The 1,099,542-nt window shown below is 44.0% G+C and overlaps 3 protein-coding genes, 1 non-coding gene and 1 pseudogene across 9 annotated transcripts; 2 read left to right on the top strand and 3 right to left on the bottom strand.

Moving 5' to 3' along the window:
- Nucleotides 1-2,733: 2,733 nt before the first annotated feature.
- DHX57 (DExH-box helicase 57) lies at nucleotides 2,734-220,887 on the bottom strand. The gene is made up of 25 exons (XM_073627674.1): nucleotides 220,813-220,887; nucleotides 216,644-216,897; nucleotides 211,124-211,270; nucleotides 156,222-156,434; nucleotides 153,834-154,648; nucleotides 150,718-150,929; nucleotides 135,956-136,077; nucleotides 106,709-106,904; nucleotides 93,341-93,465; nucleotides 93,117-93,250; nucleotides 90,592-90,646; nucleotides 89,614-89,831; nucleotides 87,753-87,869; nucleotides 83,954-84,050; nucleotides 83,701-83,874; nucleotides 82,126-82,326; nucleotides 78,701-78,977; nucleotides 77,475-77,570; nucleotides 60,353-60,436; nucleotides 41,760-41,897; nucleotides 29,676-29,750; nucleotides 18,784-18,918; nucleotides 17,189-17,389; nucleotides 13,130-13,296; nucleotides 2,734-4,108 (listed from the first exon to the last, which is right to left on the bottom strand). The coding sequence occupies exons 2-24, from the start codon at nucleotides 216,895-216,897 to the stop codon at nucleotides 13,153-13,155; spliced, it is 4,230 nt and encodes a 1,409-aa protein (XP_073483775.1). The 5' UTR covers nucleotides 220,813-220,887; the 3' UTR covers nucleotides 2,734-4,108; nucleotides 13,130-13,152.
- TRNASTOP-UCA (transfer RNA opal suppressor (anticodon UCA)) lies at nucleotides 169,209-169,295 on the bottom strand. The gene has a single exon. It is a non-coding gene; the product is annotated as a tRNA-Sec (tRNA).
- On the top strand, nucleotides 220,858-314,191 carry MORN2 (MORN repeat containing 2). 3 transcript variants are annotated; one of them, XM_073627683.1, is made up of 6 exons: nucleotides 220,858-221,014; nucleotides 253,073-253,129; nucleotides 284,065-284,171; nucleotides 293,051-293,187; nucleotides 297,310-297,406; nucleotides 313,992-314,191. In XM_073627683.1, the coding sequence occupies exons 1-5, from the start codon at nucleotides 220,990-220,992 to the stop codon at nucleotides 297,371-297,373; spliced, it is 390 nt and encodes a 129-aa protein (XP_073483784.1). In that variant the 5' UTR covers nucleotides 220,858-220,989; the 3' UTR covers nucleotides 297,374-297,406; nucleotides 313,992-314,191. The 3 variants fall into 3 exon arrangements, with proteins under 3 accessions (XP_073483784.1, XP_073483783.1, XP_073483785.1); XM_073627682.1 differs by lacking the exon at nucleotides 297,310-297,406; XM_073627684.1 differs by lacking the exons at nucleotides 253,073-253,129; nucleotides 297,310-297,406.
- A 122,756-nt stretch (nucleotides 314,192-436,947) lies between these two features.
- Nucleotides 436,948-1,020,016, top strand: ARHGEF33 (Rho guanine nucleotide exchange factor 33). 4 transcript variants are annotated; one of them, XM_073627672.1, is made up of 17 exons: nucleotides 437,002-437,140; nucleotides 520,588-520,739; nucleotides 605,504-605,553; nucleotides 703,405-703,569; nucleotides 725,508-725,629; nucleotides 806,533-806,645; nucleotides 807,950-808,009; nucleotides 845,064-845,267; nucleotides 877,901-878,030; nucleotides 896,734-896,866; nucleotides 927,888-927,971; nucleotides 939,409-939,492; nucleotides 945,057-945,205; nucleotides 960,853-961,020; nucleotides 979,074-979,827; nucleotides 1,015,986-1,016,119; nucleotides 1,018,125-1,020,016. In XM_073627672.1, exons 2-17 carry the CDS (start codon nucleotides 520,682-520,684, stop codon nucleotides 1,018,252-1,018,254), a joined length of 2,538 nt encoding a protein of 845 aa, XP_073483773.1. In that variant the 5' UTR covers nucleotides 437,002-437,140; nucleotides 520,588-520,681; the 3' UTR covers nucleotides 1,018,255-1,020,016. The 4 variants fall into 4 exon arrangements, with proteins under 4 accessions (XP_073483771.1, XP_073483772.1, XP_073483773.1 ...); XM_073627670.1 differs by lacking the exon at nucleotides 520,588-520,739 and having other exon boundaries at nucleotides 436,948-437,140; XM_073627671.1 differs by lacking the exon at nucleotides 520,588-520,739 and having other exon boundaries at nucleotides 436,949-437,140; nucleotides 806,536-806,645.
- On the bottom strand, nucleotides 870,315-870,433 carry LOC141141738 (5S ribosomal RNA; annotated as a pseudogene).
- Nucleotides 1,020,017-1,099,542: the final 79,526 nt, after the last annotated feature.

Here is a 1,099,542-nt window from a genome sequence, read left to right as displayed (position 1 = left end):
TACAAACTAAATTTTCTAAGCCTATAAATTTTAACTTGCACATTACCCGTGTCTGAGAAATTTATGTCAAAAGCTTTTGCAAAATCCAAGTATAATCCTAAACAGTGCTATCTGCAAAATTAAATAACCCTAGTGCTAATCAATAATCATGACAGCTGCACTCACAATATTGCACATAACAATATCTGCCATAAAAAGAAAAGAAAAAAATGTTGTGCCATATTAAATTATGTTCAGATCCTCATATAAATAAAATGATAAACAATACTTCATAAAGTGCAGAAGTGCTAAAAACAGATTTTAAATACAATCAGATATATAAAAGAAAAAAAATCTAATTAATATCCGTAAAGATGAAATTCATATGCTGTCGAGCAAAAACTGAAAGGTGCAGAATCCAAAAAGAAGAAAATTATTAAAAGTCCCAAAGTAATGCTCAACACGTGCACATTCTTATTCCTTAGTGATGCATGTGATCACCAATTAGTGTTCCACTTCAAGATGAGAAGAATGAGCCTCTTCCTAGATAATGAGACCTTTTTAAAGGTCTAATCTCGCTTTAGTGAGGTCACCCCTCGTATGGAGTATATTTTTTCAAAGAGGCCCATAGACTATTATTGGTTTGGAAACAATCTCCAGTCTCTCCACCAAATATTACTTACACAGGATGGTATGGAGCAGCATCAATCGCCATGATTCTTCCAGCACGGAGCGTACTAAGCCGGAAGGTATGCCAAGTCCAGATAGTCCAAGTATACTATATCCACAGCCAATTCTTAGTTTTTGCTTACTTCTTCATAAAAAGAAAGCTGGTTTGTTTGACATTTTTGATCTTTTGTGAATCCATTCTGACTATTGCTTAGATTTTTTTATTGGAGTAAAAACACTTCTATGTCGTCTTTTGTTAAACTCTTTAAATTCTATAGTCAGGAAGATACTAAACTAACTGGTCTGTGATTACTTGGTAAAGACTTTTTTTTTTTAATATAGGCACCACATCTGCCTTTCGCCAATCTAGTGGTTCCAAGCCAGTGATCAAAGCGTCTAAGTATACTTACCTTACCTTTGGGTTCAGCCCCCAGTGCCTAAACGAGTATGATTTCATCCTCCCAGAGATCCCAATGAAACTCCCTGTCCTCATTTTAGGCTACAAGTCAGTTAGCTCCTGAGCTGTGGATAAGACAAGAGTGGAAATGGTTTGAGCCTTTTAGCAAAAGACAATGGGCAGGGATGACACCACTTACTACTTCTTAAAATGCTGTGTTTGCCCACAATCACAAATTAAGAGCAAAAGTACATTCCTGACAAATCAATAGGCATTTTTATGTACCTTTTTAAAGGAGTACAACATGGGCAAATTTACATGCATTGCACTGAATGTGGTTTATTTTATATTATTACATGATGTAATGCTTTAAGTAGACATTGTTTTTCTACTGCAAGATCTGCTTTAATATTGTAATTTTTTGTATGCTTTGTTTGAGAGGGGGAAGGATGAATTATTAAGGCGCTGAGAGTCTTCACCTAAAAAATGTATTATTAAAATTAAATATAATAATTTTTTATCATATAAATAAAAAGCAATAGTCTTTGCGATAGTGTTTTTTTATTTTATGGATTTTGTTTTATTATTCATTATGGTGTATTCGGAAAATAGGCGATATATAAATTATGCTGCAGATAGTATGGAGGAGTGTTTTTTCCTTAATTGATCCACAATTGTTATATAAATGTGCTCCACCCTGATCAGACTTCGGAATGCGCAGTCTGATGACATCACACTGGCGCATGCACGGTGTGTATACCGATATGCATGATATCTACCCTATGTCAGTATGTTTGCTTACAGTAAACTGTGGAGGTTTGAAATCATGTTACGCTATGTGCGGCGTGGTTTTTTCCTTCTGATTTCATAGTACTCAATTGATGACACATGGGGATTGATATTCACCAAATCGCTGTGAAGCAAGAGTCCTGAAGCAAGTGCTGTGTGGTTCCTGTATGCTACTTGTGTGGGTTGAAAGTACTTGATGACCTCCATTAATAAGAGGTAAGACCACATAGTAAGGATTTTGGCTATCTGGTGGTGGCGAAGGATTTTTCACGCGGTGTGCCTACACTAGTTTTAAGAAGATGCATTCCCTTGGAGTGTGATGTATAATGCACAAAATTTGATGAGATTTGATGTATTTATTTCTTAATCTAATATAATTTGTAATGATTATACCATGGATTTTTATTGTTTGTGGTTTTCAAAGGGTTGTTTTTTTTTTTTTTTTTTGCACTTAAAAAAGGGACAGCGCTTATGGTCGGTGTCCAATCACTTTTAGCTGCAACTATGAAATAAAAAAAAGTTTAAAAACACATTAATTTGTATACATTGTAAGCTGTGCAAAATTACCACTGCAACATCCTACTGGCATAAATATTACCATTTAATAAATATGTGAAAAATGCACAAGTTATTTTTGAATAATAAAAAGCAATTGTTAAGATACATTTTACAATGTATGCTTGGCAATACGTACACTATTGATAAGCATTTTTTTTTTTAAACACATGATCTTCCAACAAAAAATTTATAAACTGATGAAACTGCCTGAAATATTAAGTACAAACCACACCTTGCAGCACTGGAGCCTTTGATTCAAGTCCCAGTTAGGACCCTATCTGCAGGGAGTTTGCATGCCTTTGGAGACTCCGGTTTCCATCCACACTTCAAAGACATGCGGATAGGTTAATTAAACACATAGTCATGTTTAATAGGAGGTACATATGAACAAGGTAGTATTCATCAACATCAATACGAAGACCACTTAATACAATTAATCCCACTGGACCTTTTCCTCAACTTGTAGTTATCTTGTCATTCCAAAACAAATAGAGTTTTGAAAGCGGTTCAACCCCAATCGGTAAGAAAAAAAAAAAAAAAGTACAAATGTTGGAGATTTTTTTCTTTTAAAACGTCTCTTAAATATTTTTTAGAATGGTATAGCGCATGGTAAACCTAAACAACCAAAGAAGACAAACTAATAAAAGAAACATATTTCTGCTACAGACTACTGCACGCTATACTTCAACGCACACAATTACTGAAAAAAGAAACTCCAAATTTTTTTTGGCTTGGTTAGAGTGCTAGAAAAAGATCTGCTTTCAGCTTTTTATTGGTGTCCCAATTGGAGAGATGTTTTGCAGAGCATTGCTATTAACCAGATTTCCTGTTTCCCCTCTCTGGAATGCATTCTTCATTTAGTCCAACTGAGAACTTCCAAAAAGCCAGTATTACTGTTATTAGCTCCCAGTGAATTTCCCATAGTGATACATAGTAAATGCACTTTAGAAAGTGGAAAGAAGTAGAAATCTCCCCACACAGATATAACCATTAATAATCTACTGTATATAGACTACAGTATAAGGATCTTAAATGTGAGTAGTAGATTATTTTTATATAGTAAACAGTAGTTCTGCTCTGACAATAATGCAAAATTAAAAGGTCTGAAGAGACTATTATTGCCATCTATACCCCCTATCCCCCTTCCCCCTTGGAGCTCCAGTCAGATATAAAAAAAAAATCTTAAAACAGCAAGATACAGTATGTATTAAAATTCAATAAAGCTAGTATATGTACCTGAATCTGTGGTTATTTTACATTTCTGTAACCTCAAGGCATTAATCAGACTGGGGAAAAGGAGAGGCAGCATTCTGATCCATGCATGGTTCTATTGTAATAAATAGTGCTGTCAAGCACTGTAAATAACATTTTTTAATAGGCAATTGGTACACAGACAATTTCAATGTGCTGCTGCTCATGCACAGTTTAAATACCAGGTTAGAGGAAGAGAAATAACTAAAGTACTAAAACATTGGTGGCCTTCCTTTTTTTACAGCCACCCAGGAGATAGATTAGTAGAGTTAACCACTTGAGCCCCGGACCATTATGCTGCCTAAGGACCAGAGGTCTTTTTCCAATTTGGCACTGCGTCGCTTTAACTGCTAATTGCGCGGTCATGCAATGCTGTACCCAAACGAAATTTGTGTCCTTTTCTTCTCACAAATAGAGCTTTCTTTTGATGGTATTTGATCACCTCTGCAGTTTTTATTTTTTGCGCTATAAACGGAAAAAGAGAGAAAATTTTGAAAAAAAATGATATTTTCTACTTTTTGTTATAAAAAAAATCCAATAAACTAAATTTTAGTCATACATTTAGGCCAAAATGTATTCGGCCACATGTCTTTGGTAAAAAAAAATGTCAATAAGCGTATATTTATTGGTTTGCGCAAAAGTTATAGCGTCTACAAACTAGGGTACATTTTCTGTAATTTACACAGCTTTTAGTTTATGACTGCCTATGTCATTTCTTGAGGTGCTAAAATGGCAGGGCAGTACAAAACCCCCCCAAATGACCCCATTTTGGAAAGTAGACACCCCAAGGAAATTGCTGAGAGGCATGTTGAACCCATTGAATATTTATTTTTTTTGTCCCAAGTGATTGAATAATGACAAAAAAAAAAAAATATTTACAAAAAGTTGTCACTAAATGATATATTGCTCACACAGGCCATGGGCCTATGTGGAATTGCACCCCAAAATACATTCAGCTGCTTATCCTGAGTATAGGGATACTACATGTGTGGGACTTTTTGGGAGCTTAGCCGCGTACGGGTCCCCAAAAACCAAGCACTGCCTTCAGGATTTCTAAGGGTGTAAATTTTTGATTTCACTCTTCACTGCCTATCACAGTTTCGGAGGCCATGGAATGCCCAGGTGGCACAAAACCCCCCCAAATGACCCCATTTTGGAAAGTAGACACCCCAAGCTATTTGCTGAGAGGCATATTGAGTCCATAGAATATTTTATATTTTGACACAAGTTGCGGGAAAGTGACACTTTTTTTTTTTTTTTTGCACAAAGTTGTCACTAAATGATATATTGCTCACACAAGCCATGGGCATATGTGGAATTGCGCCCCAAAATACATTTAGCTGCTTCTCCTGAGTATGGGGATACCACATGTGTGGGACTTTTTGGGAGCCTAGCTGCGTACGGGGCCCCGAAATCCAATCACCGCCTTCAGGATTTCTAAGGGTGAAAATTTTTGATTTCACTCTTCACTGCCTATCACAGTTTCAGAGGCCATGGAATGCCCAGGTGGCACAAAACCCACCCAAATGACCCCATTTTGGAAAGTAGACACCCCAAGCTATTTGCTGAGAGGCATGGTGAGTATTTTGCAGCTCTCATTTGTTTTTGAAAATGAAGAAAGACAAGAAAAAACATTTTTTTTCTTCTTTTTTCAATTTTCAAAACTTTGTGACAAAAAGTGAGGTCTGCAAAATACTCACTATACCTCTCAGCAAATAGCTTTGGGTGTCTACTTTCCAAAATGGGGTCATTTGGGGGGGTTTTGTGCCACCTGGGCTTTCCATGGCCTCCGAAACTGTGATAGGCAGTGAAGAGTGAAATCAAAAATTCACGCCCTTAGAAAGCCTGAAGGCGGTGCTTGGTTTTCGGGGTCCCGTACGTGGCTAGGCTCCCAAAAAGTCTCACACATGTGGTATCCCCGTACTCAGGAGAAGCAGCAGAATGTATTTTGGGGTGTAATTTCACATATTCCCATGGCATGTTTGAGCAATATAGTTGTTAGTGACAACTTTGTGCAAAAAAAAAAAAAAAAAAAAATGTGTCTTTCCCGCAACTTGTGTCGCAATATAAAATATTCTATGGACTCGACATGCCTCTCAGCAAATAGCTTGGGGTGTCTACTTTCCAAAATGGGGTCATTTGGGGGGGTTTTGAACTGTCCTGGCATTTTATGCACAACATTTAGAAGCTTATGTCACACATCACTCACTCTTCTAACCACTTGAAGACAAAGCCCTTTCTGACACTCATTGTTTACATGAAAAAGTTATTTTTTTTTGCAAAAAAATTACTTTGAACCCCCAAACATTATATATTTTTTTTAAAGCAAATGCCCTACACATTAAAATGGTGGGTGTTTCATTTTTTTTTTTTCACACAGTATTTGCGCAGCGATTTTTCAAACGCATTTTTTGGGGAAAAAACACACTTTTTTTAATTTTAATGCACTAAAACACACTATATTGCCCAAATGTTTTATGAAATAAAAAAAGATGATCTTAGGCCGAGTACATGGATACCAAACATGACATGCTTTAAAATTGCGCACAAACGTGCAGTGGCAACAAAATAAATACATTTTTAAAAGCCTTTAAAAGCCTTTACAGGTTACCACTTTAGATTTACAGAGGAGGTCTACTGCAAAAATTACTGCCCTCGATCTGACCTTCGCGGCGATACCTCACATGCATGGTGCAATTGCTGTTTACGTTTGACGACAGACCGCCGCTTGCGTTCGCCTTAGCGCGAGAGCAGGGGGCGACAGGGGTGCTTTTTTTTTTTTTTTTTTCTTTATTATTTTTTTGCTTTTTTATCTTATTTTTAAACTGTTCCTTTCATTTTTTTTTTTTTTTTTTTAATCATTTTTATTGTTATCTCGGGGAATGTAAATATCCCCTATGATAGCAATAGGTAGTGACAGGTACTCTTTTTTGAAAAAATTGGGGTCTATTAGACCCTAGATCTCTCCTCTGCCCTCAAAGCATCTGACGACACCAAGATCGGTGTGATAAAATGCTTCCCCAATTTCCCAATGGCGCTATTTACATCCGGCGAAATCTAAGTCATAAAATGCTCGTAGCTTCCGGTTTCTTAGGCCATAGAGATGTTTGGAGCCACTCTGGTCTCTGATCAGCTCTATGGTCAGCTGGCTGAATCACCGGCTGCATTCTCAGGTTCCCTGTTGAGACAGGAGAGCCAGAGAAAAACACGGAAGACGGTGGGGGGGGGGGGGGGCATTCCCTCCCACGGCTTGTAAAAGCAGTCTAGAGGCTAATTAGCCGCTAGGATTGCTTTTACATGAAAGCCGACCGCTGGCTGAAAAGAATGATACCAAGATGATACCTAAACCTGCAGGCATCATTCTGGTATAACCATTCAAAGTCGTGAATGGCGTACCTGAAGACAAAAAAATGGTTAACAATAAAGCACAGTAAACGGTAAAGTATAAAAAATTGCATACCTGAAAAGCAAACATGATAAAACATAATAACAATAAAACATTGCAGAATAGAATACAGTAAAAAAGAGCAGAACAATAGAGAGAGAGAATAGAGAGAGAACAATGAAACGACAACTATTTTTTTTTATTTTATATATATATATATTTTTTTTTTTTACACTTTTTTTGTAACTAACTTTTATAACGGTAACCGGTTCCAGGTTCGGGTCTCTCAAAATGCGATGGCATCTTGGGAGACCCTGTGAAAGTGTGCCTAGTCTGTGGAATGCTGTACCCTACGCTAATACTCAACTAATGAATGGTAGCGTTCAAAACATTCACCAATGCAAAGACCAGGATTGTCAGGACAGGAGGGACAATAATAGCGGGTGTCACGCCTATATCCGCGCTTGCTGCAGACACATCTTTTTTGGGGGGGTTCGTTGGGTAGGGGTACTCGGGAGGACATAAAGAAAATGCCTCTCATGCAGCCGACTGCATTTGGTTGGGGATGTGAATGGGGGAAGTACGGGCGCTGCAGAAGCGGTGGGTTCCCAATTAGGATTGGCGAATGCAGCAGGAAGGGCATTATGGGCACGACGGGCCTGTGTTTGTCTTCTTGGGGGCAGCGGGACACTACTTGTGCTTGCCACCTCACCAGCTTGAACTGCACTTATGGGACTCGCCACGTCACCAAGTGTTACTGCAGTGTTGGTTTGACTACGACCGGGGTGTACTAGGCCGCTGGCGCTTGCCAGTTCAATAAAAAGCTACAAAAAAAACTGTTAGCGATCGCAGGGATCAGGTCTGACTCTGCGAACACTGCAGTTATGCGTTAAGTGTTTTGTAAGTGACAGTGATCGATCGATACTGCACTTGGGTGGGCTGGGCCGGGCGGAGGGGCAAAATGCAGGTGCTAGCAGGTATCTGGGCTGATCCCGCTAACACTGCGTTTTTGGGAACCCTAAACTGCTGGGGACGCCAGTATAGATCTGATCGGATCAGATATTGATCCGTTCGGATACTATACCACTAAGGGAGGCGTATGCTGCGTGCGTGCGTGGGTGTTAGCGGTACTGGCGCTAATCTGACGCTGCTTGGGGCTGGTGCTTGCCAGTTCACCAAAATACTACCAAAAAAACTGTTAGCGATCGCAGGGATCAGGCCTGACTCTGCGAACGCTGCAGTTATGCATTTAGTGTTTTGTAAGTGTCAGTGATCGATCGATACTGCACTTGGGTGGGCTGGGCCGGGCGGAGGGGCAAAACGCAGGTGCTAGCAGGTATCTGGGCTGATCCCGCTAACACTGCGTTTTTGGGAACCCTAAACTGCTGGGGACGCTAGTATAGATCTGATCGGATCAGATATTGATCCGTTCAGATACTATACCACTAAGGGAGCTGTACGGTGCGTGCGTGGGTGTTAGCGCTACTGGCGCTAACCTGACGCTGCCTGGGGCTGGTGCTTGCCAGTTCACCAAAATGCTACCAAAAAAACTGTTAGCGATCACAGGGATCAGGCCTGACTCTGCGAACGCTGCAGTTATGCATTTAGTGTTTTGTAAGTGACAGTGATCGATCGATACTGCACTTGGGTGGGCTGGGCGGAGGGGCAAAACGCAGGTGCTAGCAGGTATCTGGGCTGATCCCACTAACACTGCGTTTTTGGGAACCCTAAACTGCTGGGGTTGCTAGTATAGATCTGATCGGATCAGATATTGATCCGCTCAGATACTATACCACTAAGGGAGCTGTACGGTGCGTGCGTGGGTGTTAGCGCTACTGGCGCTAACCTGACGCTGCCTGGGGCTGGTGCTTGCCAGTTCACCAAAATGCTACCAAAAAAACTGTTAGCGATCACAGGGATCAGGCCTGACTCTGCGAACGCTGCAGTTATGCGTTTAGTGTTTTGTAAGTGACAGTGATCGATCGATACTGCACTTGGGTGGGCTGGGCGGAGGGGCAAAACGCAGGTGCTAGCAGGTATCTGGGCTGATCCTGCTAACACTGCGTTTTTGGGAACCCTAAACTGCTGGGGACGCTAGTATAGATCTGATCGGATCAGATATTGATCCGTTCAGATACTATACCACTAAGGGAGGCGTATGCTGCGTGCGTGGGTGTTAGCGGTACTGGCGCTAATCTGACGCTGCCTGGGGCGACGCATATCACCGCCGGGCGATCAGGGGGCTAAACCTTTATTCGGTAATAAACGGCGGGTGCCCTGACACTATAAAAAATAAACAAACTAACCAGCGTCACCCGTAACAGTTATACGGTGATCAGTGGTGAAAGGGTTAACTAGGGGGCCATCAAGGGGTTAAAACATTTATTCGGTAGTATATGGGGGTCCCTGACGCTATAAAACGCTGTCGGCGAACCTAAATATTTAGGTCCCTAACTAGCGTCACCAGCGACACTAATACAGCGATCAGAAAAATGATCGTTTAGCGACACTGGTGACAGGGGGTGATCAAGGGGTTAAAACTTTATTAGGGGGGGTTAGGGGGGTATCCTAGACCTACAAGGGGCTAATACTCACTGTCCCAACACTGTAACTGTCACAAACTGACACCAATGCAGTAATCAGAAAAAAAAAACTGGTGGTGTCAGTTTGTGACAGGGGGGGGGGGTGATTGGGGGGGGATCGGGGGCGATCGGGGTGTTTTGTGTGCCTGGCATGTTCTACTGTGTTGTGTAGTGTTGGTGCACTCACATACCTGTCTTCTCTCCTCGGGCCGGAACGGAAATTACCGAGCCGAGGAGAGATGACATCATTTCCTTTGCTGCTGTTTAGCATACAGCAGCAAAGGAATGATTCGATTGGCCGGCGGCGATCGCGAGGGGGGGGCCACGAATGGATGGCCTCCCCCTCACCTCCGATCGCCGTGGGACAAAAGACGACCGCCTCGGGCACCGGGGGGGGGGTCTGATCGGACCCCCCACCCGCGGAAGGCAAATCACGTATATGTACGTGATTTTGCCTGTCCGTGCCATCTTGCCGACGTATATCGGCGTGAGGCGGTTGTCAAGTGGTTAACCTGATTTGGTAGGGAGGAATAGTGAAGTGTACATAGGAAGACATGGGGACATGAGGAAGGATGGGGCGTTTTTTGGCGGTAAAAAACCCCCAAAACTAGTGGGTTCTGAGGAGTTTTTCAGCTGTAAAAACACTCTAATGCCAAAAAACGCAGATAAACGCTCAAAAACTTATCTCACCAATGTTTTTGATCCACTGTAAAAAAAAAAAAAAAAAAACGTTAAACGCTAAAAAGCGCTATTGCAAAAACATTGAAAAACTCACTGCAAAGCTACTGGCGTTTTTAAAACATTATAACGTCCAGTGTGCATGAGAATTAAAGTATGTTAATAAAGTAAGTATACTTGAAAATCAGAGATTATAATTAGGAGAGCCCAAGGCAAAAATGTTAAATGTTAAATGTTATATATTTGAATTTCTTTTGAGAGGTGGTGGCTTTATATACTTTTACTACCAGCTCATTTAGATGATGTTTGATTTCTGAATGTCCTTTTTTAAAAGCGGCACCATTTCAGAATGTATATACCAATGTGCATGTTTATTCTCTGGGTTATGAATTAATCCAATAATTATTTATGATATTTGTAGAATTAAATTGCCTAATATTTCTGTAATGGTGCAACAAGGTGCTGCATGATACCTTATCTTAAAGTGGATGTAAACCCAATGTCATCCTTTCTAAACTACTGCCATAGGGGTTATCTATAAGGATATACATGCCTCCTGCATGTATCTGGCAAATGTCTCCCCTCTGTCTATTATGAGAGCTGAAAAACTGCATATTCTGTGGGTGGGTCTGTTGTCTGGAGCTCGGTGGGTGGAGTCGTGATGTCTGTAGACTCCCCGCCCACCTCTACACTCCCCTGTGTATTTCTAACTGAACTTCTGCTATGATCTCTAACATCCAGTGAAAAGACAGGAAAGTAACCACATGACTTCAGCCTGCCAAATCATGCTGAGGTGTGGAACAGCCAATCCTTGCAGAGCTGCTGAAGAAAGGAGTGGGGGTGGGAATTAAAAAATAATGTATGTGTCTTAGGCTGTCACTCGCAGCAAAGGGGAGTATTTGACAAAGTTTTTGTCAGTTTGTCAAGATTTCTCTCACTGAACAATAAAAGAGGATTGCTCAGAGATGGATTAACTCTGTGTGGCAAGGCTCAAATGATAGGAAATCTTATACTCTACAGTATGATATAAAAAAAAAAAAAAAAAAATTCGGTTTACACCCACTTTAAAGGTGACCTGAGTTAAAAAAAATGAAGATTTTTTTTAATCTAAAAATGTTGATGGAGCTTTGCCTGCAAAATGTACCATTTGCCTTGAATTCTTCCTAAATACTGCACTTCCTGCAATTATAGCCTCATAAGTATATCGCCAGTGTGAGATCTAAGGCACTGTGAAATTTGGAGTGAGATTTGTTCGTTTTCCTGCTGTGCTGCTCACTGTTGCAGGAAAAAACTATTCCACAAAAAACCGATTCAGATTAATTTGTTCTTTTATCACCTTTTCTTAAATGTCCCCCCTCCCCCATGCGATTATGCGTCATCAGAGGAACGACTATGACATTAGGAAAGAAATCACTGCCTCTACCAAGCTGGCCACCTCCATACAGCCAACAAAAAGGAATGGGAATTTGGTAAAACGGAAAAGGTCAGCTGCAGGGAGTCTACAGGCAATATTGGTGACTAGTCCTTTGCCCTCTGCTTGTTTTTTGGCACATTGTTTTATTATCTCAGCAGAACAGCCATGAGCTCATTTGATCTTCTATGGCAGTAATCTATTTAAACACTAGCCATGTCTGCACAGTGAGTGCTTCAAAAGCTGGAGATGCTCATGAAACAAACCAGTCTAAAGGCTCACTGCCAGCGTTAAAGAGGAGCCAAAAAATGCAGCTGACCTCCAGAGCTGGGGGTTTCTAGTATAGAATAGGCAAGAAGGCTTAGGCAGGAGATAAAATCGCCCAAATCCCCCATCATCACAGTCAGTGTTGATTGGGGAATCCTTCCCGCTGAGCTATTGTGTTCTTCCGGAGGGGGCACGGGGAGCTGTCCCTGCCAGGAGAACACAATGATTACTGCTAGCGGCTACAGCCGCTGGCAATAATCGCATGCTGGAACTCCAACATGCTGGTTGTACCCAAGTCAATCGATGTGGGTACAATCAGCCTGCCCATAGATGGATCGAATCTCAGCTGGTCCCTGCTAAACCAGCCGAGATTCAAACCATCTATGGCTGGCTTTAGAGAATTTCTATGGAAAATTGCCTTATCCTTGCAGGTTCTTTGTACAATCAGCAGCAGTAATTTATTGTCTTTATCTGCTTATGGCCAAAGCTTATAGGCCCAAGCTATTCTGTACCCAAAAGGATAACATTTTATTATGATGACTGACTTCATAATGACAGTTCATCAAATAACCACATTTTCTAAATCACCAATATCTGACCCTCGGTAAATTGAAATTACTCATCTATCATGAGAGAAATCTAAGGGGTGCTTGGCTGTCGGTGGTTTTAATATCTGTCACACACCAAGAACAAGCACCCAGCAAATTAATGTAGAGTCATAACCCTATACTTGCTCTAGGTCAGTGAAGCAAAAAGTATTACGGCCAAAGCAATAGCATGACATTATGACAACTGTCATTTTAAGAAAAAGAGGCAGCCTACGTAATTCTCTCATGAGAGTAGCTTTAATTATAAACCATGATTATAGGCAGATTAGTTAGAAAACAGCTACATAATTTCCCTAATACCTTCTAGTGTGTGGGCATCTTAGAGGCAACAACCGATCATATTCTGCATGAACTAAATGTTTATCCAGAAGCAAAAACTATCACTACTTTAACAATCGTTTGATATTCATGATTGAGTTGGCCTTATAAATCATTTTTACTGAAAGTCAAATGATCCTTTAGCTTGTTACATATCATACCACAGTTTTATGTTTTCACATACAATAAACATTTTTTAGCTGTTTCAGTCCAACTGTAGAAGTAAAAGGACAATACCATCTTTCAACATGATCTCAGGATCACTGTGTCGTCAGCAGTTTGACGATCATGGCAATAATTCGAGAGCCACGTGGGCAGGTATGCAGGTCCATTGTAGGATTCTTAATTTTATCTTGTAAAAGCTGGTCTAGTTCACTGCGAAGTTCTTTCACTAGTTCTGCAATCTGTTGAAAGAAACATGGCACGGGTCATGTACAGATTTGTAATAATAGCTGTATCTTTATGCAGGTATGGAGCCTTTGACCAGGCAACTAATGTGAAATTTAAGGGCCAATCCAGCTAAAAGTGATATTTAATAATTTTGTGGTGGGGCTAGCTGAACCACAACAATTTAAACTATTCTGAATGGATGCTATAGGTGAGATATCTGTGCTGCAATTGGTAAACTCTGTATTCATCCTGCGGACAGAACAAAGTATTCCTGTTCTCCCTGTTGGATTTTTTCTTATCTATTTTACTGTATATCATAGAGACGGAAAAAGAAGGTGTTGTGACATGAGAAGGTGGGCAGGAGTAGAGTCAACAATTTTTACAGGATCTCAGAGTTGAAGAATTCAATAAGCAGCCAGAAACTAACTCCACCAGGCTTGACCTTGGACTGACCCTTTAAACAGGACTTGTCAAGACAGCAATACAAGAGCTGTATTTGCCTATCTGGTATTTAAAGGTTCAAATTAAAAGGCTAGCTTATTATCTTTCCTTCAGGGCCTACTACAGTTGTCCCTAAGAGTAAGGACTGCATATTTATACCACGTCAGTGAATAGATAAATAGCAAAAGAAGAATGCACATTAAAGAAGCCAGCAATGGCAAATTGTATATTTCTATACTTAAAATACCCAGCAATTCTGCCAAATACACTGTTCTAAAAATCCTTGGATTGCCAACGGCTGCTAACCATTCCCTCTAAATACTTTTCTACTAGTGTCAATTAGGATTTTATAAATCCTTACAGGCCTGTCATCTGCTTAGTTAGGTTTTTAGGATTGTGGCCATAAATTCAGTGTTGAATATAGCTGTATTAATGACTAGATGTCATATGTTCTCTAGATTGTAATGTACATCTGTAGGTGAAAAGTTCTAAGCTGTATGTGTATATGCACTGAATCCAATATATAAAGTGCATTAGATCATTCAACATACTGTATCTACGTCTATCTAGCCATAGAAAAAAGGAATTTGGACTGTAAATTCCATATATTGGAGTACAGTACAGGACACAAGCTTGATATTAATAGACCCTGGGTTATAGATGGTACCTTCAGGTGATCAGACACTTGCAAAGCTTTGAGGACAGGCCCCCCAATCTACTCCTCAGTTTTGCAGCAAGCAATGCAAAACACCACAAGAACAAAAGGGGAGGATGAACTGTTTGTGCTCTGTACTGTACTGATATGTAATTTATAGGTAAGTCAAAATTCCTTTAATCTTTATCGTACAGTACAAGACAGAGGCTTGATATTCATTGACCATAGGAAGTCTCCAAGCAATAAATAAGAAGCCTGGGCAACAACAAAACTGCATTGTGGAAATGACAGACTCCTATGTCCCTCAAGGCCGGAGCTTCAATGGCCATGCCATTAAAGCCAGTGACGGAGCAGCAGGATGAACAGGGGAACATAACACAGCATGTATGACCTGTTTGAAAGCAGCCAGGGGTCATCTAGAAGTCTGAGTATGTCTGTACACCAGGTTCTTCTGTGGATTATAGAACAAATTTTGGAACTAGATTTGAAACCTTTCCTCGTGTGACATCTTTTAATGAATTTGTCAAGTGGAACACCAAACAGACATCACCCTTTAAAGGGCATATGAATGAGGCGTCGTTACAGGCAGCCAAAAGATTCTGTACATATGAACAGGAATCAGAGCTATTCTGGAGATTTATTTATTATGACTTGTTCTAGGGCACCAATACAAAATAGCAAGGCAAAAGGGGACTGCTGTAATTGCTAAGCCATGGTATAGCCCTGGAATACAGGATCAGGTTGCTTGTTCATTGCCCTAGTCCAATTAGCTGCGGTTTGACAAACAAAAATTGCAGCAACAGCTGGTTGCAGAGCTGGGCCTGCGAAGGTAAAGAGAGCAAACTTTCTGTATTCAGAATCTTTGAACAAAGGAACATTTTCTATAGGTACATGAAGAGGGTTAAAGACTGAAACAGCAGGATCTACTACCATGACAGACCACTTTTTTGTCACTATTTTTGCACTGAATTGAGGTCAGCAATGATATTTGGAGGGGTGAAAAATATTTTCTGGATTGACCCAATCTTCATTGAACACCTATTGTAGTTGTTCATGAATGGGGAATGTCTTTCTAGACTTTACAGGTTCATTTAGTAACTGAACGGACATGACCTAACAGAGGAAAATCAAGTGAGGCAAGGTCAAGGCTTTTGCACACAGCAGAAGTGTACATATTAACGTAGGCTAGCATATTGTGTAAAGCCATAATATCAGGTGCATAGCAGCCTTGGAGTGAAAAATCTTCTTTGACTCCCTATACCACTGCTTCTCTGACCTTTTCCTTCCCCTTTATGTCTACCTCTTCTAGAGCAGGCATATTCAGATCCAAATAAGATGGTGGAGAGGGAGCCTGTAACTTTTGAGCCCTGGACAATGAAGGCTGTATTAAAGCCAAAAGAGAAAACTGCCATAATCAGGTAGACCACATGTTGTGTCCCTGAGATGTACCTAAAATCAGATGCATAGATCAGTGGTAAAACAGTGTCCTGCTCTGGGTGCATGAGAAACATCGTCACTCTGAGTTTTCTGCGTGTTTTGCAGGTCTTCAGCAGTTCCCTTGCATGTGGTTTTTGCCATTGCTATTAGTGAGGTTATTCCTCTATGAGGTGCTCACAGAGTAGGGTATGAAAGTGGGGTAAGCGTGTCCAAGGAGTACGCAGTAATCCAGGTGGCGTCCTAATGTCAAAAGACCAGGAGGAAGTGCCCAGGTTCTTAATAAGGTCTGCAGGGGGAAATGGTGGTAAAGTGTGCGACCTGTGGTGTGAGGTAACACCTGGTCATGCACCTGAGATTAGGACTAAGCTCTGAATGGCTGAATTTTAGCACAAAGTCTGAAAAGTTTACACTGATAAGTTAAACGCATTCCTGGTTTCCTGATTATTTTAATGCATTCTAATAAGAATGTGTAAAGCAATTTATGTCTCATACTTTCTGAGGGGCTACAGTAATAATCAGAGATACAGAGTGGCCCTATCTTACCTGTCCATATTGCTGGTCCCTATCACAATGGACATACCCCTGAAGGGATCTTCAGGGACTGGGATCCATAGGGATAGACCATCAGGCCTGGACCTGTATAGCAACCTATGGCTAACTACATGTGTTGCACCAAGCCAAGGTGCATGCCCACGAAGAACCTAGTGCCAAAAGCAATATTACAGGTGTGGGGTGCGATTATGACTCCCAAGGTTGCACGGATCCAAAAGGCACTGCTTCTCCTGTTTTATTAGAGGACAGTGAAGAGTTGAATGAAGAACCTAAAGATAAAATAATAAACTAGTTTAAGCTAAGAGTGACTTCTCCGTAAAGGAGAAAAGGTCCATCATCCTAGGACACTAGCGAAAAAACTAGATACATGTCTATGAATATCAAACTTGCGTCTTTTAATGTATGCTTAAGATAAAGGATTTGGATGTACTTTACTTTTTAAATAAGACTGGTTATGAAGGGATACAATGAAATTTGATAGCATCTAACTGGAAAATTTTAAAGAATATGTAAAGGTTCGTTTTAAACGGCTGGAGCTGGTGTGTTCGTCCCTGTCGCTGGAAAGACTGGGTTCAGGTAAGTAAAAGGAGGGCTCTGGGGGGCTGCTGCATCACAGGTTTTTCACCTTAATACATTAGGGTGAAAAACCTTGAGGGTTTACAACTCCTTTAACTTTTCCATGAAATCTATAAATTAAGAATTTGAAAGGAAGGGAAACACAATTCAACCAGCAAGAACAACCTTTTTCTGCTTGGATTGCTATGGGACTTCTCTTGGTATTGTGAATATACAGTATGAAAGTCTAAATGCCTAAACCTTACCTGATGTGAGGCTGCTACAAAACGAATCCACCCATCATCCATGGAAATTAGGAAATCCCCTTTGCGTAGCTCAACATTTACTTGGCCACCACCAAACAAAATTAGGGGGTACACTGATACCATACTGCAGTCTCGCACAAAAACACGGCTGGTCTTAATCTTTTCATGATACACCAAATATGGACTATCAAAATTCCGCACCTAAAATATAAACCCATTATTGTATAATGAAGCACAATAAGATTTTTTTTCCATATTTTTAAAAATACTATCATCAACAGAATTAGTATAAGTACAGCAGACACAGTGTTACATTGCCTCTCTCCATATTTTTGAAGCCCCACATGCACAACTCTATAATTTCATAGTTTCATAGCTGGTAAGGTTGAATAAAGACGCTAGTCCATCCAGTTCAACCTGTGTAGATGTATGTGTGTCAATAATCATTTCCCATATCCCTGTATGTTGTGTTCACTAAGATGCCAAGTCCATATACAACATGACACAGTTTTCCTTCAGTCCTATGCATGTTATAAATGCATTGCGTGGCCTGTGCAAACAGGTTTCATATTTACAAGGGCTAAAAAATGTTTATGATGGACTTGATATGCGAAGGGATAATGCTAAAGGTTTGTCAGAGGGTTTTTTCATCTCCTGTATATTGCTAAGCACCACTGCACTTGTGATACAGCCTAGCCACTTTAAATCACCACCTTGTGGGTAAACAGGCAAATGTGTCTCCAAGTGCACAAAAATGCATTGCATTCAGGAAGAATGTCAGTACTGTATTATGTTAGGAGCAATTAAGAGCAGAAATAAAGAGTGATGACCACATGGTGCATTTTCTAAAAAGACTTTATTAACTGTATTACTGTATTCATTAGTGGTATTGTAAATTGTGTGTCCTATGTGTGTTTTGACTGAGTGTATGTCTGTTCTTTGAATGTATGTGGTCCAGTTTATTGGCTTCAAGAGTTTGTGTGTGTGTGTGTGAATGTGCCAGGAATTTATCCCCGTTTGCCCTGACTGAACGAGTATGCATTTGTTCCATTTCTTCTTTGCTGTAAATGGATATGGCCCCAGCCTTTACTTTGAGTGTGAAGTCACAACAGATTCCGTGTACTCCAGTAAGGGCCCAAGATTACAACAAAAGTTGAAAGAAGCAGACATACAAGAGGAGAGAACACCACAAGGGGCTTGTTCACATCATGTCCACTGAGCTTCATTTTATTGCACACCACAGCAAATGTATTGTTTGAACAGGGCACAAACAACTGTTATTTCTGTACCCTGCTCACATTATACATGTGAGGTGGTGTGCTGAAAAATGCAGGTCAATGGACATGGTGTGAACAAGACCTAGGAAGCAAAGCAGAAAGAAAAGTGTTGAATAAGCTCTGATATTGTAAAGCTCAATGCGTGCAGGAAACCACCAGTACTGGTGAATGAGATGGAACATTCTCCGTTGAGTGTACCAGAATGGGCAAGCCCAGTGTTTCTGACAGAAAATGCTATTTTATTTTTATAATATGAGAATGTTATGAGAATTATACAGGTCACAGAACACATTAGAAGTTTTGGGATTATTAGCATACCTGGTAGTTTATAGAGGAGGGGTGAATGTGAACATAACCATCATTCTTTGTCACAAATTTCATCTCTTCTGCTTTTGAAGGCATTTTCATAGTTCCTGATCTTGTCATTTGAAATTTTCCTTCTGGTGCTCTCACCTACAAATATAAGGAAATCAGTAATTTATTTATTTATTTATTTATTTCAGGTACTTATATAGCGCCGTCAATTTACGCAGCGCTTTACATATACATTGTACATTCACATCAGTCCCTACCCTCAAGGAGCTTACAATCTACGGTCCCTAACTCGCATTCATACATACTAGGGACAATTTAGACAGGATCCAATTAACCTACCAGCATGTCTTTGGAGTGTGGGAGGAAACCGGAGTACCCGGAGGAAACCCACGCAGGCACAGGGAGAACATGCAAACTCCAGGCAGGTAGTGTCGTGGGTGGGATTCGAACCAACGACCCTTCTTACTGCTAGGTGAAAGTGCTATCCACTGCACCACTGTGCCGCCCTATAAGTTAGTTCTTTCCTACGGGCTATATGCATCCCCAACCCCCACAATCCTATTCTCCAGATTTTGTAAAAAGCACTAAAAAAGGATGGTGGGAAAGAAATAAAGTAAGGAAAAAAAATAGAGAGGGGAAAAAAAACAAAAAACGACTGTTGCTAGACTTGCTGGAAATGAACAGCCAGAAAGAAGACACTAAGCTAAAATGAAAAAGGTTATACAGCATGTACAAACATTTCCAATTATTTTTATCTGTCTTTGGTAGACACAGCAGACCTTTGGGGTATCATTCTTTGTGGACACAAGTTTGTGCTTATACATTCTGGACATAGTTATATAGTAAGGTAGAAAAACACACAAATCTATCTAGTTTAACCAATAGAAAAATCAAAAAATTGTATAAATAGAAAAATATCATATACAGAACCTTATACCTACAGTTGATCCAGAGGAAGACAAAAAAACCCCTACAAAATATGAAATGTCACCCACTGTCCCAAAATCCGCTTAAAACAGACGGATGGCAAAACTTTCGCCATTCGTCCAGCGGATCGGACCGGATGGGATCGGTTAAAAACGGACAGGCTGTCCGTAATGTTCTGATCTCCTCATAGAGGAGAACGGGACTCTGACAGGTCCGTCTCTGCATAGTGAGCGGAGACGGACCTGTCATCCACCTGCTCAGCGGGGATCAGCGGAGCGATCCCCACTGAGCATACGGAGTCCGTCAAAATGGATCCCCCTTGTGTGAAATGGGCCTAAGTCGGCCATAGATACTCTCAATCCGAGGTATTACTGTAATGTGGTTAACGAGCGTTTCGCAATACAAGCTAATATTTCTTAAAAATCCTGACTCGGTTTGCGAGCACTGTCTTGCAAAACAAGCAGGATTCAAGCCTCTGGGGTGTGCAGTACCGCATTTGGCCAGAAGTGCAGGGGCACCGGTGACATTCAGAGCCACTCGAAAACACTCCGTTCCCAAGTGCATCCGAGCGGCCTCTGAATTTCTCCGGCACCCCCCACCTCTGGCCACATGTGGTACTGCATACAATAGAAGTCACTGTGGAATGAATTATCTGAGTTTCCATTGTCCCCATATGGGGAAACTTGCTTTGATATATGAGTTCTTTGGATTACAAGCATTCTTCTGGAACGAATTATGCTCGTAATCCAAGGTACCACTGTAATACAATTTTCCTGTGGTTGCTCAATTCCCCCCATACAAAGTGAGCTGTAATCTGGATAAATAAAGGCCAGTGGATGTGATGTGTCTGGATTTCGCCAAAGCATCCCCATAAACTCTTAATTTACAAATTGAGGTCTGGTGGCACTGATGATAGTGTATGTGCCTGGATACAAAATTGGTTAGAGTAGCGTGTCCAGAGGGTGGTGATAAATAGCGTATCTTTTGAATAGTCTGGAGATGTAAGTTGGGTACCAAACTCTGTCCTGGGATCAATTATATTTATTTGTTTATAATTGATATAGAGATTGTTATAAATAGTCTCAGTGTTTGCTGACGATTCAAAACTAAGCGCAGCGATAATGTCACAACAGGATATAGAAAATTTACAGGATAACCTCGATAAAATAGAAAGGTGGACAACTACATGGCAAATGGGGTTCAATGATGATAAATGTAAAGTAATGTATTTGGGGGTTAAAAATATGAATGCAGAATCGTGAGTAATTCCTACTGCCATAAGTACCCCATGGCTCTGACACTTGTTGGCCCGTTGGCCTGGTTGCCAACACACCCTTTCACCCCACCTGCGCCAGATACATTGCCTGGGGAGCTAAGTTACACCACCCCAACAGCTGCCCATCAGCTGTGGGAAGGCACGTGAGTGCCACAGCTACTCATCTGAGTCTAGGCCGACATGCCACCGGCTCCCAGCCTTTCTAACCCCCCCCCGGCATCCTGAAACCTGGCGTTTTCTCCCGTGCTCCCCTGGACTGGCACTCAGGATTCCACCCACATGACTATGTGTTCCTCGCTCTCATCCTCGCTCTGTACCCGCAAAAGAAATCTCTCTGCAGGAATCTCTGGTCCTCTTGCACTACAGCTGAGCTTACGTTCCCCTGCAGACCCGAACCCTGGATAAGAGAACTAGAGGATGACTAACGAGGACCAATTTTGACCTCCATTGTCTCAGTGGGAGGTGTGGGTCCCTAATCCTGCTCTGGTGAGCGGTTAGGAGAGTCTTGGGTGGAGGGAGGTGGGCCGGACGGGAGAGGAGTCCCACGGATGGATGAAACGGTTCTTTGTTACAACATAAACACTGCCTCTCCCCCCTGGGAGCCAGCAGGAATATAATAATTTGTGGAGACTAACGGGTCCACCGGGAGGTGGGGGGGGGGGGGGTCTGTGGACGTCTACGGGGAGGGGGGGCACTCTGGAGTAACGCTGACTTGAGGCTCATGAGCACATGACTGGATATGGCGCCAGCCTGTTAGTTCAAGGAGCCTGTGTATGATCTCTGATGGGTGAGAGTGCCCCCCCACCTTTACACACTATTACACTGGAGCTCGGTTTGGGAGCCTACTTCTCCCTTCCAATGGGATCCCTGCACAATATCCTTTAGACTTTGTTTTGCTGATGGGGCGGGGGGGTGGGGGGGATATTTTTCTACTTTTCAGAGTTGGTGGGGATATTGGTCACCACACCGCACCCTCGGAATGTTATCCGTCGGTTTGGTGAAGTACGCCTGGTTTTCTGTTGACCCTTTTTCAGATAAATGCTTATAATTTATCTGCGTTCCTTGATCATCCGATCGAGGGCGAATACTGCTGTGCAAAATGTAAGCACATTGTTTCCCTGGAAGCCCAGGTTCTGAATCTGGGGAAGCAACTGTCAGCACTGAGAAGTCCCTCCATACTAAAGGAGAGCCAGGAACGTACACGGCAGGTGCCGGCAGGGGCCAGCACAGAGGCGGGTGGAGACAAAGAGGTGCAGGCACTAGCAAAGAGTAGATGGGTGACAGTCAGAAAGGGTAGAGGGGGAAGTGCCAGGGAGGCCGATCCAGGACTGGAGCATCCCAATAAGTTGAGTGACATTGGTGAAACCAGTCAGGGACCAGCACTGCTGGAGCTGAGGGACTCTCCTAGCTGCCGGGGAAGAACTCCTCCAGTGAGAGTGGGGGGGCAGCAAAGGGAAAGGAAAGACAGATTCTGGTGGTAGGGGACTCAATTCTTAGAACGACAGAGAGGGCAATCTGTAACCAAGACCTGAAGCACCGAACAGTATGTTGTCTACCGGGCACTCGGGTTCGGCACATCACAGATCTTGTGGACAGATTACTGGGAGGGGCTGGGGAAGACCCGGCTGTCATGGTGCACGTTGGCACCAATGACAAAGTCAGAGGCAGATGGAGTGTCCTAAAGAACGATTTTAGGGACTTAGGAGCTAAATTGAGGAAAAGGACCTCCAAGGTAGTATTCTCAGGAATACTACCGGTACATCGAGCCACACCAGAAAGGCAGAGGGAGATTAGGGAAGTAAACAAGTGGCTGAAGAGCTGGTGTAGTAAGGAGGGGTTTGGGTTCCTGGAGGACTGGGCCGACTTCTCAGTCGGTAACCGGTACTATAGAAGTACCGGTTACCGACTGCACCTAAATGAGGAGGGTGCAGATCTGCTGGGAATGAAGATGGCCAAAAAATTTGAGGGGTTTTTAAACTAGGCGATGGGGGGGGGGGGGTCCAGAGGCAGAGATAGCCAGCGCGGGAGATATTCCAGAGGGTAGTATTGGGGACATTAGTGGTAGGTTAACCAAAGCACAAAAACACAAGGTGAGTATAGTAGCAAGTCCTAGTTGCAATCTCGAAACACCCAATATGAGGACAATATGCGACCGGTCTAAACTATGTAGCATGTTTACCAATGCCAGGAGCATGGCGGACAAGATGGGTGAACTAGAGATACTGTTGTACGAGGAAGATTTGGATTTTGTGGGAATTTCAGACATGGTTCAACAGCTCTCATGATTGGCTGGCAAACATTCAAGGGTATACCCTATACCGCAAGGATAGAGAGGGTAAAAAAGGGGGAGGGTTGTGCCTATATATCAAGAATAATGTACAAGTGAATGTGAGAGATGACATCACTGAGGGAGCTAGAGAGGAGGTGGAATCCGACCCCGAGGGGAGCTTCCTTTTTCTTAAAGGACTTCTAGGCAAGATCCAGCTCACATTGGCAACACTATATGCTCCCAATGATCACCAAGACCATTTTCTTAGACATACCCTAGCTAATTTGATGAAATTCAAAGCAGGCCAACTAATCTTGGGGGGATATTTCAACGTCCCGCTGATCCCCTCCTCAGACACCTCCACGGGCAGCTCCTCAATCCCCCCAATGTACAGGAAACGAATAGTACAAGCCCTTCATAATGCTCAGCTAATAGACATATGGCGCCTACAACACTCAGGCGAGAGGGATTATACCTTCTATTCCTCCCCGCACAAGCTATACTCTAGGATAGACCTGTTCATGATACCCCATAACTAACTACACCTAGTAAGTTCCACCTCCATAGGTCATCTTACATGGTCTGACCATGCGCCCATCTCCCTTATATACACCCTCTCCGAGAGCCCCTCGCCCAGATCCCTATTTTGGCGTCTAAACGAGAGCCTCTTCCAAATACCTGAAGTATTGGCAGATGTGACCAAAGAGCTAGACCATTACTTCCAGGAGAATTACACACAAGACTGTGACCCGGGGGTGATATGGGAAGCCCACAAATATGTCCTCTGAGGGGTTCTCAAAAGAAAACGAAACAAGCAACTCACCAGCTTACTCTCCAACTTATAACAGATAATCTGCCCCAACAGCCAGAAAGCTACAAACCCAATGCAAATCTCAAAGGGGTTCGGTGACTTTTACTCTGACCTCTACAACTTACCGAGCTCCGGCTCTAGGCAGGAGGACATAGAAAGGTATATCACAGACTCCCAACTTCCATCACTCCCCACAGAGACTCAAGAAATACTAGATGGGGTCAGATGTCAATTTTCCCAGAGACACTCTGAGAGCCCACATATCCCTGATTCATAAGGAAGGGAAGGACGAAGGCCTATGCGGGAGTTACAGGCCCATCTCACTTTTGAATGCGGACTTGAAGCTGTTTTCAAAAATATTAGCCACAAGACTATCACAACACCTCCAGACCCTAATACACCTCAACCAGGTCGGATTTATACCCACCAGAGAGGCGAGGGATAATACCATTAAGGTGCTCAATCTTCTTCACGTAGCAAACACCACCAAAGTCCCCAGTATATTTGTGAAAACCGATGCCGAAAAAGCCTTTGATTGGGTGAACTGGAACTTTATGTTCTCAGTTCTCCGACATATTGGGCTGGGAGATAGGATGATGAAGTGGATAGGCAACATATATTCGAACCCTTCAGCCCAGGTAAAGGCGAACGGAGTTCCATCGGAAATGGAACTAGACAGAGATGCCCCCTGTCCCCCCTCCTCTTCGCTTTATCCCTAGAGCCATTCCTCTGTACAATAAGACTAAATCCAGACATAACAGGACTTCAACTGGGTAGCCCACATTGTAAGATATCAGCGTATGCTGATGATCTATTATTCTCTCTAACAAACCCCAAGATCTCTTTACCAAGTCTACTCCGAGAATTTAAATTTACAAAACAATCTCACACTTAAAGATAAACTTCTCTAAGTCAGAGGCTATGGGCGTCGCAGTTCCCCCTCACACTTTACTCGACCTGCAAACTAATTTCCGCTTTAAATGGACTACCACGGCATTAAAATACCTTGGTACACACATCCCACCTGACATTTCACGTACGTTTGACCTAAATTTTCCCCCCTTACTAATCAAGACTCGTACCTTACTAGAGAAGTGGCACACAGGCTACCACTCTTGGTTTGGAAAATGCAACCTCATCAAAATGAGCATATTACTCAAATTCATCTACCTCATCCAATCCCTACGGATACAGATCTCACCCTCCTATTTCAAACAGGCACAGGCCCTTTTCACCCGATTAGTTTGGGCTCAGAAAAAACCCAGACTTAACCAGTCGCAAATGACGCTTCCCAAACACTACGGAGGGTTGGCGCTGCCCGACATACGGCTGCCCGACATATTATCTAGCCTCCCACTTAGGGCGCATACTTGATTGGAGACATAATAGGACATCCAAACTCTGGGTACAAATTGAACAGTCCCAAACCCACATATCATTGAAAGGCGCACTCTGGTGTTACCGTGCTCTACCTCCAGGACTGAAGACACACCCGCTAATGGGTACTACATTGAGACATAGCCACCTAGTCACCAACCATGCATCCCTCACGTCCAAAAACTCTCCGCTGCTTCCAATACTAGGCCACCCGAACTTCAAGCCGGGTCTACACTCTAAAGAAAAACGCCACTCTCAGAGACTCTCACTATGATCACGCAGCTAAATTTGTACTCAACAGGAAATGGCCAACCATACTAGAACTGACCGAACCAACAGGAACCTTCCAACTCCCCTTTTGGAGAGCAGTACAATTACACTACCTTCCTTCATTCCATCCCTGTACTTTGTGCGTCAGCAGACGTCGTTTGAAGACCTCTGCTCGGGTACGGATTCGTTGGCCCATTCTCTATCCCAAACATATACCCTGCTGAATACACCAAAAGATCAGCCGCAACTGCCCTGCCTGACATTACTTTTGCTCTGAAAACCTACTTGTGCACTAAGACACAAGAGACAAACTTCAAGTTGCTTTCCCGTTGGTACGTAACACCCTCCAGACTACAGAGATGCTTCCCTTCTACCTCGAATCAGTGCTGGCGTTGTGGAGAGGAAGAGGGTACTCTGATTCATATTTTCTGGTCCTGCCCTAGATTAAAAGATTTCTGGGGGGAAGTCCGCCACATTACACAGACGTTTTGCAGAATATCCAGTCCCAGAGGAGGCCGCATTCTTCTTATTCCACCACTCAAAGATCCCTACCAAAACATACAAAAAGTCACTAATACGCCACTTAGTTAATGCAGCAAAGGTGTGCATACCCCTCTATTGGAAGTAGCGCTCCCCTCCGACCACTGCACACTGGATACGTAAGGTAGAGGAGGTGAGGAAAATGGAGGATTTAATCTTCACTGCACAAAATAGGCAAGAGTCCAACAAGAAGACCTGGGACATATGGAGAGTTTTTTTTCTATTCAGATGAGGGACAGCGTCTCCTAGGGACCCAGAACACCCTGCCTGTTCTCTTAAACCCATAAAACTTTTAGCCACCGCCATGTCTTATTCCCCCCCCCTTCCTTCCCCTTCCCCCCTCTCTGCTATACTCCCTCCTCTCTCATCCCTAAGAAAAGGTGAAAAGGTTAGGGGAGAAAGGCCCTACTCTCTGTTAGCTACAAGTGTATAGATACCAGAGGGTGTAGCCCCAACCAAGGACAAATTCTTGAACCATTGTTCCATGTTGATATATGTGCTGTAACAGGTTTTGTAAACAATTACCATAGAAGATGTACTTGGATTGTATAACCTCGTAACCTCGACTCTGTATACACCCTTATTTGTATTGTGGGGATCTTTCCCCCATTTTTTCTGAAGTTGAATAAAATATATATTGGACAAAGAAAAAAAAAAAATGAATGTGAGCTACTCACAATGGGGAGAACCTCTGGGGGAAATCGAAGCTAGAAAAAGGAACTGGGGGTCCTAGTAGATCACAGCAAGTTAGGCCAGCGGAACATTAGCATGCAATAAATAGGGTATTTACTCAAGAGATAAATCTATAATTCTACCACTTTACAAAACTCTTTTTTTGGCCACATCTATAGCATGTCGTCCAGTTTGGGTCACCAGTCCTCAGGAAGGACAGCAACAAAGCTAATAAGGGGACTGGAGGACCTCAGTTATTCTCCCCGGAGAAGAGGTGCTTAAGAGGAGATAAGATCACAATTTACAAATATCTAAATGGGGATTCTATTATAAAAACTATTCAATCTCTGGTCGCTTAAAGTGGAAGTAAACCGCTGAAAAAAAAAAAAAAAACCTGCAAGACGATGGCACAATGTGCTACTATGCATCACATACTAGCACATTATGAAATACCTTAGAACGAAGCTCCTGCAGCCTGACCCGGTTAGCGCTGAGGGGGATGACATGTTGCCTCGCCGCTTTCCTCCGGGATTGCTGGCTCCAGCGCTGTGAGTGGCCGGTGCCACGATGACGTCACTCACACGCATGAGTCCTTTGTTCTAACACGATACGTCAGACCTTCACTGTGCATTCACCGCTGACGTCAGCGGCTGCATGCAGGATGAACCTACAGGTAAGCCTTATTATAGGCTTACCTGTAGGTAAAAATGTCCAAGTGGAGTATACAACTGCTTTAAGAAGACACTTGACCACTCAATGAAGTTGTACGAAGAGTGGTTCAATGTTAAACTGCGTAAGAGATTCCTTACTGTCAGAACAGTAAGGATGTGGAACTCCCTTCCATGGTCGGTGGTGTCAGCTAGGAGTGTTGATATTTTTAGTTGGACATCTTAGCAAACACAATATACAAGAATATGGGAAATGGTAGTGACATAATTACATATAGTTACATGTAAGACTATGTAATTACATATTACATATAGTTACATGTATTAACTATGTAAAAGGGGATGCAGCGGTTAGCCATATATGGGCATTCCTAATAGCCTTTGATTTTCCAAGACTTTTGTCTCCCTGATACTGTAATGCCGCGTACACACAACCGGGCTTTCCATCAGAATAGACTCCGACGGTCTTTCCGACGGAGTTCCGCTGAAACGGACTTGCCTACACATGATCACATCAAAGTCCGATCGTTTAGAACGTGATGACGTACAATGGGACTAGAAAAAGGAAGTTCAATAGCCAGTAGCCAATAGCTGCCCTTGCGTCGTTTTAGGTCTGTCGGAATAGCATACAGACGAACGGTTTTCCCGATAGGAACTGATTCTATCGGAAAGATTTGAAATATGTTCCATTTCTAGGTCCGTCAGAATTTTAGAAAGAAAAAGTCTGATGAAGCCCACACACGATCGGAATGTCCGACGGAATGATTCTGTCTGACCTTTTGTGCTGGAAAGTCCGGTCGTGTGTACACGGCATAAGTCTTCTTGGCATCTTGAATTTCTTTATCAATTTCAAGAGGAATTAAGAAATGATTATCTGCTCTTACAGTACATACCTACATTTCATTCCTAAATAAGTAATCTCAGTCATCTAAGTCCGAGATGCTGAAACTCTCAAAATGTTTGTCTACCCGGTCCATGAAATCACACCTGGAGGGGATCTTATGCTATTTGTGATTAACACATAAATATTTTATGTGTTATGTTTTAAGTTTTACCAGGTTAAATGCAAGAAACATTTTAGTAATCACTTACCCTTTTTTAGATATTTTCTTACCCCTTTTAGTGGTAATAAATATGTTATCCAAACAGTGATCTCAAAGAGGTTTCAGATGTGAAACCTCCCCCCCACCACCTCAATTATTCTGTGCGAAAGTGGACCCTCTTTTAAAACAAATTTTATCAATGTTCTGTGAAGACAAAGGAAGGAGATGACCCCCTAATTCAGTGTAATTTAAAGTGGTTATAAAAAGCTATTTTTTTTCCTAAAATAAAAAATAAGTTATACCTGCTCTATGCAACAGTATTCCACAGAGCAGTGCCTTACCTCCTCTTCTGGGGTCCCCGCCAGCTCTTTCAACACTCTTTTCCCGCGACTGCCCCATTGCAATTCCCTGCAATGGGGGCAATTGCAGGGAATGCTATGGCGATACTTGTGTGGGCACACTGCCAAGCTGGGCTGTGTGTATCCATAGACACACACAGCGAATCTTGACCCTGCCACTTCTCCCTTCTCACAGGATTTGATTGGCAGCATCAGGAGCCAATAGCTCCCACTGCTGTCTCTGTGTCCTGTGAGAAGAGGAAGTGGGGAGTGTGCCACTGCAGACGGGCACAGCACTGGATCAAGAAAAGATTCAGGTACTGCAAGTGTGTTTGGGGAAGCGGGTCATACAACTACTGGGACATTTTATTTTACCTGTAATGCAGGGAATGCAAGGTAAAAATGTCTCGACTTTAGAACCACTTTAATAATGAATCAAGATTCTCTCCTGGGCTATTCTACTCAGATTGATATATTCAAATATAGAACACTGGGTTATGTGCTCTAATTCTTATTTTTTAAGGCATCCTTTTACCTTTCTTTTAAGTAAAGAAAAAAAGCATGAGAACCAAAGAATCAAACGGTATTCACAGCATTGCTATGTTTCCTTAAACATTAGAGAAGCAATTGTACTTTGGAGAAAAGAGAAACAAGTGCTAGTCGGACACAGAGTACAATCCCAGACATTATAATGAAGAACTCACCTGGACAACATTGGGATACAATGCCGCACATAACATTGCTGACATCAGCTTTATATTGTCTGCATTTGTGTTTGCCTGTACAAAAATAAAATGTCCACAAACAAAAGTAAATTCCAAGTATAGTAAGAGCTAATTTTTTAGCCTTAAAGATGTTAATATCTAATCATCGTCTTTAGTGGTAAATTAAACAAACAATGGGTGAATTCTTAATGAACTTGAAATATAAAAATAAATAGCCTATAATTCTTCCTAATTTGATTGATATGCACATATTCCACTACTTAGGCGTGTTTTTGCTTAAAAATTAAATTGTAGTGTTCCTATACCCCATTCCACCTCGGTATCAGTCCCTACGATACATGCTGAATCCCACAGAGGGGAGAAATACGGGGTGAATGGGACTTTGTGATACCAGAATAATGTAGAGGATATATATATATATATATATATATATATATATATATATATAGTATTAAAATACAATATTTATTTGAGTGACATTAAGATAATCCCTTATAACCAGGTTATATATCCTCTACATTATTCTGGTATCACAAAGTCCCATTCTTCCCTTCTTTTTTTCCCCTCTGTAGGTTTCAACACGTGTTTCTGCTTAATTCTCCTAATCCATAAAACAGTTCCCAATTTTCAAACTAAAGCTGACCATAGACATTTATAAGGGTTGGAAACGTGTTGTTTGACAGATATAAGGAACCATGTTGTTTGACAGATACTGTACACTATATTACCAAAAGTATTGGGACGCCTGCCTTTACACGCACATGAACTTTAATTGCACCCCAGTCTTAGTCTGTAGGGTTCAATATTGAGTTGGCCCACCCTTTGCAGCTATAACAGCTTCAACACTTCTAGGAAAGGCTGTCCACAAGGTTTAGGAGGGTGTCTATGGGAATGTTTGACCATTCTTCCAGAAGAGCATTTGTGAGGTCAGGCATGGATGTGGACGAGAAAAGGTGTTCTATCGGGTTGAGGTCAGGATTCTGCAGGCCAATCAAGTTCCTCCACCTCAAACTTGCTCATCCATGTCTTTATGGACCTTGTTTGTGCACTGGTGCACAGTCATGTTGAAACAGGAAGGGGCCAACTACAAACTGTTCCCAGAAAGTTGGGAGCATGAAATTGTCCAAAATGTCTTGGTATGCTGACGCCTTAAGAGTTCCTTTCACTGGAACTAAGGGACCAAGCCCAACCCCTGATAAAAAAACCCCACACCATAATCCCCCCCCCCCCCTCCGCCAAATGATTTGGACCAGTGCACAAGGCAAGGTCCATAAAGACATGGATGAGCGATTTTGGGGTGGGGGAACTTGACTGACTTGCACAGAGTACTGACCTCAACCCGATAGAACACCTTTGGGATGAATTAGAGCAGAGACTGCGAGCCAGGCCTTCTTGTCCACATTAGTGTCTGACCACACAAAAGCGCTTCTGGAAGAATGGTCAAATATTCCCACAGACACAGACTCCTAAACCTTGTGGACAGCCATTAAAGTTCATGTGCGTGTAAAGGCAGGCGTCCCAATACTTTGGTAATATAGTGTATAAGGTTACTTTTCTGGATGTGGCGATAGAGACCACACCGGATGGAGCCTTAGTTAGCAACTTATATAGGAAACCCTCTGTAGACAATACCATACCGTCGACATACAACTACCCCAGGTGGGGAAGGCGTGCATCAAATATGGTCAAATATGGAGGCGAGCGCTTGATACTGCTGGTGACAGCTATCACGTGGCGCAAATGCTGTGGGGTTGGCATTGTGCTCATAACTCAGAATACCATAAATGGATTGTTTGTTATGGACTTATTGATGCACTGGACTTTATTTAGGTTTACACCACTTTTTACTGTATGCACTATATGTTGTTGAAAAATTTGAGTAACGTTATTGATACTGCATTTTTATTGTATGTATTTTACAGTATAAATACACAATTATAAGGTGTATGGTATAGGAATTTATTTTATTTTTTATTTGCTTTTCATGTATTGTGGTTCAATATATCATTGAAAATAAGAGTGAGAAACATCTGGGTTTGGTGCTGTTTTTATATCCTGGGTCGTTCTTTTGTACTATTGTCCACAGGCCAGTATAAAGGAAGGGAGCAAACTATCCACCCCATTTGAGTTGGGGAAGGGTACCAGGCAGGGCTGCCCCCTCTCACCGCTATTGTTTGCCTTGGCTATAGAGCCGCTAGCGGCACACATTAGGGCCAATGAACATATAAAGGGGATCCAGTATGGTACATTACATGAGAAAGTCCTACCTTATGTGGACGATATGCTTTTGTTAGTGGGGGACACAGAGAATTCGTGGAGGCATGTCATGTCCACTATTTTAGACTTTGGAAGGTTTTCAGGGCTAACAATCAACTGGTCTAAGACTGTTTTATTACCCTCGGATCAGGGGGTCATCTCTGTAACGATGTCCCTTTGTCCAGTACCGGTGATTACCTCATTTAAATACTTGGGGATAGTAATCTCTGCACAGCTCATAGACTACGGCTGCTTTAATATCTTCCCCTTGCTAAAAAAATTTAGGAACAGGGAGGGCCAATCTGGTCAGAATTTCTCTACCATCTGCATAACTTCCTGGTGGTTATCCCGCAAATTTTTTTCAGTGTGGTCAACACTATTTTCCGGTCCCTGTTGTGGAAAGGAGGTAATGCTAGAATTAAGCTAGGATGACTGCAGAAGCCAAAAGGATAGGGGAGGGCTGGCTCTCCCAAACCCTAGGCTCTATTACACTGAGTCTCAACTTTATCACTTCATGGAAGGCCTAGCGAGGACCCTTGGCTCTATTATATTAAGTTTCAACTTCAACACTTGGTGGGAGGCCTAGCAAGGACGACATCCTCTGAGGATGGAACTCATGACTCCACGCTGTCTGTAATGTTGCAGTTTAGTGGGGCCAATACCTTAGCTGAGGTCTACAGGTACAGCTTTTTTTTAAGCCTGTATCTGACTTACAGGCTTATACACAAAATGTGGGAGAAAGCTAAACAACTACAAAATGTTACATGTATCACAGGGTACAGTCCTATTTGGGATAACCAAACCTACCCCGAATTGGCCAAGTTACAGCATGCAGCTAGGTGGCGGGGGTATGGGGTGACCTACAGTATATCAAACATATCATGGTCATTTAATCTCCTTTGCGCAATTACAGTCTAGATATGATGTTCCCTCTAATATGTTCTTTTATTATTTACAATTGAAACACATGGTGAATGCTTAGTGGTCTCTGGGGGCCTCTGAGATGTCATTGACCTCGGTCTTTGGAAAAATGCAGCAGTCCAGTTCTATCAAGGGCATTATCTCCAACTGCTAAGCTATGGTACTGGGGGTATATCTGGAGAAATTCCCTAGCTCTGTGTTTGAAAGGTGGGATAGGGACATAGGCGATATCCTGGGAGACCAATGGGAGGAGGCTCTGGAGGCAGTGCGGGGGTGCACTCATAATGTCTCACAGAGGCTGTCACAATTATACAGTCTGTTGAGAGTCTACCGTACCCCACTCAGGCTGCATTCTATATGCGCTAGATGTAACAGGGATGTAGGGGACTTAATACACTTGTTATGGAGGTGCTCGAAGCTTCACCGCTACTGGAATGCTGTTGTTACTACGGTGAACTCTGCATTTCAGATCTCTAGAGACATGGATCCTAAACACTGTATACTAGAGTAGCTTGATGTAATACCAGATAGACTAAAGAACTCTCGTGGGGAGTATGGCGCTGTTCAAAAGTGAATTGAAATAAAAATAGTACCCCCAAAAAAATGTGTACATCAAAGTATAATACTACAATATGTGGGAAATACTGTGAATAAATGCATAAATAGTAAACAAACAGTGTGTCATGTGCAAATGTCACATGTGTAAAACTTCACAAAATATTATAAAATCAAGTGTAGGTGTGGCTGGAGCATCAATGGTCCTAAAAGAGATATATACACCTAAAAATAATAATATGGATATAAAGAAAAAAAAAAATATATATATATATATATGTGTAATATCAGTGCTGATTTAAAATATCCCAAAAAAGAAAAAACGCATAAAATATACCCAAAAAAATTATGCAATTAAGATCAGTGTAATAAGGTATTAACGTGATAGTGTACCAAGATCATCCAAAATAGGATCCAAATGATTTAAGTGTCCAAACAAAAATAAAGTTCTATGTAAGTGAAAAAAGAAAAAAGAAAAAATCTGTGAAAAGTGTCTCTGCTTTCAAAGGATCCCGTGTGGATTGTTGTGGTTATGTTTCGTCATCAAGACGTCATCTGAGGCGCCTCAGATGACGTCGTGATGACGAAACGCGCAAGTCGTGGTCACGTTGGTACGCATACGTCGCTCTAGCTGTTGTTCGTATACTTCTGGTTTTCGGCAGTCGGGCTGTGGAACGCACGCCGCTGCCTCGCTACTGTCTCGGCTATTGGCTCCTCACTAGCCGGTGGAACAGTGTCACTTCCTAGTTGGATACCATTTGTTTTACCTATTTTTTTAAATGTAAGCTGACTGGCTAAATAAACTTTTTGGATTTACACTATGAGGCTCCTCTCTTCTCATTGCATATGGACACGCTCCGGTGGACTTCATTAAAGGACCAGTGGTGACACAACCAGGAAGGAGATCGTGGAGTCACTGAGGGGGACACCGATCGATTCCTGCCATTGGATCTACATTTACATGCTCATTACCCCTGCAGGGGTTGGGCCTTTCGGTGAGTGGGGACACAAGTGGGGGTTCCAGAGGAAGAGATCACATAACAACCACAACAATCCACACGGATCCTTTGAAAGGAGAGACACTTTTTACAGATTTTTTCTTTTTTCACTTATATAGAACTTTATTTTTGTTTGGACACTTAAATCATTTGGATCCTATTTTGGATGATCTTGGTACACTATCACGTTAATACCTTATTACACTGATTGATCTTAATTGTGCATAATTTTTTTGGGTATATTTTATGCGTTTTTCTTTTTTGGGATATTTTAAATCAGCACTGATATTACACATATATATATATATATATATATATTATTATTTTTAGGTGTATGTATCTCTTTTAGGACCATTGATGCTCCAGCCACACCTACACTTGATTTTATAATATTTTGTGAAGTTTTACACATGTGACATTTGCACATGTCACACTGTTTGTTTACTATTTATGCATTTATTCACAGTATTTCCCACATATTGTAGTATTATACTTTGATGTACACATTTTTTTTGGGGTACTATTTTTATTTCCATTCACTTTTGAACAGCGCCATACTACCCACGAGAGTTCTTTAGTCTTTTGGATTTCACCTTGGTGTTTTTCCTTTTTTTGGGGGGACTGCAGTTCTCTTAAGACACTGTCCTAAGCGCGGAAGATTTGAGTTTGCGTAATACCAGATAGGTATGTTAAAGAGGCTGCATCCCGAGCATTGTTTCAGGCTTGCAGGCTCATTTTACTTATTTGGACTTCCGGTACTCCTCTTTCACCTCAAATGTGACTTGCACAGATGGGAACAATTTTGAGGTTAGAAAAGCTGATATATAAGCATAGTGGCAGCTTTTCCAAATTTGAGAAGGCATGGAGTAGCTGGTTGGCTTCTCCTGGATTGGCCCCAGCGGATTTAGTAATGGACAAGTTATTGTTGTGAAACAAAATCACAAAAATTGATATGTTTAATTTAGCTGGTAATGCTATGGCTGAAATTTCTATGCCCTTGCTTTCCAAATGTTTAATGCTTTTCTACTTGCTTTGTTATGGTGGCCTTTGTCCCGGTTGTGCACGGCTCTAGATACGGCTCTAAATGGCGCTTAACACATTCCTGTGATGTGAATTACAAAACCGGTATGCTGAATTGATATCTGACGTGAACTGTATGTACTTTTATTGTCTGTTTGTACAAATTTGTGACATTTCAAAAAACCTTTACCGGATTAAAAAAAAAAAAAAATAATAGGAGTGGTAGTGGTATATTCTGTATAGCAGGTTTTCACCATTAATCACACATCAGTAAAGGAGTTATTTATAATCAGGACGTTTCCACCACTGTTCGCACATATTAGAAAAAATGGGAGAAGCACTACACTTTTTTGTATTAAACATCATCAACGTGCCCAAAAGAAAAAATAAGATCAACACACCTGAACAGACAGTTGACAGCAGAAGCACCTTGCAGCCGAAGCATGGTTTAGAAAACTAGCATCTGTCAAAAAATGATTTTGAAAATATGAACAAAGAGTCAGGTGATGACCCTGTAATGTGTGAGAAAAAACAGATTACAGATGCTGTAAAAAAGCCCAACAACCCTGAAATCATTGATATTATGAGCTCAGGTAGGACATGAGGGTCTTCCCTGAGGGCAGAAGCCAATTTGATCAATGATTTCAGGGTCGTTGGGCTTTTTTGCAGCATCTGTCATCTGTTCCCAAGAAGAAGCAGGGGAAACCAAGGCAGAACTATGGCTGCCAGGGCAACAAAGAAGACCTTTCAAGGGAGTAACCTCTGTGAACACAAGGGGATGGCTCTGCATGACAAGAATCCCCTAAGAAGGTCCCAGAGGAATACAGAAAGTCACAACAGGCGATGAGGAAGAGCAACCTCTTGCAAAAGAGAGTGCAAAGGTCAAGGTGATAGGAAGAGGATATACAGGCCTGAACTAAGACCTGTAGGGTGCCAATGGCTGGGTGTGTGTAGATTCCAAAACAAAAGAAGCTGCAGGATGAGGTATGGGAACAAGTTCTGGGATGGGGTCCATATCACGCTACATAAGAACTACCTCACATGATAGATTGCAGAGTGCAGAGGAGAGTGATTTGTATGACCCCAGGAAAGAGGGATATCCAACCTGGAAGTTGTAATGTGCCTGTCAAATATCAGTGAATTTGAGATGCTGAAAGGTCCCTGGGTGGATTTCTGTAGAGCATTCTTAAAAATTTAGTTGTTTGATAAGAGAGGCAGGCAAATGCCAGGGACACTGCAGACCGCATTAGGATGAGGAAACAAACACATAAGGGGAGTACTGATAAAAGGAACAATATGACCTTTAAAAGTAATAAGCTGGTGGGATGACGTGTCCGGTATGAAGAAATCACAATAACCCAGGTGTTAACCGAGTTACTGTGGATATGTCTCTGGGATATCAGGGAACAAGTGAGACAGTAAACTATGAGCTTGCATCCATGGCATAAAATAGCAGCAAGAAGTGCGCAATTAGGAGTTTAGTTCACTAGACAAAGACAAACTTCTGGTAGTGAGGTGGAAGAAAAGACAAATTTAAATAGATGAACACTATAATAACATTATAGCTGGAGAAAAGAACACTGGATGTGTAAAAATTACCCTATAGCCTATGACTTCAAAACCGCTTGTGTTCTTAGTACTGCAGTGTGTGTTAAAGGATAAAAAGATATAATGTAGTGTATACTACAGATCCAAACAATGATCCAACAAGAAAGGTATAGCCAAGAATAAGTAGAGGCACAGGGAAACCCTGTCCATATTGCTGGTCCTGTCCAGGGTCCAGGCTTTGCCCATTATAATGGGCATGCCCCCAAAGGGTTCTTCAGAGTCTGGGTGCTACAGAAATTGACCATGACCCCGGACCTGTAAAGCACCCCACACCACATAGCAAGGAAGTGCCAAATGCAGGATCCAGTACCTGAAGCAAACATTAGAGGCCAGTCCTGCTGCTGCAGGGTCCAGGTATGGTTCACATAGAGGGTAATTGATCCAAAAACTGCTAGTAAGCCATAAGGCAATAACCAGTCAGATCTGTCAGAAGTATATAAGAATATATAAATAAGAAAGCGAAACTAGTGAAAAAATAGAAAGATGAATAATCTTTTCTCACATGAGAAGGGGTCCATTAACTAAGGACACTAGTAAACAACTGCAGCCTCATGGAGTAGCTGGGGTTATACCACTGTATCAGTTGGGGGTGGTCCCAACAAAGCTTTTGTTGTTCAATCACCTGAAGGCAAAGACATACAATCCATAGCCTAAGTATCAATTCCTGTGTCCTGTACTGGAAGATTAAGATATACAATTTTCTTTTCCGTCCACTGAGGGAAACAGGACTAACCTCAACAAATGAGCCTGGGATAACCCTGAATCAGGTAGAAACACAATAGCTTGTAAGGGTGGGTAGAGACTTTTACATTTGCCAGAGAACTCAGGAATTTGTTACCATTAAAGGGCTTCATGACAGAGAGTAGGGTGCAAGGGAAGCATTTCAGCGAAGGTAGACAAGATAGAAATAACCAGGCAGAGCTGAAGATGATGCTGAAAGCATGTTCTTTGGTATGCAAAAGGAGCCTCTGAGGCAATTTGAAATATCCTGTTAAGGCACCATCCTGCCTAAACCTGATCACAAGGCATAGTTTTAGGAAGGCTCCTGATACCACAGATCCAGAGAAGCATCGGCATCCATGGAGCAAGGAACAGGAATCTTGGTTGCAGAGTAGAGAATACTCGCCTGACCAAGGACAAAAACAAAGGGAAGAGAACCTTTCATACAGAGGCTACGATTCAGCCAAGGAAAGGGGATCCACTTATAGGGTCACTCAAAGTCATTAAGACATCCCCTGTTCCTTACAGAGGATACCCACAACAGCAAACTAGTGTTATGTCTGACGACAATCCAGGGAAAAACAGCTCTAAGGCCAGAGTCCATCCGTTGATTGGAACAGGTTCCCAGGGGAATGCCCCTACAGGAATCAGTGGATGTGAGACCAAGCCTTATGGTGCTGTACATCAGGAGCCAAACTACTTCTCCTGACATTGGAAGTACCCCATTCCTTCAAGGTGGTATTCTGCCATGGTTTGGAAGATTAAAGTCACAGCCAAAGTCGGGCAAAAGGCAGAATCTGAGCTTCCTGTCAGTAGAATCCTTAAAGGAGAAGTACAACCAAACCTCATTTGGCTGTACTTCTCCTGTGGATCACAGGAGTGGAGTTCGTTTTTCACTCCTGTGACCCATTTTCAACAGAGAGTGGGCTGTAGACCGCTCTCTGCTGACATTACAGAAGTCGGTCCAGGCTCCGCATCATCATGACCACGGAGTCGGGATCCACCAGGTCCCTGGACTGACACCTGGCTCAGTCTCTCAGCGAGCCGCTGAAAGGCTGAGCTGGCCGCCCCCTGCACAGCTCAGCGCTCCAGTGAGCAAGGAGGGGGAAGAGCACAGAGCTGTTACTGGCAGTCAGCAGCTCTCTGCTCACAGAGCTGCGAGAACCGAGCGATCGGTGGTGTTCGATCGTCGGTTCTCAGTGTTAGAGGTGACGGGGGACAGATGCAGCATTGGACCAATGCTGCATCCACCTAGGTAAGTATAATTCTGCAGTAACCCTGATTCCCATATTTCTCTTTTAACAATAAGAACTTGTTTGGAATATGCTTTGTGGCTAAATGTTACCAGTATAAGAAGGTCTGGAGAGTGCCACAATTCAAAGCACGGTGCCTGAAGGTCACATTCTTGGCTAACTCCACATTTGCAGTTCAGTGGGGTCAGGGTACAGCACTTCAAAATTAAGCTGCAGATGCAGGGACCAGCTCAAGCAGCGATGCAGTGAGGGATCGTGACTGAAGTCAATGGAAGAAGAACAGTTGCGACATGTTCAGCAGCATGAACAAGTAAAGGTACACATAAACCAAATCAAGCGGTCAATAAACAAAAAAAAAGATAGATAAATGGTCAAAGGAGTCATGCAATCATTAATCCAAAACAGTTCTGTAATTAGCCTCAGAAACAGCCTAGGGAAATGTGGCAACCAAGAATCCGACATTACCATGGATTGGGTCAGAGCTAAAAGTAGAGAGACAAAAACAATGAAGGGGAATGGTAAGTAAGGGAAAAATGAAGAAGGGGGAGAAAAAGTGGGGGGAAGGGGAGGAAAAAGGGAGGGGGAAGGGAAGGAAAAAGGGAGGGGGGAGGGGATGGGGGAAGACGGTGGGTAGGTAGGGTACTATACACAAGGTATAATAGATAACACTCAGTTATAAACCATGAGATATCAACACCTAAACAGTAATGCTCTGCGCCTCTTTCCAGCCAGCCAAAATTTTGTCAAATTTAGCAGGACAGTTTCAGCTGATGTACGTAAGCTTATATAGGGGAAAAGCCCCATTGATCTCCGCCCTCCAGCCCGAAACCATGGGCAGAGTAGGCAGTTTCCATTTCAGCAGGATTTTCCTTCTAGCATAATAGGCCGAAAAGAAAAGAAATAGTTTGACATGTTTAGAGGCCGCCACAAAATCAGTGAGTCCTAGAAGCAGCACTAAGGGGTCCATAGGGACAGACAGGTTGCCAACTGTGTTAATAGTATCCAAGAGCAAGACCAAAACATGTGAGCAAACGTGCCCTCAGCAAGCCGTCGCTGAGGGTTATAGTACACTCTATGGATAAATTTCATTTGGATAAAGCGATCTTTGGCAGATATCACAGTAGTGACATATTGCAGAAGGCAGTCCTATTTCGAGAGGGATGGAATTTCCACATGCAATTTATTACAAAAGGTAGTCCATTTTGGGAATGGTCAAAGGAGATAGTAAGGAGTAAATAGAGAACAGAGGTTTAGGTAGGTCCTTCTATATTAACATACTTTCCAAAGGGTCAGTCTTAATGGTTGGGAAAGTTGGGAATTGAGCAGCAACCGCGTGTCGCAGTTGTAGAAAACGGAAAAGAACATCCTATTAGGTAGGTTGTAGGTACGTTTAAGTTCATCAATGGGTAAGAGTCCCCCCGTAGTATTATATTTTGCAGTGTTTTATGCCATATGTAGCCCATATGACAGAATGCAGCACAGTGAGCAGGTGAGCGAGTGCAGGGTTGCCCCATAGCAGAGTATAGAGCGAATACGTGGATTTTGTACCATACTGGACCCTGTCCTGTTTCCAAACCCTCAGGGTCGTCCTAGGGGTTGTAATAGCTGGATACATGGTTACTGAGTTCCGCGTAGGAGCCCAGTACAGCTGCTCCATGATCACCGCTGCCGCGTTATCCCTAGGCTGAAAAACCAATGTACTGTAACTTAAACAGCCACCCAGTAGTACAGTGAGAAATTAGGCAATGCCAGACCTCCACGATTAATTGGTAAATACAGGTTTGATTGTGAGAGTCTAGGCGTCCCCCCAGCCCAAAAACCACAGAGATAATACGGTCTATACGATGAAAGAAGGATCACAGACTATGCATAGGGGGTCTGTCAGAAAAAGTAGAAAAATTCAGGTAGGAAAATCATTTCAAGCAGATTAACGCGACCAGGGGCAAAGAGGTCCAAACAGTACACTTGATCTGCATGTGTTGCAAAAGGGGAAGAAGGTTGTCCCAAACATACAAGTTAAGGTCAGGCTGCACCTCCACCCCCAGATTTTTTAATTTAGAGGCCATCCACACAGGGGCTAAAAGGGACAACAAAAAGGGCAACCAATGCAAGGGGAAAGAGCAGTGATTTCTCCCTATTTAAGCACACTCCAGAATAAAGCCCAAATTGATTAATAATATCAAATGCCGCTCAAAGAGATACATGACAATCCTCTAGATATAGTAGGGTATTGCATCAGTATTTGAATTCCAGTGTCCCTCAATGGTTAAGAAAGAAGCTTTAGTTTAGCTTTAGTAAATCTGCCATAGTGGTTCTATATTGGACATTATTAAAATATTGGTTGCTGAAGCAGTTTTATTTAAAAGAAAAGGGCAATAAAGCTACCAATTCTGTATTTATGCTTTTTTAAGCTGATTTACTTATTTTATATGTAGGCTTGTTTTGAAATATAGCTTGGGGTGATATTTATTATATGCACGTTTATTGTGAGGCTTGTGAACCCTGCCCAACACACCTATAACTTTTCTTGGGTGGAGTAGCAGGAGCCCTTTTCTATCATTTTATCCTAGAACTATGTAGGAGTTTACAGAGAGATTTACAGATGAGTTTTTTAATGAAAAAGTGATTCACAAATAAAAACATTTACAGATATGTTATGAATCTAAAAAATGCATTTAAGTAACTTCAAGTGACAGATCAAGGGTAGGAGGGTTATTAAGGTTTTTACTTACCTCTTGCCCGGTAGCTTCTATGACTCCATCTCCTTTCTGGGCCCACCTCTTCTCAATGTCTCTAGCTCGAAGACCTTCCCGCACAAAGCCAATATCTGACAGCAGCTCTGTGAACTGTCTCTTCAGACTAGCTATTTCCTAAAGCATGTAAAAATTCCAAAATAGATATTGTGTGTATTATTTAAAGAGGAACTGCAGACTGCACACATTATTTGTGATAAAACATCTTTGCCGTTCTGAAGCTTCCCTGCAACTACTTTGCATATTATTTCATATATACAATGTGATTCTGTACTTGCCAAATATGCTGCAGAAATCTCCCTCCGCTAAGTCTGGCTGCAACCATTTTAGCTGTGGGCAGCTGTTTACACAGGCACACCTCCAATTCTGCAGCCCTGCAGCTCTCATTGGCTCTATTATGACTCACCCCCCTCCCTTCCTGGCAAACTCTCATGAGACTGAGAGAGAAAGAGCTGTACATGATGTCATAAGCCTAGGCTAATAACCAGACAAGAAACAAGAAGTGGGCTGTATAAGGTATTTACTGGCAGTTTTGCTATCCAAAGTTTAAACAACAAGGGCAGAAGATTTAATAGATGGAAAGTAGAAAAAATGACTGAAGGTCCACTTTAAGGGTATGTAAAAATTGTTATCAAGGAATCAGCTTAATATAAGTCATTTATCCATACATGTTTCTATGTACACTATAGTTTGTAATAATACATTGGGAGACATTTATCAATTCTGTCACCAAACAAGGCAATGATAACCAGGAGCAGTGGACAGTGCAACAGATTTACTACAAGGTTACAGCCTAATTCATAAATTTCTCTCTCAGCAGCTCTAAAGTAGCACTGCAACAAAATTATATTCTTAATTATACTCATGCTTAAGTGAAAATAAATGTAATTTTCAGTCACAGATCTGTCTCATAAATATAAAAATCCATTGCAGTTGGTTTCCCAGGATTATAGGTGCTGGGATTGCCAATACAATCTAAACCTGTCACGGAGACTTTGCTGAATGAGAGGCAGCCTGATTTGCATCTAATTATGTTTGCATAAGAAATGTCCCTCTGTGTCCATAAAATGTGCTCAAATCACGTGGAATATTTTCTGTTTTAGTGTCATAAGACAATGAATCACAGTGGATTTCATTTTGTTTCTTGCAGATCTTTGCAAAGCGATTTACTCTAATAAAAACACAAAGTAAAAATGCTTGCATAATATATACCTTCTTCAAGCCAGTAATTAAACTGCTAGACTGCCTGCCTCCCTCCCTCCAGATAAATACTTAAAGGGGTTGTAAACCTTCAAGGTTTTTCACCTCAATGCATTCTATGCATTGAGGTGAAAAACCTCCCTTAATGCTGTAGCCCCTCCGAGCCCCCGTTATACTTACCTGTATCCTCTCTATCTCATCCTGGGGATGAGCACACCAGCAAAAGCCGGTATCTCGGGTCCTGATTGGATGGATTGATAGCAGCACAGCCATTGGCTCCTGCTGCTTTCAATCAAATCCAATGACCTGGGCGCTGGGGGGTGGGGTCGAGTCATACATTCGGCTTCTATGTACGCCGAATGAATGACTCGGGAGCGCACCCGCAAGGTAACCCCCTGGGAGAATGCTTCTCTAATGCGGGGAGGAGCCACGAGAGCCGCCGAGGGACCCCAGAAGAGGATGTTCGGGGCCACTCTGTGCAAAACGAGCTGCACAGTGGAGGTAAGTATGACATGTTTGTTATTTAAAAAAAAAACAAAGCTTTAGTGTCACTTTAACGTCAGTCTTCACCCAATGATATTCACTAAGCAGCTCAGCTCGGAGTCTCACACCTTTCGTACAAAAAAAAAACATTCTTTCAGGCACATTTTTTAGTGCGTACACATACTGCAGCCCTGTTATTTCCTATGATGAGACCCCAGTGGCTGCCATAAAATACAGCTTTTCCATATGGGGCGTAAATATTTTTAAAGGTACTGTATATGTAAAAGGGGGATCCATGTTTGTTCATTACATAGGTTTGCTCTGCCTCTTACTTTACAGTGCTAGACAACTGCTTCTTCACACAATACATTTCTGTGAGTGAGCCAAATGATTGAAAACAAAGTAATCTCATGTAGAGGTTATCTCAACCCTCGTTAAAAGAGAAGTATGGGTTTCTTTTTGTTTTTGCTTACATCCATTCTATGTGAGCTGCCGATATCTAAAAATCTTCCCAGCCCTCTCAGAAGTGCCCCCATTCTGTTATAATTGAGCTAAATACCTGTGGGAGTGGGCTACAGACTCTAAAATACAAATACCATATTTGTATTTTAGATTTAATTAAGATGTATAAGGGTTCAATATTTGAGGTAATATAATCTGCCGAGGATCTGGTGACATGAATCCCTAGATACTTTATGACGCTTACTCTGAGAAGAGGGAGTTGAGCCTGTGTTTTGGAGGGTGGGAAATTGTCAATTGGTAGGACCTGGGACTTGTCCCAATTGATCCTAAGTCCCGAGAATGACCCGAATTGTTCAATTGTGTCTAGTGCCAGTTGCAGGGAGGGGCCCGAGTCCGCGAGATATAACAGGGTGTCATCAGCATACATACTGATTTTCTCTGTTAATGTTCCCTGAGTCAGACCCTGCCTCTGGGGAGGCTAAACGCCCCAGATGTCCATCCATTGGCCACCACTCTAGCTGTAGGATCCTAATAAAGGAGCTGGATCCATTTAATGAATTTAACACCAAGCCATATCCCTCCAGGCACCTCCAAAGATACCTCCACTCCACTGAATCGAACGCCGAGGCTGAGGGATCATTGTCTAGAAAGTATTGTTTCCACTCATTTAGTAGATTGCCATCCTCTGGTATCAGAGAGAGCCAGAAAGGATTAAGGCGCCGGGACCTAGATGGCTTGTCAATGTTGGCACTGAGGGTGATCCAATAGGAACAATGGTCCGATAAGTGTCTGGGGCCAAATGTCACATTTTGTAACCTTGGTAGCAAGGCTCGGGATAGAAGAATAAGATCGATACGGGACATAATGTTGTGTGTGGTCGAAAAACATAAGTATTTCCTGGCTTGTGGTTTTAAATGTCTCCAAGTGTCTACTAGATTGAAATTGGTTAGTAGCCTGGAAAATCTAGTCTCATGCATGTTCCCCAATATGTGGTTCTGAGGGCCGAAGTCTATCTAGACTGGGGTTAAGTGTTTCGTTAAAGTCACCTAGCCAGATCATCTGCACTGTAGAGTAGCGGGACATATACATAAAACCTTCTGTGATGACCGTGGCGCTAAAAGGGGCGGAACATAAAAGGCTAACACTAGAAAGGGTTCTCCATATATTTTGGCATGCAAGAAGATATAACGCCCCTGCGGGTCAGTGAAAATATCACAGTTCAAAATGTAGTGATTTGGCTACAAGAATCGAGACACCGCAAGCATGGGATGTGTGGGTAGAATGGAATGCCCATCCAATCCATGGTCGGCGGAGTGCAAGTTGGAGGCGTCCCTATCTGCATGTTGTTTTTTAAGGAAAGCGAGGGCCGCCAATCATTTAATTTTGTCTCGGAGGCCCCTCACATTCCATATAAGAAATTTTACAGTAGCCATAGTCTAAGCATCATCAGAAATGCTGTTGTCTGGGTATTCATACATCTCATAAGGTTAATATCATTTGTGGAAACATCATAACACAGGTACGGTATTATGCACATTAAATCTGCCTTTACCCAGTATTGATAGATAAAAACGTTATGCCATGTCTGTAATAAACTTATACATAAAGTTGTATTGCCAATCCATAGGTTTTGAACTCCCCCCACCCCGCCCTACACCCTCCCAAACTGGTGTGGGCTTTGACCCAAAACATTGTGCACCCATCCTTCAGAAAGAAGGGGCTGGAAACTGGCTCATAATGGTGCAGAACAGTCACGAAAAACGTATGTATCTGGTATGAGTGAGAGGACTGCTGCAATCGAATATCATCATTTGACAAGGTCAACCACAATAGCCAGAGCCTGCAAGCAGCAACTAGCAGGACTCCATGACCAGCCCCCCAGGTACAATCCTATTTCCAGATGGATGATCGGGCGAAATTACGCTGCACCTTGCACGTTTCTGGTAGGACAGCATTACTACTGGAGTCTCATTGGTGAATATAGGATAACTGCATATTGGAATGCAAGGTGACAGACCCTATGTATGAGTGGCTAAACACACGGGATTCAATACTGGGAGATCCCCCCCATATAACGACAACATGTCTTACAGAGTGGGACGCCGTGAAGCGCAACGGCCGCATGGCTCCGGGGTAAACTAGGGAAAACGGGGGATCAAGGGCAAAGCCTGCTGTGGTGTTCCGCGGGAGTAGAGCAGTGGGACAGTACACACAAGAGTAAAGGAGCAGAAGCAGATGGAAGCCTCCAGTCACGGCGTTCCCTCAGGAAAGTATGCTCCGGGCTGCTGACACGGCTGTCAGTTCACCGATCCCCTGGGAGCCTCACAGCGTTCTAGCCAATTGATAGCTTCCTCGGGGTCTTCAAAAAAGAAGCACAATTGTCTGCCTCCACCCTCAGACGAGCCGGGAAGAGAGTGGAGTATTTCTGATGCTTGACACGTAGTCTGCGTTTCACTTCCATGAAGCGTTGCCTGCGGCGCTGGACATCTGCATAAAAATTAGGGAATATAGCTACCTTGCCATTTCCATGGGGGGATGTTTCCTTTCTCCCTGGCAAGGCGAAGAGCCGCGTCTCGGTCCTTATAGTTGAGAAACTTGGCTATAAAGGTACAAGGAGGGGCCCCCGGTGGAGGCGGCCTGGCCGACATGCGGTGGGTTCTCTCTACTGCTAAAGTGACGGAGAAGGCCTCCCGGCCGTAGGTGGTTGTAAGGAGCATCTCCAGGAATGTGGTCGGGTCCTTCCCCTCTGTGCCCTCAGGGAGTCCAATAAAGCGGAGGTTACATCTCCTCAAGCGATTTTCCATGATGTCTTGTTTAGCTAATAGCTGGTTAATCTGGAGCTGCATGCGATCAGATCCCATTTGTAGGGGTGGAATGGCACCTTCCACTAGGCCCAACCGAGTCTCCGCCGCTGTGACTCTCTGAGTTTCTGGAAGTCTTGTCGAATTAATGAAATATCCATCTTGACTTCCTCGATCTGGGCCGCTAACGAGGTCCTGCAGAATGTTATGGCCTCTAGGAGTTTGTCTGTGTCTCCACTCGTCAGAGTTTGACTCTCACATGTGGCACCACCATCTTCCCCGGCCTCTTCCCCGTCCATTCTACGAAATTGTGCTAGTTTAGCTGCGGCTGCCTTCTGTGCTATTGTCGGAGACATAGCCCAGCATGACTGCGTGGTCTGCCAGGAAGAGTTATAGGCAATCAGGAGATTGTAGGGTCCCAGGATAAGCTAACTGCCAGGATCAATGTACGGAGCTCCTGCAGCAAGCAAACTTTTATCTCCAAAGACATGCTGGTAGGTTAATTGGCTTCGGTCCAAAAGTATATGAATGTGAGTTTGGGACCTTGGATTGTGGGCTCCTTGAGGATAGGGTGCGATGTATGTGTGGAGCGCTGCGTAAATTGACACGCAACCGCACTCACTCAGGTTGGACTGGATGGACTGGTGTCTTTATTCAACCTTACTATGTAACTATATTCTCAGCAGTAGATTTGAGGTACATTGTTTACCATCTGGCCAAGCAGTCAGCTTCTGTTTCCTGTGTGAGGTCCTATTACTATGGAAACAGAACCATGTGACCAACGTGCTCGTTCACAGCACAGCCACGTCTCTCAGGGGTTAATAGATTGGTTTGGCAAGAAAAATTCTTCACAAATCCATGCGGATTACTGCTAATGATACCATTCTCATTACTAAAATCTTGTATATAGTCCCTTATCATCCCCTCCAAGAGTTTACATACTATTGATGTTAGGCTAACTGGTCTGTAATTCCGAGGGATGTATTTTGGGTCCTTTTTAAATATTGGTGCTACACTGGCTTTTCTCCAATCAGCTGATACCATTCCAGTCAGTAGACTGTCAGTAAAAATTAGGAACAATGGTCTGGCAATTACTTGACTGAGTTCCCTAAGTACCCTCGGGTGCAAGCCATCTATCTGGTCCCGGTGATTTATTAATGTTAAGTTTCTCAAGTCTAATTTTAATTCTGTCCTCTGTTAACCATTGAGGTGCTTCCTGTGATGTGTCCTGAGGATAAACACTGCAGTTTTGGTTACTGAAACCCCCCGATTCCCTCGTGAAGACTGAGGAGATGTCCTCCCTCATTCTTTATAGGGCCAATATGGTCTGTCCTCTCTTTTTTACTGTTTACATACTTAAAGAATGTTTTGGGATTTTTTTTGCTCTCCTCTGCTATGTGTCCTTTCATGTTCTATCTTAGCCGTCCTTATTGCACCCTTACACTTCTTGTTGCATTCTTTACAGAGTCTGAATGCTGATCCCTCAACCTCGTATTTTCTGAAGGCCTTCTCCTTTGCTTTTATATGCATTTTTACATTGGAGTTAAGCCATCCAGGGCTTTTGTTTGCCCTTTAAATTTCTTACCCAATGAGATGCATTGGCTAATGCCCTTATTTAATATGCTCTTAAAGCAAACCCATCTCCCCTCTGTGTTCTTTGTTCCTAATATTTTATTCCAATTTATGCCTTCTAGCAAGGTTTGTAGTTTAGGGAAGTTGGCTCTTTTGAAATTCAGTGTCTTTGTATTCCCCTTATGTTTCCTATTTGTGTGATTTATACTGAAGCCAATTGACCTGTGATCGCTGTTACCTAAATTGCACCGTATTTCCACATCCGTGATCAGGTCTGTATTGTTGGTAATCAGTAGATCCAGTAACACTTTATTTCATTTCTAGTTGGTGCGTCTACCATCTGACCCATAAAATTGTCCTGCAAGACATTTAGGAACTGGCGAGCCTAAGATGAATGCATGGTTCCCTCCGCCCAGTCTATATCTGGATAGTTAAAATCCCCCATTATGATAACACTTCCCATTCTTGCTGCTAATCCAGATTGTGATAGGAGATCTGTTTCCCCTTCCTCCCTCAGAGTAGGGGGCCTATAGCATACTCCCAGTATTATTTTCCCCTTAGCTTCATCCCTTTGGAGCTCTACCCATAAGGATTCCACCTCCTCCCTAGCTCCCTTAGTGATGTCATCTCTCACATTCACTTGTATATTAGTCTTGATATATAGGCATACCCCTCCCCCTTTTTTACCCTCTCTATCCTTGCGATAAAGGGTATACCCTTGAATGTTTGGCAGCCAATCATGAGAGCTGTTGAACCAGGTCTCTGAAATTCCCACAAAATCCAAATTCTCCTTGTACAACAGTATCTCTAGTTCACCCATCTTGACCGCCAGGCTCCTGGCATTGGTGAACATGCCACGTAGTTTAGACCGGTCGCATATTATCCTCTTATTGGCTGTTCCGAGATTGCAACTAGGACTTGCTACTCTACTTACCTTGGGTTTATGTGCTTTGGTCAACCTACCACTAATGCCCCCAATACTACCCTCTGGAAAATGTTCTGCGCCAACTATCTCTACCTCTGGACCCATAACTTTCATATACTCTTATATTTCTTTAAGCTGCCTCTCCTTCTATACCAGAATTCCTCCTTGATGATCGTATCCTTGACCTCTCTTCTCCATTCTCCTATCGTTGGGGGATCTTTCGCCTGTCACTTCCGTGCTATAATTTTCCTGCCCTGGAACAAGCATCTTATAATTGCAGTCTGAGTATCTTTCAACATATCGTTCTTCTCAAATAGACTCAGAAGGCTGGTTCGAGCCTCCATTGCCAATGAAGATCCAAATATTGTGTTAATTTCCTCCACTAGTTTTTCCCAGTACCTATATAGCTTGGGGCAACGGCAAAACATATGTATCAGGTCGCCTCTCCCATCTCCACAACGCTGACATTTCGCATCCTGCCTCTTTCCAAACCTAAATAATTTTTCTGGTGTATAATAAAGTCTATAAATCAAATACAAATGGGAGACCCCTTGCGAAGGTGACAGAGATACCCTTGGGCCCAATGCTAGGTTAAACTTCCATTGTTCCTCCGTTATTGTGCCGATCTCTTCCCCCCATTTAATTCTCCTCCTGGACTCCACCTCCCCTTCCTGCCCCGCCTTGGTTATACTCCTATACATTTCTGAGATCAGCCCTCTAGATTCCATGCTATTTACCAATTTCCTTAACAAGGGCATTTCACACCACTCTATCTCCTTGCCCTTAAATTGTACCTCCAGGGCGTGCCTCACTTGTAGGTAGCCAAAAAACAATCTATTGGGCAGTTCAAACTCTTCTCTTATCTCTTGAAACGATTTCAACCTCCCTGCCCTATACAGTTGCATCAAGCGGTGGATACCCTTCCTATCCCATTCTTCTATTTTCCCCATCACGCTAAGCTCCTTCAGGTTTTTGTTGTTCCATAGCAGAGAGAACTCAGAGAACCCCAAGTATCCCAATACAGCTTTTACCATCTTCCAACATCTGATCATTAACTGAGTTGTAGGGCAGCTATGTCCAAAGGATTCGGCCTCTACTGCCTCCACCTCTGTACCATAGCTAATATTGCTAATCCATATTCTATTTCTTCCTACCCTTTCTTCAGACACATTGCTGCCTCTCATAAACTGCATTTGGGCTGCTAAAAAATAGCTCCAGGGGTCCGGTAGTGCCAGGCCTCCCGCCTCTCTCGGCCGCCGCAGCGCCTTCAAACCTATCCTTGCCACTCCATTTTTCCAGATTAATTCCCTGAACAGGCTATCCAACTTCCTGAACCAATGCCTTGGAATCCAGACAGGAGAATTATGCAAAATGAATAGGATTTGTGGCATCCATATCATTTTAATAAGATTGCATCTACCGGCGACCGAGAGAGGAAGACCACCCCACATCCGGCTCTTCTGTTTTAATTTTACCATTAATGGTACTACGTTACCTGTTATATACTGCCCTGGATCTTTAGTTATATTTACCCCCAAGTATCTCATTTGATTTACGATTTTTATAGAGTTCACCTGTCTTGGGAGAGGATTTATCAGGGGGTCTATCGGTAATAAAGCTGATTTTTCCCAATTAATCTTCGAACCAGAAAAGTGCCCAAATTCTTTAATTAGTTTCATGGCTGCTAGCAAGGAGGCTTGTGTATCTTCCAAAAATAACAGGATATCATCCGCATACATTGCGACTTTCTCCTCTGCACCCCTACTTTTGAAACCCTGGATTTCTTGTGACTTTCTCAGAGCGGTTGCCAAAGGCTCCAGTGCGAGGGCGAAGAGCAGGGGCGACAATAGACACCCCTGTCTCGTCCCCCTCCCCAACTGGAACCACTCGGAGCACTCACCATTGACCCTGACTCTGGCTTTCGGTTTGTCATATAAAAGCCTCAGCCAGTTCACAAAATTAGGGCCGAATTTAAACTCTGCCAGTACCTTCCACAGATAGTGCCACTCAAGGCTATCAAATGCCTTGACCGCATCTAATGATAAGATAGCCCTATTGCCTCCCCTCTCCGTAGGTATTTGTATGTTGCCATACATTCTCCTAATATTCATACTCACCGATCTATCTGGAATAAAACCGGTTTGATCCGCGTGTATTACTTTAGAGATTATTTTTTTTTAACCTGTTTGCTAGGACTTTAGCCAGGATCTTAACATCCGTGCATAAAAGTGAGATTGGTCTGTATGAGGCAACATCTAACGGGTTCTTCCCCTCTTTTAACAAAATTATAATCGTAGCTTCTGTCATGGACATGGGTAATCTACCTTCCACCACGGCTCTGTTCAAAACTTCTAATAATTTTGGGAGCAGAACCTCCCCATATTTCTTATACAGTTCTACAGGTAAACCGTCAGGTCCTGGCGCTTTTTGATTCACCATTTCCTTTACCACTCTTTGTATCTCCATCAGTGTCAACGGGGTTTCCAAGGTATCTCTCTCCTCACTGGATAGCGGAACTATTTTTAGTTTTTCAAAGAACTCCCACATCTCCCCTTCTACATCCACCTGTGGGGCCTTATACAAATCTTCATAGTATTCTTTGAACACCTCCACCATACCAGGAGTATGTCTTATAGTGCTCCCGTCCCTATCCCACACTGCCGGTATAGTGGATGAAGGGCCATTAGCCCTAGCTATTAGTGCCAAAGTTCTACCCACTAATTCCCCTTCACCAAAAAAATTTTGTTTCTGGAACATTTTACTCTTTTCCTCTTTTTCCAGGACTAATTTTCTGTATTCCTCTTGACCCTCTACTCAAGCCTCATATCTAACTGTGGTTGGCTCCTCCAAATATCTATCTTCTACCTCCCTCACCTTTTCCCTAATTCTATGTTGATTGATTTGTGCTTTCTTCTTAACATAAGAGATTTTCTGTATAAGAACCCCTTTAAGGAAAGCCTTCAAGGCATCCCAGGTTATACCTAAAGGGGCAGATCCTTGATTCAAATTTATGAACTCTTTCAGATTACTAACAATCCCCCCATCATCCTCAATTACTTCAAGCCAAAAGGGGTTCAATTTCCACTCCCCTCGACCAGCGCACCACCCCATTTTGACTGAAAAAAACCACTGGAGAATGGTCTGAGAGTCCCCTAGGGTCATAATCCATCCCTTCCACCATTTTCAGAGCCTCCTCATTACAGAGCACCAAATCTATCCTAGATAGAGTGGCATGTGTCCTTGAGTGGCATGAATATTGCCTCTCCCCCGGATGCCACCTCCTCCAGATATCCACCCATCCTACTTCCTCACAAAATTGGAGGAGCGGGCCCCTAGATGCCCCTCCAGGAGACGACCCTGTCGGGAATCTATCTAAGCAATTATTCATGGCCATATTAAAGTCCCCCGTCACTATAACCGGCACCCCAGGTTTATCTGCTATAAAACTTATCAGTTTATGAAGTACCTCTGTTTAAAATGGTGGAGGGATATATACACTTGCGAGAATACAGTCCCGCCCCTCAATATTACAATAGAGAAAAACATACCAACCACACTTGTCCAGTTTGCTCTGTCTACAGGAGAAAACCAATCTGGTGATTATCAGCACACTCACTCCCCTTGAATACGAGGTATGGGTTGAGTGGTACTGCTCTTGCTAGCTCCTATTCCTTAGAGTATTAACTGAACCCTTATCTAAGTGGGTCTCCTGAAGGCAGAGTATCCTGACATCCCTTGTTCTGGCCATAGAAAAAATTGCTTGTTTCTTGCAAACATCTTTCACCCCCCGCACATTCCATGAACATACCTTCAAACACTTAAATGTTCCTAATGTTACCCTCTTACCTCTCATCACTTATTCCTATACCTTAACTCAAAATAATTCCCAAATTCCAACACTACAGGTATTGTGATTAATTTTTGAAGTTTTAGTGCCTTTACTTTCTGTGTGGCTTCCATACTGCCTCCTTCACACCACTCTACCCCCCTGCCTCCCTTCCCCCCCCCCACACCACCATCCACACATCCTCACCCCCAAACCCTCCCAACCCCCCACCCCCCCATCCCCCCTCCCCCACCGGCCCAACCTTGGGCCCATCCCACCGAGCTTCTAAAGTGACCGTGATTAACCCTTTAAAACCTGGGTATACCTCCCTCCTCCTCTTGCATTGCAACCCAAACCTTTTATAAGAGGGGAATTACCCCAACATACTTAAGTGTAAAATTTTTCATAACTGCTACCCCCCTACACCCGCACCTCTGTAAAATATATGCCTGAGAGAAGGATGGAAAAAACAAAAGGGAAGAAGGGGAGAGAGAGGAGAGGGAAAAAAAGAAAAAAAGAGACAAAAAATGATGAATCTCATCTCTAAGTATGCGCCTGTCCACTTGACAAAGAAAAAGGTGAAGAGACCCCAAATTCTAACCTCCTACTCCTTCCCCCCCCCTCCTTCTAGGGCCTTTCACCTGGCCGTAACCTTCCCTCATTCTTTTCTAACCATGAAAACACCTCTGCAGGAGTATTAAAGAATTTCACCTCCCTGTTTACTGTTACCCATAAACAGGCTGGATACAGCAGCGCATAACTGAGTTTACGCTGCTGTAAACTTCGTTTACACTCTATAAACTTTGCTCTCTGTCTCTGCAACTCAGGAGAACAATCTGGATACAAAGATATTCTTGCGCCGTTGTATAGAATATTTTTCATCTCCCTTGCTCTCTGGAGGATAGTAACTTTGTCTCTGAAAAACAAAAGTTTGACTATAAGGGGCCTTGACTGACCCCCTAAATGTGGGACCCTCGGGGCGACTCTGTGTGCTCGTTCAATAGCAAACATGTTGGAGAATGCGTCCTTGCCAAACATGTCTCTAAACCATCCCTCCATGAATTCTACAGGGTTATTGCCCTCACTCTTTTCAGGGAGGCCCAGGACCCTCACATTCTTCCTGCGTGCCCTGTTCTCGTATTCATTCATTTTCTGAAGGCATGTGTCTAATTGTTCCTTCATCCTCTTAACCTCCTGTCTCAGTGGATTCACATCATCCTCCACCTGGCTGAGTCTCTCTTCTAAAGCGGTGGTTCGAGCGCATACCTCCTGCATATCCCTTTTCAACATAGCCAAGTCGTCTATAATGCCTTTAACTTGGTCTGATAAATCCGACAGCGTGGTCTTACAAACATTTACTGCTAGGAGAATGTCCTTCAAAGATGGTTCCTGCTCTAGTGCCTCCTTATCCTTTATTACTACATTGCCCAGGCCACTCAGGCCACTCTCCTTTTCCAGATACGTCTGTGACGCTGATTCGGTTACTGTAGGTACACAAATTTCGGCTAGTCCTTGGCTTTTCCTTCCCCCGGGGTGATTGACCTGCGCCCCCTGAACTTGTGCACCCCCACCACCTGGTTTCCTTTTTTTGGTGTGCAGTTTGGCGTATGGGCAAAGCGCTCCAGCTTTGCGGCAGCTCCCTGAGCTACTTTATCTTTGGGACCTCGCAAATTGTGCGCCCCAGCTTCTTCCTGAGCTGCGGCCTCCTCTGACCCTTTTTTCCTGGTCATCTTGTCCCCCCTCACCCCTTGGGACTTCAGGGAAAAAGGATTGTACCATTTGTTCAGTCTCTGCCAGTTCTTTTCTTCCCAAATAATAAATAGTGATATAATAATTTGCTGTTAGCCCAAGAAAAAAAAAACTGCCTCCGGAAACCGCCTCCAGAGAGCTCAATAGACCCTGAGATGAAAACACTAGGCAGTATGCTCACTTTCCACCTCACAGCATCCTCTCCAAACTTTAAATATGCCCCCTCCCGTACATCAAAGCAGGAACTCACCGTAAGGTGTCACTACGGGGGGGTTCCCCAGATTCTCGTCTTACAGGGATGACACAGACGGGTTATCTTATGGCATTTAGTGCACAGTGTACCTGGATGGTCCTCCTTCCCCCTGTCATCCAATCTACTGCTCTGACCAGCAGCGTCCACCTGTTTGCAGACCTGTTTTACAGACAGCCAGCACGAGCGCTCTGCTGAAGGATCCGGTGCGGTGTAGACTCCCGTCTCCGGGACAGCCATGGCAGCGGCGCCAGCCAGATCTTTGAGCCGGCTGCTCGTTACTTGTCTCCCCTACCTTCCGGCCGTCACAGGCATAGGACAAGCCACTACGGCATCCTGAGCTTCCAGCGTGGGCGGCAGACGGCGGGCCTCAGGAGGAGCAGCTAGGTCCGGGTTCTCAACGCCCTCCCCTTCCCCTCAGCCTCCGGTCACGCCCATCCCCCCCACATCGCCTAGTTTAAAAACCCCTCTAACTTTTTGGCCATCTTCATTCCCAGCTGATCTGCACCCTCCTCATTTAGGTACAGTCTGTCCCTTTTATAGTACTGGTTATCGACTGAGAAGTCGGCCCAGTCCTTCAGGAACCCAAACCCCTCCTTACTACACCAGTTCATTAAGGTTTTGAGGCTGACGTTTGGCAACGCGAACCTTCAGCTCCCACCACATATTTTCTATGGAATCAAGATCTGGAGACTGGCTAGGCCACTCCAGGACCTCAATGTGCTTCTTTTTGAGCCACTCCTTTGTTGCCTTGGCCGTGTGTTTTGGGTTATTGTCATGCTGGAATACCCATCCACGACCATTTTTTAATGCCCTGGCTGAGAGAAGGAGGTTTTCACCCAAGATTTGACGGTACATGGCCCATCTATCATCCCTTTGATGTGGTAAAGTTTTTCTGTACCCTTAACAGAAAAACACCCCCAAAGGATAATGTTTCCGCCTCCATGTTTTTTCAAAATTGTCGCTCATTTTTTTGTTTATAGTGTAAAAAATAAAAACCACAGAGGTGGTCAAACACCACCAAAATAAAGCTCTATTTGTGGGGAAAAAAAGGACGTAAATTTTGTCTAGGTACAGCGTCGCACGACGGCGTATTTGTCAGTTAAAGCGACGCAGTGCAGTATTGCAAAAAAAATGACCTGGTCATTAAGGGTTTAAATACTTCTGGTCCTTAAGTGGTTAAAACAATCTACTGAGCTGGTCAGAACCAGCTCTTGAGGGAGTCTATTCTTCATTTTCACAGCTCTTACTGTGAAGAAGTCTTTCCTCATTTGGTGATTAAATCTCTTTTCCTCCAGACGTAAAGTGTGCACCCTTGTCCTCTGTGATGACCTTAAGTTGAATAACGCTACACTAAGTTCACTATATAGACCACTTATGTATTTCTACATGTTGATCATATCCCTCTTAATCTCCTCTTCTCAGGTCAGGTAAACTTTCCTCATAGCTGAGCTCCTCCATGCCTCTTATCAGTTTGGTTGCTCTTCTCTACATTTTCTCCAGTTCCCCAATATCCTTTATGTGAACTGGTGCCCAAAACTGAACTGCATATTCATAGTTGCCAACAGTCCCGATTTTCCCAGGACAATCCCGATTTTGGGACCCTCATCCCGATTTAAGCTTGTCCTGATTATTTTCCCGGGATTTTGCTTTTGTCCCGGGAAAATCGGGATTGTTTTTGTCTAAAAACGACAGCGGCTACACAAAAATGGCTGCCGCTGCCACAAGTTTTGTTTCCCCGTGTGTTCAGTGCAGAGGGGCGGCTTCTCTCTTTAGTGTACAAATAGAAAATTCTATTGTACACTGAAGCCTATTGGCTGCAGGGATTGGCAACCCCTCCCAGCTCCCCAGGTGGAGGCTAATCACTTCCTGAACACAAGGAAGTGATTAGCCTCCACCCACCGCCAACCCTCCGCCCTGTGTGTCCGACGAGCGGGGGCACTGATGGAAGGACCGGGGCTCCGCTGGCTGGGGACACTGATGGTCCTGGCTCCCCCCTTTCACAAGGCTCCATTTGGAAGACTCCTCGGACCCCCAGCTTGGCCTAGGTCGGCCCCACATCCTCACACACCGCAGGTACCATCTTCTGGATCAGTGTAGTGTAGTGGTAATCAGTGTAGTGTAGTGGTCAATGTAGTGGACAGGTAGGTCAATGTATTGGTCAGTATAGGAATCAGGTAGGTCAGTGCAGTGGACAGGTAGGTAAGTGTAAGTGTAATGGCCAGTCTAGGAACAGTGTAGGCCAGTGTAGTGGACAGGTAGGTAAGTGTAATGGTCAGTCTAGGAATCATGTAGGTCAGTGTAGTGGATAGGTAGGTCAGTGTAGTGGTCAGTGTAGGAATCAGGCTGGTAAGTACTATTGTAGGAAGGGAAGGGACTCGGGGAGTGCTAAAAGTCCATAGGTTAGGGGGCGCAAATTTCTTGCCTTGCACCGGGCGCTGACAACCCACGCTACGCCACAGCTGCTGGGGGCACCGGATTCAAGGACGGACTCTGCTGGGGGCACCTGATGCAAGGACGGACTCTGTTAGGGGGGCACTTGATGCAAGGACGGACTCTGTTAGGGGGGGCACTTGATGCAAGGACAGACTCTGTTAGGGGGGGCACTTGATGCAAGGACGGACTCTGTTAGGGGGGCACTTGATGCAAGGACGGACTCTGTTAGGGGGGGCACTTGATGCAAGGACGGACTCTGTTAGGGGGGGCACTTGATGCAAGGACGGACTCTGCTGGAGGGGCACTTGATGCAAGGACAGACTCTGCTGGGGAGGCACCTGATGCAAGGACGGACTCTGCTGGGGGAACCTGATGGTATCTGGTGAAAGACGATGTGGCAGGTGACACGCTCGGGGCTTCCACTGATTCTGCATTATGGTGAGTTGAATGATTTCATTTTATATTACAGTGTAATAATAGAAATAATGCGCTTCAATCACCCCGACACCATAACAACCATGGTGCGGGGATGATTTAAGCGCTAAACCCAGGTGTTTGGAGTATCTTTATCTGCTGATTTGTTAATCTTTCTGGAATACACATATTTCTATTGTGGTGTAGGTCCTGGGCCTGCTGTCCTTTTTCTTTCTTTCTCCCTCCATCCCTCATTCATCTCAGACTCTAACCACTCCCCCTTTCGAGCCACGCCCACTATTTTGCATAAACCACGCCCATTTTTTCACAGTGGCACACAAAGAGCACTATGTCACGCCTACAAATGCCCCGCCTCCTAATTATAGCAAGGCTCCGCCTACATGCAAAAAAGTGTCCCTAAAATTTTTTTTACAATGTTGGCAACTATGCATATTCCAGATGAGGTCTTACTAATGATTTGTACAGGGGCTCTCTCTCTAAAGTCCATACCTCTTAATACAAGAAAAGAATTTTGCTTGCTTTGGAAACCGCTGCTTGGCACTGCATGCCAAAATTAAGCTTATGATCTACCAGAACACCTAGATCCTTCTCCATGATTGATTCCCCCAGCTTTACTCCCCCTAGTATGTATAATGCATGCAAATATTATACATTATTAATTAGCGCCCCCCCCCCATTGAGGTCAGCTTGTAAGTTGGAGACATCAAATAAGGATGTTATTCTACTGCAAAGCTTGGGGTCTTCTGCAAAGACAGAAATGGTACTTTTATTCCCAGACCCAATATAATTTATAAACATATTAAAAAGTAAAGGTCCCAACACTGAACCTTGGGGTACACCACTAATAACCTTAGACCATTCAGAGTATTAATCGTTAACCACTATTCTGTGAATGCAGCCTTTTAGCCAGTTTTCTATCCATTTACAAACTGATTTTTTTAAGCCTGTAGACTTTACCTTACACATTAGCCGTGTGTGGGGAATGGTGTCAAACGCCTTTGCAAAATCCAATATACTAAGTCCACAGCCACTCCTTTGTCTAGGATTTTGATCACCTCCTCATAAAAAGAAATCAGATTTGTCTGCTAACTTCTGTCTTTCATGAATCCATGGCTATTGCTTAAAATGTTTTCTTCTAGCAAAAACTTATCTATGTGGACTTTTATTAAAGTGACTGTAAAGTCTCATTTTTTTTTTTCCTATTAAAATAACAAACATGTCATACTTACCTGCTCTGTGCAGTGGATTTGCACAGGGCAGCCTGGATCCTCCTCTTCTCAGGTCCCTAGCTGGAGCTCCTGGCCCCTCCCTCCTGTTGAGTGCCCCCACAGCAAGCAGCTTGCTGTGGGGGCACTCGAGCCGAGCTGCAGCTCTGTGTATCCATTCAGACATGGAGCTGTGGTTCGGCCCCCTCCCCTTAAGATAAAAAACCTGCCTATACAACCACTTTAAACTCTCCAGTATATATAACAATAGAAGTTAAACAAACAGGTCAATAGTTACTTGGTAAAGACTTTAATAACCTTATGAATATGCACTGGACACTTTATCGAATATTACATGGTTTATGAATTTGTGTATTGTAGAAGTATTTAATGAGTTCTGCATTATTAGAGGTCGCACAATATAAATATAGAGCACTAGGCACTTGGTATTGAGCACATATTTTATATATATATATATATATATATATATATATATATATATATATATATAAAACAATATTGGTTCATTTTATTTATTTATGGTATGATGTATGAAATTTGGGAGATTTTAAAAATATAGCGCTGCATATTAAGTGTAAATAAAGTGTCAAATCTACCCTACCACACAGGAAAAATTACTATGTTACCGTACAAATATCTGTGTGTACACTAAAATACAGTTAATGTTCTCTCTAATACACTTTGGAGACCCTTTGTGGGATAAACCATTACATAGTTACGCTGAAAAAAGATACTAGTCCATTTTTTTAACCAGTAAAATTATTAATTAAGTAAATATACGTTAAAAACACAAGGTATTGCAGCTCTCCAGATCACATTCCTAAGCCCTCAGGGAACTGTGAACTGGTAGCTGATATCAGTAGAGTTAACGTGTAAAACAATTACACCAAAATTTATTTCAAGTGCTGCAGGCCTTATTCAATAAATAAAGCATTTAAATGATTATTAATAATATGCTAACACACAAAATGATTCTTTGTGAACTTGTGAATTTCTTTATATTTTTTAAAATTCAATATTTGTAGCACAGGCATACAAATGTGTGTGTGTGTGTGTGTATATATATATATATATATATATATATATATATATATATATATATATATATATCTCTATATAGATATATCTCTATATAGGTATATATCGATATATACACACATACATACACACACACACACACACACTATTAATAGCAGCAACAACCTACCTGCATCACCCTCGATGACAGAAAATTGTCCCGGCAATATTGGAAACCGGCACGTGGGTTTTCCTTAACGACATTACTCCAGCCCTACACAGGTGGAAACCATATTTTCATTAAAAAGGACCTTTTAATAACAATGGAGCAGTCACTTTCCTGATGAGTGTACATACATGCTTCCAATACTTATATTTAGAGGGTAACTCCACTTTTGTGGGGAAAAATAGCATATCTATATCTATCTATTATACAATTGCAGCACACGTTATATTGCAAATGAATGTTACGACTGTTCCTTTTCAATCTGCAGTACTCTAAGTTTCCATAAAATGCAATGCAATATGGCAACCTGGAGGCGTTCTACATACAGACAGTGTACAGAATGCCTCACCCCCCCCCCCCCATCCCCCCCCCGCAGAAATATAATTCCCTGCCTATGTGATTGGCTTATTGATTTTCCCAGAAGCCTGCACTAAGAAACAAGTCAGATTTTGGGCATCCCGTTTAAGATACTCCCAAAGGTAAATCACATTTAAAGGGATGCAGCTCTTTCCTCATTAGAGCCCTGCAAACACAGCAGTTAATTGATAATTATAAAATCACTTTGATACAGATTTACTTTGCACATGGACACAGATACACAGGTATTTTTTTTTTCAGAATAACAAAAGAGGTAAAAACATTTGTTAAAATCCCTGCAACAAAAGTGGAGTTACTCTTAGATTAGGATGCCATTATTAAATCTTTGACAGAGACATCAGTAATCTGTAGGAATTTATGCATTGCATTCATTTTTTTATTTTTACATCTATCATTTTTATTAGGCCTCTTTCACATGGGCTTACAGATGCAGCAAAAATAGTATTTTTCGTTTACTTGTAAAATCCATTTCAAGTACATCACAGGGCGCACAGTTTTTTCCTATTCATGACTACTTGGATTATGCTGTCACCTACATGTGAATGGACACTGGCCAAAGAAAGGCAGGCTTCCCTGCCTAGACATGACCCCTCCCAGAATAACATAGCCTCAGTTTATAGCAAGTATTGCGAAAACCAAACAAGAGGGTAGAGATGTTCTGTGATGTATTCTAAGAAAAGGGTTTTACAGGTAAACTAAAAGATCTAAATTCTTAATTGTACATCACAGGATTTGTTCTTATTCATAACACTTGGGATGTCCCAAAGCACTAAACAAGAGTGGTTGGCAAACAGAGCAACAGCAGCAACAAGCCCAAAACCAAAAGCAGAACAGCGAAAAATCCTACTACAGAGCTGCCTGCAGGACCTTTCACAAAAAATTGTCATTTTCCTTGTCAAAAGTATTTTATTAAGTACAAAGATAATGCACAATTAACATAGAATGAATACAATACAATCGATGTGAGGAAGCTCGTTTGCACTTATTCAAAAGTAAAATCATTTATAGTAAAATAGAACAAGACAATTTATGATGAAAGAAAAAAGAAAAAAAAAAAACTTTGGATACTAATTCCATTTAGAATTGAGAGATTTAAAAATATTGTAAATTCTACAAAAACAATTGCCTTATTTTATTTCTAGACAACAAAAAAGATTATTATCTAAATAAAAAATTGGAGCTTCAAAATCATAAAAGAGGGTAGTACACAGAAAAAGAAATGAAAAAGAATAGTAGGAAAAAGGGAAAGAAAGAAAAAGTAAAGAAGTCAACGAGGCCAGGCCAAGAGTCACCGCTACAACTAGAGCTAGAATAGTATAAAACTTATGTCTTATCGTTTGAGCTACCATGGCAGTAGCACATTATTGTCAAGGGTTGGCACAGTATATGTAATCCAAGGCTGTCATATCGCTTCAAATCTAGGTATCGCGTCCATTTCAATAGCTATCATCTTGGCATGGGTCATAAAATAATTCATCTTACCTTTTGCTTCGTTTACAACTAATGTTGGTGATCTCCAAGCCTTTGCTAAAGTCTGTTTAGCTGCTGTGAAGAGTTGCACTAACAATTTAAACTGGGTATGCGTTATGAATTCAGGTTTCAAGTTGAGTAATGACTTTGCTGGATCAAAAGGAACCGTTTTCCCAAGCAATTTAGTTGCAATTTTAAATATTCCCCTCCAAAATGTTTGAGCTAATGGACATGACCACCAGATGTGAAAATATGTGCCCAAATATTAACATCCTCGAAAACATTGTGCCGAATAGTTCTGTACATATTTTGCTACTCTGGTCGGTACCATCTTGTCATCGCTTTATAATTATCCTCAACCCCCAATGTGTTAGGGGAGACTGTTTTTATTGTAGACCATATTTGGTTCCAGTCTGAAACATCCAGCGTACGCTCCAAGTCCTCCTCCCATTTCCGGACATAAGGTGGTTTGTTCTTACTAGAATGGACCAATAAATAAGAGTATATCGTGGATATTGTGCCCCTAGCCCCTAAATGTCTTCAAAACAGAAGATGTGTTAATGGAGATGTGGTGGTCACTAAGGGTGTGAAATTTTTTTTCATTTGGAGGTATCTAAATAATTCCGACTGCTGTAAACCATATCTTTCACAGAGGGTTGAAAAAGGGATAAATGATGAGGAATGTACAAATTTATACATACTTAGGACGTCCCGGGATACCCACTCTCTGAAAGATTTAGGGGATACCCACGCTGGATAGAAGGCAGGATTTTTATAAAACGACAGTAACGGGTTATGTAAAGATTGTAATTGATTACTCTTTCTGAATCTATCCCAAAGGGATATATAATGGGATTCCTTAGGTCTTTGCAGTCTTTTGGTGAGATTCAGAGTAAGTTAGATATTGGAAAAGGATCACACTCCGTGGCTTCAATTGATACCCATAATGGGGTTTCATGATATGCATGGTATTTAGTAAGACCTGCTATATGCGCAACCCTATAATAATATGCAAAATTAGGACAACCTAGGCCTCCGTTTAGTTTGGGGAGATAAAGTGTGAAGATCCTTTCCTCTGTATTATTCTCAAGTGATAAGCTGGAATCGGAATCGGTAATACTCTGAATAAGTAAAGTAGTTTCGGTAATATCGTCATTTTTACAGAGTTGATTCTTCCGAACCATGATAAAGGAAGATGGGACCCTGATTTAATTAGATTTGATAGCCGCTTTAAAATTGGAGGATAAATAAATGAAAATAGTTCCGCTAAAGATGCTGTAAGATGTATTCCTAAGTATGGGATCGATCTGTCCGACCATGTAAAAGGGAGGCTAATTTTAGCAGAATTCAGTTCCATGTTTGAAAGAGATATGTTTAGTGCTAAACATTTTTTAGGATTTATGTATAAGCCAGAAATATCTGCGAATTTATTAAGAGTTGGGATGAGGTTTGGGCCTGACACTTGCAGGGAAGAAAGATATAGGAGGATATTGTCTGCAAATAGACAAAGTTTGTGCTGATAACCTCCTATTTCGATTCCAGTTATAGTGGGGTCAGATCCGATTGATAAATCATTAAACGCTTCTGCAAGCAAGGGGGAGATACTATCCGTAAAAGTTTGATAATAGAGAGCTGAAAATCCGTCTGGTCCCGGCCTTTTATGTATTTTTAGTGTTGTAATAGCTGCTGCTACATCATCTCTAGTGATGGGTTGTTCTAGTGACATTTTTTGGGTTCAGTCATTTGGGGTAGATTAATACATCAGAAGGAGGAGTGAGCCGCATCAGCGTTAAGTGTATTTGTCTCTGTATAGAGAGTCTTCAAATTTGAACTAAATTTCTGCACAATTTTAAGAGGATTACTAGTGTATACATTGTCCGCCGTTTTAAGTCTAATGGGTTTAAAAGACTTATTAATAGATATTAGTGCCCTTGCCAAGAAAGTACTTGGTTTGTTAGAATTCTTGTAAAATGCATGCCTGGTTCTACGCAGTAATTTGTCAGCAGAGTCAGTTAGAAATAGGTCATATTCTAGACGTGCTTTCTCTAAGCGAATTTTTACCTTAGGGGTAGGGTTATTTTGAAAGGCTAAAAAAGATGTATTAAACTCTGTCTCTAATTGTCGTGCAAGCATTATGGGTTCCAGCTTGAGTATCCCTGAATGTTGCTGGAGTACTCCTCTTAGGACAGGTTTGTGCACCTCCCAAAGTGTGAGTGAGGAGATGTCAATACTGGTGTTGTGTTCTAGATAGTCTTTTAGGGCCTGTTGGATTTTTAGACAGTGGGAGGGGTATTTAAGTAGCATGTCTGGGAGATACCATGTAGGGCCATGCCCCCCAGGTATAACAGAAGCCACCAAGGTATAGACAGCATTGTGGTCAGACCAAGGTATGGGGATAATGGTGGATGCGATTACTTCAGGTACCATCCCTATTGTTATAAATATGTGGCCTATGCAGCTAAAAGCTTGGTGAGGGTTAGAGAAATAAGTGTAGTTTCTTTTTGTTGGGTTAGATTCTCTCCAGGAGTCAATCAAATTGTACCTAGAAAGAAGCTGAGATAGAGATCTTTTAGTTTTGAGATCGTGGTGGGGTATATGGGGTTTTGTCCAGAAATGGGAAAAGGACCGGATTGGAATCTCCGCACACAAAAATTGATCCCATTTTATGAGTGTTAATAACTTGGAATAGATGTGATAAAAAGGGTAAGGGTTGATAATTTGGTGAAGTCTAAGACACCACAGTTACAGCTGTGTCCATAATAGAATTAGGTAACGACCTTCCGGGTCTTTGATTTCTGAGTGTTTTGTAAATGGAGTGGTATGGTGGAATGCAATGAGAATACCGCGTTTTTTTGGTGGGCGCTGAAGCGATGTACACTTGTGGGTATGAAGTACTAAAGAATTTAGGGGTTGAATTTGGGGTAAAGTGAGTTTATTGTAGACACACAATGTGTGCTTTTTTAGTCTGAAATGACCGGAAGGCTTTTACACGTTTCTGTGGCACATTAAGACCTTGGACATTTAGGGATAAAATATTTAAAGGAGCCATGGCAACTGAAACAACAAGCTACACTTACCAGTTGTCTGTGTGACTACTTGGCCTAACCCTGCGCGGACATGAAGAAGAGTAATAGGTAGCCAGATCCAGAGTGGTTTAACTTAAAGAGGGAATAAAAAAAACAATAGAGATTGTAAAGCATATAAATACAGTACAAATGTAAAAAGATTCGAAAAAGTACCCATGCCGGGGTCATGAGCCAGCCAACAGGGGACAGGTGACCTTCGTCCGATCCCTATATATTACTATGGGGATCCGAGGAAAGCAGGGTGAGGCACATGTATATTCCGTGTGTGGGGAATCCGCCTTAAAAAGAAAGAAAAGTTCATATCAAGGATATAAAGTTACAAAAATAATAAAGTTATAAAATTAAGAGCCCTAACTCTGTAAATTTGTTAGGGTCGTATATAATTTTGATGGGTGTACACCCTTAGGAAATAAAACGGAAGAAAGAAAAAAAAAAAAAAGGGGGGGGGATAAAGGAGTATGAGAGAATGGAGAACATACTAGGAAGTTCATCTAGCAGAAAAAGATAGGAAGTCCAGTCATCCCTTTTTGGGGTGGCAACAGAAATATAAAATTCCTATCGGGAAACCCGCTCGTCTGTATGCTGTTCCGACGGACCAAAAACGATGCATGCTCTGAGGGGTTAAAACTGCCCAAAAACTATATATTTTGGTTTTAAAGGACTGAGATAAACTCTTATGCCCTGTACACGTGACCGGTTTTGCCGTCGGAATAAACTCCGAAGGTTTCTCCGACGGAACGCCGATGGAATTCCGCTCAAGCGGTCTTACCTACACACGGTCACGGTCAAAGTCCGACCGTCAATAACGCAGTGACATACAACAAGTACGACGGGACTAGAGAAAGGAAGTGCAATAGCTAGTAGCCAATAGCTTCCGTCTCGTACTTGCTTCAGAGCATGCATCGTTTTTGGTCCGTCGGAACAGCATACAGATGAGCGGGTTTCCCGATAGGAATTAGTTCCATCGTAACTATTTAGAACATTTCTAGGTCCGTCAGAATTTTCGAAAAAAAAAAGTCAGATGAGGCATACACACGATCGGAATAGACAATGAAAAGCTTCCGTCTGACTTTTTCTGTCGGACATTCCGCTCGTGTGTACGTGGCATAAGTTGTAGGAAAATTTCCCAGCATTGGTAGCTGTATAACACTTTCAGGTGGAAAGATTTAAAATAATCAACCCACCTGCTATTAAAGACCATTTAGGTATTAAGGAAGTGGAAGAGAAAAAAAAAAAAAAAGAGAATGAAAATGGTATCTTAACAGTAACTCTACCGTATTTCTAAGAAGTACTTGAAAATGAGATATAAAATTCAGAATAATAAGTGTGTCCTTTAAATATGAACGCATACCAATAAGTTATGATATAATAAATTTGGTATTCTAGTTCTTCCTGCATTTTCAATCGCTTACTAATAAGCTAGGAGAAGTATTAAGTTTTTAGTTTAGGGAGTAGAGAGTAAATTCAGTAATTCAACTTCATTACTGTTCTCCCACAAGGTGTTGTCTAAGCAGAATCAGATAGGTGTATTTCCTAAGAATATTTCGCCAGTCCATTGCGTCTTCTTGGCCTCGGTGTGAGGATGTGAATCGCCCTCTTTTGTGTGTATGGTGATTACCATTTCTTGCCTCAGAATGAGATGTGTTTCGGGGGGGGTGTCAGAAGCTGATCTCCTTCGTGAAGTGGAGGCTGTAGATGTCCCCTCAATCAAATTAAGGTCTTGAAGTGCTTGTTGAAGTTCTTCAGGGGTTCTGCATGAGAATCTGGTCCTTTGGTGGGTGAATCGTTAGGGAGAATGGGAAGCCCCATTGATACTTGATGGCATGGTGTTGGAGTTCTAATAATTGGGGTTTCATTGCACATCTCTTGGATATTGTTAACTGGGAGAGGTCTGCAAATAGCTGATAGTTGTGACCCTGAAAGATTAAGTTGTTCTTTTCTCTGTTTGCATCTAGGAGTTGATCTTTCGTTCGGTAAAAGTGAAATTTTGCTATAATGTCCCTTGGAGGGCCATCAGCTTTTTTGGGCATACGTGCCCTATGTATCCTGTCCATCTCCAGCCTTTCCACCGGTATGCCTGGTTGTAGCTCCTGGCAGAGCGCTGTTATAGTTGATTGTAAATCTGTTCTTGATTCGGGTATGCCTCTGAAGCGCAGATTGGATCTTCTGGCGCAATTTTCATAATCTTCCAGTCTATTCTGCAAAGTAATGTTTTCCCCTTTGAGTAGAATTTTCAATGTCCTCAACTTTCAGCTCCAGTGTTTCAGTACGTTGCCCCAGTTCCCTAATTTCCTTAGTAAGATTACTAGTAATTTGCTCTGAGGTTTGCTGTAATGCTTTATGAAGCATTTTTTCAAATTGCTTTAAAATGCTGGATGGGATCGCAGAGTCCTGTTGTGAAGTATTTGACATGTTTAAATCAGGTTCAGAGTCCCCAGAAGAGATAGCTTTTGGCAGCTTTGGTTTAAAATTTCTTGTCTGAGGTAAAAGTACCTGAGGAGACCGGCGCCTTTTGTGTGGTATGTCTTGCCTGGGTGCCGCTATTAGGGCTTAGTTTGGGTTTATTCCCGGCACCTCCCAGTACCATTTTGCTTCAATAATGTCCCCCTCACCTCTCGGGTGATTAATAAACACAGTTTGTGCTGTTTCTGTGTCCGTGGGCCGTCTCTATATTGCTGTTTTCTCCCCCTCACGGAGCGGAGCACTAGCCCGACATGTCCGCCGCGCTAGCCTACGCACATGCGCCCCCTAAAAATTGGCATTTCCAAAGGTGAAAGTATCTACCTGGTAAATGTAAATAGTAAATGTGTAAAACAGAAAACCCGATGGCAGCCTTGGAAACTTAAACTGCTGAAGCCTGATGCTGAATCACCCAGGAAGCACTGACACTCCTTGCAGGATGGGTCTTAACTGGAAAAATAGGATTTTTATAACAGCTTACCTGTAAAATCCTTTTCTTTGAAGTACATTAAAGGACACAGAGCCATAGTAGTTATTATCTGGGTTATAGGCCACCTTCAGGTGATGGACACTGGCACACCCTAAGACAGGAAGTCCACTCCGTATATAAACCCTCCCACTACTGGAAGTACCTCAGTTTTTGTAGCAAAGCAATACATGTGTATACCAGAAAGAAGAGAGGGACCCCTGTGTCCCGTGATGTACTTCAAAGACAAGGATTTTACAGGTAAGCTGTTATAAAAAATCCTATTTTCTTATCGTACATTACGGGACACAGAGCCATAGTAGTTACTATGTGGGATGTCCCATAGCAATGCAACTGAAGGGAGGGAGACACAACAAAAGTAGGGCATCATGACACCAGAGGACTTATACTGCTGCCTGCAGCACACTGCGCCCAAAGGTGATATCCTCATGACCTCTTACATCTACTTGATAGTATCTGGTAAATGTATGGACTGAAGACCAAGTTGCGGCCTTGCAGATTTTAGTCATGGAGGCTTGGTGATGCGCTGCCCAGGAAGTACTAACAGCCCTGGTGAAGTGCGCTTTAATATGAAAAGGTGGAACGTTCCTCTTTAAACCATAAGCTTGAACAATTACTTGTCAAATCCATTTAGAAATAGTAGATTTCGATGCTGCCTGTCCTGTTTTAGGACCTTCAGGCTACACAAACAAAACATCCATTTTGAGCAGTCACCTTTAAATAGATTTTGACTGCTCTCACCATATCAAGAGAATGTAGTGACTTTTCTTCCGCAGAATTTTTCTTCTGGAAAAAATGAAGGTAAAACAATATCCTGGTTTAAATGAAAACCTGACACTACCTTCGGTAGAAAATTTAGGATGAGGACGCAATACAACCTTACCTTGTGAATAATTAATCGGTTCCCAACCGGCGCATGCCGAGGTACGTCAGCAAAATGGCACGGCGACTCGATCGCCACGGGGATACCAGCGATCGCCTCACGGAGAGAAAGAATGGGGAGATTCTAATGTAAACAAGCATCTCCCCGTTCTGCCTAGTGACAGTGTCACTGATCGCTGCTCCCTGTGATCGGGAGCAGAGATCAGTGACGTGTCACACGTAGCCACACCCCCCCACAGTTAGAATCACTCCCCAGGACATACTTAGCCCCTACACTGCACACTAGTGGTTAACCCCTTCACTGCCAGTGTCATTTACACAGGAATCAGTGCATTTGTATAAATGACAATGGTCCCAAAAATGTGTCAAAAATATCCGATGTGTCCGCCATAATGTCGCAGTCACGATAAAAATTGCTGATCGTCGCCATTACTAGTAAAAAGAAAATTATTAATAAAAATGCCATAAAACTATCCCCTATTTTGTAAACGCTATAACTTTTGCGCAAACCAATCAATAAACGCTTATTGCGATTTTTTTTTAACCAAAAATGTGTAGAAGAATACGTATCGGCCTAAACTGAGGAAAAAAAATGTTTTTTTATATATCTTTGGGGGATATTTATTATAGCAAAATGTAAAAAATAATGCGTTCTTTTCAAAATTGTCGCACTTTTTTGTTTATAGCGCAAAAAATAAAAACCGCAGGGGTGGTCAAATACCACCAAAAGAAAGCTCTATTTGTGGGAAAAAAAGGACGTCAATTTTGTTTGGGAGCCACGTCGCACGACCGCGCAATTGTCAGTTAAAGCGACGCAGTGCCGAATCGCAAAAAGTGCTCTGGTCTTTGGCCAGCAAAATGGTCTGGGGCTTAAGTGGTTAAATATGGCCCTTTACAAGAAAGAGCAGCCAACTCTGATACCCTTCTTGCAGAAGATATGGCTACCAGAAAAACTAGTTTCCTTGTCAAAAGGACCAGGGGAATATGTCGTATCGGCTCAAAAGGCTGTTTCTGGAATGCCGACAGGACTAAATTCAAGTCCCAAGGGTTCCGGGGTGACCTAACCGGAGGATTAAGCCGCGTTACCCCCTGAATAAAGCTACAAACCAAAGAGTATGAAGCAAGTGGTCGCTGAAATAATACAGATAAGGCCGAAACCTGGCCCTTGATGGTACTCAAGACCAGCTTTATTGCTAATCCCATCTGTAGAAAGTCAAGGATTCAAACCTATGACATACTTCCTGGGGTGCCAACCCCTGGATTCACACCAGGAGACATATGCCTTCCAGACTCTATAATATATGACTCTGGAGGCCGGATTCCTTGCATTAACCAGAGTAGACACCACTGAACCTGACAGCCCACGCTTCCTCAGAATGTGGGTCTCAATAGCCAAACCGTTAAATTTAGCGTTTTTAAGGTAGGATGGAATACTGGACCTTGCGAGAGAAGGTCTGGCCGTGGCGGTAGGGTCCATGGGTCCCTTACCGCCATCTTTACAATCTCTGCATACCAAGATCTCCTGGGTCATGCTGGGGGCCACAAAAATCACCGACTTCCCTTCCTGCTTGATCCTGCAAAGAAGTCGTGGACACAGGCAGAATAGGAGGGAATGCATAAATTAGTGAGAACCGATTCCACGGGAATAGCAAGGCATCTGTTCCGCATGCTAGCAGATCCTTTGTTTTTGACACAAAGTTGTCTATTTCTTTGTTGAACTTGGACGCAAACAGATCTACGTCTGGGATCCCCGTCTTTGACATATTGACAGGAAGATATCAGGGTGAAGGAACCATTCCCCGGGCGACTCGAGTAGTCCGCCTGCCAATTTTCTATTCTTAGAATGAAGACTGCCGATAGGCAAAGCACATTGTTTTCTGCCCAAGATAGGATATGATTCACCTCTCTCTGTGCCGCACAACTACTTGTGCCCCCTTGGTGACTGATATAGGCCATTGCTGTGGCATTGTCGGATTGAATCCTGGCAGGACAATTCCATAAACTGAACGTTCAGGCCCTCAGGACCAAGTGCTCTGCCTGAATTTCTAGAATGTTAATGGGCAAGGCCATTTCTGATCTGGGCCACTTCTCTTGGAAAGTCTTCCAGGACTGCTCCCCAACCCAAAAAAGGTGATTTTCCCCTTTGCAGATTTTTGGTTATTAACCATAAACTGAAGCTCCGGCGCACCATTGGAGTCAGACACATTGGGAAATATAGAGCTTGAACCCTTTTGTTCCAAGCCGATAGGATACTGTTTTGCAGCAGTCTCGAATGAAACAAAGCATAAGGAACGGCCTTGAATGAAGCCACCATCTTTCCCAACAACCTTATGCAAAGCCGAATAGAAGAATTCATCTTGCTTCGACCACCTGAATCAGTTCCTTTATGGCGCTGATCTTTGCCTGGGGCGAGAATACCCTTTTCTGGGTGTATCTATGCTCACACCCAAGTATTTCAGACTTCTTCATGGATTTAAGGAAGATTTCTTCTAGGTTGAGAATCCAACATAGGTAATCCAGGTAGTTGAATATGGTGACCATACTTTGGTCTAAGCTGGCTACCGACTGGTCTATCAAGAACAGATCGTCTAGGTAAACTATAATCGTTATACCTTGAGCCCTTAAAGTGGATGTAAACCATTTTTGATATCATACTGTAGAGTATAAGATTTCCTATCATTTGAGCCCAGTCTTGCCACACAGAGTTAATCCATCTCTGAGCAATCCTCTTTTATTGTTCAGTGAGATAAATCTTGACAAACTGAAAAAAACTTTGTCAAATACTCCCCCTTGCTGTGAGTGACAGGTGATTTACATCTCATGCACTAGCCTAAGACACAGGCATTATTTTTTAGTTCCCACCCCCACTCCTTTCTTCAGCAGCTCTGCAAGGATTGGCTGTTCCACACCTCAGCATGATTTGGCATGCTGAAGTCATGTGGTTACTTTCCTGTCTTTTCACTGGATGTTAGAGATCATAGCAGAAGTTCAGCAGAAGTTCAGTGTTAGAAATACATAGGAGAAATGCATATTGACAAGGAGTGTAGAGGTGGGCGGGGAGTCTACTGACATCACAACTCCACCCACCGAGCTCCAGACAACAGACCCACCCACAGAATATGCAGTTTTTCAGGTCTAATAACAGACAGAGGGGAGACATTTGACAGGTAAAGATACATGCAGGAGGCATGTATATCCTTATAGATAACCCCTATGGCAGTAGTTTAGAAAGGATGACATTGGGTTTACATCCACTTTAATTTGGCTAGAGGAGGGGCCAGAACCTTTGTAAACACTCAAGGTCCAGTAGCTAGACCGAAAAGCAGAGCTACACACTGAAAATGAAGATTTTCTACCTTGAAAAGTAGATATTACTGGTGAGCGAGGAAATAGGCACATGGAGGCATGCATCTTTGTTGTCGATTGACGCCAGAAGTTCCCCTCCTTGTAGGATGGAAACAACTGATTGGATTGACTCCATGTGAAAAAAGAGTGGTTATATTCAGGAATGGAATTCGATTTTTGAGATCCAGAATGTCCATTCGGTTTTGGCACCGTGAGAAAAGGTTTGAACCACATCCCAACCACTGCTCTTACATGGGGACCACCAGGATCACTTTTTGCCAAAAGATGGTCCAATGCTTGAAAGAAAGACTTCTTTTTCTCTGGATCCTTAGGAACGTTTGATCTGAGAAAACGAGGAGACGGGAACTCTTGGAACTCCAGTTTGTAACCTGGAGCTATTGGGGAAGTCCCCCATCTGTCTCGACACTCTTCCTGCCAGATCCTTGAGAACTGCAGAAGTATTCCCCCTACTTGAGCGAGCGGGGGTCGCCCCCTCATAAGGAGGCCTTAGTATTTTGTAGGTTTCCTCCCTCAAGACCTTTTTTGTCCCCGGGGTTGACCCTGAGGATTACCTTTTCCTATCATGGCTGAGGAAAAAAGACCTTTTTAGTAACAAACTGGGGCTGCAGTGTTGAAAACAGTTGCAAACATTTCATGGCCTCGATGCTCACTCAGACCAGCCACCCCCTTTTCAGGGGAGGATGCCTTTGTACAGATGAGTAGGCTTTCCAGAGCTTGAGGGAGACCCATTTAGCCCTTTTTTGGGTGTGTTTCAACCCCCCCTTCTGACCTTAGCCCAATGCACAAAAGCAGAGGTACTATCAGAAGAAATCGCATCCACTGCTTGAGCAATAGTCCAGCCACTGCTATTAATGCTCAGCCTGATGCTTTTAGTAAATGTGTCAGGGAAAGCCTGTGTCATCAGCCTCTTATATGCCCCTTTTTTGCTATTGTGTCCCTCCGACATCTGCAGCCAGCAAAAAGTGGAGCTTTTAAACATACTCCCGCGCTGGACATTGAAGGACGTCAATGCCGCACTAAGCCGCGCCCCTTCCTTTACATCGCGGCCCCCCTCTGCTTTCAAAAGAGGGTTTTCCTGCACGAGCACGGGCCTCCGATCCGACGGGATCAGCGTGTGTGTGTGTGCGTGGGGGGGAATGTTGAGGAGGAGACCTGTAATAAGCCACCGTGCAGGGGCAGTGAAAAAACGGAGTGGCATCGCCGATCGTTTTTGGCTTCCGTCTTGCAGGATGAAGGGGAGAGCTTTGTCCAGGTGGGGGGGTGTGTTACCGGAGGTCTGAGCTGCTCGCCAGAGGGAAGCCTGCTGCTTCTGTGACAAGCGTGATGTCTGAGGAAAGCATGACAAGGTACGAGCGCTATACAGCCCCCAGTGGTGACTCTTAGGCATGACAACATTTACTTTTTTAAAAGGAGACATTTCATAAGAAAATTTAAAAATTCCTTAGAAACCTCCACTTACCTTTCCCGCCACAGGGTTTTCTGTGGTAAAAACCAACATACCCAATCTTCACCTCTCACGGTGGGCTCCGTTACAAAACCTTCAGGAACCGGGGACCCTCGGGAGAACCCACACTCCTGGAGCTGTAAAACAACCTGCCAGAAAAAAACAAAGCTCAGGATCCCGGGGTCCAGCTCTCTAAAAGAGAAGTGTTACAGGCAAAACCCTTGTTTCTTCCACCACGAGGCCCAGGTATCATTCAATTCGGCCTGAAAAGACACTTTGAATGGATCCAGCTGCATAGCTGGCCCCAGCAAGGATTGCTCCAGTAGAGCTCAGCATAGCACATCTTTACTCGTGACCAACACCTTAGACACTGGCGAATAAACAGTGGTACTCTCAGTAGTGGGAGGGGTTATATAGGGAGTGGACTTCCTGTCTTAGGGTGTGCCAGTGTCCATCACCTGAAGGTGGCCTATAACCCACATAGTAACTACTATGGCTCTGTGTCCCGTGATGTACAATAAGAAAGGGGAAATATTTTTAATGCCAAAGGTTTGAGAAATGAGTCGCTGAATCCATGGAAATAGAGAGGATTGGGAAGCACCCTGTTCCCTACAAGGTCCTTCAGGCAGAACAGACAAGGAATCAGATTGCTAAAACAAAGCCATATACAGATATGCCTGCAGAGCATGAACCACATCCAAGTAGGGTGTTTGGGATTAGGAACAAAAGATGGTAACAAAAAAGAAGGCCAAGACCTCAACACTACTTTATCTTGGTGAAGGACCAGAAAAGCTTCCTTAGGAGAGAGTGCCGCCATCTCCAAGATCCTTTGAGCCAAAGGACCCAGTTGTGTGCAATGTTCTGAATTCAGATAGCCATGAAGGCTGATAAGCACCCCCCACCCCTTCACTAGAAAAAGGACTTGTGGAACTGGGCGGTATGTTTCAGCTTGGACCCCGAGGACTGTGGCTGACAAAAGGACTGCTTTTTAGCAGTCGAAGGGCCCAGCTTTTAAGCCATTGATTTTTCTTCCTTCTCCAGAGACATCAGCGAATTTCAGTAGACCAGCATTTGAGCTATAGGACTCTCCTCAAATGGGCAGACATAAAGCCCAGTCTAGAGGGTTGCCTAATTGAATTTTCCAAGGCATCCCAAGAAGCTCGAGGCTCTCAGGAAAGCCTTCAGTATTATCTAGTGACAGGATCCCCAGGATTAGATTCCCTGAGCCAGAGCATATGTTTTGCCCACACTTTGAGAGCTTGGCATACTCCTCCTCAGGTGCTGTTGGCTGCAGACCTGCACCTAAAAAAAGAGAAAGACGCTTCAAAAAAGGCTTCCAACCTCTTATCTGTAGCATCCCTAAAGACTGAAAACTCATTCATTAGTACCCCCAGGGTCTTGTTCGGGTAGCAAATAGCTGGAATACTGCTGAGAATTTCCCTTTTTAGAAAACTTCTCCTCCATAGGCTACTGCTGAATGAACCATTTAAAGTGTCAATAAACCCACATCATTAAAAACTGTCAGTACATGCTGTATTACATGCTGTTCAAACTTACTTCTGTGGGTCACAGCCTGTAAGGGTGTTGGTTAGCATAGACCTTGCGGGCAGTGTTACCCAGGGTACCTGGTATATGGTAATGATGCTGGCTGGGTACTCTACAAGTTCAGGATGGTAATCCCCCTAGGCAAAGTCATGCCCTCTGATGGCCCTGCAGCCTGGACTGGTGAGTCCCCCCCATTGAGAAAGCTCCTACGAGCTCAGGCTCGTGTAGTGAGGAGCAGTGTAGATAGTATATGTGTCCGCTGCTGCAGAAGTGCCGGCGAGGGAGTGGAGCTTATCCTAGCTCCTATGACCACTGAAGAGAGAAGAGAAGGAATCACATGCATGGATGTGCGGCATCGGGATTCCTTCTCTCCACAGGCTGTCCCTGATCCTCACAGCGGGGTTTGGGTACCCTCCTTCTGGGCCGTAGGCGATCAATCTGGATAAAGCCCTTCATTTTTCCCCAGCAGGGTGGTATGAAACAGGCACTGAAATTCATTAGCAAATGCCCACAGAATAAAATCTCCAGAGATACTACATAATTTAGGTTTATTAAGGGTGAAAAAGACAAAGGTCTATTTAGTTCAACTCGTGTGTGTGAATATTTATTTTCTAATTTCAAGAACCCTTCCACATTTTTACTGCTCTAATACTAAATAACCCATTCTGCAATCTAAGGTTAAACCATCTTTCTTCTAACCTCAAATCGTGGTCTTGTGTACTCTTCAGGCACCCTGCCTAGAGTAAACAGCTAATTATAGTTACCGGAGACACCTTTGATATATTTGTACATTGTAATCATATCCCCTCTTGTCCACAGTAAATAACTGAAATCTATGTAAACAATCCTCAAAACCAGAGGTCCTCCGCCCCCCTTATTAATTCTGTTACCCTTTGCTGAACTCTTTCAATGTCTTTTAAATAGTGGCCAAAACTGAACTGTGTATTCCAATACAAGTGTTTTGTATAAGGGTAGAATTATTGATTATCATCTCTTGAATGTAGGCCCTTTTCAATGCATGGGAGTCAATACACTTACATTTCTCAATTGTAATCTTCATCTGCCATGTTGCTGCCTAACCCCCTATTTTATCAAGGTTTTCGTGTAATGATGCCTACTTGATGGTAACTTCAGAGGCACATCCATCACCATATGGACACTAGCACATAATTGAGGATGTGCTGGGTGGGTGCCTGCTGTTTTTGGGCCTGTAGGTGGTAGCATAACCCAAGTAGTCATGAATAATAAAGTTACCGTGTCCTGTGATGTACGATTAAGAAACAAGCATTTTGCTTATGTTTTTAAAGCCTGTACCACCTGTCAATGTGCTGCGAAACCATTGTTAGGTTGATGGGACCGTATACACCAGAATGTTGGCGTCATCTTTCTTTGTGTCGCATTAAGAATTTTAGGGCATGCCACAATTTTTAGGCTTTGTTGCAACCTGCCACCTCCATTGAGTTCAAGTGCAGAGTTTTAGACATATTCAGCACACATTTTTGAAGCATTAACTTACCTTTGTGAAAAAATAATTAGAGTTGGCATTTGTGCAGTGTCATAATGTGTTAGAAACATGGGTTAAGGCAAAAGCAGAGCTAATCTGTGGTTGTCATTTGTTGCATCTCTAAAGCAGCCCATAGGGTGATTTGATTTTCTTTCCTTCCACTACAGGTAGAAGGATAGAATATCAGTCGATTCCCCCATCAACACAGTGTTTTTATGGTGTTTTGCCGGCAGTAATCGCATGTAAAAAGTCAGACAGAATGGTTGCACCCAAATTAAATCGATGGTTTGACTAAGGTACAACCAGCTTGCTCACAGATGGATCGAATCTTAGCCTGTCCCTGCTTAACTGGACGAGATTTGACCCATCTATGGCCGGCTTAAAAACAATGAGAGAGGCCTTACTATAAGTGGTTAATTAGCATTTTTTCATCACTGCCATCTTGTCCATGTTAAGATGTTTACCTTATATGCTTGAAGAAGAGCCAAATGATCACTGCTTGCTACAGCAAATTCTTTCTTTTTTTGGTTGGCCTCATCCTTTTTATCCCAGGGACACACCTTAACACAAATCAGAGTAAATATACAGATGCACAAAATGTATAGTCATTCGTTTGCTTACTTTTCTCTTACTGTTAAACATGAAAGCTCATAAAAAAATCCAATATTTTCAGGAAGATGTATTCACACCATAATGTTTTACTGAAGCTGAAAAAGGGTCCTGCATGCTTAATATTTATTTTACTAGCATTTTCTATTTCTGTTACATGCATGGTTTTCTTCAAAAAGAAGATATGATAGATCTGAAAATGCATGCGTGTTAAATGCATGAGGTTTCAAGCACAATCCATGTGAGCGAGCCCTAAATAGCCGTCTCATTCACGTAAACAAATCTATTTTCCACCTTCCAATGTGGCTGTCTTCTCTTTACTAATTATTTAATACAACAACACTATAAAATTATATATTCTTTACTCAGGGAGCCATGGTTATTCTGATCAGAGACTAAGACCCCCCCCCCCCCACCCCATTCCTGTGTTTCAAGATATCAAGCCTATCACCTTAATTATGAGCTAATTTTGATGATCACCAAATTCTACATATAAACATATGTGCATTATAGCTTTGTGCATTTCTTCAAACCAAGACATGCATTATGCATAAGACATGTTATGCATCAATACTTACTACTTATGTAATGTATAAAATAGAGAATTGGAAAAGCTCCATATTTATTTATGTAATGCCAGTACAGGCCTTTTACATATTCACTGCAATTTTTTATGTACACTTAGATTTTACTTTTTACCATATGGATCTGCTTAAAATTGATCTATTTATCAAAACAGTACTTCTGCAGCCTATACAAGTATAAGGGAGCAAGAAAGAAATATGTCTTACTATACTGGCAGATATGACAATGGCACCTATACTGTACACAGTATAGAAATCTTACTAAAACCCTATACTGTGTTCATCCCAGGGGGCGTTTATGGTGGACACTCACCCACCCATTATTACTGTATTACTTCAGTCAGCTTAATTTTTCCTCCCATAAAGTTATACCAAATATTGTAGCCTCATTTTTCCCTAAAACTCACTACTGTATTATACAACCCATGGGGTTACACTCCATAATGAAGCCATGTACAGGTAAATTAAAGGTTTTTATTTAAATAAAATCAACTTACAAAAGGAGACTTAAATGCCAGGCTGGCAGCAATAGTGAGAGCCGAGTCCAGACAGCAAAAAATGGCACCAAACAACATCAGTTTACCAATTCTCACATCTACTGGTAGGGAAGCCAAATGATAACCTAGTGGCGTGAGAGTTTCCTGCTTAGTAAGTGCCCCAAGATCTTGAAGCCGTAGCTTGGAAGTCTGAACCGATTCCACACTTGGTGGTTCAATTAATCGAAACAAAACAGTATCTAGTCGGGACTCAGAAAACATGTCCAAAATCTTTATTCTAAGATAAAGAAGACAAAAAAGAAAAAACACAATTCAAATACTCTGTTCAAACGAGATCTTTTTTAAACAACAAGCAGCAAGTCAACGTAAATTAAAGCTTTTAAATTGACTATGTAAGGTGTATATGTTTGCATATGTTTCCTTACATGATGTTATATACAAAAAAAAAAAAAGTTATTGGCTGAGTACAGCTGAAAATACAAGCAGAAAATTTGCATATACAGGATCTCACAAAAAGTAAGTACACCCCTCACATTTTTTGTGAGTATTTTATTATATCTTTTCATGTGACAACACTGAAGAAATGACACTTTGCTACAATGTAAAGTAATGAGTGTACAGCTTGTTTGAGGCCCATTTCACATGAGGCGGACTCCGTTTCTACGGAGCCCGCCTCGGTCCGCCGGCTCAGCGGGAGTTCTGTCCGTTGATCTCCGCTGAGCCGGCGAATGACAGGTCCCTCTCTGCTCACTGAGGGGAGGGGCTTGTCAGGCGCCGCTGCCGCCTATGGAGGGATCGGATGAAAACGGACAGCATGTCCGTTTTCATCAGATCTCACCCGATCCGATAGCGACGGACCTGGACGTAGGGCTATCCGTCTGCTTTTAGCGGATCGGACGGGGTCGGATGTCAGCGGACATGTTTCCGCTGACATCCGACGCTCCATAGACTAACATGGAGCGCCCGTTCAGGTCCGCCGTCAAAACTGACAGGCGGACCTGAACGGTCCGATCGTGTGAAAGGGGCCTAAGAGTGTAAATTTGCTGTCCCCTTAAAATAACTCAACACACAGCCATTAATGTTTAAATCGCTGGCAACAAAAGTGAGTACACCCCTAAGTGAAAATGTTCAAATTGGGCCCAATTAGCCATTTTCCCTCCCCGGTGTCATGTGACTCGTTAGTGTTACAAGGTCTCAGGTGTGAATGGGGAGCAGGTATGTTAAATTTGGTGTTATCGCTCTCACTCTCTCATACTGGTCACTGGAAGTTCAACATGACACCTCATGGCAAAGAACTCAATAAGGATCTGAAAAAAAAGATTTTTTGCTCTACATAAAGATGGCCTAGGCTATAAGAAGATTGCCAAGACCCTGAAACTGAGCTGCAGCATGGTGGCCAAGACCATACAGTGGTTTAACAGGACAGGTTCCACTCAGAACAGGCCTCGCCATGGTCGACCAAAGAAGTTGAGTGCACATGCTCAGCGTCAAATCCAGAGGTTGTCTTTGGGAAATAGACATATGAGTGCTGCCGGCATTGCTGCAGAGGTTGAAGGGGTGGGGGGTCAGCCTGTCAGTGCTCAGACCATACGCTGCACACTGCATCAAATCAGTCTGCATGGCTGTCATCCCAGAAGGAAGCCTCTTCTGAAGATGATGCACAAGAAAGCCCGCAAATGTTTTCTGAAGACAAGCAGACCAAAGATATGGATTACTGGAACCACATCCTGTGGTCTGATGAGACCAAGATAAACTTATTTGGTTCCGATGGTGTCAAGTGTGTGTGGCAGCAACCAGGTGAGGAGTACACAGACAAGTGTGTCCTGCCTACAGTCAAGCATTTTGGTGGGAGTGTCATGGTCTGGGGCTGCATGAGTGCTTCCAGCACTGGGTAGCTAGAGTTAATTGAGGGAACCATGAATGCCAGCATGTACTGTGACATACTGAAGCAGAGCATGATCCCCTCCCTCCGCAGACTGGGCCGCAGGGCAGTATTCCAACATGATAACGACCCCAAACAAACCTCCAAGACGACCACTGCCTTGCTAAAGAAGCGGAGGGTAAAGGTAATGGACTGGCCAAGTATGTCTCCAGACCTAAACCCTATTGAGCATCTGTGGGGCATCCTCAAACGGAAGGTGGAGGAGCGCAAGGTCTCTAACATCCACCAGCTCGGTGATGTCGTCATGGAGGAGTGGAAGAGGACTCCAGTGGCAACCTGTGAAGCTCTGGTGAACTCCATGCCCAAGAGGGTTAAGGCAGTGCTGGAACATAATGGTGGCCACACAAAATATTGACACTTTGGGTCCAATTTGGACATTTTCAATTAGGGGTGTACTCACTTTTGTTGCCAGCGGTTTAGACATAAATGGCTGTGTGTTGAGTTATTTTAAGGGGACAGCAAATTTACAATAATTATACAAACTGTACACTCACTACTTTACATTGTAGCAAAGTGTCATTTCTTCAGGGTTGTCACATGAAAAGATATAATAAAATATTTACAAAAATGTGAGTGGTGTACTCACTTTTGTGAGATACTGTACATGTGACACGTGAAAATAAAAATAACATGTTTTAGACAGTCAGTAGTGTTTGAAAAGAAAGACTGTGCTGTGCTTTTTAGAAAGCCCATAATGTTTGTAAAATGAAGAATGTGTGTATGCATATTGTATATAATATTCATCTTAGCAAAGGGTTGACACGCATGTTTCTCATGATGGACACACTTGACTAACATATCAGCCAGATGTCCATGTGCTGCCATGTAATGACAATAGGAAACTAAAAGGTTCATTCATTCCTGTCTATGAGTTTCTGGAGAAGATGACCAGGGAAGCAGACGTGAACGGGAAGCACAGAACCTCATATATGTGGAGTAGGACACACTGGGGAATAAGCCTGTCATAATGTGCAGCTATGCTGGTGCGATGGTGTGCATGCGTTTTTGTGTGTCGCGTTAAGGATAGCGCATTGATTGCAATGGGCTGCCCTATATGCGAAAATCACACGAATGAAGGGCATGACCCTTTTTTTTTTAAAAGCACACAGCACCAAAATGCATGGTACAAGGTGTGTTGAAGTGCCATTAAGAATTAATGGCACCACTGCCGACCTGCAAAAAGTGTTTTTTGTACATTGTGGGAATGCATGCGATTTTGCGTGTATTCCTGTAATGCACAAATTTTAACCTAGCTTTAGTTCTGCTTTAATTACTTTCTTAGAAAAATATCTTACTGCCATTTCTGACCTCCTAAAATGCGAACTGCCTGGCTGTCTGACTTTACTACTAGGTGACTTTACATACCTAGTATCAGGTTGCCTTAGAGGCTTAGATAAAGCAGATGTCAGTTGGAATTTCCATAAGAGCATTTGAAATTCAAGCACAAATATTTCAGTAAAAGTATTACAAATATAGCATATACCTTAAACATAGCTGTTCCAGTGGAATACGATGGATCTCTGGCGGCTGCTGATCTAGAAGCTGATGGTGATAGTGGTGGCTGGTGAACAGGTGAAAGCACACACCTGAGGCCACGCGGCCAGCTCTTCCTTTTCTCTGAATGGCATTCGCTTTAGATACCCATGTTTCCTCAAGGCTCTCCATACTTTTTGATGGATCATATCTAGAAAACACCAGTACAAAAATGTGATTTTTGCAGTTAGTGTAAAATCCATTTCTTGAAGTTCACTTGGCAAAAAAAAATTAAAAATTAGCGACCAGACCAGTAAAAACCCTCCCACTTCCAGCATCCCTCCCAGAGGATTGGGCCCATGTGCTTTAATGAACTTTAAGAAATGGATTTTGCACCAAGTAAAAATAAATCTCTCTCTCATTCAATGGGGGACACGGATTCAGATACACTTGGAATGTCCAAAAGCAGTCCAAGTGAGGGGTTGGCAAAAGCAACAAAAGACTCACAGGCACACAAAAATAAAAATCAAGGAGATTTTATTTTCACCACAAATCTTAATTGCAAATAGTTTTCATCAGGATAACCAATACCAGATACCAAAGATAAAATGCAACATTTAATTAATGACTTTATAACACTTAGATAATACATATGCAAGCATATCTAAACGGTTTATATATTGCAGCATACCAGTCTTTACATGTAGTACCTGCATTCATTTTCATATTTTAGGCTAAAACATTTTCAGCAATTACAGAAAATAACTGTTGATCTTGCCAGAAATGCAGCGACCTTGTTACTTCCTGTGGGCTAAAAAGAAAGTGCAACATCTTTATTTTTCTTGTGTAAAACTACTAGTCCCTTCAATACATCAAAAAATGGAAATGAACAAAGGCAGACAACAGTTGAAGTTCAGCCTGTGTAACAACCTTGGCACCTTTCATAGATAAAAGCGGAAAAATAAAATAGCGAGGAAGGGGCAGGGAAGTGTGTTTTTTTAAAGGATTACCAGGTTATATTAAAAGGTAAAGAAGCCCGAAAAAAATGCAGCTTATATATCTAAGCTGCAATATATAATTTTTCTGGGTTTAAGTACACTTTAATTAGCATGCTGTGGTAACCTACTGGTTGATCAGGATAGCGCTGGGAATCATTTGATTTATGGTCCTCACAGATGTGCAGATCTTTGATCACAAATAATAGGAAAGAAGAGATCTGTCTGTCATCCAAACTGTGCTTTGCCAGACTTGCCTCAAACGTTCTAAAAACACAGCCTCTTTTGGCAATGGTGAAATATCCTTCCTATTTCTGATAAAAATGGAACTGCTGATCAGTTGCAGAGTTCTGCCCTAGAGTTAAAATTTAGAGGAAATTTGAGGACTTTCTTAGGTACAAATTTTTTTTAATTAAAATATATTTGCATGTATTGCATATATTTGCATTATATGTCTGCATGGTCACGCAGACATATAATGTTTTTTTGGCTGAATCTGAAGTTCTACTTTAAACTGTTTATAAGAAACATTTATACTGAATAAATACAGAAATGTGAAATATTATATATAGTGTTGTGTAATTTATTACCTCTTCTCCCTCATTTTGCCTGAGTCAATCACATACACAATATCATCAATCGTGATCGAGGTTTCTGCAATATTGGTGGAAATTATTATCTTTGTAACCCCTGGTGGTGGTTTAACAAATACATACTGCTGCTCTTCATTTGATAAAGATGAATGTAATGGGTAGATCACGCATCTGCAGAAAAAAGAAAAGTAGAGATGTATTTTTTTTTTTTATCACACATAATGTCTATAAAGTATACAGATGAACATACCGCTTGCTGCGTCGATTGCTAAACAAGGCATTCGATTGTAGTTGTTCATACAACATTTTGATTTCTGCCAGACCAGGCAAAAATACTAAAACAGCACCTAGAAAAAAAAAAACAACAAAAAAAAAACTAGAGTGTAACACATTATGAGGATAACAAACATGTTATTTGTCAAATCATTAAAGTGCTTAGTACTTCTATTCAATATGTGCACACTTCATTTTTTTATCCCTTAAAGACTGTAAAATAAGAAAAAGGGGAATTTAGACTTACCTGTAAAGTCTATATCTTTGTGTACAGTACAGGACACAGGCAAAGTATTCATAAACCCTGGGGTATAAACTCCTACCTTCAGGGGATTTGACATTGGCAAGCACTACTCACTTCTGAGTCCTCAGATTCATAGCAAGCAATGCAAAGTAACCAAGAAGAGAGTGTAACCCGTGTCCTGTACTGTACTCCAAGATATGGAATTTACAGGTAAGTCAAAATTCTTCTTAACTTAATTGTGCAGTATAGAACACATGCAAAGTATTCAGAGACCCTGGAATGCCCCCAAACAATGAATGGGAAGGGTGATCAACAACTTGGCAAACAGAACTGTGCCAACAGACCCAATAAGAAGGGTCAACAGATCAAACTTCAAAGTGCTGCTGCAAGGGGGCAGCTTTACACAGCTGGGCTACAGAGGATTGGTGCAGAAAAACTCCCACAGATCTGGTGGAATGGGCATGTAAAAGCCCGGAAGGAAATTTGTTCTTGAGAATGTAAGCTCTGGTGATTAGAATCCTTATCCATCCCGCAATGGTGGACTTTAAAGCAGGGTGTCGCTTATGGGGTACATGAGTTCATCTGTCTCGGGTCGGAGGTAGACTCCAATATTGCTGACTAAGTCAAGGCAACGAAGAGAGATTTCCTTTGGAATCTTTGGAGCAGGGCATATGCATAGGATTATGTCCTCATTGAGGTGGAACACTGATGCCACTCAGGGAACAAAGGATGGTCTTAAGCGTAAGACAATCTTCTTTTTGTAAAGTATGAGGACTGGCTCCCTACAGGAGAGAGCCACCAACTCAGAGACATGTCTGACTTATGTGACAGCAGCCTAAAAGGCACCTTTCAGGAAAGCTCACCCAAGGGCATATCACTGATGGGTTCAAAGGGTGGTTTCTGCAAGGCAGAAAGAACCAAACTGAGATCCAAAGAATGTTCAGGGTGCTGCAAGGGAGGGGCTCAATGTAACATACACCTTGAAGCAAAAAGCTTTTCCAAGGAAGAGCTAAGCCAGAGGTCTTTGAATGAGAATGGACAAGGTCAAGTTCCGTCCATTCCGAGTGCTAAAGGGCAAGTTCTGGTTATGACCTGATTGTAGGAAGGCCAGAATGCGAGGCACAGTGTAATCCCCGGAAATGAAGTGCCTGTGTTCACAGGAGACAAAGAAGGATTTCCAGGTATAATAGTACATCTTCCTGGAACTGACTACTCTTTCTTTTAAGAACTGGGCTTCAACAGCCATGCTATTAAAGACAGAGACCGAAAAGCAGGATGGAATAGATGGCCTTGAGAAAGCAGGTCTGGCCTGTTGGGAAGTAGCCAGGTGTCATCTGCTAGAAGTCCAAGTATGTCTGTATATCAGGTTCTTCTTGGACAGTTCATTGCAATGAGAATCACCATTTTCCTCTCTCGCTCTATCTTTTTGAGCAGAATAGGCAGAATTTGCACTGGAGGGAAGGCACAGACTAGCCTGAACTGAGACCAGAGAATTAACAAGGCATTCTAGGCTAGTGCTAGGGGATCCTTGGTCCTAGCTACAAAGAGAGGTAGTTTGTTGTTAAATCTAGAGGCTAGGATGTCTACATTCGGAGTACCCCATTTCTGATATATCAGATGAAGATGTGTGAGTGAAGGGCTCATTCCCTTTGATCTAGGTTTTGGCGGCTCAGGTAGACTGCTTTCCAGATTTTCACTCCTGGAATGTGGAATCCAACAATCACTGGAAAGGGAGTTTCTGTTCATGAGATTACCTGTTTTTTTTTCCTTCAAGGCAGCAAGACACCTGGTGCCCCGTTGATGTAAACCACAGCCATGGTAGTGTCTGACTGCATCCTGATTGGGTGTGCACGCAGACATTGGGTATGCTACTGCAGAGCCATCCAAACTGCCCTGAACTCCAGAAAGTTGAGGGGGAGCTTGGCTTCCACAGATGGCCATGTTCCCTGGAACGTAAGGATACCAAAAGACTTCCCTATTGTTAGGGCTGGGCTTGAGACCCACCAAGTTAGGGAATTCCCTGCTTGGCTGGACAGGAGCATCGGTAGGTTGAGAGAGGAGTCTTGAATGAAATTGGGGAAATGGTACAGCCTTGAAGGAGGCTACCATGAGGCCTAGAACTCTCTTGGAGAATCTCATTGTAGGAGGTCTCTTTAACCCCAATTCTTGAACGTGAGCTCTGAGATAAAGAATTTTCTTTTCTGGAAACAAAAACTCAGCGTGGGATGTGTCCAGGACCAGACCCAAGTATTCCAGGCGAAGAAAAGGCTGGACCAGATTTTTGCAAATTGATCACCCAATCAAAAGCCTGAAACATCAGAATTGTCCTTCAAAAGGTCATCTAGACAACCTGTGACCTGGATGTCCTGATTTCTGAGAAGGGCAAGAAGAGGTGCTAGGACCTGTGTGAATACTCTGGGAGCAGAGAATAGGCCGAAGGGCAGTGCGGGAAATTAAAAGTGATTGTCTGTCACTGCCAAGCGCAGAAAGCATTGCCGAGTTGGATAAATGAGAACATGCTGACCGGCATCTTGGATATCTATGAATGTCATGTATTCCCCTTGTCTCCGAGAGGCAATTACTGACCTTGTGGATTTTAAGTCCAGATTTGGACGAATACCCCCATTGGGGTTTGATACCGTGAACAGGTTTGAATAAAATTTCAACCTGTCTTGTGGGGGTACTGGCACTACAATGATAGTGTATAGCTGTAATCTTAGCATTTGTAAGGTACTTTGAATATAGTAAAGGGAAACTCTAAACCATTATATACAATGAGTTAATGATACAGCCATCTAAAGGGTGTACTCCCTTTATATTACTTCTACACCAGCTAAAAGGTTATCCAAGCTCTGTAACGAGTCTTAAAAGCAGAAAAAAGTCTTAAGAGTCTTAAAAGCAGAAACTTTTTTATCATAATGCATTAAGATAAAAAATCCTTTTGTGTGCAGCAGCCTCCCTCAGTCCCCCAAATGCTTACCTGAGCCGCATCTCTAGCCAGCGATGTCCACAAGTCCCTCGACCGTCCAGGACTCTCCCTCCTAATTGGCTGAGACACAGTAGCAGCACCATTGATTCCCCGCTGCTGTAAAAGTCAGTTAGTCAATCAGGAGAGAGAGGGGGTGGGGCTGAACCGCAGCTCCGTGTCTGAATGGACACACGGAGCTGCAGCTTGGCTAGGGTGCCCCCATAGCAAGCTGCTTGCTGTGGGGGCACTCAACAGGAGGGAGGGGTCAGGAGCACTGAAGAGGGACCTGATAAGAGGAGGATCCAGGGTGCCCTGTGCAAATCCACAAAGCAGGTAAGTATAACATGTTTGTTATTTAAAAAAAAAAAAAAAGAGAGACTTTACAATCACTTTAACTTATAGCGCATACATTTATCAGGCAATTGACAACATTGACACATGGTACACAACATGAAATCTGTGAAAAGGTAAACAAAATCTTAGCTGTTAGATATCTGCATCCCCTTGGATGCATCTAGTGTTACTGGACAGCCTTAATTTACTTGCGGCTTGATATCTACCAACCTGATGGGTAGGAGTGGTCTCCATTAACTATCCATTCCAGCAAAGCTTCAATCAACTCAAGATTAATTTTATCCAAATCCATGGTAGAAAGTGTTTTAATAACAGATTTGCTGACACCTGTGATGAAAACAGAGATATAATTGCATTGGCTGAAGAACATTCAAGCACTGATCACCTTTTACAATTCACAAACAGCTGGGATTACATTACTGTGTTAGGGTGCATGCATACCGCCGCAAGAGGGCTGTACAGCATTAAGGGGCAGCCATACCTCCCCATACCCAAGCACAGTTTGACAGTGCGTATATTGGCATACAGCCACTACATATTTTAGCCTGTCACTGATTTTGACAGGCGGCTGGCAGTGAGCTGCACCTGTGACTTCCAGGCAGAGAATTACACCTGAATGTACAAAGTACAAGGTAATTGCCCTTTTGTAACTGTGTGCATGTATTTCAAACATTTAGCATATAAAATTAGTATTAAACGTAAGACAATGAGCTGTACCTCCAGCCAAAACAGGGCTAGGACTTCCGTCAGGTTTTTATTGTTGTCTGGGTCCCATTGGAGAGATTCTCCTTCACTTAAGGACTCAGTGACCACTTTATCTAGTGACCAGTTTAAATAATGAAAATAAATCACCTAGTGAGCACAGTCAGAAAAATGTATTTGTTTTTCATTTTCTATTTGATTAAAAAAAACCTGCTATGAGAGATTCTAGATGTTGCTATTAATGACCTATCCTTTTGAAAATGTCAGTTTCCTGGTTGGCATGTTGATGCTTTTGGCTTTAATTCCATTCTGAGCTACTGACCTGGAACAAGTATCAAGAAACTCAATTTTGACTTTCATTTGCTGCATGTTTCTTCTGGGTCTGTGACTCAGAAATATTAAAGTCAGACACAGCCAGGCAGCTAGACTTTATGACACACGGTCAGCAATGGCAGTCTACACATCTCTTAATAAATACTAAATGCACATGATGAAGTTATGTTTAAGGAGACCTAAAATAACTCTACCACTTGATTTAGTCATCCCCCCCCCCCCCCCCCGGATTTAAAGCGGTATTACACCCAATAGCCTAAAAAAAACAAAAAACAATGCAGCCACCGCATTTAATGATTAGTAAGTTGCAATGTATTACATTTTCGGTTTTGGGTTTAGTACTGCTTTAAAATCACAGGAACCTTTATAAAGCAGCTGTATGGCCAAACCATGGCCATACTGCTGCTTTAAAGCGGAGTTCCACCCAAAAATGGAACTTACGCTTTTCCGGTTCCTCCCCCCCCTCCAGTGTCACATTTGGCACCTTTCAAGGGGGAGGGGGGAGCAGATACCTGTCTAATAGAGGTATTTGCTCCCGCTTCCGGCGATATATGTTGTGTCCGGCCCTCCTCCACTCAACCCCCCCCCCCCCCCCGCTGTCTTCTGGGAGACACATAGGTACCAGAAAACAGCAGGGAACACTCAGAACTTGCAGCGCGACTCGCGCATGCACAGTAGGGAACCAGGCTGTGAAGCCGCAAGGCTTCACTTCCTGATTCCCTTACCGAAGATGCCAGTGCCTGCACCTGGGAGCCGAGGGACAGATCAGATTCCGGTGAGGACATCGCGGGCGCCCTGGACAGGTAAGTGTCCTGATATTAAAAGTCAGCAGCTGCAGTATTTGTAGCTGCTGACTTTTAATTTTTTTTTTGTTCAGCGGAACTCCGCTTTAAAAAAATCCTGTGGCACATTTGTAAATAACAGCGGCATAAAATAAATATGCTAGCACTATAATAATATATAAACATTTGTATTTCATTAGCCCATTATTACTTGATAGAAATTGTAGAGACCCCAAATTATTTATTAATGTTACCACTGTAACGGGTGGATAGCTCCTTGAAGCTCAGTTGTTGGTCTGGCACATTATCCTTTACAGCCCTTGATTCCTGTATCTTTAGTGTATCATTGATTTCATATTCTAATTCTCCCATAATCTCTTCGTAGCTCTTCCCTTTCTTCTGCTTAGAGGTCTCCTTTGTCGACGAATGCCTGGAGGAGCGATGGTATGGGCTTCTATCGTCCAGAACATACCTGAAAATAGTTTGGTGGAAATATAAAAAATCTTACACATACAGAACATGGATGGATTCTGTTATCAAGAATGGCATCTAAGTCCTTAGCAAATACATTTGGCATCCATCTCTTTTTATATTCATAATTTTCTGGCTTTTTTTTTTCAAAATTACCACTAAAATTATGATCATTTTTCATAAACCACTTTTTTTACATATAGCAAAAAAAAAAATCTAACTGAAAAAAATTGTCCAATTTTATCATACACAATACAGAATTTTACAAAATCACAAACACTGTGAGAAAAACAGTGTTTAAAAGAATGCCAGGAATGTTTAAGGTACTATGATACGATCAGAAAATTGAAACAACCTTATTGTCGAATAATTTGATTAAAGTGACGCTAAACTCACATTTTATTAAATAAAAAAATGCAATCTGTATATATAACCAGAATGTACCTTCTAACTCTCTTTTTCTTTGTTTCAGCTTTCAAATGCAAGCTTTTTCTGCTGTTAGGCTTCCAGGTCTAGGTTGGCTACGTTCGTTTTCCATGTCCCTTCCTGTAAACGTGAATGAAGCCACCCTTTCCTGCACTCTCCCGAGATAGACTACACCAGTGGCGGATGGTGCTTGATAATGTGGGGGGGGGATTTACGGAGATGGGGGGGGGTTGGAATGGTCATAAATTCCTTCCAAACGTTGTTCAAGTGTGATCCAAGGGGATCACATACATTTTCTTACCACTGTAAAAGCAATGTAAATAAGCATTTTTTACCTTGTTTTAGCAATTGCATCTTCCAGAAAAAACTGTTCAACAGGAAACGTATGACCTGAAATATACAGCATATTTTGAACATTCATACCTGGGATGTTGTTTTTTAAAGAAAGGTTATAATGTTATTTATTTATTTTACCATTTAATTAAATAGTGCACAGTGGATACATTATATTTTCTCCCATACACAAGATATCATAGGCATTCTGGTGCTTTTATCACCCTGCCTTTTTGTAAGACAACATTCCTATTGTTTCCAATCTCTATACACCCCCCCCCCCCATCAGCGATAACGTTATGACCATTGGCAGGTTAAGTGAATAATAATGATCTCGTTACAGTGGCATCTGAAGGTCGGTAGGATGCTTTGGGCAATATCCTGCTGGGAAACCTTGGGCCTTGCCATTCATGTGGATGTTACTTTGACATGTACCTAGTGCCTAAACATTGTTGCTGACCAAGTACACCCCTTCATGGAAATGGTATTCCCTGATAAAAGTGGCCTCTTTCAGCAGGATAATGTGAACTGCCACACTGCAAATATGTTTCAAGAATAGTTTAAGAAATACAGTGAGGTATTGACTTGGCCTCCAAATTCTCCATCTCTCAATAAAGCATCTCTTGGATGTTCTGGAAAAACAAGTCCAATCCATGGAGGCCCCACCTCACACTTACAGGACTTAAATGATCTGCTACTGATGGCTTGGTGGTACCATATATGGCAGCATACCTTCAGAGGTCTAATGGCATCCATACCTCAACAGGTCATGCCAGCAAAAGGGGGACCTACTCAATAATAGGTGAGTGGTAATGAAGTTATAGCTGGTTGGTGTGTATATATAAAATGAGTTCAGGGTGCAGAGTTCAGGATTGCGCTACATACAGGGTGCAGAGTTTGGGATTTCGCTACATACAGGGTGCAGAGATCGGGATTGCACTACATACAGGGTGCAGAGATCGGGATTGCACTACATACAGGGTGCAGAGTTTGGGATTTCACTACATACAGGGTGCAGAGTTCGGGATTGCACTACATACAGGGTGCAGAGTTCAGGAGTGCGCTACATACAGAGTGCAAAAGTTCAGGAGTGAGCTACATACATGTTCAGGGGTGACCTACATACAGAGTGCAGAGTTCAGGAGTGAGCTACATACATGAGCAGGGTTCAGGCTTATGCTATGCACAGAGTGTAGGATTCAGCTTTCTTTCTCAGGCTATCCATATCTCACTTCTACCCCTCCTTATTGACTCTGACCTCTGCACCACTCTCCCCCATCACCCTCTACAACCCTCATCTTTTTTGCATCTTACCTATCCAGCCCGGAGTACCTCCTGGCAGTGTAAGCAGCTTCACCTTTCTCCCTCACTTGCAAGGAAATCATTGTTTGGCTTCTGTCCCTGCCGTGAGTGCATGCAGGGCAGGCCTGGATCTTTGAGAGTCGTGAGCTGCCGAGAGGAAAGCTGTCCTTGTAAACACAGAAGGCTTGTTTACAAGTGACCGTGGTGAACGGGGGGCAAGAGCCAGAGGTGGCAGAAAAGAGTTCTGCCATGCTCCAGCTGAAAAATTTGGCCAGCAGGCCTTGTGTTTGACACATGTGTACTAATCCATCACAGTACAGTTGCTTGTAAATTTTATTGAACCTTGATATATGCAGTAAAAAATATTCAGTAAGTCGCTCTCTGCAAGTATAGAAAAATACCTGTTTATCCTGCTAGAAATGCAGAAAGCCGGTGCGTTTACCTCTGAGGTCTACAGAACACCTCCTCCCTATGTTAAGGAAATGAGGAGGGGTCTGTAGACCAAATCAGGTGTGTGCAGATAGGGGTGGCAATGTTGCTCCTTCATAGATATAGTACAGCAAGTGAGCTTTTTCACTCAAGCATACAAAGCTGAGTTACTGTCAGGATCACCAGGTAAGAACAAAGAAAAAAAAAAGCCTGGAGAAAAAAAGAATAAACTTTATGCAGCAACCACATCTAAGGGCTGGTAAGCTGCAATATAGTCAATGTTTGTAATTACATGCATCGTTCTAAAGTTTATTAACACTTTAGGTTTTCTAAACGACTGCTGTATCGTTTCAAATTATTTCCCGGTAATCTTTAATTTCCCTAAAATGGCAAGTCTGTATATAATGCAGTAATGTACGGCCACGCCTTCAGAAAGTCTTTTTGTTTTTTTACTATTTTGCGACCAAACAACAATTTTGCATAAAACTGATGCAATGCAACTGCATGCCAAATGTTTGTCTTGCAGTTCCGGCATGATCCTATTGACTATAATGGGAGAAATTAACAGGTGGTGGCACCTGTCAACTTGACAAGCCGAGCTAAATTTGCTGCAACCGTGAAGCAAAGCAACCTCGTTGTGGCATGTGTACATGCCCCTCCAGCTGCCTTGTTAGAAAGTAAAAAAAGAGGCCAGACCAACAGTTTTTACCACCTGTCAAAATGAGGACATACAACAACTACCATAACTGCAAGGTGCATTAGAATAGCCAGTTGTTACAAACAAGTGATCTCTTACCTGGTATGTGAACAATGGGACACCCATTAAAGTATTGTGAAAATAACTCAGCATTCAAAGTGGCACTCATAAGCAAGATCTTCAGGTCCGGTCTCTTGCTCATAACATTTTTCAACACCAACAACAAGAAGTCACTGAATTAAAGAAAACTATAGTAAATTGTGGCTTCAAATGAATGTAGCCATAAAAGCTAACCATAAACATTTTGTAGTATATATGATTACCTTTCCTCAGTTCTTTCGTGAACTTCATCCACAATTATATGAGTGGCACCTTGCAAAGTACAGTCACCTTCTAGACGCCTCAGAAGAACACCAGTTGTACAGTACAGAAGTCTGGTGCCTAGAGACTTTATAAGCAGAAATAAAAAGTGGTTTGTTATGTTCCTTATTATACAGGTGAGAACGATTCACACCTTACAGAGCTTTCAAGCTAAAAATTTCAAATGCACAATTTCCCTGTTGGGTGAAGAGAGTTTTGCTAAAGGAGAAACTCAGTGTTTCAGCACTAAACTTAAACAAAATTAATTGGAGTGAAACTTGAGGCAAAAATATAAAATTTGGGAGCAGGAAGGTTTTTCTTTTATTGCAGAACTAGGTATCTTCTGCAATATAGGATTCTTACCTTTCTCCTTAAACTCTTTACACTGTACACAAACTCACATATTCATTTGGAAACTTCCAATTCAATGTCAAAGAATGAGAACTGATATTAGAAACTGTAACGTGGTATCCACTATTTGTTGAAAATCTCTTGATTTTCAGGTATAAAGTGGACCTTACGTTAATTTTACAAGTCTGCATAAATAAATTCTTGGCATATCAGTACTGTTTCGAAAACCTCAAAAGTTGCACCATTAAAAGAGAAGTATGGCCAAAGCTTTTTTGGCCATACTTGTCCTGTAGGTCACAGGAGTACATTTACTTTTGTTCTCCTGTGACCCAGAATCAGCTGACTGTGGACTCACTATCAGCTCATGTGGCGGAGCAGATCCAGGCTCTGGAAAGATCCCGACAATTTTGTCGGTATTTAACCAACTGCCTGATTGACAGCTGGCGCCACCTCTCCACCTTAAATACATGGACATCTGTTGAAATTTTAATATCCTGGGGGTACACATACAGCGAAAAGTGTCTGTGAAGCCCAAGGCTGGTGGACATTAACTGCCATAAACATCTGCAAAAGTCTTCTCAAACCAAGACCCTTTATATCCAACTGAGAAGACCATGAAGTTAGTTGTATGCTAAAAAGCTAGCCATACACATAGAATTTTGTCTTATCAGTCCGTGAGCTGAACGAGAGAAAAATCACTTGACTTCCCCAATCCAGGTTAGACAGTGTGGATGGAGGAAACTCCACTGCTGGATATCGTATTCAGACAGCAATGGCTGCGCTTAGATACCCCAGCAGTGACTCCATCTGACGGGATGTAGTCACTGTTCAGCTCACAATTTCTTAAAATCTACTTTTGTTGCAAGCTTTGCTTGGCTAGCTTAAACTGATAGTTCACCTTTACAGAAAAAAAATGTTAAGGGGAACTAACACCATACACCCTCCCCGTCCCCCTGTCCCCGCTGTACTTCCATCTTTGGATGCTGATCTCTCCGTGCCCATGCAGTTAGTCCAGCAGTCCGGGGATTTGAAATCCCCGTTCTCCCTCTTATCAGTGCATGGCCTCTGGGATGAACCCGAACGATTCTGATTGTTCAGCACCTGTACAGTGAATCGCTCTGGTCTGCCCCAGAAGAATTGCACTGAAAAGAGGGAGAAGAGCGGGGATTTGAAATGCCTGTACTGCTGGACCAGTTGCGTGGGAATGGATAGCTCAGCATCCCCGGAGGCAAGTACAGCGGTGACTAGGGAGTATGGTGTTCGTTCACCTTTACTTTTTTTTTCTTTAAAGGTGAACTAATTCTGGCCAGCTCAGTAGATATACCTGGATACTAATATTTATAGGTAAAGTTAATCCAGGGAATATCTGTTTGCCTCTTGGGGAATCAGGAAGGGATTTTTTTCCCCCGTTGGAGCAAACTGTTTTGTTTTTTTCTGCCTTCCTCTGAATCAACTGTGGGTATAGGATTGTGTATATGGAGGTTTTCTATTTGTGTGTGTTTTCTCTATAGGTTGAACTGAACGAACTTGTATGTATTTTTTCAACCAGATTAACCATGTAACTATAGAAAAATAATAGGATTTTTTATAACAGCTTACCTGTAAAATCCTTTTCTTTTGATGTACATCATGGGACACAGAGCCTCAGTAATTACAGATGGGTTATATAGGGTATCACTAGGTGATTGGACACTGGCACACCCTAAACATGAAGTTCAACCCCCTATATAATCCCTCCCCTTACAGGGATACCTCAGTTTTGTAGCAAAGCAATATAAGTGTATTAGAAGAGGGGCGGGACCTCTGTGTCCCGTGATGTACATCAAAAGAAAAGGATTTTACAGGCAAGCTGTTATAAAAAATCCTATTTTCTTTCTCGTACATCACGGGACACAGAGCCTCAGTAATTACTGATGGGACGTCCCAGAGCAATGCTATTTGAGGGGAGGGGACCACACACGTAGGGTGTAATCAGACCTGAGGACCTCGTACTGCTGCCTGCAGCACACTACGCCCAAAGGCGATATCCTCATGCCTTCCCACATCCACCTGATAAAATTTGGTGAATGTATGGACTGAAGACCAGGTTGCGGCCTTGCAGATTTGAGCCATAGAGGCCCGGTGATGCACCGCCCAAGAGGCACCAATCGCCCTTGTGGAGTGTGCCCTGATTTGAAAAGGTGGAATTTTTTGTTTCAAACTGTAAGCCTGAATAATCAATTGTCGAATCCATTTCGAAAGGGTAGACCTTGACGCTGCCTGCCCTCTATTGGGACCTTCTGGTAGTATGAACAAAACATCCGTTTTGCGAACCTGAGCAGTTGCTTCCAGATAGGTCCTGACTGCCCTTACTACATCCCAAGAATGTAGTGACCTTTTTTCCCGAGGAACAGGGATCTGGAAAAAAGGAAGGCAGAACAATATCTTGGTTTAGATGGAAATCTGAAACCACCTTTGGTAGAAAGCTAGAATGAGGGCGCAATACCACACTATCCTTATGCATGATCAAATAAGGCTCTTTACAGGAAAGGGCTGCTAACTCTGATACTCTTCTAGCAGAAGAAATGGCTACCAGGAAAATTAACTTCCTTGTCAATAAGACCAAGGGAATCTGACGTATGGGCTCAAAAGGCTGTTTCTGTAAAACCGACAGAACCAAATTCAAGTTCCAGGGGTTTAGGGGCACTATAACTGGAGGATTAAGACGCGTCACCCCTTGCATAAAGCTTCGGACCAAGGGATGAGAAGCAAGTGATCATTGAAATAACACTGATAAGGCCGAGACCTGGCCCTTGATGGTACTCAAGGCCAGCTTCATCTCTAATCCTATTTGTAGAAAGTCAAGAATTCTACCAATGACATATTTTCTGGGATGCCAACCCTTGGCTTCACACCAGGATACATAAGTCCTCCAAACTCTATGATAAATCACTCTGGAAGCTGGCTTCCTAGCATTGATTAAAGTAGAGATCACAGGACCTGAAAGCCCACGACTCCTCAGAACGTGGGTCTCAAAAGCCAAACCGTCAAATTTAGCGTTTGTAAGGCAGGATGGAATACTGGACCTTGAGATAATAGGTCTGGACGTGACGGTAGGGTCCACGGGGAACCCACTGTCATTCTTACTATCTCTGCATACCAAGCTCTTCTGGGCCACCAGAAGTACCGACGTCTTTTCCTGCCAGATCCTGCGAAAGAGCCGTGGTAGTAGCATAATTGGAGGAAATGCATAAATCAGTGAGAACTGATGCCACGGAATCACCAACGCATCTGTTCCGTATGCAAGAGGATCTCTTGTTCTTGCCACAAACTTGTTGACCTTGTTGTTGATCCTGGACGCAAAGAGATCTACATCTGGAATCCCCAATCTTTGGCATATAGCGAAAAAGACATCGGGGTGAAGAGACCATTCCCCTGGGACTAACCGTTGGCAACTCAAATAGTCCGCCTGCCAGTTCTCTATCCCTGGAATGAAAACTGCCGATATGCATGGCACATGCTTTTCTGCCCAGACTAAAATCTGGTTCACTTCTCTCTGAGCTGCACGACTCCTGGTGCCTCCCTTATGATTGATATAAGCCACTGCTGTGGCATTGTCGGACTGGATCCTGACAGGGCAACCCTGTAGCCTGAGAGTCCAGGCCCTTAGGGCTAGATACGCTGCACGGATCTCCAGAATGTTGATGGGTAAGGTCTTCGCGATTTCGGACCATTCCCCCTGGACTGCAGACTGTTCCAGAACTGCTCTCCAACCCGAAAGACTGGCATCCGTTTTTACCACTGTCCAGGTAACCAGTAAAAAGGATTTCCCTTTCTGCAGGCTTTCAGGTATTAACCACCAACTGAGGCTCTGACGCACTGCAGGAGACAGGTGCATCGGAAAATCTAATGCCTATACCTTCTTGTTCCAAGCAGACAGGATACTGTGTTGCAGCAGTCTTGAATGAAACTGAGCATAGGGAACTGCTTCGAATGAAGCCACCATCTTTCCCAGCAGCCTCATACAAAGACGGACAGAAGGACCCTTTTTGGCCCTTACTACCTGAATCAGCTCTCTTAAGGCATTGATCTTTGCCTGAGGTAAAAATACCTTCTCTTGGCTTGTATCTATGACCAGGCTCAAATACTCTAGTCTTCTTACTGGTTTTAAGAAAGACTTTTCTAGGTTGAGAATCCAACCTAGGTGTTCCAGGTAGTTGACTGTGGTCATCAAGTTCCCGCTCAAACAGGCTACCGACCGGTCTATCAAGAGCAGGTCGTCTAGGTATGCTATGACAGTAATACCCTGAGCCCTTAATCTGGCCAGAGGAGGAGCCAAGATCTTTGTAAACACTCGAGGTGCAGTGGCTAGCCCGAAAGGCAGGGCCACAAACTGAAAATGGCATCCTTCTATTTCGAAGCGCAAGTACTTTTGATGAGCAGGAAAAATGAGTACATGCAGATACGCATCTGTGATGTCTATTGATGCCAGAAATTCTCCTCCCTGTAGGATGGAGACTACTGACCGGATTGATTCCATGCGAAAGGATCGAATCCTTAGGAATCGATTTAGATCCTTTAGATCCAGGATGGGTCTGACATCTCCATTCGGTTTTTGAACCATAAAAAGGTTGGAAAAAATTCCCAATCCTTGTTCTTCCGTGGGAACTACCACGATGACTTTTTGCGACAATAGTCGCTCCAATGTTAGAAGGAGCGACTGCTTTTTCTCTGGATCTCTGGGGACATTTGATCTGAGGAAAGGAGGAGAGGGGAATTCTTGGAACTACAGTTTGTAACCTAGAGTTACCGTGGAGATTACCCATCTGTCCCGGAAATCCTCTTGCCAGAGCTTTGAGAACCGTAGCAGTCTTCCCCCCAACCGAGCGAGCGGGGGCGCTCCTTCATAAAGAGGCTTTAGCGTCTTGTCTAGTAGGCTTCTTTCCCCAGGACTTCTTTTGTCCCTGGGGTCGACTCTGAAATTTATTTCTAGACCCTGACGGAGGAGGCTGTCCTGACTGCCTGGAGGCTGATGCTCCTGGCACTGGGGAAAGAGCCCGTTTGAAAGAGGGACGCTTACACCTTTTCTTAACAGGTAAGAGAGTGCTTTTCCCACTAGAGATCTTTTGGATATAATTGTCCAAATCCTCTCCAAACAGCCTTGCACCACGAAATGGAAATTCAGCCAGAAGCTTCTTACATGGTGCTTCGGCTGACCAATTCTTCAACCATAAGATTCTACGCATATGCACCAACCCAAGTGAAAGACGAGAGGTTTGGATGATAGAATCTCTGATAGCGTCAACAGCAAAACATAAGGCCGCTGGAAGCTTAGCCAAACCCCTGGGCCTGCTGTTCAGTTAGAACTTTGAGGACCTGCTTAACATGGTCTCTTAAGTACTGACAGACTCCGATCGCTGCCACTGCAGGTTGAGCTGCTGAACCTGCTAAGGAGAAAATATTTTTCAATAGGGATTCCATCCTTTTATCAACAGGATTCCCTGAGCATCTGAGCATTGTCTACAGGACAAGTCAGACTTTTATTTACGGAGGAAATGGTAGCGTCAACAGCCGGTATCCCCCACATCTTTATAAACTTTTCTTCCATAGGATAAAGTGTTGAAAACTTTTTAGACGGAAAAAAACTTTATCTGGGTGATCCCATTTAGAATAAATGAGCTTTTCTAGTAAATTATGAACAGGAAAAGCATGTGTTGTTTGAGGAGGCTTCAGTGAACCCAAAGAAGAAGAGGGTCCTTTAACTGACTCAGATATGGGTAATTTAAATGTGGAGCGGACCAATCCAGCAAGGATCTGTACTAACACCTTCTCATCCTGAGAAGCTGAAGAGGGCCCTTCTCCACTTGATTCCTCAGAAGAGGAATCATCAGTCCCATCCCGATCCTCTGAAAGGGATTCTTCTCCTTTTTCCCCAGAGTTCCTCTGCCTGAGGGTCCTGGGTAACAGAGGAAGACCTATTGCGTTTTCTTCCACTGAGTGAAGATGCGATTAAGGCCATTAATCTTTCCTCTAGTCCATTAATGGTTGAGGAAAAAACCTCCTGCATAATATATATAGGGGCTGAAGTGCCAGAAGCAGATGCAGCCCCTGACCCCAACGGCTCTCCCTGGCCGGCCATCCCAGGTCCTTCAGGGGGGGAAGGCGCTGCAGAAGGGGGGTCCTCAGAGCCTGAGGGAGATCCCCTAGAGCCTCTGGTTTTTGGGGCATTTGTACCTCTTCTACCCATAGTGCAAAGCAAACAAGGTGGAGGTATCACACAAATAAATCACTGACTGCTGAGCGATGTAGTACAGCAACTGTCGCTGCTACCAATGCCCAGTTAAATGTTTCTAAGTAAATGCTGCCTAGGAGAATGCCTGTGTCCCACCTTACATGCGACCATCAGCTCTGTGTCCCTCCATAGGCTGAGTGCACCTGCAAAAGTGTGCTTCTTATAGCCTGTGCAGCCGGTGATGTGGGGGTCTAGACACGCCAGACGCCCCCCCTCCTCTGACCACCCCTCCCGCCCCCCTCCTCGTTTTTTTCAAAAAACGTGCGCTTTCACGCACGAGCCGACCCTCCGGGACAAGCATGGAGGGGAGGCTGGGGTGGAGGAGGAAAGAGAGAGGCCGGAAGATGATGGGATCTGCCAATAGTAATGGCGGCGGTGGCACTTTGGCATACTACCGCCTTTCAGACCACCGTGGCCCCCCTAATCTTGGAGGGAATATCCCTGAGGACGAGCCCCCCATCCCATCCTACCTGGAGCTCGGCTGGAGGAGCTGTGCAGCGTGAACACTGAGACAGACAATCAAGCATGTGAAGGTATGTGCTCTTGGCAGCACCCGATGGCGACAATCGGCATAGCATACATTTACTTAAAGGAGAAACCTACTAGAATTAAAAAATTCTGAGGAATCTCCCTTACCTTATCCAGCTGCAGGGTTCTGTTAAACAGACCCAATCTTCACCTCTCACGGTGGGCTCCGTTTTGAAAACCTTCAGAGACAGGGGCCCCCTAGAAAAGGAGGATCCACAGTTCTGGGCCCATAAAGCACCCCGCCAGGGATATGGCTAGAAAAACCAAATACTGGATCCCGGGGTCCAGCTCTCTAAAAAGAGAAGCGTTACAGGTAAAACTTTGTTTCTTCGGACACGAGGCCCAGGTACCATCCAATTCGGCCTAAAAAGGACACCTTGAAATGGATCCGGTTTGCATGGCTTACCCCAGTATAGGTTATAGGATATTCCCTTTGGAGCTCAGCACAGCACATCATTACACGTGACCAACACCTAAGACACTGGCGAAAAAACTGAGGTATCCCTGTAAGGGGAGGGATTATATAGGGGGTTGAACTTCCTGTTTAGGGTGTGCCAGTGTCCAATCACCTAGTGATACCCTATATAACCCATCAGTAATTACTGAGACTCTGTGTCCCGTGATGTGCGAGAAAGAAATAGGATTTTTATAACAGCTTACCTGTAAAATCCTTTTTATGGAGTACATCATGGGACACAGAGCCTTAAGTAATTACTTAATGGGTTACAGGACACCTTCAGGTGATAGACATGGTTATACCCAATCCAGGAAGTTCACTCCCAATATAACCCCTCCTCCTTCCAGAAGAACATCAGTTTTTGTAGCAAAGCTATATACTTAAATCCCAAAAAAGAGAGAAGGGACCTCTGTGTCCCATGATGTACTCCAAGAAAAGGATTTTACAGGTAAGCTGTTATAAAAATCCTATTTTCTTGATCGTACATCATGGGACACAGAGCCTTAAGTAATTACTTAATGGGATATACCATAGCAATGCTACTTGAGGGGAGGGAGACACAACCTGGAGGGTACCCCCAGACTTGAGGACCTATGCTGCTGCCTGCAGCACACTGCGCCCAAAGGCGATATCCTCATACCTCCTTACATCCACCTGATAAAATTTTGTGAATGTTTGCACTGAAGACCAAGTTGCGGCCCTACAGATCTGAGCCATGGAGACCTGATGACGCACTGCCCAAGAAGCACTAACCGCCCTGGTAGAGTGCGCTTTAACTTGAAAAGGGGGAATCTTACCCCTTAAATCATAAGTTTGAATTATCACTTGCCGAAACCACTTTGCGACAGTGGATTTCGACGCTGCCTGTCCTTTCTTAGGACCTACTGGCAGAATGAATAAGACATCAGTCTTACGAATCTGAGTAGTTGCCTTTAAATAGATTTTCACCGCTCTCACCACATCAAGACAATGTAGTGACTTTTCTTCCCTGGAACATGGTTTTGGAATAAACGATGGCAGGACAATATTTTGGTTCAGGTGAAAACCTGAAACTACTTTTGGCAAAAAGTCTGGACGAGGTTGTAACACCACTCTGTCCTCATGAAAAATCAAATATGGCTCTTTACAAGAAAGAGCAGCCAATTCCGAAACCCTCCTTGCTGAGGATATAGCAACCAAAAATACCAACTTCCTTGTCAAAAGGACTAAGGGAATATGTTGTATGGGTTCAAATGGCTGTTTTTGTAACACAAACAAAACTAAGTTCAAGTCCCAAGGGTTCAAGGGAGGTTTGACGGGCGGATTAAGCCGCCTCACCCCTTGTATAAAACCCCAGATTAAAGAATGTGTAGCAAGTGGTCTTTGAAAAAAGACCGATAAAGCTGAGACTTGGCCTTTATTAGTACTCAAGGCCAATTTCATTTCTACCCCTAATTGTTGAAAGGCAAGAATTCTGTCTATGATATATCTCCGAGGGTGCCAACCCTTGGATTCACACCAGGAAACTAAGCCCTGCCAGACCCTATAATATATAGTTCTGGAAGCTGGCTTCATTGCATTAATCAAAGTAGAGATTACTGACCCGGAAAGCCCACGTATCTTCAGAATGTGGGTTTCAATAGCCAACCCATTAAATTTAGAGACCGTAAGGTAGGATAGAATATTGGTCCCTGTGAGAGCAGATCTGGCCGTAGTGGGAGGGACCATGGGAAAAAATGAATGGAGGGATCGCCTTTTGACCTGACCACCTGCACCAGCTCTCTTATGAAGTTGATCTTTGCCTGAGGCAAGAACACCTTTTCCTGGGCTGTGTCTATGATCAGACCCAAGTACTCCAGCCTTTTTAGCGGTATTAAGGAAGATTTCTCTAGGTTAAGAGTCCAACCCAAACTTTCCAGATAGTTGGTTGTAGTGTGCACGCTTTGCTCCAAACGAGCCGCCGACTGATCTATTAGTAATAGATCATCTAGGTACGCCATGACTGTTATGCCCTTAACCTGGCTAGACGTGGGGCTAGCACTTTTGTGAACACCCGGGGTGCTGTAGTTAGCCCGAAGATCAAGGCTACAAACTGAAAATGCTGCTGTTCTAACTCGAACCGCAGAAACTTTTGGTGAGTGGGAAAAATAGGGACATGCAGGTATGCATGTATGATGTCGATAGATGCCAGAAGTTCTCCTCCTTGTAGGATAGAAACTACTGACCTGATCGACTCCATGCGCAAGGAGCGGATCTTCAGGAACTCGTTTTGATTCTTTAGATCTAGAATGGGTCTGACATCTCCATTCGGTTTTGGTACCGTAAATGAATTGAATCAAACCCCAAACCTTGCTCTTCTGTAGGGATCTGGGGATGGGGATCTGTATGATCACCCCCTGAGCCAGTAATTAGTCTAATGCCTGAAACAGAGAATGCCTTTTCCCTGGATCTTTGGGAACTCAGAAAACGAGACGGTGGAAACTTCCGAAATTCTAGTTTGTATCCTAGAGAAACCGTGGAGATGACCCATCTGTCCTGAATTTCCTCTTGCCAGACTTCTGAGTTTTGCAGAAGTCTTCCCCCCACTCTGGCGAGGGGGGGCACCTCTTCATAATGAGGCTTTAGTATTCTGCTTTGCAGATTTCCGGCCCCAGGTCATCTTCTGTGCCTGGGCCTGACCCTGAGGCTTTCCTCTTGAGTATGACGGTGGAGGCCGTCACCACTGCCTAGAGGCGGATGCCTCTGGCGCACAGGGAAGAGTCAGTTTAAATGAACGATGTTTTTTACTTTCTTTTGACTGGCAAAAGAGTACTCTTCCCACTAGAAATCGTTTGGATGTATTTGTCCAAATCCTCCCCAAATAGTCGATCCCCATGAAAAGGGAAACCAGTCAGAAGCCTTTTGCAAGGTGCTTCGGCTGACCAATTTTTTAACCACAGGGACCAACGTATGTGTACTAGCACAAGCACAAGGCGGGGCGCCTGGTGAATAGAGTCTTTCATGGCATCTATGGCAAAACATAATGCCTTTGGTAATACGGCCAATTTGCGGGCTTGTTGTGCAGGGACCTCCTTAAGGCCCTGTCTAAACTGGTCTTTTAGGGACTGACAGATGCCTATTGCAGCGACTGCAGGCTGAGTAACGGCCCCTGCCAAGGAAAAAGACGATATTAGCAGGAATTCCAACCTTTTACCTGTTGGCTCTTTAAGCATTTGTGCACTGTCTACTGGGCAAGTTAGACTATTATTCACACTGGAAATCGCAGCGTCAACTGCTTGTACATTCCATCTTTTGGTAAATTTCTCCTCCATGGGATAGAGTGCTGTGAATCTCTTTGGAGGGAGAAAATGCTTATCCGGGTAATCCCAATCAGTATAAATAAGCTTTTCTAGTAATGCATGTACAGGAAATGCATGAAAAGACTGTGAAGTTTTTAAGGAACCTAAAGAAGAAACAGAACTTTCAGCTGACTCCGCTAGGGGTAGCTTGAAAGAGGCACGAACCATCCCTGTAAGAGATTGTACCAGCAATTTCTCGGATTGCGAGGCTGAAAAAGGTTCATCTAGCGTTGTTTCCTCCGCAGAGGAGTCATCGGTTTGCCTTTCCTCCTGATCACCTGAGGGTAACACCTCATCCTCTACTCACTGTTCCCTTGGGGTCTGAGGTGGGGGAGGGGGATCTAACACGCTTCCTATCCTTTTGGATAGAAGATGCGATTAAAGCCATTAATCTTCCTTCCAGGCCCTGCAGGGTGGAGGAAAACGCATCTTCAGTCACGTATACATGGGCTGAGATGTGAGAAGCAGCTGCACCACCAATTGGTCCCAATGACTCACCCTGGCTTGCCATATCTGGTATCTCAGGAGAGGATGACGGTGTGGAGGCACAACTGGAGTTCCCAGCGCCTGGGGTGGTATTTTTGGTAGCTTTGTGGTGTCTTTTTTTGGAGCCATAGTGCTGAGCACAAAAAAACAGAGGCACTAAGTAAATGCACACTCGCTGAGCAAACAGTCTAGCAAAATACAATGCTAATAAAGTTCAGCTTTAGTGTTGTTGCAAATGTTATTTCCTGTACTGGAAATGCCTGCATCAACCTTACGTGCCCCCAGCGCTCCTATGTCCTGTGTGTCCGACTCCAGCTGTTAGCTGTGAGCGTCTGTCTCTTGTCCCCAGCACCTGCGCTGTGTGCTCCCCGTGGACTTACGCCCCTCACACGGCGCCGTGCCCTTAAGCCATGCCCCCTCCGTCAATCACACACGTCCCCCCTCTGTATAATTAGCCCTAGTTCGCGCACACGCGGACGGCATTTGATACGCTCCTTGAGCGAGAGGGGAGGGAAGAGAAGCGGGAAGTTTGAAAAACTTCTGTGGGGGGTAAGTAAACTCAGCATATGAAGCTGCCGCCGCTGCACCCCCCCAAGGGGCGGGGGTACAGGCTACTGTTGTACCTCCCTTCCCCCAGGGGGGAACTGTTCTGGATGAAGAATCCCCCCTGGCTTGCTGAGACCACACAAGTGCTGTTTAGCTGGGACATCTGAGCTGACTGAGAAGCAACGTACTAAGGTATGCATTTACTCCCTCTAGTGGAGACTTTAGGCATGACATTTTACATATGGAAGAAAAAAAGCATAGGTGGACTTTTTACAATTCCTAGGTGTAACAAAGTGTAGCGCTACAGTGCTAAATTAAATAATCGTAATAAAAAGTGAGGGAAAATTGTAGTCTGGGGAACAGACAGTAGGGATCGGCTAGAGCTGTGGCAGGGGAGACTCCACAGAGCACAGCAGCCTGTCTAGAGACCGGGGAGAGATACGGTGCTGAGGTGACACTTTGACAGACCCTCCCGTGAAAGGCTCTCAAGACCCCAAATTACTGCTGGTTCCCAAGACTCCCCCCTTTATTGCCGGTGGGCAATATAAGCTGGTTTGACCCATAGAGCGTATGAGACTCATAGCAGATGTTAATCTCATCAGCCCAAGCCACCTGTCTTTCACCCATTGTTAATTGTGCCAATTAACTCACCTACTGTCTGCTAGCAATCTACTCTGTGGATGTTGAACTTATGATAATGTGTAGTGTACTTTGTAAGCTAGGTGCCGGCCAGTATGACCTGGAATTAGATCTCTGATTAATCATAACATTGTCCAGGTCGCTAGTTGTTTTATTAACGAAATGTCTATAGTATATGTTGGTTCATGTTTCGCTATCGTAATTATATTCCTATGTACAATTTGTATTGTTAGGGTAATATGATCAGGGGGGGGGATTTCCTCCTGTGGGGTATAAAGTATGTGTCTGAGTTTTAATAAAGTCTCATTGCTTTAGTTTTTACTTCCTCTTGTCTGTTTACGATGTTTGGGGTAAAAAGGGCTGGTATTAGCTCTCGATCCACTCAGAACAATTTGGAGGGCAGGAGGCGCTCTTTGGCGGACGGAAACACCTAGTCGGGGTGCCCAAGCGGTTCTGTCACAACCAGTACATAGTTAAATTCTGTTGGCCAAATCAAACGATGTAAACCAATGATTCTGCCAAAGACCGATAATGTGGATGTGATAAAAATACCCTTGGTATGTACGTTGGACAGCTGCATTAACAAGGCAGTCCTGACAACGTGTTATTGCATTTTCACATATGTACACAAATAAAGAGATTTTAGTTGTGTCTACAAGTATGTAGCTAGATAGAATACAGATTTGGGATTTAGTAGGACTACCGTAATCTATATAAATTTAAGCATTCCACCAACCTTGACACTTTCAAGTCTAATCTGATATCCCACAGAGATCCCGACTCTCTCCGCTCTCTCCTGGGCTACACGTTCGGCCACAGAGATGGCAGATATCCTGCGTGGCTGTGTACATACAATATTTGCCAGACAGCTAGATGATCCTTTCAATGAAGCATCCAAGATGAACTGTGGAATCTGTGTGGTTTTACCACATCTGTGATTAATGAGTACAAAAAAAAACACATTAGTTCACGTTTAAGTACAAAATTATATATTCATTTTTAAATCCCCTGTGAATCACCTGGATAAAAGAGAACCCCCTAAAGGAGTTAATGAAGTTTCGCTTCTTTTTTAATATAGTATTCTGTTATGGGGACAAAGTACTTTGTCCTATCTTCTTTTATGCAATCTAAGCCTAACTATGTGGTAATGTGGAAATTTAATCCCTGAAAATGATAGACTTTATTATTAATGTGACTTACAGTTATCTTTCAATGACTGTATAGTTTCAGAACATGTTTAGAATCAACAGAGACACCATACCCAGCTGTGGAATTTTATCTGGAGTAGCTATCTGACAAAAGCCTCTTCTCTGACCATATGGGAACATAATCTAATGTCACTTCAAAGGAGGTGGGAATGGAACAGGAATAACTTGATCCTAAAATGGTAGCTGGTGTCCTAGCTTAAGAGAGCCCCCCACCCCCCATTGGCTCAATGTAGCATCAAGTCCAACCTATGTGTGTGATTATATGCCAGTAGTACATTGTATATCCCTGTATGTTGCGGTCGTTCAGGTGCTTATCTAATTGTTTTTTGAAACTATCGATGCTCCCCACTGAAACCACCGCCTGTGGAAGGGAATTCACATCCTTGCCGCTCTTACAGTAAAGAACCCTCTACATTTTTAATGCGTGCCAATATTCTGTTTGCTTTGTTAGCAGCAGATTGGCATTGCATGCCATTGCTGACCATCTACTAGGACCCCCAGGTCCTTTTCCATCCTAGATTCCCCCAATGGTTCTCTCCCCAGTGTATAGATTGCATTCATATTTTTGCCACCCAAACGCATTATTTTACATTTTTCTACATTAAACCTCATTTGCCATGTAGTTGCCCACCCCATTAATTTGTTCGGATCTTTTTGCAAGGTTTCCACATCTTGCGGAGAAGTTATTGCCCTGCTTGGCTTAGTATCGTCCGCAAATACAGAGGTTGAACTGTTTACCCCATCCTCCAGGTCGTTTATGAACAAAATAAATAGGATTGGTCCCAGCACAGAACCCTGGGGGACCCCACTACCCACCTCTGACCATTCCGAGTACTCCCCATTTATCACCACCCTCTGGACTCGCCCTTGTAGTCAGTTTTCAATCCATGTACTCACCTTATGGTCCATGCCAACGGACCTTATTTTGTACAGTAAATGTTTATGGGGAACTGTGTCAAATGCTTTTGCAAAATCCAGATACACCAAGTCTACGGGCCTTCCTTTATTCAGATGGCAACTCACCTCCTCATAGAAGGTTAATAGATTGCTTTGACAAGAACAATTCTTCATAAAACCATGCTGATTTCTGATAATGATACCGTTCTCGTTACTAAAATCCTTTATATAGAACCTTATAATCCCCTCCAAGAGCTTGCATACTATTGATGTTAGGCTAACTGGTCTGTAATTCCCAGGGATGTATTTTGGGCCCTTTTTAAATATTGCTGCTACATTGGCTTTTCTCCAATCACCTGGTACCATTCCAGTCAGTAGACTGTCAATAAAAATTAGGAACAATGGTCTGGCAATTACTTGACTGAGTTCCCTAAGTAGTCTTCGGATGCAAGCCATCTGGTCCCGGTGATTTATTAATGTTAAGTTTCCCAAGTCTAATTTTAATTCTGTCCTCTGTTAACCATGGAGGTGCTTCCTGTGATGTGTCATAAGGATAAACACTGCAGTTTTGGTTACTGAAGCCCCCCAATTCCCTCGTGAAGACTGAGAAGAATAAATTCAATTCCTTCGCAATCTCCCTATCCTTTGTAATCAGATGTCCTTCCTCATTCTTTATGGGGCCAATAAGGTCTGTCCTCCCTTTTTTACGGTTTACATACTTAAAGAATTTCTTGGGATTTTTGCTCTCCTCCACTATGTGTCTTTCGTGTTCTATCTTAGCCGCCCTAATTGCACCCTTGCATTTCTTGTTGCATTCTTTATAACATCTGAATGCTGATGACGACCCCTCAACCTTGTATTTTTTGAAGGCCTTCTCCTTTGCTTTTATATGCATTTTTACATTGGAGTTAAGCCATCCAGGACTTTTGTTCGCTCTTTTAAATTTATTACCCATGGGATGCATTTCATTTTATTTAATATGCTCTTAAAGCAAACCCATCTCTCCTCTGTGTTCTTTGTTCCTAAGATTTTATCCCAATTCATGCCTTTTAACAAGGTTCGTAGTTTAGGGAAGTTGGCTCTTTTGAAATTCAGTGTCTTTGTATTCCCCTTATGTTTCCTATTTGTGCGATTTATACTGAAGCCAATTGACCTGTGATCGCTGTTTCCTAAATTGCCCCATATTTCCACATCCGTGATCAGGTCTGTATTGTTGGTAATCAGTAGATCCAGTAACGCTTTATTTCTAGTTGGTGCGTCTACCATCTGAACCATGAAATTGTCCTGCAAGACATTTAGGAACTGGCGAGCCTTAGACGAATGCGTGGTTCCCTCAGCCTAGTCTACGTCTGGATAATTAAAATCCTCCATTATGATAACACTTGTGATAGGAGATCCGTCTTCCCCTCCTCCCTCGGGTTAGGGGGCCTGTAGCATACTCCCAGTAATATTTTCCCCTTAGCTTCATCCCTTTGGAGTTCTACCCATAAGGATTCCACCTCCTCCCTAGCTCCCTTAGTGATGTCATCTCTCACATTCACTTGTACATTATTCTTGATATATAGGCATACCCCTCCACCTTTTTCACCCTCTCTATTCCTGCGATAAAGGGTATACCCTTGAATGGTTGCCAGCCAATCGTGAGAGCTTTTGAACCAGGTCTCTGAAATTCCCACAAAATCCAAATCCTTTTTGTATAACAGTATCTCTAGTTCACCCATCTTGTCTGCCAGGCTCCTGGCATTAGTGAACGTAGTAAACTACAACTACAAACTACAACGTAGTTTAGACTGGTCGCATACTATCCTCTTATCAGGTGTTCCGAGATTGCAACTAGGACTTGTTACTATACTTACCTTGGGTTTATGTGCTTTAGTCAACCTACCACTAATGCCCCCAAAACTACCTTCTGGAATATGTTCCACGCTGACTACCTCTACCTCTGGGCCCTCCCCCCCATCGCCTAGTTTAAAAACCCCTCTAACTTTTTGGCCATCTTTACTGCCAGCTGATCTGCACCCTCCTCATTTAGGTGCAGTCCGTCCCTTCTACAGTACTGGTGATCGACTGAGAAGTCGGCCCAGTCCTCCAGGAAACCAAACCCCTCATTACTACACCAGCTCTTCAGCCACTTGTTCTTGTACTTCCCTAATCTCCCTCTGCCTTTCTGGAGTGGCTCAATGTACAGGTAGTATTCCTGAGAATACTACCTTGGAGGTCCTTTTCCTCAATTTAGCTCCCAAGTCCCTAAAATCATTCTTTAGGACACTCCATCTGCCTCTGACTTTGTCATTGGTGCCAACGTGCACTATAACAGCCGGGTCTTCCCTAGCCCCTCCCAGTAATCTATCCACCAGATCAATGATGTGCCTAACCTGAGCGCGCCCGGTAGACAACATATAGTTCGTCGCTTTAGGTCTTTGTTACAGATTGCCCTCTTTGTCCTTCTAAGAATCTGTCTTTCCTTTCCCTTTGCTTCCTCCCCACTCTTACTTACTTGGAGGAGATCTTCCACCGGCAGCTAGGAGAGTCCCTCAGCTCCAGCAGTGCTTATTGGGATGGATACTTATTGGGATGCTCCAGCCCTGGATTGGCCTCCCTGGCACTTCCCCCTCTACCCTTCCTGACTGTCACCCATCTACTCTTTCCTAGTGCCTGCACCTCTTTGTCTCCACCCGCCTCTGTGCTGGCCCCTGCCGCGTACGTTCCTGGCGCTCCTGTAGTATGGAGGGACTTCTCAGTGTTGACAGTTGCTTCCCCAGATTCAGAACCTGGGCTTCCAGGGAAACAATGTGCTTACATCTTGCACAGCAGTATTTGCCCTCGATCGGATGATCAAGGAACGCAAACATGCCGCAAGATGTACACTGAGTCACATGTCCACACCCACCGGGCATCGTACCTACTAATTTAATGAGGATTGGGGATTATACCCTGTCCAAATTACCTAACAACTAGCTTCCTGACACTAATACTCAGCAAGACAATACACGGGAACGCAACAAGACAATACACAGAATTTGGTTTGTGGTCTAAGAACCATGGGGACGTAAGAGTCTCTGTAATGTTCCTCCATTACTTTCTTGGTGTGCAACTTCATCTTTTCTGTAACTTTTCCTGTCCTATAATTTGTCCTGATATACCGATAGCATTTGTAGGTCCATTATAGTAATATTCCTATATGTATTCATTTGTATCATTAACATCTTTGTTTTAAGGTTGTATCATTTATGTTATAGTTGGTAATATCGGATTAATACAAGTTTCTTTTCTGTACAATAGCAAGTTTAAATAAATTTGATTGTTATTCTTTTCGCACAGTTATCATTCGTTTTAATTCTATCCGTAATAGCGGCAACCTCAATGGTTGATTCTTATATGTATAAACGGTTTTAATCACTTATTTTATGTATCATTAGGCGTATAAGTGGGTAGGTAGAAATCGCCACTACAGTGGTTGTACAGGATGCTCCCCCCGCACCTGCTGTTTGACAATGCAGCTAGCAAAGAGATGGCTGCATAGATAGCCGGCACTCATCTTAAAAACAAACCACAGCCACTAAGCACTCAATACAGGTTAATGTGCTTTTTGACCTTATAGATAGAGGAGCTATGTAAACATTTTCAACTAACCTACCTAATACCTGGAAATTAAAAAAACACAGGAGGAACCTATCAGGAAGTCAGTATGGGAGCAGTCTTTGATGATCAACTTTTGTAGAAGATGGCTCCTAGCCTGTGATCTCCATTAACATTGCAGAGTCACTGACCTAGAATGAGCGTATGCATTTTAGAAAATACAGACATGATTTACACATGTGAAGGCTTAGGTCACCAATAAAGATGAGCTCGGGCGTGTTCGCACAGCAGAGCCCGCCAGGAAGTCAGCACGGCGCTGTGCTAATCACAGGCAGTAAGACATTTTCCCGATGTGCGGCTGCAGAGATCGGGAAATGTCTCACTGCCTGTGATTAGCGCAGCGTAGTGAGACTTCCTGGCGGGCTCTGCACGTTGGCTGTGCAAATTCATTCTTAGTCACCAAGCAGAGAAGCAAAGAAGATGACAACTCTGGAGGCTGCATCCTTCAAAAATAAATCTGCAATGGCAACTGCCATGTTCGCTCCTGAGCAAAGTGTCATACATACCTAATTACAAATGCACAAGATCTGAAACCAACAGTTTGATATTTTTCTTTATTTCCCATCAGAGCAAAGAATTGGGTCCACTCACAAGGAGATTTCCAACACTGAAAAATCAGCATTTGTGTTTATAAGCACCTCTTAACACTGAAGTGGCTCTTTATCAAGACTAGTTGTTAACCATTTGCTGACCAGTCACGTACCTGGTAAGTCGCTGGATAATGCCAGCTGCAGTGATGCGCAGTGATAGATGGGTGAGTTTGCTTTAAATATTAAACATGAATTAAATTGTGTTTTCAGTTTGTGGTGCTCAAATACAGTTTAGTTCTGCTTTAAGGTGGAATTCTAGGCTACCACAGAACTAGCCTTGAAACTGTAGCCCCCAACCCCCCCCCCCCCCCCATTCTAATGCCCTGTACACACGGTCGGATTTTCCGACAGAAAAAGTGCGATCGGATAGTGTTGTCAGAAATTCCGATCGTGTGTGGGCTCCATCAGACTTTTTCCGTCGGAATTTCCGACACACAAAGTTTGAAAGCAGGCTATAAAATTTTCCAACAACAAAATCCGATCGGTTAAATTCCAATCGTGTGTACACAAATCCGACGCACAAAGTGCCACGCATGCTCAGAATAAATTAAGATATGAAAGCTATTGGCTACTGCCCCGTTTATAGTCCCGACGTACGTGTTTTACGTCTCCGCGTTCAGAACGATCGGATTTTCCGACAACTTTGTGCGACCGTGTGTATGCAAGACAAGTTTGAGCCAACATCCGTCGGAAAAAATCCATGGATTTTGTTGTCTGAATGTCCGATCAATGTCTGATCGTGTATACAGGGCATAACACATATGCTAACTAACCTGTGTAAGAAAGAGTAATGCCGCGTACACACGACCAGTTTTCTCATCTGAATAAACTGAAGGTTTTTCCGACGGAGTTGCTACGGAATTTCGCTGAAACTGTCTTGCGTACACACGATCACACCAAAGTCTGACCGTCAAGAACGCGGTGACGTACAACACGTACGACGATACTAGAAAAATAGCCAGTAGCTTCCGTCTCGTACTTGCTTCAGAGCATGCGTCGTTTTTGGTCCGTCGGAACAGCATACAGAAGAGCGGTTTTCCAGATAGGAATTGGTTCCGTCGGAAATATTTAGAACATGTTCTATTTCTAGGTCCGTCAGAATTTTCGAAAACGAATGTCCAATGAGGCATACACACGATCGGAATATATGATGAAAACCTTCCGTCGGACTTTCTCCGTTGGACATTCTGCTCGTGTGTACACGGCATTACTCTTTTCAGCCTGCTCCAGTCCAGTCACGTGATGCCATTTGTCAGCCAGCATCTGCTGCAGGGAGAGGAGAGTGCACTCTGACAATGGCTAGTAAAGCCTAGAGTAGTGACATCCCCCATAGGGTTCAATGGCATATTCATTGTTGGTGCCACCTCCTCTCCCCTGCAGCTGCGCTGGTTGGCACAGGGGAGCCGGATCATGTGACCAGACTGGCTTAAAAATAGGTAAGTTTGTACAGTACATATTTCATATGCAGGTTAGTTGGGATGGGTGTTGGGAGGGGACGTTTTAAGGCTAGTTTAGTGGTAGCCTAGAATGCCACTTTAAAACGGAAGTGAACTTTTTTGAGCACCACTAACTGAAAACATAATCTAATTCATTTTTAATATGCAAAGAAAACTCTCCCATCCATCCCTCCATGATTTATTTTGTTGAAAAAACACTTCACGTTGAGAAAAAAACTAAAAAAATTAAATGGAAGCAATCAAAAGAGATCGAACTGGTCAATTTGAGAAAATCTGGCTTCCTTGGGTTAAGCATTGTTTACCTCCAGACTTTGATGACACACTATTATTGCCTTGGTAATTATACTCTATTTGCCTTGACGATAATTTATTTTCATTTGGGATCACATCGCCACCTGTAAACCGCCCCCCCCCCCCCCCCCCATTCCCTTCCCCCGTTTTTTCTACCCTCTTCTCTCTATCTACTCCTATTTTTGTTTTCTACCTTTATTTTAATATTGTGTGGTACTTATATACACATCTATTAGATTGATCTCCTTATTACTGCACTTGCAAAATGAACCAATAGTCATTAGCTTACTTTTTTCCTTCTGATGGAATTTTCTATTGCTTTTGATGTAATACTTTATTGGTGTATTCGTTGTTCTACTCATTACATTTTTAAATTGTTATGTACTCATCATTTCATGGAAGATGGGGACATTAAAAGACACATATGGTCACTCCCTACCAAGGAAGACCTGGAGAGGTTCACATCCAGAGTAGAAAAGGCCTTTAAAGAGGATATTGCCCAGCTTAAAGAAGATACCACGCACCTGGGAACCAGGGTAGAGACACTGGAACAAAGATTAGATAAGACCCTCCCCACCATATCAGAGTCAGATGAGATGTGCTGCCCAGGATCACAGGATGTAAACACTTTTGTCACAACTTGATCATTTTGAGAATCGCAGCAGACATGCGAACATCCATATTCGTGGCCTGCCTGAAGCTACTGCCCCCAAAGATATTATCCCCTCATTAGTGGGGATATTCAGGGAAAGTCTGGAGCTTCCAGACACAATGCCTGTTGAAATCGATTGTGCCCATCGAGCTCTGAGACCCCCTTCTCAGGACACAGACAACCCCAGGGACATCATATGCAAATTGCACAAATACACCCTTAAAGAGTGCATTATACAGAAGATGCGCAATAAACCTTTTTTTTCTTTGATGGCGCACACTTCTTTTTTTTTTCAAGACATCTCCAGATGCACTCTCATGCAACGTAGGTCCCTCAAACCTGTACTGGTAGCCCTTCAGGAGGCAGGCCTACCTTATCGCTGGGGCTTTCCCTTCTACCAAAGATGGCCTCTCGGTTACTTTACGCACCAAAGATGACCTCCCACACTTCCTTTCGGCTCTTGGACTGGGCTCAGTAGATTTCCCGGACTGGCGTGGGGACACAGAGGTAGCAGGCTTTTCGGCCATTAGGCTCCCCCAACCCTGGATGCAGATGCCGCAACGACACAGCAGGAGATGCAGTCGCCACCATCAGGATGTGGACGCATCACCTGGCTCCTCGGCTCTGAGAGACTGATGATTCAATCCGGACCTCAAGCTTTACTTACCTTTCAAGATTGACCTAGGTCCTGTTACCTAATTTACCTATAGGACAGAAGCTAGACGTTCGCCCTGGGACCCCACATCGGAGCTAGTTTTTGTTAGGAAATCACTTTGCCCCGATAGACTGACACAAGTCTGCCTCGGACACAAACTTGCCATGCTTGGGCCTTATCCCTGTAGCCTTAATTACATAGGTCCCACCCATATCCCCGCAACCCCGAGAGCCCACACCCGGACACCCAGTGTCTCAGACAGCTTCCAAAAGGTGGAGGCAGAGTGGACCCCTCCCTCGTACCTTCCTTCCTCCATGCTGGCCCACGACCCCTCTGTAGGCCACCCACATACGGATTTTGATTCCACGTGGGACAACAGGTCCGGACCAGGCTGGCCCCCTGTTTCAGGAAGACCCGCAGGGCCCAGCCTGCAGTTAATTCAAACCATTGTTTGTTTTTTTATGATAGTTTACTTCGATATTGTTAACACTTGTCTCTTTCCCTCCCATCCTCCCTCTCTTCCTCTGCCTCTTTTTCCCCTCACCTTTCTCTCTCACAGGACCTACTCAGACCACCGCAGCCCACACTGGACCGCACCGCCAGGACTGAAGTTAACCCGCCACACTGTGTTTCCATGGCCGAGGTCAAGGTAATTTCGTATAATAGTGGGGGAAGATGGTAGTTGCGCTGTGATGAAGGGGGGGGGGGAGGGAAGCTACAAAGATGACTAAAGTGGCAAAGTGAACTAAAAAAGCAGAAACGGGCCAATGCATGAATAGATCCTACATGCTAAAAGAACATGGTGGGGATGCAGTGCAGTGCAACGTAGCTGATCAACATGACATGTTGCGGGCAAACAAAGCCTAATATATAAAGGTAATCGTGAAACAGTGACTGCTTGAATATAGCAAAACAAAAATGCATATACCAACACAAATAGGGTGAATAATGACACAATGCAAAAAAAATATATATATATATATAATGCAAGAAAAATATATGTGGGCTAGTGCCCCATTAGCAAAAACGTGCCAGATCCTGGTGAACTACAAGTGACAAATCCCTAGGACAAACATGAATATTAGTTCTATCATCCAGTCCAAAAAGCAAAAACACGTGATGAGAAACACAAAACAAGTCCAATCGTGAAGGGAGAGGGGATCTTCAGTGAGGACACCTCCGTGTTTGCAAGCCGCTTACCTTACAGCTGTAAGGTGTACAGCTTTCATGAAGTGAGTGTGGGCATCAATCCACGAGCGCCGAGCTCGTATGCCTCCAGGAGTGTCACCAATCTGGAATCTGTCCCCGTGCCTGGAAACTGGAATATGTCCCCGTGCCTCTCTCCTCAGTGTTCGTCAGGTAGAGTAGTGATGTACAGTGTGAGAGGGAAAGAGACGCACATAGCGTGATCCCATATAAAAGGTATATTTATTTAATAAAACAAGTCCAATCAACTTACATTTAAAACAATGCTGCAGTGTGTAGTAACTACGAGCGCCGAGCTCGTCTCCTGTTGTTTGTCTATGGCAGCGTCCCCACCGCAGCCCACACCGGACCGCACCGCCAGGACTGAACTTAACCCGCCACACTGTGTTTCCATGGCCGAGGTCAAGGTAATTTCGTATAATGTTCGTGGTCTCTACTCCCCCTGTAAGCATAGCAAACTATGGTGGGAACTGAAAAAGCTGAAGGCACAGGTCCTCTTCCTACAGGAGACGCACTTTACCCACCAATCAATACCTAAACTGCCCACCCACTTGTATAGCCAGTGGTATATCAGCACCTCCCCAGTTAGCAAATCCAGAGGTACGGCTATAGCTGTCCACAAAAACTGCCCTTTACAGCACGCGAGTAACTTAATCGACCCACTGGGACGATACTTTTTTAAAAGGGTCCATTGCAGGTATAAAATACACTTTTGTCAATATTTATGCCTCCAATTCAAACCAACTGACCTTCCTTGACACTCTCCTGGAGCGCCTGGCGGAGTTCAGGGAGGGATTCCTGATTTTAGGGGGCGACTTTAATGTGAGCCCAGACCCTTCACTGGATACATCGCACAGACGACCTAGACATTCACATGCTTTCCTAAAACACTTCCGTAAATCCCTTCAGACCGCAGGTTTAGTAGATAGTTGGAGGGTCCTCCACCCCACAGATAGGAACTACAGTTACTATTCAACGGTACACAATGTATACAGCAGAAGAGACTTGTTCTATGTCGACCGGCCCACTTTGGAACTGCTACAGTGTTCGTCTGTCGAAAATATAACGATATCGGACCATGCTCCGATCACCGTCACCCTCGCCCTGCCCTCAGGCACCCATAGGGCCTGGACTTGACGGCTTAATGAAAATCTGCTAGACGAACCGGTAGTAGAGTCAAAGATTTGAGAAAAATTGCAACACTACTTTCGAGAAAACGCCACTAAAGACTTTAGGGACGGAACAATTTGGGAATAAAAAGGAGCGACAGGCGGACTTTCATAGAGTACTTTTCGCACTCCAGCAGGCAGAACTTAAACATAAAACTGGGGGAGATCCAGAGGCTTTGAAGGAACTGATCAAGCTTAGAGAATTGTTCGAACGACAAGCGCAACGACAATTGAGATACTTATCACACAGGTATTATGAACATGGTAACAAATGTGGCCGTATGCTGGCGAGAGCCTTGCGTATAAAAAGGGCCCAGATGCAAATACACAAACTTTGTTCCCCCTCAGGGAAACTGATGTTTAAATCCTCCCAGATAGCCTCGGGATTCTGCGACTACTATGCTGCCCTCCACAACCTTGATGCTACCATGACCCCAGAGAACAAGACAGACAGATTGCTTAAAATACGCAAATACCTGACCACAAATGGGTTATCGCCCCTGACTGATGACCAACAAACTGAATTAGAATCCCCAATTACTGTAGAAGAGATTGAATCCACCATTAAATCACTGCCCAATGGGGAAAAGTCCAGGCCCAGACAGGTACACTAAAGCATACTATAAAAAATTCTCCCCAATACTCGCCAATCCTATGTACAAATATTTTAACTCCCTGACAAAAGGTAACAACATACCCCAAGAAGCCTTACTAGCACACATTTCGATTATACCGAAGGAAGGCAAGGACCCCACTACACCACAAAGCTACTACCCCATATCCCTACTGAATACTGACGTGAAGATATTGGCAAAAATTTTGGCAAACCGACTGAAGTATCTTATACCCCGTGTAATCCACCCCGACCAAACAGGTTTTATCAGAGGGTGAGAGGCCAGAGACAACTCCATTCGGGCAATCCAGCTTATCCATTGGTCCAAGAATCAGGAAGAACCCATTTCCTACTTAATACTTTCTACAGATGCTGAGAAGGCATTCGATCGTATTGACTGGTCCTACCTGCGTGCAGTCCTAGATACATTGGAATTAGGCTCCAATATGCTAGCCTGGATACAGGCCCTATATACAGAACCTAGTGCACAGGTCAAAGTAAATGGCATTCTTTCACCCAAGTTCCCGAAAGGAATGGCATGAGACAGGGGTGCCCACTTTCACCCCTCCTCTTTGCATTGGCCCTTGAGCCTTTGTTGCGCAGGGTAAGGGCGAACACAGACATCAGAGGCTTAACAGTAGGTAACGTAGAGCATAAACTTTCAGCTTACGCAGACGATGTACTGTTGCACCTAACAAACCCCCTGATCTCGTTGCCAGTCCTGATGGAGGAACTCCAACATTTCAGGACACTCTCGAACTTTAAAATCAACTACGCAAAGTCCGAAATTCTGCCCATACAATTATCCCCAGCCATAATAGATAGTCTGAAAACAGCACTCCCCTTTGCATGGGCTGTGACCTCCCTACACTATTTAGGCATACAACAGACAGTTTTGATAATTTATACATGACAAACTACCCTAGGTTGATATCCGTGGTTAGACAAGACTTGCAGCACTGGACGAAAACCGCCTTCACATGGCTGGGGAGAGTGAATATAGTAAAAATGAAGGTTTTACCTAGGATACTGTTCTACATGCAAATGCTCCCTATACCCTTACCCAGAACTTTTTTTGCCCAAGTGTCCCATATGCTCACTAAATTCATATGGAACTCCCAGAAGTCACGTATAGCCCTGAGGGTCCTGAAGCATCTGAATCGCTCTGGTGGTTTGGGCGTTCCAGACCTACAAAGATAGCATCAGGCTATTGCCCTACAGAGAGAAAAATTAGAATCGCGCTAAACCTGTAAATAAGTATAAACCATAAATAAGCAAAATGTGCAAACCATTCGCAATTAAGTATGAATAGCAAGTGAAATGCGAAGGATTGGTAGGTTATAAATCACGTAAAAACCAAATATTAAAAATGTGGATCAAGTGAGTGATATACATTAAACAAATTGAAGAATAAATTAAAAATAAAATAAGGCAGTCTATGTGAATAACTGAAGAATATCAACATCCACCCATACAGAAGTTAGGAATAAAGTCCATCCACCAATAGGATGAATCTTCAACTGTTATTTAACACAAACATATGTGTAATCCACCACAGCTATAGAAGAAATCACTTCTTACCAAATGGCCATGATCCCCACCACAGAGGATCATGATAAGCATATAGTAGCTGTAAGGCCCCTTTCACACTGGGGTGGTAGGGGCCGTCGGCGGTAAAACAGCGCTATTTTTTGCGCTGTTTTGCTGCGGTATTCGGCCGCTAGCGGTGCGGTTTTAACCCCCCGCTGACGGCCGAAAAAGGGTTAAAAAACACTTGTATAGCGCGGCTATAGTCGCGGTATTGCCGCGGTATAGCCGCGCTGTCCCACTGATTTCAATGGGCAGGAGCGGTTTAGGAGCGGTGAATACACCGCTCCTTCACCGCTCCAAAGATGCGGCTGACAGGAGATTTTTTCTTCTCCTGCCAGCGCACCGCTTCAGTGTGAAAGCCCTCGGGCTTTCACGCTGAACAAACAGCGGAGGCTGTTTTGGGGCGGTTTGCAGGCGGTATTTTTAGCGCAATAACGCCTGCAAACCGCCCCAGTGTGAAAGGGGCCTAACTCTGAAATACACCAAACGTGCTGGCTTGCTGGCAAATTTTCAGATCACCTGATTAATAGTCAAGCCCATGAGAGGGTGCACACAGCATGTAAGAAAACATAAGGGAATGCAAATAACGAAGGTCAGTGTGGTGGAGGCACTTTATGGAGTTCATCCACTAGGTTAAATTAGATGAGTTCAGTATGTGGTGAAAATCGCCAGTCCTGGAGTCTCATAAACGTCCTATTTAGGGTCCTGTTTTAAGGGAAAACACGACTCTAAATAGGACGTTTATGAGACTCCAGGACTGGCGATTTTCACCACATACTGAACTCATCTAATTTAACCTAGTGGATGAACCCCATAAAGTGCCTCCACCACGCTGACCTTCGTTATTTACATTCCCTTATGTTTTCTTACATGCTGTGTGCACCTTCTCATGGGCTCGACTATTAACCAGGTGGTCTGAAGATTTGCCAGAAAGGCAGCACGTTTGTTGTATTTCAGAGTTACAGCTACTATATGCTTATCATGATCCTCTGTGGTGGGGATCATGGCCATTTGGTAAGAAGTGATTTCTTCTATAGCGGTGGTGGATTACACATATGTTTGTGTTAAACAACAGTTGAAGATTCATCCTATTGGTGGATGGACTTTATTCCTAACTTCTGCACGGGTGGATGTTGATATTCTTCAGTTATTCACATAGACTGCCTTATTTTATTTTTAATTTATTCTTCAATTTGTTTATTGTATATCACTCACTTGATCCACATTTTTAATGCTTGGTTTTTATGTGATTTATAACCTACCAATCATTCGCATTTCACTTGCTATTCACACTTAATTGCGAATGGTTTGCACATTTTGCTTATTTATGGTTTATACTTTACAGGTTTAGAGCGATTCTAATTTTTCTCTATGTAAATTTTCACTGTATTGATGTTGTACAAGAGAATTGCTGCTTCCATTGCACATTTAGTTTATCATTTATAGGTGTATTTCTTAGCGCAGTTTCTTCCCCCTTTTTGTTCTATTGCCCTACAGAGGATCCTAAACTGGCGCTTTCATGACCAGTCTAAACTGTGGGTTACTATGGAGAAATACATGGCTGGGAGGAATTTGGCATATGTCCCATGGCTCTCAGGGGAACACAGGGGGTTGTCGAAAGACACGTCCCCCTTGATGAACTTTTAGCTGAGGATGTGGGACCGAATTAACCGAGCGCTGGGTCTGGCCCCCCTGTGTCCCCGCTGGCGCCACTGGGTGGGTACCTTTGGTTTCCCCCTGGGGAAAACGCAGACTTCTTCGGAGCACGGAAACTGTTGAGAGACGGAAAAAATAATACCCTTTGATTCTTTGACGATCAGACCTGGGAGACCACAGATGAACTTCTGGAGATACAGACAGTTGCACCACTTTTTCGAGACACATGGTAGCTCAATAAGAGAAATCACATCACTCACACCTTTTGAGGGTCTATTCATAGCAGACAAACCAATCCCACGAATGGTTTCAGAACTTTACCAACTACTGGGGTCCTCGGCCTCTGTGTCCAAACCCGTCTATATACGGGCCTGGGAGAGAGACTTGGGGAAAGAGTTCACAGGGCCTCAACTGACACACCTGTATCAGCTCACCCACTCCAGCTCTGCTGACTCTAAAATGCAAGAGACAAACTATAAACTGTTATCACTCTGGTATAGGGTCCCTGTGGATTTGGCATGGATATACCCTGCCGGCTCTGAATTGTGCTGGCGAGGATGTGGAGGTCGGGGAACCCTACTACACTTGTGGTGGGAATGCCCACTGGGTGCACCTTTCTGGAGGGATATTAGAGACCAGGTTGAAGAAGTTTTAGGGATAGATGTCCCCTTCTCCCCGGTCTACTTTCTTTTGCACATCCCTCCTATGCCAATAAGTCGTTACAAAAAGAACGCACTACCCTACCTGCTGAATGCTGCCAGGCGGCTACTTCCTATTTAGTGGAAGAAGACACAGATACCAAGCAGGGAAATATGGATGCGCAAGGTGAATGAGATCAGGGAAGCAGAGGAATGGATTGCAACATGTAAAGGTAATAGAGACAAACATACCGCCACATGGTTACTCTGGACAGATCACTTTTCTGACCACACCCATATACCTTCTAGCTTAGATGTGTCACTAATAAAGCTAGCAGACCCAACTCTGGGTCACCATGATTATCTGGAGGGTATCTAGCAACAACCCCCCCTTGGACCGGAGCATAGACCGCGAACATTGCATAATCATGTTTTCTGAGAAGATACGATTACCAGGCGGCTGACTGTCCGGTGCGGGCCACGTGAGTCCCGCATAAGCTTAAGGTGAGATCCTGATCTTCCACCCCCTATTCCTCACTTTGCCCCCCCCACCTTCCGTCTATGACCACCCCCCATTTTTTTTATTTTTTCCTTTCTTATTTTCCCTTCCCCTCTAACTGTTAAACACTGCCAAAGGTTATATTGTTGATAAGATTAATAACAGACGCCTAGAAATACTAAGATAAGTTAGGCAAGGCAAGACTGACGGCTTACACGTATGCCTCATAAATGACAGCAATAATGTTGTGACCACCCCCAATGGGAACCCGGGAGCCCGGGGACAGCTTGGGCGGAGCACCAGGGGATGTTAGTTGGAGGCCTTGAACGGCACCCCTCTTCTGGTGTGGAACCTGGGCAGGGGCGCCCCTGGAACTACCTGAGGTTGTTTTCTTCCATGGGGATAGCCGAAGTCTTGAAAATGCCACAGTTGTATAACTGGAAAGAGCACTTAGGCCACACACTCTATTCTTAAGAATAACCTTCTTCATGTCATAATTACCTCTGTTACCATATGTTCCTTTTTCGTTTGTTTTGTTGTAAAAGATAAAATGTTTGTCACTGTTAAACACAAGTCATACCTGAATGTAAAGCTGTGACTGAACTCAATAAAGTAAGTTTTATTAAAAAAAAAAAAAAGCCCTCTCTCCCTTCCTCCAGATGACATCATTTTGGCCTAGGCTAGAAACCAGGAAGCAAATGAAAAAAATGCAAAAAAAAAAAAGTTTAAAACAAGTAAATTTACCCTTCTATATTTATGAATGTAAGCAGCATAAGTATTAAAAACAATTAAAGTGGTTCTAAAGACAACAGATAAAAGACCTTCTGTGTGCAGCAGCACTCTCAGCGCCCCTAACACTTATCTGAGCCCCATCTTGATCCAGCGATGTTGCACAAGAGCCTCAGCTGTCCGGGACTCTCTGTCCTCATTGGCTGAGACAGCAGTAGGCACCATTGGCTCCCGCTGCTGTCAAAGTCAGTGAGCCAATGAAAAGAGAGAGAGGGGGCGGTGTTGAGCCGCGGCTCTGTGTCTGAATGGACACACAGAGCAGCGGCTCAAATCGGGTGCCCCCATAGCAAGCTGCTTGCTGTGGGGAAACGTGGCAGGAAGGGAGGAGCCAAGAGCGCAAGAGAGGGACCCAAGAAGAGGAGGATCTGGGCTGTGCAAAACTATTGCACAGAGCAGGTTAGTATAACATGTAAAAAAAGAAGGAATTTATCTGCGCTTGGATCATACAATTTCAGCAACTGAACACTATACCCTTGATAATAGGTATGTAACAATAAATAAAAAGAAAGTGTAGCGCTATACATGATAACACATATAAACTGTAAATAAATCAAATAGTGACAAAATAAACTCCTTTAGATAGATAGGGATAAGTGTACATATAAATCAAATACATTTGTTAAAAAGTGTCCATGTAGATAAGTCCCATACAGGAAATCCATGCTGGGTGAAAAGGAATCCAAGGACAGCAGACATGACACCCAAGGTAAGATCACACTGAAGACTTACCGGAAGGCCGGCGACAACCCTTACTCAGGAGGTCTAAAAACGCTCAATCAACATCCAAATCCACTAACAGAAGCTCAAGCATCCACTTCGGTGGCAGCAGACTACAAATTCAGCGATGGAAGGCAGACAAGTGTTCCGGGAAATCAACCCAACAGATCCTCACTCGTGTTCAAAAAACAAATTACAAAGCTCCACATAGTACAACATTGTACAAACATTTCAGTTATTGAAAAAAAGTAGTGCACTTACATTAAAAAATGGCAGTAAAAAGCATGTATCAAATCGTAAACCAAAGGCAGGTCAGTTTTCCATAACTAAGATAGGCGAACATTGGTCGCGCATTTGCAATAGCGTGTGTGCGTGGCATCACCCAACGTGTTTTGTCAGAGATGACGTCATCAGGAGTTTATTTTGTCACATTGATTTATTTACAGTTTATGTGCGTTATCAGGTATAGCGCCGCACTTTCTTTTAAGAGAAGTATGACGTGTTTGTTATTAAAAAAAAAACTAATTTAATATCACTTTAATGTTGACTAGGAAAGTAGTTCCACTTTAACCGCTTGCCAACCGCACCATAGCCGAATGACTGCTACAGCGTGGCCGGCTAGTTCTGGGACACCGTCATATGACAGCATCCCGTGCTCGCGCATCGGGCAGTGACTGTGATCGCTGGGTCCTCAGGACCCAGCACATCATGGTTCGGGGTAAAGAGCCAATCACAGCAGCCCTTTACCACATAATCTCTCTGTCCAATGACAGAGAGATCAATTTGTAAACAAACTGGGGTCATGCCTGGTTCAGCTCTCTCCTCACACCGATACAGCGTGTGAGGAGAGGAGAGAGATCATCCACAGCAGCGTGAGTCTGATTGATTTTTTGTGTGCTCAGCAGTACTTTTAAATGTCACTACAGTACTCATTAGTGCTCATCAGGACCACTACAGTACTCATCAGGGCCACTACAGTACTCATAAGTGGCATGGTAGTATTCATCTGGGCCACTACAGTACTCATCGGGGCCACTACTGTACTCATCGGGGCCACTACTGTACTCATCAGGGCCACTACAGTGCTCATCAATGCCACTACAGTGCTCATCAGGGCCACTACAGCGCTCATCAGGGCCACTACAGCGCTCATCAGGACCACTACAGCGCTCATCAGGACCACTACAGCGCTCATCAGGGCCACTACAGCGCTCATCAGGGCCACTACAGCGCTCATCAGGGCCACTACAGCGCTCATCAGGGCCACTACAGCGCTCATCAGGGCCTCCACAGCGCTCATTATTGCCTCTACAGCGCTCGTCAGGGCCACTACAGCGCTCGTCAGGGCCACTACAGCGCTCGTCAGGGCCACTACAGCGCTCGTCAGGGCCACTACAGCGCTCGTCAGGGCCACTACAGCGCTCATCAGTGCCACTACAGCGCTCATCCATGCTACTACAGTGCTCATCAGGGCCACTACAGTAGTCATCAGTGCCACTACAATGCCCATCAGTGCCACTAGAGTACCCATCCATGCTACAACAGTACTCATCAGGGCCACTGCAGTGCTCATCAGGGCCACTGCAGTGCTCATCAGGGCCACTGCAGTGCTCATCAGGGCCACTGCAGTGCTCATCAGGGCCAATGCAGTGCTCATCAGGGCCAATGCAGTGCTCATCAGGGCCAATGCAGTGCTCATCAGGGCCACTGCAGTGCCCATCAGGGCCACTGCAGTGCCCATCAGGGCCACTGCAGTGCCCATCAGGGCCACTGCAGTGCCCATCAGGGCCACTGCAGTGCCCATCAGGGCCACTGCAGTGCCCATCAGGGCCACTGCAGTGCCCATCAGGGCCACTGCAGTGCCCATCAGGGCCACTGCAGTGCCCATCAGGGCCACTGCAGTGCCCATCAGGGCCACTGCAGTGCTCATCAGGGCCACTACAGTGCTCATCCCTGCTACTAAAGTGCTCATCACTGCCACTACAGTGCTCATCCGGGCCACTACAGTGCTCATCCGGGCCACTACAGTGCTCATCCGGGCCACTACAGTGCTCATCCGGGCCACTACAGTGCTCATCCGGGCCACTACAGTGCTCATCCGGGCCACTACAGTGGCGTATCCAGGGTATGGCACATATGGCAAGTTCCATGGGCGCCATATGAAGGGCGCGTTTGTGAGTGGCTCTTCTTCCCAGGGTCAGATTAAAGATTCAACACACAATTACCAGCTGGCCGCCAGCCGCTACACTGCCTTGCAGTCTCGCCAGACAACTGAATTATAGGCACTTTAAAAATGAAATAACAATCAGTGCAAAAAATCAACAAATAAAAGGACTATGCAAGCTGAACACTAAAGGATTCACCAACCCAAAGTAATATGATATAAAAGACAAATGCAGCGCAATAAAAATGTATACGTAAAATTATGATGGGATATCTATAATAAAATATGGATGGAGATAGTCCTTATTAACTCATAAATGGAAATAGAACTCCCACTCTCGATCGAAACAGGATAAATCAAATCTTCTCAGATACTCTTGTAAATTCAATCTGTAGGAAATTGCGCTTACCAGAACTGTTGGACCTCTAAATTATAGGAGGTCATACGGGCCTGATAACCAGAAACATCAGCAAAACGGCTTGGATCACTTGGATACTTATCCTCATCCACCAATGGCTCTTACAGGCTGGAGACCGTGTGATTCCTAATACAGCGTTCAAATATTCCTTAATCAGATCCTCAGTAGGGTATGATAAGCAACATAGGTGGGATGCCCAAAAAATAAACAGAAAAGAGTCCTCTAAGTGCAGACTGTGTGCTACTTTATTAAAGACTTCCAAGGTAAATGGCAATAAAAGCGCAGTAAAAAGACAAATCAGAGTTCAAAAACTATCCAATATGATACTCAGCTGAGGCGCTGAAGCGCAGTATAGGAGACAATGCATATTCAGTGAGACACTCAGCTGTTCGCGTCCGAACAGCTGAGAAGGCTGCGGGTGACGTCACAGATAGACTCCGACCCCCGTACGCGGCGTTACATCCATACGGACTTCATCAGCGAGGGTGATCATCAACTGAATTATAGGCCCAAGACAGGGAGCCGACCCCCGGCGGTGGCCACTACATACATTGTCTTGCAGAGAACGCTGCGCTGCACAGCCTCTGTGCTAGTGCGCTGAGGCTGAGCACGCTCCTCGCCTTGACGTCCCGGGCGGCATGACGTCATCTAAAGGCCGGCCCGGGAGGCTGGTGGGAAAGGAGTGTGGGCGGCACCGACAAGCGCTGTTCAAGTACAAGAACAAGTAAGCTCTGCCTCTGCATGGGGCTGGGGAAGTGCAGCTCAGTTTACTGTCTCTGGCTGAAGTGGGTTAACTGTTTGGGAGGGAGGGCCGGTGGCTGGGGGGGCTGTCAGTGCCTCCTAGGCATATCACTACCATTGCCCATTAGTGCAGCTCATCAGTGCCAGTGCCACTTATCAGTACCAGTGTCACCTATCAGTGCCACCTATCAGTGCAGCTCATCAGTGCCACCTATCAGTGCAGCTCATCAGTGCCACCTGTCAGTGCAGCTCATCAGTGTCACCTATCAGTGCAGCTCATCAGTGTCACCTATCAGTGCAGCTCATCAGTGCCACCTGTCATTGCCAGTGTCACCTATTAGTGCAGCTCATCAGTGCAGCTCATCAGTGCCACCTGTCAGTGCAGCTCATCAGTGTCACCTATCAGTGCAGCTCATCAGTGTCACCTATCAGTGCAGCTCATCAGTGCCACCTGTCATTGCCAGTGTCACCTATTAGTGCAGCTCATCAGTGCAGCTAATCAGTGCCACCTATCAGTGCAGCTCATCAGTGCCACCCATCAGTGCAGCTCAAAGCCACCTGTCAGTGCCAGTGTCACCTATTAGTGCCCATCAGTGCAGCTCATTAGTGTCGCCTATCAGTATTAGTGCTGCCTCATCAGTGTCCATAAATGCTACAAATCAGTGCCCATCAGTGCTGCCCATCAGTGCCAATCCATAATTTGTTAATTGAAAGATTAAAGAGCTTGACTTGTAGTTTTGTTAGCTGTTTTTTTTTTTTTGTTAAGGTTATCTGAAAGATGGGTTTCAAATGTTTTGACAGGAGCGCAGTTTCAGTGCTTACCATAGGTGCCATTTTCACTAGATACACCTCTGGTGCCAGTACAGTGCTCATCAGTGCCACAACAGTGCTCATCAGTGTCATTACAGTGCTCAACCCAGCAGTGCAGCCTCATTAGACCAGCCTCATCAGCACCCATAAGTGCAGCCACATCTATCCCAATGTCTCTATCGCAGCAGTTTGTCCCCACAGTCACCAGTATGGTGACAATTTTTTTTCCAGTGAAGAGGCATACCAACTTCTTAGCTTGACCAACAAGAGCAGCGGGGAGAGCTCTGTGTCGGAGTCCAATTCTGATTTGAATTTCGAACCCGTTTTAAGCAGTGGGTCTGCTACAGAATTGGAGGAGGAAAGTGTGCCCACCAAATGAAGACGTTCTGGTGAGGAGCAGGCTACAACAAGCAGAGCAGTGGCATCCACAAGTAGCGCAGTAGCAGCGACGAGAAAAAGAGTACCACTGCAAGAAAGGCTAAGCACTCATGGGGTGTCGTTTCAGCCCCAAAGGGTTAGGACCCATGTAGGGCTGAAACAACTAATCGATTAATCGACAACTAATCGATTATGAAATTAATCGGTTACGATTTTCATAATCGATTAATCGGCCAGTAACATAATGTGGTTAAAAAAAAACTAAAATGAGCCCTTCATAGTACAAAAAGAGCAAATAATCGCTACTGTAACTATTTCTTTCACAGTTCTACAGTAAAAAAAAAAAAAAAAAAAATGAACCCCTTACAGTAGTGATTATTTGCTTTTTTTGTAGTATAAAGGGCTAATATTCATTTTTTTAACCCCATTATGTTACTAAACGTCTTACACCTGGTTTAGTTACTAAACGTCTTACACCTGGTTTACATCTATGTGTTTTTTGGTGCTTTTTGCAGAAACGGACTACAGTTCATTTACATGGTTTCCTATGGGGCACGTTCACATCTATGCTTTTTCAGCCGCTGTGTATTTGGAAGTCAGTGACTTTTAACGCAAAACGGTGCTTTTTTGGTTCAATATACTTCAATGGAGAAGCTGCAGAAAAGCATGTAATGCGTTTTTGCAGCAATTTGTGTTTTTTTAATCTGCCCAACAACAAATTGGCCAAAAAAAATGCAAAAACGCAAATCGCAGCAAAATCACGTGAGCACAAATCAAAACGCACAGCAAAGAGCACTGCAGAAACAGATCAAAAGCAAACTGCATAGGTGTGTACCGAGCCTTATGCTGACCACACCGATGAATTTTCAGATGAGAATATTCAGACGAAAAATCTTTGTACGATGAAAGAAAGAATGTTTGAAATTTTAACTTGTTTTTAACATTCTGTTTTTAAAATAATTGTAATTTCTGAGCGAAAACCACATACACTGTCTGAGAATTCCTTTCACCAAGAAGTTTTTTATTATTTTCAAATTTTCCCATTACTGTGGTTGAAAATGAACATCGAGTTGACCCCACTAACTAGAAAATCGAATGAACGTTCTTATCTCTCCTCTAATAGTATATACAGTATATCTCCTCTTATAGTATATATCTCCTCTAATAGTATATACAGTATATATCTCTTCTGTCTGTTATTCTCAGAGTGGATTAGAGATTTTGCTCCCTAACCATATAGTTGGCTATTTTTATTTACCACTGCATAGAGATATTTAAGAATAAATTACCTTTTTTTAAAACTTTACATATTAACTAAATTATACACCACAATTTTTTTTTAAAGGTTATTAACCGATTAATCGAAACAATAATCGGCCAACTAATCGATTATGAAAATAATCGTTAGTTGCAGCCCTAGACCCATGCCAGCCTTCCCTATGCCCTTCAAAACCCTCTGTGGCTTCCCCCTAATTCAGGAGCAGAAAACATCCCCCCCCCTTTTACCGCCCAGACAGGTGTCCAGGTGAACACAGAGAATTTTGCCCCCATTAATTTTTTATTTAATTTTTACACATGACCTATTATCTTCAATCGTGGCCCAGTGCAACCTTTATGCCCAACAATTCATATCGAGCAACCCAGAAGTTACGTCCGTCCCTATGAGTAGAGAGGTTTAATAGTGGGGCAATTTAGAATGTTTTTGGGCCTCACTTTCAATATGGGACTCGCAAAAAAAAAAATGAATTCTACTCATACTGGTCTACCCACCCCATGCCAATCTACTCTATTATGCCAAGATCAAGATCTCGTGATTATGCAATTCCTCCATTAGACTCCTTTCACACTGAGGCGCTTTTCAGGCGCTTTTGCACTAAAAATAGCACCTTAAAACTGCTTCCCATTCATTCCAATGGATGCTTTCACACTGGGACAGTACCCTGGCGGGGTGGTGCAAAAAGTCCTGCAAGCAGCATCTTTGGGGCAACTGTAGTACTAAAACCACAGGTAATCTTTTATTTACCTTTTGCTCAGCAGTATATATTTTGGGGTGTAATTCTCGGTATGTGCTTTCTATGTGTTAGGAATATGAAATTAGATGTGTAATTTATGTTCCTGGAACACCTGATGGTGCTCCCTGCATGGGCCTCTGTATGTGGCCAGGCTGTGTAAACGGTCTCACACATGTGGTATGTATATGCTGTGTGTTAGAAATATCTTATAACTGGAAAACTTTGTGTAAAAAACAAAAAAACAAAAAAAAAAAAATGCGTTTTCGTTTTCTTTTTACATTTTCCAAAAACTTGTGGAAAAATATGATATGTTCAAAAGACTCATTATGCCTCATAGTGTGATAGGTAGTCAGGAAATTCGATGTGTAATTTATGTCCCTAAAACACCCGACAGTGCTCCCTGCATGTTGGGCCTCTGTGTGTTGCCAGGCTGTGTAAAATTTTCACATGTGGTATCGCCAGACTCAGGAGGAATAGCAGAATGTGTTTTAGGGTGTACAATTGTGGGAAAAAAATACAACTTCAGCAAACTCACCACGCCTCTTACTAAATGCATTGGAATGTCTACTTTCCAACAAGGGGTCATTTGGGGGGTATTTGTACTTTTCTGGCTTGTAAGTGTCTCAAGAAATTAGATATGCCGTCAGTACAGTAGGTGTGATCAATTTTCTATGTTTGGCACCATAGCTTGTAGACTCTATAACCTTCACAAAGACCAAATAATATACACAGATTTGGGTTATTTTCCACATTTTTGTCATGTTACAACCAAAAACTTAAATGTATTTTATTGGGAATTTATTTGATGGACCCCAATTGTGAAATTGAAGTAAATGATAATTGGTTTCCAAAATGTTTTACAAATAAATATGTGAAAAGTGTGGAGTGCATTTGTATTCAGCGCCCTTCACTCAGATACCCCTAACTGAAATCTAGTGGAACCAAATTGCCTCCAGAAGTCACCTAATTAGTAAATAGAATCCACCAGTGTGTAATTTAATCTCAGTATAAATACAGCTGTTCAGTGAAGCACTCAGAGATTTGTTAGAGAACCTTAGTGAACAAACAACATCATTAAGGCCAAGGAACACACCAGACAGGTCAGGGATAAAGTTGTGGAGAAGTTTAAAGCAGAGTTAGGATATAAAAAAATATCCCAAGCTTTGAACATCTCACGGAGCACTGTTCAATCCATCATCCGAAAATGGTAAGGGTACAGCAAAACTGCAAACCTACCAAGACATGGTCATCCACCTAAACTGACAAGCCATGCAAGGAGAGCATTAATCAGAGAGGAAGCTAGGAGGCCCATAAATCCACTGCTCAGGTGGGAGAATCTGTCCACAGGACAGCTATTAGTCATGCACTCCACAAATCTGGTCTTTATTGAAGAGTGGCAAGAAGAAAGCCATTGTTGAAAGAAAGCCATAAGAAGCCCCGTTTGCAGTTTGCGAGAAGCCATGTGGGCCACACAGCAAATATGTGGAAGAAGGTGCTCTGGTCAGATGAGACTAAAATTGAACTTTTGAGCTACGTGTGGCAGAAAATTAACACTGCACATCACTCTGAACACACAATCCCCAATGTGAAACATGGTGGTGGCAGCATCATGTTGTTGTGGGGATGCCATTCTTCAGCAGAGACAGGGAAGCTGGTCAGAGTTGATGGAAAGCTAGATGGAGCCAAATATAGGGCGATCTTAGAAGAAAATCTGTTATGCCGTGTACACACGGCCAGACTTCCCAACAGAAAAAGTCCAATGGGAGCTTTCGGTCGGACATTCCAACCGTGTGTATGCCCCATCTGACTTTTTCTGTCGGCATTTCCGATGGATTCAGATATAGAACATGTTCTAAATCTCTCCGTCGGAAATGCCGATGGAGTTTAGACCGTTCGCAAGTCTGGCCGTATGTACGCGACATTAGAGTCTACAACAGAAGTTCACCTGCCAACATGTCAATGACCCTAAACATACAGCCAGAGCTACAATGGAATGGTTTAGATCAGGGATTTCCAAACTACGGCCCTCCAGCTGCTGTGGAACTACATATCCCAAGAGGTATTGTAAAACTCTGACATTCACAGACATAACTAGGCATGATGGGAATTGTAGTTTCTGAACAACTGGAGGGCAGTAGTTTGGAGACCCCTGGTTTAGATCAAAGAATATTCATGTGTTAGAATGGCCCAGTCAAAGTTAAGACCTAAATCCAATTGAGAGTCTGTGGCAAGACTTGAAAATTGCTGTTCACAGACGCTCTCCATCCAATCTGACAGAGCTTGAGCTATTTTGCTGTGCAAAGCTGGTAGAGACATACTCAAAAAGACTTGCAGCTGTAATTGCAGCAAAAGGTGGTTCTGCAAAGTATTGCATAAAGGGGGCTGAACACAAATGCACGCCACACTTTTCACACATTTGAAAAAATAATTTAAAGTGGAGTTCCACCCAAAAGTGGAACTTCCACTCATCAGATTCCTCCCCCCCTCCGGTGACACAGTTGGCACCTTTCAGGGGGGAGGGGAGTACAGATACCTGTATATTACAGGTATCTGTACTCACTTCCGGCATAGATAGCCGCAGAATCTGCGGTTATTTACGCCACTTCCTGCTCCCTCCCCGCTGCCTGCTGGGAAACACACAGGTCCCAGAGGCAGCAGGGACCATCTGTATTGCGCTGCGCGATTCGCGCATGCGCAGTAGGGAACCGGGAAGTGAAGCCGCACGGTTTCACTTCCCGATTCCCTTACCGAAGATGGAGGCGGCAGCACCCGAGGACGGAGAGATGGTTCGGCCTCGGGTGCCGACATCGCGGGCGCCCTGGACAGGTAAGTGTCCATGTTTTAAAAGTCAGCAGCTGCAGTATTTGTAGCTGCTGACTTTTAAAAAAAAAATTTTCGGCGGCACTCCGCTTTAAAACCATTTTTCATTTTCCTTCCACTTCACAGTTATGTGCAACTTTGTGTAGGTCTATCACATAAAATCCATTTACATTTTTGGTTGGAACAAGACAAAATGTGGAAAATGTTAAGGGGTATGAATACTTTTTCAAGGTACTGTAGCAGTATAAATGCATTTTTTTTTACAAAATTTTCGGTCTTTTTTTATTTATAGCGCAAAAAAACAACAACCCAGTGGTGATTAAATACCACCAAAAGAAAGCTCTATTTGTGTGAAAAAAAGGACAAAAACTCCATATGGGTATAGTGTTGCATGACTGAGTAATTGTCATTCAAAGTGTGAGAGCACTGAAAGCTAAAAATTGGCCTGGTTAGGAAGGGGGTAAAAGTGCCCAGTAGGCAAGTGGTTAACCACTTGACGTCCAGCGCATGACGATATACATCGGCAGAATTGTGAGCATGCTCGTGGACTCGATGTCCGCCGGTGGCCCGCGATCATGACACAGAGAGGCAGAACAGGGAGATGCCTATGTAAAACAAGGCATTTCCCTGTTCTGCCTAGCAACATGACAGGGATCTACTGCTCCCTGATCTCTGTCTTGTTCTAGTGAGCCCATCCCCCCTACAGTTAGAACACACTGAGGGAACACAATTAACTCCTTGATCGCCCCCTAGTGTTTAACCCCTTCCCTGCCAGTGACATTTACACAGTAATCAGTGCATTTTTATAGCACTGATCGCTCTATAAATGTCAATGGTCCCAAAATAGTGTCAACAGTGTCCGATCTGTCTGCCGCAATGTCGCAGTCATGATAAAAATCCCAGATCACCACCATTACTAATAAAAAAAAAAAGAATAATCAAAATTCCATAACTCTATCCCCTATTTTGTAGATGCTATAACTTTTGTGCAAACCAATCAATATACGCTTATTGCGATTTTTTTAACCAAAAACATGTAGAAGAATACATAATCGGCCTAAACTGAGGAAGAAATTTGTTTTTTAATATTTTTGGGGGGATATTTATTATAGCAAAAAGTAAGAAATATTTCTTTTTTTTTTCAAAATTGTCGCTCTTTTTTTTATAGCGCAAAAAATAAAAACCGCAGAGGTGATCAAATACCATCAAAACTCTATTTGTGGGAAAAAAAGGACATCAACTTTGTTTGGGTGCAGCGTCGCACAACCGTGCAATTGTCAGTTAAACAACGCAGTGCCGTACCGCAAAAAATGCTCTGGTCAGGAAGGGAGTAAATCTTTCTGGGGCTGAAGTGGTTAAACAACTGCCCAGTAACCAAAAGCAATTCTTAAATCCTTGAATAAACCTTCATGGCCACCCTTAGGTATAAAATGGGAAATTTTGAAACAAACTTCTGGAAAACTTACTGAAGCTTTAGCCAAAACTTTATTTCTTAGTTTTGATCAAAGCAGGGAGTTGCAAAATGTCTGTTAGGGATTAGAGCCCTTTCACACCGGGCCGCCCATAGCGTCGTCGGTAAAACGCCGCTATTTTTAGCGGCGTTTTACCGTTGGATTAGCGGCAAATTTTGGCCACTAGCGGGGCGCTTTTACCTCCCGCTAGCGGCCGAGAAAGGGTTAAAACCGCGCGCAATAGCGGCGTTTTGCCGACGGTATCCCAGCGCTGCCCCATTGATTTCAATAGGGAGCAGCGGTGGAGGAGCGGTAAACACACCGCTACTTCACCACTCCAAAGAAGCTGCTGGCAGGACTTTTCCTGACATCCTGCCAGCCCAGCGCTCCGGTGTGAAAGCCCTTGGGCTTTCACACGGGAGACAATGCTGCAGCTGTTTGAGGGCGGATTGCAGGCCCTATATTTAACGCTATAGCGCCTGCAAAACGCCCTCGGTGTGAAAGGGGTCTTAATGATGGTCTGTGAGAGACTCAAAGTCACTTCCTGTCCAGTCAGTGTTTTCACTGAGGTAAAAATGATGAAAATCCAATATTTTTGAGTTGGCATTAGCAAGAGGTAAGAGAAAACTTTCCAGTGGTAACACTTATTCCTCTTATTTCCACAGAACAAGAAGTGAGGGGAAATGTCTCCAATGAAATACAGAAAAAAAAAAAGTGAGAGTTTCTATGTGCAGGAAACGATAGCATTTGGATTTTAATGTGTCAGAGTGTCAGCGTCATGTTAAAGAAAACCATCTCAGCAGGATAAATATGACATCTCATGAAGGTTTGTATTTAAAAGTGAATAGCCATTTGCAAAATTACCCCCCCCCCCAAAAAAAATAATCTTTTATTGTTTAGACGGCAATGCACTGATGACTTACCCAGTCATACCACATATAACCAAGACTTGATTTTTCGCCATTAGCCGCAGTATAGTGTCTTGTTGCTGCCACGCTGGCAGCTTCATCCTTTCTTGAAGCATAGCCTGATAAGCCCTGGATGCCTAGAAAAATCACGGAATTTTTTTTTTACAAAGGGTGAACTTATAGGAGCAATTAACCAAGCAGTAATAAACTGTAATACTAAAACTGGTATTTCAGTTTTGAGTGGATGCCACTAAATGTACTCCTTGATTAGATTCTTACAGTTGAGTACTCTAATGGCGAGATCTACTGGTGGAGTTTCAGGCTTGGTCACTCATCACTATTATGAAGATACAAACGAGGAAATCTCTCTCCTCTTTATGTATTATGAAAAATTAATATACCTTTTCTGTATATGCCTTTTGGAGGCTGGATCTGGCAACTCAAACAGCAATCTTAATTCTAGATCCTCAAAAAAATTATAAAACCGATTGGCGATTTAACTTGCCAAAATCCACTCTGGAATCAATATAAATTTTAGGTGTGGCAATTTGCAAATTATAACTTTTATGAAAACACTTTTTAAACCAAAAGGTTCAAACCTTTGCAGCCCCAGTTTATAAAATGATTCCAAATACCCCAGAAATTTCCTTACACACACACATTCCACACTACCAGCATACTTCTACAGATGAATGGAAATCAAAAAAATTTCAGTCCACCTAATACTTTAGTCAAATGGCGGGAGGCAGATTTCAGTTGTACCCTGCCCAGGCTGTCCCCCTATGGGGATCCTCTCAGGCACTCAGGGGGAATGGTGTGGGCAACCTTCTGCAGTGAACTCCTAAAGTGAACAGTAAATTCCGTACAGAAGGGACCATGGCAGAGAACTGGGAAGAGGTGTCCTTTAGGTTCTGTAAATTGCAAGGTGGGGCCTCCATGGTTTTTCCAGCACATCTGACGGATGCTCGATTGGATTGAGATCGGTGTCCAGTCAGCACCGCAAACCATTCTTGAATTGATTAAATCAAGTCACCTTCTTACATTGCTCTGTGGTCATATCTGATGCGTAGGTGCTTTTGACTGTGGAAACAGGTCAGCATGGGCACTCTGATCAACCTGCAGCTACGTAGCCCCATACACAACACTGTGTTCTGATTTCTATTGAAAACCACATTAACCTTTTCAGCTTTCCTCTGAGCTACAGTAGCTCTTCTATTGGATCAGACTACACTGGCCAGCCTTTGCTCCACATGTGCATCAATGAGCCTTGGCCGTCCATGACCCCGTCGTTGGTTTTCCTTCCTTGGACCACTTTTGGTAGGTCCTGACCACTGAAGACTGCAAACATCCCACAAGAGCTGCAGTTCTGGATTTGCGCTGACCGAGTCGTCTACCCATTACAATTTGGCAGTTGTCAAAGTTGCACAAATAAATACACTTTCCCATTTTTTCTGCTGTCAACACATCAACTTCAGGGCCAACATGTTCACTTGCTGCCTGAGAGGCTACCTAAGGACTAGCGATGGACTCGGGCAAACCGCCAATCATAGGCAGTGTGTGTATGTGTATAAGTGCAGCTGACAGATTCCTGGCGGACTCGATCCGAACACGCCCGAGCCCATCACTGCTGAGGATGTCCATTTGGACAAAAAGTGTAGGGTGGAGCTTCAGGCACTGAAGTCACTGTCTCTGGATCTAAGCAGTGACATACTAGCGAGTGATTGTAGCCAGCTTTTATATGGTTTTACTGTGACATATTGGTTTGTAATAAACTGTACTGCACCAAGAGTATGCATCCTTTGTCTTATATGTAAGTGATGTACATATTGCCCTAATAACAGCAGGAGTCTTGCTAGCTGCCTAGTTGATATTACTATCGTGGACATTCTCTTTCTTAATTTTTTGCATTCTGTATTTATTAAAAAAAAAAAAAAAAAAAAAAAAAAAACTTTCAAATTTTACAGCAAGAGAAAATGAATAAAATCAGCAAAATACGGTCTCAGAAACAAAAGTCAAGCAAGGAAAAGAAAAACAAACACTTTTCAAGGCTGCCTGACTAGGCAAGGCATTGCAAATCGGGTTTATGTTAATGACCCAAGACATATCTTGGACTCAGTCCATAAAGTTTGAACATCTTATTGTAAAAAAAACGTAATATTTAGATGATGCAAGAAATTTAAACCAGAGCCCGGTGACCAAGCAGGTCATAAATGCAGCCTTAAAGAAAGAACCCATCCACTCTGTCCCCTAGCAGATGCACAAGGCAACAACAGGTCGTTTGAGCCCACGGCTCCTGAGTGAATTTACATCTCTTTTGCTTTTTAAATCAATGTTATTCACTTTACCTGTCAGTAGTCATAATGTATTGGCTAATTGATATAGTATTCTGCAAAATTGTAAATATATTTTAATGCTTTAAAAACATAATTCCTTACGTACAATCTGACACTTTATGGTGCTTCCTGTTAACTGTACAAAAATGGCAACTGCTCCAATCAACATTTAGTGGGACTGCTTCAGCAGTCCCACTATTGTTATTTGTTTTTTTATTTATTATTATTATTAGTGGGACTGCTTCAGCAGTCCCACTATTGTTATTCGTTTTTATTTATTTTTAATTTTATTTTATTCCGTACGTTTTTTGGCTCTGCGTAACTTCTGCATACTTTCAGCTATTAAAACCATTCAGCTTTTAAAATGTTCAGCTCTTTCAGCTAATGATGGGACTTTTTCAACTTTTATTCTACTATTTATACTTTTTAAAATATTAAGCTTTTTAACACTTTTTTTTGTAACATTGAAGTGAATGAGAGCATGCTTCAAATTCTTAAAATCTTCTTCCGCTCCCAAAAGTTTCAGCTCCTTCATACTTTCACCTACAGACGCCAAACAAACTTTAAAATGTTCACAAAATATTCAGCTATCTGGCTATATCTTTTGATATCTTTTACAGTTTTTGTGAAAAAGCTGTTTGTTTAATCGATAAAATTTCCTGAAATGATCACTAAACAGAGTGTACTGGGCTGCTTTTGTTGCCATGGTTACCAAGGCTTCTTATACACAGTGATGGACGGTGGGGGAGGTGGCTGGAGCATCTCAGCTCTGATTACAGAGCCCGTGGGAGGCGACAGCACAGACACACAATGTACTGATTTATAATAGAGGAATATGATGGGGCAGTTTTGATGGGGCAATTCTGATGGGGCAGTTTTGATGGTGGCAATATGATGGGGACAATTTTGATGGGGCAGTTTTGATGGGGCAATTCTGATAGAGGCAGTTTTAATGGTGGCAATATGATGGGGCAGTTTTGATGGGGTCAGTTTTGATGGGGTCAGTTTTGTTGGGGTCAGTTTTGATGGGGGCAATATGATAAGGGCAATATGATGGGGCAGTTTTGATGGGAACAGTTTTGAAGGTGGCAATATGATGGGGGCAGTTTTGATGGGGGCAATATGATCGGGCAGTATTGATGGGGGCCGTTTTAGCAATTCAGCTATTCAGCATTCCCACGCATTTTCTCCAGGAAATGCATTTTCTAGTTATAACTGCTATAACCTCCAACTGAGTCTTATAGTTGGCAAGTGACAGAAGGCCCAAATACTCTAAAATCCCATCATGGTTAGAGTCTATACTCCACAAAGTAATGTCATATGTCCATCAGCAAAGGAACAGCAAGATGTACTGCACCCATACATATATGGGAATGGTTCAGAGTGTTCAGATGGAGTAATAAATTAAAGTGATTGTAAAGGCTGAGGTTTTTTACCTTCTTGCATTCTATGCATGAAGGTAAAAAATCTTCTGTTTGTAGCATCCTCCTCCAGCCCTCCCTATTGCTTACCTGAACCCCATCTCGTTCCAGCAATGTGCACGGGAGCAGCGGCTCTCCCAGGTCTCTATATCCTCATTGGCTGAGACACAGCAGTGGGAGCCATTGGCTCCCGCTGCTGTCAATCACAGCCACTGTCGAGGGATCAGGGCCAAGCCACAATCTGTGTATTTATGGACACACAGAGGTGGCTTGGGAGCAAGCATGCACGCATGAGTGCCACCATAGCAAGCAGCTGACATTTGGGGGCACCTAGCAAGGGGGAGGGGCCATGTGCAACATCGGGAACCAGAGAAGAGGAGGAACGGGGCTGCTCTGTGCAAAACTATTGCACAGAGCAGGTAAGTATAACATGTTTTTTTGTATTTTAAATAACAAACATAAGCCTTTACAATCACTTTAAATGTAGCCACTTTATTAGAGGTTGGCATAAATCCACATGGGAAAATTCCTCACATGAATGAAGGACATGCCTGCATCATCACTCAGCGGTGCTGTGATGTGATGTTAAGCTATGCGCTCCTGATTCCTGAGGCCAATCAAGATGGGGAAGGTGTGGTGCAAAACAGCCCAAAAAAAGTAGACTAAGGTAATGAGACTAAAATCCAGTTCAAAAGCATGCCACACCAATGCGGCAATGCACTCATCTGAGAGCTGGAAATTATGTCACCGCCATTACTCCAGGCCACTTCCAGATGAAGAGGAGCGTGCCTTTCAAGCGTCCGCGCAGTGTGCTTTTGAACTGGAAGCGTATAAAGCAATGACTAAACTGAGGGCAGGTATGTCATTGCCCTCAAGGTAGCCCATTCTTTCCTAAAGATGCAGGGACAATTGTCTGGAGCAGTTGTTATGTTTGGCTTGCTGGAACTGGTACACACTAGGTGTCTTCAGCTGCCATTGTGCTGTGCTGGGCTTCTAAGTGTGTTCCTGCAGCTCCATGCTGGCATACCTGTCCTTATTTTTTTCATTGCTAAAGACAGTGCCTTGAAAGAGTATTCATACCCCTTGACATATTGTCATGTTGCAACCAAAAAATGTAAATATATTTTATTGGGATTTTATGTGATAGACCAACACAAAGTGGCACAGGATTGTCAAGCGGAAGGAAAATGATAAATGGTTTTCAAAATTTTACACAAATAAATATATTTGAAAAGTGTGGCGTGGATTTGTATTCCACCCCTTTACTCTGATACCCCTAACCTAAATCGAGTGGAACCAACTGCCTTCAGAAGTCACCTATTTAGTAAATGGAGTCCACCTGTAGGTAATTTAACCACTTCAGCCCCAGAAGAATTTACCCCCTTCCTGACCAGAGCACTTTTTGCAATTTGGCACTGCATTGCTTTAAACTGACAATTGCGTGGTCGTGCGACGTTGTACCCAAACAAAATTGACCTCCTTTTTTCCCCACAAATAGAGCTTTCTTTTGGTGGTATTTGATTGTCTCTGCGGTTTTTATTTTTGCGCTGTAAACAAAAAAAGAGCGACAATTTTGAAAAAAAAACGCATTATTTTTTACTTTTTGCTATAATAAATATCCCTCAAAAATATATGAAAAAACACATTTTTTTTCCTCAGTTTAGGCCAATATGTATTCTTCTACATATTTTTGGTAAAAAAAAATTTTAAAAAAAATCGCAATAAGCGTATATCGATTGGTTTGCGCAAAAGTTATAGCGTCTACAATATAGGGGATAGATTTATAGCATTTTTATTCATTTTTGCGATCGCGATCTGCGATTTTTATCGTGACTGCGACATTATAGCGGACACATCGGACAATTTTGACACATTTTTGGGACCACTGGCATTAATACAGCAATCAATGCTATAAAATTGCATTGATTACTATAAAAATGTCACTGGCAGTGAAAGGGTTAACACTAGGGGGCGATCGAGGGGTTAACTGTGTTCCCTAGGGGGTGTTCTAACTGAAGGGGGGGGACTGACTGGAGGAAGTGACAGATCGTGGTTCCTAATAGGATCACACGATCTGTCACTCCTGTCAGAACAGAACAGGGAGTGTGTTTACACACACTCGTCCCTATTCTGTCTCTCCTGCTCAAAATCGCTCGTGGCCGGCGGTCATCGCGACCGTCGGCCACGGGCACCAGCACCCCCGCTGTGCAGCGGGGGTGCGCGCGCGCCTGCTATCCCGCCCACCGAGAGCCGACGCATAGCTACGACGGCTCGCGCAGCGGAGCAAACCTGCGTCAGTATAACTGCGGCGGTTGGTCGGGAAGCAGTTAATCTCAATAAAAATACACCTGTTCTGTGAAGGCCTCAGAGGTTTCCTTAGTGAACAAACAGCATCATGAGGGTCAACAAACACACCAGATGGGTCAGGGATAAAGTTGTGGAGAAGTTCAAAGTAGGATTAGGTTACAAAAAGAAATATCCCAAGCTTTGAACAGCTCACGGAGCACTGTTCAATCCATCATCCGAAAATGGAAAAAAAAAAAAAAAAAAAAAGGAGTATGGCACAACTGCAAACCTACCATCCACCTAAACTGACAAGCCGGGCAAGGAGAGCATTAATCATAGAAGCAACCAAGAGGCCCATGGTAACTCTGGTGGAGCTGCAGAGATCCACAGCTCAGGTAGGAGAATCTGTCCACAGGACAGCTATTAGACGTAAACTCCACAAATCTGGACTTCATGGAAGAATGGCAAGAAGAAAGCCATCGTTGAAAGAAAGCCATGAGAAATCCCGTTTGCAGTTTGCAAGAAGCCATGTGGGGGACACAGCAAACATGTGGAGGAAGGTGCTCAGGTCAGATGAGACGAAAATTGAACTTTCTTGGCCTAAAAGCAAAACGGTGTGTGTGGTGGAAAACTAACACTGCACATCACCCTGACCACACCATCCCCACCATGAAACATGGTGGGGGCAGCATGATGTTGTGGGGATGCTTTTCTTCAGCAGGGACAGGGAAGCTGGTCAGAGTTGATGGGAAGATGGATGGAGCCAAATACAGGGCAAGCTTTGAAGAAAACCTGTTAGAGTCTGCAAACTTTGAGACTGAGGTAGAGGGTCACCTTCCAGCAGGACTAAACATACAGCCATAGCTACAATGGAATGGTTTAGAGAAAAGCATATTCATGTGTTAGAATGACCGGTCAAAGTCCAGACCTAAATCCAACTGAGAATCTGTGGCTAGACTTGAAAATTGCTGTCGCTGACGCTCTCCATCCAATCTGATAGAGCTTGAGCTATTTTGCAACGAAGAATGGGCAAAAATGTCACTTTCTAGATGTGCAAAGCTGGTAGAGACATACCCAAAAAGACTTGCAGCTGTAATTGTAGCGAAAGGTGGTTCTACAAAGTATTGACTCAAGGGGGCTAAATACAAATGCAAGCCACACTTTTCAGGTCTTTATTTGTAAAAAATGTTGAAAACCATTTATCATTTTCCCCCCAAATTCACAATTGTGTGCCACTTTCTGTTGATCCATCACATAAAATACATTTACGTTTTTGGTTGCAACATAACAAAATGTGGAAACTTTCAAGGGGCATGAATACTTGGCACTGTATGCTCCATGATGGAGGCTCTCATAGCGCCATGTGCACCTTTGTTTAAAAAGCTAGTTTTAAGTTGATTGGAACGGTTGCCATTTTTGTTTAACTTGCTGGGTTTGATGCCGGATACTCAAGGGTCTTCAGCTGATCTTGTGCTGTGCTTCTCTGTGTCTTTAAAGGAGGAATTGGCTACCCTCCATATACAGTGGGTATAGAAAAGAATCACCCCCCATATAATCAAATTTTGTGGCTTTGCAGCCTGAAATTAAGACAGACACAGTTTTCATTTCATCCAGCTGTATTTACTCAGTGCAACTTATAACATCCAAGTTAAAGATTTAACACCAACATGCCAGGAAAAAAAAAAAAAAAAAAATCAAAAACAGGGTCACAGAGTTGGAAAAAGGATCACCCCCTTGTGTTAGTATTTTGTTGAATCGCCTTCTGCTTTAATTACAGCCTTTAGTCTGTTGGGATATGTCTCTACTAACTTTGCATATCTAGACTTTGCAATATTTACCCACTCTTCTTTGCAGAACTGCTCAAGTTCAGTTAAATTTAAATGGTGACCGTTTGTGAACTGCAGTCTTCAAGTCATTCCACCGATTTTCATAGGGGTTTAAAGTGGATGTAAACCTTCTTCTATACCCAGTGAGGTGAATAGCCTCAGATGATGCACAGAGATGAAACAAATCTCCCTATATAAGTTTTATTTTTATATCTGCTGTCTTCAGCTTTATATACTGTTTAGAAAGTGAACATTGTGTTTTTTTTTTCCTATTTCAGCTGTGGGAGTGCAGTCATGGCATACACTGTGTGACAGCTGATTAGAGGAAAGGCACACACCCCCACTCCACATAGGCAGAGGAAGGCAGGAATGTGCAGAGCTGTGCTGTGAATAGACAAGCTCTCTGCTAATCTATTTATAGCTCCCACCCCGACATAAATTTCCAGCTGCTTTTATCTCCCTTCTCGGAGAACCTGTCAGAAGTTATCATGCTGATAACAGAGGAATGAAACAGCATAAAGACTGTAAGAGCGGCAAGGATGTGGAATTCTTTTCCACAGGCAGTGGTTTCAGCGGGAGCATCGATAGTTTCAAAAAACTATTAGTTAAGCACCTGAACGACCCCAGCATACAGGGATATACCATGTAATACTGACATACTATGGGGACGGAAAGTATTCAGACCCCCTTAAATTTTTCACTCTTTGTTATATTGCAGTCATTTGCTAAAATCATTTAAAGTGGTTGTAAACCCTTTACAGCTACTTTAACCTACAGGTAAGCCTAGATTAAGGCTTACCTGTAGGTGCTTGAAATATCTCCCAGACCTGCACGGTCTAGGAGATATTTGCAAATCGCCATAGGGCGATTTCTTCTGCGAATGCACCGGAGTTAGAAAGGGGGCGCTGTGCCGTTTCTAGATCTGGTCATGCCGTTAAAGGCGGCTCCCGCGCGCATGCGCAGGAGTGACGTCACGTGACTCCTGCCAGTCACAGAGCCGGAGTTCGCGGCCCCAGAAGGAAGAGGGGTGAAGGCTCACTACTAGGGAGGAAGACGGGGACATCGCGGGCTTCTCCTGCAGGTAAGTGCCACATAATGGGGTACTATGCAATGCATAGTACCCCATTATACTTTACCTTTGCAGGGAAACAAAGAGGAAGTAACACCCATCAGGGTTTACTTCCTCTTTAAGTTCATTTTTTTTCCTCATTAATGTACACACACCACCCCATATTGACAGAAAAACACAGAATTGTTGACATTTTTGCAGATTTATTAAAAAAGAAAAACTTAAATATCACATGGTTCTAAGTATTCAGAACCTTTGCTCAGTATTTAGTAGAAGCACCCTTTACAGCCATGAGTCTTTTTGGGAAAGATGCAACAAGTTTTTCACACCTGGATTTGGGGATCCTCTGCCATTCCTCCTTGCAGATCCTCTCCAGTTCTGTCAGGTTGGATGGTAAACGTTGGTGGACAGCCATTTTTAGGTCTCTCCAGAGATGCTCAATTGGGTTTAAGTCAGGGCTCTGGCTGGGCCATTCAAGAACAGTCACGGAGTTGTTGTGAAGCCACTCCTTCGTTATTTTAGCTGTGTGCTTAGGGTCATTGACTTGTTGGAAGGTAAACCTTCGGCCCAGTCTGAGGTCCCGAGCTCTCTGGAGAAGGTTTTCGTACAGGATATCCCTGTACTTGGCCGCATTCATCTTTCCCTCGATTGCAACCAGTCGTCCTGTCCCTGCAGCTGAAAAACATCCCCACAGCATGATGCTGCCACCACCATGCTTCACTGTTGGGACTGTATTGGACAGGTGATGAGCAGTACCTGGTTTTCTCCATACATACGGCTTAGAATTAAGTCCAAAAAGTTCTATCTTGGTCTCATCAGACCAAAGAATTTTATTTCTCATCATCTTGGAGCCTTTCAGGTTTTTTTTTTTTAGCAAACTCCATGCAGGCTTTTATGTGTCTTGCACTGAGGAGATGCTTCCTTCGGCCACTCTGCCATAAAGCCCCGACTGGTGGAGGGCTGCAGTGATGGTTGACTTTCTAAAACTTCCTCCCATCTCCCGACTGCATCTCAGCCACAGTGATCTTTGGGTTCTTCTTTACCTCTCTCACCAAGGCTCTTCTCCCCCGATAGCTCAGTTTGGCCGGATGGCCAGCTCTAGGAAGGGTTCTAGTTGTCCCAAACATCTTCCATTTAAAGGATTATGGAGGCCACTGTGCTCTTAGGAACCTTAAGTGCAGCAGAATGTTTTTTTGTAACCTTGGCCAGATCTGTGCCTTGCCACAATTCTGCCTCTGAGCTCTTCAGGCAGTTCCTTTGACCTCATGATTCTCATTTGCTCTGACATGCACTGTAAGCTGTAAGGTCTTATATAGACAGGTGTGTGGCTTTCCTAATCAAGCGCAATCAGTATACTCAAACACAGCTGGACTCAAATGAAGGTGTAGAACCATCTCAGGCCGGGTTCACACTGGTGCGACACGACAGACGTCCTACTTTGGATCCGACTTTGCCCTGCGACTTGAAGCCGACATACGTCCGACTTTCAATGAACGGGGATCTGACTTGGATCCCCGCCAATGACAGGCACTGTGTTTGGTATGAATCTTGAGGGGGAACTCCACGCCAAATTTTAAATAAAAAACTGGCATGGGTTCCCACTCCAAGAGCATACCAGGCCCTTGGGTCTGGTATGGATTTTAAGGGGCACCCCCTACGCCGAAAAAACGGTGGGGGGTTCCCCCCAACATCCATACCAGACCCTTATCCGAGCACGCAGCCCAGCTTGTCAGGAAAGGGGGTGGGGACGAGCAAGCGCCCTCCCTCCTGAACCGTACCAGGCCGCATGCCCTCAACATGGGGGGTGGGTGCTTTGGGGCAGGGGGGCACCCTGCAGCCCCCCCACCCCAAAGCACCTTGTCCTCATGTTGATGAGGACAAGGGCCTCTTCCCGACAACCCTGGCCGTTGGTTGTTGGGGTCTGCGGGTGGGGGGCTTATCGGAATCTGGGAGCCCCCTTTAATAAGGGGGCCCCCAGATCCCGGCCACCCACCCTATGTGAGTGAGTATGGGGTACCCCTACCCATTCACCTAGGAAAAAATTGTCAATAAGAAAACACACTAGACAGGTTTTGAAAGTAACTTATTAGGCAGCTCCGTCCCCTTATGACATCACAGTCCCGGGGCATGATGGGACTGTGACATCATAAGGGGCGGGGTCATCAGGTGACATCACCCGCTGACCATGCCCCATCCCTATATAAGTCGTTGCGGACTGCGCACACAGCATTACAGTGGGAGTGAGCGTCATGTCAACATTGAAAGAAGAGAAGAGGGAAGAAGATGGTGGAGAAGACCGGGCCACCGCTAGCAAAAGAGCGGGCAAAAGAGCAGAAGATAGCGGAGGAGCCCGGCAGAAGATACCGGAGAGCGGGAGGAGAACCGGAGAGCACGGAGCAGAGGCCGCAGAGAAGAGGCCGGAGAGTGCGGAGAAGAAGGGAGAGACCCCAGAAGTCAGAAGAAGACCCCCGGAGCTGCCTAATAAATTTCTTTAAAAACCTGTCTAGTGTGTTTTTTTATTGACACTTTTTTCCTAGGTGAATGGGTAGGGGTACGATGTACCCCATACTCATTCACATATGGTGGCGGGGCCAGGATCTGGGGGCCCCCTTATTAAAGGGGGCTCCCGGATTACGATAAGCCCCCCACCCGCAGACCCCGACAACCAACGGCCAGGGTTGTCGGGAAGAGTCCCTTGTCCTCATCAACATGAAGACAAGGTGCTTTTGGGTGGGGGGCCGAAGGGTGCCCCCCTGCCCCAAAGCACCCACCCCCCATGTTGAGGGTATGCGGCCTGGTACGGTTCAGGAAGGGGGGGCGCTCGCTTGTCCCCACCCCCTTTCCTGACCGACTGGGCTGTGTGCTCAGATAAGGGTCTGGTATGTATTTGGGGGGGGACCCCCACGCCGTTTTTCCGGCGTAAGGGGAATCCCCTTAAAATCCATGTCAGACCCAAAGGCCCGGTATGCTCTTGGAGGGGGGAACCCATGCCGGTTTTTATTTAAAATTTGGCGCGCAGTTCCCCCTCAAGATCATCTGAGCACACGTCGCATGCCAAAGTCGGATCATGCAAGACGGCGATCCGACTTTGATCTGACTTCAATGATAGTCAATGGGCTGAAGTAGGATCAAAGTCAGACCAAAGTAGTACAGGAGCATTTTCAAAGTCGGACCAGTTAGGATGGCTCCCATAGGGAAACATTGATTTTCACACATCATGCGACATGAGCTCCCATTGTCGGAGCGTTTGTCGCACTAGTGTGAACCTGGCCTCAAGGATGATCAGAAGAAATGAACAGCACCTGAGTTAAATATATGAGCGTCACAGCAAAGGGTCTGAATACTTAGGACCATGTGATATTTCAGTTTTTCTTTTTAATAAATCTGCAAAAATGTCAACAATTCTGTGTTTTTCTGTCAATATGGGATGCTGTGTGTACATTAATGAGGAAAAAAATGAACTTAAAATGATTTTAGCAAATGGCTGCAATATACAAAGCGTGAAAAATTTAAGGGAGTCTGAATACTTTCCGTCCCCACTGTATAATCACACACATAGGTTGGACTTGATGGACTTGTGTCTTTTTTCAACCTCACCTACTATGTAACTATAGGTAAACACTACAGATATACTGTATGTGCCCAGGTCAAATTTTATGAATCGGGTTTACATTCACTTTAAGTCTGGGATCTGACTAGGTCATGCAAGGACATTCACCTTTTTCTCTTTCAACCACTGTGTGGTAATTTTTGCTGTGTGCTCTGGCTCATTGTCATGTTGGAAGGTAAACATTCTTCCCATTGACAACTTTCTGGCAGAGGGCAGCAGATTTTCCTCAAGAAATTGACGGTATTTTGCCCCATCCATTTTTCTTCTATCCTGACAAGTGCTCCAGTCCCTGCTGCAGAGAAACACTCCCATAACAGGATATTACCACTTCCATGCTTTACTGTAAGAATGGTGTTATTTGGATGCTGTATTGGATTTCTACCAAACATATTATTTGGTGTTGAGGCCAAATAATTCAAATTTTAGACTGTGACCAAAACACCTTTTTCCATGTGGCCTCAGAATCTTTAAGGTGCAGTCGTGACTGCATGTGGCCTTTCTTGAGGAGTGGCTTTTTTATTGTAACCCTTCCATACAAGTCACATTTGTGGAGAATTTGTGATATTGTTGTCACATGCACACAATGACCACTCTGTCATACATTCCTGCAACTGCTTCAGAGTTGCTGTAGGCCTCTTGGTAGCCTCTCTGACCAGTTTCCTCCTGGCTCTTTCATCAAGTTTGGAGCGATGTCCTGATCCAGTGAGGGTCTGCGTTGTACCACCTGCCTTCCACTTCTTAATAATATACGTCACTTATAGGCATTGATAAAGCCTTTGAAATAGTTTTGTATCCATCTCCTGACTTGTGCACGATCCCGGTGACAGTGCTTTGCCACTCATTGTTTGCTTCAGTTGCACTATACGGGACTAAAATGCTCCAGGGAAGTTCATGCAGAGCTAATCAAATTACCACAGCTGATCACAGTTGAAAGACAAATGGCTTTGTGTGCCAATGAGATGAGAAGGTTTATAGCTACACCCTATTGAGTTAACCTCCCTGGCGGTTTTCCCGAGTGTGGCTCGGGGTTAAAATTCAGTACCATTAGCGGTAACCCCGAGCCACACTCGGGATCGCATTGCAGGATCCTGGTGAGGCTTTACTTACCTTGTCCCCGGGATCCTGCGATGTCACCCGCAGTGTCCGAGGGCTCCGTCCTCCTCCGAAGCCTCTCCGTGCCAGGCTCCTTTCCCTGCGAGCGGCGCGACGCATGGGGGCGGAGCCTGGCGGCAAATTTAAAAAAAAGTAAAAATCATAACACATACAGTACTGTAATCTTACAGATTACAGTACTGTATGAAATGATTTCACATCCCTTTTGTCCCCAGTGCTTTGGCCCATGCCCTGCATGCAGTTTTATGTGATATATACTGTTCTTTCTGCCTGGAAACTTGAGATTGTCCATGGCAACCAAAAAGTGTCCCTTTACGTCAAAAGTGGCTTTAGACCAGCTAGAAAACAGCGATAGTAAATTAGAACACTTGCAGAATTGAGCGATAGTGAATTGTGGGGAAATTTATTTTATTACTATTTTTTTTTTTTTTTTTAATTATTTATTTTTATTTATTATATTATAATTTATGTTTTTGTGTTTCAAACTTTATCATACCCGGGATATCTACTAGACTCTGGTTTGGACAGATTTAAGTGTGTTATTGTTAAGAATTACAGGCCTACAATATAAAACGCCAAATTTCCATGCAAAATAATGGTACCGCTTTCAGCACCTAAAATCCGAAATAATCATACCGCCAGGGAGGTTAAGAAGTAATTTTTAGGAGTGGGGGGGGGGGGGGTGATCCTTTTTCCAACTCAGTAAATCTGTTTTTTTATTTCTGACATGTTGGTATTAGATCTTTCACTTGGATATTATAAGTTTCACTGAGTAAATACAGCTGGATAAAACAAAAACTGTGTCTGTCTTAATTTCAGGTTGCAAAGCAACAAAATTTGATTATTTTAAAAGGGGGGTGATTCTTTTCTATACCCACTGTACTCCAAGATGGAGGTACTCATAGATTACAATGAAAGACCACACTGCACAGTGGGGCCTTGATGAGGCCTCTACAAACAAATGCAAATGTGAGCAATTAACTAAAACCTCAGTTTTTAATGCAGATGTCATTTTTTTTTTTTTTGCCATCCAGTAAGTGTGCAGAAATTTTTTTTTACCTTTTGGAGAACTACATTCTTATTGCTTATGTACTATATATACCAACAGTGTTGAATTACCTGCTTGACATGGAAGTGCTTGCAGATTTTGGCATTTTCAGCTGGAAACGATTTAGGGTTCCAGCTGTATTTCTTTGCTTGTTTCTTCTTCATGTTAACGTAGCTTTCATTTTCGATTACCACGGCCTCTGACTCCAGATCATCTAGTTCATCCTCCTCAGTTTGGGTAATTTTATTAACCTCTTCTCTTAATAATGTACGTTCTTTAATACCTATGAATACAAAGGCATTGAATTATGAAATTTAGATCAGTTTACTTACATAGTTATTTGGCATTACATGAAATATGTCCCATCTTCCTGACACTTTCACAGAATTTTAAAACTCATTAAATTGTTGGTCAGTGTTCCAGCCTTTACTGGGAACAGCATGTTAATGTGCGCTGTGTAAAGAAAGCCCATTAATTTTGAATGCCTGTCAACGTACCTAAACCACCATGGACCCTTTTTTGACAAAGCAGTGCACGAAGAAAGAAATAGGTATTACTGTGATTCCAAGCAGGGACTGGGGGGGCTGCATTCAAGTGATTTTTCACATTAATGCATAGAATGCGTTAAGGCAAAAACCTGCTGCATTTAGAAACACTTTAAGATTAACTGCAACAGTGCATCCAGAAAGTATTCACAGCGCTTCACATTTTCCACATTTTGTTATGTTAAAGCCTTATTCCAAAATGGATTAAATTCATTATTTTCTTCAGAATTCTACAAACAATACCACATAATGACAACGTGAAAAAAGTTTGAATGCTTTGCAAATTTTTTAAAAATAAAAATGAAAGTATTCACAGCCTTTGCTCAATACTTTGTTGAAGCACCTTTGACACCAATTACAGCCTCGGGTCTTTTGTAGTAGGATGTTACAAGCTTGGCACACCTATTTTTGGCCAGTTTCTCCCATTCTTCTTTGCAGGACCTCTCAAGCTTCATCAAGCTGGATGGGGAGCGTCGGTGTACAGCCATTTTCAGATCTCTCCAGAGATGTTCAATTGGGTTTAAGTCTGGGCTCTGGCTGAGCCACTCAAGGACATTCACAGAGTTGCTCCGTAGCCACTCCTTTGTTATCTTGGCTGTGTGCTTAGGGTCCTGTTGGAAGATGAACTTTCGCCCTAGTCTGAGGTCCAGAGCACTGTGGAGCAGGTTTTCATCAAGGATATCTCTGTACATTGCTGCATTCATTTTTCCCTTGATACATACTAGTCTCCCAGTTCCTGCTGCTGAAAAATATCCCCACAGTATGATGCTGCCTCCACTATGCTTCACTGTAGGGATGGTATTGGCCAGATGATGAGTGGTGCCTGGTTTCCTCCAGACATGATGCTTGCCATTCAGGCCAAAGAGTTCAATCTTTGTTTCATCAAACCAGAGAATTTTATTTCTCATGATCTAAGAGTCCTTCAGGTGCCTTTTGGCAAATTCCAAGCACGCTGTAATGTGCCTTTTACTGAGGAGTGGCTTCTGTCTGGCCACTCTACTATACAGGCCTGATTGGTGGAGTGCTGCAGAGATGGTTGTTCTTCTGGAAGAAGAAATGCTGGAAATCTGTCAGAGTGACTATCGGGTTCTTGGTCACCTCCCTCACAAAAGGCCCTTCTCCCCTGATTGCTCAGTTTGACCGGGCGGCCCATGCTAGGAAGAGTCCTGGTGGTTCCAAACTTTTTCCATTTACAGATCATGGAGGCCACTGTGCTCATTGGGACCTTTAATGCTGCATACATTTTTTTAGTACCATTCCCTAGATCTGTGCCTCGACACAACCCTGTCTCCGTGGTCTACAGACAATTCCTTGAACTTCAAGGCTTGGCTTGTGCTCTGACATGCACTGGTAACTATGGGATCTTATATAGACAGGCGTGTGCCTTTCCAAATCATGTCCAATCAGCTGAATTTACCACAGGTGGACTCCAATCAAGTTGTAGAAACATCTCAAGGATGATCAGTGGAAACAGGATGCACCTGAGCTAAATTTTGAGTGTCATGGAACAGGCTGAGAATACTTATGTACATGTGATTTTGTCATTTATTATTATTAATAAATTTGCAAAGATTTCAAACTAATTTCTTTCACGTTGTCATTATGGGGTATTGTTTGTAGAATTTTGAGGAAAATAATGAATTTAATCCATTTTGGAATAAGGCTGAAACATAACAAAAATGCGGAAAAAGTGAAGCGTTGTGAATACTTTCCGGATGCACTGTATGTAAGTTTTGAGATTTCAAGCAAAACCATTGAAAAGAAACTGTTGGGAGGAACAGAACATGAACCAGAAAGGAGCAGCATGAAATATGCTAAAAGAAAATGATTGTTTGAAAAGAAGGCTGTGTTTATTAGGGGATTACTAACAAAATTATAATTACTTCTCTGTGCCAATTGAAACTGTGTGTGTTTTAAATATCCAATACAGTTATACAGTGTATAGTAATATGTAAAGTATGTCTTGATTGTAATTTCCCTGTAGAATACTGGCTGCTGAAACCAAACAAAAGGTTCCCTGTGAGAAGTTAATAACTTTTTCATAAATGAACCAATCATTGTCTGCAGCATCTAACATTACACATTTAAACATTTACAAAAGAGCAATTAGTGTTAATAGTTTAAAAACCTTGCTTTGGTATATAATTTCTGAGTATATAAAGCACATGGGAACAAATTTATTTCATAATTACATTTGCAGGCTCTTTCGATTACTAAATAGTACTGCAGAGTGACTGTGGGCTAAGTCTGACTTAGCAAACAGTATATCTACCATAACTGATTTAATCTACACACTCACAGAGGGCAACTGGTGAGGATAGAAATATGGGATCTGTGTTTTAAAAGGTCCAAGGCTGTTATGATTATTATCATTGCTTAACCTATCAAGGAATAATTTAGCTGGAGCAGGTACGCAACATGTGAAATCTGAAAAATCTTAAAAAAGGTAACCATGAACATTATATGGACCAGACATGATTGTCCCAGTACCCACCAGAGTCTCCAAAACATATGGAAAACTGGTGAAAATTCAATTCATATACATCTAAAGAAAAACAAAACATCAGGTTTTGGGTGGCAAGACTAGAAAATTATTAAAACAGGTAGGTATATCACTTAAACATATTATTGTAATAATGTACCTTCTGGTGTATGGCTTGGTTTTTCAAAAGAGAGAGATTTATTAATAATTATATGTGGCTTCTTGCTTTCAGAAGTTGCTGGTTGTATAAAAGGTGGAGGGATGCTGAATCTGTGATGTGTGTTCGCAAGCAATTTTACAATGTCATTTTCATCTTCTAAGCAGGTAACCAAAGAGTAGACAGCTGGTTCACCAGTCTGAGCCAGTCTTAATGCCTTTTCATAAAGATATTCAGCCATATGCAGACGACATGCCATGGGGAGGTCCTCATTGAGTGAGTGAATTGCTACCAGTGGTGCTTCATAGGGGTACTTGCTATCCTTTAGGAAACGAATTTCAAGTTCATACAGGTAATTGCCATCTGCATTGGCACTTAGATGAGATGTATCCTTCAAGGTCTGTTTTGGTACGTCATGCTTAAATCTGCACTTTGACCCAAATCTGCATGTTTTACCTGTCAAGAAAAACCTGCAGATATTTCTAGGCTGTGACATCACCAATTCTTTGCCATTGTCCTTCTGCGTTGACTTTTGAAGCTTGACTGTAAGGTTGTCCAGTTCCAGTCCAACTGTCCATACTTTATTTGGTATTCTCTCAATAAATTTCTCCCCACAGATTGAGCTAAGGACAAATGCCTCTTCTTGACGTAATGCCAAGATGTCCTCCATTTTAATATCACTGGCAGATTGCATAGCCATGTTCTGGACACCAAAAGCTTCTGAAAAGCACTGTTGCAGCAAAAATTCTAGAGATGTACCAACTTCTCCATCATGAGTCCTGAGAGCAATCATACATCTCTCACGATCAAAGCCATACCTGCATCATAAAAAACAAGTATCAACACACTTGCCAAGTATCAAGCTACAACACTGGATCATTACTTTTAAACAAGACCAGAAAACATGAAACTATCATGCATTAAGAAACACCAGGCCTCCTCCTGATCCACTTGCCTAATGCTGCCAAGGTTTGCATTCCACAAAAATGAAAACTCACTGACCCTCCGTCGGTTGGTCAATGAAGTGAATGAGATTAATGATATGGAATGTCTAACTGCGGCTATGAAATGCAAAGAGGTCCAATTCTGTGAATTATGGTATTATTGCCACAAATTTCAATGTTCACGAGACTATGGTTTGTACCTATCCTCTCAAGTCATACAGGCTCCAGCTCAGTAACGATTAGCTACTCTCCGCCTTTGGCTTTCTAGGTGGGAACCGGTCCCTCTACCACCTACCCGCACACCTTCCTTTTTTATTTCCTCTTTTCTTTTCTCCTTTTTTACCTTTTTTTCCCTTCTTTCTCGCTTACGTCTCCATGATTCTCATATATGCTCAGGTTAAAAATGCTCTTTGGCTCAAGCCTGCGTAGATCGAACCCTCGCTAATGCATTGATACTGTGTGGTCAGGAATAATGTGTTCCAGGGGCCTTGTTTTGCACTACGGTTTTTCCATCTAATCAGAAATGTTTTAAGAGACGTACATGATGAGATGTGCCCTGATGTGCATTGCGTTTTCAATGCTCTTATTATATACCTTCTGATTGACATTGTTCTGCCATGTTAGGCAGACTGCTTTCTGTTGTATTGTACAATGTGCTTTGCTGAAGACCCTAATAAAAACTATAAAAAAAACACCAGGGCATGAATACAAATCGCCTATACTGTACACCCCTTAGCAGATACTTCACAATGAATTGATAGGCTGTGACGCACTAAATTATCTGGCTATATCTCAAAGCAAAAAAAAAAAAAGAAATCACAATTTTCTTACAGCTTTGACACCATGCTGTAGGGTGATTTTTGGTTGCAGTATGTCATGACCAAAAGCTGCTCCTGCAACCGATGTGAAGCAAAATTTGATATAAAAGTCATCAATGTGCAAATAAGGGGGTAAAGAAACAAAACACATTAAGCAGGAGGAATTGGTTGAAGGGTACCGTGCTTTCTGCTGAAAATTATTTTCTATTCCTTTGGTAATGCATTCAATATTTCAGGGCTGTCCTGGTGTGCAGTGATTCTCTATTTGTGGGGACTCAGAAAAGACTCAACCACATACACACAAAAATTCAATAAAGATTTGAATGATTTTGGCGACCTGGGGGGCTAAGGCAGACTGTCAAATCTTGCTAATCTAGACAGTCCAGAGGGACAGTCTTAGAGGGCAAACCTTGCTAATCTAGAAAGTCCAGAGCATTTTTTTTCCTTTCTTATGTAACTAGGAGGGTTTAATTTCACTTTTAAATGTAACCAAAAACGTTAATGTCTGTGAAAAAAAACACCAAGAATAAAAAACATTTTTTTTTTTTTTTTTGCTCACAGCTCACATTCTTTTTGTTCACAGCTTGTTAAACATGTTGGATAAACTTTCCATCTTTTGTTGGACTCACCGTGATAATTTTCCAATAGCAAAAGGGGATATGACTGCCTCTGGTAACATTTCCACCTGCGGTTCAAGGGACAGTTTTCCTTCCGTCTGATCTTTTGCTATTGGGGGGGACCAGAAATTTAATTCCAAGTCTTCATCAGAGTTATCGTTATGCTCATTTTCCTCCTCCTGGGAGCTGTTGTAGTCAGACTCTTCCAAATCAGATCCTTCATCGCTGTAAACAAAAAACACTAACATTTTAGGGTTTCATATTTTTATTATTTTACAGGATTTATATAGTGCCAACAGTTTGCGCAGCACTTTAGAAAATAAAGGGAGACAGTACAATTACATAACAGTTCAAAACAAGTGGTTTAGAAGGTGCCTGTGCATGAGATGTTACACTTTAAAAGTAAGGGGTAAGTGATACAGGAGGTTATAATTTGCCAGGGAATAGGTTGATGAAGAAAGTAAAAGTTCAGTTTTTGGGTAGAAGCAGCATATGCTTCTCTGAAGAGATGAGTTTTTAGCTTTCGCCTAAAAGGCAGACAAAGTAGGAGATAGCCAGCGAGATTTGGGGAAGAGTTCCAGAGAATAGGATAGGCTCTGGCGAAGTCTAGAAGGCGAGCATTAGAGAAGGTGATGAAGGAGTTGGGGGCAGGAGGTAGTGGGAAGGGCAAAGAGGATAGTTTGGATGACACTTTGAGACGAAGTTGGTGATGTAGCACAGGACAGTGTTGTAGACGGCTTTGTATGCCATTACTAGAATTTGAATTTGATTTGCAGAACCAACAAAAGCCAGTGAAGGGATTGACAAAGGGGCAGCAGACTGAACGGCTGGAGACGAGGAGGAGTCTGGCAGCAGAATTTATGGTAGACTGAAGAGAGGCTAGCCTATTGTCAGAGCATCTGTGAATTAATTAAAAATATGACATATGATTTCTGGATTTAATAGAGACTGATCTAATTTTTTTTTGGATAGGCCGAAATATTAAAAAGGTTAAATTCAGGTCTCAACTCACCCTAAGATATTCTTAATGTTTCTCACTGGAATTGCTGGGGGTTTACAAAACTGGTTAAAAGAACAATGGGTTTTGTTGTTCCCTCCACCTGAAGCTTAGAACAAGACTCTTTTTTTTTTAAATCAGAAAGAGAGTTCATTAAAGAACATAGCCAATATACAGCAACACGTCATACAGTGAGTAATATACGGTACACCAATATAGGCTTATCCTTAACCACTTGACCACTGGGCACTTAAACCCCCTTAATAACCAGACCAATTTTCAGCTTTTGGTGCTCTCACACATTGAATGACAATTACTCAGTCATGCAACACTGTACCCAAATGAATTTTTTGTCCTTTTTTTCACACAAATAGAACTTTCTTTTGGTGGTATTTAATCACCACTGGGTTCTATATTTTTTGCGCTATAAAAGAAAAAAGACCGAAAATTCTGTAAAAAAATGCATTTTTCTTCGTTTCTGTTATAAAATTTTGCAAATTAGTAATTTTTTCTTCATATATTTTGGCCAAAATGTATACCGCTACATATCTTTGGTAAAAATAACCCAAATCGGTGTATATTATTTGGTCTTTGTGAACGTTATAGAGTCCACAAGCTATGGTGCCAATCTCTGAAAATTGATCACACCTGAAGTACTGACGGCCTCTCTCATTTCTTGAGACCCTAACATGCCAGAAAAGTACAAATACCCCCCAAATGACCCCTTTTTGGAAAGAAGACATTCCAAGGTATTTAGAAAGATGCATGATGAGTTTTTTGAAGTTGTCATTTTTTCCCACAATTCTTTGCAATATCAAAATTTTTTTTTCTTTTTTTTTTTTTTTTTCACAAAATTGTCATATTAGCAGGTTATTTCTCACACACAGCATATGCATACCACAAATTACACCCCAAAACACATTCTGCTATTACTCCCGAGTATGGCGATACCAGAGACTTTTACACAGCGTGGCCACATACAGAGGCCCAACATGCACGGATCACCATCAGGCGTTCTGGAGTGCCCAGGCTAATTCTGACATTTCTCTCCTACATGTAAAAATCATAATTTATTTGCTAGAAAATTACATAGAACCCCAAAACATTATATATATTTTTTTAGCAAAGACCCTAGAGAATACAATGGCGGTCGTTGCAACTTTTTATCTCACACGGTATTTGCACAGCAATTTTTTGAACACGTTTTGTTTGAAAAAAAAAACAGTTTTGTGCTTTCAAAAAAAACAAAACAGTAAAGTTAGCCCAATGTTTTTACATAATGTGAATAATGAAGTTATGCCGAGTAAATAGATACCTAACATGTCACCCTTCAAAAAAAAAAAAAAAAAAAGATCCTGGCTTCGATCGTAGCAGTGAGTCGGTAGAAGCACCTGAGGGCGGCGAGAGGGGGGGGGGGCGTCCCCTCTCGCCTCCAGTAAGAATGATCAAGCAGTGGAACAGCCGCTATGATCATTCTTATGGTATAGGGAATCGCCGACTGAAAAAGATGATATCTGAATGATGCCTGTAGCTGCACCCATCATTCAGATATCCCCGCACAAAGTCAAGGACGTCGTATGACGGCCGGCGGGCAGGAAGTGGTTAAAACACATTTTTTTTAACACAAAGTTGTCCATTTATACAATATTTCTAACACATAGCATGTACATACCAAAAATGACACCCCAAAATAGATTCTCCTGCTCCTCCTGAGTACGGCGATACCACATGTGTGAGACTTCCACAGCCTGGCCACATACAGAGGCCGAGTACAGCCGAGCATGGCAAAGTATGGCTGGGTATCGCAGAGTATGGCGGGGCATGGCGGGGCATGGCGGGGCATGGCGGGGCATGGCGGGGCATGGCGGAGCATGGCGGGGCATGGCAGAGCATGGCGGAGTATGGCGGGGCATGGCGGAGTATGGCGGAGTATGGCGGAGTATGGCGGAGTATGGCGGGGCATGGCGGGATATGGCGGAGTATGGCGGAGTATAGCAGGGCATGGCGGGGCATGGCGGAGTATTGCACAGGGTTGCACAGGATCATTGCAGAGTATTGCACAGGATCATTGCAGAGTATTGCACAGGTTTGCAGAGTATTGCACAGGGTTGCACAGGGTCATTGCAGAGTATTGCACACGGCCATTGCAGAGCATTCGGGGGATGGCTGAGCATGGATGGATGGATGTGACTGTACATGTCACTGAGCTGCGCTGTGGGCACTACACATCCAGCCCACAGCGCGGCTCCCATCCGATCTCTCCCCCTCTGTACCGATCGGTACAGAGAGGGGAGGGAGGAACCGGCGTCATGACATGACGCCGGTTTGTTTACATGTGATCGCTCGTGATCAGCGGTCGTTTACCGTGATCCGCCGGGTCCAGTTCCCGTGTGCACGCCCCAGGGGGCGCGCGGGAGTAGTTTTCTGGAATCACGTCATATGACGTGATCCCAGAGTTATCCAGCCGCCCTGCAGCCGTCATTTGGCTATGGGGCGGTTGGCAAGTGGTTAATAAAGCATGAAAGCACACACACAGTTAACAACGACTTTACCGGGCATATTCATAGATCCAATTAGATAAGTCATAGTACATAGTTTCACCGTAAGCCATCTAGATTGTCGTGCAATACGAAGTAGCTAATTCACTGTATACAATTACCGTATATACTCGAGTATGAGTCGTTCCGAGTATAAGTCAAGGCCCTAATTTACCACAAAAAAAAAAATGGGAAAAACGTATTCACCCGAGTATAAGACGAGGGTGAGAAATGCAGCAGCTACTGCAAGTGGAAAAAGAGGGTCAACAATGCCCATCTGCAGCTGTATACCTCCCTGTGTTCTGTGCATGTGCCCTGTGCATATGTGTCATGTGCCCTGTGCATATGTGTCATGTGTCCTGTGCATATGTGTCATGTGTCCTGTGCATATGTGTCATGTGTCCTGTGTATATGTACACAGGATGAGAGAATGTCTGTGATAGGCTGTACACTGACTGCCTATCACAGACGAGGAGGCACGGCTTTTGAACAGTGAGAGACGCTGCCGAGTCTATGCAGCACACGCTGGCCGCCGTCTGCCTGCATGACACGCTGATCATGTAGGCAGACGGTGGTGACTTGTGTATAAGTCAAAGGGGGCACTTTCAGCCCCAAAAAAGGGGCTGAAAAATTCGACTTATACACGAGTATATACGGTATAAGTAAAACAAGAAACCAAAAGAAAAAAACAATAGAAAAAGAAGGGGGGAAAAAAACGTAAAAGGTGTCAGAAACGTCTGCCAAAACATTAGTTACCATGACCTAGTTACCTTCATCATTTATAGCAGTGGTCATCAACCCTGTCCTCATGTCCCACTAACAGGCCAGGTTTTATGTATTATCTTGGGGAGATCCAGACTAGAATACTGCAATCACTGAGCAGCAAATGATATCACCTGTGATGTATTTCAGTTATCTTGCAAACCTGGCCTGTTGGTGGGCCCTGAGGACAGGGTTGATGACCACTGATCTATAGAATACATTTGGTTAGCTAGGTACCACAAATCTATCTTTTTGGCAAGAATCACAACTGTAATAGTCTTTCTTTCTTGGTGGGGAGCTATTCCGAGAGTATCTATCCACGGTTGCCAGACTGAGTAGAATTTTTTACTAATATTCCTTTGTTGGTAGTAAGTTTTTCATGTATTAAGGTCGCAATAACTGCAGCCACCCACTGTGTCCTGCCTGGCACCTGTGGAGATATCCAATATCTGGCTATCAGTTTATGGGCTATATAGAGCAGCCGCAAGACTGCCATGTGACCATTTGGTGAAAGCGAGGGTATCTCCAAGGTACCCAACAAGCAAACAATGGGATCATGCCCCAATGGAAACTGAAAAATTCAGGAGATGGTGAAAAGAACATAAATGCCAGTAACGAAAGAGTTTCGGACATTTCCACATCGTGTGCACTTGGGACATAGGGGTGAATCTCTGTTTCCCCATTTATGGAGCTGAACTGGTGTTCTGTATGCTCTATGTAATAGGAATAGATGAGAAAGCTTGTGAGCTGCCGAAACCGATACAAGAGGGCAGAAGTCAGACATAGTTCCCAAGCTTGCCCATCTATATGGCCAAGATCTTTTTCCCAACCCTTTTTACAGGGGAGTGTGGAAGCATGAGTGCAATAGCTTGGAATACACCATCAAGATCATCCCCTTCTTGTTCTCCGTTAGGAGTACATCAGATTGTAAAGAGTGGATCATAGGAGTAAGCAGGGAGGCTCTAGCCTCGCATTGATTAACATGTCTCAGTTGCAAGTATTTGTAAAACTGACTTCTAGGAAGATCAAACTCTGTGAAGGACTTGAGTACAGTGCCAGTATATAGTTGAGATATGTATAGAATGCCTGCCCTTTCCCAAAGATGGAAATCTTGGAGTTTTAAACAGTTCTTTGTAATACAGGTTACGCCATATGGGAGTGTATGAATGAAAACCTAGAATATGTAAAATATTTCTGATAAATGCCCACAAGGTTTTCATGAGCACAATCGTGGGAAGTGTTTGGGGTAGGTTTGAGAAGCCCCCTTCCAAATGAGATAAGGTTGTGGATGGGGAGCTCCTTGGTATCAGTAGTGTTCTAATTGAATCCAATAAGTTTTCATTGCCCCAGTCCCAAATTGTTGTACTTGGGAAACTATAAAGTAAAGCCTAGCGTGGTGGATTACAAGGCCGCCCTGGTCTTTTTTCTAATTGTAACATAGATAATCCGATTCGTGCTGTTTTATTGCGCCATATCAGAGTTCCACACTGAGAGTCTATTTGGGAGAACCATTTATGTGGGATCCACACGGGCGCATTATAGAAAATGTACAGGAGTTGTGGGGCCCATACCATTTTTATTAGATTGGCTCTACCTGCTACAGACAGTGGAAGCTTAGTCCAAGCTGCACATTTATACCGAAATTTACGCAATAGCGGGACTAGGTAGAGCTGTATGTATTGGTTGGGATCCTGGGTTACCTGAATCCCGAGATATCTGAATTCATTGACCGTTTATATGTCACTCGCGCAGTCTGGCAAGGGGTGCAAAAGTGGATCTAAGGGCATGAGTACTGATTTATTCCAGTTGATCTTGAAGCCCAATAGGGCTCCAAAATCAGTGATTAACTGCATCACATTTTTCATGGAACCGTCTGTGTCCCCTAGGTAGATCAAGGTATCATCCGCATATAAACATATAGTATCCACATGGGGACCCCTGATGAAACCTATAATATTCTGCGAAGCCCGGACATGGATGGCCAGCAGTTCCAGAGCCATGGTGAACAACAGGGGTGAAAGTGGGCACCCCTGCCCTGTGCCCCTAAACAACCGGAATGTATCCAATAGGTCCCCATTAATCCGTATCCTCGCAGATGGAGACGCATATAGCAACTGTACCCATTTGATAAATGTGGTGCCCACTCCAAATTTAGCCATTACCTCCCATAAGTAGGGCCATTCAACGCTGTTGAATGCTTTTGCAGCATCAACGGAGAGGATGGCCCTTTTTCCAGAGTTATCAGTAGGGAGTTGTAGGTTTAGGAACAATAAGTTTTGCGCAGTTGATCTGGTCGGTATGAATCCCGACTGATCTCTATGTATTAGTTTCTGAATAAAGTTAGCTAGCCTCTTAGCTAGTACCCTGGCCAAAAGTTTAATATCAGAGGTGAGTAGGATATATATCTATAGGAATCTGGTGACCTGGCATCTTTTATTGGTTTCAAAAGTACCACGATACTCCCCTCATTCATAGAGGAGGGCAGCTTACCGGCAACCATCGCATTATTAAATACTTTGAGAAGGGTTGGTGTCAATGATGTGGTATAAGGTTTGTAAACTTCGGATGGAAGTCCATCCGCACCTGGCGACCGTCCATTATGCGTTTGGGTCAGTGCCATAAGGAGCTCATCCTCAGTCAATGGGGCATTAAGTTGATTGCCTTCATCTACAGACAGGCTAGGTATCAGGTACTTGTCTCGAAAAGCATGAATAGCAGTAGAAAGGGGTTGCACTTTGGAGGTGTGTACATCCATAAAAAATTCCCTAAAAAATGTAATGTCTGGGGTAGAGTAGCGAACGGTACCCTGTGTATCTGTCATAGCAAACATATGGGAAGAGGGCTGTTGTGTTTTGGCCAGTAGAGCTAACATGTGCTCTGTGTTTTCCCCTTCTTCAAAGTGTTTCTGCTGGAGGAAGAAACGTTTGTTTTCAGCTAGTTGCAAAGATAACTGTCGGAGCATCAAAGAGGACAACCATGCTCTCTTGGAGTCATCAGAGGGAGTAGCAACATATGTCGCCTCTGTTCTCTGTGCCTCTAATATGATAAATGTCTCCCATTCTTTGGTCTTAGTTTTTATATGTGTAATTAATCTAATGAATTGTCCGCGTAAGAAGGCCTTGGCCTCATCCCATACAATTGCCATGTCTGCAGTATCATCATTTTGACTGAAAAATGAGTTTAGTAGTTCTGGTATTGGATCGGGATTTGGGAGGAGACACAGCCAGAACGGGTTCAATTTCCAGCTCGTATGTCCCCTCAAGACTCCGACCCAAAGGTCCACCAAGAACGGAGAGTGATCTGAGACATGTCTAGCAGAATAATGGGAGGATTCAATTAGCGGTAACATAAGATCATTTCCCAACCCCAGATCTATTCAGGACAGTCCCCCTATAGAGGCAGACTGACAGGATTATTCTAGAGTGTCAGGGTTGCGCATTCTCCACACATCAGTAAGGACCACCTCTGAGAGAAGACGTGCAAATGGTGTGGGGCCTCTGCTATGTGCAGTGCCCAGGATAACATGTGCTGAAAGTTTGTCTGTCTTTCTCGTGATCTATATAATTGTTACAGTCTCCCAATGCTAGGGCAGGTAGTTCGGGATAGCGAGCCATAAAATTTGCAAGTAATCTAAGGAGATGAGCTGAAAAAGGTGGAGGAATGTACATCCCTGAGAGCATACATCTTGTCCCATATAGGGAGCACACCAAAAATATGTAGTGAACCCCTGGGTCTATTTCAATCTCTGTACAGGAAAATTGGGTACCTTGTCTAATCAGAATACTCACTCCCCTTGAGTACACTGAATATGCAGCATGGAATTGGTAGCAAAACTGCCTCTGTGCAAATTGAGTAGTAGTACTCGGGGGGGGGGGGGGGGGGGGGTGGGGGGGGGATGAGTCTCCTGCAAGCAGATAACGTCAGCATTCAGATGTTTAATTAAACGTAATACTGCCAATCTCTTAACTGGACTGTTCAAGCCCCTACCATTCCAGGACAGTATTAGGCAGAATAATGGAGGTCGCAACCACATGCCTCAAATCCACAATGGTAATATCTGGGGTGACCAAAATCTGGAGCAGGACTGTGAAGGAGGGTAGTTCATCAAAAGCATACCAACACATAATGTCTATGAACCTAAGGAGGATGGCCATGGTAAGTAAAACAATAATAAGTGCAGGTCCAACAGGGCCTTGAAACCGGGGGAAAAAAAAGAAAAAAAAAAGAAAATCAACTGGGAATCCACACAGGACCATATAGGGGGCAACAGTGGAAGCGCACTAAAGTGTCTCAAAGATTCTCAGCAACAAGAATAGCAGCCGTTAGTTCCTCAACAAGTGTATTAACCAATGACACTCTGCCTGACATTATATATCCGTGGAAAAGGTTATGCAATTGCAGAGGACCTGTGACACATATGAAGGTCCAATCTTCACTTTAGGTTGGAGGACGACGTCTATTTCGCTCCTCGTGCAAGGAATGCTCCTCTATTCAGCCATTGTGCAACGGTTGACGGTTTATCAAAAAACTGAACCGAGCCCATAGCTTCCACCCACAGACGAGCAGGGTACAGCATAGCATATTTTAAGTCCAGATCCCTGAGGCAGCATTTCACATCCATGAATTTAGCTCTTTGTTTCTGCAATTCAACAGAGAAATCAGGGAAGAAGGAGACTTTGGTGATGTCTATCCTCAGGGGTTCAGGTCGAATTCTAGCATTATGAAGAATCGCATCCCTGTCCTTATAGTTAAGGAGCTTGAATAAAAATGGCCGCGGGGGAGCTCCAGGTGGGGGTGGCCTAGCAGGGACTCTGTGAGCCCTTTCCACCGAAAACATGGAGGAAAAATAGGATTTTTTACTTGCCATAAAATCCATTTCTCTCAGTTCATTGACAGACACAGCCTTCATAACGATAGGGTTATATCGCCTCCACAGGAGTAGGACTAGGCAGAAACAAAAAAACACAAAACACTTGGCCACTCCCATGGGCCGTCCCCAGCCAGTATATAACCCCCTCCCTGCTCTAGGTATGCAGTTTAGTAGCAAGCAGTAATAGAAGTATCAAAAGAACTCCATAGAAGGGTGGGTGCTGTGTCTGTCAATGAACTCAGAGAAATGGATTTTACGGTAAGTAAAAAAATCCTATTTTCTCATTCATTCATTGACAGACACAGCCTTCATAACGATAGGGGCATCCCAAAGCAGTGCCAACATGAGGGGTGGGAAAACGAAAAATCCCAAGATTAATACAAGAGCCAACCAGGTAACAGAAACTTTACCCAGAACAAGCTGGAACCCAACCTGAACGATACCCCTTCAAGAGGGAATAGACCCTCAAAACAGAGGCCTGCAAAAAAACTTGCAGCCAAAAGAGGCATCCGCAGATGCCAAACCATCCATTCATAGAACTTGTGAAAATGTACACCAATGACCAGTGGTCACCTTGCCAACTTGCACAACGGCCGCCTGATGACAGAAGGCCCAAGAAGCACTAAATGCCCAAGAAGAATGCGCCATAACCGGGAAAGGAGAAAACCGATCCCTGACAGGATAGCCCAGAGACATCATCTGTCTAAACCATCCAGCCCAACAGACTCAGTGGCTGGCAACTACATCCGAATTCCCCAAACTACATTCCGGCCAGATAAGCCAATTCCTTGGGATGTGCCGGCCAGGAACACAAGAAGCCAACCCAATGTCCTTATTCAAGTGGAAATTTAAGGACAGAACTATGTAAAAGAAGGACGAAACACCACCTTAACCTGGGTAAGGTGAACAACAAGACAACTCCACCATTCACGACCCCATGCGAGCAGAAGTGATAGCCACCAAGAGGTCCCCTTCCGAGACAGAATAAGCAGTGGAACCTCTCGAATATTTTGAGAGAAAGATAGAGACACCAAGTCCAGATCCCACGGCGGTGGAAGAAAATCCCCTGGTGGAAACGGACATCTAACCCCTAGCCTAAAAAGGCACGCACCAGGGAGCGCGAGACCAGAAGACGCAGAAAAAGACCGCCCAGGCCAACCCCTGGCCCTCTATGGTTCTCAAGACCTATTCCTTCTCATCCCTCCGTAAATGGAGATAGGAAAAACAGAGCCACCTAAAAGGAATGAGGACAGACCTGATGAAACTCGGCCCAGAGAAAAGCCCACCCTTAGCCAACTGAGGTATGCATCTGACAGTATTCCACTCCTGGAATGCGTTCGTCGGAAATGGCCGGAACTAGACGTTCTGCCCACCGGAAGAGGATACTGACCACAGTCAGGGTCGTCAACAGCCTTTTTGGCCCACATAAGCCACCGCTGTAGCATGTCCGACTGGATCCGTACTGGAAGCCCCCGAATTTGAGCCGCCCGTGATCTAGACCTAGTCCGATCAATTGAAGTTCTGGGATATTACACGGTAGTCCGGATTCCACCAATGTCCAACGACCCTGGGCCGAGCTCAGCCCCAGGACATCTTCCCACCCGGACAGATTGGTATTGGTGGTCACCCTGTTCAATACAAGGGGAGAAAGATCCTCCCCACTGAAGCGGAGAACGAAGCCCCCAGACTAGGAAACCTCTGGTTCCCTGACTCAGCCGAATCCGATTGTTCAGAGACCATGGGTATTTGTCCCATTATGCCCGGAACTCCCCGAAGGGAGCCTACATGGAACTATGCAAAAGACCTTGCCTCAAAAAAAAAAAAAAAAAAAAAAAAAAAGGAAGGGGAGATACCATCAGACCCAACATCCACATGTGGATCCGCAGAGGAACCTACCTACCGGATAGTAAATGAAACAAACATCGCATGCCACTTCTGGAGTCTGTCCAGGAGAAGAAACACGCTGGCCAGAGCTGAAGCCTGCTTAGAAGTCTGCTTAGAAGTCAGCTATGCTCACCACAATACCACCAACGCCTGAAATCAGAGAAAGTCTATATAAAAAGACTACGTTGTTCCTCGGTGTAATCGAGAATTCAGCGCAGAAGTTCGCCCAGGCAGCCCAGGACTGTCAACCCCCACTGACGTAACCCTGCCAAATCACACAACACCTCATGAACACCCGAGGAGTGGTGGCCAGATCAAAAGGACCACACCACGAGCTGATAATGATCCGCACCCACAGCAGAGGAAGTGCTGGAGTCCAGCACATAATAGAATGTTTCAGCATTCGTGATATAGTAGAAGTCAGAAAGACCCCATGATGGAGCGCCACCACTGCGTGGACAGACTCCATCCTGAACTCCTGTACCCACACAAAGCAGGTCAGGACCTTGAGGTACAGAATTAGATGTACCCTGCCCTCCATCTTTTAAACTGTGCCCAGGTTCGAATAAAAACCCCTGACACTGTTCCCAACACAGGAACCAGGACAATCACACCCTGCAGCAACGGGGCTTGCATAGCCCCCCGCGGAGGACAGCAAGCCGTCTGGCGACAGACGACTATTGGAAGCGACAAACTAAACTGTTGGGAAGAACACAGCTGGAAAATCTTATTACAGGACAAAACTGAAAACGCGACATGAGGTCATTCAGAGAAACCCCTCAAAATACATGTCTAAGCACCACTGAGGCAACAGACTCAGCAACCAGGGGAACTGCAGCCAAGAGGCATAGCAGACAAACTGCCGCGCCTATCCAATAGGTCTCCAAGCCTCCAAGGCAGGGAGATTCTGCTCCCCCTCCGGTATGCCAGCTGGACCCTTAGAAGCCAGAGATTCCTCTACTGGAGCCATGGTTGCCTCTAGCAACCTAGAGACAGAGGGGCTCACTACTGGTGTAACAGTCCCCCCTCTGCCACACAAGACAGTTTATCCAAGAGGGTACCGGCCCTCCCACGCAGCCACCCCATTTTGAAAGGTTCCCACAAAGATGTACGTGTGACAACCAGCGCCCCTTTGAGCCCTTCCGCCGTCATCCCAACTCCCTGACAGGATAGGGAGCGTGGCCACCAGCCCACAGGGAGTCAGATAGGATAGTTCAACAGGGGAGGTGGGGGAGGGCAGGAGTGTCCTATACTAGGCTATCTACCTAAGCGCCACACCATGGGGGGCACAGATTGCAGCCCCCCACAGGGGCCAAAACCCGTGGCCCAACACAGGGGGCACAGACCGGGTTCCCCACACAGGGGGCACAGACCGGGGTCCCACACAGGGGGCACAGACCGGAGCCCCCATACAGGGGACACAAACCGTGGCCCCTCACAGTGGACACAAACCATGGCCCCTCACAGGGGACACAAACCGTGGCCCCTCACAAGGGACACAAACCAAGGGCCCCTCACAAGGGACACAAACCAAGGGCCCCACACAGGGGACACCAACTAGTGGCCCCTCACGGGAGACACAACCGTGGCCCCTCACAGGGGCACAAAATCAAGCCCCCTTACTTAGGGGGCACAGACCCCCAGCGCCACCCCTCAAGAAAGCCTAGCAGGCTGCCCGCCGCCGGCCTGTGGCGACCCTAAACCATGGCTGGACGCTTGGCTGGTAGGCCGCAAGCCGTGGCCTAAATTTTCACACTCCGCCGGTAGGCCGCAAGGCTGCGGCCTAAGTTTTTACCCGCTGGCCGCGAGTGGGGGGACTGACCGATTCCAGCTGGTAGGCCGCAAAGCCACGGCCTAAATTAGCCCCAGGACCCCCTATCACCTTCCTCCCAGACAACACCACCTCCCAGATACCCCCCAATACCAACCCCGAGGGTGAAAAAAAGGGCCGTCCAGAAGGGAGATCTGAATCATTCTGCCGCTAGGCAGCTACAGGTTTGAAGCCTGCACCACAGACCACTGAGGGTCCTCTGGGCCCTCACCCAGGAAAGAGGGGGGAGGGGGGTGGAGAACCCCAGAGGGACCGACCACCCCAGGGAGTACCCGCGTCCCACACTACTCCGGGGAAGGACCCCTTACTTACCTCTCCAGCAAACTGCACGGGTAATGCTCCCGGACAGATCCTCCTCACCACAGAAGTGGGGGGGCTGTCGGCCATGAGGAACGCTGCGACACAGACTGAGACCCGGTCGTACGCGACCTTGCGAGATGTTTACTTCGTAGGGCCAGCCCCTGTCCAGTGGGGCTATGTCGCGGCCGACCTAGTGCGTAGCTGTGGTCTGCACACGCTCGCTGGCCAGACTGGGGTGGCCCCTGGATCTAAGTATCCAGTCCGTCGCCCAGTCAGGCAGTTGATTGTAGATGTTACTAGAAAAAGATCCAGGAAAAAAAGAAAATACCAAACAAAAATTCCCAGGACTAGCGATCCCAGCAGGGAACTAAGCCCTTACTCTTGACTAGGCAAAAAAAAACTGAATACCTAGAGCAGGGGAGTTATATAGTGGCTGGGGGATGGCCCATGGGAGTGGCCAAGTGTTTTGTTTTTTTTTTTTTTTGTTTCTGCCTAGTTCTACTCCTGTGGAGGCGATATAACTATGAAGGCTGTGTTTGTCAATGAATAAATGAGAAATACCTCTTTTCCAAATGTGTTAATAAGCCATCTTTCAATGAAATCCACTGGGTTCTTTCCTTCTACTTTTTCTGGTAATCCTATGGCTCTTAAATTATTGCGTCTCAGCCTGTTTTCTAAATCTTCCAGGCGGGATGCATGTTGCGTGGTAAGGTGAGAGTTGTACGTGAGGTCTCTTTGCATGGGCACCATGTTGTCTTCTATGGAGCTCACTCTCCCCTCTAGAGCAGATGTTCTCTCCCTCAGTTTTTGTGCATCCTGTCGCAGAAACGTGATCTCTGATTTAACCCCCTTAATCTCAGTCGCGAGTGCAGCTATGGAGGTGTTACTGGAGGTCACCGCAGCGAAGATATCCCGCAATGTGGGCTCCCTCAGGTTATCAGATGTGGTGGTATCATGGGGCTCAGCAAAGATATCCCCCAGGGTACTTACTGTGTTCCAATCAAAGCTGGTGCCGTTAGCTTCCTCCAGGGGTAAGGTGTCATCAGCCTCTGATGTGCCACCCGATGAGTTCTCCGGGGTGTTGGTAGAGGCCGGGTGGCTCTTGGGCTGCAGTTTAGAGAACAGTTTCTGTGCTGCCTCTTTATATTTTGGGCCATGAGGTCCAGGCAGCGTTCAGCTTCTTGGTCGTGGCCATCTGGGGCAGAAAGATCAGGTAAGGGTAGAGCCAGGGTTTGTGGAACCTCCGCTACCGTAGATGGGTTAACAGAAGCAGTATAATTTGTTTCCTCAGGATAATAGAACGGATTCCCGGCAGAGCAAGCTGAAGGTGTGTCCGGCTACATCAGCTGCCTGGTCACGCCCCTTGTAGAACAAGACTTTTATTATTGTCTCCAAATAGAATTTGTTTGATGATCCTTGGAGAAGGCAACATGTTTTAATATCATATTTCTGGATTTTTACTGCCTGGTTAATAAAACCATTTGTGTCATGCAATACAGAGGAGGTAGTTTATGCCCTACAATGCCCATGTGGCATGATATATGTAGGTAGAACAAAACGAGCAATGCATGTAAGAATTACAGAACATGTTTATCAAATAGTAAAAGAAAGATTACCTATATCATCACTTCAGGACGGTGCATAACAGAAAAGTGTCAGGAATTGCATGGGCCTAGAAAAATATAAAAAACACTGGAGGGGCAGTCACTGTGTCAGAACACGCAGCCAAAGAGAATCCTGGTGGGTGCATGAATTGGGCACGTTGGCGCCCAGAGGACTTAACAATTTGATCTTAATTGCTTCCTAGCTAATTTTGTATTTTAATTTTTATATTATTACTTATTATTTTTTAATATTCTTGATTTTAATGATATCCCAGAGGGTTTTGGTTGACTTTAGTAAGATTAGAGCGATGCTGGATATTTACCTTTTTAGTATATATTCTATTACCTTGTAAGAATATGTATATTTTATTCATTTCAATTTTTGTTAAATTATCATATTATATAACCGATTATGAATGATGTTTGGGCTTTCGCCTTATATGTTAAGGCTGGGCTGCAATTATATACATTTTATATAGCTTGCGTAATTTTTGATATTGCTGTTAGTATAGTATTGTTAAATGCAGCTATTGAGCAGTCACCTATAGATAAGGGATGGTTGCAATGATACCAGTAACAGGTTCCCCAGCAATATTAGTTAGCAGCTCAACAAGGATTTATATCCTTGCAGATTTTATGAATTACCACTAGGTGTCACCCTTTTACATTGTGTTTTATGTGTGAGCATGGTGACCCAAAATATACGGATTTCAGGCTTACATGTATATATTATTTAATTAGGATTTTGCTATGGTCTATTTAAAGTGGAGGGCATTAGATTTTGAATAGTGCATTAAATGCTATGATAGTATAGCGGGGGGGGGTCACCAATTAACTGAAGGGGGTAAGATTAGGTTAAAAATTTGAGTGGAACCCTTTAGATGTGAGTTGTATATATGTGGATGTCTCTTGCAATTAAAACTTTTTAAACATTATCACGCTATTGCAAGCCTATATCATTTCCCGCATATGATGTATATGAGGAGAGTCTCTGAACATACCAGGAGAAAATAGTGGCCTCTGAGCTGGGTTATTATTGGAAGTAGCAGGTGGCCTGTGTTCCATAAACCTGCATAGGATAAAGGAAGTAAAGGAGGATCTCTGCAGGCTATTTCTATCAATTACAGGCTTATTTTTTAAGGTGAGGGTACACCCGGTGGGGGTTGTGTGTGCACAACGCATGAAGACACAATTATCATATGGTTGATGTTAATATGGACTTTTGCTGTTTAGTTTAAACACTCATCGAGGATTAATTGAAAGTTACGGAGCACGAGCACTTTATTTTCATATATATGGACTGTTGCTGTTTAGTTTAGAAACCTCATTGAGGACTGAGTGCAATATCACAGAGCACGAGTACTTTATATATTTTTTTACATGTTGATATGTTTTAGACATTTATGTTATATATAGGGTTTATTGATTCATATATTTATTTTAGTACTGTTTCCATATATATCAGCGCTGCACAGTGTGTTATATATAATAAAACCATTTGGCCTAAGTTGGCAATCATCTTGGAATGCCAGTACAGCAAGTTTACCCAACAAGGAGAATTAAATGGGAATTTATCTCCGAAAGGATGTTCTCGCATAGGCCTCCTGAAGAGATGTATGGGAAGAGCATCAGCTAAGACCTCCTGGGAGGTGCAAATTAAAATGACTGATTTCCTGTTTCACAGCATCATCAAATGCCAGATGATCTGGTTCAAAGCAGTGGTTCATGGACTAATGCTGCCACCTGGGCGAGACCGCAACATACTTCCTGGGAGATATTCAGGGGAAGAATATACTTCCTGGTGATTAGGAAGGACGGTCTCTTATGGCGTCTCATTTGGTAGAGGACTACACAGGGGGGCAGAGGTTTTGTCTGTGGATTATGTCTGAGTGCACTTTAAAAAGTGAGGGCAAATGATGAGGCTTCCTTTTTTTCTAGGAGCCAAGCCAGCATACAGAACCCAAAAGGAAGGATTGTATCACCCCTGCTCTTTTTGTTTTATATGCTCTGTATTATTCTTTTAGTGTTTTATGTTTTCTACTTTCTTTGAAAAATAAACCAGACCTTTGCTTCTTTGAGCATTTGAGTTTTATAGCTAACATTGTTATTGTATCATCACCATTAATATTATCAGAGCTTTGATAGCATAACCATAGGAATAGACAAGATTGTACATATTTATAATAAATAGGGGAGATCCAAAACCACCCCACATTTATTTCATTTGGCACCCCAGAAGCAGGAGTGTGGACAGAAATTCTGCACAGAACCCAAACCCAAATGTATTTTTGTCTTGAGTGCCTATAAGGTAAGAAGTCCTCTACAAGAGACCCAGAACCGAAAGCATTCCTCTACTGTGAACAAGATTTGTGCTGGTTTGTGAAATCTGAAGCCCTGCTTGAGTGGTCCTTAAGGTTCTGTGAAATACTCCATCACTGAGCGGATGCGCATATCTGTCAGGAAAGGTTCCATCCGCTGGTAATATCTATCATTTGGCGTGCAGTACTGAGGTCCACCAGCATGATTTCCTGGCAGTTTGGACTGTCAGGAGAGCTTTCCCCTGCTGGTGTTATGTCATCTTTGGGCCGCAGTACTGGCGTCCACCAGCGGATGGATCCTGGCAGTGTGGAGCAGACAGCACCTCCTGTGATCAGGTGTCACCTGAGGTTAATTGCAGGTGTGCATATAAATACCCAGCAAGCATTCACATGCTTGCCCTGGTATTGTCCTTGCGCCCTGACCTGTTAGCCTGTAACCTGTACCCGATCCCATCCTGATCCTTCCCCTCCTTTGTTCCTGTTCCCTTGTAGCCTGATCCCATCCATCATCTCCCTCACCTGTCCTGCCCTTGTTCATCTGCTGATCTGCTGTGTATGACGCTGGCTAATATTTGTGATTTCGGAACTGCTCTTTGTTATCTGCTGATCTTCTATGTATGACCCTGGCCTGGCTAACGTGTTTGATTTTGGTACTTCCCTTTGGCTGTATATATTATCTGTTGTCTGTGGGTTTCTGTTGGTTAGTTGAGCACTATCTGTATTTGGAGTGTTTACTTGTTTACTACTTATCTTTAATACACTTTATATTATTCACCTTACATGCGCTTTGGTTTCCTCTTTGCGGTCCACACAGTCTGGTCACACCTGTTCATGACAATATCTGGCGAGTATAAAGTGTTTGTATCTTTGGCTGGTAAATGTGTATGTGTTAAAGTTTATTGTATTGTTGATGCAAATGTTAGGCCTGTGTAGCTGTTCAGTTGTGTGCCGGCAAGTGAAGGGCTAATCACCCTTGGTTAACTGATGTACTCTGCAGATTTATAGGATAAACCAAACATCTTTGAGGAGAAAGTGGGAGAAATATAGATTATATTTTTTTACCATGTGAAAGAGAGGCAGCTTTCTGCTCCAAGAGAGGATCAATGGGGCCTAAGATCTGAGATACTGGGACTACAGTCTGTGGTGGTAAGGTGAAAGTAGGGCACTGGTTTAATAGTGTGTTTCTCCGTGTTGAACTACAAATTCCATATCAGCTTTGGAACAGCTGTGTCTGTGTGTGCATTGTGTTAGCAGCTGCTTGTGTATAGACTGCTTAGGCAAGCTTCAGTGTGAATGTAATTAACATATCAATGGAGGTCATTGGGCTTTTCCTTAAAAAAACACACCTGCTAATTTTAATACTTCTACAGAGGACACTTTGCCCCACCAGTTTAATGATTTGTTAAAGCAATGCGTCGTTCAAAATGATAATATGAAGAATAAACCGCCATCTAAGAAAGGCGAGAATGGCGAATGTAGTATGCATGCTGTTGAGAATGAAGGAGATTGCGGAGCACAAAGAGATGCAGTGTTATACTGAAAGAACACAATTAATAGATCAGATAGAAAGTGTAAGTAAAAATATATTAGCGATAGCTGCAAAGGTTTGTGATCCGTTCAAACAACTGGTGACTGAGAAGTGTGTATTTGAACAGAAAATGGATGAATTGGAAGAAACGTGTAAACTAAGAGAAAATTGCATTGCTTCTTTAAAACAAAGAGAGGCTGAGAATGAGCGTATTAGAATACTGCTTAGGAGGGATTTACAGGAGGCCCAGGCTGCCATAATGGAGTTGTCCTCCAAATATGCAAAGGTTGAGCAGTCTCAGTGTTCAGCACAGCTAGAGGCTCTAGAACAGGGATATGCAATTAGCGGACCTCCAGCTGTTGCAAAACTACAAGTCCCATCATGCCTCTGCGTGTCATGCTTGTGGCTGTCAGTCTTGCTATGCCTCATGGGACTTGTAGTTCTGCAAAAGCTGGAGGTCCGCTAATTGCATATCCCTGCTTTAGAACAGTAAGGCTGGATTCGCACCTATGCATTTTTAGTGCTTTTTGCATTTTGCACTACTGTCCATTTAACATGGTTTCCTATGGAACACGTTCTGTAGAGCAAATCTACAAAATGCAAAAAGCACTAAAAATGCATAGCTGTGAATCCAGCCTTAGGGAAGCCTAATGCTCTTGTTGCTGCAAGCGATGTTGCTTTGGTTGGAATCAATGTTGGTGATATGGATTAGTAGTATTCAAACAAAAGTGTTGTAACTGCTCTTGAAATTGATTCAGGAGTTGAAATGGAAAATGCGCCTGATCTTTCGGCGAACAGAAACACTAATGCCCCGTACACACGGTCGGACTTTGTTCGGACATTCCGACAACAAAATCCTAGGATTTTTTCCGACGGATGTTGGCTCAAACTTGTCTTGCATACACACGGTCACACAAAGTTGTCAGAAAATCCGATTGTTCTAAACGCGGTGACGTAAAACACATACGTCGGGACTATAAACGGGGCAGTGGCCAATAGCTTTCATCTCTTTATTTATTCTGTGCATGCGTGGAACTTTGTCCGTCAGATTTGTGTACACACGAACGGAATTTCTGACAACGGATTTTGTTGTCGGAAAATTTTATATCCTGCTCTCAAACTTTGTGTGTCGGAAAATCCGATGGAAAATGTGTGATGGAGCCTACACACGGTCGGAATTTCCGACAAGGTCCTATCACACATTTTCCATCGGAAAATAGGACCGTGTGTACGGGGCATAACAGTGGAGACTTCGATGAGTCCATTACTAGTGACTACTCCTCAGACAGTAAAAGTGTAAAGTCTGTTGATTCCAATCATAGTAATGTTATGCAGCAATGCGAGTCTCCATCACCATATGCTCAGAGACAGGCCTATGCAGGGAGACCAGCTCTCAAATGTTTTGCCTGTAAAAAGTGGGGTCAGATTGCCAAATATTTGGGTGGCTTATAATATGCAAAGAAAATCGCAGTACCCCAAAACTACACCGAGGCATTATGAAGTTTATTCTGCAAGATGGGGGTAGCAATCCAAGATATAGAGGCTATGGTAGTCAAACCCCGATCCCTTTTAAGGCACAAATGCGGAGACTACAAACTGAAAATTGTGAGTTAAGGCAGGAAAGGCATCAGTATATGGAACAACTGAATAAACTCAAATGCTCAAAGAAGCAGAGGTCTGGTTTATTTTTCAAAGAAAGTAAAAAAAAAAAACTTACATAAAAAAACTAAAAGAATAATACAGAGCATATAAAACAAAAAGAGCAGGGGGTAATATGATACCATAAGTCCTTTCGGGTTCTGTATGCTGGCTGGGCTCCAAGAAAAAAAAAAGAGGAAGTCTCATAATTTGCCCTTTTTAAAGTGCACTCAGACACAACCTAAAACACACCTTCTGCCCACCTGTGTAGTCCCCTACCCAATGAAACGCCATTAGAGACCGTCCTTCCTAATCACAAGGAAGTACAGTTAGGTCCATATATATTTGGACACAGGCACAATTGGCTCTGTATGCCACCAAAATAAAATTAAAACGAAACAATCCAAATGAATTTGAAGTGCAGACTTTCAGCTTTAATTCAAGGGGTTGAACATAGATAAAAAAAAGTACAAATTTTAGGAACTGCAACCATTTTTATACACAGTCCCACCATTTTAAGGGGCTCAAATGTAATTGGACAAATGAATATAAATCATAAATAAAATGTTTATTTTTAGTATTTTGTTGAGAATCCTTTACTGGCAATGACTGCCTGAAGTCTGGAACCCATGGACATTACCAAAGACTGGATTTCCTCCTTTCTGATGCTTTGCCAGGCTCTAACTGCAGCTGTCTTGAGTTGTTCCTTGTTTGTGGGTCTTTCTGCCTTTAGTATTGCCAGCAAGTGAAATGCATGCTCAATTGGGTTGAGATCAGGTGATTGACTCGGCCATTCCACTTCTTTTCCTTCAAAAGCTCCTGGGTTGCTTTTGCAGTGTGTTTTGGATCATTGTCCACCTGTACTGTGAAGTGCTGTCCAATCAACTTTGCTGCATTTGGCTGATTCTGGGCTGACAGTATATCTCTAAACTGTTTCTGTTTCCGGCTGTTTCTGTCTTCTGTCACATCACCAATAAACACCAATGAGCCAGTGCCACCGTTACAAGCCTTCTCCACACTTTTTTCTTCCCGTCATTCTGGTACAGATTATTCTTAGTTTCATCCGTCCAAAGAACGCTTTTATAGAACTGGTCTGGCTTTTTTAGATGTTTTTTTGGCAAAGTCTAATCTTGACGTAATTTCCGGTTCCTGAGCTCTTCTGACGTCACTTCCGGTTATCGGTGGAACGCACGACATGAGCGGCGTTTTTGTATTCACAGCTCTCTGACTTTTTATGCTCGTTTTTATCTTGCTTCTTGTAAGTATTCATCTTTTTATGCGCAATAAATCCATTGCCAAATGGTACTTCACTATAGTCCCTTCCTTTCATTTCGTTTTTGGGTACTACTACTACCTTGGCTGAGTATCTATAACAAGTGGAACCTGCCTGATGATTTGATGTTTAAGCTGCCATTTCTGGCCACCATTATTAAGCCTGAAGTGACCCCTAGACTGAAAAGCTAAGGGTCCATTACATCCGGTGAGTGGGGACACGAGGGGGTGTTTGGCACCCCTTGAAAACTCTGGAGCACTTTGCACTTTTTTGGATTGGAGCACATCAGTCACTTTATATGGACATTCACTTTTTATTGTTTTTTCATTATATGGATGCCATGTTTACTAGCGCTGTAGTTCATATTTTATTTTTTTTCATGCGTTTAGCACCTTATGTACTGCAGCTGCACTTTATATTTTATCCATTACTATTGTTATATTTGTCACACCATCAGCGCGAGTTTAAATATTTAGAATATTTGGGGGGTGGCCGAATGTGATCGCGGCAGGACGTGTCTTCTAGGAGCTCCGGTTTTGCTCCGCTAAATTATCCTGGTTGCCGCTGACTGACCAACCAGCATTCGCTGAGAAGTGTGCCTCTGACATAGGGGAGCTGACTGGGATCACAACGATGCCATCCTCGGCAGCAAAAAGGCAAGGAAAGCAGAATGCACAGCCGCCGGGTCAGAGGCAACTTTGCTCTCGGGACAGCATGGTGGCTGGCTCCTCCCACGCCATCTTGGTTCCCATCTCTGCCTCACAGCGCGCCAAAACACAGGCAACGGGGATGGTGCAGCAGGCGAGTACTACTCCTCAGGCAAAATATGCCTCAAGAGATAGAGGTAGACACGGAAGCCATAACAGGCCCAATCCTGGAAGCGATAGCGGCTTCGAAGACGTAGCTCGTGGGTCGCATAGACTGCCTGGCATCAGAATGTAACCTTATTCAGCATGATCTTGATAAGAACAGAGGCAGACTAACGGCCGCAGAGGATCGTATCTCGGAGGTGGAAGATGCTTCTCACACCCAGGGCTCACAACTAACTGAGCTGAAGGATATGGTCCGATCGCTTCAACACAGAGCAGATGATGCCGAGGACCGCCAACGCAGGAACAATGTAAGAGTGGTGGGGCTACCTGAGGGGGTGGAGGGTCTAACCCATCGAATTTTGCTGAGCAGTTTTTGAAATCATTACTGGCTTTGGGCGATCTCCCCCCCATGTATGTTGCAGAGAGAGCGCACAGAGTCCCCACGGGAGCCAGGCCATCAGGTGCCCCGCCGCGTTCGTTTCTGGTCCGGTTCCTCAACTATAGGTATAGAGACATGTTGCTGGCTGAGGCGAGAAAACATAAGGAATTAAAGTATGAAAACGCCCGTATTATGCTATTCCCAGATTTCTCAGCGGAGGCGCAACACAGGCGTCGCTCATTTACGGATGTCAAAAGAAGGCTCAGAGAAAAGGAGCTGAAATACAGCATGTTGTACCCCAGTCGTCTCCGTGTTCAGTATAAAGGTGCAGTAAAATTTTTTGAAACACCACAAGATGCATGCAACTGGCTGGATCAGAACCCATGATGGCGCACTCCCACTGGGCTTTTTCTTTCGTGTGTTGTTCGATGGTTTACTGGTTTCTTGTTGCTCCAAAGATTACCCTTATGCTGAGCTTACTGTCTCATTTGGGCTATTACCATGCAACGCCTTTGCATCGTTACTCTTACTGGATAACAGCTATCATTCATGGCTGAGGGCATGTACACGCAAAGAAGCCCAACTGTTATGGTGAAAAGTTTGTGCTCAATGGTGTGCATTACACCCTTTTGAACTTCCTATCACTTTCCTACACCAAGCAGGTTGAAATGCACCCAGGTTCCTGCGAGCGGTCAGCTGCAAGCTTTCCCTGCACGGACTACCGGTGGAGTCTTTCGAGAAGGTCACGGAACTTTATACATCTTATAATGCCGAACTGTCGATTCACAATGTTGAACTCCTTCAGGTTTGTTTGTTACAGGGATCAGGCTGCATACCGGACAATTTTTATTTTTGTTTTTAATTTTTGGATTTTTTTGGTTCTGTTGGGGTTTTTTTTCGCTGGTTTAATAGTTTCTGGTATGACAGCAGAGGGGGGGGGGTTGTTTGACCAATGCCATGCGACATATATTGGGTGTGCACGAATGTTAATTAGAGTGCATCTGTCCTCATATGGGGCATCTGCGCCTATTTCCTCTTGCTCAACAGCTATTCTAAGGTTATTAGATAGTTTTAACTTTCACAATGGATAGTAGAATCCAGTTACTGTCCTGGAATGTCCGGGGCTTGAACAACAAATTTAAGAGAGCAACAGTATTTCAATACCTCAGGCAGGTCAAACCGCATATCGTCCTCCTCCAGGAGACCCACTTGGAGGGCAGTAAAATACTATCTTTACGCAAACACTGGATTCAGAGGGCAATCCACTCCATTTACTCTACCTATGCTCGTGGAGTTTCTATTCTAATAAGCAAAACAATTGCATGTGCAGTCCACTGGGTGGTCACAGACCCGGGAGGACGATATATGGTAGTTCTATTAGAAATATTCAATAATAAAATCCTGCTGGAAAACATATACTTACCACCTCCTTTTCAGGTCAAATTATTGTATGATTTACTGGTAACGGCTCCTTATCTGCATCTCCCGATGCTTATTATGGGAGATTTTAATGCTATTTTAGACCCGGTGCTGGACTCCTCAAATGCTGCTAGACCAGCATCGGTGGACCTCTGCTCCTGGGCAACTATGGCGGACATGACTGAAGTGTGGAGGTGGAAACATCCAGACGCCACATCTTATTCTCACCTGTCTTCCACACACAAATCCTCAGCTAGAATTGATTTGGTGTTTGTCAATGCTTCTCTCCTAAAACATGTATATGAGTCAGAATACCTGTCAGGTGGGGTCTCAGATCATAACCTGCTTTTACTCACCCTTGGCTTTCCCTTAGGGGGAAAAAAAAAGGGGGTTGGAAACTGTCACCAGGCTGGTTGCTGGAGGACCAGGTGAATACTCATGTTCAAAAATCCATAGACACATACTGGGCGACAAATGAAGGTTCAACAGACCCCCCCCTTGGAATGGGATGCTTTTAAGGCAGTGGTGAGAGGAGAGGGCATCTCTGCTATAAAATCAGCAAAAATAGATCGAAGTCAGGAGGGTGAGCTTCTTCTGGCCAAAGAATGAGAGGATGCTAAATCTCATGCAGACTTCCCCTCAGAGGCTAGCTATGTAACCCTACTGGAAACTAGACGCTTAGTCGCTTTACATTTCACCAACCTAGCTCAGACTGAAGTCAAACAAAGGATAGAGACTATTTTCACAGAAGGGGATAAGAATGGGAAGCTGCTAGCCAACCTAGCTGCTGAACAAAAGACGCCGATTAGTATCCCTGTAGTGAGAGATGGAGGTGGGTCCCTACTTACTAATCCAGTAGATATTTTGCAGGAATTTGTTAGATTCTACTCATCATTATACTCACCCATCCCTCCATATGACCCTTTAGAATTAGTTATTGCGAAACCTTTCCATGCCAAATTTGTCAGACACAGATGCCGCATTCTTAGATGACCCTATCTCTATATTGGAAATAGAGGCAGCCATGCTTGCTTTCCCTCCCCAGAAAGCACCGGACCCAGACGGGTTCCCTGCGGACTTCTAGAAGGCTTTCATGTCCCAATTGGCCCCTGGATTAAACAAACTTTTCACACATTGCTGGGAACAGGGAGCCTTGCTGGCGTCAATGATGGAGGCTTATATGGTGCTCCTCCTGAAGCCGGGCAAGGACCCTATGGAGTGTTCCTCTTATCGCCCTATTGCATTACTCAATATCGATCTGAAGGTCCTTACTAAGGTGCTGGCATCGAGAGTGGCTAAGGTTCTTCCAACAGTGGTAGACATTGACCAGACGGGATTCGAGCCTGGAACAGACAACAGTCAACAGACACGAATCTGAGGAGATTATTTACACATCTCCAACTAGACACCTCAGGATCTCCAGCTAAGGTCGTTGTCTCCATTGACATCGAAAAAGCCTTTGACTCTGTGGATTGGCTGTACATGCATAAAGGTCCTGGAGGCGATGGGTTTCGGTCCTGGGTTCTGTCGTTGGATCACGATGCTGTACAGTGATCCTCGGACGGCAATCCGGCAAGGCTTAGCGATTTCTGATTTTTTTACAATTGGTAGGGGTACCAGACACGGATGTCCACTTTCCCTTTTTATTTTCGCCCTCATGATGGAACCCATGGCTAGGGCGCTGAGACAGTCTGGGGAGGTGGGAGGACGTGGGGACGATTAAAGAATGTGTAGCACTTTATGCAGACGACCTGCTCTTGTTCCTCAGGGATCCGTGGTGATTCTAAACAAGTTTGCCTCCTTTTCTGGCCTACGTGTGAACTGGAGCAAGTCGTCCATTCTATCATTGGGTCCCAAGGCACAGGCGCAGAGAGATAATGCTCTACTCCTGCAATGGGTCTCCTCTTTCACTTACCTAGGTGTCAAAATAACTGCTAATATTCATGACTATATGACACTAAACCTTCTCCCACTGATGACTAGACTGAAACAAAAAACTCAGGTCTGGAAGAAACTGCCTCTTCCACTATTGGGTAGGGTTAGCCTGATTAAAATGAAATTTTTATCTGTAATATTGTATTTTCTGCGTCACTCTCCCACATGGATCCCTAAAACTTTCTATGACACACTTAATGGAATAATAGGATAATTTATTTGGTCCCCGCAATCACCTCGTATAAGTATTACAATCCTGCAAGAGCCATGAGGACAGGGGGGGGTTAGCACTTCCAGATTGGCAAAAATATTATCTGGCTGGCCAGATGGTGTTTGCTAGGAGATGACTGACGGAGGATAATGAGGACTCTGCTACAGTTCTGGAGGCGGCACTATTGGGGTCTTATGAGAGCCTGAGACTGGCCCTCTACAGGGGCCCGAGATCAAGCCTACCCATAACGGTTTCAATGAAAGCTACCATTCGGGCCTGGGAGGTTACTACTACCCTAGTATCACCTAGTTATTTGGGAGTCACGCCCAAATTTGCACCCGAATCAATCACATTTCTGCTCCCTCCCAGATCCCATGATATGGGCTGGTGGGGGTGTTAAGGTGTTGGAGGATATCACCAGGGAAGGGGATCTTATGTTCGATCAACTGAAGGCAAGACATAATCTGCCAAACGCCATCTTCTTTTGATACCTGCAGCTGCGTCATGCTTTTCGAACGCAGTTCAGTGACCGAAGAGTGGAATTTCTTCCCTCAACACTTGAGACGATTTTGAAGGAGGAGGATCTGGCAAAACCATCATCAACGGTATACAAATCCCTATTTAAAAAAACTGCAGGGAATATCTAGATGTAAAGAACGGTGGGTGAGGGAAATTCCAGACATTCAAGGGGAGGATGGGGAGGATTGGGAGGATATGTGGGATCACCCATTTAAACACTCAGCCAGGGACCGTTTAATTCAATTCAAATTTTTACACCGCATTTATCTCACCCCAGCTAGGCTATCCCGTATATATCCATCCACCAGCAGTCTATGCTGGAGGTGCATCTATTCCCCAGCTGATGCGGAACACATTTTCTGGAAATGCCCGCAAATACAAAACTTTTGGACAGAGGTAACAGGTTGTTTGACAGAGGTGTTGGGCATTCTGGTTACTGTGACTCCTAGGATCTGCCTCATAGGACTGGTAGAAGAAGTGGTACCTTCTGTGGCACACCGCACATTGTTAAAAATATTAGGGTTATTTTATGGCAGGAAAGCTATCCTACTGAAGTGGAAAAAATCCATTGCACCCACACTGTCATTTTGGAAGGGATTGATTAACTCTGTGATACCTTTATAAAGCTACATATAGAGCCAGAGGTTGTCAAAAAAAGTTTAATAGAGTCTGGCAGGCATGGCTTGACTCATCAGCAACAGTGGGTTAATTAAATAAAAAGAATAAAAAGTACAGGAGTTCAGACAGGTCTTAAATGAATGAGCATCAAATGATTTAGAGATCAATTGTGTTCCCCCCTGAGGTATATTGAATAATTTGAGTACTGAGGAATGAACATAATGGCCTACGAAAGACATGTTAAAATCACATAAGGTTAGATGGTGCACGTTGAAGAGAATCCGAGTTATGGCAATTGGTCGGGTTGGGGGGGGGGGGGGGGTAAGGGGGTAAGGAGAACTGTGTTATTTCTTATTGTTTGGGCCCTGCGTGGCCAGTCTCGGGGCGGGTGTGTTGCCCACCGGGGAAATGTTTACACATGTTGTGTTTGTGTATGTCTTGTGAAAAAACTCAATAAAAAGATTGTTTAAAAAAAAATATTTAGAATATTTTTTGTTTACCAAGTCTAATCTGGCTTTTTTCTTCAGGCTTATGAATGGTTTGCACCTTGTGGTGAATCCTCTGCATTTGCTCTCATGAAGTCTTCTCTTGATTGTAGACTTTGACAATGATACATCCACCTCCTGGAGAGTGTCCTTCACTTGTCTGGATGTTGTGAATGTTTTTTTCTTTACCATAGAGAGGATTCTGCGATTATCCACCACTGTTGTCTTCCGTGGACATCCAGGCCTTTTTATGTTGCTGAGCTCACCAGCATGTTCTTTCCTCAGAATGTACCAAACTATTAATTTGGCCACTCCTAATATTGCTGCTATCTCTCTGATGGATTTGTTACCTTTTTGAAGCCTTACAATGGCCTGTTTCACTTGCATGGACAGCTCCTTTGAAAGCATTATGTACAGTCAGGTCCATAAATTTTGGGACATCAACACAATTGTAATCTTTTTGGCTCTATACACCACCACAATGGATTTGAAATGAAACGGACAAGATGTGCTTTAACTGCAGACTTTCAGCTTTAATTTAAGGGTATTTACATCCAAATCAGGTGAACGGTGTAGGAATTACAACAGTTTGTATATGTGCCTCCCACTTTTTAAGGAACCAAAAGTAATGGGACAATTGGCTGCTCAGCTGTTCCATGGCCAGGTGTGTGTTATTCCCTCATTATCCCATTTACAAGGAGCAAATAAAAGTGTGCTATTTGCATTTGGAATCTGTTTCTGTGAACTCTCAATATGAGATCCAAAGAGCTGTCACTATCAGTGAAGCAAGCCATCATTAGGCTGAAAAAACAAAACCCATCAGAGAGATAGCAAAAACATTAGGTGTGGCCAAATCAACTGTTTGGAACATCCTTAAAAAGAAAGAACGCAGCGGTGAGCTCAGCAACACCAAAAGACCCGGAAGACCATGGAAACTGTGGTGGATGACCGAAGAATTCTTTCCCTGGTGAAGAAAACACCCTTCACAACAGTTGGCCAGATCAAGAACACTCTCTAGGAGGTAGGTGTATGTGTGTCAAAGTCAACAATCAAGAGAAGACTTCACCAGAGTGAATACAGAGGGTTCACCACAAGATATAAACCATTGGTGAGCCTAAAAAACAGGAAGGCCAGATTAGAGTTTGCCAAACAACATCTAAAAAAGCCTTCACAGTTCTAGAACAACATCCTAAGGACAGATGAGACCAAGATCAACTTGTACCAGAGTGATGGGAAGAGAAGAGCATGGAGAATGAAAGGAACTGCTCATGATCCAAAGCATACCACCTCATCAGTGAAGCATGGTGGTGGTAGTGTCTTGGCGTGGGGATGTATGGCTGCCAATGGAACTGGTTCACTTGTATTTATTGATGATGTGACTGCTTATAAAAGCAGCAGGATGAATTCTGAAGTATTTCGGGCAATATTATCTGCTCATATTCAGCAAAATGTTTCAGAACTCATTGGACGGCGCTTCACAGTGCAGATGGACAATGACCCGAAGCATACTGCGAAAGCAACCAAAGATTTTTTTAAGAGAAAGAAGTGGAATGTTATGCAATGGCCAAGTCAATTACCTGGCCTGAATCCGATTGAGCACGCATTTTACTTGCTGAAGACAAAACTGAAGGAAAAATGCCCCAAGAACAAGCAAGAACTGAAGACAGTTGCAGTAGAGGCCTGGCAAAGCATCACCAGGGATGAAACCCAGCGTCCGGTGATGTCTATGCGTTCCAGACTTCAGGCTGTAATTGACTGCAAAGGATTTGCAACCAAGTATTAAAAAGTGAAAGTTTGATGGATGATTGGTAATCTGTCCCATTACTTTTGGTCCCTTAAAAAGTGGGAGGCACATATACAAACTGTTCTAATTCCTACACCGTTCACCTGATTTGGATGTAAATACCCTCAAATTAAAGATGAAAGTCTGCAGTTAAAGCACATCTTTTTCATTTCATTTCAAATCCATTGTGGTGGTGTATAGAGCCAAAAAGATTAGAATTGTGTAGATGTCCCAATATTTATGGACCTGACTGTAGGTTCACAGTAATAGATTCCAAATGCAAATACCATACTTAGAATCAACTCCAGACATTTTACCTGCTTGATGAAGAAATAACGAAGGAGTAGCTCACACCTGTCCATGAAACCGCTTTTGATTCAATTGTCTAATTACTTGTGGTCCCTTGAAAAAGGGGGATGGCTATTCTTAACCACTTGCCGACCGGCTCACGACAATATATGTCGGTATAATGGCTCTCCTGCACAAACTGACGTAACCTGTATGTCAGTTGATAAAAGCAGGCTAGCGGACGCGTGCTCACCGCAGGAGCATGCCTGCAGGTCCCGCGGACTCAATGTCCGCCGGTGGCGCGCGATCATGGCAAGCAGAGGCAGAACAGGGAACTGCCTATGTAAACAAGGCATTTCCCTGTTCAGCCCAGTGACATGACAGGGATCTACTGCTCCCAGTGATCTGTCATGTTCCAGTAAGCCCATCCCCCCTACAGTTAGAACACGCTGAGAGAACACACTTAACCCCAGTCCCTGCCAGTGTCATTTTTACATTGATCAGTGCATTTTTATAGCACTGATCATTGTAATAATGTCCCTGATCCCCAAAATGGGTCATTTGGGGTCAGAAATGTCCACCGCAATGTTGCAACCCCACTAAAAATCACAGGTCGCTGCCATTACCAGTAAAAACAATAAAAAATAAATAAAAGTTCCTAAATCGATCCTGTAGTTTGCAGAAGGAATGACTTTTGCGCAAACCAATCAATATATGCCTATTGCGATTTTTTTTTACCAAAAATATGTAGAAGTATATATATATATTATATATACACACACACACACACACACATATACATACACAGTGGGGACGTAAAGTATTCAGACCCCCTTAAATTTTTCACTCTTTTTTATATTGCAGCCATTTGCTAAAATCATTTAAGTTCATTTTTTTCCTCATTAATGTACACACAGCACCCCATATTGACAGAAAAACACAGAATTGTTGTTGACGTTTTTGCAGATTTATTAAAAAAGAAAAACTGAAATATCACATGGTCCTAAGTATTCAGACCCTTTGCTCAGTATTTAGTAGAAGCACCCTTTTGATCTAATACAGCCATGAGTCTTTTTGTGAAAGATGCAACAAGTTTTTCACACCTGAATTTGGGGATCCTCTGCCATTCCTCCTTGCAGATCCTCTCCAGTTCTGTCAGGTTGGATGGTAAACGTTGGTGGACAGCCATTTTTAGTTCTCTACAGAGATGCTCAATTGGGTTTAAGTCAGGGCTCTGGCTGGGCCATTCAAGAACAGTCACGGAGTTGTTGTGAAGCCACTCCTTCATTATTTTAGCTGTGTGCTTAGGATCATTGTCTTGTTGGAAGGTAAACCATCGGCCCAGTCTGAGATCCTGAGCACTCTGGAGAAGGTTTTCGTCCAGGATAACCCTGTACTTGACCGCATTCATCTTTCCCTCGATTGCAACCAGTTGTCCTGTCCCTGCAGCTGAAAAACACCCCCACAGCATGATGCTGCCACCACCATGCTTCACTGTTGGGACTGTATTGGACAGGTGATGAGCAGTGCCTGGTTTTCTCCACACATACCGCTTAGAATTAAGGCCAAAAAGTTCTATCTTGGTCTCATCAGACCAGAGAATCTTATTTATCACCATCTTAAAGTCCTTCAGGTGTTTTTTTAGCAAACTCCATGCGGGCTTTCATGTGTCTTGCACTGAGGAGAGGCTTCCGTCGGGCCACTCTGCCATAAAGCCCCGACTGGTGGAGGGCTGCAGTGATGGTTGACTTTCTACAACTTTCTCCCATCTCCCGATTGCATCTCTGGAGCTCAGCCACAGTGATCTTTGGGTTCCTCTTTACTTCTCTCACCAAGGCTCTTCTCCCCTAATAGCTCAGTTTGTCCGCGCGGCCAGCTCTAGGAAGGGTTCTGGTCAGTGGCGGCCCGTCCATAGGGGGCGCCACCCCCACCCCCCCCCCCAGGCAGCAAAAAAAAAAAAAAAAAGTTTTTATTACTGGCCCTTTAACCACTTGACGACCGCCTCACGCCGATTTACGTCGGCAAGGTGGCACGGACAGGCAAAATCACGTATATATACGTGATTTGCCTTCCGCGGGTGGGGGGTCCGATCGGACCCCCCCCCCGGTGCCCGAGGCGGACGTCTTTTGTCCAGCGGCGATCAGAGGTGAGGGGGAGACCATCCGTTCGTGGCCCCCCCCTCGCGATCGCCGCCGGCCAATCAGATCGCTTCCTTTGCTGCTGTATGCTAAACAGCAGCAAAGGAAATGATGTTATCTCTCCTCGGCTCGGTATTCCGTTGCAGCGCCGAGGAGAGAAGACTTCACTGTGAGTGCACCAACACTACACAACACAGTAGAACATGCCAGGCACACAAAACACCCCGATCGCCCCCCGATCCCCCCCCAATCACCCCCCCCTCCCTGTCACAAACTGACACCAGCAGTTTTTTTTTTTCTGATTACTGCATTGGTGTCAGTTTGTGACAGTTACAGTGTTGGGACAGTGAATATTAGCCCCCTTTAGGTCTAGGATACCCCCCTAACCCCCCCTAATAAAGTTTTAACCCCTTGATCACCCCCCGTCACCAGTGTCGCTAAGCGATCATTTTTCTGATCGCTGTATTAGTGTCGCTGGTGATGCTAGTTAGGGACCTAAATATTTAGGTTCGCCGTCAGCGTTTTATAGCGACAGGGACCCCCATATACTACCTAATAAATGTCAAACCAGCACTGCAGTAACACTTGGTGACGTGGCGAGTCCCATAAGTGCAGTTCAAGCTGGTGAGGTGGCAAGCACAAGTAGTGTCCCGCTGCCACCAAAAAGACAAACACAGGCCCGTCGTGCCCATAGTGCCCTTCCTGCTGCATTCGCCAATCCTAATTGGGAACCCACCACTTCTGCAGCACCCGTACTTCTCCCATTCACATCCCCAACCAAATGCAGTCGGCTGCATGAGAGGCATTTTCTTTATGTCCTCCCGAGTACCCCTACCCAACGAACCCCCCCAAAAAAGATGTCGTGTCTGCAGCAAGCGCGGATATAGGCGTGACACCCGCTGTTATTGTCCCTCCTGTCCTGACAATCCTGGTCTTTGCATTGGTGAATGTTTTGAACGCTACCATTCATTAGTTGAGTATTAGCGTAGGGTACAGCATTACACAGACTAGGCACACTTTCACAGGGTCTCCCAAGATGCCATCGCATTTTGAGAGACCCGAACCTGGAACCGGTTACCGTTATAAAAGTTAGTTACAAAAAAAGTATAAAAAAAAATATATATATATATATATATATATATATATATATATATATATATATATATATATATATATATATATATATATATATATATATATATATATATAAAATAAAAAAAAAAATAGTTGTCGTTTTATTGTTCTCTCTCTCTCTCTATTCTCTCTCTCTTGTTCTGCTCTTTTTTAATGTATTCTATTCTGCAATGTTTTATTGTTATTATGTTTTATCATGTTTGCTTTTCAGGTATGCAATTTTTTATACTTTACCGTTTACTGTGCTTTATTGTTAACCATTTTTTTTGTCTTCAGGTACGCCATTCACGACTTTGAATGGTTATACCAGAATGATGCCTGCAGGTTTAGGTATCATCTTGGTATCATTCTTTTCAGCCAGCGGTCGGCTTTCATGTAAAAGCAATCCTAGCGGCTAATTAGCCTCTAGACTGCTTTTACAAGCCGTGGGAGGGAATGCCCCCCCCCACCGTCTTCCGTGTTTTTCTCTGGCTCTCCTGTCTCAACAGGGAACCTGAGAATGCAGCCGGTGATTCAGCCAGCTGACCATAGAGCTGATCAGAGACCAGAGTGGCTCCAAACATCTCTATGGCCTAAGAAACCGGAAGCTACGAGCATTTTATGACTTAGATTTCGCCAGATGTAAATAGCGCCATTGGGAAATTGGGGAAGCATTTTATCACACCGATCTTGGTGTCATCAGATGCTTTGAGGGCAGAGGAGAGATCTAGGGTCTAATAGACCCCAATTTTTTCAAAAAAGAGTACCTGTCACTACCTATTGCTATCATAGGGGATATTTACATTCCCCGAGATAACAATAAAAATGGTTAAAAAAAAAAAAAAATGAAAGGAACAGTTTAAAAATAAGATAAAAAAGCAAAAAAATAATAAAAAAAAAAAAAAAAAAAAAAAGCACCCCTGTCGCCCCCTGCTCTCGCGCTAAGGCGAACGCAAGCGGCGGTCTGTCGTCAAACGTAAACAGCAATTGCACCATGCATGTGAGGTATCGCCGCGAAGGTCAGATCGAGGGCAGTAATTTTTGCAGTAGACCTCCTCTGTAAATCTAAAGTGGTAACCTGTAAAGGCTTTTAAAGGCTTTTAAAAATGTATTTATTTTGTTGCCACTGCACGTTTGTGCGCAATTTTAAAGCATGTCATGTTTGGTATCCATGTACTCGGCCTAAGATCATCTTTTTTATTTCATCAAACATTTGGGCAATATAGTGTGTTTTAGTGCATTAAAATTTTAAAAAGTGTGTTTTTTCCCCAAAAAATGCGTTTGAAAAATCGCTGCACAAATACTGTGTGAAAAAAAAAATGAAACACCCACCATTTTAATCTGTAGGGCATTTGCTTTAAAAAAATATATAATGTTTGGGGGTTCAAAGTAATTTTTTTGCAAAAAAAAATAACTTTTTCATGTAAACAAAAAGTGTCAGAAAGGGCTTTGTCTTCAAGTGGTTAGAAGAGTGAGTGATGTGTGACATAAGCTTCTAAATGTTGTGCATAAAATGCCAGGACAGTTCAAACCCCCCCCAAATGACCCCATTTTGGAAAGTAGACACCCCAAGCTATTTGCTGAGAGGCATGTCGAGTCCATGGAATATTTTATATTGCGACACAAGTTGCGGGAAAGAGACAATTTTTTTTTTTTTTTTGCACAAAGTTGTCACTAAATGATATATTGCTCAAACATGCCATGGGAATATGTGAAATTACACCCCAAAATACATTCTGCTGCTTCTCCTGAGTACAGGGATACCACATGTGTGAGACTTTTTGGGAGCCTAGCCGCGTACGGGACCCCGAAAACCAAGCACCGCCTTCAGGCTTTCTAAGGGCGTGAATTTTTGATTTCAGTCTTCACTGCCTATCACAGTTTCGGAGGCCATGGAAAGCCCAGGTGGCACAAAACCCCCCCAAATGACCCCATTTTGGAAAGTAGACACCCAAAGCTATTTGCTGAGAGGTATAGTGAGTATTTTGCAGACCTCACTTTTTGTCACAAAGTTTTGAAAATTGAAAAAAGAAAAAAAAAAAAAAGTTTTTTCTTGTCTTTTTTCATTTTCAAAAACAAATGAGAGCTGCAAAATACTCACCATGCCTCTTAGCAAATAGCTTGGGGTGTCTACTTTCCAAAATGGGGTCATTTGGGGGGGTTTTGTGCCACCTGGGCATTCCATGGCCTCCGAAACTGTGATAGGCAGTGAAGAGTGAAATCAAAAATTTTCACCCTTAGAAATCCTGAAGGCGGTGCTTGGTTTTCGGGGCCCCGTACGCGGCTAGGCTCCCAAAAAGTCCCACACATGTGGTATCCCCATACTCAGGGAGAAGCAGCTAAATGTATTTTGGGGTGCAATTCCACATATGCCCATGGCCTGTGTGAGCAATATATCATTTAGTGACAACTTTGTGCAAAAAAAAAAAAAAAAAGTGTCACTTTCCCGCAACTTGTGTCAAAATATAAAATATTCCATGGACTCAATATGCCTCTCAGCAAATAGCTTGGGGTGTCTACTTTCCAAAATGGGGTCATTTGGGGGGGTTTTGTGCCACCTGGGCATTCCATGGCCTCAGAAACTGATTGAATGTATTTTGGGGTGCAATTCCACATAGGCCTATGGCCTGTGTGAGCAATATATCATTTAGTGACAACTTTTTGTAAATATTTTTTTTTTTTTTTTTTTTTTGTCATTATTCAATCACTTGGGACAAAAAAAATAAATATTCAATGGGTTCAACATGCCTCTCAGCAATTTCCTTGGGGTGTCTACTTTCCAAAATGGGGTCATTTGGGGGGGTTTTGTACTGCCCTGCCATTTTAGCACCTCAAGAAATGACATAGGCAGTCATAAACTAAAAGCTGTGTAAATTACAGAAAATGTACCCTAGTTTGTAGACGCTATAACTTTTGCGCAAACCAATAAATATATGCTTATTGACATTTTTTTTTACCAAAGACATGTGGCCGAATACATTTTGGCCTAAATGTATGACTAAAATTTAGTTTATTGGATTTTTTTTATAACAAAAAGTAGAAAATATCATTTTTTTTCAAAATTTTCGGTCTTTTTCCGTTTATAGCGCAAAAAATAAAAACTGCAGAGGTGATCAAATACCATCAAAAGAAAGCTCTATTTGTGGGAAGAAAAGGACGCAAATTTCGTTTGGGTACAGCATTGCATGACCGCGCAATTAGCAGTTAAAGCGACGCAGTGCCAAATTGGAAAAAGACCTCTGGTCCTTAGGCAGCATAATGGTCCGGGGCTCAAGTGGTTAAAAAGAAAAAAAAAAGGAAAAAAAAGGTCCTTAAGTGCACTGTGTTCGGACGCCGGACACAGTGCGACGCCGGACACAGTGCACTTATAGGAAGCGCCACGTCTATACAATCACGAGATTGCAGACGTGGCGCTGCATTTGCGGGCGTTTAGCCCGCCTTGTGGCGTTTTCTGATGCGCCGAGTAGCTTCCGCTCGGCCATAGTAATACAGTACATACTACAGGCGCCGGGCGGAAGCTACTTGGCACTTCAGATTTGATTGACATCTGCCCTGAGTCAGATGTCACTTCCTGCCTCTATCTCTCATTGCGCCCGAGAGAGGAAACAGGAAGAATGCTGGTGCCAGTGTGAGGAGGAGGACACCGCAGGAGACCCAAGGTAAGTACCGCTGTGTGGAAAATGGGGGGGGGCACCTGCTGTGGGGGGGGGGGACTCTGATGGGGACACCTGCTGTGGGGGGGGGGGGACTCTGATGGGGACACCTGCTGTGGGGGGGGGGGGGACTCTGATGGGGACACCTGCTGTGGGGGGGGGGGGGGACTCTGATGGGGACACCTGCTGTGGGGGAGGGACTCTGATGGGGACACCTGCTGTGGGGGGGGGACTCTGATGGGGACACCTGCTGTGGGGGGGGACTCTGATGGGGACACCTGCTGTGGGGGGGGACTCTGATGGGGACACCTGCTGTGGGGGGGGACTCTGATGGGGACACCTGCTGTGGGGGGGGACTCTGATGGGGACACCTGCTGTGGGGGGGGACTCTGATGGGGACACCTGCTGTGGGGGGGGACTCTGATGGGGACACCTGCTGTGGGGGGGGACTCTGATGGGGACACCTGCTGTGGGGGGGGACTCTGATGGGGACACCTGCTGTGGGGGGGGACTCTGATGGGGACACCTGCTGTGGGGGGGGACTCTGATGGGGACACCTGCTGTGGGGGGGGACTCTGATGGGGACACCTGCTGTGGGGGGGGACTCTGATGGGGACACCTGCTGTGGGGGGGGGACTCTGATGGGGACACCTGCTGTGGGGGGGGACTCTGATGGGGACACCTGCTGTGGGGGGGGACTCTGATGGGGGACACCTGCTGTGGGGGGGGACTCTGATGGGGACACCTGCTGTGGGGGGGGGACTCTGATGGGGACACCTGCTGTGGGGGGGGGATGGGGACACCTGCTGTGGGGGGGGGACTCTGATGGGGACACCTGCTGTGGGGGGGGGACTCTGATGGGGACACCTGCTGTGGGGGGGGGACTCTGATGGGGACACCTGCTGTGGGGGGGGACTCTGATGGGGACACCTGCTGTGGGGGGGGACTCTGATGGGGACACCTGCTGTGGGGGGGGACTCTGATGGGGACACCTGCTGTGGGGGGGGACTCTGATGGGGACACCTGCTGTGGGGGGGGACTCTGATGGGGACACCTGCTGTGGGGGGGGACTCTGATGGGGACACCTGCTGTGGGGGGGGACTCTGATGGGGACACCTGCTGTGGGGGGGGGACTCTGATGGGGACACCTGCTGTGGGGGGGGACTCTGATGGGGACACCTGCTGTGGGGGGGGGACTCTGATGGGGACACCTGCTGTGGGGGGGGACTCTGATGGGGACACCTGCTGTGGGGGGGGACTCTGATGGGGACACCTGCTGTGGGGGGGGACTCTGATGGGGACACCTGCTGTGGGGGGGGACTCTGATGGGGACACCTGCTGTGGGGGGGGGACTCTGATGGGGACACCTGCTGTGGGGGGGGGACTCTGATGGGGACACCTGCTGTGGGGGGGGACTCTGATGGGGACACCTGCTGTGGGGGGGGGACTCTGATGGGGACACCTGCTGTGGGGGGGGACTCTGATGGGGGACACCTGCTGTGGGGGGGGACTCTGATGGGGACACCTGCTGTGGGGGGGGGACTCTGATGGGGACACCTGCTGTGGGGGGGGACTCTGATGGGGACACCTGCTGTGGGGGGGGACTCTGATGGGGACACCTGCTGTGGGGGGGGACTCTGATGGGGACACCTGCTGTGGGGGGGGACTCTGATGGGGACACCTGCTGTGGGGGGGGACTCTGATGGGGACACCTGCTGTGGGGGGGGGACTCTGATGGGGACACCTGCTGTGGGGGGGGACTCTGATGGGGACACCTGCTGTGGGGGGGGACTCTGATGGGGACACCTGCTGTGGGGGGGGACTCTGATGGGGACACCTGCTGTGGGGGGGGACTCTGATGGGGACACCTGCTGTGGGGGGGGACTCTGATGGGGACACCTGCTGTGGGGGGGGACTCTGATGGGGACACCTGCTGTGGGGGGGACTCTGATGGGGACACCTGCTGTGGGGGGGACTCTGATGGGGACACCTGCTGTGGGGGGGACTCTGATGGGGACACCTGCTGTGGGGGGGGACTCTGATGGGGACACCTGCTGTGGGGGGGGACTCTGATGGGGACACCTGCTGTGGGGGGGGACTCTGATGGGGACACCTGCTGTGGGGGGGGACTCTGATGGGGACACCTGCTGTGGGGGGGGGACTCTGATGGGGACACCTGCTGTGGGGGGGGACTCTGATGGGGACACCTGCTGTGGGGGGGGACTCTGATGGGGACACCTGCTGTGGGGGGGGACTCTGATGGGGACCACCTGCTGTGGGGGGGGACTCTGATGGGGACACCTGCTGTGGGGGGGGACTCTGATGGGGACACCTGCTGTGGGGGGGGACTCTGATGGGGACACCTGCTGTGGGGGGGGACTCTGATGGGGACACCTGCTGTGGGGGGGGACTCTGATGGGGACACCTGTCTGTGGGGGGGGGACTCTGATGGGGACACCTGCTGTGGGGGGGGACTCTGATGGGGACACCTGCTGTGGGGGGGGACTCTGATGGGGACACCTGCTGTGGGGGGGGACTCTGATGGGGACACCTGCTGTGGGGGGGGACTCTGATGGGGACACCTGCTGTGGGGGGGGACTCTGATGGGGACACCTGCTGTGGGGGGGGACTCTGATGGGGACACCTGCTGTGGGGGGGACTCTGATGGGGACACCTGCTGTGGGGGGGGACTCTGATGGGGACACCTGCTGTGGGGGGGGACTCTGATGGGACACCTGCTGTGGGGGGGGGACTCTGATGGGGACACCTGCTGTGGGGGGGGACTCTGATGGGGACACCTGCTGTGGGGGGGGGACTCTGATGGGGACACCTGCTGTGGGGGGGGACTCTGATGGGGACACCTGCTGTGGGGGGGGACTCTGATGGGGGACACCTGCTGTGGGGGGGGACTCTGATGGGGACACCTGCTGTGGGGGGGGACTCTGATGGGGACACCTGCTGTGGGGGGGGACTCTGATGGGGACACCTGCTGTGGGGGGGGACTCTGATGGGGACACCTGCTGTGGGGGGGGACTCTGATGGGGACACCTGCTGTGGGGGGGGACTCTGATGGGGACACCTGCTGTGGGGGGGGACTCTGATGGGGACACCTGCTGTGGGGGGGGACTCTGATGGGGACACCTGCTGTGGGGGGGACTCTGATGGGGACACCTGCTGTGGGGGGGGACTCTGATGGGGACACCTGCTGTGGGGGGGGACTCTGATGGGGACACCTGCTGTGGGGGGGGACTCTGATGGGGACACCTGCTGTGGGGGGGGACTCTGATGGGGACACCTGCTGTGGGGGGGGACTCTGATGGGGACACCTGCTGTGGGGGGGGGACTCTGATGGGGACACCTGCTGTGGGGGGGGACTCTGATGGGGACACCTGCTGTGGGGGGGGACTCTGATGGGGACACCTGCTGTGGGGGGGGGGACTCTGATGGGGACACCTGCTGTGGGGGGGGACTCTGATGGGGACACCTGCTGTGGGGGGGGACTCTGATGGGGACACCTTGCTGTGGGGGGGGACTCTGATGGGGGACACCTGCTGTGGGGGGGGACTCTGATGGGGGACACCTGCTGTGGGGGGGGACTCTGATGGGGACACCTGCTGTGGGGGGGGACTCTGATGGGGACACCTGCTGTGGGGGGGGACTCTGATGGGGACACCTGCTGTGGGGGGGGACTCTGATGGGGACACCTGCTGTGGGGGGGGACTCTGATGGGGACACCTGCTGTGGGGGGGGACTCTGATGGGGACACCTGCTGTGGGGGGGGACTCTGATGGGGACACCTGCTGTGGGGGGGGACTCTGATGGGGACACCTGCTGTGGGGGGGGACTCTGATGGGGACACCTGCTGTGGGGGGGGACTCTGATGGGGACACCTGCTGTGGGGGGGGACTCTGATGGGGACACCTGCTGTGGGGGGGGACTCTGATGGGGACACCTGCTGTGGGGGGGGACTCTGATGGGGACACCTGCTGTGGGGGGGGACTCTGATGGGGACACCTGCTGTGGGGGGGACTCTGATGGGGACACCTGCTGTGGGGGGGACTCTGATGGGGACACCTGCTGTGGGGGGGACTCTGATGGGGGACACCTGCTGTGGGGGGGACTCTGATGGGGACACCTGCTGTGGGGGGACTCTGATGGGGACACCTGCTGTGGGGGGGACTCTGATGGGGACACCTGCTGTGGGGGGGACTCTGATGGGGACACCTGCTGTGGGGGGGGACTCTGATGGGGACACCTGCTGTGGGGGGGACTCTGATGGGGGACACCTGCTGTGGGGGGGACTCTGATGGGGACACCTGCTGTGGGGGGGACTCTGATGGGGACACCTGCTGTGGGGGGGACTCTGATTGGGGACACCTGCTGTGGGGGGGACTCTGATGGGACACCTGCTGTGGGGGGACTCTGATGGGGACACCTGCTGTGGGGGGACTCTGATGGGGGACACCTGCTGTGGGGGGACTCTGATGGGGACACCTGCTGTGGGGGGACTCTGATGGGGACACCTGCTGTGGGGGGGACTCTGATGGGGACACCTGCTGTGGGGGGGACTCTGATGGGGACACCTGCTGTGGGGGGACTCTGATGGGGACACCTGCTGTGGGGGGACTCTGATGGGGACACCTGCTGTGGGGGGACTCTGATGGGGACACCTGCTGTGGGGGGACTCTGATGGGGACACCTGCTGTGGGGGGGACTCTGATGGGGACCACCTGCTGTGGGGGGACTCTGATGGGGACACCTGCTGTGGGGGGGACTCTGATGGGGACACCTGCTGTGGGGGGACTCTGATGGGGACACCTGCTGTGGGGGGACTCTGATGGGGACACCTGCTGTGGGGGGACTCTGATGGGGACACCTGCTGTGGGGGGACTCTGATGGGGACACCTGCTGTGGGGGGACACTAATGGCAACTCTGATGTAAGGGGACAGAGGCTGTATTTGGGGGGGGCAGAGGCTGCATTTGGGGGGGGACAGAGGCTGCATTTTGGGGGGGGACAGAGGCTGCATTTTGGGGGGGGGGCAGAGGCTGCATTTTGGGGGGGGGGGGGACAGAGGATGCATTTGGGGGGGGACAGAGGCTGCATTGGGGAAGGACAGAGGCTTCATTTAATGGGTCACAGGCATGCTGCATTTTGGGGGGGGGGGGCAGAGGCTTCATTTGGGGGGGGGACACAGTCATGCTGCATTTGGGGGAAGAGAGGCTGCATTTAATGGGACACAGGCATGCTGCATTTGGGGGGGACAGAGGCTGCATTTAATGGGACACAGGCATGCTGCATTTGGGGGGGACAGAGGCTGCATTTGGAGAACAGAGGCTGCATCTTAATGGGAACAGAGGCTGCATTTAATGGGACACAGGCATGCTGCATTTGGGGGGGGGGCAGAGGCTGCATTTGGGGGGGGGGGGGACAGAGGCTGCATTTGGGGGGGGGGGGGGGACAGAGGCTGCATTTGGGGGAGACAGAGGCTGCATTTGGGGAGACAGAGGCTGCATTTGGGGAGACAGAGGCTGCATTTGGGGAGACAGAGGCTGCATTTGGGGAGACAGAGGCTGCATTTTATGTACAGAGGCTGCATGTAAGGAGGGACTGCTGGGGACACCTGATGGCATCTGGTTGTAGGCGACGTGGCAGGTGACACACTCGGGGCTCCCACTGATTCTGCATTACGGTGAGTTGAATGATTTCATTTTATATTACAATGTAATAATAGTAATAATGCGCTTCAATCATCCTGACACCATAACAACCATGGTGCGGGATGATTGAAGCGCTAACACCAAGTGTTTGGAGTATCTTTATCTGCTGATTGTTAAACTTTGTAGAATAGACATTTCTATTGTTGTGTAGGATCTAGGCCTGCTGTCCCTCTCCCTCCATCCCTCGTTCATCTCAGACGCTAACCACACGAGGGGTCAAAAAGGAAGGGCGGGGTCTGGCGCCCCCCCATCCTAAAACTTCACCAGCCGCCACTGGTTCTGGTTGTCCCAAACGTCTTCCATTTAAGGATTATGGAGGCCACTGTGCTCTTAGGAACCTTAAGTGCAGCAGAAATTTTTTTTGTAACCTTGGCCAGATCTGTGCCTTGCCACAATTCTGTCTCTGAGCTCTTCAGGCAGATCCTTTGACCTCATGATTCTCATTTGTTCTGACATGCACTGTGAGCTGTAAGGTCTTATATAAACAGGTGTGTGTCTTTCCTTATCAAGTCCAATCAGTATAATCAAACACATCTGGACTCAAATGAAGGTGTGGAACCATCTCAAGGATGATCAGAAGAAATGGACAGCACCTGAGTTAAATATGAGTGTCACAGCAAAGGGTCTGAATACTTAGGACCATGTGATATTTCAGTTTTTCTTTTTTAATAAATCTGCAAAAATGTCAACAATTCTGTGTTTTTCTGTCAATATGGGGTGCTGTGTGTACATTAATGAGGAAAAAAAATAACTGAAATGATTTTAGCAAATGGCTGCAATATAAAATAAAGAGTGAAAAATTTAAGGGGGTCTGAATACTTTCCATTCCCACTGTATAATATTAAAACATGTTGCGTTCCAACAACCAGTAATATAGACTAACCTTCAAAAAAGGCAAGATACACAGAATGTCAAAACAGAAAGTAAATAAAACTTGAATCTGTGTTTCGAGACTGAAGGACCCGCAACATGCATATTTACACAGGTGAATGGAAAGTCAACATACAGTGCATCCGGAAAGTATTCACAGCAGTTCACTTTTTCCACATTTTATTATGTTACAGCCTTATTCCAAAATGGATTCATTATTTTACTCAAAATTCTACAAACGATACCCCATAATGACAACGTGAAAGAAGTTTGTTTAAATGCTTTGCAAATTTATTAAAAATTTTAAAAATTTAAAAAATCCCATGTACATAAGTATTCACAGCCTTTGCTCAATACCTTGTTGAAGCACCTTTGGCACCAATTACAGCCTCGAGTCTTTTTGAGTATGATGCTACAAGCTTGGCACACCTATTTTGGGCATTTTCTCCCATTCTTCTTTGCAGTAGCTCTCAAACTCCATCAGGTTGGATGGGGAGCGTCGGTGCACAGCAATTTTCAGATCGCTCCAGAGATGTTCAATCGGGTTCAAGTCTGGGCTCGGCTGGGCCACTCAAGGATATTCACAGAGTTGTCCCGTAGCCACTCCTTTGTTATCTGGGCTGTGTGCTTAGGGTTGTTGTCCTGTTGGAAGATGAACCTTCGCCCCAGTCTGAGGTCCAGAGCGCTGACTAGTCTCCCAGTTCCTGCTGCTGAAAAACATCCCCACAGCATGATGCTGCCACCACCATGCTTCACTGTAGGGATGGTATTGGCCAGGAGATGAGCGGTGCCTGGATTTCTCCAGACAGGACGCTTGCCATTCAGGCCAAAGAGTTCAAGCTTTGTTTCATCAGACCAGAGAATTTTGTTTCTCATGGTCTGAGAGTCCTTCAGGTGCCTTTTGGCAAACTCCAGGCAGGCTGTCATGTGTCTTTTACTGAGGAGTGGCTTCCGTCTGGTCACTCTACCATACAGGCCTGATTTGTGGAATGCTGCAGAGATGGTTGTTCTTCTTCAGAGTGCCAATCGGGTTCTTGGTCACCTCCCTGACTAAGGCCCTTCTCCCCCGATCACTCAGTTTGGCCAGGCGGCCCGCTCTAGGAAGAGTCCTGGTTGTTTCAAACTTCTTTCATTTACGATGATGGAGGCCACTGTGCTCATTGGGACCTTCAATGCTGCAGAAATTTTTCTGTGCCCTTCCCCAGATCTGTGCCTCGATACAATCCTGTCTCGGAGGTCTACAGACAATTCCTTGGACTTCATGGCTTGGTTTGTGCTCTGACATGCACTGTTAACTGTGAGACCTTATATAGACAGATGTGTGTCTTTCCAAATCTTTGCAAATCAACTGAATTTACCACAGGTGGACTCCAATCAAGTAGTAGAAACATCTCAAGGATGATCAGTGGAATGATCAAGTTTTAGTGTCTTGGCAAAGGTTGTGAATACTTAGGTACATGTGATTTTTTTTGTTTTTTATTTTTAATAAATTTGCAAAGATTTCAAACAAACTTCTTTCACGTTGTCATTATGGGGTATTGTTTGTAGTATTTTGAGGAAAATAACAAATTTATTCCATTTTGGAATAAGGCTGTATAATAACAAAATGTGGAAAAAGTGAAGCACTTTCTGGATGCACTGTACCTGGTCAGTTTAAAACTGGTCTATAAAATCTTACCAGCTGAAAGACAGATGGAAAAAGTATATATATATATATATATATATATATATAAATAAAATGCTAAAATGCTAAAATAGAACTACGGACAATAGAGCAGTTTATTCAAACGTTGACGAAAATATACCAATAGGAACCTCACTGTTTCCTTATACACAGGCGTATATGATAGTATGACTGTGACCTAAAATATCATATCGCCTAAACTGTTGTAGTTATAATCCCATTATAAACTGAGAATGTTGATTTTTTATTATTATTATTAGAAATAGTGTACATGTATCAGTTCAAGTATGCCGACTATCATGTTTATCCATATACCGGTATCTATAGTTATTTTCTTTCGTCTATATGTATAAATGATATTGATAGCCACAGCAGATAGGAAATACATCTTTTTATATATTAGAAACATCACATGGCCATACTTGTTATAGTGAGAAATTAAAACCTTCCTACAACAGATTATTTTATAAGAGCAAATTAGAACAGACATTCCTTGTCCTAGGATGATACCTGGTGATAAAAGATGGCACTGCCCTAAATAAACACGAAGTCATTTAATCATAAACTACGTAGAGGGTTCCTTACTGTAAAAACGGCAAGGATGTGGAATTCCCTTTCACAGGCGGTGGTCTCAGTGGGGGGCATCGATAGTTTCAAAAAACCTATTAGATAAGCACCTGAACGACCACAATATAAAGGGATATACAATGTAATACTGACATATAATCACACACTTGGTTGGACTTGATGGACTTGTGTCTTTTTTTCAACCTCACCTATTATGTAACTATGATGGTTAACCAAATTAACCAATGAAAAAGTAGATTCCAGAGTGCGCATGCGCGGGACTCCCGGGAAGACGCTCTGAACGGAAGCTCCGTCACAGCCGAGCCTTCCGCGGTCCCCAGACGCTGGATTACTTAGCGGATCCGTCCCTGCTTAACACCCGCTGGTAGAGGAGGCTAGCGGGCACAAATCTATATGCCCAACCGATCACAGCGCCCAGCGGCTAGCAGGAAACTCTCCTTTGGCCTACCCGACCCCACTACATCTAAGATGGCGGCCGCAACCTCCTCACAGGCAGACACAGGAGACGGAGTCAGCATGGCTGACATCCCAGAGGAGGATCAGCTTCCCAACATCACACCGGGATCCTCTGTGAGTAACATCTCCCCCAAGAATGCCTATCTTACCAGCAAAGACTCCGTTTTTAACAGGACCCTAACTGACATGCTCCATATCCCTTCACTGCATGCTCCCGCCCCATCCTCTGCTATACAACAGGCAGCATCGCTGAACTCTCCCAACCAGTCAGACATGGCACAACTTCTGAATTGCTTTTCAGACATGCTGGCCACAGGCCTGGCCCAAAACGCAGCACAAATCACCACGTCTATTAAGGCAGACCTACAGAGCTTGGGGGCCCGCATTGACTTGATTGAACAAGCAGTTGATCAAACTGTTGCGCGCACCAATCAGAATACCGACTGCATTCACTTGATGCAAGATCAACTTGAAACAGCTTTAGGGAAGATTGACGATTTGGAAAATCGTAATCGGAGAGGAAACTTCCGTATTCGAGGTATCCCTGAGTCTGTAACTAATATTCATGACACGGTGCAGCTTTTCATGAAAGAACTGATCCCGGATATCTCTGACCGCAAACTAGAGATTGACAGGGCTCACAGAGCGCTGCAACCACCCAGACAGGACGGGCTCCCGAGGGATATAGTGGTGAAGCCCCACTATTACGAGACCAAAGAGGAGGTCATGAAAAGATCTCGGAATCTAGACGCCTTATCCTTCCAAGGAAACAAGATTCAAGTCTTCGCAGACATCTCCAAAACTACAATCCTAAAGAGAAGAGCTTTAAAACCTCTGCTTGAAATCCTCTCTCAGAAATCAATTAAATATCGCTGGACTTTCCCTTTCCGTCTTCAGTTCCAACATAAGGAAAGATCGTATGGATTCTCCTCATTCCAAGAAGGCGAACACTTACTCCTGCGACTTGGATTCATCTCTCAAGAAGCTTCCCCCCAGGATCCTCCGTCCAAGTCAAGTTCCTCTAAGAGACCCCCTCCAGGCAGCCCCATCACCCCCCTCTGGAACAAACAGCAAACGAAGCGTCACCGCGATTCCTTTCCTCCAAGATGAAGTCATCTCTTCTCAGCTTTATAAGGACTTTGTGACTCCCTTTTCTCCCTAAGGTTGTACCCTCTGAGGAGGGGCTATGGTGTACATTGCATACACCCCATCAGACCCCACTTATCCATCAGTGAGGGTGGTCGCACTTACCTGATCTCCCCCCACTCTCTTCACTGCAATGAAGATGGAAGAAGATGACTCCGGGTTGTTTTCCTTCTTCTCCCCCCCTTTTTTTTTTTTTTTTTAACAACTATCCTCGGTTTTCATAATGGACCGCACTTGAGGTTATATTGACTTCCGGGGAAACCAGGGCATAAGTTTATACCTCACTTCACCTCCCCCCCCTCCCTCCCACATCCCTGCTCCTACCCTCCACCCCCCCTCCCGGTTACTAATGGACCTTCCCCTATGGAGGATTTTGTTTTGTCATTTTTATTTAAAACAGTGATTTGCCCTTGTACCTCTTAGAGTTTGGGCTCAACTCATCATTTTTGATCCGTGTCTTTTATATGGGTATATTATTCAAATTTTTTGTGCTCACACTTACTAGGTTCCATTGCTCCCCATTAGATGGGGCCCCGGTGGCTCGGCTGGGCTAGCATTGCCACTTCCTCTGTTGTGATCAGGGGAGATCCTCCCACTGATTACACCAGACTAACAACCTCGGCTGAGGTTGTTCTTGTTTTTCTGAGACCCTTTTGTTTTTGGGTCTCAGACTCGAACTGAACTTTTCAGTCCAGTTCCTGGATTTTCTGGGCTTTTACGCCTAGTCTTTTTTGAAGTTACTAGAATGTATTATTTAATGATTCTTCCTCTCTTCTTTCATTCTCTTCTCTCTCCCTTCTTCCCTCTCTTCTCCTCCTTCCCCTTTCTTATATTTCAGGGAGGTGCACAGGAGACCGACCTTACCCAGAGCCCTCCGCTGCGACAGCAAGATCTCTCTCCCAGACTCCATGCTGCATCATCAAGGAACCGGGTAGGAACACACCTAACGCACCAGGGTTACTCCCTATGTGAAAATGACTGACCCACCTACCTTACAGAGGACACTTAAAGTTGCCTCCCATAACACCCAAGGGCTCAACTCACCCGTCAAGAGACGCAAAGCTTTCCAAAGCTATCACTCAAGAGGAGTAGATGTAGTGCTCCTCCAAGAAACACATTTCCCCTCAAACTACTCGCCTTCTTTTTTACACAACAAATACCCCACTTTTTTTCTTGCAAACGCTAGCGAGAAAAAGAGAGGAGTAGCCATCCTAATCTCCAAACAAACCCCTTTCTCTCACACTTTAACTGTGCGAGATAATGATGGAAGATACATTCTAATCAAAGGACTGATTGAAGGTAATCTATACACTTTCATTTCCTATTATGCCCCCAACAAAGGCCAAGCTAAATTCTTCTCCTCCTTACTGGCAATTCTCTCACCCCATTTTGAGGGTACGGTGATTATGGGAGGGGACTCCAATATTACCTTTGATCAGATCTTAGATAAAGCAGCTCAGGGGATCCCTCGCCTTAAACGACCCCCCAAACAAAGCCTCCAGATTGCCAAACTTATTCACTCGGTGGGACTCATTGATTCATGGAGGGAATTAAACCCCGCAACAAGGGACTATACACACTTCTCAGCACCCCACAAGACATATGCTAGAATCAACCACATTTTCTTATTGAACTCTGACATACAAATTGCTAATCACGCCTCTATCCACGATGTTCCGTGGTCTGACCACTCCCTAGTAATATTAGGAATATCCAATTCATTATCACCATCTGGCCCACGCACTTGGCGCCTAAATGAGAAACTCCTAGCTAATCCCGTCCACTGTACTATACTAGAAAAGGATATTAAAGAGTATTTTCTATTGAATGACACGGCAGACATCTCCCCTAGCACGCTCTGGAATGCTCACAAAGCAGTAATCAGAGGGAAATTGATCCAATTTGCAGCCAAATTAAAGAGAGAACGGCAATTTGATATCAAGAAACTAGAGAAAGAATACAAAAATCTCAGCAAGTCCCATAAACTGAACCCCAATCCTACATCTCTATCTAAACTAGATACTATTAGGCTATCCCTTAATTCAGCTTTGACCTCCAACGCAGAAAAGCACCTCCATTGGCTAAGCGGCAGTTTCTATCTACGAGCGAACAAATTTGGCCCCCAGCTAGCGGCCAAACTTACCCCGAAACACAGGTCTTTTGCCCTACCTAAAATAAAAACCCAATCCGGATCGCACACCCAAAACCCAAGTAAAATTCTTAAATCATTCCAATCCTTTTATGCCAACCTGTATTCTGACGATTGCCCAATTTCTCAACAAAAGTTGGATGCTTTTCTAGACAAAACCCCATTGCCTAAAATTTCTGAATCTCACCGCTCCATTCTGGAATCCCCATTTCAAGAATCTGAGATCCGAGCAGTCATAAAAGGGCTCAGAAAAGACTCAGCCCCAGGCCCAGACGGTTTCTCAAACCACTATTACAAAACTTTTATAGATTCCCTCTCTCCGTACCTGGTCCGCCTCTTCAACTCCTTAGCTAAAGCATCTCCGTTAGACCCAAATGCCAATTTGGCTTTTGTTTCAGTCATACCTAAGCCAGGTAAAGATCCCAGCGATGTCAGTAACTATAGACCTATTTCGTTAATTAATAACGACCTAAAACTTATGACAAAAATATTATCCAATAGACTCGCCTCTTTTATAGATACCTACATACATAAGGACCAAGTAGGGTTCATACCAGGGAGACAGGGACCGGACCAGGTGCGGAGAGCGATAAATGCAGTCTCCCTAATGAGATCGGGGTGGGATGGGGGATCTCCCCAGGGGGGCCTCCTCCTCTCCATAGATCTCCAAAAAGCGTTTGATACGGTGGCTTGGCCCTACCTCTTCACAATTTTAGGTAAATGGGTTTCGGCCCAAACTTTATCAATATATTAAGAGCCCTCTATCATCAACCTAAGGCACAGGTGAGACTACAAGGACACCTATCAGATAAATTTTCCATACAGAAAGGAACAAGGCAGGGATGCCCTCTCTCTCCCCTTCTCTTCGCGATGGCTATAGAATCCTTGGCCATCGCGATTAGACAACACCCAGACATCCATGGAGTTCGCTGTGGGCAAAATTACCACAAATGCGCTCTATTTGCGGATGATGTCCTCCTGTTCGTCACGTCTCCCATGACCTCCATCCCCAACATATTGCAACTTTTACAAGACTTTGAATTAGCTTCCGGACTTAAGGTTAATGTATCCAAATCAGTCGCTCTCAATGTTTCCACTCCTCCAGACATCGTAAATAACCTAAGGAGTAAATTTCCATTCTCATGGAATTCCACATCTATCCCTTATCTTGGCATTAACCTTACTTCTGGCATAGATACTCTCTATAAATATAATTTTCCCCCCATGATCAAAAAGCTCACGGACGACCTGACCCAATGGTCGCTATATAAGCTCTCGTGGTTGGGTAAAGTGAACGCAGTTAAAATGACACTCCTACCTAGGCTACTATATCTCTTTCGTTCCTTACCCATTCCAGTCCCCAAATCGCACATTCAACGCCTACAATCTGCCATAATCCGTTTTATTTGGGATAAAAAAGGCCACAGGTTTTCTAAAAGAGGTGCTTTTTAGGCCCAGAAAAAAGGGAGGACTAGGGGTCCCAAATCTGTGGTGGTATTATCAGGCAGCACAATTGAGCCAATTCTCAACTATTTATATGAAAGGACCCAAACCAGATTGGGTGAGCATGGAGCGTGAGGCGGTTCCCGGTTTCACCTTAGACTTTCTGCTTTGGAATATCCCCAAAAAACGCCCCCCTATTTTAGCACCAACATTATCTCACTCAATGAAACTTTGTGATGCCCTTCATAAGTTCAAACCTCTCATCTCCACATGGCACCCCCTGGCACATATCTTCAGAAATCATAATTTTCCTCCTGGCCTGGAGATTCGGGCCTTTAAATGGTGGCTGGACAAAGGCCTTTATAGAATTGGTCAATTCTTCAACTCCAATGGTCCCCTCACTCTAGCATACTGTACCTCCAAACTCGAAATGCCCCCAACCGAAAAATTTAGATTCCTTCAACTCTTTCATTTTTTAAATCGGGTATGGAAGGACAATGAAAACCATCTCTTTGTAACGCCTTATGAACAATGGTGTGCCTCAGCCTCGGACACCAAAGGGGGTATCTCTCTCATCTACTCATCCCTGGCGGAACCCACGGAAAAAGCAGCATACATGACAAGCTGGGAGCGAGATCTTGACTTCAGCTGGGACCTGGATAAGTGGCATATTAATTTTGCCCGCTCCTTTAAAGGTATGGTTAATACTACAATTAGCGAAGCAGGGCTGAAAGTTCTCACACGCTGGTATCTGGTACCGTCACGTCTTGCCAAAATCTATCCGCTAACGTCACCTCTTTGCTTTAGAGGATGCGGTCATGTGGGGTCTCTTTTACACATACTATGGGAATGCCCTAAAATCAGAATGTATTGGAACAAGATCTTCTCCCTTATCCGCAGAACATGCGGTTGCACTCTGCAACAAGATCCAATTGTTGCATTGCTGAATGGTCCCATACCAAAAATTTCTAAACATACACAGAAGCTGATCCAGTTTATTCTAGTGGGGGCCAAAATGACCATCACCAGGGCCTGGAAATCACCGAAAGTGTCCATTCGGTTAGCCAAGCAAAAAATCACGTGGATCATGCTGCAAGAAAAAATTTCCAACACCATCCTAGATACCAGTAATAAATTTAACACTATTTGGGAACCCTGGGCAACATTAGTAGGGCATCCTTTGTATGTGTGATAGATGGTACACCGGAGTGGTCCTTAGCTGAGGGGCTTTCGGTCCCCCCCCTCTTTGAGGTCTCCTGTGCACTTCCCCCCCATAATTCCTGAAGATCAACTACCCCTTTCACCCTTTCTATCCCCTCTGCCTCTTCTATTTCCTTCCTTTCCTCCTTTCACTCTCCTGTTTTCTATACAAATCTATATTGGTCTCTCAGGCTCTCAGTACTTTTAATTACCTTGGCTATATGCCTCAGGGCAGATTATCAAAGGTAACACCCTTCTAACCCCCAAACATAACATGTTTTGGACTGGATCATCCAACCAAAATTTAACCCATCATGAGAGATAGACAGACCAATTGGTTTCCTTCCCTTCTTATTTTTATTTTTTTTCCAGTAACGAATGTATAAATGCGTTATTGACATGGTCTTCCATGGTTACAGTGATACAAGCTCCTTTTGGTTTTATCCCTTTTATCAGTTTCCGGTTTCTGTAGGTGTGTATCTGTACTCTAGACAGTTATTCACTTGTTAGGGGCGAGATGGGATGGGGGAGACCCGGCTCGTCGGAGCAGTTAGCTCCCAGAAGGGGCTCCGACGCCGGGACTCCCAATGCCCATAACAAGATATCCGGATGTGTTACAAGCCTATATCTGCCTACAATTTATTGATGTCATCTTTTACGACTGCTGTATTACTTTTATATTTTGTACTCGATGAGCGATGTGCTCCTTTTTCATTTTGACGATTGATGTATTCTATTATCTTCTTAATAAACTTCACTCTTTGAAGAAAAAAAAAAAAAAAAAAAAAGAAAAAGTAGATTCCAACTTCTGGCCTAGGCTTAGCAAAATTTTTTAGGAGCTTATTGTTGAGAACTGAACATAGGACAAGTTGAAACATCCATCAAGACAGACATCCTTCCACCCATCCAGAGACACACGGATCACCACACTTCATCTGACACCTCAGTGACACCAGGACACAGCTCCAACATAGTGAGATATCATTTTGGAAAGGTAGACATCTTAGGCGACTCTGGTAGCGGCCATTTTAAAAAAGCTAACTATAATACATTTACATTCTGTTGAATTGTTGCTTAATTTGATTGCCTATTGATATATTTCTTCTGATACCTAAATTGCTCTCCCCCGATATTATAACCAATTCAATATTTGTTTAATTTTATTTTTCCATTTCTAATTATTTTTCTATTTTTGGGCCATAATGGTGTACCATTTTACATAGTTTAACACTTATTCCTTCTGCAGGGGAATAACCGTTGGATTCCGTAAAACACAGACTATTGTCCGATAATTGCTTATATGGTTATTTTGTCCACAGGGAGAATTTAATTATTGAGTTTAATAAATATATCATCGAGTATTATAGACGATTTTTGTTATTTTTATGTAAAATTGCAGTGTATGTCCATCTACCGATCAAACTATTTAATTGTTAATATTTTACTTTTTGAATAAATATTAATTTATATCAATAGCCAGTCTGTAGTCACATCGACTTGGTGTATTATTTCAAAGAAATTCTACATTGGCTGAAAATTACCCAAATTAATCGTTCAGGCAGTTCCAGACACAAACGCATAACACTATGTAAAAGCTGGCCTACGAGGAAGGAGTTGCTCTAGTCAAGGCGAGAGATGAAACATTTGTGAATTAGTAGTTTGGTGTCAGAAGTGGTAAAGGGGTGTATTTTGCAGATGTTACGAAGGCAATACAACTTAGGTAGGGATTGGATAGGGGGCCAGAAAGAGCTATTCAGAGTCCAGGATTATATCCAGCACCCTGGCATGAGGGGAGGGAGGTAATATTATGAGATCAGTTTTGGAAAGATTGAGTCTTAGAAAGTGGTGTGACATCTGTACTGATGTCAGTTAGTACAATAGGGATGCGCAAGGAAACTGAAGGTGAGCTGAATTTTAGAGAGAGGAATTTGGGTGTTGCCAGCATAGTGGTGGTTTTGAAAGCCACTGGAGGCTATTCACTGACTAAGGGAGGAGGAGTAGATAGATATAAATGGTTTTAGATAGAGCTTTGGAGGACAACAGAAAGAAGAGAAGAGGAGATGGAGTTGCAAGTGACTCTGAAGCAGCACTTAGATAGGTCGGAGGAGAACCAGGAAAGAACAGAGTCTTCAATGAAGAGGGAGTGAAGCTTTTTTAAGAGGAGCATGTGGTCAATTTTTATCAAGGGAACAGGAAAGTGTTAAAGTATGGGTACAGAGTAGTGGCCATTGGTTTAGGCAGTTAGCAAGCAGTGAGTGAGTTTTAGCAGAACATTTTGAGTGGAGTGTTGAGGGCAGAAGCCAGACTTTAAGGGGTCAAGAGAGTTGTTTTCATTGAGATAACAGCTCAGATGGTTGTAGACCAAGCTTCCTAAAGGTTTGGAGGTAATATCAAAGGATCTTTTTGCTATCAGTCAAAGGATCTTTTTGCTAAAATACGAGCAATGGCTCTCCTCTTTAACTCTTTAGAACCTGTTGCACTGCCTAGCCATAACATGGCTGAAAACACTTCCCACCTGGCCGAAGGGTCAGTAGGTTTGCGATGCATCCAAGGTCAGTGTTGGCATGCAAGGCAGAAATGAGTGTAGGGAAACACATATAGTGTTATTAGAAAAAAATAGTGATCTTGTACTTTATATAAACTACTATACAGCCACCTATTTATATAACAATGTTATTTATCTTGGCCTAAAATATGTATTATTTTCAGTTAAAACAAATCCTAAAGATTTGTAACCGTCATGTTACAGTACTTCAGTACTTACTCAATAGCAGCATCCAGATCTGGAGCTTGAAGATCCCGTAGTAGAGCTTTTACCCGTGCTTGGTTCTCAGTGGTCATGTGAAGAGTCTGTAGAGAAGTGGTGACTATTGTGCCACCACGGGCTCGAGAGCTGTGCCTCTGGTCCTGGCTAAAAAATTATACAAACATAAGGAAAGTAATAAGCTCTATAGTACTTAGCATTACATATTATATCATATTTTTGCCAAATATGACCCCCACATGCAGTGCCAATTAGCTCTTTCACCAAATGCATAGCACCCTCATGGGTGAGTGGTACCACGTGTCACATTTTGAATCACAATTGCAACACTGTACACATCTGAAATTTTCATAATTTTTTTCACACAAATAGTGCTTTCTTTTGGTGGTATTTAATCACCACTGGGTTTTATTTAAAAATAACAAAAAAAACCTTTTTCATAGCCCCAGAAATTCTCGTGCTGATGTCATGCGGCTGCGCGATCCCAGTCTGCAAGCAGCTTTACATGCGAGTTTCCCGGATTTACCGCTCTGCTTTTATGCCATTTTATCTATATGGTAAATAAATTCACCCACACACTATGAGATACTCCTTTGGGCTCCTGTCCACTTGATGTTGGTGTTTGGTCATTTTAACACTGCTTGCGATATACATCCGTGATCATTGGTGCTGCTCTCGCCTTTATTTTTTCACCTAAACACGCTGTGGGACTTTTTTTTTTGTCACTTCTGGACTTTCAATTATTTTATTTCGCATTTTTGTACCAGTTATTTCATATGTCACTATATGTATGTATATATGTTATATATTGTATATTTATTGGTTTACTTTGCATATTGGTGCTGCACTACTGTTTTAGCGATACTACCTTTTGTGCTAGCAGCCTCTCTGCCACTTTAAAAAGATTATTTTTTCTTCAAAGCGCAGATTCCACCACATTAAATGTAAAATTATGCACTTGGGGACTAAAAATAGGAATGCAAGTTACATGCTAGGGGGAGGACCTCTGGGGGATTACAGGATGGAAACAGATCTGAGGGCCCTAGTGGACCACAGGCTTAGAAATAGCAAGCAACAGCAAACAAGGCTAGCAGACTTCTATCATGCATTAAAAAGAGTATGTACTCAAGAGTAGAGTTGGGCGAACAGTTTGGGACAAGCAAAAGTTCGGCCCGAACATCGCCTGTTCAGCAAACACGCGACTTTGCAGGGCGCTCGGCAAGATGTTCGCCCGTCAAGGGACCCACAATGCACTATGTGCTGCACAGTGCATTCTAAGCCCTGACTGGGCAAAGCTTTGCCCAATTAGGGCACAGTGAAAAGCTCTTTTTTAAGGAGCGGACCGGGAAGCCAGCCGCGGCGTCCTTAACAACGGATGAGTCATCAGCTGTCAATGGGTTTCCCCGCTGACAGCTGAATGAAAAAAAAAATTTTTATGGCAATAGAGAAATGTGAAAAAACAAAAAGCAAAAAAAAAAATAAAAAAAAAAAAAAACACGTGGGGGCCCCCCTCAAAATCTATACCAAATCTAAGGGTCTGGTGTGGATTTTAAGGGGAACTCGCATGCCAAAATTTATAAAAAGATAAAAACTGCATGCTCCCCCCCCCCAAAAAATTCACACCAACCCCTTATCTGAGCATGCAGGGGATGAGAGCACCCCTCGACCCCCACAATAGGCCTGGCCTTGATTGGGGGGCCCCCCATGCCGTTTTTTTAACATTCTTCTATTGCCGGCAATTTAAATGTCATTTTTTTTCTTTATAAATGTCTGTTTTGCTGTAGCAGGTACTATACACGGTACAGATGCGCCATTTTACAGGCAGACTAAGGGAACAGGCACTATATTTAAAGGAATATTTCATTTTTATTGTTTCACCTTAAGCATAATTAAAAACACTGCTCCTTTAACCACTTCAGCCCGAGCCTCTTTTTTACACTTGTTTACATGTTAAATTTTTTTTTTTTTGCTAGAAAATTACTTAGAACCCCCAAACATTATATTTACTTTTTCTAACACTCTAGAGAATAAAATGGCGGCCGTTGCAATACTTTCGGTCACACCGTATTTGCACAGCGGTCTTACAAGTGCACTTTTTTTGGAAAATATACATTTTTTGAATTAAATAATAAGACAACAGTAAAGTTAGCCCAATTTTTTTTTATATTGTGAAAGATAATTTTACGGCAAGTAAATTGATACCCATCATGTCACGCTTCAAAATTGCGCCCACTCGTGGAATGGCAAATTTATCCTTAAAAATCTCCATAGGCGATGTTTAAAAATTTCTACAGGTTACCAGTTTTGAGTTGCAAGAGGAGGTCTAGGGCTAGAATTATTGCTCTCGCTCTAACGATCGCGGCGATACCTCACATGTGTGGTTTGAACACCGTTTTCATATGCGGGCACTACTCACATATGGGTTCGCTTCTGCGCACTAGCTCATCAGGACGGGGCGCTTTAAAAACAAATGAAATTTTTTTTTCTTATTTATTTTCCTTGTAATTTTTTATTTTGACACCGTTTAAAAAAAAAAAAAAAAAAATGGATCACTTTTATTCCTATTACAAGGATTGTAAACATCCCTTGTAATAGAAAAAAAGCATGACAGGACCTCTTAAATATGAGATCTGGGGTCAAAGAGACCTCAGATCTCATATTTACACTAAAATGCAATAATATAACTGGAAAAAAAAAATTCTCCTTTAAGAGCGTTTGACGTCGCTTCCGCCCACCCATGTCATGGAGCCGAGCAGGGGCCATCTTCCCCTCAGTCGGCAGCCAGGCATCCACGGGAGAGGACGTAATAGTCTCCGTCGCTACCGGCGGGGACGATCGAAGCGCGGCGGGGGTGGGCACCTCTCCCACCGCCGATAAAAGTGATCTTGTGGTGAATCCGCCACGGAGACCACTTTTATCTTGAAGATAAACGCACGACATTCACGAAACTACCGTGGTTTAGGCAGCTAGCTGCTGCCATAACCCCGGTATTTAGCGTCAAAGTAACGAGGTATGGGTATGTCGTTTTGCGTGAAGTGGTTAAAAACAATCTTTTTTTTTCTTGCATTGATACATGTCCCCCAAGGCCAGGCCCCCATACCCTTTTTTGGCCATTATTTTGCATATAAGCCTTCAAAATGGGCACTTTTGATTTTTCAAGTTCGGTCCCATAGACTTCCATGGTGTTCGGAGTTCGGGTCCAAACTTTTGCAAAGTTTGAGAGTTCTGGCGCGAACCGAACCAGGCCGTGTTTGGCCCAACTCTACTTAAGAGATATGACTATAATTCTACCATTTTACAAAATTCTGGTCTGGCTACATATTGAGTATGCCATCCAGTTCTGGTCTCATGTCCTTAGGAAGGATGTGCTAAAATGTAGAGAGTCCAGAGGAGGGTAACAAGGTTGTAAGGGGACTAGAGGACATCAGTTATGAGCAACGTCTGCAAACATTAAACTTATTCTCCCTGGAGAAGGGACGCTTAAGGAGGTTAGATGATTGCAATTTTATTAATATCTAAATGGTGATTCTAGTATAGGGAGAAAGCGGTTTAACCATAAACTGTGTAATGGGTTTATTTACGGTTAGAGCAGTAAGGATATGGAACTCACTTCCACAATTGGGTGTGTCATTTGGGAGTGTCAATACTTTAAAAAAACTCTTAGATGGGCATCCTAGTGAGTGCAATATACAGGGATATGGGAAACAAATGGTAATAACAAACACACCCTCACAGGTTTAACTGGATGAACTGGTGACTTTATTCAACCTACCATTTACTAAAACTGGGGAGTGCAAATTCTGGTGTAGTTGTGCATGGTAGCCAACCGGCTACTGCTTGCTCAATTAAGCTTTGAAAAAAACCTGGAGGCTGATGGTTTCTATGCAGAGCTGCACCAGATTTTGCACTTTCTAGTTTTAGTAAATCAACCCCTATGTATGTATGCAACGATCTGCACTCCTGTGATCCATTGGAGAAGTAGAGCCAAAAAAGCTTTGGCCATACTTCTCATTTAAGTCAAGTACAATTCTTATAAATCCGTGCCCTATTTGGGCAGTCATATTAATGAGAGCAAAATAAAGGTCATTTAATAAAAAACCTTATGTTAACGATCAATTTGCTCACTCAACTGCAAATTATGTCACTCTACCATATGTAAAATAGATGGTGCAGCGCTAAAATCAAGTCCATGAGTCAGACAATCAAACAGTATCCAAGTGATCTTCAGTGATGGTACAGCATGCAAATGAATCCATGGGCATATGTGAACCCTCCACCAATGATAAAGATGGCCTCTCACCTTAGCACGGGGACCCTTTAATTACAGAGGGTCAGAAACGCCTTCCCTTATGGGTAAATTGGATGTTAAACAGCAAATCCCGACCAGTCTGGATACAGCGGTGGACAGTATCTATACAACGTGAGTGACTCCCAAGACACATGGATCATGTAAATATAAAGGGACACACCATAGTGCTTTCCGCAAGATAAACATTTATTTAAGTAAAGGAATAAAACTTACAAACATGGCACTAATCCAGTGCCAGATAATGAGCGAGTGTGTACACAGGATGCGAGATGGCCGCGGGTGACGTCACGACGCTTCCTTCCGTATGCGTTGCGTCCCTTTTTTTATTACTGAACATTAAGTTTTATCCTTATTTATGTAGCGGTTGTAGCAGATGGTCGCGGATGATGATGTTTTTTAATGATTTTAAGACATTTTTCAGTATTTTACTGCTTTATTCCGAATAATACTTTTTTTTTTTTAATTTTTTTTTATCAACTTTATTATGCTACGAAGCACACTTAGTTGTTCTGCATCTTTGTGCGGTGTGCAGGCTCTAAGTTTATATTATAAGTGCTGGTGTAGCGGTATTTTTTCTACTATTTTGTCTGCAATACATCAGCGGGGACACTTCCGGGATTACGTCCCTGCTCAGTTGTCCCCGCCCCACTCCGCTCCGACTGACGTGGTGTGTGGTTGCTATAATTACCCTTAGAATATTTAGCGCGGGTGCTTGCGCAGCTTCAGTATCCGCTGATGAAGTCCCCGCCCAGGGACGCAACGCATACGGAAGGAAGCGACGTGACTCCCAAGACACATGGATCATGTAAATAGAAAGGGATACACCATAGTGCTTCCCGCAAGATAAACATTTATTGGTGAATTAAAGGAATAAAACTTACAAACATGGCACTAATCCAGTGCCAGATAATGAGCGAGTGTGTACACAGGATGCGAGATGGCCGCGGGTGACGTCACGACGCTTCCTTCCGATTTTATCGATGCACCATCTATTTTACATATTCTATTCATGGATTTTTGACCCTGGTGTTCAGCTGCTATTTGCTATCTGTTTCTGTACATATTTGCGCTAATTTATATATTTTCATTATTCATGTCACTCTACCAGGCAATTAAAAGACAGCCTAGAAATTTGTAATTTAATCCAACAAACAATACGACCAAAAACTCACTGCATAGCATTAATAAAAGACAATTGAAAGAGTGATTACCTCTTTATCACTGGTTTGCTTGAGAAACAAATATCATCTCCATCATCCCAGGCTCTACTAGAGCTTTTTTTGCCACAGCCGCCGCCTACTCCTCCTCCTGCATGTTCATATCTCGAACTTTCTTGTCTGCCACCACCTCTTCTGCCTCCTCGTCCACCTCCTCGACCGCCACCTCGCCCACCTCTTCCACTACTGCGATGTCCTTTGCCACCTCCTTTGTTAGGCTTTCCTTTCCTTCGAATTGGACAATCCATCTGTAGGTATATGATACATAGAATACAGAGCAAAAATATGGATGGTTCATAAAATAGCAGGCAGTTAAACATGGGGTAGCCTTTCAGAATCTCATGTTTTTTTTTTAAGAAAGTATGCGCTGAGAGAAATATTTGGGCTGCTCCTCCTGATCTTGGATTCTAAAAAATGCTATTTGCCAGTTTAAACTATAACTAATCAGGTTAGGGTGACAAACAAAAATTACAAAAGGCCCTCCATGTAAACTGAGAAGAGAGTAATGTGTGGATAATAGATTGTCTTTGGGGCAGGCAAAACCATAAGTATCTTGTTCCTGCATATACATTTTTTTAAATGTATGTAAAATGCAGTGGTAATTTGCAGGACTTTAGGTTTTAAAATGTATCTAAAATCAATAAACATACATCATGGATTACTAGTCCTTAGGTGTTGTAGCTGCATTACTTTATTTCCTGTCTTTTTCCCACTTTATTTCATGTGGTAATGCTGCGAATAACATGCTTCTTGTCCCTTTTTGTCTACACTCACTCCTCCATGAGATCTATGGAAGAAGCCATGGTTGGCACACAGGCTGGACTTCAAATATGTCTGCCTTTGTTCATCTCCATTACATGGTGGGTTAATGGGACTATTAGTTTACAAAAGAAGCGATTACATTGTTTATACTGTCTTTTCAGGGCACAGGAAGTGACAAGGACACTGCATTTTTGGCAAGATCAAAGCATTTGTTTGGTCCAATCTTATAGCAGGTTCAGACTGAACCCAGATGCAAGCTCTTTCTCCCACCAAACCAGCACCCAATCATCAACAGACTGGGCATTCCCTGCTCCACAGCCACTAGTTACATGGCTGGTAAGGTTGAATAAAAACACCAGTCCATCCAGCTCAACCCAAGCGAGTGTGTTTGTTTATGGCAACAGGTTTTTCAATATCCTGGCCTGTACACTGTGTTCACTAAGGAACACATCTAAATGTTTTTTTTTTTTTTTTTATTTACCTACACTTCCCACTCTGCCACCAACTGTGGAAGGGCATTCCACATCCTTAGCGCTTTACCTGTAGAGAACCCATTATACAGTTTAGAATTTAACTGCTTCTCATCCAGCTTTATTGTGTGGCCGTGTGTCTTCTTTAGAGACTTTATCAGCTCTGGCCAGGCATTCCCCACCCCAATGCAGCATGTAACAAAGGGGCGGGGATGCTTGAGACCAGTACCGGGATATGCATCAGCCAGCGGCCAGGGCAAAGCTGCCAAACTGCGCCCCCTCCTCTTCATTATTAGTAACACTGGCATCGCTATTCCTGTCAGCCCAGTGCTAGAAGCGGCCAAGAGAAAGCAGGGAAGAAGTGAGGGTTGTGTTCTCTCTCTCCCCCCCTTTCTTTTTCGTGCTAAAGCAGTGCTCCTGTATTCCTATACACACAGCTGCCAGCTTCTTAATACAGGAGCACTGCTCTACCAGGAAGAAAAAGGGGGAGAGCGAGAACACAACCCTCACGTCCTCCCTGCTCTCTCCTGGCCGCTTCCACAACTGGGCTGACAGGTGTAGTAATGCCGCTATCACTACTCCTGTCAGCCTTGCATCAGAATGAGCTCGCCACACAGTGGCCATTCCTACAGTAAACTGCTGCACCTGGGGCAGTTGCCCCTCCTGCCTGTGACATCATTGACCTAAAATCTCCACATGACTATAATTGAACAAAGTCATTGATCAAACACTGCCATGTGGCCATATTAGGTCCATACTTTCAGGGGCATCCCTTCCCCTTTATTACATGCTGCTGCAGGGCAGGGAATATCATGGCCACAGCTGGCTGGGCACTTATTTGGCAGGTGTGACAGCTTTCGTCTAAACCAAACACACGTTCATCCACCATCAACAAGTTTTTCTGTTTTTGTAAATTAAAAACTATTGCTCCTTTTACATTCAGTGGGCAGTACATCCAGCCAAAATGACCCATTCAAGTGAATAGGGACGTGTGGCAGGGTGGATTAAAAGCAATGATTTAAAAAAAAAAAATCTCTTTTGTTTTATTTTTATCTAATTTATTTTAATAAAATGCGTTTGGAGTAAATCTAAATATAGTTTTCTATTTCTATCTGAGATAACATGCACTGCATTGATGCATTCACACAAATTCACAGTAAGGCTTCATGTACACTTCTGCTGGTAAACTGACGTTTAGGAACATTTGGACGTTTTTTTCAGCTGCCCCTGAACTCTCCTCTATGTTATCTTATCAGTACATGTACACAGGGTTGTTTATAGTAGTTTCTAGGCAGTTTAGAAGCATTTTTTGGAAAGCAAAAAAATGCGTTCAGGACAGATGTTCAGAGGCATTTGAAATGCCAAACGCCTGTAACAGCTTGTAAACGCGTGTAAATACGGTAACTCGCATTTCGTTTACAGGGGTTTTTAATTTTTGACTATTTGAAAAAAAATAAATAAATCCTTCTAAACTGACTTTTTTTTTTTTTTTAGTCGGTTACTGTCAAGTTAAATTGTTCAGGAGAGGTTGTAAAACGTCCCTTGTACATTAAGCCTTACCATGACATAAAACAAAGTTCAGGAAATTTCCTTTATCCCATTGCTTTGAAAATCTATGTACACTACAAACTGTAGGATTGAATCAGTTCTGATATCACTGTTTTATTAACCTGACAGCTTATTATTCTAAATAGAAAGCCTTAATTTTGTTTGCAAATATTAAAGATTCTAACTACCAGCAAAAATAAGCTTACATTTAAAGATCATCTGTCATTTCAGACCCATCATGGCAGCTCCTGTTAGCTGGCATCCACTCACCTGCTGCTGCCACGTCCCTCACCTTGTTGTCACTGCCGCATCACCAGCCGTCCCATTAAAGTGAATAGGAGTGTCGGTGAGTCAACAGCGGGTCAGAGGGGGAGGCGCTGTGAGACAGAGATAACAGGTGCACTTTAAAAATTATGATTTAAATCATGACTCAAAGGGGTTGTAAAGGTACGTTTTTTGGTTTTTTTAAATAACAAACATGTCATACCTACCTGCTCTGTTCAAGGGTTTTGCACAGAGTGGCCCCAATCCTACTCTTCTGGGGTCCCTTAATGGTGCTCCTGGCTGCTCCTCCTCTTCTTGAGTGCCCCCACGGAGAGCCGCTTTCCATGGGGGCACGCTCCCGAGTCCTGCTGCTGCGTCCATTGACACAGACAGCAGGACTCAGCCCCGCCCCCGTGTCACTGGATTTGATTAAGAGCAGCGGGAGCCAATTGCTCCCGCTGCTCTCAATCTAATGAGGACACGAGACAGCGGCTGGAGCTGCTGCGCTCGTCCCCGTCGATGGAATGGTCCGGCTCAGGTAAGTAAAAGGGGGGGGGCTGCTGCACTACAGAAGGTTTTTCCCCTTAATGCATAGAAAAACCTTGAGGGTTTACAACCCCTTTAAATCAACTTCACCCTGACCCGTTGTGAATGCACACAGCAAATTGGTGCAACATTTACAGGGTTAAAATGGGTGGTGAGGAAGCCTTATATTGCCTCCTCACTGCCTGTGAAATGCCTCTGAATAGCAACTTGATCGCTTTTTAAAGGTGCAGCATTTCAGAAGTCCAAACTTCTCAAAAAAATGTTTTGCTTTTAGTTTTACTTTAGCTTTAGATTATGACATTCTATTACTAATAGAACTTAAAGATTCTGAGGCTCCTGGTATTGGCAGCTCTGTGAACTCTGTACAATGTGGACCATCGAAAGCAGATGTCTTGTATTCCTCAGACACATACAGTACTGCAAGCAAAATTCCCATATTCGTCTGAAAGCGACATTGTTCAAATATGAGTCAGTCCTTTATTTCCTACAAAGCCCTATGAGCACAGTGATCTACACACCATTGTAGCGAATATGCCGCACTAAATACAATGATACAACAATACATCTACTCACTGCCTTCCCTCCGCCGTACCACCGCTTCCTGTCTGATCACGTGACTGCACACGGAACACGCTCAGAGCCCAACCCATTGGATTATCATTGGTCGGTTCCATATTCCCTGTAGCGCTGGTTTGTCTCTATGGCAACGCAGGACGCTCGTCCGGCAGTGCAGTGCCTGGGCACCAGAGGATGGAGGCAGCAGGATGGAACTCTGGTGAGAATTTTGGATTCATCCGCACTAATGGTCACATATTGCTTGTAGCTGATCTTTGATCCACTATACCTGTATGGTTGTTATTGCTTAGAGTGTTGGGTGTACGTTACTGTTTTGCATGATGCTGTGCATCAGGGAAGTAATCCAGTAATTTACATAAAGCGGAGTTCCATCCAAAAATTGAACTTCCACTTTAAGTGATGGTGACCCCCTAGCATGTCATTTTTTGGGGGGAGGAGCGGGTACCCAGTTTTACCCAGTTTTTACGGGTACCCAGCTCCCACTTCTTCCCCTGGCTCCGCAGCGCCAGAAGGAAGTTCACCTCTCCCCCTTCCCTCCCTGCAATCATCTGGGATGCATCACAGGTCCCAGAAGATTGCCCGGCCATGCACAGCGCGGCTCGCGTATGCACAATGCGCACCCGGCTGGGAAGCCACATTTAGGTGCCCACAGATAGAATGCTGGCGCCGTGCAGAGGAGGGGGGAGAGGAGCAGGGCTTCGTACTCCTGCAAAGCTGGACCATGGGACAGGTGAGTGTCTGATTATTAAAAGTCAGCAGCTACACTTTTTGTAGCTGCTGACTTTTAAATGGGTGGAACCCTGCTTTAAACCCAAAACCAAAAATGTAAAAGATTACTAATCATCAGATGTGGTGGTTGCATTTCTTTTTTATGCTTTTTTTCACTCTGATCTGCCCGGTAACACTTCCTGTATTAGAGTGCCCCCTCTTTGGATAGAGGAGCAACAGAGACACCTTTGGACAGCAGCATTGTCAATCTGGGGGGAAGGGCATGTTAGATGGACTAGCAGATTTTGATACACTAACAAACTGGAGCCAAACTCCAGTTCACACTTTAATAAACAGTTGCAGCAAACCATTTGTTTACTTTTGGGATAAAGGCTTTATATAAATAAATAAAAGCTCATTGTAAGCACACCTGTTAGGCCCCTTTCACACTGAGGCGGTGGGGGCATCGGCGGTAAAACGCCGCTATAAATAGCGTTGTTTTAGCGGCGGTATTCGACCGCTAGCGGGGCGGTTTTACCCCTGCTAGCGGCCGAGAAAGGGTTGCGCGGCTATACCGAGAATGGGGCAGCGTGGCTATACCGCCGGCAGAGGCGCTTTGCCGGCAGTATAGCCGCGCTGCCCCATTGATTTCAATGGCCAGGAGCGGTGAAGGAGCGGTGCATACACCGCTCCTTCACCGCTCCAAAGATGCTGCTAGCAGGACTTTTTTTTCCGTCCTGCTAGCGCACTGCTTCAGTGTGAAAGCCCTCGGGGCTTTCACACTGGAGACAAAGCAGCGGCTGTTTCGGGTCGGTTTGCAGGCGCTATTTATAGCGCAATAGCGCCTGCAAACCACCCCAGTGTGAAAGGGGTCTTAGTGGTAAATGGTTTGTTTTAACCCTCTGCTATATCTTGCATGACAGCTTGTTCTTTTGCAAAATGACAGACTTACTGGCTGGATCTCCAGATGAAAATATAGGAAAAAAAGACTAAAAAAGAAAACAAATGCAGCTATCACATCTAAGAATTAGTAAGTTGCAGTATAATAAATGTTGGGTTTATGGTTGAATACTGCTTTAAAGTGGAACTTCAGCTTGATTACCAGTGCCTGGGGTCCAGCGCTGTTTTCCCGCAGCCAGTTCTTCTTATCGCTGTGGGTCACTGGCATTATAATCCCAGATATGGACTTCTTAGTGAGCATGCGCAAATTCACGCATCGCTTTGTGAATGAACCTGCAGCCTCCAGGGATGTGTAATGTGTCCTAGGAGGCTACAGGAAGGTAGGGGATGGGGCAGGGGACGCCACCCCTGCCTATGTGAGGATTGTGGAAGTGGAATAGGGATACAAAACCCCAAAACAAAAAATAGTAATATACTGCAGCTTACCCAACCTTAAATGGGATGACTGTGTTAGTTTTCTTTTTAGGCTTTTTTTCCTTTATGTTCATATGGTCACACACTTTTTGTACTAGACTAGATTCACACTAGCTAAAGTTCTGAAAAGTGATCTGTTTAGCACTTTCCATGAATGTCTATTTAGAAATGAGCTATTGTGCCACAACTGCGAGCCAAGTAGTTTCAAATTGCCCAGTTTTCAAATGCCATGACTGATTTGAAAATGTACTTAAACGAGAAGTATGGGTTTCCTTTTTTTGCTTACATCTATTCTATGTGAGCTGCTGATATCTATAAATCTTTCCAGCCCTCTCAGAAGTGCCCCCATTCTGTTAAAATCAAGCTAAATATCTGTGGGAGGGTCTACAGACTTTCATACAGTGTAATACCGACAATGGTCTGGCTCTGGAGTCTGGATCCACCCACTTTCCTGTCAATTTGCTTGATTGATGTCGATGTTCCGTCAAATTAGGCGACCCATCAGAATTGGTAACGGAAGTGACGTTGCGTCACCGCCATCTTGCTATACCCTGCACTCCTCCAGAGTAAGGATACAGCGATAAGGGGCAAGGGGGCATCTTGTTACACCCACCAGAGTTTTGCATATCACAGTTCTTTATTTTTTTAAAGATTCTTTTTATTAATTTCAGAAAAAGAAAAAGTTACATAACAGAGCCTCTGGGCATTCCCTGCTCAAGGTGCATAAAAACATTAGGCAAGGCATGTCCTACCTTAATTGTTTAACTGGCCGAGACCAGTTAAACAATAACAAAACAACCCCATAGCTTGCTGCTAAAATATAACAGGATAAATGTAATGCTTAGCAATTTACATAGAAATGTGATATACGAAAGGTATCTCCCGAAAAAAAAATGGTCTACGACAAGTGGGCGGCTACAGGCGCGCGCTAGTCAGAGTACACCCCAGGGGGGAGCAATCAGAGGAGCCATCATCTCATCTGTGAGATCAGACAGATAGTCCTACAGGGTCTTCTTGTTCTATAGTTGTTGTTTCAGACTCAAGCCATATGTTGAAGACCTTTTGAAATTTTAGAGGGCATCCTCTATTAGAGTATGTTTCTTTATAGAATGGTACCGTAAGGTTGACTAATGATTTCCATGCATTTAGGGTAAGGGTAGACGTGGCAGCCCTCCGCTTGAGTATAACAAGTTTCCTGGCATAGAAGAGAAGTAGTCCTATTAGTGTACGAACTGCCCTCGAAGGGGTAAGAGCATCCACCAGACCAAGCAGGCAAATCTCTATCTTTTGGGGTATGGGAATTGTGATCAGTTCAGTGATAAAGGTTGTGATTAATGACCAGTAATGCTGTACATTGAGGCATGACCAGATCATGTGTAAGAAACCCGCAGAGTCAGCTTGACAGCGCCAACACTGCGATGTGCAGTCCGGGTATATTTTGTGAAGCCTGTATGGGGTGTAATAAAACTTGTGTAATATTTTAAATTGGATCAATCGATCTCTAGAAGAGACCAGGTGTCAAAAGGGGGAGTCCCACACATTCTCCCAGTCCTCCCCATCCAACTCCGGCAGCTCCGACACCCAGAAGTCATGAAGTCTCTCCAGATCTTGATGTACTGTAGGCTGCAAAGCCTTGTAAATTGTGGATAAAGGTTTAATTAATGTCTCTTGACGTAGAAGAGACTCCATGCTTGACTTGTAGAGGGTCAGGGGAGAGCCCCCAAACGGTACCCTGTAGGGGGGCGTGGCCTGGACATGGCTGAATAGAGACATGTAGTGTCTGAGCTCCCGGCGGTCTCACCCTCACTTCAGCTAATTCAGTCCATATCTCAAACTATGCAATCCTCCAGAAAGAAGGCGGTGAAGAAGAGCAGTAAACCGACTAAATCTACTCCACAACCACCTACAGCTAACGAACTTAGAAGGCGATTTCAGCTCTCCCTTCTCGGCTCCCCGGAGCTCAAGATGGCGGCGCCACGAGGAGAACATTCAGGGAGACAGACAGCGCGCGGTTCCCAGTCACCGCACAAAGAAACACATCTGACTGACACTTTTGCTGGCTTCCCTCCAGATCTCCGCACTGGTCACAGTGAGTTTTCACAACCCCCTTCCCGAACCCCTGAAGGAGATGCGGAGTTGCGCTCTATCCTACTAGCACTGCCTACTAAGGCAGACATCACGGCCCTTATAGCTACGGTAGAAGCCACACACCGTAAGGAAATGAAGGCAGTGAGAGCTGATGTCAGTGCCCTAGCCAACAGATTAGAGACAGGGGAAAGCTCTTTGGCAGCATTAGAGCGCCGAATGTCGGAAGTAGAGGAAACCCAAGACGCACAAGCAGAGGCACTGCAAGAGCAGATACTGCGCTTGGAAGAAATGGAAGACCGAAGTCGCAGGAACAACCTGCGCCTCCGAGGACTCCCAGAAGCCACGAGGCCTGAAGACCTAGCAGACACGGCAATAGCAATCTTCCGCAGTCTACCAGGTATAGATCTGCCAGACCACATCATACTAGACAGAATTAACCGAGCCTTGGGTCCCAAACCAGCTGACCCCCTGAGACCCAGAGATGTGATTTGCAGAGTCCACCATTATGTACACAAGGAACAGATCCTACGCAAGGCCTGGGAAGCAGAAGACCCGGCATTAGATGGCGTCACGGTCAAGATCCTTCCAGACCTCTCTCGTGCAACACTACAGCGGCGTACGATTCTGAAACCACTTCTTGATCTGGCCAGGCGAAAAGGAGCTACTTACCGCTGGGGCTACCCCCTATCTGCTGCATTTAAAAAAGACCAAAGATCCTTCACTTTACGCAAGCCAGACGCCCTACCAGCTCTGTTCACCTTTCTTGATGCAGACCCGATAGATATTCCGGACTGGTTGGGCCCTCTCCTGAGGCCGTCTATGCCGAGAATGGGGAATAACTTACCACCAAGACAGCAAAGAAACCGCCGTCGATCCAGAGCACCTTCACAGGAGGACGCACGTGAGTCATGAAGCCTTTATATTTGCACAACGCTTTTCTGTTCAGAGGAATGACGATCGAGTTATTTAGTTTCTCACTGTTTGAGTTTGATCGCTCATTGCCCACATTGCTGGTTAATAACCCACCTTAATTGCACAGGAGTCTAGAACTTAGCTGAGTCTTGCTGAGAGACAGATCATTCAGACCACCGCTCTGGGCAGACAGAACTTTCAGCCCTACACCTGCAGATGCTATTTTTTTTTTCTTTTTTTGGCATCTCATAGAATATGCTGGAGATCCCATCCTTGAGGGGAGAAGAAGCGCTATGCAGAAGCCGCAACATTGTGGGATTGCTGTTATAGACTGCGAGATTCTTAGGAAGTTGGGCTCGAACATTACCATCTCTCTCACCAGGACTTGTTGCCCACAACTCTACAGAACTGCCAGCTAACAGCCTAGAAGCTTGCATGGGTTTGTTTGACTATAAGACCAACAGCTACAGTGGAAAGGTTATATGTAAAGAGCACTTATGATCACTTGCACTCACAGGTTAGAGCAGAGAAGCGGCCTGCAGAGCCTATTTTTGATGGCTCCATGGGAAACATATCGGCTCTTAAATTAGTGAAGATACAAGGTGTTCACCCTGCAGCCATGACGCTGTGCCTTGTGTTGTAAGATTTCTATTAGAAGTAAGATATATGCTAACACAGAAAGATCTCAATGCTTTCTGTAGCCAATAACATCTAGTCTTAGTCGTAAAGATCTACTGAGCCATGATAGTTAGCAACGGATTGGTATACTTGATAGGCTGAGATGTGGCGGGGAAAATTCCTCATTTTCTAGTTTGCCATACTGCAAAGGGGTGATCATAATGTCTGTTCACTCGTATTATGGAGTTATTATTATGTTTATATGTTCATAGAGATGCATAGTACTATCTATAGTTTTATTAGTTAGACATGCTGGGGTGGGGGGGCGGACGGGAGGCTCTCCTTCTGAGCTTTGTCCTTCCTCCCTCCCGACTAGGTAACATATACTCCTGGGGGGTAGATCTTATGCCGTCCAGGTGCTATATGCAAAATAAAAAAATCCCCATAATTTAAGGGGAACGTAACAGACAAGACGCTAGGCCTTGTTTGTGACTTATAACTTACTGCTAATTCTTTCTATACTCTACCTACTTTCACTCTCTTTTCTCTATCCTCCTTCCCCCTCTTTTCTTCCCTCCCTTGATCCGTCTCCACCCTTCCTTCCCCCCCTTTTTCCCCCGTTCTAATATACTATGGCAGCCAGCAAAATTAAAGTGATGTCCCTAAATGTAAAAGGACTTAATATACCAGAGAAGAGACGTATGTTAATAGATGACCTAAGGAGGAACCACATGGATATAGCATTTATCCAAGAGACACACTTTAAGACTAACAAACTACCATACTTAAAAAACAGACACTTTCCCATAGCTTATCACTCCATGAACCCGGATTCTAAGTCCAAAGGAGTTTCCATTCTAATTTCAAGTAAGATCCCATGGCAGCATCAGAGCTCAATAATAGACCCGAAGGGAAGATACGTTCTCCTCAAAGGCACAATTGGCACTGTTAAAGTGACACTTGCAACCATATATGCCCCTAATGACCAACAAGCCACGTTCTTACGGGAGACATTAGAGAAACTAAATGATTTTAGAGAAGGTCAACTAATTGTAGGAGGTGACTTCAATACTCCACTGATTCCCTCGGTAGACACGTCGTCAGGTAAAATATCGATTCCACCGAACCAGCTCAAACGAATAGCTAAAACGCTCCAAAAGTTGCAGTTAATAGATGTTTGGCGCTTACAACACTCCGGGGAAAGAGACTTCACATTTTACCCACACATGCACCAACTATTCACTAGAATTGACTATTTTATGGTTCCCCATACACAACTACACTCTGTAGAACAAACCTCAATTGGAAATAGGACTTGGTCCGACCATGCACCTATATTCCTGAGCTATCGCTTATCAGACACTCCCTCCCCCAGACATCGATTCTGGCGGCTTAATGAAAGCCTCCTGCAAAACCCGGAAATTTTGACAGACGTGACTAAGGCACTAAACCTCTATTTCCAAGAAAATGACCTTCCAGACTGTGACCCGGGGATATTATGGGAAGCCCACAAAGTAGTACTGAGGGGGATCCTTATTTCTCATGGAGCCCGTATCAAAAAAGAGAGAAATAAAATACTGTCACAGCTTCTACAGGAACTTGCTACTATAGAAGCCAGACACAAGCACGCCCCTACCCAATCATCGGAAACACAACTATCAACCCTTAGACGACAGATCACTGATCTTTTAGACTATAGGGCAAAAGCGGCCCTACAATGTGGTCGCAAAAAAACATATGAGTCAGGGGATAAATGTGGGAAATTGCTAGCTAATATAGTTAGAAGTCACAAATCGGTGACCTATATCCCACACATTACCACGGTGGGAGGCAGAAAAGTAACCCTACCTGCGCACATAATGGAGGAATTTAGACAGTTTTATTCCAAGTTATACAACTTGCCACAAGTGACTCCCACCAATACTGTGTTGAAGGATTACATTGAATCCTCCCAAATGTCGACTCTCGCCCAGGAGATTAGAGAAGATCTGGACTCACCTATATCCCTAATAGAAATTCAGAATGCCATAGGGACAATGAAACCGGGTAAAGCCCCAGGCCCTGACGGCTACACTTTACAATATTACAAGACCCTTCTACCAATACTGGGACCCCGCATGGTCACACTGTTTAACAAGATAGGAGCAGGTGCAGTTTTTGCTAGGGAAACACTGGGTGCCCATATCTCGGTAATCCATAAAGAGGGGAAAGACCCGGCGGCATGCGGGAGTTACAGGCCCATATCACTGTTAAACCTGGACCTTAAGATATTCACTAAGGTCCTAGCTACTTGGCTGGCGCATCACCTCCAACAGCTCATCCACCTAGACCAAGTTGGATTTATTCCTTCTAGAGAGGCCAGAGATAGCACTACAAAAGTACTAAATCTGTTACATATCACTAGATCCAGGAAAACCCCATGTGTCTTTCTGAATACTGACGCTGAAAAGGCCTTCGACCGTGTAAGTTGGTCATTCATGAATGCGGTACTCAGACACATAGGCCTGGGGGAGGTGATGCTCAGCCGAATAGCCGGTATTTACTCCACTCCCACAGCGCAGGTAAAGGCGAATGGAGTTCTGTCGGAACCCTTCTCAATTACAGATGGGACGAGACAGGGCTGCCCCCTGTCCCCTCTCCTTTTTGCTCTCTCTCTTGAGCCATTTCTCTCCAAAATCAGGTTAAACCCTGACATTCACGGAATATCAATTGGCCCCATGCAACATAAGTTATCAGCATATGCAGACGACCTACTTTTTTCACTGACCAATCCAGTGGTGTCCTTACCCAATCTTCTAAAAGAATTCCAAATATACGGGAAACTGTCAAACCTAAAAATTAATTTCTCAAAGTCGGAGGCGATGGACATATCTATGCCAGCTACCGACCTTGCAAATTTGCAATCAAGCTTCCGGTTTAGATGGACCACTTCTGCCTTGACTTATCTGGGTACGAAGGTACCGCCAGACCCGGCACTAATATATGACAGCAATTTCCCTCCCTTACTAATTAAAACCAAACTGCTATTGGAAGATTGGAATAGGGGACTGCACTCCTGGTTTGGGAGATGTAATTTAATCAAAATGTGTATATTACCCAAATTCTTGTACCTCTTCCAAGCCCTGCCAATCAAAATACCTCCCACATACTTTAAACGAGTGCAATCTCTTTTTACTCGTTTTGTTTGGGCAGATAAAAAACCCCGCATCCCCAGATCACAATTATCCATGCCAAAACACTATGGAGGAGTAGCACTTCCAGACATACGGAAGTATTATCAAGCAATACATTTAGGCAGAGTGGTAGACTGGCACCGACACAAGGAATTTAAACTATGGGCACAGTTAGAGCAACAGCAAACGAACATACCTTTGCAATCTGCTATGTGGTGCTATGACTCCCTCCCGTTGGAATTGAAAGCTCACCCCTTCATAGGCAACACTATAAAGCAATGCCTTCAGTCTACTTTACAGACCTCATTAACGACCATAGAATCCCCTTTGACCCCGATTTTGGGAAACCCTAACTTTCCACCTGGAATAGGATCTGGACAATTTCAGACATTAAGAAGCTCCGGATGCGTTAGGGCCTCGCAGTTTGTGAGACAGGACAGATGGCCCTCTATTGAAGAACTAGTGGACCCGACAGGTCAGTTCACGCTGCTATTTTGGAATGCAGTTCAAATTCACCATTTCCTCCAGGCAATTCTGAATCCTCAATCCTACACTAGACCCCTGACTGCGTTCGAAGAGATATGCTCAGACACAGAACCGATACCACAAGTATTATCAAAAATGTATACCCTATTAAATACACCTACACAACCGCCCGACCTGACATGCATCACAAAGTGGGAAACAGACCTCCAATGTACTTTCACAGCAGTCCAGAAACAAAACATGATAGCTCTCTCCCTTAAATCCTCCATTTGCACCAAAATACAAGAGATGAACTTCAAGATCTTGACGAGGTGGTACTTAACACCTAGTCGCTTACATACCATGTTTACTGATGCGTCTCAATATTGCTGGCGCTGTCAAAAAAAGGTGGGAACGATCCTACACATGTTTTGGTCCTGTCCCAGTTTGACAAATTTCTGGACTGCGGTACGATCCATTTCTCAGAAATTCACTGACTTTCAGATCCCGAATGACCCGGCATTTTTCCTACTTCATGTATCTTCCATGCCGATCAAAACTTACAAAAAATCTATACTACGACACCTAACAAATGCTGCCAAGTCCTGTATACCCATACTGTGGAAACAACACTCCCCACCAACCACATCAATGTGGTTACGGAAAGTAGAAGACATAAATAAAATGGAGGATTTAATAATGACGGCCCAAAACAGACAAGCATCTTATCAGAAAACTTTGACACTATGGAATATGTTTAAATATTCAGAAGAAGGCAAAACACTTTTCGGGAACCCAAATTAATAGATCCAGCCGATAGAAGATGACTCACAGAACTAATGACCTCAGCTTGCCTCCATAGTACCCCACCCACTCTCCCCCCCCCCCCATCCCCCCTTCCCCAATTCTCCTCGCCCCTTCCCTTTTCTTCTCTTTTACTTGTTTTTCTATTTCTCTATTTCGCCCACTGGTTACTGCCTCCTAACTGAATGTGTCTAAGTTTTGATGCTATGGTACTGACACATGAACAGAGTTCTAGACTGTTGACTGCTCAATTTGCCCACGGCAATTGAAGTTCTGAGCTGTAGTAACATGGAATATATGTATATGTGGATAATAGTAACCTGGAACAGAATGTGTATGTCAAATTTTCAAGATATCTTATGTATTACTATGATGTAATGTTGAGAGGCTGCGACCCCCCCCCCCCCCCCCCACTGTTCTGTATTTCTTGGGCCTTGCCCTTTCTTTTCGGAAAATAATAAAATATATATTTGGACAAACTGTACCCTGTAGGCGTGGCGGAGCTGCAGGATCCATCTTTTCGGAAAATAATAAAATATATATTTGGACAAACTGTACCCTGTAGGCGTGGCGGAGCTGCAGGATCCAGAAGAAGTACACATTGGGTAAGTCAAATCTAGCTTTAAGTTGGTCAAATGACAGTAGTGCACAATTCTCACAAATATGGTGTAAATATCGAATACCCCGTGACGCCCATAATACCGGGTCCAGAATGGAATAGAATTCAGGCAGGGAGGGATTAATCCATAGCGGAGTATTTGGGGAACGCACCTGGGAATCAGTCGTTCGAAGGCCGGCTGCCCCAGACCATGCTCTAAGCACCGTTTTCATTGAGATAGGGGATGTGGAAGTACCCCGGAATAAAACATTCCGCAGTGTTCATATGACCCCACGACGGCAGCCTCCAAGGCAACTGCTGCATTGGCGGCATCCGACATGAGCCAGCTGTGAGCATGAGTAAGCATCACCGCAATAAAATAAAGAAAGAAATCAGGGCAGGCCAGGCCCCCCTGGGTCCAGGGTCTTTGAAGAATGGACAATCGGAAACAAGGGGGGCCGGAGCCCCACAAAAAACTGGATATATGTGAATTTAGCTGCTTAAAAAGTGCCTTAGGTATCCACATTGGAGAATGGCTCACTACATATAAAAGAGGGGGTAGTAATTTCATTCTGATTAAATTGATCCTTCCAATCAATGTGAGGGGGACCGTCGTCACCCGCAGCCTTCTCTTGCTGACAGCTGTTCAGACGCGAACGGTCTGTCTCACTACCCAACACTGCCGCATAGACTCTTATATGTAGTGGCGCTCTATTAGCGTCTTTTCCTCCATCACCTTTTATTATTTAAATAAATTTGGACACTTGGTTATTTATGGATCGCTCTTAGATGCTTTTTATTTTATTTATTCTTTCTGGGGAAAATTTCTTCTCTGCTCTGCCTTTCCAATACGGATCCCTCTCTCCCATGGATATCGCTATGCACTGAGAAAGAGTATACAGCACATGACAGCCATCTCTGCAGCATACCAGCAGTATACCATATACCTAAGGGGATCTCCGCAGATAACAGCTAGCCCAGCAGTTTGCCACGGGTCCATTCATGCCGTTTTAGACCCCCTATAACTAAGGGGTCAATTGGATCTGGTAAGCACAATCTTACTTCTTATTACATCGCCTGGATAAGTGCCTTATACGAGTGTCCCCAGAAGAGGGTTATTTCCCATTATTAATGAACTATTTGATTACCAATTTATGATTGGACTATTTATTATTCCTTTATTTTTTGCGCTGCACTTATTTTGTTTATTGAATGTGAGGGGGAGGTTGGCCCACGCTTTCAGCCTGTTCTGGAATTTTTGTATAAGAGGGAGAAGGTTAAGCTTGCAGAAAGCCTGTACTTTGGGAGAGATATGGATGCCAAGATATTTAATACTCTCAGCCCATTGAAGTGGAAGTGACGGATCCGCTAGCCGTGTAGCACCCGGATCCACTGGCATGATCTGGGACTCTTAACTCTTAGTCCTCACATGTCAGCAAAGTGCGAGAGGAACTCTAACGCTGGAGGGAGGGCCCATCACAGTTATTTTTAACAGTAAACAGAGCATATATGGTGAAATACAGTATTTGGAAATCCATCGGACTATTTACATGTTGAATTTTAAAAGCAGCAGCAAACCTGCTGATCTCACAGGTTTGCTAATCTGACAGAACACCGCTGCTTTTATAATTCAACATGTAAAAAGTCGGATGGATTTCCAAATACTGTATTTCACCATATATGCTCTGTCTACTATTAAAAATAACTGAAATACAAAACTCCGGTGGGTGTAACAAGATGTCCGCTTGCCACCTTCTCAGTGTATCCTTACTGTGGAGGAGTGCGGGCTGTAGCAAGATGGTGACGACGGAACATCTCTTCCGTTACCTAATCCTAGGTCGCCTAATCTGCCACAACATCGACATCAATCAAGCAAAATGACAGGAAAGTGGGTGGATCCAGACTCCAGAGCACAGGGTATGGGGATGACGGGACTGTATATCACTGCATGTGATGGCACTGTACGGCATGTGATGGCACTGTACGGCATGTGATGGCTCTGTACGGCATGTGATGGCACTGTGCGGCATGTGATGACTCTGTACAGCATGTGATGGCTCTGTACGGCATGTGATGACTCTGTACAGCATGTGATGGCTCTGTACGGCATGTGATGGCTCTGTACGGCATGTGATGGCTCTGTACGGCATGTGATGGCGTTGTATGCATGTGATAACACTGTACGGCATGTGATGGCACTGTACAACATATGATGACACTGTACGGCATGTGATGACACTGTACGGCATGTGATGGCACTGTGGGCCATGTGATGACTCTGTACAGCATGTGATGGCTCTGTACGGCATGTGATGGCTCTGTACGGCATGTGATGGCTCTGTACAGCATGTGATGGCACTGTACAACATGTAATGGCTCTATACGGCATGTGATGACTTTGTACAGCATGTGATGGCACTGTACGGCATGTGATGGCTCTGTACGGCATGTAATGACTGTGTACAGCATATGATGGCTCTGTACAGCATGTGATGGCACTATACCACATGTAACGACACTGTACGGCATGTGATTGCACTGTATGGCATGTGATGACTCTGTACGGCATGTGATGGCACTGTACAACATGTAATGACACTGTATGGCATGTGATGGCACTGTATGGCATGTGATGGCACTGTACGGCATGTGATGGCACTGTACGGCATGTGATGGCACTGTACAGCATGTAATGGCTCTGTACGGCATGTGATGGCTCTGTACAACGTGTAATGACACTGTACGGCATGTGATGGCTCTGTACATGATGGGATTGTATAGGAGTACAGGGGATGGGGGGAAAGGGATGGGATCAGTAACAGAGGGATGGTGGTGGGGGGATGACATCAGTGACAGAGGGATGATTTGTATGTACAATAAAGGAGGCTCTGGGGACATATCGGGGTCACTTTAGATGTGAGGGAGTTGTCAGTCTCCTACGTACTGTACACAGGTATGCTCTCTACACATAGCACTGTGTACATTTCAGAGAACAGACACAGGGCACAGGTCACTATGCTCCTCACCATGTCTCCTCTTCTGATATAACATAGTGCTGTGTGTAGAGAGATTACTTGTGTTCATAGAAGTTTTCAGTGACAATCACCCCTCTCCCCATGGGCTGGAGGAGACGCTGACATGAACTTTGAATGAGTGAGGGGAGGAGGGGGTTTCTGAGGACACAGGAAGGAACATCAAAGCCCAGGGGAGAGGTGTTGGAGTCTCACAGAGAGCTTGCAGATAACAGCCAGAGAAAGGTGAGGATTTCACTGCTTGTATCACACTGTCTCTGCTTCTGGGTTTTAGCTGGGGACACGCTACCATGGAAACGGAGGCAAGTGAAGAACATGCTCACTCTAGATAGCAGCCTGGGTGTGCACCTTTTCACCAGGCACACCCACATGTCCTCCAGAGGGAGAGAGTGACAGGGCTGGGCTCAGCCCTTCGTTTTCTGAGCTGGCCACTCAGTTGTCGGCTAATTGACAGCTGCTATTTCTCCATAGTTACTCAGCTGTTGATGATATCCTGCTTGTCAGCCCTGCCTACTTAAGCCGTCCAACCCAGAGGATCTCTGCCTTCGCCTTAGTCACATCTCCTGCATTCCTGTAAAAAGACTTGCTTGGCTGACATCCCTTCTGGCTCCTGATCTTGCTTGCTGTTTTACTACACCAATCTCCGGCTCCCTGATGTTTGGCTTGTCTGACTATCCATTCCAGTTCCTGAACTCTGGCTATGTTTTGATTACATTTATTTAACTGTACTTCTGTCTCGGTCTGATTTCATGGTTTCTGACAGGGAGTGAAGGAGGGGCTGGATTGTGGAGCTGTGTCCACCCTCCGGAAACTTTTGAACTGAGAAAGAACCGTTACAGGCTGATTCTGGACACTTCAAAAAACTATTTTGCAAAGACTAAAGGGCTGGGGAAAGAAAGAAATGCAATTCAGGTATGAGAGTAGCATGTACTACCTATTTTTGCATTCCCATACTTCTCCTTTAAAACCCCAAAACAATTTCATGGTAATTCAATAAAGTCCTAATGACAATTTTCTGGTGATCGTTTCCTTAAAAGAGAAGTATGGGATTTGTTGAAAAAAAACAAAACAAACAACATTATACTTACCTAGGTGGATGCAGCATCTGTCCCCCATTGACTCTGAGAACTGAGTGATCAAAGACACTGTTTGCAGGCTGCAGAGAGCTGCTGACTGTTAGTCACCAGCTCTCTGTTCCACCCCTCCAGTGCTCACTGGAGCACTGGGCTGTGGAGGGGGCAGCTGGCTCAGGCTCTCAGCGGCTCACTCAGCCAGCTGCTGGTCCAGGCATCTGGGTGGACTCCGACCATATGATCGGGATCTTTTTAGAGCTTGGACTGGCGCTGTGATGTCAACAAAAATAAAACAGTTCACAGGATTGCAGTTTGTTCCAATGGCCAATAAGCTTTGGTTACTACCTGCACATAAATCAGGCAAGCATTTGTGCCATTACGACACATGCACCAAATGCAGGTACTACCGCCATTTTAAGAACCTGTTGCTAGAGTAGCGCAGCTTCTTAAAGAATTACCACCAGTTCATAGATTAGGAAACTGACAGCAATTAAAACCTGCTCTGAACTGATGTACAGAAGTACACAAGTACTTAGAGTGGACATGTCTATGCTGGAAAGCTTAGGAAAATAAAGTGTTTCACCAGCACATCTTGGTATAGTGGTAATCTTGTCCTTTATTCACATAAAGTAACAGATATCAGAGGACAACATTTCTGGAGCTCACAGGATCCCCTTTTCAAGACATCACTCTGCCATGAATAGGGATCCTGCTAGGTCCCAAAACATTGGCCTCCTATGTCTGTTACTCCGTGTGAATAAAGAACAATATTACAACTATACCAAGGTGTGCTGGTGAAGATCCTTAAAGAGGAAGTAAACCCCGTCATTTAATTCTTTTTTTTTTAAATATATAAATGCTGTTAATCATTGCTAAGCCATCCACATTTCAATTTGTCCTAAACGAGCTTTCTAAATACCTTATTTAGCAGTTTTATATTTTAGTCTCTTCTGTTTATCGGCTGCGCCATTCATCCTCCTATATGTTGAAGCGTTTGTGGATGTCATTTCTGCCCTTACTTTGTTTTCCTGTCCAAATCTCACGTGTGCGCCATAGGAAGGACAGGAGCATAGCGCAGCATTGCGAGGCTTCGCTGTGTGCCGTTCTTTTTGTCAGATAATGACACGACAAGCAGAGCAGATAGAAATGGCACACATTGTGTGCCATTAAAGTATATATATACTCAATGCGCAATCGCGGGTGATGTCACAGAACATAGGACGATTTATATCGAAACCAAAAGAGTGAGTGAACTTTCACAGGCAGCGATTAGCTGCCTGTGCTACAGTATCTCACAAAAGTGAGTACACCCCTCACATTTTTGTAAATATTTTATTATATCTTTTCATGTGACAACACTGAAGAAATGACACTTTGCTACAATGTAAAGTAGTGAGTGTGCAGCTTGTATAACAGTGTAAATTTTCTGTCCCCTCAAAAGAACTCAACACACAGCCATTAATGACTAAACCGCTGGCAACAAAAGTGAGTACACCCCTAAGTGAAACTGTCCAAATTGAGCCCAATTAGCCATTTTCCCTCCCCGGTGTCATGTGACTTGTTAGTGTTACAAGGTCTCAGGTGTGAATGGGGAGCAGGTGTGTTAAATTTTGTGTTAATCGCTCTCACTCTCTCATACTGGTCACTGGAAGTTCAATATGGCACCTCATGGCAAAGAACTCTGATTTATGCTCTAGATAAAGATGGCCTAGGCTATTAGAAGATTGCCAAGACCCTGAAACTGAGCTGCAGCACGGTGGCCAAGACCATACAGCGGTTTACCAGGACAGGTTCCACTCAGAACAGGCCTCGCCATGGTCGACCAAAGGAGTTGAGTACATGTGCTCAGCGTCATATTCAGAGGTTGTCTTTGGGAAATAGACATATGAGTGCTGCCAGCATTGCTGCAGAGATTGAAGGGGTGGGGGGGGTCAGCCTGTCAGTGCTCAGATCATACGCCGCACACTGCATCAGATTGGTTTGCATGGCTATTGTCCCAGAAGGAAGCCTCTTCTAAAGATGATGTACAAGAAAGCCTGCAGTTTGCCGAAGACAAGCAGACTGAGGCCATGGATTACTGGAACCATGTCCTGTGGTCTGATGAGACCAAGATAAACTTATTTGGTTAAGATGGTGTGTGGCGGCAACCAGGTGAGGAGTACAAAGGCAAGTGTGTCTTACCTACAGTTAAGCATGGTGGTGGGAGTTTCATGGTCTGGGGCTGCACGAGTGCTGCCGGCACTGGGGAGCTACAGTTCATTGAGGGAACCATGAATGCCAGTATGTACTGTGACATACTGAAGCAGAGCATGATCCCCTCCCTGCGGAGACTGAGCCGCAGGGCAGTATTCCAACATGATAAAGACCCAACACACACCTCCAAGACGACCACTGCCTTGCTAAAGGAGCTGAGGGTAAAGGTGATGGACTGACCAAGCATGTCTCCAGACCTAAACCCTATTGAGCATCTGTGGGGCATCCTCAAATGGAAGCACAAGGTCTCTAACATCCACCAGCTCCATGATGTCTTCATGGAAGAGTGGAAGAGGACTCCAGTGGCAGCCTGTGAAGCTCTGGTGAGCTCCATGCTCAAGAGGGTTAAGGCAGTGCTGGAAAATAATGGTGAATACACAACATTTTGACACTTTGGGACCGAATTGGATATTTTCACTTAGGGGTGTACTCACTTTTGTTGCCAGCAGTTTAGACATTAATGGCTGTGTGTTGAGTTCTTTTGAGGGGACAGAAAATGTACACTGTTATACAAGCTGTACACTCACTACTTTACAAAGTATCATTTCTTCAGTGTTGTTACATGAAAAGATAAAATAAAATATTTACAAAAATGTGAGGGGTGTACTCACTTTTGTGAGATACTGTACGTAGATTAAGATGAGCAAAAGTAGTAGTGGAAGGTTTACAACCACTTTAAAGGGGTTGCAAACCTTCGTGTTTTTTCACCTTAATGTGCATTAAGGTGAAAAAACACCTGGCAGTGACCAGCCCCCTGTTTTACTTACCTGAGCCCTGGAACTTGACCCGGCGGGGACGCTCTGTCTCTCTGCCCAGGGTTCTCGGCTCTTGATTGGATAGATTGATAGCATCGCAACCGTTCTTGTGCCATGTGAGACAGAACCCTGACATTATGGGAGTAGAGGTAAAACACACCCAACATAAAGTTTCGGTGTATGCGGATGATCTCATGTTTTCACTTACATCCCCAGCTATCTCCCTCCCAAACCTGTTACGGGAATTTGTAACATACGGTGCACTTTCTAACTTAAAGCGTGAACTTTGTGAAATCGGAGGCGATGGGTGTAGGGATACCGCAACCACAGCTAAAATATCTACAATCTAGCTTTAAATTAAAGTGGACAACGACTGCTCTGAAATATTTAGGCACATACATTCCTCAGACATTCACGCGACTATACAAACTTAATTTCCCGCCCCTATTAAAAACTATAAAGACATTGCTAAACAAGTGGCACACGGGTTTACACTTCTGGATGGGTCGCTGCAATATTTTAAAAATGACGATTCTCCCGAAATTTCTCTATCTCATGCAAGCGTTACCCATCCACATTCCTGCATCCTATTTTAAACAAGTACAATCCATATTCACCAAATTCGTATGGGCCAAGAAAAGGCCCCTGTCTACCACATAAACTCCTAGTTTTACCCAAACAAAATGGAGGTCTCGCATTACCAAACATTCGCAAATATCATCAGGCAGTACACCTAGGAAGGCTCATAGACTGGTGTCGTCATCAGGAGACCAAGCTATGGATGCAAATAGAACAAAACCAGAGTGAGATCCCCCTTAATAGAGCTCCCTTGTGCTACACGTTCCTACCGTCAGAAACCAAACGCCACCCACTGATAGGTTACACAACAAGAGTCTGTGCACATCTCATATCCAATGCGTCTATCTCCTCACCTAACTCGCCTCTTTACCCCATACTGGGAAACCCCGGGTTTGCGCCGGGTATATACGATGCAATCTTTCTGAGGCTGAGTGAGGCGAGCATGCATCAAGCCTCCCACTTCAGTACTGGGGGAAGGTGGAACACGTTAGCAGAACTGTCTGATCCCGCAGGCCCGTTTCGCTTAGACTTCTTGAGGTCCCGTCAATTAGGACACTTTCTCCACTTTTTGAAACCACCCGTCACCAGCGACCAATCCCTCACAATATTAGAGGAGCTCTGTGACACCTCGGGAACAATAACACATACGCTCTCGCTGACCTACAACTTATTGAATACTCCACAAGCAGATTTTATACCCCCAGGCCTGCTTAAGTGGGAACTGGAACTAAATTGTCACTTCAAACACAGTCAAGCGACAGCGCATCCTTAGATTTACACATAAGTCCTCCATATGCGCCAGAATTCAGGAGACTAATTTAAAACTCCTTTTGAGGTGGTATAGGACCCCAGCACTACTCCACAAAATCTTTCTGGCAACCACGGATCTGTGCTGGAGATGCGGGACAGATAAGGGTACTCTGGCGCACATCTTCTGGTCTTGTCCCATCTTGAATCACTTTTGGCGTGTAGTAAGAGAGGTTACTCAGAAGTTCACAGAACATATCATTCCGGATGATCCCGCATTCTTCCTTCTACATGCATCTAACATCCCTGAGAAGGTATACAAAAGGTCCGTGATTAGACACCTATTGGATGCAGCCAGAGCCTGTATCCCGCTACATTGGAAATCCACACACTCACCATCAATTTCCCTTATGGCTTACAAAAGTGGAAGAAATCAGACACATGGAAGACCTTATCCTCACAGCACAAAACAGGCAAGAAGCATTCTCAAAGACATGGCAAATGTGGACCATGTTCATATATTCGGCTGAGGGTCAAGCATTGAGAGACCCCGCCGTCGCAGTGTAAGGACACACTACACCCCCCCCCCCCCATTCCTTTTTGATATGCAGTGGATTCGTTGTAGAACACTGCAAACGCATGTCAAGTGAATCCCTTCGACAATCCATGTATGAGGGACCCTACCACCCCCCCCCTTTTTCCTCCTTCCCCCCCTTTCACCCTTCGACTATTCTCATCTTCTTCTCATCTTTTCCTAATTTTCACTTAGGCTACTCTTTCTAACCTATGTCCCCCAAATACGGGGACCATCTATAAGAAAAAAGAAAATGATGGGATCGGACAAACATGGCCTCCGACACCGCACTTCATTTGTTGGGGTTACTCAGTTGGAAATATTATTATAGATACTGTTGTTTCAATCTCTAAAAGTGATGTAATATTGATCAATGTTGTAGCTTGTTCCATGTCGGCCCGTGTGGGTCTTGTCCCTGTTATAAATAAACAATTTAAAAAAAAAAAAAAAAAAAAAAAAAAGATTGATAGCAGCGCAGCCATTGGCTCCCGCTGCTATCAAATTCAATGACGCGGCACCGTGGGGCGGGGCCGAGTCATACATTAGGCAGCTATGGACATCGAATGCTGGACTCGGGAAGGTAACCCCCTCGGGAGAGCGTTTCTCTTAGGGGGTTATCCGATGTGGGGAGGAGCCGCCGGGTAACCCCAGAAGAGGAGGTTCGGGGTCACTCTGTGCAAAACGAGCTGCACAGTGGAGGTAAGTACGATATGTTTGTTATTAAAAAAAACAAAAAAAAAAACCTTACAATCACTTTAAAGCAAGGGTCCGCCCAAAAAAAAAAAAAAAAAAAAAAAGCCAGCAGCTACACATACTGCAGCTGCTGGCTTTTTCTACTTCCATTTTTTAGGCACCATTTTGAGGCTTGCACCGCAGTTGTGCTTCAATGCTCATCACCCAGTTACTTCCGATTCTTCTACAGCTGGCTGCGCGTCGCTCTGATTGGTTCTCGTTCCGATATTTACGATACTGTCATATGACCTTTTCGGGACCTACAAGATAGGTCTATATGATAAGACCTATCAGCTGTTCACACTGATTGCACGTGACCCCTTTACGTCCGTCACATAGATCACAACCCGACCCCATTGGATAATGATACTGAGGTCTGGTTTTGTTGATCATCAAACCATCCCTTATTCGTTTATCCATATCACATAATGAAGACACTTTCTTTTTTTCTTTTGGGAATTTCCACCATTTATAAGAGGATTGGAGATCAGGATTGGCAATTCCGCCACAGCTTTACAACTATGGAGGTTTCAAACCAGCAACATCTACTCCTGATGGTTGGTGAGTAATAGTCAAGGTCACCCACGGATTTCCCCTTGGATACAGCTCCACATCTATACCTTTGGGCCAACCTCTCCATCTACCGAAACCCGGTATAAGCTCGTTTGACTCACCGCCTTTGGCTTGTGAGTCCACCAGTTCCGGTAAGGGTACCTCAACCTCCCCTCTACTACTTTGAAGTTTTGACCGGTATTATTTGAGTGCTTACTTCCAACACCGAATACACTGATCAGATAAACTCTATATGAATGTAGAAGGCATATGACCATTCATATGAGCGTTTGATACATGTTCATGCGGACTCAATTCCTCCCCCTTTAAGGGTGATTCTTATTATTGATTTTTCATAGCTATAATAGCTTTTATACTGGTAGCGGGTACAGATCATGCCGGATCTTTTTTAGAGATAAAACCTATTCACAGATGTATAATACCATCACTAATCTATAGATCTATGTATATATCTGATATGTTTAAGCAATATTTAATTTATTTCTTATCTAATAATATTTCATTTATTTCATACTAGTTATACATAGTTTGTATACCTGGATAGGAGATACATACAGTACAGTTTGTGATGCTAGATCCTAAAGTCCCACTTATTTTGTTTCGATTTGATATGTATGCTTTGTAGGTGTAGTTATGTCCGCAGCCGTCTTTATGTGAGATATCCCAATACCTCATATGTATTCCGGCTTATGCATGGTACTTTGGCTATACAGTCATTGCTATACCTATGACCTCTTTACATATGATATCTTAATTGTGTGCACATATTTTTATTTATGCACAATATTGTATTCACATTTAGAAGTTTTACAAATTTTTGGTGGTTTATCGGTTACTGGCAACCTATTCAATTCATCTGTGTATCTAGTGACACACATTACTGGATATATGTTGAATACACCCATTCACCTTCTTGCAGTTTTACATGTATGTTCAGAACACATTTGATGCTTTACACCATATAAGTGCACACACTTATTTGTATTTCCCAGCTTCTTGTCTTTCACAGCTATTTTACACTCGTTTGTTCGAGTGTTTTATTAAAATTTTATTGCACAGCTCACCTCCAGATTTCCATTCTGGTTAAGTTTTTGTGCAATAACAGACAACATTTAGCGCCACACTTTTTGCTTCATTGGTCACTTTACAATCTGTCTATTGTTGTGTTGGCTGCTCACTATCACAGTTGGCGCAGTATTTCCACTCATTTTTTAATAATAGGACGCTTACCTGTCCTGGAGTCCAGCGATGTCGGCACCGCAGCTGATGTTTCCATCAGCTGTTGGCTGCTGCCGCCGCCATTGTGGGTAAAGGAACCCTGCAGTGTAGCCTTACGGCTTCACGCCGGGAACCCTACTGCCCATATGCGAGGCCTCCGCTCCTCTCTCCTACTGGCCACAGAGGGAGGAGGAGGGAGCCCCGCGGTGATGTCACGGGCCGCTGCGCGGACTCCCAGAAGTGGGAACAGGATACCCGTCCCCCGAAAGGTGCCAATTGTGGCATCGGAGGGGGGGAGGAGACAAATGAGCGGAAGTTCCACCTTTTAATCTCATGGTGGCACCATCCACCAATTCACTACAGCATCCTACACAAACTGTGGGCAAGCCTGTAATTGGTGTATTGAAAACAATACTATTTCTCAGTGCTGGGAAGCTGTTGTGTATTTTTTGACCTCATGTGATGTCTGCGCAAATGTTTATCAAATCTATATTTTCTGTAAAAAAATACACTTAATGGATTTTAGTGCACAGAAACACACCATAATCTCTGTTTGGAAATTGCGTGTGCCAATGAAGAACTAAGATACCCAAAACTGTCAGTCGGTGACACTTTATACCCTTGCAGTGCCTTCATTTAGAGTTTGGCCTCATTCACACACATATACTTAAAGTGTTACTAAACCCACAACAGTAAAATCGGTCTGTGTATGCAGCATAGCATGTTTGTTATACTCACTGTGGAACTTAAGGGGTTAATCCTCTGCATTGTGTAAAAAGGCTGTTTTATCCTGTATGCATAGATCCTTCCCACCTGCACTGTCTATCTGGGGAAAGCCAGCCAACACAGGCAGAGTAGCCAGCCTGCACATGCTCAGTTGTGTCTTTTATGCTGTAGAGAATATTTCCTTGTTGAGCTGAACTAGCCAGGTCACATGATACTGGCATCACACATGTGGGCGTGTATATAGGCTGAAGTGGAAATCTCCACCTTCCTGAATCCTCAGCACTGGAGAAACTGTGCAGTTTATCACTGACCGTGGTATACAGATCAGCCAAAAAGATGCAAAAAAGTATTTAGTCAGCCAATTGTGCAAGTTCTCCCACTTAAAAAGATGAGAGAGGCCTGTACTTGTCATCATAGGTATACCTCAACTATTAGAGACAAAATGTGGAAGCAAATCCAGACAATCACATTGTCTGATTTTTGAAAGAATTTATTTGCAAATTATGGTGAAAAATAAGTATTTGGTCACCTATAAACAAGCAAGATTTCTGTCTCTCACAGACCTGTATCTTCTTCTTTAAGAGGCTCCTCTGTCTTCCACTGATTACCTGTATTAATGGCACCTGTTTGAACATGTTATCAGTATAAAAGACATCTGTCCACAACCTCAAACAGTCACACTCCAAACTCCACTTTGGTGAAGACCAAAGAGCTGTTGAAGGACACCAGAAACAAAATTGTAGACCTGCACCAGGCTGGGAAGACTGAATCTGCAATAGGCAAGCAGCTTGGTGTAAAGAAATCAACTGTGGGAGCAATAATTAGAAAATGGAAGACATACAAGACCACTGATAATCTCCCTCAATCTGGGGCTCCACGCAAGATCTCACCCCGTGGGGTCAAAATGATCACAAGAACGGTGAGCAAAAATCCCAGAACCACACGGGGGGACCTAGTGAATGACCTGCAGAGAGCTGGGACCAACGTAACAAAGGCTACCATCAGTAACACACTACGCCGCCAGGGACTCAGATCCTGCAGTGCCAGACGTGTCCCCCTGCTTAAGCCAGTACATGTCCGGGCCCGTCTGAGGTTTGCTAGAGAGCATTTGGATGATCCAGAAGAGAATTGGGAGAATGTCATATGGTCAGATGAAACCAAAGTAGAACTGTTTGCTAGAAAACACAACTCGTCATGTTTGGAGAAGAAAGAATGCTGAGTTGCAACCAAAGAACACCATACCTAATGTGAAGCATGGGGGTGGCAACATCATGCTTTGGGGCTGTTTCTCTGCAAAGGGAACAGGACGACTGATCCGTGTACATGAAAGAATGAATGGGGCCATGTGTCGTGAGATTTTAAGTGCAAACCTCCTCCCATCAGCAAGGGCATTGAAGATGAAACGTGGCTGGGTCTTTCAGCATGACAATGATTCCAAACACACTGCCCGGGCAACGAAGGAGTGGCTTCGTAAGAAGCATTTTGAGGTCCTGGAGTGGCCTAGCCAGTCTCCAGATCTTAACCCCATAGAAAAACTTTGGAGGGAGTTGAAATCCGTGTTGCCCAGCGACAGCCCCAAAACATCACTGCTCTAGAGGAGATCTGCATGAAGGAATGGACCAACATATCAGCAACAGTGTGTGACAACCTTGTGAAGACTTACAGAAAACGTTTGACCTCTGTCATTGCCAACAAAGGATATATAACAAAGTATTGCAATGAACTTTTGATATTGACCAAATACTTATTTTCCAGCATAATTTGCAAATAAATTCTTTCAAAAATCAGACAATGTGATTGTCTGGATTTGTTTCCACATTTTGTCTCTCATAGTTGAGGTATACCTATGATGACAATTACAGGCCTCTCTCATCTTTTTAAGTGGGAGAACTTGCACAATTGGTGGCTGACCAAATACTTTTTTGCCCCACTGTAGTAACAGTATTTTAACCACTTGCCGACCAGCCGCCATCATTATACTGCGGCAGGTCGGCACGATCCCGTGAGCCCTCATAGCTATACGTCGGCTCCCTTAAGTGGGATGCACTGCGGGGGTGCCGATGCTCGTGCCCGATGGTCGCGGCCATGAGAGGCAGAACAGGGACGTGTGTGTGTAAACACACAAATCCTTGTTCTGTTCTGTGAGGAGAGACAGATCGTGAGTTCCTAATAGCTAGGAACCATGATCTGTCATCCCCTCTAGTCAGTCCCTTCCCCCTACAGTTAGAACACACAGTCAGGGAACACAGTTAACCCCTTGATCGCCCCTAGTCTTATTGCGAAAGAGCATTTAAAAAGACTTGCGGCCATTCACCAGAATTAGAGGAAAAGCAATTTAACCTGGAAACTGCGTAGAGGGTTATTTACAGTAAGAGCGGTAAGAATGTGAAATTCTCTTCTACAAGCAGTGGTTTCAGCATGGAGCATTGATAATTTCAAAAAACTATTAGGCACCTGAACGACCACAACATACAGGGATATACAATGTAATATTGACATAAGAGGACACACACACAGGTTGGACTTGATAGATTTTTGTCTTTTTTCAACGTTACCAACTATGTAACTAATAGCAGGAGATTTTGACCAGCTCTCTATGGAGCTGGATCACATATCTCCGCTGTGGCTCCAGTGCGAATTTGCACAGAAGGCCTGTCGTTCTTTTGGTCCGTTACATGTCTGAATTCAGCCAAAAATTCAGGCTGAAATCGGACCTGAACCGGTGAACCAGGATGCACCGGACCCCTGCCAGATGCCGCATGCGCCAATAGTGTGAACCCAGCCTTAAAGCTTTGCCTATAGATAATTTTAATGTGCTGTAGTTTGTCACCGTTCCACAAGTGTATGCGATTTTAAAGCGTGACATTTTTGGTATCTATTTACTTGGCATAACATCAGCTTTTATATTTTATCAAATTTTGTATTACATTGTGTTTGTGTGCACTAAAATTCCATAAAGTGCATTTTTCTAAATAATTTAAATTTGAAAAACCGATGCGCAAATACTACGTAACATAACAAATGTATTCTCTAGGGCCCCTGCTTTAAAAAGCATATATAATGTTTGGCGGGGGGGGGGGGGTTAATTAACCAGTTGCCGACCGCCGCACGACTATATACGTCGACAGAGCGGCACGGGCAGGCAAAAGGACGTATATCGGACCCCCCCCCGGTGCCTGCGGCGGTCGGCAAATCTCCCCCGGCGATCGGAGGTGAGGGGGAGGCCATCCATTCGTGGCCCCCCCCTCGCGATCGCTCTCAGCCAATGGGATCATTTCCCTGCCTCTGTATTGTACACAGAGGCAGAGGAAATGATGTCATCTCTCCTCGGCTCGGTATTTTCCGTTCCGGGCCGAGGAGAGAAGACTGCAATGTAAGTGCACCAACACACTACACACAGTAGAACATGCCAGGCACACTAAACACCCCGATCCCCCCCCGATCCCCCCCCAATCACCCCCCCCCCCCCCCGTCACAAACTGACACCAAGCAGGTTTTTTTTTTTTTTTCTGATTACTGTATTGGTGTCAGTTTGTGACAGTTACAGTGTCAGGGCAGTGAGTGTTAGGCCCCCTGTAGGTCTAGGGTACCCCCCTAACCCCCCCTAATAAAGTTTTAACCCCTTGATCACCCCCTGTCACCAGTGTCGCTAAGCGATCATTTTTCTGATCGCTGTATTAGTGTCGCTGGTGACGCTAGTTAGGGACGTAAATATTTAGGTTCGCCGTCAGCGTTTTATAGCGACAGGGACCCCCATATACTACCTAATAAATGTTTTAACCCCTTGATTGCCCCCTAGTTAACCCTTTCACCACTGATCACTGTATAACCGTTACGGGTGACGCTGGTTAGTTTGTTTATTTTTTATAGTGTCAGGGCACCCGCCGTTTATTACCGAATAAAGATTTAGCCCCCTGATCACCCGACGGTGATATGCGTCGCCCCAGGCAGCGTCAGATTAGCGCCAGTACCGCTAACACCCACGCACGCAGCATACGCCTCCCTTAGTGGTATAGTATCTGTACAGATCAATATCTGATCCGATCAGATCTATACTAGCGTCCCCAGCAGTTTAGGGTTCCCAAAAACACAGTGTTAGCGGGATCAGCCCAGATACCTGCTAGCACCTGCATTTTGCCCCTCCGCCCAGCTCGGCCCAGCCCACCCAAGTGCAGTATCGATCGATCACTGTCACTTACAAAACACTAAACGCATAACTGCAGCGTTCGCAGAGTCAGGCCTGATCCCTGCGATCGCTAACAGTTTTTTTGGTAGCATTTTGGTGAAATGGCAAGCACCAGCCCCAGGCAGCGTCAGGTTAGTCCCAGTACCGCTAACACCCACGCACCGTACACCTCCCTTAGTGGTATAGTATCTGAACGCATCAATATCTGATCCGATCAGATCTATACTAGCGTCCCCAGCAGTTTAGGGTTCCCAAAAACGCAGTGTTAGCGGGATCAACCCAGATACCTGCTAGCAACTGCGTTTTACCCCTCCGCCCGGCCCAGCCCGGCCCACCCAAGTGCAGTATCGATCGATCACTGTCACTTACAAAACACTAAACGCATAACTGCAGCGTTCGCAGAGTCAGGCCTGATCCCTGCGATCGCTAACAGTTTTTTTTGTAGCGTTTTGGTGAACTGGCAAGCACCAGCCCCAGGCAGCGTCAGGTTAGTGCCAGTAGCGCTAACACCCACGCACGCACCGTACACCTCCCTTAGTGGTATAGTATCTGAACTGATCAATATCTGATCCGATCAGATCTATACTGGCGTCCCCAGCAGTTTAGGGTTCCCAAAAACGCAGTGTTAGCGGGATCAGCCCAGATACCTGCTAGCACCTGCGTTTTGCCCCTCCGCCCGGCCCAGCCCAGCCCACCCAAGTGCAGTATCGATCGATCACTGTCACTTACAAAACACTAAATGCATAACTGCAGCGTTCGCAGAGTCAGGCCTGATCCCTGCGATCGTTAACAGTTTTTTTGGTAGCGTTTTGGTGAACTGGCAAGCGCCAGTGGCCTAGTACACCCCGGTCGTAGTCAAACCAGCACTGCAGTAACACTTGGTGACGTGGCGAGTCCCATAAGTGCAGTTCAAGCTGGTGAGGTGGCAAGCACAAATAGTGTCCCGCTGCCACCAAGAAGACAAACACAGGCCCGTCATGCCCATAGTGCCCTTCCTGCTGCATTCGCCAATCCTAATTGGGAACCCACCACTTCTGCAGCGCCCGTACTTCCCCCATTCACATCCCCAACCAAATGCAGTCGGCTGCATGAGAGGCATTTTTATGTCCTCCCGAGTACCCCTACCCAACGAACCCCCCCCAAAAAAGATGTTGTGTCTGCAGCAAGCGCGGATATAGGCGTGACACCCGCTATTATTGTCCCTCCTGTCCTGACAATCCTGGTCTTTGCATTAGTGAATGTTTTGAACGCTACCATTCACTAGTTGAGTATTAGCGTAGGGTACAGCATTGCACAGACTAGGACACACTTTCACAGGGTCTCCCAAGATGCCATCGCATTTTGAGAGACCCGAACCTGGAACCGGTTACAGTTATAAAAGTTACAGTTACAAAAAAAGTGTAAAAAAAAAAAAAAAAAAAACACAAACAAAAATATAAAATAAAAAATAATAGTTGTCGTTTTATTGTTCTCTCTCTATTCTCTCTCTCTCTATTCTCTCTATTGTTCTGCTCTTTTTTACTGTATTCTATTCTGCAATGTTTTATTGTTATTATGTTTTATCATGTTTGCTTTTCAGATCTGCAATTTTTTATACTTTACCGTTTACTGTGCTTTATTGTTAACCATATTTTTGTCTTCAGGTACAGCATTCACGACTTTGAGTGGTTATACCAGAATGATGCTTGCAGGTTTAGGTATCATCTTGGTATCATTCTTTTCAGCCAGCGGTCGGCTTTCATGTAAAAGCAATCCTAGCGGCTAATTAGCCTCTAGACTGCTTTTACAAGCAGTGGGAGAGAATGCCCCCCCCCCCTCCACCGTCTTCCGTGTTTTTCTCTGGCTCTCCTGTCTCAACAGGGAACCTGAGAATGCAGCCGGTGATTCAGCCAGCTGACCATAGAGCTGATCAGAGACCAGAGTGGCTCCAAACATCTCTATGGCCTAAGAAACCGGAAGCTACGAGCATTTTATGACTTAGATTTCGCCGGATGTAAATAGCGCCATTGGGAAATTGGGAAAGCATTTTATCATACCGATCTTGGTGTGGTCAGATGCTTTGAGGGCAGAGGAGAAATCTAGGGTCTAATAGACCCCAATTTTTTCAAAAAAGAGTACCTGTCACTACCTATTGCTATCATAGGGGATATTTACATTCCCTGAGATAACAATAAAAATGATTAAAAAAAAAATGAAAGGAACAGTTTTAAAATAAGATAAAAAAGCAAAAAAATAATAAAGAAAAAAAAAAAAAAAAAAAAAAAGCACCCCTGTCCCCCCTGCTCTCGCGCTAAGGCGAACGCAAGCGTCGGTCTGGCGTCAAATGTAAACAGCAATTGCACCATGCATGTGAGGTATCACCACGACGGTCAGATCGAGGGCAGTAATTTTAGCAGTAGACCTCCTCTGTAAATCTAAAGTGGTAACCTGTAAAGGCTTTTAAAGGCTTTTAAAAATGTATTTATTTTGTTGTCACTGCACGTTTGTGCGCAATTGTAAAGCATGTCATGTTTGGTATCCATGTACTCGGCCTAAGATCATCTTTTTTATTTCATCAAACATTTGGGCAATATAGTGTGTTTTAGTGCATTAAAATGTAAAAAAGTGTGTTTTTTCCCCAAAAAATGCGTTTGAAAAATCGCTGCGCAAATACTGTGTGAAAAAAAAAAATTAAACACCCACCATTTTAATCTGTAGGGCATTTGCTTTAAAAAAATATATAATGTGTGGGGGTTCAAAGTAATTTTCTTGCAAAAAAAAATAATTTTTTCATGTAATCAAAAAGTGTCAGAAAGGGCTTTGTCTTCAAGTGGTTAGAAGAGTGGGTGATGTGTGACATAAGCTTCTAAATGTTGTGCATAAAATGCCAGGACAGTTCAAACCCCTCCAAATTACCCCATTTTGGAAAGTAGACACCCCAAGCTATTTGCTGAGAGGCATGTCGAGTCCATGGAATATTTTATATTGTGACACAAGTTGCGGGAAAGAGACAAATTATTATTATTTTTTTTTTTTTTTGCACAAAGTTGTCACTAAATGATATATTGCTCAAACATGCCATGGGAATATGTGAAATTACACCCCAAAATACATTCTGTTGCTTCTCCTGAGTACGGGGATACCACATGTGTGAGACTTTTTGGGAGCCTAGCCACGTATGGGACCCCGAAAACCAAGCACCGCCTTCAGGCTTTCTAAGGGCGTAAATTTTTGATTTCACTCTTCACTGCCTATCACAGTCTCGGAGGCCATGGAATGCCCAGGTGGCACAAACCCCCCCCAAATGACCCCATTTTGGAAAGTAGACACCCCAAGCTATTTGCTGAGAGGTATAGTGAGTATTTTGCAGACCTCACTTTTTGTCACAAAGTTTTGAAAATTAAAAAAAGAAAGAAAAAATTTTTTTTTTTGTCTTTCTTCATTTTCAAAAACAAATGAGAGCTGCAAAATACTCACCATGCCTCTCAGCAAATAGCTTGGGGTGTCTACTTTCCAAAATGGGGTCATTTGGGGGGGGGTTTGTGCCACCTGGGCATTCCATGGCCTCCGAAACTGTGATAGGCAGTGAAGAGTGAAATCAAAAATGTACACCCTTAGAAATCCTGAAGGCGGTGATTGGTTTTCGGGGTCCCGTACGCGGCTAGGCTCCTAAAAAGTCCCACACATGTGGTATCCCCGTACTCAAGAGAAGCAGCAGAAGGTATTTTGGGGTGCAATTCCACATATGCCCATGACCTGTGTGAGCAATATATCATTTAGTGACAACTTTGTGCAAAAAAAAAAAAAAATAAATAAATAAATTGTCACTTTCCCGCAACTTGTGTCAAAATATAAAATATTCCATGGACTCAACATGCCTCTCAGCAAATAGCTTGGGGTGTCTACTTTCCAAAATGGGGTCATTTGGGGGGGGGGTTGTGCCATCTGGGCATTTTATGGCCTTCAAAACTGTGATAGGTAGTGAGGAGTAAAATCAAAAATGTACGCCCTTAGAAATCCTGAAGGCAGTGATTGGTTTTCGGGGCCCCGTATGCGGCTAGGCTCCCAAAAAGTCCCACACATGTGGTATCCCCATACTCAGGAGAAGCAGCTAAATGTATTTTGGGGTGCAATTCCACATATGCCCATGGCCTGTGTGAGCAATATATCATTTAGTGACAACTTTTTGTAATTTTTTTTTTTTTTTTTTCATTATTCAATGACTTGGGACAAAAAAAATGAATATTCAATGGGCTCAACATGCCTCTCAGCAATTTCCTTGGGGTGTCTACTTTCCAAAATGGGGTCATTTGTGGGGGTTTTGTACTGCCCTGTCATTTTAGCACCTCAAGAAATGACATAGGCAGTCATAAATTAAAGACTGTGTAAATTCCAGAAAATGTACCCTAGTTTGTAGGCGCTATAACTTTTGCGCAAACCAATAAATATACACTTATTGACATTTTTTTTACCAAAGACATGTGGCCAAATACATTTTGGCCTAAATGTATGACTAAAATTGAGTTTATTGGATTTTTTTTAGAACAAAAAGTAGAAAATATCATTTTTTTTCAAAATTTTCGGTCTTTTTCCGTGTATAGCGCAAAAAATAAAAACGGCAGAGGTGATCAAATACCATCAAAAGAAAGCTCTATTTGTGGGAAGAAAAGGACGCAAATTTCGTTTGGTTACAGCATTGCATGACCGCGCAATTAGCAGTTAAAGCGACGCAGTGCCAAATTGTAAAAAGTGCTCTGGTCAGGAAGGGGGTAAATCCTTCCGGGGCTGAAGTGGTTAATTTTTTATCAAAAAAATGTAGATTTTTACATGCAGTATATGTGAGAAATGTCAGAACTGGCCAGGGGCTGAAGTGAATTAATTTGCATGTTAGAAATGGAAGAGTAGGCTTAGTGATATTGATTGCAGATGGTGAATAGACCTATGAAAGAGAATGAATAACAGTCACATATTATGCGTAACTGTTATTTTTGAATGATTTGCTGATATCTTTTGGCTTAAATGTTACTACAAAGGTAAAAGATACGTATTTTATTTACTCTAAATTATTTACAATGGATTATCTTTTTTAGAAATAGCTCCGGAAGTCTGTCACATTTCATTTGTGTTTCCAAATGGAGATACTTATGGTAAGAAATTTATTGTAGATTTCTTTGTTTTTATCTGCTAATGTATAATGTGCAAAGTTTTTGCAACCTGTTTTTCTCTGATTGTGGAGGAATGAACAGAGAAACAAAAATTAAAAAATTTGGCAGACTTTAATTTTTTAGGTGAATATGGTGAAGTGGGCATGATCACTGTCTGAAAGCCACTCACTACATAGCAATAAACCCTGGTTCACACCAGCTTGATTTGTCATGTGATTTGACAGTTCAAAATCGCATTACAAGTCGCACCCTATTTGCAGCATTGGAACTGTTCAAATTGTTGCGGGTTCAAGTCGCAGTGAATTTGAAGAAGGTTCCTGCACTACTTTTCTGAGATTTCATTGCAACTTGCATTGACTTCTGTTAAATGAAGTCTCAAGCCGCAATGAAATTGCACATCCAAATCTCACTGATCTGCAGCTTTGAAATCTCACTGAAGTAGTGCGATTCAAAGCCACACTGCTGTGAACCAGGGCTAAAAGGAGGAAAAATAGGATTGAGCATGTTATTTTATATATAATATATTACATTGATGCCTAAAATGAAGCATTTACCTAGAATAGAGCTTTCCTAAACTAGTCAAGACAAAATTCAAAATGCATAAAATTATCAAACATGGCAGATATGTATGATCCACTAGCAACCTGAACATAAAATTGTATATGCAGTATTATAAAAGGGCAAAGAATAACTAAAATATTTCTCTGTATAAAACTGCCACACAGCAGTCTTACCCACAAAGTCTCATTAAGCTTTAAAAGTCCAGATAAACGTTTATATAGGGCAGCAGTAATTAAGCTGGTAAAAAAAGGAGGCCTCATGTGCAGGCCATGAAATAGCCAGAGGATGTCACAAATATCTTGTAAGTGTGCTACGATTCTTTATTAGGATAGTATTTTTTTCTGTTACATATTATACATCATTTTCTTTAGAACTTAATTTAGTAGCAGATTTTGACCTGTTTCTTTTTCTAGTTTTAATTTGGTAAAAATAGCGGGAAAAAGCATTTGCGTTTGTCTGTAATTTTTTTATCAACACAACTTTATGTAATTTTGTTTTTTTTCCAAATCTGTATCTGATGGACATAGAGACAGTAGTAGATTACAAACAGAATGCTGATTGTCTCTATAAGGAGAACATGTCACCACATTTAAAAAAATATAAATTTTAAAACATAATTAAAAACAAGTATTCTATCCCATCTTCAAACACTTTTCTCCTTTCCCTGCAATGTATTACGGTCTATGTCATCTCATTGTATATATTGTCATAGCTTTCTCTCCCAGCCACCACTCTCAAACATTTACCCTGCTTGCTAATGTTATACCCTCCACAATCTTCTCCTACATATACTGCCTATTGTCAAACCCTACGTAATCCCCTCCTAAACATACAGACTACTGTCACACCTTTTATTCCTTCCCTGCCCATACAGCTCCCTCTCACACTTTATGCAATTCTCTTCTTCTGATTCATACCCTCTTTAATTTTCTCCTGCACATACTGCCTGCTTTTACTGTATATTCTCCATAATTCTCTACTACTACTGAAAGAGTATACCCTCCAACACCCTTTCCTTCACTTAATTCCTTCTGCCATACCTTCGGTTATGTCTCCAGTACATACTTCCTGCTGTCATACTTTCCAGTACTCCTGTCCTGCTCATACCAGCAATTGCCTGCTGCCATTCCCTGTAGTACTCCTGAAGATACTGTCCATTGTCATTCCCTTCACCACTTTTCTCCCACACAGAAAATTTTAATTTCTCACTCATATGTGAAGGGACACAGGATGACGTAATTCAGCTACATTGGATTATGTTGCTGCCTTCAGGAAATTAATTGGCAAACAAGGCTATAAGGATAGCCTAGTAAAACTCCTCCCGCTACCATCATGCCTTGTTTATTTAGCTAGTGTCCTAGGTAAAAGGATGTATTTTCTCCTCTGAGAGAAGCAAAACCTATTATTTACTTGTTATTAAGATTGTTTTTATTGTAGCAATTTCTGCAGAGCCAGAAGGGGCTCAATTGCAGCTTTCTTTATCAGCTGATTCTTGGCATTGCCATAGAAGCCATACCCAGACCCTGCTGTGGTGAAGAAGTGGGCCATTCTGTAATGTGTCCATGATTAATGGGCTTTGCTGAAGGCACTCCCTTAGACGTGTATAATCTTTGAAGTCCTGTCCCCAAAGGCTAATTAGGAAGTGTGCCTACAGAAAGGGTGAAGACTATTGAGAGCAGCATGTTGTCTGCACCCTGCCCCTGTATCCCCAATGTGCCTGTGTGAGAACCACAAGACTTCTCCTTGGGTTTTGGCCCTACAGGGCTCCACTTGCAACACTATTGGCTTGTGTGGCAGGAATGTGAGCTGTGCATATTTCAGTTTGGTGCTCTTGTGGCCCTATACTGCAGCTGCATGGACTCTTTGGCCCTGCTTCTCCTGCATGAGTCTTTTCCTGGGGATCATTAGCCATTTTGCTGTGCATATGCAGATCCTATTGCTTTCCTGCCATCTTCTTTGCCTACCTGCCTATGCACCACCTTCGCAATCCTCTGGATGTTCTCCTGGGCTTCCTGCTGCCTTAGAGTAACCTGGTCACAGACAGCATTAACCCTTCCTGCTTGAACATTGGTTTGTGAGTACCCATATCTAGAGAGGAATTATCTGCTGCTATGTCTGAGTTTATGGGGATAACTACAGACATGTGTTTTGCTTGCGTCTATCTAGCAAAGTTACTCTGTGGTATAAGCAAGGAAGCTAAGACTTCTGCAGTGTGTAAATGTGCTTTTACTATACAAAGATGCTGTACATTCAAATCTATTACAATATTAGGAATACAATACAAGACTGACAGATCGCTATAACAAGCAAAATGTCTAGCAAATGAACAGCCTATGATCTAACAGTACAAATACACTTAAAAGTTACTTATCTTCTGTTACTGTATGTTCATGATCTCCATTGGCAATGATTCTTCTGGAGCATCAGGCACCGTTCTTGTATCATGAGTGGCTTCTGATCTTCAAAGCATCATGGTGTGTGTGTGTGTGTCCCTAGCTTATGCCTGAATCCCCCTTTTATGTGCCAGGCTGTTTACCATAGTTTTACCATAGTTACCAAACAACAGAAAACATACCTGTTTACTGTAGCTGTGTAGACAATGAACTGTTGAAAATTGTATCTACGGGGCAGGAGGCGGAGCCTAGCGGAGCAGACATGCATTGTTAGAGCTCCACACCGCTGAGGAGAGAAGAGAAGGACAAAGCGGAGCCTGCAGGCTCAAAAGGTATCCATTTGAACCTTTTTGCCCCAGGGAACAAACTGTGAAAGTTTGGGAAGGAAATATGGTACTGGGAGGAAACCGTGGCAGAAATAAAAATCACCTCACAAAGAGCTCACAGGCACTCACTGCAGCTGAAGCAGCTCCAGTCACCTCACAAGATACAGCATCAGGGCGCTCTCACAGACAGAAAATGTCACAGCAAGACTCTCCATTTGAGTCAGATACAGAACAAATCCTCTCACAAACTTCTCCACAAGCTTCCTCAGTATCCCCAGTAATATTATTACAATTTGAAAAGATGCTTCATAAGGCTTTAAAACAAACCTCAGACCAAATAACAAAAAGCCTAACCAAAGAAATAAGAGAGCTGGGAAACCGCACCGCAGCCTTAGAAATAAAAATGGATGAAATTGAAATTACAACCCAAGAAAATATAACAGAATTGGAACAATTAAAAAAAGAGAATTTAATACTTCAAACTAAGCTCGAAGATTACGAAAATAGAGCCAGACGTTCAAACTTGCGCATAAGGGGAATACCTGAAACTGTGACAGACCTGCAATCTACTATTACTGCTCTATTACAAGAACTAAAGCCAGATATCCCTATTGAACGTTTAGAACTGGACAGAGTACACAGAGCCCTCACAGCCAAAAAGAAAGATGGACCCCCACGTGATATAATCACAAAATTTCATTATTACAGAACGAAAGAACAAATACTAATTGCTGCAAGAGAAAAAAAGGAACTTAATTTTCAAGGACACAATTATCACATTTTTGCTGACCTATCCCAACTTACTATTACTAAAAGACGATCCATGAAACCCCAACTAATGGAACTGCAACGCCACAACATTATGTATCAATGGGGCTTCCCCTTTTCAGTCAGATTTAACTACCAAGGTACAATTTACAGAAGCAGATCAGCAGATGAACTACAACAAACCCTCTTAAAATTAAATCTGACAGAACCCACAAGCAGCAACACTCCCACACGCAGAAGAATGGCATCATCTTCACCTTCAGGCAGCACCCAGAAAATTCCAGAACAAAATGGGAATCATCATTCTCACAAAAGAGGCCGTTATGCCACATCATCCATGGACCAAGAAGATTCAATGGACTGACATCCTAATTCCTGATATCTCTTCATTTATTATACTAAGAGATGGTTCTCTATAAAAAACCTGTATTTATAACTGAATGTAACTGCATTCTGATAGTCACACACTGTGTGGGATCATGTTACATTCCAGTTATATTTCTTATTACTTCTGATTCATATAGCCTTAGAATATATAAGTGAAATAAGGAACTTCTTGTTCAGTTATATATTATCAGGTAATAACAATAGATTTATTACTTTTTAGGACAAATATGTTCAATAATCCAGAAGTAATGGAAGCTTTTTCTTTCTTTTCTTAAAACAAATATATTATTACCTAACTAGTTCCTAGAATTATGTTTTTGTTTATTCTAATCTGAAGCAATACAACCTCAATTTTATGAGTTAACATATCTAAACAGTTACGTATGAATAAAATATGTAATTGTTTACTCTAAAAGGGTTAAAATCCCAAAATAATTCAAACTATCTTCATCAATACCAAAGTTATTAACAGTACCTTTCTAACTGAATTATTTAGCCTAGGGCAAGACTAACCATATACAACCACCCTGGAATAAATAATTTCAACAAAAACTATATTCTGCACTCCAATTAATGAAACATCATTTTGATGTCTTTTGACATAGCACTTCTCTCCTGTAAGCGGAAGATCCGTGTACCCCCCTTAGCCCTCCTCATTCTCCCAACCATATTATGTGGGAGTGTGACGAAGGCACTTATTCCCCTGAGAGAGATATTTATTCTCTTTCACGAGTAAATTGTGATTACTTGCAAAAAATAATTTATACAATGTATCATCTAATCTCATATGTTTTTTGTTTACTCTTTACTCCAGAATTCACTGGTTTCTTTTCTATCTATTCATCTCTTCAGTCCACACAGGTTGATCTGCGCAGTCAGCTCTGCATAACAAAAAGTAAGTCAAAACTATTTGATCTATTGCCATGGCACCACTAAATATACTTTCCCTGAATGTTCAGGGAATAAATGTCCCTCAAAAAAGGACCAAAGCCTTCCGTACTTTCCATAACAAGAAGGCTCACATAGTATGCCTCCAAGAAACACACTTCACCAAAGATTCTACTCCAAAATATATTTCTCCTTTTTATCAACAAATTTACATGGCTTCTGCTGTACCAAGCAAAGGGGAACTCTAATTGCATTTCACAGATCCACACCATTCACCTTATCATCAGAAATTAAAGACCCAGAAGGTAGATACCTGATACTCATGGGTTATATAATGGATACAGCAATCACGGTGATTTCCTACTATGCTCCTGACAAACAACCTACACCATTCCTCTCACATATATTACAAGTGATTAATACACACAAAATAGGAACAGTGATAATGTGTGGGGATTCGAACCAGGTCCTCCTCCCATTTCTAGATAAATCACCTTTTACACCATCCAAAATAACCTCTAGATTACCTTTTTCTCAACTTCTTTCCAAATACAATCTGGTAGATTCGTGGAGAGAAAGTAACCCAATGAAAAAGAAATTCACTTATTTCTCGCACCCTCATCAAACCTTCACCAGAATAGATCATATTTTTCTAACAATAGGAATGATACCAGAAATTATTGCATCAGATATAATTCCGATTCCGTGGTCTGACCATAATGCAGTATACACTACTATAGCCTCAGCCATACCAAAAGCGCATGACCCAACGTGGTACTTACCGGACATAATGCTCAAACACCCACTACATCAGATGGCCATTGAACAAGCTTTAAAGGAATACATATCAATTAATAATACAACAGACATCTCCCCAATAACACTGTGGGAAGCTCATAAGCCTGTCTTGCGTGGTACAATACAAAGACAAATGGCACTATTTAAACGGGAACGCAAAAATCTAGCAAAAAAACTAGAACTCAATTTTAATGCAGCCTACATATCATTTCAAGATAATCCATCTCAGAGTACAAAATCTCATCTGGAAAAATCTAGATTGGAATACGATCTATTTCTCACTGAGTCAGTTGATAAATCCCTCAAACGCTCCAAACACAATTTCTACATGAATACAAACAAACCAGGTACATATTTGGCTCGGGCATTAAATTCAACTAACAAATCTTTCAAACCAATACGTTTGAAATTATCAAAAAATGTTTACACTTGTAATCCAGTTAAAATAGTCCATAAATTTCACTCACATCTCTCAACTTTATACAAGACAAACAATGAATTTAATCCTACAGAGGCTGAATCCTTCTTCTCAAAAATAACCTTACCTGAGTTATCTCAGAATCAAAAAAGCAGTTTGGATGAGCCTATAACTATAGATGAAGTTGCTAACGCCATAAAAGACCTAAAACTTAACAAAAGACCAGGCCCAGACGGCTACTCGGCTTTATACTATAAAACATTCTCAGAAATGCTCTCTCCCATTCTCACTGAAACTTTTAACAAACTTCTAGATGGACATTCTTTTCGGCAAGAAACACTAATGGCAATTGTTTGTATGATCCCAAAACCCCTTTCTGATGATACTTCCTGTGTGAATTATCGGCCTATCTCTCTGTTAAACCTCGATATTAAATTATTAGCAAAAATAATAGCAAAACGCCTCAATAGCATTATAGGAAAATTAATACATAGAGATCAAGTAGGCTTCATGCCAAATAGACAGGCAGGCGATAATATACGCAGGGCAGTGTTATTGGCACATATTGCTAAAAAACGGAAAATCCCTTTTATGTTTTCTATCTCTCGATATTAAGAGGGCATTTGACACAGTATCCTGGCAATATATGCAATATTCATTACAAAAATGGGGTTTTGGACCCCACTTTTTAACATGGATCAAAGCATTATATAATAAACCCAAAGCCTATATAAAATATGCTGGATACAAATCTGAAGCCTTTAATATCGAAAGAGGTACCCGACAGGGTTGCCCATTATCTCCCTTATTATTTGCCCTTATACTCGAACCCATGGCCCAATACATCAGAACAAACCAAACTATAACTGGCATTGAAGTAGGAGGTATTACACACAAATTATGTATATTTGCAGACGATATATTACTTTTTCTATCATCACCACAGGTCTCTGGTCCTAACTTAATACCAGCTCTTGATGGATTTGCAGCCCTATCCGGCCTTATGATTAATCCTAAGAAATGCCTAGTGCTTAATATTTCACTCACAAACATGGAATTGATCCCGGCTAGGGCTGCACCCCATTCACATGGGCAGAAAAATCAATCCCATATCTTGGAATTCATTTAACAGCATCTCATTCTGACTTATTCTCAACCAATTATCCTCCTGTATTAAGACAGATCACAAATCTAATAAAACAATGGTCGCAACTTCCTTTATCCTGGATAGGGAAGATTAATGCAATCAAAATGACTATTCTACCCAAATTGCTTTATCTATTCAGAGTCCTCCCTATTCCAATTCCTTCCTATTTTTTGAGAATAGTACAAAAAAGAGCAACTTCGTTTATATGGGGCTCTTCTAAACCACGTATACCTATACACACACTACATCTTCCCAAAAATAAAGGAGGCCTGGGATACCCTAATTTTACTAACTACTACAGAGCAGCACATTTGGCCAGTCTGTCCAAATACCATGCAAAACAGGAAATCCCATTATGGGTATTTATAGAGGCTTCAGAAAATGACCCTCTATTAATATCAAATTTATTATGGCTTGATCCTAAAGACCGCTTTAAAATTCATAATCCCATAACTAAACACTTCTTATCTCTCTGGGATAAACTAAAAACCAAATATCAGTTACAATCTCCACACAATCCTCTCCTTTCTTTTATCAGAAATCCGGCCTTTTATCCGGCATGGATCTACCAAATTCTTTTAAAGCTTGGACAACATCAGGCATTCAGACACTAAATGACTTCATAGCATCTAAATCATTCCTTTCATTCCCATCGCTTAGAGAAAAATATGATCTACCAAACTCTGAGATATTTAGATATCTCCAAATCAAAAATTTCTATACACCATTCCTAAAGGGGGATACACCATTATCCCAATTATCCATTTTTGAATCAATCTGTACAAAAGATCCATTTGCTAAAGGTACAATTTCATCACTTTATAATCAATTATATGGAGTAGCAAATCTTAATAGACCCTCTTACGTTCAGAGGTGGGAGGAGGACCTGGGACGAACTTTAGAAGACACGGACTGGTCTAACATATGGCTCACATCTAAGTCATCTTCACCCAACATCTTAGCACTGGAGACAAATTATAAAGTCCTAACTCGCTGGTACCTTGTACCCGCTAGAGTGGCAAAATATTCACCTAATACCTCAGCTCTTTGTTTTCGAGGATGCCCAGAAATAGGCACATATTTACACATATGGTGGACGTGCCCAGTAATCCAAACCTTCTGGAAGGAAGTCTTCGTGATTGCATCTAAAATATTTAAAAAAATAATACAACCAGATCCATATTTAACTTTACTTAATCTAAAACCGGAATGGTTAACACTCTTTCAATTCAAACTTATGATCCAACTAATAACGGCTGCAAAACAAACAGTGGCCAAGGCATGGAAATCTCCTACATTGGTACTAGCAGAAACAATTCACAGAATGAATAATACAATGTCCCATGCTAAGATGGTAGCCATTGATCAAAACCAAATTCCAAAATTTGAAAAACTTTGGCATCCTTGGATAAAACAACAGTTCCTGTCAAACTTCAATGACTCTGTCCTGTTGCCATGGTAACAGATTAAATGACTTACAGAGACACCCAATCTAAGGCTTCAAAGAGAACTAAAAAGAATAATAAACTGACGAGCGGGACAACCTTGTGGACCATACCTCTACCTTTCAACCCTTTTTCTTCTTTCTCTTTCCTTTTCTCCACCTTACGATTAAAGCTCATTATCAGAATTTATTTGATCTATATACACTCTACTTGTAAACAATATGTATAGTAGATATAAATCATTTAAATACCTACAAAAGTAACTAAGGAAATGATATATATCTTTAATTTAGGTTTACGTGAACCCAATGTTTAATATTTGAAATTTCATGATATTTACCTATATAAACCCTACTGTAAAACAATGAGCTTACTTTATAGATCCTTGTAAACTTACTTTATGTATCTTTATAACATTGTATACTCAATAAACTTCTTTTGACAAGGAAAATTGTATCTACGTACCCATTGTCTAATCACGCCAACACCTGACAGTAATCTAATGCCCCGTACAAACGGTCGGATTTTCCGATGGAAAATGTCCGATCGGAGCGTGTTGTCGGAAATTCCGACCGTGTGTGGGCTCCATCGGACATTTTCCATCGGATTTTCCGACACACAAAGTTGGACAGCAGGGGATAAAATTTTCCGACAACAAAATCCAATCGCGTCAATTCCGACCGTGTGTGGCCTGTTCCGACGCACAAAGTGCCACGCATGCTCAGAAGAAATTCCGAGACGGGACAGCTCATTCTGGTAAACTTAGCGTTCGCAATGGATACAGCACTTTCGTCACGCTGCAATGTTCAAAATGGTTTAATACAGCGCACTCTCTTCTTCTTTATAATGTGACAAGAATTAAGTAGTTTTGCTGCTCATATTCACACACACTTCTCACAAACTTCTTTCATTACTATTTATCGGGATTCCCTCAATATATTTTGATTTCTCACATCTGACAACATCATTTTGTTGTATTTTATTTATTTTTTTTGGCTTTAATGTAGATTCTTTTTTTGTGTTTGTATTTTTTTGAAGGGTGTTTTTTTTTTTTGGATTTTTATTTGTACTCCCGAAAATGTTTGTGTGTGTTTTTTGGGTCAAGTTACCACAACACCATTGATATGTTGTTCTATTTAATCTGTAGGAGATTGTTTGGTGTTGTTGTCTCATGTTAATTTCACATTTTATGTTAGAAATGTACCTGAATCGTCACCAACAAACTGTCCTTTTTGGATGAAAACACACACAGGAGAGTAGAATTTCCCCAAAAAATTTATTAAGGGCTCACAACTAAACAAAGAGGGAGGCAACGCTGGAGAAACTGCAGAAGTGGGTGAAGCCTTGGACCCCCAGGGCAGACATCAATTATTTAAAAGCAAAATTGTTGGCCTGAGGAGTCCATATCTAAGGGAGGGCAGTCTGGTCCAGAAGTCCCAGAGATCCGGAAAGCAGCAGATGATATCTGTGTCCCCAGGCTGTGGTCATACGAGAGACTGCAGCTTCTGTCAGACCAGACTGAACCCAGGGCCATCACTCTTTGGTCTTCCTTCCACGCTTCCTTCCACGTGGTGGCTCTGGTGGTGGAGTTGTGGCAGCAGGAGGAGGAGGAGGAGGATCGTCCATCTCAATGACATCCGTCTTGGGTGTTAGTTCCCCACTCACCCCCTTACGTAGGACTTTATAAATAAGGTCCTCAGAGAGCCTGCGTTGGCCCTCCTGCATGCCCTGCAATTTGGTGGCAGCCATGCAGGCAAAGGCCTCTTCAGCAGTGGGTAAGGCTCTGAGGGACGCAGAAGCCTCCTGGATCAGCCTGAGTGCTGAATCCTGCACGGGACTCGGAGTGGCCTTCCTGGCTCGTTTATGTGGCAGGCGGAGGGGAGGGACCTGAGACTCAGTCAGGCTGCGACCGGTCCCAGGCTTCTCTTGGCTGACACTTAGCCCCGCCTCCTCCTGGCTGCCACTAATCCCCGCCTCCTCCTGGCTGCCACATTCCACAACCTCCTCCTGGCTGAGGTCTTCCTGTGTATGAAAAAGGGACATATCTTTAGTATTTTATTCATCAATCACACACAATTTTCACCTTCTGACTGCTGCAAATTGAATGTTAACAAATATAACAGACTATCATTCTGAGCCCAGCATTTTTCATTCTTGTCCCAATTTTGGGTGCCCACTACTGTCTATTGATATGTAAAACACTTTTTTCAATCAGGGTGATGAATAATAACATTTAGTAAACATCATTTCTTTATTGACCAGAAATGAGTAGAAGAATGTTATACCTGGCTCCAGCTTGGCTCCTCCACTTCTTCCTGGCTGGAAGGCCCAGGTTGGACATCGGAAGCCTCAGCTGGGGTGGAAGGAAGCGTGGAAGGAAGAGTAGAGAGGGATTCCCTGACTTCAGTGTGGTCTGACGGAAATTGCAATCTCTCATAGTACCACAGCCTGGGGACATAAACGTCATCTGCTGCAGCTCCTGATCTCTGGGAATCTGTGACCTTCTTGCGCTCCCTAAGATATGTGCTCCTCAGGCCACCAATTTTAGCTTTTAAATAAGGGATGGTTGCTGTGGGGACCACCGGCTTCACCAACTCCAGCAGTTTCTCCAGCGCTGCCTGCCTCTTCTGTTTGTGGTTATAATGGGGATGTCTCACTTGCCACAGACAGGGCAGCTCCCTGTACTTGTCTATGAACAGGGGCAGGAAGATGTGGTCGTTGAACCCATCCATTTTCTCTGCAAGACACAACACAAGACAAACCCTAATGTAAGGCCAAACTCCCCTAATCTTGTTACAATATAGGCTTCCATTTCGAAGCAGTATAGGCCCAAGTTTAGATCTTACCTTCGTTATCACGATCGGCGTCTCCGATGCTCCTTCCTCCGCTCACAGATCGTACGTAAGACGCACCTGTGTTACGCTTTATACACACTGCGCATGCGTATAACTCCGCCCGCCCCTGACGTTCTTTCTAGTATATTCCCCGCCCCTTTTCATTCGGCGCAGTGGGGGAAGAGCACATGGCGGATAGACAGCAGGTGCGTGCTAATTGTAGCAACGAGGAGGAGGAGGAGGAGGAAAGGCCGGAGCCTGAAACGTCCCGATCCAGAAGGAGATTTAAGGACTCAAATATGTCCTTTGGGGAGACGTTGGAGATGGTGGACATCCTGAAGAAGGCCGACTATGATGGAAAGTATGGGCCTTACCCCAACCCCAATGTCCGAAAGGCCAAGATCATGGCGAAAGTGGTCAGGAGTCTGCACCGGAAATTCGGGGTACGACGATCGAAAGATCAGCTCAGGAAGCGGTGGTTGGACCTGAAATTACGAGAACATGAGCAGTACAGAAAGATCCGGAGAGTGCTGCAAAAAAGTAAGTAGTTGTGCTGTGTTCCTATTCTTTTTGTGTTTATTACGTTCGTGCTGCTCCATGTGCTTTTAGGAACTGTTGTACAGTTTTAAAATGGCAACTTTCATGTTCATGGGCACATTATTCGTTCGGATCAAACATTTTTCGTTCCAAATATAAAATACCATTGTTTAGCCCATATGCATTTGGCCACCATTTTGACGCCCTATACTTGTCTTCAAAGAATTGGGTTGTGTAGATGGCTTTGTTACTAGAATGAAATGCAAACTAGATTCTGTGTAAGGAGAGGACACTCAGCAGCTGTTTTCACATCTGGACACTGGAGCACTAGTGTGGGACACAAAAACGCCATTTTTATTAAGGGGGCCACACAGGTGCTCCAGTGTATACTATAGGGGGTCTCCATCTGTGAAGCTTGTACTAAACAGGTAAAGTATTGCAGGTACTTTTGCAAGAAGGGGAAATCCCCCCAACACAAGCTGAGCAGGAGGAAGAAGACGTGGTGGAACTAGTCACCACAACAGGTGAGTGTCTGCGACCACAGGCTCAGATAAGAGATGGATGGCGGCATTTTTTTTAAACCAAATTTATTTTGGGGTTCCTCTCTTTTTAGGTGATCGTGAGGTTGTGGATGAAGATCCTTTCACATCCGAAAGTGCCCAGATCCTGATAGGGGAGATCATGGGGTGTAATTTACAATTGGAAATCCTCAAGCAAAACATCAATGATGTTATTCCAAAATATAAAAACATCATTGATGTTTTGGGGCGAGTTTAAAACCCCTCCAAATCACTTTCTTCTTTTGTGTGCTACAATGTGCTAAATGTTTTTGTGATTTTTCCCAAAGCCAAATTTGGAGGATGCACACAGTGTGTCAACATGTGCTATCTGCCATCACGGGAGATCAATGGACGCGTTTTGGGGGTGCAACCCCTTCCTCAATAATAAAGTAGCGGTGAGGAAGGGCTTGCTCCCCCAAAACACATCCCTTGATCCCCTGTGATGGCAGGTAGCACATGTTGACATTGGGAAATTTGTGTGCATCTTCCAAATTTGGCTTTTCCAGGGGTGATTTCCCCCCATCTGAACGCAATATCAAACACAGTTCCTAAATACTCATGTCTGATATTGCCTTCAAGTTCTACCAAATGTGAACTTTGTAAGATCAAGATTTGTGTCTTTCTTGTTGGTTTTACACAGGCCTGTTTTATCTAAAATGGACATTTTGATTTTGGATAATGCCACCACAAAAATTGGTATACAAAAAACATGTTGGTTTGTGTGTAAAACCTTTGGTAAATGCACATGTAATTGTGCAGGTATTAAAAAGATTGTTAATCAAGAATGTGTGGATTATTGTCTCAATGCTACAACACTTTTGGGGTGATGTAATTGCTGTTTTATGAGAAAATGGGGGTTATTTCCTAAGGGCAAATCCACTTTGCACTACAAGTGCAGTTTCAGTGCAGTTGCAAGTGCACTTGTAGTGAAACGTGTTTTTGCATTTAGTAAATAACAGCCAACAGTGCTTTGTATAATAAGGTTACACAATCACGACATTTTCTGCACTCCAAACATTTCTGTCAGGGTCAGCTAAAACAAACACAAGCAGTAAATGTCCACAAAGATTTTTTTTTTTTTATTTATTATAAAAATGCTTCACAGATTGTCTGGCATATTGATGGCCCCCCTACCCGCAAAGAACTCCTGGTATCGTAACCGGACATCACGGGCACTCAGGGAGGGCAAACCAGGACGGCCGCTTTCAAGCGCCGTCAGTGTGGTTTGATGTATCATTCCGGCCTCAGGCCCAACTGAGCCAGCATAGTTGGCCGAATGTTTCCTTAAAAAGTTATGGAGAACACAGCACGCAAGTATAATATGGTTCAGTTTATACTCCGCCATATGGATGGGTGTCATAAATAGGCGGAACCGGCTGGCCAGGATTCCAAATGTGTTCTCCACCACTCTTCGGGCTCTGGCCAGCCGGTAATTAAAAACCCTCTGTTCAGGGGTGAAGGTCCTCATTGGGAATGGCCGCATCAGGTGGTCCCCCAGCGCAAACGCTTCATCAGCAACGAACACGAATGGGAGTCCTTCCACATTGTCCTCTGGAGCTGGCAAGTCCAAGCTGCCATTCTGGAGACGCCTGTAAAACTCCGTCTGGGCGATGACTCCACCATCGGACATCCGGCCATTCTTACCCACGTCCACATACAAGAAGTCGTAATTAGCCGACACCACCGCCAACATCACTATACTATTGAACCCTTTGTAATTATAATAGTACGACCCCGAGTTGGGTGGTGGGACGATGTGGACGTGTTTCCCATCAATTGCCCCTCCGCAGTTAGGAAAGTCCCACCGCTGGGAAAAGTGGGAGGCCACAGTCTGCCATTCCTGTGGCGTGGAAGGAAACTGTTGAGGAAAAAACAATAAACATTACAATTTTTACTCAGAAACATGGCAAGCAGATTATACACAAACATTATGGGGCAACCTCCAAATAGCATTTATTAAGGGGAATTTAACAACGCCAAAGTATAAGGTACACCTATCATATTCCCCCTCCCCCCCTCTCATGGGCCATTTCTAACATTATAGGGGGTGTGTGTAAATCTTGGACAGGTAACCCTCTTCACTTCATTGAGAGATGAATGCCTAAATAATGGGTATTACTTTGAACAGCCCCTCCTTAGTTACACTATTGGCAGACCACTGGACAGGTAAGAAGTGTCATAATACAAAGATATAAATACACACTGTACACATTTGAGGACATTTGGACATTCTGCTATTACCTATCAAGATAATAATAGGATACAAAAACTTTAAACAGTACCATTTGAAAGTATACAGGCAGGCCCTTGCACTACATGCTTTGGGGAATTCATCCATAAATCTGAGCACTAAAGAGGTGGGTATAGTGTGTATGGGTTTGGCAAAGTCAGCAGATAGATGATTGAGGATAGATAGAGAATTGGGATCAGCTGACTTAGCAGTTGGGGGAGGGAGGGTTACAAAAAATTTTTGGGGGACACCACCAAAAAAAAAAATCTGGCACTCTGCCTGAATTTAAATCAAAAATAACATTTCCAAACATTTTAGGGGGTGTTTGGGGTAAAGCACTACTATGGAGCTGATAAAATACATTGTTAAGTGACTACATGAGGTGAATATAGGGCAGGAGACACCATGCTGGGGAGGTTAGTGAAGGGCAAATATGTATGAAGGACATAAAATAATAATTACATAAAAATCCAGCATGCATGAGGACAAAGGTGACATTCACAGCATATTACAATCATGGTAATTAGGGAATGAGGAAAGAAATACAATATATTATCAAACATTCAATACAATAAAATGTGATATTAAAGCATACAAATCTTACCTTCATATACTCCTTCTGCAGGACCTGGATGATAGCAGAACAGGTCTCTGGGATAATGATCCCCAGAGCCTGGGGGAGATGCCTGTCGAGAACTTCAAGTCCTGCAGACTTCTCCCTGTGGCCAAATACCGCAAGGTAGCGACCAACCTCTGCTCCAGAGTGATGGCTTGCCTCATGCAGGTATCCTGCCTGCTGATATAGGGGGTCAGCGAAGCCAACAAACAGTGAAACACTGGGTCCGTCATCCTGAGAAAGTTCCTGAAATCATCAGGCTTATTCTCACGGATCTCACGGAGCAAAGGCATATGAGAGAACTGGTCACGCTGAAGCAACCAATTCTTGGTCCATGAACTCCTCCCCACCCTGTTCATGGACTGGACTTGTGTCAAGGTCAGGACCCCAACACCAAGCCCCCGCACAGCACGAACTCTACGAGGAGTACGCATACGAAACATGGCTAGAAAACGGTCGGCTGCTCAGAACGAAGTAACAGAACGCACTGAAGAACAGCAAGGCCTGTGAAGAGCGACCTGAAAAACAGTAACGAACGAACAAGAATACAATGACTACCTAAAGTCACGCGGAACTTGCTGCATGCACTGAAGAGCAGATACAAACCCACAAGCACAAACTGAACGGCAGAAAACGATCTGAAAGCCACGAGTCTGAAAAAGCGCGAATCGTCTCTCACCAAACTTTTACTAACACGAGATTAGCAAAAGGAGCCCAAAGGGTGCCGCGCTTGGTTCTGAACCAGCCTTTTCTAGTCTCGTCGTACGTGGTGTACGTGACCGCGTGGTTGGCGATCGGAAATTCCGACAACTTTGTGCGACCGTGTGTAAGCAAAACAAGTTTGAGCCAACATCCGTCGGAAAAAATCCTAGGATTTTGTTGTCGGAATGTCCGAACAAAGTCCGACCGTGTGTACGCCCTATTACAGTCATTTTTTCAGTTTGAGAGCTGAAAGAACCTCAAACAAGTAAATCTCTTGTGTACTGTAGCTATAAAGACAATAGCCTGTTCAAACTGTAATACAACAATGGTATCTAACCCCATTGTATGAAACCGCATTTGTTTGAGAAATCTACTCAAGTCAAAAAACTGACAATATCTCTATGACCAACCACTATTGTTTAATGTTATGTCCCATGTATCTTATGTCCGATTAATAAAAAAAAAATCATATTGTAACAAACGCACCACATTCTGCCCTAGATTTTTTTTCCTTTCAGACTCCATACAGAAAATCACTTCATTACTATGAAAACTCATTTTAAACATTCATTTTCCTTGAATGCAACACCTCCCATATTTCTGTCATTGGGAAGGTGTTTCAGTCTTTAAAAGTTCATTAGAAAGTCCAAACTAAAGTTCTTTAGAAACAAGTCCAGGCTTGTAATACATCAATGGCCTTGCTCTCCACAGCTCTTGCGATCTTCCGTCATTCTTTCCATCATGTCCTATGGATCAAATCGGAGTCAGCTACAATCTCTCCTCTAAATGGCTTCTTTCCTGGATATTTGACTAACACTTTGCCCCCTGCCTGTACCCACTTCTGACCCTCCCAAAGAACATCAATAGGGAGGAGCGGAAATACACTGATATTTCCCAGAAGATCACTGCTGTTTATTTTGGAAGGTTTGATGTTATGCAGCCTCACTTTTTACTCTTGCTGAGAAGTATCCACTAACCAGTCAGAGTCCCAGCCACTGTCTTGAAGCTCATCTGCCAATGCAAATGTAACGTCAAACCTTCCTGCCAGATTCCCTCTCATTCCTAGATAGGCTTCAGCTTCAGATACATCACTCTTGGTTCATGGGAAGCAGTAACATGGAATCTGTTAAGCCCTGTTCTTTCAGGAACCTTACATAAATACTAAACTCTGCACTCCAGCTGTGGAATCTGTGCCCCAGCCCCTACCATCCTCTCATATGGTGTGCTTTTGGTTATTGGCCTAGAATTTAACAACATGACTGCCTGTGTGGGGACCCGATCCCACCCCCTTAGTGTATGTGTGGGTGTAAGTTTGTATATCTGGTCCTTCAATAGCCTGTTGTTTCTTTCAATCAAACCAGCTGCCTGTGGATGGTATGGGATGTGGCACAACCAGTACACTCCAGAATCTTTGTCCCACTGCTGTACTGTTGATCCGGTGAAGTGTGAACCGTTATCACTTTGGACTTGTTTGGGACAACCATAAGCAACGACAAGTTTCTGGAGCAGTTGAAGCGTTGCGGCTTGATCTGCAGGTTTGCAAGGATGAACAAGCATAAGTCCTGAATAGGTGTCCACTGCAGTGCAACAATATCTCAGTCCATTGTTTCCCCGGGACAGGGGACCGATGAAGTCAATCTGCCAGATCTCTGCAGGCCTCTCACCCCTCTTAATTGACCCGGTGGAGTACTTTTGCAATGGCCATTGTTGCACTTCTCCACACACTGTACAGTTCCCTATTACAGTCTTTATCATGTCAATGGATATAGGCAATCCTCTCTGCTGTGCCCATTCATATGTTGCTTTATGCCCCAAATGTCCAGATTGCTTGTGGGCCCAGTTGGCCAAGTTCATAAAGACAGGATCAATTGGCACAACTGCCTTTACTTTGGCGATTTCATCTGCAACTCTGTTATAGTTTGCAAAGTCTGGGACTAGGGGCACATGTGCATCAACATGCTCCACTTTTATGGTGCGAGAGTAAGCTTCCTTCTAGATGTAGTCCCAGTCTTCCTTGCCTCCCCACACCACCTTTCCATGAATCGTCCATTCATTGGACTTCCACCTGGGCATCCAAGTTGTCAGTCCTTTAAAAACCACCCAGCTGTCAGTGTAGATAGTGACATGGGAAGAAAGATCCTCCTGAAGAGTCATCACTACAGCTTTCAACTCTGCATACTGACTGGACCCTCCAATTCCGCTCACCTGCAGAACTATGTCAGTACTTGGGTTGTAGGTTGCTGCTGTCCATTTACGCCCAGACGAGGCGACTATGGCTGAACCATCAGTGAACCACGCTGACTCCTTCGTGTCTTCTGACAGAGACTCAAAGGGTGGAGCCTCTTGAATGGGGGATGACTGCAGCACAGGAATTTCTTTTTCTGGCCGGGTGCTGGTAAAAGTAATAAGCCCTGCCAACTGTTTTGAAATGTCTCTAACATCCCCAGCTGCAATCCCCCCTCTTCCTTGAAGGTACCACTTCCATTTCATCAGTGTCTGGTTCTGAGCCACAGCTGCCCTAGTGGTCAGTCCATTATTTCTCACCCATCCTGCTATTGGCAATGCAGTATGGATAGTGACTGTGTCCTTTCCTGTAATGGTCTCTACATGTTGAAGTGCTGTGTAGGCCCCAAACAGGTACTTCTCTAGGGGCGTGTATCTCTTCTGTGCCCCTGTCGGTTGTTTGGACCAAAATCCAATGGGTATTACTATCAGTCCTTTCTTTTCATTTGGCTGCCACAGACTCCAAGATATGGTACCATTCTGCTCCATTACATCCAGCTGAAATGGTACTCCTTGTCTCACGGGTCCTAATCCCCGATGCTGCAAAATAGCTTCTTTAGCAGCCAGGAATGCAGTCCGCTGCTCTGAACCCCATGAGAACTCAGTCTTTTTTCTGGTGACATTATATATAGGCCTCAGAATCAGTCCAAGATGTGGGATGAACGATCTCCAGAAACCCACAACTCTAATGACCTTCTGTGCCTCCTCTTTGGTAGTAGGGGGTGACAGAGCCTGGATAGTTTGCACAACTGTCTCTGGAATTTTCCTCTGCGGCCAAGTCCACATCATTCCCAGGAATTTCACTTCTGTGGCAGGTTCTTGGACTTTGTCTTTGTCGATAGCCCACCCTCTGTTCTCCATGTGATGTATTAGCAGGTGCAGTAGTTCAGTTACATATTCTTTTGTTCCAGAGATCATGATGTCATCAATGTAGTGAAACACAGCGACTTTCAAACTCAGGGTACTTAGATCTCGGGCAATCAGTCCATGACAAATCGTTGGAGAATGAACATAGTCTTAAGAAAGCACAGTGAAAGTGTACTGGCAGCCGTCCCACACCATAGCAAACTGGTCTTGACACTCTGGGTCTATCAAAATTGAAAAGAAAGCATTAGCCAGGTCTATCACAGCATGATATTCTCCTGCCTCTTTAGCAATTTTCTCAACAATTGAGATCATATCTGGTACAGCTGACTTCAATGGAGGTGCCACTTTGTTTAGACCTCTGTAATCCACAGTCATTCTATATGTCCCATCGGGTTTCTTTACTGGGAACACCGGAGATGAGAAAGGACTTACAGCAGGTCTAAGGATCCCTACTATCAAATATTCTTGAATGGTCTCCCCAATTTCTTTGTGGCCTCCAGGAAGTCTGTACTGCTTGATAGAGACTGGCTTCTCTGGTGGAGGAATGTAGACAGGGGTCCATTTCGCATGACCTCTGACCACAGCCTTCACCGCCCTTACCAGATACGCTTTATCAGGATGCCCGAATGTGAATGTACCTCTTTCAGTCTGAATTGACTGACCTTGAAGTACATACATCCCAAGAATATTTTCGGGGTAACTCTGATACCAAAACATTTGTCATAAATCCTGATCCCTTGCCAATAGCCAATTTCACCCATATCCTAACTGCTGGTGTAATTTGCCCTCCCAAACCTTCTACATAAATCAATTCTCCTTTGTGATGGGAAGGATTTCCTTGCAAAAGTGTAACTTTGGCTCCGCTATCAACTAAAGCCATTACATGTGTAGGAGAAGATGACTTCCCCCACCATACAGTGATAGGTCCATATGGGCATCGGTCTCCTGCTGTCACTGCCCTCACGGCTATTACAGGAGACTCACCTTCCTTTCATGAGGGATAAGGAACCTTCCAATCCCCTTTTCTGATTCTCTCTAATTCCTCCCCAGGATAAAGGGATTTGGGTTTGGGTTCATGTTCAGTTTTGGGAATTGGTTTGGGGATAACAGGAGGGGTCTGTTCTGTTTCCTCTAAGTCTAGGCTGATGTTATCTTCACTAGGAGTAGTGTTTCTTGTTAAATATATTTATTGAGTTTTCAGAAAGAAAGAAAAAAGAATAAAAGAATATAATACATGGATACATATCACATATTTCCAGAAGCTTTACAGTATAATATTATACATAGAACCGTCTTACAACTGTTATTATGTTATACACATTTTAGGTATGGCATAGAAATAAAGGAAAACATAAAATGATTTGGCTAGATATAGTTGTCTAGTTGTAAGATGAGCAATAGAAAAAGTATGAAAAGAATATGTATCTCATATATTCAAACAGTATATACCCTAGAAAATATTACACAACAAAAAAAAGAAAAGAGGGGGGAGAGAAGAAAGAGAGAAGGAAAGGGAAACCTGGGGTGGCGTCCTGGCTCATGGCATATATACAATTAAATTTAGTGAATATATTATATAACCTAGTGTGGTAATAACAAAGATTGGTCAAAGTCAGCAGGAAAGTAGTGTTTGACCCATGGTTGCCATATCTTATTAAATAGATCAATTTTATTATCTTCAATAGCTGTCATCTTTGCTTGTATGAGTGCTTTATTCATTCTGTGTTTAGCTTCGTTCACGATTAGAGTTTGAGACTTCCATGCCTTGGCAATGGTTTGTTTGGCTGCAGTACTTAGTTGGATAAATAAAAGAAATTGAGTGTGAGTGAGCATGGTAGGTTTTAGGTTTAGAATAGCCATGGTGGGATCTGGAGGAATTGTGATTTACAAGGCTTTAGAGGCCATAAGAAATATGTTATTCCAGAATATTTTAACAACAGGACATTGCCACCATATGTGATAATGTGTACCGGGCATGTCGCAACCTCTAAAACAATTAGGAGAATATGAGGGAGCGAATTTAGCTATTCTAGCTGGTACCATGTACCATCGCATTAAAACTTTATAATTCGTTTCTACAGCAAAACAGTTAGGAGAGGAAGTTTTGGTGGCTAACCATATATTAGACCAATCTTTATCATCCAGTTTTTGATTAATATCCTGTGCCCATTTAATAGCATATGAGGGTAGAGTTTCTCCTGAAGTCACATTACATTGGTGATATAATAGTGAGATAAGACCTCTGATGTGCGGGTCGCTCATACAGATACGTTCAAATTGAGTCATTTGATTGAGAGTAGAACCTGTATTAAGTAGTGGTTCATAAAAAATTTTAATCTGTAGATAGCGAAATATTTCTTTTTTAGGTAAACCGTAAGTTTCACATAATACAGGAAAGGCATGAATATTAGATGAGGATGATAGATTACATAAACGGGTAAGATTTACCGTGGACCATGCAGAGAATGATCTTGGAAATTTCCAAGCAGGATAAAAGGCTGGATTATGGAGAAATGAAAGCAGAGGATTATGTGGAGATTTAAGATTATGTTTGAATTTATCACAAATAGTCAAGGTATGTTTTGTTATTGGATTAGTAAGGTGGATCCTATCAGCAGGGTTTAGCCATAACATATTTGCCACTGAGATAGGATCACTGTCTACCGATTCAACAGCAACCCAAAGGGGTGTTTCAACCATAGCGTGATATTTGGGTAGAAGTGCAATTTGCGCAGCATTATAATAAGAAGAAAAATTGGGTATCCCCAAACCCCCATTCAGTTTATTCAAATACAATGTAGATTTAGATATGCGAGGTTTGGTGTTACCCCAAATAAATGATATAACTCTACGTTAAGTAAGTCTTAGAAAATAGGATGGTATTGGTATTGGAAGTACCCTAAATAAATATAGAAATTTTGGTAGTATTGACATCTTAATAGCGTTAATCCTTCCCAACCAGGATAATGGAAGAGAAGCCCATTGTTTCATGAGAGCAGTAATTTGTTTTAGAAGAGGCAAGTAGTTAACTGCAAAAAGATCTTTAAGGGAAGTTGTGATTTGTATTCCCAAATATGGGAGTTGTTTCGGAACCCAGTTGAAAGGTAAGGAAGTTTGGGCTTGTTGAAGTTCAGTTTGTGATAAAGAGATATTTAACGCATTTGATTTTGTAGGGTTGATGTATAGACCTGAGATTTGGGCGAAGTTTTCAAGTGTGAGTAATAAATTAGGGGTAGATATATGTGGACGTGACAAAAATACGAGAATATCGTCTGCGAAGAGACATAATTTATGATGGTGACCACCTAATTCAATACCTTTGATATCGGGGGTATTTCTAATTAATTGCGCTAAAGGTTCAATTAATAAGGCAAAAAGTAATGGGGAAAGGGGGCAACCTTGTCTGGTACCTCTTTTGATGTCAAACATTGTTGACTTATAACCAGAATATTTAATATATGCTCTGGGATTATTGTATAAAGAGGAAATCCAGGATAGAAAGTGATCACCAAAACCCCATTTTTGGAGAGTATATTCCATGTATGGCCATGTGACAGAGTCAAATGCTTTCCTTATATCTAGAGACACCAGGCAAGCTGGGATCTGTCTAGATTTAGCTGCATGGATAAGTAAAAATGTACGTCTGATATTATCACCTGCCTGACGTTTTGGCATGAAGCCTGTCTGATCTTTATGAATTAGATGTCCTATAATAGAATTTAGTCTGTTGGCCATGATTTTAGCCAATAGTTTTATATCTAGATTAAGAAGAGATATAGGACGGTAATTAGTCCAAGAGGTAGAATCAGAGTGTGGTTTGGGAATCATTGCTATAATAGAAGTAAGCGTTTCTGTTCTAAAGGAATGTCCTTCAAGAATCGAATTAAAGGCTTTGGTTAAGACTGGTGTTAAGATGTGTGCATACTGTCTATAATAAGCTGCTGAAAAGCCATCTGGGCCTGGTCTCTTACGTAATTTTAAGGATTTTATAGCTTTCAACACTTCATTGTCAGTAATCGTGTTTTCTAGCTGATCTCTCTGCAGCTGGTCGAGGTTAGGAAGTGTAATATTAGAAAATAAAACATCAGCTTTGGACTTATCAAAATTAGGAGATGAGGAATATAATTTGGCTAAATTAGAACAAAATATCTCGAGAATCTTTACTGGATTACTGGTATATGCTTCTCTGGATATTTTTAGCTTTATGGGTGTTTGATTGTGTTGTGAATTCTTCAGGATTCTAGCCATAAGCGTATCGGGTTTATTTGCTTTAAGGTATTGAATATGTTGCCGCTTGCGTATGAGTTTGTCTGCTGAATCGGTCAGAAAAAGATCTAAATCTAGGCGAGCTCTTTCAAGTTTAGTGCTGTTGTTAGCATTCGGAGAGGATTGAAATGTCTGGTAACAGTCATTAAAGGTGGATTCAAGTTTTGCAAACAGAATTTTACGTTCTCTTTTGAGAATAGTAGCTTGTTGTATGAGTCTACCTCTAATAACCACTTTATGGGCTTCCCATAATGTAAGAGCAGAGATATCACCCGTGTCATTAGACGTTATATAATCTGATAATGCTTTTTCAATCTCAACACGGTGAGAGGGATGAGTCAGTATAGAGTCGTTTATGCACCAAGTTGTGTCATGTGATCTGGGAATTGTGGAAGCAATAGTAGTAATTACTGCGCAGTGGTCAGTCCACGGAAGAGGAACAATTTTGGATGAAATGATTTCTGGTAACATACTGGATGGAGTAAAAATATGATCTATTCGTGAGAAAGACTTATGTGGGTATGAATAGTGAGTAAAACGTCTACTGGCAGGATTCATCTCTCGCCAAGTGTCAACTAAACCATGCGTGTTAAGTAGGTGTTGAAAAGTCAAGTTTTTAATACCCGTGTTAGGTTTTGAGGGAGAGTTATCCAGAAATGGGAATATAGTTGCATTGGAATCTCCACAGATAACAACTGTACCACTCCTATGAGCTTCAATTACATGTAAAAGATGATTGGATGTTTGTTAGGTGCATAATATGAAACAATTGTAATAGGATTATCAGAAATAAAACCTGTTAAAAGTAAATAACGTCCCTCAGGGTCAGATAATTGTGATTTCAGATTGAACGGAGTGGAACGGTGAAAACCAATCAGAGTTCCACGCTGTTTAACCGTGGCAGAGGCTGTATAAAATTGTGGATATGAGGATGAAAGAAACTTGGGATAAATCTTATCAGTGAAATGGGTTTCCTGTAAGCAGATAATGTTAGCTCTCTTTAATGCAAATGAGCGTAATGCTTTTGTACGTTTATGTGGAATATTAAACCCTTGTACATTTAATGACAAAACATTTATAGGGGCCATAAACCAAGTAGAATAAACAATATATCATAGTCGATAAGGTGCTTACCAAGAGCCAGGACGACCAGCCGGAGGATCAAGGGGGAATAGAAAAAGTTAGAAAAAGAAGAAGAGAGTACAAAAACAAAAACCCCATATGTAGACCAAGTATCATTAGACTAAAGTTAGAGTATAGGGTATGGCAGCATCTCAGGAGAGTATATAATACTCCCTGAGAGGATCCTGGACCACCCGCAGAGTCCCCCATAGAAAAAATAGAGGGTCTCTGTAGGTGGTAAAAAAAGGGCAGCAAAAAATTCCTATGGGATTAACAACACCGGAGGACCACAGGAATTATTAGAATATTAATATATTATTAAATAACTAATAGTTTTATTACCATTTTTTACCTTTTTATTTATTTATTTATTTATTTTTTAACAAAAAAAAGGTAGAGTAAAGAGGAAAAAGAGAAATGGGAAAAAAAAATCAACAATAAAAAATCATTTTACTAAATTTTTCCCCTTTCCCTTCCCCCTTCCCTCACACACTAATATCATAACTAAACCATATAGTCAGAGCTCATTTTATTCATGAGCTTAACACTTAAAGGAAATTAACCAGCATAAGAAGCTGGGAATCTGAAGAAAGTATAAGGAATTTGTGTGAACTGGAAAGTCAGTCCATTGAGTCCACAATGGTGGGAGGTGAATGTTCATAACGACCACGCTTGCTGAGATTTTGATATGACGAGGATACAGAACTGGATCCTGTGGCTTTATTTTGCTGTGATGATCGAGAGATGAAACTTCTGCTAGGCTGGTTCTTTGTCAGGGTTTCTTCGGCTAACCCTATGTCGATTAGGATCGATTGTAAATCTTCTGAGGAGCGACAAACGTATTTGGTTTCCAGATGTGTGAAACGAAGAGAGAAAGGAAATCCCCATTGGTAAGCAATTTGATTGCGCTGAAGTATCTGTAATTGAGGTGTGAGTGCACGTCTCTTAGCCACTGTAAGTAGGGAAAGGTCAGTGAAAAGCTGGTAACTGTGGCCCTGAAAGCTGAGGAGATCTTTACCTCTGGCTGCTGTTAAAAGCTGTTCTTTGGTTCTGTAGTAGTGTAATTTGGTAATGATATCTCTAGGAGGGCCATTGGATTTGCGTGGAGCTAAGGCTCTATGTACTCTGTCAAATTCAAGCCTGTCAATGGGAATTTCAGGTATTAATTCCTGAAACTGCGCTGTGACTGTTGTCTGCAAGTCTAAATAAGATTCAGGGATCCCCCTGATGCGTAAATTCGATCGACGATTTCTATTTTCCTGATCTTCCAAACGTGACTGAAGTGTGAGGTTTTCTTCCTTCACTGACATAATTTCAGTCATAGAATTGTGAGTGCGTGTATCAATTTCATCCATTCTCAATTCTAGGTCTGCAGTCCTTTGACCCAGCTCTCTAATTTCTCTAGTTAACATATCTGTAATGTGGTCAGAAGTCTGTTTAAGAGCTTTCTGGAGCATATATTCAAACTGTTTAAACATATCAGGCTGTGTTGTAATTTGTGAAACATTTTGGTCACACACTGACTCACCCTTAGAAGCCTGTGTTATTTTGCTGTGAGGCAGAGGCTGTGTCCTGTGTGAGCTGCTGCGCTGTGAGGGAGAGGAAGATGCTGCCATCTCAGACGTCAGTCTGTGTATCTTTTCTTTAGAAATACCTTTTTTAAAAGTAGATTTCTGACCTCTTAGGACCATTATTTAGGTTGCTGGCTGAGTTGGGGTGAGCAGTGACCCGTTTTTTGTAAATATTAGTGGCACTGGGACCTGTAGTCCTCCAGTTAACAATCCCAAGGAGCGGAGCTCTAAGGAGACATTACCGCCGCCTCAGGCTGCCGCCTCACTCACCCAGAAACCAGGAGTAGTGTTTCTAACCCTGACAGTTTTCCCTGCTAAATGTTTCCACCTCTTCAGCATTTCTGCAGTAGAAATCCCATCTATCTCATCTTTAGGTACTCCTGCCTTAAATAGGTCCACCCACATTTCTTTCCTAGAAATAACTAGCCTGTTTTTCTCTTCACCTCCTGTCTTCTCTACCCCATTCCCTTTCTTCTCTGTTCTTTTCTGCTTGTATTCTTCCTGTCTGGCCTTGACCTTATCTACTGCCCTGACAGGTTTTGTTTTATTCTCCTCTAGCTCCCCCAACTGGCTTAAAATGGTTGTGGCTTCATGAATCTTGCTGTTTAATCCCAGGCCTCCCAACAAGGACAATAATGGAGCCCTGAGATTAAATGGCGCAGACTTCATCAGCTTAGAGCGCAGAGCAGACGTAAAGGGTTCCATATCTGTACCCATCCATTCTGGAGACTTATTAAATTCTGTTATACAACCCATCTCACGTAACCTGGAAATACCCTCTCCTATTGATCTCCAGGAGTAGGTATTTTCCAGGTCAGTAGGACTAGCGTATACTCTGACTATTCCATCTCTCACGAGGTCTAACAGTGAAATATTCACGCTAAACTTTCGGGCTTTTCGCATTGCCTGACGCAATTGTGGATCATGGGTTAACACTCCCATAGTCACTGCTTCCTTACCTGACAAAACAACACTGTCCGCACCTTCATCCCATAAGCGTAGGAGCCAGGTCAATAGGGGCTCCCCCAGACCTTTGTTTGTATTGTTTTGCCAGCTCATGGAGTTCAGTTTGTGTAAACTCCTGTACGTCTTCAAATTCAACATCTCTGGGGTTTCCATAATGCACTTCCCCATCTGCCATATCCTCTCTATCATGTTGCCATTTCCTATGCTTAGTAATGAGAGGTCTCGCATACTTTTACTTTCGCACTAGCAGATCATAATGCGAAATATCAAAATCTATCATCCTCACTATCATTTGAGGAGAGCACTTCCTCACAATCCCAATTTTGGGATGTGACAATGGCACACACCCTGGCTTTATTAACAGGTTTACGACCCTTCCTTAATTGATTTGTTCATGAGGGCTGCACACCGCTCTTGTAAATCATCAGCCCGACTAGCAGTTGAACGCACACACTCTGAAGCAACTGCTAGCTCATCTTTTAATACCTTAACTTCTGCCTCTGCCTTCTCCCTTCTCTGTGATTCGGTGTAAATAGCATTAAGGAAATACCAGCCCACTGTGGACACTGTCCTCTTCTCTTTTTTACTTAAATCCAACCCCTTACGGCTAAAATCTACAAAATGATCTGAGACTTTATCACCCCAAGTCAGCTTCAAGGGAGAAGCATACTTTACAAATTCTTTAGCAAGAAGCTCCCACTCATTGTTTCTGGCCCAGATATGTAAGCTGCACACTTCCTTCTGGCCACCAGAACCCTCTGCAGCCTTGCTTTTCCTAAACAACTTACGCAGCATTTTACCTAGCACAAGCTACACAACACACTATAGAAAAAAAAACAGGTCTGCTTCAATTGAACTATAGCACAGATCCCGGACGAGCCCCCAAATGTTTTGCTTGTGTCTATCTAGCAAGGTTACTCTGTGGTATAAGCAAGGAAGCTAAGACTTCCGCAGTGTGTAAATGTGCTTTTACTATACAAACATGCTGTACATACAAAACTATTACAATATTAGGAATACAATACAAGACTGACAGATCTCTGTAACAAGCAAAATGCCTAGCAAATGAACAGCCTATGGTCTAACAGTACAAATACACTTAAAAGTTACTTATCTTCTGTTACTGTATGTTCGTGATCTCCATTGGCAATGATTCTTCTGGAGCATCAGGCACCGTTCTTGTATCATGAGTGGCTTCTGATCTTCAAAGCATCATGGTGTGTGTGTGTGTGTCCCTAGCTTATGCCTGAATCCCCCTTTTATGTGCCAGGCTGTTTACCATAGTTACCAAACAACAGAAAACATACCTGTTTACTGTAGCTGTGTAGACAATGGACTGTTGAAAACTGTATCTACGTACCCATTGTCTAATCTAGCCAACACCTGACAGTAATCTAACAGTCATTTTTTCAGTTTGAGAGCTGAAAGAACCTCAAACAAGTAAATCTCTTACTTGTGTACTGTAGCTATAGAGACTATAGCCTGTTCAAACTGTAATACAACAATGGCATCTAACCCCATTGTATGAAACCGCATTTGTTTGAGAAATATGTCTGATTAATAAAAAAAATCATATTGTAACAAACGCAACACAACATGTTGGCTGAATGTGGGGGACGCAAGCATACTTCCATGCCTTCTCCCCCAGAGCCTATCTCTGATTTCTTTGGGACTGCAGCTTTTTCTGCACTGTCAGCTGAGGATGAGGAGGATTGTACATTCTCCTTTTTTGAAGAGCTAGTACAGGAGGAGTCTTTCTGCAGCCGTAATTTCAAAACTTAATATATAACTACAGGCAAAACTTTTTTTTAAGTTTTGGACAGAGTGGGAAGGGGTTAAAACACCTGCAGATATTTATCGTTGTCTGTGTCTCCCACATTCTGGGTTGTAGACATTAGTTTTGGTGACTCTGGTGACATGCAGGGATTCCCTCACTTTGAAGGCATTTTCTCTCCCTTCCTGTTTTGGCTATAGGACAGGAAGTGAAGGAAAATCTCCCAGTTGGGGGCACAGATGGCAAAAAAGTCCCTTTAGAGTACATCCTGGTCCAGAGCATCAGTTTGGGAAACCTACTTCTGAGATGAAAAGTTTTAAAATTTCTCTCAGGCCTCAAAGTCCAAGGCAAGCCTGGAACTCAGCTCTGCTGTAAGTCCTAAACCCCCAAATCCTCCAAATCCATTAACAAGTCCTCTTCACAATTAGGGGGCACCATCATATAGTGGGGAGGGATGTCTGTTTGTCTTTTTGGCCATTGTGTTCCAGGACGTTTGGAAGCAAGCTGGAATCTCAGTCTTTGTCTCTACTTCATGTTGTCAGTATCTCTGTAAAGACTGTCAGGGCTCTATGCTACTCTTCTCTTAAAGGGTATAGCCATTGTCCCAAAAAGAGAAGGGTTTAAGGATTTTCATTCAAACGTGTTGTTTGTGTTCAAGGCCAAAAAGGGGCATCTGCCCCATACTGTATCTAAAGTTTTTAAACACCTCTTCTGGGTAATACATTTCTGCATGAAATCTGCCAGGTCAGTCATTGCTTCCCTCTATCTGGAATACCTTTTGGCTTCTGTGGACATCAAGGATGCCTTCTTGCATGTCCCCATCTTTCCGGCACATCAACACTAACTGCGTTTTTCAGTGGGCACACAACTTTACGAGTGTGTTGCCTTTCCCTTTGGTCTGACCACTACACCTTTCACCAAGGTGATTTTCACCAAGGTGCTAGCCCCTTGCTCTGCTTTACTCTCACTGCAGCCCTATAGTGGCATTTTTGTACTGAGGGATCAGTCGGCACAGGCTGAGCTCATGTCCAATGGACAGTCCAGAAATGGCATCATGGAGTTGGATTAGGACTACTGAGCTGCTCATGTTGGTATAAATTGTGAGTTATGTTCTCAACACTTATTTGAACTGAGGATGCCACTTGGATGATTAGTGAATCCTTTCAGCATTACAAAACTAGTCCATTGATCATAACTAACTATTATTAGCTATACCATGAACTGGATAAAGGAGAACCTTCACAGACATATTAAGGAAGTGTCCGTGTTGCCTATTCCAATTAGAAAATAAATTGGTTGATGTGAACAATCTTTTCACTTTTTCTTCACTTGAACTGAGGAGTCATTTGGATAAGTGATGAACCATCTTCAGCTTCTCAAGTTACTTTCCTCATGTTTTCAAATGAGAACCAGTATAGTTCCTGTGAGGTGGTAATATATGCATTCATTTTACTGCAGATGGTGAATGCACACGGTCAGCAACAGGAGTACTTGAGAGGAATGGAAGGGGAACAAATAAAACTCCAAATGGCGTTACATATACTGGATCCTGGAAAAATGACAAGGTAATGATCGGTACAGTACAAATGCTTTACAATCAGTCCATTTGATGTCATATTAGTAAAATAACCTGTCTTCGATAATATTTAGGTCCCTTTTACATGGGCCCCCTCTGTTCCCTCTTAGCAGAGGATATTAGAATGATTCCCTGCTGAGTCAGATAAGAACAGAAATGGATGTCTTATTTGTGACATCCATGTCTGCTCTAATTGTTCCTCCATATTGTGATGAGGAAAAGTGGACCCCATAATTCCTGTAGTTGCCTGAATGTAAGCAGTTGTGCACCCGTCTACATCCACCCACACCCAGTCGATCAGATCAAACTTTTTCCATTTGGTTCTACAAAACTGAATGCACCTGGATTTTGGTGGATATACAGTAAGTGAATGCATTTTCACTTACATTCAGCAACCAGTAGGGATATATTGAAGGCTGTTTTTGATCCACATAATCACGGGTCTGCTTGGTAGTACTTAGAATGCTCCTGGCCATGGTTTGCTTGAGGTGAGTTTGAAGGTTGGGGTGCAGAAGGCATGTACGAGAGGCTTCTAACTACTTTGACAGATGTTTACATCCACAGCACTCAGGCTGCCACTGCACTGATGCATACTCCTATCTCACAACCACTGCACCAATGTGTTATTGTGCACTCCCTGCCACTGCACAGACAAGCTGTCCTGGGCTTGCCACCAGTACACTGACTTGCTCTTGCCACCACTGAACCAACATGCTCTTCTGCATTCATTGCCATTGCACTGATATGAACTTCTGCAATCCTTACCACTGCACTGACACACCAAAATGTTGAGAACGTTACTCAGGTATTAGGAAAGCAGTTACAATTATGTATAATAAAACATTAAAATAATTGATAAATATATCATCAAATGATATGCTCATGTCTATAAAATAATGAATGTGAATCACATTATCCACTTAAGGACCAGCCTCGTTTTGGATTTTAGGTGTTTACATGTTTAAAACAGGTTTTTCTGCTAGAAAATTACTTAGAACCCCCAAACATTATATATGGTTTTTCTTCTAACACCCTAGAGAATAAAATGGCGGTCATTGCAATACTTTTTTTTGCACCGTATTTGCGCAGCGGTCTTAAAAGCACACTTTTTTTGGAAAAAATTCACTTTTTTGAATAAAAAAATAAGACAACAGTAAAGTTAGCCCAATTTTTTTTATATTGTGAAATATAATGTTACGCCAAGTAAATTGATACCCAACATGTCACGCTTGAAAATTGCGCCCGCTCGTGGAATGGCGTCAAACTTTTACCCTCAAAAATCTCCATAGGCGACGTTTAAAAAATTCTACAGGTTGCATATTTTGCGGTACAGAGGAGGTCTAGGGCTAGAATTATTGCTCTCGCTCTACCGGTCACGGCAATACCTCACATGTGTGGTTTGACCACCGTTTTCATATGCGGGTGCTACTCGCGTATGCGTTCGCTTCTGCGCGCGAGCTCGTTGGGACAGGGGGGTTTAAAAATTTTTTGTTTTATTTGTATTATTTATTTTACAATATTTTATTTATTTTTACACTGTTTTTTTTTTTTTTTTAAATGGTGTCACTTTTATTCCTATTACAAGGAATGTAAACATCCCTTGTAATAGAAAAAAGCATGGCAGGACCTCTTAAATATGAGATCTGGGGTCAAAAAGACCTCAGATCTCATATTTACACTAAAATGCAATATAAAAAAAAAAAAAAAAAGTCATTTAGAAAAATGACATTTGAAAAAATGTGCCTTTAAGAGGCGTGGACGGAAGTGACGTATTGACGTCGCTTCCGCCCAGCAGTGTATTGGAGACGAGTGAGCACCATCTTAGCCTCACTCATCTCCAGACACACCACACAGAAGGACGCGATCGCCTCCACCACTACCGACGGCTCCGGTAAGCAGCGGAGGGCACCGGATCGCGGCGGGAGGGGGGGGCCCCTCTCCCGCCACCGAAAAAAGTGAAAGCGAATCCGCCGCAGGGACCACTTTTATCTGAAAGCCGGCCGCCGCACGAAAACGGGAATACCGGGGTTATGGCAGCTAGCTAGCTGCTGCCATAACAACGATATCCCCATTCAAAGTTTGGACGTACATCGTCGTGCAGCGGTCTTGAAGTGGTTAAAATGGACCTTTCAATAACTTAACAAGTTGAATGTATGAATGCATTTCTGACATGTCACAATATACAGTAAGAGTATATCTTTTCAAAATAGATTTACCGTTATCATTAAAAAGCCATCCTTTAAGCTCCAGCAGCTTTGTGCCTAGACTGCGATTATGTCAGTAGTCTGTGGCATTCGGAAGCATTTCCTCCAGGCTGGTTCACATTTGCAGCACAATAAATCGCAGAGTTTTACCATGCAGGAAGTTTTGGTGGGTCAGTGTTGCCTTTCGCTATTAAAGCTTGAATACTGTTTGCTTTTTAGTCTTTTCTCACACATTTGTGACATTTCTATGCACCATGGCTCAGCTGCTGTGCGTAGAAGCACAGAAAAATGCAGGTCTGTGCATGAATGTCATGCAGTCTAGTAGGAGATTTCCAACATTCCATTTTCTACATAGTAGGGTTGATTTACTAAAGGCAAATAGTGTACTGCAATTGTAGCTGCGCTAGATCTGAGGGGAAGCTCTGAAATGAGGGAAAGCTCTGCTGATTTCCATCATCCAATCAAGAAAAAATGCTGTTTTTTTATTTTCCTTGCATGTTTCCCTCAGATCTAGAGTAACTTCACTTGCAGTGCACATAGTTACATAGTTACATAGTAGGTGTGGTTGAAAAGATACAAGTCCATCGAGTCCAACCTATGTGTGTGATTATATGTCAGTATTACATCATATATCCCTGTATGTTGAGGTCGTTCAGGTGCTTATCTAATAGTTTCTTGAAACTATCAATGCCCCCCCGCTGAGACCACTGCCTGTGGAAGGGAATTCCACATTCTTGACGCTCTTACACTAAAGAACCCTCTACGTAGTTTAAGGTTAAACCTCTTTCCTTCTCATTTTAATGAGTGGCCACGAGTCTTGTTAAACTCCTTCTGCGAAAAAGTTTTATCCCCATTGTGGGGTCACCAGTATGGTATTTGTATATCGAAATCATATCCCCTCTCAAGCGTCTCTTCTCCAGAAAGAATACGTTCAGTGCTCGCAACCTTTCCTCATAACTAATATCCTCCAGAACCTTTATTAGCTTTGTTGCCCTTCTCTGTACTCGCTCCATTTCCAGTACATCCTTCCTGAGGACTGGTGCCCAGAAATGGACAGCATACTCTTAAGCCGCGTACACACGAGCGGAATGTCTGACAGAAAAAGTCTGACGGAAGCTTTTCATCGTCTATTCCGATCGTGTGTATGCCTCATCGGACTTTTTTTTTAGAAAATTCTGACGGACCTAGAAATGGAACATGTTCTAAATATTTCCAATGGAACCAATTCCAATCAAGAAAACCGCTCATCCGTATGCTGTTCCGACGGACCAAAAACGATGCATGCTCTGAAGCAAGTACGAGATGGAAGCTATTGGCTACTGGCTATTGAACTTCCTTTTTCTAGTCCCGTCGTAAGTGTTGTACGTCACCACGTTCATGACGGCCGGACTTTGGTTTGACCTTGTGTAGGCAAGATCGCTTTAATGGAATTCCATCGGAGTTCCGTCTGAGAAACCTTCGGAGTTTATTCCGACGGCAAAACCGGCCGTGTGTATGCGGCATAAGTGCGGCTGCACCAGAGTCTTGTAGAGCGGGAGAATTATCGTTTTAATCCCTGGAATTAATCCCCTTTTTAATGCATGCCAATATTCTGTTTGTTTTGTTTGCAGCAGCTTGGCATTGCATGCCATTGCTGGGCCTATCTACTAGGACCCGCAGGTCCTTTTCCATCCTAGAATCCCCCAGAGGTTCTCCCCCTAGTGTATAGATTGCATTCATATTTTTGCCACCCAAATGCATTATTTTACACTTTTCTACATGGAACCTCATTTGCCATGTAGTTGCCCACCCCATTAATTTGTTCAGATCTTTTTGCAAGGTTTCCACATCCTGCGGAGAAGTTATTGCACTGCTTAGCTTAGTATCGTCTGCAAATACAGAGACTGAACTGTTTAACCCATCCTCCAGGTCGTTTATGTATAAATTAAACAGGATTGGTCCCATCACAGAACCCTGGGGGACCCCACTACCCACCCCTGACCATTCCGAGTACTCCCCATTTATCACCACCCTCTGAACTCGCCCTTGTAGCCAGTTTTCAATCCATGTACTCAACCTATGGTCCATGCCAACGGACCTTATATTGTACAGTAAACGTTTATGGGGAACTGTGTCAAATGCTTTTGCAAAATCCAGATACACCAGGTCTACGGGCCTTCCTTTATCTAGATGGCAACTCACCTCCTCGTAGAAGGTTAATAGATTGGTTTGGCAAGAACGATTCTTCATGAATTCATGCTGATTACTGCTAATGATACGGTTCTCATTACTAAAATCTTGTATATAGTCCCTTATCATCCCCTCCAAGAATTTACATACTATTGATGTTAGGCTAACTGGTCTGTAATTCCCAGGGATGTATTTTGGGCCCTTTTTAACTATTGGTGCTACATTGGCTTTTCTCCAATCAGCTGGTACCATTCCAATCAGTAAATATAGGAACAATGGTCTGGCAATTACTTGACTGAGCTCCCTAAGTACCCTCGGGTGCAAGCCATCTGGTCCTGGTGCTTTATTAATGTTAATGTTAAGTTTCCCCAAGTCTAATTTTAATTCTGTCCTCTGTTAACCATGGAGGTGCTTCCTGTGATGCGTCATGAGGATAAACACTGCAGTTTTGGTTACTGAAGCCCCCGATTCCCTCATGAAGACTGTGGAGAAGAATAAATTCAATACCTTCACCATCACCCCATCCTTTATAACCAGATGTCCTTCCTCAATCTTTATGGGGCCAATATGGTCTGTCCTCCCTTTTTTACTGTTTACATACTTAAAGAATTTCTTGGGATTTTTTTTGCTCTCCTCTGCTATGTGTCTTTCATGTTCTATATTAACCGTCCTTATTGCACCCTTACATTTCTTGTTGCATTCTTTATAAAGTCTGAATGCTGATGATGATCCCTCAACCTTGTATTTTTTGAAGGCCTTCTCCTTTGCTTTTATATGCATTTTTACATTGGAGTTAAGCCATCCAGGACTTTTGTTTGCTCTTTTAAATTTATTACCCAATGGGATGCATTGGCTAGTGCCCTTATTTAATATGCTCTTAAAGCAAACCCATCTCTCCTCTGTGTTCTTTCTTCCTAAGATTTTATCCCAATTTATGCCTTCTTCTAGCAAGGATTGTAGTTTAGGGAAGTTGGCTCTTTTGAAATCCAGTGTCTTTGTATTCCCCTTATGTTTCCTATTTGTGTGATTTATACTGAAGCCAATTGACCTGTGATCGCTGTTACCTAAATTGCCCCGTATTTCCACATCCGTGATCAGGTCTGTATTGTTGGTAATCAGTAGATCCAGTAACGCTTTATTTCTAGTTGGTACGTCTACCATCTGACCCATTAAATTGTCCTGCAAGACATTTAGGAACTGGCGAGCCTTAGATGAATGCGCGGTTCCCTCCTCCCAGTCTGTGTCTGGATAATTAAAATCCCCCATTATGATAACACTTCCCATCCTTGCTGCTAATCCAAATTGTGATAGGAGATCTGTCTCCCCTTCCTCCCTCAGGTTAGGGGGCCTATAGCATACTCCCAGTATTATTTCCCCCTTAGCTTCATCCCTTTGGACCTCTACCCATAAGGATTCCACCTCCTCCCTAGCTCCCTTAGTGATGTCATCTCTCACATTCACTTGTACATTATTCTTGATATATAGGCATACCCCTCCCCATTTTTACCCTCTCTATCCTTGCGATAAAGGGTATACCCTTGAATGTTTGCCAGCCAATCATGAGAGTTGTTGAACCAGGTCTCTGAAATTCCCACAAAATCCAAATCTTCCTCATACAACAGTATCTCTAGTTCACCCATCTTGTCCGCCAGGCTCCTGGCATTGGTGAACATGCCACATAGTTTAGACTGTCTAAACTCTTTTTGGGTGTTGCAAGATGTAAGATTGCAACTAGGACTTGGTACTATACTTACCTTGGGTTTATGTGCTTTGGTCAACCTACCACTAATGCCCCCAATACTACCCTCTGGAATATGTTCCACGCTGACTATCTCTACCTCTGGACCCTCCCCCCCATCGCCTGGTTTAAAAATCCCTCTAACTTTTTGGCCATCTTCATTCCCAGCTGATCTGCACCCTCCTCATTTAGGTGCAATCCATTCCTTTTATAGTACTGGTTATCGACTGAGAAGTCGGCCCAGTCCTCCAGGAACCCAAACCCCTCCTTACTACACTGGCTCTTCAGCCATTTGTTTACTTCCCTAATCTCCCTCTGCCTTTCTGGTGTGGCTCGATGTAACAGTAGTATTCCTGAGAATACTACCTTGGAGGTCCTTTTTGCTCAATTTAGCTCCCAAGTCCCTAAAATCATTCTTTAGGACACTCCATCTGCCTCTGTCATTGGTGCCAACGTGCACCATGACAGCTGGGTCTTACCCAGCCCCTCCAATTAATCTGTCCACCAGATCCGTGATGTCCCGAACCTGAGCACCCGGTAGACAACATACAGTTCGGCGCTTCAGGTCTTTATTACAGATTGGCCTGTCTGTCCTTCTAAGAATTGAGTCCCCTACCACCACAATCTTTCTTTCCCTTCCCTTCACTTCCCCCCCACTCTCACTGGAGGAGTTCTTCCCCTGGCAGCTAGGAGAGTCCCTCAGCTCCAGCAGTGCTGGTCCCTGACTGGTTTCACCAATGTCACTCAATGGAGCGTACTTATTGGGTCTCCAGCCACGTCTGTGCTGGCCCCTGCCGGCACCTGCCGTGTATGTTCCTGGCTCTCATTTAGTATGGAGGGACTTCTCAGTGCTGACAGATGCTTCCCCAGATTCAGAACCTGGGCTTCCAGGGAAACAATGTGCTTACTTTTTGCACAGCAGTATTCACCCTTGATCGGATGATCAAGAAACGCATACATGCTGCAAGATGTACAACGAGTCGCCTCTCCACATCCGCCGTGCATCGTACCTATTACATTTAATGAGGACTGAGGATTATACTCTATCCAAATTACGTAACAACTAGCTTCCTGACACTAATACCCAACAAGACAATACACAGGTACTCAACAAGACAATATACGTGCACTCGCAGACCTACGTGCACTCGCAGACCTACGTGCACTCGCAATACACAAGTACACACTACTCAAACACTCAGGTACTCACACTACATAGGTACTATAACCTCTGTTATAACCTCCTGTTTTAAACTCTGGTTTTTAACTCACCACTTAGTCCAGTTCCACTAACTCTGGTTTTAAACTCACCACTTAGTCCAGTTCCACTAACTCTGGTTTTTAACTCACCACTTAGTCCAGTTCCACTAACTCTGGTTTTTAACTCACCACTTAGTCCAGTTCCACTAACTCTGGTTTTTAACTCACCACAGTTCCACTAACTCTGGTTTTTAACTCACCACTTAGTCCAGTTCCACTTACTCTGGTTTTTAACTCACCACTTAGTCCAGTTCCACTTGGACAGAGTTCCAGCAGCCTCAAAGATGAGCAGGCTCACAATCAGTTCTACACTAGGTTATATAGGCCTCAAGCACCTGTGACCAGTTAACAACTCCCCTTAATTAGTAGGCTGAAGGAAGCAAAGAAAAAAAGCTGTTTAAAAAGTGTCAGAAAAAGGTGTTAAAAAGATACAAGGAAAAGCCCCAAAAAAACAAAAAATGCAACCCAGCAATCACCAGCAGTCAAAAAGCAAGACTTGTTCACTCTCCACTCAAGGTCCCCACTGTTTAGCTTCCAACCAGCAGTCTGCACGAACTATTTGACTTTAGTAAATCAACCCCAATGTTTATTATGACTTTTCATGTGAGGCACCCTACCGCACTCCCCAAATTCTCCAGTTGTGATTTATGTTAGCTCTGTCCTTTTGGATATTCTGATTATAGCAACCTTATATTGACACGAATTGGCTGCTCTAAAAAGGAAAGGGGGGGCATAAAACTTGCAGTTTAGCCACGTTTTTCCACCCCAACCACTTTCCCTTAAACTTAAAGGCAGCAGATGGGGGTGTGGGGGTATACACATGCTGCTACATCAAAGCGTCACGGCACAATTTATCCCCTGTTATGTTTGGAGGGCAGTACTTCCTGACGAATGTGACCCATTCAACTCAATCGGACCACGCTGCAACCGCATGCAAAAACAGGCAGTGAGGAGGCGACATAATGCCTCCTTATCACCTGTCAAACAACTTTTGAAAAGCAATCCACCATGATTCTCACTTCAGAGGGTAAAGCTCACGAACCCTAAGAGTTACTTACTTTTCTCCGACTCTCATTGCTAATGCTTGTTCTAGTTGTATGACTGAAAAATGGAAGCAATAAATAGCGAGCTAACTGTCATTTTCAAAAGTAGATCAGCAATGACAGTCACATCATTTTGTCACTACAGGTGCACTTTAAGTAAAAAGTAGAGAAGCTCTTTATGTGTATGTAAAATTCTTTGTGATGAGTCTGGAGACCACAAGAGAAAATAGATTAAACTGTGTCCTAATTTGCTAATTTGAAAGACATTGGCAAAACTTCAAACTGCAGAGGGACAGTCTTTGCTGCAGAAAATGAGCCATACTCTAGGGAAAGTCACAGAGAAAGAACTAATTTGCTGCCATTGTCCTTTTGCCTGCACCTTTTGTCTTCTTTGTACATCTGGCTTGTAAATATTTTACAATGTTATGTAGAATTTGTGTCGTGTTGAACACAGATGAATGGAGTTGGGAAGCTTGAACATCCTTCAGGAGCAGTTTATGAAGGGGAATTCATTAAAAATATGTTCCATGGGATTGGCACTTACACATTTCCCAGTGGTGCACAGTACCTCGGAGGCTTTTATAAGAACAAGTAAGTTAAATATCTTTTGTGTTTGTCTCTATTTTTTTTTTTTTATTAGTATGCAGCATAATTTGAATAAAATGCAAAAAACCTAGTCAGCTCTCTCCAAGTTATACTGACACTATAATACAAAAGCCAGCATCAAAAATAACAGTGCAAAAAAATGAATACAGTTGTAATAAAAGCAGCATTTTTTTATCCCTGTGAGAACAATAAAAAACACAGGGATTGATTTACTAAAACTAGCCAATTAGCTTCTAACTTGAGTTTGTTCAGTTAAGCTTTGACAAAAAAAACTGGAAGCTGATTGGTTTCTATGAAGAGCTGCACTAGATTTTGCACTCTCCACATAATTGCACAAGTTCACAATCTGGACAATTCAAGCATTTGTGGCATATTTCTGGTAGTATGGCTCTTTCAAAAGACCAGCGTCAGATTCAGAAAAGCCCAGTCACCAGTTTCAGTAGTTTTTCCAAATGATGTGGCAAATTCAGGTAGCTCTTAATAGCACCACTTTTACAAAGTGGTGCTTTGGCTACACAAAGTTCAAGAAGAATTACCTCCAGTTCACAGATAACAAAACTGGAGGTAATTAGGACCACCTGTAAATTAGTGTACAGAGACAGACAGACAAACATTCCCAACCCCCCCCCCACACACACACACACACACACACACACACACACACTGTTCGGTCAGTCGATACTTACCCCATCTTGGTCGTGGGCAGCTTCGGCTTTCCTGCGTCTCATCCTCCTAGTCGGCTTCTCCTGCGTCTCCTCCTCCTCCTCCTCAGAGACTAATACGGTCGCTTCTCCTCTCGGACAATCTGATTGGCCGAGAGAATCAGGAAGACAATAGCGAATTTTAATTTGCTATTGTCACACAACTGGGTGGGCTCAGGGCGCAGTGCTCTGCGTCCCGAGCCCACCCTTCTTTTGAAGCCAATTAGAGCCTCAGGCTGTAATCATGTGCTTCCAAAAAAAAAAACCCCCATTGAAATCCATTCGTCCGGCGCCCTGCATATAGATTAGGGGTCGGGCGCATGGATTAGGGGGCGGCGCCCCTGTGCCCCTTATGGATGGGCCTCCACTGGTACGCAGTGTAGAAAGCAACATGTTCACCTCCCCCTCCCCACCTGTCACTGGTTGTCATGGATGCTGTCAGCTTCATAACCAGTCTGCGCAATTAGGCTGCATTCACATTTGAGTGTTTTCAGCTCATAAAACGCTCGTAAAACGCCCCAAAAAATGCCTGAAAAACGCCCAAGCAAAATCCCATTAATTTCAATGGCACCTGTTCACATCTGAGTGTTTTGTCACCTGAAGCAAAACGCCTGAAAAAGGTCTTAAGCTCAAAAAAGAACCTGAGCTTCTTTGGGGCAGATTATAAGCGTTTTTCTGCTTTTTACATTGGTGACCTGTACAAAAATGTGGCAAAAACGCAGTAAAATCGCGGTAAAAACGTGCAACTTTGAAACGCTTTATAATAAATAATAAATGTTGGGCCAGGCCTTTAGTTGTGCCACCACCAACAATCTTGGGTCAAGCACCAATATCTGTAGTGTTGTAGCACAACTGAATTCTGAAGAGTGTCTTAGACACTCCTTATGAATTCCCACCAATGTTTCAATTCTAGCAAACTTCTCTTCAACGATTCTGTGTTATGTACATCAACAAAACCCAGTCAGGGAAACTCATAAAGAGTGTCTATGAAAAACGTTGGTGCAGATGACCAATTCAAGTAAGTGGGTACATGAATCTAGGGCACCCACTGTGTGCGGAGGCACGCTTAGACCGAAGTTTCCATATGGACACCCTGTTCAGAGTGCAGCTGAGCTCCCTTCCACCACTGCAGCTGTCACACAGCTGGTTGGGTGGAGCTTGACGGGAGTTCAGAGGCACTAGTTCCCCATCAGGTCGACTCTACTTGTGATTGATAGTAGGCAGTGGGTGGACCCATAGCCAATACACAGCCTGCTATTGGCTATAGAATACACCCACTGCCTGCCGTCAATCAGAATTAAAGATCAGACCTGATGGGGAGCTACTGTTTTATCAGCCACTTCAGGTTGCACCCGTTGTCAGCGTTACTGGTTGTTGGAAGGCTGAGGGATTAGAGGTAACAGATATTCTGTCTGCTACACAGTACACAGAGACAGACACTCTGGCTTGTCTCTGTATGCCATATACAGTAGACTTAGTTTTAATAATCTCTAGAATTGTTATCTACAAACTAGATGTGATTATTTTTAAATTTGGTGTAATAACACCACCACTTTTACAAAGTGGCACTATTAAGAACTACCTGAATCTGCCACATGTGTCTGTAAAACTACCGAAATAGGCAGCAGGGAGTTTTTGAATCTGGCGCAGGCTATTTTAAAGGGCCATACTGCAATAAAAGTCTCATTTAGGCTTTATTGAATTTCCTGATTGTCTTTCACTATGGATAACCCTCTAAAACCCAGGGCCGATCCTGGGCGGGTGCGTCGCGTGCACTGCACCTAGGCAGGGGAGGGGGCAACAGAGTGCCAGGGCACCATCAGTTCCGAGTGTATACCACCACTGCCCACTCACCCGCCCACCAGCTGCAGTGTGCACATCCCCTTCTTGCCTGCTAAACATCCACCGCTGCTGTGTGTACATCCTCCGCCCCGCTGTATAGTCCGTACGAGGAGGGAGGAGGAGGTAGGCTAGGTCTGCCCCACCTCCTCCCATGTCCCCCCCAGTGCCCGCCCACAACCCCTTTCTGCAGCCAATCTGTGCCTGGAAGTGGTTGTGGGTGAGAGATTTTAAAGCAGCCAGTGCTCCTGTCCTGATGTCGCTGCCTGAGTGTGCCTCTGAAGACAATGCAGCATTGCATCCCTAGGTGGGTGATCTCTCCCCTCTCTCTCTTCCCTAAATGTGCCAGTCTTCCAGCCTTACATGTGCCAGTTTTCCAGCCTTACATGTGCCAGCCTTCCATGTGCCATAGTCTTCCAGCCTTCCTTGTGCCAGCCTGCCATGTGCCATAGTCTTCCAGCCTCCCATGTGTCAGTCTTCCAGCCTCCCATGTGCCATAGTCTTCCAGCCTTCCATGTGCCAGCCTCCCATGTGCCATAGTCTTCCAGCCTCCCATGTGCCAGTCTTCCAGCCTTCCATATGCCATAGTCTTCCAGCCTCACATGTGCCATAGTCTTCCAGCCTCACATGTGCCATAGTCTTCCAGCCTTCCATGTGCCAGCCTTCTATGTGCCATAGTCTTCCAGCCTTCCATGTGCCAGTCTTCCAGCCTCACATGTGCCAGTCTTCCAGCCTCCCATGTGCCATAGTTATCCAGCCTTCCATGTGCCATAGTCTTCCAGCCTTCAATGTGCCATAGTCTTCCAGCCTTCCATGTGCCAGCCTTCCATGTGCCATAGTCTTCCAGCCTTCCATGTGCCATAGTCTTCCAGCCTTCCATGTGCCAGTCTTCCAGCCTTCTATTTGCCAGTCTTCCAGCCTTCCATGTGCCAGCCTTCTATGTGCCTGTTTTCCTGCCTCCCATATGCCAGTCTTCCAGACTCCCATGTTCCAGTCTTCCAGCCTCCCATGTGCCAGTCTTCCAGCCTTCCATGTGCCATAGTCTTCAAGCCTCCCATGTGCCATAGTCTTCCAGCCTCCCATGTGCCATAGTCTTCCAGCCTTCCATGTGCCACAATCTTCTAGCCTTCCATGTGCCATGGTCTTCCAGCCTTCCATGTGCTATAGTCTTCCTGACTTCTATGTACCATAGTGCTCCTTCCTGCCTCCCATGTACCATAGTACTCCTTCCTGCCTCCCATGTGCCATAGTGCTCCTTCCTTCCATGCACCGTAGTGATCCTTCCTGCCTTCCATGTGCTATAGTGCTTAGGGTGTCAAAAATCCTAGCACCAGCCCTGTTGCAATGTCAGGGGGGTGGTGGCGGGAGCATGGCGCTGTAGCGTCCTCTGGGTGCAGGCATCTCCACATGGTGAGTGGGTGGCCCCGCAGAAGGAGGCTGCATCCGCGTGGAAGGTGAACACCGAGGGCAGCTTCACAGCCTCCTTGACCCCCGAAGTAGCACACAGAAGCATCCCCGAAGTCCCAAAGCCTGGACTCAGTCTCCTCCAACCTCTTCTCTACTCCAGCATCAGCAGTGAGGCCTGGAGGACAAGGACGAGCGGGAGGCGCAAGCTGCCAGGGAGCTGCTAGAAGAAGCAGCAGAGCACCTCCCGGATCAAGAAGGTACTTGGCATCATACACTAATACAAACCTACCTGCAGATACAGACTGGTATGGGGGGGAGGGGGGCAGAGGAGGGACTGTGGATAGGGACAGGGCTAGGGATCTCTCTCTCATCTCTCCCCCCTGTCAATCAGCCCCCCTCTCTCTCAGCTGCCCTCTCTCATCTCTCCCCCTGTCTGTCAGCCCCCCTTTCTCTCAGCTGCCCTCTCTCTCTCATCTCCCCCCCTCTGTCAGCCCCCCTCTCTCTCAGCCGCCCTCTCTCATCTCCCCCTTTCTGTCAGCTGCCTGCTCTCTCTCAGCTCCGCTCTCTGTCCACCAGCCTCCCTCTCTCTCAGCCCCACCTCTCTCTGAGACCCTTCCCTCTTGCTCAGCCACGCTCTCACTGAAACCCCCTCTCTCTCTCTGCCACCCTCTCTGTAAACCTGCTCTGTCAGCCCCCCTCTCTGTCAGCCCCCCTCTCTGTCAGCTCTCTCTCCCTAAGCTCCCTCTTTGTCAGCCCCCCTCTCTGTCAGCTCTCTCTCCCTCAGCTCCCTCTCTGTCAGCCCCCCTCTCTGTCAGCTCTCTGTCCACCACCCTCTCTCTCAGCTCCCTCTCTGTCAGCCCCCCTCTTTCTCAGCTCTCTCTCTCTGTCAGCCCCCTTCTCTGTTCACCACCCTCTCTCTTAGCACCTCTCTCTGTCCACCACCCTCTCTCTCAGCCCATCCCTCTCTCTCAGCCCTCCTCTCTCTCTCTCTCTCTCTCAGCCACCCTCTCTCTCTCTGAACCCCTCTCTCTCAGCTTCCCTGGTCTCCCTAACCCCCTTCTCTCTCTCAGCCCCCCTTCTCTCTCTCAGCCCCCCTCTCTCTCTAGTAGAGATGGAGTCCTCTGCAGTGTGTAGAGGGGTATCTAGGGGTGTAATCAGGGTAATGGTATCTGGAGAGGTGTGATCAGGGTGGGGTGGTTTGTCTGGGGGTGTGATCAGTGTAGGGGTATCTGTGTGTGTGTGATCAGATTGGGGGTATCTGGGGTTGCAATCTGGGGAGGTGTGATGGGGGGGTATATGGGGTTATACCATATACTATATGGGAGGTGTGATCAAAGTAGGAGTATTTAGGGGGTGTGATCTGGGAGTTTGCTTATGGGGGGAACCCAGCCATTGGAAGTTTTAGTTGGCCTCAGCTGCCTGTGGCCAGTGAGGGTAAGTGAAGAATGCATAACCCCACCCCCTCATCACACACTGCCGTTTAGTGGAAGTTCGGCACAGCTCCATTTTCAGTGTTATGTGCCGTCCTTCACATTGCGCCCCATAACATTACAGGTGCACTGCGAAGGAGGTACTAGCTTGGTTTTAGACATGGAGTAGCCAGAGGACGGTGCGGATGAGTTGGCGGGGGGGACGGGGGGTGTCTAAATGCATCTTCGCCTATGTAGTCAAAAATCCTTGCATTGGCCCTAAGTGCCAGAGTGCTCCCCTCCCTCTTTCTCTCCCTATTTATGTCACACGCACCCCACAAACTTTGGTCTGAAATGCCCAGCGGTGCTGCAATAAATTCCCACCTCCTAGACCAGCTCCTGTGATAGACGTAACATTGATCCAATGCCACTAAACTGAATCAGTGTGACTTGTACCATAGGAGCCGTGAGGCGGTCTAGGAGGCGGGACTTTGTTGCAGTGGCTGCCCAGGCGATTCAAATACAAGCTCCGTGACAGCAGGAGATTGCCGCTCTGTGTGATCCAGGAGCACTGGTAGGCTGCAATTGGTGGGTACCAGCAGGCTGCATTTGATGGGCACTGGTAGGCTACATTTGGTGGGCACTGGTAGACTGCATTTGGTGGGCACTGATAAGGCTGAATTTGATGGGCACTGATAAGGCTGAATTTGATGGGCACTGAGAAGGCTGAATTTGATGGGCACTGATAAGGTTGCATTTGGTGGGCACTGATAAGCTGAATTTGGTGGGCACTGATAAGCTGAATTTGGTGGGCACTGGTAGGCTGCATTTCGTGGACACTGATAAGGCTGCATTTGGTGGGCACTGGTTGGCTGCATTTGGTGGGCACTGGTAGGCTGTATTTAATGGGCACTGGTAGGCTGCATTTGGTGGGCCCTGATAAGCTGCATTTGGTGGGTGTAATAGAGCTATATGATCAACTGTAACTCCATTTTGTAATCTCCCCTCCATTCTATAAGCTTGTTTTTAAAGAATGTACGTGCCTTATCTTACACTTCTTTCTTGTTAGAGTTTTAGACTTTTTTTGTTTGAGCCAAATTTTAATTAAAAACCCCCACTGTATGACTCATTGTGTTTAGGCCGATTTTCGATAGTTTATGTCCTTGCAGATAAGCTATCTTTGTAAACTCCTTTCAGCTGCCTAAAATTAATGATGAAAAAATCTCTCTGTAGAAGCCTGGTTAACCCTTAGAAACTTAGGAGCGAGTTTACCCCTCCCCTTTTGTTTTGTTACTTGCATATATTGCTATTGATTCTAAATAAAGATTTTAGACCTGCTTTGAACACTGAAAGCTGCCTGTTGCATGTGTGTTAAATTGGGTCTCCAGAATTCTGACATGATTGCTGTGGATTACCAAGGGTGGTCGGCTGTCCAGTAATCTATCCTTTCAGAGAGCACTGATAAGGCTGCATTAGGTAGGCACTGGTAGACTGCATTTGGTGGGCATTGGTGAGGCTGTATTGATCTCTTGTATCATTTCCGCAGTTTCTGACCATCTCTTGTATCATGTTCGCAGTCCCTGACCATCTCCTGTATCATGTCTGCAGTCTCTGACCATCTTCTGTACTATGTCTGCAGTCTCTGACCATCTCTTGTATCATGTCTGCAGTCTCTGACCATCTCTTGTATCATGTCTGCAGTCTCTGACCATCTCTTGTATCATGTCTGCAGTCTCTGACCATCTCCTGTAGTATGTCTGCAGTATGTCTGGGGGCTCTTTCTAACAGACTCTCTAACAGAGGCCCTCTCTGTGTACATTAGAGAGACCCCCCTCCAGGTCCTATTAGAGTACTCTGCTTCTCTTCCTGTATTTTGTTTATTGTTAAGAGATGATGGGAGGATCCCAGGGTAACGAAGACTCCTTCGGGGAGCATTTCTGTGTTTGAGTCGTTGCCATAGAAACATTTGTAAAGGGGAGGAGTTAGTAAGATGACCACGCCCACATGGGGGGGGCGCCAAAAATATTTCTGCACCCAGGCATCTGTGACCCTAGGATCGGCCCTTGGCAAACCTACCCCAAAAATATGACTTGCATTGTTATAAAGTATTCAAAGCTCCAAAACAATGGCCGGTCTCTTCACAGGTTCTGCTCATTGCCATTAGTTCAAATGAACAGTCCCCTCATGATTATATTAAAGCGGAGGTTCACACAAAAATTGAACCTCCGCTTTTCGGAACCCTCCCCCCCTCCAGTGTCACATTTGGCACCTTTCAGGGGGGAGGGGTGTGCAGATACCTGTCTAAGACAGGTATTTGCACCTACTTCCGGGCATAGACTCCCACGGGAGTCTATGCCCCTTCCTGTCCCGCTGCTCTCTCTGCTGGGACACACACGGAAACAGCACGGACCATTCAGATTGCGCTGCGCAACTTGCGCATGCGCAGTAGAGAACCAGGAAATGAAGCGACAAGGCTTCATTTCCTGAATCTCATACCGAAGATGGCGGCGGCAGCATCCGAGGACCGAGGGACAGTTCGGCCTCGGGTGCCGACATCGCCGGACCCTGTGACAGGTAAATGTCCATATTTTAGAAATGTCAGCAGCTGCAGTATTTATAGCTGCTGACTTTTAAAAAAAACAATTTCGCGGGACTCCCTCTTTAACTACTTGCCGCCCGCCCACAGTAGTTTTACTGCAGGCAAGCAGCAGGCTGTACAACCTACCTGTTCATCACCAGCTTGCTTCTGGGTTTGGGGCGCACGTGCATGTACACCCTGCCAACCTGTGCTGTGATTGGACAAAGCAGGAGTTTGGCAGCTGATTTCAGCCAATGATTTTGACTGAAGTCAGCTGACTGGCTGTGTCCAATCACACACAGAGTTCTGTGTTTACAAACACACAGAACTACATGTACTGTGAACAGTGATCTGGCTGTTTCTCCTCCCTGTAAAGCAGGGAGAAAAAACAGCCGGATAGTGAAGTAAAAGAAGCACACATTACACATTGTTCAGCACACAGGTAACCCCTTGATTGCCTCTAGATGTTAACCCCTTCCCAACCAATGTCATTAGTACACTGTTAGTGAACAGTATTATTACTGATCACTGTATTAGTGTCACTAGTGAAGTCAATGTCAGTTAGTGACCCTATCAGATAGTGGTAATATTTATTTATTTTTTTTACCCAAGACATGTAGCAGAATACATTTTGGCCTAAATTTATGAAGAAATTAGATTTTTTTTTTAAATAGGATATGTTTTATAACAGAAAATAGAAAATATTGTTTTGTTTTTTTCTAAATTTTCAGTCTTTTTTCGTTTATATAATAAAAAATAAAATAAACATAGTGGTAATCAAATACCACCAAAAGAAAGCTCTATTTGTGTGAAAAAAATTATATAAATTTCATTTGTGTACCGTGTTGCATGACTGCGCAATTGCCAGCTAAAGTAGCACAGTGCTGAATAGCAAAATATTCTCTGGTCATGTGAAAGGGTTGCATGTAGTTTAAAACCATAATTTTATTTGATAGAGTTAAAACGCAATATAAAACTCACTCATGTAAGGCAGCACTAATCATGTAGTACTGGTAGAAAACACTTAAAAAGGTGTGCCTTCCTTGCAGCCACAGTAAACTGTGTTGCTTGATTTTGTGTCTCCTACTTTCTTTGAGTGGAAGAACTGCCATCTCTACAGAAAATCTTTTCAAACAAAACAATTTACAAGATAAAGGCAATTCTGCTCCTTCGTTGCTGAATCAAACATAAAAAGTGATGTTTTTCGGGAAAAAGCACTGTTTTCCAGCAGGATGGTGCTTTGATCCTTCTACCACTTGTCAACAACACTGTTCTCTGAAAGCCAAGTGATTTAGAAGTAATTGCGTTAAAAATTCATAATGCAGTCACTCGGTGCCAATTAGAAAATGTAAAACTCAAATTTTTTTCCAGACTGTGCTTCATAAAAGAGAACATAGCTGACAGGTCCCCTGTCACAAAGCAGAATAATATACACTGGTTTGTTGGTGAAGTTCACCAATGGAAGCAAGGTGAAAGTTGGAAAAAGTCGTTTGACACAAAGGGATTAATTTACTAAAGGCAAATAGACTTTGTACTCTGCAAGGGATGTTTCCCCAGTAAATGTGATGAAGCTTCACTTTGCAAAAGAATACCCTATCACTTGCAAGAAAAGTAGAAAAAAATAGCTTGCACATTATTGGATGATGGAAATCAATAGCGCTTCACCTCACTAAGCTCTATGGATTATTCCCTTGCAGAGCGCAACTGCACTTGCAATGTAAACAATCTATTTGCCTTTAGTAAATCAACCCCAAAGTGTGGATTTTTGTTAAAGGCCAGGACAAAGACCACAATTCTTGTATACACTTGCGATTTGGGCAATATTGTCACCACTATCCCTACCTCATTCATTTTTTATAGCCGTTGAGACCTTGGGGGGCTGTCATTTGGCTAGTGTTCCCACCAGGGATCGGTCGTGTGCAGTGGGTCGTTGTTTGTTGTTTCAGAGGGGCAGCGGTGGGCATTGTGATTAATAATGGATTTACAGCACAATAAGTTTTTTTTTTTTCTAGGCTACAATCCTTTTCTTTTTTTTGTACTATATATCTCTACTCATTCATATGGGGAGGGTGGTATCTGGAGAGCATGTGGCCTGGTATGGTTCAGGAGGAGGGGGGACACACTCATCAGCTCCCCTTTCTTGGCCAGCCAAGCTGCATGCTTGAAATAGGGGTAAAGTATGGATTTTTAGCAGGATCTTGTGCCCTTTTTTTGTTCTTTTGCTGGGAGTCCCCTTTAAAATCCACACCAGACTTTATTAGGAAATATAAGTGAAACCAATTAAATTGCTGACATTCAATGTCAGCTTCCTTTTTTAAAAAAAACAAAGAAGCTGGCAAAGTCATTTACTGGCAGTTTTAAACTTTTTTTCTTTTTAAGGCTGGGTTCACACTGGTACGACACGACAGTCGTACCACTGTGGATCCGACTTTACCCTGCGACTTCATGTCTGACTTCCGTCCGACTTCAATGAATGGGATTCGACTTTGATCCCGACAATACCAGGCCCTATGAGGAGTCTGGTATGAATCTTGAGGAGGAACCCCTTGCAAAATAAAAAAAACAGCATAGGGTCCCCCCCACCAAGACAATACCAGACCCTTCAGTCTGGTATGGATTTTAATCACTTCAGCCCCGGAAGGATTTACCTCCTTCCTGACCAGAGCACTTTTTACAATTTGGCACTGCGTCGCTTTAACTGCTAATTGCGCGGTCATGCAATGCTGTACCCAAACTAAATTTGCGTCCTTTTCTTCCCACAAATAGAGCTTTCTTTTGATGGTATTTGATTACCTCTGCAGTTTTTATTTTTTGCGCTATAAATGGAAAAAGACCGAAAATTTTGAAAAAAATGATATTTTCTACTTTTTGTTATAAAAAAATTCCAATAAACTCAATTTTAGTCATACATTTAGGCCAAAATGTATTCGGCCACATGTCTTTGGTAAAAAAAATCTCAATAAGCGTATATTTATTCGTTTGCGCAAAAGTTATAGCGTCTACAAACTAGGGTACATTTTCTCGAATTTACACAGCTTTTAGTTTATGACTGCCTATGTCATTTCTTGAGGTGCTAAAATGGCAGGGCAGTACAAAACCCCCCAAATGACCCCATTTTGGAAAGTAGATACCCCAAGGAAATTGCTGAGAGGCATGTTGAGCCCATTGAATATTATTTTTTTTTTGTCCCAAGTGATTGAATAATGACAAAAAAAAAAATTTACAAAAAGTTGTCACTAAATGATATATTGCTCACACAGGCCATGGGCATATGTGGAATTGCACCCCAAAATACATTTAGCTGCTTCTCCTGAGTATGGGGATAACACATGTGTGGGACTTTTTGGGAGCCTAGTCGCGTACGGGGCCCCGAAAACCAATCACCGCCTTCAGAATTCCTAAGGGCGTAAATTTTTTATTTCACTCCTCACTACCTATCACAGTTTTGAAGGCCATAAAATGCCAAGATGGCACAAAACCCCCCCAAATGACCCCATTTTGGAAAGTAGACACCCCAAGCTATTTGCTGAGAGGCATGTCGAGTCCATAGAATATTTTATATTTTGACACAAGTTGCGGGAAAATTACAAACTTTTTTTTTCTTTTTCTTTGCACAAAGTTGTCACTAAATGATATATTGCTTAAACATACCATGGGCATATGTGGAATTACACCCCAAAATACATTCTGCTGCTTCTCCTGAGTATGGGGATACCACATGTGTGGGACTTTTTGGGAGCCTAGCCGCGTACGGGGCCCCGAAACCAAGCACTGCCTTCAGGATTTCTAAGGGCGTAAATTTTTGATTTCACTCCTCACTACCTATCACAGTTTTGAAGGCCATAAAATGCCAAGATGGCACAAACCTCCCCCCCCCCAAATGACCCCATTTTGGAAAGTAGATTCCCCAAGCTATTTGCTGAGGGGCATGTTGAGTCTATGGAATATTTTATATTTTGCCACAAGTTGCAGGAAAATGACAAACTTTTTTTTTTTTTGCACAAAGTTGTCACTAAATGATATATTGCTCACACAGGCCATGGGCATATGTGGAATTGCACTCCAAAATACATTCTGCTGATTCTCCTGAGTATGGGGATACCACATGTGTGGGACTTTTTGGGAGCCTAGCCGCGTACGGGGCCCCGAAAAACAAGCACTGCCTTCAGGATTTCTAAGGGCGTAAAGTTTTGATTTCACTCCTCACTACCTCTCACAGTTTTGAAGGCCATAAAATGCCCAGATGGCACAAAACCCCCCAAATGACCCCATTTTGGAAAGTAGACACCCCAAGCTATTTGTGGAGAGGCATGTTGAGTCCATGGAATATTTTATATTTTGACACAAGTTGCGGGAAAGTGACCAATTTTTTTTTTATTTGCACAAAGTTGTCACTAAATGATATATTGCTCAAACATGCCATGGGCATATGTGGAATTACACCCCAAAATACGTTCTGCTGCTTCTCCTGAGTACGGGGATACCACATGTGTGGGACTTTTTGGGAGCCTAGCTTCATACGGGGCCCGAAAACCAATCACCGCCTTCAGGATTTCTAAGGGCGTAAATTTTTGATTCACTCCTCACTACCTATCACAGTTTCGAAGGCCATAAAATGCCAAGATAGCACAACCCCCCCCCCAAATGACCCCATTTTGGAAAGTAGACACCCCAAGCTATTTGCTGAGAGGCATGGTGAGTATTATGCAGCTCTCATTTGTTTTTGAAAATGAAGAAAGACAAGAGAAAACATTTTTTTTTCTTTTTTCAATTTTCAAAACTTGGTGAAAAAAAGTGAGGTCTGCAAAATACTCACTATACCTCTCAGCAAATAGCTTGGGGTGTCTACTTTCCAAAATAGGGTCATTTGGGGGGGTTTGTGCCACCTGGGCATTCCATGGCCTCCGAAACTGTGATGGGCAGTGAAGAGTGAAATCAAAAATTTACGCCCTTAGAAAGCCTGAAGGCGGTGCTTGGTTTTCGGGGTCCCGTACGCGGCTAGGCTCCCAAAAATTCTCACACATGTGGTATCCCCGTACTCAGGTGAAGCAACAGAATGTATTTTGGGGTGTAATTTCACATATGCCCATGGCATGTTTGAGCAATATATCATTTAGTGACAACTTTGTGCAAAAAAAAAATGTGTCTTTTTCCCGCAACTTGTGTCACAATATAAAATATTCCATGGACTCGACATGCCTCTCAGCAAATAGCTTGGGGTGTCTACTTTCCAAAATGGGGTCATTTGGGGGAGGGTTGAACTGTCCTGGCATTTTATGCACAACATTTAGAAGCTTATGTCACACAACTTGAAGACAAAGCCCTTTCTGACACTTTTTGTTGTGAAAAAATTATTTTTTTTTGCAAGAAAATTACTTTGAACCCCCAAACATTATATATTTTTTTTAAAGCAAATGCCCTACAGATTAAAATGGTGGGTGTTTCATTTTTTTTTCACACAGTATTTGTGCAGCGATTATTCAAATGCATTTTTTTTGGAAAAAACACACTTTTTTTAAATTTGAATGCACTAAAACACACCATATTGCCCAAATGTTTGATGAAATAAAAAAGATGATCTTAGGCCGAGTACATGGATACCAAACATGACATGCTTTAAAATTGCGCACAAACGTGCAGTGGCGACAAACTAAATACATTTTTAAAAGCCTTTACAGGTTAGCACTTTAGATTTACAGAGGAGGTCTACTGCTAAAATTACTGCCCTCGATCTGACCTTCGCGGTGATACCTCACATGCATGGTGCAATTGCTGTTTACATTTGACGCCAGACCGACACTTGCGTTTGCCTTTGCGCGAGAGCAGGGGGGGACAGGGGTGCTTCTTTGTTTTTTTCTTTATTATTTTTTTGCTTTTTTATCTTGTTTTTAAACTGTTCCTTTCATTGTTTTATTTTTTTAATCCTTTTTATTATCTCAGGAAATGTAAATATCCCCTATGATAGCAATAGGTAGTGACAGGTACTCTTTTTTGAAAAAATTGGGGTCTATTAGACCCTGGATCTCTCCTCTGCCCTCAAAGCATCTGATCACACCAAGATCGGTGTGATAAAATGCTTTCCCAATTTCCCAATGGCGCTGTTTACATCCGGCGAAATCTAAGTCATGAAATGCTCCTAGCTTCCTGGTTTATTAGGCTATAGAGATGATTGGAGCCATTCTGGTCTCTGATCAGCTCTATGGTCAGCTGGCCGAATCACCGGCTGCATTCTCGGGTTCCCTGTTGGGACAGGAGAGCCAGAGAAAAACATGGAAGACGGTGGGGGGGGCATTCCCTTCCACTGCTTGTAAAAGCAGTCTAGAGGCTAATTAGCCGCTAGGATTGCTTTTACATGAAAGCCGACCGCTGGCTGAAAAGAATGATACCAAGATGATACCTAAACCTGCAGGCATTATTCTGGTATAACCACCCAATGTCCAGCAACATACCAGTACGTTGCTGGTCCTTGTTGGTCATATATTGTAAATTCTTTTTTCATGCAGCCTGTGGGCTGAACGAAAAAAATATATTGATCGGTGGGTATGCCCACCATTAGAATACCTCCCTTCATCCACCCACTTCTAATGATGGGCATACATGCACAGTTTATATATGCCGAAGCATGGGGGCATCCTCCCGCAAAAGGTAGGAGCAAATTGCTCCTCCACTCACTGCTGCCCCCACGCTTTGGCATATATGCTGAAGTATGTAACTGTGGTGGTGAAATCACCTCCGACAGTGCTGGAGTCACAGCTTTATGTATCGTGGGAGCAAACGCTGTTGCTGTTAAGATAAATAAATCCGCGCTGCAACTGAATGGCGTACCTGCTAAGCAAATGATGGTTAACAATAAAACAAAGTAACATTACAGTATAACAGTAAGACTTACCATACCTGCAAAGCAAATACAAAAAAACATAGTAAAAAATAAAACACTTAACGCAACCTGTGCCTAAAATATATATATGCCGAAGCATGGGGCATCCTCCCGCAAAAGGTAGGAGCAAATCGCTCCTCCACCCACTGCTGCCCCCACGCTTCAACATATAGTATGTAACTGTGGTGGTGAAATCACCTCCGACAGCGCTGGAGTCACGGCTTTATGTATCGTGGGAGCAAACGCTGTTGCTGTCAAGATGAATAAATCCGCTCTGCCGCTGAATGGCGTACCTGAAAACAAAAAAATGGTTAACAATAAAACACAGTAAACAGTAAAGTATAAAATAATTGCATACCTATAAAGCAAACACGATAAAAACATAATAACAATAAAACATTGCAGAATAGAATACAGTAAAAAAGAGCAGAACAATAGAGAGAGAATAGAGAGAGAACAATAAAACGACAACTATTTTTGTTTTTTTTTATTTTATATTTTTTTGTGGTTTTTTTTATTAATTTTTTTGTTTTTGTTTTTGTTTTTTTGTTTTTTTTACACTTTTTTTTGTAACTTTAACTTTTGTAACTGGTACCAGGTTTGGGTCTCTCAAAATGCGATGGCATCTTGGGAGACCCTGTGAAAGTGTGTCCTAGTCTGTGCAGTGCTGTACCCTACGCTAATACTAAACTAGTGTATGGTAGCATTCAAAACATTTACCAATGCAAAGACCAGGATTGTCAGGACAGGAGGGACAATAATACTGGGTGTCACGCCTATATCTGTGCTTGCTGCAGACACAACATCTTTTTTGGGGGGCTCGTTGGGTAGGGGTACTCGGGATGACATAAAGAAAATGCCTCTCATGCAGCCGGCTTACTGCATTTGGTTGGGAAAGGTGAGGTGGAGCACAGTCTGGAAACAGAAGGGCTCTGACAATCTCATCCTGGAATTTAAGGAAGGATCCAGTCTGTCCTGAAGCTCTGTATAGCAATTAAAATAAATAAACAGACACTTTTTTGTACCAGCGTGTGGCCTTACAGGCAACTAGGTACGGCACCAACAACTGGTCGTTGAGGTCCACCCCAACACCAGTCGCTGTAGTAATTTGGACCGTCGTGTCTGCATGAAGGGAGGTAAGAACAAAAACATTCTTATTATCCCTCCACTTCATAGCGAGCAAATTATTACACTGCAAGCAGGCTCTCTCCCCCAGCCTAAGAATCTACAAGCCGCTGGGGAAAGCCCCGGCGATTAGGTCGCACAGTGCCACATGCTCCAATCTGATGATCAAAAAGGTGACTAAAAAGTGGCACGCTCATGTAATAATTGTCCACGTACAACTGGTACCCCTTTCCGAATAAGGGTGACACCAAGTCCCACACAATCTTGCCAGCGCTTCCTATGTAGTCAGGGCAGTTTGTCGGCTCTACGTGACTATCTTTGCCCTCGTAAACCATAAAACTACATGTATAGCTTGTGGCTCACTAAGCTTATACATCTTGACCCCGTATCTGGCACGCTTGCTGGCAAGGTACTGTTTGAAAGACAAGCGGCCAGAAAACTTAATCAGGGACTCATCAACGCAGACAACTTGATGGGGAGTAAACAAGTCTGCAAAACGTTGGTTGAAGTGGTTTACGAGGGGCCGAATTTTGTAGAGCGTATCGTATTCAGGGTCTCCACTAGGACGACAGAGTTCATTGTTTTTGAAGTGCATGAACCGCAAGATCTGCTCGTATCGTGCCCTGGCCATGGAGGCAGAGAACACGGGCATATGGTAAATTAGGTCAGTGGAACCCCCAAAATCAATACCAGACTCTTATCTGAGCACACAGCCTGGCACTCCAGGAAATGGGGGGGGGGCGAGCGAGTGCCCCCCCCCGGACCATACCAGGCCACATGCCCTCAATATGTTGGTGCTTTGGGGCAGGGGGGGGGGCAAAGCACCTTGTCCCCATGCTGATGGGGACAAGGATCTCTTCCACACAACCCTGGGCGGTGGTTGTGGGGGTCTGCGGGTGGGGGGGCTTATCAAAATCTGGAAGCCCCTTTAACAAGGGGGCCCCCAGATCCTGGCCCCCCACCCTATGTGAATGAGTATAGGGTACATTGTACCCCTACCCATTCACCCAAAAAAGTGTCAAAGAAATAAAACCAGCACCCAGGTTTTTGACATTGTCCTTTATTAAAGCAGCTCCAGCGTCTCTTCTCCCTCTGATTTCTTCTCCCTCCGGTGATTTCTTCATCCTCCTGTTCTTCTCACTGCGCTGATGTATTCTTCCCCTTTTTCTTCCTCCGGTTCTTCTCACTGCACTGATGTCTTCTTCCACTGCCGATTCTTCCTCCAGTTCTCCCCTCTCTGCTGTCTTCTTCCTCTGCCGGTTCTTCCTCCGATCATCTCCCGACGCTAGCTCCTGCTGTAAATGTTAGCTCGGGCGTGTGCCATTACTTATATTGCACGGGGCATGATGGGGCGGTCTCCAGATGATGTCACCAGATGGCCACGCCCCATGGCTATATAAGCAATGGCACATGCCGGAGATAACATTTACAGCGGGAGCTAGCGTCAGGAGAAGATCGGAGGAAGAACACAGTGGAAAGAGAAGAATCGGAGGAAGAACCAGCAGCAGGAGAAGACATCAGCGCATCGAGAAGAACCAGAGGAAGAACCAGAGGAAGAAGATTACATAGTTACATAGCGCAGCAACAACAACCAGAGGATGAAGATATCACCGGAGGGAAAAGAAATTGGACGGAGAAGAGACACTGGAGCTGCTTTAATAAAGGACTTTGTCAAAAACCTGTGTGCTGGTTTTATTTCTTTGACACTTTTTTTGGGTGAATGGGTAGGGGTACAGTGTACCTGATACTCATTCACATAGGGTGGGGGGCAGGGATCTTGGGGCCCCATTGTTAAAGGGGGCTTCCAGAATCCAATAAGCCCCCCGCCCGCAGACCCTGACAACCACCACCCAGGGTTGTTGGGAAGAGGCCCTTGTTTGGCATGGGGTTACCTTCAAAATCCATACCAGATCAAAGGGTCTAGTATGGTGTTGGGGGAGGGGAGCGATCACACGCATTTTTTTTTCTTTTTTACATTTTGGCATGGGGTTTCTCCTCAAGATCCATACCAGACCCAAAGGGCCTGGTATGGAATTGGGGGGGGGGGATGACTCAACGCCGTTTTTTTTTTTCATTTTGGCATGGGGTTCCCCTTCAAGATCCTCAGAGCACAAGTCGCATTCCAAAGTCGAATCAATTAAGATGGTGATCCGACTTTGATCCGACTTCAATGATATTCAATGGGCTGAAGTAGGACCAAAGTAATGCAGGAACCTGTTTAAAGTCAGACCGACTTGTGTCGGACCAGTTAGGATGGCTCTCATAGGGAGCCATTGATTTATACACGGCATGTGACATGTGCTCCCAAAGTCGGAGTATATGTTGTACCAGTGTGAATCCAGCCTAAATGTCAGTGCTAAAAAAATCACTGCTCCTGGCTGTATGTAATTCTTTAAAACATTTTTTTTGCATTGGTACATGTTCACTAGGGCAGTGCCTACCCCCCATGCTACTTTTTGATACCCCCTTGCATATTAGCCCAGAAAATGATTTAATTTGACAGATTCCGCTGTAATTGATTTCAGTGGGTTTCAGGTTAGGCGTCTGAACTTCAGCGAACCCCTGACAAATTGAACCCAGTGCTGTTTGGCTCATCACTAGTGTTTACATAATTAATCCTGTCTGTACTGTGCTAGCAGATCCCATTACCAGTTATAAATGAAATTTTAGCACAGTCTATTCTAACAAAGATATAGAAGTTGGGCTTTGTCCATTGCATCCCTTTTTGTCAGTGGGGACAGGACCACTGTGAAAGTGTTCAAAGTAGCTTGCATTCTGCCCAGACGCCTGCTTCAAACAAAAATCCGAAAGATAAGAAATATTTTTAATTATTTTTAGGTATGCTGTGTAAATGAGAAGTGAGAACACAAAACAAGTATAAAGTGGGGGTTTTAATAAAATTTGACTGCAAACGTGGAAATACACTTTAATCTAAAGTCATTGTAAACTGTAGTTTTAACGTAATTCATTGCTGGCAGATTTTTCACATGTGGGGTGGGTGGATTTGCATCCTAAGGTTCATACTACAGAAAAAGGAATGTAAAATAAGGGATATTCGTGACGTTGATATGTCATCTTTCAAAATCTCTTATTTTACAATAATTTTTTCAGATATTCAAATTGGGATGTGGTGTCTTAATATTATATCTATGGACTATCTATTATAAAGTATAAGGTTTTTGCTAGGTAACTTCTCTCTGATTGCTGTATCACTAACCAGATTTAAACTATCAAGGCAGGTTTTCATGTGACTGGTATCAGAAACATCTTAGCACTTACTCTTTGATATACCAGGCTCTCTGTATGGGAAAGAAAGCAAGGACCACAACTACAGACCCATACCATTACTAAACCTGTGAATCAAACTTTTGGCAAATGTTCTGGTAGCCAGACTGAAAGCCAACCCTTACATACAGTATACCCAGTGAAGTGACAAGCCTCGGGGGATACACAGGAATGAAACAAATCCTCCTTCATATGTTGTACCTGTTTATCTGCAGTATTCTCTTCTCTACAGTAGTTCATAGTCCAGAATGTATAACGCTTGTCTGAGCTGTCAGAAAACAGTAGACCGAGAGCTAAAATTACACTCTGCTCAGTGAGGAGAGCTCTGATAGCTGATTGGAGGGAAGGGATAGCCCCCCCCCCCCCCTTTTCACACAGCACACAGGAACAGAGCTGAGGCTGGCAATCACAAGCTGTGTGATGGAGATCCATCCCCGTCACCTTTTTTCTCTTAGTGTCGGGAAAACTTGTCTGAAGTGATTAATGCTGATTGCAGAGGAACAAAGCAGCTATATAGGTTCATTCTTCATATCTGAGGTTTACAACCACTTTAACCAAGGCCTGTAAACTCATATCGGCACAACAAGTGGGATTTGTCCCGAGGCCGACAATCCAGGGCCAATATAAAAAAAATCTTTGATTCACTATCCTTTAACTATTTCTTCTATATTTTTCATACAATGGGCTTCCATGAACGCTTTCTATCTTGGATCTGAGCACTTTAGCAGATCCCACACATAATACAGCAGTACTCTTTCATTCCTCCTGTTTTTCCTATTAATTGAGCTGCATAGCCTTCTGATAGCTTTCAAAATTGACATCCATGGTATGGTTGTTGCTGGGTATCATCAGAAGCAAAATCCTTTTGTTGATGATTGAATCCTATCTCCCCTCTCCCGAACCTCAAACTATTATATAACTATGCTCTCCTCTCTGGCCTTTATATAATCAAAAGGTCCTATGTCCTAAAGATGTCCCTACGTCCAAGCCTGGCGCAAAACACTCCAAACAGTGCTGTGAGTTTTAATGGGCAGACACTGATCCCCTTAAAGACAATTTGAAACAATGACCCACAATTCCCAGGTAAAATCACATCCATATATCTTTCTGCTGCCTTCCCAACCCCTCCCATTTATCTCCAAAAAATGGGTGGAATAATTAGGCCACACCAGAGGACAAAGAGGACATGTAGCTGGCCACCTCTGATCCTTGTTTCTGCTGCTGAAGCAAATGTCATTGGGAGTAAAATGGGTCAAATTCTGTTACTTACAAATAAGTTAGTTAGTGACCTTTTCCCCTTTTGCCTGTATATGCAACCATTTTCATCTTGTTTTAAATGATTTAGCTTTAAACCAAATAGTATTCTGAAGCCAATTATCTTGCTAATTAAAATCCACTTCAAATAATATTACATTTATCGCATACAGTAATCTGTCACATGAAATCCAGTTCAGGAGAACAATCAGTTGTAGCAGAAATAGACATCTAGGACAGTAAATTAGAGCATTTCATGCATGAAGTGCGTGTCACACAGAATCAAGTCTAACCCTGACTTTTTACCTTCACAGGATGATGGGAGAAGGTGAATACGTGGATGCAAGCGGGCTCCACTGGAAAGGATCTTTTTACAACAAAGCAGCACCAGGACTGAAACTAAAGATGAAAATGTAAATTAACACAAGATTTACTGTAAATTGAAGACCTTCACCTCATTATAATGTACACCATTTTACAGCGTTTTTTTCAATAAAGATTTTGAAAATTGTAATTGTTAAGGGTGAGGTTTGCAGAATACCATAGGCCAGTCTTAAGGCCTGTACACACGATCAGAAAATCGTACGAAAAATACAGCTTTCGAAGAGATTGTAAGATAATCTGATTGTTAGTACACAGCTTTTGATAGCCGATTACAACAGTTCATCAGATATAATCTGATGGGACAAGCACGAAAATGTTTCTTGTACAATATCAGATCATACAATTTTCCTTTCAGTACAGTTGTCATTCGAAAATACAATACAAATACACTACAACACATTACATAGTAGGTGAGGTTGAAAAAAGACACAAGTCCATCAAGTCCAACCTATGTGTGTGATTATAGGTCAGTATTACATTGTATATCCCTGTATGTCGTGGTCGTTCAGGTGCTTATCTAATAGTTTTTTGAAACTATCGATGCTCCCTGCTAAGACCACCACCTGTGGAAGGGAATTCCACATCCTTGCCGCTCTTACAGTAAAGAACCCTCTACGCAGTTTAAGGTTAAACCTCTTTTCTTCTAATTTTAGTGAATGGCCACGTGTCTTATTAAACTCCCTTCTGCGAAAAAGTTTTATCCCTATTGTGGGGTCACCAGTATGGTATTTGTAAATGGAAATCATATCCCCTCTCAAGCACCTCTTCTCCAGAGTGAATAAGTTCAGTGCTCGTAACCTTTCTTCATAACTAATATCCTCCAGACCCTTTATTAGTTTTGTTGCCCTTCTTTGTACTCGCTTCATTTCCAGTACATCATACTGTATTTGTTATAACTTAACACCAGGCATACATTTAAATACATAGGTGAAATACATTCAAAGGAGCTGTTTTTTTTTTCTATCTATTCGGTCCTGAAATTTGCACAGACCTGCAACACAGCACAAGCAAGAGAATGACACCACTTTATTAAAATATTGGAATGTAGCACGGAAATTAATTGCCCAAAAATGGATGTCCCCTAACTCTCCCACTGTTGGGGATTGGAAGAACCAAGTTAACATTGTAATCACCCGAGAAAAATTAGTATATCAGCATAGAAATTGTATTTGAAGATGTGAAAGGTTAATGAATCCCTGGCTAGCAATACCTGGTTTAGCTCCATTCACTTTTATTGCAGATGGGTTGCTCTCCTTATGATTGAAGGGTTTCCACTCTACAAATATAGTTTCAATATCAATAAACTGAGGCAGCCATGATGTGCTTCATCTGTTTAACCACTTCAACCCCGGAAGGATTTGCCCCCTTCCTGACCAGGCCATTTTTTGCAATACGGCACTGCGTCGCTTTAACTTACAATTGTGTGGTCCTGCGACTTTGTACCGAAACAAAATTTATGTCCTTTTTTCCCCACAAATAGAGTTTTCTTTTGGTAGCATTTGATCACCTCTGCTGGTTTTTATTTTTTGCACTATAAACAAAAAAAGAGCAGCAATTTTGAAAAAAACGCAATATTTAGTAAATTTTGCTATATTAAATATCCCCAATTTAAAAAAAAAAACTAATTTTTTCTCAGTTTAGGCCAATATGTATTCTTCTACATATTTTTGGTAAAAAAAAAAAATAAGCGTTTATTGATTGGTTTGCGCAAAAGTTATAGCATCTACAAAATAAGGAAAAGAGTTATGCAATTTTTATTATTATTATTTTTTTTACTAGTAATGGTGGCGATCTGCGATTTTTATCAGGACTGCGACAGTGCAGCGGACAGATTGGACACTTTTGACACTCTTGGGACCATTGATATTTATACAGCGATCAGAGCTAAAAATAGCCATTGATTACTGTATAAATGTCACTGGCAGGGAAGGGGTTAGCACTAGGGGGCGATAAAGGGGTTAACTGTGTTCCCTAGGTGTGTTCTAACTTTAGGGGGGATGGGACTGACTAGGGGAGGAGAGAGATCGATGTTCATACTTAGTATGAACACACAATCTCTCGCCTCCCCCCTGAGAGAACCGGGATTTGTGTGTTTACACACACAGATCCCGGTTCTCGCTCTGTCACGAGCAATCACGGGTGTCCGGTGGTCATCGTGCCCGCCGTGCACACGCATAGGCTCCAGAGAAATGTGGCAGGCGCGTGCTGTGACGCCTGCTGTGATGCCATAAAGAAGCGATGTACTGCTAGAGCAATTTGCGCAACCGTGCCAACCTGGCGCAGTATAACTGTGGCGGCTGGTCGGCTAGCGGTTAAAAAATAAATGGACTCAGGTCAACTTGTGATGGTTTTTTACTGTATAGATCAGGGATCTCCAAACTACGGCCCTCCAGCTTTTGCGGAACTACACGTCCCATGAGGCATTGTAAAACTCTGACATTCACAGACATGACTAGGTGTGAAGGGAATTGTAGTTCCTGAACAACTGGAGGGCCGTAGTTTGGAGATCCCTGGTATATATTCATGTTCATGTAGTGTTTACTCCTAGTTAGAACAACTCTGCAACTTTGTTAACAATGCAAGCAAAAATGGTGGCAATAAGAATTCTGTTTTACAATTTAAGCTGAAGTAAGCCTTATGGGACATCGATAAAGTTTCATTCGGTGTTTACACTAATGTCATTGTATAACCAATACCGTTGGTTTTGTGTGTTAAGCAAAGAAAAAAAGAAAAAACATAATAAAAAATTAAATTTACTGCAATGCACTGCTTATCCTACCACAGCCTGTTGAGCGAACAGTGAAAGAGCAGCAGCAAACTGATAAAGTGATCTCTGTACTCATTCCTGTGGGATCTGCTCTAACTTCTCTTTGCTGTCCTCTAGGCAGTGGACAACACGAATCTGACCAGAAAATCTAGCACAGTCTCTGTCCGAGGACTCATATCTGCCTTCTTTCAGAAAGGTCTCTTACCAATCACCTTTCTCTCAGACAGAGCTGCAGAACATTTTTCTCTCTGATGCAGTAGTGTATTTAGGTTTTGTGCTGCCCTAGGCGTAACTAAACTCATGCACCCCCTAATTTAAATATGACACACCCCTTCCTGTCTAAGCCACACCCCTTGCTGTTTAAGACTTGCCCTGAATTTTCGAGTGGGGACACTAGTTCTGAGGGCCTGGGGGTGGGGGGGGAATGGATTCCCTTAATTTGCATAGATTTCCTCTCACTTCCTGTTTGGCTATGTGGCAGGAACTGAAGGGAAATCTCTGCAATGGGACAGGGATGGTAAACAATAAACTGATAGGGGCTATAACCATCCCTTATTCTATCCAAAATGAAAAAAAAGTAGTGCCTATTGTGACAGACCCCCGTACTCAAGATGAGTCTGTCCGCCGTAAATGCTTCCATCTCTCCGGTACCACACAATCCAAGACCCCTTAGCTTTCCCATTCACTAGTTGTAGCTCAGTGTAGGGTAAAACATAAGACAGTTTATTAGAACCAGAATACAGTCTTATATACAGTTAAAGAGGAGGTTCCCTTCTCCTGCTCATATTACTCTAACAATACACCTGTAACCAGAAACCTAATTAACATGAGCTAGTTTACTAAATCATTTACCCAGACTAGGTGACTCCGAGATATGACCTTTTTAGGGTAGACTTCACGTCTCCTAGCTCACCGACTATACAATACACATTATCATAAATATCAACACAGAACTCCTTCATACAATAGCAAGGTTAATTAGCACAAACAGCAATGGATGAAATACTCTTAGAAGCCACACTAGTAGACAACAGGAGACCCAGGGCTTTCAAAATCTCATTAATCATCAATTCCTTTCACATACATCTGCTATATGAGTCCCAAGCATACAGAGATCATTATGGCCTTCCTAACAATGTCCTTTTGCATTACATAACAGAATATCTTCCTAAATGCCTGTAGCTCCCTCAAATGCCAGGGCCCATAGTCGGTAGGCAAGAGGCTAGCATTCAGTCCCCTCCAAAAGCCTCTGTCCCGGGTGAGTCTGTCACATTTCTCCCCCATCGAAAGTTGCCTAACAAGGTCCCAGACCTCTGCCTGGTCTGGACATGAATTAGTGGGGCAGAGTGAACTAAAATAGTCTGTCCGCATAACCTCCATTCTTGTTTGCAAGGAATAGTTGACTTCAGTAGGTGTGGGGCAGAGGTCATTGACTCTGTCCGTCTGCCAGCGCTTCAGCTGGGTGGTTTTTAACATTCTGGGGCTCGCTCTGCTGCTTGGCAGAAGGGCCGATCACCCCAGCTTCCTGAAGCTGTAGAGACATTGTAGGTGCTAGGCAGAGGCCAGCGGCGCTCTGCCCTGTTGCCAGTGATTCAGCTGGCAGTAGCAGCTTTACTACCTCAGCTTGTCGCTGGAGAGAGGGGCCGACTGTTCCGGCTCCCTGGAACTCCACAGTTGTTGCCGGTGCTGGGCAGAAGTTGGTAGCACTCTGCCCTATTGCCAGCACTTCTGCTGGGGACTCCACATCCTCCGCTCTGGCTAACCGATGGGGCAGAAGGCTGGATTCCTCCACTCCAAAACTGTGTAGCTGCCTTTGGGGAGGTGAGCCTTCTGCTTCCTTTTCCATTCCCTCATCTGGCTGCTGGGATGACATGTCTGTGGTACTGTCTCCCAGGTGCATGGAACTTTGCTGGGGAGGAAAGACCGCTTCCTCCACCCTTGCCAACTGTTAGGGAGGGACAAAGAACACCTCCTCTCCCTTCTCCCCCTGTATCCTGATCTGCTGCTGGGAAGTGACCACCACCTTCTCACCCTGAGCCTCTGGAACTGCCACAGATGTAGGGCAGAGGCCTTGGACCCTCTGTCCAGTGGCCAGCGCTTCCACTGGGGAAGTTTCTTGTAACTCCACAGATACTGCTGTTGGTGCTGGGCAGAGCACAGTGAAGTTTGGCCCTAATACCAGCTCTTCTGCTGGGGGCTCACCAGATTGTTCTTCCTCAGCAGAAAAGTCTATCAAATGCCCTGTCTCTGCAACTGGTGCCTGGGGATAGAGGTTCACCATCTGTCCGTGGAACCCAGAAGATGCTATCGGTGCTGAGCAGAAGTTAGCAGAGCTCTGCCCTGTTGTCACCACTTCAGCTTTGGGGGTGGCAATCTCCAGATTTTCCACTGCCGATTCTGTGGCATGCTGCTGGTCAGGCACATTCCTCCATCCAACCTCGTCTTGTACAGAAACAGGTTCGTCAAGATCAGTCAGCACTTGCTGCATCAGCCATAAGACCTCCGTGTCCATAGCTGCGGGGGCAGGTGGGCAAAACACACTGTTACTATGCCACCTTGCCAACTCTTCAGTCAGGATTTCAGAACTGTATGCTGGTATTTCCTGATAGTCCCAGGCAAAGGGAGCCCAGCCCTGGCGCTGAGCAGAGTCTAGCAGCCATCTGTGGGTGATCTCCAGCTCCCATTCCTGAACGACCACAAACTCTATATCTTCCAGTGCCCAGTGCACTTACATTAGGCCTTACATTAGTTAACTTCGGTTCTCTGGCAGTGATCTTCTCTCTCTACTATTGTTCATGGTATGTTTGATTGCGCTCAGCCGTGCAGATATATTTAATGCATTGTTCAGTGCCTTGTCATGTTTTTATATTGTATATTGTATCTATATTAGAACTCTGTTAGCAATATTATCTGCTAGGGGACAGCACGCCAACACAGTGAACCAGTTCTGATCTGACTGTATATATTAATGTTGTGTCATTCTTTAAGAGGTCATAATCCTTTTGGCTCTGTTTTTTCGTGCTGCCCATTTTCCTGTGCACATTTGGTTTCCACTTTAGTCTGATTAGATATGGGAGGAGTTTCTGGGGGTTGTCTATCCCCCAATTGGTTTTATTTCACTATAAATATTTTCAGTCTGACTATGGTCACCAGCTATGATTAACTACCTCAATACAGTGCATTTTCACCCCCTTCCTGCCCAAGACATTTTTCAGCTTTCTGTGCTGTCACACTTTAAATGACAATTGCGCGATCATACAACACTGTACCCAGATGAAATTGTTATTTTTTTCCCCACAAATAGAGCTTTCTTTTGGTGGTATTTGATCGCCTCTGCGGTTTTTATTTTTTGCATTATAAACAAAAGAAGAGTGACAAGTTTGAAAAAAAACACAATATTTTTGTACTTTTTGCTATAATAAATATCCAATTTTTTTTACTTTAAAACAAATGTTTTCCTCAGTTTAGGCCGATATGTATTCTTCTACATATTTTTGGTAAAAAAAAAAAATCGCAATAAGCTTATATTGATTGGTTGCGCAAAAGTTATAGCGTCTACAAAATAGGGGATAGATTTATAGCATTTTTATTTATTTATTTTTTTGTACTAGTAATGGCGGCGATCTGCGATTTGTATCGTGACTGCGATATTGCAGCGGACATATCAGACACTTTTGACACATTTTTGGGACCATTCACATTTATACAGCGATCCGTGCTATAAAAATGCATTGATTACTGTATAAATGTGACTGGCAGGGAAGGGGTTAACACTAAGTGGTGATCGAGGGGTTAACTGTGTTTGCTAGGGAGTATTTCTAACTGTGGGGGGAGGGGACTCACAAGGGAAGGAGACCGATCGGTGTTCCTCTGTACTGGGAACACACCATCGGTCTCCTCTCCTCTGACAGGACCGTGGATCTGTGTGTTTATACACACAGATCCACTGTCCTGCTGTGTTACCGGGTGCCCAGTGACACGGCGGGCATGTGCAATCGCCGTCGTCGGCGCGCGCGCCCCCCCTGGTGGGCCGGGAAAGCGAGGGCGTCATATGACGCCCTCCCGCAACGAGAGTTGCGCCGCTTGGCCGTCAATTGACAGCCGGCGGTCGGCAAGCAGTTAAGCATCTATAGTGGCGTGAAACGCGTTAGCCTGTCTGTACCTTTCATCACCATGATGTAAGAGATTTTGGATCTTCTACACTGTTTTGCCACAAATAAAAGGTGTTATTCGGAGTGCGGTTGTTCAGCTGTTTTCGTCAATTTTCTGCTTAATTATGTTCCCAGAAAAAAAATGTAATATTTCCATATATATTATGGAAACAACTTTTTTGTCTACATTTTAATATCATTAATCCTCCGTTACTGTAACATGTCCAATAACACTGATGTGGTGCAAAAGTGTTCACAGCTTGATCAACAGCAAGCCAACATTTTTTTTCCTGTGCTGGATTTAGAAAGTGTGCTTTGGCACCACACAATTATGCATAGTGAGGTACAATGTGGGTCAATGGGATTCTGTTTTCCTGTTTCCCCGTGGTGCCCAGGTTAACTAGAATGGCTCTTTTCGGCTTTTTGCCATGACATTGCTGATGAAGAAGGTACAGCAGAGGTTAAAGGCACAGCTGGAGGCGACCCAGAAACTGCAGCACCTTTCTGACATGGTGATTCATTTTGAAAGAACAAACTACTGGAAAAAGGAAGAGTGATTTAGATTCAAATTGTTTAAATAAGGTTCACAGGTGATTTGACGTTGATTTTTTCAGTTGTGCATCAATTTTATTAAGCAGCATTGTGGACATTTCCAACCAAAATGTAAAGGTTGTTTTTTTTTTAAGAGAGCAGAAATCAAACAACATTTGTTTTACTCATGAGAACAGGAATCAATAAGATGAACACGTGAACACAGATGTACAACAATTTTACCATGTTGCCTATTAGGCCAAATAATGAGGTTAGTTGCTTAAATATTATTTGTTATCCAGCACAACTATAAATGAAGGAATGAAGGTTATTTTAGCAATATTCGGCAAACGGCAGCATTAGTAATTGTAATGGCTTCCGCAGGATCTGTATGCAAATGTGTGGAACCCAATAAAAAGGAATAAGAACATCCAATGGGATAAAAGTGAATAGGTTATTCAGACAATGATGAGGGTAAGAACATTCACCTATGAATGATCATGTCGGCTTATGAATAGCCATAACAATAATAAAAAAGCACATATAACATTTTTAAATATACTTAGTGATAGGCAAGAATTCCACTTTAAAGCTGCAATGAATATTCATTGACCAGTTGAAATACACGGATAATAGTGTAGACTGTTATCCCTGTAGCACAAGTGTAGAGCACAGGTGTCTTTACATAGTTACATAATTAGGCAGTTCATGGATGAGTCAGTTTTTTTCATTCAACCCGCAGGTCTATTTTTTAATCTATTTCTTTATAGGGGTCCTGCAGTGGGGGTCCCACCTCTGTGCCCGACCTCCTGGTCACCCATCTACCCTCAGCTGCCAAGAGGAACCCCTGCTGTGGAGTTTTTTGCAGCTTTGAGATCTAGATGTTAACCCTTACCATGTGGTCCGATCTTTACCTAAATAACTTCTATGTGAGTATACTCGGTGTATATCATTCTATCATGCTGAACAAATTTACATTTATTTGCATACTGACATGGTTCTTTCATAGATGTACACATAAACCAACTGTGGCTGTCTCCTGATGAAGTGGGCGCTATCCCGTAAAATGCATAGAGATTACAGCTTCTGAAAATTAACAATTATTTACTAACCACGTTGGCATTTAGAATGTACATTGGTGAAACAGTGTTTTTATTTCTACACAATGAATGTGTGCCTTCCCACCCATTGTACTGTGCCCCCTTCACCCCCTGTACTTTGCCTTCACTCCCTGTACTATGCCCTGCGCACTCCTGACCCCCTTTACTGTGCAATGCTGTCCCCCCCACACTGTGACCCCCTTTCCTCTGCCCTTGTGATGCCCAGTCCTCTGCCCTGGTAAAACCTAGTCCTTTCCTCTACTGATGCCTGCACACTGTCCTATGTTCTAATGACCTCTGTACACTGTTATTCATCCCACTGACCCCTGTGCACTGTCCTGTTGCCCCCTGTCCTCTGCCCTACCTACCCCCTATCATCTGTTCTGCCAGCCCCTGTCCTCTGCTCTGCTGACACCCTGTTCTCTACCCTACTGTTCCTTGTACACTGCCCTACATTCTACTGACTTCTGCACACTGCCCTACATACTACTGACATCTGTACACTGCTCTACATACTACCGACCTCTGTACACTGTCCTACATACTACTGACCTCTGTACACTGCCGTACATCTTAAGGCTAGGCTCACACTTGAGCGGGTTTGCGGCCTGCGTTTTCCACAAAAAAAAAGAAAAGGTGCCTGCACCTTTTTTCAAAATGGAACCGCAGAACAATTGCATGGTGTTTTGTGCTGAAATCAAATCTGAAATTGAAATAACTTCTAAACTAAAGTGTGGGAATCACACACCGTGATACATCCAGTAACTAGTGACTGTAAAAAGTGACACTAGTGCAACAAATAGTTATAAATACTTAAAAATGAACATATAAATGAAAATAAATAATCACACTAGTAAAAAGTGCTATAACGTGCATCCATATGGTGACTGATGGTATCAAAATTATTGTTTATAAAATCATATGAGGTGCATAAAAACATATAGTGTTCATAAAAATATATAGTGGACTCAATCCACTAAAACATATAGATTAATAAAAAGTGCTTCTATGTGCATATGTGTCATCCAATTATTTCAATTCAAAAGTGCTTCTAAAGTCCATGTGATTTGGAAACTGCTGTGTAGATAATCCAAAACAAGCCGCAGTGATCCATGTGGTTTGGAAACTGCTGTGTAGATAATCCAAAGCAAGCCACAGTGATCACACTTAGGTGCTCCCCCCTAGGTATTAAAGGCTCACCTCTGAGCATGTGACTTTGCACTTAAGCTTAGTCAATACACGCCTGTGAACCACCCCTGGGGCTCTGCAGTTTTAACCAGACTCCTGGACCCATCAGCACTATACCTCGGTTGAGTGAAAAAGGACTGGATGGTGTAATAACATTTTAATGCCCTGTACACACGGGCGGACTTTGTTCGGACATTCCGACAACAAAATCCTAGGATTTTTTCCAACGGATGTTGGCTCAAACTTGTCTTGCATACACACGGTCACACAAAGTTGTCGTAAAATCCGATCATTCTAAACGCGGTGACGTAAAACACGTACGTCGGGACTATAAACGGGGCAGTGGCCAATAGCTTTCATCTCTTTATTTATTCTGAGCATGCGTGGCACTTTGTCCGTCGGATTTGTGTACACACGATCGAAATTTCCGACAACGGATTTTGTTGTCGGAAAACTTTATATCCTGCTCTCAAACTTTGTGTGTCGGAAAATCCAATGGAAAATGTGTGATGGAGCCTACACACGGTCGGAATTTCCGACAACAAGGTCCTATCACACATTTTCCATCGGAAAATCCGACCGTGTGTACGGGGCATAAGAGTTTATTAATCACACAAAACCCCCCTATGGGGTACTCACATAGTATAGGCGCGTCAGTGCGCCACTCTGCATCAGGCAAACAGCATGTAAAGACACTGGATCGATATTGGGATGGTATGGGGTTCTTTCCTGACAGGTCACCTGCTGAACGTCTGTCCTGTCCCCTCCCCAACGCGTATCGATACAGGGAACTTCCGTATCTACTTCAGGGGGAAAATATAGTAAATAGTGATAGAAGCTATGTGTTTAATGACAATGTTATATGGAGATTCACTGCTTGGATACATTATTATTGTGAACATCTCTGAAGTGTACAGAGAGGAAATGTTCATCAAATCCCTTCTTGATGTTCCTAACATGTTCCTCCATGCGTTTCTTTAGTGCTCTTATGGTTCTGCCCACATAGATTAAATTACACGGACATTTGACTGCATAAACCATGGCCACTGTGTCGCATAAAATAAAGTCCCTGATGGCATATGTTTGATTTGGCTTAGGGTTGGAGAATTCCTTTAATTTTCTAATATTAGTAGGGAGTCTGTCAGAAACACCCAGAATTGTATATAAGAGGGCACCTAACTTGCGGATAGATTGGTACATAATGTGGTTGAACCACCGCCTCCTAAGCCAAAGATGTTCTGGGACATAAAAGGTTTTCACAGCTGTGGAGAGTGTTACAGCTGTGTGAGAGCCCCTACTAATATTAGAAAATTAAAGGAATTCTCCAACCCTAAGTCAAAGCAAACATATGCCATCAGGGACTTCATTTCATGCGACACATTGGGCGTGGTTTATGCAGTCAAATGTCTGTGTAATTTAATCTATGTGGGCAGAACCATAAGAGCACTAAAGGAACGCATGGAGGAACATGTTAGGAACATCAAGAGAGGATTCAATAAACATTTCCTATCTGTACACTTCAGGGACGTACATGCGGACGTACACGCGGACGTCCTATATTAACTGACAGGCTAGCTATCCATTTACTATATTTTCCCGCTGAAGTAGATACAGAAGTTCCCTGTATCGTTACATGTTGGGGAGGGGGCAGGATGGATGTTCAGCAGGTGACCTGTCAGGAAAGAACCCCATACCATCCCAATATCGTATCTTCACTTGCTGTTTGCCGGATGCAGAGTTGCGCACTGACACGCCTATACTATGTGAGTACCCCATAGGGGGGTTTTATGTGATTAATAAACTGTTAAAACATTATTACATCATCCAGTCCTTTTTCACTCGACCGAGGTATAGTGCTGATGGGTCCAGGAGTCTAGTTAAAACTGCAGAGCCCCAGAGGTGGTTCACAGGCGTGTATTGACTAAGCTTAAGTGCAAAGTCACACGCTCAGAGGTGAGCGTTTAATACCTGGGGGGAGCACCTGAGTGTGATCACTGTGGCTTGCTTTGGATTATCTACACAGCAGTTTCCAAATCGCATGGGTCACTGCAGCTTGTTTTGGATTATCTACACAGCAGTTTCCAAATCGCATGGACTTTAGAAGCACTTTTGAATTGAAATAATTAGATGACACATATGCACATAGAAGCACTTTTTATTCATTTATATGTTTTAGTGAATTGAGTCCACTATATATTTTTATGAACACTATATAATTGTATGAGGACTATATGAACAATAATTTTGATACAATCAATCACCATATGCATGCACGTTATAGCACTTTTTACTAGTGTGATTATTTATTTTCATTTATATGTTCATTTTTAAGTATTTATAACTATTTGTTGCACTATTGTCACTTTTTACAGTCACTAGTTACTGGATGTATCACGGTGTGCGGTTATCACATATATAATGTGAAGAGTATATTTGAAAGCGTAGTGTATACATTTTTTCTGCTTTTAACTGCATGTTTTTATGAGACGTGTTTTAACGCTTGCAGCTGTTTCAGGGTGCCATTTAGGCAATTTATAATCAGAGGAGGCTCACAGGATCTTTTATATATACTTGTGTTATTTATCCCATATACCTGTTAGCAACCCCATGGATCCATTCACATTTTTTGATAATAGGGAATTGGATTTGGAAGATTTATTTTCAGAGGCAACAAATAAAGATAATGATGTCCTACATTTGTTTAGGAAAGTAGGACATTGTATGGACAAGAAAGGTAATATTTGGTGGGATTTGTCCACAATGGAAAAATATTTAAAAGATAATATGGTACCCAGGAAACTTAGATGGGATGTACCCATTAATGATGGTTTATTAGGTGAGGATGATATTGAGGAATGGTATATATTTTTTAATGGGAAAGGGAGGGAGGTTATGGAATTTTTAATTAAAAGGAAACAACGCAAAATGAGAACTATAGAAAGTCAAATTAGGGACATTTGGGATAAGATTGAACCTTTTAAAGATAGCACTGAATACACCAAACGTATGGGGGAACTCCAGAGAACTATGCAGAAAAAAGATTTAGAGAATAAAAACATCAAGAAAAAGAAGTATCAGTGTGATTTGGGGAACTATCAGAAGAAACAGGTCTTCAGGTGGCAGTCCACAGTTGGGGCCACAAATAGTGGAGCTCCCCAGGAACCAAGCACCAATGAAGGGAGTCATCCCACAGATCGTAATGTGGGGTTTAAAACACCACAGAATCAATATAAGACAATATAATCCACCTCAACAGCCAAAGGTGTACCCCAACAGAGAATACTCCAGGATTCATTACCCAGAAAGGGATTATTGTGGCCCACAAGGACAACCATATAATGGTAAAAAACCATACAATGAACAATACGATAATAGAGGATATAACTATAATGGAGTTAGACCACCCTATTATGGTCATCCACAAAACCGCAAGGTGATTATCAGCATCAAGGGGGACCGTCTCCTCACAGAGGCCCCACTCAAGGAGAAGGATACAATTACTCTCCAAAGCCACAGCGAGCAAGATTTGACAGGCCACCTCTAGATCAATATGAAGTACCTGTTCACAATAGTTATTAACCCCTATAAAATGAGATTGAATCAGCACATGGAAACTCTTTTTTAGAGAAAGGCCGGATGGACCCCACACAGGATGGAAGAAACATAGGAAAAGGGGGGACGAGCTGGACGAAGGCTTCAACAAAAAAAGAAAGGCGGGAAGATTAGGAGAAGGCATCTATAATCTGAGTGGCATTGATCTTACTAGGGAAGAGACATTAACTTTAGTGAAAGGCATCAAATTCGCATCAAAAAAAGGTCTCAACAAGTTTGAGACGTACATAGGGATTCAGAAATTCATCCACAAACTCAATGCGAAAAAGTATTACGCTCAGAACGCTCTGGAGAAAGCAGCAATGGGGAATAACTTCACTCAATTAAGGAACAATTCGGTGTTCAAACCCCATATAGTGAACAACAAATATGTGTATCTTTTCAAAAAATTAGTAACAACGGACTTGGAAACACTTCCAATTAAAAAGGTGTATGAACAAAAGGACTTCAAGAAGGGCATCAAAAGTTTAGAGAGCAGAAAAGACATTGTCATTTGCCCGGCAGATAAGGGAGGGGGGATTGTGGTGTTGTCCCTAGAGCAATACAAAACAGAGATGAATAGGATTCTGGAGGACAGAAGCACCTATCAGATATTAAAATCAGATCCTTCAAAGATATATAAAAAGGAATTGAAATCCATCATTCATTATGGCACCAAAAAAGGTCTACTGAGCAAACATGAAGAAAAGTATCTGGTCCCCACTAACAGTAGAATTACGGTTATCTATTACATACCAAAAATCCATAAGGATAAAGATAACCCCCCAGGCAGACCAATTGTGAGTGGGATTTATTCCCTAACAGCCCGATTAGGAGAATATATCGATATTCACCTCCAACCTTTAGTAAGGAACACAAATGCCTTTTTGAAATACACAAAGCATACCTTGCAGTTATTAACCACTTCAGCCCCGGAAGGATTTACCCCCTTCCTGACCAGAGCACTTTTTACAATTTGGCACTGCGTTGCTTTAACTGCTAATTGCGCGGTCATGCAATGCTGTACCCAAACAAAATTTGCGTCCTTTTCTTCCCACAAATAGAGCTTTCTTTTGATGGTATTTGATCACCTCTGCGGTTTTTATTTTTTGTGCTATAAACGGAAAAAGACCGAAAATTTTTAAAAAAAATGATATTTTCTACTTTTTGTTATAAAAAAATACCAATAAACTCAATTTTATTCATACATTTAGGCCAAAATGTATTCGGCCACATGTCTTTGGTAAAAAAAATGTCAATAAGCGTATATTTATTGGTTTGCACAAAAGTTATAGCGTCTACAAACTAGGGTACATTTTCTGGAATTTACACAGCTTTTAGTTTATGACTGCCTATGTCATTTCTTGAGGTGCTAAAATGGCAGGGCGGTAAACCCCCCCCCCAAATGACCCCATTTTGGAAAGTAGACACCCCAAGGAAATTGCTGAGAGGCATGTTGAGCCCATTGAATATTAATTTTTTTTGTCCCAAGTGATTGAATAATGACAAAAAAAAAAATTTACAAAAAGTTGTCACTAAATGATATATTGCTCATACAGGCCATGGGCATATGTGGAATTGCACCCCAAAATATACTCAGCTGCTTCTCCTGAGTACGGGGATACCACATGTGTGGGACTTTTTGGGAGCCTAGCCGCTTACGGGGCCCCGAAAACCAATCACCGCCTTCAGGATTTCTAAGGGCGTAAATTTTTGATTTTACTCCTCACTACCTATCACAGTTTTGAAGGCCATAAAATGCCCAGATGGCACAAACCCCCCCAAATGACCCCATTTTGGAAAGTAGACACCCCAAGCTATTTGCTTTGAGGCATGTTGAGTTCATGCAATATTTTATATTTTGACACAAGTTGCGGGAAAGTGACAAATTTTTTTTTTTTTTTTTTGCACAAAGTTGTCACTAAATGATATATTGCTCACACAGGCCATGGGCATATGTGGAATTGCACCCCAAAATACATTTAATTGCTTCTCCTGAGTATGGGGATACCACATGTGTGGGACTTTTTGGGAGCCTAGCCGCGTACGGGGCCCCGAAAACCAATCACTGCCTTCAGGATTTCTAAGGGTGTACATTTTTGATTTCACTTTTCACTACCTATCACAGTTTCGGAGGCCATGGAATGCCCAGGTGGCACAAACCCCCCCCCCAAATGACCCCATTTTGGAAAGTAGACACCCCAAGCTATTTGCTGAGAGGCATGGTGAGTATTTTGCAGCTCTCATTTGTTTTTAAAAAGAAAGACAAGAAAAAAACTTTTTTTTTCCTTTTTTCAATTTTCAAAACTTTGTGACAAAAAGTGAGGTCTGCAAAATACTCACTATACCTCTCAGCAAATATCTCGGGGTGTCTACTTTCTAAAATGGGGTCATTTGGGGGGGGTTTGTACCACCTGGGCATTCCATGGCCTCCGAAACTGTGATAGGCAGTGAAGAGTGAAATCAAAAATTTACTCCCTTAGAAAGCCTGAAGGCGGTGCTTGGTTTTCGGGGTCCCGTACTAGGCTAGGCTCCCAAAAAGTCTCACACATGTGGTATCCCCGTACTCAGGAGAAGCAACAGAATGTATTTTGGGGTGTAATTTCACATATTCCCATACCATGTTTGAGCAATATATCATTTAGTGACAACTTTGTGCAAAAAAAAAATAAAAATAAATAAATTTGTCTCTTTCCCGCAACTTGTGTCACAATATAAAATATTCCATGGACTCGACATGCCTCTCAGCAAATAGCTTGGGGTGTCTACTTTCCAAAATGGGGTCATTTGGGGGGGGGGGGGGTTTGAACTGTCTTGGCATTTTATGCACAACATTTGGAAGCTTATGTCACATATCACCCACTCTTCTAACCACTTGAAGACAAAGCCCTTTCTGACACTTTTTGTTTACATGAAAAAATTATTTTTTTTGCAAGAAAATTACTTTGAACCCCCAAACAATATATATTTTTTTAAAGCAAATGCCCTACAGATTAAAATGGTGGGTGTTTCCTTTTTTTTTATCACACAGTATTTGCGCAGAGATTTTTCGAACGCATTTTTTGGGGAAAAAACACACTTTTTTAAATTTTAATGCACTAAAACACACTATATTGCCCAAATGTTTGATGAAATAAAAAAGATGATCTTAGGCTGAGTACATGGATACCAAACATGACATGCTTTAAAATTGCGCACAAACGTGCAGTGGCAACAAAATAAATACATTTTTAAAAGCCTTTAAAAGCCTTCACAGGTTACCACTTTAGATTTACAGAGGAGGTCTACTGCTAAAATTACTGCCCTTGATCTGACCTTCGCGATGATACCTCACATGCATGGTGCAATTGCTGTATACATTTGACGCCAGGCCGACGCTTGCGTTCGCCTTAGCGCGAGAGCAGGGGGGGGGCAGGGGTGCTTTTTTTTTTTTTCTTTATTATTTTTTTGCTTTTTCATCTTATTTTTAAACTGTTCATTTCATTTTTTTTAAAATCATTTTTATTGTTATCTCAGGGAATGTAAATATCCCCTATGATAGCAATAGGTAGTGACAGGTACTCTTTTTTGACATTAGACCCTAGATCTCTCCTCTGCCCTCAAAGCATCTGACCACACCAAGATCGGTGTGATAAAATGCTTTCCCAATGGCGCTGTTTACATCCGACGAAATCTAAGTCATAAAATGCTCGTAGCTTCCGGTTTCTTAGGCCATAGAGATGTTTGGAGCCACTCTGGTCTCTGATCAGCTCTATGGTCAGCTGGCTGAATCACCGGCTGCATTCTCAGGTTCCCTGTTGAGACAGGAGAGCCAGAGAAAAACACGGAAGATGGTGGGGGGGGGCATTCCCTCCCACTGCTTGTAAAAGCAGTCTAGAGGCTAATTAGCCGCTAGGATTGCTTTTACATGAAAGCCGACCGCTGGCTGAAAAGAATGATACCAGGATGATACCTAAACCTGCAGGCATCATTCTGGTATAACCACTCAAAGTCGTGAATGACATACCTGAAGACAAAAAATGGTTAACAATAAAGCACAGTAAACAGTAAAGTATAAAAAATTGCATACCTGAAAAGCAAACATGATAAAACATAATAACAATAAAACATTGCAGAATAGAATACAGTAAAAAAGAGCAGAACAATAGAGAGAGAATAGAGAAAGAGAGAACAATAAAACGACAACTATTTTTTTTTATTTTATATTTTTTTTTGTGTTTTTTTTACACTTTTTTTTGTAACTGTAACTTTTATAACTGTAACCGGTTCCTGGTTCGGGTCTCTCAAAATGCGATGGCATCTTGGGAGACCCTGTGAAAGTGTGTCCTAGTCTGTGCAATGCTGTACCCTACGCTAATACTCAACTAGTGAATGGTAGCGTTCAAAACATTCACCAATGCAAAAACCAGGATTGTCAGGACAGGAGGGACAATAATAGCGGGTTTCACGCCTATATCAGCGCTTGCTGTAGACACGACATCTTTTTTGGGGGGGTTCGTTGGGTAGGGGTACTCGGGAGGACATAAAGAAAATGCCTCTCATGCAGCCGACTGCATTTGGTTGGGGATGTGAATGGGGGAAGTACGGGTGCTGCAGAAGTGGTGGGTTCCCAATTAGGATTGGCGAATGCAGCAGGAAGGGCATTATGGGCACGACGGGCCTGTTTGTCTTCTTCTTGGTGGCAGCAGGACACTACTTGTGCTTGCCACCTCACCAGCTTGAACTGCACTTATGGGACTCACCACGTCACCAAGTGTTACTGCAGTGCTGGTTTGACTACGACCGGGGTGTACTAGGCCGCTGGCGCTTGCCAGTTCACCAAAATGCTACCAAAAAACCTGTTAGCGATCGCAGGGATCAGGCCTGACTCTGCGAACGCTGCAGTTATGCGTTTAGTGTTTTGTAAGTGTCAGTGATCGATCGATACTGCACTTGAGTGGGCTGGGCTGGGCCGGGTGGAGGGGCAAAATGCAGGTGCTAGCAGGTATCTGGGCTGATTCCGCTAACACTGCGTTTTTGGGAACCCTAAACTGCTGGGGACGCTAGTATAGATCTGATCGGATCAGATATTGATCTGTTCAGATACTATACCACTAAGGGAGGTGTACGGTGCGTGCGTGGGTGTTAGCGGTACTGGCGCTAACCTGAAGCTGCTTGGGGCTGGTGCTTGCCAGTTCACCAAAATGCTACCAAAAAAACTGTTAGGAATCGCAGGGATCAGGCCTGACTCTGCGAACGCTGCAGTTATGCGTTTAGTGTTTTGTAAGTGACAGTGATCGATCGATACTGCACTTGGGTGGGCTGGGCTGGGCTGGGCTGGGCCGGGTGGAGGGGCAAAACGTAGGTGCTAGCAGGTATCTGGGCTGATCCCGCTAACATTGCGTTTTTGGGAACCTTAAACTGCTGGGGACGCTAGTATAGATCTGATCGGATCAGATATTGATCCGTTCAGATACTATACCACTAAGGGAGGCGTATGCTGCGTGCGTGGGTGTTAGCGGTACTGGCGCTAACCTGACGCTGCCTGGGGCGACGCATATCACAGCCGGGCGATCAGGGGGCTAAACCTTTATTAGGTAATAAATGGCGGGTGCCCTGACACTATAAAAAATAAACGAACTAACCAGCGTCACCCGTAACAGTTATACGGTGATCACTGGTGGAAGGGTTAACTAGGGGGCAATCAAGGGGTTAAAACATTTATTAGGTAGTATATGGGGGTCCCTGTCGCTATAAAACGCTGACGGCGAACCTAAATATTTACCTCCCTAACTAGCGTCACCAGTGACACTAATACAGCGATCAGAAAAATGATCGCTTAGTGACACTGGCGATGGGGGGTGATCAAGGGGTTAAAACTTTATTAGGGGGGGTTAGGGGGGTACCCTAGACCTAAAGGGGGCTAACACTAACTGCCCTACCACACTAACTGTCACAAACTGACACCAATGCAGTAATCAGAAAAAAAAAAAACTGCTTGGTGTCAGTGTGACGGGGGGGGGGGGGTGATTAGGGGGTGATCGGGGATGATCGGGGGGTAAATGGGGGTGTAAAGTATGCCTGGCATGTTCTACTGTGTGTGTGTGTGTTGTGCACTCACTCGGAAGTCTTCTCTCCTCGGCGCCGGAACGGAAAATACCAAGCCGAGGAGAGATGACATCATTTCCTCTGCCTCTGTGTACTATACAGAGGCAGGGGAAGAATCTCATTAGCTAGGAGCGATCGCGAGGGGGGGGCCACGAATGGATGGCCTCCCCCTCATCTATGAACGCTCCCAGACAGAAGCCGACCGCCTCGGGCACCAGGTACGTTATTTTGCCTGCCCGTGCCATTCTGCCGCAGTATATCTGCGTTAGGCGGTCGGCAAGTGGTTAAATAAATGCACAACTAATGATGATTTGGTGATGGCTACTGGTGACGTGGCATCATACAAATAGTGACCATTAAGGGGCCATGAGGGCATTCGAATGGGCTTTGAAAAACAATAGTGATAAAAAAAAAAAAAGAAAAACAATAGTGATGTGAGAAAGAATCAACGAAAATTTATTTTGAAATCTTTGAACTTTTGTCTAGAACACAATTTTTTCTGGTATCAAAATACCTACTATTTACAGATCAAAGGCGTTGCAATAGGCGCAAAATTTGCCCCAAGTGTCGCAAACCTTTACATGGCGAAATGGGAAGCTGAAGGTGTTCTATGTAACAGAGATCCCAACATTATGTTGTACAGACGATTCATTGACGATCTGCTAATTATATGGAAGGGGAGCAAGGCCTCTCTGGAAATATTACTCCAAATCATGAATGACAACAATCAAAACATTAATTTATCATGGGACATAAGTAAGGAGATGATACATTTCTTGGACCTGGAGATCCGAAACACATCACAAGGTATTGAAACGAGAACTTATTTTAAAGCGACTGATCGCACCTCTTATATTCCCACTATGAGTTGTCACTTTAGACCCTGGTTAGCCAATATTCCTCAAGGCCAGTATTTGAGGATACGAAAAAACTGCTCACAAGATGCTGATTTTAAACTACAATGGGAGATGCTAAGTAAAATGTTCAAACAAAAGGGTTACAGTGATGATTTCCTGACTAAAGAGAAGAACAAAATCAGTGATATGGATAGGGGAGATCTACTCAAAGACAACACCAAGAATGATGGAACTAATAAAGATATGGGCACATGCATCGTCTTAGATTTGAATCTACAAGGAGAAGATGGTGGCAAGAATTATTAGATGGTGGAAAGAATTTAAGAAGGTGGCAAGAATTATCCACAGATACTGGATGTTCTAAAACAGGATTTCCATCTCAAGGGAAGTCTGTCAAAAACACCCAGAATTGTATATAAGAGGGCACCTAACTTTCCGGATAGATTGGTACATAATGTGGTTGAACCACCGCCTCCTAAGCCAAAGATGTTCTGGGACATAAAAGGTTTTCACAGCTGTGGACGGTGTTACAGCTGTGTGAGGGTTCCTACTAATATTAGAAAATTAAAGGAATTCCCCAACCCTAAGTCAAATCAAACATATGCCATCAGGGACTTTATTTCAAGCGACACAGTGGGCGTGGTTTATGCAGTCAAATGTCCGTGTAATTTCATCTATGTGGGCAGAACTATAAGAGCACTAAAGGAACACATGGAGGAACATGTTAGGAACATCAAGAAGGGATTCGATAAACATTTCCTCTCTGTACACTTCAGGGATGTTCACAATAAAAGTACAGAAGGTATGCGATTTTGGGGCATTGAGGCACCAAAACGCCATTGGAGAGGGCCCAACTTTGTGAGGGATATTAGTAAGCGTAAATCATGGTGGATTCACCAGTTTGGCTCTCTGTCACCCGGGGGGTTGAATAAAGAATTTGATTTGAAATGTTTTTTGAGTAGATATTAAGTTTCTTAATCCAGTAGATATAAAATTCTATATTATTTGCCATCTCATATGTTTAGTATGAGAGCAACAAACCCGTCTCTATATTATAAAAGTATATATATTAATCTTTAAGTCCTGACCATATTCATATTAAAATACCCATACGTATTTTAAACATATATTTTTAAACAATTTTAAAATTAATATTTTTAACGTAATTCAGTTGATTAAAATTTAATTTATATATATTTTTTATTCACATCACTCTCTAGATTTATTACATCATTATATCCCTTCTGCATATTTACCATTTCTATATTGATTTTTATGCAATTTTATAGCGGTTTCCGATGCCATTGGAGGTACTCGGTTTATATTTTTTATATAATTTTTTATTATTATAATATTTCCTGTTTCCATATATTATATATGTATTTAGGCCATATAGTGTTATTATGGTGAGGTATCAATCCGATGCTGATGACCATAAGGGATGGTATGCAGGTTCCTCCGCGTTCGTCCTTAATATTATAATTTAAAATTTTATGTTTTGAATCCAGAGAAGAGGAGGAGAATGTACAAGGGCTACTCCAAGAAAGCCCTAATTCACCAAAAAGGTTTGGACTATTGCGGTACCCAGATATAGAGTAAGACATAGATAAAAAATACAGTTTATTTTAATTACAAAAAATAATACAAATTACGACAAGAACAGCATAGACGTTGTTACAAGGTAAACAATTGAACAGGAGCATTTAAAATGAAAATGAATAAAAACCTCATGGATAGGTGGAGGCACAATGATGTGGAAAAGGACGTTGGCCTCAACAGTTTCGCGGCCAATGCCGCTTCCTCGGGAGGCGTCCAACCATAACGTCTAGAAAACATATAATCAGGATTACAATGAAACATTCACAGAGTATACTGATAATACATAATAATATTGGAGTGTTTAAGCAATGTGTAGTAAAACTCACCAATAACTGCCCAAATGGGCAACAAACGGCAAATCTGAGACACCCAAGGCGGGTGTTCCCCATGGGAGCGGACATGGGGGGCTATTGGGACGGACTATAAGTAAATAAAATATTAAGTTAGTATCATATGGGTTGAGATATGCTCTGTGACACTAGGAGACTGTGAATGAAGATCAGGGAAAGAGAGGGGGAGAAAAGAAAAAGAGAAAGGGAAGGGAAGAGGATAGAAAGAAAAAGGAGGGGAAAGGGAAGGGAGGAGAGGAAGAGAAAGGAAGGGGGGAGGGGGGAAAAAGAGGGGGAAAAAGGAAAAACAAAGGGGGGGGGGGAGAGGAAGAAGAGGGGGGGGAGAAAGAGTGAAGGGGTGAGGGATAGGGAGATCAGGAAAGGAGAAAAGGAGGGATGCGTAGAAAAAATGAATGAAGAAAAAAGAAAACCAACAAATCCTGAAGGACACCCAGGGCAAAGTGCACAGGCATAACTATTAAAAAACCCACCCAACAATAGAAAAAAGGATATTCTAACACCCGGGATATAGCCAAAAATGCTCTGCAATGATTGGAGTAATATAAAGAAATCTGAAAATAAATAAAAATGTCAAAAATAAATAAGAGAGCAATTAATCACAGTATGGACCAGTGCCTACAGCTTCCCATGACCAGCCAAGGGTGTAGGGTCAAAACGGAGAAACAACTCCATGACTGTTCTTGAATGGCCCAGCCAGAGCCCTGACTTAAACCCAATTGAGCATCTCTGGAGAGACCTAAAAATGGCTGTCCACCAACGTTTACCATCCAACCTGACAAAACTGGAGAGGATCTGCAAGGAGGAATGGCAGAAGATCCCCAAATCCAGGTGTGAAAAACTTGTTGCATCTTTCCCAAAATGACTCATGGCTGTATTAGATCAAAAGGGTGCTTCTACTAAATACTGAGCAAAGGGTCTGAATACTTAGGACCATGTGATATTTCAATTTTTTTTCAGTACCTGGTTTTCTCCACACATACTGCTAAGAATTAAGGCCAAAAAGTTCTATCTTGGTCTCATCAGACCAGAGAATCTTATTTCTCACCATCTTGGAGTCCTTCAGGTTTTTTTTAGCAAACTCCATGCAGGCTTTCATGTGTCTTGCACTGAGGAGAGGCTTCCGTCGGGCCACTCTGCCATAAAGCCCCGACTGGTGGAGGGCTGCAGTGATGGTTGACTTTCTACAACTTTCTCTCATCTCCCAACTGCATCTCTGGTGCTCAGCCACAGTGATCTTTGAGTTCTTCTTTACCTCTCTCACCAAGGCTCTTCTCCCCCGATAGCTCAGTTTGGCCAGACGGCCAGCTCTAGGAAGGGTTCTGGATCTCCCAAACGTCTTCCATTTAAGGATTATGGAGGCCACTGTGCTCTTAGGAACCTTAAGTGCAGCAGAAATTTTCTGTAACCTTGGCCAGATCTGTGCCTTGCCACAATTCTGTCTCTGAGCTCTTCAGGCAGTTCCTTTAACCTCATGATTCTCATTTGCTCTGACATGCACTGTGAGCTGTAAGGTCTTATATAGACAGGTGTGTGGCTTTCCTTATCAAGTCCAATCAGTATAATCAAACACAGCTGGACTCAAATGAACGTGTAGAACCATCTCAAGCATGATCAGAAGAAATGGACAGCACCTGAGTTAAATATATGAGTGTCACAGCAAAGGGTCTGAATACTTAGGACCATGTGATATTTCAGTTTTTCTTTTTTAATAAATCTGCAAAAATGTCAACAATTCTGTGTTTTTTTGTCAATATGGGGTGCTGTGTGTACATTAATGAGGAAAAAAATGAACTTAAATGATCTTAGCAAATGGTTGCAATATAACAAAGAGTGAAAAATTTAAGGGGGGTCTGAATACTTTCCGTCCCCACTGTATATAATGTGAAGAGTATATTTGAAAGAGCAGCGTATATATTTATTTCTGCTTTTATCTGCATGTTTTTATGAGACGTGTTTAATGCTTGCAGCTGTTTCACGGTGCCATTTAGGCAATTTATAATCAGAGGAGGCTCACAGGATCTTGTATATAAACTTCTAAACTAAATTTCTTTCTCGAACATCACGGGACACAGAGCCTCAGTAATAACTGATGGGTTATATAGGTATCACTAGGTGATTGGACACTGGCACACCCTAACCAGGAAGTTCAACACCCTATATAATCCCTCCCCTCACAGGGATACCTCAGTTTTTTCGCCAGTGTCTTAGGTGATGGACGTGTAAAGGTGTCCTGTGCTGAGCTCCAAAGGGAATATCCGATATCCTATACTGGGGCAAGCCAGGCGAACCGGATCCATCTCAAAGTGTCCTTTTCTAGGCCGAATTGGATGGTACCCGGGCTTCGTGTCCGAAGAAATTAGGTTTTACCTGTAACGATTCCTCTTTTTAGAGAGCTGGACCCCGCATATCAGAAAATGTTTTTCTATCCTTATTTCTGGCCGGGTGCTTTACAGGCCCAGAACACAGGGCCCACCGTGAGAGGTGAAGATTGGGTCTGTATAACAGAACCCTGCGGCTGGATAAGGTAAGGGAGATTCCACAGAATTTTTTAAATTCTAGTAGGTTTTCTCCTCTAAGGTAAATGCATGCTATGCCTATTGTCACCACCGGGGGCTGCCAAGAGCACATACCTTCTCATGCTGATGTCTGTCTCAAGTGTTGCACAAGCTCCTCCGGTCGGCTCCAGGTAGGATGGGATGGAGGGCTCTCTTCAGGGATATCTCCCCCCAGACTAGAGGGAGGCCGCTGGTGGTCTGTGAGGCGGTTGTACACCGCATCTTCACCGCCGCCGCCATTGCCACATGCAGGCCCCATCACTACCGGCCTCTCTCCTTCCTTCCCCCTCCCCCAGCCTTCCCTCCATGCTGTCCCGGAGGGTCGGCCCACGCTGGAAGCGCGCGTTTTTCGAAAAACGAAGGGGGGGCGGTAGAGGGGGGGCGGGGCGTCAGTGCAGCGTGCTTAGATGCCCACAGGTGCCGGCTGCAGGCTATTAAAGGCACTAGTTACAGGTGCACTAAGCCTTGGAGGGACACAGAGCCGACGGTCGCATGTAAGGTGGGACACAGGCATTCTCCTAGGCAGCATTTACTAAGGTAACACCAGACTGGGCATTTGGTAGCAGGACTTTTAGCCGGACTACATCGCTCAGCAGTCAGTGTTCATTTTGTGATACCTCCACCTTGTTGCTTTGCACTATGGGTAGAAGAGGTTCAAATACCCCAAGAACCAGAGGCTCTAGGGATCTCATTCATTCAAGTTCTGAGGAACCCCTTTCTACAGCATCCTCCCCCCCTGAGGGGCCAGGGACGGCTAGCCAGGGAGAGCTGTTGGGGTCAGGGGCTACACCTGCTTTTGGCACTTTAGCCCCTGTATACATTACACAGGAGGTTTTTTCCTCAGCCATTAATGGTTTAGAGGAAAGATTAATGGCCGTGATTACATCTTCACTCAGTGGAAGAAAACGCACCAGGCCTTCCTCTGTTTCCCAAGACCCTCAGGCAGAGGAGCTCTGGGATAAAAGAGAAGAATCCCTTTCAGAGGATCAGGATGGGACGGATGATTCCTCTTCGGAGGAATCAGGTGGAGAGGGACCCTCTTCGGCTTCCCAAGAGGAGAAAGTCTTAGTACAGATCCTTACTGGATTGGTCCGCTCCACATTTAAGTTGCCCATATCTGAATCAGTTAAAGAACCCTCTTCTTCTTTAGGGTCACTGAAACCTCCTCAAACTGCTTTTCCTGTTCATAATTTACTTGAAAAGCTCCTTCTTTCTGAGTGGGATCACCCAGATAAACGTTTTTTTCCGCTGAAAAAGTTTTCTGAATCAGTTAAAGAACCCTCTTCTTCTTTAGGGTCACTGAAACCTCCTCAAACAGCACATGCTTTTCCTGTTCATAATTTACTTGAAAAGCTCCTTTATTCTGAGTGGGATCACCCAGATAAACGTTTTTTTCCGACGAAAAAGTTTTCAACACTTTATCCTATGGAAGAAAAGTTTAATAAAATGTGGGGAATACCGGCCATTGATGCCGCCATTTCCTCCGTAAATAATAGTCTGACTTGTCCTGTAGACAATGCTCAGATGCTCAGGGATCCTGTGGATAAAAAGATGGAATCCCTATTGAAGGATGTTTTCTCCTTAGCAGGTTCAGTGGCTCAACCTGCAGTAGCAGCGATTTGAGTCTGTCAATACTTAAGAGACCATGTTAAGCAGGTCATCAAAGTTTTACCTGAACAGCAGGCCCAGGGGTTGGCTAACCTTCCAGCGGCCTTACTTTATGTTGTTGACGCCATCAGAGATTCTATCATGCAAACCTCTCGTCTGTCACTGGGGTTAGTGCATATACGTAGAATCCTATGGTTGAAAAATTGGTCAGCCGAAGCACCATGTAAGAAGCTGCTGGCTGGGTTTCCATTTCGTGGTGAAAGGTTGTTTGGAGAGGACTTGGATAACTATATCAAGAGAATTTCTTGTGGGAAAAGCACTCTCTTACCAGTTAAGAAGAAGAGTAAGCGTCCCTCTTTCAAACGGACTCTTTCCCCAGCGCCTGGGGCTTCAGCCTCCAGGCAGTCTCGACGGCCTCCTCCGTCTGGGTCAAGAAACAAGAGTCAACCCCAGGGACAAAAGAAGTCCTGGGGGAAGAAGCCTATGAGGCAAGACACTAAGACCACTTTATGAAGGGGCGCCCCCGCTCGCTCGAGTGGGGGGAAGAATGCTACAGTTCTCAAGGCTCTGGCAGGAGGACTTCCAGGACAGATGGGTAATCTCCACGGTAACCTTAGGGTACAAGCTGGAGTTTCAAGAATTTCCCTTTCCTCGTTTCCTCAGATCAAGTGTCCCCAGAGATCCAGAGAAAAAGCAGTCGCTCCTTCTAGCGTTAGAGCGACTTTTGTCGCAGGAGGTCATTATGGTGGTTCCCACGAAGGATCAAGGATTGGGCTTCTATTCCAACCTTTTTACGGTCCAAAAACCAAATGGGGTTGTCAGACCCATTCTGGATTTAAAGGATCTGAACCGATTCCTAAGGATTCAGTCCTTCCGCATGGAATCAATTCGGACAGTAGTCTCCATCCTGCAGGGAGGAGAATTTCTGGCATCGATAGACATCAGAGATGCATATCTGCATGTGCCCATTTTTCCTGCTCATCAGAAGTTTCTACGCTTCGAGATAGGAGGGCGCCATTTCCAGTTTGTGGCTCTGCCTTTTGGGATAGCCACTACACCTCGAGTGTTCACAAAGATTTTGGCTCCTCCTCTGGCCAGTTTAAGGGCTCAAGGTATAACTGTCATAGCATACCTAGACGACCTGCTCTTGATAGACCGGTCGGTAGCCTCCTTGAACAGGAACTTGAGAACCACAGTCAAGTATCTGGAACACCTAGGTTGGATCCTCAACCTAGAAAAATCTTTCCTAAAACCAGTAAGAAGACTGGAGTATTTGGGTCTGATCATAGATACAAGCCAGGAGAAAATATTTCTACCTCAGGCAAAGATCACTGCTTTAAGGGAGCTGATTCTGGCAGTCAGGACCAAAAAGGGTCCTTCTGTCCGCCTTTGTATGAGGCTGCTAGGAAAGATGGTGTCTTCATTCGAAGCAGTTCCCTATGCTCAGTTTCATTCAAGACTGCTGCAACACAGTATTCTGTCGGCCTGGAACAAGAAGGTTCAGGCATTAGACTTTCCGATGCACCTGTCTCATGCGGTGCGTCAAAGCCTCAATTGGTGGCTAATACCTGAAAACCTGCAGAAGGGGAAATCCTTTCAACCGGTTACCTGGACGGTGGTAACAACAGATGCCAGTCTGTCGGGTTGGGGAGCAGTTCTGGAACAGTCTGCGGTCCAAGGGGTATGGTCCAAAACCGAGAGGACCTTACCCATCAACATTCTGGAGATCCGTGCGGTATATCTAGCCCTAAAGGCCTGGACTATCAGGTTACAGGGTTGCCCGGTCAGGATCCAGTCCGACAATGCCATAGCAGTGGCTTATGTCAATCATCAGGGAGGCACCAGGAGCCGAGCTGCTCAAAAAGAGGTGAACCAGATCTTAGTCTGGGCAGAGAAGCATGTGCCATGCATATCAGCAGTTTTCATTCCAGGGATAGAGAACTGGCAGGTGGACTATTTAAGTCGCCAGCAGTTACTTCCAGGGGAATGGTCTCTGCATCCTGACATCTTTTGGGCCATATGCCAAAGATGGGGGGTTCCGGATGTAGATCTCTTTGCATCCCGATTCAACAAAAAGATAGACAGATTTGTGGCAAGGACAAAAGATCCTCTTGCATGGGGGACGGATGCGTTGGTGATTCCGTGGCATTGGTTCTCACTGATTTATGCATTCCCGCCTATTCTGCTACTGCCATGACTCCTTCGCAGGATCAGGCAGGAAAGGAAGTCAATACTTCTGGTGGCCCCCGCTTGGCCCAGAAGGACTTGGTATGCGGAAATAGTAAGGATGACGGTGGGTTCCCCGTGGACCCTACCGGTACGCCCAGACTTGTTATCTCAAGGTCCAGTGTTCCATCCTGCCTTACAAACGCTAAATTTGACGGTTTGGCTATTGAAATCCACGTTCTGAAGAGTCGTGGGCTTTCAGGGCCTGTGATATCTACCTTGATCAATGCAAGGAAGCCAGCTTCCAGAATGATTAATCTTAGAGTCTGGAAAGCTTATATATCCTGGTGTGAATCCAGGGGTTGGCATCCCAGAAAATATGTGATAGGTAGAATTCTTGATTTTCTACAATTGGGATTAGAGATGAAGCTGGCCTTGAGTACCATCAAGGGCCAGGTCTCGGCCTTATCAGTATTATTTCAACGGCCACTTGCTTCGCATTCTTTGGTCCAAAACTTTATGCAGGGGGTGACGCATCTTAATCCTCTTGTTAAGGCGCCCCTAAACCCCTGGGACTTGAATTTGGTTCTGTCTGTGTTACAGAAACAGACTTTTGAACCTATACGTCAGATTCCTTTGGTCTTGTTGACAAGGAAGTTAATTTTTCTGGTAGCCATTTCTTCTGCTAGAAGAGTATCAGAATTAGCAGCTCTTTCCTGTAAAGAGCCTTATTGGATTATACACAAGGATATCGTGGTATTGCGCCCTCATCCTAGTTTTTTACCGAAGGTGGTTTCAGATTTTCATCTAAACCAAGACATTGTTCTGCCTTCCTTTTTTCCAGATCCCTATTCTCCGGAAGAAAGAGCACTACATTCTTTGGATGTAGTAAGAGCAGTCAAGGCCTATCTGGAAGCAACTGCTCAAATTCACAAAACTGATGTTTTGTTCGTGCTGCCAGAGGGTCCCAGTAGAGGACAGGCAGCTTCAAAAGCTCCCATTTCTAAATGGATTCGACAATTGATTATTCAAGCTTACGGTTTGAAACAGAAGATTCCTCCGTTTCAGATCAAGACACATTCCAGAAGGGCTATTGGTGCTTCTTGGGCAGTGCATAACCAGACCTCTGTGGCTCAGATCTGCAAGGCCGCAACCTGGTCTTCAGTCCATACATTCACCAGATTTTATCAGGTGGATGTGAGAAGGCATGAGGATATCGCCTTTGGGTGTAGTGTGCTGCAGGCAGCGGTACAGGGTCCTCAGGTCTGATTGCACCCTACATGGTTGTGCCCCCCCCTCAGGTGGCATTACTCTGGGACATCCCATCAGTTATTACTGAGGCTCTGTGTCCCGTGATGTTCAAGAAAGAAAATAGGATTTTTTATAACAGCTTACCTGTAAAATCCTTTTCTTTCGGTGGACATCACGAGACACAGAGGTCCCGCCCCTCTTTTAATACACTTATATTGCTTTGCTACAAAACTGAGGTATCCCTGTGAGGGGAGGGATTATATAGGGAGTTGAACTTTCTGGTTAGGGTGTGCCAGTGTCCAATCACCTAGTGATACCTATATAACCCATCAGTTATTACTGAGGCTCTGTGTCCCGTGATGTCCATCGAAAGAAAAGGATTTTACAGGTAAGCTGTTATAAAAAATCCTATTATTATCGAGTGTGGTTATGGATACCCTCTATTTATTCCATATATGTATTAATTTGTCTATTCCTATAGTTAGCTAGTCTATTAAAACTCTGATAGTTACTGTTGATAGCGCAATAATATAAGGTTAGCTATGAAAACAAACACACTGCTTAATAAAACAACGTCTTATTTATTTCCCAAGGAAATAGGAAAAGGCTAACATGAAAATACTATATAGCATATAACAAGAGCCAGGAGGGAAAAAGGGACGATTTCCCTTCTGTGTGCACTTTTTACACATTCATTCATACACCGTACAGACCCAACCCCATTGCCGGCCCATCTAGACCTTTGACGAATCAACGTACGGTGGGGCAATAAAGTATTTAGTCAGCCACCAATTGTGCAAGTTCTCCCACTTAAAAAGATAAGAGAGGCCTGTAATTGTCATCATAGGTATACCTCAACTATGAGAGACAAAATGTGGAAACAAATCCAGACAATCACATTGTCTGATTTTTGAAAGCATTTATTTGCAAATTATGGTGGAAAATAAGTATTTGGTCACCTACAAACAAGCAAGATTTTTGGCTCTCACAGACCTGTATCTTCTTCTTTAAGGGGCTCCTCTGTCCTCCACTCATTACCTGTATTAATGGCACCTGTTTGAACTTGTTATCAGTATAAAAGACACCTGTCCACAACCTCAAACAGTCACACTCCAAACTCCATTATGGTGAAGACCAAAGAGCTGTCGAAGGACACCAGAAACAAAATTGTAGACCTGCACCAGGCTGGGAAGACTGAATCTGCAATAGGCAAGCAGCTTGGTGTGAAGACATCAACTGTGGGAGCAATAATTAGAAAATAAAGACATACAAGACCACTGATAATCTCCCTCGATCTGGGGCTCCACGCAAGATCTCACCCCGTGGGGTCAAAATGATCACAAGGACGGTGAGCAAAAATCCCAAAACCACACGGGGGGACCTAGTGAATGACCTGCAGAGAGCTGGGACCAACATAACAAAGGCTACCATCAGTAACACACTACGCCACCAGGGACTCAGATCCTGTAGTGCTAGACGTGTCCCCCTGCTTAAGCCAGTACATGTCCAGGCCCGTCTGAGGTTTACTAGAGAGCATTTGGATGATCCAGAAGAGGATTGGCAGAATGTCATATGGTCAGATGAAACCAAAGTAGAAGTTTTTGGTAGAAACACAACTCGTTGTGTTTGGAGGAGAGAGAATGCTGAGTTGCAACCAAAGAACACCATACCTACTGTGAAGCATGGGGGTGGCAACATCATGCTTTGGGGCTGTTTCTCTGCAAAGGGAACAGGACGACTGATCCTTGTACATGAAAGAATGAATGGGGCCATGTATCGTGAGATTTTGAGTGCAAACCTCCTCCCATCAGCAAGGGCATTGAAGATGAAACATGGCTGGGTGTTTCAGCATGACAATGATCCCAAACACAACGCATTTCAAGATCCTAGAGTGGCCTAGCCAGTCTCCAGATCTCAACTCCAACTTTTGATATTGACCAAATACTTATTTTCCACCATAATTTGCAAATAAATTCTTTCAAAAATCAGACAATGTGATTGTCTGGATTTGTTTCCACATTTTGTCTCTCATAGTTGAGGTATACCTATGATGAAAATTACAGGCCTCTCTCATATTTTTAAGTGGGAGAACTTGCACAATTGGCTGATTAAATACTTTTTTGCCCCACTGTATTTACGGGGCAGTGCTCCTCAATATATTATATTACTGTCCGTCCTGCTGTATTGGCCTCTAGGGGCAGCATTGTCCATGTATCATGTCTATGTATCCTGGGTCAATCTTCAATGCCTTTGATCTCTGTAACCCACCTTCATCAATCATATTGCCAGTCATGGCCTTCTTTGAAGCTCGCTTGCATAGCGTTATCACACCAGACGGTCAGGTGCCAAGCTTTTGTTCAGCCTTGCTGTTTTTTCAGGTGAATAATCTGATATGCTACAAAGCTTTGATGTGCAACTTGTTACATTCCAGACAGCCTCCAAGAATGCGAAGGTCTGGTATAGCCATAGTTCATATTTCAAACACCTCTTGTATTTATGAAATAAAACATGTTGCCTTCCAACATGCGCCATGGGATTTCCCTGTGATTTACGCATCCACAATCACCCACTACAGCATAAACCTAGCCTAATGCCCATAAAGTCTCTTAACCTCTTGTACAATACAAGCCTCTATAAAAAAAATTTCTGCCAGAGGTTCTGGCATTTCTATGCTCCTAGTGTGCATGCACCCTTAGGGTAGGTAGGCTACATTTATATTTTTACAGTGACATTTGTGCTATTTCATTTTGCTAATATATCTTCCCGTTTTCTTTACTCTTTATTGGAAAGAATAGCACCAGACCCATAGTGTTATATTATTGATAATTTTATCTTAACATATTGGTGTTGGTGTAAATGATCTGGTTCTCAGGTAGGTGACTTCTACACCCTAGTTAGTAGATCTCCACAGTCTCCTTGGCTTGCCCTTCACTGAACTCTTTCTAATGCAAGTAGCCGTTCCTGAGGACGGATGACTAAAACTGAACTGCATATTCCAGATGAGAATAAACCAGCAGGAACCAATCATTTAGCAGTAATTATGTGCCGTAACCTCTAGAAACCAATCTGTGAATGGTAATGATTAGCAGCAACCTATAGCAACCAATCAGCAGTAATTATGTGCAGTAAAATCTAGCGACCAGTAATTGGTAACGATATGCACTATCCTCTAGCAACCAATCAGTGAGCGGTAATAATGTGCAGTAACCTCTAGCAACCAATCAGTGAGCGGTAATAATGTGCAGTAACCTCTAGCAACCAATCAGTGAGTGGTCAGGATATGCAGTAACTCTAGCAACTAGTCAGTGAGCCTGAGCCAATCAGCGAGTGTGGACCAGTTCATTATGTTTACATTATTAAAGTTTTTTAGGTAAGTCTATCTGTATGTGTGTTTGTTTTTTTGGGATGCAGAATTGCAGGGGAGGTGCCCAAGAAAATGTTTGCACAGGGTCCAATCAATGTTAAAGATGGCCCTGCTCCCATCCACGCACTTGATGTGAATGAGGGAATCCCTCCGCTGAGCTATTGTATTCTGACAGTGGGAAGACTTCCCTGCTGTCAGAATACACTGATCAGTGTTACAGGCTATAGCCTGCAGTGCTGATTGAACAGGAAAAATATTACAGGGTGGTTGTACAAAAGTCAATTGATAGATGAATTTCTGTAAACCTCCCTGCCCGTACATGGATTGAAATTCAGCCGGTTCAGCAGATCCATGTATCTAGTCAATCTAGTGCAACCAATAGAAAAAAAAACAAACAAAAAGAAAACCTCCATATACTCAAACCTATACCCACAGTTGATCCAAAAAAAGGCAAAAATAAATGCTATAAATCATAATCCAATTTGCTCCAGCGTGGAAAAAAAATTGCTTAGTGATCCCCAGGAGGCAATTTGGTATTCCCTGGATCAACTAACCATGGTGTGATTACCTATAAAGTTTAGTTTTCAGTTATATTTTGTGCATTTAGGAATGCATCCAGCTCTTTTTTTCTAAAACAATCTACTGAGATGGCCAGAACGAGTTCTTGAGGGAGTCTATTCCACATTTTCACAGCTCTTATTTTGAAGAAGCCTTTCTATATATGAAAGTTAAATCTCCTTTCATAGAGCCGTAAAGAGTGCTCCCTTGTTCTCTGTAATGACCTGATAGTGAAAACTGAACACCAAGTTCACTAAATGGATCACATACATTATGTATGTATTTGTATATGTTGATCATATCCCCGCATAATCTCCTATTTTCAAGAGAGAATAAATTCAGTTCAGCTAATCTTTCCTCATAGCTGATCTCCTCCATTCCTCTTATCAGTTTGGTTGCCCCATCTGCATTTTCTCCAGTTCCCTAACATTCTTTTTGTACACTTGTGTCCAAAACTGAACTACATATTCCAGATGAGGTCTTACTAATGATTTCTACAGGGGCAAAATTATGTCTCTGTCTCTCTGGAATATATACTTATTTTAATACAAGATAGTATTTTGCTTACTTGGCTTTGCATGCTACAATTACCCGTTTAGGACACTGAATGAGCTACACATGCCCACAAAAAGTCATCAAGGTACATAGGACATATGTGTAGCATGCCCAGTTATTCTGCTCCTCTGCTGCGTCTTCCCTCCCGATTGCTGGCAGATTTAGCTGCTGCTGTTTTAAACGTTTTTTTTTTTAAAAACCCCAACTGGCTCTGTGTTTATATTTCGAAATAGAGAGGTAGAGAGTAGCACTGTTACTTTTGTATCTACTCATCTACTCATCACTTCATCTGCAGATCAAAGATGATGTCAGTTAAAGCAACCTGACAAGTTATTTATTTTTTTATAAAATATGACTGTTTACCCCATATTAAAGTGATTGTCTCGTTTTAAAAATAAATAAACAAACATGTTATACTTACCTGCTCTATTGCAGTGGATTTGCACAGAGCAGCCTGGATCCTCTTCTTGTGTCCCTCTTCGCTGCTCCTGGCCCCTTCATCCTGTCGAGTGCCCCCACAGCAGGCAGCATGCTCTGGGGGCACCCGAGCCAAGCTGCAGCTCTGTGCGTTCATTCAGACACCGAGCTGCCGTTTTGGCTACACCCCCTCTCTCTCCTGATTTACTAACTGACTTTGATTGACAGCCACAGGAGACAATGGCGCAACTGCTGTGTCTCAGCCAATCAAGAGAAAAAGTCTCAGACGGCCGAGGGACTCACGGAAGGCTTTTTATTTGAATGCATAGAATGCATTAAAGTGGTTGTCAAGCCACTTCTATAAAATGCTTCTATCACCTCTATATTATAACAATAAGTTCCCCTGTGTCTGTGTTAAATCATAAATATGCTTATCTGTACTGATAACACACTGTCTTCCTGTGATCAGTTGCCTCCTCTCTCCTGTCCTCTGCCTAGAGACAGAGAGCTGAGGAGTCACATGATCGCAGGAAGATGCTGTGTTATCAGTACAGATAAGCATATTTAAGATATAACAGAAACAGGGGAACTTCTTGTTCTAATACAGAGGGGATGAGGGCTTTTAATGTTAACTATGAGAGCAGCAGGGGCAGGGGGGCAGGGGCTGACACGAGCAGACACTCAGAGAGGGGAGGGGGGAGAGGACACAGGAGACAGAGCAGGGCAGCGTATGATGGAGGCATGTACTGACTCCGGTGTCAGAGTTCAGCAGCCCTGATATATCGGAGTCAGCGTACAGGGGGAGGGTAGAAACTGGCAGGGTCAGACAGATATTACAGGTGTTACAGGGGACCAAATGACACAGCACAAGCACTGTGCTGTATAACATGCTTTAATGGAACAGGATGTTTTTTTTGGGGGGTTAACAAACGCTTTAAGATAAAAAGCCTTCTGCCTTTAAAGGTTAGTTTAGCCTAATCAGCCCTAATCAACTTCCCCTTCTCCCTTTAATTCATATTTTGCCTCCCTTTGTTTCTATCTTATTAACCAATAGTATTCAAGCTTTTTTTCTATTTGTTTTGCTGTTTCATTTTTTTAATTGCCACATTTAAAAAACTGAAAAATGGAAAAAAAAATATTTCATTTGTAAATAACTTTGCAATGCTTTGTACCAGAATTATAATTTTAGTGTCATTTAAAATAGAACAAATTATAAAATAAAATGTACACTTTTACTCTACAGCTATAGTATACTTTTTTTAAAAACAAACACCGGTCACATTTATTTTAGTTTTGTTAAATTCTTTTGTCTAAGGTTTGCATAAAAAATGTATTTTTGCAAAACAATATCACAAAAAAGCCTTCTTTGTCCTTAAAAAACAATAGCTGTACTGTATTACTTGTTAATCTTATGTAATGAAGTAGAATAATAACATATCGAACCAGGCAGGACCTTAGTGATGCAGGTTTATTAACAACAGCTGGGAACATACAGGTTTATGTTCAAAGTATTACAAGATGCAGGTCTAATTTATACAGTTTCTTACAATGCAAGCATATTAGGTACAACATGATTGGTTGCTAAGATCTATGTCAATGTAACTAACCATAAATCTGACACTTGTCATACAACCAGACAAACTTATTCATTCCCACAATTCCTACATGTTTATTAAAATGATTTATAACTGTTTTTGTCTATGGCTTTACCCATTAAAATACTTGTATAGAGACAATATGGCACACAGTCATGTTAAATCAAACTGTCCTTGTCCTGATAAGACTTTACCAACTCAAGGATAACAAATTTACGACTTTGGGAAAATGAACTTGCAATAACTCCACTTTATTTGTTATATGTCTTATCGTTTTTCACTATACAATCCTATGTGTATATATTCATATATTGGTTTCACAAAAAAGTACTATATTATTTACATAATATAATATATATATATATATATATATATATATATATATATATATATACACATACATACACAAAGCTAACTACTTTATTCCATATTGTCTAATTATCAATACATACATACATACACATCGGTGTTCTTCTTATTCAATGTATTTTAACAGTTTTAATGAGGGCACAAGCAGACCTTTTTTACCTTGTCAAATTACATTAAAGTACACAACTTTCCCATGTTCCACATAATTATTTTAAATCCACCAGCATGGAATGTTTTTATCACTTATTCTTGACAATGATTGTTTATTATCTTTAAGGAATATTATCTTATCAGGCTGTAGTTCATCTGCTGTCAAAGTGTTTCTCTTCTAATTAGTGAACTAAAAAACTAAAAATGAACTATCCTAAGAGGTTAGAGGTCATCTAAAGTTCAACATTTAAAAATGAATATTTTCTCTATATTTATGGAATAACATAGTATACATTAATAAAGATGAATAACTATTACTTTACTATTGAATAATAATATTGATAAGATCACTACTATATAATAATAATAATATGAATAATAATTTGAATAATAATTATATTATCAATAAAACATATGCAAATTAATATGAATAATATCAAATATATTGGTTAATATGAAATTCTACTACATTTACCCCCTGTTGAGGCATATGCCTCACAACAATTACAATACAGATCAACCACCATGCCCTTCAGAGACCCCATGTACTCGACACTTATCACATAAATCATCCAAAAAAAAATCAGTCCACTCAAAAACACACTGCATCTTCTTCTGTAGCTGCAAAGTCTTCTCCATATGTGGCGCGGTAGACATAGTTGTCAGTCTCAGTGGCATCGTGGTCATCCTTGCCACAAACTTCTTGCAACAGACAACAGTTACTCAGCAACATCACATCAAGGATAACAGGTAAGAGGAACAATCAGTTTAGCTAGTGAATGAAAGCCAAATATGTGGTTCCAGGAACCATTCAGTACTCAGTCCCATAAGGCTCTGCCTTTTCCTGCATAGGTCTTTTGAGCTTAGCCAAGTGCTTGATGTTTTTGAAGAGATCTTCTTCTTCATCATCATTTGCTGGTCCAGTATCATAGCACAAGCTGCTTTGGATGCTGTAGGACACAAATTCAATGCATACCTGTTCTGCAAAGATACAAGTCTCAGATTTTCCAGTTCCTCCTTTATTGCATGAAATCCTTCCTTTGTAGCAATTAACATTTGTAATAAGTTGCACCATGTTTTCTGCGATCACCCGATATTTGTCTGGATATAAAATACACTTCAAAATTAGAGTTGTAAAAAATAGAAAATAGTCAGTGTCAGGATGCAATAGGCCTCTGGCAAGCATTTCAGGGCAACCTACAAAGCAATGGCTCCTACACTATCATTTTATCTATTAACTTAATTTAGTGCATTCTTTTTACTTCTACAACATCCGCTAAAATAATATACGTGTATCTATATAGTTTTATCATAATACAGTACTCTTAGAGCCCTTTCACACTGGGGCGGAGGCGTTGTCGGCGGTAAAGCGCCGCTATTGTAAGCGGCGCTTTACCGTCGGTATGCGGCCGCTAGCGGGGCGGTTTTACTCCCCTACTAGCGGGGCGGTTTTACCCCCCTGCTAGCGGCCGAGAAAGGGTTAAAACCACCGCAAAGCGCCTCTGCAGATTTCAATGGGCAGGAGCGGTAAAGGAGCGGTATACACTCCGCTCCTTCACCACTCCGAAGATGCTGCTGGCAGGACTTTTTTTACAGTCCTGCCAGCGCTTCGCTCCAGTGTGAAAGCCCTCTGGGCTTTCACACTGGAATTAAAGCAGCGGCTGTTTCGGGTCGGTTTGCAGGCGCTATTATTAGCGCAATAGCTTCGCAAGCCGCCCCAGTGTGAAAGGACCCTTAGAATATTCCCCAACATTATTAGTACATGTTTTCAGTATGAAGTATTTTGTACAGATGATTCTTTTACATTTTATTTCCTAGTTTCCAGCCAATACTATTTCCCATACAATAAATTTAAAATTCTTATAATTTCTTAACCTTGACTCCACCTACCAGTCACTATTACTCTGTTCATGTCATTGGTCAATATAGTCAGTCCAGATATTTCATTAGTTTTAATTCTGTAGTCTTCCCACAAACTTTGCTAAACCCGAAACCATTTCACGTTTTGTCCATCCCTGCACATACTATACTGTAGAATATTATACAATAACAGTCAAAATGGGTCTCTTCTGTCAGTCACTGCTACACTGTCTAAGCCAGTAGCCTAATTTTAATTACTTTGGTTTATTTTTGACCTCTCCTATGTCTTAAAACATGAATTATAAAACATCATATTACATAAATCTGTACACACACATATATCTTGCTGGTTTTTTTTTGTTTTGTTTTTATATAAATATCCCCCAACACATAAATGAGAGTTCTTGGTCCACATCATGCAAATATCAAAATAAATAACATAACATATCTTATAAAGCATCAATATCACACATTCTTAGTGAAATGTCATACTCATTACATTACAGCTCCCCACTTTTTTTTTTTTCAAAAAATGATAAAATTATTTGTTTATAATGATTGAACATTTTCTCAAAGTGGAACTCTACTCATAAAAATGTGATAAAAATAATGTTTATTAGCAAGAAAAATACATTCAGAAATAATTATTATGCAACCATTTTACTGAAGCCCAGAACCTCTGAGCAGCAGTAGAATTTCAGGCTGTCAGCAGACTGGCCTCTAGATTTTAATCAGTGCAATAGAATAGAGCACAACTGAGCATGTGCAGAGCAGGGTAAGGCAGTGGATTTTAAACAGTATAGGCATTTATTTTTATTGTGTTTCATACAGGGCCGATCCTAGGGTCACAGGTACCTGGGTGCAGAAATATTTCTGGCGCCCCCACATGGGCGTGGTCATCTTACCAACTCCTCCCCTTTACAAATGTTTCTATGGCAATGACTCAAACACAGAGATGCTCCCCTTAGAAGTCTTCGTTACCTTGGGATCCTCCCATGATCTCTTAACAATAAAGAAAATACAGGAGGAGAGTACACGAGACCTGGAGGGGAGTCTCTCAGATGCATACACAGAGGGCAGTCTGTTAGAAAGAGCCCCTAGACATAATACGGTCAAAGATTGCAGATATGATACAAGAGACGGTCAGAGACTGCAGACATAATACTGGAGATGGTCAGAGACTGCAGACATACTACAGGAGATGGTCAGAGACTGCAATCATAGTACAGGAGATGGTCAGAGACTGCAATCATAGTACAGGAGATGGTCAGAGACTGCAGACATAATACAGGAGATGGTCAGAGACTGCAGACATAATATAGGAGAAGGTCAGAGACTGTAGACATGATACAAGAGACGGTTAGAGACTGTAGACATGATACAGGAGATGGTCAGAGACTGCAGACATAATACAGGAGATGGTCAGAGACTGCAGACATAATACATGAGATGGTCAGAGACTGCAGACATGATACAAGAGACGGTCAGAGACTGCAGACATATTACAGGAGATGGTCAGAGACTGCAGACATGGTACAGGAGATGGTCAGAGACTGCAGACATGGTACAGGAGATGGTTAGAGACTGCAGACATGGTACAAGAGATGGTCAGAGACTGCAGACATGGTACAGGAGATGGTCAGAGAGTGCAGACATAATACATGAGATGGTCAGAGACTGGAGACATGTTACAGGAGATGGTCAGAGACTGCAGACATGGTACAGGAGATGGTCAGAGACTGCAGACATGGTACAGGAGATTGTCAGAGACTGCAGACATGGTACAGGAGATGATCAGCGACTGCAGACATGGTACAAGAGATGGTCAGAGACTGCAGACATGGTACAGGAGATGGTCAGAGACTGCAGACATGATACAAGAGATGGTCAGAGACTGTAGACATGATGCAAGAGATGGTCAGAGACTGCAGACATGGTTCAGAAGCTGGTCAGAGACTGCAGACATGGTACAAGAGATGGTAAGAGACTGCAGACATGATACAGGAGATGGTAAGAGACTGCAGATATAATACAGGAGATGGTCAGAGACCGCAAGGGATGGCGCTAGGCTGTGTGGCTTTCCCAGTGGTGGCTCAGGGCAGCGGGGTTCTCTCTCTGATGGTGTTCTCTCAGCACTGCCCTCTCCCTCTGGAGTCCTGGGTGTACTTTCCTGGGTGTAGACCCCCCAGGACAAACCACCTCCCTCCAACACAAACCCCCCTCCATTGGTACAGACCCCCAGGACAAACCCCTCTTCATTAGTACAGACCCCCCAAGACAAACCCCCCTCCATCAGTACAGACCCCCCAGGACAAACCCCCTCTATTAGTACAGAGCCCCCCAGGACAACCCCCCTCCATTACTACAGACCCCCCAGGACAAACTCCATTAGTACAGACCCCCCCAGGACAAACCCCCCTCCATTAGTACAGACTCCCCCAGGACAAACCCCCCCTCCATTAGTACAGACCCCCCAAAGGACAAACCCCCCCTCCATTAGTACAGACTCCCCCGGGACAAACCCCCCTCCATTAGTACAGACTACCCAGGACAAACACCGCCATTAGTATAGATCCCCTAGGACAACCCCCCTCCATCATTAGTACAGACCCCCCCAGGACAACCCCCCCATTAGTACAGACCCCCCCCAGGACAACCCCCCCATTAGTACAGACCCCCCAGGACAAACCCCCTCTCCATTAGTACAGACCCCCCAGGACAACCCCCTCCATCATTAGTACAGACCCCCCCAGGACAACCCCCCCATTAGTACAGAGCCCCTAGGACAACCCCCCTCCATCATAAGTACAGACCCCCCCAGGACAACCCCCCCATTAGTACAAACCCCCAGGACAACCCCCCCATTAGTACAGACCCCCCAGGACAAACCCCCCTCCATTAGTACAGACCCCCTAGGACAACCCCCCTCCATCATTAGTACAGACCCCCTCAGGACAACCCCCCATTAGTACAGACCCCCCAGGACAACCCCCCATTAGTACAGACCCCCCCAGGACAACCCCCCACTATTAGTAGAGACCCCCCAGGACAACTCATTAGTGTGTACATAAAAACACCCGGGCGGCAGCTAGTGAGGAGAGGACAGTGTGCAGCCGCGCCGCCCGGGTGGATAGCAGATGGAGACAGGCTTGGGCGGGAGTGAGAAACAGAGGAGGAGAACATGTCAGGCATGGACCGCCCCCCCAGCAATGTCACTGTGCGGTTGGTCTCTCTCCACACAGAGACCAGCTGCTCCGATCTCCGGCGCTGCTCTCCTTCTGATAGGAGAAGGGAGGGGGGACGGGCTGGAGCCTCGAAAAATACAGCGGCGGCGGGAGCCGCCTCTGGACACAGAGGAGGAGGAGGAGGAGGGAGGGGAAGCACTTTGGCTCTTCAGCGCCCCCACCTCTCTGGTGCCTGGGTGCACTGCACCCCGTGCACCCCGCCTGGGATCGGCCCTGGTTTCATAGCTATACCTGCAAAAGGGATCAGCCTCAAGTGATCCAGCAGGACTTAATTTTCTGACCAAAGTTCCACTTTAAGGTGTTCACAATAATAATACTTATGACATATATAACAATTAAAACAATGGTAATTCTCTACATACAGAGTATCACATACAATTATTTAGAATTGTCCATTCCATTCCAATTGTATGCATTCCACTTGCACTTATGTCAATAACACTCCTGCTCACTCAGACTGTGACTACTATAGAAACTGAAAATGTCACTGTCACAAATGTGGATTTAAATGGACACTCAAATTGTGAATTCTTCCACTTCCTTTTATGATCTTAATGTACTTGCAGTCTTCAAGAGTTACTGACATGCATTCCTTTAGTGGCTTTGATTGGTACAAGAGATCACATCTAAAACAAGGATCTGTTTATGTCAGAAACCATGAACCAGACAGAAGTACAGTAAAATCACACTTGTTTATTAATAAAAATAAAAAGGTAAATAGAGTAAGCGTAGTCAAAGCATAGCCAGAGTTCAGTAACCGGATCGGGTAGTCAGCCAAGCCAAAGTTCAGTAACCAGATCGGGTAATCAGCCAAGCCAGAAGTCAGGGATCCAAGTAGAGGAACAGCAAGCAGGATAAAGAGCCAGAAGTGAGGTCAGCAAGCCAGTCTTTAAACAGGAACACAGGAGATGGTTTCTTGTGATGTGACCAAGGCGAAGGCAGAGATGAAGTGAGCTGGACATCTTTAAGTAGGCGGGACTGACGAGCAGATCCACAAAAGCTGGTTAACTGTGGAGAGAGAAGAGAGCTGGCAATTAGCCGACCGCTGAGCGGCTAGCTCAGAGAAGGAAGGGCTGAGCCAGCCCTGACAGTATCCCCTCCTGAACAACCCCTCCCCCTTGGAGGACCACTGGGCTTGAGGGGGAAAACGTCTATGGAAATCACGGAGGAGGGCAGGGGCATGTATGTCCGAGGATAAGACCCAGGAGCGTTCCCCTGGACCGTACCCCTTCCAATGCACCAGGTACTGTATGCGCCCACAGAACCTATGGGAGTCAACAATGGATTGTACCTCATACTCCTCATGGTTCGCAACCTGTGTAGGGTGAGGACGTGGCACCGAGGTGGTAAAGCGGATGCAGACCAACGGTTTCAATAAGGAGACATGAAACACATTTGAGATGCGCATACTAGGAGGAAGGTCCAACACGTAAGCCACTGGGTTAATTCTGCGAAGGATACGGAAAGACCCAATAAACCGAGGTGCGAACTTCAGTGAGGGAACACGAAGTCGCAGGTTGCGAGATGACAGCCAGACCCTGTCCCCAACCTGGTAGGAAGGTGCAGGCAGGCGTCTGCGGTCAGCATGGAGTCTGTCTTGGCATTAATCAAAGCCTCCTGGACTTGTGCCCAAGTAGAACGAAGACCACGGAGATTCTCCTCTAGCACAGGAATACTCTGCGGAACAAATGAGTCAGGCAACATGGAAGGTTGGAAACCATAATTCGCCATAAACAGGGACAGTCGGGAAGCAGAATTCAAGGCACTGTTGTGAGAAAACTCTGCCCATGGTAATAGGTCTGACCAGTTGTTGTGATGGTCAGAAATATAGCAATGTGGGAATAGCTCCAAGGACTGATTGGCTCGTTCTGCAGCCCCATTAGACTGCGGGTGATACGCAGAGGAGAAAGCAAGCTGAATTCCCAGCTGTGCACAAAAGGCTCGCCAGAACCGGGACACAAACTGACTACCCCTGTCGGAGACAATCACCTTGGGTAGCCCATGTAAGCAAAAGATCTCCCGAGCAAAAATGGAAGCCAGTTCCTTAGAAGTGGGCAACATTTTAAGTGGAATACAATGACACATCTTTGAGAACCGGTCAACCACCATAAGGATAACCGTGTTGCCTTGGGAGTTGGGCAACTCCACAATGAAATCCATAGACAGGTGGGTCCAGGGCCTCTCTCCATTGGGTATGGGTTGTAGGAGGCCCACTCGAAGGTGTTGTGGAGTCTTACTGTGAGCACACACGGAACAGGCAGCTACAAAAGCAGTTACATCAGCACGTAGACTAGGCCACCAGAATTGTTGGGAAATGGCCCAAACAAGTTGATTCTTCCCAGGGTGGCCAGCTGCCTTGGGAGAATGGTAAGTCTGGAGCACGGCAGTACGGAAACACTCTGGGACAAAGCAGTGGTCACAAGGTTTCTCAGGAGGAGCATCGACCTGAGCAGCAAGAATTTTGTCACCTAAAGGAGAAGTAAGACTGATGCGAACCATAGCCAGAATACGATCAGGAGGAATCATAGGAACCGGAACCGACTCCAACTTGGAAGTGGAGGAAAATTGTCGTGACAAGGCATCAGCCCTTACATTCTTAGTACCGGGTAAGAATGAGACAATGTAATTAAAACTTGACAAAAAAAGAGCCCATCGCGTCCTTCTGGGAGAGAGGCATTTAGCCTCAGACAAGAATGTGAGATTCTTATGGTCAGTAAGAATGAGAACCGGCACAGTGGTACCTTCGAGGAGATGTCTCCATTCTTTCAGGACTAAAATGATCGCCAACAGCTCTCTGTCACCAATCTCGTAATTGCACTCCGCAGGTGACAATTTCTTGGAAAAGTAGCCACAAGGATGCATAGCACTCTCAGAGGTAGAGACAGAAGGGTGCCAACACCAGTCTCAGAAGCATCAACCTCAAGGATAAAAGGTAACGTAGGATCAGTTAAATAGATAAAGTGATGCGCTCGTAATATCTATAGGATATCCTACTATTCAATGTGCTGACAGGTCACATTATACTTGTGGATACTTTGTTACAAACTATACAAAAACTTGAACAGTGATTAGCATAATATAAATAAATATAAATACAATGTGTAGAAAAGTCTGCTGTGAAAGACCTTTGAAAAAGTCACGTGTCTAGTGACGATATGCGTGAGGGAGAAGGAGCCTGTCAGCTCTTGTCAGTGTGCAGCCTGCAGTGATCCTGAATAGCAGCAGAACGGAGGAACACGGAGGCGAGTGATTTCTACTGACCATATATCAGTGAAATGCGATCTATATCTTTTACATCATGTGAGTGGATCTATTGGGCTCTTTGTTAACTTTATTTAGTAGAAGTTATGGGCACAATGGTCTAGTCCCACTTTTGTATTTCACATGGGGAAAAGCATATGAACGGGAGAAGCGGAGATTAGATGATCCAAGCCGGTGGATGTAAGCCTATCCTCTGCTGATTAACCCAGACTCAGTAAGCCTTGTTTAAACACAGATAAGAGGTATCATCATCATTTTTCTTCTAACCTGCAAAGGAATCACCTTTTCAAGTAAGGTGTATGGGAATTCACACAATTGTAATCCTTTATAATTGTTACAAACTACATATTTATTTAATATATCTGTTTTAATATATTTTTCATTTTATTTTTTCACCACCTTTCTTCACATATATTTGTTTGTTTATTATTTCACAAGAACAAATGGTGAACTAACTTTTGGATTTGTATTCCGGGAGGTCCCTAATTAGACTTTCACAGCAGACTTTTCTATACATTGTATTTATATTTATTTATATTATGCTAATCACTGTTCAAGTTTTTGTATAGTTTGTAACAAAGTATCCACAAGTAGAATGTGACCTGTCAGCACATTGAATAGTAGGATATTCTATAGATATTACGAGCGCATCACTTTATCTATTTAACTATTTATAAGTGGGGTGTCACTGAATGATTGCAGCTGCAGTATCTGGATATTTGAACTTTTTTTTTATATATCAGTTTTTTTTTATATATCAGTTATTTATTTTTTACACTACTTTGTACACTATTTTACAGTTTTATATATTCACTTTAGCGCTTGAGTACCTTAATACTTTTATTAACGTAGGATCAGGATGTGCCAACACAGGAGCAGAAACAAAGGCAGCCTTGAGACTTTCAAAGGCCTTAATGGACTCCAGAGACCAACTCTGTGGGTTACCGTTCTTTCTGGTCATATCGGTCAGGGGCTTGACCAGAGACGATAAGTTACGAATAAACTTCCGATAATAGTTGGCAAAACTCAGAAAATGCTGCAGAGGACATAACCCCATGGGTCAAGGCCACTGTAGGACTGCTGAAAGTTTCTCTGGGTCCATTGAAAAACCAGCAGTGGAAATGACATAGCCCAGGAATTTAACCTGTTCCCGATGGAACTCACACTTCTCCAGTTTACAATAGAGATTGTTCTCTCTTAATTTCTGAAGCACACGACAGACATCTGTGTGTTGGCTCTCCAGGGACTTGGAAAATATGAGGATTTCATCGAGATAAACCACCACACATAACTGCAACAAATCTTGGAGGACATCGTTAATAAATTCCTGGAAAACTGCCGGGGCATTTCAAAGGCCAAAAGGCATTACGAGGTACTCATAATGGCCTGTTCTGGTATTAAACGCAGTTTTCTACTCGTCGCCCTCCTTAATCCTCACGGAATTGTAAGCCCCTCTCAGATCAAGCTTAGTGAAAAGCGTTGCTCCCTTGAGGCGGTCAAATAACTCTGTAATCAATGGAATTGGGTAGGCATTCTTAATCGTGAAACGATTGAGACACCTATAATTAATGCAAGGTCTCAATTCACCGCTCTTCTTTTTCACAAAGAAGAAACCAGCACCAGCAGGAGACGAGGATTTGCGGATGAAAACTTGAGAAGGTGCGTCTGCAACAAACTCCTCCATGGCTTTATCCTCCAAGACCGACAAAGGGTAAACCCAACCATGAGGGGGAGTGGCACCAGGTTGTGGAGGCAAACTACCGACTTGACCTTTTGTCAAAGACATTGCTAAAATGACGGTACTCCTCTGGCAAGAAGGAGAGTGAAGAGGTACACAGGACCTTGGCTACCTTCCAGAAGCATGTTTCACTGCATTGTGGTGACCAGGAGAGAACCTCAGCACGGAGCCAATCAAAAGAGGGGTTGTGCCTCTGTAACCAAGGATAACCAATAACCAGCGGAAACTTAGGAGAGGAAACTTGGAATTTGATTATCTCATGGTGAAGAGCCTCTGCGGCCATGGAAAACGGAACCGTCTCATGAGTCACATGGGCAGGCTGTAGAGGTCTCCCGTCAAGAGCCTCAATGGCAAGTGGAGTGTCACGCAGCTGCAGTGGAATTGAGTGCATTGATACAAAGGCAGCATCAATGAACAGGCCTGCAGCCCCAGAGTCGACTAGAGCCTGTATCTCGATAGACAGCTTAGCCCAAGAAAGGGTGACCGAAACCAGGGGCTTATCCTTCTGGATAACTGGGGATGACACAACACCACCTAAGGTCTGTCCATGACAGGACCTCAAGGTTCGGGTGTTCCCAGGACGGGTAGGACAAGACTTCAAAAAGTGACCTGCCTGGCCACAATAAAGGCACAATCTCTCCCTCCTCCTAAAGGCTCTCTCATCCTCAGAGAGACGCATGAAGCCTAAGTGCATGGGTTCATCTTCACTGACTGACTCAGTACCAGGAGGCATGGGAGGTGAGAGAGGCACGGGTGGGATTGCAAAGCTCGGAGGCAAACGTACAGGAGGCTTCCGCAAGCGCTCCTTAAAAGTAAGTCTTTCTCTGAGTCTGGAGTCAATGAGGATGGCAAACGAGATCAAGCTCTCCAGCTCAGTGGGTATATCTCGGGCTGCTATCTCATCCTTGATGGAATCCGAGAGACCATGAGAAAAAGCAGTCACGAGGGCCTCATTGTTCCAAGCAACCTCTGCTGCCAGAGTATGGAACTCAATGGCGTAGTCGGCAACAGTTCTCATACTCTGTTTGATGGACATGAGGCACTTGGCAGCAGAAGCGGAGCATGCAGGAACGTCAAATACCCTTTTAAATGAGGCCACAAACTCAGGATAACTCAAGACAATAGGTTTTTGCGTCTCCCATAGAGGGTTAGCCCAGGCCAAGGCTCAGAAAGCAAAGATATCACAAACCCTACTTTGCTTCTGTCTGTGGGAAACGCCTGGGGCAGCATCTCAAAGTATATCTCAACTTGGTTGAGAAACCCTCTGCATTGAACTGGATTGCCCCCAAATCGCTGGGAAAGCGGGGCGGAACCAGACATACTTCTTATAGAGGTAATAAGGCGGGTGTATGCACAGAGACTGGCGCAGCAACAGGGACGGCCTGCATCTCAGGTTGTACCGGAGCAGCCACAGTGGGGTATTCCAGGTGAGCCGTGTGACTCAGGAGTGTTTGTAACGCCATGGCAAACTGATCCATGCGGTGATCTTGCTCATCCAATCTGGAAAAAATATTACCAACAAGTGTATTGACTGTATCTTCTGAATTCATGGCCTTCGCCTACTGTCAGAAACCATGAACCAGACCAAGACAGAAGTACAGTAAAATCACACTTGTTTATTAATAAAAATAAAAAGGTAAATAGAGTAAGCGTAGTCAAAGCATAGCCAGAGTCTAGTAACCGGAACGGGTAGTCAGCCAAGCCAAAGTTCAGTAACCAGATCAGGTAATTAGCCAAGCCAGAAGTCAGGGATCCAAGTAGAGGAACAGCAAGCAGGATAAGGAGCCAGAAGGGAAGTCAGCAAGCCAGTCTTTAAACAGGAACACAGGAGATGGTTTCTTGTGATGTGAACAAGGCGAAGGAAGAGATGAAGTGAGCTGGACGTCTTTAAATAGGCGGGACTGATGAGCAGATCCACAACAGCTGGTTAACTATGGAGAGAGAAGAGAGCTGGCAATTAGCCGACAGCTGAGCCGCCAGCTCAGAGAAGGAAAGGCTGAGCCAGCCCTGACAGTTTAGAAACAAAACTACACCAATTTAGTTAATTCTTTTAAACACATGAACATTTTATTTCCCACTGTACAGCATTAAGTCTAAGCAACTATAATTTGTCTCTAGAACTTCTAAAATTAGTGACAAAATCTATACAAAGTTTCATATGGCCCAGTAAATTGTATTTAATTTGGTCTACAACAGCCCATACATCCTATCCACCAATGAATATGAGTGTGAACACGAGGTTCTATCGTCTATGCCAAGCATAGAACAGAATGGAACTGATTTTTCATAAAAATGGGTACAATTATCTGATATCAGTGCTGTGTACACCCCAATCCTGGGAAACACTTCCCACATCAGACACTTAGCTGTTGTCTCGTACATTTGCATGACCATATGAAAAACTTCGATTTACTTTAAAAAGGAGCAGACATTTATTAAAGTATATCTATATCTACAGCTTTGTTCTTTCATTGCAATATACTGTAGTCTATGTGTAGGCACACAAAATAGACTTTGTAGAACTACATTTTATGAAACTACATTGTGATAATGTTCATAATTAAAAAGAAATCAAATAAAATTACACGGTCACTTGCACAGTCTGTTAAATCCAAAGAGGTTAAGAATGTGCATTATTATGTCCCTACTTATCTGAAAGAAGACAATAAAACCTGAAAACATTAATCAGTGTTATGATCAAAGATGAAACAATGCCTAGATCAACATCCTACAAACTTACGATATCTAAATATTTGAGTATACCATCACTAGCAACAAATACCACTGTTTATTAGCGAAAGAAAGCTTCACATTTTTATAAGACGCAGTTTTTGTTGTCAGTAAAACTTTCTAAATGTATGATTAAAATGTATCATATGTCATTTACAGGGGCCATAAGTAAATAGAATGTCATTACAGTTTATTTAATTACATTTGACACATTAGCACATTGTGCTCATGTCTCCATAAAACATTTTTCCCCACATCAATAAATGTAACACTTATTATTGGTGACCAAAAACAAGCCACGTATCTGGGACAAAGCTAACCCAATGTCTAATAAAGTAACAAAACTATAGATTGATCCCACACTACAGGAGGTCCCCGAGTTACGAACCTCCGACTTGCGAACGACCTCTACTTACGAACGGGAGGCAGCGTCGGCGGGCACATCGGAAAACAGCGGAAAACATCAGAAAACAACGTTGGAAATCAGCGGGAAAACATCGGAAAACATTGCAAAACGATGTCGGAAAACATCGGAAAACAGTGGAAAACAGCAGAAAACGACATTGGAAAACAGCGGAAAACATCGGAAAACAGCGTGGAAAACATCAGAAAACAACATCGCAAAACAGCGGAAAACATCAGAAAACATTGCAAAACGATGTCGAAAACAGCGAAAAACAGCGGAAAACAGCAGAAAACGACATTGGAAAACAGCGGAAAACATCGGAAAACAGCGGAAAACAGTGGAAAACATCGGAAAACAACGTCGGAAAACAGCGTAAAACATCAGAAAACGACAGGTCTGACGTTCTGCACACGCGCTTCCGACTTACGAACAAATCTGACTTAAGAACAAACAGGCAGTCCCTAATCCGTTCGTAACTCAGGGACTGCCTGTACACACACACATATATATATATATATATATATATATATATATATATATATATATATATATATACAGTGGGGACGGAAGTAACATTTTGAAATACATGGAAGCTATGGGTGCAATATACATGAGACATATTTTAGGAGGGGCTCTCCTGAATAACATTATATTAAAATTGGGATTTTTGGGGATCATACACAGTAATAGCATGCAATGTAAATCTGCAACCAACCATTTAAGTATAACACTTTATTGTACAAGGAGTACGTGTATATACAGGGGGGACGGAAAGTATTCAGACCCCCTTAAATTTTTCACTCTTTGTTATATTGCAGCCATTTGCTAAAATCATTTAAGTTAATTTTTTTCCTCATTAATGTACACGCAGCACCCCATATTGACAGAAAAACACAGAATTGTTGACATTTTTGCAGATTTATTAAAAAAGAAAAACTGAAATATCACATGTTCCTAAGTATTCAGACCCTGTGCTGTGACACTCATATATTTAACTTAGGTGCTGTCCATTTCTTCTGATCATGCTTGAGATGGTTCTACACCTTCATTTGAGTCCAGCTGTGTTTGATTATACTGATTGGACTTGATAAGGAAAGCCACACACCTGTCTATATAAGACCTTACAGCTCACAGTGCATGTCAGAGCAAATGAGAATCATGAGGTTAAAGGAACTGCCTGAAGAGCTCAGAGACAGAATTGTGGCAAGGCACAGATCTGGCCAAGGTTACAGAAAATTTCTGCTGCACTTAAGGTTCCTAAGAGCACAGTGGCCTCCATAATCCTTAAATGGAAGATGTTTGGGACGACCAGAACCCTTCCTAGAGCTGGTCGTCCAGCCAAACTGAGCTATCGGGGGAGAAGAGCCTTGGTGAGAGAGGTAAAGAAGAACTAAAAGATCACTGTGGCTGAGCTCCAGAGATGCAGTCGGGAGATTGGAGAAAGTTGTGAAAAGTCAACCATCACTGCAGCCCTCCACCAGTCGGGGCTTTATGGCAGAGTGGCCCGACGGAAGCCTCTCCTCAGTGCAAGACACATGAAAGCCTGCATGGAGTTTGCTAAAAAAAACCTGAAGGACTCCAAGATGGTGAGAAATAAGATTCTCTGGTCTGATGAGACCAAGATAGAATTTTTTGGCCTTAATTCTAAGCGGTATGTGTGGAGAAAACCAGGTACTGCTCATCACCTGTCCAATACAGTTCCAACAGTGAAGCATGGTAGTGGCAGCATTATGCTGTGGGGGTGTTTTTCAGCTGCAGGGACAGGATGACTGGTTGCAATCGAGGGAAAGATAAATGCAGCCAAGTACAGGGATATCCTGGACGAAAACCTTCTCCGGAGTGCTCAGTACCTCAGACTGGGCTGAAGGTTTACCTTCCAACAAGACAATGACCCTAAGCACACAGCTAAAATAACGAAGGAGTGGCTTCACAACAACTCCGTGACTGTTTTTGAATGGCCCAGCCAGAGCCCTGACTTAAACCCAATTGAGCATCTCTGGAAAGACCTAAAAATGGCTGTCCACCAACGTTTACCATCCAACCTGACAGAACTGGAGAGGATCTGCAAGGAGGAATGGCAGAAGATCCCCAAATTCAGGTGTGAAAAACTTGTTGCATCTTTCCCAAAAAGACTCATGGCTGTATTAGATCAAAAGGGTGCTTCTACTAAATACTAAGCAAAGGGTCTGAATACTTAGGACCATGTGATATTTCAGTTTTTCTTTTTTAATAAATCTGCAAAAATGTCAACAATTCTGTGTTTTTCTGTCGATATGGGGTGCTGTGTGTACATTAATGAGGAAAAAAATTAACTTAAATGATTTTAGCAAATGGCTGCAATATAACAAAGAGTGAAAAATTTAAGGGGGTCTGAATACTTTCTGTCCCCACTGTATATACACGTACTCCTTGTACAATAAAGTGTTATACTTAAATGGTTGGTTGCAGATTTACATTGCATGCTATTACTGTGTATGATCCCCAAAAATCCCAATTTTAATATAATGTTATTCAGGAGAGCCCCTCCTAAAATATATATAAAACACAAAGCGCTGTGATGCTAAATAGCTGATAATTACACATAAAACCAAGTGAGGCTGCTATCAAAAGAGAGTGTTTTCAGAGTCACTTAAAAAGAATAAATAATGATATTTGAAGCGCTTCACAATGTGAATGAAAATGAATATATAAGAATAAATATAAATAGTCAAATAAATCCAGCGGTGAGTAAAAATTCCTATAAAATCCAGCAATCAAAATAGTGTAAAATTATTAAAAATTAGTGACACCAAATGTGTAAAAAATTCACATAAAAAATCCACATAAAAATAAATATATAGGGATGTATTCAGAAGGTTCAATTATACAGGTGTAGAATCCTGATTGGTATAGAGCTTTTGATCACTAGCAAAGCTGTTTAAAAACACTTGCTTAATTAAGGTGCTCATTGATAGTACCAATGTGTTTTTTGCTTCTATTCACAACCAATGTGGGAATCATAAACAGGCAGATAAGAGAAAAAAAACAATCATTGTGCAATAGTTAGGATACCAAGGTACACAGGCAAACTTCAATCCACTCACGTGTGCCTTATAATGATAAGGCATATGCAGGTTTTACTATAGCAGTCAGCCGCCTTAGACAGGAGCAGATTCAGTGCAGTACACTGTGTGAAACTGCTGATCTGCACAGAGCTTCCTTAGCTCCTCCCACGCGTTACATCACAGTCACGTGACTTTTTCAAGCTTGAAAAAGTCACGTGACTGTGATGTAACGCGTGGGAGGAGCTAAGGAAGCTCTGTGCAGATCAGCAGTTTCACACAGTGTACTGCACTGAATCTGCTCCTGTCTAAGGCGGCTGACTGCTATAGTAAAACCTGCATATGCCTTATCATTATAAGGCACACGTGAGTGGATTGAAGTTTGCCTGTGTACCTTGGTATCCTAACTATTGCACAATGATTGTTTTTTTTCTCTTATCTGCCTGTTTATGATTCCCACATTGGTTGTGAATAGAAGCAAAAAACACATTGGTACTATCAATGAGCACCTTAATTAAGCAAGTGTTTTTAAACAGCTTTGCTAGTGATCAAAAGCTCTATACCAATCAGGATTCTACACCTGTATAATTGAACCTTCTGAATACATCCCTATATATTTATTTTTATGTGGATTTTTTATGTGAATTTTTTACACATTTGGTGTCACTAATTTTTAATAATTTTACACTATTTTGATTGCTGGATTTTATAGGAATTTTTACTCACCGCTGGATTTATTTGACTATTTATATTTATTCTTATATATTCATTTTCATGCACATTGTGAAGCGCTTCAAATATCATTATTTATTCCCTCCTAAAATATGTCTCATGTATATTGCACCCATAGCTTCCATGTATTTCAAAATGTTATTAGTTAACTAGAGTTTCCTTAAGAATAATTGTATACACATTTTATTGTTAATTAGATAATATTAATGCAGAGTGACCCTAATCCAAAAATTGACTTTGCCACCTGTAGTAGCATAACTAGGAACTTGAATAATAAAAAATCAAAAGGAGTGAAATTTTACAAAGTATAACTTTACATATGAAAACGTGCTAGCTGCTCCTGGAATAGAGAAACAAATTATTACTTTAGTCAAACTAATAATCAGCCTGATGATTACTAAATATTGTAATCAGGTAGGACAAAATAAATGATAAGCGTTTACAAGCTAATATTAAAAATTAAAACTCTAATTATCTAACTCACCCCCCTGTATGTGCTACATATAGCACATATAATAGGATGGTAGCACTGTTTTTACCATGCATCACTCACTATTCTTTTTAGAGAATAAGAAACAAATATAAATTTGGAGTTCCCTTTTACCAAATAAATTAATCCCATTGCTATCTTTGTTAATACAAAGCTACAAGGGAGAATAAGAACCCTTCCTACAAATGCGCCTTTTACTACTGCAGTCCATAATATAAAAGACAGAATACCTATTATAATCTACAATTTATATTCTAATAAAATGGAGACATATTCCCATGATAGACATTTTACTTTTTAGGAGCATAAAAAATAAAAATTAACAAATGTTTAAGAATAAGAAAGTATTCTGAGATTTTTCTGCTCAGCTCATCTAGTTTCTGTCTAAAGTCACCAGACATAAATTCCTAAACGTGCCCCTTAGAGAGATACAGAGTACTGAGATAAACTGTCACAAAAGTGATTTAATGTTGTTTTTTTGCACATACGTGCAGACAGCTATTTCTAAAATGGTGGCTATACCTTCTACTCTACTACATATATACTGAAAGAAATACATTACCTTATCTAACATGTAAAATTTACCACTGTAAAAATCTTTTTTAAGCATGCCATTAATTACATTAGCAGCATTGAATTTATCTACAGATTCAAGCTATGTTGGGACTTGTGGTTCTACAACAGATAGTACTCAGGGAGCAGCTTCAACAATGAGATATATACACAAATTGTATCTAAGCATCCAATCAGGAGAGAGATCATTACAGTCATCTGCAACATCAAAACGTCTAACATTCTTATGACTATAAACTTCAGTATTATTTATGTCACATTGAACCATCTGCCTATTGCAGTATTTCAGCAAGAAAAAGGGTCTAATGACTATAAAACAAAACAAACCCTCTTTTCAGTTTAAGATCCTATGATTACCTACATACATTTTCCTTCCAGAAGCAGTATACTAGATACAAAAAAATATGGGTGAACTTTGTGTCGTAAATTACCTAAAACGAACAACTTTCTTTTTTCTACAGTTTGAATAACTTCTAACTCCCTCAGCCCTCTCATGGTGTTATCTAACTAAGGTACATATTCAAAAGAGTATAAAAAAGATTAATGAATCGTGCCTTACACACACACACACACACTCACTCGCTGCCAATAACAGTTTGAACTTTGACGCTAAAGTCAATCAGTCACCATAGATGTATCAATCCCTAGCCTCTCCACGAAAGTCACATACAATCATTCACATAGAGATTAATTTTACACCTCTTACAAAAACACACACACACAACAACACATTTAACTCATATAAATATAAATCCTCCTATCAAATACTAATAATAAGTGTCACAAAATCAAATATATGAAACAGAATGTTCTAATTGTATTTGTATGGCAGATACATACCATTTCCATATTCATCATACACTATTCAGAATTCGGCATCAGTTGCATACCTCTTACAATTCACTCATAGAACTAACACACAGGGTCCTTCCACACCAACGTGTTTACAACCAATACAGACTTATTCTAACCTCATTTGGGAGATGATCAGTCTCCCTCCATTAATCACACATACAATATTCCCTAACAGTCTACAAAGATTACAAAGAAATTAACTTACATTTGTGAAGATTCATTAACAAATGTCATTATTTTCTGTTTTCTATATAGCAATGCACAGTCATTCCACCTAGCAAAGTATTCATACATATGAACAAAAATTCCTGACTATATATAAATATACAAATATTCACAGAATGATTAAAACTGACAGGTTAGTTAGTAATTACTTATGGACAGCAGTGCTCAGAGTAAAGTCAATAGGCACCATACGCGCATACGTCTCCCTACACAAACGCTTGTCTCAAGACATGAAAATCTGCCAAGCCCTGCTTGCCACGGCGATCAGGAATGTTTGAACCTGATCTTAACTCAGTTGTCACCCAGACAACAAAGACCGTTATAACAGATACATATAAACACCTATATTACAAAGATGATACATACCTTTTAACTTTGTTAACAAATGGAGCTCCCAAACCTTTATCTTATGAGTATTGTTTTACACCACAACTTTTATGCTCTATGTTATCTTTTCACAGACAATAAAAAAGGTACATTTTTCTATTTAACTTAGGCTTTCCAGAGCCTCCTCCAGATTGATTGCCAATCCAGGAAACCAACATGCATGTAAACGTAGGTCCTCCAGTGGTCTTTAAATCCCCAAAACCTCATCCAGAATAAATTTTGCAGTCAATGGAACCAACATGCATGTAAACATAGGATTTCCGGGGGTCTTAAATCCCCAAAACCTCTTCCTGACTAATTTTTGCGGTCTAGGAAACCAACATGCATGTAAAACCTAGGTTTACACAGAGAGTAACTAACCCTCTACAGGGGTACCCCTTTAATAATAAAAAAAATCCCCCCAGGGTATCTCATACAATGCACCTTAAGGCACCTACAGTTGAGAAAACCCAACCTGCTATCACAAAGATCTGCCTGGTGGACAGCAATACCCCAACAACAACCACCTGCACCTCCTAGCGCTAGCAAAACACGCACAACACAATGCAGAACTTTCAATAATAGGCGTCTGCTAACCTGATATAAATTGTGCAATATTGTATTGAGCTTAGTGCCTCACCAGCATGGAGTTAGGCAAGATTGGAGTTGAGGTGATGCTGTCCCCGTACCGGCCACCAACTGAAGTAGAATAATAACGTATCGAACCAGGCAGGACCTCAGTGATGCAGGTTTATTAACAACAGCTGCGAACATACAGGTTTATGTTCAAAGTATTACAAGATGCAGGTCTAATTTATACAGTTTATTACAATGCAAGCATATTAGGTACAACATGATTGGTTGATAAGATCTATGTCAATGTAACTAACCATAAATCTGACACTTGTCATACAACCAGACAAACTTATTAATTCCCAGAATTCCTACATGTTTATTAAAATGATTTATAGCTGTTTTTGTCTATGGCTTTACCCATTAAAATACTTGTACAGAGACAATATGGCACCCAGTCATGTTAAATCAAACCCTCCTTGTCCTGCTAAAACTTTACCAACTCAAGGATAACAGATTTATGACTTTGGGAAAATGAACTTGCAACTAGGGGTGAGCTTCATGTTCGAACATCGTATGTTCGCCCGTTCGTTGAATTACGAACGATATGGGCTGTTCGCGCCAAATTCGAGTGGCGTGTCATGGCCCACAATTCACCGCAGCATCGCAGTGCATTTCTGGCTGATGATTGGCCAAGCATGCACTATGACCCGCATGCTTGGCCAATCACAGCACCGTCTGTACAGAGAGCCGTAATTGGCCAAAGCCAGGGTGGCTTTGGGCAATTATGGCTCAGGGGGTTTAGTACACGCCCCACACGCCTGCACGGCGGCCCTGTGTAATGTGTTCCAGCATTGAGAGAGAGAGAGATAGACAGAGAGACAGTGTCATTTGATTTAAGTTAGATAGAGTAGTCAGGTGAGTCAGTTAGCTGTACTTACAGTGTATTGTGTATATATACATCCTAGGTGTTGTATGTATGTATATATATATATATATATATATATATATATATATATATATATATATATATATATATATATCTATATACACTGTATTCAGTTTACCTAGATCCGTTCCTGTTATTCTCTTCCTACTGACAGGCAGGCAGGTGTTTTTACAGTATTTACAGCTACCTGAAGAAAATTGCTGGTGTTCTTCTGATCCTATTAGTCCTATTAGCTACAGTATTTACAGTTAGTGTAGTGCGTCCTCTGCACAGTGTGCACCTAAAGCTACCTGAAGAAAATTAGTGGTGTTCTTCTGATCCTATTAATACAGTACCGCAGGCAGCTGCTGTATTTACAAGTTAGTGTAGTGCGTCCTCTGCACAGTGTGCACCTAAAGCTACCTGAAGGAAATTAGTGGTGTTTTTCTGATCCTATTAGTACAGAACCGCAGGCAGCTGCAGTATTTACAAGTTAGTGTAGTGCGTCCTCTGCAAAGTGTGCACCTAAATCTACCTGAAGAAAATTGGTGGTGTTCTTCTGATCCTATTAGTACCGCAGGCAGCTGTAGTATTTACAAGTTAGTGTACCGTGTCCTCTGCACAGTGTGCACCTAAAGGTACCTGAATAAAATTGGTGGTGTTCTTCTGATCCTATTAATACCATAGGCAGGCAGCTACAGTATTTACAGTTAGTGTAGTGCATCCTCTGCACAGTGTGCACCTAAAGCTACCTGGAGACAATTGCTGTTGTTCTGCTCCTATTAATACAACAGGCAGGCAGCTACAGTATTTACAGTTAGTGTGCTGCGTCCTCTGCACAGTGTGCACCTAAAGCCACCTGAATAAAATTGGTGGTGTTCTGATCCTATATTATTGCCACAGGTAGGCAGCTACAGTATTTATAGTTAGTGTACTGTGTCCTCTGCACAGTGTGCACTTAAAGCTACCTGAAGACAATTGCTGTTGTTCTGCTCCTATTAATACCACAGACAGGCAGCTACCGTATTTACAGTTAGTGTACTGTGTCCTCTGCACAGTGTGCACCTAAAGCTACCTGAATAAAATTGGTGGTGTTCTTCTGATCCTATTAATACCACAGACAGGCAGCTACAGTATTTACAGTTAGTGTACTGCGTCCTCTGCACAGTGTGCACCTAAAGCTACCTGAAGACAATTGCTGCTGTTCTGCTCCTATTAATACCACAGACAGGCAGCTACAGTATTTACAGCTAGTGTACTGTGTCCTCTGCACAGTGTGCACCTAAAGGTACCTGAATAAAATTGGTGGTGTTCTTCTGATCCTAATAATACCATAGGCAGGCAGCTACAGTATTTACAGGTAGTGTACTGCGTCCTCTGCACAGTGTGCACCTAAAGCTACCTGGAGACAATTGCTGTTGTTCTGCTCCTATTAATACAACAGGCAGGCAGCTACAGTATTTACAGTTAGTGTACTGTGTCCTCTGCACAGTGTGCACCTAAAGCTACCGGAAGACAATTGCTGGTGTTCTCATAGGCCATTAGTATGTCTGGAAGGCCAACAAGGAGAGGCAGACAGTCACAAGCCAATAAAAGAGGGCAAGCAGGCTCTGTGTCTAGAGGCAACAGTGCTGGTCGTGGAGACGGTGCATCCTCATAGGCACGTGGCCGTGGGACACGCTTGTCCTTTTTTTCGGCAGCTGGCCTTGTTGAGCTGCAACATGCGGAAGACTTGATAGAGTGGATGACCAAGTCGTCCTCATCCTCCACATCCTCTCTCACCCAGGCTCAGGATACTTTGTCTGGCAAACCAGCTGCCAACGTGACCTCTTCTCTCGGCACAATGGCCAGCTCCAGGGGCCAGCTTAAGGGCAGCACACCGACTGCATCACACCGCAGAGCTCCGCATGTGCAGGGCACTGCTGTCTCTGCGTGTTATTCCAAAAGTTCTTTGGTGTGGGCCTTTTTTGAGACGAGTGCATCAGATCCCACCGCTGCTATTTGCAACATATGTCTCAAGCTGGCCAAAACATCACTCGCTTGGTTAGCTACCTGAAGAAAATTGGTGGTGTTCTTCTGATCCTATTAGTACTGCAGGCAGCTGTAGTATTTACAAGTTAGTGTAGTGCGTACTCTGCACAGTGGGCACCTAAAGCTACCTGAAGAAAATTGGTGGTGTTCTTCTGATCCTATTAGTACAGTACCGCAGGCAGCTGCAGTATTTACAAATTAGTGTAGTGCGTCCTTTGCACAGTGTGCACCTAAAGCTACCTGAAGAAAATTGCTGTTGTTCTGCTCCTATTAATACCACAGACAGGCAGCTACATTATTTACAGTTAGTGTACTGTGTCCTCTGCACAGTGGGCACCTAAAGGTACCTGAATAAAATTGGTGGTGTTCTTCTGATCCTATTAATACCATAGGCAGGCAGCTACAGTATTTACAAGTTAGTGTAGTGCGTCCTCTGCACAGTGTGCACCTAAAGATACCTGAAGACAATTGCTGTTGTTCTGCTCCTATTAATACCACAGACAGGCAGCTACAGTATTTACAGTTAGTGTACTGTGTCCTCTGCACAGTGTGCACCTAAAGCTACCTGAATAAAATTGGTGGTGTTCTTCTGATCCTCTTAATACCACAGGCAGGCAGCTACAGTATTTACAGTTAGTGTACTGCATCCTCTGCACAGTATGCACCTAAAGCTACCTGAAGACAATTGCTGTTGTTCTACTCCTATTAATACCACAGGCATGCAGCTACAGTATTTACAGTTAGTGTACTGCGTCCTCTGCACAGTGTGCACCTAAAGCTGCCTGAAGACAATTGCTGTTGTTCTGCTCCTATTAATACCACAGGCAGGCAGCTACAGTATTTACAGTTAGTGTACTGTGTCCTCTGCACAGTGTGCACCTAAAGCTACCTGAAGACAATTGCTGGTGTTCTCATACTAATAATACTACAGGCAGGCAGTTGATTCTGCTAGCTGCAGTATCAGTATATATATATACATCCCAGATTTGTGCAGCTACATCTCACTGCAGGCCATTAGTATGTCTGGAAGGCCAACAAGGAGAGGCAGGCAGTCACAAGCCAATGAAAGAGGGCAAGCAGGCTCTGTGTCTAGAGGCAACAGTGCTGGTCGTGGAGACGGTGCATCCTCATCAGCACGTGGCCGTGGGACACGCTTGTCTTTTTTTTCGGCAGCTGGTCGTGTTGAGCTGCAACATATGGAAGACTTGGTAGAGTGGATGACCAAGTCGTCCTCATCCTCCATATCCTCTCTCACTCAGGCTCAGGATACTTTGTCTGGCAAAGCAGCTGCCAACGTGACCTCTTCCCTCGGCTCAATGGCATCAGTCACTCCTTCCTTGGCCCCACCATGTCCTCCTGAGGAGTCCCCCAAACTGTTTGACCAAAGTGTTGGGTACATGCTCCAGGAGGATGCCCAGCGTTTTGAAGGCTCCGATGATGGTACCCAGCTAGAGGAAGACAGTAACGTGAGCCCAGAGAGAGGGGGTGCCCAAGAAGGACAGCAATCTGGCAGTCATGTTCCCCCAGCTGCAGCATACTGCCAGCTTTGCTCCAGTGATGAGGAGGGAGGGGATGATGAGGTCACTGACTCCACATGGGTGCCTGATAGGAGAGAGGAGGAGGCACATCACCAACGAGGCAGGATGCCCTCCAGGGGCCAGCTTAAGGGCAGCACACCGACTGCATCACACCGCAGAGCTCCGCATGTGCAGGGCGCTGCTGTCTCTGCGTGTTATTCCAAAAGTTCTTTGATGTGGGCCTTTTTTGAGATGAGTGCATCAGATACCACCGCTGCTATTTGCAACATATGTCTCAAGCTGGCCAAAACATCACCCGCTTGGGAACCACATGCTTGACCAGACATATGTCGACCTGCCATGCAGTTCGTTGGCAAGCGTACCTAAAAGATCCACACCAAAGAACAAAGAGGACCTCTCCTTGCTCCTCATCGGCTGAGATCTCCAACCCCACTATACCTTCAGTCCTCTCTGAGACCTGCACTGAGAGGAATGAAGGTGTAGAATTAGGTGTGTCACAGCCAAGTACTTGAGGGCAATCTGCTATTGGTAGACCAACGTCAGATTGTACCAGGCAAATTTCCCTGCCCCAGCTGCTGCACCACCGAAAGAAGTTCGCTCCCAGCCATCCACATGCCCAGCAGTTGAATGCTAGTTTGGCTAAATTGCTAGCACTTCAACTGCTGCCTTTTCAGTTGGTGGTCTCTGCCCCCTTCCATGAGTTTGTGGAATGTGCGGTTCCTCAGTGGCAGGTTCCTAATCGCCACTTTTTCTCACGGAAAGCGATTTTCGCTCTCTACCGGCATGTGGAAGGAAATGTCTTGGCCTCGCTGGACAGGGCGGTGAGCGGTAAGGTGCATATTACCGCTGACTCATGGTCCAGCAGGCATGGACATGGATGTTACCTATCTTTCACCGCACACTGGGTGACTCTTCTGGCAGCTGGGAAGGATGCAGGACAGGGTGCAGTAGTGTTGGATGTTGTTCCGCCACCACGCCTCCAAAATACTACTAGTGGTGATTCTGCCACACCTCTCTCCTCCACCCCTCCTCTTCTTATTCCTCCATGGCCTCTTCCTGTGCTGATTTGTCTTCGGAACCAGCAGTGCTCCGTAGGCATTCAAGGGGCTACGCAAGCACACAGGCCAAAAGATGCCATGTGGTGCTTGAGCTGGTGTGCTTGGGGGACAGGAGCCACACTGGGGCAGAGATTCTGTCAGCTCTGCAGGGGCAGGTTCAGAGGTGATTGATGCCACGCCAGCTTAAGGCAGGTATGGTGGTTTGCGACAATGGCGCCAACCTCCTTTCTGCCCTCTGACAAGGACAACTGACCCATGTGCCCTGTTTGGCTCAGGTCCTTAACTTGGTGGTGCAGCGGTTCTTGGGCAGGTACCTGGGCTTGCAGGATGTCCTGAGGCAGACCAGGAAAGTCTGTGCATTTTTGTAGGTCATATAATGCCAGTGCTCGGCTGGCTGACCTCCAAAAGAAATTTAACCCGCAAGAACCGCCTAATCTGTGACATGCCCACCAGGTGGAACTCAACGTTGGCCATGCTGCAGCGGCTGCACACGCAGCAGAGGGCCATCAATGAGTACCTGTCCAACTATGGCACCAGGACAGGGTCAGGGGAGCTTGTTTTTTTTCCCCCACGCCAGTGGGCCATGATCAGGGATGCATGCACTGTCCTGTCACCATTTGATGAGGCCACGAGGATGGCGAACAGTGACAGTGCATGCATCAGTGACACTGTCTCCCTTGTCCACCTGTTGGAGCACACGCTGCGTGGAATAAGGGACAGGGCACTTGAGGCAGAACAGAGGCAGGAAGAGGAGGACTTCCTTAGCTCTCAAGGCCCCCTTTATCCAGACAGTGTTCCTGCGTGCCCGCCGATCACACAGGAAGAGGACAAGGAGGAGGAGGAAGAGGAGGATTGTGTCAGCATGGAGGTGGAGCCTGGCACTCATCATCAGCAGCAGTCTTTAAGGGATCATTTACAGTCCCAAGAAACCCATGGACTTGTACGTGGCTGGGAGGAGGTGGCTGCGGATCATGTCATCCTTAGTGACCCAGAGGACTCCGGACCGAATGCCTCAGCAAACCTACGCTGCATGGCCTCCCTGATCCTGCAAAGCCTGCGGAAGGATCCTCATATTCGTCATATCAAGGAGAGGGATCAATACTGGCTGGCAACCCTCCTTGATCCACATTACAAGGGTAAGGTTGCGGATCTTATCTTGCCGTCACAGAGGGAGCAGAGGATGAAACATCTTCGGGAGGCCTTGCAGAAAGGTCTGTGCAACACATTCCCAGAGACTGGGAGGTTACAAACTCCTATTCCTGGACAACGTGTTGCTGAGGCTTCGGTCAGTCAAAGAAGGAGCAGTGGAGAAGGTGGCCGTCTGACCGATGCGTTCAGACAATTTTTTAGTCCGCAGCCCCAAGGTATAAATGGTTCCAGCAACCATCGCCAGCGTCTGTTTTACATGGTGCAGGAATACCTAGAGGCAAGATCTGACTTGGACACCTTTTCCACTGAAAATTCTCTGGCTTACTGGGTCTTGAGGATGGATCACTAGCCAGAGCTTGCACAGTATGCAATTGAGCTACTGGCCTGTCCTGCATCCAGCGTTCTTTCGGAACGCACATTCAGTGCTGCTGGAGGCTTTGTAACCGATCACAGGGTGCACCTGTCCACCGACTCGGTCGATCGCCTGACCTTCATAAAAATAAATCAGTCTTGGATCACCACCAGCTACCAAGCACCTGATGCTGATGTAACCGAATTTCTTTTTTTGAAATTTTAGATCCCTTCAAGACTGCCTATGCTGATGCTGAGTTACTATTCTGTTATGCTAAGTGACTATCCTCTTCCTCCTCAATAATCATGCTGATAGCTTGTAAGATTATTTTTGGTTCTGGGCACCGCCCGCCACCAGTGGCTAAGGCCCAATTTTTCAGCCCCTGTTTAACAGGGGCGTGTAATTACAATTTTTGATGCAATATTTTGCAAGGAGGGTTCGTTGCTGCGCTCAACTAGAGTATTTGTGAGGGGTTGCAGTGTTGTGGCACCAGCACCAGTGCCTAAGGCCCAATTTTTTAGACCCTGTTTAACAGGGGAGTGTAATTACAATTTTTGATGCAATACTTTGCAGCAGAGCTCGTTCCTGCACTCCAACTAGATTGTCACATACCTTGAAGGTGAGTCTGACGTGCAGAGGGAGACCTCTCGTACGGCTCTGGTTCCAGGATCACTGGAGTGGAAACAGTGACCCTCGGAGCACAGCGGGGTAGGAGAGCCTGCAGGTTCCGCTTGACTGAAGATGGAGTCCGCTTGGCAGAGACAGGAACAGGCTTTATTGCTGCGGATGCAGGAACGTGAGAAGTAGCAGGCAGGTGCGCACAGATGCAGGACTTGTAGGCAGATGCACACAGATGCAGGACTTGTAGGCAGATGCAAACAGATGCAGGGCTGCAGGCAGGAGCAGGGTCAGATAAGCCAGGTCACAGCAGCGGATCAATCAGACAGAAGCAGCAGGCAGAGAATGGTCAAAGTCCAGGCAGGATCGGCAACAGGAGATCAAACAAACAGGAACACAGAGCAGGTCAAAGGCAAGCCAAGGGGTCAGGACTGGAGACAGCAACAAGGTCAGGAGAAGCCGGGTAACACTGGAGCAGATGCAGGTTCAGGATCGGGTACAGGATGAGCTGCAGATCAGACAGCAAGGATGCATTCTGAAGAGGCCCCTTTTAAGGATCACTGGGCGCCAAAGCTGTGTTACTATGCGCACTTGCGCACGTCTATTCACTGCTGAATGCCTATGGACTGGAACAGATCCCAATGGACCCATGCACCCGCAGCCAGTTGCAGAGCCATGCGCAGTACGTCCATGACCCCCCCTTAAAGGCAACCTCCGGGTGTGAAAAAACACCCGGATCAATCTTGGAGCGTGAACATCCTGCTGAGGTTCCCACGAGTTCTCTTCCGGGCCACACCCCTTCCACTTAATGAGGTACTGTAGTTGATTACCCCTTCTTCTGCAATCAAGGATAGCCTCCACCTCAAATTCCTGGTCTCCGTCGATTATTACGGGTTCTGGGGGGCCGGAACCCCTGTCCGGAAAGGGGTCTGGTATCGTGGGCTTAAGTAAGGACACATGGAAAACTGGGTGAACCTTGAGTGAGTCTGGTAAGGTAAGTTTATAGGCAACTTCGTTTAGTTTTCTCTTAATCGGAAAAGGGCCAATGAATTTAGGTGCCAGTTTTTTTGAGGGGCAGGCCATTCTGAGGTTGGTAGTTGACAACCATACTTGGTCACCTGGCTGGAGAGATAATTCACCTCTTCTTTTCCGGTCGTAAGTTTTCCTGTTGGTTGCTTGTGCCTTGACTATAGTTTCTTGCAGAAGTTTGTTGTTTTGTTTCAAGAAGTCAACAGTAGTCTGTACCGCTGGGACTGGAGACTCCGGAACAATGTCAGGTAAGAAGACTGGGTGAAACCCATAATTAGCAAAAACGGGGACTGGCCTGTAGCAGAATGGCTGGCGTTGTTAAAAGCGAACTCCGCTAGGGGTAACAGTCCTACCCAATCGTCTTGAACGAATGTAGTGAAACACCGGATATATTGTTCGAGGGTCTGGTTTATCCTCTCGGTCTGGCTGTTAGTCTGCGGGTGGTAAGCAGAAGACATAGATAGATCAATCTTCAAGACTTTACATAATGCTCTCCAGAAATGAGAAGTGAACTGGACTCCCCTGTCCGAAACTATATTCGTTGGAATCCCATGTAACTTGACAATTTCCCTGATGAAAACCCGGGCAGTCTCCATGGTGGAGGGTGTGTTTTTCAATGGTATAAAGTGGGCCATCTTCGACAAACGATCAACGACTACAAAGATAGCCATGCATCCTTCAGACAGGGGTAGTTCTACTATGAAGTCCATGGCAATCATGCTCCATGGTCGGTCAGGGATGGGTAGTGGTCTGAGAAGCCCCCAAGACTTAGTTCTAGTGGACTTGTTCTGAATACAGACAGTACAAGACTTGACATACTCTTTGCAGTGTTTCTCAAGGTTCGGCCACCAGAACATGCGCTGAATCAGCTCCAGAATCTTGTGGACCCCAAAATGGCCAGCCAGAGGATTATCATGGCAAAGACTGAGTACCTTTGTCTGGAAAGTCTCTGGTCCGAAAATGTTATTGTCTTTCCAAAGTAACCAGTCCCTGGGCAGCAGGGTGATTCCTGAAGGACTGGATATTCCCGCTGAGGCTTGTCTTAGGCTGGGCATCAAATCAGACTGAAGGAGAAGGAAGTTGTGGGATAAGATGGTATCAGGAACTGAAGTCTCTTTAGGATCATTGAACATACGGGAGAGGGCATCTGGTTTGACGTTCTTTGACCCTGGCCGGTAGGTGATATGGAACAAGAATCTGGAGAAAAATAGCGCCCATCGTGCTTGACGCGGCTTCAGGCGCTTGGCAGTTCTTACTCCAGATTTTTGTGATCGGTGTATATGAGTATGGGATGTGCTGCCCCTTTCAGCAGGTACCTCCACTCTTCGAGCGCAGCCTTGATAGCCAGGAGTTCCTGATCACCCACATCATAATTTCTCTCGGCAGGAGAAAGTTTACGGGAGAAAAAGGCTATGGGATGCATCAAATCCTTCAGACCCTGGCGCTGGGAGATGACTGCTCCTACTGCCACTTCTGAGGTTCACCTTCACCTCGAGTAGATAAGGTAAGAAGGGATCTGGATGACTCAAGATGGGGCCAGAGGTAAAAAGTCCTTTCAAGGTGGTAAAGGCCCTCTGGGCCTCGGAATTCCAATGGAACCGGACATTTTGCTTAGTCAGCTGTGTGATTGGGGAAATGATGTTGGAGAACCCCTTGATGAACCTGCAGTAAAAGTTTGCGAATCTGACAAACCGCTGTACCCCTTTCCTGTCTGATGGTGCAGGCCAGTCCAGGACAGCTGTGACTTTCTGCAGATCTATTTTGAACCCCTCGGTGGAGATCACCAGACCTAGGAACTGAATACTCTGCCGCTCGAATTCACACTTATCAGGTTTAGCATATAGTCCGTGTTGGCGGAGTCGGCAGAGTACAGTCTTAACGTGCTTTCGGTGCTGAACCAGGGATGAGGAGAAAATCAAGATATCATCCAGATAGATGATCACAAAAATGTCTAGGCAGTCTCTGAAAATATTATTCACAAAGTGCTGAAAGGTTGCAGGGGCGTTACACAGACCGAAGGGCATCACTAAGTACTCATAGGGGCCGAATCTAGTACGGACAGCAGTCTTCCACTCATCCCCTGCACAAATTTGCACCAAGTTGTAGGCCCCTTGCAGGCCTAGCTTGGTGAAGACAGCTGTGGTATGTAGTCTTTGGAGGAGCTCGGGTACCAGAGGCAAAGGATACCGGTTCTTTACCGTAACTTTATTCAACTCCCGGTAGTCCACACAGGGCCGTAAGGTATGATCTTTCTTTTCAATAAAAAAGATTCCTGCTCCTGCCGGGGAAGTAGATGGTCTGATGAATCCTCTTTTCAGGTTCTCATCCACATATTCCTTCAGTACCTCCAACTCCCGCTCAGACAGAGGAAAGATTCCTCAGAAGGGAATCTCTGCCCCGGGCAGTAACTCAATTGGGCAGTCATAGGAGCGGTGTGGAGAGAGAGTCTCAGCCCCCCGTTTACTGAAAACATCCAGAAACTCATGGTATGGTTCAGGCACTAATGAACGTACCTCCGGATCAGGTTCCATACATAATAGGGGGCCAGAAGCTCTGGGAGGAGTGGGCAGGCAGTGATCCCGGCAGTAGAGAGATTGGAACTTGATACTTCCAGAATCCCAGTCAATTTGCGGGTTAGGGGCCTGAAGCCAAGGTAGTCCTAGAATGACTGGGAATAGTGGGGATGCAACTGCATCCAAAGTTAACAGTTCCTTGTGGTTAGTGGCAGAGATCACAGGTAATGGAGGGGTCTGCTGGGTGACCAGACCTGACTTGATGCGGGACCCGTCTGCTAGGAAAATGGAAAGTCCTTGAGCCCTGGGTTGGAGGGGAATGAGCTGTTGGCGAGCAAAGTTTAGGTCGATGAAACAACTGCAAGCCCCAGAGTCAATAATTGCTTTGACTAGAACAGTCCTTCTTGGAAGCTGGAAAATGATCGGGAGAGCCAGTTGTGTAGTGTTGGCAACAGGTGCGGGGTAACTGGACGAGGATATGGATAGACATCTCTGGAGCTTTACTGGACAGGCGTATACATAATGGCCGGCTTCCCTGCAGTACAGACAAAGGTTATTCTGCTGCCGGCGTAACCGTTCCTCAGGGGAAAGAGCGGGCCTTATTAACCCCAGCTGCTTAAGTCCGAGGGGTTCTGAAGTACGTTTGTTAGGTGCAGCATGTACTGGAGCAGAGTGAGAGGAAGCAGGACAAGTGGAAGCAGGCACTCGGGGTAGTATCCTGGTGGAATGGGTCTGCTGGACTGCTCTCTCTGCCTTACGCTCATGAAAGCGTTGATCCATCTGTATAGTCAGAGAAAACAAGGCTTCCAGGGAGCTTGGTATACTGACCCGGGCAAGTTCGTCTTTTAATTCCTCGGACAGGCCGAGACGAAACTGATGCCGCAGGGCTGCACTTTTCCACTGGGTATCTGCGCTCCAGCGTCTGAAGTCCATAATGTAGTCCTCGACCGATCGGCGGCATTGCTGGAGCGCATGAAGGGCAGCCTCTGCAGTGGAAGACCTCCGCGGATCGTCATAAAGTAAGGACATGGAGTTGACGAAAGTTTGCTAAGAGTCCAGTACAACATGGCGACCCTCAAGCAGATGATGGGCCCAGGACTGAGGTGCTCCTTGTAACAGAGAAATAACGAACCCCACCTTGGTAGTCTCTTGGGTGAATGTCCGGGGCTGTAGTGATTAATACAGTTCGCAGGCATTGCAGAATGCCCGAAATTTATTCCGATCCCCCAGAGAACTTCTCCGTGGTAGGGACCCTTGGTTCTGGAGTACACATCATTGCTGCAGGCGTGATGAAGGTCTCTGAAGGTGACCGGCCAATAGCAGGGTTAGCAGGGGTACCCAGGAGTTGCACTCGCTCTTCCAGATGCTTGTAACTGTCCCGGAGAGATTCCACCAGTGCTGGCACACTTCATCTGTGGGAGAGGTCCCTCTTGCAGGCTCAGGCATGGCTGTCTGATACTGTCACGTACCTTGAAGGTGAGCCTGACGTGCAGAGGGAGACCTCTCGTACGGGTCTTGTTCCAGGATCACTGGAATGGAAACAGCGACCCTCGGAGCACAGCGGGGTAGGAGAGCCTGCAGGTTCCGCTTGACTGAAGATGGAGTCCGCTTTGCAGAGACAGGAACAGGCTTTATTGCTGCGGATGCAGGAACGCTGAGAAGTAGCAGGCAGGTGCGCACAGATGCAGGACTTTTAGGCAGATGCTCACAGATGCAGGACTTGTAGGCAGATGCACACAGATGCAGGACTTGTAGGCAGATGCACACAGATGCAGGGCTGCAGGCAGGAGCAGGGTCAGATAAGCCAGGTCACAGCAGCGGATCAATCAGACAGAAGCAGCAGGCAGAGAATGGTCAAAGTCCAGGCAGGATCGGCAACAGGAGATCAAACAAACAGGAACACAGAGCAGGTCAAAGGCAAGCCAAGGGGTCAGGACTGGAGACAGCAGCGAGGTCAGGAGAAGCCGGGTAACACTGGAGCAGATGCAGGTTCAGGATCGGGTACAGGATGAGCTGCAGATCAGACAGCAAGGATGCATTCTGAAGAGGCCCCTTTTAAGGATCACTGGGCACCAAAGCTGTGTTACTGTGCGCGCGTCCGCGATGTGCGCACGCGCATGCGCACTGGCGCACGTCTATTCACTGCTGACTGGACTGGAACAGATCCCAATGGACCCATGCGCCCGCAGCCAGTTGCAGAGCCATGCGCAGTACATCCATGACATAGAGTATCTGTGAGGGGTTGCAGTGTTGTGGCACCAGCACCAGTGCCTAAGGCCCAATTTTTCAGCCCCTGTTTAACAGGGGCGTGTAATTACATTTTTGATGCAATACCTTGCAACATGACTCGTTCCTGCGCTCCAACTAAAGTATCTGTGAGGGGTTGCAGTGTTGTGGCACCAGTGCCTAAGGCACAATTTTTCAGCCCCTGTTTAATGGGCGTGTAATTACACTTTTTTGTGCAATATTTTGCAGGGACAACAGGGACATGTAATTACAATTCTTGATCTAATATTTCACAGCAGGGCCCGTTTCTGCGCCCACCAGGAGTAACTGTGAGGACATACAGTGTTGTGGCACCACCACCACCAAAGGCCCAATTTTTCTGCCCCTGTTCAACAGGTGCATGTAATTACAATTCTTGATCTAATATTTCACAGCAGGGCCCTTTTCTGCACCCACCAAGAGTAACTGTGAGGACTTACAGTGTTGTGACACCAGCACCACCACCACCACCACCAAAGGCCCTATTTTTCTGACCCTGTTCAACAGGGGCATGTAATTACAATTCTTGATCTAATATTTCACAGCAGAGCCCGTTCCTGCGCCCACCAAGAGTAACTGTGAGGGCTTACAGTGTTGTGGCAACACCAACACCTAAGGCCGCAATTTCTGCAGAGTATATAGGGCAGGCCCCTACTTTCAAACATCCAACTTACAAACGACTCATACTTGCAAACGGAAGGAGACAGCAGGAAGTGAGATGAAATCTACCCCTAGGAAGGGAAATTCTCTCCTGTAAGAGTAATTATGGGAAAAACGTGTCTCCTCTCCACTGATGCTTTATCACCAATCCTTGTTTCACTAAAAACCCCAAATTGTCAAAAATCATTTGTCATTGGGACAGAAAGTGAGGTGAAATCTTCTGAAGAGGTGCACAGACAGCAAAACAAATGTCACAGGGGTGATAACCCTTCCCTATGTTTTCCAAAAATCTTAAAAATAGATTTTTTGGCTGGAGCTACACTTTAAAAATGTAGCAGTTCAAAATTACAAACAGATTCTACTTAACAACAAACCTACAGTCCCTGTCTTGTTTGCACCGCCTGTATACTGCTGTTCAGAGTATATAGGGCCTGGGGGCCCCACGCTTTTCCTTTTTTTAATTTGGGTGCGGGGTTCCCCTTAATATCCATACAAGACCCAAAGGGCCTGGTAATGGACTGGGGGGGGGGTACCCATGCCGTTTGTCTCACTGATTTTCATCCATATTTTCGGGACCCGACATTAAAGCCACAAGCAGTTTTAAATGACTTTTATTCCTTTAAAAATGTCATTTTGTGCAGGGACTGTTCTAAGCATGGGAAACACGCGCTGTATACAGCGCTCCCAAAACGCCCTGCCCATTGAAAAGCGTTTCGGAAGCGCTGCAACACGGACGCTTTTAACCCCTTCTTCGGCCGCTAGCTGGGGTTAAAAGCGTCCCACTAGTGGCCAAAAAGCGCAGCTTAAACAGCGTTAAAGCGCCGCTAAAATGGCCCCAACACTGAACCTTGAGGTACACCACTAAAAACCTTAGACCATTCAGAGTATGAATCATTACCACTTGTCTTTTGGTTAGTTTTTTATCAATTTGCAAACTGAAGTTTTTAAGTCTGTAAACTTTAACTTACACATTACCCGTATGTTGGGATCAATCGCTTGTCAAACACTTTGGTAAAATCCAAGTATACTATGTCCACAGCCACTCCTTTGTCTAAGAGTACTTTCCTTGTTAAAAGATTTTATTGCATATACAGGTAGCATACAAATTGGATACAATAATGATTATACAATCAAAATGATGAATTTTACTCACATAGATCCAAAAGTATTATTATCATTAACTAAATTCAGTTAAAAAAAATAAAAGTGGTAAGTTATTAATGAATCCTTATCTAATAAACTATAGTATTAATAAGAATTTTGGAATCAAGGATCTTGTAGAATTAGCTATGATCCTTGGAATTCTAGTTAAGTAAAGACTTCTTATATGTATATTTTATAGTGATATATGAGTAAAAGTATAATTACAGAAAGGGAAAGGAGAGAGAAATGGAAAGATGTAAAGAGGAGAAAGAAAAAGAAGAAAAGGAAAAGGGGAAGGAATCCGTGGAATTCAGTCGAGAGCCTCCATTATTTCTGAAAGGAATACATGCAGGTTGATATCTTCTCAATCAACTACCATGCCAAAAGTACTTGTAGGTCAAATGTTGGGGATAGAAAGTTATCTATCCATGGCTGCCATACTTTTTCAAATTTAGGAATCGTATTTGATTCAAGAGCTATCATTTTAGCATGAGACATAGTATTGTTCATTCTATTCACTGCTTCACTAATAACCAAGTCCGGAGTTCTCCAGGCCTTTGCCATGGTTTGTTTGGCTGCTGTGAAAAATTGAACCAGCAGGTTAAATTGGTAATGTGTTAAGTATTCCGGTTTTAAATTAAGGAGAGCCATTACAGGATCAATAGGAATATCCTTATTAAATAATTTAGATGCCATGTTAAATATTTCTTTCCAAAAAATTTGTGCTTTAGGGCATATCCACCAGGTATGAAAGTATGTGCCTAGGTCTGAACAACCACGGAAACATTGTGCTGAGCAATTCTGCACATATTTAACAGTCCTGACTGGTACAAGGTACCATCTAGTTAACACTTTGTAGTTGGTCTCAACCGCCATTACACTGGGGGAGATTTTTGTTGTTGTTGACCAGATACAGTTCCAATCTTCAATTTCTAATGTTCTTTCCAAGTCCAACTCCCATCTTTGTACATATGAAGGTTTTGTCAATTCAGGATGTTCTAGTATCTGGGAGTATAATAGCGATATTATACCTCTAGTATGTGGGTCATTTTTACAAATTGTTTCAAAGCTAGTGAGTCGATTAAGTAGGGTATCAGAATTTAGGTAGGGTGTAAAGAAATTTTTTATTTGGAGATAACGAAATATTTCAGATTGGGGCAAACCATAAGATTCACAAAGAGTCGGAAAGGGGATAAAAGATGAGGAGTTTACGAATTTATGCATTGTCAAGAGGTTAAGGGAGACCCATTCCCTAAATGATTTAGGAGAAACCCATGAAGGGTAAAAAGCTGGATTTTTGTAAAATGAGAGGAGAGGATTGTGCATTGACTGTAGTCGGTTCCCAATTTTAGTTTTATCTCAAAGAGAAAGAAAATGTTTGGTAATAGGATTACGTAAGTTTTTATGGTCTTTCTGGGAAATCCAGAGTAAATTGGAAATCGACAATGGGTCACACTCTGCAGCTTCTTTGTGTACCGATAGAGGAATTTCATAATTTGCATGATATTTGGTAATGCTAGCCAGGTGAGCTGCCTTATAATAATGTGCAAAGTTAGGGCATCCCAAACCCCCCTTTAATTTAGGGAGAAATAATGTGTATTTCTGTATTCGCGGTTTAGAGGAACCCCATACGTATGACAATATTCTATTCTGTAAAATTCTCAGAAAGTATGCAGGCACCGGAATTGGTAATACTCTGAATAAATATAACATTTTGGGAAGTATTGTCATTTTGATTGCATTTATTCTTCCAAACCATGAAAGTGGTATGTGAGACCAGGATTTCATTAGGTTTGATATATTTTTCAGAGTTGGAGGGTAATGTAGTGAGAAAAAATATCTGACAATGACGCAGTAAGATTAATCCCTAAATATGGGATTGACTGTTCATTCCAATTAAATGGAAGCCCTTGTTTTGCCGAGGTTAGCTCCAATTCTGAAAGTGATATATTCAACGCTAAGCATTTTTTGGGATAGGCCAGAAAAAGCAAATTCATTAAGTACAGGAATAAGATTGGGGCCTGAGACTTGTGGGGAAGAAAGAAATAATAATATATCGTCTGCAAAAAGACATAATTTGTGCTGGTAACCAACTAATTCAATGCCTGTTATAGTATGATTTGATCTTATTGATTGGGCAAGTGGTTCAATTAAAAGCGCAAATAATAAAGGGGAAAGTGGGCATCCCTGTCTTGTACCTCTTTCAATGTTAAACAATTCAGACTTATATCCTGCATATTTTACATATGCCTGTGGTTTATTGTATAATGCCATGATCCAATTGATATAATTAGGACCAAAGCCCCATTTTTGCAATGCATAAATCATATAGGGCCAAGAGATAGAATCAAAGGCTTTCTTTATGTCTAGCGAAATAAAACATGCAGGTATATGTCATGTTTTTGCAAAATGGGCTAGCAGTGTTGCTCTGTATACATTGTCTCCCGCTTGACGTTTAGGCATGAATCCTACTTGGTCTTGATGTATTAGTGATCCAATAATTTTATTTAGACGAGATGCTAGAATTTTGGCTAGAATTTTGATATCGGTGTTTAACATAGAAATTGTATGGTAATTAGAACAAGATGTTTCATCAGAATTAGGTTTCGGAATCATGCAAATGATTGCCATTAATGATTCTGGTCTAAAAGACTTTTTATCTAATAGATTATTAAATGCCAACACAGGGGAAATGGTGTCTGCAAAAGTGCAATAATAAAGTGCTGTATATCCGTCAGGGCCCGGTCTTTTATTTATTTTTAAATCCTTAATGGCATCTAAGAGTACTTTCACACTGGAGCAGTTCCCAGGCGCTTTAGCGCTAGAAATAGCCTCTGCTAAGCGCCTGAAAACCGCCTCCCATTCATTGCAGTGTGTCTTTTCACACTGGGGCGGTGTGCCTGTGGGCAAGCAGCGTCTATGGGACGGGTTGGGATCGCTGTATTTAGCGCTTCCAAAATGCCCTGCCCATTGCAATGAATGGGCAGCACTTCCAAAGCCTTAAAAGCGCTTGGAAAACGCCACAAAACTGGAGTTTTTAGCCTTTTTGGGGGTAAAAAGCACCCTGCTAGGGGCCTTAGAAATGAGCGGTGCTTTAGCGCTGAACACCGGGTGACCCAGTGTGAAAGTAGCCTTATATCGCTATAAAAAAGATAGAAAGCATGTTTGTTTAACAACTTTGGTCTTTTGTGAATCTATGCTGACTATTTCTTATAATAATTTGGCATTGCAGTGTGCTGCAACACAGTGCATCATGGGTATTTTCCTATAGTGCATTGGGGTGCCATTCAAAGTTAACACCACAACACATTAGAAAATTGGACATGGAGCATTTGTCCAATGCAGTGCACCACAACACACGGTGAAGTGTCATGTGCTACAATGAATGCATCTCAACTTAGGGCATTGGAGTGCCATTGACAATAAATATATGTGTATGGTGTGTTGCCAATGCCATGCATTCCCACAAATGATAGGTGTAAATTGGTCCTTAGTACTATAGAGGTCATTTTCTGAAAGCCAGTGTAAACACCAATGATAGTGTGCAAAATGCAGTAACCCATAGTGACCAGATTTCAATTTACTGTGGTCAGATTAGAGAGATAGGTAAATAATGTAGCGCTAAATAGTGAATGCAAATGTGGTAATATAAGTGATAAAGAAGACAAATCAAAAATATGATGATAAACACAGAATGTCCAATGTGTGAAAAAACCAATGTGTCATTGGAAATAAACATACAAGTACTGAAAATGTGAAAAAAACAGTGCGACAATACACCACAGAATGGTAAAGGGATGAGGAAATACAAATGATGAACACTGTTCGGTATGGAGACCATCAGGGATATTGCATCCTCAAACATGAAAATAAATGCATGTGCCCTTACCGGAACTGGTGGGCTCCTATGTCAGCGACAAGGAATCATACAGGCACGATGCCACGGATGGCCGATGTATGGAACTCCAGACGGACCAGGACCTCAGGGATGGAATCCAAGGAAGGGATGAAGAGCCTCCGAATGGACCTCAAATCCTAGAAGCTGCAGGCTGATTCTAGATGGTATAATCAGCAGGGTACCAGAGCCACTCTCACCGAAATCATATGTGGAGAAAGAAAATCCTTCCTAATGGTGCAGATCAAAAAAGGGGGTATTTTATTTTTAAAAACCACATACAGAAATAAAATGTGATCATATAAGTAATGTAGTCTATATATATATATATACACATTGGCACTGTGGGGTGAGTTGATATATGCCCCTGTTGAAGACCCATTGGTCGAAACACATAGGGCTTGGCTTATCGCTCACAACATTGCCCTTATTTCTGTGATCACATTTTATTTCTGTATGTGGTCTTGGCCACTGTGCTGCAGCTTAGTTTCAGGGTCTTGGCAATCTTCTTATAGCCTAGGGCATCTTTATGTAGAGCAACAATTCTTTTTTTCAGATCATCAGAGAGTTTTTTGCCATGAGGTGTCATGTTGAACTTACAGTGACCAGTATGAGAGAGTGAGAGCGATAACACCAAATTTAACACACCTGCTCCTCAGTCACATCTGAGACCTTGTAACACTAATGAGTCACATGACCCTGGGAGGGAAAATGGCTAATTGGGTCCAATTTGGACATTTTCACTTAGGGGTGTACTCACGTTTGTTGCCAGCGGTTTAGACATTAATGGCTGTGTGTTGAGTTATTTTGAGGGGACTGCAAATTTACACTGTTATACAAGCTGTACACTCACTACTTTACATTGTAGCAAAGTGTTATTTCTTCAGTAGTGTCACATGAAAAGATATAATAAAATAGTTACAAAAATGTGAGGGGTGTACTCACTTTTGTGAGATACTGTGTGTATATATATATTGTATGTTGTATATATGTATGTTGTTGCAAATAGGATGAAGACATACTGTGTCCTACACAACATAACCACCTACTACCACTGCTAAAGGCATACTGGCAGCAGGCTGAATTATGTCTCGTTATAAACCCCTGGGAGCGCAGGCATTCCTGGTTGAGAGCCCTTGGCCTAGAGCAGGGATATGCAATTAGCGGACCTCCAGCTGTTGCAGAACTACAAGTCCCAGGAGTCATAGCAAGACTCTGACAGCCACAAGCATGAGACCCAAAGGCAGAGGCATGATGGGACTTGTAGTTTTGCAACAGCTGGAGGTCCGCTAATTGCATATCCCTGGTCTAGAGGCTTAAATCAGAAATAAACCCTGAAAAACATTTGTCAGCAAGTAGGCTCTTTTGGTAGAAGAGACTTTCGAAGCCTCTTCTTCCAAAAAAACTTTTTTATTCACTTGCTAGCAACTTATTAAAATCTGTACACTGACTGTGGTGCTTCTGACAGATGCCAGAAATAGAGTTGGGCATCAAGATAATGATGTAATTCCAGTGTGCATGCACTGGAGTTACAGTAGAAGTGCCTAAAGATTACATTGCACTGGTGGGGGGTGAGTGGAGTGGATGCAGGGAGCTTTGAGCTCACATTGTTGGAGGAGAGTACACTCAGAAATAAGTGTGTCTTAATGTGCATGTGCCTACTTGCACAATATGGCAAATGCTAGCTACCCTCGCCATCTTTTATTTCTGCTTTAAGCAGAAACTACTGGGAAGAAAAATCATAGGAAACAGATGGATTTTTATATAGAAAATAATGTGAGGATGGAGCTGGTAAGCAGGTGAAAGAGTTGTCATGGATGGGCATCCTAATCTTCTAGACCCAGGAGGAGTTACATACAGTATACCCCTATAACCCCTATAATTAAGCCTTAGCTGTGATACAGCCAGTCTGAAATGTTTTATTGTTACGAATTTTCTTTCCTGATGAAACTGTAGCTGCTGCGTTACTAAGCTAAATAAAATTTTCCATTAGCTTTTAAGTTTCAAGAGCTATCAAACTGTAGAATTAATAAATATTCAAAGAGCGTAGAAATCTGAATGACATAATTAGGGCTTAACTTGCTGAAAACAACACATGCAGGTGACAAATAATTTCCTCACTGAAAACCCTACAAAGTTACAGTCTCAGTGCAAGACAGTCATCCTTAGCTGCCTGAATATATCTTTTGATACAGTATTTGTTGGCCTCCTGCTTTTTGATGGGTGACATAGTGTTCTTTTTTTTACATTCCTGATTTCTGGCCTAGGTCAAAATGTTTTTATACATCACAGAAGTCTTCATGGGCATTTTTTTTCTTTCATCTGGAGGAGCGGAGGAGGGGATTTTTCAGTTAAGCATACCTGACCTAAAGGGAGATGGATTCTAGGAAGTACATTCTACATGAATCATTTGTCCTATTCAAGATGGCCAACCCTAGAAATGCTAGGGGGTGTTTTTCAATTAAATAACATTTTCAGTTTGTGCTGCTCAGATACAGTTCTGCTATAAACTTAAAGTAATTGTAAAATGATTACCTAGTAAAACAACCCATTCAGTTTAAAATAGAAATGAAAGGCAAAACATTTGTGTATAGGTTAAAAAAAAAAACATTATAAATACCTTTTTTGTGCCTTTTTTATAAGTGATCACATTCCTTCTGTTCTCAGCTGCATAAGAGCTGGGGGAAGAGAAGCAACAGTACACTGAGCTTCCCAGTGAATGGCTGTGCAGGGGCGGGGGGCGAGTGTCAGGACAAGTCTGATCATAGGAGGAGAGCAGGCTGAGTTTCCAGCATAGCTAGAGAACTGACCATGGTGTGTCCTCCTCCTTAGTATGGTCAGTTTCCAATAGGAAAGCAGAGGAACTGGCAAGAACACCAGGGATTTCACACAAAGGAAGCAATACAAAGGAAACAGGATACTTTTTCATATGGTACAGCAGGCACATATCAGGAATATGAATACTCTTTAACTACTTAGAAAGCCGGAGTTTTCATTTTAAATAACCATAGATTTTAAATTGTGCAAAGGAACACAGTTTCTAAGATGTTTAGGGCCTCATGCACACTGCAACTAAAAAAAACATCCATTTTACAGGTGGTTGATGTCTTTCTGCCTTTAAATGCCCCTCTGTGTTAGACTATGTGTCCATACACACACAGGCATTTACAGGCATTTAGGGGCTGGAACATTTAGGGGCAGAAATCTGAACGCACCAAAATCACATTCATGAGAGAAACATTTGGGCAGAAAAAACACGCAACGTGCTAAACGTGTGTAAATGCACCTAAACACTAGGTGCATTTAGTGCTTCGAGCATTCATTCATTTTTCAATTCCCAGACAAAATAAATTTTCTGGCCAATAAAATGAACGAATACCCAAATGCTTGATAAACCTGTATGCATCTAAACGCATTTGAAAAACGGGGTTTTAGGTGCATTTTTAACACTGCTTTTCTTCTGCCAGTAGAAAGGCGTTCAGAAAAGCTGGGCAAACAGTTTGTTCGAGGCCCTACATGGAGCAGTTTATAGTTCAAGAGTGTTATTTTATTGCTTTAATTTAATAAAATCAATATGGAGAACAGTATGGCTGTCTCTGCTTCCTTTTGAGCTTGAGTGCAGGATGTATTCCCCTTGGCAGAATTGGCTAGCTCTTCTATGAGGCTGATTTTTGAGAGATATTTGATCCGGGCTGGAGATTCATATGATCTGAAGGACTATTGATACTTAAGTCCTGCAGTTTGTAACATACATATCTGACATTTCTAGTAAAGGTCTATGTCAGGGTATTTATACTGAAATATTAAACAGTATTATATTTATGGAAATAAGTCGAAATCTATGATTTAGGATATTTCCACGTATTTCCACAAATTAACCAAATAACTGAAATTTGTTTATCCGTGCTAACTTGAAGACAGAAAGGAATACGATATTGTACAAATATATATATATATTTATTTACTAAAAATCAGTGCAAAATAATATCAAAAATCTAATTGATGATAAACACAGAAAATAAATCCAAATATCGCAATATGGGTAATACAGATGATGAGACAATGACCACAAGCTCTAGTTTTAAAATACCAATGTCTTAAAACTTAGTAACTGCTTTCTAAATAGTTAACAGTTTCTCAGTAGCTCCGCAGATTAAGAAAACAAAAAAGTGTTGATTTTGACACGTGACTTCTCTCAAACAAACAGACCTTGCAAGCTCAGCTTCTCTTAAAGGTATATGGACAAATTTGTTATACACCATATACAAACTTGGTATTTTAACCAAGACTTCTATTTAAGGATGAATTTTATATTTAAGCATACATCACAACTAAACCATTGATAAGATTTTGAACTCAGCTTTGTTGAGATATACCAAAATATATATTTCTCTTTCTTTGGAACATAATTATCTCATACTGCAGTTGAAAATAAAACAATTCCAATATTAATGCTACAAAGATTTAATGGTTTAGCTACGTATATGCTCAAATAATTCAATTACCAATAGGCAGAAGAAAATTATACTTTACCAGAAATATAAGAATATTTTGTTTGAGAGATATCAGCTGTATATCCCAAGGGATCTTTCCATCCTTCTTTGATTTTTCCGTTCTCCCCTCGTCCTACTTTCCTTTCAATCTTAGCTCCCTGTTCTTTCCCTTCTTTCTGCTAATCTGTATCCAACCTTTATCCCCCCCAGAAAGTGGGTGTGTATTTGCTTTTCGCGTAATCAATGACGTCAAATGTTTACTAACCATGCCACTATTGTCTAGGGGGCCATATTGGTCTTTTGACGTAGTTTCTCACAAGGGGCAATGTTGTATTAAGAATGATTTTGGAAACTTACTTAAAAATGTTAAAGTATATTCCAAATAACCTTTGACTTAAGCTTTAAAAAACACAATAAAGTATGATAAGAGTTCTATCTTATAACATATATGTCAGACTTCCGTCTCTACTTAAAATATATGGTTTTGAGAAAAGTTGGATAAGGCCATTAACTTAACATCTCACATACCTTGAAAGTTAAGTCATGGTTACATAGGTGTGCACAGCCTATTGCATTAGGGTGTGCACCCCAAAGCTCACACGTCTTCCTCTGCAGCCTCAGCTGCACGGGACAGTGAATAAATGGGAAGCGCTCTGTGCTGAGCAGCTTCCTGTTCATTCACAGAGCGATTAGGGTGTGCCCAGGCACACCCCCTGCACACGCCTATGCATGGTTACGAGAAACACACTGGCTATTCATAAATATTATCACTAACAAAATTCCTGTATATCTTTCTTACCCATAGTACTCTAAACATGCTATACTCAATTTAATATATGTATACTAATACATTTTTATGAGTATATCCAACAACATATAATGAATTTATTTAAAAAAAAATTACAAAAATACATAAAGCAAAGATATATGTAAAGTTATTCAATTAAGTAAGCATATAATCTCTCCAATATAATAGAATAATAATATAATAGAAATGATTGCTAATACAATTACTTGTTATGAGTAATACAGTTTGTTTATAAGGCAGTTTTTGAATAAGCCCTATTTTCTTTTCTCAGTCCTGAGAGGAAATAAAATATATACTTCTCTCAGTTAGTCAGAGTCATCAATCTCCTTATGACATAAACACTGGCCTTATGGATAGTTTCTTGTCTCGTCTAGCTGTCAGGCATTCAGAAATGTATGATCTGGGTGAAACTAAGCTAAAGCTCAAAAAAAAAAATCTCTTACATTCACCTTCAAAAAAAAGTTTGGAACAAGATGGCTCCCAATATGCTCATGAAACATATGGAAAATAATATAATTAAGCCTTATATATTTATTCTTTTAACCTCAATAGTTCTGACAAATCCCCCCTTGTTTCTCCTGATATTCATGTGAACAACCTTGGACATATTAGGGAAACTGTCTTAAGAAATATCATAGTTCTTTTAAAGATGTGGCCATATTATTATATATTTTTTTTTCTTTAAATTGAAGAATGCTTCTCTCTTTTCATCCACACTGAAAGGAACGTTATCTGTCTTGGATTTTCCTTGATGGATTAGAGTCTTTATGGAAACAAAATTGACTGTTGAAGTGGTGGTGGAAACCACCATTCTGTGTGTAGTGAAAACAATGTTGGCAATCCAGAAATTGGAGAATCTCTTCAGTTGTTTCAGTCTTGCATCTTCGTAAGCTAAAACTGGGATGTATTATCCCTACTTTAAATGGACATCCTTGGATTCAAGCACACAAAGGACTTCTGAAACAAATCTTTCTTTCCGGTAATCAGAATCCTGGTGCATCTTGCAACATGATTCCTGAATAAGGACCCGGTTTGATGATAGGTTCCTTCTGGAACTGGGCACCAAGGATTAACACCATCCATACGATCGCTGTGTCTTTGGTACTCATCATCGTCTTTACCAATCAACGATCTGGTCTGGATTGTCAATCTTTTTCTATTTAAGTAAATAGATAGTATGAATACATATTCTTATCAATTAATATTTACATTTTCTAATTATGATTGGGAGGATCAATATTATGTAGAAGCTTAAGATCTGAAGATCTGTAAGTTGAGAATTATCACAGTGTCAAATCATTACATTCATATTCTCTTAAGACACTTGTTAAGTCTCTTCTTCTACATTACCTTCCATCCTTCTCAGTAGGGATCAAGGATGACAAGCAGGCAATTGATTGACATGAACCCATTATTCCACAAAACCATCATTTTTGACAATTCTTATTTTGTAAACCACGGGTGATATCTTGTCAATGATATTGCACAGACCTTCCCATGATGGGAGAAATGTATTTTCTTTTACTTGGTTCCGAGAAAAATTGTACAGATACATTTTATCACCTGCTTCATACTCCTTCTTAGTGGTTTTGAGATCATAATAAGTCTTATTTCTTATTATTAGGGTGGAGATCTGATGTCACAACACGACCACGGCCATCTTTGTGGTTGGAAACATCTGGTATCTAGGACTGAACTGAATTCTTGACATGCCTGTTTTTATTTGAACAAATGTGAGTATTCTGATCATTTTATGGAATAATATACCCTGAATTTACATGCTACACTATAAGGAGGCCTTCTTCTGTTTTATGCATGAACCTGTGAATTCCTTATGCATTGAGAGCATACAAGGTTCAGCTGTCTGTTACTTGAGCGGAGTGAAGCTGTGGCATTAGAGATGATCTGACCACCTATAATATAGTGGTCCATTTTCTCTGGTAAGGGGCCTGGTGTGTTGGTGCTCGATGGAGGATACTTTTGGCTCACCCTATTTTTGTCCTGTATGCACCATAGGTGGTTCCAGTTGGACTCTTTGTTGCATTTTTTCACGTTTTTAGCGCTGCATACCCTTATTTTTCATAATATATTGTTATCAACTATTTATGCTAGCTGCTTTTCAATCATCATAGCGCAGTATTTAATTTTTATTTAAAGTCTTATTACTTACTGCTGCTTTCTCAAGATTCCTCTGTGCAAAAGCAAAAGCATGTTGAAGATGCTGACAAAGGTTTTCCATGTACTGATGTGTCGTGGCTGCATTGATCAGGTTATTATCTGATGTGCGATACAATAGATGCTGTGGAAGTACCACTTTCCCACCGGTCATCAACTCAAAGGGTGACACCTTAGTAGCAGCACTTGGTGTAGCTCTGATAGCCATGAGCACTAGAAGCAACTTCATATCCCAATCCTTACCTGATTATTTAACAAATTTCTTAAGGACATTGACAATAGATTGGTTATAGTGCTCTACTAACCCACTAGATGCTGGACGATAGGCGATGTGTAATTTCCATTTGACACCCAAAATTTTCCACATTTTAGACATTACCTCACTTGTGAAATGCCGACCCTGGTCTGAGTCAATCCTTAACGGTAGACCAAATCTGGAAAAGACATGGTTAATAAGCAAATGGGCGCATGTTTCAGCAGTGTTATTATGAGCTAGCAATCACTCTACCCACTTGGTAAATAGACAGGTAACAGTTAACGTGTATTTGTTTCCCTTGGATGACTTTGTGACAGGACCTATAAAGTCAATCTGTATGTCGGACCATGGCAATGAGAAACCTTTTCTCTGAAGTGGGGCATGATGTGTGGGACCTTGAGGTTGGAATTGGGCACAAATTAGACAACCTTGATAATAGGTTTGGACATCTTTCAACATGTGAGGCCAAAATATGCATAATCACGTAGCAATTCATAGGTCCTCTTCTCACCTTGGTGACTTGCTGTAGGTGCATCATGAGCATGTTGTAACATTAGACCTCTAAATACAGTAGGAACTACCCACTGTTGAATACCATTCTTGGATGTCCTCATTAGTAAACCATCTTGAATGCTGAATTGAGATTTGGTTTTTACTAATAATCGGAGGTCTTCTTTTTGGACATAATCATCCTCCGAAATGGGATTGTTATTAGGATCTTCAATGTGTTTATAGAAGATCCCAATTATAGGATTTTCCTTTTGGCTTTTAATTAGATCCTCATTGGTAGATTTTTGACTCCATTTTGCCACATTATTTACAGTTTGTAATTGGGCTTGGTGTCAAGTGACAGATTCAATGTGTATCATTCTTAGTAAATTATGTATATCTACATTTTCTCCATTTATGGCACCTTGTTTAGCAAGTTGATCTGCTAGATCATTGCCTTCCTTGTCCATGTTCTGGGTTTTAGAATGACCTTTTGTTTTCTTCCAATAAATGGTTAATCCATTGCTAATGATGTGGAAATGTGAGGCCTATGATTTGTACCTTCAATGATAATCAGCATTAATAAATGGACCTACAATATGGCTTAAAAAGTGTGTCAGAAAACTGCCTGGACATTCTGGGAACAGCTGACATCATAAAACAACTCTGGTATGTTATCTAGACTTAGTATCTAGGAAGCTCTGTTTATAGTGTCCACTATATTACCAGGTTCATAGATCCCGGAGGGAATCACTTGGGGCCTGTGAATATGACCTCTTACTGAGAGTGGTAATGTTACCAAACATGTTTTACTTAAATGGGGTTGGGCAGAAAGGGGATATAAAAGCAAGCCAAGCTCTTTTTTTTTTTTAATGATGTAATGACCTCTGGTTGACCAAGTGTGGCCACCTGGCTTATGTGAGGGAATAGGACTCTCTTCAACCCCCCCAACCCTTAAGTGAATGTGGTAATGTCTTAAGATATGTGAGAGGGGGTGGTTCTACCTGGAAGGAGTTAACGAGAGGGGGACTTTTGCAAGTGTATATATTGGAATACAGATCACTGGGCTCGCTCTCTTAGCCTCATGGTCTCAATAAGCATGGTCACGTAAGGTCTGTCTGTATAGCGTATCCATATTCTTATTTCTCTTTTCTTTTCTCTAACTTTTTCTGTCCTAGGATTTGCCTTAATACACTGATAGCATTTGTATGCCCATTGTAACAATATATCCTTTTTGTATTAATTATCTTTGTCCACTGGCAACACTGTATTTGTAACATCACTACGTTATATTTGGTAATATCTAACGTTTCTTTTCTGTATAAATAAATTTGATTGTTATTTTTTTTGTTATTATTCGTTTTTTAATTCTATCCGTAATAGCTGCAACCGCATTTGTTGATTCTTATATAAACTATTGCGTACATAATTGGAATCAGTGACTATAATAAATTCGGTAATATTATGATCTATAGCAATTTGAATAGTCTTGTATACAGCTGCTAATTCTGCCACCTGGCTACTCTTAGCACCAATGTTGTATCCTACTGATACATTTGGGAATTCATCTGACCACGTGATTCCAATACCTGCCTCTAGTTTTCTCTCTTCCCCTACGATGGTGTGATAAGCACAACCATCGACATATACACATGGGAGTAGAGGACAGTAATCCTCATCATATGCTTTGTAAGGGGAAAAGATTTGTTCCTCTAAGAAATCATCTAACAGCTCTTCTTTATGAGAAGGAGCCGCACAATCATGATGTTCAGCAAGTCCTTGAGTTACTAGACACTTTTTATTTTGTTCATACCGGACTTCCAATAGCCATCCTTGTAAAGATAATGTTCAAGCAGTTATTCTGCTCTTTGACAAATTACCATCTTTTATTTTGCCACTTTGTAAATATTGTAGAGGCTGATGTACTGTCTCAATGATGATTTTCTCACCCTGAATGTAACTTCCAAAGTTTTGAAGGGCCCAGACTGTGGCTAATAATGCCTTTTTACATTCATTAAATTTTACCTCTACAGGTGACAGGGACTTACTTGCATATGCACTGACTTTGTTCAAATTGTCTTGTTTTTGACACAGTACCACACTGATACTGAGTTTTGTAAAACCAGTTTCCAGATAAAAGGGTTTACCCCCTCTGGATATATTATACATGAGGCTTGGGTGAGTTTCCTTTTAAGCTCAATCATGGCCTGTTCCTGATCCTCTCCCCACGTTCATGGTACATATTTCTTGAGTAATGCCAACAGTGGTTTACTGCATAATTATCAATAAACTTACATGAATAGTTCATCATACCCAAGAATGATCTTAGTTCACTGATATTCACTGAGTTTATATAACTAAATGGCATTCTGTTCCAGGTGTACTGTTCCTTACCAAATGTGAATGCCAGTTTATATTGGTCTTCAGGACTTACCTTAACGGTCCAATATCCTTGAGCACAGTCCAGTGTGCTAAAGTACTTAGCGCCTTGCATTTGTACCAAGCATTCGTCAATATATGGCACGGTCCAGCCGGACATATATACTCGTTTATTTAGCTGTCTAAGATCAGCCCATAAACGCCATTGACCATTCGGTTTAAGGATCCCAAGTATAGAATTATCATAAGAACTGTGCACCAATCTTATAACGTTCCTTTCCTTGAGATTCTTAATGATTTCCGCTAGTGAATCATAACAAGCTAAGGGAAGATGATGCTCGATATAAACAGGAGGTGCCTCTGGATCAGTCTGAATCCTGGCAATGTGTATGTCTGTTAGACCACAATCATAGGAATCTTTAGCAAATATTTCCTTGAACTCCAAGAAAACTTATTTTAACTGCTGGTGCTCTATGTCATTAGAGCATAGATCGGCTAACAATATGTGCTCTTTGACTATTCCGGAAATCCTGGGAAAATCTCAGGTTGACCTATTTTATAGGTTTCTTGAAGCTTGTCAGTGAGGTCATGATTTGACTTATTAGCCATCTCTGTATACTCACAATATTCCTCTGCTCCCTGCTCAATAAGTATATGATCAAAAGTGAGGGTTGATTCCTCCACCTTTAAGGTACCTTCTTCAGGATTGAAAGGATATACTGAGTTAATAGTGAATAATCCTTCAAGAGAAGAATTAAATGTTTGTTCAACTATTTGCTCCTTAGTGTGATATTGTTCAGGTATTAGGCCAATAATTTCATTATGAAACAAAAAAGTGTAATAATCAGAATCTAAGGCCAGACCAATTATGGTGTCTTTAGACAATGATACCTTATTTGAGGTTCTATTAATAATGATTACTTGGGTTTAAATAGTGTGAGGGGGTTAGCTCGGCAGCGGGTGTGTGTGACCCCCTGGATGGGTTCACCACACAAAATCAGGCACAGCAGACAGCTTGGTAGGTGAAACAAAAACAAAGGTGCGGTTTATTCAGACTAGATGCATTGAAAAATAACAGAAAAACAAAAAAAAAAGAAACATGAAAAGAAATCCTGGTCAGCTTGACCGCTTACTACACACGTAGATTCCCTAACTAACAACTGGGTGCAGCCTTGTGCTGCCCCAGTCCCTATCTCTCTTTGAGAAGTTTTGCCACACAGGCGTTAACTCACCGCAAAGCTCAGATACCACACTCCCCAGTCTACACAATCACAGAACTGGTTCCAGGATGGAGCATCTCCCTAAGCCTGCTGGGGTGTTTTCTATAGGTCTTAATGAGCCCACTTACTTCAGCTGGGCTCATTAACTCTTCCCCTGCAGGACTCCCAGCACTCCCCCTAGTGGTATAAGTCAGCATAAAGCCTGAATCTAGGGCATACATATTTTCCATCCTGGATGCAACCAGGTGTTTTTACCTGCCTGCTGTCACATACCCCCCCCTCTTGTTTCAACCTTGGGGTTGGAACACACGCAGTCAGGCACGCATGTACTCGAGACAAAGCATCCACATTCCCCATTTTAACGCCAGGGCGATGCTTTACTGTAAAGTTGAATTCCTGTAGGGCCAGGAACCACCTATTTATCCTTCTATTGGTCTCCTTGTTTTGAGCCATCCACTTTAAAGGAGCGTGATCAGTTACCAGGTCAAAGTGCCTACCTAATAGATAGTACCGAAGGGAATCTAGAGCCCACTTCACAGCTAAACACTCCTTCTCAATTGTGGCGTAATTTACCTCATGGGACTTCAATTTCCTGCTGAGGTAAATGACTGGGTGCTCTTCCCCGTTCCAGACCTGGGACAACACTGCTCCCAACCCAACGTCTGATGCATCAGTTTGTACAACAAAGTCCTTAGAGAAGTCTGGGGAGTACAACACTGGCTGGCTACATAAGGCAGTTTTTAATGACTGGAATGCTGCTTCAGCCTCTGGGGACCATTTGACCATGACAGACTCTTTCCCTTTTGTCAGGTTGGTGAGGGGCACAGCCTGAGAAGCAAAATGGGGGATGAATCGCCGATAATAGCCAGCGATTCCCAGAAAAGCTCGTACCTGTTTCTTGCTGTTGGGACGTGGCCAACTCTGTATGGCCTCAACTTTATTGACTTGAGGCTTTATCACTCCCCTCCCAATAGTGTACCCCAGATATTTGGCCTCCTCCTGTCCAATGGTACACTTCTTTGGATTGGCCGTAAACCCGGCTTCCCGTATGGATTCTAAGACTGCTTGCACTTTTGGCAGATGTGAGACCCAATCTGTGCTATGGATAATCACATCATCCAGGTAAGCTGCAGCATAATTCTGATGGGGCCTCAGAATTTTGTCCATTTTCCGCTGGAATGTTGCGGGTGCATTCTGTAACCCAAACGGCATTCTCTTGTATTGGAACACCCCATCTGGGGTTACAAACGCCGTTTTCTCCTTGGCCGACTCGGCCAGGGGAATTTGCCAATACCCTTTGGTGAGATCGAGAGTTGTCATGTATCGGGCTGTTCCCAGCCGGTCGATCAACTCATCTATACGCGGCATGGGGTAGGTGTCAAATTTTGTAACTTTATTCAATTGTCGAAAATCGTTACAAAACCGCCAGCTCCCATCAGGTTTGGGCACTAGTACGATAGGACTGGACCAGTCACTCTGGGACTCCTCTATCACACCCAATTCCAGCATCCTTTGAACCTCCCCACGTATTGCCTCCCGTCGGGCTTCTGGTATTCTATAAGGTTTTAGTTTTACCCTTTCTCCTGGCGGGGTAATAATATCATGCTCTACGCCAGAGGTTTCTCCCAGCAGCTCAGAGAAAATCTCTTTGTTGCGAAGTACAAACTCTTTAACCTCCTGTTTTTGGGGTTTCGATAAGGTGACTGCGATTCCAACCTCAGGAACAAAGCAATCAGACTGGACCGGTGACAAAGTCTCTGCGACTAGGGATTCCCTATCCCTCCAGGCTTTCAGCAGATTGACGTGATATACCTGTTCCGGCTTTCGCCTTCCTGGCTGTCTGACCCTATAGTTCACCTCACTCACTTTTTCGAGAACTTCGTATGGACCTTGCCATTTGGCCATGAATTTGCTTTCAACCGTAGGGACTAGCACCAATACCTTATCCCCTGGGGAAAAAGTACGGGTCTTGGCCCCACGGTTGTACACTCTCTGCTGTGCTAACTGCGATTGGGCCAAATGTTCCTTTACGATTGGCATTACCTGTGCAATTCTATCTTGCATCAGGGCGACATGCTCAATCACACTCCTGTGGGGAGAACTCTCATTTTCCCAAGTTTCCTTGGCGATATCCAGCAGTCCTCTTGGGTGTCTCCCATAGAGTAACTCGAAGGGTGAGAAACCCGTAGAGGATTGGGGTACCTCCCTAATGGCAAACATCAAATAGGGTGTTAGACAGTCCCAATTCTTTCCATCTCTATCCACCACCTTCTTTAACATTTGTTTTAGGGTTTTGTTGAATCTTTCAACCAACCCATCTGTTTGGGGGTGATACACAGACGTACGTAATTGTGTCACTTTGAACAACTTGCATAGTTCTTTCATAACTCGGGACATAAAAGGTGTACCTTGGTCCGTAAGCAGTTCCTTACAAATACCCACACGGCTAAAAACAAGTGATAGTTCTTTGGCTATGGTTTTGGCCGAGGTATTTCGAAGAGGAATCGCTTCCGGATAACGGGTGGCATAGTCCATTATAACCAAAATGTACTGATGCCCCCTAGCGGACTTCATTATCGGACCTACCAAATCCATTGCGATCCTCTCAAAGGGGATCTCAATGATAGGAAGAGGTACCAGCGGGTTACGGAAATGTGGCATAGGTGCCGATTTCTGACACACAGGGCAGGAGGAACAATAATTTTCTGTTTCCTTCATGACCCCAGGCCAATAGAATCTCTGCAATACTCTCTCTCTGGTTTTCTCTGTCCCCAGATGACCTCCAAGAATGTGCCCATGGGCCAATTCCAACACCAACTTCCAGTAAGGTTTGGGCACCACAAGTTGCTCAACGGTTTCTTCTGCCCTTTGAGCCACTCGATACAGTAGGTCCCTTTCCACAGTGAAGTACGGGTAAGTGCAAGTTTTTTCTGGGTTCACTAACTCGCCATCTATTTTCACCACATTCTCCCGTGCCTTTATTAGGGTGGGGTCTTTTAACTGTTCTGTGGCAAAATTTTCCCTGTGAACCTCAAGATCTGAAAATTCCACAGACGGCATGTTTTCATCTGAGGATGTTGGCTCCTCCCCATTTTCTCGAGTTTCCCCTGCCAATACCGACAAGGGAAATTCTGGAGAGTCCTCACCACTCTCAGAGGAATTCTGGTCATCATCTTTCTGGTCTATAGGGGCACCAGTGGGGGGCTCAGGACAATCCCAGAGTTCCCAGAACATTGGAAAATCCCTTCCCACAATGGCATCATGTGGTAAGTGAGACACTAACCCCACCTGATGAGAGAGGTTACCTTTGTGGGTCTCAAAAAACACTGAAGTTACAGGATACTCTCGGGTGTCCCCATGCACACAAATAACAGCCACCTTGTTATTCCCAGAGACCACTGTAGTAACTAATTCAGCCTTTATCAATGTCACCAGGCTACCTGAATCCAGCAACACATCCACATTTCTACCATTAATACACATTTTACATAAATGTTTCTCAGGTCCCCGAATGGCAGTACAAGCGACTGTCGCAAACATCGACTGACGTCTGTCCCTTATAAAGTCACATTGCATAGGTTCATCCACAACTGGGCAATTAGCTGAAATATGTCCCTCTTGCCGGCAGCGGTAGCAAATAATCTTTTTCGCTGCCTCTTGCGGCCTGGGCTTCCCGGGCTGCTCCCGCCAGACATTAGGTTGAACCCCCACCTTCTCACTCTCTCCACCCTCACCCCTTGGAGTCATCTTACCCGCCACTGGGGATGGTCTGGTCTTAGGGTGGAAAGTCCGTGAGTCCCTGGAAGAGGTGGTCAGGTTCTCTGTAGCCAAGTACCTCTCAACCAGATCCACAAGCTTATCTGCAGTTTCTGGGTCTCCATGGCTTACCCACTTTTGGATGGAAGTAGGAAGAGCTCTCAGAAAACGATCCATAACAACACGTTCCACAATGTTTGGTGCGGTCAAAGTCTCTGGCTGCAGCCACCTCCTGCTCAGGTGAATGAGATCATACATTTGAGACCTGGGGGGTTTTCCAAGCCGGAAAGTCCAGTTATGTACACGCTGAGCCCGGACGGCCAGGGTGACACCCAGCCGTGCCAATATTTCTGTTTTTAGCACCACATAGTCTTTTGCTTGGTCCGGCTCTAGGTCATAATAGGCTTTCTGCGATTCCCCCGTTAACAGAGGGGCCACAAGTCCAGCCCACTGCTCCTTAGGCCACTTTTCCCTTTCAGCAGTCCTTTCAAATGTGGTCAAAAACACCTCCGGATCATCCTCTCCAGTCATTTTTGTCAGTAAACGGCTCACACCAAAGGATGCAGTATTAGTGGAACCACTTGCCTCACTGGTCTGCGGCCGTTGCTGCATTAATGTCTCGATTTGTTGTTGGAGTCTCTGCTCTTGCTTTTGTAACAGCTCTATGAAGCGGGCCTCAGATTGCTGCTGGGCTTGTTGCTGAGCGTCCAGACTCTGCAGTTGAGCTTTCTGCTGAGCTTCCAGACTCTGCTGCAAAGTTGCATTTGTCTGCTGCTGGGCTGCAAGGCTTTGTTGTTGAGCTGCAAGGCTCTTTTGCAAACCTGCATTTGTCTGCTGCTGATTTGCATTTGCTAGAGCCAGCTGTCTCAGTATCTCCTCCATGCTGGCCTTAAAAAAAAAAAAAAAAAAACTGCCCCTGCTTCTCCACCAACTGTGAGGGGGTTAGCTCGGCAGCGGGTGTGTGTGACCCCCTGGATGGGTTCACCACACAAAATCAGGCACAGCAGACAGCTTGGTAGGTGAAACAAAAACAAAGGTGCGGTTTATTCAGACTAGATGCATTGAAAAATAACAGAAAAACAAAAAAAAAAAGAAACATGAAAAGAAATCCTGGTCAGCTTGACCGCTTACTACACACGTAGATTCCCTAACTAACAACTGGGTGCAGCCTTGTGCTGCCCCAGTCCCTATCTCTCTTTGAGAAGTTTTGCCACACAGGCGTTAACTCACCGCAAAGCTCAGATACCACACTCCCCAGTCTACACAATCACAGAACTGGTTCCAGGATGGAGCATCTCCCTAAGCCTGCTGGGGTGTTTTCTATAGGTCTTAATGAGCCCACTTACTTCAGCTGGGCTCATTAACTCTTCCCCTGCAGGACTCCCAGCACTCCCCCTAGTGGTATAAGTCAGCATAAAGCCTGAATCTAGGGCATACATATTTTCCATCCTGGATGCAACCAGGTGTTTTTACCTGCCTGCTGTCACAATAGACAAATGTTTACCATGGGTATATGATTTACTGCAATTCCCAGTTGTTGCATCCTGTCTGAGAGGCATATTAATGGATCAGAATTCTTAAATTTTTGGCCTTTTGGTACCTGGATCGGTAACGGGAAATTTCTAGCACCTGGAGGAATGATAATATCATGTGGTACTGATATACTTACTGCATATGGCAGTATCTGGGATGATTTGAGGGCTTCATGTTCATTTATGAAACTATCTGGATTCCCTTTTAATCTGGACCACAATGTGGAATTTACCAGATCCACGTATATAGCAAAACAATGTAATATCGTTGCCAATGTAAACATGATACAGTGGCTCATTAATTACCAGGAATAAATGATTGGCTGATTTACCCCCCAATAGAAATGGATAACATGCATTTAGCAATTATATTATGACTGTTGGAGTCATAATCCAGATCGTGGATCCAATTATCCTAAGGGTTTGGGTACCTAATTATTTTAGGATTGGTCAATTGTTTGAGTAGAGTTCTACTAATATAACTTTTTTCCTGGTGTAAATCCAGTTTAGCCCTTTTAGTTCTTCCCAGGTCATTAACATGTAAGGAAAAGAACACCTCATCATTCACCTTTTTAATCCCTGCTAGGAATTGTGTATGATTTTTGAACCCAGCATTTTCTGGATGGAGGTGAATGGTGATGACATCACCTTCCAAGCAAACATCTCTAACCCTTTCACAGGACACACATATGGTGTTATCCTCCTGTCCACCTATGGTGACAGTCGGTGTTACCTGTAAGAAGGAGACGTCTGGAATTTGGCTATTCCTGAGATGGATCTCAATAGAGTCCGGCCTTTCCTCAATCACTTGGCAGTTACACTGATTGTGATAGGATTGGGATTGCTCATAATTAATGGGCATTTTCACTTGAGACCAGATAACCTTATTGATAAAATCAACAATAGGATTTAATCTCTTAAGGAAATCGATGCCAATAATTAAGCGATCATAGGGTAAACCAACTTTGTTCCACAAGTTGAAATTTAACCCAGCCTTTCCTACAACTTTCAGGGCAGTGCCTGAAACACTTACAAGGTCAGATGTAAAACTTTTCAACTTGTACTTTTCAGAAGATTAATCCTGGATTTGTTGAAAATATTTCTGAGACAAAATAGTTGCTTGGCTACCTGTGTCCAATAAAGCCATAATGTGTGGTAAACTATTATATAATTCCACTTCCATGAAATACCTGTAAACTATTTCCTGTAAAGAGCGAAGATATTATGGATGACATGTAAAATTAGCTTTTGGCTGGTTGTGTATCTCACCCATCGAAGATGACCGCCCTTTCTCTTTTACACAGGCAGCATTCCTAAGACTGCTTGTCAGATTCTGCATGGCTAAAGGGTTTGGCTGGAAGATCAAATCACAAACAGGTCTGCCCCCTTTTTGCCATTTGGCATTGGAGGGATACATTTCTTTTCAGACATACAGACATTTTGGTTGCTTTGCTCACTTTTGTTTACTGGTAAATTACATACATTTGCATAATCTGACACTTTAGCCTGCTCATCACTATCAGTTATGGAGCTGGGCTCTGTACAGGAGTGGCCTCTCCTAAAAAAAAAGGATTTTTGGGTTTAACAATGAGGAGATTGGAAAGTTTTTCTATCTGTTCGGCCAACACCCCTAATTGATTCTGCATCTGATCCATTCGATCATATAAATTACTTCTATTTTTCCAAGGAACCTTTGTGGGTGACTTTTGGAAATTAGAAGCTTGAGGCTTTTCAGAACCATCTGATTCAGAACTATTTTGACCCTTTGTCTTTTCATATTGATTATTCCAGTAGTCATTTTTCAGATTTTTCCCATACTGAGTGAACTACCTTTTTACAAATGGTTTCTTTTGATTTGAGTTTTCAGAAACAACTGAATTGTTAACAACTGAACTAATTGTAACAAGTGAACTTATCATCTGGATTGGGTCTAGCTTTCCTCTGATTAGGAGGAGTGGGGTATTTAACAACTTCAGCATAACGTCTCTTTGGAGCCTCAAACTGTCCCTGATCCCTTTTAATGTGAGTCTTAGCTTTCCTGACCACCAATCTGGGCATGAGCAGCTAAAAGTTTCAGTAACATCTGTTCTATCTCAAATAAAGGGTTTAACCTTTTTACTGCTGGCATGTTTTTCCTGCCTAGACTGCAGAGATGCCCTATTTAGGTCATCTATTTCCTGCCAAAGTTTTAAATTGTCATTGCACAGCCTTTCCACGTCTCCCTCTAGAATCTCTTTAAACCTTTTACAGTCTGATAATTCTCTAGAGAGTTGATCTCGGCTCTTCTTACGATAATTGATTCATTCTATATTAGAATTATCTTTCTCCTGATAACCCAACATTTGGACAGACAATTTTTCTATCTCATCAGAAACTTTTACAAATTGAACCTCAAACTCACAACGTTCATTTTGTAACTTTTGAACATTATCAACCTCTCGCCTGATTTCATATTTTGCTTTATCTAATTGATCTGCCAATTCACAAATTAGAAAAAGAAAATAATTCTGGCCAAGATTTAAATATCAGCAACTCTCTATCTTTCTTCGTAGTTGCTTGGGACATAAGAATATAGTAAGTTGCTACACGTAATTCATCAGACCAGATATCATTTACATAGTCTGCAATTCTACTCTTTTTTTCAATTACCCATTCATTGATATCCTTTTTAATCTCCAATTTTTCTTTAACATAAGATATTACCTGAAATGTGATAAATTCTCTGGTATCTCTGTTATGCAAACCAGTTTCAGCCACCTCATCAACAGGACCAGCTACATTATAAATACCTTCAGCCATTTTCAATATTGCAAACAACAATAGCAATAATCCAAAAAAAAAAAGATTATTATTTTTTTTTAAATGACAACAAAATATATATAATTTGCACAATTATATCTTTTGTTTTAAGCTCTGACAGATCTCAGCAGTGCCTCCATAATATGTCAGGGTATTTATACTGAAATATTAAATAGTATCATATTTATGGAAATAAGTAGGAATCTACGATTTAGGAGATTTCCACGTATTTCCACAAATAAACCAAATAACTCAAATTCGTTTATCCACGCTAACTTGAAGACAGAAAGGAATATGATGTTGTGCAAATATATATATATATTTATTTACTAAAAATCAGTGCAAAATAATATCAAAATCTATCTGGTGATAAACACAGAATATAAATTCAAATATCACAATATGGGTAATACAGATGATGAGACAATAACCACAAGCTCTAGTTTTAAAATACCAATGTCTTAAAACTTAGTAACTGCTTTGTAAATAGTTAACAGTTTCTCAGTAGCCCCGCAGATTAAGAAAACGTGTTGATTTTGACAAGTGGCTTCTCTCAAACAAACAGACCTTGCAAGCTCAACTTCTTTTAACGGTATATGGGCAAATTTGTTATACCATATAAAAACTTATATATTATACCATATACCATATATTTTAACCAAGACTTATATTTAAGGTACAGATAATTACTGATGATTTTTATGTTTAAGCAAACATCACAACTAAACCATTGATAAGACTGAACTCAGCTTTTTTGAGATATGTTCCAAATGAAGAGAAAACAATTCCAATAGTAATACTGCAAAGATTTAATGGTTTAGCTATGTATATGCTCAAATAATTAAATTACCAATAGGTAGAAGAAAATTATACTTTACCAGAAATATAAGAATTTTTGGTGGAGAGAAATCAGCTGTGTATCCCAAGGGATCTTTCTATCCTTCTTTGATTTTTCCGTTCTCCACTCATCCTCCTTTCCTTCCAATCTTAGCTCCCCATTCTCTCCCTTCTCTCTGCTAATCTGTATCCAACCTTTATCCCCCTAGAAAGTGGGTGTGTATTTGCTTTTCACATAATCAATGACATCAAATGACCTTTTGTTTACTAACCATGCCACTATTGTCTAGGGGGCCATATTGGACTTTTGACATATTTTCCCACAGGGGGCGATGTTGTATTAAAAATAATTTTGGAAAGTTACTTAAAAATGTTAAAGTATATTCCAAATAACCTTTGACTTAAGCTTTAAAGAACACAATAAAGTATGATAAGAGTTCTATCTCATAACATATATGTCAGACTTTCGTCTTTACTTAAAATATATGGTTTTGAGAAAATTTGGATAAGGCAATTAACTTAACATCTCATATACCTTGAAAGTTAAGTAAGCATATACTCTCTCCAACATAATGCAATAATAATATAATAGAAATTATTGCTAATACAGTTACTTGTTATGAGTAATAAGGTTTGTTTATAAGGCAGTTTCTAAATAAACCCTATTTTCTTTTCTCAGTTCTGAGAGGGAAAAAAATATACTTCTCTCAGTTCATTGTTCCCCTGAAACATGAGTCATCAATCTTCTTATAACATAAACACTGGCCTAATGGCTAGTTTTTTTTTATCTCGTCTACCTGTCAGGAATTCAGAAATGTATGATCTGTGCAAAACTAAGATAAAGCTCTACAAGTTTCTAAGAAAAATCTCTGCCTACAAGCGTGAACTTACATTCACTTTCTAAAAAAAAAATTGAACAAGATGGCTCCCAATATGCTCGTGAAACATATGAAAAATAATCTAATTAGCCCTTTTATAATAATTATTTTAACCTCAATAGTTCTGACATCTACATTGGAGGTTTATTACTTGGGAGTACACTTTTTCACACATTTGGCAGACTTTTGAACTGAGTGGATGGATTACAGTTTTATAACAAGGTGGTGTGCACAAATCAAAAGTTTACACAGAAAAGTGACTGTAACATAAATTGATGTTTATATTATATATTTATATATATATTTTTGGTTTATTTAATAAATCACTTGGATATATTGGACATATATTTTTTGTATGTATATAATTTTGTCAGCAGTTAGATTTGATTAAGCAGATTTGATTGTTACACATTCTTATGCTGACCATACACTATACGAAAAATCGTCCGAAATTCGGTCATTTAGACAGTTCGTTCGTTTTTTTTTTTTGAGCCGAAAAAACGAAGGACAAGTTTGGAAATTTCTGCAGAGCGAACAACAAATTGAAAGGTTAATGTGTTTCCCGTCCAAACTGTTTGCACTAGGTATATGTAAAAAAACGAACAAAAAATTGATTCATTTATGTCGACTGAACGATTTTTTTTTCAAACCTGTTTTTCTGGGAAAAAACAGTTTCATGAATTAAAAACAGTACAGTTAGCCCAATTATTTTGTATAATGTGAAAGATGATGTTACGCCAAGTAACTAACCAACATGTCATGCTTTAAAATTGTGCACACTCATGGAATGGCGCCAAACTTTGATACTTAAAAATTTCCATAGGCGACACTTTAAATTTTATACAGGTTACCAGTTTAGGGTTACATAGTTACATAGTTAGTAAGGTTGAATAAAGACACCAGTCTATCCAGTTCAACCTGAGTGAGTGTGGGTGCCTGTCTACAATTGTCCCTATCCCTGTACATTGTGTCTCATTAAGATGCTCATCTATTATATTATTATTTATTTAAGGTACCCCATATAGCACCGTCAATTTACGCAGCGCTCCACACATATATCATACACTCATATCGGTCCCTACCCTAAAGGAGCCCACAATCCAAGGTCCCCAACTCACATTCATATACTAGGGCCAACTTTGGACAGAAGCCAATAAACCTACCAGCATGTCTTTGGAGTGTGGGAGGAAACCGGAGTAACCCCACACAGGCACAGGGAGAACATGCAAACTTCTGGCAGGTAGTGTCGTGGTTAGGATTCAAACCAGCAACCCTTTTTACTGCTAGGTGAGAGTGCTACCCACTACACCACTGTGCCGCCCAGTAAACAGAGGAGGTCTAGTGCTAGAGTTGTTGCTTTCACTCTAACGCACATGGCGATACCTCATATGTGTGGTTTGAATGGCGTTTACATATGTGGGCTGGACTTACGTGTGCATTCCCTTCTGTGCGCGAGCACACGGGGACGGGGACGCTTTAAATTTTTGAGAAATTTAAATAACTTTTTTTAAATTTTTTTTTTTGCTTTTTTTATTTTTACACTTTCTCTTTAATTTGTTTTTGATTTCTTTTATTCCTATTACAAGGAATGTAAACATCCCTTGTAATAGGAATGCTGCGTGACAGGTCCTCTTTATGGAGAGATATGGGGTCTATAAGACCCCACATCTCTCCTCCAGGCTGGAAAGCATAAGATATAAAAAAATTAACAATCCCATGCTTTTCCAGCGCGATTGCGGCCCGGACGTGACGTCATAACATCACGACTGGGCGTCCGACGGACAATCTGGTCACCGGAAATCTCTATGCTCGTCATCTGACGGTGATGGATTCTTTCTCCGGTTTTCCCGATGGTAAGGGGGAGCCCGGAGAAGCACCGGAGGGCGGCGAGAGGGGGGGTGTCCCCTCTTGTTGCCTGTAAAAATGACAGGAACTGCTGCTATGATCATTCTTACGGTGCACAGAATTGCCGGCTCTAAAAGATGATCTGAATGATGCCTGCAGCTGCAGGCATCATTCAGATATCCTCACTGAAAGTCAAGGACGCCATATGACATCCTTGGGGTGGAAGTGGTTAAGGACAAAACAAAGTTGTATTCAGACAAAGGAAGTTCACAAACTATAGTATTAAACTGTTTCCCAATGACCAATTGATACAAACTTTAGCTTCATTTTTCCCCACTTTCCAATTGCTTTTAGATCTGCTGTGGCTGTTACTGTCACCATTCAATTCAGGCCTATTGCTGCTGGTTAAAAAACAGATTTTGAGGCCTATTACTGCTGGCTACAACCAGGTTTTGAAGCCAAAAAATGTCTAAAATGCATTTTTTTTCACTTTATAATGAATCAAATTGGGGCTTCTGCTGCTGTTGTATTTTTGCCAAGCAATAATATAAAAGGAAGAAAAATCTCATACACAAGCAAAATACAGTATATGATTAAAGAACACAATGTCACTAGCTCTGACTGTGGGAATAGTACTGTTCCATAACACCACATACACCTTAATGGCATCTCCCAAGAATGTAATTGAAAAGATTGGGAATTTACCCATGTCCCACTTTGAATTCACATTAACCGCTTGCCACCCGCCGGCCGTCATATGTTGGCCAGGCGGCGCGGCTCTTGTTCTGATGTCCATCCATTTAAACAGGGCATGTGCACGATTGTGTGCGTGCAGCCCTGTACCTTCGGTGTCGGTGTGTCACGGAGACACTGCTCGCCACTGAGGGGGGGTGAAAAGCCATTGGACATGGCTGTTTACCACGTGATGGGAGTGACTAAGTCACGACCGATCACAGATGGTGCCGTCCCACTTTGCACGGCCATGCGCACGATCGCGAGTGCGCTGCGCGTACACTTTGGTGGCGGTGTGTTCCCGGGAACACTGCTCATCACCGCTGGTAAACAGCCATTGGCCGGCGGCTGTTTACCATGTGATCGGCTGTGATCCTTTTACAGACGATCACTAAATGTAAACATAGAGCAGTAATGAGATGTTACCGGGTTCTCCTCCTCCCACACCGATCGTGTGTGAGAAGGAGATTGTGGTAACATCTCGTTACCGCTTACAGTGTACACCAACACACACTGATTGCCCCCCCAATAAAGAGGACCTGTCACCACCCATCAAAGTACTTGTCACAGTTCATCCGAGTACCTGTCACAGTCCATCTAAGTACCCGAGTACCTGTCACAGTCCATCTGAGTACCCGATTACCTGTCACAGTTCATCTGAGTCCCCGAGTACCTGTCACAGTCCATCTGAGTACCCGAGTACCTCTCACAGTTCATCTGAGTAACCGAGTACCTGTCACAGTCCATCTGAATACCCGAGTACCTGTCACGGTCCATCTGAGCACTTGAGTACCTGTCACAGTCCATCTGAGTACCCAAGTACCTGTCACAGTTCATCTGAGTACCTGAGTAACTGTCACAGTCCATATGAGTACCAGAGTACCCGAGTACCTGTCACAGTCCATCTGAGTACCTGTCACAGTCCATCTGAGTACCTGAGTACCTGTCACAGTTCATATGAGTACCGAGTACCTATCACCACCCTTCAGAGTACCCGAATACCAGTCACCAGCCCATCAGAGTCCCCGAGTACCTATCTGTAGCCCATCAGAGTACCCGAGTACCTGTCACTAGGTCATCACAGTACCCGAGTACCTGTCACCAGGCCATCAAAGTACCCGTGTACCTGTCACCAGCCCATCAGAGTATGCGAGTACCTGTCACCAGGCCATCAAGTTACCCGAGTACCTATCTGCAGCCCATCAGAGTACCTGAGTACCTATATGCAGCCCATGCCTCAAAGAATATACGTTTTGGTGTTTGCTTTCCAAAATAGTGTCATTTTGTGGGTAATTCCACTGTCCTGGTGCTCAAGGACCTTCAAAATTGTAATAGATAGGAATGAAATGAGATGTGTAATTTATGTTCCTAGAACGCCTGAAGGTACTGCTTCAATTTTGGGCCTCTGTATGTGGCCAGGCTGTCTAAAAGTCTTACACATGTGGTATCGCCATACTCGGGAAGAGTAGCAGAATGTATTTTGGGGTGTAATTTTTGCTATATACATGCTATGTGTTAGAAATATCTTATAAATTGGCAACTTTGTGTAAAAAAATGCATTTTCATTTTTCCACATTTTCCAAAAACTTCTGGAAAAAAATGAACCGTTAAAAATACTCATTATGCCTCATAGATTATACGTTGGGGTGTTTGCTTTCCAAAATGGGGTCATTTTGTGGGCAATTCCATTGTTCTGGTGCTCCAGGGCCTTCAAAATGTAATAGGTGGTTGAGAAATGAGATGTGTCTTTTATGCTCGTAGAACGCCTGAAGGTGCTACTTCAATGTTGGGCCTTTGTATGTGGCCAGGCTGTGTAAAAGTCTCACACATGTGGTATCGCCATACTCGGGAAGAGTAGCAGAATGTATTTTGGGGTGTAATTTGTTGTATGCATATGCTGTGTGTAAGAAATAACCTGATAATATGACAATTTTGTAAAGAAAAAAAAAATCTTCATTTTGCAAAGAATTTTGGGAAAAAATACAACTTAAAAAAACTCACCATGCTACTTACTTAATACCTTGGAATGTCTACTTTCTAAAAAGGGTTCATTTGGGGGGTATTTGTACTTTCCTGACTTGTTATTGTCTCAAATGAGATACACTTGATGTACTGAAGGCCTGATTGGATTTGATCAATTTTCAGTGCTTGGCACCATAGTTTGTAGACTCTATAACTTTCTATAACTTTCACAAAGACCACTAATTTGGGTTATTTTTACCAAAGCTATGTAGCAGTATACATTTTGGCCAACATTTATGAAGAAAAATTAATAATTTGCAAAATTTTATGACAACAAAGAAAATGGCATTTTTTTCACAAAATTTACGGTCTTTTTTTTATTTGTAGCACAAAAAATAAAAAACCCACTAGTGATTAAATACCACCAAAAGAAAGCTCTATTTGTGTGAAAAAAGGACACAAATTTCATATGGGTACAGTGTTGCATGACTGAGTAATTGTCATTCAAAGTGTGAGAGCGCTGAAAGCTGAAAATTGGTCTGGGCAGGAAGGAGGTGTAAGTGCCCTGTATTGAGGTGGTTAAAAGAAGAAACCTCTCTCCTATGTACAGTAAATTTTAATTATCTTTTTTTGCATTGGTATCTGTCGCCATGGTAGTGCCCAGCTCCCTATGTTTTACAATCCTTTGCCTATTAGCCATGAAAATGGACAATATTGATTTTTAAAATTAACCAACCTCTATAGACTTCAATGGGGTTTGAATTTAGGTTCGCAATTTTCAGAATTCACAAACCCAGAAAAATTTGCTCATGCCTAGTAAATAGAAGAAACTATTTTCAGTGAATATGTGCATGCGCTATGCATCGATCTCTCCCCTTACTCTCTAAGATAGGGTCCCCGAAAGCTGGTTATGATTTCTGAAATCCATCAATTGATCCATTGTAAAATATGCTGTTTGAAATGTCTTGATTCTAATGAAGGACAAAAGGATCGGCAAGTGGTTAAAATAAGGGTTGGGTTTATTTACAAATAGATGTACATAGATTCTAAATACAAATAGGAATATACATAAATTGAAGTTACAAAAAGGGAAATAAAAAGCAGATAAAGTGACAGGGAGGAGCAGAGGGAAAAAGGGGGTCTTCTCTAGGCTAACACACAATCATTTCCCCTCAGCTTTCATACACCAGGGCAGTAGCAATAACTCTCGGTGGAGCTGCTGGTTAAAGCGGGCCTGTTACCTTTACTTTGCTTCCCTCTGTTTCACCGGCACCGGGTCTAAGGTTCCGTGGAGTTTACTGCTGGACGACACACGCACCAACACTGGAGTACGTTTTCAATGCTTTATTAAACAGTCAAACTTTAGGAAGTAGCAGGAAAGAGGTGGAAAAGGAAACCCTTAGGAGAAACTCAAATATCTTCTTCTAATATCTTAGCGACAAATGTCCCGGTAGATTTCAGATAATTATGTGGAATGCATTCCCCTCATGGGACACACCCTTTGCTCGTCTGGATAGGCCTCTCTCACCAGTCTAGCAGCCAGTACGCAGCATGAATCTAAAGTCTCTGCCACAGACTTACTTGGGGGGTAAATCTGCACGATCCTCTGCCACAGGATGTATCAGATCTTCTGCAGCGAACAGTCAGTCACAGTGCCTGAACCTTTAAGCCGAACCGGCGACACTATGATGTATAATTACTTATTTTGGATACGTCCTGCAACCGAGTCACCAGGCCCCTCTATAGACCAGCACGCTGCGTGATCTCTCCAAGACAGGTCCTCCTCTTGGATCTCCTCGGCTGTCCAGCTTCATCACACAGGACCGACAGCTCAGGACCATTCCTCGGCCGCGGTGGTAGGCCCCAGACAAGCCTCTGGACCCACCCCTGCGCCGCAGCATCGTGGGCCTCCCGATCGAAGGACCACGAAGTAGCTCCTTAATGCATACCTGTCGGCCAGGAGGGCCAGCAGGTGGCTGTAAAAAAACCCTAAAACATGGCGTCTGTCCCATAAATACCCCCTTCCCAGAATGCAACTCGGAGGACCACCTCCACCGAGCTTGTCTCCGAGACAGAGGAGCATCTATACACTTCGACACGTTGCCCTTCCAACACTGACTAATGGTAATAGCGACACCCACCGGTCAGCACGGAAGCACACACAATGTCAGCCAAGCTGGAACAGAGGCAAACTTTTAACCTTCCTAACACCCAATTTACTAAATTTACCTAATCTGCGGTAGATTGTAAATCTACCAGCGCTACATAGCCTTTGATCATTGAAGGTGGTAAAAACAGCACTTCCAGCCAGCTGGCCCCACAAACAGAGATATCCTCATAAATACCCCAGATGGGCATTAGGCGGTGGGATAATCACCCCAGGCATTCATCTATTAATCAGTGTCACTGATAGCAGCTTCTTTGGGGATTTTTATTTATTATCTTCGTTAGCTGGAACATAAAACCTTTTACGATCTACATTTCAGAAGGCATATTTTATTTTATATCAAAGCTGCATAGATATCAGAATCATCAATTCTAACAATGATCTTACATTAATAGTCAACATAGCATAAAAAACCTTACAGGAGAATAAAAATATTGCTATGAACCCTGCTGACAAAGGTGGAGCTGTGGTCATTTTAAATGGTACCATTTCCTTAAGTGAGTTTATGGATCAGTTAATGGATTTCACAATCTGTAGACAACTGTTATAGATTAAAGAAGAGATAGATGCAGAACTGAAAGACCAACCTTTGAATAGGGTATTATCAATAGTAAATTAAATGTTTTTTTGCTGTTTATGAAAGTTCTGTTTATTCCTGTCTTTTATTCCCTTCCCAAGATTCAAAATTTTTATTGAATCATTGTTATTTTCACATACATAAGTAAACAATCAGTTCATTTTTTGAATGCAGAGGTGATGTACATGATTGAAATATTTGGACAGACATTTACAAGAATCTCACTGATCAAAATACTTAACTTCAGGCATTTAGCTTTCACCAACTTGACACACCACTAGCACTGATGAGATGTATAATTTGAGATCAGCAGAAATAATAAACGTTTTTGTAGCTAGAGGTTACTTCAGGGAGAATTATGTGGAATCAATGGCCCAGGGACCAGATCTGATCTTTATTATAGTTTAATCCATATATATCTGCCATTTGCAAAAACATATCGTGGATAGGGCAATGTAACCTATTACTTGGCTTAGCTGCCCAGCTGCAATGATCTTTCTGCTCAAACTGGTATATCTCCAGATCCAGGGTTCTTCAGATCCCAATCCCCTCACATATCATACACATACTTCAATTCAAGACCCCAAATTTCATTTGGGGGCTCCAAAGACATAAAATTGCACATCGGATTCTTTATAAACCAAAAAAAATTAAGAGATGGCCTGAGTTATCCACATTAAACCTGCTATTATTATGCTGCTCAGATAGTGCAACTCTCCCTAATCCATGCTATGTCCAGCATCGCTGCCTAGGTAAATTAAGAGACCTATTCCACTGCTCTGAAAATCATTGCAAGCCTTCTTTAGCTTCCACCTTACCATAGATTACATCTTCTCAACATCATCATGAAGCATTCCTTAAAGATCAGGGATGACAACTAATATTCCTGCAAATTACTGTCAGCTTACTTGCTTCTTTCCATTATTATGGAGTAATCCTACCTTTTTCCAAAGCTACCACAATCTTCCTGTCAATGGTTTTCTGCTAACCACCATAGAGTTTATGATATATTATTGTTACAGAGAATCAAATCTTTTGAAACCTTATAGAAAACTCACAAGTTTCCTTTGGCTGAAGTTTTTTGATATTTGCAACCAAAAAAATGTCACCTCTCTGCTCCATACTACCAATTCCCCACGTAGACTAACACCATTATAATCTACTTGAAAAAATGATCCCCACTCCCCAGGGATAAATAAATCTGTATACTTCTATAATTGCTACTGCCTTACCTGCTAGTCTCACATATATCTAAAAATAGGAGGAAGAATTTCACAAAACACTGGAGGACTGGGAAGACATGTGCTTAGCCACCTCAAAGTCTGCAGTCAGTATTTCTTCAAATGAAACTAATTACAAACTAATGATGATGTGCTATTTTCTACTGCCTGGATAGCCTGTGCACTGTTAGGCTATTCCTTTTACTGTTTTAGGAGATTCCCAGAAAATGGTACCTTGCCCCATGTTTAGTGGATTTGCTAAGTAAGCAAGCAGTTTTGGTGTTCAATATACTTGTATTCTCTCTACTCTGCTAGGCTGTTCCATTAGCATTGAATCTGTGGGAAACCCTTGTAAATAACTAACCTCCCACTTGCAACAAAATCAGAAATTCACTTAATAACCCATGTCTTAATGGCTGTGGAACAGACCTTTGTGAAGGCTTGGAAGACACCCAATATCTCTTTGGATGAATTCAAGTCATGTATGCGCAAGTGCATTTTATACAAAAAACTAACTGCAATATATTGTGCCTTAATTCTAGAACATATGGGATCTCTGAAACACTTTTCACCTGCCCACAAAATTTGAAAGTCCTTTACTTAAAGTGGCAAACTCAGCCGGAAGTTCGATCCCCTCCTCCTTCCTCTGCAGCCAGCCCAATCAGAGAGCACACTATGCTTCACGCATGCACAGTAGCGAATAAGCTGTGAAGCAGCAAGGCTTCACTGCCGGTTTCCCTTAGTGGAGATGGCAGTGGCAGCACCTGATAGCTGATTGAAAAATCGGCTCAGGTGAAGACACAGCTGGATTCCTGGATAGGTAAGTGTCCTAATATTAAAACTCAACAGCTACAGTATTTGTAGCTTCTGACTTTTAATTTTTTCTGCAGGAGCCTGGGTCCTGCAGGTGCCCTGGGTCCTAAAACTGTCTCTTCCCAGTTTTGCTTTCATCTTCTGTTTCACCTGCTGGTCCACTCACTCACTCACTGTCTGTCAGACCTGCAGCACAGAGCTGAGGGATTTCTCCTCAGCTCTGTGGTACAGGTCCTACAGGCTGTGCTACCCAGTAATAGAGGAAAATGTATTGCACTGAGCAGAGAGATCACATGCAATACATGCAACGTATTGTAAAATAGCCCAGGGGGGGGGCGTGACCGGATGTGAACCACGGCGGACGTGTCAAAGAGGAGCTCCGGAGCATCCTGACTAAAATCCTTCTCCATCTGACTGCCTACACGTCCAGAGAAGCTACCACATGGCTCATCCTATCCAGCTTGCTGCCAAGCATCCCTGCAAGGGCTATTTCCTGATTGGTGTCCCCTTGGGCGAGCATCGCAGTTTGTGGCCTAGTCCGTGGTGGTCATTATCCAGCACCAGGCCCATCCGAATCCATGACAGACTCCGCACCTCTTGCTAACTGTTGCTGGGCAAGCAGCTTCATCCTTCATTCCTACTGCTGCTGAGGATCCGTGCGTGGAGCGGCTGGAGCATGGGCCGTGGCCCTCTGTGTCCCTGCGATCCACCACTGGATTCCCCTATACAAACAGTGGTGTGGAGTGCAGGCGGCGAGTCCACGCTGCGCTCCTGGCTCCTTCCTACTGCTCCTGCCTCCCTGTGGACCTGGCTGGATCGAGGGGGAGCAGCAGTGCAGGCGGAGGGTGCCTGTGACCCTGAGATCATATCCTCTCTGGCTTCCACAACATTCCCTGTCAAGTGGCCTGGGTAAGTGTTTGCTGACATCCTAAGTGTGACTGGCTGCTGTGTGTGTGTGGAGTGACTCCCTGGGACCCTTGTTATAAATGGCTCTCTGAGCCACAGTACTTCCCATTTCAGTGTCGTTCCCTGCAAGGGGACAGTAATAGTTGGTGTGGTGTGGGGTGAACAGCCCCAGCTCAGTGTAGTTGCTCCTCTTCCCTCTAAACTAATGGGCCCTAAAAACAAGGGTGTAAACAAGACCACGCCGAGCCACCCACCTATCCCAGTTACACAAACGGATGCCTCTCTTGTCGGGAGGCTGCAGACCCTACTATCTGAGTTACCTATGGAGCCTGGGACATCCCTGAACGCAGTTCCTCTTGTCCCCCCTCCACTCAAGATGATACTGCTGCGATCCTGGCTGCCATTGAAAACAGCAAAACATCCATGCTTGTGATAATCGATCATCTTCCAGAAGAATGCAATCTTATAAGAAACAATCTGGATAAAACCAGGGGTCGGCTGACCAAATCAGAATCCAGAATATCTGCCACTGAGGACCTCACGGCAACTCACACCAATACAATAGCTGACTTGCAATGCACAATACAAATGCTTGTTACTAAATCAGATGACAAAGAAAACAGAGTGAGGTGCAACAATGTCCAGGTCCTAGGTCTCCCGGAGGGTGATCAGCCCTCAAAATCAGCTGAATTTGTGGAGGGGTTCTTTAAGAACTTGCTAGGCTTTGCTGATGTCTCCCCAACCTACATTGTGGAGCGTGCCCACCGGGTACCCACGGGGTGCTCTATCCCAGGAGCAAATCCCCAACCCTTCCTTGTTCGTTTTCTTAACTACAGAGATCATGACAGGATTCTCTCAGAGGCCCATAGACACCCCACACTTCCCTATGGTGGCTCCTCCGTCCTACTGTTTCTGGACCTGTCAGCTGAGCTGCAACGTAAGCGGAAAACCTTTAATAAAGCCTGTAGGTGCCTACGTGAAAAGAACATTAAATACAGCATGATGTATCCTAGCTGCCTTAGGGTCCCACATAATGGCTTGGTTCGTTTCTTCGACTCCCTGACTGACAATAATGACTGGTTGAATACCTTGAGATGAACAAGTTACACTAATTCAACATTATGAATCGCTTTCAAGAGTTGCTGGCTTTTGACTTTAAGATCCATTATTTTGGATGCTCTATACCCAGCTCCTAGTCTCAAGTTAGCTGACCACCTTACACCCATCCTGTTCCTGGCTGACTCCTTGTTACCCTCATAATGACACCCCAACTATCCCTTGTTGTTGTTGGGTTGGCCCCCCTGGGGCTGCTACATTTGCCCTTTGGCTCGACTAGACAAGCCTTTCTTCACTGAGTTACTGGAAGTAAGTAGTCATTATACTCCTAGTTATGGTATACACCCTTTTTTGGTTCCTTTTTTACTGGAGCTACCTTGCTAATAAAGTATTAGGTTACGCACTTAACCCCTCAGGTTCTGCCTTCCTGAAGAAGCTTCAGCGGCTACAGCATCCGCATTACGGGACTTCTTCAAGGAAGACTGATGTTTAGTTAGTTCCGGGTATCAAACTGACTGGCATAGTTGTTGGGGTCGCTGGTCGGTAGGGAGTTTGCTTGTTTACTATGTATAATATGTTCACCATGTTTATGTTTTTTGGTAACCAATTGCCTTGCTGAACAATTATCCTCATTTGCTGGAGTATCCTCATGGAGGCTACTTCCCTATGTGCTGTTATCCATGGGGGTGTGGTGACTCCCCTGGAGAGGGGGTCCCCTATTCTTCCTTTGGGTTGGTTTCGGGGTCCCTCCTATACATCTCAGTACCCTGTGCCCATCTACATACCTATTATGGTATCCCCATGGAGTTAAAATTAGTTTCTTGGATCATAAAGGGTCTCAATAATAAAGTTCAAAGAGCCCTCATGTTTAAATTCCTCAAATCCCACAGACCACATATTCTTACAGGAGACTCACCTCATTGGGAATAAAATTATTTTCCTCAACAGAGCATGGGTGCAACAAGCATTTCACGCTACTTACTCTAGTTATGCCAGGGGGGTCGCCACTCTTCTACATAAATCTCTTGCTTATGAGGTGATACACGTATGTTTGGATCCAGGAGGCAGATACATCATTTTAGTTCTGGAAATTGGTACCGTGAAATATGCATTTGTCAATGTTTATATCCCCCCGATCTTTTCTCCTGGCATACTGTACACCATCCAGGAGAAATTGGCACCACTACAGCTCTCTAGAGTTATTTGGGCTGGGGACTATAATGCTGTCTTGCAGGCTGACTTGGATTCCTCCAATCCCCAGTGTCTGTCCAGTCTGGACCTTGAGTCCTTGGCTCACACCTTTGATTTAACAGAGATCTGGAGATATAAATGCCCTTTAGACCATTTTTACTCTCATTACTCTGCCTCACACAAATCTGGCTCCTGCATTAATTTGGCGTTTGACTCTAGACTTATGCTATCTGCCATCCAGGGGTGCTTCCTATCTGCCGGCTGGCATTTCGGACCATTTCCTGATGGAAATTACTGTGCAAGTGGGAGTGGGCAGATCCCCAGGCGTCTGGCGCCTGGAATCTAAATGGCTTCATATTGGGAGGGTGCAGGAGCTGCTGCAGGACTCGGGTCCTCACTACTGGGAGGTGAATGAATCTGCTGCATCCCCTCAGTTGGTGTGGGATGCTTTTTAAAGCTTTTACCCATGGTCAGTTTATCTCAGCCATTAAAACTGCAAGAGTTGAGTATACCTCAGAATTATCCTTGCTGTAGCAGGCCGAGGCAGAGGCAGCTTCTAAATTCGTGTCCTCCCCTATTGGGGACAACTACTCAAATTCGTGTCCTCCCCTATTGGGGACAACTACTCTACACTTGCACAGGCTCGTAGGGACCAGGGGTGCCCGTTGTCCCAGGCGCTGTTTGCGCTTGTAATGGAACCAATAGTGCAAGCCATACGTAACTCGCCTCTCATTAAAGGCATTCAAGTAGGTACCATCACTGAAAAAGTAGCGCTTTATGCTGACGACATAGTCCTCTTTTTAACCACTTCAATACAGGGCATTTTCACCCCCTTCCTGCCCAGGCCAACTTTTAGTTTTCAGCGCTGTCGCACTTTGAATGACAATTGCGCGGCCATGCAACACTGTACCCAAATAAAATTTTTATCATTTTTTTTTTCCCCACAAATAGAACTTTCTTTTGGTGGTATTTGATTACCTCTGCGGTTTTTATTGCTTGCGCTATAAACAAAAGAAGAGTGACAAGTTTGAAAAAAACAATATTTTTTATGTTTTGCAATAATAAATATCCCAATTTAAAGAAAAAAAAAAACTATTTTTTCCTCAGTTTAGGCTGATATCTATTCTTCTACATATTGTCGGTAAAAAATTGCAATAAGCGTATATTGATTAAAATTTATAATTATTCCTGCGCTACCATGTACGGGAGGATAAGAAGAGAACTGCTGCAAGCACCGAATAAGGGTCATACCATACCCATAAAGAGAATAAAATTAAGTGGGGGTTGGTGCTGCGCTGTTCCCAGCAATAAATAAAGATAGAAAAATGTGTTGCTATGGGTAGCAGTACACATGCAAATTAAATAGAAATAAACAAATGATGCAAACAATCACAGTAGTTGATATGGTGACTGAGTATCAAAGTGTAGAGTGCATAAATAAAATGCTAATAACACTGTGATGAATCTTCTATGTATACTATATGCAAACAATAACCACAGTAATTAATTACAGTAACTGGTATCCAAGTGCAGAGCGCATGAATAATGATGCTAATAACACTGTGATGAATCTTCTATGTATACGACATGTGCAGAAAATATAATTAATTATTATATAATAATATACATTGGTTGGTTTGGGCAAAAGTTACAGCGTCTAGTAATGACGGCGATCCGCGACTTTTTATCTATACTGTGACATTGCGGCGGACATGTCGGACACTTTTGACACTATTTTGGGACCATTCACATTTATACAGCGATCAGTGCTATAAAAATACACTGATTACTGTATAAATGTCACTGGCAGGGAAGGGGTTAACACTAGGGGCGATCAAGGGGTTAAATGTGTTACCTAGGGAGTGATTCTAACTGTAGGGAGAGGGGACTCACAAGGGCAGGAGACTGATCGGTGTTCCTCTGTACTGGGAACACACGATCGGTCTCCTCTACCCTAACAGGGCGTGGGCCTGTGTGTTTACACAGACAGATCCACATCCCTGCTCTGTTATCGGCAATCGCGGGTGCCCGACAGACATCGCGGCTGCCGGGCACGCGCATCAGCTCCCAAGTGATGCGCCCCCTAGACGGCCGGGAAGCCGAGGACTTCATATGACGCCCGCCCAGAATGGGAGATCCCTCCTGCGTACATCATTTGACTATGGGCGGGGAAGCAAGTGGTTAAATGACCCTGGGCCTTCCCTTAAAGAGGCACTAGCGTTGCTCTCCTTGTATTCTCCCATGACAGGGTTGAAGATCAACTGGGATAAATCTCGGATCCTGCCCATAGATAGGGGGGCTGAGGCCAGGGCAGACCCGGATTTACCCCTTAAGTGGACTGCTTCTGCCAAATATTTGGGGGTAGTGATTTCCCCTAAAGCATCTGACTATGTGACCCTAAATTTACTACTGCTATTGAATCTAACGAAGCAATGTTTATTAGCGTGGTCCCACCTCCCCCTCTCAATCGTGGGCAGGATTAATCTTATCAAAATGAAGTTACTACCCTCTATATTGTATATCCTTCGCCATCCGCCGGTGTGGATCCCTAGGAAAGTCTGCAATGACCCAATTTATTTGGGGAGCTCAAAGTCTAGGTTTCAGTTGACGGTCTTGCAAAGGCCATGGACCAAGGGTGGTTTAGCATGTCCTAATTTTTTTACATATTACCTTGCAGCTCTGTTTACTCAGACCCACAACTGGTTGGTAGCTGATGAGACCAATGCTGCCGTGGTGCTTGAGGCTGCACAGCTCGGCTCTTATGAAGCACTACCTAATATACTATACAGAGGTAGATTAGCCTCGCTCCCTCTCACTCAATCTATGACTGCCGTCATTAAGGCATGGCAACTTCAACACTCAGGGCCCTCTACTACTTATTCACCACATACGCCTCTATGGCATAATCCCTTCCTAAAGCAATTTTTCTTGATTCCTGACCCTATTGTGTGAGCTTCTAAAGGGATAAAATATCCAAGCCAAATTTGTGAAGGGGGTGTACTCCAGACATTCGACTCCCCTAAAGCGAAATACGCCTTCCCTGATTCATATCTGTTCAGGTACCTTCATTTAAAACATGCCTTTCAGATGCAATTTGGCAATCAGCCCATACCCTTAACCTTTTCCAGAATTGAAGCTATGTTACGGGAGGATAGTCTAGGTAAACCAATCTCATCAATATATAAGCCTCTTCAACCCTCTATTCATGTTGGCCTCAACAAGTTATTGTCGCTCTGGCGGGAGGAGGTCCCAGTGTTAGATTCCGAAGACTGGGGAGATGTTTGGGTCTACCCTATGCAAAGCTTGGTATCAGCCAGAGACAGATTAATCCGATTTAAGATTCTTCATAGAGTTTATCTCACACCTCAACGGTTACATAAGATTTATCCCCCACACTCCTCACAATGTTGGCGCTGTACGGCTGACCCTGCCACGTTCCTGCATGTATTTTGGGAGTGTCCGGGAATAAAATTATTCTGGACAGTGGTTTCCCGATGTATCTGCACAGTCACCACAATTGCTGTACTATTATCTATTGATGTTTGCATTTTAGATCTCGTCATCTACTGGCTACCTCTAGATCTATCTATGAGAACTTTGATAGGCCTCTTATTGTTTTACGCACGTAAGACTATACTCCTTAAGTGGAAGTCTACCCAGCCCCCTACCTTAGATTATTGGAAGAATATTGTCAATAAAACAGTTTCAAGGTAAAAACTTACATATGAAGCTAATGGCGCGTACACGAGCAGACTTTCCGGCAGACTTGGCTCGGCAGACCGAACTCCGTCAGACAATTCGATCGTGTGTGGGCTCCAGTGGACTTTTTTCCCCAAAAGTCAGATGGACCCAGAAATAAAACATGTTTCAAATCTTTCCGACGGACTCGAGTCCGGTCGAAAAATCTGCTCGTCTGTATGCTAGTCTGACGGACTAAAACCGACGCTAGGACAGCTATTGGCTACTGGCTATCAACTTCCTTATTTTAGTCTGGTCGTACGTCATCATGTACAAATCCGTCGGACTTTGGTGTGATAGTGTGTAGGCAAGTCCGTTCGTTTGAAAGTCCGGCGGACCTACGCTACAAAGTCCGTCGGAAAGACTGTCGGACCTAGTCCCGATGTATGGGATATTTGGACAGAGCCCAGGGGTACTGTCGGATCCTCGGCAACCCCTCCATAGGATGATCTGTTTTCCTTCTGTTTACTTTTTAGATGTGGATCTGTATACTGGGAGAGTACCACCTGAATTTTTACTTTGCACACTCCAGATACCCTGATACCAGTTCCCTTAAACCTTGGTTACCAACCACCTTGCTTTTTGTTGTTTTTTTTTTTCTTTTATTTTGTGTGTTTAATTCCATGCCTGGGTATGCCCAATAGGCTTTGTTTTGTATGTCCCTTTATATTCTTACAATAAAAAGAATAAAAAAAAGAAAACTAGCCCATCCACTTAATTGAGCAGTGCCAGCTGCAGCCGCTGTAAGGACCTTCCTGTGGAAGATGGTGGTGAGCCTTGGATGGGAGGGGTTGGGGTGTGCTCGTGGCACAGTAATTAAAGCAGATATGTGGGAGGTACGCAGCAGGTCTACTCACTATCTGCAGAAAACTGTCTGCAGAAAACTACCAGGGGGCAGATAAAAGACCATTCGCCCTACACAAAGAAAGAATGCAGCAGTGGCTGGCAGTGGCGGCTGGTGCTATTTTTCTTTGTGGGGGGACGGCAAACAATCCACACCTCCCTGGTTGGGGGGATCAGCCGCACCAACACCTCCCCCCTGGTTAGTCAGATGGATCACCCGCACCCCCCCCTCCGTCTGTCGGTCACCAGTACCGCACTTACCCCATCTAGGTCGGTGACAGTGCTTCCTCTGGGTGACGGTTTCACATGGCATCTCCTCCTCCTCAGCTTCATGGTGGCTTTCTCTGCGTCTCCTCCTCCTCTACCACTTCTCCTACAATATGAGCGCTTCTCCTCCCGGCCAGTCAGGAGAATCAGGAAGACAATAGACAATATTAATTCGCTATTGTCACACAACCAGGTGGGCTTAGGATGCAGTGCTCTGCGCCTTGAGCCCACCCTTTTTTTGAAGCCAATTAGAGCCTCAGGCTTTATTCATGTGCGTCCCGTCCGGCGCCCTGCATGTAGATTAGGAGCCGGGCACATGGATTAGGGGTGGTGGCACCCCGTCACTCCATATGGACAGGCCGCCACTGTTGGCTGGTCTTTATTGCAGAAAGCTCCTGCACAAAGGCAAAGTTTCACACTAGATTACTGTTCAGGTCTGGAAGAAATACACAAAGCACATCAAGATTCAAGTAAAGAAACAAGGAAACACATACAGCGCCTTAAAAAATATACATACCCCTTGAAATTTTCCACATTTTGTCATGTTACAACCAAAAACATAAATGTATTTTATTGGGATCGTATGAGATAGACCAACACAAGGTGGAACATAATTGTGAAGTGGAAGGAAAATAATAAATGGTTTTCAAAATTTTTTACAAATAAATATTTGAAAAGAGTGGAGTGCATTTGTATTCAGCCCCCTGAATCAATACTTTGTAGAACCACCTTTCACTGCAATTACAGCTGCAAGTCTTTTTGGGTATGTCTCTACCAGCTTTGCACATCTAGAGAGCGACATTTTTGCTCCTTCTTTGCAAAAAAGCTCAAGCTCTGTCAAATTGGATGGAGAGTGTCAATGAACAGCAATTTCCAAGTCTTGCCACAGATTCTCAATTGTAATTAGGTCTGGACTTTGACAGGGTCATTCTAACACATGAATATGCTTTGATCGAAACCATTCCATTGTAGCTCTGGCTGTATGTTTAGGGTCATTGTCCTGCTGGAAGGTGAACCTCTGACCCAGTCTTAAGTCTTTTGCAGACTCTAACAGGTTTTCTTGTAAGGATGCCCTGTATTTGGCTCCATCCATCTTCCTATTAACTAAGACCAGCTGTCCCTGCTGAAAAAAAGCATCCCCACAACATGATGCTGCCACCACCATGTTTTACGATGTGGATGGTGTGTTCAGGGTGATGTGCAGTGTTAGTTTTCTGCCACACGTTTTGCTTTTTGCTTTTAGGCCAAAAAGTTCAATTTTGGTCTCATCTGACCAGAGCACTTTCTTTCAGATGTTTGCTGCAAATGGGACTTCTTATGGCTTTCTTTCAACAATGTCTTTCCTCTTGCCATTCTTCCATAAAGGCCAGATTTGTGGAGTGCACGACTTCACAAGTATGTGCCACTTTGTGTTGGTCTATCACATTAAATCCCTATAAAATACATTTATGTTTTTTGGTTGTGACATGACAAAATGTGGACAATTTCAAGGGGTATGAATACTTTATCAAGGCACTGTACTTGTAAGCAACCTGCTTCAATTATCTGGCTGCTGCCATCCCCCACAGTCTTCTACTTCCTGCAAGTGGACGCTTGTGTCTAGATTGCTAGATCATGGGACGCAGTGTTTCCCCACCTAGTAGCGACAGTAAACTGTGCCACACCTCCCCCTGCTAGTGTGCCGTTTGTAGGGTAACAGGATGAAAACTCCTGGTTCTACCAAGCATTTACTCATCATGGCTGCACTTTACTTTCCCTGCAAACAATGGGTTAATTTGGCACACTCTGGGTATATACAGAAATAGAAATGGGAGTTGGGTCATTAAACAGGGCAATTAATCATGTCCATGACAAAATGTCCATGTAAGGATATTGGATGTGCTTATCTCAAGAAGGCTGCCAGCTTACAGCTAGAAGAAACTCTGAAAAAAAAAACAAGAACAAAAGCAGCGCCTTCTAAGTGTAGCAATTCGGACATTTATTCAATGAAAATGGTAATGGAAAAACTCACAAACGAGCGGTATAAACCAGATAAGTAGTGGAGTCATCTGCGCTTCCAGGAGGCTGCCTGGTGCCTGGTATCGCTGGCTGGAATGACTGTTATGACTGTCCATTATCCGGCTGCACTGTTGGTGCCCAGCACTCTTGGAATGCTGGGACGGATATCAGCGATACACTGTGTACGAAGTACAGGGACACTGCAAGGTGACGTCACTTCCGGGTACAGGGTCAGCAGGGAGGTGTGCTCGTTTGGAGCATGCGTGCTACTTTCCCTGGTTCCCTTGTCTATCATTGGGCAACTGGTTTGGACATGTCCCCCATCTCTGGGAGTGGCTCCTGGAACAGTTATGTACCTTATGTAAACAACTTCAGTCTGTGTTTCTGTGCTTGTGATAATGTTTTCCTATTGACCAAGTGCCTGTATCTTTGCCTGTTTCTTCCTTTTACTGACCTTTTCTGCTGACCTTTTTTATGTTAAAACTTTTACCCCTACTGTTTGCTACCTGACCTTTGCTAAGTTAATGGATTATGTCCCGCAAGTAGGCAGTCCTGACTTCTTCAGAGGGGCTTCTATTTTGTTGCTTTCCTTGCTGTACAATACACCTATTCTTCTATGTAGGGTCTCTATTTGGGAACAGCATTAGTACCCTAGGCTGCTAGGGATTTTAGTTCTGTACACAGAAAATTACAAGAATACTGAATTTCTGTCAATATAAACAGGTATATTTCTGTACTTGCAAAAAATGTACTTAATCTGAAAGAAAAAAACGAATTCAGTCACCACATTTTAGGACTGGCAAGTTGCAATATAATATATTTTTGTTCTTGGGTTTAGATATACTTCAAAGATGTATTACACCCAAAAACTAGACTACACTTTTACCTTTTTAATTTCCCCCGGCCAGTAACGCACTTCAAGTCTTAGCCTGTCTCCACTTTGTATACAGGAGCAATGGAGACACTTTTGGACAGTGGCATTTTCAATCTGGGGATAGAGGAGTTTTAGCTGCACTAGCAGATTTAGAAGGACTTACCTAACAAATTAAAGATGAACTCCAGCTAACAAATTTTAAGCAGTTACAACAACTGTTTTTTCACTTTTGGTATATAGGTTTTACATAAATGAAATAATTAAAAGTGAAATAAATAAAAATGTACCATTATAAGCAGTGTTAAGTAAAGAAAACCAATGCAGCCATCATATCTAAAATCCGGTAAGCTGCAATATAATATGTAGCCAGGCGCTGGCTAGTCTGCCCATGTCATCGTGGGACATTCTTTAACAAGGGCTGCCTTGAGTTTGTTTCCCTCTAGTGTTCATCCTGGACATTGTGACATAATTTCCTGAAAGCAGAGAGAGAGATCACTACTAAAATCAGGGAATCGTTTGACATGTAGCTGTACGTCGGCCCTTTAAGACGCTGTAGGAGACACATCCCCAGAGCCGTCGCGAGTGCTCGGCACCCGCGATCGCTTGTGACAGAGCGAGAACCAGGATCTGTGTGTGTAAACACAAAAATCCCGGTTCTGTCAGGGGAGAGAAGACAGATCGTGTGTTCATACCAAGTATGAACACCGATCGGTCTCCTCCCCCAGTCAGTCCCATCCCCCCCACAGTTAGAACACACCTAGGGAACACAGTTAACTCTTGATCGCCCCCAAGTATTAATGCCTTCCCTGCCAGTGACATTTATACAGTAATCGGTGCATTTTTATAGCAGTGATCGCTGTATAAATGTCACTGGTCCCAAAAAAGCGTCAAAAGTGTCCGATTTGTCTGCCGCAATACCGCAGTACCACTAAAAATCACAGATCGCCGCCATTACTAGTAAAAATAAATAAATAATAAAAATGCCATAAATCTATCCCCTATTTTGTAGATGCTATAACTTTTGCGCAAACCAATCAATATACGCTTATTGCAATTTTTTTACCAAAAATATGTAGAAGAATACATATCGATCTAAACTGAGGAAAACATTTTTTTTTTTTTTTTGTTAAATTTGTGATAATAATTATAGCAAAAAGTAAAAGATATTGTGCTTTTTTCAAAATTGTCACTCTTCTTTTGTTTATAGCGCAAAAAATAAAAACCGCAGAGGTAATCAAATACCACCAAAAGAAAGCTCTATTTGTGGGAAAAAAAGGACATAAATTTTGTTTGGGTACAGAATCGCACGAGCGCGCAATTGTCAGTTAAATCGACACAGTGCTGTATCACAAAAAATGGCCTGGTCAGGAAGGGGGTAAATTCTTCCGGGGCTTAAGTGGTTAAGGGAAGAGGGGCGCTTAAAGATGAAGCCACATGCAAACACTATTTACTCTGACTGGTGTGTCTGCGTTTGGACCTTAAAATGCCTCTTGTATTAATATACAAATATATACCGCACTGTCCAAACGTGCAAAAATAGCAGCCAGCACAGCAGTGATTCAATTTGCAAAAGTGAAAATGGTAAAGTAAAGTGCAGCACTAAATAGAAGATGTGACTAAAATAAGTGTACAATTAATTTGAATACAATGTACAAAAATAAATGTCCAGAAGTGAAATATGAGGACCACACAGCTCCTATAATAAAAAAACAAAATGATGTCCAATAAAATGAATAGCAGTCCAATAAATCAAAAAGATGTATAAAAATGTAAGTGTCACATAGATAATGAAAATTGATAGAAGATCCACCACCAAAATCACCAATCGCTTTCCTGGAAGGATTAAACTCAATTAGGTATACACCTAATGAGTCAATCAGGATTTTGTGAGGTGCTCGGGATAATTCAGGCTCACAGTGTAAACGCAGTCTCCAGGGGGTGTTCAGAACAGTGCATGTCAGCAGGTAGGATAATAAAGGGCAGGCAGCCCAACCATTAGATATAAAAAGAAGGAGGGCACATAGCGTAATTCCGTATGGAATGGGTAAAAATTTAATAAGCAAATAAGAGAATTGCACTCACATTTCCAAGATAAAAACAGTGCTTGTAAGATAGTAACAGTGGAATCAGCTTGGCATTCCAATGATGCCACAAAAGCCTGATTGACTCATTAGGTGTATACCTATTTCAGTTCAATCCTTCCGGTAAGCGATTGGTGATTTTGGTGGTGGATCTTCTATCAATTTTCATTATCTATGTGACACTTACGTTTTTATCCACCTTTTTGATTTATTGGACTGCTATTCATTTTATTGGACATCATTTTGTTTTTTTACAATAGGACCTGTGTGGTACTCAGCAAGAAGAAACATTGTCAGACACAGCAGAGGTCGTAGGTTCAGACCTGGGTCCTGACAGTTATGCTTGCTGAAGAATCTTCAGCATCTGTCACAGATGTGTCTAATGCCTGGTCCTCTGTTGCATGCTGTGGTTCCATCTGCTGATCCCTATGTCACCACAGGACACCCTTTCTTTCATGGGCTGCCTTTTTTGTAAACTTTAAAGAATAATTTCAGGCATCAGCATGTTATACAGCGGGGACGGAAAGTATTCAGATCCGCTTAAATTTTTCACTCTTTGTTATATTGCAGGCATTTGCTAAAATCATTTCAGTTCTTTTTTTTCCTCATTATTGTACACACAGCACCCCATATTGGCAGAAAAACACAGAATTGTTGACATTTTTGCAGATTTATTAAAAAAGAAAAACTGAAATATCACATGGTCCTAAGTATTCAGACCCTTTGCTGTGACACTCATATATTTAACTCAGGTGCTGTCCATTTCATCTGATCATTCTTGAGATGGTTCTACATCTTCATTTGCGTCCAGCTGTGTTTGATTGTACTGATTGGACTTGATTAGGAAAGCCACACACCTGTCTATATAAGACCTTACAGCTCACAGTGCATGTCAGAGCAAATGAGAATCATGAGGTCAAGGGAACTGCTTGAAGAGCTCAGAGACAGAATTGTGGCAAGGCACAGATCTGGCCAAGGTTACAAAAATTTTTCTGCTGCACGTAAGGTTCCTAAGAGCACAGTGGCCTCCATAATCCTTAAATGGAAGATGTTTGGGATGACCAGAACCCTTCCTAGAGCTGGCTGTCCGGCCAAACTGAGCTATCGAGGGATAAGAGCCTTGGTGAGAGAGGTAAAAAAGAACCCAAAGATCACCATGGCTGAGCTCCAAAAATGCAGTCGGGAGATGGGAGAAAGTTGTAAAAAGTCAACCATCACTGCAGCCCTCCACCAGTCGGGGCTTTAGTGCAAGACACATGAAAGCCCCCATGGAGTTTGCTAAAAAACACCTGAAGGACTCCAAGATGGTGAGAAATAAGATTCTCTGGTCTGATGAGACCAAGACAGAACTTTTTGGCCTGTGGAACTTTTTGGTATGTGGAGAAAACCAGGCACTGCTCATCACCTGTCCAGTACAGTGCCAACAGTGAAGCATGGTGGTGGCAGTATCTTGCTGTGGGGGTGTTTTTCAACTGCAGGGACAGGACGACTGGTTGTAATTGAGGGAAAGATGAATGCGGCCAAGTACAGGGATATCCTGGACGAAAACCTTCTCCAGAGTGCTTGGGACCTCGGACTGGGCCGAAGGTTTACCTTCCAACAAGACAATGACCCTAAGCACACAGCTAAAATAACGAAGGAGTGGCTTCACAACAACTCCGTGACTGTTCTTGAATGGCCCAGCCAGAGCCCTGACTAAAACCCAATTGAGCATCTCTGGAGAGACCTAAAAATGGCTGTCCACCAACGTTTACCATCCAATCTGCCAGAACTGGAGAGGATCTGCAAGGAGGAATGGCAGAGAATCCCCAAATCCAGGTGTGAAAAACTTGTTGCATCTTTCCCAAAAAGACTCATGGCTGTATTAGATCAAAAGGGTGCTTCTACTAAATACTGAGCAAAGGGTCTGAATACTTAGGACCATGTGATATATCAGTTTTTCTTTTTTAATAAATCTGTAAAAATGTCAACAATTCTTTGTTTTTCTGTCAATATGGGGTGCTGTGTGTACATAAATGTGGAAAAAAATGAACTTAAATGATTTTAGCAAATGGCTGCAATATAACAAAGAGTGAAAAATTTAAGGGGGTCTGAATACTTTCCGTCCCCACTGTACATAGTTATACCAGTCCAGCATGGATTAATTTATCTATGTATTTAACTAATTTAACTACGTATACACCATACCTGGCTAATGCCTCTGAAAGCTGGAAATCACTAAAGTAAACACTGCTGCTTCAGTGACACAGGCAGAAAAAAATGTTTTTAGTGGTGTTTTTTTATATATACTTTTTTTATTTAATATAAGGGTATTTAAAAAAAAAGCCCCAAACCTGTGTTCAGTGAGGAGCGTAGTGACATAATTTACGCACATACGTATGTACTCATAAACTTGTGTAAATGCGCACACATGCACATTAATTAATTCTAATGGCTGGAACAAAGGAATATTCTAGCCAATAGAAAGCGTTTACGTGTATATATGCCTCTAAACAATAATTTTTTTACGATAGATTTTTTTTTGCCAGCTCCTGCGCAGGTCAACATGTTCAAGAGCTCTAGCAGTGGCTGCTGAGGTCAAAGGTGTGGTGCAGTGCAGTAATAAAGAGGGAGAACTTGGAAAGCATCTATTAATTAATCAGGTACGCTACATTATAGCTATCTCATTATTGTAGCAGCCAATGACCCTATAAAATTTATAATTAAGGCATAAGTATTCATATCTCTGGCAATTATGTTGTACCGCAGATTTGTTGATTTTCAGTTGCACTGTCTGCCATAAAGTGTTAATGCACTGGCATTAACTTTCTGAGGATGTTATCTGGCAGAGAGGAGGAAGACAGGGCAGCTTTGTTCAATGTCTATGTTGCGTTGCCTTTTGAAGTGAGCACACAGATTTGACTGCTGAGTCTGAAGGTTATATAACAAGAAGAGTACATTAGTTCCTCTCGCCTCCAAAACCAATGAGTAGCAAGTGACAGTTCTAGCCCAGGAGCATTGAGCTGAAGGAGGGCTGCAGTCTCTCCAATCTCCTCACATGCACCTCCAGCTGAGACAGAGCTGTCCTCACAGGCGTCTCTTGAACCATGCAGAAGTGACCTATGGTGAGTAAATCTTTTTGTTTTTATTGATATCATTTCCCTGTTCAGAAAATTATTTTAGATGTGCCATCAATATGACTGTGTATTATGTGCTATTATTGGTTAAACATACATTCATGTTGCTTTTGTGCTCACATCAGACAAATTTTAAATGATATAATTTGCTTGATGTGCATGTTATATGGCCATGCATGATTGTTGTGTTTTATTGATATTTTTGCAGTAAGGTCAAATTTGATTAATGAAATAAAGACTTCTATTGCACAGCGTTTCCTGAATAAATACCACAGCACCGCTGGCATAGTTTTTGCATTCATGCCAAACTACAGAGCTTCTTAACAGCTCTTTTGTATCTATAGCTGTCTGCTGTTATACTCTATGTTGTTAATAATGTTGTTCTGCATTTTAGGGAACAGTTTACCCCCTCGTAACATGAATTAAATGCTTGTGTAATTTTATAATACACTATTTATATTAAGTGCCTTTTCATGCCATGTAATTCAGCACTGCTATATATTGCTCATCACTGAAATGTTACAAGTCTCACTCTTACTAAAATGGGCTTATTGAATTGCAACTAAAGAACATAGGTGTAGAACAGCCTTCAAAAAAGTCAGCAGCAGCCAATTAAAATTCTGATTTCATTCTGTTCACTTGGTTTATTAAAAATGTTTATTTTAGTTGCCAGTAGATGCTGGAGTATTAAGAAGACTAATTATCCCCTTTTATTTCTTGTAACTCTAGTAGTTCCAGTTTGCATGTGTGCCATGACCATTAAGAAAAGGTCTTATTTTCCCTTTTAGGCTTTTAGTGGGGTTTATTGTAGAGAATTCAATAGGAGAGTACCCCTAGCTGTGTGGAAGCATCCCGTGTTAAGCAGAATTAAACCCCAAAACAAAATAATAATATATTACAGTTTACCACTACATAAGGTAGTGGCTGCATTTATTTTCAGTAATGCTGGCCATACACTATATGAAAAATTGTTCAAACCCATTTTTGAAAAAGAACATTCGGCTGTGAGAGCAAAGGATAGTGCCATCATGTAATGACCGATAAATCGTTTCGTGGACATAAATGAATCCATTTTTTTTTCTCGTTTTTTCACATATACCTAGTGCAAATAGTTTGGATGGGAAACACATTAACCTTTCCATTTATCGTTCGTTCGGCAGAAAATTTCCAAACTTGTCCTTCGTTATTTTGGCTCAAAAACATCGGTCCCTGCCCTCAAGTGCTTACAATCTAAGATCTCTAACTCACATTCACACATACTAGGGCCTTATTTAGGGTGTCTCCCTTCCACTGGAGGAGCAACAAAGACACCTTTGAAGAGCAGCCTCGTCAGTCTAAGGCAGTGATGGCGAACCTTGGTACCCCAGATGTTTTGGAACTACATTTCCCATGATGCTCAATGACACTGCAGAGTGCATGGGCATCATGGGAAATGTAGTTTCAAACCATCTGGAGTGCCAAAGTTCACCATCACTGGTCTAGGGAAAGGGTAGTGTTAGATGCACTAAAAAAAATTAGATGAACCTAACTAACACATAACTTGTTTAAGACATTTGTTGTGCTATACATGCCCAAAACAAGTCATCGTTTTAAACAGGACCCGTGTAGTACATTTAATCCTTCTGCCCTTCCACGAGCCTCTTCCACTTGCCAGCAATTCCAGCTCATAAATTAAGTCAGAAGTTACTTTGTACATAGTGCAGGGGTTGGGAGTGTGTGATGTACAAAGTACAGGGGTAAGGAGTCAGTAATGTACAGAGTACAGGGATCAGGAGAATGTACAGAGTACAGGGATCAGGAGAATGTACAGTGAAAAGAATCACCGCCCTTTAAAATAATCACATTTTGTTGCTTTGCAGCCTGAAATGAAGACAGACTCAGTTTTTTTTTATCCAGCTCTATTTACTAGTGCAACTTATAACATCCAAGTAAAAGATATAACACCAACATTTCATAAAAAAATAGAAAAATTCAAAAATAGAATGACTGAGTTGGAAAAAGGATTACCCCCCTAATGTCAGTATTTTTTTGAACCGCCTTTTGCTTTAATTACAGCCTTTAGTCTGTTGGGATATATCTCTACCAACATTGCACATCTAGACTTTGCAATATTTGCCCACTCTTCTTTGCAGACTTGCTCAAGCTCAGTTAGATTTGATGGTGACCGTTTGTGGACTGCAGTCTTCAAGTCATTCCACAGATTTTCAATGTGGTTTAAGTCTGGGCTCCAACTAAGCCATGCAAGGACATTCACCCTTTTCTCCTTCAACCAATGTGTGGTCATTTTTGCTGTGTGCTTTGGGTCATTGTCATGTTGGAAGGTAAACCTCCTTCTCATTGACAACTTTCTGGCAGAGGGCAGCAGATTTTCCTCAAGAATTTGATAGTACTTTGCCCCATCCATTTTTCTTCTATCCTGACAAGTGCTCCAGCGCTAATTCAATTTTAGTTTCATCTGACCATAACACCTTTTTCCATGTGGCCTCAGAATCTTCAGGGTGCGTTTAAGGTGGTCAGATTAGACTAAAATTGAATTATTTGGGCTCAACACTAAAACGATGTCTGGCAGAAATCCAATGCAGTTCACCATCCAAATAACACCATTCCTATAGTAAAGCATGGAGGTGGTAATAATCCTGTTATGGGAGTGTTTCTCTGCAGCAGGGACTGGAGCACTTGTCAGGATAGAAGAAAAATGGATGAAAGTTGTCACTGGGAAGAAAGTTTTACCTTCCAATATGACAATGGCCCAAAGCACAGAGCAAAATTTGTATGTCATTTGACCACTTGCCCACTGGGCACTTAAACCACCCTCCTGACCAGATCAGCTTTCAGTGCTCTCACACTTTGAATGACAATTACTCAGTCATGTAATACTGTACCCAAATGATTTTTTTGTCCTTTTTTTCACACAAATAGAGCTTTCTTTTGGTGGTATTTGATCACCTCTGGGTTTTTTATTTTTTGCGCTGTAAATTGAAAAAGACCGAAAATTTTAAAAAACGCATTTTTCTTAGTTTCTGTGATAAAATTTTGCAAATTATTAATTTTTCTTCATAAATTTTGGCCACAATTTATACTGCTACATATCTTTGGTAAAAAAAAAACAAATTAGTGGATATTATTTGGTCTTTGTGAAAAATGAATACGTGGCACTGATGACAGATGGCACTAATACATGGCACTGATGACAGATGGCACTAATACGTGGCACTGATGACACGTGACACTGATGTGGCACTGATGACAGATGGCACTAATACGTGGCACTGATGACACGTGACACTGATGTGGAACTGATGACAGATGGCACTGATTCGTGGCACTGATGACACGTGACACTGATAACAGATGGCGCATGACACTGACAGGTGGCACTGGGGACAGGTGACACTAGGGGCAGGTGGCACTGGGGACAAATGGCACTGACAGGTGGCACTGGGGACAAATGGCACTGGGGACAGATGGCACTGATAGGTGGCACTGGGGACAGTTGGCACTGATAAGTGGCACTGGGGACAGATGACACTGACAGGTGGCACTGGGGACAGATGGCACTGACAGGTGGAACTGAGGACAGGTGGCACTGGGGACAGATGGCACTGATAGATACTGTGGGCATGTGTGTTCATGTGTGTGGACACTGCAGCCGGAGGTCTCTCTCCTTCCTTGTTTACATATGAGATCATCTTTCATTGGACACTCAGATCAAGTGCTAAATGGCTGCTGTGATTGGCCATGTAGCACAATCTGTGATTGGCTGTGTCCCTCCCGGCAATTGAGTGCCGCGCTGTAGATGTCTTTCGTCTATAGCGCAGGCGCAAGGTGGTTAAAAATTCAATAAAAATAATTTCACAAAAAAAAAAAAAAAATAACCACACAGTGGTTGGAGGCTGTAGCGGCCCATCTGTAATGGTCACAGGGGTGCCGCCCCCCCTTATCCTTGCGCCCAGCCCCTAATCTTCATGCAGGGAGCGGGAGGCATGGATTTTAATGGAGGTTTCTTTTTTTTGAAACACATGATTAGAGCCGGAGGCTCTAAATGGCTTCAAAAAAGAGTGGACTCGGGGCGCAGAGCACTGCGCCCTAAACCTACACCGTTGTGTGACAATAGCAAATTAATGAAAAAAGAGGAAAGAAATAAAACTAGGCTCACTTATCTCCTTCCAACCCAGCGCAATGAGTTTCCAAACAGATTAAAACATGCTGGCACTGTGATTAATCACAATAAGAGAGAAATATATAATCTGGCTGCCACTTAAACTAAAAAATAAATGAATATGAGATATAACAGTCTGTCACATTAAAAAAACAAATGTGAAAAGACACATAATATCAAAGCGGCGCTCCTGTCAAATTGCTGAGAATTGACACAATTGCATATAGGGTAAATGCACATAAAGTCGCTAAACATTGAATCGCAGATCTGACAAGTGCTGAGAATTGACACAATTGTATATAGGGTAAATGCACATAAAGTCGCTAAACACTGAATCGCAGATCTGACAAGTGCTGAGAATTGACACAATTGCATATGGGGTAAATGCACATAAAGTCGCTAAACATTAAATCGCAGATCTGACAAGTGGATAAACGTGAAGGTAAAGTTCGTGGCTAGCTTCATAAGTGAATAAAAAAGTGGAGATGGTCGGATAGTGCACCAATCACCGTATTCAAACCCGTGCTCCACATACCCCTCTGGGGTTCAAACTCACCACAAAGTTGCAGATCTCCCACTGATTTACTGCTGGGCCGGCTTGGAAATCCACATCATCAGCATATATAAGGAAAAAAAGACAGGCTCCACATAGAGTAGTACTATTTTTCAAAGGATTTATTAAAGATGTGTGTTGTCCACGTTGTATATAAAAAAAGCCTTGCTGTTTCACATAACTGCCATCAATATCCTCTCATCCAGTGACTTAGTGTCAAGTTTCCAAGCTGACAGTGTTCAGCCAAAGGAACGGAAATGGATCGGAAATGCCAGTGTCTCCCGCACGGCTTTTTGGCATTTCCGATCCATTTCCTTTCCTTTGGCTGAACACTGTCAGCTTGGAAACCTGACACTAATGCCGCGTACACACGAGCGGACTTTACGGCAGACTTTGCCCGGCGGACGGGATTTCGTCGGACAATTAGATCGTGTGTGGGCTCCAGCGGACTTTGTTTTCTCAAAAGTTGGACGGACTTAGATTTGAAACATGTTTCAAATCTATCTGACGGACTCGAGTCCGGTCGAAAAGTCTGCTCGTCTGTATGCTAGTTCGACGGACAAAAAGCCACGCTAGGGCAGCTATTGTCTACTGGCTATGAACTTCCTTATTTTAGTCCGGCCATACGTCATCACGTACGAATTCATAGTTACATAGTTACATATATAGTTACATAGTAGGTGAGGTTGAAAAAAGACACAAGTCCATCAAGTCCAACCTATGTGTGTGATTATGTGTCAGTATTACATTGTATATCCCTGTATGTTGCGGTCATTCAGGTGATTATCTAATAGTTTCTTGAGGCTATCAATGCTCCCCGCTGAGACCACTGCCTGTGGAAGGGAATTCCACATCCTTGCCGCTCTTACAGTAAAGAACCCTCTTTGTAGTTTAAGGTTAAACCTCTTTTCTTCTAATTGTAATGAGTGGCCACGAGTCTTATTAAACTCTCTTCTGCGAAAAAGTTTTAACCCTATTGTGGGGTCACCAGTACAGTATTTGTAAATTGAAATCATATCCCCTCTCAAGCGTCTCTTCTCCAGAGAGAATAAGTTCAGTGCTCGCAACCTTTCCTCATAACTAAGATCCTCCAGACCCTTTATTAGCTTTGTTGCCCTTCTTTGTACTCGCTCTATTTCCAGTACATCCTTCCTGAGGACTGGTGCCCAGAACTGGACAGCATACTCCAGGTGCGGCCGGACCAGAGCCTTGTAGAGTGGGAGAATTATCGTTTTATCTCTTGCGTTGATCCCCCTTTTAATGCACGCCAATATTCTGTTTGCTTTATTAGCAGCAGCTTAGCATTGCATGCCATTGCTGAGCCTATCATCTACTAGGACCCCCAGGTCCTTTTCCATCCTAGATTCCTCCAGAGGTTCTCCCCCCAGTGTATAGATTGCATTCATATTTTTGCCACCCAAATGCATTATTTTACATTTTTCTACATTGAACCTCATTTGCCATGTAGTCGCCCACCCCATTAATTTGTTCAGGTCTTTTTGCAAGGTTTCCACATCCTGCGGAGAAGTTATTGCCCTGCTTAGCTTAGTATTGTCTGCAAATACAGAGATTGAACTGTTTATCCCATCCTCCAGATCGTTTATAAACAAATTAAATAGGATTGGTCCCAGCACAGAACCCTGGGGAACCCCACTACCCTCCCCTGACCATTCTGAGTACTCCCCATTTATCACCACCCTCTGAACTCGCCCTTGTAGCCAGTTTTCAATCCATGTACTCACCCTATGGTCCATGCCAACGCACCTTATTTTGTACAGTAAACGTTTATGGGGAACTGTGTCAAATGCTTTTGCAAAATCCAGATACACCACGTCTACGGGCCTTCCTTTATCTAGATGGCAACTCACCTCCTCATAGAAGGTTAAACGGACTTTGGTTGATTGTGTGTAGGCAAGTTCGTTCATTCAGAAAGTCCGTCATAAAGTCCGTCGAAAAGTCCGCCGGGCAAAGTCTGCCGTAAAGTCCGCTCGTGTGTACGCGGCATAAGTTACTGGATGAGAGGATATTGACGGCAGTTATGTGAAACAGCAAGGCTTCTTTTATATACAACTTGGACAACACACATCTTTAATAAATCCTTTGGAAAATAGTACTACTCTATGTGGAGCCTGTCTTTTTTTCTTATATATGCTGATGATGTGGATTTCCAAGCCGGCCCAGCAGTAAATCAGTGGGAGATCGTGAATGCTTTTTATCTGCAACTTTGTGGTGAGTTTGAACCCCAGAGGGGTGTGTGGAGCACGGGTTTGAATACGGTGATTGGTGCACTATCCGACCATCTCCACTTTTTTATTCACTTATGAAGCTAGCCACGAACTTTACCTTCACGTTTATCCAATTGTCAGATCTGCGATTTAATGTTTAGCGACTTTATGGGCATTTACCCTATATGCAATTGTGTCAATTCTCAGCACTTGTCAGATCTGCGATTCAATGTTTAGCGACTTTATGTGCATTTACCCTATATACAACTGTGTCAATTCTCAGCACTTATCAGATCTGCGATTCAATGTTTAGCGACTTTATGTGCATTTACCCTATATGCAATTGTGTCAATTCTCAGCAATTTGACAGGAGCGCCGCTTTGATATTATGTGTCTTTTCACATTTGTTTTTTTAATGTGACAGACTGTTGTATCTCATATTCAATAGCAAATTAATATTCGGTATTTTCTTTTGGATTCTCCTCCCAGCCAATCAGGAAGTGGGTCCCGAGACCTAATTGGCCAGGAAATCTTAGGACTCCCTGGCCAATCGGGACTCAGGACCCTCTTCCTGTTTGGCAGAGAGGAGAAGCAATGGCCCGACTTTTCCTTCCCCCTGTCTCCTAAGGTAAGAGCTCTGATCGCCGCCTTCCCATCCGTCTCCTGTGGGTGGGGTCAATCGCCACATTCCCATCTGTTTCCTGTGGAGGGTCGATCACCACATTCTCGTCCGTCTCCCACAGTAGGGGAGGGGGGGGGTGGTGGAATGCCGCCTTCCCGTCCATCTCCTAGAGGGGGGGTGGCGTTAGTTTGCCCCCCCCCCAAATATTGAGCACTGACCACCACTGGTTGGAGGAGAAAAAGGTGAATGTCTTTGCATGGCCTAGTCAGAGCCCAGACTTAAACCACATTGAAAATCTGTGGAATGACTTGAAGACTGCAGTCCACAAATGTTCGCCATCAAATTTTATTGAACTTGAGCAGGGCAAATATTGCAAAGTCTAGATGTGCAAAGTTAGTAGAGACATACAGTATCCCTACAGACTAAAGGCTGTAATTAAATACTAAAGGCTGTAATTAAAGCAAAATGTGGTCCAACAAAATACAGACATGGGGGGGGGGGGGTGATCCTTTTCCCAACTCAGTGATTCTGTATTTGAATTTTCTTTATCTTTCTGACATGTTGGTGTTATATCTTTCACTTGGCTGTTATAAGTTGCACTAGTAAATACAGCTGGATAAAACAAAAACGGTGTCTGTCAGGTTGCAAGGCTGCAAAATGTGATTATTTTAAAGGGGGGTGATTCTTTTCTATACCCATATACAGAGTGCTGAGGTCAGGAATATGTAATGTAACAAACGTGCAGGAGTTAGGTTTAGGTTATGCACAGAGTGCAGGGGTCAAGGGTGTGTACCATATAAAGCATAGCTCCCAAGTGTTCCTGATTTCGTGGGATTGTCCCTTATATGGAACAAAGTCCCTCTGTCCCTCTTTTCTCCTTATTTGTCCTTCATTTTGGTCTGATCTATATAGTTCTATATAAAATGTACTTTTTATCTTTCAAAAAGTGTTTCCCAGTGCTAAACCGTTTATCCAATTTCCAAATTGCTGCATTTGTAAATTTCAAAAGCCAGTATAAAGTAATAGTAGTGGTAAAAAAAAGAACTCGTGGGTTGAACTAATCTTTTTTTTGTATAATTCTCCTTTAAGGAGGCGTGGCAGAGGGTGTGTCCTATGTCTACATACTTTTGCTAATAGGTGTCCCTCATTCCCATCTCAAAAAGTTGGAAGGTATGTATAGAGTGCAGGAGTCAGGAATAAAAGTAATGTACAGAGTGCAGAGGTCAAGAGTAAAAGTATCATGCAGCCCATCTAACAGAGTAAAGGGATCAAGAGTATGTAACAAATGTTAATGCTGACCTGTGGCAAGATATGAAGACTACAGGGTGGAGACAGTGAATAGTGCTGCATGCTGCAGCACATCTACTAATAGCAGGGACAATTTCTACCACATGTAATGCCACACGGTACCCCCCCCCCCCCTACAAAAAAAACCTGGGCCCAGGGGCAGCTGTCTCTTTTGCCAGATCAATGGATGATCTTGCTTTGATCTGAAGATGATGTCAGTTAAAGAAAGATGATGTCAAGTAAAAAAAAAGTTTGTTGACTATTGTTTATTATATTGTTTTCTAGCAAAAACTCTTCTATGTGGTCTTTTATCAAACTTTCAGGAAGTGCATATCACATGGATTGATGGATGTATAAAATAGAGAGTGCAGGGGTCTTGAATGCATATGATTGAGAGTTCAGAACTCAGGAATATGTAACAGAAAGTGCAGGAGTCAGGAGTGCATATCACAAAGATTGCAGGGCTCGGGAATGTGCAATCCAGAGTGAAGGGTTCAGGAGTGTGTAACACAGAGAGTGCAGGTGTCAATAGTGCATATCACAGATTCAGGCACTAGAGTGTTCATTGCATTTTCTAGTGGTAGGGCCCTTTATAAAGTTGTATGCCAGATTCAAAAGGCCCCCATCAGGTCCAATCCCCTTGTGATTGACATCAGGCAGTGGACAGATTCTTTAGCCAATGGCGGGCTGTCTATTGGCTATGGATTCACCCACCCGCTGCTCAGTGCTATGCTGTCTGTGTGATAGCCGCAGTGGCAAGAGGGACCGCAACAGTATTAAAGATAGAATCTGCCACCTGTACCAACATTTGTCACACAAAGGCATGATGGAATTCTTAAGAGTGTCATAGACATTGTTTGTTTATGAATTACTCTATACGTTCATAAAGACAAAACATAATTATTGTACTGTATTTGAAAAAATGAAAATAAAACATTGTGTCTTTTTCAGGAATTCAGCACAATGTCAAAAGCACAACAGCCTTAAATTTAAATTAAAGGGAGGGTAATAATCTAAGGGGGAGGGGATCTAAAACAACACTTTGTTAACCCTCAAAAGTCTTCTTTAATAACTAATCAATCAAAAAAAGGCACTGTAAAACACTGCAAGAACTATAGGCTACAACATCATTTATTAAAATGTTTTCTTAAGTTTCTGCCCTTTCTGCCTTGGCTTCTCACTCTTTTGAATAAAACGCAATCTGTATCACAGATCAGTAATAAAGAATATATTCTACTTGAGGTTCTATTAGCACGTGGTCTCTCTTTCCTCTAGCATGCTTTGTTCCAGGATAAAAGCTCACTAAATACCTGTACTCAAACTATCACCTATTTCATCTTTAACATTCTGCTTCTATTTCAATATGCTTGTTTGTTACCTGCCCTGAAATTTTGCTTGTCCCTGTTTCTCATATTGGGTGCTAACTGCATACCACGCTCTGGTTCTATTGCTTTTTAGCTGCCATCTGCACAGATGTGTCTGGGGTTCACCAGCAGATACCCTTACCAGTAAATTCCACCACTCCTTGCGGGTGCATTGGTGAAAATCTGGCCATGTAGGCTGGCCATACAAAAGAAATAAATTTGCACGATTCCCCCATCAACATAGACAGTGCTGACAGGGGACTCAGCAATTGTCTTCTCCTGATGTGGGGGGCCAGGGGGGAGCGGGGGAAGCCATCCCCACTGGGAGAAGACAGTGATTATTACTAGCGGCTCTAGCCACCTTGAAGATACCATAAATGTCCTTCTCCCCACCATCATCATGCTAACCCTTCTCCTTATAACAGCCAGCACCCCAACACTCCTCCTTCTAACTGAAAGCACTCCAACACTCTGCCTTCTTACCACCTGCACCCCAACCCTCCTCCTCTGCTCAAGGACCCCAACACTCCTTCTTACCACTAGCACTGTTACATTGCCCCTTACCACCCCCCTCACCTTAACCACCCCCAACTCTCCCCCTCCTCGTATTCCTTCTTTGCTTTCTGCTGCATCATGGTATTCCACATGCTGGTAGAGGACATGGATAGCCTTCTCTGCTAAGTAATGGTGGCTGGCATATAGCCTTGTCTGAAAAATAATGGTGGCTGAGTACAGGCAACAAAAAATAGCTTAAATAGGGTGTTTGGCAATACTGCCATGAAAATATAGGGCATGGGGGACATTTGGGGATTTTTAATTTTGCTTCCACAGCAGCACTGCAAAGGTCCGTGGGCTGGCCTTGGGGATAGCAAAAACAATAAATCCTGATGACTCCTCATAGCCAAGTGGTGAGGATATGGTGGAATAAGCTGAAAAGGTGGTGGTGGAGGAAAAGGGTGTAGGAGCAACAGTAAAAAAGAAAGTGTCTTTTCGGCACTCATTGAGGAGGAGGAAAAGGATGCATGAGCAGCACCATAAAAAAGAAAGTGCTGCTCTGTGTACCCAAGAAGGAGGAGGAAAAAGAAGTAAAAAAACATGTTTTACAAGCAAAACACAGGTATTTGAGGAGATGATGGAGGAGGAAAGGGGCACATCAGCAGGCCCAAAAATGGCTTCTATGCACCCCTAAGGGGATAAAAAAGCACATGGGCAGGTCCCAAAAAAGCTGCTATTCTCACAAAAGCAGGAAGAAGAAGAGGGCCAGGAATGTTTGGCTAGTTTATATGGGAGAGGTTGCAGAGAACATAATGTGTCCAAATAAAAAATGACTGTTTTTTTCCCCTTGAGGAGGAGGTGAAAAAGTGAGTATTATCAGCTTTCAAAAAAAAAAAAAAATTACTGCATTGCGCTTTTAAAAAGGAAAGGGCGCATTAGCAACAGTGACATACTTAGTGGGGTGTGGGGACACGATCTGCCCTAGGTTCGCACTCGCTGGAAGTGTTGCAGTTCCTTGCCATTTCTTGTTTTGTGTGGTGCAGCTAGTCTGTGGCCGCTGCTTCAGTGACAGGGTTCTGTACTGAGGAGTCTGTACTGAGGTGAAGGGTGTCTGTACTGAGAAAGTGGACTGGGAGGGCAGATTTAGGAGAGGGGTCTGTGCTGAGCAGGGGGAGTTGGTCAGTGCTGGGGGGAGTCTGTATTGAGGAGTTTGTGCTGGGGTTCCTTCTCTAATGAGGCATCTGTGCTAAGGGGGGCAGTCTGTGCTGTGGGATCCATATGTACTAGATAGTGTGTGCTTGGGGGTGTGTTGGGGGTCTGTATGTAAAGGCAGGTATGTGCTAGGGGGTGGTCTCGTCCATCTGTGCTGAGAGGTTAATGTGTATTGAGTAGTCCGTCCTGGGGGGAAATCTGTACTGAGGGGTTTGTGCTTGGAGGGTCCATCTGTACTGAGGGATCAGTGTTGGGGAATCAGAGTGTCCTGAGAGGGGAATCTTTATTGAGGTGGTTGCACTGTGGAATCTGTACTGAGAGGGTAGGCTGGGAAGGGTATATAGGAATGTTAGGTGGGATCTGTACTGTGGGAGATATGGGAAAACAAATACCTGAATGCTATATTTCTAATATTTTGGGAATAATTGCGGATATGGGGATGGGAGAGAGGGTTCAGGGAATGTGGGGTTGTGGTTTTACAAAGTTTTTGTGTGCTCTGTTTGGACATTCTATTAAACTTAATTCTTAAATCTATTAAGACAATACAGCGAGGTACTGTGAAAAAAAAAAGCTCACCAACGATACCTGGCCAAACCAGGCCTAAAAATAGCTAAAAAAGTTGTAACAAACCAGATTGAGGTGCTGCTGCTGTATTTAAGCCAAGCTGTTTTGTAACTGCAAAAACAATTACACATGGTGGTGTGGCTAGCACGCAAGGAAGATGGATGTCTAGTCCCCGGAGCTCCATCTAGCAGAGGAAGTTGACAGCACCCAGCAACTCCCTCAGGCCTTGTTTCTCTCTCTTGTCACGGCAGATCACTTCCTGATCACACAGGCGGCATGACCTGCAAAAGGAAGGACAACTCTATCCTAAGAAGCTCACTGCTTTCTTTTAACAGGCCACTCGGGAGCCCAGTGTCAGAAACCATGAATCAGACCAAGACATAAGTACAGTTAAATCCCACTTGTTTAATAATAAAAGTAAATAGAACAAACATGGTCAAAACATAGCCAAAGTTCGGTAACCAGAAGTGATAGTCAGACAAGCCAGAAAACCAGTGATCAGTGGAACAGCAAGCAGGATCTGGAGTCAGAAGGAATGTCAGACAAGCAAGTCTTTAACAGGAATGCAGGAGATAGTCTCTGTGATGTTGACCAAGGTGAAGGCAGAGATCATCTGGGCTGGATGGCTTAAGTAGGCAGGACTGACGGGCAGGATATCATCAACAGGTGAGTCACTGTGGAGAGATAGGAGCTGGCAATTAGCTGACAGCTGAGCAGCCAGCTCAGAGAAGGAAGGGCTGAGCTTAGCCCTGACACCCAGGCAAGATAGCACCGCATTATATCCCTCCACACGAGGAGGTTGACAGACTCCAACAGCGGCTCTATCTGGCGGCTCTGAGCATAGAATTTCCCCACTTACCTCCCCATCCCCTGCAGCTTACAAGGGAGCTCCCAGATTCTATCTTGTCGTTCCCAGCCACTAATCAGCCAGTCTCAGAGACCGCACTGAAAGATATGCTAGTATCACTCAGAGGAACTCTCCATACTGATATTATGCCACTCACTAAACACTTTACTGGAGAAATACATGCTATTGGCACCAGGGTTGACCACATTGATAATAAAATGGATGAGTTTGCCCATACCATAAATGATTTAGTGCATGCCCATGATGACAACACAGGTGAGCATACCTCGATCAAGGCCAAGCTAGCAGATTTGGAGGACCGCTCTAAAAGAAATAACTTGAAGATCAGGGGAATACCAGAATCTGTACAACAACAGGAGCTCTGCCAATATGCTACTGATCTCTTCAAAACCTTGATCCCTGAGTTCACCAATTTTGACTTAATCATTGACAGAATACACCGTATTCCCAAATCATCCTTCATACCTGAGCATTTGCCCAGAGATGTGCTCATGCACATTCATTTTTACCATGTGAAAGAGCAGCTATTACTCACTTCTCGCAACCTGGTCACCCTTCCATCTCCATATGAGCATCTGCAACTGTTTGTGGATTCATCTCAATTCACCATGCAACTTCGGAAGAAGCTAAACACAATCACTAAAACCCTGAGAAACCACAAAATCAATTACAAACCCAACTAAGCTCCTCATCTTAAGAAATTGAGACACTCATGTCATCCATACTCTAGAGAAAGGCTTACAACTTCTGCGGACATGGGGAATTTGGGACATCGTCTGCTAGAGGGAAATCACACTCCTGCCCGGCTGTCTCCAGAATGGCAAAGAATGCTTTTAATATCATCGCCTCCCACCAGAGCATTTAATCTGCTGTATTACCCTTTCTTCTGTCTGCTATATGGAAACCTCCCAGCTAGTAGACTTTGCCTCCGGTTACTTGTCACAGTGTTCTACTGCACACAGATCATAGATCCACCTTTTAGTTCAATGACTGTCACTTGTGTTTCTGTTTATATGTTCTTTTCTGTATTTTTTACATCTATGAGTTGACCAATCCAATCCGAACCTGGAAAACAAGTCTACACCTACTGTGCTCTGCCATGATTGAAACCATCTCGTGGCATCACTCAGCTAGACTACATTCTATATGTGAGTACCTTTGATCCCAGAACCTATGTGTCATCTCATTATGTCTATGTCAAATAATATATTATTTATAAATGCTAAATGGCTCAATCATCCAGCTAAGTGCTCATCCCTCTGGTCAGAAACTCTTAAATAACACTCTGACATATTATGAGGAGAAGCATTTCCACTAATTAGCCCCTCCTAAATGTTCACACGCTTCCTATCCACATATCTTTTCTGCCTCCATTTCAGAAAAAAAGAGGAGTATTAGTTGCGATCCGGGATACTGTTGCTTTCCTGCTAATCAAACTAATTATCAACCCAGGAGGCAGGTTCATAGCCTTGATATGTGACCTAAACGCAACAAGATATACTCTAGTTAAACTATATGCCCACAATAAGCATCAGATTCAATTTCTAAACAGACTGCTGTGAAAAGTAGAGAAGATCACTCAAGGCTCCTTATTAATATGCGGGGACTTCAATGCCCTCCCAGACCCACACATTGACTCTTGAAGTAGAATAATGACTAATCGAACCAGGCAGGACCTCAGTGATGCAGGTTTATTAACAACAGCTGGGAACATACAGGTTTATGTTCAAAGTATTACAAGATGCAGGTCTAATGTATACAGTTTCTTACAATGCAAGCATATTAGCTACAACGTGATTGGTTGCTAAGTTCTACGTCAATGTAACTAACCATAAATCACCTGTCATACAACCAGACAAACCTATTAATTCCCAGAATTCCTACATGTTTTTTTAAAATTATTTACAACTGGTTTTGTCTATAGTTTTATCCATTACAATACTTGTGTAGAGACAGTATGGCACCCAGTCATGTTAAATCAAACCCTCCTTGTCCTGATAAGACTTTACCAACTCAAGGATAACAGATTTACGACTTTGGGAAAATGAACTTGCAATAACCCCACCTTATGTGTTATATGTCCTACAGTTTTTAACTATACAATCCTATATGTATGTATTCATATATTGGAAACCAAAAAGGTACAATATTTACAAATTATATTACATATATATATATATATATATATATATATATATATATATATATATATATATATATATGTAATACTATATATATATATATATATATAGTGGGGAAATTAGCTCGTGGGGATCACCCTTTCTGAATGACAGTCAGCAAACGGACACTTTCTTCAACATCTGGCGGATGCCAGGTTTATTTGCAGGAGGTTTGCAAAATAAAAAAAAACAAACAAACAGTAAATTAAATCCTTGCTGTCTGGTGCTAACTAAACAAATAGTCTCCTCTCTATACAGTGCGGGGCTGATCCCCGTCACCCACAAAAACATGCGGAAAAGCAAACCTTTTAGTCCAACACCCAGAGCTCCTCTCACTCAGGTTCCTTTCTGAGTCTCAAAACCAGAGCTCTGCTGCGCTCTCTTCCTGGTCATTTAAAGTCCACCTGAGTGTGGACTCAAGTGGACCAGAACATCTGGACCGGAACCCAGCCTGCCACAGAGGCTGGAAGAACCCGGGCTGGATTGCAGTTCAGTCCCTTACAATAGAACGAATGCGAGGTGAAATATAGCGATTATCAACTACATCACCTCGCATACCGTCACATATCCTCCCCCTCTGCTCAAGCCCCTGCAGCTGAGCAATTGACCCAAGCATACAGTGCATGCGGGAGAGGGCATCTGCATTGTTTTGAAGCTTGCCCGGCCTATGCTCTACTGTAAACTTAAAGGGCTGTAGAGCCAGGAACCATCTTGTCACGTGGACATTTTCTCCCTGTTGTCACACATCCACTTTAGGGGAGCATGGTCGGTGACCAGCTTAAATAACCTACCCAATAAGTAATACTTCAGGGACTCCAAGGCCCATTTAACAGCGAGACACTCCTTCTCGACAATAGCATAGTTTTTTCATGCTTTTTCAGTTTTCGGCTCAGGTATACAACTGGGTGCTCCTCACCATCTCTGTTCTGGGGAAGTACAGCACCTAGGCCCACCTCAGAGATGTCTGTCTGTACCACAAACACCTTTGTGAAGTCTGGGGTCACCAGCACCGGTAGTACACAAAGGGCCTGTTTTAACTTCTGAAACGCCTTTGGCTTCAGGATTCCATTTGACCATGACCGACCCTCTACCCTTCGTCAGGTCGGTCAGAGGGACCGCAATGGTGGCAAAGTCGGCTATAAACAGTCGGTAATACCCCGTAATGCCTAGGAAGGCCCGAACCTGTTTCTTTACTGGTTGGGGTCAATTTTGAATTGCCTCAATCTTATTGGTCTGAGGCTTGACAAGTCCCTGGCCAATAACGTACCCAAGGTACTTGGCTTCCTCCAGGCCTATGGCACACTTTTTTGGGTTGGCCGTGAGACCTGCTTCCCTAAGGGAATCTACCACTGCTTGTACCCGGGGCAGGTGCGATTCCCAATCTGGGCTGTGGATGACCACATCGTCCAAATAAGCAGCCGCATATGGGCGATGTGGTCTCAAAATTTTGTCCATCATTTGCTGGAACAATGCAGGGGCCCTGTGCAGACCAAAAGGCATCCGCTTGTACTGAAACAAGCCCTCAGGAGTGGAAAAGGCAGTCTTCTCCTTGGCCGATTCAGTTAGCGGTATTTGCTAATAGCCTTTCGTTAGGTCTAGGGTTGTTATGTAGCGAGCCTGTCCCAACCTGTTCACGAATTCATCTACCCGAGGCATCGGGTATGCATCGAACTTGGACACACTGTTGAGTTTCCTAAAGTCATTACAAAACCTGATAGTGCCATCAGGTTTTGGGACCAGCACTATGGGGCTCGACCACTCACTGTGGGACTCTTCAATTACGTCCAGCTCTAACATATTTTTAATTTCTTTTGCGACTGCCTCTCGCCTGGCCTCTGGGATTCTATATGGCATTTACCCGAGCCCCTGGTTCGCTCACTATGTCATGATGGATCACATTGGTCAGTCCAGGTAAGGGGGAGAAAAAGTCTCTATTTTTGTGCACAAACGCCCTAACGTCACTTTGTTGTGCCACGGACAGGGAGTCTGTTAGGGGGACGTCAGGTGTCACCGGTACCTGGTCTGTTGGAGGCGGGGAAGCGGCCAGTAAAGTCTCTCTGTCCTTCCAGGGCTTTAAGAGATTCACATGATACATTTGGTGTGGTTTTCTTTTCCCTGGCTGGTAGACTTTGTAGTTTACCTCCCCCACCCTTTCGACAACCTCAAAGGGACCTTGCAATTTGGCTAGGAACTTACTTTCCACTGTGGGAACCAGTACCAACACTCTGTCCCTGTGGTTGAAAGTACGGATCTTGGCACCCCGATCATAGACCCTCCCCTGGGCCTCCTGGGTTCGCACCAGGGGCAGGACAGCTGCGATTTGATCCTGCATCAAGGAGACATGCTCTATGATGCTTCTATATGGGGTGGCCTCTCCTTCCCACGTTTCTTTGGCGACATCTAGCAGCCCCCTGCGATGTCTACCATACAAAAGCTCAAAGGGGGAATAGCCTGTGGATGCCTGCTGAACCTCACGTATGGCAAACATGAGATATGGTAGCAAAAAATCCCAGTTTCTCCCATCTTAGTCGACCACCTTTTTCAGCATACTTTTCAAAGTTTTATTAAATCTTTCGACCAGACCATCCGTTTGGGGGTGGTAGACAGAGGTACAGAGATGGGAAATTTTGTATAATCTACACAGTTCCTTGGTAACCCTGGACATAAATGGGGTAGCCTGATCGGTTAACACCCCTTTTGGGATCCCCACTCGACTAAACACCAGGACCAACTCCTTGGCGATAGTCTTGGCAGAGGTGTTGCGCAAGGGTATGGCCTTGGGGTAGCGCGTCGCATAATCCAGGATCACCAGAATATGCTGGTGACCCCGGGCAGATTTCACAACCGGCCCCACCAGGTTCATGCAAATCTTTTCAAAGGGGACCTCGATTATTGGTAGAGGGACAAGGGGGCTGCGAAAATGGGGTGACGGTGCAGACATTTGGCACTCGGGGCACGATCCGCAATACTCCTTGACATCTGCAAACACCCCAGGCCAGAAAAATCTCTGGGTGATTCTCTCCCTGGTTTTTCCAATACAGAGATTTCCCTCCATTACATGACCATGGGCCAGGTCTAACACCACCCTGCGGAAGGGTTTGGGAACTAGTAGCTGTTCTATCTCGTCCTCTCCACGTTTTACCACTTGATACAATACATTTTTTTAATGGCTATGTAGGGGAAAGACACCCCCAGTTAGGATCTATGGGTTCCCCATCCAACATCTTAACATTTTCCCTGGCTCTCATGAGGGTGGCATTTCGCAGTTGCTCGGTACAGAAATCCTCTCTCCTGACCTCTAAGTCGGGTACCACATTCTGGCTACTCTCATTGTCAGGGTCAGAGGTGTTCTGTTCATTACCCTCGGGCTGGGAGCTAGCTTCCAGGTCCTCCGGCTCCCCAGCCATGACAGGGAAAGGAAGAGGATCTCCAGCTTCCTCGACCCCACCAACAGCGCCCCCTTCCTTTTGGCAAAAAGGGTCCGGCGAGAGTTCCCGTGCTTCCCCAGCAGGGGGAGCTCTATCTACCAGTCTCCCTTTGCTCCCCCATAAATTCCAAAAATGGGGAAAATCTCTCCCCACTAAAGCTTCATGAAGCAGTGAAGGTACCACCCCCACTGAATGTGTTACACTGCCCCAGGGGGTATCAATCTCAACCACCACTGTCTGGTAGTCCCAAGTGTCCCCATGGATGCAAATTACTCCAATAGTACTGGGGTGTAGTTTTGTGGGGTTCACACAATCATTCCTGACTAGGGTCACCACACTACCAGAGTCTAGCAAGGCTGTGAGTGGCTTTCCATCCTCTGAAATAACACACATCTGTTTTTCAATGCGACTCTGACATGATGCAGTGCATGCAACCTGTGCAAACAGAGACATGCATCTTTTCATATAAGCATAATCACATTGCATAGGTTCATCATCTATAGGACAGTTTGCAGCAATATGCCCTAATTCATGGCAACGAAATGTGGCCTACCCCCAGTCCTCTTAAGGGCCCTAAAGACCTTCCTGGCTTCTTTGGCCAGTCTCCAGGTCTAGGACCCACAGTCTCCTCAGCTGTAACAACAGCCTTATTCACCTTCCCCATGCTCTTGAACCCCGGAACAGTCTTACCAGAACCGCTGGGTGATCTTGCACCCCTAGAGACACCGAAGTGGGACGTAGATGGTTTCTCCAAGTCCTCAGTGGCAATGTACCTCTCCATTAGGTCCACCAATTGAGTTGCAGTTTTGGGGTTCCCCTGTCTGACCCACTTCCTCAGAGTAGCAGGGAGTGCACGCAGGTACCGGTCCATTACCACATGTTCCATGATCTGAGGGCCTGTCAAGGTCTCCGGCTGCAACCACTTCTTGGTAAGGTGGACCAGGTCGAACATTTGAGAACGGGGTGGCTAGCTGCTGGAGTAGGTCCACTGATGCACGCGCTGGGCCCGGACTGCCATAGTGACACCCAAGCGTGCAGGTATCTCTGTCTTTAGAGTCTCATAGTCATGGGCCTTATCCGGTTCCAGATCAAAATAGGCCTTTTGAGGTTCTCCAGTCAGAAATGGGGCCAACAGACCCGCCCACTGTTCTTTTGGCCAACCTTCGCGGACAGCAACTCTCTCAAAAGTCGCAAGGTATGCCTCGACCTCATTTTCTGTAGGTGGTAGAATGCACGTACCAACTTTGGTTCCACTGGCACAGGAGGTGCGGACCCCTTTTCAGTTCCACCAGAGCCTCTGCGAACTGTCGGTTCATTTCCTGCTGGGCCGCCTGTTGTGCTGCAGCGGCCTCTGCGACTTGGCGGTACATCTCCTGCTGTGCTGCAGCGGCCTCTGCAACTTGGCGGTTGGTTTCCCACTGAGCTGCATTGGCCTGTAGCAGGGCCTTTAACATTTTCTCCATCTTTAGTAACTGCTCGCATTCTCCACCACGTGTGGGGAAATTAGCTTGTGGGGATCACCTTTTCTGAATGACAGTCAGCAAACGGGCACTTTCTTCAAAATTTGGCGGATGCCAGGTTTATTTGCAGGAGGTTTGCAAAATAAAAAACAAACAGTATTAAATCCTTGCTGTCTGGTGCTAACTAAATGAATAGTCTTCTCTCTATACAGTGTGAGGCTGGTCCCCGTCACCCACAAAAACATGCGGAAAAGCAAACCTTTTAGTCCAACACCCAGAGCTCCTCTCACTCAGGTTCCTTCCTGAGTCTCAAAACCAGAGCTCTGCTGCGCTCTCTTTCTGGTCATTTAAAGTCCACCTGAGTGTGGACTCAAGTGGACCAGAACATCCAGACCGGAACCCAGCCTGCCACAGAGGCTGGAAAAACCCGGGCCAGATTCCAGTTCAGTCCCTTACAATAGAACGAATGCGAGGTGAAATATAGTGATTATCAACTACATCACCTCGCATACTGTCACTATATATATATATATATATATACACACACATACAAGGCTAACTGCTTTATTCAATATTGTCTAATTATTAATATATACATCAGTGTTCTTTAATGTATTTTAACAGTTTTAATGAGGACACAAGCAGACCTTTTGACCCGGTCAAACTAAATTAATGTACATAACTTTCCCATATTCCACATACAACTTCTTATACTTGACAATGTTTATTTATTACCTTTAAGGAATGTTATCTTATCAGACTATAGTTCAACTGCTGTCAAAGTGTTTCTTTTCTAATTAGCAAACTTAAAAACTAAAAATGAACTATCCTAATGAACTTTCACCCAGTAAACTTTGTGACTATCTTATAAAAAATATCAGAAAGAAGCAGAGAGGTCATCTAAAGTTCAACATTTAAAAATGAAGACTTTCTCTATATTTATGGAATAACATAGTATACATTAATAAAGATTAATAACCATTGCTTTACTATTGAATAATAATAATGATAAGACCACTACTATATAATAATAATAATATGAATAACAAGTATATTATCCATAAAACATATGCAAATTAATAAGAATAACATAAAATATATTGGTTAATATGAAATTCTACTACACTTTACAGCTTCACCCAAACATTCTCCACTTTCTTTACAATCCCTTCTCCATCAGTATGACCTTTGTGATGTATGGGGCTGCCTTCACACAACTGAAAGTGACTTCACTTTCCTCTCTGTGGCTCATACTACCTAATCGAGAATCAACCTATTCTTGTCCGATAAATGGCTCCTGCAGAGTATCCAAGACTCTTCTACAAATAACATATGGCCAGACCAACTAAGATCGCAGACTCTTGTGCATCACAATCCACATTTCTATGGAGAACTAACCACTGTTTATTGTAGGCTAAAGACTCTAGGGCTGCATTGGAAAACTAGCTCTTGGAATTCTTTCAGTTGAATGAAGGTTCTGTCACTGATCCTTTTGTATTGTGGAATGCCCGTAAGTCTTATATGCGTAGAATGTTTATTAAACTTGGGGCCAGGACTATGAGGAAAAGGCAGCAGCTTATAGACCATTTGTTTACAGAAATACGACAGCATGAAGCAGAAAATACATCTAATCCTGATCCTGCCCTAAGCACTAAGCTTACTAACCTACAGAGAGATTTCCATACCCTCCTATTGGAGAAATTTGACAGGAATTCTAGATGTCTGAAAATGACTTATTACACAAGTGGTAATACGGCAAACAAATTGTTAGCCAGACACCTTCAAGGCTACAGAAATAAAACTAAAATCTTTTATGTTTATCACCCTTTTACAAAACAAAAGGTGCTGAATCCATAGGCGATTGCTGATGCCTTTAGCTGCTATTACAGCTCTTTATATAACTTACTGTATGTGAACATACCACCACACCGCAACCCTCAGTAGCAGATATATCACAATTCTTAAATAATATACACTTACCCACCTTGTCCCAATCCCAATTAGAAGCCTTAAATGCAACATTTAACTTGACAGAAGTGTGCAAGGCAATAGAATCTCTCCCCAATAACAAATCACCAGGGCCCAGTGGATATAGTGGAGAATACTTCAAAACATTTACAATTATACTGGCGCCCTGATAAAAAAAAAAACAAAACCCTGATTTCCCTCAAAATTTTCGGCCTATTTCATTACTGAATAATGATCTAAAGCTATATACAAAACTCATAGCCTTCAGATTTGTGGATATACTACCTACTTTAGTTCACCCAGATCAATATAGTTTTACTAAAGGTAGACAACAAGAAGAGTTTTAAATGTTATTCATTATGCTAGAATCTCACTTCTCAGCACTTAGTGCTTGATGCAGAGAAGGCGTTTGATCGCATTCACTGGACCTACCACAATGAGGTTTTGAAAAAAATTGGATTTTCAGGACATATACTATTCTCTATTATGGCGCTCTACACATGCCCATCAGCCCAAGTATTTATGGCTGGCATGTTATCCCAACCCTTCTCCCTTCTATATTATGAATAGGTCTAGACAGGGCTGCCCCCTGTCCCCATTAATCTTTAATCACTTAATGGAGCCCCTATCCCTGTAATATTATTATCACCCAGGCAGCACTGGCTTTAAAATTGGAAAGTCATGTCCATTCTATAAGCTTGATCAGAATCCCAAAACGATACCTCTCACACGTGTACTTGGGCATGGTTACACGGCATTCCATCGCACTGACATTAGATGCCGCTGTCTGAGGAGGACTACACCAGTTTACACTTCAGGTCCGCTGTGACCGCGGTGCACCGTTGGATCACTGATCCTGTTGCTTGCTGTGCTTGCTGTGGATTTTTTTAAAGGCTTTTATGTTTCAGTTTAAAAGTGAGTGTAACCATTGAAGTGTGTTTGAAGTGATTTTAATAAATCTGTTAAAATGGTATCACGCTATGTGGAGCACTTTATTCATTTTTTCACATATGGAGCTGGCTTGAATGGATTCACGGTTCATCACATGCAACCCAGGTGTGGTTCAATTGCTGTTTTGCCGAACACGAGAGTGGGAGGCTATACAATATGGTGAGTGCGCTCTTCAGAGGGAGTGGTGTCACTATCACGGTGGTGTGGTGGAAGAGTAGAAGATTTTTCACACAAGAAGATTGAAAAACAACTGTTGAGCTTGAGCATTCATTTCTTGTAATTTATTATTTATAGTGACACTTTTGACTGGGTGTTAAAGAAATTTTTTTTCACGATAAAAATAATTTTTTTTCATGATACTATTATCATTATTATTTTTATGTATAAGTAGAGGGTCATAGGCATTATGCTGCTCTGACCCATTATTTTACACAATTTATATTAGCGCCGCTATCTCTATCTGTACACGTGTGAGAGGTATAGTTTTGGGATTCTGATCAATTTACGTATTTATTTAAGTGGCAGCTTTTTTCACTGTGTATGTACACACATTTTGTATTCATTTACACATCTTTTATACAGCTTTGCACTTTTCTTTGGCACAGTGGAGTAAGAGAGATTCAGGGGCGGTTTATTTGTATATCTCTTGCTACAAACCATTCTATAAGCTTGTTTGCTGACAACATTATACTAATGCTGACAAATATGGCATGGAAGGAAGAAGGCATATCATACCTGGGTACCACCCTTACTAGATTATTACATCTTTGTTTGATGCGAACCATGTTCCTTTTCTGCAAAGGGTCAGTAACTCACTGTCACAAATTTCCAACTATGATCTCTCATGGTCTGGCCAGCTGGCAGCCTTTAATATTATGGTTTTTGCCTCGGTTACTATATTTGATCAGAACCTTGCCCATAGTGGTCCCTGGCTCTTACTTTAAGTCGTTGCAAGCCATTGTAAACAAATTTGTATGGAAGAGCCAAAAGGCATGATGAGTCTTTGGCAAACTTTTCAAAGACAGAAAGGCGGGTGGTCTAGGCCATGTTGATCTGAGAGACTATTACCTAGCTTCTATTTTAACACAACTAAAATGTTTGTTTTAGAGACCTCCCTCCCACTTGTGGTCTGATATTGAATAAGAATTAATACCAGGTAAAAACCTATTAAACTTCCTTTTAGCACAACATATCAAACCCCAGGCTCATCTTAAACTGTCACCCACTATCCTATGAAATCCTACAAATCCTCCTCTACGATCGCTTGGTGTAAGCTCACCTCAAGGATGAAGTCTGACCAAATGACTGATCTTCCTATTCCATTAGCTGTGTGCCAAGTAGCTACCCCAAATATTATACTGTCTGAATGGTATAATAGAGGTATTCGCTGGCTGAACGATTTGTATCATCTAAATGATATCAAACCCTTTCCAACTCTGAATACCTCCTGCTGAGGAAAGAGTGCTATACATATCTACAAATAGTTTCTCTTCTTCGCCACATCCCTGGGAGGGTATGTCAAATTCCTAGAAAAATAGCTAATCACTTCAAAGTACCAAACCACCTAAAGGCGGTATTTCTCTTTTATCTACGGGATTATGCAGGTTAAAAACGGCTTCATTAACTCTGAACCCTTCCTTGTTTGGGAAAGAGAGTTAGGTCAAACCTTCAGTCCCCACCAGTGGGAACAAGCTATATCCTTTACCTATAAGTCTACTAGAAGTGCTAACGTGGGAACTAATGCATAAAATGATGTTACGTTGGTATTGGACCCCATACAAATTGTCCAGATTTCAACTGCTTACTTCCAATCTATGCTGGAGGGAGTGTGGACAGATTGGTACGCTATTCCACACTCTCTGGGTCTGTAAGAAACTAGCCAAATTTTGGCTCTCTATCTTAAGTACCATCTCAGAAATCACTGCTATACCAGTTCAGCTCTCCTCTAACTTGAACTGAATTGAGGCATCGATACCTGTCCCCATCTTCTCAGAGTGGTGGTGACAAATATCCTTCTGACTGCGAGACTAGTAATACTTTTGCCACGTACACACGAGCAGACTTTCCTGCAGAAAAGGTCAAACGGAACGGATCCGTCGGACATTCCGATCGTGTGTGGGCTTCATCTGACCTTTTCTGTTGAAAAATCTGACAGACCTTAGAAATAGAACATGTTTCAAATCTTCAAACTCGACTCGATTCCTATCGAAAAAAAGTTTGTCTGTATGCTGGTCCGACGGACCTAAAATGACGCAAGGGCAGCTATTGGCTACTAGCTATTGAACTTCCTTTTCTAGTCCGGTCGTACGTCATCACGTTTGAAACGATCAGACTGGTGGGATAGTGTGTAGGCAAGTCAGAACTATGTTGAAAAGTCCTTCGGAGTTCAGTCTGACGAGAAGTCCGCTCGTGTGAACGTGGCATAAGACACCGGAAATTGCCTCTATCTCCTTCTCTGCCTGGTGACAGCAATGGTACACTCACCGAATCCGAATGTCCGAAAATGAAAAATTTGTCTGAATTTCGATTCGTTACGAAACGAATTGCACATGTCTATTGATTAGTGCTTCCAAATTAATAATAACTACTGCAGTAGGGAACAGACACAAAAGATATACTCCGCATCTTTCCAAATAGCTGTTCTGCTTTATTATGGCGCAATTTATACACATGATTACGTAGGTATCACATTAATATTACAATTGTACTTGTATGGTAACAAGGGGCGTAACATAGGCAGACTAATTCTAATCAGGACTCGAAAGAATGCAAACATGTACTGAAAACATTATTAGTGCCGTGTGCACAGTGACGGCAGTGTGCAATACATACAAAATAGAATACAATTATATACAGAACTTACAAATTTTACAGTCTCCTCTCTTTTGATCAATATTTTGATTACTAACCTTACCTGCTATCACCTTTAACCTGGAACCTCCACACGCTTAGGTGGAGGTAGTCCTGGCCAAAGAGGCAAAACTCCATTGTGGAGAATATAATAGCTGAGCAGTTTTTTCATTACAAAATGTGAAAAACAAATGATTGATAAGACATACTTACAGAGTATTGGCTGTATACTCCTGTGTCCAGAATGGCCTTCTAGCTTAATTGTTGGCATGCTGACTTAGCATATGTAAACACAGATATATCCCTTACAGTTAAAGTATTTGAATAAATACCCTAGACTGTGATCGCAAGAGGGAAACAAATTAAACACAGAGTTTTCTTTAACCACTTCAATACCAGGCACTTAGACACCTTCCTGCCCAGGGCAATTTTCAGCTTTCAGCGCTGTCGCTATTTAAATGACAATTGTGCGGTCATGCTACACTGTACCCAAACAATTTTTTTATCATTTTGTTCCCACAAATAGAGCTTTCTTTTGGTGGTATTTTTTGGTGGAATGTAAACATCCCTTGTAATAGACAAAAGCATGACAGGACCTCCTAAATGTGAGATCTGGGGTCAAAAAGACCTCAGATCTCATATTTACACTAAAATGCAAAAAAAAAAAAAAAAAAGTCATTTAAAAAAATGACATTGAAAAAAAAGTGCCTTTAAGACGTATGGGCGGAAGTGACGTTTTGACGTCGCTTCCGCCCTGCAGTGTCATGGAGATGAGTGGGCGCCATCTTCCCCTCACTCATCTCCAGGAAAAACAAGGAGACAGACACGATCGCCTCCGCCGCTACCGATGGCTCCGGTAAGCGACGGAGAGCACCGGAGCTAGCTGCTGCCATAACAACGTTATCCACCGCCAAACTTTGGACGTACATCGGCGTGCGGCGGTCGGCAAGTGGTTAAAGTTGAATTATTAATCCCAGTTATACTGGGCTAGAACTAGGGTGGAATCTGTGAGTTGCACAGACCCAGCAAGTGTCCGGGGCTGTAATGCAGCATCCTTAGTCACCTGGTCTGCTTCCATGTGTGAGTTTTAATGTTAGTATGGCTACCTCAGCAAGAAGCTGGAAGGCTGAAAACAGCCAATCAATTTAACTTGGCATGCTTGATTGGTTTACCTGCTGAAGTAAAAACAAACTTCTGGCCCTTCAAATGGAACCAAAAGCTCTATATATCTCGACTATCTATATAAATATTTACTCTTTTTATACAGTGCCTTGCAAAAGTATTCACCCCCCTTGGCTTTTTACCTATTCTGTTACATTACGGCCTTTAGTTCAATGTTTTTTAATCTGAGTTATTTGTGATGGATCAGAACATAATAGTCTAAGTTGGTGAAGTAAAATTAGAAAAATATGTACATAAAACTATTTTTCAGAAATAAAAGACTGATAATTGGCATGTGTATATATATTGAAGCCCATAAAAAGCTCTGGTGTAACCAATTACCTTTAGAAGTCACATAATTTGTGAAATGATGTCCACCTGAGTGCAATCTAAGTGTCACATGATCTGTCATTACATATACACACCTTTTTGAAAGGCCCCAGAGGCACGAGGCACCACTAACCAAACACTGCCATGAAGACCAAGGAACTCTCCAAACAAGTAAGGGACAATATTGTTGAGAATTACAAGTCAGAGTTAGGCTATAAAAAATATCCAAATCTTTGATGATCCCTAGGACCACCATTTGGCACCATCAAATCTATCATAACCAAATGGAAAGAACATGCCACAACAGCAAACCTTCCAAGAGATGGCCGCACACCAAAACTCACAGACCGGGCAACGAGGGCATTAATCAGAGAGGCAGCACACGGACCTAAGGTAACCCTGGAGGAGCTGCAGAGTTCCACAGCAGAGACTGGAGTATCTGTACATAGGGCGACAATAAGCAGTACGCTCCATAGAGTTGAGCTTTATGGCAGAGTGGCCAGAAGAAAGCCATTACTTTCAGTAAAAAATAAAATGGCACGTTTTGAGTTTGCATAAAGGCATGTGGGAGACTCCCAAAATGTATGGAGGAAGGTGCTCTGGTCTGATGAGACTAAAATTGAACTTTTTGGTGGTGGCAGCATCATGCTATGGCAGCATCATGCTGTGGGGCTGTTTTTCAGCAGTCGGGACTGGGAAACTGGTCAGAGTTGAGGGAAAGATGGATGGTGCTAAATACAGAGATATTCTTGAGCAAAACCTGTCTCATTCTGTCTGTACTTTGAGTCTAGGACGGTGGTTCACCTCCAGCAGGACAATGACCCCAAACACACTGCTAAAGCAACACTTGAGTGGTTTAAGGGGAAACATGTAAATGTGTTGGAATGACCTAGTCAAAGCCAGGACCTCAATCCAATAGAAAATCTGTGGTTAGACTTAAAGATTGCTGTTAACAAGCACAAACCATCCAACTTGAAGGAGCTGGAGCAGTTTTGCAAGGAGGAATGGGCAAAAATCCCAGTGGTAAGATGTGACAAGCTCATAGAGACTTATCCAAAGCGACCTGGAGCTGTGATAGCTGCAAAAGGTGGCTCTACAAAGTATTGACTTTGAGAAAAAACATCTTCAAAGTTGTGGGCATGTTCTGTAAATTAAATGATGCAAATCCTTAAACAATCCATGTTAATTCCAGGTTGTGAGGCAACAAAACTCGAAAAATGCCAAGGGGGGGTGAATACTTTTGCAGGGCACTGTAACTCACAGGCTTGCTAAAGCTCTGGTGCTCTGCTTCTTGAGCTGGGCAAAAAGGATCCAATGACTCTGAATACAGAGTATGCTTCTGGGTGATAGACTGCATACTCAGTATGGGTATTGCCATCCTCAGCATAAAACAAATCTACAAAAAATGTAATATCTGGGTCTTCAGGGAGTGTGTCATGCACTGGGCTCACAGCAGCTGATTCCTACTTCATCAATTTAACACATGTGTTTTTCTTTGTCTCCAGCCTCCTCCAATAGAGGCAATAAGGTGGCTGGATACAAATGTACGCATTTTCCATTGTTAGATTTGTACATAAAAAAACAAAACAAATACATATTTTGAACCTTTCATTAGACAAACATTTAGTTAGCTGTATATTTGCTGCGCAGAATGTGGGACCATTAAAAATGAAATCTTTTAAGTGCACATGCACGAGAGTTCTGAGATGGCCGCCTGAGCTCGGAGCTCCGCGCCTCACCAGACCAGCGGCGCCCGCAGCACCCTCTCCTGCCACGCACGGATGCAGGCTAAATAGGATTCATCCCCCCACAACCGCTGAGAACACCCCCGCATGGTCAGAACGGGAGCCAGCTGCAAATTGGAGCCGGAATTCACTGCCTCCATCCATCCCAGATGTACAAAGATAGCCGCCGCGGCCTCACAGACTAATGCTTCCACTGCTGAAGGGACACTGGAACACAGTCAAGTCCTGACCCCTGCTCTCCTCACCTTTACCTCAGTGTCTCATAGCTACGGACAGCAAGCCCTGATACCCTCTTCCTGCCTCCACAGTGCTAAGTCACTCATTTGGGGATCAAGCCTTCTCCCCAGTAGGGCCTGCAGCACCCAAATACACAGACCACCCTCCTCATGGCGCCCCAGCCCCATGTCATTCTTTTGACACAGCAGACCTTTACCTTAAATTTTCTACCCTCCTGGAGAAGGGCCTGGCCTCCACTGCAGCTCAAATCACAGGGGACATAAAAGTGGACCTCCAGAACATAGGATCCAGGATGGATGCCATCGAATGTAAATTAGATCAGAACTGCTGCAGTCTCCCATTAAAACTCTGATCTTATTCAAACCCTCCATGACCAGCTGCCCCTTTCCCGCATAGATGACCTGGAGAACAGGTCCAGAAGGTACAACTTCAGGATCAGAGGCCTACCGGAATCAATTCTCAATGCCGGGACGGCCACACAAGACCTCATGAAATATCTGATCCCAAACATCCCGCTGCCCCGTCTGGAGCTGGACAGAGCACATAGAGCCCTGGGACCCCCCAGGAAGGATGGTTCGCCCAGAGACATCATTGCAAAACCCCACTTCTATGCCATCAAAGAGGAGGTCATGAAACAAGCACATGCCATGCCCCAGGTGATCTGTCAAGGCCACCCTGTGCAAATTTTTGTGGACTTCTCCCCTTCCACTATCCAGCGCAGGAGAACCCTGAAACAGCTACTAAATGCCTTGACCCAGAGAGACATAAAATATAGATGGGCCTTCCCGTTCGCGGTAAAATTCTCCTATAAGGGACATCCTCCTCATCCTCAGGATCCAACAAATGCCCACCTCCGACCAGACCACTGGACCCTCTTTGGAATAAGCCCAAGGCCCGAAGATCGTCGCACAAAGGTCCTCCATGAATTTCCCATATCTGCAACGCTCAAGTCCTATTTAATCGTATGCCTCCGCATATGATCACTCTGTTTTCCCATGAGACTGACTCCCTCAAAATCCCGGGAGTCGTTTTTTCCGGTGTTCTACCCTCGTTCATTTGATAGTTCTGTTCTAATTTACAGTTTTTCTTCTATTACTCCCAGAGACGATATCCCTAGGAGCCCCTCCCCCTTTTGGGAGACGAGGGAATAGCTGTAGGTTCCTGGCTACTGAAAAGAGAACTAGTTCCGTCTCGGACATGTTTGGTGCTAGTTGGTCCCCTTCGTGTTTGGTGCTAGTTGGTCACCCCCCAGTCCCCCTCGTTGGTCTCCTCCTCGCCTCCTGCGGAGGGGGGGCTCCAACGTGGAGGGGTCACTAGGTTCTCCGACCCCATCGTCAAGCTGTGTTTGCTAATTCTTGTTTTAGGTATTTTTTACTAAGTTGACCTAGGAGTGCCTCTATTAATTTTTACAGGGCGCCTGGTCTGGGGTGGCTCACATGTGCCTCCTCCTATCCCTTAGACGCCTATCCGGGGGATAGGACCTCCAAGGCATTTCCTATTTTTTCTCATGCCTTTTTGTGAGATGATCCCTAGGATCTTTTCTTCCCCTCTGGGTAAGTTTCCCTGGGGGATAACCTCCTCCTATCCTGTCCCTCATCTCTCTCTTCCAGTCTACTCTATCTCTTTTTGAGCATCACTTAACCATGTTCTTTGTTTCAGAAACTCCCATCTGCTGGCATCCACAGTCTGTGTCCACGCAGACATCACATAGGCAGCCCCTCCATCACAATCGGTTTGAAAAACTTCCCAGAGGTAAGTGACGGTAGAGACTGTAGTGCTCCCCAGTTCAGGTTCCATGGATGACCACACACACAAAGCCCTACGAGTCGCTACTCATAATGTCCAGGGCTTGAATTCCCCCCTCAAACATAGGAAGATCTTCAATGCATACAAATCCTCCAATCTGGACATTGTCATGATGCAAGAAACCCACTTCCCGTTCGGTACAGTCCCAAATTCCTCCACTCTCACTTCCCAAATTTTTATCTAGCCAATGCGTCAAATAAGTCTAAGGGGGTGGCCATTTTGTTTGCAAAAACAAGCAAATTTTCTTGGATCTCAGACACAAGAGATCCGGAGGGCAGATTTATCCTAGTGAAGGGGACGATCGAAGGACATCTATACTCCCTAATATCATACTACACTCCCAATAAGGGTCAAGCAGCTTTTTTCAAGCACCTCTTTGGTGGGGACTCCAATGCAGCCTTTAACCAGGGACTGGATAGAACTAAACCTCCCTCCGCCCAACTGACTCGTCTCCAGGGCAGGACTTAGGGTGGTGGGGGCCCCTGGGCTTGAGTCGCTTTCGGGCCCTACCTTCTATACATTACCGTATTTATCAGCGTATAACACGCGCCGGCGTATAACACGCACCCCAAGTTTAGGAGGGAATTTTAAGGAAAAAAACTTTTAGGAGGGAAGTTTAAGGAAAAAATTTACATTTAAATGCCCATTAATGCAGCCTTGCACAGCGTCCATCTGTAGCCTTGTCCAGTGTCATTGCAGCCTTGTCAGTGTAGCCTTGTCATTTGCAGCCTTGCCCCAGTGTCATTTGCAGCCTTGTCATTGCAGTCTTGAAGTTGAAAAATGGCGCCGCCGAGATACAGAGTCCTGTGTATCTTGGCGGCTCTTGGGTCCTCTCGGCGGCTCTCGGATCCTCTCGCAGTCCCGAGCGGAGCCGAGAGTAGCCGAGTGTTTGGGTACAGCATCACACAACTGCGCAATTACTTTATTATCTAAAATAAAATAGTTCAACTCACCATAAGCAAAATCAGTCGGAGCCTGAGCGTGTCACTTGCCAATGTCACCTGCCTTCAGATGCGGATTGTCACTTGCCACACATTGCGGATTGTCACTTGCCACATCACTTGTCAGCGGATGCAGGGTGTCACTTGTCAGCAGATGCAGGGTTTCACTTGTCAGCGGATGCAGGGTGCCACTTGTCAGCGGATGCAGGGTGTCACTTGCCACGTCACTTGTCAGAGGATGCAGGGTGTCACTTGTCAGCGGAAGCAGGGTGTCACTTGCCAGCGGATGCAGGGTGTCACTTGCCAGCACATGCAGGGTGTCACTTGTCAGTGGAAGCAGGGTGTCACTTGTCAGCGGAAGCAGGGTGTCACTTGCCAGCGGATGCAGGGTGTCACTTGTCAGCGGATGCAGGGTGTCACTTGCCACGTCACTTGTCAGCGGATGCAGGGTGTCACTTGTCAGCAGATGCAGGGTGTCACTTGTCAGCAGATGCAGGGTGTCACTTGTCAGTGGATGCAGAGTGTCACTTGTCAGCGGATGCAGGGTGTCACTTGCCAGCGGATGCAGGGTGTCACTTGTCAGCGGATGCAGGGTGTCACTTGCCAGTGGATGCAGGGTGTCACTTGCCAGCGGATGCAGGGTGTCACTTGTCAGCGATGCAGGGTGTCACTTGTCAGCGATGCAGGGTGTCACTTGCCAGGGGATGCAGGGTGTCACTTGCCAGCTGATGTAGGGTGTCACTGTCATGTCGCCTGCCACCGGGTCAAAGGGGGCACCGTCAGGTAGGATGTACGGGGGCCCCATGATTTCTAACATTCGGGGGGGGGGGATGGCAAACTCCCGCCTGCTAGCCAGCCCGTTTTGTCGGCACCGCTGACAGGCTTGTGTAATCTCACTTCCTGGTAGCGGTTGAACGCACCATAGGGCGGAAGTGATGTAATCAGACGGAAATGATGCAAGACATGGGAGGCCCTATCTTGCGTTCTACCGCTACCAGGAAGTGAAAGTACACAAGCCCGATCGGTCCACGTTAAATAATAAGCAGTGGTGCTGGCGAAACAGGCTGGCTAGCGGGCGGGAGTTTGCCGTGGATCCGGCCCTGCCCGCGGGGCCCCCTATTAGGCGGGGCCCATGGGCTTGAGCCCACTCAAACTCAATGATAAGTCCGGCCCTGCTCGTCTCGTTAAGAGAGTCTTAAAATAGGGAAATTCAAACATGACCAGGGTTTGGCGGATGTTTGGAGGGAATTAAATCCCACCAAGCAGGACTACACACACTTCTCCCATCCTCACAACTCATATGTCAGGATCGACCACCTATTAGTCCTGACTCACACTATCCCACTTATTGTAAAATCCCACATCAAGGACACGGTGTTATCTGATCATTTCATTGTGACTATGTCAATTCAATCCCATAGCTCGAGGCAGGGCCAGAGACATTGGAGACTGAATGAATCCATTCTCTCTGATGCTGTTCGAGCTACCATGCTGGATAAATCTCTGCGGGAATACTTTCTTTTTAACAATGTTGAGAGGACCTCATAAGAAACCTTGTGGGCAGCCCACAAAACCTATATAAGAGGGGAAATCATCAGTATGGCAGCCCAAATAATGAAGGAAAGGGAAGCGGACATAGAGAGGTTGGAAGGGGTTCACCCAAAGTTAAGAACCCAGCACAAACTGAACCCCAACACGGTTGCCCAACTTGATACAGCCAGGCTGGAACTCAATATGGCTCTTACAGCCAAAGCGGAAAAACAAGTTAGTTGGAGCAAAAATAAATTTTATACCCAAAGGGACAGGATGGGATCCATGCTAGCAGCTAAATTGACATCCCGAATTAGGTTACACAATGGCAAAGATTAGAATCCCAGGACAAGGCAACACGGCCAACCCCTCCAAGATTATAGAAACATTCCATGAATTCTACACCAATCTATATAGCCCCCACACGCTCGGTAACGATGCTCAAGTATCTTAATTACTGGAAGGCCTCCCCATACCATGGCTCTCCTCAGAGCATAAGGACGATCTCGAAGCCCCTTTCACTGAAGGAGAGGTACTAGGAGTAATTAAGGCTCTAAAGATGGGCTCGGCCCTGGCCCAGATGGTCATTGTAATCCCTAATACAAAACATTTCCCAACACCCTAGTCCCACACACAGATATATATCACTTCTGAGGATGAGCTTGAGCGTTATTTTTTTAAATAATAATCTTTCTTTAGCCAGCCAAATCCACCAGCCCTCTCACTATAAGGATGAGCTCAGGTGTTTTTTGTTATTTTTTTTAAATGATAATCTTTCCTTCAGCCGGCCTAATCCACCAGTGCCTCTCATTGACTGAAAGGAACAGTGTTCCGGTTTGATGTGGCCCCCACTTGGAATTTACATATATATCCATCTGTGGCCCCCCAAGTATATCCACCTGTGGCCCCCAAGCTCGGCCGTGGTATTTTTTTTTTGCTGTAAATACATCTATCTTCTTTAGCTGAACAAATCCCCGAGCACCGCGCTCATTGTTAGGGGGTGTGTGGCTGGGCGTATTCAGAAGTCCATGTGCCCGAGCCCGCAAGGAAGCTGACAGCGTGCAGCGCCACTGCCAATCACAGGCACTGTGACATTTCCCCGATCTCTGCATCTGCAGTCCACAGATGCAGAGATCGGGAATAGTCGCAGTGCCTGCGATTGGCTCTGGTCTCTGTCAGCTTCATAGCGGCTCTGGCATATCGACTTTTGAACACACCCAGCCACACACCCCCTAACAATGAGCGCGGTGCTCAGGGATTTGTTCAACTGAAGAAGATAGATGTATTCACAGCAAAAAAAACATAACACGTTCAAGCTAGGGGGCCACAGATGGATATATGTGTAAATTCCAAGTGGGGGCCACATCAAACCGGAACGCGGGCCGCAAATGGCCCGCGGGCTGGACTTTGGACATGCCTGCTCTAGGGACTTCTGCTCCGCCATCATAAAATACACTCATAGCTTAATGTGATGCTCTTATTTTCTCCCCTTCCTTTCTCCTCACTCTGAGCCTCTGCTCTATTTTCTTCCCCCTTCTCTCCCCTAGACAAGTTTACCAAGATCAGAGGATTAATGTTTAATGAGTCAGGTAGACACAAAGTAATCCTCAGTTATATTCTGTTCTGCAGCACACATCCCGGTGTAGCCCCCTTCTTAGATGGAGGGGTTTAGAACAATGGGGGGGTCAGGGATTCCCCCTCCGGCACAGATAGATCCCACTCGGGGTGCTGGAGGATGTGGAACCCGCCTCCAAGCTCTTTTCGCCCTCCTCAATACATACCGGCAGTTGGTAGTATCAAGCGATCCAAAATAGATCAGGGATATTTGTAATTGATGTACTTGTAGTTGTTATAATTCTCACGCATTCCTCTGTGTACATACTAATGTTTACTTATGTATAACTTATGCTTTTTGAAATAAAAAATTCATTGAAGTAAAAATGAAATATTTGACCAAAATAATGTCTGTAACTTTGTCTAATAGCACCTTTGCATAAAGCTACAGCTCTGATATATCGGGGTGAACCCTTCATTACTGGGTCCAGTTTACATGAAATAAATTACAATGGCTTGTTTTCTATCATGCTGTTTGTGTAAGAACTCCAGTTAACACAACTCCTTAATTTCCATCTGACATTATTTTCCTGATGTCATACCATAATAAGTATTCTTCTGCTTATACCACGGCACTTACAAGGAAAAGGGGCACGTCATTTCACAATCCACACATTCTGCTTTGGATTTCAAAAATAAAAATAAATAAAAACAATTGGACCAAGAATCTGTATATGACAGGCCAGAAAGCTCTCAGCCAGATCAAAAACTATAAAACAACTGGCTGCAGGTGGCATCTTTCCTTTCAACAGGGTTTGTGGACTTGATGTGATGGGTCTGTTATATTTAACCACTTAAGGACCGAACCTCTTTTTGAGATGTGTTGTTTACAAGTTAACCGCTTGCCGACCAGCGCACACCGATGTACGTCAGCAGAATGGCGCTGGTAGGCAAAAGGGGTGTACAGGTACGTCCCCTTTAAGAAGCGCTGTCGCAGGCTCGTGACCGTGGGTCCTCCAGACTCAGTGCCCGCCGGGTGCCCGCGATCATGTCACGGAGAGCAAGAACGGGGAGATGCTTTTGTAAACAAAGCATTTCCCCGTTCTGCCTAGTGACAGGACAGTGATCACAGCTCTCTCTCATCGAGAGCTGTGATCACTGTCCTGTGTGTTGCAGTCCAGCCCCCTAACAGTTAGAATCACTCCCTGGGACACACTTAACCCCTTCACTGCCCCCTAGTGGTTAACCCCTTCACTGCCAGTGTCATTTACACAGTAATCAATGCATTTTTATAGCATTGACCGCTGTATAAATGACAATGGTCCCAAAATTGTGTCAAAAATGTCCGATGTGTCTGCCATAATGTCGCAGTCCCGAAAAAAATTGCAGATTGCCGCCATTACTAATAAAAAAAAGTTAAAAATAAAAATGCCATAAAACTATCCCCTATTTTATAGCTATAAATTTTGCGCAAACCAATCAATATACGCTTATTGCGATTTTTTTTTTTTTTTTTTACCAAAAATATGTGGAAGAATACACATCGGCCTAAACTGAGGAAAAATAAGTTTTTTATGTAGTTTTGGGGGATATTTATTATAGCAAAAAGTAAAAAATATTGCGTTTTTTTTTCAAAATTGACGCCCTTTTTTTGTTTATAGCGCAAAAAATAAAAACCACAGAGGCAATCAAATACCACCAAAAGAAAGCTCTATTTGTGGGAAAAAAAGGGCGTCAATTTTGTTTGGGTACAACATCGCACGACCGCGCAATTGTCAGTTAAAGCGACGCAGTGCCGAATCGCAAAAAGTGCTCTGGTCAGGAAGGGGTAAAATCCTCCTGGGCTGAAGTGGTTAAAAACTGTTTTTTTTGCTAGAAAATTACTTAGAACCCCCAAACATTATACATTTTTTTTTCTAACACCCTAGAAAATAAAATAGCAGTTGTTGCAATACTTTCTGTCACACCGTATTTGCGTAGCGGTCTTACAAGTGCACTTTTTTTGGAAAAAATACACTTTTTTATTTAAAAAATAAGACAACAGTAAAGTTAGCCCAATTTTTTTTATATTGTGAAAGAAAATGTTACACTGAGTAAACTGATACCCAACAATCACGCTTCAAAATTGCGCCCGCTCGTGGAATGGCGACAAACTTTTACCCTTAAAAATCTCCATAGGCGACATTTAAAAAATTCTACAGGTTGCATGTTTTAAGTTACAGAGGAGTTCTAGGGCTAGAATTATTGCTCTCGCTCTACCGATCGCGGTGATACCTTACATGTGTGGTTTGAACACCGTTTTAATATGCGGGCACTACTCACATATGCGTTCGCTTCTGCACGCGAGCTCAGCGGGGCGCGTTTATAAATTTTTTTTTTCTTATTTTTTTTACCTTTTATTTTTTATTTTTAAATATGAGATCTGGTGTCAAAAAGACCTCAGATCTCATATTTACACTTAAATGCAAAAAAATAAATAAAAAAATTGTCATTTAAAAAAATTTTTTAAAAAAAATGGCCTTTTAAGAGCTATGGGCGGAAGTGACCTTTTTACGTCGCTTCCGCCCCGCATTGTTATGGAGACGGGTGGGGGCCATCTTCCCCTCACTCGTCTCCATGCCCAGCCAGGGTGAAGATCCGTTTGCCTCTGCCGCTGCCGATGAATCCGGTAAGCAGCAGAAGGCACCGAAGCGCGGCAGGAGAGGGGCCCACCAAATCCACCGCAGAGACCACTCTTATCAGAAACCGGACCACCGGCTGAACACGAGGATAGTGGGGTTATGGCAGCTAGCTTCTGCCATAACAACGATATCCCCCATCAAAGTTAGGACATATATCGGTGTGCGGCAGTCCGGAAGTGGTTAAATTGTATTTATTATTGCTCTCACATCATGGACCACACATTAAGTTATTAACAGCCCTTTAAATTTCATTTTTGTAGAAAAACTACTTATGTATCCCAACCATCTTGGCTTTGTTAAATACTATGGCAGCTGTATTCCAATTACCAACCTCATCTTAATCTTTTTTTTTCTCTCAACATGGGTCTATTGTATAAATGTAAAATTACAGAATTGTTATCTTAATCTAAACTAATCCCATTTTACAAATTTCCCCAATACCCTGGATTTCATTTCCAACCAAAGGTTGTCTTAACCAGGTACAATATATCTATATTATTAAAAAAATAGTTAAACTCATATTAGAAATTAATACTCAAGTGATAATCTCAATATCACACCCTAATTCCAATATATATCCACAGATAAATTTCCTTAAAGAAGAACATTTTACTTAATTTTCCTTTTTTAAATGAACTGTTTCCACTATCAAAGGATATTCAATTTGTGTAATACACGGTTAAATGTAACCTTCATTTTACCATGTTTAAAAAACAGATTAAAAAATAATGATGATCACATTGTTTATCATTAGATTAATTAACCAGGCACATTTTGTTATTAATGCTTTGTCTAAAAAAACTGAAATTGGCATGGTGTTCTTTCAGCTTATTACTGATCTCTTATCCCAGCTACATTCTTTCATGAGAGCGCAAAGGAGGGGGTCACATCTGCATACATGACACATAAAAGAGATAGAACTAAAGGTACCAGCATTCACTAGGGATGAGCCGAACACCCTCCAGTTCGGTTCGCGGCAGAACATGCGAACAGACAAAAAATTTGTGCGAACACGCGAACACCGTTAAAGTCTATGGGACTCGAACGTGAAAAATCAAAAGTGCTAATTTTAAAGGCTAATATGCAAGTTATTGTCATAAAAAGTGTTTGGGGACCCGGGTTCTGCTCCAGGGGACATGTATCAATGGAAAAAAAAAGTTTCAAAAGCGGTCGTTTTTTCAGGAGCAGTGATTTTAACCACTTACCGACCGGCTCCTGTACATATACGTCGGCACTTTGAAGATGGATATCTCGGTAACGGCAGCAGCTGCTGCCACAACTGAGGTATCCATCTTTTCAGGAGCCAGTCATGTTTACAATAATGGTGGTCTCTGCAGCGGATTCACCGTGAGATCACCGTTATCGGCGGCGGGAGAGGTGCCACCCCCCTCCCGCCGCTCTCCCGTGCCCTCCGCCGCTTACGGGAGCCGTCCTAGCGCCGGAGGTGATCAGGACCTGTCATGTCTGTGGTATGAGATGAGTGAGGGGAAGATGGCCCCTACCCGTCTCCATACCATAGGAGGGCGGAAGCGACGTCATAACGTCAGCTCCGCCCATACGTCTTAAAGGGCCATTTTTTTGTTGTAATTTTTTCAAATGACAAATTTTTAATTTTTTTTTTTTGCATTTAAGTCCAAATTTGAGATCTGAGGACTTTTTGACCCCAGATCTCATATTTAAGAGGACCTGTCATGCTTTTTTCTATTACAAGGGATGTTTACATCCCTTTTAATAGGAATAAAAGTGACCCAAATTTTTTTTTTTTTTAAAAATGTGAAAAAATAAATAAAATAAAGTAAAATAAATAAGAAAAACAGTTCTTTTTAAAGCGCCCCATCCCGACTAGCTCGCGCACAGAAGCGAACGCATACGTGAGTAGCGTCCGCATATGAAAACGATGAAAACGGTGGTCAAACCACACATGTGAGGTATCGCCGCGACCGAGTGAGAGCAATAAATCTAGCCCTAGACCTCCTCTGTAACTCAAGACATGCAACCTGTACAATTTTTTAAACGTCGCCTATGGAGATTTTTAAGGGTAAAAGTTTGACGTCATTCCACGAGTGGGCACAATTTTGAAACTTGACATGTTGAGTATCAATTTACTTGGCGTAACATTATCTTTCACAATATAAAAAAATTGGGCTAACTTTACTGCTGTCTTATTTTTTATTCAAAAAAGTGAATTATTTCCAAAAAAAGTGCGCTTGTAAGACTGCTGCGCAAATACGGTGCGAAAAAAAGTATTGCAATGACCGCCATTTTATTCTCTAGGGCAGTAGAAAAAAAAATATATAATGTTTGGGGGTTCTAAGTAATTTTCTAGCAAAAAAACTGTTTTAAACTTGTAAACACCCAAATCTCAAAACGAGGCTAGTCCTTAAAGCAAAAAAAAAAACATTTTAAAGTCAGCAGCTACTAACACTGTAGCTGCTGACTTTAAATAAGTACTTACCTGTCCTGGGTGCCCGCGATGTCGGTCGCCCGAGGCCGACCCGTCCCTCAGCTCTCGGGTCCCGGCACCGCCATCCTAAGTAAGGGAAACAGGCAGTGGAGCCTTGCGGCTTCACTGCCAGTTTCTTACTTTGCACGCGCGAGTGGCGCGGCACTCCGTTCTGTGAATGGCCCCGTGGTGTTCTGGGAACACACACAGTTCCCAGAAGACAACGAGGCTGCTCACCGAGGAGCAGAACGCACCGCGGAAGAGGCAGATTAGGAAGACTGCCTAGCAACAAGGGTTTAGGTAAGTTTAATTTTTTTTTTTTCAAATTTTTTTTTTGGTGTTTTTTTTTTTTCAGGGTGGCCCTCCACTTTAAGTTGTTAAGAATGCTTAAAGTGAAACAATAAAAATGAAATATTCCTTTAAATATCGTGCCTGGGGGGTGACTATACTATGCCTGTAAAGTGGCGCATTTTTCCCATGTTTAGAACAGTCCCTGCACAAAATGACATTTCTAAAGGAACAAAAGTAATTTAAATCTGCTTGCGGCTGTAATGTAATATTGCCCCCACCCCCAGCCCATTACCAGGCCCTTTGGGTCTGGTATGGATATTAAAGGGAACCCCACACCCAAATTAAAAAAAAAAAGCATGGGGCCCACAGGCCCTATATACTCTGAACAGCAGCAGTTTACAGGCGGTCTCTGGGTTACAAACAAGATAGGGACTGTAGGTTTGTTCTTAAGTTGAATCTGTAATTTAGAACAGGTACATTTTGTATGTGTAGCTCCAGCCAAAAATTCTATTTTTAAGCTTTTTGGATAACATAGGGAAAGGTTATCATCACCCCCGTAACATTTGTTTTGCTGTCTGTGCCCCTGGTCAGAAGATTTCACCTCACTTTCTGTCCCAATGACAATTGGATTTAGAACATTTAGGGTTATTAGGGAAACAAGGATTGGTGATAAAGCATCAGTGGAGACACCTTTTCCCATATTAACTCAGGAGAGAATTTTCTTCTTCCTAGGGGTAGATTTCCTCTCACTTCCTGTTGTCTCCCTCCGTTTCTAAGTAGGAGTCATTTGTAAGTCGGATGTTTGAAAATAGGGGACCACCTGCATATACTAAAGGGCCTGCCCTATACACTCTGCGGAAAATTGGGCCTTAGATGTTGGTGGTACCAGAACACTGTAAGCCCTCACAGTTACTCTTGGTGGGCACTGGAACGGGCCCTGCTGTGAAATATTATATCAAGAATTGTAATTACGTGCCCCTGTTAAACAGGGGCATAAAAATTGGGCCTTAGGCGGTGGTGGTGGCACAACACCGTAAAGCTTCACAGATACTTTTGTTGAGCGCAGGAACAGGCCCTAATGTGAAATATTAGATCAAAAAATTGTAATTACATGCCCTTGTTAAACAGGGGCAGAAAAGTTGGGCCTTAGGCAGTGGTGGTGGTGCCCTGAACTGAAAATATTCCTAGAATCCATCATCATGAAGATTGAGGAGGAATAGGTTAGTCACTCAGCATAATAGGATAGTCACTCAGCATATGCAGTCTTCAAGGGATCCCACATTCATAGAAAAATCAATCGCTTACATCAGCACCAGGTGCTTGGTATCTGGTGATCCAAGACTGATTCATTTTTATGAATGTGAGCCAATCAACAGAGTCTGTGGACAGGCGCACTCTGTGATCAGTTACAAAGCCTCCAGCAGCACTGAATGTGCGTTCAGAAAGAACGCTGGATGCAGGACAGACCAGTAGCTCAATTGCATATTGAGCAAGCTCTGGCCAGTGGTCCATCCTCAAGACCCAGTAACCCAGTGGATGTTCTGGTGGAAAGGTCTCCAAGTCTGATCTTGCTCCTAGATATTCCTGCACCATGTAATTCAGACACTGGCGATGGTTGCTGGAACCGATCAGACCTGGGCGCTGAGGACTGAAGAATTGTCTGAAGGCATCGGTCAGCCGGTCACCTTCTCCATCGCTCTTGCTGTGACTGAACAAAGCCTCAGCAACATGTTGTCCAGCACTAGGAAATTGTAACTTCCCAGGCTCTGGAAACGCATTGCACAAACCTTTCTGCAAGGCCTCCCGAAGATGTTTCATCCTCTGCTCCCTCTGTGAAGGCTGGATAAGTTCTGCAACCTTACCCTTGTAACGTGGATCAAGAAGGGTTGCCAGCCAGTAATGATCCCTCTCCTTGATACCACAAATCCTTTTGCAGGCTTTGCAGGATCAGGAAGGCCATGCATCGTAAGTTTGCTGAGGCATTCGATCCTGAGTCCTCTGGGTCACTAAGGATCACATGATCCTCAACCAACTCCATGGGTTTCTGGGGACTGCAAATGATCCCTTGAAGACTGTTGCTGATGCTGAGCGTTATCCTCAACCTCCATGCTGACACAATCCTCATGCTCCTCCTCCTCTTCCTCTTCTTCTTCCTGTGTGATTGGCGGGCCTGCAGGAATACTAGTATCTGGATAAAGGGGGCCTTGAGAGGTAAGGAAGTCCTCCTCTTCCTCCAGCTGTTCTGCCTCAAGTGCCCTGTCCATTATTCCACGAAGCGTGTGCTCCAACAGGAAGACAAGAGGGACAATATAACTGATGCATGCACTGTCACTGTTCACCATCCTCGTGGCCTCCTCAAATGGTGACAGAACAGTGCATGCATCCTTGATCAGTAGCCACTTGTGTGGCGAAAAAAGCCAAGCTCCCCTGACCTTGTCCTGTGCCATACTCACATAGGTACTCATTGATGGCCCTCTGCTGTGTGGGCAGCCGCTGCAGCATTGCCAACGTTGAGTTCCACCTGGTGGGCATGTCACAAATGAGGAGGTTCTTGGGCAGGTTGCATTCTCTTTGAATGTCAGCCAGCCGAGCGCTGGCATTATATGACCGGTGGAAATGACCACAGACTTTCCTGGCCTGCCTCAGGAGATCCTGTAAGCCAGGGTACTGCACCACCAAATTCAGGACGTGAGCCAAACAGGGAACATGGGTCAAGTGTCCCTGTCGGAGGGCGGAGAGGAGGTTGGTACCATTGTTGCATACAACCATTCCTGGCTGAAGCTGGCGTGGCGTCAACCACCTCTGAGCCTGCCCCTACAGAGCTGACAGAATCTCTGCCCCAGTATGGCTCCTGTCCCCTAAGGAGACAAGCACTGCATGGCATCTTTTTGCCTGAGTGCTTGCGTAGCCCCTTGAATGCCTACAGAGCTGGTTCAGAGGAGAAATCTGCAGAGGAAGAGGCCATAGAGGAAGAAGAAGAGGAGGGGTGGAGGAGAGAGCTGTGGCAGAATCACTACTAGCATTTTGGAGGCATGCTCCAACAATACTGAACCCTGTCCTGCATCCTTTCCAGCTGCCAGCAGAGTTACCCAGTGCGCCGTGAAAGAAAGGTAACATCCCTGTCCATGCCTGCTGGACCATGAGTTAGCAGTAATATGCACCTTACTGCTGACCACCCTGTCCAACGAGGCTAAGACATTGCCTTCCACATGCTGGTAGAGAGCCGGAATGGCGTTCCGTGAAAAGAAATGGCATTTGGGAACCTGCCACTGAGGTACCGCACATTCCACAAATTCACAAAAGGGGGCAGAGTCTACCACATGAAAAGGCAGCAGTTGCAGTGCTAGTAATTTGGCCAAGCTAGCATTCAGACACTGAGCATGTGGATGGCTAGGACAGAATTTCTTTCGACGGTTTAGCAACTGGGGTAAGGAAATTTGCCTGCTAAAATTGGATGTTGGTGTACTGCTAGCAGATTGGCCGCAAGTACTTGGGACACCTATTTCTATACCTTTATTCCTCTCAGCGCAGGTTTCTGAGAGGACTGGAGGTATATTGGGGTTGGAGATTTCAGCTGATGAGGAGCAAGGAGAGGTCCACCTTGTTCTTTGATGTGGGCCTTTTAAGTGCTGTTGCAAATGGACTGCATGGGAGGTCGTCATATGTCTGGTCAAGCATGTGGTGCCCAAGCAGCTGCTGTTTTGGCTACGCTTGATACGCTTCAGACATATGTTGCAAACAGCAACGGTGCAATCTGCTGCACACGTATCAAAAAAGGCCCACACCAAAGAACTTTTCAAAATATGTGGGAGAGTCAGCAGCGCCCCGCACCTGCTTAGCTCTGCAGTGTGATGCAATAGGGTGGCTGTCCTTAAGCTGCCCCCTGGAGGGCATCCTGCCTCATTGGAGATCCTCCTTCTCCTCCTCCTCCGAGTCAGTGACCTCATCATCCCCTCCCTCCTCGTAACTGGAGCAAACTTGGCAGTATGCTGCAGCTCGGAGAACATGACTGCCAGTTTCTTGACCTTCTTGGGCACCCCCTCTCTCTAGGCTCACGTTACTCCCTTCCTCAACCTGGGTACCATCATCGGAGCCTTCAAATCGCTGAGCATCCTCCTGCAGCATGTACCCAACACTGTGGTCGAATAGTTCGGGGGACTCCTCCGTGCATGATGGTGGGGCTAGGGAAGGAGTGACTGTTGACATGGAGCCGATGGAATAGGCTGCTTTGGCAGCTGCATTGGCAGGCAAACTACTCTGAGCCTGGGTGACAGAGGATGTGGAGGATGAGGAGGGCTTCGTTATCCATTACACCAACTCTTCTGCATGTTGGGCTCAATAACACGGCCAGCTGCAGAAAAAAAGGACAAGTGTGCTCCACGGCCATGTTCTGAGGATGCACCGTGTCCATGACCAGCACTGTCGACTGTAGACACAGAGCCTGCTTGCCCTCTTTTAGTGGCCTGTGAGCGTCTGCCTCTCCTTGGTGGCCTTCCGGACATGCTGTAAATTTTGTTTAGCAAAACCACACTACACTGTATTGTGTACTGTGTACACCACCAAAAAAGTAGTAGCAAGTGTACTAGGGGTGCACGGTGCTGTGTACACCAACAGAAGTGTAATAACAACTATGGGTGTACTGAATGTATTGTGTACTGTGTACACCACCAGAAAAGTAGTAGCACTAGCAACTACCCTATGGGTGCATAGTACTGTGTACACCAACAGAAGTGTAATAACAACTATGGGTGTACTGTACGTATTGTGTACTGTGTACACCACCAGAAATGCAGTAGCAAGTGCACAAGGGGTGCACGGTACTGTGTACACCAACAGAAGTGTAATAACAACTATGGGTGTACTGTATGTATTGTGTACTGTGTACACCACCAGAAAAGTAGTAGCAACTGCACTAGGGATCACGGTACTGTGTACACCAACAGAAGTTTAATAACAACTATGGGTGCACTGTATGTATTGTGTACTGTGTACACCACCAGAAAAGTAGTAGCACTAGCAACTACCCTATGGGTGCATAGTACTGTGTACACCAACAGAAGTGTAATAACAACTATGGGTGTACTGTACGTATTGTGTACTGTGTACACCACCAGAAATGCAGTAGCAAGTGCACAAGGGGTGCACGGTACTGTGTACACCAACAGAAGTGTAATAACAACTATGGGTGTACTGTATGTATTGTGTACTGTGTACACCACCAGAAAAGTAGTAGCAACTGCACTAGGGATCACGGTACTGTGTACACCAACAGAAGTGTAATAACAGCTATGGTTGCACTGTATGTATTGTGTACACCACCAGGAAAGTAGTAGCAACTGCACTAGGGGTACACGGTACTGTGTACACCAACAGAAGTGTAATAACAACTATAACAATTATGGGTGCACTGTATGTATTGTGTACTGTGTACACCACCAGAAAAGTAGTAGCACTAGCAACTGCACTATGGGTGCACGGTACTGTGTACACCAACAGAAGTGTAATAACAACTATAGGTGTACAGTATGTATTGTGTACTATGTACACCACCAGAAAAGTAGTAGCAACTGCACTAGGGGTGCACGGTACTGTGTACACCAACAGAAGTGTAATAATAACTATGGGTATACTGTATTGTGTACACCACCAGAAAAGTAGTAGCAAGTGCACTAGGGGTGCACGGTACTGTGTACACCAACAGAAGTGTAATAACAACTATGGGCGTACTGTATTGTGTACACCACCAGAAAAGTGGTAGCAAGTGCACTAGGGGTGCACGATACTGTGTACAGCAACAGAAGTGTAATAACAACTATGGGTGCACTGTATGTATTGTGTACACCACCAGGAAAGTAGTAGCAACTGCACCAGGGGTGCACGGTACTGTGTACACCAACAGAAGTGTAATAACAACTATGGGTGTACTGTATGTATTGTGTACACCACCAAGAAAGTAGTAGCAACTGCACTAGGGGTGCACAGTACTGTGTACACCAACAGACGTTTAATTACAATTATGAGTGCACTGTATGTATTGTGTACTGTGTACACCACCAGAAAAGTATCAGCACTAGCAACTGCACTATGGGTGCACAGTACTGTGTACACCAACAGAAGTGTAATAAAAACTATGGGTGTATAGTATGTATTGTGTACTGTGTACACCACCAGAAAAGTAGTAGCAACTGCACTAGGGATCACGGTACTGTGTACACCAACAGAAGTTTAATAACAACTATGGGTGCACTGTATGTATTGTGTACTGTGTACACCACCAGAAAAGTAGTAGCACTAGCAACTACTCTATGGGTGCATAGTACTGTGTACACCAACAGAAGTGTAATAACAACTATGGGTGTACTGTACGTATTGTGTACTGTGTACACCACCAGAAATGCAGTAGCAAGTGCACAAGGGGTGCACGGTACTGTGTACACCAACAGAAGTGTAATAACAACTATGGGTGTACTGTATGTATTGTGTACTGTGTACACCACCAGAAAAGTAGTAGCAACTGCACTAGGGGTGCACAGTACTGTGTACACCAACAGACGTTTAATTACAATTATGGGTGCACTGTATGTATTGTGTACTGTGTACACCACCAGAAAAGTAGTAGCACTAGCAACTTCACTATGGGTGCACAGTACTGTGTACACCAACAGAAGTGTAATAAAAACTATGGGTGTATAGTATGTATTGTGTACTGTGTACACCACCAGAAGAGTAGTAGCAACTGCACTAGGGGTGCACGGTACTGTGTACACCAACAGAAGTGTAATAACAACTGTGGGTGTACTGTATTGTGTACACCACCAGAAAAGCATTAGCAAGTGCACTAGGGGTGCACGGTACTGTGTACACCAACAGAAGTGTAATAACAACTATGGGTGCACTGTATGTATTGTGTACACCACCAGAAAAGTAGTAGCACTAGCAACTGCACTATGGGTGCATGGTACTGTGTACACCAACAGAAGTGTAATAACAACTATAGATGTACAGTATGTATTGTGTACTGTGTACATCACCAGAAAAGTAGTAGAAACTGCACTAGGGGTGCACAGTACTGTGTACACCAACAGAAGTGTAATAACAACTATGGGTGTACTGTATTGTGTACACCACCAGAAAACTAGTAGCAACTGCACTAGGGGTGCACGGCACTGTGTACACCAACAGACTTTTAATAACAATTATGGGTGCACTGTATGTATTGTGTACTGTGTACACCACCAGAAAAGTAGTAGCACTAGCAACTGCACTATGGGTGCATGGTACTGTGTACACCAACAGAAGTGTAATAACAATTATGGGTGCACTGTATGTATTGTGTACTGTGTACACCACCAGAAAAGTAGTAGCACTAGCAACTGCACTATGGGGCACAGTATTGTGTACACCAACAAAAGTGTAACAACAACTATGGGTGTACAGTATGTATTGTGTACTGTGTACACCACCAGGAAAGTAGTAGCAACTGCACTAGGGGTGCACGGTACTGTGTACACCAACAGACGTTTAATAACAACTATGGGTGCACTGTATGTATTGTGTACTGTGTACACCACCAGAAAAGTAGTAGCACTAGCAACTGCACTATGGGGCACAGTATTGTGTACACCAACAAAAGTGTAACAACAACTATGGGTGTACAGTATGTATTGTGTACTGTGTACACCACCAGGAAAGTAGTAGCAACTGCACTAGGGGTGCACGGTACTGTGTACACCAACAGAAGTGTAATAACAACTATGGGTGCACTGTATGTATTGTGTACACCACCAGGAAAGTAGTAGCAACTGCACTAGGGGTACACGGTACTGTGTACACCAACAGACGTTTAATAACAATTATGGGTGCACTGTATGTATTGTGTACTGTGTACACCACCAGAAAAGTAGTAGCACTAGCAACTGCAGTATGGGTGCACGGTACTGTGTACACCAACAGAAGTGTAATAATAACTATAGGTGTACAGTATGTATTGTGTACTGTGTACCCCCCAGCAAAGTAGTAGCAACTGCACTAGGGGTGCACGGTACTGTGTACACCAACAGAAGTGTAATAACAACTATGGGTGCACTGTATGTATTGTGTACACCACCAGGAAAGTAGTAGCAACTGCACTAGGGGTACACGGTACTGTGTACACCAACAGAAGTGTAATAACAACTGTGGGTGTACTGTATGTATTGTGTACATCACCAGGAAAGTAGTAGCAACTGCACCAGGGGTGCACAGTACTGTGTACACCAACAGAAGTGTAATAACAACTATGGGTGCACTGTATGTATGTATTGTGTACACCACCAGGAAAGTAGTAGCAAGTGCACTAGGGGTGCACGGTACTGTGTACACCAACAGAAGTGTAATAACAACTATGGGTGCACTGTATGTATTGTGTACACCACCAGGAAAGTAGTAGCAAGTGCACTAGGGGTGCACGGTACTGTGTACACCAACAGAAGTGTAATAACAACTATGGGTGCACTGTATGTATTGTGTACATCACCAGGAAAGTAGTAGCAACTGCACCAGGGGTGCACAGTACTGTGTACACCAACAGAAGTGTAATAACAACTATGGGTGCACTGTATGTATTGTGTACACCACCAGGAAAGTAGTAGCAACTGCACTAGGGGTGCACAGTACTGTGTACACCAACAGAAGTGTAATAACAACTATGGGTGCACTGTATGTATTGTGTACACCACCAGGAAAGTAGTAGCAACTGCACTAGGGGTGCACGGTACTGTGTACACCAATAGACGTTTAATTACAATTATAGGTGCACTGTATGTATTGTGTACTGTGTACACCACCAGAAAAGTAGTAGCACTAGCAACTGCACTATGGGTGCACGGTACTGTGTACACCAACAAAAGTGTAACAACTATGGGTGTACAGTATGTATTGTGTACTGTGCACACCACCAGAAGAGTAGTAGCAACTGCACTAGGGGTGCACGGTACTGTGTACACCAACAGAAGTGTAATAACAACTATGGGTGTACTGTATGTATTGTGTACACCCCCAGAAAAGTAGTAGCAAGTGCACTAGGGGTGCACGGTACTGTCTACACCAACAGAAGTGTTATAACAACTATGGGTGCACTGTATGTATTGTGTACACCAGAAAAGTTGTAGCAAGTGCACTAGGGGTGCACGGTACTGTGTACACCAACAGAAGTGTAATAACAACTATGGGTGTACTGTATTGTGTACACCACCAGAAAAGTAGTAGCAAGTGCACTGTGTACACCAACAGAAGTGTAATAACAACTATGGGTGCACTGTATGTATTGTGTACACCACCAGGAAAGCCACGTGTGGGGAACTGTGTTGAACGCTTTTGCAAAATCCAAGTATACCACGTCCACAGCCACCCCTCTGTCAAAGGTTTTACTTAACTCCTCATAAAAAGAAATCAGGATTGTCTGACAACTTCTGTCTTTCACGAATCCATGCTGTCTGTTGCTTAAAATGGTTTTTTCCAGCAAGAACTCATCTATGTGGTCTTTTATTAAACACTGCAGCTAACTGAATAACCTGCCTGCCTGAAGTATATTAGAAAAAGTACACCAGGAACGGTCTGCAGTCAGATAAAGCTAAACTGGATACAGTTGATATATATACAGTCTCGTATATATATATATATATATATATATATATATATATATATATATATATATATATATATATATATTACACTGCAGCTAACTGAATAACCTGCCTGCCTGCTAAATCTAAACGAGACTCTCTCTCCGTCCACGCCAACAACACACTACACGGGGCTTAGAACCCCCAAACATTATATATTGTTTTTTTTCTCTAACACCGTAGAGAATAAAATGGCGGTCATTGCAATACTTTTTTTTCACACCATATTTGCGCAGCGGTCTTACAAGCATGCTTTTTTTGGAAAAAATTAACTTTTTTGAATAAAAAAATAAGACAACAGTAAAGTTAGCCCAATTTTTTTTTTAAATTGTGAAAGATAATGTTACGCCAAGTAAATTGATACCCAACATGTCACGCTTCAAAATTGCGCCCGCTCATGGAATGGCGTCAAACTTTTACCCTCAAAAATCTCCATAGACGACGTTTAAAAAATTCTACAGGTTGCATGTTTTGCGTTACAGAGGAGGTCTAGGGCTAGAATTATTGCTCTCGCTCTAATGATTGCGGCAATACCTCACATGTGTGGTTTGACCACCGTTTTCATATGCAGACGCTACTCACGTATGCGTTCGCTTCTGCGCGTGAGCTCGTCGGGATGGGGGGGTTTAAAAAAAAAAGTTTTTTTTATTTTTATTATTTATTTTACATGATTTTATTTATTTTTTCACTGTTTTAAAAAAAAAAATTGTGTCACTTTTATTCCTAATACAAGGAATGTAAACATCCCTTGTAATATAAAAAAGCATGACAGGACCTCTTAAATATGAGATCTGGGGTCAAAAAGACCTCAGATCTCATATTTACACTAAAATGCAATAAAAAAACCCAAAAAGTCATTTAAAAAAATGACATTGAAAAAAATGTGCCTTTTAGGAAGTATGGGCGGAAGTGACGTTTTGATGTCGCTTCCGCCCTGCAGTGTCATGGAGATGAGTGGGCGCCATCTTAGCCTCACTCATCTCCAGGCACAGCAAGGAGACAGACACGATCGCCTCCGCCGCTACCGACGGCTCCGGTAAGCGGCGGAGGGCACCGGATCGCGGCGGGAGCGGGGCCCCTCTCCCGCCACCGATAAAAGTGATCTCACTGCGAATCTGCTGCAGAGACCACCTTTATCTGAAAGCCGTCCGCCGCACGAAAATGGGGATACCGGGGTTATGGCAGCTAGCTGCTGCCATAACAACGATATCCGCCGCCAAACTTTGGATGTACATCGGTGTGCGGCGGTCGGCAAGTGGTTAAAGGGGGCTTCCACATTCCGATAAGCCCCCCGCCCGCATACCCCCACAACCACTGGGCAAGGGTTGTGGGGATGAGGCCCTTGTCAGACCCCAAAGCACCCTCCTCATGTTGAGGGCATGTGGCCTGGTATGGTTCAGGAGGGGGGCCACTCTCTCGCCCCCCCTCTTTTCCTGTGGCCTGCCAGGTTGCATACTCAGATAAGGGTCTGGTATGGATTTTGGGGGTGACCCCTACACCATTTTTTAAAAAAAATTTGGCGCAGGGTTCCTCTTAAAATCCATTTCAGACCCGAAGGGCCTGGTATGGATTTTGGGGGGGACCCCTATGCCATATTTTTTTTAAATTTTGGTTTGGGGTTCCCCTTAATATTCATACCAGACCCAAAGGGCCTGGTAATGGATTGGGGCGGGGGGACCCATGCTCTTTTTTTCAATGAGTTTCATCTATCTTGCAGAAACCCGACAATTCATTACAGCTGCGATCAGTTTTAAATGACAATTTTTCCTTTAGAAATGTCATTTTGCTGTGGTACTGTTCTAAACATGGGAAAAATGCGCCACTTTACAGGCATACTATAAACACCCCCAGGCACGATATTTAAAGGAATATTTCATTTTTATTGTTTCACTTTAAGCATTAAAAAAAAGTCACTGCTCCTAAAAAACCTCAGTTTTTAAAAAAATTTTTTGCATCGATACATGTCTCCTGGGGCAGGATCTGGGTCCCCAAACACTTTTTATGACAATAACTTGCATATAAGCCTTTAAAATGAGCACTTTTGATTTTTCATGTTAGTATCCCATAGACTTTAACGGTTTTTCGGCGGCTTTCGAATTTGCAGCGAACACCGCATATTGTTCGCTATTCGGCGAACACCCGACTTACGTTCGACTCATCCCTAGTCTCAAGCTTCTCGTTTCGGATTCTCAGGGTCACCTGTAAATCCCCTCCTGGCTGGCTCGCCATCTGGAATTTTATAGATAGGCAAATCCTATCCTCATATTGATTAGTGGTTCCAAATTAATAATAACTACTGCAGTAGGGAACAGACACAAAAGATACACTCCGCATCTTTCCAAATAACTGTTCTGCTTTATTATGAAGAAATTGAAGTTTTTTATACACATAATTACGTAGGTATCACATTAATATTACAGTTGTACTTGTATGGTAACAAGGGGCGTAACATAGGCAGACTAATTCTAATTAGGACTCGAAAGAATGCAAACGTACTGAAAACATTATTAGTGCTGTGTGCACAGTGAGGGCAGTGTGCAATACATACAAAATAGAATACAATTATGTACAGAACTTACAAATTTCCTTTACGGGTCTCATTTACAAATTTGTGATAACTGGCAAGTTTGGTCACAGTGGTATGATAAATCCGTGCAACTTCAAGTTACCAGTAACACCTGTTATGCTTGATAATAACTACCTGAAGCGATTATCAATTGTTAGGGGTTTGTACGACTTTTTCTGTTCTTCTTTTATGTTTCACCTTTTGTTTATCTCTGATGTTCTGTCTGCTTTTTGCAAATGTATGTATACTGATGATACAGATTCCTCCTGTTACTATGGGTATTTGTATGCTTACAAATTATCTGTTGTATAATTGAAACCCAAATCAAAAACTATTGACCATAGAAAACAATTATACATGATAATCATACTTTTCCATGCAGCCCGAAGGCACGTCCCAGTCATTTAATAGAAAGTACCGGTGCTTTCCCATGTCAAAGTCGTATTAAAAGTAAACCCTCTGCTTGCTGTGTTTTTTTTTGCTTTGGCACTTCTCCCCTGTGGCAATGCCCAGCTCCCAATGCCCTTTGTTTGACACCCCCTTGCCTATTAGCCTTAAAAAGTCAAGAATGGATTTTCTAGATTCACCCCTCATAGTCTTTAATAAGGTTCAGATTTGAGATCACTGTTTTTGAACTTCACAGTGGGTTCAGACTCATCCACTCATTCCTAGTGACCAGTTCCAACACCAAGTTTTTTTTTTAATAAACAAATAATTTTTTAATGTGTGTAAAGTGTTATAAAACCCAAAACCAAAAATGTAACATAATGCATCTTACCAATCTTTAGATGTGGTGGCTGCATTTGTTTGGTTTTTTTTTAGCCTTTTTTTCCCTGTGTTTTCACCTGGTGCTCTGGTCAGTAACACGCCTCCCGTATTAGAATGCCCCCACTCTGGATGCAGAAGCACAGGTGAACCTTTGGACAGCAGCATTGTGAGTGTAGGAGGAAGAGACTGTTATGCCCCGTACACACGGTCGGATTTTCCAATGGACATTGTCCGATCGGAGCGTGTTGTCGGAAATTCCGACCGTGTGTGGGCTCCATCGGACATTTTCCATCGGATTTTCCGACACACAAAGTTGGAGAGCAGGAGATAAAATTTTCCGACAACAAAATCCGATTGCGTCAATTCCGACCATGTGTGGCCTGTTCCGACGCACAAAGTGCCACGCATGCTCAGAAGAAATTCCGACACGGGACAGCTCGATCTGGTAAACTTAGCGTTCGCAATGTATACAGCATTTTCGTCACGCTGCAATGTTCAAAATGGTTTAATACAGCGCACTCTCTTCTTCTTTATAATGTGACAAGAATTAAGTCGTTTTGCTGCTCATATTCATACACACTTCTCACAAACTTTTATTTGTGTTTTTTTAGTGGGATTCCCTGAATATATTGTTATTAGTTGTCACATCTGACAGTTTTATATTTTTTAATTTTTTTTATTTTGGATTTTAAGCCTTTTTTTTTCTTCAATGTTTGGATTTTTTCCAAGGCTGATCTTTGTTCAATGTTATTTTTATTTTTACTCCCGAATATTTTTGTGTGTGTTTTGTGTGTCAAGTTACCCCAACACCATTGATATCTTTTATTATTTAATCTCCAGGAGATTGTTTGGTGTTGGTGTCCCTTGTTAATTTCACATTGTATATTTGAAATGTACCTGAATCCTCACAAACCAACTGTCATTTTTGAAGTAAAACACATAGGAGAGTATAATTCAAAACAAAAATCCTTTATTAAGGGATCAGAACCAAACAAAGAGGAAGGCAACACTGGATCAACAAGAGAAATTAGCGAAGCCTGGGACCCCCACGGCAGACATCAATTCTTCAACATCAAAATTGGTGGCCTGAGGAGTCCATATGTAAGGGAGGGCAGTCTGGTCCGGGATTCACAGAGACTCGGATAGCAGCAGATGACATCTGTGTCCCCAGGCTGTGGTACCACAAGAGGCTGCATTTTTTGGCCGACCAGACTGGATCCAGGGTCCTCACTGTCTGGTCTTCCTTTCACGCTTCATTCCGGGCTGTGGCTGTGCAGTTGGAGATGTGGCAGGAGGAGGAGTAGGACCTGGAGGAGGAGGAGGAGGAGGACCTGCAGGAGGAGGAGGACTGGGAGGACCTGGAGGAGGGCTGGGAGGACCTGGAGGAGAGGGAGGAGGAGGAGGAGGACCTGCAGGAGGAGGAGGACCATCCCAAAGATGTGTGTGAGGTGTAATTTGGCCCCTCATACCTTTCTCCAGAGCTCCGATATGAGGGCCTCACACATGACTTTTTGGCCCTCCTCCATCCTCTGCATTTTATAGGCTATGAAGGCAGCAATGTTCTCCTGCATGGTGTGGGGTGCTCCCAGGACCTCTGTAGCCCTCCAAAAGAATGCTATAGCAGCCTCCTCTAGGGTACTCGTCCTACTGCCACTTTCTGTTTTCAGGGGGGGTGGAGGGACCTTGATATCAGCCAGCCGGCTCGGCCCGGCCACCTCCTGGCTGAGACTTCCCTGTGTATGAAAAAGGGACATGGTTTTAGTTTTTGCTTCATCAATCACAATCCTAAATTAGTACTCCCAACTAACATCTAGTTAACATCATTGATTGGACAAGCAGAAATATTTAGAGGAATGCTATACCTGGCTCAATCTGGGCTCCTCCACATGTGGCCTGGAAGGCCCAGGTTGGACGTCAGAAGCCTCAGCCGGGGGGGAAGGAAGCGTGGAAGGAAGACTGGAGAGGGATGGCCTGGGTTTAGTCTGGCCTGCCAGAAAGTGCAGCCTATCATAGTACAACATCCTGGGGATATAGATGTCATCTGCTGCTCCGGATCTCTGTGAATCCAGGACTTTCTTGCGCTCCCTCAGATATGTGCTCCTCAGGCCACCAATGAAAATCTTTAAATAAGTGATGTCTGCCGTGGGGATCACCTGCTTCACAATTTCACACAATTGCTCCAGTGCTGCCTTCCTCTTTGCTTGGTTCTTGAAATGGGGGTGGTTAATCTCCCACAGACAGGGCAGCTCCCTTAGCATATCTATGAAAACTGACATGAAGTCATTATCTTTCATTAAGATATCCATGTTCACTGCAAGACACAACACAAGACAAAGCCTAATGTCAGACAAAACTCTCCTAATCTTGTTACAATATAGGCCTCAATCTAGAAGCAGTATAGGCACAAGTTTGTCTCTTACCTTCATTCTTACGATTGGCGCGTCCAATGCTCCTTCCTCCGCTCACAGATCGTACGTAATACGCACGCGTGTTACGCTTTATACACACTGCGCATGCGTGTAACTCCGCCCACCCCTGACGTTCTTTCTAGTGTATTCCCCGCCCCTTTTCGTTCGGCGCAGTGGGTGAAGAGCACATGGCGGAGTTACAGCAGGTGCGTGCTAATTCTAGCAACGAGGAGGAGGAGGAGGAGGAGGAAAGCCCGGATCCAGGCACATCCCGATCCAGAAGGAGACGTTTTAAGGCCACAAATATGTCGTTTGGGGAGATGTTGGAGATGGTCGACATCATGAAGAAGTCCAACTATGACGGAAAATATGGGCCTTACCCCAACCCCAACATCCGAAAGGCCAAGATCATGGCGAAAGTGGTCAGGAGTCTTGAGAGGAATTTCGGGGTACGAAGATCAAAAGATCAGCTCAGGAAGCGGTGGTCGGACCTGAAGTTGAGAGAGCCAGAGCAGTACCGAAAGATCCGGAGAGTGCTGCAAAAAAGTAAGTAGTTGTGCTGTGTTCCTATTCTTTCTGTCTTTATTCCGTTCGTTCTGCTCCATATGCTTTTATTAATTGTAACGTTTAAAAAGGTCAACTTTAATGTTCATGGGCCCATTATTCGTTCGTATCAAACATTTTTCTTTCGGCCTCTAGAACACCATTGTTTAGGCCATATGCATTTTCACACATTTTTGGGGGCCTACTTGGATGCCAAATATTTGTTTGTGTAGATGGATTTGTTACTAGAATGAAATGCAAACTAGATTGTGTGTAAGGAGAGGACACTGAGCAGCTGTTTTCACATCTGGACACTGGAGCATTAGTGTGGGACACAAGAACACCATTTTTATTAGGGGGGCCACACAGGTGCTCCAGTGTATACTATAGGGGGGTCTCCATCTGTGAAGCTTGTACCAAACAGGTAAAGTATTGCAGCTTGACAAAGGACACTAAAAAAGATACATCTTGGAACTCGGCTAAAATAGACAATTGTACCCCACTTCCAAGCAATGTTTCCTATTTCTAGTTCTGCCATCAAATATCTGTGTGCTAAGTATACCATTTTTGTTTTACATAGGGGAGAAAAGACTCGGAGGACACCCCTCATCCCAGGAGACCAGAGCCCCCCCCTCTGGAAGAAGGGGAAATACCAACCCAAGAAGCTGAGCAGGAGGAAGAAGAAGATGGGGTGGAAATTGGCACCACAACAGGTGAGTGTCTGCGACCACAGACTCAGGTAAAAGAGATGGATGTTGGCAGATTTTTGAGACCTTTTTTTTTGTCCTTTATCTCTTTTTAGGTGATCGTGATCCAGAACGCTTTACATCTGAAAGTGCCCAGATACTCATCGGGGAGATCATGGGGTGTAATCTCCAATTGCAAAACATCCAGCAACAAATCAGTGATGTTATTAAAAAAAATAATAACATCATTGATGTTTTGGGGCGAATTTAAACCCCACAAAATCACCTGTTTTATCTTACGAAAATTTTTACAATGTTTAGAAAAGCCAAATTTGGAGGGTGCACACAGTGTGCCAACATGTGCTATCTGCCATCACGGGAGATCAATGGACGCGTTTTGGGGGTGCAACCCCTTCCTCAATTATAAAGTCGCATTGAGGAAGGGCTTGCTCCCCCAAAACACGTCCCTTGATCCCCCCTGATGGCAGATAGCACATGTTGACATTCGTAAATTGGTGTGCATCTTCCAAATTTGGCTTTTCCAGGGGTGATTTCCCCCCATCTGAACGCTATATCAAACACAATTCCTAAATACTCATGTCTGATATAGCCTTCAGGTTTTACCATATGTGAACTTTGTAAGTTCAAGTTTTTTGGCTTTCTTGTTGGTTTTACACAGGCCTGTTTTATCTGAAATGGATATTTCGATTTTTGAGAATGCTACTGCAAACATTGTTATACAACAAACATGTTGGTTTGTTTTAAAAACCTTTGGGAAATGCACATGTGATTGTGCAGGTATAAAAAAGTGCCTTACTCAAGAATGTGTGGATTATTGTCTCAACACTACAACACTTTTGGGGTGATGTAATTGCTGTTTTATGCAAAAATGGGGGTTATTTCCTAAGGGCAAATACACTTTGCACTACAAGTGCAGGTTCAGTGCAGTTGCAAGTGCACTTGTAGTGAAATGTGTTTTGGCATTTAGGAAGTACCAGCCAACACTGTTTTTTATAAGGTTACCCAATCACGACATTTTCTGCACTCAACACATTTCTGTCAGGGTCAGCTAAAACAAACACAAGCAGTAAATGTCCACAAAGAATTTCTTTTGGTTGTTTTTTATTTGAAAAAGGTGTCACAGATTGTCTGGCATATTGATAGCCCCCCTACCCGCAAAGAACTCCAGGTAGCATAACCGGACATCACGGGCATTCAGGGAGGGCAAGCCAGGACGGCCACTTTCAAGCGCCGTCAGTGTTGATGGATTAGGGATTCCGGCCTCAGGCCCAACTGAGCCAGCATAGTTGGCTGAATGTTTTCTTAAAAAATTATGGAGAACACAGCAGGCAAGTATTATATGGTTCAGTTTATACTCCGCCATATGGATGGGTGTCAGAAATAATCGGAACCGGCTGGCCAGGATTCCAAATGTGTTCTCCACCACTCTTCGGGCTCTGGCCAGCCAGTAATTAAAAACCCTCTGTTCCGGGGTGAGGGTCCTCATCGGGAATGGCCGCATCAGGTGGTCCCCCAGCGCAAATGCTTCATCAGCAACGAACACAAATGGGAATCCTTCAACATTGTCCTCTGGAGGTGGCAAGTCCAAGCTGCCATTCTGGAGATGCCTGTAGAACTCCGTCTGGGCGATCACTCCACCATCGGACATCCGGCCATTCTTCCCCATGTCCACATACAAGAACTCGTAATTAGCCGACACCACCGCCAACATCACTATACTATTAAACCCTTTGTAATTATAATAGTACGACCCCGAGTTGGGTGGTGGGACGATGTGGACGTGTTTCCCAGCAATTGCCCCTCCGCAGTTAGGAAAGTCCCACCGCTGGGCAAAGTGGGAGGCCTAGGTCTGCCATTCCTGTGGCGTTGAAGGAAACTGTTGAGGAAAAAACAATAAACATTACTATTTTTTCTAAGATACATGGCAAGCAGATTAGACACAAACATTATGGGGCAACCTCCAGATAGCATTTACTAAGGGGAATTTAACAAGGCCAAAGTATAAGGTACACCTATCATATTCCCCCTCCCCCCCTCTCATGGGCCATTTCTAACATTATAGGGGGGGGGAACTCTTGGACAGGTAACCCTCTTCACTTCATTGAGAGATGAATGCCTAAATACAGGGTATTACTTGTAACAGCCCCTCCTTAGTTACACTATTGGCAGCCCACTGGACAGGTAAGAAGTGTCATAATACAAAGATATAAATACACACTGTACACATTTGAGGACATTTGGACATTCTGCTATTACCTATCAAGATAATAATAGAATAACAAAACTTTAAACAGTACCATTGGAAAGTATACAGGCAGGCCCTTGCACTACATGCTTTGGGGAATTCATCCATACATCTGACCAGTAAAGAGATGGGTATAGTGTGTATGGGTTTGGCAAAGTCAGCAGATAGATGATTGAGGATAGAGAATTGGGATCAGCTGACTTAGCAGTTAGGGGAGAAAGGGTTAAAAAAATTGGGGGACACCACAAAAAAAACCCTCTGGCACTCTGCCTGAATTGAAATCAAAAATCACATTTCCAAACATTTTAGGGGGTGTTTGGGGTAAAGCACTACTATGGAGCTGATAAAATACATTGTTAAATGACTACATGAGGTGAATATAGGGCAGGAGACACCATGCTGGAGAGGTTATTGAAGGGCAAATATGTATGAAGGACCTAACATAATAATTACATAACAATCCAGCATGCATGAGGACAAAGGGGACATTCACAGCATATTACAATCACGTTAATTAGGGAATGAGGGAAGAAATACAATATATTATCAAACATTCAATACAATAAAATGTGATATAAAAGGATAAAAATCTTACCTTCATATACTCCTTCTGCAGGACCTGTATGATGGCAGAACAGGTCTCTGGGATGATGATAACCAGAGCCTGGGGGGAGATGTCTGTCGAGAACTTTAAGTCCTGCAGACTTCTCCCTGTGGCCAAATACCGCAAGGTAGCGACCAACCTCTGCTCCGGAGTGATGGCTTGCCTCATGCAGGTATCCTGCCTGCTGATATAGGGGGTCAGCGAAGCCAACAGACGGTGAAACACGGGGTCCGTCATCCTGAGAAAGTTCCTGAAATCATCAGGCTTATTCTCACGGATATCACGGAGCAAAGGCATATGAGAGAACTGGTCACGCTGAAGCAACCAATTCTTGGTCCATGAACTCCTCCCCACTCTGTTCATGGACTGGACTTGTGTCAAGGTCAGGACCCCAACACCAAGCCCCCGCACAGCACGAACTCTACGAGGAGTACGCATACGAAACATGGCTAGAAAACGGTCGGCTGCTCAGAACGAAGTAACAGAACGCACTGAAGAACAGCAAGGCCTGTGAAGAGCGACCTGAAAAACAGCAATGAGCGGGCAAGATCGCACACAAAACTCCGATACGAACTGACTGCACGCACTGAAGAGCAGATACAAACCCACAAGCACAAACTGAACGGCAGATCGTCTCTCACCAAACTTTTACTAACACGAGATTAGCAAAAGGAGCCCAAAGGGTGCCGCGCTTGGTTCTGAACCGGCCTTTTCTAGTCTCGTCGTACGTGGTGTACGTCACCGCGTTGTTGGCGATCGGAAATTCCAACAACTTTGTGCGACCGTGTGTAGGCAAAACAAGTTTGAGCCAACATCCGTCGGAAAAAATCCTAGGATTTTGTTGTCGGAATGTCCGAACAAAGTCCGACCGTGTGTACGGGGCATTAGATATACTAGCAGATTTAGATAACACTAACAAATTGAAGTCAAACCCTAGCTCACACTGCAGTTACACAAGCAGTTATAGCAAGAGTTTTTCTCTTTTGGGATAAAGGTTTTACATGAATAAATAAAAGCTGATCGTTGTAAGCACCTGTGTCAGTGGTAAATGGCTGGTCTCAACCCTCTAACTGATACATTTGCAGGAGATTTTGTTATGTTGAGAAACCACATACTGGTAAATGGCTGGTCTCAACCCTCTAACTGATACATTTGCAGGAGATTTTGTTATGTTGAAAAACCACATACTTATTGGACCTGGATCACCAGATAAAAATAAAGGAAAGAAAGCCTAAAAAAGAAATCGAATGCAGCCGCCACATCTAAGAACTGGTAAGCTGCAAAATAAGTGCTTGCTTTTGGATGCAATACAATACTGCAGAACTTCAAAGGAAGAATATTCACTAAATGATGGACCTCATATCAAATATGTAATCCAAAACAAGTTTTGGAGTAGAGGCTCCACGTGGAAAACACCCCACGCAAACCATCTATTGCAACAGGTCGAAAATGATTTCTTCACCGACCAAGGTCTGGGAGGGTGGGGGAAAAAGACACACTGCACAGTTGCCTGTAATTCATGATGTTGACATGTCTTTTATCACTGTTGGTGCATAGTCTGTTCATGTATATTAATTGGTGGATTAGTGTACTGTGTACTTAGTTTGCTTTTCCTCGGTCCATACTTTTAGGTGCCTGTCCTTGGTCAGTCCGCACCACGAAAGTGACGGTCAACTGCCTTTCTCAGCTTCTACTGTTTGCTCTCAATCCTGGTGTGCCTTGTGCGGCTGTAAAGTCCAACCCTGTTCAGCTTGTTACGCATTGAAGCTAATGGTAATGGTGAGTCCATGGCTCAACCAACACCCTGCCAGCTGCTTATTGCGCAAGCCTACACTGAAAATACAGTATCTCACAAAAGTGAGTACACCCCTCACATTTTTGTAAATATTTTATTATAGAGCTTCACAGGTTGCCACTGGAGTCCTCTTCCACTCCTCCATGACGACATCACGGAGCTGGTGGGTGTTAGCGACCTTGCACTCCTCCACCTTCCCTTTGAGGATGCCCCACAGATGCTCAAAAGGGTTTAGATCTGGAGACATGATTGGCCAGTCCATCACCTTTACCCTCAGCTTCTTTAGCGAGGCAGTGGTCGTCTTGGAGGTGTGTTTGGGGATTATGTTGGAATATTGCCTGGCGGCCCAGTCTCCGAAGGGGGAGGGTCATGCTCTGCTTCAGTATGTCACAGTACATGTTGGCATTCATGGTTCCCTCAATGACCTGTAGCTCCCCAGTGTCGACAGCACTCATGCAGCCCCATGACACTCCCACCACCATGCTTGACTGTAGGCAAGACACACTTGTCTTTGTACTCCTCACCTGGTTGCCGCCACACATGCTTGACACCATCTGAACCAAATAAGTTTATCTTGATCTCATCAGACCACAGGACATGGTTCCAGTAATCCATGTCTGCTTGTCTTCAGCAAACTGCGGGCTTTTTTGTGAATAATCTTTAGAAGAGGCTTCCTTCTGGCACAACAGCCATGCAGACCATATGCAGCATATGGTTTGAGCACTGACAGGCTGACCCCCACCCCTTCAACCTCTGCAGCAATATTGGCACCACTCATACGTTTATTTCCCAAAGACAACCTCTGGATATGACGCTGAGCACGTGCACTCAACTTATTTGGTTGACCATGTCGAGGCCTGTTCTGAGTGGAACCTGTACTGTTAAACCTCTGTATGGTCTTGGTCACCATGCTGCAGCTCAGTTTCAGGGTCTTGACAATCTTCTTATAGCCTAGGCCATCTTTATGTAGAGCAACATTTCTTTTTTTCATATCCTCAAAGAGTTCTTTGCCATGAGGTGCCATGTTGAACCTCCAGTGACCAGTATGAGAGAGTGAGAGCGATGACACCAAATTTAACACACCTGCTCCCCATTCACACCTGAGACCTTGTAACACTAACAAGTCACATAACACCGAGGAGGAAAAATGGCTAATTGGGCCCAATTTGGACATTTTCACTTAGGGGTGTACTCACTTTTGTTGTCAGTGGTTTAGACATTAATGGCTGTGTGTTATTTTGAGGGGACAGCAAATTTACACTGTTATACAAGCTGTACACTCACTAATTAACATTGTAGTAAAGTGTAATTTCTTCAGTGTTGTCACATGAAAAAAAAAAAAAAATTTACAAAAATGTGAGGGGTGTACTCACTTTTGTGAGATGCTGTAAATGGGTCAGTATACATCCAGGTAGTTAACCACTTCAGCCCCGGAAGATTTGGCTGCTCAATTACCAGGTTGTTTTTTGCGATTCGACACTGTGTCGCTTTAACTGACAATTGCGCGGTCGTGCAACGCTGTATCCAAACAAAATTGACATCCTTTTTTTCCCACAAATAGAGCTTTCTTTTGGTGGTATTTGATTGCCTCTGAGGTTTTTATTTTTTGCGCTTTAAACAAAAGAGAGACAAGTTTGAAAAAAAAAACACAATGGGGCTGATTTACAAAGCATTTGCGCCATGACTTGCGGTGCACGCCGATGTGCAAATTACATTTTCGTATTTACAAAGCATTTGCGCTGGTAACGCAGCACGATCCCCCATTTACTATTCTCTTCCCGGCGCACGGGAAGAGGTGATCTGTACGCCACTATAGACCTGGTGCACGGCATGTTTAACTTCAAATTTAAACAAGCTGGAAGTGCCAATAATATGGGGGTGATGTGGGGTGATGTGGGGAAGTGTTGTACTAACTGTGCAAGTCACAAATATGGCCAATATAGAACGAGAAAGTGACTTTCTCGGAACAAGCCGGCAGCGCCGGCAAATACATTTAAACTGCGGGAGGTGAATTTATGCACTGCGCATGCTCAAACAGCATTTGCGCTTGTTCAAATACTTTAGTTCAGTGCGCCAGCAAAATATTAGTAAATGTCAGGCAACGTAAAAGCATTTGCATAGGTTGAACGGGCGCACCTCTGGTTTTTTTTTTAACGCTGGTTCACTTCGTGCGGCTCTAATGAAGTGTCAGTCCGGCAAAACACATACAAGTTCATTGATAAACACAATTCAGAAAAAAAAATGCGTGGGGTTCCCCCGAAATTCCATACCAGGCCCTTCAGGTCTGGTATGGATATTAAGGGGAACCCCACGCCAAAAAAAAAAAAAAAATGGCGTGGGGTTCCCCAAAAAATCCATACCAGACCCTTCAGGTCTGGTATGGATTTTAAGGGGAACCCCATGCCAAAAAAAAATGGCGTGGGGTTCCCCCAAAAATCCATACCAGACCCTTATCCGAGCACGCAACCTGGCAGGCCGCAGGAAAAGAGGGGGGGACGATAGAGCGCCCCCCCCCTCCTGAACAGTACCAGGCCACATGCCCTCAACAATGGGAGGGTGCTTTGGGGTAACCCCCAAAACACCTTGTCCCCATGTTGATGAGGACAAGGGCCTCATCCCCACAACCCTGGCCGGTGGTTGTGGAGGTCTGCAGGCGGTGGCTTATCGGAATCTGGAAGCCCCCTTTAACAAGGGGACCCCCAGATCCCGGCCCTCCCCCTGTGTGAAATGGTAAGGGGGTACAAAAGTACAAAAGTACCCCTACCATTTAAAAAAAACTGTCAAAAACGTTAAAAATGACAAGAGACAGTTTTTGACAATTCCTTTATTTAAATGCTTCTTCTTTCTTCTATCTTCTATCTTCCTTCGGTTTCTTCCTCCATCTTCTTCCTCTTCTGGTTCTTCTGGTACTTCTGGTTCTTCCTCCAGTGTTCTCGTCCGGCATCTTCCTCCGCAGCGTCTCCTTCCCTTCTTCTCCTCGGCCGCTCCGCAACCATGGTGGCATGGAGGGAGGCTCCCGCTCTTCTCTTCATCTTCTTCTCTTCATCTTCTTGTCTTCATCTTCTTCTCTCCATCTTCTTTTCGGGCTGCTCCGCATCCATGCATGAAGGGAGGCTCCCGCTGTGTGACGCTTCTCCTCTTCCTCTAACGGCTCTTAAATAACGGGGGGCGGGGCAACCCGGTGACCCCGCCCCCTCTGACGTCACGGGGAACGCCACAGGGAAGTCCCCGTCAAGTCCCCTGCCTTCTGCCTTCTGCCTTCTTCCCTCTTCTCTTCTTCTCTTCCCCTTATGCCATCACAGTCCCTGGGCATGCTGGGACTGTGATGTTTTAGGGGGCGTGGTCAACATCACCCGGTGACCACGCCCCCTAAAACGTCACAGTCCCAGCATGCCCAGGGACTGTGACGGCATAAGGGGGCGGGGTCACCGCCTATATAAGTCAGAGCAGAGTGCCCAGAGAGCATTCCAGCCAGAGAGACTGTCGTGTCAACATCGGAAGAAGAGAAGAAGAGAAGAGGGAAGAAGGAAGAAGGCAGAAGGCAGCAGGCAGCAGACCGGGCTCCTCCGCTATAGCAAAAGAGCGGCAAAAGAGCAGAAGATAGCGGAGGAGCCCGGCAGAAGACCCGGAGAGCGCGGAGAACAGATCGAACAGCGGAAGAAAAGGCCGGAGACAGCCGAGAAGAACCGAAGAGACCCCCGAAGCCGGAAGAGGGCCCCCGAAGCCAGAAGAGGACCCCCCGGAGCTGTCTAATAAATTACTTTAAAAACCTGTGCAGTGTGTTTTTTTTATTGACACTTTTTCCCTAGGTGAATGGGTAGGGGTACCATGTACCCCATACTCATTCACATGGGGTGGGGATCTGAGGCTCCCGGACTCCGATAAGCCCCCCGCCCGCAGACCCCGACAACCAACGGCCAGGGTTGTCGGGAAGAGGCCCTTGTCCTCATCAACATGGGGACAAGGTGCTTTGGGGTGGGGGGGCCTGCAGCAAACGGCCTGGCATGCACCCGAAGGGGGAACCCATGCAGGTTTTTCTCGCGCTACCTTAATAGGAAGATGTCTTTTTCCTATTGCAGTGAGCGCAAGATGTACCTCGCCGAGAACCAGCACGGTCCTATCACGCTGGAAACATTCTCGCATGCAGGTTCTGCTGTGTGTGCGCTGGTTCACACGCTGGATTAAGGATCTATCCAGCGCACCAATTAAGGTCGGAACCAGCGCAGTGCATTCATCTTAGTAAATGACCCCCAATATCTTTTACTTTTTTCTATAATAAATATCCCACATTTTTTGTAAAAAAAAAAAATTTTTCCTCAGTTTAGGCCGATATGTATTCTTCTACATATTTTTTAGTTATAGTGTCTACAAAATAGGGAATAGATTTATGGCATTTTTAATATTATTTTTTCTTTTACTAGTAATGGTGGCGATCTGCGATTTTTATTGGGACTGTGACATTATGGCGGACACATCAGACACTTTTGACACATTTTTGAAACCATCATAAATAGTGGTATACAATAATCAGCAAACAAGACTATAATAACACACTAAAAACAGCGCTAATGTTGAGCTAAGATGGATAAACATGCGGCCAACTTCACAAACAAAAGTCCTTTGAGAGAGGTGGGCAGTTGAAAAAGTGGTTCAGAAAGTGTTCATAGGTGATCATAGTATAAAATTCAGTGTGCACCTTCCACCGATCAATCCAATTCCACCATGTGAGAACACGTTCCCCTCAGGGGGTTAAACTCACCAGAGCTTAATAGTAATAAGCCTCCAAGGAAAGAAACATCCAAGCCACAAGACACTGCCAGCACCGCTCCGGAGGAATTCCAGATGATCAAGACTCAAAAATCACCAAGCAACAAAAGAAAAGCGCACATAGCGTAATCCTGTTTATTAATTAAATCACATCACACAAAGACCCCCCTTCAATAAATATACGTACATCACTATTGCAATCAAAAGAGCACATCAGAGGAAGTATTTAAACCATGCACTTCACCATGCTAATCGTCAGCCGGCTCAGCTTCCCAAGGAGCGATCTCTTACTTCCTGGTTGCGAGTCAGGCTGTGGTGGAGCGCAAACGTCACTTCGGGCGTCATGTAGGCCACGCACTGACGCGTTTCGTCATATCCTGACTTCAACAGAGGGCGTGACGCAGTAAGAGATCACTCCTTGGGAAGCTGAGCCGGCTGACGATTAGCATGGTGAAGTGCATGGTTTAAATACTTCCTCTGATGTGCTCTTTTGATTGCAATAGTGATGTACGTATATTTATTGAAGGGGGGTCTTTGTGTGATGTGATGGGCTTTTAATTAATAAACAGGATTACGCTATGTGCGCTTTTCTTTTGTTGCTTGGTGATTTTTGAGTCTTGATCATCTGGGATTCCTCCGGAGCGGTGCTGGCAGTGTCTTGTGGCTTGGATGTCTCTTTCCTTGGAGGCTTATTACTATTAAGCTCTGGTGAGTTTAACCCCCTGAGGGGAATGTGTTCTCACATGGTGGAATTGGATTGATCGGTGGAAGGTGCACACTGAATTTCTATACTATGATCACCTATGAACACTTTCTGAACCACTTTTTCAACTGCCCACCTCTCTCAAAGGACTTTTGTTTGTGAAGTTGGCCGCATGTTTATCCGTCTTAGCTCAACATTAGCACTGTTTTTAGTGTGTTATTATAGTCTTGTTTGCTGATTATTGTATACCACTATTTATGATGATTTATCTATACTTTTAAACGGCTGCTTTTATATTATTATTTTTAGTTTGCACCTCTTTGTGACAGCAAATTGGTGTTATTCATTTTTTTCTTTATTATATCCCTGTTTCAGAACTGCATCTGTCCCTGGTGCTGAGTGGTGTACTTTTGGGCCCGTAAGAACACTGTAAGGTACCTGGTAGGAGAGCCTGACTGTAGGAGAAGACCTCTCATACAACGCTGGTTCAGGAGCCACTGGAGTGGGGACAGTGGTCTCCTGAGCGCAGTGGGGTAGGAGTGCCTGTATAGTCTCTGATGTGGAGGCAGAGATCCCTCCTGGGATGGCCGAGCTGCAGGTGAGTGGAGACTGGAATAGCAGTAACTTGACTCACTGGGTTGCAGGTGAGAGGAGACTGGAACGGCAGCAGGCTTGACACACTGGATGGCTGAGTTGCAGGTGAGAGCAGACTGGAGCGGCAGCAGGCTTGACACGCTGGAGGGAGAGATCACTGAAGCTGAAGCTGAAGGTGCAACAGCAAGTGAACAGTAGGCACAAGCAGAGTCAGACAGTCCGGGTCGGCAGGTAGCTGGCACAGGTAATAACGGCAGACTAGGCAGAGTCGGTGAACAGGCAGGGTTTGGCAACGGTAGCAAATACGGACAGAAGAGTAGTCAGACAAGCCGGATCGGGATAGGAGCAGGTCGGATGGTCAAACAAGCCGGGTCAAGATCAGGTAGCAGACAATCAGGATACGGGTCAACAGATTCACAGAGCTGAGACGAAGCAGCGACGTCCTCATGGAACAGGGGAACTTTTATGTGCTAAGATGGCGCCAAACCGGCGCTAACGCGAACGCGCGCGCGCCCGCGCACGTGCACGCGCGCACCCGCGCGCGCCCGAGCGCCGCGCTGATGCACAGCAGTTTGATGCTGTGTCCGAATGGAAGCGCGCCGACGCATAGGCGAACGCAAGTGTCCTGGACTGGTGCTGGTGGATCCCTGACAAACACCTTTTTACATTTTTGAAACCATTAACAATTATACAGCGATCAGTGCTATAAAAATGCACTGATTACTGTGTAAATGTCAAATGGCAGGGAAGGGGTTAACACTAGGGGGCGATCAAGGGGTTAACTGTGTCCCCTATGTGTGCTTCTAAATGTGGGGGGATGGGACTGTCTAGGAGGAGAGAGAGATTGGTGTTCATACATACACACACAGATCTCGGTTCTCGCTCTGTCACTAGTGATCGCAGGAGCCCAGCGGTCATCGCGCCAGCCGGGTACTTGCCCCTAGTGGCCAAAAGGTGAAGCATCGTAAGGTAACATCATTTTGCCCAGCCATGCCATTCTGCCGCAGTGTAACTGCGGCGGCTGGTTGGTTAATAAGCATCTGATTTTTAGGTTGTCACAGGGCCAACTCCTGCTGTATCCACGGCTGACAGTAACTTATAATTACTTGTGCTCACTCCAATCCTCCCCATTTAAAATACTATCAATGGTTAGCAAGCTGTTGCTTTTGAAGCATTGAGAAAACAAGTAAATATCTTTTCCTTATTATTTCCCATTTTCCTGGGCATTTTGCTTTCAGGATAATTTTTGACCGCTCTGTTTATGCTTTTTGTGAGTCTCATTGAGGAGATTCATCACACTATTTGTGGAGTCAATGGAATGTATAATTTTCCACCCCTGTGATTCCAGAAATAGTGCGATGAATCTCCTAAATGAGAGGCACAGGCAAAAAAAAATTGACAGAGGTTCTAGCCATTCCCCACACCAACCTATGCTAAAATAAATATTTGGCTGGCATTACATTTTAAATGATGTTGTAGAAAAGAACTCAGTGCAGAAATTCCCATTACCAAGTAGTTAGCAGTGAGCATTTACCAGTTGTGACCTAGTTATTGTAAAAGTAAATCTGTGCAAGGACTCTGCACATTTATATAAGACTTTTGTAAAAAAAATTCAGTAGTTTTTATACACTTTTTATTAGGTAGCCATAAACTGATTCCATACATTTTGTGTAAGGATGAAAGCCACAATAATATGATAAAGCCCTGAATATTAGTAATGATTTAACAGGCCCAGGTTAGATGTGTGATTTTTTTTTCTCCAATTTCATCACTTTGTAGCAAAGTGGGGGGGCGAATATTTTTATTTAATTCTGAATTGTAGGGCTAAAAAGTAAGTTATTGCCAAACATAAGAAGCCAAGCCTGATTATATAGGATATTTACCAATGTCAGAAGTGAAAAAAACAAGATACATTAGAGAGGGGGCCTTGTAATGCAGGTTCAAGGGTGACATTATAAATACAAAAACCCTTTAAATGACAGGTTAGGTCAAGGGTGTTTCTAGGTTACTGAATGAACAGGGGCACCTATGAGCATCTAGGCTAAAATGTTTTGTATTATACCATAATATAAAGTGGGTGCAATTGTTTTGCACAGCTCATGTCTGAACATAAATAATAATCAAATGTGTTTATCTTTCTTAAAAAAAAAGAATAAATCATTATTATTATTTTTTTAATCAGAAATAAAGTTTATTGAATGTTAACAAATAAACACAACAGATACAACCAATATACAGGTCAGTAGTGGTGTTCCAAACATCCCGTAAGCTACATAAGGTATGGTACATCCAGAGAGCCATAATCACTTTTAAAGCACAATCACATGGAAGACGCACAATTGCAAAGTACACATACATTGGTGAAGAGTGTAATAACAAAAGTTTAACAAAAAATCTCCATCAGGGCCATAAAAATTTGCACAATAAGGTCAACCCAGAATTCTATCCATCACTAGGCCCGCCGGTGCAAAACCCGGAATTGCCAGCCAGTCTCCCCAGAGCTTATCAAGATGTACCTGGGCATCCTCGATGCAGAAAAATTACTTTTCCAAGCCAAAGGGTGTCGCCCATGCTAAGTATCCATTCTCTATGGGTAGGGGCCCTATCAGTGAAATAATGAATTTGAAAAGTCGATCAACAAAATTATATTCTAAAAATGTTATGGGCATATAAATAATGTCATTGTTTTTTAATGGGCTAATACTGTTTAGTAAAATACAAATAGGTAAATTAGGAAGGGTTCTTTATTAAAACTACCAGTTTCTATAATTATCTACTCAAAATAATTCTAAAGAACCGTAAGGGGCAAATGCAGTTACTAGTGGCGGTAAAAGTGAATGACCAAAATTGAAGGATCATACTTGGGATGATGGCAACTATTGCAGAGGACACCTAGGGCACTTAGTAGAAGATCTTGTGGTTGTGCCCTGAGTGCCTGTAAGTATATGTTGTGCAAAACAGGGTATCAAAGGATATGTAGTCTACCACTGCAATCCACATTACATAGCTGTCTCTAACATCTTAAAAAACACACTGACAATATGGCTGTGATGAGTCCACCCTTAAATGAGGAAGCTTAGTTATCCATTCCCTCATATTATTGGCTCATGTGACTCAACTGACCAGGGGTAAAGTCTAAGCAGTGTGTTATGAGTTGTTCCTAATTTCTAGTGCAAACTCGCAAACTTAATAGCTTGGTATTTGCCCCTAATGCGAATCCCAGGGATCCGCCTTGAACTCTAAGGTCGGGACTAATGTGAAACGAAACCCTACTGATAATTGTCCCAAAATGGCATTGATACAAATGTTTGAATTGATGCATGCCCACATGCTCTTTTCTTCTTGATAACATGATGTCCCTAGAATGGATGATTCATCATTATTAGGCATATGACTGTGTGCTGTTAACTCTCAACCTTTATTATACATTCCCAGAAAAGCCTGTGGGATCATGCTGGAAAGATGATATACAAGTAAATATTCTTTAACTCTTTCACTCAGTGTCTTCCTGTAGGTTTTTCTGAAATAGCTACAAATGTTTTGCAAATGTTGCTTAGTGCAACTATCATTAGCTTATTTTGCAGGTAGCAGTTATAGCACCCTCCTAGTATAGGATGCTAGGTTCATTTAGCTTTTGGCTTACACAGTAATCAGAGGAGCAGTTATCATTTGCCTTTGGCTGATCATAGTTTCCCAGGCTAGGCGTTTTATTGTTTCCCCCTGCTTCTGGGAAAAGCTTCCAGACCTTAGAGCAAGAAATTCAAGTGACTGGACTGAATATATAACATCCCCTGATCAATCCCTGGGGAGGTATGCCCAGAACATGGTCATTGTGCAATGTTTGATTGTTTTAAATCAGGTCACCTCTTATATTTATGACATTAGAGGTATCATAGGAAACAGTCAAGGTTTAGTCAATGGATTTTTTTACTTTTTTTTAACCACTTAAGGACTAGCCTTGTTTTGAGATTTTGGTGTTTACAAGTTTAAAACGTTTTTTTTTTTTTGCTAGAAAATTACTTAGAACCCCCAAACATTATATATTGTTTTTTTTCTAACACCCTAGAGAAAAAAATGGTGGTCATTGCAATACTTTTTTTCACACCATATTTGCGCAGCGGTCTTACAAGCGCACTTTTTTTGGAAAAAATTCACTTTTTTGAATAAAAAAATAAGACAACAGTAAAGTTAGCCCAATTTTTTTTATAATGTGAAAGATAATGTTACGCTGAGTAAATTGATATCCAACAGGGGTTTTTTTTTGTTTGTTTGTTTTGTGTGGGGAAGGGTTACGTATGTAAGATTGTGGGATGGATGTAATGTAACTGTATAGTTTTTATATATGGTTTATGAAAGGTAAAACTGTATAGTTAGGAATGGATATGTTGTATCTACAAAAATGGAAAATAAACATTTTGATTATAAAAAAAAATTGATATCCAACATGTCACACTTCAAAATTGTGCCCGCTCGTAGAATGGCGTCAAACTTTTGGTTGGTATGTTATGGTATGGTTTGACCACCGTTTTCATATGTGGGTGCTACTCACGTATGCGTTCGCTTCTGCACGCAAGATCGTCGGGACGGGGCACTTTAAAAAAAAAAATTTTTTCTTATTTATTTTACTTGATTTTATTTATTTTTTCACAGTTTTTTTTTTTTTTAAATTGTGTCACTTTTATTCCTATTACAAGGAACGTAAACATCCCTTGTAATAGAAAAAAAGCATGACAGGTCCTCTTAAATATGAGATCTGGGGTCAAAAAGACCTCAGATCTCATATTTGGACTTAAGTGCAATTAAAAAAAAAAAAAATTGTCATTTGAAAAAATGACAACAGAAAAATGTGCCTTTAAGACGTATGGGCGGAAGTGACGTTTTGACGTCGCTTCCACCCTGCTGTAGTATGGAGACGGGTGGGGGCCATCTTCCCCTTACTCATCTCCATACACAGACACTGGCAGGTCCTGATCGCCTCCGCCGCTGCCAACGGCTCCGGTAAGCGGTGGAGGGCGCAGGAGAGCGGCTGGGGGGTGGCACCTCTCCCGCCGATAACAGTGATCTTGCGGCGAATCCGACACAGAGACCACCATTATCATAAACAGAACCGCCGGCTCTAAAGATGAATACCTCGGTTGTGGCAGAAGCTGCTGCCGTTACCGAGATATCCATCTTCAAACTGCCGATGTATATATACATGAGCCGGTCGGTAAGTGGTTTTAAAGGTAGCTTTATTCGTTTTAAAAGTAAAATGTACAAACAAGAGCAAACAGTGCTATTTTACGAACAGTGTATAAAATATTCATAGTTCATAGTTTTTTTATTCATAGTTAATCAGGTTGAAAAATCTAGTTCAACCAAAAAAAAGAAAAAAAAATACAATCCCATATACACAATTCTTCACACACAGTTGATCAAGAGGGAGGCCAAAAAACCCCAGCAACGCATGCTCCAATTTGCTACAGCGGGGAAAAAAAATTCCTTCCTGATCCCCGAGAGGCAATTGTATTTTCCCTGGATCAACTTTACATATAACTGTTAGTACCCAGTTATATTATGTACATTTAGGAAAGAATCCAGGCCTTTTTTTAAAGCAATGTACAGAGCTTGTCATAACCACCTCTGAAATTCCACATTTTCATAGCTATAAAGAAACCTTTCCGTATTTGAAAATCATCTAGACGTAAAGAGTGCTCCCTTGTCCTCTGTGATGACCTTAAAGTGAATTACTCAACACCAAGTTCACTATATGGGTCACTTATGTATTTGTACATGTTGATCATATCCCCCCTAATCTCCTCTTCTCAAGAGGGAAAAGATTCAGTTCCTCTAACATTTCATAGCTGAGCTCCTGCATGCCTCTCATCAGTTTGGTTTCCCTGCACTTTCTCCAGTTCCCCGATATCTTTTTTAAAAACTGGTGCCCAAAACTGAACTGCATATTCCAGATGAGGTCTTACTAATGACAGGGGCAAATTATATCTCTATCTTTCTGGAATCCATACCTCTCAATACAAGAAAGAACATAAAAACTAAATGTCCATTCAATGGACCATCAGCATATATTAGGATATCAATTATAAAGTAAAGACATTTTAAAGCTTTGTTTATATGTATTCCAAGGAGTAGAAGAGTGATACAAAAGAAAGGTTATAGAACCATTCTTGGGCTGCAGTCTATACCTACAATTGCAACAATTACACCAAATTACCATGGTCCAAATGTACATCCCAATTAACAGATGGAATAGTGACATTAGATTCTACTTACAGGGTAAAGACTTTGTGAAATTTTTTGAATATGCATATATGAAAAAGTGTATATGGTATATATAATATATGTGAGATATATAGTCAGGGGGAGTGTTTATATTCCGTCTAGGTGATGTATCCAACAGGCCAAAGAGGGGACTGCAAGGTATTGAAAGAAAAGAGAAGCAATGGAAAACCATGGTGACCAGAGTTAAGAGGCGAGGGACTATGTGAAAGAGTGAAAGAAAACTGAAAAAAACTGAAAAACCACCAACACCCTTCATTGAAAACCAAAACAGAGTGAAACCAATGAAAACCAAAAATTATAACTCATTACTTAAATGCAAATTTTTCATTGGGGGACACAGCTAATCTTCTAGATTATACAGCTGCCGCTTCTAGTAGGTTAGACACTAGGAAGATTAAAGAGCTCTGTCCTATTTATTAGCTTTATCCTTACATATATTGACAAGTTTGTTTAGTATCCTAAAGGAGGAAAGATGTTTAGAACTTTGAAGCTGAGGATTCTTGTGTCATGAGTTGCTGGCAGTGTCTTACTAGTCCCACACATCCTGGAAATTCACTAACATGAATATTTGGATATTCACTATGGGTGGCCATTTGCCTCCTCTGTTATAAGGATAATCACCGCAGCAGCCAGCATTGGGAAAAGTGCTCATTGAGCTACCATATTACTATGAATAATCTCCCCTGTAAGTCTGTGACTAAAAAACACTATTGTTACTATATTTTGCCATGGGGGCACTAATAAACCTTTTTATTTGGCAAGCTTTTTTACAAATCGTGCAGCTTTGGGGGCTGGGGCATGGGGATGTTTTCATAAAGATAGATTTTTTTCATGCAAATATTACCTAAGCAAGTCTCATGGTAACATTAGAGGCAGATATCAATACAATTTTGACAACTGTGAAATCCCTAATTTGAGACAAAATTTGCTGTTTACTTACAACCCATTAATAGTTTCATACAGTTGGACCATGGTGAATGAATGTAGCCACCCTCTAACAGGAAGCTGGATTACAGCAGCAAAAATAGAATTTTGAGGTTTTAGAGGAGGCTGAGAGAAATAGGAGGTACTTTATGAATTAAGAATATATACAGTACTTGTGTAGAATTGTTTTTTTCATTTTTTTAAAATCAGAGTTTAGTGTCATTTTTAAGTCTCCAAAGCCTCTTTTTTTTTTTTTTTGTACAGTGATTTTCAAGGCAAGCTAGTAAATTTCAAAATGTACATTTTTTTAAAAGTGGTTGTAAACATGTAGACATGTAATATGAACAAAACATATCCTTCTATAGTGTGTACTTGTCTCAATTAACGTCACAAAGTGTGATTTCTGTCTGCTGCTTTGTTCCTCTACTATCTGCATGAGTGACTTCTGACAAGTTTTCCTGACACCAAGAAAAAAATGGTGACGGGAGGGATCTCCAGCTGATTGACAGCCTCAGCTTTGCTCCTGTGTGCTGTGTGAAAGGGGATGTTTCTTTTCCCCCCAATCAGCTCTTAGAGCTCTCCTCACTAATCTCATTACAGCTGTCCACCTACTTTTTTTTCTGACAGCTTAGACAATTATTATAAATTCTGGACTTTGAATGGTTGTAGAGAAGAGAAGACTGCAGATAAACAGGTAAAGATTGTGTAGGAGGTTTTGTTTAATCTCTGTGTATTACCTGAAGCTAGTCCATTCACTGTAAGGGTTTGCAACCACTTTAATAGGAAATGCAGCTGGGAAGCTGGATTTCTTTTGGACCTTGATAAACAGTGCTGGAGGGGTGGAAAGGGTCTGAGCAGAGTTTTTATATAATTTTGCTAAGGTTCAGATAGGGCAATGTGGTGGGCTGTGGGTATGGCTATTCACTGATAAGGCTATCAAAATTGCCACCATGTAACCTCCTCCTACAGCAGTAAAGGTGACAATGATATAGTGATTTCACTGCAGAAAGAAGAGAGCCTCAAAAGAAGGCCCCATCCAATGGTTCTACTGGCAGGAAAATAAGTATTTGCAAAATGTTCCAGGAGTACTTACAAAAACAGAGAGAAAGCATTCACTGATATGGACAAACTACATCATATATGTGATTTTATTGTCTGACCATAGTTCTGCTTCAAATTGTTTTGTGATAGACCACAGTGAAAACTAGGGTATCAAATCTCTGCATTATCTAATTTTTCTACTGTGTATAAAATAGCACAAATTTGGGTTATCTGTTCTAGTAGGAAACTCAAGAGATTATACTATTTTTTTTAACAGTAACACTAATAGAACAAATACAAGAGAAAATACTAGTAATTCAGTAAAAGCAGTTATAGTAATATATAATACTGGATCCTGTCCAGTTCAAATGCAATTATCTAAGATAGAACCTGGGGACATGTCACAAATTAAAGCTTACTTAATTAAAATTCAAATACAAATTTGGATTTGAAAAATGAGTTTTAAAGGTTTAAAAAAGCTGTAGGACCAAGAAACATGTATAGGTTTATGACAGTAATTACATTACAGAAGCTTTGTATATTTGTAAAGTATGTAACAAGTAACATAAGCTTATAATGATTTTTCAGTTTTTACCTAGATTCACATATGTGTGTTGCACACACACATTGTAGGAAAAAAAGTCCCTGTCTCTTCTTTTTAAAATATCTCTGCACTGAGATTCATGGTGCCACAACACCATGAAATTTGGCATGCCTGAAAACACACCGCCTTTTTCCGATGCTTGGGGCACTGCGTGTTTGCTATACAGCAACGCATTTTGCCTGTGGGTCAGGAATATGTGCGATTTTGAGAATGCTACCATTCAAGTGGCAGCCCGTCCATAGAGGGCGCATGGGCGCCGCCCCCCCATCCATGTATCCAGCCGCCTGTTCTACATACAGGGCACCGGACCATGGATTCCAATGGGGGGGGGGGTTTGAAGCACGTGATTAGAGCCAGAGGCTCTAATACAGGGGCCTCGAACTGGTGGCCCTGCAGCTTTTGCAAAACTACAAGTCCCATGAGGCAGTGCTAAGTTGACAGTTACAAGCCTGACTCCCACAGACAAAGGCATGATGGGACTTGTAGTGTTGCAACAGCTGGAGGGCCGCCAGTTTGAGACCCCTGCTCTAATAGGCTACAAAAAGGGACGGGCTACTGGCACAGAGCACTGCGCCCGAAGCCCACCCAGTTGTGAGATAGTGAATGAATATTCGCTATTTTCACACTAAATCTCCTCCCCTCCAATCAGGAAGCAGGTCGTGAGAGCTGTTTCCAGATTGGCCAAAATGTCAGGCGATCCTATTGAACGCCTAGCGCTTAGGAGAAAGGGGGTGGAGACGCATGGTGGAAGCCACTGAAGGAGCAGACACCGGAGCCGCTGGTCACACCTCACCACCTGCCATGCTAGAGGGGACACCAGAGCCGCTGGTCGTACCTCGCCACCTGCCGTGCTGGAGTGGACATCAGAGCCGCTGCACGTACCTCACCACCTAGATAGGGCCTGCCCTCCGTGCTGGAGGGGACACCAGAGCCACTGCCCGCACCTTGCCACCTAGATGGGGCCCGCCCGCCATGCTGGAGGGGACACAGGAGCAGCTGCCCACACCCAGCCACCTAGCTGGGGTAAGGACCCACCGCCAGACAACGGGGGGGTTGCTAGTGCTATGCCGCCAGGGGGTGGTGTTAGGCCGCCCCTCCCCCCCAAAAAAGAAAACACCATCCGCCACTGGTTACCAATCTGCACAAGTGTGATCCTAGGCTAAGAATGTTCTAAAAATGCTTGCCCATTATACACAAGTGCCTCTAATGCCACGTACACACGACCGGACTTTCTGTGAAACTAGGTCCGACGTTCTTCCCGCTGGACTTTCCGTCGGACTACCGCCTGACTTTCAGAATGAACGGACTTGCCCACACACGGACAAGTCCGTTCATTTTGAACGTGACTCGGGTACGATGGGACTAGAAAAGGAAGTGAATCTCGCCGCTTTTATCGGCAAGATTGGCACCTTGCGAGCCCCATCGCGGGGCATACCAGGCCCTTAGGTCTGGTATGGATTTTAAGGGGAACCCCCTACGTCGAAAAACGCCGTGGGGTCCCCCCTAGCATCCATACCAGACCCGATCCGAGCACGCAGCCCGGCCGGTCAAGAAAGGGGGTGGGGACGAGCGAGCGCCCCCCCTCCTGAACCGTACCAGGCCGCATGTCCTCAACATGGGGGGGTGGGTGCTTTGGGGAGGGGGCGCCCTGCGGGCCCCCCCCACCACAAAGCACCTTGTCCCCATGTTGATAAGGACAAGGGCCTCTTCCCGGCAACCCTGGCCGTTGGTTGTCGGGGTCTGCGGGTGGGGGGCTTATCGGAATCCGGGAGCCCCCTATAATAAGAGGGCCCCCAGATCCCGGCCCCCCACCCTATGTGAATGAGTATGGGGTACATGGTACCCCTACCCATTTACCTAGGGAAAAAGTGTCAATAATAAAACACACTACACAGGTTTTTAAAGTAATTTATTAGACAGCTCCGGGGGGTCTTCTTCCGGCTTCGGGGGTCATCTTCCGACTTCAGGGGTCCCTCCGGTTCCTCTTCTCATGGCGTCCGGTTGGTTCTTCTCCGCTCTCTCTGGCCTCTTCTCCCGGTGTTCCAGTTCTTCTGCCGGCTCCTCCGCTATCTTCATGCTGCTCTTTTGTTAGCGAGGGCCCGGACTTCCGATAAGCCCCCCGCCCGCAGACCCCGACAACCAATGGCCAGGGTTGTCGGGAAGAGGCCCTTGTCCTCATCAACATGGGGACAAGGTGCTTTGGGGTGGGGGGCCCTGCAGGGCGCCCCTCCCTCAAAGCACCCAACCTCCCATGTTGAGGGCATTCGGCCTGGTACGGTTCAGGAGGGGGAGGGCACTCGCTCGTCCCCACCCCCTTTCCTGACCGGCCGGGCTGCGTGCTCGGATCGGGGTCTGGAATGGATTTTAGGGGGGACCCTATGCCGTTTTTCGGCATAGGGGGTTCCCCTTAAAATCCATACCAGACTAAAGGGCCTGGTATGCCCCACGCTCGCCGCAATAGGAAAATTTGTTTTTCCTAATGCAGCGAGCACGAGATGCAGTACCCTGCCCTTGCGGTGTATCTGTTCCGTCGGACCAGCATACAGACGAACGGGCTTTCCGTCAGGAACTGAGTCCGGCGGACTTACGACGGAAAGATTTGAAACATGCTTCAAATCTAGGTCCGGCGGACTTTTGGGAAAAAAAAGTCCGCGGGAGCCTACACACGATCGGATTGTGTGGCGGACTCTGGTCTGCCGGACCAAGTATGCTCGTGTGTATGTGGCATAACTGCTCTAAGTCTATTCAATGTAGAAGAAAAAAGTCACCTTAAGAGAAAGTGGGATTGTGATCATTGTGAAACTCATATGCAAATACTAACTTTCTGGAGAGAAAATTATGGGATACTTTACCCCACATGACTGTGCTGCTGGCAGTTTGCCATTCTTGCCTTGCTCCCTTGAGAGGGCAGGATGAAATGTACAAATATGCCCCACACCAGGAAGTACCAGGATTTTTTTTACAGCAGATTGGGACACAATATTTGCCGTACAATTTTTAGTAGGCAGGGAGCAAGCAAAAGCTGCTTCTCAAATCACTTTAGAGCTGGCCATAGATGGTTCGAATCTCGGCTGGTTCTGCAGGGACTGGCTGAGATTCGAAGCATCTATGGGCATCTATGGGCCATTAATCGAACTGGGTACAACTAGCGTGTCAGATTTTTACATGCGATTATTGTCAGTGGTTATAGCCGCTAGCAATAATCACTGTTTTCCTGCAGAGAGAACCCAATAGCTTGGCGGGAGGGATTTCCCCATCAACACAGGCTATGTTATTTCCTGGAACCTGTGGTTGCAGCAAAGAAAATTGCATCATCGATGATTGCCAAAGTTTAGTGAAAGCTTTAGTAAACCGCCAGAAAAATAAAAACAGGTTTGCAGGTTTAAGTCATAATGTGCTAGTATGCACTGTATACTAGCACATTATGACAGACTTACCTGGACAGAACTCCAGCGCAGTGCTGTCATGGCTCCCTTTTTCTTCCATCTTCACCCAGTCTTCATTCCGGGTTCATGGACTACTAGTGTATGAATGGCCGGGGCTGCTATGATGTCACTCATGTGCATGTGCAAGGGAGCCCTGACATAGGCCCCTTCAGAGCACATACGCCGATGAGGTCACCAGCTGCATGCTGTGTGAATATCTCCTAAACAGTGCAAGTTTAGAAGATATTCACTGTACCTACAGGTAAGCCTCATTATCAGCTTACCTGTAGGTACAAGTTAAAAAGCGGACTTCCACTTTAAGAAAAAAATACAAATAAACACAGGCTCTCATAAAGAGAGCCTGACTATGTCCACCCTTTCCGCCCAGCTCCTTCATTCATATTGGCCATACTACAGCTTCTATGAATGAAAAATGATCTATAAATGGAGGACGGGCTGATGATTGAAAAGTCATCCCCCCATTCATAGATCATATTTCATTCATAGAAGCTGCAGCATGGCTTCAATAAATGAAGAGCGGGCATAGTCAGGCACTCTTGATGAGTCCCTGTCACAGCTCCCTCCTTTCTATTAACCCCTGCTGCGCTGGAAGAATATGGTGGTGGGAATGGGGGCATTGGAGGAGGAAGATTTTACTTAAACCAAGTGACAACACCACAAGGAACACTTTTTTCCCCTTTTGTTATGATTCATCATATACCCTCTGTTCTTAGCTGCATAAGGAGTAGGGATGGGCCAAACACCCCCGGTTCGGTTCGCATCCAGAACATGCGAACAGACCGAAAGTTTGCGCGAACATTCGAACACCGTTAAAGTCTATGGGACTCAAACGTGAGAAATCAAAAGTGCGAATTTTAAAGGCTAATATGCAAGTTATTGTCCTAAAAAGGGTTTGGAGACCCGGGTCCTGCCCCAGGGGACATGTATCAATGCAAAAGAAAGTCTTAAAAATGGGCATTTTTCCAGGAGCAGTGATTTTAATGATGCTTAAAGTGAAAAAATAAAAGTGAAATATTCTTTTAAATATCGTACCTGGGGGGTGTCTATAGTATGCCTGTAATGTTTCCCATGCTTAGAACAGTCCCTGCACAAAATGACATTTTTAAAGGAATAAAAGTAATTTAAAACTGCTTGCGGATTTAATGTAATCCCGGCAATATGGATGAAAATCAGTGAGACAAACGGCATGGGTACCCCCCCCCCCCCCAGTCCATTACCAGGCCCTTTGGGTCTTGTATGGATATTAAGGGGAACCCTGCACCCAAATTAAAAAAGAAAAGGGGTTGGGCCCCCAGGCCCTATATACTCTGAACAGCAGTATACAGGCAGTGCAAACAAGACAGGGACTGTAGGTTTGTTCTTATGTAGAATCTGTTTGTAATTTGGAACAGGTACATTTTGTAAGTGTAGCTCCAGCCAAAAAATCTATTTTAAAGCTTTTTGGAAAACATAGGGAAGGGTTATCATCACCTCTGTAACATTTTGCTGTCTGTGCCCCTGTTCAGAAGATTTCACCTAACTTTCAGGGGCCCTGCTGTGAAATATTATATCAAGAATTGTAATTACATGCCTCTGTTGAACAGGGTCAGAAAAATTGGGCCTTTGGTGGTGGTGTGGTGGTGTTACCACAACATTGTAAGCCCCCACAGTTACTCTTGGTGGGTGCTGGAACGGGTCCTGCTGTGAAATATATCAAGAATTGTAATTACATGCCCCTGTTGAACAGAGTCAGAAAAATTGGGATTTAGGCACTGCTGCTGGTGCCATAACACTGCAACCCCTCACAGATACTTTAGTTGAGTGCAGGAACGAGCCCTGCTGCAAAATATCACAGCAAAAATTGTAATTACACGCCCCTGTTAAACAATGACGCAGTGCATTATGGGCCATGACGTGGCGCTCGAATTTGGCGCGAACGGCCCATAATGTTCTAAATTCAGCATACAAGCGAACAGCCGATGTTCGAGTCAAACTCATGTACGACTTGAACAGACAGCCCATCCCTAATAAGGAGTTTATAGAGCTGGAGAGGAGAAACAGCAATAAGTTGATCTTATCAGTAAATGGTTGTGCAGGAGGGCATGTTAGCACAAGTCTAATCATTGGATGGGAGCAGGCTGAGTTCCCAGCACAGTCAGAAAACTGACCACACAGTGCCCTCATGCCAAGTGTGGTCAGTTTTTAATAGGAAAGCAGAGAGGCTGGCAGAATTACCAGGGACTTCACATAATACAAAGGAAACAGGATACTTTTTCATACAAGTACGTGGTACAGCAGGCACATATCAGGAATATGAAATTGTTAGAGTAACATATTCTTTAATGCAGTAGAGATCGTTACTGTTTTTGGTGTTTATGGTAGCAGATTATTTTCATTCCATCTGTCAGATCTCATAGCTTATGACAGAGTTGGCTATATGTTCTGAAAACAAGTAAAGACTTCCTTAGATAATGAATAGATATTTAATTATTAGATATTAATAATAATTATTATAATTATATCATTAATAATAATTAATAATTAATATCATTAATAATAATTAATACCATTCATCAATAATATTTTTTTAGTGGCAGTTTATTGGTTTATTGTTCAGTGTATGATATATTTACTTAGCAACTTTTCTTTAGGGCCTATTCACACTGACAAAAATACATTTATTTGAGTTCATGAAAATGCCCATTTACACCTACATGTGTACGTTACCACGCGCACTACATTTGCATAGGTGTAAAAGGGAATTTCTTATAACCTACAGCACTGAACCTCATGTCGGAATACATCATTTATCAGCGTGTCACTGCATGTGAGTTCAACATCTTCATTTTCTGGAAATAGAATCTCAATAAACCCTTTATACTCTTTTGAAAACAGGCAATGGCCGTCATGAAGGATCATTGAACTCACATGATAGTTCATGCTTCCCCATGAGACAACACTAAAGACAACAGACTAGCTCTGTGAAAGGATGATCTGTGATTCTTCAGAGCAGGGCAATTCAGCTATGGATTCAAACAAACAACAAGGTAATATCTTTAAAAATACAAATGGGGGTGAGTTTCATTACAATAGGATATCATATCTGTATGAGTGGCATGACATAATTAAGTGATTGCATGCTTTCTGCTTTCACAGTCTGTAGTGCATTTAGTTGTAAAATGTCCCTTATTTGCACAAACTGTTTCTGAATTTTGCCACTTGTCCTTTGACAGTGTTGACAGTGTTGTCCCTGTAATTATTCTTGGGTTGAATTCAAGACCAGCTGCAAAACACAATTTGCTTAGTGTGCATTAATTTGTCATATTGGTTGGCTAGTATTATGGAAAATTATAGGTTTATTGGCCATGTGAAAGAATTAGAAAGAAATCTACTGGATGTTTCAAATTACACTTTATTGTATTTGTACTCATTATCACAATGACAAGATCATATTCAATGTACTATGGTAATAGTACAGTCACAGCTAATTCATAACCTTGCATTTAGTAGTCTCAGGTAGGTTATTTTCATATATTTTAAATATGTGGGTTTGCAGAAGGTATATACAAATTAATTAAATCTTCTGCTTTTGTTTCCAACTAATAAATATTTACGCATTTTTCAATTATTTAAAACCTAGTTGCTGTTTTTGATTATATGTTTTTTATTTTGCTCTGCATATATACAAGCTTTTATACCATTGGCCCCATATTCATACAGTATATAGATATATTCTAGGGGTAGGCAACCTCAAAGAGGTGGAGACACGGTTTTACCGCCCCAATCCCTACCCCCCCTGTAGCTGCTGAGGCAGCAGCCAAAGGTTTACACATGCCGCAGCAGGAATTAAGCCCCCTGTTGATTTTGATGGGTGCTACCGCCTGCCAACCGCAACCCATTAAAGTAAATGCGGCCACTCTGCAAGTTCCTCGCAACTGCATGCTTCTGCAGTGTCCAAGGGGTTAAAGCAGGTGGTGAGAAAGCAACACAACGCTGCCTGCTTTAAACCCTTGTTTTCTGTACTGCACAAGGTTGCAGGGCACTTGCAGAGCAGCCTAATTCACTTGAATGGGTCATGCTTTGCAGGTGATACACCCACCAGCCAAGACAGGGTGTATAACTCTGTGGCTGCAACATGTGTACGACCCTGGCCACTGCAGCTAAAGGGGGAGCAGTTGGGGCGGGGTGATAAAAACACATCTTAAATAAGGGGTTTTACAACCCCCTCAAACAGAAAATGTAAATTAACCCTTACTGTTCTCAGCCCCCTATAAGGCTGCTTTCACGCTTATGTGCTGCCATTTACCTGCACCGCGGGTGCAGCATAGTGCATCTGTAACCTTCCTGGATTAGCTGTGCTTTGCCATAGACTTTTATTATATCCTGCAGGTGTAGTGCACTTTCTGAAAGCACACAAAAACTCCTGCAAGTGCACCAAACAGGCAGGATATACTAGAAGTCTATGGCTAATGCCGTGTACACACGATCAGAGTTCTCGTCGGAAAAAGCTATGATGCTTTTTCCGATGTAATACCGCTCAAGCTTGTCTTGCGTACACACGGTCACACCAAAGTCCGACCGTCCAGAACGCGGTGACTTACAACATGTACGACGGGACTAGAAAAGAGAAGTTCAATAGCCAGCACGCCACCCTTTGGGCTCCTTCTGCTAATCTCGTGTGTATCTCATGTTAGTAGAAGTTTGGTGAGAGACGATTTGCGCTTTTCAGACTCCTGATTTTTCAGATCGTTTTACTGCTGTTCAGTTTGTGCTTGTGGGTTTGTATCTGCTTTTCAGTGCGTGAAGTCAGTTTGTATCTGTTTTTCAGTGCGTTCTTGTCCGCTCGTTACTGATATTCAGGTCGCTCTTCACAGGCCTTGCTGTTCTTTAGTGTGTTCTGTTTAGTTCGTTCTGACCAGCCGACCATTTTGAAGCCATGTTGCGGGTACGTACTTGTCGTAGAGTTCGTGCTGTGCAGGGGCTTGGTGTTGGGGTTCTTACTTTGACCCAAGCCCAGTCCATGAACAGGGTCGAGGAGGAGTTCATGGACCAAGAACTGGTTACTCCAGCGTGACCAATTCTCTCATATGTCTTTGTTGAGGAAGATCCAGGAGAATAACCCTGATGATTTCAGGAATTATCTCCGGATGACGGACCCCATTTTTCACTGTTTGTTGGCTTTGCTGTCCCCTTATATCAGCAGGCAGGACACCTGCATGCGGCAAGCCATCACTCCTGAGCAGAGGCTCGTCGCCACTTTGCGGTACTTGGCGACTGGGAGAAGTCTACAGGACCTCAAGTTCTCAACAGGCATCTCCCCCAGGCTCTGGGGATCATTATTGCAGAGACCTGTTCTGCTATTATTCAGGTCCTGCAGAAGGACTATATTAGGGTAAGTTTTCTCCTTTAACATCACATTCTATGTATTTAATGTATGCTAATGTATTGTATTTCTTTCATCATTCCCTAATTACCATGAGTGTAATATGCTGTGAATGTCCTCTTTGTTCTCATGCATGCTGGAAGCTTAAACATTTCTTTTTTTGGCCTACATGCATATTTGCCTTCACTAACCTCCCCAGCATGCTATCCTGGGCCCATATACACCTATAGCCTAGTCACTTAACAATGTATTTTGTCAGCTCCATAGTAGTGCTTTACCCTAAACACCCCCTAAAATGTGTCAAAATGTTATTTGTGTGCTTAAATTTATGCAGAGTGCCAGAGGCTGTGGCCCAAAATCATTTGGAACCCTCCCTCCCCCAATCTGCTGACTTTCTCAAACCCATACACACTATACCTACCTCTTTTGTGGTCATATTTATGGATGAATTCCCCATAGCATGTAGTGAAAGGGCCTGCCAGAATACTTTCAAATGGTACTGTTTAAAGTTTTGTTCTCCTATTATTATCTTGATAGGTAATTACAGAATGTAAAAATGTCCTTCAATTTATACAGTGTGTATTTTTATTTTTGTATTATGACACTTCTTACCTGTCAAGTGGGCTGCCAATAGTGTAAGTAAGGAGGGTCTGGCCAAAGTAAAACACAATATTTATGCATTCAGCTCTCAATGAAGTGGAGAGGGTTACCTGTCCAAAACATACCCCCCCCAAAATGTTTACAATGGGCCATCAGAGGGAGTGAGGAATCTGATAAGTGGGCCTTATATTTTAGCCTTTAAATACTCCTTAAAATAAATGTTATACTGATGTTGGCCAAGAATGTTTGTGTCTAATCTGCTTGCAATGTTTATGTGCAAAATGACTAATTTTTTGTTCTTGTTTTACTCCACAGTTTTCTTCAACGTCACAGGAATGGCAGACTGTGGCATCCCACTTTGCCCAGCGTTGGGACTTTCCTAACTGCGGAGGGGCAATCGATGGGAAGCACGTACACATCGTCCCACCACCCCATTCGGGGTCATACTATTATAATTACAAGGGGTTTAATAGTATTGTGTCGATGGAGGTGGTGTTGGCGACATATAATTTTTTATATGTGGACGTGGGGAGGAATGGCCGGATGTCGGATGGTGGTGCTTTGCCCGGACCGAGTTCTACAAATGTCTCGACAGTAGTGGCTTAGGATTGCCACCTCAGGAGGAGAATGTGGAAGGACTGCCATTTGTCTTCATCGCAGATGAGGCATTCGGTCTGGGTGACCACGTGATGAGGCCATTCCCCCAGAGGACCCTCACCCCGGAGAAGAGGGTTTTTAATTACCGGCTGGCCAGAGCCAGAAGAGTCGTGGAGAATGCCTTTGGGATCCTGGCCAGCCGGTTCCGTCTATTTCAAACAGCCATAAATATGGCGGAATACAAACTAAACCATATCATTTTATGTTGCTGCATCCTGCACAGTTTTTTAAAAAGACATGATGCAAGTTATAAAGAACAAGAAGACCTGGACAGCCGCACACCGGAATGGATAAATCCGTCTTTTTATTCAAAATACAGGATCATGGGGTACACAAAACACGACTGTGGGGTGGTACAAAAATAGCTGACGCGTTTTGCACTTACACCTACGAGCTATGAGTAAGTACTTGGTGTAAGTGCAAAACACGTCAGCTATTTTTGTACCACCCCACAGTCGTGTTTTGTGTACCCCATGACCCTGTATTTTGAATAAAAAGACGGATTTATCCATTCCGGTGTGCGGCTGTCCGGTTCTTCTTGTTCTCTTCTACTTACATCAACATTTAGCCAGCACCTGGGGCTCTTCTCTTCCTGGAAGTAATGAGACACAAGCACTCTGGTTTAAGCCCCTCTTTGAGCAGAGGATCCCACATCATAATGCAAGTTATGTTGCCTACGTTGGGCCTGAGGCCGGACTTTCAGAAACTCCAATGACGGCCCTGGAAGCTGGCCGTCCTGGCTTGCCCCCGAAAGCGCCCGTGAAGTGCGAGAAAAATATGTTGAATATTTTACGGGTAGGGGGGCCATTGCTATGCCAGCACATTTTGAATAAATTTTCTCTTTTATCAGATCGAATCTTGATTTTCAGTTACTGCTTGGGTTTATTTTTGCTGTCTCCTAGGTCCTCCTAGTGCACTTGTAGTGCCAAGTGGTTTTTCCATTATTTAATAACACCCATTGTCATTGTAAACACCAATTTAACACAAAAAATGGTATTGATCATTGAAAGAAGAAGTCACACATTGTTCAGTATAAAACCTTTTACTCCGTGCACATTCACATGTGCGTTTTATAAAACATTTGGCGGTAAAAAAAACACACTTTTTTTTCAAAGTTTTACCTTGAAATTTCTGAAAAAATACAGAAACAGGAATGTTTACAAACATAACATACACAACTCTGGAACTTACAAAGTTCAACATTGCAAAAAAGAAGGCAATATCAGACACTTTATAGTGTGAAAAAGGTCTTGATATTGGCTTCATCAGATCAGCCAAATTTAGAAGATGCACACAAATTGTGAGTCAAAATGGGGATTTCCTTTCAGATCCCATACCTGATGTCAACATGTGCTATCTCCCATCATGGGGGATCAATGGACGTGTTTTGGGGGTGCAACCACTTCCTCTCACCTACTAGAGTTTTGGGAGGAAGGGGTTGCACCCACAAAACGCGTACATTGAAATCCCCTGATGGCTGATAGCACATGTTGACACACTGTGTGCATCTTCCAAATTTGGCTTTTAAACTGTATTAAAACTTTAGATAAAATTATTGTAAAAAAAAATTAAAAATTCCAGGAATCTTTTTAGGATTTAAATTCCCCCTAGTACATCAATCATGTTCTTCAGTCTTTGTTCAATCTCCTTGGTTTTTTCTTTGATAATGTCCAAATCACGACTAGAAAACATGATTTCCTGGATCATCCGTTGTGCACTGTCACTGGTGAAATCACTGGATTTTGGTACCACAACCTGAACATCACCTAAAATAAAAATACACACCATGTATTATAAATATGCAGGCATACATCTATTACCTGAATCTGTGGTGTCCGACACTGACCTGTTGTGGTGAAAATCTCCACCACCTCTACTTTCTCCACATCCTCATGTTGTGATCTTTGTTACCCTTCTTCAGGAGTTGGGGGGGTCCCTGGTGTCCTCAGTCTTTGCTCCCCTATGAAAATGAAACAAAAGGTATACTTAGCACACAGATATTTGAGTCCAGAAACAGGAATATGAAACATTGCTTGGAAGTGGGGTACAACTGTTTGTTTTGGCAGAGTTCCAAGCTGAAGACATTATTTTTTCCCTTACCAAAGCAGGAATACTTACGTTTTTTGGACAAGTTTCACACATGTAGACACCCAAAGTGTCCACTGGAGTACCTGTGTGGGACACCCTAAAAAGTTTGTTCTTGTGTCCCACACTAGTGCTCCAGAGTCCAGATGTGTAAACAGTTGCTGAGTGTCCTCTCCTTACATTACACTGAATCAAGTTTGTAATTCATTCTAGTTTGAAACACATCTAGACAAAAAATGTCCTAAACTTCTTTGAATACAAATTATTATGATGATGTAGTTAACCCTGTATCTGGCAAAAACATTGTATTTATTTGCAAACGAACAATGTTTACTACGACTGATTACCGTGCCCATGAACATGAAAGTAGCCATTTTAAACTGTCCAACAGTAAAGAAAAGCACATGGCGCAGCATGCAAGTAATAATAATAATCGTAACACACGAAAACTACTTACTTTTTAGAAGCACTTTCTTGATCCTTCTATACTGATCCTTCTCCCTCAGTTTCAGGTCTGACCAGAGTTTCCTTAATTGTCCCTTGGAACGTCGTACCCCAAAATTCCGGCGCAGACTCTTCACAACTTTAGTCATGATCGGCCTTTCGCTCATTAGGGTTGGTGTACGGTCCATACTTCCCATCATAGTCGGCCCTCTTCAATTTGTCGACCATCTCCACCATCTCACCAAAGGCCATATTGGAGGCCTTAAATCTCCTCCTCCGGGATCGTGACGTTTCGGGCTCCGGGCTTTCCTCCTCATTACTGTTATTACGCACCTGCTCTGTCTCCACCATGTTCCCCTACCCCACTGCGACGAAAAAGACGGGGCAGGGAATATTCTAGAAAGAACGTCAGGGGTGGGTGACGCGGGCGGAGTTTCACACATGCTCAGTGTCTATAAAGCTAACAAGCGTGTGTCGTACCTATGTTCTGTGTGCGGAAGAAGGAGGAACGGAAGCGACGAACGTAATAACGAAGGTAACATTTTAACTTGGGACATGAGTGGCCTATACTGATTCTAGATTGAGGCCTATATTGGGATAAGATTAGGAGAGTTTAGCCTGATATTAATGTTTTTGTCTTTTGTTTGGTCTTGCAGCAAAAATGAAACAATTTAAAGACCCAGACTTCCTCAGCAAATTCATAGACAGATACAGGGATATGCGCAATTTGTGGGAGGTGAAAAACCCCTTATATCGCAACAAACCAGCAAGGAAGGCATCGATGGAGAAACTGCTGGAATTTGTGAAGACTTGGGTCCCCAACGCAGATGTAACGTACCTGGGATGTGAGCCTGACGTGCGGAGGGAGACCTCCCGTACCACCCTGGCTCGGAGACCACTGGAGTGAGAACAGTGGCGGTAAGAGCACAGTGAGGTAAAGGTGCCTGCTGAGTCCTTACTGCTTGAAGTGGTCTCCTCACATGGAAGCTGGAGTAGCGGTTGCAGGTCAGCAGATGCAGGCTAGTAGAATAGCGCATGCAGGTCAGCAGATGCAGGTTGCAGAGTAGTGGATGCAGATCAGCAGATGCAGGTTTGCAGAGCAGCGGATGCAGGCCAGCAGATGCAGGTTTGCAGAGCAGCGGATGCAGGTCAGCAGGCAGAAGCGGAGTCAGACTAGCCGGGTCATAAACATCAGGAAATACAGCAAAAACGGCAGGCAGAGAATAGTCAGAGTCCAGGCTGGGTCTTGGCAACAGGCAATTAGGCAGGTAACAGAGCAGGGTCAAACGAGCCGAGGTCAGGATTGGAGACATAAGCAGGGTCAGGAAGCCAGGTCAACACAGGAACAGAGTACTGGTACAGAATCAGGAACACAGGGAACAGAAGCAGATGAAACCGCAAAGGGCAGCATCATTGAGCGTCTTTTATGGACTGTTGGGCGCCAAAGCGCGTCTAACGCGCGCAAAGTCCGTGACTCGCGCATGCGCATAGGCGCACGCCTTCTGGAGTCCCTGACAGCAGACCTCGAGTTTGTGGATAAGAAAATTGGTAGCTTGAGAAGCACACATAGGAAGGAGTCCAGAAGTCCCTGAGGTCAGGAGCAGCAGCTGAAGATGTGTATGTACCCAGTCTGTGGTACTACAGCAGGATGCGTTTTCTAGAAGACCAGATTGAAGCCAGGGAATCACTTTCGACTCTTCCGGCCCCCCTTCCATCAACCTTTCCCTCAACCCCAGCTGAGGCTTCCGAGGACCAACCTGGGCCTTCGAGAAAGTAAGGAGCCCAGATGGAGCCAGGTATAGTATATTTAAACATATTTTTTGTGGGAAAATGATTGTTGTTAACTAGATGTTATTATTGATAACAAATGAATGATTTAACAAAAAGTGTTTTACATATCAATAGACAGTAGGGGCCAAAAATGATTGGGACAAGAATGAAAAAATGCTGGGGTCAGAATTATAGTCTTTTCTAGTTATTAACATTTAATTTGCAACAGTCATGAGCTGAAAATTGTGTGTGATTGATGAACCAAAATTTAAAACTATGTCCCTTTTTCATACACAGGAAGACCTCAGCCAGGATGAGGCTCTGGAATTGGGCACACAGGAGGAGGCGGGGCCCAGTAGCCTCACCCAATCCCAGGTGCCTCCGCTCCGCCTTCCAACCAAAAGGCCCAGGAAGGGGAGGAACGTAGAGGAGGCAGCACTTGTCCTCATTAAGGAGGCTAATGACTCCCTGAAAGCCCCCCTCGACGCTGGAGAGCCCTATGGCTACTATCTAGCCTCAAATATGCAGAAAAAGGAGGAGGGCCGACGCCTCAACTGTGAAAAGATTTTTTTTTGAGGGGTTGAGGGGGCAAATGACCAATGATGTCCACTTATGTACGCTCGCCCATCCTCCTCCTCCTCCTCCTCCTGCCAAAAGTCCACCTCCAGAGCCACAGCTTGCAGGAAAGGCTGCAGGGCAGCGTGGAGGGAAGGCTGCAGTGAAGAGAAAAAGTGATTGCCTGGGTTCAGTCTGGTCTGACAGAAGACGCAGCCTGTTGTAGTACCACAGCCTGGGGACATACATGTCATCTGCTGCTCTTCGTGATCTCTGGGAGTCCTGGACCAGATTGTGCTCCCTTCTATATGGACTTCTCAAGCTACCAATTATTTTATACACAGAGTTGATGTCTGCCCTGGGGCCCAAAGGCTTCGCAAATTCCAGCTGTTTCTCCAGCGTTGCCTTCCCTCTTTATTTTGTTATTATGAGCCAGAATAAATGGAGATTTTTTAACATGAAAATACTTGCCGATGTGTTTTTCTTCAAATAGGACAGTTTTTTGATGAGTAGGCAGGTACATTTCAAAAATACAATGTCAAATTAACAAGGGACACCAAGCAACCTACTTGAGGTTTACAAATACAAGATAATAATGGTGTTGTGGAAACGTGACATACAAAAAAATAAAAATATGGAGATGACTATAAAATATTAAAAAACAAAAAAAAAATACAACAGGAGATCTTGATGAAAAAAAAAATTACTATATAAAAAAAAAAACATTATTATGGAGATCTGGCGTTAAGAACAAAAAAGATTAGTCATGAGATTATGAGAAATAATAAAGAAAGAAGTTTGTGAGTGTGCAGTGTGACGAATGTGCCATCTCCATTACGAACGGTCGTTTTACCAGACTGAGCGACTCCGTCTCGTACTCGACTCTGAGCATGCTTGATTTTTTGCGCGTCGGAATTGCATACACACGAACGGAATTTCCGAAACTTTTTCCGTCGGGAAAATTGAGAACATGCTCTTAATCTTTTGCTGGCAGAAATTCGGCCGGCAAAAGTCCGATGGAGCATACACACGGTCGCATTTTCCAACCAAAAGCTCTCATTGGTCTTTTGCTGGCCGAATTTCCGATCGTGTGTACGCGGCATTAGTGTATCAAACACACAGGAAAGCTGCAGGTACACTGCACTGCACCCGCAGTGTGGATAAACCACAGCACATAAATGTGAAAGCAGCCTTATATTATGCCCAGTGCATTGCTTCACACTGACCTGAAGATCTCTTCTTTCCTGCTGCTGGCACCATTCTGGAGACATAAGAGGTGGAGTGCAGTTAGTACATGGGACGGTAACCAGCACTACAGAGGAGGCATCAGGTTATGAGGCTTTTGCTCCCTACTACAGCTCCAACTTTACAAGTAATCCCTTGGCTTTTTTAATCTGTTTGATGCTCTGGGATGGTGGGTCAGCAAACCCAGACCACGATCTACCAGTTACCTGTCCGCGATTTACTGGCAGATCGCTGACCCCCGTTCTAGAGACAAAGCATTTTTTAAATTTTGTATAGAGTAGACAATCACTGAACCTCAGATTTTTTGTTTGCCATCTGTAGCCCACGCAGGAGATTTCCCAGCACTTTCTGTCTTGTAGACACAAAAATATCTTCAAAGTGGGGGAAATCTCCTCTTAAACAGTTTTTTGTTAAAAAACATTAACAATCATTAGTGGAGTATGGAGAGAACAGGTGTGGGACTTTATACAAGGCACATGGGAGCAAAGGTATGAGTTGGGTAAAAATTGAAATTTATTAATGAGAAAAAAAGGTTTTACAAAAATTCATACAGTACATAATTGAGCATAAATAGTACATAAATGATTTTACAAAAATTCATACAATACATAGTTAGGCACATGGCTCTGCATATGTTGGCACTCAGCTCTAAGGTAGTAGATATTAGATATTAAAATTGTAATCGAAAACTAATGCATCAAAAATGACAAATATAAATAAATGGATACAAGTAAATAGGAACGTTATATGCATATGGGTTCATGTGGTGTACACCTAGTGGTAGATTGAAGCTCTACGTCGTTACGTCGTTTCGGGGCCTTAAAGCCACTCATCAGGAGCGATACCGAGGTGGTACCTATGAGTTGGGGAAATAGCGGTAATGAATGGTGGGAAAATGCAAGGGTAAAGAAAATATATAGGCCATGAATATCATGTTATTGGTTGTAGCTCTGAACTCACAGTAGTGTCTGCGCAAAGGCGACGCGGCCCAAGGTGCCACGCCAAACATGGATGCCCCGTCCCGAAGCTGAGGGGGCATGGTCCGTAGGCGAGACCAACACAACGAACCCCCCAGGTGGGGTCAAAGAGTGGAGACAAATGTGTGGGTGGGGGATGGTCCCAAGATGAGGGAGGATAGGCGCTGGGTGTCTGTGTAAAAAGAAAAAAGTGTGAGGTTGAAAAAACTGGGGCAAGGTGAGGTGTGGGGTAAGACAAAAAAAGTGTGGAGAAAACCGGAGAGGGGGAAGGGGAGGGGGGAAAAAGAGAGAGAGAAGGAAGGAAGAAGGGGGAAAAGGAAAGGGGAAAAAGGAAATAAAGAGGGAGAGAAAAGGGAAAAGGAAAAGGGGGGGGGTTGCAGCGGGGGACTGAAAGCAGGGACAGAAGGTAACGAAGGTAACTTATGCAGAGCCATGTGCCTAACTATGTATTGTATGAATTTTTGTAAAATCATTTATGTACTATTTATGCTCAATTATGTACTGTATGAATTTTTGTAAAACCTTTTTTTCTCATTAATAAATTTAAATTTTTACCCAACTCATACCTTTGCTCCCATGTGCCTTGTATAAAGTCCCACACCTGTTCTCTCCATACTCCACTACTTAATTGGGATGGAGGAGGGGTTTTGAACGGCCCCTATATCCTCATGCAAAGTCCCACCTTGCTGTTCTCACTTTTACCATACAATTTGGGATGGAGGCACATGGGCGCTACACTGAGCAATACACATTTCCTTTAAACATCTTTTGATACTTCCATCTTTCCCAAGTGTAATTCTAAATCTTATTTGTCCATTTCATTTTATCACGACAGACCAGACTCTATACCCACACATTGACAGCTTCTGTTTAAGTCACTTATACTGAGCCAGGATTTCCCTGGCGTCACAGCTTTACTTTTTTTGCTCCCAGTGTGTGTGCGTGTTTTCGACGGGGCCCTTTGTTTGTCCCCGCCGGCCTGTTCTGTCCCTCCCCGAAGCTGTGACGCGCACTGTGGTTTTCCCCTCCCTCCTTGGGAGGAGGTGGGCGGGGTCTCCCCCACTGCGCGTCGACGTCACGCCTCCCGCACCAGCTGTTCGGCGTCCAGCGTGACGCCTTATCAGCTGATGCCTGGGATTCCACTCTCCAGCGCTCGACGAGTTTAGGGGGTCGCCCCACGGCTGGCCAGTTTCTGTGTCCAGCTGCATGGGTCTGGGGCTCTCCCCCCGGTTCTCTGGGCTGCTGGTGCCTGACGTTGGGGGCCTTCTCTGGCGGCGTTCACCACGGCATCGTCCCTCCTGGTTGTGGTCCCCTCCTCTGTCTTTCCTGCCCTCACCATCCATCTGCACATCTCACAGCTGGCATTCATGCCCCTACTTGCACTTGCTCAGGTATGTTTCTTCCGCACCTTTAACACCCACCCCCTTTTCCTTTTTTCTCCCTCTCATTCTTCTCATCACGTTGTTCCTCACTTTTCTTCTGTGTTCCCCCTCTCCTTCATCGTGCTCCCTTGTCTTACTTTACCTCTTTTGTCCTCGTTACTTTCTGTCCCTGCTTTCAGTCCCCCGCTGCAACCCCCCCCTTTTCCTTTTCCCTTTTCTCTCCCTCTTTATTTCCTTTTTCCCCTTTCCTTTTCCCCCTTCTTCCTTCCTTCTCTCTCTCTTTTTCCCCCCTCCCCTTCCCCCTCTCCGGTTTTCTCCACACTTTTTTTGTCTTACCCCACACCTCACCTTGCCCCAGTTTTTTCAACCTCACACTTTTTTCTTTTTACACAGACACCCAGCGCCTATCCTCCCTCATCTTGGGACCATCCCCCACCCACACATTTGTCTCCACTCTTTGACCCCACCTGGGGGGTTCGTTGTGTTGGTCTCGCCTACGGACCATGCCCCCTCAGCTTCGGGACGGGGCATCCATGTTTGGCGCGGCACCTTGGGCCGCGTCGCCTTTGCGCAGACACTACTGTGAGTTCAGAGCTACAACCAATAACATGATATTCATGGCCTATATATTTTCTTTACCCTTGCATTTTCCCACCATTCATTACCGCTATTTCCCCAACTCATAGGTACCACCTCGGTATCGCTCCTGATGAGTGGCTTTAAGGCCCCGAAACGACGTAACGACGTAGAGCTTCAATCTACCACTAGGTGTACACCACATGAACCCATATGCATATAACGTTCCTATTTACTTGTATCCATTTATTTATATTTGTCATTTTTGATGCATTAGTTTTCAATTACAATTTTAATATCTAATATCTACTACCTTAGAGCTGAGTGCCAACATATGCAGAGCCATGTGCCTAACTATGTATTGTATGAATTTTTGTAAAATCATTTATGTACTATTTATGCTCAATTATGTACTGTATGAATTTTTGTAAAACCTTTTTTTCTCATTAATAAATTTAAATTTTTACCCAACTCATACCTTTGCTCCCATGTGCCTTGTATAAAGTCCCACACCTGTTCTCTCCATACTCCACTACTTAATTGGGATGGAGGAGGGGTTTTGAATGGCCCCTATATCCTCATGCAAAGTCCCACCTTGCTGTTCTCACTTTTACCATACAATTTGGGATGGAGGCACATGGGCGCTACACTGAGCAATACACATTTCCTTTAAACATCTTTTGATACTTCCATCTTTCCCAAGTGTAATTCTAAATCTTATTTGCCCATTTCATTTTATCACGACAGACCAGACTCTATACCCACACATTGACAGCTTCTGTTTAAGTCACTTATACTGAGCCAGGATTTCCCTGGCGTCACAGCTTTACTTTTTTTGCTCCCAGTGTGTGTGCGTGTTTTCGACGGGGCCCTTTGTTTGTCTCCGCCGGCCTGTTCTGTCCCTCCCCGAAGCTGTGACGCGCACTGTGGTTTTCCCCTCCCTCCTTGGGAGGAGGTGGGCGGGGTCTCCCCCACTGCGCGTCGACGTCATGCCTCCCGCACCAGCTGTTCGGCGTCCAGCGTGACGCCTTATCAGCTGATGCCTGGGATTCCACTCTCCAGCGCTCGACGAGTTCAGGGGGTCGCCCCACGGCTGGCCAGTTTCTGTGTCCAGCTGCATGGGTCTGGGGCTCTCCCCCCGGTTCTCTGGGCTGCTGGTGCCTGACGTTGGGGGCCTTCTCTGGCGGCGTTCACCGCGGCATCGTCCCTCCTGGTTGTGGTCCCCTCCTCTGTCTTTCCTGCCCTCACCATCCATCTGCACATCTCACAGCTGGCATTCATGCCCCTACTTGCACTTGCTCAGGTATGTTTCTTCCGCACCTTTAACACCCACCCCCTTTTCCTTTTTTCTCCCTCTCATTCTTCTCATCACGTTGTTCCTCACTTTTCTTCTGTGTTCCCCCTCTCCTTCATCGTGCTCCCTTGTCTTACTTTACCTCTTTTGTCCTCGTTACCTTCTGTCCCTGCTTTCAGTCCCCCGCTGCAACCCCCCACTTTTCCTTTTCCCTTTTCTCTCCCTCTTTATTTCCTTTTTCCCCTTTCCTTTTCCCCCTTCTTCCTTCCTTCTCTCTCTCTTTTTCCCCCCTCCCCTTCCCCCTCTCCGGTTTTCTCCACACTTTTTTTGTCTTACCCCACACCTCACCTTGCCCCAGTTTTTTCAACCTCACACTTTTTTCTTTTTACATAGACACCCAGCGCCTATCCTCCCTCATCTTGGGACCATCCCCCACCCACACATTTGTCTCCACTCTTTGACCCCACCTGGGGGGTTCGTTGTGTTGGTCTCGCCTACGGACCATGCCCCCTCAGCTTCGGGACGGGGCATCCATGGTTGGCGCGGCACCTTGGGCCGCGTCGCCTTTGCGCAGACACTACTGTGAGTTCAGAGCTACAACCAATAACATGATATTCATGGCCTATATATTTTCTTTACCCTTGCATTTTCCCCACCATTCATTACCGCTATTTCCCCAACTCATAGGTACCACCTCGGTATCACTCCTGATGAGTGGCTTTAAGGCCCCGAAACGACGTAACGACGTAGAGCTTCAATCTACCGCTAGGTGTACACCACATGAACCCATATGCATATAACGTTCCTATTTACTTGTATCCATTTATTTATATTTGTCATTTTTGATGCATTAGTTTTCGATTACAATTTTAATATCTAATATCTACTACCTTAGAGCTGAGTGCCAACATATGCAGAGCCATGTGCCTAACTATGTATTGTATGAATTTTTGTAAAATCATTTATGTACTATTTATGCTCAATTATGTACTGTATGAATTTTTGTAAAACCTTTTTTTCTCATTAATAAATTTCAATTTTTACCCAACTCATACCTTTGCTCCCATGTGCCTTGTATAAAGTCCCACACCTGTTCTCTCCATACTCCACTACTTAATTGGGATGGAGGAGGGGTTTTGAACGGCCCCTATATCCTCATGCAAAGTCCCACCTTGCTGTTCTCACTTTTACCATTAACAATCATTAATTCCCATACTTAAGTGCCATTCATATCTGCTCATTTTGGAAACTTGCACAAAATCGTGTGTTTTTGCATGCATTTACCAAATGCTCTACAGGCACGTGTCACATTTGTAGTGCCATTCATTTTTAATTGCATCTGACGCAGAAAACAAGAAGCTGTGTGTTCTGCCACGTGGGAAAAATGCATAACAAACGTGCAAAAACGCATTGTAAAAAATGTGCAGGGCTCAATGCAGCAGAAAGTTACATGAGCTATTTTGCCAAGTTTGTCTACTTGTGTAGGGCAGCCCATTAAAACAAATGGGCTGCCCTATGCATGTTATGCAAAAAATGTGCACAAAAATACACATAAAAAAAAACCTAGGTGTTAATGGGGCCTTAATTCAGTCTGATTTTCCTAGAACAGCATGTTAAAGTGGTGTAACATTGGGGGTTCTTTAGCTTAGTGTAGAGCCTACCAGTGAGTGGAGTCCGCGCCAGATATGCCGTTTTAAGGGCTTGTAGGCCCACTTTTTATTAACCACTTAAGCCCCAGACCATTTCGCTGGCCAAAGACCAGAGCACGTTTTGCGATTCGGCACTGCGTCGCTTTAACCGCTTGCCGACCACCTCACGACGATATACGTCGGCAGAATGGCACGGGCAGGCAGAATCACGTACCTGTACGTGATCTGCCTCCCGTGGGCAGGGGGGCCTATCGGACCCCCCCCCGGTGCCCGAGGCGGTCGGCTTGTGTCTGGGAGCGATGAGAGGCGAGGGGGAGAACATCCATTCGTGGCCCCCCCTCACGATCGCTTCCAGCCAATCACGTTCTTCCTCTGCTGTTGTATGCTAAACAGCAGCAAAGGAAATGATGTCATCTCTCCTCAGGTCGGTATTTTCCGTTCCGGCGCCGAGGAGAGAAGACTTCACCGTGAGTGCACAACACATACACACACAGTAGAACATGCCAGGCACACAATACACCCCCGATCCCCCCCCGATCACCCCCCAATCACCACTCCCCCCCGTCACACTGACACCAAGCAGTTTTTTTTTTTCTGATTACTGCATTGGTGTCAGTTTGCGACAGTTAGTGTGGTAGGGCAGTTAGTATTAGCCCCCTTTAGGTCTAGGATACCCCCTAACCCCCCCTAATAAAGTTTTAACCCCTTGATCACCCCCCCGTCGCCAGTGTCACTAAGCGATCATTTTTCTGATCGCTGTATTAGTGTCGCTGGTGATGCTAGTTAGGGAGGTAAATATTTAGGTTCGGCGTCAGCGTTTTATAGCGTCAGGGACCCCCATATACTACCTAATAAATGTTTTAACCCCTTGATTGCCCCCTAGTTAACCCTTTCACCACTGATCAGCGTATAACCATTACGGGTGACGCTGGTTAGTTCGTTTATTTTTTATAGTGTCAGGGCACCCGCCGTTTATTACCTAATAAAGGTTTAGCCCCCTGATCGCCCGGCGGTGATATGCGTCGCCCCAGGCAGCGGCAGATTAGCGCCAGTACCGCTAACACCCACGCACGCAGCATACGCCTCCCTTAGTGGTATAATATCTGAACGGATCAATATCTGATCCAATCAGATCTATACTAGCATCCCCAGCAGTTTAGGGTTCCCAAAACGCAGTTTTAGCTGGATCAGCCCAGATACCTGCTAGCACCTGCGTTTTGCCCCTCCGCCCGGCCCAGCCCACCCAAGTGCAGTATCGATCGATCACTGTCACTTACAAAACACTAAACGCATAACTGCAGCGTTCGCAGAGTCAGGCCTGATCCCTGCGATCGCTAACAGTTTTTCTGGTAGCATTTTGGTGAACTGGCAAGCACCAGCCCCAGGCAGCGTCAGGTTAGTGCCAGTACCGCTAACACCCACGCACGCACCATACACCTCCCTTAGTGGTATAGTATCTGAACGGATCAATATCTGATCCAATCAGATCTATACTAGCATCCCCAGCAGTTTAGGGTTCCCAAAAACGCAATCTTAGCGGGATCAGCGCAGATACCTGCTAGCACCTGCGTTTTGCCCCGCCGCCCGGCCCAGCCCAGCCCACCCAAGTGCAGTATCGATCAATCACTGTCACTTACAAAACACTAAAAGCATAACTGCAGCATTCGCAGAGTCAGGCCTGATCCCTGCGATCGCTAACAGTTTTTTTTGGTAGCGTTTTGGTGAAGTGGCAAGCACCAGTGGCCTAGTACACCCCAGTCGTAGTCAAACCAGCACTGCAGTAACACTTGGTGACGTGGCGAGTCCCATAAGTGCAGTTCAAGCTGGTGAGGTGGCAAGCACAAGTAGTGTCCCGCTGCCACCAAGAAGACAAACACAGGCCCGTTGTGCCCATAGTGCCCTTCCTGCTGCGTTCGCCAATCCTAATTGGGAACCCACCGCTTCTGCAGCACCCGTACTTCCCCCATTCACATCCATTCACAGTGTTTTTCTCTGGCTCTCCTGTCTTAACAGGGAACCTGAGAATGCAGCCGGTGATTCAGCCAGCTGACCATAGAGCTGATCAGAGACCAGAGTGGCTCCAAACATCTCTATGGCCTAAGAAACCGGAAGCTACGAGCATTTCATGACTTCGATTTCGCCGGATGTAAACAGCGCCATTGGGAAATTAGGAAAGCATTTTATCACACCGATTTTGGTGTGGTCAGATGCTTTGAGGGCAGAGGAGAGATCTAGGGTCTAATAGACCCCAATTTTTTCAAAAAAGAGTACCTGTCACTACCTATTGCTATCATAGGGGATATTTACATTCCCTGAGATAACAATAAAAATGATTTAAAAAAAAATGAAAGGAACAGTTTAAAAATGTTTTTTAAAGGCTTTTAAAAATGTATTTATTTTGTTGCCACTGCACGTCTGTGCGCAATTTTAAAGCATGTCATGTTTGGTATCCATGTACTCGGCCTAAGATCATCTTTTTTATTTCATCAAACATTTGGGCAATATAGTGTGTTTTAGTGCATTAAAATTTAAAAAAGTGTGTTTTTTCCCCAAAAAATGCGTTTGAAAAATCGCTGCGCAAATACTGTGTGAAAAAAAAAATGAAACACCCACCATTTTAATCTGTAGGGCATTTGCTTTAAAAAAATATATAATGTTTGGGGGTTCAAATTAATTTTCTTGCAAAAAAAAATAATATTTTCATGTAAACAAAAGTGTCAGAAAGGGCTTTGTCTTCAAATGGTTAGAAGAGTGGGTGGTGTGTGACATAAGCTTCTAAATGTTGTGCATAAAATGCCAGGACAGTTCAAACCCCCCCAAATGACCCCATTTTGGAAAGTAGACACCCCAAGCTATTTGCTGATAGGCATGTCGAGGCCATGGAATATTTTATATTGTGACACAAGTTGCGGGAAAAAGACAATTTTTTTTTGCACAAAGTTGTCACTAAATGATATATTGCTCAAACATACCATGGGCATATGTGAAATTACACCCCAAAATACATTCTGTTGCTTCTCCTGAGTATGGGGATACCACATGTGTGAGACTTTTTGGGAGCCTAGCCGCCAAGCACCGCTTTCAGGCTTTCTAAGGGCGTAAATTTTTGATTTCACTCTTCACTGCATATCACAGTTTCAGAGGCCATGGAATACCCAGGTGGCACAACCCCCCCCCCCCAAATGACCCTATTTTGGAAAGTAGACACCCCAAGCTATTTGCTGAGGTATAGTGAGTATTTTGCAGACCTCACTTTTTGTCACAAAGTTTTGAAAATTAAAAAAAGAAAAAAAAATATTTTTTTCTTGTCTTTCTTCATTTTAAAAAACAAATGAGAGCTGCAAAATACTCACCATACCTCTCAGCAAATAGCTTGGGGTGTCTACTTTCCAAAATGGGGTCATTTGGGGGGGTTTTGTGCCACCTGGGCATTCCATGGCCTCCAAAACTGTGATAGGCAGTGAAGAGTGAAATCAAAAATTTCCCCACTAAAAATCCTGAAGGCGGTGATTGGTTTTCGGGGTTCCGTACGCGGTTAGGCTCCCAAAAAGTCCCACACATGTGGTATCCCCATACTCAGGAGAAGCAGCTAAATGTATTTTGGGGTGCAATTCCACATATGCCCATGGCCTGTGTAAGCAATATATCATTTAGTGACAACTTTGTGCAAAAAAAAAAAAAAAAAAATGTGTCACTTTCCCGCAACTTGTGTCAAAATATAAAATATTCCATGGACTCAACATGCCTCTCAGCACATAGCTTGGGGTGTCTACTTTCCAAAATGGGGTCATTTAGGGGGGTTTTGTGCCATCTGGGCCTTTTATGGTCTTCAAAACTGTGATAGGTAGTGAGGAATGAAATAAAAAATTTACGCCCTTAGAAATCCTGAAGGCGGTGATTGGTTTTCGGGACCCCGTACGCGGCTAGGCTCCCAAAAAGTCCCACACATGTGGTATCCCCGTATTCAGGAGAAGCAGCTGAATGTATTTTGGGGTGCAATTCCACATATTCCCATGGCCTGCGTGAGCAATATATCATTTAGTGACAACTTTTTGTAATTTTTTTTTTTTGTCATTATTCAATCACCTGGGACAAAAAAAAATTATATTCAATGGGCTCAACATGCCTCTTAGCAATTTCCTTGGGGTGTCTACTTTCCAAAATGGGGTCATTTGGGCATTTGGGGGGGGGGGGGTTGTACTGCCCTGCCATTTTAGCACCTCAAGAAATGACATAGGCAGTCATAAACTAAAAGCTGTGTAAATTCCAGAAAATGTACCCTAGTTTGTAGACGCTATAACTTTTGCTCAAACCAATAAATATACGCTTATTGACATTTTTTTTACCAAAGACATGTGGCCGAATACATTTTGGCCTAAATGTATGACTAAAATTGAGTTTATTGGATTTTTTTTATAACAAAAAGTAGAAAATGTCATTTTTTTTCAAAATTTTCGGACTTTTTCCATTTATAGCGCAAAAAATAAAAACCGCAGAGGTGATCAAATAACATCAAAAGAAAGCTCTATTTGTGGGAAGAAAATGACGCAAATTTAGTTTGGGTACAGCATTGCATGACTGCGCAATTAGCAGTTAAAGCGACGCAGTGCCAAATTGTAAAAAGTGCTCTGGTCAGGAAGGGGGTAAATCCTTCCGGGGCTGAAGTGGTTAACTGACAATTGCGTGGTTGTGCGACGTGGCTCCCAAACAAAATTGACGTACTTTTTTTCCCACGAATAGAGCTTTCTTTTGGTGGTATTTGATCACTTCTGCGGTTTTTATTTTTTGAGCTATAAACAAAAAAATAGCGATAATTTTGAAAAAAACGCATTTTTTACTTTTTGCTATAATAAATACCCCCCAAACATATATAAAAAAACTTTTTTTTTCCTCAGTTTAGGCCGATACACATTATTCTACATATTTTTGGTAAAACAAAAAATCACAATAAGCGTTTATTGATTGGTTTGCGCAAAAGTTATTGTGTCTACAAAATAGGGGATAGTTTTAATGGCATTTTTTTAATATTTTTTTTTTTACTAGTAATGGCGGTGATCTGCGATTTTTATCATGATTGCGACATAATGGCGGACACATTGGATAATTTTGACACATTTTTGGGACCATTGTCATTTTTACAGCGATCAGTGCTATAAAATTGCACTGATTACTGTAAAAATGACACTGGCAGTGAAGGGGTTAACCACTAGGGGGCTAGAAAAGGGTTTAGTGTGTCCTAGGGAGTGATTCTAACTGTTAGTGGGCGTGGCTACGAGTGACACGTCACTGATCACCGCTGTGATCAGTGACAGTGTCACTAGGCAGAACGGGGAGATGCTTGTTTACATTAGCACCTCCCCGTTCTTCCTCACCGTGAGATGATCACGGGTACCCCCGCGGACATCGAGTCCGTGGGACCCGCGATCCGACTCACGGTGCTCCTGGTGGGCGCACACGCGCGGCACCGGCGGCACGCGTGTGCCTGCGAGCCGCCTCTTAAAGGGCAACGTACAGGTACGTGATTCTGCCTGTACGTGCCCTTCTGCCGCAGTATATCTGCGTGAGGCGGTTGGGAAGCGGTTAAAGAAAGAAAATGTCAATTCAGAATTCCCACAGGGGTTTCAATTTCACAGCAGTAATAAACGAAAAATACCAAGCCACCTGGCTCTCTGGCCAGCTCTGCTGCTCAGGCTTTGCTTCAGCCCTCTTGGCTCTATAATGGAGTTCCTGTACACCCTGTACCTCAGCACTCTTTTCCAGCTCCTTGCTGTTCCAGCCCACAGGCTTGGACCCTCTGTCTGCTCTGACAAACAGAACTGTGCAGAAATGCACACTTCTCCCTTGCTTGCCTGGACTCCTCAGGAGGGTGGAGCCCAGAACCATAGTCAGGTGTCTACAAATAGCCCAGCACACACCTGACCAGTCAGTATGCTGGTGGATCTCAAAACCCGGACCCAGGACTGGGGATTTCATCCCACCTGGATCGCTATGAAATCCCCGGCTCCAGGTCCCAAAACGAATTTTAGTAAATAATGAGGAAACTGAAAAGCCAGTTTCCTCCCAAATAAGCAAATAAACTGGAGCCCCTCAACGTGCCAGGTTGAAAATCCTGCGTCCATAGACTGGTGGGTAGGGATGAGCTTCGAGTTCGAGTCGAACTCATGTTCGACTCGAACATTGGCTGTTCGCAAGTTCACCGAACAGCGAACAATTTGGGGTGTTCGCGGCAAATTCGAATGCCGCGGAACACCCTTTAAAAGTCTATGGGAGAAATCAAAAGTGCTAATTTTAAAGGCTAATATGCAAGTTATTGTCATAAAAAGTGTTTGGGGACCTGGGTCCTGCCCCAGGGGACATGGATCAATGCAAAAAAAAGTTTTAAAAACGGCCGTTTTTTCAGGAGCAGTGATTTTAATAATGCTTAAAGTCAATCAATAAAAGTGTAATATCCCTTTAAATTTCGTACCTGGGGGGTGTCTATAGTGTGTCTGTAAAGGGGCGCATGTTTCCTGTGTTTAGAACAGTCTGACAGCAAAATGACATTTTGAAGGAAAAAACTCATTTAAAACTACCCGCGGCTATTGCATTGCCGACAATACACATAGAAGTTCATTGATAAAAACGGCATGGGAATTCCCCAAAGGGGAACCCCGAACCAAAATTAAAAAAAAAAAATGACGTGGGAGTCCCCCTAAATTCCATACCAGGCCCTTCAGGTCTGGTATGGATATTAAGGGGAACCCCGGCCAAAATTAAAAAAAAAAAATGACGTGGGGTTCCCCCTAAATTCCATACCAGACCCTTCAGGTCTGGTATGGATTTTAAGGGGAACCCCGCGCCAAAAAAAAAAAAAAAAACGGCGTGGGGTCCCCCCAAAAATCCATACCAGACCCTTATCCGAGCACGCAACCTGGCAGGCCGCAGGAAAAGAGGGGGGGACGAGAGTGCGGCCCCCCCTCCCTCCTGAACCGTACCAGGCCACATGCCCTCAACATTGGGAGGGTGCTTTGGGGTAGCCCCCCAAAACACCTTGTCCCCATGTTGATGAGGACAAGGGCCTCATCCCCACAACCCTGGCCGGTGGTTGTGGGGGTCTGCGGGCGGGGGGCTTATCGGAATCTGGAAGCCCCCTTTAACAAGGTGACCCCCAGATCCCGGCCCCCCCCTGTGTGAAATGGTAAGGGGGTACATAAGTACCCCTACCATTTCACGAAAAAAGTGTCAAAAATGTTAAAAATGACAAGAGACAGTTTTTGACAATTCCTTTATTTAAATGCTTCTTCTTTCTTCTATCTTCCTTCATCTTCTGGTTCTTCTGGTCCTTCTGGCTCTTCTGGTTCTTCCTCCGGCGTTCTCGTCCAGCATCTCCTCCGCGGCATCTTCTATCTTCTTCTCCTCGGGCCGCTCCGCACCCATGGCATAGGGGGGAGGCTCCCGCTCTTCTCTTCTTCTTTTCTTCTCTTCTGTTCTTCTTCATTTTCTTCTCCGGGCCGCTCCGCAATCCATGCTGGCATGGAGGGAGGCTCCCGCTGTGTGACGGCGCTCCTCGTCTGACAGTTCTTAAATAACGGGGGGCGGGGCCACCCGGTGACCCCGCCCCCCTCTGACGCACGGTGACTTGACGGGACTTCCCTGTGGCATTCCCCGTGACGTCACAGGGAAGTCCCGTCAAGTCACCGTGCGTCAGAGGGGGGCGGGGTTCACCGGGTGGCCCCGCCCACCCGGTTATTTAAGAACTGTCAGACGAGGAGCGCCGTCACACAGCGGGAGCCTCCCTCCATGCCAGCATGGATTGCGGAGCGGCCCGGAGAAGAAAATGAAGAAGAACAGAAGAGAAGAAAAGAAGAAGAGAAGAGCGGGAGCCTCCCCCCTATGCCATGGGTGCGGAGCGGCCCGAGGAGAAGAAGATAGAAGACGCCGCGGAGGAGATGCTGGACGAGAACGCCGGAGGAAGAACCAGAAGAGCCAGAAGAACCAGAAGAACCAGAAGATGAAGGAAGATAGAAGAAAGAAGAAGCATTTAAATAAAGGAATTGTCAAAAACTGTCTCTTGTCATTTTTAACATTTTTGACACTTTTTTCGTGAAATGGTAGGGGTACTTATGTACCCCCTTACCATTTCACACAGGGGGGGGGCCGGGATCTGGGGGTCACCTTGTTAAAGGGGGCTTCCAGATTCCGATAAGCCCCCCGCCCGCAGACCCCCACAACCACCGGCCAGGGTTGTGGGGATGAGGCCCTTGTCCTCATCAACATGGGGACAAGGTGTTTTGGGGGGCTACCCCAAAGCACCCTCCCAATGTTGAGGGCATGTGGCCTGGTACGGTTCAGGAGGGAGGGGGGGCCGCACTCTCGTCCCCCCCTCTTTTCCTGCGGCCTGCCAGGTTGCGTGCTTGGATAAGGGTCTGGTATGGATTTTTGGGGGGACCCCACGCCGTTTTTTTTTTTTTTTTTGGCGCGGGGTTCTGAAGGGTCTGGTATGGAATTTAGGGGGGAACCCCACGTCATTTTTTTTTTTAATTTTGGCCGGGGTTCCCCTTAATATCCATACCAGACCTGAAGGGCCTGGTATGGAATTTAGGAGGACTCCCACGTCATATTTTTTTTTTAATTTTGGTTCGGGGTTCCCCTTTGGGGAATTCCCATGCCGTTTTTATCAATGAACTTCTATGTGTATTGTCGGCAATGCAATAGCTGCGGGTAGTTTTAAATGAGTTTTTTCCTTCAAAATGTCATTTTGCTGTCAGACTGTTCTAAACACAGGAAACATGCGCCCCTTTACAGGCATACTATAGACACCCCCCAGGTACAAAATTTAAAGGGATATTACACTTTTATTGTTTGACTTTAAGCATTATTAAAATCACTGCTCCTGAAAAAACGGCCGTTTTTAAAACTTTTTTTTGCATTGATCCATGTCCCCTGGGGCAGGACCCAGGTCCCCAAACACTTTTTATGACAATAACTTGCATATAAGCCTTTAAAATTAGCACTTTTGATTATTCATGTTCGTGTCCCATAGACTTTAACGGTGTTCGCATGTTCGAACGAACTTTTTTCCTGTTCGCATGTTCTGGTGCGAACCGAACAGGGGGGTGTTCGGCTCATCCCTACTGGTGGGGTACCACATTACCACAGTGGTTATAAAGCCAAGACGTTTTTTTACCCTAATGCATTCCCTGCATTAAGTAAAAATTGTCCCACTAATTGTATCGCACCCTCAACTCCATTCTCGATCCAGTGCTGTCAATCAAATCCTTTGAGGGGGGATAGGGGGGTGGGACGAAGCCATGCTGTGTGTGTCTGTGGATGCACACAGCCCAGCTTGGGAGCAAGCCTGCAACATCTGCCCCCATAGCAAGCGTGTTGCTATAAGGGCAGACACAGAAGAGGAGGAGCGGCCAGCCCCCGAAGAAAAGGGGGTTTGGGGCCATTCTGTGCAATACCACTGCACAGAGCAGGTAAGTATACCATGTTTATTATTTTATTTTAAAAAATGTAACCTTTACAATGCTTTAAAGTATGCCAGAGCAAAAAAAAAAAAAAATATATATATATACAGCACAACTCAATACATGCAAATTTTCTTGTGTCTTTAAAAAAAGTCCTGTTGTGGACTGACAACACGCAGCATTTTTTGGATGTGGTGGAGTGGTGTCAGTCCTGCCCAGTTGTCTATTGGTAAACAAACTAAACCCTCTCACACTCCTCATCTGTACAACATAGACACTAATTATTCTGTAGTTCAAAATTAGAACTGAGAGGATTAACTATATTCCTTGAGATAACAAACAAAAATTCCCTGATCACTTACTAGCCTGCAACAAACCAAATTAACCCTGTCTAATGCCCCGTACACACGGTCGGATTTTCCGACGGAAAATGTGTGATAGGACCTTGTTGTCGGAAATTCCTACCGTGTGTAGGCTCCATCACACATTTTCCATCGGAATTTCCGACACACAAAGTTTGAGAGCAGGATATAAAATTTTCCAACAACAACATCCGTTGTCGGAATTTCCGATCGTGTGTACACAAATCCGACGGACAAAGTGCCACGCATGCTCAGAACAAATAAAGAGATGAAAGCTATTGGCTACTGCCCCGTTTATAGTCCCGACGTACATGTTTTACGTCACCACGTTCAGAATGATTGGATTTTCCGACAACTTTGTGTGACCATGTGTATGCAAGACAAGTTTGAGACAACATCCGTCGGAAAAAATCCTAGGATTTTGTTGTCGGAATGTCCGAACAAAGTCCGACCGTGTGTACGGGGCATAACAGTTCACTGTAAAACAAAGGATTTAGTTTGAACAAATTTGCAATTATATGCATAAGCTGCAGAGGCCACGTCACGGCACCCCAGTGTATTGCAGTGCTAACTTTATAGGTTTTGAAAGTCTCCAAAGGTGGAGCACATACACTATATTACCAAAAGTATTGGGACACCTGCCTTTACACGCACATGAACTTTAAAGGCATCCCAGTCTTATGCCCTGTACACACGGTGAGATTTTCCGACAAAGAAAGTGCAATCGTATTGTTTTCCGATCGTGTGTGGGCTCCATCGAACTTTTTCCGTCGGAATTTCCGACACACAAAGTTTGAGAGCAGGATATAAAATTTTCCAATCCTTTAAATTCCAATCGTGTGTAGACAAATCCAACGCACAAAGTGCCACGCATGCTCAGAATAAATTAAGAGACGAAAGCTATTGGCTATTGCCCCGTTTATAGTCTCGACGTACGTGTTTTACGTCACCGCGTTCAGAACGATCGGATTTTCCGACAACTTTATGCGACTGTGTGTATGCAAGACAAGTTTGAGCCAACATCCGTCGGAAAAAATCTGATGGATTTTGTTGTCGGAATGTCCGTTCAATGTCCGATCGTGTGTACAGGGCATTAGAGTTCAATATTGAGTTGGCCCACCCTTTTCAGCTATAACAGCTTTAACTCTTCTGGGAAGGCTGTCCACAAGGTTTAGGAGTGTGTCTATGGGAATGTTTGGCCATTCTTCCAGAAGCGCATTTGTGAGGTCAGGCACTGATGTGGACAAGAAGGCCTGGCTCATAGTCTCCGCTCTAATTTATCCCAAAGGTGTTCTATTGGGTTGAGGTCAGAACTTCGTGCAGGCCAGTCAAGTTCCTCCTCTACAAACTTTGTGCATTGGTCCAAATCATTTGGTGGAGGAGGGGTTATGGTGTGGGGTTGTTTTTCAGGGGTTGGGTTTGGCCCCTTAGTAGTTCCAGTGAAGGGAACTCTTAAGGCGTCAGCATACCAAAACATTTTGGACACTTTTGTGCTCCCAACTTTGTGGGAACAGTTTGGGGATGGCCCCTTCCTGTTCCAACATGACTGCACACCAGTGCACAAACAAGGTTCATAAAGATATGGTTGAGCGAGTTTGGGGAGGAGGAACTTGACTGGAGTCCTGACCTCAACCTGATAGAACACCATTGGGATGAGTTAGAGCAGAGCCCGACCTTCTCGTCCACATCAGTACCTGACCTCACAAATGTGCTTCTGGAAGAATGGTCAAACATTCCAATGGACATACTCCTAAACCAGACAGCCTTACCAGAAGAGTTGAAGCTGTTATAGCTGCAAAGGGTGGGCTTTGTTCAATATTGAATTGAACCATACAGACTAATAGGGCGTACACACGGTCGGACTTTGTTCGGACATTCCGACAACAAAATCCTAGGATTTTTTCCGACGGATGTTGGCTCAAACTTGTTTTGCCTACACACGGTCGCACAAAGTTGTCGGAATTTCCGATCGACAACAACGCGGTGACGTACACCACGTACGACGAGACTAGAAAAGGCCGGTTCAGAACCAAGCGCGGCACCCTTTGGGCTCCTTTTGCTAATCTCGTGTTAGTAAAAGTTTGGTGAGAGACGATTCGCGCTTTTTCAGACTCGTGGCTTTCAGATCGTTTTCTGACGTTCAGTTTGTGCTTGTGGGTTTGTATCTGCTCTTCAGTGCATGCAGTCAGTTCGTATCGGAGTTTTCTGTGTGATCATGCCTGCTCGTTGCTGTTTTTCAGGTCGCTCTTCACAGGCCTTGCTGTTCTTCAGTGCGTTCTGTTACTTCGCTCTGAGCAGCCAACCGTTTTCTAGCCATGTTTCGTATGCGTACTCCCTGTAGAGTTCGTGCTGTGCGGGGGCTTGGTGTTGGGGTCCTGACCTTGACACAAGTCCAGTCCATGAACAGGGTGGGGAGGAGTTCATGGACCAAGAATTGGTTGCTTCAGCGTGACCAGTTCTCTCATATGCCTTTGCTCCGTGAGAATAATCCTGATGATTTCAGGAACTTTCTCCGGATGACGGACCCCGTGTTTCACCGTTTGTTGGCTTTGCTGACCCCTTATATCAGCAGGCAGGATACCTGCATGAGGCAAGACATCACTCCGGAGCAGAGGTTGGTCGCTACCCTGCGGTATTTGGCCACAGGGAGAAGTCTGCAGGACCTCAAGTTCTCGACAGGCATCTCCCCCCAGGCTCTTCTTTGTGGACATTTACTGCTTGTGTTTGTTTGAGCTGACCCTGACAGAAATGTGTGGAGTGCAGAAAATATCGTGATTGTGTAACCTTATACAAAGCACTGTTGGCTGTTATTTACTAAATGCAAAGACACTTTTCACTACAAGTGCACTTGCAACTGCACTGAACCTGCACTTGTAGTGCAAAGTGGATTTCCCCTTAGGAAATAACCCCCATTTTCTCATAAAACAACAATTACATCACCCCAAAAGTGTTGTAGCGTTGAGACAATAATCCACACATTCTTGATGAACAATCTTTTTAATACCTGCACAATTACATGTGCATTTACCAAAGGTTTTTCTGACAAACCGACATGTTTGTTGTATAACAATTTTTGTGGTGTCATTATCCAAAATCAAAATGTGCATTTTATTGAAAACAGGCCTGTGTAAAACCAACAAGAAAGACACAAATCTGGATCTTACAAAGTTCACATTTGGTAGAACTTGAAGGCAATATCAGACATGAGTATTTAGGAACTGTGTTTGATATAGCGTTCAGATGGGGGGAAATCACCCCTGGAAAAGCCAAATTTGGAAGATGCACACAAATGTCCCAATGTCAACATGTGCTAGCTGCCATCACGGGGGATCAAGGGACGTGTTTTGGGGGAGAAAGCCCTTCCTCACAGCTACTTTATTATTGAGGAAGGGGTTGCACCCCCAAAACGCGTCCATTGATCTCCCGTGATGGCAGATAGCACATGTTGACACACTGTGTGCATCCTCCAAATTTGGCTTTGGGAAAAATCACAAAAACATTTCGCACATTGTAGCACACAAAAGAAGAAAGTGATTTGGAGGGGCTTTAAACTTGCCTAAAAAAAACAATAATGATGTTTTTATATTTTGGAATAACATCATTGATGTTTTGCTTGATGTTTTCCAATTGTAAATTACACCCCATGATCTCCCCGATCAGGATCTGGGCACTTTCGGATGTGAAAGGATCTGGATCCACAACCTCACGATCACCTAAAAAGAGAGGAAACCCAAAATAAATTAGGTTTCAAAAAAATGCCGCCATCCATCTCTTATCGGAGCCTGTGGTCGCAGACACTCACCTGTTGTGGTGACTACTTTCACCACATCTTCTTCTTCCTCCTGCTCAGCTTGTGTTGGGGGGATTTCCCCTTCTTCCAGGGGGGGGGGGGCTCTGGTCTCCTGGGATGAGGGGTGTCCTCCGAGTCTTTTCTCCCCTATGTAAGACAAAAATGGTATAATTAGCACACAGATATTTAATGTCAGAACTATAAAGATGAAACATTGCTTGGAAGTGGGGTACAATTGTCTATTTTAGCCGAGTTCCAAGATGTATATTTTTTATTGCCCTTTGTCAAGCTGCAATACTTTACCTGTTTGGTAAAAGCTTCACAGATGTAGCCCCCCCTATAGTATACACTGGAGCACCTGTGTGGCCCCCTAATAAAAATGGTGTTCTTGTGTCCCACACTAGTGCTCCAGTGTCCAGATGTGAAAACAGCTGCTGAGTGTCCTCTCCTTACACACAATCTAGTTTGCATTTCATTCTAGTAACAAAGCCATCTACACAACCCAATTCTTTGAAGACAAGTATAGGGCGTCAAAATGGTGGCCAAATGCATATGGCCTAAACAATGTTATTTTATCGTCCGAAATAACAATGTGTGATCCGAACGAATAATGTGCCCATGAACATGAAAGTTGCCATTTTAAACTGTACAACAGTTCCTAAAAGCACATGGAGCAGCACGAACGTAATAAACATAAAGAATAGGAACACAGCACAACTACTTACTTTTTTGCAGCACTCTCCGGATCTTTCTGTACTGCTCATGTTCTCGTAATTTCAGGTCCGACCACCGCTTCCTGAGCTGATCTTTCGATCGTCGTACCCCGAATTTCCGGTGCAGACTCCTGACCACTTTCGCCATGATCTTGGCCTTTCTGACATTGGGGTTGGGGTAAGGCCCATACTTTCCATCATAGTCGGCCTTCTTCAGGATGTCGACCATCTCCAACATCTCCCCAAAGGACATATTTGAGTCCTTTAATCTCCTTCTGGATCGGGACGTTTCAGGCTCCAGCCTTTCCTCCTCCTCCTCGTTGCTACAATTAGCACGATCCTGCTGTCTATCCGCCATGTGCTCTTCCCCCACTGCGCCGAACGAAAAGGGGCGGGGAATAGACTAGAAAGAACGTCAGGGGCGGGCGGAGTTATACGCATGCGCAGTGTGTATAAATCGTAACACGCGCGTCTTACGTACGATCTGTGAGCGGAGGAAGGAGCATCAGAGACGCCGATCGTGCTAACGAAGGTAGGATCTAAACTTGGGCCTATACTGCTTCGAAATGGAAGCCTATATTGTAACAAGATTAGGGGAGTTTGGCCTGACATTAGGCTTTGTCTTGTGTTGTGTCTTACAGAGAAAATGGATGGGTTCAACGACCACAATTTCCTGCCAGTGTTCATAGACAAGTACAGGGAGCTGCCCTGTCTGTGGCAAGTGAGACACCCCCACTATAATCACAAACAGAAGAGGCAGGCAGCGCTGGAGAAACTGCTGGAGTTGGTGAAGCCGGTGGTCTCCACAGCAACCATCCCTTATTTGAAAGCTAAAATTGGTGGCCTGAGGAGCACGTATCTTAGGGAGCGCAAGAAGGTCACAGATTCCCAGAGGTCCGGAGCTGCAGCAGATGACATTTATGTCCCCAGGCTGTGGTACTACGAGAGACTGCGATTTCTGTCAGACCACACTGAAGTCAGGGAATCCCTCTCCACTCTTCCTTCCACTCTTCCTTCCACCCCAGCTGAGGCTTCCGATGTCCAACCTGGGCCTTCCAGCCAGGAAGAAGTGGAGGAGCCCAGCTGGAGCCAGGTATAGCATTCTTCTACAGATTTCTGGGCAATAAAGAAATTATGTTTACTAGATGTTATTATTGATCACTAATTGCTGATTGAAAGTGCTTTACATATCAATAGACAGTAGTGGGCACCCAAAATTGGGAAAAGAATGAAAACTGCTGGGCTCAGAAGGATAGTCTGTTATATTTGTTAACATTCAATTTGCAGCAGTCAGGAGGTGAAAATTGTGTGTGATTGATGAATAAAAAACTAAAACTATGTCCCTTTTTCATACACAGGAAGACCTCAGCCAGGAGGAGGTTGTGGAATGTGGCAGCCAGGAGGAGGCGGGGATTAGTGGCAGCCAGGAGGAGGCGGGGCTAAGTTGCAGCCAGGAGAAGCCTGGGACCAGTCGCAGCCTGACTGAGTCTCAGGTTCCTCCCCTCCGCCTTCCATACAAAAGGGCCAGGAAGGCCACTCCGAGTCCCGTGCAGGATTCAGCATACAGGCTGATCCAGGAGGCTTCGGCGTCCCTCAGAGCCTTCCCCAGTCCTGAAGAGGCCTTTGCCTGCATGGCTGCCACAAAATTGCAGGGCATACAGGAGGGCCAACGCAAGATCTCTGAGGACCTGATTTATAAAGTCCTACGTAAGGGGTTGAGTGGGGAACTGACACACAAGACGGGTGTCATGGAGAGGGACGATCCTCCTCCTCCTCCTCCTGCTGCCACAACTAGACCACCACAGCCAAAGCCTGGAAGGAAGCGTGGAGGGAAGACCAAAGAGTGATGGCCCTGGGTTCAGTCTGGTCTGACAGAATCTGCAGTCTCTCATATGACCACAGCCTGGGGACACAGATGTCATCTGCTGCTTTCCGGATCTCTGGGACTTCTGGACCAGACTGCCCTCCCTTAGATAAGGACTCCTCAGGCCACCAATTTTGCTTTGAAATAATTGATGTGTGCCCTGGGGGTCCAAGGCTTCACCCACTTCTGCAGTTTCTCCAGCATTGCCTCCCTCTTTGTTTAGTTGTGACCCCTTAATAAAATTTTTTTAGGGAAATTCTACTCTCCTGTGTGTGTTTTCATCCAAAAAGGACAGTTTGTTGGTGACAATTCAGGTACATTTCTAAAGTACAATGTGAAATTAACAAGGGACAACAACACCAAACAATCTCCTACAGATTAAATAGAACAACATATTAGTGGTGTTGTGGGAACTTGTCACCAAAAACACACACAAACATTTTCGGGAGTACAAATCAAAATCACAAAAAAAAAAAAAAAAAAAAAGAGAAACACAAAAAAAGAATCGACATTAAAGTCCAAAAATAACAAAAAATTTTGTTGTCAGATGTGAGAAATCTAAATATATTGAGGGAATCCCGATAAATATAACGAAAGAAGTTTGTGAGAAGTGTGTGTGAATATGAGCATCAAAACGACTTAATTCTTGTCACATTATAAAGAAGAAGAGAGTGCGCTGTATTAAACCATTTTGAACATTGCAACGTGACGAAAGTGCTGTATCCATTCCGAACGCTACGTTTACCAGAACGAGCTGTCCCGTGTCGGAATTTCTTCTGAGCATGCGTGGCACTTTGTGAGTCGGAACAGGCCACACACGGTCGGAATTGACGCAATCAGATTTTGTTGTCGGAAAATTTTATCTCCTGCTGTCCAACTTTGTGTGTCGGAAAATCCGATGGAAAATGTCCAATGGAGCCCACACACGGTCGGAATTTCCGACAACGCGCTCTGATCGGACATTGTCCATCGGAAAATCCGACCGTGTGTACGGGGCATAAGACTGGGATGCCATTAAAGTCCATGTGCATGTAAAGGCAGGTGTCCAAATACTTTTGGTAATATAATGTATACAATAATGGATAGATTAATGGCAGGTATAGGGGCCCCGCAATAGCACAATGGCAGTAAAGGTATCCAGTGCGTTCCCTCAACAATTCACCAACAGTACAAACAAATGGCAACCACCTCAACCTTATAACTGGCCTGTGCAGCAAGGAGCACATGGTAGGGCAGCGCATGTCAAAAAACAACAAATGAAAATTCCCAGCTCACTTACCCTAACTCTTTAAATTTTAAGATTTTCCAAAGTTGGAGCACATACAGTGCCTTGAAAAAGTATTCGTACCCCTTGAAATTTTCCACATTTTGTTATGTTACATCCAAAAACCAGTACAAAGTGTTACATAATTGTGAAGTGGAAGGAACATGTTACATGGTTTTAAAATTTTTACAAATAAATATGTGGAAAGTGTGGCGTGCATTTGTATTCAGCCCCCTTTACTCTGATACCCTTAACTAACATCCAGTGGAACCAATTGCCTTCAGAAGTCACCTAATTAGTAAATAGAGTTCACCTGTGTATAATTTAATCTCAGTATAAATACAGCTGTTCTGTGAAGCCCTCAGAGGTTTGTTAGAGAACCTTAGTGAACAAACAGCATCATAAAGGCCAAGGAACACACCAGACAGGTCAGGGATAAAGTTGTGGAGAGGAGTTTAAAGCAGGGTTATGTTATAAAAAAAATCCCAAGCCTTAAACATCTCACGGAGCACTGTTCAATCCATCATCCGAAAATGGAAAGAGTATGGCACAACTGCCAGGCCAGGCAAGGAGAGCATTCATCAGAGAAGCAGCCAAGAGGCCCATGGTAACTCTAGAGGAGCTGCAGAGATCCACAGCTCAGGTGGGGGAATCTGTCCACAGGACAACTATTAGTCGCGCACGCCACAAATATGGCCTTTATGGAAGAGTGGCAAGAAGAAAGCCATTGTTGAAAGAAAGCCATAAGAAGTCACATTTGCAGTTTGTAAGAAGCCATGTGGGGGACACAGCAAACATGTGGAAGAAGGTGCTCTGGTCAAAAGAGACCAAAATTTAGCTTTTTGGCCGAAAAGCAAAATACTATGTGTGTCGGAAAACTAACAATGCACATCACCCTGAACACACCATCCCCACTGCGGTGGTGGCAGCATTATGTTGCGGGGATCCTTTTCTTCAGCAGGGACAGGGAAGCTGGTCAGAGTTGATGGGAAGATGGATGGAGCCAAATACAGGGCAATCTTAGAAGAAAACCTGTTAGAGTCTGCGAAAGACTTGAGACTGGGGTGGAGGTTCATCTTCCAGCAGGACAACGACTCTAAACACACAGCCAGAGCTATAATGGAATGGTTTAGATCAAAGAATATTCATGTGTTAGAATGGCCCAGTCAAAGTCCAGACCTAAATCCAATTGAGAATCTGTGACAAGACTTGAAAATTGCTGTTCACAGATGCTCTCCATCCAATCTGACAGAGCTTGAGTTATTTTGCAAAGAAGAATGGGCAAACATTTCACTCTCTAGATGTTTAAAGCTGGTAGAGACGTCCCCAAAAAAGACTTACAGCTGTAATTGCAGCAAAAGGTGGTTCTACAAAATATTGACTGAGGGGGGCTGAATACATATGCACACCACTCTTTTCACATATTTATTTGTAACAAATGTTGAAAACCATTTATCATTTTCCTTCCACTTCACAGTTATGGCACTTTGTGTTGGTCTATCACATAAAATCCCAATAAAATATGTAGCCCCCTGTTCCTAAAATTGGGACTATAGTGTAAATTTAGTTTTTGGCTGAGCTGTAAACAGCCCAGACTGATTGTATAGTTCGGGGATATGCAATTAGCGGACCACCAGCTGTTGCAAAACTACAAGTCCCATCATGCCTTTGCCTCTGGGTGTCATGCTTGTGTCAAAATCTTACTATGCCTCATGGGACTTGTAGTTCTGCAATTGCATATCCCTGGTATAGTTTTATTTGGTTTGTGCATTTCTCACTGTTGCCAGTAGGTATCACTGGTGCCACAGGCCAGTATGAGAATTACAGCAAGGTTGAGCTATGTAATGATTATTCTTTTTCCAGAACAGCCCAGTAGGAGGTTCCTGGGAAAGGGGTATTTATTGGGCAGGGCCATGTGCTCTTTTTCTTCTCTCCCCGGGCCCTCCTAGCCTGAGGATGTGTTGCTGCGAGTTCTGTAAGTAGGCCTGTGTGGGGCAGGGGTGGATCCAGAGTCTAGTCTCGGGAGGGGCACTGGCAGAAAAAAAGGTGTTGCTTACAGGGCCAGATTAAGAGCAACATGGGCCTGGTGCTAAGGATTTTGGTGGGCCTTTTATGGAAATAAATAAAATGAAAACACAAACAATTTTTTGTTAAATTTAAATTAAAGAGAGAGAGGGGTGTGAGACAGTGGTTGAGGGGGGGGGGGGGGGGTGATAGCGAGATGGGGGGGTTGAAAAAGAGGGGATGAGAGGGAGGGGGAAAGAGAGAGAAAGGGGGTGAATAAGAGAGAGAGAGAGAGAGGGGGTGAGAGAGAGGGGACGAGAGAGAGGGGGTGAGAGAGAGGGGATGAGAGAGAGGGGGGGTGGAAAGAGAGAGAGAGAGGGTGGTAGGGGGTGAAGGGGGGGAGAGAGAGAACAGGGCGAAAGAGAGGGGATGAGAGAGAGAGGGGGTGACTGGGGTGAAAGAGAGAGGGGGGTGGGAGTGAGTGGGTGAGTCTGTGGGAGGCACAGCATAGTACATAACACGGGGGGGGAATAGCACAGTACATTACATGGTTGGCGCAACACATTACATGGTGGATACATGGATACAGCACATTTAATGGTGGGCAAAGCACAGTACATTACATGGTGGGCACAGCACATTACACGGTTGGCACTGCCCAATACAGCACATTACAAGGTAGGCACAGATCATTATATGGTGGGCACAGCACATGACATGGTTGGTACTACACAACACAGCAAATTGCATGGTGGGCACAACACAGCACATGCACACGGTGGGAACAGGACCTTATATGATGGGCACAGCACATGACATGGTGGGCACTGCACATTACAAGTGGGCACTGCACATTATATGGTGGGCACAGCATATTATATGGTGGGTTACTGCACATGGCATGGTGGGCACTGCACAGCACATGACAAGGTGGGCACTGCATGACACCACATGACATGGTGGGCACTGCACGACACAGCACATTACATTGTGAGCACAGCACATTAAATGGTGGACACCGCACATGACATGGTGAGCCCTGCACAGTACATTCCATTGTGGGTACTGAGCGGCACATGCCATGGTGGACAATGTACAGCACATTACATGGTGAGTACAGCACATTAGATGGTAGGCACTGCATGGTGCAGCACATGACATGGTGGGCACAACACAGCACATGACATGGTGGGCACAACACAGCACATGACATGGTGGGCACTGTACATGACATGGTGGGCACTGCATGGCACAGCACATTACATGGTGGGTACAGTGCATTACATGGTGGGCACTGCATGGCACAGCACATGACGTGGTGGGCACAGCGCATTACATGGTGGGCACTGAATGGCACAGCACATTACATGGTGGGCACAACACATTACATGGTGGGCACTGCATGGCATAGCACATTTCATGGTGGGCAGTGCAACTGCACATTACATGTTAGGAACTGCACATGACATGGTGGGCACTGCTGAACAACACAGCACATTACACAGTGGGCACAACACACTACATGCTGGGCACAACACATGGCAGGGTGGGAACAGCACAGCACATGACATGGTGGGAACTGCGCATGACATGGTGGGCACTGCATGGCACAGCGCATTACATGGTGGGCACTGCACATTACATGGTGGGATCACTGCATGGCACAGCACATGACATGGTGGACACTGCAAATTACATAGCGGGCATTGCAAGGCACAGCACATGACATGGTGGGCACTGCACATTACATGGCGGGCACTGAATGGCACAGCCCATGACATGGTGGGCATTGCACATGACATGGTGGGCACTGGATGGCACATCACATGACATGGTGTGCACTGCACATTACATGGTGGGCACAGTGCATGACATGGCGGGCACTGCATGGCACATCACATGACATGGTGGGCACTGCACATTACATGGTGGGCACTGCATGGCACATCACATTACATGGTGGGCACTGCACATTACATAGTGGACACTGCAAGGCACAGCACATGACATGGTGGGCACTGCAAGGCACAGCACGACATAGGGGGCACTGCACATCACATGAAGGGCAATGCAATGCACAGCACATGACATGGTCGGCACAGCACATTACATGGTGGGCACTGCAATGCACAGCACATGACATAGTGGGCACAGCACATTACATGGGGGCACTGCAATGCACATGACATGACATGGTGGGCACAGGAACGTACACGGCAGGTGCCGGCAGGGGCCAGCACAGAGGCGGGTGGAGACAAAGAGCTGCAGGCACTAGCAAAGAGTAGATGGGTGACAGTCAGGAGCGGTAGAGGGGGAAGTGCCAGAGAGGCCGATCCAGGACTGGAGCATCCCAATAAGTACGCTCCATTGAGTGACATTGGTGTAACCAGTCAGGGACCAGCACTGCTGGAGATGAGGGACTCTCCTAGCTGCCAGGGGAAGAACTCCTCCAGTGAGAGTGGGGGGGCAGCAAAGGGAAAGAAAAGACAGATTCTGGTGGTAGGGGACTCAATTCTTAGAAGGACAGAGAGGGCAATCTGTAACCAAGACCTGAAGCGCCGAGCAGTATGTTGTCTACCGGGCGCTCGGGTTCGGCACATCACGGATCTTGTGGACAGATTACTGGGAGGGGCTGGGAAGACCCGGCTGTCATGGTGCACGTTGGCACCAATGACAAAGTCAGAGGCAGATGGAGTGTCCTAAAGAACGATTTTAGGGACTTAGGAGCTAAATTGAGGAAAAGGACCTCCAAGGTAGTGTTCTCAGGAATACTACCGGTACATCGAGCCACACCAGAAAGGCAGAGGGAGATTAGCGAAGTAAACAAGTGGCTGAAGAGCTGGTGTAGTAAGGAGGGGTTTGGGTTCCTGGAGGACTGGGCCGACTTCTCAGTCGGTAACCGGTACTATAGAAGGGACGGACTGCACCTAAATGAGGAGGGTGCAGATCTGCTGGGAATGAAGATGGCCAAAAAGTTAGAGGGGTTTTTAAACTAGGCGATGGGGGGGAGGGTCCAGAGACAGTGATAGCCAGCGTGGAAGATATTCCAGAGGGTAGTATTGGGGGCATTAGTGGTAGGTTAACCAAAGCACAAAAACACAAGGTGAGTATAGTAGCAAGTCCTAGTTGCAATCTTGAAACACCCAATACGAGGACAATATGTGACCGGTCTAAACTATGTGGCATGTTCACCAATGCCAGGAGCATGGCGGACAAGATGGGTGAACTAGAGATACTGTTGTACAAGGAGGTTTTATATTTTATGGGAATTTCAGAGACCTGGTTCAACAGCTCTCATGATTGGCTGGCAAACATTCAAGGGTATACCCTATACCGCAAGGATAGAGAGGGTAAAAAAGGGGGAGGGGTATGCCTATATATCAAGAATAATGTACAAGTGAATGTGAGAGATGACATCACTGAGGGGGCTAGGGAGGAGGTGGAATCTTTATGGGTAGAGCTCCAAAGGGATGAGGCTAAGGGGAAAATAATACTGGGAGTATGCTATAGGCCCCCTAACCTGAGGGAGGAAGTGGAGACGGATCTCCTATCACAAATTGGATTAGCAGCAAGGATGGGAAGTGTTATCATAATGGGGGATTTTAATTATCCAGACATAGACTGGGCGGAGGGAACCGCGCATTCATTAAGGGCTCGCCAGTTCCTTAGTGTCTTGCAGGACAATTTTATGGGTCAGATGGTAGACGCACCAACTAGAAATAAAACATTACTAGATCTACTGATTACCAACAATACAGACCTGATAACAGATGTGGAAATACGGGGCAATTTAGGTAACAGCGATCACAGGTCAATTAGTTTCAGTAAAAATCACACAAATAGGAAGCATGAAGGGAACACAAAGACACTGAATTTCAAAAGAGCCAACTTCCCTAAACTACAAACCTTGCTAAAAGGCATAAATTGGGATAAAATATTAGGAACAAAGAATACGGAGGAGAGGTGGGTTTGCTTTAAGAGCATATTAAATAAGGGCATTAGCCAATGTATCCCATTGGGTAATAAATTTAAAAGAGCGAACAAACATCCTGGATGGCTTAACTCCAATGTAAAAATGCATATAAAAGCAAAGGAGAAGGCCTTCAAAAAATACAAGGTTGAGGGATCATCCTCAGCATTCAGAATTTATAAAGAATGCAATAAGAAATGTAAGGGTGCAATTAGGATGGCTAAGATAGAACATGAAAGACACATAGCGGAGGAGAGCAAAAAAAATCCCAAGAAATTCTTTAAGTATGTAAACAGTAAAAAAGGGAGGACAGACCATATTGGCCCCATAAAGAATGAGGAAGGACATCTGGTTACAAAGGATGGGGAGATGGCAAAGGTATTGAATTTATTCTTCTCCTCAGTCTTCACGAGTGAATCGGGGGGCTTCAGTAACCAAAACTGCAGTGTTTATCCTCATGACACAACACAGGAAGCACCTACATGGTTAACAGAGGACGGAATTAAAATTAGACTTGAGAAACTTAACATTAATAAATCACCGGGACCAGATGGCTTGCATCCGAGGGTACTTAGGGAACTCAGTCAGGTGATTGCCAGACCGTTGTTCCTAATTTTTACAGACAGTCTATTGACTGGAATGGTACCAGCTGATTGGAGAAAAGCCAATGTAGCACCAATATTTAAAAAGGGCCCAAAAAACATCCCTGGGAATTACAGACCAGTTAGCCTAACATCGATAGTATGTAAACTCTTGGAGGGGATGATAAGGGACTATATACAAGATTTTAGTAATAAGAATGATATCATTAGCAGTAATCAGCATGGATTCATGAAGAATCGTTTTTGCCAAACCAATCTATTAACCTTCTATGAGGAGGTGAGTTGCCATCTAGATAAAGGAAGGCCCGTAGACGTGGTGTATCTGGATTTTGCGAAAGCATTTGACACAGTTCCCCATAAACGTTTCCTGTACAAAATAAGGTGCGTTGGCATGGACCATAGGGTGAGTACATGGATTGAAAACTGGCTACAAGGGCGTGTTCAGAGGGTGGTGATAAATGGGGAGTACTCAGAATGGTCAGGGGTGGGTAGTGGGGTTCCCCAGGGTTCTGTGCTGGGACCAATCCTATTTAATTTGTTCATAAACGACCTGGAGGATGGGATAAACAGTTCAATCTCTGTATTTGCAGACGATACTAAGCTAAGCAGGCAATAACTTCTCCGCAGGATGTGGAAATCTTGCAAAAAGACCTGAACAAATTAATGGGGTGGGCGACTACATGGCAAATGAGGTTCAATGTAGAAAAATGTAAAATAATGCATTTGGGTGGCAAAAATATGAATGCAATCTATACACTGGGGGGAGAACCTCTGGGGAATCTAGGATGGAAAAGGACCTGGGGGTCCTAGTGGATGATAGGCTCAGCAATGGCATGCAATGCCAAGCTGCTGCTAATAAAGCAAACAGAATATTGGCATGCATTAAAAGGGGGATCAACTGCAGAGATAAAACGATAATTCTCCCGCTCTACAAGACTCTGGTCCGCCGCACCTGGAGTATGCTGTCCAGTTCTGGGCACCAGTCCTCAGGAGGGACGTACTGGAAATGGAGCGAGTACAAAGACGGGCAACAAAGCTAATAAAGGGTCTGGAGGATCTTAGTTATGAGGAAAGGTTGCGAGCACTGAACTTATTCTCTCTGGAGAAGAGACGCTTGAGAGGGGATATGATTTCAATTTACAAATACTGTACTGGTGACCCCACAATAGGGATAAAACTTTTTCGCAGAAGAGAGTTTAATAAGACTCGTGGCCACTCATTACAATTAGAAGAAAAGAGGTTTAACCTTAAACTACGTAGAGGGTTCTTTACTGTAAGAGCGGCAAGGATGTGGAATTCCCTTCCACAGGCGGTGGTCTCAGCGGGGAGCATTGATAGCTTCAAGAAACTATTAGATAATCACCTGAATGACCGCCATATACAGGGATATGTAATGTAATACTGACACATAATCACACACATAGGTTGGACTTGATGGACTTGTGTCTTTTTTCAACCTCACCTACTATGTAACATGGGGGGCACTGCAATGCACATGACATGGTGGGCACAGCACATTACATGGGGCACTGCAAGGCACAGCACAACATAGTGGGCACTGCAATGCACAGCACATAACATGGTGGGCACTGGGCACAAGAGAGCACATTACATGGGGGGAAGCTGGCAGTCTGTCCCCTAGCACAATAACTACACAACACCTCCCTAACAAATGTACTAACCTTATCATAACAGCATGTAAGATGTCCTTCCTCCCGGGCTCCTGCTGGTTAGGAGAACATCAGCACCCCTCCCCCAGACAGCTCCCAGACACTGAGGATCTGTGTCAGTGTAACAGATGCTGTGATAGGAGTCAGGCATCGGTAGGCATGCTGTTTGCATATGTTAAGGGAAAAGTGGCATGCATAGTGCATACAATCCTCTCACCTCTCTACAGCCAAGGAAGTTCCCCTCACTCACTCATGCCACGCTGGAGCTGTCCCTGGAGAGGATAGAGGGAGGAGGTGGGTGGAGCCAACATTCACACACTAGGCGTGGAGGAGGAAGAAGTTAAATCCTCCTCCGCTCGCTCCACTCTGAAAGCTGGGACCTCCCTCTCCTCCTCCTTGGCTCTGACATGACATCACTGGTTGCTACACGCCAGGCGGGCAGGCGTTAGCAACCAGTGAGAGTCCAGGCCAGAAGCGTGGCCGTTCAACAACACCGGCGCTGCTGCTGATTCTAAACAATGAGAGAGACACTCGGCAGTCAGTACTATTTCTCAGGAGGAGCAATTGCCCCGTTGCCCCCCCTGGATCCGCCCCTGGTGTGGGGCCTGCTACTCTTGAGGTGGTCCTTAGGCTGTCTTGCCTGTGTGGAAGAAGCTGAGCAAAGCTGAGAAGATCCAGGGGAGGACCCTTGCTGGAGAAAGCCGGGAGGAAGGCTGGTCTCTCAGGTGGGCCTGGTGACTCGTTTGGAGGACACACCTACACCTAAACTGCTCTTACAGTGTTGCCTGATGGCTTAAAGGTTCTGACACTGTGAAGCTGAATCCTATTCTACAATCTAAACCGTGGTAACTAGCTCCTGACTGCTAAGTCTGTGAGAGAGGCTTATCCAGGAGTTCTACTGGCTGCTAAGTTTGTGTGAGAGGCCTATCCAGGTATTCAAGATTTGCTAAAAGAGAAAGCTGTTTTGCCTTTGGATTCAAGGAGTCTGTAAGTGATCTGCAAATGGTATCTGAAACCTCCCCTAACCCTCTCTCCTATTACTATTTTCAAGTTCCTCATTAAAGCATTGAAAAATATCTAAAGTAACTGGTGCCCAATTTCTGTTCTAAACTTCCCATTATAGCCATGGACTCAGCCCTGGGGTGAATGTTAGCTCACTCCCTGTGTCTGGAGGTACCTCCTTGCCCCCAATAGACCCAAGGGGGCGCTACAAATACATTTACGTTTTCGGCTGTAACATGACAAAATGTGGAAAATTTCAAGTGGTATGAATAATTTTTCAAGGCACTGTATATAATAATTGATAGATTATGGGCATTTGCCTTCCATGTGCTCCTTGCTGCATAGGCCGGTTATAGGTTGGGGTGGTTGCCATTTGTTTATACTACTCTAGATAGCACAGGTAGTTTGCACAGGACACAACACAGCTTTAAATTTCTGACATGATCAACAAGTATTTTTACACTTATTGAACAGATATAATAAAACAATTAGTAGGTATATTTAACAGAGCAAAGGTAATTTTAGGGGGGTACATACACTTTAAATGAATTATTTTGAATTTATGAGTATGATAAACTAAACTGCATTTTCCAATGGTCAGTTGAGTACATGTAATAGCAAAATTTCTAAAAGGGCCTTTTTACAGAAAAAGGGGCAACTGTGGAGAAATGTCAATAACACCAACATTTTACTAAACAGTGTAGCTACTAGGATTGTAAAGCCAGCCATAGACATTAGAACCATTCAAATCATTAACCACTTCAGCCCCGGAAGAATTTACGCCCTTCCTGACCAGAGCACTTTTTGCGATTCGGCACTGCGTCACTTTAACTGACAATTGCGCGGTCGTGCGACGTTGTACCCAAACAAAATTGACATCCTTTTTTCCCACAAATAGATCTTTCTTTTTGTGGTATTTGATCGTCTCTGCGGTTTTAATTTTTTGCGCTATAAACAACAAAAGAGCGACAATTTTGAAAAAAACGCATTATTTTTTACTTTTTGCTATAATAAATATCCCTCCAAAAAATATAAAAAAATAATTTTTTTCCTCAGTTTAGGCCGATATGTATTCTTCTACATATTTTTGGTAAAAAAAAAATCGCAATAAGCGTACATTGATTGGTTTGCGCGTCTACAAAATAGGGGATAGATTTATAGCATTTTTATTTATTTATTTTTTTTTACTAGTAATGGCAGCGATCTGCGTTTTTTATTGTGACTGCGACATTATGGCGCACACATCGGACAATTTTGACACATTTTTGGAACCATTGGCATTAATACAGCGATCAGTGCGATTAAAAATGCATTGATTACTGTAAAAATGTCACTGGCAGTGAAGGGGTTAACACTAGGGGGCGGTGAAGGGGTTAAGTATGTTCCCTGGGAGGTTATTCTAACTGAAGGGGGAGGGACTAACTACAGGAAGTGACAGATTGTGTTTCCTAGCTAATAGGAACACACGATCTGTCACTCCTAACAGAACAGGGAAGTGTGTGTTTACACACACTCATCCCTGTTCTATCTCTCCTCTTCATGATCGCTTGTGGCCGGCGGTCATCGTGACCTTCGGCCACGAGCTCCGGCACCCCCGCTGTGCCTGCTATCCGAGCCCCGCGAGCCCACGTACAGTTATGTGGTTTTGCGCAGGGAAGCCAACCTGCCACAGTAAAGCTGTGGCAGCTGGTCCAGAAGCGGTTAAAGGAGAAGTCCAGCCTGAGCTCATTTGGCTGGGCTTCTCCTATGGGTAACAGGAGTGCACAGGTCTGAAGTCTGCTCTCTGCTGAAGTCACACAGATCAGTCCAGGCACCGCGTCATCCCAACTCTAGGAGACTGATGGCCATCTCAGCCTCTCAGCAAGCTCAGCGCTCCTGTGAGCGTGGAGGAGCAGAGCAGGAGAGCCGCTGATTGACAGGCGCCTTGGGGAGGTGAGAGAACTGAGCCATCGGCGGTGTTTGGTGGCTCAGTTCTCAGTGAAGAGGCAGCGGGGGACAAATGCAGCATCGGATCGATGCCGCATCCACCTAGGTAACTTTGATTGGCCAATAAAAAAAAAAAAACATACTTCTCTTTTAATTCATACTATGACTACTAAATAATATATCTCCCAAAAGCTACATAGACACGCACACATTATTGTACATGAATGCATTCTGTATACCCACCACAGAACCCAAGTGCAAGCTTTATCTTAGGTGGTCTTTATCTCAGAGACTATGCTTTTGGGTTGAACAGCTAACATAGCATAGTACCTATAAACAGATCCATGTTGTCTTAGTTTTGGTAAATCCTATTTGTGCACTGATCCTCTTGAAATCAGGAAGTTTAAGCCCTGGTTCACAACAGTGCGACTTGTCAAGCGACTTGACAATTCAAAGTTGTATGACAAGTTGCACCCCATTTACGGCAATAGAACTGTTCAAATTGGTGCGACTTAAGTAGCAGCGACTTTGAAAAAGGTTCCCGCACTAGTTCTGTGCGATTTCATTGAGACTTGCATTTTAGTTTTACAGCATTGTGTTTGATACAAAATGTATGCAGCAGGTGTCTTCCATAAATATGGATGTGCTTGATTATAGAAGTAGTCATGCCACCAATACAGAGGGTATTTGATGGCAAGGTCGCAATGGGGCAGCACAGTGGTGTAGTGGGTAGCACTTTCACCTAGCAGTAAAAAGGGTCATTGGTTCAAATCCCGACCACGACACAATCTGCCTGGAGTTTGCATGTTCTCCCTGTGCCTGCGTGGGTTTCCTCCAGTTTCCTCCCACACTCCAAAGACATGCTGGGAGGCTAATTGGATTCTGTCTACATTGTCCCTCGTATGTATGAATGTGAGTTAGGGACCTTAGAGTGTAAGCTCCTTGAGGGTATGGACTGATGTGAATGTACAATGTATATGTAAAAGCTCTGCGTAAATTGACAGTGCTTTATAAGTACCTGAAATAATAAAAACAGAGGATGATTATGATTTCAGAAATCCATACCAGTTGGGAAATTTTTTTAGAACAATATATTTCACATAAAATGGTACCACATAGTCTCAGATGGAATATTAGTCCCCAAAAGGATGAAGCAGGATTGAAAGAGTGGTTTTTATATTTTAATGAAGCAGATCTAAAATTCTTGCAGTTCCTCATAGGTAATAAAAAAGAGTAAATGACTTACATTGGATGAGGAAATGTGTACCCTTATGCCGCGTACACACGACCGGTTTTGCCGTCGGAATAAACTCCGAAGGTTTCTATGAGGGAACACTGACGGAATTCCATTCAAGTGGTCCGACCGTCCAGAACGCGGTGACGTACAGCATGTACGACGGGACTAGAAAAAGGAAGTTCAATAGCCAGTAGCCAATAGCTTCCATCTCATACTTGCTTCAGAGCAAGCGTAGTTTTTGGTCCGTCGGAACAGCATACAGACGAGCGGTTTTCCTGATAGGAATTGGTTCCATCGGAAATATTTAGAACATTTTGAAATCTAGGTCCGTCAGAATTTTTGAAAATAAGAGTCCAATGAGGCACACACACAATCGGAATAGACATTCCGCTTGTGTGTACGCGGCTTTAGAGAAAAGCTAACTCCATATAGAGATACTGAGGAATATAAGAGTAGATCTGATAGCATTAAGAAGATTTTAGAAAAAGAGGAGCTCAAACAACAAAATAAGAAAAGGAAAAAGTACATTCGAGATTTATCAGATTATACTTCTTATATTGTTTTTAAATGGCAAGTTGTGGATAATGGGCCTTTTCGGACAGAGAGTAAACCACTTCACAAAAAAATACAGTAGTTGAACAAGAGACTAGACCCCACATGATCAATCAGCTCCAACAGTCACGAGGGACTGATAGGGATGATTTTCGTGGACCTGCCCAGTTTAATTCACAGAGGAGAGGCAGCAATTGGTTCTATAAAGGATCAGGATATAGGGCTCAGAATAATTGGGGATGGAATAACTATAGTACCCACAATGAACAAGGTAGATATAGAACAAATGATAGCGGGGGGGGGGGGGGGGGGGGGGAATATCCTTCTACATGTAATTGGTTCCAGCCCCTAGCTGGAAGGGAATCAGATCCTTATGATGAGGCAGTTGTTCTGACTCAACTACAAAGCCATAAACTTTATCTCCAGCTTCATATAGGGCTTACATGACCTAGTGTTCTATTTATCCCTTGCATCAATTCAGACTGCTTAACTCAATGAACAACTCACTGTTAGAGAGACAGACGCTTAATCCTTTCGAATGTTCTGTTTAATGATGGATATTCATAGGTAGAAAAACATTGGTGTTGTAAGCCACATGGAAAGATGTTACAGCATGAGGTATACTGAGCACAATGAATCAGAGAAAGGAAGGGGAGGGGGATATACAGAACTATGGCGGGAGAGAGACTTCAGGTAGACAGAGGGAACAAATCTTAAAGACACAGAGCATAATAAATCACATAGGGGGTTATTTACGAAAGGAAAATCCACTTTGCACTGCAAGTGCACTTGAGAGTGCACTTGGAAGTAAAGTCGATCCGAGGGGGACATGCAAGGAAAATAAAAAACAGCATTTTAGCTTGCACATGATTGGATGATAAAATCAGCAGAGCTTCCACTCATTTCAGATCTACCCCTTAAATTTAGAGCGACTGCACTTTCAAGTGCACTTGCAGTGCAAGGTGGATTTGTCTTTCGTAAATAACCACCATAGTGTAACACAACACTCCCCGTCTGAAACCTTTAGATTTCATAACCGTAAACTAATATGTATATTCAATAAGTCCAATACAGTGAAATGTCCTGGAACCTGTAATGAAAAACATACAACAAGCAAGCATAAACACAAGTCCAACAGGATTGAAGAACATGTAGTCTGACGTATGACGTCTTCAAAGAATTCCAAAGTTCAGAGTTGAACCTGTAGATAGCAGCAATGTACTCCCCGCCGTGCCAACAGCATGGCTAGTCCTTACATAAGTCACTCACCTGGCAAAAGGAGTTCTAACTCTGTAATTGGTCGAGTAAAGGTTTGTGTCGATCCTCCCTTGGTTACCTTGACTTCTACCTTCTGGACCTTGTTATCGTCACTGGGCAAAACTTTAGTAATAAGACCCATAGGCCACTCATTACAACAAACTTCCTTTTCTTTTAGAAGGATGAGATCTCCAACCTTAAGATTAGGCTTAGATGTTTGCCATTTGTTACAGCCTTGAAGGCGCTGAAGATACTTCTTCCTCCAGCGTTGCTAAAACACATTGGCTAGATGCTGCACCTGTTTCCATTGACGCCTGTAGAAATCCTTGGGTTCGATCTCACTTGAAGATATTACAGCAGTCCCAATCTTTTCAGTAAGAAGCAAAGCTGGAGTAAGGATCACTGGAGCATCAGGATCCGGCACTAAAGGTCTTACGTTTACTATGGCAGACACTATGGCAGACACTTCAGCGAGAAAAGTAGACAAAGTATCATGGGTAAGTGATAAAGACTTGTGAGTCTGCAACATGGAGTTAAGAACTGTTCGTTCTACTCCAATCATTCGTTCCCAAGGTCCTCCCATGTGTGAAGAATGTGGAGGATTAAACAACCAAGTACATCCATTGTTGGCCAGGAAATTGTCCAATTGTAGCTCCTTACATGCTCCAACAAAGCTGGTACCACAGTCAGATCTCAGCTGCTAAACTGGTCCTCTGACAGAACAGAATCTTCATAGAGTGCAGATGAAGAAAGAAGAATCCATAGACTTGATCAATTCTATGTGTATTGCTTGGATGCTGAGACAGGTAAACAATACAGCCCACCTTTTACTATTGGCAGCTCCACCACGAGTTCTCTGAGTGATGACGGACCATGGGCCAAAAACATCTATTCCAACATAGGTGAAGGGTCGATCTGTACTTAGGCGATCAGCTGGAAGACTTGCCATTTGTTGCTGTTGATGTTTACCTCTTAACTTGTGGCACTTGATGCACCTGAAGAGCAGGGAGGAGACACACCTTTTCATACCAATGATCCACAAGCCAGCTGACCTGATGGCACCTTCTGTAAACTGACGTCCTTGTTGATGTACCAGTTCATGGTGATGACGAACCAGAAGGGTAGTAACATGATGTTGCCCTGGAATGATTATAGGATTCTGTTCTTTGCTGCATAAGTCGGATTTTGTTATAAGGCCACCAACTCCAGTCCAGTTCTGGGCACCAGTCCTCAGGAAGGATGTACTGGAAATGGAGCGAGTACAAAGAAGGGCAATAAAGCTAATAAAGGGTCTGGAGGATCTTAGTTATGAGGAAAGGTTGCGAGCACTGAACTTATTCTCTCTGGAGAAGAGACGCTTGAGAGGGGATATGATTTCAATTTACAAATACTGTACTGGTGACCCCACAATAGGGATAAAACTTTTTCGCAGAAGAGAGTTTAATAACACTCGTGGCCACTCATTACAATTAGAAGAAAAGAGGTTTAACCTTAAACTACGTAGAGGGTTCTTTACTGTAAGAGCGGCAAGGGTGTGGAATTCCCTTCCACAGGCGGTGGTCTCAGCGGGGAGCATTGAAAGCTTCAAGAAACTATTAGATAATCACCTGAATGACCGCAACATACAGGGATATGTAATGAAATACTGACACATAATCACACACATAGGTTGGACTTGATGGACTTGTGTCTTTTTTCAACCTCACCTACTATGTAACTATATGTAACTCTCAGCAGCTGATTGACATCAACTACAGGGTTTGGATTGAAAAGAGAACTGTTTTTAGACAATACAGTTACATTTCTGATTCTCTCCGATTCCTCCTGATACACCCCTTGTTGCACACAACGGATAATTACCTCTTCTGCGTGTGAAATATCTGCTGCTGTAAAGTGTCCAGAACAGCTGTGCCAACCATGACACTCTGCCGCAGTGTTCTTTCCAAAGCAGCGAGCAATATGAATTAGGCGAGCAATAGCTCTTACAGCAGATGACCAGGTGGAAAAACGCTCAAAACAGTGTGACCGCAGCTTCTGTTTTCTATTTACAGAAGTGTGGCGTGAGATGTTCACAGTTCTTATTTCCTTATCATCTTCAGGACTTACTAGCCCATAGGTGTTGTCAATAGGGGTGGGTAGGAGTCCTCACACAAAAACCTTGGAGGTGACAGCCATAAGCTGTCCTGAAGAACAGCAGATGACACGGCTCTGGTCCCACAGTCTGCTGGGTTGAGTTCAGTGGGTACGTAAAGCTATTGACTTGGTAGAGAGAATCTCTTAATACGTTCAACCCTGTTGCTGACGTACACATAAAACTGTTTTGTTTGGTTGTATATGTAACCAAGTACTACCTTACTGTCTGTATAGAAGGTGAAAGAATCAATTCTAGTGTCCATTTCACTTCGTATGACTGCGGCAATTTCTACTGCTAGCACGGCTGCACAAAGTTCAAGTCTTGGTATGGTATGTGCAGGTTTGGGAGTGAGTTTTGCCTTGCAAAGGACAAAACTACAGTGTGATTCCCCATTCATTTCAGAGGTCTTCAAATAGGCCACTGTAGCAATAGCTTCAACTGTGTGAATTTTTCTCCGGTTAACAGTTGAAATGGAACCTGGAACATAGCAACGGGAGATCTGAAGTTTTTCTAGTGACTTCAAAGAATTTCTCCACCTTTCCCACTTGTATTGATTCTCACTAGGCAAAGGAGTATCCCAGTCTATGTTTTCCACAACAAACCCAGACTTTCCTGTATAGGAGGCACATCTGTACCCAAATAGAGGTTTTTTTAGACTAGTGGCATAGTCCTCAGAGTGAAAGGCATTCATAAGTTCCTGGCTGTTGGATATAATCTTGTGAAGTCTAAGGTTTGCTATAGACAGCAGTTCTGGTGAGGAGATCAATCGCTTCTTTAGCGGTTGGAAAAGACTTGAGTGCATCATCAACGTAGAAGTTTCTTTCAACAAACTGACGAGCATCAGATCCATATTCTTCTTCTCCAGTCTGAGCTGTTCTCCTTAGCCCATAAGTTGCCACTACAGGGGAAGGACTGTTACCGAAGACATGCATCTTCATTCGATAGTCTATAACTTCCTTGTTGATGTCATTGTCTTTGTGCCATAGAAACCTGAGGTAGATTCTGTTGTCTTCTCTGACAATGAAGCAGTGAAACATCTGTTGAATGTCTGCCATTACTGCTACAGGCTCTTGTCTGAAGAGAATCAAGACTCCTAATAGACTGTTGTTCAAGTTGGGAGCATGTTGTTAAGAGAAACACCTTCGTGCTGAGCACTGGAATCAAAGACAAGTCTGATTTGGTCTGGTTTGCTTGGGTAATACATGTCAAAGGATGGAAGGTACCAGCATTCTTCTCCCTCCTTTAGTGGGGGTGCAGGCTCTGCATTATCTCTGTCAAATATATTTTTCCACAAAGTGCCTTTGCATCTCTGGTTTCCTGCTTAAGTTTCGCTTTAAGGAGGAGAATCTACTGATGGTCTGCTGTAAGTTGTTGGGCAATCTCTCTCTTGGGAGACGAAAAGGTAGGGGTGCTACCCAGTTATTGGAGTTGTCTTGAAAGAACTCATTGTGCATTACCTTGATGAATTCTTTATCTTCCTTCGAAGGAGCCAGTATGTCATCTTCACTGGTTGCATTAAACACTGTAGAGCCTAAGTCGTCATCGTGGCAGGAGAAAGGGCTTGTGTTACCTGAGATACCATGTTGCCACCCGTGGCTGGCTATCTTCCCTTTCACCAGTAGTGATGTGGGCATGGCTCAAAGTAAGTGTTTCGGCCATTTGGCAGAACGTTTGTCTTGAATGACGAAATGTTGGTAGGTCTCTTCATTTTGCCTGTACAGACATTGCTTATGATGACCCACCCTAGATCCATGCGCTGGGCAAATGGGGCATCTAGGGATTAACTGACTTGTCTATGTACCTTGTGAACTTTTAGAATGTCTCTTCCTAACAGAAGAAGGATCTGAGCATCTTTGTCAAGTGGCGGTATCTCATTTGCTATTACCTTCAGGTGAGGGTGGTGGAAAGCAGCAGCTGGAGTAGGGATTTCTTCCCTGTTAGCAGGTATCTGATTGCACTCAATAAGTGTAGGTAGGGGTAATTGCAAGTTACCTTTGAGAGACGATACCATGAGTCCATGAGCCCTTCTTCCAGAAACTTCTGTAGTTCCACTACAGGTACCCAAGGTGTAAGGATGAGCTTCACCTTTTATTTCAAATAGATTAAACAGTTCTGATTTTGCAAGCGATCTATTGCTCTGATCGTCTAAGATAGCATAGGCCTTTAGAGTCTTTTCTGGTTGGTCCTTGTGGTATATGTTCACCAAGCATATTTTAGCACAGGACTTATCACAGCGGTCTTCTCCACAAACTTCAGTGCAGGATGAAGAAATTATGGTAGAACTAGGCACTTGGTCTGTATTCTCCCCGCCATGTGTTAACCTGGGAGGAGAGTTAGTAGGTTGTGCGGACCTGGACTCAAGCGGATGGAGGGCTTGCACATGTTCTTCCAAGCCACACTCTATGCACTTGATGAACACATTACAGTCCTTTGCAAAATGTTCTGTAGAAGCACAGCAGCTGAAACATACCCTAAATGTCTTTAAAAGCTCCTTACGCTCTTCAAAAGGCTTTTTCCCAAAACTGATACATTTTTTGAGGGGGTGTGGCTTCTTGTGAATGGGACACTCTCTGTTAGGGTTTTCAATCTTCCTACTCTGTTTGTTCGTGGCCACAACTGTGTTAGGAGTGGGAAGGATGTCAGTCTTTTTCACGGATACTGGGCCTCTATGGCTTCTATAGTTGCCCTGAAGACTGGTACTCTTAGGAAAGGGTGAGAAGAGACTGTACTCACCGTAGGAAAAACTTGGATCGTTCTTGGTCTCTGCAATTTTCCTGATGGATTTGCAGAAGAAAGAGAATGGAGGGAAGGATACCTTGTTCTCTTTTTTGTATGATGACCCCAGTGCAGACCATTTTTCTTGTAAACCATACGGGAGCTTGGAGATGATTGGGTTTACCTCTCTTGCAGTGTCAAGGTAACTGAGTCCTGGTAGTTTTGGGTCTGCCTTGGCTAGCTGAAGCTCAAGGAGAAGGTCACTCAGTCTGTGGAACTCCTTGTTGTCCTTACCAGATACAGTCAGGTCCATAAATATTGGGACATCAACACAATTCTAATCTTTTTGGCTCTATACACCACCACAATGGATTTGAAATGAAACAAACAAGATGTGCTTTAACTGCAGACTTTCAGCTTTAATTTGAGGGTGTTTACATCCAAATCAGGTGAACGATGTAGGAATTACAACAATTTATATATGTGCCTCCCACTTTTTAAGGGACCAAAAGTAATGGGACAATTGGCTTCCCAACTGTTCCATGGCCAGGTGTGTGTTATTCCCTCATTATCCCATTTACAAGGAGCAGATAAAAGGTCCAGAGTTCATTTCAAGTGTGCTATTTGCATTTGGAATCTGTTGCTGTCAACCCTCCTACATCCAAAGAGTTGTCACTATCAGTGAAGCAAGCCATCATTAGGCTGAAAAAACAAAACAAACCCATCAGAGAGATAGCAAAAACATTAGGTGTGGCCAAATCAACTGTTTGGAACATCCTTAAAAAGAAAGAATGCACCGGTGAGCTCAGCAACACCAAAAGACCCGGAAGACCACGGAAAACAACTGTGGTGGATGACCGAAGAATTCTTTCTCTGGTGAAGAAAACACCCTTCACAACAGTTGGCCAGATCAAGAACACTCTCCAGGAGGTAGGTGTATGTGTGTCAAAGTCAACAATCAAGAGAAGACTTCACCAGAGTGAATACAGAGGGTTCACCACAAGATGTAAACCATTGGTCAGCCTCAAAGGAAGGCCAGATTAGGGTTTGCCAAACAACATCTAAAAAAGCCTTGACAGTTCTGGAACAACATCCTATGGACAGATGAGACCAAGATCAACTTGTACCAGAGTAATGGGAAGAGAAGAGTATGGAGAAGGAAAGGAACTGCTCATGATCCAAAGAATACCACTTCATCAGTGAAGCATGGTGGTGGTAGTGTCATGGCGTGGGCATGTATGGCTGCCAATGGAACTGGTTCTCTTGTATTTATTGATGATGCGACTGCTGACAAAAGCAGCAGAATGAAGTGCTTTCGGGCAATATTATCTGCTCATATTCAGCAAAATGCTTCAGAACTCATTGGACGGCGCTTTACAGTGCAGATGGACAATGACGCGAAACATATTGCGAAAGCAACCAAAGAGTTTTTTAAGGGAAAGAAGTGGAATGTTATGCAATGGCCAAGTCAATCACCTGACCTGAATCCGATTGAGCATGCATTTCACTTGCTGAAGACAAAACTGAAGGGAAAATGCCCCAAGAACAAGCAGGAACTGAAGACAGTTGCAGTAGAGGCCTGGCAGAGCATCAACAGGGATGAAACCCAGTATCTGGTGATGTCTATGTGTTCCAGACCTCAGGCTGTAATTGACTGCAAAGGATTTGCAACCAAGTATTAAAAAGTGAAAGTTTGATGGATGATTGTTAATCTGTCCCATTACTTTTGGTCCCTTAAAAAGTGGGAGGCACATATACAAACGGTTGTAATTCCTACACCGTTCACCTGATTTGGATGTAAATACCCTCAAATTAAAGCTGAAAGTCTGCAGTTAAAGAACATCTTCTTCGTTTCATTTCAAATCTATTGTAGTGGTGTGTAGAGCCAAAAAGATTAGAATTGTGTCGATGTCCCAATATTTATGGACCTGACTGTATCTTTGGGAAAGTTTCCAGACGCATGAACAAGGCATTTTGTATAGCTTCTGCACTGCCATGACTTTGCTCTAGTCGCTCTCATGCAGCTGTGAGGCCTGCTGTAGGATTGTCCATTAAAACTGATCTTAATGGCTTAACACGTGCAGCAGATAGAGGACCAAGCCATCTAATCAGCAGATCCAATTCTTCAGCAGCTGTAATGCCAAGATCGCTGATTGCGGCTCTGAAAGCACATTTCCAGCTTCTGTAGTTCTCAGTTTGGTCATCAAAACTTGTAAGACCAGTCTTTGTGAGCTCTCTGCGAAGTATGTACCTCACAAACTCTGCTCTCTCTGTTGTCTCTGCCTTTATGCAAGGTGTTGTTGGCTGAATGGTGCTGGTTGCGCTATCTTTGACTTTGTTGTTAAAGGACACAGGAAAATATGGTGTAGCAGATGCTTTCAGGTAAGTTGCTTGCTTGAAGTTAGTTGTTCCAATGGTACGTTGTTTCAAGGCTGTACCGATGACTGGAATTTGATGACTTGCTTGCAGCTTGCTCTGATGCTCTGGGACGTAAGAAGGAAGGTTAGGTAGGCAGGCAGGAAATGCATTGGAGTGATTTTGCGTGCAGGAAGTTGCTGGAACCTCTTTAACTTAAAGCTGTGAAGGAGTCTCTATGTTGTCAGGAGCATTGGAGATGATGGAGTGTACACTGCAGTGGCTTAGGACGTAGTCTTTACTGCGTTTGAGGGGATCTTCTATATCTGCTATGTTTAGGTTGATGCTGTCTTTCTCACTTGCACCTTTGTCTGCACTGATAGCTTGCTCTAGGACCCTTAGCTTTGCCATAGCTGCATCATGTTTACACTGTTTGTTTAAGATTTCTATTGTTGCTCTTTGACGTGCGGCCTGAAGCACTGACTCCATTTCCAACTCTGCTCTTTGACATGCTGTCTGAGTTTCCAACGCCTCTCTATTTTCTGCATATGCGACCTGCACCTTGCTGGCTTCCGCTTCAGCGCGGGCCCTAATAAGTCGCTCACTGAGTGTTGAGTATCTTGAAATATGACATCTAGGAGACCTTTTAGAACGCCTGGTGGAAACAGATCTGTGAGATGCCTGTAGCAGCTCTATGTTTGCTTCTGCCTTTAATTTGAACTGTCTCTTTCTAGATTAAGAGCCTTGAAACTCTTTAATTCCTCGAGTGAAACTTCTGTGTTCATATTTTGTAAGACATTAATGAACTTGTCACTGGTACGCTGCTATCATATGAGACAAAAAGTTGTTTAATGGCGCCCTCTAGTGTCAGTAGTTCATGTTGAACAGACACTGTATTAGATTCAGAAACAATCTTCTCCCAAAATAGTTTCAAGCTATTAAACAATTCAGTTTTTAAAGCTTCATAATTCTCCATTAGTTTCCAAGTTGGTTTGACTGAGCGTTTGGGTAACTCAGTTGGCTCAGGATCTTTTGCTGGGGCTGCTGTATGTTCGCATTCAGAGCTGTTGTAACTCATGGCAGATAATGTCTGAGTAATAGGCAGGCAGGATCTGTGTGCTGTAATATGACACCATGCAGCCTGGACTCCGGTTATGAAGCTTCCACGTGCTGCTGACTCATGCTTTCTTGCAATGAGGGCAGTAAATCTTGTCTGTATCAGTACTGTCATGCAGAAATCTTGTGATTAGGCTGTGGAACTCCATTTTTCTACTGTTCTGACTCAACTACAAAGCCATAAACTTTATCTCCAGCTTCATATAGGGCTTACATGACCTGGTGTTCTATTTATCCCTTGCATCAATTCAGACTGCTTAACTCAATGAATAACTCACTGTTAGAGAGAGACAGACGATTAATTCTTTTGAATGTTCCGTTTAATGATGGATATTCATAGGTAGAAAAATGTTGGTGTTGTAAGCCACATGAAAAGATGTTACAGCAATGAGGTATACCGAGCACAATGAATCAGAGAAAGGGAGGGGAGGAGAATATACAGAACTACGGTTCTGTATACTGTACGGTTCTGAGAGAGTTCAGATAGACAGAGGAAACAAATCTTAAAGACACAGACACAGACAAATCACATAGTGTAACACAACAGCAGTAGTGTATTTAAGTTTTGTGCTGCCCTAGGCCTGACTAAACTCATGTACCCCCTAATTTAAATATGACCCACCCCTTCCTGTCAAGGCCACACCCCTTGCTGTTTAGGACCCGCCCTGAAATTTTTGAGTGGGGACACTAGTTCCAAGGGCCTGGGGGGGGGGGCAATGAATTCCCTTAATTTGCATAGATTTCCTCTCACTTCCTGTTTGGCTATGGTGAAGGGAAATCTCTGCAATGGGACAGGGATGGAGAGATGGTAAAAAATAAACTGACAGGGGCTTTAACCCTCCCTTACTCTATCCAAAATGAAAGAAAGAAGTGTTGCCTATGGTTCTACTTTAAGCACAAATGTCTGATAATTTTATGGAGAGGACTGAAAAGATATAACCATGCCAATGGTGCAGCAGAAAACATATAGCACAGTGAGGAAGGTTCGTGGTCCAGGATGATAGGACAGTCAAAATTAGAAGCGGCCCGCATACTGGAAGCAGTGCGGCCGCTTTATGGGGGCGCTAGACTAATTTGCCTCTCAGCCCAGTATGAAACTTTCATTAATGTTCATAAGTATATTAGAAAACACATGTCAAAAGATTTTGAATGTCTAATCCAGTGAAAAATAGAATAACAGCTGACGCAAATGTCAGACATTCTGTCTTTTCCGATGCTTCACTATTTAATCCCCCAAAAGCTTTAGCTTCATCCATTTCAGTTTTTAACCACTTCAGCCCCGGAAGGATTTGCCCCTTAATGACCAGGCCATTTTTTGCGATACGGCACTGCGACGCTTTAACTGACAATTGCACGATCGTGTAATGCTGTACCCAAACAAAATTGACGTCCTTTTTTCCCACAAATAGAGCTTTCTTTTGGTGGTATTTGATCACTTCTGCAGTTTTTATTTTTTGCGCTATAAACAAAAAAGAGCGACAATTTTGAAAAAAATATATATATATTTTTACTTTTTGCTATAATAAATATCCCACAATTTAAAAAAACAAAACAAATGTATTCATTAGTTTAGACCAATATGTATTCTTCTACATATTTTTGGTAAAAAAAAATCGCAATAAGCGTATATTGATTAGTTTGCGCAAACGTTATAGCGTCTACAAAATAGGGGATAGATTTATGGCATTATTATTTTTTTTTTTTTTTTTTTTTTGAGTTTACTCTTATCTGCTGGTGTCTTCGTTTGTGTCATCCTTGGCTTTCAAACTTCATAACCTGGGACTCTTTATGTGTTTTATAGCAGCTAGTTATTATCCCCATGTATTTTTAGTATATTTTAGCGCTGCACTATTTTGTATTTTTTATCATTCATATTCTCTGAAAAAATGGCCAAGAAATCATAAATTCTGCCAGGGTACATAAAGTTATTAGCACACCTGTATATATACTGTATATAAAATAAATGTGCACATCACATCAGATGCAACATAAAGCACTGGACTACATTTTATCGCACTTTGATAATGGCCCCTGTGGCCCCCCCACCCCAAAGCACCTTGTCTTCATGTTGATGAGGACAAGGGCCTCTTCCCAACAACCCTGGGCATTGGTTGTCTGGGTCTGCGGGCGGGGGGCTTATCGTAATCCGGTAGCCCCCTTTAATAAGGGGGCCCCCAGATCCCGGCCCCCCGCCCTATGTGAATGAGTATGGGGTACATCGTACCCCTACCCATTCACCTGGGGAAAAAAGTGTCAATAAAAAAACACACTACACAGGTTTTTAAAGTAATTTATTAGGCAGCTCCGGGGGTCTTCTTCCGACTTCGGGGATCTCTTCCGGTTCTTCTCCCACTCTCCGGCCTCTTTTCCCGGTATCCGGTCCTTCTCCCGCTCTCCGGACTCTTCTCTGCTTCTATATATACAGTGCCTTGCAAAAGTATTCACCCCCCTTGGATTTTTACATATTTTGTTACATTACAGCCTTTAGTTCAATATTTTTTTTAATCTGGATTATATGTGATGAATCAGAACACAATAGTCTAGGTTGGTGAAGTAAAATTAGAAAAATATATACATAAAACTATTTTTCAGAAATAAAAAACTGATAATTGGCATGTGCGTATGTATTCACCCCCTTTGTTATGAAGCCCATAAAAAGCTCTGGTGCACCAATTACCTTCAGAAGTAACATAATTAATGAAATGATGTCCACCTGTGTACAATCTAATGCCGCGTACACACGAGCGGACTTTTCGACTGGACTGGTCCGACGGTCTATCCGACGGACTTTCGGCAGACTTCCGATGGACTTTCCAACGTATGGACTCGTGCACACACGACCAGACTTTCCAGCAGAATAGGTCCCGATCCTCCCAATGGACTTTCGGCGGACTACCGGACTTGTCCACACACGTTCATTCTGAACGTGATGAAGTACGACGGGACTAGAAAAGAAAGTTACTCTTGCTGCTTTTAATTGGTGAGATTAACACCTTGCCAGCCCTGTCGCAGAGCATACCAGGCCCTCAGGTCTGGTATGGATTTTAAGGAGAACCCCCTACGCCAGAAAAAACGGCGTGGGGGTCCCCCCAAAATCCATACCAGACCCTTAACGAGCACGCAGCCCGGCCGGTCAGGAAAGGGGGTGGGGACGAGTGAGCACCCCCCCTCCTGAACCGTACCAGGCCGCATGCCCTCAACATGGGGGGGGGGTGGGTGCTTTGGAGAAGGGGGTGCCCTGCGCCCCCCCCACCCCAAAGCACCTTGTCCCCATGTTGATGAGGACAAGGGCCCCTTCCGAACAACCCTGGGCGTTGGTTTCGGGATCTGCGGGCGGGGGGCTTTTCGGAATCCGGTAGCCCCCTTTAATAAGGGGGCCCCCAGATCCCGGCCCCCTGCCCTATGTGAATGAGTATGGGGTACATCGTACCCCTACCCATTCACCTGGGGAAAAAAGTGTCAATAAAAAAACACACTACACAGGTTTTTAAAGTAATTTATTAGGCAGCTCCGGGGGTCTTCTTCCGACTTCGGGGGTCTCTTCCTGTTCTTCTCCCGCTCTCGGCCTCTTCTCCGCTTCTTCTCCCACTCTCCGGTTCTTCTGCCGTGCTCCTCCGCTATCTTCTGCTCTTTTGCCGCTCTCTTGCTAGCGGTGGCCCGTTCTTCTTCTATCATTCATATTCTCTGAAAAAATGGCCAAGAAATCATAAATTCTGCCAGGGTACATAAACTTATGAGCACAACTGTATATATACTGTATATAAAATAAATGTGCACATCACATCAGATGCAACATAAAGCACTGGACTACGTTGTATCGCACTTTGATAATTATCTCTGTTACGTTTTAGCTTTCGATAATATAAATTATGGTTTTACACTATGGGAGACCTTTGTTTTCTTATATGACCTAACGTGGGAGGTAATCGGAGAGGAGTTCTTGGAGAAAAGACATACAAGCAGAGCTCCAGTGATATCAGCAGGGAGGAGAAATATGCTAACAAGCGTGCTTGATCTATATGAGATTATAGATCAAGCCTAGAGGTGAGCTGCCACCCTCACAATATATTTTAACACGTGGTGGATATTGCCGGCCTCGGATTTAATGAATGACACATTAATGTAAAGTGGAAAAAGGAAAACAGCATTTGAACAAACCTTTGCCACATTGAGGACTGCCTCTGGGACCATTTATATATATATATACACAGCGGACAAATCAATTAGACATTTAATTTTTCCTTCTATATATTAGTGTGTTGACATTAAACTGCTGGCTAGATGCACATATTTTTTACACTATAACACAGAAAGCATCATTTAAGTTTAGACGCACTATATTACTTGTGTGTGATTATTATATATATATATATATATATATATATATATATATTTTTTTTTTTTTCTAATTTTACTTCACCAACCTAGACTATTGTGTTCTGATCCATCACATATAATCCAGATTAAAAAAAAACATTGAACTAAAGGCTGTAATGTAACAAAATATGTAAAAATCCAAGGGGGGTGATATACACAGTGCCTTGCAAAAGTATTCACCCCCCTTGGATTTTTACATATTTTGTTACATTACAGCCTTTAGTTCAATATTTTTTTTAATCTGGATTATATGTGATGGATCAGAACACAATAGTCTAGGTTGGTGAAGTAAAATTAGAAAAATATATACATAAAACTATTTTTCAGAAATAAAAAAATGATAATTGGCATGTGCGTATGTATTCACCCCCTTTGTTATGAAGCTCATAAAAAGCTCTGGTGCACCCAATTACCTTCAGAAGTAACATAATTAATGAAATGATGTCCACCTGTGTACAATCTAATGCCGCGTACACACGAGTGGACTTTTCGACCGGACTGGTCCGACGGTCTATCCGACGGACTTTCGGCGGACTTCCGATGGACTTTTCAACGTACGGACTCGTGCACACACGACCAGACTTTCCAGCAGAATAGGTCCGACGGTCTTCCCGATGGACTTTCGGCAGACTACCGGACTTGTCCACACACGTTCATTCTGAACGTGATGAAGTACGACGGGACTAGAAGAGAAAGTTACTCTCGCTGCTTTTAATCGGTGAGATTAACACCTTGCCAGCCCTGTCGCAGAGCATGCCAGGCCCTCAGGAGAACCCCCTACGCCAGAAAAAACGGCGTGGGGTCCCCCCAAAATCCATACCAGACCCTTAACCGAGCACGCAGCCCTGCCGGTCAGGAAAGGGGGTGGGGACGAGTGAGCGCCCCCCTCCTGAACCGTACCAGGCCGCATGCCCTCAACATGGGGGGGTGGGTGCTTTGGAGAAGGGGGGTGCCCTGTGCCCCCCCCACCCCAAAGGACCTTGTTCCCATGTTGATGAGGACAAGGGCCCCTTCCCAACAACCCTGGGCTTTGGTTGTCGGGATCTGCGGGTGGGGGGCTTATCGGAATCCGGTAGCCCCCTTTAATAAGGGGACCCCCAGATCCCGGCCCCCTGCCCTATGTGAATGAGTAGGGGGTACATCGTAACCCCTACCCATTCACCTGGGGAAAAAAGTGTCAATAAAAAAACACACCACACAGGTTTTTAAAGTAATTTATTAGGCAGCTCCGGGGGTCTTCTTCCGACTTCGGGGATCTCTTCCGGTTCTTCTCCCACTCTCCGGCCTCTTTTCCCGGTGTCCGGTTCTTCTCCCGCTCACCGGACTTTTCTCCGCTTCTTCTCCTGCTCTCCGGTTCTTCTGCCGGGCTCCTCCGCTATCTTCTGCTCTTTTGCCGCTCTCTTGCTAGCAGTGGCTCGGTCTTCTCCATCGTCTTCTTCCCTCTTCTCTTCTTCCGATGTTGTCACCTTCTGGCTTTAAGAAACAGTTACAAAAAGAAAAAAGAAAGAAAACTGTAGTCAGTTGCAACTGTTGTTGCAGATCAAGCAGAGGAAAAAAAATATGGAATCCCTCAATTCTGAGGAAAATATTATGGAATCACCATGTACTTTGCAGTTCTAAAACAATGACTGTTTGTGACTAAGGCCTTATAGGCTGAAATGCATCAACTGATTTAATCAGCGTTTGTTCACTGTGGCTATTCAATAAAATGAAGAAATTTTAAGAGCAAGAACTGGAGTGCGGATCATCTTTTCTACAGTTCTAAAACAAACATCTGCATCAGATTATATCCTGAAAAATTATGTCATCATCACCAAACACCCTCTCAATTGATGGACTTTTCTCCGCTTCTTCTCCCGCTCTCCGATTCTTCTGCCGGGCTCCTCCGCTATCTTCTGCTCTTTTGCCGCTCTCTTGCTAGCAGTGGCTCGGTCTTCTCCATCGTCTTCTTCCCTCTTCTCTTCTTCCGATGTTGTCACCTTCTGGCTTTAAGAAACAGTTACAAAAAGAAAAAAGAAAGAAAACTGTAGTCAGTTGCAACTGTTGTTGCAGATCAAGCAGAGGAAAAAAAATATGGAATCGCTCAATTCTGAGGAAAATATTATGGAATCACCATGTACTTTGCAGTTCTAAAACAATGACTGTTTGTGACTAAGGCCTTATAGGCTGAAACGCATCAACTGATTTATTCAGCGTTTGTTCACTGTGGCTATTCAATAAAATGAAGAAATTTTAAGAGCAAGAACTGGAGTGCGGATCATCTTTTCTACAGTTCTAAAACAAACATCTGCATCAGATTATATCCTGAAAAATTATGTCATCATCACCAAACATCCTTTCAATTGATGGAATAAGAAAAGTGTCCACAATCTCAATATAAACTTGTGCATTTATTGAAGATGTAATGACTGTCACCCCCCTGTACCTTTACCTGAGATGCAACCCCATATCATCAATGATTGTGGAAATGCATGTTTTCTTCAGGCGATCATCTTTATACATTTTCATGATTCATCACTGAATATCACTTTCATCCAGTCATCCACAATTCATGATTGCTTTTCTTTAGCCCACAGTAACCTTGTTTGTTTTCTGTTTAGATGTTAATGATGGTTTTTCGTTTGGCTTTTCTGTATGCAAATCCTATTTCCTTTAAGCGATGTCTTACAGTTCGGTCACAGACATTGACTCCAGTTTCTGCCCATTTGTTCCTCATTTGTTTTGTTGTGCATTTTTTGCTTTCGAGGCATATTGCTTTAGGCAACTTTCATACTGGGGTGGGGGGGCATTATCGGTAAAGCCCTGCTGTTACAGCGGCACTTTTCAGCCGCTAGCGGGGCGATTTTAACCCCCGCTAATGGTCGAATAAAGGGTTAAAAGCGCCGCTGCCAAAGCGTTTTGCAGGTGCTTTGGCAGTGGTGCCCATTGATTTCAATGGGAGGGGTGGTGAGGAGCACCGCCCCAGTGTGAAAGGAGCACCGCACCAGTGTGAAAGCACTCGGGCGCTCACACTGGGGCTGCAGGGGAGGTGGTTTTCAGGCGCTATTTTTACACTAAAAGCGCCTGAAAAACACCCAAGTGTGAAAGGGGTCTTAAGTTTTCTAACTTGATGCTTTGATGTCTTCCTTGGTTTACCAGTATGCTTCCCTTTAACAATCTTGCCATTTGATTTGTACTAACGAAACCATCATTAAAGTGGTTGTAAACCCTTTACAACCACTTTTTGCTACAGGTAAGCCTATAATAAGGCTTACCTGTAGCTACCCTGGATATCTCCTAAATCTGCATGGATTAGGAGATATCCCCTGTATCTGCATGTGCCGACATCATCGGCACATGCGCACTGAAGCAACGGTGCGTATGTGCCGTTGCTTCAGTTAGACTGTGCCGTTACCAGCGGCTCCAACGCGCATGTGCAGGAGTGACGTCATCGCGGCTTCGGCCAATCACAGCGCCGGAGCCTGCATACCCGGAAGTAACTGCGGGAGCGATGTCGCCGGCCAGAGCAGTGAACAAGGACTGCTGCGGGGGCTTCGATCTAAGGTAAGTAATACATAATGAGCTAGTATGCTATGCTTACTAGCTCATTATGCCTTTGTCTTGCAGGTTTTTTTTGTTTTGTTCGTGGGTTTACAACCACTTTAACACCTAAACAGAAAAAAACAAGGTTACAGTGGGCTAAAGAAAAGCAATCATAGACTGTGGATGACTGGATGAAAATGATATTCAGTGATGAATCGCCAATTTGCATTGGGCAGGGTGATGATGCTGGAACATTTGTTTGGTGCCGTTCCAATGAAATGTATGAAGACGACCGCCTGAAGAAAACATGCAAATTTCCACAATTATTGATGATATGGGGTTGCATGTCAGGTAGAAGTACAGGGAAGATGAGTCATTAAATCTTCAATAAATGCACATATTTACCTGTATATTGAGATTTTGGACATGTCTCTTATTCCATCAATTGAAAGGATGTTTGGTGATGATGACATCATTTTTTTTTTCAGGATGTAATCTGATGCAAATGTTTGTTTTAGAACTGCAAAGTTTTGAAATATTTTCCTCAGAATTTAGTGATTCCACGGAAGGAGCTTGTGAATGATCTCAAGGCAGTCGGGACCACAGTCACCAAACAAACCATGGGTAACATAATACGCAGCCATGGTTTGAAACCCTGCAGTGCCCGCAAGTTCCCCCTCCTCAAGGCACATGCACCAGCCCGTGTGACGTTTGCCAATGAACATCTAAGTGATTTAGAGAAGGATTGGGAGAAAGTGCTGTGGTCAGATGAGACCAAAATTTAGTTTTTTGGCATTAATTCGGGTCACCGTGTTTAGAGGGAAAAAAATGCTAACAATGACCCTAAGAACTCCATTCCTACAGTCAAGCATGGAGATGGAAACCTTATGCTTTGGAGCTGTTTCTACGCTAAAGGTACAGGTTAACTTTGCCGCATTGAGGGGCCAATGGATGGGGCCATGTATTGTAAAATCTTGGATGAGAACCTTCTTCCCTCAGCCAGAACACTGGGTCATGGATGGGTCTTCCAACAATGACCTAAAACATACCGCCAAGGCAACAAGGAAGTGGCTCAAGAAGAAGCACATTAAGGTCAGGGAGTGGCCTAGCCAGTCTCCAGACCTTAATCCCATTTATGTTATGGAGGGAGCTGAAACTTCAAGTTGCCAAGCGACAGCCAAGAAACCTTAAGGATATAGAGAAGATGTGTAAAGAAGAGTGGACCAAAATCCCTCCTGAGATGTGTGCAAACCTGGAAACCAACTACAAGAAACGTCTTACCTCTGTGCTTGCCAACAAGGGTTTTTCCACCAAGTACTAAGTCATGTTTTTCTTGGGGATCAAATACTTATTTAACTCACTGCAACTCAATTTATAACATTTGTATCACATGTTTTTTCTGGATTTTTGCAGGGTATATGTATTTTATAAGAGTTTGTAGTATTGAGTACAGAGCTTTAGATATTTAAAGCATGGTATATGGATTTTTATTGAGTTGAACACATACATTGGAATTTATACTTGTTGATAGATATATTACCGGTATATCTATCCGCTTTGTTTACTTTGTTTATTTAGACACACATTTCATCTTTATTTTTAATTTACAACACAGGATTATACACTAAAAAAAAAAAAAGTAAATAGCAAAGTGCCACATCTTTTAATAGTATTAAACGTAAAGCAAAGTGTCACATACAAATGCAAGTTATAAACAGTATTACTCCTGGTAACAGCACAGGGGAAGGCTTCAGGGTGCAAAACCCCTTCTTCATAGTCTCTGCTGAAGAAGTCTTAATTATAGAAATAAGCTTAATTGTAAAAAGCTTAATCATAGAAATAACCTGCAAAAGCCTTGGTCATAGCTGAACTACAGGGGAGGCGCTATAAATTGCATTTTTTGGTTTGGAATATGAAACAATAAAACATGCCTCTGAGCAATTAATTAAATATTATTTCTGTAAATTATTCATTTTAAACAAGCTTCCAATATAAAAAAAAATTTAGTTTTATGTATTTATAGATTTATTCATATGTTGATCCCCCTGTATAGGTAAAAATCAAACTGTACATCCTTCATTTACAGTTATTTTAAAAAAAAATATTTAACTAAACAATAATAACCAGCATGCTGGAAATGAGATGTAACCTGGCTTAACCTTGATGTAAGTGTGCTATGCTTTTGATTGAATAAAGTGGTACTTTTTTTAACTGATCTGTGCATCCTGTCTTCTATGCTTTCCTACATGTATATAGATTGGATATATCCCAGATCTACCTAGGAGCTGCAGAATCTCTTTCTTCTCTGTGTGCCAGTACTATGGACTTTATGTGGACAACTCCAGCATACAAGTTTTTGCATTTAGCCTTGAATATCTGCTGTGTGTTTTCTGCATATAATAAGTCGCCTGTTGTTACTGTTCTTTACATATTTACTGAGGGCTGGCACTATCATGGGACCAGGTGGGACCATGGGTCCCGAGTGGCAAACTACCGCACAAGAGCACTGGCAGATCTGCCACCCGCCAACCAGCCCCTTCCACCCACTCTGCTGCTTATCCCACTGTGAGGGAGCCCGGAGCCGCTGATGTTAGTGTTGACAGGAGCGGGCGGGCAGAACATTCACTGCCCAGGGAGGGAGCAGTCAGCGGGTGAGTGAGTAGGTCGGCGGGTGAATGAGTGGGCGGTGGAGCAGAGAGATGACATCCTCTCTCACCGCCCGCACTGCATCACTGCAGTTCTGCCCTCACTGTGCAGCCGCGGGCAGCAGAGAGATTACATCATCTCTCTGCTGCCTGCCTTCACTCTGGGACACAGCAAGTGACAATCCGCAACACGTGGCAGGTGATGTCGTGGCAAGTGACAATCCGCAACGTGTGGCAGGTGACATTGTGGCAAGTGACAATCCGCAATGTGTGGCAGGTGACGTGGCAAGTGACAATCCACAACCTGTGACAGGTGACGTTGTGGCAAGTGACAATCCACAACGTGTGGTAGGTGATGTGGCAAGTGACAATCCGCAATGTGTGGCAAGTGACATCATGGCAAGTGACAATCCGCAACGTGTGGCAGGTGACGTGGCAAGTGACAATCTGCAACTTATGGCAGGTGATGTGGCAAGTGACAATCTGCAACATGTGGCAGGTGACATGGCAAGTGACAATTCGCAATGTGTGGCAGGTGAGGTGGCAAGTGACAATCCGCAACGTGTGGCAAGTGACGTGGCAAGTGACAATTCGCAAAGTGTGGCAGGTGACAATCCTCATTTGGTGATGAGTCCGAATCAAAACTGTAAGTACAAACACACATCAAAAGTTGAATGAGACATGAGAGCATGAGAGGGACTTGCCTTGGCCCCCTTGATGACCAGGCCATTTTTTGCAATACGGCACTGCCTAGCTTTAACAGACAGTTGCACGGTCATGCTACGCTGTACACAAACAAAATTGATGTCCTTTTTCCTCACAAATAGAGCTTTTTGGTGGTATTTGATCACCTCTGCGGTTTTTATTTTTTGCGCTATAAACAAAAAAGGAGCGACAATTTTGAAAAAAACCCCAATATTTTTTACTTTTTGCTATATCGAATATCCCAAAAAAACTAAAAAAAAAAAACAAATTTCTTCATCAGTTTAGGCTAATATGTATTCTTCTACATATTTTTGATTTAAAAAAATGCAATTAGCGTACATTGATTAGTTTGCGCAAAAGTTTTAGCATCTACAAAATAGGGGATAGTTTTATGGCATTTTTATTTATTTTTTATTTACTGGTAATGGCGGCGACCTACGATTTTTAGTGGGACTGCGACAGTGCGGTGGACAGATTGGACACTTTTGACACATTTTTAGGACCATTGACATTTATACAGCGATCAGTGCTATAAAAATGCACTGATTACTTTGCAAATGTCACTGTCAGGGAAGGGGTTAACACTAGGGGGCGATCAAGGGGTTAAATGTGTAACCTGGGAGGTGTTTCTAACTGTGGGGGGATGGGACTGACTGGAGGAGGAGAGAGATCGCTGTTCCTAATCACTCAGAACAGCAGATCTGTTTCTCCTCCCCTGTCAGAATGGGGATCTGTCTGTTTACATTGACAGATCCCTGTTCTGGCTCTCTCTGGAGCGATTGCGGGTGGTAGGCGGACATCGCGGCCGCCGGCCATGCACGGGTTCTTTTATACTCCTATATACATGTATAGAGCCCTGACAGGTCCTTTTATACTGCTATATACATGTATAGAGCCATGACAGGTCCTCTTTAAACTTCTATATACATGTATAGAGCCATGACAGGTCCCCTTTATACTGCTATAAACATGTGTAGAGCCATGACAGGTCCTCTTTATATTCCTTTACATGTATAGAGCCATGACAGGTCCTCTTTATTCTCTTATATACATGTATAGAGCCATGACAGGTCCTCTTTATTCTCATATATATATATATATATATATATATATATATATATATATATATATATATATATATATATAAAGCCATGACAGGTCCTCTTTACACTCCTATATACATTTATAGAGCCATGACAGGTCCCCTTTATACTCCCATATACATGTAGAGATCCATGACAGGTCGTCTTTATACTCCGCTACATGAATAGAGCCATAACAGGTCCTCTTTATACTTCTATATATACATGTATAGAGCCATGAACAGTCCTATTTATATTCCTCTAAACATGTGTAGAGCCATGACAGGTCCTCTTTATATTCCTTTACATGTATAGAGCCACGACAATGGTTCTCTTTCTACCCCTATATACTTGTATAGAGCCATGACACGTGCTCCTTATACTTAAAATAATTAAATAAAATTAAATAATTAATTATTAAATAATTAAATGATTAAATAATTTTTAAATGATTAAATATTTTTTTTTAGGATTTTTTAAAAGCCTGATTTTGTGTTTGATTTATCTTTTTTTTTTACTCCAGAATATTTTTGGTTGTGTTTTGTGTGTCAAGTTACCACAACACCTTTATTATCTTGTATTATTTATTAATCTCAAGGAGATTGTTTGGTGTTGGTGTCTCTTGTTAATTTCACATTGTATTTTTGAAATGTACCTGCCTCTTCACAAACAAACTTTCCTTTTTGAAGGAAAACACACATAGGCAAGTATAACTGAAAAAAAAATTCCTTTATTAAGGGCTCATAACCAAACAAAGAGGGAGGCAACGCTGGATAATCAGCAGAAATTGGCGAAGCCTTTGGCCCCCAGGGCACAAATCAACTATTTTACTGCAAAATTGGTGGCCTGAAGACTCCATATATAAGGGAGTACAATCTGGTCCAGAAGTCCAAGAGATCATGATCAGCAGCAGATGGCATGTATGTCCCCAGGCTGTGGTCATACAAGAGCCTGCATCTTTTTTCAGACCAGACTAAACGCAGGCCATCACTCTCTGGTCTTCCTTACACGCTTCCTTCCCGGCTGTGGCTCTGGTGTTGGGGGTGTGGCAGGAGGAGGAGTAGGACCTGGAGGAGGAGGAGAAGGAGGACCTGGAAGAGGAGGACCATGGGTGAACTCACAAATGTGGCTTTGGCATGTGAGTTGGCCCCTCAACCCCTTATTTAGTGCTTCTAAAATGAGAAACTCACATAAGAGACGTTGGCCCTCCTCCATTTGCAGCATTTTGCATGCTGTTAGGTCAGCAGAATCCTCTTCAACACTGTGGGGGGTTCTAAGGACCTCAGTAGCCTTCCAAAATAGGCCAATTGCTGCCTCCTCCAGGTTACTCCTCTTCCTGCCACTTTTTCTTTGAAGGCGGAGGGGAGGGACCTGGGTATCGGGCAGCCTACTTGGCCCGGCCACCTCCTGGCTGAGACTTTCCTGTGTATGAAAAAGGGACATCGTTTTAGTTTTTGCTTGATCAATCACAATCAGAAATGAGTACTCCAAACTAACATAGATTTAACATCATTAATTTGACAACCAGAAATATTTAGAAGAATGCTATACCTGGCTCAAGCTGGGTTCCTCCACATGTTGCTGCCTGGAAGGCCCAGGCTGGATGTCAGAAGCCTCAACTGGGGGGGAAGGAAGTATGGAAGGAAGACTGGAGAGTGCTGGCCTGGGTTCACTCTGACCTGCCAGAAAATGTAGTCCGTCATAGTACCACTGCCTGGGGACATAAATGTCATCTGCAGCTCCTGATCTCTGGGAATCCTAGACCTTCTTGAACTCCCTTAGATAAGTGCTCCTCATGCCACCAATTAGGGCCTTCAAATAGGTGATGTCTGCCGTGGGGATCACCGGCTTCACAAATTCCAGAAATTGATCCAGCGCTGCCTTCCTCTTTGCTTGGTTCTTATAATGTGGGTGGTTTACCTGTCACAGACAGGTCAGCTCCCTGAACATATCAATGAATATGGTGATAAAATCCTGATCCTTCAATATATCCATTTTCTCTGCAAGACACAACACAAGACAAACCCTAATGTCAGGCTAAAGTCTCCTAATCTTGTCCCAATATAGGCCTCAATCTCTAAGCAGTATAGGCCCAAGTTTAAATGTTACCTTCGTTATCACGATCGGCGCTTCCTATACTCCTTCCTCCGCTCACAGATCGTACGTACGACGCATGCGTGTTACGCTTTATATACACTGCGCATGCGTGAAACTCTGCCCGCCCCTGACGTTCTTTCTAGTCTATTCCCCGCCCCTTCTCTTTCGACGCAGTGGGGAAGAGCACATGGTGGAGACAGAGCAGGTGCGTGCTAATTACAACAACGAGGAGGAGGAAAGCCCGGAGCCAGAAGCGTCAGGATCCCAGAGGAGACGATTTAAGGCATCAAATATGTCCTTTGTGGAGATATTGGAGATGGTGGACATCTTGAAAAGGGCCGACTATGATGGGAAGTATGGACCTTACCCCAACCCCAATGTCAGAAAGGCCAAGATTATGACTAAAGTTGTGAAGAGTCTGCACAGAAATTTTGGGGTATGACGATCCAAGGATCAACTCAGGAAGCGGTGGTCCGACCTCAAATTAAGGGAGCACGATCAGTATAGAAGGATCAGGAGAGTGCTACAAAAAAGTAAGTAGTTGTCCTGTGTTCCTATTCTTTATTTTTATTACGTTCATGCTGCTCCATGTGCTTTTCTTTACTGTTGTGCAGTTTAAAATGGCAACTTTCATGTTCATGGACACATTATTCATTCGTAGGGAACATTGTTCGTTCGGCCTATAAAACACCATGTTTTGTCCAGATGCAGTTCAGTACATTTTTTCTGGCCTACTTCTCTTAAAATAATTTTGGTGTCTAGATGGGTTTGTAACTAGAATGAAATGCAAACTAGATTCTGTGTAAGGAGAGGAAACTCAGCAGCTGTTTACACATCTGGACGCTGGAGCACTAGTGTGGGACAAAAGAACAACCTTTTTGTTAGGGGTCCCACACAGGTGCTCCAGTGTATACTATAGGGGTGTCTCCATCTGTGAAGCTTGTACAAAACAGGTAAGTATTCAAGCTTGACAAAGGAAAACAATATTTCTTCATCTTGGAACTCTGCCAAAACAGACAATTGTACCCGACTTCCAAGCAATGTTTCATATTCCTATTTCTGACATCAAATATCTGTGTGCTAAGTATACCTATTTTTTTTTTTTACATAGGGGAGAAAAGACTCGGAGGACACTACTCGTCAGAGGAGACCACAGACCCCCCACCTCAGGAAGAAGGGGAAATCCCACAAAGCCAAGCAGAGGAGGAGGGAGACGAGGGAGACGTGGTGGACGTGGTCACCACAACAGGTGAGTGTCTACGACCACAGGCTCAGGTAAGAGATGGATGCCTGCACATTTATAATACATGGTGTGTTTTTGTTTCTATATTTTTAGGTGATCGTGATGTTGTGGAAGAAGGTCATTTCACCAGTGAAAGTGCCCAGATCCTGATCGGGGAGATAATGGGGTGTAATAGGGACTTGGAAAACATAAAGCAAAACATCAATGATGTTCAAAACAAAATGAAGAACATCATTGATGTTTTAGGGAGAATTTAAAACCCCTCGAAATCCCTAACTTATTTCAGTTTTTTTGTCTGGAAAATTTTTAGAACTTTTTTTTGACATATTCTCGAAAAGCCAAATTTTGAAGATGCACACAGTGTGTCAACATGTGCTATCTGCCATCACGGGAGATCAATGTATGCGTTTTGGGGATGCAACCCCTTCCTCAATAATAAAGTAGCTGAGAGGAAGGGGTTGCACCCACAAAACATGTCCATTGATCCTCCATGATGCCAGCTAGCACATGTTAACATTCGGCAATTTGTGTGCATCTTCAAAATTTGGCTTTTCCAGGGGTGACATCACCCCATCTGAACACAATATCATACACAGTTTGTAAATACTCATGTCTAATATTGCCTTCAATTTCTATAAAAGTTGAACTTTGTAAGTTCCAGATTTGTGTATTTCTTGTTGGTTTTAAACATGCCTGTTTTACCTTAAAAGGACATTTCTACTTTTATTAATGTGACCTAAAAATTTGTTATACAACAAACATGTTGGTTTGTTTTAAAAACCTTTTATAAATGCACGTGTGATTGTGCTTGTATTAAAAAGATTGATAATCAACAATGTGTGGCTTCTTCTTTCAATGCTCATAAACATTTTTTGTGGTAAAATTGGTGTTTTCAGTGACAATGGGGGTTATTTCCTAAGGGCAAATCCACTTTGCACTACAAGTGCAGTTTCAGTGCAGTCTCAAGTGCACTTGTAGTGCAAAGTGTCTTTGCCTTTAGTAAATAACACCCAACAGTGCTTTATAATTTTACAGAATCACACCATTTTCACGACTCCCCAAATTTTAGTCATGGTCAGCTAAAAGAAACACAAGCAGTAAATGTAAGCAAATATTTGTTCAGTTTAAAAAATGTTTTTATTTAAAAAATGTCTCAGACATTGTCTGGCATATTGATGGCCCCCTACCCGCAAAGTATTCCATGTATCTTATACGGACCTCGCGGGCACTCAGGGGGGGCAAGCCAGGACTGCCAGCTTCAAGCGCCGTCAGGGTTGGTTCAATGAGATTAATTCCGGCTTCAGGCCCAACTGAGCCAGCATAGTTCACAGAATTTCTCCTTAAAAAGTTGTGGAGAACACAGCAAGCCAGGATGATGTGATTGAGTTTATACTCCGCCATGTGTATGGGTGTAAGAAATAGGCGGAACCGGTTGGCCATTATTCCAAATGTGTTCTCCACCACTCTTCTGGCTCTAGCCAGCCGGTAATTAAAAACCCTCTGGTCTGGCGTGAGGGTCCTCATAGGGAATGGCCGCATAAGATGGTCCCCCAGTGCAAACGCTTCATCCGCAACGAAGACGAATGGGAGTCCTTCCGCATTGTCTTCTGGAGGTGGCAAGTCCAAGCTGCCATTCTGGAGACGCCTGTAGAACTCCATGTGGGCGATGACTCCAACATCTGACATCTGGCCATTCTTCCCCACGTCCACATACAGGAACTCGTAAGTAGCCGACACCACCGCCAACATCACAATACTATTGAACCCCTTGTAGTTGTAATAGTATGACCCCGAGTTGGGTGATGGAATGATGTGGACGTGTTTCCCATCAATTGCCCCTCCGCAGTTAGGAAAGTCCCAAAGTCCCACTGCTGGGCAAAGTGGGAGGCCACAGTCTGCCATTCCTGTGGGTTGAAAGGAAACTGTGGAGTCAAACAAGAGAAAAAAATTAATCATTTTGCACATAAACATGGAAAGCAGATTGGACACAAACGTTCTTGGCCAACATCAGTATTACATTTTTTTTAGGGAGTATTTAAAGACAAAGGTATAAGGTCTATCATATCCCCCCCCCTCTCATGGGCCATTTAAATAAATTTTAGGGGGGGAGATGTTTTGAATAGGTAACCCTCTCCACTTAATTGAGAGATGAATGCCTAAATAATGTGTATTACTTTGGCCAGCCCCTCCTTACTTACACTATTGGCAGCCCACTGGACAGGTAAGAAGTGTCATAATACAAAGAGATAAATACACACTGTACACATTTTAGCACATTTTTACATTCTGCTATTACCTATCAAGATAATAATAGGATACAAAAACTTAGAACATTACCATTTGAAAGTATTCAGGCAGGCCCTTGCACTATATGCTTTGGGGAATTTATCTATAAATCTGACCACAAAAGAGGTGGGTATAGTGTGTATGGGTTTGGCAAAGTCAGCAGATAGAGGATTGGTATCAGCTGAGTTAGCAGTTGGGGGGAGGGAGGGTTTCAAATGATGTTGGGACCCCCCAAAAAAAAAGCCTCTGGCACTCTGCCAGATTTTCAAGCACACATCACAATTTTCAACATTTTAGGGGTTATTTAGGGTAAAGCACTACTATGGAGCTGACAAAATACATTGTTAAGTGACTACACAAGGTGAATATAGGCCCAGAAGAGCATGCTGGGGAGGTTAGTGAAGGCAAATATGTATGAAGGACAAAAAAAATTACATAAAAATCCAGCATGCATGAGGACAAAGGGGACATTCACAGCATATTACAATCATGGTAATTAGGGAATGAGGAAAGAAATACAATATATTATCAAACATTAAATACAATAAAATGTGATGTTAAAGGATAAAAATCTTACCTTAATATACTCCTTCTGCAGGACCTGGATGATAGCAGAACAGGTCTCTGGGATAATGATCCGCAGAGCCTGGGGGGAGACGCCTGTCGAGAACTTAAGGTCCTGCAGGCTTCTCCCCTAGCCTCTGCTCTGGAGTGATGGCTTGCCTCATGCAGCTATCCTGCCTGCTGATATAGGGGGTCAGCAAAGCCAACAAACGGTTAAATACGGGGTCCGTCATCCAGAGAAAGTTTCTGAAATCGTCAGGATTATTCTCACGGATCTCACGGAGCAAAGGCATGTGACAGAATTGGACACGCTGGAGCAACCAATTCTTGGTCCATGAACTCCTCCCCACCCTGTTCATGGACTGCGCTTGTGTCAAAGTAAGGACCCCAACACCAAGCCCCCGCACAGCACGAACTCTACGATGAGTATGTATATGCAACATGGCTAGAAAATGGTCGGCTGGTCAGAACGAAGTAACAGAACGCACTGAAGAACAGCAAGGCCTGTGAAAAGCGACCTGAAAATCAGTAACGAACGAACAAGAACACAATGAAAAATCAATGGTAACTCTCTGCACGCACTGAAGACCAGATACAAACCCACAAGCACAAACTGAACAGCAGAAATATGATCTGAAAACCACAAGTCTGAAAAAGCACAAATCGTCTCTCACCAATCTTTTACTAACACGAGATTAGCAAAAGGAGCCCAAAGGGTGCCGCGCTTGGTACTGAACTGCCCTTTTATAGTCTCGTCATAAGTGGTGTACGTGACCGCGTTCTTGGCGTTCGGAAATTCCGATAACTTTGTGCGACCGTGTGTATGCAAAACAAGTTTGAGCCAACATCCGTCGGAAAAAATCCATGGATTTTGTTGTCGGAATGTCCGATCAATGTCCAACCGTGTGTACAGGGCATTCGAGTTTTGTTGGAGCTTTGAACATCTCATGGAGCACTGTTAAATACATCATCCATAAATGGAAAAAGTATGGCACAGCTGCAAACCTACCAAATATGGCCGTCCACCTAAATTGACAGGCTGGGCAAGGGGAGCATGAATGGCAGCATTATGTTGTGGGGATGATTTTCTTCAGCAGAGACAGGGAAGCTAGTCAGAGTTGATGGGAAGATGGATGAAGCCAAATAAAGAGCAATCTTAGAAGAAAACCTGTTATTCCGTGTACACATGATCCATTTTCTCATCGGAAAAAGATATGAGGGCTTTTCCGACGGGATTCTGCTCAAGTTTGCCTTGCATACATGCGGTCACGCAAAAGTTCACTGAAATTACGACCGCCAAGAACGCGGTGACGTATAACACTACGTCGAGCCGAGAAAATGACATTCAATGCTTCCGAGCATGCGTCAAATTGTTTCCGAGCATGCGTAGGGATTTTGCACGTTGGAATTGCCACAGACGATCGCATTTTCGGATAGGAACTTTTCCCGACCGAAAAATTGAGAGCATGCTCTCAATCTTTTGCTGGCTGGAATTCCGCCAGCAAAAGACGAATGGAGCATACACATGGTCGTATTTTCCGACGAAAAAATCTCATTGGTCTTTTGCGGGCAGAAATTCCGACCTTGTGTACGCGGCATTAGAGTATGCAAAAGACTTGAGACTGGGGCAAAGGTTCACCCTCCAGCAGGACAACGGCTCTAAACATACAGCCAGAGCTACAATGGAATGGTTTAGATCAAAGCATATTAATTTATTGGAATGGCCCAGTCAAAGTCAAGACCTAAATCCAATTGAGAATCTGTGGCAAGACTTGAAAATTGCTGCTCACAGGCGCTCTCCATCCAATCTGACAGATCTTGAGTTATTTTGCAAAGAAGAATGGGCAAAAATGTCACTCTCTAGCTAATAGTGACATACCCAAAAAGACTTGCAGCTGTAATTGCAGCGAAAGGTGGTTCTACAAAGTATTGACTCAGGGAGGCTGAATACAAATGCACGCCACACTTTTCAGATATTTATTTGTAAACATATTGGAAAACTATTTATCATTTCCCTTCCACTTCACAATTATGCGCCACTTTGAGTTGGTCTATCACATAAAATCAACCATAACATACATTTAAGTTTTTGGTTGTAACATGACAAAAGGGCACTGTAAGTGGTCCATATAGTGAGCTCGGTGTTGAGTTATTCACCTTAAACTGTTACTAAACCCAGGACCCTGCATTCACTATATCTGGTCTCCCACAGTACACAGAACATGGAAAAGCAAACATTTTAGTAAATATAAACTTAATACCTTTTCTCATCAGCAGTATATAGCAGTCTTGTGACTTCTATCAGTGCCTGGTTAAAGCTTGTAGGAGGAGTTTTCATACTGCACTGGCTGTCCTATCAGGATGCAGGATCCCTGACCCTCTGTCTGGACAGTGTTGACTGGCCCTGTTCTGATCACATGCCCTCTCCCAAGAAAAAAAAACAAAAAACTCTCTAGCAATGCACACCAAACTAAGCATGTACAGCCTGACTCCATTAACTCTGTCTTATCTGGACATGTTTTGGAGACAATACAAGAAGGGGAAGATCTGTGCATACAGGATCAAACTGCCTTTTTACACAATGCAAAGGATTAACCCGTTCCACAGTAAGTATAACAAGCATGCTTTACTGCATATACAGATTGATTTTACTTTGTGGGTTTAGTAACACTTTAAGGTCATCACAGAGGACAAGGGGACACACCTTTAATCTGGAGGAAAAGATGTATTCTCGAAATACTAAAAGTTTTTTTCACAGTAAGAGCTGTGAAATTGTGGAATAGACTCCATCAAGAGCTGGTTCTGGCCAGCTCAGTAAATTGTTTTAAAAAATGTCTGGATTTTTCCTAAATGCACATAATATAATTGGATACTAATATTTATAGGTAAAGTTGATCCAGGGAATATCCGATTGCCTCTTGGGGGATCAGGAAGGAATTTTTTTCCCCCACTGGAGCAAATTGGATCATTCTTTATTGGCTTCCTCTAGATCAACTGTAGGTATAGGATTGTTTATATGGAGGTTTTCTATTTGCGTGTTTTTTTTTTTCTATGTTGGTTGAACTGACTTATGTCTTTTTTCAACCAGATTAACTATGTAACTATGTAGTAATGGTGAGGTTTCCTGTTTCCTGTTTCCATAACAATGAAGTACAGGTTTTAAGAACATTAAACAGGTGTATAAGTAGTGTTTTCTTGTATCAGTGTTTCAGAAAGTCATGAAGGTGTAGGAGATATTTTGCAAGTTTTAAGACTAGGTCGTTGTCGAGCTGTTATCATTATAATACAGGATTTATATAGCGCCAACAGTTTGCGCAGCATTTTACAATGTTGGGGCAAACAGTACAGTTACAATACATTTCAATACAGGAGGAATCAGGGAGCCCTGCTCATTAGAGCTTACAATCTAAAAGGGAGGGTCAAGTGATAGGCTTCTCTGAAGAAAAAGGTTTTCAGGGATCACCTAAAAGTGGATAGAGTAGGAGATAGTTGGACAGATTGGGCTAGGAAATTCCAAAGGATAGGAGAGACTTGGGAGAAGTCCTGGAGGCAAGCATGGGAGGAGATGACAAGGGAACTAGAGAGCAGTAGGTCTTGGGAGGAACAAAGAGAATGATTTGGTTGGTATTTTGAGACTAGGTTAGTTATGTAGCTGGGGGCCAAGTTGTGAAAGGCTTTGTAAAGTATTGTTAGTATTTTTAATTGAATTCGTTGGGTGAGTGGTAGCCAATGGAGGAATTGGCAGAGAGGAGTAGTAGATGCTGAGCGGTTTGTAAGGTGGATGAGTCTGGCAGCAGCATTCATGATGGACTGAAGGGGGGATAGCCTAATTAAAGGTAAGCCAATGAGGAGAGAGTTGCAGCAGTTGAGGCGAGAGATGACCAGGGAGTGAATTAGGAGCTTTGTGGTGTCATTGGCTAGGAAGGGGCATATTTTGGAGATGTTGCAGAGGTTGAGGCGGCAAGCTTTGGAAAGTGATTGAATGTGGGGCTGAAAGGAAAGTTCAGAGTCCAGGATAACACCTACCACCCTGGCATGCGAGGATGGGTTGATGGTTGTGCCATTGATCTTGACCGAGAAGTCAGGGAAAGATGTACATAGGGGAGTAAATATTATAAACTCAGTTTTAGAGAGTTTCAGTTTGATGAAGTGGTGTGACATCCAGTGGGGTCCAAGGAAGGCTTTTTAAGTATGGGATGACTAGTATATGTTTTAGAGAGTTGGGGAAGATGACAGAAGAGGGGAAAAGTTTGAAGATGTGGGTTAGAGAGTGTAGGATAGAGTCAGGAGGTGACCACATTATTCGAGAGTAAACTGCGCCTAGGGGACAGGTGGTTAGGTGGGCATTAGAAATAAGTTTAGCAACCTCGTCTATAGTAGCAGGATTGAATAAGGTGAGTGTTGATTGTATCTGTGGACATGGGGTGTTAAGTTTGGGGATATCTGTAGAGTGGAGATTTCATCACAAATTGAATCAATCTTATTTTTGAAGTGATTGGCAATCTACTAGGCAGTGAGTGAGTTAGTAGGTGGAGGCAGTGGAGGACGGAGTAGAGAGTTAAAGGTAGGGAAGAGTTGATGGGGACTGGATGAGAAGGCATTAATGAGAGTAATGTAGCACCCTCTAGTTAGGTAGGTGCTATAGGTTAGATTTTTCTATAGAGTAGAAAAATTTAGGCGGGCCTAGCTGGTGGCTAGGCCTGTTTGTTTTCATTCTGGGCTGTGAGTGGCTCATGGCAGGGCTGGGTGACTCACAGGTAGCATCACTGTCACCTCCCTCTTCTTTCCAGAAGGTGCTAAAAAGAGAGGAGGAGAGGAGAGGTGGAGCTGAGGAGCCTTGACCAATCCCCAAATTGGATTGGCAGGGGGCGGGCCTTCTTAAATACCCAGGGTTAGCCCAGCCGGGAAGGATTTGTCGGGTGGAAGAGCTGGAGTGAGAGCCTGTGGAGGCTGTCAGGGCCCACAGGGAGCTCCCCAGTCTGGGGGGGGGGTGACCTTGGGCCTGGGCTCCGGTGCAGCCAGGAGGAGAAGAGATCCTGGAGGAAAGGCACATGAGAGAGCAAGGAGAGGACAGTGGGGGAGAGCACTACTAAGAGACTCCAGAGAGGACAACTGGTCGCAGCCAGGAGGGCTGGTGATTAAAGCACAGTCAGGAGGACTGGGGAGGCACACCTGAAAGAACTGGGAGTTTGCAGTTTGAGATGGGTGCAGAACCAGAAGAGTGGTCTGTAGGAAGGGCAATGGAAAGAGGCAGCTGCAGCCAAGAGGGCTGGCAGGGCCTGAAGAGTGTTTACTGGGATCAGTAGCTGAGTTGAGGACAGTTAGCACTATTTCTACATCATAGGGGCCCAAGGACCCTGCCCGCAAAAAGCAATTCACTGAGGCCTGGCTGAGTTAGTGTTAGGCCTAACCATGTGGTGCTAGTTGGTCTGGGAATCTGCAGCAAATGAAGAGGTCTTAAGCAAGAGTTGTGCTGGAGAGAAGACTGGAGTGTATATACAAGAGTGTATATAGTAGTCCCAAGTAAGTTATACTGAATCTTTCTGGGCATCCCATAATTTTCCTTTCCCATCCAAGTTCAATCCCCTTAATAAAAAAACAAAAAAACAAAGCTTATGAACTGTTCTATGTCTCTGAGTGCCTAAGAGATGAATGTCGGGCTGGACGGGGTGACAGGTGACCCACAATATTCAGCAACCGCTACGGGGGCATGGCTACAGTAATAAAATAGGTCTGCTTGGCAGTGTGGAGGCAAGAATTGTATTTTTAGAGGGCAGATTTATATTAGTTGAAGTCCTTGTGAGACTTAGTATTATGCCAAGGACCCTCCAGAGCTCGGCTAAGTTTTTTGAGAATTTCGGTGTCATCTGATTGCCAGGGTTGTAGGGGTCAGGGCCTGATTCTGTGTGTAGTTAAGGGGGATGAGCTCTTCCAGGGTGGAGGACAGGGATCTATTGTAGACAGAAATGGCTAGATTGGGACAGGACAGGGGTGAGATTTTTGTCATAGAGTTGGTCCATAGCAGAATAGAGTAGAGAGGGGCTCAAGTGGCAAAAGAGTTTAAGGATTAATACTCAGACTCCCAGAATGTCCCAGAATGGGTGTAAGATCTGGCATTCTCCAGAAATGTGCCCTCATGTGTTTACATCTCCAGTATGTGAAATGAACAGTGGGAAAGAGTTTGTGTCGTTTTTGAGGGATCAGGAGGCCAGGCATTTGTTTTTCATGGTTGAGGCCAGAAAATTTCCAAAGTCATATTGCCTACCATCTGGCTGCAGGAGGAGTAAGTAGAAAGTTATTGACATAAAGATGTTCCTAGACACACAACATCTTTTCTCTGTCGGTGATAGAAAAAACCTGCTGAGAGTATTAAGGGGCAATACCTGGGGAAAGGTTAGGCTGACAATGGGGTGCGTATGAATTCCTGCTTGAGGGAGACCCATTTGTTTAAAGATGCATTCATGCACTAATCTTAGACCTTAGGTTTTTAGTAGAACATTGTGGGCTGAGTGATTGAGTCAATGTGATTTGGATCCTCATCGGAATAGAACAAATTCCCTACATATTCCAAAATTGATAATTTTGGGATTTGTATGGGAATTTTTTGTACTAAATACGAAAACCAAGGGACTAAATGTAAACATCGGTTTTCTAAATCACTATCCAATACCTTTATGACCAGGGCTTTTTTTCTCAAAGAATAGGTGCAGGAACCCTCCCCGCCCAACTCCCGGCCCCCAACCACACCCAAACCCCACTCCCAGCCACACCTTCTTTAGAGGAGAGAAGTACTGCAGCACCAAATAACTGTAATAAGTTAAGGCTTAGGACTGCAAATTACAAAAGGTGCATGGTTCAGGAATATATAACACACAAAGTACAGGACTTGGGAATTTATAACACACGGCGCTCAGGACTGTGTATTGTGCAGTTGTGAGAAGTGCGTATCACACAGGGCGCAGAAAAAAAATCAGCAAACGGGACAGTGCTTAAATTCAATTACGAAGCGTTCCTTGTTCTCCGGAATATGCCGCATATAGCCCTGTGTAAAGAGTGCAGGGATCAGGAATATGTAACATAGAGGCCATCACACAGCGTGCAGTGGTAAAGTATATGTAATATGCAGTCTAGCATACAGATTGCAGGGCTCAGGACTGGAGTATGTAATGCAAAACCCATTGTACAGAGCACAGCATTCAGGAGTACCATCCTGGGGCCTTTAATACGTAGCATACAGCCATGTATTACATATTCTTGGTCACTGAACTCTGTATGCTTTAATGTCCCTCAGCAAATTTTCCTGGTCTTCCCCAAGCAAAAATCCCCCTTCCCTCAAGTATCCTACCCCCCCAAAAGTAACCATTAAACCCTCACCTCTGCACACCTCTTTGCTTACCTCGGTGTTCTCCTTCCACAGCTCAGCTCAGCAACCTTCATCCACAGCTCACCTCTTCTTTGCCCTGTCCACAGCTTCACTCTGCACCCCTATCCACAATTCACATTAGCACCCCCCCATCCACAATTCACCTTTGCCCCATCAACATCTTACTTCTGCACCCCTCCAACCACAGCTTACACCCCAGTACACAACTGCACCCCCATGCACATTATCTTTGCCCCCCTTCTGCACCACCATCTAAAGCTCACCCCAATCCACAGCTCTCACCTTTGCCACCCCTTGTGTTTCACCTCTGCACCCCCAACTTCCCTCACAGCTCTCACCTCTGCACAACCTGCCCCACCCTCCACAGCTCTCATTTTGCACAACCTGCCCTCCCCTCCCCATCTCTCACTTTGCACAACCTGCCTTCTGCAACTCTCCCCTCTGAACAAAGTTTCCCTCTCCCCAGTTCTCCTCTTCCTCTCTGCACAAATCTTCACCCCCCAGCTCTCCTCTCTGCTAAAATTCCCCCATCTCTACTCTCTGCATAAAACCTTCCCCCTCCACACTTTCCCAGTTCTCCTCTCTGCACACATCCCCCCCAGCTCCCTCTCTGCACAAGTTCCCCCCAGCTCTCCTCTCGAGACAAATCCGCCCAGCTCTTCTCTCGGTACAAATCCCCCCAGCTCTTCTCTCGGTACAAATCCCCCCAGCTCTTCTCTCGGTACAAATCCCCCCAGCTCTTCTCTCCGTACAAATCCCCCAGCTCTCCTCTCAGTACAAATCCCCCCAGCTCTCCTCTTGTTACAATTCCCCTCCAGCTCTCCACTTGGTATGATACCCCCCTCACTTTCACAGTTCTCCTCTCGGCAAAAAATCCCCCCAGCTCTCCTCCCTGTACAAATCCCCCCAGCTCTCCTCCATGTACAAATCCCCCCCAGTTCTCCTCTCCGCACACATCCCCCCAGTTATCCTCTCCGCACACACATCCCCCACAGTTCTCCGTTCTGCACACATCCTCCCAGCTCTCCTCTCTGCTAACCCCCCCTTTTTCAAGGTTCTCTTTGCACAAATCTTTCCCACTGTTCTCCTCCCTGTTTAAATCCCCCAGCTCTCCTCCATGTACACACCCCCCAGCTCTCCTCTCTTCTTACCCCCCCTTTCAAAGTTCTCTCTGCACAAATCTTTCCTCCAGCTCTCCTCTCTGCACAAATCCCCCCAGCTCTCCTCCATGTACAAATCCTCCCAGTTCTCTCCATGTACAAACCTCCCCAGCTCTCGTCTCTGCACCCCCCCCCCCAGTTCCCCTCTCTGAAAAAAATCCCCCCAGCTCTCCTCCATGTAACAGTCCTCCGAGCTCTCCTCCATGTAACAGTCCTCCGAGCTCTCCTCCATGTACACATCCCCCTAGTTCTCCTCTCTGCTAACCCCCCTTTCACTCTTCTCTCTGCACATGTCCCCCCCCCCCACACACACACACACTTTCACAGTGCACTCCTCTCTGCACAACTTCAGTCTCTGGAAATCCCTCACCTCTTCCACAGGCTTTTTTTTTATACAGCACAGTACAGAGAGCTCTGCCTACTGTAGCACAGAGCTAAGGAGGAGTTTCAGGGCTTCTCCGCTCCGTGCTAGAAATGTCTCAGTAGCGGCAGCAAGCGGGGACAGAAGCTGCCTCTCGAATCGGTTGCAATCTCGGTTGCAGTGCTGGGAGCTGAAGCACTCATGAGGGCCCTGGGTGCCCAGCGCTAACACAGAGAAGCCAGTAGAGGAAGTGAGCTGTGCAGAAAACTTCCTCTACTGGCTTCTGTGTTTCATGACAGGTTTGAGAGGAAAGGGCTGCCAGAGGTGCCGGGACGCTGTTCCGGCTGATCAAAAAGCCCTGTTTATGACCATTCTCTTACGTCACCCTCCCATTCCATAGCCCACGTCTTTCCTTATCTTAACAACTATCCCATTTAATTACCATTGCTGTGCATATGTGCTGCTTGGATTGACAAAAAGGAACTCCCATGAAAATCGAAATGTTAATGCAAATTTAAAAAAGTATCAAGGATACAGGTAGTATTTTTGGAAATACACTAATATGGCTACAGTCACCTCACGTCTATGTCGGGAAGCTTTGATCCTAAAAGTAATAGAGGAGAGTTGTTGCCTTAGGGTGCAAGAACCCCAGCTGGGGTTCCTGTGATTAGCTATGGGAGACAGCTCTATTGAAAGCCATCAAAGGCTGCTGGCTCCAGCAGCTAATCTCAGCCACTCACATGTAATCACTCATGCAGTGATCATATGGGAGTGATAGTCCTTGGATCCAGACTGCTGATCATCGCTGCACCCCGCTGGGGTTATCGTATCTAATCAAAGTGCAGGGTGCATTTGCAGATGTGAATGCATCCTTAGTGTTTTAAGTTTGGCACCTAGTGTTTGGGCTAGAGTTTTCTAAATAAGCTATTTTTGATACAATAGTGGCATTCTTTTGGGTGCTTTTTTATCCTATAGGATGCTCTGTTTAGTTAGCCACGAATGATGCTTTTGTGGGTTTCCCATGCATTCGTGGAAGGGATAGAGAGTAAGAAATGGGAGTCAAGTAGTAAGTAACTACCATAGCAGATTTTTTTTCAAGTTTCGGGTCTCAGATTTTATGTGTAGTGAAGCAAGAATATGGAAGATAACCCAGTAGCTCCACCTTTGAAAATAAGTTGAAACGTCCACTGAGGCTGGGTTCACACTGATGCGAATTGGAAGTGGTTTTCCGCGCATCCAATTCTCATGACAGGAGAGTGTGACCGGCTGCCAATAGAGCCGGTTCAGACATCTCCGGGGTGGCCGCGGAGCGCATTGCACAAGGGTGCTGTGTGTCTTTGGCTCAGTTTCAGGTCCAAAATCAGGCAAAAATTTGTGCCAGATTTGTCCCTGAAACGGAAAACACTGATGCACTGGACCCCTTCTGTGAGCCGTGTCCGCACACTGTGTGAACCCAGCCTGAAGCATTGATCTTGTTTATTGAACTGTTCTTCCCACAGATACGGAAGTTATAACTTAAAGTGGTAAGGTAAGGAAGAGCTTATGAACATGATGTCACCTTTCCCAATAGATTAATTGATTTTGGCAAAAAAAGTGGAGTTAGAGTCTACAAAATCACAAAGCTGACTCAATCCTGCTTGTCATGTGTGGGATAATAGGAATTATTTTTCTTCTTTAGGTTTTATTGCAATAAAACCAAATTCTGTGTTGTCATCTTTAAATGCCATATGATTACAGTAAATCAATTCAAACATATCGGTAACTGACTCTGTTTCCCACACAGGAGAAACTGAAAATGCTCCAGTAAGCAGCCTGCCAGCACAGATATACCAGGTAATTCTGAAATAAAACCCTACAAAATCATAATTTCATATTAAAAACGATAATTATTTTGCTTTTTAAATATCTAAAAGATCTATGAATATCTGTTTTTCTAGTGACAACTAAAGCACTGGCTTTTACCCTAAATGGTAAAACAGTTTAATTAAATTTTTGTACTGAGTAACTAGATTTATCGCTGGGAAATTTGTGTCCTTCGGAGTACTGCTCCACATCTTTTTTGGGCTAGTTCTAAATTAATCTGAGAATCTGCAGGTTGCAATTTAAGACTACATTCGAGACAGATATAAAAGACAGAAACGAATGCAGATATACTGTATATCCATTAAAGTATATCTGAACCCAAAAAATACAAAAAATGTATATAGTTACATAGTTACATAGTAGGTGAGGTTGAAAAAAGACACAAGTCCATCAAGTCCAACCTATGTGTGTGATTATGTGTCAGTATTACATTGTATATCCCTGTATGTTGCGGTCATTCAGGTGATTATCTAATAGTTTCTTGAAGCTATCAATGCTCCCCGCTGAGACCACCGCCTGTGGAAGGGAATTCCACATCCTTGCCGCTCTTACAATAAAGAACCCTCTGCGTAGTTTAAGGTTAAACCTCTTTTCTTCTAATTGTAATGAGTGGCCACGAGTCTTATTAAATTCTCTTCTGCGAAAAAGTTTTATCCCTATTGTGGGGTCACCAGTACAGTATTTGTAAATTGAAATCATATCCCCTCTCAAGCGTCTCTTCTCCAGAGAGAATAAGTTCAGTGCTTGCAACCTTTCCTCATAACTAAGATCCTCCAGACCCTTTATTAGCTTTGTTGCCCTTCTTTGTACTCGCTCCATTTCCAGTACATCCTTCCTGAGGACTGGTGCCCAGAACTAGACAGCATACTCCAGGTGCGGCCGGACCAGAGCCTTGTAGAGTGGGAGAATTATCGTTTTATCTCTTGCGTTGATCCCCCTTTTAATGCATGCCAATATTCTGTTTGCTTTATAATCAGCAGCTTGGCATTGCATGCCATTGCTGAGCCTATCATCTACTAGGACCCCCAGGTCCTTTTCCATCCTAGATTCCCCCAGAGGTTCTCCCCCCAGTGTATAGATTGCATTCATATTTTTGCCACCCAAATGCATAATTTTATATTTTTCTACATTGAACCTCATTTGCCATGTGGTCGCCCACCCCATTAATTTGTTCAGGTCTTTTTGCAAGGTTTCCACATCCTGCGGAGAAGTTATTGCCCTGCTTAGCTTAGTATCATCTGCAAATACAGAGATTGAACTGTTTATCCCATCCTCCAGGTCATTTATAAACAAATTAAATAGGATTGGTCCCAGCACAGAACCCTGGGGAACCCCACTACCCACCCCTGCCCATTCTGAGTACTCCCCATTTATCACCACCCTCTGAACTCGCCCTTGTAGCCAGTTTTCAATCCATGTACTCACCCTATGGTCCATGCCAACGGACCTTATTTTGTATAGTAAACGTTTATGGGGAACTGTGTAAAATGCTTTTGCAAAATCCAGATACGCCACGTCTACGGGCCTTCCTTTATCTAGATGGCAACTCACCTCCTCATAGAAGGTTAATAGATTGGTTTGGCAAGAACGATTCTTCATGAATCCATGCTGATTACTGCTAATGATATCGTTCTTATTACTAAAATCTTGTATATAGTCCCTTGCTGCATGCTGCAGCATTCCAGTGCCTAGATGTGGTGGCTGCATTAGTTCTCTTTTTTAGGTTTTTTTTTTTCCTTTGTTTTCACCTGGTAACTTTGCAAATAGCACACTCCCCACCTACTTCCTGGGTGGCTACTCTCATTCACGTATCTATGAAGGGATTCATTATTGTTACTAGGCTGCTCTCCAGATTTTTTTTTTCCAAAATCATTTTTATTAAATGTTTTCATATACAAGGAAGGAAACATATTTTTGTAGAACACATAACATGTGTACATGTATACATCTAGAAGTAAACAGTGGGGTACAGTCTGTTAGTCCAAGCAAGGTAGAACTCAGAGGAGAAATCAAGGAAGGAAGTACATTAGTTACTCACACTTTAGGATTTCAACCAAAACTTCCAGGCATTGTTAAATTTAGCAAGAGTGTTGTGTTTTAAGGCAGAAGTGTATTCATAATCTTTGATCAAGTTTATTTGGTGTTTAACATCAAATACATTTGGAATTAAAGAGCTTCTCCATTTGCGCATTATGAGTAACCTAGCAGCAAATAGAATATGCATCGTTATGGTTCTGAATTCGTACGGTAAGGATGCTAGTCCTATACTAAGAATAGCTAGGGATGGAGTAGGTTTAGTGATAATCCCAGTGATATCTGAAATTAAAGAGCATACTTTTCTCCAAAATGTGTGAATGTGTGGACATTCCTAGAGAATGTGTATTAGCGAACCCTTGGAGGAGCATCCTCTCCAACAACTGTCATCGCCAAGATTTGCGAATTTATACATTTGTACAGGAGTAAGATACCATCTATGGTGGATTTTTTGCGATAGTTCCCAATAATTAATACAGGTGGATGCTTTGTGGTTGTAATGTATGGCTGAGCACCATTGGGAATCTGAGAAAGAGGCCTGTAGATCCCTTTCCCATCTTTTGTAAGTTGATGTCTTAGTGAACTTGTCTTTGTTTTGTAAGAGATTGTACATTATGGTTATTCCTTTAGCTTTGGGGGAGTTTGAAGTCCAGAAGGACCATGCCTTGGTAGGAATTATGACTGATGGGGCAGGAATTTTTTTTCAGGTAGGAGGCTATACGTTTATATGTGTATGCACTTTGTGATGGTATTAGGTATCTAGTTTTAAGGGTTTGGAATTATGTATTAGTTCTTTCAGAGGGAGGCTTTTTATGTTTGACCAGTGTTTGAGAGACAGATCAGGGAGTAAGAAGTTGAATACCTCCACAGGGGGATATACTGATTGGGTGTGTTCTGTTAGGGATGTGTTTTGAAATAAGAAGTGCCATGCCTCAACAGTGGCCGCTATTGTTGGGTGTTCTGTTTTTTTGGGTTTTGGGTTATGTGAGTTTTCTGAGCTAGCAGAAGAGAGCTTAAATTGCCTCCAGGTACAAATGACTGCTTGATAAATTGCCATTGTTTGTGAAACAGAGGCGTAAACCAGTATTACAGCCATGTAGTAATCTTTTGTGTCTGGAAAGCTCATACCTCCTGCAATTTTGTGTTTTACAATAGTGGCATAAGAACAACAAGGTTTCTTACCTTGCCATATGGATGCGCTCAGTAACCTTTTAATAGCTTGGAAAAAAGATTTGGGGACCTGTATTGGTAGAGCACTATATAGGTACAAGAGTTTCGGAATTGTTATCATTTTAAAAGCTGCTGCTCTACCAGCCCAGGAGAGATAATGTTTGCTTAGTTCTTAAAGACCTTTCCTGCAAGTGTGTAGAAATGGCAGGTAGTTGCAGCTATATAAGTTTGAGGATGGAGATGTCAAGGATATACCTAAATAAGGCATTGAGGAGGATACCCATTGAAAAGGAACTGTAGATTGTAGATGCAATTTGGTAGATTTAGCAATGTGAACGCCAAGGACATTGCATTTGGAATCATTTACCTTGTAAAAAGAACATGCATTGAAGGTATTTAAGATTTTCCTTTACCAGGTAAGAGGCCGGATCAGTCAAAGTGAGAATTATGTCATCCGCAAACAGTGTGATATTAAATTTTTGACCTTTAATTTTGATTCCTGAAATTGAGTTTGAGGATCGGATTTTTTGAGCCAGGGGTTCCATCATTAGTGTGAAAATCAATGGAGACAGGGGGCATCCCTGTCTTGTTCCATTGCTGATGATAAAAGGGTCTGAAAAGACCCCATCTGAGAGAACTCGAGCATTGGGGTTAGAATACAAGGCTAGAATGGCCGATAATATATTGCCTTGAAATCCAAATTTGGCGAGAGTGTGTTTCAAATAACCCCAGTGAATCCTATCAAATGCCTTTTCGGCGCCTAAGGTAATGAATAGAGTTGATATATTATTTTTTTCAGTAAAATGTAAGAGATTTACTATTTTTCGTGTGGCATCTAGGGCTTTTCTGCCTAGCGTGAACCCTACTTGGTCGGGGTGTATTATGTGGGGCATAATGGGGGTTAATCTCTGAGCTATTAATCTGGCATACAATTTGAAGTCAGTGTTTAATAGAGAGACAGGGCGGAAATTTGAGGGGGTATCCGACTCCTTCCCTGGTTTGGGCAAGGTTACAATATTGGCAGAGAGCATTTCATTTGGGAATTGACCAGAGGACACAGCAGCGCTGAACATATCACAAATATGGGGGGTTAGGGTTTTGTTGAATAATTTATAATATTCGGCAGAGAAGCCGTCCGGGACCGGGGCTTTACCGTTGGGAAGTGTGGAAATAGCTTGGGAGATTTCTTGTATGGAGAATGGAGCGTTGAGGGATAACAGTTGTTCAGAGGAAAGTTTGGGAAGATTCATTGATACTAGAAAGTCTGATATGTCAGAATCCATGGGTTGTATTATGTTGGGGTCATCTTTTAAGTTCTATAGCGTGCGATAATATGCACCAAACACATTAGCTATATCTTTGGGGTAATCCACTTTATCTCCTGTAGAGGGATGTAGGATATGCAGAATTTTATTTTTGTTACACCTTTGTTTGATTTGGTTTGCTAACAGTTTACCATTTTTATTACTGGCTGTGTAGAAAGAAGGTTGTATTTTTAATAGTGACTTGGCGTGTTTGGCATTTAAGAAGGTTTTAAGGTCATTTCTGGCCATAAAAATGTTATCGCTATTGAAGTGCGTGGGGGATACTTTATTTATCTTTTCTAAGTGTTCAATTTTATTGAGTAGTTCTTCAGCTGCTGTGTCCTTTGGCACCTCGTTTGTGCATTCAGTTGAATTAGAACACCGCGAATAAACGCTTTGTGGGCTGTCCATAATGTAGCAGGATTGCTAGCTGTAGGCATATTAACGTTGAAGTATTCTGTCAGACGTTTTTGTATGAATGTCGTATTAGCAGGTATAGACATGAGGTAAGGATCATTTCTCCAGTTGGTGGCAAATGAGTGAGATGACTTGTCTCCTATACATATGGAGATGGGTGCATGATCTGACCATGTTATGGTGTGAATTTTTGTCTCAATGGCGTCTTGTAGGAGTTGTTTGTCTCCGACAAACAGGATCGATTCTTGAATAAATGCAATGTGGTTTTGAAAAGAAGATAAAGTCCTTTTCCATGGAGTGTTGGCATCTCCATATGTTAAATAAGCCATTGGCTTGGAGTAGCAGAGTCAGAGTAGATTTCCGGCATTGTATAGGAGAGGGTCCCTTAACCACTTCAGCCCCGGAAGGATTTACCCCCTTCCTGACCGGAGCACTTTTTACAATTTGGCACTGCGTCGCTTTAACTGCTAATTGCGCAGTCATGCAATGCTGTACCCAAACGAAATTTGCGTCCTTTTTTTCCCACAAATAGAGCTTTCTTTTGGTGGTATTTGATCACCTCTGCGGTTTTTATTTTTTGCGCTATAAACGAAAAAAGACCGAAAATTTTGAAAAAAAATGATATTTTCTACTTTTTGTTATAAAAAAAAATCCAACAAACTCAATTTTAGTCATGCATTTAGGCCAAAATGTATTCTGCCACATGTCTTTGGTAAAAAAAAATGTCAATAAGCGTATATTTATTGGTTTGTGCAAAAGTTATAGCGTCTACAAACTAGGGTACATTTTCTGGAATTTACACAGCTTTTAGTTTATGACTGCCTATCTCATTTCTTGAGGTGCTAAAGTGGCAGGGCAGTACAACCCCCCCCCCCAAATTACCCCATTTTGGAAAGTAGACACCCCAAGGAAATTGCTGAGAGGCATGTTGAGCCCATTGAATATTACATTTTTTTGTCCCAAGTGATTGAATAATGATAAAAAAAAAAAAATTACAAAAAGTTGTCACTAAATGATATATTGCTCACACATGCCATGGTTATATGTGAAATTGTGCCCCAAAATACATTTAGCTGCTTCTCCTGAGTATGGGGATACCACATGTGTGGGACTACCTATCACAGTTTTGAAGGCCATGACCCCATGACCCCATTTTGGAAAGTAGACACCCCACGCTATTTGCTGAGAGGCATGTTGAGTCCATGGAATATTTTATATTGCGGGAAAATTACAAACTTTTTTTTTTTTTTTTGCACAAAGTTGTCACTAAATTATATATTGCTCAAACTTGCCATGGGCATATGTGGAATTTACACCCCAAAATACATTCTGCTGCTTCTCCTGAGTACGGGGATACCACATGTGTGGGACTTTTTGGGAGCCACGTACGGGGCCCCGAAAACCAAGCACCGCCTTCAGGATTTCTAAGGGTGTAAATTTTTGATTTCACTCCTCACTACCTATCACAGTTTTGAAGGCCATAAAATGCCAAGATGGCACAAAACCCCCCCAAATGACCCCATTTTGGAAAGTAGACACCCCAAGCTATTTGCTGAGAGGCATGTTGAGTCCATGGAATATTTTATATTTTGACACAAATTGCGGGAAAATTACAAACTTTTCTTTTTTTTTTTTGCACAAAGTTGTCACTAAATGATATATTGCTCAAACTTGCCATGGGCATATGTGGAATTACACCCCAAAATACATTCTGCTGCTTCTCCTGAATACAGGCATACCACATGTGTGAGACTTTTTGGGAGCCTAGCCGCGCACGGGACCCCTAAAACCAAGCACCGCCTTCAGGATTTCTAAGGGTGTAAATTTTTTATTTCACTCCTCACTACCTATCACAGTTTTGAAGGCCATAAAATGCCAAGATGGCACAACCCCCCCCCCCCCCCAAATGACCCTATTTTGGAAAGTAGACACCCCAAGCTATTTGCTGAGAGGCATGTTGAGTCCATGAAATATTTTATATTTTGCCACAAGTTGCGGGAAAATGACAAACTTTTTTTTTTTTTGCACAAAGTTGTCACTAAATGATATATTGCTCACACAGACCATGGGCATATGTGGAATTGCACCCCAAAATACATTCTGCTGATTCTCCTGAGTACGGGATTACCACGTGTGTGGGACTTTTTGGGAGCCTAGCCGCGTACGGGGCCCCGGAAAACCAATCACCGCCTTCAGGATTTCTAAGGGCGTAAATTTTTGATTTAACTCCTCACTACCTATCACAGTTTCGAAGGCCATAAAATGCCAAGATAGCACAACCCCCCCCCCCCATGACCCCATTTTGGAAAGTAGACACCCCAAGCTATTTGCTGAGAGGCATGGTGAGTATTTTGCAGCTTTCATTTGTTTTTGAAAATGAAGAAAGACAAGCAAAATGTATTTTTTTTCTTTTTTCAATTTTCAAAACTTTGTGACAAAAAGTGAGGTCTGCAAAATACTCACCATACCTCTCAGCAAATAGCTTGGGGTGTCTACTTTCCAAAATGGGGTCATTTGGGGGGGGTTGTGCCATCTGGGAATTCCATGGCCTCCGAAACTGTGATAGGCAGTGAAGAGTGAAATAAAAAATTTCCACCTTTAGAAAGCCTGAAGGCGGTGCTTGGTTTTAGGGGTCCTGTATGCGGCTAGGCTCCCAGAAAGTCTCACACATGTGGTATCCTTGTACTCAGGAGAAGCAACAGAATGTATTTTGTGTAAGTTCACATATTCCCATGGCATGTTTGAGCAATATATCATTTAGTGACAACTTTGTGCAAAAAAAAAAAAAAAAGTGTCTTTTTCCCACAACTTGTGTCACAATATAAAATATTCCATGGACTCGACATGCCTCTCAGCAAATAGTTTGGGGTGTCTACTTTCCAAAATGGGGTCACTTGGGGGGGGGGGGGTTTGAACTGTCCTGGCATTTTATGCACAACATTTAGAAGCTTATGTCACACATCACCCACTCTTCTAACCACTTGAAGACAAAGCCCTTTCTGACACTTTTTGTTTACATGAAAAAAATTTTTTTTTTTTGCAAGAAAATTTCTTTGAACCCCCAAACATTATATATTTTTTTTAAAGCAAAGGCCTTACAGATTAAAATGGTGGGTGTTTCATTTTTTTTTTTCACACAGTATTTGTGCAGCGATTTTTCAAACACATTTTTTTGGGGAAAAAACAAACTTTTTTAAAATTTTAATGCACGAAAACACACTATATTGCCCAAATGTTTGATGACATAAAAAAGATGAAAAAGACATGGATACCAAACACGACATGCTTTAAAATTGCGCACAAACGTGCAGTGGCGACAAACTAAATACATTTTTAAAAGCCTTTAAAAGCATTTACAGGTTACCACTTTAGATTTACAGAGGAGGTCTACTGCTAAAATTATTGCTCTTGATCTGACCTTCGTGGTGATACCTCACATGCATGGTGCAATTGCTGTTCACATTTGACGCCAGACCGACACTTGCGTTCGCCTTTGCGAGAGAACAGGGGGGGACAGGGGTGCTTTTTTCTTTTTTTTTCTTTCTTTTTTTTTTTTCTTTTTTATCTTATTTTTAAACTGTTCCTTTCATTTTTTTGTAATCATTTTTATTGTTATCTCAGGGAATGTAAATATCCCCATGATAGCAATAGGTAGTGACAGGTACTCTTTTTTGAAAAAAAAGGTGTCTATTAGACCCTAGATCTCTCCTCTACCCTCAAAGCATCTGACCACACCAAGATCGGTGTGATAAAATGCTTTCCCAATTTTCCAATGGTGCTGTTTACATTCGGCGAAATCTAAGTCATAAAATGCTCATAGCTTACGGTTTCTTAGGCCATAGAGATGATTGGAGCCATTCTGCTCTCTGATCATCTCTATGGTCAGCTGGCTGAATCACCGGGCTGCATTTCTCAGGTTCTCTGTTGGGACAGGAGAGCCAGAGAAAAACAAGGAAAATGGTGTGGGGGGGTGCATCCCCTCCCACTGCTTGTAAAAGCAGTCTAGAGGCTAATTAGCCACTAGGATTGCTTTTACATGAAATCCGGCCACTGGCTGAAAATAATGATACCAAGATGATACCTAAACCTGCAGGCATCATTCTGGTATAACCACTCAAAGTCCAGCAACATACCAGTATGTTGCTGGTCCTTGTTGGGCATACATTGTAAACTTTTTTTTCACGCAGCCTGTGGGCTGAACAAAAAAAGAGATTGATATGGGTATGCCCACCATTAGAATACCTCCCTTCATCCACCCACTATTAATGATGGGCATACATGCACCGTTTATATATGCCAAAGCATGGGGGCATCCACCCGCAAAAGGTAGGAGCAAATCGCTCTTCCGCCCCTGCTGCCCCCATCCTTCGGCATATATGCTCTTTTTTTTTAACTGTGGTGGTGAAATCACCTCCGACAGCGCTGGAGTCACTGCTTTATGTATCGTGGGAGCAAACGCTGTTGCTGTCAAGATAAATAAATCCGCTCTGCAGCTGAACGGCGTACCTGAAAACAAAAAAATGGTTAACAATAAAACACAGTAAACAGTGAAGTATAAAAAAAATTGCATACCTATAAAGCAAACATGGTAAAACAAAATTACAATAAAACATTGCAGAATAGAATACAGTAAAAAAGAGCAGAACAATAGAGAGAGAAAAGAGAGAACAATAGAACAACAACCTTTTTTTTTTATTATATATATATATATATATATATATATATATATATATATATATTTTTTTTTTTTTTTTTTTTTTTCTTTACACTTTTTTTTGTAACTGTAACTTTTGTAACTGTAACCGGTTCCAGGTTCGGGTCTCTCAAAATGCGATGGCATCTTGGGAGACCCTGTGAAAGTGTGCCTAGTCTGTGCAGTGCTGTACCCTATGCTAATACTCAACTAGTGTATGGTAGCATTCAAAACATTCACCAATGCAAAGACCAGGATTGTCAGGACAGGAGGGACAATAATAGCGGTTGTCACGCCTATATCCGCGTTTGCTGCAGACACGACATCTTTTTTGGGGGGTTCATTGGGTAGGGGTACTCGGAAGGACATAAAGAAAATGCCTCTCATGCAGCCGGCTTACTGCATTTGGTTGGGGAAGGTGAGGTGGAGCACCGTCTGGAAACAGAAGGGCTCTGACAATCTCTTCCTGGAATTTAAGGAAGGATCCAGTCTGTCCTGAAGCGATGGTATAGCATATGAGCATTCAGCAAAGCCAATTGAAATAAATAAACAGACACTTTCTTGTACCAGCGTCTGGCCTTATGGGCAATTAGGTACGGCGCCAACTGGTCGTTGAGGTCCACCCCTCCCATATTTTGGTTATATTCGTGGACACAGAGGGGTTTCTCCACAACACTAGTCGCCGTAGTAATTTGGACCGTCGTGTCTGCATGAAGGGAGGTAAGAACGAAAACATTCTTATTATCCCTCCACTTCATAGCGAGCAAGTTATTACACTTGAAGCAGGCTCTCTCCCCCAGCCTAAGATGGGAATCTACAAGCCGCTGGGGAAAGCCCCAGCGATTAGGTCACACGGTGCCACATGCTCCAATCTGCTGATCAAACAAGTGACTAAAAAGTGGCACGCTCGTGTAATAATTGTCCACATATAAGTGGTACCCCTTTCCGAATAAGGGTGACACCAAGTCCCACACTATCTTGCCAGCGCTTCCTATGTAGTCAGTGCAGTTTGTTGGCTCTACGTGGCTATCTTTTCCCTCGTAAAACATAAAACTACATGTATAGCCTGTGGCCCTGTCACAGAGCTTATACATCTTGACTCCGTATCTGGCACGCTTGCTGGGAAGGTACTGTTTGAATGACAAGCGGCCAGAAAACTTAATCAGGGACTCATCAACGCAGACAACTTGATGGGGAGTAAACAAGTCTGCAAAACGTTGGTTGAAGTGGTTTACGAGGGGCCGGATTTTGTAGAGCCGATCATATCCAGGGTCTCCACGAGGACGACAGAGTTCACTGTCATTGAAGTGCAAGAACTGCAAGATCTGCTCGTATCGTGCCCTGGTCATGGAGGCAGAGAACAAGGGCAAGGACAAGGGCAACAAGGGTGAATTAGGTCAGTGGACCAATATGACCGCAACTCACTCTTTTTAGTTATGCCCATGTTGAGGGAAAGGCCCAGAAAGAGCTTAAATTCGGAAACCGTAATTGGTCTCCAATCTCTGGCAAGGGAGGACTGGGGAATAGTGGCGATGTGTTGACCAGCGTACAAATTGCTTTGGTCCACAATAGATCTATAGAGATCTTCGGTGAAAAACAGCGAATAAAAATCAAGTGACATAAAATCAACTGTTTCCACCTGAATGCCGGGTTGGCCAGTGAATGGGGGAAGTACGGGTGCTGCAGAAGTGGTGGGTTCCCAATTAGGATTGGCGAATGCAGCAGGAAAGGCAATATGGGCACGACGGGCCTGTGTTCGTCTTCTTGGTGGCAGTGGGACACTACTTGTGCTTGCCACCTCACCAGCTTGAACTGCACTTATGGGACTCGCCACGTCACCACGTGATACTGCAGTGCTGGATTGACTACGACCAGGGTGTACTAGGCCGCTGGTGCTTGCCAGTTCACCAGAAGGAATAGCAACGCTAGTACTGCTCTGCTCCATACGAGGGACCTGCGGTTCTTGCACATCAACGACAGAAGAAGTTCGGGGTCTGGTACGCCTGACCTTGGCAGGGACCACAACTCGTCAGAGCTATCTGTCATGGAACCACTGTCCTCTACAGGATCGTATTCTGAGCCTGAATCTGACAGATGAGTGACTTCCTCTTCACTATCTGTCATACTCAGAAACGTGTAGGCCTCTTCACTAGTGTACCTTCTATTTGCCATTTTGGGCTCTAAATTTAGTGGTACACTAGTGAGACTCACAGGTAAAAAAGCTCCTGACTGTTAGCGACTGTATCAAAAGGCTACCAAAAAACTGTTAGCGATCACAGGGATCAGGCCGGACTCTGCGGACGCTGCAGTTATGTGTGTTTAGTGTTTTGTAAGTGACAGTGATCGATCGATACTGCACTTGGGTGGGCTGGGCTGGACGGAGGGGCAAAACGCAGGTGCTAGCAGGTATCTGGGCTGATCCCGCTAACACTGCGTTTTTGGGAACCCTAAACTGCTTGGGACGCTAGTATAGATCTGATCAGATTAGATATTGATCCATTCAGATACTATACCACTAAGGGAGGTGTATGCTGCGTGCGTGGGTGTTAGCGGTACTGCCACTAACCTGACGCTGCCTGGGGTGGCGCAGACCCGATCTGACCCTAAAACCTAACTTGTATCACCCGCTGGGTGATCAGGGGGTTAAACCTTTATTAGGAAATAAACGGCGGGTGCCCTGACACTATAAAAAATAAACTAACTAACCAGCGTCACCCGTAACAGTTATACGGTGATCACTGGTGAAAGGGTTAACCAGGGGGCAATCGGGGGGTTAAAACCTTTACTAGGTAGTATATGGGGGTCGCTGACGCTATAAAACGCTGACGGCGAACCTAAATACTTACCTCCCTAACTAGCGTAACCTGTGACACTAATACAGCGATCAGAAAATCGATCGCTTAGTGACACTGGCGACAGGGGGTGATCATGGGGTTAAACCTTTATTAGGGGGATACCCTAGACCTAAAGGGGCCTACCACTAACTGCCCTACCACTTATAACGGTCACAAATGACACCAATGCAGGAATCAGTAAAAAAAAAAAACTGCTATTGGTGTCACTGTGACAGGGGGTGCAGGGGGGTGATCGGGGGTGATAAGTGTGCCTAGAGTGTTCTACTGTAATGTGTAGTGTTGGTGCACTTACTTGGATGTCTTCTTTCCTCGGTGCCGGAACGAAAAGACCGACACAAGGAGAGATGACATCACTTCCTCTGCCGCTGTTTACATTACAGCAGTAGAGGAAGATTTTCATTCGTTGGGAGCGATCGCGAGGGGGTGGCCACGAATGAGTGGCCTCCCCCTCAGCACGGATCGCTCCCCTAACGATGCGATGCCCCCCCACCCGCGGGAGGCAAATCACGTATCAGATACGTGATTTTGCCTGCCCCTGCCATTCTGCCGCAGTATATCTGCGTTAGGCGGTCGGCAAGTGGTTAACATCAATGGAAGGGTTAGGGACTAAATTGAAGTCCCCACAAAAGAGAGTATGGCCTTGCTGGTTTTTATGTACTTTTTTCAGTAGTTTATGCAGGAAGCCTAATTGGCCCGTATTTGGAGTGTATAAATTTACGATAGTGAAGGTGGCATTATTCATTTTGCATATTAGGATAAGGTTTCTCCCCTGGGAATCCGCAATTGTAGATATCAAATTAAACGCTACCATGTCTCTGATTGCTATCAATACTCCTTTTGTTTTGTTCTGAGAATTAGCACAGAAGATATGTGGGAAGTTTTTGTGAGACATTTTTGGCGCCATATCATGACAAAAATGAGTCACTTGGAGGCACAGTATGTCACTATGAAGTTTGCGGGCTTCTGACAAGAGGGAATATCTTTTTCCTGGGTGGTTTAAGGCCTTTACATTAAGTGATTTTATTTTGATCAGCATATTGGATGGTAGAGTTACCACTGAATTAGTTGGAGGTATACAGTCAGGTCCATAAATATTGGGACATCAACACAATTCTAATCTTTTTGGCTCTATACACCACCACAATGGATTTGAAATGAAGCGAACAAGATGTGCTTTAACTGCAGACTTTCAGCTTTAATTTGAGGGTATTTACATCCAAATCAGGTGAACGGTGTAGGAATTACAACCGTTTGTATATGTGCCTCACACTTTTTAACCGGTTCCCGACCGGCTCCTGTAGATATATGTTGGCAGAATGGCACGGCTGTGCAAAGTAACGTACCCATACGTTACTTTGAATTTGCCACCGTGTGCGCGCGCGCCTGCCGCGATCTCCGTGAGACGGGTCGCGGGTCCCGCGGACTCGATTGCCGCGGGGATACCTGCGATCACCTCACAGAGAGGACCAACAGGGAGATGCCGTTGTAAACAGCATCTCCCCGTTCTGCCTAGTGACAGTGTCACTGTTCTCTGCTCCCTGTCATCGGGAGCAGAGATCAGTGTAGTGACACACAAAGCCCATCCCCCCTACAGGTAGAATCACTCCCCTAGGACATACTTAACCCCTCCCTGCCCCCTAGTGGTTAACCTCTTCACTGCCAGTGTCATTTACACAGGAATCAGTGCATTTTTATAGCACTGATTGCTGTATAAATGACAATGGTCCAAAAAATAAGTAAAAAATGTCCGATGTGTCCGCCATAATGTCGCAGTCCCGATAAAAATCGCTGATCGCCGGCATTACTAGTAAAAAAAAAAATTATTAATAAAAATGCCATAAAACTATCCCCTATTTTGTAAACGCTATAACTTTTGCGCAAACCAATCAATAAACGCTTATTGCGATTTTTTTTTTACCAAAAATATGTAGAAGAATACGTATCGGCCTAAAATGAGGAAAAAAAATTTGTTTATATATTTTTTGGGGATATTTATTATAGCAAAAAGTAAAAAATAATGCTTTTTTTTCAAAATTGCCGCTCTTGTTTTGTTTATAGCGCAAAAAATAAAAATCGCAGAGGTGATCAAATACCACCAAAAGAAAGCTCTATTTGTGGGAAAAAAGGACGTCAATTTTGTTTCGGAGCCTCGTCGCACGACCACGCAATTGTCAGTTAAAGCGACGCAGTGCTGAATCGCAAAAAGTGGCCTGGTCAGGAAAGGGGTTAAATCCTTCCGGGGCTGAAGTGGTTAAGGGACCAAAAGTAATGAGACAAATTAACAATCATCCATCAAACTTTCAGTTTTTAGTACTTGGTTGCAAATCCTTTGCAGTCAATTACAGCCTGAAGTCTGGAACGCATAGACATCACCAGACGCTGGATTTCATCCCTGGTGATGCTCTGCCAGGCCTCTACTGCAACTGTCTTCAGTTCCTGCTTGTTCTTGGGGCATTTTCCCTTCAGTTTTTGTCAATCGGATTCAGGTCAGGTGATTGATTTGGCCATTGCATAACATTCCACTTCTTTCCCTTAAAAAACTTTTTGGTTGCTTTCGCAGTATGCTTCGAGTCATTGTCCATCTGCACTGTGAAGCGCTGTCCAACAAGTTCAGAAGTATTTTGCGGAATATGAGCAGATAATATTGCCCGAAACACTTCAGAATTCATCCTGCTGCTTTTGTCAGCAGTCACATCATCAATAAATACAAGAGAACCAGTTCCATTGGCAGCCATACATGCCCACGCCATGACACTACCACCTACCACCACCATGCTTCACTGATGAGGTGGTATGCTTTGGATCATGAGCAGTTCCTTTCCTTCTCCATACTCTTCTCTTCCTATCACTCTGGTACAAGTTGATCTTGGTCTCATCTGTCCATAGGATGTTGTTCCAGAACTGTGAAGGCTTTTTTAGATGTTGTTTGGCAAACTCTAATGTGGCCTTCCTGTTTTTGAGGCTCACCAATGGTTTACATCTTGTGGTGAACCCTCTGTATTCACTCTGGTGAAGTCTTCTCTTGATTGTTGACTTTGACACACATACACCTACCTCCTGGAGAGTGTTCTTGCTCTGGCCAACTGTTGTGAAGGGTGTTTTCTTCACCAGGGAAAGAATTCTTCGGTCATCCACTACAGTTGTTTTCCGTGGTCTTCTGGGTATTTTGGTGTTGCTGAGCTCACCGGTGCGTTCTTTCTTTTTAAGGATGTTCCAAACAGTTGATTTGGCCACACCTAATGTTTTTGCTATCTCTCTGATGGGTTTGTTTTGTTTTTTCAGCCTAATGATGGCTTGCTTCACTGATAGTGACAGCTCTTTGGATTTCATATTGAGAGTTGACAGCAACATATTCCAAATGCAAATAGCACACTTGAAATGAACTCTGGACCTTTTATCTGCTCCTTGTAAATGGGATAATGAGGGAATAACACACACCTGGCCATGGAACAGCTGAGCAGCCAATTGTCCCATTGCTTTTGGTCCCTTAAAAAGTGTGAGGCACATATACAAACTGTTGTAATTCCTACACCATTCACCTGATTTGGATGTAAATACCCTCAAATTAAAGCTGAAAGTCTGCAGTTAAAGCACATCTTGTTTGTTTCATTTCCAATCCATTGTGGTGGTGTATAAAGCCAAAAAGATTAGAATTGTGTCAATGTCCCAATATTTATGGACCTGACTGTATGTGTGGGTTCACGCTATATGGTTTAGAATGAAAGTAAGTTAGTGGTTATATCTTGTGTATTAAAAAGGGTATGCAGGTGCTGGTAGATGGTGGACTCACTGTTTGTTGAGAAGTTCTTATAGGAACCTTGTAGATCCGGAAGTCGTCAGACGCTGTAGGAAGAAGCTTGGCTGGTGGAGAAAGGGTGTTGGACTAAAGACTAAATAATAAGACTAAATAAGAACAAGTCAGAATTTAAACAGTTAACTCTTGTATAATGTTTCCAGGGGGTAAGTGAAATCTAAAAAGAGAAAAAGCAGAACTCTGCTTGAGTGATCTGTGCCGCGACTAAAACTGGAGGTTTAGGCTGATGAGCTGGGCTCGGGCAAGCAATCTAGGGCTTACATGTAAGCTAGAAATAGCTTTAGAGACTCAGGTGGTCATATCATCTGTTGAATCAAAATCATGCTCTCCAGATTTTGACTACAAACAGGTGTATTATACTACATATACTGGGTAGTATACTAAGTATACTGGGATCCCCTACCCTGCAAAAACAGGCACACTGAATTTTCTCAGGCACTTCAGAGACAAAGAACAGTCCGGAACTTTGTTTTTGTGGTTTATTGAGGGTTAATAACTTGGATGGTGGAAGCAAAATTATGGGATGTCCAGAGACAACTCTTCCTATATACAGTCAATATATACAGCTCATTTTCTTCACTCCATTATTTTATTTATTTATTTATTTCAGGTACTTATATAGCGCGGTCAATTTACGCAGCACTTTACATATACATTGTACATTCACATCAGTCCCTACCCTCAAGGAGCTTACAATCTAAGGTACCTAACTCACATTCATACATACTAGGGACAATTTTTGACAGAAGCCAATTAACCTACCAGCATGTCTTTGGAGTGTGGGAGGAAACCGGAGTACCTGGAGGAAACCCACGCAGGCACAGGGAGAACATGCAAACTCCAGGCAGGTAGTGTCGTGGCTGGGATTCGAACCAGCGACCCTTCTTACTGCTAGGCAAGAGTGCTACCCACTACACCACTGTGCTGCTCCATTACACACTTGCTTGAAGAACCTATCTGGAACACTGTGTATATCTGACAGTCACTCAGTCAGATGAAGCAATGGCCCATCATAGGCAGGAACCCGAGGCCCCTTAATTGTGTAGCAGAATTTCAGTGTCCAGCTAACATCACTCTTGTGGCTACTGATCCCAGCACCACCTCTTCAGGCACTGCCAACCCGCTTGGCTGCAGCTTCCCCTTTCACTAGCCCTCCAGGCTAACTTCTCTCCACAGTCCTCCAGACTGGCACTCACCAGCCCACCTGGCTGACTCTCAAGAGATCTCTCAGACGTGCTGACCTGCTACCGCTGTCCTCTCTCCTTGCTCCTGTGTCTCCAGGAAGGATTTCCTCTGTGTGTTTTAGGGGGTATCTTCCAGCACCTGAGCACCCAAACCCAAGGTCACCCCCCCAGATTAGGGGGCCCACGCAAGGGCCAGCGGCAGCCTCCACAGCACTCCATCTCCATCTTCCACCCGACTGCCCCTCCCTGGCATGACTCATGCCTATTTATGAGGTGGCCTGCCCCCTGCCAGCCCTTCACTGGGGATTGCCTGAGGTCCTCATAAATATTTAGAGCAGCTCCTCCTAGCTTCCACCCACTATGTCCAGAACATTCTCCATTGTCCCAGAAAACAGGGGGAGGCGCCAGAGAAGCTGCCAGGGTAAGCCATCCAGCCCTGAGTCACTAAACCCTGCCCCAGATTCACAGCCCAGGCTTTGCCCTCAGTGTAAGAAAATTTTAGCTTGGCTAACAACTACACTAACATTACTGTGTGGGTGTTACACTGGTCTTCCTGTGTTCATTTTCATTACATAGGGGGCAGGGGAATTAGTAGTTTATGGAACATTAATTGGACAGAAGAGAGCAGGTTTGTTTTGTACTTGCCAAACATTTTCTTAACGTGAAATATAAAAACGAATCCAACCTCCACATGACTGGTAAACTACAATATGTTACATTTTGTTCTTGAGTTTAGATATTCTTTAAAGAGAGGCCTGGAGCAGGTGGAATGAAATGAAGCTGGCAGAAGGCCGGCATGACAGGGGGATAAGGGTACAGCAAGGGTTAAACTGGAAGTTGTTTTAGATTTATGGTGTGGGGATTGGGTATAGGTAATGTTGAAGGGGGAGGGGTTTAGGTTATTTAGGGGGCAGGAGGGGTCCCGGGCAGCATTGCGGGGAGAGTTACAGAGAGGAAGAAGTTTTGTTTTGTTTGTATCCCCAGGCTAGAGAGCAATGGCTGACTTGGACAGCTTATTGGCCCAGCTGCGGGCTGCTGCAAATACCCACGGCCCTGGATGGCTACACAGCCAAGTGGCTAGACTCCTCGGACCTCAGGCGGGAGAGGAGGTGAGGGGACAGGACCTTCCACGCGCCCGGAGGTCGCGGCCTCCGGAGCGTTTTTCACCGGAAGCCTCCCCCAGAGCTGCACGCCACGTTAGGAGCCCCCCGGAGCGGGACCCGTCAGGACCACCGGCGAAACGACACCCGGTTTCTGCCGTGGTGGTTCCTGGACGGAATCCTCCTCATCGGCGGAGCTCAGTGGGCGGGGCGTCGGCAGGACCCAGCGTTTCCCCCCCGCCCGCTCGACGAGGGCAGCGTGAGGCGACGGACGCTCCCTGTGTTGTTGTACACGCAGCCAGGGGGAGGTCTCAGTGGGGGAGGATGACGTCAACGGCCGCCGGGCTTTCCCCATCCTCGGCCGGCAGCTCGGCAGTCCGGAGCGATACCCCTTCCTGGAGGAGTGGGAGGCCCAGCAGCCAGGTATACAGAGTGCCGATGAAGAAGACGGTGACCGCGATGGGAGGAGCCAGTGTCGGGAGGCGTGGCCAGTGCGGGCAGGAGACGGCAGCATCCAGGCCCTCTTCCCCGGGGATGGATGACACGGAGCCCCTGCAAGCGCCCGGTGACCGGTCCGAGGGAGAGCTGAGCGGGTCTGAGGAGGAAGAAAGGCAGGAGCGTCCGGCGCCATCGGATTCTGGAGCAGCGGCGGCGGGGACACCCCCTGGGCGGCCCGGTAAGTCACTTCCTGTGTCCTCCCACACACTGACCAATGCTTTGCAGGGGTTGCTGGGGGCGGCTGACATGGGGGGGTCTGGGACCACATTGGGTGTGCTGCAATCGGGGGCTGTAGGAACGGCCGGTCCCCAGCCAGCGGGTTCAGGACCTGTTTCTGGGGGCACGGATGGACAGTTGCAGGCTTTGTTGGGGGGTTTGCGGGAATTGGTCCAGAGGTTTGCGCCAGGTACTGAGGGGCAGGCGCCACACACCGCAGTTTGGGTCCCTCCATGTGCAGAATCACCGGTGGTTGGGGCAGTGCCTCCTCCAGCTGCGGTGGGTGGGCCGCCCCCCACGGGGACGGTGCCCCCGGTGGTGTCCGCTCCGGCCACTAGTGTGGTTGCTTCAGGTGAAGGGGGAAAAAGGACAGACGTGGTTCGCATTGCGGATGCCGCAAAATGCGAGGTTTACGTCTGCTTTGAAGGGCCGCTTGGGGCACATTTGAAGTCAGAAGTCCGGGAAAAAATCGTGAAAGGGGAGTATGTGGAGATTTTTTCACTTCTGCCCTTGGAGAAGTTTAATCTGGATAGGGTTAAGCCAGATGACAGTAAGAAGGAGGATGAAGAAAAACGGCGGTATAGGTTGATACCGCGCACGTTTTCTAATTGGCTGCAGGCGTTCGCGATTCTGGCGAGTGTAATTGGCGAAAAGAACCCCGAACATTGTTCGGCGCTCTTTTGCTACTTGGACGCCATTGGGGAGGCCTACAGAGTGTATGGGGGTACGGCGTGGCTCAGGTATGACGAGCAGTTCCGGCAACGGAGGGCGGTGCGCCCCTCCCTTCGCTGGGACCACAAGGACATTAGCCTCTGGATGAAGCTTATGTCCTCGGCTCGGGCCCCGAAGCAGTTTTTTCCAGGGGGGGCGGCGGTTCTGCATCACCCGGACAGCCGGCCGCAAAAAAGTGGGGCGTCTGTTGGCAATACAATGACGGGACGTGTAAGTTCGGGGGCGCCTGTCGTTTTAAACACGAATGCTCAGGTTGCGGTGGATCTCACCCCGGATCCCGTTGTTTTAAAAGAGGGAAAAGTCGCCCCGGAGAAATGGGTAGCAAAAGGGAAGACACTGGTGAAGGTGGAAAAGATGCAGCCTTTCCTAAGTAGGTACCCGGACCGGGCGGCAGCTCGGCTTCTGCGGGAAGGGTTCCTAGAGGGTTTTAGAATTCCTAGCTCATTGACTGTTATTCCGCCGGTGGCAAAAAATTTACGCTCTGCACTGAGTCACCCCAGTGTGGTTGGGGAAAAATTGGGGAAGGAAGTGGCATTGGGCCGGATGGCCGGGCCATTTCAGGAGCTGCCGCTGCCGAATTTGGTGGTTTCTCCGCTTGGGGTGGTCCCCAAGAAGGAGCCGAATAAGTTTCGACTTATACACCATTTATCATTCCCCAAGGGCGGATCGGTCAATGATGCGATCGACCCTGATGCTTGCACGGTTTCGTACACGTCGTTTGATGCAGCGGTGGGTTGGGTACGCCGTTGTGGGAAGGGAGCGCTCATGGCAAAAGCAGACATCGAATCGGCTTTTCGCCTCCTCTCGGTGCACCCGGACAGCTGTTGGTTGTTGGGGTGTTGCTGGCAGGGTAGGTTTTATGTCGATCGTTGCTTGCCCATGGGCTGCTCGATTTCATGCGCATTATTTGAAACTTTTAGCTCATTCGTTGAGTGGGTGGTTCGGGATGTTTCAGGTTTGAATTCTGTAATTCATTACCTGGACGATTTCCTATGCGTTGGCCCCCCAGCATCTAGGACGTGTGCTTTGCTGTTGGCCACGTTACAACACATGGCTGGTACGTTTGGTATCCCGTTGGCATGGGATAAAACAGAAGGCTCGACTACCGTGCTTAGTTTCTTAGGAATAGTCATTGACTCCGAGGCAATGGAATGTCGATTGCCTGAGGATAAGTTGATGGCTTTGAGAAGGGAGATCCGGGCGACAGTGGCGTTGCGTAAGATTCAGCTTAGAGGCCTGCAGTCATTGCTGGACAAGCTTAATTTTGCGTGTCGCATAATTCCCATGGGCAGGGTGTTCTGCCGACGGCTGTTGGCAGCTACAGCAGGGATTAGGTCCCCTCATCATTTTATTAGGATGACCAGTGAACATCGGGCTGATCTGAGGGTGTGGGACAACTTTTTGTCCACATACAATGGTAAATCACTGTGGTTGGCGGGACCGTTGAGCAATTGCGATTTGCAGCTGTTCACAGACGCAGCTGGGTCGTCGGGTTACGGGGCGTTTTACCAGGGGCATTGGAGTGCTGAACCATGGCCTAGGGAATGGCAGGAAGCGGGATTCTGCAAAAACTTGGTGCTGCTGGAGCTGTTTCCGGTGGTGCTGGCAGTGGAAGTTTGGGGTGAGTCGTTCAGGGATTTGAAGATCCGTTTGAACTGCGACAATTTGGGGGTGGTGCAGGTGATTAACCGCATTTCAGCCTCAGCGCTACCGGTCGTTCGGCTGTTGCGGCACCTGGTGCTGCGCTGCCTACAGCTGAATATCTTTTTGTATGCGGTACATCTTCCGGGAGTGGATAACACGTTGGCTGACGCCTTGTCTCGTTTCCAATGGGACAAATTCCGGGACTTGGCTCCGTCAGCAGATCAGCAAGGGGTTCGGTGTCCCCGAGGGCTGTGGTCGATCGTTTGGGACCCCTCGCGCGATGGATAAAGGGCTTGGTGAGTGTATCCACTTGGGGGGCTTACGAAAAAGTGTGGTCCGAGTGGTGGGCGCTTGTCAAGCACGTTGGTGTGGACCCTGGAGTTGGGGACGTGAGGTTGCTGGTGGTATATTTTTTCTCCAGGAATCTGGAGCAAGGGGTTTCGGTTTCAATGATGGACCGCAAACTCGCCGGTCTGGCATTTTTGTTCAAGTTGCAAGGGGGGACGGATTTTACCAAGGATTGTTTGGTAAGACAAGCGATGAAAGGTTATCGGCGGGCGCGTAAAAGTCAGGACACGAGGAGGCCATTGACTTTTAACAACCTGAGGGTGGTATCTGATCAGTTGGGCACGGTATGTGCGTCGGATTACGAGGTGCTGTTGTTCCGGGCAGCTTTTTCGCTGGCCTTTTTTGGTGCCTTTAGGATAGGTGAACTGGTTAGCCCTTCTAGGAAGGTTTCGGGGGGCATGGGGGTACAGGATGTGAAGGTCACGGGGTGTAGCTTGGAGGTATGGTTGAGACGGTCAAAAACAGATCAGGTTGGCAAAGGGGTTAAGGTGCAGCTATATCGGATGCCAGATTCTCCGGTATGCCCGGTGAGTGCGATGAGGGAATTCTTGGGGCAACGCCCGTTGAGGGAGGGGTCTTTGTTGATCCACAACGACGGTTAACCTCTAACAAAATTTCAGTTTGTGGCAGTTTTCAAGAAATGCTTGAAAGCAGGGGGTCTGGATGGGACGCAGTATGCCTCGCACTCCTTCCGCATTGGAGCGGCCACAGAGGCGGCCCGATGTGGGTTGGACGAAGCGTCTGTTAAGCGCATTGGCCGCTGGGAGTCTAGGAGATTTCGTACATATGTGCGACCACACTTAGTAGTCGAGTGAAGTGCGGCTCAGTAAGGGAGTTTTTGGGGCAGGAAGGGGGTTTGTTTGGTTAAGGGGATTGATCAAGGTGCATGTTCATTTGACTTTGGTTATCTGTGGTCTTTTCTTTTCTTTTAGGTGGAATCAAGAGGGGTCTCGTATGGATATTGGGCCACTCCTATGTGTTTTGGGGGGCAAAACGGGCAGATATGAGACCTAATGGGAGGCAGTTAGGGATTCCCAGGGAGGATGCTTGCATACGTTGGGTTGGCAGGCCAGGAATGCAATGGGCTAGGGTGTTGCCGGAAGTACAGCATTTTGCGCGCCTGGACAGAACACCAGATGTGTTGGTGCTCCACGTTGGAGGCAACGACCTGGGTGGACGTCCCAGCCGGGAGCTTATAAAGGACGTTAAGATTGATTTCTTGCGTTTGAGAACTTCCTTCCCTTTGATGTTGATTGATTGGTCTGATATTGTGGCCAGGACGAGTTGGAGGTTGGCACGGTCGGTAGACCGCATAAACAAAACCAGGATTAAGGTGAATAAAAGGGTGGGCCAATTTGTGATACGGAATGGAGGTTTGGTAGTTCGCCACTGGGAGTTGGAGAAGGATGTTGGGCTGTACCTGCGAAGGGACGGGGTTCACCTGTCCGAAGTCGGCAGTGATCTTTGGTCCCTGGGTTTGGAGGAGGGGATTCGGAGGGCACTGCGTGTGTGGAGGGGCTCCCAAGGGTAAGGGGGTCACCCTTGTTAGCGTTGGCGGTGGTGGTGGTCTTTGATGATGGTAACTAACCCAGGAGATGGAAGTGTGGGGGGACTCAACGGTTATGGGCCCCTATTGGTGTGTACAGTTAACACTGATTAGCTGAAGATGGTAATGGTGACACTGCGGGTAACGAGTTGTCTTTGGGCTGATGTTATCACGGCCGTAGGCCTATTATGATAGAAGGCCCGCAGTGTAGATGTGGAACAGAAGTTACGTTGGGAAGTGCCGTCATTGACCACCAGGAGGAGAAACTGACAGTTGATTTTGTTACGTTAAAATGTTACAGATATATATATATTTTATATAGATTTCTATTGGTTAATAAAAGGCTGCTATGGCCAGTTTTACTGCAACATGGTGTGGTGTCGTCACTATAGCTAAGGATAAAGGGAGACTTAAAGTTGGGGTATGATAGATGGCGGCAGCCATTAAAGAGGAAAGGTGTACATCTTATTTACACTGGTCATGATTTCACTGTCAGGCCCATTTCTTTTTCTTGTTTTTTTTACCCATGCTAAAATAGATATTTGTACATGAAAATGCACTTAAAATCCTAAATGATGGTAGCATGCACGGCAATACCTAATTATGTGCTGCACAACTTTGCAGAATGGAACAACATTAGGAGACAATTAACTCGTTTGTTAGTGCAATCCATGCAGAGCATGCAACACCCAGTGCTTGTCTTAAACACACACCTTATTCTATTGACCTTAAAGGGGTTGTAAAGGTATAATTTTTTTCACCTTAATGCATTCTATGCATTAAGGTGAAAAAACTTTTGATAATACCGCCGCCCCCAGCCCCCCCCCGTTTTACTTACCTGACACCTCAAAAACTCACCTGCGCGTTCCCGACCTCCATTAAGCCGATCAGCCTGGTCGCTGCCGGGGGGCGGGGCCGAGTGATACAGCGAGCGGCTATAGCCACCGGCTGTATCACGGGAGCGCGCGCGCAATAACTATCCACCATGCGAGGGAGCTCGCATTAAGGTGGCTAGTTATTGTGGGGAGGAGCCGAGACAGCCGCCGAGGGACCCCAGAAAAGTAGGTTCGGGGCCACTCTGTGCAGAACGAGCTGCACAGTGAAGGTAAGTATAACATGTTTGTTATTTTTAAAGAAAAAAAAAAATACCTTTACAACCCCTTTAATAATAAATTAAGGTCTAAATATGCTTGTTGCCCTTCTCTGGGCTGTATGGACATTTACTCCTCCACTGACTCTAGTGTCTTAGTGGATTGCATGTTAAGATAGAATGGGACCGTTGTGCTCTCCGTATAATGCTCTTTTATTTAAAAAGTTATGAAATGAACACTTGCATTTAAAAAAACACCCACAGTGCTATGAATCAAGCATATCATATAAACATGGGCCTATTAAACATCTTCCTTCATACTATGCAGCTCCAAGGTTCCCAGATATCACATTCAACACAATAAGCATAACTCCTGCTTCTATATGCGTTACGCTTTAGAAAACGAGCTTCAGCAGAGCTTTTCTAGAAGCTCGGTAGAAGTGGAAGATATTGAGAATTTCACAACTCATCGGTGGAGGATTTTTTTCAGTGGCTTGCAATATGTGGACATTTTATTGAATTCAATCTACATATTATAACAAGTTTTGTCATATAGTTGTGCTCATAAGTTTACACACCCTGGCAGGATTTATGATTTCTTGGCCATTTTTCAGAGAATATGAATGATAACAGGGATAGAGAGGGTAAAAAGTGGAAGGGGTATGCCTATATATCAAGAATAAAGTACAAGTGAATGTGAGAGATGACATCACTAAGGGAGCTAGGGAGGAGGTGGAATCCTTATGGGTAGAGCTCCAAAGGGATGAAGCTAAGGGAAAAATATTACTGGGAGTATGCTACAGGCCCCCTAACCTGAGGGAGTAGGGGGAGGCGGTTCTCTTATCACAAATTGGATTAGCAGCAAGGATGGGAAGTGTTATCATAAGGGGGGATTTTAATTATCCAGACATAGACTGGGCGGAGGGAACCACGCCTTCGTCTAAGGCTCGCCAGTTCCTAAATGTCTTGCAGTACAATTTCATGGTTCAGATGGTAGACGCACCAACTAGAAATAAAAGGTTACTGGATCTACTGATTACCAACAATACAAACCTGATCACGGATGTGGAAATACAGGGAAATTTAGGAAACAGCGTACACAGGTCAATTAGCTTCAGTATAAATCACACAAATAGGAAACATAGGGGAATATAAAGACATTGGATTTCAAAAGAGCCAACTTCCGTAAACTACGAACCTTGTTAGAAGGCATGAATTGGGATAAAATCTTAGGAACAAAGAACACGGAGGAGAGATGGGTTTGCTTTAAGAGCATATTAAATAAGGGCATTAGCCAATGCATCCCATTGGGTAATAAATTTAAAAGAGCGAACAAAAGTCCTGGATGGCTTAACTCCAATGTAAAAATGCATATAAAAGCAAGGAGAAGGCCTTCAAAAAATAGAAGGTTGATGAATCATCAGCATTCAGACTTTATAAAGAATTCAACAAGAAATGTAAGGGTGAAATTAGGACGGCTAAGATGGAACACAAAAGACACATAGCGGAGGAGAGCAAAAAAAATCCCAAGAAATTCTTTACGTATGTAAACAATAAAAAGGGAGGACAGACCATATTGGCCCCATAAAGAATCAGGAAGGACATCTGGTTACAAAGGATGGGGAGATGGCGAAGGTATTGAATTTATTCTTCTCCTCAGTCTTCACAAGGGAATCGGGGGGGCTTCAGTAACCGAAACTGCAGTGTTTATCCTAATGACACATCACAGGAAGCACCTCCATGGTTAATAGAGAACAGAATTAAAATTAGACTTGGCAAACTTAACTTTAATAAATCACGGGGACCAGATGGTTTGCATCCGAGGGTACTTAGGGAACTCAGTCAAGTAATTGCCAGACCATTGTTCCTAATTTTTACTGACAGTCTACTGACTGGAATGATACCAGGTGATTGGAGAAAAGCCAATGAAGCACCAATATTTAAAAAGGGTCCAAAATACATCCCTGGGAATTACAGACCAGTTAGCCTAACATCAATAGTATGCAAGCTGTTGGAGGGGATGATAAGGGACTATATACAAGATTTTAGTAACGAGAAAGGTATCATTAGCAGTAATCAGCATGGATTCAAGAAGAATCGTTATTGCCAAACTAATCTATTAACCTTCTATGAGGAGGTGAGCTGCCATCTAGATAAAAGAAGGCCCATAGACGTGGTGTATCTGGATTTTGCAAAAGCATTTGACACAGTTCCCCATAAACATTTACTGTACAAAATAAGGTCCGTTGGCATGGACCATAGGGTGAGTACATGGATTGAAAACTGGCTACAAGGGCAAGTTCAGAGGGTGGTGATAAATGGGGAGTACTCAGAATGGTCAGAGGTGGGTAGTGGGTTCCCCCAGGATGTGGAAACCTTGCAAAAAGATCTGAACAAATTAATGGATTGAGCAACTGCATGGCAAATAAGGTTTAATGTAGAAAAATGTAAAATAATGCATTTGGGTGGCAAAAATATGAGCAATCTATACACTGGGGGAGAACCTCTGGGGGAATTTAGGATGGAAAAGGACCTGGGGGTCCTAGTAGATAATAGGCTCAGCAATGGCATGCAATGCCAAGCTGCTGCTAACAAAGCAAACAGAATATTGGCATGCATTAAAAAGGGGATCATCTCCAGAGATAAAAAGATAATTCTCCCACTCTACAAGACTCTGGTCCGGCCGTACCTTGAGTATGCTGTCCAATTCTGGGCACCAGTCCTCAGGAAGGATGTACTGGAAATGGAGCGAGTACAAAGAAGGGCAACTAAGGTAATAAAGGCTCTGGAGGATATTAGTTATGAGGAAAGGTTGCGAGCACTGAACCTATTCTCTCTGGATAAGAGACGCTTGAGAGGGGATATGGTTTCAATTTATAAATACCGTAAATGGTGACCCCACAATAGGGATAAAACTTTTTCACGGAAGGGAGTTTAACAAGACACGTGGCCACTGATTAAAATTAGAAGAAAAGAGGTTTAACCTTAAACTGCGTAGAGGGTTCTTTACTGTAAGAGCAGCAAGGATGTGGAATTCCCTTCCACAGGCGGTGGTCTCAGCGGGGAGCATCGATAGTTTCAAAAAACTATTAGGTAAGCACTTGAATGACCGCAACATACAGGGATATACAATGTAATACTGACATATAATCACACACATAGGTTGGACTTGATGGATTTGTGTCTTTTTTCAAACTCACCTACTATGTAACTATGTAACAAAAACTTTTCTTTCACTCATGGTTAGTGTTTGGCTGGAATTGGCGGGTAAGGTTGGGAGTAGCTCTGATATGTGCTGATCCACGCTCGTGCTCAACTCCAGGACCCTGCCCGGAGGTTCCCACCGATGCCGGGGGGAGTAGTGGGCCTTGTGAGAGGATGGGAGCTGAAGCGCTGGAGGGGGTAGTGCGAGCATCCACGACTTTAACCTTGACACTCCGGACCCCTGACATCTAACTTGCGCCTAGTGTATTACCTGCTGCTGTGGGCCCCTCCCTGCCGCTGGGGATCTTGGGATTCGTCCCACCGCCTGTGGGCTTGTGACGTGCATTGGCTGTGCACACTTGTTGCGATCTGCCTGGCCCCCCCTCCCCGCTGAGAGTCTTGGATGAGAGCTTGGTATTTATGGAGCGTGGAGTGGAGGAGGTTGGCGCTGCACCTGGAGCTGGGGTGGTGCAGACTGGGACCCAGGCACGGACCCCGGCTGTCGGTGGGGGAGGATGGAAGGCTGTGCCCTGCCTGGAGAAGGGAGACTCACTGGAAGACGGTAGGATCTTACTTTTAACACACAAAGAAATTACTTTTCCCATATTATCTAAAAAAAAAGGAACTGCTTACTGTATACCAAAAAACATGGAAAGCATTAGAAGGTTTCTTCTGAATTTTAAATAGCCTTTTTGTGCCTCAGAGAGAAAAGAATGCTTGCTGAAAAAGAAACTGGTTGCATATTTTCTATCATTGAGCGCACCATAAAGTCTCTTATCCATTTAAACAGCCTCTATGTATCTTAAAAAGGAAGAAACCCCTTGTGGAAAAACAGAAAATTGTATACTCACCTTTCCGTAATTTTCCTTTCCTGTCGCATCTTCATGGCAGCATACACTTTGGGTTGTGACTCCGCCTCCACAACCTGATAGGACCACATAGCTATAAATTGATGAGTAGGCACCCGCCCCAGTATTCTCTGTATATATAAATCACCTCAGAAGGGTGGGCGATTGTATGCTGCCATGAAGATGCGACAGGAAAGGAAAATTACGGAAAGGTGAGTATACAATTTTCCGTTTTCCTGTCGCATCATGGCAGCATACACTTTGGGGAGTAACTCGCCAGACTGGGTGGGAATGCAAAGTAAGTTTATTGACAAGAAATAGAAGAGTTGGCCTGTATAACGGCCTTCCCGAACTCTACTGCTGATAAGCGTGCAGCATCCACTTTATAATGGGATATAAAGGTATTTCTGGAGGACAAGGTGACCGCTCTACAAATGGTTTCCACTGAGACCCTACAGTAAGCTGCCCATGAAGTAGCCACTGCCCTGGTAGAATGCGCTCTTAAGCCTTCTGGAATCTGCAAGGTGCTCAAGGAGTAGGCCTTCTTGATAATTTTCACCAACCATGAGGCAATGGTATGGGCAGATGCCGCTTGGCCTTTTCTAAACCCATGTGGGATGATTAAAAGGTTTTCAGACTTTCTGAATGGCTTGGTTATTGAGAGGTACTGCAAAACGTTGCCCTTGACATCCAGTGGATGAGGAGCGTCCTGATCTGTGACAAGGGCCGGGAGGTCAATCTCCTGGTTAAAGTGAAATGAAGAGGAGACTTTTGGGATAAATCGATCCGAAGGCTTCAGGGTTAGCCTGTCCGGGTAGATCATCAGGTACGGTTCTTTGGCTAGCAAGGCTTGCATTTCTGAGACTCTCTTCGCTGATGTTATAGCGATTAGAAATGAGACCTTTAGTGTCAGATCCCAAAGGGAGATGTTTTCAAGTGGAAAGAATGGCTCCCTGGATAAGACTTCCAAGACAGTTGAGAGATCCCATGTCAGAAATGAAGGCTTCCTAGGAGGCCTTAGTTTTAGACAGGCCCTTTGGAATTGAACCACCAGTGAATTGAGGGCCCACTTACCTCATGTCAAGGCAGAGATGGCAGATACTTGTACCTTTAAGGTGCTGGACCCAAGACCTTTGTCAAGGCCTGACTGGAGGAACTCGAGGACTTGCGCTACTGAGGGGGAAGAAGAGTCCCAACCTTGCTCCTGGGCAAAGGAAATAAACTTTTCCCAAATCCTTCTGTAGGTGCTATTCGTGGTAGACCTCCTAGCCTATCCACTACCTTCTGAGAGCAGCCTTGGCCTAGAAATCTAGACCTCTCAGCCTCCAGGCCGTTAGGTGTAGCTTCTCCGGGCTCGGGTGGAATAGCTGGCCCTGGGTCAGTAAATCTGCCGACACCGGGAGGGGAAGTGGATCCGCTGTATTCAGCTGTAGGAGGGTAGTGAACCAGGGCCTCTGCGGCCAGAAGGGAATCACAGCCAGCACTAGAGCTGCCGAATGCTTGAGCCTCAGAAGAAACTTGGCTATGAGAGGAGTTGGTGGAAAAATGTAGCCTAGGCGGAAGTTCCAGGGATGTTGGAGACAGTCCGTTCCCTCCGCTGAGGGAAAGGGAATCCTCGACAAAAATCTCTGACACTTCGTGTTCGCTGGCATTGCTGCGAGGTCTATGTCCGGACGACCCCATGTCTGGGATATGAGGGCGAATGCTTGGGAGCTCAGAGACCACTCGTTGTTGGAAATGAATGTTCTGCTGAGTGAATCCGCTAGGAGATTCTGAACGCCTGGAATATAAGCCGCTCCTCAGATCCAAAAGGTTCAGTTGGGCCCATTGCATCACCGGGCAGACCTCCTGCATCATAGAGATGCTCCTGGTACCCCCCTGCCTGTTGATGTAGGCTACTGCCACTCTGTTGTCCATCTTTATGAGAACTTGTTTCCCTCTCAGAAAGGTGCTGAATGCCAAGAGGGCCTGGAAGGTTGCCTTCATCTCTAGAACATTCGAGACAGAGTCCTGGGTTTTGAAATGCCAGCGGCCCTGAGCCGCATAATGTAGATATTGTGCTCCCCAGCCTTCCAGGCTGGCATCCGAAGTTACTACTTCCTGATGGGGGATGACTTTCTGTTTGCATCTCCTGAGGTTGCAAGGACGCGTCCACCACTGCAGAGATAGACTGGCCTCTTCCGAAATGTAAATCAATTGGGACATGGACAAACCGTCCCACTGGTGCAAGAAGGAGGCTTAAAGGGGTCTGGTATTCCATTGCGCCCACTGGACCATTGGAATGGTTGCCGATAGAGAACCCAGAAGACTGAGGCATGCTCTGGCTGGTAAGAATGGAGCCGAGATCAATTTTTTTACTTTCTGGATTAGCAGAGGTATTTTTTCCCATGGCAGCTCCACTGTATTTGCTCGGGTATCCAGATCGGCCCCTGGGAAGACCATCCTTTGGGTAGGCTGGGTGTTGCTTTTTCCCCAATTTATTATCCATCCCAAACTTTTTAGTGTGGAGACTAGGATCTTGGGATGTTGCACGAGTGATTCCCGGCTGTTTGAGAGGAGGAGAATGTCGTCCAGGTAGTGGCTATTGCTGGTAATAAGACCTTTGTGAATGTTCTGGGGGCTGTCGAGATCCCGAAGGGAAGACTCTGAAACTGAAAGTGCCCGTGACCCACCAAGAATCGCAGGAATCTTTGGAATGCCGCATGAATTGGAATATGCAGGTAGGCGTACTGGAGATCTATGGAAAGCATCCAGTCTCCCAGATTTATGGCCTGGAGGATAGACTGCAAGCTTTCCATCCTGAATGACTCCAATGATGGATCTATTGAGATTCTTTAAATCTAGAACCGGACGTAGATCCCCCGATTTCTTTTTGACGAGGAATAGCGGAGAATAAAATCCCCTGCCCCTCTGTGCTGGCGGAACCTTTACTATCGCCCGCTTTTGGAGAAGATCCTGAACATAATTCAGTAGTGACAACCTTTTTTCCCGGGATGGAGGAATGTGGGTTGGACAAAATTGATCCCTTGGGGGTCGATTTTTGAAGGACCATCTGTGACTGAAACTGATGGTGGCCAGAGTCCAGGTATCCTTTATGGTCTCCACCCAGGCCAGCTTGAATCTGGAGAGTCTTGCTCCCACTACCGCTGGCTGGATGGGCTCACCTTCAAAAGGATTCTGATCACTGGAAGCGGGAGTCTTGGGCTTTTGGAACTTCATAAAAGATGACTGAGGATTTTTCCAGCTCCTTCGGTACTCTTTCCCAGGTCTGTACGCTTTTGCGTCTCTATACCTCTCCGGAAGGTTTCGCTTAAAGGGAGGAGGTCTTTGCTGTTTGGGCCTTCTATCCGAGGGGATGAGTCCCGACTTACCACCAGTCACCTTAGAGATGGCTGGGTCCAATTTCGTCCCGAAGAGATTCTCCCCGTCAAACGGGATGCGACACCAATTGGACTTGGAGGCTGGATCCGCCATCCAGGGCTTCAGCCATAACGCTCTTCTGGCCGTTACCGAGGCCAGCATAGACTTCGATGCAGACCTAATCGTATCGACAGAGGCCTCTGCCACAAAGTCGCCCACCAAGCTTAGTTCTTGCAAAGCTTTAACTATTTTTTCCTGGTCTGCACCCTCCAATACGAGCTTCTCGGTGTTTGCAGACCAGCTCGAGATGGCTCTTCCCACCGCTGCAAGCGCTATCACAGGCCTGCAGGCGCCTGCTGCCGACAGGTAAGCCCTCTTGAGGTCCGTGTCGATCTTCCTATCGAGCACGTCCCTGAATGTTACCGCATCCTCTAACGGGAGTGTAACGTGCCTGGCTAGGCGCATCAAAGATGCATCCACCACAGGAGGGGACACCAGGGGGGTCACTTTAGGCTCCTTGAGCGGATACAGTTTAAGAAGTCTGTTATTAAGACTAGATTTCTTCTCTGGTCTTTGCCATTCCTCCTTAATCAGGTCATCCAGTTCGTCTATAAACGGAAAGGCCTCTGGATCCTTCTTAAGGTGAGGGAAATATTTCCTTTGTTTTTGTTGAACCTCCTGGGGTTCCTCCCATCCTACTGCCTCCTTGACCGACTTGACAAACGGCTCTATTAGAGAGAAGTCAAAGCCAGCCAATACCTCCAGACCCTCATTACCAGACAGAGTCTTGCTCCCTTGATGTGCTGGCCCGGGCTGGAGAGGCACTGTGGGTAGAAAAATCTGCTTCCGCCATCAATGCCTGCAGAGCTGAAATTCCAGCGGATTCTCCAGTATCCGAGACTCTTTCTTTGGTGGCTTCCTCTAGGCATTTTTGACAGGCCAGTTTATCCGGGAGGGCCACCGCACCGCAAATCCAGCAGGCGTTCCCGGAGGGACGGGAGTGGCGTGTGTTACACCGGGGTCTGCGTGAAGGAGATCTCCTGTGGTGGGAGCGACTGTGTCTAGAATATGATCTAGACCGGCTCCTTCTGCGACTCCCTCTGTGTCCCGAACGGCTTCTCCTGCGATAAGAACGGCTCCGTCTGAGTCTGGAGAGACTTCTTCTATGCAAGGTCTCTCTCTGTCTTGAAGCAGACGTTCCTGAGGACCTGATAGGGCTGACCAATTTAGGTAGCATTAGTAGTGCTCTTTTTCAATCTTCACTACTTACCATGTCTCCCCCCCCCTTACTTATTAGGCTGGTGGTGATCTGCTGGGGCAGCGGTCTCCATAGTGGAGGAGTGGTGAAACCTGCAGAAACAGTAAGGATTAAGACATGCAGAAAGGATAAAGTTTAGGGGACAGCTGGACCAAAAGACAGGATACCTACCTTTTGTAGAGCGTTTTTTAAGAAAAAAAACTGTCTCAGGTCAGTCACACAGCAGCAGCAGTGAAAAACTGACATAGGGGCTTTTAAAATCTGCCGCCATTAGCGCCGGGCGCTCGCGCATGCGCAGTAGGGCCGCGAGACACCCGGCGCCATCTTGGAACCTGGCAAAGGCAGAGAAGCGCCCTAAAACGACGCACTGCGCATGCGGGAGAATGCCGAGGACGCTCGGCGATCACAGGGGATGGTTGGGAGGACAACAGAGCCCAGAAGGTAGGAGAGAGTGGGGGGGGGAGACCGCTGCACACAACTAAGCCTATTTAAGGCTTATTTCCAGAGGCCAAGCTGAGACTTCCGAGGCCATTCCACCAGCAAGCCTATTTAAGGCCTTATATGGGCTGCTAACACGTCAAGCCTGTTTAAGGCTTATATCATGGTCAGGCAGAGAAATGAGGGAAAAGGGGGGTGCCCCTGAGACCACCAGAGTGGGGCTCCTTCCATTTAGCTCGTTTAGAGGCTGTACAGGAAGGACTTCCACCCAGGAGAGGCTAGAACCTGGCTGGGGCGAAGCGGTAAGGGGGTGCTGATCCGTGCGGTCCTGACAGGTGAGGAAAAATAAGAGAATACTGGGGCGGGTGCCTACTCATCAATTTATAGCTATGTGGTCCTATCAGGTTGTGGAGGCGGAGTCACAACCCAAAGTGTATGCTGCCATGATGCGACAGGAAAGGAACTGTTTACTGTGTTTAAAAACCACTGATACCAGTTGCTAAACTTTATAGAACTGTGTTGACATGTGCTGTCATTTGCTAACTAAATGTGGAGAAGTGCTGTGGTTGCTATTTGTTACTGACTGAAGATAGTCTTGTCTGCTGATGAGTCCCAGCTGCCTCATTTTTCCCTTTTTTTTTCTTCCACTTGCTGATAGTCACTGAAGCTTGCAGAGCAACTGAGCCTTTCTGCATATGTTATTTTCTCCTGCAATAGAAGGAGCTAGTGACTAAGGAGTGTCGCTATTTGAACTTCATATGGTTATTGAAAAAGGGACTGTTCTGCATAGAAAAACGGGCCATTGCACTTAAAACAGCATTAAAGAGTACTACAAAGTTCCTTTACCTATTGATACAGCTTTTTTGCTGATACTTGCTGAAACTTGCAAAGTGATTTTGCCTCTTTTTATACATTATTCCTCTATAGCAGGATGGGTTATTTATGAGGAAGGCTGCTATCTGCTGACAACTGGCCATGGTCGCTGAAAGAAAGGAACTGATCGCATATTAAATCATTAGCGATAGCACTATTAAGCCTCTTATTCATTTAAATAGCTCCTATGCACTCTAGAGAGGAAGAGATGCTATTTTGTGAGGATAACTGTTTGTTGTTGTTGTTTTTTTTTGTTTGCTCCTATATACTGTAGTTTTAAATTGAAAAGTGCTGCAGCTATTATCTGTGGATAGTTTTTATTACTGGCTGGAGACTGTTTTGTCAGCGGATAGTTTCAGTGTTTCTTATTACCAGAGGATACCTGCTGAAGGACACCTATTATATGAATCTTGTACACTTATTGGAATATATAAATACCTGACGATTTTCATTAACCTGGGGTGTGCATGTATAATAAAGTAATTAAGCAAACATGAGAGGAAAACCAGGTAGGTATTCAACATTACATGTCAGCAGAGACAAGTATGTCAGAAGATGGGCATGGCAGTCCTAGGCAGATAGTTCCAGCACGAACTGGGGCAGGTAAACAAAAAACGACAGAAGAGGATACCAAATTAGGAAAGGTGAATGATACATCTGTGGTGCGGCCAAAAAAACTGGAATATTTCCCAAGGAAACCCTAAAGCACAAAGTGGAGGCCAGAAGAAAAAAAGGAGGCCCGGAGCTAGAGATGGAGGATTTAGGACCAGAGGAAGTTCAAGTAGGCATACCTCAACTTAAAGAGATGCCAGCAGAGATGCTGGGTAAAGTTGAAATATCACTAAAAGCAGACAATGCGGCAGTTAGAGAAGATATTGGGCAGGTCTTCAGCCGAGTAGAAGAAATGGAGGAGAGAATGGATATATATGATCAAAGGCTGGAGGAAATGAATGAACAGATGAAGCCGACTGAAAAATCTACGGATAAGAGTATTATCAGAGGAATTCAAAAATGAAGAATTGACAAAGGTGATGCAGAAACTGTTCAACCCCATTTCGGGGAAGGAAACATCAGAAATATTGAAAATAGACAGGGTACATAGGATCATGAGATGCCAAGTCCAGGCGGATGACAACCCAAGAGATGTAATAGTTAGGCTCCACTATGCTGAAGAGAAATCTAAAACTATGGAAGGCTTACGGAAGTCGGCAATAATCTTATATGAAGGAACTGAGCTGCAAATATTCTCGGACCTATCAGCAGAGACTCTTGCTAGAAGAAGACTTCTTAAGCCTCTGACAGAACAAATGTGGACACTGAATGAGGCATATCAAGGGGATTACCAAAGTGTCTTAAGGGGAGGAAGGACGGTCGAAATGCAGTACTCAGATTCCCTGAAGATCTCCAGGACTTTTGTAGTAAACTGGATCTTATACCTCCCCCTCTACCAGGATGGGAAGAAAACACTGGAACGATACTGGCCCAGAGCATAGGCAGTGGACTCGTAGTGAGAGAAGAGGGGGAGGGAGGAGAGAGAGGTAGTAGTGGAGGTTGCAGGGTACATTAGAGCATGTATTTTGAGAGATGTTTTAAGGAACACTAGGGTGTAAGAAGGAACATGATTAGAAAGAAATAAATGGAGGGCGGGGGGGGATGTGGGGGGTGGGACGGTCAGTAGATAGGTTAGCAAGGTTAGAAGTAACCACCCCCTAGGAGGTATGGGAACTGGACGATATCTCGATAGATGTCGTCAGGTCCATACATTGAACATGTTTGTTAGGGGGGGGGAGGTGGGGGGGAATGGGATGGGTAGGAGGTGGGTGGGGAATGGGGTGGATTGGGGTGGGGGTGGGGGGGTTCTCTTCTCCTCTCCCTATATTCCCGTACCTCCCTCGGGCTGTCAGCTGCTCTAAATAATGAGTCATGACTACAATAAACGTAGTTACTTATAATGTAAGAGAACTGAACACTCCAAGTAAAAGATATAAAGTAAATAAAGAGTTGCATTTTATTGGGGCAAATGTGGTTTGCCTCCAAGAAACACATATTTCACATGCCTCTGGGCATTGACTGTCTTCGCAGTTAACATGGAATGTACGCTAGGGAATATTTACTCCCCAAATAAGGAGCCAGATAAATGCTTAAAGAAAGTCTTGAAAAGACTTGAGGTATTTAAGAAAGGCAAACTTATAATAGCAGGAGATTTAAACCTGAGTATAGACCCTCAGGTAGATACCATGCTGCATGTCCCATGGTGTGCCCAGTGCCCTGCTGCGTGTCCCATGGTGTGCCCAGTGCCTTGCTGTGTGTCCCATGGTGTGCCCAGTGCCTTTCTGCGTGTCCCATGGTGTGCCCAGTGCCTTGCTGTGTGTCCCATGCCTTGCTGCGTGTCCCATGGTGTGCCCAGTGCCTTGCTGCATGCTCCATGGTGTGCCCAGAGCCTTGCTGTGCATCCCATGATGTGCCCAGTGCCGTGATGTGTGCCCTACTGTGTGCCCCATGCACTGCTGTCTGCCCCATTATGTACCGCATGCCCTGCTGTGTGCATAGTACCCTACTGTGCACCCCATACCCCGCTGTGTGCCCTGCTGTGTGCCTCATGCCCCGCTGTATGCCCTGCTGTGTGCCCCATGCCCTGCTGTGTTTCCAATGTCCTGCTGTGTGTCCCGTGTCCTGATGTATGCCCCATGATGTGTCCTGTGCCCCATGCCCTGCTGTGTGCCCCATGCCCTGCTTTGTGCCCCATGTCCTGATGTGTGCCCCATGCCCTGCTGTGTACACCGTGCCCTGCTGTGTGCCCCATGCCCTGATCTGTGCCCCACAATGTGCCCTGTGCCCTGATGTGTGCCCCATGCCCTGCAGTGTGCCCCATTAGGTGTCCCATGCCCTGCTGTGTGCCCCATGTCCTGATGTTTGCACAGTGCCCTGCTGTGTGCCCATGCCCCTCTGTGTGTTCCATGTCCTGATGTGTGCCCTATGATGTGCCCTGTGCCCTGCTGTGTGCCCTGGTGTGTGCCCCCTTATGTGCCTTATGCCCTGCTGTATGCCCCATGCCCTGCTGTGTGCCCTATGCCCTGCTGTGTGCCCCATGTCCTGATGTGTGCCCAGTGCCCTGCTGTGTGCCCCATGCCTCTCTGTGTGCCCCATGTCCTGATGTGTGCCCTGTGCCCTGCTGTGTGCCCCATGATGTGTCCTGTGCCCTGCTGTGTGCCCCATGCCCTGCTGTTTGCCCCATGCCCTGCTGTGTGCCCTATGCCCTGCTGTGTGCTCTATGTCCTGATGTGTGCCCAGTCGACGGGTCAGCGCCGGCGCGAAGCATCACGTCCCTAAAATGAGTTTGCCACCTCCCTGAAATTAGTTTTTACAGTTTGGGATGTCTGGTGTACCTGAGTATTGTGAGTACCTGAGTATTGTGTCTACCCGAGTATTGTGGTGATTGTGAGTACCTGAGTATTGTGAGTACCTGAGTACTGGGAGTACCTGTGTATTGGGAGTACCCGTGTATTGGGAGTACCTGAGTATTGGGAGTACCTATGTATTGGGAGTACCTGAGTATTGGGAGTACCTGAGTATTGTGAGTGTTGGTAGAACCTGAGTATTGTGAGCGTTGGGAGAACCTGAGTATTGTGAGTACCTGAGTGTTGTGTGTATCTGTGTATTGTGAGTGCACGTGGGGAGTACACGAGTGCTGCAAGTGCACGTGGGCTGCGAGTGCACGTGGACTGTATGTGCACGTGGGCTGCGAGTGCACGTGGACTGTATGTGCACGTGGGCTGCGAGTGCACGTGGACTGCTAGTACACGTGGGCTGCGAGTACACGTGACTCAGTCCACGTGGGCTGTGAGTGCATGTGGACTGTGAGTGCACGTGGGCTGCGAGTGCACATGCACTTCAAATGCACATAGGCTGCGAGTGCACGTAGTCTGCGTGTGCACGTGGACTGTGAGTACACGTGGGTTGTGAGTACCTCTGTATTGTTTTGTTGAGTACCGGTGTATTGTTGAGCATTAGTGTCAGGAAGCTAGTTGTTAGTTATTTTGGACAGAGTATAATCCCCAATCCTCATTAAATTAGTAGGTACGATGCCCGGCATGTACCCGGCGGGTGTGGAGATGCGACTTGGTGTACATCTTGCGGCATGTATGCGTTCCTTGATCATCTGATCGAGGGCGAATACTGTTTTGCAAAATGTAAGCACATTGTCTCCCTGGAAGCCCAGGTTCTGGATCAGATCATCCAGGACTTTAGAGAGGTGAGTGGCCAGAAGTTATGCTAGAAGTTTTGCATCAACATTTAGTAATGAGATCGGCCTATAGGAGGCGCAGTCCCGAGGGTCTTTGCCTGGCTTGGGCACCAGCACAATGATCGCCTTGGCCATGGAGTCAGGGAGTGAGCCCAGGGAGGTAAACTGAAAGTAAAGTGTGGTGAGCCCAGGATCTAGAAGGTTCGCATGTTGGGAGTAGAATTCAAAGGGCAGGCCATCCGCTACAGGTGTCTTACCACCCTGCAGGCATCCAATCGCCTCCTGAACTTCTTCTAGAGTAATGTCCAAGTCCAAACAGTCTCCACAGTGGGGAGAGAAATGGAATCCAAAAATAAAACTTACTCGCTGTATAACATGCTCTAGAGGAGTATAACTCCTGGTAATACACCTTAAACCTGGAATTAATCATGTCAGGGGAAGAAGGTAAATTGCCAGCTGCGTCCCAGATGTTCCCAATGTGAGTGGAGGGAAATTGACCTTTAGACAACCAGGCCAGTAGCCAGTAACCTACTTTTCTTGTCCCCATACTCAAAGACTCTCTGGGCAGAATGTAAGAGGGATTTCTTAGTTTTCCCTTAGTAAAGAAAGCCCTCTTATGCCCCGTACACACGGTCGGACATTGATCGGACATTCCGACAACAAAATCCATGGATTTTTTCCGACGAATGTTGGCTCAAACTTGTTTTGCATATACACGGTCACACAAAGTTGATGGAAAATCCGATCGTTCTGAACGCTGTGATGTAAAACACGTACGTCGGGACTATAAACAGGGCAGTAGCCAATAGCTTTCGTCTCTTAATTTATTCTAAATAGGTGGCACTTTGTCCGTCAGATTTGTGTATTTCCGTCAACGGATTTTGTTGTCGGAAAATTTTATAGCAAGCTCTCAAACTTTGTGTGTCGGAAATTCCGATGGAAAATGTGTGATGGAGCCCCCACATGGTCGGAATTTCCGACAACAAGGTCCTATCACACATTTTCTGTTGGAAAATCCAACCGTGTGTACAGGGCATTAGTGTTCTCTGCCAGGCAATGTAGTGGGCCTGATCAGAAGTCTCTGGAAGGCTGGCTTTTCTATAATGTTTAAGTATATTCAGCATATTTCCTCCTTGCAAAGCACCCCCCTCTAGCGATGTGATGTTCACATTCACCTTCATCACCAGTGCTTCCATCTTCTCCTAGTCTTTTTTCATCTTTGGCCATCATTAGTATCTGAGGTTAAATGATTGCCTGAAGGATTTGGAGGCAATTTCTTTTAAGAATATTTTGTGTAATAGTTTGTCTTGGGTTGCTGCTATTTATCCTGCAGCTACTTTTTTCCTTTGGTAGTGCATGACCTTCTTTTGAATGAATTCTGTCAGCATTTTTGGGTATCTTATACGATTTTTCCAGGTCAGAACATAAACTGTGGCAAACGGCAGTCTAACTTTGTATGATGTCTCTTTTTGTATGATCTGGTTGAAAGCTAGAGTTGTGAAGATAGTTGTCCCTGCTAATAGGTTTACTGCAATGACGGCTAGTGAAGTTTTAGGAAGGGGGGCCAGACCCCGTCCTTCCTTTTTGACCCCTCCCAATTCGCATAAGCCCCACCCCTTATAGAATCCACCCACTCCATCCCCTGTATTCAACTTAACACAAAAACAAAAAATTGTAATGAAACTCTCACCTAATACATATTTCTGGGAAGGAAAAGGAATTAGGTGAATAATAATGAAAAATAACAATTCCGCAATCCAGTGATACAAACCATTCACCTATATGAATGCAATTAAGTAATAAGGTGTGTTCCTCTGAATCAAATCAGCATATGGAAAAAGGGAGGGGATGGACCAGAGAGTCCAGAAAAGGGATTCTTCAAAAAGGAACAACAGGTATTATCAAAAAATAATTTTCTTTTTTAGAAAAATCCACCATATAATAGTTCAAAACAGAAAACAATACCTCCACCGCATGAATTGCTATGATAACGTTATCAAAACCCAGATCGCCACAGCAAACGTTCAACCCTCATTCAGATCGTAAACCAGCTGGTAAGTTGATGAGTTCCTAGATAGATATTCCTCACATATGAAGATGCTGACTGCTATTAAATCAATGGGAAAGTTCATAGGGAATTCAGCACACATCCGATGGGGACACCAGTACTGTGTTCAAAGTACGATTCCAGGCAAAAACTGGATGCTTCAGGAAGAGTAGCCCTATTATGGGGCTTGCAGTAGAATTCTAGAGACGTAATATGTTTTCAATATAGCAGAGGCAGTTCATGAAAAATAAATCATAGTAAATGATGATGAGAAACTAGCCGGGCTAACAGTGCAATAAACAGTTCTCTTTGTGGGCACTATAGTCCTGCCATTCACTGTTATTTTGCCAAAGTCAACAATGTAGCAGTAGATTAAAACAGACACAGGAATTGGAGTAGTGCAGAGTACAGTCACTTACTCGGCTAGTTGGACGTAGACACAGATGAAGGCTCACCACTCTCCCGATGTCCAGTGATCCATATAGACTCTTTTGACAATACCTGTTGTCCCTGTATTCCACTTGCTTCCACCCATAGTGTCAGGGGTATACAGCCCCAGCATCACAGGACAGAGAATACAGCCCCAGAATCACAGGACAGAGTATACAGCTCCGCATCACAGGACACAGTATACAGCTCAGCATTACAGATCAGGGTATACAGCTCAGCCTCACAGATCAGGGTATACAGCTCAGCCTCACAGATCAGGGTATACAGCTCAGCCTCACAGATCAGGGTATACAGCTCAGCCTCACAGATCAGGGTAAACAGCTCAGCCTGACACAGATCAGGGTATAAAGCTCAGCATGACACAGATCAGGGTATATAGCTCAGCATGACACAGTTTAGGGTATATAGCTCAGCATGACACAGTTTAGGGTATATAGCTCAGCATGACACAGATCAGGGTATATAGCTCAGCATGACACAGATCAGGGTATATAGCTCAGCATGACACAGATCAGGGTATACAGCTCAGCATCACATGATTGGGTATGTAGAGTGAACAGAAATTTGCTTTTCGCATGATTTGACAATTGAAGTGAAAATTCACACAATGTTTTCAGTGAGATGAGATTCTTAACTGCTTTGGTAAATCAGCCCAAGCATTCTACAGTTTGCAATTACAGTAAAAAAATGATTACAGCAACTATTTCAGCCATGTACTATTAAATCATTTATTTTCCTTATTATGAGACCAACTATAATATTGTAATATATACAATTTCTCTGAACCTACCAATCCGGCCGAGAGATTCTCAAAGAACTCTCCGCTCGGGCCATGCGTTCCATCCAAGGAGCCGCGGCGTCACTTCCGGTTTTGCGCTGTCAGAGATACCGGAAGTGACGCTGTGGCTCCGAGGAAAGTACCGCCCATGTCATATGGAGGTGCCAATAGAAAACCCCACAACAAGAAGAATGACTGTAGATGGAAGTGTTGCGGCGCATTGCTTTGTGCCACAAGGCCTCACATAAGCAGGCAAATGAAATGTCTCACCTGCTATCACGTGACTGCATAGACGTTACGCTGCCCATAGTGCACTGTGACCGGCACCCGTACACGTTGCACTTAAAGGACCTTTTTTTTTTTTAAGGAACTTTTTTTAAATCTTTTTTGGTGACTAGCTTTGGGGGGGCGGGGCCCTATGAACAGGCCGCCACTGGGTGGACTATATATAGCGTCCATCTTGTGGGAAGGCTAGTTCTCACATTGTTGGAAAAACATGCTGCTGGACTCCATTTTGATATCTGATGGCCATGAATAGTAGATTGTTGAATTATAGGTGCATAAGCTATATTAGAGTGGGGTCTTTCTGATTATGTTCTTAAACTCTGACTATGTTATGTTTTTTAAGTTTCCACTATTGGGTGTACTCGAAGATCTTTGCAGTAAGTTTCTGCCTGCTCATCCTCTGGCTTGAGTCTTTATTAGATGTCCCACATTATAGCATTTGGCTAGCTATCTGTATTAAATGCAGTGAACTATACAGAGGGGTGGTATGTGCAGCTGCAATATTCTATACCTTTTTACAGTGACTTGGCCGGACACTGGATGCATCCCTTTGCATGCTAGATAGAGGAGACAATCTGCGCTAAACCTCAACTGTGTGTATACAAAATTAATACAAATAAACAAAAAATGAATATTTGGACAAAAAAAGGTGCAGCATCTAAAAAAAAAAAGAAAATCCAGCTCATAGAAATGTGTAAAGAGAGAAAAATGCGCAACCAAAAATACAAATATAAATTATGAATGGGAATTTTTGTGATGTGAAAAAAGTGAACAAATATATATATCACCAACAATGTAGCAATTAACTACTTGAAACTGAAAATGAATAACTGTGATTAAACACTTAGTGACAATATCAGAGAAAGAACAATCCATTGTAGTATAGTCCATAGGCTGCTGTGAGTTGTTACACCCGAACACAAAACTTCATGGGGCATCAAAAAAAACGTTTAGACGATTTTGTTTTGTTCCTCAATAATCAAAGCAAACAGCGCCGCTTACCAGATCAGGTGGATTTTAAATTCTAGAGATCATACGAGCACAAACAAGAGGGGTAGATTCGGCAAAGGATGAAGCGATCAGCGATGTCAAAAACCTTCCTCCTACTCCCGCTTCGCATTGCCGCAGTATTATTTTCTTTTTAAGCTTGCTAAGAGGTGATGGCAAGAGAAAAAAACGTTTTTTTCTCTCGCCGTCTCGCCATCACCTCTTAGCAAGCATCAAATTTGTCTGCATGGCAGTCGTCCCAAAAGGAAGCCTCTTCTAAAGATGATGCACAAGAAAGCCTGCAAACAGTTTGCTGAAGACAAAAAAAAATAAGGACATGGATTACTGGAACCATGTCCCGTGGTCTGATGAGACCAAGATAAACTTATTTGGTTCAGATGGTGTCAAACATGTGCGGCGGCAACCAGGTGAGGAGTACAAAGACAAGTGTGTCTTGCCTACAGTAAAGTATGGTGGTGGGAGTGTCATGGTCTGGGGCTGCATAAGTGCTGCCAACACTGGGGAGCTACAGTTCATTGAGGGAACCATGAATGCCAACATGTACTGTGACATACTGAAGCAGAGCATGATCCCCTCCCTTCGGAGACTGGGCCACAGGGCAGTATTCCAACATGATAACGACCCCAAACACACCTCCAAGACGAAAACTCCCTTGCTAAAGAAGCTGAGGGTAAAGGTGATGGACTGGCCAAGCATGTCTCCAGACCTAAATCCTATTGAGCATCTGTGGGGCATCCTCAAACGGAAGGTGGAGGAGCGCAAGGTCTCTAATATCCACCAGCTCCGTGATGTCGTCATGGAGGAGGGGAAGAGGACTCCAGTGGCAACCTGTGAAGCTCTGGTGAACTTCATGCCCAAGATGGTCAAGGCAGTGCTGGAAAATATTGGTGGCCACAAATGTTATACAAGCTGTACACTCAATACTTTACATTGTAGCAAAGTGTAATTTCTTCAGTATTGTCACATGAAAAGATATAATAAAATCTTTACAAAAATGTGAGGGATGTACTCACTTTTGTGAGATACCGTATCTATTTTTCTAAGGAACAAACATTCTTTTTGTCAGCCTTAAAACGTTTGTTAATCCCAAAAAAAAGGAACCTGTTTCTCTAAAGAACACAGCACAGTGCTTGTACTGTGTCGTTTGGCCCCCTGTAACACCTGAAATTGCTGGCTGATCATGCCAGTTTTCATCCCCCCTCTCTGCACTGACTCCGATCTATCAGGGCTGCTGAGCTCTGACAGCGGAGTCAGTACGTGCTTCCGTCATACGCAGCCCTGCTCTCAGTCTCCCGTGTTCTCCCCCTCCCCTCTTTGAGTGTCTGCCCATGTCAGCGCCTGCCCCCCACCCCCGCTCCTGCTACTCTCATAGTTAACATTAAAAGCCCCATCCCCTCTGTATTAGAACAAGAAGTTTCCCTGTGTCCGTGTCATATCATAAATATGCTTATCTGTACTGATAACACACTGTCTTCCTGCGATCATGTGACTCCTCGGCTCTCTGTCTCTCCTCTCCCTTCTCCTTCCTGACTGACATCAGCTAGGCAGAGTACAGGAGAGAGGAAGCAACTGATCACAGGAAGACAGTGTGTTATCAGTACAAATAAGCATATTTATGATATAACACAGACACAGGAGAATGTATTGTTATAATACAGAGGGGATAGGAGCTTTTTATAGCATTGGCTTAACAACCACTTTAAGTTTTTATCTTTATGCATATGTCATGCTGTACAATAAAATTTGATGTTTTATGTATACTTGGAGTATAATGATACTTGTTCATCTTTGGTGCTCCTGAAAAAATCTCCCCACACACCTTTATGATTTGTTAAGTTTATCATATGGAATGTTAGCCCCTCCTCTATTTTAAGTAGGTAATGGGTAACGTGCAGAGATTGATGAAGCCCACGGAATCACAGGGGAACAAACAGTGGTAGCTACATGAAAGACTCGCTGTACAAATTTCTAAATCAGGATGTGAAAGACCAACAATAAATTTGTATGACACTGGGGACCAGGCTATCTCTGACTTGGTGCCTTAGAAAGCCAGCTCTGGAACCAGGGAATTCCCAAATCTCAGAGCAGAAAGTCTGAACTTTATTCTGTGGAAGAGACACTCTGGCCTGAGCCATGTTCAGGACTAAACCCAGATAAAGATGAGTCAGTTTGAGTGCCAAATTCTTAAGGTTCAGGATACACCTGAACCTCTGTAACTTCTGGACATTCAAGGTCATGCTGTCCAACAGCTACCATAGTTAAATTGTTAGAGATCCATTTATTTCTCCCTAAGTTTGGCCTTGTTGTACTTTTCTCTTCTACCACTAGGTGGCCAGGCACTTGGTGGTAATAGATATGAGAAGGACAACTCAAGGTCAGATTATGGGTATATGGGGTATCTCAGTCAATGGGCAGGGGTTTTCTTGAATCCCTTCGCCTGCTGGGAGAGCCTATATATTTGGGTGGAGTCCGGTGATCTATGTTCTGTGCCACCCAGACTGCCATCTGGGTGGATGTGTGTTGGGCCTATCCTGGGGGCATCTGGCTGCCAGGCTGTTAGGGCCTATCCAGAAGTAAGAGGGCAGCTCAGGGTTCGGACTGTGGCTTGCAGTCCAACCAAGAGTGACGGTTCTGCCGGCCAGGGAACCTGTCGTGGTCGGAGGTAGAGGGGAAGCTGTCGCCACTAAGGGACCAACTGAAGCAAGTACCGGAGCAGTATTCTCACTGAACGGGCACGGTGGAAACTTCAGGCGCCAGGGACCCAACTAGCAGAGGTGATGCTTGCAGAGCAGCCTTGTGTGTCAAGATAGGGACCGAGCCGGTCAGCAGGGGTGAATCTTGAAGGTACCTGAAGTGCCAAGCTAGGGACTCAGAGGGAAGCGCAGGTGACACTTGAGGGAGATACCACCGCAAAAGCCTTGGGGAGCTCACGGGATTCAGAGTTGGTGAATCAGAGGGTCCAGTGAAAGACCAGGAGCTCAAGGGGCTGAAGAACTACAAGTAAAGTCGTAGTAAAGCTGAGAGCACTGTTACGTTTGAATTAAGAACTGTTAAGTACTGTAGCCATAGGGGACAGCCAACCTGCACATGCAGAAGTAGCACCTTGCTGGGGCCTTTCCCTGTATGGCTGTCCTCCTATTGAAGCCTTAGAGTCTGCCTATTGAAATTGCAACTACTTAAGGGTGTCCTGGCCCCAACCCTCCTTCCTTTGCAAAATATAAAAGGACTTTTAAAAGAAATAAAACCTCTTTTGCATCCAAGAAGTGTCTGGCGCCCAATTACTTTTACCACCTTTGCACCCACTATGCCTCACAACCCACTACAATTTGAAGGATGTCAGCGGTCCGTGGCTTCAAAGGTTCTCATTAGACTGGAAGAGGTTAGAGATTCTGCTACAGAAGCCTGCACTAACATAAACAGGAGGTCATCTAAGAGTCCCACAAAGTGGGTTGCTACAAGAGTGCAGTCAGATCAACACTATGGTAAAAAAACTGAGGTGCTGGCGAGAGTTACAAAGTCAGGTCCACAAAGTAATAATGTAGGGACCCCAAGGAAAACTAGAAGTGTTGGGAAGATGTGGACACACAGGTATGCGTCCACGATGTTCACAAAAAAGTCAGATAACCATGGCAATGACAGATATGGTGAATGCCATGAGGAATTTCCAAATTCAGATTAAGATATACAGAACGTGAGATCTAAGATGGAGGGATGTCTACTTTGTATATATGAACAGTGAACAAGTAAAATGGAAAATCTTGAATCTTTTTGGCTACCGAAACTGGGGCAATGACATTATTATCCAGAAGATCTGGGAGGGCTTAATGCAGTACTGCAAATTGGTTGAATAACACAGGAAGGTTTGATATGAGAATCCAAGGAGGGGACACAGAGAGTGAAGCTCAGGTTTGTAGTCTAGTTACATAGGTTGAAAACAAGTCCATCTAGTTTAGTAATGGTGAACCTTGGCACCCCAGATGTTTTGGAACTACATTTCCCATGATGCTAAACTACACTGCAGAGTGCATGGGCATCATGGGAAATGCAGTTCCAAAACATCTGGGGTGCCAAGGTTCGCCATCACTGATCTAGTTCAATCAAAAGAAAAAATAAACAGAATAAATAAATAGAAAACCCTCCATATACAGTATTGAGTCCTATACCTATAGTTGATCCAGAGAAAGGTAAAAAATTCTTATATAAAGAATGGTCCAATTCACCCCAGCAGGAGAAAAATAAACACCTTTCTGACCCCCCAGAAGACAATCGAAAATTCCCTGGATCAACAATCCAGTAATGTTTTTACCTGTAAATGTTAATAGTGAGTTATATTTTGTGTATTTAAGAATGAATCCAGCCCTTTTTTAAAACATTCTACTGAGCTGACCAGAACTAAATAATAATAATAATAATAATAATAATAATAAATTCAGTTCAGCTAATCTTTCCTCATAACCAAGCTATTCCATTAGTTTGGTTGCCTTTCACTGCACTTTCTCCAGTTCCCCAATATCCTATTTGTGAACTGGGGCAAAATTATAAATAAATAAAAATAAAAAACTACTGACACTGTTAACTGCCCTACTGACACTGTCCTCTGCCCTACCGACACCATCCACTGCTCTAATGACTGACACAATTCACTGCACTACTGATGACAACCTCTGCCCTCATAGAAAAGAGACAGCTGGCAACTCCATAATCCTCAAGTATTTATTAAGCCATAACAGTGAGTATACATAGTTACATAGTTACATAGTGGGTGAGGTTGAAAAAAGTCCATCAAGTCCAACTTATGTGTGTGATTATATGTCAGCATTACATTGTAAATCCCTAATGTTGTGGTCGTTTAGGTGCTTATCTAATAGTTTTTTTGAAACTTTGATGCTCCCCGCTGAAACTACCGCCTGTGGAAGGGAATTCCACATCCTTGCCGCTCTTACAGTAAAGAACCCTCTACGAGTTTAAGGTTAAACCTCTTTTCTTCTAATTTTAATGAGTGGCCACGTGTCTTATTAAACTCCCTTTTCCGAAAAAGTTTTATCCCTATTGTGGGGTCACCAGTATGGTATTTGTAAATTGAAATCGTATCCCCTCTCAAGAGTCTCTACACCAGAGAGAATAAGTTCAGTGCTCGCAACCTTTCTTCATAACTAATATCCTCCAGGCGCTTTATTAGCTTTATTGCCCTTCTTTATACTTGCTCCATTTCCAGTACATCCTTCCTGAGGACTGGTGCCCAGAACTGGACAGCATACTCCAGGTGAGGCTGGACCAAAGTCTTGTAGAGTGGGAGAATTATCGCTTTATCCCTGGAGTTAATCCACTTTTTAATGCATGCAAATATTCTGTTTGCTTTGTTAGCAGCTGCTCGGCAGTGCATGCTATTGCTGAGCCGATCATCTACTAGGACCCCCAGGTCCTTTTTCATCCTAGATTCCCCCAGAGGTTCACCCCCTAGTGAGTAGATTGCATTCATATTTTTGCCACCCAAATGCATTATTTTACATTTTATACATTAAACCTCATTTGCCATGTAGTTGCCCACCCCATTCATTTGTTCAGATCTTCCTGCAAGGTTTCCACATCCTGCAGAGAAGTTATTGCCCTGCTTAGCTTAGTGTCGTCCACAAATACAGAGATTGAGCTGTTTACCCTATCCTCCAGGTGGTTTATGAACAAATTAAACAGGATTGGTCCCAGCACAGAACCCTGTTGGACCCCACTTTCCACCCCTGACCATTCAGAGTATTCCCCATTTATCACCACCCTCTGAACTCACCCACCCTGAAAACTAGCCAGTTTTCAATCCATGTACTCACCCTATGGTCCATGCCAACGGACCTTACTTTGTACAGTAAACGTTTATGGGGAACTGTGTCAAATGCTTTTGCAAAATCCAGATACACCACGTCTACAGGCCTTCCTTTATCTAGATGGCAGCTCACCTCCTCATAGAAGGTTAATAGATTGGTTTGACAAGAACAATTCCCTCATGAATCCATGCTGATTACTGCTAATAATACAGTTTTCATTACTAAAATCTTGTATATAGTCCCTTATCATCCCCTCCAAGAGCTTGCATACTATTGATGTTAGGCTAACTGGTCTGTAATTCCCAGGGATGTATTTTGGCTCTATTTAAATATTGGTGCTACATTGGTTTTTCTCCAATCAGCTGGTACCATTCCAGTCAGTAGGCTGTCAGTATACAGATGGCGGCAGATGCGTTTTGGCAATAAGCCTTGTTCACAGCATTCTTGTAAGATAAAAATGAATATATATATATATATTTATATATATATATAAACAAAAATATCAAAATAGGTTCTGCCCCTTCTTCAGTCAGTAACATATTGAATGAAACAATCAATAATCAATCACAAAGTGTCAGCAGGTGTAATGCTGGCAGAAGGAGGATAGGAAGTATTACCTATGTAGAACACCTAGTAGAACAAAATAGTCTTATCCCAATACATATGTAATAAAGGAGAAGAGTATACCCATATATATATAAAAAGATGTTCAAAAAATACATATATAATGTGATATACACAAATAAAGATCGACTGGATAAGAACTACTTAAACAGATCTGCATCGTAGCAGTGATTAATTCCCTCGGGCACTCTTGTTTTAAGATTAAATATCCACTAAACCTCACGTAACAGCAGTTTACAGTGAATATCCCACCGTGAAAGAACGGTTTAACCCTTTCCAAACCTAAATAAGAAAAAGATGCCATATTTCCACTGTGTTCACACTAATGCTATGTACACACGATAGGATTTTCCGACAACAAGCTGTGATCCACACAATCCAACATAGATCACTGCCTGAAGCATTACAGATAGCACAAACCTCCTACCAATAGGAAGAAAATGGATCCATCGGAGGTAGTTACACACCTGGGGGCATTCAATCAGAGACTTGATGCTCTTTCACAGATGGTCTCAAACCTTTCAACTGAGAACCAGACTGTCAAATCATATGTCACTGATAACTTCCCTATTCGGGTTACACACCCCGGAACCGAAAATAAGCCCACCAGACATCTTCTCGGGGGATAGGAGAAACTACACAGAATACATTAACACTTGTAAACTGTTGTTTGACATGAAACCACAAACTTATGCCACCGACAGAACAAAAGTTTGCACAGCATTTCCTACCTTAGAGGGGAACCCCGAGCCTGGGCAAATGCTTTCATAGAGAAAGAAGATCCAATCCTAAACTCATTTAGCGACTTCAGGGCCGCCATGGATCTATTATATGATGACCCCAGCAAGCAGATCTCCGCTGAGTCTGCCTTACGTGCTCTGCGACAGGGAAAAAACCCTGTCGAAGATTACATCGCCAAATTTAAATGGTGGGCCACTCAGTCTGAGTGGAACCGGATCACCCTAAAAAATCAGTTCCGGCTAGGCTTATCAGAAACCCTGAAGGATGAGTTAGCCCACACTACAATACCCCCTACATTGGATGCTCTTATTCTCCTCAGCATATCCATTGACAGAAGAATGCGGAAAGCTGAGAGAATCTCAGGGGTCTCCTATTCGGTTCCCTCCGGCCATACCACGGAGTCTGTGGATCCCATGGAGATTGGTGCAATTAGGGGACCACTTTCCCCAGCTGAGAGGTCTAGGAGAAGGTCCCTTCAGCTCTGTATGTATTGTGGCACGCCACATCACATCGCTGAAGACTGCCCCCTACTCAGGAAGAAAAGATCGGGTAAGTCAGCTTACCTATGCAAGCTAATAAACCCCTACTTACCAGACTCTAACTATTACAAAATTCTTGTCTCTCTGCAGTGGGACCAAACCCGAATTACTCTCGAGGCTATGATTGACACTGGAGCGTGTTGAAACTTCATAGATTCACATATTGTTAAAACCAATAAAATTCCTATAGCCACTAAATGAAAACCTGTCTCTCTTAGACTTATTGACGGAACTACTTTAACCTCAGGTCCCATCACTACACAATCACAACCTCTGCTTATGGTGACAGAAAATACACATATAGAATACATCTGCCTAGATGTGATATTGTCTCCCCATTTCCCTCTCATCCTAGGACTTCCCTGGCTGCATACACACAAACCCACTCTACATTGGGAAGACAGCAGTGTGCTCCTTACCGCTCAATATTGCCAGGAGACATGTTACAAAGAGACTTCTTTATCTCAGGTGGAATCACTGCCCCCAGCGGAAGTCAACCTGGTACCTAGGGCATACCAAGATTTCGCTGATGTCTTCAGCAAAAAGAATGCAGAGCTTCTACCCCCACATAGACCATATGATTGTCCTATATAGTTACTCCCAGGCAGCAAAATTCCTTTTGGACATATATATTCATTATCACAGCCTGAATTGGCCCATCTAAAAGAATATATAGAAGAAAATTTGAAGAAAGGTTTCATAAGACCGTCCACCTCACCCGCAGCAGCAGGCATGTTTTTTATCCGGAACAAGGATCAAAGCCTACGTCCCATCATTGATTATAGAGAACTGAACAAGATCACTGTGAAAAATAGATACCCGCTTCCTCTCATCCCAGAATTATTGGAACGTCTGCAAACGGCGAAGTTGTTTACCAAACTTAATTTGAAGGGCGCGTATAATCTGGTCAGAATCCGTCAGGGTGATGAATGGAAGACCGCTTTCCGCACCCGTTACGGTCTTTATGAGTACCTGGTTATGCCCTTTGGCCTGTGCAACACACCCGCCACTTTTCAGTTCCTCGTGAACAACATTTTCAGGGACCTTCTCGATGTTTGTCTAGTAGTATATCTAGACGACGTACTTATATACCCTGACAACATCGCAGACCATCGCAAGCATGTCAGATGGGTTCTCTCTAGGCTGCGCACACATAATTTATATGTCAAATTAGAGAAGTGCATTTTCGAGTCCAACACTGTCACATTCTTGGGTTACATCATTTCCGAGAAAGACATACAGATGGATCCTGGTAAAGTCGAATGTATCCAAAAATGGCCCAGACCCCTGAATAGGAAAGCACTTCAAAGATTCCTAGGATTCGCAAATTTTTATCGTAAATTCATTAAAAAATTTTCCTTAGTTGTAAAACCATTAACCCAACTAACCAGTATTCACACCAACTATGCATGGAATACACTAACTCAGGAGGCCTTCGATACCCTGAAATGTCGGTTCACCACTGCACCCATCCTACGCTTACCAGACCCTAACCTACAATACATCCTGGAGGTAGATTCCTCCCATCTGGCCCTAGGGGCTATCCTATCCCAAAGATCGTCCATTCATGGACCGCTTCACCCTGTGGCCTACCATTCCCGATCCCTTACTCCCGCTGAGATCAATTACCCAATAGGAGAAAAGGAGTTGCTAGCAGTGAAATCTGCTGTGGAGACTTGGAGACACCTACTCGAGGGTACCTCACTACCCTTCATAGTGTACTCTGACCATCAAAACCTCCAATACATTCAGCGCAACAGAACACTCTCCTCCAGACAGATACGCTGGGCTCTTTTCTTCAGTAGATTCCACATTGTCATCACCTACTGACCGGGATCCAAAAATCGTTGAGTTACCCCGCTCAGGTGGTTACAACACAATCCTAGTTGCAGTCGACTACCTTACCAAAATGGCTCACTTCATGCCTCTTACGAAACTACCAAACTCCAAAGAGACGGCCGAGATCTTGACACATGTTTTCAAACTCCACGGAATCTCTTCCAGAATTGTGTCAGATCGAGGATCACAATTCATCTCCAGATTCTGGAAAGCTCTCTGTCTAAAACTCCAGATTGACCATCGATTATCAACTGCCTACCATCCTCAAATGAATGGACAAACCGAAAGGGTAAATCGCTGTCCAGAACAATATATCCATTGCTACTGCACTTACAGTAGGTGACCATGATATTGTGTCAATCTCACCTTTGTTATCAGTGAGATTTGACACCTGTGAGCCCCATCGCAGGAGCCAGTGCAGAGCTGGCTCGCTCATCGGGAAAGGAAAAAAAAATTCCCTTTCCCGATGAGCGACATGCATTGCTGACAGCTGTCTGGTATGAATCATGAGGGGGAACGCCAAATTTTAAATAAAAAAGCGGCATGGGTTCCCCTCCAGGAGCATACCAGGTCCCTCGGTCTGGTATGGATTTTAAGGGGAACCCCCTACGCCGAAAAATCGGCATGGGGGTCTTCCCAAAATCCATACCAGACCCTTATCCGAGCACGCAGCCCGGCCGGTCAGGAAAGGGGGTGGGGACGAGCGAGCCTCTTCCCGACAACCCTGGCCGTTGGTTGTCGGGGTCTGCGGGCGCGGAGCTTATCGGAATCCGGGAGCCCCCTTTAATAAGGGGGCTCCCAGATCCCGGCCCCCCACCCTATGTGAATGAGTATGGGGTACATCTTACCCCTACCCATTCACCTAGGGAAAAAAAGTGTCAATAAACAAAACACACTACACAGGTTTTTAAAGTAATTTATTAAGCAGCTCCAGGGGTCTTCTTCCAACTTCGGGGGTCTTCTTCCAACTTCTCCGCTCTCTCCGGCCTCTTCTCCCGGTGTCCGGTTCTTCTCCCAGTTTTCGGCCTCTTCTCCCGGTGTCTGGTTCTTCTCCCGGTGTTCGGCCTCTTCTCCCGGTGTCCAGTTCTTCTGCCGGGCTCCTCCACTATCTTCTGCAGCTCTTTTGCTAGCGGTGGCCCGGTCTTCTGCGCCGTCTTCTCCTCTCTTCTCTTCTGCCGATGTTGACACGACGCTCTCCCTCACTGTAATGCTTTGTGCGAGCTGCGCAACCATTTATATAGGCATGGGGCGTGGTCACCGGGTGATGTCACCCAGTGACCCCGCCCCTTATGATGCCACAGTCCCAGCGTATGCTGGGACTGTGATGTCATAAGGGGGTGGGGTCACCGCCTATATAAGTCATTGCGCAGCTCGCACACAGCATTACAGTGTGAGAGAGCGTTGTGTCAACATCGGAAGAAGAGAAGAGGGGACAAGACGGCGCAGAAGACCGGGCCACCGCTAGCAAAAGAGCGGCAGAAGATAGCGGAGGAGCCTGGCAGAAGAACCGGACACCGGGAAAAGAGGCCGAACACCCGGAGAAGAGGCTGAACACCGGGAGAAGAACCGGACACCGGGAGAAGAGGCCGAACACCGGGAGAAGAACTGGACAACCGGGAGAAGAGGCTGAACACCGGGAGAATAGGCCGAACACCGGGAGAAGAGCCGGACACCGGGAGAAGAGGCCGGAGAGAGCGGAGAAGTCGAAAGAAGACCCCCGGAGCTGCTTAATAAATTACTTTAAAAACCTGTGTAGTGTGTTTTATTTTTTGACACTTTTTTTCCCTAGGTGAATGGGTAGGGGTACGATGTACTCCATACTCATTCACATAGGGTGGGGGGCCGGGATCTGGGGGCCCCCTTATTAAAGGGGGCTCCGGGATTTCGATAAGCTCCGCGCCCGCGGACCCCGACAACCAACGGCCAGGGTTGTCGGGAAGAGGCCCTTGTCCTCATCAACATGGGGACAAGGTGCTTAAGGGTGGGGGGGCCGCAGGGCTCCCCCAAAGCACCCCCCCCATGTTGAGGGCATGCGGCCTGGTACGGTTCAGGAGGGGGGGCGCTCGCTCGTCCCCACCCCATTTCCTGACAGGCCGGGCTGCGTGCTCGGATAAGGGTCTGGTATGGATTTTGGGGGGACCCCCACGACGATTTTTCGGCGTAGGGGGTTCCCCTTAAAATCCATACCAGACCTAGGGGCCTGGTATGCTCCTGGAGGGGAACCCATGCCGTTTTTTTATTTAAAAACTGGGCGGCGTTCCCCCTCATGATTCATACCAGACAGCTGTCAGCAATGCGTGTCGCTCATCGGGAAAGGAAAAAACACATTTTTCCTTTCCCGATGAGCGAGCCAGCGCGAGATGCACAGCACCCTATCGCCGAGAACCAGCGCGATGGGATCGTGCTGGAAACACAATCTCATGGTCAGGTACTGTACCTACAAAACGATTGGCATGAGTTACTTCCCCTAGCAGAGTTTGCATACAACAATACCAGTACTACCACAGGCTGTTCACTTTTTTATGCTAACTACGGTTTCCATCCCTCCTTCATCCCTCAGCAGATACCTACCAACAACCCTGCGGCTGAAGATTTTATCAACACCTTAAAGAACCTGATTCCTCACCTACGTGATAACATCACTAGAGCCCAAAGCAGACAAAAGGCCTACTACGATCTTCACAGGAGAACTCCACCCTCATACAAGATCGGAGATTTAGTATGGCTATCCACCAAACACCTTAACCTGCAGATGCCTTCACGCAAATTTAGTGGATTATTCATTGGTCCTTTTCCCATCCACTCAGTGATTAACCAGGCAGCAGTGAGGCTAAACCTACCGTCATCCCTACGTATTCATCCAACCTTCCACATCTCCCTGATATCTCCACAAACTCCGTCGCAGAGTGATGATGTCAAAACGACATCGCCAGGCTCCTCCTCTTGTCCCTACTTTAACAGCCAACGCCATTTGCTTGATGTTCGTGCTAAGAACCTGATGCCAAGTAAAGATCTCCAACAGAAGACTGCTGTCATCTCTCTTCTTTGGGCCGGTCAGAGCCCCGACTATCATCTCTCTTTTGGGCCGGTCAGAGCCCCGACTATCATCTCTCTTTTGGGCCAGACAGAGCCCTGACTACCATCTCTCTTTTGGGCCGGTCAGAGCCCCAACTATCATCTCACTTTTGGGCCAGATAGAGCCCCGTCTTCCACCTCACTTTTGGGCCAGACAGAGCCCCTCCAACTTCCACTTGTTGGGCCGGACAGAGCCCCTTCCCCTCAAGTAGTCAGAGACTCTCCTCTGCCCTACCCACAGTCTACTTACTTTGCCCGAAGAAAACCTTACCTGTTCCTTTCCACATAGGAGACCAGTACATCTCCCAAGAAGCCACTGGGTGACCCCATCTCCAGGAATCCACTCACTGCAAGTATCTTTACGTTTCTTATAAACTTTATTCCTGTGTAGTGCTACTAAGCTTGAGTTGCCTCTGAAGCTCCCCGTCGTGACTGTGTATTACCACTTTAAATAAAACCAATTGTATTTCCAAACTTACCTGAGTCTTCTCACCTGATAGCTGTTAGGCCCCTTTCACACTGGGGCGGTGGGGGCGTCGGCGATAAAACAGCGCTATTTTTAGTGCTGTTTTACCGTCATTTTTGCGGCGGTATTCGGCCGCTAGCGGTGCGGTTTTAACCCCCGCTGGCGGGCGAAAAAGGGTTAAAACCGCTCGCATAGCATGGCTATAGCCGCGGTATTGCCGCGGTATTGCCGCGCTGCCCCATTGATTTCAATGGGCAGGAGCGGTTTAGGAGCGGTGAATACACCGCTCCTTCACCGCTCCAAAGATGCGGCTTGCAGGAGTTTTTTTCTTCTCCTGCCAGCGCACCGCTTCAGTGTGAAAGCCCTCGGGCTTTCACACTGAACAAACAGTAGAGGCTGTTTTGGGTCGGTTTGCAGGCGGTATTTTTAGCGCAATAACGCCTGCAAACCGCCCCAGTGTGAAAGGGCTCTTAAGGTTAAAGTTAACTGTTAAGAATATAGTATTCATAGACTTCCGAAGCTGTGATCCACACAATCCAACATAGTTCACTGCCTGAAGCATTACACTCCCCTACTGACCCCTTCCACTGATCTACTGACAACACCCACTGCCCTACTGACACTGTCCAGTGCCCTACTGACACACACCGTCCACTGCTCTACTGACACTCTCCACACACCATCCACTGCCCTACTGACACTGTCCACACCAGGGACGTGTGGTGAGGTCAGTGGCTGGTGAGGCACTGGCTAGTATCAGAGCCAGATGCACACAGGTTACATACGCCATGATCGTTAGAGCGAGAGCAAACATTCAAGCACTAGACCTCCTCTGTAACTCTAAACATTTAATTTGTAAAAAAAATGTAAGCATCGCCTATGGAGATTTTTAAGTACTGAAGTTTGGCGTGCACAATTTTAACCACTTCAGCCCCGGAAGGATTTACCCCCTTCCTGACCAGAGCACTTTTTACAATTTGGCACTGCGTCGCTTTAACTGCTAATTGCGTGGTCATGCAATGCTGTACCCAAACGAAATTTGCGTCCTTTTCTTCCCACAAATAGAGCTTTCTTTTGATGGTATTTGATCACCTCTGCGGCTTTTATTTTTTGCGCTGTAAACGGAAAAAGACCGAAAATTTTGAAAAAAAAATGATATTTTCTACTTTTTGTTATACAAAAAATCAAATAAACTCAATTTTAGTCATACATTTAGGCCAAAATGTATTCAGCCACATGTCTTTGGTAAAAAAAATGTCAATAAGCGTATATTTATTGGTTTGCGCAAAAGTTATAGCGTCTACAAACTAGGATACATTTTCAAAACCCCCCCAAATGACCCCATTTTGGAAAGTAGACACCCCAAGCTATTTGCTGAGAGGCATGTTGAGTCCATGGAATATTTTATATTGTGACACAAGTTGGGGGAAAGAGACAAATTTTTTTTGCACAAAGTTGTCACTAAATGATATATTGCTCACACAGGCCATGGGCATATGTGGAATTGCACCCCAAAATACATTTAGCTGCTTCTCCTGAGTATGGGGATACCACATGTGTGGGACTTTTTGGGAGCCTAGCCGCGTACGGGACCCCGAAAACCAATCACCGCCTTCAGGATTTCTAAGGGTGTAAATTTTTGATTTCACTCTTCACTGCCTATCACAGTTTCGGAAGCCATGGAATGCCCAGGTGGCACAACCCCCCCCCCCCCAAATGACCCCATTTTGGAAAGTAGACACCCCAAGCTATTTGCTAAGAGGCATGGTGAGTATTTTGCAGCTCTCATTTGTTTTTGAAAATGAAGAAAGACAAGAAAAATAAATTTTTTTTTCTTTTTTCAATTTTCAAAACTTTGTGACAAAGAGTGAGGTCTGCAAAATACTCACTATACCTCTCAGCAAATAGCTTGGGGTGTCTACTTTCCAAAATGGGGTCATTTGGGGGGGGGGGGGGGCACCTGGGCATTCCATGGCTTCCGAAACTGTGATAGGCAGTGAAGAGTGAAATCAAAAATTTACGCCCTTAGAAAGCCTGGAGGCAGTGCTTGGTTTTCGGGGTCCCGTACGCGGCTAGGCTCTCAAAAAGTCTCACATATGTGGTATCCCCATACTCAGGAGAAGCAACAGAATGTATTTTGGGGTGTAATTTCACATATTCCCATGGCATGTTTGAGCAATATATCATTTAGTGACAACTTTGTGCAAAAAAAATTTGTCTCTTTCCCGCAACTTGTGTCACAATATAAAATATTCCATGGACTCGACATGCCTCTCAGCAAATAGCTTGGGGTGTCTACTTTCCAAAATGGGGTCATTTGGGGGGGGGGTTGAACTGTCCTGGCATTTTATGCACAACATTTAGAAGCTTATGTCACACATCACCCACTCTTCTAACCACTTGAAGACAAAGCCCTTTCTGACACTTTTTGTTTACATGAAAAAAATATTTTTTTTTTTGCAAGAAAATTATTTTGAACCCCCCAAACATTATATATTTTTTTAAAGCAAATGCCCTACAGATTAAAATGGTGGGTGTTTCATTTTTTTTTTTCACACAGTATTTACGCAGCGATTTTTCAAACGCATTTTTTGGGGAAAAAAACACACTTTTTAAAATTTTAATGCACTAAAACACATTTTGAAATTGGGGTCTATTAGACCCTAGATCTCTCCTCTGCCCTCAAAGCATCTGACCACACCAAGATCGGTGTGATAAAATGCTTTCCCAGTTTCCCAATGGCGCTGTTTACATCCGGCGAAATCTAAGTCATGAAATGCTCGTAGCTTCCGGTTTCTTAAGCCATAGAGATGTTTGGAGCCACTCTGGTCTCTGATCAGCTCTATGGTCAGCTGGCTGAATCACCGGCTGCATTCTCAGGTTCCCTGTTGAGACAGGAGAGCCAGAGAAAAACACGGAAGATGGTGGGGGGGGGCATTCCCTCCCACTGCTTGTAAAAGCAGTCTAGAGGCTAATTAGCTGCTAGGATTGCTTTTACATGAAAGCCGACCGCTGGCTGAAAAGAATGATACCAAGATGATACCTAAACCTGCAGGCATCATTCTGGTATAACCACTCAAAGTCGTGAATGGCGTATCTGAAGACAAAAAAATGGTTAACAATAAAACACATTGCATACCTGAAAAGCAAACATGATGAAACATAATAACAATAAAACATTGCAGAATAGAATACAGTAAAAAAGAGCAGAACAATAGAGAGAGAATAGAGAGAGAGAGAACAATAAAACAACAACTATTTTTTTTTATTTTATAGATATATATATATATTTTTTTTTTTTACACTTTTTTTGTAACTAACTTTTATAACTGTAACCGGTTCCAGGTTCGGGTCTCTCAAAATGCGATGGCATCTTGAGAGACCCTGTGAAAGTGTGCCTAGTCTGTGCAATGCTGTACCCTACGCTAATACTCAACTAGTGCATGGTAGCGTTCAAAACATTCACCAATGCAAAGACCAGGATTGTCAGGACAGGAGGGACAATAATAGCAGGTGTCACGCCTATATCCGCGCTTGCTGCAGACACGACATCTTTTTTGGGGGGGTTCCTTGGGTAGGGGTACTCGGGAGGACATTAAAATGCCTCTCATGCAGCCAACTGCATTTGGTTGGGGATGTGAATGGGGGAAGTACGGGCGCTGCAGAAGTGGTGGGTTCCCAATTAGGATTGAAGAATGCAGCAGGAAGGGCATTATGGGCACGACGGGCCTGTGTTTGTCTTCTTGGTGGCAGCGGGACACTACTTGTGCTTGCCACCTCACCAGCTTGAACTGCACTTATGGGACTCGCCACATCACCAAGTGTTACTGCAGTGCTGGTTTGACTATGACCGGGGTGTACTAGGCCGCTGGTGCTTGGCAGTTCCCCAAAACGTTTAGTGTTTTGTAAGTGACAGTGATCGATCGATACTGCACTTGGGTGGGCTGGGCTAGGCTGAGCTGGGCGGAGGGGCAAAACGCAGGTGCTAGCAGGTATCTGGGCTGATCCCGCTAACTCTGCATTTTTGGGAACCCTAAACTGCTGGGGACGCTAGTATAGATGTGACCAGATCAGATATTGATCCGTTCAGATACTATATCACTAAGGGAGGTGTACGGTGCCTACGTGGGTGTTAGCGGTACTTGCGCTAACCTGATGCTGCCTGGGGCTGGTGCTTGCCAGTTCACCAAAACGCTACCAAAAAAACTGTTATGCCGCGTACACACGGTCGGACTTTTCGTCTACAAAAGTCCGACAGCCTGTCCGACATACTTCCGACGTACCTTCGGCGGACTTGCGGCAGACTTTCTTACGAACGGACTTGCCTACACACGACCACACAAAAGTACGACAGCCTAGTACGCGGTGACGTACACCAAGTCCGACGAGACTATAAAACGGAAGTTCAATAGCCCGTACGACACCCTTTGGGCTCCTTCTGCTAATCTCGTGTTTATCTCGTGTTAGTAGAAGTTTGGTGAGAGACGATTCGCGCTTGTGAGACTCGTATTTTTCAGTTCGTTTTAACTGTTGTTCAGTCTGTGCTTGTGAGGTTTGTATCTGCTTTTCAGTGCGTTTGGTCAGTTGGCATTGAGAAATCTTTGTTTTATTGGCCGCTCGTTCCTGATTTTCAGGTCGCTCTTCACAGGCCTTGCTGTTCTTCAGTGCGTTCTGTTTAGTGCGTTCTGACCAGCCGACCGTTTTGAAACCATGTTACCTGTACGTACTCGTCGTCGAGCTCGTGCATTGTATGTGCTTGGTGCTGTAGTTTATTCTTCAGCCCAAGACCAGTCCATGAACAGGGCGAGGAGGAGTTCATGAACCAAGAATTGGTTGCTTCAGCGTGACCAGTTCTGTCACATGCCTTTGCTCCGTGAGATCCGTGAGAATAATCCTGAGGATTTCAGGAACTTTCTCCGGATGACGGACCCCGTTTTTGACCGTTTGTTGGCTTTGCTGACCCCCTATATCAGCAGGCAGGATACCTGCATGAGGCAAGCCATCACTCCGGAGCAGAGGCTGGTCGCTACCTTGCGGTATTTGGTCACAGGGAGAAGCCTGCAGGACCTTAAGTTCTCGACAGGCATCTCCCCCCAGGCTCTGGGGATCATTATCCCAGAGACCTGTTCTGCCATCATCCAGGTCCTGCAGAAGGACTATATTAAGGTAAGATATTTTTCTTTTATTAGCATCACATGTTCTTTTATGTAATCTTTGATAATGTAATGTATTTCTTGCTTCAAACACTACTTACCATCATTGCAATATAGTGTGAATGTCCCCTTTTTATCCTCACACATGCTGGATTTTTTTCCTGTTATTTTTTGTCATGCATGTATATTTTCCTTCAATAACCTCCCCAGCATGAAGTGATGGGAACATATCCACCTAGTCTACTCATTTTGAATGTATTTTGTTTGAGTGTATTTAGTGTGCTTATAATTAGCAATTAGCTAGATTTCCCAACCCCCCCCCCCCACCTAAACTCACTCCAAATAGTGTGCTGCTAATTAGCAATTATCTAGATTTCCCAACCCCCCCCCCCCCCACCTAAACTCACTCCAAATAGTGTGCTGCTAATTAGCAATTATCTAGATTTCCCAACCCCCCCCCCACCTAAACTCACTCCAAATAGTGTGCTGCTAATTAGCAATTATCTAGATTTCCCAACCCCCCCCACCTAAACTCACTCCAAATAGTGTGCTGCTAATTAGCAATTATCTAGGATTTCCCAACCCCCCCCCCACCTAAACTCACTCCAAATAGTGTGCTGCTAATTAGCAATTATCTAGATTTCACAACCCCCCCCCACCTAAACTCACTCCAAATAGTGTGCTGCTAATTAGCAATTATCTAGATTTCACAACCCCCCCCCCCCCCCACCCTCGTAAAAATTAGCTTGAATGTTCTGTGGTGTTGATTTGTCTAAAGCAAATATATGTTGCACTTTGCAAAATGCATGTGCACTCTACAAGTGCATTTGTTCTGCTTTAGTAAATGAGCAGAAGCTCTGCTGATTTCCATCATCAAATCATATGCAAGCCTCAAAGTGTTTTCATTAATTGCCCTTGCATGTGATTGTGTACTCCTTGCAACATGAATGCCTTTTTACATTACCTCATTTACTGTAAGCTGGTTATCAACTGCACCTGCAGAGTGCGACAACTGCAGTCTTGTAGCCTTTTTAGTCCCTAAATTCCTGCGTGTCCTAAAAGTAATCTTTTTAAGGGATTTCACAACCCCCTAAAATGTAATCAATGTTCCATCAGAGGGGGTGAGCAATCTGATAAGTGTGCCTTTCCATATTAGTTATTCCAGAATAATTAAATTATTGAATGTTATACTGATGCTGGGGAATAATGTTTTTAATTGTCTAATTTTATTGCAATGTTAGCTTCCAAATTAATTGATTTTGGTTTTCTTGTTTGATTCCCCAGTTTCCTTCAACGCCACAGGAATGGCAGACTGTGGCATCCCATTTTGCCAGCCGTTGGGACTTTCCCAATTGTGGAGGGGCTATAGATGGGAAACATGTCCACATTGTGCCACCACCCCATTCGGGGTCATACTATTTCAATTATAAAGGGTTCCACAGTATTGTTTTAATGGCGGTGGTGTCGGCACACTATGATTTTTTATATGTGGACGTGGGGAAGAATGGCCGGATGTCGGATGGAGGAGTATTTGCCCAGACGGAGTTCTGCCAGCGTCTCCAGAGTGGTGGCCTGGGATTGCCACCTGATGCGGATAATGTGGAAGGACTCCCCTTTGTCTTCATTACCGATGAAGCCTTCGCTCTCAGCAAGCACCTCATGAGGCCATTCCCCCAAAGAACCCTCACCCCGGAGAGGAGGGTTTTTAATTTCCGGCTGGCCAGAGCTAGAAGAGTGGTTGAGAATGCGTTTGGAATTCTGGCCAGCCGGTTCCGCCTGTTTCAAACAGCCATTAATTTGGCGGAATACAAACTTAATTTTATAATTTTATCGTGCTGCATTCTGCACAACTTTTTAAACAAACATTCTCAGAATTATATAGGCACAGTTGGGCCTGAGGCCGGACTTATTATAGATGCCAACCTTACGGGCCTGGATACTGTCCGTACTGGCTTGGCCCCCCAAAGTGCCCGTCAAGTTAGACAGCAATATGTTAATTATTTTATGGGTAGGGGGGCCATTGCAATGGGCCAGGATATTTAATTTTTTACAATAAAAAAAATATTGATGAAATCTTGAATTATATTTATTGCTTGCCTTTCTTTTGGGCTTTCTCCTAGGTTATGGTCGAGCAGTTGTAGTGCCAACTGTATTTTCATTTTAAATGTCTAAATAAGCTCCATTGCCACTGTAAACAACTTTTTGACAATTATAACCAAACTGATACTGAGCATTGAAATAACAAACCACACATTTATTTAATTCCTATAAGGAGATGTTTTTATTAATGGTTGTTATGCATTCAGTTCTGCATTTAGTATAAAATGTTCATAGACAAAAATATAATGATATCTTAATAATGTAGAAAAATATAATTATATTTAAATATTTCTACCTAATCCACAAAAAAATATTTTTGGCTTTTTGATTTTCGCAAACAGGCTTTTTTTTTAATTTTTTTTATTTTTTTGGTTTTTTAAAATCAAGTTTTTTACTTGTTTTGTTTTTTTGAAAATCAAGTTTTTTTATTTTTTTTGTTTTTTGAAAATCAAGTTTTTTTTTTTTTTGGTTTTTTGAAAATCAAGTTTTTTATTTTTTTTTGGTTTTTTGAAAATCAAGTTTTATTTTTTTTTTTTGGTTTTTTGAAAATCAAGTTTTGTTTTTTTTTTGGTTTTTTAAAATCAAGTTTTATTTTTTTTTTTGGGTTTTTTTAAAATCAAGTTTTGTTTTTTTTTTGGTTTTTTGAAAATCAAGTTTTTTATTTTTTTTGGTATTTTGGTTTTTTAAAATCAAGTTTTTTACTTGTTTTGTTTTTTTGAAAATCAAGTTTTTTTATTTTTTTTGTTTTTTGAAAATCAAGTTTTTTATTTTTTTTGGTTTTTTGAAAATCAAGTTTTTTTTTTTTTTGGTTTTTTGAAAATCAAGTTTTATTTTTTTTTTTTTGGTTTTTTGAAAATCAAGTTTTATTTTTTTTTTTTGGTTTTTTGAAAATCAAGTTTTGTTTTTTTTTTGGTTTTTTTAAAATCAAGTTTTTTTATTTTTTTTGTTTTTTTTAAAATCAAGTTTTGTTTTTTTTTTTTGGTTTTTTAAAATCAATTTTTATTTTTTTTTTTGGGTTTTTGAGAAAATCAAGTTTTATTTTTTTGTGGATTTTTTATGTATTTTCGAGAAACAGCCCTCCTTTTTTAAATTAGGTTAACCACTTCAGCCCCGGAAGGATTTACCCCCTTCCTGACCAGAGCACTTTTTACAATTTGGCACTGCGTCGCTTTAACTGCTAATTGCGCGGTCATGCAATGCTGTAACCAAACGAAATTTGCGTCCTTTTCTTCCCACAAATAGAGCTTTCTTTTGATGGTATTTGATCACCTCTGCCGTTTTTATTTTTTGCGCTATACACGGAAAAAGACCGAAAATTTTGAAAAAAAATGATATTTTCTACTTTTTGTTCTAAAAAAAATCCAATAAACTCAATTTTAGTCATACATTTAGGCCAAAATGTATTTGGCCACATGTCTTTGGTAAAAAAAATGTCAATAAGTGTATATTTATTGGTTTGCGCAAAAGTTATAGCGCCTACAAACTAGGGTACATTTTCTGGAATTTACACAGTCTTTAATTTATGACTGCCTATGTCATTTCTTGAGGTGCTAAAATGACAGGGCAGTACAAAACCCCCACAAATGACCCCATTTTGGAAAGTAGACACCCCAAGGAAATTGCTGAGAGGCATGTTGAGCCCATTGAATATTCATTTTTTTTGTCCCAAGTGATTGAATAATGAAAAAAAAAAAAAAAAATTACAAAAAGTTGTCACTAAATGATATATTGCTCACACAGGCCATGGGCATATGTGGAATTGCACCCCAAAATACATTTAGCTGCTTCTCCTGAGTATGGGGATACCACATGTGTGGGACTTTTTGGGAGCCTAGCCGCATACGGGGCCCCGAAAACCAATCACTGCCTTCAGGATTTCTAAGGGCGTACATTTTTGATTTTACTCCTCACTACCTATCACAGTTTTGAAGGCCATAAAATGCCCAGATGGCACAAACCCCCCCCAAATGACCCCATTTTGGAAAGTAGACACCCCAAGCTATTTGCTGAGAGGCATGTTGAGTCCATGGAATATTTTATATTTTGACACAAGTTGCGGGAAAGTGACAATTTATTTATTTTTTTTTTTTTTTTTTGCACAAAGTTGTCACTAAATGATATATTGCTCACACAGGTCATGGGCATATGTGGAATTGCACCCCAAAATACATTCTGCTGCTTCTCTTGAGTACGGGGATACCACATGTGTGGGACTTTTTAGGAGCCTAGCCGCGTACGGGACCCCGAAAACCAATCACCGCCTTCAGGATTTCTAAGGGTGTACATTTTTGATTTCACTCTTCACTGCCTATCACAGTTTCGGAGGCCATGGAATGCCCAGGTGGCACAAACCCCCCCCAAATGACCCCATTTTGGAAAGTAGACACCCCAAGCTATTTGCTGAGAGGCATGGTGAGTATTTTGCAGCTCTCATTTGTTTTTGAAAATGAAGAAAGACAAAAAAAAAAATTTTTTTTTTCTTTTTTTAATTTTCAAAACTTTGTGACAAAAAGTGAGGTCTGCAAAATACTCACTATACCTCTCAGCAAATAGCTTGGGATGTCTACTTTCCAAAATGGGGTCATTTGGGGGGGGTTTGTGCCACCTGGGCATTCCATGGCCTCCAAGACTGTGATAGGCAGTGAAGAGTGAAATCAAAAATTTACGCCCTTAGAAAGCCTGAAGGCGGTGCTTGGTTTTCGGGGTCCCATACGTGGCTAGGCTCCCAAAAAGTCTCACACATGTGGTATCCCCGTACTCAGGAGAAGCAACAGAATGTATTTTGGGGTGTAATTTCACATATTCCCATTGCATGTTTGAGCAATATATCATTTAGTGACAACTTTGTGCAAAAAAAAAAAAAAAAAATAATAATTTGTCTCTTTCCCGCAACTTGTGTCACAATATAAAATATTCCATGGACTCGACATGCCTCTCAGCAAATAGCTTGGGGTGTCTACTTTCCAAAATGGGGTCATTTGGGGGGGTTTGAACTGTCCTGGCATTTTATGCACAACATTTAGAAGCTTATGTCACACATCATCCACTCTTCTAACCACTTGAAGACAAAGCCCTTTCTGACACTTTTTGATTACATGAAAAAATTATTTTTTTTTGCAAGAAAATTACTTTGAACCCCCACACATTATATATTTTTTTAAAGCAAATGCCCTACAGATTAAAATGGTGGGTGTTTAATTTTTTTTTTTCACACAGTATTTGCGCAGCGATTTTTCAAACGCATTTTTTGGGGAAAAAACACACTTTTTTACATTTTAATGCACTAAAACACACTATATTGCCCAAATGTTTGATGAAATAAAAAAGATGATCTTAGGCCGAGTACATGGATACCAAACATGACATGCTTTACAATTGCGCACAAACGTGCAGTGACAACAAAATAAATACATTTTTAAAAGCCTTTAAAAGCCTTTACAGGTTACCACTTTAGATTTACAGAGGAAGTCTACTGCTAAAATTACTGCCCTCGATCTGACCGTCGCGGTGATACCTCACATGCATGGTGCAATTGCTGTTTACATTTGATGCCAGACCGACGCTTGCGTTCGCCTTAGCGCGAGAGCAGGGGGGACAGGGGTGCTTTTTTTTTTTTTTTTTTTTTTTTCTTTATTATTTTTTTGCTTTTTTATCTTATTTTAAAACTGTTCCTTTCATTTTTTTTTTTTTTAATCATTTTTATTGTTATCTCAGGGAATGTAAATATCCCCTATGATAGCAATAGGTAGTGACAGGTACTCTTTTTTGAAAAAATTGGGGTCTATTAGACCCTAGATTTCTCCTCTGCCCTCAAAGCATCTGACCACACCAAGATAGGTATGATAAAATGCTTTCCCAATTTCCCAATGGCGCTATTTACATCCGGCGAAATCTAAGTCATAAAATGCTCGTAGCTTCCGGTTTCTTAGGCCATAGAGATGTTTGGAGCCACTCTGGTCTCTGATCAGCTCTATGGTCAGCTGGCTGAATCACCGGCTGCATTCTCAGGTTCCCTGTTGAGACAGGAGAGCCAGAGAAAAACACGGAAGACGGTGGGGGGGGGCATTCTCTCCCACTGCTTGTAAAAGCAGTCTAGAGGCTAATTAGCCACTAGGATTGCTTCTACATGAAAGCCGACCGCTGGCTGAAAAGAATGATACCAAGATGATACCTAAACCTGCAAGCATCATTCTGGTATAACCACTCAAAGTCGTGAATGCTGTACCTGAAGACAAAAAAATGGTTAACAATAAAGCACAGTAAACGGTAAAGTATAAATAATTACATACCTGAAAAACAAACATGATAAAACATAATAACAATAAAACATTGCAGAATAGAATACAGTAAAAAAGAGCAGAACAATAGAGAGAGAATAAAGAGAGAGAGAACAATAAAACGACAACTATTATTTTTTATTTTATATTTTTGTTTGTGTTTTTTTTTTTTTTTTTTTTTTTTACACTTTTTTTGTAACTGTAACTTTTATAACTGTAACCGGTTCCAGGTTCGGGTCTCTCAAAATGCGATGGCATCTTGGGAGACCCTGTGAAAGTGTGCCTAGTCTGTGGAATGCTGTACCCTACGCTAATACTCAACTAGTGAATGGTAGTGTTCAAAACATTCACCAATGCAAAGACCAGGATTGTCAGGACAGGAGGGACAATAATAGTGGGTGTCACGCCTATATCCGCGCTTGCTGCAGACACAACATCTTTTTTGGGGGGGTTCGTTGGGTAGGGGTACTCGGGAGGACATAAAAATGCCTCTCATGCAGCCGACTGCATTTGGTTGGGGATGTGAATGGGGGAAGTACGGGCGCTGCAGAAGTGGTGGGTTCCCAATTAGGATTGGCGAATGCACCAGGAAGGGCACTATGGGCATGACGGGCCTGTGTTTGTCTTCTTCTTGGTGGCAGCGGGACACTACTTGTGCTTGCCACCTCACCAGCTTGAACTGCACTTATGGGACTCGCCACGTCACCAAGTGTTACTGCAGTGCTGGTTTGACTACGACCGGGGTGTACTAGGCCGCTGGCGCTTGCCAGTTCACCAAAACGCTACCAAAAAAACTGTAAACGATCGCAGGGATCAGGCCTGACTCTGCGAACGCTGCAGTTATGCATTTAGTGTTTTGTAAGTGACAGTGATCGATCGATACTGCACTTGGGTGGGCTGGGCTGGGCCGGGCGGAGGGGCAAAACGCAGGTGCTAGCAGGTATCTGGGCTGATCCCGCTAACACTGCGTTTTTGGGAACCCTAAACTGCTGGGGACGCCAGTATAGATCTGATCGGATCAGATATTGATCAGTTCAGATACTATACCACTAAGGGAGGTGTACAGTGCGTGCGTGGGTGTTAGCGCTACTGGCACTAACCTGACGCTGCCTGGGGCTGGTGCTTGCCAGTTCACCAAAATGCTACAAAAAAAACTGTTAGCGATCGCAGGGATCAGGCCTGACTCTGCGAACGCTGCAGTTATGCGTTTAGTGTTTTGTAAGTGACAGTGATCGATCGATACTGCACTTGGGTGGGCTGGGCTGGGCCGGGCGGAGGGGTAAAACGCAGTTGCTAGCAGGTATCTGGGTTGATCCTGCTAACACTGCGTTTTTGGGAACCCTAAACTGCTGGGGACGCTAGTATAGATCTGATCGGATCAGATATTGATGCGTTCAGATACTATACCACTAAGGGAGGTGTACGGTGCGTGCGTGGGTGTTAGCGGTACTGGCACTAACCTGACGCTGCCTGGGGCTGGTGCTTGCCATTTCACCAAAATGCTACCAAAAAAACTGTTAGCGATCGCAGGGATCAGGCCTGACTCTGCGAACACTGCAGTTATGCGTTTAGTGTTTTGTAAGTGACAGTGATCGATCGATACTGCACTTGGGTGGGCTGGGCCGAGCTGGGCGGAGGGGCAAAACGCAGGTGCTAGCAGGTATCTGGGCTGATCCCGCTAACACTGTGTTTTTGGGAACCCTAAACTGCTGGGGACGCTAGTATAGATCTGATCGGATCAGATATTGATCTGTACAGATACTATACCACTAAGGGAGGCGTATGCTGCGTGCGTGGGTGTTAGCGGTACTGGCGCTTATCTGACGCTGCCTGGGGCGACGCATATCACCACCGGGCGATCAGGGGGCTAAATCTTTATTCGGTAATAAACGGCGGGTGCCCTGACACTATAAAAAATAAACAAACTAACCAGCGTCACCCGTAACGGTTATACAGTGATCAGTGGTGAAAGGGTTAACTAGGGGGCAATCAAGGGGTTAAAACATTTATTAGATAGTATATGGGGGTCCCTGTCGCTATAAAACTCTGACGGCGAACCTAAATATTTACGTCCCTAACTAGCATCACCAGCGACACTAATACAGCGATCAGAAAAATGATCGCTTAGCGACACTGGTGACGGGGGGTGATCAAGGGGTTAAAACTTTATTAGGGGGGGTTAGGGGGGTACCCTAGACCTACAGGGGGCCTAACACTCACTGCCCTGACACTGTAACTGTCACAAACTGACACCAATACAGTAATCAGAAAAAAAAAAAAAAAAAAAAAAAAAACCTGCTTGGTGTCAGTTTGTGACAGGGGGGGGCGGTGATTGGGGGGGGATCGGGGGGCGATGGGGGGGGGGGATCGGGGTGTTTAGTGTGCCTGGCATGTTCTACTGTGTGTGTGTGTGTTGTGCACTTACATTGCAGTCTTCTCTCCTCGGCCCGGAACGGAAAATACCGAGCCGAGGAGAGATGACATCATTTCCTCTGCCTCTGTGTACAATACAGAGGCAGGGAAATGATCCCATTGGCTGAGAGCGATCGCGAGGGGGGGGCCACGAATGGATGGCCTCCCCCTCACCTCCGATCGCCGGGGGAGATTTGCCGACCGCCGCAGGCACCGGGGGGGGGTCCGATCGGACCCCCCACCCGCGGGCAGGCAAGGACGTACATACACGTCCTTTTGCCTGCCCGTGCCGCTCTGTCGACGTATATAGTCGTGCGGCGGTCGGCAAGTGGTTAAACAGCCATTTATGTTCAGCCAAAAAAATAAAGAGAAGGCCCAGAATGGGGTCAGCAAAACAGGAAATGAAGGACATGATTGATGTTTTGGGGTTTCAAAAAGGGCATTTAGATTCGACCCAAAACATCAATCATGTCCTTCATTTCCTGCTGCATACGATCCAGCCGATTACGCATTTCATCCATGTCCTTATTCCAGGCCATTATTTGACCAATTAGCCGTTGGGCACTTTCTGAGGTGAAATCACTTCTTGTACCTAAAATGGAATGAAACCAAAAAATGTCTTTAGAAATATGCACACATACATAGTTTACCTTACCATAATAAAGCTGTTGTCTCAGACACTGACCTGGTGGGGTGCCCATGTAGCATAATTCCTCCACATCCTCGGGGGTGGCGCTGTTGTTTGAATCAAGCACAACAAGATCCCCTAAAATAGAGTAGAAAAATTACATTAAACAAAAGGCAGCCATGCATAGATTACCGTAAGCTGGTGTGTCAGACACTCACCTGGTGGGGTGCCCATGTCGCCCACCTCTCCTTCCTCCACATCCTCAGTGGGGCTTGGGCTGATTTCCCAATCATGTTTGGCTTGGGGTGGACTGTCTTCTTTTTGGCTGAGTGATTTTTCCCCTATGTGAAACAAAAAATTATTAATCTACTTAGCACACAGATATTTTAGTACATAGTAATTTTCCAACATTTGTAGTGAAGTGGTTTGTGTAGAGTTCCTATTTTACCTCAATATTTAAAATTATAAAGACATATCGGATAGATAGATATCTAGATATCAATATCTCAAAATATAGTTAATAATCTTTTGATCTCTCTCTCTCTCTCTCTCTCTATATATCTGGAACAAAATCTATAAATATCTAACTAAATGTAAAGAAAAAAAAAAAGATAACTTAAAATATTCAAAAAGAATGTTTTACATTTCTATATCTATCTATCTACCTATCTGTATATTTCTCTCTCTCTATATATTTCTCTCTCTCTCTCTCTCTCTCTCTCTATATCTCTCTATATATATATCTCTATATATATCTCTATATATCTATATATATATATCTATATCTATATCTATATATATATATATATCTTTATCTATATATATCTATATATATCTATATATATCTATATATCTATATCTATCTATATCTATATATCTATATCTATATAATATATATATATATATATATATATATATTGTAACATCGGGGGTTGGTTTAGCTTAAAGGTAGAGCTTACCAGTGAGCCGAGTCCACGCCAGATACGCAGTTTTAAGGGCTTGTAGGCCCACTTTTATTAAAGAAAGAAAATGTCCGATAACAGAAGTGTTGCCCACAGAGGGGTTTCAGCTTTCCACAGCAACAATGTAAGTTCAATCAGAAATACCAAGCCACCTGGCTCTCTTTAGCAGCACTGCTGCTCAAACTTATGCTTCAGCCCTCTCGGCTCTATAACAGAGTTCCTGTACACCCAGTACCTCAGCACTCTTTTCCAGCCCACAGGCTTAGACCCTCTGTCTGCTCTGACAGACAGACCTGTGCAGACATGCACACTTCTCCCTTGCTTGCCTGGACTCCTCGGGAGGGTGGAGCCCAGAACTATGGTCAGGTGTCTACAAATAGCCCAACACACACCTGACCAGTCAATATGCTGGTGGATCTCAAAATCTGGAGAAAGCTGCGAAAGCAGTTTTCTCCAGTCCACATTTATGCTCTGAAGCCTTGCCCCAAGCAAATGTGCATACTTTGTGTCCACTTTAACCCCATTTTCATAGCGACAGGGACTCTCACTATTACATATCCCCCCCCTTTGTTTCGATCCGGAGGGAGGAACACCAGCACCCGTCATGGTTGGGACACCTCTGTGCTGGCTGTCAGCCACGTAGGCCCAACCCTTTTTTCGGGTGCGCTTCCAGGTACGTCCCACCCTGGATCTTAACAGGGTCCTACATTTCCCTATACTCAGCCTATTCCCTCTGTCCTTGGGGTTCCTGAGCTCACATTTCTTTTCTGTTGGCCTCCTGCCTTTCCTGCTACTTCCTTCCAACTCAGTTTCCTGATTCTGTAGAGAACCTCCTCCAGACACTACGCCTGATGAGTAACCACCTTTTCCCTCACTGGTACCCGTTTTCCCCATCACAATAGGTCTCTTGGGTTTACCAACTCTTTTGCCTCCCCGCTTCAAGTTTCCTGGTTTCCCAAAACCTCTCTCAGCATTACTGTTCTGAGACTGTTGGGGGCTTATTTTTATGGTGTTTATAACGGGACCCCTCCTCTTATTTCTGGTACCTGACTCAGCAGTCACTAATTGTTTACCAGGTTTACCTGTACCTTTGGACACCACATTATAATGTACCATTAACACATTACTTGATTCATCATTGACAGACATTTTCAAACCAACATTACACCTCTCAATGTTGCACATGTCACCAATGCCTTTTTTTTCAGCATTTGCTAGGGCAGAGTCTGCAGAGGGCACACATACCGGAGGGCCGCCATCACCCACAGGAACCTCACAGGATGTCACCTCCCCTGGGTTCACCCACTCTGCAGGCAGCTGTCCTACCACTTGACCTTTAATACCACCTGGATTTCTATCCAAAACCGGAACAGGCGAGCTCTCGTCTGATCCGCGTACCAACCTTATTGCACTTTTTACCCATTTCCCTGTCTCAGGGACCATATCAGGTTTGTCACATAAACCTATTATTGGACTGGTGACCCCAGTCTCTTTAACCACCTCTGTCTGAGCCCCGGTCAGGATTTCTGCTGTTTTCTGGTCCATGCTCGGCCCTTCCATCTCACGTGGTTTTTCCACCGGTGCAGTATACGCGCCCTTCACCGACAACTGACCAGCACCACCCTGGACCATAGCCGCAGAAATGCTTCCCATCGGGCTGTTAGGAGGTGAAACCTCAGACATTGACTCATTTTTAGTTTCTCCAAAGCATCTCCCATATACCATTTTTTCAGGAATTAACCCAGCAGCATACACAGAAGCAACTTTTAACAAGAGTAATACTTTCAAGAATAAACCATTCCTGTCTTGTTCTCCTTTGTTCTGTACAGCCTGCCATTTAGTGCTCCACCTAGTGGTACTCCACAGTACCAGGCCGTCTGACTGTGGAGGAGACACCCCAGTATAGATTGGCTGTACATCCCAAAGTTTAAGCAGCTCCTTTAATGCTTTGGTTACAGACCAGACCCTTAATCCCAGACCCAAATCCGTTCCGGGGACTTTCATTACATTGGGAATGCAGAGAGACTCATTGGCTGAGACTTGAGAAGTTGCAATTGTCAAACCAACATCCTCCCAGCTGGAGGTAACCACAGCCTGGTGCTCACCAGAGCGCTGCCAGGTGCTGGACTCATACCCAACTTCTCAGGTTCAGCATCAGTGAACTGCTCCAGAACATTACCAGTGACAACGTCACTTTGACACTCCATGACCTCAGTTTTGTGCATAAAAACCTCATCTATCAGGGAGATAAGATTTTACCCCAACTATCCAATCTATTGTATGTGCACTCCTTCAGCGGTACTCCTCAGCACTGGTCCATCCGCCCAAGGAGACACATAAGAACAGACTGGCTTAGCTGCAGATTCATTACCTAAATTACAAATCATGTCAGACTGTGGTAACACAGGTTTTAACACAGCAGGTTGCAATACCCATATTCACCACCTTGCTCGGCTGGTGCTTCATAAACCTCACACACCTTTGCATTTTTCACAGGTTGTGTTAACCCACCATTTACCTGCACATTTTTAGTACTAGCAGCTTGTAATGACACATTACCATTACACAGTACAGTTCCACACTGTCCCACCAGAGTGACATCACAGTTGTCCAGGGCAACCTCCGGCTCCAATAAATGAAGTTCCCTGGAGAAGTCTAGGGACAACTGTGCTGTCTTACTACCAGTTGCTATGGGCAATGGCCCCATTTTTGACTACAACTTTTGCTCTGCAAGAACCTGGGGGTTTCCCAACAGCAATACATTTTCCATAATCATCAACATTGACAGCATTTGTACCTCTTGCAGGCTGTCCTAGCCCACCGCCAACTTGAGACTGGCAGACATTAGACACATCACTATTTTCCTCTTGAGATGCACACACAGGTGCAGGTTTGACTTTAACCCCTGCCTCCCCACTGCACAGGGACAAGTCCCCCTCAAGAACACATTCAGTGGCCCCACTAACTGGGGTCACTCTCACATCATTATGGACAGTCTCGTAACCAGTCCTTTTATACCGGAAATCAGCAGTACCAGCCATCACTTCATAAAGTCAGTCTTACCCACCGCAGTAGTTGGGGTCACCATCTTCATTTGAGTACGTTGTCTTATGAACAAATCCTCTGCTGCACTTTTACTGGCCAACTCCCCTGGTGGCCACGGGATGAAACTACAGCAGGCATCTCCCACTGTTTAGCACCACCTGCCGACACAACAGGAAACTCCTTATTGCTAGGGGTGACTGCAAACATATTTTCACAGGAATCTGGGGCCCGCAGATAAAGACTTTTTCTCAGCAATATTATCTACAGCTGAATTCCAGAACCTAGGACAAGAAAACATGCCACGCCCCAGCTGGCCACTTCCAGGCATGGTACTGGACGACTTTTCCCCAGACCGCTTCTCTCCTGGTGATTCCCAGCTGGTTGGGAACGCACAAGCCTCTTTGCGGGGACGCTGAGCCAAATCTCCTCTGCAGCTCCTCCTGTCCGGCACCACTTTCACTCTCATCGCCATGGGAGATCGCACTCTCCCAGCAGAACTTTGCTGGCTCTCTCCAACATGATGTATCGGCTTCTCCTGAAGCCACTTGCCACGATCCTGGTTAGACATACCCCATGGTACACAGACAGCCCGACTGGCTTCCTCTCTGTTGCTATGGGCAACAACTCTTGGTCTCAGCCTTTGATCAGCCTTTCTCTTTGTAATTAGCATGGGCTTCTCTCTGCTGGATCCTGACACATTGACGTTTTTCACAATAGCTACTGTTTTAACTGCAGCAGCGTTGCCAGGAGCAACAACACCCCTCTTCAGTTATGGACATCCAGCGCTCTCCCCTTACACTGAGGGTTGGCTTTCTTTCCTCTGTAGCTTGGTCCAGCACTGCCAGGTGCCGCTTGCACCAGTCCACAGCCGATTCAAACACTGGTGGACTTTCCATATTCGCAGTCACTCCACTGCACAGAGCAACAACAGATTGTGCTGTCTCATGCACACAAACACAGTTCATAGCAGAAAAAAAAATTGGACTTTTCATTCACAGGTACACCACCTGCAACACGCAATGCCTTTTGCCTGGCTGCACTTCCACACACAGCCAATAGTTACTGACTTGAACTCACTGTGGAGCAAGGACCCAGATTTCACTGTCTGTTGCCCGCATTCTCCACCACTTGTAACATCGGGGGTTGGTTTAGCTTAAAGGTAGAGCTTACCAGTGAGCCGAGTCCACGCCAGATACGCAGTTTTAAGGGCTTGTAGGCCCACTTTTATTAAAGAAAGAAAATGTCCGATAACAGAAGTGTTGCCCACAGAGGGGTTTCAGCTTTCCACAGCAACAATGTAAGTTCAATCAGAAATACCAAGCCACCTGGCTCTCTTTAGCAGCACTGCTGCTCAAACTTATGCTTCAGCCCTCTCGGCTCTATAACAGAGTTCCTGTACACCCAGTACCTCAGCACTCTTTTCCAGCCCACAGGCTTAGACCCTCTGTCTGCTCTGACAGACAGACCTGTGCAGACATGCACACTTCTCCCTTGCTTGCCTGGACTCCTCGGGAGGGTGGAGCCCAGAACTATGGTCAGGTGTCTACAAATAGCCCAACACACACCTGACCAGTCAATATGCTGGTGGATCTCAAAATCTGGAGAAAGCTGCGAAAGCAGTTTTCTCCAGTCCACATTTATGCTCTGAAGCCTTGCCCCAAGCAAATGTGCATACTTTGTGTCCACTTTAACCCCATTTTCATAGCGACAGGGACTCTCACTATTACAATATATATTTAGATATAGATAGATCTATCTATAGATATGTAACGAGGTTTATTAAAAGATCGTTTAAAACGATGACAAAAAATCATATAGGAAGGAAAAGCACATGGAGCAGTATACAAGGTAATAAACACAAGAGAAAAACACGACAAGTACTTACTTTTTTTAAGAACTTTCCGGATACGTCTGTATTGATCCGGCTCCCTGAGTTTCAGGTCAGACATCTTTTTCGAAGTTGATCTCTGGAGCGCTGGACCCCAAAAGATGCCTGCAAAGTGTCCACGACCTTCGCCATTATTTTGGCCTTGCGCAAATTTGGCCGTGCGTACGGCCCATACTTCCCATCATAGTCGTCTTTGTGAAGAATGGCCACCATCTCCACCATCTCTTTAAAACTCATATTAGAGGCCTTAAATCTAGGCCTCACAGATTTTGTTGACGTTCCAGCCTCCGGGCTGTCTCCACTACCTGAGGTCGTCAACATGTCAGGTGTCTCCGCCATTATTTGGGCGGAGAACATGAGTTAAAATCGAACGTCAGGGGCGGGCGACGCAGGCGGAGTTTCACACATGCGTAGTGTATAAAGAGGGGCCTTGCGCACGTGTCGTACGTACGTTCTGTGCGTCGAATTAGGGGGCGGAGAACATGAGTTAATTTCGAACGTCAGGGCGGGGCGACGCAGGCGGAGTTTCACACATGCGTAGTGTGTAAAGAGGGCCCTTGCGCACGTGTCGTACGTACGTTCTGTGCGTCGAATTAGGGGGCGGAGAACATGAGTTAATTTCGAACGTCAGGGGCGGGCGACGCAGGCGGAGTTTCACACATGCGTAGTGTGTAAAGAGGGCCCTTGCGCACTTGTCGTACGTACGTTCTGTGCGTCGAATTAGGGGGGCGGAGAACATGAGTTAATTTCGAACGTCAGGGGCGGGCGACGCAGGCGGAGTTTCACACATGCGTAGTGTGTAAAGAGGGCCCTTGCGCACGTGTCGTACGTACGTTCTGTGCGTCGAATTAGGGGGCGGAGAACATGAGTTAATTTCGAACGTCAGGGGCGGGCGACGCAGGCGGAGTTTCACACATGCGTAGTGTGTAAAGAGGGCCCTTGCGCACGTGTCGTACGTACGTTCTGTGCGTCGAATTAGGGGGCGGAGAACATGAGTTAATTTCGAGCGTCAGAGGCGGGCGACGCAGGCGGAGTTTCACACATGTGTAGTGTGTAAAGAGGGCCCTTGCGCACGTGTCGTACGTACGTTCTGTGCGTAGGTGATAGTGGACCAGGACGTTACAAAACGAAGGTAATTTTAGATATATTTTTTTTGGGGTTTTATGGTCATGACTTTGTAGCAAGCGGCCTATATGGCTTGATAGATTGATGAGGCCTACATAGGGAGAGATGATGAGGGGTTAGCAGAAACCTATAATAAAAGTGTTTTTTGTCTTGTGACTTCATCTTTTCCAGATATAATGAATCCCCTATTTAAGGATCCAGAGTTCCCTTACAGCTTTTATTTCTAAATATCGAGAGATGAGGATTTGTGGGAGGTGAAACACCCTCAGTATTATGCAAAGCATGTGAGGAAGTCAACGCTGGAGAGACTTCTGTCCTTTGTCCAGGCGACCATCCCGAAGCAACAATGGAGACATTGCTCAAGAAAATTGGGGTCTTGAGGAACATGTATAAGAGGGAGCATAAGAAGATCCAGGAATCAAGGAGATCAGGAGCATCAGCAGATGATGTTTATGTACCCAGGCTGTGGTACTACAATCAACTCCGTTTTCTTGATGACCAGAATGAAGCCAGGCCATCACTTTCAACCCTTCCCTCCACCCTTCCCTCCACCCTTCCCTCCACCCCAGCAGAGGCTGATGAGGAGCAAGCTGGGTCTTCCATCCTGGATGAACCAGATATGACCATCTGGAGTCAGGTAAATTATTTTAACAAATATTTACTGTACTAATATTAATGATGTTAACTGGATGTTATAATTGTCTAAAATAATTTTGCACTCAAAATTGTGTATACATATCAATTGACAGTAGTGGCTAAATATGTTTGGCACCTGCTTGAAATAATTAGGGTGTCTGATTAGACTCTTTTATTAAAGAGATGTATTCACATTGAATTTGCTATTCATGAGAAGCAAACTGTGTGTCATTGATGAACCCAAAAAAATATACTAAAACTATTGTCCTTTTTTTATACACAGGATGAGTCCATCCAGGAGGAATGTGGGGAAAGTGGCAGGCAGGAGGAGACCGGGCCCATGGACAGCCTGGAGGAGGCCGGATTCACCATCATCCTGGAGGAGGCTGGGCCCAGTGTCAGGCAGGAGGTGGCTGCTCCCAGTGAGGTGGCTGCTCCCAGTGAGGTGGCTGGGCCAAGTGAGGTGGCTGGGCCAAGTGAGGTGGCTGGGCCCAGTAGGAGCCTGACCGAATCCCAAGTGCCTCCCCTCCACCTTCCCAAAAAAAGGGCCAGGAAGGGGATGGTCACACAGGACGCATCCCTGCGCCTCATGCAAGAGGCCACCCGTTTTTTAAGGAGCCCCCCCGAAGCGGAAGAATCCTATGGCTGCTACTTAGCCAGCAGACTTCTTCAGATGGATTGGGAGCAGCGCCTCATTTGTGAGCGCCTATTTGGGGAAACAATCCATAAGGGGCTGCAGGGCACGCTAACACAAAACACCCAACTACATGAGGCAGCCCCCCTCCTCCTCCTCCTCCTCCTCCTGCCACAACTGAAACACCAGAGCCACAGCCTCAAAAGAAGGCTACAGGGAAGGCTGCAGGGCAGCGTGGAGGAAAGGCTGCAGGGAAGAGAAGAAAGTGATGACCTGGGTTCAGTCTGGTCTGACAGAAGACGCAGGCTGTTGTAGGACCACAGTCTGGGGACATCTAGATCATCTGCTGGTGCTGTTGATCTCTGGGATTCTTGGACCAGATTGTGCTCCCTCTTATATGGACTCCGCAAGATCCCAATTTTCTTGTACACCGACTTTTTCCAGCGTTGACTTCCTCTTTATTTTATTTTGACCATGAATAAATGGATCTTTTTTGAGTTTAGCAAAAGACTTTATGTGTTTTCTTTTAAATCATTGATTTTACACACAATGTTAAATTAACAAGGGACAACAATCTCATTGAGTTTGGAAAAAACACACCAAAAATACATTACTAATGTTAATAATGTTCAAGTGGTAAGTCTTGAAAATAAAAAAATTTACATAACCAAAAACGGTGCTTTGGGTTAACTTTATCTAAAAACTAAAAAATAATCACTATAAAAAAAAAATAGAATAATGGGTTCTTTGTGGTAACTTTACAAACCTAAAAAAAAAAAAAAATGGGAAAAAGTATTATTAGTATGGAAACATTGTTTTTAAAATGCATACTATATCATTCATGAGATCAAAGAGAAAAAGAATCCAGAAATCAGTTTGGGAGAACTCTGATTATGAACAGCAAAACACCTTCGTTCTTTAGAGCATTCGTAAAGAAGAAATAAAATGCGCTGCATTCAACGATCACAGATTTTGCAGCGTGATGAATGTGCTACCTACAATACGAACACTAGTTTTACTAGACCGAGTGCTTCCGTTTAGTTTTTGCTTATGAGCATGCGTCGTTTTTTTGTCCGTCGGACTAGCATACAGACGAGCGGACTTCGGGGTCCGTCGTAGTTACGACGTAAAGATTTGAAGCATGTTTCAAATCTAAAGTCCGTCGGATTTGAGGCTAAAAAAGTACGTTGAAAGTCCGGAGAAGCGCACACACGATCGGATTACCAGCCAGCTTTAGTCCGTCAGCGTCCGTTGGACTTTTGTAGACGAAAAGTCCGACCGTGTGTACGCGGCATTAGCGATCGCAGGGATCAGGCCTGACTCTGCGAACGCTGCAGTTATGTGTTTAGTGTTTTGTAAGTGACAATGATCGATCGATACTGCACTTGGGTGGGCTGGGCTGGGCCGGGCGGAGGGGCAAAATGCAGGTGCTAGCAGGTATCTGGGCTGATCCCGCTAACACTGCGTTTTTGGGAACCCTAAACTGCTGGGGACGCTAGTATAGATCTGATCGGATCAGATATTGATCCGTTCAGATACTATACCACTAAGGGAGGTGTACTGTGCGTGCGTGGGTGTTAGTGGTACTGGCGCTAACCTGACGCTGCCTGGGCTGGTGCTTGCCAGTTCACCAAAACGCTACCAAAAAAACTGTTAGCGATCGCAGGGTTCAGGCCTGACTCCGGGCGCTAATCTGATGTTGCCTGGGGCGACGCATATCACCACCGGGCGATCAGGGGGCTAAACCTTTATTCGGTAATAAACGGCGGGTGCCCTGACACTATAAAAAATAAACGAACTAACCAGCGTCACTCGTAACGGTTATACGGTGATCACTGGTGAAAGGGTTAACTAGGGGGCAATCAAGGGGTTAAAACTTTTATTAGGTAGTATATGGGGGTCCCTGTCGTTATAAAACGCTGACGGCGAACCTAAATATTTACCTCCCTAACTAGCGTCACCAGTGACACTAATACAGCCATCAGAAAAACGATTGCTTAGTGACATTGGCGACGGGGGGTGATCAAGGGGTTAAAACTTTATTGGGGGGGATCCTAGACCTAAAGGGGGCTAACACTAACTGCCCTAACACACTAACTGTCACAAGCTGACACCATGCAGTAATCAGAAAAAAGAAAAAAAAAACTGCTTGGTGTCAGTGTGACAGGGGGGGAGGGGTAATTGGGGGGTGATCGGGGGGTAAAGGGGGGTGTTTTGTGTGCCTGGCATGTTCTACTGAGTGTGTAGTGTGTTTTACACTCACAGTGATGTCTTCTCTCCTCGGCGCCGGAACGGAAAGTACCGAGCCAAGGAGAGATGACATCATTTCCTTTGCTGCTGTTTAGCATACAGCAGCATTGGAATGATTCGATTGGCCGGCGGCGATCGCGAGGGGGGGCCACGAATAGATGGCCTCCCCCTCACCTCCGATCGCCGCTGGACAAAAGCCGACTGCCTCGGGCACCGGGGGGGGGGGGGTCCGATCGGACCCCCCGCCCGCGGGAGGCAGATCACGTACAGGTACGTGATTCTGCCTGCCCGTGCCATTCTGCCAACGTATATCGTCGTGAGGCGGTCGGCAAGTGGTTAAAGCGTGACATGTTAGGTATCTATTTACTTGGCGTAACATCATCTTTCACAATATACCAAAAAGCGTGTTATCTTTAGTGTTTTTTTTTAATATATTCATGAAACAGGTTTTTTCCAAAATAAGGCATTTGAAAAATTGCTGCGCAAATACCATTTAACATAAAAAGTTGCAACAACCACCATTTTATTCCCTAGGGTGTCTGCTAAAACAATATATATAATGTTTGGGGGTTCTGAGTAATTTTCTAGCAAAAAAAACTATAATTATTACATGTAGGAGAGATGTGTCAGAATTGGCCTGAGTGGCAAGGGGTTAATTGCCATAAGTAATTGACAAATAATTATTATATATTGTATTTAAGGTAATTTACTATATTTTCAAAAACTGTACTCAAGCAGGTGGCTTAACGGACAAATTACTGAAGTTTGAAGGTATAACTTCAAACCAGTAATTTCACAGTAAATAGATGAATAATAAATTATTATGTTATGATATATAGCACAATAATATGATTTAGCTTGATTATAACAGTACCTTTTCAACAGTAGCATATTCTCATTCTCCCTCTTAACTGTGTAAGAAAAACATGGGATTGGGGGTAAATCTTATTCCTTGTAGTTAAGAGGGCTGGGCTGGAAGGGAGCATTAGTCTTTTAGACACATGCCCCTTCTATGACATTGCAGTGAGAGGCGTGCCTCCACTGCAGCATTTTTATTGGACAGCTCGGGCTAATGGTACTTTACCATTGGTCCAGGACTCCAAGCTGTCCATTGAGCTCAGTGCCTCTGCCAAGAAGTGAGAGACACTGTGAGCTCATCCTCTCAGTCTGCTGCAGAGTGTGCCAGGTTGTATTTAAACTGGCCGCCCTGTATGTAGCTTCTGACAGGCTGCGCAAGGAGTTTTTACAAAATTTTTACCAGTGGTGGGGTAGGACATAGGCTACCTAACCCTCAAATTTGGGGTCTTTATGACCTCAGGTCGCCGAGCTACTACCCTTGATTTTTTTTATGTTAATGGCAGGTGAGGCTCTGCCTCACCTGCCTCCCTTGACTGCACATCCCTGGCCCACACAATGTCTACTGCCCTACTGACACTGTTCACACACCGTCCACTGCCCTACTGACACTGTCCACACACTATCCACTGCCCTACTGACACTAGCCACACACTATCCACTGCCCTACTGACACTGTCCACACACTATCCACTGCCCTACTGACACTGTCCACTGCTTTCCGAACTGATACTGTCAACTTATAAGGTAGGTCAAGTTCATATTTTTACAGTGACATTTGTTTTAGTACTCTTAGTAAATTTTATGGGTACATGAATGCTTTTGTTTTATATAACCCTGCTGCTTTAAGCCCCTCTAAATGCAATTTGGCCACACCTTCTGTTCACTGTGGTGCTCTACATGTGCTACATTGTTGCTCTCCTTGGGGCACCCAGAGGTGTCCCAGGTCTTTTACAATCCTATAGTGTATACTACAAAAAAATAAAAAATAGCTTGAAGAAAAGGTGGCAACTCTAGCTGCCATGGCAGAAAAAAGCAGCAGTGCTTTATGTGGATATTTCAAGCTTTGGCCCCAGGTGGATTGGGAAAAGCGCCACCGGGAAGGACGAAGAGCACACAGAAGCAGGCTTTAATAAAGATGCGCTTCTTGGCTCACTTTTTCCCTGGCGGCGCCCCTCCTAACTTGCTACAGAAGTGAGGCTTGAAATTACTATTACCAAAACTTTGAAAGGACTGATATATATATATACAGTATATATATATATATATAAGGCCAGTTTGGTGGCCTGAATTTATGGGAGGAGCCCGGCAGGTATTTAAGCAGCCCTCTCCCATGCTCCTTGTCGGTTCAACTGCGCAATTCGTTACGTCACCAGGCCGACTCTTCAGCTCACTTTGTGTTCGTTAGTCTGTTCCCGAATACAGTGTGTTGCTGTCAGAAACCATGAATCAGACTGGGACAGAAGTACAGTTAAATCACACTTGTTTAATAATAGTAATAAAAAAAGGTAAACAGAGTAAACGTAGTCAAAACATAGCAAGAATTCAGGAACCGGAACAGATAGTCAGACAAGCCAAAACGTCAGGGAGCCAGAGAACAGCGTAGTAGAACAGAAAGCAGGATCTGGAGCCAGAAGGAATGTCAGCCAAGCAATTCTTTAACAGGAACACAGGAGAGCGTCTATAGAGATGTGACCAAGGCGAAGGCAGAGATCATCTGGACTGGACAGCTTAAGTAGGCAGGACCGACGAGCAGGATCATCAACAGGTGAGTCACTGTGGAGAGATAGGAGCTGGCAATTAGCCGACAGCTGAGCAGCCAGCTCAGAGAAGGAAGGGTTGGGCTCAGCCCTGACAGTTGCGGTTGCTTATTCATGGTCTTTCGATCAACTCTTGCTCGCTGTCACTGGTAGGATTCGTTACTATGTATTCGTATCACGTCCCAATCGTTTCCAATCATTGTATCCCCCATGTCCTGTGTTCAGTTCTCGCAGCGGAACTTACAAATCGTTTAAACGCAGTTCTTGTCCCGTCTACTTGCCAAACCAAAGTTGTTTCCATGTGAGTCATGCACAGCGCTATATAACACTTCTCCCGATACGTTGCACACCTGCTACAGTCCGATTCTAACCTAGTTTAATGGCTCACTGTCGCAGGTGGGATTCGTTACTATGTTTTTATGTCATGTCAATTTGTTGCTATTGGTTGTTGTCCCGTGTCGTATGGTTAGTTCCCGCAACGGAACTTACGTATCATGCGAACCCTGTCCTTATCCCATCTACTTGCCAAAACACGGCGCTACATTGCGCTTCTCTCGGTTCACACTGGATTCGTTGCTCACCAACTACAGTCCGAACCTAGTCGCACTAGCGGCACAATGGTTTCGCATCGGACGCTTTGCAAACCGATTCGTATCGGATCCATTCAATCATCATAGTCCAATTTGAATCCAGTCGCATCAGCGACACAACGATTCGTATGGCTTTACCTTACTAACAATTCGTACCAATTTCACGTTCTACCCTACAACCGATTTGTATCAGGCCCCTTTTTTATACTCATTTCAGTCCGATTCGAGTCTAGCCACCCCGCGGTACTACGATTCCTATCTAATTCATTTTCTCACACCATAAGTGCACAACCTTAGCCGCTTAGGGTTACAATTTAGTCCCTCACATTCAAAATTCTTCTATCTTTTATTTCTTTGCCTATCAAAGGCCACCTTTACAGACACTTGTGACCCGCCACAACCACGTCTCCTGCAGCACAGACACTTGCAGCTATTGCAACCACGTCTACTGCAGCACAGGCACTTGCAGCAGTCGCAACCACGTCTTCAGAAACCCTGACACTGTTAACACTGAAACCATGTCCCCTGCAGCATAGACACTTGCAATCTATCTGACCACGCCTCCTGCAGCACAGACCCTCATAACCCATTTTCAACCACGTCTTCTGCAGCATGGACACTTGCAGTCTTTGTAACCATGTCTTCTGCAGCACAGACACTTGCAAACCATTGAAACACTTGCAACCACATCTCCAGTAGCATAAAACAGCTCGTGACACGCACTTATGTGCAAGCCCGCATACAAACCCAACTTCTTGCAATAATTGCAAGTACACTCCAGTGGCACACAATCAGTCACACAAATATGTAGGGGTACTCAGTTGGCCATTTATCTCCAGTGGCATGCGAGCCAATCGTTTTCTCTGTCATTTCTCCCTTAGGTCACTCGAGTTCAGGTTCCATCCTGCACCAGGTTGGACATTATCTCCCCACTTAAAAAAAAAAAAAAAAAAAGGGAGAATATACAGTACGCATCTTCACCAGGGCCACTTGCATGATAGGGGTGGGTCAGCTCGTTTCAGGTAAAAGGAATATACATGTTACACTTATGTTACCCTCACCACAGGTTTTTCCGGTCGATCAAGTCTCGATCCGTACCAGGACCTTGCTACTAGGGCGCCAGTCAGGTGTGTAGTTCACGGGTTCTTCTGTCACATTATTCTGCAGCACCCCTTTCACTATAGATTTACTTCACATACACAATTTGACATGCTCATCAGGCGTTAGTTACTGTCACATGTGTCTATGCATTACACTCTGCTTTCGAAAGACGACCCTTCACTAGACATGTGCAATTCGTTTCGTAACAAATTGAAATTCGGCTGAATTTTGCATCCGAAAGTTCGAATAAAAAAATAACGAGTTTTAACTAATACAAAAGAAATTATAGCGAATATAACAAATGAATTCGACATGATTAGGTAATTTGTTAAAGATCTAATGAAACAAAAGGTCAACTCAAAGTAAATCTTACAGTCAAATCAGCTGATTAATTTTGTGCTGGAGGTTGGATTACTGGCAAAGTGCTTTCCTGGGAATTGAGTGAGAAGGGTGATGTATTGTATTTGAACAGAGGAGAAGATATTGTCATTGTGTGTGTTAATAGATTCAATAAACAAACGACTTTCCAAACTACGAATCATTATCACGAATCAATATACATACATAAATATCGAATTTCAACTAATATGAAAGAAATTATAGTGGATATAACGAATGAATTCAACGCGATTCTAGATTCAGTATAACGAATATCGTCACTCTAGAGAAATAACAAATTATCCAAAAACAAATTAACGTAACATAACAAATATAACAGAACGAAATTATGCATTTTAAGAATGACAATGAACCGAAACTAAACAAAATTTTCCGTTGTGCACAAGTCTACCCTTCACCTACGCAGACAAGGTCGCTAAAATGTTGAGTTTACTGACAGTGCAAACATTAGCAAGCCGAGCATACGTCACCGTCTACAGATCAAAACATTACTACGTAGGCCGTACCAGACTTCAGCTGACTGCCCCAGTACACCCTGGGGGTCTGGTCTACAGGTTTGTGTTAAGCACAGACAAGCACCCGAGCATCGTTTACCTGGCAGTCAGCTCCTGGCTCATCTTGGTTGCCATACACTCTTTCGAGTTTTCTAAATCTTCACTCTACGGGGTTCTACACAATAGAACCCAGCCGCTCCTCCCTGCGCCTGTCATTTCTTGCCCTTGCCCTCTTCCTTATTATCTGAGTTTCTGTATCCCACTCTGCTCACTATCCTACTGCTATGCCTGCTCTTAACACATGCACCCCCTTATTGTCTTATAGTCGGAGCCATGTCGCAGCCTGACAGTGATGACTTCACACCCACCCCTCTGTCACTCTCCACAGGCTCAGAGAGCGGCAGTGTGCAGACCCTCCGGGCATGGACCATCCCCAAGCTCACAGCTGAGCTCAGACGTAAGGGCATTTCCCAGCTACACTCCATGGTCTCCTCTCTATTGGCAGCAGTTTCTGATGTGCAGACCAGAGTGACAGCTCTGGAGGTGCGCCCTCCCACGACCCTCCCTGACCCAGTCGCAGTCCGGTGCTGGCATCCCCTCTTGCAGGTACGCCAGAGTCCACACCTACCATCCTCCCTGCTCACCTTGTCTCAGCCAGCCTCAGGAAGGACATCTTGGATGGCAAGGATGTAAATCTAGCATCCCTGTTGATTTCAGTGCATGACTTGGCTGATAACAGATCATACGCCTGGGGGGACGTCTCAGTGGTCATCAAGTCGAAAGACTCCAGGCTCAACCATAAGCTAAGGGTCACTGAAGTTGTTCTGACATTCGGGATGCTTAGCCACTTGCCGACCGCCGCACGCCGATATAGGTCCAAAGTTTGTCACAAGATCACTTTTATCAGTGGCGGGAGAGGCCCCCCCTCCCGCCGCGTTCCGGTGCCCTCCGCCACTTACCGGAGCCGTCGGTAGTGGTGGAGGCGATCACGTCTGTCTCCCTAACGTGCCTGGAGACGAGTGAGGCTAAGATGGTGCCCAATCGTCTCCATGACACTGCTGGGTGGAAGCGACGTCAAAACAACACTTCCGCCCATATGTCTTAAAGGCACAATTTTTTCAATGTCATTTTTTTAAATTACTTTTTTTTTTTTTTTTTTTATTACATTTTAGTGTAAATATGAGATCTGAGGTCTTTTTGACCCCAGATCTAATATTTAAGAGGTCCTGTCATGCTTTTTTCTATTACAAGGGATGTTTACATTCCTTGTAATAGGAATAAAAGTGACACAATTTTTTTTTTCTAAACAGTGTAAAAATAAATAAAATCATGTTAAATAAATAATAATAAAAAAAAAAAATTTAAAAACCCCCCCGTCCCGACGAGCTCGCGCGCAGAAGCGAACGCACACGTGAGTAGCGCCCGCATATGAAAACGGTGGTCAAACCACACATGTGAGGTATCGACGTGACCAGTAGAGCGAGAGCAATAATTCTAGCCCTAGACCTCCTCTGTAATGCAAAACATGCAACCTGTAGAATTTTTTAAATGTCGCCTATGGAGATTTTTGAGGGTAAAAGTTTGACGCCATTCCACAAGCGGGCGCAATTTTGAAGCGTGACATGTTGGGTATCAATTTACTTGGCGTAACATTATATTTCACAATATAAAAAAAAAATTGGGCTAACTTTACTGTTGTCTTATTTTTTTATTCAAAAAAGGGAATTTTTTCCAAAAAAAGTGCGCTTATAAGACCGCGCGCAAATACGGTGCAAAAAAAAGTATTGCATTGACTGCCATTTTATTCTCTAGGGTGTTAGAAAAAAAATATATAATGTTTGGGGGTTCTAAGTAATTTTCTAGCAAAAAACCCTGTTTTAAACATGTAAATACCTAAAATCCAAAACGAGGGTAGTCCTTAAGTGGTTAGGGATGTCATCTGTTCAGCCACCCCCAGCAGGTGGGAAGAGCTGGACTTATATCTCCACATGGTCACGGACATAGGATAAGTATGGAGGGTATGCTTTTTATGATTATCACCGGTCGTTCTCGGGCAAAGGCAGCAGCCAGGCTCAGCCAGTTCCAGGTCAAGACAAACTGGAGTGTTTCTGACACAGAACTATTTTGTCGCCACTTCGTAGGTCTCCGCTCCCCGCTCTGTACTATCTGTCAGTTCGCTACCCACACAGCAAACTGGTGCTCTGATGCAGCCACAAGGTGCCCCTTTTACCCCCCTTCCACCACTGGCACCGGTCAGGGCTTGCCAGCACTCGGTCAATTGCGGCAGCTGGACAATCTAGGATGGCCTGTCTTTTCAGGGGGTGTCGCCATATGCAACAACTATAATCAGGGCGGATCCTTCCACAACCAGTGCCAGCTACTGCACATTTGCACAGCATGCCATAAAGCACACCCGAAGGCCACCTGTCAACTGAAACAGCAGAATAAGTCATGAATAGGCCGGATAGATGTCAATTGGTTGGGGTTCTACCTCTCCACACACCCCACTCCTTCACTGGCTGTATTTCTGGTTCACGGCTTTACAGCAGGGTTTCACACTGGCCTCATCACCCTACCCCTCTCTACTCACGAATGCAGGAACCTCAAGTCGGTGGCTACCGATGAAAAGGCCATAGACTCGTTGCTGCAGACGGAACTAGACAGAGGCTTCATCATCGGCCCCTTCCCACAGTCACCTTTTCAAATCTGGTGAGTCAGCCCTATTGGGCCTGTCAAGGGCAAGTTTTCCATTAAACTCCGCTTAGTGTACGATTTGTCTGCACCTCATTCCTCGCACATCCCGAGCCTGAATGCCCTGATTCCTTCCAAGAAATTTTTTCTCAAATATGCTTCAGTTGACTTGGCCATCCAGGCCATCACTGAGATAGGTCCGGGCGCCTGGCTGTCCAAAGCAGACATCTCAGATGCATTAAAACTCCTGCCTAGCGAGCCATCCCTCTGGCGGCGGCATGGTATTAAGTGAAGAGAGTCTTATTACTTTGCCACCAAGTTGACCTTCTGGTAGAAGAGCAGCCCATGGCTGTTCAATGTTTTTGCTCAGTCCCTTACATGGATTCTATCACACCAGGCCCACTGTCAGACGGTCATCCACTACCTCAATGACTTCTGCTCATCGAACAACCATGGGCACCCCAGGTAGACCTAGACAGGTTGAGAATACTGTTTAACAACCTCAACATGCCCATAGCTGAGCATAAAGTGTAAGTCCTGGCACACTCTATTACCTTCCTAGGTGTTACTCTGGACACACGTGCCATGCAGGCCAGCATGCCTCCCAACAAACTAGCCCGTATCAGGACAGTCATCCATGATTTCACCCTGTCAAAAAGGGTTACTAGAAGGCAGCTACAATCCTTATTAGGGATGCTCAATTTCGCCATGAGGATTATTCCTCAAGGGGGGTCCTTTATCTCACGACCTTTGGTTTTTCTCACACTAGTGCAAGACCCAGATGAAGTTTTCAAATTAGACCCAGCAGCGATAGCAGACTTAGCTATGTGGGACGAGTGCCTCGCTAACTGGAACGGCATTTTCAATGTTTATCCTGTCAGCATCAGCTCAGTCACCTCAGGTGGTCATGGATGCGCAGCCTCTATGGGCTTCACGGCCGTTTTTGGCCGCCACTGGTTCGCAGAACCTTGGCCCCCAGAAATCCTCTTAATTCCTGGTTTCACCCAGTCATCTTCACTGTTGGTGCTGTATCCCATCGTGGCAGCTGCCCAGGTCTGGGGCCACACCTGGACAGGACAAACGGTCTTCACTACAGACAATCAGGCCACGGCCGACATCATCAATAAAGGCAGATCCAAATCACTCCCCATCATGTCCTTCCTGCGCAGGCTGGTGCAGTTGTCACTCCATCACCAGTTTAATGTTCACTGCAAGCATGTTCCAGGCAAATGCAATATCGCAGCAGATGCGCTGTCTCGTTTCAATTTTACCTTATTTTTCCAGCAGGAGCCTGGAGCCGAACCAACGACTACTACTGTCCCACCCTGGTCATTGCTGACGGTGGACTGAAGTCGCACCTCGCCAACGCAACCCAGCTTAATAACCACTCCTTGGCACGCAACACACTGAAGGCCTATCACAATGCTTGGAACACTTACTGCAGGTTTTTAGCCTCTTAGACCTGAGCATCCACAGTTGATGTTAGACACGTCCTAGCCTTTATTTATTTATTGCCACACGCAGCTGGCCCTTTCTCACAATACCATCAGGCTATACCTAGCCAGCGTCCAGCATTTTCTGTCCTTACAGGACCCCGGAAAGCCGTCAGTATTCACGGCCCATTGAGTCAGATCTCTCCTACGTGGCATCCAAAAGCATCAGCCCGTAGCCAGCGGCAAACACCTACCTATCATGAGTGCCATCTTTAGGGACATGTCTAACATCCTTACAGATTTTCAATTTGGGGTTTTGCCCAGCTTAGTCATTCAAGCGGCCATCTGCTTGGCCTTCTACGGCTAGTGAATTTACCATTAATGGCACCGGCAGTCAGACACTGCTCAGACGTCACCTGACTCGCTTTCACAACCATTACACCCTTCAGCTTAGAGTCTCCAAAACTCAACAAATCGGTCCCGGAGTTGACATCAACCTTTTTTAGACTAACAACACCTGGTGCCCAGTGACGGTGCTTGACTGATTACTGTCCCATCTACCCAGCCAATCAGATGGTAGTGACAACTGCACCAGCCTGCACAGGAAGGACATGATGGGGAGTGATTTGGATCGGCCTTTATTGATGATGTCGGCTGTGGCCTGATTGTCTGTAGTGAAGACCTTTTGTCCTGTCCAGGTGTGGCCCCAGACCTGGGCAGCTGCCACAATAGGATACAACTCGAACAGTGAAGAGGAATGGGTGAAACCGGGAATTAAGAGGATTTCTGGGGGACAAGGTTCGGCGAACCAGTGACCCTGAGTGGCAGCCAGTCTATCAGACACATCAGGATCCTTCTAGGCACTTGGGCCTTGACCCCAGTCAGTTCTCTGGATATTTCTTCCGGATTGGAGCAGCTTCTGCTGCATCCCAGCATGGAGTACTAAACCACGTGATCAAGAAGTTAGGCAGATTGAAGTCCGCTTGCTTTGCTACATACATCCCAAATCCTGAGGTGAAAATGGCACAGGCCTTCATCAAGCTGGCTCAGTAACCACTGAACCAATAAAGAGTTATTCCCCTATCTGAGTCTTTTGCCCCCTTTTCTTGGCATACCGACCAGACCAACAAGGCACACCTCAGGTCTATTTATGTTGCAAGCTTGTCGCGTGTTTATGTGATCCATATCTGTCTCGGTCATAGGGCCACAACCATAAATAAGAAGGCCAGTATGGTGGTCTGAAATTCTGGGAGGAGCACAACAGTATTTAAGCAGCCCACTCGGCCATGCTCCTTGTTGGTTCCAGTGCGCGATACCCTCCCTCCCTTGTCTTTTTCAGGGCACTTCTCAGCACATTCTTCTCCATAATTACCCATTACTTATCTTTGGTATGCCCCCTTTTCTTGGTATACCGGCCAGACCACCGAGGCACACTTCAGGTCTATTTATGTTGTAAGTCTTGTGGCGTATTTATGTGATCCATATCTGTCTCGGTCAAAAGGACCATAAATATATATATATATTTATATTATTACTATCCTATGGCTTATCTATGTATATATTACACTTCCCTCTCTGGGCCGAATTAAGTCTTTGCCCCGGGTTGAAAGAATGTCTAGCTTTGCAACTGGACCCACGGCTCAGAGGTGGTTTTCAGCAAACAACTGGACCAGACTATAAGAAGTCCCCCCTCATACAAGAGCTAAATTTGGTTAAGTCCTAGTTAGCACAGACATAATCACATACTATATACACTTCTGTTAGCCAGTAGAGTTGAGCAAACGGTTCGGGTCAAACAAAAGTTCGGCCCGAACATTGTCTGTTCGACCTTTCGGTGAACACCCAAATTTGTGGGGCACTCGGTGGGATGTTCACCCGCCAAGCGCTCTGCAATACACTGTGCGCTTCACAGTGCATTCTAGGGCCCTAATTGGATGAAGCAATGCACCTGACTGCTGGTCAGATGCAAGGCTTTGCCAAGTCAGGGCACAGAGCACTGTCAGAGCCCTGATTGGACAAAGTCATGATGACTTTGCCCAATCATGGCTTAGTGCTCATAGTCCCACCCCACACTATAAAATGTTCCTTCCCACAGGAAGCTTTTGCAATGTGTTTATGGAGTGGAGATAGATAGAGCTGGGCTCAGATTGCTACCAGCGAGTTAATGTGTTAACTTATTGTGGCTCTAAATGTAGAATGTTAGTTTAGTGTAAGTATAGTGTGTTAGTATAGTGAGAGTATAGTGTAGTGTATCAGTATAGTGTGAGTATAGTGTAGTGTGTCAGTATAGTATGAGTAGTGTAGTGTCAGTGTAGTGTGTTAGTGTAGTGTGTTAGTGTAGTGTCAGTGTAGTGTACTGCAATGTTTAACACAGCATTACATAACATTTACACTTTTTTCTTTTTTTTGGTTGCTGCGTGTTTTGTTTTTTTCCTGCCTGCCCCCTATATTTTAAATTGTCAGCCGCAGTTTATCTGACCCCTTTATTTATTTTTTCTTCATTCTGTCGGTGGCAGTCCTCAATTTAAAGTGCACCAAACACCACTTCTCATTCAATAAAGTGCATCCAATCACACATTTCCCAGTTTCTATTAAATTTGGGTAATAAGCCCCCTCATCATGTCTGGGAGACCATCAAGGAGAGGCAGAAGTTCCTATAGCACTATTCCTATGGCACTATAAGGCAGCCAACAGCATCTGTGTCCCCAGGCAAAGATGTGTGTGATCCATCCTCAGGCAGGGCACGTTTGTCTCTGGTTAGTGATGTTACCAGTGCAATCAGGCCACAGCCTGCAGAGGAGGTAGTGGGCTGACTTACCTAACCATGCTTATTCTCCTCATCCTCTATGACCCAAGCTGACACTAGTGCACAGTCCACCGCAGCTGCCAGAGTGGCTTATTCTGCCTCCTTTCCACAGCTACTCCTGCCATAGCCCCTGCATCATGCATGGAGTAGTCAGCTGAACTATTTGAACACAGCATCAGCCACTTGTTTCTTGAGAATGCACAGACATTATTTCATTCTGATGTTGGTTCTGAGGTAGAGGAAGGGAGTAACAGGGCCTACAGAGAGGGGAGAACACTGATAAAACATAAAATTGGCAGTCATGTTCCACCAGCCACAGCGTATTGCCAAGTTGGCTCCAGTAATGATGGAAGGGATGATGAGGTTGCTGCCGGATAGAGAAGAGGAGGAAAGTGAGGGAGAGGCACAACCCCAACAAGGCAGGATGTCATCCAGAGGCAGCCATCTTGGAAGAGTAGAAAGCAGCTACCCTATTCCATCAGATTGTAGAGCTGTTATCTTCTGGCCCACTTCCTACAGTTCAGCTGTGTAGGCCTTTTTAGCACATGTGCAGTCAATTGCATTGTTGCAATTTGCAATCTCTGCCGTAAGCAGATCAAGCATGAAAAAACACCAGCCATTAGGGTGCCACATGCTTGACAAGGCATTTAACTTGCCACCACTCAGCCCCTTGGCAAGAGCACCTGAAAGCCACACACAAGGGACACAATTCTTCTCCTCCTCACTCCTTACCTTTCATGACTACCCCCCACTATATCTCATGACCTCTCCGCAGCCTCCACTGACAGGGTTGATGATATAGCAAAGGGTGTCACAGGTCCTTGCAACACGTTTGCCAGAAGCACACCACCAGCTGTAGAGTATAGCAGACAAATTTCTCTGCCCCAGCTGCTGCATTGAAAAATAAAATACACTCCCTACCACCCACATGCCCAGCTTCTAAATTCCAGCTTGTCCATATTGCTGGCTTTACAACTCCTGCCTTTCTGTCTGTTGGAGTCTGCCCCCATCCGTGAATATGCAGAATGTGCTGTACCACAATGGCAGGTTCCCAGTCACTATTTATTTGCACGTAAGGCCATTCAAGCTCTGTACATCACGTGGAAGGCAATGTTTTGGCATTGTTGGGCAAGGTCCACATTACTGCTGACACGTGGTCAAGCAAGCATTATCAGGGACGATATATTTTGTTCACAACACACTGGGTAACTCTGCTTGCAAGATGAAGGATGCAGGACAGGGCTCAGTGCTGGAGCTTGTTTTGTTGCCACGTCTCTATACAGCTGGTGATGATGATTCAAGATCTGTCAGTTCCACCCCCTCCTCCTCCATGCCCTCCTCTGCTGAATTGTCTTATGGACCACCAGTACCCCCTAAGCGTTCAAAGGGCTATTCAACAAGTCAGGCTAAAAGATGCCATGCATTGCTTCAGCTGGTCTGCCTAAGGGACAAGAGCCACACCGGAGCAAAGATTGTTTCAACTAGGCAGGGGCAGGTCCATAGATGGTTTACGCTATGGCACCTTGAGCCAGGAATGGAGGTGTGCGATAATGGCACTAACCTTCTGTCTGCCCGTTGACAGGAAAAGTTGACACGTTTACCATGCCTGGCATATGTCCTCAATTTGGTGGTGCAGCATTTCTTAAACAGGTACCCAGGGATGCAAGATCTTCTGAGGCAGGCCAGAAGAGTCTGTAGCCATTTAAGGTGTCATACACAGCTAGTGTTCGGTTGGCTGAAATTCAGCGGGAATTCCACCTGCCCGTAAAACTGCCTGATTTCTGACATGCTCACCAGGTGGAACTCAACTTTGGTAATGCTGTAGCGGCTGCACATGCAGCAGAGGGCCATCAATGAGTACCTTTGTGAATATGCCACAAGGATAGGCTTAGGGCAGCTCAGCTTTTTTTCCCCACACCAATGGCTGCTGATAAAGAATACATGCAATGTTGTGGCATCATTTGAGGGGGCAACAAGGATGGTGAGCCGTGACAATGTATACATCAGTGACACCATCCCTCTTGTGTTCCTGCTGGAGTATACTCTGTGTGGCATTATGGACAGGGCACTCAAGGCAGAACAGTGGGAGGAAGAGGAGGACTTCCTTTACTCTCAAGGCCCAAAGCCTTGCAGACACCATTCTTGCGACGCCACAGAACACACACAAGGAGAGGGGGGAGAAGGATTCTGGCAGTTTTGAAGACATTGAAGCAGAGAAAGACATACGTCAAACCTTAAGAGATGGTTTTCAGTCCCCAGAAACCTTGGGAGTAGTACGTTGCTGGGAGGAGGCAGTTCCAGATACTGTAATCCTCAGTGACCCCGAGGACTCTGCTTTTCAAGGCTCCGCAAACTTGTGGTGAATGGGCTCCCTTATTCTTCAAAACCTGCGAAAGGACCCGAGAATTCATGGCATCAAGGAGAAGGATCATTATTGGTTGGCAACCCTCCTTGACCACCATTACAAGGGGAAAGTCTCTGAACCAATCCTGCCCTCGCAGAGGGAGCACAGGGTGAAATATCTTGAAGACACCTTAAAGAGGAGTTTGTGTAACACCTTTCCAGACTGGTAGATTACAGTCTCATGGAAAAGGTAGTTTTGAGGCTTCTGTTGGTCAAAGGAGGAGTGGTGGAAAAGGGGGCCGCATAAGTGATACATTTAAACATTTTTTTAGTCTTCTGCGCCCAGGGCTGACAGCTTAACAACCTATCAGCAGCGTCTGCATCATATGGTAGAAGATTATATGTAGGGCCAAAAACAGACATGGAGAGCTTTCCAGTAGATGATTAACTGGGTTACTGGGTCATGAGAATAGACCACTGGCCAAAACTTGCCCAGTATGCAATTGAGCTGCTGGGCTGCCCTGCATCCATTGTTTTTTTATCTGAATGGGCATCCAGTGGTGCCAGAGGTTTTGTGACAGATAAAAGAAGGTATCTGACCACACGTTGACTGGCTGACATTTCTCAAAATGAATCAGTTCTGGATTAGCACCAGCTATCAAGCCCCCCAATGCCGATGTCAGTGATTAAGTGTTTTTGGGTCTGTAATCTCTGCAAGACTGCCTAGGCTGCCTAGCTTTGTGGATGTTGATTTTATCTTGAAGTACTTTTTGGGATAGGTTTTATGGGCACAATTAACACCCAAGGGCCAATTTTTCCACACCTGTTTGACAGGTGTAAATGATTAAAAATTTTTACAGCAAGGCCAATTCTTCCTTCCATCAAGAGTACCACTGTAAGGGTTACGGTGTGAAGCCACAACCAACACCCAAAGACCAATTTTTCCACAATTGTTTGACTGGGGCATATAGATTCAATTTTTAGCAGCAAGTCCAATTCTTGCTTTCTTCAAGAGTTCCTCTATAGAGCTGCGGTGTGAAGGCACCACCAACGCCCATAGACCAATTTTTCCGCAACTGTTTGACCAGGACATATACATTTTTGACAGCAAGGCCAATTCTTGCTTTCATCAAGAGTACCTCTATAGGGTTACATTGTAAAGGCACCACCAACACACAAAGCCCAATTTTTCTGCACCTGTTACTTATATCCAAAGTCTGCAAATCACCTGACACCAGACTTTATCTAAAAAAATGGTAATTTTGGCCTGAGTGTACTATAATTTAGCTTCTTCATATATCCTTCATTCTTCCTTCATATCCAAGCTCTATTAGCCAGATATAAGTGACATAAAACAAAAGAACAAAAAAAAAACAGGCCAAGAGCTGTAATCACATTGTATGCCACTTCAAAATCCAACCATGAATGACACCTTGAGTGTCAAAGGGGACGGCCAGGCGACTGTCAGCTTTGTGACATTCAGTGGGGCTAAAACACCTGCTCCCAAAATACTAGTCACAACACAAGGTAAAGTATGATTCCAGGAGAATGATGATAGAAAAGACATATTACAAGTGTCTACAAGACAGACAACCTATTTTTTAAAGCATAGACTTATTACATTAATTCTTAAGACATGTGGGTAAATTATAGTGATATTCTTAAGACATAATGCTTTTATTTAAATTGTTGTATTATGTAGTTGCAGGTTTTGGCATCTGAACTTAAAACCGGATTTACGGAGGCCATGCAGGAATTGTCCCGAATACAGCATGGAGAGTACACTCTGGAAGAGAAGATCAAGAGTTGTCACTGTACTATGGAGGAGAAAGTCACCGAGATGAAGAATTCACTCAATAACCTTAAGGTAACAGCAAAGATTTGCAATCCATAAGTACACCTTAGGGTTGATATGAGTGCTTAATTTACTCCCTATATTATACTTTAATATTTTGAATTGCAACTCTACAGAAAACAAACTAATGAACACAGCAAGACAAACTGAAATGCTCTTCTGCAATATGGACAGTAAACAGAAGTAATAATCATCCCACTTATTTATAAAGTACCTAGATTAATAAGTAATAACAAAATTTAAATGAAATGAGGTGCTACCACCAGTTTATCATGTATAATTTATTAAAAATTCTTCTAAGCAAAAAAGGCACTTTATTTATAACAAATCCATATGATTACCAGGCCAGTGCTTCTGCTTATCAACAAATCCATTCCGCAGAACAAAAACTTGGTGGACAGAGGCTTTTAATATGGTATATGTCTAGTTCATATTTATTATAAGCAGGTGTAAAACACGACAACCCTATACAATAATGATGCACTACAACATTTGCAAATAATGTTTTTTTTTTTTTTTAATCAAAAATAAAGTTTATTGAGCATAAAAGTCAATACAGGATATTACATTCAAGATACAAGGTGCAACGGGCACCAACATAAATTAGTAGGATTTTTTTTTTCAAAGAAAATTGTCTGACAAACCATATTAACAGCTAGGATATTTCTAGACATTGTTATTTGCAATAAGAACATGAGTTCACATAATCCTTGCTAGTATGAGTGATGGGGATGCTTGCTAAGCAGTCCTATTAGTAGGGTTAGAGGAGCAATCGGCGTTAGTCAGTGCAGGCAGAGGAGTCGTCCACCCATTTGTCCCAGATTTTATTAAACTTGCCAGGACATCCTCAGTGGGAGTAGAGGACTTTTTTGTAAGGAAGGGTGAGATTCACGGCCCTTTTCCACTGCTGAATGGTAGGGGAGGAGGGTCTAAGCCACAGCTGGGCTATCTGCATTCTGACAGTGAAGAGGGTTTCCTGTGAGAATATCGTCAGGTACTTTTCCTCCTCTGAGATAGGAAGGAGGCCAAGTAAGCATTGGCGTGGGCATAGTGATGGAGGGAGCCCATACGATCATGGAGGAACTTGACAATCTGTGACCAGTATTGCTGGATGCGTGGACAGGACCATATTAAGTGGTAAAAAGTGCTGTCAGTGTCGCCACATCTGGGGCAGGTTGGGTCGGTGTCTGGTTTATACCTGGATAGGCGGGAAGGGGTGAGGTAAGATCTACGGAGTATATATGGAGTATATATAGATGGGTAAGGCGGTCTGACAATTTAGGTGATACTTTTTTACTGGCTTCTAGTATTTCCCCCCATTGCTCGTCCTCTATCCCCCCCAGGTCAGTCTCCCACTTAGTTTTCAACTGGTATGCATGGGCTGTGGCCGTGGGTAGAAGAAGGTGGTTTTACAGGAAGGAGATTAATTTCTTAAGGTCTTCACCAAGGACCATGTCCGCCAAGGTCATCGATTCCAACTTAGGGATGGAGGCACCAAATTGAGTTTGAACGGCATGACGGACCTCTGGGTAGCGGAAGAGCATGTGATTGGGAAGATCAAATTCTTCCTTGAGGGCCTGGAACGACTTGACAGTGCCTCCAGTGATGAGCTGGGACAAGTATATGACTCTCCTGGCTACCCATAGTTTGTGGTCAGGAATGGTCATCATTTCAGGGAGATGAGGGTTGTCCCAGAGTGGCGTGTGAGCATGCGGGGGGGGAGCCCCGGTGATGGTTTGTGCTAGTTTCCAAATTTTGCTGTAGTGTGATAGCATATGCTGCCTATCACCTAGGCGGGAGAGGCCCCAGTGTTTGCAGAAAAGTGTCTGGAAGGGGTGGGCTACATCATCGGTGGCCGACGTGCACACCAGTGTGGAGTAGCCGAGCTTGTCATGTCTGTTATGGTAGTAGAAATGGGATAATTGGGAAGCTATGTAATATAGTGTTAGGTCAGGAAGGGCCATGCCCCCCAGATGGACAGGACGCTTCAGAGTCTGCCATGATAGTTTGTGTCTGGAGGGGCCCCAAACAAATGTGTTGAGTATGGACTCCATGGATCTGAACACGTGGGCTGGGAGGTATAGTGGGGCATGCCAGAAAAGGTAGAGTAATTTGGGGTGGAGAATCATCTTTACCAAATTGATACGACCCATGACTCCAAGAGGGGGTCTGGACCAGATTTGAGTTTTGTTTTTAAGGAGATCATACATTGGTTTCAAGTTATGACATGTGTAGTCCGTGAGGGATCGGGAGCACTGTACACCTAAATATTTGAGCAGATTGGTCCTTACTACAGGGAGAGCCGCATGTGCAGCTGTAGGGGCAGTGATAGCTATAGGGAGGATTTGGGATTTGGACCAATTGATCTGCAGTCCCCGAGAAAGTGCCAAACTATTGGATAAGGTGCAAAGCCGCTGTCAATGAGGGGCCCGTGTCCTTCAAATAGAGAAGCATGTCATCCACATAGAGGCTGAGTACTTCACTCACCTGCCCCATGTGGAGACCCCTATGTCAGGGTATGCCCTTATGGCGATGGCCAACGGCTCAACGGCCAATGCGTAAAGCATAGGGGATATGGCGCATCCCTGATGAGTTCCTCGGGACAGAGAAAATGGGTCAAACGTCTTGCCGTTAACCTGGATCCGGGCGGTGGGAGCCTGGTAGAGGAGTTGGAGCCACCTGACAAATCTAGGGCCAAAGCCAAATCTGCGGAGGCTCTCCCACAGGTAGCCCCACTCCACTGAATCAAATGTCTTGGTGGCATCAAGACTAATCACCACCCTTGAGCCAATGTTGTCATGTGTGGCCTGGAGGTTCATAAATAGTCTCCTCAGATTAAATGCTGTTTTTTTATTGGGCATGAAGCCCGTTTGGTCGGCATGAATAAGGCTAAGTATTACCTTGTTCAGTCTTAGGGCAAGAATTGGTGAGTATTTTGACATCTAATTGTAAGAGAGAGATGGGGCGGTAAGATTCAGGGTAGAGAGGGTCTTTTCCTGGCTTCGGAATAAGGACAATAAGGGCTTCACCCATGGTGCGCGGGAGCATGCCAGACTCGTAGATATGGGAGTACAGTGCTTGTAATTTGGGGAGAAGAACCTCCTGGAATTGGGAATAAAATTCTAGTGGGAGGCCATCAGAACCAGGGGCTTTTGATGCTGGTAAGCTCGCTAACGCTCTGGGCATATCAAAGTTGTAACAGCCCTCCACAACCGTGGGGGCTGAAGCTGGCCAGGGAAACGTCTCTTAGGGGACAGCAGGGTGCACCAGTGTCCATGGGAAGGGAAAAGAAGAACATGGGACTGCAGTTGAGATGGAAGTCCAGGTGCACACCCCGTTGTCACTGGGGGCAAACAAAAGTTAACAGAAGTGCACAACGGTGCTAGATGGTTTGGCATCTAGATGTGCAGGAGGGTGCAGAATCAAGGTTTGAGAGTGGCTGGAAAAGTGCTCTGTTGTGGGTACAGTATGCGGCGAATTGAGCATCGAGGGCAGCGGTGCATCAGTAATATAACCGGCCAGGGGAGAGGGGCAGAAACAGCGTGTAGGCACCTCTGGGGTTGCCGTGAGTGCAGCAAGGGGGTATGGGGGAGACAGGCCGGAGCCTACTCACGGTTTATAGAGGGGACATCAATGGAGTGGGTCTCAGGATCTCAGTCCAGCGAGGTTCATCTGCAGGCGGACACGGCCAGTGTGCTATGATGGCGCAGGGGCGTCTGCGTCCCGCCTCTCCAGCCATGGGAGGGGTCTTCAAAAAAATGAGCCTTGCCGTCCCGAATGACATGGAGGCGTGCAGGGAACAGCATGGTGTAGGCTAGGTGATGATTGCGGAGTTGGCGCTTAGCTTCTAAAAATTGCGCTCTTTTCTTCTGAACCTCCGCAGAGAAATCCGGGAACACTGCAATGTGTGAGCTGCCGAATGGAATGTTGCCCTTTTCCCAGGTGAGGAGCAGGACGGTATCCGGTCCCTGTAGTTAAGCATCTACCTGTAGTTAAGCATCTACGCAATGAAAGTGCGGGGGGCTCCAGGAGGTGGGGGTCTTGCTTGGTGCACGCGTTCCACCATGAACGTGGAGGAGAAGGCCTTTCTGCCAAAGTTGGTGATGAGGAGGTTTTCCAGGAACGTGGGGGGGTCTGAGCCTTCCGATCTCTCCGGCAGTCCCACGAACCAGAGGTTGCAGCGGCGGAGTCTATTCTCCATGTTGTCTTGTTTGCTTAGGACAACATTTAGCTGGTATTGGAGCCGCTCTGTGGTAACTTGCAGCGGTGGGATATTATCCTCCACCTGCCCGATTCTGTGCTCTGTCTCGGTCACCCTTTCCCACAGTTTGTGGATGTCTTGGCGGATGAGGGATATGTCGACCTTGACCTCCTCGATCTTTGATGTGAGGGCCATCTGGCAGAGGGAGACAGCATCGAGGATGCGAGTGGTGTCTCCAGTTGGCGGGACTTCCTCCCCTGAGGTGGACGCGGCGCCATCTTTCCCCGCTGGGTCTCGATCATCATGGCGGTATTTGCCGAGCTTTGCAATCGCCCCTGGAGCTCGCTTCGGTGGCAACATGATCGCTTCTCTGAGCCATGAAGATAGTTTGTGCTTAGTTAGGGGATGATTTAGCCCCACAGCATCAAGTTATAGGATAACATGCAGCCGGAGCACTCACTGCACTCCTCACGCCATCCAGCTTCAGGACACGCCCCACAAACAATGTTATTATTAAATTAGTCTGCAAATGAATGGCTGAGACTGTTAGTTGTAAAGCTTCCCATACCCCACAAGCTAGGGTGTTCAGCACTCCTATATCTCATCTGAGAAGAACCATTAGCAAGTCAGACAATTCATGATGATCACCTGATTTTACATATATAAGCAAGGAGTAGGTAGGAAGCAAATGAAGCAGTTATGTAAGAGCTATTTATGCATGAGAATGTGGCCCTGTTTCACTGTATCTTTCATCTCACCATTTGATAACCAAATGGATATCTATTGGGTTCCAAAGTCAGCAGTGACCCATGTACATGCTAAAAAAAAGCTGAATCATGTATTAGCATCTAAAAGCTAAAAGCATTCATTTTTAAAATCTCTAGAGAAAAAGACAAATATACCTAAAGGCAAAACCTTTTTTTTTTTTCCTTTTGGACAGAGTGGAGCTGGATTACAATAATTGTCAGATTTTTATTGCCCTCTATATTTGTCCTGTTTACTGTTATTACTAAAAGTGAAAGTGAAAGAAAATCCCAAATTTTGGGTTGTCCCAAGAACAGTTATAAAAGGGGAATGGGTACACTAGTTCTAGTGATAACCAAGGAATCCTTCACTCTGGAGGGATTTCTAGTTGCTTCCAGTCTGGGAAGCTCATGTGTAGTTATCCAATGGTACACAAATGACAAAACAAACTGACAGTAAATATAACCCTACGCTACTCTATCCAAAATGAAAAAGTTCTACTTTAAAAACAATAATCATTTGCCTGGATCGTTAGTTAAAGAATTAAAGAGATACTAAAGGCAGGTTTTTTTAAATAACCAACATGTTATACTCACCTGCTCTGTGCAATGGTTTTGCACAGAGAAGCTTGATCGTCCTCTTCTCAGGTCCTCCACTGGCACTCCTGGCTCCTTCCCTCTGCTGAGTGCCCCCAAGGAAAGTTGCTTGCTATGGGGGCACTCATGGGTTCATGCTCCAGAGACCTGCTTTGTGTGTACATGAGACACAGAGAGCGCGGTTCAGCCCCGCCTCCACTCCCTCCTCACTGGTTGTGATTGACAGCAGTGGGAGCCAATGCTGCTGCTATCTCTGAGTCAATGAGGAGGAAGTGAGCCAGGAATGCCACTGCTCTAATGTACATCACTGGATCAAGATTGGGCTCAGTATTTTTCTGCTTGTTCTGACAGGATCCAAATATCGCACCCTGTCAAACAAGACTATTTTCTCTTAAATTATTCTCCATTTTTTTCTCTTATTTCTTGGCTTGCTTTTCTTCTCTTCTCCACTCTTCTCTTTCCATCCCCCATCCCCCCTTTTTTTTCCCCTCCCTTGTTGACAGCTCAGTCTGAGGCTTGCTCCAAATATTGATCTCATCATGACCCGGCTGGCTGCAACCTTGTACAATGTGAAAGGGCTTAATAGTCCAGAAAATGCACTAAATTGTTAGTGGAACTCTGGAGACTAAAATCCCAGATAGTGTTCCTTTAAGAAACGCACTTTAAAAGGGGTAATATTCCCAAATCAGACAATCGCAAGTTCCCCACAGTCTACCACAGTACTTCTCCGGATTCAAAATCCATGGGGGTCTCAATTTTACTTTCTAATCAGTTGCCCTGGAAGGAAGCTCAGATCATTGGAGATGAGGATGATCGTTTCCTTATAGTTAAAGGGCTCATTTGTGAGCAAAATTCACGTTGGCTTGTCTGTACCTACCAAATTAGAATCCGATATCGGCTATGATTCCCTAGCTGGCTTTGTTAGAGCAACAAAAAGAGGGCATCGTTTTAGTAGGAGGCGACCTTAACCTAGTACTAGACCTGATACTTGACACGTCGCGAGGGGCTTCTTGTTTATCGCATTCTAAATTAAGAAAGCTTAAATCTTTGCTGCATGACATCAGTTGATTGATAGTTGGCAAACACTCAATCCAATAGATAGGGATTATACTTTCTTTTCTTCACTTCACAAAACCTATACCAGACTAGATTATATATTGCTGTCGCAGAATGCTCTTCCCCTTCTCTCTTCGGCTAGTATAAGCTTTTTTAACATATTGGACCATGCCCTGACCCACTGCGTCCTTGAGCTAGGTAGAGGGGAATCTCGGGAATCGTACTGGAAGCTAAATGAATCCCTCTTGCATGATCCCTCATATAAAGATCAACTTACTAGAAAGTTACTTTCCTACTTCTCAGTCAATGATACGGAGGATACTTCACCATTTTCCTTCTGGGACGCTCATAAATGTGTGACCCGCAAAATGTTTATTAAACTGGGCTCACGTTGCAAAAAGCTTCTTTCGGAACAGATTGACAATTAAAACGCAGTCATATGACCTCGCTGGCTTCGCTTGCGGAAGATAAACTCTTACATTTGAGAGATAAATTGAACTCATTGTTAACAGAACAAGCCAAAGCGAAACTCGCAAGGTGTAGGCGGGTGAATTTGATAATATACATGGAAAACTCTTGGCGAATGCACTTTGGGCTACTAGGGCAAAGACTGATATTGCACGCATCAAGGTGCAAGATGATACCTTGGTTAGAACATCTATGGACATCGCTCAGGTGTTTCAAGAATACTACACAGGCTTGTATAACTTGACCTCACAACGCGGCCAGCGTCGCATGAGGCTAAGTGGGGGTTTATCCAACAATACTTAGAATCCTCGGTAATGCCGAGTCTATCCGAAGACATAGCTACAGATTTAGATCAACCGATTTCATCGGACGAATTCCTGTAAAGCATGAAACCTGGAAAGGCTCAATGCCCAGATAGGTTCACACTTTCTTATTATAAGACATTTGCGGCTATATTGGCTTTGCGTTTTGTGTCAGCATATAACTCATTGAGAGATGGACACAACATTCCGATGTTAGTTTGCAGGCGCATGTTATGGTAATTCCCAAAGAGGGCAAGGATCCAGCTCAATGTGCCAGCTATAGGCCGATCTCGCTTATAAATGTAGGGTGGACTCTTTACAATTACTGCTATTTGAATTTTGTGCCTAAAACGAGGCGTGGAACGCACGCCGAGCGGCCATCTTCCCCAGATACCGGAAGTGTCACGGATTGTATGCGGAACTGAATGTGAGTTGACTCTCAATTTGGATTATTACATTTCTTATATAAATCTTGCTGGCAGCAGTGGAGGGACCCCCCAGAAGATGTCCAAGGAGACGAAACGCGTCAGTTAGGACCCCACTGCCGCCATTTTTATCTGTACAGTGCTGGTTTTATCTATTTACATGTGAGTCTAATTCCTTTACAATAAATTTGTCATACTTTTTCCAATACGGGATTACACTATGTGGCCTTTCTTTGTTTTTCCCCATCCATCGTAACCACCTTTACTGAGGATATCACCCCTGAGGCTCACGCTGTTCCATACACCATCTTTGGATCTTTTTCCACCTCCCACGGAAGTTCATCAGCCGTTGATTACCAAAGCTTGTTTGACCCAATTGAACGTAGGTTTTATTGGGTCCAAAGGTTCTGGTAAGCCTTCTTATTGTTGGTGGGGGCGTACCTTCGAATCAACTTTTTCTTTGTCTATGAATACGTGCAATATGAAGTCATATACATATTGAGGACCACTATCACTTTGCAAGACACATTCCTTGAGGACTTTTAGGACTTTTCCATCTTTTTATATACTTTTTATGCCCTCTTTTGTGATATGTGCATTTGAGGAATCTATTGCTCTTCATATTATACAACACATGGTTGTTTTATATTAGCGCTACACAATTTTTTGTTTTTTGGTTTTTGCTTATATCTTATTGGCTGTGTTAGCTGCTTGCTGTTTGGGTAGCGCAGAATTATTTGTTATATATTTTGTATTAAGGTGATTATATGTTGCTGCAGCCCAATTTATTCCATATGAATATGAACATCTTTGATTATAGAGCTTCCCGTACTGTTAATACAGAAGGAGTTTTCATTGCCACGGGTGGTGACACTGAAATAGGTGGTCTGTTCATGAGGCTTAAGAATGTCATATCCTCGGAACTCCACCTACAATGGGACGTGGCATTCCTTGAACAGTACATCATTAATCGTATGGTACCTAGAAGTCTTAGATGGGATATCTACCCACCACAAGGGGACCCTGAAATAGATTCTTGGTTTAAATACTTTAACGACACAGGGATTAATCTCCTTAGCGTTCTTATTACCAAGAAACAAACAAAACTATCAATATTAGACAGGGAGAGTAAAGATATCTAGGACAAACTTCTAGCGTACAAAAATTTGTCTGAATATAGTACTCTTTCCTCCAATCTTCAAAATTTTTCTGGAAAAGGAGGATAAAGATCAGAAAAATAAGAAGCAAAAAAAGTACTCTAGAGATGTGGGGGACTATAAAAACGGTACCGTGTTTGGTTGGCAAAAACTTTATCCATCCAATCCAGCCCCTAACACCACCATCTCTATTCCGATGGGTCTTCCAAATATTCCCATATCTGGAACGATAAATACAGATGTTCCACCTATCGGTACTCCAACTAATAGATGGAGTAGAGATGCTAGAGGGAATGAAACACCTTCCCAAACGAGAGTACATCATTATAGTCCACATACTCCTCGTACTAATAATAGAGGTAGGGGACACTTCAAAGGTAAACGAGGTGAGAGAGGTCATCGGGGTGGAGGTGCACAGCATTCTGATTCTCGCCATTATTATAGGGATGCTTCTCCCCCTTTATATAGAGAATATGCTGATACATACCACTCCCACCCCCATTACTACAGTCGACCTCCCCTGAACACTTCAAATAGGTTTTCTCCCCTCAGAAACATACGCGATACAGAGTACAGGACTGATTATAGATCAAGACCTAGAGATGCATATGATCAATCACCTCAGAGATAAAATCAACCCAATGCCAATGAATATAATGGGAAGGTTTTTCACGAGGACCCACGATTACGAAAAAGGGGTCCAGACCTAAGAGAGGTACAAGAGGAGGGAGGAGAATACAGAGGAGGAAAAAGAAGGAGAACTTGAGAGGCCAAGGTGTTTTTAACTTAAGCACCAAGACATTTACTAAAGAAGAACTTTCTGTCCTTGACAAGGGCCATAAGTTTGCCCCCCCAAAAAATTAGATAGATTTGGCACTTTTGTAGATGTTCATAAGTATATACGAAAACTGAATATCCAGCGCTACCTCATCTCCAATCCCTACAGGGACGGGGGTAGCGCAGCAACATCTGGTACGGTTCACTCTGGACTGTCTAATCCCTCGTTATTCAATCCACCCGTCCCCGTGGCACCAGCCATCGGTATATTTAGAGACCTTGTCCTCAAAAGACTTGGCTGAACTTCCAGAGAAACGCACTCGCCACCATCCCTTGCCCGGTGCGGGTTTCAGGTCCTTGTGTCAACAGAAGGACTTGGTCATCCGCCCGTGTCAGAGAGCTCACCTTGGTGGTCATGGGATTGGCCACCAGAGGGCGTGCCTGTGAGCAAGCCGGCCTATTTAAGTTTGTCAGGCACTCTGTTCAGTGCTGCCTGATCATCAGCTTCCTGTGCCATAGTTCCTGTTTCCTGTCTTGTCTTCCTGTTTACCTGATCTCCTGACGACCCGGATTGCCCTTGGATTCCCCTTTTTGCTGCCTGTACCTGACCTTGGCCTGTTTGACTCCGCTTCTGCCTGCTCCTATTGTACCTTGCTGCCAGTCTGTTGCCGAACCCAGCCTGTCTCCTGACCATCCTGCTCAGTCTCATCGCCTGTGTTCCAGCCTGCACCTGCTGTTCATAGACTGCTATTCCACCAGCATCTGGACTCTAGTTCACAGGCTCTCATACCACTCCGCACTCCTGTGCTTCCTGTTACCTTACCAGGGGCGGCGAGTCGGACGCGTAAGGGAGCCTACTCTCTGCCCAAGTGGACTCACCGCTCTGGTAAGTACGAGTCTGATAGTATCAGGCAGCCATGACCGAGTCCGGGCAGGGGGCCTCCCCTATGGACGAACTTTGCAGACACTTGGCAGGATTAACCCAAGCAGTCAAAAGTTTACAGGATGGCTATACCCGACTAGAGGAACGTGTTCAGGCCCTGTCTGCACCTACCAATCCTCAGGGGACTTCGTCTGCAACCAGGGCACCCTCCGTAGTCATGCTCCCTCCAGAGCCCAAAGTACCTATACCGGAGAGATTTTTTGGAGACCGTAGTAAATACCGTGCATTCCGGAATGCATGTAGTCTCTATTTTGCTCTGCAGCCTCGGACCTTCTCCCTAGAAGCCACCAAAGTGGGCTTTGTTATTTCCCTGTTGTCCGGTGAGCCTCAAACCTGGGCCCATCACCTTCTGGAACAAAAGTCGGATGCCCTGGAAAGTCTGGACGCCTTCTTCTTGGCGATGTCTCAACTTTATGAGGATCCTCAACTAACCGCTTCTGCTGAAGCTTCCCTGCACTCCCTTCGGCAAGGCCGCAGGGCAGCGGAGGACTATGCTGTTGAATTTAGGCGCTGGAGTTCCGATACGGCATGGAATGACGCGGCTCTGCGTCATCAGTTTAGAATGGGTTTGTCCGATCCACTCAAGGACGAGTTAGCACGGGTTGGGATACTTCAGACCCTGGAAGAATTAATTAACCTCTCAATCCAAATTGACCATCGTCTGAGAGAACGACGCACCGAAAGATCTACCAGTGCCTATCGACCCACTTGGATGCTTCCACAGGTTCCCAGTCCTCCTAGTAGGCCTTTGGCTCCTCCAACCTCTCCAGTTTTCGACACGTCAGAGCCTATACAGCTTGGTCTGCTCCGTCCTTCCTTGACTCCTGAAGAGAAGTTACAAAGACGTAACCTTAACCTATGCCTCTACTGTGGGGAACCTGGGCACTACGCCAGCGTCTGCCCCAACAAGACGCGTAAGTGTCGTTCTTCTGCTCGTATATGTGCTACTATCATGCCAAAACCTAGTACTCACCTTACCATCTCTGTCACTTTGCAGCTTCCCGGAAAGGCTATCCAAGTTCCAGTCATCGTTGATTCCGGAGCATGCAGCTGCTTCATGGACCAGGCCTTTGCAGCTCAGCATGATATCCCACTCCAACTCAAGACCCAGAGCCTGGCTGTCCACCTTGCAGACGGTTCCGCCCTCCGTTCCGGTTCTGTCATTCAAGAGACTATCCCTATAATAGCTACTATAAACTCTCAACACCAGGAATTCCTCCGTTTAGATGTCATTTCCTCTCCCCTGTTCCCTGTCATCCTGGGCATGCCGTGGTTGCTGGGCCATAACCCCCATATCAACTGGGTTTCTGGGAAAGTGGAGTTTCTCTCTGATTATTGGCAACAACATTGCCTGCCAAGAATGGCCCATGAGATACCTCAACTCCTCGGCCTACACCCTGAAACCAACTCACACCAAGCCATCCCAGAACCCTACCGAGATTTCTCTGATGTATTCAGCAAGAAAGGTGCTGAGACTCTACCGCCACACAGGCCCTATGATTGCCCTATAGAGCTGCTACCTGGAACCGAAGTACCCTTCGGTAGGATCTTTCCATTGACTGAGCAGGAATTGGATACGCTAAAACAATACCTTGATGAGAATTTAAAGAAAAAGTTCATCCGCCCGTCCACATCTCCGGCCAGCGCAGGCATATTCTTTGTGGAAAAAAAAGATCATTCCCTTCGGCCATGTATCGACTACCGGGAATTAAATCGGATAACGATCAAGAATCGCTACCCCTTACCCCTGGTGCCTGAATTATTCCAGAGGCTAGGAACGGCAACTGTCTTCACAAAACTGGATCTTCGCGGAGCCTATAATTTAATCCGTATCCAGGAGGGGGACGAGTGGAAAACCGCTTTTCGCACTCGTTGTGGGCATTTCGAGTATTGCGTTATGCCCTTCGGTCTATGCAATGCCCCAGCCACATTCCAACATTTTGTGAACGACATCTTCCGGAAATTTTTGGATCTCTACGTCATCGTCTACCTTGATGACATTCTCATTTTCTCATCATCACTGACTGATCATCGCAGGCACGTCCGGAATGTCCTCGCCCGGCTCAGGCAACATGGGCTGTATGCTAAACTCGATAAATGTGAATTTGAACTCCAATGCATCCAATTCCTGGGGCTCATCATTTCAGTGGAAGGTATTAAAATGGACCCTCAAAAGGTGTCCACCATCCTGGACTGGCCCGCACCTACGGACAAGAAGGGGGTCCAACGCTTCGTTGGATTTTCCAATTTCTATAGGAAATTCATCAGAGACTTTTCCAAGATCATCGCCCCCATTACTGAATTAACAAGACAGGGAACCCGATTCTGCTGGACCCCCAGGGCTCAATTGGCCTTTGAAAAATTAAAAGGATTATTCACGTCGGCCTCCATCCTCAAACACCCTAACTCTGCCTTGCCATTCGTGTTGGAGGTTGACGCCTCAGAGGTCGCAGTAGGAGCTGTACTCTCCCAACGTCAGGGCCCCAAGGCCCTTCTGTTTCCAATAGCTTTTTTTTCTCGCAAATTATCGGTGTCTGAAAGAAACTACGATGTAGGAGACCGGGAGCTTCTGGCCATCAAGACGGCTCTGGAGGAGTGGCGCTATCTTTTGGAGGGTGCTGTACATCCTATTCTAATCTACACGGACCACAAGAACTTGGAGTATTTGAGATCTGCCAAGAGACTAAAACCGCGACAAGCCAGATGGGCGCTCTTCTTCTCTCGCTTTCAATTTTATATAACCTACAGACCCGGCTCCAAAAACATCAAACCAGACGCTCTCTCACGAATGTTCCATGACTCCAAAGAAACCGTCCCTCCGGACACTATCCTGCCTGCAGGAAATTTTTTATTACTTCAGGGGATTTAATCTCCAGAATAAGGCAAGCTTCCACAACTATACCCCAACCCACTGAGACCAGCCTAAGAGATGGTTTACTCTGGCATAAGGAGAAGATCATGGTTCCTGAGAGCCTTAGGGTACCAGTACTAGAGCTTTGCCATGACCACAAGTTGGCTGGGCACTTCGGGGCTCAGAAGACAACCGAACTGGTGCAGCGCACCTTTTGGTGGCCACAGTTGGCCGAGGACTGTAGGAATTACATCAGTTCCTGCCACACATGTGCCCGAAGCAAGAATATTCGGACGAAGGCCTGGGGCTTACTGAAACCCTTGCCCATCCCTGACAGACCTTGGAAAATGATCGCGATGGATTTCATTGTGGAACTGCCCCCATCCGAAGGCTTCTCCACTATCTTTGTCATAATTGATAGATTGTCAAAAATGGCTCACTTCTTGCCTATGAAAGGCACACCCTCAGCCGTGGAAACGGCGAAGATATTCATTAAAGAAATTGTGAGATTACATGGGGTTCCCTCTAATATCGTCTCGGACCGGGGTGTCCAATTCACCTCCAGGTTCTGGAAGGCATTGTGTGGTTCCCTCGAAATTGAGTTAGCGTTCTCTTCAGCCTATCACCCTCAGACAAACGGCCAGACGGAGAGAACCAACCAAACCTTGGAGCAATACCTCCGTTGTTTCTCGGCCTTTTCCCAGGATGACTGGGTTTCTCTGCTACCAGTTGCGGAGTTTTCATACAATAACTCCCTGCACTCAGCCATCAACCAGACGCCATTTTTTGCCAATTATGGATTTCATCCCTCCTTTCTACCCGGCTCAATACCTGAATGCTCCCTCCCGGCAGTGACCGAGACATTGGAATTCTTCTCTACCAACAACAAACTTCTGCAGGAAACAATGGCCCAATCCCAGGCTTCTTATAAAAAAACGTTCGACAAGAAGAGGCGTGGGGAGCTTATCCTGGAACCTGGCAATCAAGTATGGCTGTCCACAACTAACTTAAAAATGGCTTGCCCTTCTAGGAAACTAGGGCCTAAATTCATGGGACCCTTCTTGGTGAGAAGAAAAATAAACAACGTAGCGTACGAGCTCAGTCTGCCGGACTCCTTCAAAATACACCCGGTTTTCCATGTGTCCTTACTGAAACCGGTCGCTCCTGATCCTTTCCCCAGCCGTAGTACCAGTCCTCCTGAGCGTGTTATGATCAATAACGAGGAGGAGTTTGAAATCGAGGCTATCCTGGACTGTAGGAAAAGGTGCAATCAAATACAGTATCTTATTAAATGGAAGGGGTATGGTCCGGAGGACAATTCCTGGGAACCAGAAAACAATTTACATGCCCCGGAACTTTTACAGACTTTCAGAAATGTTCATGCCTCCAAGTTGGCCCGGCTGGGCATCCGGAGGCTGCCCTTAGGGAGGGGGCACTGTCAGAGAGCTCACCTTGCTGGTCATGGGATTGGCCACCAGAGGGCGTGCCTGTGAGCAAGCCGGCCTATTTAAGTTTGTCAGGCACTCTGTTCAGTGCTGCCTGATCATCAGCTTCCTGTGCCATAGTTCCTGTTTCCTGTCTTGTCTTCCGGTTTACCTGATCTCCTGACGACCCGGATTGCCCTTGGATTCCCCTTTTTGCTGCCTGTACCTGACCTTGGCCTGTTTGACTCCGCTTCTGCCTGCTCCTATTGTACCTTGCTGCCAGTCTGTTGCCGAACCCAGCCTGTCTCCTGACCATCCTGCTCAGTCTCATCGCCTGTGTTCCAGCCTGCACCTGCTGTTCATAGACTGCTATTCCACCAGCATCTGGACTCTAGTTCACAGGCTCTCATACCACTCCGCACTCCTGTGCTTCCTGTTACCTTACCAGGGGCCGCTAGTCGGAAGCGTAAGGGAGCCTGCTCTCTGCCCAAGCGGACTCACCGGTCTGGTAAGTAGGAGTCTGATAGCCCGACTGACAAGGGGGGTGGGATAGTCATTTTAGATAAAAAGGACTATGAGTCAGAGATGTATCGAATACTCAATGAACCAAACACGTTTAAAGAATTACCTAATAATCCCACCTCTCTGTATAAAAGACAATTGTCTAGAATTATAGAGAGGGGACACGAGCAAAAGATTTTGAATAGTAAGGAGAAAGATTTTTTGGTTCCCTTGGCACCCAGGGTTCCTACCATTTACTACCTGCCAAAGGTCCATAAAAATCCAATACAACCCCCGGGCCGGCCTATCGTGAGTGGGATAGACTCAGTCACCTCACGTATAGGCCGGTACATAGATTTTTTTCTTCAGCCCTTAGTCAGACGAATGCCTTCCTTCCTGAAGGACACGGGAGCAACTATCCGCTTACTGGAGGGTCTTGTCCTACAGGGTGACTATATTATGGCCACGGCGGACGTGGCCTCCCTTTATACTTGTATACCGCAAGATAAAGGCATTGAAGCGGTTCAATATTTCCTTGAGAAAGAATCCAGCATCGCCCCCTTTCAACGCTCTTTTATCATGGAATTATTACAATTTGCTACCCAGCACAGTTATTTTTGGTTCAATCAACAGTATTTTATTCAGTTACGTGGCGTGGCTATGGGCGCTAAATTCGCCCCTAGTCTCACCAACCTTTTCATGGCCAAATGGGAGGAGGATGTCATCTATGCTAACAGGACTCCTTCCCTTGTCCTGTGGGCACGTTATATAGACGACATCCTCCTCCTATGGAAGGGTGATGCCGAATCATTGGAAGAGTATTTTCAATTTTTGAATAATAATGATAGGGGCATTTCTTTGTCGTACGTTGCCAGTAAAGACAAGATAAATTTCTTAGACCTAGAAATTAAAATGTGTAACGGACGATTCAATTTCCAGACACACTTTAAACCAACAGATCGTAATGGCTTCATTCCAACGGATAGTTGCCACCACCGATCATGGTTAGACTCAGTGCCACGGAGCCAGGCTACATCGCAATTGCTCTGACCTTGCCTCTTTCAGAGCACAATCTAGCATACTGAGAGCTAGGTTTGTTGACAAAGACTATGATCCTTATCTAATTGATCGTGAGTTTCAACATGCTTTAAACACCCAGAGGGAGTCTTTATTAGAAGAGAAACCCAAAGTGGAACAGGGTGATACTTTTAAGTGGTCTATGCTGACCTCATTCTCTATTCAGCATAAACATGTTAGAGCCATCATTTCCAGACATTGGGACATCCTCAAAACCGATCGTATCGTACTGCTCTACCTGACCAAGCAAAAGTTATCTTTAGGGGGGCCCCCACCCTACAGAGTAGAATAGCCCCAAATATCATCAACCCTCCCATATGTCAGCCCTTATTCCATGAGATGGAGGGTTTCTACTCATGTAGAAAATGTGTTGTTTGCCAGCATAATTCTGGGGTTGCACGGAAAACTGTTTCGTTTACATCTTCTGTGACCCACAAGCAATACTCTATCAAACGATATTGTACTTGTTCCACTAGTTATGTTGTGTACTTAATCACCTGCCACTGTGGGAAACAATACATCGGTCGCACCATCCGTTCCTTCTCAGTTAGAGTGTCTGAGCATATTGCCCTCATTAAGAGGGGGGACACTAAAACATACTGTCCCCAGACATTACAAACTGCAACACAATCGTGTTATTGAAGGTACACAGTTCATAGTAATCGATAGATACGTTCCGCCTTGGAGAGGCGGTGCCATGACCAGAGGTGTCTCTCGTTTGGAGACCTTCTGGATCCATGAACTCCGTACTCTTTTTTCGTCTGGCCTAAACGTGGAGCTAGACATCAACTCCTTTATTAATAAGGCCTGATGCTCTGACTCATCAGGCCCACTTTCTCCTTTCTCCATCAACTTACTCTAATTTTACATATTGGCATACTTCGTGTCCTGGATTATTTCGTTGAGTTTGGGTATGTGAATATAATTTTTCACATGCCATTATATATGTTCTCAAAATTATGTTTTGGTTTATATACTCGTGTCCCATGTTTGTCTATTTGAGGGAGATATGTCCAACATGTGATTAGAGTTCCCCTTTTTATTTTTTATTTTTATGTATTTTATTCATTTAATTGTTATCATTTGATCCTCTTTTGAGAGTCCACTCTACATATATATAATCTAGCCTGTGAAGTTAATATTGTCACCCAGACAATTCAACTTCCAAACATCTCGATATATTATTTTATTCATATTTTTATTTAATATTTATTATTCATTTTTTATACATACTTGTCAATACATTCACAGTTTGTGACCACAGATATTCACTAATATGGATATATACACACATACCTATTTTCCCCATGGGTGGGCATACCCACTCTGTGCCCTCACGTAGCCATTCGTGGCTATTCACCCCACACTTTTCACGTCTGTCCTTTATTTATTTTTCACTTGTTACCAGGTTCACTTCACTTGCCCTGGCAACTTACACATGTCATTACGGCATCCTGAGCATGTGATCCTGTCATGCGGCGTCTTGTTGCCATGAAGCCGCACGGTGTCTTTTCACTTCTGAGCACTGTGCTTCCTTTGAGGCGCCTCCTATTGTACTGGGACTTATCACACTACTTCCCCCTATCTGCGCACTTTCATTCTTTGGAACGCATGCTTCGGGCGCATGCTTTTGACGTCACATCGCTCGTCGGGTCACTCACTCGCAGTGCACCTGTCTTTTTTCTTGGTTTTATCCATCTCACCTTTGGATCCATTTAAAGGATTAAACTATGAACTTCGCACATATTATTTAATGCCCAACAGGCCATTTGTGCATATACAATGCCTAATTGACTAATGTACTTCCGGCCTTAAAACGAGGTTGAACGTAGGTTTTATTGGGTCCAAAGGTTCCGGTAAGCCTTCTTATTGTTGGTGGGGGTGTACCTTCGAATCATCTTTTTCTTTGTCTATGGATACGTGCAATATGAAGTCATATACATATTGGGGACCACTATCACTTTGCAAGACACATTCCTTGAGGACTTTTAGGACTTTTCCATCTTTTTATATACTTTTTATGCCCTCTTTTGTGATATGTGCATTTGAGGAATCTATTGCTCTTCATATTATACAACACATGGTTTTTTTTTATATTAGCGCTACACTATTTTTTGGTTTTTGCTTATATCCTATTGGCTGTGTTAGCTGCTTGCTGTTTGGGTAGCGCAGAATTATTTGTTATATATTTTATATTTATATTACTATTTTTATTTTTTGCATATTATATATGTACACAGTGTATTGTATTTGGTTCATATTAATATTGCATTGTGCTTTTTCCATTTTTGTTTATAGTATGTACACAATATTTGTACCTTATAGAGTACATCATAGTTTTCTATGCTAACACCTAATTGTATGTTATACACTTTGAATTGTGTTTAAACACCATTTACGTAACTTTTGGAGTTTATAGCGCTACACTTTTTTGTATATAAATGTAGACCTAAAAGTTTTCACTAAAATCTTAGTGAATAGGTTGCTTCCTCATATTCTTTCTTTGGTTTACCTTGACCAAGCTGGGTTTACCCCCTCAGTTAATGATGTACTCTCGGACGTTTTTCATATACATAATGGGATGTGTCAGGGCTGCCCACTTTCACTTTTGATCTTCATACTGACCCTAGAGCCCTTCTTGAGAACTATCATAGCTCATCCAGACAGTAAAGGTATTACAACCAAGTCATGCAAATATAAAGTAGCTGCCTACGCAGATGATTTCATCTTTTTCATTACACCCCCCTCTGTCTTGCTTCCTTCCCTTCTTGCAGAGTTTCGTAGAAATGGCCAACTGTCCAATTACAAAATTAATTACAGTAAGTCTATGGGTGTGGAACTACCTGCCACGACCCAGCAGCAACTGAGAAAAATTACCTCCAAACTACGTTCACTCAGCCTCAGAAAGACAAGATAAAACTTTTTGCTCACAAGGCCTCCCTGGCTAGTAGATACCAGGAGGAGGTTATAAACTCCTCACATGATGGAACAGAACTCCAGCCAAATTGCATAGAATATATCCGCAGGTCCCGAATACATGTTGGCACTGTGCGGAATTTGTAGAGACCCTTCTACATATTTTCTGGGAATGCCCAAAATTAAACATTTTCACTCAGTAGGAACCCAGCGGCCTACCTATTAAATGACACCCCTATGTCTAACAAGAAATTTAAGAACTCTTCATTGAAACATTTGCTTACAGCAGCCAGGGCCTGTATTCCGGCCTTGTGGAAATGTATGAGTGCCCCTACAGTTTCTCATTGCAAGATGAGAATTGCAGACATTCAAGTTATGGAGAATCTTACCATGACTTTGAAGGAGCAAGAAGACAAATATTGGAAGATCTGGACTCCCTATTTTTTCTATAGGGACCAGGCACTGCTGGCTTCACAGCCAATGGAGAATCCTGTTGAGAGGGATATGGTCAATAGGACTCTCTTAGGACCCCTTCTCTCTTAAGCTTTTCTTTACTTTCTTCTTGATGGTTTCGGTTGTTACGCCTGTTCTCTCACCTTACTATCTTAAAAGCACAAAAATGTTTAGAGAATTTGCCAAAGACCATGGTTGATCACCTAGGATCTATATACTTTGGTTCCAAGTTGAATGTGTTATTCTTTAAGTGATTACCAGTTGACCTAGTATTTATTGTAAACTAACTATGCCGAGATGTGCCTTGGTCTTATTTTGTATCTTATTATTGTTTTGCAGGTGGTTTTGTAAAATTCATTGGCTTTTAAATAAAGAAAAAAAAATGGGCTTAGGGGTAGCTGTGGGAGGGCTGCACACAGAAGGTTTTTTACCTTCATGCATAGAATGCATGAAGGTAAAAGACCTTATAGGCTAAGTTCACCTTTGGAACATTTTACATGTTCTACCTGTATTTAAGGTGGAACATGTAACATGTGCCAGCTCCTGCCTCCTTTGCCTCTCGATCTCCCCTCCCTGTGACAGCAGGCAGGAGATCTTCTCCCTGCACCTGCTGTCACAATTTAAAAATAGCACAGCCATGCAAGGCTCCACTTACACGGCCACGTTTATTTAGTGAGATCATGCAAATAGCTGATTATGTACATGATACAACTGCCGGAGGCAAAAACTATATTTTCACTTTTCATCAGTTCAGATAAGTCAAGACAATAAAAGATGATTGTAAGTTACTTTCCCACTGTGAGTTACTGCACCTTGCATTTAGCCTGACCAAATAAGCTCAAATGTCTTTATATGTTGTAAAAGCTAAACATGTTGCAGTCAGATTGTACAATCTTCTTTACATCTATCAAAAAGTATGTAGTGCAGAAGTCTGCCTTATATACAAATTATATTTGTAGGATTTGTGTTCTTTTTTCAAATGAAAGATCCAGAGCTATTGTCCTGATCTTAACTTTATTATCTATAAATGACCTACCTGTAAGTATGGGCTACAGTTAAACTATGCTGGCAATTTGCAATGTGTCCAAGTTTGACAGTTTGGTTCAAGCCGTTATTTAGGTCTCCTAATTGTATCTCATTGCAAGTCCAATTTTAGCACTTTCAGCCCTGCGAAAGCAGGAAGCATTCCTCCTGAAATGCATTGGCTTCATCTGAAACATTTATTCAATAATCTTTTTGATTTGACCTCTGAGTGTCATGAACTTCTGTCCTGCGAAATTCTCAATACCCATCCCAGAGTTTTTGACATTATGCGTGGACAACTACAACATGTCACCCACCTTTTTCTGCTGCCCTCCCTCTACTTTTTTTTTTTCAGTAAGCTTTCCTTTCTCCAACCCGCCTTTCTTGCATACCTACCTAAAAGCAATTGCAATGCATTGAATGCTGAAGGACTGAATCTCACAATGTTTAACTAGGCTCTGCAATGGTAACTCTTTTTATACTCTTTTTACACTGCTTCGGGTCTTTCTGCTATATTTAACTTATGCAAATAATGCATTATATATAGCAGTATCCCAGAAATTGATACAGCATGCTTGCTTTTTATCTGGGATACCTTGTATCAAAATAATACAAATTGATTCTTTAATGTAATAGTATCCATTAAAATTAAACCATGCTAAATCGTTGTATAATTAGAACAGATGCAATAGTCAGTAGAATCATAAAGGAATTCCCCTATTTTGTGGAGTGAGCATTTAGTAAGTCAGATAAAGAGCTTATCTCCATTCACATACTTTATATTACATCTGATTAGATCAGGCTACAGTAATCAATCATATATTTAACATAGCATACTTGAACAACGTTTAATAACAACAAATACTTTATTGTTTCTAAATGTGGGAACCAGTTGAGGCCATTGCTTGCTGTGATACGACGTCACTAAAAGGCATTTGTGACATACAGCAATATCAAAGGTGCTCATTATTGCTTACAATTTATTTGCATGTTGCATTGTACAGAAGTATGCATTTAATTCAGCATTTTTTCACAGGAAGAGGTAAACACAGCCATGGATATTATTCATGCCATTATTGCTAAACAAGAAGAGATGCAGCAGAAGATTGAACAACTTCAACAGGAAAAGAAGAGGGAGTCCCGCAAAGTAAAAAACAGGTGAGTGGCTCTTCGCTACATTTGATTGAGATTATACTTTTTTAACAAAAGGTTAACTGAAGGAACAGCTTATTGTATATAGGATTCATAATAATATTGTAGAGCTTCAGTATGAAATGGCATTTGGTGGCTGATCTAAATCATTTTATGCCCCAGAACTTTCAACAGAACTTTCAATAGTTTTAATATAATGACATTCAATCTGTAGTGTAGTGGTACAGATGCAGAGGTTGTTTAATACTATCCAAAATTTTATTTTAAAAAATAGACTTAATTATTTGTATTCAGCGTACACGCCTTTAGTTTCTTTCTTAAAGAGGAACCTGGGCTACGGCAAATTAAGAAAATATGCTTAAGAAAATATGTCAAAGCACATGTAAGTGATGTCTTCTTGCCACTAATCACTAGGTGAAAATTAAAACCGCTATCTTATATTCCTAAATACACTACTTATGTTATACCAAAGAGTAAATAAAATATTATGAGACAGCGAAAAATTATTATATGTGCAATATGCCAGTGCTTATATCACATGTATAAATCCTCAAATCATTAAATAATACACCAAAATAACCCCACTCAAGCTCCCAATCAATGTTGAAGAAATAAATCAAATCAATAAAGAAAAAAATAAAGACAAAATATATATAATATATAATAAAAATGATAAATCAATCAGTTTCCAGCGTTGCTGCTGGTTTAAATGTGCCAGCTAATAAATCCCGCTGCAATCTCTCCACTGTGATTGAACTATTCCTGTACACTTTTATCCTACATCTGTGTTTCCATGTGACTGATCCACCAATTTAGTGACAACACCACCACCATATGGATTGGCCATTCACCAGATATTGATATGAACATGCCTTTGGTTCATTAAAAGGGATAACCACTCCGCTCAGGGTTTTGGTCTATGCTGCTCCCAGTAAATAGGTACAAGAGGTATCCATCCTCATAAAAAATGAACAGTAATCATTATATCATATTATATATCATCATTATATATATATATTTCTTTATTTTTTTTCTTTATTGATTTGATTTATTCCTTCAACATTGATTGGGGGCTTGAGTGATGTTATTTTGGTGTATCATTTAATGATTTGAGGATTTATACATGTGATTTAAGCACTGGCATATTGCACATATAATCATTTTTCACTGTCTCATAATATTTTATTTACTCTTTGTTATAACATAAGTGGTGTATTTAGGAATATAAGATAGGGGTTAACACAGTCAACACCTTTTGTTTTTTAATTTTTTTCCACCCAAAGGCGGAACGTATTTTTGACTGCGGCAAAAAAAATGAATTTCTCACAGCAGTTAGGCTATATTAAATTGTAAGTTAATACATTTTGTTGGGCCGGTGGCCCACATATTTGAAAATTAAAACTGGCATAAGTGAAAGACATAGACAAGAGTGCCCCTTTGCCCTTTGTACTGACCTGAAAGTGAATAACACCAAGTTCAGTATATGGACCACCTATGTATTTATACATGTTGATCACTACTTAATCACCTCTTCTCAAGAAAGAGTAAATTCAGTTCAGCTAATCTTTCCTCATAGCTGAGCTTATCCATGCCTCTTATCAGTTTGGTTGCCTTTCTCCAGTTTTCTGATATCCTATTTATGAACTAGTGCCCCAAACTGAACTGCATATTCCAGATGAGGTTTTACTAATGATTTGTACAAGGGCAAAATGATGTCTCTCTCTCTCTGAAGTCTATACCTCTTTTAGTACAAGAAATTATTTTGCTAGCTTTAGCAACTGCAGCTTGGCATTTGTTTTGCTTGTGTCTATCTAGCAAGGTGACTCTGTGGTATAAGCAAGGAAGCTGAGACTTCCGCAGTGTGTAAATGTGCTTTTACTATACAAAGATGCTGTACATACAAAACTATTACAATCTTAGGAATACAATACAAGACTGACAGATATCTATAACAAGCAAAATGCCTAGCAAATGAACAGACCCTCTCTTACTTGTTTACTGTAGCTATAGATACAATAGCCTATTCAAACTGTCAATTGAATACAACAATCGTATCTACATACCCATTGTATGAAACAGCATTTGTTTGAGATATCTACTCAAGCCAAAAAATCTGACAGTATCTCTATGAGCAACCACTATTGTGTAATGTCATGTCTGATTAATATAAAAAAAATCATATTTAAAAAAAACACAACACAGCATTGCATGCTATTATTAAGTCTATGATCTACCGGAACACCCACATTCTTCTCTGCCATTAACTCCCCCAGTTGTACTCCTCCTGGAATGTATGATGCATGCATGTTTTTAGCCCCTATGTGCATATATTTTTGTATATCAACATTAAAGCTCATTTGCCACATAGTTGCCCAATTAAATAGTTCATTAAGGTCGGCTTGTAAGTTGGATACAACCTATAAGAACGTTATGCTACTCATAGCCTGGTGTCATCTGCAAACATTAAAATGGTACTTTTAATCCCAAACACTATATAATTTATAAATAGGTTAAAAGTAAATGTCCCAATGCTGATTCTTGGGGTACACCGCTAGTATCCTTAGCTCTTAAAGGAACCCCTTTCTCAAAGTAAATAAACATATTATTAAAAATGTTTGCAAAGGGTAATATAAACAGCTGGGAAGCGCTAATATTCCCATTGTTGGCTTAAGAAATAAAATTTTATCTTTTAAAGTAAAAAGGAACAGATTAAAAAAACAAAAAGAATGCTTCCACAAATAAATCATGCACTCTGAGGGTACATGTTGCATATTCAAAATAAAAACAATGTTTGTGTGGCAAGCAGTGGCGGCCCATCCATTAGGGGTGCCTGGGCGCTTCTCCCTCTCTCCATCCACCCCCCTATATGCAGTGGATAGATCCCTTTCGGGTCACCGGGTATATGAATTACAGTGGCCAGGTTTTTTTTTTTTAAGAATCTGATTAGGGCCAGAGGCTCTCATAGGCTTCAAAATAGGGTGGACTCGGGACACAGAGCATTGCGTCTGGAGCCCACTCAGGCATGTTGCAACAGCAAATGAAAATTTGTTGCAACACTAATCCACATCCTGGCCAATCGGGAAGCAGGTATGAAACTTGTTTCTTAATTGGCCAAAATGTCAGGCGATCCTATTCGTCTAGCGCCGGGAGGAGCAGAGAGGAGATACTGCGGAAGCTGCTCCAGGAGACACCGGAGCAGATTTCCCCGAGCCCGTCACGCTGGAAGATGGCCACATCCAACCGCTGCTCTCACATCCAGGGTAAGAACAGCGGGGGGTGGGGGTGTTTGTATGTTAGTGCCGTGCCACGGGGGGTAGGTGGCAGTTGTGCTAGTGCCACTTCACCAGTGGCCTGGGGGAGGGGGGTTGTTTGCCGTCCTCCCCAAAAAAACCCCACCAGCCGCCACTGGTGGCAAGGTGGAAAAGCAATTTAAATGGAATTTCTAGGGCATGTTTTGCAACTTGAAGTCCCCAAAACACAGTTGGATGCTGCTCTGTATGGACCACACAATTTTCATAGGTCTTGTGTAACTTCCTTTCTCAGACCCTGAATACAAACACTTTTGCCTCGTACACACGGTCGGATTTTCGGACGGAAAATGTTCAATGGAGCCTTTTGTCAGAAATTCCGACCGTGTGTAGGCTCCATCGGACAGTTTCCATCGGAATTTCCGTCGCACAAAATTTGAGATCTGGTTCTCAAATTTCCTGACAACAAAATCCGTTTGCGTAAATTCCGATCGTGTGTAGACAATTCCGACGCACAAAGTGCCACGCATGCTCAGAATAAATTACGACACAGAATCGATCGGTCTGGTAAAACTACCGTTCGTAATGGAGATAGCACATTTGTCACGCTGCAATTTTTTAAATAGTTTAATGTAGCGCATTCTCTTCTTCTTTAGAATGCTAGAAGAATGAAGTTGTTTTGCTGCTCATATTTCTACAGAGTTCTAACAAACTGATTTCTTTATTATTTCTTGTGACCTCCTGAATATAATTTTTTTTATTTATCAGATCTCCAGAAATTTTTTGTTTTTGTTTTTATAGTGATATTTTTTTTGGGGGGGGGGGTTTAATCAAGATCTCCTGTTTTGTTTTTAGTGATCTCCCTAATATTTTTACTTGTTTTGTGTGTCAAGTTACCACAACACCATTATTATCTTGTGTTTTTTAATCTCAAGGAGGTTGTTTGGTGTTGGTGTCCCTTGTTAATTTGACATTGTATTTTGGAAATGTACCTGCCTACTCACAAACAAACTGTCCTTTTTGAAGTTAAACACATAGCCAAGTATTATAAATATCCATTTATTATGGGTCATAACAAAATAAAGAAGAAGGCAACGCTGGAGAAACTGCTGAAATTGGCGAAGCCTTTGTACCCCAAAGCACACATCAATTATTTGCCAGCCAAAATTGGTGGCCTGAGAAGTCCATATAATAGTGAGCACAATCCGGTCCAGGACTCCAAGAGATCAGGAACAGCAGCAGATGACATCTATGTCCCCAGGCTGTGGTCATACAACAGCCTGCATCTTTTGCCAGACCAGACTGAACCCAGGCCATCACTTTCTTGTCTTCCTTACACACTTGCTTCCAGGCTGTGGCTGTGGTGTTGGAGGTGTGGCAGGAGGTGGAGGAGGATGGTCCAACTCACACAGGTGGGTATTGGGTGTGAGTTGGCCCCTCAACCCCCTATTTAATGTGCGATAAATGATTTCCTCACACATGATGCATTGGCCTTCCTCCATGTCCTGCATTTTGCAGGCTGCCATGGAGGCAAAGGCCTCTTGAGGATTGAGGGGGGTTCTGAGGGCAGCATTAGCCTCCCTAATCAGCCTGAGCGCTGCCTCCTCCACATTACTCCCCTTCCTGGCCCTTTTTTGTGGAAGGCGGAGGGGAGGGACCTGAGATTGTGATAGGCTACTGGGCCCTGCCACCTCCTGGCTGCTACTAACCCCTGCCACCTCCTGGCTGCCACTAACCCCTTCCACCTCCTGTCTGCCACTAACCCCTACCACCTCCTGGCTGCCACTAACCCCTACCACCTCCTGGCTGCCAATAACCCCTGCCTCCTCCTGGCTGCCACATTCCACAGCCTCCTCCTGGCTGCCACATTCCACAGCCTCCTCCTGGCTGAGGCTTTCCTGTGTAAGAAAAAGGGACATAGTTTTAGTATTTTGTTCATCAATCACACACAATTTTCAGCTCATGACTGTTGCAAATAGAATGTTAACAAATAGAAAAGACTATCATTCTGACCCCAGCATTTTTCATTCTTGTCCCAAACCTTTTTGGCTACTACTGTCTATTGATATGTAAAACACTTTATTAAATCAGCAATTAGTGATCAATAACAACATCTATTTCACATCATTTATTTTACGACAAGAAATATGTTGAACAATGCTATACCTGGCTCAAGCTGGGCTCCTCCACTTCTTCCTGGCTGGGAGGCCCAGGGTGGACGTCGAAAGCCTCGGCTGGGGTGAAAGGAAGCGTGTAAGGAAGAGTGGAAGGAAGGGTTGAGAGGGATTCCCTGACTTCAGTCTGGTCTGCCAGAAAATGAAGTCTGTCATAGTACCACAGCCTGGGGACATAAATGTCATCTGCTGCTGCTCCTGATCTCATGGATTTCTGGACCTTAGTACGCTCACGATTATATGTGCTCCTCAGGCCAATTTTTTTTTTTTAAATAGTTGATGTCTGCCGTGGAGACCTGCGGCTTCACCAACTCCAGCAGTTTCTCCAGCGCTGCCTGCCTCTTTATTTTGTTATTGTAATGCGGGTGTTTGACCTGCCACAGACAGGGCAGCTCCCTGTACTTATCTATGAATATTGGGAGGAAGCTGTGGTCTTTGAACCCATTCATTTTCTCTGCAAGACACAACACAAGACAAACCCTAATGTCAGGCGAAACTCTCCTAATCTTGACCAAATATAGGCCTTAATCTATAAGCAGTATAGGCCACTGATGCACCAAGTTAAAATTGTACCTTCATTATAATGATCGTCGCTTCCGATACGCCGTCCTCCGCTCACAGATCGTACGTACAATGCACGCGTGTTATGCTTTATATGCACTGCACATGCGTGAAACTCTGCCCGCCCCTGACGTTCGTTCTAGTGTATTCCCCGCCCTTTCTCTTTCGGCGCAGTGGGTGGAGAACATGGCGGAGACACAGCAGGTGCATGCAGAGGAGAGCAGCAATGAGGAAAGCCCGGAGCCACGAACGTACCAATCACGGAGGAGATTTAAGGCCTCAAATATGTCCTTTGTAGAGATGGTGGAAGAAAACAAAAATAGGTGTGTGCCCCAAGGGGGATATTATGGGCAGTATATCACCAGGAAAGAAATATAAGGTGCAAAAATAGAGTACAGTAGTATTGTTTAAAAAATTATCAAAAGGTCTTTATTGTTTACAAAATACATACAACATAGAATAAATATAAGATCAAAAGGGTGGAAGAGACAGTAATTGATTATATTCCAACTGCTATAGTGTTGTGATAGACCACCCCAGTAGACTCAAGGGTCAACTGACTGGAGTGGAAATAAAACAACACAAGGCACTCTACATGTTTCGGAATGACATAGAAAGATTCAGTTCTTTCTATAGTGTATGTTTCCTTCCTCAGGAGTTTCAAAGAAGCAGTTTGATGTATTTCTAAAAAAGGAAAAATATATATAAATATGTGTAAGTAAATATATTTGGCACCTACATATAACATAAAAAAAAAAAAAATATTCAACTGAGCATTTTAGAGACTGTTATCTTCCAACAAAGCACAAGGACATCAGAGAATCCCAATCTGAACAAATATATATGTATATGTATACTCACAAAACATTTGTCTCTTCATTGTAAATACTGTACATAGAAATGTTGAGAGATGGGCTCCCACCTCCTTGAGTCCAAGGGGTTAATTGGGTTTTCACAAATCACTGACACAGGCAATAGTTGTTATTAAAGGGATGGAAAGAAAGTTGTGGGTGCTGTGCTGAATTAGCTTTGATGTTACCACCAACAAAGACGGCAGGCCAGGGCTCACAAGAGCCACCACTGATAGGTGGACTTGACGTATGTCTAAAAGAGTAATAAAGGAAAATGCCTTGTCAGGAACACTGAGCTTTAAAAGATCCCTTCTTTTTGTCTTGTGACAGAAAAAAGTATATAGACGTATATCATCTTACAAAAAAAGCAAGTATCAATGAGGCATAGATATTAGAAAAAAGTGAGGGGGATTTGAATTCCATAACTGACCTTTGATAGTTGGTTTGGCTGAAACACACTGCAGGGAAAGCAAGCTCCTCTCAGCTATGTAGCAGAGGAGTATGTGTGTTAGATTGGAATTATATACCCTGTGTGTTGGAGGGTGGATGGGCTGAACAGCCAATCAATAACATTGGGGATGGGAAAGGCTCAGGTGAAAGTATTAGGCTTGACTTGGAGATAGGTAAAAAGTTCCTAAAGACAATGAGCTGTGTGTGTAAACATTATAAAGCCAGCCCATCGTGGCTCCTCGGCCAGAGCGGCGTCCAACGTCAGCGCGTCCTAGAGCGCGGTGATGTCAGACGTCTACAGAGGCCGCCAACACGGAAGGAGAGCAGCCTGACAGAATGGAAATAGGAAAACTCCCATTGCGCCGGCGCGAGACACAAGGTCGGGCACATGCACAGCAGTGCTGCTAAAAGGATGCCTCCGTCCCCAAGATGTGGAATCGGAGGCCTTTCCGTGTCGGGGAACACCGACGAGCCATCCTAGTGGGGACAACGGCAAAAGCTGCACAATCGCAAACCCAAATATTGATGTATGGTAATAAAAGAAAATTATATTAAAAAATAATAAAGTATAATAAGTTTAGAGAAGAATTAAAGAGACTTGGTCAGTGTATCTTGCACTGTCCGGATGTGGGAATCTCATCTTTACAGTAGGGGTGCAAGTGATAGTCTCTGAAATGGAAGACAATAACAAACATATGTGATTCTTATGGATGTTACAATACAAATGTACATTTATATCTAACAGAGAGAGACAAATAAGTCTAATAAAAAAAACAAAAAAAAACAAAAACAAAAACAAAAAAAAAAACACAATACAGAGTAATCATTTATATTCAACAGTGTAATACAGTGTTTGATATCCGCTTTGTCTAAGAGCACATAGCTATATCAAGGATGGACATTCATTTGGACCCAATTTCAAACTAATAGATGACATAATGAAATACTGAGGCAAGTAACAGAAAAAGGCAAAAATGGAGGAAAGGGGGGTAAGAAAAAATGGCAAGCAATGCAAGGAACTTCCAATTTTTCTATAATTCCTTGTCATAACCTCCTGTAGAGAAACCTGGAAGAAATGGTTTCAAGTTGAAAGCTTCGTTAAGGCCTGGTGGCATTGTCGCATCAAGTCTTGATATCCAGCGGAGTTCCCGCTGTAGGAGGATCTTATTAAAATCTCCCCCACGAGAACTTGGATGTAAACGATCCAATACTAGTACAGAAGTTTTGGGACAGATGCCACCATGTACCTGGGCTACATGTCTGCCCAAGGGGAGGTCAGGGTCAGCTGACTGCATGGCCCTAAGATGGCGATAAATTCGTTGCCATAATTTTTGTAGGGTTTTCCCCCACGTAAAAACAGTTACAATTGCATAGTAATAAATATACTACTCCTGTTTGGCAGTTTGAAAAATGTTTAGGCACGAAATGCTTGCCATTTGGTAGATATATATTCCTCCTTGTGTCCATGTACTTACAGTATGCACAAGAACCACATTGGAACGTGCCCACTGTGGTACATGGATCACCTCTTTCCTGTCCCCTGTATTCACTTTGAACTAATAAGTCTCCCACGGAAGTAGCACGTCTGTATGTGATTGGAGGTCTCGGGGGTACAAAGGGGCCTATAGTTGGATCGGAAGTCAGTAAGTGCCAATATTTTTGGCATATCTGTCTAACTTTGTTGTGATCGTTTGTATAGGTAGTGATTATTCTGGAACTGACATCAGTGGTAGATTTTTGTTTGGGAATTAATAGTTGGTGTCTGTCTTTCAAATTAGCATGTTTAAAGGCCCTTTTGAGACATTTGTGGCTGTAGCCGCGCTGCAGTAGTCGTTTTTTTAATTTGTTGGCCTCATGTTTAAAATCTGAATAATTTGAGCAATTGCGTTTTATCCTCAAATATTCACCATAGGGAATTGAATTAATTAATTGTTTGGGGTGAAAACTGGATGAATGTAGTACCGTATTACCAGCGGTAGGTTTCCTGAATAGTTTAGAGGATAGTACATTGGATTCATTGATTGAGATTTCAATGTCCAAGAAAGTGATGGTAGCCTTGTCAGATGTCATGGTGAATTTGAGGTTGAACAAATTTTTATTTAATGCTTCTAGACACTCATTAAGAAGAGATTGAGTACCATCCCAGACGATGAAGATGTCATCTATGTACCTGTGCCACATGATGGCGTGGCACAGGTACATAGAGAGACCCTCATCGCCAAAGATGGTCTTTTCCCATTCCCCCAGGTACAGATTGGCGTATCCAGGGGCACAGCAAGTGCCCATGGCTACGCCCTGTACCTGGAGGAAAAATCTTCCATCAAAGGAAAAAATTTTGTGATTGAGTATATAGTCTAAAGAACGAAGTATGAACTCATTAAATGAAGCCTCATGGTGACTGGTTTGTGACAAAACCTTCTGGATGCAGGCCAGCCCTCTACAGTGGGGAATTGAGCTGTAGAGGGCCGCTGACGTTGCACGCCGCTCTGGCCGAGGAGCCACGATGGGCTGGCTTTATAATGTTTACACACACAGCTGATTGTCTTTAGGAACTTTTTACTTATCTCCAAGTCAAGCCTATTACTTTCACCTGAGCCTTTCCCATCCCCAATGTTATCGATTGGCTGTTCAGCCCATCCACCCTCCAACACACAGGGTATATAATTCCAATCTAACACACATACTCCTCTGCTACATAGCTGAGAGGAGCTCGCTTTCCCCGCAGTGTGTTTCAGCCAAACCAACTATCAAAGGTCAGTTATGGAATTCAAATCCCCCTCACTTTTTTCTAATATCTATGCCTCATTGATACTTGCTTTTTTTGTAAGATGATATACACCTATATACTTTTTTCTGTCACAAGACAAAAAGAAGGGATCTTTTAAAGCTCAGTGTTCCTGACGAGGCATTTTCCTTTATTACTCTTTTAGACATACGCCAAGTCCACCTATCAGTGGTGGCTCTTGTGAGCCCTGGCCTGCCGTCTTTGTTGGTGGTAACATCAAAGCTAATTCAGCACAGCACCCACGACTTTCTTTCCATCCCTTTAATAACAACTATTGCCTGTGTCAGTGATTTGTGAAAACCAAATTAACCCCTTGGACTCAAGGAGGGGGGAGCCCATCTCTCAACATTTCTATGTACAGTATTTACAATGAAGAGACAAATGTTTTGTGAGTATACATATACATATATATTTGTTCAGATTGGGATTCTCTGATGTCCTTGTGCTTTGTTGGAAGATAACAGTCTCTAAAATTCTCAGTTGAATTTTTTTTTTTTTTTTATGTTATATGTAGGTGCCAAATATATTTACTTAGACATATTTATATATACTTTTCCTTTTTTAGAAATACATCAAACTGCTTCTTTGAAACTCCTGAGGAAGGAAACATACACTATAAAGAACTGAATCTTTCTATGTCATTCCGAAACATGTAGAGTGCCTTGTGTTGTTTTATTTCCACTCCAGTCAGTTGACCCTTGAGTCTACTGGGGTGGTCTATCACAACACTATAGCAGTTGGAATATAATCAATTACTGTCTCTTCCACCCTTTTGATCTTATATTTATTCTATGTTGTATGTATTTTGTAAACAATAAAGACCTTTTGATAATTTTTTAAACAATACTACTGTACTCTATTTCTGCACCTTATATTTCTTTCCTGGTGATATACTGCCCATAATATCCCCCTTGGGGCACACACCTATTTTAGTTTTCTTCCTTATATATGGGATGTGGCAGAAATCCCCGGAAAAACTCAAACACTGGTTCCTTCCTATTCTATTTATTCACAATTTAATTGGGTAGCAAATACCCGCTCTGTCCCCAGTCGCTTTTGGAACCAGTGCTTAAAGCGGGGTTCCACCCAAATTTTGAACAATATCTGTATGTATTCTCTTCCTTGCCTAGATGCTGATATGCCGTTTAAAAAAATTAAAATCGCCGTAATTACCTTTTATTTTTCTATTCTTCTTTGCACTTCCTGGTTCTCCTCCCGTGGGAGTAGGCGTGTTTCTAGCCTCTCCCAGACTCCTGGGAGCTAGTCTCAGGCTTCCCAGGATGCCACTGAGCATGTGCGGGAATGAGCGGTGAATGCTGGGAGCACAGCATTCACCACATCCAGGAAATAAATGCTTGTGGGCTTCAAATGCCCACAATGAAGATGGAAACTGCCTGCAGTGAATTATATAAGTTATTCTTTCTGACGAAATCTGACACAAGCGGACATATTACACACAATATGTGAGTATGTAATGCTGAGAAGAAAAATTTGTGAATGAATTAAAAAAAAAAAAAAACGATAGATAGGTGGACCCCGCTTTAAGTATTACCAGCATTTCTTATGAATAGTATTTTCTGTGTATGCGATTAGAGACTGTTTTCCCCCTACTTCTTTCTCTCTCTCTGTCTCTTTGCTCATTTGAGGAAAATGGCAGAATTATATAGCCAATCATGGGACAATTTTGTAATGAAACTCCAACAAGACTATGGGCAAAACGAATCCCGCAAATCAGAACTAAGCTTTTTGTTCTCCAACCTAACCAAATGGTTGGAGAAAAAATCGCTTACCTACTGGCATATCCAAAGCTTCAAGGATTACATTAAAGATGACCGAAATCCTTTAGGACTACGAGTTCAAATCTTCCCCTCCTTTGACAATATAAGTGCCACATTTAAAACAGCTTGGGAACAAAACCTCAAACTATGCTCTGTGGGAATGATGAAATTGCTTATGGAGGATCATAACATTACTATCAAACCGAGTGATAAAGGGGGAAACATTGTCCTAATGGACTATGATCACTATAAGAAAATGTGTTTCAAAATTCTTAAAAATCGGGATTGGTACCGTCCAGTAGGCATCGATATAGTGGAGGCATTCAATAAGAAATTTTATCTATTTGTAGATGAGGCATTCCAAAACAATATTATCTCAAAACAAACTTGGGAATTTATTCAAATTCCCCACCCATGCGTACCAACATTTTACGCACTACCCAAGTTACACAAAAATACGAATGATCCCCCAGGGAGACCAATTCTCTCTGGGAATGGATCAATTATGAAAGAAACAAAATTTTGGAGCTATATATCACATCCACAGCTGTGTGTATTACAATAAAGACATATAAAAATGGTGAATACTACCAAAAAATGTATGACCATAAAATGGATAGTGTCAAATAATTAATCAGTGTTGATCACATATAAAATAAATACACAATAATACTTAATCATCAGATGTGCCAGCACCAGGAGTAGAGGAGGCTTACTGGAAATAATTGACCTGAAATGGCGTACGCCAGACAAGTCAAAAAAGCATAATAACCACTGGTTCTGGGAAATGCGTCTTGTCAGATGTCATCAACAGATGGTGGAAAGAAAAGGGGGGGTCCGCACGGCTTCCTCTCCCATAGGTAATCCAGCATAAGCCAAACGTGTAGTTTCATATGCCATGCAAGGAGCAAACAAAACTCACATAGCGTAAAAACGTTTTAAAACACTAGTTTATTAAAATAATAAAAACAGACTCACATTTTGGAAGAACGAAACAGAGCTCAAATATCAAATAGCGGCGATCGTGAGGGGTCCACCCGACATGTTTCAGCTAAGGAGCCGTCATCTAGGGTATGGACCACCCTCACCTCACCGCTCTATAAACAGAAGATGACCCCCACTGGGAGTGTCTACAAACAGAAGAGAAAATTGTTTTAAATAAAGGTCTCAAATTTGCCCCTCCGTACAAACGTAATAAGTTTGATACGTTCATCGACATACAAAAGTTCATTAGAAAAGTTAATGTCCAAAGGTACATCATTTCAAACCCCACTAGGAATGTGGCCAGGGTGGCAACGTCCGGTACCGTCCATTCGGGCCTATCCAATCCCTCCCTCTTTAGTCCCCCTACACAACTTCCACCTACCATTAATTTGTTCAAAGAATTGGTGCTGAGACATTTGGCTGCTATTCCACTTAAGCGCAAATTCTACAACCCTCTACCCTCAGTAGGTGTAAAGAGGTTATGTGATAACAAGAATCTAGTGATTCGCCCCGCCGACAAAGGCGGGGGGATTGTCCTACTAAACAAATCTGACTACATGGATGAAATGCATCGCATTTTGGGAGATCGAGAGACCTACATAGAATTACCAAAGAATCCTACACTTGAGTACAAAAAAGAACTGAAGAACCTAGTAGCTAAAGGTTTTGACTCCTGTATTTTAAACAAAAAAGAGAGATCTTTTTTAATCCCCCTTGCTCTACGCATCCCAGTTATATATTACTTGCCCAAAGTCCACAAGGACCCTCTCCACCCCCCCGGGTCAACCTATAATTAGTGGTATCAATTCAGTCACCTCAAAGATTGGGAAATATATCGACTTTTTCCTACAGCCATCTGTACTTAAGATGCCGTCCTACTTAAAAGATACTAAGGATGTGATTAAACTGTTATCGAATGTTTCCTATTCTGGTGACCTTATCATGGCCACTGCGGACTTTGCATCCCTTTATACCTGCATTCCACACCGTGAAGGTGTGGATGCGGTACATTGTTTTCTAAACAGGGATGCCTCCCTTGCTTCACCCCAGATAGAATTTATTATTGATTTAATTGAGTTTGCAACACAACACAATTATTTCTGGATTGGTGGTAAATTCTATCGCCAACATAAAGGGGTGGCTATGGGAACAAAATTTGCTGCCAGCCTGGCCAACTTGTTCATGGACAAGTGGGAGGAGGATGTCGTCTATGCCATGGAGAACCCATACCTTCTGTTGTGGGCCCGGTACATAGACGACATCCTCCTCCTGTGGACAGGGAGTCATGATGGTCTGGTTGATTTTTTCACAACTTTGAATAACAATGATAGGGGTATTGCTTTATCCTTTGAAACTAGTACCACCTCAATCCACTTTTTAGACCTTGTCATTGAAAGGAGTGGGTCCTCATTTATATTTAGTACTTATTTTAAATCCACCGACAGGAATGCATACATATTGTCAGGAGCCAGGGAGCGTCTCCGCTCGCCGGGCTCCGGTGCGCATGCGCGGGGGACTGGCGCTTCGCCGCACACCCGTCCGCGGCCTGATGGTGCGGCGCGCGCGGGTGCACGGCGGTCCTCGTGTGCACGCCGTCGCCCGTGCGTGTGCCCGGTAGCGCGTCACAGTGACGCGCTCGCCGGGCAGGGAGACTATTTCTGACGGCTCCAGCGCCCAGTCGGGTTGCTGGTTCGTCGTCAGCTCTCCCTGATTCCCTGTGCCTGTTATCTCCAGTTATCTGCCTGCTTGTGTACTGAACCTTGGCTTGTTAAAATCACTACTCTGCTGGATTGTCCCATTACCTGCCTGCTCCGTGTACTGAACCTTGGCTTGTTAAAATCACTACTCTGCTGGATTGTCCCATTACCTGCTTGCTCTGTGTACTGAACCCTGGCCTGTTTAACCACTACTCTGCTGGATTGTCCCATTACTTGCTTGCTCTGTGTACTGAACCCTGGCCTGTTTAACCACTACTCTGCTGGATTGTCCCATTACCTGCTTGCTCTGTGTACTGAACCCTGGCTTGTTAAAACACTACTCTTCTGGACTGTCCAATTACCTGCCTGCTCTGTGTACTGAACTTTGGCCTGTTTAATCATTACTTTACTGGATTGCCTGATACCCTGATCTCTGCCTGCATTAACGGACTTCCCACTGTCTAAACTGCCTGCTACACATCTGACCCCTGCTTATTATTACAGTCTTGCCTCTGCCTATACTCCGCCCTGATCTCTGGTCCCTCCTGCAGACCCCAGTACACCCGCTTCCAATCTTCGGACCTCCTACCTACCGGAAGCCCGTGCCTCCGCGTGCCCCCAGCTCCCTGTACCCATTTCGGGGGTCTGGGTGCGCGTGGTCATAAGGGCGAGCCGCTCTCAGCATCTCGGCCTCGGTGAGTATTAGTCCGTGACACATATCGACTGATAGTTGCCACCACAGTTCCTGGATCAGATCTGTTCCCAAAAGTCAGTTCCTACGATTACGAAGGAACTGTACTGATTCAGACACTTTTAGACTACAGGCCATGACCTTGAAAGATAGGTTCCTGGAGAAGGGTTATAACTCTGTGGATTTAGATAATGAGATCGAAAGTGCTTGTGCAACAGACCGTCAGTTATTATTAGAGGATAGACCTAGACAAACGAATGATGAATTCAAATGGTCCTTCTTGACATCTTTATCCATGCAGCACAAGCATGTTAAGAAAATCTTTGAAAATCACTGGGATGTTTTAAAAACAGATAAAATCTTGGGACCTCTGTTGCCTAAGACTCCAAAGGTGGTGCTTAAGGGTGTTCCATCTCTCCGGAATAGGTTAGCACCTAATGTCATCAACCCACCAGAGAGACCATCCTTTTTCCACAACTTGATTTGATTTTATCCTTGTAAAAAGTGCTTGGTCTGTAAATTTAATACCTGTGGCAGAAGGGCTAGTCATAGTTTTTCTTCCACCGTGACCGGCCGTACTTACAAAATTAAACATTTCTGCACGTGTGCCACTACAGGAATAGTTTATCTTTTAACTTGCCCTTGTGGCAAGCAATATGTCGGCCGGACCATCAGATCTTTTACTACATGGGTTTCGGAACACATCAATCTCATTAAAGCGGGCAGTACTAAACACACTGTCCCTAGACACTACAGGGAGGTTCACGATCGGAACCCTGTGGGTACTCAATTCCTCATTATAGATAGGTACGTGCCCCCCTGGAGGGGCGGGTCAATTCTTAGAGGTGTCTCACGTTTAGAGACGTACTGGGTATATGAGTTGGGGTCCCATTTTCCACAGGGTATCAACGTGGAGTGGGACATCAACTCTTTTATTAACCAAGCTTGAATATAAATATGATCTCTCTTATGGTCTAAATGACAAAGAATATTGTTTTTTTACTATACAAGATGATTATATTATTGGTTGTCTTAATTTATGTCATGGAGTCCAGGATAATTACGGTTTAATTCAGAATGTAATTTTTGATATGTACGCTGTTGATGTCCCCCATTGGCAGTGTCCCTTTAATATTATGGTCCATGATTCTAATATTGGTCACTAATTAACCTTATTAGAATGTCCTTGTATCACCTTTATAAGGTAATGTTATTGCAAGCATTAGCCTTGTGTAATAATTTTTATCCCCCTTTTTTTTCTTTTTCTTTTCCAATCTGTTTTTATTTTAACACTAATGCCTTTTTTCAGTGCACTGATTTATTTCTCCTCTCTGCTGACACTTCGCCTCAGATTGAGGCTTGGTTTCCTCCTTATGGAGTGCAGTGGTATTACTTCCTCTCTGTGTGATGGGAAGTGCATCACATATGAAAGTGAGGCTTGAGGAGCAGGCTGGCTGAAAGGGAGGCTTGGCTAGCGCTCTGACCAGTTCCTGGTAGATGGACTGATTCAGGGCACAGCTTACCGTTTTTTTGTACTTATTTTTCATTTTTAACCTTCTAATTTAGAAACATGAGATACATGGTTCTCTGCTTCATTAATTTGTTCTTAATATAACTATTCAATTAGTCATCCTATGACCCTGAAAACCGGGAAGTGATTCTTACTTGTTGCACTTCCTGTTTGTAGACACTCCCAGTGGGGGTCATCTTCTGTTTATAGAGCGGTGAGGTGAGGGTGGTCCATACCCCAGATGACGGCTCCTTAGCTGAAACATGTCGGGTGGACCCCTCACGATCGCCGCTATTTGATATTTGAGCTCTTTTTTCGTTCTTCCAAAATGTGAGTCTGTTTTTATTAATTTAATAAACTAGTGTTTTAAAACGTTTTTACGCTATGTGAGTTTTGTTTGCTCCTTGCATGGCATATGAAACTACACGTTTGGCTTATGCTGGATTACCTATGGGAGAGGAAGCCTTTTCTTTCCACCATCTGTTGATGACATCTGACAAGATGCATTTCCCAGAACCAGTGGTTATTATGCTTTTTTGACTTGTCTGGCGTACGCCATTTCAGGTCAATTCTTTCCGGTAAGCCTCCTCTACTCCTGGTGTTGGCCCCGGCACTGATGTACAATCTATGCACACTTGTGGTCTCCCTTCTGCCCACTCGCCAGATTTGGTGCGACTAAAATTCTGTGAATACCATCTGGCCATGCATCACCCCCTTTGAACTCTGTTGATGTTTTCTTCACTATTTTTCTACACATTTTTTATGGACTTCTAAAGTTTTATGTTTTTTATGTTTGGTGTCTGGCTCATGGAACCAGCACGGGTTTCCATTAATCACTGGCACATCTGATGATTAAGTATTATTGTGTATTTATTTTATATGTGATCAACACTGATTAATTATTTGACACTATCCATTTTATGGTCATACATTTTTTGGTAGTATTCACCATTTTTATATGTCTTTATTGTAATACACACGGCTGTGGATGTGATAATATAGCACCACACTTTTGTTTCTTTTGTTTTTTTCTGCCTTGAGTCTATAGGTGTGTTGGCTGCTTTTCACTTTCTTTCTAAACGTAGTGCTGTACTTAATTTTTATTAATGGATCAATTACGGAAAACATGTCTAGACTCATAGATGAACATATTAGACCTTTTGTCTTGGCCATTCCCTCGTACATCCGTGACACGATTCATCTCTTACAAATTTTGCAGGATGTCCAAATTCCGAATCATTGTACTCTTGTAACCATTGATGTAGAGGCCCCCTACAGCTCAATTCCCCACTGTAGAGGGCTGGCCTGCATCCAGAAGGTTTTGTCACAAACCAGTCACCATGAGGCTTCATTTAACGAGTTCATACTTCGTTCTTTAGACTATATACTCAATCACAACATTTTTTCCTTTGATGGAAGATTTTTCCTCCAGGTACAGGGCGTAGCCAGGGGCACTTGCTGTGCCCCTGGATACGCCAATCTGTACCTGGGGGAATGGGAAAAGACCATCTTTGGCGATGAGGGTCTCTCTATGTACCTGTGCCACGCCATCATGTGGCACAGGTACATAGATGACATCTTCATTGTCTGGGATGGCACTCAATCTCTTCTTAATGAGTGTCTAGAAGCATTAAATAAAAATTTGTTCAACCTCAAATTCACCATGACATCTGACAAGGCTAACCTTCACTTTCTTGGACATTGAAATCTCAATCAATGAATCCAATGTACTATCCTCTAAACTATTCAGGAAACCTACCGCTGGTAATACGGTACTACATTCATCCAGTTTTCACCCCAAACCATTAATTAATTCAATTCCCTATGGTGAATATTTGAGGATAAAACACAATTGCTCAAATTATTCAGATTTTAAACATGAGGCCAACAAATTAAAAAAACGACTACTGCAGCGCGGCTACAGCCACAAATGTCTCAAAAGGGCCTTTAAACATGCTAATTTGAAAGACAGACACCAACTATTAATTCCCAAACAAAAATCTACCACTGATGTCAGTTGCAGAATAATCACTACCTATACAAACGATCACAACAAAGTTAGACAGATATGCCAAAAATATTGGCACTTACTGACTTCTGATCCAACTATAGGCCCCTTTGTACCCCCAAGACCTCCAATCACACACAGACGTGCTACTTCCGTGGGAGACTTATTAGTTCAAAGTGAATACAGGGGACAGGAAAGAGGTGATCCATGTACCACAGTGGGCACGTTCCAATGTGGTTCTTGTGCCTACTGTAAGTACATGGACACAAGGAGGAATATATATCTACCAAATGGCAAGCATTTCGTGCCTAAACATTTTTCAAACTTCCAAACAACAGGAGTAGTATATTTATTACTATGCAATTGTAACTGCTTTTACGTGGGGAAAACCCTACAAAAATGATGGCAACAAATTTATCGCCATCTTAGGGCCATGCAGTCAGCTGACCCTGACCTCCCCTTGGGCAGACATGTAGCCCAGGTACATGGTGGCATCTGTCCCAAAATTTCTGTACTAGTATTGGATCGTTTGCATCCAAGTTCTCGTGGGGGAGATTTTAATAAGATCCTCCTACAGTGGGAACTCCACTGGATATCAAGACTTGACGCGACAATGCCACCAGGCCTTAACGAAGCTTTCAACTTGAAACCATTTCTTCCAGGTTTCTCTACAGGAGCTTATGACAAGGAATTATAGAAAAATTGGAAGTTCCTTGCATTGCTTGCCATTTTTTCTTCCCCCCCCCCCCTTTCCTTCATTTTTGTCTTTTTCTGTTACTTGCCTCAGTATTTCATTATGTCATCTATTAGTTTGAAATCGAGTCCAAATAAATGTCCATACTTGATATAGCTATGTGCTCTTAGACAACTATGAAAGGTCAGTTATGGAATTTAAATCCCCCTCACTTTTTTCTAATATCTATGCCTCATTGATACTTGCTTTTTTTGTAAGATGATATACGCCTATATACTTTTTTCTGTCACAAGACAAAAAGAAGGGATCTTTTAAAGCTCAGTGTTCCTGACGAGGCATTTTCCTTTATTACTCTTTTAGACATATGCCAAGTCCACCTATCAGTGGTGGCTCTTGTGAGCCCTGGCCTGCCGTCTTTGTTGGTGGTAACATCAAAGCTAATTCAGCACAGCACCCACGACTTTCTTTCCATCCCATTAATAACATAATAACAACTATTGCCTGTGTCAGTGATTTGTGAAAACCAAATTAACCCCTTGGACTCAAGGAGGTGGGAGCCCATCTCAACATTTCAATGTACAGTATTTACAATTAAGAGACAAATGTTTTGTGAGTATACATATATATATATATATATATATATATATTTGTTCAGATTGGGATTCTATGATGTTCTTGTGCTTTGTTGGAAGATAACAGTCTCTAAAATTCTCAGTTGAATATTTTTTTTTTATGATATATGTAGGTGCCAAAATATATTACTTACACACATTTATATATACTTTTCCTTTTTTAGAAATACATCAAACTGCTTCTTTGAAACTCCTGAGGAAGGAAACATACACTATAGAAAGAACTGAATCTTTCTATGTCATTCCGAAACATGTAGAGTGCCTTGTGTTGTTTTATTTCCACTCCAGTCAGTTGACCCTTCTACTGGGGTGGTCTACTGGGGTGGTCTATCACAACACTATAGCAGTTGGAATATAATCAATTACTGTCTCTTCCACCCTTTTGATCTTATATTTATTCTATGTTGTATGTATTTTGTAAACAATAAAGACCTTTTGATAATTTTTTAAACAATACTACTGTACTCTATTTTTGCACCTTATATTTCTTTCCTGGTGATATACTGCCCATAATATCCCCCTTGGGGCACACAACTATTTTGGTTTTCTTCCTTATATATGGAATGTGGCAGAAATCCCCGGAAAAACTCAAACACTGGTTCCTTCCTCATCTATTTATTCACTTTGTAGAGATGGTAGAGATGGTGGACATCTTGAAGAGAGCCGACTATGACAGGAAGCATGGACCTTACCCAAACCCAAATGTCAGAAAGGCCAAGATCATGACTAAAAGTCTGCAGAAGAATTTTGGGGTACGGTGATCCAAGAATCAACTGAGGAAATGATGGTCATTGAGGGAGCACGATCAGTACAGAAAGATCCGGAAACTGCTTCTAAAAAGTAATTAGTTGTCATGTGTTTCTATTATTAGTATTACTTGCATGCTGCTCCATGTGTTTTTATTCACTGTTGTACAGTTTAAAATGGCAACTTTCATGTTCGAGGGCACAGTAATCGTTCGTAGGAAACATCGTTCGTTTGCCCACTAATACGATGTTTTTGGCAGATGCAGGTTAACTACATTTGGTCATGCCTATTTGTATTCAAAGAAGTTTATGACATTGTCGTCTAGATGGGTTTGTAACTAGAATGAAATGAAAACTTGATTCAGTGTACGGAGAGGGCACTCAGCAGCTGTTTACACATCTGGACGCAGGAGCACTAGTGTGGGACACCAGAACAAACTTTTTAGGGTGTCCCACACAGGTGCTCCAGTGGATACTAGGGGTGTCTCCATGTGTGAAACTTGTACAACAAAGGTAAGTATTGCAGCTTTAGAAAGGAACTAAAAAATGTCTTCAGCTTGGATCTCTGCCAAAACAGACAATTGTACAACACTTTCAAGCAATGTTTCATATTCCTATTTCTGCCCTCAAATATCTGTGTGCTAAGTATACCTTTTTTTTTCACATAGGGGAGAAAAGACTTGGGATATCTGAGGACACCAGGGACCCCCCACCTCCTAAAGAAGGGGAAGTCACCAAAACACAAGCAGAGGATGTGGAGGAAAGAGAGGTTTATGAAGTGGGCGAAATTGTCACAACAGGTGAGTGTCTGAGACCACAGCTTCAGGTAATAGATGGATGCCTGCATATTTATAATACATGGTGTGTTTTTTCTTTTAGGTGATGTGGATGTTGTGGAAGAAGAATCTCATTTCACAAGTGAAAGTGCCCAGATCCTCATCGGGGAGATAATGGGGTGCAATCGTGGTTTAGAAAATATAAAGGAAAACATCAATGATGTTCAAAAAAAAAATTAAGAACATCATTGATGTTTTAGGCAGAATATAAAAAACAACAAAATTGTACCATTTTATTGTGTATTTTTGAATTTTAAAAATGTTTTAAAGTATTTTAAAAGCCAAATTTTGGAGATGCACACAGTGTGTCAACATGTGCTATCTGCCATCACGGGATATCAATGTATGCGTTTTGTGGGTGCAACCCCTTCCTCCCAACTCAGTGATGGGAGCTAGCACATGTTTACATTAGACATTGATGGGATCAGGAGGGAAATCCCCAGTTTGAATCCCAATTTGTGTGCATCTTCAAAATTTGGCTTTTACAGGGGTGACATCACCCCATCTGATAAAGGCAACATCAACACAGTTTGGACATAATAATGTCTCATATTGCCTTCAATTTATCAAAGTTGAACTTTGTAAGTTCCTGAGTTGTGTATGTTATGTTTTGAAACATGCCTGTTTAACCAAAAGGCTATTTCTAATGTGACAAAAAAAAGCTTTTTTTCAATGCTCAATAGCAGGTTTTGGAGTAAGTTGGTGTTTACAGTGTCAATGGGGGTTATTTACTAAAGGTAAATCCAATTTGCACTACAATTGCACTTTCAGTACAGTTTCAAGTGCACTTTTGCAGTGCACTTGTATTGCAAAGTGGATTTGCCTTTAGTAAATAACACCCACAGGGGTTTATAAATTGCCACAATCAGCCCATTTTCGTGAATCCACAAAACTCATTCATGGTGCTAAAAATGATGAATATTTTTATCATTAATGCATTACAGATATTAACAACAAAAATAAGGTGTGTGTGTGTAGCAGACCCACAACATAATATTTCGCTGAAGAAGAGATTGTCACCTCATGTATCAAATAAATTACGTTTGCACTATTGAAGAAAAAGGCCAAAAAAAAGCCCTTTGGAGAACCTAGGAGACAACTAAAAGAAACCCAAGTAGTAAATCAAATGAAATATTAGTTCTGTTTCAAAAATATATTTATTTAAAAAATGTCTCAGACATTTGGTGGCATATCAATAGACACCCTATCCGCAAAGTACTCTAGATACCGAAAGCATTCTCCACCACTCTTCTGGCTCTGGCCAGCCGGTAATTAAAAACCCTCTGCTCCGGGGTGAGGGTCCTCATTGAGAACGGCCGCATCAGGTGTTCACCCAGACCAAATGCTTCATCAGCAACAAACACAAATGGGAGTCCTTCCACGTTCTCTTCCAGAGGTGGCAATCCCAAGCCACCACTCTGGAGACGCCAACACCACCACCAACATCACAATACTATTAAACACCTTATAGTTGTAATAGTATGACCCCGAGTTGGGGGGTGGGACTATGTGGACGTGTTTCCCATCAATTGCCCCTCCACAGTTGGGAAAGTCCCAACGATCAGCAAAGTGGGATGCCACAGTCTGCCATTCCTGTGGCGTTGAAGGAAAATGTGGAGTCAAACAAGAAAAAAAAATTGTCATTTTGCACATAAACATTGCAAGCAGATTAGACACAAACATTCTTGGCCAACATCAATATAACATTTATTTGAAGGAGTATTTAAAGACAAAAGTATAAGGTCCACTTATCAGATTCCTCCCCCCTCTGATGGCCCATTGTAAAAATTTTAGGGGGGGGGGTGTTTTGGACAGGTAACCCTCTCCACTTCATTGGGAGCAGAATGCATAAATAATGTGTTTTACTTTGGCCAGCCCCTCCTTACTTACACTATGGGCAGCCCACTGGACAGGTAAGAAGTGTCATAATACAAAAATAGAAATACACACTGTCCTAATTGAAACACATTTTTACATTCTGCAATTACTTACCAAGATAATAGAAGAAAAAAAGCTTTAAACAGTACCATTTGAAAGTATTTAGGCAGGCCCTTTCACTACATGCTTTGGGGAATTCATCCATAAATATGACCACAAAAGAGCTAGGTATAGTGTGTATGAGTTGGGCAAAGTCAGCAGATAGAGGATTGGTATCGGTTAACTTAGCGGTTGGGGGGAGGGAGGGTTCCAAATGATTTTGGGACCCAAAAAAAAAGCCTCTCTCACTGTGCATGAATTTAAGCACACAAATAATATTTTTACACATTTTAGGGGGTGTTCAGGGTAAACCACTACTATGGAGCTGACAAAATACATTAAGTGACTAGGCTAGGTGTTTATGGGCCCATGACAGCATGCTGGGGAGGTTTGTGAAGGCAAATATGCATGAAGGACAAAAAAAGGAGCATTAAAAATTTCCAACATGTATGAGGACAAAGAGGACATTCACAGCATATTACAATCATGGTAATTAGGGAATGATGAAAGAAATACAATATATTAGCAAACATTAAATACATAGAATGTGATGTTAAAGGAGAAATCTTACCTTAATATAGTCCTTCTGCAGGGCCTGAATGATGGCAGAACAGGTCTCTGGAATAATGATCCCCAGAGCCTGGGGGAAGATGCCTGTCGAGAACTTGATGTCCTGCAGACTTCTCCCCATCGCCAAGTACCGCAACGTGGCAACTAGCCTCTGCTCGGGAGTGATGACTTGCCGCATGCAGGTGTCCTGCTTCGTAATATAAGGGGACAGCAAAGCCAACAAATGGTGAAAAACTGGGTCCGTCATCCGGAGATAATTCCTGAAATCATCAGGATTATTCTCCTGGATCTCCCGCAACAAAGGCATATGAGAGAATTGGTCATGCTGCAGCAACCAATCCTTCGTCCATGAACTCCTCCTCGCCCTGTTCATGGACTGGACTTGGGTCAAAGTAAGAACCCCAACACCAAGCCCCTGCACAGCACAAACTCTACAACGAGTACATACCTGCAACATGGCTTCAAAACGGTCGGCTGGTCAGAACGAACTAACAGAAAGCACTGAAAAACAGCAAGGCCTGAGAAGAGCGAGCTGAAAATCAGAAATGAGCGGACAAGAACGCACTAAAAATCAAGTAGGTACTATAATAATACGAACTGACAAACAAATGCGAAACCCACAAGCACAAACTGAAGAGCAGTAATGATTGGAAAAGCACGAGTCTGAAAAGCGCGAATCGTCTCTCACCAAACTTCTACTAACACGAGATAAACACGAGATTAGCAGAAGGAGCCCAAAGGGTGGCGCACTGACTATTGAACTTCCCTTTTCTAGTCCCATCGTATGTGTTGTACATCATCGCGTTCTTGACGTTCAGAATTTCCGACCAACTTTGTGTGATCGTGTGTATGCAAGACAAGTTTGAGCCAACAATCCGTCGGAAAAAAAACATGGATTTTGTTGTCGGAATGTTCGATCGTGTGTACGATGCATAATGCTTTGAAAGCAAGTACTTGCCTGCAGTAACAATAAGAATCATTCATTATGGTTCCCAGTCACACATGATTATCATGATGGCCAATAAACATATGAGTTTGCTTTTATTTTTTACTTGGAAAAAAAACAACTTTATTGAAATAACACACATTTTACAAGTCAATCGGGTACATATAGCCACAGAAGGTCAGATACATATTGTGCCATTGAAATTAAATATGCAAAAATATTACAGGGCATGCATACACATATATTCACATATGTCATAAGTTATGCAACAGTACAGTCCAACATATAAATATATCGTGTTTTTTGGTGTAGGGGAATGCTGCACTTGATTTGGAACCATTATACACAGGTCTCCCCGTCCTCCAACCATCTGTCCCAGATCTTTGAATATTTTTGTGCGGATCCCCTGTGAGTGTAGATCAGTTTCTTAAATGGCAGGGTGTCATTAACTGCTTTTTTCCACAACTGTAGTGTGGGGGCATATTCTGCATCCATCTCTGCGCTATTACTTTGCGTGCTAAGAATAATGTTTCAAAAATGAAAACTGTGTGGTATTTGTCCACCTCCACATCTGGCAATAGCCCCAAAATACATAACTTAGGGTCCAGCACCACAGGGGATCCCATATTATCATGGAGGAAACGGACAACCTGCATCCAATAAGTCTGAATATGTGTGCAGCTCCATATGAGATGGTAAAACGTGCCCGGGTCAGCTCTGCACAGGCGACACGTCGGGTCCGGCGAGTGCTGGAACTTTGCCAATCTCACCGGTGTCAGATAGGCTTTGTGTACTATATACAGTTGTGTCAGTCAGACAGCTTGGGGGACACCGTCTTGGTTCCCTCTAAAATCTCAGTCCAGTCAGTGTCATCTATAAGTCCTATGTCCCATATTGTTTGGCATTGTGTGAAATAGCCGCTGCACCTCATTGTCTTATTGTATAATATAGATGTGATATAAGTTTGGAGGGGTCATCTCCCATAACTATACTCAGCACAGGGGGGGCTCCATCTCTACATCCAAGTCGGGCAACTGGGCTCTAAGTGCATGGCGGAGCTGCAGGTATTTAAACGCTAATTGGTGTGGAAGGGAGAACTCCTCCTTGAGGGTCTGAAACTGCTTGAGCCCAGAGGTGGACAAGACCTGATGGAGATACAATATTCCATTTCTAGCCCAAACTTTTGAATTTGGGACTGCCTTCAGTTCCGGCATATGACTATTGAGCCACAGTGGGGTGTGGGAGTGAAATTTCCCCACATTCTGCTTCTTTAGAGATATTTCCCATACCCTTTTATGATGTAGCAACATGCCCGCGTTGTACCGCGTAGAGGGACCTTGTAGTTTTTTCCCCCTAAGTATAGCCTGAATGGGTGTATACGCCGGGTGTCCCGGTTTGTCACAAACCAGAGATCTATAGCGTTGCATTTCCAACGTGTGGGAAAGCTGCGAGGCTAAATAATAGTCCTGCAGGTCCGGGAGAGATACACCCCCCATATCTGTGGGGTTTTAAAGGGTTTGCCAGGCTAGCTTGTGTCTACTATTACCCCAGACAAATGAATTTAGGATAGTTAACATCTGTTTAAAGAATTTAAGGGGAATATATAGGGGGGCCTGCCATATCAGATAAAGAATTTTGGGCAGTATGATCATTTTAATTTAATTTACGCGCCCCATCACCCCTAATGGCAACTTGGACCACGTCTGTGTTTTACCTTTTAACAAGTTAAACAAAAGGGTTATGTTCAGGGGTGTATAGTCTACCAGGTCCCTAGTTACCTCCACCCCCAAGTATTTAATCTTGGATACTCTAGCGAGCGGTAACGGGGGGAGTTGTGAAACATTTGAAGCTACGTAACTCAAATGTTGCGAAACACGTCGACGTAAGCTGCATGCAGGGACGCTGTGTCAGTGACCCCCAATGTACCTTATGGTAGCGGAGGAGCGGAGCAGCGAAGACCTTTTGCATATGAAGTGACATTGCGAACTGAGTTGAAAGCACGTCTAGCGCAAGCCGCTGTTGAACTGGAGTACTGGGAATTACAAACAAACCAACCGCCTGATTATCAGGACACCCGATCCATCTGTAACCGGTCGGTTACCCAGCGCAGAGGGACGTGTAACTGCCAGATTACTGAGATCCTACACCCCCTAGCAGCAGCGCTGATAATCGGGAAAGGCAAGGAGCCTGTTTCATCCCTGAAATACCAGAGTCCACATAAGGAAGGAAGGCGGTAATGTAATACAAACAATTGATTAATCCACTCTACAGCATTCCACTTTTTTTAATGTGGTTGACGTGTGTTCAAAACCTTGTATGATTTGTGAGCCACTGTAAGCTTTGGGAAAATCAGAGAAACAAGGGACTACTAATTTAGTGCCTTCACTAGGAATGAGCCGAACACCCCCCGGTTCGGTTCGCACCAGAACCTGCGAACGGACCGAAAGTTCGCACGAACGTTAGAACCCCATTGACGTCTATGGGACTCGAACGTTCAAAATCAAAAGTGCTCATTTTAAAGGCTAATTTGCATGGTATTGTCCTAAAAAGGGTTTGGGGACCCGGGTCCTACCCCAGGGGACATGTATCAATGCAAAAAAAACTTTTAAAAACAGCCGTTTTTTCGGGAGCAGTGATTTTAATGATGCTTAAAGTAAAAAAAAAAAAAGTGAAATATTCCTTTAAATATCGTACCTGAGGGGTGTCTATAGTATGCCTGTAAAGTGACGCGTGTTTCCCGTGTTTAGAACAGTCCCTGCACCAAATGTCATTTTTAAAGGAAAAAATCTCATTTAAAACTGCTTGCGGGTTTAATGTAATGTCGGGTCCTGGCAATATGGATGAAAATCAGTGAGACAAACGGCATGGGTACCCCCCAGTCCATTACCAGGCCCTTTGGGTCTTGTATGGATATTAAGGGGAACCCCGCACCCAAATTAAAATAAGGAAAGGTGTGGGGCCACCAGGCCCTATATACTCTGAACAGCAGTATACAGGCTGTAGGTTTGTTGTTAAGTAGAATCTCTTTGTAATTTTGAACGGGTACATTTTTAACGTGTTTAGCTCCAGCCAAAAAATCTTTTTTAAGCTTTTTGGAAAACATAGGGAAGGGTTATCACCCCTGTGACATTTGTTTTGCTGTCTTTCCTCCTCTTCAGAAGATTTCACCTCACTTTTTGTCCCAATGGATTGGAAAGCATCAGTGGAAAGGAGAAATGTTTTTCCCATATTAACTCTTACAGGAGAGAATTTCCCTTCCTAGGGGTAGATTTCACTTCCTGTTGTCTCCTTCCGTTTGCAAGTAGGAGTCGTTTGTAAGTTAGTTGTTTGAAAGTAGGGTCCTGCCCTATATACTCAGCAGAAATTTGGGCCTTAGGTGTTGCTGTGGCCACAACACTGTAAGCCCTCACAGGGCTCTGCTGTGAAATATTAGATCAAGAATTGTAATTACATGCCCCTGTTGAACAGGAGCTGAAAAATTAGGCCTTAGGCACTGGTGCTGGTGCCACAACACTGCAACCCCTCACAGACACTCTAGTTGGAATGCAGGAACGAGCCCTGCTGCAAAGTATTGCATCAAAAATTGTAATTACACGCCCCTGTTAAACAAGGGCTGAAAAATTGGGCCTTAGGCACTGGTGCTGGTGCCACAACACTGCAACCCCTCACAGACACTCTAGTTGGAATGCAGGAACGAGCCCTGCTGCAAAGTATTACATCAAAAATCGTAATTACACGCCCCTGTTAAACAGGGGCTGAAAAATTGTGCCTTAGGCACTGGTGGTGGCACCCAGAACCAAAAATGTTCTTACAAAGCTATCAGCGTGATGATTGAGGAGGAAGAGGATAATTACTCAGAGATAGTCACTCAGCATCAGCATAGGCAGTCTTTGAAGGGATCTGAGATTTCAAAAAAAATTATTCGGTTACATCAGCATCAGGTGCTTGGTAGCTGGTGGTGATCCAAGACTCATTCATTTTTATGAAGGTCAGTCGATCGACCGAGTCAGTGGACAGACGCACCCTGTGATCGGTTACCACGCCTCCAGCAGCACTGAATGTGCGTTCCGAAAGAACGCTGGATACAGGACAGGCCAGTAGCTCAATTGCATACTGTGCAAGCTCTGGCCAGTGATCCATCCTCAAGACCCAGTAACCCAGAGGATTTTCGGTGGGAAAGGTGTCCAAGTCTGATCTTGCCCCTAGGTATTCCTGCACCATGTAAAACAGACGCTGGCGATGGTTGCTGGAACCGATCATACCTTGGGGCTGCGGACCAAAAAATTGTCTGAACGCATCGGTCAGACGGCCACCTTCTCCACCGCTCCTTCTTTGACTGACCGAAGCCTCAGCAACACGTTGTCCAGAAACAGGAGTTTGTAACCTCCCAGTCTCTGGGAACGCGTTGCACAGACCTTTCTGCAAGGCCTCCCGAAGATGTTTCATCCTCTGCTCCCTCTGCGATGGCAAGATAAGGTCTGCAACCTTACCCTTGTAACGTGGATCAAGGAGGGTTGCCAGCCAGTATTGGTCCTTCTCCTTGATACCACGAATACGAGGATCCTTACGCAGGCTTTGCAGGATCAGGGAGGCCATGCAGCGTAGGTTTGCTGAGGCATTCGGTCCGGAGTCCTCTGGGTCACTAAGGACGACATGGTCCGCAGCCACCTCCTCCCAGCCACGTACAAGTCCATGTGTTTCTTGGGACTGATCCCTTAAAGACTGCTGCTGATGCTGAGTGCCAGGCTCCACCTCCATACTGACACAATCTTCCTCCTCCTCCTCCTCCTCCTCTTCCTCCTCCTCCTCTTCCTGTGTGATCGGCGGGCACGCAGGAACACTGTCTGGATAAAGGGGGCCTTGAGAGCTAAGGAAGTCCTCCTCTTCCTGCCTCTGTTCTGCCTCAAGTGCCCTGTCCATTATTCCACGCAGCGTGTGCTCCAACAGGTGGACAAGGGGGACAGTGTCACTGATGCATGCACTGTCACTGCTCACCATCCTCGTGGCCTCCTCAAATGGTGACAGGACAGTGCATGCATCCCTGATCATGGCCCACTGGCGTGGGGAAAAAAACCAAGCTCCCCTGACCCTGTCCTGGTGCCATAGTCACACAGGTACTCATTGATGGCCCTCTGCTGCGTGTGCAGCCGCTGCAGCATGGCCAACGTTGAGTTCCACCTGGTGGGCATGTCACAGATTAGGCGGTTCTTGGGCAGGTTAAACTCCTTTTGGAGGTCCGTCAGCCGAGCACTGGCATTATATGACCGGCGGAAATGCACACAGACTTTCCTGGCCTGCCTCAGGACATCCTGTAAGCCCGGGTACCTGCCCAAGAACCGCTGCACCACCAAGTTAAGGACGTGAGCCAAACAGGGCACATGGGTCATTTGTCCCTGTCGGAGGGCAGAGAGGAGGTTGGTGCCATTGTCGCAAACCACCATTCCTGCCTTAAGTTGGCGTGGCGTCAACCACCTCTGAACCTGCCCCTGCAGAGCTGACAGAACCTCTGCCCCAGTGTGGCTCCTGTCCCCCAAGCACACCAGCTCAAGCACCGCATGGCATCTTTTGTCCTGCGTACTTGCGTAGCCCCTTGAACGACTACGGAGCACCGCTGGTTCCGAGGAAGAGGCCATGGAGGAAGAAGAAGAGGAGGGGGTGGAGGAGAGAGGTGTGTCACAATCATTAGCATTTTGGAGGCGTGGTGGCGGAACAACCTCCAACACTACTGCACCTTGTCCTGCATCCTTCCCAGCTGCCAGCAGAGTCACCCAATGCGCCGTGAAACTTAGGTAACGTCCCTGTCCATGCCTGCTGGACCATGAGTCAGCGGTAATATGCACCTTACCGCTGACCGCCCTGTCCAGCGAGGCATGGACATTGCCTTCCACATGCTGGTAGAGAGCCGGAATCGCCTTCCGTGAGAAAAAGTGGCGTTTGGGTACCTGCCACTGAGGAACCGCACATTCCACAAACTCACGGAAGGGGGCAGAGACTACCAACTGAAAAGGCAGCAGTTGAAGTGCTAGCAATTTTGCCAAGCTAGCATTCAACCGTTGGGCATGTGGATGGCTGGGAGCAAACTTCTTTCGGCGGTGCAGCAGCTGGGGCAGGGAAATTTGCCTGGTACAATCTGACGTCGGTGTACCAAAATCAGATTGCCCACAAGTACGTGGCTGTGACACACCTAATTCTACACCTTCATTCCTCTCAGTGCAGGTCTCAGAGAGGACTGAAGGTCTAGTGGGGTTGGAAATCTCAGCTGATGAGGAGCAAGCAGAGGTCCTCTTTGTTCTTTGGTGTGGGTCTTTTAGATACGCTTGCCAACGAACTGCATGGCAGGTCAACATATGTCTGGTCAAGCATGTGGTACCCAAGCGGGAGATGTTTTGGCCACGCGAGATACGCTTGAGACATATGTTGCAAATAGCAGCGGTGCGATCTGATGCACTCGTCTCAAAAAAGGCCCACACCAAAGAACTTTTTGAATAACGCGCAGAGACTGCAGCGCCCTGCACATGTGGAGCTTTGGGGTGTGATGCAGTCAATGTGCTGCCCTTAGGCTGGCCCCTGGAGGGCATCCTGCCTCGTTGGTGATGTGCCGCCTCCTCCTCCTCCTCCTCTCTCCTATCAGGCACCCACGTTGAGTCAGTGACCTCATCATCCCCTCCCTCCTCATCACTGGAGCAAACCTGGCAGTATGCTGCAGCAGGGGGAGCATGACTGCCAGATTGCTGTCCTTCTTGGGCACCCCCTCTGTCTGTGCTCGTGTTACTGCCTTCATCGAGCTCAGTATCATCATCAGAGCCTTCCAAACGCTGGGCATCCTCCTGGAGCATGTACCCAACACTGTGGTCAAACAGTTCGAGGGACTCCTCAGGAGGACATGGTGGGGCTAGGGAAGGAGTCACTGATGACATTGAGCCGAGGGAAGAGGCCGCTGCTTTGCCAGACAAAGTACCCTGGGCATGGGTGAGAGAGGATGAGGAGGATGAGGACGGCTTGGTCATCCACTCGACCAAGTCATGGCCAGCTGCCGAAAAAAAGGCCAAGCGTGTCCCATGGCCACGTGCTGATGAGGATGCACCGTCTCCACGACCAGCACTAGACACAGAGCCTGCTTGCCCTCTCTTATTGGCTTGTGACTGTCTGCCTCTCCTTCTTGGCCTTCCAAACATACTAATGGCCTGTAGCTGCACTAAGCTGGGATATATATATATATATATATATATATATATATATATATATATATATATATATATAATGTACTGATACTGCAGCTAGCAAAATCAACTGCCTGCCTGTAGTATGAGAACACCACCAACCTTCTACAGGTAGCTTTAGCTGAACACTGTGAGGTGGACGCACTCCACTAACTTGTAGGTTTAGCAGAACACGGTGAGCAGGACGCACTGCACTAACTGTAAATAGTCTAGCTGCCTGACTGTGGTACTAATAGGATCAAAAGAACACCAGCAATTTTCTTCAGGTAGCTGTATTTACTGTAACAAGACAAGCCTGCCTGTCAGTAAGAAGATAACAGAAACGGATCTAGCTGAACACTGTGAGCAGGACGCACCCCACTAGCTTGTAGGTTTAGCTGAACACTGTGAGGTGGACGCACCCCACTAACTTGTAGGTTTAGCTGAACACTGTGAGCAGGACGCACCCCACTAACTTGTAGGTTTAGCAGAACACTGTGAGCAGGACGCACTGCACTAACTGTAAATAGTCTAGCTGTCTGACTGTGGTACTAATAGGATCAAAAGAACATCAGTAATTTTCTTTAAAATACTGTAACAAGACAAGCCTGCCTGTCAGTAAGAAGATAACAGGAACGGATCTAGCTGAACACTGTGAGCAGGACGCACCCCACTAGCTTGTAGGTTTAGCTGAACACTGTGAGGTGGACGCACCCCACTAACTTGTAGGTTTAGCTGAACACTGTGAGCAGGACACACCCCACTAACTTGTAGGTTTAGCAGAACACTGTGAGCAGGACGCACTGCACTAACTGTAAATAGTCTAGCTGCCTGACTGTGGTACTAATAGGATCAAAAGAACACCAGCAATTTTCTTTAAAATACTGTAACAAGACAAGCCTGCCTGTCAGTAAGAAGATAACAGGAACGGATCTAGCTGAACACTGTGAGCAGGACGCACCCCACTAGCTTGTAGGTTTAGCTGAACACTGTGAGGTGGACGCACCCCACTAACTTGTAGGTTTAGCTGAACACTGTGAGCAGGACGCACCCCACTAACTTGTAGGTTTAGCAGAACACTGTGAGCAGGACGCACTGCACTAACTGTAAATAGTCTAGCTGCCTGACTGTGGTACTAATAGGATCAAAAGAACACCAGCAATTTTCTTCAGGTAGCTGTATTTACTGTAACAAGACAAGCCTGCCTGTCAGTAAGAAGATAACAGGAACGGATCTAGCTGAACACTGTGAGCAGGACGCACCCCACTAGCTTGTAGGTTTAGCTGAACACTGTGAGGTGGACGCACCCCACTAACTTGTAGGTTTAGCTGAACACTGTGAGCAGGATGCACCCCACTAACTTGTAGGTTTAGCAGAACACTGTGAGCAGGACGCACTGCACTAACTGTAAATAGTCTAGCTGCCTGACTGTGGTACTAATAGGATCAAAAGAACACCAGCAATTTTCTTCAGGTAGCTGTATTTACTGTAACAAGACAAGCCTGCCTGTCAGTAAGAAGATAACAGAAATGGATCTAGCTGAACACTGTGAGCAGGACGCACCCCACTAACTTGTAGGTTTAGCTGAACACTGTGAGCAGGACGCACCCCACTTACTTGTAGGTTTAGCAGAACACTGTGGGCAGGACGCACTGCACTAACTGTAAATAGTCTAGCTGCCTGACTGTGGTACTAATAGGATCAAAAGAACACCAGTAATTTTCTTTAAAATACTGTAACAAGACAAGCCTGCCTGTCAGTAAGAAGATAACAGGAACGGATCTAGCTGAACACTGTGAGCAGGACGCACTGCACTAAATGTAAATAGTCTAGCTGCCTGACTGTGGTACTAATAGGATCAAAAGAACACCAGTAATTTTCTTCAAAATACTGTAACAAGACAAGCCTGCCTGTCAGTAGGAATATAACAGGAACGGATCTAGCTGAACACTGTGAGCAGGACGCACTGCACTAAATGTAAATAGTCTAGAAGATAACAGGAACGGATCTAGCTAAACTGAATACAGTGTATATATATATATATATATATATATATATATATATATATATATATATATATATATGCATGCAACACCTGGGATGCATATATATACACAATACACTTTAAGTGCAGCTAACTGACTGACTGTCCTGCCTAATCTAGCTAACTCAAATGAAATGACACTGTCTCTCTCTCTCTAAGCACACCGGAACACACTGCACAGGGCCGCCGTGCAGGCGGCCTTATATAGTGTGGGGCGTGTACTAAATCCCCTGAGCCATAATTGGCCAAAGCCTCCTTGGCTTTGGCCAATTATGGCTCTCTGTTAAGGCGGCGCTGTGATTGGCCAAGCATGCGGGTCATAGTGCATGCTTGGCCAATCATCAGCAAGCAATGCACTGCGATGCCGCAGTGAATTATGGGCCGTGACGCGCCACACGAATTTGGCGTGAACGGCCCATATCGTTCGCAATTCGGCAAACGATCGAACAGCCGATGTTCGAGTCGAACATGGGTTCGACTCGAACACGAAGCTCATCCCTAGCCTTCACTATCATTGACCACTTACATGCACGCAACTGTCTATAGTCATTGCTTGACCAATTTGACTCTAATCAAGAACTGAATCTATAGAAATCCCTCGTACATTTATGTCTAGATTTCGCTAACATGAGTATGGGACAGTAAATTGGTTACAAATATCTTGAGAGGATTTCCTAGCAATCTCTGAGGGACTTGCATAGGTTCAGCTATCATAGCTTTTCGCTGCTTTATTAACCGCTTCATAAACCACTCCCTGCTACACGGCTCTATGAGATCTTACACCCCTTAGTAGCAGCGCTGCTAATCAGGAAAGGCAAGGAGCCTATTTCATCCCTGAAATACCAGAGTCCATAAAGGAAGGAAGGCGGTAATGTAATACAATCGATTGATTAATCCACTCTGCAGCATTCCATTTTTAGTAATGTGGTTGACACGTATCGAAAACCTTGTATGATTTGTGAGCTGTTGTAAGCTTTGGGAAAAATCAGAGAAACAAGGGACTGCTAATTTAGTGCCTTCACTATCATTGACCATCCGCATGTACGCAATGGTCTATAGTCATTGTTTGACTAACTTGACTCTAATCATGAACTGAATCTATAGAAATCCCTCGTACATCTATGTCCAGATTTCGCTAACATGAGTATGGGACAGTAAATTGGTTATAAATATCTTGAGAGGATTTCCTAGCAATCTCTGAGGGACTTGCATAGGTTTAGCTATCATAGTTTTCCGCTGCTTTATTAACTGCTTCATAAACCACTCCATGCTACACGGCCCTATGCAAGATCTAATCCATCTAGCCAATTTAGGTCATTAGTACCCCCGGGGACCACCTTTGCATAGCTATGCCATTAGATTTTTTATACAACTCAGTTATAATATAGGCCATTAGCCATCGGGACTGCTATGCAAAAGTGGATCACATCAGGTGCCTGCATTGCATGTTATTTGTTGTTTAGTCTAATGTGTGTATTGTCAGTCTTAGTGTTTGTCATCTGTTACATTGATACATCATCTGTTATGATATACATTTGAAGTATCATTTTATGATTGGTTGTCAGAGGATTTAAGGTTAACCTTGATGGAAAGCAACAAAATGTTTTTATACCAGTGAGTTTGTTGTTTAAATCACAAATAAAATTTGATACCTATTTTTATTTATGATCTCTCCGACTGCCCTTTCTGACCATAAGTAGCTGTCTTTTTTTATCCCAGGGACGCCCAATCTGTGGACCTCCCAGGGATAGATTTCTATACGAGTTGTGAAAGGGGGAGGGAACATATCGATTGGAAGAATCTAAAAATTGTCCCAATTTATGCGCAAGCCCGAATATCCCCCCATTTGTTCAATAAGTCTTAACGCTGCTTGTAGTGATGGTCCCTGGTCTGCTAAGTATAGTATGGTGTCATCAGTATACATTCCTATTTTATTGACCGTAGGGCCCCGGCGCAGACCTTGAATATCGGGGTGTGCTCTGATGGCAATGGCCAGTGGCTCCGCTTATGAGTTTGCTTTTAAACAAACCTGCTGACCATGGCTGTCATAGGCTATGTTCACATATGTGCGGGTGCAGAAGTGCATGTAAATCGCGCATGGAGCCACACAAAAAAAAACCTATGCTTAAAAAAAAAACCTGCGGGGGTTCCATTAAAGCGGTTCTAAAGGCTCAAGGCCCCATCACCATCCAGCAATATGTAAGTGGGCAGGAGAGAAGGACCAGGAGCACTGGGGACCCAAGAAAAGGAGGCTACTCTGTGCAAAACTGCTGCACAGAGCAGGTAAGTATAACATGTTTGTTATTTATTTATTTATTTTTTAAACAAATTGCCTTTAACTTATAATGGCACCCCTATGAACTGAAAAATGTGGTGCGCTTTCCCACACACGTAAATGCATGATGCCAAGGCTCCGTTTTTAAAAAAAAAACGTTCAGGGACCTTTTCCCCACAGGAAACGCAGGTACAGCAGCCCTTTCAAATGAATGGGCTGCTGTGCCCATGCAAACATTACACAAACAACATCCAAGATGTAAATCTAGCCATACAGTGTAACAAAAATAAATTAACATTTTGAGAAAACACTTTCAGGTGTAAAAACATAATGTACTTAACAAATAAAAGCCTCATATGTCATTATCAATAGTGTAAAAATGCCATACTGTTTTGCTAACTTTGGTCTCGGCATCTTGGCTTCAATGACTTCTGATCACAAAGGAGTCATGATAACTATATTAAAGCTTCAAGGAGTTACAACATAATAACACCAATGCTTGCAGCTGTCTTTTCTTAAACACCACACACATACAGTATACAGACAGTATACAGACACACACACAGACATACACACACAACTTTGAGATCTGTGTAAGAGAAATAGCTAAATTGTATTCCTCTTTACTTGCTTAAAATTATAGCTATAACTAGTATCCTTCTTTTTTTGTTAATTTGCATATGCATACAACTTTATGTAAGCCAAAGTTGTCAGCGAAAAAGAGAGACACGTTCAAAATTAAAATATAATTTACCTATTCCTTGGAGCATTTTTTAAATAATTATAAAAAATTGTATTATTCTTCACATTAATAATCAGGTCGCCCTGTGTCTAATTAGAAGTAATCCACAGTGCAGACTAAGGAATCTTTGATTTCTTGTTAGAAGATGGGAGTATGGAATGATCTAGTTATATTTTACATTCATTTCAAAAGTTATATCTATAGATATTTTAAAGCTAAGGTATAGCTAAACATTTTGTTGCACTTCATCAAGGCAAGTATGGTTTAGCTTGTATAGTAAGGTTACATTTGTAATAAACTCAAAAAGAAGCATGTGATATATCACAGGTTGACAATCACTAAATGTGGTGGTTGCATTGCTTTTCTTTTTTTTAAGGTTTTTTTTCCCTTTTTTACCTGGTGATCCAGCCAGTAACACACTTCCTATCTTAGGGTGTCTCCACTCTAGTGGAGAAGCAACAGAGACACCTTCGCACAGCATTGTTGTCAATCTGTGCGGTGGGTAGTGTTACTAGAAGATTTAGATGAACTAACAAATTAATGCTGCACTGCAGCTAGCACTTTTTAAGCAGTTACAGCAAACAGATTTTTTTTCTTTTGCGATAGAGGTTTTACATAAAGGTTTTACATTTGATCATGAATCTGGTAATCTAACATTTTCCTCTCCTCAGACTAATGCCCCGTACACACGGTCGGATTTTCTGATGGAAAATGTCCGATCGGAGCGTGTTGTCGGAAATTCCGACCGTGTGTGGGCTCCATCGGACATTTTCCATCGGATTTTCCGACACACAAAGTTGGAGAGCAGGAGATAAAATTTTCCGACAACAAAATCCGTTGTCGGAAATTCCGATCGTGTGTACACAAATCCGAGGGACAAAGTGCCACGCATGCTCAGAATAAATAAAGAGATGAAAGCTATTGGCCACTGCCCCGTTTATAGTCCCGACGTACGTATTTTATGTCACCGCGTTTAGAGCGATCGGATTTTCCGACAACTTTGTGTGACCGTGTGTATGCAAGACAAGTTTGAGCCAACATCCGTCGGAAAAAATCCTAGGATTTTGTCGGAATGTCCGAACAAAGTCCGACCGTGTGTACGGGGCATAACAATGCTGCTTTCCAAAGGTGTCTGCTTTACTGCTTCATCCAAGAAGGCAGACACCCCAAGACAGGAGGTGTGTTACTGGCAGGATCAGGTGAAGTAAAGGGGAAAAAAAGCCTAAAAATAGAAAACGAATGTAGCCACAAAATCTATGGATTGGTAAGCTGCAATAAATTACATTTTGGTTTTTGGGTTTACCACTTTAAATATTTGATAGCCCACAGCCCAGTCACACTTTTTTGTGTAAAGCTGAACTCCATTCAAAAAGTTAAATACAAAGTTGAAGGGGGGGGGGGCGTGGTTTCAGCATGCTGTAGAGCAGATGCATCTCCCCTAAGCTCCGGCGCTGACCCAAATAAATAGCTTTATACCAGCACATCATCCCTGCTACCCACTGGGAAACGATGAGGAAGAGGTCCGGCAAGCCCTTGCCTAAAAAAGGCACCTCGGCAGGCGCAATAAAGCAGTTCCTCTCCGCGGAACCCGAGGATTTGGACTCACCTCGTGGCATGAGCTCCGGCACAAGCTCCGCCTCCCGCACCAGGACTGAGCTCAGACGTCGCTCTCCAGCTTCATCAGCCGGATCGGAAGGTGAGGAGAACACACACAGACACTCTGGGGTCGCGGCCTTGGTAAGCGATTTACCCAAGTATCTTGAATGTGTCATCAAGAAAGAGGTCTCTGCGGTGCGCTCTGACCTCTCACACGTGCTAGTGCGCGTGGAGGAATCTGAGCAGCGCTTAGATCGCCACGCGGCCGCCATTAGGATCCTACAGTCGTCTACCCGCCAACTTGCTATTGCTCACAGGATGGCCCTCTACAAAATAGAGGACCAAGAAAATCGCAATAGGCGCAATAACATCAGGATTAGAGGTCTTCCAGAGGCAACAGGGGAAAATGACCTTCTCCCCTCCATCCGGGGTAATTTAATAGCCTCCTGGGCCAAGCCGCAGATCACCCCCTGAAAATTCGCCCACGTAATCTCTCCTCTGACACTCCGCGTGATGTAGAGTGCACCACTACCCTGAAAAGGAACTTATTATGAAAAAAGCTAGGGAGACCGCATCACTGGACTTTGACGGTGCAATCCTCTCCTTCTTTCAGGATCTGGCAAGGGAGACCCTGGAGAGACGTAGGGCCCTACTTCCCCTTACGGATAAGCTTCGAGCTGCATCTATCAGTTACAGATGGGGCTTCCCAGCAGCCCTATTAGCAAGCAGAGATGGCGAAATGGCTGTCCTTCGGTTCCCAGAGGACCTGAAGAAATTTTGCATGGATGTAAAGATATCCCCGCCGGAGCTTCCTGGCTAGCAGGATGTCATCCTGCCCGGTAACTCTGATCCAAGATGGCAAAAGGTGGACCGCAAACATCAAACCTCTGCTCCTGGAACATTGCCCCAATCGGGTTGAACCTTGGGCCTGCTACCCTAAGAATCTCCTTCCCATCGCTGGACATTGATGGAGCTTCCTTGTTGGCAAGTATACCCTGATCATTAAAGTTCAGAGACAGGTCTTTCAGTTTGACACCTATACCCAGGGCTTTTTTTCTCAGAGAAAAGGTGGTGGAACTCACCCCCGTCCCCTGGCCACGCCCCTACCCACCCCTAGGACCACCCCCTAGAACCGCCCCTTTAGAGAACAGTGATGCAAGTAAAATGTGCAGCACAGAGACATTCCCAATTGTGCAGCACAGAGACATTCCCAAATGTGCAGCACAGAGACATTCCCAAATGTGCAGCACAGAGACATTCCCAAATGTGCAGCACAGAGACATTCCCAAATGTGCAGCACAGAGACATTCCCAAATGTGAAGCAAAGAGACATTCCCAAATGTGCAGCACAGAGACATTCCCAAATATGCAGCACAGAGACATTCCCAAATGTGCAGCACAGAGACATTCCCAACTGTGCAGCACAGAGACATTCCCAAATGTGCAGCACAGAGACATTCCCAAATGTGCAGCACAGAGACATTCCCAAATGTGAAGCAAAGAGACATTCCCAAATGTGCAGCACAGAGACATTCCCAAATGTGCAGCACAGAGACATTCCCAAATGTGCAGCAAAGAGACATTCCCAAATGTGAAGCAAAGAGACATTCCCAAGTGTGCGGCACAGAGACATTCCCAAGTGTGCGACACAGAGACATTCCCAAATGTGCGGCACAGAGACATTCCCAGTGCATTAGAGACAGCCATAGTCCAGCAAAGAGACCATCCAGCCCAGCAAAGAGACCACCCAGCTTAGTCCAGCAAAGAGACCGTCTAGCCCAGCAAAGAGACCACCCAGCTTAGTCCAGCAAAGAGATTGCCCAGCCCAGCAAAGAGACTATCCAGCAAAGAGACCGTCCAGTCCAGCAAAGAGACTATCCAGCAAAGAGACCATCCAGTCCAGCAAAGAGACTACCCAGCAAAGAGACTGTCTAGCAAAGAGACCGCCCAGCAAAGAGACCGTCCAACTTAGTCCAGCAAAAAGACTGCCCAGCTTAGGCCTGCGACTCACATGGACCAAAGCATGCATCCCCAAATTTTGAGCAAAGAGACATTCCCAAATGTGCAGCAGAGAGACATTCTTAGCAAAGAGACCGCCAGCAAAAAGGCCACCCAGAATAGTCCAGCAAAGAGACCGCCCAGCCCAGCAAAGAGACTGTCAGCAAAAAGACCGTCCAGATTAGTCCAGCAAAGAGACCGCCTAGATTAGTCCAGCAAAGAGACCACCTAGATTAGTCCAGCAAAAAGACTGCCCAGAAAAGAGACTGCCCAGCAAAGAGACCGCCCAGATTAGTCCAGCAAAAAGACTGCCCAGTAAAGAGTGCCCAGGAAAGAGACTGCCCAGCAAACAGATGGGATGGATGATCCGGGGTGGGGATGAGGGAGAGGGATGGATGATCCGGGGTAGGGATGATGGAGAGGGATGGATGATCTGGGGTGGGGATGATGGAGAGGGATGGATGATCCGGGGTGGGGATGAGGATGATGGAGAGGGATGGATCATCCGGGGTGGGGATGAGGGAGAGGGATGGATCATCCGGGGTGGGGATGAGGGAGAGGGATGGATGATCCGGGGGTGGGGATGAGTGAGAGGGATGGATGATCCGGGGGTGGGGATGAGGGAGAGGGATGGATGATCCGGGGGTGGGGATGATGGAGAGGGATGGATGATCCGGGGGTGGGGATGATGGAGAGGGATGTATGATCCGGGGGTGGGGATGATGGAGAGGGATGTATGATCCGGGGTGGGGATGATGGAGAGGAATGGATGATCCGGGGTGGGGATGAGAATGATGGAGAGGGATGGACCATCCGGGGTGGGGATGAGGGAGAGGGATGGATCATCCGTGGTGGGGATGAGGGAGAGGGATGGATCATCCGTGGTCGGGATGAGGGAGAGGGATGGATGATCCGGGGTGGGGATGAGGGAGAGGGATGGATGATCCGGGGTGGGGATGAGGGAGATGGATGGATGATCCGGGGTGGGGATGAGGGAGATGGATAGATGATCCGGGGTGGGGATGAGGGAGAGGGATGGATCATCCGTGGTGGGGATGAGGGAGAGGGATGGATGATCCGGGGTGGGGATGAGGGAGAGGGATGGATGATCCGGGGTGGGGATGAGGGAGAGGGATGGATGATCCGGGGTGGGGATGAGGGAGAGGGATGGATGATCCGGGGTGGGGATGAGGGAGAGGGATGGATGATCCGGGGTGGGGATGAGGGAGATGGATGGATGATCCAGGGTGGGGATGATGTAGAGGGATGGATCATCCGGGGTGGGGATAAGGATGATGGAGAGGGATGGACGATCCGGGGTGGGGATGATGGAGAGGGATGGATGATCCGGGGTCCAGCAAAAAGACTGCCCAACTTAGGCCTGCGACTCACATGGACCAAAGCATGCATCCCTATATATTGAGCAAAGAGACGTTCCCAAATGTGCAGCAGAGAGACATTCCCAGCAAAGAGACCGCCAGCAAAAAGGCCACCCAGAATAGTCCAGCAAAGAGACCGCTCAGCCCAGCAAAGAGACTGTCAGCAAAAAGACCGTCCAGATTAGTCCAGCAAAGAGACCACCCAGATTAGTCCAGCAAAGAGACCGCCTAGATTAGTCCAGCAAAAAGACTGCCCAGGAAAGAGACTGCCCAGCAAAGAGACCGCCCAGATTAGTCCAGCAAAAAGATTGCCCAGTAAAGAGACTGCCCAGCAAACAGATGGGATGGATGATCCGGGGTGGGGATGAGAGAGAGGGATGGATGATCCGGGGTGGGGATGAGAATGATGGAGAGGGATGGACCATCCGGGGTGGGGATGAGGGAGAGGGATGGATCATCCGTGGTGGGGATGAGGGAGAGGGATGGATCATCCGTGGTGGGGATGAGGGAGAGGGATGGATCATCCGTGGTGGAGATGAGGGAGAGGGATGGATCATCCGTGGTGGGGATGAGGGAGAGGGATGGATCATCCGGGGTGGGGATGAGGGAGAGGGATGGATGATCCGGGGTGGGGATGAGGGAGAGGGATGGATGATCCGGGGTGGGGATGAGGGAGAGGGATGGATGATCCGGGGTGGGGATGAGGGAGAGGGATGGATGATCCGGGGTGGGGATGAGGGAGAGGGATGGATGATCCGGGGTGGGGATGAGGGAGAGGGATGGATCATCCGTGGTGGGGATGAGGGAGAGGGATGGATCATCCGGGGTGGGGATGAGGGAGAGGGATGGATCATCCGGGGTGGGGATGAGGGAGAGGGATGGATCATCCGGGGTGGGGATGAGGGAGAGGGATGGATCATCCGTGGTGGGGATGAGGGAGAGGGATGGATCATCCGTGGTGGGGATGAGGGAGAGGGATGGATGATCCGGGGTGGGGATGAGGGAGAGGGATGGATGATCCGGGGTGGGGATGAGGGAGAGGGATGGATGATCCGGGGTGGGGATGAGGGAGAGGGATGGATGATCCAGGGTGGGGATGATGTAGAGGGATGGATCATCCGGGGTGGGGATAAGGATGATGGAGAGGGATGGACGATCCGGGGTGGGGATGATGGAGAGGGATGGATGATCCGGGGTCCAGCAAAAAGACTGCCCAACTTAGGCCTGCGACTCACATGGACCAAAGCATGCATCCCCATATATTGAGCAAAGAGACGTTCCCAAATGTGCAGCAGAGAGACATTCCCAGCAAAGAGACCGCCAGCAAAAAGGCCACCCAGAATAGTCCAGCAAAGAGACCGCTCAGCCCAGCAAAGAGACTGTCAGCAAAAAGACCGTCCAGATTAGTCCAGCAAAGAGACCACCCAGATTAGTCCAGCAAAGAGACCGCCTAGATTAGTCCAGCAAAAAGACTGCCCAGGAAAGAGACTGCCCAGCAAACAGATGGGATGGATGATCCGGGGTGGGGATGAGGGAGAGGGATGGATGATCCGGGGTGGGGATGATGGAGAGGGATGGATGATCCGGGGGTGGGGATGATGGAGAGGGATGTATGATCCGGGGTGGGGATGATGGAGAGGGATGGATGATCCGGGGTGGGGATGAGAATGATGGAGAGGGATGGACCATCCGGGGTGGGGATGAGGGAGAGGGATGGATCATCAGTGGTGGGGATGAGGGAGAGGGATGGATCATCCGTGGTCGGGATGAGGGAGAGGGATGGATCATCCGTGGTCGGGATGAGGGAGAGGGATGGATGATCCAGGGTGGGGATGAGGGAGAGGGATGGATGATCCGGAGTGGGGATGAGGGAGAGGGATGGATGATCCGGGGTGGGGATGAGGGAGAGGGATGGATGATCCGGGGTGGGGATGAGGGAGAGGGATGGATGATCCGGGGTGGGGATGAGGGAGAGGGATGGATGATCCAGGGTGGGGATGATGGAGAGGGATGGATCATCCGGGGTGGGGATGAGGATGATGGAGAGGGATGGACGATCCAGGGTGGGGATGATGGAGAGGGATGGATGATCCGGGGTGGGGATGAGGGAGAGGGATGGATGATCCGGGGTGGGGATGAGGGAGAGGGATGGATGATCCGGGGTGGGGATGAGGGAGAGGGATGGACGATCCGGGGCGGGGATGAGGGAGAGGGATGGACGATCCGGGGTGGGGATGATGGAGAGGGATGGACGATCCGGGGTGGGGATGATGGAGAGGGATGGATGGATGATCCGGGGTGGGGATGATGGAGAGGGATGGATGATCCGGGGTGGGGATGATGGAGAGGATGATCCGGGGTGGGGATGAGGGAGAGGGATAGATGGATGATCCGGGGTGGGGATGAGGATGATGGAGAGGGATGGATGATCCGGGGTGGGGATGATGGAGAGGGATGGATGGATGATCCGGGAAGGGGATGAGGGAGAGGGATGGATGGATGATCCGGGGTGGGGATGATAGAGAGGGACGGATGATCCAGGGTGGCGATGATGGAGAGGGATGGATGAACCGGGGTGGGGATGAGGATGATGGAGAGGGATGGATGATCTGGGGTGGGGATGATGGAGAGGGATGGATGATCCGGGGTGGGGATGATAGAGAGGGACGGATGATCCAGGGTGGCGATGATGGAGAGGGATGGATGAACCGGGGTGGGGATGAGGATGATGGAGAGGGATGGATGATCTGGGGTGGGGATGAGGGAGAGGGATGGATTGATGATCCGGGGTGGGGATGAGGATGATGGAGAGGGATGGATGGTCCGGGGTTGGGATGATGGAGAGGGATGGATGGATGATCTGGGGTGGGAATGAGGATGATGGAGAGGGATGGATGATCCGGGGTGGGGATGAGGATGAGGGATAAGGATGATTCTGGGTGGAGATGAGAGTTACATTGTGAAGAGGCTCTCCACAATGTATCTCATCTTCACCCAAAAACATCCTCCTCCCTCTCCATAATGTAACTCCATTATGTTAGCTTGACAGGGTCAGGTATATGATGTCCCATCTGGGAGATTAAATACAGACAGTCCACTCCACAAACCAATCTAGATTCTAAATCTATCTACAGCAGCACAATGCAGCACACACATCGACTTTAGTGACTTACCAGGTCTGCATTGCATGCACAGCACTAACGAGGCTGGCCACACCCCTCCCTGAGATCACATTACTAACCTATCACCACTGTCACACTCGTCTCAGCAGGGAAGCAAAGATCATGGATCATCTGCAGGGCGGGGCGGAGGAGACGGTGTCTTATCGAATTCAGTCCCCTATCATATAGTGTCCTCCCTGTACTGCGCAGGCGCAGTACGGAGGACAAAAGAGACGCCGAAAGTCTCCGAAGTTCAACAGCTGATCGTCAGCTGTACACGGCGCCTGCGCATTTATTCTTACCCTATGTCCAGGATCATTCCCTACTATCCAAGTGGACATAGAGTTAGAATAAATATTTGCCGAGCGCAGCGAGGCCGTGCCCGAAGCGTGGCGAGCGAAGCGAGCCCGCGAGGGGCCCTCTTACACAGCCATCGCTAACAGGTGCCCGAGCGCCGTGTACAGCTGATGGTCAGCTGATCAACTTCGGGCATTTTCGGCATCTCCTGCTCCTCCGTACTGCGCAGGCGCTGCGCCTGCGCAGTACGAGGCGGACACTATCTGATACGAGGACAGTATATGGCAGAACAACGGCACAGGACTACACACAGCTCAGCTGTACAGAGGTTTATCTGTGTTTCCTCCTCAGGAGGCGGGGCGCAAGCTATACAGAGATTAGGAAGTTTGTTTAGAGACAGAATGCCTGACAATAGGTGTCGGAACGCAGTTGCGGTGCGTTCCGCCAGAAAAAAAGCCCTGCCTATACCTGACAGTTTTTATCTGTATATACCTGCCACGGTTAATGTCCCGAATTGGGTTACATCAGAGGACTATGTATTGGGTTTTTTGCTCTTTGTTATATGCTGCATACATGTGGTTGACCGGTAATGGTCTTGAGTTTTATGTTTAATGTTATTTTAAAATGGTTGATTTTTATTTTTTCAAATATGGTGTCGGCATCGGGACACCTCCCATATCCCTCTTGGTGCTTGTGTCTGGATGCCCAGGATCCTTCACCCCCTCTTCAGAAGTAGCTGTGTTGCCTTGTGTCTTTGTGTTCCTACCCTTTTGAGGGCTGTGGATATGGAGACGCTGGGCCTCATGTGCACCCTGTTTCTGCACCGCAGATTTATGCGTGAATTTACAGACCCTCCCCCAAAATGGTCTGTGCTTTTTTAAATGCGAGATACTAATTTCTTCTTTTTCCTCATCCTTTTCACTCTTCTCTTTCTCTTTCCCCCCCATCCCCTCCCCCCTCCACACCCTAATCCTTCTTCCTCTGCCTCAGGTCCAACTCCTTGAGATACCAGTGTTCACGGATCCCTTCTCCTGGTCCCCATGGCTACGGTAAATTTACTTTCATTTAATGTAAGGGGCCTACATGCACCTGGAAAGAGACATAGTTTATATAGAGAGTTGGGTCACCTGCGGGGAGATGTGGTCTTTCTGCAGGAGACCCACCTTACACATACTACTTCTGTAAAACTTTACTCGCAACAATACCCCACGTGGTATTATAGTCTCTCTGATATACATAAGGCAAAAGGCGTGGCCATTGGGTTCCGCAGAGGAACTGCGTTTACACTAGAATCCATGTTAAGTGACCCATCAGGACGATTTTTGTTTCTGAGAGGCACCCTGGGAAGTATGCCCTGTACTTTGGCGACTCTATATTCGCCCAACTGCGACCAAGCAGGTTTTATAGCTTCTACGCTTAAGAAACTGAGAGACTTCTCCCGCGGGTGCATTCTTCTCTCTGGTGATTTCAATACACCCCTGGAACCTGTCCTAGACACCTCCAGAGGGAAATCTAGCATATCACATAAACACTTAATGTACATTCACAAACACTTACATGAAACCCAGTTGGTAGATGTCTGGAGGATCATGCACCAACGGGAACGAGATTTCACCCATTATTCTCAGGTTCACCAGACCTACTCTAGAATTGATCTGTTTTTTATTGACCACCATTATTTACCCCTACTAGTGGAATCTGTAATTGAAACTTCCCCCATATCGGACCATGCCCCAATCATGCTTACTGTTGAAATCCCGTCTCTACAACTTAAATCCACTAATTGGAAACTAAATGAAGAACTTATAACTGAGGAAATTGATAAAAAACTGATAGGAGAATTTTAAGGAGAATTCACACCCTGACATCTAATCGGGTACGCTATGGGAGACTCACAAGGCCCATATTCGGGGTAAACGAATAGAATTAGGGGCCAGGAAAAAAGTGAAAGCACTTTCTATCAATTTAAACTACTTAGCGAAATTAAAATACTTGAGCAACAACATAAAGCTAGACAGTCTCAGGCGGTATTCCATACCCTGACTGCAAAGAGAGAAGAACTGAAATCTCTCTTCCACATAGAGCAAAAGCAACGGGTCCGCATGGTAGCTCAAAATTTTTATGAGTGGGGAAACAAGCCAAGTAGATTGTTAGCCCATTCACTGCAACAAAGGAAATCCGCTTCTTTCATTGCAAAAATCTAAAATTCTTCAGCCACTATGGTCCACAATACACCAAATATAGCTAAGGAATTCCGAGCGTTTTATCAAAATCTGTACCATGTCCAACACTCGGCTACAGATTGAGCTGATAAGATGAGACTCATTAGGGAATACTTGGCACACGCCAACCTACCTAGACTCTCACCTGATACACTAGCCTCGCTGGAAGGAGAGCTTCCACCTCGGAACTTCGCACTGCCCTAAAGGCAATGGCTAATAGCAAAGCACCGGGTCCAGATGGATTCACGGTAGCTTACTACCGATCCTTTGCAGATATATTATTACCTCAATTGTCTGAATATGCCAATGTGACCTCTAATGGTGGTAACCTCCCACCCAAAACTATTCATGCACATATTACTGTCATCCCCAAACCCGGTAAAGATCCCAGCAACTGCGGAAGCTACCACCCCATTTCGTTATTGAATATCGATGCTAAACTGTATGCCAAAACCATTACGAATAGACTCCTTCCCCTGATCCCGCTGCGGATATCTAAAGACCAAACAGGTTTTATCCCGGGTAGGGAGGCAAGGGACAACTCCCTCCGCACCCTCTCACTGATGACATATATTCGGAGATCCTCCCAGCCCACCCTCCTGCTTTCAACGGATGCTGAGAAGGCGTTTGATAAGGTGGACTGGGAGTTTCTTATGGCAACACTGTCTCATCTGGGCATTGGGACTTCCCTAATATCCCTAATATCCCAAATTTCCGCTCTATACAACCACCCCACGGCACAATTGCGCGTTAATGGCACACTAAGTGATCCCTTAACCCTACACAATGGCACCCGCCAAGGCTGCCCTCTTTCTCCAATTTTATTTGCCCTATCATTAGAACTTTTCTTTTCTATAGTAAGACATAACCCCTGTATCCACAGGATCGTCACAGGTAAATCAGAACACAAGTACGTTGCATACGCAGATGATATTCTATTTTACATACAGCAACCCCTGATATCCCTCCCTAACCTCATGTCCAAATTTTCAACGTACAGTGCCATCCCCAATTTCAAAATTAAAGTGGTGTTCCGGCCGAAATTATACTTTTTAAATAAAAATACCCCTATAATACACAAGCCTAATGTATTCTAGTAAAGTTAGTCTGTAAACTAAGGTCTGTTTTGTTAGTTTATAGCAGTAGTTTGTTATTTTATAAACTTACAGCAGGCCGTGGCCATCTTAAGTGTGGGCATCTGAAGCCAGACTGTATTTCTTCCTGGATCTCATCCTTGCAGATCTCGCACATGCTCAGTGCAGCCCAAGCAGTGTAATAGGTTTCAGGTCAGGTTTCCATAGCAACGGCAGTGTCAGAGGAAGTTGCCGCTCCTTCCCAGAGGGCATTGCAAACAGGAAATGATGCGATGGGCCGCGGCCAGGGAGGAGGAAGTGAAAAATGAATACAGCAGATATACAGTAAGTGCTGAGAAAAAAAAATAAAAAAATATCTAATTTGTTTACAGTGCACAGTTTAGTGAGGGATGCTGAAGAGTTGTAAAAGTGGGTGGAACTCCACTTTAACATGACAAAATCAGAAATCCTAAATATAACTGTTCCCACTACTACCGTGACTCATTTAAAACAAGTCTTTCCTTTTAGTTGGCAGGCTAGAAAGATGAAATATTTAGGTATTTATCTTACACCAAACCAAGCCTCCCTATTCCGGACAAACTTTATACCCCTTCTGAAAACCATTAGGTCTGACCTGCAGAAATGGTCCCAGCTTGCTCACTCCTGGCTGGAGAGAATTGGAGTCGTAAAGATGAATGTACTGCCCAGGTTGTTGTTTATGTTCCAAATGATACTATATGGAATACCAGTAGGCTTTTTTACAATATTAAGCTCTCTAATTGGTAAATATGTCTGGAATAGAAGAAGACCTAGGCTTCCTAGGTCCCCTCTCATTAGACCCAAGAGAGAAGGTGGCCTTGCTTTACCAGACTTTAAGAAATATTTCTTGTCAATTGTGTTAAATAGAATTTCGGACTGGAAGTATCACAAAGATTCCAAGCTATGGGTAACCCTGGAAATGGAGCTTAGTGGCACAGATCTTTTCACGCAAATATGGATACCAAGGAAATACAGAACCTTGTCTTTTGACACATCACTGTTAACACGCTCCTCTCTCATGACCTGGGACTCCCTGTGCAAGGCATATAAATGGTCATATAACTCCCCCCTCTTACCACTGACTGGACATAACTATTTCCCTCCAGGGAACATCGATCCTGGAATTCATGCTTGGAATCTTGGGGATATGATTCAGCTGCATCAAGTTACTAAGCCCATCAGGTATAGTGCCTCTATCTACACTGTTACACAACTCCACCATTTCTCTTATGGATCAGTGGAGACACCGCTAGCAGCTTTTGTGCACTCTCTCCCGAAACCCCTAAGGTCCTTATTGGACCGGACTCCCTTGGAAGCCGCATTCTCCGAAGGTGAACCAGTGGAGAAACCTATCTCCCACTTTTACTACACTTTGCTAATGTTGGCATCTACAAGAGTCCCCACTTTTATCTGCAACTGGGAACAAGATTTGCAAAAGGAGTTGTCAGCAGCCCAAAGGTCCACTATTCTCATATTGGCTCATACTTCCTCTGGGGCTTCTAGAATGGCGGAAGTAAACTATAAATTATTGACGAGGTGGCACTATACACCGGTGGTGCTGCACAAGTCCTTTCCACAAGCATCACCTTTGTGCTGGAGAGGTTGTGGTGAAAAAGCAACACATGCTCACATTTGGTGGTTTTGTCCACTGATACGTCCCTTCTGGCTAACTATCCTTCACTGGATCAGGGAGATCCAGGGTTGGGAGATCCCCAATGACCCATGGTTTGTTTTATTCCACTGTGCAGGTAAACCAGTGGGACCCTACAAAAAATCCATAACGCCACACCTCCTTAATGTTGCAAAGGCACTCATCCCCCAAATCCCCCAATATTGGAAAAAAACGACCATTCCGACATTACGTCAATGGCTAGTGAAAGTAGACAATATTTACTACATGGAAGATATGACTCTCTCCCTTAGAAACAAATATGACCTGGCAAAGAAGATATAGTTCTGCCTTTTTTGCCTTCAAATACACTACCGCACATGCGGAAATTATGTCTCAACCTATGTAACATGCGAATAGATAAGAGTGTATATAGATGAGCTTGGACCGAGGCGGATACACCCTCCCCCCCCCCCCCCCTTTCCCACCTATCCCACCCTTATCCTCACTTTTCTCTCACTCTCTACACCTTTTCTATTACTTACATTCTATCAATCAAAAAAGTATACCTCAATAAAGGTCATCTACAGAGAAGATACAGACGTTTACACCTTTGGTAATAGGAGCGTATAGTTATTCTTATTCTTATTAAGCTGTTACAAGTGGTGCATTATGAACCCTGATAAGTGTTATAGTTAACATATACCGTGTTTCTATGGAATGCCATGTTTTTACATGCCTATATGGTCTATCTGTTCAGATCTACTCGGTAATATATATCGTGTGTTGTATGATGTAACATACATTAATTAAATGTATATAAACAAAAAATAGAAAGTTGAAATACACATATAAGACTGTCCTACCTATTTTTTATTTCTGTCCTACTAGTACTGATATTTTCAAAGGTCTGCCAGATGAGATAGCACAGCTAGTCTGATGATCTAATTTTTCTCTACAGTTAAGCAAATACACCTAGACAACCACCCTGCACCCAACCTTTGACTGTTCCCTGTCAGCCTCTGACTGCAGGAGACACAATTTGTTCAAAGTCCTGCCCCTTCCTATCACAGTCTAAGTGCTGCTCTGCAGGGGATTGCAAGATGCTGAAATCAACTCAAGTTCAGGTATTTATACTAGGTGATAGAGATGGGCCTGAATGACCCCCTCTTCTGGTTTTCGCCAGAACTCTCAAGCTGCAAAATTTCGGAGCCGAATAACGAACCCCGTTGAAGTCTATAGGACCCAAACTGGAAAAATCAAAAGTGCCCATTTTGTGGGCATAGATGCAAGTTATTGGGCATAGAAAGGGTATGGAGGTCCGGGTACTGCCCTGGAGGACATGTATCAAGGAAAAAAAGTTTGTAAAAAAACATCATTTTTAAATGAGCAGTGATTTACTGATGCTTAAAGTGAAATAATACAAATGAAAAATTCCTTTAAATATAGTGCCTGGGGGGTCTCCTTAGTCTGCATGTAAAGTGGCGCATCTGTAATATGTATAGAACCTGCTGTGGCAAAAATGATTTTTTTAAAGCCAATAAAATGACACTTTTCCTCCAAGCTTTCTTTATTTTATAAACAAGGGCTTGGGGAGCCAGTCTCTATAATAAGGGCCACAATTTAGTGCACTCGGAACAAGATTAGAGATTTTTTGGATAACTTCTGGTGTTTCGTGGAGTTTGAATAGAAGTAACAGGTGCAGAAAAATTGGGCTTTGGGCATTGGTGGTCCCTTCACACTGTAACCCTATAGAGGTTCACCATCCTTGCATCCTTTATCAGCAGCCATTGGCGTGGGGAAAAAAAGCTGAGGTGGCCTGAGCCTGTCGTTGTGCCATACTGACACAGGTACTCGTTGATGGCTCTCTGCTACATGTGCAGCATTACATAGTTACATAGTTGTAGGCGAGGTTGAAAAAAGACACAAGTCCATCAAGTCCAACCTATGCATATGATTTTATGTCAGTATTACATTATATATCCCTGTATGTTGAAGTTGTTCAGGTGCCTATCTAATAGTTTTTTAAATTATCGATGCTGTCCGCTGAAACCACTGCCTATGGAAGAGAATTCCACATCCTAACTGCTCTGACAGTAAAGAACCCTCTACGCAGTTTAAGGTTAAACCGCTTCTCTTCAAATTTCAGTGAATGGCCGCGTGTCTCATTAAATTCCCTTCCGCGGAAAAGCTTTATCCCTATTGTGGGGTCACCAGTACGGTATTTGTATATTGAAATCATATCCCCTCTCAAGCATCTCCTCTCCAAGATCAGTGCTCATAACCTTTCCTCATAACTAAGGTTCTCCAGTCCCTTTATTAGTTTTGTTGCCCTTCTCTGGGGATGATGATGACGGGTGTATTATACAATGATGATGATGACGGGTGTATTATACAGAATATATAAGAGATTTGTTGGACAAGTTCTAGGACAGAATATCATATCCACATCCCTATTGGGTCAATAAAAAAGAATAAGAGAGAGTATCACTCTCTCATAGGGTGATGGGATGTTAACGGGTATGTTTTTCTGTCATTGAGGTAAGTGCAACCACAAAAATATTAATAAGATAAAGATTTATTACAAAATACAAAATATAAAAATGGTGCATTAATAACATTCGGTCATATACTCATTTGACCACAATTGATACTCAGTCCAAAGAGCTTGAACAGATTGTCAAAAACCATGAAATCAGACCGAGACAGAAGTACAGTTAAATCACACTTGTTTAATAATAAAAGTAAAAAGAACAAACGTAGTCAAAACATAGCCAGAGTTCAGTAACCGGAATGGACCAATAATAATCTAGAAATACCAAACATATGTGTTCAGATGCAAAGCACTTTACATCAGCACACATGTGAGGAAAGAATATAATGGCAGTCTTAGCAACATATTAGCACAATGGCACTTATTCATATGGATGAGACATATAACCATAAAGGTTAAGCCCCAGCTGAATTAGCGTACATAGCATATGAAATCCTATCATATCATACAACACAGGGGCAGGAGTGGTCATCATATAGATATAAAATTTTATTATACAGGGCTATAGCATGGGTCATAAAAAAGACTAAGGCTATTATTTTATATCTAGCCATTAAGTATGAGACTGCCAGTTACAAACACACTTGGTAAACTTCTATATGTTCAATTTACAATCTAGAGATAGAGTATGGAGCAGCCAGAATAGAAAAGATGGCTCACTACCTGGGGATCTCCGCCAAAGGGGAGGGGAGGCAAGCCAGCTGATAAATTGTAGATAGATAGGGTGCAGTTGCGCCTCGATATCGAGCTGATCCCTCATTGTCACCATAATGTGCATCCTTGCAGCTAAGGCAATCCCCTGTTGCCTTTATATGTACGGTCCCGTCTATATTGTGACTGGGGGCTTCTGGCGCATGCGCATTCCAAGGGGTACCCGCACCAGATGTGATGTCAGTGAGCCGTATCCGGTTCATCACTTCCGGCGGGACCGTACATGTAAGGGCAACAGAGGATTGCCTTAGCTGCCAGGACTCACATTACGGCGATTACAGCAGATGATTACACCTAATAACTGTACATTTATCTTCTCAATCAGCACATCACCCACAGTTATTACCTCTTGTATCTCTTGACCTTCCCTCTTAGATTGTAAGCTCTAAGGAGCAGGGCCCTCTGATTCCTACTGTATCAAAGTGTATTGTATTTGTACTGTCTACCCTCAAGTTGTAAAGTGCTACGTAAACTGTTGGCGCTATGTAAATCCTGTATAATAATAATAATAATAATAATAATTAGTCTGCGAAACTCGTTGGCTATCCGCATATACAAGCATCTGTCAAGCTGGACTGAGTATAAATTGTGGTCAAATGTGTATATGACTGAATGTTATTAATGCACCATTTTTATATTTTGTATTTTGTAATAAATCTATATCTTATTAATATTTTTGTGGTTGTGCTTACCTCAATGACAGAAAAACATATCCGTTAAAATCCCATCACCCTATGAGAGAGTGATACTCTCTCTTATTCTTTTTTATTGGGTGTATTTTACAGTGATGAGGATGACGATGACGGGTGTATTATACAATGATGAGGACCTGATCTGTGAGGCTGAGCTGTATACCCTGATCTGTAATGCTATGTACCCCAATCTGTGAGGCTGAGCTGTATACCCTGATCTGTGATGCTGAGCTGTATACCCTGATCTGTGAGGCTGAGCTGTATACTCTGTCCTGTGATTCTGGGACTGTATACTCTGTCCTGAGCTGTATACTCCTGACACTATAGGTGGAAGCAAGTGGAATACAGGGAACAGAGTGGGTGGATTCTATAAGGGGTGGGGCTTTTGAGAAGTGGGAGTGGTCAAAAAGGAAGGGCGGGGTCTGGCGCCCCCCATCCTAAAACTTCACCAGCCGCCACTGCTGGTACCATTCCAGTCAGTAGACTGTTCGTAAAAATTAGGAACAATGGTCTGGCAATTACTTCACTGAGTTCCTTAAGGACCCTCGGATGCAAGCCATCTGGTCCCGGTGACTTATTAATATTGAGTTTTTCAAGTCTATTTCTAATTATGTTAGCTATGAGGGTGATTCCTGTGACATGTCATGAGGATAAACATTGCAGTTTTAGTTACTGAAGCCTCCTGATTCCCTCATGAAGACTGAGAAGAAGAATAAATTCAATACCTTCGCCATCTCTCCATCCTTAGTAACCAGATTCCCTTCATCATTCTTTATGGCACCAATATGATCTGACCTCCCTTTCTTACTATTTATGTACTATTATTGCCAAAGTTGAGTTCCACCAGGTAGTCATGTCACAAATCAGGTGGTTTATGGTCAGGTGGAATTCCCGCTGAATTTCAGCCAACTGAGCACTGGCTGTGTATGACCACCTGAAATGGCTACAGACTCCTCTGGCCTACTTTAATAGATCTTCCAGTCCTGGTTTTCTATTTAAGAAACGCTGCACCACCAAATTGAGGACATGTGCCAGGCAGACAGGAGGTTAGTGCCATTATCGCACATCACCATTCCTGGCTCCAGCTAGCGTGGTGTGAACCACATCTGGGCCTGCCCCTGCAGAGGTTAAAGCTCAGGTGTGGCTTCTGTCCCCTAGACAGACCAGCTGAAGCACTGCATGGCATCTTTTAGCCTGACTCATTGAATAGCCCCTTGAATGCGGACATTCACAGACATGACTAGGCATGATGGGAATTGTAGTTCCTGAACAACTGGAGGGCCATAGTGTGAAGACCCCTGGCTTAGGGGGTACTGGTGGTTCATAGGACAATTCAGCAGAGGAGGGCATGGAGAAGGAGGAGGGGCTGGAGCTAACAAATCTCACATTATCACCACCAGCTGTATGGAGACGTGATGAGAAAACAAGCTGCAGCACTGTCCTGCATCCTTCCGAGTTGCAAGCAGAATTACCCAGTGTGCTGTGAAGGAAATATAGCACTCTGACCATGCTTGCTGGACCATGAGTCAGCAGTAATGTGGACCTTGCGGCTGGCTGCCTTGCCGAACTATGCCACATTACCTTCCTCATTTTGGTACAGCTGCAAGAGCAACAAAATAGTAACTGGGAACCTACCATTGTGGTACAACACATTCTGCAAAATCACGGAAGGCAGTGACTGTATATGTCTGGCAATGACTCTGCTTGCTGAGTCACCTGGAATGCTGGACAGTCCCCTAGACAATTCCTTGAATGACCCTGCCTTAAATCTTTTTTGCCTTGAACCTTGAACTCTTTACTCCTCCCATGAACTTCCTGATTTAAGCCATGTCTCTTCACTTCCTGGTTACCAGAATATTGTGCCTTCTCCAGCCAATATCTTGCTCTTGTCTCTCCTGCTGCCGACCGTATCTTCACTACCATTCATTACCGACATTTGCCTTGTTCCTTGACTATGCTTCTGCTTAATACCAACCTACAACTGTTCGTTACCGACCTTTGGCTCATTCCTAGACTACGCTTCTGCTTGATCCCTACCTGCTGTATCTGCTACTAGACCCTGGCTTGCTCACCTCTTGGTGGGGCTATCCTGAGAACCACGACCTGGTACTAATACGCAGAAAAGCCCAACTTCACCATCAGGAGCTCTGGTGAATACCGGTTAGTAATTAGACCCCGTACCTCAGGTGAACTTGTATTATCAGCCTGGGTGACCTGCGTGAATATCTGTTCCACTTGTTAGTGGGTGCTGCTCCACTGCTTTAGCTACTGGCCTCTGAGCCTGACTCCAGACTGTGACAGAATATTCTGGCCCAAAACATGGAGGCCATTGTAGCAGCTGCTGTGGCTCCTCTCAGGGTGCAAATCTCTGAGTTGCAGGCGTTTGGTGTTAACTACCAGGAAAAGTTTTCTGAGTTACAAATTGAAGTGAAAGGGCTACAAGAGGACATCCTTGACCTGCATAAACAATTGTGTTCCCGAGATACTGCTGCCATAGATATGCATGGATGTCCCTACCACTCAAGTTTATTGGAGACCGTCGCCATTACAGAGGTTTCCTTAACCAATGTCGTATATACATTCAGATGCAACCTGCTGCATTTACTTCTGACAGGAAAAAGGTGCGGAGAACCTCCTGACTGAAGAAGCCTTAGCCTTGGCCTCCCCTTATGTGGAGAAAGGCAATGTCATCCTGGATAATTTTAATTCTTTTGTGGCTGCTATGAATCAGGTTTTTGATGATCCTAACCGCTGCGCTACTGCTGGGACAAAATTTCTAAATTTACGGCAGGGTAGATGCACTGTTGCAGAGTACACAACTGAATTCCGACTTTGGATTTTATATACCAATTGGAATCCAGCAGCGCAAAAGAGTCAGTTCTGTCAAGGACTCTCCGACCAAGTAAAAGATGAGCTTGCCAGAGTAGAAAATCCTGACGACCTCTGGGCTTTTATTAAATTATGTATTCAAATTGATCAGAAACTTACTGAAAGGAGAAAGGAGAGGCTGGGAATTCTAGGCAGTAATGGTGGCATGCATTTTTTCTACTAGTCAGTTTAATCCTAAGGGTCAAAGAGTTCTTGTGGATTCTGACACTCCTGAACCTACTGTATGCAGGTGGATGCTATTAAAAGATCTATTACTACTCAGGAGAAAGAAAGACGACATTCAGAGAACTTATGTCTTTATTGCGGAGAATCTGGACATTACGCAGTTAATTGTCCCAATAAATTTAAAAGAATTGCGGCAACTGATGTTACAGCATCCGAGCAAATAAATTACATTTTTCCGTCTGTCTCTCCTTTGATTCAGGAAGCACATAAAGTAAATTTTGTAGCATCTCATTTTGTCATCCCTATAAAACTTATTGTTGAAAGCGGTGAAATACCTTGCTCTACTATGCTGGACTCTGGGGCAGGGGGAAACTTCATGGACATTGAAGTTGCCCAAAATAATAACATTCAAATATGAAATAAACTTGTCCCTATTGATATGGAAACTGTGGATTGCTCACCTTTTGTTTTCAGGACCTGTTACCCACGAGACCATCCCACTAGAGCTTCTAATTGAGACTGACCATCAGGAGACTTTACGCTGATCACATCACACAAGTTCCCTATCATCCTGGGCATCCCTTGATTCTATCTATCCACAATCCCTCCATCAACTAGGAGACACAATCTTTAAATCTTATATCTGACCATTGCAAAAAACATTGCAGAGAATCTTATCAAATAAGCCCTCAACCAACCCAGGATTTAAAAGCAGTTATGGTAACTACCCAGTCAGATGACAAGCTGCCTCCACAATATCTTGGGTTCTGGGACGTTTGTGATAAAAAGAACGCCGATCGGCTGCCTCCTCATCGCTCTTATGATTCTCCCATTAAATTGCTTTCAGGGGCAGAAATAACCTTTGGTCGCCTTTATTCTTTATTAGAACCTGAACTGAAGGTGCTCAGGGAGTGGCTTGATGAGAATCAAGAGAAGGGTTTTATCAAACACTCAACCTCCCCTGCTGGGGCAGCCTTATTCTTCGTGGAGAAAAAGGTCTCCACCCTGTGACCATGTATCAACTACAGAGATTTAAACAGGATCACAATTAAAAATCTTTATCCACTCCCCCTGATTCCAGAAATGCTCAACAGACTTCGTTCGGCCAAGCTCTTTACCAAACTAGATTTACGGGGGGCATACAACCTTGTCCGCATTCGTCCCGGAGATGAATGGAAAATTGCTTTCAGAACCAGACATAGGCATTTTGGGTCTTTGGTCATGTCCTTTGGATATTGCAATGCTCCCGCAACTTTTTAACATTTCATTAATTATGTTTTTTTGAGATTTGCTGGATCAGTTTGTAATAGCATATGTGGATGTCTAATTTTTTCAGATAATTTGGAAGAACACCGCAAGCATGTCTGTACTGTCTTTGAGAGGCTAAGGCGGAATCAACTTTACATTACACTAGAGAAATGCGAGTTTGAACAAATCCAGATTCAGTTTTTGAGATACGTAATTACTTCTGAAGGAGCTCTTGCCTACTGACTCTGGGCCCTGGCATATGAGGGAGCTACAAGCATTTAGGAAGATATTCTGTTATGTAATGTAAAAGGATATTATTAAGGAGGCCATGATGGTCTCTGCCAGCTTGGGACACAGGGGACAGATGTATGTGAAATGAATGCCGATTAATGAGATCTGGAAAGCCCGGGTCTTTCACCCAATAGTTTATTGTGCTCATTAACACACCTTTGTCTCCTAGCAAACTATTGGGGAATGTGTTTCTACTTATGTGTATTGTAAGTTGGGAGTGAGGAGACGGCAAGTCTACCCTGAAAGGTCATATCTCTGAGTCACCTAGTCTGGGTAAATGATTAGATAACTAGCTCATGTTAATTAGGTCTCTGGTTACAGTTTGTATTGTCAGCCTGCTGTATATATTTGTGTGTCATCTCAAATATATCAGTTCAGTCCGTGTTCCGCAACCAAATGAGTATTGTCTTGTTTGGGGTTGTTAGCGGTTGGAATATCTGATATCTATATTCAGGCTGGGAGGAAGCGGTATATGACGAAAGCACGCAAGCGGAGTGTGGGAATACATTGGTGGCAAGTGGTGGGATGCTTCTTGCAGTCTGGGACATCCAAACCTCCACCTGGATCCAAGGTCCGGATAGCAGGAGAGGAGAGGTACAGATACCAGCTGCCATGGAAGAGGAATTCAGAAGGAGGTTGGGAGAGATGCAGATACAGCACAGAGGACCAGTATCAGAGCAGGTCCTGCTGGGATGGTATGATTCTATCCACTGCTATCCATCCAGGAAAGGTACTGGTCTCAGCATGGATTGCGGGTGCTGTTTTTGGGAGAAAAAACGCACAAGGAGCAGACAGCTGAATTAAGCAGGCTGGTCTGGGCAGAGATGCAGTTGGATGAGAGCTACTGAGTCCCCCGGAGGCTTTCGCTACGGCGGCCTGGGACTGTTGTATGTGAAGCTGACAGGAGACCCTAATTTTGGCAGTGATTTGGAGTGGCGGTTGGATGAAATCATGGATTTCAGAGAAAAGCTACCGAACGTCTCGGAAGTGCACTGGGCACTGGAAGATTTAGAGTTTCTGGCCGTTCAGGAATGGGAGCTGGAGATTACCTACAGACGGCTGCTAGACTCTGCTCAGCACCAGGGCTGGGCTTCCTTTGCCTGGGACTATCAGGAAGTACCAGCCGACAGCTCTGAAATCCTGGCTGAAGAGTCGGCAATGTGGCATAGTAACAGTGTGCTTTGCCAACCTGCCCCCGCAGCTATGGATGCGGAGCGCTTATGGCAGATGCATGAAGTGCTGACTGACCTTGACGAACCTGTTTCTGTACAAGACGAGGTTGGATGGAGGAATGTGCCTGTCCAGCAGCATGCCAAATATCCGGCAGTGGAAAATCTGGAGATTGCCATCCCCAAAGCTGAAGTGCTGACAACAGGGAAGAGCTCTGCTAACCTCTGCCCAGCACCGATAGCATCTACTGGGTCCCGTGGACAGGAGATGGTGAACCTCTATCCTCAGACACCAGTTGCAGAGACAGGGGATTTGATAGACTTTTCTGCTGAGTAAGAACAACCTGGTGAGACTCCAGCAGAAGAGCTGGTATCAGGGCTGAACGTCACTGAGCTCTGCCCAGCACCAACAGTGGTATCTGTGGAGTTACAAAGAACTTACCCAGCTGAAGCACTGGCCACCAGACAGAGGGTCCCAGACCTCTGCCCCACATCTGTGGCATTTCCGGAGGCTCAGGGTGAGAAGGTGGCGGTCACTTCCCAGCAGCAGATCAGGATACAGGGGGAGAAGGGAGAGTAGGTGTTTGTCATCCCTCCCCAACAGTCGGCCAGGGTGGAGGAAGCGGTCTTTCCTCCCTAGCAAAGATCTGTGCACAGTACCACAGACATGTCATCCGAGCAGCCAGATGAGGGAATGGAAGCGGAAGCAGCCGGCTTATCTCCCCAATGGCAGTTACACAGTTTGGGAGTGGAGGAAGCCAGCCTCCTGCCCCAACGGTTAGCCAAGACAGAGGGTGTGGAGTCCCCAGCAGAAGTGCTAGCAACAGGGCGAGTGCTACTAACCTCTGCCCAGCAACAACTGTGGAGTTCCAGGGAGCCGGGGCAGTTGGCTCCTCCTCCTCCTCTCTCCAGCGACAAGCTGATGTGGTAAAGCTTCTACTCCCAGCTGAATCACTGGCAATGGGGCAGAGCACTGCCTAGCACCTACAGTGAAGCTACAGCTTCAGGAAGCTGGGGTGATCGGCCCCTCTGCCCAGCAGCAGACCGAGCCCCGGAATGTTAGAAACCACCCAGATGAAGCACTGGCAGCTGGACAGAGATTCAATGACCTCTGCCCCACACCTACTGAGGTCAACTATTCCTTGCAGCCAAGATTGGAGATCATGCAGACTGAGACTGTGAGTTCACTCTGCCCGAATAATGCATGCGCAGACCAGGTGGAGGTCTGGGACCTTGTTAGTCGACTTTTGATGGGGGACAAATGTGACAGACTCACCCGGGACAGATGCTTTTGGAGGGGGCTGAATGCTAGCCTCTTGCCTACTGACTATGGTCCCTGGCATTTGAGGGAGCTACAAGCATTTAGGAAGATATTCTGTTATGTAATGCAAAAGCACATTATTAAGGAGGTCATGATGGTCTCTGCCAGCTTGGGACTCAGGGGACAGATGTATGTGAAAGGAATGCTGATTAATGAGATCTGGAAAGCCCGGGTCTTTCACCCCCTTCCTGACCAGAGCACTTTTTACAATTTGGCACTGCACCGCTTTAACTGCTAATTGCATGGTCATGCAATGCTGCACCCAAACAAAATTTGCATCCTTTTGTTCCCACAAATAGAGCTTTCTTTTGATGGTATTTGATCACCTCTGCGGTTTTTATTTTTTGCGCTATAAACGGAAAAAGACCGAAAATTTTGAAAAAAAATGATATTTTCTACTTTTTGTTATAAAAAAAATCCAATAAACTCAATTTTATGAAATGTATTCAGCCACATGTCTTTGGTAAAAAAAATGTCAATAAGCGTATATTTATTGGTTTGCGCAAAAGTTATAGCGTCTACAAACTAGGGTACATTTTCTGGAATTTACACAGCTTTTAGTTTATGACTGCTTATCTAATTTCTTGAGGTGCTAAAATGGCAGGGCGGTACAAAATCCCCCCAAATGACCCCATTTTGGAAAGTAGATACCCCAAGGAAATTGCTAAGAGGCATGTTGAGCCCATTGAATATTATTTTTTTTTGTACCAAGTGATTGAATAATGACAAAAAAAGAAAAAATTTACAAAAAGTTGTCACTAAATGATATATTGCTCACACAGACCATGGGCATATGTGGTATTGCACCCCAAAATACATTCTGCTGATTCTCCTGAATACGGGGATACCACATGTGTGGGACTTTTTGGGAGCCTAGCCGCGTACGGGGCCCCAAAAACCAAGCACCGCCTTCAGGATTTCTAAGGGCGTAAATGTTTGATTTCACTCCTCACTACCGATCACAGTTTTGAAGGCCATAAAATGCCAGGACAGTTCAAAACCCCCCAAATGACCCCATTTTGGAAAGAAGACACCCCAAGCTATTTGCTGAGAGGCATGTTGAGTCCATGGAATATTTTATATTTTGCCACAAGTTGCGGGAAAATGTCAAACTTTTTTTTCTTTCGCACAAAGTTGTCACTAAATGATATATTGCTCAAACATGCCATGGGCATATGTGGAATTACACCCCAAAATACATTCTGCTGCTTCTCCTGAGTATGAGGATACCACATGTGTGGGACTTTTCGGGAGCCTAGCTGCGTATGGGGCCCCGAAAACCAATCACTGCATTCAGGATTTCTAAGGGCGTAAATTTTTGATTTCACTCCTCACTACATATCACAGTTTCGAAGGCCATAAAATGGCAAGATGGCACAAAACCCCCCCAAATGACTCCATTTTGGAAAGTAGACACCCCAAGCTATTTGCTGAGAGGCATTGTGAGTATTTTGCAGCTCTCATTTGTTTTTGAAAATGAAGAAAGAAAAAGAAAAATTTTTTTTTTTTCTTTTTTCAATTTTTAAAACTTTGTGACAAAAAGCGAGGTCTGCAAAATACTTACCATACCTCTCAACAAATAGCTTGGGGTGTCTGCTTTCCAAAATGGGGTCATTTGTGGGGGTTTGTGCCATGGCCTCCGAAATTGTGATAGGCAGTGAGGAGTGAAATCAAAAATTTACACCCTTAGAAACCCTGAAGGCAGTGCTTGGTTTTTGGGGTCCCGTACGCGGCTAGGCTCCCAAAAAGTCTCACACATGTGGTATTTACGTACTCAGGAGAAGCAACAGAATGTATTTTGGGGTGTAATTTCACATATGCCCATGGCATGTTTGAGCAATATATCATTTAGTGACAACTTTGTGCAAAAAAAAAAAGAATTTGTCTTTTTCCCGCAACTTGTGTCACAATATAAAATATTCCATGGACTCGACATGCCTCTCAGCAAATAGATTGGGGTGTCTACTTTCCAAAATGGGGTCATTGGGGGGGTTGAACTGTCCTGGCATTTTATGCACAACATTTAGAAGTTTATGTCACACATCACCCACTCTTCTAACCACTTGAAGACAAAGCCCTTTCTGACAATATTTGTTTACATGAAAAAATATTTTTTTTGCAAGAAAATTACTTTGAACCCCCAAACATTATATGTTTTTAAAGCAAAGGCCCTACAGATTAAAATGGTGGGTGTTTCATTTTTTTTTCACACAGTATTTGCGCATCGATTTTTCAAACGCATTTTTTGGGGAAAAAACACACTTTTTTTAATTTTAATGCACTAAAACACACTATATTGCCCAAATGTTTGATGAAATAAAAAAGATGATCTTAGGCCGAGTACATGGATACCAAATACGACATGCTTTAAAATTGCGCACAAACATGCAGTGGCGACAAACTACATACATTTTTAAAAGCCTTTAAAAGCCTTTACAGGTCACCACTTTAGATTTATAGAGGAGGTCTACTGCTAAAATTACTGCCCTTGATCTGACCTTCGCGGTGATACCTCCCATGCATGGTGCAATTGCTGTTTACATTTGACGCCAGACTAACGCTTGTGTTTGCCTTTGCGCGAGAGCAGGGGGGGACAGGGGTGTTTTGTTTTTTTTGTTTTTTTTATTTTTTCTTTGCTTTTTTATCTTATTTTTAAACTGTTCCTTTCATTGTTTTTTTCATTTTTATTGTTATGTCAGGGAATGTAAATATCCCCTATGATAGCAATAAGTAGTGACAGGTACTCTTTTTTGAAAAAAATGGGGTCTATTAGACCCTAGAGCTCTCCTCTGCCCTCAAAGCATCTGACCACACCAAGATCAAATGCTTTCCCAATTTCCCAATGGCGCGGTTTACATCTGGCGAAATCTAAGTCATGAAATGCTCGTAGCTTCCGGTTTCTTAGGCCATAGAGATGATTGGAGCCATTCTGATCTCTGATCAGCTCTATGGTCAGCTGGCCGAATCACCGGCTGCATTCTCAGGCTCCCTGTTGGGACAGGAGAGCCAGAGGAAAACATGGAAGACAGTGGGGGGGGACATTCCCTCCCACTGCTTGTAAAAGCAGTCTAGAGGCTAATTAGCTGCTAGGATTGCTTTTACATGAAAGGTGACCGCTGGCTGAAAGGAATGATACCAAGATGATACCTAAACCTGCAGGCATCATTCTGGTATAACCACTCAAAGTTCAGCAACATACCAGTACGTTGCTGGTCCTTGTTGGGCATATATTGTAATCTTTTTTTATGCAGCCTGTGGGCTGAACGAAAAAAAGAGATTGATCGGTGGGTATGCCCACCATTAGAATACATCCACCCACTTCTAATGATGTGCATATATGTCGAAGCATTGGGGCATCCACCCCAAAAGTTAGGAGCAAATTGCTCCTTCGCCCCTGCTGCCTCCATGCTTCAGCATATATGCTCTTTTTTTTAACTGTGGTGGTGAAATCACCTCCGACAGCTCTGGAGTCACGGCTTTATGTATCGTGGGAGCAAACGCTGTTGCTGTCAAGATAAATAAATCTGCGCTGCAGCTGAATGGCGTACCTGAAAACAAAAAAATGGTTAACAATAAAACACAGTAAACAGTAAAGTATAAAAAATTGCATACCTGAAAAGCAAACATGATAAAACATAATAACAATAAAACATTGCAGAATAGAATACAATAAAAAAGAGCAGAACAATAGAGAGAGAATAGAGAGAGAGAGAGAGAACAATAAAACAACAACTATTTTTGTTTTTTTATTTTATATATATTTTTTTTTTTCTTTTTACACTTTTTTTTGTAACTGTAACTTTTATAACTGTAACCGGTTCCAGGTTCGGGTCTCTCAAAATGCGATGGCATCTTGGGAGACCCTGTGAAAGTGTGCCTAGTCTGTGCAATGCTGTACCCTACGCTAATACTTAACTAGTGTATGGTAGCGTTCAAAACATTTACCAATGCAAAGACCAGCATTGTCAGGACAGGAGGGACAATAATGTTGGGTGTCACGCCTATATCCGCACTTGCTGCAAACACAACATCTTTTTTGGGGGGGTTCATTGGGTACTCGGGAGGACATAAAGAAAATGCCTCTCATGCAGCCGACTGCATTTGGTTGGGGATGTGAATGGGGGAAGTACGGGTGCTGCAGAAGTGGTGGGTTCCCAATTAGGATTGGCGAAAGCAGCAGGAAGGGCACTATGGGCATGACGGGCCTGTGTTTGTCTTCTTCTTTGTGGCAGCGGGACACTACTTGTGCTTGCCACCTCACCAGCTTGAACTGCACTTATGGGACTCGCCACATCACCAAGTGTTACTGCAGTGCTGGTTTGACTATGACCAGGGTGTACTAGGCCGCTGGTGCTTGCCAGTTCACCAGAAGGAAAAGGGGCGCTAGTACTGCTACGCTCCATACGAGGGACCTGCGGTTCCTGCACCTCAACAACAGCAGAAGAAGATTGGGGTCAGGTACGCCTGACCTTGGCAGGGACCACAACTCCGTCATCAGAGCTATCTGTCATGGAGCCGCTGTCGTCTACAGGATCGTATTCTGAGCCTGAATCTGACAGATGAGTGACTTCCCCTTCACTATCTGTCATGCTCAGAAATGTGTAGGCCTCTTCACTACTGTACCTTCGATTTGCCATTTTGGGCTCTAAATTTAGTGGTACAGTAGTGAGACTCACAGGTAAAAAAGCTCCTAACTGTTAGCAACTGATTCAAACGCTACCAAAAAAATTGTTAGCGATCGCAGGGATCAGGCCTGACTCTGCGAATGCTGCAGTTATGTGTTTAGTGTTTTGTAAGTGACAGTGATCGATCGATACTGCACTTGGGTGGGCTGGGCTGGGCCGGGCGGAGGGGCAAAACTCAGGTGCTAGCAGGCATCTGGGCTGATCCCTCTAACACTGCGTTTTTGGGAACCCTAAACTGCTGGGGACGCTAGTATAGATCTGATCAGATCAGATATCGATCCGTTCAGATATTATACCACTAATGGAGGTGTATGCTGCGTGCGTGGGTATTAGCGGTACTGGCACTAACCTGATGCTGCCTGGGGCGACCCAGACCCTATCTGACCCTAAAACCTAACTTGTATCACCCGCCGGGTGATCAGGGGGTTAAACCTTTATTAGGTAATAAACGGCGGGTGCCCTGACACTATAAAAAATAAACGAACTAACCAGCGTCACCCGTAACAGTTATACTGTGATCACTGGTGAAAGGGTTAACTGGGGGGCAATCAGGGGGTTAAAACATTTTATTAGGTAGTATATGGGGGTCCCTGATGCTGTAAAACGCTGACGGTGAACCTAAATACTTACCTCCCTAACTAGCGTCACCTGTGACACTAATACAGCGATCAGAAAAACGATCGCTTAGTGACACTGGCGACGGGGGGGGGGGGGTGATCAAGGGGTTAAAACTTTTTTAGGGGGGGTTAGGGGGGTACCCTAGACCTAAAGGGGCCTAACACTAACTGCCCTACCACTTATAACTGTCACAAAATGACATCAATGCAATAATCAGAAAAAAAAAACTGCTATTGGTGTCACTGTGACAGGGGGTGCAGGGGGGTGATCGGGGGGTGATCGAGGGGTGACTGGGGGGTGAAATGTGTGCCTAGAGTGTTCTACTGTTAGTGTAGTGTTGGTGCATTTACTTGGATGCCTTCTCTCCTCGGCGCCGGAACGAAAAGACCGACACGAGGAGAGATGACATCACTTACTCTGCCTCTGTTTACATTACAGAGGCAGAGGAAGATTGTCATTCGTTGGGAGCGATCGCGAGGGGGTGGCCATGAATGAGTGGCCTCCCCCTCAGCACGGATCGCTCCCCTAATGATGCCGACTGCCTCGGGCACCCTCCACCCGTGGGAGGCAAATCACGTACCAGGTACGTGATTTTGCCTGCCCGTGCCATTCTGCCGCAGTATATCTGCGCTAGGCGGTCGGCAAGTGGTTAACACACCTTTGTCTCATAGCAAACTATTGGGGGATGTGTTTCTACTTATGTGTATTGTAAGTTGGGAGTGAGAAGATGGCAAGTCTACCCTGAAAGGTCATATCTCTGAGTCACCTAGTCTGGGTTAATGATTAGATAACTAGCTCATGCTAATTAGGTTTCTGGTTACAGTTTGTAGTGTAAGCCTGCTGTATATATTTGTGTGTCACCTCAAATAAATCAGTTCAGTCCATGTTCAGCAACCAAACGAGTATTGTCTTGTTTGGGTTTGTTAGCGGTTGGAATATCTTATATCTATATTCAGACTGGGCGGAATCAGTATATGACAAAAGTACTCAAGCAGAGTGTGGGACGTTTCATTACACCAACATTTACAGAAGATTTATAAGGAATTTCTCCAAGGTAATTGCTCAAATTATACAGCCAACAAAGAAAGAGATGCCCTTTTTTGTGGTCACCTGGGGCACAGGCTTTAGTAAACTCAAAACTCTCTTCACTTCTGCACCAATCCTGGTACATCCAGATCCTGAGCTACCTTTCATCATAGAAGTTGATGCTTCAGATTCTGTGGAAGCTATCCTTTCTCAGCGAATTAGAGAAAAGATGCAGCTTCATCCTTGTGCCTATTTCTCTCGACTGATATCTTCAGCCGAGAAGAATTATGACATTGGAAACAAGGAGCTGCTGGCAATTAAGGAAGCATTTTCTGAGTGGAGGCATCTGCTAGAAAGGGCTAAGCACCCTGTAACCATTCTCATGGATCATAAAAATGTAGAATTTATTCATTCTGCCAAAATCTCATCTAGACAAGCACGTTGGACCCTATTCTTCAACTTTATTTCATACCGCCCTGGGTCAAGGAATGGTAAGGCTGATGCCCTATTGCTTGTTAATGTTGTCTGGGCCTCTCCAGGAAAGCAACTCTGAATGTATGATCCTGCCTCAAAAGAACTTTCTAGGGGCCACAAGTTCTAAGACATTTTTTAATCTTCTCAAGGAGGGGTATGAGAATGACCCACTTCTGAATCATCTTCCTAAGGACATCAACCATCCTCCTAAGGACATTAAGTACAAAAATGGCTTATGGACTTAAGCGCATCACCTCTATGTACCTGAATCAGTTTGGGTAGAAGCCCTCAGGTTGGTTCATGACTCTAAACTTGCTGGTCATTAGTGGCCTGGGTACAAGAAAGGTGTTAAGAGTTATGTGGCCTCGTGTCTAACCTGTGCTTGCAATAAGACACCCTGATCTTCTCCTATAGGATTACTTCAACCACTGCCTGTTCCATCAAGATCATGGGGGTCAATTTCTATAGACTTTGTGGTTGGTCTTTCCCCTTCAAAAGGGATGACCACTATCCTGGTACCTGGTACCTTTGATGCTTTCTGAGTTATCTTCAGGATAATTGGGTGGATTACCTTCATGCCTTTCACATAGGTGACAAAGTTTGGTTATCTACCAAACATTTGAAGGTTCATGTTCCATCTAAGTTGGGTCAAAAGTTTGTGGGCCATTTTGAGATTTCTGCTCAAATCAACCTGGTCACTTTTTGCTTAAAACCTCCTGACAATGAAGATTGAATGAAGTTTCACCCTGTTATTCAGATATCACCACTCAAATCATTTTATGAAAATCCTTATTCTCTGAGAATTCATTTTCTTTCTCCACCTGTTGAGGTACAGGGTGAAGAAGATTTTGTGATGGAGAAAATTCTTGACTCCAGGATCTTTATGAACAAATTGCAATATTTGGTTCAATGGGAAGGATATGGGCCAGAAGAAAGTTCTTGGGAACCTGAAGAGAATATTCATGCCCCTAGATTAACAAGGGAATTCCAGTAGAGGTTTCCTCACAAACCTGGCCATAAAACTTCCAGGGGACTTGAACCTAGGACCTCTTCCTAGACAATTCCTTGAACGAACCTGCCTTGAATCTTATTTGCCTTAAACCTTGAACTTTTTGCTCCTCCCATGAACTTCCTGATTTAAGCCATGTCTCTTCACTTCCTGGTTGCCAGATTATTGTGCCTTCTCCAGCCAATATCTTACTCTTGTTTCTCCTGCTGCTGACCGTATCTTCACTACCATTCATTACCAACATTTGGCTTGTTCCTTCACTACACTTCTGCTTAATCCCAACCTGCAACTGTTCATTACCGACCTTTGGCTTGTTCCTAGACTACACTTCTACTTGATCCCTACCTGCTCTTGGACCCTGGCTTGCTCACCTCCTGGTGGGGCTATCCTGAGAACCACGACCTGGTACTAACATGCAGCAAAGTTCATCTCCACCATCAGGAACTCTGGTGAATAACGGTTAGTACTTAGACCCCGCACCACAGGTGAACCCTTGTCATCAGCCTGGGTGATCTGCGTGAACATCTCTTTCACTTAGTGGGTGCTGCTCCAATGCTATAGCTACTGGCCTCCGAGCCTGACTCCAGATCTTGACACAGACGCTGCTGGCCCCCTCACAGTGCCATGGGAATGTCTACCTCTCCTTGTTGGCCTCCCAGACATGATGAGGGGGTCTTGTTACTGAAATGTAATAGAGAAGGGGAAATGTGAACTTGGATGCACTTTAATCAATGGAAAGTGGTGTTTGGTGCACTTTAACATGAGCACTCACTACAAAGACACACTCCACTGACACACTTCAATATACTGCAGTAAAACTGCACTGACACAGTTTAATATACTGCAGTAAAACTGCACTAACGCACTTTAATATACTGCCGTAAAAGTGCACTAATGCACTTTAATATGCTGCAGTAAAAGTTCACTAAGGTACTTCAATATGCTGCATTAAAACTGCACTAACACACTTCAATATACTACAGTAAAAGTGCACTAACGCACTTCAATATACTGCCATAAAAGTACACTAACGCACTTCAATATACTGCCGTAAAAGTGCACTAACACACTTCATTATACTGCAGTAAACGTGCACTAACGCACTTTAATATACTGCAGTAAACATGCACTAATGCACAACAATATACTGCAGTAATCGTGCACTAATGTACCTTATTGTACTGCAGTAAACGCACACTAACGCAGTTCAATATACTGCACTAAACATGCACTAGCACACCTCAATATACTGCAATAAACGTGCACTAATGTACAACAATATACTGCAGTAAATGTGCACTAACGCGCCTCAATATACTGCAGTGAACGTGCACTAACACACTTCAATATACTGCAGTAAACATGCACTAATGCATAACAATATACTGCAGTAAATGTGCACTAACGCATGTCAATATACTGCAGTAAACGTGTACTGCAGTAAACATGCACTAACACACCTCATTATACTGCAGTAAACATGCACTAACACAGTTAAATACACTGCAGTAAATGTGCACTAACGCACCTCAATATACTGCAGTAAACATGCACTAACGCACCTCAATGTACTTCAGTAAATCTGCCCTAAAACACTAAAGTAAAAATGAATGGTTGCATTACACTATCACTATATTCACACTATACCTGCACTCTACACTCACAATAGAATCACAAAAGCACTGTTCTATCGATCTCCACTCCAATATCACACTGTAAATGGGGGGTGGGTCTATGAGCAGTGAGCCATTATTACAGTGCCTTAAAAATGATTCATACCCCTTGCAATTTTCCACATTTTGCCATGTTACAACCAAAAATGTAAATGTATTTTATTGGGATTTTATGTGATAGACCCAAAGTGGCACATAATTGTGAAGTGGAAGGAAAATGATAAATGGTTTTCAACATTTTTTTACAAATAAATTAAGTTCATTTGTATTCAGCCCCTCTGAGTCAATACTTTGTAGTACCACCTTTCTCGGCAATTACAGCTGCAAGTCTTTTTGGGGATATCTCTACCAGCTTTGCACATCTAGAGAGTGACATTTTAGCCCATTCTTCTTTGCAAAGTAGCTCAAGCTCTGTCAGATTGGATGTAGAGTGTCTGTGAACAGCAATTTTCTCAATTCTCAATTGGATTTAGGTCTGGACTTTGACTGAGCCACTCTAATGCCCCGTACACACGGTCGGATTTTCCGATGGAAAATGTCCGATCGGAGCGTGTTGTCGGAAATTCCGACCGTGTGTGGGCTCCATCGGACATTTTCCATCTGATCTTCCGACACACAAAGTTGGAGAGCAGGAGATAAAATTTTCCGACAACAAAATCCGATCGCGTCAATTCCGACCGTGTGTGGCCTGTTCCGACGCACAAAGTGCCACGCATGCTCAGAAGAAATTCCAAAACGGAACAGCTCGTTCTGGTAAACTTAGCGTTCGCAATGGATACAGCACTTTCGTCATGCTGCAATGTTAAAAATGGTTTAATACAGCGCACTCTCTTCTTCTTTATAATGTGACAAGAATTAAGTAGTTTTGCTGCTCATATTCACACACACTTCTCACAAAGTTTTATTTTTGTTTTTTTATTGGGATTCCCTGAATATATTGTTATTAGTTGTCACATCTGACAGAATTTTTTTTTTTATTTAATTTTTTTGGGGATTTCAAGCCTTTTATTTTTTTTAATGTTTGAATTTTTTCAAAGGCTGATCTTTGTTCAATGTTATTTTTATTTTTACTCCAGAATATTTTTGTGTGTGTTTTGTGTGTCAAGTTACCCCAACACCATTGATATCTTTTATTATTTAATCTCAAGGAGATTGTTTGGTGTTGGTGTCCCTTGTTCATTTCACATTGTATATTTGAAATGTACCTGAATCCTCACAAACCAACTGTCCTTTTTGAAGTAAAACACATAGGAGAGTATAATTCAAAACAAAAATCCTTTATTAAGGGCTCAGAACCAAACAAAGAGGAAGGCAACACTGGATCAACAGGAGAAATTAGCGAAGCCTGGGACCCCCACGGCAGACATCAATTCTTGAACATCAAAATCGGTGGCCTGAGGAGTCCATATGTAAGGGAGGGCAGTCTGGTCCAGAATTCGCAGAGATTCGGATAGCAGCAGATGACATCTGTGTCCCCAGGCTGTGGTACCACAAGAGGCTGCATTTTTTGGCCGACCAGACTGGATCCAGGGTCCTCACTTACTGGTCTTCCTTTCACGCTTCATTCCGGGCTGTGGCTGTGCAGTTGGAGATGTGGCAGGAGGAGGAGTAGGACCTGGAGGAGGACTGGGAGGACCTGGAGGAGAAGGAGGAGGAGGACCTGCAGGAGGAGGAGGAGGACCATTGCAAAGGTGTGTCTGAGCTGTCATTTGGCCCCTCATACCTTTGTTAAGAGCCTCCAATATGAGCGCCTCACACAAGACTTGTTGGCCCTCCTCCATCCTCTGCATTTTATATGCAATGACGGCAGCAATGTCCTCCTCCACGGTCTGTCGTGCTCCCAGGACCTCTGTAGCCCTCCAAAAGAGTCCTCCGGTAGCCTCCTCTAGGGCACTCCTCCTACTGCCACTTTCTCTTTTCAGGGGGGGTGGAGGGACCTGCAGATCAGCCAGTCGGCTCGGCCCGGCCATCTCCTGGCTGAGACTTCCCTGTGTATGAAAAAGGGACATGGTTGTAATGTTTTGCTTCATCAATCACAATCCTAAATTAGTACTCCAAACTAATATCTAGTTAACATCATTGATTGGACAAGCAGAAATATTTAGAGGAATGCTATACCTGGCTCAATCTGGGCTCCTCCACATGTTGCCTGGAAGGCCCAGGTTGGGCGTCAGAAGCCTCAGCCGGGGGGGAAGGAAGCGTGGAAGGAAGACTGGAGAGGGATGGCCTGGGTTCAGTCTGGCCTGCCAGAAAATGCAACCTGCGTAGTACAACATCCTGGGGACATAGATGTCATCTGCTGCTCCGGATCTCTGTGAATCCAGGACTTTCTTGCGCTCCCTTACATATGTGCTCCTCAGGCCACCAATGAAGATCTTCAAATAGGTGATGTCTGCCGTGGGGATCACCTGCTTCACAATTTCACACAATTGCTCCAGTGCTGCCTTCCTCTTTGCTTGGTTTTTGTAATGTGGGTGGTTAATCTCCCACAGACATGGCAGCTCCCTTAAGATATCTATGAATACTGACATGAAGTCATTGTCTTTCACTAAGATATCCATGTTCACTGCAAGACACAACACAAGACAAAGCCTAATGTCAGACAAAACTCTCCTAATCTTGTTACAATATAGGCTTCAATGTAGAAGCAGTATAGGCACAAGTTTGTCTCTTACCTTCGTTCTTACGATCGGCGCGTCCAATGCTCCTTCCTCCGCTCACAGATCGTACGTAATACGCACGCGTGTTACACTTTATACACACTGCGCATGCGTGTAACTCCGCCCGCCCCTGACGTTCTTTCTAGTCTATTCCCCACCCCTTTTCGTTCGGCGCAGTGGGTGAAGAGCACATGGCGGAGTTAGAGCAGGTGCGTGCTAATTGCAGGAACGAGGAGGAGGAGGAAAGCCCGGATCCGGACACGTCACGATCCAGAAGGAGACGTTTTAAGGCCACAAATATGTCCTTTGGAGAGATGTTGGAGATGGTCGACATCATGAAGAAGTCCGACTATGACGGAAAGTATGGGCCTTACCCCAACCCCAACATCAGAAAGGCAAAGATCATGGCGAAAGTGGTCAAAAGCCTTCACAAGAATTTCGGGGGAACGACGATCGAAAGATCAGCTCAGGAAGCGGTGGTCGGACCTGAAGTTAAGAGAGCCAGAGCAGTACCGAAAGATCCGGAGAGTGCTGCAAAAAAGTAAGTAGTTGTGCTGTGTTCCAATTCTTTCTGTCTTTATTGCGTTCGTGCTGCTCCATATGCTTTCATAATTGTACAGTTTAAAAGGGCAACTTTAATGTTCATGGGCCCATTATTTGTTCGTATCAAACATTTTTCTTTCGGCCTCTAAAACACCATTGTTTAGGCCATATGCATTTTCCCACATTTTTTTTTGGCCTACTTGGATGCCAAATAGTTGTTTGTGTAGATGGGTTTGTTACTAGAATGAAATGCCAACTAGATTCTGTGTAAGGAGAGGACACTCAGCAGCTGTTTTCACATCTGGACACTGGAGCACTAGTGTGGGACACAAGAACACAATTTTTATTAGGGGGCCACACAGGTGCTCCAGTGTATACTATAGGGGGGTCTCCATCTGTGAAGCTTGTACTAAACAGGTAAAGTATTGCAGCTTGACAAAGGCCAATAAAAAAAATACATCTTGGAACTCTGCTAAAATAGACAATTGTACCCCACTTCCAAGCAATGTTTCCTATTTCTAGTTCTGCCATCAAATATCTGTGTGCTAATTATACCATTTTTGTTTTACATAGGGGAGAAAAGACTCGGAGGACACCCCTCATCCGAGGAGACCATAGACCCTCCACCTCTGAAAGAAGGGGAACTAACACCAACACAAGAAGTGCAGGAGGAAGAAGAAGATGTGGTGGAGATTGGCACCACAACAGGTGAGTGTCTGCGACCACAGGCTCAGGTAAAAGAGATGGATGGTGGCAGATTTTTGAGACCTGTTTTGTTTTCTTTCTCTCTTTTTAGGTGATCGTGATGTTGTGGATCCAGAACGTTTCACATCAGAAAGTGCCCAGATCCTGATCGGGGAGATCATGGGGTGTAATGTCGAACTGCAAAACATACAGCAAAAAATCAATGATGTTATTAAAAAAAATAATAACATCATTGATGTTTTGGGGCGAATTTAAAACTCCACAAAATCACTTTTTGGATTGTGGTCCAATCTTTTAAATTTTTTTGCAATGTTTTGAAAAGCCAAATTTGGAGGATGCACACAGTGTGCCAACATGTGCTATCTGCCATCACGGGAGATCAATGGACGCGTTTTGGGGGTGCAACCCCTTCCTCAATTATAAAGTAGCGTTGAGGAAGGGCTTGCTCCCCCAAAACACGTCCCTTGATCCCCCCTGATGGCAGATAGCACATGTTGACATTCGTAAATTGGTGTGCATCTTCCAAATTTGGCTTTTCCAGGGGTGATTTCCCCCCATCTGAACGCTATATCAAACCCAGTTCCTAAATACTGATGTCTGATATAGCCTTCAGGTTTTACCTAATGTGAACTTTGTAAGTTCAAGTTTTTTGGCTTTCTTGTTGGTTTTACACAGGCCTGTTTTATCTGAAATGGACATTTCGATTTTTGATAATGCTACTGCAAAAATTGTTATACAACAAACATGTTGGTTTGTTTTAAAAACCTTTGGTAAATGCACATGTGATTGTGCAGGTATAAAAAAGTTGCTTACTCAAGAATGTGTGGATTATTGTCTCAACACTACAATACAACACTTTTGGGGTGATGTAATTGCTGTTTTCTGCAAAAATGGGTGTTATTTCCTAAGGGCAAATCCTCTTTGCACTACAAGTGCAGTTTCAGTGCAGTTGCAAGTGCACTTGTAGTGAAATGTGTTTTTGCATTTAGGAAATAACAGCCAACAGTGCTTTGTTTAAGGTTACACAATCACGACATTTTCTGGACTCAACACATTTCTGTCAGGGTCAGCTAAAACAAACACAAGCAGTAAATGTCCACCAAGAATTTCTTTTTTTTTATTATAAAAAGGCTTCACAGATTTTCTGGCATATTGATAGCCCCCCTACCCGCAAAGAACTCCAGGTAGCGTAACCGGACATCACGGGCACTCAGGGAGGGCAAGCCAGGACGGCCACTTTCAAGCGCCGTCAGTGTGGTTTGATGTAGGATTCCGGCCTCAGGCCCAACTGAGCCAGCATAGTTGGCCGAATGTTTCCTTAAAAAGTTATCTAGAACACAGCACGCCAGTATAATATGGTTCAGTTTATACTCCGCCATATGGATGTGTCAGAAATAGTCGGAACCGGCTGGCCAGGATTCCAAATGTGTTCTCCACCACTCTTCGGGCTCTGGCCAGCCGGTAATTAAAAACCCTCTGTTCCGGGGTGAGGGTCCTCATTGGGAATGGCCGCATCAGGTGGTCCCCCAGCGCAAACGCTTCATCAGCAACGAACACAAATGGGAGTCCTTCAACATTGTCCTCTGGAGCTGGCAAGTCCAAGCTTCCATTCTGGAGACGCCTGTAAAACTCTGTCTGGGCGATGACTCCACCATCGGACATCCGGACATTCTTCCCCACGTCCACATACAGGAAGTCGTAATTAGCCGACACCACCGCCAACATCACTATACTATTGAACCCCTTGTAATTATAATAGTACAACCCCAAGTTGGGTGGTGGGACGATGTGGACGTGTTTCCCATCAATTGCCCCTCCGCAGTTAGGAAAGTCCCACCGCTGGGCAAAGTGGGAGGACACAGTCTGCCATTCCTGTGGTGTGGAAGGAAACTGTTGAGGAAAAAACAATAAACATTATTATTTTTTCACAGAAACATGGCAAGCAGATTAGGCACAAACATTATGTGGCAACCTCCAGATAGCATTTAGTAAGGGGAATGTAACAAGGCCAAAGTATAAGGTACACCTATCATATTCCCCCTCCCCCCCTCTCATGGGCCATTTCTAACATTATAGGGGGGGGGGAATCTTGGACAGGTAACCCTCTTCACTTCATTGAGAGCTGAATGCCTAAATAATGGGTATTACTTGAAACAGCCCCTCCTTAGTTACGCTATTGGCAGACCACTGGACAGGTAAGAAGTGTCATAATACAAAGATATAAATACACATTGTACACATTTGAGGACATTTGGACATTCTGCTATTACCTATCAAGATAATAATAGGATACAAAAACTTGAAACAGTACCATTGGAAAGTATACAGGCAGGCCCTTGCACTACATGCTTTGGGGAATTCATCCATAAATCTGACCAGTAAAGAGGTGGGTATAGTGTGTATGGGTTTGGCAAAGTCAGCAGATAGATGATTGAGGATACATAGAGAATTGGGTTCAGCTGACTTAGCAGTTGGGGGAGGGAGGGTTACAAAAAATTATTTGGGGACACCAAAAAAAAAAGCCTCTGGCACTCTGCCTGAATTTAAATCAAAAATAACATTTCCAAACATTTTAGGGGGTGTTTGGGGTAAAGCACTACTATAGAGCTGATAAAATACATTGTTAAGTGACTACATGAGGTGAATATAGGCCAGGAAAGACCATGCTGGGGAGGTTATTGAAGGGCAAATATGTATGAAGGACCTAAAATAATAATTACATAAAAATCCAGCATGCATGAGGACAAAGGGGACATTCACAGCATATTCCAATCATAGTAATTAGGGAATGAGGAAAGAAATACAATATATTAGCAAACATTCAATACAATAAAATGTGACATTAAAGGATAAAAATCTTACCTTCATATACTCCTTCTGCAGGACCTGGATGATGGCAGAACAGATCTTTGGGATAATGATACCCAGAGCCTGGGGGGAGATGCCTGTCGAGAACTTCAAGTCCTGCAGGCTTCTCCCTGTCGCCAAATACCGCAGGGTAGCGACCAACCTCTGCTCCGGAGTGATGGCTTGCCTCATGCAGGTATCCTTCCTGCTGATATAGGGGGTCAGCAAAGCCAACAAACGGTGAAACACGGGGTCCGTCATCCTGAGAAAGTTCCTGAAATCATCAGGATTATTCTCACGGATCTCACGGAGCAAAGGCATATGAGAGAACTGGTCACGCTGAAGCAACCAATTCTTGGTCCATGAACTCCTCCCCACCCTGTTCATGGACTGGACTTGTGTCAAGGTCAGGACCCCAACACCAAGCCCCCGCACAGCACGAACCCTACGAGGAGTACGCATACGAAACATGGCTAGAAAACGGTCGGCTGCTCAGAACGAAGTAACAGAACGTACTGAAGAACAGCAAGGCCTGTGAAGAGCGACCTGAAAACCAGTAACGAACGAACAAGAATACAATGACTACTTAAAGTCACGCGGAACTTGCTTGCACGCACTGAAGAGCAGATACAAACCCACAAGCACAAACTGAACAGCAGAAAACGATCTGAAAGCCACGAGTCTAAAAAAGCGCGAATCGTCTCTCACCAAACTTTTACTAACACGAGATTAGCAAAAGGAGCCCAAAGGGTGCCGCGCTTGGTTCTGAACCGGCCTTTTCTAGTCTCGTCGTACGTGGTGTACGTGACCGCGTGGTTGGCGATCGGAAATTCCGACAACTTTGTGCGACCGTGTGTAGACAAAAAAAGTTTGAGCCAACATCCGTCGGAAAAAATCCTAGGATTTTGTTGTCGGAATGTCCGAACAAAGTCCGACCGTGTGTACGCCCTATAACACATGAATATGCTTTTATTTAAACCATTCCATTGTAGCTCTGGCTGTATGTTTAGGGTCATTGTCCTGCTGGAAGGTGAACCTCCGCCCTAGTCTCAAGTCTTTTGCAGACTATAACAGGTTTTCTTCTAAGATTGCCCTGTATTTGGCTCCATTCATCTTCCCATCAACTCTGACCAGTTTTTCTGTCCCTGCTGAAGAAAATCATCCCCACAACATGATGCTACCACCGCCATGTTTCACAGTGGGGATAGTGTGTTCAGGGTGATGTGCAGTGTTAGTTTTCCACCACAGAGAGCATTTTGCTTTGAGGCCAAAAAATTCAATTTTGGTCTCATCTGACCAGAGCACCTTCTTCCACATGTTTGCTGTGTCCCCAACATGGCTTCTCGCAAACTGCAAACAAGACTTGTTATGGCTTTCTTTCAAAAATGGCTTTCTTCTTGCCACTCTTCCATAACGGCCAGATTTGTGGAGTGCACAACTAATAGTTGTCATGTGGACAGATCCTCCCACCAGAACTGTGGATATCTGCAGCTCCTCCAGAGTTACCATGGGCCTCATGGCTGCTTCTCTGATGAATTTTTTTCTTGCCCGGCCTGACAGTTTAGGTGGACGGCCATGTCTTGGAAGACTTGCATTGTGCTATACTCTTTCCATTTTCGGATGATGGATTGAACAGTGCTCCGTGAGATGTTCAAATCTTGGGGTTTTATTTTATAACATAACCCTGCTTTAAACTTCTTTACAACTTTATCCCTGACCTATCTGGTGTGTTCCTTGACCTACATGATGTTCACTAAGGTTCTCTAACAAACCTCTGAGGGCTTTACAGAACAGCTGTATTTATACTGATTTTAAATTACACACAGATGGACTCTATTTACTATTAAGGTGACTTATGAAGGCAATTGGTTCCACTAGATTTTAGTTAAGGGGGGCATCAGAGTAAAGGGGGCTGAATATAAATGCACGCCACACTTTGCATGTTTTGGTTGTAACTTGACAATGTGGACAATTTCAAGGGGTAGGAATACTTTTTAAGGTACTGTAGGCACAGCCGTCATTGCTTTCTCCAATCATGGCTTTGACAGTGTTCTGTGCCCTGATTGGGCAAATCCTTCATTGCTTCAGCCAATCAGGGCTTCCAATGTGTGGTGCATAGTGCGTGTTGGCGTGATCGGAGGGCCAAACAAACATTCAAACGCCCCAACAATTCGGGTGTTCACTGAACGGCAAACAGCCAATGTTCAGCCTGAATTCATGCTTGAACCGTTTGCACAACACTACTAGGTAAATGCAGGTATTTATACAATGTATACTGTATTTAAAATGCATTAAATATTTTAAAAAATAATTAAAATTAATTGAGCAGGGCCCTCTTAACCCTCTTATATTGAATTGTATTGTTACTGTATTGTCTCCTTTATATTGTAAAGCACTGCACAAACTGTTGGCACCATAGAAATCCTGTATTATAACAATAATATAATAAGTAAAAAATAACTTCATTCATTGGTGTTTTTTGTATTTTTCTATAGTTCATCTTTACAATAGCTGTCTTCGTAGGATTATTTAAAGTGCACACTGTAGTAAATGAAGCAAAGTAAAATGAATACATAGACACTAAATTTTGCTTATACTATAAAATGAATGAATTAGCATTTATAATTTGTGAAATAATTTTGAATTTTTTTTACCTAGCTGACATATTGATCCTCTAGCTTCCCTTTTTAGTCAATAACTGACCTAGAAAAAAATGTTGAATAAAAGGGATTTGAAGACTATGGTGGATACACATATTTGTGCTGAAAATTTTTGACTTGAAATTCCCTTTTTACGCTTTTTGTTTATCCATGTTGTGAGATGGTAATGTGTTTGCAGTGACTGTTATTCTTCCTAGAAGAATCCAGAAGGAAGAGAATGCAACCCAAGCACAGAAATCCAGCCATTCTGAGACCACGATGGCTAATCAGAATTATAACAACCTAGTCCAGACATCATCATGTGAGAAAGGTACAATTTTATACTTACAATGTATGCATAGAAAATAGCAGGACTGCAATATTGCCAATATACCCCCACTATAATATGACTTACAGATAATGATAATAAACAATAAACTGTTATGATAAAAATGTGCAAACACAGTGATGTATCGGAAAATCCTATTGTGTGTACATAGCTTTAGAGGTGCCTCTCTTCTCTTTTATACTCAGTTGTGGTATGAAACTACTCTTATATCAAGACATCGCTTGTATATCAATTCAAAATGTATTCAAAACCTTTATTGAATCTATAAGGTTGCCACTGCTAAGGGAAAGTCAAATGTTTTTTCTGTTAGTGTCTTCACTCCAATGCCCCGTATACGCGATCGGATTTTCCGACAACAAATGTTGAATGTGAACTTGTTGTCGGAAACTCCGACCGTGTGTATGCTATATCGAACATTTGCTGTCGGAATTTCCGCCCACAAATGTTTGAGAGCAGGTTCTCAAAAGTCCGATTGTATGTACACAAGTCCGTCGCACAAAAGTTCACGCATGCTCGGAATCAAGCAGAACTTCCTTTTTCTCGGCTCATCGTACGTTTTGTACGTCACCGCATTCTCACGTTCGGAATTTTGGGCCAACATTTGTGTGACCGTGTGTATGCAAGACAAGTTTGAGCCAACATTCTTTGGAAAAAAATCCACGGTTTTGTTGTCGGAAAATCCGATCGTGTGTACGGGGCATAAGATTAACCCTTCATATTTTGCCTCACTAACTGTGAAGAAACAAATCTAAAATTTTGGTTTACTTAGGAGGTTGATTTACTAAAATTGGAGAGTGCAAAATGTGGTGTAGCTGTGCATGGTAGCTAATCGACTTCTAACTTCAGCCTGTTCAATTAAGTTTTGGCAAAAAAAAAACATGGAAGCTGATTGGTTTCTATGCAGAGCTGTACCAGATGTTGCACTCTCCACTTTTAGTAAATCGTATAGTTACATAGTTAGTCAGGTTGAAAAAACACACAAGTTTATCTACTTCAACCAATAGAAAAGAAAGGAAACTAACTAATAGAAAACCTCCATATACACCATCCTATACCCACATTTTCTCCAGAAGAAGGCAAAAAATAACAATAAAGCATGATCTGATTTGTTCCAGCAGGGGAAAATCTCTCCCAGGGGGCAAGGATTGTAACAAGTTTTACCTATTCCCTGTACTAGCTAAAATAAAAAGAATGTTTTTTTGTTGTTGTTTTTGTTTTAGATATACTGTTATTTTTCAAAAATAAATATGGTAATTATTTGTTTTGTTTTTTTTACTTAAATACAGGTACCGTACCCAGGTCAGTGAGTGCTGCTAGTGAAAGCATTATCGCACTTACAAATACAAGTGAGTAAAAAAAAAAATATATATATTCTGTTAAGTTATACCAAAATGTCCTGGCCATACTGTCAGATTTTGATTTCCATATCTACATAATTTTCCAACAAGTATGTGGTGTTAAAGGGTTTGTAAACCCTCATTTTTTTTAAAATAACTAATATCATACTTACTTCCACTCTGTAATTCATTTTTCAAAGAGTGGCCCCGATCAGTGTGTTCTGGGGTCCCCTGGTGGCTCTCGTGGCTCCTCCTCGCATCGGTAAACCCCCTGGAAGAAGCGCGCTCCCGAGCCCAGCATTTGCGTCTATAGACACAAATGCTGGATTCGGCCCCGCCCCCCCCAGCACCTGTGTCTAATCAAGAGCCGAGAACCCCAGGCAGAGGGGAAGAGTGCGTCTCCGCCAAGGGAACGAAGGGCTCAGGTGAGTAAAACGGGGGTGGGGGTGGGAGGGGAGGCTGTGGAGCCGGTCACTGTCAGAGGTTTTTTCACCTTAATGCATAGGATGTGTGAAAAAACACAAGGGTTTACAACCCCTTTAAGGCTAAACAGCATATTAAAATTACATCTAATAAGGTAGGGTTTAACACTAGACAGCCCTTAAACACTTTGGGCCCATTCACACATGGGAAAACTGGTGATATGCAACATGTTCACATGCGTTGCTTCAAGGCAGCCCATTCATTTGAATGGCAGCACATTGCATCAACATTTGCATTTGGTTGAACTAGATGGACTTCTGGAGCCAATGGCTGCGCTGCTATCAATCTATCCAATCAAGAGCCGAGAACCCCAGGCATAGGAGAATAGCGCGACTTCGCCGAGGGAACGAAGGGCTCAGGTGAGTAAAACAGGGGGGGGGGGGGCTGTGGGGCCAGTCACTGTCAGATGTTTTTTCACCTTAGTGCATAGGATGCATTAAGGTGAAAAAACACAAGGGTTTACAACCCCTTTAAGACTTAACAGCCTATTAAAATTACAACTAATAAGGTAGGGTTTAACACTTTACAGCCCTTAAACACTTTGGGCCCATTCACACATGGGAAAACTGGTGATATGCAACATGTTCACATGCATTGCTTCAAGACAGCCCATTCGTTTGAATGGCAGCACATTGCATCAACATTTGCATTTGGTTGAACTAGATGGACTTGTGTCCTTTTTCAACCTGACTAACTATGTAACTATGTAAGGTAGATAGGTCCGGAAGCAGCATTCATGATGAACTGAATAGGGGATAGCCTATTTAAAGGTAAGCCAATGAGGAGGGAGTTGCAGTAGTAGAGGTGAGAGATAACCAGCGAGTAAATTAGGAGCTTTGTGGTGTCATTGGTTATTGGATTAATGGGATTCCCACGCCAAAATTGAAAACATTTAAAGCTGTGGGGTCCCCTTCAAAATCCATACCAGACCCTTATCCGAGCATGCAGCCATGCAGTCAGTTGAGCAAGAGCCCTCCCCACCTCCTGAACCATTCCAAGCCAACAAGGGAAGAGGCCCTTGTCTCCCTCAACATGGTGGGCTTGCTTTTGGGCAAGGGGGCTCTGCCTCCCCCAACCCAAAGCACCTTGACCCCATGTTGATGGAGACAAGGGCCTCTTCCCCACGACCCTGGGCTGTGTTTGTGGGGGTCTGTGGGCAGGGGGCTTATTGGAATCTGGAAGCCCCCTTTAACAAGGGGGACCCCAGATCCCGGCTCCCCCCTATGTGAATGAGTATAGGGTACATATTTCTCCTACCTATTCACCAATAAAATGTCAAAATAAAAAAAAAATAGTACACAGGTTTTTGACAAATCCTTTATTAAAAAAGCTTCACCCGAATGGCTGGCTTGCCATTTAACAGTTTTTATATCAGTAAGGGCGGGGCCACCTGGCAACATCCCCCCTTGTGATGTCACTGACCCAGCATGCACCAGTTGGTGACGTCACAAGGGGGCAGTGCCACCAGGTGATGTCACCAGTTGGCCCCGCCTTTACCTATAGGAACTGAAAAAACGGCAAGCCAGCCATTCGTCGGTTTGCCTCCATGGCGGGCGGAGCGTTTTGTTTTCGAGTCGGCGGTGGTGTTGTAGTCATGATTGACAATGGATTTACATAGGGGGACACAGACCCCCCCCTGCCCCAAAGCATCCCCCCATGTTGAGGGAATGTGGCCTGGTATGGTTCAGGAGGGGGGGCAGTCGCTTGTTTATTTTTTGCAGTTTATTTTTTGCTGTTTTGTACCCTTCACTTCCTGTCCCACGCAAGAAGACATTACAGGTGTAGGGCAACCCCCCCCCCCCCGCAGGAGTCGCTTGGTCATTTTGACTCTCTGTTCTTCTGCCTCAACTCTGAGAACAACCTCAGCCCCACTGAGATGCCAGGTTAAGCAAATGTATACTGTATTGCTACTTTGAGTACAGATATATATACTGTAGATACCCTGCACACAACTAAGATTTAGTATCAAAAATCAAACATCAGGCTGGCTAGTGGTAAACGAACCCACTATATTGTCCCAGGTTGCAGTAAATAGCATTATGCATATAAGTGAGTACCTAAAGGATTAGATCAATTCACAGTTCACTATCAATATGTTCACTAGGCTATAGCAGCATAGAATGGAGTTCTATGTAGCAAAGTTAGAGTAAACCTGGTAATCCACAAAATCAGCAATAAGTAATGGCATTAGAAAACAGTAACAGCAATGATAATTAATACTGTGATGACTTCTCTGTAATCAATAGGCTATAGAGTTCCATTTTAGAGTGCACTCTAAATAACGGCAGCAATGAAATATAAGACTCCCTAAAGATGTACCTCTTACTATGGAATAGTCAAAGTTCTTGTGAATCAGCTGAGTGAGAAGCTTTTAGTCCTACTTCTTCAGCCAGCTAGCATCGTGGCCCAGTCTTTATGGTGGTGCACCTACCGTCCCGGTAAAGTCTGCATGCAGTGTCAGAAACCATGAATCAGACTAAGACAGAAGTGCAGTTAAAATCACACTTGTTTAATAATAATAATAGTAAAAGGTAAACTGAGCAACGTAGTCAAATCATAGCCAGAGTTCGGTAACCGGAATGGATAGTCAGAGAAGCCAGGACGTCAGGGAGCCAGAGATCAGCGTACTTCAGGACAGGCCAGGAAATCCAGAGACTGAAGAGTCAGCGTAGTGGAACAGCAAGCAGGATCAGGAACCAAAAGTGACTTCAGCCAAGCAAGTCTTCAACAGGTACACAGGATAGAGTCTCTGGATGTGTTGACCATGGCGAAGGCAGAGGGGAACTGAACTGAACGGCTTAAGTAACCAGCAGGACTGACAAACAGGATATCATCATCAGGTGAGTCACTGTGGAAAAGATTGGAGCTGGCAATTAACCGACAGCTGAGCGGCCTGCTCTGAGAAGTACATCTGAGGATGATACCCAAGAGCATTCCTCCGGACCATACCCTTTTCAATGCACCAGGTGCTTTATACACCCACAGAACGTATGGAAGTCAACAATGGCCTGTACTTCATACTCCCCGTGGGTCTCAATCTGTACTGGGTGAGAACATGGCACCGAGGTGGTAAAGCGGTTGCAGACCAAAGGTTTTAATAAGGAGACATGGAATACATTTGAGATACGTATATTAGAAGGACGGTCTAAAGCGTAAGCCACTGGGTTAATCCTGCGGAGAATACCGAAAGGCCCAATAAACCAAGGTGCCAACTTCAGTAAGGGAACACAGAGTCGGAGGTTGCAAGATGACAGCCAGACCCTGTCCCCATCCTGGTAGCAAGGCGCAGGCGTCTGCGGTCAGCATGGAGTCTGTACCCATCATTGGCATGTCGCAAAGCCTCCTGGACTTGTGCCCGAGTGGAACAAAGACCACGGAGATGTTCCTCTAAAGCAGAGATGCTCTGCGGAACAAATGAGTCAGGCAACATGGAAGGTTGGAAACCATAGTTTGCCATAAACGGGGACAATCGGGAAGCAGAATTCAAGGCACTATTGTGACTGGTTGGCTCGTTCTGTGTCCCCATTAGACTGCGGGTGATGTGCAGAGGAAAACGATCACCTTGGGTGGCCCATGTAAGCGAAAGATCTCCTGAGTAAAAATGGAAGCCAGTTCCTTAGATGTGGGCAACTTCTTAAGTGGAATACAATGAGTATGAGACATCTTTAAGAACTGATCAACCACTATAAGGATAACTGTGTTGCCCTGAGAGTTGGGTAACTCCACAATAGAATCCATGGACAGGCGGGTCCAAAGCCTCTCTCCATTGGGTATGGGTTGTAGGGGGCCCACTGGAAGGTGTCGTGGTTTCTTACTCTGAGCACACACGGAACAAGCAGCTACGAAGGCGGCTACATCAGCACATAGACTAAAATTGTTGGGAAATGGCCCAAAAAAGTTGATTCTTCCCAGGGTCTCCAGCAGCCTTGGGAGATGGCACGGGAGGCCCGATAAGAGCGGCGGGAGGCGGCGGGAGGGGGGACGTCCCCTCCCGCTCCTCCAGTATAACAGCCGAGCGGCTTTTAGCCACATCGGTTGTTATATCTGGATAGCCGATCGCCAGCTCTACAACATGGTACTGGGATGATTCCTGCAGCTGCGGGCATCATCCTGGTATAACCCCGGAAAGCCGAGTACGCACATCTGCGTACATTCGGCGGGAAGGGGATAATAATAGTAAAAGGTAAACAGAGCAACGTAGTAAAATCGTAGTAAAATCATAGCCAGTTTGGTAACCAGAACGGATAGTCAGAAAAGCCAGGATGCCAGAGAGCCAGAGATCAGCGTACTTCAGGACAGGCCAGGAAATCAGGAAACCGGAGAATCAGCGTAGTGGAACAGCAAGCAGGATCAGGAACCAAAAGGGACGTCAGCCAAGCAATTCTTCAACTGGTACACAGGAGAGAGTCTCTGGATGTGTTGACCAAGGCGAAGGCAGAGGGGAACTGAACTGAACAGCTTAAGTAACCAGTAGGACTGACGAACAGGATATCATCATCAGGTGAGTCACTGTGGAAAAGATTGGAGCTGGCAAATAACCAACAGCTGAGCGGCCTGCTCTGAGAAGGAAGGCCTGAGCCCAGTCCTGACATGCAGTAAATGTTGTTAATTAGATGGCCAGTACCTATTCGCTCAGTCTCTGCTAGAAGACCTCCCGATAGCAGATTTACTGCTAGAAGGCGGACGTTCTGTGCAGAATCACGTATATATTTGTGACTCTGCATCTCCGTATAGTGCACGCCGCTTCTGCTGTGATTAGTCACAGCAGATGCTGATTAGCAGGTGTCAGCCAATGGATGTTAGCAGCACCCGTTGATCGGCGAGGAGAGACACAGGATGGAGCTCTGCCTATGTACACAAGCCAGAGCTCCGTCCTGTCTGCAGGGATGTGGTGGATTTTGTTTCCCTGATTAGGCAGCTATGTAACCCTTTGATCGCCCTAGATGTTTAACCCCTTCCCAGCCAGTGTCATTAGTAAAGTGACAGTGCATATTTTTAGCAAAAAAAAAATTTTTTTTTTTTTGCAAAAATGTCAAAAAATAAAAAGCCCAGTGGTGATCAAATATCACCAAAAGAAAGCTCTATTTGTGGGAAATAAATGACATAAATTAAATTTATGGACAGCATTGCATTAGTGGGTGCCTTAGCCTGGCACTAAAGATAGCCTGCATGAATTGCAAAATGAGAGCTGCTCACCGGAGTGCATTCCACTTGTGCTAGAAGAGAAACCAGAAGCTGGGATCCGGAGGTGACGTGACTGGAAGTGCCTCGACGTACGTTTCGTAAGAATTACGTCATCATGAAGTGTATCGGTCAGTGGGCATACTCGCCCTATATGGCTAGGAAGTGGCCCCACCTCCACCTCCCCAACAACATGTAAGGGACTGTATAGAAAGAGAGGAAAAAGAGGAGGAAGGAGAAAGAAAAAGAAAATGGGACAATTAAACACAGACCTTTTTAATCCTGGCATTTCTCAGAGGAAGAGATGGAGGTCCTAGCCAAAGGATTAAAATTTGCACCAGATAGAAACCTTGATAAATTCAAAGCCTTCATCGACATTGAAAAATATGTGAGAAAGCTTAATATAAAAAAACATTTTGCGAGCCTGTCTAATCCTTCCCCAGTGGGGACTGGAGATCAGGAGTTTGTGCATAGTGGACTAAAAAAAAACAATTCAGTGTTTAACCCCAAGAAAGGCACACATCATTTTATTGAGGTATTCAAACACCTAATTCAGGATGAGGTCAAACAATTAAAAATAAAGAAATATAAAGAAAATGAATGAATATGGGAAAGAATCAAACAATTAGAAAAAAAGAAAGACTTTGTAGTGAGACCGGCAGATAAAGGGGGAGGATTAGTAATACTCACTAAGGAAGATTATCATCAGGAGGTATTCAGATTACTTTCAGACAATACCACATATAAAATGTTAAAATCAGATCCCACAACCAAATTAAAATTGAAACTTACTGAGTGGGTAAATAAAGGCATCCAAACAAAAAATTCTAGATAAAAAAATGAAGCAAAATAACTGATCCCACAAGCTCATAGATTACCAGTGATGTACATAATCCCAAAAGTACACAAATCTGCAGATCATCCACCTTGTAGGCCCATCATCAGTGGAATTGATTCCCTGTATTCCAGAGTGGGAGAGTATCTAGACATCTATTTGAAACTATTGGTCACACAAAGAAAATCCTATCTTAAGGATAGTAGAGAACTAATTAATATGCTGCAAAAAATTGAAGTCACCCCCAATACCATATTGGCTACAGTTGATATTGAATCGTTGTATACTAATATCAATAAAGTGATGGCTTGAAAGCAATCAAATGGGCTTTAAAACATCAATCCTCACTTAAAAAGGCGCAAATCCATTTTTTGATTGAAGAGCTAAAAATAGCGATGGATAATAATTATTTCTGGTTTCACAACCAGTATTATAAACAGATTTAAGGGGTAGCAATGGGAGCACGTTATGCCCCCAGTGTGGCTAATGTAGTACTTAAAAAATGGGAAGAAGAAAATATTTATGCTAAAAAACGTAAGGGCCTCCTATTTTATAAGCGATACATTGATGATATCGTACTATTATGGGAAGGTTTCACAGAGAGTCTGAAATAATTTATTAGGATGCTAAACTCAAACTTGTATGGTTTAAAATTCACAGCAGAATATCACACAGAGACAGTCAATTATCTAGATTTGGTACTCACTACAAAACAAAATAAAATAACTACCAAAACATTTTTAAAAGAAACCGACAGAAATGGTTATGTGCCTTTACAAAGTTGTCACCACCCGCAGTGGCTTAGGGGGATACCCAAAAGCCAATTTATGCGAGTGAGAAGAAATTGTGACAGCTTGCAGGATTTTAAAACCCAATCAGATATCCTTATCACTAGGTTTATTGAAAAAGGTTATACCCTAAAGAATTGGAAACATTTAGAAATAAAGTTTCACTCATGGATAGAAATTCACTCCTAACTAACCTAAAAAGTTTAAAGGGGAATTGGCATTCATCACAGGATTCCATAGACAGCTGGTATGAACATAGAGTTAGACTTAAACTGTTTTCTAACTAATGAATGAATAGGGTCCCATGATGAATAAAGTTTTTTGAGGTTCCCAATATATTTACATAGGTCTGTACCACTCAAGCATATGGCCAGACCACGGTTATCAACTGGTTTGGTATTTTAATAAATTTGAAATTAAAATTGTCATTATTTTTTTATATTCTTATGTATATTTTATATTAATTCTAGTGTATTACATTATGAAGTGTATAATATACAATTGTTTATTATGTCAGGACTATGGGGGATTTGAATACTCTGCATGGGTAACCAATGCATAGATAATAAAATCATTAGAAAGATGCATGAATAATTTTCGTGAGTGTGGAGGGCGGAGAATTGTAGCTCCACCAATCGCAGTTACTTCCTAGCCATATAGGGCGAGCATGCCCAGTGACCGATATGCTTCCTGATGATGTAATTCTTACGAAACATACGTCGAGGCACTTCCAGTCACGTCACTTCCGGATCCCGGCTTCTCTCCTACAACGAGTGGAACGCACTCCAGCTTGGCGGTGAGCAGCTCTCATATTGCAATTCATGCAGGCTATCTTTAGTGCCAGGCTAAGGCATCCACTAATGTAAGCAGGCACCCGGCCTTTTGTTTGTATTATTTTTAAATAAAAATACAGTATTGCGTTATGGATTGTCCTTTTGTTTCCTTATGAGATAATTTGGAGGAGAGGAGGACACAGCACAGAGGCTTCAACCATTAACTAAGGGTACCTAATAGATATTTCCCTACAGCACATTAGACCATCTTTTTAATTAAAGAGGTCATATCCATCTGGTGAGCAGTTTTCATAACTGAGCACTTTTGGTGTCATTTTTATGTTAACGGTGAAGGAACTCTGCCATCCAGAAGCCACTATTAATTTACATTATGGACTTTTTTTATGCTTCTTTTATTAATCATCCCACATTGGTACATTCATTGTTGCACTTTATATTGGAATTGATTTTTCTATGTCCTATAGCACTTTTTAGGCAGATAGTAGTTACCTCATTTGCACCTTTATTGCACATGTCACTTTATTCCATGTTATATGGCCTTTAACCACTTGCCAACCGCTGCACACCGGTATACGTCGGCACAATGGCAGCTGTGGGCAAATGGGCGTACCCTTACGTCCCCTTTAACTGGCAGGGCTAGCGGGCGTGCCCGCCGTGTACAGCGTGACCGTGTCTGCTGGACACGTGGACTCAATGTCCGCTGGGGTCCCGGCGATCATGTCACGGAGCCACAGAACGGGGAGATGCCTATGTAAACAAGGCATTTCCTCATTCTGCCTAGTGACATGACAGAGATCACTGCTCCCTGTCATCGGGAGCAGTGATCGCTGTCATGTGAGTGGTAGCCCATCCCCCCACAGTCAGAATTACTCCCTAAGACACACTTAACCCCTTGATCGCCCCCTAGTGTTTAATCTCTTCCCTGCCAGTGTCATTTACACAGTAATCAGTGCATTTGTATAGCACTGATCGCTGTATAAATGACAATGGTCCCAAAATAGTGTCAAAAGTGTCCGATGTGTCCGCCATAATGTCGCAGTCACGATAAAAATCGCAGATCGCGCCCCATTACTAATAAAAGAAAAGATTAATACTAAAAATGCCATAAAACTATCCCCTATTTTGTAGACGCTATAACTTTTGCGCAAACCAATCAATATACGCTTATTGTGATTTTTTTTTTACCAAAAATATGTAGAAGAATACATATCGGCCTAAACTGAGGAAAAAATTAGTTTTTTTATATTTTTTTGGGGATATTTATTATAGCAAAAAGTATAATATGTTGTTTTTTTTTTCAAAATTTTTTGTTTATAGCGCAAAAAATAAAAACCACAGAGGTGATCAAATACCACCAAAAGAAAGCTCTATTTGTGGGGAAAAAAAAGAATGTCAATTTTTTTTGGTTGCAACATCGCACGACTGTGCGATTGTCAGTTGAAAAAGTGCTCTGGTCAGGAAGGGGGTAAAATCTTCCGGGGCTGAAGCAGTTAAGATAAGGCACATATTATTAGCTACACAGCGCCTCCTATCACCCATCTTCCAATTGCACAGTGTTCTTTCATTGTTTTGGGGAGCAGCTATATATATATTAGGTTTATTAATTATTGTTTGGCGCAAGGTTCTCCTTTTACACTATGTTCTTATATGGCCTCCTTAACCAAGATTTGAAGGCTTAGAATTTATTAACGAGCCACAATAATAATAAGGAAATATATATTATGCAATTTCCCCAAACACCAAGGTATGCAGTGGAACTATGTCCTTACTGGATGTCTCCAATTTACAAGCTGACCTCAATGCACTATTTAACTGGGCAACTGTGACAAATGAGCTTTAATGTTAACCACTTCAATACCCAGCCATAGTCATATGACATCCGCAGATGGGATCTCCCATCCTGGGCGGGCGTCATATGACATCCTCGGCTGCCCACCGCTACTGCGGGCCCCCAGAGGCCCGTGAAATGATGATCGTGGATCGAGCGTGTCCCTCGGGACACAGCCCCTCCCTGATCAGGGTAAAGAGCCAATGAAATTGGCTTCTTACCGCGTGACCGGCTGTATCCAATCACAGCCAATCACAATGCAGATCGGCGTGCCCCCGGGGGCAATCGCAGTTTAGACTTTTTCCTCCGACAAAGCCCAGCCCCAATCAGGGTAAAGAACCAATTAAATTGGCTCTTTACCACGTAACTGGCTTTGTCCAATCACAGCCGGTCACTAATGTCAACAAACCTGAGGGTAACGGTTGTTACTGGGTTCCAGTTCAATTTATGGTTGAACTGGATGGACTTGTGTCTTTTTTCAACCTGACTAACTATCCTCCTCACACACCGATCCAGTGTGAGGAGGAGATCGCTGTTAATAGTGAGTTACCGATACCTGAATAAAGAGGACCTGTCATCAGTACCTGTCTGAGCTCATCAGAGTACCTGTCACCATCCATCCCATCTGAGTACCTGTCACCATCCATCCCATCTGAGTACCTGTCATCCATCCATCCCATCTGAGTACCTGTCATCCCGTCAGAGTACCTATCATCCCATCCAAGTACCCATCATCCCATCTGAATACTTGTCATACCATCTGAGTACCTGTCATCCCATCTGAGTACCTGTCATACCATCAGGAGTTCCTTGTCTGGTGATCCCATCAGGAGTATCCATCCCGTGATCCCATCAGGAGTACCTTTTCCGTGAGCCTATCAGAGTACCTGTCTGTGCAGCCAATTACTACCAAGGTGCAGCTCATTAGTTCCTGACGTTCAGCCCATTAGTCCCTGACGTGCAGCCCATCAGCGTCACCCGTCATACAGCCACTATGTCCAGAAAAGTATACACTCCAGAAGAGGCATATCACATACCGATGAGAGCAGCTAGGAGCTCTCACCTCCAAGTTACAGTTCTACTTCTGATTCTGGTTCAGAATATGAGCCCGTCGAAGGCAGTACATTGGCATCCGAATCAGAGGAGGAAGTAGTCTGGCCAAAAAGAAGAGGGTCTGAAAACCAGGCAGCTACCAGCACAGCCAGACACCCCAATGACCAATTGGCAAATGCCAACAGCGCTAAACCCCAGGAGGAGAGGCCCAGTAAAAGCGCTGCTAGACCCCAGGAGAAAAGGCCCAGTACAAGTGGAGTAATTTCACGCCAAAGAATTAGGGCCCAAATCCAGCTTCCGGATGCCTTGGCAAACCCATTGTGGCTGCCTTCTAGCACAGGGTCAGCCACAATACCCCTTTTCATAGCACAGCCAGGTGTGCAGGTCAACACTGAAGGTTTTTCTGAAATGGATTTTTTACATTTATTTTTCCCTGACAAATTAGTTCAAGGCATCGTGGACCAAACCAATCTTTGTGCCCAACAATTCATAGAAAACAACCCCAGCTCAAGCTATGCCCATCCTTTTGAATGGAGACCCCTAACAGTGGAAGAGCTTAAATTGTTTTTAGGACTAACGCTCAAAAAAATTAAGTGCATGCATATTGGTTTACCAACCCTCTCCACCACACACCATATGAAATTATAATGTGCTTCCTGCATTTCAGTGATAACTCACAGTGCCCATCCATCAGGAGTACCTGTTCCGTGAGCCTATCAGAGTACCTGTCTGTGCAGCCAATTACTACCAAGGTGCAGCCCATTAGTCCCTGACGTTCAGCCCATTAGTCCCTGACGCGCAGCCCATCAGCGTCACCCGTCATACAGCCACTATGTCCAGAAAAGTATACACTCCAGAAGAGGCATATCACATACCGATGAGAGCATCTGAGAGCTCTCACCGCCCAGTTACAGTTCTGCTTCCGATTCTGGTTCAGAATATGAGCCCGTCGAAGGCAGTACATTGGCATCCCAAACAGAGGAGGAAGTAGTCTGTCCAAAAAGAAGACGGTCTGAAAACCAGGCAGCTACCAGCAGTGCCAGACACCCCAATGGCCAATTGGCAAATGCCAACGCCGCTAGACCCCAGGAGGAGAGGCCCAGTACAAGCGCTGCTAGACCCCAGGAGAAAAGGTCCAGTACAAGTGGGGGAATTTCACGCCAAAGAATCAGAGCCCAAATCCAGCTTCCGGATGCCTTGGCAAACCCATTGTGGCTGCCTTCTAGCACAGGGTCAGTCACAATCCCCCTTTTCACAGCACAGCCAGGTGTGCAGGTCAACACTGAAGGTTTTTCTGAAATGGATTTTTTAAATTTATTTTTTCCTGACAAATTAGTTCAAGGCATCGTGGACCAAACCAATCTTTGTGCCCAGCAATTCATAGAAAACAACCCCAGCTCAAGCTATGCCCATCCTTTTGAATGGAGACCCCTAACAGTGGAAGAGCTTAAATTGTTTTTAGGACTAACGCTCAAAAAAATGAAGTGCATGGATATTGGTTTACCAACCCTCTCCCCCACACACCATATGAAATTATAATGCATTTCCTGCATTTCAGTGATAACTCACAGTGCCCCCCCCCCAAATCACCCAGACTTTGATAAACTATATAAAATTCACCCCCTAATTGATTTTTTCTCTAAGAGGTTTGCCGAACTTTATAGCCCCGACCAGAACATCTCTGTGGACGAATCCATGGTCCATTTCACAGGCCGGCTGGGAATCAAGCAGTATATCCCCAGTGAGAGGGTGAGGTACGGATTGAAGCTCAACAGACCCTGTGAAAGCTCCACCGGATATGTGCATGCCTTCACGTATATGAAGGCAAAGACTCCCAGCTCCAGCACCCTGAGTGTCCACCGTACATGGGAATAAGCGGGAAAATTGTCTGGGAGTTGGCATTCCCACTCTTGCAAAAGGGGTATCACATTGATATGGACAATTATTATACTAGTTTGCCCCTTTTTCTGCCACCTATACCTGAAGAATACTTTGGCCTGTGGTACAGCAAGAAAATACAGAAAGGGCTTCCCACAGAGACTAGTCACCACAAGGCTACAAAGGGGGGAATCGACAAGCTTGAGGAATGAGGAAGTGTTGGCTGTGAAGTGAAGGGATAGGAAAGATGTGTATATCATGTCCACAAGCCACGATGACACCTCGGTGGAACTTCACTGAAGACGCGGTCCCATTCGAAAGCCTTCCTGTATCCATGAGTACAATAAATTCATGGGTAGGGGGTGGATTTAAATGATCAAATGTTGCAGCCCTATCTATCAACACGAAAACCCTTCTTCTGGTATAATTTACTTTTTTCATTTGGCTATGTATAATTCTTTCATCATCTATCAAAAATCGATGGAAACACCCAACAGCTTCCTAAAGTTTATTGAAGACATCGCCACTGCCCTGATCTATCAACAAGGACCCCCCCCGAAAGCATTCACTTTGATTGTGTCAGCAGACTACATGAGCGCCATTTTCCTGACCATATTCCACCATCAGCAGCCAGAAGAAGACGCCAAAATCAATGTCAGATGTGCACCAAAAGAGGAGTTAAGAAAGACACCATTTTCCATTGTCCCCAATGTCCCTCCCAATCTGGCCTTTGCATCGGAGAATGCTTCAGACGCTATCACACTCTTGTAACTATTAGCCCATATTTCTAATAGACTGCCATTTCCCCATTTTCAATTCCTGTCCTCAATATTTCCCTGGTGTCTCAACCAACCACATCATTGCCTTCCATGTGAACTGACCCTGGCCTGTTTATCTACTATGCCTCTGCCTGCCGTCTGCATTGTTTATCCGCCATGTTTCTGCCTTTCACGTGAACTGACCCTGGACTATTGACTATGCCTCTGCCTACCGTCTATTTCTGCCTTTTACCTGCACTGACCTCGGCCTGTTGACCATGTTTTTGCCTGCCCCTTGGACTGATCCTTCACCCTGCTACACAGGGGTCTTACATATGTGAGGGCTCCAGAAGAGTGTTCTGAGTTGAGAAAAACAGTTTTTGGTTTTCTGTGTTCCCAGAACAGGGTCTGGTTGTCCAGAGGCTTCAAAGAGATTTGGGTGGGAGAAGCCTCTACCCCTGTCCCCTCTCTTTCCTGACCGAGGCCCTAAGCTTGATGGTCCTGCCTGCTGCCTGGACAACTACTTTGGCTGTGCTGACAATATCTCTGCCTGCACTGACCCAGGAGTTTGTGGACCATGTGCCTGTTGCCTGGACCAATACTTTGGTTGTACTGACCATATCTCTGTCTGCTGCCTGTACTAACTATGGACAGTATTCCTGCCTGCTGCCTGGGCGATCCTTTTGCTGCTGCTGACCACATCCTTGCCGGCTACCTGGACCAATGCTTTGGCTGTGCTGACAACATCTCTACCTGTACTGACTGTGGACAGTATTCCTGTCTGCTGCCTGTTTTGCTGTTGCTGTCCACGTTCCTGCCTGCTGCCTGGACCAATGCTCTCCTCTGTGGACCACTGCACTACTAAAACAGCAGGTAATCTTTTTTTTACCCTTTGCACAACAGAATGTATTTTGATTTGTAATTGGTATGTACAGTACATGCTATGTGTTATAAATATGAAGGGCCTTCAACAATGTAATAGGTTGTCAGGAAATTATATGTGTAGTTTATGCTCCAAGAATGCCTGATGGTGCTACTTGGATGTTGGGCCTCGCCATACTCAAGAGGAGTAGCAGAATGTATTTTGGGGTGTCATTTTTGCTATGTACATGCTGTCTGTTGGAAATATCTTATAAATGGACAACTTTGTGTAAAAAAAAAAAAAAAAATGCGTTTTCATTCCACATTTCCCAAAAACTTCTGGAAAAAAATGAACTGTTCAAAAGACTCATTATGCCTCATAGATTATACGTTGGGTTGTTAGCTTTCCAAAAGAAGGTCATTTTGTGGACGTTTCCATTGTCCTGGTGCTCCAGGATCTTCAAAAGTGTAATAGGTGGTTGAGAAATGAGATGTCTAATTTATGCTTGTAGAACGCCTGAAGGTGCTACTTCAATGTTGGGCCTCTGTATGTGGCAAGGCTATGTAAAAGTCTCACACATTTAGTGTCAAATATGTTTTTATTGATAATATCAAAGAAATTTTGTACAAAAAGGTTGGTAGTCAGTTATCAATAACAAAAACATTACTGGATATATCCTATTCCAACGTACAATGTTGGATTAAATCTTGCAGGATAGGAAACCCTCATTATCCGACAATATTATGTAGTAATGATCTGTCTATGAAAACGTGTAGATTCATCTAGAAGAAACTATAACCACTGACTATGAGGTAGCATTAGAGTTCAGGAAGGCGAAGAGAAAGGAAAGAAAAGTGGGTGGAAAAAAGAAAAGAGGGGCAGGGTACAAGGGGGGGGCGTGGAATAGACCCCGGTGCGACAACATGAGCATGGAGTATTGAAGGTAAGTGTGAGTATCTGTATCTAACCTTGGGTAGTCAATAAGGTTTTCAGGGCGTCCGATGTAGAGTATTCAATCCTGATAAGCCATAAAGTTTTGAATTTATCAAAAGTATCGTTATCCGTGGCTATCCTCTCCTCCATGCACATAATGTCATTCATTGTCGAAACCCATAAGGCAAGTGGGGGTCTAGTGGTGGTTTTCCAGAATAAGGGTATGATCTGCCTGGCAGCCGATAAGAAAAAGCGCAACAGGGAGCGCTTCTGTGAGGTAATGGATCCAGGAAGTCTCACACATTTAAAATACTCGTTATGCCTCATGGATTCTACATTGGGTGTTAGATCTCCAAAATGGGGTCATTTTGTGGGGGTTTCCATTGTCCTGGTGCTCAAGGGCCTTCAAAAGTGTGATAGGTTGTCATCAAATGAGATGTGTAATTTCTGCTCCTAGAACGCCTGAAGGTGCTACTGTTGGGCTGATATGTGGCCAGGCTGTGTAAAAGTCTCACACATGTGGTATCGCTATAGGAGGAGTAGCAGAATGTATTTTGGGGTGTCATTGCAAGTATGCATGTGCTGTGCAAGAGAAATAACTTGTTATAATGATAATTTTATGTAAAAAAATAAAAATAAAAAAGAATTCTTCATTTTCCCAAGAATTGTGGGGAAAAAAATTACAACTTCAAAAAACTCACAATGCCTCTTACTAAATACCTTGGAATGTCTACTTTCCAAAAAGGGGTCATTTGGGGGGTATTTGTACTTTCCTGGCTTGTTAGGGTTTCAAGAAATGAGATAGGCCTTCAGTACATGAGGTGTGATCAATTTTCAATGATTTGCACCATAGCTTGTAGACTCTATGGCGCCTTTCACACGGACGGCTATTCTGCCGCACTTAAAAGCATGTATTTTTCCTGTGAAATTTAGACTCCAGGCACTGCGATCAGCTGCATTTGCACAGTGCGATTAGCTGCGGTTGCGTTTAGCTGTGGTTTGCCATCTCCATGGCAACCCGACAGGGTACCGACTCGCACTGTTTGGTATGAATCTTGAGGGGAAACTCCACGCCAAATTTTAAATAAAAGACCGGCGTGGGTTTCCCCCAGGGGCATATCAGGCCCTTAGGTCTGGTACGGATTTTAAGAGGAACCCCTGCGCCGAAAAAACGGCCTGGGGTCCCCCCCAGAATCCATACCAGACCCTTGTCCGAGCACGCAGCCCGGTAGGTCAGGAAAGGGGGTGGGGACGGGCGAGCGCCCCCCCTCCTGAGCCGTACCAGGCCGCATGCCCTCAACATGGGGGGTGGGTGCTTTGAGGGAGGGGGCGCCCTGCGGCCCCCCCACCCCAAAGCACCTTGTCCCCATGTTGATGAGGACAAGGGCCTCTTCCCGACAACCCTGGCCGTTGGTTGTTGGGGTCTGCGGGCGAGGGGCTTATCGGAATCCAGGAGCCCCCTTTAATAAGGGGGCCCCAAGATCCCTGCCCCCCACCTTTTATGAATGAGTATGGGGTACATCGTACCCCTACCCATTCACCTGGGGAAAGAAGTGTCAATAAAAAACACACTACACAGGTTTTTAAAGTATTTTATTAGACAGCTCCAGGGGTCTTCTTCCGACGTCGGGAGGTCTCTCCGGCGTCTTCTCCCGGTGTCCGGATCTTCTGCCGGCTCCACCGCTATCTTCTCCCACTGTTTTGCTAGCGGTGGCCCGGACCTCTGGATCATCTTCTTCCCTCTTCTCTTCTTCCGATGTTGACACGACAGTCTCTCCGGCTGGAATGGTCTCTGAGCTCTCTGCTCTGACTTATATAGGCGATGACCCCGTACCGGGTGATGTTGACCACGCCCCCTAAAACGCCACACTCCCAGCATGCCCAGGGACTGTGATGGCATAAGGGGGCGGGGTCACCGCCTATATAAGTCAGAGCGGAGAGCTCAGAGACCAGTCCAGCCGGAGAGATCGTCGTGTCAACATCGGAAGAAGAGAAGGAGGCAGAAGGCAGCAGTCCGGGCTCCTCCGCTGGCAAAAGAGCGGCAAAAGAGCAGAAGATAGTGGAGGAGCCCGGCAGAAGAGAGCGCGGAGGACCGGAGAGACCCCCGAAGCCGGAAGAGGACCCCCGAAGCCGGAAGAGGACCCCCGGAGCTGTCTAATAAAATACTTTAAAAACCTGTGTAGTGTGTTTTTTATTGACATTTCTTTCCCCAGGTGAATGGGTAGGGGTACCATGTACCCCATACTCATTCACATAGGGTGGGGGGTCGGGATCTGGGGGCCCCCTTATTAAAGGGGGCTCCCGGATTCTGATAAGCCCCTCGCCTGCAGACCCCGACAACCAACGGCCAGGGTTGTCGGGAAGTGGCCCTTGTCCTCATCAACATGGGGACAAGGTGCTTTGGGGTGGGGGGCCGCAGGGCGCCCAGTCCCCCAAAGCACCCACCCCCCCATGTTGAGGGCATGCGGCCTGGTACGGCTCAGGAGGGGGGGCGCTCGCTCCCACCCCCTTTCCTGACCGGCCAGGCTGCGTGCTCGGATAAGGGTCTGGTATAGATTTTGGGGGGCCCCACGCCGTTTTTTTGGCGTAGGGGTTCCTCTTAAAATCCGTACCAGACCTAAGGGCCTGGTATGCCCCTGGGGGGGAACCCACGCCGTTTTTTTATTTAAAATTGGCGTGGAGTTCCCCCTCAAGATTCATACCAAACACTGCCGGGTATTGGCGGGGATTATTTTTCCTTTCCCGATGAGCAGCTCGGCACTGTTATCCGTAGCTGACACAGTGCACTGCGATTAACTGCGGTTATGTGCGGATAGCTGCGCTAAATCGCTCCTGGACGCAGGCAATTCTATTTTTTCTATCCGCACAGAACCGCATGTATCTAATTCACAGCTAAACGCAGTATGTGAATGGGGCCATAGGAAAGCATTGTGTGCTTTTAGCTGCGGTAGAAAATGAGAAAATCCGCAGCTAAAAGCACCATTCTATTCGTCCGTGTGAAAGGGGCCTATAACTTACACTAATTTTTTTTTTTTTTTTTTTTTTACTAAAGATATGTAGCAGTATACATTTTGGCCCACATTTATGAAGAAAAATTACTTCTTTGCAAAATTTTACAATAGAAACTAAAAAAAAAGTGTTTTGTTTTCAAAATGTTCTCTCTTTTTTCGCTTATATTGCAAAAAATAAAAACCCAGCAGTGATTAAATACCACTAAAAGAAAGCTCTGTTTGTGCGAAAAAAAATATAAAAAATGTGTTTGGGTACAGTGTAGCATGACTGAGTAATTGTCATTCAAAGTGTGAGAGCGCTGAAAGCTGAAAATTGTTCTGGGCAGGAAGGGTGTATAAATGCCCTGTATTGAAGTGGTTAATAAATGTAAAGTTATGCACTTGGGGGATAAAAACATGCATGCATCATACACACTAGGCGAGGAGAAGAGCAGCAGGGGAAGTCAATGGTGGAAAAGGATCTGAATGCTCTGGAAGATCATAGACTTAATAATAGCATGCAATACCGCAAGCTGCAGTTTCTAAAGTTAGCAAAATCCTTTCTTGTATTAAAAAATATATATACTCTAGAGAGAGAGAGAGAGAGACACATAATTCTTTCCCTCAGGGGCATAGCTAGAAATCACAGGGCCCCATAGCAAAATGTTGTATGGGCCTGGCCCCCCCCCCCCCCCCCCCGCAAACAGCCCCCATCCCACAAAAAAATGAACTAATGCCATTGAACAACAGATTACCACACCCATGTGGCACAGTACTCAGGCAACAGCTTATATTAATTTAGAACAATAAAGTATGCAGTATACTGTATGCAGCCCCTGAAGGACACACATTGCTGACCTCCATGCCTTCTAACCAATTTCTGTTCTGTTATATAAAATGAAATAGTTCAACTCACAATAATGCAGAATCAGTGGGAGCCCTGAACGTGTCACTTGCCACCGTCGCCTGCCACCAGATGCAACTTGTCACAGAATGTCACTTGCCACATCACCTGCCACACATTACGGATTGTCTACTTGCCACGTCGCCTGCCACCAGATGCAGATTGTCACTTGTCACACATTGCAGAATGTCACCTGCCACATGTTGCGGATTGTCCACTTCCATGTCCCGGATTGTCACTTGCCATGTCACCTGCCACACATTACGGATTGTCACTTGCCATGTCCCAGATTGTCACTTGCCACACATTACGGATTGTCACTTGCCACACATTACGGATTGTCACTTGCATCGTCGCCTGCCACACGTTACGGATTGTCACTTGCCATGTCACGGATTGTCACTTGCTACGTTACCTGCCACACATTAAGGATTGTCACTTGCCACGTCCCGGATTGTCACTTGCCATGTCACCTGTCACACTTTACGGATTTTCACTTGCTGTGTCACTTTCCTGCTGTGTCCCAGAGTCCGGCAGCAGATTATCAGTCAGGCAGCAGAGAGATAATGTAATCTCTCTGCTTCCCGCGGCTGCCTGCACAGTGAGGGGGGAACTGCACTGCAGGGATGCAGGGCGGGCGCCGACGGTGAGAGATGATGTCATCTCTATGCTCCCCTGCCCGCCAGCTCCCTGATTGGCCAGCCCGCTCACCCACCAGCTGCCCAGCTGTCTCACAAACTGAGCCGCCTGACAGCCCTCAGAGCCGCCCGCTCTCACCCACGGAGCCGCCTGTCCTCACCGGGCTCCACTCGGCTGCGGGCCCCATAGCGCCCGCGTGTGTCGCTATGGCGGTAGTTCCGCCACTGCTTCCCCTGTACAAATCATTAGTAAGAATTCATCTTGAATATGAAGTTCAGTTTTCGGCACTAGTTCACAAAAAGGATATCGGAGAATGGGAGGAAGTGCAGAGAAGAGAAGCCAGACTGATAAGAGGCATGGAGGAGCTCAGCTATGAGGAGAGATACGCTGAATTTATTCTCTCCTGAGAAGAGGTGATTAAGGGGGGATATGATCAACATGCATACATACATAAATGGGCCATATAATGGACCTAGTGTTAAGTTATTCACTTTCAGGTCATTACAGAGGACACAGGGGCATTCTTTATACCTGGAGGAAAAGAGGTGTAAGCTTCACATATCGAAAGGCTTCTTCACAGTAGGAGCTGTAAAAATGTGGTATAAACTCCCTCAAGCATTATTTCTGGCCAGCTCAGTAGATTGTTTTTTTATTAAAGAGCTGTACGCATTCCTAAATGCACAAAATACAACTGGATACTAATCTTTAGAGGTAATAATAATAGGGGTAGTTTATCCAGGGAATATCCAATTGTCTCCTGGGGGATCAGGAAGGTATTTTTTTTCCCACTGGAGCAAACCATGCTGTATTAGGGTTTTTTGCCTTCTTCTGGATCAACTATGGATATAGGATAGTGTATATGGAGGTTTTCTATCTATTTTTTTTTTATTGGTTGAACTAGATGTACTAGTGTTTTTTTTCAACCTGACTATGTAGCTATGTAGCAACATCTGTTCAGATGTCAGCTCACTTACAGATATGTCTACAATGACTATGGTCCTCAGCACATGGCCCCAGGCTTGTAGCAGGTTCATGTGCACACAGGAGCAGGACCAGGCACACCTCGGTCTACTCACAGCAAAAAAGAAACTCTTTTAGTATTCAGCCTGTGAAAATACAGCTCACATCAAGAATTGTGGTTGTATAGTTCATTGACTCCCACAGTATGATCTTTCCCTTGCACTACATTTCCCATGATTCAGTGCTGGCCACTTTGAGCTCCTTGTGTCTACTGAGCTCCTTCTGTTTGTCAGCTCCCCCTGGTGGATGTAGATGAGGTAGTGTTAGCCCATTCAGCTGAAGTCTATTGGGAGCACAGAGAGCACTGCAGCACAGTGTCTTAAATCACTCTCTGTCTCTAGCCAAACACCTGGCAACACAGGAAATCTCCTAAAGTGAGGGGAATTATTTTCTTAGACAGTTGTCCACAGAACACTTGTCCCTATTGGAAGATTTCTCCTAAGTCTTTGTTCTGGGGACAAATCTAACATTTTGGATTCCCTCTCACTTGTTTTAGTGACATTAGTCACCAGGACAATTAGAGTTTTGAATTTTCCCAAAGGGGACATAATCAACAATAAAAACTTGAATGAAGGTCTAACCCTTCCCCAATATGCCACCCATAACTAAAAAGGTTTTGCCTAGAGATACACCTTTGAAAGGCACACATTTATAAATTCTGTTTTTCCTGTATATTTTTCATTTGGAAAAAAAAATCTTAATTTTAGAAATAAACATTTATTGTTGGATAATGTCATATTTCAGAGCATTCTGGATTTACAAGATTGTTCTACTATCTCTAATACTATTGTAATGTCCCTAACCCCTTCCCACCCACAATCTAATGTTCCCCAACATGACGCCATGTGGTGAAAGGTTAATGTACAATTTCTGACCACATGAAAGCTGAAGGCTCAGTTGATAAAAAGGATAAATGCAGATAAATGCTAATTTTATTCTGCAGTGCCAAGTATTAAGAGGTTCAACAGCTAAATACAGTTGCACTATTAAAAATATGCTAATATCTAATAAAAAAAGAGTTTAAAAAATGCTAATAGATTAAGAAATAGGAAAAAATGTAAAAAAAATAATATTTTACATTTTTGTACACTTGTCTACCTAAAAAGAAAAAAATAGCAGAGTATTATTTAATTAACACAACGTTCCAAATAAAATCTTCTATGTCCTTAAAAATATGTACAGGTATATCTCAAAAAATTTGAATATCATCAAAAAGTTAATATGTTTCAGTAATTCAATTCAAAAGGTGAAACTTATATATTATATACATAGTTACATAGTTAGTCAGGTTGAAAAAAGACACAAGTCCATCTAGTTCAACCAATAAAAAAAATAAATAAATCATACCACCCCATATACACGATCCTTCACCCACAGTTGATCCAGAGGAAGGCAAAAAAAACCCAGAAAAGCATATACATTCATTACACACAGAGTGATATATTTTAACCACAAATGCCGACCGCCTCATGTAGATATACGTCGACAGAATGGCACGGACAGGCAAATGGGCGTACAGGTACGTCCCTTTAAATTTGCCGCCGTGTGGTTGCGTGCACTCGATATCCGCCGGTGTCCCGCGATCGTGTCACGGAGCTGAAGAACGGGGAGATGTCAGTGTAAACACAACATCTCCCTGTTCTTCCTAGTGACATGTGGAGCTGTAAGTGGAGCTGGTATAAGTGGGAGTTAAAAACCAGAGTTAGAGTGTACAAGTCTTGCTGTTTGTTTGCTGTTTGTTTGCTTGCTGTTTGTTTGCTGTTTGTTTGCTGGGTTGCATTTTTGGGGCTTTTCCTTTTAGTTTTTTTCATTTGCCTTTTGCTGTCACTTTTTAAATAGCTTTTTTTTTTTCTCTGGTTCCATCAGTCTATCAATTAAGGGGGTGGTTAATTGCTCACAGGTGCCTATTTAACTGGGTGTAGGACTCAGTCTGAGCGTGCTCAGTCTGAGGCTGTGGAACTCGGTGTAAGTGGAGCTGGTATAAGTGGGAGTTAAAAACCAGAGTTAGAGTGTACAAGTCTTGCTGTTTGTTTGCTGTTTGTTTGCTTGCTGTTTGTTTGCTTGCTGTTTGTTTGCTGGGTTGCATTTTTGGGGCTTTTCCTTTTAGTTTTTTTTCATTTGCCTTTTGCTGTCACTTTTTAAATAGCTTTTTTTTTTTTTTTTTTTCTCTGGTTTCATCAGTCTATCAATTAAGGGGGGTGGTTAATTGCTCACAGGTGCCTATTTAACTGGGTGTAGGACTCAGTCTGAGGCTGTGGAACTCGGTGTAAGTGGAGCTGGTATAAGTGGGAGTTAAAAACCAGAGTTAGAGTGTACAAGTCTTGCTGTTTGTTTGCTGTTTGCTTGCTGTTTGCTTGCTGTTTGTTTGCTGGGTTGCATTTTTGGGGCTTTTCCTTTTAGTTTTTTTCATTTGCCTTTTGCTGTCACTTTTTAAATAGCTTTTTTTTTTTTTTTCTCTGGTTCCATCAGTCTATCAATTAAGGGGGGTGGTTAATTGCTCACAGGTGCCTATTTAACTGGGTGTAGGACTCAGTCTGAGCCTGCTCAGTCTGAGGCTGTGGAACTCGGTGTAAGTGGAGCTGGTATAAGTGGGAGTTAAAAACCAGAGTTAGAGTGTACAAGTCTTGCTGTTTGTTTGCTGTTTGTTTGCTTGCTGTTTGTTTGCTTGCTGTTTGTTTGCTGGGTTGCATTTTTGGGGCTTTTCCTTTTAGTTTTTTTAATTTGCCTTTTGCTGTCACTTTTTAAATAGCTTTTTTTTTTTTTCTCTGGTTCCATCAGTCTATCAATTAAGGGGGTTGGTAATTGCTCACAGGTGCCTATTTAACTGGGTGTAGGACTCAGTCTGAGCGTGCTCAGTCTGAGGCTGTGGAACTCGGTGTAAGTGGAGCTGGTATAAGTGGGAGTTAAAAACCAGAGTTTAAAACAGGAGGTTATAACAGGGGTCATAGTACCTGTGTAGTGTGAGTGTCTGAGTGTTGTCTGAGTAGTGTGTGTGGATCGTTAGTACTTGTGTATTGTGTACTGTATACTTGAGTATTGCGAGTGCACGTAGGTCTGCGACTGTTCTGCGATTGCACGTAGGTCTGTGAGTACCTGTGTATTGTCTTGTTGTGTACCTGTGTATTGTCTTGAGTATTAGTGCCAGGAAGCTAGCTGTTAGGTAATTTGGACAGGGTAAAATCCCCAAATCCTCACTATATTTAATAGGTACGATGCCCGGCGGGTGTGGAGAGGTGACTCTTTGTACATCTTGCCGCATGTATGCGTTCCTTGATCATCCGATCGAGGGCGAATACTGCTGTGCAAAATGAATCTGGGGAAGCAACTGTCAGCACTGAGAAGTCCCTCCATACTAAAGGTGAGTCAGGAACGTACACGGCAGGTGCCGGCAGGGGCCAGCACAGAGGCGGGTGGAGACAAAGAGGTGCAGGCACTAGCAAAGAGTAGATAGGTGACAGTCAGGAGGGGTAGAGGGGGAAGTGCCAGAGAGGCCGATCCAGGACTGGAGCATCCCAATAAGTACGCTCCATTGAGTGACATTGGTGAAACCAGTCAGGGACCAGCACTGCTGGAGATGAGGGACTCTCCTAGCTGCCAGGGGAAGAACTCCTCCAGTAAGAGTGGGGGGGGGCAGCAAAGGGAAAGGAAAGACAGGGGACTGGTAGGGGACTCAATTCTCAGAAGGACAGAGAGGGCAATCTTTAACCAAGACCTGAAGCGCCGAACAGTATGTTGTCTACCGGGCGCTCGGGTTCGGCACATTACGGATCTTGTGGACAGATTACTGGGAGGGGCTGGGGAAGACCCGGCTGTCATGGTGCATTTTGGCACCAATGACAAAGTCAGAGGCAGATGGAGTGTCCTAAAGAACGATTTTAGGGACTTAGGTGCTAAATTGAGGAAAAGGACCTCCAAGGTAGTGTTCTCAGGAATACTACCGGTACATCGAGCCACACCAGAAAGGCAGAGGGAGATTAGGGAAGTAAACAAGTGGCTGAAGAGCTGGTGTAGTAAGGAGGGGTTTGGGTTCCTGGAGGACTGGGCCGACTACTAGTCGGTCGGTAAACGGTTCTATAGAAGGGACGGACTGCACCTAAATGAGGAGGGTGCAGATCTGCTGGGAATGAAGATGGCCAAAAAGTTAGAGGGGTTTTTAAACTAGGCGATGGGGGGGAGGGTCCAAAGACAGTGATAGCCAGCGCGGAAGATATTCCAGAGGGTAGTATTGGGGGCATTAGTGATAGGTTAACCAAAGCACAAAAACACAAGGTGAGTATAGTAGCAAGTCCTAGTTGCAATCTTGAAACACCCAATATGAGGACAATATGCGACCGGTCTAAACTATGTGGCATGTTCACCAATGCCAGGAGCATGGCGGACAAGATGGGTGAACTAGAGATACTGTTGTACAAGGAGGATTTGGATTTTGTGGGAATTTCAGAGACCTGGTTCAACAGCTCTCATGATTGGCTGACAAACATTCAAGGGTATCCCCTATACCGCAAGGATAGAGAGGGTAAAAAAGGGGGAGAGGTATGCCTATATATCAAGAATAATGTACAAGTGAATGTGAGAGATGACATCACTGAGGGAGCTAGTGAGGAGGTGGAATCCTTATGGGTAGAGCTCCAAAGGGATGAAGTTAAGGGGAAAATAATACTGGGAGTATGCTATAGGCCCCCTAACCTGAGGGAGGAAGTGGAGACGGATCTCCTATCACAAATTGGATTAGCAGCAAGGATGGGAAGTGTTATCATAATGGGGGATTTTAATTATCCAGACATAGACTGGGCGGAGGGAACCGCGTATTCATTTAAGGCTCGCCAGTTCCTTAATGTCTTGCAGGACAATTTTATGGGTCAGATGGTAGACGCACCAACTAGAAATAAAACATTACTGGATCTACTGATTACCAACAATACAGACCTGATCACAGATGTGGAAATACGGGGCAATTTAGGTAACAGCGATCACAGGTCAATTACTTTCAGTATAAATCACACAAATAGGAAACATGAAGGGAACACAAAGACACTGAATTTCAAAAGAGCCAACTTCCCTAAACTACAAACCTTGCTAAAAGGCATAAATTGGGATAAAATATTAGGAACAAAGAATACGGAGGAGAGATGGGTTTGCTTTAAGAGCATATTAAATAAGGGCATTAGCCAATGTATCCCATTGGGTAATAAATTTAAAAGAGCGAACAAAAATCCTGGATGGCTTAACTCCAATGTAAAAATGCATATAAAAGCAAAGGAGAAGGCCTTCAAAAAATACAAGGTTGAGGGATCATCCTCAGCATTCAGATAAAGAATGCAATAAGAAATGTAAGGGTGCAATTAGGATGGCTAAGATAGAACATGAAGGACACATAGCGGAGGAGAGCAAAAAAAATCCCAAGAAATTCTTTAAGTATGTAAACAGTAAAAAAGGGAGGACAGACCATATTGGCCCCATAAAGAATGAGGAAGGACATCTGGTTACAAAGGATGGGGAGATGGCAAAGGTATTGAATTTATTCTTCTCCTCAGTATTCACGAGTGAATCGGGGGGCTTCAGTAACCAAAACTGCAGTGTTTATCCTCATGACACAACACAGGAAGCACCTACATGGTTAACAGAGGACGGAATTAAAATTAGACTTGAAAAACTTAACATTAATAACATTAATAAATCACCGGGACCAGATGGCTTGCATCCGAGGGTACTTAGGGAACTCAGTCAGGTGATTGCCAGACCGTTGTTCCTAATTTTTACAGACAGTCTATTGACTGGAATGGTACCAGCTGATTGAAGAAAAGCCAATGTAGCACCAATATTTAAAAAAGGCCCAAAAAACATCCCTGGGAATTACAGACCAGTTAGCCTAACATCAATAGTATGTAAACTCTTGGAGGGGATGATAAGGGACTATATACAAGATTTTAGTAATAAGAATGATATCATTAGCAGTAATCAGCATGGATTCATGAAGAATCGTTCTTGCCAAACCAATCTATTAACCTTCTATGAGGAGGTGAGTTGCCATCTAGATAAAGGAAGGCCCGTAGACGTGGTGTATCTGGATTTTGCAAAAGCATTTGACACAGTTCCCCATAAACGTTTACTGTACAAAATAAGGTCCGTTGGCATGGACCATAGGGTGAGTACATGGATTGAAAACTGGCTACAAGGGCGTGTTCAGAGGGTGGTGATAAATGGGGAGTACTCAGAATGGTCAGGGGTGGGTAGTGGGGTTCCCCAGGGTTCTGTGCTGGGACCAATCCTATTTAATTTGTTCATAAACGACCTGGAGGATGGGATAAACAGTTCAATCTCTGTATTTGCAGACGATACTAAGCTAAGCAGGGCAATAACTTCTCCGCAGGATGTGGAAATCTTGCAAAAAGACCTGAATAAATTAATGGGGTGGGCGACTACATGGCAAATGAGGTTCAATGTAGAAAAATGTAAAATAATGCATTTGGGTGGCAAAAATATGAATGCAATCTATACACTGGGGGGAGAACCTCTGGGGGAATCTAGGATGGAAAAGGACCTGGGGGTCCTAGTAGATGATAGGCTCAGCAATGGCATGCAATGCCAAGCTGCTGCTAATAAAGCAAACAGAATATTGGCATGTATTAAAAGGGGGATCAACTCCAGAGATAAAATGATAATTCTCCCGCTCTACAAGACTCTGGTCCAGCCGCACCTGGAGTATGCTGTCCAGTTCTGGGCACCAGTCCTCAGGAGGGATGTACTGGAAATGGAGCGAGTACAAAGAAGGGCAACAAAGCTAATAAAGGGTCTGGAGGATCTTAGTTATGAGGAAAAGTTGCGAGCACTGAACTTATTCTCTCTGGAGAAGAGACGCTTGAGAGGGGATATGATTTCAATTTACAAATACTGTACTGGTGACCCCACAATAGGGATAAAACTTTTTCGCAGAAGAGAGTTTAATAAGACTCGTGGCCACTCATTACAATTAGAAAATAAGAGGTTTAACCTTAAACTATGTAGAGGGTTCTTCACTGTAAGAGCGGCAAGGATGTGGAATTCCCTTCCACAGGCGGTGGTCTCAGCGGGGAGCATTGATAGCTTCAAGAAACTATTAGATAATCACCTGAATGACCGCAACATACAGGGATATGTAATGAAATACTGACACATAATCACACACATAGGTTGGACTTGATGGACTTGTGTCTTTTTTCAACCTCACCTACTATGTAACTATGTAACATGTCACTGATCGTTTGTTCCCTCTCATCGGGAGCAGCGATCAGTGAAGTGTCACTCGTAGCCACACCCCCTAACAGTTAGAATCACTCCCTAGGACACACTTCACCCCTTCCTAGCCCCCTAGTAGTTAACCCCTTCACTGCCAGTCACATTTACACAGTAATCAGTGCATTTTAATCACACTGATCGCTGTATAAATGTGAATTGTGCCAAAAGTGTCCAATGTGTTCGCCATAATGTCGCAGTCACGATAAAAATCGCATATCCATTACTAGTAAAGAATAAATATTAATAAAAATGCCATAAATGTATCCCCTATTTTGTAGACGCTATAACTTTTGCGCAAACCAATCAATAAATGCTTATTGCAATTTTTAAAAAAAAATAATTTGTAGAAGAATATGTATCAGCCTAGACTGAGGAAAAAAAGTGTATTTTTATATATTTTTGGGGGATATTTATTGTAGCAAAAAGTAAAAATTATTGCTTTTTTTTTTCAAAATTGTCGCCCTTTTTTTGTTTATAGAGCAAAAGATAAAAAACGCAGAGGTGATCAAATACCACCAAAAGAAAGCTCTATTTGTGGGAAAAAAAGGGCATCCATTTTGTTTGGGAGCCACGTCGCACGGCCACGCAATTGTCAGTTAAAGCAACGCAGTGCCGAATCGCAAAAAGTGCTCTGGTCTTTGGCCAGCTAAATGGTCTGGGGCTGAAGTGGTTAAGCATTTCTTTCTATTAATTTTGATGATCATGGCTTACAGCTAGTGAGAGCCCAACATTCAGTATCTCAGAAAATTAGACTATTGTGTAAAAGTTCAATATTGTAGACTCTAATCAGCTAATTAACTCAAAAGACCTGTAAAGGTTTTCTGAGCCTTTAAATGGTCTCTCAGTCTGGTTCAGTAGGTTACACAATCATGGGGTAAGACTGCTGACTTGTCAGTTGTCCAGAAGACAGTCATTGACACCCTCCACAAGAAGGGTAAGTCACAAAAGGTCATTGCTAAAGAAGCTGGCTGTTCACAGAGTGCTATATCCAAGCATATTATTAGAAAGTTGAGTGGAAGGAAAAAGTGTGTTAGAAAAAGGTGCACAAGCAACAGGGATAACCGCACCCTTGAGAGGATTGTGAAGCCCACAACCACAGCACAGGGTTGTGGGGAAGAGACCCTTGGGAACATGGGAACAAAGCACCCCCCCATATTGAGGGCATGTGGCCTGGTATGGTTCAGGAGGGGGGGAGCTTGCTCTTCCCCCCTTTACTGACCTACCAGGCTACATGCTCGGATAAGAGTCAGGTATGGATTTTGGGTGGGACCTCACGTCATTTTTAAAAAAAAAATTTGGCATGGGGTTCTCCTTAAAATCAATACCAGACCCGACAATTTTTTAAATAGCCAGGTGTCAAGACGGTCGCATCTCTCTCCTGCTCCGCCGAGAAACCGGGCAAAACATCCTGCAGAACAGTATTACAGGTTCATCTCAGACCCCCTGTGGATCGGAACCGATCCGGACACGATCCCGACCCGTACCGCCGCCCTTCATACACGAATCCTGTCATGACAAGGAAAAATAAAGAAGCCAGAAGCCTCATGGAAGAACTCAGCCAAGATGGCGCCTGGACACAGAGATCATCCATGGAGAAATATAAAGAGGCGGCACAGAAACTTCTCTTTGGAGGTAAACTGCCCAAAGACCCTCAGTCATCCTCATCTGCACAAGGAGAAGCTGTGGGAGGCCAATCTGAAACAGATGACACAGCCCCACTGGAAGATGTCGATGGATTATCTCAGGCCTGGGACACAGTGAGTCTCCCCAGGGATGTGTTCACAGGGCGACAGAACGCATCTCCTGTTACAGATGAGACAGAACCCACTTTAAGGGATATATTATCGCAGTGACATCATGTAATATGTCAATTACTGCAATGGCTGATGAACTTAAGGGGGTGAAAGCTGAAATATCGTTTGTGCGCCATGATATGCAAAAGCTGAGGGAGCGTACTTCCGCCATGGACGGTAGACTAAGCACAATGGAAGATGAAAGGACCCCCATGCAAAGAGATCTGCAATACAATTGTCATCTTACAGCCCAGCATGCAGCACGCTTAGATGACCTAGAAAATCGCATGAGACGTAATAATGTGCGTGCTATAGGTATTCCTGAGCGGGCCGAGGGTAAGGATCCTGTTTCCTTCATTGAGCAATGGCTGATAACTACCTTTGGCAAAGAGGCCTTCTCCCCGCTTTTTGCAGTAGAAAGGACGCATAGGGTACCAGCGCGCCCCTTGCCACTGGGCAATCACCCACTCCCATTTCTTTTCAAGCTGCTTAACTACAAAGATAGAGATGCCATCCTGTCTAAGGCTAGAACCATGAGTGGCAGTCTGGCTATTGACAATTCCAAGATTTCTCTGTTTCCAGATTTTTCTGCAGAGCTGCAAAAGCATCGCGCTAAATTTATTGATGTGAAAAGGAGGCTCCGGGAACTAAGTGTACAGTATGCAATGTTATATCCTGCATGCCTCAGGGTAACAGCCCTGGGGGAAACACACTTCTTTGATCGTCCGGACATGGCTGCACAGTGGCTGGACCGGGAGGAGCGAGCACTTAAAGCAGCCAAGTCGCAACGTCGAGCACCGGTTTGAAAATATAATGACTTTCCTGATGGCAGCCGAGAAACTCATCATTATCCATTGACTTTTCTTCAGGGCCTACTGATCACAGGTTCAGGGTACGTTGATCCCTTTGGACTATTTGCAATTCTGCAAAAATCCCTTTCCTTTGATTTTTTTCTTTTTTTTGTTCCGTTACCCCTGGACAAGGCGGGTTGAAAAAGGAGAACACTAGAAGCATAATTATGCGGTATATCCCACGCAGTATGCAGAGGTGAAACCCCCTACACTATTTTAATGGGAGTTTCCACTGCCTTCCCCCATCCATGGATAAGCTATGGAGACTATATATTCAGCGGCCTGTATGGCCAGAAGCCATGTTGGCTTTAACAGTTTATCTATGTTTCTCATGAGACTTATGCTATATCACCAGTTGTTGCTTTAGCCCACCAGGAAATACACAAATGACCAATCCCATCAAGAACTTTAAGGTCCCCTTTTGCATATCCACATGTACATATGGTAATGTTGGTTTAGCAAGTGCAGTTTCTTTATGTCCATTTATTGAGTTAGCACGACTCCTGGAAGGATATTGTATGGTAAATGTGTGGTTATTATTCTTATTGATAGATAGACTTCCTTATGGCGGTTAAATTTAAATTTATGTCCTGGAATGTTCGAGGACTAAGCAACCCAATAAAAAAAGTAGCGGTTCTTAGACACATTAAATCTGTGGGGGCTGGGGTTGTGTGCCTACAGGAAACCCATTTTCCTCCTGATCCGGCGCCCAGTTTTAGCCCTCGCATATATAACATTCAATTTCACTCGACCTATTCAGCATATTCCAGAGGGGTCAGCATTTTGATTCGCCAGGATGTAGAGTTTAAATGTTTATGGAAAATTATTGACCCAGGTGGGAGATATGTGTTCTTATTGTGCAAAATATTTGGGTTATCATGTATTATAGCGGGAATATATATACCACCGCCGTTTTCGGCAGGGGTCCTCAGGAGTCTGGCTGGGCTTATGGCCCAATTTCCTGATACTCCGCTCCTAGCAATGGGAGACTTCAATAATTATTTAATGTATCAATGGGACAAACTCCCAGCCCCCACTCATGTACCGTTGGGGGGTGGGGGGTTTACGCCCTTTGCCAGATTACTCGGGGAACTTGGACTGACAGACAAATGGCGTCATGGTCACCCACACACCCAAAAAATTCTCATGTCACTCAGCATCACATGAGGGATTATCCAGAATAGATTTAGGCCTCAGCAATGTTGCGATGCTGCCATTGGTAGTGGAGTCAGATTATTGTGACAGACATGTTTCTGATCACTCCTCATTTTGGGTGACTATCTCGCTTTCAGGCATGGAGAAGAGGACAGGGTGGAAGCTAAACCCTTTCTGGCTTTCCTTGTTCCCGGAACAGGACCCCATACGGGTCTCATTACAACTTTTTCTTAAAGACAACCTGGGTAGTACTACGCGCAGTATAGTATGGGATGCAGCGAAAGCATATTTACGCGGCCAATTTATCAGAATAATAAATCGCATTAAAACAGAAACTAAGGCATGGGAAACAACGGTAAGAGAAAAGGTCACTGAGACTGAGGATAAATTTATAGCTGACCCTAATGAAGACACAAAAAGAGCGTGGTTAGGAGCTCAGTCCATGTCCACTCAACTGGCGCTACAACTGGCCGAAAACAAACATTTTTTCCTACAACAGAGTCATTTTGAGGAGGGTGAGGCAACTGGGCACATGCTAGCTGTGATGGCGCGTGCGCAGCGGCCCTCCTCCCTGATTTCGGCCATTTGTGACGAGCAGGGATCCCTTCAACACCAGACCACAAACATATTACAAACTTTTAAGTCATTTTATGCCTCCCTCTACACTTCTCAAGTACACCCCACAGGGGAGCAGATAGATGACTTTCTAGAACAGTGTGAGCTGCCTCGCTTGTCAGCCTCGGATGTTAATATGCTTAATGTGCAACTGACTGAGGAAGAATTATCTACCGCTATAGCACAGTCGCATAATAATAAATCTCCAGGAATAGATGGTCTCCCATCCGAGGTATATAAGCGATATGCAGATACATTACTGCCTGAACTACTAAAAGTATACAATGAAGGATTAAGGGAAGGTAAACTTCCTGATTCCATGAATGAAGCGATTATTATCGTACTGTTGAAACCGGGCAAGAACACAGTATCACCAGACTCATACAGACCTATATCCTTGCTCACAGCAGACGTTAAGCTGTTGGCTAGGATATTGGCGACCAGACTAGCCAAGGTTATACACAAGCTAGTGCATAGGGATCAATCAGGGTTCATTCCAACCAGATCTACGGCCCAAAATATTAGGAGGCTCTTCTTGAACCTACAGATTCCTGTAGACAACCCCGGCAATAGAGCAATATTTTCACTGGACGCAGCTAAGGCCTTCGACAGTGTCGAGTGGCCTTACCTGTGGAAGGTGCTCGAGCATATGGGATTGGGGGCAACCTTTATTAAGTGGGTTCAACTGTTATACGCTGCGCCCTCGGCCAGGATTAGAATTAATGGAGAACTGTCAGAACGCTTTTCCTTGTTTCGGGGCACTAGGCAGGGGTGCCCTTTGTCGCCCCTGCTGTTTGCCTTGGCACTGGAACCTCTGGCAGCAAAGATAAGGGGGGATCCAAATATAATAGGATTCAAACGAAGTAAAGGCACAGATGTCATTTCAATGTATGCAGACGATACTGTATTGTACTTGGGAGATACACAGGATACATTAAAGCACGTTATGTCCCTCATTAAAGAATTCGGAAACTTGTCAGGCTTTTCCATTAACTGGAATAAGTCAGTGTTGATGCCGGTAGATCCCATAACTGAACCACTACCACAGGGAGCTGAGATGATACAAATAGTACCCGCTTTTCGTTACTTAGGTATACAGATATCCCCAAACCTATCCCAATATATCAACCTCAACTTAGTTCCTCTACTTAGCAAATTCCGTGAAAAATGCACATCCTGGTGTAAACTGCCACTTTCAGTGGTAGGAAGAATTAATTTGATAAAAATGGTTTGGGCACCGCAGCTCTTGTATATATTTAACAACTCCCCGGTTTGGATCCCTAGAAAGTGGTTTGACAGGATAGACTCCCAATTCAGGTAACTGATTTGGAGCAAAAAGACAGCAAGGATTAATTTAAACACACTACAGTGTAGAAAGGATGAGGGCGGGTTGGCAGTTCCTCACTCTAGGGCCTATTACCTAGCATCCCAGCTCCAGCAACTGGGGGGCTGGGGGGTGACAGATCTGGCGGACCCTATCCGCAGACTGTTAGCTGTACAGGATGAGAGTGTGACGGCTCTGGAGTGTCTGGACGCAGGATACATGCATCTTGATCCTGAGGCCCCTACAGTGAGAATGCTTAAAACATTGTGGGCTTACACGAAAAAAATGGTGGGGATTAGAGATTTTATAACCCATACACCAATATGGCGTAATAATAACTATAAAGAACTATTAAAGTTAAAAGGATTTAGAAACTGGGAACTATTAGGAATTCGATACCTGTCCCAACTGTATAATGGCTCAAATCTCAAATCTTTTATGGAAATTCAGGCGGAATTTAATATCCCACGTACCAATTTCTTCAAATATCTGCAGTTACGACATGGGTTACAAATACAATCGCAACGTACTCCATTACAACTGACTGACCACACGCTGATACAGGGGATCTTCCTGGAAGATAATAAGAGAGGAATGATTTCCAGAGCATATAACATACTCCTTAATGCCATGCAGGACCCTTCCGGCCTTCCTTGTCGGCGAGGCTGGGAGGAGGATATAGGGAATATAGATGGGGAGACATGGAATCTGTGCCTGTCTTCTGCACCCTTAGTCTCAGTCTCCGCATCCCAAAAGCTATCGCATCTATACTTGCTGCACAGGGTATACAGGACTCCGGTCAGGTTACACAAATGGGGGATCAGAGAGACTCCATTATGTCCGAAATGTGAAGGTGCCCACGGGGACCTAATCCACATGATATGGAGATGCCCCAAGCTTTTTCGTTACTGGAAGGAAGTTTTAGATATAATATCACAGGTTTATATGTTCAATATTCCAAGAGAGCCAGTAGTATGTTTATTAGGAGCATTGGATGAAGAGGCTCTAACCCCTTCGGCACATACTGCGGTCCTTCGACTATTATATGTTGCACGTAAACTCATTGCTCAATTATGGATCACTCCCAGAGTGCCCACTAGAAAACAATGGGTGGAGCAGGTTAACAAATTACTAATCAGGGAGAAACTAACTTACCAACACAGAAAGGTTCCACGCAAGTTCTACTCATTATGGCAGGCTTGGCTAGATGTCCCGGGTTTGGCACCACATCAGTTGATTAAAGATAGGCTATTACAAATGTAAGACTTTAACTGCACTTGTACTGAGGTAGTCAAATACCTGACAAAATGTACAATTTCAGGGGAAGTAGCATGCCATGGTGGGTTGAGGCAACTTTTGTGTTCTGTTACCTCACACCCTTAAGGTATTGAGGAAGTTTGAGTAAGCAACAAAAAAAAAAAAAAAAAAGAAAAAAGAAAGTTTGTTTCGTTTATTTTTCTCCATTTCTGCTCTTACCCCTTTTTTTTTCCTTTACATAGCTATTACAATGTATGTATGACAGTGTATGACAATGCGCGCTTCTAATGTTATAGATATCCTGTAGTATCTGATGATGTATTGTTAAAGATGTCTGCTTCATATTGCCATGTTACTGTAGTACATCGACTGTCATGTAATGTGAAAGTTAAAAATAAATTTTCTTTTCTGATTTAAAAAAAAATAGCCAGGTGTCGGCAATTCCAACTACAAGTCAATTTAAATGTGATTTGACTTATTTTTTATTTCTTTGGAAATTTAATTTTTGCCGCAGCATGTTCTATGCATGCTACAGATGCACTACTTTACAGGAAGACTAATGCCCTGTACACACGGTCGGACATTGATCGGACATTCCGACAACAAAATCCATGGATTTTTTCCGATGGATGTTGGCTCGAACTTGTCTTGCATACATACGGTCACACAAAGTTGTCGGAAAATCCGATCGTCCTGAACGTTGTGACGTAAAACACGTACATCGGTACTATAAACAGGGCAGTAGTCAATAGCTTTCGTTTCTTAATTTATTCTGAGCATGCGTGGCAGTTTGTGTGTCGGATTTGTGTACACATGATCGGAATTTCCGACAACGGATTTTGTTGTCGGAAAATTTTATAGCAAGCTCTCAAACTTTGTGTGTCAGAAATTCCTATGGAAAATGTGTGATGGAGCCTACACACGGTTGGAATGTCCGACAACAAGGTCCTATCACACATTTTCCATTGGAAAATCCTATCGTGTGTACAGGGCATAAGTGGACCCCCAACTGAATTTAAAGGATTTTTTCATTTTTATTGTTGCACTTTAAGCATCATTAAAATCACTGCTCCTGAAAAAACAATTATTTAAAAAAAAAATTGCATTGATATATGTCCCCCAGGGCAGTACCAGGACCCCCATACCTATTTTATGGCCAATTACTTGCATATAAGCCTTCAAAATTGGCACTTTTCATTTTCCCTGTTCAGCTCATATAGACTTCAATGGAGTTCGCTATTCGAGTCAGAACTTTTCCCCTGTTCGGGAGTTCTGCTGCGAACCGAACAGGGGGGTGTTCAGCCCACCTCTAGTCAGGAGTAAGAAAAGAGAGTCATAGGTGCACCCTTAACTGTAGTCAGTATTGGGTGTAGTGGAGCAGTGGAAGGTTCAGATGTGATACTAACAAGCAAGATCTGATCCTTACTACTGTAGGGTCAAAATATCTGGTGAGTGCATTGTCAGCTATTAGAGTCGAAGTGGAGTATTATTGTGTTTCAGATACACTTCTGCAAAAAAGATTGACACTACAGTGGAAGATACAATACTGCAAATAACAAGTGCTACATTAATTTTGAACATTGATACTATAAACATGCAAGCAGAAGAGACAACACTGGGATGATCTCATCAGTGTGTTGCTGCTTATTCATTGTCCAAATACAGGATGTGTTGGGTCTTGAACCAGGCTTTTTTGCATAACTATACTGTACTGTAGAAGAATATCCAAGAATTGTCTGTGATTTCTGTGCATCTATTGACTAAAGTAAAAAAGGATTTAAAATACATTACATAGGCTCTAGGTGTCATGTATCGCTTTATATTGTTCTTATTTGTTCATGTTCTAGCGCAAGAGGCTCATGAAGAAACAGATGAGGGCTTCAAGTCTATATCAGTTGAAGCGCAATCAAGAGTTTATATGCCTTCAGTCATCTGGAGACAACTGAAGGAGGAGAGGGACTGGCAGGAGGAGCCAACAGACAGACTGAGGGATCCAGCGCAGAACAGAAGTGCTCCTGTGGAAAAAGCACTGAACGAGTCTGCTGCCTTTGGTAAAGTAATTATAATTATTTATATAATCAATAAATTAGTATATGTTCTGTTTTGGGAGACATTTGTCATGTATGTATTTTCCACATTTTTGCTGAAGGGGGGCATATTAATCAGAAGATTTCACTTCACCTGACTAATGAAATTTTGCCTCCGATTGATTATGATTTTTAGATCACTAAATATCAAATTACAAGGGATTTTTTTTAACAATGCTAACAGAAAAAAGAAACAAATGTGGGTAATTGAAAAGCCATGTCATGAGTAGTGTCCAGGGCAAGATACTCCAGCTACTAACTTTAAAATAATTATATAAAGAAAAAGTACAAACCAAAGTCAGCCAACACTTGGAATGTCAATCTCCAGGGTCCCCCTCATCTCTTGTTGGTCTCTTCTGCTACCATACAGCACCAGTGTGTCCAGAATTGACGTGGAGGCTGGCAGGACAAACCACTGAGAAATATGGGGGACCCAAGGGACTGACACTCCAGAAGTGTTGGTTTCCCAACTAACTTTGGGGGGACCATATCTCAGCTAAGGAGTAGCATTCAGCAGCATTGGCAGCAGAGAAGATTTTTACGTTTCTTAAGTTGTTTTATATAAGATTGAATTTCATCAGAAATAATCTTATTCAAGATAGCAAGAGACATTAGTGTTGGGCAAAAATTTGTATTCTTGTCTAAAAAAAATTGGAATTTGGGATTGAGCTTTTATATTTTGTGTGGAGGGAAGCTTGCTGAATAATGACTTTTGTAAATAGGTTTTGTGAGCAGGTCAAGTAGTGTATAGTATAAAGTAAAGTAAATATAATGAAGTGGAACCACTGATGCAATGTGTATATAATAAATAATTTAAAAATGTTTACAAATAAATATGTGAAAAGTATGGCGTGCATTTGTATTCAGCCCCCCGAGTCAATACTTTGTAGAACCACCTTTCGCTGCAATTACAGCTGCAAATCCTTCACATCCTTTGCAAAACACAGTAGCTCAAGTTGTCAGATTGGATTGAGAAGCGTCTGTGAACAGCAATTTTCAAGTCTTGCCACAGATTCTTAATGGACTTTAACTGGGCCATTTTAACACATGAATATGCTTTTATCTAAACCATTCCATTGTAGCTCTGGCTGTATGTTTAGGGTCATGTCCTGCTGGAAGGTCAACCTCCGCCCTCTCAAGTCTTTTTCAGACTCTAACAGGTTTTCTTCTAAAATTGCCCTGAAGTGGGCTCCATCCATCTTCCCGTAAACTTTGACCAGCTTTCCTGTCCATGCTGAAGAAAAGCATCCCCACAACATGATGCTGCCACCACCATGTATCACGGTGGGGATGGCGTGTTCTGGCTCGAGTCAAGTCATGTGACTCGAGTCCCCCACCTCTGTAAAATATTCCTTTAAATATCGTACCTGGGGGGTGTCTATAGTATGCCTGTAAAGTGGCGCGTGTTTCCTGTGCTTAGAACAGTCCCTGCACGAAATGACATTTTTAAAAGGAATAAAAGTCATTTAAAACTGCTTGCGGCTTTAATGTAATGTCGGCTCCCGGAAATATGGATGAAAATCAGTGAGACAAACGCATGGGTACCCCCCACCCCCCAGTCCATTACCAGGCCCTTTGGGTCTTGTATGGATATTAAGGGGAACCCCGCACCCAAATTAAAAAAAGGAAAGGCGTGGGGCCCCCAGGCCCGATATACTCTGAACAGCAGTACACAAGCGGTGCAAACAAGACAGGGACTGTAGGTTTGTTGTTAAGTAGAATCTGTTTGTAATTTTGAACTGGTACCCAGCCAAAAAATCAATTTTTAAGCTTTTTTTTGGAAAACATAGGGAAGGGTTATCACCCCTGTAAGATTTGTTTTGCTGTCTGTGCACCTCTTCAGAAGATTTCACCTCACTTTCTGTCCCAATGACAAATGTTTTTTGAAAATTTGGGGTTTTTAGTGAAACAAGGATTGGTGATAAAGCATCAGTGAAGAGGAGACACGTTTTCCCCATATTAACTCTTACAGGAGATAATTTCCCTTCCTAAGGGTAGATTTCATCTCACTTCCTGTTGTCTCCTCTGTTTGCAAGTAGGAGTCGTTTGTAAGTTGGATGTTTGAAAGTAGGGGCCTGCCCTATATACTCTGCAGAAATTGGGGCCTTAGGTGTTGGTGTTGCCACAACACTGTAAGCCCTCACAGTTACTCTTGGTGGGTGCAGGAACGGGCCCTGCTGTGAAATATTATATCAAGAATTGTAATTACATGCACCTGTTGAACAGGGGCAGAAAAATTGGGCCTTTGGGGGTGGTGGTGTTGCCACAACACTGTAAGCCCTCACAGTTACTCTTGGTGGGCGCAGGAATGGGCCCTGCTGTGAAATATTAGATCAAGAATTGTAATTAAATGTCCCTGTTGAACAGGGGCAGAAAAATTGGGCCTTAGGCACTGGTGCCACAACACTGCAACCCCTCACAGATGCTATAGTTGGAGTGCAGGAATGAGCCCTGCTACAAAGTATTGCATCAAAAATTGTAATTATACGCCCCTGTTAAACAGGGGCTGAAAATTTGGGCCTTGGGAACTGGTGCTGGTGCCACAACACTGCAACCCCTCACAGATGCTATAGTTGGAGCGCAGGAATGAGCCCTGCTGCAAAGTATTGCATCAAAAATTGTAATTATACGCCCTCTGTTAAACAGGACTAATAGGATTAGAAGAACACCAGCAATTTTCTTCAGGTAGCTGTAAATACTGTAAAAACACCTGCCTGCCTGTCAGTAGGAAGAGAATAACAGGAACGGATCTAACAAAACTGAATACAGTGTGTATATATATATATATATATATATATATATATATATATATATATATATACACACACACACACAACACCTAGGATGCATATATATATATATATATATATATATATATATATATATATATGTTTTAGTTTTAGTCATATTTTAGATGACCAAAATCTCCAGTACATTGTAGTCTACCAAAATGGATTGGGTTTAGTTAAATTGTAATACATTATTTAAGCATTTCTCTAGAATTGCCAAACTCATTATATACTCCTGGAGTAAAAATCGAATAACATGTTATTATTTAAGGTATTAAGGTTTAAACATGCACTACAGACACAGATTTAGCCATTTTGATATATATTACGTCTTTATGAAAAAAAAACAAGTTTCATAAACAAACAAAAATATTGGGAAATCTTTCCCATACATACAATCTTAATTTCCCACCAATATTACATAGAGTGGGAGTCCTCCTGGAAAGGTGGCAGAGAGGGTTCCACTCCTGGTTTGGGAGGTGTAATATTATTAAAATTAATATCCTGCCGAAGTTTTTGTATTTATTTCAAGCATTACCTATCGCTATACCTAAATATTATTTCAAACAGATACATTCACTTTTTCTCAGATTTATCTGGGCAAATAAACACCCAAGGATTAGCAGAGCCCTGTTGACTATACCCAAACAAAAGGGTGGACTAGCTGTACTAGACATGCACAAATACTATCAAGCGGCTTTATTAAGCCACTTGATCGATTGGAGTAGACATGGAGATGGGAAGTTATGGCTGGGCCTGGAGCAGGCTCAGAGCAGTGCTTTACTGCAACGAGCCGCTTGGTGTTATAAAGACCTTCCGACTATTACGAAGGCACACCCTGTGATAGGACCCACCCTAAAGATAGGCTTTGAGCTTTTTTCTAAGGGTAAACTTTCGGCAATAATCTCACCGTTGTTTCCAATACTGGGGGAATCTCCAGTTTGAGCCAGGTCTGAGGAAGGGAAACCATTGATGGAACAGGGGATCTTCCAGGCCTCTCATTTTTTAACAGGGGAAGCATGGCCCACAATATTTTCATTGACAACAGGATCTTTACCACACTGTTTGGATTTTTGGCGTGCGGTACAGCTGAGACATTTTTTGAACACTTTAATCCTGCCAAGTAGTTATGGGTGCACTCTAACAAGCTTTGAGGAATATTGTAACGAAAGCGGTGTATTCCATCAAACCCTTTCTAAAACGAACGCGCTGCTGGTAGCACCCTCGGAGGACTTTAGGTTGCCCTTTTTTAGGGGGTGGGAGAGAGATCTGGGTTGAACCTTTACGGAAGAGCAGTGTACTAATATGATACACAATATATTTGAGTCGTCAATCTGCATAAGAATGCAGGAGACAAATTTTAAGATTCTGTCCCGGTGGTACTGCACCCCAGCATTCCTAAACAGATGCTACCCAGAGGTATCAGATAATTGCTGGCGTTGCGGGGGGGGAAGGAGGGGACGTTAATGCATATTTTTTGGTCCTGCCCTAGAATAGAGAACTTTTGGAAGGAAGTCCGGAGAATTGCTCAAAAATTTAGTGATCAGGAGATTCCGGAGGATCCATCTTTCTTCCTATTACAAGATACTAAAATCCCAGTTAAATCATATAAGAAATCTATTCTATGTAATCTGCTGAATGCAGCTAGAGCATGTATTCCACTCACTTGGAAGCAGGCACAACCACCAACGGTAGGATTGTGGCTTAAATGAGTAGAACAATTGAACCTTATGGAAGATTTGATTTGGACATCCCGGCAAAAAAGAGGGACATATCTGAAAACATGGTCTCCATGGAATCTTTTCATTAATACAGAAGAGGGAAAAAACCTTATAGATGTAAGTTCTAATGGCTGAAAACAGAAGATGTGGCCATTGGATTCTTGGCAGGGGAGAGGGATGTGGGGGAGAGGGGGAGGAGGAGGGGATGGGGAGGCGGGAGATTGGCTCTGCCCCTCCCTCCCCTTAGGGTTTTATTTATTTATTTTTTATTTATTTATTTTTTTTGGTGTTTTGTGTGTTTTGTTTTTTTTTGTTTTTGTTTTTTTATATCTTTGTTGTTTTTTTTTTGTAAATAAAAAAGGAAAGAAAAAAAAAATACTTTTTGACAAACAGAAATGCAACTTTATAATATAAAAACAGTGGCTGTAATGGCAATACACATACCTGAATAAATTACCAACATTAAGTATTAAGAAAAAACATAAGAAAAGCCTTTTTCTTAATTTTTTTCTTCTTTCAGCAGCTTAGTAGCTGGCCCCTACTTATTCTTATGTGGTAGTGAAATAGTGCAATACCACTTCCGGACCGCCGCACGCCGATATACGTCCTAACTTTGAAGAGGGATATCGTTGTTATGGCAGCAGCTAGCTGCCATAACCCCCGGTATCCTCTTGTTCGGCCGGCGGTCCGGTTTCCGATAATAGTGGTCTCTGCTGCGAATTCGCCGCAAGATCACATTTATTGGCGGCGGGAGTGGCCTCCCCCCCTCCGGTGCCCTTCTCCGCTTACCTGAGCCATCGGCAGCGGCGGAGGCGATCGGATCCTTTCTCCTCTGTGGCATGGAGACGAGTGAGGGTAAGATGGCCCCCACCCATCTCCATAGCATTGCAGGGCGGAAGCCACGTCAAAACGTCACTTCCACCCATAGCTCTTAAAGGGCCATTTTTTTTTTTTTAATTGACAAATTTTTATTTCTTGTGGGATTTTGAATCATCAGCCATCCCAGGAGGCAGCGATGAGGTACGTTGACATCACCTAAAAGGAAAACAACTATTTGCTCTCTGGAAGGTGGAGTGGGCATAGGGCAGGGCTTAGCCAGTGAAACAAGTCTGGGTGGATGATAAAGTCCACCAAAAACAGTGACAGTCTCTGGAGATGTGGAGTCTGGTGCTGGATGGTTGCTGGCTCTAAAAGGAGCTAGAAGTTACTCTGCAGGGACATGAAGAGAGAAGAAAGATCAGTTCCATCTAAGTGCAGCAGTACAAATACATTTATTACAAGTGTAAATTAAGCAACTTACAGTATTGCAGGTACATCAGTGCATGCGGCAAGATTAAAGAAGAAAAGGCACCGCGCTGTATACCCTTAAACAATTAGCACAATCAAGTAATAAATGACATACAATAAAAAAGAAGAAGAAAAAGCAGCCGCTTAAAGGTGAGATACACACGCTAAACAATAAATAAATAAAAGAAGCAGCGCTGTAAACCAAAATGTGATAAATAAATGTCACAATAGTGATAAATAATGCATAAAGTCCATAATGTGATCATTCAAATCAGTACAGTTCTAACAGTGACAATCTTCAAGGTGAAACGGATGAGGAACCCCAGCTTGGGTCTCTTCCAGAATTAATTGACAAATGAGACTGGATAACCTTCACCGCACCACTGTGATATGAGTAGAATACGCGCTTACCAACTGGCAAGCTTAAGAAAGCTTGTGACCTTAACCCGGTCGGGGCCTTTCTTGAGATGGAGACACCACTAAACCTCTCCTTAGACCGTGACTGGACCACTAGCCTCCATAAAAAGGAACCTGGATGCGGGAGATGCTAAACTCCTATCTAGTAGTTGTTCTCACAGATATTGCCCCAAAAAAGAAAGAGGAAGAGCAACATAGCGTAATCCTGGATGGATATTTATTTAAAAAATTAAAAGTACACTTACAATGTGTTGAGTATAAATAGACATAAGAAGCCGGCCGGCTACACACGAACACCCGTCCTACAGACGGTGAGTACGGCACGTCAGCACGTCAGCACGCCCTATGTGGCAAGATTACAGTTCATCCGCTCAAAAGGAGGACATGGTGCGGTGTTGGTGTGGGAAGCCTTTTGTTTTGGTGGCTCCATGCACTTCCTGGATGCTCGGGTACACACAGAGATGGCCGCTGACGTCACATCCGGGTCAGAGGTAGAGTGGGCAGTAACGCATTGGGAGCATGCGTGCTCCTTCATCCGGCAAATAACGCACCAGATGGCATACATCCACGGACCCTAAAAGAATTGAGCTCTGTCATTTTAAAGTCATTGTTTCTAATTTTTAGGGACTCTATAATGACTGGTATAGTACCACTGGGCTGGCATAAGGCCAATGTGGTACCTATATTTAAAAAGGGATCAAAGTTTTTACAAAGTAACTATAGACCTGTTAGTTTAACCTCTAAAGTTGGGGAAATACTGGAGAGTTTAATAAAAGACCACATAGATGAGCTCTTGCTGAACAAAAATATTTAATGCATGTTAACATTTTAAGCAACAGACAGCATGGATTTATGAAAGACAGAAGTTGTCAAAACAAATCTGATTTCTTTTTAGGAGGAGGTTAGTAAAACCTTGGACAGAGGGGTGGCTGTGGACTGGTATGCTTGGATTGTGCAAAAGCGTTTGGCACAGTTCCCCACACACAGCTAATGTGTAAGACCCACGGGCTTGGAAAAAACAGTTTATAAATGGATAGAAAACTGGCTAAAAGACTGAATTCAGATAGTAGTGGTTAATGATTCATACTCTAAATGGTCTTAGGTTATCAGTGGTGTACCCCAAGGTTTAGTGTTAAGATCCTTACTTTATAGTATATTTATAAATGATATAGGGTCTAGGATTAAAAGTACGTCTTTGCAGATTACACCAAGCTATGCAGTGGAATAACGTCCTTACAGGATGTCTCCAACTTACAAGCTGACCTCAGTGCACTGTTTAAAGCGGAGTTCCACCCAAAAGTGGAACTTCTGCTTTAAGGCCTCCTCCCAAGCACCCGGCTTTTGGGGAGGAGGGGGGGGGGGGCAGGTACCTGATTTTGACAGGTACCTGCTCCCACTTCCGTTCCGGTCGCCTTAGGCCATCAGAAGCGGAAGTTCTCCTTCCTGAAGTCATCTGGGACACGTGAGAGGTCCTAGAGGACTTCAGGACCAGTCACAGAGCGTAGCACCACTCACGCATGCACAGTGGGCACCCAGCTGTGATGCCGCAAGCTGTCACAGCCGAGTGCCCATAGAAGAGATGCGGCCACCACCAAGGGAGGGCAAGGGGAGAACACAGCGCGGGGGAGTGCACCGCTGGATCCTGGGACAGGTGAGTGGCTGTTTATTAAAAGTCAACAGCTATACTTTTTGTAGCTGTTTTAACAAACAAAAATATCACTGGAACTCCGCTTTAATTGGGCAACTATGTGGCAGATGAGGTTTAATGTTGAAAAATGTAAAGTTATGCACTTGGGGGCTAAGAATATGCATGCATCTTACATACCAGGAGTAGTACAACTGGGGGAATCAATGGTGGAGAAGGATCTGGGTGTTTTGGTAGATCATAAGCTTAATAATAACATGCAATGCCAAGCTGTGGTTCCAAAGCAGGCAAAAACCTGTCTTGTATTAAGAGGGGTATGGACTCCAGAGAGAGATATCATTTTGCCCCTGTACATATCATAAGACCTCATCTGGAATATGCAGTTCAGTTTTGGGCATCAGTTGTCAGAAACCATAAACCAGACAGAAAATGCATTTGAAATCAAACCTTTAATGAAATAGCAAAAATAACACATTTTAGGAACGTGGTCAAAAATAGAAGTCAGGGTTTTGATGCCAGAGCGGGTAATCAGGCAAGCTGGGATGAGGCAGCCAGGAGTCAGCGAAGTAAGGAGCAAAATCAGGAAGAGGTAGTGGAAGAGAAGTCAGCCAGGCCAAGTCATACACAGGAACACAAGCAGGAACACACAGGATGTATTGACCACACAAGGGTGAGGCGAGAATTAGCTAAGCTGCTTAAATAGCCAAAAGGGGCTGGCTGTAGACTGGACTAATGAGGCAGGTTAATGGTAACCAGGTGAGTCACTATGTAAACAACGAGTGGCTGGTAATTAACTGACAGCTGAGCAGCTCTGAATACTGATAGAAAAGAGCTGGCCGTAAGTAGCGAAAGCCAGCCCTGACAGTACCCCCTCCTCAACAACCCTTCCCCTTCTGGGGGTCCTAGGCTTCAAGGGAAAGTGTCTATCAAAAGCACAGAGGAGGGCAGGGGCAAGTAGGTCCAAGGATGAGACCCATGAGCATTCCTCTGGACCGTAACTCCGCCAGTTAACTAGATATTGGATGCGTCCACGAAACCTATGGGAGGCGGTGATAGATTGTATCTTATATTCCTCATGGTTGTCAACCTGCACTGGATGAGGGCATGGTACCAAGATGATATAGCAATTAGAAATCCCATCCAAGCAACCCCGGGTTGTTGCCAACATCCCACGTATAGATACCAAAGGTGGAGGTACCCCACATTGTACGTGTGGTAACTTTAACGGCAACTGATACATATATACATTACAAAATTGTTTATTGACAATTTAATTTGCACACCAAAGGTTTTAATAAGGAAACATGGAATGGGTTGGAAATATGCATGTTGGAAGGAAGATCCAATGCGTGGGCCACTGGGTTAAACTTACGGAGTATGCCGAAAGGCCCAATATACCGAGGCACCAGTTTTAGTGCGGGAACATGGAGTCTAAGGTTACCGGAAGACAGCCAGACACTCTCCCCAAATTGGTAGGAGGGCGCAGGTAGGTGTTGGTGGTCAGCATGGAGTCTGTCCCTCTCACTGGAGTGTTGCAAGGATCCTTGGAACTGCACCCAAGTGGAAAAGAGTTTCCGAAGATATTCCTCTAACACAGGAATTGTGTCAGGCATCATGGATGACTGGAACTCATAGTTCGCCATAGACGCAGATAATCAGGAGGTGGCATTGATGGCGCTATTGTGAGCAAACTCTGCCCAAGGTAACAGGTCAGACCAGTTGTTATGGGGGTCAGAAATATAGCAACATAGGAACTGCTCCAAGGCTTGGTTGGCCATTCTGCAGCCCCATTGGACTACGGGTGAGATGCCAAGGAGAAGGAAAGCTGAATTCCCAACTGTGCACAAAAGGCTCCCCAAAACCTGGACACAAACTGGCTACCTCTCTCCGAGATGATAACTTTAGGTAACCCAAAAATCTCCTGAGGGAAAATGGCCAGTTCTTTGGACACAGGCATCTTCTTTAGCAGAATACAATGAGACATTTTGCAAAACCAGTCAACCACCATAAGTATAACTGGGTTACCCTAGGAGTTGGGTAAATCCACAATAAAATCAACAAACAAGTGGGTCCAAGGCCTCTTCCCACTGGGTATGTGTTGTAGGCCACCTACACTAATAACAATCAAAAGTATGTGGCGCTAATCTAGGTGTACCCCTCATAATAAATCGAACTTTCAAATAACATAAATCTCAATACTTCCTTAATAGACAATACTCAATACTTCCTTGATAAGCAATACTAACTACTCCCAATAGGGGGCTGCCAAACCAACTAAAATATTAAATACTGGTGGTCATTTCAAATAGAAATATAAAAATAAATCATCCAATGGATATAATATTCCTCAACCAAACTCTGTGGAAACTGTGACCAAAGGTGATATTAAACTCAGTGATAATGATGAAATAAAATCTTATAGAATAAAATACCAATACCTCAAAAAGTGTCATATAATGTGCATAATTTTCCTCAACATAATAAATAAAAGCAAACAAAATTATTTAAATAATATCCAAAATAAATATTACTGGTAAGTGGATAATACCACACAACTATAATGCAATATTAAATATAAAATAGCGACTCTATTTCACATATGTAGGCAAAAGTGATCAAGTGCAAGAAAAGTGACATTTGTGCATAGCATATATATAAATGCGACTCTGGAATGAACTCCCAAAATCCAACACCTCTCCCACTCCTACGTATTTCTAAATATAATTAAAAAATTGTGACATAAAATGTGATCAAAGTCCAAGAAAATAATGCTTCATGCAGTGTGATTCGTAATGTCCGTACAAAAGGTTGGTAATACCATGCCGATAAGGTGACTAAGTGCTGGATTCATTCACTTGAAAACTGGTGCAGCACACAGGTGTTTCCCCCAGCCTCTCACCTCAATCAGCGGCCCCCAATAGGCCAAGTAAAGCAGAAGGTTGATGTTTCTCTGTAAGGGGTGATGATCCAACAGCTGTCCCCCTCTTCCACACGGTATGCGTGGGTCAGATTTTTCTCTACTAATCAACAGCGCTCACAAGGACCCCAAAATGATAATAGGGAAGAAGGAGATGCTTCCATAGTGAAGTACTTTCAATACAGATTTATTGTAAAAAATAATAACTTACATTTAAAACCAAAACTGTCAGCAGAAAATAGCAGCAGAGACGATAAAAGCTTCCGGGTACGGCCGTCCCCGAGAAGCGTCGGCACCTGGCTCCTCCTACCCTGACGCGTTGCGTCACAGCACGTGACTTTATCAAAGGGATGAGGAGTCCGGTGCCTGCTAGTCAGCTTATATCAGCGCCGCCGTCATGGCAACGCTGTAAACATTGTTTGAGTCCGATCTTGTATGTATGTTTAAAACTCGCTCCAAAACTACTAATGGCAATACATTATAAGTGCTGCTTCATACATAATAAATCAAAGTAAGAACTTCATTTGACAATATTAAAACATAAATAATGTACAAGAATTTTGTAATGAAATAAAAATAAAAATGACAGTGTTAGCTATATCATTCCTTTCGCCCATGCCATCTAGTGGTGACTCAAGAAAAGGCATTTAATAAATGAATTCTCACACCTAGCAGGAAACACTAAGCATATCAAGCAAATAACAGGGGGAAAAAATCATTAGCAAAGAGGTGTCTTTCATTTATACCATCTAGTAGTGACTCAAAACATGGCATCTAATAAAAGATGTCACGCCTAGTAGGAAAACAAGAAAAAAAACATATCGAGCTAATAAATAGGGGAAAGCACTAACTTGGAAGTGTCTTGCTCTACACCTAAAAGTATTAATATATAAATGTGAATGATGGACACATTTAAAACACTAAAACAAATGTTTTGCCAGATATTTACACATGGCAATATATATCAAAATTAACTTAAGCCATAGTTTGATCTTCATCTCAATGCCAAACAAAATATTTGCTGATTGGACCAAAAAACTCCCCAGCATGTGAACCACAAAAAAGGGACACAGTGAGTCAAGCATCTAGCAAAATCATTAGCTGTTAAAAAGATTACTCCTTCAAATAAATGAAATTAAAACCACGAACTATAAAATGTATAAATATTCCAATTAAAAGTTGGAGATAAAGCAATTTAGATCGAATTCTACGTTATGTCCAGACGGCGTTAAAGTACGTAATTCATGGATCCATTTTGACTCAGCCTGACTGATCCTGATAATTTTATTGTCGCCTCTCCAATGGGCTTTATACTTCTCTATTCCGCACACTCTCAATGAGGAAGGGTCACTATTGTGATACTGTGCATAGTGCTTGGATAGACTATGTTTATCAAAACTTTTTTTGATGTTACGTACATGCTCTTTTAATCTTATCCACAATGCTCTTTTGGTTCTGCCGACATATTGAATCCGGCAGGGGCATTCCAAAAGGTAAACGACTCCCTCACTCCTACACGAGATGAAATCTTTTATCTCATAGTTCTGTAATGTGACAGTAGATGTAAAACTCAATTTCTTCTTTTTATCTTCTCTCGTGTGTCTGCAAGTATAACAATTTTTGCATGGATAAAACCCCTTACCTTCAAAGAAGGAAAACTTTTTCTTTTGTGGGGGATCTACAACATTTTTTGCCAGACGGTCCCTTAAGGTTGGAGCTCTCCTATATACAAATTTCGGTTGGTTAGATAGAATAGTTCCTAAGTGTCGATCCATTTTAATAATATCCCAATGTTTTTTGACTATTTTTTCAATTTGCTTATGTTGGATATTGTAATCCATAATGATGGGTACATTCTCTTGTTGGTTATGAGTTTTTTCTCCATCCTGTAACAATTTTTCTCTATTCATTGCAATGACATCGTTAATTTTTTCTTCTATGAAATTGGTCTCATAACCCTTCTGGACAAACCTTTCTCCAATCATTTTGGCCTGTTCTAAAAATGTTTCTTTACTGGTACAGTTTCTTCTCAATCTAACCAGCTGACCTTTTGGTATGTTCTCCAACCATATTGGATGATAGCAGCTATCCAGAGGTAGATAACTGTTCCTATCAACTGCTTTGAAGTACGTTTGGGTAAATAACTTAGTTCCTTCTTTTTTTATTTGCAGATCAAGGAAGTTAATTCGCTCATCACTGATTTCCCACGTTAATTTTATACCTTTACTATTAGTGTTAAGATTAAAACAAAAATCGCTGAGGCTTTCTCTATTACCGCTCCAGATTATAAAAATATCATCAATAAAACGTTTATAAAATAATAACTGTTGCGGTCGATTGTTGTAAAGTGCTTCTTCTTCCCACTCTGACATATAAAGGTTAGCAACACTGGGTGCATATTTTGCACCCATTGCAATTCCACATATCTGTTTGTAATATTTATTGTTATGCCAAAAATAATTGGAATCTAAACTGTATTTCAAGCAATCTAATATAAATCTCCTTTGCTTGCATTTCAGGTTACTCAGCTTTCTCAAAGCCCACTTTGTTGCCTGTATCGCTTCATCATGGTTGATGACCGTATACAGGGATGAGACATCTGCCGTTGCCAAATATACGGGATCGTCACTCAAGTTAACTTCATTGAGGAGTTGAATAAGATGTTTAGTGTCTCTTAAATAGGATCTCGTGATCTTAACCACTGGTTGTAAAAACCAGTCGATGTATTCACCAATTCGTGCTCCCACCGAATTAATCCCATTCACTATAGGCCTTCCTGGGGGTTTGAATTTATCCTTGTGTATTTTTGGTAGTGTATATATTACGGGTACCTTACAAGTTTTTGGTTGTAGATACGTGGCTTCTTTTTTATTTAGGAGACCTTTATCCACTCCTTTCTGTATGACCTTGGCAAGTTCTTTTTTGTATCTTATCGTTGGATTGTTTAGTAATAGCTGGTAAGTGTCTTTATCATTGACCTGACGGTTGAGTTCCTCATTGTAGTCAACTTTCGATTGGACAACTATGGCTCCTCCCTTGTCAGCTTGCCTTATTACAATATCATTTCTTGTTTCTAATTTTTTTATTCCATTCTTTATACTTCTGGACTCCCGTACATTTCTTATTTTCAATTCCTGTAGATCATATAAAATCATTTTTTTAAAAACTTCTATGTGTCCATCATTCCCAGTAGGTGGATTAAAAAGAGATTTATTCTTCAGATTACTGTATATAATCCCGCTATTATCCGGTATCTTCGCACCTCTTTTTTCTAGTGGATTACTGAGCATATATTTTTTTATGTTCAGACTCCTGATAAATTTGTTGATATCCACATATGCATTGAATTTATTGAGGTTCTTTTTTGGGGCAAATTTCAGTCCTTTATCCAGGACTCTAATTTCTTCCTGCGTCAATTCCACCCCACTGATATTAATGATGCCTTGCCCTAATATTCTCTTTTCCTTTTGTTTTTTGATTCCTGCTCGACATCCTCTTCTCGAGCAGGAGGATGTCGAGCAGGAATCAAAAAACAAAAGGAAAAGAGAATATTAGGGGAAGGCATCATTAATATCAGTGGGGTGGAATTGACACAGGAAGAAATTAGAGTCCTGGATAAAGGACTGAAATTTGCCCCAAAAAAGAACCTCAATAAATTCAATGCATATGTGGATATCAACAAATTCATCAGGAGTCTGAACATAAAAAAATATATGCTCAGTAATCCACTAGAAAAAAGAGGTGCGAAGATACCGGATAATAGCGGGATTATATACAGTAATCTGAAGAATAAATCTCTTTTTAATCCACCTACTGGGAATGATGGACACATAGAAGTTTTTAAAAAAATGATTTTATATGATCTACAGGAATTGAAAATAAGAAATGTACGGGAGTCCAGAAGTATAAAGAATGGAATAAAAAAATTAGAAACAAGAAACGATATTGTAATAAGGCAAGCTGACAAGGGAGGAGCCATAGTTGTCCAATCGAAAGTTGACTACAATGAGGAACTCAACCGTCAGGTCAATGATAAAGACACTTACCAGCTATTACTAAACAATCCAACGATAAGATACAAAAAAGAACTTGCCAAGGTCATACAGAAAGGAGTGGATAAAGGTCTCCTAAATAAAAAAGAAGCCACGTATCTACAACCAAAAACTTGTAAGGTACCCGTAATATATACACTACCGAAAATACACAAGGATAAATTCAAACCCCCAGGAAGGCCTATAGTGAATGGGATTAATTCGGTGGGAGCACGAATTGGTGAATACATCGACTGGTTTTTACAACCAGTGGTTAAGATCACGAGATCCTATTTAAGAGACACTAAACATCTTATTCAACTCCTCAATGAAGTTAACTTGAGTGACGATCCCGTATATTTGGCAACGGCAGATGTCTCATCCCTGTATACGGTCATCAACCATGATGAAGCGATACAGGCAACAAAGTGGGCTTTGAGAAAGCTGAGTAACCTGAAATGCAAGCAAAGGAGATTTATATTAGATTGCTTGAAATACAGTTTAGATTCCAATTATTTTTGGCATAACAATAAATATTACAAACAGATATGTGGAATTGCAATGGGTGCATAATATGCACCCAGTGTTGCTAACCTTTATATGTCAGAGTGGGAAGAAGAAGCACTTTACAACAATCGACCGCAACAGTTATTATTTTATAAACGTTTTATTGATGATATTTTTATAATCTGGAGCGGTAATAGAGAAAGCCTCAGCGATTTTTGTTTTAATCTTAACACTAATAGTAAAGGTATAAAATTAACGTGGGAAATCAGTGATGAGCGAATTAACTTCCTTGATCTGCAAATAAAAAAAGAAGGAACTAAGTTATTTACCCAAACGTACTTCAAAGCAGTTGATAGGAACAGTTATCTACCTCTGGATAGCTGCCATCATCCAATATGGTTGGAGAACATACCAAAAGGTCAGCTGGTTAGATTGAGAAGAAACTGTACCAGTAAAGAAACATTTTTAGAACAGGCCAAAATGATTGGAGAAAGGTTTGTCCAGAAGGGTTATGAGACCAATTTCATAGAAGAAAAAATTAACGATGTCATTGCAATGAATAGAGAAAAATTGTTACAGGATGGAGAAAAAACTCATAACCAACAAGAGAATGTACCCATCATTATGGATTACAATATCCAACATAAGCAAATTGAAAAAATAGTCAAAAAACATTGGGATATTATTAAAATGGATCGACACTTAGGAACTATTCTATCTAACCAACCGAAATTTGTATAAAGGAGAGCTCCAACCTTAAGGGACCGTCTGGCAAAAAATGTTGTAGATCCCCCACAAAAGAAAAAGTTTTCCTTCTTTGAAGGTAAGGGGTTTTATCCATGCAAAAATTGTTATACTTGCAGACACACGAGAGAAGATAAAAAGAAGAAATTGAGTTTTACATCTACTGTCACATTACAGAACTATGAGATAGAAGATTTCATCTCGTGTAGGAGTGAGGGAGTCGTTTACCTTTTGGAATGCCCCTGCCGGATTCAATATGTCGGCAGAACCAAAAGAGCATTGTGGATAAGATTAAAAGAGCATGTACGTAACATCAAAAAAAGTTTTGATAAACATAGTCTATCCAAGCACTATGCACAGTATCACAATAGTGACCCTTCCTCATTGAGAGTGTGCGGAATAGAGAAGTATAAAGCCCATTGGAGAGGCGACAATAAAATTATCAGGATCAGTCAGGCTGAGTCAAAATGGATCCATGAATTACGTACTTTAACGCCGTCTGGACATAACGTAGAATTCGATCTAAATTGCTTTATCTCCAACTTTTAATTGGAATATTTATACATTTTATAGTTCGTGGTTTTAATTTCATTTATTTGAAGGAGTAATCTTTTTAACAGCTAATGATTTTGCTAGATGCTTGACTCACTGTGTCCCTTTTTTGTGGTTCACATGCTGGGGAGTTTTTTGGTCCAATCAGCAAATATTTTGTTTGGCATTGAGATGAAGATCAAACTATGGCTTAAGTTAATTTTGATATATATATTGCCATGTGTAAATATCTGGCAAAACATTTGTTTTAGTGTTTTAAATGTGTCCATCATTCACATTTATATATTAATACTTTTAGGTGTAGAGCAAGACACTTCCAAGTTAGTGCTTTCCCCTATTTATTAGCTCGATATGTTTTTTTTCTTGTTTTCCTACTAGGCGTGACATCTTTTATTAGATGCCATGTTTTGAGTCACTACTAGATGGTATAAATGAAAGACACCTCTTTGCTAATGATTTTTTCCCCCTGTTATTTGCTTGATATGCTTAGTGTTTCCTGCTAGGTGTGAGAATTCATTTATTAAATGCCTTTTCTTGAGTCACCACTAGATGGCATGGGCGAAAGGAATGATATAGCTAACACTGTCATTTTTATTTTTATTTCATTACAAAATTCTTGTACATTATTTATGTTTTAATATTGTCAAATGAAGTTCTTACTTTGATTTATTATGTATGAAGCAGCACTTATAATGTATTGCCATTAGTAGTTTTGGAGCGAGTTTTAAACATACATACAAGATCGGACTCAAACAATGTTTACAGCGTTGCCATGACGGCGGCGCTGATATAAGCTGACTAGCAGGCACCGGACTCCTCATCCCTTTGATAAAGTCACGTGCTGTGACGCAACGCGTCAGGGTAGGAGGAGCCAGGTGCCGACGCTTCTCGGGGACGGCCGTACCCGGAAGCTTTTATCGTCTCTGCTGCTATTTTCTGCTGACAGTTTTGGTTTTAAATGTAAGTTATTATTTTTTACAATAAATCTGTATTGAAAGTACTTCACTATGGAAGCATCTCCTTCTTCCCTATTATCATTTTGGGGTCCTTGTGAGCGCTGTTGATTAGTAGAGAAAAATCTGACCCACGCATACCGTGTGGAAGAGGGGGACAGCTGTTGGATCATCACCCCTTACAGAGAAACATCAACCTTCTGCTTTACTTGGCCTATTGGGGGCCGCTGATTGAGGTGAGAGGCTGGGGGAAACACCTGTGTGCTGCACCAGTTTTCAAGTGAATGAATCCAGCACTTAGTCACCTTATCGGCATGGTATTACCAACCTTTTGTACGGACATTACGAATCACACTGCATGAAGCATTATTTTCTTGGACTTTGATCACATTTTATGTCACAATTTTTTAATTATATTTAGAAATACGTAGGAGTGGGAGAGGTGTTGGATTTTGGGAGTTCATTCCAGAGTCGCATTTATATATATGCTATGCACAAATGTCACTTTTCTTGCACTTGATCACTTTTGCCTACATATGTGAAATAGAGTCGCTATTTTATATTTAATATTGCATTATAGTTGTGTGGTATTATCCACTTACCAGTAATATTTATTTTGGATATTATTTAAATAATTTTGTTTGCTTTTATTTATTATGTTGAGGAAAATTATGCACATTATATGACACTTTTTGAGGTATTGGTATTTTATTCTATAAGATTTTATTTCATCATTATCACTGAGTTTAATATCACCTTTGGTCACAGTTTCCACAGAGTTTGGTTGAGGAATATTATATCCATTGGATGATTTATTTTTATATTTCTATTGGAAATGACCACCAGTATTTAATATTTTAGTTGGTTTGGCAGCCCCCTATTGGGGGTAGTTAGTATTGCTTATCAAGGAAGTATTGAGTATTGTCTATTAAGGAAGTATTGAGATTTATGTTATTTGAAAGTTCGATTTATTATGAGGGGTACACCTAGATTAGCGCCACATACTTTTGATTGTTATTACGTTACTTACTAGGGTGGGTGAGGCCACCCCTTATGTTGGCAGCTTCTCTAATTTTTGTTCCATCACCCATGATTCTTTGAGAGCGTGGTTGTGCGCATTAGTTCTTTATTACCTTAGGCCACCTACACTCCTACACCCACTGGAAGGTGTCAAGGTGTTTTATTCTGAGCACTTACACGGGACAAGCAGCAATAAAGGTGGTTACATCAGTGCGGAAAATAGGATTTTTATAACAGCTTACCTGTAAAATACTTTTCTTTGAAGTATATCACGGGACACAGAGCCATAGTAATTTCTATGTGGGTTATAGGCCACCTTCAGGTGATGGACACTGGCACACCCTAAGATAGGAAGTCCACTCCCTTTATAACCCCTCCCACTACTGGAAGTACCTCAGTTTTTGTAGCAAAGCAATACACATGTATTCCAGAAAGAGGGGAGGGACCTCTGTGTCCCGTGATGTACTTCAAAGAAAAGGATTTTACAGGTAAGCTGTTATAAAAATCCTATTTTTTTAATCGTACATCACGGGACACAGAGCCATAGTAATTACTATGTGGGATGTCCGAGAGCAATGCCAACTGAGGGGAGGGAGACACAGCAGAATTAGGGCAACATGAGACTAGAGGACTTATACTGCTGCCTGCAGCACACTACACCCAAAGGCAATATCCTCATGTCTTTTTACATTCAACTGATAAAATCTGGTAAAATGTATGGACTGAAGACCAAGTTGAAGCCTTGCAGTTTTGAACCATGGAAGCTTGGTGATGCACTCCCACGAAGCACTAACAGTCCTAGTGGAGTGCGCTTTTGATTTGAGAGGGTGGAATCCTCCTCTTTAAACCATAATCCTGAACAGTTACTTGCTGAATCCATTTAGAAATAGTAGATTTCGATGCTGCCTGTCCTTTTTCTAGGACCTTCCGTCAACACAACAAAACATACGTTTTTCGAAATTTTCGAAATTTATTCTTCTCCTCAGTCTTCACGAGTGAATTGGGGGGCTTCAGTAACCAAAACTGCAGTGTTTATCCTCATGACACAACACAGGAAGCACCTACATGGTTAACAGAGGACGGAATTAAAATTAGACTTGAGAAACTTAACATTAATAAATCACCGGGACCAGATGGCTTGCATCCGAGGGTACTTAGGGAACTCAGTCAGGTGATTGCCAGACCGTTGTTCCTAATTTTTACAGACAGTCTATTGACTGGAATGGTACCAGCTGATTGGAGAAAAGCCAATGTAGCACCAATATTTAAAAAGGGCCCAAAAAACATCCCTGTGAATTACAGACCAGTTAGCCTAACATCAATAGTATGTAAACTCTTGGAGGGGATGATAAGGGACTATATACAAGATTTTAGTAATAAGAATGATATCATTAGCAGTAACCAGCATGGATTCATGAAGAATCGTTCTTGCCAAACCAATCTATTAACCTTCTATGAGGAGGTGAGTTGCCATCTAGATAAAGGAAGGCCCGTAGACGTGGTGTATCTGGATTTTGCAAAAGCATTTGACACAGTTCCCCATAAACGTTTACTGTACAAAATAAGGTGCGTTGGCATGGACCATAGGGTGAGTACATGGATTGAAAACTGGCTACAAGGGCGTGTTCAGAGGGTGGTGATAAATGGGGAGTACTCAGAATGGTCAGGGGTGGGTAGTGGGGTTCCCCAGGGTTCTGTGCTGGGACCAATCCTATTTAATCTGTTCATAAACGACCTGGAGGATGGGATAAACAGTTCAATCTCTGTATTTGCAGACGATACTAAGCTAAGCAGGGCAATAACTTCTCCGCAGGATGTGGAAATCTTGCAAAAAGACCTGAACAAATTAATGGGGTGGGCGACTACATGGCAAATGAGGTTCAATGTAGAAAAATGTAAAATAATGCATTTGGGTGGCAAAAATATGAATGCAATCTATACACTGGGGGGAGAACCTCTGGGGGAATCTAGGATGGAAAAGGACCTGGGGGTCCTAGTGGATGATAGGCTCAGCAATGGCATGCAATGCCAAGCTGCTGCTAATAAAGCAAACAGAATATTGGCATGCATTAAAAGGGGGATCAACTGCAGAGATAAAACGATAATTCTCCCACTCTACAAGACTCTGGTCCGCCCGCACCTGGAGTATGCTGTCCAGTTCTGGGCACCAGTCCTCAGGAGGGACGTACTGGAAATGGAGCGAGTACAAAGAAGGGCAACAAAGCTAATAAAGGGTCTGGAGGATCTTAGTTATGAGGAAAGGTTGCGAGCACTGAACTTATTCTCTCTGGAGAAGAGACGCTTGAGAGGGGATATGATTTCAATTTACAAATACTGTACTGGTGACCCCACAATAGGGATAAAACTTTTTCGCAGAAGAGAGTTTAATAAGACTCATGGCCACTCATTACAATTAGAAGAAAAGAGGTTTAACCTTAAACTACGTAGAGGGTTCTTTACTGTAAGAGCGGCAAGGATGTGGAATTCCCTTCCACAGGCGGTGGTCTCAGCGGGGAGCATTGATAGCTTCAAGAAACTATTAGATAATCACCTGAATGACCGCAATATACAGGGATATGTAATGTAATACTGACACATAATCACACACATAGGTTGGACTTGATGGACTTGTGTCTTTTTTCAACCTCACCTACTATGTAACTATGTAACTATGAATCTGAGCAGTCGCCTTCAAGTAGACCCTGAGTGCTCTCACCACATCTAGAGAATGTAGTAATTTCCCTTCCGTAGAACAGGGTTCTGGGAAAAATTAAGGTAGAACAATATCCTGGTTCGGATAAAAACTAGACACTACCTTCGGTAAAGAGTTAGGATGAGGACGCAATACTACCTTATCCTTGTGAATAATCAAATATGGCTCTTTACAAGAAAAAGCAGCCAACTCTGATACCCTTCTTGCAGAAGATATGGCTACCAGAAAATTAGTTTCCTTGTCAAAAGAACCAAGGGAATATGCTGTATCGGCTCAAAAAGGCTGTTTCAGCAATGCCAACAGAACTAAATTCAAGCTCCAAGGGTTCAGGAGTGACCTAACCGGAAGATTAAGCCCCCTGAATAAGCTACGAACCAAAGAATGTGAAGCAAGTGGTTATTGAAATAATACCGATAAGGCCAAAACCTGGCCTTTGATAGTACACAAGGCCAGCTTCATTTCTAACCCTATCTACAGAAGTCAAGAATTCTACCTATGACATACATCCTGGATTCACAACAGGAGACATATGCTTTCCAGACTATATAATCTATAATTCCGGAAGCCAGCTTCTCTGCATTAATCAAGGTAAATACCACTGGACCTGACAGCCCACACTTCTTCAGAATGTGGGTCTCAATAGCCAAACCGATAAATTTAGCATTTGTAAGGTAGGATGGAATACCAGACCTTGCAAGAGAAGGTCTGTACGTGGTGGTAGGGTCCATGAATCCCCTACTGCCATCTTTATGATCTCTGCATACCAAGATATTCTGGGCCACAAGAATCACCGATTTCCCTTCCTGCTTGATCCTGCAAAGCAGTCGTGGAAGCAGCAGAATACGAGGAAATGCATAAATCAGTGAGAACTGATTCCCCGGGAATACTAAGGCATCTGTTCCGCATGCTAGCAGATCCCTTGTTCTTGACACAAAGTTGTTGATTCTCTTGTTGAACCTGGACGCAAACAGATCTACGTCTGCCAAATTTGTATTCCCGTAATGAAGACTGCCAATAGGCAAGGTAAATTGTTTTCTGCCCAAGTTAAGATATGATTCACCTCTCTCTGGGCCGCACGACTTCTCATGCCCCCCTTGGCGATTGATATAGGCCACTGCTGTGGCATTGTCGGATTGGATCCTGACGGGACAATTCCGTAACCTGAACGTCCAGGCCCTCAGGGCCAAGCGCGCTGCCCGGATCTCTAGAATGTTGATGGGCAAAATCATTGTTACCATCTTCTAGGTACCTGGTAGGAAAGATTTTTCCTGGAGACAGATACATTTGGAAATCTAGAGCTTGGATCTTCTTGTTCCAAGCCAATAAGATACTGTTTTGCAGCAGCCTCAAATGAAACTGAGCATAAGTGTAACTTCTATAGTCAGGAAGATACTGGAGCGTTTAATAAAAGACCACATAGACAAGTTCTTGCTGGAAAAAAAACATTTTTAACCAACAGACAGCATGGATTCATGAAAGACAGAAGTTGTCAGACAAACCTGATTTCTTTTTATGAGGAGGTAAGTAAAACCTTAGACAGAGGGGTGGCTGTGGATGTAGTATACTTGGATTTTGCAAAAGCGTTCGATACAGTTCCGCACACACGGCTCATGTGTAAGGTAAAGTCTACAGGCTTGGAAATATCAGTTTGTAAATGGATAGAAAACTGGATAAAAGACAGAATTCAGAGAGTAGTGGTTAATGATTTTTACTCTGAATGGTCTAAGGTTATCAGTGGTGTACCCCAAGGTTCAGTGCTGGGACCCTTACTTTTTAATAAACTTTATAAATGGTATTGGGTCTGGGATCAAAAGTAACAATTCTGTCTTTGCAGATGACACCAAGCTATGCAGTGGAATAACGTCCTTGCAGGATGTCTCCAATTTACAAGCAAACCTCAATGCACTAATTGGGCGACTATGTGGCAGATGAGGTTTAATGTTGAGAAATGTAAAGTTATGCACTTGGGGGCTAAGAATATGCATGCATCATACATGCTAGGGGGAGTACAACTGGGGGAATCGGTAGTGGAGAACGATCTGGGGGTTTTGGTAGATCATAAGCTCAATAATAGCATGCAATGCCAAGCTGCTCTTTCCAAAGCGAGCAAAGTCCTTTCTTGTATTAAGAGAGGTATGGAATCCAGAGAGAGAGATATAATTTTGCTCCGGTTCAAATGATTAGTAAGACTTCATCTGGAATATGCAGTTCAGTTTTGGGCACCAGTTCTCAAAAAGAATATCGGGGAACTGAAGAGAGTGCAGAGAAGGGCAACCAAACTGATAAGAGGCATGGAGGAGCTCAGCTATGAGGAAAGATTAGAGGAACTGAATTTATTCACTCTTGAGAAGAGAATAAGGGGGATATGATCAACATGTTCAAATATATAAGGGGTCCATATAGTGAACTTGGTGTTGAGTTATTCTCTTTACGGTCAACACAGAGGACACAGGGGGGAACCTTTACGTCTAGAGGATAAGAGATTTCTTCTCCAAATACGAAAAGGTTTCTTCACAGTAAGAGCTGTAAAAATGTGAACTACCTCCCGTCAGAGGTGGTTCTGGTCAGCTCAGTAGATTGCTTTAAGAAAGGCCTGGATACTTTCCTAAATGTACATAATATAACTGGGTACTAACATTTATTGGCAAAGTTGATCCAGGAAAAATCTGATTGCCTCTTGGGGGATCAGTAAGGAATTTTTTCGCCTGCTGTAGCAAATTGGAGCATGCTCTTCTGGGGTTTTTTGCCTTCCTCTGGATCAACTGTGGGTATAGAATTGGGTATATTGGATTGTATGATATTTTTTATTTTATTTTATTTTTTTTTATGGTTGAACTGGATGGACTTTGGTGTCTTTTTTCAACCTGACTAACTATGTAACTATGTAACTATAAGGAACGGCCTCGAATGAAGCCACCATCTTTCCCACCAACCTCATGCAAAGCCGAATAGAAGGATTCTTCTTTGCCTTGACAACCTGAATCAGTTCCTTTATGGCCCTGATCTTTGCCTGGGGCAAGAATACCCTTTTCTGGGCTGTATCAATAATCAGACCCAGGTATTCTAATCTCCTTGATAGTATTTTTAAGAAGGATTTCTCTAGGTTGAGAATCCAACCTAGGTATTCCAGGTAGTTGACTGTGGATCATACTTTGGTCTAAGCGGGTTACCGACTGGTCTACCAAGAGCAGATCTTCTAGGTAAGCTATAATTGTTATACCATGGGCCCTTAATCCTGCTACAGGAGGGACCAGGACCTTTGTAAATACTCGAAGTGCAGTAGCTAGACCGAAAGGCAGAGCTACAAACTGAAAACAAAGATTTTCTACCTCGAAACGTAGATATTTCTGGTGAGCGGGAAATATAGGTACATGGAGGTATGCATGCCTGATGTTTATTGACACCAGAAGTTCTCCACCTTGTAGGATGGAGACCACTGATCAGATAGACTCCATGCGAAAAGAGCGGATATTCAGAAACCGGTTTAGATCTTTGAGATCTAGAAATCGGTCTTTTTTGGTTTTGGTACCGTGAAATGGTTTAAATAAAACCCCAATCCCTGCTCTTGCATGAGAACCACTAAGATCTATTTTTTGAGACAAAAGATGGTCCAATGCTTGAAAGAGAGACTTCTTTTCCTCTGGCATCTGAGGAGACAGGGACTTTCGGAACCCAAGCTTGTACCCTAGAGTTATTGAGGAAGTCACCCATCTGCAGCCTACGGCACCTGGTATTCCCAGGTGGTCCCCCATCCAGGTACTGACCAGGTCTGACCCTGCTTAGCCTCTGAGAGCAGATGAGATCGGGCGTTTTCAGGGTAATGTGGCCGTAGGCTCCTGACACTCTTCCTACTAAACCTGCAAGAACTGCTGACGTCTTCCCCCACTTCGAGCAAGCAGGGGCGCCCCCTTATAAGGAGGCTCCAGTTCCCCTCTTGAACTTGACGGCGGAGGCCGTCGTGACTGCCTGGAGGCAGAGGCTCCTGACACTGGAGAAGGAGCTTGTTTAAATGAAATACGATTACTCCTCTTCCTAACTAGCAAAAGGGTACTTTTTCCACTAGAAATTTTTTGTATGTATTTATCCAAATCATCCCCAAACAGCTGTTAACCAAAAAGGAAAACTAGCCAGGAGCTTTGCATGACGCTTCGGCTGACCAATCTTTCAACCACAAGATTCTATGCCTATGCACCAGTCCGAGCGTAAGGCACAAGGTTTGAAGAATAGAATCTCCCATGGCGTCTATTGCTAAACATAATGCCGCTGGTAACTCAGCTAAATCCTGGCCTGCTGATCTGGAATAACCTTGAGCACCTGTTTAAACTGGTCTCTCAATGATTGGCATACACCAATTGCTGCTAGCGCAGGTTGAATTAATCAGAGAAAAAGTTTTTTGTTTTTTTTATAATAGGAATTCCAACTTCTTATCAGTTGGATCCCTAAGCATATGAGCATTGTCTACTAGACAAGTCAAACTTTCATTCACTGAGGATATACCAGCAACAATTGCTGGTATCTCCCACCTCTTATGCCGAGTACACACGACCGGTTTTGCCGTTGGACTAAACTCCGAAGGTTTCTCCGACGGAACTCAGACTGAATTTCATTCAAGCGGTTTTGCCTACACACAGTGAAACCAAAGTCCGACCAAAGTCCGACCATCCAGAACACGATGACGTACAGCACGTATGACGGGACTAGAAAAAGGAAGTTCAATAGCCAGTAGCCAATAGCTTTCGTCTCGTACTTGCTTCAGAGCATGCGTCGTTTTTGGTCAGTCGGAACAGCATACAGATGAGCAGTTTTCCAGATAGGAATTGGTTCCGTCGGAAATATTTAGAACATGTTCCATTTCCAGGTCGGTCAGAATTTTCGAAAAAAAAAAAGTCCGATGAGGCACACACGATTGGAATATACGATGAAAAGATTCCGTTGGACTTTTTCTGTCGGACATTCCGCTTGTGTGTACGCGGCTTATGTGAATTTTTCCTCCATAGGATAAAGTGTTATAGGAGGAATAAAATGCTTATCTGGGTGATCCCACTCAGAATACATAAGCCTTTCCAGCAATGAATGGACAGGAAAGACATGCACAGCTTGGGGAGGCTTTAGTGAACCCAAACAAAAATTGGGCATATCAACCAACTCAATGAAGAGTAGCAAAAATGCACCATCAATCTTTCAGATTGTGAAGCTGATCCCCGTGGATTTGACCCCTCAGAAGAGGAGTCATCAGCCTCTCCATGGTCCCCTGAGGGAAATTCATATTCTCCCGCCCCAAGATCCTCAGTTTGAGGGTCCTGGGTAGTGGAAAGGGACCTGTCGCATTTTATCCCATTCTGGGATGCGATTAAAGCCGCTAGTCAATCCTATTATGGCTTGAGAAAAAAAACCCTCTCCAGCAATATAGACAGGGGCTTCAGTATTGAAAACAATTGCAATATTTGATAGCCCTGATGGCTCACTCTGACCAGCCACCCCCTCTCAGGGGAGGATGCCATTGTAGAGATGAGTTTAGGCTGTTTAGAGCTTGAAGGAGTCCCTTTTGAGCCCTTTTTTGGGGTGTTTCTACCTCCCCTTCTGACCATAGCCTGATGCACAAATGCAGAGGTACTACCAGAAGAAATTGCATTCACTGTTTTAGCAAATAGTCCAGCAACTGTCGCTGCTATTAATGCTTAGCCTGATGCTTCAGTAAATGTGCCAAAGGAATGCCTGTATCACCACTTACATGTCCCTTTTTAGCTTTTGTGTCTCTCTGACAGCTGCAGTCGGCAAAAAATGGGGCCTTTTAAAAGTACCCCTGCGCTGGACATTGCTGCACGCCAACGTTGTGCTAAGCCACGCCCACTCAGTGTTCCCACCGTGCCCCCCTCTTTAAAAAAAAAAAAGTTTTCCCGCGCGAGCACGGGCCTCCAATCCGACGGGATCGGCGTGTGTATGGGGGGGAGGGCGGCGAGGGGGAGGGCTGTGACAAACCGCCGTACAGAGGTGTTGGAGAATGGAGCAGCATCCGCGGATTGTTCTGGCTTCTCCCTCTACTCAGAGAGAGGGGGAGAGCTTTTATCCGGGAGGGGGGTGTTTTAGAGAATAATCCCCCCCAACATCTTACCGGAGTCCTGTGACTGCTAGCCGGAGGAAGCTGCAGCTTCTGCTGACACAGCATGATCTGAGAAAGCATGACAAGGTACGTGTGACAACATTTACTTCTTAAAGGAGACAATTCATAAGAAACTTAAAAATTCCTTAAAAATCTCCACTTACCTTTCCCGCCGCAGGGATTTCTGTGGTAAAACCAACAGACCCAATCTTCACCCCTCACGGTGGGCTCTGTTTAAAAAACCTTCAGGAACTGGGGCCCCTTTTTATCGGGGGATCCGCATTCCTGGACCTGTATGTCAGGTCACCTGTATCCAGGTGTCAGATGCACCCCATTGGGGTCAGGAGTACACCGCTATGATAGTGGACCCTAAGGCTGACTGCTGTGGATGGAACTCAGGGTGGTTCAGGAAGGCAGGTCCCCTGGAGCACCAACACGGATCCCACAGTGAGTTAGAGCATAGATTCCCCAGGGCGCGGAGTCTAAGAGCCAGCAGGTGTTCACCAGAGCCTCTAGTGGTGAGGATGGACTGGGCTGCAACTGGCTCCAGGTCACGGCCCCCAGGGTCTCCCAGCTCACGCTCACAGTAGGCTACAGGAGGATGGAGAGGAAACAGCAGCCCAGGACAGCAAGGGATAGTAAGGAGGTAGCAAAATGTTGGGGTGACTAGCAGACAAGGATAACAGAGAACATGCCAAAAGTCAGGGTCACAGGCAAACAGGGATTGTCAAGAACGCGCCAAAAGTCAGGGTCACAAGCAGACAGGGATAGTCAGGAACACGCCAAGATCGGTAACAGAGACAGAGACAAACTTAGAGCACACGGCAAACAGGAAGCCAAACACACAATATTGCATGGCAAGGCAGGCTTGGAGAATACGGTGTTAAATAGTGGTCCTGTTGAGGCTAGGGTGGAGCCACACAGAGGGAAGATCACTTAAGCATGCAAGTGTGAGAGTACAAGCCTCAAGGCTGATACACAAACCAGGTAAGAGACAGACAGGTCATGAATGTATTACTACAAGGTCATGACACCGTAATACAGTGGTTCTCAACTCCTGTCCTCAGGGCCCACTAACAGGCCAGGTTTTATGTATTACCTTGGGGAGATGAAGACTAGAACACTGCAATCACTGAGCAGCAAATTATATCACCTGTGATGTATTTCAGTTATCTTGCAAACCTGGCCTGTTAGTGGGTCCTGAGGACAGGAGTTGAGAACCATTGCCGTAATAGCTCTCCACCAGAATAAACAAGGCTGAAAAAAACAAAAGCACTGGATCCCAGGGTCTAGCTCTCTAGAAAGAGAAGTGTTACGGGCTAAACCTCATTTCTTCCGCCACAAGGCCTGGGTACCATTCAATTCAGCCTAAAAAGACACTTTGAATGGATCCAGCTGCATAGCTAGCCCCAGCAGGGATTGCTCCAGTGGAGCTCAGCACAGCACATCTTTACTCGTGACCAACACTGGCAAAAAAACTGAGGTACTCCCAGTAGTGAGAGGGGTTATATAGGGAGTGGACTTCCTGTCTTAGGGTGTGCCAATGTCATTCACCTGAAGGTGGCCTATAACCCACATAGTAATTACTATGGCTTTGTGTCCCGTGATGTACGATTAAGAAACTAAGCCACCAGAATTGTTGAGACATAGACCAAATGAGTTGATACTTCGCTGGGTGCCCAGCTGCTTTAGGCGAATGTTAGGTCTGGAGCAAAGCAGTGCAAGATTCTTGGGGACAAAGCAGCAGTCATGAGGTTTTTCAGGATGGATCTGAGAGGCCAGAATTCTCTCACCCAAAGAAGAAGTGAGACTAGTGCGAATAGTGGCTAAAATGCAATCCAAGGCTATCACAGGAGTAGGAACAAACTCCATCTTGGACGAGGAGGAAAACTGTTGCGACAATGCATCTGCCCTTATATTCTTTGTACTGGGTAATAATTAGACTAAGTAATTGAAGCTTGACAGAAAAAGAGCCCACTGTGCCCTTCTGGGAGATGAGCGTTTAGCCTCAGACAAAAATGTGAGATTCTTCTGGTCAGTCAAAATGAGGACCGGCACGGTAGTACCCTTAAGGAAATGCCTCCATTCTTTAACAGCTCAAATGATGGTTAATAATTCTTTGTCCCCAATTTCATAATTGCATGCTGCTGGAGACAATTTTTTTTAGAAAAGTACCCACAGATGCATAGAGCTCTCAGAGGTAGAATGTTGACACAGGAGAGCGCCTACTCCAGTCTCAGATGCATCAACTTCAAGAATGACGAGAAATATAGGATCAGGATGTGCCAGCACAGGAGCTGTATCAAAAGCGGCCTTGAGGGAGTCAAAGGCTTTAATGGAATCCGGGGACCAATTTTGTGGGTTGCTGTCCTTCCTGGTCACATCAGTCAGGGGTTTGACCAGAAAAGGGAAATTACATATACATTTCCGATAATAATTGGCAAAGCCAGGAAACTGTTGTAGAGGACGTAGACTTGTGGGTCAAGACCACTGTAAGACTGCACATTCTTGATGGATCCATTGAAAACCAGACAGTAGAAAGATATAACCCAAAAATGTAACCTGTTCACAATGGAACTCACATTTTTCCAACTTGCAATACAGGTTGTTCTCTCTGAACCTCCTTAGTAGTAATCCTGAGTGTGGCTCGGGGTGAAATTTCAGTACCAAAAGCAGCAACCCCGAGCCACACTCAGGATCGCATAGCAGGATCCAGGCAAAGTTACTTACCTTGTCCCCAGGATCCTGCGATGTCTCCCCGCTGTGTGGGCGAGCTGTCCTCCGCCGGATCTATCACTGTGCCGAGTTCGGTTCCCTGTGAGCGTTGCGACGCACGGGGACGGAGCACGGCACTGTAATCTTACAGACTACATTACTGTATCAAATTATTTCACATCCCTTTTGCCCCTAGTGGTTTGTCCAGTGCCCTGCATGCAGTTTTATATTATAAATACTTTTCTTTCTGCCTGGAAACTGGAGATTGTCCATAGCAACCAAAAAGTGTCCATTTACATCAAAAGCGGTTTTAGACCAGCTAGAAAACAGCGATAATAAAGTAGAATCACAGAATTGAGCGATAGCGATTTGTGGGGAAATTCATCATCAAACACTGACAGTAATGACAGCGACAATTCTGCAACTGAGCAAATTTCAGTGTTTTTGATTTGATTACATTATTGAATAATTTTTATTATTAATATTATATTATAATTTGTTATAATTATTTAGTTATCTATTATAATCTAATTTATGATTTCGCATTTCAAACTATATCATACCTGGAATGTCTACTAGACTCTTGTTTGGACAGATTTAAGTGTGTTGTTCCTAAGAATTACAGGCCTACAATATAAAACGCCAAATTTCTATGCAAAACATTGTACTGCTTTGCGCATCAAAAATCTGAAATAATCATACCGCCAGGGAGGTTAACCTCTGTAGCACACGGGAGATGTCTGTGTGGTGGTTCTCTGGGGATTTAGAACATATGAGAATATTATCTAGGTAAACTACCACACATTGCTGCAGCATATCTCGAAGGACATTGTTAATAAATCCCTGGAAAACTTAGGAGCTCTGCAGAGACCAAAGTGTGTTACGTGGTATTTGTAGTGTCTGGTCCTAGTATTAAATGCAGTTTTCCATTTGTTCCGCACTCACCATTTCCAACGAAAATATAAAAATGTGGAAACCTTTTGAAGACCCCTTGTGTATACTCTGAAGTAGGTTTCAGCAGATTCTATGTCTAAGATTACAGTGAATCTGTAGAGCAGTTTTGTAAAGTAAATATTGTTTTGGGTGTTGTCATTTAGGGGTGTAACAGGACAAGGTTTTTACCTTACTTTAAAGTCCTTTAGCCTCCACTGCGGGAAATGTCTGTACTGATGAAAAATCCTGAGCACTTTACCTCAAAATCATGGTACTCCTTTCCCCCACTCTTACCAGGCCTGCCCGCAGGCAAACCCATGCGCCATTACATTCTTATTGAAGATGGTTTTTCTACAGTGGTCTCCACACAGATTGCAAAACTCTTGACTCCTATGTCATCTAGGGCTCAGAGGAATATGCCACATAAACAATCTGTTCCCCTCTGGCTGGAAAAAATTGGGAATTTATTGAGGCTGATTTACTAAAGACAATAACAATGTTCACACAATAAATTGTCAATATTAACTTCAATAATACAGTCATTTGCAGATGAAGTAGGTAAACAGAGATTATCTGTCTATGTTTAATAATTCCATACATTCAATAATTGAAGTGAATCTTCGCACAATTTAAGTGCGAACAATCTCAACTGTCTTGGTAAATCAGCCTTATAGTTTTTGTTCTAACTATCAGCTATGTGCTCAAGACTTTAAAAGAGATTAGTCTCTTAAAGTGGTTGTAAACCCTTACACATACCCACTGAAGTGACTAGCCTTAGGTGATACACAGAGATGAAACAAATCCTCCTACATAAGTTATACCTGTTCATCTGCAGCCATGTCTTATCTACAGCTGTTCAAAATGTACAGTTTCAACAGCATTTCTGATCATCATAAGGCAGGGGGCAGGGACCTGATGTCACACACTGCACAGCTCAAAAAGGAGAAGCTGAGTAATCTGAGACCTGTGTGGAGGGAAAGGTGACACCCCTCTCTACACAATCTCATAGGGAAACATGCACAGCTGAGGATGTCAATCACTTGCTGTGTGCTGGAGCTCCCCTCCCTTGTCCCCCTCGATCTCTTGGAGCCAGCACAGCCTGTCAGATTTGACTCTTGTAAACAGCAGACAATCCAGACTGCAGACAGAAATTTCACTCAGTGCTTTGGATCGAGGCAAGTACACACTTTAGAAGCATATGCTTTGCTCATTTTTCATGTCAGACGTTTACAACCACATGAAAAACTGATAATGAACTATCTGTAAAATAAGTATCTAAAATTGTCAGGTATCTCCTTTTATGCATCAGAAAAATATCCTATTTTATCAAAAGACTGCACAGTCTGATATGCTCTATTTGAGTTTCTGTAATTACATGAATTATATGCTTAATGGTAAACTACTTCTATGACCTCCTGTGTCCTAAACTATAAGCTGTATTTAACTGTTATACATGTCTGAAATTGAGTATTATTGTATATCAACAGGCATTTTTTATTTTGTTTTATTTATGTAAAAGTGTCATTTATTTTGAATTTGTTTATGACATAAAGCAAGGAGGCAAAGTGCTGCCAAGGACCTTCTGGAATCAGAACGTAAATATGTATTGAACTTATCTCATATTCTGAAGATCAGAGCGACTTTACAAGGGTCTGAAATCAAGAGGAATGCTAAAGAGAGAAGGTATTGTATGTCCCTACAAAAAAAATAAATAATTACGGTTTTTAAATAGTAGTTTGCTGTAGTAAATGCCAAAATACTATTGGTTAGACTTAGACAGAGTATAGACAATGTTATCTCCTTTTGGCTTGAGGAACATCCTAGGGCATTCAATAAAGTGTGAATGTCACCTTTCTAGTGGTAGTTCCCTTTAGAACCACTTGTGCCTAATTCAGGCAAGCATTTGTGTCAAATTTGATGACATTGCCAACACTGGCAACAAATTCAGGGCGTTCAGGGAGTTTAAGAATCTGCGCTACAGGAGCATCACATTAATAAAGAATTACCTCCATTTCACAGAACTGGAGGTATTTAAGACCAGAAGTATGCCAGTGGGGCATGTCTGTGCTGGGAAGCTGTCAATTGTCGACCTGGATATCCCCTAGACCAATGATGGCGAACCTTGGCACCACAGATGTTTTGGAACTACATTACCCATGATGTTCATGTACTCTGCGGTATGGTTGAGCATCATGGGAAATGTAGTTCAAAAACATCTGGGGTGCCAAGGTTCGCAATTAATGCCTTAGATGAAAACTAAATTTAAAAAAAAGGGATGGAGGATACTGGTGAGGCCATTATCCAAATATGGCAATGCACTAATTAGTAAATGATTTGTGTCACTGAGAGGGCAGAGCCTGATGGGGAAAACTGAGAGAATTGTTCCCCATCAGGTCAGCCTTACTATTGACAGCGCACAGCAGTGGGCAGTCTCAAGAGCCGTTATTGGACTGAATAGTGGCTATTGATCCACCCACTGCTGTGCGCTGTTAATCAATAGTTAGGAGGATCTGATGGGTAACACATCTCTCATATCCCCATCAGGCTTTGCCCACCCTACAAAACGCCTCAGCTATGTGCCTGTCTGTGTGATGGACAGGGAGAGAGGGAGCACATTGCAGAAGATTGTCCTGGTCCATCCTCCATCCTGTTACTGGACTTTAAAATGGGAAGCCGCACAGTCATCTCTCTCATTCTGCTTTCTCTTCCTATCATCATGCTTCTTGTTAGCACACAGAAAAATAATAATATATAATAATGATTACAGAGCTGCATTAACCTGTGTCTTTACAGTATATCTGACTAGAGTTCAGTTTCTAGCTTGCAATGTGTATACAGGCTATATTTGTGTAAGTTATTTAAAGTTTCCCTTCTAAGAGAAAAGGAGCTATTTTACCTTTTGTAATTACCGTATTTATCGGCGTATAACACAAAAATGTTTTAAGGAAAAAAAACTTACATTTAAATGCCCATCAATGCAGCCTTGCACAGCATCCATCTGCATGCTTGTCCAGTGTCATTTGCATCCTTGGTGTCATTTGCAGCCTTGCAGTCATTTGCAGCCTTGCAGTCAGCAGCCTTGGTGTCATTTGCAGCCTTATCAGTGTCCATTTGCAGCCTTGCAGCTTTGTCAGTGCCGATCTTCAGCTTTTCTGTGTCCATTTGCAGCCTTGCCCAGGCTGCAGTTAAACTGCAGTGACTTGTCAGTGTCACTGCAGTTTGAAAATGGCGCCGCCGGTGCCGAAATACACAGAGCCGGTCCTCGGCTCTTCTCGGCGGCTCTCAGTCACTTTCGGCTCCACTCGTAGTCCCGCCCGGGGTGGGCGTGACTGTGAACGGAGCTAGCCGAACCTAGCCGAGTACACTCGGCTATCTGTATATGGGCGGCGCTCGAGTGGAGCCGAAAGTGGCCGAGAAGAGCCGAGGATCAGCTCTGTGTATTTCGGCGCCAGCGGCACCATTTTCAAATCGGCGATCTCTCTCCGCTCAGTCAGCGGGGGATCGCAGGGGATCGGCGTATAACATGCACCCACGATTTTCCCCTGATTTTAAGGGGAAAAAAGTGCGTGTGATACACCGATAAATACGGTAAGTTAAATTAAAGCTGGCTAAAAAATGTAGTCATTTTACATCTGATTTCCATTTTAAAAGAGAAGTATGGGAATCCGTTTTTTTGTAGTTTCATACTTTGTGCAAAGAGGAGAAAAAACTGCGCTAAACCAAAAAATAGTGAACTGAAAAAAATAGCTGCTAGCACTCAAACAAAGTCTACAAGGATGAACACAAAAATCAGTGCAGCACTTAATGATGTGACTAGATATGTATGTAGTAAGAACCCCTGAAGGAGCTGCTGATTTAAATTGGATTGTTGCCGTCACCCCTTACCTGTAGTTTCACCACATCAGGAACCTAGAGTCCATGTTGAGCTTTGTATCCAACAATGTATGCCCCAGTCACTTTACTATTTTTTTCCAATGCTTTAATGAAAAACTTGAAAAAAGTAGCAGTGAAGAGGTAGAAAGGGAGTTGCAGGAAAATTCAAATACTTTTTCAGATCATTGAGGGATTGAAGATTTTAGAGACGATTATACCTTCAGTACAAAGATCTTTGCCCACCCGGATAGGTCTCTCTCACTGACCTAGCAGCCGGAATGGAGCACGAACAAAAAGTCTCTTCCACAGACTTTAAAGAAACAAAATAGCTATACGATCCTCTGCCACAGGACGTATTGGTCTTAGATGAATCGCAACACAGTACCAGAACCTTTAAGCTGACCCAGCAGTACTGTACGGTAAGTTAGGTTAGGATGCATCCTCCAATTGAGTCACCAGGCCCCTCTTGAGACACCAGCCTTCCGCACGGTCCTCTCCAAGATGAGTCCTCCCCTGGATCTTCTCAATTGCTTGGCTTCTTCCCGCAGGACAGACAACACAGGACCACCTCTAAACCAGTGGGCCCCAGACGACCTCTGGGCCCACTTATAGTAATGTAGCCTCGGGCCAGCATGGTTCCGAGACTGAAAGGAAGCCATCACATACCTTTAGGCCAGGAGGGCCAGCAGGCAGGGCCGGACTGGGAATAAAAACCAGCCCTGGAAATAATTTCATACCAGCCCCATAGCATTTTTATACCAGCCCAACTGCATAACGTCGTTATTTTTTTGTTCACAAAAGGGAAAACCATGCATTTTAAAGCACATTTGAAGAGTGTATTATCTATAGATAAAAGAGACATGAAATTTACAAACAGCAGCAATTTTTTATTTTTTTACTGGCAAAATCATGGCATTTACTGGCACATTTTTTACTGATACTGCAAAAAAAAGGTGCCATAAATGGCAGGTTTCAGTGCAAATATCAATATTTAAGCTATAAACTGCTATTAGCAATGTGTTAAGTTAAACAAAAGTCAAACACCATATTTATCCTCTTACATGAAGGTCAGATTAATATAACCCAGCACAGAGTTCCCCCCATACATCAGGAGGATTCCCCTTTACAGTGCAAGGGAACTCTGACATAAAGGGGAACATTGCAGATCATGATCTAAGCAGGAACTCTGATATAAAAGGGGGGCACTGGTGACCAGAGACCCCACTTATATCAGAGTCCACTGCATTCCCCTTTACATCAGAGTTCTCACTTACATCAGGGTCTGCAGCATTGCCCTTTACATCAGAGTTCTCACTTACATCAGGGTCTGCAGAATTGCCCTTTACATCAGAGTTCTCACTTACATCAGGGTCTGCAGAATTGCCCTTTACATCAGAGTTCCCCCTTGCACTGTAAGGTGGAATCCTACAGACTATGATGTAAAGGGGAACTCTGGGAATGTGGGGAGGACTCTGGTGACCAGAGACCACCTTCTGCAGAAAGAAAACACTAAGGTACGGGGGTTTACTGATATAGGGGGAAACCTATATATCAGTGCCCCCTTACAATATTGTATTGACCCCCCCCCCTCTCAGGTAAGCCTGGCGGCGCTGTCACTGACCTCCTCTCAGGTGCACCGTACAGGGCTCAGTCAGTCGGCTCCAGCTCGGTGGCTCTGGTTTTATCCCATAGTTTCCTCTCCATAGTCCATACATGTAAGACTTCTCCCATGACCCCCATCCCTGAGGCACTCCCACTGTTGACTCCACTCCAGACTGCAGACGTGATATAAGACAGGAGATGGTCAGAGGCTGCGGATGGTACAGGAGAGGTCAGAGGCTGCGCATGGTACAGGAGAGGTCAGAGGCTGCGCATGGTACAGGAGAGGTCAGAGGCTGCGCATGGTACAGGAGAGGTCAGAGGCTGCGCATGGTACAGGAGAGGTCAGAGGCTGCGCATGGTACAGGAGAGGTCAGAGGCTGCGCATGGTACAGGAGAGGTCAGAGGCTGCGCATGGTACAGGAGAGGTCAGAGGCTGCGCATGGTACAGGAGAGGTCAGAGGCTGCGCATGGTACAGGAGAGGTCAGAGGCTGCGGATGGTACAGGAGAGGTCAGAGGCTGCGGATGGTGCAGGAGAGGTCAGAGGCTGCGGATGGTGCAGGAGAGGTCAGAGGCTGCGGATGATGCAGGGGAGGTCAGAGGCTGCGGATGATGCAGGGGAGGTCAGAGGCTGCGGATGATGCAGGGGAGGTCAGAGGCTGCGGATGATGCAGGGGTGGTCAGAGGCTGCGGAGGGGACCACAGAAGAGGTCAGAGGCTGAGGAGGGGACGACAGGAGGTCAGAGGCTGAGGAGGGGACGACAGGAGGTCAGAGGCTGAGGAGGGGACGACAGGAGGTCAGAGGCTGAGGAGGGGACGACAGGAAGTCAGAGGCTGAGGAGGGGACGACAGGAGGTCAGAGGCTGAGGAGGGGACGACAGGAGGTCAGAGGCTGAGGAGGGGACGAGAAGAGGTCAGAGGATGAGGAGGGGATGACAGGAGGTCAGAGGCTGCAGGGGGGTGTGACCAGGAGGTCAGAGGCTGCAGGGGGGACAGGTGGTCAGAGGCTGCAGGGGGGACAGGTGGTCAGAGGCTGCAGGGGGGACAGGAGGTCAGAGGCTGCAGGGGGGACAGGAGGTCAGAGGCTGCAGGGGGGACAGGAGGTCAGAGGCTGCAGGGGGGACAGGAGGTCAGAGGCTGCAGGGGGGACAGGAGGTCAGAGACTGCGGATGATGCAGCGGAGGTCAGAGGCTGCGGAGGGGACCACAGGAGAGGTCAGAGGCTGCGGAGGGGACGAGAAGAGGTCAGAGGCTGAGGAGGGGACGAGAAGAGGTCAGAGGCTGAGGAGGGGACGAGAAGAGGTCAGAGGCTGAGGAGGGGACGAGAAGAGGTCAGAGGCTGAGGAGGGGACGAGAAGAGGTCAGAGGCTGAGGAGGGGACTAGAAGAGGTCAGAGGCTGAGGAGGGGACGAGAAGAGGTCAGAGGCTGCAGGGGGGACAGGTGGTCAGAGGCTGCAGGGGGGGACAGGTGGTCAGAGGCTGCAGGGGGGGACAGGTGGTCAGAGGCTGCAGGGGGGGGCAGGAGGTCAGAGGCTGCAGGGGGGGGCAGGAGGTCAGAGGCTGCGGGGGGGGCAGGAGGTCAGAGGCTGCAGGGGGGGACAGGAGGTCAGAGGCTGCAGGGGGGGGGACAGGAGGTCAGAGGCTGCAGGGGGGAGACAGGTGGTCAGAGGCTGCCGGGGGGGACAGGTGGTCAGAGGCTGCAGGGGGGGGCAGGAGGTCAGAGGCTTGCGGGGGGGGACAGGAGGTCAGAGGCTGGGGGGGACAATGAGGTCAGAGGCTGCAGGGGGGGACAGGAGGTCAGAGGCTGGGGGGGACAATGAGGTCAGAGGCTGCAGGGGGGGGACAGGTGGTCAGAGGCTGCAGGGGGGAGGGACAGGTGGTCAGAGGCTGCAGGGGGGGGACAGGTGGTCAGAGGCTGCAGGGGGGGGGGACAGGTGGTCAGAGGCTGCAGGGGGGGGACAGGTGGTCAGAGGCTGCAGGGGGGGGGGGACAGGTGATCAGAGGCTGCAGGGGGGGGGACAGGTGATCAGAGGCTGCAGGGGGGGGACAGGTGATCAGAGGCTGCAGGGGGGGGCGGGCAGGAGGTCAGAGGCTGTGGGGGGACGCAGGAAGAGGCACAGGCCACCAGACGCCAGACACTGAGCGCTGCAACCGCTTTACCTTTAAAAATGGCGCCGCTCGGCGCCATCGTGTCACTGCGCATGCGCCCGCACTTCCGAAAATTGCCAAGCGTGTACGGGTTTTCCCGAGCACGGCCAACCTCGGAACAGCGCTGGCGCCTGCACAGTTGCACGTCGGCCCGGCCCCCGCAGCCATTTTTCTTTCAGGCGCCGCTGCCCTCACAGCGGCCGGCGGCCGCAGGGGTAGCCAGACCACCGGCCCACCGGGGGATTTCCCGGTATCCCGGTTGGCCAGTCCGGCCCTGCCAGCAGGTAAAAGAGAACCAAAAATGGCGTCTGCCCCTTAAGTACTCTTTCCCAGAATGCATAGCAGTGGAGAAAGAAGAGCACTCAATACACTTCAGCCTGTTGCTTTTCAACACTGGCCTGTGGTGACAACGACACCTACAGGCGACAGTGAGAAACTGCACACAACACAGCCAATGCTGGAACAGAGGCTAATTTAGCCATAGATTAAATCTGTACCATGTATTAACAGATAACCCACTAAATTTACATATAAGCGCCTGATCAACAGGAGCAGGGCGCTACATGTAGAAACATCTAAAACTCACCTACACGTGGTGAAAATATAATAAAATATAGGCCAACTATGTCACATGAATTTGTACTGGAACACAGCTCAAGGACTAGTGGAAAATATCACTAATGACAAGTGAAAAGAAAAATAATGAATACACTATAATATATAAATAATATGTTCAAATATAAACATCAAAACAAAAGATAAACACTTTTGCACAATAAGTGCAAAATACATAAAATACTATTGTTACAAAATATATGTGACAGATAATGAACATAAGTGTACAAGCAAAAACAAGTGCAATGAAGAGGAGCAACTTCCAGATGGAATTTTTGACATAAATCCAGATCAAGCGATTGAATGCCAAAGTACACTTGAAAGGTGTTCAAATGAAAGGTTGGATACTCTTACCGGATGCGGGGGACACACATACCGTACAGCAGTGGGTCAAACGAGCTCACGATACCTCGGTTCCTGGTGTTCGCACTAGAAGTAGTGATCCTGCGACTCCAAGCCATGCGTTTCTGTACCATACGTCAGAACAGCGATGGAGCCGACAGCCTGATGTTCACACTGGATGTAGTCAGGCCCGGATTTACTCCCTTTGCCGCCCCAAGGCCGGGTCCTTCAATGCCCCCCCCCCCCCCCCCACACACACACACACACCACCATTCTGGTCCTTTATCGATGACTGCTACAATAGATCAATTAAAAACATATCTCCACACACGAGAACACTGAAAATAACTGGCTTTAATTGTACAGACTGAAAATACTCTGTAATGCAGAAAATGCCTTTTAAAGATTATAGTAGTAAGAAACTCCCTACAATTTTTTAGTTCTAACTTTTTTTGGCAAACTCATCGATAATATCTTCGTAGGACAAAGTATTTAAAAGTTCTGACTCAATGGCAAGTAAAGCTAAACTGTTCAGTCTTTCTTGACCCAAAGATGATCGTAACTAGTTCTTTATGCAAATACATTTCATTCATTTTTATGCACCACAGCTCAGTTGCAGTGCATAGAAACAGTATGCATTTTGCACCACACTGCTCAGCATGCAGTGGCGCTGTTGCAGTGTGAACAGGACACATAGAAAACAATTGTTTTCTATTGCCCTTGGAGAGACCTGTGTTTTGCTAGTGCAGAAATCACAGACCCCCTTTTACATCAGTGTCTTCAGTCCCCCCCTTCACATCACATCACAGACCCCCTTTTGCATCAGTGTCCTCAGTCCCACCTTTACATCACATACCCCCTTTTACATCACAACCCCCTTTTACATCAGTGTCCTTAGCCCCCCCCTTACGTCACATCCCCCCTGCCTCATCACAAACCCCCGTCACAGACCATCATTACAGACTTCAAAAGGAGTCTAATGGGACCTGGAGGGGAGTCTCTCTAACAGAGGCCCATTCAGTGTCCATTATAGAATCTGTTAGAAAGAGTCCCCACCAGGTCCCATTAGAGACTGAAAAGGAGTATAATGGGACCTGGAGGGGGCCTCTATCTAACAGAGTGTACAGTGAACACCTTCATTCACTCTGTTCCTCATGGGACACCCTCCTTGTGCCATGGCTCTCACCCCTGCCCCAACCTCTCACAAAGTAAAAATAAAATTGGCACTGTGTAGCGCTCCTCTTACCTTAACTATGGGTACTGCAGATGTTGCTGACTCCCGCGTCCTCTGTGGCTGACTCCTGTTGGTGGCTGGCTGGCTCCCGCGTCCTCTGTGGCTGGCTGGCTCCCGCGTCCTCTGTGGCTGGTTGGCTCCCGCGTCCTCTGTGGCTGGCTGGCTCCCGCGTCCTCTGTGGCTGGCTGGCTCCCGCGTCCTCTGTGGCTGGCTGGCTTCCGTGTCCTCTGTGGCTGGTTGGCTCACGCGTCCTCTGTGGCTGGTTGGCTCCGCGTCCTCTGTGGCTGGTTGGCTCCCGCGTCCTCTGTGGCTGGCTGGCTCCCGCGTCCTTTGTGGCTGGCTCCTGTTGGTGGCTGGCTGGCTCCTGTGTCCTTTGTGGCTGGCTGGCTCCCGTGTCCTCTGTGGCTGGCTGCTGTTGGTGGCTGGCTCCTGTTGGTGGCTGACTCCCATGTCCTCTGTGGCTGGTTCCAGTGGGTGGCTGGTCAGCACCCTGCTGTGCCTGGCTGGCTCCCTGGTGTGGGTGGGTCACCGTGGGTGGCTCCTGTTGTGGCTGGCTGGTTTTCTGCTGTGGGTCAGTGGGTGGGTGGGTGGCTGGCACGGTGCACACTGCTGCGGTAGGCTGGCCTGGATCCCTGCTGTAGGTCAGTGGCTGGCTGGCTGGCAAGGTGCACTCTGCTGCGGCTGACAGAGGGGGGGGCACTGACAGAGGGGTGAGCTCTGACAGAGAGGGGGGGCACTGACAAAGAGGGGAGGGCACTGACAGAGAGGGGAGGGCACTGACAGAGAGGGGGGCATTGACAACAGAGAGGGGGGCACTGACAGAGAGGGGAGGGCACTGACAGAGAGGGGGGGCATTGACAGAGAGGGGAGGGCACTGACAGAGAGGGGGGCACTGACAGAGAGGGGAGGGCACTGACAGAGAGGGGGGGCACTGACAGAGAGGGGGGCACTGACAGAGAGGGGGGCACTGACAGAGAGGGGGGGCACTGACAGAGAGGGGGGCACTGACAGAGAGGGGGGGCACTGACAGAGAGGGGGGCACTGACAGAGAGGGGGGCACTGACAGAGAGGGTGGGGCACTGACCGAGAGGGGGTGGGCACTGACAGAGAGGGGGGCACTGACAGAGGGGGGGGCACTGACCGAGAGGGGGTGGGCACTGACAGAGAGGGGCACTGACAGAGAGAGGGGGGCATTGACAGAGGGGGGCACTGACAGAGGGGGGGCACTGACAGAGAGGGGGGGCACTGACAGAGAGGGGGGCACTGACAGAGAGGAGGGTACTGACAGGGAAGGGCACTGACAGAGAGGGGGGCACTGACAGAGAGGGGGGGCACTGACCGAGAGGGGGTGGGCACTGACAGAGAGGGGGTGGGCACTGACAGAGGGGAGGGCACTGACAGGGGGGGGCACTGACAGAGAGGGGGTGGGCACTGACAGAGAGGGGGGCACTGACAGAGAGGGGAGGGCACTGACAGAGGGGGGGCACTGACAGAGAGGGGAGGGCATTGACAGAGGGGGGCACTGACAGAGAGGGGGGCACTGACAGAGAGGGGAGGGCACTGACAGAGGGGGGGACTGACAGAGAGCGGGGGCACTGACAGAGAGGGGGGCACTGACAGAGAGGGGGGGCACTGACAGAGAGGGGGGCACTGACAGGGAAGGGCACTGACAGAGAGGGGGGCACTGACAGAGAGGGGGGCACTGACCGAGAGGGGGTGGGCACTGACAGAGAGGGGGTGGGCACTGACAGAGAGGGGAGGGCACTGACAGAGAGGGGAGGGCACTGACAGAGGGGGGGCACTGACAGAGAGAGGGGCACTGACAGAGAGAGGGGGGCATTGACAGAGGGGGGGGCACTGGCAGAGAGGGGGGGGCACTGACAGAGGGGGGGCACTGACAGAGGGGAGGGCACTGACAGAGGGGGGGGCACTGACAGAGAGGGGGGCATTGACAGAGGGGGGGCACTGGCAGAGAGGGGGGGGCACTGACAGAGGGGGGGGGCACTGACAGAGGGGGGGCACTGGCAGAGAGGGGAGGGCACTGACAGGGAAGGGCACTGACAGAGAGGGGGTGGGCACTGAGAGGGGGGGCACTGACAGAGAGGGGGTGGGCACTGACAGAGAGGGGTGGGCACTGACAGAGAGGGGTGGGCACTGACAGAGAGGGGGTGGGCACTGAGAGGGGGGACACTGAGAGGGGGGACACTGAGAGGGGGGGCACTGACAGAGAGGGGGTGGGCACTGAGAGGGGGGCACTGACAGAGAGGGGGTGGGCACTGAGAGGGGGGGCACTGACAGAGAGGGGGTGGGCACTGAGAGGGGGGGGCACTGACAGAGAGGAGGGGCTGACAGAAGGGTGGGCTGATAGAGGGGGGTTGACAGAGGGGGGCACTGACAGAGAGGGACGGGCTGACTGAGAGGGGCGGGGCATAGAGAGAGGGACGGGCTGACCGAGAGGGGCGGGGCATAGAGAGAGGGACGGGCTGACCGAGAGGGGCGGGGCATAGAGAGAGGGACGGGCTGATAGAGAGAGGGTACACTGACTGTCTGTGAGGGGGTAGATGAGAGACCTCAGAAGACATACAGTCAGCACGCCAGGCAGAGAGGCGGGATTCCTGCAGCAGATCACCCACAGAGCAGCCCCGCCTCCACAGTGACCAGCTCCCCTGGGCCAATCAAAGGTGCCCATGACGGCCGCCCGCACATGACCCTGTTCGGCCAATCACAGGGTGCTCGTCTGGACTACAGCTCCCAGAATGCCACAGCGTAGTGGCTTTCTGATAACACACCCCGCTGCGGCCGTGCTCCATACTCCGAAAAAAAAAAAAAATAGCCTGTGGGCGGCCGCGGCGCCGCCCCTGTACCACTGCCGCCCCGAGGCCTGGCCTCGGTGGCCTTGTGGGAAATCCGGCCCTGGATGTAGTGGTCTCGTGGCTCCGACCGTGCGTCTCCAGACCATGCATCAAAGTAGCAATGGAACCAATACCCGGATGGATACGGAGGGTGGTAACGTAGGGAGAACAAGGGGATTCACTGTGATCCGAACGTGGAATAAGATTTAAAAAAATGCTCCATATGGTACAGGTCAACCAAAAACGGTTTTAATAAAAAGTATCATACAACTCAATGCAGGATAAAAAAGTGATCACTGGATAAAAATATAAGAACAAAAGCAATGTGGGAAGCAAAAGAATGCTGGCCCGACGCGTTTCAACTCTATGGGTCTTCAACTGGGGCATACTTACCTAGATTAATGCAGCATCGGTCCGATGTGAAGGGGCAGGGAGCAGCCGTCTCAGAAGCTCGCTGAGAGGCTAAGACAGCCATCAGTCCAGGCACCTGGCAGATCCAGACTCCCATTGTCAGGATGACGCGTTACCTGGACAGACATTGGTGACCTAGTCCGCTCTCTGCTGAAAACGGGTCACAGGAGTGCAAAACGAATTGCACTCCTGTGACCCATAGGAGAAGCCCAGCCAAACGAGCTCAGGCTGGACTTCTGCTTTAATTGCTAACTGTAAACCAATAATTCCAAGTGTTCCTAAAACATATTCCAAGCTCTCTTGACCTACCCCTAACCTTAACATGGCCTTAAAACTGGCCATGCACTAACAGGTTTATTTTGTTCCGTCCATTGGCGGAACAAAAGAAATATACCCCCTGCCTATTCCTTTGTATTCTGACAGCCGTGAGCACTGGCTGTCAGAATATCTGAGCAATGCTTGTAGCTCAATATATGCAATAGTGCAGCACTCAGCCAAACAGTGTAAAATTAAGCAAACAAAGTTTTAAAGTGACAGTGCAAAAATACATAGATGACAGCAATTCATGTATAATACAATAATACTCAAAGCAATTCATATAGTGATATCCACATCAAATTAATAAATTCATATATCATCTAATAGTGTTCATATAAGTAAAACAATGTGAAAAAAAAGAGTGCAGCAATTTTTATGTATTAAATATCCAGAAGCTGATGCAATATCCACATATGGATCACTGTGATATCCACTTCTAGACAGTAATCCAAAAAGTGCATCTGTGCAAGAAAAAGCAACTTAAAATGCTTCCACAAAGTGCGTAGGGAGGAGCTTTACATGCTGGCCACTAACCGCCATATCTGGGTTCTGGATCGGCAGCCATCTTAGTGTAGCACCCTCTAGGTTGCTAGATGTGAGAATAGGATTTTTGTGTAGGATAGGCAAATTGTCAGGCTTGGCTGGCAGCCAAGCCTGTGTGTTTTTCTTCTGGTTCAGGGTTGAGTGACTCAGGCAGAGCAGGTGACTCACAGCCAGTATCACTGAGACCTCCCATTTCTTAACAGAACATGCTGGAATTTTATGAAAACGGAGAAGAGAGAAGAGGTGGAGCTGCCTGGAGTATTCTGAGGAGCCCTAACCAATCCCCCCACCTGGATTGGAAGGGGGCAGGCCTCCTTAAATACTCAGGATCAGCCAAGCTGGGGAGGAGTTGTTCAGGGTGGAAGCTGAAGATGGAGTGCTAGGCTGTCGTGGCCTGGAGGGAGCTCCCCAGTCTGGGCGGTGACCTTGGGCCTGGGGCTCAGTTGTGGACAGGGTCCTTCTCAAGACACACGGAGGTGTCCTGGACAGGTGGCACAGAAGCAAGGAAAGGACAGCAGGAGAGCACTGCCAGGAAAAGTCTCCATGCAGGAACAACATGTTGCAGCCAAGAAGGCAGGTGAATGACACACAGTCTGGAAGGACTGGGGAGCAACGCCTGAGAGGACTGGGAGATTGCAGTCTGGGATGGGTGTAGAGCCAATGGAGTGGATTGTGGTGGCACGGGCAGTGGAGAGAGGCAGCTGTAGCCAGGAGGGCTGGCAAGGCCTGAAGAGGTGGTACTGGAAGCAGTAGCCATGTGGACAGCTAGCATTGGAACTACCTATATTTTTGCTACACTATAGGGGCCTGATGTCCCTGTCTACAAAGGGCATTTGCTTTGGGCCTGACTGAGTCAGGGTAAGGTCTGCATATTAGTGCTAGCTGGTCCTGGAGACTGAGTTTAAGAGTCAAGTAAAGTTCTGGAGAGTGAGATCAAGAGTCAAGTTTGTGCTGGAGGAAGTTGTTTATACAGGAGGTGTATATAGTTCCTTAGTCCATAACATTTTCTGCAATCAACTAGGCATCTCAAAACTACCCTATCCCCATCCAAGTTGAATCCCCTTAATAAAAATACAAAAAACAAAGTGCATGGACTGTTTTCTGTCTGAGAGTGACTGAGGAAAGCATGCCTGGCTGGGCAGAGTGACAGACGGACTACAACTACCAGCAGCCCCTACAGAGGTACTGCTACATTGGTATGTTAAGACGCTCTGTTTTACTTTGATTCCACATGGATTTTATATGCTGTCTGTTTTATCAATTAATAAATAAATACTACATTATCATACTCTTTGTGGTGAGCTCTTTTCCACCCAAGAAGAGTTACTCAGCCATACCTGATTGGTACAGGTGAACTCAGTGTGGGGATCAAGGCGGAGGCCTTGTGTCAGTGGCAGCCCGTCCATAGAGGGTGTACGGGTGCCGCCTCCCCTATACATGCCTCCGGCCCCCTGATCTACATATCAGTGGTGCCAGACCATGGATTCCAATGGGGGTGGGTGTTTTTTTGAAGCACCTGATTAGAGTCAGAGGCTCTAATAGGCTTCAAAAAGGGTGGCCTCGGAGCGCAGAGCATTGCGCTCTGAGCCCACCAAGTTGTGTGACCACAGCAAAGTAATTTTCGCTATTATCACACTAAAGTTCCTCCCCACCAATCAGGGGGCAGGTCTGTGAGACCTGTTTCCCAACTGGCCAAAGCGTCAGGCGATCCTATTGGATGCCTAGCGCTTTGGCGGAATAGGAGACACACAGCGGAGGAAAGGACACCACAGCCCTGCCACACGAGCGGGTAAGTGCCAGACCATCCGTGATGGGGGGGTGCCGTTTCAGTGCTGTGCCACGCCGCCGGGGGGGTGTTGTTTGCTTGCCCCCCCAAAAGAAGAACCCACCAGCTGCCACTGCTTTGTGTGATGGCAAAACCATAACAAGCTGATTTTATTGATTGTTCTGATGAGTGCATAGTAGTGGCGGAACTAAGACATTCGTGGAAGCTAATTTTTCTTGCACAGGCGCACTTTCTTGATTACTGTCTGGAAGTGGACATCACAGTGATCCATCTGTGGATATTGCATCAGCTTCTGGACATTTTAATACATAAAATTGCTGCACTCTTTGTTTTCACCTTCTTTTACACTATTGGATGATATATGAGTTTATTATTTAGATGTGGATATCACTATATCAATGGCTGTCTTCTATTTACAGTATTATTGAACTGTCACTTTAAAATTTTGTTTGCTTAATTTTACACTGTTTGGCTGAGCGCTGCACTGTTGCATATATTGTGTTATGAGATTGGTCGACTTTGTGTTAGCAGCTCTTAATCCTCTAGCGGTGCTCACTCTTCTTCACACAATGCCCGTAGACACTATTCGGACAACTTTCAACAGAGTCAGTCTGTCCTTGAGTCAGTAACATGGAGCAAGTATACAAGTAAGACCCTTAAACTTTCTCTGACGTAACTGATTTATTTACGTGTCTGAGTTCATTAAAGCATTATAGCAGAAGCATGGGTACAGTCCTGAGTGGATGCGTTGCTTTGCTTAGGTGGGCAGTTGAGGGGGGTGTAACACTGCGGCTCAGCCACCTGCTTTTAACGCCACCCAGCCACCCGTGTGAACAAGCCCTAAATTAGTTTTAAAATGACTTCCAAGACAATTAATATATGCTAGGACTATTGCACTTAATGTGATTAACATCCACCTGCAAGAACATAAACCAGTGATAAAAGCACCACAATAACCAAGAGAATTATATTGTTCAGATTAATCACTCAAATGAAATGGTAATACCAACATGCACTGTTCTAAAAAGTGAAAGTAGTGGCCTTATTCAGTAAAGAATGTTTAATTCTTAAAGTGTTACTAAACCCACAACATTAAAATCAGTCTGTATATGCAGTAAAGCATGCTTGTTATACTCACAGTGGAACCTAAGGGGTTAATCCTCTGCATTGTGTAAAAAGGCTGTGTGTTCCTGTCTACCTGATACTCCTCTTCTTTCACTGACTCCAGACCATTTCCTTATAGAACAGAGCATTAGGGGACAAGCTGCACATGCTCAGTTTGTTGTGTATCGCTAGAGTTTTTTTCTTGGGAGAGTGTATGTGATCAACACAGGGCCAATCAACAATGTCCAGACAGAGTGTTAGGGGAAAATAAAAACGCCTCCTACAAGCTTTAAGCAGACAGTAATACAAGTCACAAGACTGCTCTAATTGCTGATGAGAAAAGGTATTTATCAGTTTTACTAAAACTATTGCATTTTTATGTTCTGTGTACTGTGGGAGAGCAGTTATAGTGAATGCGGGTCATAGGTATAGTAACACTTTAAGTGCAGAACAAGATACAATCAACTTTGCTAAAATCAGACTGCTACAAGATGAATTGTGATTACTTGTTTTTGGCTATTGCATTAAGAAGTAAAAAAATAAATTTGGATCTGTGGCTCCTCCATATTCCCTGCTGCTCTGTAATCATTCTGCGGAATTGTCATCAGTTCTCTAGTTCACTGGTTTTTAGTCGGTGAGCATTACATGAGGAAACAAAGCTTTACTTCTTTACCATACCATTCCTTTCTCTAACAGTGAGGAAGGAATGGTATGGTAGGAAACAGGAACAAGGTATGGTAAGTCAGTTTTAGGAAAAATAACAACTGCAGGAAGTCTACTTTTGGTGACTAGCATATGTCCTCTGAAAACTTTCCTGGTGCATCATGGCAGCATACAGGGGGTTGTGGCTCCGCCCCCCTATTCTTACCTGGGCACTGATAGATGGCACACACTAATGGGCACTGATAGGTGGCACACACTGATGGCTGGCACTGTTAGATGGCGCTGACTGATGAGCACTAATAGGTGGCACTGATTATGCAGCACTGATGAGCACTGATAGGTGGCACGCACTGATGGGCACTGATAGGTGGCATGTACTGATGGGCACTGATAGGTGGCACGCACTGATAGGTGGCACACACTGATGGCTGGCACCTACTGATGGCTGGCAGTGGCACTGGCTGGATGGGCACTGATGGATCCGATGATGCAGCTGTGCCCTGTATTCTGTACTACCTGCTCGGAGGTACTCGGAGGACTCGCTCTAGTATCGGTATCGGGACAACCCTACTCATTATCATTGCTCCCCTCTACAAACACTACAGGTTACTAGCCCTAATGGTTGCTGCATTTGTAGTGGAAAGGTCTTGCCTGACAAGCTAGTATGTGAATTTTGCTTGGAGGAAGCGGCAACTGCCAAAGAAGAGGATGTCAGGGAAGTGGCAACCTTGATTAAAGAATCAGCTAAAGAGTCGATACATAAAGCATCTACTCCTCAGTCTGCGGCAGAATTGCCCAGTACTTTAACCAGAGCTAGCAGGTGGTGTCCGAATTGGAGAGCTTGTTGAGGGACCAAGATTTTAAAGGGGCAACAGGCCCCCTGCTGTCACCATCTGCTGCTGTCACCTCCGGTGGTGGATGTAGTACCTTGCGGTTACATTCAAGAATGCTCTAGTCCGAAAATTAGATTTAGTTCTGAAGTGCACTTACTGTATGTAGCATCTACAGGTGTCTGCAGACCAGCAATAACATTTTCAGCGTTGGGCAGAGCAATATCGAGTTGGACATTTAATATTAAAGAAGCCCTTCTGAGGGAGGGGAAGGAGACAAGGTAACAGTTTTGTAAGGGCTGCATTTGGTGGGAGACTTGTCAGTAGACATCATTTGATGTTCTTCAAGAATTATTTTTTCCACGGTCACAGCACGAAGGGCATTATGACTTAAGCCATGGTTGGCAGATCCCACCTCAAAATCAAACTGGTGCAAGATACCAGATGATGGCTCCAATCTGTTTGGGAGTAGACTGGATATAGCCATCTCAAGAGTTACCAGTGGCAGGTCAGGGCTGATATCTGACAAAACGCAGAAGAACCAGAAAGGTCCAGCATACAGGCGGCAACTCCCAGGTAGATACGAGGAGGCAAAATCCTACACTCTGGAAAAAAGATTACAAAGGGAACTGGAGAGAAATCCCAATTTTCATTGTTGAAGCCTTAAAAATCTAAGGCACCTGTCTTGGGAGAACAGTAGAAGTCCTTTTAAGGATGCACTCATCCAGGAGGTGCCTGTGGGAGCCAGATTGAAGCTTTGCACGCACACCTGGATGGAAAATATTCAGGATCAGTGGGGCATAATGGCTATATCAGTGTGACATTGGTGGAAGTTTAAGGGGTGTCTACCCTGTGATTGCTTCCAGCCAGCCATAAACTGGATTCGATCGAAAAGCAAAAACTTCTGGTCCAGTTTGTAGCCAAATTAATTAAAAAATTTGCGATCGTGAAGGTTCCAAGTGCCCAGAGGAGATGAGGATTCTGTTCACCTTTGTTCCTAGAAAAAAAAAAAGTCAGCATCAACATGTACAATTACCTCCCAGATTGTTAAGACAAATATAAGAGCCTACTCTTCACAAGACGTTCCTGTTCTGGAAGACTTAAGAGCATATTCCACCAGGGTAGTTCCAACTCCATGGACAGCACAGTGCTAAGTGTCTCCTGAGGCTATATGGTCCTCCCGGAATACCTTCATTACGCCTCATTGGGTGAACCCGGCTCAGCTCACGACAGTAACATTTGGAAAATTTGTTGTGCAGGAGCATACTTAAGCTACTATACACACTGGTGTATCATTACAAATTTGTTCTTACTCCCTCCTGTGTGGCGAGGTAATTCCCATTGTATGCTGCTATAAAGCGCCAGGAAAATGGAAAATTGTATACTCACTTTTCCATGATTTGCCTTTCCTGGTACATCTTCATGGTAGCATACAGATTCTCACTCAAATGGTGAGAGTTACAGAGAATGCTGCAAGCCAGGTCTGTCTTTGATTTATAGTTAACCAGTATCATGTTGCGGGGGTGGAGCCACAACTCATTGTATGCTGCCATGAAGATGCACCAGGGAAGGAAAATTACAGAAAGGCGAGTATACAATTTTCCGTTTTATTGAATAAGGATATTTATACATCAGATACATGCAAAAAAAACTACAATTATAATTTAGGAAAAATGCATTTAGAAGACACAGCATATGGCCTGTGTGTGAGCAAGTCTTTATAACGAACTCCCATCCCTAATGGAAATGGAATGCTTTGGGGTATACAGTATATTAACATAAAAATGTATATTTTTGTGGAAGTATGATGTACTTATTTCACTAGACAGCCTAACAGGGGGAGTTGAGCATTCTCTTAATTTTAATACCAGTATGTTGGATAATTGATGATGTATCTACTGCCATAATACTGATACAGCATATAACCTAAATATAAGATTTTGAGTAAGGTATGTTTAAAATACCAGTACATTATTCATTTGACATTGTCAAGAGAACATTAATCATAGTACTGTTACTTTTCAGGCTGAACACATCTTCAAGGGTCACTTTTTGTTCATTTTCTCAGTTTCTTTCCCAGTTCCTTGCGATATTTGATCCAGCATCACCTGGACCTGCTCCATGTACTACAAGAAAGAGTGGTCAAATGGTCCCGACAAGGAATCCTGGGAGATATATTTCTGAAATTAACAAATGATGAGGTACACTTTGTATATGTAGCTTATCAGCTCTTTTAGTAATGTTATGACATCATTACCAATAAGCTTTACAAGTTTAAACGCATTAAAACAGTAGTTCTAGTGCCATGGGTCATATTGCATAAACTGAATGGAGGTTATTGTTAAAAAAAAAAAAAAAAAAAAAAGAACATAACTATACACCAATCAGCCATAACTTTATGACCACTGCCAGGTTAAGTGAATATTGATTATCTTGTTAAAATGGCATCTAAAAAGGTGGGATAAATTAAGTAGCAAGTAAACATGTTGTCCCTGAGATTGATGTGTTGAAAGCAGAAAAAATTGGCATTGCAGTTTGTTGTGTATGGGGCTACGTAAACCACAGTCCAGTCAAGAGTGCCCATGCTGACTTGTGTTAACAGCCAAAACCACCTACAATAAGCATGTGAGCATCAGAGCTGGACCATGGGGCAATGGAAGAAGGTGGTCTGGTCTGATGAATCACATTTTCTTTTACATCATGTGGATGGCCAGGTACATGTTTGTCACTTACCTGGGGAGGAGATATTACCAGGATGCCGTATGAGAAGAAGGCAAGCTGGCAGAGGCAGTGTGAAGCTTTTAGCAATGTTCTGCTGGGAAACCTTATGTCCTGCCATTCCATTCATGTGGATGTTACTTGAGATGTACTACCTACCTAAACATTGCTTCTGACCAAGTACACCCCTTCATGGAAACGGTATTCCCTGATGGCAGTGGCCTCTTTTAAACAGGAGAATACACCCTGACACACTGCAAAAATTGATCCAGAATGGGGTGAGGAACACAACAATGAGTTTATGGTGTTGACATGGCCTCCAAATTCTCCGGAGCTCATTCAAATCGAGCATCTATAGGATTGCATGCATACAGTCCGGAGATTCACACAGGTCTACCCCACAGCACATCCTTGCCTGGCAGAAGACTTGATTTTACTGTTCTGCATTTAAAGTGGTATTAAACTCAAAAACAAAAAAATTGTATTGCAGCTTACCAATCCTTTAACATGGTGGCTGCATTTGTTTTATTTTTTGTCTTTTTTCCCCTTTATTTTCACCTGGTGATGCAGCCAGTAACATACTTCCTGTTCTAGGGTGTCTCTACTCTGGATGGAGCAACAACAGACACTTTTGGACAGCAGCATTGTCAATCTGGGGTGAGGGTAGTGTTAGATGAACTATCAGATTTAGATGGACTTAACTAACAAATAAAACTGAACTCCAGCATTTTAGAGTGAAAATGACCAACTGCTGAACACCAGCTCACCCTGTGTCTATAATAAACGGCTTCAGCCAGGTTCCATCTAGGCCATGCCACAATGTGTTTCACCCAGCCCACAAGGCTTAGTCATGGAGGTCCTCCATGGGTGACCTCTATGACTAACCCGGTGGATGGTGTGAAACATGTTGGGGATGTGGCCTGGATGGAGTGGGGCTGAAGCTTTTTATTACTATAGACACGGGCTGAGCTGGTGTGTGGTGGTTGGCTGTTTTCACCCATAGTTGCATAGAGCCTTTTTGAGCTCTGTCTTCCACATGCACCCACACAGTAGTAGTCACTGGACTATGTATGTCTAGAGCAGCACCTTTAGTTTTGCATTGTCACAGCATTCTAGCACCTTTTAAGCAGTAATGCCCTATACACACGATCGGACATTGATCGGACATTCTGACAACAAAATCCATGGGCATTACAGTTTTTTTTTACTTTCGGAAAAAGGAACTGAATAAAAGCCGACCCTTCTATGCAACCCTGTCAGTGTTAAATGTTTTGTCTCAATCTTTCAACTGCCATTTTGCTGGACAGCTTGGTCATTTAAGGGGAATTGAAAAATAACAGACTTACTGGCAGGATCACCAGGTGAAAATGAAAGAAATAAAGCCTAAAAAAGGAAACTAATGCAGCCACCACATCTAAGAACTAGTAAACTGCAAAATAATACATTTGTGTTTTTGGGGTTAAGTAACACATATCTTGTCCTTCCCCTACACTGTGACTGAACAGTGAAAGGAGAAGCGGTAGAGTTATGAGCTCATCTCTCTTTCACTCTGCCCCTTCTTCCTATTCACTGCAGCACAATTCACTTGTTATTTGTGCTGTGTCTCCCTTCTCCAGTCCGAGCTCTGCGATACATGGGACTACAAGAGGTTAAAACCCAGTCAAATTCAGGTGCATAAACTGCTCACATCGCAAAAAATACATTTAATCGTGTATGTATGAATAAAGGACTGCATTGTGTATTTTATATCTGCTTGGAGTACCACTTTAATGCTTCATGAGCCCACTGTTTTATATGGGGAAACTCAGAATCTTGGAGTTATTGAACAGGAAACCCATTGTTTATCGCAATCATATACAAGTACACAGAGAAAGAATATTGTATCCTTTTTTTTTAAATAATATATATGAGTGCTATTTATTTAAATGAGAAGTATTGGGTTATTTTTTAAAAAATTATATTCACCTATGTGGATGCAGAATCGGTCCATGCTGCATCTGTTCCCCGCTGCTTCTAACGTTTTGGAGCATTCTAATTGGTCAGCCCCGTCACATGGGTGGCACCGACCAATCAGCAGGTGCATAGCCTGTCCTGTCAGCTATGGAGAATCTGGAGAAGACGCGTGGCTGCAGAGAGGGTTTCTAAGCCCTGGACTCCTGGCATGGATATACCAGGGCTTAGAACCGGAGATTGCTGCGGTGCAGGTCAGCGGGACCGGGGGGGAGGAGGGGGACCTGTGTAAGTTCACCGTACAGATTTTTCTGTAAAGGTGAACTTACACAAAGTCAGGATCTTTCCAGAGTCTGGACCAGCTGCGTGACATCAGCCGATAGCGGGCTTTACCAATATCCCACTATCTGTGTATACAAATGAGCATGGGGGAGCTCATGTCCAGAATGGGGGTGGTAGTGACACAGTCCCAAATGATCCACAATGGCTCAAAAGTGATATGGTCCAGAAATATTTAGAAAGAATAAAGGTGCATAAAGCACCTGGACCAGATGGTATCCACCCACGGATTATAAAAGAATTGAGCTCTGTCATTTCAAAGCCATTGTATCTCATTTTTAGGGACTCATTAATGACAGGAATAGTACCACTGGATTGGCATAGGGCCAATGTGTGGCCTATATTTAAAAAGGGAACAAAGTCTTTACCAAGTAACTATAGACCTGTTAGTTTAACTTCTATAGTCGGGAAGATACTGGAGACCACATAGATGAGTTCTTGCTGGAAAAAAAAATTTTACAGACAGCATGGATTCATGAAAGACAGAAGTTGTCAAACAAATCTGATTTCTTTTTATGAGGAGTTAAGTAAAACCTTGGACAGAGGGGTGGCTGTGGACGTGGTATACTTGGATTTTGCAAAATCATAAGATATAGTTCCCCACTTACGGCTAATGTGTAAGGGAAAGTCTACAGGCTTGGAAATATCAGTGTGTAAATGGATAGAAAACTGGCTAAAAGACAGAATTCAGAGAGCAGTGGTTAATGATTCTTACTCTGAATGGTCTAAGGTTATCAGTGGTGTACCCCAATGTTCAGTGTTGGGACCCTTACTTTTTAATATCTTTATAAATGATATAGGGTCTAGGATTAAAAGTACCATTTCAGTCTTTGCAGATGACACTAAGCTATGCAGTGGAAAAACGTCCTTACAGGATGTCTCCAATTTACAAGCCAACCTCAATGCACTGTCTAATTGGGCAACTATTCGGCAGATGAGGTTTAATGTAGATAAATGTAAAGTTATGCACTTGGGGGCTAAAAATATGCATGCATCATGCATACTAAGGGGAGTACAACTGGGGACTCTATAGTGGAGATGTCAAGCTGCGGTTTCCAAAGCGAGCAAAGTCCTTATTTGTATTAAGAGATATGGACTCCAGAGAGAGAGAGAGAGAGAGAGAGAGAGGGGGAGAGAGAGAGAGAGAGAGAGAGAGAGAGAGAATTTTGCCCCTGTACAAATCATTAGTAAGACCTCATCTGGAATATGCAGTTCAGTTTTGGGCACCAGTTCTCAAAAAGTATATCGGGATATCGGGGAACTGGAGAAAGTGCAGAGAAGGGCAACCAAACTGATAGGAGGCATGGAGGAGCTCAGCTATGAGGAAAGATTGGAGGAACTGAGATAAGGGGGGATATGCTCAACATGTACAAATATATAAGGGGTCCATATAGCGAACTTGGTGTTGAGTTATTCCCTTTACAGTCAACACAAAGGACAAGGGGGCACTCTTTACGCCTAGAGGAAAAGAGATTTAATCTCCAAATAGGGAAAGGTTTCTTAACAGTAAGGCCGACAGACTTTCCAGTGGACTTTCGACGGACTTCCGACTGACTTTTTAACGAACGGACTTGCCTACACATGATCACACCAAAATCTAACAGATTTGTACGTGATGACGTACACCTAAAATAAGGAAGTTGATAGCCAGTAGCCAATAGCTGCCCTAGCGTCGTTTTTTGTCCGTCGGACTAGCATACAGACGAGCGGATTTCTGGGTCCGGTGGAGTTACGACGTAAAGATTTGAAGCATGTTCCAAATCTAAAGTCCGTCAGATTTGCGACTGGAAAAGTCCGCTGAAGATCCGGTGAAGCCCACACAAGATCGGATTGTCTGCCGGATTTGGTCCGTCGGTGTCCGTCAGACAAGTCTGGTTGAAAAGTCCGACCGTGTGTGCGCTGCATAAGAGCTGTGAAAATGTGGAATAGGATCCCTCCAGAGGTGGTTCTGGCCAGCTCAGTAGATTGCTTTAAGAAAAGCCTGGATTCTTTCCTAAATTTACATAATATAACTGGGTACTAACATTTATCGGTAAAGTTGATCCAGGGAAAATCCAATTGCCTCTCTGGGATCAGGAAGGAATTTTTTCCCCTGCTGTAGCAAATTGATTCATGCTTTGCTGGGGTTTTTCGCCTTCCTCTGGATCAACTGTGGGTATAGGATTGTGTATAAGGGATTGTATGATATTATTTTTTATTTATTTATTTATTTTTATGGTTGAACTAGATGGACTTGTGTCTTTTTTCAACCTGATTAACTATGTAACCATCAAATATCTGCACATAGGACCTTCTTAACACCTAAACATACTGTACCTACTTACCATCATGGAATGCTTAAAAGATTCTGAGATTTTTTTCAGTGTACTAGTCTCCGGAACTTTCCTGTTATACTAAGGGGCATATCTTTTCTTAAGTATGTAGAATCCCTCTGACCCCCGGAGGCATGTGAGAAACTGCCAGTGACAAAGTGGCTAGCATTTACCCCATGGCCAAGTCCATGCCTAAAAATGGGGAATTGAGAAACATTTGGTGCCAGTCGCTTTAAATGTCTTTTTAAGAGATGTTATTTCTCATTTCACAAGAAGAGAGAGATAAAAGCTGCAGATACCCCGAGCAAAACTTTTCGACTCCAGATCCTCATCCAGTTTGAGCTGTGTACAGGGCTCTTAAGTCGACCCTGGCAACAGTGTAAATACCACCTCCAGCTGGCTAACAAGCTTCTTTGTACTTGTTCCCATGCCTCTGTGCATTCTCCCAAAAGAGACACCAGCCTTTCTCTAGCTCCTTCTTCCAGGAAGGTCCTCCTGGTTCTCAATCCTGGTATAGTTGCCTCCTTGACTATATCCCTGTGTCCCTTAATGGACGATAAAAATAGGAATTTTGTAGTTAATGTAAAAGCTTTTTCTTGGGGCCCATAGAGGGACACAGGTTTCACCCCTCTGTGTTATTGGCCCCATGCACTGCTTACTCACAAAACTGAGGCATGCCAGTTAGGGATAGGTTTATATTGGGTAGCCCTTCAATGGCTTTTCTGTTTGTTAGTGTAGCAATCTGGTGTTTAGGCAGGGTTGCTCATAAATTTACTTTGGTTAATTGTTGAGGATCAATTGATTTCGCTCTAAGTCTGTAATTGCTGCACTTCTCTTTTTGCGTGGGCACCTGGTGGCATTAGATATGAGAAGGGCACTGCAAGGTCAGATTATGGGTATATGGGGTATCTCAGCCAATGGGCAGGGGTTATCTTAAATTCCTTGGCCTGCTGGGTGAACCTATATATTTGGGTGGAGTCAGGTGATTGGTGTTCTGTGTCACCTGGATGGCTGGAAGCAAGAGAGCAGCGCAGGGTTGGGATTGCAGCTTGCAATCCAACCAGAAGTGATGGTTCTGCCGGCCGGAGAACCAGTCATGGTTGGAGGTAGAAGGAAAGCTGTTGCCACTAAGGGACCAACCACCCTATTACCAGGGACCACAGAGAGTAACTGAAGAAAGTAGCAGAACAGCATTCTCACCAATCAGGGACGGTGAAGAATCGGGAAACTTCAGTGGGTATCAAGCCAGGGAGCCAGTCAGTGTAGGTGACATTTGCAGAGCAGCCTTGTGTGTCAAGCCAAGGACCGAGCAGGCCAGTGGGGTGAAGCTTGAGAGGTATTTTGAGTGCCAAGCTAGGGACCCAGCAGAGAAGCGTGGGTGACGCTTGAGGAAGATACCACCGTGAACATTGGAGGAGCTCAAGGGATTCGGTGTCAGTGTATCATTTAGTCTAGTGAGAGACTGGGAGCTCAGTGGGCTGAAGAACTATAAGAAGTGATTGTAGTGGAAGTGAAGGAACTGTTACACTTTGTGTTAGGACCTGTTAAAGACTGTTGCCATAGGAGACAGCATTTCTGCACATGCAGATGTGGCGTCTTGCTGGATGCCTTTCCCTGCATGGCTGTCCTCCTATTGAAGTCTTGGAGTTTGCCAATTAATCTTGCAACTACCTAAGGGATTCCTGGCCCTAACCCTCTCTCCCAAAGTTCTATTAAGAGAAATAAAAATGACGTTAACTACCTTGCACCCACTATGACTCACAACCCACCATATACAGAAGGATGTCGGCCATTTCTGGACCTGGAGGTTCTCATTAGACCAAAGGAGGCCTGGGACCTTGCTACATTTGGTGCCCAACGTGGGGCTAAGGCATTATCTCTGCAGCAGTCACCCTTACCAACCGGTCTCAGCTTTATCGGGATTTCATCTGGCTCCATGGGAAGGTGGCACGTAACATCTATACTTTTAATAGACTGTGTTGTTGTGTATATTACCAAATGTGGGGAAGAAACAAGTCTCATTGCTCATGGGAGAGGATCAACCTGGCCTTTTGACACTTTTGCCAGCGCTGTGGGGGTTAATACAGACTCAAAAATGGACTCCACTACAGTTTTGGTGCGCCGCAGCATGAAGAAGGCGAGAGCCACAGTTCCCAGAGAACATTTACACCAATCTGTAGGCAGGGGGAGGAGTCATCGCTCTGCAGAGGAAGACATATCACTGTTTGGGTCGCCATCTTGGATCCACATGCGAGGTTCTCGCTAGACCGAAGGAGACCTGGGACCTTGCTACATTAGTGTCCACCAACTGAAAGTATCTGTGTATAACCCCTACATCTATGAATTATTTAATCCCCGTGTCCCTCATTTGAGTCCAGGAAAAAGATTTTATAGTAAGTACAAAAACGTTTTTCTTCTGACAGCAGAGGATCTATAGAATGAAAAAAAGTATGACGGAGTGCGCATGCGCAAGGGATCCAAGATGGGCGCGAGCGTCTGATCCTCCGCACCACGCCAGACCAACGGAACCATGGGCTCAGTACCTGGGCATTTCTCTCCTCCCTGTTAGTAGGCCAATTTGAGACTTTACAACCATAATTTATAAAATATTATTGATAGACAACAACAAGCTACTCCCTCTTCTTTCATTCCCTCTCCTCTACCCTTTTCCTTTTCAATGCTCACCTTTCCACTCTCCTTTTCTTTCCCTGTCTATACGAGAAGACAGTGGAACTCACATTACTCACCAGCCCTGAGTTTTAGAGGCTGGTTGGAGCCCTAAAACAGCTTTGGGTCAACCCTGGGCGGTGTGGTGGAGAGGGGGGGGGGTCCTGGAGTCGAGACCCCCACCCAGAACAGGCTGATCCCCTTGAGGGTGCTGGGTGTATAAAAGGGCCTCCCCTGGCCCTTCCTATCTCTATCAGAGCTGTCATCAGGGCATGCTCCTTAGTTACACAACCCATTTTTCAGGTAGCAAGTTATAACTGTTCAAGGGGCTGCTAACAATCGTATACGTAGACGAGACATGACCCCAACTGAAGTAATTCATATTTCTGTTATTCTGCAATGCAGCTAAGTTCAGCTATATATTGATCTCTGAGGATTGTATTGTTCATTGATTCTATTGCACTGTCAACCTGCTGCAACTTATGTTTTCCTATGATTATTTTCAAAATAAAAACTTTTTGAAATAAAAAAAGAAGTATGACTATGATATAGTCATCAACTATGATTGTGGCCTTACCATTGTCAGTAAAACCTACCATTAAATGTAAAAAAAAATTAAAAATGTTCATTTACACACATTTTTAACATATCAATAATAAAATAATTTTGTTACTCTATGTCTAGATAGCCTCGCTCCAAGACGACATTGGAGCAATCTTCTAAATCTAAAGGAATACATCTTCTGCTTCCAAACTCTGGAATTTTTCCATACATGTTTGAAATCTTGGACAAAATATTTTAAGGAGCACCCGAGCTACATTCAAAAGATGTGCAAATCCACTCCACAGGACCCCCTGACTCCAATACACTTGGATGTTTATGATGATTGCTTTTGTCCTTATAAATCTTTACATTTTGTAAAAGGGGGGGGGGGGGGGGAATCCTATCCGAAAACATTTACACTTTTCCGTAAAAACTCTTTCTATAGCCACATTCTAGCATCCTGTTCAACCAACTGAGTAAACGGGTTTCCACCTTATTTAACTCTCAGAATTTCTTGTATATTATGGTCTCTTAAGAATTATTTATTACTTGGTATTATTACCATAGGCGTGCACACGGCACACCCTACTCACCCCCTGTTAGTGTAGCTGCATGCCGGCTGTCTCCCGAGTTCTCCTGTGAAATACTGCAAGGGTGTATAGTGCTTTCACATTGAGCAGATCTCCAGGCTAAGAGCCACCAAGTGCATTCAACTATCATGTAATGTCACTGCTTGCAGAGACTAGCTGTCAAAACTCGGCGGTGATGTCGGGGGTGGGTGGGACCAAACAGCTAGCCTATCAAACACAAGACAACGGGATAGGGCCTGGGCAGTCCGTTCCGTGTATGTGGCTCCACCCCTTTCCATCAGCTATCATACACCAGCCAACGGGACAGGGGCTGGGCGGGCCGCTCCGTGTGTGGCTCCGCCCCTTTCTTAGCAGCCCACTCATTGGCTGGTGTTTGATAGCTGATAGAAAGGGGGTGGAGCCACATACACGTTGCGGCCCGCCCAGCCCCTATCCCGCTGGCTGGTGTATGATAGCTGTTTGGTCCCGCCCACCCCCGCCATCACCTCCGAGTTTTGACAGTTAGTCTCTGCAAGCTGTGACATTACATGATAGTTTAACACACTTAGTGGTTCTTACATGCCTCGCTGACTGCTCAATGTGAAACTCTCCCTCTCCTCTATCAGGCCAATCAATGCCACCTGTCAGTGTCAATCAATGCCACCTATCAGTGCAACCTGTCAGTGCCAACCAATGCCAATCAATGCCAACCAATGCCACCTGCTAGTGCCAATCAGTGCCAGCCAATACCACCTATCAGTGCCAACCAGTGCCACCTGTCAGTGCCAACCAATGCCACCTATCAGTTCCACCTGTCAGTGCCAACCAATGCCACATATCAGTGTCAATCAGTGCCAACCAATGCAATCTATCAGTGCCGCCAATCAGTGCCACCTATCAGTGCCCATCCACACTGCCTATCACTGCCACCTATTAGTGTCCATTAGTGCTCCCAATCAGTGTTGCCTATCGGTGCCTATCACTGCTGCCTATCAGTGCCAACCAATGCCAGTCAGTGTCCATCAGTGCTGCCTATCAGTGCCAATGAGTGCTGCCAATCAGTTCCCATCAGTGCTGCCAATCAGCGCACTGAGTGCAAGGATGGGGAAATGAACTCAGCAGCCAGGCACATTGTAATGGGGGGGGCGGCCTGGTGGGGCACAACTGAAATCTGTTGATGTTTACTGGGCACCTAAACCCCCCTCCTGCCCAGACCAATTTTCAGCTTTTAGCGCTGTCACTCTTTGAATAACAGTTGCACGATAATACAACACTGTACCCAAATAAAATTTTTATCATTTTTTCCCACAAATATAGCTTTCTTTTGGTGGTATTTGATCACCTCTGTTTTTTTTACTTTTGTTAAAAAAAATGAAACAGACCAAAATTTAAATAAAAAAAAAAAAAATACAAAACCGTTCTATTAATAAATTTTGCCAACAGGTAATGTTTCTCCTTCATTGATGTACGCTGATGAGGCTAGACTGATGGGCACCGATAGGCTGCACTGATGGGCACCGATAGGCTGCACTGATGGGCACCGATAAGGCGACACTGATGGGCACTAATAGGCGGCACTGATAGGTGGCATTGGTGGGCACTGAGAGGTGGCACTGATAGGTGGCACTGAAGGGCACTAATAGGTGGCACTGATAGCTGGCACTGATAGGCAGTGATGGGTGGCAGTGATGGGCACTGATCAGCACTGGTAGGTGACACTGATAGGCAGCACTGCTAGGTGGCACTGATGAGCCATTGATTGGCACCACTGGTGTGCATTGATAGGTCGCACTCGTGGGCATTGAGAGGTGGCACTGATTGCTGGCACTTATGTACTGGTGGGCACTGATTTGTGGCACTGGCAGGTGGCACAAATGAGGGGTCTTCGCCTCTTCCTCTTTGGGACCGATGTCCCTTCAACAGAAGCTGGTGATCGGCTTTTTTTTCTCCTTGTGAGAAGGAGAAGCATGAGGAGAAAAAAAAAATGATTACCGATCTTCTGTTTACATTACGTGATCAGCTGTCATTGGCTGACAGCTGATCACATGGTAAGGGGCCGGGATTGACCCCTTACTCCGATCTGTGATCACCCGAGCCTCATTGTCTCGGGTGATCACAGCGTGCACCCTTCAGGGGCGCGTGGCAAGCGTGCTAAGGGCAGGCCTCCCAGAAAAGCAGATCCACGCTGTAGCCGTCATTCAGCTATAATGCGGATCTATAGGGGTAATGCCTAATGCTGATCTTTAGTATAATAGGTAATCACCACACAACTATTTACAATAACCTACTGGAGGTAAAATAAAACGTGTCAGTAAAAGGCTTGCTGCTAAGCACTGTTATGTGTTCCCACACCACAAAAAAAAAAAAAAAGTGCAGAGCTAATTTACTAATCAACAACTTAACAATAATGGTGGAATCCTCTAATGTATGAAAATCTCAATAAACTTCAATATTACCACAATACCGGCCTCTGTGATATGTAACGTCACATATAATGTACTGAAAAGGACTGAAAAAAAGACATAAAAAATTAAACTTAGCAGGGATGGTGGAAACCCCTCCTATAGATATTTGCCATACAGGTTCACTTCAAGTACAATAATTCCAGTGGTATGTGATTTCACATGTAATATACATCAAAATTAGAATAATGCCGCGTACACACGAGCGGACTTTACGGCAGACTTTGCCCGGCGGACGGGATTTCGTCGGACAATTCAATCATGTGTGGGCTCCAGCGGACTTTGTTTTCTCAAAAGTTGGACGGACTTAGATTTGAAACATGTTTTATATCTATCTGTCGAACTCGAGTCCGGTCGAAAAGTCTGCTCGTCTGTATGCTAGTTCGACAGACAAAAAGCCACGCTAGGGCAGCTATTGGCTACTGGCTATGAACTTACTTGTTTTAGTCCGGTCGTACGTCATCACGTACGAATTCGACAGACTTTGGTGGATTGTGTGTAGGCAAGTCCATTCATTCGGAAAGTCCGTCATAAAGTCCGTCGAAGTTGGCCGGAAATTACAAACGTCAAGAACGTGGTGACGTACAACGAGACGAGAAAAACGAAGTTCTATAGCCAGTGCGGCTCTTCTGCTTGATTCTGAGCATGCGTGGCACTTTGTGTGTTGGAATTGTCTACACACAATCGGAATTTACGCGAACATATTTTGTTGTCGGAAAAATTTATGTCCAGCTCTCAAACTTTGTGTGTCGGAAATTCCGATGGAAAAAGTCCAATGGAGCCTACACACGGTTGGAATTTCCGACAACAAGCTCCGATCGCACATTTTCCATCGAAAAGTCCGATCGTGTGTACAGGGCATAAGACTGGGTGTAAAGACAGACATCCCAATACTTTTAGTAATATAGCATAGTTGCCAACATTGTAAAAAATTTTATAGGGACACTATTTTGGCTGTAGGCAGAGTCTTATTATAATTTGGGGGCGGGGCATGCGTTTGTAGGCATGACATAGCAAAAAAGAAAAATGCGCCTCGCCGAAAAATGAACGTGGTTTACGTGAAATAGTGGACGTGGTTCAAATGGGGGTGTGGTTAGAGTCTAAGATGAATGAGAGATGGAGAAAGAAAGGGGAAAAGAGGGAGGGAGGGAGGGAGAGAGAAAGAAGGAAAGAAGGAGAGAGAAGGAAGAAAAGAAGGATGGAGGGACAGCAGGCCCAGATCCTACACCACAGTAGAAATGTGCATTCCAGAGTTTAACAAATCAGCAGATAAAGATACTCCAAACACCTGGTGTTAGTGCTTTAATCATCCCAGCACCATGGTTGTTTTGGTGTCAGGATGATTGAAGCACATTATTACTATTATTACATTGTAATATAGAATGAAATCATTCAACTCACCATAATCCAGAATCAGTGGGACCCCTGAGCGTGTCACCTGCCACGTCACCTGCCACCAGATGCCATCAGATGCCCCTAGCAGAGTTCGTCCTTGCATCAGGTGCCCTCAGCAGAGTCCGTCCTTACATCAGGTGTCCCCAGCGGAGTGCATCCTTTCATCAGGCATTCCCAGCAGGAGTGCCTCCTTACATCAGATGACACAGTGGCTGCGTTTTGATGACACAGTGGCTGCGATTGATTTTTTTTGTTGTTTGTTTGAGCCCCCCCAAAAATTTTGAGCACCAGCCGCCACTGGTTTCCAGAGCCTGGGGTGTTCACCTGCTGGTTATCCTGGGACCTTCTGCTGCTGCATATCGTTATCCCTGGAAAGCTGTGATACGCTGGGATCTCCTGATGCCGGATCACCTGCTTCATACATCCATGTTATGCCTCTTCTTATCCTTGATTCTGTAAGTGTTTTTAATCTTGTTTGGGGATATTAAAAGTTTTAATTCTGAACTTAGAGGCGCCTTTTTTCTTTTTTTTGTTTTCTATTAGAGATTACTTCCCTCTTTGAGTGCAGCCCTAAGTGTTTGAAGACCACGTCATCTATCCAATAAAGACACTCTCTGCCTGGTCCTGACATTCTGAGCACCCTTGACATACGTTTTATCTGGATTTATGTTTGAAGCAACTTTATAGGCTGCTGCACTGAATATATGGACTATCCTCTAGCAGACTGTGTCATATACCTAGTTTTATACTGAGATTGAACCTATTCCCTCCACCACACCTTACCCTTCTGTGAGTCAATCACATTGTTTTGTCCTATTTGTTTGTCTGTCGCCAGTTTACATCCTTATGGATCTTTTGCAGGAGATTGACTCACTGAAACATTCTAGAGTCAAAGAACTCCTTGCTATTTTTCCTAATAATTTTTTTAAACCTCTCCCTCGATTTAGTCATACACAATATGGTGATTTATGTCACTTGAGATTGGAGAAACTGATCACCTCTGCTAATCAGCAGTGGTGGGATGAATTCTTTCTTCATAAATATCTATCTGCTCACATTACCCCCAGAGGTTTGAGGATTCTAAAAACTTGTTCCTTTTTGGATCCTACACAACAGAAAGAATGGTCTTCAATCTCTGAATTGTGTACCAATAAATGGATTCAAATCATTGTAACACAGAGACATAATAAATATGAGCAACTAGTACACCAGATACAGATCCTTTTTTCCTAAATCTCTGAATTGGCTTCCCATTTACCCACCCATTGGTTGGCCACCATCACCAAAAAAATCAATAGGAGAGAAGACCTTCTCACAAAAAATAAATTGGAAATTCCGTAGAGATTTGGGGGACTATAGTAAAAATAGAATTTTTTCATGGAAACGCACATCCGATAATATCCCATCCCTTATGGACATTAACCCTCACGCTACCCTAGCCACTCACCGGCCGATAGCAATGGCATGTGGGAGAGCGCCCCCTATGCCCCCAAAGCAGGCTATCTCTTATAGGAGAGATAATACAATGGCCCTACCACCTTCAACACCTGCCATTTCAACTACACCTGTTAATTTACAGCTTAGGGATAAACAAGTGGCCCCTTCAGTCCCAATTTCTCAGGCACATAGTGGCCCCTTTTTTCCTCCTGTATCCACTCATTTGGCACGCCCCCCCATCCTCCTCTATTTGTATTGATGAGACTAGAACCAATATATCAATGCCCACTATCCCTGTGGACCAAACATCATCCACCCTGCCTATCTCCTTTGGTCCAAACTCTCTTTTTGTCACAGGCACTGCGACGGCCCAGTTCTCCGACCCCACTGAGGTCTCTTTTTTTAGTACTAGACCTCCCCTGGGCCAAACCTCTAAAAAGAAAACACGAAGTAGAGGCTGCCGGGGCAAAGGAGGTAGACCCAAGTCCAGACCCCAGAAAAAAGAGAGCACTATAAAAATCTTTAATCTTTCCACCCACTCTCTGACTAGTGATGAAATTTCACTACTTAGTCGGGGTCTTAATTTTGCTCCTTCTGCTCAGCCCAATCCCTTCCTTTTATTCAAGGATTTGAATACGTTTATATGTCGCCTTACCCTAAAAAGATTCTTCAATATACAGTCCACTAAACATAACAACAACCACTCTATGGCCAATTCCATCCCTGCTGATTCTGCCTGTAATGACATCATGACTCATGATGACCATGTTTGCTTGGTTCTTCTAGAAGAACTTTTTTCCCATAATACTGAATCTAGTAGTGAGTACCCAACCTCTGTTCCCCCCTTTGAGGACTCTGAAAATGATCAAATATTGTATACTCAGTACCTCATGACCTCCCCATCCATTCAGAACACAAAATTCAGACCTGTATCTGTTTTTTACCCTACTCAGTCTAAGGGCTCCTGCATGGATGCCTTTTATCGTATCGTATATGCAGAGATTCAGGATATATGTAAAACTCAGCCAAAAGTAAAATCAAGATGGTTCATAATCTTACATATTCTGAAAAGAAAGCTCTTGATGCCCTTGCCAATAATTTTGATTTAGTTATTAAATCTGCGGATAAAGGTGGGGGAATAGTTGTACAAAATAGAGCCGATTATGTTGCAGAGGCTACTAGACTCCTGTCAGATACCAACACATACATCAAGTTAAAGACTGACCCATTGCCCCGGTTTACTTTAGAGGCCACTTCACTGGTTAAGGATGCACTTAGCGACCATATTATTACTCAGCAGGAAGTTTCTTTTTTGGTTAAGGCTGTTCATTACACCCCGTACTTTTACCACCTGCCTAAGGTGCATAAAAATTTAGTCAATCCTCCCGGACGACCGATTGTTGCAGCCATGGGAAGCATGACAAGTGGTTTTTTCACAATATGTGGACCAGTTCCTTCAGCCACTTGTCCAATCCCTACAGTCATATATTAGAGATGGCACCCACCTCTCCCATTATTCTTGGGAACCCACCTATTTGTGGGTTTCCCTTGATGTTCAATCACTGTATACCTCTATACCGCACAATGTGGGACTATGTGCGATACAATCCTTTTTGTGTAAGGACCCCATGCTGAATCCCAGGCAAGCCTCCTTTATTGTAGAGGCTACTGCCTTCTGTCTCACCCATTAATATTTCAATTTTGACAATGAGTTTTTCCTATAGGTTAATGGGACAGCTATGGGGGCAAACTTTGCACCTTCATATGCAAACCTTACCATGGGGTATTGGGAATTGTCTCATATTTGGTATAACAACCCCTTCTCTTCCCACATCGTCTTTTATGGCAGGTATATAGATGTGATCATAATTTGGGATGGTAATGCATCTACAGTTTCTGATTTTTTTGCACATTGCAACAATAATAATATGGGTTTGCACTTTACCTCTGTCATGGATGAGAAAAAGTTGGCACTCCTTGACTTAGAACTATTATTCACTGGAAAGGAGATCCATGCTAGGAATTTTACTAAGCCAACGGCGGGAAACGCTTTGCTTCATTATAAAAGCTGCCACCACCCCCAATGGCTTAATAACATACCTAAAAGCCAATACTGTAGACTTAAAAAGAACTGTACTAGAAGCAGTGACTATGACATCCAGAGTAAGATCTTGGAAGATAAATTTCTTGACAAAGAATTTCCAGCTGATATTGTGCAAACAGCTTACTCTCACTACAGAGATACACCTATCCAACCACGTCCTCTCACCCATGCTGACAACAATAAGGATGATTTGCGATTTATTACCCAATTTCACTCTCATCACAGACAGATGGAGGGTATCGTGTGGAAGCATTGGCCTTTGCTGCTTCGGGACAAGCACCTTCTTCCTGTCCTATCTAATAAGCCCCCAGGTTATTCCCTTCCAACCTTTCTAGCCATCTCGGGCATGTATCAATGCCGCAAGCTGCTATGTAAGACCTGTTGGTTTGTTAAACATGGTCAGAAGGATTTTTGTGTGAAAGGTAAAAAATACCCTATCAAGGGCTTTCACACATGCTCCTCTGACCATGTAGTCTACTGTTTGACATGCCCATGCGTCCATAATTAAGTTGGGCCATTACGTAAGCAATTTGGCGAACATCGCTGTTTCATTACTGATGGATTAGACACTCATAGTGTCCCTAGGCACTATCTCGAATACCATAACAAATCCACTGATGGTCTAATGGTTTGGATTACTGAGGCGATGCCCAGAGACCTCCCCCCAGCTGAGCATTTCCGAACGCTTTGCCACAGAGAGATGTATTGGATTTTCTCTTTGAATGTTTTGGCCCCTGGAGGGTTAAATGAGGATTTTGAAATCAGTGCCATACTTTAGAACTTCATTCACAATTACATTCTCATTTTCATATGTATGCTCATTATACAGTGCCCATATTCCCCTTAGGTATGTCCTCCATTGGCCAATTGTATTCTGTTTTTCCTATAGGATGTGTGCATGTGTGTGTGTATGCGTGTGCGCATAATGATTCATCCAATGGACGTTTGTGTGCGCTTTTTTTTTTTCCATCTATGCATTTTTTTGCATCTATGCATTTTTTTCTCATCTATGCGTTTTTTTGCATCTTTGCATTTTTTGGCATCTATTCTGTTTGTTATCCCCAAATATTGATCCAGTGATCGTCTTTTAAACGATTTATTTTTAGTGGCATCTGCTATTGAGGAGCAATGTACGGTTTGACCGTTTTGTTCCATTTTATATATATTTTTTCATTGATTTCAAGTTCCTTTCCTTATATGTATTTTTGTAATGTCTTGCTGTATTTGTCTTGCCATTTTTCGTGTGCGGGCTGCATCCCGCGCTGTCTGTTTACTGTGCAGTTCTATGCCCATGGATCACACTACTTCCTGGGCTGCTGCAGCATTGTTTTTCTTCCTTTATCACCGCCCATAGCCCCACCCACAGCTCCGCCCATAGACTATAAGAAGCTCAGCTTCTACAAACCTGTTGTCATTGGCTTGAAGAAGGAACCAATCAGTAGTTCTGAAAGGCGTCCCATTTTGATGACATATTTCATGTTTGCAGTCCATGCTGGTTGTTGTCCCCTCCCGCTGACGTCATTTCCCGGGATTCATGCTCCACGCTGACTCAGACAATGCAATTGCTTCACCAGTGTTCCCAGAGCCTGGGGTGTTCACCTGCTGGTTATCCTGGGACCTTCTGCTGCTGCATATTGTTATCCCTGGAAAGCTGTGATACACTGGGACCTCCTGATGCCAGATCACCTGCTTCATACATCCATGTTATGCCTCTTCTTATCCTTGATTCTGTAAGTGTTTTTAATTTTGTTTGGGGATATTAAAAGTTTTAATTCTGCACTTAGAGGTGCCTTTTTTATTTTATTTGTTTTCTATTAGAGATTGCTTCCCTCTTTGAGTGCAGCCCTAAGTGTTTGAGGACCACTTCATCCATCCAATAAAGACACTATCTGCCTGTTCCTGACATTCTGAGTGCCCTTGACATACGTTTTACATGGGGGGAGGGGTTGCAGGTATGGTGGTGACATGGGGGGAGGGGGTGCAGGTATGGTGGTGACATGGGGGAAGGGGCTGCAAGGGGGGAGCCAGGACCATCAGTGTCCCCAGCCAGCGGAGCCCCGGTCCTTCCATCAGTGTCCCGGCTTGTCGGACACACGGGGGCGGAGGGTTGGCGGCAGCGGCGAGTAGAGACTGAACATTTCCTTGTGTTCAGTGGAGAGCAGGGAGGGGTCGCCAATCGCTGCAGCCAATAGGCTTCAGTGTACAAAAGAATTTTCTATTTGTACACTGAAGAGAGAAGCCGATTGGCTGCCCCTCTCCTCTGCACTAAACACAAGGGGAAACAACACTCGTGGTGGCAGCCATTTTTGTGCAGCCGTTGCCGCTTTTAGCCAAAAACATTCCCAATTTTCCCAGGACAAAAGCAAAATCCCGGGAAAATAATCGGAACAAGCTTAAATCGGGACGAGGATCGGGATTGTCCCGGGAAAATCTAGACTGTTGGCAACTATGATATAGTGTAAATATATATATATATATATATATATATATATATATATATATATATATATATATACACGCATATTTGTTTGAGCTTTGGGGTACACACCCTAATGCAAAAAGTTGCGCACGCCTATGATTATTACTGTGCTGTGTTCCCTCATCAACTGCAACAGAATTCATTTCTCTTCAGTTCTTCAGGTTGCCCTGCCCCATCAAAAATCAATGTATTCCTTTTCATTTCCTTTTTACCATTTCCATGATTAAACACATATAATATGGTTCAACATTTCCTAATTTAGAATGCATAACTATACTTTTTTTTTACTTTTGTATATGTTTGGGATAAGAAGAAATGTTTACTGCAGTAATGCCAAGATTTTGAGTTCCGCTATAACGAAACATGATCCTATTTAAGGAATAACTGTAAGAACAAGGCATGTTAATGAATAGGGAAAATCAGTGGTCTTATTGCAGTAGTCTGACACCCCCTGCTGATTCAGACCTGCAATCAACAAAGCTCATGCTACACATGGATTGGAAAACTGAAGCTCAGCCAGCAGGAGGCGTGTTCGACCTCTGCAAGGAGATCACTGCTTCTCCACAGAGAGCAAGGGTCCAACTCTGTGGCATGTTGCAAGGATAACGGAAAATTGTTATCAAATACTTACCGCAATTTTCCTTTCCAGGCCCATCCTCACGTCAGCACACAACAAGTTAACACCTCCTTTGGCGCCCCACATGACCACCTGTTTCAAGCTGAATAGAAGACAGCCCCTCCCCCAACTAAGATGTTCGATAACCCAGCCTGCGACAGGCCACTAGGGAGGGATTCCTGTGCTGACGTGAGGATGGGCCAGGAAAGGAAAATTGTGATAAGTATTTGATAACAATTTTCCTGTTTTCCTGGCCCACCTCATGTCAGCACACAATGGGATATACCAAAGCTAATATAGGGCGGGAGAAAACAAGTGAAGAGACACTGACAAAGGAAAGCTTCTAAAGCTAGAAAGAATTGATCTCTCTTGTACCAAACTTGCTGACTGCATATTTATTTTGTAAGGTTGAATTAAGGCTGCACCAGACCTTCAATCTAGCCTTTACCTATATCTTCCAAGCAATCCTGGCATAACTGCCCCAAAGGCTGCCACCCCTCTAGTCAAATAGGCTTGCAATTGTTTCAGAGCAGAAAGGCCTACTTCCTGCATGCCAATCTAATCACCCTGGTAACCCAAGAGTGGATGACTCTTGAGAGCTTGATGGCTAAATGAAAAGATTGTACACTTTGCTCTTTTGACCAAGTACACTGTTAGTAACTCGACCATGTATAAGAAAACTGAATTCTATCTGCTGTGCACTTGTGTGAAACCTCGGAGGGACTACTTCCCAGTTTTTCTGGAAGACCAACCTTAACTGACTGTAAGCGGTTCTCTGCCCCACAAAAAGTTTATTTGCAAGATGTAACAAGAAAAGACTTTAGGTGTAGGCTACCACTTTCTTGTTGCCAACCTTACTCAGGCCCCTTTGAAGATCCTGAAAGGCCTGCAATGCTAGAAAAGGCTACCTTTCATTCAAGATACTTGGGGAATCTGCGCTTCACCGCACTCCAATGGCCTCGCACTTGTTTCTTCAGATTGTAGACTCCCCAGCCCCAGAGACTGGCATCTGGCTTCAGAATCATCCTATCTCCTGGGCTTAGAGGCATGCCTCCGAAAGAAGGCACAAAGATTTTCTGATCCATAAACAGCCCAGCTCATAGGCTAAAGAAGGAAAATTGAAACGCCGTCATGTACCACCTGGCCCAAGGTACCACCACTGTCAACAAGATCTTCAAAAAGATTCCTGGGACTATGCCAATTCTGTAAAAGGCAGACACCTGAACTGGAAGTGACATCTGGCCACCGCAAATCTCACACACCTCTGGTGCTCGGCAATGATTGGTACATGGAAGCATGAGTCGGTCGGTTGATTGATACCAACTGGTTCTCCTGCTGAACTGTCCCTGTGACTGTCCGCATGGACTCCATCTTGAACCTTTTGGTGTGAATGAACACATTTGATTCCTTCAAACTGAAAGAGGCCAGAAGGCTCCTGCCTTAGGTACTAGAAAAACTGGGGAGAAAGAGCTCCAGATGATTGTTTTCGGCATCACTGGCATGATGGCCTTGTAGCAGTATAAAAATCTTGCAAACACTTTCTCTTCTGAGATCTGTTGGACATAAATAAATGGGTTCAGTGGTCAACTTTGGAATTCTCCATTGTACTTCTGGACCCACTAATCTTTGATGATTGTTGTCCAAACCCTCCAGAAGGTGGCCTCTACTGGAAGAGACTAGTTGCACGCACCTTCAAAAAGACTTTCTAGCCATCTTAACAGCTTGCTCTGGACTTGATTTCATGTCAAAAGTAACTTTGAGACATCTCCACTGTGACCTGTTAAATCTGAAGCCTGTCCTATAAGATTTGGCCTCCTGCACCTTCTAAAGTTTAGTAGGCTTGAGTGAAGGATGGCGGCTTCCTCTTACTAGTCTGTGGTCACAGTCCAGACTTTTCCTCATGTCATTCGCGTAATTTCATTGTTCAGCGTTTGGCCAAACAATAACCTCCCATTATAGGAAATGTTGAAGGCTTGTGTAGAAGTTCCACCTTCCCTCCAGTGGTGTAACCACAATGCTTTCATAGCAGTGACTGAGTGCGCCAGCGCTTGTACTAGATCTATCAAAAGCATCAACCAAAAATCAGTTGCCAGGTTCCACTCTTTCCAGAAACTGTGCCAAATCTTGCAGTTTCCAGTGTTGAATGTAATGCCATTTCTAAAGTTTATATTTCAAATTTAACGCTAATGCTTGGCAGGCAAAATCTGTCGCCAAATTGCGAACGATATGGGCCGTTCTCGCCAAATTCACGTGGCGCGTCACGGCCCATAATTCACTGCGACATCGCAGTGCATTGCTGGCTGATGATTGGCCAAGCATGCACTATGACCCGCATGCTTGGCCAATCACAGTGCCGTCTGTAGAGAGAGCTGTAATTGGCCAAAGCCAGGGTGGCTTTGGCCAATTATGGCTCAGGGGGTTTAGTACACGCCCCACACTATATAAGGCCGCCTGCACGGCGGCCCTGTGTAGTGTGTCTCGGCGTTGAGAGACAGAGACAGAGAGACAGTGTCATTTGATTTAAGTTAGATAGATTAGGCAGGACAGTCAGTCAGTTAGCTGCATTTACAGTGTATTGTGTGTATATATGCATCCCAGGTGTTGTGTGTATATATATATATATATATATATATATATATATATATATATATACATACACTGTATTCAGTTTAGCTAGATCCGTTCCTGTTATTAGCAGGCCGGTGTTGTTACAGTACAGCTACCTGAAGAAAATTGCTGGTGTTCTTCTGATCCTATTAGTACCACAGTCAGGCAGCTACACTATTTACAGTTAGTGTAGTGTGTCCTCCTCACAGTGTTCAGCTAAAGCTACAAGTTAGTGTAGTGCACAGTGTTCAGCTAAAGCTACAAGTTAGTGTAGTGCGTCCTCTGAACAGTGTTCAGCTAAAGCTACAAGTTAGTGTAGTGCACAGTGTTCAGCTAAAGCTACAAGTTAGTGTAGTGCGACCTCTGCACAGTGTTCAGCTAAAGCTATAAGTTAGTGTAGTGCGTCCTCTGAACAGTGTTCAGCTAAAGCTACAAGTTAGTGTAGTGCACAGTGTTCAGCTAAAGCTACAAGTTAGTGTAATGCGACCTCTGCACAGTGTTCAGCTAAAGCTACAAGTTAGTGTAGTGCGTCCTCTGAACAGTGTTCAGCTAAAGCTACAAGTTAGTGTAGTGCACAGTGTTCAGCTAAAGCTACAAGTTAGTGTAGTGCGACCTCTGCACAGTGTTCAGCTAAAGCTACAAGTTAGTGTAGTGCACAGTGTTCAGCTAAAGCTACAAGTTAGTGTAGTGCGTCCTCTGAACAATGTTCAGCTAAAGCTACAAGTTAGTGTAGTGCACAGTGTTCAGCTAAAGCTACAAGTTAGTGTAGTGCAACCTCTGCACAGTGTTCAGTTAAAGCTACAAGTTAGTGTAGTGCGTCCTCTGAACAGTGTTCAGCTAAAGCTACAAGTTAGTGTAGTGCGACCTCTGCACAGTGTACAGCTAAAGCTACAAGTTAGTGTAGCGCGTCCTCTGAATAGTGTTCAGCTAAAGCTACAAGTTAGTGTAGTGCACAGTGTTCAGCTAAAGCTACAAGTTAGTGTAGTGCGACCTCTGCACAGTGTTCAGCTAAAGCTACAAGTTAGTGTAGTGCACAGTGTTCAGCTAAAGCTACAAGTTAGTGTAGTGCGTCCTCTGAACAATGTTCAGCTAAAGCTACAAGTTAGTGTAGTGCACAGTGTTCAGCTAAAGCTACAAGTTAGTGTAGTGCAACCTCTGCACAGTGTTCAGTTAAAGCTACAAGTTAGTGTAGTGCGTCCTCTGAACAGTGTTCAGCTAAAGCTACAAGTTAGTGTAGTGCGACCTCTGCACAGTGTACAGCTAAAGCTACAAGTTAGTGTAGCGCGTCCTCTGAATAGTGTTCAGCTAAAGCTACAAGTTAGTGTAGTGCACAGTGTTCAGCTAAAGCTACAAGTTAGTGTAGTGCGACCTCTGCACAGTGTTCAGCTAAAGCTACAAGTTAGTGTAGTGCGTCCTCTGAACAGTGTTCAGCTAAAGCTACAAGTTGGTGTAGTGCACAGTGTTCAGCTAAAGCTACAAGTTAGTTTAGTGCGACCTCTGTACAGTGTTCAGCTAAAGCTACAAGTTAGTGTAGTGCGTCCTCCTCACAGTGTTCAGCTAAAGCTACAAGTTAGTGTAGTGCGACCTCTGCACAGTGTTCGGCTAAAGCTACAAGTTAGTGTAGTGCGTCCTCTGAACAGTGTTCAGCTAAAGCTACAAGTTAGTGTAGTGCAACCTCTGCACAGTGTTCAGCTAAAGCTACCTGTAGAAGGTTGGTGGTGTTTTCCTGATCCTATCACTACCTCAGGCAGCTAAATTATTTACACGTTAGTGTAGTGCGACCTCTGCACAGTGTTCAGCTAAAGCTACCTGTAGAAGGTTGGTAGTGTTTTCCTGATCTTATCACTACCGCAGGCAGCTACATTATTTACACGTTAGTGTAGTGCGACCTCTGCACAGTGTTCAGCTAAAGCTACCTGTAGAAGTTTGGTGGTGTTTTCCTGATCCTATCACTAGCGCAGGCAGCTACATTATTTACACGTTAGTGTAGTGCGTCCTCAAAACAGTGTTCAGCTAAAGCTACCTGTAGAAGGTTGGTGGTGTTTTCCTGATCCTATCACTACCACACGCAGCTACATTATTTTAATGTTGGTGTAGTGCGTCCTCTGCACAGTGTTCAGCTAAAGCTACAAGTTAGTGTAGTGCAACCTCTGCACAGTGTTCAGCTAAAGCTACCTGTAGAAGATTGGTGGTGTTCTCATACTACAGGCAGGCAGTTGATTTTGCTAGCTGCAGTATCAGTATATATATATATATATATATATATATATATATATATATATATATATATATATATATATCCCAGCTTAGTGCAGCTACATCTCACTGCAGGCCATTAGTATGTCTGGAAGGCCAACAAGGAGAGGCAGACAGTCACAAGCCAATAAAAGAGGGTAAGCAGGCTCTGTGTCTAGAGGCAACAGTGCTGGTCGTGGACACAGTGCATCCTCATCAGCACGTGGCCGTGGGACACGTTTGGCCTTTTTTTCGGCAGCTAGTCGTGTTGAGCCGCAACACACGGAAGACTTGGTCGAGTGGATGACCAAGCCGTCCTCATCCTCCTCATCCTCTTTCACCCATGCTCAGGGTACTTTGTCTGGCAAAGCAGCTGCCAACGTGGCCTCTTCCCTCGGCTCAATGGCATCAGTGACTCCTTCCCTAGCCCCACCATGTCCTCCTGAGGAGTCCCTCGAACTGTTTGACCACAGTGTTGGGTACATGCTCCAGGAGGATGCCCAGCGTTTAGAAGGCTATGATGATACTGAGCTAGATGAAGGCAGTAACGTGAGCATGGACAGAGGGAGTGCCCAAGAAGGACAGCAATCTGGCAGTCATGCTCCCCCTGCTGCAGCATACTGCCAGGTTTGCTCCAGTGATGAGGAGGGAGGGGATGATGAGGTCACTGACTCAACGTGGGTTCCTGATAGGAGAGAGGAGGAGGCACATCACCGAGGCAGGATGCCCTCCAGGGGCCAGCCTAAGGGCAGTAACTGACTGCATCACAACGAAAAGCTCCGCATGTGCAGGGCACTGCTGTCTCTGCGCGTTATTCCAAAAGTTCTTTGGTGTGGGCCTTTTTTGAGACGAGTGCATCAGATCGCACCACTGCTATTTGCAACATATGTCTCAAGCGTATCTCGCGTGGCCAAAACATCTCCTGCTTGGGCACCACATGCTTGACCAGACATATGTTGACCTGCCATGCAGTTCGTTGGCAAGCGTACCTAAAAGACCCACACCAAAGAACAAAGAGGACCTCTCCTTGCTCCTCATCAGCTGAGATCTCCAACCCCACTATACCTTCAGTCCTCTCTGAGACCTGCACTGAGAGGAATGAAGGTGTAGAATTAGGTGTGTCACAGCCAAGTACTTGTGGGCAATCTGCTTTCAGTACACCGACGTCAGATTGTACCAGGCAAATTTCCCTGCCCCAGCTGCTGCACCGCCGAAAGAAGTTCGCTCCCAGCCATCCACATGCCCAGCGGTTGAATGCTAGCTTGGCAAAATTGCTAGCACTTCAACTGCTACCTTTTCAGTTGTTAGACTCTGCCCCCTTCCGCGAGTTTGTGGAATGTACGGTTCCTCAGTGGCAGGTACCCAAATGCCACTTTTTTTCACGGAAGGCGATTACGGCCCTCTACCGCCATGCCTCGCTGGACAGGGCGGTCAGCGGTAAGGTGCATATTACCGCTGACTCATGGTCCAGCAGGCATGGACAGGGACGTTACCTAATTTTCACAGCGCATTGGGTGACTCTGCTGGCAGCTGGGAAGGATGCAGGACAAGGTGCAGTAGTGTTGGAGGTTGCTCCACCACCACGCCTCCAAAATGCCACTACTAATGATTCTGACACACCTCTCTCCTCCACCCCTCCTCTTCTTCTTCCTCCATGGCCTCTTCCTGTGCTTTGTCCTCGGAACCAGTGGTTCTCCGTAGGCGTTCAAGGGGCTATGCAAGTATGCAGGCCAAAAGATGCCATGCGGTGCTTGAGCTGGTGTGCTTGGGGGACAGGAGCCACACTGGGGCAGAGGTTCTGTCAGCTCTGCAGAGGCAGGTTCAGAGGTGGTTGACGCCACGCCAACTTAAGGCAGGAATGGTGGTTTGCGACAATGGCACCAACCTCCTCTCCGCCCTCCGACAGGGACAAATGACCCATGTGCCCTATTTGGCTCACGTCCTTAACTTGGTGGTGCAGCGGTTCTTGGGCAGGTACCCGGGCTTACAGGATGTCCTGAGGCAGGCCAGGAAAGTCTGTGTGCATTTCCGCCGGTCATATAATGGCAGTACTCGGCTGGCAGACGTCCAAAAGGAATTTAACCTGCCCAAGAACCGCCTAATCTGTGACATGCCCACCAGGTGGAACTCAACGTTGGTCATGCTGCAGCGGCTGCACATGCAGCAGAGGGCCATCAATGAGTACCTGTGCGACTATGGCACCAGGACAGGGTCAGGGGAGCTTGTTTTTTTTTCCCCACGCCAGTGGGCCATGATCAGGGATGCATGCACTGTCCTGTCACCATTTGAGGAGGCCACAAGGATGGTGAGCAGTGACAGTGCATGCATCAGTGACACTGTCCACCTTGTCCACCTGTTGGAGCACACGCTGCGTGGAATAATGGACAGGGCACTTGAGGCAGAACAGAGGCAGGAAGAGGAGGACTTCCTTAGCTCTCAAGGCCCCCTTTATCCAGACAGTGTTCCTGCATGCCCGCTGATCACACAGGGAGAGGACGAGGAGGAGGATTGTGTCAGTATGGAGGTGGAGCCTGGCACTCAGCATCAGCAGCAGTCTTTAAGGGATCATTTACAGTCCCAAGAAACACATGGACTTGTACGTGACTGGGAAGAGGTGGCTGCGGATCATGTCATCCTTAGTGACCCAGAGGACTCCGGACTGAATGCCTCAGCAAACCTACGCTGCATGGCCTCCCTGATCCTGCAAAGCCTGCGGAAGGATCCTCGTATTAGTGGTATCAAGGAGAAGGAACAATACTGGCTGGCAACCCTCCTTGATCCACATTACAAGGGTAAGGTTGCGGACCTTATCTTGATGTCGCAGAGGGAGCAGAGGCTTCGGTCAGTCAAAGAAGGAGCAGTGGAGAAGGTGGCCGTCTGACCGATGCATTCAGACAATTTTTTAGTCCGCAGCCCCAAGGTATGATCGGTTCCAGCAACCATCGCCAGCGTCTGTTTTACATGGTGCAGGAATACCTAGGGGCAAAATCTGACTTGGACACCTTTCCCACCGAAAATCCTCTGGGTTACTGGGTCTTGAGGATGGATCACTGGCCAGAGCTTGCACAGTATGCAATTGAGCTACTGGCCTGTCCTGCATCCAGCGTTCTTTTGGAACGCACATTCAGTGCTGCTGGAGGCTTTGTAACCGATCACAGGGTGCGTCTGTCCACCGACTCGGTCGATCGACTGACCTTCATAAAAATGAATCAGTCTTGGATCACCACCAGCTACCAAGCACCTGATGCTGATGTAACCGAATAATTTTTTTTTAAATGTCAGATCCCTTCAAAGACTGCCTATGCTGATGCTGAGTGACTATCCTGGTATGCTGAGTAATTATCCTCTTCCTCCTCAATGATCATGCTGATAGCTTGTAAGAACATTTTTGGTTCTGGGCGCTGCCAGCAGTGCCTAAGGCCCAATTTTTCAGCCCCTATTTAACAGGGGCGTGTAATTACAATTTTTGATGCAATTCTTTGCAGCAGGGCTAGTTCCTGTGCTCCAACTAGAGTATCTGTGAGGGGTTGCAGTATTGTGGCACCAGCACCAGTGCCTAAGGCCCAATTTTTCAGCCCCTGTTTAACAGGGGAGTGTAATTACAATTTTTGATGCAATTCTTTGCAGCAGGGCTAGTTCCTGCGCTTCAACTAGAGTATCTGTGAGGGGTTGCAGTGTTGTCGCACCAGCACCAGTGCCTAAGGCCCAATTTTTCAGCCCCTGTTCAACAGGGGCATGTAATTACAATTTTTGATGCCATTCTTTGCAGCAGGGCTAGTTTCTGCGCTCCAACTAGAGTATCTGTGAGGGGTTGCAGTGTTGAGGCACCAGCACCAGTGCCTAAGGCCCAATTTTTCAGCCCCTGTTCAACAGGGGCATGTAATTACAATTTTTGATGCAATTCTTTGCAGCAGGGCTAGTTCTTGCGCTCCAACTAGAGTATCTGTGAGGGGTTGCAGTGTTGAGGCACCAGCACCAGTGCCTAAGGCCCAATTTTTCAGCCCCTGTTCAACAGGGACATGTAATTTGAATTCTTGATCTAATATTTCACAGTAGGGCCCGTTTTTGCGCCCACCAAGAGTATCTGTGAGGACTTACAGTGTGGTGCACCACCACTACCACCAAAGGCCCACTTTTTCTGCCCCTGTTCAACAGGGGCATGTAATTACAATTCTTGATCTAATATTTCACAGCAGGGCCCTGTGAGGGCTTACAGTGTTGTGGCCACAACAACACCTAAGGCCCAAATTTCTGCTGAGTATATAGGGCAGGCCCCTACTTTCAAACATCCAACTTACAAACAACTCCTACTTGCAAACGGAAGGAGACAACAGGAAGTGAGATGAAATCTACCCCTAGGAGGGGAAATTCTCTCCTGTAAGAGTTAATATGGGAAAAACTTTTCTCCTTTCCACTGATGCTTTATCACCAATCCTTGTTTCACAAAAAACCCCAAATTTTCAAAAAACATTTGTCATTGGGACAAAAAGTGAGGTGAAATCTTCTGAAGAGGAGCACAGACAGCAAAACAAATGTCACAGGGGTGATGACCCTTCCCTAGGTTTTCCAAAAAGCTTAAAATAGATTTTTTGGATGGAGCTAAACATGTTAAAAATGTACCAGTTCAAAATTACAAACAAATTCTACTTAACAACAAACCTACAGTCCCTGTCTTGTTTGCGCCGCCTGTATACTTCTGTTCAGAGTATATAGCGCCTGGGGGCCCCACACCTTTCCTTTTTTAATTTGGGTGCGGGGTTCCCCTTAATATCCATACAAGACCCAAAGGTCCTGGTAATGGACTTGGGGGTACCCATGCCTTTTGTCTCACTGATTTTCATCCATATTGCCAGGACCCGACATTACATTAAAGCCGCAAGCAGTTTTAAATGACTTTTTTTCCTTTAAAAATGACATTTTGTGCAGGGACTGTTCTAAGCACGGGAAACACGCGCCACTTTACAGGCATACTATAGACACCCCCCAGGTATGATATTTAAAGGAATATTTCACTTTTTTTTTTTTTTACTTTAAGCATCATTAAAATCACTGCTCCCGAAAAAACGTCCGTTTTTAAAACTTTTTTTTGCATTGATACATGTCCCCTGGGGCAGGTCCCGGGTCCCCAAACCCTTTTTAGGACAATACCATGCAAATTAGCCTTTAAAATGAGCATGTTGATTTCGAACGTTCGAATCCCATAGACGTCAATGGGGTTCTAACGTTCATGCGAATTTTCGGTCCCTTCGCAGGTTCTGGTGCGAACCGAACCGGGGGGTGTTCGGCTCATCCCTACTGTATACATTCTGTGCAAGCCTGATGGCCAGATCATGGCCAGATCACCACAATTTGTGCGTTCCAAATGTGTTTCTGCATGAGTGTTTTTGATGCATTCTCAATGCGTTTTGCCACTTTCCAGATGTGTTCCATACAGAAACAATGCAACATTATACTTTTGTTGACTGCACTAGAATGCACTGTACTGGTGAGAACTAAATAATTGGAACCAAAGGTAAACACTGTCCATGCGTTCTTGATGCAGAATAAAAACCCACTGGACGGCATCTGGTGTGAACAAGTCCACTTTCTCATCCATAGGATCTTCTGAAGGCAACCGATTTATAAAAAGGCAAAGACACTTGTTGCACCAGACACTAGGCAGCAGCATCCACCCTGGAAGTGCAGTGCATAAATATAAATCAGCCACCTTATATGGATAAAGCTTAGAGAACCTGTTAATGTTAATTGGTTTTCTGACGAGGTCTCTGTTATCCTTCATCAACGAGCGATTTACGCTCTATAAGAGATGGGCAGCTCCTGTGCTGCCCATCTCCCTGCCCCCTGTCACATCATTCACAACTGCTCTCAGACTGACAATAAAGCCAGGAGAGCAGTGTGGCAAGCTGCATATAAAAAGTCTGGAAAAAACCCAAAGGGAGAGACAATGATGACATCGCAGAGCTTTTATAATACCATTCCTGTACAATATCAATGCTGTTTAAGCATCATTTTGCCCGCCGCCCTGGCACAAAGGGCACCCAGTTTTTAGAAGGATTTATCTCAGAGCATTCAGGGTCTTCCATCTCCATGAGAGGCTGAACATGGAGGGGTAGGTTCGGCAGGGGGGGTGCAGCAAACAAATTACTTACCAACTGCAATCAACTGGTGGCCTGGAGCATGACCAAAAAAAGAACATCTTAGTTGGGGGAGGGGCTGTCTTTTATTCAGCTTGGAACAGGTGGTCATATGGGGCTCCAAAGGAGGTGTTAACCCATTGTGTGTTGACGTGAAGTGGGCCAGGAAAAAGAGTTTTCTACTTTGACTGTGACTGATTTTGCACCTTTTTATTTTGATGCGGCTGGAATGTATTTAGCCAATTTAAGCTTAAAGTCCAATTGGACTTTAAGCTGTAGCCACAGTCTTAGCAGTCAGAAATCTACTAGTTCACAGAATTCCAGGTAGACATGCCTTCATAGTGAATCACAGCTATTTATATTCTGTGGCCTATTAGTAGTGATTTCACTTACATCTGCTGCAGATTTTTTTAAATTTGAGCACGACTGGAAATGGCTTTTCCAGAAAATATATCCCATCAGTTAATTAGGAACTGGTTCCCATCTAATGCGATGGTTATACAATTGTGAGAAGCTGACGGGTAAATAGTATTAAAGTCTTGCTTTGACTGTATACAAGAGACAGCTGCATAATAATGTCCTGCTTACAATTATTCCTCAAAATCATTTTATCTAATAACAAATATGCTGGTAAATATTTATTTTTTCTTTTAAGAACAACTTCTTGGATTATTATGTTTCTTGCTTGAAAGACCTGCCAGAAAGTATTTCTGTGATACATATTGTGGTTCTTAAAGAGGTAAGCCCAATGAAAATACATATATGGTATAAATATTCTTCTATATAACCCCCTATAAATAGTTCAATTTTTGAAAGGGGATTTTTGTTATGTTAGGTCTGGTATACCATATATAATTTTTAATGAATTAACCGTAGGCACAATTAAAGCCATTATTATTATCCAATATAAATTATTTGTTGAACATCAAAGTTCGGTAGAAAAATCTTTTTAAAGAATAATGCTTGTTTATTCAGTCCACCAAAATTGAAGTTTTGGTTATAGGTAGAACTGGAAGAGTGATAATAATTGAATCTGCTGACATCTACCCATAACTGAAATTATACATTTTGAGTTGCTTTGGCCTATAACAAAATTGAGCAAACTTTGAGCTACATACATGCCAATACGATTAGATTGTTATCATGCAGTAAATGTATTGCTTCTTCTTTTCTTGCTTTTAAAGTAGAACTGTTTGGTTGCTTCTCACATAGTAATTGCAATGTTCCTGTAACTCACTTTAGTAAATATTTATCTATCAATGCATAGCGCACCTAACAATAACCAGTTATAGTCAGGGAAGACAGAACAACAGTTTGATATTCTTATCTTCAGATCAGGTAAATACACATTTTTTTAAGAACAGATTGTTTATAGAATACTTTTGATCTGGTGGTGTGTGAAAAATGTAATGTTTCCTAGTATTACCCACTTCCATATACCTTTTCTAAATTAGCTGAGTTCAGTTTTTCATAAACATTACATTGCAATTACATCAGACATTTAGCATCTAAACAAAAGTTTGCTGACCTTTGGACTACCCATGCAACAAAGATATCTGACAATTGCCACACACTTAACTATATGATTATAATCTTGTTTAGGTATACGAACATATGTGTAGAAGGAGAGCCTACTTCATTAGTTATAAATTATATGCATATAAAGAACATCCGTCTAAATCTCTGGCCCAAGTTACATTGCCAGTCTCATCTCAAAAATATCACCCAAACCACACTTGTCCCTCCTTCCAATACCTCCTGCTTGTTAGTCCCCTCGTCACGTCTTCTCGTGGTCGTCTCCTAGATTTATGCAGAGCCTCTCTTTTACTCTGAAACTCCATACCCCAGTCCATCTTGTTATCTCCCACTCTGTTTGTCTTCAGGCAATCCTTGAAATCATGTCTCTTTATGGAAGCCACTTCTACCTAATAACTGGAACTTTACTTTATCCATCAACTCAATACCCCCCCCCCCCCCCTCCCATTTACCTCTCCCTTTAGATTGTAAGCTTCCAAGAACAGGGCCCTTCTAAACCCTCTTGCATTGAATTGTATTGCAACTGTTCTGTGTCACTTATTTTGTAAATCATTGCGTAAACTTTATAAATCCTGTATATTATTAATTGATTGATTGTTCCCACGCATACATATTTAACAGTATCCTGCTTTTAGAAAGTTGCTGGTAAACATAAAGGACATGGCACTCAGACTGCATGGTTCAATGTATGTGGCCAACCTGAAATTCAGTATAAACGTTCATATGAATTATGTTTTTCAGACAAGTGTTACCAGATCTGTAGATCTGGAATTTCACCAGTGTTTTGATACTACTGTTTGTGCATGATTGTTTATCTGAGAAATTGTCCACAAGTCTGGAGAATGGCCTAATCTTGCCTAGGTGAGTCTTGGACAACATGGCCCCAATATAGTCAGATTGGTTTTTAATGATCGGATCAAAATGGAATAGCGCGTTCCTTTTTTTTTAATTCTTTTGAAGCACTGACCCCCGAAGGAGCTGCTGATATTTTTGATTTGGGCCTGTACTCTGCCTTACCACCCCCAAAGACTTGACTCAGCCCCTTGACACAACTGTGGTGCAGTGTTAGTGTGGAGCTAATGATAGGGATAACCCCACAATGTACAGTATAATACTGTAACAGTATACCTTTCTTATTACCTGGGTATCCGATGTTCCACCTGTTGGAAAAGGAACAACACTCCACACAAGTTGTACTTAACCAGTAACGTAACTTATACTGGAATCAATAAGAAAGTAGTATTACACTACTGATACTGTCACACCAATGTAGCACAACAGACCAGTGAATATACACAATAAGTTGTACACACAAAATGGTATTAACTGATCTCGGGAAGTGCGTCTCCAAGTGGGACTAATGCCAGAATGGGAAATACCTTAATTCTGGGTACCTTCCCACTTCCAGTGCGCGCTGGTAACTACAAGAAGACAATGTTTATAGCACAAGAACAATCCCTAAGGAGCTCCCCCTGTTTTAGAGTGTAAACTCTCTATTAATCACAACTAGGATGCAAGGCCTTGTAATGGAATAGGAAGTCCTCTCTTTGTCTTCTGTCTTCTGCTAGCAATTATGAATTATACTTTGTAATCCAGCGGTCAAATACACCAAGATTAAACAAAATAGATGATGAAGGTATATTCCTGTAGTGTAGTAGCCTGTAACTGTCTCTGATGCAATTAACTTTGTGCAACACAGCGTTAATATTGCGGTGAAGGGTAGGCTTGAGGCCTATTTGAACTTAGTCTTTAGTTCCTTCAATTCCCCTGTGTGGGACTACAGGTCCCAGCACAGTGTGTTACAGAATCAGGTGTGTGATAGTGCTTTAGGAAAACTTTGGGCAACAGCCCTCTCACCCGACCAGGTCTGTGTAGCAAAACAGCTCCCTCCGGTGTACTGGGTCTTGCTTCTCTCCGGCCGGTGCCGCTCCAAAAGATAGACTGGAACCTCCTGATGACTCCGACTGTCAGCCTGGATCCTTCTCAGTTCTGTCCCAGCGTCTCTCCAGCCTGCTGGTGCAAAGCAAAGTTGCTGGTTGTGCTGCTCCTGGTAGGTGTAGGCCGCGTTCTGTGGAACACCTCCGCACAGGTCCTCACAGGCTGGCAATGCGTCCAAAGAGAGTTAAGATGGCCGCGCGGAGCCTTTTTATAGCCTACCCAGCATGCAATTCCATACTGAGTCCTGCTGGGTAAATCACACGGCATGCTGGGTAGGTAGGTAGTTGTGGAAAGTAAATAAAAGTCACTACCTCTGATATTCTTCAAAAAGTAAAAATAAAATAAAGTCCATTCACCAATTTGGCCGCTAGAGGGTACCACATATTAAAATATAACACTGTTAATAAGTTAACATTGTACTACATCAATAAGCAAAAATGCCGGCGCTACACACTCCCCCTGCTTTAAGGCTTTGGTCCCCAAAGATGTCCAAAATCTTAGCCCTATTGCACATTTTTGCTTCTTTTTTTTTTTTTTTTTTTTTTTTAAATTGTATTTTTATTAAAGTATCAAAGAATAAGTACAAAGTTGTATCAGGATGTACATTGCACTATCAACATAAGTGCATTATAAACAAACATAATGAAAACAAGAGCAAAAAAAAACAAAAAAAAACAAAAAAAAACAAATATAAGTGATAAACAAGTGTACATTTTTGCTTCTAATCGGTTGCATAAGACCGACAGAGGAGCCTCTCACCAATTCTCATATGATGAGGAGCTGCTCTGTGCACATACGGTTGACACTATACAATCTGATACAGGTGTGTCAAGGGGTGAGTTGGGGTTATGTCTTTCCGAACGAACAGTAGCAGGACCAGGCACTTCAGCATTTCTCTTGCAAGTAACTTGAGTCGCCTCAGAACATTCGCCCAGTGTATCATATGTTAGTCTTTTTGGGGGTCGAATGTCTCTCTTTGTTCTCTGTGTTTTTGGCGTGGTCACCACTTCTGGGTAAGTATTGCTTTCCTCCACTTCCGATTATTGTATATCAATCCCAGTGGTAGACAAGTTTTCCTCAGAATGTCCAGACAGTGGCACGAATTCTGGGGCGTCAGGTCTAAGAGTCCCACTATCTCCACTTCTTGGTTGAGGTGAAACACTCACTTCAGTTTCTGGTGTTTCAGATGACCATAGCCAACTTATTTCCATTTCTCCTCCCGCTTCAGCTTCTGGTGCTTCAGGCTGAGATCTAGTTACTGGTCAATGCACAGCAGTAGACGTAGAAGGTAGATCTTCTTCTAGATTTATTCTGACTGCTTCTGTGAGAGGTAGGAGGTGGTTTCTATGCCAGGTCCTTACTGGTCCAGTATTCCCTTCCGTCCTAATCTCATAAACTGGGAGTCCTGGTAGTTGTCTGCATACTACATATGGCTGTGACCTCCAGCGATCAGCTAATTTGTGCTTACCTGGGATGCCCAGATTTCTTAGTAGAACTCGGTCACCGTGTTGTAGGTCCCGAACCCGTACTTTTAAGTCAAAGTTCCTTTTGTTCCTATTTCCTCTGATGTCTGATGTGGCTTGGGCCTTCTCATCGGCTCATAGGATCTTCAAGCTCTTCCTCAACCTGTCTACATATCCTCGATGAGAGGTCTCTGAAGTGTGATCCAAGGAAGTTCCAAAGGCTAAGTCTATCGGTAGCCTGGCCTCTTGCCCAAACATTAACCGGTAAGGAGAATATCCTGTAGTATCACTCTTGGTACTATTGTAGGCATGCACCAAGGCAGTGATATGTTTGCTCCAATGCGGTTTCTGTTCAGAGGTCAAGGTCCCCAGCATGTTGAGAAGCATTCTTTTAAACCTAAATAAAAGAGAAAAAAACTTGCGAGCCACAATAATCCAATACCTTAATGGAGAACCAACTAAAGTAAATGCCCAGCTGCAAACGCAGATCACGTATTCATAACCGTGCAATAACATGAACAAAAAATTGCGCTGCGCTTAGGTGTGTATCTATGTGTCCGTCCACCCTAGTGGTACCATATACACTAAATCTAAAGTGCAATGTGCAAGTGATACAGATCTGAAATCAACTCTGCATACGTAAAATAAATAAATATATCAGAAAAGTGCAACAAGGTGCCATATACAATAAATCCCAAAGTGCAATGTGCAAATAATACAAATCTGAAATCAACTCTGCATACATAAAATAAATAAAATAAATCAGAAAAGTGCAGCAGAGTGCTATTGTGCACTGTATTGTATGGTGCACAATAGCACCTGAAAAATGTGAGTACCCCAGTGTGGGGATTGGGTGTATTTTTAATAAAGTATCTGGCGATATCACACTATATAGTCCTTCTGTTTTTTTTTGGTATGATGCCTATGGAGCCATAGAGAGCCTGCTTGGAGATCATCTGTTATCAATCATTGAGCCCAGGGGTGGCTCCATAGCGTGTATTGATGCAGCTGAATACTGTGTCACACGCTCTAAGGTGAGCGCAACCACTTTGGGGGTCACCGAGGCACATCACGGCATGATTTGGGCACTCTGATTCAGCAACTGGATTTTTCCTTTGAAACACTTTATGCACCAAAGTTTTCTTTTGGAACTTTTCACTGCACACTGTTGTGTGATATTGTGTTGGAAGATTTTTTTCACAAATAAGGACAATTGTTGTCTCAAATATCACCTGTCACACATATGGTTATAGTTTATTTGATTTAATTTCACCTGTCACTTCTATGGTTATATTGGAGTTTTGCATGTGACATGTATTTATTCCATTGAGTATCATTGATTAATAAGTGTTTGCTGTATTTATTTATTTTATTTATTTTATGCATGCAGAGTTGATTTCAGATTTGTATTATTTGCACATTACACTTTGGGATTTATTGTATATGGCACCTTGTTGCACTTTTCTGATATATTTATTTATTTTACGTATGCAGAGTTGATTTCAGATCCGTATCACTTGCACATTGCACTTTAGATTTAGTGTATATGGTACCACTAGGGTGGACGGACACATAGATACACACCTAAGCGCAGCACAATTTTTTGTTCATTCTTTTAAACCTCTCGGGTTGAGGGTCTCCTTGTGGGTGATAGGGAGTAGTTCTGGACATCTGGATACCTAGTAGATCCAACAGTCTTTCAAAATCCCTCCCTTGGTCTGAATGGATCCGTTGAGGTAAACCATAATGGACAAAGAACATTTCCACCAGAATCTTTGCAACCATGGCTGCTTGTTGATCTCTGGTGGGAAATGCCTGAGCATAACGGGTGAAGTGATCAGTGAATACTAAAATGTTTCCTTGTCCAATCAGGTCAGACTCTAAACACAAGAAGTCTATGCAGACTAGATCCATTGGCCCTTGACTTTCCAAGTGACCCATTGGGGCAGCTCGCTGGGGTAAGGTCTTCCGCTGTATGCACCTGAGGCAGGAATGACAGTAGTTCTCCACTTCAGTCCTCAGATAGGGCCGGTAGAACCTGTCCCTTTCTAGCTGTAGCGTCCTTTCTGATCCCAGATGGCCATGGTGATCATGCAAGGTGATCAGTACCTTTTCTCTGTGTTTCTTCGGCAGAAACAACTGCCACTTCTCTTCAGGATCTTCAGAGGGGCCACTTCGGTAGACCACCCCTTGTTGAAGCTACAACCGATCCCACTCTTTGTGTAGTAGGCGAGCTTCTTTCTGAGCGCTTATTAGGAGTATATCCGGCCATTGACTCTCTAGAGCTTTCAATACCAGGCTGCAGAGTGAATCCTCCTGTTGGTCCCTTCGGAGGTCTTTTCTAGTTAACTTGGGTAAACCCTCCTCTGTTAGTTGAGCAACATTACAGTAGCATTTAGGCAGTCCTGCGGCTGACACTTCAACCTCTTCAGCTCTGGCTTCTCCTTTTCCTTGCTGTTCAGCCCCTTCACAGAGGGCTCTTACTCCTTCAGGGGTGAGTTGGGTCCAGTCTTCCGAGTGGCCCTGAGAACAGTGAGGTCTTCTTGACAATGCATCCGCATCTCTGTTACCAACTCCTGGTCTGTACTTCAGGCTGAAGGTAAATGCTGAGAGAGCAGCCAACCACCTGTGGCCAGTGGCATCCAGCTTTGCGGTGGTGAGCAAGTAGGTGAGGGGGTTGTTGTCCGTCTTGACCACGAACTCCGCACCATACAGATAATCTTTCAGCTTGTCCACCACAGCCCACTTCAATGTCAGAAACTCAAGCTTGTGAGTGAGGTAGTTCCTTTCAGCAGGAATTAAACTTTGGCTCACATAGGCAATAGGCCTTAGATGCCCATCATGTTCTTGGTAGAACAACCCGTCTCGGCTGGCATCCACATGCAGTTCGTAGGGTTTGGTAGGGTCTGCATAAGCTAAAACCGGAGCAGTGGTAAGACTCCACTTTAGCTGTCTGAAGGTTTCTTCACATTGCTGGGTCCACTGGTCTTGAATGGACTCTTTCTTCTTCCTGGGTCCCTCCTTCGGTCTACCAGGTCTATCTGAATCTAGGCCAGCTTCCTCCTGGTTCTTCAATAGCTCAGTGAGTGGATGAGCTTTTTTGGCAAACCCTTCTACAAACCTCCTATAGTACGAACAAAAGCCCAAGAAGGATCTAAGCTCAGTCACATTTGTGGGTCTGGGCCAAGAAGTGACGGCTTCTATCTTCTTGGGGTCTGTTGCCACTCTCTCTGCGGACACGATGTGTCTTAGGTAGTTTACTGAGGGCTGGTAGAACTGGCACTTTTCCATTGAGAGTTTCAGGCCTTCGTCGTGAAGTCTCTTCAGGACTTTCTCCAGGTGCTCTTCGTGTTCTTCTAGTGTTCAGCCAAACACTATGATATCATCCAAGTACACCAGCACCTCAATCAAGTTCATGTCGCCCACAGTCTTCTCTATCAATCTCTGGAAAGTTGCCAGAGCCCCAGACAGACCTTGTGGCATGTGATTGAACTCAAAGAATCCCACAGGGGTAATGACAAACTTTTTAGGTCCAGTACGCTGAACCACTTCGCCCCTGACAGGTTCTGTAAGGCATCTTCTATCCGAGGTGTGGTGTACTGATCAGGAATGGTCCTTCGGTTCAGTGTCCTGTAGTCAATACACAACCGTAATGACCAATTCTTCTTTCTGACTACCACTATTGGGGAGGCATATGGACTCTGGGACTCTCTGATAATCCCTGTCTTCTTCAGCTCAGCCAGCTATTCTCTTAGATCCTCCAGATCTCCCAGTGGAATCCATCTGACCCTCTCTCTGAAGGGTTTGTCTTCTTCCAGCCGAATTTTGTGTTCGGCACTCTTTGCAAGTACCACATCAAACTCACTTTTTGAGAAGGCAGCCTTGCATCTCAGGAGCTGGTTCTTCGCTCTCTCCATCCAGGCAGGTGAAAGAGGGGTGTTCTTTGGGTAGAACTCTTCCAGGGGAATCTCTCCATCTTGTTCTCCCATGATACCACACAGCGAGACTGGGGTTGCTTGACTGACCTGTCCCAGCAGCACTCTGGTAGGTACCTTCACAGGCAAGGCTGTTGTGTTGGAAAACACTGACTGAGATTCTTCCTTTACTTCTCTTCAGTGCCTTGGTTGACAACACTTCAGGGATAACTTCCAGGCCCTTATCTTCTTTCTGCCTGTCCATCTCAAGGACGATGAAGGGACCAGGCTGTCTCCAACTGAGCTTGATAGAGGCTTTTAGGCAGACTACCTCACCCGGCTGCACCAGCTTTTCACTCTTGTTCAGATGCCAGACTTTTCCCACTTCTTCTGGTGGGGCCTTCTGTTCCTGCACAAGATCCTGGTACACCTGTGTTAGCATGGGGTGCACACCCTTGGCTGGGGTGCTCTTCTCCTGTACTAGTGGTGTGAGCAGTCTCCGTACCAGATCAGTGTTGGTCCCAATGATGAGGGAACTTCTATCAGCCCCTGGAGGGCGAGGACACACTACTGCCAAGGTAGCAAAGGTTTCGGCCTTGCCTGTCACACTCGGGTCGAAGGTAAGTTTGATGGGTAGGTAGCCGTTGTAAGGAAAGTTCTGTGTGCCTAGACCCCATATCTTCAGCTCTTACAGCTTCTGCAAGGGGAGATGTTTGAGATATTTCTCGTAAAAGTCTCTGTATAACAGAGTCACTTGAGCTCCGGTATCCAGCAGGGCTTTAGTGTAAATTCCCTCTACTTGGATGGGGACAATCGGGGAAGGCCCCACTAGCTTGGGAGGAAATACATGAGTTTTGGCGCGTTTGCCCTGTTTGGTGTCTTGTACCTTCATGCTTTGCTTACGTGAAGTTTCTTTTCTCTGTTTCAGCTTAGCTGTGGCCGTTGGAGCCTGGTGAGTACAGGTGGGTTTGGAGTTGACTGCTGTGACAGGGCGCCCAGTTAACTCCTTCACTGGGGCCCTCGGAAGTTTTCCGCCGGCTTTTGGAGGTTCTACTTCAGGTTCTGGTGGACTTGGACATACTCGACGGTAGTGTCCCACTCCCCCGCATTTAAAGCAGATCTTTTTCTTCGCCAGTTTCATGGTCCGATTAGTAGTAGAGTCCGTCAGGGTCTTGAGGGTCGAGACTTCTTCCTCACATGGCTCAACCAGTTTAGCAGTCACTAGGATCATCAGTTCTAACATCTCCTTCTGCATCTGGATCAGTTTCTCCAGACCAGACCTACATGTTGACAGATGTTGAGTAGGTGAAGGCCAAGATGTCTAGTCTGTGCTCACCATCAAGACACTGGGTTCCTTAATGCCTTGTAGCACATCTAGCTGCTGTACTATGGTCCTGGTTATGCTGGGGGGTTGGGTCTTTCTTTGTTTCTTGTCCCTTTCTACCTCCATTTTGGCTGCCTCATTTGTCTCTTCAATGAGTACCTCATCTGGTGTAGATGGATCTTCCAGGTACTGTCTCAACTGAAACTTGATATAGTCACTCCTAAGCCCTGTAGTCACGGACCTCAGAAACTTTTTCTGAATCAGTTCAGCTCCAAAGTGTTCCTCAGAGCCCTCTCCCTTTGAAACAGACAACAGACGGTCCTTTAGTTCAATGGCTCTGAATAAAAAGTTCTGGGGAGTCTCCTGACTACTCTGTGCCATATTTATCAGTTGATGAAACAGTTCAGCAGCATCTTCCTCTTTATAATAACTCTTCAGTATTCTCCTGAGTTGTGTTAAAGTCAATTCATTTTTCATCTCTAGCATGCCTCTGATGCTTAGGCCTGGACTAATGGCATTGATCACAGCCTCCACAATCTCAGACTCCAGGTATCCTCTCTGTAGCCCCAACTCAATTTAATGCAAGAGGTTTGTGTAAGACAGCTTGTCCTTCTGTCCCCTCTCTCCTATCTGACCATCGATCTTGAAGTCTTTTCTGATAGTCACCTCTGGCAGGCGGTTATGAGGGCATCTTTTAATTACTGACACGGGTCTAGGTGTCACTTGACTATCACCCAGGTCTACGCATGTGACGGATAGTCCTTTGATGTGTTCTGCAATCATGTTGGAAGTCTCCTGAAACCTCTCCTGTATTTCACTGTACTGCTGTTTCAGGTCAGCCAACTGTTGCTCTGACTGTGAATTCCTCCCATGAACTCCAACTGTCTTAATAACTGCCTTTTTCTTCTTGGGAGGGGACCCTCTGCCACTTTCCCTTGGTTTTTACTGAAAACTGAATTCTTGCTGGGTGGGCTCTGTCTGTCTTGAGCTGGGATAAATCCCACCTGACCTGGCAGGATGTGTCAAGCAAAATTCAGTCCTGTCAAACAGTCTCACACTGGTGCCTTGGAAATTATCAGGGACTCCCTTCCTCCATTCTAGTAGGGCATAAATGCGGGAGGTCCCATAGTCTGGCCTCACAGCTATCACCCAGGCCTTCCTCTCTGGGGATAGTGCCTGCACCACTTCTGCCTGACCTGTCTTTCCTCCCATTCTTCCCCTGGGAGTTCAAGTGCCACGCTCGCTTCTGAGCGGGCGCCTTCCGCTTTGGACCACTGGACTACTGTGATGGGGTCCATACTGGTGTCAAGAGGAGGGTGGGCTTGATTGCAGAGTAACAGTATCCCGGACGAGCCCCCACGTGAAGCACTGACCCCCGAAGGAGCTGCTGATATTTTTGATTTGGGCCTCCGGTGTACTGGGTCTTGCTTCTCTCCGGCCGGTGCCGTCACACCACTTCGCTCCGAAAGATAGACCGGAACCTTCTGATGACTCTCACTGTCAGCCTGGATCCTTCTCAGTTCTGTCCCAGTGTCTCTGCAGCCTGCTGGTGCAAAGCAAATTCGCTGGTCGTGCTGCTCCTGGTAGGTGTAGACCACGTTCTGTGGAACACCTCCGCACAGGTCCTCACAGGCTGGCCATGCATCCAAAGAGAGCTAAGATGGCCACGTGGAGCCTTTTTATAGCCTACCCAGCATGCAATTCCATACTGAGTCCTGCTGGGTAAATCACACGGCATGCTGGGTAGGTAGGTAGTTGTGGAAAGTAAATAAAAGTCACTTCCTCTGATATTCTTCAAAAAGTAAAAATAAAATAAAGTCCATTCACCAATTTGGCCACTAGATGGTGCCACATATTCAAATATAACTGTTCATAAGTTAACATTATACTACATCAATAAGGAAAAATGCTGGCACTACACTTTTTTTCACTTATGTTAAAAAACAGTATACATTTTGTTCACTAACAAAAACGCTTATTAAAATATCTTTTACTGTTTAGGCTGAAGAAGACATAAAGTCAGATCTGTATATCCTTCTTTTTCATGTTGTCCAGCGCATCCCAGAATATCTTATTCTCCTGCAGGTAAGACTAATTAATCTTTAATTTGCAATACAATTATGCAGTAAAAATAATAATGTTAATATTTAAATATCCTATACATGTGTTCACAAAATTCAATTGAAGAATCATTGTGATAACAGAAAAAAAGTCTAACATTGCTGACCTGCTTTAAAAATGCTACTTGCCTGTCTAATATAATAGCTTTCTAAGGCATTGGTAATGAGTTACTGAATACTTCTGCAGATCAGGGGTTCTGATGCTAGACTGGCTTCATTTGCCCCAAACTTGTTCCAGGTCCATAAAACAGAAACTATTGAAGCCAAAGGATCAGCATAACAGACAGGCAAAGACAAGTGGCATTTGTAGTAGGAATTTAGCACAGCAGCCTACATATTTCTTTTACAAATAGTCAGTCAATCTAAATGTATCCTAATTGGAACTTTAGTCAGAAAATTAAGTTTTGCTAGATCACTTCAGGCTGGCCCCTTTTGCAAGTATAACTATGTAAAAACATTAAAAATAAGTGCCTATACTTTTAAAAATTCAGTAATGCATTGACTCACCCTGCTATACACATGCTCAGTTGCTCTCTATTTTTAGGCACTGTGCTGAAAATGTAGAGGTCGATCTGCTGACAACCTAAGGATTTACTGCTGCCCTGGGCCTCTGATCTTCAGCAAAATGGCAGCCTCCAGCAAGAAGCAACATAAGCAATGCTGGAGGCAATTTACAGCACACACTAATTTTGATAGCATAATATTTTATGTGGAATGTATGTTCCTTGCTAAAGAACATTATTCTTTAGGCAGGGCAGCCTCAACAAATGTGGCACCATGCCTAAAATAGAGAAAGAGAGATTGTGTAGAGCAGATTGAGATGGTGTATTACTGAATTTTAAACAGTATAGGCACTTATTTTAATGTTTTACATTATACATGCAAAAGGAGCCTGAAGTGATCTAGCATGACCTAGTCTTCTGACTAAAGTTCCACTTTAGGTATACAGCATCTTGCACATATCAAAATCCTATTTAAGTTTTTTATTCTTTCAATTTGTTTTATTAGTAACCGCTTCCCAACCAGCGCACACCGATGTATGTCTGCAGAATGGCGCTGGTAGGCAAAAGGGCGTACAGGTACGCCCCCTTTAAGAAGCGGTGTCGCAGGCACGCACCCGCCGTGGTCTCCGTGACCGCGGTTCCCACGGACTCAATGTCCGCCGGGTGCCCGCGATCATGTCACAGAGAGGAAGAATGTGGAGATGCTTTTGCAAACAAAGCATTTCCCCGTTCTGACTAGTGACAGGACAGTAATCACAGCTCTCTCTCATCAAGTGCTGTGATCACTGTCCTGTGTGTTGAAGTCCAGCCCCCTAACAGTTAGAATCACTCCCTAGGACACACTTAACCCCTTCACTGCCCCCTAGTGGTTAACCCCTTCACTGCCAGTGTCATTTACACAGTAATCAATGCATTTTTATAGCATTGATCGCTGTATAAATAATAATGGTCCCAAAATAGTGTAAAAAATGTCCGATGTGTCCGTCATAATGTCGCAGTCCCGAAAAAAATCGCAGATCGCCACCATTACTAATAAAAAAAGAATAAAAATAAAAATGCCATAAAATTATCCCCTATTTTGTAGACGCTATAAATTTTGCGCAAACCAATCAATATGCGCTTATTGCGATTTTTTTTTTTTACCAAAAATATGTAGAAGAATACATATCGGCCCAAACTGAGGAAAAAAAATGTTTTTTTATATATTTTTGGACGATATTTATTATAGCAAATGTAAAAAATATTGCGTTTTTTTCAAAATTGATGCTCTTTTTTTGTTTATAGCACAAAAAATAAAAAAACTGCAGAGGTGATCAAATACCACCAAAAGAAAGCTCTATTTGTGGGGAAAAAAAAGATGTCAGTTTTGTTTGGGTATAATGTTGCACAACCGCGCAATTGTCAGTTAAAGAAGACGCATTGCCAAATTGCAAAAAGTGCTCTGGTCAGGAAGGAGGTAAAATCCTCTGGTGCTAAAGTGGTTAAAGAAGGTCAATGTACAAAGGGGACAGTATGCAAAGAGATTACATGGGCCAGGGCCCCAATCAAAAAAGGAGCAATGAAGGTGCAGTAACAGCATTGTTTCAGATACGATGAAAACAACCCCAAGAACATGGGCACTCACATCAATATATGGACACTAATAACATTCAGAGTGACCAAAAGTAAAAAGAGAAAAGGGGAGAGGATAGCTCACCCAAATGACCATATAATTACAGTGCCTTGAAATAGTATTCATACCCCTTGAAATTTTCCACATTTTGTCATGTTACAATCAAAAACGTAATTGTATTTTATTGGTATTTTATGTGATAGACCAACACAAAGTGCCACTTAATTGTGAAGTGGAAGGAAAATGATAAATGGTTTTCAAATTTTTTTTACAAATAAATATGTGAGAAGTGTGGCGTGCATTTGTATTCAGCCCCCATTGAGTCAATACTTTGTAGAACCACCTTTCCCTGCAATTCTTTTTTGGGGTGTCTCTACCAGCTTTGCATATGTAGAGAGTGAAATTTTTGCCCATTCTTCTTTGCAAAATAGCTCAAGCTCTGTTAGATTGGATGGAGAGCGTCTGCGAACAACAATTTTCAAGTGTTGCCACAGATTCTCATTTGGATTTAGGTCTGGACTTTGACTTAGCCATTCTAACACATGAATATGCTTTGATCTAAACCATTCCATTGTAGCTCTTGCTGTATGTTTAGGGTCGTTGTTCTACTGAAAGGTGAAGTCTCAAGTCTTTTGCAGACTCTAATGCCGCGTACACAAGAGCGGACTTTTCGACCGGACTGGTCCGACGGACCGAGTCCGGCGGACAATTCGACCGTGTGTGGGCTTCATCGGACCTGCAGCGGACTTTTTCGGTCGAAAATCTGACGGACTTTAGATTTGGAACAAGTTCCAAATCTTTCCGACGGACTTGAGTCCGGTCGAAAAGTCCGCTCGTCTGTATGCTAGTCCGATGGACGAAAACCGATGCTAGGGCAGCTATTGGCTACTGGCTATCAACTTCCTAATTTTAGTCCAGTCGTACGTCATCACGTACGAATCCGTCGGACTTTGGTGTGATCGTGTGTAGGCAAGTCCGTTTGTTCGGAAAGTCCGTCGGAAGTCAGCGGAAAGTCTGTCGGATAGACCGTCGGACTAGTCCGGTCGAAAAGTCCGCTTGTGTGTACGCGGCATAAGAGGTTTTCTTCTAAGATTGCCCTGTATTTGGCTTCATCCATCTTCCCATCAACTCTAAACAGGTTCCCTGTCCATGCTGAAGAAAAGCATCCCCACAACATGATGCTGCCAACACCATGTTTCACAGTGGGGATTCTGTGTTCAGGTTGATGTGCAGTGTTAGTTTTCCGCCACTCATAGAGTTTTGCTTTTAGGCTAAAAAGTTTGTTTTTGGTCTCATCTGACCAGAGCACCCTCTTCCACATGTTTGCTGTGTCCCTCACATGGCTTCTCGCAAACTGCAAACAGGACTTCCTATGACTTTCTTTCAATAATGGATTTCATCTTGCCACTCTACCATATAGGCCAGATTTGTGGAGTGCACGACTAATAGTTGTCCTGTGGACAGATTTTCCCACCTGAGCTATGGATCTTTGCAGCTCCTCCAGAGTTACCATGGGCCTCTTGGCTGCTTCTCTGATTAATGCTCTCCTTGCCCGGCCTGTCATTTTAGGTGGACGGCCATGTCTTGGTAGGTTTGCAGTTGTGCCATACTCTTTACATTTTAGGATGATGGATTGAACAGTGCTTTGTGAGATGTTCAAAGCTTGGGATATTTTTTTATAACCTAACCCTGCTTTAAACTTTTCCACAACTTTATCCCTGACCTGTATGGTGTATTCCTTGGCCTTCATGATGCAGTTTGCTCACTAAGGTTCTCTAACAAACCTCAGAGTGCTTCACAGAACAGCTGTATTTATACTGAGATATACTGGGATTAAATTACACACAGGTGGACTCTACTTACTAATTAGGTGACTTCTGAAGGTAATTGGTTCCACTTGACTTTAGTTAGGGGTATCAGAGTAAAGGGGGCTGAATACAAATGCACGCCACACTTGTCACATATTTATTTATAAAAAATGTTGCAAAGTTGTTTAATGTTCAAGTTGAAAACAGGGATAACCCCAATGGTAGGCGCAGATAGCCCCAGTACAAAAGAAAAAGGAAGAAAAGAAAATAACAGGAGAAAGAGAGGGGGACCCAGTCAACACATTAGACTATGGGACCCAAACGACAAGAGAACAAAGAGAAACTAGAGGATAGAAAATGGAGATAAGACAAAGAGAGAGAAAAGAGGAATAAAAAGAGAGGAGTGAATAGGGGAAAAAACCCAGAGAAGGCTGGTGCCTTGTCAGATCACCCTAAGAGAACCAGGGAGGAATGCCAAACAAGAGGCGACTTGCAGATCTATATGGACGTAATTAGCACATGGCTCCCATGTCTTCATAAATTTAGGCACAGAGTCAGTAGGTTGACTTGCCAAATGCTTATTGAGCATTATCCAGGAAACTTTGCACCTAAACATAGCTATCAGGTTTTTTTTTTTTTTAATCTGAAGTATGTAGTATATTTGGATGTTGACTATAGCATGATTTTTGAAGCCAGCTGTATGGTCATTTTAGAATGTTCCCTTTGGCCGCTAGTAAAACTTTGACATTTCCAGGAAAACAATGGCTATTTCCAAAGCATCTACAGTATAACTAGCAACTGGTGATGCGTATGTACCTGGGTTAGGTTTGGGGTGTTTTTGGTGAACTTTACTGAAGTTCATACGTCAAATCCAAAAATCCAAACCCCCCCCCCTAATGTCAATTAGAGCTGCAAAAATCAGTACTGGCCTACCTGTGAAGTGGCACTATACAAAAATTACATTTATAAAGAAAAAAAATAAATTTTACTGTTTACTTACTGTTTGTAAATAAACAGCTTGGGGTTCCCTTCATCTATACCAGAACCCTATCCTAGTTAATGGGGACCTTAAAAATCTAGATAAATAAATAGTCACACAAGGCATCCTATTCTTCACATGCAGGATGTATCTAGAGCCCCCTTATGTTTAAAGGGTCTTTTCGGTGCTGATAAGCCCCCACCTTAGACCCCCACAACCACTGGACCAGGCTTGTGGGCAAGTGGGCCTTGTCTTCATCAACATAGGAACAAGGTGCTTTGTGGGGGGTCCCTCTGTCAAAGTACCCTCTCTTTATGAAGGGCATGGGGCTTGGTATGATTTAATAGGGGGTGCGCCCCCCCCCCCCCCTCTTTCCTTGCCTGGCTGCATACTCACATGTCTGTTATGGATTTTTTCAGGTTTAAAAAACAATTTACAAAGTATATTATTCTACTACTAATCTTTATATATTACGTACAAAACTTGGAGTATGTGTGTCTGATTAAATCCATATATCCATATATATGGAATAAAATGTCATGCACATTTGTGTTGTAGTTAAATGTAAGCTATGAGTATCAGTCAAATATTTACAGTAAATTTGATTGTGTTTCCTCTTTTGTGCAGAATATTCTAAAATACACAGAGAAGGACCACCCAGATTATTACTTGCTGCTGGTCTGTGTCCAGCGTCTGCGTGTTTTTATCTCTCACTATAGTGTTCTGTTCCAGTATAATGAGGACCTGCTTATACAGAAGAGGAGAAAACTGAAGAAGTATGTTCTTAAACTTTATTACAATATGATGATCACCACTAAAATATGTCATTTATTTGTGTAAATCTAAAGATATTCTAAGTCTTATGCTTTATCCTATATTATAGTATTAGGCCACATTGAGTTCATTCATTCTACCAGCACAAAAAAGTGATCTGTTTTCCTGTTTGGGCTGGTGACCATGTTGCATGCCTCTAGGGGGGTGGAGTCTTGTGTTTTTACAATACAGGGCACTATTTACCGTTTTTTTTCTTAACTCTATTATATTTTAACAAATTTATAATTTCTATATACCACTACACAGAAACACACAGATAGGCAGAAATATTCAGTGCTGTGTGGAAAAATGCAGACATGCTACAAATTTACACACAGACATGCTCTTCACCTGCTGCCTGCATTCTAGTGTGAACAGGGCACATTTAAAAAAAGTTTTCTGTGTGCCCTTGTGGAGACCAGCTTTTTTTCCAGTGCAGAAAAATGCTGGTGTCTGCACAAGTGTGAATGAACCCTAACTAGCAATTTGGCATTATCACTAGGAGATTTTGCCTCCAGGCTTTAACCTAGCCAAACAGAGCATACTGTACAGTAAAACCCCAACCCCAGTAGTCTCATCCATCTTTCCATTGTATCCTCCCCCCAGTACATAGGCCTATCCATGCCAGTGCACAAAGCTCACCAGTTCGTTTTTACACCAGAGGTTTATGTGCTTTTTTTCCTTAGTGGCGAGTCTTGAGCACATATACATTAACACAGAGTGATTATCCCTCAGCAAATGTACAATAATCCCTAATTGATCAATATCCAGTGTATGTGTGTTAACTCTTACATGATCAGTCTCCATGTGCATTATCACCTAAGTGGTTTGTGATCAGAATATGTGCAAACCCCTCAGTGCTAAGTCTGAAGTGTATGCATGTTAGCCAATCAGTCGACAGCCTTTTTGCATTGGTTTAGCTGCAACACCAGATTTTTTTTAATCAAACTGTAATAAGCCTGAATTTATCAGTGAAAGTAATAGCCACAACAGATCTAAAATATATAGGAAGGCTTCCTCTTAAAAAAACACTAAAGCCCTTAACTTTGTACAAACTGGCCAGTTGCACAGCAGGTTAACAGTATGGTTTGTGTGTTTATTTTTTGCAGTACCACTCTGCAATATCTTAAAAGTTAATAAAGTAGCAAAACAGAGGGCACAAAAACACTCCAAAATCACAGCCCCACATTCCCGAACCCCCTCCTGCCCACATAGCCCCAATTATTACCAATTTAATCTTGTTTGGTAAAAATTGTCCACCATCAGGACAGTACACAAGCACTTGAATAGGCAGCAAATAGGTGAGAGACAACACAGGTTTTATCTGCAACAAATTACAACGCATTATCTGAGAGACAATAGCCAAAAATATTGTACAGTGGCTGGATAGTATGTGGGCAGCTTGGTTAGACTGCAATAAAGGAGGGAAAGATGAAGTGGGTTTTACCTTGAATAGAAGCTAGAATGCATTATCTGAGACACAACAGCCACACATATGGCAGAGCATCGGAATAGGATGCAAATTATCAGGAGCTATGCAAGATTTACCCTCAGCAAACATTAGAGATTTTGTAGCTGGGGTCGAGCTGTGGAAACATTGTGTGGCACTTTTACAGTGTTGAAACACCAGAAAAGGCTGAAATTTGTTTGACACATTGAATGATTTACCCTGCAGAATGCACTGCATATTATGCAACTGAGTTCAACCTGCGGAAACACACTCGGCACCTTAACAGTGCCTGGCCAATCCTGAAACAGGCCGCAAATTTTGAGATGCATTACAGGAAGTATCCTGCAGCAAACACTGGAAATATTGCAGCAGAGGTCAAGCTTTGGAAACCATGTGTAGAACCTTTACAGGTATGAAGCACCTTCACAGTGCCAGAGGACCAGAATAGGCTGCAAAGTTCAACCTCGGAGGCATTGTGTGGCATCTTTAAAATTGTGGAGCACCAGAATACGCCACAATGGCTGAGAGACAATGCAGGATTCACCCTACAGCAAACATTATAAATTATGCAACTAAGAAAGCTTGGAAACAGCCACAACACAAGAATAGGCCCAGGAAGGTGGAAGGAACTGGTAATGGTGGCAGGTATCAAATACTATTTTTTTTTGGGGGGGGGGGGTCCAGATGACACTTAAAAGTCTAGTCTATAGAATCAGCAGCAAAGGGTTTTGTTGCTGGTGCATTTTAATAAAAGTGAGTCAGACCACACTGTCAAGGAACAGCTGGATTTGTCTCTCTGTAAAAAAACCCTTGATGCACTACAGGCCCTCACAGACATCACACTGGCTGCAGGGCAAGCCAGAAACTCCAATGCATGCTGTGCAAGCTCCAGATATTGGTCCAACCCAAACACTCATTATTCCATAGGAGTTTAGCACTTCTGAGAGTGTATATCTAATAGGGTGGCCACCCAATAATGGTCCATTTCTTTAATGACACAAATACTTGGGTCCTTGCACGGACATTTCGATATAATAGGCCCTATTCACCGCAATGTTCCTGCAGCTGAGGACTTTGAATCCTTTATGTGTCATTAAGGACAACGCAATCCTCAATAACCTCACTCCAAATATTTAGGAGGGGAGAAATGTCCTCCATTAAGCCTACCCAATTTCCTCCTCATCCTCTACACCAGCACCCGAACCTGTACCTTCTCCACCTGCTCATATTCCTTCTCTGCCTTCTGCTTTCTCTGCCTTACATGGATGGAGGCAGTAGGCAAAGGTTACAGCTGGTCCTGAGACAGCAGAAATTCTGTCTCTTCCTCCTGCTGCTGTGCCTCCAGTGCCTGGTCTTTCAGGCCTTATGCCCTGTACACACGGTCAGATTTTCCGACGGAAAAAGTGCGATCGGATTGTGTTGTCGGAAATTCCGGTCGCAAGTGGGCTCCATCAGACTTTTTCCGTCGGAATTTCGGACACACAAAGTTTGAAAGCAGGCTATAAAATTTTCCAACAACAAAATCCGATCAGTTAAATTCCGATCGTGTGTGCACAAATCCGACGCACAAAGTGCCACGCATGCTTAGAATAAATTAAGAGACGAAAGCTATTGGCTACTGCCCCGTTTATAGTCCCGACGTACGTGTTTTACGTCACCGCGTTTAGAATGATTGGATTTTCCGACAACTTTGTGCCACCATGTTTATGCAAGACAAGTTTGAGCCAACATCCGATCAATGTCCGATCGTGTGTACAGGGCATTACAGTGTGTGCTCTAGGAGGAAAATTGTAGAGAGAGATTATATCACTATTCCTCACCTTGTTGTGGCTCACCATACTGGTTAATGATGTAGCCAGGTGCTGGCTAGCTTTACCTGTGTCATTGTGGGACATTTTCTAGCATCAGCTGCAGTGGGTCTCTAGTGCTTAGCACAGACACTGTGTCATCATCTCCTGAATGCAGAGTGAGCAGAGATCACAGCTGAGAGCAAGGGATCTTGGGATATGTGGTTGAGGAGCCAGGATTTGCACTGGGGCCAGACTGCTGCAGACTACAAGTTCCAGCCAGCTGGGAGAGGGAGCAGAATGCTGAGTGAGGACATATATAGCCGGGTCTGGGAAGGAGTTGTTCTCTTGGGACCACAGCCTTCAGCTGCGAGCAGGGACCCGGACAGTCGAAGGGATATGAGCCGCAGCCTAGGCGGCGTGGAGATTCACTGGTGTGTGTATGAATGGATCCATCATCGCCAGCTTCATGTCGGCTAAGTGACAGTAGGACTCCCATTGTCACCGATACAGAACCCCCTGAATCACAGCGTGGTGGGGTGTGTGGTCAGGCACCCTCCTCTGGTTGCAGATTCCGGGACATCCTATTCCCTTGAACCTTGGTGAGGTTTGGTGAGCGGGAAGAAGCCCACCCTCTGTGCACCCTACAAAGACACGGCATGCAGACACCTTTATTCCCTCCCTTTACATTAGAGCCTTAAAAGGGAACACTTTGCACCTGCCATTTTCAGTAACTGGACCGCACTTCACTGCAATTTTTGTGGGCCCTTGTTGAGCTAGACACTGGACATCTACCTCACCAGACCGTCTTCACTCCCCCCCCCCACCCCCCACTTAAAGGACTCCGTGCACAATATCTGCATGCATTAAGGGGAACTCTTCTCAGAGATCAAGCATTGCATTTCCTATAACTTGTTGTTTGTAATTGTGCCACAAGTTTTTTGGGCCCGTGGCATCAGGATTTAAAGGGAACAGTCTGACATAAAAAAGGGTCATCCTCTTCCCTTTTATACCTGGGGTCATACGTTTTATCAGGGTCTACTGGCTACTATTTGTTGGTCTTATTGTAATTCCCTTTGCATTGCATACCCTTTGCATATTTCTAAAGAGTAAGAGTTTAACACTAAGAACTACTTGTCTAGCCATACTTGTTTTTTTTTCTCTGCTTAAGAACCTCAAGTAAAATACTTGTTTTTCTGCTGCAGTTTGGTGTCTTTGTAATGGCATTATCCTTTTGAAACATGTCCGAACCCAGAGTGTCAGAGGTGTTGGAAGGCTTGCAAGATCAAGGTAACCTTTGGGGTCAGTCATCTTCCAGCAGCCCTCACGGGGGTGGCACTTCATTTGGGGGCTCCTCCAGGATACCTCTCCTCTCCTATACCAAGGCATTACTGGACACCAGAGCACAAGTGACGTTGTTATACATGGATTTCTATAACAAATATTTGAAGCATATTCCCCTGTGTAAGCTTGCAGAGCTGGAGATTTGGGGAATTGAGAAATTCCTCTACTATGGATACATCCCAATTGAGATCACCTTTGGACCATCTGTAGCAGGAAAGACGTAAGCATTCAACACAATGGTGGTTGTGTGCCTGGGGGCTGAACAAAACTCTATGCTTATTGTGAGCAACACTGACCTGGTGAGGTGACAACTGGCCCCACTGGCGGAAAAGGAAGGATCTGCGCTTAGAAGAATACACCCCCCAATTGCATCAAACCTTCAAGCGAGTTGTACAAGAACCGAGCACCCCAGGCGAAGGGGTGGGAAGACTATGGAGGTTCAAAGCAAAAGAGAAGGTGTTGCAGCCAGGCGAGATAGTCTGCATGAAGGCTACTGTCAAGTTGACTTGGGTTCAGCCAGGCCCCTTTGTTGTTTTGGGGACGGGCGCCCAACCGAGTTAAGCAGTTCAATCTCTGTATTTGCAGACGATACTAAGCTAAGCAGGGCAATAACTTCTCTGCAGGATGTGGAAATCTTGCAAAAAGACCTGAACAAATTAATGGGGTGGGCGACTACATGGCAAATGAGGTTCAATTTAGAAAAATGTAAAATAATGCATTTGGGTGGCAAAAATATGAATGCAATCTATACACTGGGGGGAGAACCTCTGGGGGAATCTAGGATGGAAAAGGACCTGGGGGTCCTAGTAGATGATAGGCTCAGCAATGGCATGCAATGCCAAGCTGCTGCTAATAAAGCAAACAGAATATTGGCATGCATTAAAAGGGGGATCAAATGCAGAGATAAAACGATAATTCTCCCGCTCTACAAGACTCTGGTCCGGCCGCACCTGGAGTATGCTGTCCAGTTCTGGGCACCAGTCCTCAGGAGGGACGTACTGGAAATGGAGCGAGTACAAAGAAGGGCAACAAAGCTAATAAAGGGTCTGGAGGATCTTAGTTATGAGGAAAGGTTGCGAGCACTGAACTTATTCTCTCTGGAGAAGAGACGCTTGAGAGGGGATATGATTTCAATTTACAAATACTGTACTGGTGACCCCACAATAGGGATAAAACGTTTTCGCAGAAGAGAGTTTAATAAGACTCGTGGCCACTCATTACAATTAGAAGAAAAGAGGTTTAACCTTAAACTACGTAGAGGGTTCTTTACTGTAAGAGCGGCAAGGATGTGGAATTCCCTTCCACAGGCGGTGGTCTCAGCGGGGAGCATTGATAGCTTCAAGAAACTATTAGATAATCACCTGAATGACCGCAATATACAGGGATATGTAATGTAATACTGACACATAATCACACACATAGGTTGGACTTGATGGACTTGTGTCTTTTTTCAACCTCACCTACTATGTAACTATGTAACTATGTAGCAGGGGTGGAGTTGGTTCCGGAGGTAGTACCTACCAAAGCCCTGTCCCTGAATGGAGGGAAGGTGCCAGTCAGTCTCTGGAATGTCACAGATCACTCAGTCACGCTAAGTTCAGCTACCCCGGTGACCTCAGCAGAGATGACTGGGAGAGGAGATAAAGAGGAGCTGAGAAGAGTTTCTTTTTCCTCCAAGATGTTACCTCCTGAGTGGTAGAAAAGAGTCCGAGATCAGTTGTCCAGGTGGGAGAAGGTGTTCTCCAGGAATGACTTTGACGTGGGTTGCGCCAAGAGTGCTTAGTACTGGATTCAGTTGCAGGAGGATAAACCATTCCCGGGAAAGAGCAAGGCAGGTACCGCACAGTGATCTGCAAGGTCTCAGGGAGCAGCTGGCTGAGCTGAAGAAGTTGGGAGTCATCCAGGAGTCCTTATGCTTCCCCTATCATGGTGATGAACAAGAAGAATGTGACACTGTGGATGTGCATCGATTACTGAACTTTGAACAGGAGGACCATCCCTGATCAGTACACCACCCCTCTGTCAGGGCTGGGGTCAGCCCTTCCTTCTCTGAGCTGGCCGCTCAGCTGTCGGCTAATTGCCAAATCCCATCTCTGAGCTGGCTGCTCAGCTGTCGGCTAATTGCCAAATCCCATCTCTCTCCACAGTTACCCAGCTGTTGTTGATCCTGCTTGTCGGTCCAGTCCAGGGAAGCTCTGCCTTCGCCTTGGTCACATCACAGTGACCAAGGACTCCTGGAGTCATCCAGGAGTCCTTATGCTTCCCCTATCATGGTGATGAACAAGAAGAATGGGACACTGTGGATGTGCATCAATTACTGAACTTTGAACAGGAGGACCATCCCTGATCAGTACACCCCCCCTCTGTCAGGGCTGGGGTCAGCCCTTCCTTCTCTGAGCTGGCCGCTCAGCTGTCGGCTAATTGCCAAATCCCATCTCTCTCCACAGTTACCCAGCTGTTGTTGATCCTGCTTGTCAGTCCAGTCCAGGGAAGCTCTGCCTTCGCCTTGGTCACATCACAAGAAACTGCGAAAATCTCCTGCGTTTCTGTTTAAAGACTGGCTTTGCTGACATCCCTTCAGGCTACAGATCTTGCTTGCTGTTCCACTACTTTGATTCCTGACTCCTGGCTTGGCTGACGATCCGTATCGGTTACTGAACTTTGGCTATGTTTTGACTATGTTTGTTCTTTTTACTTTTATTATTAAACAAGTGTGATTTAACTCTACTTCTGTCTCGGTCTGATTTCATGGTTTCTGACAGTAGGCGAAAGCCATGAATTCAGGAGATACAGTCAATCCACTTGTTGGTAATATTTTTTCCAGATCACCAAGATCACGCAAGATCACCGCATGGATCAGTTTGCCATAGCGTCACTGTGGCTGCTCTGGTACAACCTGAGTTGCAGGCCATCCCTGCTGCTGCGCCAGTCTCTGTGCAGGCACCCGCCTCGAGTATTACCTCTATAAGAGGTATGTCTGGTTCCGCTCTACTTACCCAGCTATTTGGGGGCAATCCAGTTCAATGCAGAGGGTTTCTCAACCAGGTTGAGATATACTTTGAGATGCTGCGCCAGGCGTTTCCCACGGACAGAAGCAAAGTAGGTTTTGTGATATCTTTGCTTTCTGAGAGAGCCTTGGCCTGGGCAAACCCTCTATGGGAGGTGCGAAAACCTGTTGTCTTGAGTTACCCAGAGTTTGTGTCCTCCATTAAAAAGGTATTTGACGTTCCCACTTCTGCTCCACTTCTGCTGCCAAGTGCCTCATGTCTATCAAACAGAGTACGAGAACTGTTGCCGACTACTCCATTGAATTATATACTCTGGCAGAAGGGGTTGCTTGGAACAATGAGGCCCTCGTGGCTGCTTTTTCTTATGGCCTCTCGGATTCCATCAAGGATGAGATAGCAGCCCAAGATATACCCACTGAGCTGGAGAACTTGATCACGTTTGCCATCCTCATTGACTCCAGACTCAGAGAAAGACTTTCTTTTAAGAAGCACTTGAGGAAGCCTCCTGTACATTTGCCTCTGAGCTTTGCTGTCCCACCCATGCCTCCCTCACCTCCCATGCCTCCTGGTACTGAGTCGGTCAGTGAAGTTGAACCCATGCACTTGAGCTTCACGTGTCTCTCTGCAGATGAGAGAGCCTTTAGGAGGAGGGAGAGATTGTGCCTTTATTGTGGCCAGGCAGGTCACTTTTTGAAGTCTTGTCCTACCCGTCCAGGGAACGCCCGAACCTTGAGGTCCTGTCACGGACAGACCTTAGGTGGCGTTGTTTCATCCCCCGTTATCCAGAAGGATAAGCCCCTGGTTTCGATCAGCCTTTCTTGGGCTGAGTTGTCGATCGAGATACAGGCTCTAATCGACTCTGGGGCTGCAGGCCTGTTCATTGATGCTGCCTTTGTATCGAAGCACTCGATTCCGCTGCAGCTGCTTGACACTCCACTACCATTGAGGCTCTTGATGGGAGACCTCTACAGTCTGCCCATATGACTCATGAGACGGTTCCATTGTCTATGGCCGTAGGGGCTCTTCACCATGAGATGATCCAATTCCAAGTTATTTCCTCACCTAAGTTTCCGCTGGTTATTGGTTATCCTTGGTTACAGAGGTACAACCCCTCTTTTGATTAGCTCCGTGCTGAGGTTCTCTCCTGGTCACCACAATGCAGTGAGACATGCTTCCAGAAGGTAGCCAAGGTCCTGTGCACCTCTTGACTCTCCTCCCTGCCGGAGGAGTACCACTATTTTAGCAATGTCTTTGACAAAGGTCAAGCCGGTAGTTTGCATCCATACTGGCCTTATGATTGCGCAATCGACCTTCAACCTGGTACCATACTCCTTTGTGAAGAAGAAGAGCGGTGAATGGAGACCTTGTATTAATTATAGGGGTCTCAATTGTTTCATGATTAAGAATGCCTATCTGATTCCTTTGATTACAGAGTTATTTGACCGCCTCAAGGGACCAACGGTTTTCACGAAGCTTGATTTGAGAGGGGCATACAATCTTGTGAGGATTAAGGAGAGCGGCAAGTGGAAAACTGTGTTCAATACCAGTACCTCGTAATGCCTTTTGGCCTTTGTAACGCCCCGGCAGTTTTCCAGGAATTCATTAGCGATGTCCTCCGAGATTTGTTGCAGTTATGTGTGGTGGATTATCTTGATGATATCCTTATATTTTCCAAGTCCCTAGAGAGCCACCACACAGATGTCTGTCGTGTGCTTCAGAAACTAAGAGAGAACAATCTTTATTGTAAACTGGAGAAGTGCTAGTTCCATCGTGAACAGGTTCAATTCCTGGGCTATATAATTTCCACTGCTGGTTTTTCGATGGACCCAGAGAAACTTTCGTCAGTCCTACAGTGGCCCCGACCTGTGGGTTTACATCCTCTGCAGCGTTTCCTGGGCTTTGCCAGCTATTATCGGAAGTTTATTCGTAACTTCTCATCTCTGGTCAAGCTCCTGACTGATATGACTGCAAAGGTCGGTAACCCACAGAGTTGGTCTCCGGAGTCCATTAAGGCCTTTGAGAGTCTCAAGGTTGCCTTTGTTTCTGCTCCTGTGTTGGCACATCCTGATCCTATGTTACCTTGTATCCTTGAGGTTGATGCTTCTGAGACTAGTGTTGGCGCCCTTCTGTCTTAAAGTCCTACCTCTGAGAGCACTATGCATCCTTGTGGCTACTTTTCCAAGAAATTGTCACCTGTGGAGTGCAATTACGAGATTGGTGACAGAGAGCTGTTGGCGTTCATTTTAGCCCTGAAAGAATGGAGACATCTCCTCAAAGGTACCACTGTGCCAGTTCTCATTCTTACTGACCATAAGAATCTCACATTCTTGTCTGAGGATAAATGCCTCTCTCCCAGAAGGGCGCGATGGGCTCTTTTCTTGTCAAGTTTCAATTACTTTGTCTCATTCTTACCCGGTACTAAGTATGTAAGGGCTGACGCCTTGTCACGACAATTTTCCTCCACTTCCAAGTTGGAGTCATTTCTGGTTCCTGTGATTCCTCTTGATTGTATTCTGGCTATGGTTCACACCAGTCTCACTTCTCCTTTGAGTGACAAAATTCTTGCTGCTCAGGTCCATGCTCCTCCTGAGAAACCTTGTGACCGCTGCTTTGTCCCAGAGAGTCTCCGTACTGCCGTGCTCCAGACTTACCATTCTCCCAAGGCAGCTGGCCACCCTGGGAAGAATCAACTCGTTTGGGCCATTTCCCAACAATTCCGGTGGCCTAGTCTACGTGCTGATGTAACTGCCTTCACAGCTGCCTGTTCCGTGTGTGCTCAGAGTAAGACTCCACAACACCTTCCAGTGGGCCTCATACAACCCATACCCAATGGAGAGAGGCCCTGGACCCACCTGTCTATGGATTTCATTGTGGAGATACCCAACTCTCAAGGCAACATTGTTATCCTTATGGTGGTTGACCAGTTAGCAAAGATGTGTCATTGCATTCCACTTAAGAAGTTGCCCACTTCTAAGGAACTGGCTTCCATTTTTGCTCGGGGGGATCTTTCGCTTACATGGGCTACCCAAGGTGATTGTCTCGGAAAGGGGTAATCAGTTTGTGTCCCCGTTCTGGCGAGCCTTTTGTGCACAGTTGGGAATTCAGCTTGCTTTCTTCTCTGCGTATCACCCGCAGTCTAATGGGGCAGCAGAATGAGCCAATCAATCCTTGGAGCAATTCCTACGTTGCTATATTTCTGACCATCATAACAACTGGTCAAACCTATTACCGTGGGCAGAGTTTGCTCACAACAGTGCTTTGAATTCCGCTTCCCGATTGTTCCCGTTTATGGCAAATTATGGTTTCCAACCTTCCATGTTGCCTGACTCGTTTGTTCCGCAGAGTATTCCTGCGTTAGAGGAGCATCTCCGTGATCTTTGTTCCACTTGGGCACAAGTCCAGGAGGCTTTGCGTCATGCTAATGATAGGTACAGACTCCATGCTGACCGCAGACGCCTGCCTGCGCCTTCCTACCAGGTTGGGGACAGGGTCTGGCTGTCATCTCGCAACCTCTGACTTCGTGTTCCCTCACTGAAGTTCGCACCTCGTTTTATTGGGCCTTTCTGTATTCTTCGCAGGATTAACCCAGTGGCTTACGCATTAGACCTTCCTTCTAATATGTACATTTCAAATGTATTTCATGTCTCTTTATTAAAACCTTTGGTCTGCAACCGCTTTACCAGCTCGGTGCCACGTCCTCACCCTGTACAGGTTGAAGACCATGAGGAGTATGAAGTACAGTCCATTGTTGACTCCCGTAGGTTCCGTGGGCGCATACAGTACCTGGTGCATTGGAAAGGGTACAGTCCGGTGGAATGCTCTTGGGTCTCATCCTCGGACGAACATACCCCTGTCCTCCTCCGTGATTTCAATAGACGTTTGCCCCTCAAGCCTTGTGGTCCTCCGAGGGGGAGGGGTCGTTGAGGAGGGGGTACTATCAGGGCTGGGCTCAGCCCTTCCTTCTTTGAGCTGGCAGCTCAGCTGTCGGCTAATTGCCAGCTCCCATCTCTCTCCACGGTTACCCAGCTGTTGTTGATACTGCTCTTCAGTCCTGCCTACTTAAGCCGCCCAGTCCAGAGGAGCTTTCCCTTCACCTTGGTCACATCACAAGAAACGATTTCCAGCATTCCTGTTTTAAGTCTGGCTTTGCTGACATCCCTTCAGGCTACAGATCCTGCTGGCTGTTCCACTACTTTGATCCCTGACTCCTGGCTTGGCTGACGATCCATCCCAGTTACTGAACTTTGGCTATGTTTTGGCTACGTTTGTTCTTTTTACTTTTATTATTAAACAAGTGTGATTTAACTGTACTTCTGTCTCGGTCTGATTTCATGGTTTCTGACACCCTTGTATTAAAGACGCCCTTCAGTGTCTGTCTGGGTTGAAGTGGTTTAGTGTGTTGGACTTGAAGAGAGGATACTACCAGATCCCTATGCACCCTGACGATAAAGAGAAGATGGCATTTATTTGCCCATTGGGGTTTTTACAAGTTCAATAGAATGCCTCAGTGACTGTCGGGAGCCCCAGCCACATTCCAGCGATTAATGGAGCATACTGTTGGCAACATGAACTTGATCAAGGTCTTGGTGTACTTGGATGAGATTATTGTCTTCAGGAGCACTTTAGATGTGCATGAAGCAAGGCTTGAGAAAGTCTTTGAGAGTCTTCATACAGAGAAGGGGTTGAAGATGTCATTAGAAAAGTGCCAGTTCTATCAAACTTCTGTCACCTACTTTAAGCATGTCATCTCTGAAAAAGGCATAGCTACCGACCCGAGGAAGCTGGAAGTGATCACTAATTGGCCCCGACCAAGGACTGTGATGGAGCTGAGATCTTTCCTTGGCTACTGTTCCTATTACCTGAGGTTGCAGTTTGTGAAGATTATCTGGCTGCTTAACGAGTTGCTTCAGACTGAGGTGAGGGGTGAAGGCTGTAAACTAAGCCAGGAGAGACATGGGACTTAAAAACCAAGGGAGTCTAAACAGTGGACCCCTCGATGTGAGAGGGCTTTTCAGCACCTTAAGAGAAGCCTCACAGAAGCATCAGTACTGGCCTACTGGCCTATGCAGACCCATCCAAGCTGTATGAACTCCATGTGGATGCCAGCGGAGGGGGGGGGGTAGGTGGAGTTTTGTGTCAGGAACAGGATGGTGGGCTTAGGCCCATAGCCTATGTGAACTATGAACTATGAGAACTATCCAGTGCACAAGCTAGAGTTTCTGGCTCTAATGTGGACTGTAGTGGACAAGTTGGGAGATCAACGGGGCTGCTTTTGTGGTGAAAACAGATAATAATCCTCTGACTTACTTGTCCTTCATGGGTCAGTTCTAGTAGTTAGAACTGACCCAAGTGGGGGTAACTGGATGCCACCGGGCATCAATGGCTGGCGGCCTTGTCTGGATTTCAGTTCAGTCTAAAGTATTGACCTGGGGCAGGAAACAGAGACACTGATGCTTTGTCCCTTACAGATCAGTCAGAGAGACTGGACCTATTTTACATCTGAAGGAGTACAAGCTCTGTGTCAGGGCACTGCCCAGAGGCTCAAAGGGGCCATCAGAGTCGAATCCATTGGAGCCAACCCTTTACCAAAATGTTATTGTGACCCAGAGCCACGCCCCCACGCTCCCCTCTTGGACACAGCTGATCACAGATTGGGGTAAAGGGCTAATCATAGTGGCCCTTTACCATGTGATCAGCTGTGTCCAATCACACACCGTCACAGCGTGACATTAGTGCCGCCTATCAATTCCCATCAGTGCCATATATCAGTGCAGCCTCATCAGTGACTCCCCATCAGTTCCCATCAGTGCTGCCTCATCATTGCCCATCAGTGCAGCCTCATCAGTGCCCATCAGTGTAACCACATCAGCGCACATCAGTGAGGGATAACAGAAGCTCATTGGAAAGAAAAGCAGTGCTAACTTAAGCTGTCTGCCAACTGCCTTATCTGTGACACCCCACATGAAGGAACTCAATTATTGGTTGAATTAAATGGACTTGTGTTTTGTTTCAGCCTGACTGACTATGTAACTATGTAATGCTGGCCATGCTGCAGAGGCTGCACCAGCTTCAGCATGCGATCAGTGTGCATGTGTACCTTTGCCTTAAGAGATGAGTACAGGCTCTGGGAAGCTGGGGTTCTTTTCACTGCATTAAAGCCTAACTACAGGTTTTGTGTAGTTTTAAATGAATTGTTTCTATTACTAAGAACCACGCCCACTGGCAGCGCTGTATAAACTGTATATAGCATCAGCTACACAGTATACTGCCCTGTGTTCCCTCAGTAGCATGAGGACTTCCTGTCTGCAGTGGAACAAAATCGAGTTGAGCTGAGAGCTGCTCAGCATTCACCTTAAGTCTTCTATATTTATCAATTAATATTTTTTGTATTCATTTTATTACAGGTACTTATATAGCACTGTCAATCTACACAGCGCTTTATTATTATACATTTATAACAGTCCCTTCCCTCAAGGGGCTTATAATCTAAGGTCCCTAACTTACATTCATAAAAGGACCAATTTAGACAGGAGCCAGTTAACTTAACAGCATGTCTTTGAAGTGAGGGAGGAAGCCAAATACCCAGAGAAAACCCACACAGGCACAGGGAGAAAATGTATACTCCATGCAGGTAGTGTCATGGTTGGAATTTGAACCAACGACCCTAGTGCTACTAGGCAGAAGCACTAATCAATTAGCCACTGTGCTGCCCTTTACAAGACTTCCTCTGATTGACCAAGGTGGAGAGCATGACATTATCTGCTCACCTCTCCATCTGAGCCAATCAGAAATCTCATCTTTCATCTTGTGAGTGTTCATTGTCTTAAGGCCATCTCTTTCCACAACTTCCACGACTGCCTGCATGCTTTGCAGCTTCTCCTCTGCTGTTTACTTTTAATGACTATATCCCATGGTACCATGCTGCCTGCAAGTTGTGATTTCTGTACTGATTCTGCCTGAGACTCCCCCTCCCAACAGCTCTGTAGTTCAGAAGGTAGGCTCTGTAAAATCTGTGGCACAGCGGTGCCTAATTACAGGGCATATTGAGTACATGTCATAGAATTCAAGAAAGTAAATGTGTGGGCTTCTTTACAAAGTATGTTTTTAAACTTCAAAATCCATCAGAGTAATAGGAATACATTATAAATAATTGAAATACAATGTGGAGATGAATATATGATTTTACATTTTGACCATTGATGTACTTTAAGTGTACACACACCTCAGGGTAGCCCTAAAGAAATAATACAGATAGAAGAAGAGGCACAGTAGAAGCTGTGGTGCACAGCCTACTTGCCAATCTGGTGACAATATGGAGGTTTGGTATGGCACTGATCTGGAGATAACTGTTGTCTTGAATATTCAGATCTGGGGGTCTAGTATGACACAGGCAGTGCGTGTAACAAAAGGTTTTCGGCACAAACACACTGATCTGAGTATGACACTGCAAGTAACTATGGCTCTTGGGGTGATTGTCACTAGCCACTAGATGGGGCCGTGCCTTTTGCTTAGCCTAGTAGTAAATAGATGCATCAACGACTGTATATCTGTCAGTTTCAGATTTGGAGTCGCCCCCCCTTTACCCAATGAAGATTGTATACATATAAAGATTTTTTATTTTTTTTATTTCTTTAATAAGGGAAGGCCATTTGTATTGATGAGATCAGTTCAAGCTTTATTATAAAGAGTGTTATTAAAATCTTGCCTCCTCTGGAAATATTCATTTGCTTGAACGCATAAACACACTTTTATTGCCTTTTTTCATGTGTCCCAAATATAAGCATGTATACAGTCTGTGTGTATAAACATATTTTTGCACAACACATAGCTTAGCAATATGTTTTTTTCTATTGTTGGAGGAAATCAAAGCACATGGAGGATACATAGGCATAAAGACACGTGTGCATCAAACCAAGGACTCCAGCACTTTGTAGTCACAGTGCTTAGCCAGAGTTTTGCTATTCCTTTCTAGAAATATTGCTGCCTGCAACATTTTACTAAATGCTGCTCTGCTTTTATAGGTCCTCACTGATTAAACTGTACAAAGGTCTGGCATCTCACTGCACTACCACAAGCCAAGAAGTTCCGCATGGTTTGACTAATTCTACAAATGTTAAGGAAAATCCAGCCCAGTCTAATGAGACACTACAGACTTATGCATCGGCACCAGACTCCAACACATCAGTCATGTAAGCTACCTGAAGAAATATAATACTCAATTCCAGGAAGCTTATTGAATAGTTATTTTCAAATGCTACTTTTTAAAAATACAGAAAAAGGGTTCAGATGGTTTATTAAATGCATGAATGGACACAAATTGCTTCCTATTAGCTACACAAAAGACATAACCTATAAATGTATCTAAAAGTGCAAACTCATGAAACAAAGATAAATATTAGTTAAAACAAAAAATGATGAGTTGTTTTTGCTGTGAAATAAATCATGATAATGGTAATTTGTGTTTGCAACATACAATCACAACTTGGTTATTATCACATACATATGTGTCACACATGCTCGATATCCTTTTGGGCCAATTTTAATTTGAATACACTATACATCTTGATTAAGCTGTTTCCACATGGGGTGGGCTGCATTGCTCAGCGGGGAATCTGTCCGCTGATCCCCGCTGAGCACAGTGAGCTAGCGGATGGCTGGTCTGTGTTCGCTCCGCTAATGCAGAGCAGACACAGACACAGCCCGTTCTCCTCTATGGGCGGTCGGATGCAAATGGAACGCCTGGCAGTTTCCACCTGACTGCCATCTGATCCGCCAGATGGACGGGTAACAGATCCCCATTCATCTGTTTTTAGCAGGTAGGATCGGATGTCGGCAGGTGTCAAAGAACACATATCCATAGAGCAGACTAAAGGGTCTGATCGGTCCGCCTGAAAAACTGACAGTGGAAAAGGGACCAGCAAACAAAATAGTTCTGTATATGATTAGCAAAATACAATGAACTATGATTTAGTGTTTTAAAGGTTAAGTTCACCTTTTTGGACAGAATTTCCCTTTTCACAATAAATAGAAGCCTTTTCTAATGCCCTTTCTGCCTAAGCCATCCCAGTGTGCTTATCTCTCCTTTACCTAGTCCACGGTAACTTTGAATTTTCACCTTTCAATTCAGAATTTAAACAAATGCTTTCTGAGACCATCACTTCGAATGTTGTCATTTGACCTTCCTGGAATTTCATATCCCATCATGCACTGCTTTCTGCATCACAGAATAGGGCGTGTTTTGCCACTCTGGACCACACCTCCCTCTTTAGTTTATCACCTCTTCATTATTTTCACATTTTGCTACTTCTTCACTTAAAGTGGAAGTCCATGCTAAAACTAAAATCCCTGCATCTATAGTCCATGCTAAAACTAAAATCCCTGCATCTATAGACACCCACGATCTAACACTAACCTATCTAGCCCTTTAAAGAAAAAATTAGTATACGTACCTTTTTTGAAGCCAATCCTCCCCGATCCTATGTTGAGCTGTCAACCGTGGCTTTGCTGTGGAGGCAAGTGCAGAGGACACGTCCAACATCAGAAGCCACATAGTAACACTATGGGTGACATCACATCCTATTCATTTCACAGCCGTTGTCGGCCGTGTCCTCTGCAGAGCTTCCGCCGCTGGAGATCGGCTCGGATTGGCTTCAGAAAATGTACGTATACTGATTTTTTCTTTACAGGGCTAGATAGGTTGGTGTTAGATTATGGGTGTCTATAGATGCAGGGATTTTATTTTTAGCATACAATTAGACTGTACATACTCATTTATATCTACTATGTAGTGCAAGGGGCTGTCTGATTTAATACAAATAGATTTGGATGGGTCCTCCTATTACATAGTTTTGGTAAATTTAAAAGAAATTGTACAGAGATTGTACAATCAGATTGTATAGTGTATGGCCAGTTTTATACAAGTACAGGAGAGGGAGACATTCAGCTATTATGTTCTTGTAATCCAGCTCCAGCTCAGGGAGGGGGAGCATTTAAACACACCAATTTCACTTTCAGGCACCATTTACACAGTGTAGTAGGAGAGCACGTTATTTGGTGTGTTTTTTTTTGCGCTATGCATTGGGGAGCCTATTGATTTTAGGAAAGTAACCAGTGGGGCATTTTTGTATGCTGCGGTTTGCACATTTTTTACCGCGCATTTTTGCTCTTGACAAAATGCACATTTGCTTCCATGTTTGGGGTGCCATTGACAATTAATGGCACCGAAAACACAACTAGTTCATTGTAGGCGTATAAAGGTGGTCATACACTGTACATTCTCTGTACAATCTCTTTTAGATTTGCCAAAACTGTATAATTATTATTATTATTATACAGGATTTATATAGCGCCAACAGTTTGCGCAGCGCTTTACAACATGGGGCAGACAGTACACTTACTGAAGAGAAGGGTTTTCAGGGATCTTCTGAAAGCTAATAAAATAGGAGATAAGCGGACAGATTGGGGTAAGGAGTTCCATAGGATTGGAGAGGCTTTGGAAAAGGCCTGGAGGCGAGCATGGGAGGAGGTGACAAGGGAGCTAGAGAGCAGGAGGTCTTGAGAGGAACGAAGAGAGCGAGTAGGTTGGTATTTAGAGACTAAGCAAGTGATGTAGCTGGGGGCGAAATTGTGGATGGCTTTGTACGTAGTTGTTAGAATTTTGAATTTAATTCTTTGGCCGAGCGGAAGCCAGTGGAGGGATTGACAGAGAGGAGTAGCAGACACAGAGCGATTGGTAAGGTGGATGAGTCTGGCAGCGGCATTCATAATGGATTGAAGAGGTGATAGACTGTCAGGAGATTAGTAGACCAGACTGTGTGGACTGCACAGAGATAACCCAAACGCATGTAAATGAATAAATAATATTTATTAAAAATAAGTGATAACTCAGAAAATACAAACAGTGCAAAACCAACACAATAAACCCACAGCAAACAATAGTATATACAGCAAGGGGAAATACCGGAATCACAGATGTCAGCCAGGCCAGGGTCATACACAGCAGGTAAGCAGGAACAAGGGATAAACCAGAAACATAAACGTTAGCCAAGCCAGGGTCATACACAGGAGGTCAGCAGATGGGTAAGGACGGGGAACCAGCAGGAAGAGGAGAGGATGGATGGTAAAGCTGCAGGGTAGGGATCCAAGGGAATCAGGAGGGACAAGAACAGGATGGGCCTGGGATAGGGATCGGATGGGATCAGAGCAGAGCGGGACAGAACAGGTTCACAATCAGGATACAGGCAGCAAGGTCAAGGCACAGGGAGAAAGATACCAAGGCGAGCATGTGAGGGCTTGCCGGGTATTTATAGGGCTGACTATAATTGGCTTCAAGTCACACCTGAGCGTAGCCAGTGTTGTCTGCTCCATACTGCCAGGATCCATCCGCTGGTGGACATCAGTACTGCGGCCAAAAGATGAAATGACACCAGCAGGGAAATATTCTCCTGACAGTTCAACACTGCCAGGAGACACCTGCTGGTGGACCCCAGTACTGCATGCCAAACGATATATCTTACCAGCGGATGGACCCTTTCCTGACATAGACTATGTAGAGGTAAGCCAATGAGAAGGGAGTTGCAGTAGTCAAGGCGAGAGATGACCAGCGAGTGAATTAGGAGCTTTGTTGTGTCATTGGTTAGAAAGGGGCGTATTTTGGAGATGTTGCGGTGGTTGAGGCGGCAGGATTTGGACAGTGATTGGATGTGTTGCTTGAAGGAGAGTTCAGAGTCTAGGACTACACCTAGAACCTTGGCATGTGGGGATGGGCTTATAGTTGTGCCATCGATTTTGACAGAGAGATCAGGGGAAGAGGCATGGGGGGGGGGGAAATTAGAAGTTCGGTTTTGGCTAGATTGAGTTTAAGGAAGTGGTGAGACATCCAGACTGATATATCTGAGAGTAAATTACTGATACATGAGGAGACAGAGGGAGTGAGCTGAGGGGTAGAGAAATAGATTTGGGTGTCATCAGCATAGAGGTGGTATTGGAAGCCATGGGAGGCTATCAGTTGACCCAGGGAGGCAGTGTAGATTGAAAATAGTAGAGGTCCAAGAACAGAACCCTGAGGGACCCCAACAGAGAAAGGAAGAGGAGAGGAGGAAGTAGAGTTATAAGAAACCCTAAAGGTGCGGTTGGATAAGTAGGAGGAGAACCAGCGAAGTGTACAGTCACGGAGACCAAAGGCGTGTAGTTTTTTGAGGAGGAGGGGGTGGTCAACCGTATCAAAGGCAGCAGAGAGGTCCAGGAGTAGGAGTACAGAATAGTGTCAATTGGCTTTGGCCGTTAGTAGATCGTTTGTCAGTTTTAGGAGAGCAGTTTCTGTGGAGTGTTGAGGACGAAATCCTGACTGAAGGGGATCGAGAAGGCCATTATCAGCGATGTGGATGCTCAGTTGGTTGTAGACCAGACGTTCGAGGAGTTTGGATAAGAAGGGGAGCAAGGAGATGGGGCGTAGGTTGTTAAGATTGGATGGATCCAGTGAGTGCTTTTTAAGTATGGGTCTGACAAGAGCATGTTTTAGAGAGTTATGGGGCGTACACACAGTCGGACTTTTCAGCTACAAAAGTCCGACAGCCTGTCCGACAGACTTTCGACGGACTTTCGACGGACTTGCGGCGGACTTTCTAACGAACAGACTTGCCTACACACGATCACACAAAAGTCCGTCGAATTCTTACGTGATGACGTACACCGGACTAAAATAAGGAAGTTGATAGCCAGTAGCCAATAGCTGCCCTAGCGTGGGTTTTTGTCCGTCAGACTAGCATACAGACGAGCGGATTTTTCGACCGGACTCGAGTCCGTCGGAAAGATTTGAAGCATGTTTCAAATCTAAAGTCCGTCGGATTTGAGGCTGAAAAAGTCCGTTGAAAGTCCGGAGAAGCCCACACACGATCGGATTACCAGCCAGCTTTAGTCCGTCAGCGTCCGTTGGACTTTTGTAGACGAAAAGTCCGACCGTGTGTACGCGGCATTAGGGAAGATGCCAGAAGAGAGGGAGAGATTGAAGATGTGGGTTAGAGAGTGTAGTATAGGGCCAGAGGGTGAACGTAGCATTTGTGAGGGAACAGGATCCAGAGGGCAGGTGGTAAGGTGGACATTAGCAAGTAGTTTAGCAACTTCGTCTGTAGTGGTGGGGTTGAAAGAGGGAAATAATGATTGTGCCTGTGGGCATGAAGTGTAAAGCGTGGAGAGTGACTGCACAGTAGAGATCTCAGCGCGAATAGTATCAATCTTCTGTTTGAAGTGATTGGCGATCTCCTGTGCAGTGAGTGAGTTGGAGGCGGTGGAGGACGAAGTAGAGAGTTGAAGGTGGAGAAGAGTTGACGGTGACAGGATGATAAGTTGCTAATGAGAGTGGTAAAATAGGTCTGCTTGGCAGAGAGGAGGCTGGAGTTGTATTTTTGGAGGGCAGATTTATATTGGTAGAAATCTCTCTGGGACTTAGTCTTATGCCACAGGCGCTCCAGAGCACGACTACGTTTTTTTCAGACTTCTAGTATCATCTGTTTGCCAAGGTTGAAGGGGTCTGGGCTTGATTCTGTGTGTAGTGAGGGGGGCAAGTGAGTTCAGTGAGGCTAGAAGTGAAGCGTTGTACACAGAAGTGGCTAGGTTGTTGCAGGATAGGGGAGAGATTTTGTCGTAGAGGTTGTTGATGGCAGAGTAGAGATGAGAAGGGTTGAGATGACGTAGGTTTCTGCGGGTAACTTTAAGGTGGTTGGAGGGAGAGGAGGTGAAGGAGAGGGAGAGAGTGAAACTAATAAGGTGGTGATCAGAGAGAGGGGATGGATAGTTAGAGAGGTTGCATGGAGTGCAAAGGTGAGAGAACACGAGGTCAAGGATATTGCCTTCTGAGTGAGTTGGAGCATGTATCCACTGCTTCAGGTCAAAGGAGGATGTTAGGCTGAGAAGTTTGGAAGTGGAAGGAGTGTTAGTATTAAAAGGGATGTTGAAGTCCCCGAGAATGATAGTGGGGATTTCAGAAGAAAGAAAGTAGGGTAGCCAGGCAGAGAAGTCTTCAAGAAAGGTTGATACTGGTCCAGGGGGCCTGTAGATCACAGCTATCCTTAGAGAAATTGGAGTGAAAAGGCGAAGTACGTGAAAGGTGCTATGTGGGGCTAGCAGGATTCCGACACCTCCTCCCTTACGTCCGCGGGATCTGGGGGAGTGAGTCCAGAGAAGACCACCATGGGATAGGGCAGCAGAAGATGCAGTGTCGGATTCGTGGAGCCAGGTTTCGGTAATAGCGAGTAGGTTAAATGAGTTGGCAATAAAGAGGTCATGAAGAGAGGTGAGCTTGTTGCAGACAGAGCGCGAGTTCCAAAGGGCACAAGAGAAAGGGAGTCTGGATTTGGGAAGAATAGAAATGGGAATTAAATTGTGTTGATTGCGGCGGCTGCTGCCAGAGGGTGCAGGGTGATGGGCGCATGGGGTACAGTTAAATGATGGAGGCCCAGGGTTTGGGGATATATCTCCAGAGGTTAGGAGAAGCAAGAGGGTGAGGGAGGTAATATGGGAGTGGGATTTATATGAAGTGACATGCCCCAGGGTCTTGGAGATTTTTAGTGTATGTGGATTTAGAATTAGCAGGAGTTGGTGGGTGCAGTAATAAGGAGAGGACAGAAGTGAGGGTGATATATATATGCTGTGGGGGGGAGAAGAGGGGTGAAGGAGAGATAGTTTTAGGATGGAGGACAGAGTTGTCAAAAGCAGTGGTAGAGAAAGCATGTTCCAAGGGAAAAGAGCTAAAGGAGTAAACAAGTTCACCTGATGTCTGTGTGCTGGTTTTCAAAGTGTTTATCTTGTGTCCTTTTGCTTTGTGCCTTCGCTGAAGTGCAGAGTCAGAAGTGCATTTCACTTGTAGAAATCGCCACTTTGCGAAAGAGCCAAGTTGCAAATGTGTACCCCCTGCAAATGCTTCCCCCAAGAGAAGCTTAAATATATACTGATAGGGGTAGGGTGTGGGCGGATTTCAATCAGCAATCAAGAGGTTATAAAGCTTGGCTGGTTAATAGGGCAAAATTCTTAATTCACAAACAGACTAGCAAGAGGGCACTAAAGTTCAGAGGGCCATAATTTTGGGTAAGACAAGGGAGATAATAAAGCATTGTAATGTGGACAGGTCTACAGACAGTTAAGTAAAAATAACATACCAGCATTATTAGAGACACATAAGAAAAAAAAAAGATAGCAGTGTTTCAGTTTTTGGCTGGAGCTATAGCAGTAGGAGCATACCAGAGTTAAGAGACATAGGAGACAGATTTCACTAATGCGATTCTGGCTGGAGCTGTAGCAGTAGGAGAACACCAGAGTTAAGAGACATAGGAGACAGATTTCACTAATGCGATTCTGGCTGGAGCTGTAGCAGTAGGAGCATACCAGAGTTAAGAGACATAGGAGATAGATTTCACTAATGCGATTCTGGCTGGAGCTGTAGCAGTAGAAGCATACCAGAGTTAAGAGACATAGGAGACAGATTTCACTAATGCGATTCTGGCTGGAGCTGTAGCAGTAGGAGCATACCAGAGTTAAGAGACATAGGAGACAGATTTCACTAATGCGATTCTGGCTGGAGCTGTAGCAGTAGGAGCATACCAGAGTTAAGAGACATAGGAGACAGATTTCACTAATGCAATTCTGGCTGGAGCTGTAGCAGTAGGAGCATACCAGAGTTAAGAGACATAGGAGACAGATTTCACTAAAGCGATTCTGGCTGGAGCTGTAGCAGTAGGAGCATACCTGTAGTCTGTTTAGTGTTCTGCAGAAGTCTGTTGTGTATTTTCGCTTTGTGCATTCGCTGAAGTGCTGAGCGGAAGTGTATCCAAGATGATAGTTGCCAATGCAATTCCAGCCTGTGAAAATCCCTGCCCGTGCATCCCCTTAATAAGGCCTAAATGTATACATGTATAAATGTATATAAATGTATAGGAGGACACACCTATCTATCCAATCAGGCAGGCCCTTGCACAAAATAGTTGATGGTAGACCTAAAGGAGATTGTACAATTGTTTAGTGTATGGTGAGCTTTACAGATTCCCAGGGACACACTGCTCCTGTTTTCAGTACTACAGCTCTGCTCTACATAGACTGTTATGTGATCGCTCAGCAGCTGCACACTCTGCGAAATGAACGGTCTATACAAGATGGTACAAAACAGTCAATGGCTGTGTATTTAGTGAGAACAGTGCTCACTGACATTGCTTGCATTGGAGAAGCATGAAACTACAGAGGTGGGTGGGAGCAAACTCCTGGAGGGGAAGGGCAGGTGCATTGTGTGTTTTCATGAGGTCAGAAACCATAAATCAGACCAAGACAGAAGTGCAGTTAAAATCACACTTGTTTAATAATAATAATATTAGTAAAAGATAAATAGAGCAACATAGTCAAATCATAGCTCGGTAACTGGAACGGATTGTCAGACAAGCCAGGATGTCAGGGAGCCAGAGATCAGCATACTTCAGGACAGACTGAGGAAATCAGGAAACTGGAGAATCAGCGTAGAGGAACAGCAAGCAGGATCAGGAACGACAAGGGATGCCAGCCAAGCAAATCTTCAACAGGTACACAGGAGAGAGTCTCTGGATGTGTTGACCAAGTCGAAGGCAGAGCGGGACTGAACTGAACAGCATAAGTAACCAGCAGGACTGATGAACAGGATATCATCATAAGGTGAGTCACTGTGGAAAAGATTGGAGCTGGCAATTAACCGACAGCTGAGCGGCCTGCTGTGAGAAGGAAGGGCTGAGCCCAGCCTTGATGGTACCCCCTCCTCTTTGACCCCTCCCCCTCGGAGGACCACCAAGTTTCAGGAGAAAACATCTATAGAAAGCACAGAGGAGGACAGGGGCATGTTCTTCCAAGGATGAGACCCAAGAGCGTTCCTCCGGACCATACCCTTGCACCAGATACTTTATGTCCCCACGGAACCTACAGGAGTCAACAATGGACTGTAGTTCATACTCCTCATGGTTCTCAACCTGTACTGGGTGAGGATGTGGCACTGAGGTGGTAAAGCGGTTGCAGACCAAAGGTTTTAATAGGGAGACATGGAGTAAATTTGAGATACGCATATTAGAAGGAAGGTCTAAAGCGTAAGCCACTCGGTTAATACTGCGGAGAGTACGGAAAGGCACAATAAACTGAGGTGCCAACTTCAGTGAGGGAACACAGAGTCGAAGGTTGTGAGATGACAGCCAGACCCTGTCCCCAACCTGGTAGGAAGGCGCAGGCAGGTGTCTGCGGTCAGCATGGAGTCTGTACCTATCATTGGCATGTCGCAAAGCCTCCTGGACTTGTGCCTAAGTGGAACGAAGACCACGGAGATGCTCCTCTAATGCAGGGATGCTCTGCGGAACAAATAAGTCAGTCAACATGGAAGGTTGGAAACCATAGTTTGCCATAAACGGGGATAATCATGAAGCAGAATTCAAGGCACTATTGTGAGCAAACTCCGCCCAAGGTAAGAGGTCTGACCAGTTGTTATGATGGTCAGAAATATAGCAACATAGAAACTGCTCCAAGGACTGGTTGGCTCGTTCTGCGGCCCCATTAGACTGCGGGTGATATGCAGAGGAGAAAGAAAGCTGAATTCCCAACTGTGCACAAAAGGTTCGCCAGAACCGGGACACAAACTGACTACCCCTGCCAGAGATGATCACCTTGGGTAGCCCATGTAAGTGAAAGATCTCCCGAGCAAAAATGGAAGCCATTTCCTTAGATGTTGGCAACTTCTTAAGTGGAATACAATGAGACATCTTCGAGAACCGATCAACCAACATAAGGATAACTGTGTTGCCCTGAGAGATGGATAACTCCACAATGAAATCCATGAACAGGTGGGTCCAAGGCCTCTCTCCATAGGGTATAGGTTGTAGGCGGCCCACTGGAAGCTGTCGTGGTGTCTTACACTTAGCACACACAAAACAAGCAGCTATGAAGGCGGCTACATCAGCAGGTAGACTAGGCCACCAAAATTGTTGGGAAATGGCACAAAAGAGTTGATTCCTCCCAGGGTGGCCAGCAGCCTTGGGAGAATGGTAAGTCTGGAGCACGGCAGTACGGAGACTCTCAGGGACAAAGCAGCGGTCACAAGGTTTCTCAGGAGGAGCATGCACCTGAGCAGCAAGAATTTTGTCACCCAAAGGAGAAGTGAGACTGGTGCGAACCGTAACCAGAATACGATCAGGAGGAATCACAGGAACCGATTCCCTCTTGGAAGTGGAGGAAAATTGTCGCAACAAAGCGTCAGCCCTTACATTCTTAGTACCGGGTAGGAATGAGACAAAGGGGGTTATTTACGAAAGGCAAAGCCACTTTGCACTGCAAGTGCACTTGAAAGTGCACTGAAAGTGCACTTGGAAGTGCAGTCACTCTAAATCTGAGGGGTAGATCTGTAATGAGGGGAAGCTCTGCTGATTTTATCATCCAATCATGTGCAAGCTAAAATGCCGTTTTTTATTTTCCTTGCATGTCCCCCTCGGATCTACAGCGACTTTACTTGCAAGTGATCTTTCAGTGCAAAGTGGATTTTCCTTTAGTAAATAACCCCCAATGTAATTGAAACTTGGCAAGAAAAAAGCCCATCTTGCCCTTCTGGAAGAGAGGCATTTAGCCTCTGACAAGAATGTTAGATTCTTATGGTCAGTAAGAATGAGAACCGGCACAGTGGTACCTTTGAGGAGATGCCTCCATTCTTTAAGGGTTAAAATGATCGCTAACAACTCTCTGTCCCCAAACTCATAATTGCATTCCGCAGGTGACAATTTCTTGGAAAAGTAGCCACAAGGATGCATAGCACTTTCAGAGGTAGGACATTGAGACAGAAGGGCACCAACTGCAGTCTCAGAAGCATCATCCTCAAGGATAAAGGGTAATGTAGGATCAGGATGTGCCAACACAGGAGCAGAAACAAACGCAGCATTGAGACTCTCAAATACATTAATGGACTCTGGAGACCAATTCTGTGGGTTACCGTCCTTTCTGAACTTATCAGTCAGGGGCTTGACCAGAGAGAAGAAGTTACGAATAAACTTTCGTTAATAATTGGCAAAGCCAAGAAAACATTACAGAGGATGTATACCCACGGGTCGGGGCCACTATAGGACTGCTGAAAGTTTCTCTGGGTCCATCGAAAAACCGGCAGTGGAAATGACATAACCCAGGAATTTAACCTGTTCACGATGGAACTCGCACTTCTCCAATTTACAATAGAGATTGTTCTCTCTCAGCTTCTGAAGCCCATGACAGACATCTGTGTGGTGGCTCTCTAGGGACTTGGAAAAAATGAGGATATCGTCGAGATAAACCACCACACATAGCTGCAACAAATTTCGGAGGACATCGTTGATAAATTCCTGGAAAACTGCAGGAGTGTTGCAAAGGCCAAATGGCATTACGAGGTACTCATAATGGCCTGTTCTGGTATTAAACGCAGTTTTCTATTCGTCGCCCTCCATGATCCTCATGAGGTTGTATGCTCCTCTCAAATCCAGCTTTGTGAAAACCATTGCTCCCTTGAGGCGGTCAAATAACTCTGTAACCAACGGAATTGGATAGGCATTCTTAATCGTGAAATGATTGAGACCCCTATAATCAATACAAGGTCTCAGCTCACCACTCTCCTCTTCTTCACAAAGAAGAAACCAGCACTAGCGGGAGACGAGGTCTTGCGTCTGCAACATACTCCTCCATGGCCTTATCCTCTGTGACCGACAAAGGGTAAACCCGGCCACGAGGGGGTATAGCACCAGGTTGAAGGTCAATTGCGCAATCATATGACCGGTGTGGAGGCAAACTACCGCCTTGACCTTTGTCAAAGACATTGCTAAAATCACGGTACTCCTCCAACAGGGAGGAGAGTGAAGAGGTGCATAGGGCCTTAGCCACATTCTGGAAACATGTCTTGCTGCATTATGGCGACCAGGAGAGAACCTCAACACAAAGCCAATCAAAAGAGGGGTTGTGCCTCTGTAACCAAGGATAACCAATAACCAGTGGAAGAGCCCCTATGGCCATGGACAACGGAACAGTCTCACGAGTCACATGGGCAAGCTGTAAAGGTTCCCTGTCAAGAACCTCAATGGTAAGTGGAGTGGCACGAAAGCTGCAGCGGAATCGAGTTTACATGTTTAAAACAGTTTTTTTGCTAGAAAATTACTTAGAACGCCCTAATATTATATATTGTTTTTTTTTCTAACACCCTAGAGAATAAAATGGCGGTCATTGCAATACTTTATTTCACACCGTATTTGCTCAGCGGTCTTACAAGCGTGCTTTTTTTGGAAAAAAATTAACTTTTTTGAATAAAAAAATAAGACAACAGTAAAGTTAGCCCAATTTTTTTTTATATTGTGAAAGATAATGTTACACTGAGTAAATTGATACCCAACATGCCACGCTTCAAAATTGCGCCTGCTCGTGGAATGGCGTCAAACTTTTACCCTCAAAAATCTCCATAGGCGACGTTTAAAAAATTCTATAGGTTGCATGTTTTGCGTTACAGAGGAGGTCTAGGGCTAGAATTATTGCTCTCGCTCTAACGATTGCGGCGATACCTCACATGTGTGGTTTGACCACTGTTTTCATATGCGGGCGCTACTCACGTATGCATTTGCTTCTGCGCGCGAGCTTGTCGAGACGGGGGGGGGGGTTTTGGTTTTTTTTTATTTATTTTTATTATTTATTTTACATGATTTTATTTATTTTTACACTGTTTTAAAAAAAATTGTCTCACTTTTATTCCTATTACAAGGAATGTAAACATCCCTTGTAATAGAAAAAAGCATGACAGGACCTCTTAAATATGAGATCTGGGGTCAAAAAGACCTCAGATCTCATATTTACATTTAAATGCAATAAAAAAATAAAGTCATTTAAAAAAATGACATTGAAAAAAATGTGCCTTTAAGACGTATGGGCAGAAGTGACGTTTTGACGTCGCTTCTGCCCTGCAGTGTCATGGAGACGCCATCTTAGCCTCACTCGTCTCCAGGCACAGCAAGGAGACAGACGCGATCGCCTCCGCCGCTACCAATGGCTCCAGTAAGCGGCGGAGGGCACCGGATCGCGGCGGGAGGGGGGCCCGTCTCCCGCCACCGATAAAAGTGATCTCGCAGCGAATCCACCGCAGAGATCACTTTTATCTGAAAGCCGACCGCCGCACGAAAACGGGGATACTGGGGTTATGGGATAGCTGCTGCCATAGCAACGATATCTGCCGCCAAACTTTGGACGTACATCGGCGTGCGACGGTCGGCAAGTGGTAAAAGAGAGTCTGGAGCCAATGAGGATGGCAAACGTGATCAACTTCTCCAGCTCCGTGGGTATATCTCGGGCTGCTATCTCATCTTTCATGGTATCCGAGAGACCATGAGAAAAAGCAGCCTCATTGTTCGACGCAACCTCTGCTGCCAGTACAGAATTCAATGGCGTAATCGGCAACAGTTCTTGTACTCTGTTTGATGGACATGAGGCACTTGGCAGCAGAAGCAGAGTATGTGGTAACGTCAAATACCCTTTTAAGGAAAGCCACAAACTCTGGGTAACTCAGGACAATTTTTGCGTTTCCCATAGAGGGTTTGCCCAGGCCAGGGCTCTCTCAGAATGTAAAGATATCACAAAACCTACTTTACTTCTGTCCATGAGAAATGCCTGGGGCAGCATCTCAAAGTATGTCTCAACCTGACTGAGAAACCCTTTGCTTTGAACTGGGTTGCCCCCAAATCGCTGGGGAAGCGGAGCAGAACCATACATACCTCTTATAGAGGTAATACTCGAGGCAGGTGCCTGCGCAGAGACTGGAGCAGCAGCAGGGACGAAACACAGGTTGTACCGGAGCAGCCACAGTGGGAGATTCCAGGTGAGCCGTGCGATTCAGGAGCATCTGTAATGCTAAGGCAAACTGATCCATATGGTGATCCTGCTCATCCAACCTGGAAAAAATATTACCAACAAGTGTATTGACTGCATCCTCTGAATTCATGGCTTTCGCCTACTGTCAGAAACCATGAATCAGACAGAGACAGAAGTGCAGTTAAAATCAAATTTGTTTAATAATAATAAAATTAATAATAATAGCAAAAGGTAAACAGAGCAACGTAGTCAAATCATAGCCAGAGTTCGGTAACCGGAACGGATAGTCAGACAAGCCAGGACGTCAGGAGCAAGAGATCAGCATACTTCACTAAGATCAGCTTAGTGGAACAGCAAGCAGGATCAGGAACCAGAAGGGACATCAGCCAAGCAAGTCTTCAACAGGTACACAGGAGAGAGTCTCTGGATGTGTTGACCAAGGCGAGGCAGAGAAGGACTGAACTGAACAGCTTAAGTAACCAGCAGGACTGACGAACAGGATATTATCATCAGATGAGTCACTGTGGAAAAGATTGGAGCTGGCAATTAACCGACAGCTGAGCGGCCTGCTCTGAGAAGGAAGGGCTGAGCCCAGCCCTGACAGTCAGCTAATAAACTAATTCCTTAGTTCATTAATGTGATATTAAAGGCTCTTGTTTTAAAAAAAATAATAAACATGTTATACTTACCTGCTCTGTGCAGTGGTTTTACGCAGAGCAGCCTTGGTCCTCATCTTCTTGGGTCCCCTGCCGGTGTTCTGTCGATTACTGCAGATCATTGGATAATGCTTTAGACGATCTGCGCATGCGCAGTGGTGACATCACTTCAGCTGATCTGCAGATCAGCTGGTGTGACGTCAACACTGCACATGCACAGATTGTCAGAGGCATTATCTGACGATCAGCAAAGCGCGAAGGCAGAATCTGATAGGACAGTTGCAGAGTTGACAGTGGAGAGATGAACCCGGCTCTGAGCAGAGAGAGAGCCACCGCCTCCTTCAACCCAGAGACTATTACTAACATCCTGGATGGGACTCCGAAAAGGACCCGGAAGAGAAGGATCGGTAAGGACAGTCTGTGCGAGGGGTACAGTGTAATACTGTATACAAGCTGCATGGAGGAGGAATGCACCTGTGTGTGTATAGGAAGAGGAGGGGGAGAAAACCTCCTCTGCAACTCTCATATCAGATTCTGCCTCTGCACTTTGCTGATCATCAGATAATGCCTCCGACGATCTGCGCAAGTGCAGTGTCGATATCACGCCAGCTGAACAGCAGATAAGCTGGAGCAATGTCACTACAGCGTATACGCAGATTGTAGGAGGCATTATCTGACGATCTGCAGTAATCAACAGAACACCAGCACTCCTGGACCTTGCCTCTTGCCTCTTGCCCCCATCATGGGTATCAGGAAGTAGTGGAAGTGTTTTCTATAGAAGACACTGGAGGCAAAGGTAAGGCCTGTCCTAGAAGATAGAGAAAGCTTTTTCTTTTTTGCAACAGTGGTACATTGATGGCATATTGGTACAGAGGGAAGCTGGAATTTAAAAAAAAAGTGAACTTAGCCTTTAAAGTGTCAAAATAGCGCAAACTGTTTTTTTTTCGCTTTGTAGGTTATAGGTAGATGATGGTAAACTGAATTACAAACTGGCTACTTTTATCTAGCAGGAGTATTACCGGTACTTTGGCTGTTATCTGTAATGTAATAACTAGGGATTCAAACAGTAAAAGTGGCAACTATATAAGAAACAACTATGTGACCATTTAAACCACAAGACCCAACCTGATTACAAGACTACTACAGGATATCGAAATGTTCAAAATGTACTTAAATACATACACAGTTGGAAACTATATTCTGGACAAGTAAATGTCATTTTTATTATACAAAGTGATACACTGACATAAAAAATGGAAGTGACCAAACAACTCAATAAAGGTATATTACCTCCCCAGAAAACATAATAAAGAACACTGTGCAGCAGAGGCGTAACTAGAATCTTGGGCCCCGGTGCAAGAAATCATGAATATATATATATATATATATATATATATATATATTATCATTACATATCTGAGTGCGGGTCCCCCACTTACATCTGGGTCCCCAGAGATTCCCCACTTACATCAGGGTCCCCAGAGTCCCCCCTCATTACATCAGGGTCCCCAGGGACCCCCCCCTTACATCAGGGTCCCCAGCGAGCCCCCCTTACATCAGGGTCCCCAGAGAGCCCCACTTACATCAGGGTCCCCAGAGAACCCCCCTTACATCAGGGTCCCCAGAGAGCCCCCCTTACATCAGGGTCCACAGAGAGCCTCCCTTTACATCAGGCTCCCCAGAAAGCCTTCCCTTACATCAGGATCCTCAGAGAGCCTCCCCTTACATCAGGGTCCCCAGCGAGCCCCCCTTACATCAGGGTCCCCAGTGAGCCCCTCTTACATCAGTGTCCCCAGAAAGCCCCCCTTACATCAGTGTCCCCAGTGATCCTCCCTCATTACATCAGGGTCCCCGGGGACCCTCCCCTTACATCAGGGTCCCCAGTGAGCCCCCCTTACATCAGGGTCCCCAGTGAGCCCCTCTTACATCAGTGTCCCCAGAGAGCCCCCCTTACATCAGTGTCCCCAGAGAGCCTCCATTTTACATCAGGGTCCCCAGAGAGCCCCTTCCTTATATCAGTGTCTCCAGAGAGCCCCCCCTTACATCAGTGTCACCAGAGAGCCTCCCCTTACATCAGGGTCCCCAGAGAGCCCCGCGTTCATCAGTGTCCCCAGAGGGCCCCCCTTACATCAGTGCCCCCAGAGAGCCCCCCTTACATCAGTGTCCCCAGAGAGCCCGCCTTATATCAGTGTCCCCAGAGAGCCCCCCCCTACAGCAGTGTCCCCAGAGAGCCCCTCCCCTTACATTAGGGTCCCCAGAGAGCCCCCCTTACAATAGGGTCCCCAGAGAGCCCCCCTTACATCAGTGTCCCCAGAGAGCCCCCCTTACATTAGTGTCCCCAGAGAGCTCCCCCTTACATCAGGTTTCCAAGAGAGCCCCCCTATTACATGTGTCCCCAGAGAGCCCCTCCCCTTACATCAGTGTCCCCAGAGAGCCCCCCCTTACATCAGTGTTCTCAGAGAGCCCACCCTTACATTAGTGGTCCCAGAGAGGCCCCCCTTACATCAGTGTCCCCAGAGAGCCCCTTCCTTACATCAGGGTCCCCAGAGAGCCGCTCCTTACATCAGGTTGCCCAGAGATCCTCCCCACATCAGGGTCCCCAGAAAGCCTCCCCTTTGTACACTGAAGAGTGAAGCGGATACATACCTGGGTCAGAGGCCCCTCCCCTCTCCACTGTATACACTCGGGAAAAGAACTTTCTAGCCCCAGGGAGATCCTGCAGGCACCATAGAGTTGCTGATCGCCCCCTTCCACCACCCCCCACTGCATACTAAACTGACAGCGAGAGGTGCAGGGGGAGATGCTGGGTCTTGGCCCCCCCCACAGCGACAGAACGCCAGGGCCCAGTCGCAAGTGCGACTGCTGCGACCGTGAAAGTTCCGCCACTGCTGTGCAGCAAAATGTCTAGCATTGTCATAAATATGTACAAAGCTTTAAAACATCCACAACGCCATCCTAGAGTATTTCTTAACAGTCAGTAATAAACTTTGGATAAACAAAACTTGAATGCTACATGATAAATAAGCCCCTCAATTGCACAGGAATCCAACCCTGGCATGGCTATTTGGGTACATTTTGCAAAGCTTGAGCTCATATAATCAAATAGGTTCTTTTGGTTTAATAGAAAAGTGATACTTCTTTGTAATGTCAGACCTAGGAAGCAAGGATACTTTTCCGTAGTAGTCTACAATTTTTTTTTTAACTAATATTTGCCAAAAGATGACCCTTCTACTTAGTTCTAGCAATGCTGGCTATGCATTTTCTTTAAGCTGTACATCGCCCAAAAAGTGTATATAGCTAGATTTAATTGTTAAATAAAGTTTGTTGGCCAGCCCAGTATTTTTTTTTTTCTGTCAGTTTCCTAAGCACTTGTAACCTTTTATGTAGTCCCTAGGGAGTTGATTGTATTCTCTTAAAGTGGAACTCCAAGCAAAACTTTTTCTGTTTTAGTTTTGAATAGGGATAAAAACATAGAACTTCCATTCCATATTACTGGTTTAGGATTCCTATAATTACCTCATACTGTGTAGTGATAACACTACCTCCTGGACAGGAAGTGAGCAGAAATCTCCCCAGTGGGACAAAAGACATTAAAAGGAACCATATTCTAATCCTTCCCCATTTTATCAAAAGCTAGAAAAACAAGTTTTGGCTGGGGTTACATATTAAATAGTTTGTAAGTAAGCATAAGTATGCTTATGGATTAACCATGTTCTTTCCTATAAATTATTTTCAAGGCATCTGGTTCCACATGTGAAAAAGAGCAGACAAACTCCAGTAGAAGCTATACAGCCATTAAAGACATCAGAATGGGAAGCTGAAGGAAAGAAACATGACAGGTCAGAGAACCTATCAGTTCCAGCTTCCTTCAGCAGAGCAGACCAAGAAGTTAGTTCACTAGTGGCCCCACTACAATCTATTCCAGAGATGGAATATGAAAGTAATCCTTCAGTGCTTGATATAGAAAGATCCATAAGAACTTCATCAAACATTCTACCTGATGGTACTTTTGCAACCAACTATGAGCAATTTGAGTATGGCGATGAGATTATAGGTGTGTCCACTCCATATGAAGAAGAGACATTTCATAACAGACCTCTCTTTGAGTCATGTTCTGCAGGTTCATCTGAATCTAGTCTTGATATTTGCTTTTTGAAGCCTATCAACTTCACACTTGAATCCAACAAAACTGAACGTTCTCAGCAGCCCTTGGCAAGAAGTTGCATTTCCCCTGTGAGTAACAGTAGCTACCGACATGAAGGAATCCATGGAAAAAACAAACCTTTGAGTCGATCTCTTAAGGAGTTCCCTCGCAATCAAGAGGCCATGGCTACCAGGTTGTACAGCACTAGAAGCACCAATGCTAACAGGATGCAGTTTAAGCAGGATCGAAGCACCCAGTACCATCCTCTATTAGCCTCATCCCACATCTCCCACAGGCACTTTTATAATCCACAGAAGCCTCATGTAGACAGTAGATCCCTGTTGGAGGTAAGAAGTAAAAAAATGAACTGCTATAAAATGTGAATACGTGTCACAGATTATAGTATATCATATTTTTCAAATATCTTTTTGTGTATTAAAAATGAAAAGAAAGTGTATTATTCTAGTTACCTATTTCTAGCATACGATCCTATCAGGGGGTTACTGAAGCAAAACTGCTGCAAGTATGGAATGTTGATAGTAATATACCTGAATATAACTTTATAACAATGTATATTTTTTGCAAGATATTGGGGTATTTTTATCAAACATTTGACGGGCAATTGAGCCAACATTTGTCCCAAACTCTCTGGCTAACATTCACCCTATGTATCAACCAAATTAGTGGAAATTGAACAACAATTTGCCCAGTGAAAGTAGCTATCCCTGACACTTGGTGACATCTATTCTTCGATAGGGAAAGGTCTTAACTGAAGCAGTCACACTAGAACTTTATCTTTCCCAGAACCTGTAATATCAGACATGTGTGTCCATGGCATACCAAGAAAGAGAAAATGCAAATGCAGCCACCCTGCTATGCTGATACCAGCACCCATACCCTTCCATATTTAGGAGGGCTTTAAGAGGGGTCCCCCAAAAAACAGTGGACTCCCTCCCAAACACCAGTGTCTTTTCCTAATGGGTTTTGCCTAGAAGTAAGGGGGGTGGCAAGGGGTGCTTGTGAGCCTCCTATTTGCCCCTCATGAGCACTAAGAGAGTCCCTACCATTGGCACTAGTTTAAGTGCCCAGGGAACTCTGGGGAAGGAAGGGTTTCTCATGATGTCACTGCCCATATTTGGACTAATACCAAATATGGGCAATGAAGTGATTGGAAATTCCTTCCTCAGAACTTCCTGTGCACTTAAAGCCAAGCCAATGCCGGGAACTCCCTCAGTGTTCAAACATGAGTTTCTGCAATGAGAACTGGGGACCCATGTCCTTCATTCAGCACTTGATAAGAAGCATGGGAAACCTTTGGACATCATCAGAATCTGCAAATATTAGTAAAAATTAAATTTTTTTTTAAATGGTCAGTTGTGTTTATTTGCTTACAACTTCTTACCACACATACTGTGAACTTGGTAATGGCCCAAGAATACAAGTTCACGAGGAAGGGAATAACCACCTAATTGACTCCCACGGGTGGCAGGTAAGTTGTATATAAGCACCCATCAGCATGGGTATGCAAGCTGGTATCAGCTTATTTGTTACTCCTTTTTTATAGGGATACCATATGGCTTGGCATGCCAAGCTGATTAGCTGTGGGGAGGGGGAAATATGCAATTTTTTTTGTTTATGTAAAAATAAAATGTACAGTGCCTTGAATAAGTATCCATATCTCTTGAAATTTTCCACATTTTGTCATGTTACAACCAAAAACGTAAATGTTATTGGGATTTTATGTGATAGACCAACACAAAGTGGCACATAATTGTGAAATGGAAGGAAAATGATAAAGGTTTTTCAAATTTTTTTACAAATAAATATGTGAAAAGTGTGGCTTGCATTTGTATTCAGCCCCCTTTACTCTGATACCCTTAATTAAAATCTAGTGGAACCAATTGCCTTTAGAAGTCACCTATTTAGTAAATAGAGGCCACCTGTGTGTAATTTAATCTCAGTATAAATACAGCTGTTCTGTGAAGCCCTCAGAAGTTTGTTAGAGAACCTTAGTGAACAAACAGCATCATAAAGGGCAAGGAACACACCGGACAGGTCAAGGATAACGTTGTGGAGAAGTTTAAACCACGGTTAGGTTATATAAAAATATCCCAAGCTTTGAACATCTCGCAGAGCACTGTTCAATCCATCATCTGAAAATGGAAAGAGTATGGCACAACTGCAAACCTACCAAGACATAGCTGTCCACCAGGGCCGGACTGGGAATAAAAACCAGCCCTGGAAATAATTTCATACCAGCCCCATAGCATTTTTATACCAGCCCAACTGCATAACGTCGTTATTTTTTTGTTCACAAAAGGGAAAACCATGCATTTTAAAGCACATTTGAAGAGTGTATTATCTATAGATAAGAGAGACATGAAATTTACAAACAGCAGCAATTTTTTATTTTTTTACTGGCAAAATCATGGCATTTACTGGCACATTTTTTACTGATACTGCAAAAAAAAGGTGCCATAAATGGCAGGTTTCAGTGCAAATATCAATATTTAAGCTATAAACTGCTATTAGCAATGTGTTAAGTTAAACAAAAGTCAAACACCATATTTATCCTCTTACATGAAGGTCAGATTAATATAACCCAGCACAGAGTTCCCCCCATACATCAGGAGGATTCCCCTTTACAGTGCAAGGGAACTCTGACATAAAGGGGAACATTGCAGATCATGATCTAAGCAGGAACTCTGATATAAAAGGGGGGCACTGGTGACCAGAGACCCCACTTATATCAGAGTCCACTGCATTCCCCTTTACATCAGAGTTCTCACTTACATCAGGGTCTGCAGCATTGCCCTTTACATCAGAGTTCTCACTTACATCAGGGTCTGCAGAATTGCCCTTTACATCAGAGTTCTCACTTACATCAGGGTCTGCAGAATTGCCCTTTACATCAGAGTTCCCCCTTGCACTGTAAGGTGGAATCCTGCAGACTATGATGTAAAGGGGAACTCTGGGAATGTGGGGAGGACTCTGGTGACCAGAGACCACCTTCTGCAGAAAGAAAACACTAAGGTACGGGGGTTTACTGATATAGGGGGAAACCTATATATCAGTGCCCCCTTACAATATTGTATTGACCCCCCCCCTCTCAGGTAGGCCTGGCGGCGCTGTCACTGACCTCCTCTCAGGTGCACCGTACAGGGCTCAGTCAGTCGGCTCCAGCTCGGTGGCTCTGGTTTTATCCCATAGTTTCCTCTCCATAGTCCATACATGTATGACTTCTCCCATGACCCCCATCCCTGAGGCACTCCCACTGTTGACTCCACTCCAGACTGCAGACATGATATAAGACAGGAGATGGTCAGAGGCTGCGGATGGTATAGGAGAGGTCAGAGGCTGCGCATGGTACAGGAGAGGTCAGAGGCTGCGCATGGTACAGGAGAGGTCAGAGGCTGCGCATGGTACAGGAGAGGTCAGAGGCTGCGCATGGTACAGGAGAGGTCAGAGGTTGCGCATGGTACAGGAGAGGTCAGAGGCTGCGCATGGTACAGGAGAGGTCAGAGGCTGCGCATGGTACAGGAGAGGTCAGAGGCTGCACATGGTACAGGAGAGGTCAGAGGCTGCGCATGGTACAGGAGAGGTCAGAGGCTGCGCATGGTACAGGAGAGGTCAGAGGCTGCGCATGGTACAGGAGAGGTCAGAGGCTGCGGATGGTACAGGAGAGGTCAGAGGCTGCGGATGGTACAGGAGAGGTCAGAGGCTGCGGATGGTGCAGGAGAGGTCAGAGGCTGCAGATGATGCAGGGGAGGTCAGAGGCTGCGGATGATGCAGGGGAGGTCAGAGGCTGCGGATGATGCAGGGGTGGTCAGAGGCTGCGGAGGGGACCACAGAAGAGGTCAGAGGCTGAGGAGGGGACGACAGGAGGTCAGAGGCTGAGGAGGGGACGACAGGAGGTCAGAGGCTGAGGAGGGGACGACAGGAGGTCAGAGGCTGAGGAGGGGACGACAGGAGGTAAGAGGCTGAGGAGGGGACGACAGGAGGTCAGAGGCTGAGGAGGGGACGACAGGAGGTCAGAGGCTGAGGAGGGGACGAGAAGAGGTCAGAGGCTGAGGAGGGGATGACAGGAGGTCAGAGGCTGCAGGGGGGTGCGAACAGGAGGTCAGAGGCTGCAGGGGGGACAGGTGGTCAGAGGCTGCAGGGGGGACAGGAGGTCAGAGGCTGCAGGGGGGACAGGAGGTCAGAGGCTGCAGGGGGGACAGGAGGTCAGAGGCTGCAGGGGGGACAGGAGGTCAGAGGCTGCAGGGGGGACAGGAGGTCAGAGGCTGCAGGGGGGACAGGAGGTCAGAGACTGCGGATGATGCAGGGGAGGTCAGAGGCTGCGGAGGGGACCACAGGAGAGGTCAGAGGCTGCGGAGGGGACGAGAAGAGGTCAGAGGCTGAGGAGGGGACGAGAAGAGGTCAGAGGCTGAGGAGGGGACGAGAAGAGGTCAGAGGCTGAGGAGGGGACGAGAAGAGGTCAGAGGCTGAGGAGGGGACGAGAAGAGGTCAGAGGCTGAGGAGGGGAGGAGAAGAGGTCAGAGGCTGCAGGGGGGGACAGGTGGTCAGAGGCTGCAGGGGGGGACAGGTGGTCAGAGGCTGCAGGGGGGACAGGTGGTCAGAGGCTGCAGGGGGGGACAGGAGGTCAGAGGCTGCAGGGGGGGGGGGGGGCAGGAGGTCAGAGGCTGCAGGGGGGGGGCAGGAGGTCAGAGGCTGCAGGGGGGGACAGGAGGTCAGAGGCTGCAGGGGGGGGGACAGGAGGTCAGAGGCTGCAGGGGGGAAACAGGAGGTCAGAGGCTGCAGGGGGGGACAGGTGGTCAGAGGCTGCAGGGGGGGGCAGGAGGTCAGAGGCTTGCGGGGTGGGACAGGAGGTCAGAGGCTGGGGGGGACAATGAGGTCAGAGGCTGCAGGGGGGGACAGGAGGTCAGAGGCTGCAGGGGGGGACAGGAGGTCAGAGGCTGCAGGGGGGGACAGGAGGTCAGAGGCTGCAGGGGGGGGACAGGTGGTCAGAGGCTGCAGGGGGGGGACAGGTGGTCAGAGGCTGCAGGGGGGGGACAGGTGGTCAGAGGCTGCAGGGGGGGCAGGTGGTCAGAGGCTGCAGGGGGGGGACAGGTGGTCAGAGGCTGCAGGGGGGGGACAGGTGATCAGAGGCTGCAGGGGGGGACAGGTGATCAGAGGCTGCAGGGGGGGGACAGGTGATCAGAGGCTGCAGGGGGGGGGCGGGCAGGAGGTCAGAGGCTGTGGGGGGACGCAGGAAGAGGCACAGGCCACCAGACGCCAGACACTGAGCGCTGCAACCGCTTTACCTTTAAAAATGGCGCCGCTCGGCGCCATCGTGTCACTGCGCATGCGCCCGCACTTCCGAAAATTGCCGAGCGTGTACGGGTTTTCCCGAGCACGGCCAACCTCGGAACAGCGCTGGCCCCTGCGCAGTTGCACGTCGGCCCGGCCCCCGCAGCCATTTTTCTTTCAGGCGCCGCTGCCCTCACAGTGGCCGGCGGCCGCAGGGGTAGCCAGACCACCGGCCCACCGGGGGATTTCCCGGTATCCCGGTTGGCCAGTCCGGCCATGCTGTCCACCTAAACGGACAGCCCGGGCAAGGAAAGCATTAATCAGAGAAGCAGCCAAGAGACCTATGGTAACCCGTAACCCTGGAGGAGCTGCAGAGATCCACACCTCAGGTGGGAGAATCTGTCCACAGGACAACTATTAGTCATACCCTCCACAAATCTGGCATTTATGGAAGAGTGGCAAGAAGAAAGCTATTGTTGAAAGAAAGCCATAAGAAGTCCTGTTTTCAGTTTGCGAGAAGCCATGGGGGAGACACGGCAAACATGAAAGAAGGTGCTCTGGTTAGATGAGACCAAAATTTAACTTTTTGGCCTAAAAGCAAAAGCTACAGTATGTGTGGCAGAAAACTAACACCGCACATCACCCTAAACGCACCATCCCCACTGTGAAACATGGTGGTGGCAGCATCATGTTTTGGGAATGTTTTTTATCAGCAGGAACAGTGAAGCTGGTCAGAGATGATGGGAAGATGGATGGAGCCAAATACAGGACAGTCTTAGAAGAAAACCTGTTATGCCCCGTACACACGGTCGGATTTTCCGATGGAAAATGTCCGATCGGAGCGTGTTGTCGGACATTCCGACCGTGTGTGGGCTCCATCGGACATTTTCCATCGGATTTTCCGACACACAAAGTTTGAGAGCAGGCTATAAAATTTTCCGACAACAAAATCCGATCGCGTCAATTCCGACCGTGTGTGGCCTGTTCCGACGCACAAAGTGCCACGCCTGCTCAGAAGAAATTCCGAGACGGAACAGCTCGGTCTGGTAAACTTAGCGTTCGCAATGGATACAACACTTTCGTCACGGTGCAATGTTAAAAATGGTTTAATACAGCGCACTCTCTTCTTCTTTATAATGTGAGAAGAATAAAGTAGTTTTGCTACTCATATTCACACAGACTTCTCACAAACTTATTTCTTTATTATTTATCAGGATTCTCTTAATATATTTTGATTTGTCACATCTGACAAAAATATTTTTAGTTTTTATGTTTTTTTTTAAAGGCAGATTTTTTTTTTTATTTTAGGTTTGTATTTTTTCCAAGGCTGATCTTTGTTTTATTTTATTTTTAGTTTTACTCCAGAATATTTTTGTGTGTGTTTTGTGTGTCAAGTTACCACAACACCATTATTATCTTGTATTATTTAATCTCAAGGAGATTGTTTGGTGTTGGTGTCCCTTGTTAATTTCACATTGTATTTTTGAAATGTACCTGAATCCTCACAAACTGTCCTTTTTGAAGGAAAACACACATAGGCAAGTATAACTGAAACCAAAAATCCTTTATTAAGGGCTCAGAACCAAACAAAGAGGGAGGCAATGCTGGATTAGCAGCAGAAATTAGCGAAGCCTTGGACCCCCAGGGCAGACATCAATTCTTGAACATCAAAATTGGTGGCCTGAGGAGTCCATATGTAAGGGAGTGCAGTCTGGTCTAGAAGTCCCAGAGATCCGGAGAGCAGCAGATGACATCTGTGTCCCCAGGCTGTGGTATTACAAGAGGCTGCATCTTTTGCCAGACCAGACTGGATCCAGGGTCATCACTTTCTGGTCTTCCTTCCACGCTTCCTTCCTGGCTGTGGCCCTGCTGTTGGAGATGTGGCAGGAGGAGGAGTAGGACCTGGAGGAGGAGGAGGACTAGTAGGACCTGGAGGAGGAGGAGGAGGAGTAGTAGGACCTGGAGGAGGAGGAGGAGGACCATGTGTGAGGTCACAAATGTGGGTATCAGATGTTATTTGGGCCCTCAACCCCTTATTGAGAGCTTCCAACATTAATGACTCACACATGAGTTGTTGGCCCTCCTCCATCCGTTGCATTTTACAGGCAATTATGGCAGCAAAGTCCTCCTCCACAGTGTGGGGGGCTCCCAGGGCCTCTGTAACCTTCCAAAAGAGGCCTATGGCAGCCTCCTCTAGGGTACTCCTCTTCCTGCCACTTTCTCTTTGCAGGTGTAGGGGAGGGACCTGCATATCAGGCAGCCTGCTCGGCCCGGCCACCTCCTAGCTGAGACTCCGCCCGCCCCTGACATTCTTTCTAGTCTATTCCCCACCCCTTTTCGTTCTGCGCAGTGGGGGAAGAGTACATGACGGATACACAGCAGGTGCGTGCTAATTACAGGAACGAGGAGGAGGAGGAGGAAAGTCCGGATCCGGACACGTGCCGATCCAGAAGGAGATTTAAGGCCTCAAATATATCCTTTGGGGAGATGTTGGAGATGGTGGATATCCTGAAGAAGGCCGACTATGATGGAAAGTATGGACCTTACCCCAACCCCAATGTCAGAAAGGCCAAGATCATGGCGAAAGTGGTCAGGAGTCTGCACCGGAATTTCGGGGTACGACGATCGAAAGATCAGCTCAGGAAACGGTGTTTGGACCTCAAATTACGAGAACATGAGCAGTACAGAAAGATCCGGAGAGTGCTGCAAAAAAGTAAGTAGTTGTGCTGTGTTCCTATTCTTTATGTTTATTACGTTCGTGCTGCTCCATGTGCTTTTCTTAAAAGTGTAAATTTTAAAATGGCAACTTTCATGTTCATGGGCACATTATTCGTTTGTATCAAACATTTTTCTTTCGGCCTATAAAACACCATTGTTTTGGCCATATGCATTTGGCCACATTTATTACGCCCTACTTGTATGAAACTAATTTGGTTGTGTAGATGGCTTTGTTACTAGAATGAAATGCAAACTAGATTCTGTGTAAGGAGAGGACACTGAGCAGCTGTTTTCACATCTGGACACTGGAGCACTAGTGTGGGACACCAGAACACCATTTTTATTAGGGGGGGCACACAGGTGCTCCAGTGTATACTATAGGGGGGTCTCCATCTGTGAAGCTTGTACTAAACAGGTAAAGTATTGCAGCTTGACAAAGGACACTGAAAATGCTACATTTTGGAACTCTGCCAAAATTGACAATTGTACCCCATTTCCAAGCAATGTTTCCTATTTATAGTTCTGCCATCAAATATCTGTGTGCTAAATATAGCATTTTTGTTTTACATAGGGGAGAAAAGACTCGGAGGACACCCCTCATCCGAGGAGACCACAGACACCCCACCTCTGGAAGAAGGGGAAATACCCCCAACCCAAGAAGAGCAGGAGGAAGAAGATGTGGTGGAACTAGTCACCACAACAGGTGAGTGTCTGCGACCACAGGCTCAGGTAAGATATGGATGCCGGCATATTTTTGATACTTGTTTTTGTTTGGTTGCTCTCTTTTTAGGTGATCGTGATGTTGTGGATCCAGATCCTTTCACATCAGAAAGTGCCCAGATCTCGATCGGAGAGATCATGGGGTGTAATTTAGAATTGGAAAACCTCAAAAAAAACATCAATGATGTTATTCAAAAAAGTAAAAACATCATTGATGTTTTGGGGCGAGTTTAAAACCCCTCCAAATCACTTTCTTCTTTTGTGTGCTACAAAGTTCAAAATGTTTTACCGATTTTTAGAAAAGCCAAATTTGGAGGATGCACACAGTGTGCCAACATGTGCTATCTGCCATCACGGGAAATCAATGTAGGCGTTTTGGGGGTGCAACCCCTTCCTCAATAATAAAGTAGCTGAGAGGAAGGGGTTTCTCCCCCAAAACACGTCCCTTGATCCCCCATGATGGCAGCTAGCACATGTTGACATTGGCAAATTTGTGTGCATCTTCCAAATTTGGCTTTTCCTGGGGTGACTTCACCACCATCACCACCATCTGAACGCAATATCAAACACAGTTCCTAAATACTCATGTCTGATATTGCCTTCAAGTTCTACCAAATGTGAACTTTGTAAGTTCAAGATTTGTGTCTTTCTTGTTGGTTTTACACATGCCTGTTTTATCTTAAATGGACATTTCTATTTTTGATAATGCCACCCCAAAAATTGTTATACAACAAACATGTTGGTTTGTTTTAAAAAACCTTTTCTAAATGCACATGTGATTGTGCAGGTATTAAAAAGATTGTTAATCAAGAATGTGTGGATTATTTTCTCAACGCTACAACACTTTTGTGGTGATGTAATTGCTGCTTTCTGTGAAAATGAGGGTTATTTCCTAAGGGCAAATCCTCTTTGCACTACAAGTGCAGTTTCATTGCAGTTTCAAGTGCACTTGTAGTGCAAAGTGTCTTTGCCTTTAGTAAATAACACCCAACAGTGCTTTGTATAAGGTTACACAATCACGCCATTTTCAGGACTCCCCACATTTCTGTCAGGGTCAGCTAAAACAAACACAAGCAGTAAATGTCACCAAAGATTTGCTTTTTTTTGGATTTTATTTGATAAAGGCTTCACAAATTGTCTGGCATATTGATGGCCCCCCTACCCGCAAAGAACTCAAGGTATCTTAACTGGACATCACGGGCACTCAGGGAGGGCAAGCCAGGACGGCCACTTTCAAGCGCCGTCAGGGTTGTTTCATTTATCATTCCGGCCTCAGGCCCAACTGAGCCAGCACAGTTGGCAGAATGTTGGCGTAAAAAGTTATGTAGAACACAGCATGCCAGGATTACATGATTAAGTTTATACTCCGCCATATGGATGGGTGTCAGAAATAGGCGGAACCGGCTGGCCATGATTCCAAATGTGTTCTCCACCACTCTTCTGGCTCTGGCCAGCCGGTAATTAAAAACCCTCTGTTCCGGGGTGAGGGTCCTCATCGGGAATGGCCGCATAAGATGGTCCCCCTGCGCAAATGCTTCATCCGCAACGAAGACGAATGGGAGTCCTTCCACATTCTCTTCTGGAGGTGGCAAGTCCAAGCTGCCATTCTGGAGACGCCTGTAAAACTCCATCTGGGCGATGACTCCACCATCGGACATCCGGCCATTCTTCCCCACGTCCACATACAGGAAGTCGTAATTAGCCGACACCACCGCCAACATCACAATACTATTGAACCCCTTGTAATTATAATAGTACGACCCCGAGTTGGGTGGTGGGACGATGTGGACGTGTTTCCCATCAATTGCCCCGCCGCAGTTAGGAAAGTCCCACCGCTGGGCAAAGTGGGAGGCCACAGTCTGCCATTCCTGTGGCGTGGAAGGAAACTGTTGAGGAAAAAAAAAAAAACTTAATATTTTTGCACATAAACATGGAAAGCAGATTAGACACAAACATTCTTGGCCAACATCCAGATAACATTTATTAAGGGGAATTTTACAGCACCAAAGTATAAGGTACACCTATCATATTCCCCCTCCCCCCCTCTCATGGGCCATTTCTAACATTATAGGGGGGGGATCTTGGACAGGTAACCCTCTTCACTTCATTGAGAGATGAATGCCTAAATACAGGGTATTACTTGGAACAGCCCCTCCTTAGTTACACTATTGGCAGCCCACTGGACAGGTAAGAAGTGTCATAATACAAAGATATAAATACACATTGTACACATTTGAGCACATTTGGACATTCTGCTATTACCTATCAAGATAATAATAGGATACAAAAACTTTAAACAGTACCATTTGAAAGTATACAGGCAGGCACTTGCACTACATGCTTTGGGGAATTCATCCATAAATCTGACCACAAAAGAGATGGGTATAGTGTGTATGGGTTTGGCAAAGTCAGCAGATAGATGATTGAGGATAGATAGAGAATTTGTATCAGCTGACTTAGCAGTTGGGGGGAGGGAGAATTAATAAAAATGATTTGGGGACACTACAAAAAAAAAGCCTCTGGCACTCTGCCCGAATTTAAAGTACAAATCAGATTTCTAAACATTTTAGGGGGTGTTTGGGGTAAAGCACTACTATGGAGCTGATAAAATACATTGTTAAGTGACTACGTAAGGTGAATATAGGGCCAGGAGAACATGCTGGGGAGGTTAGTGAAGGCAAATATGTATGAAGGACTAAAAAAATAATTACATAAAAATCCAGCATGCATGAGAACAAAGGGGACATTAACAGCATATTACAATCATGGTAATTAGGGAATAAGGAAAGAAATACAATATATTAGCAAACATTCAATACAATAAAATGTGATATTAACCACTTTCCGCCCGCCCTATAGCGGATTGACATCCGGGAAGTGGTTGTGTTATCCTGACTGGACGTCATATGACGTCCAGCAGGATAACATGCCGCAGCGCGCCCCCGGGGGCGCGCATCGCGGCGATCGGTGGAGCGGTGTGTCAGTCTGACACACCGCTACACTGATCTTGGTAAAAAGCCTCCGGCGGAGGCTCTTTACCACGTGATCAGCCGTGTCCAATCACGGCTGATCACGCTGTCAATAGGAAGAGCCGTTGATCGGCTCTTCCTCACTCGCGTCTGACAGACGCGAGTAGAGGAGAGCCGATCGGCGGCTCTCCTGGCAGGGGGGGTCTGCGCTGATTGTTTATCAGCGCAGCCCCCCCGCAGATCACCACACTGGACCACCAGGGATCGCCACTAGGACCACCAGGGAAGGGGCAACATGTGGATGGCCAGGTATGTACCCCATGGCCATCCACATGTGCCCAGTGTGCCAAATCTGTGCCAATCAGTGCCCACAAATGGGCACTGATTGGCACAATTATGTTGCAGTGATGCCCAGCAATGCCACCCTTAGGGGCATCACTGCAAACAAGCAATGCCATCAGTGCCACCCATCAGTGTCCATTCATGCCACCTGTCAGTGCCCATCCATGCCCATCAGTGCCCATCTATCAGTGCCCATCCGTGCCCATCTATGCCAACTATCAGTGCCACCCATAATTAACCATCAATGCCACCTACGAGTGCCCATCAATGCCACCTATGAGTGCCCATCAGTGCCGCCTATAAGTGCCCATCCGTGCAACCTATGAGTGCCCATCAGTGCCGCATACCAGTGCCACCTATCAGTGCCCATCAGTGCTGCCTATCAGTGCCCATCATCAGTGCCCGTCAGTGCCACCTCATCAGTGCCACCTCACCGGTGCCACCTCATCGGTGCCCATCAGTGCCGCCGTATCAGTGCCCGTCAGTGCAGCCATATCAGTGCCCGTCATTGAAGAAGAAAACGTACTTATTTACAAAAAGTTTTAACTGAAACAAAGAAAAACTTGTTTTTTTTCAAAATTTTCAGTCTTTTTTTATTTGTTGCGCAAAAATTAAAAAACGCAGAGGTGATCAAATACCACCAAAAGAAAGCTCTATTTGTGGGAACAAAATGATAAAAAATTTGTTTGGGTACAGTGTAGCATGACCGTGCAATTGTCATTCAAAGTGCAACAGCGCTGAAAGCTGAAAATTGGTCTGGGCGGGAAGGTGTCTAAGTGCCTGGTATTGAAGTGGTTAAAGGATAAATCTTACCTTCATATACTCCTTCTGCAGGACCTGGATGATGGCAGAACAGGTCTCTGGGATAATGATACCCAGAGCCTGGGGGGAGATGCCTGTCGAGAACTTCAAGTCCTGCAGGCTTCTCCCTGTCGCCAAGTACCGCAGGGTAGCGACGAACCTCTGCTCCGGAGTGATGGCTTGCCTCATGCAGGTATCCTGCCTGCTGATATAGGGGGTCAGCGAAGCCAAAAAACGGTGAAATACGGTTTCCGTCATCCTGAGAAAGTTCCTGAAATCATCAGGATTATTCTCACGGATCTCACGGAGCAAAGGCATATGAGAGAACTGGTCACGCTGAAGCAACCAATTCTTGGTCCATGAACTCCTCCCCACCCTATTCATGGACTGGACTTGTGTCAAGGTCAGGACCCCAACACCAAGCCCCGCACAGCACGAACTCTACGAGGAGTACGTATACGCAACATGGCTAGAAAACGGTCGGCTGCTCAGAACGAAGTAACAGAACGCACTGAAGAACAGCAAGGCCTGTGAAGAGCGACCTGAAAAACAGTAACGAACGAACAAGAACACAATGACAAGTCACGCGTAGCCTGCTTGCATGCACTGAAGAGCAGATACAAACCCACAAACACAAACTGAACCGCAGAAAACGATCTGAAAGCCACGAGTCTGAAAAAGCGCGAATCGTCTCTCACCAAACTTTTACTGACACGAGATTAGCAAAAGGAGCCCAAAGGGTGCCTCGCTTGGTTCTGAATTGGCCTTTTCTAGTCTCGTCGTACGTGGTGTACGTGACCGCGTTGTTGGCGATCGGAAATTCCGACAACTTTGTGCGACCGTGTGTACGCAAAACAAGTTTGAGCCAACATCCGTCGGAAAAAATCCTAGGATTTTGTTGTCGGAATGTCCGATCAATGTCCGACCGTGTGTACGGGGCATGAGAGTGTGCAAATGATCAGGACTACAAAGCCACAGTAGGTTCTCTGAGTCAGATAACCATTTGAATAGTAAACTGGATAATCTGGAGAGAGATGTCATCACCGGGAAAAAAAGATAAGATGACAAGAGATCGTATTGATTATATGAGTAATAATGTCTACACCTGGGAGAAACCCTATTTCTCTGGTCATCCGCGTAAGAATTCAACCAGGAAATGGGTCAGTTTCTTAGATCTTGAAAATGAATCTGCCAATGACACCTTAGCAGTCACTGCATCCGATTCCTCACCTGAGACCACCAGTCAGCCAAGGGGCAGTAATCTTGCTGTGAATTCACAGACTTTAATGGAATGCTTGGGGCCTCAACAAAAAGAAAAACAAAACTACAAGAAAACAAGGAGAGGAGGGTGAAAACACCAACAGTGTCAACGGAAGCCAATACCAGCTCCGGGGTCACTCCCAATGGTAACCACCAATATCCTCAATTTTTCCCAGCGGACTTTAAATGAGGCAGAGGTATCTCTGCGATCGAAAGGACTAAATTTTTGTCCAACCAGACGTTTTAATTTATTTGGTACAATATTTGATGTTAACAAATTTGTCCGCTCATTAACCTTAAAGTGGATCCAAACCCAATGTCATCCTTTCTAAACTACTGCCATAGGGGTTATCTATAAGGATATACATGCCTCCTGCATGTATCTTTACCTGTCAAATGTCTCCCCTCTGTCTGTTATGAGAGCCGAAAAACTGCAGGTTCTGTGGGTGGGTCTGTTGTCTGGAGCTCAGTGGGTGGAGTCGTGATGTCAGTAAACTCCCCGCCCACCTCTACACTCCCCTTGTCAATATGCATTTTCTCCTGTGTATTTCTTACACTGCTATGATCTCTAACATCCAGTGAAAAGACAGGAAAGTAACCACATGACTTCAGCATGCCAAATCATGCTGAGGTGTGGAACAGCCAATCCTTGCAGAGCTGCTGAAGAAAGAAGTGGGGGTGGGAATTAAAAAATAATGCATGTCTTAGGCTAGTGCACGAGATATGTAAATCACCTGTCACTCACAGCAAGGGGGAGGATTTGACAAAGTTTTTCTCTGTTTGTCAAGTTTTATCTCACTGAACAATAAAATAGGATTGCTCAGAGCTGGATTAACCCTTTGTGGCAAGACTGGGCTCAAATGATAGGAAATCTTATACTCTACATTATTACATAAAAAAAAAAAAAAAAAAAAATCGGGTTTACACCCACTTTAAGGAAACATTATTTTGGTGAACGTATGGATGAAGAGGCTTCCTCCAATGATGAGTCTGCGATGGGTGAGATTCCTCCCTCTCCCCAATTGTTTCTAAAGCATGTATTTTGAACGATTTAGTTGATTTAGCTTTCAAATCTGATCTTTGCCCTGTAGAACCGGAATGTGAATCGGTTGGTATACCTTTTAAACTCAAATCCATTTATAGCCAGTTGGGTCACAGGGCAAGGACATGGATCTTTTCCAAAAACTTGTGGAAAGGGATTTGACTCATCTAGCCCGTAAATCTCCTGCTAAGTCCATATTTAAAAATCTTACAGGTCCTGAAAAATTGCCGCTCAGAAATCTTAGCGAGGATGATAGCATTGTCATCAGAAATGCCGATAAGCGGGGCTCGGTGGTGGTTTTGGACTCAGAAGTCTATGGAACTGAAGCCATAAGTCAATTATCTGATCCTGAAACCAATTTGCCTCTTAAAAGTGACACCACGCAATCATTCAAAAAATAATTATCTTCACTATTAGGGGATTTATGGTAGGCATATTTACATCAAAAGAAAAGGACATGTTTATTCCAGAATGCCCTATAATGCCCATCTTCAACCATCTCCCTAAAATCTTTAAGGGATGTGGCCCCCTAAGAGGGAGGCCCATTGTCGTGGACATTGGCTCTCTTAACGAGAGCCTGGGCCAATGGTTGGACCACCAGTTACAACCTTTAGTGGTTAAGTTACCTGGTTACCTTAGGGACACTAAACAACTACTTGTCAAATTGAAAGATTTTGAGTGGAATGACGGTTTAAAGTGGTTATAAGCCTCGGATATGAAATATGAACAAGAAGCATATCTTTTGATAGTGTGTACTTGTTCCTCTGTTATCAGCATGAGCCACTTCAGATAAGCTTTCGTGACACCAAGACCAGCTTTATAAATTTAGGACTTTGAATGGATGTAGAGAAAAGATGGCTACAAAGACAGGTACAACTTATATAGGAGGATTTGTTTAATCTCTGTGTATCACCTGAGGCCAGTCACTTCCCTGGGTATATGTAGGTGTTTACAACCACTTTAAGCATATGATGTTGGCCGGGAGGTTGCTGGGGTTTTTCGATCTTAAGATTAAGTATAACCACTTCAGCCCCGGAAGGATTTACCCCCTTCCTGACCAGAGCACTTTTTGTGATTTCACACTGCGTCGATTTAACTGACAATTGCGCGACCGTGCAACATTACACCAAAACAAAATTAATGTCCTTTTTTTCCCACAAATAGAGCTTTCTTTTGGTGGTATTTGATCACCTCTGTGGTTTTTATTTTTTGCGCTATAAACAAAAAAAGAGCAACAATTTTGAAAAAAAGCAATATTTTTTACTTTTTGCTATAATAAATATCCCCCAAAAATATATATAAATTTTTTTTTTCCCTCAGTTTAGGCCGATATGTATTCTTCTACATATTTTTGGTAAAAAAATAGCAATAAGTTTATATTTATTGGTTTGCGCAAAAGTTATAGCGTCTACAAAATAGGGGATAGATTTATGGTATTTTTATTATTCATTTTTTTTATAAGTAATGGCGGCGATCTGCGATCTTTATCGTGACTGCGACATTGGACACATCGGACACTTTTATAACTATTTTGGGACCATTGTCATTTATGCAGCGATCATTGCTATAAAAATGCACTGATTACTGTGTAAATGACACTGGCAGGGAAGGGGTTAAACACTAGGGGGCGAGCAAGGGTTTAAGAGTGTCCAAGGGTGTGATTCTAACTGTGGGGGGTGGACTCACTACAACATGACAGAGATCATTGCTCCCGATGACAGGAAGCAGTAGATCTCTGTCATGTTGCTAGGCAGAACAGGGAGATGCCTTGTGTACATAGGCATTTCCCTGTTCTGCCGTCTCTGTGACATGATCGTGGGACACCGGCGCACATTGAGTCCGCAGGACCCACGGGCACGGTCACGCAGTACGCGGCGGGCAAGCACCTACTAGCCCCGCAAATTAAAGGGGACGTACAGGTACGCCCATTTGCCCACCGCTGCCATTGTGCTGACGTATATTGGCGTGCGGCAGTCAGCAAGTGGTTAAAGTGGGTTATTTGTGATGTTACAAGTTTATATTCCTCTATTCCTCATTCTCTAGGCTTACAAGCAGTCTCCTTCTTTTTGACCAGGTATAGTAGTTATTCCCTTGTCCAACAGGATCTTTTTGGGACATGTATGGTGTTTTTGGTGATTGGAATCAATCACATAGCACTTTTGTCTCTTCCCCTCCAGCGGCCCTCTTTACCCAGACGTCCCCACTGTTCCCTTTGGGGACTGACCTACCAGACGGCTCAACACCACCTGCTGATAATGTAATACACCTCAGGGGCCTTTTCATCCATATAAGACATTTGTCCATCTGTATGCACCAGCAGGTATGTGAAGGACAGACCTATTTTTACTTTATTTTATTATGTTCATTTATGTCTAACTTGAGCAGATGTAAGCCCATTTTAGGCTAAGTCTATTACCATGTCTCCTTTACTCGTGGGGTTAGTCACTACGCTCCCCCTCTTTCCCTTCAGATCACAAAACAGTAAAAGGCGTTTTTGAACCCGTGGTGCTATTCCTCAGTGGTAGGACGCCCTTTGTGTTCGGTCCTGGGGTTGGATTTGTGCGTCCCTTGATGTGAAGCACTGGCCTATTGACCTGATCCCTGGCGGCAAACTACCCATTCCCATTTTTTTTAAGTTGGATGCTATTTGATGTTGGCTCAGGAGTCACACGGTCAGAATACTTTATAATGTGTTGCTTAGGCCTATGCAACATTAATGTATACTATTATAATATTGTTCTGTACATATTATGTTTGCTTACTTTGTATTTTTAATAAAATATTTTCAGATAAATATACACCTCACCATCAGCCCCTGAAGAAGAGGTTTCATTACTTACAACCTTGAAACGCGTCGGTCCTTCCTGTCTCAGCCCATTGCTTGGACAGTTGTGTGTGGTGGTTTTTCAGTATCATTGTATCAGACATACATATACTCTCTTTGCTACCATCTGACCCCATTTGCATCCATCTCTTTTATATTGTCATGTTTTAACTTTTTTTAATAAATTTATATTTTTTATTTAATTATTGTTTGAAGACTCCTGCCTTTTAAAGTCCCACAAGAGGAAAATTTCCCATTGTCTTGTCTATCAGGAGTTCATTTTGTTGAGTTTAGAACAGGGGTGTCAAACTAGCGGCCCTCCAGCTGTTGCGAAACTACAAGTCCCATCATGCCTCTGCCTGTGGGAGTCATGCTTGTGACTGTCAGCTTTGCAATGCTTCATGGGACTTGTAGTTTTGCAACAGCTGGAGGGCCACCAGTTTGAGACCTTTGGTTTAGAATATTTACTCACTTACAATTATTTTATGTTCGACGTGGACTGTTACTTACAGAGATGCAGGGCCTCTATGGGAGCCAAGTTTTCCCCCTCCCTAGCCAATCTCTCTACATAGGATGGTGGGAGAGGTCCCGCATCTTTGGGACTGACAGTCCCCGCCGTTCAGACACACTATTTTACTGTCGCTATATAGACAACCTGCTTTTCATTGTCTCCAAGGATGTTGATAGTTTAGACAAATGGTTGTTCTATATGAATGACAATGACCTAAATCTGCTGTTCACGGGACATTGGGATCCCAAATCCATTGATTTCCTTGATGTATAGTTGAGGGGTCAAGACAATAGGGTAACATCAAGTCTCTTTAGGAACCAACAGCAGGCAATGCCCTCTTGAGTGCGGACTCCAGTCACCCCAAACACACCTTGAGAGGTATTCCAGTAGGGCAGTTCCTGAGATTAAAACGTATCTGCAGTAAAGAGTCGGACTCTAAACGAGAGGTATCTGACATGACCCAACGTTTTGAAGACAAGGGCTACCTTAAATAGGCTCTGCATAGAGCCATCAGCATTGCTTACAAAAACAGACAAGAGAAATTATTGTAGGATAAAAATAGAAATAAAAATAATAGCAAAATTTCTAACATTCCCGTATTTTCTACCCCAATCAGTACAGACTTTGGCAAGATCAGAAATATCATTTTTAAGTACTTAACAGTGCTGTTTAATGATTCTGTATATGCCAAGATTGTGTTAAAAGGGGTTAAGACTGTATCTCGTAGAGCCCCAACCTTAGGCAGAACACTGTCTCCTAGTTTTTCACACCAGAAAAAGTTTGTCCCCATTGGTTACAATTCAAAGGCACCTTTCGGTGTGGTCTGAATGGATGCACATGCTGTCCTCATATTCTTAGGGGGGGCACTATCTGCTCCACCACTACCGATAAGCAATCAAAAATGTAATCTTTCATTGGTTGTAACACCAGGTACTTGGTCTATATTATCACTAGTACACAGTAGCGGCAGGAGCTTGAATTTTTTTTTTTTTTTTGGGGGGGGGGGCGCAATCAAACTGAAAAATTCTAAAAAATACTGAAAACAAAATATCAATTGCAGCCTCACTGTGCCATCAATTGCAGCCTCTGTGCCCATAAAATGCAGCCACTGTGCCCCATAAAATGCAGCCACTGTGCCCATCATATGCAGCCTCTGTGCCCATCATATGCTGCCTCTGTGCCCATCATATGCAGCGCCTGTGCCCATCATATTCAGCCTCTGTGCCCATCATATGCAGCCTCTGTGCCCATCATATGCAACCACTGTGCCCACCATATGCAGCCTCTGTGCCCATATGTAGCCTCTGTGCCCATATGTAGCCTCTGTGCCCATCATATGCAGCCTCTGTGCCTATCATATGTAGCCTCTGTGCCCATCATATGCAGTCTGTGCCCATCATTTGCAGCCTCTGGGACCTCACCCCCCCTTGCTGTCTGACCAGCACACACTTACCCCATCCTGGTGGTGGGTGACAGCGGCGAGCTGCGGGACATGCAGCAGTTCAGGCGACGGCTCCTGTGTCCTCTATGTTTCTCTGTCCTCCGTGTGTCTCTTCTTCCGTTCCATTAGGCGTCCAATCGGAGCGCCTGTGCCTTCAGCCAATCAGGTGACGGGTATTAGATCCGTGCCTCCTAATTGGCTGAGAGGCGGTTCAGTGTTAGAAAAGCAAATATTCATTTGCTTTGCTATCACACCTGGTTGGACTGCAAGCGCAATTGCTTTGCGCTCCAAGTCAACCCTTTTTGAAGCCTATTAGAGCCTGAGGCTCTAATCAAAAGCTTCAAAAAAACAACCCAGCAGCTGTAATATAGGCGCCCATCATCGGAAAAGGGGCTGGATGCCTGAATAGGGGGTGGCCACAGTGCCCACGTGTAGATTCATGCTATGCATGAATCTATCCATTCTACACAGAGGGGGTGGCGAGCCAGAGGAGGCGGCGAGACAGAGGGAGCAGCACCCGTGCACCCTTAATGGACGCACCGCCACTGCTTGTACATCTTGTCAGATTCAGTATATTGGTTCAGTATAAGGGATCGCCTTCATGACCATCTACGCGATATAGAGAAAAATCACAACACTAATTTTGCTAGGCATTGGAATGATAGACTTCAGAAAAATGTATCCAGTCTAGTTATTCAGGCAGCAGAAAAAATTGTTCTGCCAATTAGGGGTGGGGACAAATTTAGGAGGCTATATAAGAGAGAGGTATATTGGATATTTTATTTCAATACCAGGAAACCAGCTGGCATGAACTTTGAATGGGATGTTTCCCATTTTTTGAAAAACTATATACTGTATGCCTTCGTGTCTATTCATATATGTGAACGATGTGATGTTTGATATATATGTTGGTCTTTAGTTCTCATTTGTCTTATATATTTCATCTTTAGCTTCACATGTACTATGTATCAATTATGTTCTGGGTGTTATTGTGCTGCCAGCTTTTGGTTTACAGATTTTTTTCATATCAATAGCATGGTATCCCACATAACAATGTAAGGGTTCTACATAAACTGAGGTGTATCTCACTCCTTAGGGTTGGGTCACCCCTAGGGATGGGCCGAGCGGACCCCTGTTCGGTTCGCCCCAGAACTTTCAAACACCGCGAAAGTTCGGACCCAAATAACGAACCCCATTAAAGTCAATGGGACCCGCATGTCAAAAATCAAAAGTGCCCCTTTTGAAGGCTTATATGCAAGTAATTGGGCATACAATGGTTATAGATGTCCAGGTCCTTCCCTGGGGGGACATGTATCAATAAAAAAAAAGTTTGTGAAAAACGTCATTTTTAAATGAGCAGTGATTTTTTGATTTTTAAATTGAAAGCTTAAAAATGAAAAATTCCTTCCAATATAGTGCCTGGGGGGTCCCCTTAGTCTGCCTGTAAAGTGGCAGATCTGTATCATGTTTAGAATCTGCTGCAGCAATAATTGCATTTATAAAGCCCCAAAAAAATGACATTTTCCCTGCAAGCGGCCTTTATTTTGCTCAGCAACAGCTGGGGAGCCAGTATGTATGATAAGGCCATAATGTAGTGCACTGGGAACAAATAGATAAATAATGAAGAAACTCCTGCGCTGTCAGAAATATCTATGCTAAGGGGCACTGCTGCAACACCTAAATGGCTGATTCAAACAGACAAAAGTGGTATGAATAAAGTGAGTGGTGATTGTGCTGTGCTAGTATGATACTAGCCCTTTTGCACTGAGAATTTTCTTTTCTTTTGTTTCAGTATTTACAATATTTTTCATGTGCTAGTATGATACTAGCCCTCATGCTCATTATACCTTTTGTAAAAAATGTTTTTCATTTTTCACTCACCTCTCTATACATTTGAGTTAGCCCCTTCCCCTTCCTCTTCCCCCCTTCCCCTTTTTATCACAGCGCAATCACCACTCACTTTATTCAATGCACTGGGAACAAGATTAGAGATTTTTTGGATACATTCTGGTGTCACTCAAACTTTGTATAGAAGTAACAGGTGTGTAAAAAATGGTCTTATAGAGGTAATCTTGATGAAAGCAAGAATTGGCTTTGCTGTAAAAAATTGCAACGATAGGCACCTGTCAAACAGGTGCAGAAAAATTGGTCTTTGGGTGTCGATGGAGCTTTCCCACCGTAACCCTATAGAGGTACTCTTGATGAAAGCAAGAATTGGCCTTGTTGTAAAAAATTGCAATGATATGCACCTGTCAAACAGGTGCAGAAAAATAAAATTACTCTTTGGGTGTCGGGGGCGCATTTCCACCGTAACCCTATAGAGGTGCTCTTGATGAAGGCAAAAAAATTGCAATGATATGCACCTGTCAAACAGGTGCTGAAAAATTGGTCTTTGGGTGTTAATTGTGCCCATGAAACTTTTACCAAAAACATTCTTTCAAATGAAATGATTGAACACCCTTAAAGCTAGGCAGCCTCGAAGTCCTTCAGAGATTCCACATCCCAAAAAGACTTAATCAGTGACATAGGCATCAGGGGCTTCATAGCTGGTAATCCAGGACTGATTCATTTTTATAAAAGTGAAACGGTCCACGGAGTCTGTGGACAGACGCGTTCTATAATCAGTAACGAAACCTCCTGCAGCACTGAATGCCCGTTCTGAAAGCACGCTGGATGCAGGGGTGCCCAACAACTCAGTAGCATACTGGGCAAGTTCTGGCCAGTGGTCTATTCTCATGACCCAGTAAGTCAGTGGATCATCAGCTGGAAAGCTCTCCATCTCTGTTTTGGCCCTGAGGTAATCGTCCACCATGTGATGCAGATGCTGCCGATGGGATGTGGAAGCTGACAGCCCTGGGCGACGAGGACTAAAAAAAATTCTAAAATTCCTCACTTAGGTGGATACCTTCTCCAATGCTCCTCTCTTGACCAACAGAAGACTCAAAACTACGTTTTCCACGACACTGTAACCTACTGGAGTCAGAAAAAACATTCAATAAAATCCTCTTTAACGTGTCCTCCTTTATGTCACGTCTTCTTGGGTCCTTTCGCAGGCTTTGAAGCAAAAGGTTGCCCATGTGCCTCAAATTTGCAGAAGCTTGAGAAGCAGACTCCTCAGGGTCACTCAGGTTGACAGCATCTGGAACTTCCTCCTCCCAGCCACGTACTACTCCCAAGGGTCTTGGGGTTGGAAAGCGATCGCTTACAGATTGACGCATGTCTTCCTCTTCTTCGAAGCCTAAAGTGCCAGAATCCTCCTCCTCTTCCTCCTCCCTCTCTCCTCCTGTGTGTTCTCTGACATAGGAATGATGGTGTCTGGATAAAGTGGGCCTTGAGAGGAAAGAAAGTCCTCCTCTTCCTCCTGCTGCTCTGCCTCCAGTGCCCTGTCCATAATGCCACGCAGAGTCTGCTCCAGAAGGAACACAACAGGGATTGTGTCACTGATGCATGCACTATCATGGCTCACAATCCTTGTGGCCTCCTCAAATGGTGACAATACAGTGCATGCATCCTTAATGATCAGCCATTGGGGTGGGAAAAAAAGCAGAGGCGGCCTGAGCCTGTCGTTGTGCCGTAGTCTCACAGGTACACATTGACGGCCCTTTGCTGCATGTATAGCCGCTGCAGCATTGACAAAGTCGAGTTCCACCTGGTGGGCATGTCACAAATCAGACGGTTTATGGGCAGGTGGATTTCCCACTGAATTTCAGCGAACTGAGCACTGACTGTGTATGACTGCCTGAAATGGCTACAGACTCTTCTGGCCAGCTTTAGCACATCTTGCAACCCTGGGTACGTATTTAGGAAATGCTGCACCACCAAATGGAGGACATGTGCCAGGCATGGCACATGTGCCATGCCTGCCATGACTTGGGTGCCAGATAGAGCAGAGGAGAAAACTGAAGGTGAGGGGTGACAATCCCAAGGAGGCCGACATTAAGAAAGAGTAGAGAGCAGCCACTCTGTTCAATCACATTCTGCAGCTGTTATTTCCTGGCCTACTCCCCAAAGCTCAGCCGTCTGGGCCTTTTTCAGCACATCTGCAGCAGATCGCACTGTTGCTATTTGCAAGCTGTGTCTCAGGCACATCAAACATGTCAAAAACACCAGCCATTTGGGTACCACATGCTTAACAAGACATCCAACCACTTAGCCCATTGGCAAGAGCACCTAAAAGCCACACAAAAGGGACACAAATCTGTCCCTCCTCCTCCTCCTTACCCACTTCACTCTGCCCCTGCTATATCGAGTCATTACCTCTCAGCAGCCTCCACTGACGGGGATGATGGTATAGCACAAGGTGTCCCAGGTCCTAGCAGCACATCTGCCAGCAGCACACCACCAGCTGTAGACTGTAGCTGGCAAATTTCTTTGCCCCATCTGCTGCAGAGGAAAAAAAAAATACAGTCCCTACTTTTCACGTAAGGTCATTCCATCTCTTTACAATAATGTGGAAGGGAATGTTCTAGCAGGCAGGACACATGGCACATGTGTCAACTTTCCCTGTCTAAGGGCAGATAGGAGGTTTGAGGAGGTTTGAGCCATTATCACACATCACCATTCCTGGCTCTAGCTGGCGTGGTGTGAACCACCTCTGGGCCTGGACCAGCTGAAGAACTTAATAGCACCTTTTAGCCTGACTCTGGGAATAGCCATTTGAACGCTTAGGAGGTATCTGATGTTCATAGGACAATTCTGCAGAGGAGGGCATGGAGGAGGAGGGGGTAGAGCTCACAGGTCTGGCATCATCACCACCAGCTGTATGGAGACGTGGGGGCACAACAAGCAGCACCGAGCCCTGTCCTGCATCCTTTCGAGTTGCAAGCAGCGTTACCCAGTGTGCTGTGAACTAAATATATTGTCCTGCCCATGCTTGCTGGACCACGTGTCAGCAGTAAGGTGGATTTTACGACTGCCTGCTAGAACATTCCCTTCCACATGATGGTAAAGAGATGGAATGACCTTACGTGAAAAGTAGGGACTGTATTTTTTTTTTCCTCTGCAGCAGATGGGGCAAAGAAATTTGCCGGCTATAGTCTACAGCTGGTGGTGTGCTGCTGGCAGATGTGCTGCTAGGACCTGGGACACCTTGTGCTATACCATCATCCCCGTCAGTGGAGGCTGCTGAGGGGTAATGACTCAATATAGCAGGGGCAGAGTGAAGTGGGTAAGGAGGAGGAGGAGGGACAGATTTGTGTCCCTTTTGTGTGGCTTTTAGGTGCTCTTGCCAATGGGCTAAGTGGTTGGATGTCTTGTTAAGCATGTGGTACCCAAATGGCTGGTGTTTTTGACATGTTTGATGTGCCTGAGACACAGCTTGCAAATAGCAACAGTGCGATCTGCTGCAGATGTGCTGAAAAAGGCCCAGACGGCTGAGCTTTGGGGAGTGGGCCGGGAAATAACAGCTGCAGAATGTGATTGAACAGGGTGGCTGTTCTCTACTCTTTCTTAATGTCAGCCTCCTTGGGGTTGTCACCCCTCACCTTCAGTTTTCTCCTCTGCTCTATCTGGCACCCAAGTCGCATCAGTGACCTCATCATCATCATCATCTCCATCTCCTCCATCATCATCATTACCACTGGAGACAACTTGGCAATACGCTGCGGCTGGGGGAACACGAATGCCAATTTATCTACCAGTGTTCTCCCCTCTCTCTAGGCTCATGTTACTGTCATCCTCAACCTCAGAACCCACATATGAATCCAGTAAGGGCTGGGCATCATCAAGGTGCAAGTGACTGATGCTGTGGTCAAATAACTCAGCTGACTCCTCCATGGCTGGTGTTGGGGCTATGTCAGGAATAGATGTGGACAAGGAGGCAGGTTTATCCACTCTGGCAAATGCAGGGGACTGCATACTTGTCTCTGCTTGCGTGACAGAGGATGAGAAGGATGAGGAAGGATTTAGGAAGGAGGATTTAGTAAGCCAGTCCACCACCTCCTCTGCATGCTGTGGCTGGATAGCATGGGCAAACTCACTAAACAGAGCAAATGATGCCCTGCCTGAGGACTGACCACCACGTCTACCTTTGCCTGTGGACACATTTGTTGCTGGCCCCCTTACAGTGCCAAAGGAACGTCTGCCTCTCCTTTTTTTCCTCCCAGACATTATTGGGAGGGAGGGAGTGGTGCGTATAAGCAAATGAAATCTGTACGTAGATGCACTTTAATCAATGTAAAGTGGTGTTGGTGCACTTTAATTTGAGTACTTACACTACACAGACACACTCCACAGATACACTATAATATACTGCAATATAATGCGCCAAACATACAGTGACGCACAAAACTTTATTGCGTTAAACTGGCAGTAATGCACACAGAACTATATGGCGTTAAACTGGCAGTAACGCTCACAAAACTATATGGCGTTAAACTGGCAGTAACGCACACAAAGGTAAATGGCGTTAAACTGTCAGTAACACAATCAAATAGACAGTGTTCAACCAACACTAGACTGACGCTATCTGAATTGTCCCTACTTTAGCTATATACTAATGTCAAGATTACTGACACAGTCTCACTACATTACACTGAAACTATCTGAGCTGTCCCTACTCACTGTCCCTACACTAATGTATGTATGAATGACACGGTCTCACTACACTACAGTGATACTATCTAAGCTGTAACTACTCTAGCTACACACTCTGCAAAGCTGAATGATGGTCCTCCTCACTACACTCACACTATCCATAGACTGACACTAAACTAATTTTCTACACTGACAATTGAAGCAAAATAGCACAGTATAGCACACTGACTAACTAATAGCACTGAACAGAGCCCTGTTCTATCTCTCTCAATGACGAAATCACACTGAAAATGGCTGCCATTGAAAGAATACTTTTATGCTGTGGGGCGGGAATGAGCCATGATTGGATAAAGTCATGATGACAGTGTCCAATCATGACTCTGACAGTGCTCTGTGCCCTGATTGGCCGAAGCTTTCACTGCTTTAGCCAATCAGGGCTTGCAGTGCACTGTTCAGCGCCACAATACATTGTGGTCGGTTCGGGGGCTGAACAAACGATCGAACGACCCGTTTATTTGGCTGTTCACCGAACGTCCAAACAACGAAAGTTCAACCCGAACTATTGCTCATGCCAAACCGCTCGCCCATCACTAGGCACCCCTATCCACTTTAGACATACGGAAATGTTTTGTACTTATGTACATAGAAATACTGTCTCTGTCTCATTATATAGGTTAGTTCTAAATGTGCACGTGTATATGTATACATGCTTTTTTACATGTCTTTTTTACACATTTTTATAAATATATATATATATATATATATATATATATACACACACATTTTTCAAACATGCTTATTTATTATACGTGAAATATGTCTTATGTTGGCAGGAACATCTCTTATACATGACCACATACAACTTTAAATGGTTCATTATGTCTTTAATTTTATTTATTTTTTGTTTTTAGACTTTTTATGTTTGTAGCCCTTTTGAAAATGGATATCTATCAGTAAAGGGTTAATGCATCTCTTGAATGATTTCAGTTTCACCTGTCTCCATTACTATCAAGAGTGTTCTAATTGGTCCCACATGATGGAGTGGGTGTTAACTTGCATGATGATTAAGTCTTTTGATTTTTGTATATATACTACTGTTTTTTAATCTGTTATTTGACTATGACTAAGCACCGGTAAAGTGGTGTGAAATGCGTCATTATGTGCTTCTTATTCTGATTGTTGCATGGACTATTTTCAATAAAGGAATTCATTTGGAGTGTGGTCATCCAGACTTTCTTTGTTGACACATTTCCTGTATACTGAACTGGCACCCTATCTGTCGGGGAAGTGAGAGGATGCAATTACCGTCCTGAGCGGTTCATTATTTCCACAGAGTCCGCAAATGACTTGAGACTGGGGTGGAGGTTCATCTTCCAGCAGGAAAACAACCCTAAACATACAGCCAGAGCTACAATAGAATGGTTTATGTGTTAGAATGGCCCAGTCAAAGTCCAGACCTTCATCCAATTGTGAATCTGTGGCAAGACTTGAAAATTGCTGTTCACAGATGTTCTCTATCCAATCTGACAGAGCTTGAGCTATTTTGCAAAGAAGAATGGGCAAAAACGTCACTCTCTAGATGTGAAAAGCTGGTAAAGACATCCCCAAAAATACTTGCAGCTGTAATTGCAGCGAAAGTTGGTTCTACTTTTTTTACCTAGGGTGGACGGACAACAAATGCACGCCACACTTTGCAGATATTTATTTGTAAAAAATTTTGAAAATCATTTATCATTCTCCTTCCAATTCACAATTATGTGCCACTTTGTGTTGGTCTTTCACACAAAATCCCAATAAAATACATTTACGATTTTGAGTGTAACATGACAAAATGTGTAAAATGTCAAGGGGTATGAAAACTTTTTTCAAGACACTGTAAATATATATATTGCTCTTCTGGTGTTGAACCTGTATGAATATTATCACCATGGTGATCTTCTTTGGGCAGATTTGCAAGTTAAAAGCCTTTGTTTGCATTTATTGAACACATGTGATTGAACAGCTCTTTACCAGCTACTGCATTTGCCTGGTGCATATTTCTAGGATAAATAGGGTTATTTGTTAGTGGAATGCCAGGTGATGCCATTGAATCTCACTTGGATGAATTCTAGTATATGATTCCCTGGGCAAACGTCTTAATGAATGCCTAATAAATAGACCCCATTTCATTCATAAATTGATGTGAAATGTGCATTTAAGCTGTAGTTGCTGGATAAATCTATAAGACGTGCATGCATAATGTAAAATTTGCCTATCTACCTCGTTATGATGGGGCAACAACCATATTTCCTGCCGCATGATGGCAGCACACACTGGGTTGTGACTCTGCCCCCACAATCTGTTAGGACTGGTTAGCTATGAGTTTTGAAGAGAGGCCCACCACAGCATTCTTTTTCTTTTTCTGAACAGACCTGTTCAGGACTGGGTGGATAGCTCCAAACCCCTTACCGCACCGCCCCAGCCAGGTTCAGCCTCTCCTGGGTGGAAGTCTCTGTCTATACAGTCTCTAAATGAGCTAAATGAAGGGAACCCCACTCTGTTGGTCTCAGGGGTCTATTCATTCTGGTGCCATACAAGCCTTAAATAGGCTTAAAATGCTTTTAGCGACCGCCACTATTCTTACCTTCACATGCACATACCTTTTTATTCCTCTCCCTTTTCTCCTGCTTTTTATCATTTTTATTTTTTTTTAACATTGGATGGGCTCTCTAGTCCCTCATTCTCCTTGCTCTTCCAAGTTGGCGGCCGTGGCTGACTCTGTGAATGCACGAGCAGAAGTGATGCGCATGGTGACCCATTCTGCCAGTCTCCAAGATGGCGTTAGGTGCCGTGGATCGCATCTGAGCATGTGCGGAGATGACATCACTTCCGCCGCAATGGCGCCAAATTTTAAAAGCCTGCATTTCCATTTGAAAAATGACAGATTGTTCCCTCTCATCTTGGATGCACACCCGCCTGCTGCCTCTGCCAGTTCCTTCCCTACCTCACCTGCTACCACCTCAGTTAAGGGCTGTTTTATATTTTCTCTCATTGCACCAGGCCAAATCTTGCTAATATTCCTCACTGCTTGCTAATTCTTATTAAAATACATTAGAGGTTACTGTCCTTTGCTCCGCTCATGGAGGCCGCTGCCCAAGCAGACCATCTACAGTCTGTAAGGTAAGGGGTGTTTTGGTAAGTAGTGAAGATGTGGAAAAAGAGAGCACTGCCACTAATACCGTCTTATCTGGATAGCCCTGTCAGGTCATCAAGATCCTCTCACTCCAGGCGCAAAGAAAGTTCAACACATAATTCTCCTTCAGGAAATAGACCTTCCAGAAGAAGCCGGTCAAGATCTTCCTCCCATCACCATCGTTCGCACCAAAGAAAGCCATCTTCAACCCATCAAACACATAGCAGTCATCGCATGCGCCCTATGGCCAATGCCTGCTGGGTATGCGTTGCTCCGGCTCTTCCTGACCAAGCTAACATGCCAAACATGCCTGGAAGAAGTAACAAGAGAAAAAGAAATGGATGGAAGGGAGGTAACCGATATTATCCGAGAATCGGTAGGAGAATCGATACTACAAGTGTCAGCTCCAGAACCAGATAGACCAGCTCCGAGCACATCAACAACCACTTTACGTATACCTCCAAAGTCGGACGACTCCTCTGACAATGAAGGATTTGAAAATGCCACATGCTTTGATTTTGCTTCGATCGCACTGGCAGCGGTAGGAAGAGCAATCGCTAGCTGGACTTCCTGTGTCGAAAAGCTACTCCTGGAAGGAGCCGAACAAGAAAAAATAGTAACCACTGTTCCAAGAGCTCAGTCTAGCTGGAGATTTTGTGGCCGAAGCCTCAGTGAACAGATCTTTGGCAAGAGCCACGCTGGCCTCGGTAATGTCAAGAAGAGCACTGTGGTTAAAGCCATGAGTTGCGGATCCAGCTTCCAAAACAAACTGGTGTAAAATACCCTATGACGAAATAAATTTGTTCGGTGAAAAACTAGATTCGGCCATCTTAAAGGTCACAGGCGGTAAATCAGGCCTCGTTCTGTCCAACAGAAGGCCAAAGCAACAAAAAAACTGCACCATATAGACGCAATCTCCCAGAGAGATATAGAGAGGCAAGGTCATAGACCGGGGAAAGAATTCAAGCGAAATTGGAGAAATACCCAATTTTCTTTTCTGAGGTTACAAAAGTCAAAAGCCGCTAGCACAGGGGATCAACAGAAATCCTTTTGAAGGTGCACCAGTCCAACCTGCAATAGTAGGAGCCAGACTCAGACTATTCACGCAGGTTTGGGCAGATCACATAAAAGATCCGTGGACAATATCCACTATCCACTTCAGTCACAAATGGAGATTCAAGAACAGATCTCCCAGGGACCATTTTCAAACTACAAGACTTCCGTCCTCTCTACAACAGAGAAAAGTATTGATCAAGTACGTGATGGAGTTGCTACAGAAACGTGCAATTGTGCAAGTTTCGCTCGCTCAGAAAGGAAGAGATTTCTATTCTCCACTTTTCCTCGTAAGAAAGAAAACCGGAGAACCGCGCCCAATATTAGGTCTAAAAAGACTCAACAGAAAGATTCTAGTCGAATCCTTCAAGATAGAGAGCCTCCAATCGATCTTACTGACAATAAACACTGGAGATTGGATGCTGTCGATCGATTTATCAGACGCCTACTTACACGTCAGGTGACCTTCCAAAAATGTATTAGTTTTGCGGTGAATCACCAACACTTTCAATTCTAAAGTCTAGCATTCGGGATATCGACTGCCCCCAGAACCTTTGCAAAGATCCTATTGCCAGTGATAGCGTACTTGAGAGAGAAAGGATTGAGAGTCCACCATTATCTCAACGATATCCTTCTCTTAGCCGATAGCCAGCAGTCTCTCCTCCACCATCGGGGAATACTGATATCCACACTACAGCAATTCAGATGGATAATAAATTGGAAGAAAAGCAACTTGCAACTGACACAAAAAGTGGTCTTTTTGGGAGCAGAATTGAATACCAGGTCCAACAGAGTGGAACTTCCTCAAGAGAAAATAGAACCCTTAATTCACAGGATAAAAAAAAATTATGGCAGAAGTTTACTTACCAGCAAGAGCATGCATGAGTATTCTGGGATCCATGTCAGCCACCTTCCCAATGGTCCAGTGGGCCCAGTGGCACACAAGAACATTTCAAAATTAGTTTTTGATGCAGTGGGATGGAGCATCAATGCTTCAGCCAATCTATATCCACTAGACAGTGAAACAGTCAGTATGGTGGTGGACTCAGGTCTACAACCTCAAATGTTATCGTCACATTATTTCTCCTCAACCAAAATTAATTACGTCAGATGCCAAGGGACATTGGCATTTCAGGCCACGAGGTGTAGTCTTGAATATTTTGGAGCTGAGAGCCACCTTTCAAGCTCTCCTAGCATTCAGTCCACTTCTCAGGGGGAAAAATGTCCTGCTACGTATAGACAACAAAGTAGCAGTAGCCTACATACAGAGGCAAGGAGGGACCATAAGTTTCACACTCATGAAGGAGGTATTCCCTATTTTTGACTGGGTTCAGATATATTTGACGGATCTGAAATCCGTATACGTCCCAGCAGCCCAGAACCAATTGGCCGATGACCTGAGCAGAATCTTCGTTTCAAACAACGAATGGTCTCTGAGTTCCCAAGCCTTCTCTCTTCTGATGCAGACCTGGGGTGTTCCCGACATTGATCTGGCAGCAACCCTAATGAATGCCAAGTGTCCAAAATTTCTGGCAAGAGTGGCATATCCAACGACGGGCAGGGGTAGACTGCTTACACAAACCCTGGAACTTCCAGCTGGGATATATTTTTCCCCCAATACCGTTAATAGTGAGATTTCTATCCAGACTCAGAAGATCAACATCCACAGTGATAGCAGTAATACTCTTTTGGCCAAGAAGACCGTGGTACACAACCACTCTACAACTGAGTATAAAGGCCCAATTTCCTCTCCCAGTAACACCAGATCTGCTCTCACAAGGCCAATTCCTACACCCAGCGCCAGAAAAACTACCCCTGATGTCTTGGAAATTGAAAGGGATAGGCTGCTAAGCCAAGGATGCTCACTTAAGGTGGTAACTACCTTGCAACAAGCCAGGAAGAATTCAACTAATAACGCTTACAAAAAAGTGTTGGAAAAATTCACTTCATTCGCACAGCAGTATAGTGACATAGTTAGTCAGGTTAAAAAAAGACACAAGTCCATCTAATTCAACTCAAAAAAAAAAAAAATCATATAATCCCATTTACACAATCCTTCACCCACAGTTGATCCAGAGGAAGGCAAAAAACTCCAGCAAAGCATGATCCAATTTGCAACAGCAGGGGAAAAAATTCCTTCCTGATCCCCCGAGAGGCAATACGATTTTCCCTGGATCAACTTTACCTGGGATCCTGGGCAATACTGGGATCTTTTGGCACCCAAAGTGTCACAAATTTTAGAATTCCTTCAATCGGGCCTAGACAAAGGCCTAGGTTCTATTACGCTAAAGGTACAAGTCTCTGCCTTATCTGCTATAATGGGAATCAAATGGGCTTTAGATCCCCTTATCATTCAATTTCTAAGGGCATGCTTAAAGATAAAACCACAGAGGAAACCAACTTTTCCTGTTTGGAATCTCTCCACAGTGTTAGAAGCACTGTCAAGTTCTCCCTTTTATTCCATGGAGGCAGCATCCCTTTGGGATTTAACACTTAAAATAACCTTCCTTATTGCCATAACCTCAGGCAAGCCTTATCCGAGTTGCAAGCTTTACTGATGAAAGATCCTCATTTGATCTTCTACCCAGAGTGGTCCTAAGACCTTCAGATCAGTTCATTCCTAAAGTATCTGCTTTCCACTTTTTTTTAATATAATCTTTATTATATATTATTTTCAAATATAACAAATAATAATACAGGGGGTACAAAGAGAAGAAAAAAAAGGGGGGGGGGGGTCTAATAAATCACAGTGTAGTACCATAAAAGTATACCAAACCATATATATTAAAAGGATGTGCTTTAAAGAGTAAAAGAACAAACGGTGCAAACTTTTACTAAAACCTTGACGTAAGTGTGTCATGAGATACTTATGACTTCTTCATCCTGCGTCCACCATCATAATAGAGGTGGAATCTATGGTTGAAACCACCACTACATCTAAGCAGGTCAACAGTAACCATGTTAAGTAAACAACATCCTGTTAGTGTCCAAGAGTTAGACCCTAGCCGGAAAAAAAAAGGGGGGGTGGGGAAGGGAGTAAAAAAGAGGGAGAAAATTGGGGAGGGAGGATGATGGGTATATCTAATAATCCCTGACATATCTGTCTAATGACTAGCACAACTGTGTGAATTAAAAGTGCAATATCATTATCATTATGTAGATCTTGGGGGTAAATAAGTATGCCGTGGCTCTCATCCTTCAAAGTTGTTTAAGGGGCAACTCCAGCAATGTCTGATCTACAGGAAGCGGCCCCAGGGGAAGCCTGGAGGGGAGTCGCCGTATCCCTAGACTTATAATGTGTCCATGTCGCCCAGATTGCATAAAATTTATCAAACTTATCTTTACATTTTGCCATCCACTCCTCCGCTGCCATGACCGAGTCAATCAGGCCCATCCACTCGGTTCATCTCGGAATACGGGTTGATTTCCAGTGAACAGGGATCAAACGCCGTGCAGCATTTAAGAGGTGTGGGAGTATCGACTTCCGGTACTGACTTAGTGGGGTGGATGGCACATGCAGCAAGAACTCCATGGGGGAGTCCGGTAAATCCACATCTAGGATAACCCTTATCTGGGCTCTAACGTCTAGCCAGAAGGGCCGGAGCCTCGGGCACTCCCACCAAATATGTAGGAAAGTGCCCCTAAGCCCGCAGCCCCTCCAACATGCAGCCGAAGATGTCGGATATATTTTCGCCAATTTCGTTGGTACCTTATACCATCGGGTTAATAGTTTGAAACAATTTTCCTGCATTTTGGTATCTATTGAGCTTTTATGAGTGAGCCGATAAAGGTTATTCAATTGGACCTCAGTAAATGTGTGTCCCAGGTCTCTCTCCCATTCCCTAATGTATGTAGGTTTGTTCTGAGATTCCGCAGACTGCAGCATCGCATAAAGCAAGGAGATAGAGTGAGCAATGGGGCCCTCAGATTTACATAGTTTTTCGAAGGGGGTTAGTGATGAGGGGGGTCGCACAGGAAGAGGTAAACTCTTAATAAAATGCTGTAGTTGCCTATATCGCCATCCATCCATAGGAAAGCTACCAAACTGGGATCGGAGCCAGTCTAAGGACACCATACCTTGTTCATGAACAAACCGTCCACAGCGAACCTCCCCATCACCAGTCCAATTGCGGTGGTAGGAAAGGTGTTCCCCTGGAGTGAACCAGGGAAAGCCTCCTAGCGGTGCAAGCGGGGACGTTGGCTGTGACAGGTGCTCCTTTGAGTTAATGGTATCCCACAATCTCAGTACATGTATAGTGATCAGGGAAACAAAGCTCGAAAGACCTCTGTTCTCACGCGGGAGCCAAGGGGCATGAGACAAGTTGCGTCCCGCCAGAAACTTCTCGAGAGGAACCCAGGCCTTGGTAGAGGTGTGGTGGTGCCAGTCGAGAACTCTCTGCAGGGCCACTGCCTCATAATATTTGCGGACAGAAGGCACTCCCAGTCCTCCCATATTTTTAGGGCGTTGTAGCGTACGGAGAGCTAAGCGGGGTACATGACCCTGCCAAATAAATTTGACAAATAGGCTGTTGAAGGTCGAGAAAAGAGATCTGGGCAAAGCAATAGGTATCATCTGGAGAGAAAACAGAATTCGTGGCAGTACATTCATCTTCAGTATGCTGACCCGCCCCATCCACGAAAAGGAAGTACGATCCCACCTAGTTATCTGCTTTCCACTTTAATCAAGAAATCAACCTACCAGTATTCCTTACTAGTCAAAGGGAATCCACATCCCTTGGACATCAAAACAACTATTGCTTTGTATCTGACAGCTACCAGCCCATTCAGGAAGACAGAAAATCTTCTTTTCATTCCTCGCGGCCCTAAAAAAGGCCAACCAGCATCTTCACGTACAACAGCCTCATGGCTAATAAAAACCATCAAAAAAAGCATACATGGCACAACAACTTCCAATACCTGAAGGCTTAAGGGCTCATTCTACTAGGGCAGTGGCAACATCGTGGGCAGCATATTGCAGGGTATCTCCGGAAATAATATGCAAAGCGGCAACTTGGTCTTCAAGAACAACATTCATGTCACATTACAGAGTGGATCCTGCGCAATTGACAACTGTTGAATTCGGAAGAGAAGTTGTTCAAACAAATTCTTCTGTATCTTGTGAATAAATTAATACTTTGTAAGCACCCATCCGTATAGCAAGTTATTTCCCAGTGTGTGTTGCCATTTTACAACAGGAAAACGGAAAATTGTATACTCACCTTTCCGTAATTTTCCTTTCTGGCTCATCTCACAGCAGCACACAGATTCCCACCCATTTAAGGTGATAGATGCGGAGACTGCTGTGGTGGGCCTCTCTTCAAAACTTATAGCTAACCAGTCCTATCAGGTTTTGGGGGCAAAGTCACAACCCAGTGTGTGCTGCCATAAGATGCGCCAGGAAAGGAAAATTATGGAAAGGTGAGTATACAATTTTCCATTTTCTTTACCTTTAAGCCTCTTTACCTTGCCAGACACCCCTGGCTCAAACTTATTGGAGGAAGCATCAGTTTGCTGGGATTTTTCTGTCCAGTTACTATTTGTTTTTATGTACTATTTGTTTTATGGTTGGTCTAGATGGACTTGTGTCTTTTTTCAACCTGACTAACTATGTAACTATGTTTCCTCCTACACTACGTTGGAGCTGGGAGTGTCTAGACGGTGTCACCCATTTCCTCTTTTATAGCCCTAAACACGCACAACCACTTTCATAGGATCTTCTGAAGGGTAGATTGTGCTTGCATGTTTAACTGCTATATAAAGTCAGATGAATAGCTTGTTCAAATGAGAATGGCTTTCTTTTATGTATTGTTATTATTGCTCTTGTTATAGGAAATCCATATGGATGGAAATGCAAAATTCTACCAAAAAGATGAAACTGAGCAAACATCATTCAGTGATCATCATCCCAGGTCAGATCAAAAAGGAGGTTTCCGAAGCTCCTTCCGTAAGCTATTTAAAAAGAAGTGAGTTGAAAAAGAGCCAATTTTCTGAAAGAGTTCACTACTCTGTAGGCTTGATATATATAACTTTTTATAATGTGTTTTGTATTCTAAGAAAACAAGGACATAACAGCCTAAAAAAACATATAGATCAGCAGATGTAACAAATTGGCTTGATTTTTGGGTGGCTGTATCTGATCTTTTAAAGATTTGTCAAGACACATGGCAAGATTTGAAATCAGACCTCCACCAAAGTAAATTATTGAAGAGTTGGTGAATTCCATTAGTGTTTTATCCCCTGCTAGGTCACTTTGTTTGCTCCATATGTAAACCTAATTCCACCATCACCTGTACAGCCATGATGGATCATGAGTATCTTTTAAACCTAGCTTGTAGTGTCAGTTGCTGGAGTGGATTCTCAGTATAGTCCTACTGAGAATTCACTGGGAATGGGGGGCATTGGTGTCTCCTGCCTGCTAATGGGTTCTCCATAGAAATATATTGAGAATTGAGACTGTGAGTGCTTATCCTACAACTGTCAATGCCCTGCATGGGTTGCAGGAAAGACATCTACCTACTGGAATGTCAGAGATCTTTAGGGGGGAGAATGGCTCCCCAATCCATCAAAATGGAGTGAAATGCCTAGGCGATCTGTTTTAAAAAGCTGCATGTTAGCAGATATGCATCATTTAAACAGTAAAGGTAATAGTCATTGACAGATGTGCTCTTTAAATCAACCATCTTGTCACTTTGCTCTTTACATCACTTTGCTCTAGATCTACCATGTTTAGTGATGCTTGCAGCTTATGGCTTGCTGTTTATTACATAAACCTTTGGTGAACCTGTGGTTTGCCTGTGCATGGAAAAGCAACAGGTTCAATTTATTACCCTACTTCTGTTTGCTCACTTGCTGCTCTGTTTAGTTGCCAGGAGTAAAAACTTGTGTAAGCTACAAGTCATAGGAATAGTAGCTTACAAGCTTACACAAGGCTATTGATTCCCCATGCGATAATGCTGATTAGTCCAGTGCTGACCCCGTAACAACTCACAAGCAACAAGGTCACTGGAGAAGGCAAGAAAAAAAACATTCAACTGACCTGTTCTTACAGTGTTACTTTCTCCCTGGGCAAAGTAGCTAGTCAAATTATAAAGCATTTTAGAAAGGAAGATGTGTAGCATGGGGGATCCCTTCCTTCCTCTCTCCAGTGATCACAGGAGCTGGGACGAGCTCCACTCCCTCGCCTGCATTCCTGGAGCAGCGGACATATACACCATCCACATTGCTCCCCTAATCAGCACACAAGCCTGAGCAGCACACCAATCTTCTGTGGGTCACAGTATATAGCAGTTTAGTCATTGAGGAAATGACACTATTGAAACAGGTATTTTTTTCCCTCTTAATCAATTCTGTTACTGCCAACTTGTTGCCAGCAATAGGATGACTAGTGTGACGTGAGCCTTAAAGTGTTTGTAAACTCTTACATATACCTAGTGAAGTGACTGGCCTTAGGTGATACACAGAGATGAAACAAATCCTCCTATATAAGTTGTTCCTGTTTATCTGAAGGTATCTCTTATTCACAAACATTAAAAGTATACCATTTACACAGCACTTCTGATCAGAAGAAGGCAGGAGGCAGGGATCTGATGTCACATGCTGCACAGCATAGATCAGAGAGCTGAGTGTAATTTGAGACTTGAGTGAAGAGATAGGACACGCTAAACAGTCTCATAAGGAAATCTAGACAGCTGAGCCTGTCGATTACATGTTGTGTGCTGGATCACATTTCCCCACCCCCCTGGATCCCTTTGGAATCAGCATAACCTGTCAGAAGTGACTCATGCAGGTAGCAGAGGAAGGAGACAGTGGACAAAAATCAAACTTAGTGCTTTGGATTGAGGCAAGCACACACTATAGAAGGATATCCTTTGTTAATTTTTCATTTCAACGAATTTCTTGATAAACTAAGATATAAGACAATGAGTAAAAAAAATAACCAGTATTCCTTGCTGTGCTCTGAGATTTTAGGTACTGTGGAGTAGACGGCAAGGAGAAGACAAGTGAGAAATCATCTATAGACCAGTCTCCAACAAGGCAGGAGATCTTCAGAGTTCACTCTGCTCTTATCAATGAGCTTGACCGTGGAACAGCTGTATAGTAAGAATCTGTGAAAATATACAGAGGCAAAAAGATTTATGATAGCTTGTCACTCCCTGTATTTGAAAAACAAAGCTGCTGAATATTCTAGTGCAAAAATACTTTTACCACATTCACAAAAAAAAATTAGGACTTGTAAAGTGTTATATAGAATTACCTTTAGTATTAAGCAACTTGTAACACTCTGTAAGGGTTTACAGCTACATCTTTTGAATGTAACACAATTACCGGTAAATATAATTTGTTTCAATATAGTTGTAAAGAATTCAAGAACCATAAAGTTTCAAATTTAAGATTTTTAGGGCAAACAGTACATGTAAGGCCAACGCAAGCCTATATGTATTAGCTCTTCCAAAGTGTATTCTGACAAATAGGTTTAAATTAATGTAAAATTTAAAGAACCCAGGCACTGCAAATGGATAGGGATTTGGATCCCAAGCTTTGGTATTAAATGTAGACAAACTGGGATTGATTTATTATAACGGAAGATTGCAAAATCTGGTGCAGCTGTGCATGGTAGTCAATCAGCTTCTAACTTCAGCTTGTTCAATCAAAGGGTAACTCAACTTTCGTGGGGAAAAACATAGCAAATAAAGAAAACATAATATATCATATACAATTGTGACACAAGTCATATTATAATTGAATGTTATTAAAAAATACCTTTCCTTTTCAATTTTCAGCCGCTGTAATTTCCTGCAAATGCAATGCTATTGCATTTAAATAAATGCAATGGCTACCTGGAGGTGTTTTGTACACAGAATGTTTACAGCATGCCCTCCAGATATGTAATTTCCTGCTTGTGTGATTGGCTCACTGAGTTTCCCAGTAGTCTGCACTAAAGATGCAAGTCATAATTCAGGCATCCCCTGCAACAAAAATGTCATTTTTGGTGAGATACTCGGAATAGGAACACATCTAAAGAGATGCAGGCCCAGCTGCTTTCTTCATTAGTGCACAGCTAGTTGATAATTATGAAACCACTTCCATTAGACTCACTCGGCACAGGGACACAGAAAAACAAACAGTGATTTCTTTCAGAATAACAAAAGGTAGGATTCTGCAACAAAGTTTTTTATTAAAATCCTTGCAATGTACATAGATCACCCAGAGGGGAATGTTTTTATTCGCAACATAAGTGGAGTTATGCTTTAAGCTTTGACAAAAAAAAATGGAAGCTGATTGGTTTCTATGCACAGCTGCACCAGATTTTGCACTCTCTAGTTTTAGTAAACCAACCCTATTGTCTGTAACTTATTCTTACTTTCATACATGTGTACTTATTGGACCATTCTTATGGAGAAATAGGGTTAATTATACCCATATGCTCATATTCTATACATTATTGGATGTTAGTATGCAGAATATTGTAGGGCTCATTGAAGTTGTGCACAATAGTGACCAGTTAATTCCTAACTTGAAAAATATTTAAACCTCTAAAAAATGAGATAAATATAGTGGCGCCAGAATCCAACATTAAGTGAAACATATATCTTAACAAATATGCATCAATGAATATTCAACACCCTGTGACAAGTCCATAAACAAATTCTTCCAGTATTAAAACTTGTATAGTGTCTTTTCATTTCTTACACCACACCAATATGTGAAAGGGATTCCGCTCCCCTCAGAAAACGCACTCACCAACTTCCAATGCATTACACTCTCGTGCTTGGCTTAAACGCTTTCAACCACACACAAAGGGGTTAAGTGAGCTCCAGTATCCAACAGTGAACATCAATCGGGATCTCTCCACATGTAAATAACAAAGTGCTCTAAATAGTGTGATAACGTAAAACCAGTTTAATTAAAACACTCAAAAATCTTCAATCATTGCACTCACACCAAATAAATTCATTATAAGCAAAAGTAAAATCACAGCAGCTCTTCAAACCGGTAATAGCAGCGATGTATAGTGGTCATGGCGGACCCGACATGTTTCGTCACACCGACTTAATCATGGGATTGCTAATTCCCCAGGTCCGCCGTGACCACTATACACTGCTGCTATTACCGGTTTGAAGAGCTGCTGTGATTTTACTTTTGTTTATAATGAATTTATTTGATGTGAGTGCAATGATTGAAGATTTTTTTGTGTTTATTTATTTAAACTGGTTTTAGGTTATCACACTATTTGGAGCACTTTGTTATTTACATGTGGAGAGATTCTGATTGATGTTTACGGATGGATACTGGAGCTCACTTAACCCCTTTGTGTGTGGTTGAAAGCGTTTAAGCCAAGCACGAGAGTGTAAGGCATTGGAAGTTGGTGAGTGCGTTTTCTGAGGGGAGCGGAATCACTTTCACATATTGGTGTGGTGGAAGAAATGAAAAGACACTATACAAGTTTTAATACTGGAAGAATTTGTTTATGGACTTTTTAATATAGATAGTTTGTTCTCTTATTTTCACACTTGTCACAGGGTGTTGAATATTCATTGATGCATATTTGTTAATATATATGTTTCACTTAATATTGGATTCTGGCGCCACTATATTTATCTAATTTCTTAGAGGTTTAAATATTTTTCACATTATCACATTATTTAAAGTGACAGCTACACTGTACAGGTATACTTCTAGTCTGCATAGTGTACTTGTTGACCATCAGTTTGGATAATTCCTAACTTGCCCTGTTAAATTGTGAGGTGAAATCTGACTACCACATTTACCTCCTTAGCCGAGTTTTGAAATACTGGGCCCTGTGTTGTCTAAATACAGGTTTTCAGAGTTTTACTAGAATAACATGAATTCACAATTTTACAGGAGTTTGCCAAGGAATTAAACGTGTAATTAAAGCCAAAAAGAATTCTATGTGTATTTCTCTTTAAAAGTCCATTCTATACCTGATTATAGAAGCATTCTGCCATCCAGTGTGTGCAGATTAATAAATACCTGGTTGATCCTGCCATTTATGTTTATTTGCTTATTATTAGTGGCAATGCAATAGCACCCAGTCTTGTAGCTGCTGCGTTGCCACTCTCAGTGCGCATACTCTGCAAATTTAGAGGAAGCGGTTCACTTTTTTTTCCGCTGAAGGTCTCCTCACAGGACATGTCTTCCCTACCCCCCCCCCCCTCCACCCCACATGAGCTTTGTGTATGCTTGCAGGCGGCTCTAGCAGGGATGATTAATGGGGTGTTTTCCCTCCTAGCCAATCAGCTTTGTCTGAGCATGGGAAAACACATTACACTTGTGGGAGTGACATATATACATAGTTACACAGTAGGTGAGGTTGAAAAAAGACACAAGTCCATCAAGTCCAAACTATGTGTGTGATTATATAAATATGCAGCTTCATCAGAGGATTCTTGCTTGCTTCTCCCACAGATATACATTAAAGCAGGGACTAAGTAATGGATGTCATGTGCCATGACATGTCATGTGAAATAGGCAAAATGGTATTTGTGGCACTTATATTCATGTGTGCTATATACTGTATTCTTGATTAAACTATTGTATTTAATTAGGATCCTTGTGTAGTTGGTAATATGGGTTTGTTGAAACTTTAAACTCCAGAGAGAAAGTTTTTTTGTACATACCACAAGTCAAGCATGTTACCTCTAATGATGATTACCCTAGGTCTGGATTGCTGCTGTGTATTATAAAAATCATACTTTAATTCATGCCAGGAAGTACAGTGAATGCTGTTGTTTCAACACTGCGGGTATGAGAGCTATGAGAGCTGTTGCTCTCATTCAGTGAAAAGATCCTTTCATTTGCCTGTCCCTTTCTCTCCCTTTATCCATTCATAAAATGCCTTTTATTCTGTTCACATTATACAAAAAATTCTGTGAATGGACAATGGGAGAGGAGAGACTGTTAACTGACAGGATCTCTGCTTGTCCATTCACAGAATGCCTTGTATGTGAATAGACAAGGGTAGAGGAAAACTACTGTATCCCTTTACTGTATGACAGTCAATGCTCTCAGCTGCAGTGCAGTATTTACGCTGGCTTTATTTTTTGCATTGATTAAACTATGAATTACAGTACACAACAGCGATCCAGAGCTAGGATAATAATCATTAGAGGTAGCTTGTTTGACAGAAAAAAAAAACTTTTTCTGAGTTGTACATTACAGGACAAAGTACACATGCGTAGACATGGCTCAATCTGTTCTGCCTTCTCCATCACCTTCACCAGCAATCCTTTGGGCATGTTTTCTGGGCTCCCTGCTGCCTTCTGCCCTGTATTGCGAGTACCCTTAGGGCAGTTCTCTCACACCTTTTCCACAGCGGATGATAGGCGCAAGGGAGGCAGCCCTTGGGGTATTTCCGGTTGATGTTTAGTTAACAATGCAGAGGGTGCCTGCAGCACTTCCCCTGAGGTCCCTGATGATCTTGTTTCAGACTGCTCCCCCCCCCAGCCTAAGTTGCTGCCCTCCTACCATGTCAGAATTTATGGGTCAGTTTTATGCCTTGTTAGAGTACTCGGTACACAGGGGGCACATGCAGGCACTCTCTATCCATTAATGCTCCCCCAGCTTCGGTCTATGATCTTTCGCAGCAGCTGTGTTCAGATGTGAACAATGGGGATGGTTTTTTGCCAGGCTCTGAGGACTTAAAGAGAATCAGAATGCTGACAAAATTTAAGGATGCCATTTCAATACTTACTGATACAGTGCTTTAGCTTAAAGCTGCCTGAGTCAACCTTGCCAAATGTTGAGAGCATGGGCTCTCTAAAGCCTACTACACCCCCCCCCCACCCAATGTTGGGCGTAATTGTGTGTACTGACCGAAAAAGGTCTGCCGATTGGCTTCAGATCAGCACTTTCAGCCAATGGCTGAGAGCGCTGACCAGAGTGCTCTGGTGGGGGGACACAGAACACAATAGCACAGCAGGGGGATTGCTCCCTGACGTCCTCTAGTGAGCACTGTGCTCACTTCCTGGAACCGTAGAGCTTGATTGGCATTTGCCATTAAACACCAGAACTGGCAGGTCCGCTACCGGCGCCCTGTGCTTTTCACAGATGAGAGCAGGTTCACCCTGAGCACATGTGACATACGTGAAAGGGTCTGGAGAAGCCATGGAGAAAGTTATGCTGCCTGTAACATCGTTCAGCATGACCAGTTTGGTGGTGAGTCAGTGATGGTCTGGGGAGGTATATCTATAGAGGGACGCACAGACCCCTACAGGCTAGACAATGGCATCCTGACTGCCATTAGGTCTCGGGATGAAATCTTTGGACCCATTGTAAGACCCTACGCTGATGCAGTGGGTCCTGGGTTCATCCTGGTGCAAGACAATGCCCGGCTTCATGTGGCGAGAGTATGCAGCCAGTTCCAGGAGGACAAAGGAATTTATATCACTGACTGTCCTACATGCTCGCTTAATCCAATAAAACACCTCTGGGACATTATGTTTCGATCCATTCGATGCCACTAGGTTGCACCTCAGTCTGTTCAGGAGCTCAGTGATGCCCTGGTCCAGATCTGAGACAAAATATCCCAGGACACCATCCGTCGTCTCATTAGGAGCATGCCAACGTTGTCAGGCATGCATACAAGCACATGGAGGCCATACAAACTACTGAGTACCATTTTGAGTTGCTGCAATGAAATTTCAGCAAAATGGACTAGCCTGCTGCATCATTGTTTTACTTTGATTTTCCAGGTGTCTTTGAATTCAGCCCTCTGTAGGTTGATAATTTTCCATCATCCATTTGGCATCCTTTACACATTACCCAGTCCATATCAGCATAGATATCCAGCATGATACTTTTCCCCAATGAGATCTGGTGTGTTTTCAAAGTGTTCCTTTAATTTTTTTGAGCAGTGTGTGTGTGTGTGTGTGTATATATATATATATATATATATATATATATATATATACACACAGTATCTCACAAAAGTGAGTACACCCCTCACATTTTTGTAAATATTATATCTTTTCATGTGACAACACTGAAGAAATGACACTTTCCTACAATGTAAAGTAGTAAGTGTACAGCTTGTATAACAGTGTAAATTTGCTGTCCCCTCAAAATAACTCTACACACAGCCATTAATGTCTAAACTGCTGGCAACAAAAGTGAGTACACTCCTACGTGAAAATGTCCAAACTGGGCCCAAAGTGTCAATATTTTGTGTGGCCACCAAAATTTTCCAGCACTGCCTTAACCCTCTTGGGCATGGAGTTCACCAGAGCTTCACAAGTTACCACTGGAGTCCTTTTCCACTCCTCCATGACGACATCACGGAGCTGGTGAATGTTAGAGACCTTGCGCTCCTCCACCTTCCATTTGAGGATGCCCCATAGATGCTCAATAGGGTTTAGGTCTGGAGACATGCTTGGCCAGTCCATCACCTTTACCCTCAGCTTCTTTAGCAAGGCAGTGGTCATCTTGGAGGTGTGTTTGGGGTTGTTATCATGTTGGAATATTACCCTATGGCCCAGTCTCCGAAGGGAGGGGATGCTTTGCTTCAGTATGTCACAGTACATGTTGGCATTCATGATTCCCTCAATGAACTGTAGCTCCCCAGCGTCGGCAGAACCCATGCAGCCACAGACCATGACACTCCCACCACCATGCTTGACTGTAGGTAAGACACACTTTTCTTTGTACTCCTCACCTGGTTGCCGCCACACACGCTTGACACCATCTGCACCGAATAAGTTTATCTTGGTCTCATCAGACCACAGGACATGGCTTCAGTAATCCATGTCCTTAGTCTGCTTGTCTTCAGCAAACTGTTTGCGGGCTTTCTTTTGCATCATCTTTAGAAGTGGCTTCCTTCTGGGATGACAGCCATGCAGACCAATTTGATGCAGTGTGCGGCGTATGGTCTGAGCACTGACAGGCTGACCCCCCACCCCTTCAACCTCCGCAGCAATGCTGACAGCACTCTATTTCCCAAAGACAAGCTCTGGATATGACGCTGAGCACATGCACTCAACTTCTTTGGTCGACCATGGCGAGGCCTGTTTTGAGTGGAACCTGTCATGTTAAACTGCTGTATGGTCATATGCTGTATGTGCTGCAGCTCAGTGTTAGGGTCTTGGCAGTCTTCTTATAGCCTAGGCCATCTTTATGTAGAGCAACAATTCTTTTTTTCAGATCCTCAGAGAGTTCTTTGCCATGAGGTGCCATGTTGAACTTCCAGTGACCAGTATGAGAGAGCGATAACACCAAATTTAACAAACCTGCTCCCCATTCACACCTGAGACCTTGTAACACTAACGGGTCACATGACACCAGGGGAGGGAAAATGGCTAATTGGGCCCAATTTGGACATTTTCACTTAGGGGTGTACTCACTTTTGTTGCCAGTGGTTTAGACATTAATGGCTGTGTGTTGAGTTATTTTGAGGGGAAAGCAAATTTACACTGTTATACAAGCTGCACACTCACTACTTTACATTGTAGCAAAGTGTAATTTCTTCAGTGTTGTCACATGAAAACATATAATAAAATATTTACAAAAATGTGAGGGCTGTACTCACTTTTGTGTGATACTGTATGTATATATATATGTATATATATCCACTCAACATTAACAGTCAAGTCTGTAAAAATACATCACAAAACAATATTGAAATTATAATAAATTTGTAAAGACAATTTACAAGAGCAGTCAGCTTATGGGCCTGTTTTGTTTTCGTTGTACATGTGCTAGCTTCGAAATAAAAAAAGTGAGCATGCAGGAGAGCTTTCTCCTTTGATAGGGCAACGAGAGTTAGAAAATTGTAGATGATGAGGAAGATGAGAGAAGTGGGGTGAAGGAGATGACAGAGAGAGAGTAAGAGGGAAGGAAAAATATAAAAGGGGGGGTAAGTGAGTGTACAAGGTGAGATGAATGAGGATCATTTCCTATAAAGATCAAGCTGTGGGGGGCGTGGCCTGACCTGGCATGAAGACGGACACTTAATCCCCGAGCTCCAGCTGCCACAGCATAAAATCGAAGGTAATATACCCCCAGACCACACTTAAAACATGCATTACTTAAAGACTGCATCCCGGTACTCCTCCACCTCCCGATCCCGCTCCCCTCGGGAGTAATCCGGGAGTTTGAGCCAGAATATCCCCGAGATGTTCCGGACCAACAGAGGGAACATGACAGAGCCGCCACCCTCGGCACCTCCAAGCACCCACACAGAGAGGAACAGCATAGAGATCTCACCCCAACCCCACCTAAACATACACGATCTGTGGACCATTGCCGCAGACATCAAAGATACCCTGTCTGCTGCAATCTCTGAGTTCAGGCTAGACATACACGCCCTGAGTGACAGAGTCCTCACAGTGGAGAAAGTGACAGACCTCCATGACGCGGTTCTCTGTAAAGCCAGAAGTCACATAGACTCCCACACACTGCAAATGAGAGATATGCAATGCCATTTGGAAGACCTCGACAACAGAGGCCGGCGACATAACCTTAGGATCAGATGCTTGCCTGAGTCGATAGAGGGAGAACAAATTTCCCCCGCCGTTGTTGGCCTCTTTAATGGTCTGCTCAATAGACCACCTCAAACACCCATTGAGATGGAAAGGATCCACTGTGCCTTGAGGCTCAAGGGAAGGGATACTGACCCCCCCCCCCAGGGATATTATTTGTTTTATAGTGGACTTCAAACTTAAGGAATAGATTAAGAGACAAGCGAGGGGCAGACCACAAATTCTTCATGATAGAAAAACTATCCAAATATATTAAGACCTCTCAGGCATTACACTACAACACCGTTGTGACCTGAAACCCCTGTTAGATGCCCTACGCAAGAAAGGCATCCAATATAAATGGAAATTTTTGTTTTGCCTATCTGCCTCCATTCAGGGCCGCACGGCTCTCCTAAAAGTGCCAGAGGATCTACCCCACTTCTGCGGAACTCTAGGCATCCCCCTGATGGATGTACCTAACTGGTATGCAGATTTTCGCCGCACCACCGCAAGGAAAGATACGCTCAGGAAGAACCTATGGAGGCACAAGACACCAGGTACTGCAGGAGAAGGTCCACATCAGACCTTAGACACCGTACCACCTCCCACAGCTTCTACCAAGATACCAGCCCCACTAACTCTCTAAGGTCCAGGAAAGCCCGCCGGGACCGCTAACCCTTTACAGGTACTTTTATCTACATAGTTCATGTTCGGCATGTTCGGCTTCACTGAGTTCAATTTTACTTTTTTTTTTCTCTTATTAATGAGACTACATTCTTCAGAGACACACCACGTAAATGGGCGTTAAGCTCCCATCCCTCTGTACAGACAGCCTCCCTGTCATGGGCATTGTACGCTCACTTCCATTATCCACGTTACTGCCAGCTTTGGATAAACCACCCCCATACCACTTTAAGTGGCCAAAACTACAAGACCCACAACACCTTGCGGCCCGCCATCTTCCTCCACTTGGCAGCGCTTTCACCACGTCCCACTTCCAGCAACAGACCCTCCAGGACAACATCTGGGATACATGGACTCCTGCTGCCTTAGCCGCGATCACTACCTGGATTGCTTCACACAGAACACTCCTCTCTCAAGACAGGCCCGCTAAGACGTACGACCCATGGACTCCTTCCACCGGAATGCCCCACAATCTACACGGCGAGTCAACAGGAACAGCATTCCACCCGCTGCCTTCCTTCATCCACGAACTCCCCTGCTGGGTAAGACACAGTACCCTCCCAATGACAGGTGATGGTCTGACCATGGCGGCCAACACACTTCCTGCTCCAGCTGATCGTTGCAGCCGACTTGATCCTCCCAGGAGGGGAGAGGAATGTTACCTGCACCTTATACTGCAGCAACTAAACTGCAAGTATGGTATTGCGATGATTCTCTCACCAGATAGCTGACAGCTCAGGCATGAATAGTTATGAGGCCTAACATCTATTGCTTTCTACACAGCATTATATTTAGGTTAATTACTATTTCTAGTTTTGTTTATATACAGTTTAATGTTACTTACAGATGGGTTTTTGATTCACTGTACCGCCTTCTCTGACATCATCACACAGCCTAGAATACGGTATTCCCCCTGGAAATTCCTCGACCTATCGGTGTCAACTTCGATGGAAGCGTGAACACCCCCACAGGACAGGAATGTGTGGTGGTCTCAAACCCTTTCCAATTATTGTTCCTTAAAGTTTACTTCCACAACCGTGCTCCATCACCTAATACTCGCACACGTTTGAGCGTTATTCCCTCTTCTACAATCACCCCCCATAAAGCTCTCAAAATCCTCCCCCTCCTCATCTTGATACCCTGTGGTGGTGGACTTTCCTATACCTATAGTCCCCCTTCACCGATTTGTGCTAGCCAAACCGCACACATTTGCGTGGCAAGGTGCTGACACACCTCTCAGGGTGCACACATTGCACACACACTGTACTCTACCGATTCTGTAATATTTAGAGGCCAGTGGACAAGTTCCCCCAAGCCTCATCTGTTTACCTCCAGTGACTTCACCACTATTTTCAAGCCTACCTCACACAGAACTCCCTCGTACCCTGTCCTTATTGCAGACGTCACAGACCCCCGGGCTACACCGCACGGACCACAACAACATCTCATGACACTCAAACTCTGCTCCATTAACATACTGGGCCTGAACACCCCAGAAAAAAGGTCTCAATTGCTATATTCCCTACAACAGTCAAAGGCACACATAGCCCTCATACAGGAAAAGCATTTCAGAACAGATAACATCCCAAAATTGCATAACAACAATTTCCCCACGGCCTACCATGCCTCCAACAAAGATGCTAAGTCCAAAGGAGTCTCAATCCTAGTTTCTAAACATTGCCCTCTTCAGGTTACTGAACTTCAAAGAGACACCCAGGGGAGATTCCTGTTCCTCAAAGGCTCACTGCACCATAGGCCCATCACCATTGCTAACATCTATGCCCCAAATTCGCAACAAGTTACCTTTTTCTGAAATACCCTTCAACAACTCATAAGCTTCCAATCAGGCACTCTGAATGTTGGAGGCGACTTCAACATAGCACTGACCCCTTCCCTGGACACATCCAATGGTGCGTCCTCCCTAACCTACAGAGCTCTACGAGCAATCAAAATACAACTCAGTAACCTACTGCTTCACGACGCATGGCGCACCCTACACCCCACTGTAAAAGGTTTTACCTTTTTCTCAGCGCACAACAAATACTCCAGATTAGACCACTTCTTCATATCCCAAAACGACTTAACATACCTCACCAAAGCTGCAATTGATCCCATGGTACTTTCTGACCACAACCCCATCTCTATGACTCTAACTCTCCCGAATACTCATACCAGATCCAATATATGGCAACTCGACAACTCCCTCCTGACCGACCCAGCAAATGCACAACAAATAACCACAAGCCTTTCCCACTATTTTGCAGAGAACACCTCAGTGGACGCTTCTCCCATCACTATCTGGGCCACACACAAATGTGTTATACGGGGTGAATTTATCTCCCTCAGCGCTAAACGGAACAAAATCAGGAAAGCACGCATAAATGATCTAAATGCATGCATACGCATACTAGAACGAACGCACAAAGCATCGCTAGCAGCCAGCTCCTAGATAGATATTAACTCAGAACAGGGAAGAACTCCTAGAAGAGCTCAATCACACGCTGAAATGTAAATTCGCCCTGACCCAAAAACTCTTTTACGAATTCAGTAAGTCCGGTAAACTACCGGCCAGAGCACTCCAAGCTAAAAGAGCTGCCCACACTATCCACAATATTAAAAACCCCTCTGGTACTGGTAGTTACACCTGAGGACATCTCTGACCAATTCGTTCAATCTATACAATCTCCCCTCCACATACCCAACTGAAGCATCCTCAGACCGCACGAATGCTATCACAAACTTTTTGGCACAATACAGTCCATCCCCCCTCACCCTGGAAGAATCGTCTGACCTAGATCTCCCACTCTCAATAGATGAGACCCTGACAGCTTTAAAACAGATTAAAGCAGGCAAAAGCCCAGGCCCCAATGGCCTGACGGTCAGCTACTACAAGTCTTTTCCTGACATTCATATTCCCCAACTTGTCAAAACTTTTAACAATCTATCGCCACCCTTCACAGCCAACGGAGACTTCCTTGAAGCCCACGTCACACACATCCCTAAACAAGGCAAGGACCCTACATTAGTGTCCAACTATCGCCCAATTTCGCTTCTCAACGTGGACTTAAAGCTTTACGCCAAAGTTTTGGCAAACCGCATTCTCCCCCTGATACCCAGACTAATCTCACTGGATCAAGTTGGTTTTGTCCCTGGTAGGGAGGCCAGGGACAACACCACTAAAGTCCTGAATATTAACCATCGGCTCAAAAAAAAAACGTCCACACAAGGCTTTTTCCTATCCCTAGATGCAGAGAAGGCATTCGACAGGGTGGCCTGGGATTACATGGAAGTGACACTATGCGTAATAGGTTTCCCACCCCGCCTACTCCAAATGATCCTGGCTCTATATTCTTCCCCTATTGCTAAACTTAGAATCAACAGCCGCCTGTCAAACGCCCTCTCTATATCCAATGGTACCCATCAGGGATGCCCTATATCCCCACTAATGTTCATCCTTACCATGGAACCCATGCTCCGCAAGTTGAGAGACAACCCAGATATCAAAGGCATTGATATGAACAATAAACATTATAAAATAGCTGCATACGCGGATGATATCCTACTCTTCCTCACAGACCCCATTAACACTATCCCTAATCTTCTTAAAGATTTCTCACTATTCAAAACCTTATCCAACCTTCAAATTAACTTCACAAAATCAAAAGCACTGAATATCACCCTACCTACTACTCTCGTCTCACAATGTAAGGACAATTTCCCCTTCGGCTGGGAACCTTGTGAAATTACTTACCTTGGTATCAAAATCCCTACCAAACTAAATGATATTTACGCTAGAAACTTTCTACCCACCCTGCAGATCATCCAGGGAGATCTCTATAAGTGGCACTTAGGCCCTTTTTCATGGCTGGGCAGGACAGCCATATTGAAAATGAATGTCCTCCCTAGACTCCTTTACCTCTTCCAGGCAATCCCCATTAAACTACCCAACTCCTTTTTTATATTGTATAAACAAATGTGCAGGACCTTCATCTGGGCATCCAAGACCCCCAGATTAAGCTGGGACAGGCTAGTACTCCCCAAAATGCTAGGGGGCCTTGGTCTCCCTGATATCCAAAAGTACCACTGCTTGTCATTTAACTAGGATTGTAGATTGGCACGTTCATCATTCCAATAAAGACTGGATCAAACTTGAAGACTCCTTTGCAAAACTACCGCTGTCACATATACCCTGGATTAACCACAAATCCACTCCTAAAGAATACTCAGCACACCCCCTTATTGGAGCCACGTTGAAGCACTTCAAATTTGCATGCAAATACCTATCCATCACACCCTCCCCAGGGCCTATGACCCCTCTAGACCACAACCCTGACTTCCCCCCAGCCTTGCGACCCCCACAATGCGATTATTAGGGCTCAACACTTTTTCCACAATGGCAATCCAATCTCCTATCTTACCAAGCCCTCTCCTCTAAATTCCCAGAATACAACATCCCCTTTTACAAATATATACAACTCCAGCACTTCTTTGGCAAAGCCAAATCTAATTCGCTTTGGCACCGGGACTGCACACCCTTTGAATTACTCTGCAACAGTGGAGAACCCAAACATCACTTGATATCAACTGTCTACACGCTCCTATACTCAGCACACAAAGGAAAAGAAGATAAGACCACCAGACAATGGGAATCTGAGCTTTCCATAGATCTGACAACAGCTGAATGGGAACGCATTTTCAGCCATATTCATAAAGGCTCCATTAATGTTCACCCAAGAAAACCGATACAAAATATTCTCCAGGTGGTACAGGACACCCGATAAGATCCACAAATTCCACCCCACAGTCCCTTTGACTTCCTGGAGATGCAATGCGGCTCTAGGCTCCCTGTTACACATTTGGTGGGAATGCCCTCTTATCCAACCATTCTGGACAGAAATCCACCGCCTATACACCCAGATCACCTCTTATACCCCGATTTCACTCCCGCACAATACATGCTTCATCATATCTCCTTGCCCCTCTCTACATACAAAAAATCCCTCATTTTACACCTCATCAACGCAGCCAACCTGTGTGTTCCAGTATACTGGAGGAGCATCACACCTCCCACGGTAACAGAATGGCTCCAATGGGTTGATAAAACGGCTGACATGGAAAAACTCATACATCAAGCGAAAGACAACCCAACAAAATTCAGTGACACTTGGGCATGCTGGACACATTTTAGGGATTCTGCAGCATCTACCAGTCCGTCCAATAGACCACCTTCTCCCTCATAACAGAAAAGAACATTTCTAGACCCCACTTAATATCCAAAACTTTCGCTACCCCCTCTCTCCCACCTTCACGCCCACTCAATTGCTCCACAGGAAGCTAACATACCCTTTATCCACACCTACCGCTCCCTATACACGCACATCTACCCAAAATGTCTAGGTAGGTGCACACTCCCGAAAAGTCACTGGAAACCCAACCCCCCCTACCCTTGGAAAACAAACTACCCTACAAGGGCTCACTCTTACACCTTACTATACTGAACCTGTTTAGACCACATACACAACCACACATGGCCCCCACCCATTCACAGCCAGATCCCTTTAGGGGTGAAAGGGCCTAGGGCTGGCCTTTGTCGGTATATAGCAAACCACCATTTGCATTTCAACCCACCCCAACTCCCCAACATGGAGATGCTTCGACAACTCAAGCTACTGCACATGATAATCAAATTACATTCACATAAGCTTAAAAAGACGCATCAATATTTAATCTAACTTGCAAGTGCAGACACTTTTCATAACGTGAACCATATTGATTAGTTTGAGTTATTCATTGTATCTTATTTTGAACATTTATTTGACAGACTACTCATTGTATTCTCTGTTTGTGATTTTTTTGTAAATCTGACAAATCCAATAAAACTTCTTGGAAAAAAAAAATCAAGCTGTGTTCTGTTAGTTACTGTGTTGAGGAGCTCACTATGTTGAGTGCATAGTGTATAGTCTGTTGACATTGTGTCCTGATGAAACTAGGTTGTTGTGATTTTTCCCCATACTGTCTCTAAGGGCAGCTGTGAAGTTTTCATCAACATTCCATAATTCATCCTCATAAACCATTGCACCACAGTTTGAGCTTTGGCATAGGATACATGATTTGGCTGCCAAAAACTATAGATTGTATGCAGCATGGTCTTTTACCTCTTTTGGTCTAATGAGAACCACCAAGGCCAAAGATAGCTGACATACTTCAATAGGCGGTGGGTTGTGAGGCATAGTGGGTGCAAAGATGGTGAAAGTCATTGGGCGCCAGACACTTCTTGGATGTAAAAGAGGTTTTATTTCTTTTGACAGTCCTTTTTATATATTTTGGGGGAAAGAGGGTTGGGGCCAGGATACCCTTAGATAGTTGCAAACTCAATTGGGAGACTCCAAGACTTCAATAGAAGAACAGCCGTACAAGGAAAGGCCCCAGCAAGGCGCCACTCCTGCACGTGCAGGATTGCTGTCTCCTATGGTAATAGACCTTTAACAGTTCCTAACTCAACGTATCAGTTCTTTCAGCTCCACTACAACTGCTCCTTGTAGTTCTTCAATACTGAGCTCCTGGTCCCTCACTAGACCCACTGATTCACTGACTATGAATCCCTTGAGCTCCTCCAAGGTTGGCGGTGGTATCCCCTCAAGTGTCACCCCCGCTTCTCTGCTGGGTCTCTAGCTTGGCACACCAGATACTCCTCAAGCTTCAATGCTGCTAACCAGCTTGGTCCCTGGCTTGACACACAAGGCTGTTCTGCAAGCATCTCCTCCACTGGTTGGGTCCCTGACTTGATCACTGCCTTAAGTTTCTCGATTCTCCACCGTGCCCTTCGGTGAGAATATGGTTCCGGTACTTGCTTCAGTTACTCACTGTGGTCCCTGGTAAAGGCGATTGGTCCCTTCGTGGCCACAGCTTCCCTTCTACCTCCAACCACTGACAAGTTCTCCAGCTTAAAGAACCATCACTTCTTGTTGGACTGCCAGCCACAGTCCCAACCCTGCACTGCCCTCTTACTTCTGTATAGGCCCTCACACAGCCTGGCAGCTAGATGCCTCTGGGATAGGCCCAGTCTCCAACCTAGCAGCCCGGGGCAGACGACACACGTCCACCCAGACGGCAGTCCAAGTGGCACAGAACACAGATCACCTGACCTCACCTGAATATATAGGCTCTCCCAGCAGGCCAAGGGATTCAAGAAAACCCCTGCCCATTGGCTGGAACACCCACATACCCATAACTTGACCTTGGGTTGCCCTTCTCATATCTAGTACCACCAAGTGCCCGGCCACCTAGTGGTAGAAGAGAAAAGTACAACAAGGCCAAACCTAGGGAGAAATCAATGGATCTCTAACAATTTAACTATGGCAACTACCCATGACAAGGAATTTGGTGAAGAGCTCCCTGACTAAACCCCAGGGCGCTACATGTATATATATATATATATATATATATATATATATATATATATATATATATATAATTCTAAGCACCACAGCAAAATATTAGAGTCCAAAGTAAGGTTTTAATCCAAAACATATATTAAATGGAAAATCCAATATGTTTCAGGGGCCCCCTTTATTAAGGCTTAAGAAGCTATGACATCTACTTCTATGGACTCAGACTATGGTTTATAATTTTGGATATGATATGATGTTAAAATATACTCAGAAATGTTAGCTGAAACAAAATAAAATTAAAAAAATAATTCATGACTAAAGCATCACGTATTCAAGGTTCTAGAGCCTTCACTTTCATGGATCAACAGAGATGTTGTTTTGTATCTTTTTTTGGACAGATGGGTAAGGTGCAGTAAGATTGTTTTGGGTTTTTGGTACCTGTCTGTAGATGTATAATGTTGGTAACATCTTGCAACAATGGGGTTAGAATTGGGCATTCCCAGAAAATCAGTAGCAGAGTGCCTTTTTTGTATGACATCAGCATTTGTATTCATGTGGGGATACATTTTGGGGATCCTAGTCAAAACTGTATCCAGAAATGTGTCAAGACCATATGGACATAGAAGAGTATTCTGTTTTGTTGCTTGTCAGAGAAAGTAAGCTGTCCGATTTTTGTAAGCAAGGAGGATTTTGGTACGGATCTGTTTCCTAAAAGGGACAAATGAGAAGTAGATACAATATTCCTCAAGGCTTAAATGCTGTAGCAAAGCTTAATGTCTAAATGGTCAGCTTTTAGTGCTCACAAGTGAACCCTACTCCTGAAACATCCTGTGAGTGGCTCATTTCTGCATTGATATATACTGTATAAGTATATGTATATATTTACAAGAAAAACAATTTCATGCAAGGTACATCCATAGCACAGCAAAGGATAGCATGCAAAGCACAGCACAATTTGTCTTATTTCAGATATTTTGTCTCTCAAAAAATTCTGAAGGAGCACACTGAATAAGATGATGAGATCTTCAAAATTAAATTCAGGGATACCCTACTGACTGCATCCACTTTTAATAGGGCTGGAGACGGACAGGGCTAATAGCAGTATGCAAATTGTGCATGCACTTAACAGTGGAATGAGGCTAAAGGGTATTTGGTAAAAAAAACCTACTCTGCTCTGGGTCGAGTGTGTAATGCATAGAGTGCAGAGGTCAGTAGAGCTAATGCATACACTGTAGGGGTCAGGAACAGAGTGCAGGAGTCAGGAGTGCATAATGCACAGAGTGAACCACCAGACCTTGGCATTGCATCTGCACAATGCCAGAAGCGTCCACAGTTTTTTACTTCTATATGTCACTTATATAGCAATACAGCAATACAATTGTAGGTATAGGATTGGGTATATGGGATTGTTTGATATTATTTTTTATTTATTTATTTTTATGGTTGAACTAAATGAACTTGTGTCTTTTTTCAACCAAACTAACCCAACTATCATGTAACAGCAATTGTTATATATGTATGTATGTATGTGTATATATATATATATATATATATATATATATATATATATATATATATAGCCCTAATATTTTTAATTAATTTAGTTAATTAATTAATTTAAATTAATTAAATTATTTAATTAAAATTTTTGTGTTCGATTAATCGACTTTTTTTTAATCGATTAATCGGCTAATTTCGATTAATTATAACGCACATACAGATCCAACTACTTTTAGCTGATTTAGCACTGCCAAAGCCGGACATAGCGGGGCATGGCTAGGACGTCACACGTCATAAACTCAGCCTCACCGTGCCCATAATCCCAGCCTTACCGTGCCCATAATACTGTCTCACCATGCCCATAATTGCACATACAGATCCAACTACTTTTAGCTGATTTAGCACTGTTGTTATGGCAACGGCCGAAGCTGGACATAGCGGGGCATGGCTAGGACGTCACATGTCAAACTCAGCCTCGCCCATAATCTCAGCCTTACCGTGCCCATAATCGCAGCCTCACCGTGCCCATAATCGCAGCCTTACCGTGCCCATAATGCAGTCTCACCGTGCCCATAATCGCAGCCTCACCGTGCCCATAATCGCAGCCTCACCGTGCCCATAATCGCAGCCTCACCGTGCCCATAATGCTGTCTCACCATGCCTATAATCGCAGGCTTACCGTGCCCATAATGCTGTCTCACCGTGCCCATAATGCTTTCTCACCGTGCCTATAATCTCAGCCTCACCGTGCCTATAATGGCAGCCTCACCGTGCCCATAATGCAGTCTCACCGTGCCCATAATCGCAGCCTCACTGTAGTCAGTGCCTGCGCCTGGATTACACAGTCTGCGGGCATCTCCCGCTGTGTGCTGAGTGTGAGAACTTTGGCCGCACTGTGAGAAAAGTCCCATCCTCCTCTTAGATCTGCTCGTGTGATAGACAGAACACTGCGTCTATCACACGAGCTGATCTAGGAGGAGGGCGGGACTTTTCTCACAGCGCGGCCAAAGTTTTCACACTCAGCTTGGAGACACACAGCGGGAGATGCCTGCAGGCTGTGTATGACATATAGTGGAGGAGGAGGAGGGAGCAGAGCGCTGCGCTGCAGCCACAGCTTGGCCCAAAGCGGCCCCAGGGCAGGCAGAATACCGATTAATTTCCTCAGCCCTAATATATATATATATATATATATATATATATATATATATATATATATATATATATATATAGTATCTCACAAAAGTGAGTTGCTGTAAATATTTTATATCTTTTCATGTGACAACAATGAAGAAATGACACTTTGCTACAATGTAAAGTAGTGAATGTACAGCTTGCATAACAGCGTAAATTTGCTGTCCCCTCAAAGCCCTCTGTAGGTTGATAATTTTCATTTCCATCATCCATTTAGCATCCTTTACACATTACCCAGTCCATATCAGGATAGATATCCAGCATGATACTTTTCCCCAATGAGATCTGATGTGTTTTCAAAGTGTTCCTTTAATTTTTTGAGCAGTGTGTGTGTGTGTGTGTGTGTGTGTGTGTATATATATATATATATATATATATATATATATATATATATATATATATACACACACACACACAGTATCTCACAAAAGTGAGTACACCCCTCACATTTTTGTAAATATTATATTATATCTTTTCATGTGACAACACTGAAGAAATGACACTTTCCTACAATGTAAACTAGTAAGTGTACAGCTTGTATAACAGTGTAAATTTGCTGTCCCCTCAAAATAACCCAACACATGGCCATTAATGTCTAAACTGCTGGCAACAAAAGTGAGTACACTACACACCTAAGTGAAAATGTCCAAATTGGGCCCAAAGTGTCAATATTTTGTGTGGCCACCATTATTTTCCAGCACTGCCTTAACCCTCTTGGGCATAGAGTTCACCAGAGCTTCACAGGTTGCCACTGGAGTCCTCTTCCACTACTCCATGACGACATCACGGAGCTGGTGGATGTTAGAGACTCTGCGCTCCTCCACCTTCTGTTTGAGGATGTCCCACAGATGCTCACTAGGGTTTAGGTCTGGAGACATGCTTGGCTAGTCCATCACCTTTACCCTCAGCTTCTTTAGCAAGGCAGTGGTCATCTTGTATGTGTGCTTGGGGTTGTTATCATGCTCTGCTTCAGTATGTCACAGTACACGTTGGCATTCATGGTTCCCTCAGTGAACTGTAGCTTCCCAGTACCGGCAGCACTCATGCAGCCCCAGACCATGACACACCCACCACCATGCTTGACTGTAGGCAAGACACACTTGTCTTGGTACTCCTCACCTGGTTGCCACCACACACGCTTGACACCATCTGAACCAAATAAGTTTATCTTGGTCGCATCAGACCACAGGACATGGTTCCAGTAATCCATGTCCTTAGTCTGCTTTTCTCGTCTTTCTCTTCTCTTTGCCATCCAGCCACACCTGTTCTCTGTTTCCTTATCTCTTTCCCCATCATGCACAGTTCTAGATCTGCTAAAAGAGGGCTCTTTCTGTAAGTGAGGATGCCTGATGTAAAGGGGAACTCCTGATGTAGAGAGAGATTGTCAAGTTCTCACGTACCTGACTAATGAGCCCGATAGTGCAGAGGAAGGCCTCCCTTACGTATCTGACTCGCGGCCCCTGGTAGAGCAGACAGGTGGCACGGGAGTGCAGAATGGTATGAGTGCCTGGCAGGATCAACAGCAGATGGGTCAGATGGCCGGCACAGCAGACAGGACCAGCAGGCTGGATGGATCAGCAGACAGGTGAGCAGACTGGATGGATCAGCAGACAGGTGAGCAAACTGGATGGATCAGCAGACAGGTGAGCAAACTGGATGGATCAGCAGACAGGTAAGCAGACTGGATGGATCAGCAGGCAGGTGAGCAGACTGGATGAATCAGCAGGCAGGTGAGCAGACTGGATGGATCAGCAGACAGGTGAGCAGACTGGATGGATCAGCAGGCAGGTGAGCAGACTGGATGGATCAGCAGGCAGGTGAGCAGACTGGATGAATCAGCAGGCAGGTGAGCAGACTGGATGGATCAGCAGACAGGTGAGCAGACTGGATGGATCAGCAGACAGGTAAGCAGACTGGATGAATCAGCAGGCAGGTGAGCAGACTGGATGGATCAGCAGACAGGTGAGCAGACTGGATGGATCAGCAGACAGGTAAGCAGACTGGGACTGAAGCTGGATGGTTGCAGTAGGTAAGTATAGCAGACTGGAGTAGAGTCTTGGAACGTCAGGCAGGCCGGGTCGATAATCAGGCAGGCAACAAAGGTACAAGAGGAGCAGGCAGAAGGAATCGTCAAACAAGCCAAGGGTCAGGTGCAGGCGGATAACAGGAACAGTCTCAAAACAAGCCGGGTCAAACAGGAGCAGATATCAGATCTTCAGGAAACACATACACAGAGCTGCAGATCAAACAGCAAGGACACAGAGCTGCTGAGGTGTTTAAATAAGGCAGCCTGTTGCCAATCACTGAAATCAGCCTGGACTAAGTTAACCCTTAGGTGGCAGATCCATGACATTGCCCCCTCCTAAAGGGCAGCCTCCGGATGCCCAATTGGGCCAACTTCACATCATGGGATCTCTTGAAGGATTGCATTAGTTCTTTAGCATGAATATTGCTTTCAGGCTCCCAAGAGTTATTTTCCGGCCCATACCCCTTCCATTTAATTAGATACTGAACCTGATTGTACCTCCTTCTACAATCCAAGATTGCCTCCACCTCAAATTCCTCCTCTCCATTGACTATTACAGGCTCCGGTGGACCAGTACTTCGTTCAGGGAAGGGATTTGGAACAGCAGGTTTCAAAAGAGTCACATGGAAGACGGGGTGAACTTTAAGTGAATCGGGTAATTCCAGCTCATAAGCTAAGTCATTGATCTTTCTCTTTACAGGGAAGGGGCCCATAAACTTAGGACCCAATTTTCTTGAGGGGCAAGCCATTTTCAAGTTCACTGTAGACAACCATACCTGGTTGCCGGGTTCCAGAATTAGTTCTCCTCATTTTTTCCTGTCAAAGATCTTTTTATTGTACTCTTGTGTTTTGGTCATGGTCTCTTGTAATAGTTTGTTGTTTTTAGAGAAGAAATCTATTGTTTCAGAGACTGCAGGGATTGAGTATTCAGGTATGGTACTAGGCAGGAAGGACGGGTGATAGCCGTAATTAGCAAAAAATGGAGTTTGTTTGATGGCAGAATGGGAAGAGTTATTATAAGCGAACTCGGCAATGGGGAGTAAAGCGACCCATTCATCTTGTGAGAACGAAGAAAAGCAATGTAGGTACTGCTCCAGGGTCTGATTGGTTCTTTCCGTTTGCCCGTTCGTCTGAGGGTGGTATGCGGAGGAGAAGGCCAATTCGATCTCAAGGGACCCACACAGAGCTTTCCAAAACTTGGAGGTGAACTGGACACCCCGGTCAGACACAATGTTGGCTGGGACTCCATGGAGCCCTACAATTTCTTTGATGAATATTTTTGCAGTTTCCACAGCTGAGGGTGTTCCTTTCATGGGCAAAAAATGGGCCATTTTGGACAGCCTGTCCACCACCACGAAGATGGTAGAAAAACCCTCTGCCGGAGGGAGTTCCACAATGAAGTCCATTGAGATCATTTTCCAGGGTCTCTCTGGAATGGGCAATGGCTTCAGTAAACTCCAGGCTTTTACCTTGCTGTTCTTGCTTCTGGAGCAAGTAGTACAAGACTTCACAGTCATCTACCACTTGAGGCCACTAGAACGTGCGTTGTACCAGTTCGGCCGTCTTCAGGGCACCGAAGTGCCCAGCCAGCTTGTGGTCATGACAGAGCTCCAATACTGCCACCCTTAAGTCCTTAGGTGCAACAATTTTACCTTCATGCCACAGTAGGCCATCCTGTGCCTGTAAGCTGGTTTCAGAAGACGAAGCAACCTCAGCAGAAGCCTGTTTGATTCGGGATAGCAGATTCTCCTGTAGTATGAGAAAGTTATCTGGGGGAAGGATGGTGTCTGGAAGTGTGGACCTCTCAGAGTCGTTGAACATACGTGAGAGTGCATCTGGTTTTGTATCCTTAGACCCTGGCCTGTACGTTATATGGAATGAGAATCTAGAGAAAAAAAGTGCCCACCTTGCCTGCCGTGGTTTTAATCTCGTTGCTGTTCTCAGATATTCTAAATTCTTGTGGTCCGTATAGACCAGAATGGGATCTGCTGCGCCTTCAAGTAAGTAACGCCATTCTTCTAATGCGGCCTTGATGGCCAAAAGCTCACGGTCTCCCACATCATAATTTCTTTCTGCCGTAGATAATTTGTGGGAAAAGAAAGCAACTGGGTAAAGTAGGGCTTTAGCTCCTTGCCGTTGAGACAGCACAGCCCCTACTGCAACTTCCGAGCCGTCCACTTCAAGAACAAACAGTAAGGCAGGGTCAGGGTGCTTCAAGATGGAGGCTGAAGTGAACAGTTTTTTAAGGTGTTCAAATGCCAATTGCACTTTGGGAGACCAGAGGAATTGGGTTCCTTGTTTAGTTAGTTCGGTAATGGGGGCAATAATAGCAGAGAACCCCCTAATAAACTTCCAGTAGAAGTTGGCAAACCCAATGAAGCGCTGAACCCCCTTCTTGTCCACAGGAGCTGGCCAATCTAAGATGGCGGTGACTTTCTGGGGGTCCATCTTGATGCCTTCAACAGAGATTATCAGGCCTAAGAACTGGATACACAAGTTCAAATTCGCACTTCTCCGGTTTGGTGTAGAGGCCATGCTGCCGGAGTCAGGTTAGCACATTTCGGACATGCCTACGGTGGTCATCTACTGTGGAGGAGAAAATCAGGATGTCATCCAGGTACACAATGACGTACAAGTCCAGATAGTCACGAAAAATGTCATTGACAAAGTGCTGAAAGGTGGCTGGCGCGTTGCATAACCCAAAAGGCATGACTAGGTATTCGAAGTGCCCGAATCGGGTACGAAAAGCCGTATTCCACTCATCTCCTTCTCGAATACGGATTAGGTTGTATGGTCCCCAGAGATCCAGTTTAGTGAAGATGCCTGCGGTTCCCAGTCTCTGAAACAGTTCGGGCACAAGAGGCAGTGGGTAATGGTTTTTGACAGTAATCTTGTTTCATTCTCGATAGTCTACGCAGGGGCGTAGTGAATGGTCCTTCTTTTCAACAAAGAAGATGCCTGTGCCAGCCGGAGAAGTAGATGGGCGAATAAATCCTTTCTTAAGGTTGTCATCAATATAGTCCTTCAGTGTGCCCAACTCAAGCTCAGTTAAAGGGAAAATACTTCCGAAGGGGACCTCAGCCCCTGGTAACAGTTCAATAGGGCAGTCGTAGGATCTATGGGGAGGAAGGGTCTCTGCACCCTTCTTACTGAACACGTCCAGAAAATCGTGGTATGCCACTGGGATTGATTGGCGTAATTCAAGATCTGTGTCAAGGCAGAGTAAGGGTGAAGGGTTGACTGAGGCCTCTTGCAGGCAATGTTGCTGGCAATAACTTGAAGGAAATTTGATTTCTCCAGTGGCCCAGTTGATGTGGGGATTATGGGCCTGCAGCCAGGGCATACCTAAGATGATGGGGAACAGAGGTGATGAAATGGCATCCAGGCGTAAAAACTCTTGGTGATGGGAAGCAATGATAGCCAGCAAAGGGACTGTCTCCTGTGTGACCGGACCAGATTTAATGACAGAGCCATCAGCAAGATGTACGGCTAGTCTCCGGGTCTTTGGTTGAAGTGGAATGAGGTGTTTGGTTGCAAACGTCAAGTCTATGAAACAGTTGCAGGCTCCGGAATCAATTATGACAGATACCTGGATACTCTCTCCTGGGAGCTGTAACATGATGGGGAGAGCAAAGTGAGAGGCTTGGTTAGGTAAGACAGGAAAATGCATTGAAGAGATTGAAAGGCACTTACGCATCTTTGCAGGACAAGACCTCACATAATGCCTGGGTCCCCCACAGTACATACAGAGGTTATTGATTCGCCTGCGCTGTCGTTCCTCCATGGTGAGAGAGGGACGAAGCAAACCCAACTGCATGGGTTCAGAGGAATCCGGAGCCGGAGCAACTGGAGCGGAAGGAGTCTGGCTGGAGAAACTGGGAACTTTAGGTAGCATCCAAGTTGGCCGATATTGACCTATGGATCTTTCGGAGCGACGTTCCCTTAGACGTTGGTCAATCTGAATTGACAAAATAATAAGTTCGTCCAGAGATTGGGGTATCCCTACTCGTGCCAATTCAACCTTTAGAGGATCAGCTAGTCCCATCCGAAATTGATAACGAAGGGCCGCATCGTTCCAATTGGTATCAGAACTCCAACGCCTAAACTCGGCCACGTAGTCCTCTGCCGCCTTGCTGAAGTGCATGTAATGTGGCCTCAGCAGTGGCAGTCTGCTGGGGATCCTCATAAAGTTGTGACATAGCGACAAAGAATGTGGTGAGGTTGTTTAACGATTCAGCCTTTGTTCCAGAAGGCGATGTGCCCAGACTTGGGGTTCACCGGTCAACAGGGAGATAACAAAACCCACTTTAGTTGCTTCCAGAGAAAAGGTGCAGGGTTGTAGGGCAAAATAGAGTTCACAAGCATTACGAAAGGCTCTGTATTTGCTATGTTCACCCGCAAATCTTTCGGGCGTGGGTACCCTTGGTTCTGGTGGTAACATCACTACTGAAGGTGCGGATGAGATGCCTGCTGAGGTAGCGCTTTGAGGGTTGGCGGGAGATGACAGAATTTTAACTCGTTCTTCCAGCCGAGTATATCCCTCTTGTAGATCTTTAACAGCTTGTGTCAAACCCGCCAGGTGTCAGCACAGTTCTTCCATGGGGGAGGTTCCTCGCTCGGGCTCAGACATGGGTGTTTGATACTGTCAAGTTCTCACGTACCTGACTGATGAGCCCGATAGTGCAGAGGAAGGCCTCCCTTACGTACCTGACTCGCGGCCCCTGGTAGAGCAGACAGGTGGCACGGGAGTGCAGAATGGTATGAGTGCCTGGCAGGATCAACAGCAGATGGGTCAGATGGCTGGCACAGCAGACAGGACCAGCAGGCTGGATGGATCAGCAGACAGGTGAGCAGACTGGATGGATCAGCAGGCAGGTGAGCAGACTGGATGAATCAGTAGGCAGGTGAGCAGACTGGATGGATCAGCAGAAAGGTGAGCAGACTGGATGGATCAGCAGACAGGTGAGCAGACTGGATGGATCAGCAGACAGGTGAGCAGACTGGATGGATCAGCAGACAAGTAAGCAGACTGGGACTGAAGCTGGATGGCTGCAGGAGGTAAGTATAGCAGACTGGAGGAGAGTCTTGGAACGTCAGGCAGGCCGGGTCGATAATCAGGCAGGCAACAAAGGTACAAGAGGAGCAGGCAGAAGGAATCGTCAAACAAGCCAAGGGTCAGGTGCAGGCGGATAACAGGAACAGTCTCAAACCAAGCCGGGTCAAACAGGAGCAGATATCAGATCTTCAGGAAACACATACACAGAGCCGCAGATCAAACAGCAAGGACACAGAGCTGCTGAGGTGTTTAAATAAGGCAGCCTGTTGCCAATCACTGAAATCAGCCTGGACTAAGTTAACCCTTAGGTGGCAGATCCATGACAGAGATTCTAATGTCAAAGAGGCACTGCTGATGGCAAAGGGGGACTCCTGATGTAAAGGAGGATTCTAATGTGAAAGGAGGACTCCTGTTGTAAGTGGAGATTCCAGATGTAAAGGGGGACTCCTGATGTAAAGGTGGCCTTTGATGTAGTTGGTCTCCTGATTTATATGGCCATTGCTGATATGAAGGGGAACTGTAATGTAAAGGTGGACTCTGATGTTAAAGGAGGACTCCTGATTGTTTGGCATCTTTGCCCAGGGCACTGGTTGACCTTTGTCCCAACCCTGGTCTGAGCACTGGCTGTGCGGGGGCTCCCTGCAGGATCAAAGCACTCCCCTGCGGGACTCCACGCTCACATCCCCTTGCTGGGACTGCGCTGTATCCCCAGCCAAGCCCAGACTGGCCTTATTATGTTTGTCTGCAGTGCAGCCCCAGCAGCAGCAGCGAGAGCAGAAGGGGAGAGAGCTGTGATGTGCAGCATGACATAGGGAACCAGGGTGTTTGCGGCAGGCTTACTGCCGCACATGGGGGCAGCTAGTGGCGTCAGAGAATGGGTCACCAGACACTGAATGTTCCCCCTGACCGTGGCTAGAAAGCTCTACACTGGACAGGCAGGGGCCCTCACCACAGGCGCACATAGCATAGGAGGAGAGCAGGAGGGAGAGGGGATTAAACAAGGACACATTGAGGACACATCAGGAGACAACATACACCATCTATTGCTGGTAGAGGAGGCGCTGAGATCCACACATCCTGCCTAGGAAGGCTGATCCCAAACTATACATCCATATCACCTCCATATACTGGAATGCAATACAGCTGCTGACCCCCCCACTATATGATCATTAACCCATTACAGATTACTTGCTGGATCGCATCAAAGGGGGTTCACCAGTGCTCATCCCTCCTTTTCCAATCCTCCTCTGCACCCAAGGAAGTCAAAATCCCACACAAAAGGAAATTTAACACAATAAGGCAAAAGGAAGGGGGAAGAGTTTTTTTCTTTTTGCCGGAGTGATTTGGCTACAGGGATCAGCCGAAGGACCTTGTACGGACCAAGGAAGTCAGATCACAGCAGAAAAAAAAGAGGAATTTGGAGATTAGGAGGAGGTTGAGAGCAAAAGAAGGTACTTTTTTGAGTTAAGAATACAACATACATACTTATAATATAATATGCTTAATAGAATTTTTTTTATTTTAAACCAGAGTTTAGTGTCACTTTTAGGCTACCAATGCTTACCTCACTTTTTGAAAGTACTGGCTGCCTGGCTGACTCTATTGTTTAGTGCTTTGCGTCATGGAACTGGACCAGCTTCTGGCTTTCCTGATTTGCATTCATGTTCCATGTCAGTGACACAGAAATTATTGAAGCAGTTGGGGCAGCATATAAAACTGACAATTAGAACTCACAGAAGGATATCAGCACCGGTAGCCCTTATATTTTATTTCTAACAAGTAAGCTATGTAATGATGCTGTTCTTTGACAAAAAGTGACTCTCTTGATATAACTACCTATTTTTACAGAGAATATTTAGGCTATTCTGTAGTGGGTTCTGCATACAACAGTCCAGGACTGTTTTGGAATTACTGCTTAATCTGTCATACATACTTGCCTCTCATGGGACCAGGAGGGATTTTTTTTCCCCACTGGAGCAAATTGGATCACGCTTTATTGGAGTTTTTCTTGCCTTCCTCTGGGATCAATTGTGAATATAGGATTATGTACAGTATATGGAGGTTTTGATTTGTGTGTTTTGGTATTTTTATTTCTGTGGGTTGAGATAGATGGACTTCTGTCTTTTTTTCAATCAGATTAACTACTGTATGTAACATACTCCATATGCATAATCAGTATTATATTGTTTTCTCAAAGCTAGTTCTACTGTACCTACTTCAGATATGCTGTATAGTTCCATAGTTTCATAGTAGGTAAGGTAGAATAAATACAAAATATCCCATCCAGTTCAACCTGTGTAGGTGCACATGTGTCAGTGTCTATAATTATTTCCCATATTCCTGTATGTTGTGTTCTTTAAGATGCACATCCAAGAGTCTCTTAAAAATACCAATACTCTCCATAGCCACCGCCAATTGTGGGAGAGAGTTCCACATTCTTATTGCTCTGACAGTGAAAGACCCCCTGCCCAGTATAAGGTTAAACCGCTTCTCCTCCAATCTCATTGTGTGGCCCGTGTCCTCTTACACTCCTTGAGGCTGAATAGTTTTTTTCCTATGCTGGGATCGTCATTGAGGTATTTGTAAATCGCTATAATATCTGGTCTCAAGGGTCGATATCTGCTCTCAAGCGTCGGTATCTCCTCTCAAGCATCGTAGTATCAGTAGTATGTATAGTTACTGTAGTGAACACATGTAAGAAAACAATCTACTGCATAGATACTTTGTTCTGTATTCTTCCCATATTCCTGAAATAATTTTACCACAGGTAATCACTGTCTCTGCAAACATGAATAGCTGCGCCTGTCTACAGCCTGTCATTGTACTGTATGGGCTCTGTGGCTGTGGCTCCCACACAACTGTCAATCCTAGTCAGAGGAATCAGTAGATTGCCGCTGGGATTGGCAGCATGGCTAAGCACCAATGCAAATACAGCCTAACACTGCGTTTGTTCCCCATTACCAGGTGCGGCAAAGCTGTATTAATGAATAACTTGAGTAATGCCAGCCGTATATGGATGTAATGATATGGTCACCTGTTTAAAACTTTTTATGAATAAAGTATTATATTTTTCCTAAACCAATTGCACAAAATAGTTTGAACCATGAACTATGTTCATTATGAACAAAAAGAGGAAATTTAGTCTTGGAAAAACCATTAGAATTAGACCGAATTTATGTTCTTTGATGTGTCAGACAATCATTTTCATTTAAAAATCATTTGAAATTACTGAATATATGATTGATCACTTATCATGATGTTTAGGGCCAACGTAATGCTGGTCGTACATGGCCCGATAACAACATTTGTATATGACTGATTGAACTGGCATTATTTAAAGGGTTGTATACCCTAATTATTCATTTTTACCTACAGGTAAGCCTATAATAAGGCTTACCAGTAGGTAAAATGAATATCTCCTAAACCTGTAGGAGATATTCACTTTGCATGCAGCCGCTGATGTCAGCGGTGCATGCGCTGCGAATTCCCGGGTGAAGGTTGGGCAGGTGCTGCCGGACCTTGCCGGTAAGAAAACTCCTACGCGCATGCACGAGAGTCATTATCGCGGCTCCGGCCACTCACAGCGACGGAGTCACGAACCCGGAAGACACGCCGTGGGCAAAATGTCAGCTCCCTCAGCGTGAACCAGGATTAGATACCGACGCCTCATTCTAAGGTAAGTATTTCATAATGAGCTAGTATACTAGTTCATTATGCCTTTGCCTTACAGGTTTTTTTTTTTTTCCTGCGGGTATACAACCGCTTTAATGTTTTTTGCATTCATTTTTTTTTCTTCAATTCTTTCTAAAACAAAAAAAAAAATTAGTCAAATATCAAATAATGCAAGCAAATATTTAGAATTTCCAGTCAGCAGGTTGAGCTCTTGGTTCCTAGTTACATGTTTACAAGGTTAACTCTAAATGGTATGCTGAAAAAAGCCTGTTTTTTGTAGCCCAATAGAGGACACTCAGATTACACACACTCAGCTGGATGAATCAGAGGAATGACTTATATACCTATTATACCCTCATCTTCTTTCAATTACAGAGAGATTAGTCAGGAAAGTTACCATTGCACTCGTACCATTGCTGCGGCAAGGTCATCCAGTGCCCAGGGCAAAGATGCCAAACTGTCATTGTTTTTCAAGACGATAAAATATTAAAAACTTTTTTAAATACAGTAGGTTTAATAAAGACAAAATCAGAACTCATTTCCACATTTTAACAGTTGTTATTATATAAACCAAAATGCTTTAAAATGATAATTCAGCAGTTGGTACAATTAATTTGAAAGTGTCTGGGCCCATTCACACTAAAGCAATTGTAGTGCATTAGCGTATGGGTATATTTACATACAGTGGGTATAGAAAAGAATTACCCCCCTTTAAGATAATCACATTTTGTTGCTTTGCAGCCTAAGGCAGATACAGTTTTTGATTTATCCAGTTGCATCGAATAAAGCCCAGACTTAAATCCCATTAAAAATCAGTGAAATTACTTGAAGACTGCAGTCCAAAAACAGTCACCATCAAATGTAACTGAAGTTAAGCAGTTCTGCAAAGAAGAGTGGGCAAATATAGCAAAGTCTAGATGTGCTACGTTAGTAGAGACATATCCCAACAGACTAAAGGCTGTAATTAAAGCAAAATGTGCTTCAGCAAAATACTGACACAAGAGGGTGATCCTTTTTCCAACTCAGTGATTCTGTTTTTTTCTGACATGTTGGTGTTATATCTTTCACTTGGATGTTATAAGTTGCATTGAGTAAATACAGCTAGACAAAAACAAAAACTGTGTCTGTCCTAGTTTCAGGTTGCAAAGCAAAACAATGTGGTTGTGTGTGTGTGGGGGGGGGAGGTTGATTCTTTTCTTTACCCACTTTACATTGCATTAAGGCAGCCATAATTATAAAGGAGCTGCCAGTGCACAATGAACACAAAAAGTGCATGACCCTTTTTACAAAAACAAAACTGGTAAGTGTGCTGTGGTGTGCTATGTATTGCACTCTACTGTACAGTGCATTGGGTTGCCTTTCACATTGAATATGAAGCAAGTGCACTGGCAAGTTTTTGGCATATAAGCATGAAACCGCCGCTCACCATAGCCGATCCTAGTGTTTCTGCTCCTCGGGCCATGCCCCCTGACATATTTTGCCCCACCCACCGGGGCTTAATCATGGGGGTAGGGAGTAAGAGCAGAATTTATACATCATCATGGGCATGGCCCAAAGAATGGCCTTGGCTGAAGCTTTCCCCTAAATACATCTACACTAGGATTGGCTATGGTGAGCGGCGGTTTCATGCTTATGTTCACTGCTCACTGGATGAGTTTTTCTTACACTGGCATCCCTACTATCCCGAATGCCAACGGAGCCTAACATTTCAGCCTGGAACACCACCAAGCACTAATGGCCTTACAGCAAGCTTTTTGTCAACGCACATTGCACAATACCCAAGTGTGAATTGGTTCAGCCCCACAAGTAAAACCTGTCCACATTCAATCCATGCCTTAGGGCTCATTCACACCAGCCCCACTATAATTTTTTCAATATACATTTCATTGTTTATTCTTAATGACAATTACAGAAAGCAGCACAATGATTAGTGCAATAAGTCAGCTATAAATGTATCAAAATATCTTTTAGGCCCCATTCACATTTGCAAATGGGACCATTAAAGATTACATATGGGAGACTAGGAGGTTTCCTGGTAATAGAGTGACAGCCCTATTCACAAGTGTGAATGAGGTCCATGTGATGCTTTAACAGCAGCGTTGACATACCAATCAAGGACAGACAAAGCAGTGGAAACCAAACAGTTGAAAATTGCTGTGCGTCTGTACAGGGGATGGCATTTTCAAGTTCTACAGGATGCACAGGTGGCAGGTACCGCCAGCCAGCCACAGAAGTGGATGGTTGTATGTGCTTGTATTTGTCTTGTGCATTGGTGCTTACACACACATGTGCATATGGCATATTTTTCTGAACTCTAAACGTCCGCATTCAGGTAACATGTCATATGCGTATGAGCAGGTAAACACAGATGCAAAAGAGTGTCAGCGTTTACACAAGAACAAGCACGTACCGCCATGCACTTCTATAGCTGACTGTAATCTAGGGCTCTGGGGGCAAGGGACAACACTGGAGTTTTACACTAGAGCTCCCTTGCGTTCATATGCATGTCTAAAACCTTGAAACAATGAAATATTTTATAAATATACCATTAAATTGCCCCTCCCCCCTTAAAGCATGCTGCAGGAAATGAGTGCATTGTATTTGGATTAGAGCCTGGGAATGCCAGCCAGAACCTTGGGGGGAGACGAGAACTGCATTGGATCTTTCCCTCTCATGCAGACACTTAACTGGACACCAGGCATGACTGGCTCATGAATCACAGCTCACAACTAGAGCTACTTTTTATTACCTTAGCCCAAAAACCTGGAAATGAGAAAAACGTGAGCAGCCATACACAGAGCTCATCGAGTCAGCTGTCAGAGCTTGGCTCAGGCCTGGCAGATGCCCCTCCTGCCCCTACCTCTTGTCCCAGCCCTGGTTTTTCTTTGGAGGAGAACACACAATCCCCTAAAAAAAAGCAAAAAAAAACTATAAAATACAGGTTTTATATAAATAGTAAAAAAAAATTTAAAAAAATGATAGCACAATTTAAAAAAACATGAACATACAATAACTACAACAAAAATATTTTACTTTAAATATCTTTTAAGACAATCAGGCCATGTAGAGGTGCCTGATTACTGAAAGTAGTCATTGCACCAAAAGATTTTTTAATGTAGAGAAAAGGGAGCAATCATTCATTGACAAAATGATAGAAAATATGCCATAGTTTGTAGATGCAATAACTTTTGCGCAAACCAATCAATATACGCTTATTGGAATTTTTTTTACCAAAAATATATAACAGAATACATCAAAATTTTCAGTCGTTATTTGTTTATAGCGCAAAAAATTAAAACGCAGAGGTGATCATTTACCCCCAAAAGAAAGCTCTATTTGTGGGAAAAAAAGGACATATGTTTTATTTGGGTACAGTATCGCATGACCGCGCAATTGTCAGTGAAAATAATGCAGTGCCATAAAAACCATGTTATACTTACCTGCTCTGTGCAGTGGTTTTGCACAGAGCAGCCCTGATCCTCCTCTTCTTGGGTCCCCCGCCGGTGCTCCTGGCCCCTCCCTCTTGCTGACTGCCCCCATAGCAAGCAGCTTGCTATGGGGGCACCCAAGCAGGCTTGCTCCCGAGTGTCCATTCAGACACAGACCAGAGCTCAGCCCCACCCCTGTTCACCCTGGAGAGCCAAGACTCTCATGCACAAGTAAGTGGGGCTTAAGTAAGTATTAGGGGGGCTGCTGCACACAGAAGGTTTTTTACTTTCATGTATAGAACGCATGAAGGTAAAAAACCTTGAACCTTTAAAACCACTTTGGAAACCCGTGCTGAGAGAAATTGGTAACTTTACATTGCTAACACCATCTTCTCAAAATCCTAGTTATCTGACTGCCATTATTATCAAGCTGGTCACCCAGAGTTAATGTTAACCAAGATATTCTTTCTTGCCATCATTAAGTCAACTAATTTAATTTGCAAGCCCTTAAATATTGTGTCCAGATCTGCTATTTGAATGGATTCCCCAATATATTAAACAGGTTTCATTACAATATTACATTCTCCATTAAAAAATCGAACAAACATTCTAGAAAATAACATTGTGAAGTTTGATTCTACTGGTGTATGGGCAGCTGTATTGAAGTGACCTGGATTAAAAGGGCAATCAAGCAGCTAGCTTTTTAGGGACAGAAGTCAGCGATGGCAGTTTACCAATTTCTCTCAGCACAGGCATTCTAGAAACAAACTTTTTAATAAACATTACTAAAGCACAAAGATCGAAATATTCAGAGTATAAGCCAATCTAAATTGAAAGACTCAAAAGAAACCATTGGCATTTTATTTATATAAAGGTAGTGGCGCTTAGTGCTCATGCAAATAGGGTGAACCATATAATGAATATACCGTAATTATACAAAATTATGAATACCCAACAGCAATCATAAAATAAAGTTCAATAGCATAATATGCAAACATAAAGTCCATATCTGGTAGATCCCAATACAAAAACAAATTGCTTCTATATGTAGATAGCTTCTAGTTCTTTCACCACAGGTGCTCAATGAAAAGGTGGCAACTCACCAGAGGTGTTTGACCCCTTTTTACAGGATGGTCCAAAAACGCATTTGGAAAACCAGATTGGTTCCACTGCTGACACCGCTCCACTCCAATGTTCCCTCAGGATCGTCATTTCCGGGGTCCTGTGAGATACCCTATTGGATTTACCATCTAAAGCGAGGCTTGCATCACATGTTAGAGTCGAAGTATACACCTAGTTTTGGGATACAGTCACTTCTACATATTAGTGCATTACATACCTTACTGCTTTTATATCATTCACGTACTACACTACACTACGTGGCCACTATGATTATTTATAAATAGTGTAGCGCTGCTATCTCTCATGAAAAAAATCTAATAAATATATATAAAAATGTATAAAAGTTGATATCAACACAGTGCAAAAAGTTTAAACAAAAATAAAGTTCACATATGTGAATAAATGCTAAACTGCTTCTGTGATTTCTTGGTTGTTGTAAACTCTAGTAAATAAATCATCCACCGCTGTGCTCTTGCCGTTCTCTGTAGACAATGCTAAATTGTGCACACCATCACCAGCTGTTATACCTGCTCACCTCAACAATGAGCCAGAAAGACTCAGAAAGAATTATCTTTACTCCTCCTGCTCCGACCTGTTACTCAGTAACATCTCTCAAATAGGCGGTCTCCCATGTGAGATGTATGCCTCATGTATGCCTGTATGCCTGTATATCAAGAATAATGTACAAGTGAATGTGAGAGATGACATCACTAAGGGAGCTAGGGAGGAAGTGGAATCCTTATGGGTAGCGCTCCAAAGGGATGAAGCTAAGGAGAAAATAATACTGGGAGTATGCTATAGGCCCTCTAACCTGAGGGAGGAGGGGGAGGCGGACCTCCTATTACAATCTGGATTGGCAGCAAGGATGGGTAGTGTTATCATAATGGGGGATTTTAATTATCCAGACATAGACTGGGCGGAGGGAACCATGCATTCGTCTAAGGCTCGCCAGGTCCTAAATGTCTTGCAGGACAATTCCATGGGTCAGACGGTAGACGTACCATAAATAAAGCGTTACTAGATCTACTGGTTACCAACAATACAGACCTGATCACGGATGTGGAAATACGGGGCAATTTAGGAAACACCGATCACAAGTCAATTGGCTTCAGTATAAATTTGGAGAAAAAGTGAAGAACCCAAAGGCTCTGGGTCGTACTTTACAGGCAAGATGGACAAGAGTATAATAATAAAATTTATACTTTATTAACAATGAATCATATCAGACAAGTCAAGTAGAAAAAAAGTTTAAAAACATATAGTGAACACATAATGGTTGACAATGTATGGTGTAAACAGAAAGTTGACACCAAATGGACGGCAGTGAGCCCCTGTGCATCAACACGTTTCGCTGTTCACTGATAACACCTCATACAATTCACTGTGGAGTAAGCCGTAGGGACCCAATCGATGGAGAAAGAGGAGAAGAAGGGAAAGGTAAAAATAAAAAAGATTGACCTCTTCCCCGGGGGGTATAATGAACCAGTTGCTACCTATGCTTGTCTAGGTATACCTGTGGTCTTTGGGCAGCTATACGTATTGTGGATGGATGTATGAGAGGCTTATAAATCCAGTCTTAAAGAGACATTGGTTTGTCCATGTGGATGTATTTTCAAGTCCCTAATATTGAGGGCTGAATCTTGGTGGAAAGGTTTTATTTTACCTTTCCTTTCTTCTCCTCTTTCTCCATTGATTTGAGTCCCTACGGCTTACCCGCTGGTGAATTGTATGAGGTGTTATCTATATTCATATTCCCATGCCATCAGCCCAATGCATGGTTTCTGGCACTGATAGAATCTGTCCCCCTATTTACATGGTGATTCTCTGTTGATCATTTGGAAGACCTCCACGTTTCTTATCCTGACAAGACAGTGAGACCTGTTCCTTTCAACTACCCCTAAGTGTGTCCTGAAGAAGCAAAACAGTGAAACACGTTGACACACAGGGGCTCACTGCCGTTCATTTTTTGTCAACTTTCTGTTTACACCATACATTGTCAACCATGATGTGTGTTCACTATATGTTTTTTAACTTTTTTTCTACTTAAATTGTCTGATATGATTCATTGTTAATAAAGTATAAATTGTATTATTATACTCTCATCCATTTTGCCTGTAAAGTCCGACCCAGAGCCTTTGGGTTCTTCATTTAAGTCTATACGGATGTGGCCTTAGGAGTGTTATTCCAATTTTTGGCTTCAGTATAAATCACACGAATAGGCAAAATAAGGTAGATACAAAGAGATACAAAGAGACTGAATTTCAAAATAGCCAACTTCACTAAACTATGAACTTTGCTAGAAGATATAAATTGGGATAAAATCTAAGGAATAAAGAACACAGAGGAGAGATGTGTTTGCTTTAAGAGCATATTATATAAGGGCATTAGCCAGTGCATCCCATTGGGTAATACATTTAAAAGAATGAACAAAAGTCCTGGATGGCTTAATGTAAAAATGCAAATAAAAGCAAAAGAGAAGGCCTTCAAAAAATACAAGGTAGAGAGGGGCGTGGCCTGCTGCGGACCAGGATGGCTGCCTGAAGTCCGAGCTCCGCTCCACGGCCTGGATTCCAGCAACTTCTAGCTACCATCCTTAACGCTGCTCACACTACATCAGCGGGGAAGGACTGGGGAAACCCTCGGGCACTCCGATGCAGCGGTACAAACCGCCAAACCCCCGCCGTCTCACTGACTACTATCCGACGGCCGCCGCTATGCAGAAGGCCCAAGATGGCGCCGATGGAAGCGACGGCACCCGCTCCAACAACACAGAGGGCCTGCCTGCCACCTCCTCAACACTCCCTCTCCATGGCACTGTGACCACAGCAACAGACAGGGACAGCATGGACACACTCTCCCCCCCAGAGGATTCCCCAGGAGGACTGCAGCAAGAAAGAGGTAAGAGGCTGGCTACCTCCCCTGCACATTCCCCAAACAAAGAACCACATGCAAAGAAGCAGTTGTGGTCCCATATTGTTGCAGGGTCACACAGCGCCCAAAATACCCCCTCCCTGGCTGCTATACCTGTCACTGAAAACACAGTGTCTGAAGTAATGCTGAAATCTATGCTTCTCACATTGCAGCAAGATCTGCATAGAGAGCTCCAAATGTCACTATCTCAGATGCATGATAAAATAGACTGCCTAGAAGAACGCACAGATGCCCTTGAAGAAAATCTACAAGATTACTCTAAGGCACATAATGAACTGTTAGATGCTCATGAGCACCATGCGGAGGAAATTCACCGTATCAAAATGAAAATGGCGGATTTGGAAGACCGCTCTAGGCGGAATAACATCAAATTCCGGGGCATCCCTGAATCGGTTAAACCGAACGAAATAACCCCCTACTTGCAACAACTTATCTCAGCCCTACTCCCACGCCTCAACGCCCGCGACACTTTAATTGACCGTGCCCACAGAATTGCTAAACCGTCACACCTCCCTGACGATATCCCCAGAGACATCTTGGCACGTATACATTTCTTCCATGTGAAGGAACAAGTCCTATCCGCCGCCAGATCCGTGACACCCCTGCCAGCCCCTTACAACAACGTCAAGTTATTCACTGACCTGTCACCGGCTACAATGGAGATGCGTAGAGCATTCGCCCCAGTGACTTCCATACTCCAACAAAGAAAAATAACCTACAAATGGGGCTTCCCTACGAAATTGCTGGTCACTCACCAACAAAAGATAGTGCCTATTCTCTCCCCGAAGGATGGCTACAAAAAACTCACCAATTGGGGCTTTCTCCCCATTGCCCCCAGAGAAGCGGAACAACCTACTCCTTCCTACAAGCCATCTGACTCCAGAAATATGGCGAATAAAGCTCCCAAAAAGACCTAACTTTGAATCAAGCCCAGATCCCCAGATCTACGTATATCCAGCCTGGGCGTCGCATCTAGTTCTTTTCCTCACCACCCCTCAGGTTTACAGTTGTGCTACGCACAAGTTTCCTTTTTTTTTTTTTTTTGTCTAAGTGTTTTTTTTTCTCTGTTCTTTTCTCTTGATTATAGCATAGATCAATTGACATTGACTATAATTGTTTTCTAGAACTGTAGATTGTTTGTATTTCGCAACTGACTTTGGTAAAATAATTGTACTATATACAGCATTTAAATATCTAACTGTGTAATTACTCTCACCAACAGTGGGTGAGGTCTCTCTCCCTCTGCCCAAGCCCTCATAGCCACGATACCAACATGACACTCTCGATTACCTCCCTCAATGTTAAAGGCCTAAACTCACCATTTAAACGCAATCTCTTATGGAAAGAAGCATTACAACAGCGGGCAGACATAATCTGTGCCCAAGAAACGCACTTTGCAAAACTCAAACAACCCCAATGTAGTCACAAAAAATATCCCCATTGCTTCTTCGCAAGTGCCCCAAAAAAAAAGAGAGGAGTAATGATTGCCATAAACGCAGCAATAAATTTCAAGCTTCATCACTGTGAAAGTGACGAAGACGGCAGATTCTTAATCCTATCAGCCACATTTGACAACCGCCCCCTCACTGTAGTCAACGTATATGCCCCCAATACTGCACACAAAAGATTCTACGCCAACCTCTTTGCCAAGTTGGCCCCTTACAGATCTTCCCCACTGGTAATTTGTGGAGACTTTAATGAAGTAATTAACCCTACCCTTGATACTTCCAACCCTACGAGAAATAGGCCCTCAGCAATATCAAATATCCTCAAAAAAGAAGATCTTTATGACATATGGAGGTGCATGCACGATGAGGAGAGAGACTACACCTACTTTTCCCCCCCACACCAATCCTACTCCCGTATTGACCTATTCATCACAGATAAACACCTATTACAAGCTATCACAACATCTACTATAGGCACTATAACATGGTCTGATCATGCTCCAGTTACGATCAAAATAGCATCCCCCTCCCAAACCACTAGACACACGGTCTGGAGACTAAACACCTCCCTCCTCAACAACCCCTCCTTTGAGGCTCAAATACAATCCGAGATCGATAACTATTTCCAACAAAATGTCAATTCTGTAACTGACTGTGCTATTGTTTGGAATGCTCACAAAGCTTGTCTACGAGGTCTTTTCATCAAACTTGGAGCCCAGGCTAAAAAACAACACTCCTCTATAACAGAATCCCTCCTGAAACAAATCCGATCTCTTGAAACTTCAAACAAGAGATCCCCCACTAATACAACCTCCTCAGAACTAAAAAAGCTCAGATCCCAACTCAGCAGTCATCTCCACCAAAAATTTGATTATTTTATCAAACGACTACAACTTCAGATATACTCATCGGCCAATAAATCAGGAGCATTTATGGCCAAACAATTCAAAAAACAACTTTCTAATAAAAAAATCTCATTTATCACAAACCCCCAGGGCAAACGCTTGTCCAACCCGCTAGATATTGCCAACGAATTTGGTAATTTTTACAACAAACTTTACAACCTTACGAAAATAGACCCACATCCCACACCCACCCAAGATGACATAAAGAACTTTTTATCTTCTATCTCCCTCCCCTCGATCTCCCCAAAACAACTAGAATCTCTCACGACTCCCTTTTCACAAACCGAAATTCAAAAAGTAATAAACAACCTACCTCTACACAAAGCGCCGGGACCCGATGGACTACCCAACGAATATTATAAACGATTCGCCCAACAACTAGTCCCCCACCTATGCGACATGTATAACCAATTTGCTACTACAGGCATAATCCCTAAGGAATCTCTCGAGGCCCTAGTGGTTACCATCCCCAAACCAGGTAAACCCCCAGACAACCCAGCCAACTACAGACCAATTTCACTCCTCAACACAGACACCAAAATTTACGCCAAACTGTTAGCACAACGCCTCTCCACCATCATCCCCCAAATTATTCACCCTGACCAGGTAGGATTTGTACCTGGCAGGCAAGCCTCAGACGGTACCAGACGTTTCATTGACCTTATCCAGTGGACAGAGCATAGTCGAACGCCTTCTCTCTTCCTATCTCTGGACGCAGAGAAAGGCGTTCGATAGAGTATACTGGCCGTATATGGAAGCAGTACTCCGAAAATTTGGACTATCGGGCACCTTCCTCTCTGCAATACTAGCTCTGTACACCCACCCATCTGCGCGCATTTGGACATCAGGGGTTGTCTCCAGCCCATTCCAAATCACTAATGGCACGAGACAAGGGTGCCCACTATCCCCCCTAATTTTCGCCATGATAATGGAGCCCCTAGCACAACTTATTAGATCTGACACGGCGATTACAGGTATAACAATCGGACAGACCGATCATAAAATCGGTCTATACGCAGACGACGTGATCATTGCTCTAACAAATCCAATATTGTCCCTCCCTGCAGCCCAACTAATCCTTGACAAATTTAGCGCAGTATCAATGTACAAACTAAACCACAGTAAATCCCTAATGCTTAACCTTGGCCTTGACTCTCTAACCTTAAACTTCATTACCACTAGCTCCCCCTTTGCTTGGGCCTCCAACTCCTCTCTCCCATACTTGGGTATCCAATTAACTTTCCCAAGCCGAATGTTACTGAGAATTAACTTTGAAGACCTCCTGGACAAGCTTACTCAACTAGCGAAGGACCTGAGTAGGGTTCCAGCTTCCTGGGCTGGTAGGATAGCTCAGACAAAAATGTATCTACTTCCCCATGTCCTATATTTTTTCCGTACATTACCTCTCCCTCTAACGCAAAATCAAATAAAAAAAATCCAAGGAATCATCAACGGCTTCACTTGGCAACAAAAGAGACCTAGAATAAAAAAAGGCATACTCACAACTCCAGTTCAACACGGAGGACTGGGTGTCCCAGACATTCAAGCCTACCACCGAGCAACTATCCTGGACCAGCTGAAAACCTGGTGGTCAGACAAACATCACACAACCTGGAAACAAATCGAAACCAACCTACTACCCACGGATCCTAAAAACTTCCTAGCCGCACTCTGGCTCAACCCCCACCCCAAAAGATACCCTCTTGACACTATTACATCCGCCACAAGAATTTGGACTTCAATACTACAAATCAAAGGAGGGATATCAAAGGACACTTTGACAGCAATACCCACTGAGGCATTACACCTCGTTTCCCCGGACTTACCTCTTTCAGAATGGACAAAAGTCGGCATCACCCATTTAGGTATGCTCTTTTCGTCATCAACCCTCCTCTCATTTGAGCAATTAAAGCAAAAATACGGACTATCCAAACACACGTTCTTCCTCTACCTAAGGATTAGATCTAGCCTGTCAAAAATTTCCTGGACATCCTCAGACGATGTCTCACTCCCAATACTCAAATTCTACAATATAGCTATACCCACGTCCAAAGGAATCTCGTTTATGTACAAGCTACTCACCAAACCAACTACTAACCATCTGGCGTCTTCCGTACAGTACTGGTCCTCACTATCAGACCAACCGGTTTCAGATACACAATGGCTAAAGGCCCTCACATTGCCCTTACGCCTGTCGCACTGCATTAATCACTGGGAAGCAACACAGAAACTTTTTCACAAATGGTACTTCACCCCAGAAAGGTTGGCGAAAATCTACCCGAACACCTCCCCGAGCTGTTGGAGGGGATGTACTCACATTGGATCTCTCTCACACATATGGTGGGAATGCCAACCAGTTAAAAATTTCTGGAGACAAATACACAACCTAATTGAAGCTATGTGTGGTACATCCCAATCTTTGTCCCCGCTTGACCTACTCTTAGGACTTTCAATCCCAACGATGCCCACCCATCAGCAAACAATACTCACACATATTCTCATTGCCGCAAGACTAACAATCGCAAGAAAATGGAAATCAACAGACCCGCCAGCTCTTAAAGATACCATCAACATACTTAACCAACACTTCCAGATGGAATTCTCTTTTGCCAAAGCCAATATGTCCATCAAGCGCTTTAACAGAAACTGGCACCCTTGGATTCTGGACTCTAGAAGCACACCACTGTCGTAATAGTCCAACCTCTAAGAGACCAGCTTATATACCACCCCCCCTATCTTATTTCAACCTCTCGGACACTTTACTAAAACATGTTATATAGGTTACAATGTCACCCCGTGATATAGGTTGTACACGGGTGTTCCCCCCACTCAATACTTAACCTATTATTACAGAAATACTTTAGGCTACCATAGTTATTTGTAGTATACTTGTTTACTTACTGTTCTTCGATTATTTTTGCCTTAGACCAATCAAAACTACACTTAATAAGCTCTTCTCTCACTGCCGTTTATGTACACACCAAGACGCCAGGGTATGCCCAATTGGCGATGTTTCTGTATTTTTCTTTTTCTCATTTTAAAAATACAATAAAAAACTTTAAATTTAAAAAAAAAAAAAAAATACAAGGTAGAGGGATCATTATCAGCATTCAAACTTTATAAAGAATGCAACAAGAAATGTAAGGGTGCAACTAGGACGGCGGAGGTGAAAGACACATAGCAGAGGACAGCAAAAAAAATCCCCAAAAATTCTTTAAGTATGAAAACAGTAAAAAAGGGAGGACAGACCATTGGTTACAGAATGAGGAAGGACATGAGGAAGGACATCTGGTTACAAAGGATGGGGAGGGAATCGGGGGGGGCTTCAGTAACCAAAACTGCAGTGTTTATCCTCGTGACACATCACAGGAAGCACCCTCATGGCTAACAGAGAACAGAATTAGAAATGGACTTGAGAAACTTAACATTAATAAATCACCAGGACCAGATGGCTTGCACCCGAAGGTGCTTAAGGAATTCAGTCAAGTAATTGCCAGTCCATTGTTCTTAATTTTTACTGACAGTCTACTGACTGGAATGGTACCAGCAGATTGGAGAAAAGCCAATGTAGCACCAAAATTTAAAAAGGGCCTAAAATACATCCCTGGGAATTACAGACCAGTTAGCCTAACATCAATAGGATGCAAGCTCTTGGAGGGGATGATAAGGGACTATATACAAGATTTTAGTAATGAAAACGGTATCATTAGCAGTAATCAGCATGGATTCATGAAGAATCGTTCTTGCCAAACCAATCTATTAACTTTCTATGAGGAGGTGAGTTGCCATCTAGATAAAGGAAGGCCCGTAGATGTGGTGTATCTGGATTTTGCAAAAGCATTTGACACAGTTCCCCATAAACGTTTACTGTACAAAATAAAGTCCGTTGGCATGGACCATAGGGTGAGTACATGGATTGAAAACTGGCTACAAGGGCAAGTTCAAAGGGTGGTGATAAATGGGGAATACTCTGAATGGTCAGGGGTGAGTAGTGGGGTCCCACAGGGTTCTGTGCTGGGAGCAAACCTATTTAATTTGTTCATAAACGACCTGGAGGATGGGGTAAACAGTTCAATCTCTGTATTTGCGGACGATACTAAGCTAAGCAGGGCAATAACTTCTCTGCATGATGTGGAAACCTTGCAAGAAGATCTGAACAAATTAATGGGGTGGGTAACTACATGGCAAATGAGGTTTAATGTAGAAAAATGTAAAATAACGCATTTGGGTGGCAAAAATATGAATGCAATCTATACACTAGGGGGACAACCTCTGGGGGAATCTAGGATGGAAAAGGACCTCTGGGTCCTAGTGGATGATAGGCTCAGCAATGGCATGCAATGCCAAGCTGCTCCTTACAAAGCAAACAGGATATTGGCATGCATTAAAAAAGAGATTAACTCCAAGGATAAAGCGATAATTCTACCACTCTACAAGACTCTGGTCTGGCCGCACCTGGAGTATGCTGTCCAGTTCTGGGCACCAGTCCTCAGGAAGGATGTGCTGGAAATGGAGCGAGTACAAAGAAGGGCAACAAAGCTAATAAAGGGTCTGGAAGACATTAGTTATGAAGAAAGGTTGTGAGCACTGAACTTATTCTCTCTGGAGAAGAGACGCTTGAGAGGGAATATGATTTCAATTTACAAATACCATACTAGTGACCCCACAATAGGGATAAAACTTTTTGCGGAAGAGAGTTTAACAAGACACGTAGCCACTCATTTAAATTAGAAGAAAAGAGGTTTAACCCTAAACTACATAGAGGGTTCTTTACTGTAAGCGCAGCAAGGATGTGGAATTCCCTTCCATAGGCGGTGGTCTCAGCGGGGAGCTTCAATAGTTTCAAAAAAATATTAGATAAGCCCCCTGAACGACCACAAAATACAGGGATATACAATGTAATACTGACATATAATCACACACATAGGTTGGACTTGATGGACTTGTGTCTTTTTTCAACCTCACCTACTATGTAACTATGGAAGATGTTTCCTCTCTAGATATGGTTCCAAATCATGCAAATATAAATAAAGGACTACAATATGAGACTTTTCATATGTCTCCTGTGGAGTCATTTTTACATTCTAGTTCTATCCTGAGGGAACATTGGAGTGGAGTGGTGTCAACAGTGGAACCAATCTGGTTTTCCAAATGCGTTTTTTGACCATCCTGTAAAAAGAGGTCAAACACCTCTGGTGAGTTGCTACCTTTATATTGAGCACTGTGGTGAAAGAACTAGAAGCTATCTACATATAGAAGCGATTTGTTTGGTGTTGGGATCTACCACATATGGACTTTATGTTTGTATTATGCTATTGAACTTTATTTTATGATTGCTGTTATGTATTCATAATTTTGGATAATTACGGTGTATTCATTATATGGTTCACACTATTTGCATGAGCATAAAGCGCCACTACCTTTACATTTTTCACTACTAATATTAGGTAATACTTTCACTCTTAAAGGGGCAGCTACTATATTGCTCAATATATCACATAGGGCGCCAATCTTTGGTTTTTGATACTCATTTTACTTATATAGTTCAAATCAATTTTTCAGGAGAGTAATATGGAAACAAGAAAGTTAGACACGGGTAAACAAATTTTTTTCAATGTTTTTAAACGCAAATGTGGCAAAACAAAAATGTTCAAGGTCCTCCAAATGAGCAGTTATAAACTTAACATTAGTTGAATATTAAATGGCATAGAATAATAAATATTGCTTTATATATTGTTATTTCTGTAGGCACTTTTTAGTTTAAATAAATCTCTGTTTTAAAACTATAAAGATGGTGCTGACATTGTCTAAAAGCAATAAAAGTTTTTGCACATATATAAATGCGTGGGGGTCTGTTTTTTCTTTCCTTTTAGGTTGTGATCTTATCTCTATAAAGCAGAAATACTGCATGCAAATAGGATTTAAAGCAATCATAGTTTAAATGGCATTCCAGCCAAAAGTGGTGAAAGGTTAGCACCTCTGTAAAGTTTTTATTTTGTCTGTTCCTTCTTTTCTCCTGTTCCAATAATGCAACAGGAAGTGAGGGCAAACCTCCCCCATCATGAAGGGAAATCCTAACTTTGATAGTTTTCACTAGAACAGGTGTCCCTATTGGGAAAATGTACCTGTTCCAGTGACAACTGGAACTTTTTTTTTATTTCCTTGCCTTTTCTGCTTTGTCCTCATTATAAAAGATTGCATTAACAAATGATTACTCTGTTCATCACGTGACCAGCGCCAGACGGTGCCTTAAACAGCAAAAATTTTATATAAACTTAGATCTTTCAACCTTTTTGGTAGTATTTATTTATTTATAAATTAGATAGCCATTAGTCTTCCAGACATTCCAACTGGAGGGAGGCAAAGTAAATTTCTGAGCCACACTGTCAGTGTCAAAGTTCTCCTATGAACTTTAGTGGGTTTGGCACTGGCAGTATAAAAGCCTTCTTAATCGTATAGTACAGGACAACTTATTCATATGCCATGGGTTATAGGCTTGTACCTTTAGGTGATTGGCCACTGGCAAGCTTTTGAGGACATGCTCCCATCTGGGGCACCTCCCCTATAACCCTACCCCACTTCGTGAGTCCTCAGTATTTTTCTAATGTCTGTAGGTGATAGGCCTCTTCTCTTTCCAGTAGAAACCAGCTTCACTAGTTTAATATTGGCTGCAATGGAACCAAGTGGAGTATGCACACTATGATGGGCAAGATAGGGTCACCCTGTATCCGTTACTGTGTACAACAGGGTTATCTTTAGAATGTATTTACTTCACAGTGTAAACTTTTTGCTAAAATTCAACCACTCACACTGGTTACACACTTTAACACCACTTCCACCTAGAACACTTATAAAGTACTAAGGGACTTCTTTACATCACAAGGATTTGTTGCAGGACAGTCTATATCTGGGTTTTCGCATACTCCTCCTGAACACGCATATCCTATCTCCTGCACTCCACTACATGGGTACCCCACATGGGAACACCCTCACTTGTAGCGATGGCCGAGACCAGGCAAAAGGGAGCTAATTCTAAACAACAGGTGAACATTAGCTCTGCTGATGGCTTGCAAAACATCCACACTCAGAGTGACGACGTGTCACTTGGATTGGGGCAGGAACCATTCTGAACACCGGTCTCTGCATCCGATTCTAACTATTTCATGCATGCAACAAGCAACCCTACGTGACAAAAGCAACATTTACTGCAGCCATGTCAGAATTCCTCAGACAAGTTATGGCCTTTTTTCAGTCATCTTTGTCCAGAAACTCCCCAGCACTTCTGATGTGCGAGTCTTATAGGACACTGGGTCAGAGGAGGATTAAGAGGATGTGAAGGCAGTGATGGAGAAAGCTGAAGAAGATTTCTCTAATCTACATTGTCACTATATTGCAGAAGAAGCTTCACAAAACATGCTTGTCAATGTTGAAAAGCTCATTGCCTCTGTCCGCAGAAGCCTTGGTATTGTGCAGGTTTATGACTCTCCTCCATCTCGCCACACCCCCTTGAGCAGAAAAAGTCCTATAAAAATTTCCAAAGCATATCCTGTTCACGAAAACATAGAAAGTGCAGTCTATTAAAATTTCATTAAGAATTTTTAACTCCTCAAATTTTTTTTGCTGAACACTGGATGACCAGGTGTTACATCACACCACTGGTTACACACTTTAACACCACTTCCATCTAGAGCACTATCTAGTGGAAAAAAAATTTGCAAAAAAAAAAAATATGGTCTATTCCTGTGGTCAACCCTGCCGTCTCTGTCCCAAACTGCTTACTGTACCCTATTGAAGATGTTCCTTCTTTTAAAGTCTATTTTTCCAAACTTTTGCATATCTTACGTAAGTAGAAGATTGTAGGTATTATACATACCGATTACCGACTGAACTAGATATTTGGCTTCCTTATTAAATAGGATCCCTTTATCGTTCGCCTGCTTCACCAAGCTAATAGTTTGGGAGGGAAACATGGAATCCCTATGGGTATATTTTACTTTAATCAAATATTAAGGAATATGGTATTGAGTTTTCAAAAACTGTCAATGTGCAAACTATCAATTTTCTAGATTTGAATATATTTGTGGATGAGGGGAATGTGTATGTCAAGTGTCATAGCCTTCTTAAGCACTTTTGGAATGCCTACAATAGGGACCCAGCCAAACTGAAGTATTGTGTAATTGATACAGTGTCTGAACACTGGAGAGGATCTAATAAAACCAGAGAAATTTCCAGAAATGAAACATACTGGATTTATGAATTGAATTGTTTAGGCCCAAATGGACTGAATATGGCATTAGCTCGAATCTGTTTCAAAGTGGATTATTAGTTAAATTTGTGGAGTATATATAGGGTTTTATACAGAGAGAATTGTGCAAGTATTTACATTTTTTTATTTATTCATTTGCTATATATCACACATTTAGAGATAATACATAATTCGTTCCAGAAACATGCTTGTAATCCAAAGCACTTGTATATCAAAGCGAATTTCCACATAAGAAATAATAGAAACTCAAATGATTCGTTCCACAACCATTTATTCAGAAGTCCTTCCGTTTATAGTCCATATAAAAATATTATAGAAATGTGTTGTGTAACCATAAAATGTCCATCCATAAATGGAAGGCTCCACAAGGGAATAAGAAGCAAAATCCAGCAGGAGCTACAGTTTTTGAAAGAGAAGAGAGGCGCCTTTAACTGTAGCAATATGTTGCTAAATGTTGTATCTTCATTAAATGTAACCCTATTGCTACACTTAGAGGCGCCTCTCTTCTCTTTTATACTCAGTTGTGACATGACGGTACTTGTATATCAAGACATCGCTTGTATATCAAGTCAAAATTTATTAAAAAATGTTGCTTGTCTTGCAAAACGCTCTCAAACCAAGTTACTCTCAAACCAAGGTTTTACTGTAATACATAAGGGCTGCAGTGTAATTCTTGACCACAAGATGGGGCTTAAATAGATCAGTCTCAAGAAGTAGAGGAAGGACAGTAGTAGAAATGGCACTGTTAAAGTGGAACTAAAGTCTCCATACTTACCCTTCCAACAGTCCTACATGTTCTTCTGAGTGCTGTTCTTTGGGCCTCTTCATTGGCCAGCGGGGGATGATGTCACTCCTGCACATGCACAGAAGGCTATCATCCTGGCACTTGGAGACAGGCCCAGCACTGTAAGCTGAGCTGTGCATGCGCATCTTGTGAGAGATGTTCCCACAAAAAAAACTGATTGGATGCAGTCACTTTTTGTTCATAATTTTCCACCCAGTCCCTTTGATTTTAAAGCTGGCTTTATTTAATATGCTCTTAAAACAAACCCAACTCTCCTTCGTGTTCTTTGTTCCTAAGATGTCCTTCCTCATTCTTTATGGGGCCAATATGGTCTGTCCTCCCTTTTTTACTGTTTACATACTTAAACAATTTCTTGGGATTCTTTTTTGCTCTCCTCCGCTATGTGTCTTTCATGTTCTATCTTAGCCAACCTTATTGCACCCTTACATTTCTTGTTGCATTCTTTATAAATTCTGAATGCTGATGATGATCCCTCAACCTTGTATTTTTTGAAGGCCTTTTCCTTTGCTTTTGTATGCATTTTTACATTGGAATTAAGCCATCCAGGACTTTTGATAGCTCTTTTAAATGTATTACCCAATGGGATGCATTGGCTAATGCCCTTATTTAATATGCTCTTAAAGCAAACCCATCTCTCCTTCGTGTTCTTTGTTCCTAAGATTTTATCCCAATTTATGCCTTCTAGCAAGGCTCATAGTTTAGGGAAGTTGGCTCTTTTGAAATCCAGTGTCTTTGTATTCCCCTTATGTTTCCTATTTGTGTGATTTATACTGAAGCCAATTGACCTGTGATCACTGTTACCTAAATTGCCCCATATTTTCAGATACGTGATCAGGTCTGTATTGTTGGTAATCAGTAGATCCAGTAACGCCTTATTTCTAGTTGGTGCGTCTACCATCTGACCCATAAAATTGTCCTGCAAGACATTTAAGAACTGGCGAGCCTCAGATGAATGCGCAGTTCCCTCCGCCCAGTCTATGTCTGGATAGTTAAAATCCCTCATTATGATAATACAGATTGTAGGTCGGCAATTGACTGCAAAGTTGTGCCACATCCTATAATTAAACATTCAAGCAAAGAGAAAAAATTCCCCTATTGGTGGACTTTAAAGCCACATATGGAAAAACATAAGGAAGATGTATAATATATAAACAAATTTATTCATTTCAAAAACATCATAAAAACATCAATATAACAAACAATATAACAAACATTGAAAGGAATGCGATTGATACACTTGTACATATATTTGATATTGATACCAATGTACTTACACCCGACGCGTTTCAGAGTTGTTTAGCCTCCTTCTTCAGGGGTGGATGTAAGTTTAACAGAGGTTTCTAAATTAAAGACAATGTGTTTAACAGAAAAGTAATAAATATGTGTACATATCAAACCATAAGAACATAAGTTCATGCTATATTTTTCATTCTATTTACACTTACATTGGCACTGTGTAAGCTAAATTCACATTCCAGAACAATTTAAAAACAAAGGCGCTGACACTGTCTGCCCATCCAGCGTATTCCCGATTGTGATAGGTAAGGGTTGATTAACATATTCCAAGATGTTAGTACTTCATGCATAGCAAATGAAGATTTGACTAGGTATGGATATATATAGATGATTTAGTTCCTCAAAAATTAGAGGATAGGCCCAAAGATGTGGGGCGTAAAGAAATTTTAGACCTGAAATTCCACTGAGGCCGAAAGCGGGTCCTGTAGAATGTAGAAATATAAAGGTATATAATGGCCAATCATTGATCAAAACTTCAAATAAGTATAATTAGATACGGAAAAAATCTTTTAATAGTGAAGGTACAACATACCTGATAAAACTACTGTGGAGGGTTCAAAGGGACATGTGGAGGGTAACTGACGTAGGTTGAATGTATCTTGGATGGCTAAAAGTAATAACGAAAGGGGGAGAGAGATATGGGAATACCATTAAATAGATGTATACTTTATCCAACTGGATATTACTGACAGTTTGAGATATAAATATATCAATATATTTAAAGGGTTTATAAAATCCGGATACATCTAGATTATCATTGGTTAAGTGGTAATGGTTAAATGGTATTTAAATCAATGGAGAGGTAGATAAATAATATATGGTGTGATTGGCCAAAAAGGTCAGTGATCACAGCAATAGCAAATCCAAAAGCTAAGATGGAGTGGGGGGGGGAAGGGAGAGAATCCAAATTTCAGCCATATAATGATGCCTTCTGGCTAAAAAGGTGCAAATGCAGAGAGTAATACAGCATCAAGATTGAAGTATATTGAGTAAAACATAGGTTATATATTAAAGTGTCACTTACTTTGTTTACAAGATAGCTGGACATCAGCTCAGACCGACAGCGTCCTGCACACTGCAGTGGACGCTCGGTGTGAGCAGTGTCCGGATATAAGAAGCCCTCCTCGCCAATCTGCTGTTGGTGTAATAGCCAACAGCTGATTGTCAGTGGCAGAGGAGGGGCGGACACACTGAGAATGGCCTCCCGGGTGGAGCGAGCGCCGCCAGGTCCCCCCCGCGCATGCGCAAGCATCCGCGATGAGGCGTGGCCACGCCTACTCCACCCGCCGACATGTCTAGCTTCCCCTGCGGACTGCGCATGCCCGCTGGGGTCGCAAGATGGAGGACAGTGTAAACAACACTGTAGCCTCACACAACGCCGCCATGAGCCGGAACCACTCAGGCGGCTTTGTGTGCCGGGCGAACTTCAGGTCACAGACTGGGATTTTAATAGAGGCACAAAATGAAATTTGCACAAAGTTTAAAGTATTGTAAATTTATCGCAATACAGGGGAAACGCCGCTGACTGACAGTATTTTACAGGCTGAGATTTTACATTCAATGAAAAAAGATTATAAAACGACAAACAAAATGAGAATATAAGTACATGTGGGAATTACACTACTTAGTAGATGTTATATGGGCTGGGGTGACAAATATTAAAATTAGATATACATAGAAATTGTATTTCTGGGGCATAGACTATAGAGAGGAAAACAGTTACACTAAGCACATATGTACACAGTCTGCAATTAAAGTATATTATATATAGCATGATTATACGTCATAGAGGGGGAGGAACAGATTTAGATGACATATAGGGAAGGGGGCAGTGATGCCAAAAAGATGTTTATATAGTCAAAGGGCAGATTGATAGCCCATGGTTTACAAGGATAGTCATCTTAATTATTGCTCCCTACCACCTGAAGAGAAACCTTCAAGGAAAGGCTTGAACCAGATGGTTTCGTTCAAGCCTGGGGGTTGAGTAGCTCTTAAATTATATATCCAGCGGGATTCCAACTGTAACAATGTCTTGTTTCAGTCGCCTCCCCTTGACCCCGGGTGTACCCGGTCTAAAATAAGAAATTTAATCTTTGGAAATTTGCCGTTGTGCACTATTGTAGTATGTCTCCCAAGTGGGAGATCAGGGTCACAGGTTTTCATGCCCCGTATATGTCTATATGCTCTCTTCCAAAACTCTGTTTTTGTTTTTCCTATATAGAAACATGTACACTCGCATATGAGTATATAGATCACCCCGCAAGTTTTACAATTAGCGAAGTGTTTAGGATGGAAAATCTGACCGTTCGGAAGGGTCGGGTTTTTGTCTGTGAGCATGTATTTACAGTAGTTGCAATCCCCACATCTAAAAGTTCCCTTGTACTTGCAGTGGGATTTGCCTACTTCCCCCTTGAATTCACTCGTAGTGATTTTATCTCTCAGAGAAGTGGTTCGTTTAAAGGTGAAGAGGGGTCTCTGTGTTTCATTATGATAACACTTCCCATCTTTGCTGCTAATCCAAATTGTCATAGGAGATCTGTCTCCCCTTCCTCCCTCAGGTTAGGGGGCCTATAGCATAGTCCCAGTATTATTTCCCCTTAGCTTCATCCCTTTGGAGCTCCACGCATAAGGATTCCACCTTCTCCCTAGCTCCCTTAGTGATGTAATCTCTCACATTCACTTGTACATTATTTTTTGATATATAGGCATACCCCTCCCCCTTTTTTACCCTCTCTATACTTGCGATAAAGGGTATACCCTTGAATGTTTGCCAGCCAATCATGAGAGCTGTTGAACTAGGTCTCTGAAATTCCCACAAAATCCAAATCCTCCTCGTACAACAGTATCTCTAGTTCACCCATCTTGTCCGCCAGGCTCCTGGCATTGGTGAACATGCCACATAATTTAGACCGGTTGCATATTATCCTCTTATTGGGTGTTCCGAGATTACAACTAGGACTTGCTACTATACTTACCTTGGGTTTATGTGCTTTGATCAATCTACCACTAATGCCCCCAATACTACCCTCTGGAATATGTTCCGCGCTGACTATCTCTACCTCTGGACCCTCCCCCATCGCCTAGTTTAAAAACCCCTCTAACTTTTTGGCCATCTTCATTCCCAGCTGATCTGCACCCTCCTCATTTAGGTGCAGTCCTCCCTTCTATAGTACCGGTTATCGACTGAGAAGTTGGCCCAGTCCTCCAGGAACCCAAACACCTCCTTACTACACCAGCTCTTCAGCCACTTGTTTACTTCCCTAATCTCCCTCTGTCTTTCTGGTGTGGCTCTATGTACCGGTAGTATTCCTGAGAATACTACCTTGGAGGTCCTTTTCCTCAATTTAGCTTCTAAGTCCCTAAAATCGTTCTTTAGGACACTCAATCTGCCTCTGACTTTGTCATTGGTGCCAACGTGTCTTCCCCAGCCCCTCCCAGTAATCTGTCCACCAGATCCGTGATGTTCCGAACCCAAGCGCCCGGTAGACAACATAATGTTCCACGCTTCAGGTCTTTGTTACAGATTGGCCTCTCTGTCCTTCTAAGAATTGAGTCCTCTACCACCACAATCTGTCTTTAGTTTCCCTTTGCTTCCCCCCCACTCTCACTGGAGGAGTTCTTCCCCTGGCAGCTAGGAGAGTCCCTCAGCTCCAGCAGTGCTGGTCCTTGACTGGTTTCACCAATGTCACTCAATGGAGCATACTTATTGGGATGCTCCAGTCCTGGATCGGCCTCCCTGGCACTTCCCCCTCTACCCTTCCTGACTGTCACCCATCTACTCTTTGCTAGTGCCTGCACCTCTTTGTCTCCACCCGCCTCTGTGCTGGCCCCAGCCGGAACCTGCCATGTACGTTCCTGGCTCTCCTTTAGTAAGGAGGGACTTCTCAGTGCTGACAGTTGCTTCCCCAGATTCAGAACCTGGGCTTCCAGGGAAACAATGCGCTTACATTTTGCACAGCAGTATTCACCCTCGTTCAGATGATCAAGGAACGCATACATGCCGCAAGATGTACAATGAGTCACCTCTCCACACCCGCCGGGCATCGTACCTATTAAATTTAATAAGGATTGAGGATTATACCCTGTCCAATTTACCTAAGTAGCTTCCTGACACTAATACTCAACAAGACAATACTCAGGTACTCAACAAGACAATACACAGGTCCTCAACAAGACAATACACAGGTACTTGCAGACCACACGCAGACCTATGTGCACTCGCAGAACACTCGCAGACCTACGTGCACTCGCAGACCTCTCGCAGACCTACGTGCACTCGCAGAACTATGTGCACTCGCAGAACTACATGCACTCGCAGACCACTCGCAGACCTATGTGCACTCACAGACCACTCGCAGACCTACGTGCACTCACAATACACAGTACACAATACACAAGTACTAATTATCCACACACACTACTCAGACAACACTCAGGTACTCACACTACACAGGTACTATGACCCCTGTTATAACCTCCTGTTTTCAACTCTGGTTTTTAACTCACCACTTAGACTAGTTCCACTTGGACAGAGATTAAACAAATCTCCCTCCATAAGTTTTACATGTATATCTGCTGTCTTCAGCTTTCTACAATCTTTAGAAAGTTCACATAGTGTTACAAATCTTTCTTCCTGTTTCAGCAGTGGGTGTGGAGTCTGAGCTTACACTGTGTGAGAGCTGATTGGAGGAAAGGCACACACCCCCACTCTACAAAGGCAGAGGAACGAAGAAACTTGCAGAGCTGTACTGTAAATAGACCAGCTCTCTGCTTATCTCTCTCTAAGCTTCCTCCCCAACACAAATTTTCAGCTGCTTTTATCTCATCTGTTGGAGAACTTGTCAGAAGTTATCATGCTGATAACAGAGGAACGGTGCACCAGAAAGACACATGACTTAGCGCTTTGGAGAGAGATAAGTAAACACTACAGATATACAGTGTCTCACAAGAGTACATACACCCCTCATATTTTTGTAAATATTTTATTATATATTTTCATGTGACAACACTGAAGAAATTACACTTTTCTAAAATGTAAAGTAGTGAGTAACAGGACAGGTTCCACTCAGAACAGTCCTCGCCATGGTTGACAAAAGAAGTTGAATGCATGTGCTCAGCCTCTTATCCAGAGGTTGTCTTTGGAAAATAGACGTATGAGTGCTGCCAGCATTGCTGCAGAGGTTGAAGGGGTGGGGGTCAGCCTGCCAGTGCTCAGACCATACACTGCACACTGCATCAAATTGGTCTACATGGCTGTCGTTCCAGAAGGAAGCCTCTTCTAAAGATTATGCACAGGAAAGCCTGCAAACAGTTTGCTGAAGACAAGCAGACTGAGGACATGGATTACTGGAACCATGTCCTGTGGTCTGATGAGACCAAGATAAACTTATTTGTTTCAGATGGTGTCAAACATGTGTGGTGGCAACCAGGTGAGGAGTACAAAGACAAGTGTGTCTTGCCTACAGTCAAGCATGGTGGTGGGAGTTTCATGGTCTGGGGCTGCATGAGTGCTGCCGGCACTGGGGAGCTAGAGTTAATTGAGGGAACCATGAATGCCAACATGTACTGTGACATGGAAGCTCTGGTGCATGAGGAGAGCTATCATATAATCGGTATTGCTGAAACTTGGCTTCAATCCTCACATGACTGGGCTATTAATATTCCTGGATATGCACTCTTTCGGAGAGACAGGGTAAAAAGGAAAGGTGGTGGTGTCTGTCTCTATGTGAGAAGTGATCTCAAAGCAAGTATGAAAGAGGACCTGGTTGATGGAGAGTGTGATGAGTCTGAAGCATTATGGGTGGAACTGCATATAGATGGGCATAGTTCAAAGTTAATCATTGGAGTTTGTTTCAGACCACCCAGTGTTAACGAGGAGGTGGAGCCTCAGCTCCTTGCACAGATGGAAAGGGCTGCAAGGGCTGGGACAGTGATAATAATGGGGGATTTTAATTACCCAGAAACTGACTGGAGTAATGGCACTGCTGGGACAGTTAAAGGGCAAAACATTTTTTAAACCTATTACAGAACAATTTTATGGTCCAGTTTATTGAGGCCCCAACTAGGAATGAAGCTCTGTTGGACCTGGTAATCTCAAACCATGCAGAGCTTATTACTAATGTCCAGATAAAGGAACACCTGGGTAGCAGTGATCATAACATGATTTCATTTGATGTTAGCTGTAAACAAGAAATACATACGGCAAAGATAAAAACACTTAACTTCAAGAGAGCAAATTTTCCAAGAATGAGGGCTGCACTCCAGGATTTAGACTGGGAGGGAATATTTGGATTGATAAACACAGAACAGAAATGGGAATTCTCCAAAAAGACTTTTTGGGACCTCACTGCAAAGTATATTCCCATGGGCAATCAGTTTATAAGGCTAAAAACAAAACCTATGCGGCTCATGGCCAAAGTTAAAGAAGCTATAAACAATAAGAAAAGAGCTTTTAAAAAATATAAAAATGAAGGAACACTAGTGTTGTTTAAATGTTACAAAGAATTTAACAGAATATGTAAAAAGGAAATCAAGGATGCAAAAATTCAAAAACGAAGGACAGATTGCAAAAGATAGTAGGACAAACCCCCAAAAATTCTTCAAATATATTAATAGTAAAAAGGCCAGGTCTGAGCATGTAGGCCCTTTACAAAATAATCTAGAGTGGGTGACTGGGGACAAAGAGAAGGCAAATTTATTAAATACTTTCTTCAGCTCTGTGTATACAAAGGAGCATGGGGGAGCTCATGTCCATGATGGGGATGGTAGTGACACAGCCCCGAATGATCCACAATGGCTCAAAAGTGATATGGTCCTTAAGGTTGAACTGGATGGACTTGTGTCTTTTTTCAACCTGACTAACTATGTAACTATGTAACATACTGAAGCAGAGCATGATCCCTTCCCTTCGGAGACTGGGCCGCAGGGCAGTATTCCAACATGATAATGACCCTAAACACACCTCCAAGACGACCATTGCCTTGCTAAAGAAGCTAAGGGTAAAGGTGATGGACTGGCCAAGCATGTCTCCAGAACTAAACCCTATTGAGCATCTGTGGGGCATCCTCAAACGGAAGGTGGAGGAGCGCAAGGTCTCTAACATGCACCAACTCTGTGATGTCGTCATGGAGGAGAGGAAGAGGACTCCAGTGGCAACCTGTGAAGCTCTGGTGAACTCCGTGCCCAAGAGGATTAAGGCAGTGCTGGAAAATAATTGTGGCCAAACAAAATATTGACACTTTGGGCCCAATTTGGACATTTTCACTTAGGTGTGTACTCACTTTTGTTGCCAGCGGTTTAGACATTAATGGCTGTGTGTTGAGTTATTTTGAGGGGATAGCAAATTGACACTGTTATACAAGTTGTACACTCACTACTTTACATTGCAGCAAAGTGTCATTTCTTCAGTGTTGTCACATGAAAAGATATAATAAAATATTTAGAAAAATGTAAGGAGTGTACTCACTTTTGTGAGATACTGTATCCGTCTAGGTCAGATTTCATGAATGGGGTTTACAACCACTTTAAGTGCAGTGCAAGACAGCCAGGAGCACCCTAACACCTCCAACTCTGGGCCTACAGCAGCCAGGTGCCTTGTCTTCAACATTACTTTTGGAACTTTTATCCCCTGTTACAGCTGCACCTATTCTCTCACTGGTGTGCAGCACAGTTCAGTTTGGATTATAGCAGCCAGAGAATTTAGCAGTTCCATAACCTCTTGTTTGGAGTTTTGTCATTCCTTCAGTTCTGGGCATCCCATGTACCCCAAACGCCATCCAAGTTCTACGATCCCAAAACACTAAAAGCCAAAACCCCTAGACTGTTTCTTGAGCCTCCAGAGTTTGGAAAATTCCTTATGCCTGGCTGTGGGTGCTGTGAGGGGGAAATAGACCCCAAATACATCAGCTCTTTCCGGGGTAGAGCTACGCCTGGCAATACCTTCAGCCAGTGTTCTCCATAGTAGTTTCTAGATCACTAGGTTTAGTGTTCATTCATTGCCCTGCTTCCTTTCCTGACAAAGAACACTGTCTGCCCCTTCAACCCACAAACATTGAATCAACAGACCCTGCATCATCTGGGCTCTATGCCTTTAAGAGAGAGACCACCAACAATCCCAGAATCAATCTTGAATCAAAAGTGACACACTTTGATCCTCTGAAGTTGTTCCAGGATAGATTATGCACAAAGGAATGCGCACAGCTTAAACACAAAGAAAGAAAAAACAAAGGTAAGCACGCAATCTAACACAGATACGTAGACACTTTAAAAGAATCAAGAAAATCAATTAAGAAAATCAAATCCAAAATGATTCCACTCACATGCTGTTATCACAAGGAACATAGCCTGACAGTCTATGTTCCTTGTGATAACAGCATGTGAGTGGAATTATTTTGGATCCCACTCACACCAATGCTGGTGGTGCAAGTAAGCCAGAAACTCCAAGATGAAATTACACTTATATGTCCAGAAAGACTGGGTAAAGCAAGACAATCCCTTCACACTCTCTGGATTGTGCTATAAGCTTGTATCATACACGCCAGAGGCGTTACTAGAACCTCCAGGGTCCCAGTGCAAGAACCCATGAAGGGCCCCCCCGACTCTGTCTTGGGGCCCTTCCCACTGATCCTGGGCCCTTTACTCCCATCGCCAGGCCCTTTATTGTGGACCTACAACAGGGACCTTTCATATGTTCTGTAGCAGAACCCCTTCCTGCATAGCCAACCTTTCCAAAAAAATTTCAGGGAAACTCTTTTTTCTATGTGTTCAGCCAGCCATTGTAGGTGGAGAACTTATTGTAATTAGGGGTGGGCCATTTAAAATGTGCAATGGTCAGTGGCAGCCATTCATGCAGGGCGCAGGGGTGCCGTTCATGCTCCTGGCCCCTAATCTACATGTAGGGTGACGGACGCATGGATTGCAATGTTTTTATTTATTTCGAAGCACATGATTAGAGCCTGAGGCTCTAATTGGTTCAAAAAGGGTGAGCTTGGAGCACTGCGCCCACAGCCCACCCAGCTGTGTGACATTAGCGAATTAATATTCAAATTTTGACTCATCAGTCCAGAGCACCTGCTACCATATTTCTGCACCCCAGTCCCTGTTTTCGTGCATAAATGAGTCGCTTAGCCTGGTTCCACAACTGAGGTATGGCTTTTTGACAGTAATTCTTCCATTAAGACCACTTCTGGCCAAACCTCCTGAGATTAGATGGGTGTAGCTGGGTCCCACTAGTTTTCGCCAGAGCTGTGCTGATGGCAGTGCTCAACGTTTTCCAATGTCAAAGGGAAGTAAGCATGATATGGCTTTCATCTGTTGCATTAAGTATCTATGGCCAACCACAGCGTCTACAGTCCTCAATGTAGCCCTGTTTCATTGTCCTTCTTCAAAAGAGCTTGAACAGCACAACTTAAAACCTCAGTCTGCTTTGAAATCTTTGCCTGGGGAGAGACCTTGCTGATGCAGTATACTGTAAATGCCTTGTGTCTTGTTGCTGTGCTCACTTCTCTATGGTGTATAACCTGTGGCATGAAACGGTCTTGCACCCTTTAGTAGCAGAGTTTGGCTATTCCTGTTTGTCTGTTTGTCTGTTTTATTTCCAATGGTTTTTAATATGTATTTGAAAGAAAATACAAAGGTTTCAAACATTATTACATGGGACAATATTGAGCATTTGCTGCATACAAATAAAGAGTAAGAACACAGAAGAATTAAGTAATTGTAGCATTCCCATGGTGCAACATTGTGGGCATGGTTTCAAGACATTCAGGACTTTCAAATATAAGCAAAGTCCTATACCACACCGACGTCAATGTTACAAATGTAGGGAGGACATCTGTATGGTACAACAGTATCACTAAAATGATCCCTCCTGCGCATTGGGTGAGTGGTAGGTTAAAGGTAGAACACACTTTGGCTATGGGCGAGCTGATAAAGGTAGCTAAGAGGGTAAAAGAAAACTCTTGAGGCTCCAGAGAGGTATTTAATCTAAGGGTCCCAGATTTTGTCAAAAAAGCAAGTTTATCATGCAGAATGGCCAAAAGGTGTTCATTAACCATGATCCACAATACAATGTAAATTGCCCTAATGAAGGAAGGCCAGGATCCAAATGGATATGAGGCTATTCCTCCACCGGGAAAGGGACTCTAAATGTGCCAAACAAGCGAGAAACCATTTCTTCATACCCGGGATATCTATTAGACTCCTGGCGGACAGATTTAAGTGTGTTATTACTAAGAATTACAGGCCTACAATTTAAAACGCCAAATTTCTATGCAAATAAAATTGTACCGCTTTGAGACGCAAAAATCTGACATAATCATACCGCCAGGGAGGCTACACAATTAAAAAGACAAAATCCTATGAATAACCCTCCATCCCAGGGTAGGAACCTGTAAATTTGCCCAGAAGCCCCACACTCATGGGCCAAGAAGGTAAGATTACATATCCAAAAAATAGACACTAAACGTCCAAAAATGTTTTTAAAATATAATAAACAAATGCCACCTCCACAGTGGCAATACTAGAAATAATTAAAAAAAAAAACTCATAAGCAACTCAAAACTACAAAGGTACTTGTATATTTACACACCTCACACACTTTATATCCAGGATGGCACTGTTCCAAAAGATGGATAGTTAACCGCTTGCCGACCGGCGCACACAGATGTAGAATGGCAGAATGGCACAGGCAGGCAAATGGGCGTACAGGTACGTCCCTTTAAATTTGCCACCTTTTGGGCGCACGTGCCCGCGCGCCACGGGAGCGTGCCCGCAGGTCCCGGGAACTCAATGTTCTCTGGCGGCCCGCAATTGCGACGTGGAGAGGTGGAATGTTAAGAGAGGCCTATGTAAACAAGGCATTTCCCCGTTCTGCCTTGTGTTATGACAGAGATCTACTGCTCCCTGTCATCGGGAGCAGTGATCGCTGTCATGTCCTAGGTAGCCCCTCCCCCCACAGTTAGAATCACTCCCTAGGACACACTTAACCCCTTCATTGCCCCCTAGTGGTTAACCCCTTCCCTGCCAGTATACAGTAATCAGTGCATTTTTATAGCACTGATCGCTGTATAAATGACAATGGTCCCAAAATAGTGTCAAAAGTGTCCGATGTGTCCGCCATAATATTGCAGTCACGATAAAAATTACAGATTGCCGCCATTACTAATAAAAAAAAATGAATACTAAAAATGTCATAAAACTATCCCCTATTTTGTAGACGCGATAACTTGTGCAAACCAATCAATATACACTTATTGTGATTTTTTTTAACAAAAATATGTAGAAGAATACATATCGGCCTAAACTGGGGAAAAAATTGTTTTTTTTATATATTTTTGGGGGATATTTATTATAGCAAAAAGTAAAAAATATTGCTTTTTTTCAAAATTGTCTCTCTTTTTTTGTTTATAGCGCAAAAAATAAAAACCACAGAGGTGATCAAATACCACCAAAAGAAAGCTCTATTTGTGGGAAAAAAAGGCGTTAATTTTGTTTGGGTACAACGTCGCAATACCGCACAATTGACAGTTAAAGCGACGCCGTGCCGCAAAAAGTGCTCTCGTCAGGAAGGGGGTAAAATCTTCCGGGGCTGAAGTGGTTAAAAAGACTCCTGAAAGGAAAAGGCAGGGATGGACATCCAAGACAAATGTGTCGCTGAACCCACTATACTATATGAGAGAGATAGAGAGCATTACCAACAATCACCAGTCCAAAAAGGAAGTTAGCTTTCCACATACCTTCATTTCAAACGTCTGCCATAGACTGTGTTTGCCTCATACACTGGGAAAGGTAAGCATCCATCCTGCTATATAAATAACCCCATCAATTAGGCTAAACACCTGAGGCCCCTGAGTCCCCCACACCCAGCTGGATAAGGCTTCACCTGGAAAAACATGGACGCCAACAGCGGGACGCCCTGCATATCCGGCAGCATGAAACACCATTATCCCAGATCAAGAAAACATCACTTTATGTGATTACACGGAAGTAGATTACCGGCACCATTTTGGAACACCCATGAGCTAGAAGACTGATGGATGCCATCTTGGAACACCTATTTTCTGTATGAAAACAGGAAGTCATTGTGGGCGCCACGATGGAACACCACAACCATGAAAAGCCATATTGGTGCACTCTGTGCACATAGAAATAACAAAACATGTACGTGTAACAAGTATCCTCAAAAGACATAAATCAGCAAGCAGATTATTGACTAGAGAGAGGTAATCACAGCAAAAGACACCGGATGTTAAACTAATGACGTAAATTAATCAGTGGCTATAAAGCCCTGCCAATATTGCAGAATACTTAATGCCGGTTATCACAGGAAATGCATACAATATCAAAATATTCAAATATTAAATTATTAGTGCCTAAAAAGCAGGTATAAATATCTCCCTGCCCAAATTTTTTTTTTTAAAAAGTGGGAAAGGGGGAGGGGAAAGAAGGAAAAAAGGAGGTCCACCATAGCTTTAGAATTACATTATATGATAAATACAAGCATTATGTCCCAGATATCTATATTTTACCTAAACAGATGATCTGAATAATCAAATCCCTAAAAGATGTGTGCAATAGTATAGGGGTTGTAAAAAGGGGGCATACTGTAGCTAAATTTTTCATTAAGGCCAGGTTTTTTACAAGTTTTGAGAGTATAAATCCATCTACACTCTTTCTGTAAGATGAAATTATCGAAATCTCCCCCTCGTGGGTGAGGGTGAATTCTCTCAAAGGCATCAAAATCAGGTTTCATGGCAAAATGTCTCGCCACTGGACTTAACAGGTCTCCTCCTTCGATATCATTTACATGATCTCCCAGAATCTCCTTTCCGTTTTTTCCCACATAAAAAGCATTAGAAGGGCATCTTAACAGATAAACAATTCCTATTGTCTGGCACGAAATAAAATGCCTACATTTCCATTGTTTGCCATTGAGTAAAGTGTTTTCTGAACATTTTTCTACAAACACACAGTAATTGCAATTGCCACAGCAGAAAGGATTCCATATCAATGGAAGCTAAAATGGTATTCTCAGTTACATGTACCCTGTCAAGCAAAGTGAGGACATGCATAGTGTCCTTTAACCAAATGCGGTCTCAACCATTCATCCACTAGGGAGCTGGCTTTCTCAGTAAGGCAGCTGTTTCCCCGAAGCAATAGGTTTGCCGGGAGGAGGATCCTGTATACACTTGTGTACTTTTGGTAGTGCGTGAAAAGTGGGTGTCATAGGATTCTCTACTTTCAAAAAATCAACTGAATCCTTCAAAATACTGCCATCCCGAAACGCGACATCAACTAATTCACAAAACTCCTGTTTGTGTCTCCCTAGAATATGACAATCCACTTTTCTGTACCATTTTTTATTCTTTAGGATTCGATCACACATTTTTACATTCTGTACAGTATCTCACAAAAGTGAGTACACCTCTCACATTTTTGTAAATATTTTATTACATCTTTTCATGTGACAACACTGAAGAAATGACACTTTGCTACAATGTAAAGTGAGTGTACAGCTTGTATAACAGTGTAAATTTGGTGTCCCATCAAAAAAACTCAACACACAGCCACTAATGTCTAAACTGCTGGCAACAAAAGCGAGTACACCCCTAAGTGAAAATGTCCAAATTGGGCCCAATTAGCCACTTTCCCTCCCCGGTGTCATGTGACTCGTTAGTGTTACTTAGTTGTGAATGGGGAGCAGGTGTGTTAAATTTGGTCTTATTGCTCTCACTCTCCCATTCTGGTCACTGGTAGTTCAACATGGCACCTCATGGCAAAGAACTCTCTGAGGATCTGAAAAAAAGAATAGTTGCTCTACATAAAGATGGCCTAGGCGTCATATCCAGAGGTTGTCTTTGGGAAATAGATGTATGAGTGCTGCCAGCATTGCTGCAGAGGTTGAAGGGGTGGGGTCAGCCTGTCAGTGCTCAAGAAAGCCCGCAAGCAGAAGACAAGCAGACTAAGGACATGGATTACTGGAACCATGCCCTGTGGTCTGATGAGACTAAGATAAACTTATTTGGTTCAGATGGTGTCAAGCGTGTGTGGCGCCAACCAGGTGAGGAGCACAAAGACAACTGTATCTTGCCTACAGTCAAGCATGGTGGTGGGAGCGTTATGGCCTGGGGCTGCATGAGTGCTACCAGCACTAGGGAGCTACAGTTCATTGAGGGAACCATGAACATGTACTGTGACATACTAAAGCAGAGCATGATCCCCTCCCTTTGGAGACTGGGCCACAGGGCAGTATTCCAACATGATAACGACCCCAAACACACCACCAAGACGACCACAAATAACTCAACACACAGCCATTAATGTCTAAACCGCTGGCAATAAAAGTGAGTACACCCCTAAGTGAAAATGTCCAAATTGAGCCCAATTAGCCATTTTCCCTCCCCGGTGTCATGTGACTTGTTAGTGTTACAAGGTCTCAGGTGTGAATGGGAAGCAGGTGTGTTAAATTTGGTGTTATCGACCTCATACTGGTCACTGGAAGTTCAACATGGCACCTCATGGCAAAGAACTCTCTGAGGATCTGAAAAAAAGAGTTGTTGCTCTACATAAAGATGGCCAAGGCCAGTGATGGCGAACTTTGGCACCCCAGATGTTTTGGAACTACATTTCCCATGATGCTCTTGCACTCTGCAGTGTGGGTGAGCATCATGGGAAATGTAGTTCCAAAACATCTGGGGTGCCAAGGTTGGCCATCACTGGCCTAGGCTATAAGAAGATTGCCAAGACACTGAAACTGAGCTGCAGCACGGTGGCCAAGATCATACAGTGGTTTAACAGGACAGATTCCACTCAGAACAGGCCTCGTCATGGTCGACCAATGCAGTTGAGTGCGCTTGCTCAGCGTCATATCCAGAGGTTGTCTTTGGGAAATAGACATATGAATACTGCCAGCATTACTGCAGAGATTTAAAGGGGGGGTCAGCCTGTCAGTGCTCAGACCATACGCTGCACACTGCATCAAATTGGTCTGCATGGCTGTCGTCCTAGAAGGAAGCCTCTTCTAAAGATGATGCACAAGAAAGCCCACAAACAGTTTTCTGAAGACAAGCAGATGAAGGACATGGATTACTGGAACCATGTCCTGTGGTCTGATGAGATCAAGATAAACTTACTTGGTTCAGATGGTGTCAAGCGTGTGTGACGGCAAGCATGTGAGGAGTACAAAGACAAGTGTGTCTTGCCTACAGTCAAGCATGGTGCTGGAGTGTCATGGTCTGGGGCTGCATGAGTGCTGCCAGCACTGGGGAGCTACAGTTCATTGAGGGAACCATGAATGCCAACATATACTGTGACATACTGAAGCAGAGCATGATCCCCTCCCTTCAGAGACTGGGCCGCAGAGCAGTATTCCAACATGATTAACGACCCCAAACACACCTCCAAGACGACCACTGCCTTGCTAAAGAAGCTGAGGGTAAAGGTGATGGACTGGCCCAGCATGTCTCCATACCTAAACCCTAATGAGCATCTGTGGGGCATCCTCAAACAAAAGGTGCAGGAACGCAAGGTCTCTAACATAAACCAGCTCCGTGATGTTGTCATAGAGCAGTGGAAGAGGACTCCAGTGGCAACCTTTGAAGCTCTGGTGAACTCCATGCCCAAGAGGGTTAAGGCAGTGCTGGAAAATAATGGTGGCCACAAAATATTGACACTTTTGGACCAATTTGGACATTTTCACTTAGGGGTGTACTCATATTTGTTGCCAGCAGTTTAGACATTAATGGCTGTGTGTTGAGTTATTTTGAGGGGCCAGCAAATGTACATTGTTATACAAGCTGTACACTCATTACTTTACATTGTAGCAAAGTGTCATGTCTTCAGCGTTGTCACATAAAAAGGTATAATAAAATATTTAGAAAAATGTGAGCGGTGTACTCACTTTTGTGAGATACTGTACATAAGTATTACTCAATAATACAATTATGCCTCCCTTATCCGAAGGTTTCAGTATTAACTCTTTATTGTTCTGCAGACACATTGTTCTGTGTCCTAGTGTTCCCTCCACTGGAGAACCCAGTAGTGCCTGTTGTGGGTAAGAGATTAAATAAAGTTATAGGTACATATCCAAAACCTCTTTCATTTTGGACACGTGCTGTACCCTTCTGACCACAACCTCTAAAGGATTGTGGGGAGGCCCTCACCCAGTTTCAAGTCTCCTACACAGCTGTTTCAGTTTCAGTTAATGTCTATTTTAACCCACATATGAAACATGTTGATGATCATTAACACCTGCTTGGTATAACTAGTTTTTCATACACCTGACTCTAATCCTACAAATCTCTGACTTTGTGCAAATGCACAAACTGTGCAAGTGTAAGAATTAATACAGGTTTGAAGCCAAAGGGTAGTCATACAATATGTTGATTTGATTTTCTTTCTGTTCACTCACTTTGCATTTTGTAAATTGATAAATATAAAAAATTAAAATATATATTTTTGAAAGCATTCTTACTTTACAGCATTTCTTCACACCTGCCTAAAACTTTTACACAGTGCTATATACAGTGCATCCGGAAAGTATTCACAGCGCTTTTTCCACATTTTGTTATGTTACAGCCTTATTCCAAAATGGATTAAATTCATTATTTTCTTCAAAACTCTAAAAACAATATCCCATAATGACAACGTGAAAGAAGTTTGTTTGAAATCTTTGCAAATGTATTAAGTTACGAAAAAAATCACATATACATAAGCGTTCACAGCCTTTGCTCAATACTTTGTTGAAGCAACTTTGGCACCAGTTACAGCCTCAAGTCTTTTTGAGTATGATTCTACAAGTTTGGCACACCTATTTTTGGGCAGTTTCTCTCATTCTTCTTTGCAGGACCTCTTAAGCTCCATCAGGTTGGATGGGGAGAGTCGGTGCACATCCATTTTCAGATCTCTCCAGAGATGTTCAATCGGGTTTAATTTTGGGCTCTGGCTTGGCCACTCAAGGACATTCACAGAGTTATCCCATAATCACTCCTTTATCTTGGCTGTGTGCTTAGGGTCGTTGTCCTGTTGGAAGATGAACCTTTGCCCCAGTCTGAGGTCGAGTGCTCTGGAGCAGGTTTTTATCAATGTAGTCTCTGTACATTGCTGCATCTTTACCTTGATCCTGACTAGTCTCCCAGTTCCTGTCGTGAAAAACATCCCCACAACATGATGCTGCCTCCACCATGCTTCACTGTAGAGATGGTATTGGTCAGGTGATGAGCGGTGTCTGGTTTCCTCCAGACATGAGGCTTGCTATTCAGGCCAAAGAGTTCAATGTTTGTTTAATCAGACCAGAGAATTTTGTTTCTCTCGGTCTGACAGTCCTTGAGGTGCTATTTGGCAAACTCCAGGTGGGCTATCATGTGCTGTCAGGGATCTGTCAGCACCAGACTGGGACATATGCGTGCGCGCATGCGCCTGCACGCCCCTGTTCAGACTATGCAGCAATGCCCAGCTATTGCTGTGCATTAGCGCATCCCTCAGGTGCGCGACGGGTGTGTGTGCGCGCGGCAGGTGCGCGTTAACGTTGTTTGGCGCCACTGAGAGCATAAAGGTCTTCCAGTTGCACTGGTGCGCTGCTGTTTCGTCTTCAGCTTCTGTGAACTTGTTATCTGCACCTGATTGATCTGTCTACTATACTGACCCGGCTTGTCTGACCATCCCTCTCTCTCCAATCCGACCCAGCTTGCCTGACCCTGCTGCTATCTCTGCCTGTGCCCGTTGCCGACCTCTGCCTGCTTACCGACTCTGCCTTTTGCCTGCCGTTATCACCTGCCTTGATTGCCTGCCGACCCGGACTGTCTGACCCTGCTTGTGCCTGCCGTTAGCTCCGTGTGCTGCTGCACCTTCAGCTCCAGCGACCACTGCATATGCATCTTCCAGTGCTTCAGCCTGCTGTCCTCCGCTGACCACCTTCGCCTGCAGTCCAGCCATCCCTGGAGGGATCTCTACCCTGCTTCAGCACCAGAGACTTCTACCTCACCAGGCACTCCTACCCCACTGTGCTCACGAGACCACTGTTCCCACTCCAGTGGCTCCTGAACCAGCGTTGTATGAGAGGTCTTCTCCTACAAGTCAGGCTCTACTACCAGGTACCTAACACGTGCCTTTTACTGAGGAATGGCTTCTATCGGGCAACTCTACCATACAAGCCTGATTGGTGGAGTTCTGCAGAGATGGTTGTTCTTCTGGAAGGTTCTCCTCTCTCCACAGAAAAACGCTGGAGCTCTCTCAGAGTGACCATTGGGTTCTTGGTCACCTCCCAGGTTCTTGGTCACCTCCCTAACTAAGGCCCTTCTCCCCTGATCGCTTTTTAGCTGGGTGGTACACTCTAGGAAGAGTCCTGGTGGTTCCAAACTTCTTCCATTTATAGATGATGGAGGCTGCTGTGCTCATTGGAACCTTCAATTCTGCAGAAACTTTTCTGTACCCTTCCCCAGATCTGTGCCTTGATACAATCCTGTCTCAGAGGTCTACAGATAATTCCTTGGACTTCATGGCTTGGTTTGTGCTCTGACATGCACTGTTAACTGTGGGCCCTTACATACACAGGTGTGTGCCTTTCCAAAACATTTCCAATCAACTGAATTTACCACATGTGGACTCCAATCAAGTTGTAGAAACATCTCAAGAATGATCAGTGGAAACAGGATGGGTATTTTTTTGTAGATTTTTGAGGAAAATAATGAATTTAATTCATTTTGGAATAAGGCTGTAACAGAACAAAATGTGGAAAAAGTGTAGAGCTGTGAATACTTTCCGGATGCACTGTATACAGCAGGTAAAATACAAATATTGAACATGTCACCCTTTTTCTAGGTAAATATATTTCTAAAGGTGCTATTGACATGAAATTTTCACCACATGTCAGTAACAACCCTTGCAAACCACACACACAAAGAAACCACAACAAATAAGTTCAAAAATTAAGTTATGTGTAATAAAATGGAATGACACAGGGAAAAAATATTGAACGCATGAAGAAATGGAGGTACAAAAAGGCATTGAAAGCCAAGACACCAGCTGAAATCTATTAGTAACTAGACAGCAATCCTGCCCCTTGTCAGTGCAAATTAATATCAGCTGGTTCAATCTCAACAGATGGCCTATAAAAAGGTGTCACACAAGAAACATCTCATGATGGGTAAAAGCAAAGAGCTCTCTCAAGACCTTCGTAATCTTATTGTTGCAAAACATTCTGATGGCATTGGTTATAGAGGGATTTATACACTTCTGAATGTTCCAGTAAGCACTGTTGGGGCCATAATCCGGAAAGGGGAAAGAATATAATTTCACTATAAACCGGCCACAACCAGATGCTCCTCGCAAGATTTCTGACAGAGGAGTGAAAAGAATTATCAGAAGGATTGTCCAAGAGCTAAGGACCACTTGTGAAGAGCTTCAGAAAGACCTGGAATTAGCAGGTACAATTGTTTCAAAGAAAACAATAAATAATGCACTCAACCGCCATGGCCTGTATGCACACTCACCATGCAAGACTCCTTTGCTGAAGAAAAAGCACGTTAAAGCTTGTTTAAAGTTTGCTGCACAACATTTAGACAAGCCTTTGAAATACTAGTAGAATATAGTCTGGTCAGATGAGACCAAAACTGAACTCTTTCGATGACATAATACACCATGTTTGGATGTCAGATGGCACTGCACATCACCCCAAAAACACCATACCAACAGTGAAGTTTGGAGGTTGGAACTTCATGGTGTAGGCCTGTTTTTCAGCATACAGTATTGGCAAACTTAATTTCATTGAAGGAAGGATGAATGGAAAAATGTACCAAGACATTCTTGATAAAAATCTGCTGCCATCTACCAGGTTGATGAAGATGAAACGAGGGTGGACATTTCAGCAAGACAATGATCCCAAACACAAAGCCAAGGAAACTCAATTGGTTTCAAAAAAAGAAAACACCTGACTTAAATCTAATAGAAAATCTATGGAAAGAACTAAAGATCAGAGTTCATTGCAGCGGCCCACAGAACCTTCAAGATTTGAAGTGTGTTTGTGTGGAAGAATCAGTGACGGCCCATCCATAGGGGGCGCACGGGCACCGACCCCCCAAACTAGTCATTGAAAAAAAAATTAAATTAAAAAAAAAAAAGGTCCCTTTAAGAGTGCCCAGGTGCCGGACACACAGCTGCCTATGGGAAGCTTTCCCAGCTTGCAATCGGCTGATTGCAACTGGGAAGCTGACTGGTCTGTTTTTAGGGAGTGTCCAGGGTGCCAGCAGTGCGTCCCGAACACTCCCACTCTACAATTTTTTGTCTCTTTAACCACTTGCCGACCGCCTAACGTAGATATACGTCGGCAGAATGGCACGGGCAGGCAGAATCACGTATATATACGTGATCTGCCTCCCGCGGGCGGGGGGTCCGATCGGACCCCCCCCCGGTGCCATCGGCGGTCGGCATCTGACTGGGAGCGTCGGGAGGCGAGGGGGAGACCATCCGATCGTGGCCCCCCCCTCGCGATCGCTCCCAGCCAATAGGAATCCTCCCCTGCCTGTGTGTAGTTTCACACAGGCAGAGGATGTGATGTCATCTCTCCTCGGCTCGGCAGTTTCCGTCCAGCGCCGAGGAGAGAAGACATGTAAGTGCACACAACACACACACACACACAGTAGAACATGCCAGGCATACCTTACACCCCCGATCCCCCCCCGATCACCCCCCGATCCCCCCCCCCCCTGTCACAAACTGACATTAGCAGTATTTTTTTTTTTTTTTTTTTTTTCTGATTACTGCATAGTGTCAGTTTGTGACAGTTACAGTGTTAGGGCAGGTAGTATTACCCCCCTTTAGGTCTAGGATACCCCCCTAACCCCCCCTAATAAAGTTTTAACCCCTTGATCACCCCCTGTCACCAGTGTCACTAAGCGATCATTTTTCTGATCGCTGTATTAGTGTCGCTGGTGACGCTAGTTAGGAACGTAAATATTTAGGTTCGCCGTCAGCGTTTTATAGCGACAGGGACCCCCATATACTACCTAATAAATGTTTTAACCCCTTGATTGCCCCCTAGTTAACCCTTTCACCACTGATCACCGTATAACTGTTACGGTGACGCTGGTTAGTTTGTTTATTTTTTATAGTGTCAGGGCACCCGCCGTTTATTACCGAATAAAGGTTTAGCCCCCCGGTCGCCCGGCGGTGATATGCGTCGCCCCAGGCAGCGTCAGATTAGCGCCAGTACCGCTAACACCCACGCACGCAGCATACGCCTCCCTTAGTGGTATAGTATCTGTACGGATCAATATCTGATCCAATCAGATCTATACTAGCGTCCCCAGCAGTTTAGGGTTCCCGAAAACGCAGTGTTAGCGGGATCAGCCCAGATACCCGCTAGCACCTGCGTTTTGCCCCTCTGCCCGGCCCACCCAAGTGCAGTATCGATCGATCACTGTCACTTACAAAACACTAAACGCATAACTGCAGCGTTCGCATAGTCAGGCCTGATCCCTGCGATCGCTAACAGTTTTTTTGGTAGCGTTTTGGTGAACTGGCAAGCACCAGCCCCAGGCAGCGTCAGATTAGCGCCAGTACCGCTAACACCCACGCACGCAGCATACGCCTCCCTTAGTGGTATAGTATCTGATCGGATCAATATCTGATCTGATCAGATCTATACTAGCGTCCCCAGCAGTTTAGGGTTCCCACAAACGCAGTGTTAGCGGGATCAGCCCAGATACCTGCTAGCACCTGCGTTTTGCCCCTCCACCCGGCCCAGCCCAGCCCACCCAAGTGCAGTATCGATCGATCACTGACACTTACAAAACACTAAACGCATAACTGCAGCGTTCGCAGAGTCAGGCCTGATCCTTGCGATCGCTAACAGTTTTTTTGGTAGCGTTTTGGTGAACTGGCAAGCCCCAGCGGCCTAGTACACCCCGGTTGTAGTCAAACCAGCACTGCAGTAACACTTGGTGACGTGGCGAGTCCCATAAGTGCAGTTCAAGCTGGTGAGGTGGCAAGCACAAGTAGTGTCCCGCTGCCACCAAGAAGACAAACACAGGCCCGTCGTGTCCATAGTGCCCTTCCTGCTGCATTCGCCAATCCTAATTGGGAACCCACCACTTCTGCAGCGCCCGTACTTCCCCCATTCACATCCCCAACCAAATGCAGTCGGCTGCATGAGAGGCATTTTCTTTATGTCCTCCCGAGTACCCCTACCCAACGAACCCCCCCAAAAAAGATGTCGTGTCTGCAGCAAGCGCGGATATAGGCGTGACACCCGCTATTATTGTCCCTCCTGTCCTGACAATCCTGGTCTTTGCATTGGTGAATGTTTTGAACACTACCATTCACTAGTTGAGTATTAGCGTAGGGTACAGCATTGCACAGACTAGGCACACTTTCACAGGGTCTCCCAAGATGCCATCGCATTTTGAGAGACCCGAACCTGGAACCGGTTACAGTTATAAAAGTTAGTTACAAAAAAAAGTGTAAAAAAAAAAAAAAAAAAAAAAACACATACAAAAATATAAAATAAAAAAAAAAATAGTTGTCGTTTTATTGTTCTTTCTCTCTCTCTATTGTTCTGTTCTTTTTTACTGTATTCTATTCTGCAATGTTTTATTGTTGTTATGTTTTATCATGTTTGCTTTTCAGGTATGCAATTTTTTATACCTTACCGTTTACTGTGCTTTATTGTTAACCATTTTTTTGTCTTCAGGTACGCCATTCACGACTTTGAGTGGTTATACCAGAATGATGCCTGCAGGTTTAGGTATCATCTTGGTATCATTCTTTTCAGCCAGCGGTCGGCTTTCATGTAAAAGCAATCCTAGCGGCTAATTAGCCTCTAGACTGCTTTTACAAGCAGTGGGAGGGAATGCCCCTCCCCCCCCCAACGTCTTCCGTGTTTTTCTCTGGCTCTCCTGTCTCAACAGGGAACCTGAAAATGCAGCCGGTGATTCAGCCAGCTGACCATAGAGCTGATCAGAGACCAGAGTGGCTCCAAACATCTCTATGGCCTAAGAAACCGGAAGCTACGAGCATTTTATGACTTAGATTTCGCCGGATGTAAACAGCGCCATCGGGAAATTGGGAAAGCATTTTATCACACCGATCTTGGTGTGGTCAGATGCTTTGAGGGCAGAGGAGAAATCTAGGGTCTAATAGACCCCAATTTTTGCAAAAAAGAGTACCTGTCACTACCTATTGCTATGATAGGGGATATTTACATTCCCTGAGATAACAATAAAAATGATTAAAAAAAAAAAAATGAAAGGAACAGTTTAAAAATAAGATAAAAAAATAATAATAATAAAGGAAAAAAAAAAAAAAAAAAAAAAAGCACCCCTGTCCCCCCTGCTCTCGCGCTAAGGCGAACGCAAGCGTCGGTCTGGCGTCAAATGTAAACAGCAATTGCACCATGCATGTGAGGTATCGCCGCGAAGGTCAGATCGAGGGCAGTATTTTTAGCAGTAGACCTCCTCTGTAAATCTAAAGTGGTAACCTGTAAAGGCTTTTAAAGGCTTTTAAAAATGTATTTAGTTTGTCGCCACTGCACGTTTGTGCGCAATTTTAAAGCATGTCATGTTTGGTATCCATGTACTCGGCCTAAGATCATCTTTTTTATTCCATCAAACATTTGGGCAATATAGTGTGTTTTAGTGCATTAAAATGTAAAAAAGTGTGTTTTTTCCCCAAAAAATGCGTTTGAAAAATCGCTGCGCAAATACTGTGTGAAAAAAAAAAATGAAACACCCACCATTTTAATCTGTAGGGCATTTGCTTTAAAAAAAATATATAATGTTTGGGGGTTCAAAGTAATTTTCTTGCAAAAAAAAATTATTTTTTTATGTAAACAATAAGTGTCAGAAAGGGCTTTGTCTTCAAGTGGTTAGAAGTGTGGGTGATGTGTGACATAAGCTTCTAGATGTTGTGCATAAAATGCCAGGACAGTTCAAAACCCCCCCAAATGACCCCATTTTGGAAAGTAGACACCCCAAGCTATTTGCTGAGAGTCATGTTGAGTCCATGGAATAATTTATATTGTGACACAAGTTGCGGGAAAGAGACAATTTTTTATTTTTTTAATTTTTTTTTGCGCAAAGTTGTCACTAAATGATATATTGCTCAAACATGCCATGGGAATATGTGAAATTACACCCCAAAATACATTCTGCTGCTTCTCCTGAGTACGGGGATACCACATGTGTGAGACTTTTTGGGAGCCTAGCCGCGTACGGGACCCCGAAAACCAATCACTGCCTTCAGGCTTTCTAAGGCCGTAAATTTTTGATTTCACTCTTCACTGCCTATCACAGTTTCGGAGGCCATGGAATGCCCAGGTGGCAAAAAAAAACCCCAAATGACCCCATTTTGGAAAGTAGACACCCCAAGCTATTTGATGAGAGGTATAGTGAGTATTTTGCAGACCTCACTTTTTGTCACAAAGTTTTGAAAATTGAAAAAAGAAAAAAAAAAAATGTTTTTTCTCGTCTTTCTTTATTTTCAAAAACAAATGAGAGCTGCAAAATACTCACCATGCCTCTCAGCAAATAGCTTGGGGTGTCTACTTTCCAAAATGGGGTCATTTGGGGGGGGTTTGTGCCACCTGGGCATTCCATGGCCTCCGAAACTGTGATAGGCAGTGAGGAGTAAAATTAAAAATGTACGCCCTTAGAAATCCTGAAGGCAGTGATTGGTTTTCGGGGCCCCGTACGCGGCTAGGCTCCCAAAAAGTCCCACACATGTGGTATCCCCGTACTCAGGAGAAGCAGCTAAATGTATTTTGGGGTGCAATTCCACATATGCCAATGGCCTGTGTGAGCAATATATCATTTAGTGACAACTTTGTGCAAAAAAAAAAAAAAAAAAAAAAAATTTGTCACTTTCCCGCAACTTGTGTCAAAATATAAAATATTCCATGGACTCAACATGCCTCAAAGCAAATAGCTTGGGGTGTCTACTTTCCAAAATGGGGTCATTTGGGGGGGTTTTATGTCATCTGGGCATTTTATGGCCTTCAAAACTGTGATAGGTAGTGAGGAGTAAAATCAAAAATGTACGCCCTTAGAAATCCTGAAGGCAGTGATTGGTTTTCGGGGCCCCGTACGCGGCTAGGCTCCCAAAAAGTCCCACACATGTGGTATCCCCATACTCAGGAGAAGCAGCTAAATGTATTTTGGGGTGCAATTCCACATATGCCCATGGCCTGTGTGAGCAATATATCATTTAGTGACAACTTTTTGTAATTTTTTTTTTTTTTTTTTTTTTTTGTCATTGTTCAATCACTTGGGACAAAAAAAATGAATATTCAATGGGCTCAACATGCCTCTCAGCAAATTCCTTGGGGTGTCTACTTTCCAAAATGGGGTCATTTGTGGGGGTTTTGTACTGCCCTGCCATTTTAGCACCTCAAGAAACGACATAGGCAGTCATAAATTAAAGGCTGTGTAAATTCCAGAAAATGTACCCTAGTTTGTAGACGCTATAACTTTTGCGCAAACCAATAAATATACACTTATTGACATTTTTTTTACCAAAGACATGTGGCCGAATACATTTTGGCCTAAATGTATGACTAAAATTGAGTTTATTGGATTTTTTTTAGAACAAAAAGTAGAAAATATCTTTTTTTTTCAAAATTTTCGGTCTTTTTCCGTGTATAGCGCAAAAAATAAAAACGGCAGAGGTGATCAAATACTATCAAAAGAAAGCTCTATTTGTGGGAAGAAAAGGACGCAAATTTCGTTTGGGTACAGCATTGCATGACCGCGCAATTAGCAGTTAAAGCGACGCAGTGCCGAATTGTAAAAAGTGCTCTGGTCAGGAAGGGGGTAAATCCTTCCGGGGCTGAAGTGGTTAACCTCCTGTGCTGTTTTGATTGGCAAGGATCAGAGGACAGTGGGCGGTGCTTTTTTCAGCACCACTTCCAGTTTCCGGACCACCCCTCATTGTGCTGTAGACAATGCGACACGTGGTTAATTACAGAAGGCTCCAGTGGCACCTCTGTGATTGCAGGTGGCTAACGCTAACTTAACTGCTGGCGCTGCAGACTCAGTCTGCACTCAGTCTCTCTCTCTCTTAGACTCCGACACTGACAACTGCCCCTCCGCTACGCTCCGCACACACTTCCCTGCACTTCTCTGCTCAGTCTCAGGTCATTCGCTCCACTTTACCCGTCCTGACCGTTCTGTACTGAACTGAAAGCTCCTCTCCCCCTGGGCAGTTACTGCATGCAGCACTGCCTCTACCTGGAGCTCCACCCTGTCCTGCCGTCAGATTGCCCAGCAGCACTGCCTCCTCCAAGGACACCCCCCACCCCCCCAAGCCTGCATTGTCCTAGCAACAGGGCACCCAACCACCCCAGAAGCAGCATAGCCAGAGGACTGTTAGTGTGGATGGGACCCTGCTAGCTGCACCCACCGCTATTCTCAGCTATTTACTATGAGTTGGCACTGGCAGCAGATCAGAAGGATGGCATCACACAGGAAACCAAGGAGGGAGAGAACTGCAGACTATGAGAGTGAGATTATAGGTAAATTGGGGGTCTGGAAAAGGTTGTTTATACTCTGTACAGGGGCAGAGGAGGTGTTGTGCATTGAAACATTGTGATGTGTGATCCTCTGTCACAATGCAGTACTAAGTCAGTACATATCCATCACAGGACTGGAATGCATTGTGCTGGTATATATGGCTGTCCTGACACTGCAGGGCTCTGTGCTTAGTACTCTGCCTGCACTGTCATTTGCTGCATCTCCATGGCAGACTTCACATCACTGGGCTCTACTGATTCATACAAACAGTCCAATGGCAAGGAGACATGTAGGAGTGCTTCATTTATATCATGCACTGGGCCGTCTTTAAGGCAGGGCAAAAGGGGCAGCTGCCCTGGGCCCTGTCATTGTTGTGGGGCCCAAAGCAGCTGCCTCATATTTGCCAACTATCCCAATTTAAATTCCCTTGTCTCTTGAAGTTTTAGTCCCATGATGTGTCCTGATATCTCACTGTGAAGTGCTACTACTAATGCTGCCCAGCTCTGCCCTATTGTTGTGTACAGATGACTCACCTGCCGACACTGTGTTTACATGTAAATAGCCGGCATTCATATGTAAATAGCAGCAGCATTCATATGTAAATAGCAGTATCCAATATAGATATAACAGCATAGATATGTAATTAAAGGTGGCATTCATATGTATATCATGCCGCCTGCAGTGAGGAGATGATGTGCTGTAACATCTAGCAACTAATCAGTGAGCCGCAATGTGTGCTGTAACCTCTAGAAACCAGTCAGTAAGCTGTAATGATACACTGTAACCTCTGGCAACCAATCGCAATCGCTGCCTGATCTGATACAGTAAACTGATTTTAAGTCTAGCTGCTATTTATTGTATGTCTCAGAGCAGGTGGAGAGCAAAATTGTATGGGGGCCCAAGGAAACGTTTGCCCAGGGTCCAATCAATATTAAAGACGGCCCTGATCATGCATCTCTTTGTAATACCTTCAGCTTTTACACAGCAGACTATCCTTGAGTATAATACTCACCAGCAATAGATTGGATCACATAGAGCTGCTTAGTTATTAGTGCAGAAAGCCAATATATTGTACCCTAATGGCTCCATACAAATAACAATCTCCATATTACTATTTTTGCTTACATGGAGTATATTCAGTGGCTGTGTGTTCATAAGGGTGCACGGGCGCCGCCCCCTCTCTCCGGCCACCCCCTCTAGCACCAATAGATAGATTCATGCATTGCCAAGGTGCTTGGATCTGTTACCCGTCACCTGATTGGCTTAAACGACAGGCGCTGTGAACGGACGCCTATCAGGTGTCCAATCATAGCAGAGGACGGGAAGAGAGGATGGGAGAAGACATCGTGGAGCATCGAGGAGCTGTCCCACCAAGACAGGGTAAGTGCAGACGGCGGGGGAGGGGGGCACACTGGCATTTGATATGGCACAGTGGGAGCATTTGATGGGGTACAGTGGGAGCATTTGATGGCACAGTGGAAGCATTTGATATGGCACAGTGGCAGCATTTGATATGGCACAGTGGGAGCATTTGATATGGCACAGTGGGAGCATTTGATATGGCACAGTGGCTGCGTTTGATGGGCACAGTGGCTGCGTTTGATGGGCACAATAGCTACGTTTGATGGCACAGTGGCTGCGTTTGATGGCACAGTGGCGGCAATTGATGGGCACAGTGGCTGCGTTTGATGGCACAGTGGGAGCATTTGATATGGCACAGTGGCTGCGTTTGATGGGCACAGTGGCTGCGTTTGATGGGCACAGTGGCTGCGTTTTATGGCACAGTGGCAGCAATTGATGGGCACAGGGGCTGCGTTTGATAGGCACAGTGGCTGCGTTTGATAGGCACAGTGGCTGCGTTTGATAGGCACAGTGGCTGCGTTTGATAGGCACAGTGGCTGCGTTTGATGGACACAGTGGCGGCAATTGATGGGCACAGTGGCTGCGTTTGATGGACACAGTGGCAGCAATTGATGGGCACAGTGGCTGCGTTTTGATGGCACAGTGGCTGTGTTTGATGGGCACAGTGGCAGCAATTGATGGGCACAGTGGCTGCGTTTGATGGCACAGTGGCTGCATTTGATGGGCACAGTGGCGGCAATTGATGGGCATAGTGGCTGTGTTTGATGGCACAGTGGCTGTGTTTGATGGCACAGTGGCTGCGATTGATGGGGTTTTTTTTCAGAATTTTTCAGTTTGTTTGCGCCCCACAAAAATTTTGAGCACTAGCCGCCACTGGGAAGAATGGGCAAAAATAACTCTGGAGCAATGCATGCGACTAGTTTCTCCATACAGGAGGCTTCTTGAAGCTGTCATTACCAACAAAGGAGTTTGTATGAAATAATACATTTCATTTAGGATGTTCAAAACTTTTCTCTGTGTCATTCCATTTTATTACACATAACTTAATTTCTAAACTCCTTTGTTTTGTTGTCTTTGTATGTATGGATTGCATGGGTTGTTATCGACTTTTTGAAAATTTCATAATTGTGAGGTGTTTAATACTTAATTTAACCACTATCTATCTATATATGTATATATATATATATATATATATATATATATATATATATATATATATATATATATATATATATATAATCTATATACAGTATCTCACAAAAGTGAGTACACCCCTCACATTTTTGTAAATATTTTATATCTTGTAATGTATTATATCTTCATAATTGTGAGGTGTTTAATACTTAATTTAACCACTATCTATCTATATATGTATATATATATATATATATATATATATATATATATATATATATATATATATATATATATATATATATATATATATATATAATCTATATACAGTATCTCACAAAAGTGAGTACACCCCTCACATTTTTGTAAATATTTTATATCTTTTCATGTGACATCACTAAAGAAATGACACTTTGCTACAATGTAAAGTAGTGAGTGTACAGCTTGCATAACAGTGTAAATTTGCTGTCCCCTCAAAATAACTAAACACACAGCCAATAATGTCTAAACTGCTGGCAACAAAAGTGAGTACACCCCTAAGTGAAAATGTCAAAATTGGGCCCTAAGTGTCAATATTTTGTGTGGCCACCATTATTTTCCAGCCCTGCCTTAACCCTCTTGGGCGTGGAGTCCACAAGAGCTTCACAGGTTGCCACTGGAGTCCTCTTCCATTCCTCCATGATGACATCACGGAGCTGGTTGATGTTAGACCACCTTCCATTTGAGGATGCCCCACAGATACTCAATAGGGTATAGGTCTGGAGACATGCTTGGCCAGTCCATCACCTTTACCCTCAGCTTCTTTAGCAAGGCAGTGGTCGTCTTGGAGGTGTGTTTGGGGTCTTTATCATATTTGAATACTGCCCTGCGGCCCAGTCTCGAAAGGGAGGGGATCATGCTCTGCTTCAGTATGTCACAGTACATGTTGGCATTCATGGTTCCCTCATTTAACTGTAGCCCCCCCCAGTGGCGGCAGCACTCATGCAGCCCCAGACCATGAAACTCCCACCACCATGCTTGACTGTAGGCAAGACACACTTGTAGTCAGAGTCTTCGAGTGAGAAAGTGATAGTCCTAAGCACCAAGGCCTGAGGTGTGCCTTGGCCTGACTGGTCAGTATGCCTGAAAAGAGGGCATACCCTGAATGTAAGAAAAAGTAAAAGTAATATGAGTATGTATGAAGATTGGGGGAAACGGGTGGGTGGGAACCCAGAGACGCCGACGAGCCCTGGCCTGAAGGAGGAGGAGGCTTAAGTAGCCCTCTCAGCCTCCTCCCACAAATACAGGCTAGCCTCCAGCTAGCCTTTACACTTGTAGTCAGAGTTTTCGAGTGAGAAAGTGATAGTCCTAAGCACCAAGGCCTGAGGTGTGCCTTGGCCTGACTGGTCAGTATGCCTGAAAAGAGGGCAAAAGACACAAATTTAGGTGAAGAAGGGAAGGTAACAATCGATCAAGAGTAGTAGCGTGCCCCCGGATGGCAACAGTATGTATCCGAAAATCCGAAAAGTGTCCCCTATGACCGGAAAAACATTCCCCCCCCCGACTTGGTGATGAGACAGAACCCCCTACAGACCTGTGAAGCTACCAAGAACCCAACTAAACATCCTGTGAATGATTGGACAGGGCCTGAAGTCCAAGACGACCCAGAAATGAGAATGAACTGCTTGTAAATGAGGATGTGTGGGGGAAGGGGAGCAATGGCTGCCCCGAGGAGCCCCTGCAAAATGAATGGCCGAGAAGATCGAAACTACAAACGGACACCAGTGAAGTGCTCAGTGAAACCCCTCCCAAGCCCTGGCCTGGCCATACTGGTATGGGGAAGTGCGAGGGTGAGTGCCAAAGAACAACTGGTAGGAGTTCAAAATGCTAAATACCTGAAGGATGTGATGGAGTAGGTGGATGAGGCCCATGCACTATGGCAATAAGTATTGACAACATGGAGAAACCATGCCAGACACAGAATACTGGTCCCACCTGATGTGATTGGGTCGTGTTTCAGCCTGTGACCTGACAACCGAGCCTAAAACAGAACCGAGGAAGGAGGGCCAGACTCCACCCCAGGGAAATAAGTCCCATGGCATGAAAACAGTCATACCCAAAGTGACTGAAAACCCCCCTACCTGGAACCGGCTGGGGAACAGAAAAGATGACCAGACTGACGTCCCTGAGCAGTCTTCAAGGCCACATCCTAGACAAGAT

This window comes from Aquarana catesbeiana, linkage group LG04 (assembly GCF_042186555.1).
Source record: "Aquarana catesbeiana isolate 2022-GZ linkage group LG04, ASM4218655v1, whole genome shotgun sequence".
NCBI lineage: Eukaryota > Metazoa > Chordata > Amphibia > Anura > Ranidae > Aquarana > Aquarana catesbeiana.
The sequence above is the reverse complement of the archived record's forward strand: the minus strand, read 5'-3'. Positions and strand labels throughout refer to the sequence as shown.

Coding starts and splice junctions, on each gene's coding strand:
- MORN2 (XM_073627682.1), top strand. CDS start 220,990: ATGGAGGCAGCAGGATGGAACTCTG. Junction 253,130..284,064: donor TCCAAATGGAGATACTTATG/GTAAGAAATTTA, acceptor ATTTTACTGCAG/ATGGTGAATGCACACGGTCA. Junction 293,188..313,991: donor GGAGGCTTTTATAAGAACAA/GTAAGTTAAATA, acceptor TTACCTTCACAG/GATGATGGGAGAAGGTGAAT.
- DHX57 (XM_073627674.1), bottom strand. CDS start 216,897: ATGGATTGTCCAATTCGAAGGAAAGGAAAGCCTAACAAAGGAGGTGGC. Junction 136,078..150,717: donor AGCACTTCCATGTCAAGCAG/GTAATTCAACAC, acceptor TGATTTTTCTAG/GCATCCAGGGCTTATCAGGC. Junction 41,898..60,352: donor TGTCATCGAGGGTGATGCAG/GTAGGTTGTTGC, acceptor TACATGCTTTAG/GAAATAGCTAGTCTGAAGAG.
- ARHGEF33 (XM_073627670.1), top strand. CDS start 437,074: ATGCACCTCCAGCTGAGACAGAGCTGTCCTCACAGGCGTCTCTTGAAC. Junction 437,141..605,503: donor CCATGCAGAAGTGACCTATG/GTGAGTAAATCT, acceptor TTTCCCACACAG/GAGAAACTGAAAATGCTCCA. Junction 927,972..939,408: donor ATATTGTGGTTCTTAAAGAG/GTAAGCCCAATG, acceptor TTTACTGTTTAG/GCTGAAGAAGACATAAAGTC.